The 1,101,633-nt window shown below is 43.3% G+C and overlaps 5 protein-coding genes, 1 long non-coding RNA gene and 1 other non-coding gene across 22 annotated transcripts; 3 read left to right on the top strand and 4 right to left on the bottom strand.

Annotated features, from left to right (window-relative positions):
- Positions 1-24,918: 24,918 nt before the first annotated feature.
- Positions 24,919-47,070, bottom strand: SERP2 (stress associated endoplasmic reticulum protein family member 2). 2 transcript variants are annotated; one of them, XM_025185301.3, is made up of 3 exons: positions 46,571-47,070; positions 34,231-34,303; positions 24,919-25,363 (listed from the first exon to the last, which is right to left on the bottom strand). In XM_025185301.3, exons 1-3 carry the CDS (start codon positions 46,652-46,654, stop codon positions 25,323-25,325), a joined length of 198 nt encoding a protein of 65 aa, XP_025041086.1. In that variant the 5' UTR covers positions 46,655-47,070; the 3' UTR covers positions 24,919-25,322. The 2 variants fall into 2 exon arrangements, 1 of the variants encoding a protein (XP_025041086.1); XR_012900647.2 differs by lacking the exon at positions 34,231-34,303.
- Positions 47,071-148,016: 100,946 nt separating this feature from the next.
- LOC142826481 (uncharacterized) lies at positions 148,017-251,950 on the top strand. Of its 2 annotated transcripts, none has more exons than XR_012900644.2 (4): positions 148,017-148,239; positions 235,706-235,842; positions 248,163-248,282; positions 250,563-251,950. It is a non-coding gene; the product is annotated as an uncharacterized LOC142826481 (long non-coding RNA). The 2 variants fall into 2 exon arrangements; XR_016348808.1 differs by lacking the exon at positions 148,017-148,239 and adding an exon at positions 211,057-211,131.
- Positions 251,951-375,372: 123,422 nt separating this feature from the next.
- On the bottom strand, positions 375,373-393,905 carry LACC1 (laccase domain multifunctional purine nucleosidase 1). Of its 2 annotated transcripts, none has more exons than XM_006124396.5 (6): positions 393,619-393,905; positions 385,862-386,486; positions 384,505-384,686; positions 383,785-383,950; positions 381,415-381,640; positions 375,373-380,764 (listed from the first exon to the last, which is right to left on the bottom strand). In XM_006124396.5, the coding sequence occupies exons 2-6, from the start codon at positions 386,433-386,435 to the stop codon at positions 380,611-380,613; spliced, it is 1,302 nt and encodes a 433-aa protein (XP_006124458.1). In that variant the 5' UTR covers positions 386,436-386,486; positions 393,619-393,905; the 3' UTR covers positions 375,373-380,610. The 2 variants fall into 2 exon arrangements, with proteins under 2 accessions (XP_006124458.1, XP_075775099.1); XM_075918984.2 differs by lacking the exon at positions 393,619-393,905 and adding an exon at positions 389,891-390,341.
- A 5,617-nt stretch (positions 393,906-399,522) lies between these two features.
- On the top strand, positions 399,523-408,924 carry CCDC122 (coiled-coil domain containing 122). Its single transcript, XM_025185300.3, has 4 exons — positions 399,523-399,636; positions 400,858-401,256; positions 404,865-404,981; positions 407,134-408,924. Exons 1-4 carry the CDS (start codon positions 399,523-399,525, stop codon positions 407,281-407,283), a joined length of 780 nt encoding a protein of 259 aa, XP_025041085.3. The 3' UTR covers positions 407,284-408,924.
- A 35,109-nt stretch (positions 408,925-444,033) lies between these two features.
- Positions 444,034-444,227, bottom strand: LOC149525751 (small nucleolar RNA snR46). The gene has a single exon (XR_016348590.1). It is a non-coding gene; the product is annotated as a small nucleolar RNA snR46 (small nucleolar RNA).
- Positions 444,228-452,414: 8,187 nt separating this feature from the next.
- ENOX1 (ecto-NOX disulfide-thiol exchanger 1) lies at positions 452,415-1,001,742 on the top strand. Of its 12 annotated transcripts, none has more exons than XM_089775466.1 (17): positions 452,415-452,720; positions 555,340-555,412; positions 659,342-659,446; positions 799,720-799,860; positions 800,326-800,463; positions 849,327-849,500; positions 851,695-851,901; positions 864,781-865,014; positions 883,277-883,489; positions 905,192-905,298; positions 910,356-910,473; positions 946,101-946,285; positions 961,200-961,307; positions 968,382-968,438; positions 995,026-995,128; positions 999,741-999,826; positions 1,000,808-1,001,742. In XM_089775466.1, the coding sequence occupies exons 4-17, from the start codon at positions 799,851-799,853 to the stop codon at positions 1,000,937-1,000,939; spliced, it is 1,872 nt and encodes a 623-aa protein (XP_089631592.1). In that variant the 5' UTR covers positions 452,415-452,720; positions 555,340-555,412; positions 659,342-659,446; positions 799,720-799,850; the 3' UTR covers positions 1,000,940-1,001,742. The 12 variants fall into 12 exon arrangements, with proteins under 12 accessions (XP_089631592.1, XP_075775080.1, XP_014429691.1 ...); XM_075918970.2 differs by lacking the exon at positions 452,415-452,720 and adding an exon at positions 453,009-453,387; XM_089775468.1 differs by lacking the exon at positions 452,415-452,720 and adding an exon at positions 501,323-503,653.
- Positions 1,001,743-1,054,706: 52,964 nt separating this feature from the next.
- Positions 1,054,707-1,099,658, bottom strand: DNAJC15 (DnaJ heat shock protein family (Hsp40) member C15). 2 transcript variants are annotated; one of them, XM_075918963.2, is made up of 6 exons: positions 1,099,442-1,099,652; positions 1,088,897-1,088,948; positions 1,086,637-1,086,710; positions 1,082,436-1,082,512; positions 1,065,668-1,065,738; positions 1,054,707-1,057,433 (listed from the first exon to the last, which is right to left on the bottom strand). In XM_075918963.2, the coding sequence occupies exons 1-6, from the start codon at positions 1,099,541-1,099,543 to the stop codon at positions 1,057,363-1,057,365; spliced, it is 447 nt and encodes a 148-aa protein (XP_075775078.1). In that variant the 5' UTR covers positions 1,099,544-1,099,652; the 3' UTR covers positions 1,054,707-1,057,362. The 2 variants fall into 2 exon arrangements, with proteins under 2 accessions (XP_075775078.1, XP_089631589.1); XM_089775463.1 differs by lacking the exon at positions 1,054,707-1,057,433 and adding an exon at positions 1,063,866-1,064,725 and having other exon boundaries at positions 1,099,442-1,099,658.
- Positions 1,099,659-1,101,633: the final 1,975 nt, after the last annotated feature.

Genomic DNA, 1,101,633 nt, shown 5'->3' with positions numbered 1-1,101,633 from the left:
GGTGGGAATCCTAAAACAAAGTAAACAATACTGTGTACAAAAGGGGCCTGAGTATCAGAGAAATGCTGTCTCTCTCTTTTGGTCCAATCCTGAGAGATGCTGACATGTCTTAGGAAGTGCAGGGTGCCTTCTGCTCCTTCTATACTAGTTAATGCTATAGTATGGACTTCTGCCTTGAGAATAGCAATGAACCTATAAACCTCAGACAACAGTAGTTCCATAGCAACAAATTGCATCTCCTCATGTGGAACTAGGCATTCCAATGCAAGGCAACAGCTCAGAACCATCCAAGACCATGTTACAAATGAAGTAGCAAATGTAGCTTCCGGAATATATCACTCTTAGCTCTACATACTGGCTAGCACTTTAAGTGATTTTTTTAGAATGTGCTGTAAAGTTAAGTCTAAAAATTCCTCATTCTTCTCAGCAGTTCACTTCCCACTCTGCTGATTTCTACTTGTGAAATAGGATGATGCAAACTTGGAACACAGCAACAATTCAGCCTTGTAAAATTGTCATGAAAAATGATTAGCCTAGGTCCAAAATTTACTTGCTTGCTATTCAGCACTACTGTTGACTAAAATTATTTTTCACTTGAATTAAAAAGTTGGTGTAAACTTGGAATTAGATCTCTGTTACCAAATGCATATATTAGAAGAAGGTGATGATGATGCCTGGACTTGAGAGATGCTGAAGATTTTGCTATGCCATAATCAGAATGCAATTTACTAGCTAGGACCATAATGAACTAAGGAGGGTAGTTCTACATATTTACAGTTTCCAGCCAAGAATTAAAGATGACGTGGTCAATTCTTTAATAGTAAAATATTTAAATTGGTGCAAGTACTGAGGTATATGTTTAACTACACACTGAGTACTCCCATTGTCTTCCAGGAGATTAATCACTGTGGTAAATTAAACACATCAGTAAACCTTTTGCAGGATCAGGGTCTTGATTTTAGTATGATTCGGGGTCTCAATTTTTATTACTTTTAAAATATACTTTTAAAAAAAATCTAGTAAAGTGGGCTCATTTGAACAATGTATGTTTTAAATACAGCCAGTTTGAAGATACTAGATGCTTTTTTTATTGGATTAAGTTGAGAGAAAAAAAAATCAAAATTTGAAATATTTGTGTAATTTAAATACACAATTTCCGTGTATTTCACTGGTGTAAAGATGGCTCACTTCTGTGCAAACTTGAGTATGTTGTGACCATGTTTAAACATTAAATTTACCTATGTTAGTGAATAATATACTTTCTTTTAGCATTTGAGATTATGGCTAGCATTAAAAAAGCTGACTGTTTTAATTTTAAGGGGAGCACTCCAGAATTCACTTGACAAAATGAATAGAAAAATGAGAACAAATAAAGATTTGGACTTGCTTGACTGTGAAGAGTTGTTTTTCAACACTGCAGTCTGTCTCTCTGAATCTTCTTACTAGGTATTAGAACTGTCTGGAGAAAGTTGATAACTATATTTAATGAAAATATGTTGTCCCACTGAAATCAAACTGCTTCTGGAAGTCACAGAAATTCACCAGAATTTCATTTAGGAAAAAATTCCAATAGTGTTTTGATAGTTTTGTGATGAAGCTTTCCCATTTTTGTATTGAAACAACGATTTTGAATTTGTTTATCTAAGATAATGTATTACAAAATAAGAGTAAAAATCAAGATTATTTTCAAACCATTCAAAACTTTTTTTTAAATTTCCTTTGTGGATAACTGAACTTTTCAGTTTTTGCTCCACTTCTGAACTAAGCCAGGTTGAAATCGCAAAATGTATGAAATAGAATTTTGATCATCTGTATAGCTTTGTTATGAAATCCTTGTCTACACAGTGCTGCAGTCTTGCTCCCCGCATACACTGGCTCCTGCCTGCCCTCCACATTGCTGCCTCTGATAGGGAGGCGGTGAGGGGAGGGATGGGGCTGTGTGTAACCATGCATGTTAACTGGTGAGCTCGAGCTCATCAGTTAACAGTGTACACAGTTACACTTTCACACCTGTAGTGTGAACTGTATACAATAGTGCTTGAACTGTCCTTTATAGATTCTGCTGGGGCAAACTAAAAGGTAGCTGGATTGTGTTTGAAATGGCTCTACAGTTCTTTTAGTTCACATCAGCAGGATCTATGGGAGAGGAAGGTAGTGTAACACATTACAACATGCTATAGTTCATACTGTACCAAGAAACTACAAATGAGTCAGCTTAATTTCTGTACCAGAAAGATAATGGAGAAAATAATTAAGAAATCCATCTGCAAACATGTGGAAAATGAGGGTGACAAGTAACAGTCAATATGGATTTGTAAAGTACAAATGTCAAACCAACCTTATAGCTTTCTTTGATAGCATAACCAGCTTTGTCAATAAGGGGGAAGCAGTAGTCGTGGTATACCTAGATTTTTTTATAAAGCATTTTATAGTCTTCCATGACCACCTTATAGATAAACTAGGGAAAAACAACCTTGATGGGGTTACTGTAATGTAAGTGCATAACTGGTTGGATAACCGTTCTCAGGGAGTAGTTAGCAATGGTTCACAGTCATGCTGGATAGGTAGAGCAAGTGGGGTTCCACAGAGAAGATTTGGGACTGGTTCTTTTTAATATCTTGAATAATTAAGATAATGGCATAGAGAGTGTACACTTATAAAGTCTGAGGATGCTACTAAGCTTTGGAGGATAGCGTCATAATTCAAAATGATCTGGACAGACTGGAGAAATGGTCGGAGGTAAATAGGCTCAGGTTCAATAAGGACAAATGCAAAGTACTCCACTTAGGAAGGAACAATCAGTTTCACACATACAGAATGGGAACTGACTGTCTAGGAAGTAGTACTGTAGAAAGGGGTATTAGAGGTCATAATGGACTACAAGCTAAATATGAGACAGTGTGACACTTGCGAAAAAACAAACCTCATTCTGAGATGCATTAACAGGAGTGTTGTAAGACACAAGAAGTAATTCTTCCCCTCTACTCTGTGCTTATTAGGCCTCAATTGGAGTATTGTGTCCAGTTTTGGGCACCACGTTTCAGGAAAGATGTGAAGAAATTGGAGAAGCTCCAGGGAAGAGCAACAAAAATGATTAAAGGTCTAGAAAACATGACCGATGAGGGAAGATTGAATGAATTAGGTTGATTTGGTCTGGAAAAAAGATAATTGAGAGAGGATATGATAGCAGCTTTCAAGTACCAAAAAAAGGTGTTATAAGGAGGAAGAAGAAAAATTATTCTCCTTTAAACTCCTCTGATAGGACAATAAGCAATGAGCTTAAATTGTAGCAAGGGAGGTTTAGATCAGCCATTAGGAAGAACTTCCTAATTGTCAGGGTGGGTAAGCGCTGGAATAAATTGCCTTGGGAGGTTGTACAATCTCTGTCATTGGAGATATTTAAGAGCAGGATAGATGAACACCCATTGGGATGATCTAGATGATGCTTGGTTCCACTGTGAGTGCAGGGGACTGGACTGGACTTCTCCAGCTCCCTTCCAGTTCTAGCATTCTAGTCTATACCCCAGCAGTCCAGCTTTGGGTATCATATAGGTAAGCCTTTAGTTTATCATTTTACCTTCTCATTGGAATTCATTTGCTTTTTTAAATAAAGCAAATAGGCAGAGAGATGTGTGCTACAATAGAAAAATTGAGCCATCTAGGCAAGTAGCTTCATAGCCTGTCCCCTCTTTCTGTAAGTGGTTATAATTTTTCTTACTGGAACACACAAGCAAGGACAAATTCATCTATTTGCCTATGTGCCACCATTCTGAATGAATTATAAATACGCAGCTAGAAGTTACACCTACCTAATAGGGTATTTAAAGATTACAGTCTTTATCTGAACATATCTTTTAATCGGCAATGGAAGGCATTGCAGTATCTTGTTATGAGTGCCTCTCCTTAATTCTATATAGAGTAATTGGATAGCCTGAAAGGCAACCTTGTAAGTCTTACTGGTGAAAAACAGCTAGTGACGTTTTAAAGTTACATAGGAAGTTCACTGGGGAAATCATTGATGCCCACAGTGTAAACATCCATATGTATATGTAGGGAAAATAGCTTCACACAGTATCTGAGGATGGTGAAGATACATTTTACTTTCAACACTCAAAAAATTTCTAGGTAGTATTTTTTAATTGTTTTTAATTCCTTAATTTATATTTGATCAGCAACTAGTTGACTTCCAAATAATGTATAAAAACAACTGGAAGAATTTTATTAGAATTCAATATTTTATACATTCTCTTTTAATACATTCTGGTAGCGTGGACTCTCAGCAACTTTTAAATCTAAGGCCTTCTCTATATTGAAAACTATTCCAGTTTGGGTCCCTGGCAGCCGGTAACTTGTGTAGCTGCACTGATGCAAACCCCTAAACATAAACAAGGAAAGTCATGAGATGCACTGAGGGACCTTACCCTTGTTTGCATCCAGCAAATGGCTGGTTTCCTTTTCTCTGTTTTAAAGGTGGGAATTTGGAGGCATTAGCCCAACTCTCCTCCCTTAGAAATCAATGGGATATTTTACCCTTCACTTCATTAGGCAAAGAGGGAGGTTAGAACTGGGTGCTTTTAAAAATCCTCCCTGTCCATGAGGGCTTTGTATCAGTTGCAGGCCAGTGTCTGCTGGAGGATGGTCTAATTCCCATAAGAGGAGAGGCAAACAACAACAACATGAAAGTAAAAACAATGCTTAGGAGCACATTTCCTTACATTGTAAATACACAGATAAAGGGAAACCATTAAAAAAACAAAAGTCAACAAAGAGCATGGTGCAGTCCCATTACCTTGTTTGAGTATTGTGGGGAAGGGTGAGAGATATGGAAAGGCCCTAGTTATGCTGCAGCTTTTCCATACCAATCTTGACAAGTGATGAATTTGTCCTGGCCACTAAAGATACGTCAAAACAGTTTTTTTTTTAAAGGTGTCTACAACTATTCTTGAGCCTAGGCTGGTTTTGAAGAGGATATACTTTTTTTTCAGAGTTTTATTTATTTGGTTTTGTGCTGTCTACTCTGGGTGGTATAAGTAGGTTATCTGTAGGAGCTCTCCAGGAGCAACTCTGCATATGGTTCAGGCAATAATGCAGACGAGGCTAAAGACAACAAGAAGTAAATGCATAAGTAAGCAGGCAAGTGATAGAGATGTAGCCGTGTTAGTCTGGGGTAGCTGAAGCAAAATGCAGGACAATGTAGCACTTTAAAGACTAACAAGATGGTTTATTAGATGATGAGCTTTCGTGGGCCAGACCCACTTCCTCAGATCAAATAGTGGAAGAAAATAGTCACAACCATATATACCAAAGGATACAATTAAAAAAATGAACACATATGAAAAGGACAAATCACATTGCAGAACAGACACTGCAATGTCAGACACTTACCTTCCTTCCTCCCCCCCCCCTACATCCTCCTCCTGTTCTGCAATGTGATTTGTCCTTTTCATATTTGTTCATTTTTTTTAATTGTATCCTTTGGTAGATATGGTTGTGATTACTTTCTTCCACTATTTGATCTGAGGAAGTGGGTCTGGCCCACGAAAGCTCATCATCTAATAAACCATCTTGTTAGTCTTTAAAGTGCTACATTGTCCTGCATTTTGCTTAAGCAGGCAAGTTTGCATTCTCCAGTTTTTCTACGTTGAGCATTTCATCATAAATCCATTGTCCCGCTAGGACTCTGAAATCTGGCAAGGTGCGTGGGCCTCATACCTAAGCGGGAATGCCTACACTGCTATATTTAGAGCCATAGCATGAGCTCCATGAGCACAAGTCTGTTGACCCAGGCCCTGTGATGTGTGTGTCTGTCATGTTTTGGTTTGGTTCAGAGTTTTTCAGTGTAGACATACATTTATACCTGGTTTTACAATGCAGTGTAGACATAATGTCTTCACAAACTCCTGTTCTTAAATGTAACCTCATTCAGCATAGGATCCCATAGTGAACAATATTTGTTCTCTTCCACCATTTGTTTTATCTGTGTGTGTGTGGGGGGGGGGAGGAGCTTGTGTTTCAGCTGCTGATTTGATTGCTGCTTAGCCACTCAACTTCCATCAGAAAGGACAGTTGCAATTTGATCAGGCGTGTTGTCCATATTTAAGATCACAACATATTTTCTAACTTTGGCAAGGCTTTCATGAAGTAAAGTCTGTCCCTGCAAGAATGTGTCCTCTTTGTCAGTTTTCCCCAATTTCAGCCGTTGGTGACCAGCACCATGCATCAGTTCAATCCTCTAGTATAGGCAATGAAAGGTGAAACTTGGACTGGTGCTGATTATTCCTGCTTGAAACATGGGTGAAGTCCTCCAGTGTAAGTCGCAGCTTTCCTAGTCTATGCTATGGGTCCATCTTTGTGCAGTTACAGCAATAGCTGGCCGCTAGTGAGTGAAATCAGACACCTCCCAGTGTAAAATCAAGGCTTTTGTCTTGTGAGGCAGATATGGATGAGCTACAAAAAAATGCCAGCTAGGAATGTGGTTTGCTGTTCTACATTAGACCATTGGCCCATCCTGTCCAGCATCCTCATGCTCCAGAAGAAGTCAGGACACATCTTGACCATTAATGGTAGTAAGTAATTTGACTTTTTACCTTTCTACAGATCAGTATTAATGTGGTAATTCCGACACATTGATATCCTGGTGGGGTGGCAGCAAAGATTTGTTTGTATTAACTTACTGAAATCTTCTTACTGGTGGCAGAAGAGAATGTACTGATGGTGCTAAAGACTCAAGTGGCCTGTTTATCCAAATTGCACATTGGTGACTTCACAAGCCTTCCCCACACTGTCCCACTAATTTGCCTCAACTGGCACTTAAAGGACCAACTTCTGGAAGTGAGACGGATAGTCCCGTTTTCCTGCACATGTAAATGTGTGTCGCCTTGCTCGGGTTGCTGGCAAAGATTGCATTCTCAATTGTGGTGATCTTGTGATGTGGCAGCTACCCAAAGCGCTGTCTGAGCCCACCGAACGCATTTCAGATAAGCATCAGGTTGTAACGGGCAGCAACTACCTCCCTAAACCACATAGAGACTTGTGATGTAGCAGTAAAAGACTTCCCGTTACCAGCCCCTTGCGCTACCCAGAGCCAAGCCATACCAGAGACTTTTTTATAGGCTTCTTAAACTGACTAAATAAAGAATTTTAAAAGTGGAGCCTGAAGCATTTGGTTAGAGCAGGCTCTGGAAGCTCACTCGACCACAAACGGCAGCTAGTGGGGGAGGGGTTAAAAATAGCCAGAATCTATAAACAAAAGCAAAGGAGAAGTGAGTAAGAGCCTGTATTAAAGTCTGTACTGTTTGTGGCATAGTCAGATGTCTCCTGCTCCTGGCTGCCAGATTCCAAATTGCTAAAAAGAGGCAGCAGCGTCCCAGCCGCCATGCACATGTATCCTTTCGGAGGATCTTCATGCTGAGTGTCAACAGCACGTTGGTGGTGTGGTACATCTCCCCCAGTGGCCTCACATCTACTGTATGCTGAATTAGAGAGATGATGGGAGTAAGTCCCGAGGGAGAGAATCCCCAGGAGAGCTCTTGGTAAGGAGAAGTAGCTGTCCATCAATCTCTCTGAAATCTATTGAGAGAAGAGAGTGATGCTAGAGCAGTGGTCACCAACCAGTAGATTAAGATCAACCGGTAGATCTTGGAGCCTCTGCCAGGAGATCCTGACTGGTTTGGCTGGGAGGCTATCAAGTGCCAGCACTTCAGCTGCCCCTCCACCACTGCCTTGCTGCTGCAGCTCAGAGCTGCCCCTGGGAGCCTCCTGCTTGTTGTGCAATGAGGGAAACAGGCAGGGGGGTATTGATGTCTCCCTCCCCGGTACGCTGTCTTCACAGAGTGAGGAGGGTGGGACCTCGGCAAAGGAGTGGGGCAGGGGTATTTGGGTTTGAAGTAGATCCTGGACTGACTTAAATTCAAAAAGTGATTTTGTGCTTTAAAAGGTTGGAGACCACTGTGCTAGAGGAACCCACTGGTCAACATGTTTGCATCCCTCTCTCTGCCTGACATACAACGGATGAGTCTGTTCCAGTCTCTTTAGTTTAATCTGAACAGACTTAAGTTTTCTGTTCTGGAGGTCCCCTAATTCCATTCCTAATGCATGCTAGCTGGCATGTCTTTTTTTGTGTTTAAAAAAAAAGTGCCTGTACTCCAGGGGAGAAATTGTTCAGCTCTGTCTGAAGGTGCCGGTACACTGCTAGCCGGCATATGGCTTGTTGCACCACTTTGTCTGTTATTTAATTACTTAGGGCTATAGAGGCACGTGGCCATTACAAGGTATGGTATAATTCCTGTATTTCCACTGTATGTAGAGATGCTGAGATGCCAGCAGTCTACGTTAAGATGAAAATGGGGTAGGAGCTGACCATGCAGGGAAGTATAGGAAGAGGAAAGGATGCAGCAGAGGTCAGTACAACAGTGTGGTCTTTGGGGAGGCAAATGCAATGTTGAGAGAGTATCAAATGAGTACTGGATGTTTAAAATGTATTAGTTGCTTTTTTTCCACAGTGAAAGGCTGTATCCTATAATTCTCCTGGAACCTGTAAGATTGGGAAACAGACATGGAGGAAAGGAAGTGAAAGTTTCATCTTTCATTGCCTATACTAGAGGATTGAACTGATGCACGGTGCTGGTCACCAATGGCTGAAATTGGGGAAAACTGACAAAGAGGACACAGAATTCTTGCAGGGACTGACCCTACTTCATGAAAACAAGTAGGGTTGCCAGATGGTTTCAAAAGAATACCGGACAAAAAATTGATACAAATTTGTCAAGCAAAAACACCCAAAACACTGGGGAAAATGCGTTGACTGAAAAAACCCACTGGGGAATAACCAGGGAGACCTGGGGGAGGGGGGGACAGAAATGCAGTTGTGGCCCCTTTAATTGCCATGTGTCCCGAGCAGGCTTCTGTTGGGTGCCAAGCCAGGCCTGGGAAAAGCAGAAAAACTTCCTGAATTAGAAAATACTGGACATTTATATGGCTGGTATTTTCTCAATTTGTTTACTGGACACAAAGTCCAAATACCGGACTGTCCAGTTCAATACTGAACACCTGGCAACCCTATCAGCAAGGGGATCCTAGGCACATGGATCCCCATGAAAGCAGGTACAGAATTGGATGTGGGAAAAGGATACAAAGGGGTTGTAGTAAAGTGGCCATAACAGGGTTAACTGGCTTATCCAGAGTATTATGGATACCCCCTTCCTTCCTCCTCTTAAGGGGGAGTTTTCCCTCCAGTCAGGGATGCAATTGAATAAAGCACCAAAAGGGATCATCCACACAGGCAGCTTGCTCTAAGCAAACCCCACCACCAGCCCAGTCACTCCAGCGTATGAGTGAACCTTGTGAGCTACAGGAGGAGTAACAGTGCCAGCCTGGATGGTTGACCTCTGCCTGTAACACTGAAAAGTTAGTTGTGTGGGAGATCATCATCTAGGGCTGAGGAGAAGTCTTATGTCTTGTAGTGCTGTGGAATGCCCTTTAAAATGAGTGGCTTTTCTAACAGCTCTTCCCTAGATAAGCAGGTTATCTAAGGCTGTTTCTGATTTTTTTAAAAGGCCTTCCTCTGCCTCAATGACACACTTCATACATTTAAATTGCCACAATTAGGCTTCTGTGTTGACACCCTATTGAGATGGATGGGGCAGTTCACACTGCAGTGCTATTGTCTTGGGGCTTGATTACACTAGAGAGTCTTTATTTTGAGGTAGCTGATTAGTCATTGAGCTCCAGGTGGTGGTAAGTTTCTAAAGGCTGGTCTAGATACCCTGCCCCTCCCAACATAAAACAAAAAAATCAAACCCCAGAACTGGAATTTGTTTCAAAGTGCTGATATTTTGTGTTTGTCTTTGGCTTCTCTGCCAAAATTCAAATGTGTTTACAGCTAACTCACTAGAAAATTGTAGTGGAGACTAGAAGCTGCTGTTTCCCTCAGTGTAGTTGGGTAGGTCAATCCCAGGTGGGGGATAACCTTGATCAAGTACAGCAAAGTAAAAACTACCTGTTTTACTTCCAATAACAAGCTTGATGTTAAAACACATCTTGTGTTTTTGTTTTTAGTGATGATAAAAGCCTTAGGTTGTCGGTTAACTTGAAATAAAAACTGGAGTGTAGGAAAGCCTTCAGGTATTAGTGCTTCTGTTTACATTCCACAGTTTATTCTCACAACTAGAAAGGTTAGACACTTTCTTTTTAATTAAAGCTTAAATGGCGTAGTTAGAAGGAGGAATGTTAAAGATCTGCAGGAGAACCAAGAGGCTTAGTGAGAATACAAATTCCACACAAGCATTGCTGGTGGCTCTGCTCATTAAAATCGTGCTCAGATTTGGCACTGTGAGAAGAAAAAACAACTTCAAATATAACAGCTCATCAGTATACATAAACCAGCTAGAATTCCAGCTGCTACATGATACAAAGTGTTCTTGAGCAGAAAGGGCCACCACTTGAATACATAATGCATAATAAAGTGCCTGACATAAAATAATAAATCATGGCACTGATGCAGCAGTGCTGGGGCATTGTTTCTGAACCTGTATCCCTTTGTAAATGTTACCAGGGATGTGAATACTGATCCCAAGTAAACCATTCCAACGGGTTGGTTTGCACACATTTTTTTACAGTAATTCCTCATTTAACACTATAGATATGTTTCAGAAAATGATCGTGTTAAGTGAAAACGTGTTATGCGGGGTCAATTTTCCCATTGAAAATAATGGAAAAGGTGGGGGTTGCGTTTCAAGCGGTGGTGTCTGTTGGAACCGGGACATAAGGTTGGGGGAGAAAGGGGACTGGGTTACAGCAGGGAGGGGAGGTGTTTGGCTCTGGGGAAGGGAAGGGAAGGGGGATTGGGACTGGGTTGGGAGTATGCCCCTGTGATGGGTCTGCTGGGACCCGCACTGCGTCCGGCGAGGGGGCGTCGCTGGGGAATGGCGCAGCAAGCGGCGAACCCTCCGCCGCTTTGCAGGGAGGCGAGGGAAGCCCCGTGCAGCCACTGGCGACGGGCCAACTGGGGAAATTGTGTTATTCCGGGGGCGGTTGTGTAATTCAAAAAAGTTCCCCCCCCAAAAAAAATCATGCTATCGCAAAAACGTGTTAAGCGGGCACATGTTAAATGAGGAATTACTGTATTCCATTTTAACTAAAATCATTTGAGGAACTTATATAGCTCATGTCAATGCAGTTTTAGCAGTATAAAGCTGATTATATCCAGATGTTAATTGATATAAGCACCTTTATATGGGTATATTTATTTTAATATATAAATTACCTATGTTACTAACAACACCTACAATTTATTTAAACTCCAAGAATTTTGAAAAACAATCTAAATTGCTTTATCACCATTTGTATTGTTTGTTTGCTTTAGTTCAGTGTAGACACTGCAAATCATCTTGACAGTTTCATTTCTAAGTTTCACTTTCTGATTCTCCTATTGTAAAACAACACAGATCTGTTGGTTTGTAGACACCATGGGGCTATTTCAAGTCAAACAACCCATATTTACATTTTAAAAAATGAGGTTAGATATAAAAGAACAGCAACAACCCATATTTATATTTTTGCTCTCAACTACCAGACTGTATCACTTTTTGAAAACATTCTGCTATCACAAATTGGGACACTTGACGATTAGATACAGATGAAAAACAATTGTCATCCGTGTTGCAAAGATACTGCTAATGTACGGTTAGGTTCAGCCTACACCATAAAATGAAATTGTTTACAGTTGTGTTTATAGCTGTTGCAGTATTGCCAACTCTTACAATTTCAGCATGCCTTTTATGACGGTGGTTTTCTCAAAGTCTGAGCTCTCTTGGTGTCCTGTTATTTCATGAGAATATGAGCTCTTGTTGAAAAAATGAAATACATTTACAGCCCTCTTGATTGTGGAAAGAAGCTTGAAAACGTGAACTGAATGGTGACAAGTCTCAGAGGAGTAGCCATGTTAGTCTGTATCCGCAAAAACAACAAGCAGGCCTGTGGCACCTTAAAGGCTAAGGGTATGTCTACACAGCAAAGTTATTTTGAAATAACAGCCATCTACACAAGCTAACTGCTATTTCAAAATTAATTCGAAATAGCGGAGGGTTTATTTCAAAATTGGTAAATCTCATTCCACGAGGAATAACACCAATTCTGAAATTGCTATTTCAAAATAAGCACTATGTAGATGCTTATTTCGAAATAGGGGGCCTCCAGCCCTTCTCAGGGTGCCCTGCTGGCCACTCTGGCCCCAACCAGGAAACTTCTCTCTTCCATCCCCTCCCTGGAGCTCTTAAAGGGGTAGACTCTGGCCGCAGTCTCTGTGCCAGCTCCAGGCCTGCCACCCCAGAGACAGTCTTCGCTGCCCCTGACTTGTCCCAATATGAGCCAGCAAGCCTCTGGCAGTCAGCCCTCCACTGCTCCTCAGGCCCAGTCCCCCAGCTCCCAGGAGCCTGCCAGGGGCTGGAAAAGGTGGGTGCCTTCCTGGTCCAGGGTGGAGATCATGGACCTCATTGAGGTTTGGGGGGAATCCTCCAACGTCCAGGATCTCCTCACTAGACAGAGGAACGCGGCTGTCTACAGCCGGATGGCTGCCAGCCTGGCCACCAAAGGCCACATCTGAGCACAGGAGCAGGTTCAGATGAAAATCAAGGAGCTGCAGCAGGCGTATGCCAGGGCCACAGGGGGCAGCTCCCAAACAGGGGCAGACCCAGACCTCTGCCCCTATTTTGATGCCCTGGACCGCATCCTGGGGGGGCGGGATGGTCTGTGCCCCCCAGGTGGTCATCAACCCTGGCTCAGAAGCCCTGATCAAGGCACGGAGGAAAAGGAGGAGGAGGACTGGAAGCTGCAGGAGACCGGAGGGAGCGTGCCGTGCACCCAGGACCCCCGAGCCGTCCCAGTGGGCCTGTTGCTGGTGTTGTCTGAGGCCGGGGAGGCAATAACATGTGAGTGCCGTCACTGTCCACTTATGCGGGGGAGGGGAAGGGCGGAGGAAGACCAGGGAGTGCGTGCGTGGGCCTTGTTAACCACGGATCACACAGCAACCTGTGCACGCATGAGCACATGCTGTTCCACCCCGGGGCACATGGCCCCAGCTGGCTGCCACACAGGGGCCTTGGCCTGTTATCCACACGCGTGTGTGAAGACATATGACATGCGCCTGACCCCGGGGTGGGACACGGCAGGATGCCCTCCCTTCACAAGCCCCCTCTACACAGAGGCAGGACACATCCTCCCCCCCCCCCCCCACACCCACGCTATATACAATACAGGGGCATGGGTGCAGTCCCGGGGATAGCAGTACATCCCGAACATGGCCTGTGTGCAAGCACATCGGCTCTGATGGTGCGGAGACCTGCTGTCCTCGCCTTGCAGAGGGGGGCTGGGCTTCATCGGCTGTGTCCCTAGGGTTAACTGACCACTTCTCTTGTTTCTCCACAGCCACAGCAGCTGCAAGTGCAGGGGGCACCACCCCGCCTGGGACATCCTCCCGCACCCGGGCACTCAGCAGCCTGAGCCGTAACCAGGAGGAGTACTAGCAGCAGCACCTGGGGGCACTGCGAGCCCTGCACCACACCCGGGACTACTGGGTGCATGAAGACCTGCAGCCCCAGTGAGAGAGCTGGCGGGAGCTGCTTGCCCAGGGCCGTGCCATCTGTGACCACCTGCAGACCCTGGTGCAGAGCGGGCTGCCTCCTGCTGCTCCAGCCCCTGCTGCCTGCCCAGCTACCACTCCTCCTCCCACTCCTTCTCCCCCTCCTGCCTCTTCCTCCCCACCCCCCTGAGGATGCCAAGGCCCCCTCACCCACGGTGCTGGGAGACAGTTGACCCGGCAAAATCCCCAACCCTGAGCTTCTCCTCCCTCTCCCTCTTCTTTCCTCCCCCTTCCAGCTTCCTCCTCCCAGGTTTCTCCCTCCCCTCTCCTACCCGCTTGCCTCTCCTCTCCTGCCTTCTTTCCCCAGTCTCAACTGAGTTTCATTCCCCACCCCACCCCAATTTTGTTCAATAAAGAGAGTTTGTTTTCATGATCATACATGTCCTTTATTGTACATCAGGAAGGGGGGTTAGGGAGGGGTAAGTGGAAGGATGTTGAGGGAGGAATGAGGCACAAGCCCCCAGTGGGGCACACCAGGGAGACTGTTAGTCCTCCTTTGGGTGGAAGCTCTCCCGCAGGGCCTCCCGGATACGGACAGCCCCCCGATGGACCTCCTGGCTGGCAGCTGAGCAGGGCTGAGTGTACAGGCTGGCTAAGTGGTTGGCCTCTGTCATCCAGCCTGGCAGGAAAGCCTCCCTCTTCCTCTCACACAAATTGTGCAGCACGCAGAATGCCGTCACCACATGTGGAATATTCCGCTCAGAGAGATCCAGGCGGGTGAGGAGGCATCTAAAACGGGCCTTCAGCCGGCCGAAGGCACCCTCCACTACAATGCGGGCCCTGCCAAGCTTGGCATTAAAGGCCTGTTGGGAGGGGCTGAGATGTCCGGTATAGGGCTTCATGAGCCAGGATTGTAGGAGACAGGCCACATCCCCCACCAGGCACATCTGTCCACGTCCCCGACCCTGATGTGGCGATTGGGGCAGAAAGTCCCGGTGTGCAGCCATTGGCATATTGAGGAGTTGCAGTACACCCATGGGTCGGTAGCTATTTGGTGTGGAGAGTTTCCTGAGGGCGGTGGCCATACACTTCTGGAGGGGAATGGCGGGTCTCATGTGTGTGTCTCATTGCTGCAGAGCAGGGGCGAGCCCCACACAGAGCTCGAGGAAGGTGTCCTTCTTCATCCTAAAGTTTTGGGTCCATTGTTGATCTCTCGAGCACTCCAGGACGATGTGGTCCCGTGTCCAGACGCCAGATGTGGCAGGGCATGCTTGCGTCCAGGAGCTGCAGCTGCTCCTCCACGTACCCCAGGAGGGTCCAAATGAGGGCCTGGGGGTTGGGCTGGAGCAGATGGTGAAAGGCAGCCTTCAGAAAGTGCTGCCAGGCTTGTAGCAACACATTCAAAAGAAGCACCAGAGTGCCCAGGGGCAGCTCCAGTTCCATGGTGCAGAGTGCTGTGCTCACTTCCAGACCCCAACTTCCAATGCAGTGATTGTATTGTGTATGTGGATTCTCATGCAGCAGCATGCTCTGTCTTGCTTTGATGCCCTGATCCTGCACTGAAGTAAAGAGGAGTTTGGATGGAAAAGAAATACAAGGAACTGGTTCCATGTTCATAAGGAAGATGTAAAATTTCTTCCTGTGCTGTGGCAAGTTAAATCATAATAAAAACCTCAAACTCCACATTTTAAAAAGCAATTAAAGAATCCTTTTGATTTTTCCATTTTCTACAGACTACCTGTGTCAATAATATAGTCTGTTCATTAAGGGCCAAGAGAGTCCTCAGTGATTTTTGAAGTAACAAAAAGACAAATGGTCACTTGCATTAACTTCGCAAACAGGTAAAGGGCTGTAGCTTTCCTAACTGGTATCCCATGGTGCTGTAACTGAATATAACCTCAACAAGATACACTTTGCTTTCATTTCGGATGCAGTGGCATTTACTCTTTCACTGAAAAAGGCTCACTGCAGTGCTTTTATTATACTGCCTACAACCTAACCATTGTACGGCAGCTTCTGCTCTGTATTATATAGCTAGTACTGTAAAAGCCCTTTGACTAGGAAAGTAATAAGCTGTAAGACCAGGTATTATTCAGTGACTAATGGAATAGTATCCTTACAATCCTTGCTGCTTTCTCACAGTCAGAGCATCAGCTGAGGGCAGAGCCAACTTGTGAGAAATTTCTAGAAATGTGCTTTCTAACTTCCAGGTAGTGTGCAAGAAAGGGCCAAGAAGAATTACACATTTTGCTCTTCCAAACTATCTGTTACATCAAGCAGACTTGAAAACCAGCAAAACAAAACGTGACCACAAAATCCTTGAACTGCCTCTGAAGTGTGTTTTAAGTTGCAGAACTAAATAAGTCTGTGAAATCAATAGAAAAGACTGTCTTTTACAGAAAACATAGAAGTTGGAAATTAGTAAGATTCATTAGGTCACCCAGTCTGTCCCTCTCCTCACCAGTATCAGGCTGCTCCCTACAGTGTGTTTTCTAGTGTGTTCACCTTGATTTTAAATGTAGCAAGTGCTAGGGAATTATTCAACAGACTAGCACATTTTGCCATCAGAAAAATGACCGAACAGATCAAATCTAAATGGTCTATTTGTGGGACAATGGCCATTTGGCTTAAATTCACTTACAGGCTGGCATTTTTCTAGATAACTTTAAGCTAAGGTTTTTATTTATATGGTACTAGTCCAGCTGGAGTCCTGGAAGCCTCCTGTTTCTGCTGACCAAGAAAAAGGAAATAAAGAATATAAGTTAGTGCTGTGGTAGATGCAACAAACCATCTAGAAGCAGCACTAAAACAAAGGGCTTTTCTGTGATGGATGAACACTCAACATTAATTAGTTAGGAAGGCCCTGTGAAGAAGGAAAGTGCTATATAAATGTGAAGTCTTACATCATTCTTTTTGAAAAACAGTCTTTAGAGGAGAGAAAGGAATGACCATCTTTTGAAAATGTATCACAGAAAGAGATACCAAGAGCTCCATTTTTCATGTTAAATGCTAGTGTATAAAGCTTTGCACTTACATGATGTTTTACATTCAATGAGCTTAAAGCAGGCATGTCCAAAGTCCGGCCCGCGGGCCAATTGCGGCCCGTGTTCCGGTTTAATACGGCCCCACAGGTAATTTGGCAATATCTATCTTTTATGGCCCCCAACGAATCCATATGTATTGAGATGAATACATTGTAAAATCTCAGTTAATGTCAGTTGGTCTAAATCAGTTATAAATATATTTGGACACAACATGTATACTTGGTGTTATGTTCCTGTTCATATTTTTTGAACTTAAAAGTTGACAGACAACCTTTATTACCAATAATATGTAATGTACTTTACAATGTTCCTGACATATATTTCAGCTTCCTGGATCTTTTTTTCATCTGGCCTTCAGATATGAAAGGCAGTGATTTAACACCTGTTTAAATTTGTCATCCATGTGACGAAATGAAAAGTATGCCGTTTGCAATAAACTTTGCATAAAATAGTTAATTTGCATTTAATTTTAATGGTTCAAAGAATGTCAGGCAAAATGGTCGGCCCTCACGCATGTTCACTTCATCAAATCTGGCCCTCTTTGAAAAAAGTTTGGACACCCCTGGCTTAAAGGGACACTGTCACCCAATGTAAGAGCAATACACTGTATCTTATAGTAGCATTAACCTGTGCCTAAATAGGAAATATTAAAGTATCTGACTCTGCGAACCCAGCTAGCTAACTGATCAAGGGACCTGTAACATTCAGATAATTTTCTGTCTTTGGCTACACTATAAGTGAGGGGCGTACTCCTGCTAGCCCAAGTATAAAGAGCAGTGTAGCCACTGTAGGGCAGTGCAGTGGCAGTGGGGGCACAACTGAACTGTACTGAGGACGTACCCATTTGTTTCAGGCAAGTTGTTACTTAACACGGCTCAGCGGTTCCTGCACTGGCACTATCAGTGCCACTTTTGCGGACGGCTATTTATACTCATGCTGGCACACATCAAACTAGTGTTCGTATGAGTTCATGAGCAGAGGAATCACATCCCTGGCTTGTAGTGTAAACATAACCTTAGGGTGACCAAAGTGTGAAAAATCAGAATAGGATTATCATAGGTGCCTCTATAAGGAAAAGTTCTAAATATCAGGACTGTCCCTATAAAATGCCCTACTTCATGTACTCTATCCTATTCATCAGTGATGTTTCACAGCATGATGCATTGCTGTACTTCCCTGAGTGCCTTTGCTCTGCTTGTATATTCTGTTGATCCTGCTGTACATACCAATATACTTCAGAAAGGTGCTGTTCTGTGCAGTCTTTCCCACACAGATCTGCAACACCTTCATCCATCCCTGCATTTCCTCAGTTATCTCAGTCCATGGCTTTTCCTCACCAGACTCTGACATATCTACTGTGGTTCAAAGAAATGTTAATCTCTTACAGGTCACCTGTAAACTCATTTCACTGGTGAGATAATGTAGTCTTGATCAGAAAATAGTAGTGGGGGTGGGGAGAGATGATTGGAGGGGATGGTTTCCTCAGAAAATTCTGACTTTTCATTACATTTCAAAAAGCTAAATATTTCAGTCAAAACTAAAAATATTTTATTTGGAAAGGCTCCTGAGTGCCTCATGGGAATAGAGTTGCCAGATGGTTTAACCAAAAATACCGAACATTCTCTCCCTCCCCTCCCCCCCAAAAAAAAGAACCATTGGGAAAAAAATTCTGTTGAGGAAAAAAAGGGGGAGACCCAGAGAGCAGTTATTAAGCAATAAATAAAATAAAAAATAAACAAACAGCATGGCCCCTTTAAGAATAGGCTTTTTTGCCAGTGGCCATTTTGTTTTTCTGATCCAGCCATAAGACAAACCCCTGCGGAACCAGGTAAGCAGGTGGGAGGGCGACCGGGGGAACTGGCAGGGGACCGGGAGGGGTGAGGCCTGAGCCCGGTTGCTGAGTCTGTCGTAGGGTTGCCAGGTGTCCAGTATTTTCACTTCCTGGAAGGGAAAAAAATTAGAAAATACCGGACATTTTAGGTGTCCGGTATTTTCTGAATTTTTTTTACCAGACAGGAGGTGAAAATACCAGACCGTCCAGGTCAATACCGGACACTTGGCAACCCTACATCGAATTATAGTTTGGGCATCTAATTCGCCCATTCTCCTCAATAGGCCAGACTCTCTAACTGGACTGCATCTCCCATGGGGCACCATGGTCTCCCACCATCCGTCATAGAAATCCTGGGCCATTGTTCATCAAGGAAGAGGCAGTCTGGGCCATGATCCCCAGGCACACATGATGTTGGGGGGAATGAGGCACCTGAACTGCAACTCTCATGAGGTGTGCAGCAGCATAACCAAAATGAAAAATTTTCATGTTTTTAAATAAATATTTGAAATGTTCTGCAGAAAACTGACATTGTTCATTTCACTTTTCAAAAAAATTAATTGGAAACCCAATTTCCCATTTAAAAAAGTTTTGATGAAAAACTTTTGATGCACCCTAAAACTAATGTACTTTTGAACCTGCTAAAATCCTACTTCAATCACTGCACATTTTGACCTCCCCACTCAGTAATGACTTCTTAGAATATATTAAAATATTTACTGCAGTGGCTGAAATTACTTATATGGCATAAATATGGCTGCACCTTCAAATTCCTAAATTTTTCATGTTATATCTAAACAGCACAAGTTCACCACAGACTGAATCCTCTATTAAACAGACAATGGTTCATAATGGCATGGAGACTGGGAAGTCATTCCTGTAGGGGCTAAAGGATCAGCTGTCACAAAAGTTTATAGAAAAGACAGTAACAGGTAAGTGACCTCTTTCTTGCATCTGGGTCCAATCATTCCTAACAGCTGGGAAGTGGGCAGGAGTTAAGTGAAGAATGTCAGAAGACAGAGAACTAGAATTATGAGGTTACCTCAGGCTATGTTTAGACTGCATCCCTCTGTCGACAGAGGGATGCAAATCAAGCACAATGAAATTGCTAATGAAGCAGGGATTTAAATATCCTGTGCCTTATTAGCATAAACATGGTCGCCGCTTTTTTCAAAATGGATTTTTTTTCGGAACCACCCCCAAAAACCGGCAGTCTAGACGCGGATCTGTCAAAAATAAAGCCTTTCCAGATCCAAGTTTACAGGATCTGTCAAAAAAGGCTTTATTTTCGACAGATCCACATCTAGACTGCCTGTTTGTTTTTAAAGTCCATTTCGAAAAAAAGTGGCAGCCATGTTTATGCTAATGAAGCACGGGTTTTTTAAATCCCTGCTTCATTAGCAATTTCAATGTGCCTAATCTACATCTCTCTGTCGACAGAGAGGTATAGTCTAGACTCACCCTCTGTGTGGTGAGTCTATTGTCTAAGGATGCTGCTGCACATGGAGGCTAGTGGGTCCAGTTTAAAATGCCTTGTGACTGCAGCCAGCTTTGCGGCTCTTCATAGCTGAGATTGAGAACCTGTTTTCACTGGGTGAATTAGTATCAAAATCGACATTGCACTCCATCCTAGAAGTGAGGTACCTGGAGCTTGCACTGATGTGGTTTGAAATCAGGCTGAGCTAATCCATGGCAGTGCAGCTGCACTGGGGGGAGAGGGTGCAGATGTGTCTCAATACTGGCACAAATGTAATGCCGACAGGCAGAACCAAACCTGGGACTTCTGGAGCTTAGTGCATAAGCCTCTCCAACTTGAGCTAAAAGCCAAATAGCTCTCAGCTAAGTCCATAGAGCAGGGGCGGGGAACCTTTTTAGGATTGAGGGCAGCCGACCCACAGAAAAGTCAGTCAGGGACCGCATACAAGTGAAGCCACAAAAAAATCCCCCCCAGAAAACCTAACCTCACAACCTTCACCGAGAAAGAGAAAAGACACTTCCCATTTTCCCATAGGGCGGCTCAGACTAGTTGATTTTGTGGGCTCTAGCCCCATGGTGGCAGGCGGGGGCTGGAGCCAATGTTCCCTCTAAGCTGGGCAGCAGCACAGCTTCACAGGTGATTAACCAGCCCTGTCAAGTCTGAGGCTCAGGGTTCCTTGCTCTGAGTTGACTGACTGGGCGGGGCTGTGAAGCTGTGCTGCTGCGCAGCTTAGAGGGTACACTGGTTGGAGTGCCAGCATGGGCTCCCCAATGCCGAAAGGGAGCCCTGAACCTCTGGTGCCAGATCCAAATGAGCCAGAGGCTGCATCCAGCCCCCGGGCCTGAGGCGCTCCTACAGGGTTGCCAGGGATCAGGTATTGAACTGGACAGTCTGTTATTTTCACCTCCTGTCCGGTAAAAAATTCAGAAAATACTGGACACCTAATATGTCCGGTACTTTCTGATTTTTTCCCAGCCAGGAGGCAAAAATCCTGGACTGGCCAGCTTAATATGGAGACAGCCTGGCAACCTTAGTACTTTCCGGGGAGCTGTGGGGCCCGGGGCAGGAGGCAAGATGGCGGGTGGCTGCCGGCAGCCTGTTAGGGCCAAAAAGCCTCACCCCACGATTATTAAAGGAGTCACGGTGGTGGTGGGTTTGGGGAGTGTTTTTGTTCAGTATTTTCTCTGAAACCATCTGGCAACCCTATTCTTCTACCATAGGGCAACTTATTCTCCTTCTCTCTTAAGTGCCACAACATGGAACAGTACACTACTCCCAGCAACCGTGTGGATTACACAGAACTTTCAGCACAGGCCAGCCTTAAGATTATGCTACCATTTTCTTTCTTTTGTTACTTTGGCCAGTATGATGTGAATCCTTGTCCTGAGATCTATGCAAACACCAATTACAGTGCAACTCAGTGAGCCAAGAACCACTGTCTGTCATGTGTTCAGATAACACAGTTTCTTTGGATGGGTGTAGTATTGCTCCTCCACTGTCACTAATTTGAAGTCCAGTCATGTGCAGTTTTTCAGTACCTCTTTTCCTAGATCCCAACTGCAGTGACAGCAAGTCTTGACAAGTGACTGCAGGACCAGAATCAAACATTGACCCGCACACATTAATCTGTTAGTTTCCTCCAACTTGCTGATGCTTTCTGAAAACCTTCATTTAGTATCTGTACAAAGCTGGAACCTAAGAGCCCTGAGCAGCCTGGAGTGGAAACATTCCGCATCCCAGATGCTGTGGCCATTGTAGATAATCCATCTTTCCTGCTTGAGCTGTTCCTCCTTGGGATTAGGAATGGCAATTCTGCCTTTTAGCTAGGAGGCCAACCTTGTCTTGCTTAGGAGAAGGAACAGGCCTTTTGTTTCTTCTGCTCCATGAGACTGAGCCCAGCCACCTGACTTGCACCGCTCAGGTAGAGTCAAAGCACTGTGCTACATGCAGGATAGACAGCAAGGCTGAATCAGGCAAAAAGGGGATAGTTCACAATTAGAAAAAAAGAAGATGAAACTTTGAAAGGGTATGATTTTCCATCTGCCTTTGTAGACAGCACAACATTCTGGAACAGGAGGTAGATGCATGGGCCTTGAAAACATCCCTGTGCCAGTAATTGACAGCTCTAGCTGCCGTACATGAAGCTACCTGCTTCCTTTTGCACAGCATCGCTGACCCCAAATTGGGAGATTGGTAAGGCACACATTGTTCTTTGCATATAATAATTGTGCTGTGTGTACTCTCATGCAGCTGAAAGCTTTACGACATGTGTTAATTTTGTATTAAGGCAAACAGGGAAAAACATATGTGCACATGTAATTCAAATCTTGACCAGCTCATCTTATATAACGTAGAGGAATCAATTTATTTAGGAATGGGACAGGTGAGGAAAGAGGCAAGGGACTTTTGGTCTCTGATCAAGGACAGGAAACTGATTTGAAAATGCCCAGAAGAAAAATTTTGTGAGGCAAAAAAATAGGACAAAACTTTCAACGCTGGGTTCCTAAGGTAAGAGGCCCTTATCCATTTTTAGGCCACTGATTACAAATAGTTTAACATTCGTGGAAGTCAATGCAAGCAACAGTGTGACTTAGTGGAGAGGGTCCTGGACTGATATGTGGGAGACCTGGACTCTGCCACTGTCCTGCTGGGAGACCTTGGGGAAATCTCTTTGCTGCTCTGTGCCTCAGTTTCCTCAGCTGTAAAATGGGAGCAGTGATACTGTGACCTCCTTTGTAAAGTGTTTTAGAATCTACAAGTCATCCATGTTATGTAAGAGCGAGATGCTATTATTGGTAGAGACAAGCATTATCAGCTGTGTGAGGCTAAGCAAGTCACCTTCACTTTGCTGTACCTCTGTTCCTCCTCCTGCTAATTATCTGTCTTGCCTGTTTGGAGTGTAACCTCCTCTTGGCAGGTACTTTCCCTTCACATTTGTTTGTATAGTCAGTGCACAATGGGGCCCTGAGCTCTAGGTGCTACTCTGTGTAATACAAGTAACAGTCACATGATGTGCTTAGCAGCTTTGAAAAATCAGGCCACTTTTATGTAGTGGCTAATAGTAGATGTAGGAGCTGAAAATTGTCCCTAACCTATTAAAATAGCTGGGGGTTGTTGGTTTTTTGGATAGCAGATTTTTCAAAGGCATGCAAATGGCCACTGACTTTCTGTAGTAGCTGAACACCTCACTCTCCCTTGTGCCTTTGAAAATCTGTTGCTTACTGGATAACACTGTACACTGACAGAGCACAGGTAGGGCTTGTCTACACTGGGGAGTTATTTTGAAATAACAGGCAGAGCGTCCACACTACCACGCTTGTTATTTTGAAATAACAACAACTTCTTTCCTTGGGGAATAAGCTTACTTTGAAATAGTTACTTTGGGAGTTATTATTTCCAAATAACTTATTTTGAAATAATCTCATAGTGTAGACATAGCTGTAGCGAGTGTAGCAGCGCTGCTCTGGATAGGAATATAAAGGGTCTAGGAAAGACAGCAAAAAGAAATATACTCCTAGTATTATTCCATCCATATGTCCAGGCAAAGATAATTTACTTGCAGTCTCCAACCATGGCTATGTCTACACTGGCGAGATCTTGTGCCAGAGCTATGCAAATGAGGCTAAGCGGGGAAGATCGCTGAGCCTCATTTGCATATCTAATGAGCCGCCATTTTTGCAGAAGAGGCTCTTGCGCAAGAAGGAGCTGTCTACACTGCCCCTTCTTGCACAAGAAAAACCCTCTTGCGCAATGCCGTTCTTCCTGAAAAGTAATAGGTGTAACGGCATTGTGCAAGAGGGTTTTTCTTGCACAAGAAGGGGCAGTGTAGATGCTCCTTCTTGTGCAAGAGCCTCTTCTGAAAACATTGGTGGCGCATTAGGTATGCAAATGAGGCTCGGCAATATTCCACACTTAGACTCATTTGCATATTACTTGCGCAAGAAGCCGCGAGTGTAGACATAACCCATGTTTGAAACTGTAATGAAAAGAAGAACAAAATGATGGTTCAGCCCCTTGATCAACATCTTGGCTTTTCTCCTATGGTCTTTCTTAAAAACTGCATTTTGAGACCATAATTAGGGGGCTCAGATTTGGAAAGTGGTTTAAGGGAGATGGATGCTACCTGCTTTAGGCCTCTTTGAAATGCCAGCTTAGCATTTTTTTGGAGGGGGGGAGGATTTTCAAAGGCACAAATGGGTAGTTAACTGCCCAAGTCACTTGTGGTTAGTCACCTAACTGCCATTTGTGCATATGCAAAGCCTCCCTCTTCCACCTCCCTCTTTCCCCCATATGAAAATGATCTTCTGCTGTCCTAGTGGGCAACACTAGGACTATGGTTCTTCAAGGTGGACGTTTAGCACTTACAGAACAATCCTCACTTCATTAAATATGTTTGGGGGTTCAGAAAGGATTTTCTGACAAAGGGATGTGAAGAACCTCGTGATGCCAATCTAAATCTGCTCTTGAGTCACTCCTATTGCTTTGGGAAGAGAAGAATTTTCTTTTCAAGCAGCTTCCGGAAGATTGCTAATCAAAGGAAAATCCTGGAACCATCCTGCTGTGAAAATATATTTCCTAAATGGCTACAACGTGACAAGTTTTCCTGGGGTCCTGAGTTTTTAATTAGTTCTTACTCAGGCAAACCTTCCAGTCAGCCTGATTTCTCATCTCACAACAGTTTTTAACTGGCGTAACTCCAAAGAATTTAAATCTAGTAACACTTGATAGACACCTATGTGGAAGAAAAACAGATGTACTGAGAGATTCACCTGAGTAGAATAATAAAACACTAGAACTGGAAGGGATCTTGAGAGGTAATTGAGTCCAGTCCCCTGCCCTCATGGCAGGACTAAGCATCATCCAGCTCATCTCTGATAGATGTCTATCCAACCTACTCTCAAATATCTCCAGTGATGGAGATTCCACAACTTCCCTAGGCAAGGGCTAAAGGACTTGGCCACTAGTGTGTAGAATAATGGAACAAATGTAGTCAAGTTGAACATGAATATTTATTTGTAATAAAAACAAATTTCCAGCATAAAACAATTATAATATATACACACAAAGTATAGAATAGATCAACAAGCACTCACATGATCACATATAAATACATTAGGTAAAAGAAAAAAATAAATCAACTGAACAGCACTGGGACAGCTAACCAATGTGGTTAACTCATTAAGTCAATAGAAAAGCAAAATGTCCTCATCTCCTGTGGCAGTTAAAACACGTACGCCACCAATATGACAGGTCAAAAGGTAATTTGACCTGCTCCATTCAAGAGGAAACACACAGATACTCTCAAATAAGAGCTCTTCGCATTCATGTCAGGCTAAAGTTGTATCTGGTCTACCATGTTGGATGATAAAGGCAATGTCAAATTTATGCAGCTCCTCACATGCCCATTCTTATACTCTGAATGATCTGAAAGATAGCTGAAACAAGACAAAGAGAGAGGCTGTTCAAATGCTGTTTAACATTCCTGAAATTCAACCCTGTACTCTGATACTGCTGCTTTAAACAGCGGAATGGCTCATGTTCTCACATGCATGATCAGATGTTATCTAGCAAGTACTTAGATCAGGGGACTTCTTTCAAGTAGGGACCAGTCCTTTCCATTGATGCAAAAAGGATTATGCAGATACCATGTAGGTGGAACACTAAGGGAAGTCCCGAGTGTAAATCCCTTGGCACTGATGGGGAATTAGACCCCCTTAGACGAGTGTGCGTGCAGCAGTGCTGCCAGGCACAGCTGCGTACACTTAACAAGTTGGTGGGTTTCTTTCATGGGAACAATCACTTCTTGTTACGGGGCTGTTTATAAACAGCTCCTTATAAGTAGATAGGCCAGTAACACAAATCTGGCCTACTTTAATAATTGCTTAAGCTGATTTGTGGGTTGGGTCATCTAACCTCATGGATCGTTCCATAGTGAGGGCTGAAGCCGGCCAAAATGCACTCATGTGAGTAGCTACATGGAAACTGATGGGATGATGTTTGGCTTTGCAGGCTGGGACAATAACAGCGCTATCCTGCAAACAGATCTGTTTCAGCGGACCCATGCAGAGCCTCAGTGTACATGTGTCCGCCCCTGCCAATCCACTTGCAGGATTGTGGCCTATGTTTGCAGCCCACAGACAAGAGCAGTGGTGATTACTGTTTACTAGCCAGTTGGGATGCAACTCTTAAATAAGAAGATAATCTGCCAGATGTGACAGGTCACCAGAGCTGATGAAATAGAAATGAGGCACACCGTGCCATCACATTTGAAACAGAAATCCCTTTTGGTATGAAAACTGATGGTACAAACTAGTGCTAGACCTCCATAGAGAAAAGGACTCACACATTGAGTTGCTGTATTTCCAGTCCCTTAGTATAACTAATACACTAATTTAGTAAGGGCTTGATTCTGCAGACCCCTTGCAAGCAAAACTCCCACTGATTTTAAGAGATGTTACATATGTTGAAAGGCTGCAGGATTGAGCCTTGGTCCTTAATTATACCAACATTACATGTGTTTTCTTAATCTGTACCATCGCTGCCTCCTAAGGCCCCAGTTCTGTAGTGGCATCCCTTAGCGTGCTTCCTGTGGGAACCAGTGAGCGCCACAGGATGAGCTGGCATAGCTGCAAATACCGAGCGTGTAAACCTCTCTTTTCACTGGGCAATGTGCCCTGCACATGTATTTTCACACCTCCCTCGCTTGATGCCCTTTCAAAGCTTTATGGTGGTGTTTGTAATTTTGAGAGAAAATCACTGACTTTTAAACCAAGAAGGTGAAATGTGCCGGATCGGGAAGCATCACTTTAATTGCTGAGCTGTGGTAATTTGCGCCAACTCTGAGCCTTCATTCTGCAGGCACTCGAGAACTTCCACTGAAGTCAAGGAGGTGCTGCCTATGCACAGGCCTGTACACAGGAATTTCTGTGGGAGGGTCTGAGCTGTGGGAGGGGCTGGTAGCTGCCCCACCCCCATGGCCCAGCCCTGCCCCGAGTCTCACTCCTGGGGGAGGGAGCGGAATCACCTCAGTCTTCACCCAGCTAGCCGGAGCATGGGGGAGGGAGGCTGAGGAAACGTGCCACCTCTGCCTTTCCCAAGCTGGCCAGAATTGGCCCCACGGCAGACCACGAAGAACCGTGGGGGGGGGGAGGTGCTTGCACGTTTCGTCCTCCCTCTTCCCCTGTATATAGGCCTGATACAGTAGGTGGGACGGTGCTTCCCAGCATGGCTAGCCAGAAAAGCACAAAGCTCTGCCTGAGCTAGCCAGCTATAAATAGCAGTGTGGCCACAGCGGCCCAGACTGACTGCCCATAGAAGGCTACCTGTGTCACGGCTATCATGCTGCTATTTTTAGCACACTAGCTTGAGCTGATCTAGCAGGTGTCAATCTACCTGGGAAGGGCGGAGCGACACATTTCCAGTCAGTTTATAGACTTACTGTGCGGCTAAGGATTCCCTTTGTAAGGGTTTGCAGAGTCAAGCCTTCATTTCGGACACTGAGGGCATGTCTAGACTATGCTTTATTTTTGAAAGAGAATATGCAAATTCCACAGGAATTTGTATATCTTCTTCCGATTGCATTTTCGAAAGCGGGTCTTTTGAAAGGGAAAGTAGTCTGGATGCATTTTTTTCAAAAAAACCCACTCCTTTTTCGAAAAACCGCCTACACCTCCTTTTTAAAGGAAGAGCGGTTTTTTGGAAAAGGGTTTTTTCCCCCAAAAAAACCATGTCCAGATTACTTTCATTTTCGAAAGACCCGCTTTCGAAAAAGTGATCAGAAGAAGAGATGCAAATTCCTGAGGAATCTGCATATCCTCTTTTGACAATAAAACATAGTCTAGACATGCCCTAAGTGCTACCTTCCTGCACCATGTTTCTTAAGGTAATACTTTACAGTGATAGAGAGGATAGATGAGATGTTCTGCTATTGTATGTAACTCAATGAAGTGGTGCCAGATTATAGCTGATGAGCATCTGGACCGTCTATCACAGAGTTTTATACTGCTACTCATCATTGTAATATCTGGTCACCTTCAATGTAAAATCTGTAGAATCAGGAAGTCGATAATGGATTTCTTGAAGTCTCCGGTGGTTCTTTTGTGTAGAAACAGCTTGGGGTAGGATATGTGGTTTTGATTTTGTAGCTGTTTTTAATACAGGATTTTGTTTTGGGTTGGTATGTTTCATATTTTATTCTGTATGTGCTTTTATAATTCACTTCTCTGCAGGTTATTTTTCTTTCTTAAATAAACAGGATTCCCGAATCACATGGGATTTGCCCTGCAGTCCATACAGTTAAGCCTCCTGCAATACAGGTATTATACTAAATTGAATCACAAGTCGATTAGGCTATGAAGCAGTAAAACTAGTGAAAATAATCTGCTTCTGTCACCCTGTCAGCCTCAGTGTGCCTGATCCATTGGACTGTAGAAAGCTACCATTGGTACAACAGGTTCTGTAAGACTAAACTCTATGGAGAATCCAGCTCTGCCTGTGTAACCCAGCGAGTGAATCTGTTTCATAACAGCTGACTCCAAAGTGCAGCAAGGAACAGGAAGACGGTGGAGTTGCTGAGGAAGTTCAAAGAGAGAGAGAAACAGGAAGTGGGGAGTCTAGACTCTGAGACGCGAATAACTCAATGGGAGGGGGGTGAACACAGCTGAGAGAAAGCAGCACCAGTGCGTGTATGGCTGAGTGAGAAAAAACAGGGAGAAAGGCAGGCACTAGAAGGGGACAACATACACCAGGGATGCTCGAGCTAAAGGAGGCCTATTAGTAACTAACAGATCCAAAGGGTTATTAATAAGCAGAGGAAGTTCGATTAGTTGTACCGCAGCATCTCAAGAATTAAAAATAAAGGATAGCTTAGCAAGCATGCAGCAGCGGTGTTATAAATGGTCTGATGTCTTGGGTGCTCTGACATTGTAACAGCGCAACTGTTTTGCATTGGGAGACCAAGGATGGCATCTGTGTGTGACTAGCGAAGGACCTTTAAAAGGCATTAAGGACTCTCAGTACCTTGCTGGATTCCACCCCCAACTCTAAAAAGCCGCATCCTTTCACTACAAGGTCACGACTACATGGTCATACTTACAGAAATAAAGCAGGCAGGCAGAAGCAAAGGAGTTGCAGTCTGCACTGGCAAGAAGGTAAAGACAAATTGAAAAACCTATCTAAACTGAAGAGCTGGATACAGCAAGACCTGAAACTGAAGGAGATGTGTCTAGGAAATGAAAAGGACAAGTTGAGTAAGCCCAAGCTAGCTGTAGAGAGGCATAAAAGGAGAAAAGCTGCAAAATGAAATCGTGTTACCTCTAGGGAAGAAGAGAATTTGTCACAAGGAATAAGGACTCTAGAAATACAATCAGAAAAGAGCAAGGAGAAGGATCACTGCAAACAAACATGAGCAGAAAAGTCAGCTCCCCAGCCTACTCTGAAAACTTCATTTATTTTGTATTGGAATAAATAACTATTGGCACTCAGTTTTCATCTCGCTATAATGATAACGGGACAAGCTCCTGTAGGATTCAAGGAGCTTATTAGAGACAATTGCTGGAGATGCCAGAAGCAGAACATAACAAAGAGTGGGTGCGAGAATGTCAGACAGAGCAAAGTGTCTATAACTGTGGGTGCAATGCACCTGAAGTTCCTAAAAGAATATGCAAAGGCAATCTGGCAAGCGCTGAGTCTCTTCAAGCAAATGCTGCAGGTCAGGCAAGGTGCCCAATGATCAGTAAAAAGGGCCAAGTGAATAGGAAGTAACAAGAATATGCACTGGCCAATTAGCCCAACAATTGTTCTGGGCAATCTCTCTGAACATACAAAACTAAAAGTTAATGTAAACATTTGGGAGAAAGACATCTCTAAAACAAACATGGGTTTGTTAAAATAGATCACTCCACACATTTAGGGTATGTCTACATTTCATTCCTCTCTTTTGAGAGGAATGCAAATGCAGACACCTGAAATTGCAAATGAAGCGGAGATTTAAATATTCATTTGCTTCATTTGCATAATTGCATTATGGCGCTATTTCGAAATAGCGCTACTTCGAAATAGCGCCATAATGCAATTATGCAAATGAAATGGATATTTAAATCCCCACTTCATTTGCAATTTCGGGTGTCTGCATTTGCATTCCTCTCTCTCAAGATGAATGAAGTGTAGACATACTGTTATTGTCCTTTTCTCTCTTTACAGACCTACTAATAAAAGGATGGGTTTACCAAACAACTCCAGTTCAGGAAAATCCACTGACATCCCCCCAGTGTTGTATGGATCCTGTATCACTGGGTAAGAATCTCAGCTGTTCTTGCAAACCTACCAACTTTCACAATACTTCATGCTCACGAGGTTACTTTCATTCTAGGACCTCAAAACATTTTGCAATCCTTACTTAATGTTACCTCCCATCGTCTTGGAGTGGTGAGCATTATACCCTTTATACTGATGGGTGAGCACAGGCATAGTAAGGTTAAGTGAGTTGCTGAAGTTCAGATAGTGAATCAGTGGCAGAGCTGAAAACAGTACTTCAGGTTTTGGACGTCTGGGACCTTCATCTTAATAAGACTTTTCTTATACCAATGTATTTTAATTCTATGTTAGTGATTAATACCAAAAAGATACAAATACCAAATAGTGGCTTAGAAATTAACTGACAATCTGAGGATGAGAGATCTTGTAAATGGCAAATTTTCTATTTGGGGTATTACAGGCATGTAGTAGGACCCATATTATTTAATACTTTAATTAGCAATCTAGGGGAAGATGTAAATTCAACTATCTCAACCTTGCAGGATTAGCCCGTTACACGGAAGGATAAGAATGATTTTGTAGAGTGGGCTGTATGCACTGCATGCAAATATTAAAGCCATACACGTAGGAAGAGGAAGTAAGCAGCAGCGCTGATACAGACTGGAGGAGAGCGATCTGGGAAACAGGATGTCTGCCAGAGACCAACGGGTGATAATAAGATAGCAAGTGAAATATTAGGTTCAACTGCAAAACAAGCAAATGGAACAGAAACCATTGCTGGTCTCAGATATATAAATAGGCTTGACATGTACAAACTAGAAAGGCAATAGGGCCAGATTACATGGCAGACCTGAACTCTTATGTTTCTTTCCAGACCTCAACATTTAGGAAGTCTATATATATACACACTAGTGCAAATACATAGAAGGGCAACACAAAGGACACAGGGATCTGGTATATAACCTACAAAAAGAAGGAGAGAGAAAGGACTAAATGGGCATGTTCTAGAAAAGAGAAGACTTGGGGAGGGTTGGGGATAAACATGATCACAGTTCATAAATACCTTCAAGGTAATAACAGAAATGAAGAAAGGGAATTATTCCATTCTCAGAAGATGGTAGATAAGGAGCAATGGCCTGAAGCTAAGGAAGGAAAAAAGTTCAGGTTAGACATTAAGAAAAAGTTCTCAACAATAAGAGCAGCTGGGTAGAGGCTACCAACAGAGCTAAGTGGATAAGACATTTGCAGGAATTAAGAGACCAGTCGTGCAAAATATAAAGATCACATTACATGATCCAGGTGGTCTTCTCTGGCTTTAATTGCTGTAAACCTTAGCTACATAAGTTAGGAATTCCCTCCCTCATGCAGCAATAACCCTTAAAAAAATCCAAAATGGCAGCATCTCAACCCTCAGGTTCACATTTCAAATTGACTGGGAGCACTGCATGTACTTCATCCAATAGCACAATCTGGCCTTCAATTTGCATGGTGCAAAACAATGCGCAATGGGGGCAGGTACCATGTCTTTGTTATACGGTTGTGGCCCATCCCCCAGGTGGCAGGCACTGCACAATACAAATAAAGGGAGAGCTGTATGTGATGGCAATAGCCCAGAAGAACAGCCCTGAGAATGTAGAAAAGGGAGGTATTTTTCTAATGGATCCACTACTGAAAGAACAAACATCACCAATGCAGATAAGTTCCTGAAAACTGAAGTCTGAATGTCTGACTAAGCATTTAAAAATGACAGCTAAATGCCTAGGCCACATGATGATGATGTCTTTTCAGATAATGAAACCAATTCAGTGGTTCTCACTCAGGGAAAACTCCCATTTCGGTCACTGGTTAGGGCGAGTAAAGAATGCAGGGATGGGTTCCATATTACAGAATGTTCTTACTTGGCAATCAACTGGATGTCTGTCATTTATCACCAGCATATTTATTTTATCTTCTCTGCATCTCCCGTGTCCAGCTGGTTAATTTTAGAAAATAAAACAAACATTTTGGGTTTGTTTTATTGGGCTTATTTTCTATTTCTTATTGTTTCTTGTTACTTTTCTTAGAATTGTTGTTGTTATGTGCTCTTTGGGGCTGCCTGTCTGCTCTTTGGACATTGTGACCCAATACAGTGAAATCTTGACTGGGATCCCTCTGTGCCCCTCCCCCCCGGAAAATAATAACTAAATAGGGAGCAGCACTTTGACCCTTCTCCTTCTGACAGAGCATGTTTGAAACTACTTGATGTCTTGCCATGGGAAGAAACTACATGCTTAACCTCTCTAGTCCGGAGCCCTTGGGACCTGACAGGTGTCTAACAAGAACATTTACCGAACGACAGGAGGTCAATATTGTCTAGCAGCATTACCTACATTTCTACTCCTTACTGGGCTCTTAGAAGATATTTAGTGATAAATTAGAGCTAAAAACCAGCACAGAACACTGAGAGCCAGGACTGGTGGCTATAAATAAACTTTATGGGACTTCTGGAAACTTGGTCATACTCATGATAAGCGGAAATCCGGCTAACTAAAATCATGCTGGACCGTGGATGTTACCGGACCAAAGGGTGTCGGACTAGAGAGGTTCAATCTGTATTATCTCTTGAGACCCTGACAACACATCGGATGTGTCTAAAGAGCACTGATGTCTTTATTCTTTGTTAAGAGGCCACATAAGGGAATAAGTAAACATGAAAGTTCACAGGACACCAAAGACATGTAATGGAGTTGGGAACTGCAGGGTAGCTGAAGCCCTGAGATCTGGCAGCAGTCTGATGCTGTGTTCTATATATTTGTTAGCTTTAGCACACAAAACCACAGGGATAACAGTCCTACACCAAAAACTCACACTGATGCGTGGGATAGATTTGTGTGCATAAGGAATGCAGTGCATAAGGCCTTCCTTTAGCCCTGTTGGAGAACACATCTAGATGCACTGAGCTGAGGGGAGTGGATTTACCATAGCTACTATTTTTTTGGTGGGGAGGGAGAGTAGAAATCATGCTTTAAGATGAGGTATAAAATAAAAAAATAGGAACATAATGTTCTCAAAAGTGGCATTCATGAGGGTCAGATAAACACAAAGGTCACTGTATTGCATTTCTGAAAGCAACACAAGGTCCATGGGTAGCTCTATGAACAGAATACCAATGGCCTAATCTTAATAGAAAAATATTACTCCACAGTGGGTCTACAAATGACTCTCTCTACACAGAGCCTCAAAAAATGATTCTAAGACACACATCAGTTCTTGCAAGAGACCCTAGACTGACCACCTTGGGGAAAACCACAAAAGGCACACTACTGAGCCTTAGCAATGCTCTGGAGGGATCACTTGGAAGTCAGCTAACTCTCTCCGGCGTGGTTTGATTTCTATATTGGAGGGAGTAGCTCCAGTCAGACCAATGGGGTCACAAGCTGGGAAGAGAACAAATTCCATTCCTACCTGAGGTTTGCAGTTTGGGAGGGGAAATGCTCCCAGCCCCGAAGTACATCCATGTTCCCATGGTAACACTAGTACCATCCCAGCCCAAGTTCAAACCTGCAACCTCCACATGGAAGAAAATGAATGGGACATGGAACCTGAGCCATCCAGTCCTACATAGAATTGAAACTCCAGTTTTCAACTGAACCTGGAAAAAAGTTTCCTCTTAGGATGCGCTAAGCAAGACAACATGGTAAGTAATTAACGATACAGATCTGAGAGGAAGAATACATTAAACCACTTGCAGTCTCCAGAAACTTTTCCTAAGCGCTCATGCAAGCGTCTCCAGAACAGACCCGGAGCCACCCTGAATGCCAAGGATCAAATTTTCCTCATAAATACACACACAGCTGTTGCCATTGGCTCCAGTGGCAGTTGTGTGCATGCAACCTGGGTCAGAATTTTGTCCACAAACTTGTAGCATCCGATCTCACTCCTACTGAAGTAAATGGGAACCATGCCACTGACTTCAGTGGGAGCTGGATCAGGCTCTTCAATGCTTTTCTGCTGCCAGCTCAACTCCCTCCCCACCCTTCTTTATCTAGTCTCAGTGGTGTGTTCATACCTGATCCACAGACAACAAAAACAAACAGTGCCAGTAGCCAGGGTCCTACAGGATATTTCTCCTCTTGGGGCCTCTAAAATGTAGGGGGAAAAGAAGATTTCAGTTTGTTACCAGTTTAGCCATTTTGTCTTGGTAGCTCATTTAAAAATAGATGCAGAAAATAAACAACTGACATGGTTTCAGCTTCAAACCTCAAACAGTGAACGCACACAGAAAATTGTCGAACAGTTTACGCCATTGTCATAGCTACTTCACAGGAATGCTAAGCAAATTAAAGGAAAAGCTGAAGCACAGTATGCTAACAGAAGAGTAATAAAGGATAATTGTATTTACAGTAGCTCAGCCAGCTTAATTTAATAATATTGAAATTTCCCATTTTCCCCCTTTAAATAGAATAATGCCTCTCATAGATTTTCTACAGATCAGTCGTCTTGAATTTCTCCAGAGAAAGATAAAGTGAGTTTTATTCCTCAATGTTTGTTTATCAGTTCCTGTAATCTCCCTTCCCACAGTTGGTTGGTTTACTAATCTCCGTTGTTGTATCTATATTTTAAGTTCTTTGGGACAGAAAACAGGTTATGTATTTTCATACATACTAACAGATGTGGGATGCTTGAAAAATAATAATCTAATGACTGGGTTGTCACGTTAGAACAAAATATATATCCTACAGCCAACTCCCTTCCACCGGGGAGAGGAAATTGTTAAAAACAAAATCAAAGAACACTTTTTTAGTTTGGTCAGCATGTGCCAAAATATTCCAAAGTTAAATATAAATTTGATAAAATAAACTGACTAAAGTTCGGACTGTTTAAGGAAGCATGGCTGAATGTTCTAACATGGTATTTTGAATGGGACAGGAAGGGAGGAAGAAGTTCATGATCTTTTATGGTCATTTTGAACTACTGACCTTTGTTTTGATGTATGATTATTATTTGGAGAATACAGCACTACACAGAGGCTTTGGTAACTAAGAATAAATGCACACATGTTTACTGTAAGATTTCAAAGACCACACAGAATGAAGAAGTGGATAATTGAACTTAGAAGCTTCTTAGCAACCAAGACACAAGCTGAGGTTTATATGATGGCATGAGATACTAGGGACATAATTAATGGAAGTAGAGGATTCACAGAGCACTAAGATCAGGACTGGGCAGGGAAGGAAAGGAGGAATTGATAATCATATATTTGGGTTTAACTTGTGGAATTGTGCATAGAGGAAGAATGGTTTTGTGGTGCTCTCGGTCTGTGAAGATTTGGTTCAGTTCCAAGTTCTGACAGAGAGGTCTCATGTGACTTTGGGTAAATCACTTAATTTCACTATCTGCAAAAAGGGGATAATAATACTTGCTTTCTCCCAATCTTTGTCTGTCTTGCCTGTTTAGCATGTAAGCATTTTGGCACAAAGATTGTCTCTTACTATGGGAGCATCTACACAGCACGGCTTAGCTCAATTTGCGTAGCTTTTTTCGAGTTGTGTCAATTGTGTATCTTATTTCAAAATAGGGAGCATCTACACAGCACTTACTTTGAAATAGAGCACTCTTCTTCCGACTTCCCTTATTCCTCGTACAATGAGGGTTACCGGAGTCAGAGTAAGAAGTCTTCTAGCTTGGCAATATTTCAACATTATTTTGAAATAACTGCCTGCTGTGTAGATGCAGACTAAGTTATTTCAACATAACACTAGTTATTTCAAAATAATGTTGCTGTGTAGATGTACCCTAAGTGTTTCTACAGTGCTTAGCTCAAAGGGGCCCTAGTCTTGGTTGAGGCTCTAGGGCAGTGGTCCCCAACCTTTTGGGGCTGCCAGGTACCCGGGGGCGGGGCCGTGCAGGTGCCACGCGCCCAGGGTGGGGGCTGTGCATGCGCTGGGCGCCCGGGGCCTGAGGTGCAAGAATGGCTTGGGCCGGCCCTTGTCACTAGGCGGGTGCACATAAATGCCCTGGCACCCGCGGGCAACACATTGGGGACCACTGCTCTAGGGAGATACTATGCTACAAATATGATCCAAACAGTCCTGATCCAAACCTGCTTGATTTCCAGAAAGCTAGAGCTGCTGCTACTATCTAATTCTCAAAGTGCTGCATGGAAGAAGTGCCAAAATGAATGGAGGCTGCAGGCAGAAAAGTGGTCAGTGGAAGGAGATGAGAGGATAGTCGCAGGTGAGGAGACTGGAAGAAGAAGGGAGAAGAAGAGAAGGAGGGGGAAGGTAGCAAAAAGATCAGAAACAAAGAAGAGTGAGGCTATGGCTACCCTTCCGTTTTTTTGCAGAAGAGGATATGCAAATCACACTCGCATTTGCATATCTTTTTCCAATTCTTCTTGCGGAAGTGGTTTTGCCGATAAAAAGCCCCATGTAAACAGGGCCATTTGTTGGGGAAAAAACTCTTTCGTAAGATCCCTTATTCCTCAAAAATTAAGGTGTACAGGATCTTGCAAAAGAGAGGATTTTTCCAACAAATGGCCCCATCTACACGGGGCTTTTTATCGGCAAAACCTCTTCTGCAAAAAGAATGGGAAGAAGATATGCAAATGCAAGCACAATTTGCATATCCTCTTCTGAAAAAAAATGGCAGCATAGCCATAGCCTGAGAGAAGAAAAACCAAGTGGATGACAGAAAAGAGGAAGGCAGCATTGTCCAGTGGTTAGGGACTAGACTGAATGTCAGGAGACCTGGGTTCTTCCATTGACCTGCCCTCTTACCGTGAGTGTGTTGTACCACCTTTATATGTCTCTGCTTCCCCCATCTACTGAAACCGGGCTAATAATGCTGGCCCAGCTTTTATAGCACACCGAGATCTCTGGATGAAAAGTATGACATAAAGGCTTGGTTTTCCATCATTCAGCCATGGGATTTTTGCCATTGACTTGAATGGAGAGCAGAAGCAAATCTTAAATGCTCAGTATTATCAGAAACAGGAGAGGCATCAAAATAATACAAGACACCCATATACAATTTACTTGGCCAGAGAGAAGGTCTGTTCGCTGCAGACATTTCCTCCAGAGAAACTGCTTCATGCATCAGTGAGTGGTAGAAACAATAGAGAAAAGCAGTCACATGATGTATAGTAAATTTAAAAAGGCATATCCCTTATTTTTGGCCATTTGCAGAGCACTGTCCTTCAGCCTGGCATTTCAAAACAACCTTGAAATATTTTAATTTAAAACACATTTGGTTTTTTAAAAAAATAGCTCTACCTATTGTGTTAAGGATTTGAAAACTTCAGCAGTTTTAATGTATTTTTAAAAGAACATTTCAGGTCACCTTTAAGTTCACCTAGGTTCAGGCTAGATTACAGCCAAATCTAACTGAACAGACATCCCATTGTCTAGGCTAGCTCAGTCACACAGGCTGTGTCTAGACTGGCCAGTTTTTCCGGAAAATCAGCTGCTTTTCTGGAAAAACTTGCCAGTTGTCTACACTGGCCGCTTGAATTTCCGCAAAAGCACTGACTTCCTACTGTAAGAAATCAGTGCTTCCTGCGGAAATACTATTCTGCTCCCGTTCAGGCAAAAGTCCCTTTTGCGCAAAGCTTTTGCGCAAAAGGGCCAGTGTAGACAGCTCAGATTTGTTTTCCGCAAAAAAGCCACGATCGCGAAAATGGTGATTGGGTCTTTTTTGCGGGAAAGCGTGTCTAGATTGGCATGGATGCTTTTCCGCAAAAAGTGCTTTTGCGGAAAAGCGTCCGTGCCAATCCAGACGCTCTGTTCCGAAAATGCTTTTAATGGAAAACTTTTCTGTTAAAAGCATTTGCGGAAAATCATGCCAATCTAGACGCAGCCATAGGGTACGTCTAGACTACAAGCCTCTTTCGAAAGAGATCGTCTAGACAGACATGAAACTTTCGAAAAACAATCCGCTTCTTTGAAAGCGCGCACCCAGGCAATCTGGACGCTCTCTTTCAGAAAAGCCCTGTTTGCAGTCAACAAAGCCTTTTTTCGAAAGAACTCTTTCAAAAAAAGGTGTTCTTCCTCGTAAAAGCAGGTTTACCACAATAAAAAAAAACTGTCGCGTTCTTTCGATTTAATTTCGATTTAAGAACACGACGGCTGTCTCGATGCAGGTGAAGTTGAAAAAAGGCCACTTTTTTCGAAAAAACTCTGTAGCCTAGACATAGTCCCACCCCTTTCTTGAGGCCCCACACTCTCTGTTCCCCTTCTCTCCATCATTTGTTGCCCCAGCCCTTACTCACGCTCACTGAATTGAGACACTGATAGAAATGTAGCCGTGTTAGTCTGGTGTAGCTGAAACAAAAGACAGGACTAGGTAGCACTTTAAAGACTAACAAGATGGTTTATTAGGTGATGAGCTAATTAGGGTCTGGCCCACGAAAGCTCATCACCTAATAAACCATCTTGTTAGTCTTTAAAGTGCTACATAGTCCTGTTTTTTGTTTGAGTTGAGACAGGAGGTGTGGGTTCTGGGGTAGGAGTGAGGGATTTGGGTGTGGGAAGGGATGAGAGGTGCAAGCTCTGGAGGGAATTTGGATGCAGGAGGAAGTGGAGGAGGGGATGCTGGCTCAGAGAGGGGGCTCCAGGCTGGGGATTGTTGGGTTCAGGTAGAGGATTAGGGTGCTGAGCAAGCCACACGCTTGTGGATGTGAGGGTGCAGCAGTTTGGGTTGGAGTGTTTGAGGGGCTCAGGGCAGAGAGGTTGGGAGTATGATGGGCTCAGGACACAGATTTGCAGTGTCTGGATGGTACAGGAGTGTTGTGGCAGAAGACTGGAGATGCAGGAGTCTGGGGATGTGAGGGGCTCAGGTGTATGATGGGCTCAGGGTTGGGGTATTTGGGGGTGCAGGAGTGTTATGATGCTGCGGCTAGATAGGGGCTTGGCCCCAACTGGGGGCTTGTTAGCCAGGCTTCATTTTTAAATAAAATATGTCAAACACAAAATGTTTCAACATCTTTATTTATGTCCAGTGTGCAGGACAGGGCTGCCACTAAGTGGGATAGGGATGAGGATGGGAGTGAAGAATCTGGGTGGAAAATAGAGCACAGGACAAGGATGTTAAGGACTAGTCGACTATAAGCAACCGCCACCTTGGCGTTTCGAAGTGGCAGAGCTGTGTGAAGCCCGGGGTCAGCTGGGCATTCCAGGCTCCACGCAGCATTTCCACAGAATCCGGGATCAACTGGGAGTCCCACATGGCATCAGCTGAGGAGGCGCCACGTGGCATTTCAAATCGGCAACGCAACATGGAGCCTGGGATCAGTGGGGGACTCTGAGTCCCCCGCTGGCCCCGGGTAGGGTTGCCAGATGGCTGAAACAAAAATACTGAACACCTCCCCCTACCCAAAAAAAAACACCAGGAAAAAATTTTGTTGAAGGAAAAAAAAAGTGTGGGGGGGGAGGACCAAAGTTGGGGTATGTCTACACTACAGCACTAATTCGAACTAACTTAATTCGAATTAGTTAATTCGAACTAAGCTAATTCGAATTAGTGCATCTAGACCTAAAAACTAGTTTGAATTAGCATTTTGCTAATTCGAACTAGCATGTCCACATTGAGTGGACTCTGAACCGAGGTTAAGGATGGCCGGAAGCAGTGCCGGCAGGGCATCAGATTAGGACTTAGAGCGTGGAGCTGCTGTCTCAGGCTAGCCGAGGGCTGTGCTTAAAGGGACCCGACCCCCACCCCGGACAGACAATTCTCAGGGGTTCCCCGCTTGCAAAGCAGTCCTGGCTTGCAGTGCCCTGAGTGCCCACACTCGGCACATCACAGCACTCGGCCATCAGCCCGGCTGCAATTGCTGCAGGCTGCCATCCGGGGGGGGGGGGTCAATTGGGGGGCCGCAGGAGAGCTTCCACCCCGAGGAGCCCGCAGAGCCACCCCAGTCCTCCCCATTGGGGGCTCGTACCCCATTCCTCCCTCGCTCCCTTCCACTTACCCCTCCCTAGCCCCCTTCCTGATGTACAAAATAAAGGACACGTGTGTTCAAAAATAGAAACTCTCTTTATTGAACAAAACTCGGGGAGACTGGGAAAAGGAGTGGGAGAGGGGAAGAGAGAGGGTGGGAGAGGGGAGGGCAACTAAAATGATCAGAGGTTTGGAACAGGTCCCATATGAAGAGAGGCTAAAGAGACTGGGACTTTTCAGCTTAGAAAAGAGGAGACGGAGGGGGGATATGATAGAGGTCTATAAAAGCATGAGTGGTGTGGAGAGGGTGCATAAAGAAAAGTTCTTCATTAGTTCCCATAATAGAAGGACTAGAGGGCACCAAATGAAATGAATGGGTAGCAGGCTTCAAACTAACAACAGAAAGTTGTTCTTCACAAAGCAAATAGTCAACCTGTGGAACTCCTTGCTGCAGGAGGCTGTGAAGGCTAGAACTTTAACAGAGTTTAAAGAGAAGTTAGATAAATTCATGGAGGTTGGGTCCATGGAGTGGTATTAGCCAGGGGATAGAAATGGTGTCCCTGGCCTCTGTTTGTGGAAGGGTGGAGATGGATGGCATGAGACAAATGGCTTGGTCATTGTCTTCGGTCCATCCCCTCCAGGGCACCTAGTCTTGGCTGCTGTTGACAGACAGGCTACTGGGCTAGATGGATCTTTAGTCTGACCCAGGACGGCCATTCTAAGCTCAGGGCTCAGGGTCGGGGGTCTCAGTGGACCACCTTGATTTTCATGCACACCTGCTCCTGGGTGACCAGGCTGGCAGCTCTCCTGCCCTAGATGGCCACTTTCCTGTGCCTAGCGTGGAGATCATGGATGAGGTCCACGATGTCCGCACTAGACCAGGCGGGCGCCCGCCTCTTGCGGATCCGGGCTCCCGGGAGCCGCCAGCCTGGTCCCGGGAAGAGGTGGAGGGCTGGGTGGCAGCGGATGGCTGGCTCGAGCCGTGCCAGGTGCAGGGTCTGCTGGCTGGATGCTGGCAGGCTTGCACCTGGCATGGGCACCGTAGCCAGCCCATGCCCCTTTAAGGGCTCCGGGGCCGGGAGCGGGGCAGAAGAGTTTCCCTGGTGTTGGCCAGAGTGGCCACCAGGGAAAGCTGGGGAGGGCTAGCCTCCCACTAGTTTGAATTAAGTGGCTACACAGCCCTTAATTCGAACTGCTTAATTCGAACTAGGGATTAGTCCTCGTAGAATGAGGTTTACCTAGTTCGAATTAAGCACTCCGCTAGTTCGAATTAAGTTCGAACTAGCGGTTTGTATGTGTAGCGCCTATCAAAGTTAATTCAAACTAACGGCTGTTAGTTCGAATTAACTTTGTAGTGTACACATACCCTTGTTGAGCAAAAAAAATAAATAAATAAATTCCAAGGACCTGGATCACTGCTAGGGCTTACCAGGTAGTCATTTAAAAAAAACTAAAAACCCGGACATGCTTCATGTGGGGGGAGGCGGTCAGGAAGAGAGCGGTGCTGGCCAGAAAGGAGGGGGGGGGGGGCTGGAACAGGTAATGGGGCGGGAAAAATGGGGCTGGCCAGGGAAGATGGGGGGGGCCAACGGGAAGTAGGTAATCGGGGGGGTGTCGGGCGGAATGGGTCTGGCCGCAGGATATCGGGGGGGGGGGGGAGGGAGACCGGCCGGGAGGGGGGCAGGGCTGGCCAGGAGTAAGGGGAGATGGGAAGCACAGCTGGGGGGGAATCGGGTGCCAGGAGGAAGGGGGGGGCGAGAAGCAGAGCTGGCGGGGTGTGTGTGTGCAGCGACGCTGGCTGGGGAGATCGGGAAGAGGAACAGGCCAGCGGGAAGCAGAGCTGGGTGGGGAGAGTCGGGGGCCGCAGGGCTGGCCAAGAGGAACGGGGAGCGGGAAGCACAGCTGGCGGGTGGGAGGGTGCAGCGGCGATTGTCAGGAGGAAGGGAGGGCGAGAAGCAGAGCTGGTGGGGGTGGGGAGAGGTGCAGCGCTGCTGGCCAGGGGAGATCAGGAAGAGGAACGGGCCGGCGGGAAGCAGAGCTGGGGGAGTGTGTGTGTGCAGGGGGGCTGGTCGGGGAAGATCTGGAGGGGAAGTGCGGGAGAACCGGCCGGCCGGGAATGGGGGTGTTGAGCAAATTGGCCAGTGGGGAGCAGGACTGACCTGGGCACTTGCTGCCTGTCCCACGCAGGCTCCCGGCGACACACGAGTGAGAAGGAGGCTTCCCCCCCTCCTCACACTCAACCAACTGAGGGCTCCCAGCGGCAAGCATGGCCCCGCCTCCCAGCTGGGACTCCCAGCCGCTCCCCCACCCACGCCAGGCTTCCGTCCGGTGCGCAGCTGGAAAAATCAGAAAATACTGGACATTGCACATATCCCGTATTTTCTGATTTTTTTTACCAGACAAAGCGGGCAAATACCGGACTGTCCGGTACAATACCGGACACCTGGCAACCCTAGCCTCGGGCTCCATGAGGGCGCTTCCACTTTGAAATGTACAAGAGCCCCCGCTTCTCAGGAAGCGCACCAGCAGTTTTGGGGAAGGGAGGAGCAGCGCACATGTTTCCCAAGACTCGGGATCTAGCATGCAGCCTCAGGACTTTCCCTCCACGCTGCAGGAAGCCGGCAATACCTCCATTTTCCCAGGAGGTTGTAGCGCGGGCTCCTTCTTAGGGGTGATGGGAAGCAAGAGGGGAGCCCGGAACACCTCGCGATCGACGGGTTGGTGGCCATGGGTATACTATAGACTAAGCCTAAATCACAAAGTTATTTCAATAGTACTATATTGCTCAAAGGTGTAGAAAATCCACACTCCTAAGCAATACAGTTATGCCAACCTAGCTCCCGGTATAGCCAGCAATTGCTTGTTGATGGAAGGGTTACTAGGGATGTTAAAATGGTTAGCTGGTTAAACAATAGCACTTAACCAGTTAACTGTTTTAACTGATGCTCCAGGCAGGGGTCCTGCCACCTGACCCCACCACAACCAGAGCTGCTCTGGCTGTGTGCAGCTAGTTGCTGCTAGAGTTAACTGGCAAGGACCAAAAAAACAAAACCACAAAACACCTTAAAAAACAATAAGTGGTCCTTATTGTCCAATAAGTAGCACCTTAGGGTTCATCAACACTTGCACCCTCGTTCGAACTAGGGATGCAAATGTAGGTGACTGAAATAGCTTTGGTCCACATTAGTTCGAATCAAACCTCTTGGTTCGAACTAACATTACTCCTCGAACATTAGTTCGAACCAAGGGGTTTGATTCGAACTAACACGGCCTGGAGCGCACTTCCTGGTTCGAAACAGCTGAGTTCCAAAACAGCACACGGGTGAGATTATGCTAATGAAGCGCAGGATATTTAAATCCCCGCTTCATTTACTACTTCGGTCGCCTACATTTGCATCCCTAGTTCGAACTAGGGTGCAAGTACAGACATACCCCTAGAGACTAACAAAAAAATATAGATAGTATCATGAGTTTTCATGGGCACAACCCACTTCTTAAGATGAAAGAAGAAGAGGGGTTTTGCCCACGAAAGCTCATGATACCATCCATATTTTTTGGTTAGTCTCTAAGGTGCTACAGGACCACTTTTTTTTAAGTTTTTTTAATTACAGATTAACACAACCACCCCCCTGAGACTTGGCAAAGACCAGTTTTCCAATAAGCCTTATGCTTACTGATATGCTTACCAGTTAGTCAACATCCCCAAGGGTAAGTCTACACAGCGGCGCTATTTGGGGAAATTGTCTGTTATTCTGAAATAGCATTCTGCACATCTTAACAGCAAACCCGTTATTTCAAAATACATTCAAAATAATAAACTTAAAAAACAACAAATAGTCTGGTAGCACTTTAAAGACTAACAAAAGATGTAGATGGTATCATGAGCTTTCTGGACATCCAACACTCTGGTCATACGAAGATGTGGGCTGTGCCCACAAAAGCTCATGATACCATCTACATGTTTTGTTAGTCTTTAAAGTGCTACCAGACTATCTGTTGTTGTTTAAGTTTATCCTGTACAGACTAACTCAGCTACTCTGTGAAGATTCAAAATAATGAGCATCTTATTCCGGCTTCCTGTAAACCTTGTTGTATGAGGAGTAAGGAAGACTCCAGAATAGCAATTTATTTAGAAATTAGACCTATGTTGACAGTGCCAAATTTCTAAATACACTATTTCTCAATAAGCTATGCTATTTGCGTAGCTCAAATTGCATAGCTTATTTCGAGGTACGCATGACTGTGCAGACATACCCTAAGAGACGTTCCTATGAGCATAGCTATTTTCTCAGGGGCTATGTCTAGACTGCAAGCCTCTTTCGAAAGAGGCTCTTTCGAAAGAGAGCGTCTAGACTGCACGCGGAACTTTCGAAAGAGCAAGCCGCTTTTTAGAAAGAAAGCACCCAGTGAGTCTGGATGCTCTCTTTCGAAGAAGCCCTATTTACATTCAAGAACGCCTTCTTTCGAAAGAGCACTTTCGAAAGAAGGCGTTCTTCCTCGTGAAATGAGGTTTACCACCGTCGAAAGAAAAGCCGCATTCTTTCGATTTAATTTCGAAAGAACGCGGCTGCAGTCTAGACGCAGGTGAAGTTTTTTCGAAAAAAACCCTGAGTCTGGACACAGCCCCTAGGGAGATGAAGTACCTACACCAATGAGAGAAGATCTGCTGTCAGCATAGGCAGAATCTTCACTTAGCACTACAGTGGTGCCATTGCAGCCTTACAGCTTATACTTTCAGGTGTAGATAAGCCCTATGTGTTAAAAGCTTTTAAAATAAGTAATGCAAAAATCCCAACTACGAATTCCCAGCCATTCTCTGATATTACAGGAACAGGGTTCTCTTTGCTCCCCGCACAATGAGTAAACTGTTTCACTGAGGGAATAGTGAGCTGTTAATAAACACTCAAAGTTTTATGGGTGGAATTAGAGCAGCAAGAGCTCTAAACAACTTAGAGAAAAGGGAAACTAGAACCCAAAAGGAAAATCTCTCCCATGAACCAGCTTTCTAAGAGCACTTTTGAACACTGAATGCACACAGCTGAAATGTCAGTGAATCAGCTCAGTGCACTGCTGAGAACCAAATGCAAGAATCTGAACATAGTTAAACTCTTCAATTTTCTGTCTCAGAGTACACAACCAGAGCATGTGTGTGACCTTTATTTAAAGTAATAAGCAAGGTTTCATTGGCTGGAAGGTTATTGCCTCATCAAGTCAGAGGACTTCTGTCCCAGCTGAACTGCGAGTTCAGTAAGGGCTCAATTTTATTCCACTGTACCTAAGAGCAGAAGTGATCTTAAAAGATGAAATGAGTTCACATCCAAGTTTTCTCTCTTTCTTATTGACATAGACTTTGTATTGACTAGGAGGGTGGTCAAGTTTACAATGCATTTAGCTAACCCGTATTAAGCTGACTTTAGTGTTAACTAGTTTTCCTCATCAAGACCAACCAGTCAAACAGCACCTACAAATAAAATAGCAAAGAAAACAGAGATTCAGAAGCCTAAAAGATTTTCACCTACAAAAACACACTTTTTGCACTGAGTAGAGTCAAATAAACTGCTGTGTTTAATCTCTTAAAAGCAGATGCCAACAGAAATAAAACACAATAATCCCTGCTGGTGCTGTCTGTTAGTGCATCTACACAGCAGTGTTATTTCGGAATAACATAGTCCGCATCTACACTACAAGCAGTTTTCAACATAAAGTCAAAATAATGTCCAGCTGGAGGACTTCCTACTCTGATTCCTATAACCCTCATTTTACAAGGAGTAAGGGAAATTGGAGGAAGAGTGCTCTTCCTCGGATTTCCTGCAGTGTAGACAGCACCAAAAGCCAAAATAAACTATTTTGACATAAGCTACGCAATCGATGTAGCTCAAGTTGCGTAGCTTATTTCGGCTTTAGCCCTTCTATGTAGACTGCCCTTAGAGAGCTCGAGTCCTTTGCGAGGACACCTCTATGCCTGTGCACTTCCAGCAGCTATGATGTTGCAGCAGCCAGACCTGATGGTAGTCCCCCTTCATGGGGAGGAGAAGGGATGGTGTATGTGCTGCATTTTCTCTTCTCAAGTGGCTGGGGGTGTGTGTGTACTTTTCTCTGTGTTACAGACTCTCCCCTTTCTGGGTGTGTAGGTGGAAGGTGTGCAAAAGTCAGTCTCCTCGTCTCCCAATGAACGATTTGGCTGTGGATTTTCCATAAGGCACTGATGCTGTCAATCATCCTGGTATGACATTTCCTCCATCCTGCAGCAGTTTGGGGCAGGAGCCCCTGATTGTTCTACACCCTTAGCGAGGCAGGAGCGCTTACTCCAGTCAATAACACAAGAAGGATCATTCTCTACTCCCCACCCTGAGGCTCCTGTAACCTGTTAACCCGTTAGCTCACGATTCCCACACCTCCCCACGTGCGGAGCCGAGGAACGGGCAGAGAGTAGCGTAGCCTCCTCGCAATCCCCTGCTCCCATGTCACCTTACCAGGGTTTTGGCTACGTTCCCTCTCTGTGTGATGTTTTTGCTGTGCTTTTCGTTAGCCATCCGAATCCGCTGTTTGGCCACCATGGCTGTGGGGATGGAGATGTAGAGAGCTCAGAAATTCCGAAGGCCAAAAGGCTTCTGGGGCTGGTTTGTGGCGCGCCAGAAGAACAGCCCCCTGAGTGGAGCAAGTGTGGCTGCAACTGCCCCGAGTCCAAGTACCCCCAGCAAGCTGCAAAGCGAGGAGAGGGCTGCTGGCAGGATGGATGGACGGAAGTAATCTCTCATCTCAGGAAACCCTCTCCAGCTTCCTCCTACCCTTCCGGTCCCCCTGCTGCCTAAGCACAGGCGGCAAGTGCTAAGGCTGCCTGCAGGCTCCGCTTTCCCCTGGCTGCGAGCACGCATCCCGTTTGCATTGTGCAGAGCTGGGAGCTGCCAAGGCTCGTGTAGTGAATCGGACGAGCGTTCTCTCTCAGCGTTCCATCCATGGAACGCTGCAACAGACAACGTGGGGGGGGGGGGGGGGGAGAGGGAGGATCTCTCGAGCTCTGATTGGTGGTTTACGAAGGCGGGGTGGAGCAAGCGTTCTAGCTTGTAGCCTTGCGTGGGCGTGTCCTGCGGCCCGGGGCGTGGAGGGGTCTGAGGGATGTTGGAGCGCACTATAGGGTCAGATCTCTCTTCCCCTTCAGCTAACACCCTGGCAATTGGTGCCCTCATTCCCCCCCCCCCCTTGTAACCATAATGTATTACCTGGCCAACATGGAACTAAACATTGGTGGAGAGAATGGGGCAGCAGGAGCAAAAACATGGGGGAAGGGATGGGGAACAAAGTCAAAAGGGCAAAAATATGGGGAGAGGAAAACCGGGCAAATGCTTCTACTCGCGAGCACTTACTCTCCTATTTCATCTTATGGGTGTGCATGAGGCAAGGCTGTGGTGTACCTAGCGTATAACTAGCCATGTATAGTGGGGATTATGATTTCCAGTGTGCATTACTTTCCATTTACCAACATTGAATTCCATCTGCCGTTTTGTTGCTTAGTCACTCAGTTTTTTAGGGCTGACAGCTTGGAGCTCCTGCTACAAGGGCAACATGGGGCTGAGAGCTCAGGCTGTCTGCCCCCAGCCGTGGGACTTCCACTGTGAGCCCCATACACTGGCCACATAAGCACTCTTGGTGAGAACAAGCTTTGCCAGGAGAAGGTGGACAGTATGGATATGGTGGCTGTATGTAGCCCAATCTTAGTTCAACTTCATTTTGTAATGTAGCCAAGGCCTTAGTGCTAACCTAACCCTGACCCCTCCAGGTGGTAACCCAGACCCCACCAGGCAACAGGACAGGGCATTCCTGCCTCTGGACCCCACTGGGTGGCAGGGTCCTGCCTCTTGACTCCACCAGGCATGGACCCCATGGCACAGGGCTGAGGAGGAGAGGAGCGCAACCCAAGCTTGTGTGGTATATAGCAGTTCTGAGAGCTTCCACTGGTAGCTGGCTGTAGTGTGATTAGACAGTTAATTCTGACTGGTCTATAAATTTGGGATTGCCAAACTCAGTTCCCCACCTAACATGACAATTATCACCACCAGTATCTCTGAATTGCTCTTCAAAGGGTCTCATGCAGTTCCCATTAAAGGCAAGAAGAGAGGACTTCCCTTGGCAAAGCACTTTTAACTGTAAACATGTGCACAAATCTCATAGACGTGAACAGGACTTATGCACACGCTTGACCACTTGGCTGATTGGGGATGGAGTTAGAGCACATGTTTAAAGATAAACACACATGTCAGTGCTTTGTCAACTTGGACCTGAAACTACCATTGACTTTGATGTTATCAGGCTGAGCCCTTGAACTGCCTGTCACTAGACACTCCAGAAGTATAAATCGCACTCACACCAAATGGCCCATGAAAAGACTGAGCAGTCCCGAAGGAGTCCTGATGGTGACTGGTACAGTGATGTAGTAAGGCATGCTGCAAGAGTACAGCTCATGAAGGGTAAGGAAAGTGGTAGCAATCCTTTTATCATTTGTTTGTAATTTATTTCTTTCATTTCCCTCTCTCTATATCTTTGTGGGTTGTGTATGTGAGACGGGTGGGTGGGGGAGTGTTTTGTTAGTTTTGCCAGCAAATGTGCACCAATTCTAATTGGCCAGTTGTTATTGGAGGCTCAGCTTTCATGTGATAGCTTTAAAAAAGGGACTTGAAAGCTTTCCTTCTTGTCCTCTCTGCCTTGTCCTTTGTCATCTAATCTACCTCTTATGACCTCTCCCAGCAAACAATTTGCCTTTCTCGCACAGAAAGAGTGGGGAAAAAATTATTGCCACAACACTTATTTTCATCGTTGACTGCACTCGCTTAATCACATTGTGGTCTTTGCTCTGCTGTCCCGTTCCCCAGCTCCTGCTCTGCCATATATCCTGCTGATCCAGGATGCTGTGTTTCCAGTAAAAGAAGAAAACAAGAGAAAATCACTGCTTAAATGCTGCCAAACAAATGCCATGTGTGGAAAAAATAAAAACTTTTCTGAGATGCTTAATTACAAGCTTTAATATGGCTAAGTGTAAATGTGTGCCTCAGGTTATTATTAATTATTATTATTAATAATAATTAATGTGGAGTTCACCCTTGCATTTTGGATAATCAGGAGCTGATACAGTTGTTTGATTTAGATTAGCTTAATCAGAATTTCTTTTCAGAAGTGTATTTCAACATTTTCTTGAGCTGGTATGAGAAGGGCTGATGCAGATCTTTTATTAATAGAAAATTGCCTTGAGCAAATGTACTTGGTGTCACAGGAAAAGAGACTCAGATGTGTACAGTTTTCTGCCTGCATCCAGCATTTGCATATGCTGCAAGGACAGGCATGTAAATAAAGGTTATTGGTGTGATGGGGAAAGCATATCAGTGCTGGGATCATAAAGAGGGAAGGCAAATATATTAAGCCACCTGCTGCTTGTGGCTTTCTGGTTTGTTAGTCAAGTGACACAACAGTCAGTGTTTGTCCACATTTGTCTTGCTGTTAGTATGTTCTTGGGCCACACTGTGCTTTCTCGGAATCCCATTGACTGAGTGGCATTTCTAGTGATGACCAAGTTGCACAAGGACTGTACAATTTGGGCCATATGAAGAGGCCAAGTAAATTGCCTGTCCACAGGGTAGCACTAGGTCAGAGACTGAGAGGAATGAAATAATCCTGCTCATGGCTCTATAGCTTTGCCTCTCAGGATCCAGCTCCTTCTCATGCTGTGGGACCAGGGGCAGATGACTGTTTTGTGGGGCCCCGGGCAGCATAACTCCATGGGGCCCCCCCTTTGCCACGGCGCATGCGCCGTGACACCATGTGCATGCGCGGTGGCGCCACGGCGCATGCATGGGGCTTTTTTAAGCGCGGAGCTTGGGGCGGCCACCCCGTTCGCCCTTCCCTATATCCGCCCCTGTGTGGGACCACACTGCTTTTGATGGATTTGGAGCTTCCTGTTGCTCCACTGCACCCTGGCAGATTTGCCCTGTGGTCTTTTGACTGGTCATATTGTAAGGGCTGGGAGGGGAGTGGGGAAAGTTGCCCAGCGGGGGATGGGATCTCTGGAGTGGAATCCTAAAGCAGTGATTCCCAGACTTTTCAGCATCATGCCCCCCTTTCTGATTTTTGAAAAACCCTCATGCCTCCCCCCCCCCAAAAAGGAACTGAGCAGGGCAGCAAAACTTGTTGGGGAGGGGTCTGGGTCACCTCGTGACCCCTCCTGGAATGTCTTCACGCCTCCCAGTTTGGGAACCAATGTCCTAAAGGGAGACATGTAGGGAATGGCCCAGGCTGGCCTGTCACCTGAGCTAGATGGAGGATTCAGTCAGGTGATACTTTGCCTGGGAATCTGAACAAAGGAGGAGGCGTGGCAGCCTGGAGGGCCGTGAGCAGCTGCTAGGTGTGTGAGGGAGTTTTCGGCTGGCTGAGGGAGAAGGGAGCCTAGCTGTCTGGGGGTTGGGACAGGGGCCCACAGCTGGGCCCAAGATGGATTGTACTGAATGTTCCTGATTCCTGTACCAAGAAATCTGGGCTATGCTGTGTCCCTGTGAACCAATAAACCTTCTGTTCTACCTGTTGGCTGAGAGCCACGTGTGATTATGGATGGGGGTACAGGGCCCAGGTAACACTCACACACTCCATGACAGCACTATAAGGCAGATTTTGACATCAGTTAAACTGGTATTAATGTGGAGTAACACCACCAAAGTTGGAGGAGTGAAAATGAAATTGGAGGTCCAGACCCTCAGCTGGTATATACAGGTTGAACCTCTCTGGTCCAGCACCCCTGGGACCTGACCAGTGCCAAACCAGATAATTTGATGGACCATGGGAAGTCAATATTGTCTAGCGGCATTACCAACATTTCCACTGCTAACTGGGCTCTTGGAAGACATTCAAGGGTAAATTAGAGCGAAATAACAGCACAGAACACTGAGAGCCAGTCAGGATTGGTGGTTGTAAATAAACTTTATGGAACCACAGGAAATTTGGCCTCACCCATGATACGTGAACATCCAGCTCACTAAAATCATGCTGGACCATGTACATTGCTGGACCCGAGAGTGCCAGAGTAGAGAGTTTGACCTATAGTAACAAAGAGTGAATGAGCCAAAGATCTGGTTTTTTTACACAGGTGTAAATCTGAAATCATTGGTCAGTAGACTCAATTCTGTATATATACTGATGTAACTGGTGGCAGAAACTGGGCCATTGTGCACTAATGTCTCAAGTCCTGGTCTTGTCATTTCTGCATCAATAATAAACAAATCCTAGCTCTGTGGTATACCAATGTTTTTCTTAACAATGCCTTCAAGAAACACTGACCAGTCTGATATTTTTTCTCACATATTGTTATTACAGAATTAAGGAGAAAAGAAGATGGAGTCTTAGAATTAGAGCCTTCAGAGGTGCATTGACAAAATTAATGAAGTAGTGTAATCTATTCACAGATGTAAGGGAATGTCCTGTGACATTAATAGCTATTTTACAGAGAGAAACTGAGATGCATTGGCAGGTCTCCATGTGAAGAGACAGGATTCTACAAACTTAAGCATCACGAGAGGGAGAGTCTATACATAATTTTAAATGTGTTTTAGAGAATTGGTTTATGTGTGAATAAGAAAGACAGAGCTCATCAGTTAGTCAATAAAAACACTGAGGTGGGATTACAAAATTAGCTGAGTGGGCTGGCTTTGCTAATCAGCCATTGGTCATCAGGCACTGTTGGCTGATTAGCAAAGTCACCATTGCTAATCAGTTGTTCCACACTCACGTCAGTGCAGTGCCTATCAGTCACAACATGAACTTGGTACTATAGCCTTGCAAACATGCTACCTGTTGTGGCCCCCTGAGTTTATGTGTATTCACTGTTCAGTGCACAAGTACAAATAAATAAACACAGCCATGCTTTTTTTCTCTGATTAACCCACCCCCCATTTTAACAAAGTTCACAAGTACCATTCAGAAAAAAAAAATCTGGGCTGAACTCCAGCTCTCCCTTAGAGTCAATGGCCAGACTTCCCCTGACTTCAGCAGGGGCAGGAATTCAACACCAGCCTCTGCAGACTTGTGCAGGGTTATGCCAATGGATTCTCTCTCCTGTTCTATTCTAATCAGGTTTATATACCCATCACCATGGTATCAGGGTAATCAATGAGCATACAATGGGTGAATTAAGAATAACTGATTCTGAGGGAGGATAAGTGTTCTATCCTATGGATAGTTGCAAAAGCTGGGTGAGGGAGAAATCTCTAGCTTGCTAAGGCTCAACATCTGAGGGGCTTGTTGAAGTCCCAACTGCTTCTGGATCCATGGGGAGAAGCAGTTGCCAAGAGCACTTTACATCATTTATGCTTGGGAAGAAGATTATAGCCTAGTCCTATGGATGGGGACCTTGCTGCATTACCCAGGCCAATCTCCCCTCAAGATTGGATTGTTATAGTATGGTCTATTCAAAGATTCTGCTTATAAACACATGGCAAATTGGAGTTAGTGCAGAACTTTCTGGCTCACTTAGGGCATGTCTCCATTGGGCAGCTATTTCAAAAGAACTCCCCTTATTTCAAAATAACGGGAGTGTCCACACTGCCAAGCCCGTTATTTTGAAATAAAGGGCTTGTTATTTTGAAAGAATAACTCCAGCTTGTGAAGAGGAATAGCTTATTTCTAAATAATTATTTTAGGAGATCTTATTTCAAAATAATTTATTTCAAAACAACTTCTTAATGTAGACATAGCCTTAGTGAGCTCCATTTTCCAAGGGCAGCATGTCACACCAGTGCTGCATGATCTGAGCTGGCTGCCATTTGATTCTGAGGTACAATAGAAAGTGAACCTAAGAACATAAGATTTTTTCCATCCTAGGCTGACTGAGCACTGCTCTGATTTCCTAGAATCTGCTCTATCTTATGCCATCTACCAAGAGTTGTGAGGGGAATCAGTGTTTCAGCTGGCAACCAGAAGTGTCTAGAAAGTATCTGTTTGTCATCCTACCACAGTAGCTACAATGGAGAAGGCATAAGGAAGATTCATCTATGTGTGAGTGATTCTTTCATGTTTGGGTATATCAACTTAAGAACCAATATCAGCTGATGATGGCAGTATAACTAACTTTCTCCACCCCAAATTGAATCCTTCTTTTAAAACAATAATAGGAGGGTGCAGATGCCTAAAGAATAGGAAGAATCACTAACAGTATCAACAAGCCATTTTTTGGCACAAACGTCCAGCATTTACGTGGCTGATGCATTGGTACTAGAAACTCATCTGCAAGGCTTGAGTTTGCTTTGCTTTGTGCTGTCCATAGTGGCTGGTACTGAAAACATAACCCGGCTGTAGTGGTTGTTCACAGCCTTTTCAATCATTCTGCAAAAAGTGGATTTCTAGACTCCGGCGCATCACCTGACAACAGTCAGGGCAAAGTCAACACATTTTGTTACAGGAAAAATTCTCTTTGTTGCATTGGTGCTTCTATGTCCGCTTCAGTGCGAATGCATCGTTATAACCAAGAGAGAATCTGGCTTACCTGAGTAACCACGTGTTTGTATTGCTGTGATACCAATACTCCTTCAGTCATAAAACATTTAGATTGTAACCTCTTTGGGCCGCAGGCTGTGTGAAGCACATCAAATCCAGTCAGCTTGCAATCTAGCAGCTAACGCCCAGCTGATGGTAATAGAGTAGTGATTCCAGCTGTGAGAGGGATGCAGACTATACAACAGGGGTGGGCAATAATTTTTGACCAGGGGCTGCCCCAGAATGGGGGGGGGCTCAGGCAGAAGGGGCAGAGGCAGGACACTTCCGCGCTTCCCCACCCACAGACCCTGATTGGTCTGGGAGTGGGGGATCGTGTGTCAAGTCTCCTTCCCCACTCTGGCACAATAAATGCAGAAGTGGGGGCCCGCAAAAGTACCCCAAAACCTTATCTTTCCAGGTTTTGGTATAAAACTTCCCCCAAAATCTTAAAAACCTAGATTTTGGATAAAAATCTGCTGCCACCACTCAAGTAATAATAAGAAACCAGGGAAGAGATCACTTGGGAAATCTCAGCCCTAAAGTAAAACCCAGGACACAAAAATTAACCAATACCAGTGTTAATAAAAAAAAAAGAGAGAAAGAACTTTTATTATCATCACAATACTCCCGTTACAAGCATAGTGAAAAGTCACCAACTCGTGGGGAATTCCACCATGGGCCAAAACTTAGTTACAAAGGAGAGAAAACCCCATTTTTAAATGCACAGACATCAGATTCCCATTCCCAAACCATAAAACAATAAAACCTAATGGATTTATCTAAACTTTATCCTACTTACAGATAGTGAAGAGTCTTTTCTTGGAGACAGACATGATGTCTGTCCCTCTGAGTAGCTGGAGAGAAACTGCTCAAAGACAAAGGAAGGAAGAACCCAAAAATTCCTCTGTCCCAGTTTGAAATCCCTATCTGCATTTCTATTGGCTGAGCAGATACCTGGCTTGGTAAAATTAACCCCTTAATCCCCAGGATGCTGCCCATTCCTCATGGTCATGACACTGTGCAAAGTCTTTGCCCCCTCTGAGAGAACCGCCAGCTGTTCTGAACAGCTGGTGGTTCCCTCTAGGTACCCATGCCCCTGACAGTGGGAGGAGACTTTGCGTGCTCCTGCCTGCTTCCCAAAGGTCAGTCAAGGCCTGGGAAGGGGAAGCACATGAAGTCTCTCACTCCCTGCCCTGCAAGGGAGCACCATGCTTAGAGTCAACCGCCAACTGAGCAGCCGTTGACTCTTGACTTTAAAAGCTGAGCCCCTTGCACAGCGGAAGGAGACTTCACACGCTCTCCCCATCCCCAAACCCTGATTGGCCTGGGGGCAAGGGAGCGGCAGGGCCTCTGAGGGCTGGATCAACTCACTTGGTGGGCCAGATCTGGCCCACGGGGGCCCTTTTGCTCACCCCTGCTATACAAGAGGAGTGGAAAGATCAATTGGGGATGGAGGTACCAAACACCCACAGAAAGTTTGGTCAGAGTTGTATGGGTGGGAGCCCTGAGACAGGGTTGAAACTGTCAGGATGTCAGATAAGCAGTCCCACAAGGAGCAGCAGGCTGATAAAGAGCAAGGAGAGCTGCCTGAGTCTTTGCAGAAGGGAAGCAATGAAGGAAAAGACAAGAAGCAACAAAGGACGAATGCTACAGGAGGCTCCTGTGAGGGAAACTCTGAAGCGGGGTCAGTAAAAACACTTCCACAGAGCCCAAAGGCAGTAGAATTATTATTTTGATGTTTAGCTTGGATTTTCAACTGGACCTTCTTCTTACCACAGAAGGGGCCCAAACTTGCAGGCTCAGCCTTTGGGCAAAGCGAGTGATGTAGTTACCTTGGGTCCCGCGCATTCAGGACCTTGCCTTGGCTAGCTCCTGGCCCTGCCTACCTGGCTGCTCACTTTCTGCTCTGACTGGGAGCCACGTGGCTCAGCCAAACACACTGTGCTGCCTTGGGCCCTGTGAACTCTTTGACTGGGCTTATGAACTTGGAATTATTTGGCTGGGGGGAGGCACAGAAATCCTGGGGAGAGGCAGATGGACAGTAGGAGACACCCCTAGTAGAGTCCCTGCAGTTTTATGTCAAAATAGCTCTATGAAAGTCAATGAGAATAAACCATTTAATGGCGCTTCAGAATCTGGACCTATGCCTTTCATTGTCTTCTAGGAAGCACACAGATAATTGCTGAATGCTATAAAATGACAATTAAATATTTTTAAAAATTATCACCAATGTAGACTGGGTATTTGGAATAACCCAGAAGTACAAAATTGCCATCAACTTTGTGCTATTTTATTTTCAGATCCACCAGTATCTGTGAAGATGAAATGTATAATATTTCTATTTTATGACGCATTATCATCGTTTATCATTCTAGGTTTACACAATGCTTCAAGTCACTTCGTGAGCCCATCAAAAGCTGGAAAATAGAAGCCTTTCACCAGACAACTTATGTGGGAACATTGGGGTTACATGGCAACATGCCAGATCAGAGTTGTGGTTCATCTTACTCAAGATCTTGTCTGACAGTGGCGAGTACAAGATGCTTAAAAGAGAGGTCAATTTTCCTTCCCTGGTTTCTCCAGAATTTATCTTTTTTCCCTTTTGACTCTGACTTTTGTACTTATTTAGATTTGCAAAAAAAAAAAAAAAAATTTTTTTTTGAATCATTCAATCAATAGAAGCCTATCTCTCTGCTCTGGGTTCCACTGCAAGAGTTAACCTTCTCATTCTGTTTAACATTTCCCAGAAGGATGATGTAATCATATAACACTGCTCCTGTGTCTGTGAATAAATGAGATCAGGAGCAGACACTTTTCTCCCAGCTCTGGTAACTTCTCATCTGTAATTCAGTGACAGAAAGTCCTCAGGTCGGCAGGCATCATTGCCAAGACCACAGATTCAATGCTGCTTCATGTATCAAAGGGCAAATACTATCACTGAGCAAAAGCTATCAACATAGTGTGCAGTCATAACATTTCTGATTCATAGCGGCTGAACTTTCCTGCTTGGCATAGGTGACTGGAATGGAAAATAGTAAACGCTAACATTAGTTCTGGTTTAGTAGCACTTGCAAGTAGGTATGGATCTTATAGATACTGAAATAGACCCTTTTGCTTTGACTGTCTCATTGTTGTGCTGTACATACATGACTATTTGCTATATTCCAGAGCCTTAAGTAAGACTGGAGAGACTCTGGGTATGTCTGCACTCCAGCAGGGATGCAGCTTCCCAGAGTGGGTAGATGGTCAAGCTCTGATTGAGCTGGTGCAGTAACAAATGTTTTTGCAGATGCAGCAGCATAGGCAGCCGCTTGAGGTAGCCCACCAGAGTGTATGCTCAGGTACTGGGGGGATTGTGCTTCAGTCACTAGCCTGAGCAGCCTCCGTGCTGCCATGGTCACACTGCTATTTTTAGCACACTAGCGTGGGCAGAGCAAACACATGCAGGTTGAACCTCGCTAGTCTGGCACTGTTGTGACCTGACCGGTTCTGAACCAGAGAATTTTCCAGACCACGGCAGGCCAATATTGTCTAGCAGCATTGCCAACACATCCACTGCTTACTGGGCTGTTAGAGGACATTTAGGGGTAAATTAGAGCTACATAACAGCACAGAACACTGAGAGCTAGGACTGTTGGCTATAAATAAACTTTATGGGACCGCGGGCAACTTGGCCACACCCAGGAAAAGTGAACATCCGACTAAGTAAAATAATTCTGGATGATGATGTCCAGAGAGTTCTGGACTAGAGAGGTTCAACCTATATCTCTCTACCAACAATGGGAAGCTCCCTTTTATCTGCTTTATAGACATGCCCTTATTCTCAAAGAAAATGGACTCAATATTTTCTACAGACATAAAATACTCTCCTGAGTTTGCATGAGGTTTGCAGATTCTGCAACTACAAAGTGAGTATTTGCCATATTTAACTTATAGCTGTAAGGTAGAATCTCTAGCCTACTGTTTCTATGTGTGTAGAAAAGTTGTGAACTTAACCTCTCTGGCAGGGCATTTTAAATGGTTTGTCCACTGAAATCAATAGATTTCCAGGCTGGCTTACTGTACATTTTGCAACACCCATGCATGCGATAGCTGGGAATACCAAGCTGCTTGCTTGCCGTGAAAATGTTTTATACATGATTTAAACTTGTTAGAAGGTTACTTATTCTCACTGGACTACAGTTTGATTTCTCCTCTTCTCATCAGAGCAAGAACAAGATTAATAGTAAAAGAGGCATTTTGGACACTTGCTCCATCAGCAGCCTTGCTTCCGACCCAGAATGTTTTTTTTGGGGACAAAGCTCGCTTCCAACACCTCCTCCTGTTCCCAGCTGCTGTGTAATCTCCAGATGTGCCCCTTGTGGCCCCAATATTATTTTTGGGTGGAAAAGCTCTTTAAGATCCACCCCTGCACAGTTCCAGCTGTGAGTTGCCACCACTTCAACTCAATCTACATTGCTTACCTTAGAATTCTTGGAAGATTGAGTGCTACAGGAATTTTGAGGAGGAAGAGGATGAGGTAGTATGGGTTTGGTTTCACTGTGGTTGGCTTTAGGCTTATGATCGTTTTTTTCTGTCTGTTGATTTATCATGTTTCATGAGTTTTACAGTTCCACAAAAGGAATGTCATGGGGAGAAACTGCCAGCAGACTTCACCACTGGAACCTGTTTTAATGTCTGGGCTAGGGAGGAAGTTTCCTGTGGGAGTTTTCACAAGGCAGCTTTCTGAAATCCCTGTAACTCCTGCTCCAGCAAAGCTTGGCTCTACCTCTGAAATTAAAGTTCATTATTAAATGCTACCAGACCTAAGGAGCAGAGATTTGATACTAAATTGGAGTTGATTCCTATGGAAGTCAATAGAGAGGCATTACAGGCAGTCCCCAGGTTACGTACAAGATAGGGACTGTAGATTTGTTCTTAAGTTGAATTTGTATGTAAGTCGGAACTGGTACATATTGTAGGGGAAACTCTAGCCAAACATTTCTCCAGTGCTCAGTTTTATTCTCCCACACCTCACTTCCCTCAGTCCTTTATTCTCAAGCTGAGGTGTCTGCTGAGAAAAGCCGCTCCGCGTCTCCCTGGTCTGTTGGGGGGGGGGGGGCGCTAGCTTCGCGTCTCCCTGGTCTGCTGGGGGGAAGCAGCTAGTGCAGGCTTGCCTCACCCCGTTTGTAAGTAGGGATCCGATGTAAGTCGGATCCATGTAACCCGGGGACTGCCTGTAATTGATTTCAGTGAGAATTGGACTGGGGCCTAGATACTTATGAACCAAGAATGGTGAAGCAGGAGGATCATGAAGGGAAGCCTGAAATGCGTTTTTCAGTTGTGATGTCCTGTTTCTACACCCTAGCTGGGATGCTGCTTCCCAGCATGCATAGATGGTCATGCACTAGCTCAGCTGATTTGGATGTCATTAAAAAGCTTTCAGTTCGTATTGATCAAAGCAATCTGCTTTACTTTGTAAGATAGGGACTACCTGGAAACTGTGTTCAGAAGAAGCAATTAATTGGTGTTATTGAAGGGAACTGTGACAGGGAAACAATGCATTTCTGGAAGAATTAATGTCAGAATGTAAAAGTGATTGCCCACCTGCAGAGGTGAAAGTTTAACACGAAGAAGACCCTTGTATCTGTGTGAGCACCTATGGATTTCAGTATGTAAGGATCCATCCCTGGATCAGGCTGCAGAGTCAGATCCCCAACCTAGTGAGGGGGCCATGGCTGAGGGACAGATGCCAGGGATATCTTGAAGGATAGGTGTGGTCTCTTTTTTACTGTTAGGAAATTTATGTGGTGTATTTTTGGACTGGAAGTTAAAAAATAAATTAATTGTATGGACCATCATGATAACATTGCCTGACGATGACGTTGATTAAATCTGAATTTGTTTGTACTTTTAAATGCTAATATTCTTGTTCTTTAGTTCCCTCAGCCCTGGAATTCAGATATCACCTCAACTCCATTATGATCTCTTCTCCTATATCTTATCACTTCCCATTCCCATCAACACCTCCCCACTCCCAAATCCCACCTTCATTTCCTTCTCCTACTCTCATTATGTCCTTTTCCCTATCATTCCTTATTCCTGAATGATCTCCCTATCTATGGGAAGTCGCATGGCATGGTGGATAGGGCACACAACTAGTTTCTATTCCAACTCTACCACTGACTCACTGTGTGCCCTTGGTGAAGTCATCTGACTTACATATTCCTCAGTTTTCCTATCTGTAAAAGGTGTCTAATAATTCTTACCCGGTTTTGTAAAATGCTTTAGTATTATGGTTGGAACGTGCTTTGTAAGCTTTAACTATCATCATCCCATTGTACTTAGGCTCCCCTTCCTGTCTTTATTTAAATCCCCCTTGAAAACTGACTTATTCCATAAGGTCTGCAACTATTAACTGATGTCAACATAACGTCTTCATCACTACCATCTATGGAGTAACTCATCGAGTACTGATATAAATCACTTTCCGTTGGGATTACTGCCTAAAAGCCAAATGGAATCATCAAAGTCTGGGATTGGAAGACTATCACAGATAGAATTCATTTATTAATGAGTTGCAGCCTATTGTCCACATGGTAATGTCTGTGGTTTTAATGAAACATTACATAGACCTTCTTTTTACCATTTGTTGCTTATTGACACTATAGCAGATATGCTTTCCCACTTGCATAGAAATTCATTTTTCTTCTTCCAGTGAATACCAGCCAAACAATAGGGCTGTGAATACTGTACTGCTCAGTATGGCTTTGTAACATCAGATTTTTATTTCAAAAGAATTTGCATCTGCTGCCTTGGCTAGCACTCCAATAAAATTATTTCCTAGACACAGAAGGATGTTTCCTTTTGGAGTGATTTTACAAAATAATTTCCCCTGACACACCGCTGAGAGAACAATAAATGTGCTATCCATTTACAGTGCTATCTGGAGAAAACTTGAATCATCGATAAAGATGGTTACTAAGCAACCAAATGCCATCTACAACAGTGATAATAGCACTTTGAAAGCAAGCCACTTAGTCTAGTACATGCAAAGCTCCATTCTCCAGTTAGTGCAGAATTCATATTAGTTCCTCTGTGTTACTAGTGTTATTTCTGGTGGACAAATATTCCCAATAAGCATTGTTCAAGTGAGTCTAAACCACTGCTTAAAATGCTATAATGAAACACACAATAAATTCAGAATCTAAAAGACTAATGATTTTAAAATGCCTCTGTTGGAAAAAAATCTCATAGGTTGTGTCTACACTGGGCCACTTATTCCGGAAAATCAGCCGCTTTTCCGGAATAAGCTGCGAGCTGTCTACACTGGCCCTTAAATTTCTGGAAAAGCAACGACGCTCTACTGTACAAAATCAGCCGCTATTCCGGAAAAGCTATGCTGCTCCTGCTCGGGCATAAGTCCTTATTCCGGAACACTGTTCCAGAAAAGGGCCAGTGTAGACAGCCCAGTAGTTTTTTCCGGAAAAAAGCCCTGATCGCGAAAATGACGATCGGGGCTCTTTTCTGGAAAAGCGCGTCTACATTGGCCACAGATGCTTTTCCGGAAAAAGGGCTTTTCCGGAAAAGCAGCCTGCCAATGTAGACGCTCTTTTTCCGGAAATATTTATAATGAAAACTATTCTGTTTTAAGCATTTCCGGAAATTCATGCCAGTGTAGACACAGCCATAGAGTTTAATAGAAAATAATCACATTTTAATATTTTCTTTACCCATCTTGCAGCATTTAATAGAGAATGCTACCCCTGCCATAGACTTCTGAAGTCTACCCCTGCCATAGACTTTTCCTATGAAAGGATGGTATTTAATTAAATATACTAAACCCATCTGTTTTATGCCACAATGTAGCATTTTAATAAAGGAAACAAACTGTTTTAAAGAGAACTATATAACATGTTGTTACCTTGAACCCTAGCTGGAAGCCTCAATAGCCACCAGGTTTTTTTTTTCTCTCTCTCCAATATTTCACTGAAACTTCTTTGGATGGAGGACATATGTGATTAGCAGCACTAGAGATCTCAACCCAGAAATTCCTATCTTTTTTTAAACTCCCTGCTGCAACACATCCTGATCCTATCTGGTAATGTGGAGGACCAGGAACTCTGTAACCTCTCCATGACTCACTCACTTTACAATAAAAGGTTAGAACTTAAATGATAAACCAGCATATGCAATAATTCAAAATATATTTCAGACTCTTTAAAATAAAACACATGATCTAGGAATCACATTAGGGAAAACATGACCTGTGAGGGAAGACTGAAAGAATTGGGGTTGTTTAGTTTAGAAGAGAGAAAACTGAAAAGACCAATGATAGCAGTTTTTAAGTACCCGAAAGAGTGTTACAAACAGGAGGGAGAAAAATTGTTCTCCTTGACCTGTGATGATAGGACAAGAATCAATGGGCTTAAATTGCAACACAGGAGGTTTAGGCTGGACATTAGGAAAAACTTCCTAACTGTCAGGGTGGTTAAACACTGGAATAAATTGCCTATCGAGGTTGTGGAATCTTTAGTATTGAAGCTATTTAAGAGCAGGTTAGATAAACATCTATCAGGGATGATCTAGATGGTGCTTGGTCCTGCCATCAGGGCAGGGGACTAGACTTGATGACCTCTCAAGGGCTATGTCTAGACTGCAGGCTTCTTTCGAAAGATGCTCTTTCGAAAGCATCTTTCGAAAGAGCATCTTTCGAAAGATCGCGTCTAGACTGCAGGCGGATCTTTCGATAGAGGAAATCCGCTTTTTCGAAAGAGAGCACCCAGCGAGTCTGGATGCTCTCTTTCGAAGACGGCCTCTTTACATTGAAGAACGCCTTCCTTCGAAAGAAGAACTTTCGAAGGAAGGCGTTCTTCCTCGTGAAACGAGGTTTACCGCCATCGAAAGAAAAGCCGCGTTCTTTCGAAATAATTTCAAAAGAAATTATTTGAGTCTGCTTGAGTCTGGACGCAGGGGAAGTTTTTTCGGGAAAAGGCTACTTTTCCCGAAAAAACCCCTAAGTCTGGACACGGCCAAGGTGTCTTTCAGTTCTAGTAGTCTATGATTCTATATGGTCTATGGGCTATATTATACAGGTCAGACTAGATGGTCTCAGTGGTTCATGTTGGCCTAGGAATATCTCTCTCTATATGTAAAAAAAGCTTTTCCTGAGGGACAACTGAGTGACATCATCATGTCACTCTGTGTCCCGGGGCCCCTTCCTTCACCATCAGCTACCCTACCTCCTTCCTCCCTCTCTGCTCCCTCCCCAGTACTCTAGCAGGGCGGGAGCCACACGGCATCCCCCAGAGGCCAGAGCTGCATGCCCTGGGAGCCGCATGCTCTCCCCCCTCGCAGGGGGGCCAGGAGCTATGCACCCTCCCCTGTCCCAGGGAGGCTAGAGCCATGAGGCCTCCCCCCTTCCCAGTGCCTGGGGGGAGGGGGCAGGAGCCATACAACCTTCCCCTCCCTGCACCCCCAACCCCATCACCCCCCCTCAGCCAAGACCCAGCATCCCAGCCCCCTCACTCACCACACTACTTAGACCTCACACCCCAGCCCCCTTATTCACCCCTTCCACTGACACCCTGTACCCTCAGCCTTCTTCTGCACTCTCCCACTCGCCAGACACCTACCCCAGAGAGAAGGGGCTTGGCAAGCAGAGTGAATCTGTAAAATTATTTACATTGGTATGTCCCCTTATCAATTACATTTCAATAATCTTGAGCAATATTCTAAAGCAAGGTTTTGAGGAGCTCTGATCAGTTTTCCATTCATGTTTTCACATCTGCTGAGTGTGAGAGTATGGAGTTCCCTGTGGAGGGGACTCACTCCCTGATAGAGAGTACTGTAGATCCTCTTTTTGTTGTGCTCAGAAATATTGAAGATGAACCCAATTCCTCAGGATAACTCCTTTTGGCACCGCTACTGATAGGATCTGGGTGTTTTTGACAAGTTCAGAACAGTTTGAAGTGTTTGCAAGCATTTGAGCCAAACTTTGTGTGATACTGGCAGACCAGGTACCAAATCATGCCAAGGTCCCCATGCATCAGGAGAACCCTAACAGATACATAGCTGAAATTAGTCTGGCTCACCTGTGAGTTAGTAGTGTTAAAATAGATATTAGAACTATCATAATATATTTAGTGTTTAGATTTTATTGAATGTTTGTGAGGTGTTATATGCATTTATTTTGCTCTTAACATCTGTATCCCAGACATTAACTGGTGTGAAGTGCTGATCTACAACAGAAAAGGTCCATCAACACCAGATGAACTATTGTGGGATGATAAAGAGGACAAAAGACATTTGCTATTTTGCCCTCCCTCTGTGAAGGGGAGTCATGCAAGTGGATTCTTCCTATCAGCTGAGTTTTCACAAATCATGTCTTTCCCCTACAGAAGTTGGTCTAGTAAACGATATGATCTCACCCACCTCATTTCTAATATCCTGGATCCGATACAGCTACAATACTGTAAGAAATATGGTAGTAGGTCTCTTAGAAGTTGTGTCCTTCAACTCCACCCTATTTGGTACAGTTCATTCAGTTTGTGGCAAGTTTTATCCTTTAGTTCAGTCCGAGTGTGCAGAAGTCATCTGGCAGATGCTGAAATTACTGCCAGAACAAGGTCAATATGGATTTTGAAATCTGTCTCTAAGGTCTTTTCTTCTTCTTTTGGTGGCTGTTCAATTAGGCTTTAATCAGAGTGTCTGCTATTATGAGGGCTTTCCCCGGTATTTGCTCTATGTTAAAAGCAAATCACATTAGCCCTCATAGAAATCTTTCAATACTAGAAGGAAGGTCATCCAGTGGTTTTGCACCTAGGAGCACTAGTAGGGGCTTTTGATCTGTTTCTGTGTTGAAATCCAAGCCAAACAGATATGCACTGAACTATTGACTAGGGCTGACAATTGACATGCATTAACACCTGCGATTAACCATTAACGCAGGACAGGATTAACGCGTTAATTTTTTAACGCGTTAATCACAGGTGTTAATGCTGTGCTGCCCCTTTGAAGTGCCGTTCCAGCACTTTGGCATGCCCAGCTGTTCCCTGGCTCCACGTTGCAAAGCCCCTTTGAAGTGCTACTCCGGCCACAGCATTTCAAAAGGGAGGTGCACACAATTAATCATGCGATTAATCACGATTACATTTTTTAATCGTTTGACAACCCTACTATGGACAGGTCTACGTGACTGCTAGAGCTTCCTTTTCCACTCGAGCATGACACTGTTTGGTTTCTTTGAGGCATCTTGATACAAATGCAGCAGGTTTCTAGTCTCCTTCTAGCTGCCTTTAGCTGATGTAGCCACTGCATCTATTGTTGAATAGTTTACCTAGTATTGTGCCAAAACTGGTGGAGAGCTGAGTAGTTCTTTTATTTTATTAAATGCATTTTGTTGTAGGCTGTACCAGAACTACAGTTTCATCCCCCTCCTGTTCTGCAATGTGATTTGTCCTTTTCATATGTGTTCATTTTTTTAATTGTATCCTTTGGTATATATGGTTGTGACTACTTTCTTCCACTATTTGATCTGAGGAAGTGGGTCTGGCCCATGAAAGCTCATCATCTAATAAACCATCTTGTTAGTCTTTAAAGTGCTACATTGTCCTGCATTTTGCTTCAGCTACCCCAGACTAACACGGCTACATTTCTATCACTAATCATCATGAGGCATTCTTGAGGGTTTTGTTAGAAGAACTAAACTTGGTGAGAATTTCCCCAAATGAGTTGTTATGCCCAGAAACCTTCTTATAGTAGAAACAACTTTGGGTTTGAGTAAGGCAAGTAATGCCTTCACTTTGTCTGAATGCAGCTAAATTCCCTGTTTGATAATTGTGTCTGACAAATTTTAGCTGCTCCTTTCCAAATTCACATTCAGAGAGAAACCACTTTGTTGGAAGCATTTCAAAACTGCATGGTAGTGGCTCACCATGTTCATATTTGTCTCTGCCATATACCAATACATTATCTGTGAGGCAACAAATCTCAGGCAAACCTGTCACAAGGGGAGATTTTCTTTTGGTAAATATACTGAATAAAAGACAATAAGCGTATTTTCGAAATGAGGTAACACACACAGTTAGCGGGATGGATTTTAGCAAGGGGAACTTGCCAGAAGCTAGCTGTAGAAGACTTTGGCTTCTGATAAGTGAGCTGATGTCTGGTCAATTGCAGGAAGTATATGTCTTTCTCTGCACATACTTTTATAAAGCCCACACACATCTGGATTTTGCCATTTGGCTTTTAGACTACAACCATGCTTGGACACTAGTCAGCAGTTTCTTCTGAATGGGAAACAACTGTTTATCTTCCATTTCCTTTAGTTCTTTGACTTTTTTCCAAGCAAACATACAGGGATGTGGCATGAGGCTGTCAGAACAAAGAGAATTGCCAATGGCACCAATTCTCTTACATACTCCCCTTACAAATCCCTGTGAAGACATGTGGACACATCTCTCATGTAGTTTGCTTTTTGCCATTCCGGTTTCCGTACTCTTGTATGTTCCCAGCCCTTGAATTACATATATTATTTGATGAAGAACATTCCATCCTTTCTCTAATTTATCAAGGAACTGCCCACAAATACCCAATATGGTGTTACTAGCCCCATACACAATGTTATTTGGCATGTGGAGATCTCTTTCTTAGGATCAATTGCACTATTTTATTGGAATTGCCTTGCTGACTCCCCCAGCATCAATTTTAAATTGAAAGTTTTGCCCATTTCAGTTCATGTGTGTGTACTAAGAAGTTGTCTGAACTGTTGAGGTTATAGTCCCTAGGGCTACGTCTAGACTGGCATGATTTTCCAGAAATGCTTTTAACAGAAAAGTTTTCCGTTAAAAGCATTTTTGGAAAAGAGCGTCTAGCCCCGGTGGCCATTTTCGCGATCAGGGATTTTTTGCGGAAAACAAATCTGAGCTGTCTACACTAGCCTTTTTGCACAAAAGTTTTGCGCAAAAGGACTTTTGCCCGAACGGGAGCAGCATAGTATTTCCGCAAGAACACTGACAATCTTACATGAGATCGTCAGTGCTTTTGCGGAAATTCAAACGGCCAGTGTAGACAGCTGGCAAGTTTTTCCAGAAAAGTGGCTGATTTTCCGGAAAAACTGGCCAGTCTAGACACAGCCTAGATGTATGGTCTCATTGCCCTCTGATGATAATACTCCCTCTTGCCTTGTTTCCACTATTCTTCTGCGTGCGATTGCAAAATGTCCCATTTTTGTAGCATCTCCTGCATTTTGCTCCTTTACATTGTTGCCAGCCAGCTATGGCTTGGTGTCTTGCCACATATTCCACAGCTTTTCCAAGCTTCTTTCTTATTATGATTCTTTGGTCTCTCACTCTCTAATTGTGCACTGCTCTTGCGGTAAATTTGGCCTGACTGCCCCTTTCATATTTGTCGTTTCTCTTCACTGTGTCAGTATTGGCAGATGCAGTCTTCCATATGCTGCTGGCACTGCTGTTTCTTTAGGGTTTCTTGCATTCTTACTTTTTGCTACAGCTTTTGCCCATGTGAGGGATGGGTTTAAGTGAGGCTGTGCTGATGAATTGGTGTCTCTTATGCCAACAACTATCAGATCTCTTATTAGTTCTTCTTTTAACATTCCATGTTTTCCATGTTTAGTAAGACTATGAACTGCAGTAATAAAAGACTTCTCTGTTTCCCCCTTTTCTTGGCACCTTCTATTGATTAGTCTTTTCACATGTAATATTTTGTCTGCCTATGAAATTGGCATCAAAAGCCTCTTTCGCTTTGATACATTCTTTCTTTTCCTCAACAGTGAGGGGCAGGCCCAAAAGATATCATCTGCATGGCCCGTGGCAAGTATTAGAACATGTATCTGGTGTTCTTGTGCTTTCTTTGTTAAACCAGAAGATATTTGGAATGACTCAATTCTATGGAGCCAGCAAGGCCAGTTGGCTGAATTGCCAAAATCAAACGTCTCTAGCACAGCCATTTGCATGATGGTCTCCAACTTTTTCTCCCTGTTTTTCCACTTTCTCCACTCACTCATTACTCTGGCAGTCTGGTGGTCTCTTTTCTTTCCTTTACTCCTTCTTCACAGAGGGATTCACTCCTTTCTGACACCTTGGGATGTAGGGTTGCCAGGCATCTGGTTTTTTGACTGGAACACCTGCTCAGAAAGGGACCCTGGTGGCTTCAGTTGGCACCACCGAAATGGGCTGCTAAAAGTCCTGTCAGCGGTGCAATGGAGGCTCAGGGCTAAGGCAGGCTCCTAACTTATCCTGGCACCATGCAGTTCCCAGAAGCAGCTGCCAGGTCCCTGTGGCCTTTAGGTGGAGGGATGGCCTGGGAGGCTCCATGTGCTGTCTCTGCCCCAATGGCCAGCTCCTGAGCTCACACTGTCCAGGAACCATGACCAATGAGAGCTGTGGGCAGGGGAGCCAAAAGCCATGCTGGATTTCTGGACAAGGTAAGAAAGGGCACCTCCGTGCTCTCGGAAGGGGCAGAACCTCAGGCAGGGGCCAAGGCCGGTTGGCCCTCAGTGCCACCTGAACTGTGGCCCCCCCTCCCAGCACTTCCTGGAGCGTGCCACGTGGTACTCCTGCCTCCCCAGGCAGCTCTAAGAACCACACGTCGTATGGCACTCAGATGGTGATTTGAAGGGCTCGGGGCACCACTGCTGCCTTTGAATCACCAGGCCCCAGGATAGTTGTCCCCTTCCCCACCTCAATAAGCCTGGCTGGGGGGGGGGGGTGAATTTGCAGGCATGGGGATAGTACACAGAGCTTCAATGGTTGCCCATGTGCATAGCGGCTGTAAGAACCAGGCAACCACTTCCTGGGAGCTGTGGTAAGTGCTGCTGGGACCCTGCACCTCAACCGCCCTCCCACACTCAACCTCCTGCCTGAGGCTGGAGTCCCATCCAACACCCAAACTCCTCCTATAGCTCAGACCCCCCACAGTCCAAACCCCAGCTCCACCTCTGAGTTCCCTCATGTACCCCAAACTCCTCATCTCCAGCCCCAACCCAGAGCCTAACCCCACAACACAGCCCTCATTCCCCTGCGGCCTGCACCAGCCCAGAGACCTGAGCCTCAGACCCTTCCTGCAGCCTAACCAGGAGTGGCCCTAGACGAGCTGCCAGCAACTGGTGCCCTAGACGAAACGCATGATCAGCGCCCCCGCCTCCTAAGCCCTCAATGGCCGTTTATCTTGGCACCCTCGGCAACCGCCTTGTTCCCTGTATTGATGGGCCGCCACTAAGCCCAACCCTCTGCCCTAGCTGAGTGACAGTGAGTCAGGGTGGGGGAGAGTGAGTCATGGCGAGAGGGGGGAATGGAGAAAGTGGGGGTGGGCTTGGAGAAGGGGTGGTGCAGGGATGTTTGGTTTTGTGCAATTAGACATTTGGTGAGAGGGTTGTCAGGAGAGGGCCTTTGTGTCAGGGTTGTACCTTGTGCTGACTGTATGAAAATGCACCCAGATTTGGCTAAGCACTACACTTTTGAAAAACGTTTGCACGTGCTTATGGCAGACGTGCTAGAGATTCAGAGGTAAATTCCCCCAAGCTGAGCATGCTCCAGCCAAGGGCTGATCAGAACTTTTCCTGCAATTGGTCCGTTTTGCTTTGGGTCCTGGAATAGGCACCAAAACTGAGAGCAGGGAGACTTTTTTACTTGTGATCTCCATGCCTGCCCCTTTCAACTGCTGGGAGTAGGCATGGGGAGTACATTTTAGAAGGAGTTCAGGGACAGGAGGCTAAGTTTGGAGTATCGCAGGGTGAGGGAAAGAAATGGACCTGGGAACTTATGTTGGGGTCAGGGGGAGCCTTGGACTGGCCTGGGGATGAGACTGTGATGGCAAACCAATGGGGTTGGAGGACGGAGTTGTGGAGAAGTGACTGACTGGATGAGGAACAAGGTGGGGGTGGGGGGGGGTTAAGTGGGACCAGCCAAGTGAGGAGACAGGTGGTAATACAGGCTTCTTTTTGCACAACTGACAAAGGATGAGGGGTGATGATATGTCCTGATGTAGATACACATAGAAAAACACTGTTGACTGCCTTATGGCATTTCATTGAGGGAATGTAACCTCGGTATCTTTATAGATCATGTTGACAGGTACAGCAGGCAGGGGCTAAATGGAAGGTTTCCAATGCACATTCTCATGTGTTTATTTTACTGCTGGAACATTTCTCAGTGGCCTGTGAAATGTTGCAGGAGGGAAGTTGTTGACTCCTATCAGTGCAGTAGCAGGGGAATGGAGAATTCCAGGAGCACATCAAGATCACAGCCCTAATGTGAAGTGAACCTTCAGTCTAAATACAAGAAGGAGGCACTCGTAAATGCTATGTTCCCCTCAGTCAGCCTGATTGCAGCTATTCATGATTTAATATTAGGGCTGTTTGTGGGTAAGTGTGGTGCCTAAAATAGCTATTACGGGATGAACGTGGGCTCTGAACCATTGCCTGTCCTGTCAGAGAGCTGAACAACCGTGGGTGTCCTGGAGATCTCAGACACTGATGTTGAGATCAGAAGGAACAATCATGATCTCTAGTCTGACTCATGCATATTGCAGGCCTCAGAACTCATCCACTCTCTCCTACAGCAGGGCCATAACCTCTGGCTGAGTTCCTGGAAGTCCTCAAATCTTGATTTAGAGACTTTAAGTTTCAGAGAATCCACCACTCATTCTAGTTCAAACCAGCAAATGACCCATGCTACAGAGGAAGGCAACCTCTCCCCACCATACCCCTCCAGGATCTTTCCATGTGCTGCAAGTTTCATTCCTTTGGTAGCTCTGGGGCAGGGCAGATAATAATCAGTATTTTTTTTAATCTGAGGTTTTTCATTGGATTTTTAAAATTAAATACTGGTCTTTTTAAAAGAAGAAATCCGTTTAAAATCAAAATGGAGATTAAAAAAAGCAGACAGGATATATGATTCTATTTGCTACCAAGTTTTAGAGAGGCTGAAAGCACTGAGCTAGTGGCTGTCACTGGCTGAGAAGATGGAACCACAGTTTGGTGAAGGGCTAAACTGGCAGTCTTGTCAGCCGTGCCCCCTTCTGCAAGTGCAGAGAGAATGTTTTCAGTTCATTCAGCGAGCTCAGTTCAGTGACTAGTTCAGTCCTAGTTGAGAAACAGACTGGAAGACGAAGCAGCAAGAACGTGTGTTTTTCCCTTCCAGTCTGTGAATTAAAATGAGGTGCGAGGAGAAGATGTGCTAGTGCTAGAATCTGGAAGGACCAGAGTAACAGCATCCACTTGTTGCTAGGGCACCTCCTATTGGCTGCTCTGGGTTAGCTCTTTCCAGGTGCAATGCCCCCTTCTGGCACTTGCTCACGCACCCTGCCATCCTCCTCCCCCCCTCTCTCATTGCAACTGAGGCTGCTCTCTGTCCCATGACTCCGACCAGGTCCCTGGTTGCTTTTCCCCTTCTGGGGGTTATCAAAGTCTCTGCATCCAATCTGACAGTCTTTTCCCTCCCTGCATTGACTGTGCCACTTCTCCAATGGATAATAGGGGAAACCAAGACCTACTCTTTACTTTAGGTTCCAGCCCAGGGACCCTATAATCAATGTTCTACTTTGCTACAGTTTCCCTGAATCTTTTCTGGCTCCACCTCTCTCAGGTGCTCTACCACCCTTCTGGGTGGGTAAACCCTTCCATCAGGCACTGGATTCTCTGGGGTTTCTACTCTTCCCCTGAGTTTGCATGCTTGTTTGCTTCTCTAGCATCAGAGAGAAGCCACAGGCTCCCTCATTGAACTCCCTTCTGGTGCCAGCTTCCTGGCTTTATACTAGTCCCGCCTGTTGTTTCTCAGCTTGGCTCCAGCATTATTTAGGGGTTACTTAGGCCACCTAATTCCCCCCCAACTTTGGTCTACCCAGGTAACTGGCCATTTCTCAGCCTCACAAGCCCCTTCTAGGTTACTGGGGGATAAACTCCCTCTTATAACCAGAAACAATCAGTTCAGTTCACTGATATAGATAATAATGGCCTGATAAACAATTTGTTTTAAATGGAAAAGATGTTTTGATGGACTTCAATTTTTTTTCTTATGTATTCAGCTCAGGTAATATACTTGTTTCAATTTTAGGAAGTAAGTGCTGTGCCGTGCATTTATTTTCATTCCCATCCAAACAGAGCTTTACCTAAATCATGAGTTAAAAAGTAATCATTGAGTAAATCAGAAATGCATCACTGACCATTTTCTTATGTAATAAAAATTCAGGATGTAAATATATGTAAGTGGCTATCTGAATAAAAGTTAAGCGGAGCGGATAAATAAATGTAGCGTGATTCCTGGCTAGCATAAAGAAGCACCACGCTTAGTGGAAAGGCTACTTTTATTTGGTTTAATGGTTATCAATGAGAATTAACCCTTCCTTCTGAAAATGACTACAAAATACAAATGCAAAAGAAGATTAAAATGTATTATTTAAATCTAAGTTCCTTGCTTGCTGTTTTACGTCATTCAAATTTAAATCTGCCCAACCTGTTCTGGATGCGCAGTTTGGAGTAGACAGTCCACCAATTTGCCCAGCAGCACTGGCCAATGCAGAAGGTGGATTTGTACCATGCCCCCAATCTCAGTATACAGGCAGTCCCCGAGTTACACGGATCCGACTTATGTCGGATCCGCAGTTACGAACGGGGTTTGCTGCCCGTCTCCCTGGTCTGCTGAAGACAAGCAGACCAGGGAGATGGGAAGCAAAGTCTCTGAGGACGCCGTCAGCGGGACAGCCACGGCGCGTCTGGGCTGTCCGCTGCCTGCGTGCGCCGCGGCTTTGCTCCACGTCTCCCCAGACCAGGGAGACGGGGAGCAAACTTGGGGAGCACGCGGGCAGTGGACAGCCCAGACGCCCCGCGGCTGTCCCGCTGCCGGTGTCCTCAGAGGCTTTGCTCCCCGTCTCCCTGGTCTGCTGGAGACCAACAGACCAGGGAGACAGGGAGCAAAGCAGAGCAAAGCCGCAGAGCATGTGGGCAGCAGGACAGCCGCAGCGCGTCTGGGCTGTCCTGCTGCCCCAGTGCTCCGCGGCTTTGCTACGGACGCCTGTGGTACAGCAGCTGGGGCGCTGCCGGTTGGTCCCGTAGCACCACTCTGGGCGCTACTGGACCAACCCGGCAGCACCCCAGCTGCTCTGCCCCAGGCGTCCTGATTCAGCCACTGCTGGTCAGATTCAGCAGTGGCTGAATCAGGATGCCTGGGGCAGAGCAGCTTGGGTGCTGCTGGGTTGGTCAGTAGCGCCGAGGAGCGGCGCTACTGGAGCAACCCAGCAGCACCCAAGCTGCTCTGCCCCAGGCGTCCCCAAGTCAGCCGCTGCTGAAACTGACCAGCGCTGACTACAGGAAGCCCGAGGCAGAGTTGCTCTGCCCAGGGCTTCCTGGAATCAGCCGCTGATCAGTTTCAGCAGCAGCTGACTTGGGGACACCTGGGGTTCTTAAGTTGAATCTGTATGTAAGAACTGGCGTCCAGATTCAGCCTGTTGAAACTGATCAGCGGCTGATTCCAGGAAGCCCTGGGCAGAGCAACTCTGCCTCGGGCTTCCTGTAGTCAGCGCTGGTCAGTTTCAGCAGCGACTGAATCTGGATGCCAGTTCCAACTTTCATACAGATTCAACTTAAGAACAAACCTACAGTCCCTATCTTGTACGTAACCCGGGGACTGCCTGTACTGTTCCCTGGCCCTAATGTTAGCCAGAAGTCCTAGCTCCATGCTCAAGGGCTGTGATTGTGCCCCTTACAGAGCCCCACCACAAAAAAAGGGCAGAGAGCTCTCCATGCCCTCTCCCTCACTTGCACGTGCACATGTGTGCTCAAACAGACACACACTCACACATACCCCGTCTGCCCCCAATAATGGTAATAATTAATTAAAGAAGTGTAGAAAAGACAAAGAAACACACACAAAAATGCATCCACTGGGCTGTCTTTGTGGCTGATGTAAAATCAGAGATAAACACCCAGCCTGTACTTTGTAGATGACCCAGAATGGTTAGCAGATGCTTTCAGGCGTCTCAACTTTTAAAATTTCAATGTCAGCTTCACAGCTGTGAGGCACGTGTGGTGCGTATGGAAACTAGAAATGTCTGGTGCCAAATTCGGTTTGCTGTGGCTTTTAACAGTTCTCTCCATTTACTACTAAAATGCAGCCTCCCCCATGAAAATGTCATTTTACTGATGCAAAAATACTCAGCACAGAGACTGTCCTTGGAATGCAGCCCCGATGTCAGTGGAGTGAGGCTGCCACATGTCAGACAGCTGAGAGCTGTGAAAATAGGAGATGGTAAGCCATATCCAGAGCAGACTGACACTTTCTTATCAAAGGGATCACAAGTTATTGATCGGGGGGTTCGAAAGAGCTCATCAGGTGATGGAGGTGGCAGACAGTGTGTTTTGCTGTTCACCAAGCAGTAGCAGTGAGAATTCACGAAGTAACTCCACAAATCATTAGTGCTTTCGCTATCTCAAATAGCCGAGAGGCCTGGCAGGTGGACAGCGGTGTTGTGAACAGGGCCACTGGAGTGTGGATGAATCTGTAGGTACATCCCCAGCAATACTGAGGAGTCCCTCAGGTGGAACAGAGCTCAGCAGATTGTGCAGGAATGATCTGGCTCTGCTGCCAAACCACAGCAGGCTAAGTCTAACAGGAGCCAGTATCCACTGATAATGTCAGGCTCCCTCTGACATATTCGTCTCCACTGGTTTCACCAACACATTTTTCCTGCATCTCTCCCAGCTCAGCAGATCCCCTCACTCTGATGATGGACTCCTCTCCAGCCCACCAAGGACATTCACCCAACTCAAGCAGCCCAGTTTCAGCCAGGCCCTGGCTGTCTCTTTTGTACATGGCCTCAGGTCATACAGGACTGGCCTCACATCTGAGCTCCATAGCTAGCCAGCCACACAAGCAATTGGATTCACTTTTTTTCATCTGCCAGCCTTGCCCCACTGCTCAACCTGGCCCACGCTGCATATCCTGGTGTTGGCTGGCCCAGGCTGCATGACCTAGTGTTGGCTGGCCACGCTGCATAATCTGGTGTTGGCTGGCCCACACTGCATAACGTGGTGTTGGCTGGCCCACATTGTTTCTGAATTAGCCTGGCCTGCTCTGCTGCCTGACATCCTCTCCTCATCTCTGGGGGTGGGGTGGGGGGAAAGGGGTATCATTTGCTGGGAACATGATCCTGCCATGTGACTGATGTGGTGAGGCAGGCCACCCATATCATAGACCCTTTCCTTTCCCCTCCTCGCTTGGCTCCTGCTGATTCCTTTGCCCTAGCAGGCAGCTGGCTGGCAGCAAGTGAGAAGTGGGAGCAATGCTGGGAGCCTCACCTGGTCAGAAGAGACCCAGCAGGAGCTGGGCTCCCTGCCTCCTCCCACCCCCTGAAGCTCCTGCAGCCTCTGGGAAGCAGCTATCTCGAGCTTGATCTCGATCTCTGTCTCTAGCTCTAGCTCTGTTTGTATAATACCCAAGTGTTCCAAGAATGGATGTTTCTCCTGAAAGGTGTGCTTTAGGAATTAGCCTGGGGGAGGATGCTATGGCCTGTATTACACCGGATGTCAGACAAGATGATCACAATGGTCTTGTGGCTGAGGCTGTGTCTAGACTACAAAGTTCTGCTGGAAAAAGATATGCAAATTGCGAACCTCAATTTGCGCATCTTCTCCCAGTTGTCTTCTTAAAGAGGCTTTTCCGACAGTTGGACCATCTATACTGGGCCAAATGTCAGAAAAAAAGCCTCTTTTGGATCATCCCTTCTTCCTCGTAGAACGAGGTTTACAGGGATGCTAAAAAAACGTGTCTGCTTTTCCAAAAAAAATTTTCGTTCCTTGGATGTGACAGAGCTTTTCCAGGATACTTCTGGAAAACCTCGGGAAAGCTCTGCAGTCTAGACATACTTGAGACTCTGGAGCTGTGGCCTCAGCCACAGACCTTGTAGGTGACTGTGGGCAAGTCGCTTACTCTCGCTGCCTCAGTCAGTCCTCTCTAAGCACATGGGATCTTTTTAGGTACTGGTGGTCTGTCAGGACTTGGACTGGGAACTGGGCTCCTTCTGAGTAGTGGTGATGTTCCCGAAAAGCTGCCTTGACAGCCAGTAGCTCCTTGTCCCAAATACTGTAGTTTTTTCCCACTGGGATTAGCTTCTGTGAGTAAAGGACACTGGAATGAAGTTGGTGCACTGCAGAGGTATAGGTTGTACCACTGCAGAGGTATAGGTCTTTGCCTATGGCGACATTTAAGGCTTCAGCCTTGATGGTAAATGGGGCTCTTTTCCATTTAAATGGGTAATAGGCTTTGGATCAGACTCATTATGAAACTGTTGGGGCCTAGTTCAAGTCCAAATTATATCAATGACAAAACTCCTGATTGTATTCTTGTCCCTAGATGGGGCAACAGGTAGGAGTTCGGTGCCATGTACTATTGTATGAGCAGCCTGTGGTGGTCAATTAATGGGGAGGAAGAAAGGGGTCAAACAGCAGAAAAAATAGTGATTGGGGGGCTATTGAGTTGAGGGGTATTTCTCATGAATTTACTGCTGAAATTTCAAAGTTTAAAAGGGATCGAATCACTCTCAACCATTTGAACATTTTTTCAAATATTTGCAAAAACATGATCAGAAAGTTTTGACCAACTCTGGGGAAGGCTCTGGAGATGTCGCTGTGTTTTCTCTTCCTGGCTACACTGAAATTCTTGTGGCAACAATAGTCCAGGAGAGGGAGGATCTATATCGAGTTGGAATTGGGTGGAACATCTGGCAGCCCCAAAATAAAAGTAAATAAAGGAGTTAAAGCACCAGAAAGTGCCAATGAAAATGAATGGCAGATCTGTTGTTAATTTTCACCACAGTTATAAGGAGTGCCATTTCCAAATGCAATCTGATTTCTTGCTGTAAAACTCAAGTTGGGAACCTAGTCCAAGGTGATTGTTGAACTGAAAAATTATCAAGTCCAGGGATTGTGGTACTCATGTGCTTTGGCAAATAAGAATGATTTTAACGTCGTCAATGTTGATTAGACAAATGGGACTAATTTGCATGTGGGTAGATTCCAAATATGTGAAAAATTACAGCTAATCGAGATTTATGAATGCTGTATTCATGCCGGTGGAGAGTCTGGTTGTTGCTACATATAATTTAATATTAGTTCCACTTGGATAAATTTTCCTAGTGGTGTTTTTTTAAAGGAATGTTTATAGTCAAAACTTAAAGGAAAACTAATTGCTTGAGTTTATGGACATTGCTAAATACCAGTCGCTGGTATTTACGAAGCCTGGTATTTTTGTCCTGACCAATATTATCAGAAGTGTTTAATTGCTTATGCAGATAAATATGCAGATAAACTACATCTCATGCTCTACCAGATCACTGCTGGTCAATGCAGCCTTTCTAGGGCAGTGCGCCAACAAAAGATACTCAGATACTGGCTGCTGTGTTTTCCTCTCCTGGCTGTTATATGGCGTGCGAGGGGCAGCCAAACAGGGTTGGTGACATGACAATGGTTAAGAGTGTTCCCTTCTCCCCCCCAGGAAACTTGATCTGGTATTGCCTTGAGCTACCATAGTCTTCCCACGAAAGGATATGAGGAAAGGTCTGAATTCTATGTGACACAACTGCTCTTTTCTGAGGCTTGCTTTGCCAGAGTGCAGTGTATATTGTGGGAAAGATTCTCATGTGTCTTGCATCGGGTGCAGTCGGATAGACAGACAGCTTCGCCTTTCCCCCTTTCCTTCCCAAGTACAGGTCACAAATAGAACATAATAGGGATCTAGTGTTTTTGACTCCTCTGCCAGGAACCCAGTGATGCTTCATTGGGGCCAACTGGTTTGGGGTGTGGCCAGGCTCCTTGCTCCCCTGCACTTTGGGTGCCTTCAGCAAGAGATGCTGGGGGAGCGGATGCGTGCTGCTGGTACTGGAACAAGTGGTAAGGAATGCTCTGGAGGATGCTGCCCTTTTGGTCCTGGAGCCTTCCTACCTGTGCAGATGGGGATCCTCTCAGCAGTCTAGAGGTGCTTTTCAACAGGGGAACCAACAGCCGTGATGGCTCCACACTCCTGGGAGGGGTGCGGCCTCAGCTGGAAGGGGCGGGGCTGAGGGCAGCTGGCCTTCAGTGCCGCCTGAACCATGGCACCCTCTCCCCAGCGCTGCTTGGAGTGCACTGCATGGTGCCCCCACCTTCCCAGGTAGCCCTAAGAGCTGCCCAGTATGTGCAACATGGCACAGTGATTCGGTGGCAATTCAAAGGGCCTGGGACTGCAGAAGTAGCAGTGTTGGCAGCCAGAGCCCTAGGACCCTTTGACTCCCCAATCCCTAGGGCAACTGCCCCCCTCTTCCCATTGATGGACTTGCCTTTCAAATATGACTGGGCATTGTTCTGTGGGCTTTATAGCAGCAGTGTTCAGTCCTCCGTCTCTATGGGCTCTGATGGAAGGTCCCAGTATTGAAGCTGACAACCACTTTGGGGGTTTATTAAAACAACAGAACAAAAACAAATGAGACGGAGCCACTTACTGTATAACCAACTGGGCAAGTATTCTCCTGCTCAAGCAAATGCATTCGCATCTCACTACTCAAAGCAAGCAGGACTGCAGTTTCATCTTGTACTGCAAACAGCAGATAGCTCGTTGCCCTTCGGAAGGCCAGCGTTAATTCAGTCATGTTGATTTTGAAATGCCGGTGTGTTGGATTTCACTAAGAGATCATTTGTCCCTTTAAGTGTTGCTTATGAACTGTTTTTCCTCCCCCGAATTTCCTTCTGTGCCATTATTTCAACATGCCCAGACATTGAGCCCTGGTCTGTTATTTCAAAATAATAACTCCTGCCTGTACAGAGGAATAACGCTTATTTCAAAATTGTTATTTCGAAATAGCGTTAGTGCGGACACTCAGCTGCTGTTATTTCCAAATAATTGGCCTCCAGAGGCCACTCACAGCTGTACTTGTGGTTGCTCTGGCCACACCCCCAACAGCTCCACTGCTCCCATTTTCCTGCAGACTTTAAAGCTGAAGGCAGAAGGGAAAGGGCTTGTGGCATCATACAAGTCCTGCCAGCTCCATGCCACACAGCTCCCTCCAATGCAGCCATGGCAGACCCCAGTGCTCCCTCTGAGCCCCCCATGGCTGCCAGCACACCTGCAGCAACCTCTGAAGCCCCTGGCTGGGGTAAAGAGGGCACCAGCCTGGACTGGTGTGGAGATCCTGGATCTCATTGAGATCAGGGACAACATGCAGGATCTCCACACCAAGAGGCACAATGCTGAGCTCTACAGCCAGATGGCCACCAGCCTGGCCTAGAAGAGGCAGTGCCAGATACAGGACCAGGTGTGGATGAAGTTAAAAGATCTCTAGCAGTCACACTCCAAGGCCAGGGAGCAAAGTTCCCACTCTGGGAATCACACACCTGCTGCTTTTACGAGCAGCTGGATGACATCCTGGGAGGGGGGCCAGTCATCTCCTGCCTTTGTCATTGACTCCGGCCAAAGCACACCTGGTTTCAGCCTCCATGGGGACAGGGTTGTGGAGAAGGAGGAACAGGTTACCCAGGAGGTCATCCTCAGCCTGGATCTGATCCCCCCTCCCAGCGGGTGTGTTTATACAGCACCCTAAACTCAAAATAAGATACGCAATTTGCACTATGCAAATTGCGTTTCTTATTTCGATTCTATTTTAAAAAGCGTATTTTGAAATTTGGTGTGTCTACACAGCATTCAGATTTGAAATAACGCACTATTTTCAGACATCCCTTAACCCTCATGGGATGAGGGTTACAGGAATGCCAAAATCGCACTCCTGTTATTTCAAAAAATATTTTGAAATAATGGGTGGCTTGTTAAGACGTGGGGTAGCTATTTTGGGATACCTCCAGTATCTCGAAATAGCCGCGCTGTGAAGGCACACCCAGGATGTCTCCCGTGGCTTGGACGAACCCAGGAAAGACACTGCAGGTGAGTTCTGTAACTATCCCTATACGCATGCACAGGAGCAGGCGGTGGGCTGGGCGCTCCTGGTTCAGCCTTCTCAGTCTGGGGGTCGCACAAGAGCCTGTGCATGTGGGTGCACGTGGAGAGCCAGTTTGGAGCACTCAGTCCCATGACGCTCTCACATAGGAAACCCTCGGTCCCTCTCACGTGGTTCTTGGAGAGACCTGCCTTACACCAGCCTCTGTGGTGGGACACCTTCCCATGACAAGCGCTACTAAGGAGGCTGGGGTCATGCAACCACACAGCAGTGCCACACACGGCACAGGCTCAACTCTGCACTCGGGCAACATCTGCTCCTGGTCAAGCATGGTGCGGCGGAGGAGACTGATCCCGTACACGGGAACCTGCCAGGGGGGAGGATGAGGAAGGGACCCTAGTAACACTTTCTCTGGCAAGCGGTGTCTGCTGCTCACATACACCTTCCCCAACATGCCCCCTTCTCCACTGGGCAGGAATAAAAGTTACCTCTCTGCAGGATACCACCAGTGCCAGACCCAGTGTGTGCGGGACATGGAAGGAAGCTGAGTGGCCCCACCTCCACTACCCCCTGCAGGCTCCTGGTCTGTCTGGCACATTCCCATGCCTGCTCGTCCCCAGGATGTGGGGATAGTGAGGCTCTCCTAGGACATCTGTGCCCCTGCAGGAAAGTACTCACAGTTTAGGCCACAGGTAGCCTTGCTCAAAGCACATCATTGGCATCTGAACCGAGACCTTCGGTGTTGGCTCAGAGATCAGGCACAGTGATTCCTGGGATGACTGGCCTTGTAACTTTTCCTCACAGCTGGGCTCATTGCAAGCATGGCATGTCCACCACATCCCATGCCATCATCATGACCTCACCAGATCTGCAGGTGGAGGCGAACCTGCGAGGACCTGGTATGAGAATACCTGGACAGCCTCCATTCCCCAGCTTTGATGAGGAGTGCCAGGAGTGGGTCACCAACTGCAAGGAGTGCCGGGCTGACCAGGAGCTGAGGAAGGCCATATGGGAGCATCTCTCACACAGTATGACACCACATGCTCTTCCATAACATCCATAATGAAGCACATGGTCACATGTATGGAGCGGACCACCAGACTCCTACTTGCACTGACCCACCCCCAACTCCCTGTCCAACTCCCTGCCCCCCAACTCCCAGTACTCACCTCACCCCCCTGGCTTCTCCTCCTACTCCTCCCAAGGGTTGCCAGGTCCTGCAAATACATGGCAGTGAGACCTTCTGGGTAGCCAAAACCTCCCAAGGTACCTGAGGCAGGCTCCACTCCCAGCCCCATCCCTGAGCCCCTGTACCTCTTCCTCTTCCCTCCTCCCCATCCCAGGTTCTTTCCCCAGTTGTATATCCCTCAAATAAATAATCAGAGTTTTGTGTTCAAACAAAAATGCTTTTTTATTTGTTCTGCGGTGGAGGAGGAAGGTGGGAAGGGAGGGCAGGGGAAGGGAGGTGTGGGGGGGAAAGGCACACAGGAGCAATGCAGTAGCCCCTTGTGGGGAGGCCTGGTGAGCTTCCACAGGTGTCCAGCATGGTGAGCTTCCACAGGGTGATGGTGACATGCTTCTGCAGGGGGATGGTGACATGCTTCTGCAGGGGGATGGCAGGTTTCAGATGGGTGTCCTGTCACCTGAGGGCAGAGGTGAGCCACTCACAGAGCTCCAGGATTGTGGCCTTCTGCATATGGACGTTCTGGAGCCACTGCTGGTCATCCCACCGCTGTATGATGATGTGGTCCCACCAGGTGGATGGTCTCCCGCCACCAGAAGCGGCATTCCATGGAGTACAGAGGATGCAGAGGAATTTGATGCATCATCAGCGCCAGAGCTTGGGTGAAGAGGTTCCCCAGTCAGGGCTACTTGTCATGGTCCTGAAGTATCATGTGAGCAGTCTGGATGAAGTTAGGGTTGCCAGATGGTTTCAACAAAAATACCGGACACACTTGACATTACATCACAATCTACATTACATCTTATTTACAAAATACTGGACATTTATATTTTCTCAATTTGTTTTCCTGAACAGAAAGTTCAAATACTGGATTGTCTGGTTCAAAACTGGAAACCTGGCAACCCTAGATGAAGTGTGCTATGAGGTGCAGTACGAGGCCCAAGAGCCTGGCACTGCTTTGCAGCAGCTCTGGCTATAGGATGTCAGTGCTGAGTCATCCACAAGGGCAACCAGAGCACATGGTGTGAGTTTGATGTCCCATGAGAGGTAGGCAGTGGAGAAGAGGAGTGTGAGATGCAGTTTTAGAGAGGAGCCCCTTTAAGCACAAGTCTCAGCTAGCCTCAGGAAGTAGCTACAGGAAATGACTTCTCTCCTGATGCCCTCCCTGGAGTGCTTCTGGGGGCTTTAAATGTGATTCGGGCTCCAATGAGTGTGGACGCACTATTTCAATATAATTCTGTGCTATTTTGATGGTGTCTTGTAGTGTGGATGTGCTATTTTGACATAGTTACGGTGGGAATGATTATTCTGAAATAACTTATTTTGAAATAATTTCCCAGTGTAGATGTGCCCTTAGTTAAACATTCTTGGCATCCTACATGTGACCTCTCATAAGAATCTTGAAAAACTGGTGGTAATCATTTAAACATTGGTCCAAGTAAAATAAACATAACATCATCCACTGATTCAGTAGTTCTTACATCAGATGTATTTTAAATGCTTTACCACGCTGACTAGCTGAAAGACATTTTGTAAATGGAGTCCATAGTTAAGGAGCTGCTGCAACAGCTGCTGCTTGGGGATCATGAAAAAGATGAAGATAGAAATGGCCAACTCCATCTTCTGTATGATCTGATGGCACCTCATATGAGGGCACTGTCACCTCAAACTTTAGTTGGCAAAACTCAGCATCAGTTTCTGTCATTTGGCCTGATGCTACTTCAAATGTTCCCAGGTTTTGTGTCTAAGGCTACATCTACACTACAACAGAAAGTCAACAAGCTACACAACTCCATCTACGTGAATAACATAGCTGAAGTTGATGTACCTTAAGTTGAGTTACCATGGGCCAACTGCAGGGGATTGACAGGAGAAACTCTCCTGTTACCTTCTCTTACTCTTCTCATCCAGTGTTGAGTAACATGGTTGACAAGGAGAGCAATCTGTGGTCGATGTAGTGGGTCTTACCTAGACCTGCTAAATCATCCACCAGTGGATCAATCTCAGAATGTCAATCTGGGCTGTAGTATGGATGTAGCCTTAAGAGACTTACTTACATAAAACCTGCAAGTAAGCCACAAAGGAGCCAGCTTCCACTTTGCCTCCATTTAGGTTGTTGCTTGTCAAAGAACCCTGCTAAACTAGCTGTCCTGTATCTCAAATTGCACCTAACCCAGTAGCCTGAAGGAGGCCATGAGGGGAGAAGAGCTCTTTCCTTCAGCCTAAAGGTAAGATTTTCAGCACCAAACTGACTTAGGGGACTAGGTCATAATTTCAAAAATGATCCAAAGCTGAATGAGAGGCACTTTTGAAAAGACCAGCAGGCATATATCTGCATCTTTGAGCACTTACACACCTTTAAACATTTGGTTTTTAGACACTATGGACCCTAAGTGCCATTGAAAATCCCACTTCTGTCTGATTAAGTCTTTTTGGAAAATGGGATTTAAGTTCCTAAGTCACTTAGGTACTTTTGAACAAATTTACCTTAGATCCTCCAAGATGCTCTCTTTGGGCAGCCCTTATTATAAAATTGAGCTCTTGGGGAAGGATTGGTGGAGTCAAGGGATTTTGATTGTCAGTTGAGGGACTTTGTGTTCAAATGTGCAGGGTGTTTTTATTTAGCTTGAAGGACCTGTTAAGTATAGAGTGTAAAAAGCCTGTGTTGTTGAGCAGCTCTTATCTCAGTATCTTTATTTACATAGTCAGAGAACATGCAATCAAACTATCCAAGGAACAGCTTCCTCTCAGCCTGAGATCAGAAACAAATCAGGGGAAATGTTATGCAAGGCTGTGCAAAATATTTGCCTTCAGTTCCAGGTCATTTAATGTGTAAGAACTGAGACTTTTCATGACATGGCTAGTTTGGTGTAACAGAGTGTACTGGCCTTCCAGCACAAGACGGGCCAAAAGATCCCCTGTCAGGGATGTTGGTGTCAGCATAGGCTCAGAAACTATCTGAAGGTGGAAGAAAGGCAGTCGGGAAAGGGAGGAAAGCTGAAGACTCTGCAGTTGATTTAATGTCCTGTAGCAATGAGCACTGTGGAAAAAATCAGAGATAGACAGAAATAAAAAGATATTTTGGGTAAAATGTTCACATGTGGCTCTCATTAACTTCAGCTGCTGGTGAAGCTAGTTTTGAAGTGAGAGGTCATCCATGGGCATTTTGGTAACTTCTCATCCAAAATGCATTTTAGTCACAAATGCCCACCTCTTGATTTGTTTTGCATCATCGTTTATGCAAGTAATGTTTTTTTATGAGTATTATTGGGAAGTGGTTTGATTTGTTTAATCCTAAAATAAAAAAATTAAATAACGAAATCAAATTAATTTCATGTGAAAGCACATGTCATTTACAAATGTTAGGTCACCCAGTCAGGGTGCACAAACAGTGCTATGTGACAAATCACACATTTTGAACATTGATCTATGAACATTCAATTCTCAAAGAAATATTCTCAATAAACAGTTTATAAGGAGACAATAAGTCTGAAGACTATGTACACAAAACATGAATTGAACAAGTCTGGATATTCACAGTTTGCTTTTGTGTGGAGGACAAAAATTCTGTTGTGCAAAGGATTTTGAAATTTACAACTTTAGCTTTGTTCTGAACCGGAACAAAAACTGCACATTAAAAATTTTTCACAAAGAAAAATTAACATAAGAACATAAGAACGGCCGTACTGGGTCAGACCAAAGGTCCATCTAGCCCAGTATCCTGTCTGCCGACAGTGGCCAGCACCAGGTACCCCAGAGAGGGTTGACCGAAGACACTGATCAAGCGATTTGTCTCCTGCCATCCCTCTCCAGCCTCTGACAAACAGAGGCCAAGGACACCATTTTATCCCCTGGCTAATAGCCTTTTATGGACCTAACCTCCATGAATTTATCCAGCTTTTCTTTAAACTCTATTATAGTCCTAGCCTTCACCGCCTCCTCTGGCAAGGAGTTCCACAGGTTGACAACACGCTGTGTGAAGAAGAACTTCCTTTTATTAGTTTTAGACCTGCTACCCATTAATAAAATTCCATACCCATTATAAAATTCCATACCTTTTTTGTTTTGTTTCATGTCAATCATAAAATGTTGTTTCAATTTTAACTTTTTTTTCAGAACAAAATGTTTAATCCAGAAAATCAAAATGAGATTGTCAGAACTCCTCCTCCCCTTCTGTTTTCTTTCAGAATGAAATTCTAGTGAAAACAACCTGATTTTACAAAGAATCTGGATGTCGGTGGAACTGCGTATTCTGAATGAATAAGGCTTCACTGACATTTTTCCAGTCAGCTTTGAGGTATTTTCTACATTTGTTTCCTTGAGTCTTTATATGATTGCATCAATTTATGCAATACATATTACATTCTGTTCTTGGTCTGCTTCTGTGCCTACTTCACACTCGTCACGCTCCCTTTCCATAGTCTTATGCACATCTTCAATGATGGGGACTTTTGGCATATGAAGTGGTGTTAATAAGGCTCAGGTGCTGCTATTGTTTATGGAAGGGCCATGGTTCATTTTACTAGTTGGGCATGTGCTGATAAAAAGCCCAGCAATGTTTACATTACAATGAAGTCTTATATTTAGCAGGTGAAAAGGGAATACTGTACCTGTAATGAGGCTTGCTCATGGAAAACCCCTTCAAGTTGTTTTTAGCAGTGCTGCATGAGTCATCCTTAAAATGCTGCCAACAGTTCTGTACTTCTGGCTTGAATTACACAGTGTGTGAAGACTGTTTTGGAAGCTGGTCAGTGTTAAATAGCAACTCCCACTTTGCCTCAGGTGTTGAGGTTATTTTAGGAAAACATGAGCTAACATTCCAGACAAAATCTTGCTCTCAGTGCAAAGGACATGCCTATGTGCTACAGATTACTGGGAGACCAAAAGATGGATGATGGTGAGGGCAATGCTTCATATTCATCACCTGTGTTAAGATGTTGTCTATATGTTTGTATTTCTGCCAGTTCTGAGAGAATGTGAGAAGCACCCGGGGAAAGAGAAAGTAGAAAAAAGGAACGAAAAGGAAATCTACTATGGAGAAATAGCAGATGTTCAGAGAAAAATAAGTGCATAGTAGTAAACACAAAGTGCCTGATTTTATCAGTATATACGACTTATACTGAGTAGTAATTCATTACGCAAGTGGGCTACAGGTTGGCTCTCCCTAGCAAGTCCTGGATAAAGGATTTTGCCAGACCAGGGGAGGTCACATTTTGCACCCCTGCTACTGGCCCCCCAAGCCTTAGACAAGCCGCTGGCCTCCTGGCCGGCTTCCCCCATGCCACCAGCCTCACTGCCCTGCCGTTCCCCCCACCTCCTTCCCTGCTATGCTGGCAGCCCAGGTTCCTGGCTCCACCAAGACAGCCCCTCTGTGGTGCACCAAGCTCCTGGCCCCTCCAGGCAGCGCTGCTGGGTTGTGCCTGGCAGCCCAGATGCGGGGAGCCCAGCCATCAGCCTGCTGGACCATAAATGTTGCTGGATCAGGGAGACCCGGTTTACAGAGGTTTGACCTGCATTCGATTTCAAGGAGACTACTCAGCATGAGTAAGGGTTGCAGAACTGGGTCCAAAGAGCATAAACAAAGGAAAATATGGACCTGCAAAAACAATCAAGGAAAAGGAGGCATTCTCTGTATGAGACAGAGAACGCATACAAATGAGATCTTAGAAGGGGGTTAAGGAGCAAATGAAATAAACCTGTCCCGAGATGCATTTGACCATATACAAGTCCACAAGGAAGAAATCAGTTTCACAGGCATGAAGGGCTATCTACAAGGGTCTATCTAGTAAGGCAGCTACAAAGACACAGTCCATAGTAATGGTTGCCACAGTGCAGCACAGCCCCTGGGAAGCAGTTATGGCCCAGGAGGACAGCAATCTGCTGTTGCTCTATGCTAGCAGCAAGTTATCACCTCCCACTTTATGCCAGTTCAGCTGTGCAGGCGGGCACATTGGGAGGCAGAGCCAAAGCTCGGTCTGTTCTTTCTGTCCCTGTGTATCTGGTCCCGGTCTTTGTTTCCTGTGCAGGCGAGAAGGGGCACAGTCCTGAGCACAATCTAACATTCACGGAAATGACAAGGGAAATGTAGCAACTGGAAGTGTAACGCGATTGGACAGCTGTGTGAGGGCAGGGAACCACCGCAAAACTGGAGGTCACAGGAGGGGAGGCTGAAGTCTCAGTTACATGAACTGAGCTGACGTTAAAAGAGGCTGTACGTTGATTCAGCGCATAGGCTGGCTAAAGTTTGGGCAGGCTTTTTTCTCTAATGATTCACCCCTCCATAATTTAAATACAGATTTCCAGAGAGGAAAGGTTAAGATAGTTGGAGCTGGTTCCACTGACCTCTGAATAAACAATGATTGTAAAATAATGCTTATATGTGTAGCATTTAGTATTACTGCACCCCTAGCAGCACTAGTTCCAGCACCCTGATTTAAGGTGGTTTTAAGAACCTTGGGCTTGTTAAATCTCTCTTGAGTGACCTCTATTGACACTGATGGGAATTCAGTCTGCTCCCTGAGGGCAGCTGGGGATTTTTGGCTGTGGGGAAATCCCCAAATGGCGCACAGCCAGCATAGCTGTGTAAGTAGGAGAAGCACGTTGTGATTGCTTGGCGTGCAAAGCACAACGGAGTCGGACAAGCCTCTCCTCTGTTTCCATGTTGCGGCAACTGCAGCAGTATTCCAAAGGAACCTTATAAACCTCTAAGTAGTGGGGTTTTCAAATACAGCTGCTATGGTGATAGTCTAATGCTGCCTCCTCTGTGAGGTATTTAATGGACTCTCCCCTGCTTATTAAAAAAAATTTAAGCATCAAAGCATTTGTGAAAACCCTTGGTAAAATAAAAACATGTATCTTCCGACTGCTTTTCTTGATATGAAAATCACTGGGGCAGATCCAGTTGCAGGCAGGACAATTTACAGCAGGGGAGAGCCTGTCCTATAGTCTCTAAGTCTGTGAGGTCACCTAATAGAAGGCATTCAAGTTACAAATGGGATTGATGGGGTCATAAAGGAATATTTCATACAAGTAATAAGAGATTCCAGAATTAGAGGACTTAACTGGAAAGAAATAGGAAACATGAAATAAATGAAAACTAATAGAAAACTTCAAATGGGGAATGTGGGTAGAATTATAAATTATACTTTTTACTTATATCTCATTTTTGTGATCTCTTCTGTATTAACTTTTAGACCAACCAATAGAATTTTAATAGAGAGTTATATGCCTTCTATAGAACCCTGTAGGTCATTTTAAAGGGCGATGAAAAGTTTCTCATTCTTTATTCAACTGTACAGAAGTTTTCCAGTAGGGAAACCGAGGCAGGGAGGTTAAGTGAGTTGTCCAAAGCCATCATTGGAACTCAGCAGTCTCTGTCTCAAGCCACTAGACCACTCCTCTTTACAAAGTTTAATAAAGATAAGGAGTACATTACTGGGAAACTGAAACAAAAAATAGAAATTAGCCTGATACGTAGATCTGTTTCTGGAGAAGGAGGGAATTGAGAAGTACAGTAAACAAAAGTGGGAAGACAGATGTTGACAGACCTGGAAGTATAATAATTGGGTCAGATGTTGTTTTCCTGTTGCAGAAACTTTGTATTTTTATATATAGAAAGAGTGAGAACAGGCTCATAGTTGAGTCGATCTGTGAGTGTGTGTTTGTTCATTTCTCACCTAATCCTGTTTACATGTGTGTTTGTATAAAGCAAAGATTTTCTTCTGTGACTAAAGCAGAGATCAACTCTTAAATCTTAAAAATTCTGAAAAATTCCATGTTGTGAGAACTGAACAGAATTTTTTTCAGCTTATGCCTGACTGCCCAATTCCCCAGGGAGCTGGAGGGTCGGACAGTATCTGGAGGCAGCTGACCAGGGAGTGAGGGATTGCAGGCTGGTAGGAAACCAGGATGGCCTCCTGATTTCTATTGAAAGTATTGATAGATTCAATCCTGTCTAAGCAGCATTTTTAATTGGGAAAATTAAACCCATCTCTAATTGCAAAGTCCCCAGATTATTACGTGCACATTTCTCAGGTGTTAAGGACAGCAGAATTGGGCCTCTACATTTTAGTGGTGTGACAGATGTGGAATGTACTGCATGCGGCTCTGGCAAATACAATAAAATTTTTTTCCAGAGTACACTGAGTCATTTTGTAAAGTAAATACATGCCAAGTGTGCTATGTGGTACTAGGTCAAAAGCATGGATGGCTTTATGATCAAATGATATGCTGCAATGTTAATTCAATTCAATATATCCTGAGAGCATAACATGTGACATTATGGCTTTTAGTGCTATTTTAATCAGACTGATGTGATAGACGGAGATTCTGATGGCATTGTACTTCTTCAACATTCTTAGTAATGTCCTTGTGCAGAATTCTGTACCCCCTCTGGGTCTGACATTGGATCATATTCTAATTTCCTAATTCTGGCCTCACTGAAGCCAACCAGATTACATTGGTGAAACTGTGGACAGAATCTGACCCACTTTGTAATAGATTATGCACACTTTGGGGGAAGGGACAGTCTTTGTATTATTTATGTACAGTGGCTTGCACAATGGAGCCCTCATCTTGCTTTAAGACTTGATGCACAGCTCTAAAACAAATCATAGTAAGGACTGATAGAGAATTCAGAATTGCTTCTCTCATATTCTGGAAAAGACAGAAATAAGGGAGATGGCAGCACCCACAGAGTCAGTCACTCGTCCCCGTGGAGGTGTGCACTGAAGCTGTCTTGCAGTAGTTCTGCAATGTTTCACTTCTTTCATTGAATCAAATGACAATAAAATGATTGGTCTGAGAACTGGCTAGCTCAGGGAGGAGAATGATTAGGTCAGATCCTACCCTGGTGTAAACTGACATGAATCCACTAAGCAAAGTGGATTTACATCAGCTGACGACCTGGCCCATTAGATTTAAACAGACAAGTATTTTTACAGTGAATAATTAGAAAATGAATGTAAACCTATTTCTGAAATGACTGATCCTTAAGTGGACCTGAATGCCCTGTCATCAAGAGTATTAATACACACCAGGCTCAATTGAAAGTTGCATTGTTAAGTCAGAAAGCAGAGTCATTTGAACTGTTGCTGCGAGAACCATGAGGGAGGGCTGCCTTTTGAGTGAGCCAAGGATTTAAGCCTTGAAAACAGTTTGACATTCTGTGACCCACCTTGTAATTTTCTTAATCCAGCTCTTTATAAATGCATGTTCCCAAGAGAGGGGGTGGGGGTGGAGAGGGCTATCTGTGACACACAGGAGATCTGTGCCTTTATTGCATGATGGAGGTGAGGACACTGCAGGCTAAGTGGATTAAATACTGGCTTTGTCAGCTCACAAACAGGAGTAGCAGTCTGACCTAAGGACCTAAGTAAAATGAGATTATTTATTGGCTATTGTGATGGGGGAAAATCTGTCTTGGCTGAAGAACTACGTGTACATTGCTGTTTACAATCGAAACCATCTCTGGTCCTGCTTGGAAAGCCTCCCAAAAGGGCTGGAATCTTCATCTTCCTTTAAGAGCCCGGGAAGTGTCCCCAAAATCCAGTGGGTATGTCCCACGGCATTCAGCCTTAGAATTCCAGCATCCCACTGGAATGTTGAATTGTTGAAATGAGTCTCTTGTGTACGCTACCCAGAGTTATTTTGCTTCAGAAAATGAAAGTGGGAGTGTGCAGGCTCACTTTTTCCATGATGTCCACAAGAAATGAACCAATCATGGTAGTTAAAATACTAGAAGAACAAGCGAACCTTCTAGTTTTAATCTACTATATATTTCAGAGTTTGGTTGTCAGTGAGGCCATGTCTACCTTAGGAAACTATTTCAAAATAACTAAATTTGACTTAATAACCCCTGATTTCACAAAATCGAAATAGCATGTCCCCACTAGGGGGAAGCCTCGAAATTAGTCTGAGGCAGGCTCCATTAATATGGATGCGCTATCTTGACTTAGAGCCCCAGGAAGCAAAGGGGAGTAATTAGTTTGAATTACTCTAGGGGGTATTCCTCCCTGTACGCATTTGGGGGAAAGGGAGGTCATTTTTGGACCCTTGAAGACACCTGCCACTGGCCCTCCCTGGCCTGGCTGCTCGCCTATCAGCTGGCTCTCCACCTACTGCAGGCCCCACTGCCCTGCTGACCCATTGAGCAGCCATTGCTGCTGTGGTTCCACTGGGCAGCCTGGTGCTGGAGCTCCAAGCAGCCGCACACACCACGTGCTGAGGCGCTGGACAGTCGCATGTGCCGGGGCTCCCTGGGCAGCACTATGTGCTGCTGGGGTGCCCTGGGTCGCTGTGTGCACACTGTGTGCCGGGGATCCCAGCCCTGCTGGGCAACCGCATGCCAGGTCTCCTAGCCCTGTTGGGCAGCCCTGCTACCATATGCTGGGTGGCCTGCTGTCAGCTCCCAATGGGCAGCCCACTACACTGCTGGCCATGCAGGAATCCTTTTCGTTGGCCCTACAGTGGGATTACACATAGATGTTGCGGGACCAGAGAATCCTGCTTAAGAGAGTTTCAAGCTGTAATAATAATTAATTTGTGTGTGCCAGTGTATCTTATTTTCACTTTGCCTGGCCTGTACATTGTAAACCCTTGAGGATGGAGATTTTCTTTAATTTGTGGTATGTACACTGAAAAAACATTGCCAGAGTTTCATAAATAAGAATGACCCTGAGTACAAGTTCAGAATGCCATCTTCAGTTGCATCTAACATCTTTAGCTTTGACCAGCTTTTTCCACACACAGCACAGACTCTATTCATCACATGCAAAACCTTTAAAGATTTTCAAACAAAGGCTCCACTAAGTATTCCTCAAAGTTCAAATTATATATGATTTCACGCTTACCAACTCAAAGTCAGCTGAATAGCGTTTTGATCAAATGTGTACAAATAATTAACTTCTACATAAATAACTTCAGTTCCAAAGTTATGACTGAGAATGTTTTGACTTATAGAAAGCAGAGGTTGAGAATGGGCTGGCTTGCTCAGTCTTAATTAGTGTTTCTACAATAGTCACAATCTCTCTTTGTAGATTTTCTCTGTGTGTTAAATATACAGTAGAAGCCCTAGTGACTTTAGTGGGAGCTGTCTTTTTTCTTTTTGTTTTTTAATGGCAATTGCATCCTGTGGTTGGCTTCAGAGCCAGGTTAGTCAAATCTTATTGTTTTAATATGGCGGGAGTTACCCGTTTAAGGGATGGAAACAGGTCTGAAACTCTTAAGGAAGATCAGACTTGGGAAGGCAGGTTTAGGCTAAATAAGAAAGCAGATTTCATCAGGCTTCTCGGAAACAAACTGACCTGAGACTTGTGATCCGTTTCTAAATTTGGCCTTTTCATTTTCCATGTACAGGAACTAATGACGACAGCGGCACAAATCCCTGGTGAATTTAGACAAACAAGTCAGTGGCTGAGTGTCTGTCTTTATTACTGGTTCAAGACATGTCAAGTGTTATAAACATGAGTCACGCCATCTTTAATTAATGTAACGAACGTTGAAAAAATAGAAGGCCGCTCATTCTTTTTTTACAACTTTGGACATGAAACTAATTTCTGAACCTTTTCCTTTATTTTATTGGTGGAGGGGTAAATATAGTTTTCCTCCATTGGCTTTCTGTTCCTGCAATGTTATATCAACATTTATTACTAATCTTTGGTGGTGTTAATATAGCCTGGAAATAAACTAAGGTAGTCTTTGGCATGGATTAATTAAGTTTCTACAGAAACCAACTGGAACGACATGATGGGCCGTACTATCTTCAGATGGTGTAAATTGGCATGGCTTTCATGAAGGCAATAAAACTACACTAGTTTATACCAGCTAAGGGACAGGTCCACAATCATTCCATTGATATTCTAATGTGCTTGTTTTTAATAATTTTCTCCTTGGAACATCTTCATCAAATGCATATGTAATGAATATTTTAGTTACACAATATTACAATATCATAGGTGATTACCTTACAAATGCTATGATATATTTAACAATACATTGTTCAGGTGAAATTTGCCCCTAAATGGAGGTCTTATAAGAAAAAGTTTCTTCAAAACGTTGGACATGTTTCTGTCACATATAACATACAATTCAGATGTAAGCAGTTTAAAAACAATACACATTCTACTGGAGTGTTTGCAACCCAAACACTGCTGTTTTGTGTTCTAGGGTAAAAATCAGAATATGACATTCATTAGTTACTATAAGAAATATTCAAAATTTCCAAAGGGATTTAAGAGAACAAATTCCATTGACTTTCAGCATAATTTATATTCTTATTTTTGTAGTCATTTTTGAAAATCCCACACGTGGAATAGAAATAATAGAGAAATGTATTAGTCTGGTTTTATTGTCCACATTGAGAGAAAAGTAAACTAGCAGCACAAACAGTGAAGAGAAAATTTGTTTCTGAAAATGATGCTCAGTTTTAATGATCTGCAGGATTATTCATAGCATTCAGAGGGTATGTCTACATTGCATTCCTCTTCCAAAAGAGAACTGTAAATGCAGACAAGAGAAATTGCAAATGAAGTGCGGATTTGAATTTCTCACGCTTCATTTGCATAATTGTGGACCGCTGCTTTTCCAAAATAGCATATTTCAGGAAAACAAATATGGTCCGCACGTGGTTATTTCGAGAAAAAACACTTCATTCGAAATAACAGGAATAAGGGTTATTTCCAAGGAAGGGTTTTTTCTTAAAATAAACCTGCACAGACCGCATTTATTTTCCCAAAATATTCTATTTTGGAAAAACGATGGTCCGCAATTATGCAAATGAAGCGCGGGAAATTCAAATCCGTGCTTCATTTGCAATTTCACTTGTTTGCATTTGCATTCCTCTCTGAGAGAGAAATCAAGTGTAGACATAAAGGCTACATCTACATTACGAGTTTTCTTGGCAAATAATATGCTAATGAGGGACTCATTTGCATGAGTCTTGATCTCATTTGCGTATTTTCTGCCGATCCGATTTTGCATAGGGGTTTTTGTGCAAAAACAAGCAGTGTGGACATTTTCTTTTCTGTGAGAATCTGGCCTGGAAAAGGGGTTTTTGCACAAAAAGAAAAAGTCTACACTGCTTGTTTTTGCGCAAAAACCCCTAGGCAAAACTGGATCGGCAGAAAATATGCAAATGAGATCACGACTCATGCAAATGAGTCCCTCATTAGCATATTTTTTGCCGAGAAAACTCATAGTGTAGACTTAGCCAAAAAGAAGGATTTAAAAGCAAACATTCTGGGGCAGATTTTTCACAGGTATAGATAGCAGGTAGGCACCCAGCTGCCCCATATGCCTTTGAATATCTCTCTCCTAATTTCTAACTTTAATTTCTAACTCTTTCATTTAAATCAGCAGAAAACACAGAGCAGTCATAAGTTCAAGTTGCCTCTTTGCCCTGTGTAATTAAAGCATCCCTTTTAGTATGAAAGTTCTGATTGCTGTTTTAAGATTTTGCTTATCAATTATGACATTAATCTAATCTGAATGTGGTAGATTATTCTGGTTAAAAGTGAAGATGGATTTATCTAAGGGGTTCTCATTGGAATTGGAGTGTTACATTATTCTTTGTAAATGGCATAAGAATACACCATATTGATTTCGTTTGATTTAGCAGAGATTTTGTCACATAACCACTGCATTCAAACTGACTTTTATGAGACTGGAAAAGTGTGTGTGCATGTATTGTAGTTTCAGTGACCATTAAAGGTGGTAATTTTGCATGTAGATACCCCAAAGGTCTGCATGCTTTGTCATGCAGGGAAGAGAGCAGCAATCACAGTCATTTACACAGAACATTATATTAGGAAGGAAGTTCTGCTCCATTGTACAAAGCCTAAATGGGCTTTGCACAGATCACCAGCACAAGGTTATGGGGAAGGACACCTCCTCCTAACATCATCAGTGCAGTTGGTTCTAGTATAATAAAAACTGCTCCCATCTCTATAAAAATGTCAGTTTTCTGCAATAACTCCAAACACCACTGTTGCAAACTGCAGCATTTTGCAGTGTTACAATAGAATGAAATAGTAATTGCAGCAGGAGCAGAGTAGCTAAGAAATTGCTATAACTAACTTGATGAAGCTGCCTTTTAAAAATCAGTCAAAAGCAGGGTCTGGTCCATAGCCCTTGTGGGTCAAGAGACAGTGTCTACAATTGCCATTGCACCACACTGCAGCAGTGATAGGACACAGCTCCTATGACATGCTTCATACGTGCTCCAGCATATAAGGCCTTTGGACTAAGAGCAAGAAAGAACCATTCACAGTCTCATCCAATTTGTCAAGGTCTTGATCCTCTTATTGATTTTAATGAAAGTTGAAGGCACTCAGCAACCCACAGGACTGGACCCACATAAGCTAGCTAAGCAGACCAGCATTGAATCATTAGTGTAACAACTATCTACTTGAATGTCACATGTATTTCTTTTGAAGCCTGGTAAAACCCTGCTGCCAAAGGTTCTGCTGAACATCGTAGCAAAGGGGAAAGGTATGTTTTGTTACCAGTTTTTAGAAGACTTCTATCTACACTGGAGCCAAAAATAGTTTCTGTACAATATTTGTCTCTTGAGGGTTGGACACTGGAGCCGAGTGCCTCTGTGGTATGTCTACAGTGCCATCTGTCATGTGATTGCAGCACGAGTAGACATAGTTTTGCTAACCTTGCCCACCCTAGCTAAAGGTAGGACTGCAGATGCAATGTCAGAAACTTCAGTGCAGGCTGTCTGAGCATGATGGGAGACTACCTGCATTGCTCTCCTGTGCTGTCCCAGCTATATCACTATACCCTAGCCATGCATGTGTAGCTGTGTCTATCCATAGTGCAGGCGTACTTTGCATTGCAAAGGAGACATGTCCTGTGAAACAAGTTGGTGGAATCTGCAGTTATAAGGGGGAGGGGTTTGTGCAATGGAAACACAGCAAATAAGTCAAGTAAAAGATATCAAAGATAGGAATGAAGGACTAAAACAACAGTGATGTTTTTTGGGGTGGATTTTTTTTTCCTGGTTACAAAGACAAAGGGAGTTTGGCTGATCAAAGAATACAGGATCAGGCCCCGAAAAAGCAACCTCTTCATCACTTCTCTCTGGTTGGCTTGTTATTCTGTGCATTTTTCATTCCACATGGAAATACAGTATTGTACATGAGCTTGTGGTCCCATTTTAATCAAGGGAATTTTACCTGAGGAAGGATTCAGCATGGACTGAGGGCTTTGACTCTTAGTCTTCAAATAGGTATAAGATTTTAAGAAACCTTAAAAAAAGCAGGGGCGGGGAAACTTTTTTGGGTCAGGGGCCACTGACCCACAGAAACATCAGTCAGGGACTACACACAAGTGAGAAGAAAAGTGTGGTCCCCTCCCACACCAGAGCCTAGGGAAGCCCAGCCTAGCAGATTTTGTGTGCTCCAGTCCCGTGGTGAGACGATGGCGATGGTGGGGGTTGGGATACCAATGTGGGCTCCCCAATGTTGGGGGGGCCCTGATCCTCAGGGGCCAGATCCAGGCAAGCTGGGAGCTGCATCTAGCCCTCAGGCTGAGGTTCCCCACCACTGTTATAAAGCCTGGCTCCGTCAGACAGATAAGTAAATGGAATTCCCAACCTCCCTCACAATCTACATTGTACTAACTAGCTCTGTCAGCTGTAGCAGTGTTGTTAAGGGTATATTGATCTCCTGCAGAATTTGGTATGTAATATCAATTTAGAGGTGTTGAGGGACCTTAGCAATCATCTTCCTTGTTAGCTCCCAGTGAGATCAGTCAGCAGAGAAATGTTAGAAACAAAGAGACTGTTTCCATTTCTCCTGTTCATCTATCAACTAACTGTTGAAGCTTATCAGTTTGACAGGTTTTCAGGTTTCTTTTTCCTAGAGAAGGTTACCAAATGCTAGTGTTTAAAAAGAGTTTCCAGTTTCATTACAAAGAAACTATGCTTTCAGCCACAAATATGCAGCCAAATATTCAGAAGTCCTGGATGTACTAATATTTCCACCTCAGTTCTAGGGTACTCTTCTGGAGACCCCTGGTACCTGATTATTACAGATGTAGAGGACTCACATCTCCTATTGATGTGAATTCACTGTTTGCTTGAGGATAGCGTCTTGAGTCCTTAGACTGTAAATACTTGGACTCTTTTCCCTCAGAGCTAGGTTGTGACTTGGAAAACATGCTGGGAGAAAGCATCTTACATCTCTGTGCAGGTCACCGAAAACTTGGGTGCAGTTAAGCAGGAGGAAGTACCCTCTTCTGCTCCTCATACAGTAGAAGGTAAGGAGCGTCAGCAAATGGACCGTATTAGGGTATGTCCAGTCCAAAATCAGAGGTGTGATTGCAGCACATTAGACATAACTCAGCTATCTTTGGAGAAGCCATGACAGTATGGGGAGCAGTATGGACTAGCCAGGGGGCTTGTATAGCCCAAGCTGCCACTTGTGCTATCACAGGTGGCCTGGAGAGGAGTCAGGCTTCAGGAGCTGCCCCCCCTGCAGTTGGCCCCCACAGCCTGCAGGCTGTCTGGGGAGAGACCAGGTCCCAGGGGCTTCCCCCTTCCAGCAGCCCCCCTTCCAGTGCCCCTCCCCCCCCCTGATCTACAGGATCTGGGGGCTGTCCCCTCCTCCAGCTCCCCCTGCCTCACATCCTGCAGACTCTCCCGGGGAGGAGTATGGGGGGGGGGTTCCTTATGCATGTGCTAGCAGGCAAGATGGCAGAGCCCCAGCCTTGCTGGCCACTCTCTTGCTACTGCAGCTGCCCCCAGTGGCCACTCTCAGCATTGCGCCCCTCCCAACTCTGTGCCCCTCCCTTTCTCATTCCTGCTCTCTCTGCCCCTTCCTTTTCCATTTCAAGGGAAATAGTCCCATTCCTGGCACTTCCCATTTTCCAGACACAAAGGAACTCTGACCTTGTTTTAAGTTAGGGTAAGAAGCTGCAAACAAATGTGGAGGTCCTAGCTCTTACCATTTAGAGGAGTTTGTGAATAAACAGACATGCACACACAGACACACTCTAATACATAGATATAGTTATAGCTATATAGATTTGAATCTAAATAAGTGTGTGAGGTGCCGAACTTCCATTGAAAGTCAATGGGATTGAGGGAACATGTTTTTTAGGTGAACGGTGTTGACTTTCAGTGTGAGCCAGGCCCTCTAAGTTTGTATATTTTTAAACAGAACTTTAAAGGCTGAGCTTAGTTTGGAATTCCTCATTTCAACAGACTTTTAATGGGCTCTGAAGAGTTGGGGGTGGGGAACAGCTCAAAGGATAAATTTAGTATTTTATTTTTCCGAACACATGTCTGATATAAAATATGTTCTCTCACCCTGGCTGGCATTTGCTGGAGTTAAACAAAGCCAGATGAACAGCATATCATCCAATGTCCATTTCTGCTTAATGAGGCATCTGTCTGTAGATCAGTTAGCACAAACATTTATTCATTCGTCATTTCACTGACCAGTCAACCACAAAAACATAACTGACAGTTAAATGGTGAAGGAGGTGAGACCGACAGGTTAGCCAGGCTTGGGATGCTGCCAGGAATGCCACACTGTAATAAGAAGCCTCCTGAACAAACACCATATGAATTGAAGCTGAGCTGGAAGATACGGTTTTTACTGACGTTAATTATACTAGGCAGCTCAGCATATTAGCACAGTGTATTTCCCCATGTCTGTTTCAGACCCTGCCTTTGTGTTCATCTCCTCTCTCTTTCAAAATCCAATCACTGAAGTTACTCTCTCCACTGGAATGTCAAGGGGCATCTTTTGCAGATCCCCAAAGCCAAAAATAGGCACTTTTGCACTGACAGCTGGGTAAAGTCTTAAGTGAAATGTCTGGAGTCTCCATTCCTGGATTCAGTTCCTCATGGTTTTTCATTGTCCGAGGGAGAGGGTTGAGGAAATGCTGTGCCTGTAACAGAGGGAATGGGTTGGGAAGACACATGAATGGATATGCAAGTTTACGTATGAGCTGCTGACACATAGTGGAGTTGTTTTTCCAACCATCTCCAGGGATTGTTTAATGAATTTGCATATGGCATTTGTACGTGAGAAGATGTATTGGGGTGTCATTAACTCCAAACTGGGTAACAAATCTGAACAATGCAGAGCTAATTGCCACAAGAAAATGCTTTGTCTATACATCATTTGCTCCCATATACACTTGGTGGCTATGCAGTGACCAGGCTGGCCTAACTGCGAGGAGAAGTGGAGACAAACTAAGAAAAAAGTGATTATTTTAATTTTTTAGTACATTATGTGAGCATTGTACACACTCCTCCTCACTCTGTGCAGTTAATATCAAAGGTATTGTTACTCACAAAAATGGAAGAGTACTCAACAATATACTTTGTCCCTTCAGAGAAGAATCAGCTTTTCCTATCCTAGGCTGTGAGTCCAGCTCCATTTTAGCTGTCCTGTTCTTTGCTCCTCTTTGGCTCAAAGCGTTCCCTTAGATCCGATGTTCCTGTGATTCCCTCTTTTCACCATGTTTATCCAAAAGCAGAGCCCTCACTTGCCCACTAGGCGCCTTTTAACAGCATTCTGTCAGTAGATGTTCACATGGTCATTCTCTCTGTGGGTCTCCTGAAGGTCCTTTGAGGGGGGGCTTCTTGTTTACTATGTTCATCGTACACAGCTTTCTGATCAGTTCCCTTTTTCGTTACTTATATTTCCTTCCAGATTTTTCCCTTGATACTCTCTGTCTGGTATGTCTGTAGATTTTCCTCCCCTTCTCTAACACTGTCTGCTCATGAAGCCAAGTCTGGCTCTTCCCTGCTTCTCCTGAAACTGTCCCTCTTTTTTCCTCCTTCTCACTTCCTAGCCCCTACTTTTATTTTCCTGCCCTCCTTTTATCACCTCAACCGCTACACGCAGCGAAGAGACCGACACAATAAAGCGATGATAAGACACTGGGCCTGGGCCTTCCTTTGTGCTAACTGAATGTTCCAAATTGCAGGCAAGTGTGCAATTGTCAGAGAGAGGTTTTGGCTTGTATACGGACTGCCAGGTCAGCCTGAGTACATTTGTACAGTATTTCAGTACAAACACTGACCCATTCCTTTTTGAAAGCATTGCCTAGGGTTTTACCGAACAAGTGGCTTTGACATTAAAGGAGTTTCTGGGCAACCCTTTAAAAATGCACATGTCCGAGCTGACTCTCTCACTTCATTCTTAGTTGACCCAATTGTTCCTAGGCATTGAAGCACACATGGCATGCAACATCTGGCAGTTTTCTGAGACCCCCTACAAACAGAGGCCAGAAAGGAGGGAAGTTTATTTAACTCCGAATATTTGCTGATGCCAGTTTGTCAAATATAATTTGGATTTTTTCCTCTCTACTTTCCTTAGGCTTTGATATAGTGGCCTCTTTAAGAAAGACTATTAGTCACACACAGTATCAAATCTTTTCTGCCCTGTTTGCACTTCCTGTTATAGGCTCAAATGAATTTGCAGCATTGTCTTTGAACATTTTCCCCCACATAAATGTGAGGGCCAGAATGCAAAGCCCCTCTTTGAAGATTGCCCAGAGCTTCATAATTTGATTGTCCCTCTTTTGCATCAATGCTTCAACGTCCCTCTCTTTGTCTGCTCCACCAGTTTCAACAACCTCAAATACCCATTTGTCTTCTTCACTCACACGTCCCTTTGTGTTTTCTCTGATACTGTGCCTCATACATGGAAAAACCTGCCAAAAACTAATCTGTAAGGTTGCTACTGCCTTATTCGCTGTAAGAGCCACTACCTCTGTGATGGCCACAGGAAATCTGCCACAGGTTGGCAAGACTGAACCACAGTTAGAGATAACAGATACTCACTTTTGCCAAGTCTGGTGGCTTATTGGTGTTCTTTCATGAAGCCCTAGTTCCTCAAGTCATGCAAGTAACTGAGAATCTCTGGGGGAAGTGACAAGAAAGCCCTTGTAGATACAGAGAAAAATTTTAAAACATGAACCCCAAAGCCAGACTGCACATAAAGAGCAGTAGATATTTTATTTTTAAGCTCATTTCAGGATTTGTGGGGGCCTGGAACATAATTATTTTGGATGCATGGGGTAAGCAGTACTGCATATTATTGACTTTTAGGTAAAAAAAAAAAAAACTAAAACATTTAGAGCCATCAGATTGTGTATATAACTGACTTGTGTTAGTGTATCACCGTTCTTGGCTTCTTTCCCCTCCTCTTCTTCTTAACCACACTTACTATTCTGTTTTATTTCAAATGACAGTTAAATTTTGCAGCTGGATCCTTCTGGTTACATCTCTTTGCCCAGTGGGCCCTATACGCCCCACTGGTGCTCCACAAAGGTTCAAGGGAAAGTCAGCATGGTTCCATTTGAAAGATCTAACTTTTTGAACCTATATACTTCAGGGTGTGGACTGGGTGCTCCTGTCTGCTTGTATAACCTTTTGCGCAATGGGGTCCTGGCCAAAGCTGCTGGGTGGTACTGCAATACAATTTTTAAAAAAGAGAAGATGAATGTATATGCTATCACATGGGCATGACTGTTGTGACAAGTAATCCACCAGCTGTGGAGTTTCCCTCACACAACCAATTAAACTTATAACTTGTATATAACTTAGCTGTGGAATAAGGGTGGAGATTGGTTGACCTACCTCTAATATCAAAGTGGCCTAAGACCCTGGTTTAATGGGACATTCCATATTCTTCATGGGAATATGCTTATGAATATGAACATAACATAACTGGAATATCCTTTTGTGAGCTGGAAAGGCTGTAAACTACTGAATGATTGTACCATTTGTATGTATGTATCATTCGTGTATTTGAAGTTAGAAATATGAAGTATAAATCTGTGTTACTAATGTAGTCATGCTAAGTGAGGGCCATTAGTAATACTCAAAGAACTTAATGGACCAATGCTCAGGACAATGATCTGTGAATAGACTTGCCTTCCTGTAAGCCTGGGAGGAGGGGCTTTGGTGGCTCCTGCCAATATATGTGGTCATGTTACCTCATGCTGGGATCCATCTTGGATGCTGTATTTTTCCACAAGAGCAAAGGTACAGTTTAGACTGAGCACAAAGAATTCTTGCCTTATGCAAAACCTTTTTAGTGGTGGGGAGTGATCAGTTCTCCCTGGCTACCCCATCTAAGATGATGGCTGGAAACATCTAAGACTGAATCGGGGGAAAGATTGGGCCCAGGTTAGAAGATTTTCCAGTCTGTGAAAGAAGCTTGTTAGAACAACTTTGAGGGTGAGATATTACATGTAACTAGTTTCTTTAGTGTATTAAGCTTAGCTCGTATGTGTTCTTTTATTTTGCTTAGTAACCTACATTATTCTGTCTGCTGTCTCTTATGACCACTTAAATCCTGCCTTTTATACTTTATCCCTTTTGTTTTTAGTAAATCTAGTGCAAGTGATTGGTACCTGGTTGGGGTGGGGGAGAGGGAGGGGGCAGTTGTGAATATCTCTGTACATTGAGTGAATTTCATAAGCTTATACTACATAGTGATCTATACAGCATAAGACAGATGTATCTAGGGTTCAGCTCCCAGAGGTGCTGTGAATTTGCGTGTTGGGAAAAGGTCTCACACTGCACTGCTTTCAGTGTGTTTTTACTCCCTGGCCCTTTCCCTGTGTCTCAGGTAAAGCAGGTCAGAGAACTGGGCTCAACAAGACAGAGTTACAGGGTACCCAGGCTGTCAGGGCACGTAGGCTCAGTGGGGTCTCAGCACATCAGGTAACAGTCCTAAAGGGGTCCTGACCTGTCACACCTGGCTGTGGCAGAGATACATGCCGTGCTGTCACATGGATGTAACTGGTAAAGTCAAAATGGTGGAGAACAGAAATTGGACGGTAACAGACCATGAAAGTCAGTGATGATTCAACCTGGTGATGTTCAGAACAAGAAGAGCTCTCCTGCTTACAGCTTTTCTTGCTTCACACTGACTCGAGATGTTCTGGGGCTCCAAGAATTTTATTATATAGATAACAGGCCTTGATCCTTTCCTTCCCTGGGAGCTCAAAGCACTGAGTATGTCACAGGAAGGCCGGGACACCTTGCAAGATCCTCATACCTATGTAAACTGCATTGCCATTCATTTCAATTAGAGTTGTGGGTGCTCAGGGGTCATGGAAGTCATGGAATCCATGACTTCCAGAGACCTCAGTGACTTCAGCCTGTGGTGCCTGGAATCTGTTGGATCCCCAAGCCACTGGGAACTGTGGGATACCCCTGCTGCCTCTAGGGGTGGCCACATGGGTGGCAGAGGCCCCAGAGCTCTGAGCTGCTGGGGGCAGTAGAGGGACCCCACAGTTCTTGGACACTATAGGTAGTGGGGGCTCTCAGAGCTCCGAGACATTGTGGATAGTGGGGGCCACCCAAAGTTCCCAGCTGCTGCAGATGGTGGTGGGGCCTGGAACTCCTTTTTGGGCAGCAGGGGATTCCCCCACAAATTCAGCCACAGGTGGCAGAGGGATCCCACAGTTCCTAAGCCAAGAGCTGGCAAAATGCTAGTGGTGTTGGTAATCAAGAATAGGGGAGAAACTTAGTTTTAGCTCTGTTGCATTTAAACTCTCACCAAGAGATCCCCAAGGAGAGGTCTGAGGGTATGTCTACACTACAAAGTTAGTTCGAACTAACGGACGTTAGTTCGAACTAACTTTAATAGGTGCTACACTAGCGCTCCGCTAGTTTGAATTTGAATCGAACTAGCGGAGCGCTTAGTTCGAACTAGGTAAACTTCATTTTACGAGGACTAACGCCTAGTTCGAACTAGCTAGTTCGAACTAAGGGCTGTGTAGCCCTTTAGTTCGAACTAGTGGGAGGCTAGCCCTCCCCAGGTTTCCCTGGTGGCCACTCTGGCCAACACCAGGGAAACTCTATGCCCCCCTCCCGGCCCCGGACCCCTTAAAGGGGCACGGGCTGGCTACGGTGCCCGTGCCAGGTGCAAGCCTGCCAGCACCCAGCTAGCAGACCCTGCACCTGGCACGGCACAGAGCCACCCACCCGATGCCCCCCAGCCCACCCCCTCTTGCCGGGACCAGGCTGGCGGCTCCCGGGAGCTTGCCCTGGACCGCAAGAGGCGGGCACCTTCCTGGGCTAGTGCGGACATCGTGGACCTCGTCCACGATCTCTGCACTAGGCACAGGAAAGTGGCCGTCTAGGGCAGGAGAGCTGCCAGCCTGGCCACCCAGGACCAGGTGTGCATGAAAATCAAGGGGGTCCACTGAGACCCCCGACACTGAGCCCTGAGCTTAGAATGGCCGTCCTGGGTCAGACCAAAGGTCCATCTAGCCCAGTAGCCTGTCTGCCGACAGTGGCCAACCCTAGGGACCCTGGAGTCGATGGACCGAAGACAGTGACCAAGCCATTTGTCTCGTGCCATCCCTCTCCAGCCTTCCACAAACTTTGGGCAGGGACACCACTCCTACCCTCTGGCTAATAGGACTCCATGGACCCAACCTCCATGACTTGATCTCACTTCCCTTTCAACTCTGTTCTAGTTGTAGCCTTCACAGCCTCCTGCAGCAAGGAGTTCCACAGGTTAACTATTTGCTTTGTCAACAACAACAACTTTCTCTTACTAGTTTCAAGCCTGCTACCCATTCCTTTCCTTTGGTGTCCTCTAGTCCTTCTTTATGGGAACTCAGGAAGAACTTTTCTGAATGCACCCTCTCCACCCAACCCCTGCTTTTAGAGACCTCTATCCTGTCCCCCCTCCGTCTCCTCTTTTCTAAGCTGAACAGTCCCAGTCTCTGTAGCCTTTCTTCATCTGGGACCTGTTCCCAACCCCTGATCATGTTAGTTGCCCTCCCCTCTCCCAGCCTCTCTCTTCCCCTCTCCCACCTCCTTTTCCCAGTCTCCCCCAGTTTTTTTCAATAAAGACAGAGTCAATGTTGGAAGAAACGTTATCTTTATTTTGTACATCAATAAGAAGGGGGGCTAGGGAAGGGTAAGTGGAAGGAGGTGAGGGAGGAATGGGGTACGAGCCCCCGATGGGGAGGACTGGGCTGGCTCTGCGGGCTTCTGGGGGTGGAAGCTCTCCTGCAGCCCCCCAATTACTCCCTCTCCCCAGATGGCAGCCTGCGGCAAGTGCAGCCGGGCTGATGGCCGAGTGGTGTGATGTGCCCAGTGTGGGCACTCAGGGCACTCCAAGCCAGAACTTCTTTGCAAGCGGGGCACCCCTTAGAACTGTGTGTCCGGGGTGGGGGTCGGGACCCTTTAAGCGCAGCCCTCGGCTAGCCTGAGACAGCATCTCCATGCTCTAAGTCCTCCTTTTATGCCCTGCCGGCACTGCTTCCGGCCATCCTTAAGCCCTGTTCAGAGTACACTCAATGTGGACTTGCTAGTTCGAACTAGCAAAACGCTAGTTCGAACTAGTTTTTAGTTCTAGATGCGTTAGTTCGAACTAGCTTAGTTCGAATTAACTAATTCGAACTAAGTTAGTTCGAACTAGCGCTGTAGTGTAGACGTACCCTGAGATATAAACTGAGATAAATAATAAAAAATAAATAGAGCTCATTAAAATTTTATATAGGAAAAAATTGTTGAAAATGCCCTTTTTTGATTAAAAAATTGAAATGTGAAATGTCTGCATCCTGTTAATATTTTGGTGATTTTTTTTTTACTAAAATTGTATTTGAAATCATCATCAATCTTTTTCATTAATTTTTCTCACTGAAAACCAAACTTGGGGAAAACCAAAACATTTCTAAAACAATTTCAGTTCCAATTTCTATTAACAGTTCAGCAAACGTTATCACTGAAAAAGTAACAAAAATACAAAATGAGTATTTCAAAACTTGGGAAATGGAAATGACTTAGATATTTCTAATATCAAACACTCTTGTTTAAGCATGAATACCTACATTTGTATGTTCACATGAAAAATATCTTTAGAGCTCGAACTGTCTTGATTCTGTGTCTATACAATACCAAGGAAATTAGTGCTTAACTAATAATAGAAATAAGCTGTGCACAGGGTGTGAATGTTCATGTTGTATATAGCAAAATAATCTTACACATGTTGTATGTAGCAAAATGATCCTACATATATGAAGCATAGTGTATGGTAAACTGCATTTTGAACTAAACACATGCTAGAGACTCTTATGAGACTAAGTATCCTGAACTATATAAGCACACTAAGGGGACAGTACCTTCCAGCCATGCATGTGAAGCCTGCTGTGTGTATTGAATTATGTGAGCACAGGACAAAAAAGATGAGGAGGACACCTTTTGTCCCAGCCACACCAGAGTAGGTGACACTGATCTGTCACTTTCTGTTGAAAATAAAATATATTTGTGGTAGAGCAGTGTGCAAACTGGGATCGCAGAGAGCTATTTCACCCGTCTTATTACTCCAGTTGCCTGACTAAATTCCACTGCTTTCACTGGTGTTGCATCAATAGAGCAGGAATTCTTTGAAATGTTTTACATCAAAAATAGTGATTCACTGAAACAACACATTTTCATAGTTTTGAGGAATTTCTCAATTTGACATATGTTTGAGGGGAGTTACAAAATGGAACATGTTCTAAACAAAAAAAATAGGGTTTTCATTTCAAAATGCCTTAGTTTATAAATTTAAGCTAATTAGAGTAAAAAAGAGACACAGTCAAAACCAAACACTTGAAAATTATTGAAATAAGACATCCGAATTGCCCAAAACTGAATTGTTTACCCGTCCCCCCAGACTGTTACATTTAAAAAAAAAGTTACAACTTTTTATTCCAAGTCAGGACAAAGTTCTTTTCATAATCCTGACAAATTTAATAGGATGGAGAACTAGTTCCTGCCTATCTCTGCTTGTCAGTTATGTTGGTATAACGTGGTGGTCCAGTATTTGAATCCAATCACCTTCCACAAGCCCTTCTGAAAACTGGGCATGTTCGAATACAGTGCCACATCCAGTCTCTAGCATGGGTTTTGTAGCTCTGGCCTTTATAAGGTCGCTGTCAAGACAGAACTTTATGCAGCATCATAGCTTGGTAATATCAGGAATAGCTGTAACTGAGCTCAGAACTGCTGTTAGGAGATAGTGCCAACAGCAACCACAGCCCTGCCAGATGGAAATGGGAAGTTCTCTTGTGCACTGGAGAAACAGAAGCTGATGAAACACATATAAATACTAAAGCAACAGAGAACAACTAAAAGTCACCCAGCACATCACTCATCAGCAGGCCTTTCAGCACTGGGAGTAAAGTGAACCCTGCAAAATACAAGTAAAAAGTACATTATGATTTTCATTAAATAATTAGGCTTTGTCTACATCACAAATTATTTTGGGAGGACTTATGTTGCTCAGGGGTGTGAATAACCCTCACCCCTAAAGGACATATGTTATGCCAACTTACATGCTGGTGTAGACAATGCTGTGTCGGGGGAAGGGGAAGCGCTTTTTCCAGTGTAGTCACCACCTCTTGCAGAGGCTTACTTCAATGGAAGAACTGTCTCCTGTCGGCTTGTAGTGTCTGCACCAGAAGAGCTACAGGGGGCAGTTGCAGCTGCTGTAGTGTAATCATAGCCTTAGGCTGAGGGAACAGTAACATTATGAATAAGGCCAAAAATACCCAGTAGTTCCAGATTGACATGTTGCTTTACATTCAAGTCTAGCACAAGAAAAATGTCCCTCTGTGTCATCAGTTTTCATTCTTTCTTTATTTCTCTCCTCCCTCATTTCCCTCACCCCCACAGGCATGATCAAGTACGCGTAGTATTTAAATGTAAATTAATATGATACTTTAGATCAGTGTTTCTCAACCAGTGGTACTCGAGAGAAGTCTGGGGAGTATGTCAACACAACTGAAATTTGGAGAAAACTGAGTTTTTGTTTTTAGTTTCTCCTTTGGTATCCCAGAAAACCTCCACAGTGTAGATGTACCCTCAGTCTCTGTGTCTCTCTCTTTCACACACACCCCAAAAAAACAAAGCCTTTGCATTTAAAAAAACCCCCTCTGAATACAACCTTGTGCTGTGATGCCACCAGATATTAGAAAATAGTGTAAGTACAGAGAGTCAGGCCATGTTGGGCTACAGATGGGAGATGGCAGTGACACAAGTGATGAACAGTTTCCTCCATTCCCTCCCCAGAGGTAGCTGAATTTTGTAAGTATATGAAATGATGGCTTTTACAGAGTTACATGAGTGAATCAAGCCTTAAGTCTACTCTATTCAGCATTGTATTCTATCATGTTCTAACATGATTTCTATTCACTAAATAGGTTAATTATGACCAGATGCTGAACACAATTTATATTAACAACAAGGGAGAAAGAACACAAGCCAGTATAGGGAAAGAACATCTCTGAAGTTAGATGTATTCTAATCCCTCATGAATTTCATCCTAGGGTTCTTAAGGAATGAACTGAAACAATCTTGGAACCATTAGTGATTATCTGTGAGTACTTATGGAGGACAGGTGAGGTGCCAGAGAAATGGAGAAAGGTATATATTAACCTATCTTTTAAGGGGGAACAAAGAGGACCTGGGGAATTATAAACCACTGAATTTAAATTCAATTCCTGGAATGATACTGGAACAAATTATATATATATATATAAATCCCCAATCTGTAAGCACTTAGAGGATAATAGAACTTTTAAGGAATAGCCAACATGGATTTGTTAAGAATAAATCATACCAATGCAACCTAATTTCCTTCTTTGACAAGGTTACTAGTCTAGTAGATAGGGAGAAAGCAGTAGACGTGGCATATCTTGATTTTAATATGGTTTTTGAGACAGTACCACGTGACATTCTCATGAGCAAACTAAGGTAATGTGGTCTTGATGAAATTACTGTTAGGCAGGAGTACATCTGCTTGAAAAACTATATTCACTATTTATTTGCTGCCAGATTGGGAGGCTGTATCTAGCGGGATTCTGGAGGGGTCAGTTCTGCATATGATACTAGTCAATAGTTTATTAATGGCTTGGATAATGGAGGGGAGAATATGTTTATAACATTTTAGGATGACACTAAGGTTGGGGAGGTTACAAGTGTAACCCCCACCAGACAGCTTTGAACTTGGAACCTCTGAAGCTTAGTATAGGAGCTTCTGCCCTTTGAGCTAAAAGTCAGCTGATTCTTGGCCCCTGCTGTAGAGGTCTCTTGTTCTTATGTGTTGCTGTGATCTAGGTGCCACTGCATGGGACAGTGACCCACACTAGAAGTGTGGGTTACACAAGCACTTTGGGGATAGGATTAGAATTCAAAACTACTTTGTCCAATTGGAGACTTTTTCTGAAATCAGCAACATGAAATTCAGTACCAACAATGGCAAAGTACTTAGGAAGGAAAATCCTAATACACAAATATGAAATAAGGAATAACTGGCTAGGCAGTAGTGCTGTTGAAAAGAATCTGAGGGTTATAGTGGATTAAAAATGAGACAACAACAAAATAGAATTGCAAAAGCTAATATTCTGGGTTGTAGTAATGTGTGTTGTATGCCGGACATTGACAGTACCTGTTGTACAATATTCTGCATTGGTGAGGCTGCAGTTGGAGCATTGTGTCCAGTTTTGAGTGTTGAACTTTAAGAAACATGTGGACAAAGTTGAGAGAGTCCAGAGGAGAACAACAAAAATGATAAAAGGATTAGAAAACCGGGCCTAAAAAACCCCTTGGATTTGGCAGTCTCAAACATTGGGAGCAGGAGAACTTCTGCCTGGGGGAGGCCTGCCCCTTGCCTCTGCATGAAGCCCTATCCCTTCTGCCCTTCACCAGAGTCCCCTTCCCCAGAGTGGCTATCAACCCTAAGCCCTGCGCCAGGTAAGCCTATTCAGCCGCAAGGAGCCCCTGCAAGGGCAGACAGTGCATGGCTGCAGCCTCCCCAGCCTCGGAGTGTGGGGAAGGCATGTAGTGCATAGCCCCGGCTATCCCTCCAGCTATGGAATGTGAGGAAGGTGGATGGCACATGGCCTCAGACTCCCCAGCGTTGGCTGGAGCACCAGGGGCCTAGAGAGGAACTGCATGAGCAGAGGACCTGGGTGGGGTGGGACAGTGGGTGTGGCCATGCCTGGCTGTTTGAGGAGGCATATCCTCCCGCAGTCAATGTCACCTGCTACCCATGGTTTCCAGAAAAGGAGACTTAGGATGGGACCTGAAAATAGTCTCAAATATGTTATAATGAGGACAATGATCCTTTGTTCTCCATGTCCACTGAAGGAAGAAGTAGTGCACTTAGTCTGCAGCCAGGGAGATTTAGGTTAGATATTAGGAAAAAGAGCACTAAGAACTGGCATAGGTTACCATGTGGCGTTGTGGAATCCTGGAGGATTAGAGGTTAGAGAAACATCTATCACAGATCATCTAGTTATATTGCCTCAGCATGGGGAGAGGGACTTGATGACCTCATGAGGTCCTGTCCTGCCCTATCGTATCTATGATTCTCTGTGCCTCTGAAATCAGTGATGTCTCTTTTATCAGCCATCAGCGGTAGAAAGTCAGACACTGACTTTGGATCACTGAAGCTAATTACTGATGTATTCCTCCATGTTAAAGTGAGAAAGGATCATTGTCTAGCTTGAGCTGCTGCAAAACACAGGCCATAGAATTTAACCCAGTAATTCTAGTGTCAAGCCAGTAACGTATCATTAAGTAAGATCATACTTCTTAGAAAGACACCTAATATTAATTTAAACCCTTCCAGGCATGAAAGGGTAAACTTGGTAAGCTACTCCAAGTTTTCATGTTTCTTAATCCTGGTTAATAGCAGCAATATTGAAAGATTTGAGCATTTTATGTAATACAGCTGCCTCCACAGCAGGCTAATGGAAGAAAGGATCAGCTCATCATCGGCTATTGGTGAGAGTGAATTACAGAAAAGAAAGTATTCATCTTTTTTTTTTTTAATCTCAGAAGATACAGTAAGTGGATCAGCTGCTGTTCCTGCTTGGGAGTCAAAGGCAGCAGCTGCAATACTTCTATCTTTTTGGACATGATAAAAATAAAGTTCTACCCCTCCCATAGTCATTAAGGACTCAGAGCTTGTTTGCCAAAGCGTCAAGTGTCTGTTTCCAGGCCAAACTGCAAGGCAGCTTGTTATATTCGGTTGACCTATATTCCCCTGAAATTTCATTTGATTAAGTACAGTAGTTATTCTTCACTTTTACATTGTTAAACACTTGCCTTATTTCACTCCTGGGCCACATGAGATTTCATTACTAAGGCCCAGCTTTTACTAGTGGCTGTGTATGCATGCAGGTAGGAGAGGCCTTCTTCAATGCTTAGCCAGACAGTCGGCCATAGTGTTCATTCACCATTTGGTCTGTTCCTGTGCCACCATGAAGGCTTGACAGCCTGAAAGTCCAACCTGATGAACCCATACAATGGGGCTCTTCCAATGGGCCAACTCCACCCCTCAGTTGGTGGAATTTTATCTCTTATATTGCAAGCCAACTCAAGAACAGCATTTGCTGGAACGTCTTGTGGCATCCTTGCAACATGTCTGAAAAGCATAAGGCACCATCCACAGACCAGGGCACCAATTGTCTATAGACCCAAATGACCATTAACATCTCCATTACTGATGAAGTCATTCCATGTTGTGCTCTGTATACAATGTTGATATTTTGTGAGGAAAGCCTGCAGCTTTGTCCAGTCTGTGCTTGCATCTTTCGCAGCCGTAACAGTATAGGAAGCATATAGCTTGAATAAGCCCTGAATTTGGTTGTCATACTAAGATTATGTTGTAAACGGCCCACCGCGCATCTGATGGAGAACCTTTGTGTGAGGACCAGAGGAGATGATAAGTATACAACCCAGAGAGCAAAAGTTAGAAAATGATTCAATGGTTTCATTGTTCAAAAAGATTGGAGTTGCAGGTGGACTTTGGCCTAGATTTTGCAGTTTTGTCTGACCATGAAACATGGGAGACCAATCTTCACTGACTCCTTCTCCTCATGAAACCTGTCTGGACTAAATGAACAGTATCATCAGCCTAGTCAAGATCTGGGCTTGCTCAGCTAGCTTCCATTTGGCTTTTTCAGCCAGGCTATAGCGGCAGAGCTCTGGCTTAGTCAGTAGTCTGTCACACCTGACAAAAGAACACAGGGGCTAGAATGAAACCCTGCCTAACACCAGATACTGATTTAAAAGGCTCTGACATCTGGTTCCCCAGATGAACATGGGCAGTGGTTCCATTATGCAGCTCTCAAATCAAGTCCAGCAGAGTGGTAAGGGCACCTACACCCTTTATGGCCTGCTGAATCCAATGCAACCTTAAGATCAACATACGCTACAGGCAGGGTTTCATGAACTTGCAATATATCTCTGACAACAAGTGAAGAGCCAAAATGGTGTCTGGTGCAGACCTGTTCCTCATAAAGCCTGATTGTTGGGAATGATGCTTCTGATGCAGAAAAGGCTTCAGGCATGCCAACAAAACATGTGCAAATAGCTTCCCAGGAACATAGAGCAGGGTGATGGGTCTAAAGCTCTGACATCCGTCTCATGCCCCTATAGAACGAAATTACAAAGCCATCTGCCCATTTTTTCAGAAACAAACGAAGAGATACTAAGCTGCTCTCTATGAAGCAGGCTCAAAGGATGGACTAATGACTCCTTCCCTGGCAGGGGCTTGTGGTAGAGGACACCAAGCCCCTGCATGGAAACCTACTGGGAGGAAGGAAGTGGAAGGGACCCCAGTATCACCCTCCCCAGCAAGCAGGGTCTGCCACTCACACACACATCCCCTAACACCGTCCTCCCCTCTCCTCCAGCAGGAAGGGACAGAAGTTCTCTCCGTGCAGGACGCCGCCGCTTCCAGACCTCAGGCAGCCTCAGATAGCCTCAGGCAGCAGCTACAAGAAGTGACTGCTGTCCTGATGCCCTTCCCGGAGTGCTTCCACGGCACCTTAAATGCGATTCAGGCTCCAATCAGCGTGGACATGCTATTTCGATATAATTCTGCGCTATTTCAATGGGCATTTGTGGTGTGGACGCGCTATTTCGAAATAGCTATTTCAAGAGTTATTATTTTGAAACAACCTGGTAGTGTACACATACCCTAAGGGAGCAGGATGTGGCTTTCAAGATCTGGAGCCACAGGTCTCAATAGCAATTTACCAGTTCACATGTGTTTTATATCATGTGGAAAAAAATCAGATATGCCAGCAAACTCAGGACATTGACCATGGACATGGGGGAGCTGGGACTGAGGGATCCCCAGGCATGCTTATTCTCCAGGATGTCACAGTTTGACAAATACATTTGTGCTTGACTAGTCAGAACAAAGACAAATTAGTAAATCCCTAAGAATAAAATTGCGCACACACTCTCCAATATGCTACTTAATTATACCTGTTGCCCTCACTGGAAAGGTCACTTGGGCAGTGGTAAATTATTAACTACTGGCTGTGTAACATACTGTTCTGATTTCTCCTGCCCTTTACATTTTCTGTTATCTGCTAAGCAGAAACACACATGGGGTCAATGTCACCCCTGGTGTAACTCCCCTGGATCCAGGGAGTCTGGGCTGCTGTGTCTAGCTTTGCTTTGGTTTAGGCTTTTCAGAGCACTGATTCTACTGCAAAGGATGAGGGTTTTTTTTCCCGAGTGACTTCTCTGTGATTCACAGAAAGTTGGCAGCCTTTCAGATTCATGGCCCAATTCTCTACTGCCCTGCACCTAGTGTAGCCAATACTACCAGATTAGTTGGCCCAAGTTCAAAGGGCCACGTCAGGTGCAGAGCTGTAGAGACAGAGGAGCAGATAAAAAATATTTGTATACATATATTTTTAGCACATGCTTTGAGATCCTCAACAGAAAAGCCACTCTATGGGTTCAAAGATATTATAACTTCTATGATGTAGTAAATAGACTGATTTAGATTGAAAGCAGAGGCAGAGAATAATGGCAGAGATTGGAGAGAGGGAGATTCTTTGGGCTTGCATGCAGATAAGCAGAAGAGGAACTTGGCCCCTGCTCTCAGAACTCACAAATGAGAACTTGGCCCCTGCACTCAGAACCCAAAAGGCTGACAACTGAGACACCCATTCAAGCACCATCCTTTGAGCCCGAAGGAGGTTTTGGTGCCGCTCAGCAAACAGGCACTCCCATGAGCTGCTGGTTCTGTTCCAGGAGTAGCTAACGAGCCGATCTATGTTAGGCAGCCGCTTTTCTGTGACTATATAGAATTACATGAGAGAGCAGTAGATGGAAAAGATCTCTCAGATCCCATCACCCTCCCAATGCAGGATTTTCCCTGACAACATCTTTTTCCCGTCTTGTTTTCTGTGCTCTTTGCTATGAGACTCCCGCTGCTTGTCATGTATTTTAATGCTGACCCCTTCCAGATACACACATGTGCAAAATCTGAGAGACAGCACCCACTACAGCTTTATTTCACTAACAAACGAATGCACAACAGGCTTTTTTCTAAGGTTTACAATGCTCTTTATCTGTCTATTGTCTTGAAAATTAGCGCACGTTTTATCCTTCATCAAGAGCTATTTAAACACTCAATATAGAGGGCTCCATTCTCTTCTATATTGGGAAGCTTTGTACAAAGCTGCCTTAAAGTCAGCTTAGCAGACCACTGGAGGATTAGTCCTCTGCAGGGGATTCCTTAGGTGGTGTGCTGACAATAATACTGGAAAAGGAGGGCATGGCTGCGGAACAGTGCATGTCGCAAAGGCATAATTTATGGCTCACTGATGTCTAGCCATAATAGCTTCTCGGGCTGCTGGTAGACACCATTAATGTAACAGTGTTTTGTATAAAAAGCAGCATTGTTTTTCTGTGATTCAGTGCAAAACCCTCATCTCCTTGCCAAACCCCATGACAGTCCATCCTCCACTCCCCCAAAAAGGCCCTTTCTCCCTGAAATTTGATTTAAAAATGGAATTTGGAGTGACAAGCTCACTTGGAATTGTTTTTGCATAGATCTGATTAAAACAGTGTTGCTGAAACAGAGTCACGCGTAGAACATTGCAGCTCCCCCCCGCTTCCCCATCAGAGGGCCTGCTTACTGAGACCTGTTTACACCAGGTACCAAGGGTGCTAGAACAGTCTGTATAGTGAGGGTGCTGAGAACCATTGAACCAAAATGTAAATCCTGAATATGATGATAACCACTTCAGGCCAGAGGGTACTGCAGCACCCCCAGCATCCCTAATGCTAGCACCTATGCCATATATAGGGGATTTGGTACATTCATGTTTAAGGGATGTGGGAGAACAAGAACTATCTCATTACTGCATGCATAGATTCAATAGGGTCTTGATTCTGGGAGTAGTGCATAGTCTCTCCTTTAGTATAAATAAATATTTTGGTCAAGGACAGAAAGATAAACTATTATTTTTTATGAAAAATGGCATGCTATCATGAATGTCCATAAATAACAGATGAGATCTTTTTTTAAAGTAGATTTTTAATATACTTTCAAATATTGATTACCTTTGAACTTGACCCTCTCACTAAGAATTAGGTCTGCTTTTAAGATTTTCAGCTTGTTTATTTCACACTCAAGTCTGAGAAGGGTATGCAACTTCAGCGGGTGACTCCTGCAGTTCTGTGACTATTCTGACATCCTAGCAGGGATTATCTTTTGTTAGTTTGAGCTCAGACACTACCAGAAGTCTCAATTTCATGTCCTTTAATCTGCGAAACTTGTTCCAAAGTCCCCTACAAAGATCAAAACAAATAGCAAGTGTATAATTGCTCAACTGTTTTTGTTGTTTGTCTTCTTATGAGTTAGTTTGGAGCTTTCATGCTTGATTGAACAAGAAGAAGGACTTTGTCTGCAAATCAAAAAGGAGCTGGCAAACTGGATATAGGGTGATCTTCTCTGTAAATATTAGAACATGATTCTGTTACCCTTGAAAACAACTGCAAAATTCCCATTTACTTCAACAGGTTTTGGGCAGGTTGTAGATGTTTAGTTGCTGAAACAGGACTACATTTTGGAAGCTAATGAGATATTTTTGTTCACTGGCAATTAAGAAAACCCCAACCAATCAGAAAAATGTCAGTTTTGGATTAACCTAAACTAATTTTTGAAATTTTCAATGAGTCTAAACAAATTTCATTTGGGGTCAAATTAAACCTTGTATTCAACCCCAAATGAAATGTTTCTTTTCAATTTGAACCTTTAAAATAAAGTTTGATTGTTTTTAATACAATTTTTAAAATAAGTTGTTTTAAACCAAAAATGAAAATGTCAGAATTTTTTTTTTTACTGAAACAATTTGGTGAAATGGATGTGAATTCAGAAAATATTTTAATATTGCCAAATCTATATTTTTTTGCAGAAAATAAAGTTGTGTGTGAAAAGTTTTGCCGTGCTCTAAAAAAGACCTTTTCAGACACAGGTTTACCACTAACACACCTACAAACTCTTAGACAACTGATGATTCATGTTATCTGGAATGTCCAGCAGTTCACTATTACTCTTCCTTATTGTCACTCTCCACTATCCCATTGTGCTTTGGTCAGCTTGGGTTCCCTGCCTCTATTGCTCATAGAAATTACAGATAAAACAGACCTATTATCTCACCTCCTATCCTCTGCCATGGCAGGATTTTCTCTGAGTGCTGTATTCTTCCAGTTCCATATTCAACAGGGTGTCCAGGTACCTGTTTACAGTTAGGAATGTGAGCAGTCCCACTGTAATTAATCAAAGCCCTTTCTCCTTAACCCTTTCCTAGTCTCTTGTGAATTACAGTATCTCTGCTCCCACCTCCCTCGTATGCCTCACACATTCATTTTGTTGTCATTTAGTTTATTTACTTACCCTGATCTCGTGCTAGGCACTTCATAGACAATCTAGGATAGATTTTCACCTCAAAATGCTTATGTTCTAAATAGTCAGCACCTGGCCAGGAGGAGGGGAAGAGGAAGTAGTACACAAGGAGCTATATATAGCTTTCCAAACTTTAAACACTGATTCCTTTATCCCTCTCTCCAGTACTTTCACATTGTGACTTTCCCAGCTATTTCCTGGCTTCTCCTTGAATGAGCTAAGTGTTTCCAGTCGCTTCACAGAAGCAACTTCCTCTCTGCAGAAATAGCAGTTTGCTGAGGTAGGCCTGTGGAAGTCAGAGGGTGGAAGCAAACTCCCATAGTTCAGTGAAGAAGTGCTACTGGTCCTATCACCAGTCCTGCTTCTGTGCTGTCCTGAGTCACTGCCTAAGCTGGAGAGGCATTGGAGCTGCTAGCATGAGTCTCCCACCCCTCTTATCCATAGTGGGGTAGGAGAACTGGTTCCCAGGATTCTGAGTTGGATGGTGGAGAGGGTGTATGGATGCTAGCTAGTCCATTTGATCTCCCTGCTCCCAGTCTTACTTATACAGTCTTCAGTAATGTCCTTTTAAAAAGATCGACGAGGAGTCCTGTGGCACCTTATAGACTAACTGAAGTGTAGGAGCATAAGCTTTCGTGGGCAAAGACCCACTTCGTCAGATGCATGTAGTGGAAATTTCCAGGGGCAGGTATAAATATGCAGGCAAGAATCAGGCTAGAGATGACGAAGTGGATCCAATCAAGGAGGATGAGGCCCACTTCTAGTAGCTGATCTGGAGGTGTGAATTCCAAGAGAGGAGAAGCTGCTTTTGTAGTTAGCGAGCCATTCACAATCTTTGTTTAATCCTGAGTTGATTCTGTCAAACTTGAAGATGAACTGTAGCTCAGCAGTTTCTCTCTGAAGTCTGGTCCTGACGTTTTTTTGCTGCAGGATGGCTACCTTTAGATCTGCAATTGTGTGTCCAGGAAGACTGAAGTGTTCCCCTACAGGTTTTTGTATGTTGCCATTCCTAATATCTGATTTGTGTCCATTGATTCTTTTACATAGGACTGTCCAGTTTGGCCGATGTATATAGCAGTGGGGCATTGTTGGCACATGATGGCATATATTACGTTGATAGATGTGCAGGAGAATGAACCAGTGACAGTATGGCTGATCTGGTTAGGTCCTGTGATGGTGTTGCTGGTGTATATATGTGGGAGGCCTTTCCTAGGGCAATTTGATGAAAGTGCAGGTGGATGTTCCCACCTCATGGATGGGATGGAGGCCTCAGGGCACCTAGATTTCTACTATCTTGATTGTAGGTCATTAAAGCTCTCTCCCCTCTTGACCATGATCCAACAGCTGTCCTGAGTGAGTGAGAAAATGGGACTCGTGAAGACCTCTAAATTGCTTTCATCCTCCAACCTCATACGCTTTTCTCAAATTTTCCTATGCTTTTTGGTTTATTTACTAAGAAATATTCTACAGTATCCAATGAAATAGATTTTGGCCCTAATGCAATGTCTTCAAGGTAGATTTCTTCCCTTATTTTGACAAAATTATCAATATTGTGTAGTTCCATTGCCACTTCAAAGTCCATTTGTTCAACTTTTGCCGTAGTCATGATATCCCCACAACTCAGCAAGTGATCAGATCATTGAGATGTTTCTTCACCCATATTTTTTGATGACTGCCCTCTATTCAGTACTTCAAGATGCTTAAAATAAGATGACAAACCGTCTTTTTGCTTAGCTTCGTCTTTTTGCCTTGCCTTCATTTTTTTGCCTTTTTGATGGCCAGACTCAGAGTATTATTTCATTATTGCTAAAAAAAGAAGACCTTGATTTTTAGGCAGATTAACAATGTCTGAAAGAACAGGGGTGTAACTACAGGTGGGCCTGGATGGGCCATGTTCTGGCCCATCCATTTCCCCAATTAGGTTTAACACCAGTGGCACTGGAACGTTTTAAATAGTGGGGTGCTAAATGCCATCCCCTGTCTTTCCTAGGCATAGATCCAGACCGGGGAGTAGGCCACAGGCACAGGAAATAAGGGTTCAGTCAGGGCTGCTGACACAATAGCCAGGACCCTGGGCAAGGTGTGTGTGTGGGAGGTCTGGATTCCCAGAAAGGCGGAAAGGTAGAAGGGGCAGAGCTGGGGGCCCAGCGCAGGAGGAGAGCCACCATGGTAGGGCTGGACAAAAAGACTGGCAGAAGAGATATGAAGGTCTCCATGGCCATAGAGAACAGCTTCAGGTGCCCCAGTGGCCCTGCGCTGGCTGGCCTGGAGAAATGGGTAGAGACCTACATGTGCTCCACCTGAAGGTGGGGGGACATACCTGAGTGCCCCCCACCCCAGGCTCTCCATCCCCCAGCCACTCTTCCCTTCACCCATGGGCAGTAGCCACTCACCAGGTGGCAGCCAACAGCAGCGCAACATTACAGGGGCTGGAGGACTCAGGAGGAGAGGGCAGCGCAGCCGCGCAGCCAGTTGCCAGGGAGAAGTGGTGCTTTCCTGCTCCGAAGTGTGGCTTCTTCCTGCTGACTGTGCAGCTTGTGGGCTCCCCAGCCCCTCTGAGCCCTCTCCCCGCCATGGGCAGACACCAGGTGGCAGCTAGCAGCACGAACATGGGCTGGAAGGCTTCAGAGGGGCACGGGGTAGCTGCACAGCCGGGGGCTGGAAAGAAGCGTCCTTTTCCTGCTTCAAAGCACTGCTTTTCTCCGGCCGGCTGTGCAGCTGCCCTGTGCTCATGCTGCCGGCTGGCTCCCCCTGTATTGTGGCTGCTCCCTGCCTGGGGAGTGGAGTGCTAGACCTGGTGCTGGGCTGCCTGGCCCTGGGGGGGCATGCCAGGGCACAGTATGTTTCATTGTAAATCTGCCTCTGTGCACTAGGCAGGTCACTTCAACTCTCTGTGCCTCCGTTTCCCTTTCTCGGCTATTTAGATGATAAGGCCTTTAGGGCAGATGTTGTTGTTTAATACATGGGCCTTGTGAAATCTTGATTAGGATCAATGTTCCCTGCATGCTTGTGTGGCTGGTCCAGGAGATATTGAAATTCCGCCCATCTGATTAGCAGAGAGTCCACAATTAGGTTTGTTGTTTCTACTGGGCTGTGTCCAGACTCAGGGGTTTTTTCGAAAAAAGTAGCCGTTTTTCGAAAAAACTTCCCCTGCGTCCAGACTCAAGCCGCGTTCTTTCGAAATTAATTCGAAAGAACGCGGCTTTTCTTTCGATGGCAGTAAACCTCAATTTACGAGGAAGAACGCCTTCTTTCGAAAGTTCCTCTTTCGAAAGAAGGCGTTCTTCAATGTAAATAGGGCTTCTTCAAAAGAGAGCATCCAGACTCACTGGATGCTTTCTTTCGAAAAAGCAAGCCGCTTTTTTCTCCGTGCAGTCTAGACGCTCTCTTTCGAAAGAGGCTCTTTCGAAAGATGCTTTCGAAAGAGCCTCTTTCGAAAGAGGCTTGCAGTCTAGACATAGCCCTGGTGGGCACATTTGTACATGCCTCAGTGCACATAAAAAAAATTAATTCCACACATGGATGTAAAAAATCTGCACATGGATGGAAAAGATTAGCGGGAACATTAGCCAGGATACCTAGGTGCCACTGTAATACAAATAAGAAAATGTATAAAATATCTTTCATTCAGGCACATTATGAATGTTATCCAGGAAAATTTGTTATAGGTTTATTATTTTACATTGGCTGTCATATTTTTTAAGCCTGGCAGAGAGACTACATTCTAGGGTGCAGTTTCTAGGGCTTGGAGAGGTGGTGTTATATGTAAATGAACTCATTTGATTCAGATGGATCTTCTTTGGCACCCCATTAGCACCGCTACCCCCCACTTCCCTACCATTTTCTTCTGTCCATTTTGAGCCTAATTTTCAAAGTTGTTGGACACTCACAATTCCAAGCAGCTTCAGTTGTAGTTGTGGGTGTTTGGCCTCTCTGAAAAAAATCTGCTCTATTTTTCCCCTCTTCCTTCCACTCTTCATTTGTATGGAGATGGAGGGGGTGGCCTTCTAACGTCTGTGATTCTGTATGGCTTTTGGATCCAAAGTGCTATAAAAAGAACTAAAATGTAATACACCATAATTCAGTCTCTTTTTACTTATGCCTTTAATGTTCTTTTCTGTTTTTATCATTTAAGCATAATGGATTTATGTTAAGAACTCTTCAATGCATATAACATGCTTATAAGCAGCTGAAAGCCTCAAAAAGTTTCCAGGATTCATCCAACATACAGAAAAATGAAACTGTTAGGAAAAGTTGGCAGACAGCACAAAGCATTGGTGTGGACATCCTTGTTGGCAGACTGCAATCCAAATTAGTTCTGGATAAGTCAGTTCACCTACAGGCACATGAAACTATAGCTCTTTAGCTCTCCTTCATAATGCAGTAATACCCAAAGAACTGCAGGACTGGAAATGTTTAGAGAAAGTATGAAGAGGAATATGGGTTTGGGTGGGGTGGTGGTGGTGGGAAAGTCTGTCAGCACCTAGATAAAAATAGAGCTACATGCAATAAACAAGTTGAGTTTATAAGGATAAAAACTGCCAGAAACACAGGATTGGGTTTTGGACTGAATTACGGAATTAGTGGAAGGAAGGAATGCTGTAGATGTCATGGGCCAGATCCCAAATCATGTCCCATCATGGTTGGTTTTGTCACTTTGCACTGCCCCAGTGAGGGGCTGGACATGTTAGGCCCAAGGGAAGATGCTGATTTGGGAGAAGGTGTCAAAGACCGCGTAAATAGAGATCTAATTCATTTTGCTCCCTTTTAGTTCTGAAGATGGAAAGAAAATTAACAGGATATGATGTTTTTTGAATAGATGCAAATGAATACAGAATGCGTTTGCTTCTTTCAGCTCTGTGACCGCTAGCCATGGCCTATGCCCCATGTTTCAAATTCCGCCCCTCTGAGGCAGCGGAGGTAATTTCATCCCAGGGGAGAGTCACCCACAAAAGGAGGGCAGGTAGCATTTCTTTAGGAGGTTTCCATAGCAGGGTCAGCTCTAGCACATGGTCAGGCCCCTATAAAAGTCTCCCTTTGCCAGAGAGAGCAGCCTGGGGAAGTCCTGAATCAAAACACCTCTTAGTTCAGGAGTGGGCAAGATGTGCCAAGCTGTTTCATCTGGCCTGTGGCCTTCCCTGCCATGCACCCCCCAGGCCAATCAAGACCTAGGGGTGGAGGAGTGCACAGCACCAGAGGGAACCAACAGCTGTTCAAAACGAAGGATGGGAGGTGGGGAAGAGACCTCCTGTGCTCTCCCATCCCACAGGGAGCATGCAAAGTCTCCTCCCCCTGCACTCAGTGCCTCGAGGGAACTGTTCCTTCCAGCTGAGGCCCTACCCCTTCCGGGACTGCTCTGTGACCACTATCATCATTGATAAAGTGGCCCACCTACAAAAATTATTGCTCACCAGTGTTCCCACTAACATTTTCTATCCTTGAGCAGGATGAATTTTCTTTTGGGTTGGTTGAAATTTCCTATGTGTACCACCAATATTGAGGTAGCGTGTGTGGATGTGCACCACCAATACAAACAAAACACACACAATTTTAAGCAGTCCATATGTGAGGAAGAAAATAAACAAGGGCTATTTAACAAGAAGCAATGCATATGATATTTAATATGAAATCAAATAAAAAAGATAATTAACACTATCCTTGAGTACATGTATCAACCTTTCTAACAGCTCAAGTTAGTACTTGCTACTTCTGACTCATAAGAGCCTGAACTCTACCAAATAGCAAAGATCTGGTCTTAATGCAATACAATGTACCACGTATTAATTAGTAACACAGATTTATAAAAAAAAATCATTAAGGTCAGAGTTTTAGATATCGCCAACACTCCAAAAACATTCTGTTAAAAGATTCTTTTTCTTTCTTATCTTAAGCCATTAACACCTACACAAACTTTGTTTGAAATGCAATCATGCAAATGTCCTGGCACACACACTTCCCATGCAACCTGTTCCCTCACTGCATTCAGTCAGACAGAGAGGACTGCAGCTAGTCAGACACCCCAATCAAATTGCCACCTCCCTCCACCTCACTGCTCAGATGCCAGCACCCATTCATCCTCTCTTTCTTCCATCTACCTTATGCAGTCAGCCCCTTATCTTCCCCTTCCCAGGAGGCATGAGAGTGTTGAGTTTCTGCCTCTCTCTCCTTCTGCAGAGGGACACTCTAAATCCCCCTCCCCTATGACCCTCATCAGCCAGTTAATTAATTACTCACTCACTCACTCACTCATTCCCTGTCCTCCCAGCCACTATCTGTTTCCTTATCTCTCTTTTTACCAGCTCTTGGAACTCCTCAGTTCAAGCAGGCAGCTAATTCCATTTAGCTGCTTGCTCGGTAAGACGTCCCCCCCACCTTCCAATCAGCTGAGCTCCCTGCCTGTGTGGGAGCTTTAAGCTTCTGAGCAAAGCTCAGAAAACTGCTGCATGAGCACACAGGTGCACAGCGTAGAGGGAACCTAGTCGCCCACCCCACCTGAGTTTCTCTCAACACTCCCACTGGTCAGCTGTGAATCATCTGGTTGAGGAAGCTCATAAACAGTCAGTGCTGATGTAACCCCTTCTTTATTCCTCCACTAGAACAGCTGTCTGCAACCAAGGCTCATGTGCCAGGGTTCTGCTAGCAGAAGCTATCGAACTCAGTGATAATACATACTTCTTGATTCAACACTGAATAGAAAAAATATATCCACAAGGATGCGATCAATGTAAGTCCATCAAAGAAGAGGAATTGTTTAGCTACAATAAGACCTCTTAGACTATAGGATATGTTCCCAAGGGATGCAGTGGAAGTCGTATTGCTTGGGCTATTTTTAAACCAGATTTGATAAGCATTTGATAAAATATTGTACAGAACAGTGGGATGTTATTTGCACAAGAATATTCTGTCCTGCATGGTACGTACAGTCTCTCAGGTATGTCCACACCCGCATGGTTATGTGCCGATAAGTGAGCACCTTGTGCAAAGGAGGAGAAGATAAGAATTTAAACACTTTATTTCAACCTGATTTGTCCTCTCATTCTGGGACCATAGTATCTTGGTTCCAATCAGGAAAGCCGATAATTGACTTTCTGTGCTTCTTATCCTTGGATCATCAGGTGAGGGGATAGTTTTTCATAGCATCCCGTACTCATTGTCTAGAAAATGGCCTTGCTTTCCTAGTATTTTAGCTGGCTGGGACTAGAGAGTTCTTAAATTTACGACACACCTGGGGTTCTCAGGTATTTTAAATGATGACTTCCAAATTACACCTCCTGGATTTGTCTAACACCTTAGATAGACAAAAACACACCTCCAGATTAGATAATTGCCAACTATATAGGATGGCATTTGATATGACAAACCAACAAGGCATCCAGTGTCCCTCTTATAGCACATGGTTGGGGCATTTGTAGCATACAAGAAATGGCATACTATAACTTCACCTATGCGAGGAGCAGCTTTATCTTGGAGACCTAAAAATAGAAAGTGTAATCAGTCACCTGACAGATGTTTCAGCCAGAAAGCACAAGTTTATTTTGGCATGGACAGCATTAACAAGTGACTTGGCCGTTTTAGTATCTTTTCTTTAAAAAATCTCTTTGCTCTCAGAGGGAGAATTCAGAGCAATAAATAATGTTCCCTTGATGGGAATGCTTCTGTCTGGCACCCGCAAATCTACAGCTAACTGAGATACAATGCCAAAGATGAACCAGGTAAAGCTTGTTGTTTGTGTCCTAGTTGTCAAGGAGACAAGAGCTTTGTTTGCCTGACACGGATAGCAGGCAAGAATAGGAAATGAATACCTTGTTTTTAAAACCGTTTCCAAATTACAGGTTCTGTTCGGAGCTACACCACTTAATGACTTTTTTTTTTTGTAATAGGCATCTAACTAAATCCCACTAGCCACAACTGGTGATACATTTCTTAAAGGCTAAAGTCAGAAAGGAAAGAATGAGAGCATAATCTCTCATTGCTTGTAAGGAGGGGTGCAATGATGTTGTCTTACTTCTGGTAAAAGATGGTGAAATGTATGAGGGCCATAAATGCCATTTTAAACAAACAGAATTAAACCTTAAGTAATGAACCTAAAAAATGAACAGTCTCAAACTGTTTTCTCTCTGTAGGGCTAGTTATTCTATCCGATATCATACCTGTCACCAAGGTGTCTGAGCATCTACTTTTCCCTCTTGAAAAGTTTTCTTTTTTTTCCCTAAGTCTTCTCTCTCCATTACCCTTCCTATTGAGGCTTGAGCTATTTGAAGTGGCCCAGGCACTGTGCTCTTTGTCTACATACCTACAGTAAATGCTTTTGTGGCAGCACTTCAGACTGAAAGCTAGGGATGGGACAACTGTTTTGGATAAGACAACTCATCTTCCTGCCTGTGAATTCCCCTAAAACTTGAACTGAACCTGAACTTTATTAAAGTTTATAAAAGCCTTTAATTCACTTTCCCTCCTCCATACACCACATGTGTTCCACTGGGGACTGGAAATGCTGTTATACTGCAAGAAATGCTGATCTTGGGGGTTTGTAGCCTGACCAGAAACTAGAAGTACTTAAAATCTCTTTTGGGAGCCTGTTCCCACAAGCAGTTCAGAGATTATGAATGGGCTTCAGAGAAGCATCCAGGTTTGGGAGAGATTGATAGATTCGGTATTTAGACTCAGTTCACATAAAGAGGCTCATCGGTATTTCATATCCAAACTAAGCATGTGTAAGTTCCTTTAAATAGCAGCTCACTTTAAAAATAAAGTCTACCAAGTCACCTGTCCACCTGAGCAGGGACTGAATAAAGGAGTGAAGCATATGAAACCCATCATTTACTGGCAGATGAATTCCTCGTGGAAGAAAGGGAAAGTCAGATGTCCAGCACAGACAGCTTTATGGTCTTTAGAGTTCCATTGTGTGCTGTATTGTCTTAATGCTGTGGAACTCGGTCAGCAGTATTGACAACAGCCAGACTGACACATTCGCGCTACTCATGATGTCATCTCACAGGCATTTGTATCAGTTCTTTCTGTGTATCCACTGCTATACAAACAACAGTTCACACAAGCGCAGTTCTAAAAGCTGTTCTTCTTGAAGGCATGGCCCCTAAAAAGGCAATATATAGTGAAGGGAACAATCAAGCAGTGACAGAAAGATGGCAGCATGACCCAATGGACCTGGCCCCCCGCCTTAGTATCCGAGCACCTCACAATTGGTAATGTATTTCTCTTCACTACCTTCCTGTGAGGTAGTGAAGTACTATTACCACTGTTTTACAGAGGCACTAAGGCCTGAATGAACAAAAGGAGTTAGATATTGGATTGATTTTTAGCATGTCTGGTCGGCAGTGCTAACTGGAGCCATCAGGGTCCTTTTTTGACCGGCGTTCCAGTCAAAAACTGAATGCCTGGCAACCCTAGCTTAGTCCCTGCTAGGGATGTAAGCAATTAGTTGAGTAGTGAACTACTTGATAAGCCTAGACTTTTTGAGTTGTTGAGTTACTACTCGCTTCCCCACTTTTTTATACAATAAAAAAAGTGAACACATATAAAATTGATGGCATCATGTGCCTAAAGTGTCCGTCTGCTATGTATATTGGACAAACTTCTCATACACTTTGCCAAAGAATCAATGCACATAAAACAGACATCAGGCTCTCTCACAGAGAGAAAACTGTTGTTTGCCATTTTAACCAGACTGACCATTCTCTCAATGACCTTAAAACATGCATATTGCTTCAAAGAGATTTTAACTCCAGACTTCAAAGAGAAGCCTCAGAACTGTCATTCATGCTTAAATTTGACACTTTACGTATGGGTCTTAACAAAGATGCCAATTATCTCCATTACATTACAAAGATAGCTTCCCCAATTATCATCCCTAATGTCATTACCTCACAGACACAAACCTTCCCCCTTCACCCCTCCTCTGTTCTTAAATCTGATTCGTCAATTATATGTGTTCACTTTTTTTTTATTGTATCACTTTGGTATATATGGTTGTGCCAATTTTCTTCCACAATTTGATCTGAGGAAGTGGGTCTGGCCCACAAAAGCTCATCACCTAATAAACCATCGTATTACTCTTTAAAGTGCTGCATAGTCCTGTCTTTTGTTTCAGCTAGACCAGACTAACTCAGCTGCATCTCTATCACTATTCTTTTGTAATAAGGATTGACTACCCTCCAGCAGCAAGCCAGTCTGTCTCAGAGAGTCTATAATATCCTTGCCCAGTCCTAGGCTCTGCTTACTCTTCTTACCCTTCAACAATGATATGTAAAATAAGGAAATCAACCTGTTTTTATATGTCCACATATATTTAGAACCCTAAAGCAACATGCATACTGAATATCTCCACAGTTTCATGTAAGGCCTTTACGAGTTGAGCATGGAATCAGACACAAAATGTCATACATTTGGGGTGGAACCCATCTCTTGAACATTAAGGATGACATTCAGATTTCTCAGCAGGAACCCTGCAAGAGTTTGGTTAGTAAATAAGAATAAGTCTGTCCTATAAAAAAAAAGACTTCAAGGAGCTACGAAGTCTGCTGCAGTCATATTAGACCCAGTCGAGCATGTGAAACATCACTTTATATGAACCCTGGTCTGCCAGTAAAACATGTTCCAGCCGCTTGGCTCTGCCTGAGCATGAAGGGGACTGGAAAAAATAGAAAATCCACCAGCTGTCTCAGCTTCCCTTTGTAGCAACGTGGAACTATTCTCTCTCTCTCTCTTTCTTTCTCTCTTCTCCCTTAGTTTGTACCACATGAGAGTGCAGAGAGAACCCCCCCCAAACCAAAGAATTGGGAGGATGGTTTGGAGTGGAAAACAACCATAAAAACCTCTTTTACTAGTAGGGAAAGATATTTCATACCTGAGTTCCTTAGTTACATGCTGGATTGGATTGGAGAAGTGACTATTTGCCCCTTTTATGGCTTTTTATCATCCATACTGGAACACAAACTTCTCTTTTCCACAGAGGACTTTGAGGTTTTAAGGCAGCAGTGGGGAACATCAGACCCAGGGGCCAGATGTGCCCCCCGGCTTGCCTTAATCCAGCCCTTGAGGTTCAGCACTAGGGAACATCACCCACATCACCCACCCGCAGGGCTGGAACCCACAAAATCTACTAACTTGGGTCCCCCTAGTCTCTGGTGTGCAAGGGGAATATGGGGAGTGTCTTTCTCCTTCTCAGACAGCGGCTTCTCGCTGTACTGTCACTTGTGTGCAGTCCTCGACTGATTTTTCTGTTGGTCAGCGGCCCCCCAACTCAAAAAGGTTCCCCACCCCTGTTTTAAGGGATGGTTACCAGCCTAGAATGCAGAATTGTTCTATTCTTCATGGACCTTAGTGTTTTGCTCTTCACAGGATTGTATGCTGGAGCTGGTGTGTATTGGCAGGCCATGCTAGCATTCCCTTTGGCCTGCTCTTCCCTTCACCCTCAGTGCTGCTCCACTCCACAGCTGAGTAGAATAACTGAGATTAATCATGTGAAGCACGTCAGCCCTTCCTAGCTGGTTAATTACACTCCCTTGACTTCTCAACATGCTCAGTCTTTCCAGTCCCACTCCTCCAGCTCAATCAGCAGAATGATGCAGCAGGGGAGATGCTGTGTGGGGGTTAGGAAGTGTAATTAACCAAGCAGATATCATTGGTCACATTCCTTTCTCTATTCTGTCACAGAAACCCCCACTCCACATAGAATAGAATGCTAGACCTGGAAGGGACCTCGGGAGGTCATCGAGTCCAGTCCCTGCCCTCATGGCAGGACCTAGTACTGTCTAGGCCATCCCTGATAGACATTTATCTAACCTGCTCTTAAATATCTCCAGAGATGGAGATTCCACAACCTCCCTAGGCAACTTATTCCAGTGTTTAACCACCTTACAGTTGGGAAGTTTTTCCTCATTTCCAACCTAAACCTCCCTTGCTGCAGCCCATTGCTTCTGGTCCTATCCTCAGAGGCTAAGGAGAACAGGTTTTCTCCTTCCACCTTGTGACACCCTTTTAGATACCTGAAAACTGCTATCATGTCCCCTCTCAGTCTTCTCCTTTCCAAACTAAACAAGCCTAATTCTTTCAGTCTTCTTCATAGGTCATATTCTCTAGACCTTTAATCAGTCCTGTTGCTTTTCTCTGCTTCTCCAGTTTCTCCACGTCTTTCTTGAAATGTGGTGCCCAGAACTGGACACAATTCTCCAACTGAGGCCTAATCAGTGCAGAGTAGAGCGGAAGAATGACTTCTCGTGTCTTGCTCACAACACACCTGTTACTGCATGGCTACAAAAAGAAAGGGCCACCCTCGTCCCCACACACCCTGCCATAGGTGCTGGAACTAAAGGGAGGGCAGCTTGAAGTGGTTTCCATTATATCTAGGGTTTACAGTTTGATTCGATGGCTCTCGGTACCTCCACTACAAAAATTGTTCCAATGCCCCTGTACCCTGCTTTATTGGGGGGCAGGCAGTGAGGAAACCTGACTGCAGAACCCTGGTTGGTGAGGGGACAGGGCTGAAACCCCACCCTCAACTTCCTGCTCATCCCTTATGGGGGAAAGGAATTCCATGTACAGCAGGAGCCCAGCCCTGCCCAGCTTCAGACAGGAAATTGGGTGGCATGGGGGTGGGCTAAAGCGAAGAAGCAGGCAAATGCGGAGAGAGTGTGTGGTGTTGCTGCTGGCAGTAGGAGAAGAATGCACAACCGCAGCCTAGGTCTAAGGAGAGGGGACCAGATCCCAGCCAGGCTGGTAGAGGGATCCAGATCCAGAGAGATGACCTGACTGCACTGTGACCATGGAGAAGGACACCCCACATGGCAGAGGCCAGGAATCACCCTCTGAGCTCACACTGCTCCCAAGCAGTGGCAAGGGTGCCCTGTTTTGGCGCAAAGAGACTGCGTTGTCAGGGATGGGGCAGTTCAGACTCTTAGATTAGTGAGGGTCAATCTGTCTGTCTAGCTGTTGGGGACTCAGTAGATTGTATTATTGCTTGGGGAGGGGAGTATTCGTGAGCCCCTATAGGGCCTTCATCTGTCCCTTTTGCTAGGTAAGCTTTTATCACTGCCCAGAAAAGTGTTGGTTCATTGCTGAGTGCAGCATGTGTTGAGGTTAATACCTGCTTCCCCAAAGGTTGTGGAATGCAACCAAGGGATCTGACTCTGGTGGGAGGCAAGCCATGGTCTCTTGAGTGTGTGAGCTGGGTTTGGGATCCAGTTACTGAACAGAGGGTGCCTCCACAGCAGTGGTCAGCTCAGGATGGGAGCAGAGCATGGCCAGGCAGAGCAACAGGAGGGGAGGATAGGAAAGAAATTGCCTAGGATTGAGGGAATAGGAAAGGGAAGTACCCAGATGTTGAAGAGGCAGGAAGGAAGCCAGCAAACGAGAGGAGGCAAACATATGTGAGAGAGAGAGAGAGAGAGAGAGAGAGAGAGAGAGAGAGACAGAGAGAGAGAGACACGCTTCTGAGGAAAAGGCAGTAAAAAAAGAGGCAGCAAAGGGCAGGAGAATAAAAACAAGACAGAAAAGAAGGAAGAAGACAAAATATGGAGATAAGAACATTGATAACATGAAGGATGTCTCTGGTAGACATCCTGGGGAAAGGGCAGCCTGCATGGAGGCCATGGGGAGACCTTTGGGTCTCACAGTATGTGAGTGTGTAGGCCATTGCAGTGACTTAAGCACATGCTTAACTTTACACAGTCTGAGTAACCCTGCTGAAACCAAATCACTTTGTTAGGGTTTCAAATGAAGCATGTGCCTAAATCTTTGCAGGACTGAGTGTATAGTCATGATGGAGGGGGAGCTCAGTAAACAGACAAAGCAGAGTGTTGAATTGGGTTTTAAAAGGGCAATCTGGTATTTTATACCTATAAAGCAAACTAACATTGGCTGAAAGAAGTAGCTATTGTATCAATTCAAAAGTAATGATTAACCCAAATTAAACTTGTAAATGACAGTTTACAGAGTACTGAAAAATGGAACGAACAATTTAAAAATGCTTCAAAATATATAACAATTCTCGAATCATTATTTCTGAATTGGAATTTAGGGCTGTGCTTAGAGGTTTCACAGGGTACGTCTACACTACAACGTTAATTCAAACTAACTTAGTTCGAATTAGTTAATTCGAACTAAGCTAATTCGAACTAACGCATCTAGAACTAAAAACTAGTTCGAATTAGCGTTTTGCTAATTCGAACTAGCGCGTCCACATTAAGTGGACCCTGAACCAGGCTTAAGGATGGCCGGAAGCAGTGCCAGCAGGGCATCAGAGGAGGACTTATAGCGTGGAGATGCTGTCTCAGGCTAGCCGAGGGCTGTGCTTAAAGGGTCCCGACCCCCACCCCAGACAGACAGTTCTCAGGGGTGCCCCACTTGCAAAGCAGTCCTGGGTTGGATTGCCCGGACTACCCACACTAGGCACATCACAGCACTTGGCCATCAGCCCGGCTGCACTTGCCGCAGGCTGCCATCTGGGGAGAGGAGGCAATTGGGGCGCTGCAGGAGAGCTTCCACCCCCAGAAGCCCGCAGAGCCAGCCCAGTCCTCCCCATCAGGGGCTTGTGCCCCATTCCTCCCTCACCTCCTTCCACTTACCTTTCCCTAGCCCCCCTTCCTGATGTACAAAATAAAGATAACGTGTCTTCCAAAAGGGAATCTGTCTTTATTGAACAAAACTGGGGGAGACTGGGAAAAGGAGGTGGGAGAGGGGAAGAGAGAGGCTGGGAGAGGGGAGGGCAACTAAAATGATCAGGGGTTGGGAACAGGTCCCATATGAAGAGAGGCTAAAGAGACTAAGACTTTTCATCTTAGAAAAGAGGAGACGGAGGGGGGACAGGATAGAGGTCTCTAAAAGCAGGAGTTGGGTGGAGACAGTGCATACAAAAAAGTTCTTCATGAGTTCCCATAAAGAAGGACTAGAGGACGCCAAAGGAAAGGAATGGGTAGCAGGCTTCAAACTAGTAACAGAAAGTTGTTCTTCACAAAGCAAAGAGTCAACCTGTGGAACTCCTTGATGCAGGAGGCTGTGAAGGCTAGAACTGGAACAGAGTTGAAAGGGAAGTGAGATCAAGTCATGGAGGTTGGGTCCATGGAGTGCTATTAGCCAGGGGGTAGGAGTGGTGTCCCTGCCCAAGGTTTGTGGAAGGCTGGAGAGGGATGGTACGAGACAAATGGCGTGGTCACTGTCTTCGGTCCATCCCCTCCAGGGTCCCTAGGGTTGGTCGCTGTCGGCAGACAGGCTACTGGGCTAGATGGACCTTTGGTCTGACCCAGGACAGCCATTGTAAGCTCAGGGCTCAGGGTCGGGGGTCTCAGTGGACCCCCTTGATTCTCTTGCACACCTGCTCCTGGGTGGCCAGGCTGGCAGCTCTCCTGCCCAAGCCGGCCACTTTCCTGTGCCTAGTGCAGAGATCGTGGACAAGGTCCACGATGTCCGCACTAGCCCAGGCGGGTGCCCGCCTCTTGCGGTCCCGGGCAAGCTCCCGGGAACCGCCAGCCTGGTCCCGGGAAGAGGGGGAGGGCTGCGGGGCATCGGGTGGGTGGCTCGATCCGTGCCAGGTGCAGGGTCTGCTGGCTGGGTGCTGGTAGGCTTGCACCTGGCACGGGCACCGTAGCCAGCCCGTGCCCGTTTAAGGAGTCCGGGGCCGGGAGGGGGGCAGTAGAGTTTCCCTGGTGTTGGCCAGAGTGGCCACCAGGGAAACCTGGGGAGGGCTAGCCTCCCACTAGTTCAAATTAAGAGGCTACACACCCCTTAATTCGAACTAGCTAGTTCGAACTAGGCTTAATCCTTGTGGAATGAGGATTACCTAGTTCGAACTAAGCGCTCCGTTAGTTCGAATTAAATTCGAACTAACGGAGCGCTAGTGTAGCGCCTATGAAAGTTAGTTCGAACTAACATCCATTAGTTCGAACTAACTTTGTAGTGTAGACATACCCACAGGAACCAAAGTAAACCAGGGTGTAGCCTGCAAATATTCAGGTAAAATGGAATCACCTCAAATATCTTAGTGTTTGTGTGTTTTCACCAACTTTTGTAAAGGTTTTTTTGTATATGGTATTTCTACCATGCATGAACATGCTGAAGAGGCAAAAATCTTGTCATTTAGGCCTCATAAATGACCAAATAGGCTCTGATAGTGGCCTAGAAAAAAGTAAGTGGAATTGCAAATCCTCAAAGCACAATCTGACTCAAAAGTGTAATACCCATCTGCACCCCAATACACTCTTAGGTGACCTGCCATTAAATTAAAAAAAAAGTGGGTGGTACTAACAATGTAGGAGCAGCAAGTAGGGAATGTGAGCATGCTGGGTGTGAAGAGTGAGGAATGTTGGGTGTCAGTTGTGATTTCAGATTTCTGTACATTCCCCCTGCTCCCACTTCACCCCCAATTCAACCTCTGCTTTTCAAGTGCCAGAATTGTGCTGGTGTGTGTGGGTGCATGTTAGTTTAAGTCAAGATATCTTATGTAACATTAATGGTGCCTTACAGAGAATAATGGGTTAACTGCCGGTTATTGTATGGCTTTAGACTCCTTCCAGTATTCCACAGTCTTATAAGATCATTTCCACAATGTTAGTGCAGCTCTTTGCCAATGACTGTTTTGTTTGGAAGTAATTTGAAAGCTTATTTTTAAAATGACTTTCCTTTCTTTAAACTAGATTTGACTTGTTGGCACTGTATAGCATGAAAGTTTGTATAAAGCATTGGGATATATGTATAAAGGTTATGAGAGAAATACTGCATGTGTTACATTGTGTTATTTTATAGCATAGCTAAGAGGTTTCCTGTTCTACAACAGATTTACGATTTGTTGTTTTTCCAACACATGCATTAGTGTGCATTCAGCACCTATACAAGGTACAACCCAAATCAAATTCTCAAGGTGACTGGAACATAGCCATTTAGGTCTATCCTGATCATGTTTCTGTGACTCAAAAGTATTGGATATAATGATGTGTTCTGAGAAAATACAGCTATAAATCTCTGTGTTTATTTCATCAATTTACTCTTACAGCCATCATTACACTGTAGAATCATTGTGCTACCTGGTACAAAATAATGGTTGAAATACAAGGATGGAGTCTAACCCTACCCTGAGCAGATGTATTTGCTGACAACTCTGGAAAGAAAATCATTAATAACACTACCCTTATATAGGGATGTCAAAATGCTTTTCTCACATTAGTGAATCAAGCCTCACCGCTCCCCTATGAAGTAGTGTTAACCCCATTCTACTGAGGAGGAAACTGAGTCACAGAGTGGTTTAATGGCATGCCCAAGATGGAAATTCTAATCTTGACTTCTATGGTTGTGCGTTAATTACCAGACAGTCCTTTTTAAAAATATTCTTTGCTCACCTGACTTTCCTTCATAGTCACAGAGCATGTGAATGACCTTTATGCTAAAGCATTTGTCCGCAAAAAATGTATGCTTTGTAAAAATACTATACTTTTCAATTGTTGGTGATGTGTTGAACAAGAGTTAAACGGCTTGGTCACCTCCACCCACCCTGCCTACAATGGCTGACAAACTTGTCCACAAAGGGCTACTTTGGATTCAAGTAACTGTCACTTGTGGTCTTGGAGGTGGAGGGATAAAAGTTCTTTGTTTCCATGCCTTCACTGACCTATCTGATGCACTTCTTTCTGCTTGGACTGGTCACTGGGTCCCTGTATATGGCCCATAATGAATTCTAGACTACTTTAGAACTGAGATTGATAATGCTTTCTCTTGCTAAGATGGTCACACTTTCCTTTATATGACATTGCTGCTGTCAGTTGCTTCTAACTTTGCCAAACTTTATTCACTTGGGCTCAACTTTTCCATTCCAAGTGGGGAAAAAAATTCAGCCATTTCTGAGAATGGGGTTAGAGGGAAAATGTATTGTTTTGTTCATGTTACAAATATTCTGGGGACCTTTTCTTTGAATGGATCCTCATGCTTTGGAGCAGGGACTTGTAATTTGGTGGGTTGGGATGAGGGCATGGCTTTTGTGTCAGGGATTTACTTTTTGATAACCTCATGAAAATCTGCCCAAATCTGCCCAACTTATGAAACTTTGGAAAAAGTCTAGTTTGCAGGTGGTTGGTTTGTACCAACCATGTATAAATTAATTTATTTTTTTTTGTCAAAGGCTCATAAGTTGGCCAAATTCAGGCAGACTTTCTTAGAATTTAGCAGGTAAAAACTCTGAAGTTTTGGTGTTTTCTGAGGCCACTCGGCCTCATTCAGCTCCTAGAACTGACCAAATTTGGGCTTGTGCCATCCCCACTGTGCAGCTCATCATATGTCATTTCCGGGCTCCGGAGACTTTACCAATAATGATGATTCTAGATGCTCCAAGGCACAGGGGCAACAAGCAGGGAGCCTGAGCTGTGCCCTCAGTGACTTCCCCAACTGGCACCCCGGCATTGTGGAGAAGAAAGCTGTCTGCCTATAATGCAGTGGAAGCAAGAGCAGAGCAGTGGAGAAGAGAAAGGAAAGGACTAGGACAAGGAGATGGGTGAGACTACAACAGGAAGAGAAGAGAGAACCTATGACAGAATGCTGTGGTAGAGAAGACTGGGATTGGCTGAGTGAGGGGACTGGGCATGGAAAGAAAATGGAACTGCTTGCTCATGGAGACTGGGACTAGATTCTGGGGGGCTGGGAGTCAAATGGGGGGGGTGGGTTTGGGGCCAGTTGGCAGTGGGGAGTCTGAGTTCAGAAAACCAGCTGAAAAATGGGACTGGGAACCGTGTGGGCGGAAGAGAAGACAGATCTGACATGGAGTCAGGATCTAGGGGGACTGGTTGGGAAAGAGCCTGGGACAAGGAGCTAAGGAGTGTGCAAGGTGGATAGCACACTGAGATTGTTTGAAGAGCCCATGGCACTGGAAGGAGATGGTAGTGGACACCAGTCTGGGAAGAAGAGAGAGTGGACAAGGAACTGGGAAGGACAGAACAGCGATGGGCTGGGCAAAGACATGAGCTAGAATGAGAAGCCAGAGAGCAGAGTATGAGTCTCGATAGACAAGGGGAATGGGACTGGGACAGAGAGTCAGGCATGGGAACTGGGATGGAGGCAGATCAGAGGAGACTGGCAGAAGGGGTAAAATTTGTGATTGTAAAATTAAAGACTATATCATGAGGTACATGCACAAAGGGAGGGGGCAAATTAAGGCTACATGCCTCACCTTCATTGTGGATTTTCCTATTTTTTGAGAGTCTATTTTAGTAACCTTAGTGTTTTTAATATAGTATTTTTGCATGTAAGACACTCCTATTCTAATCACATCACACCAAAAGTCAATTCCTGACTTTCCTGCCATGCATCTGTCAAAATGTGAGTTGCCCTTCCCCTGACATTCCTTGCTGGCTTGCACTTGACATTTTAATGTGATGAATGCACATCAGACTCTGTATTTCTACCACCACCTACTTGTCTTGGCTCTAGTTTCTTGTGGTCATTAGAATTTCAGCAATGTGCTGTTTCGTGGCAGATAATCTCCTCTCCCTTTCTGAGCTAAGTGTGCAGAGGGGGTGAGGGCATGGGTGTGTTTCTTGTCTTCTCGAGATTTATTACATTCCTATTTCTCCACCTCGTCTACACCAATAAATCAATGCTGCTTGTTATTGTCTGCTCCTTGAGCAGTGTTTGGGAAAGCTGAACTAGGAGAGATCAGCTATTTGGGCTTGCTGCAATTGTGTGTGGACTTTTTAAAATCCCTTTTTCTTCTGGCATTTAGACGAAGGACTCCATCTGGGCTTTGTAAATCAGATCTATCCTTTGGAGAGAGAAACAGTAGATGTGCTCTGTCCAGCAATGCTCTAGTTAAGTCAGTCAGAAGTCTTTTGATGCACATTGTAGAGGAAGAAGTGTACTGCCCCTTCTGTAGACCTTGTGTAGCCCTATACCACCATTTGATATAGAAAAAGTGTAAGGGTGCTGTCAGTATTAGGGATGGGGATTATCTGTATGCAGGGAGCACAAGGATTGAGACGATGGTTGCCCTTTGCACAGGTCTGCAAAATGTATGTGCTCCTTGCACACCCACAAAGGGTCAGCCACCACTAAGCCCTAAAGCCTTGGATTTTCAGAAAGCCTTTGACAAGGTCCCTCACCAAAGGCTCTTGTGTAAATTACATGGCCATGGGATAAGAGGGAAGGTCCTTTCTTGGATTGAGAACTGGTTAAAAGACAGGAAACAAAGGGTAGGAATAAATGGTAAATTTTCAGATTGGAGAGGGGTAACTTGTGGTGTACCCCAAGGGTCAGTCCTGGGACCAATCCTTTTCAACTTATTCATAAATGATCTGGAGAAAGGGGTAAGCAGTGAGGTAGTAAAGTTTGCAGATGATACCAAACTGTTTAGGATGGTCAAGACAGAAGCAGACTGTGAGGGACTCCAAGAAGATCTCACCAAACTGAGTGATTGGGCAACAAAATGGCAAATGAAATTTAATGTGGATAAGTGTAAAGTAATGCACATCGGGAAAAATAACCCCAACTATACGTACAGTATGATGGGGGCTAATTTGGCTACGACAAATCAGGAAAGAGATCTTGGAGTTATCGTGGACAGTTCTCTGAAAACTTCTACACAGTGTGCAGCGGCGGTCAAAAAGGCAAATAGGATGCTAGGAATTATTAGGAAAGGGATAGAAAATAAGACCCAGAATATCTTACTGCCCCTGTATAAAACTATGGTACGCCCACATCTTGAATACTGTGTACAGATGTGGTCTCCTCACCTCAAAAAAGATATTTTGGCCTTGGAAAGGGTTCAGAAAAGGGCAACTAAAATGATTAGGGGTTTGGAATGGGTCCCATATGAGGAGAGGCTACAGAGACTGGGACTTTTCAGTTTAGAAAAGAGGAGACTGGGGGGGGATATGATAGAGGTCTATAAAATCATGAGTGGTGTGGAGAGGGCTGATAAAGAAAAGTTATTAATTAGTTCACATAATAGAAGAACTAGAGGACACCAAATGAAATTAATGGGTAGCAGGTTTAAAACTAATAAAAGGAAGTTCTTCTTCACACAGCGTGTTGTCAACCTGTGGAACTCCTTGCTAGAGGAGGCTGTGAAGGCTAGGACTATAATAGAGTTTAAAGAGAAGCTGGATAAATTAATGGAGGTTAGGTCCATAAAAGGCTATTAGCCAGGGGATAAAATGGTGTCCTTGGCCTCTGTTTGTCAGAGGCTGGAGAGGGATGGCAGGAGACAAATCGCTTGATCATTGTCTTCGGTCCACCCTCTCTGGGGTACCTGGTGCTGGCCACTGTCGGTAGACAGGATACTGGGCTGGATGGACCTTTGGTCTGACCCAGTACGGCCGTTCTTATGTTCTTATGTTCTTATGTAAAGAATGATCGAGAATGCAGAAGAAAAATATTACTTCTACATTGTTTACCCAGTGGGCTCTCTGTCACATGCACCAGCCCATCTCTTGCAGAGCAGCTTGGGAGAACTGTAAGCCAGCAGCCAAATAATTGTGGGTCTGGGGAATGTTGCACCCACTGGTAGACTCTGACAGGAGGAGCTTTGCTCAGACAGCCTCCCTGCCTGCCTTTGTTTCCTAATCCCAGTAAATGCATTTCCTGCAAATATGCTTTCTGCCTATCCCCAGAAAGAAAAGATAATACAATTAACTGCCACTGAAGTGGAGATTTATAATGATGGTAATTGAGGAAGTACATGTTCCCAGTAAGGGAACTTACTAGGGAGCTTACCTAACTAGGGTTTAAGGATTACCTCAGAACAGAGAGCTAAGGTTGAACTCAGCTTGAAAGGAGCTCTCACATTTCTAAATTAGCACCCATATTTTGTACCAAGAGACCCCACTATAAGCACATAGGTTTGAATCTCACATTTACGCTCAGTTTGGGCAGCATTCAACCTTAACCCATCCTTCCTGAATTTAACTGAAAGATGTGTGTGGCACTGCACCCCATATTTTATGAAATGCTATGAAATGAGTATGGCATAATTATTATGTATTTTATGGAAGATGGGTGATGTGAGGTGTCATTGGAAAAGGCGATGTGCTGAAATTTCATTATCATATTTGTGTGTAGGTATCATTTTTCTATTTGAAGTTATGAATATTGACAATGTATCTGTATCTGTTACACCTGGGTAATGCTGACTAAGATGCTTTTAGTCTAGAGAAGTGGATGGGAAGGGTCTATTCAGGGAAGTAAGCCATTAGGGAAAACAATAGGAGAAGCTTATTTCCCTCCTGGAGAGCCTTCCTAGGAATACTACAGACAGCTTGTGAGTGATGATTACTATGACTCTACAAGGACATGTGACTAGGTCACATGATGCTGGACTCCTTCTTGGGATGTCAGTATTTTCACACAGACTGCTCTGGGAACCATGCTTTGGAACAAAGGGTTTGTGCCATATGCAAAAGCTATATAAGTCATGGAGTGACATCATGTGTGATTCTTCACTCCCTATGCAAGATGACTCCTGGAAACACTGGAGGAACAAAGACTGAACTAAGAGAACTGCTTGACCCAGGCTAAAGGGATTTCTAGATGTGAATAAAGGCTTGAGCAATCCAAACTGTAAAGTTAATGCATCTTGCTCCTTAAGAATCTGCAGTTTGTTTGTACCATCAATTAGGGTGGAACCCTAAGTCCATATCAAATGTATTAGAAACACTTGTTCTAATATATTTGAAGCACTTGGAAGAGGGGAAAGTGATCAGGAATAGTCAACATGGATTCACAAAGGGCAAGTCATGCCTGACCAATCTGATTAGCTTCTATTATGAGGTAACTGGCTCTGTGGATATGGGAAAGTCATTGGATGTGATATACCTTGACATTAGCAAAGCTTTTGATACAGTCTTCCAGAATATTCTTGCCAGCAAGTTAAGGGCGTATGGATTAAATACATGGACTGTAAGATGGATAGAAAGCTGGCTAGACTGTTGGGCCCAACAGGTAATGAGCAACGGCTCAATGTCAGTTGGGTGTCAGTTTCTAGCAGAGTGCCCCAAGGATCGGTTCTAGGACCGGTTGTGTTGAACATCTTTATTAATGACCTGGATGGATTGCACCCTCAGCAAGTTTGCAGATTACATTAAACTAGGAGAGGCAGATACGCTGGAGGGCAGGGAAAGGGTCCAGAGCGACCTAGACAGATTAGAGGATTGGGCCAAAAGAAATCTGATGAGGTTCAACAAGGACAAGTGCAGAGTCCTGCACCTGGGATGGAAGAATCCCAAGCATTGTTACAGGCTAGGGACCGACTGGCTAAGTTGCAGTTCTGCAGAAAAGGACCTGGGGATTACAGTGGATGAGAAGCTGGATATGAGTCAACAGTGTGCCCTTGTAGCCAAGAAGGCTAATAGCATATTAGGGTGCATTAGGAGGAGCATTGCCAGCAGATCCAGAGAAGTGATTATTCCCCTTTATTTGGTCTGGTGAGGCCATATCTGGAGTATTGTGTCTAGTTCTGGGCTCTCTACTATAGGAAGGATGTGGACTCATTGGAGAGGGTCCAGCGGAGGGCGACCAAAATGATTAGGGGGCTGGAGCACATGACCTATGAGGAGAGACCGAGGGATTTGGGTTTGTTTAGTCTGCAGAAGGGTGAGGGGGGATTTGATAGCAGCCTTCAACTGCCTCAAGGAAGGTTCCAAAGAGAATGGAGAAAGGCTGTTCACAGTAGTGACGGATGGCAGAACAAGGAGCAATGGTCTCAAGTTACAGTGGAGGAGGTCTAGGTTGGATATTAGGAAAAAGTGTTTCACTGGGAGGGTGGTGAAGTACTGGAATGGGTTACCTAGGGAGGTGGTGGAATCTCCATCCCTAGAGGTTTTTAAGTCTCAGCTTGACAAAGCCCTGGCTGGGTTGATTTAGTTGGGATTGGTCCTGCCTTGGGCATGGGGCTGGACTTGATGACCTCCTGAGGTCTCTTCCAGCTCTATGATTCTATATTTGCATTTTTTCTATAATTTGCATTTTTGTTTATTAGTAATCTGCTTTGGTCTGTTTGCTATTCTTTTCAATCACTTAAAATCTATCTTTTGGAGTTAATAAACTTCCTTGTGTTTTAGCTAAACCAGTGAATTGGTGTGAAACACATGGGAATCATAAGCTTGGGGCAAAGGCTGTTGCATTGAGGGAGGGGGTGAACTTTATGAGCTTCTGTTATATATTTCCATGTTCAGCACAAGCAGGTATAATTCATGCTCCAAGGGGGTATATGCCTGGGAAATTGGGAGTTGCCTTGACTTTAGTCTTTCTATTGTTGGTTCTTTGCACAAACTGAACAGAGTGCTTGCATGTAACTGCACCTGGGTGTGTCCGTACCTATGTAAACGCTGGTGAAAGTGCAGGCTGGAAGGCTTTGCAGCTTGTCAAAGCAACACAGTATGAGAGGGAGCCTAGACTAGTCAGTCAGAGGACTCTGTGGTATCCTATTTCCAGGTGGCACCTGGGGCGAACCCATCACAATGTGAGCAAAGGAGTTTATAACATGGATTTGGGAGGGAGTTTGTCATGCTTGACCTGCTGAATGGAGAATGTGCATAATAGGAAGGGGCCGCATCCTATGTTAATACAAGAATCAGGACTATTGCAATTTTGTGTTGGGCTGATTTTTTTAAAAAAAGCTTAATATTTGCTGTTTTCAGACTATTCCTTGTTATGAGGAGGTTTTTTTTCATACAGAGATGAGAATCTGACCCACTGAGCAAACTGAGGACAAGAAAGAACAGAAGCAAGACCTCCATGAGAGAGAGAGAGAGAGAGAGAGTGTTTCTCTTTCCTCTAACTGTCTTTACCACTGAACTCTGCTTATTAAAATGGCTGCCTACAGCTATAAGCTGACCATTCCTACAGCTTGAAAGGTGCAGAATGTGTGGAAAATAAGCAATAGTAAATACAAGCTCCATAATGGCACACTCCTCCTTTTCCTCTTTCATGCTGACAACTACCTTCTGTCTAAGAGAAAGTTTACATAATAATTAACAATTAAAACCTTTCATGGTAGATAGCATCTTAATATGAGGTTGAATCTCAGCCTGCCCCACTCTCTCTCTCTTTGGAGGATGGACATATATTGCTGACCACACCAATGAACAAAGAGCATAAAGAGCAGAGAAGCAGCTTCACACGCAGGGAAAAAATAAGTTCCCTATTATGTGGCAGGGGAAGCTTTCCAGGGTTCCAAAACACATGTGATAAGACACGTAGGGTATGTCTACACTACAGCGCTAATTCGAACTAACTTAGTTCGAATTAGTTAATTCGAACTAAGCTAATTCGAACTAACGCAGCTAGAACTAAAAACTAGTTCGAATTAGCATTTTGCTAATTTGAACTAGCGCGTCCACATTAAGTGGACCCTGAAGCGGGGTTAAGGATGGCCGGAAACAGTGCCGGCAGGGCATCAGAGGAGGACTTAGAGCGTGGAGATGCTGTCTCAGGCTAGCCGAGGGCTGTGCTTAAAGGGTCCCGACCCCCACCCCGGACAGACAGTTCTCAGGGGTGCCCCGCTTGCAAAGCAGTCCTGGCTTGGAGTGCCCTGAGTGCCCACAGTGGGCACATCACAGCACTCGGCCATCAGCCCGGCTGCACTTGCCGCAGGCTGCCATCTGGGGAGAAGGGGCAATTGGGGGGCTGCAGGAGAGCTTCCACCCCCAGAAGCCCGCAGAGCCAGCCCAGTCCTCCCCATAGGGGGCTCGTGCCCCATTCCTCCCTCACCTCCTTCCACTTACCCCTCCCTAGCCCCTCTTCTTGATGTACAAAATAAAGATAACGTGTCTTCCAAAATGGAATCTGTCTTTATTGAACAAAACTGGGGGAGACTGGGAAAAGGAGGTGGGAGAGGGGAAGAGAGAGGGTGGGAGAGAGGAGGGCAACTAAAATGATCAGGGGTTGGGAACAGGTCCCATATGAAGAGAGGCTAAAGAGACTGGGACTTTTCATCTTAGAAAAGAGGAGACGGAGGGGGGACAGGATAGAGGTCTCTAAAAGCAGGAGTTGGGTGGAGAGGGTGCATACAGAAAAGTTCTTCATTAGTTCCCATAAAGAAGGACTAGAGGACACCAAAGGAAAGGATTGGGTAGCAGGCTTCAAACTAGTAACAGAAAGTTGTTCTTCACAAAGCAAAGAGTCAGCCTTTGGAACTCCTTGATGCAGGAGGCTGTGAAGGCTAGAACTGGAACAGAGTTTAAAGGGAAGTGAGATCAAGTCATGGAGGTTGGGTCCATGGAGTGGTATTAGCCGGGGGTAGGAGTGGTGTCCCTGCCCAAGGTTTGTGGAAGGCTGGAGAGGGATGGCACGAGACAAATGGCTTGGTCACTGTCTTCGGTCCATCCCCTCCAGGGTCCCTAGTGTTGGCCGCTGTCGGCAGACAGGGCTAGATGGACCTTTGGTCTGACCCAGGACGGCCATTGTAAGCTCAGGGCTCAGGGTCGGGGGTCTCAGTGGACCCCCTTGATTCTCTTGCACACCTGCTCCTGGGTGGCCAGGCTGGCAGCTCTCCTGCCCAAGCCGGCCACTTTCCTGTGCCTAGTGTGGAGATCTTGGACGAGGTCCATGATCTCCGCACTAGCCCAGGAAGGTGCCCGCCTCTTGCAGTCCCGGGCAAGCTCCTGGGAGCCGCCAGCCTGGTCCCGGGAAGAGGGGGAGGGCTGGGGGGCATCGGGTGGGTGGCTAGAGCCATGCCAGGTGCAGGGTCTGCTGGCTGGGTGCTGGCAGGCTTGCACCTGGCACGGGCACCGTAGCCAGCCCATGCCCCTTTAAGGAGTCCTGGGCCGGGAGGGGGGCAGACGAGTTTCCCTGGTGTTGGCCAGAGTGGCCACCAGGGAAAGCTGGGGAGGGCTAGCCTCCCACTAGTTCAAATTAAGGGGCTACACACCCCTTAATTCGAACTAGCTAGTTCGAACTAGGCTTAATCCTCGTGGAATAAGGATTACCTAGTTCGAACTAAGCGCTCCGTTAGTTCGAATTAAATTCGAACTAACAGAGCGCTAGTGTAGCGCCTATGAAAGTTAGTTCGAACTAACGTCCGTTAGTTCGAACTAACTTTGTAGTGTAGACATACCCAGATTTAAAAAGCTTCCTTTTCACACACTCATAAAAGGGGTTTTGTTTATTCCCCGCCTGCCCTCCTCTCCCCCCCCACGTTAATACAGCTGCCAGGGGAAAAACACTCAGTGTGACAGAAATTAGATCCTTTGACAAGTATAGTCTCAGCCTTTCGGGATGTTATGAACACCTCTGTTATAAAATTCCCCTTTCTCCAGCATGCAGTATCTAGAGAGAGAGAGAGAAAGTGGGTTAGAAATGAGTGAAAAGTAGATCAAACAGTTTAGTTCTGAAGACTCTCTGCATTTCCCCTCCCCCTCGTCTCCTCTCCCTTCCAACCCAAGTTCTGAGTGGGTGGAATACTCCCTGGCCCCTCTACCTGGAAAACCAAGAGCCTTGCCCAGCTTTGCCCCTCACAAACACACAGTGGTTGGGGAGTTGGGTGTTTGGTCTTTACGGGGAATGAAAGCTGTAGTTTAGTTCTGCTTATCTGTAGCTAAAAGGCCTATTGAGACTAGTAGCTATTTCAGATACAATGTACTATCAGTAGTGCTGCTGCCTTTTCATATTTCCTTTTCCACAACTCACTCGCTTGCTGATTATAATTACCCTTTAATAGCTCATATAATTTCAGCTGTAGAACAACTGAGTTGTACTGTAGCTGCCAAGAGTACCAGCTATTTTTAATCATTAATTGAGGCTAAATAATTCCACCACATCTCTGACTATGATAATTATGTAATGTCGGATACATCTCACGGATGGACTTTCTTCAGTATACTGTGTGCTAGTATGAGTGTAATGCACTATTTTTCTCTCCAAGAACCATTTGCCACTGATGCCGGTGATCAGAGCTAGTTACTGTGCCAGTGAAAACCCGAGGAATGCAATGACTATGAGAGGATTCAAAGTCTGGAGCCATACAAATTTATAATATTGGTCATCAGGACCCCTGGTTAGCTGTCTGTAAATGAATCCATCTCAGCATGAGTCTACTAGCACATACCAATGGTCTCTAAGGGTACGTCTAAACTACATGGCTACGTCGACGGAGCCATGTAGATTTGTTGTTTTGGCAAAGGCAAATGAAGCCGCGATTTAAATGATCGCAGCTTCATTTACATTTACATGGCTGCCGCGCTGAGCCGACAAACAGCTGATCAGCTGTTTGTCCGCTCAGCGCGCTAGTCTGGACGCTCCTCTGCCGACATCAAAGCCCTTTGTCGGCAGCCCCGGTAAACCTCATCCCACGAGGAATAACGGGGCTGCCGACAAAGGGCTTTGATGTCGGTAGGGGAGCGTCTAGACTAGCGCGCTGAGCGGACAAACAGCTGATCAGCTGTTTGTCGGCTCAGCGCGGCAGCCATGTAAATGTAAATGAAGCCGTGATCATTTAAATCGCGGCTTCATTTGCCTTTGCCTATGTGTCTAATCTACATGCCTCTGACGACAGAGGCATGTAGTCTAGACTCAGCCTAAGGTAGGATAACATGATTTCACAGGCTACTCTAACAAATATCATGGAGACATCCAGCCATGTGAATATGGCCCATAGCCAAGAAGATGCTACCCAGTGCCAACTCCATTCCATGCCCTGGCTTGATGCCTAATTGGCAGGAGTACAGGATGGCAGTGTCTAGATGGAGGTAACTCTTGTCAAAGTTCTCTTAACTTGCTTAGGATTCGAAAATTTAAATACCTGGCCATATTTGGGTTTGTTGCTTGAATCTGGTGATGGTTTCTAAAGAACAACAAGGTTGAGGTAGAGCATAATTTCTTAAAGAAGATCCTGAAAATATCATTTGTAGGCATCTCATGAGCTCTTGACTCTCTCTCTAGTCATTAAAGCAATGGTTCAGAGCTACAGAAAGTGGCTTGGTTTTCCTGCAGTGCTTCTAGGACCTCTTGTTGTGTGAAGGGGCTGAATTCAGAATGAGAAGGTATTTAGGCCTATGATCATCGGGGATACGTTTGTCTTGACATATCATCTTGGATGCAAGTAATTTTCTCTGAAGAGCAGGTTGACAGCACTTCACTGTGAGAGGAGCTGGTTTGCAGAGTTGAGTAGAAGCATTCTGGGCTAACAAGACTATTCACATCTCAGAATAGTTCCATGGGGCATTATTTAGCAGATGTGGACCAAGGTGGATCATTTTGCTTTTTACACAGGCAGAAAGAAAGAATTCCTTGTGCAGGAGCTTGTTCATACCAGCCCATGTTTTCTGCCATTAACCCTTATGTTTTCTTATCTAGTCCTAGGCCCCCAGAGTATCATGGATATCTAAGTAGTGAGGGGAAGAGAATGGAATTTTGGTGCCTAAACATTCTCCTTGCGCCTCCTGCTCACCTATAATAGATTGTCCATTCCTCAGTCTTGTTTAGTGCAATCCGCTTTCCAGGATTCCCTCTGATCATAGCTTGATTGCACAAGGCAAAATGAATGTTCCCAGAAAGACTTGTGGGACTTAAGGCATGGCAGAGGGGTATTGTCAATGTCTTGGTAAATAGGAAAATGTCTTTTCCTGGAATCCCCAACACTTCAAAGAAAAAGCACACTTCCTGCTGGAGGAGAGAGATTCAGGAGTTGCTCCCGAAATACAATCAAACCAGAAACTCTCTTACCACAAAAGCACTGCTACAGTCCCTTGACACAGCAAGATACCAGAGCTGGCTTGTTTGCATGCAAAACCTTGATTTTACACATTCAAGTTGTTGACCCTTAAGACTACTGTGACATCTTGGGGCCACCAAACATCTGGCTAAACTCAATAGACTCCAAACTGGTGGAGAATACAAAATGACCAGCTGATAAACACACAAGAAGAAAAGTGTATGCACAACTGTATTGAACTTTTGCATCAATCCCCTGAGGAGAACTTTCCACTGTCAGCATTAAGGAAGTAAATTAAGGACTTGCCATGATAAAAAAAAAAAGAAAGGAAGAAAAAGGGAATGTTCAGGGAGGAATAAGATCAGCTGAGGAACAATCTACAATGGCCAGAGTGCACCTATGTTTAATCTGTCTTCAGTTTCATCACTTTTGTTGCACTTAGCTATCACCATCAGCACAAATAGAGAGTTACCCTGATGCTAATGGTAATGTAGAAGCCAGGATAGGATGTTGACTTCCTTATGTAAATGGTTAACTGTTACTAGTGATTCCTATGGTAGCATTTGCCATTTTAACATTACATAGCATGAGAAAATGAAATGATCACTGTCAGGCTGGAAGTGTTCATTGATCTTTCTTTGTTTTTGCAATGCTGGTAAGATGTGAGAATAATAACTGTATTGGGATGATTGCCTTTACCATTGCCAGTAGTGTTGTGTTGGAAGGAAATAGTAAGGAAGGGTGGGACAGGAAGTAGGAGAAATTAGAGATTTATTAGAGATTATAGTGGGTGTTTACTCTGACCATTTGCAGGGTCACTTTGTAAGAGCGGAGTGACCGTGGATTTGTTTAAAGGGACCTTGTCAATTTAAAAATCATACTTCTTGCTGGATCTTTTACCTCATATTGCTATAGTCAATGTCTAAATCTATAATAGCCCTGTAATATCTTTGTAACACAGAAAATTATTATAGCTGAAAGACTAGAGAAACACAGTCCTCCATTTTTCCAAATTTGTATACTTTGTGCAATTGTCAGAATTCTGTGCATAGACAGTAGATTGGGCTGAACAACTGCAAAGAACATTATGTAACATTTTGTCCAGCATTTTTCATTCTTTTGCATTGAAATTTCAAAAATGTGGACCAGTTTTTAGTCAGTTTCAATGTTTTTCTCTTTATGGTCAGTTAATAAACTTCCCTGTTGTCTGTGTGGCTCTTTTAGTCAGTAAGAGGGGCGAGGAAAACATAAGTACCTTTGAACATGTGATTTTTTTTCTAACCAGTCAAATAGACACAGTGCTTGCTTGAATGGCATGCCATCTCAAGTCTTGATCCTGCAAGGAATTCAGAGTGGAAACTAGGAGATCTGCTCGTGCAGAGTTCATTACAAAAAATGTCCGGATTTCAGATCGGACTTGGTGAAAGGGGGAACAAAACATGAGATAATCCATGAATATTACCTGTAGAAATATTATATTGTATGGAAATGACTTTTGCTCTTTACACTTCATGTGACGTTGCAGCCCACAGACCCAGGTATATCCTGGGTGCAGGAGTTTCTTGCTTGGAGCCACACACAAATAAGGCAGCACTGAGTGAACGCATACCGGCAACTTTAAGAAACCAGTGAAAGCGTGGCTGATAAAGAAATCTTTTGACTGTGATGGTAGCAAGTCACTGTTGGCATTAGACATCCCGCAAGAAAGAGGGAGACAAACGTGGTTGTTCACAGCATTTGTTTGTCAGCTTTCAGGGAGTTGAAGGAGCTGAACAAAATGACACAGTGCTACATGCCAACTGTTGGGCTTTATCAAATAATAAAGCAACCCCACTGGGTATTAAGAGGCATGGAATTATTCTAATGAGTTTGGCAAAATCTCATTAGGATGAACAGCAGGCAATTACAAAGTGTATGATCGGTATGCAAATGACTTTCTTTCCTCTCTGTGACTACACGCAATTTCTTGGGCTCACAGAATAGAAGCTGTCAGAGAGATTACTCACTGGAGCAAAGTACAGTACACGGTGGAGTCAGTGTTTCAGATGCACCAGTGGTAGAGATGGGGGAAGGCCTGTAAATATATAATCAGTGTAAAAATTCTTGGCTTATCCTATGAAGAGGAGGGAAACAGACATCTTTTTGTTAGGCCTCCAGACACACTTGCTTCCAGGAATACCTTCAGAGCATGACCAGGTCAGTGGTGCATGCTGTCACAATGCAGGGTAGCTGCTTTGGGAGCTGTGGGAAATGGGGATATGATTTGGGGGCTGCACTGAATAACACTAAAAATGGCAGCTCCAATTGGTGGAGAGGTAAGTTAGGTGGATAAAGTTATCTGTATGCCTCTGAGACTGAACTCCCCACTCTGGGTTCAGAAATGCTCTTCTGATTAGCTGGAAAATGTGTGGCATGCACAATAAAATTTTGCTATGCATGATAAATGACTCCTTTGTCTCATTTTGCCATCTCATGTCCGGCAATTCCTGATATTTTCAGCTTTCTGTGTCTGGGAAACTTTGTGTAGGTCTTGCAGGTGTTGCTAGCAAATCAGGCTTTCATTGTATCCAGCTATAATTAATTGTTTTAAGTCATATTTTATTTACTACTCGAAGTTTGAGCCTGCTTCTTATATAAGTCAGTGGCAAAACTCTTTGCATAATGGAAAGGAAATTCCACAAGAGACTCATTTTTCTGTTGGAGTGTGGAGGGGAAGTGGGAGGCGGAGGAGATAATTGAAGTGCTTTTAGATTAGATAAATTGGCACAGCCAAATATTCTTGTCATTCTTCTCTCCAGTGTGTGGAAACCAAACAAACCCACTGCACTGTCCACATGTGATTGTGCTTTACTCCCAAGAAAGTAGTAGGACATTGTTCCTGTCCCTCCCTTTCTTCCCCATGTAGAAAGTGGAACTCTGGAAGGCAAAATACCATCCGTGTAGAAGTCATGTGCTTCCTCTGTACCTTTCGGCTCCTTTTGCCAGGGACTCTCCATTATGGAGGGGAAAGTTGGGTAAATTAATGACAATAATTAGGCATTTACTCCCACTGTGAAGAGCCATGGAGCTGGGAAGAAAATTATGCCTTAAAGAACAGGCATTCCTTGGCCCAGACTCCTCCTTGCTCTCCCTTTCCAAGAGCATGAAGCCCAATCTGGAAGGGGGCAATGATGCCATAGAGGAGGCAGTGGCTTTATATTGCCCCTCTTCCTGGAAGACTCAATCCATTTAACTGGAGGGGACAGAGTGACTAACAGATCCTAAGGTGGATGTTGTCCATTGCTATAACTAAGCTGTTCTGGGGCTCTAGACAAAGTGTCCTGTGCAGCTTGATTCAAATCGAATCCTCAACGTGCTTTATAAAGAAGTTAGTATCATGGTCCTCTATTACTTATAGGGAAACTGAGGCAGTGTGTGGTGAACAACCCCTGAGGTCACAAAGCAAATCTGTGACAGCACTGGAAAGAGATGATCCGGTCACGACTTCACCCAGGATGCTGTGCTGTCTCCCAGAAAGGTTAACAAAAGTATATTTTTCATAGGAGTGCAAAGAGAGTTTTCAAGCTCTTTATGTATGCTTAGTTATCATTTGCTGTTGAATAATTGTATGAAATCTGAGCTTTGTCATCTACTTACTCCCCAAATGGTCCAAACATGACATCAAATACTGAAATGCAGAACAGCTGCTTTTGCGCTGTGGCAGGGTTCGCTCCCAAGATTGGGTTATGCATGTTGCGGTTCGGTGTTCCAAACCAAACCAACAGCTGTGCCATGATGCCCCGGGCTTCTGTTTCTCTTCAGCCTGTTTGGCTGGCCAGAAAAAAAAGATGGAAATGCCAAGCCTGAAAAGACCGGGCTTGGACAAATAGTTTTTCCCTCACACACTCTGCTGTGTAAACGATCGGCTGGTTATAATTCACAGCAGTTATGAGTCTCAGAACTAAACCTCACTTTTTCATAGGAGAGGCATTAAGGACATTGGGAGTAGTGGGTGCTCAAGCCTTTTTTCGGGGGTCGGAGGTTGGGTGCTTAAATCTGAACTTGTGTCTAATTTTAAGCACAAAAGTTTCAGCAATTTAGCAAATCTCACAATAAGTCTGTGCAGAGCCAGGATCCTAATGCCCGCCTTCCTTCTCCCTAGCCTTCTTCCTTTTGGTAACTGACCAATCAAATCATTCTGCCTTAACCTAGGCTATGTTGGTAGCAATCCTTCAATCTCCATGGCTCTCCAGTTCATGTAGAGGGTAGATTGTGCACCAAGGTACTGCAGCTGTACAAAGATAGTGTGAGAGATGATAAGTTACAAGAGGTATTTTTTCTAAAGCATCTTTGAGTTACACATATTCATAAGACAATTTTCATAAAGTATGGGGGGGGGGCGGTGACAGGGCACTTGCCCTTCACTGGCCCTTTAAGGGCAAAACCCTAGCCCAGAGCAGGGGCTAGGAGCAAAGCCCCAGCTGAGGCAGCTCTAGCTGATGAGGGCCCAGCTGGGAGCTATATAAGGGGGAACTGATAGCTCCTTGAGGGAGAGAGCAGTGAGGGCCTGACTGCTGGGGAAGCAGGAGGCTTCCTGGAGCTAGAGCAGTGCTGCAAAGGCAAGGAGAGCTCCCAGGCTTTAGCTCCTAAGGAGGAGATCAGGGTGCTCTGAGAAATAGAGGACACTTGGGATCTGCTTGAAAGCAGAAGCAGCCAGGCACTGGGCAAATGCAAGTCTAGAGAGAGTCATTTGTAGAAGCCATGATGGACTGAAGCAGCATGGCAAAAATATGAACTTGATTCTGGTACTATAACAGTGACCAAGAATAGTTTCCAGTTCTGTATGACTGTTCAATTTGTGCCATTGTTCGTGGTACATTGAACACATCTGACTAACAATCCTCCTCACCTCCCTCTCCTTTTCCTAAGCAGTGACAAGTAGGGGTGTAAAATCCCATGTAATTGGTTAACCAATTAAAAAGGGGCAGGTGGAAGGGCTGCTCCAGACAAGAGACCTGGAGCGGTCCCCCCACTGATGTCAGGGCCTCCTGCAGATAGTAGGCTGCCCCAGATGATGAAGCAGCCCCTGTCTGCAGGGCACCCAGGCCCACCAGGGACAAGGGCTGCTCTGGATGACTGCAGCCGCTCCTGTCCATGACGGGTGGCCCAGGGAAAAACCACAGGAGGTTCTAGCAACCCCCAGTTAGAGGAGAAGTCAGTGCCTATGGTTCAGTTTATCAAATAGTTAACTAGACTTTTCTTCTAGCCTGTGGAACTATGACCTGCCGTTACGATCTTTCTCTTCTACAGAAGAGCTAGAACACTTCCACAGAACGTTAGGTACTAACTAATCTCACATTATATTGCCATACCGCTACAAACAACAACATAAGGAACAATCATTCCTTTAAGTGTTTACAACCATAGAGATCTTCAGTAGCTCCATGTTTTCTATAAGATAGTTGACACAGGCATTAGAAAAGCCTAATTCTACTAACTGCACAAGAAAGTATTTCCTCTTAACTTAATGTTCTTAACTTCTTGGTATCTAAGCACGGGGTGGTGTTATACAGAGAAAGTGCTGCAAGTTAATAATAGCATATCAGATTACGCCCACTCCCTACCAGGTCTGTGTTCAGATTCTGTCAATTTCTGAACATTTTTAACACATTGAAGCCAGCCAGATACATCTTTTAACACAGGGCTATTCAACACGTGTGGCCTGCGGCCTGTTTTTTTGCAGCCCGCGGGTGGGAGCCAAAACAAAAAAGTAGTCAATATAATGGTCTTCTGTTGATAGAGGTTTTAGTAGTAAAATTCCTGGACTGTCATTGCTCATTACACATGCTGACATATGGGTGAAAATCAGGTAAATATTATATTTTATTAATATCAGCAGAACTGACTTAAATGGGACCTGCATGTTGTGTAGTCTTGCCTTAGCTTTTGTATTCATGCCCGCTAGTGTGAAAGAAGCTATTTGCATATGTTTGCATATATATTTGCATGTATATTAAACCACACTTAAGTTGCGGTCCTGAGCATGTGCTGTGGTATCATTGTGGCCCCTGGGGCTTCCAAAGTTGAGTTGCCCTGTGTGTGATAATAATGCATAGAGTCCATCAAGCAGACAAATGAAAGTAGGTACCAAATGGTCTGTTTGAACTGCAATAAATATGGTTTAGATGTAGAGCTGTAGGCAATGGCCCCTCTTTTAATCATATAATTACAGAGAGACTGAAGTGTTGAAGGGTTAATGAAAGAATTAGAGCTGAGCAACTATTCCAGTGTTTCAGTAAATATTGGTTCAGATGTTTCAACCAATTTATTTCAACCGTGGCTGCTTTCCCTGAACATTTGTGTGATCTAGTCAAAGGCTTTTCATGAGCTTTCACATGAGAAACCTGGTCATAAGGAAAAACAACAAGGAGTCTGGTGGCACTTTCCAGACTAACAAATTTATTAGGGTATTAGAGCATAAGCTTTTGTGAGCCACAATTTACTTCCTCAGATGCTAGGGAGAAAAAGATAGAAAGAACAAAAGAAAAGGGATACAGAGATGGGAGTATGACATCAGTGCTAATTAAATCAGTGTGGATGTGGCTCATCACCAAAAGTAGTGTGAAGATGAGAGTACCTGAATGGGAAATTACCTATTGTAATGTGAGAATCACTCCATGTGTTTATTTAGACCTTGGTTCAGGGTGTCAAATTTGCACATGAATTCAAACTCAGCATTTCTCTCTTCAGTCTGTTTTTGAAGTTTTTCTTTCTGAGAATGGAAACTTGCAAGTCTGAAACTGTGTGCACAGGGAGGTTAAAGTGCTCCCACACTGGCTTTTTGTTGTTGCCATTCTTAATGTCTGATTTCTGTCCATTTATTCTTTTGCATAGGCACAGTCTGGTTTGTCCGATGTACATGGCGGAGGAGTATTGTTGGCACATGATGGAATTGATGTGCACGTGAATGAGACTTAAATGGTATAGCTGATGTGGTTAGGTCCTGTGATGGTGTCACTAGGGTAGATGTGTGAGCAGAGTTGGCAACAGGGTTTGTTGCAGGGATAGGTTCCTGGATTAGTGTTTCTGTTGTGGGGTGTGATTTTGGTGGTGAGTATTTGCCTCAGGTGGCAGGGCTGTCTGTAAGCAAAGACTGGCTTGGCTCCCAAGGTCTGTGAGAGCAAGGGATCATCATCTATGACAGTTTGGAGATCCTTGATGATGTATAGGAGATATTTAGCTAGGGTCTGTAGGTAATGGGCAGTGGTGTTCTGTTGCTTTCTTTGTAGGGTCTGTCCTGTAGTAGGTGACTTCTGGGTGTCTGCCTGGCTTTATCAATCTGTTTCTTCACTTCTCTAGTGGGTATTGTAGTTTTAAGAATGCTTGATAGAGATCCTGATGGTGTTTGTCTCTGTCTGAGGGATTAGAACAGAAATGGCTGTGTCTTAGGGCTTGGCTATAGACAATGAATCATGTGGTATGTTTTGGATGAAGTAAATATAGCAATCAATAGGTTTCCAATATAGAGTAGTATTTATGTGACCATCAATTATTTGTACTGTAGTGTCCAAGAAGTGCATCTACTGTGTGTATGGTCCAGGTTGAGATTGATGGTAGAGTGGAAATTATTCTGGTGGAATTCTTCAGGCACCTCCCTCCTGTGGGTCCTGATGATGGAGATGTCATTGATGCAGAGTAAGTAGAGGAGGGGCACTTGCTGATGGGAGCTGAAGAATCGTTGTTCTAAATCAGCCATAAGAATGTTGGCGCACTATGGGGCCATGCAGATACCCATTGCAGTGCCTCTGATTTATTCGTTCTGTCAAGGAACAGAAACAGTCTCATGTGACTTACATGACTAACCACAACTAAGCAATGCTACTGGGTTTAGAGATTGCCAATGCCAAGAGAGAAGAAATGATGAATTGCAAAGAAATTGGAAGAGACTGCAATCAGGTAATGGCTATTACATGAATACCAATCCTCTCGCCCCCCCCCCCAAAAAAAAATAGAATGAACCGTTACAAAGTAATTACTCTGCCCTAAAAACTAATGATTTGTCTCATACCAGTTACATTTGCTGACCACAAATGCTAGATTGAAATGCTTCACATTTATACTTTGGAAATCATGCATGATCTGAGTCACAAGGATTCAAAGTAAACCAATGAAGTGCGCTTCACAAGTTGAAGTTGACACAGTTAAAAATTTTAAAAAATGTCTCCAAGGTTTGCCTCCCATATTGTCCCTTCCCTCCATTTTACTGCCACTTTTCAAATCCAATGGCCTCAGGAAGGCTTGGGGGCTGGCTGAGGAAGTGGGGAAGTAGCTGAGTAGATAGAGAAAAGCTGGCTGAGGGGAGGGGAATTGCCAGCTGTTCAGTACAATTATCCTTAGCTCATGTTCACTGAACACCATGGCTGTGTCTACACTGGCATGAATTTCCGGAAATGCTTAGCTCATGTTCACTGAACACCATGAGCAAAGGCTAAAATTCAACTTCAACCCCAGAGCTTAAGTGTTCGTGGGGCTACAGCTCAGAATGCACAGCTCTTGTCACCTTGTAAAGGTCTTCAGGGATTTACTCAGTGTTCCAAATTCCACAGGGGAAACCAATGGGTTAGCCACATAGGTCATTATGAATAGAAGCTGCGGGGTATTCCAAATTATCTAGAGACCGCCTCTGTCCCTGTGCAGTACTACTGCAGCTGGTGATATAGGACAATGCAGATGGAGCCTTGTACACTTTAACCACGAGGAGCTGGCATCAAAGCATTCTCTGTGAAGGGTCCTTGACACTGCACTTTTCTCAAGCCTCCATCCACCAGAGTCTAGGAGTCTGATCCAGCACCCAGTGATATAGCTTGGAGTCTTTCCAAGGACAGCGATGAATGCTGGATGGGACTCCATATTTATGAACCTTTATATGGTGAAAAGCTCATTCTTTCTCTGGTTTGATCAACAGAGTGGGGTGGGGGTAAGGGCCAGTTAGTTGAGGCCGGATGGTAATTGACTAGAGTTGTTGTTATCATAGGGTAACTATTTTAGTCAGTATGGTCCTGATTGGGAAGTTCAATTGTTTTGTGTTTAGCTTTTAATTTGTTTATAATTGTTGTATTTTAACTGCAAACTACAGCTAGATCTCTGGAGAAAGGCTTGATAAACTAAAGTAAACAAACATTCCTTGCTTTGCTATACCATATGCACACCTGCCTCTCCCTAACCCATGTCTCTATGTTCACACTGTGATCAGCTACTCCTCCGTTGTGCCGCCCACCCACAAATATCACAGAACGTAGCTACTTCATCTGGTGATCTTTGCACTGTACTCAGCAACATCAGGAAGCAATCACAGCTAATTGTTCTGGCTGTAATTCCAAACCTGCCAGCTGGCAGAGAATCAGCATTCAGAGTCACATTTGCTAAATGTCTCCTTAATATGTTTCATCAGACACTTATGGCAGAGCTCTTCGAAACCTTGCCTCGTGACTACTTACATTTCTCCAGCTCTTAGCTGGCTGCTGCCAAGCTATCCTCCTCCAGGGCAATTATTTGTACGGTGTAATTTCTTGGCAGCCCAGCTGGCAAATGTAGCTTTCACACAGGCTAGACGAGGTCTACATTGGATTGGGATGGCTGGGTAAAGATTTTAATAGTATACGAATAAAAAATGTTTAGAATAGAAATATAGATGCCATCTGCTTCCATTCAAACTTATGGCAAAACTCCTAATGACTTCTATGGGAACAGGACCAGTCTATGAAAATATTTTCTGAGTCCTAATAACAATTCAAAATGGCAATCTCTTTCAGAAAGCCCAAATCTGAGGGGATTATTGAGGCGAGGGGATTGGTCATGGAGTATGGATCCTCTCTCCCCAAAGCCAACAGCTCAAATCTAGCTCAGGTCATTGGGGAATGAAAGTTGTTACTAGGTAAGAAGAGTGCAAATACCAGAATGATGATGGACAGGAGTGAGGTAAGAGGAGCTAGATTTGGTGGCATTTATGGCAGGGGTATTTAGCCTGAATCTAGTTCCCAGTGGCAATTTGTTCTCCTCATAAAGTCTACCACCACTGCTAGAACTAAATGATACCCATGCACTAATTGTCAGCAGAGCCACCAAGGACAGAAGGCCCATGGAGAAAGAACTACTTTCTTCTCACTCTAATAGGCCGTCCCCTCCAGGGAGTAAAGAAGCATGGGGAAGCCTGGATCTGCTGCTACCCAGGCTGGAGTTGTTCTGTGAATAAACTGATGAATTTGTTCTCTAAGGCTATGTCTAGACTACATCCCTCTGTCAAAAGAGGGATGTAAATTAGGCAAATCTAAAGTGCAAATGAAGCGCAGATTTAAATATCCCATGCTTCATTAGCATATTCATGTCCGATCGCAATTTCGAAAAAGGGTATTTCGAAAGTGAAAGAGCAGTCTAGATGAGGTTCTTTTGAAACCCTCCCCCTTTTTTGAAAGAACCTGTACGCCTCATTTTTTCAGTAGTACGGGTTCTTTTGAAAAAGGGTGGTTTTTTTTTTTTTCAAAAGAACCATGTCTAAACTGCGGTTTCACTTTCAAAATACCCTTTTCTGAAACAGCGATTGGATGTGAATATGCAAATGAAGCATGGGATATTTAAGTCCGCGCTACATTTGCACTTTCGATCTGCCTAATTTATATCCCTCTTTCAACAGAGGGATGTAGTCTAGATGTGCCCCTAAGGCTCGAAATCTGGCACCTTCCAAAATCACTACACATTCTGAGGCTATGCCTAGACTGCAGGCTTCTTGCGCAAGATGCTTTTTGCAGAAGAGATCTCCCACAAAAACTTCTTTCCCAAGAGCACGTCCACACTGCAAAAGTGCATTGAAAAAGCGATGTGTTTTTGCAAAAAAGAGCGTTCATACTGCATGGACACACTCTCCAAAGGAAACTCTGATTGCTATTTAAAGAATGGCCATCAGGGCACCTGTGCTTTTTCAATTATCTCTTTCTGCACAAAAAACCCCCGTTCTTCGTCCACACGCACCTTTTTACACAAGAAGAGCTCTTGTAGAAAGAGGAATACCTATTGTGCAAAAACCCCTCTGCTCTTGATTTTTTTTTAATTTTTTTTTGCACAAAACCACACTTGAGGTGTGGACACTCCATGAGTTTTTGTGGAAAAACGCTGTAGTGTAGACATAGCTTGAGAGATAAAAAAATAAAAGCACTACCATTGGGACTGAGTGTGTTAAAAGACCAGCAATGCATGCCACAGTGGTCAAGACAAAACCAGCAAGGAATCTGGTGGCACCTTACAGGCTAACTTTTTTTATATATGGCATAAGCTTTTGAAAGCTTATGCCATAATAGAATTGTTAGTCTATAAGGTGACACCGGATGCCTTGTTGTTTTTGCTGAGACAGACTAACATGGCTACCTCTCTGAAACAGTGATTAAGGAAAAGTAAAAAAAAGTCGACACACACGTTCTGGTTATTTGGCTCTGATATAGGCAATTTAGTGAAGCCAAAACACACACAGCTGCAGGAGAGGTGGATGAAACCTAGATGAGTTCCCAAAATGACCATACTGATGCTTGGATTTGAACTGTACTACAAAGAAAGTAAAATACTATGAATTGAAGGGACATTAATAAGATGCAATCTAGCAAAGTTATATATTATATTAATCTTTCAAAAATCACTGTATAGGGACAGCTTTGTAGTGTTAAGAGGGTTATCCACCACGGTATAGGTTCTGCACTCCAGAGGGTGCAAACTGAGAGAGGATCCCCAAAGTCAAAACTACTGTAACTTAAACCATCAATTTGAATTTTTTTTTTTTTACAGAGCCTATCATTCTAGTAGATTGGTGTATTAGGGAAGCCGGATCAAGCTTAAGGGAGTCTATATTAATTATTTTTCTATCATGGTAACATCTAAAGACCTCAACTAGAGATCAGCTCCCAATTGTACTAAGTAGTGCACAAACTAATACTCTGAAGAGAGTCCCTGACTTGGAGAACTCACAGTGGAGATACACAGCCTTTCACCTCCTGTGAATTTGGTGTCAAGTATAAGTATTAAATGTGCTGATAGAATCAGAGTTTACCTTTCCTCCTAACTCCACACAGAGGTTTTGGGTAACTATGAAATCATTTTAAAATATAGCTTTAAAGTTATTTTAAACAGGCAATAGAGTAAAAGAAAGTCATATCAAGAAACAAGCTCTTGCTATGGGACTTTTCAGATCCTGAGAGAGCTAAGGTTCCAGAAAGAAGAGGATAGACCTTCTGACGCTAACTCGGTGCCATGGCTAAGTCAGTAGCTGCACATGTTTGTGATGGGCAAAACACAGTGCTCCTATGTTTAACTAACCAAGCAGAGTGTTGCTAACAGAACTGAAAAGGGCTAAATGACTTCAAGATAAATAAGACGTTAGGGAAAAAAATGAAGGAATTAAACTGACCATCTTTGGAAATGGGTGAGACATGGTAAACAGGGAAGGATTCTGTTTTGCTTTCATTCTGGAAAAATAAAATTTCTTCCTTTCCAGGTCAGCACAGTTGACTGATTTGGAAACAAATCTGTTTTCTCTGGAAAGATTTATTTGCCCAACAGACTTTTTTTTGTTGGCAAAAAGCAATAGGTTGGAAGAACAAGGATCGTCTTGTTAGCTAGTTTAAAAGGCTCAGTAATTAACTGGTACATTTGAAGGCACAGCATGCAGGACACTTACAGCAACCTACTATATTATGGTGTCATGTGGAAGGGCTTTGAATGGCATGATCACTTCAGAGAATGCAATTTAATTCAATTCTCAGCCAGTGTTAGGTAGCAGGAATATTTAATTATGAAGTTAGCAGTAATCTTTGCTGAGGGAGGGACACTCAAATGCCTCTTGTGAAAACAACTGTTAATTTGTGAAGTGCTATTTTGGAGGGGAAGGGAGAACATATATTTCTTGAAAAACAAAGCTGCATTTATTTGGTCTGGAGGCAGCTGCATTCACCAAGCCAATCACCAAGGGATATTGAGACGTGATGTCATCTCCTTTTGGTATATGGTGGGTAATGGTGTTCTACATGACCGAAGGTCTCAAAGGCATTGAGCTCTGCTTCTAGTCAGTTTCTGTGGTGACAAACCATCAACGTACTTCTTTGGTTTGTTTGTGTTTTTGATTTTCGGTTTTGCTGCTGAAGGCAATTAATGACTTAGGGCAAATTTGCTAACTTGGCTACCTATCTTTAGGCTTCTAAAACCATATTGTAATGATCTAAATGCAGTTAATAAGATTGTCAAAAGTACTGAGCAGCTACAGCTCCCACTGACAATGATATCTGTAAGTGCTCCAAAAAGCAGACTATTTAAAATGAATAAAAATGGAGTTAGGACCCAAATTGTATGCAGCAACCAGGCTTGTAGGGAGGGAGCACCAGAAAGTCAGTCTGTGAGCATGGAGCTGAACTGTAGCATATTTACCCAAGAGTTCTAAAAACTCAACTATGCAATTGCAGGACTACTAAGTGTGGTCTGTAACGTATTGCTTTTAACAGCTTCTGTACCAGATGACTGGAAGATAGCTAATGTGACACCAATTTTTAAAAAGGGCTCTGGAGAGGATCCTGGCAATTACAGGCTGGAAAGCCTAATTTCAATGCCAGGCAAATTGGTTGGAACTATAGTAAAGTACAGAATTATCAAGCACATAGATGAACCCAATTTATTGGAGGAAGAATCAAAACGGCTTTTGTAAAGGGAAATCATGCCTCACCAATCTATTAGAATTCTTTAAGGAGCTCAACAAACATCCGAACAATGGTGATCCAATGGATATAGTGTATTTGGACTTTCAGAAAGGCTTTGTCAAAGTCCATCACCAAAGGCTCTTAAGCAAAGTAAGCAGTCATGAGGTAAGAGGAAAGGTCTTCTCATAAAGGACAGGAAACAAACAATAGCAATACATGGTTAATTTTCAGAAGGGAAAGATATAGATAGCTAGTGTTTGTTCCCAAAGGGTCTGTACTGGGATCAGAGTTGTTCAACATATTAATAAACTATCTGGAAAAGGGGTAAACAATGAAGTGGGAAAATTAGCAGACAATACAAGATTACTAAAGATAGTTAAGTCCAAAGCAAACTACAAAAAGTTACAAAGGGATCTCACAAAAGTGGGTGATTGGGCAACAAAAAAGCAAATAAATTCCATTCAATTACAGGGTTGATAAATTCAAAGCAATGCACGCTAAAAAACATAATTCCAGCTATACATATGGAAAAAGACTGGAATATTATTCAAGAAGATATGTATGACCTTGTGAACTGAAATAATAAAAATGGAATGAAATATAAGAGAGTAAAGTGAAAGATCATTCATTCAGGGACTAACATTTTCCTATATGCTGTGGACTTATCAGTTAGAAGCAATTGAGGAGAAGAAAGACCTCGGTGTATTGATGGATCACAAGGGCTATGTCTACACAGCAGCGTTATTCCTGAATAATATAGTCCATATCTACACTACAAGCAGTTATTTCAACACAATGACAACATGATGTCGAGCTGGTGGACTTCTTACTCCAACGCCTGTAATCCTCTTTGTACGAGGAGTAAGGGAAGTCGGAGAAAGTGGTTTTTTTCCTCAGACTTACTGCTGGGTAGACAGCACCAAAAGCCGAAATAAACTATTTCAACTTATGCTACGCAATTGATGTAGCTCAAATTGTGTAGCTTATTTAGGCTTTAGCCCTGCTGTGTAGACGTGCCCAAGATGACTATAAGCTGTCAATGTGCTGCATCAGTGAAAGAGACGAGTGAAGTCCTAGGATGCATCAGGCAAGGTATTTCCAGTAGAAACACGGAAATGTTAGTACCATTATAGAAGGCACTGGTGAGGCCTCATCAGGAATATTGTGTGTAATTCTGGTCTCCCATGTTTAAGAAAGATGAGTTCAAACTGGTAATTTTAGTAGCCCTTTTCTGCACCTTTATCTGAGATACGGAAAGCCTACCTTAGGAGAGGAGGCTCAAGGAGGTTGGCTTGTTTAGTCTTATGAAAAGAAGGCTGAGAGGAGATAAAATTGCTCTCTATAAATTCATCAGAGGGGGGAGAGGAGTTAAATTAATCATCAGTGTAGACTCAAGAACAAATAGCTATCATGCAGCATTCAACAAGCTTAGGCTTCAAATTAGGTGCAAGATTCTAGCCATGAGAGGAGTGAAATTTTGGAACAACTTTGCAAGGAAAAGCTGTGGTGGCAAAATGCCTATCTGGCTTCATGACTGAGCTGAATAAGTTTATGGAAGGCCAGGTATAATGGGACTGTCTAGTCCATCAGGGTATGTCTACACTACAGCGCTAATTCGAACTAACTTAGTTCGATTTAGTTAATTCGAACTAAGCTAATTCGAATTAGCGCATCCAGACTTAAAAACTAGTTCGAATTAGCATTTTGCTAATTCGAACTAGCATGTCCACACAGAGTGGACCCTGAACTGGGGTTAAGGATGGCCGGAAGCAGTGCTGGCAGGGCATCAGAAGAGGACTTAGAGCGTGGAGCTGCTGTCTCAGGCTAGCTGAGAGCTGTGCTTAAAGGGTCCCAACCCCCACCTTGGACAGACAGTTCTCAGGGGGTTCCCCGCTTGCAAAGCAGTCTTGGCTTGGAGTGCCCTGAGTGCCCACACTCGGCACATCACAGCACTCGGACATCAGACCGGCTGCACTTGCCGCAGGCTGCCATCTGGGGAGAGGGGTCAATCGGGGGGCTGCAGGAGAGTTTCCACCCCGAGGAGCCCGCAGAGCCAGCCCAGTCCTCCCCATTGGGGGCTCGTACCCCATTCCTCCCTCACCTCCTTCCACTTACCCCTCCCTAGCCCCCCTTCCTGATGTACAAAATAAAGGACATGTGTGTTCAAAAATAGAAACTCTCTTTATTGAACAAAACTCGGGGAGACTGGGAAAAGGAGGTGGGAGAGGGGAAGAAAGAGGGTGGGAGAGGGGAGGGCAACTAAAATGATCAGGGGTTTGGAACAGGTCCCATATGAAGAGAGGCTAAGAGACTGGGACTTCTCAGCTTAGAAAAGAGGAGACGGAGGGGGGATATGATAGAGGTCTATAAAAGCATGAGTGGTGTGGAGAGGGTGCATACAGAAAAATTCTTCATTAGTTTCCATAATAGAAGGACTAGAGGACACCAAAGGAAAGGAATGGGTAGCAGGCTTCAAACGAATAACAGAAAGTTGTTCTTCACAAAGCAAATAGTCAACCTGTGGAACTCCTTGCTGCAGGAGGCTGTGAAGGCTAGAACTAGAACAGAGTTTAAAGAGAAGTGAGATAAAGTCATGGAGGTTGGGTCCATGGAGTGGTATTAGCCAGGGGTAGGAATGGTGTCCCTGGCCTCTGTTTGTGGAAGGCTGGAGATGGATGGCACGAGACAAATGGCTTGGTCATTGTCCTCCATCCATCCCCTCCAGGGTACCTAGTGTTGGCTGCTGTCAGCAGACAGGCCACTTGGCTAAATGGACCTTTGGTCTGACCCAGGTCGGCCATTCTAAGCTCAGGGCTCAGGGTCGGGGGTCTCAGTGGACCACCCTGATTTTCATGCAAACCTGCTCCTGGGTGGCCAGGCTGGCAGCTATCCTGCCCAAGCCAGCCACTTTCCAGTGCCTAGTGCGCAAGTCGTGGATGAGGTCCACGATGTCTGCACTAGACCAGGCGGGCGCCCGCCTCTTACGGTCCTGGGCAGGCTCCTGGGAGCCGCCAGCCTGGTCCCGGGAAGAGGCGGAGGGCTGTGTGGCATCGGGTGGGTGGCTCGATCCGTGCCAGGTGCAGGGTCTGCTGGCTGGGTGCTGGCAGGCTTGCACCTGGCACGGGCACCATAGCCAGCCCGTGCCCCTTTAAGGGCTCTGGGGCCGGGAGGGGGGCAATAGAGTTTCCCTGGTGTTGGCCAGAGTGGCCACCAGGGAAAGCTGGGGAGGGCTAGCCTCCCACTAGTTCAAATTAAGTGGCTACACAGCCCTTAATTCGAACTAGTTAGTTCGAACTAGGCTTAGTCCTCGTGGAATGAGGTTTGCCTAGTTTGAATTAAGCGCTCCGCTAGTTCAAATTAAGTTCGAACTAGCGGTTTGCACGTGTAGCGCCTATCAAAGTTAATTCGAACTAACGTCTGTTAGTTCGAATTAACTTTGTAGTGTAGACATACCCTGTGTTACTTATTCCTTCACATAACACAAGAACCAGGGATCACTCAATGGAATTAATAGGTAGCAGATTTAAAACAAATAAAAGGAACACGCACAATGCAGAACACCTGTGAAACTCATTGCCAAAGGATGTTATGAAGACCAAAACAATAACAGGGTTCAAAAGGAAATTAGATTAGATCACGAATGATAACTACATCAATAGCCAGGGCTTGACAAACAGTGGAGAAATCTACTCATCAGCCCCACATTGCACATGCGCAAGACCCACATTGAACTGCAGGAGCAGCATGGGAAAGAGACTGTTACTCAGCAAATCACAATTGCTCCTGGCCTCCCTGTTGACCTGGAGAAATTGCAGAAGGTTTCAGTATATGCTTCTCTTGGTGATGGCATAATCATGTTGCCAGGACAAACTGCAGGGAGGGAATGAATAGAGGTGAGGAGACTCTCAACATCCTTTCACCTCTTCTTGGCCACTTAAACAAAGCGGGGAATGCCTGACCATCTCTTTGGAGCCTCTTTCTCCTTGCACACAGGAAGTGGTGGTACAGTGCACCAGAGTATGATTAGGCCCTGGCCTAAGAAGATCCAAGGGATGTTCAGCATTGATGTTTTCCATTTTAGCGATGGGAAAGGATTCAGTTTAAAAGATCAAAGCAGAATGAGAGGACTGGATTACTAGGCATATGTTATGGAGGAATCAATGCCATTGGGACTAGATGGGTTATTGGATATTGCATTTCTAGTCCATCCTGAGGATGTAGTTTCAATCTAGCATTGATTGGGCAGCTTTGAAAAATACACTGCTAAAATGCTGTAAGCAGTGCCAAACAAAATGATTAAAAGGTCTAGAAAACATGAGCTGTGAGGGAAGGCTGAAGGAATTGGGCTTGTTTAGTTTGGAAAAGAGAATACTCAGAGGGGACATGATAACCGTTTTCAAGTAACTAAAAGGGTGTCACAGGAAGGAGAGGGGGAAATTGTTCTCCTTAGCCTCTGAGGATAGAACAAGAAGCAATGGGCTTAAACTGCAGCAAGGGAGGTTTAGGTTGGACATGAGGAAAAACTTCCCAACTGTCAGGGTGGTTAAACACTGGAATAAATTGCCTAGGGAGGTTGTGTAATCTCCATCTCTGGAGATATTTAAGAGCAGGTTAGATAGACATCTATCAGGGATGATCTAGACGGTGTTTGGTCCTGCTGTGAGGGCAGGGGACTGGACTTGACGATCTCTCGAGATCCCTTCCAGTTGTAGTATTCTATGAAATGCGGACAATAGCCTCTGCTATCCTCTGAAGTCGATATATTTGGCCACCTTGCCCGAACGCAACACACTGGTACAAAGGCATTGTTAGTAATTAAGAGAGCCCAAGACTAAATACGATTAAGTACAGTATTTCCCCCCCATGCTAAAGGATGGTTGGTCCAGGACAGTTCAGGTCCAAAGTAATCCTCATCAAAAGTGTGAGAAGCTGGTATTATGTGATACTCCCTTTGCTCAAAGGAGCAGGTTGCTGCAGTGCCAAGCCAAATTCAGTTCTTTGACTTCACTGGGGTTGCACCTGTGCCATTGTCAACACTGAACTCTGGGAGTCTAATCTGTGAGTTTGGCTGGGACAAAAAGAGCTTGGTTTTGTCCAGTACTGAAAATAAACAGCTAGCAAAGTATATGAAAGGCGATACCAGCATTAAATCAAAAGACTAAGTAGGGACTTGTGCTTGGGGAACTGACCTGGGATATATGAATTTAGGCTAAATTCCCAGCTCCTTTGTGAATGTGGGGAAATTATTTTCCCTTCCAGTACCACAGTTCCCCGTCAGTCAAACCAAACTAGTAATCCTCTGCCTCTGAGGGCATTGGGCGGATATGTTCATTAGCATGTCTGAGGGCATGTATACATTGCCAGGAAGATTGACGCTAGGGTGGTCGAGCTTCTGATATTCGATTTAGCAGGTCTAGTAAATCATTAAATCAAACGTTGAGGGTACCCCCATCAATGCTGGTACTCCTCGCTGATGTTTCTCCTGTCAGTGAGGATGGCGCCCTAGCTTGGCTTAAGGTACATCGACTCCAGCTATGTTATTTACATAGCTGGAATTGCGTATTGTAAGGGTCTAGGCCCTATGGCTAGAAAGGCCATAGAGAAGGCCTCCAGAAGTCTAGAGAGATTGGGGAGGAACTGGCCAATCCAGGGAGAACTACAACATGAGCTGGAAGACCAGAGGCAACTCAGGTGTAGCCCAGACCCGAAGGGAGAAGGTCAAGAGGGCTGGTTGGCAGAACTAGGGACAGCTCAGAGTGGGGAGCTATTCAGAACACTGTCTCTAGGAGGAGAAGCCCTAGAGGCACCACTCTCCTCCTGAGTGGAGAAAGAGACTAGGGGCAACGGTCTGAGAGACTGGCTCTAGTTAGAGTTGTATCCCGGAAGGCTGAAGCTGTGTGACTCGGCCAGAGGGCTGAGTAGCCGTAAGGCATTTAAAAGACTGAGGCAGTGCAGGAACCCGCATCCAGCTGAACGGGGTTGCTCACCAGAGGTGAGTGCCACCCTATTACATGTACCTTAAGCCGACTTTCCCCATGGTGTAGACCTGCCCTGAAGTGCTCAGATTCTATAATGATGTATAGTCAGATATGCCAGGTAGGGTAGTCACTGTTGCTGAGTTTAAATTAAGGGTGTTAAAATGTGGTTAATTGACTAGTCAACTAATTGATGGAATTTCCATTGACTAGTCAACTAGTCAATAGGCACTTATGCATTCCTCCTTTGAAATGTACAAGAACCCCCGTAGGGCCCCTTGTAGGGGCTCTTGTACATTTCAAAGGAGGACTGCGGAACTCTGCATACAGCCCGGGGCCAGCGGGAAGTCCTGCTGACTCTGGGCTGCACACAGGTGCCTGGTTTGAAATGCAGAAGAGTCCCCAGCAGGGGCTCTTGTGCATTTCAAAGCCATGGAGCTGGTGGTCAGCAGGGGACTCAGCCTCCGCGCATTTCAAAGGGGCAGTGGAGCCCAAGGTTAGCTGGGGATTTCCCAACTGATCCTGGGCTCTGCATGGCATTTTTCCAGAATCCGGGGTCAACTGTGGACTCCCCAGCTGATCCTGGGTTCTGGGGAAATGCTGCGGGGAGCCCAGGGTCAGCTGGGAGTCCCCAGCTGAACCTGGGCTCCACAGCAGCTACCCCTTTGAAACGCCAGAATTAGTGTTTCAAAGGGGCAGCTGCCACACAGCGGATTGTGCAGTGGCTGCCCCCTTGAAACGCTGCCTTAGGGTTTCAAAGTGGCAGCGCCACACAGCTGTGTAGCGCTGCCATTTTGAAGTACCTTCTCCCCCCAGCCCTTACTGCCTCTATATCATATCTATATCATGGAGGCAGCAAGGGGGGCAGAATCAACTAGTCGACTAGTCAAAAGACGATCCAATAAGCAAATGCTTATTGGATAGTCCCCAGCAAATGCTTATTGGATAGTTGACTAGTCGACTGGTCTTTAGCATCCCTGGTTTAAATGACTGAATAATTTTGTTTAGAAACCTGATTATTTTCTTTGCAACAAATGTATTAAAACTTCCTAGAGATATTAAATTGGATTGTGACAACAGAAATGCTTATATCTCTATTAAGATTTTATACGTTACCTTTTTACACATATTACAGCTTCGGAGGAAGTGTGAGCTAGTGGAACAGGCATTAGGCTAGAAGTCAGGAGATCCAGGTGCTAGCCCTGGTTGGTCACTGGACTTAGGTAACTCAATCAGCCATTCTGTGACTTTGTTTTACCTCCTACTTTTTATTTATCTTGTCTGTTTAGAACATACATTTTTCAGGGTAGGGACTAGGCTTCTGCACAGCTCCTCACATGGTAGGTTTTCATTGTTTAAGATCTTAGAAGCTCCAGCTGACATAGGGTTACATTCTGTTCTTATCTGCACTTATAGACACCTGCACAAATCCCAGTATACCAGCCTGAACAGCACATGCTTTCTATATACACAGTGAGACTTCAGAATTCTATGGCTGAGGGGAATTACCTATAAGTGGCCAGATCCTAGTCCTTACTCTAGCTGCTATGCCCTGCATTAGTGGTGTAAACAGCTGTAAATCCATCTTCTCTGAGAAGTGAAAACATTCTACCTCCTAAGCCCTGTGAGGGAATCCCTGGGTGGTGTAAAATTGCTGAACTAGCTCCTAGACCGGCACACAGTGCCAGTTCTCTGCCTTAAGCCCCGAGAGTCTCCTGCTGAGGTTGAATCTGCGTCCATCCACCACTTTCTTTTGATGCTTCTTTAAAGACATACACTCCACATTATTCCAAGGGCAAAGCCCTAGCGTATGTAAACTGGAAACATCAGACATACTGTTTCATGAATGGAATCCATAATTTCATGCCAGGAGGTTTCAAGTCCATGACAATCCCTTAGCATGAATAAAAAGTTTCCTTCCGACAATTTTACACACATAACAAAGCTTTGTTCTTGATGGGAACAGTTTATGTAATCCATTTAGAAATAAATAAGCCTTCTGCTGAAAGTTAAATGACACTGTAATTTTCTTGATGTTTATAGATATCATTTCATTCTGCTCATATGTAGCTGCCTGAGCCAGATGTAAGCCAGGGTCCAAATGAGCTTTCCCTGACTGCCGTTGATGAACTGGGTTAAAAACCTCAGGAGCAGACTGTACTTGCATTAATTCACTAAGGGTATGTCTACACAGCAGGGCAAAAGTCGAATTCAGCTATGCAACTTCAGCTATATCAATTGTGTAGCTAAAGTCAAAATAACTTAATTCAGCTTTTGGAAAAATTAGGAAGTTGAAGGAAGAACACAGTAGGAAGAACACTCTTCCTTTGACTTCCCTTATGCCTCATAAAATGAGGGTTCTAGGAGTTGGAGTAAGAAGTCTTCTAGCTCAACATTATTTCAAAATAATGGCTTGCTGTGTAGACGGGCATTTGTTATTTTGAAATAACGCTCCTGTGTAGACGTACCCTTACTTTGCGTAGGCAATCAGCAGATAGACTGGCTTTGTCAAAGTGATTAATTTTTGCTGCTTTCAGTTAAAATTCACTTTAGTTTTGGATGCAGGAGTAATAAAATGTTGTTATCCTTACTGTCTGACTGAAAAAGCAGAAGTGTATCGAATATGCCATAATCGAGGGGGGGGTCCCCCAAACTTGAAGCTTGCTTGCTAAGCAGAAGGTAGTGATACCAGCTGACTGAAAATCAGAAGGGGCGTGGACTCTTTCGAAAGGGTCTTAGGCCCCACTTGATCTGTCTGTTTGGTATTTAACAACAGAGCAGCTTAGGTTCAGTTGAGTATCCTTGTTTCAGTGAAAGATAACCCAGAGAATGTAGCAGCAGTGGGTTTCTCCGTTACCTGGTGCAAGCCCTGAGAACAGGACTAAGTGGTAGAACCTCAGAACACAGGAATGCAGTAGCAAGCAGCCTGAGTGGCAAGCAGAGTTAAAGACCATGGCAGTGGTGAGCAGCAGGACCAGACATGGCTCAGCCACGCACCCCGCTGTCAGAGCTGAGAAGGGAAGTCACATGAACACCCCTGGGACAAGTAGCTGTGAGTGGGTGTAGGTCCTAGGTTGCCAGGCCTAATGGAGTCAGGAGCCTGCATCGGGAGTCTGGGTCAGAACCAGAGATTAAATTCAGGGGTAAGGCACAGGAGTAGGGACCTGCAGTGAGGCAGGAACTGGGAACAGATGGGGTCTGGGATAAGGAGGACTCAAACAGCCAGGTAGGCAGAGCTCAAGAGTCACACAAGTAGACAGTATCCACAGTAACAGCCAGCCAAGGACTCATCAGGTTCCTATTTCTTGTGTTTTTCTGGTGGAAGTGGAGCTTCCCAGCCAAGTTTTGGGGGAAGGAAATGGAACCTCTCCCCCAATCAGGAGTTTTGCTGCCTCCCTGGTGCATTGGTTCAGGTGAGCTGCTGGGCAATGATTCTGCTCTGAGCACTGCATAGGGCCCTGCTGGCCCTGGTTTAATCCCTGCAATTCTTCAGGTTGAGGAAGGAGTGTTCCTGTGGAACTCCTTGCCAGAGGAAGCTGTGAAGGCTAGGACTATAATAGAGTTTAAAGAGAAGCTAGATAATTTCATGGAGGTTAGGTCCGTAAAAGTCTATTAGCCAGGGGATAAAATGGTGTCCTTGGCCTCTGTTTGTCAGAGGCTGGAGAGGGATGGCAGGAGACAAATTGTTTGATCATTGTCTTCTATCCACCCTCTCTGGGGCACCTGGTGCTGGCCACTGTCAGCAGACAGGATACTGGGCTAGATGGACCTTTGGTCTGACCCAGTACGGCCGTTCTTATGTTCTTATGTTATGTTTAAGGCCATTTAGCCATTGGCCTTTCAGGCTATGTCTAGACTACAGCGTTTTGTCAGAAAAATGGCTGTTTTTCCAACAAAACTTGAGTTATATCCATACTGCAAGTACATTCTTTCGAAAGAGCTCTTTCGCAAAAAGACATGGGTGGATGGGGAAGAAGGTGTTTTTTTGGAAGAAGAGGGAAGGGGGGAAAGCACAGGTGCCCTGGTGGCCATTCTGTTTATATCAATCACTGCTTACATGCTAGATAGCGTCCAGGCAGTCTGGATGCTAACTTTCGAAAAAGCACATCACTTTTTCAATGCGCTTTTGCAGCGTGGACATGCTCTCGCGGAAGAAGTTTTTTCCGATGATCTCGTCTGAAAAAAGCTTCTTGCACAAGAAATCTGAAGTCCAGACATAGCCTCACAGAGCAAGCCAGGGCGCAGAAGCAAATGCCTATTGACTAAAGGGAGGGAAGGTGTTTAGTTAGGGTACGCATGCTTTTGAATGGCTGTTTTGATGTTTTCATAAATCAATGCGGACTTCCCTTACAAAAAGGGTTGGTTCTGTTGGTTATATGGCATCTTAGTGCTTGCCAGGGGGATGTATTCCTTCCTAGAAGTGCCTGAGAGTGGTGATTGGTTTTCTCACATTACTAAGATAGGGCTCATACTGGTTCCGTCTCATAAGCTTACAAGGAAACTAGATATTGAACCCAGTCCTTATTGATGTCACCACCATCCCCTGGAAATGTAAAGCCTCATTCTACTTTTGTAAAATTTCTTGGAGGGAAGAGCATGAGCCATTCTAGAGTAGACTATGGTCATTCTTATTATGTATTGAGCACCACAAACATGCTCCTTGCTGATCCCTTTACACTTATCTGAATGATATTCCAGATCCATTTCTTCAGCTAGGTAGACTGTCTGTGGGTACATCAACACTACAAAATGAAGTTGAATTTTATTTGATTCAGCTTTGAACATCTGATTTTACTGATGTGATTTTGCAGGTCCCCCTAAGTGCTGTAGTTCACAGAGCATATCCTCACTGCCAGGGGTTGCATCGACTCAAGGAGTGATGCACTTGTGGCTAACTGTCCTACAGTCCCTGCAGCAGATTGGAATTCGGGGCTAGGGTCTCAACACCTCAGGGGATTGTTGCGAGTGGTTATGGGTGCATGTCATCATCCCCCCGTGTCTGTGGCTCAGAGCCAGCCTTCTCCTGTGGGCCGAATGTCTAAGCTCCTTTATTTTCACACAGCATTGCTGTGTGTCCCTGGTGTGACTCTTATCCACCATGTCCCATGTGCTTTTGGCAAGGATATCAAACTTTCTTTTGCTGGTTTGGAGCTCTGCCTGCACAGACTCTCCATGGTGGAGGTGTTTGTGACCCAGGGCATGTATGCTCAGCTCTGCTGGTGAGCTCTCCACGCTGCTCAAATGGGAAATGAACATTCAAAAGTTCCCAGAGATTTTCCTGCTTGCCTGGCTGAAGAGCACTGGAGTTCAAAGTGCTCACCAAAGCATTCACAGCAAAACACTGTGGCTACGTCTAGACTGGCATGATTTTCCTCAAATGCTTTTAACAGAAAAGTTTTCCGTTAAAAGCATTTGCGGAAAAGAGCATCTAGATTGTCACGGACGCTTTTCCGCAAAAGCACTTTTTGCAGAAAAGCGTCCGTGCCAATCTAGACACGCTTTTGCGCAAAAAAGCCCATATCGCCATTTTTGCGATTGGGGCTTTTTTGCGCAAAACAAATCTGACCTGTCTACACTGGCCCTTTTGCACAAAAGCTTTGCACAAAAGGGATTTTTGCCCAAACGGGAGCAGCATAGTATTTCCGCAAGAAGCACTGATTTCAGACAGTAGGAAGTCAGTGTTCTTGCGGAAATTCAAGCGGCCAGTGTAGATAGCTGGCAAGTTTTTCCGCAAAAGCAACTTTCCAGTCTAGACACAGCCTGTGGGTTACCACCTGGAAGCCAGTAACTCCCAATTACCATGTACAATTGTTTACACTGCCCTTAATTCAATGCATGAATGTTGCCTCAGGGTTTACTCCAGTAATTCAGGTGGATGGGAGGGACTGGGCAGTGTAAACACACTCATTACACATTTGACCTAATGCTGAATAAATTCACTTAGCATGTAGTGTAGACCAGCCCTGTGAGAATAATTTGTTCCTGAGTACTGGAGCTAGCTTGGAATAGGATAGCATCAAAATATGAGAGGTGGAATTTAGGGTCTGGCAAAGTGATCTGCCCAGGAGCCTTTAATGTGAAGATTTAATTTAAAACACAACTTTCCTTTGAAAGATGATGCTGGACAAATGGCATTGTAGAGTTCCAGTGAAGGGGAAGTGAGTTGCAGGGGTATGAACGAGATTCTCATTTGAAGACAATGAGGCTTTAAAAAGTGTACCTGAGTACTACAGAATTGCTGTTTCTGTGCGAATACATTAAAATGGAAAATTCAGCCTGATGCTTTGAGACCAAGTGAGTTTGCAAGGCTGGAGTCAGAGGGAAAGTTCATAAATTGACACCAAATCTGATACAAAATCATTGAGAGACAATGAACATGGTGATGGAGCAGTCTAGCATGGGAAGGGCTGGGTTGTGCCAACAGTTAAATTATTTGTAGGGATGGTCAGAAAAATTTCCAACAAAAGTGTCATAAAAAGAGGGCTATAAAAATATGTTTCTGTGAGTTTGATAAAACTTTGTCGATTAAAAATTCTTAAGTACAAAGCTTTTAAAAAAGATGGTTCTTTTACTTTCATATAATGGAGAAAAAAGTCATACTTAAAGTCCTTTCCCTGCATGTTCAAAAGAGTGAAAGAGAAACCTACACTTATTTCCCGTCTAGTGTAAAAAAACTCCCATAAAAGAAAGTAAAATGGGAAAATATTCTCCCTGTGGAAAAGAGGTCCCCCCCTTTAAAAAGAGAAACAATAGAACCAGAGAAAGGAATAAAGAATGAGAAGAAGGTGCTATTTAATTTTTTCCTGAATGATACAAGTTTTCTAATCTGGTCAAATAAGCCAAAATATTTTCATTTTCTTTTCAAGTGTTTGTGAAAATATTTTTTGCAACCAGGTCTGGCTACTTAGGCTATGTCTAGACTGCAGGCTTCTTTCGAAAGAGGTTCTTTCGAAAGCATCTTTCGAAAGAGCCTCTTTCAAAAGATCGCGCCTAGACTGCAGGCGGATCTTTCGAAAGAGAAATCCGCTTTTTCGAAAGAGAGCACCCAGCGAGTCTGGATGCTCTCTTTCGAAGACGGCCTCTTTACATTGAAGAACGCCTTCTTTCGAAAGAGGAACTTTCGAAAGAAGGCGTTCTTCCTCGTAAATTGAGGTTTACCGCCATCGAAAGAAAAGCCGCGTTCTTTCGAAATAATTTCGAAAGAACGCGGCTTGAGTCTGGACACAGGGGAAATTTTTTCGGGAAAAGGCTACTTTTCCCGAAAAAACCCCTGAGTCTGGACACGGCCTTACATTAGAATCTTCAAAGGAAAAGTAAGAACACAGACATCAGCCGCAGGGTATGTTCTATTGGGTTCGTTTCTCCTTTCCTTCTATTAATTCCCCATATCCTGAAGAAACAAGTCAGGCATTTTTCCATGGGGGAGATGTACTGGTGGTTCTCTCTTAAATCTGGAGGACTTCATTTTGAATCAAGTGGAGAAGGCTGATTAGCCAGACTCTGTCAGGGGTGGGTTTAAGAATTTATAAAGTCTTCCTCAAGCATGAGGGATGCATTCCAGCCTGGAAGCTGAGTTTAGCAAGTATTCTACTTTGTGCTGAGGGAGCTGTTGTCAATATAAGTACAGGAGGCAAGCTTGTTCTGACTCTGTGGCATGGATTCCATGTGAGTAACTCAGTAGAGCCATGCTATAGCTCTTGGGAGTTTATGTCAGCACAGGGGACGGATTGGGAGGGCGACAGATTTGCTGGGCTCCTGGGCAAAGGAGGGGGGCAGCTCCATGGCCCTGAAAAGGGTGGGGCCTTAGGCAGAAGGGGTGGGGGAAGGAGGAAGTTTCCCTAGGGTCCAGCAATTCAAAACGGACCAGGGATCCTAGCCACTGTTGCCACCACTGTGTGTGGTGTTCCAGTGACAATTTAAAGGGCCCAGAGCTCCAGCCACTATCGTTTCTGCAGTGGTGGTGACAGTGGCTGGGAACATTGCACCCTTTTGGATTGCCAAACCCCAGGGCAACTGCCCCCTTCCCTCCCTTCTGCTCCAGCCATCCATAGGCCGTGTGTCAGCATGAGGAGTTCTATAACTCAGGAGTGTACTTCATACTGGGGAGGTGTTAGAACTCAGAAACACAGTCTAGCTTAAAGGGTGGGTTTAGCTCAGAAGCTTGCTCCAGCCTCTGAGTTCGGTTTCACTTTGGATCCAGGTCTAGCTTTAGCCATTTATTGTAGTGGCAGGTTGCAATTAAGAGCCTTTAATGAAGGGATTTGTTAAGGATATTTATTTCTATGGAATGTTCTACTTGAATTTTGTAACTTACAATTAACACACTTCCTAGGAGATCGTAAATGACAAACTGTTTATTTTCTACCTTTTTAATGGACATTGTCTCCCTATCTCTATGGCCTATAGCACACAAGCTACAAATGGACATTGTCTCCCTATCTCTATGGCCTACAGCACACAAGCTACAAACCAAGTATGACACATGAAATCCCACAATGCTGAGTTTTCCGGTCACTGTTCAGATTAGATCCTTGCTTCAAGTGCCTGCAAGTTACCATGGTGACCACTACAAATTATACATGTGCCAGCACCTCTTGCACAGATTGAGACTCAAGCCCAGAGCAATAAAGGCTCCTAGCTTCATTGAAATTGGGTTAGGCCACAATGACTTGGTCTCACTGGTAACTCATTGCGTCTTCTTGTCCAGAAGCAAGGGAAATAGCAATGGAAAGAGCAAAAAAGCACGTATGAATTTTTTTACTCCACTCTGAAGATGACCCCTATGCAATAAAGGTCTCGTTTGCAGCACAGAATTCCACTTCTTTCGTGACAACGGCATTTGAAATGCTGTATTGCATTTGATAGAGGAAATACAGCATTAAACAGGAATTGGCACAGCAATGTGAAAGAAAAAGCTAGAAAGTACCGGCCAAAGGAAGAGCAGTGTTATGCAGGATGGGGCTACTGGAATCATCACAGATAACTCTACTTCACATCCTTTCACCAAGGAAAGGGAGGAGACTCTATGCGGCTTACTATTTGGAAGTCACTTGATCTCTTCATGTCACCATGTCACCTCTGCCACAGGAGATTATAAAACTGGAGTGCAAGTAACTGGGCTTCCTAACAGACCGGATTGCAGTAAGTGCACTTATTTTCACATTTCCCTTCCACACGGTCCATGAAATCAGCTGGAGCAATTCTTGTGATGCTAGTTGAAAATTTCCAGCTGTATCTTGAAACAAAGAGGAGCTGGTGGAGCTGTGTGAGGATGGTGGAGCTGGGATAGTGTTCCAGATTATTCTTTTAATGCACGCAGGAAACTCTTAATGAAGTTACAAGGAGCTGTTGCAGATTGGGAAGAGAATAGGCTTCCCCTCCTTTGCAGACTTAATAAAAAGGAAACTACTGAAGTCCAGAAAATAGGCCTTTCTAATGCAAATGTTGAGAACTCAAGCTGGAATACCTTGTCCAAGCAGATAAACACTATATATACAGTTCACTCAGCAGAGCCAACAGCCTCTGCGGGCCCCTGGGCAAGATGGCAGAGAAGAGTGAGGGGGGAAGGGATGGGGCCAAAGGCAGCTGGCCCTCAGTGCTGCCCAGAGCATGACACACCTCATCCTCCAGCCCTCAGTGCTTCCTGGAGCACCACACCAGCCTCCCACCCTGGGCCTTTAGCACTGCCCTTTTGAATTGCCAGGCCCTGGGGCAACTGCCTCCTTGTCCGCCCCTTTAACGCAGGCCTGAGCTCAGTGGACAAAGTCAGTCAGCATGGCTGCACCAACAGGGCTTTTTGCAGTCATTAATATTGTTATTTATATAAATGCCTCTAAAGGCCCAAAGCAAGATTAGGGCCCTTTGCTAGGCACTATACATAGAAAACAGTTTCTTCTTTGAAAATGTACCAGCCAAGTAGACAAAGAGAAGTATTATCACACAATTAGGGCAAAGAAAGAGAAAGTGATTTGCTCAAGGCCCCCGTATCCATAGGAAGAGCAGAAACTGAAAGCGTAGTCCAGTGTTTTAACCACAAGCCGTCGACTTTTACTACCACACGAGGAAGCTTTCTCAGGCAAACTTAAATGGAAATTATTAAAGCAGGAATAAAACTGACCTTGTTTAAAGAAAAAGTAAAAAGTGCAAACATCAAAAGTCTTAATAAACAGCATCTTGGCAGTCTCAAAGCCAGGCGTATGCTGTCATTAGAGAAGCCATCTGTGTCCATTATTGCCTTGTACTTTCGTATATTGACTTCAATTTTCTCATTTTTATGTAAGACCTGGGTAGGCTCATAATACAGTGTTCATCAGCAGAGGCAGGAAAACAACACAATAACAGAAGTTGCAGTTGGAGTAGTTTCAAGTGCTTAAGTAACCTTCTGGGAAATGGTAAGAGCCGCTCCAGCCAATTAGAAGTATTAGTCCAGGCTTCCTTTTCAGCTATAGAGAAAGATTGTAAGCCCTCCAGCTTCCCTCTCTCCCCCCTCGTTTTAGCGGTTTGCTAGGACAACCACAGCATTGCACACATCTTTCATGATCTTCCAGTGAATCGCGTGTGTTTGGCAAATGAAAAAGCCAACTTGTTTTCCAGTTCTGTAATGGCCAGGTCTCTGTTTATATCCAAACGAAGAGGGACAGAGCATTCTAATTTGCGGACAAAGAGGAGCTCCAGAGCCAAACTCACACTGAGTATGGGAAAAGAGGTGGTGGGGAAATAGTCGCACTGTGAGAATGGTGCTGCTGAAGCTATTCTACTAGGGCAGGACACGATTGGGCATCATGGCTCCAACTGCATGGGAGGCAGAAGGGGTTCACCAATATACAGTAAAACTCCATTAGTCCGGCATCCAATGCTCCGGGACTCCTGATGGTCCGGCACCATCAGGAACCTGGAAGTGCTAGGGCAGCCGGACAGGCTTCCCCCATTCAGCTGCTGCTGAAACTGACCAGCAGCTGAATCGGGGAAGCCAGGAGCAGAGCAGCTGGAGTGCTGCCGGGTTGGTCCCGCAGCGCCAAAGGACGGCGCTGCGGGACCAACCCAGCAGGACCCCAGCGGCTCTGCCCCAGGGGTCCCCGATTCAGCCGCTGCTGAAACAGATCAGCGGCTGATTCCAGGAAGCCCGGGGCAGAGCTGCTCTGCCCGGGGCTTCCTGGAATCAGCCGCTGATCTGTTTCAGCCGCGGCTGACTTGGGGACCCCTGGGGCAGAGCAGCTGGGGTGCTGCCGGGTTGGTCCCAACCCGGCAGCACCCTAGCTGCTTTGCCCCAGGCGTCCGGATTCAGCCGCTGCTGAAACTGACGAGCAGCGTCAGTTTCACGAGCAGGCTGAATCCGGATGCCTGCGGCAGAGCAGCTGGGGTGCTGTGGGGTTGGTCTTGTAGCGCCGCCCCTCGGCGCTGCGGGACCAACCCGGCAGCACCCCAGCTGCTCTGCCCCAGGGGTCCCCAAGTCAGCCGCGGCTGAAACAGATCAGCGGCTGATTCCAGGAAGCCCCGGGCAGAGCAGCTCTGCCCCGGGCTTCCTGGAATCAGCCGCTGATCTGTTTCAGCAGCGGCTGAATCGGGGACCCCTGGGGCAGAGCAGCTGGGGTGCTGCCGGGTTGGTCCCGCAGCCCCGAGGGGCAGCGCTACGGGACCAACCGGGAAGTACCACAGCTGCTCTGTCCCAGGCGTCCCCAAGAGCAGCTGGAGTGCTGCTGGGTTGGTGCCGTAGCGCCGCCCCTCGGCGCTGCGAGACCAACCCGGCAGCACCCCAGCTGCTCTATTGCAGGCATCCCCGATTCAGCTGCTGCTGAAACTGACCAGCAGTGGCTGAATCAGGGACTCCTGGGGCAGAGCCTGACTATCGTAAGGGGGGGCTATGAAGGGTCTGGGGTGGCATCCCCTCCCACCCCACTCCAGACTCCTCATAGCCCCCCCTTCTGATAGTCCGGCATATCTGATAATCCGGCACCCCCTGGGTCCTAAAGGTGCCGGATTATCGGAAGTTTACTGTACCTTGCTGCACCTTTGGAAAGATTCCCATGGTGCTATGTGTGAGCCTGGGAATCAGGGCCTTATTTCTCCTTCCATCTTACCCAGCCAGGCCAGTAGCACTAGCAGCAACCTCTTTCCACGTTCAGGGACCACAGACAGCCAAATCATGGCTGCCACCTATGCTTGAGCAATTAAGGAGAGGAAGAGCTCCAGATATCCTCATCCACCACCCATACTTAGGCATGTAATATTTAGATAGTATCATATTATTAGAGTAACCAACCTAGTTGATGGGGGAAGCAGTCAACATGATCTATTTGGACTTTAGTAAGGCTTTTGACACTGTTGTACACAACATTCTCATATCTAGGAAAATGTGAACTGGGTAGAATTACTGAAAAGTCAGCACAGAACTGGTTTTAAAAAGACCATATTAAAGAATAGTCATCAATGGTTTGCTCTCAAACTGGGAGGACATATCTAGGGAGGAATCTGTTCTAGGTTCATATTATTTAATATTTTCCTTAACTTGGATGATGGAGTGGAGACTATGCTTATACATTTGGCACATGACTTCAAATTGTGAAGGGTTGCAAGCACTTTGGAGGATAGGATTAGAATTCAAAACCATCTTGAAAAATTAGAGAATTGGTCTGGAATCAATGAGATGAGATTCACTAAAGGCAAGTGCAAACTGCTGCACTTAAGAAATAAATAACAAATGCCTAACTACAAAATGGGGAATAACAGGTAGTATTGCACAAAAGGGCTGAGGGTTATAGTGCATTGCATCACAGACCGAATGAGTCAACCATGTGAGGCTTATAAGACAAATGGTAATCTGTGATATATTAACAGGTGTGTCATAATCAAGAAATAGGAGAAGCTCTAGGGGCTGGGTGTGGAGAGCGCCGTGCTCCAGTGGCGCTCAGGGCTGTGTGGGGTGCGCTCACTGCCCTGCTCCTACCCCTGCCCCTTCTGGGAACACAGAGCAAGTCCCTCCCACCTTGCCCAAGGGCTCAGGGTGGCTGTCGGCTCCCCGGTACAACAAATAGGTTACCAACGAGGTTATGAAATTCCCAACATTGGAAGTTTTTAAGAACAGGTTTGATGAACACCTTTCAGGGATGATCTGTGGGCCTGCCTCAGTGTAGTGAGATGCACTAAATCAGTGTTTCTCAACCACCAGTCTGTGGACTGGTGCTGAGCCCTGACATCTCCCTCACACAGGGTAGGATGGCAGCAAGCCATTCCCTGGGTATGTCTACACTACAGCGCTAATTCGAACTAACTTAGTTCGAATTAGTTAATTCGAACTAAGTTAGTTCGAATTAGCGCATCTAGACTTAAAAACTAGTTCGAATTAGCGTTTTGCTAATTCAAACTAGCGCTTCCACACTGATTGGACGCTGGGGCGCACTTAAGGGTAGCTGAAACTGGTTCCGGCAGGGAATCAGGTCAGTAGTTGCTTTGTGTGGCTGCTGTCTGAGGCTATCTGAGACTCGTGCTTAAAGGGAACCCCCTGGACAGCCGGTTCTCAGCTTTTCCGCTTGCTTGCCTACCTCGCCAAGGGACAGCAAAGCGTTTTTCTCTGTGCCTGTCTGTGTCGGTGCTTCCCTTTGGGGACACCGCACAATTGGCAACATGGAGCAAGAGCTCGCCCTGGGCTTTCTGGTGCAATTTTTGGACTTGCTGCTGCAAGCCTGCCAGCAATAGCTAGAGGCTGCCTGGCACCACCTGGTGCACGTCAGCCCCCTACCTCTCCGCCTTGCCTCCCTGGGGGCCGTGGAGGAGCCGCAGTAGTGCCCAGATGCCAGCGTGCCCCGCCGCATCTGGCGTCTGGACACCAGCAGCGACTGGTGGGACCGCATCGTCCTGGAGAGCTGGGGAGACAGGCAGTGGACCCAGAACTTCAGGATGAAGAGGGACACCTTCCTGGAGCTCTGCGAGTGGCTCGCCCCTGCTCTGCGGAGAAGGGACACTCACATGGGGCCCGCCATCCCCCTCCAGAAGCATGTGGCCATCGCCCTCTGGAAGCTCTCCACGCTGGACAGCTACCGATCCGTCGGGAACCAGTTCGGCGTGGGGAGATCCACCATCGGAGCAGTGCTCATGCAAGTACGGCACCCACCGGCCACTGGGCCGGGGAGGGGGGGGCTTCAAGGAGGGGATGGGCCGCCCCAGGGAAAATGGGGGGAGGCGAAAGTGCCCCGCACCGGAGGGTTCGGTTTCTCCCAGCCATACTACACACCACCCGGGGGGGGGGGTTGCTTCCGGGAGTGGGGCACGAGGCAGTGCCAGGGCACGAACACTCCCAGGCACCCAGGCGCCCCAGTGATTCGAGGTTTGCTGTGTCTCTCTGCAGGTGGTCAAGGCCATCAACTGGGTGCTGCTCCGCAGGGTGGTCCGCCTCGCCGACCTGGATGCCGTCATCCGGGTATTCGGCGCCCTCGGCTTCCCCAACTGCGGGGGGGCCATCGACGGGATGCACATCCTCATCCATGCCCCGGAGCACAAGGCCTCCCAGTACATCAACCTAAAGGGATACTTCTCCGTGCTCCTGCAGGCCGTGTGTGACCACTGGGGACAGTTCACGGACATTAATGTGGGCTGGTCTGGCAAGGCACACGACACCAGGGTGTACCGGAACTCCTCCGTGTGCCAGAGGCTGCAAGCCGGAACCTTCTTCCCTGACCGCCACATCAGGGTCGGGGACGTGGACATGGACATGCCCATGTGCCTGGTGGGGGATGCGGCCTACCCCCGATAGCCCTGGCTCATGAAGCCCTACATGGGGCACCTCAACCCCTCCCGCCAAGCCTTCAATGCCAGGCTCACCAGGGCCCGCATCATGGTGGAGGGGGCCTTCGGACGATTGAAAGCACTATTTAGGTGCCTCCTCATCTGCCTCGACCTCGCCGAGCACAATATCCTTCCCGTGGTGGCAGCATGTTGTGTGCTGCACAATTTGTGCGAGCAAAAGGGGGAGGATTTCCTGCCAGCCTGGATGGCTGAGGCTGAGCGCATGGCTGGCCATTACACTCAGCCCCGTACCGCCACCGTCTGGGAAGCCCTGCGGGAGAGCTTTCAGGTGGAGGAGGAGGACTGAACTCTCCCTGAATGCCCCACTGGGGCCTTCTTCCACCCTCCCCTCCTTCCCCTTTCCCCTCCCTAACCCCCCTTCCTAATGTCAAATAAAGACACCTGTTTTGCCAACAATCTCATTTTTATTTTACATAACTGGGGTGAGGGGAGGGAGGAGTGAGGGTGGGAGAGGGAAGGGGAAACCTGGGAGGAGGGAGCTAGAAGGGGGAGGAAGGGGAGGAAGGGAAAGCTCAGGCTTGGGGGTCCTGCTGGTTCTCCCGTCTCGCAGCACTGCGGGTGCGGGGGCGTTGGGGCGGAGCGGGTGTGGAGGATGGGGCAGGAGGGATGGGGGGTGCGGAGGAAGCAGGAGGGGGAGGAGGGGTGGGAGGAGGAGCGAGAGCTGGGACGGCCGCAGGGGTCAGTGCAGGAGGAGGCAGGAACCTGTCCACCAGGGTCTGGAGGTGGCCTCTGAGGGCACGGCCCTGCTTCCAGTGCCTCCAAACTCCGCTGCCGCAGCCGCAGGTCCTCCCAGACCCAGTGGTCCTGGGTGCGGAGCTGGTGCTCCAGGAACCGCAGGCGCCGCCACTGGTACTCCTCCTGGTTCCTGGTGTGCCTGCTGGCCTGGGTGCGGGTGGCTGTTGCAGGTGGGGTGGTGCACCTTGCAGTCCCAGGTGCTGCGGCTGTGGTGAAACAAGAGCAGCAGTCAGTTCTCCCTAGGGACAAGGTGGGTGAAACCCAGCCCCCCTCTGGAAGGCCAGGGCCCCTGCATGACACCCAGCTGCTGCTCCATGGTGGGCAAGGCCCAGGTGCACGGTCCCTGGGCTCCCTCTCCCTCTACCCTTCCATACACATAAGGGGAGCATGATGGTACTCACATATGGAGGCCTCCCTGGCCTCGGACGACACAGGCGATGTGCTCTGTGGGGGTTCCTCGGGGGTCCTGGGTCCTGGGCAGGCTCCCTGAAGGCTCCTGGCTCTCGGCGTCCTCCTGCTCCGCCTCCTCCGTGTCCGGGATGGGGCCCTCTGCCCCGGGGTCAATCACCACCTGGGGGGCATGGACGGCGTGAGCCCCCAGGATGCAGTCCAGGGCCTCAAAGTGTGGGCAGGCCTCTGGGTCGGCCCCTGGCTGGCAGGCCCGGGAGTAGGCCTGCCGCAGGTCCTTGATCTTGCAGCAGACCTGCTCCCGGGTCCGCATGTGGCCTCTGGCGGCCAGGCTGTCAGCCATGCGGCTTTACATGGCTGCGTTCCTGTGACTAGTGTGGAGATCGTGGACATTGGAGGCTTCCCCCCAAACCTCGATGAGGTCCGCGATCTCCGCACCTGACCAGGCGGGTGCCCGCCTCTTGCAGCCCTGGGCAGGCTCATGGGAGCAGCCAGCCTGGTCCTGGGAAGAGGCGGAGGGCTGGGTGGCAGTGGGTGGCTGGCTCATGTCGTGTCAGGTGCAGGGTCTGCTAGCTGGGTGCTGGCAGGCTTGCAACTGGCACGGGCACTGTAGCCAAACCGTGGCCCTTTAAGGGCTCCGGGGCCGGGAGGGGGGCAGAAGAGTTTCCCTGGTGGTGCCCAGAGTGGCCACCAGGGCAAGCTGGGGAGGGCTAGCCTCCCACTAGTTTGAATTAAGTGGCTATACAGCCCTTAATTCGAACTACTTAATTTGAACTAGGCATTAGTCCTCATGGAATGAGGTTTACCTAGTTCGAATTAAGCGCTCTGCTAGTTCGAATTAAGTTCCAACTAGCGGTTTGTATGTGTAGCACCTATCAAAGTTAATTCGAACTAACAGCTGTTAGTTCGAATTAACTTTGTAGTGTAGACATACCCCTTGATATTAAAAGATTGTGAAACACTGAACTAGATGGCCTCTCAAGGCCCCCTTTGATTCTGTGTTTTTATGATTCTGTATAGACAGTCTGCCTAAATCTGTTAATCAACATGCATGGGAAGTGCATATTTAAGAAGGAGCTCTGATTATTAGAATAACGCTAACACAAGCAGCTGTGAGGCAGGGTATTCTAACAAGGAACCAGAAGTTAGGAGACCTCGATTCTTTCCCGCATCCCTATACAGTGAATGTGTAGTAATGTCAGGCAAATCACACAGCCACAAATTTTTCAACTTGGGTGCGTTGGTTTTGACACCTAAATAAAGGTACTTAGAGGTACTGAAGTGTTCACCTTTGTCAAGTGTTGGGAGATCTTCAGATGAAAGCTATCAAAGTAAATGTAAGGGGTTATTGCTTGTGAGGTGCAAGCTAATTGGGAGGCAACTATTCCCTGGCAGTATGCATGCCCCCTGAAATGTGAATCATATTTAAAGTAAGAAATGTCAAACGAGAAATGGGTTTTCAAGACAATGTGGAAAAATGTTGGTTTCTTTTGAAATTTCACAAAATGTGCACAAATATAGAAACATGCAAACTGAATTGGCAAGAAAAAAAAACTGGACTAAACTTTGCTCATTGCCTACTTTGCTTTAGCCTCCTCTCAAAAATAACATGTGACCAGATGACTAGTAAAGTTACCATGGACAATAAAGGGGACAGGATGCAGATTGGGGTATGTAAACAATACACCAGAGATCTGACCAATTTGAATTAATTCAAATCAGTAAAAAACCTTCGATTTGCAAATATCTGGAGAATGAAGGGGTGATTATTCGCAGCCATCATGGGTTTAACAAGAACAAACCATGCTAAACCAGCTTGATTTTTTTTCTTTGGAAGGGTAACTGGTTTGGTGGATGGAGAAATGAGATGGACATAATATACCTGGATTCAGCAAGGTTTTTAATACAGTCCCATGTGACATTCTGATAGGTAAGACAGAGAAATATAGCAGAACTACCATTACGTGGATACATAGTTGGTTAAACAACCACAAACAAAAAATAACTATTAATGGATTGAGGCGAGATTGGAGGGACCCAAGTGGGGGTCCATAAGAATCTGCTCTTGGTCCCATGTTATTGAATATCTTTATTAATGACCTGGTTGTAGAAATGGAGAACATAGTGAGGAAATTTGCAGGTGATACAACACAAGCTGGGGAGGGAGACTCCACCACTTTGGAGGACAGAGCTAAGATTCTGAGGCATCTTGATAAATTAGAGAACTGGGCTACACAGAACAAAATGAACTTCCACAAAGAGTAATGTAAGGTGCTACAAGAAAAACCAAATGAACAAATACAGAATGGGGGATAACTGGTTTGGCAGCAGCACTTCTGAGAAGGATCTGGGAGTTGTGGTAGATCACAACTGCAACGTGAGTCAGCAATGCAGCTGTGCAATGCTTTTGCAACAAAAAAAAAATTAAACAAATACAATTTTAGGTTGCATTAACTGAGGCATAGCATATAAGTCATGGAGAGTGATGGCATTACTCTGCTTGGCACTTATTAGGCCTCAGCTGGAGTACTGTGTCCGATTTTAATCACCAAGTGCACCTCCACACAGCAGGGCTAAACTTGAAACAAGCTACACAAACTGAGCTATGCTAATTGTGCAGCTTAAGTTGAAATAGCTTATTTTGACTTTTGGTGCTGTCTACACAGCAGTTATTTTGAGAGAGAGCACCCTTCCCCCGACTTCCCTTACTCCTTGTACAATAAGGGTTACAGGAGTTGGAGTAAGCAGTACTCCAGTCAACATTACTTTGACATTATGTTGAAACAACTGCTTGTGTGTAGACTCAGACTATGCTATTTCGGAATAATGTCAGTTATTCTGAAATAACGCTGCTGTATAGACATCGCCCAACTGTACGGAAAAGATATGTAGAAACTGGAAAGGATTTAGAGGCAAGTGACAAAGTTGCTCAAAGGGATGGAAAGCACGCCATCTGGGCAAAGGCTGAAGGAACTGGGTATGTTTAATTTGGAAATGAGGACAGTAAGTGGGACAGGACTGTGGTCTTCAAATACTGGAAAGGCCACCATAAAAAGACGGAGAAAAGTTGTTCTCTCTTGCCATAGAGGACAGGACAAGGGAATGGATTCAAACTACAGCATAGAGGTTTTAGATTAACTTGCAGGAAAAACTTCCTAACTGTAAGAACAGTTGGACAATGGAACAGATGCCTAGGGAGGTTGTGAACGCACTTTCACTGGAGGTTTTCAAAAGGCAGCTGAGCAATCATGTATCTTGGATGGTTTTTAGACACAACAAATCCTGCATCTTGGTGGGGATTAGGCTAGATAAACGTTCCTGTCCCTCCCAGCCCTATGTTTCTATCATTCTAAAAACTATTTGCCAGTTTTGCTCAGCACTAGTGATCAGGTATTCCTGGTTTAATTCCTCTTCCTCCTCCTTTCAGCTATGCAGAGCTATTTCACATGTGAGTAATTATCTAGTCAGAAGCTTTGGCTAGTTCCCAAACAAACATCCTTTGCTCTAACAAGGAAAGTTATTGTGTAGCCCATCAGGTTACTGTTTGATGCCTTATGTAATGTCTGACATCTATTAATTATTTCTCAAAGGTTAAACCATTATGAGACTTTTAGTAAATTCTTTCTTTATAGTGTAATATAAACTGCAGGAGAACCCCCTCCCCCCCCCCCAATGTTTTGCTGTCTTCCCTTTCCAAATATTACAAATTCTTCTTCTTTTTTTTCATCACCACACCTCTAAGTCTAAAGATTTGGGAAGAGTTACAAAAAATACATCACACATATAACAGGCTTGTTATAAAAAGGATATTTATGTGAGCTGCAAAGGGGAGCCCATAACTGTACTTTCCCTCTATAGCAATCCAAGTATCAGTTATATTTTCAAGACTACGTCCACAAGGAAAAGATCTAGAAATCTGTTAGGCAATCTCCATTAATTAATCCTATCTCCTAGAACTGGAAGGGACCTTGAAAGGTCATCAAGTCCAGTCCCCTCCCTTCACAGCAGGACCAAGTACCACCCCTGATGAATTTTTGCCCCAAATCCCTAAATGGCCTCCACAAGGATTGAACTCACAACCCTGGGTTTAGCAGGCCAATGAGGATGTTCATGTCAGGTCAGGAATCGAGTCCTCCTATGTTCTATGGTCTGTACAGTGCCAAACACCATCATAGAATGGAATGCTAATAATTAATGAAGAGTTACAGTCTGAACCAAACAGAGACATTTCCACTACAGGCAGTCCCTGGGTTACGTACAAGATAGGGACTATAGGTTTGTTCTTAAGTTGAATTTGTATGTAAGTCAGAACTGGCTCCAGATTCAGTCGCTGCTGCTGAAACTGACCAGCGGCTGACTACAGGAAGCTGGAGGCAGAATTGCTCTGCCCCCAGCTTCCTGGAATCAGCCACTGATCAGTTTCAACAGCGGCTGAATCTTGAGCCTGGGACAGAACAGCTGGGCTGCCAGGTAGGTCCCTGCAGGACCAACCCGGCAGCACCCCAGCTGCTCTACCCCAGGGTCCACAACAAAAGCCTGGTCTGCTGGGGGGGGGGGGGGGCGCACTAGCTGCGCCCCCCCCCCCCCCAGCAGACCAGGGACACGGGGAGCAAAGCCGCAGCGGCGGCGGGGTGCTGCACCTCTGAGGCTTTGCTCTGGCAAAGCCTCAGCGGCGCGGGACCCCGCCGCTGCTGCGGCTTTGCTCCCCGTGTCCCTGGTCTGCTGGAGATGGTCCCCAGCAGACCAGAGGCACCGGGAGCAAAGCGGCAGCGGCGGCGGGGTGCCGCGCCTCTGAGGCTTTGCTCTTGCAAAGCCTCAGAGGCGCGGGACTCCGCCGCCGCTGCAGCTTTGCTCCTGGTGTCCCTGGTCTGCTGGAGATGGTCCCCAGCAGACCAGGGGCACCCGGAGCAGCTTTTCTCACCCCGGAGGTTGAGGTGGTGGGACCGCTGCGCTCTGGGTGGTCCCGCTGCCTGCGAGCTCCGGGGCGAGAAAGCCCCGTTCGTAAGTGCGGATCCGACATAAGTCGGATCCACATAACTCGGGGACTGCCTGTACACTGGAAACTTACTAGATCATGGAGTGCATCAATAGTTAAAATAATGTGTCTTGAAAGTATATTTTTAGTAGAATTTCATACTCTGAGGTGGCTATCAATACAGGAGTGCACAGGAGTGTAGATAATTCAGACTTCTGAGCAGAGATGTGGAATAATTTGTATGGCGGGGGTGTTTGTGTGTAGTGTAAACCTTTTGGAGTGATTAAGGCTGGCAGAATGAGAAAGATTAGGAGGACAAAATACTACCTCATAGTCTACGTCTATACTGCAGTGCTACCTCCAGTATCCCAAAATAGCTATTCTGTGTCTTTTGAGTCCACCTATTATTTCAAAATATAATGGGCTTGCTCTTCCCACATCCCTGTAAACCTCATTCCACGAGGAGTAAGGGACATTTTGGAATAGCGATTTATTTCAAAATCAGTGCTTTGTAGACAGCGCCAAATTTTGAAATAAGCTATTTAGAAATTGACTTGAAATAAGGTATATGCAAATTGCATAGCTTATTTTGAGCTACAGGTGCAGTATAGATGCACCTTAAGTGTTTTAAAACTGGGAACCAAATTCAATAGGGTTTTGCTGGTATGTTGCCTCTGTTAGATATATTTATAGAGCATAACAATGACTTTGACAAGTATATTTAATCAGTTTCAGGACAGACACTGCTTAATTGTGTTGTGAGTATTTGCAATTCTTCCCAGGGGAAAAGGTTGTTCACAAGCTGTCTGTGTGTATGGTGCACCAATGAGCCTAAACACAAATAGTGTCTTTCATTCTCTATAAAGTGAGAGAGGTTCCACATTCCATAGGATTTTTCTTTCAAAATTTTGCAGTTACAAGTGTTCCCTTGTATGAGCATAAAGCGCCAAAGCTGTCTGTCAGCACTCAATAAATACAAAATAATAATAGGCCTATAAAGTGCTAAATATTGCTTCCAAAGTACCTCTACTTGCAGCCATGAGAATGCTCTGCCCTAGAAGAATGAAACATGCTCTTGGTTAAGGGGTGTTTGTAAATGGAACTGTTCTGTCATTTGAAAGTTTGAATTTGGTTTAATGTGCGTCATTTCTGCCCTATCGTGCAAGTAGGTCCAAATAAGATACTCAGGGTATGTCTACACTACAAAGTTAGTTCGAACTAACGGACGTTAGTTCGAACTAACTTTAATAGGTGCTACACTAGCGCTCCGCTAGTTCGAATTTGAATCGAACTAGCGGAGCGCTTAGTTCGAACTAGGTAAACCTCATTTTACGAGGACTAACGCCTAGTTCGAACTAGCTAGTTCGAACTAAGGGCTGTGTAGCCCTTTAGTTCGAACTAGTGGGAGGCTAGCCCTCCCCAGGTTTCCCTGGTGGCCACTCTGGCCAACACCAGGGAAACTCTATGCCCCCCTCCCAGCCCCGGACCCCTTAAAGGGGCACGGGCTGGCTACGGTGCCCGTGCCAGGTGCAAGCCTGCCAGCACCCAGCTAGCAGACCCTGCACCTGGCACGGCACAGAGCCACCCACCCGATGCCCCCCAGCCCACCCCCTCTTGCCGGGACCAGGCTGGCGGCTCCCGGGAGCTTGCCCTGGACCGCAAGAGGCGGGCACCTTCCTGGGCTAGTGCGGACATCGTGGACCTCGTCCACGATCTCCGCACTAGGCACAGGAAAGTGGCCGTCTAGGGCAGGAGAGCTGCCAGCCTGGCCACCCAGGACCAGGTGTGCATGAAAATCAAGGGGGTCCACTGAGACCCCCGACCCTGAGCCCTGAGCTTACAATGGCCGTACTGGGTCAGACCAAAGGTCCATCTAGCCCAGTAGCCTGTCTGCCAACAGCAGCCAACCCTAGGGACCCTGGAGGGGATGGACCGAAGACAATGACCAAGCCATTTGTCTCGTGCCATCCCTCTCCAGCCTTCCACAAACTTTGGGCAGGGACACCACTCCTACCCTCTGGCTAATAGGACTCCATGGACCCAACCTCCATCACTTTATCTCACTTCCCTTTAAACTCTGTTCTAGTTGTAGCCTTCACAGCCTCCTGCAGCAAGGAGTTCCACAGGTTAACTATTTGCTTGGTCAAGAAGAACAACTTTCTCTTACTAGTTTCAAGCCTGCTACCCATTCCTTTCCTTTGGTGTCCTCTAGTCCTTCTTTATGGGAACTCAGGAAGAACTTTTCTGAATACACCCTCTCCACCCAACCCCTGCTTTTAGAGACCTCTATCCTGTCCCCCCTCCGTCTCCTCTTTTCTAAGCTGAACAGTCCCAGTCTCTGTAGCCTTTCTTCATCTGGGACCTGTTCCCAACCCCTGATCATGTTAGTTGCCCTCCCCTCTCCCAGCCTTTCTCTTCCCCTCTCCCACCTCCTTTTCCCAGTCTCCCCCAGTTTTTTTTTCAATAAAGACAGAGTCAATGTTGGAAGAAACGTTATCTTTATTTTGTACATCAATAAGAAGGGGGGCTAAGGAAGGGTAAGTGGAAGGAGGTGAGGGAGGAATGGGGTACGAGCCCCCGATGGGGAGGACTGGGCTGGCTCTGCGGGCTTCTGGGGGTGGAAGCTCTCCTGCAGCCCCCCAATTACTCCCTCTCCCCAGATGGCAGCCTGCGGCAAGTGCAGCCGGGCTGATGGCCGAGTGGTGTGATGTGCCCAGTGTGGGCACTCAGGGCACTCCAAGCCAGAACTTCTTTGCAAGCGGGGCACCCCTGAGAACTGTCTGTCCGGGGTGGGGGTCGGGACCCTTTAAGCGCAGCCCTCGGCTAGCCTGAGACAGCATCTCCATGCTCTAAGTCCTCCTTTTATGCCCTGCCGGCACTGCTTCCGGCCAGCCTTAAGCTCTGTTCAGAGTCCACTCAATGTGGACTTGCTAGTTCGAACTAGCAAAACGCTAGTTCGAACTAGTTTTTAGTTCTAGATGCGTTAGTTCGAACTAGCTTAGTTCGAATTAACTAATTCGAACTAAGTTAGTTCGAACTAGCGCTGTAGTGTAGACGTACCCTCTGTGTTTACAACATATAGCAAGAAAGGGAGGCACATGGAATGAAAATACAAATAGACTCACTCAGCCCTCTCTGCTGCCAGTAGTGCAGATTGATTCACGTTGCAACTTCCTGAGTCAGTTGGGAGCCCCTCTCCCTTGGTTGGGATTCACCCACACAGAACAGGCAACATTTGCTCAGACACTCCTTGGAATTTCTGCTGGGGAAAGGTGGCTTTTAATTACTGCTAGGGCTTCACAAGAGCTGCCCAGGGATACACTGATTCAGTTCATCAACCCACAGCCATGGCCGTACTATGTCCCCAGCCAAAACAGTTCCACCCTCTTTTTGCATTGTGCCGTATGGCTGTGGCCACTTGGTGCTACAATAACCTTTCCCCAGAAGACTTCTCCCACAAAGGGCACCAGAGGAGTAGCCCAGTTAGTCTGTAGCTGGAAAAACTTAAAAAACAAGGACTAGTCTAGTAGCACCTTAGAGACTAATAAAACATGTAGACGGTATCATGAGCTTTCGGGGGCACAACCCATGGTGATAATGCCCTGTTGTGAAAGAGGTACCAAAGGCCTATAGGGGTGTTGGATGCAAAGACAATTGTGGCATTGTCTTTTGTGCCCAGCAGTTGGTGCAAGGGAGGTACGCTTCTGCTAGTGCAGAACAATGGGACCCAAAGATAGTGGCTGATGCCTGTGGTCACTTGGTGTGACTGCGTAGCCCAGAGGGAGAGGGTGAAGATAACAGGATGTCCTGGGTTTCCGGCTGGAAGAAAATGATGCTGTGATGTGGCAAGAAGCAATCTGTATTTGGCTGGGAGTCTGTGTGAGGTCTTGGAGAGCAGGAGGCTCCCTAGCCATTGCTTGAGACAAGACCAGGGTTCCTTGCCTAGGAAAAGGAAGCTGCTGGCATGCAGTGTGTTCCTGTAGTCGTTTGGGGATACAGGTACGCTTTGTAAACCAACAAAGTCCATCAAGAGAATACCTGGCTTTGTGGCACTGATTTCTGCTCCCAATGGGAAAGTGACCTGCCAAGCCCTGAATTTCAGCTGTTACTTTGCCAAGGAGGCAACAATAACATCACAGTTCTTTTGCAAGGTCTAACTGTGCATTCCTGATAGAGGCAGGACTGCTATTAACCTCAGTGGGAATTTAATCGGTAAGAACGACAGAATTGTGCCACCCATCTGGAAACCACACAGACTTGGGGGGAGGGTGCCCTGCTCTGTGGCTATGTCTACACAGCAAAGTTATTTCGAAATAATAGCTGTTATTTTAAAATAACTTTCCTAGCATCTACACAGCCAAATCGCTATTTCGAAATTAATTCAAAATAGTGGAGCACTTATTTTGAATTTGGTAAACCTCATTCCATGAGGAATAACGCCAAATTTGAAATAGCTATTTCGAAATAAGTGTTTTTGTAGACACTTATATCGAAATAGGGGGTCTCCATCCTTTCCAAGGTGCCCTCATGGCCACTCAAGCCTCAACCAATAACACTCCTCTCCCTCCGCCACTTCCCAGAGCCCTTAAAGGGGTTGATTCTGGCCACAGTGCCTGTGCCAGCTCCAAGCCTGCCAGCCCAGAGCCAGCAGTCACTGCCCCGACCCAGTGGCCCCAAAACATGAGCCAGCAAGCCATTGGCAGCCAGCCCTCTACCGCTCCCCAGGAGTAGTCTGCCAGCTCCCAGGAGCCTGCCAAGGCCCAGAGAAGGCGGGCGCCTTCCTGGTCCAGGGTGGAGATCATGGACCTTATTCAGGTTGGGGGGGGGATGCCCCCAATACCCATGATCTCCGCATTAGATGGAGGAATGTGGCCGTCTATGGCAGGATAGCTGCCAGCCTGGACACCAAAGGCCACATGTGAACCCAGGAGCAGGTTTGCATGACAATCAAGTTGGTCCAGCGAGACCCCCAACCTTGAGCCCTGAGCTTCCCTTCCTCCTCCTTCCCCTTGCTTTCCCCTTCCAGTGCCCTCCTCCCAGGTTTCCCCCTCCCCTCTCCCTTCTTTTCTCCCCTCTCCCATCTCCTTTCCCCAGTCTCACCAGAGTTTCATTCCTCCACCCTCAGTTTTGTTAAATAAAGAGAGTTGGTGTTCATGAAAATACATGTATTTTATTTGATATTAGGGAGGGGTAAGTGGAAGGACGTGAGGGAGGAATGAGGCACAAGCCTCCAGTGGGGCAGACTAGGGAGACTGTTAGTGCTCCTCAGGGTGGAAGCTCTCCCGCAGGGCCTCCTGAATACTGACAGCCCCCCGATGGACCTCCCAGATGGCAGCCTGCAGAAAGTGCAGCCAGGCTTACAGCAACATGTCCAAGAGAAGCACAAGAGTGCCCAGGAGCGGCTCTGGCTCCATGGTGCAGAATGCTGTGGTGTCCTGAGTGAGGGCAACCAGAGCACATGGAGAGGAAATGCTTTGCTGTCCCTCATCGAGGTAGACAAGCAGGGAAACCTGAGAACCGGCTGTCTGGGGGGGGCGGGGGGTTCCTTTAAGCACAGACCTCAGTTAGCCTCAGGCAGCAGCCCCACACAGTAAGTCCTGACCTGGTGCCCTGCCGGAACTGGTTCTAGCCAGCCTTAAATGCGATTCACAGTCCACTCAGTGTGGACACGCTATTTCGAAATAGCAAAATGCTGTTTTGAAATGCATTTTGTGTGTAGATGCGTTATTTTGAAATATCTTAGTTTGAAATAACTGTTTTGAAATAAGATATTTCGAAATAACACCGTAGTGTAGACATACCCTGTGTGATTACAATGTCACACCTCTGCATCCTCCACCTGGCCCCAATCCCTCTACCTGCTGGACAGGATGAGCTGCTATTTTTGCACAAACACAGAGTCCTGAATTAGGAGCCGGGCTGAGCTGCATCACCACAGCCAAGGCCAGGTTAACTCGTCCGTGGGCCTGGGGCCGTTAGATTTTGTAGGCCCTCTAGGCTCAGGAGTGGGGCCAACAATGAGGGATTCAGAGGGGGTGTGTCCTGTGGGCTGGGGCTGAGCTCCCATTTGGTGATGCAAAGGGATTGGTCCCACAAACCTGGCTGTAATCCTGCGGGGGGGTGGGGTAGGGGGCTCCACACACTGCCTTCACCTGTAGGGGATGCCCCCTCAGCTCCCATTGGAACTTCCAGGACTGCCACACTTGCAGCTCCCTCCCAGTTGCAGGTGGGGAAATGGCAGCGTGTGGTGCTGCCTCCTACTGCCACCAGAAAGGGCCTGATAATGTAGGGGCATTAGTGGCTACAGCCTAGGTATCTGTGCTAAGGGGGCTTCACAAAAAGATCTGGACCTTTGGCAGCCCGGAAATCTTTTTAAGCTCCCCCCCTCCCTTATCCCAGGCCCTGGAATGCAGACGTTCAAGCCCCTTTCTTAATCCAGCCCTGACCACAGCTAGAGTTCCAATGCTTCCAGGAGCTCCCAGAGAGTACAGCCGCGCTGCCACCCTGAAAAGGAATGCTGCTGTGAAAGTGAAGAACAATCAGACACAGGCACGTTGCTTCTGGGAGAGGTATCCCCAATGTCTTTGTTGAAGTTCCCCTCACGGGGCTTCTTTCTGCTCTCCAGGGTGCAGAGGTCCATGATCTTTATGGCTTTAACTAAACAGGGGCAAGCTGCACTCCTCCTCTTTGTCCCCACAGCCCTCTTTGCAGAGACTAGCACTCATAGTCCTGCAGAATTCTCCCTGTCCCAGACAACAGAGATCCCCAGAGCAGACAGGTACAAGTGGATGAGGGTTTTTATACGACTCCCTCTCCTGACCTTGCATGGCCACAAGATGGTTAGAGTCGTCAGGGGGAAGATGATGTTGGTAGGGACATTTTGGATCTCTTTGGCTACCTATTTCACCTCCTTCACAAAGCAGAATGGTTCCCTACAGACAGTATATATATAAACATAAACTACTAAAATAATAAAGGGAAAGCAGGATTTTTCTTCTGCATGATAAAGTTTCAAAGCTATACCAGGTCAATGTTTAGCTGTAAACTTTTGAAAGAATAACCATAATGTTTTGTTCAGAGTGACAAACAAACTCTATTCCTGAGTGTTCATAGCTCTGAGGTTCTACTATATGCTCATACATTCTTAATAATTCTCCACCATCTCTCTTTATCCCCTACCAAATAATTGGCCATTGTAATCACTGTCCTTATAAACACAGGACATACTTTAAAACCTTAACCTAGAGGTGCTGTACCCTTTTTATTTCCATTAAAAAGAAATAATGTGGAGCATGTTAAGTATTGGATGTTTTATTTCAAAAGCAGGGTAGTTTCCCAATCAAATAGAGTAGATTACAACTGTAGCCTTTACAGAAAATTGAAACATCATTTTGGAATGTTGATATTTCAGAGAAAGGTTTACTAGTAAAAACAAACAGACACATGCAAATGAAAGCTAAGCGTTGAAAAACAAGCGATTGCTGTAATATTGTACTTTTCCATGAAAGGTTAACCATAACAACAACATGAATGAGTCACTGACCATTCCTGAATCCTCTCTGCTTCTGCTTGTAGACAGTTTCCAAACCACGTAATATAGTTTTAGTGTATATAGCCCATGGGTTATGCAAAGTTTTACAAACACTGCCTCTCCCCTCCTACCCCCAGCGCAAGCTATACTCGTCCGCATGTTATACTGGATTTTTTTTTACTGAAAGTTCAGGAAGACAAGACTAACTCTTACTTAATAAAAGCAGCATATTTTAATTAAATAATAGAGGCAGTGAAGTTAAAATACATTAAAAGTTAGGACTTTACTGTGCAACTAGTAAAAGAATAAATATATGGTGAAACCGTTTAAAAAAAGCCATCCTCACATTGTCATAAAATACATAAGTTCATTCATTCTGATTACTAGAATCAGTGCCAGCAGCAGCATCCTCAGTGTCTGAGTTTTCAAAACTGTCAAAACTTTCATCATAGTCGCTGTCTTGAAAAACATCCATTAAAATCCATAACCAAGGCTAGGCGAGCTTCGGTGACAGTTGAGGTCTGTGGTGTCGAATCAGAATCTCTGTCATAGTAGTATTCAGAGCTAGAAGAGTCAACGTCAGGAAGAATTTCACAATTATGGAACCCATTGTGAATAGTAGCCGGTTTTATTCTGTCCCAATCAGCCAAAACCCATTTGCAAACTTCCACGTAAGTTGCACAGCGTTGTCGACCTGCCGGAGTGAATGTGTGTTCCCCATTTGACATCCAGTTGTCCCATTCCTCTCGGATGAAGCACTTGAACAGGTGGTTGACAGCCACATCAAGTGGTTGCAACTTGCAGGTTAGTCCACCTGGAATTATGGCAATATGGTCACCCACGGCATTTATATGTTTCTGAACTGAAGTTTCTTTGTGGGAGGCCAAGGAATCTAAAACCAGCAGAGATTTAGGATTAAAAAGCCCACCTTTTTGTGCATGAAAGCAGCTGTCTGTCCTTGTCTTCATAACATCTGTTCATCTAGCCCTTCTTGTTACAACTACACAAACGTCAGCCAGCAGTTTTTCTCTAGGCATCATTACCCTCTTAAAAATCACCATTGGTTTTAATTTATCACCATTTGCCATGCATGCCAACACTACAGTAAAACAGGTGCGTTCGTGACCGGTGGTTGCTACACAGGCTGTTTTCGATCCAGTTTCTGCAACAGACCAAGTAGCTGGTATATCAAATGACATGGGTACCTCATCCAGGTTAACAACGTTGCTTGGTTTCAAGCCCAGCTGGTGAACTTCTTTATGTACAAAAGTTTTACAATCCTCCATTTCTTTTCCCATTCGTTGGGAAGCCATTGGCCAGCAGATGTCCGTGCATGAACTGACAGACTGTTTCTCGGCATAAATTTGTGCACCCAATTCCCCGAGCCCCCTTAAAATCATAGATTTTCTTTTCTATAGCCATAAGTCGAGCCTTGAACTGTATGGCTACTGTTGACACCTCCCGTTTTTCCTCTCTCTGTGCATGAACCCACTTCAACAGGTTTTCTTCCAGATATGGCCACTTGGCTTTCTTTCCGCATCGCGCTCTTTTCCTAGGGCGTAATTTCTCAATCTCTTTCTTCCTTTCTCCACTCCTGAACGGACTTTTCTTTGACAGAGTATTTTCTCCCTGCCGCTCTGTTTCCATTGTCCTTTGCATATGTCATAACACACAATTTAAAATCAGCTGTGCAGGATTTGCACTTAGGCATATTTAAAAAGTTTTAAGTTTAAAATACTTTTTTAAAATTCAGTACAAGTTAAAACTACTAAAGGAATAAATGAATGGTAAAATGGTGTTGTTCAAAGGGGTTATATACCAGCAATAAGGGTTGTAGCATACTTACTGCTCAGCGTCATCAGCTGCGGTTCATTAACACTTCATTACAGGTGCTGTTTATCTTCCGCGGGCTATACACGTATGCAGGTTATCTAAGACTTTTTTAACACAATCAGGAAAAACCGCAGGTTATGCACGGGTGCGGGTAATACACGTGAGCACGTTATATACGCTAATTTACAGTAATTGCTATAGTAATGTTGATAGCATTGGTAGTACAGGCTATCTGGTCTGAGAGACTATTTCTCCTTAAAATCAGGGTTGTGATTTTCAAAGCTGTCTAGGAGATTTAGATTAAAATGAATAGAAGATAGGTATCTAAATCCTCTAGGTGGCTTTGGAAATCTTATCCTAAATCTGTTGAGATTAAATTACTATTGATTAAAGTTTCAGACGGGTAGCTGAGTTAGTCTGTAACTAGAAAATCTTAAAAAAACAATTACACACCTCAGGATCTCTCATTCCCTATACTTTCAACTCACCTAGCAATGTTGTCAATGTAACCAACCACACTCTTGGCCCAGCAGAGGAATCTGTCCTATCTTGAGGAGTTTCCTTCTGCCCCACTACTCCTACAAATATGATTCAGTTCTGTGGAGATCTGGAAGCCTATTTTCACTGCCTCCGTCTAAAGGAATAAGTCAATACTAGACTATTTGTTGTTTTTTAAAGTTTTTTTTATTAAAGTATAAATCAATATTATTATCTGGAGAGGGGATAGATCTTTTAATGTAGCTCTTTATGTGCATAGACTGAGAACCCCAGCTCAAATCCCACCATTTGCTGTTCAATTGTCAAATATAGTGATACACTTAAAAATAAAAATAAAAGTCTGGTAGCACTTTAAAGACTAACAAAATATGTAGATGGTTTCATGAGCTTTCGTGGGCACAACCCACTTGTCCATGACAGCTCATGTCTATTCACACTGTGGTCACAGGGCAAAATATCAGACTTGCTATCAAGGTTAATGATCTATGTATTATATATTTTTTCCTGTTGTAAAATATTGCAGTTGACTGAATGGTGTACCATGGAACATGCATCAGCTAATCCTTTTCACCTTTGCCAAACTAGAGTTTCTTGCCTCCCAATTAGTTTCTAAGTATAGTGCCTACTGCATCTGTGGTACTGGGATTGCCTACAATTTCTAATGGTACTTATTGTTCTAGAAGTACTGGCATTATAGGCAACTGTAATCACATTAATTCATTCCTTTTTTCCCCACTGTGATAATACAGTTATATATTTTACTGCCCATTTTACCCACTGCAGAAAGCATTAATGAGCATCTGTAAGCAGAAAGCTCTAATTCCATGTTGGGTTAAATACAGGGCGTACTGCAGGCTTTCTTGAATGCTACTGGCTACGTGACTTGGTTCAGCCAAAGTGCTGTAGAGTCCCTAGAGATTTGTGACAAGGACATTGCTCTCCTGCTAGCTGGAGTCAATGCAAGATGACATTTAGTCTTCATTTACTTGGCAATGAATTGTAGGATGGAAGCCGGAAAGATTTTAAGTTGCCCTGCTCAGTAGATAAGGAGAGACCAAGTACAATGAGGGAGCTGGGTTGAATGAGGGAGAGATTTATTTATGGGCATAAATAGTCTGCAATCTAAATATAGGAGCAAAATACCGCTGTCCCCTGCTACGAGCACTGTAGTGTAAGGGTAACAAGGAGGTGCAAGGAACTCCTTCTTCCATCTGCTCCATGCTACTGTCCAGAAGACAACTACAGTGTAGTGCGCAAAGGGCTGCGGTAAACACTAATTCTGCAGTAGCCCTCAGTATCACTGGCTGGTGTGAACCTTGCTAATTTGTGGGTGGAGGACTGTGCTGGGAAAGTACAAGCTACATCTTTCCTAAAGTTGTTTCCCTGACCACCGAAAGTATGCTTCCAGTAGTGGTAAAGAGGCCATAACTGTCATAATCAAACATGGCATAGCCAAGCAGATGAGCAGCCAGGATAGTCACTGATAAGTGCAAATAGCAAACCTAGCCTGATTCATCCACACCAGTAAGCCTGTTGTGCTGCCCTTATCAGGTGCTGAAGTCGAGACCTGTAGTCCTGCTTTTCATGAGGAATATGCTATTCCCGACCGTGCATGGCCGAAGTTACACCACCAATTCTGCACTTGCTTCCCAATTATATTTTTATGCTTCTTTTGCCAGAGTTTATGCTCCTTTCTATTTTCCTCAATAAGATTTAACTCCCACTTTTCAAATGATAACTTTTTGCCTCTCACTGCTTCTTTTACCTTTTTATTTAGCCATGCTAGCATTTTTTGGTTCTCTTTTTATGTTTTTTTTTAATTTGCAGTATACATTTAAGCTGAGCCTCTATTCATGATGTCTTTAAAATGATTCCATGCAGCTTGCGGAGATTTCAATTTGTCACTGTATCCTTTAATTTCTGTTTAACTAACCTCCTCATTTTTGTGTTGTTCCCCTTTCTGAAATTAAATGCTACAGTGTTGGGCTGCTATGCTGTTTTTCCTGCCACAGGGATGTTAAATTTAATTTTATCATGGTCGCTATTACCAAGAGGTCCAAATATATTCACCTCTTGGACCAGAATCTATGCTCCATTTAGTACTAAACCAAGAATTCCCTCTCTTTTTGTGGTTTCAAAGACTAGTTGCTCTAAGAAACACTCATTTAAGGTGTCAAGAAACTTTATATTTGCATATATGTGTACCTAGGCAATATCGGGATAGTTGAAACCCCCCCATTATTATTGAGGTTTTTATTTTAATAGCCTCTTTAATCCCCACTGTGATTGACTCTGGCCATTAGGCTTTACTGCCCTGTACGTAAGGATGGAACGGTGGGGATGTAATTACTTTGCTTCATCCTAAGAGGGGATGGGGTAGACTTGTTCTGCAATGTTATCTAATGATTTGCATTTATTCATTATGGCCCATACCCGGTTCTGGGTATTACATCCACTGAAATCAAGGTATATATTAGAATCGAGTTGTACATTTACATCAGCTTTCCATAAGTGCATAATGAAGGATAGCCACTTCAGTGGTAATTGTTCCCAGGTATAAATTAAAGCAAAATTTGGCCCCAATACGTTTTACTTAATATGTAATATATTGCAAATAAAAACATTTCATACTAACATATTTTTCCTTTATTGCCAGTTCTGAAAATCTGAAGCTGCAATTCTGGACATTACAAAAAAGTAAAAAGAAAGTCCCGACCATTCACACTCCACCATTATTTGTGAAGCTACCATGAGAGCTCAGAGCCCCATTTTACTAAGATCTTTTCACTCACATATAATGAAAAGACTGATCCGCTCCCAACATATTCATAAATGATCTGGAGACAGGGTGAGGTGACAAAGTTTGCGGACGATACTAAACTGCTCAAGGTAGATAAGACCAAAGCAGACTGTGAAGAACTTCAAAAAGATCTCACCAAAGTAAGTTGACTAGGCAACAAAATGGCAAATGAAATTTAATGTGGATAAATGTAAAGTAATGCACATTGGAAAAAATAACCTCAAGTATACATATAATATGAGGGGGGCTAATTTAGTTACAACTAATTAGGAAAGAGATCTTGGAGTCATCGTGAATAGTTCTCTGAAGACGTCCACGCAGTGTGCAGCGGCAGTCAAAAAAGCAAACAGGATGTTAGGAATCATTAAAAAAGGGATAAAGAATAAGACAGAGAATAACTTATTGCCCTTATATACTGCCTATAGATGTGGTCTCCTCATCTCAAAAAAGATATACTGGCATTGGAAAAGGTTCAGAGAAGGGCAACTAAAATGATTGGGGGTTTGGAATGAGTCCCATATGGGGAGAGATTAGAGACTGGGACTTTTCAGCTTGGAAAAGAGGAGACTAAGGGGGGATATGATAGAGGTATATAAAATCATGAGTGGTGTGGAGAAAGTGAATAAGGAAAAGTTATTTATTTGTTCCCATAATATAAGAACTAGGGGCTACCAAATGAAACTAATGGGCAGCAGGTTTAAAACAAATAAAAGGAAGTTCTTCTTCACACAGCGCATAGTCAATCTGTGGAACTCCTTGCCTAAGGAGGTTGTGAAGGCTAGGACTATAACAGGGTTTAAAAGAGAGCTAGATACATTCATGGAGGTTAAGTCCATAAATGGCTATTAGCCAGTATGGGTAAGGCATGGTGGGTGTCCCTAGCCTCTGTTTGTCAGAGGATGGAGATGGATGGCAGGAGAGAGATCGCTTGATCATTACCTGTTCGATTCACTCCCTCTGGGACACCTGGCATTGGCCACTGTCGGCAGACAGGATACTGGGCTGGATGGACCTTTGGTCTGACACAGTATGGCCGTTCTTATGTTCTTATTCTTATGTTCTTAAAGAGTTTGTAATCTCCGAAAACCTCACAATTTGAAAGACATTTTTAAAGGTATTAAGGAAAACAGTTAAATCATTGAGCAGAATTAATTATTAAATGAGTGTCTTGATGAGAATGTGGAACTATAAAAATTACCTGTTGTGATGTTTTGTGTTGCTTGAGTGCGTCCAGTCTGTAGGCAGCAATTACACTAAAAACAATTCTTAGGGAGATTCAGGCAGAAATGACTTAATTGAATAATATGCACAGCTTCTTTAAAAAATAACTCAATAAAAGTTTATAAGTGTTTTTCCAAGACCTACGGCCACATCTACACTACACTACCGGCAGCTCAGCTTAAGGTATATGTATAATATGTAGCTGTAGTTGGCTTACCAGAAGCTGAGCTTGGCGGCATCCGCATAGCTGGAGGCCAACAGGAGCAAATGCTCCCTTTGGCCTCCTTTACTCCTAGCAAGAGCAGGAGTACTGGACGCCACTGGGGGTGCCCTCTGAGCCTACATCTAAACTACAATGTTTTATCGGAAAAAGGTACACAAATCGCTCTCTGCAATTTGCATACCTTTTTTCAATAGTTTTGTTGGAAGACGCTTTTTTGAAATTTGGCCCATCTACACTGCGCCAAATTTCTGAAAAACCTCCTCTTTCAGAAGAGCCCTTCTTCCTCATAGAGGAAGACAGGGCTTCTGAAATAGCATGACTGCTCTTCCAAGAAAAATGGTAGAGCAGACATGTTCCCTGGATGCGGCCGAGTGTAGACTAAGTTCGAATTAGTGAGTCTTTATTAGACTTGCTAAATCAAATTCTGGAAGGTCTGTTGAGGCAGTATCAATCTTCCATGGAGTGAAGATGTTCCCTAAGGGCTTAGATGAGAATTATTATCCTCTCTATAACAGTGACATCTAACAATGTTATACCAACAGTCACTGATCCTGCAAACAATTTCAAATGTGTAACTTTACACACATGAATAGAGCTGTAGAGTTTAAGGTCAGATAATCTATGACCTCTTGTGTATGAAAGTTCACCAAATAACATCCTGCCTTCCCCACACTTAGTACAACAACCAGAAATAGATCAAAAGTATTACAGCCCTTTAAAGACTGGTCTACACTACTGCTTAAGTTGATGTAATTTACGTCTCTCAGGGATATGAAAAAACCCACACCCCAGCAAGTTATACTGACTTAAGTGCTGACCACACCGAGGCTATGTCTATGGGAGATGCTCTCCCGCCAACATAGCTTCTCCCTTTCTTTTTAGGTAGAGTAATTATGCTAACTCATCAGTTTGCTCCCTCCCTCAATGGAGAGAGGAATATGCAACAGCCTTTTGTCCCTATGTTAATCTTCCCACACATTTCAGGGGTTTAGATAAAGCAAAAACAAGTTTATTAACTACAAAAATGGATTTTAAATTATTATAAATTATATCAAAGCAGATTAATTAGCAATAAAACAAAAATGCAAACTAACCTTAACATACTAAATAAAATTAATCTGAATAGCAGATTCTAACCCTAAGATATGATACAATCAGGCTGCAGATTCTTAAGGGGCAAGCTGCACTTGCTTACAGCATGGACTCCCCAGCTGTTTTATTCACAGGCTAGATATCCCTTTAAATTGGGTCATGCTCTTCCCCAGTTCAGTCTTTGTTCCTCCGGTATTTTCAGGAGTTTTCTTGGGTGGGGAGTGAAGAATCATAGAATCATAGAATCCTAGGGCTGGAAGAGACTTCAGGAGGTCATTGAGTCCAGCCCCCTGCCCAAGGCAGGACCAACCCTAACTAAATCATTCCAGCCAGGGCTTTGTTAAGCTGGGACTTAAAAACCTCTAGGGATTCTACCACCTCCCTCAGTAACCCATTCCTGTACTTCATCATCCTCCAAGCAAAGTAGTTTTTCCTTCTATCCAACCTGGACCTCCCCCACTGCAAGTTGAGACCATTGCTCCTCGTTCTGTCATCTGTCACTTCTGTGAACAGCCTTTCTTCATCCTCTTTGGAACCTCCCTTCAGGAAGTTGAAGGCTGCTGTCAAATCCCCCCTCACTCCTCTCTTCTGCAGATTAATAAGACCAAATCCCTCAGCCTCTCCTCGTAGGTCATGTGCTCCAGCCCCCTAATCATTTTGGTTGCCCTCTGCTGGATCCTCTCCAATGTGTCCACATCCTTTCTGTGGTAGGGAGCCCAGAATTGGACCCAGTACTTCAGATGTAGCCTCACCAGTTCCGAACAAAGGAGAATAATCACTTCTCTAGCTCTGCTGGCAATGCTCCTTCTAATGCACCCTAATATGCCATTAGCCTTCTTGGCTACAAGGGCACACTGTTGACTCATATCCAGCTTCTCATCCACTATACCCCCCAGGTCCTTTTCTGCTGAACTTCCAATTGGTTCCCAGCCTGTAACAATAGTTGGGATTCTTCTGTTCCAAGTGCAGAACTCTGCACTTGTCCTTGTTGAACCTCAGGTGATGTCACTCCTCGCCTTATATAGCTTTGCGAGAACCCTTTGTTCCAAAGCTTGGTCTCCAGAACAGGTTGAGGGAAAATACTGGCATCCTAAGACAGAGCCCAAAGACATATGGTTTCTTCACAATTTCCTGTAGAGTCATATCAGCCATTACTCACAGGCTGTCCATAGCATTCTCTATAAGGTTCCCCAGGTGGGAGACAAGCTTATCCTATTGTTTTTCTCCTAATGATCCATTGCCATGAAGAGGTTCTTCCCCGAAGTTTCTTGTCTCGTGGGTGTTATCCAGGTGTAACTACATTTGGAGCAAAGATACAGACTCAATATTCATAACTTTAAATACAAAAACTATATGTGCATATACAGGGCTCGATAATTAGTGTAATCTACTTGCCCGTGGCGAGTAGATTACAAGCCGGCACAGCTGCGCAGCGCAGTGCAGTAATAATCATATTCAGCAAATCATAACTTTTCCAATGACACATCACATGGCTTATCTTGCATAAAATACATCTTAATAATGCCATACTCATTTCATAGTAATATCACTATGAGGAATATGGTGTGCAGTGTCACACCTAGGGTACGTCTAGACTACAGGTTTTTGTTGACAGAGGCTTTGTCGACAGATACTGTCGACAAAGCCTCTGTCGAAAAAGAGCGTCTAGACTACAGCCAGTTCTGTCGACAAAGCAAGCCACTTTTTCGACAGAGATTCTAGACTCTCTCTTATTAAAATCACAATGTGGATGCAATAGTGCCTTTTGTCAACAGAACTCTGTCAACAAAAGGCGTTATTCTTCATAGAATGAGGTTTACTGCCATCGACAAAACTGCCGCGTTCTGTAGACTTACTGTTGACTAAACGTGGCGGTAGCATAGACACAGGTATAGTTTTTGTCGACAAAAGTCCACTTTTGTTGACAAAACCCTGTAGTCTAGACACACTGTTACTGTTTACCATCTGTTTCGGTTATGTGCCTGAACAGTGAGCCATGATTAAGGTCTGTGTAGTAACACTTTGCTTCAGCTGAAGTCCATGGGAAGTTTTCCTTTCACATTGTTATCCTTTACAAACCTCAATTAAGCCAAAAAACAAACAAAAACAAAACAAAAAAGGTATTTTCCTCATTTTGTGGACGGGAAAACTAAGACATTGAGAAATTAGACACATAGGGTACGTCTAAACTACATGGCTCCGTCGACGGAGCCATGTAGATTTGTTTGTTCGGCAAAGGGAAATGAAGCCGCGATTTAAATAATTGCGGCTTCATTTAAATTTAAATGGCTGCCCCGCTCTGCCAATCCCCTGCCGACATGAAAGCCCTTTATTGACCTCCCTGGTAAACCTCATCCTACGAGGCATAACGGGGAGGTCGATAAAGGGCTTTCAGGTCGGTGCAGGAGCGTCCAGATTAGCGCGCTGAGCCAACAAACAGCTGATCAGCTGTTTGTCGGCTCAGCGCGGCAGCCATTTAAATTTAAATGAAGCTGCAATTATTTAAATCGCGGCTTCATTTCCCTTTGCTGATCAGCCTAATCTACATGGCTCCATCGATGGAGCCATGTAGTTTAGACACACCCACAGTGATTCATTGGCACCAGAGTCAAGAATAAAACGTAGTAATCCTGACATGCAGCCCTCATCTCTGAGCATACATTCTTGTCTTATTTGTTGTCTCTACTGTGGAGTTAATATGTAAGAAACTTGAATTTTGTGGTAAACTTTTGACTCGGACTCTTGCCACATGGGTGTCACACCCACTGGTGTTTGGTTTGTTTAGACTTAATAACTCTTAGTCACATTGCATGGGTTAGGGAGGTACTGTAACTTTATATAGATTGGCAAAGTGTCTCAATCCTACAAAGAAGTGGACTGTAATCCTTCCAGCGCACATGGTGGTCTGTTGGGTTATCCCTTAGTACTGTTGGACTATGGGTCTCTGCCCACAGAATTTATTGCAGTGGAAGATATGACTGTACTTGGCCAAGTTAATGTAATAATTTCCTATTTCCTCAAGTAGTTGACTACTGAGGGATTTACTTTTGATGTGAAATTACTGTTCTGACTTTTTTTTCCCTTCCTTTGATTAAGCTTGGGGGAAAAATCACATCATGGTTTTACTGTGTGTATTTAGAACTATTTAGCAAGAAAATTGTGGGTTATGTAAGAGCAGCAGTATTTCCAAATGGTGTCTGTGAACTATCAAAGCCAAATATGATGAAATTACATCCTCCGCCCTACATTAGAAGACTTTTACTACATTATTTTGTTTTGACTTCCAGCATCAGGAGACTTCATCCTAACAACCACCCTTTCATATCTACATTGTTAAGTGAAGTGTAGTTGTAGCTGTAGCTGTGTCGTTCCCAGGATATTAGAGAAAGAAGGTGGGTCCAATAAAAATATATTACCTCACCTACCTTGTCTTGCTACATTGCAACCAAAGTGGTCATTGTTTGCAGGAAGTGTAGAGATTTGTTGGAGCTGCCTCTGCTTTATGCGCACATGCTTCAAAAGAAAATAATTCTGGATTTTACCTTTGATATTTTTATTTCTGACAAAGCAGGAAGGGAAAATCTCCTATTGTACACTTAATCTGAATGGCTCAAGGGAAGACAGGATCTCTCTTTTGACTACCAGTCTGTGTAAATAATGTCAGAAATATTACCTGGACATTTATAGCTCTGTTATGTATATTATTGTAACACCTCCAGGTCCCATTGTGCTACATACTATGCAAACACATCATACGAGAGAGTGCCTGCTCTGAAGAGCTCACAATCTAAATAGGCAAAAAAGACAAAAGGTGAGGTGGAAAAAAGCATTATTGTCTCCCTATTACAGATGGGGAACAGAAGCACAGAAAGAAGAAATGACTTGCCCAGGCCACAGAGGATGTCTGTGGAAGGGCCAGGAATTACACATTGGTCTCCTGGGTCTCACTCCTGTTTTTAATTCCAAGACCATCTTAGGACCAGGGAAGAATGTTTTTGAGAATGTTATTATGTCATTTTTTTTGGTGGTTGGGGAAAGGAAACATAAGCAAAACAATGTGAATTATAATTGCTTTCAGGGCAAGCTTGAATTCTGTGGACTGGGACCTCTCTTCCAAACCTCCAGCAACAGTTCGGCAGTTTTCAAAAGTTCTCCTCAAGAGTTCAAGAAAATGAGAATGATAAAAAGACTAGATTCTCAGAAAGAACATGCAGCTTCTGTGTGGTAGCTACCTTTTATGCTGTGGTATTATTCACAGAGACATGCCCTCAGGAAGGAAGTCTATACACCGCTGCTGGGCTGGCAGCTGCAGAGACTACTTGGATCAGTTAGCATTCCCATTGAAACTTACATAGGATACCCATGTGCAATGCAGAGGCTCCCTTCCCTGTCTTTCTGTGCATACAGGGGATATGAGTGAGGATGGAGTCAGAAAAATAGCATCATCCTCCACCTCTCCCTGGCTCAGGGAGGCGGACAGGCTGGCTGATTCAAGCAACCACAGATTCACCAACTCTTCCCCAGGCCCTTCTGCAGCTTATCTGCACCACTTTGAAGTCCTCTTCCATCTCAGTCTATGGGATGCATTTCCATTGTGTGTATGGGATGAGAAGCTTTTCTCTATCTGCCTTGAAGCAAAATCACAGTCTGCCTTCAGGGCCCCTATTACAACCCGATGATGTGGTGGGGCAGAACATACTCCTTAGTAACTCATTCATAAATTATCTGTGTGCAAATGAACCAATGTGTAAGCAGGGTCTGTATGAACTCTACCCTGGCTGCTAGTTGGGGATAGGGAGAGACTTCAAGAACAAACTGTATTTATATGAACACACTCTGGCTATGTCTAGACTGCAAGCCTCTTTCGAAAGATACTTTCAAAAGAGCCTCTTTCGAAAGAGAGCGTCTAGACTGCACGCGGAACTTTCGAAAGAGCAAGCCGCTTTTTTGAAAGAAAGCACCCAGTGAGTCTGGATGCTCTCTTTCGAAGAAGCCCTATTTACATTCAAGAACGCCTTCTTTCGAAAGAAGCACTTTCAAAAGAAGGCGTTCTTCCTCGTGCAATGAGGTTTACCGCCGTCGAAAGAAAAGCCGCGTTCTTTCGATTTAATTTCGAAAGAACGCGGCTGCAGTCTAGACGCAGGTGAAGTTTTTTCGGAAAAAGGCTACTTTTCCCGAAAAAAACCCTGAGTCTGGACACAGCCTCTGTGTAGATATCTAGCAGACAGAAGCTAGGTAACTCCAAGGGATAACTGACTCATGTTGGGTTACAAATCATTTAGGACCAAATGCAGGATTAGTGAAATATTGTTGTTAGTGTTGCTGTATGAGTAAAGGGGAGCAGAACTGTGCATAAACTGTCCCAAATGAGGGAGTTACCCTCAGTTGAAAGGACCTCACACATAGCTTAGTATCCACACAAATTAACTCAGGTACTAGATGGGCTAAAAGCCATTCACTAAACCCCCAGCACTAAAAACAAAGAGGGAATGCCTACAGTGTGGATTCGATGTAGTTTGCAGGCTTTCCTGCATTGCCATTTTCCATTCTATGCCTTGTTTAATGATAGGCTTTAATAAGGAATGACAGAGCCTCCCAAGGAAGCTGTAGAGATCAGCAAATAGAGATGCAGGGATGAGTGGCCCCTAGTACACAATGTGTGTATGGGGAGGAGTGTGGAGAAGATAAGAAGAGTAGTAATCAGCACTGACAGACAGCGGAGATATTTCACAGGAAATAACAGATGGCTTCCAGTCATGTTCATCTTGCAGAGAACAGTGCCCACATGTCATGGAAATTGAATGTTCCAAACTAATTTGTCTTGGTGCCTTGGTACATCTCAGAGGGAGGACAAAACACAAATTGAAAACATCTAGGGTCACAGTAACACTTTAATATCTGTAAATTCTTGACTTTGAAGTGCAACATCCAGAAAAGGAGGTTATCTATAAAACCAACAGAAGAGATTTCATCCAGCCTTTCTTCATGGTTGAGCTTATACCAGCATAATCCATGGCAAAGAGTCTCCATTTTTGTAATGTCCACACACACACACACACACACACACACACACACACACACACACACACACACACACACAGAGCCAAGGGACCATAGCACAGGAATAGCCCTTAAGGAGGCAGAGCCAAGGGACCATAGCACAGGAATAGCCCTTAAGGAGGCAGGCAGCCATTTTCTGCATAAGATGGAACCTTCTGCTTTGCTTCCCTGTTCTTCAGCTCCTTCCTCCTGCTCTAACAGCCAGCAGGGGTGAATTAATCCTTGGTGGTTGTGACTCTTTCCAAACTATAAGCTGCTATGTTACCTCTGCAAGAGAGAGCTTTCCTGGGGCTTAAACTGTGTGACAGCTCACTGCCACGCCCATTCGCCGGCCTTCCCAGCAGCCTCCTGTCACGTTGCTGAATTGGAGGGAAGCAGCCAGATCGCTGCTGCACCCCTAGGTGGGGGTGTTGGCCCCAGAAATTGGTGTGGGGGGAGCCATGTGGGGTATTGAATGGGAGATTATTGTTTGTTGATCTTATGTACGCTATTTATGTGAGTGTATAATGTCTGTGTGTGTAGGTAGGAATCTGTAATCTGTGTGGAAGCTGAATATTTCTCTGAATGTGGTTAAGCATGGCTATGGACAGGCTGAGTAGCAAAGCCCTGTGGAACAATGACTCTCAATAGGCTATGGACACACCCAAAGAATGGGATTTGCCACCTGAGGGCAGCCAGCAGGAAACACAGAGATTGGCCTCTGACCAGGTGACTTGCTGCAGACTAGAAGAGGCCAGGAAGGAGTATAAAGAGGCCATGTGGTCGATGCCATTTTGTTCTCAGCTCAGCACTTCATCCCAGAGGCAGCACTGCAGGGATTGAAGAGCCCGGAAGACCTGTGAACCCATCCTAATCTCAGGATGTGCAATAAGAACTTTTAAACCAGCAGCTGTAACATCTCTGCTAGAGCCTGCATCGAGGACTGGGAGATTCGATGCATGTAACGTACTGTACTTTAATAACCTTACTCTCATGCTTTTCTTTCTTGTGATAATAAACCTTTAGATATAGATTCTAAAGGATTGGCCCAGCGTGATTTGTGGTAAGGTCCAGAGGGTAAATTGACCAGGGATCTGTGGCTGGTTTCTTGGAACCGGACAGAACTTGTTCAGGGTAGGTGGGATTGGGTGCTAGGACCCCCCCACCTGTGTATGAGGCCCGGGGCCATCTGGGGCACGGATATTGCTGGGGTGTCGGAGGGGTTTTGCTCGGGAGGCTTCAGGCAGGTTGCTGAAGCGCTCTGTGAGACTGGTTTTTGGCCTGTGTGGAGAGGTCGCCAGTCGGGGGCTGTAAGGAACCCCGGATTTGAGCAATTCGCCCTGAGCGGACGCCTTCAGCTGTGCCCAGACACGGCCCGGTCTGTCACACCTCCTCAAGACTCTTCTTATCTCAATCTCACCTTGCAGGTATTGTCCAAAGAACCCAAGCTCCTGAATTCCCCAAGGTGTCTTTCTGCAGTGCCCAGGCCCTCTCACTGAATACTCCCAGAAATGAATCAAGTCGTCTGTCTCCAAAGAGACAAAATACGCATCAGCCTGTTGGTTCAACTCAGGACGCACATCTTCTGTTCTTATAACAGCACTGGGATGGTTTCTAGTAGCGCTAACAATGAGTTTATTAATACAGATTCAAGTGATAAGCAAGAGAAAAAGACCAGGATGGTTACAACAAAGCCAAACCAACACTCTATCTAGCTCCTAAAACAGTTTTGCATTTACACTAAGCAGGTGGGCCGCAGGCTTGGGACTCACCCCCTTTTGCAGTAGAGAGCCTGTACTGGCACTTCAGCCCTGGGCCTCTCCACCCCCAACAAGGTTGGAGCATCAGCACTGGCTTCTCACTGGGGGTGGAGGAGTGAGCCTTGTGGACCAGATCTGGCTTGCAGGGGGAGGATGTAGCTCCACATCCTGCTGCTCCCCCTTTCCCTAGCTGCTCACCTGGAGGCTTTCCCTGCTGCTCCCATTGGCAAAAATCATGGCCAATGGGAGTAGTGCGGAGTGATACCTGAAGTGGCTGGAAGTATGGAGGCAGATAAGTGCCCCCCCATCCTCTTCATGCCCAGACCCCCACCCCATCCTCCTAAAAAACCCCTCACCTGCCAAAACCCCGCATCCCCACCTTGCTTTGCACCCTCCCTCCCACCCAGACTCCCCACCACCAGCCTACTCCTGCACCCTACTTCCTTGCCAGATCCCCACAATCTCACTCCTCCTACACCCATTTTGTCATCATGGCTGGTGGTCCACAGAAGGATCTGAATTGAGCGGGGTTGGCCACAGGCAAAAAAGCTTGAGAATCACTGCTCTATTTACATTGGAGACTCAGGCAAAACAACATCCCTTTGTATAGGACAATCTTATTTCTCAAGTCTGCCACCAAAACCTATTTTAGAAACCTATTACAGGATATCTAAGTAAACCCTTACCCACCATCCATCCATCCATCACACAATGATGTTCGTGACCAGCATGTGTCCAGTTTTTATATGATACTTACTTGTTATCACTTTTATAGTACAATAGTATTGTATACAATCAGTTGATTCCAATGATTATTCTTTGGGGTTCAGGCACTCTGCTTTCCCCACGAATGTCTCAACCCTGACTGTCACTTTAGTGAAATAATCTGGGCTCAAATTACCCCAACACCACCTGTTCAGCGCTGATATACTGCATCCAGGGGTCCTCTACTTTGAGCGATATGGTTACTCAATGTCCTGAATCAAGCCCTATGTGGATAGTAAAAGATGTGCTTAATAAATGGATCACATTGCATGGGGGTAGCCGATTTTCAGTCCAAAGAACTGTAGTCTGTTCTTTCGCCTGTGTCATGACTCAATACAATTCTGATCAGGAGCCTCTTGACAATGGCAGGGTTTGGTGATTTTTAAAAATAACCAAGAAACTATAGAATAAAAAGGGTAAAATGTTGTTTCCTAGCATGTTAAAAATGGGATTAGTCAAAATCTCCGTCTTTCTTCAAAAGACTCGATATCTAGATTCACTTGGGTCACCTGACACCGGTGAAAAATGTGTCACAGCCCAGCCCAGATGACAATATCAGCAGAGGAAAAGTCTGGGATTATTTGTGCACCTATTGATTGGCTCCCTGGAAGGCTGCACAGCTGGTCACAAGTTTAATAGTCCTGTTTTTTTTGCAGAGCAAGGTCCATAGATGCAAAAACAGGAAAAAAAACCCAACAACTTTCCCCACTGTCAGCTGATGACTTCTGGTAAGCATCAGTCATTCCTCTTCTACTGTCTGCTCAGCATGATGCTTAGAGCCAGATTTTCAAACCTTCCTCATGATGAGGTGCCTACCTCATGACTTATCCCTTGATTTAACTGGAGCTACTCACAAAGTAAAGTATTACTCGGCACAAGAAAGGGTGGCAGAATCCAAGGGAAAATCTGAACATGCTGATTAACAATCATTATTATCTCAGTCTATTGGCTATGCTGATTGGGGTCTTATTAATTGCCTGATTGATCACTGGCTAGCTGGCCAGCTCTTAATGATTCTTTTTTCTCAACTGAGTTATTTGCCACCACATTTAATCGTCTTGCCTAATTGCTTGATATATTGCTTGTCTGGCTCTCATTTTATTGATTCATTGGTTATGAAATGCTTTAGTAATCCACCATCTTCCTCCCTTGTTTCCACAGTCACTGACATGTATTCTAAGCATGGACTCCATTTATCCACCCCTATAGATCACCTCTCTCTTTAACAATCCATATCCCTCTTCCCCATTTTCCTCTCCCCTTTCTCCCACAGTATGATTCCTGCTAGTCCCTCCCTATCCTTCCCTCCTCACTCCCCTATGCCTCCTCTCCCTCTTCATAGTCTTTCTCCTGTTCTGCCTCTGCACCAGCCATCATGCTACCTAACCTGCCTCACACTCTCCTGTATCCTTCCAGTGATACCTGCATCCCAGGTGTCCTTGCTGTCAAACCACACCTTCATCCTCTCCTCCCCCCATCTCCTCACTCTGAATCACATGCTCCAACTGTAAGAAGATCCCTGCTAGTGATGGCATCTTCATTTCTTTCTTCTGTGATTCTCTTCCTCCTCTCACAATTCTGCCAAATCTCGCTCCCGCAGGCTTAATTTCCCCCATCTGTAAAATAACCAGCATGCAAATAATTAACACTGCTATTTTAAAGCATCAGCAGCAGGTGTTCGTTAGCATCTACATGAGATGAATGGGATGGTTAGGGATTCCTCAGGGTTATTGTTTCAGGCGGTTTGCAGATTTAGGTAGGCATCAATACTTTGATTGCATTTGATTCACATTTGGAAAGTTTATTCACTCCATGAGGGCTAGATACTCATTCCTTTAAATTCTGCTTGTTCAGAATATGTTAGGCTAGAGCTGGTCTGTGGACTAGATGTTCTCTACCTTTTCTGCATGCTCTATTTATTTTTCCATTAGACATTTTCCTTTTTGCCTCCTGTGTTCTTTTCTCCACATTCCCTGCCAAATGCAATGCAAACCCAATGATGTTCAATTCTGACGTAAGCTTTTCAACACCCTGGATTTAAATGGGTTCTAAATTTGGCAAAACAAATGGACTCATCCCTGAGTAAAATGCACCAGAGGCAAGTGCATGTGTAAGACTGTAAATCCACTCTGGGATTTTAGTTACAGTAACAAACCATTAGAGATTTCCTCTCACAGTTTATACTCGGCAGAAAACAAGCCCATGGGTGACGCGATAGTTACCATAGCAGCTGCCACAAGAAGATTTCATTAACTGTTCGCAGCATGGCCTTACAGAGAATTATCAGGCTGTGAGTGAAATTTTGCACCTTTAAAAATGTCTCTAGGGGCAAATATGTTGTCATATATGGTATGGTAGAACAAGGGAATACAATGTGTTGTAATGAAATGTTGCTGCATTGTTAGCCTCAAGTTGCCATGTCAATGGCAATTTTGAAAGATTCTACACACTTCTTCCTTTCTGCAGCTAGGCAGGTTTTGTTCATTTTGTATGAAAGGCAGCAAGGAGTTGGTGGTCTTGGCCCAGTGCCTAATAGCTCGTGTTCTATCCATCCTTACATCCCACTGCAATTGAATTCTTGGTTGGCAGGCTCAGGAGAGAGGCTGACGTCTGAATGAGCATGCAGGGAGAATTGTTTTTATTAATCATTTATATCAGCCAGAAGCCCCAAACAGGATCCTAGCCTCATTATGCTATATGCTGTACAAACGCAGACGTAGACATGGTCCCTGCTCCCAATGCTTTTGGGGTTTGGCTTGTGCTTAAAATCTGCTGCCAGCTGCGTAAGTGTTTCTTTCAGGCACAGAATATGGCAGGTAGTATTGAGATTTCCTATCCCCAAGAGTGACTTTGGGCTTGCGAGCTAGATGAATGAGCAACGTGCAAGCTGGGACAGGGTGGAAGGAAGACAACTCTATTCAATTTTTTAAAAAAATGTATAAAATTGATTACATTTAAAAGTGTCGCTGTTTGTAATCTCTTCAGTGAGTCGATGTTTGCCTTCTCCAGATGCCTGCACTAAGTGCTTCATGGCTTGCCTATTTTAATGGGAAGAAAAAAAAAAAAGAAAGAAATGGTACTAACACCACCACCAAAATGTGATAGTGCAGGAAACTAGCAGATAAAATGTCAGCAAATGTCCTCCATGCAGCAGTCTGAAACTCTACACATGCATTCCCAACGCTTTCTGCACCATTCTGCATTCCAGTCACAGAGACTGCAGCCCTTCCTGGGGCCTGAGGGGCTGGTGGCACTCCCCTTTCCCACAGATGCAGGCTCATCCCAACAAATGCCACACATCTGCAATGACAGGTTTCCCCTTCAGCTCCTCCTCTTGGCTACTCTCTGGCTTCTGAGAGCAGGCAGCCAAGGTTTCCTCTCTCTCTCCTCCCCTCCCCAAAGCTCTCTATTCTGGCTCCCACTGTGCCTTTCAGTGCAACACAATGGGGAGAAATGGCTGGTACTGCTGCTTCCTGACTCTTAGGAGGCAGCCGCAGTGGCATGGGAGAGACAAGGTCTGAGGGAATACAAGGAAATGTAGGGAGAGTAAGTACCAAACAGGGAAAGCTGAATCATTGTGGGGAGGGGGCCAGTGGGAAAGTGTAGGGTGGTCACAAAGAGAAAGACAATGAGTAAGAAATGAGATGGAAGAGAGATTGCAAGGAAAACAAACACAGCAGGTACAAACAGGAAGGATGATCTTGTAGCTAGTGCACAAGTTTAGGAACCTGGACTTCTCGCTTCCATTCCCAGTTCTGCCACTGATCAACCGTAGGCTGTCTACACTGGGTTTTTTTTTCCGGAAAAAGGTATGCAAATTGAGAACAGCAATTTGCATACTTTTCCCAATTCTTTTTTTGGAAGAGGCTTTTCTGACATTTGGCCCGTATACATGGGACCAAATGTGAGAAAAACTGTCTCTTTCAGAAGAGCCCTTATTCCTCATAAAATAAGGAATACAGGACTTCTGAAAGAGCGTATCTGCTCTTCCAAAAAAAAATTTGGAAGAGGAGATGTGTTCCCTGGACACAGCAGAGTTTTGTATGTAGACATAGCCTAGTACATGGGATCACGTTACCTATTTGTGCCTCAGTTTACCCATCTGCAGAATGTGAATGATAATGCTGACATACCTCAAAGGTAGGTGAAAGCACTTTAAGTTCTGGGATGAAAGTATTAGTAGGGACAGAGGAAGTATGTTCATTTGCCTTAGTCACATCTGTAAAAATGTCACCAGAGATGCTTCTTAGAGCTTGACAGTGATTCAGGCTCCACTCAGTTGTATGTGGAAGAAGCAAAGAGTACTGAGTATTAACCTTAGGCCCAAGCCCTTAATTTTTCTTTCTTGCGTCAGTATCTTACGGATGTGACTTGTTGACAAAAGCTGGTGACTGCCCTGTAATTATCTCTTTCAAACACAGAACGTGGCAGTTAATATTGAGCTTTCCTTCCTCAAAGGCTGACTTTGGGCTTGCAGTATCAGATGTTATGTAGAAAAAGCAAAGTGATTATTTAACCCACTCCGGTGCTCTTCTAGATGTCAGGTAGATCACTAATGCCTTTTAAAACCTACTCACCTTATGTACTAAAATAGCCATAAGAAGAGACATTAAAAAGTACCATAATTAGAAAACTATGCTATTTTAAAAGAAAATAAATGCTCAGAGAATCAGAACTTCGTCAGACCTCAGAAAGGTATCATTTGCTTCCTGTTTACTGCAAAAGTACAATAAGTCTTGGCTTTAGGCCCTGCCTTTTGGCATGTAAAAATATATCAATGAACTTGTGACACAATGGCCATGACTGTTAAAAACACAGAATTTAAGATGCAAAGACAAACATTAAATAAAATGCAAATTCCATTCCGTTTAAAGCAAAACTAAATGTATATAGGTGGAGGGTTTTGTCTGTTCGTTTTTGCATGTTTAGGACACCAGATTCAGGATGATTTGATTTGGATTAGGTCAGACCTATACAGTAGTTTATTGTAAGCATTCTAAGACACTCATCACCATAGTTACCTAGACACCATGAGCTGAGGTGTTTGATCTGCAAGATGCATGCAGTGTTATGGCCATGTTGGTCCCAGGCTATTAGAGACACAAGGTGGGTGAGGTAATATCTTTTACTGGATCACCTTCTGTTGGTGAGAGCATCAAGTTTTTCAGTGCACACAGTGTTCTTCAAGTAAGAAGTGCTCTGTGTAACTCAAAAGCTTGTCTCTCTCACCAACAGAAGTTGATTCCGTAAAAGATACCACCTCACTTACCTTTTCTCTCTGATCTGCAAGATCGTCAAGATAGAATGCAGGACTGTGCAGACAATTATAACATGGTCTGACATACAGATGTTTAAATCCATAATCCTGTTTCTTACCTAAAGATGGCTGAGTCTAGACTCCAGATGCTGCATTTGAACTAAACTGCCTGGATAAGTAAATTACACAGACACATACTCTCTCATTTAATCCTCATATGCCAGCAAGCTGACCTGGGGCCCCATAATGCCCTCGCTTTGCACAGTGAAACTCCAGTGATTACAGCGGATTGCATGGGTGTAAATGAGGGCAGAATTATTCTGTAAGCGTTAACTAAATCCAAAATGAAATTATGTTAATTAAATCTGAAACATTTAGTCTTAAGCCAAAGCGATTTTTAAATTTTTTTAACTTTCATCAAAGCTATTTTTCATATTTCTCAACTTTTAGTATAATGTCTGCTTGTGGTTAGTGGGTTAACATTGAACCATGCTCTGTGATGCTCTCCCAGTCAGTAACTGACTAATACTGCGGTTTTGTCTGAAAATAGCTCGTTAGTTTCCTTTTCTCTTTTTAGGAATAATTTAATCTCTTCCTGGTTTTTTCCCCCAGACACTTTTATTTTATTTTCTGTTTCTTTTATTGCTAATGCAAACATGTTTTTAATTACTGTATTTAATTACAGAACATCCTAGTTAATTGAATAGAGGCTGGTGCCTCCAAAATTTCCCCCAAAGAGTAGGATGGGTTACCACTTTGCTTTTTGTACTTTGTACTAGCAGCTACGTCCTTTTTCCAAGCAACATCAAGACTCATAGATCTGTTTGTATGAATCTGCCCAGCTGCATAGATGGGGTGGGATGAGAAGCTGTCTCAGCACCATCAGCCTAACTCTCACTAGATTTGGGATGGATTCTCCATAATTACTTCCAAAGGTCTGTACATGTGGGACTGTGATAAGAAGGAGGAAGACAAAGGAGAAATGTTTTGCCTGAGTCTGCATTAAGTTTCCTGTTGAGGGACTTCTGGGGAAAATCATTCTGTGCTGCCAGAAATGCTGTGGGAATGCACTTTCTCCTCCAGGATGCCTCTTCCTCTCCTATGGAACCCAGAGACCCACACACATACCAGGGTATCCACTTGAGTGGATGAGTCCTCTGACTCCCACAAGAGGTAAAATCTGACCCTGGGTTTTTACTCAGTTCTTACTTTGGCAAAGCTGACTGGGTGCAAAAGCGAATGCTACAAAAACATTGTAGCACTTAGCAGATATTGCACTGAAACAGTCACTGTGCCAATTCTGAACTGTTGGCAGGGTTTTTTACAAGAGGTCCTGTACTATATTAGCAAGGCCATTGTATGACAGGAGCGAGTGGCATTGGCACAGCATTGTAGGGAACTTGGCCCTGCTAGTCACTTAGCACTAAATTTATTCTCCACCTGAAAAAGTGGTCACATCTCGTTGCTAAATCTTAGCATGATGTGAATTAAAATGTCCAAGGTAAATTCTATCAGTTCCAAGGGTTGTATGAAGAAATAGAAGTGCTAATACAGGAGGATGTTATTTCTAAGTCCTGGTCTACACTACAGAGTTAGGTTGACGCAAAATAGTTTATGTAAACTTTGAGGGCATGTCTACACTTATGATAAGATCAAAGTTCCGGAGGTTGAGTGTCTAGCGTTCAATTTAACAGGGTCTAGTATAGTATAGTGTAGTATGTAGTTAGGTTGATGTACCCTCAGGCTGTGTTATTCTGGAAAATCAGCCGCTTTTCCGGAAAAACTTGCCAGCTGTCTACACTGGCCGCTTGAATTTTCAGAAAAGCACTGACGATCTAATGTAAAATCATCAGTGCTTTTCTGGAAAAACTATGCTGCTCCCGTTCGGGCAAAAGTCTTTTTCCGGAAAACTGTTCCGGAAAAGGACCAGTGTAGACAGCACAGTAGTGTTTTCTGCAAAAAAGCCCCAATCGCAAAAATGACTATCGGGGCTTTTTTGCAGAAAAGCACGTCTAGATTGGCCACGGATGCTTTTCCGGAAAAAGTGCTTTTCCGGAAAAGTGTCCTGCCAATCTAGATGCACTTTTCCAGAAAAAGCATTTCCGGAAAATCATGCCAGTGTAGACGTAGCCATTATGTATACACTATTGCCAACAACTGACTGTTTTTGGCTTTCAGAAGTCACCCCACAATACCCACACTGACAGTTCAATCGGTGCCAATGCTCCTGATGAGGACATTCCCTGTCGACTCAAGGAACAAAATGTAGATGCATGTGATTTGATTACTGTGGTGGTTATAGGGCTGATGTGAGTTGGTTCAACGTAATTTTGTAGCATGGACATGGCCTAAGTGGCTTAGCCATTGCTGTATACATAGGCAATGCATGACACTTTGACATACAGAATGCACAGAGCTTGATTATGATGGGGACTCAATGTGGCCTCTTCTGATGTGCTCACTAACAATTTCATGTGCGCTTTTCAATTACTGATTAAACATGTTCACCTTACCAATTGTGCCTATTATTTACTAGTATGAATAGCGACTATGCCAAGTCCTAGAATTTCCAACCAGGGATCCTGGTTCATCAAGCAGAGAACACACCTGAGTAAAACAAAGAGAACACCTGAGTAAAATTTCTCCCACACCCACTCTGGAGAACTCAATGTTTAGGTTCATAGATTTTTACAGTCAAAAGGCAACATAGTGATTATCTAGTCTGACCTGAACACTGCAGGCCACAGAAACTCACCCACTTACCCCTCTAATAGATCCATAATTTTTGGCTGAGTTACTGAAGTCCTCAAATCACGAAAAAAAGCTAAAAGATGTTGCACATATATCAAGAAAGTCTGGCTTGGAGTCTGTTTCGAAATTTGAGCCTAATTTTTAAGGAACATCCAGTATAATATAATTCATACCTTTTGGACTATTTTTTCTAGTGTATTTTTTCTGATTAATGTTTTAAATTAATTTGTATAAAGAAACAAACAATAAAAATGCAAAAATATAAAGGACTCACTAATGCCACATCCTTCACAGAATAACCAGTACATTAAAAAAAAAAGTTAACTTGTGGTAGCAATAATGTCTACTCTGCTGTTCATTTGACCTATGTAATCTACACTTGTGCTTTTGAATTCCCTGTGTTGTCTCACTTTCTAAGTCAGAAATTCTTAAAGATGTTCAAAACAAAAAAATCCAACCATCCATGAAAGTGCAGGAGAAACTTGATTAGCTTGTAAATAATACACCAATCCCACAATTCAGTAGATTTTGTACTTTTCAGCTAAATTCTATAGCAGGGTCTTGTGTCATGTTTGGACAGCTGTTGCTATTAAAACTCTTGCCAAGTAAGTTTTTAAAAAAGCCAGCTTCCAACTGCCATAGTAACAATTACCCTAAGAAATTTACAGTCGCTTCAATGCCAAATACTGAAAACTTTCTTGGAGCTACCTTTAGGATTACTTTGAAATCTATTTTACACTGTAGAGTTTGCAATCACTTTGCTTTATCCCACACTCTCCTTTTTAAATTGCAGACCTACCACAAAGTTATAGTTTTAAAAAATGATACTTAGGAGCTGCTCTATCTCAGGGTATGTCTACACTACAAAGTTAATTCGAACTAACAGACGTTAGTTCGAATTAACTTTAATAGGCGCTACACTAGCGCTCCGCTAGTTCAAATTTAAATCGAACTAGCGGAGCGTTTAGCTCGAACTAGGAAAACCTCATTTTACGAGTATTAAGCCTAGTTCGAACTAGCTAGTTCGAATTAAGGGGTGTGTAGCCCCTTAATTCGAACTAGTGGGAGGCTAGCCCTCCCCAGCTTTCCCTGGTGGCCACTCTGGCCAACACCAGGGAAACTCGTCTGCCCCCCTCCCGGCCCCGGACCCCTTAAAGGGCACATGCTGGCTACGGTGCCCGTGCCAGATGCAAGCCTGCCAGCACCCAGCCAGCAGACCCTGCACCTGGCACGGATCGAGCCACCCACCCGATGCCCCCCAGCCCTCCCACTCTTCCCGGGACCAGGCTGGCGGTTCCCGGGAGCTTGCCCGGGACCGCAAGAGGTGGGCACCCGCCTGGGCTAGTGCAGACATTGTGGACCTCGTCCACGATCTCCGCACTAGGCACAGGAAAGTGGCCAGTTTGGGCAGGAGAGCTGCCAGCCTGGCCACTGAGGAGCAGGTGTGCAAGAGAATCAAGGGGGTCCACTGAGACCCCCGACCCTGAGCCCTGAGCTTAGAATGGCCGTACTGGGTCAGACCAAAGATCCATCTAGCCCAGTAGCCTGTCTGCCAACAGCGGCCAACCCTAGGGACCCTGGAGGGGATGGACCAAAGACAGTGACCAAGCCATTTGTCTCGTGCCATCCCTCTCCAGCCTTCCACAAACTTAATGTGGACATGCTAGTTCAAATTAGCAAAATGCTAATTCGAACTAGTTTTTTAGTCTGGATGCGTTAGTTCGAATTAGCTTAGTTCGAATTAACTAAGTTAGTTCGAATTAGCGCTGTAGTGTAGACATACCCTTTCTCACAAAGCCTAAATGCTGTGCAACTGGTTTAACATCATCAATTCACGCTGACCATCTCGTTGTTGACATGTTGTGAAGGAAAACAGGCAGATGCTGATTCAGAATTTCCCGTTTTTGAAGACTGCTACTGAAGAGGTTGTACAATTGCTGGATTGTTCCAAAGTCTGTGATTGCTTCCTTGCATGATTCAGCGCAATCAATGCCAACAAGATTTAGTGCGTGCTTGCCAAACAGGAGAACATACAGTTTGGATTTTGCTCAAGAAGGACTACTTGTACTCCTGAGGAGCACGGGGTATGGAGGGCACCTGGGGGATGGCGAGCCCGCAAGCTGCAGAGCCATCAGGAAAAAGCCGCACTTTGAAGTAGGAGAGAGCCACTTCTCTCTGGCAGCTGGCTGCATGGCTGCACTGCCCCCCTTCTCCTGAGTCCTCCAGCCTCTGTAATGTTGCACTGAACCTAGTGAGTGGCTGCGCCCACGGGCGAGAGAAAGAGTGGCCTACACCTAGGTCCAGACCTGTGCCTAGAAGAGACAAGGGATGGGTTTCAGAACGCCACTATTAAAAATGTTCCAGTGCCACTAGTGTTAAAGCTAACTGGGGCCCACCAAGGCCCATCCATAATTACACCACTGCTCTTTCAGACATTTTTAATCTGCATAAAAATCAAGGTCAGCTTTTTAGCAATAATGAAGAGATTCTATGAGGCAGTCAAAAATGCAAAACAATGAAGTCAAGGCAAAATTTGAACATGTGGACTCTGAAGAGGCACTAGAACTATAAAATATTGATAATTTTGTTGAAATAAGGGAAGAAACATACCCTGAAGACATTGCATTAGGGCCAAAATCTATTTCATTGGATACGATAGACTATTCCTTAGTTAGCAAATAAGCCGAAAAACATAGGTAATACGGAGCAGGCAAATGGAAAACATTTCATTTATGTTTTTTTATAAAGCACTCTTATCCAAAGCACTTCACAATAGTTAGTTAATGGTACAAACAATATTTGGAAAGATCATTAAGTGATCCACTGAGACCCTCAGCAATTTTCAAATGGTCTGTGAAAAAAAGTTAGACTACAAAAACTTCTTCTTAGTCATAATGTAAGAGGAGGATGAAGAAAAAAGAATGAAATGGGAGGTGCAGGGAAAGTAAATGTTCTTTTTTCTTGGCTGGATCCCCAGGGGGGCACCAAAAATAAAGCTGAGAACAGGGCCTCACTAACTCTAATTCTGCTACTGCCAAGTATGCAGCTTCAAGGATCATGGGGCGGGGAGGGCCTGGTGCCATGTGGCAGCAGTGGTCAGCTTCTCTGCACCAGCCACAGTGGCAGGAGTTGCAGGACAGTAGAACATCCCATGCTAGATTATGCAGTTTTTCTGGCGAGGCTGGGTGTTTGAGACCCCTGGCCTTGAGTGTTTTCATAAACCTCCAGAAAACGTTGCCTCATTTCATAAGGGGAAGGCAGACAAACACTCTAGTCAGTTTCACTTTTAGGCAGGAAGTGCTCTTTCAGGTCGTCTTTTTTAATTACCTATTTATTTAAGCCCAATAAAGAATTTTTCCCTAGTTTGTTTAAGGGCTGGATAAATAAACCTAAACAACTCCTGAGTCAAGCCAGGACTCAGAAGTTAAACATTTACCAACTCCAAGAATTTTCAGGCTTCTGTTTATCACTATCTCAGATGTTCCCATGTCTCACCTTCTTACACTTTTTAAAGGCTAAGTTGGGCACGTCCAATTAGTGGACTGATGACTCTGTGTGAGCCAGCATTTCATAGTTTTCATAGACTCATCATATTTAACAGTCTTCCCAGCCCTGTTCCATTATGTGCTTGCTGCTCCTCCATAGCTAATTACTTCCTCTTTTAAGTTAGACCTGCACTGCCTCATTCTGCTAGTGGACTGATGCTTTAAAAATACAAGGTTCATCTTTAATTCCTCTGATGAAATTGCAGGCTACCCAGCTGCAAAGGATAATTTAATGACCAATCAGTAAGCTGCAATTTTTTTTCCCAGCACCCTGTTGAGGTAACTCAGATAGTCGATGGGCAACTTTGCAGGAGTAGAACGGAGGCAAAGTAGCCCAAAGTTGACAGCAGATTCTTTAGCAATGACATTCCCCATTTAATGTGGGTGGGAGGAGAGGGTGAATGGCTCCACATTGTACCCTGTGCCCTGGCCCTTTGCTCGTCTTGCTTCCACAGAGACATTCTGTGTGTCTTTCTCAGAGTGCCTTGTGGTGCTGGTTCCACAGCGCTGATCTCCACAGCGCAGGTTAGGGTGACCAGATGTCCCTATTTTCTAGTGGGCAGTCCCAATATCCTGGATTTTGTGTTATAAAAGCACCAAGCCCCTCCGCCCCTTCCCCGGCATCCTGATTTTTCACACTTGCTATCTGGTGTCCCAGTGTGGTGGAATCCCACTACTTCTATTATGTTACATGGCTCTCTATAGCTGCAGGTAAGAAATTCTTCTGTCACATTCTTAGGACATATTTTGAAGGGCTTGGATTGTACCAGGCAGTTCCAGCTAACACAGTATGACACTGAAAGATACTTTTATCTAAGACCTGAGACCAGGGTTCTGTGTTTCTCCTGCTGTTGGGGGTCATTCCTCACTGTAAAACCCAGGCCACCTGATACAGGATTCAGGGAGGGACAGCCTAGAGAAGAGGATGAATGGCAAGGTGCTTTGCACAGGAGGCTGATAATGTGCCCACATGTCCTGGCCAATAATACCTTCCCCATTTTTTCCCTGCCCCCAGAGATCAGGGTACATGTAGGCATAGGCGTACGCAGCACATTTCATTAGGGTGTGCTCCCAAAGAATTTTTTTAAAATGCACTTTGACCCCCTCCATTAGCCACACCCCTGACCCCTGTTAACCACGCCCTTAGCCCCCATTAGCCATGCCCCTGGAGGTAACCCTCTCCAGGCAAGATGGGCAAATGACCAAAAGTAAAAAGTGTTATGTGACCCCTAACCCAAGGACTTTTCCCACTATCCTCCTACCAATAGGGATTAGTTTGGCCCCCACCAATCCCCGCCCATGCAACTATCCTGCAATTGCATTAATCCAATGTGTGTGACATTAATGCGGGGGTGGAGAGGTGGGGGGGGGGGGAAGTGATCCCTTTAAGAGTTTCCTCCCATGAGCAGAATGAATTTTGTGTTGTGCACCAGTACTGAGTTCATGTGGCTTGTTTAGATGTGCCATTGTGGCATCCAAGTTATTAATAAATATCTAACTTTCCCCTCTGCTGCCATGTCTCCTCCCCTTGCTCCATCAACTCCCCTGGTGCCTCCTGCCCCCCAACCCTTCATCCTCTGCCGTCCTGACTCCTGCACTTCTCATTGCCCTCAGCCTTCCTGAGACCTGCCCCCCTCCACCAGCCCTTCTCTCCCCGCTGTGCCCACTCCTCTAGTAGCCCCACTCTGATCATGTGAGCTACCCCTCCTCATCCCTTCGTCTAACACCTCTCTCGCCTCTCTCCTCTGGTGCTGGTTCCTCCCCTGCAGGTGTCTGCCCTTCTGCTTCATCCCAGAATTCCCTGGCACCTGCATCTTCCCTTACCCCTGCACCCTCCTGGTGCCTCCCCCTTTCTTCACTTCCCCTGACCCCTTTGCCTTTTTTTCCCTGATGCCCACCCCCTCACCACTCTCTGCCCCCATTCCCCTCATGCCCCTGTGCCCTCACACATGACTTGCTCCAACCCCACCTTCCTCATGCCTACCCCTTCTGTCAAGCCTTCTCCCAGCACCTCCCCCTCCAATCCCCAATGCCCTTACCCTCTCCTCTTCCAGCATCACCTTGTCCCCCCTCCCACTGACACCTCCCCTCCTGCTCTTTTCCTCATTTTCTCCACTTCCCCCCTAGCATTTGTGTCTCCTCTACCCTGTCCCTTTGGTGCCTTCCCCTTTCTTCCCCCTCTTCCCTCCCCCTCCGTACAAGCTCCTTCCACCCTTTCCCCTTTCTTCCTCCTCCACCCTCCCCCACTGCAAAAGCCCCTTCCTCTCCCACTCCTTCCTCTTATTCTCCCCTCTTACCTTCAGCTTCTGCCTTACAGCTTGCAGGGCTGGAGTCAGAGCCAGCCCAAGCTGCAGGTCCAGGGAGGGGCACCCCCGGGGTGCCTTATGGTGCTGCAGGGCCGGGTGGGGGCACCCCCGGGGCACCGCATGATAACGCAGGATGGGGCGCCATGCGGTGCTACGGGGACAGGCGGGGACGCCCCGGGATGCCGTGCTGTGCTGCCAGGATGGGCGGGGGCACCCCTAGGTGCCTCAAGGGTGCCTCACCATGCGTGCTGCACTGCCGGGCCAGGCAGGGGCACTTTCGGGCACCTCAACGGCACCACGCCATACTGCCGTGCTGGGCAGGGGCGCATCAAGGGCGCCGCACCATGTGCCCCATACTGCCGGGCCAGGCGAGGGTGCTCCTGGGCACCTCAAGGGTGCCGCGCCGTGTTGCTGGGCTGGGTGGGGGCATTCCTGGGCTCCTCAGGGGCGCCGCGCAATGCTGCTGGGCCACACGGTGCTGCCAGGCCACGTGGAGCCCACAGCACAAAAATGGCTCAGGCTAGGCAGCCTGAGACATTATGGTGTGCCTGGGCACACCCGGCACAGCCCATGCACATGCCTATGTGTGTAGGGTTGCTAGTTCAAGAGCTTGTCAAGGGTGCGCTCACAACATGATCTGGAGAGCAGAGGTCAGAGGCCTCACTTGTGCTGGCCCTGTGAGGAGAGAGCTCCTTGAGCTATGCATACAGTTAGTGGGCCTTTCATTAGCTCAGTGTACGAAACCTGGGATAATACTGTCACATTTGTGGGAGTGATGGGGATGCTGGGACATTTCCAGTATTTAGATACATTTATCAACCATATTCTTCACACCGATCTAGCAGAAGGCCTACCTTATGGCTCCTCCTATGAAAGAAAGTGCATTCCTTCCCCTGGATATGCAAACGATTTGCTGTGGAATACAGGCACAACTGAGCCCAGCTCCTGGTTGGTGTATATTGGGGTTGCACCCCAGATTTCAATGCCAATTTACACTAGCTGTGAAGTTGGCCCAGTTCTCATTAAACATTACTTAACTCAGTGTCTGTGTGTTGGGGAGGGAGGCTGTGCTACACATGCCCCCTCTGTGTTCAATCCATAGAGGACATGGCTTTTTTGCAGCCTCACATAGAAAGCTTTAGCTCAAGCTTCAGCCTTTATAAATAATCCCTGCCAACAGAAAGGGATCCCAGGGAAAGAAAGAAACAAATTGTACTGAAGTAACAGAAAGCTTCATGTGAGTGGAAATGAAGCAAAAGTCACTTACGTTGAATTTATTTTCACTAGTTCTCAGCTTTACAGAGATTCAGCAAAATGAAGTTGGATAATAATCCCAGCTAGTTACAGTCTCCAAAAAGAAAAAAAAACTACAGTACCTTCAAACTGGGTGAAACTTGATGCCGCCAGAACTCTGCAGAATCCCCCACCAGTGTATTTCCAAATCACATTCCTCCATTACTCTGTTAAGTGCTGCCCACTGAATCAACAATAAATCAAGAAACCTACACTATGGTTCTTTTCATAATGAATCTATAAATTTCATGGAATGATGAATTTCTTCTTATGAAATTTCAGTTGAGGCCTGGGTGGATACAAGGAACTCTTGGGTTTGACTGAATTACAAATGCTTTGGTTAAAGAGACATTGTTAAGGTAAAATTTGACTCCGCTCAAGCCCTAAATCATCAATGTTATTTCAGGTTCATTTCATATAGGGGGAAAAATTGGTCTTTAAATCAAGAACTACAACTGTCTTAATCCCAGCTGAGCAATCTAATTACAACAAACCCCATGAAGGTGGGCACGGACATGTCATGAGCACAGGCATGCTTGCTACAATGTTCCTTCTTTTTTCCAGCCTACTCTGGGTATGTCTACACTACAGAGGTTTTTTTGAAAAATGGCCATTTTTCGGAAAAAACTTCAATTACGTCCACGCTGCAATCATGTTCTTCTGAAAGTAAATCGAAAGAACAGAAGTTTTTTTCTGACATTGGTAATCCTCATTCTATGAGGAGGAAGCCTTTTTCCAAAAGAGCTCTTTCGGAAAAAGGCATGTGTGGACAGGGAAGAGGGAATTCTATCGAAAGAAGAGGAAAGAGGAAAAAGCAGGGTGCCCTGGTGGCCACTCCATCTATAGTAATAACAGCTAAAATGAAAGAGAGAATCCATTCAGTGTGGACGCTATCTTTCAAAAAAGCAGATCGTAGTGTGGACGCCGTCTTTCGGAAGAAGTTTTTCTGGAACATCTCTTCTGGAAAAGCTTCCTCTGAAAGAAGCCTGCAGTCTAGATATAGCTTCTGTCCCTATGCAGCTACTACAATGCTAATTTTTAAACCAAAATGGAATGTTTTATGCTTCAGTTCAAGGAGGAATTGTTTGGGGGAAGGTCTATGGGCTGTGTAATGAAGGAGGTCAGCCCAGATGACCACCATCGTGTCTTCTGGCTGTGGAATCTATGAATTTTAATAAGAATTTCCACTGAATGGAAAAAATCTGCATGTGCTGGAAAAGATTAGAAAGAACAATAGCGGGGTAGTGCGGGCAGGCTGGCTTGGCATGGCTTGTTTCCTTTAGCATGAAACATGCAGCATTCTAGATGGGTTGTTTTGCTTCCAGCTCACCTCCCCGGATTTTTATAAACAGGAATTTGTGATCATCAAAGTTGGGCTGTGGATGAAAATCCAAAATATTGGATGCTCATCCCAAATCATTCAAACCTCTTGAACAATTAAAAAAACAGACTTTCCAATGAGATTTCTGGGATTTCAACATCCTGTCCCAGAAAGCAATTTCTTGAGTGTAGTTTACAAGTACAGTGACCCTTGTTCACTGTTGATTTTTTTTAAATTTCAGCATGTTTTCAAGTGTAGTGGGCATTCCTTCCTGGCACAACCTGCTGCCCAGCTGGGACAGGACCAGCTGCACCCAGACAGGTTCCCTTTGGGGTGTCCCATGCAAATGGCAGCATCATTTGCCCCAGTCTCTCTCACCACAAACTGTGAGAGCATTGGCACTGCTCTAAGACTGCTTCCTGTGCAGCTGTACTAGTGTGCGAGAAGTACCCTGAAGGCATCCAGAGAAGACAGCCTCTGTTTGGCCCCATATATGTGCATGCAGCGCCCTGTTACATCTAAATCTTGTACAATGTAATTCCATCTTGCTTTCACAGGTCAATCTCCTAGTTCAATTTTAAACTCAGCTTCTACCTACATTCTCCAGCCCCACTGATACTCCTGAGGGGGGAAAAAAATTATGACTCACTAAGGAACTTGTTCTTTTCTTCTCCAAGAGGCAACATAGCTATGAAATTTTCTCTTCTGCCTGAGGCTCTGAGCTCTGTGCTTGAAAGAACATGCAGTGAAGGGCCATATCTCTGTCACATCCATGAACCAATGGTATAGATCAATATTCCTTTTAAAAAAATCAATATCCCCATAAAACTTGATTTCATTCATTCACCAATAAAGCGTGGAGCATTTTTTAAAGAGCTTTCGTTTCTCCAAACATCTTTCCATTAATTTTTCATCTAATTTTAAAAAATAAGCAAAGATAAGTATGGTGCTTCTACAGTATTATACACATTGTCTATAAAATCTGAGCTTGGAACAATCCTGGAAATCTGGAGTTTTTTGCTAAGTAAAAGGATTTTACTGTTACGTGATACATTAAGTGTTCCCCTTAGAAAGCCTTTAATAAAGGAAATGGTTTGTTTCAGCAGGGGATTGATGTGTGGGCTAAATCTTTCTATACCTTAATTAATTAGAGTTTAAAAGGTCAAAGCTCTGCAGGACACAGGGTATCACTGGAAAGTGGTAAAGCTGGCTTAATGCTTGATGCAGAACAGCAATGGGCAGCTGGCAACCCAGGAGCCACCCCTGGCCTACCAGATTGTTTTATTTGGTCTGCCACAGCCCAGATTGGTAGATGAAACCTGGCATCAGCTGGGAGGGAGCAGGGCATTATGGGGGGAAAGCCCTGCCTGAAGAATAGATGTATGTCACGTGACATTGTAGTGGGCTCTTTCTAATATTCACTGGGAGCCAGTGGGCCCAGAGCAAGGAACTGAGCTTATCTCCTTTGGGACAGGAGCCATCACTGTGTGGAGAGTGTGGGGCAGGCTCACCCTCCACTCCCCCCTTCACACCCTGGGGCTGCAGGACCAGATACTCCTGGGCTGTGTCTACACTGGGCCACTTATTTCGGAAAAGCAATCGCTTTTCCGGAATAACTTGCCAGCTGTCTACACTGGCTGCTGGCTTTTCCGGAAAAGCAATGACGATCTACTGTAAAATTGTCAGTGTTTTTCCGGAAAAACTATGCTGCTCCCGTTCGGGCAAAAGTCCTTTTCCGGAAAAACTATTCCAGAAAAGGGCCAGTGTAGACAGCACAGTAGTCTTTTCCGCAAAAAAGCCCCGATCGCGAAAATGACGATAGGGGCTTTTTTCCGGAAAAGCGCATCTACATTGGCCATGGACGCTTTTCAGGAAAAAGTGCTTTTCCGGAAAAGCATCCTGCCAATGTAGACGCGCTTTTTCCGGAAATACTTATAACGGAAAACTGTTCCGTTTTAAGCATGTCCGGAAAAGGGTGCCAGTGTAGACGTAGCCCTGGAGAGTCACCCTGTGCCCAGGAGTAGGACCTGACCCCGCCAATGTATGGCTTTCCAAAGGGGGTTTAGTGAATGTTTTGGTGCTCTACTAACTTAAAGCAGCCTATCCCTAACATAGGTAACACATGACCCATCTGTCTGCCTGCATTTCTACATGTCCGTAGCCATGTGTAGGAAAGATAGAAAATATGGCAAAAGATCAGCTTGGCTTAACAAGGAGATCTTTCATGATCTCAAAATAAAAAAGGACTCTCATAAAAAATGGAAACTAGGACAAATAACAAAGGATGAATATAGGCAAGCAACACGGGAATGCAGGGGCAAGATTAGAAAGGCAAAGGCACAAAATGAGATCAAACTAGCTACAGGCATGAAGGGAAACAAGAAGACCTTTTATAAATACATTAAAAGCAAGAGGAAGACCAAGGACAGGGTAGGCCCACTGCTCAGTGAGGAGGGAGAAGCAGTAACAGGAAACTTGGAAATGGCGGAGATGCTCAATGACTTCTTTGTTTCGGTCTGATAGAGGAGGTATCTGAGCCTTTAGCTATGATCTTTGAAAAATCATGGAAGACAGGGGAGATTCCAGAAGACTGGAAAAGGGCAAATATTGTGCCCATCTATAAAAAGGGGAATAAGAACAACCCAGGAAACTACAGACCGGTCAGTTTAACGTCTGTCCCAGGGAAGATAATGGAGCAGGTAATTAAGGAAATCATATGCAAACACTTGGAAGGTAATAAAGTGATAGGGAATAGCCAGCATGGGTTTGTGAAGAACAAGTCATGCCAAACTAATCTGATAGCTTTCTTTGATAGGATAATGAGCCTTGTGGATAAGGGAGAAGCGGTGGATATCATATACCTAGACTTTAGTAAGGCATTTGATACGGTCTCGCATGATATTCTTATTGATAAACTAGGCAAATATAACTTAGATAGGGCCACGATAAGGTGGGTGCATAATTGGCTGGATAACCGTAGTCAGAGAGTTGTTGTTAACGGTGCTAAATCCTGCTGGAAAGGGATAACTAGTGGAGTTCCACAAGGGTCTGTTTTGGGACCCGTACTGTTCAATATCTTCATCGATGATGTAGATATTGGGATAGAGAGTACGCTTATTAAGTTTGCAGATGATACCAAACTGGGTGGGGTTGCAACTTCTTTGGAGGATAGGGACATAATTCAAAAGGACCTTAGCAAGTTAGAGAAATGGTCAGAGGTAAAAAGGATGAAGTTTAATAAAGAGAAATGCAAAGTGCTCCACTTAGGAAGGAATAATCAGTTCCATACATTCAGGATGGGAAGCGACTGTCTAGGAAGGAGCATGACGGAAAGGAATCTAGGGGTCATAGTGGACCACAAGTTGAATATGAGTCAACAGTGTGATGCTGTTGCAAAAAAAGCAAATATGATTCTAGGTTGTATCAACAGGTGTGTTGTAAGCAAAACTTGTGAAGTCATTCTGCCGCTCTACTCTGCACTAGTTAGGCCTGAGCTGGAGTACTGTGTCCAGTTCTGGGCGCCATATTTCAAGAAAGATGTGGAGAAATTGGAAAGGGTACAGAGAAGAGCTACAAGAATGATTAAAGGTCTGGAGAACATGACCTATGAAGCCAGGCTTCATGAACTGGGCTTGTTTAGTTTGGAAAAAAGAAGATTAAGGGGGGACACGATAGCGGTTTTCAAATATCTAAAAGGGTGTCACAAGGAGGAAGGAGAAAATGTGTTCCTCTTGGTTTCTGAGGACAGGACAAGGAGTAATGGGCTTAAAGTGCAGCAGGGGAGGTTTAGATTGGACATTGGGAAAAAATTCCTAACTGTCAGGGTGGTCAAATATTGGAATAAATTGCTGAGGGAGGTGGTGGAATCTCCCTCTCAGGTTAGATAGACATCTGTCAGGGATGGTGTAGACGGAGCTTGGTCCTGCCTTGAGGGTGGGGGGGCTGGACTCGATGACCTCTCGAGGTCCCTTCCAGTCCTATTATTCTATGATTCTATGATTCTATGTGCTGATAAAACATCAGTCGAGAGTATTGCAGCATAGGTAACTATTGTCTGCACAACATCAGGAAATTGTAAAGTGGCTTTTTGGGACTGCTTCTTGATCAGAGAAGATGGTTCTGCTTCAGAGATGGTTAAAAGGATACTAGCAAGTGAATCTGTATAGGCTTATTTTTTCAACTCTTTTCTGTAAGTCATTGAAGAATGGAAATTATGGGACAGATCCCCTCTCTGCTGATCTATAGTAGCTCACACTGTGGTCCCCTATCCACAAAACTAGGGATTTTTAAAAAGAATCTCATTGATAGATGGCTAGATTTCAACAACCCAACTCTAGCTACAAGTTGGACATTTCTGATCCAGCACCCTCAGGTCCTGACTGGTTCCAAACCAGGAAGTTTGCTGGTCTGGAGAAGGTTCCTTGCCACAGCACCCGCAGCCACTGACTCTGCCAGGTCCAGGGTAGGGGTAGACTACCTCCAGCCCCTGCCAGGTTGCTGGCCCTGCTGCTCATACCCTGGCTGGACTGCTTGCTGGGCTCCAGCAGCCTGAGCTGCTGGGAGCTGGCTCTGGCCCTGTGAGTTCTAGCCCCACTTCTTTGGACTGTCCATTGTCACATACTTGTGTAACAGTGGCTTCAACAGATGTGCAAATATCAGGCAATTGTGTGCCTAATTACCAACTGGCATATAAAATCACCCAATTTGTGTGTGCAAATGTGAGTTACAGAAAGAAAATCAAAGGTGTGGTGTGTTGGGAGAAGAGATGTACGGTAAGCTCACCCGCTTCACCAGAGGCTGAAAACTTAGTCTATATTTCAGAGGGTTATTCATTGGTATTTGAAAAATAAAACAATACCCATATAGAGCACAAAGAGTAATGCTTTATAAACACCTAACATGAATGAGTCAATCCTTTGGGTCTATCCAGCCTCTTATGTAACAGAGATTTCACTCCCTTTACATTGTGTCTTGTTCATTTTTCAGCATGTTTGCTCAAGTGTACAAGTGAAAGAGACAGGAGAGAGACATTTCAATTTAGAAACCAAGATAAGAAACACCTAGAGATAGCTGAGCTATAGGCTAAACTCCAGAGGCTGTAGTGAGCAAGGGAAGGGGGAAAAATAGAAATTCAGCTCAGCCTTTGTGATAAGAGCAATGGCTCCAGGACACCAAGAAAATTTCAGGGATAGTAATGAGGGAAGGAAAGTTGATGGTAGGAGTCGCTTGGGCAGGCAAGTGCAAAAGATGCCTGGAAGAAGGACCCCATAGCCAAAAGAAGAACAGCAGACAAGCAACAGAAGGGGGGGGGGGATTGAACCCATGTGTGCAGAGACCAACAGGTTAGCAGTTTATCACCTTAACCTCTCAGCCATTTCACTTGCTGATAGCTGCTGTTGGCCATCACCTCTCCTTTGAGTGGCTCATGCTGGCAGCCCAAGGCAGGATGAAATTGCTTAGCGAGCATAACCAGTCAGCATGCCAGTAGTGTAGAGGCATCATGCAGGAGTCCTGTTCCTGTGAGCTGGGTTTGAGTCCCAGCTGGTGCATGCTTACAGCAGCAACAGCCAGCCTTCAGCCTCCTCCTACTTCCTTGCCTGCTATTCCTTAGTACAGCCAGTGGCAGAAGAGCCCCAATGAGGGGGGAAAAAAGACAGATGGCCCAAGAGCAAGGTTTTCTTCCAAGCTACATGTTTAAAGCCCAGCAGATGAGCAGTCCCTCTAGCTTGGCTGCTTATCAGCATTGCCTCTTGTCCTTTGGCTGCCAAAGACAGGCGCCCAAGCTGGCTAGAGAAGAAGCAGCGCTCTGTGGCTGTGAGCGTTGAGGCCTAGGAGCCTCATGGGAATCCCAGAGGCACAAGAGGTGGTGCTGTGGCAGCGCCCCCCCTTGGCTGTGCCATGCAGATCTGTCACCACTTGTCCTGGACCTTCTGCCTGAAGTACAAGGAGCTGGCTTCCCGTCTTCCTAGGTGAAGGAGCTTTGCCTCAAGAGGCTTCTCCCCTAGCTTCACTTCCCAGAGACTTCAAGCCTAGGCAGTGCTAAGGACTGAAAGGAGCATGCTGAGGTGCTGCCTGGGGGCTGTCGTGGTGTGCGTGGTATGCTCTGGGCTGGCTGCCCCAGCCTCACCCTTGTCTACATCCCCACCATTTCCTGGAGTGGCACACTTTGCCTAGGGAGGCTGTTGATGCTCCAAGTCCTCACATCCACTGTGAGGCATGTAAATGCTATTCACCCCCTGCCCCCATACACACACACATCCCATTTTACACATTCTGAAAGGTATTTAACTGCCTAAGGAGATTTTCAAAAGTGTTCAAAGAGGATGGGCATCTATTTCCCATTGATCGCACTTGGAGTTTGGAGCCTTTCAGTTCCCAGCACCAATCTGCATATATGTGCAGCTACAGACCTTTAAAGATCTGGGTCTAAGCAATTAGGTTAGTGAAATATAGCTTAATGAAATCAATTAAGAAACTTCCCAGGAGTTTATCTGAGCGCTTTCCCTGAAATGCAAGTTGGTACTTGGCTGTCAGCTGTGTAAGCAGTGTAAGCAGCCTTTCTCATTTCCTCCCTTAAAATATCATATTGTTCTGTACAGTTATGGTCTTCATTTTACAGAAGCTGTCACAGAATTGTGTGGAATTCCAGGATAATAGTCCCAGGGAGACACAGAGCCGAGGGACACAGAATTACTGCTCTTAAAACTCATTGCACTCTAGCTGCGTTTTATTTTTTTGGTGGATGGGTAGATAAATCTATAGACACATAAACAGTTATATAAGATGCACAGTTCATTAAAGTTTATAGCTCTTTTAAAAGGTAAATCTTGATTCGCATGCCTGTTTTGCACACAGCACTGAATTAGATTTTGGTTTCCTAGGCAGTGTGGCAGGTGCATTAATCTTTAATACAACAGCTTTACAGTGAGACAGTGATGTTAAGTCCCTGGTGCTCTAAGTCAAGCCAGGCCACTGACCAAATTAAAACAGTTCTTTTCCTCCCTACTCAAGCTTTACTACTCGGTGGGTGGGGAACAACACATAATCCAGCTAATTCCTGGGGAACGTCAACTCTTTGAAATTAGTAACAGTGAAAATAGTAGCAGTAGGTAATATTTCTCGTTGCGAAGAATAGCAGTATGGCGATGGTGGCTTGGGCTAACAGCCTGAGCACATACTGAAGCAAGCAGGTGGGATTGTACTCAGGTAGCTAGCAATGTTCCCTCTAATCTTTTCCATCCCTGTGCGGAATAAATTTTTTGTGTGAACTGAGGCATGTGCAAAAGTGCACCACCAGCAGAAACATAATATCTAGTTGTGGGCACCTTGGTGGGCAGCATTTGAATCGCACAGATACACAGCTTACAGAGAACACTGGTGGCACTGGCTAGTTTGAGCCATTACCTGTGCCCCTCTGGCCACATTGCTATTTTCAGCATACTGACTGAAGCAGAGTTAGTGCATCTCAGTTGGGAGCCCACCTCTCAACTGAGATAGAGACATTACCCTGAGGTTCTCCTGACTGTAGGAAGAGGCTAGTGATTCTTCTCTGTCTCACAGGGCTGCTGCGAAATTTGATCCGTACATATTTGTAAATTGTGTTCTAATCCTTAGCTGCGAAGGGAAACGTGCACCTTTGCAGAGGGACCCACCTGGAGCATGGAATGTTGCACTTAAAGGCAGCAGAGTGCATTTTTGCACTTACAGCGCTTTCTGTTAGAGGAGAGCACTGATCTGCAGATATTAATGTAGGTTGAAGTAGCTTTATTAGGTAAAGTGTTATCTGCATTTTCTAACTAAGAAAGGAAATCAAGGCATTTGGAGTTTCCAGCATAAGCTCATGAAGAAAGTTTGTAGCAGGAGTAGAACATATATCTCACAAGTCTAGCTGGGAGTCTCAGCTACAAACCCACCTTTCCTCTCTCTAGGGTCACTTTGGCCAGAAAATGTGACACCCCACATTTAGCTGCTCTGACTCGCTAAAAGATAGAAACCTCCAATTTCTCAAAATTGCGGTGGGAAAAATGAAATTCATTTTCTTTATTTTATAAAGACTGAAGCGCACAGTGGAGCAATACTGATTCACCTCAGCTAAGGAGATGGGCCTACACACCTTAACAATGTATTTCTGAAGTTGCTATTTTCTTATAATTTTCCAAAGCAATCAGGTGGCTGAAGAAGAGAGATGATTTAAGGCTGTACATCCAAAGACTGGAAAAAACTGTAGCTCATTCAGGCACTTATAATTCTGACAAAGACACCTTTGTTTTGATTTCAGGAAACAACATAAGGCAGCTTTATTGTTAATTGGAACAGAATGATGCATCTCTAACAGAGACTGGCCTTGTGTCAGCATAATTAAATTTGCATGTTTAGGAAATTTTGAAGATGTTCGGAATTAAAATAGCTTTATAGGCAGATTATCTACTCTGGCAGGTGAAGTATTAAGCAATCGTGTCAAAAATAACAGAAAAAACTAGGTGCTTGTATATCACTTCAGCCATTAAATAAGCACTGATGGCACTGATTCTGTCTCTGTTTTCTGAGAAACGCATCAGGAATTGTATTCAAGCAGCTGTAAACTGCTGATGATTTTTTTTATCCACCCAGTGATCTTGGACTGTTGGTAACATCACAGATATTCTTGTTTTCAGTACTCTGAACTGTGTAATTAAGGTACCTTGGGGAGAAATCAATACCATGTATTACCTTTGAAAAGCATATTTGCTGACTAACTTGCCTTGCTTACTGAGAAATATCGGAGAGTCACAGGTGGCAGTGTTTAACCACTAAATCTGTTTTGTTTGTCTCAAATCTTTCTTGTCTCAGAAAAAAAGAAGTTAGAGTACAGCGGCTGGCCATGCTTTCAGTTTCGAAAGAGTGGGGGATTGTCTCTTCGCCTCAACGCTGGTTTCAAGTCTCTGTAGCTTCACTCACTAGAATGGACTTGCCATTGGTTTAAACTGGTAAGTGAGAGAAGTGTGGAAACAATTTTTGGAGTAGGGGTGCTCAACTCCACCCCCTCTTACTGCTGTCTGCACCCATCACTGACCCATGGAGCTAGGGCCAGCAGCTAGGACACTGCATGAAGGGCCAGCGGCTGGGACACCACACCTGGCAGCTGGGTGGGACCCTGCATGTAGGACTTGGTGGCAAGGCCAGCAACTGAGTGGGACCCAGGACCAGCAGCTAAGACTCTTCACATGGAGATGGTAACTGATGGGACTGTAAGCAGAGATAACAGGTGGGGAACAGTGGGGCTGGCAGCTGGAAACCTGAGTGACAGGGGCAAGGAGACTGTGGCTAGGAATGTGGGCAATGGGTGTGTGGCCAGGATGCCCAAAACCTGGAGGTGCTGCAGCACTGCCCACAGCTCTACTTCCATAGCTATGTGAGAGCAAAGCAAGCCCTTCATATTTTACCTTCCCCCCCCCCATTAATGCACTTTTAAACTGTGGCAGACATCAAGTATCCTTCACTGTCCACCTCTAATTGTCTTTATGTGGAAACTTGGTGGAAGGTAGGGGGAGGGAACAATTCCTGAGGATGACTGTGGATCACTATGAAGTCCGGCTAAGCACCTCTAGGTCACTTGTCACATTTCTAAGCTGTAATAGCTTGATTACTTCTTAGACTTCCAGCTTGTCACTCTGTTCTGGACTTATATTTTAGCAAAAATCCTTTTTTACGATATTGAAAAAATTCAGATGGGTGAAATTCAGAGCCTGGTAAAGATTATTCAGTTCTTTGGGGGACTGATGCCATTTTGCAGACTTCTAGACCAAAACGGACTGTATTTTATGGGTTGGCTTGAAATGACCCATGTCATATAAGTAGGCGAGGGTGATTTTATTATAAATGTCTCATTTGTCAATGGACCTGGGCTTCAGTTAGGATTGTAGGCCCAGAAGGAAGCTCTTGGGTCACAGAATTGGATCCCTTGCCACAGAGGGCAACCCCAGTATAATCCTGTTAACGAGTTTGTCAAGCACCGTCTTAAAAATAGCTAAGCTGTTTGACCACACAACGAAGCAGACAGAAGCCATGGAAGTATTGACCCTCCCCAGACAACCGCTGGCACTCAACTGGCGCCCCCTTGCTCCCTTTGCTACAGTTACATGGTATCCAGGGACATGCTGGGCCAAATAATCAGTCTGTTCCCTGAGATTTTTCCTCGATTGTTATTCAGTCAAAGCTCCTGTGGCAGACAACTCCACCCAGAGACTCTGCACACCTTAGAACCCCTGCTGACACTATCTCACTCAGTGGCCTGGAGCCACTTAATCTCTTTCTCTCAGGCTCCCCTCCATAAAACAGGATTAATCCCTATTAGCTGTTGGAGGCTTAATGATTAAGTAAATAGGATTTTTTAAAGCTTCGAATTCAAACTACTATTTTTTATCATTGTGAGGGAGTTCACGCACCACTGGAACACCTCCTCATGGCCAGGCATAAAGGTTCTCTCCTTATCTGGTGCCAGCTGCGAACAGTTGCTCCAGTGCTGCTGTGGTCTTTTCCCATAATTTGGCCCTCTGGCCAGGTTGTTCTTTATACCACCCCCATCTGGGATTAGAAAGAGTCCAACCGAATAAACCATCCAAACATCCAAAAAATCTTCAGCCCAACTCCAGGCCTTGTGGCCTCGATGCCTTTCTCCCTGGACTCTCTATACCATCCCCGTCTCTTTCTGTGAACTCAGGCCACCTTTCCAGTGCTGGTAGGGAAACCTGGGCCTTCCCACTACTCCACCAAGTTCCAACCTGGGGACTCTATGTAACCTGAGCCAAGGTCTGCTCAGTCCATGTCCTCACTGCTGTTTCCCTGGGATGCTTCTTATCCAGCCTCTCTTAGGCCTTCTTTGCCTCTCTCACCTCCCCCATCCCCAGGCTTTGCAGATTAACCCTTTGTTGAGGGCCAAGACTTTCAGGACTCTCCACTGGAGCCTCCCAACAGAATCCCACACCCAAACATGTAAACAAAAATATACTTGACTTGACCTCCCTCTCAGTTAGACATCCCTCAGAGCTCTCTCCCTGGAAAATCACTTCCTATCCTTTTGTCAGGGCATCCCAAGAGAGCCTGCTCCACTCTGGTGGCTGTTCTATGTCACTCATGGCTTCTTGCCACCCTCCCCTACTTATATGAGGATTGCAGGATTTGCTCTTCCCTATACAGGCAGTCCCCGAGTTACGCAGATCCGACTTATGTCGGATCCGCAGTTACGAACAGGGATTTCTCGCCCCGGAGGACTCGAGTGGCGGGACACCTGATCCCGCCGCCCGCCTTCTCCGGGGCGAGAAAAGCTGCTCCCTGTCTCCCTGGTCTGCTGGCTCCGCCAGCAGACCAGGGAGACGGGAGCAATGCGGTGGAGCACCGGGGGCCGGACCCGCGGCCGCTTCCAGATCAGCTGGAAGCGGCGCGGGTCTGGCCGGGTGCTCCGCCGTTCTGTTCAGCGTCTCGCTGGTCTGCAGACCAGGGAGACGCTGAACAGAGCGGCAGAGCACCCGGCTGGACCTGCGCCGCTTCCAGATCAGCTGGAAGCGGCTGCGGATCCGGCCCCGGTGCTCCGCCCTTTTGTTCAGCGTCTCTCTGGTCTGCAGACCAGGGAGACGCTGAACAAAGCGGCGGAGCACCCGGCTGGACCTGCGCTGCTTTCAGATCAGCTGGAAGCGGTGCGGGTCCGGCCCCAGGGAGACGCTGGGACCAGGGAGACCAGGGAGACGCTGAGCAGAGCGGCGGAGGACCCGGGCCGGACCCGCAGCGCTTTCAGCTGATCTGGAAGCCGCGGGTCCACCCGGGACCTCCGTGGCTTTGCTCAGTGTCTCCCTGGTCTGCAGACCAGGGAGACGCTGAGCAAAGCCGCAGAGGACCCGGGCCGGACCGCGGTGCTGATCTGGAAGCGCCACGGTTCGGCTCGGGTCCTCCGCAGCTTTGCTCCACGTCTCCCTGGTCTGCTGAGGGGGGGGGGGACACAGCTAGTGCCCCCCCAGCAGACCAGGGAGACGTGGAGCAAAGCCAGGAGCCTGTGGTAGAGCAGGTGGGGCACTGCCGGTTGGTCCCGCAGCACCGCTCCTTGGCGCTACTGGACCAACCCGGCAGCACCCCAGCTGCTCTGCCCCAGGCGTCCTGATTCAGCTGCTGATCAGTTTCAGCAGTGGCTGAATCAGGATGCCTGGGGCAGAGCAGCTGGGGTGCTGCTGGGTTGGTCCAGTAGCTCCGAGGAGCGGCCGCGCTACTGGACCAAGCCAGCAGCACCCGAGCTGCTCTGCCCCAGGCGTCCCCAAGTTAGCCGCTGCTGAAACTGACCAGCGGCTGACTACAGGAAGCCCGAGGCAGAGTTGCTCTGCCCTGGGCTTCCTGGATTCAGCTGCTGATCAGTTTCAGCAGCAGCTGACTTGGGGACACCTGGGGTTCTTACCTTGAATCTGTATGTAAGTGGAACTGGTGTCCAGATTCAGCGGCTGTTGAAACTGATCAGTTTCAGCAGCGGCTAATGCCAGTTCCGACTTACATACAGATTCAACTTAAGAACAAACCTACAGTCCCTATCTTGTACGTAACCCGGGGACTGCCTGTAATCGCTAAACCCCGAGATTGAAGGGTAATTCTTTCCCCGCAGCTCCCTTCTTCTGTAAGCTTCCTGTCTTCATAATCACCACCCAGCCCTGCCTCAACTGGGCTTCATATCTAATTAAGGGTGGCTCTCCCCTGAGGGGCAAAGGTAGCACACTTGGCAGCTCAGGTCTCCATTAACCCTTTCATCACCTATGTGTCATATTTCCTCCAATCACAATTATTATTAGACTAAATCAGGGACAATGTAAAATCTTGGTGGTAAAGAGATGGAGCGAGCCATTTTGCTTGGCAGCCCTGTGATTGCGAATTAAGTCTCTCCTCTCATGGCGAATAAGATTTAAAGAGCAGATGAATGTGAATTGGAATTTTCTGCTGAAATGCAGCACGGAACTCTTCCTTTTGAAGTCACAATCATAGACATGGAGCATGAAATTGAAGTCAATAATTAGTAAGTGAATCCCAAAGAGAAAGACTTGGCAGCTTTGGCCTTCAGGCTTTGTGCTAAGTGGTTCCTTGGACAGATAGGGGAAACACTTCTCTGTAGTTGCACACTACAGCAGAGTTCAAAAGGCTTTACCTGAGGACATGACAATGTGGTGAGTTAAGCCCTGAGGAAAATAAAGATACTGCAATGCAGATCAAAGCTGGTGGTTCAGCAGAGCCTGGTTCAAAGCAGCTTGCCAGAGAGCTCTGCAAAAAACTCAGTGACAGGAACAAGCTGATTCTGACTGAGCCATCAGGGAACTTGTCATCAGAGTCATTGCGAGATGAGGGGCTATTTGCTGATGTTATTGCTTCTGTGGAACATGGAGTGAAGTATTCAGCTCTTTCCCTTTCACTTTGAGTGTAAACTTCTTGGTCTTGGTTGCTCACATACCTCAACATGATTTATTTCATGTCACTAGAAAAGCAAACACACTTTTCAGGCTGTTAACATTATTGAACGTTTTTATAATGGAGACCAATTAAGTTATTGTTGTTGTGTTATGAAGCCCCAGGCCACAATGCTTGGGCCTGATCTGGGGCCCCCTGATGACAATGGACAAACTCCCAATTGTCTTTGGATCAGTCCGCTAATGAGGAAAGGGAACTTACTGAAAAACGATGCCTGAATCATTATGTACTTGTGGTTTCGTGGTCAGTGCTCTGTGCTGCCTTTCTGCCTCCCTGGGGGGTTGGTTCTAACACTTTTGGTGGGTTGACTCTGGTTTTACACTGATGTAAATAAAATTGAGTCTGTCTGGCTGTGTGAATTGAGAAGCCAAGGTGTTCCTTCCCAGAAGGAGGAGGGTCTTGTGTTTTTCAGTGGTGCTACAGATTGCCTTGAAGTTGATCTCAGTAACAACCCACTTAAACTGTTTATTAAGGCCTGAGTTTTTCCACACGAAAAACATTTAGATGGGAGCAGGGTAGTAAACTCTATCCTCTGTAAATTTTAACCATTGGGTCCTTTGTTTTCCCCCATTGCCAAAAACTGTGGTACAGGCAGGATGCAGGGCTTGACAACTGGATAAGTATCTATGAGCGGCAAGGAATGCACACACCAGAGGCTTCTCAGGAGGTGCACAGAATGTCTCCTTCTCCACCCTCCAGTCTAGCCACCTCAGTAATGGCTGGTGGCTATGGGAGATACCAGTAGTTGTGAACAACACTACATGACTCTTCTGATAGGGATCACAGAGCAGGCAAGGCCGGTCAGTGTCATACACGGCAGCATTAATACATTCACAACGGTAACATAGACTGTCATTGGCTCTTCCCTCTGCTCCTTGGTCACTCCCATTATTAGCATGCACCTTTGTGTGATCAGGAGAAGATTCTGACAGCTGTTCACACATCCGACATCACCAACTTGTGGCATCATCCTTTTGTGACATCATAAGATTTCAGTCCTGTCCACATCACCAGGGGCGGATGAGAGTGGTGGGGCCCCGGGCAGCGAAATTTCGTGGAGCCCCTCCTTTGACACGGCGCATGCGCTGTGGCACCACGGTGCATGCGCGGGGCCTCGGGAAGCACAGGGCCCGGGGTAGCCGCCCCGCTCGCCCTGCCCTAAATCTGCCGCTGCACGTCACACAGCATATGCTGGAGGTGGCAGGGAGGGATGCCTCTCTAGTCCAGCACTTGCTGGTCCAACAATATCCATAGTCTGGCATGAATTTAATTAGCTGGATGTATCATGGGTGTATCATGGGCATGGCCAGGTTCCCAAAGTCCCCTAAAGTTTGTTTACAACCACCAGTCTTGGCTTTCAGTGTTCTGTGCTGTTATTTAGCTCTAATTTACCACTACATATTTTCTAAGAGCCCAGTAAGCAGTGAAAGTGTTGGTAATGTTGCTAGACAATATTGACCTCTTGTGGTTCTGCAAATTCTCTAGTTCAGCACCGGTCAGGTCCTGAGGGTGCCAGAGTAGAGAGGTTCTGCCTGTAGTCGTTGTACTGATGGATTTACCATAGCACTTAGAGGCCCCAAGCTGATCACTGATCAGCACTACATGCCATGAGCCTCTGTAGAGCTTAGCAACTGGTTTCAAGTGCTCATGCCATAGTCTCTTAAAGGACACTTCCCCATAGCTGGGCAACATTTTTTTTAAGCAGCACAATTATACTTTTATGACCCCTCAGGGTGGCTGCTATTATGTCAAAATAAAAGGTACCTTTATACTAATTGATCTTATTCCACTTCCTGTCCAGAGATAGCTTTGCCAGCGCAAGCATATTTATACTCCCACTTTAATAGCGGCATATTAAAGTGCATTATGCTGAATTGCTTGAGGGCGCTTGTACTGTTCTATGAGAGTGTCCCCACAGAGAGTTAGTGTGGAGTATCTGGTATGCTGCAAATTCACATCCTTTTTGCATACTAACTTCCCATGTAGATAAGCCTTAAAACTCCTAAGTCACTTAGGTGTTGCAACACTAAATGGAAGAATGTCTACATACCTTTAGAAATATGACCTTTGTAACTTGCCTAAGGTCACATAGGAAGTCTATGGTAGAGCCAGGAATTTTAGCAAGATCTCAAGAGCCCTAGTTCAATGCTGTAAGCACAAAACCATTCATTATCTTTAGCAAGAGTGCCATTTCATGATAGCACGGGTCGGGCAGCAGCCATGTGTACCAGGACATGTCTTGCTTTTTTTTCTGTTCCCCTGATGATAGGGGAATGAATGGAAAGTTCACAGCTTCTGTGCATGCCTCTCACTCTTGGCTGGTGAAGAGAGGGAGTAGAGGAAAAATTCATGGGATCCAAGTACTCCCTTACTCCCTTATAGTCAGGGGAACAGGAAAAAAAACAAGCCACATCCCAATACGCAAGGCTGCAGTCCCCCATGACCTCTTGAAACTCCGCTCTTGCTCTTTAGGCAGTTAGGGTATGTCTACACTACCCCCCTAGTTCGAACTAGGGGGGGGTAATGTAGTCATACGGAGTTGCAAATGAAGCCCGGGATTTGAATTTCCCGGGCTTCATTTGCATAAAGCCGGCCGGCGCCATTTTTAAATGCTGGCTAGGTCGGACCCCGTGCCGCGTGTAGCTGCGTGGCACGGGGTCCGACCTAGCCGGCATTTAAAAATGGTGCCGGCCGGCTTTATGCAAATGAAGCCCGGGAAATTCAAATCCCGGGCTTCATTTGCAACTCCGTATGACTACATTACCCCCCCTAGTTCGAACTAGGGGGTAGTGTAGACATACCCTTAGGTACTAGCCAAGTATATAAATATAATAACATGGAGGTATACCTATGTCATACAACTGGAAGGAACTAGAGGTCTTTGAGTCCAGTCCCCTACCGTTGTGGCAAGACCAAATACCATCCTAACAGATTTGCCCCAGATCCCTAAATGGCTCCCCTAAGGATTGAACTCACAAGCCTAAGTTTAGCAAGCCAACAGTCAAACCACTGAGCTATCCCTTCCGCTGTACAACTTTGCTGTTTACATTCCATCCGAAACACCAAGGCTGTGTCTGCACTGCACCCCTTTTCCAGAAAAGGGATGCAGATGAGACAAGTCGGAATTGCAAATGAAGCGGGGATTTAAGAGGAATAAGGGACCTTTCGGAAAAGGCTTTATTTTCCGAAAGATCCCCGTCTAGACTGGCGCTTTTTTCCGGCAAAGCCCCGAGCCGGAAAAAAGCGGTAGCCATGTTTATACAAATGAAGAGGGGAAAATTTAAATCCCTGCTTCATTTGCAATTCCGACTTGTCTCATCTGCATCCCTTTTCCGGAAAAGGGGTGCAGTGTAGATACAGCCCAACAGTTTGGAACTGAATTATCAGGATCAGAAGGGTTCAGTTCCTATTGTCAGGATCAGCCCTTGATCAAATGGGTCCCCAGGTGAGGTGTGTCTTTGGCACCCCACCCCCCCATTTGCTGAATTTTTGAATGCCTTATTTTTTATTACATTTTTAGGTTATTTAATGAATTTGGTGCATGATTTGCATACATAATTTAGCTCTTTCATATAAGATGATACATTTGTATGCCAGGATCTATCATTCATGCCATATATAAGCAAATAAAAATAGTTTTCTCTAAGCTTATAGCAACATTATGATTTTAAGAATAACTGAAAAGTACTAACATTGAGAAATTGAACTCTGCATCAGTCTCGGGTGGACCGGCATTAAATAATGTTACAGCAGGTGACAGACAGCCTTGGTATATTAACCCTATTCATTTAGTTCAAAAGGTCGCTTTTCTCGCCTTTGCCTGCACAAACTGAAGCACAGTGTCAGAGAGATCTGAAGACTGGCCAATGGCATTTTCAAGTGATAAAACAGCAAATGATGCCAGTCTCATCTGCCATCATCAATCGAAGATACAATTCATAAAGCTCATCACTCGTGACTGTGACTGGCAGGGTGAGCAGGATCCTCAGAGCTATGCACACATTAGGGAAAGCATCCTTCAGCTCTGCATCATGAATGAATCAGAGAAGTTGGAACTCTGAGAGTGCTTCCCATGTTGAAAAGTGTGATGGGCATTATCCAGTTCAGCACAGAGGTCTTTACTATTGATGTCCAAACATTCCACATGTGTGAGCATCCGGTGAAGGTCCGTACAATTGTTCCCTGTCCATTAGCAGCTTGCTAAAGTCATACTAAGAAACCCAGCTCTTTCTGTGGTCCTTCATTTTTCTAAACCTTTCTTCTTTGGACACTCGAGCAGTATCAACAAGAGAGCAAAACAGGAGTTTGCTAATTCCTTAGGAATAGGACTCCCACCATTTATGCTTCAATCTTCAATGTCTTCTGCAGGGGGACAGTTGCTACTGCCTAAAGCCTGGTCTATTGTTCGGATTCAGATATTTTCCTATCAAATGTGCCCTTTGTTGCAAACTAGATTGCAATTGAGATTTTCACTTCCTATACAGAGCTCCTGAAGACTTCTTCAGTGGCAACGCTTATTTTCTATGGATGAAAACAATTAGTATTAGGGAAAGCAAAAGTCTGTTTCACAGTCTTTTCTTTTGTGGCATAGATGGGGTTCAATAGATATCTCTGGCATCTCATTAAAATATGTTCTTTATTTGTCACTACTTACACTCTTCATGATTCCACAATAAAACAATGTTCCCAATATCACAGCTAGGCTCACTCTTCACTTCATTTTGGCTACATCTACACTGCAGCCTTGTATCAGCAGAGACAATGCAAATGAAGTGCTCATTAGCATTTGTCACGCTGTCATTTGCATATCTCTGCCAAAGCTTTTTCTGGAAGAGTTTTTTGCGCAAAAACAAGCATTGTAGATGGGGCCATTTTGTGCAAAAAAACCCTTTTGCACAAGATCCTGTATACCTCCTTTTTGAGGCATAAGGGATCTTATGCAAAAGAGTTTTTTTGCACAAAACAGCCCCATCCGCACTGCTTGTTTTGGCACAAAAAACTCTTCCGCAAAAAGCTTTGGCAGAGATATGCAAATGACAGCGCGACAAATACTAATAAGCACTTCATTTGCATTGTCTCTGCCGGTAAAAGGCTGCAGTGTAGACGTAGCCTCAGATATCTCACTGACTGACTGATGTTGCCTTTATATACCCATGAGGAAAAGGCTGACAACATTCTAGGTAGTTCAAGAAAAAATTGATTCTCAGAAAGTCTGGACATTTCCATGAAATTCTCCAAAGATCCAGAACATTCAAGGAGGTTTGTGAAAAATGAATCCTCATGTGGCATATCCGAAACATTTTACTTAAATATTCTATATTCCCTTTGGTTCTTCTTCTTTGCCTATGAGAGCATAGGCCATTAATAAGTTATTTCCAAGCCTCTCTGTCTTGTGCCACCTTTTATAAGTCTTTCCAGCTTTTGCCCATTTTCCTCACATTCACATCCAGGTCTCTTCTCCAACTATTCTTTGGCCTTCCTCATTCCCTTTTTCCCTGTGGGTTCCAGGATAGGGATTGTCTTACCTACCTCCCACATTGTTCGCACATTCCAGGTGCCTATTCTAGACATTTTTCTTGCTGAAAGAAGGGGAATCGGCAGTTCAGTATCCTTTTGGGTTTGGCTGCCAACTTTGAGGGCCTTTTTTAGTCAGAGAAGGCTGGCTTGCTATTCAAATTGAAATTGTTGATGTTTTTGTAGCATATCTTTATTTTTACAGGATAGGGTTGTTAGCCCAACCCTCCTTAGTTACCTCTTATGACATGCTTGGAAGGGTACAGAAGTCCTGTTCTTACTTCCCCGTAGGCAGGGCCAGCTTTAGGAAGTGCGGGGCCCAATTGGAACAATTTTGATGGGGCTCCTCAGCAATTTTGGTTGAGCAAAAAAAAAAATCCACCGTCAACACAGACACACACACAGACCCTCCCATGGCACAGCAGGAAAACCCTGTGCTAAACTCACACCTCCTGTGGCGCAGGTAGCCAACTCACTCCTCCTCCAGGGCTGGCAGATTTGTATAATTTTTGGTGGTGCTCCATTAGCCATGTGAACTACCCCTCCTTATCCCCTCTTCCAACACCTTCCTCTACACACCTGCCCTGCCTCTCTCCTCTGGTGCTGGTCCCTCCCCTGCAGGTGTCAGCCCTTCTGCTTCACCCCAGAATCCCCTAGCACCTGCACCTTCCCTTACCCCTGCACTATCCTGGTGCTTCCCCCTTCCCTTACTGCCCCTGCTCCCTTTGCCCTCTTTTTCCCTTATGCCCACCCTCTCACCCCTCTCTGCCCCATTCCCCTCAAGCCCCTGTGCCCTCACACATGACTTGCTCTGTCCACTCCTTTCTCATGCCCACCCCTTCTTTCAAGCCTTCTCCCAGCACCTTCCCCTCCCCCCTCTAGCCCCCAATGCCCTTCCCCTCTCCTCACCTCTCCCAGCATCATCCTACCCCCCCTCCCACTGACACCTCCCCTCCTGCCCTTTTCCTCATTGTCTGCACTTGGCCCCCTGGCATTTGTCTCTCCTCCACCCTGTCTCTTGGTGCCTTCCTCTTTCTTCCCCCTCCGCACAAGCCCCTTCCTCTCCCACCCCTCCTCTCTCCCCCTCTGCCCAAGCCCCTTCATCTCCCCCATCTCCCCTCCGCACAAGCCTCTTCATCTCCCTCCTTCCCTCTCCACACAAGCCCCTTCCTCTCCCACCCTCCCCCCTCTGCACAAGCCCCTTCCCCCTAGTTTTCCCCCTCCCCTACCTTCTGCCTTCTACTTTGTGGGGCCAGAGTCTGCACTCGGACCCCGGACTTCGAACTCGGACACAGGCCGCACGATGCAACGTGCCTCCAAGGAGTTTTAAAGTCCTGGGCCGTGACATCATGTCATGCCCGGGCATCCTCCCCACCCACCTGCAAACACTGCGCATGGTAACAGCAGCGCGTGCCGTTGAGGGGGAGTCGCAGTGAGAGCTGTGCATGGCAGGGATGGGCCGGGGCTGGGGTGGGAGGACTCGTGTGGGGGGCCGGCAGGGGGGGTCTGGAGCCTGCTGGAGCAGCGCCCCACTCTGAATATTAACTCGCCACCTATGGCACCTGGCACACTTCCAAGTTCAGGGCGTGGGGCCCCTTTAGGTGCGGGGCCCCATTCGGCGGAATCAGGTGAATTGGCCTAAGGCCGGCCCTGCCTGTAGGGCCCTGGGAACCTCACGGAGTATTCCCTTTGGGTGCTTAAAACAAATACAGCACCCCAGTTACCTGGGTTGTCTACCCCTAAATCTGCCCCTGCTTATTATGCCTCCTGTGAGTGTAACATGGGATTAGATTGTAGGTATGGCATTACCTCAGCTACCAGAGAAGGGAGAGTAGAGCCCAGCAGTTACCTCTGAGCAGGGCATGCCTGAATGCTGTTATAGCATTGATCTTTCCTGTAATGGAATGTGTAATAAAGACACGTTCTTTTACAATGCTTTCAAAGTTGTGTTTTGAAAATTATGTTTATGATAAGCAATTGCAATACTGATGCACAGCAATGATTCACCTTCAGCCAGTCAGGCCCAACTTGTGTTCGGGGTTATGCATACCATGAAAATGAGATAAAGGTGCCTGCAGATAAAAATTCAACACACTGAGGACTTCATGTGAGGTAAAAGGGTGTGTGTACAATGCTGTTTGTTTGCCTGTGGCAAGGAAAACCATGGTAACTACATTCACCTTTTCTTGAACAAAGAGTCTAACAGGATGTAAAACTGCTTGACAACTTGTCTCTCAGCTAGAGCACTGCTCACAACATCCTATCCCCTTAACCTCCCCCCTCCCATTTTTATTTCTTTCAGCAGGACTGCACATCCTTGATCATCCAATTTTTCCCTTCATGCTCCTTAGAGTTCTCAAGTGAAGACCGGCGTTGTGCAGTAATCCCCTCTGTTTTGACAACCTTATCAGGCTCGTGACAGGTCAGTAGTGATGTGGTCAAAGGGGCACTGTCTGCCAATCTTGGGAGCCTTTGGCTAAAATTCTACCTGAAAGACAGGTTGGCTGATTTCTCTGCCTCTCCTGCCATTTGTTCCTTCTCTGTATACTGCTGAAATGACTCTTAGGAATGGCTTATCCCTGAAGTGCATGCAAATTCTACAAAGCAGTTTTACTATGGCCTGGATTGCCCCAATGGCAGGTATTCTCCAGAAGTTTCCCAGGTTGCTTATAAGCTAGTCACTTTCACTTCCTTTTCTCCTTCCCTCCCCCGTTTCTCCTTCCTCGTGTCCCCCCACTCACCCTCTCCACAGTTCAAATGACCCAACCTGCAGTCTTTGCTAAGTTACACACACATATGATCAGTATATAATTCAAGAACAAAGCATAAACATTTCCAGCAAATGCACTTGATATAAGTTTGTTTGCCAAGTGTATGGTGATGAAAACCACAAACGAATAGCTGCCCCAGTTCCTTATTCTTCTTCGCTGAATGGTGGCCACTGCCTTGGCTAACATGGTGGGGACTGAACCAGGGCCTCTCCAGTGCTAACACTTGAGGTGTTCTAGCTAGACAACCAAGCTGCTCATAACAGCTTGTACCCTCTGGGGATCAGCACAGTGGAGGACTTGTAACACACACTCCAAAGTGGGTTACAGTGGCACCGTCCTGAGCAAAGTAAAAGGAGTTTTCATGCATGTGAAGAGGGAGCATTCTGTAGAAGCTCACTGTTCAGATATTGGCAATATATTACTGCCTGTATATTAATTCTTCTTCCTGGGAGAGGAAGCATTGACTGAACACCCAAGTATTGCAGAAACATGTGCTGCCCTGCAGGGACACAGAGTCCTGAGGTGCTATCTTGCAGCCGAGATCTAGTGAAGTGATGGGCAACCTGCGGCCCACAGGCCACATGCAACTCATTGGGGCTCCATGTAAGGCCCATGAGACATTTTGTTGCCCACATGCAGGATTGCCTCAATCTGGTTTCCATCTGGATAGTTTTTTTCCTACCAGTGTCACTAAAGTGACACTCACATAAAGCAAGGGCACAAGAAGTGAGGTGTGTGCGGATTGCATGTGTAGCACCAACAGGTGGAACCAGACCTGGGATGTGTGGAGCTTAGTGCATGAGCCTCTTCTGACTGAGCTAAAAGCCAGGTGGCTCTCAGGTAAGGCTATGGAGCACACTTCTTCCTTCGCTCTGTGAGGGGTATAAGTGCCACTACATGGGACAGCACACCACACCCAGTAGATCTGAGGGTTACACACACAACATGGGCCTTAAGAGCTGTGTGCTCCCTCTCCCTACAATCAAAGCGTTGTTATGGTTCAGTCAGAACACCCTGCAAATTCTAGGTACACAAGCACAGTTAGCAAAACTACCTGATCCTGGGAGGCTGCCTTGGTTCTGACCAGGGCTCGCCGAACCGCAGCGAGCCTCACTCACCAGCCGTGCTGTCTGGCGATCTGCGCATGTGCAGATCGCCCGAACCTGGCTCTTCCGGGTTACAATCTACTTGCCACGGGGGAGTAGATTGTATTATTTGTCGAGCCCTGGTTACGACAACCTTGCAGCACCTTGAGATGAAGGAGGGCCACTCACGAGGCCCACTCATTAGCCTAGGTTGCCCGCTACTGATTTTGCAAAAATAGGGATATTTGCCCTATCACCCTGCTGCCCCAGTATTCTGCCAAATTCTGCCAAAATGCAGTCCCTAATCTGCTTCTGTCTGTCCAAGCACTGGTCTGATACCATCCTTTGCTGCAACACATTGAGGCTGTAAGTGAGCCATGAGGGGTGGGATGAGAATTCCTGCAGCACAGGCCTAATGGTAGTGGCCCTGTGCACTTCATTGTCCCACCAGTCCTGGGAGAAAGGAGCGTGCCAGAGATGGGAGGATGAGTAGCATAGCGCTCATGGCCCCCAAAGATTTTAGACTGCAGTGCATCAGACAAAGGAAAGGAAGCCTCAAGTCATAGCAGCTCCTGCGGTTGCTCTGAACTGTAGTGGGAGAGGGAGGGGCCGTGTCAGCTCAGAGTCTGAATAGGACAAAGGTGGCATTAAGCCATCTTTGCAGCTCCTCCCCTGGGCTATGTGGAGACAGAGCCAAAGGATCTGACCCTACTATTATCCACCGTGTGGCTGACACTTCTCTCCTGGCTGACAGCATTTTAAAAATCAAGTCCAAAATCAAGTACAGCATCACCGACTAACACATCAGGCACTGACCTGGTGTTTATTTGCTTTCTCCACTTACAGGACTGAAGAAGGAATGTTAATGGAAATTGTTGAAGCATGACTGGCAAAAGTTAAACTCGTGAATGAGAGGTCTTGGAACATTTTGGTTTGAAATTTCTTTTTTTTTTTTTTGGTCATAAAGCGAAGTCAGTTTCCCTTCTGAAACCCAGGCTTTCAAATCCAGCCTCACTGTACGATTGTTATCCTTTCCCAAATAAACAAAATACTTTATACCTTTTACTTGAGGCCCAGCCCCTCTTCCCTCCAATTTGCAGGAGAAAATGGTGACACTTGAAATGCTGCTTGATGCATAAAAGCCAATGAAAGCCCCAAACTGTGAGAATGCGTCTGTTGAATCCTTGCTCCCTTTCGCAGACTGCAGGGTGATAATGAAATCTGACATATCTTACTGCCTTCCAGTAATGGTTTCCTGATTGCAGGGCTATACAGAAAATAACTTAACAGTCTAGAGATGATGGACCTGAGCCTGCAATGTCTCCATCCTATAAGCAGGCCTGCTGCGGACTCACACACGAAAGGATGTTCAAGATCCTGCCCTTTGTTGGGGGCTTGACTGTTGGTACCACCACCTCTAGGGGGTGGTGCAGGGTACACTCGCCAGGAGGAGCAATAGGAAGATTGCAGTTCAGGAAGACACAAATCCATAAGTGCTGTTCCCTGTGTAGGGTGTGCATTTCCCATCGGTCATTAGCTGCCCCTGAATACTTCCTGGCCATGTTGACCCTGCTCCATGGGCCATTACAGAAGGAGAAGGCATTACCCTACTCTAGATTACCCTTCCAGATGCCCTTGTTTCCCATGGACAAGACGAAGTGCACAGTACCCGGAGTGCTCAGTGCTGTTGTATGATGCCATTGAGCAGCAGTTGTATGAAGGGAAACTTTTTGCATACCCTTCCTCTCCTCCCCCAAGCAGTACAGAATCTGACTCCAACAGGGTAACACGCCAATAGCCTAGTTAGTTTTGACACCCCAAAGGCTGGATCCTGCTCCCATTGTTCAATGGGAAATTCACTGGCGAGGGAGTCGGATGGAGCCACAGTTCCCTGTTGAACATCTCTGCTCAAGTAAAAAAGAGCAGAACGTGAAACATAAACATGCACTGACATGCTGCAGCTAGTGGGACATCTACTAGACTCACATGGTTTCAATTATGATTTATAATGGCAACAACAGTGACTCCATTAAGCCCGTGTGCTTCTTGATGGTTCAGTGCAGGTTTTTGTTGGTAAATGTGTTTAGCCCTCAGTGCAATGCTTATAGAGGGTCTTTTCATTTATTCCAGTAGGTGGCGGATCAATGTCTGACCTGGGGCTATGCTGAGATCTTGACTTAAGTTTTCTTTATGCCATAGTTTATTCCTCATTAAACTGTGAGTGTGTTGTGATTGTGAACAAAGAACATGCCTGGTTATTCTCATTAATTCTCTGAATGTGTCTATTGAACTAAGGAAGAAAATGGCTTGAAAATGAAGTTTAGGAAAGCCTGTAAAATCCTTCTTTTCCCTCTTCTTAGAATTTTGGAAGCTAAATGATTTTTCCCCAGTCATCCTGTTGCATCTGTATTGTTGTCCCACTTATCCAAGAACCAAAATGTAGCTTTAATCAAATTAAGATACATAAGCAGCAACCAAGCCTAATGGAATGATACCTCCTATTGTGTTACACTCGGGTGCCAGACCGTGAGCTGGATTTGATATTACACAATCCAGTTTGTTTGGCTTCTGGGAAATAGGGAAGTGGTTCCTGCTCACAGTCTACGTGATCGCCAGCGAATGGCAATGTCTGTTAATGAAAAACAGCCAGTGGCAGTTCTCAAGAAAACACAGTCCTTTTATGGCCTAAAGATGAAATGCTCCTGTGCCCTAGGAGGTCCAGGTAACTCATCTTCACACCAAAAGCCCACCTCTGCCATCTTGTATTCACCCTAACAGTCTTTATTTGCCAAAGTGCATTTACATAGCTGACGTTGGGACTGCTTACATGAGGAAGACTTGTGGCATCAATCCCTTCTAGGACAGCTTCTTATCCCTTTGGTTCCACTTTAGGCCTCATGCACTTTATTTTGGAAATTAGATGCCACTTTGCTCCACACCCTAGGACTGCTCATTAGTCAGTAGAATGATTCACATTTTCCTCCTAACCAGGCACTGAAAAGTCATTGAGATTTAAGTACTCACCCCATAATGAGAATGTTCTCACTCAACTCTGTGGCCCAATCAGTAACCTCTGTCTTTTTTACACTTCAGAGCCACGTGTCCTTTGGCATCCAAATTCTATTTAGTTCTGGGTAATAATCCTTCATTTTATTGATTTCTGCCATCTCTATTCAGGATAAATAGTAAGGGATAAAGAGCTATGTGTCACTGAGTCACATTGAGAATCCAGCCCTAATAATGACTGAATGCCCCTTTGGGGGTTCGTAAGAAGTCAAAGACAACAGAAGCACCAATTACCAAGCTCCACACTTCATTTACTGCTTGGGAAAGAAAAGGTTAATTATCGAACAATAAAGCAATTCACTGGGAGGTGGGCCAGTGAGGAGTTGTTCTGCTTCATTCTGAAACAAACAAGGTGGTGATCTATGATGTTAAAACACTGGAACTGAATAGGCAACTGTCTGGGCACAAGAAAATCAAACTGCACTGCAAAAAAAAAAAAAAAAACCCTCTTGACCAAAATAAACGGGCTACATAATGTATTTTATTAAACCTAGCCTGGTTATGACACAGGATATTAAAACCAACAGGTGCCTAGAAGAGTCAGACATTCTCACACTCTCTTAGTTATTTATACAAGTACATGCGAGGCACAAGTTCCAAAGACTTACTGTAAAATAACTAGTGATAAGACCACACCACTGGGGTTGAAACCAGTGCTCAGGGTTCCCAAAGCAACCACATTTCAGTTTGCCTTTCACAGCGACAGTTGCAGTGTTTTGAGCTGAATACAAATACCTCCTCCCCAAAGATCTGGGTTGTTTGGATCCAGGATTTCACTTTGGGGACTTCTTTACAATTAATTAGCAACAAGCAAACCTCCAAAACTTTAGAGCAGAGATCCCCAAACTTTTGTGGGTCATGCCCTCCTTACCTCTGTCTGTGTCCTTGCCCCTTTCCCACACCCAGAGCCAGGACTGCGAGTGAGGTCACAGCTCTTGGGAGGGAGCGGAGAGAAACACAAACAGGAATAAGGAGGCCAAGGCTGGGGCTGTGTTTGGGGGCAGGTCTGGAAATAGGAGCAGGGCTTCAGCCAGAGGCTGAGTTTGGAGGCAGGGGTGGAAGCTCCAGTGGGGGCCAGCAATCAAGTCCATGGTCAGATATGGCTCTGCTCCTGGCCTTACCCCCAGCCTCTGCCCTGGGCCAGGAATGAAGCGGTGGTCAGTGACTGAGGCTGGGGTTGCATGGAGCTGGGGTCGGAGCCAGATATGGGGCCCAGAGCTGGGGACACTGCTGGAGGCTGGACCAGAGCAGAGACTGAGGTGGGGAGGGTCTGGGTGGGCCCGGGTGGTACTCTCTTCCGATCCCCATTGCACATACCCATGGCACCCCCCAGATGTTGCTCCATGACCTCCAAGCAGTGAGCACCACACAGTTTGGAAACCTCTGATTTATGCATTTGGATAAACATCCAGAAGTTCAGCATCTAGACTCACCACTGGGCAGCAGCTGTGCTCGGGGAGGAAAGATTCACCACAAGGGTTTCTGACATGGGAGTCCCCTGTGGCAAAGCTGCTGACTGAGCTCATCCCTATACAGTTTGGCCTTGCCCTTCCTAAACCTGCCCCATGCAGTTTAAGGGCTGAGCCAGACAACTTAGGCCAGGGATGGGCCACCTAAACTAGTGAGTGGGCCACATGAGTGGCTCTCCATCTGATTAAGCCACAAGATTGTCACAACCAAGATGGCCTCCTGGGTTAGAGTAGTTTTGCTAACTGCCCTTGAGTGCCTACAATTTGTGGGGTGTGCTAGCTGAACTGTAGCAGCACTTTGATTGGCTGCAGAGGGAGTGCACGGCTCTCACTGTCAATGTTGTGTGCAATCAGCACGCACCTCACATCACATGCCCTGGCTTTATGTGTGGGTCACTTTAGTAATACTGGTACGAAAAAACTATGCAGATGAAAATCAGCAGAGTCTGGCAACCCTGGGCCTGGGCAACGGTAAACAAAACGTCTCATGGGCCACACACAGAACCCTGATGGGCCACATAAGGGCTGCTGGTTGCCCACCACTGACTTAGGGTCTCATGGAGAGGAGGGGTTCCAGGCGGTTACATTTGAAGAAGAGGGAGGTGCATTGATTAGGTAGTAATTGTGGGAAAGGGGTTAGTAGTTAGAGCAGGAGACTGGGCTGTATTGCTTTGCCACAGAAGGAAATCACCCTTGTGAGGCCATACATGAATTAAGCCGTTAATGGTGGGTGTAAGTGGTGCACAGAGCATGGAATAGGAACACTATACAGGTGATTCATTCCCTAAAGTGAAATATCATTTGTTGCACTGAGCATATGTTTTCATTGTCCAACACATCTTGCGCCCAGGTGGGACAGCTTTATGTGCTTTATAGTATCTTCTATGTGAACTTCTCAAAGCTCTTTGTGGGCATTCATTAATTCCCACAGTACAGCAAAGGGGAACTAGTCTCATCTTCATTTGACAAATGAGGAAACTGAGTCATGGAGATGGTCACATAACCACTTAAGGATCGCATAACAAGTTTGCGGCAAAACTGGGAAGAGAAGCCAGATCTCCTGACTCCAAGTCACATGCCTTAACCACGAGACAACTCTTCTGCTTAAGGAAGCAGCTTCAAAACCAACAATGAACTGACAAATGTGGGTTATGTTTTCAGTGAGCATTGTACTAAATACTTCTGCAAACAAAATTAGGGTTATGTAGCTGTCCTTCCACCAGGCTAAAAATGAATCCTGTTGGATTATGTTCTTATGTTTGCCCTGGGCAAAAATACAGAGATCCAAAATCTACTGACTGCAAAGCTAGAATTCGAGCTAACTTTTAGTATCTACCATGGGTGTCCCCTATTAATTTGCAAGAGCCTGCAATAGTGCTGTACCTGAGCAGGTTTAATTCACTTGAGGTAATTCCTTTGTTAACCCTTTCCATCTGTGACCCAAATCTCAGGCCTCAGGTGTCAACTTCAAAGAATGCAGTCAGCGCTCATGATTTCATGATACCAGCCGGCTTTAGCATAAGCCTGGCTCATCTGCATAGGCAGTTCTCAGTGGAAGGGATAGGTGCAAACCTGAGAGAGAATATAGAACTTGGCTAACTCTGGGATTTCATTAGGCCAGTCTATTCTAGACCTGGAAGGTCGGCTTAAGGTACCTAATTCCAGCTACATAAATAACATAGCTAGAGTTGACATACCCTAAACCGAGCTTGGCACCGTCTTCACAGCGGGAAATTGATGGGAGCAAATGTTCCCATCAGCTTCCCTTACTTCTTGCGAACTGAGAAGTACTGGTGCTGACAGAGGGTGTCCCCAGCATTCAATTTAGCGGGTCATTAGTAAACCTGCTAAATTGAATGCCAGAAGATTGATTTCTGGTGCAGCAAGTGAAGACATGGTCTTGGACAAGTTTCAGTAACTCAGGATCTCTCTCTCTCTCCATAATACATGTATGTGCATAGTATACACAAGACAAGTCTTTGAGATCTGTGTCTGCTATTCAGAGGTGATTCAATGAGAGCTTGAGGAGTTGAGCATGACTGGAAATGTACCTCATTGTATTTAGGAGATCCCCCCAGGATCTCACTCTAGGCAGCTGATATTGTCCTTGATGTTTATAATCTATAAAAATTGCATCACTCAGATGTTGTTTTTATAAATTTGCTGTAAAGAGGCAAAACCAGCCAGTCCCCCACTTCCTGCAACAGTGACGCAGAGTTTGTTTACCACATCTGAGTCTCGTCATGTGAAATGTAATATGTATTTGCTAATAAGACTCAGGAAATGTGGGGGATTTTTTTTATTTCAATCCTCTGCTGATGGTTAGTGGCAACATATTGATGTCTTCTGTGCAGCGGCTGATGATAAACTAGCATTGGAGCTCTTTGTTCTTGGGATAGCTTCTTTTCCTTCAGAGAAGCCACTATTAAAAAAGCTTGCAGTTCAAGTTCACTACCTTTCTGAGCAATGCCCCCATTTTTATTTTTTTGACAAGTGGCTGTGGGTTTAACATTTTGTAGCTGGAAGTGGGCAAGTGACATGTTGGCATCTTCAAATATGAATGTTTAGAAGCAGCAACTGTGCTTGCAATGAGATGAGGCCAGAATGGGATGGTTATATAAGAAACAGGTCTATTGCGTACTATTATTTAACTCAGTATATCTTCCCCTTTGCTGTGGGAAATAAGAACAAAAGAACCTAAGAATGGCCATACTTGGTTGGAACAAAAGTCCATGTAGCCCAGTATCCTGTCTTCTGACAGTGGCCAAATTTAGGTGCTCCCAGAGGGAATGAACAGAACACGTAATTATCAAGTGATCCCTGCCTTGTCACCCATTCCCAGCTAGGGACACCATTGCTACCCATCCTGGTTAATAGCCATCAATGGACCTATCCTCCATGAATTTAGCTAGCTCTGTTTTGAACCCTGTTAAAGTCCTCGCCTTCACAACATCTTCTGGAAAGGAATTCTACAGGTTGACTGTCCGTTGCATGAAGAAGTACTTCCTTTTGTTTGTTTTAAACCTGTCAGGGTATGTCTACACTACAATGTTAGTTCAAACTAACGGACGTTAGTTCGAACTAACATTCATAGGCGCTACACTAGCGCTCCGCTAGTTCGAATTTAAATCGAACTAGCGGAGCGCTTAGTTCGAACTAGGAAAACCTCATTTTACGAGGATTAAGCCTAGTTCAAACTTACTAGTTCGAATTAAGGGGTGTGTAGCCCCTTAATTCGAACTAGTGGGAGGCTAGCCCTCCCCAGGTTTCCCTGGTGGCCACTCTGGCCAACACCAGGGAAACTCTATTGCCCCCCTCCCGGCCCCGGACCTCTTAAAGGGGCACGGGCTGGCTATAGTGCCCGTGCTAGGTTCAAGCCTGCCAGCACCCAGCCAGCAGACCCTGCACCTGGCACGGCACAGAGCCACCCACCCGATGTCCCCCAGCCCACCCCCTCTTCCCGGGACCAGGCTGGCGGTTCCCAGGAGCTTGCCCAGGACCGCAAGAGGCGGGCACCTTCCTGGGCTAGTGCAGACATCGTGGACCTTGTCCATGATCTGCGCACTAGGCACAGGAAAGTGGCCGTCTAGGGCAGGAGAGCTGCCAGCCTGGCCACCCAGGAGCAGGTGTGCATGAAAATCAAGGGGGTCCACTGAGACCCCCGACCCTGAGCCCTGAGCTTACAATGGCCGTACTGGGTCAGACCAAAGGTCCATCTAGCCCAGTAGCCTGTCTGCCAACAGCGGCCAACCCTAGGGACCCTGGAGGGGATGGACCGAAGACAGTGACCAAGCCATTTGTCTCGTGCCATCCCTCTCCAGCCTTCCACAAACTTTGGCCAGGGACACCACTCCTACCCTCCGGCTAATAGGACTCCATGGACCCAACCTCCATGACTTGATCTAACTTCCCTTTAAACTCTGTTCTAGTTCTAGCCTTCACAGCCTCCTGCAGCAAGGAGTTCCACAGGTTGACTCTTTGCTTTGTGAAGAACAACTTTCTGTTACTAGTTTGAAGCCTGCTACCCATTCCATTCCTTTGGTGTCCTCTAGTCCTTCTTTATGGGAACTAATGAAGAACTTTTCTGTATGCACCGTCTCCACCCAACTCCTGCTTTTAGAGACCTCTATCCTGTCCCCCTTCCGTCTCCTCTTTTCTAAGCTGAAAAGTCCCAGTCTCTTTAGCCTCTCTTCCTTCATATGGGACCTGTTCCCAACCCCTGATCATTTTAGTTGCCCTCCCCTCTCCCAGCCTTTCTCTTCCCCTCTCCAACCTCCTTTTCCCAGTCTCCCCCAGTTTTGTTCAATAAAGACAGATTCCATTTTTGAACACAATTGTCCTTTATTTTGTACATCAAGAAAAAGGGCTAGGGAAGGGTAAGTGGAAGGAGGTGAGGAAGGAATGGGGTACGAGCCCCCGATGGGGAGGACTGGGCTGGCTCTGTGGGCTTCTGGGGGTGGAAGCTCTCCTGCAGCCCCCCAATTGCCCCCTCTCCCCAGATGGCAGCCTGCGGCAAGTGCAGCCGGGCTGATGGCCGAGTGCTGTGATGTGCCCAGTGTGGGCACTCTGGGCACTCCAAGCCAGGACTGGTTTTCAAGCGGGGCACCCCTGAGAACTGTCTGTCCGGGGTGGGAGTCGGGTCCCTTTAAGTGCAGCCCTCGGCTAGCCTGAGACAGCATCTCCACGCTCTAAGTCCTCCTCTGATGCCCTGCCGGCACTGCTTCCGGCCATCCTTAAGCCCTGTTCAGGGTCCACTCAATGTGGACATGCTAGTTCGAATTAGAAAAACGCTAATTCAAACTAGTTTTTAGTTCTAGACGCGTTAGTTCGAATTAGCTTAGTTCGAATTAACTAATTCGAACTAAGTTAGTTCAAACTAACTTTGTAGTGTAGACATACCCTTACCTATTAATTTTATTTGGCGACCCCTAGTTCTTATGGTATGGGAACAAGTAAATAACTTACTCCACATCAGTCATGACTTTATAGACCTCTCTCATAACCCCCTTTAGTCTCCTCTTTTCTCAACTGAAAAATCACAGTCTTTTTATTCTCTCTTCATATGGCAGCCATTCCAAATGCATAGATAGATAGATAGATAGATAGATAGATAGATAGATAGATAGATAGATAGATAGATAGATAGATAGATAGATAGATAGATAGATAGATAGATAGATAGATAGATAAAGCTACACTCCTGTGAAGTAAAATATTTACATGCAGAATATACACAGGATCTGAATATAAGGTTTATGTTTAGTCCCTTGCACCCGAGCAGGAAAATGCATGGGAAGCACCTTCATCCCCTTGGAAAGAGAGGTTCTTGTGGTGTTCTCTAAATACCACACAGGGTAGATCAGGAATGTCTTCACCCATTCAAAAGAGAACTACATCCAGCACTCCTTGAATGGAAGGCTGGTTTGGTCCATATAGGGGTAAAAACGAAGATGGGATAGTTGTGGAGACTCCAGGGCTTTCCAAAGGCTTTTAAAGGAATGAAATAATTCTCATGCCCTCCCCACCCACAGGCCCATACAAAACTAGGTGTGACGGGGTGAGGAAACCCCACCCTGGAGGGGAGCGAGAAAGGCCCCAGACCGGAGGGCCCCTTGGCCGAGTAGCGCCTGGGGAAGACATGCTGAGACCACATGGAGGGGCAGTGAGGGCTGTGGTAGACACCGGTGCTGGCTCCGTAAGTGCCAGACGCACCAAGGAGGAGGTGCCGGCTGATGATGTCAACCACCGGAGTGGAGGGATGTTTAAAAAAACCTTCAGGACTGCAGAAGGGAAGGAGACAAGCCTCCACGGCGGCTGGGAGAGTGGGGAAGCGGGCGGACTGGTAAGCGCCCGGGACCGGGGAGCGCTGGAGGGGGTGCCAGGGCCGGGGTGCATGGCACCCTAGGGGGTAAAGAGTCAGTGGACCAGAGGAAGGAAGGGGCCCAGGGCTGGGCTGTGGAACCCAAGGGTGGGTAAGTTTCGGGGTTACTCCCCCATCTGCTGATCAGGGAGAGATCTCCCTGCCTTAGGGCCCTGGGCCAGGATTCGGGATAGTGGGCGGGCCCAAGTCCTCCTACCCCGCCGCCCACAGCAGGGTAAAGTGGGTTGCGGAGACTGATGACTGACAGTGGGAGGAGGGAGCACACTAAAAGAGGTGCCTGACAGAGGCGACCTGTGGGATTGTTTGCACTAGGTACAATATGGAATGCTACTTTTACCTTCCTTGGGCTGCAATAAAGAGAGGGATCATGAGCTCCCACACCTTTACTTTAATAAGACAGTCCCAGTTTTTCATATAATGTTCTGGTATCCTAAAGCTGGTATTTTGAAGCTCCTGAACTGGCCTGGCTTTTCACTGTGTCAGTCAAAACAATCACTTTGAGACATAAGTTCTAAAAGGTGTAGAGTTTATTTGGTGTTTACCAGGACAGCACTGTTCAAGTGGAATGAATGTTGATTGTCTGAGAAGAGAAAAGGCAAATGAGTGTATATCTGACTCCAAGCTCTATTGTTACATGTCCAAATTCTGTTGAAATTCCATGGGAGCTGGATGGTTCACTAACGCCCTTAGGTTATGTGACAACCTCAAGCTCTATTACTGGAAAAACTCCTCTGTTCCCAGAAATAAGTCCAGTTGCTGCTGAGTCAGAGACTGGCAAGAGAAGCAACAACACAGTTTTTCAAATAAAAGGTTCATAGACTCATAGGCTGTAGCTACGCTGCAATTAAACCCACTGAGTCTAAGGTCAGAAGAGCCCATTGTCATGATCTAGTCTGACCTGGCAAGCCATTTCCTGTGCTGCCATTCTCCCAGCTGGAGCTGCTTCCTTACCCTGCAAGCTGTATCCAGTCCATGAGCCTTCCCCACCCCTGCAGCAGGAAGCTGGCACTGGCGCTTTATCCTCATGAGGGGAGAGGGGACCAGAGCACCAGAACAGGTTCCCCAAACCAGGGAGGGGGAGGCCTGAGTCCTGAGCCCACGGCCCACCTGCAAGACAGTTGCGGACAGATAGTAGTCGCCAAATGACACTTTGAGAACCACTGCCCCAAGGCATGTTTTCTAATCCTCTAACTGTTCTCATGGCTCTTCTCTGGACTCTCTCCAATTTATCAACATCCTTCTTGAATTGTGGGCACCAGAACTGGACAGAGTATTTCAGGTCACACCGATGTCAAATACAGAGTCTTCATTAGTGGAACTGGGGGTGACCAGAGTCAAAAAAAGAAAGCCAGAGATGTCAGTGGAGGCAGAGGTGTAGCGGGGGCAGCATTCCATCTCCACCCATCTATCTGCAAATAATAATAGTGTCTGATTTGCCATTGTCCTTCATTCTGTGCAGTGCAAAGTGGTTGTAAAATGCTGCTGAATCAGAATGGCGCCATTTTGCATCCACTTTTCCCTCCTGTGCAAAGCTATAGAGAATCAGGCCAATGGGGAAAATTTCCATGGTCTTGTACCTTGGTAAACAAGTTGCCAGCACTGGTATTCTCAACAAGTTTTCAGAGGAGAGAAGCAAATTAATTTTTAACAGATCTAACTGCATTCTGCATGGATGTGATTGAAAACATTTCCCTGCATATGGCAGCAATAAAACTGACTTTGTACAAACTGGGAAAGCAGTGCCCCTCTACAGAGCGTTACTAGAGTCAGGCACAGGAAATAATGTTTGAGTCTCCGGTTTAAATCAAAAGCTTTCTTCTCAGCAGACCGTGACAGTATTCATTTGACTCCTGTATTTTTAGACTATGCTTGTGCCAGTTCCTGAGCACTGAGAATCTAATTCTCCACTGCCATCGTCCTTCTTTAGCCATTAGACCCACGCAGGGGAGCCAACAGCCACACTGTGTCCTGGACAAAGTAAGGGGTGGGGTGGCTCCATGCTCCTGAAAGGGGTGGGGCCAAGGACAGCCCGCCCTCAGTGCTGCCCAGTCTGCAGCATCCCTCCTCAGAGTTGCTTGGAGAATGCCACACTGTGCCTCTCTCCCACCTCCACAGGCAGCCCTAAGAGCCAACCTGAGCGTATGGCGCCATGCTCCAGAGGCAATTTAAAGGACTTGTGCCTCCACTGTTGCCACAGCAGGGCCAATGGCCGCCAAAGTCCCAGGCCCATTTCAATCACCGGGTCCCAGGGCAATTGCCCCTCCTTCCCTGTCAGCAGGTCTTGACCCCGTGCAAAGGGAGTGTAAAGCACTATAAAATCAGAAGGACCCCATTATACAAGGAATCTGTGTAGCCATAGTCCCCGTGCCAAAGAGCTTGCAAGCCACATAGACAAGACAGACAATGAGTGGGAGGAAGGCAATACTATTATCCCCATTTTACAGGTGAAAAACTGATGTATAAGACCTTCCAAGGTCAGTCACACACAAACTGTGAGACAGAAAAAAAGCCAGATGTCCAGGGTCCACAGACTTAGCTACTAGGCCATCCTTTCTCACTACATTCAGTTTAAATAAGTGTAAATGACAACAGAAGCTGCCAGGCAGCAAAGAATCAAGCTCCAGCTGTAAACGCTCATGGGTAATGTTACATGTCAGTAGGGCTCAGCTTGAGGCTGCATACTGGTGACACTACTAGCTTTGGCCCACCACAACATCAAGGCTCTGTCTCAGGGTTTGTCTACACAGAGCTGTAGTGTGCTCTACAGGGTGTGAATGGTAAAGTGCTCCAATGCGCTGTGTCTAACAGCCCCATGTAATCCAACTGGCAGGAACTAAAATCCACCTATTTGGGATTCAAATAGTCCTGTTTGAAGTGAGACTATAGCAATACAAACAAGGTACCTCCAAGATACCAGCAGGGTTTATATAGGGGCAGTTAGAGCACAGCACATTAGAAAGCCCTTGCAATTCATACCTCTGTAGGGAATACTGCAGCACTGGACAAATCCTGAGCATACACTAAAGAACAGCCATGCTGGCTCAGACCAATGGTCCATGTAGCCCAATATCCTGTCTTCCAATAGTGGCCAATGAACAGAACTGGAAATCTCATCAATTGACCCACCCCCTATCATCCATTCCCAAAATAATAATGGCTCTGTCATATGAAGCTAGGGAAACATATGAGGACTAATTTGGATTCCCCTTTCACCAGTGTGACTCCACTGAGTTTAGCATAGTTACTTCAGATTTATGCTGGAGCATGCGAGGTCACTACCAGAAACTAGTACACTATTGTTACTAGAGCTGCTAGGAAATTTCCTGACTGAACAGTTTTCCAAGCAAATTGGAAATATATCAATTTTGAGAAAATTTCATCCACCAAAATAAAAAGTATTTTGACAAGGTCAAAATGGAAGGTTTCCATTTTCTGTTTCCAAATGCATTTTTTCAATGTCTTAATTTTATGTTATATATTTTTTTTAAATGTTGAGATTAAAACATTTTGATGGATATGAAAACACATTTTTCTGTAACTTCATTTCACAAGACATTTGTTGGTTTTGTTCTATTTCAAGATGAAAAAAAAATCAACTGATTTGGAAAATTACTGATTTTCCAACAAAATAAAAACCCAGTTCTCAGGTCTCTGTAGTGGATATATTTTACTAATAAGCAAAAAGCCCCATTGTGTCTAACCCTGCCAATCCTCATTGAAGTCAGCAGAGCTATTGTATTCAAAACGAGTCTGATCAGAATCTGTACTGTTACAAAATGATACCATGTTCAAGGACAAGGGTGAAGAGTCCAGTTAGCAGACATATTGCTAAATAATATTAATAATTGACTATGGTGAGCTGAAGAAGAGCTCTGTATAGCTTGAAAGTTGGTCTCCTTCACCAACAGAAATGGGTCCAGTAAAAATTAGTACCTCACCCACCATGTCTTTCACAATTTAAATAGCCAGCCAGGGCAGACCATGGTGAATTGTGTTACTGTCATGCCAGGTAGTGGTGAGTATTGTAGTGTTGCCAATGCTCACAAGTGAATTCCGACTCTTTAGCTATCTGGTGTTTTTATTAGAGACTCAGCTCCTGCAGTTAAATTATTATGTGAGAATCTCAGGTTCCTCTCCTCTCCTCTCCTTGCCTTAAGTAAGCATAACAGGCTGTGTGCTTCCTCTTGCAAGTGCTACAAGGTCCTGGGAGCAGACAGCCCTCCTCTGGAGAGAAGCTCAACAGGGGTGCCCAGAATCATGGGACCCAGCTCGGCAGGGTCAAGTAGCAGGGCCTGATGGCTGCCAGCTAGAGGAGGCATAGGAAGGCCTCAGCTCCATTAGGGAGACTGGGACCGGCAGAGGGCAAGGAGAATGAATTCCTGTAACTACAGTCCAGGCTGTTGGCAGTGCAGAGGGAGATTGCAAGGGAGCAGGAGGCCAAGAGGACATCCTTAGGCTGGGTGGAGGCAGTGCCTACAAAACTACCAGAAGCCATAAGACCCACCACCTGTGTTAGGACAGGACCACTACTTTAGGTTTTCATCAGGGCTGACAAGAGAAGGGAAAAGGGGGACAACAGCACTAAGGCCCGGAGCTCAGGCGTGCCCCAAAACAGCTGTAGCATGTGGCTGTGTCTACATTGGCACCCTTTTCCGTAAAAGGGATGCTAATGAGACACTTCGGAATTGCAAATGCCGCGGGGGATTTAAATATCCCCCGCGGCATTTGCATGAACATGGCTGACGCTTTTTTCCGGCTCGGGGTTTTGCCGAGAAAAGCGCCAGTCTAGATGGGATCTTGCAGAAAATAAGCCCTTTTCCGGAAGATCCCTTATTCCTACTTTCAAGGAATAAGGGATCTTCTGGAAAAGGGTTTATTTTCCGCAAGATCCCGTCTAGACTGGCTCTTTTCTCCAGCAAAACCCCGAGCCGGAAAAAAGCGGCAGCCATGTTCACGCAAATGCCGCGGGGGATATTTAAATCCCCTGCGGCATTTGCAATTCCGAAGTGTCTCAGTAGCATTCTTTTTACGGAAAAGGGTGCCAATGTAGACACAGTCTTTGTGTAAATGAACAGATACAGGAGGGGTTGTGGTCCCAATAAACATCCTGTACCAGGGCCCCAAATGTATTTCAATGGGTCTGTTTCTGCTCACATTTTCTTTTGTATTGGGCAATTAACCAAGGTTGTCCTCTACAACCAGTTCTTCTATGAGATCACCAAGACCAAATCTAAAATGGCATTGCATCTTTTTGGTTCAATGACTATTTGGTGAAGAAATCTGTCAGCTATCACATCTAGGAAAATCTGGATCCTACTAATATTAGTATCAGTCCTCCAATTTTATCTCTGGGAAACCAAAGTCTCCTATACTCACACAAGTCCCAGTTGTATTTATTTCATTAAACATTTTAAAGAGGTCTCTATCCCTATCCAAATCAGATCCTTAGGAATGGTAGCATGCTTCAAGTACTATTCCAAGGGTGCCTCTTGTACCTTTCTTCCCAAAGTGATTTTGATCCAAACAGACCCTGTTTTATCCTTTCCATCACTTCTAATGTCTTTAAAGTTTACTGCGTCATTGCTATACAGTACTACTCTATCCCTTTACCTTTACTTCTGTCTTCCCTGAACCACACATCCCTGGTGACATCCATTGGCCTTCTTCTTCTGCTCCTCTGCCCCAATTCATTCCACAGCCTCCCCAACTCCAGCCTCAGCCTTGGGGAGCATATCCTGGCTCACAGAGTTACACACATTCCATTGTGTTCTCAATTCACTCACAAACGTGCCCTCCTGCTGCCTTACAACTGATTCTACATTTCCCAATCATTCAGATAAAGGCAAATGTCCAAGCTCATTCTCATATCAGTCTTTCAGCCATTCAACCATACCTGAAGGTAATGCATGTGACATAATCTGCTTTAAAAATATTCTTGAGCAATCTCCCCATTTTCTGCCAATATATAAATGATTTTTATCCTTCTTGCCTATTGAGCTAGGGCTTCTCCAGAGGGTTTTGCAATTCCCTGTGATGTTCTCACATTGGAGGATACAATGTTTTTTAATATCCCAAGTAATCATTTGAGCAAGATCATTATCAAACCCAACTCTGTGGGAATTTCAAGAGCCCATTAATATCCAAAAAAGCAACGATGACTCCTTTAACTTAATTCCCACTGCTTGCTACACATGTGAACATTTGTGTATCCACCCCCCAAAAAATCATTAAACTTTGCTGATGGTGGGGGCCGTACAGCTCCCACTAAAGCGGTTAGTTCATTCATCTTTAATGCATCAAGCCTAGGTGTTCAAGCCCCCTTATTCTATTAATGTGACTGTCTCTGTCCTCTCTATGAACAAGTGTCTGCTGTCCTTTCTTAAATTGGTCTCTTAGGCTATGACTAGACTGCAGGCTTCTTTCGGAAGCAGCTTTTCCAGAAGAGATCTTCTGAAAAAACTCCTTCCAAAAGATAGTATCCACACTGAATGGATGCTATCTTGCATTTAAGCTGTGATTACTATGGACAGAGTGGCCACCAGGGCACCTCTGCTTTTTCCTCTTTCCTCTTCTTTTGAAAGAACTCCCTCATCCCCATCCACACACACCTTTTTTCTGAAAGTGCTCTTTTGGAAAAGGCATTCTTTCTTGTAGAAAGAGGTTTACCAATGTTGGAAAACCCCCTCTGTTCTTTCAATTTTTTTTTTCAAAATAACACAATTGTAAGTGAAGTTTTTTCAGAAAAACAGCCATTTAAAAAAAAAAAAACCTCTGAAGTGTAGACATACTCTTAGCTCATACAGTTTGTTCTATGCAGTCAGTCCTGCACTTTACTTAGGGTGATGAGACAGCAAGTGTAATGAACTAGGATACTTTTTATTCATGGCAGGGTTTGGGGGAGTTGTGTTTATCAGAATTTTTAAAAAATTAAAAATTGGACATGTATATTAGGCCCATTGTGTACCTTGATCATATAGCTCTCAGGGTATGTCTACACTACAAAGTTAGTTCGAACTAACGGACGTTAGTTCGAACTAACTTTAATAGGTGCTACACTAGCGCTCCGCTAGTTCGAATTTGAATCGAACTAGCGGAGCGCTTAGTTCGAACTAGGTAAACCTCATTTTACGAGGACTAACGCCTAGTTCGAACTAGCTAGTTCGAACTAAGGGCTGTGTAGCCCTTTAGTTCGAACTAGTGGGAGGCTAGCCCTCCCCAGGTTTCCCTGGTGGCCACTCTGGCCAACACCAGGGAAACTCTATGCCCCCCTCCCGGCCCCGGACCCCTTAAAGGGGCACGGGCTGGCTACGGTGCCCGTGCCAGGTGCAAGCCTGCCAGCACCCAGCTAGCAGACCCTGCATCTGGCACGGCACAGAGCCACCCACCCGATGCCCCCCAGCCCACCCCCTCTTGCCGGGACCAGGCTGGCGGCTCCCGGGAGCTTGCCCTGGACCGCAAGAGGCGGGCACCTTCCTGGGCTAGTGCGGACATCGTGGACCTCGTCCACGATCTCCGCACTAGGCACAGGAAAGTGGCTGTCTAGGGCAGGAGAGCTGCCAGCCTGGCCACCCAGGACCAGGTGTGCATGAAAATCAAGGGGGTCCACTGAGACCCCCGACACTGAGCCCTGAGCTTACAATGGCCGTACTGGGTCAGACCAAAGGTCCATCTAGCCCAGTAGCCTGTCTGCCAACAGCGGCCAACCCTAGGGACCCTGGAGGGGATGGACCGAAGATAATGACCAAGCCATTTGTCTCGTGCCATCCCTCTCCAGCCTTCCACAAACTTTGGGCAGGGACACCACTCCTACCCTCTGGCTAATAGGACTCCATGGACCCAACCTCCATGACTTTATCTCACTTCCCTTTAAACTCTGTTCTAGTTGTAGCCTTCACAGCCTCCTGCAGCAAGGAGTTCCACAGGTTAACTATTTGCTTTGTCAAGAACAACAACTTTCTCTTACTAGTTTCAAGCCTGCTACCCATTCCTTTCCTTTGGTGTCCTCTAGTCCTTCTTTATGGGAACTCAGGAAGAACTTTTATGAATGCACCCTCTCCACCCAACCCCTGCTTTTAGAGACCTCTATCCTGTCCCCACTCTGTCTCCTCTTTTCTAAGCTGAACAGTCCCAGTCTCTGTAGCCTTTCTTCATCTGGGACCTGTTCCCAACCCCTGATCATGTTAGTTGCCCTCCCCTCTCCCAGCCTTTCTCTTCCCCTCTCCCACCTCCTTTTCCCAGTGTCCCCCAGTTTTTTTCAATAAAGACAGAGTCAATGTTGGAAGAAACGTTATCTTTATTTTGTACATCAATAAGAAGAGGGGCTAGGGAAGGGTAAGTGGAAGGAGGTGAGGGAGGAATGGGGTACGAGCCCCCGATGGGGAGGACTGGGCTGGCTCTGCGGGCTTCTGGGGGTGGAAGCTCTCCTGCAGCCCCCCAATTACTCCCTCTCCCCAGATGGCAGCCTGCGGCAAGTGCAGCCGGGCTGATGGCCGAGTGGTGTGATGTGCCCAGTGTGGGCACTCAGGGCACTCCAAGCCAGAACTTCTTTGGAAGCGGGGCACCCCTTAGAACTGTGTGTCCGGGGTGGGGGTCGGGACCCTTTAAGCGCAGCCCTCGGCTAGCCTGAGACAGCATCTCCATGCTCTAAGTCCTCCTTTTATGCCCTGCCGGCACTGCTTCCGGCCATCCTTAAGCCCTGTTCAGAGTCCACTCAATGTGGACTTACTAGTTCGAACTAGCAAAACGCTAGTTCGAACTAGTTTTTAGTTCTAGACGCGTTAGTTCGAACTAGCTTAGTTCGAATTAACTAATTCGAACTAAGTTAGTTCGAACTAGCGCTGTAGTGTAGACGTACCCTCAGTGTTCAGCATTGGGACTCTAATACTTCTTGGATGACTTGGCCATGTGCATAACAGCCTTTCTGCCAAGCACATGCTTGTAGAACTCCTTGCAAGTCTTGTTGAAATTTATTTTTACGTAGGTCTCAACTCAGTACTGCTTCAAGTTCTCACATCACTCCACACACCCCTCATAACTTCAAAATGTGCTCTGTGAAAGTATTGCAAACTGTTAGCTGGAGCACAAATGAAACCAGCTTCTTTGTGTTAGGAAGATTAGCACCATCTCCCTTACAACTGAGCACAGAATTCACCAATAATTTTTCCCTAGCTCCAAGTCCTTGACAATTTCTCAGACAGTACAGTACAGAGCTCATTGTAGGTCATCCAGTACATTGTACAGATTGGACCTCCCTGGTCTGGCACCAGTGGACCACGGATGTTGCTGGACTAGAGAATGCTGGTTTTTGGAGGTGCCACCTGTACTCTGGAGATTGTTTTTACAGCTGCAGACAGATCCCTGAACACCAGCTCCTTCTTTTGGCTAGCATTAAAGCACTTGTCGTATGAGTGGCCAGTAGTGGAAAAGTCAAACCATTTTGCTAGATATTTGACAGAAACATCATAAAATTTGGTAAAGTTCCTTGCAAAGAGCTTCTGAAGATAGAGGTTCATTCCAATGAATGCAGTCTCAGCCTTAGTACTGAAGAATTGACCATTGTTGTGTTGCTGTGGCTTCATTTGCAGACTATTCATTATGGAATACACTTCACACCCGGTAACATTACCAATTTCCAGGCAGAGCACAGTTTTGCCAAACACTTTAAATACATTCAGTGGTGAACCTCAACACTGCTGGTTTCCTGACCTCCTTCACCATGCTCATTCTCAGCCAACAGGCCACACACTCTGGGGACATTCATCACTGCCCAGAGAAGCAAAATAACTCCTGACAGCTTGTCAAGTGTTAACCAGTCTGTGTACAGCTGAGAAAAGACTCAGCCAGTTTGTTGGGATATAACATAACAAATCAGAATACTCAGTGTCCTCAAACTCAAACATGTCCTTCAGCATACCACTCTTTTAGCTGAACTGCTAAAGTGATTACATGTCTTAATCACCTCACCAGTGACTCAATGTCCACTTTTAAAGCATTGTTTGCATATTTCACTGCACTAGGCACAATGCGGGCGGGGAAGATGGCAGGTAAACTATTTTCATTCTCCTTGTTCAGATTCTGACATACACATTTCCTCCTGCTGTAATTAACATTTGCATTGTCCACACGAAATAAAGAGACTAAATCTAGTTTGGAAGTTGTGAATTCTTGAAGGAGAGTGTTGGTTGTTGACTGTAGTTTCTCCACTTTCTTCATAAAAGTCTAATAGTGTTCCTAGTTCAGTATCTCAGGGAGAATGGAAAGGCTTTTATATCACCTTGGTTTGGTGCACCATGGCAATTAGAAAGTAGGGGCCATTGCTGCATTGTAATGCTAAAGATTATTCCTCGGCACAGGAATTATAGAAAGAACATTATTCCAGTGAAAACAAATTCCAACTGTACTCGTCTACCAGAAGTCCCTCCAGTTCATCAATCGTAAAAAGCCAAGATTGTCACCACACATGACGATCTTTGATCATGAAGCTGAACTGTATAAGTTGTAAAAATATTGGGGAGGACCCATATGAACTCACTTCCAGTGCCCAGTAGAAGTTTATAATGTGCTCACCCAAATCAAAGGAAATATAAGGACATCATACAGTTTAGAACATGCATCTGACGAAGTGGGTCTTTGCCCACGAAAGCTTATGCTCCGACACTTCAGTTAGTCTATAAGGTGCCACAGGACTCCTCACCGCTTTTTTAGAACTGAAGTTACCCTGAGAAATGCATGACACAGAGACACCACTATGATCTTCCATAGCCACCCTTCTCAAGAGAAAGATCAGTCACTGGCAATTGCAATTTTATTTTTGTATTGTAGATGGTTAGCATCTATGTAGCACAGAGTCACAAGTTCTGGTCTATGCCCCCAGCCTATTACCAGTCTCCTGAAAGTGTCCCCTTTAGAAGAACTACACAGTTCTACAGAGGCAGGCCTGTGGCCTCCAAGACTTCCACGCTGGGCTGTTGGCACCAGCAGTTCCTGTCTTTTTCTTTGGCTCCCTGAAGTGAATCCAGCCAAACCAAACTCACACAGGAGGCTGGTTCTCTGCCCCTCTCAATTACTATTCACAGGGACACAGTCAGCCTTTTCCAATCAAGGTTGCAGTTAGTACTCATCTGGCATACTGAATCTGGAAGTTCTAGTATCTCAAAGAGGCAAAAGGTAAGCCATACTCCACCCTCATAATAATAAATGGGCCAGCCAAAATGAGATGGACTCCATCTCTGGCTCTCTTGCTCCTCCTTTGCCTTCCCTGGTCTGGGCTCTTGAGTCCCTCTAAAATGTTGCCTTCTTAGATATACCTGACACCAGTTTAGTTCCCAAGTTTCACCTTCTGGTATGGTATTTCCTGCTGTTGATTGTTTAGTCCTTGGTGTATCACTTTATCTTGCTGAACCTTACGTTGAATTGAGACAGCTTGGTCTTTAATGACTATTGATACTCCCCAGACCACAAGTCAGTCTCTCTCTCTCTCTCTCTCTCTCTCTCTCTCTCCACACACACACACACACACACACAAAACCCCCTCCTGTTGCCTGTATTGTACCAGGAACAGTATTAACCCTTTTGCATCCACTTGATAGCAGTACAACATACAGAGACATGCCTAGCATTCATAGAAATATTGCAAGAAATTCTCAGTTTGACACACCCTGTGCCCTAGATGCAAGCCAGAGAGCAAACCTGTCTTCTCTAGCATTCGCTAATACAGCATTTTCCTGCCAGCTTCTTTTAATACCTCCTATCCCCCAAATCAGCCTCGGAATTTGACTTGGGTCAATTCCACCACAAATTATTAAAAGCCTGTGCTCCTAAATTTCACTGTGCTCAAACTGCATGCATTTCCAGGTCTGCTTCCCTCCACTTTATTCCATCATGACAAATTTGTAGATCAGGGGTGGGGAACCTGAGGCCCAAGAGCCAGATGTAGCCCCCAGCTTGCCTGGATCTGGCCCCTGAGGCTCATGGACCTTCCCCCAGCATTGGGGAGCCTGTGCTGGTGCTCCAGCCTCCTTACTGGAGCACCCAAAACCGACTAGGTTGGCCCCTTCTAGGCTCTGGTGTGTGAGGGGAATGTGGGGAGTGTCTTTCTCCTCAGTCGGGGGCCATATCAGTGAGAGTCTTTTGTTGTTGAAACAAAATACAGGACTATGTAGCACTTTAAAGACTAACAAGATGGTTTATTAGATGATGAGCTTTCGTGGGCCAGACCCACTTCCTCAGATCAAATAATGGAAGAAAATAGTCACAACCATATATACCAAAGGATACAATTTAAAAAAAAATGAACACACATGAAAAGGACAAATCACATTACAGAACAGAAGGGGGATATGGGGGGGGGGGGGGAAAGGAAGGTGAATGCCTGTGAGTTAATGATATTAGAGGTGGGGAAGGGGAGATGTCTGTGAGTTAATAGTATTAGAGGTGATAATTGGGGAAGCTATCTTTGTAATGGGTGAGATAATTGGAGTCTTTGTTAATTCCCCTGTGGAGAGTGTCGAATTTTAGCATGAATGCCAGTTCAGAGGATTCCCTTTCAAGTGCAGATTTGAATGTCTTCTGAAGTAGGATGCAGATTAGCAGGTCATTCAGACAGTGTCCTTTCTGGTTGAAATGACAAGCAACTGTTTTTTCTTTGTGATCCTGTCTAATGTCTGTTTTGTGGGCATTGATCCTTTGGCGAGGTGTCTGAGATGTTTGTCCAATGTACATAGCAGACGGACACTTTCGGCACATGATAGCATAGATTATATTTCTGGAGGCGCAGGAATATGTGTTCTTGATCTTATAACTCATAAGTTTTGTTGTTGGTTTTTTTTTTAACTTCTCACTTGTGTGCAGCCCCCGACTGATTTTTCCGTGGATCAGAGGCCCCCAACCCAAAAAAGATCCCCCAACTCTGCTGTAGATGGTAGAGTGTGGGGAAGCAGTGTCAGTTTGTAGAGCCCCTAGCCTTATAATTTAATCAGCCCCAGCAATATCAAAAGGAAGTGCAGAACCGTCAATCCATTTTCAACTACTTTGTTCCAGGAGCTCAGAAGATCCCCTTAAGTTTGAACTGAGGTCTAATTTTAGCTTCTTCTTGTTCCCTCCCACAAAATGGTTTGATCACAGTTCCAGACAGCAACCTGAACAATCCCAAAACAGCCCCTGAGGAGCTTTCTCAATGGTTGTTTGCAACCTGACCTGGGTAAAATTGGAAACCGAGAATAATGGAGGTTAAACAAATCTGGTGAAAGATGTGTTTAGAATTATGTCTAGCCAGAGTGGGGAATCTGGATTTATCTTCACCTGACTTATGAGAAGTCAAGGAAAGAGAAGGTCATTATTAAACTAGAGATGGAACTGAAACAAAACCACAAACCCAACCAGTCCCAAATTTTGAGGAAGTTCTCTGGCGAATTATTTTCATTTTGGCCCTCCTTTCTTTTTTGGACCAGACCAGACTCCTTGATCCAAATTCCCCTGGCCTTTGGGAAAGTTTGGTTCTGGATCTACATATGCCATTTATGGCTTTGAGCCATCTTTATTTTAAACCTTTTGAGCTAATTCTGGTTCCTCTGCTTCAGACATGCAACAGGGAGGCCTGTTCTATTATTACATAAGGCAAAGTTAGCAAATCGATTCTGGCATTCAGCTGCGTGTGAACGGAAAGACAGACCAGCTTAGACACTTGAATAGTACAAAGGAGAAACAGCAGGGCCAAGGATCTGACTCTGTGTTTATTTTGTGTGTGTGTAGGGAGGGGGGATTTAACTCAAACATCTGAGGAATACTTGAGGGAAAAGATCTCTTTGTGAAGACTTAGTCAGGGCAAGAGCACTGCTGGCATTTGGCAGGAGAGCAAACAGCCTGGTGTCAGCACTTCACCTAACAAACCCCCTGTTAATACTTAACTAACCGCAATAGCCAAGCACACCAGCCTTCAACTGTTGGCTGGGAAAATTTCCTCTCCAGACCATCAGGAAAAACAGGTCTTGATATTTATATTTCTAAAATAGAAAAACAGAAGAAAATGGCCCTTTCTAAAAGAAACTGACCAACAAGTCTTCCAGGTTCTCTTTAAAGCCCCAAAAGCATCAAAAGGGGACAGATACATTTATTTTTTCCTTTTGAAAATCACCGTTAGCATACCCAAACATCACGGGGGTTTAATGTGAAATCCCCACAGGTAAAGTGTGGAGCCCACCATCAGAAAAACACTGGCTTGGTTCTATATCCACATAAACAGGACCAAAAATCAGCAGCCGTTGGGGAAAATCACTAGACTTGGCAGGTATGAAAGTGTTTTTTGTTAAAGATACTTCACCTATGAGCACAGGCATTTCTGCTAAAATTCCAAAGCTACTGCAATTTGTTCATAGAGGCTATGACTACACTACAAGGTTTTTGCGCCAAACCAGCCATTTTGCACAAAACCTGGCAGAGCGTCCACACCTCAAGCATGTTTTTGCGCAAATAAATGGACAGGACATAGGGCTTTTGCTACAGCTCTTGCGCAAAAAGGTGTGTGTGGACGTTCCACAGGGGTTTCTTGCACAAAAAGAGCCTATCACAAAAAGCACAGGTGCTCTGATGGCCATTCTGTGAATGGCCATCAGAGCTTTCTTGCGCAAGAGCATCCATGCAGTGTGGATGCTCTTTTGTGCAAAAGCACATTGCTTTTGCGATGCGCTTTTGAGGTGTGGACGTGCTTTTGCACAAGACGTTTCTATGGAAGGTCTCTTCCACAAAAAGCTTCTTGCACAAAAATCCTGTGGTGTAGACAAAGCCTAAGAGTAACTGGGGAGTTACCACATGGCTTACTTCCCAAGATGAAAGTTGATTGGGTTTTTTTGTAGGAGGAGACATTTCACAATATGGTCAACCGCATCATAACTAGAGCTGGATGCAAAACATTGAGCTCTTTTCCCTATGGAAAATGCTGACATTTTGTCAAAAAACTAAACTCTAAAAATTAGTCCAAAAGGTTTGGTTTTCAGGCACTGGATTTTCTAACTAAACAGTAACAATTTTCGAAAAAAGGGTTGTGGGATGTTGGTTGTCTAGCTAAAAACTGACAATATTTGAGGAATGGAGATACATTCAGAGAAAACTTTTATTTAGCTGAAAACCTAATTCTCTGTTAAAAAAATAGTTTGAAATCTTTGGCCAACCCTAATCACTAGGACATTTGACTTCAGCATCTTTTTTCTTATTATACTACTTGCCAAGATTTTCAGACTTCCCTCCCTGAATGTGTTGATTCTGAATTCCTTAAGGCCTGCAAGAAGCCAGATCTCAAATTGGAGAGCTCAGAACTTCCTCAAATTAGGCCATAAGGGTTTTTCATATTGGGCGCTGTGACGAGGTGTACTTGTCCCGCACTGAACTACCTGGGTTTAGCCAGGTTAACCTGGATGAAGGCTCAGTCTGGGCTGGCTGCCGGAGGAGAAGGACCTCAAGCTGGAGCTCCTGAGCAGCAGCAGCCAGCCAGCTGCCCGGAAGGAGAACAACAGAGGCTCCAAGGCTGATTGGGATGCAAGCACCGCAGACCACCAGGGAAGTGTGGCCCCTGAGGAGTCAGAAGACCCAGCTACCACTTGGATAGCCAGCCTGTCAGATCAGGTAGGAAGTGGCCCAGGGAGGGTGCAGGAGCGGCCTCTCCCTCCCAGAGATCCTCTGCATGTTTCGGTCGGATTCCCCACCAAGGGAGTGGTAGTCTGTCTTGCCACTCACAGGGCCATGGGCTGGGACCTGGTGGAGTAGGGTGTCCCTGCCAGGGCACAGGACCCAACCCCATGACCAGGCCATTGGACCATCCAGCCCTGCCTTAAACGGCCGGTGATTGACTTTGGGTTACTGACTCTGGCGATTAGGCCATCCGCCCCAAGGGGAGGGGCCTGACTATAGGTGGTTTACCGGTTACATGGGACATGCCGTGGGCTCAGCTAGAATGGGACCCTGGGGAGAGGGAAGGAAGGACTGCCCTTCAACAGGCACCCACAGGCAGCAAAAATCACTAGCCACTTTTTAGAAAAACTTATGGTTATTTGTACTATTTTAGCTCCCAGACACTTAATCAGGTTCACAGCCTCACAGTGCTGGGCACTGGGGTCTTTGGGATGCTGCAGAGTGGTCCATTCACATATGGATGCAGTTGCAAGCTCTGATCCTACATTAAAGCAAGGTGCTATACCAGGGGTCCCCAACGCAGTGCCTGTGGGTGCCATGGTGCCCACCAGGGCATTTATGTGCACCCGTACCAGAGTTTTAAAACAGTGGTCTCCAAAGTGGGGAGCATGCTGCCATGCAGCAGCTGAGAGGGGAGACACTGGTTTGCAAGAACACGCCGTGCATGCGCTTCCTTGGATGTCTCACGCACCCCCTCTGTGCAACAGCTGAGAAGGGAGATGCCAGGTTCGCAAGACATCCAAGGGAGCGCATGCACGGTGTGATCAAACGCCCGCGCGACAGCTGAGAGGGGAGACTCCCGGTGTGCTGTGATGTCACAGCACAGCCCGGGACTTTATATTTTAAAACCGTGCAGCCCAGCTCCAGGCCCGGTATGTGGTCTAGGGTCATGGAAGCAGCTAGGGCCAGACCCATCACAGACTCAAACTGGAAGGCAGAAGGTGGGGGTGTGACAAAAATTGGGGGAATGGGTGGAAGAGGAAGGGGCTTGTGCTGAGGGGAGGGGGGCAGGTCAGGAGAAGAAAGGGGAAGGCACCAAGGGACAGCATGGAGGAGAGAGACAAATGCCGGGGGCCAAGTGGAGACAATGAGGAAAAGGGCAGGAGGGAAGGTGTCAGTGGGATGCGGTACAGGGTGATGCTGGGAGAGGAGAGGGGAAGGGCATTGGAGGTGAGACGGGGGAGGAGAAGGTTCTGGGAGAAGGCTTGAAAGAAGGGGTGGGCATGAGGAAGGTGGGGATGGAGCAAATCAAGTGTGAGGGCACAAAGGTGCATGAGGGGAATGAGGGCAGAGGGTGGTGAGGGGGTGGGAATCAGGAAAAAGAGGGGCAGGGACAGTGAGGGAAGGGGGAAGCACCAGGAGGATGCAGGGCTAAGGGAAGGTGCAGGTGCCAGGGGATTCTGGAGGTGAAGCAGAAGGGCAGACACCTGCAGGGGAGGGACCAGCACCAGAGGAGAGAGACAGGGCAGGTGTGTAGAGGGAGGTATTAGGAGAGGGGGTAGCTCACATGATCAGAGTGGGGCTACTGGAGGAGTGGGCACAGAGGGGATTGAAGGGCTGGTGGAGGGGGCAGGTCTCAGGAGGGCTGAGGGCAGTGAGAAGAGCCGGAGTCAGGACAGCAGAGGAGGGTGAGAGGTTGGGGGGCAGCAGACACTAGGGAAGCTGATGGAGCAAGGGGAGGAGACATGGCAGCAGATGGTGGGGACATGGTGAGGATGGGGAGTGTGAGATTTAAAGATGTCATGATTTTTTGTGGGGGGCGGAGGGTGCTTTTTTTGCTCAACATTTGGACATCCCCCCTTTTATTAATGCAGAATTTTCTTTAAAAATAAATTACAATATAATTAAAATAAAATTATCCAACTAAATTAAGTTTCTATCAAATTTACCCAATTCACATTTAATATGAAAATAGCCTTCAATTTGCGCATTTGACGCCTTTTTTCTATTTTTTCTTGAACGGGGAGACCGAATAATTGCCAAATAATCTAATAAATACCTTTTATATGTAAAATTACCTTTTTTATCTTATGGATTCATATATTATACAATCTTAAATATGATGGTTTTTGTATTACTTAATGTACAAATACAAAATAAGCCTAGAAAAATTGTTGGCGCCCACCACACACTTCTGAAAATATGAATGTGCTATTGGCATAAAAAGGTGGGGACCACTGTGCTATACCATCTGTGGATCATGTGGAAGGGATCCAATCCTGCAAGAGGTTAAGTACTTCCTGGGAGTCAAAGCCATACAGCACCTCCCAGAGGCACTCAGCACTTGTTAGGATTAGGTCTAAGTAAGCGTGACACTTTACACAGCAAACCTCACCAGTGCTTTGTCTTGATTTAGTCTTAATCCAGAGATTTAAACACAAGATCATCCTTTCTCTCTCTACCATCTCCTCTAGTTTGCCTAGATTTGGGTGCCAAGCAGCTGCTCTTCAGGTGGGGCTAATCTTGTTCAGGCCTTTGGAAATCTAAACGATGGAGGTGGAGTGTCTGTGTCTGAGGTGCACTGGAACGAGGCTTCTTCTGGGTGCAATATCTTTTCTTTCAGTTTTTTTCTGTATCATAGAGTTACGGGGCACTGTGTATGTATTAACCACATGATCGTTGCTTAGGCACTCCTAAGAGGAATCAACATAGACCTTGTGGTTTTTTTGTTTCCTGGAAAGGGCACACCTTTCTAAGAGGCAAAACATCTCACAGCTCAGAGCAGTAGCACAGAGGAGATAATGTGATGCCTTGGCCAGAGCTTCACTGTTGACAACTAGCTGGAGAGACTGTACAGGAAGATATTTAGTGGCTGAGCTCACAAAGACCAAACATGTTTTTAGAGGCTTTAATTTTCCCAACAATGGAGCTAAGATCGCCAAAGTCTCCGGTGACACTTTCTCAAGGATGTTCTTTACCGATTGCTTGAGTTTGCTACTGAAGTGTGACAGTTTTTAAGAAAAGAAAAGAAAAGAAAAGAAAAGAAAAGAAAAGAAAAGAAAAGAAAAGAAAAGAAAAGAGTGGACTCTGTCAAGCCAAATATTAATTCTTGATATCTGCTCTACTGTTAAAGATATCTGATTGGCAGGGGGAAAAAAATCTCTGCTAGTTGCCAGCCACAGACACTACTGATGTCATCGAAAAGGAATGAAGCTTTCCCTTGTGCCAGTCTCTATCAGAAAAGAGGGATCCATCCAATCAATACATTTTATTCTCCAGGCATTTATTTGTATTTTTTACAGCTGCTAATTGCAGTTCCTTGTGCAGCCTGTGTGGTGGGGAGTGTGTAGGGCACTGAAGTCAGTACTGCAAGGCAGAAAGCTAAGACAACCATTTTATTTAGTAAGGGTTTTTTAGGTCACAACTTGTATTAGAGGGCGGCATCCAGTTGCAATGCTCCAGGTGAAAGACAGTCTGCAGAATGGCTCTTTGGCAGACACCCAGCTTGCTATGACCCACCCTACCCACAGATGGCTGGCGAGCTCTGCTGCCAAGAGTATTGACGGTAGTAAGCATAGTCCTGCCTCTCTCCGATGTCTCCAACCTTTTTAATAAGCCACGGAAGTAGGGTCAGAGCAGCTCCTGTGCTCCCCTGAGCAAGGCAAAGAAGTCACTTATATCAGTGATTCCCAACTGCTACGCCACAAAGCAGTGCCGCTCCGTGAACCACTGCCTGCCGGGATGCGACACACTGCCTGGCCACGCCCATACAAGATAGACACGTGCTGTCCCTGCCAGTTCCACTCCTGGGCTGCAAGACAATGCCGATCCCCACGTGCTGCCCCGGCCAAGCAGTGCTGGCTCCTCCGGGCTGGAGGAGGCACTGTGGCTAGAGCGGAGCCCCATTGGCGTTTGGCTCCTCGCCCGCTTCCCCTCCCTCCCCACCGGCGCATATGGAAGGAAGCGGCATGTGTGGAGCCAGAGTCCCAATGGCGTGGAAGGAAGGTGCCACTGACTCTAGGGAGCTGCCGTCCATGGGGAGCATAGGAGGGGGCCACCCCTGAGCCACCCCGGGCCAGGCAGGTGGGGGAGGCTGGACACAGGCTGGCAGAGAGGAGGGGAGAGAATGGCGATCGGGAGGAGCTTTGCTCGTGCGCATGTTATCATCCTCCCCACCCAGATTCAGGGAGCTGATGGCGATGAGCGAGCCAGGAACACGGCCTGAGCAATGTGCACAGCATGTGTGGCAGACATGGGTGGGCAGCGGCCTTGCGCAGTAGCTGTCATGCAAGCTGCAGCGCTGTCTGGATAGTCAGTGTGTCTGATGGGCAGCCAGGGAAGTGGGGAGGAGCATGGTGCCAAGGCCTAACTTGTTTGGGGCCATGTGCCTGTGAGCGCCCTGGAGAAAGCAGTGTGTAAGCTTGCGCTAGCCCTTTGGGCAGCTTCCTTGGAGGCTGCAGAAAATGGTGCTGGGCTGGCTACGGGGGGAAGCTGCTGGGCCCAGAGCTGACCCATTCTGACTGGAAATGCAGGAGGAGTTTTGGCGAACAGTAAATTTCCGACCAAATGCATCGTTCGGGGACACCAAAACTGTCACAAATGTTGGCGCATATTTGGCTTCTAGGTTCAGCAGGGAAACAAACCAATCAGCTTTAAAAACAAAATATTTGGCTGAGTTAAAATGATTCAGTTTTGCAAGTGTCAAAACAAACTATTTTGACATCTCATTTTCAGTCAGTGTCTGCTGTAGATATCTGCGTACTCTGATCCATTACAATGGTATGTATTGTGTGTGTACAGATGCCAGGTAAAATAACACATGACATTTTAAAATTAATGACCACAATGAACATGCAAATATGCAAATAAAATGTTACTGGTCCACCAAAGGGTTGTGAATGGGTTTGCCAGTCCATGGTATAGAAAAAGTTGGGAACCACCGATTTACATCATCAATTCACTGTTGCCAATTGTTGCATTTTATCATGTATGTCACCATATTTTATTCAGAGGCCTATCTCCTGAAGGCAAGTTATCATATATATAGTACCCCAGTGTCTATGACTCTGTAACGCTGAAACGCTGGCTGTTCCCTCTGGGCGGCGCTGTTGCCTCCCGCCGTGGCACTCGGCTGACTTCTGCGCTGCTCAGCTTGTGGGAGCAAGTGACACAAGCAGCCGTTTGGGCACTGTGCTCCGCATGCAGCACTGCTTGCGCCGCTTGCTCCCGCACGGTAGCCCATCTGAGCGGCGCAGAAGTCAGCCGAATGCCACGGAGGGAGGCGAAGGGGGGCGGAGCAGTGATGTACATGCCCAGGGGGTGGGGCCTGGATGAGTGTGCACCCCCAATGAAGACAGAGGAGAGCAGAGAGAGAGTGAGAGGCAGGAGGAGGAGGAGAAGAGAAAGGGAGAATGAGAGGCAGAAGGGGGAGAAGAGAAAGGGAGAGAAAGAGAGAGAGGCAGAAGGCAGAGGAGAGCTGAGAGAGAGGGGGAGGCAGGAGGAGGAGGAGGAGAGAGACAGAGCAAGATACCGAAGGCTCAGGAGAGAAGACCGACGTGGAGGAGAGACCTGAAAATCCCATCTTATGACGGGCTAATTGGCTAGTGACTTAAGAATCTCCTCTTTCCTTTTTTTAAACTATGGGGCTGTGTCTAGACTGGCAAGTTTTTCCACAAAATCAGCTGCTTTTGCAAAAAAACTTGCCAGCTGTCTACACTGGCCACTTGAATTTCCACAAGAACACAGACTTCCTACTGTCTGAAATCAGTGTTTCTTGTGGAAATACTATGCTGCTCCCATTTGGGCAAAAGTCCCTTTTGCGCAAAGCTTTTGCACAAAAGGGCCAGTGCAGACAGCTCAGATTTTCTTTTGCGGAAAAGCATCCATGCCAATCTAGACGCTCTTTTCCGCAAGTGCTTTTAATGGAAAACTTTTCTGTTAAAAGCATTTGCGGAAAATCATGCCAGTCTAGACGTAACCTGGAAGTTTCCAGCCATCATAATTGGGGTGAAAATATGACCTCAAGTCTCCAAAGACAGAAATAAAATAAGAATTTAAAACTTATTTTAAAAAAACACCAATACCTAAACCCTCATGATTTTTAAGACTCTCATATTTTAAGTGACTGATTTTTTGAATGCTTGGACTTTCTGAGAGATTAACATACAAAGGATCATATTAATTGTGGTAAATACACTGTGTCTGCAGCAAGCCTACATTTGACCATACAGATTAGAGTGTCTGTTCCAGATGAGTATCTGCGAGCTTGAGCAGCTAATTATGTATACAGTCAACTGTTTTGCAAATACTCGTCATTTGCAAATATGCATTTTTGCATGTGTATCCATTTCTCCTTCCTATGAAAATGTTGCTTATAAATTTCTACACTACATTTTAATAATTTTAGACTAATCTCTAATGATGATGTGCCTTCCAGCATATTGCCTCCTCACTAAATGAGCCTATGGTTGATACTAATTATGTATTATTATTATTTATTATTCATTGGTATTGTGATAATATCTAGAAACCTTAATCATGGCTCAGGTCCCATTGTGCCAGCTGCTATACACAGTGTTTCTCTGGGCATCTGAAAAGCAGAAATGGCTTTACAACATGCTTGAGAATCAAGTTTTCACAATGAAGCTTTTTAATTTTTTTAGAAGTAGAGTATGTTCAAATCAATTCACCTTATCCAGATTCAGCTAGTGCATGATGATTTGTGAAAGTGGTGAACCTGAGACCTAAAAGCTTTGTATGTAATCAAGTATTTTCCAGCTCTGGTTTAAAGCTATTTTCTTTTTGAAACTAGATTTTATATAATGAGGCTCTGGTTTCATCACAACAATTTTTCCAATATGGACTTGCTTTCTGTTTAATTTTCATAACAAAGAAAGGAAATCTGCAGGACACATAACACAATGGAAGTATCCTGAGCTTGCTGACCATTTCACATAAGCCACTAATACATAGATAATAATCATATTTCTGTACTGCAGTTTATCTTATGATCTCATATGGATTTTCAAGCATATTTTAAATTATTTTCTGATTTAGAGAGTCACAAATACGTGCCCACTCTAAGATCAGGGGACTTAAACATAATTTAATGTCTTCCCTCTCAAAAAAAAATTACAATGGCATTCAGACATAAAATTTACATATCCAGCAGGTGAAACATCCCTGACAGCAAATTGAGGGGATGCCCCTTCCACCCTCTTTAAATACCTGGGAGAAAAGATGAGTGCCCTGATTGTTAACAGAGACAGGCTCTGGCAGACCAGCATGTTGAGTGAATCCCAAAGCAAAGATCCAATTCCTATACCTCGGTTGAGTGTGATATTAGATGGGAAAGGAGAGGGGTTGTCTCCCAGGCAGCCACATCTCAAACAACCGAGGGCTGCACAAGGAAGGCAGCCACCTTGGATGCCTCTGAGGAATTGCCTGGGAGTCCACCGCAGTAGTAGAACACTGATGTAATTTGCTTCCAGAGTGAAAATGCACTTAGTAGTCTGGTTGGAGCAGTCGGCAGTGGCTTCAGTTTGCCAGTGGTCAGCCTGCACAGTCCCAGGTAGAACACGTTATGTTAATCTACACTTGTGTCAGGCACAGAGGAAAAAAAGTGCTGGTATCATTCCCTGAGCACAGAATCTAATAACACAACTACTGTGCACCCTACTACAATCACCATCCTTCAGCTGGGGGCAATGACATAAATTCTGGCTTCCACCCACAGCCCACTTTCTTTCTTTCTTCTCAGAACAGACTTGCTGTAAACCAGCCCTGACCCAAACACAGACTCATTAAAGGGATGGCAAAAGAGCGCATCCGCTTTTTCAAAAATTTTTCCGAAAAAGCAGATGTGTTCCTGGGATGTGGCATTGCTTGTCTGGGATACCTCCTGTCTCCCAGAAAAGCTCTGCAATCTAGATGTAGCCTTAGACCTGGGTGACACCAGCAAACTGACAATTTTGTAGCCCACATCTCTTTGCTAGCCCCTACCCCAGCAGGCTTGAACCGCAGGGGACAAAGTAGACCTCTGTGCCTGTACTCTTCTTCAGAGAGGCTTCAGGGCAGAAGAGCACTTTCCCATTGCTACTCTTAGGGTACGTCTAGACTACATGCCTCTGTCGCCAGAGGCATGTAGATTAGGCTACCAGACATAGTAAAATGAAGCGGCAATTTAAATAATCGCCGCTTCATTTAAATTTACATGGCTGCCGCGCTGAGCTGACAAACAGCTGATCAGCTGTTTGTCGGCTCAGCACTATAGTCTGGACGCGCGGGTGGCGACATCAAAGGTATTTGTCGACCACCTAGGTAAACCTCATTCCAGGAGGCACACCTGGGTGGTCAACAAATACCTTTGATGTCGACACCCGCGCGTCCAGCCTATCGCGCTGAGCCGACAAACAGCTGATCAGCTGTTTGTCGGCTCAGCGCGGCAGCCATGTAAATTTAAATGAAGCGGCGATTATTTAAATCACTGCTTCATTTTCCTATGTCTGGTAGCCTAATCTACATGCCTCTGGCGACAGAGGCATGTAGTCTAGACGTACCCTTAGGGCCCTTTCAGAACAAAGGAAATTGGCATCTATATATTAAAAGTCAGCTAGGGCCTGCAGATGTCTCCACATGTCCTCCGGATGAAGGCTGCTGGCAGATCTAAATGAAATCAGCACAGTCATTCTGTCATCCTCTGTAGACAGAAGAATATCATGAACTAAAGCAAATGGTTTCTACCCCACAGTCAGATCTAAAACTAGATCATCCTTCACAATAATTCTGAAGTACTCCATTAGGATTCCTATATCACACCTGTCACTACACTATAATTCCCTCTGGCCGCACAGTACTCCACTACCTTGTGAGAGAATTGCTACTACTGCTGGACTCATGAAATGTTAGAGGTTGAAAATTTTCAAGAGTCCTTCTGAATGTTAACACATTTTTAGGACCAACTCCAGTGACAGCAGATGGCAACACACCTGGACACCCATCCATCTGTGGGCATCAGCAGGTATCCCACTGGATGGCATGTGGCTGCTACTATGAGCAAGTCATATCTGAAGCAGTTATGCATGAGAATCCATTCTGTCCATTGAGAAGGGCAATGGAGTGCTGCTTCACCCTGCTAACATTGTTGCACTTCTATTATTTAGAATTCATGAGACGTACATGGAAGCCAGTAACTATTGAAGTAGTAACACGTAACAGTGACTGATACCTAAGCAACAATACATGGCAGGGTGTGTCTGGCATTGAGACTATAGCTACTGGGCTACTGTTTGTATAAAACACCTGTTTTGTGTCTCCAAGGGATTTGAGACCAAAGCCTGTGTTAAAAGCATAGAGCTGGTTTTTTAATAAAAAGTGAACCTCAAGTCTTAGTCTTTGTATTTCCCCCAGGTATGTGGGAGCTCAGGATTAATTTCCAATTCTCAGGCTGCTGCTCCATGGGCTGATAGGACCTCTCTGATTCTAGAAGGTAGGATGGGCTAGTATGAATCAACAGTGACTGTTTTGTCTATACAGGCAGTCCCCGGGTTACGTACAAGATAGGGACTGTAGGTTTGTTCTTAAGTTGAATTTGTATGTAAGTCAGAACTGGCGTCCAGATTCAGCCGCTGCTGAAACTGACCAGCGGCTGACTACAGGAAGCCTGAGGCAGAGTTGCTCTACTCTGGGCTTCCTGGAATCAGCCGCTGATCAGTTTCAGCAGCAGCTGACTTGGGGACACTTGGGGTAGAGCATCTGGGGTGCTGCCGGGTTGGTCCCCGCAGCACTGAGGTGCGGCGTTGCAGCGACCTACCCGGCTGCGCCCCAGCTGCTCTGTCCCAGGCGTCCAAATTCAGCCGCTGTTGAAACTGATCAGCAGCTGATTCCAGGAAGCCCAGAGCAGACGCGGAGCAGCTTTTCTCGCCCCGGAGGACAGGGGCGGCGGGACCATGGCGCATCTGGGCATCCCGCCGCTCCCGTCCTCTGGGGCGAGAAAAGCCCCATTCGTAACTGTGGATCCCACGTAAGTCGAATCTGCATAACTCGGGGACTGCCTGTACTGCTGAACCTGCCAAAATCAAATGGAGCCTGAGGACAAAAGACCATGTGCTGGATTATGTGCATTAGCAACTTCATTATACATTATTATCCCTGCAAAGAACCCTCAGGTGTGAAAGAAATTGCTATCCTTGGCTTGAATTAATCAGGGATTGTTGCCCTTCAGAGCACCGTATAAGACCCATCTTCTTCTCTGGGCTGTTGGACAGGTTGGCACTTTATGTGGTAGGTTGTTTATAGGATCAGAGAGTCTGTGGGAAAGTCTCCCTATTGCATTGTGAGGGGGAGAGGAGTTTGCTGAAGCTCTTCCTGGGAATGTAATGCTTTTTAAAAACAATAACATCAAAGGCACCCAGAGTAGCAGAGGGGCATGATACCGTGTGTGGTTCTACATTGCAATAATGAAATATTCATAATTCTACATCCCCATTGCAAAAACCAAAAGGAAGCTAGAACAAGGGAGAGCTCTATATAAAGGACACCTTGAGAATTTTGCCAGTGTGGTATTGATTGTCTCCAAAAAGAGATTCAGCCTGTTCTCCAGGGCTGACAGTAACAGATGTACAAAAAAGGATGGCCAGACTGAAATCAATGGGGTTACTCCAGATTTACACTAGCAAAACTGAGCTCAGAATATGGCCTGCTGGGTGGCACTGATACAAACACAAACCCCTTGAATGCCTGTAAAATGAAAAGCAATGACCTACTGTGATTGTATAGTTACAATTAGAAACAACAATGAACACTGACCACGTACATGTAACTAAGATAATCTTTAGGAGAAAATACATGATGATACATGGTGTTTTAGTGAATCAGATTCATTCCTAGAAAGAAGGGGATAAAATCAATTGACACAGTCACCTAATTATGCAGCTTCTGCTTTTCTTTGCTGACAAGGAAATGAAAATGGCACTCGGAAAAGCTGCTTTTGTTTCTCATGGAAATCAGAACTAACAAGGGGAACATGCTCTGGTTATAGAGTATCTGTATCCCTTTTCCTGACATTTGAGATAAAAACACTTGCAGAAGCTGAGCAGCCTAGACACTTTGCTGACTCAGCCAGAGTTGTTTGTTGGTTTGCAGGCAAGCCAGTAGGGATCATCAATCTAGCAGTCGCTTGAGACTCAGCACGTTGTCTCTGACAGGGTGCACTGTAACACTATAATATCTGTCAGCAGCATTTCCCTAGGTACTTTCCATTCTACCTGGGCTCATGCCAGTGCAATCATTTACAATGTTACAGGCTATTAAATGGACACACACTCTCACACACATTGTGACAGGCCAGAGCTGAGGCTCCGTAACACACTCCAGTGCATGGCATAGCATTAACTCACTGTAATATACTCAGGCAGGGGACGGAGATTTGTTAGTCTTGTCAAATAGTTTAGAAAAAGAGAACATAATTTGTTCCATCTGTCCTGTGTCCCACTCCTGTCCATCCTAACACTGAGAACAATGAGACAGTGACTGGTCTTAGACTAACTTTCATGTTGACCAGGCCTTTTCAGAGGAGTGGCCAGGAGGGCCGTTTAGCCCAGGCCTCATGGAACAAAGGGGCCTCATATTTGACATTTTACCACCAAGTCATTTCCATTTATTATACACCTTGCAATTATTACAGAGACAACAAAATCAGCTATATATACCTGCAAAAAAGTTAATTTAAATTATTGTGGGACCTCAAGCCTTCCCTGATTTTTTTTCAGGCACATCCGAGTTTTCATCTGCATGGCTGGAGAATGGAGTAGCTTCTGTGATTAGTGATTCTCTGTTATGAAACGCTGTAAACAGTCTTTGCACAGTTTTTAGAGGTTTTGAAAGTTGTAATTTAATTCTGTTACTATAAAGTGATTTTGCTAGGTCTGAGGCTGAGTTTAACCTTTAAGCTAGATGTTTATCTCTGCATGGGGAATTTTCATATTCCTGTTTTTTCTTTTGTGTCTTTGCATACAATAGCCATATCAGGCTCAGCGCTACCTCTTCATCCAGTTTTAGATTGACCTTTAAAGGCTTTTTTGTAATAATAGACTTTTAATTCTAGTTGTTTAATAAACTGTATATCTAATCTGGCAATTGCCCTGTATTCATATTAATAATAATGCACCATTTATTAGAGGAATTTAATGACGGGAACATGTTAGCAGACAACTTTTCAAGACTTTGAAATAAGGCTATAAGGGCATAGTAAATAACACCCCCAAACCATTATTATATAATATTCATTGTGAAGTATATACAATTACAATTTTGTATACCCAATAGCCTTTAGCAAATTAATTTATTGGGTGTTACTGTTTTTAAAAGAACCCTTTTACAAAAATGAAATGAAGATTTGAAAGTGGTGCAAGTAAGAGACAGCATAAGCAACAGCGTGAAGCAGCAGTTAAGAGTTTAAAGGCAATAACATCATTTCTCATAAAAAGACGCCTCAGCCATTAGACAGCAACTGTGCTGACAGTGACACTTCCAATTCTGATGATGAAAACTTTGTGCCCACAAATGACATTTCAATGCCATTGCCTCAAAATGAGGAGGTCATTAATCAAAACATCAAAATGCCAACAATAGTGATAGATGCAGAATCTACACTAGATTTAGAGACTGTGCAGGCAAAAAATGAGGACCTAGGAGGTGCTGCGGAGCAAGAGCAAGAACTTATGACTAGCACTGGGCACAGTGTAACAGCAGTGGCATCAGAACCTCATACTGGACTTCTTGATAAGAACAATGTTGCTCAAATGCAGTCACTTCTCAAAGTTAGTTGTTTTCGGATTCAAAGTAATATACTGAAAGAGGCTGAAAATCACTTTTTTCACACCCATCTACTGAAAAAAACTCCTCCAAATGCAGAGATCTACACAAAAAACTGGCTCTGCTGGAGCATGGAAAAGCAGGCTCTGTACTATGAACCTTGTTTCATTTTTAACAGTAATACTTCAAATGCATCAGTACTGTCTAATCCATTCAGTTGGAGCATCAGTAGAGATTGGAGGAAGTTGAAAGACCAAATACATGCACATGAAACTTCAGTATCGCATAAAGATAACTGTTATATGGAAATCAGCTAGTAGCACCATAAGATGACAGTTCAACTGAAAATTTATTCCTGAGTAAAATAAACATAGAAAATGATAACTGGAAAAAACTCCTTGAGCGCATATTGAATGTCATTCTTTTTCTTTCTGAATGGGGATTGGCTTTGTTTGATTCCAGTCAACGTACCGATGGCTCTACAAACAGAAGCTTTCTTGGTATATACTTGAGCATCTTAGAAAGTATGACTCAGTTTTATCAGGCCACGTTAAATGTGTTCATGAATCACAAGAGAGCTGAAAATGCATGAAAGTCCATTATCAGTCTACCAAAATACAAAGCGATTATATCAAGCTGTGTGGGACTTTTGTGCAAATAACAATTCTTGAAGATACAACATGCAAAGTACTTCTTAATTATTATTGATGTTATTCCAGACTGTTCTCATAAAGAATAGATGACCTTGGCTGTTCAATATGTTAAAATTGCAGGAAGTTCAAAGGTTTTAAATGAAGAACAATTAATTTTGTTTGATAATTTTGTAAAAAAACTGGAAAAGACATTGCAGCCTGTGTATTAGAAATTCTGGAAGGCTTCAAATTAAATGTTCAAGTCTTCATTGGCCAAGTCTATGACAATGGATCCAATATGACTGGGAAGTATAATGGAGTATAAGCAGTCCTTCTTGAGCAAAATCCAAACTGTATTTTCTCCAGTTGTGGCAACCCCACTCAAAATCTTGGCATCACTGATTGCAAAGGAAGCAATCACATACTTTGAAACAATCCAGCAATTGTACAACCTCATCAGTAGCAGTCCTTGAAAGTGGGAAATTCTGAAGCAGCATCTGCCTGTTTCCCTTCATGGCATGTTGACAATGAGATGGTCAACATGAATTGATGGTGTTAAACTAATTGCACGGCATTTGTGCTTTGTGAGACAGGCTTTAAGTGAGCTCAAATCTCTTACTATGACAGCACAGGCTCGCACTGAACTTAAGTCAATTCAGAAGTATACATCCAAATTTGAATGTATTTTAATGTTGTCCATACAGATAAAACTGCTAAAAATGATCCACAACACTAATCTTGTAATTCAAGCATGCAATTGTGGAGAGGGATAATAGGGAGGAACTAGTTGAGAACTTGAAAGTGGAAGACAGTATGGGGGACAGTGATCATGAAATAATAGAGTTTATGATCTTAAGGAAAGGTAGAAGGGAGACCAGCACAATTGAGGTAATGGATTTCAGGAAGGCAGATCTTGATAAGCTCAGAGAACTTGTAGGTAAGGTCCAATGGGAAGCAAGACTGAAGGGAAAAACAACTGAGGAGAGTTGGAAGTATTTCAAAGGGACATTGTTAAGGGCCCAAAAGCAAACAATTCCGCTGTGTAGGAAAGATAGAAAATATGGCAAAAGACCAGCTTGGTTTAACAAGGAGATCTTGCATGATTTCAAAATAAAAAAGGAGTCATATAAAAAATGGAAACTAGGACAAATAACAAAGGATGAATATAGGCAAGCAACACGGGAATGCAGGGGCAGGATTAGAAAGGCAAAGGCACAAAATGAGATCAAACTAGCTACAGGCATAAAGGGAAACAAGAAGACCTTTTATAAATACATTAAAAGCAAGAGGAAGACCAAGGACAGGGTAGGCCCACTGCTTAGTGAGGAGGGAGAAGCAGTAACAGGAAACTTGGAAATGGCGGAGATGCTCAATGACTTCTTTGTTTCGGTCTGATAGAGGAGGTATCTGAGCCTTTAGCTATGATCTTTGAAAAATCATGGCAGACAGGGGAGATTCCAGAAGACTGGAAAAGGGCAAATATTGTGCCCATCTATTAAAAGGGGAATAAGAACAACCCAGGAAACTACAGACCGGTCAGTTTAACGTCTGTCCCAGGGAAGATAATGGAGCAGGTAATTAAGGAAATCATATGCAAACACTTGGAAGGTAATAAAGTGATAGGGAATAGCCAGCATGGGTTTGTGAAGAACAAGTCATGCCAAACTAATCTGATAGCTTTCTTTGATAGGATAATGAGCCTTGTGGATAAGGGAGAAGCGGTGGATGTCATATACCTAGACTTTAGTAAGGCATTTGATACGGTCTCGCATGATATTCTTATTGATAAACTAGGCAAATATAACTTAGATAGGGCCACGATAAGGTGGGTGCATAATTGGCTGGATAACCGTAGTCAGAGAGTTGTTGTTAGCGGTGCTAAATCCTGCTTGAAAGGGATAACTTGTGGAGTTCCACAAGGGTCTGTTTTGGGACCCGTACTGTTCAATATCATCATCGATGATGTAGATATTGGGATAGAGAGTACGCTTATTAAGTTTGCAGATGATACCAAACTGGGTGGGGTTGCAACTTCTTTGGAGGATAGGGACATAATTCAAAAGGACCTTAGCAAGTTAGAGAAATGGTCAGAGGTAAAAAGGATGAAGTTTAATAAGGAGAAATGCAAAGTGCTCCACTTAGGAAGGAACAATCAGTTCCATACATACAGGATGGGAAGCGACTGTCTAGGAAGGAGCATGGCGGAAAGGGATCTAGGGGTCATAGTGGACCACAAGTTGAATATGAGTCAGCAGTGTGATGCTGTTGCAAAAAAAGCAAATATGATTCTAGGTTGTATCAACAGGTGTGTTGTAAGCAAAACTCGTGAAGTCATTCTGCCGCTCTACTCTGCACTAGTTAGGCCTCAGCTGGAGTACTGTGTCCAGTTCTGGGCGCCATATTTCAAGAAATATGTGGAGAAATTGGAAAGGGTACAGAGAAGAGCTACAAGAATGATTAAAGGTCTGGAGAACATGACCTATGAAGCCAGGCTTCATGAACTGGGCTTGTTTAGTTTGGAAAAAAGAAGATTAAGGGGGGACATGATAGCAGTTTTCAAATATCTAAAAGGGTGTCACAAGGAGGAAGGAGAAAATTTGTTCCTCTTGGTTTCTGAGGACAGGACAAGGAGTAATAGGGTTAAAGTGCAGCAGGGGAGCTTTAGATTGGACATTAGGAAAAAATTCCTAACTGTCAGGGTGGTCAAATATTGGAATAAATTGCCAAGGGAGGTGGTGGAATCTCCCTCTCTGGAGATATTTAAGAACAGGTTAGATAGACATCTGTCAGGGATTGTGTAGACGGAGCTTAGTCCTGCCTTGAGGGCGGGGGGCTGGACTCGATGACCTCTCGAGGTCCCTTCCAGTCCTATGATTCTATGATTGAAAGACTTCTTAAGGATATTTAAAAGATTAGTGATCAATGAGATGCAATCCTTTCTGAGTCCAAATCAGTAGCACAGGGTATTGACATTTCACCTGAGTTTCCTACCAACTGCAGCCTGACATCTCAATCTGATGCAGAAAGGCACTGTCAAGTCAATGGTTTTTTTGTCATTATTGACTCCATCAAATCTGGTCTTACACATTGATTTGAGTCACTGTGACAAATTTGTACCCTTTTTGGATTCGTTTTTGGAAGATACAGAACTGAGTGATGAAGATCTATATTCAGTGGTTTAACAATTTCAACAACGATACAACAAAGAAATTTCGAGAGATCCCTGTGACGAGATCATCTTCCTGAAACTTACACATTCCACCTTTAAATCGGACAGTAATCCAAAAGAACTGCTTCAAGAAATATTCAATCTCAGCCTATTGACTATTTCCTAATTTCACAATTGCATTGCATATTTTTGTCAGTCTCCCTGCTTCAGTGGCTTTAGGTGGATGCACAGTCAACATGTTAAAATAATAGAGAACTATCATCATTCTACAATGGGACAAAATGTGTTTGAATGGGCTCACAATGCTCAACATTAACAGTGATGTTGTAAGTAAATTAGATTTTTCTTTAATTATAAGCCAGAAAAGCATTCCTAAAATGAAGAGTTTTGCTTGCAGTGGAAACTCACAATTAAAATTACATTTTTAATATACATGCTATTGGTATAATGACTTCATTTCAGATTTTGTTTGTTTGTTTGTTTTACTATGACCCTGTGGATGAGAAGTTAAATACGTTGGGGTATGGGGCTGGGCTGGGGCCTCTAAACTCAAAGTGGCCCAGGTTTCTGTCATTCTGTGAGGGGGCCTGATATTGACAAGAAATGACAAAGGCTGATCTTGTCTGTGTGTGTGTGTGTGTGTGGCACTCATGCCAAGAGCTTGTGCCAAAAGCATAGCTAAGACCCAGTCTGGCGCACCTGATTGTTAATACTATTAAATCAGGTATTAGATTTATAGACATGTGTTTTGTGAAATGTTTGAGAGTTGCTGCATGCGTTAATCTTACTTCTAATAGCTGTATCCCATGTTATAAGGTAATTAGGGCTGCCAAGCACAGTTAACTCACATGATTAAAATATTATCACAATTTTAAAAAATGAATCATGATTAACTGCTGTTTTAATCACACTGTTAAACAATTGAAATATGTTAAATATTTGTGGATGTTTTTCTACATTTTCAAATGAATTGATTTCAGCTACAACACAGAATAGAAAGTTCATGGTGCTCATTTATATTACTGTTTTGATTACTAATATTTGCACTGTCAAAATGATAAAAGCAATAGTATTTTTCAGTACACCTCATACAAGTATTGTAGTGCAAACTTTTCATAGTGAAAGTGCAACTGACACATTTAGATTGTTTTTGTTACATAACTGCACTCAGAAACAAAATGAAGTCCCCTGTCCACTCAGTTCTACTTTGTTGTTCAGTCAGTCACTAGGGCTGTGTCCAGACTCATGGTTTTTTTCCGAAAAAGTAGCCTTTTTCCGAAAAAACTTCACCTGCATCTAGACTGCAGCCGCGTTCTTTCGAAATTAAATCGAAAGAACGCGGCTTTTCTTTCGACGGTGGTAAACCTCATTTTATGAGGAAGAACGACTTTTTTCGAAAGTGCTCTTTTGAAAAAAGGCATTCTTGAATGCAAACAGGGGTTTTTCAAAAGAGAGCATCCAGACTGCCTTTCGAAAAAGCGGCTTGCTTTTTCAAAAGTTCCGCTTGCACTCTAGACGCTCTTTTTCGAAAGAGGCTTTTTCAAAAGTATCTTTCGAAAAAGCCTCTTTCGAAAGAGGCTTGCAGTCTAGACATAGCCTAAGAGAAACAAATTAGTTTTCTTATCCAGGAGATAATGCTGTCCACTTATTTACAATATCACCTGAAAGTGAGAAATAGGTGTTAACTTGGCACTTTTGTAGCCAGCATTGCAAGATCTTTGTGTCAGATGTGTTAAACATTTGTATGTCCTTTCATACTTTATCCACCATTCCAGAGGATGTTTCCTTGCTGATTACACTCATTTAAACAATGTGTTAATTAAATTTGTGACTGAATTCATTGGGAGAGAATTGCATGTCTCCTGCTCTGTTTTACCCACATTCTGCTATATATTTTCATCTTATAGCAGTCTCGGATGATAACCTAGCACATGTTGTTTTACGAACACTCTGAAGTTTTGACATAATACAAAGAAGGAACCAATGCAAGGCTTTTAAAGATAGCTATAACACTCAACCAAAGGTTTAAAAATCTGAAGTGCCTTTCAAAATCTGAGAGGGAAGATATGGGGAACACGCTTTCAGAACTTTCAAAAGAACAACACGCTGATGATGAACATGAACACATGTCAGTCTGCACTGCTTTGGATTGTTATTAAGCAGAACCTGTCATCAATGTGAACATATGTCCTCTGGGATGGTGGTTAAAGCTTAAAGGGATATGTGAATCTTTAGTGCATCTGTCACACAAATATCTCACAACACTGGCTAGCATAGTGCCATGCAAACACTAGGGATATAAAATTTTGATTATTTACAATTTTCATCGACTATTTGATTAGTCGATAAGGGCGCTTCCACCTTTGAAGTGTAGCAACAGCCTGAGGACTGTTGCTACACTTCAAAGGCAAAAGCACTACAGGGAGCATGGGACCAGTGAGGGACTCAAGCAGTCCCCCAATGGCCCCATGTGCCCCGCAGCATTTCAAAGTGGCAGCATCGCATGGAGCCCTGGGTTAGTGGGGGAGTTCCCAGCTGAACCCAAGCTCCACGCTGCACTGCCGCTTTGAAATGCTACATGCAGCCTGGGGTTTCAAAGCAGCAGCACAGCGTTTCAAAGCGGCAGCGCTGCATGGAGCCCAAGGTCAGCTGGGGACTCCCCCACTGACTCCAAGCTCTATGCGGCACTGCCACTTTGAAATGCCGCATGCAGCCCAGGCAAGCTGAGGGCTCCCAGCTAGCCCTGGGCTACACACAGCATTTCAAAGCTGCCACGCTTTGTGGAGACTAGGGTCTGGCCTCGGGCTCCGCCATGGCACTGCCACTTTTTAGCATGCCCTCCTCTTCCCCACCCCACTGCCTCTTTCTGATAGAGGCAGCAAGGGCCAGGGGAAACGACTAGTTGACTAGCCTGTCGACTAGTTGTTCACATCCCTAGCAAATACCCGTACTTACTTTCAGGTGACATTGTAAACAAGAAACAGGCAGCATTATTTCTTGAAATAGGACTGAGTGGATTTGAAGGCTCTAAAGTTTTATATTATTTATTTTTGAATGCAGTTATTTTTGTACATAATTCTGCATTTGCAATTATTGTGTTGTATTCTGTGTTGTAATTGAAATGAATGCATATGAAAATGTAGAAAGCAGAAAAAATATTAAATAAATTGCAATTGGTATTTTCATATTTAACTGTGAAATTAATCATGCAATTAATAGCAATTTTAATCACATGATCAATCACAATTAATTTTAATCACTTGAAAATCCTAAAGGTAATATTTAAGTAAGCATTCTGTAACTATAAAAGTGGTTGCTATGAACCTGGAAACCTACACAATTAGAAGGGAAGCGTGAAATAGTAGTTGACCAGAAGAGATGTCATCTCCTCCCCAACAAAAGAATGCCTGTATATTCCAGATGAAACACTGTGGAACATCAGTGGATAAAAGGCTTTACTGATCCCCCAAATAACCGTAGAGAGGAGGTCATGCATAGATACTTAGCCCATTGCAGTTTGAACTTAGGGGGAAGGCAACAGGCATCTCTGATGGATGTGTATCTTTGTGCTGCTTAGAATTTGCTAAGAGAAATATTTCTAATCATAAGCAAGGGATTCCCAAGGTGCTTATCTTAAATTAGCCCTAAAGGACTTATAGAGCTTGCATATGACAGGAGTTTCTATTGTCTTTTGGAACATATGACTAACTAATCTCTGTGTGCAAGTTTACCTGCTTTAACCTTGTAAATAGCTCATTTCTTTTTCCTAGTTAGTAAACCTTTTGTTAGTCTATTACAGGATTGGCTTCAAACATTGTCTATGGTGAGAGACCAAAGGTAAATTGACCTGGAGTAAGTGACTGATCATTTGGGACTAGGAGTATCTTGAATGTTTGATTTTTGGTGTAAGGAACCACCTATCAAAGGCAGTCTTGCCTAGGTAACAAGATAGACTGGAGTACCCAAGAGGACTGTCTGTGACACCATGTTAAGGTTGTTATAGTGCTTGAAGATACTTGATACTTGGTTGGTGAAATCTAAATACCCCAACCAGTCTGGGGTTTGCGTCCTGGTTTCCTAATCCACTATTGACAAATGTGAGAATTCCATTAAGCGGACCTCACTGGACCTGTTCTCAGGACCTAAAGCATTGTGGGTGTATTTACACTGCACTGTAACTTGAAATAAGTATGCAATTTGAGCTACACAAATTGCATATCTTATTTCAATGCTATTTTGAAATAGCTTATTAAAAGCGCTATTCCGAAACATCCCTCACACATCATAGAATGAGGTTTTCAGGGACGTTGGAATAGCAAGCCTGAAATAATGGGCTTACTGTGAAGATACAGGATAGCTATTTCGGGATACCCCGGTATCCCAAAATAGCATAGCAGTGTAGACGTTGCCTGAGAGAACAAGTCAGTATTTAACGAAATATGCATTTTTTCTTTTATATTTAACTAAAAGTTCCCCTATTCAACACACTGTAGCTGAATGAGGAGGCTCAGTTATTGTATTGCAAGTTGCTGATGCAGTCGTATTTCTGATACCCCTTTATAACCAAATTAATAATGTAGATGTTTTCAGATTGCAATTCAAAAGCAAACTGGTTAGTCACTCATGCAAGGAAAAGGGAAGTAGGAGGGAACTGCATAGTTTCAACAAATGTCTCCTGTGTTTTGGCTTTTCAGTAGGAAAGACTGCAGTATATTGCAGCCTGCTCACAAGTAGGGATATTGTTAATTAAATAAAAACATAAAGCAAGTACTCCCTGAATAAAATCTTTTTCAATCTATGCTTTATTTGGGATGTAAAATTTACAGCACTGAAAAGAAACTGCTTTGCCTCTGAAAGCCACGGTGTGAAGAAGTGTAGTGGACTGCAGAGGCCATGTGAGCCCAATTTCCTCTCTCTGGATATTCACATCTCAAGACCAAATGCTATGAATGAGCCACTTGCATCCTGATTTGATTAGGGGCATTGATACAAGCAACTTCTTCTATATATAAAATCCTGCTTCCACTCCAATTCATCTGATGAAGTGGGTTTTACCCACGAAAGCTTATGCCCTAAAAAAATCTGCTTTTGAAGACACAGGCCAACACAGAAATAAAGCTGTGTGAATTTTGTACAACAAATTGTGAACGCCAGTGAAATTCACCAGCATTCAAACCTGCCAGAGACACTGGACAATGGTTGTTTTTGTAAATCCATTGCTGAGACACAGCACTGAACTGGGATGCAGGAGACCTGGACTCTATAGCCAGCTGTGCCCACTGACCTACTTGTGTGATCTTGGTCAGGTCACTGCACAGCTCTGTTTGCCCTCCCACCCTTTGTTTTGCCTCTTAATATGTGTTTGTACAGCCTCTAGCACAGGGGTGGGCAATAATTTTTGATGGGGGGCCACTTCAAGATTTCAGAAGTGGTCGAGGGCCACATTCATCCATGATATTAATGGAGGAATTGTGGGTTCTGAGATGGGATGGAGGTTGGGTGCAGAAGGGAGCTTGGGGTAAGGGACGGGGGGGCAGGAGGAAGTGTGGGGAATTTGGGTGAAGGACGTGGTTGTGACCTGGAGTGCTGGACTGGGATGCAGGTGTTTAGGTTGTGACCTAGGACAAGAAGGGGTTGTGACCTGGAGTGCAGGGGTTTGGGTTATGACTTAGACAGGGATCTGGGGTGTAGGGGTTTGGGATGTGACCGAGGGCATAAGGGGATTATGATCTGGGGCAGGGAATTGGGGTGCCAGATCTGGGAGGGGATATGGGTGCAGGAGACAGAAACCAGCCAATGGGATTGTGCCGAGGGTGGGGGCAGCACCTCCCCGGGCTCACAGTTTTGAAAGAGAAATGGCCCAGCAGCCATTTTTCTGAGCAGCATGCGGGTGGGGTGAGACAAGCCGGGAGCCTGCCCGGGGTTCCTTACTGCATCTGTGAGCCAGATCCAGTGGCTTGGTGGGTGGGATTTAGCCCATGGGTAGTATTTTGCCCAAGCCTGCTCTAGCACAATGGGGCCATGATCATGCTCTGGGGTCCTAAGCACCACTGTAAAATAAAACATATTGCTAAATCTCTTGGTGCCAAAACCAGCAGAAAGCAGAGTTATGATAATAAGTCAGCCAAAGTTAAGCAGTTAAGTACCTCAATACATATCAAACCTAACAAGAAAATAAAACCCTTGAATTAACTTCCCACTTTCACACATTGGCTGAAATCGATCATTGTCTGGGTCTGCATAAAGCTGACACTCAAGAGAGTGTGCAAACAATGCGTATTGGGAAGGTGTGCGAATCTCACTGAACACTCTGCTTAGAAGACTGAAGCCAACTCAGGATCTGGTCTAACAGCAGTTTGATGGTGATGATGGTTCAGTGAATGCAAGCAAGAGGGCAAAGGAAAGCAGATACATGGCATGGAAACCTGGCTAGAAGGTCCTAATTAAGCATATCAGCTAGAGACAGACTAGTGGGGACCTGGCCCAAGGAGGCTCTGAAGAGTGGGACAACGAGCAACAGATAAGAAGACTTAGGGCCCTGGTTGTGAGCTGTGACCAAGCTGAACTCAGCACAGCTCTGTGGAGGTGAGAGAGGGAAAAACAAAGACAACTGTGTGCCATAATCCAGTGGTTCCCAACCTTTTCTATGTCACAGACCAGCAAACCCATTCACAAACTTTTGGCGGAGCGGCAACATTTTATTTGCATATTCATTATGCAAAATTATTTGCATAATTACGTAAAATCAAAGCCTCAGCCCCCAGAGCCACCACGAACAGCCAGGTTCAGCTCAGCAGCCCTGGTCCCACAGCAGCTATCATGGGTAGGGCTCGACAAACAATATAATCTACCACAGGTGAGTAGATTACACCCCAGAAAAGCCGGCTCAGAGCAATCTGTGCATGCGCAGAACGATCTACGCATGTGCGGAGTGCAGAATTGTTTGGCTGGCGAGCGGGGCTCACTGCTGCTTGGCGAACACCTGATCATGGTCATGGCCAGGAATGTGCCACAGCCCAGCAGCCAGTGGTTCGTGGCCTGGCACCAGTCTGTGGACCGGTGGTTGGGAACCACTGCAGAGAACTGGTCTGGTCCATGGCATAAGCTATAGGTGTCCCATGGTTACTCTGACTTAGGGCTGCCTACAGCAGCTACTAGCTGGGACTAGCTAGAGTGCAGCACACATCGTTTGTGCCCCCTCCTGTCCCAAACATGCTCTTACATTGAGAGCTGTGATGGGGAGCCATAGAACTATTCCAGTATTAGGACCATCTTCCCATGGACAGTGGCTCATCTACCAGCACTCACAGAAGAGTTTCCAGATGCTTGATGGGGACACCGAGGGAGGTGGACCAGGGCCGGCCCACAACATTTTGGCACCTAAGGCGGGGAGCTCAGATGACGTCCCCATATCCTCTTGCTGCATAAGCAGCAGACTTTGGGTCCTCGTGGTGTTCCCCCTGCCCCCCACAGTCTGGGATCTGAGGTGGCTGGACGTGTTCTTTTTTGTTTGCATCCTGCTACTGGACAGAGGAAGAGTTGCAAGGGACTCATATGGTGCATAGGATCCAAAATTAGGAAGAATGTCATGAAACTGTGGTTATGTCTACACTACAAAGTTAGTTCGAACTAACGTCTGTTAGTTCGAACTAACTTTCATAGGCGCTACACTAGCGCTCCGTTAGTTCGAATTTAATTCGAACTAACGGAGCGCTTAGTTCGAACTAGGTGATCCTCATTCCACGAGGATTAAGCCTAGTTCGAATTAAGGGCTGTGTAGACCCTTAATTCAAACTAGTGGGAGGCTAGCCCTCCCCAGGTTTCCTTGGTGGCCACTCTGGCCAACACCAGGGAAACTCTACTGCCCCCCTCCCGGCCCCGGACCCCTTAAAGGGGCATGGGCTGGCTACGGTGCCTGTGCCAGGTGCAAGCCTGCCAGCACCCAGCCAGCAGACCCTGCACCTGGCACGGCTCAAGCCACCCACCCGATGCCCCCCAGCCCTCCCCCTCTTCCCAGGACCAGGCTGCCGGCTCATGGGAAGTAATGAAGAACTTTTCTGTATGCACCCTCTCCACCCAACTCCTGCTTTTAGAGACCTCTATCCTGTCCCCCCTCCGTCTCCTCTTTTCTAAGCTGAAAAGTCCCAGTCTCTTTAGCCTCTCTTCATATGGGACCTATTCCCAACCCCTGATCATTTTAGTTGCCCTCACCTCTCCCAGCCTCTCTCTTCCCCTCTCCCACCTCCTTTTCCCAGTCTCCCCCAGTTTTGTTCAATAAAGACAGATTCCATTTTTGAACACAATTGTCCTTTATTTTGTACATCAAGAAAAGGGGCTAGGGAAGGGTAAGTGGAAGGAGGTGAGGAAGGAATGGGGTACGAGCCCCTGATGGGGAGGACTGGGCTGGCTCTGCGGGCTCTGAGGGTGGAAGCTCTACTGCAGCCCTCCAATTGCCCCCTCTCCCCAGATGGCAGCCTGCGGCAAGTGCAGCTGGGCTGATGGCCGAGTGGTGTGATGTGCCCAGTGTGGGTACTCCAGGCACTCCAAGCCAGGACTGCTTTGCAAGCGGGACACCCCTGAGAACTGTCTGTCCGGGGTGGGGGTCGGGACCCTTTAAGCGCAGCCCTCGGCTAGCCTGAGACAGCATCTCCACGCTCTAAGTCCTCCTCTGATGCCCTGCCGGCACTGCTTCCGGCCATCCTTAAGCCCGGTTCAGGGTCCACTTAATGTGGACATGCTAGTTCGAATTAGCAAAATGCTAATTCGAACTAGTTTTTAGTTCTAGACGCGTTAGTTCGAATTAGCTTAGTTCGAATTAACTAATTCGAACTAAGTTAGTTCGAATTAGCGCTGTAGTGTAGACGTACCCTGGTTCCTCATTTTTTTTATCTGCTGGCATAACACAGGATCACCAAGATGTGCTTGAAAACAAGCACAGCACACTTACGACAAAAAATGTCAATCTGGTCTTTGCTGCATGTGGTCAGCACTGAAATTCATTGCTGCAGGTCGTCATCAGAATTTCTAGAGGGTAACATTTTAAAAAGGATTGGGAAATTTTCTGAACACGAAGAGCATGCAGGCTCAATGAGCAAAGATATCCTGTGCTTCAGGGCATGCTGTAATGACCAGGAAGGGATTTTTCCCTGTACAGTGTTTCACAATTGTGCATAATGGGGGATTTTCACTTTCCTTTGACTTGTCAGTTATTAGTTACTAGTAGCTGGGAACATACTAAATAGACCGAGGCTCTGAGTTAATATTGAAAATCTATGTTCTGATGTTCTCTTAATTTTTAATATGAATAAGAACATAAGAACAGCCGTACTGGGTCAGACCAAAGGTCCATCTAACCCAGTAGCCTGTCTGCCAACAGAGGCCAACACCTGGTGCCCCAGAGAGGGTGGACCAAAGACAATGATCAAGTGATTTGTCTCCTGCCATCCTTCTCCAGCCTCTGACAAACAGAGGCCAGGGACACCATTTCTATCCCCTGGCTAATAGCCTTTTATGGACCTAACCTCCATGAAATTATCTAGCTTCTCTTTAAACTCTGTTATAGTGCTAGTCTTCACAGTCTCCTCTGGCAAGGAGTTCCACATGTTGACTACACGCTGTGTGAAGAAGAACTTTCTTTTATTAGTTTTAAACCTGCTACCCATTATTTTCATTTGGTGTCCTCTAGTCCTTCTATTATGGGAACTAATAAATAACTTTTTCATGTACTACCTTAGATCCCAATTATGCTAAGAATCTCTAGCAGCAGTCCAAAGAGATCTTTTGACCTTTCCAATTCTTTAACTCAGTTAACTGTTTATTCTTAATGTAGCCCAAGGTCCCGTGTGCTTCAACAGCAGCCCTGGGGACTACAAGTTGAGGACTACAAAATGCAGCATGTTGGGAGAACTTTCTGATTCCTGCCAGAACATACCCTCTGCCCCCAGCAGGGTCTCAGCAGTGACTGAGCTAGAAGCAGCACAGGGGCTGCATGCAGAGAGAAGGGGCTGCTGAACTGTGAACCTGTTCTGGTTATTTTTTACACAATAAAGCCTGTTCCTGATGGTTTGTCTGAGTGGGTCTGGTCTGAGGTACACACACACTAATACACAACACGGAGCACACCAAGAAGCCTCAGGCCTAGACTCCCACAGTTCTGTAAGAAGTCACAAGGTTTCCCCTATATTCTGAATAACCTCACACTGAGCTAGTGAACAGGAGGGGTTATATTAGTATTGCTCATCTTTGTATTTTTTATCTGACCTATCAACCGTAGAATGGGCAACTGGAGGCAAAGTTGTTATGCAAAACTGAACTAAACAAATCGCTTGTTAAGTAACAGGTTTTGTTAATGAATGTTTTCATGTCTTTTTGTATAGCAATGACCATCTTTGATCTGATCTCTGTTTGGGCTTTTTGTAGCTCTTGATTTTCACATTCAAAACCACTCTTCATAAAGGAAAGACCAGGTGGATAATTGTTTATATTTACCTCCCTCTGGATCTCCTATCAAGCTGTTTTCTTTACAATGAAGAAGCCACAGAGACAAGATAACCATGAACACAGATGGAAATCCTCTTTGCTTTGTTTGGCTTCTTCCTTCTAAATATAGAATTCAGTGCTGATGAAAGGCCCACAGTTGATAATGTAAAGTGAAGTCCCCTGTTCATATACAGAATGTGTAAAGTTGGGATAGGGTAGTGAAAAGCTTCCTTCTCTTTGGTTGCCAGTGTTCCTCAGCCCTGATTGGAGAGACCATCTTTAGAGATGAGAGGGTAGGTGAAGCCCTATCCCTATTGAAATTAATGACAACCTTCTCATTGACTTTAGTTGTGCAGAGTCGTCTTCTTTGGCAGCAAATTGTGCTCTGAGTGCATTGTAAATCTGAACTAACTCCATGACAATGGACACACCGTTTTCACTGTACACTTTGGCTGCTTTGCACCATTCTGGCAGCACAAACTAGCTATGGACTCAGTTCAACTGGAGAGGTAAGCTGAGTTTTCAGGTATTTTATGTTATAGGCAGCCAGGGCAAACCACTGAATCTAGCCAAATGGGCTAACCGATGGTTTACACTAGGGTAACTGACAGCAGGATTTGACCCAATCAAATTTGCAAGAAATAAATACAAGGGTCAGATTTTTGCCTTTTTACAAAGGTGCCAAGCTTTGCTCCATTTTCTCTCTTGCTTACTGCTGTACAGCTGGTAAGAAGATAACTTCCAGAACATCAGCTCTCACCTTGCAGTCTGATCAAAACACACACCCTGGTTTTTACAAAGAAATGGGCGATGGAGGTAGTGCTTTTCCAGGAATTGTTTATTTTCATTGGAAAGGTTTCTTCTATTGTAACCCAGTCTCATTGCAGTGTTCTGATGGTTTGCCAGTTCTGATAGGTTTCCTGGATATTACTGTAGCAGACAAGGCTGAGTGCAGCTGTCTGGTGCCTGCAATTCTTAGGAGCACTGCAGGATCTGAGCAAGTTAAATAAACTGAACTCTAAGCATAATCAGGCAAAGTGTTTCTTCAGCCAAATCCAGTGTAAATAGGCAAGAAGTCAAAGTAGATACAATAGGTCAAATTAATCCCATGTGTAACTCTGTTATCCTCAGTGGAGTTATATCAGTGCTGCAGTTTGTCCTCTAAATGAATCCAAATAGTAGGGGCAGGCTAAGTAAACCAAAGCCTGATGCTCAGCCCTCAGATTTGTTTTACATTTATATATTTAAGAGTTGTGTTTTTAAAACTACCAAAACTCAAGAAATGAATAAATTTGACCTCTGTCCCATGGCACACCGCATGGAAGAACTGGCAATGGTGATAGCATACATTAAATAATCCTGTTCATATTTTATTTGGTGTGTGTTTGTTAGCCTGCTGAGCTAAAAATGACATAAAAACATAGTTGGGCAACATATGCCAAAGCACTTGGAAATGCTCAGAAAGCATATGAAAGTTTCACAAAATTCTTGCCTGGGAGAGGGAGCCAGAGTCAGTGTGAAATGTCTTTTTTCTATAAAAGTGGAAGAACATTTGGATGATTTACCAAAATTTGGAGATAGGTGGATCCGGAGCAGTTGGGTCAAGAGCTAAAAGTTCATTCCAGATGCCTACAGCTGTCCCAGATGTGCATAAGAGAGAGACATATGGGAAGATCTTGAAAAATTGATGCAGAATGGGTGGATTCTAGAAGGCAGGATGTTGTTACCACAGCCTGTCTCGTGTTCAAAGACTGTGGGATTGATCTTTCCTCTGCAGTGCATCTCCTGTATGCATGGGGCACCGACCGTCTTTTTTTCTGTGTTTGTACAGCCCCTGCCACAATGGAGTCCTTGTCCATGACTGGGGTTCCCAAGCACTGCCATAATACACATAAATAATAATAGTAGTCATTTTGCTGAAACCCCAGCCAAACACTTTACTCACATCCATGGTAGCATTTTGCACCATCTTTGCTGAGGTACCAGTAAATGTTTTCCCATTGAGTCAGATTCTGCTCCCAGTTGCACTGATGTAAATTTTGAGTAACTCTTTGGGGGGCAAAGTCACCACACTATGCTCTGGCGGCCATGTGCGTTTGCATCAAAGGTTGCTCTTACCCAAAAAGTCTCTCCCGAGCTGCAGTGCCTGGATTATGTATATGGGAGTTGTGCACTGCTCTGAGAGTGAAATATGAGTCAGTGATTTTTCTTCCTTTATCACATGGGGCACAATTCTCCCCCTGCATCTGAAGCACCTTCCAAATGCCAGATATGCTAATTGGAAGCGCTATGGAAACGGTACGCTCATCTTGATTGAAAGGCAAAGGAATCAGATTCAGGAGAGCATTGAAACTGCAACTACATATCAGAGAATGATATTAAAAGAAGACAAATGGTGAATTGGACAAGTTTAGGAAACCTTCACATCAGTACGTTCTTCTTTTATTTTCAGGTTTACCAGCTTGGACTCAATCACTCAGACATGATTATTTATTAGCACTAGAGAACACTGACATTAAATTTAATAAAACTTTAGTAGTGTTTGGGAATGCTTACAAAACATGGAATTGTCTATTAAGAATACAGGGGTGATTTGCACAGCAAACATTGCATTGCTCATGAGGTCTTTCTCCTGTGTACTCATTTAAAATGAATGTGTCAAATGAGATGAAGGTCCCTATGGGTACATCTAGACTGCAAGCTTCTGTCAGAATAAACGTTTCCGGAAGAGATCTTCCAGAAAAGCTTGTTTCAAAACAGTGCGTCTGCACACAAAAAGCGCAATGAAATAGTGAAGTGCTATTTTGAAAGAGAGCGTTCACACTGATTGGACGCTATCTTGCATTTAAGGCCACCCAGAACCAGTTGAGGAAGGACAATAGGTCAGCAGTTGCTTCCGGGTGCTGCTGCCTAAAGCTATCTGAAACGGGTGCTTAAAGAGACCCCCCACCCCTGGACAGCCGTTTCTCAGGACCTTCCACTTGCTTGCCTATCTCTCTGAGGGACTGCAAAGCATTGGCGCTGTATGCTCTAGTTGCCCTGCTTCAGGACACCACAGCACACTCCTTGCCATGGAGCTGGAGCTGCCTCTGGGCAGGCGATGGCCCCATACTCCCATGCTGCAGTTCCTGAAGCAGTTTCTGCAGGCTGCCTTCATAGCCCTCCATGATCTCGACTCTGAGCTCATCATTGAGAATCTCTGCCTATGTGCCGGAGTGAAGCCCTTGCAACTGCACCCCACCAGGGGTGGGGAAGGGGCTGCACTGCCCCCGGGATGCGATACAGGTCAGCATAATAGGTGCAGGAGTGGGGTCCTGCCCCGGAGCGTGAGCTGCACTCCCTCACCCTGGCCTAGGCCTGCCGCAGCTCCTTGACTTTGCTGTGGACCTGCTCCAGGGTCCTTGTATGGCTGTTGGCCATCCAGCCATAGATGTCTGCATTGTGCCACGTGGTGGTTCTCCTTATCACCCAATAACTCCAGGAGGGCCAGAATCTCTTCTCCAGAATAGGACGGCCCATGCCTTTGTGGAAGGCTCCTGGGAGGCCTGTGCATGCTCCCTGGGAGGGGCAGTGGGTTCTTGGGGGTCTTGTGGCTGGGACATTGATGCCCACATGTCAGGCACTGGCAGCTGCATAGTGTCTGGAAGCTGGAGCGGCTCAAGGCTGGCTGCGGCAGCTGGCGCCGCAAGCGGAAGGCGCGATCGGTGCCCCCGCCTGCACGGCCGTCAATGGCTGTGACATCATCATCGGGCGCCCGGGCCAGCAGCACCCTAGGCAACTGCCTAGTCTTGCCTAGGCTCACGGGCCGCCCCTGTCTGGAAGCTCCCAAGGCCTACTTTCTGCCACAAACCCTGTCCCCTGTGTCTGCAGCTTTAAGAGCTGCCAGGAGTCAGGAACTATAGAGTTGTGATGTGTGTGGATGGAGTGGACAGCAAGGCACTTGTGTTATTTCCTGGAGGCTTCTTTTTTTTGAAATAACTCTCTCTTCCGCATCCACACGCACCTTCTTCCGAAAAAGCTTTTTCGGAAAAAGGCTTATTCCTCGTAGAGTGAGGTTTACTGCCATCAGAAAAAGCCCTCCGTTTTTTTTGACTTACTATTGAAATAACGGAACAGCAGAGTAGAAGCTAGTATTGTTTTTCTAGAATAAAAATGGTGCAGTGTAGATGCTCCTTAAGACATGATACTTTTGTCAGTATATAGTCACAAAGATATTAGTGGTGGGAGTATGCACATTACCTCCATGCAAGTGCTCTGATGGGCTTAGGATCTCTCAGTCAGGGAGGAAAGACAACAGTAGGTAATTTAATTGGCCAATAACATGACACCAATAGCAAATTACAAACAAAGAATATGCAAAGCAATAATCATAGCAAATAACTGGCAACAGAGCCACATGATATAATATGTTTGCACAACTCACTTGGCAAATAACAGTGAATAATGCAAAAAGGACAGCAAAACTGTCCTCAGCAAAACTCTACGCTGCATGTAGCTCTCACCAACCTCTACTCATAAACAACATTACAGCCTGGTTTTGGTCTTTCTCTCTCACATGTATCCCAGATATGATTTTTATCATAGTTAATATTGCAATTTGTTTTGACAATTCAAATTGACTTTGATTGCCATTCTACGCACCTTTCCGAGTCTGGTGTATTTATTGGAAAATAGCAGAGCTACTCTTTGAAGGGCTGCATGTTTCTAGAAAAGTGCTTTTCTTGTTAAAATGTATAAATAAACATTTACTTCTAAAGTATAGATCTATATTATAGTGGGCACTTGAGGTTTATTTTCCCAAAACTGATCGTGTGCCCATATAAACTCTACTTCCATTAACTGCCAACTGTTCAATTGTGGTTTTTTTAAATAAAAGCTGTTCCCTTGCTGGAAACCCAGCAGGAATATTACACTCAAAGGCAAGTTCTCTTGTGTAGGAAAGGATCCATGTTTGCTCAAATGTGGCAGAAAAATCCAACTTTAAAATGTTTTATGGTATGGCCAAAGAAAATTATTTAGCAAATATAATGGACCACATTCATCACTCTAATAACACCAGTAAAGCTAATGCAGTTCCACCTTCTTATATCAAGGGTGAACTTTTTCTTGTACATTAATATAAATAAATGGAGCATATGCAGTTTGTCTAAGTAGGCTGAAATTACAAAAACTATCAATTCCCATGCTTCAGGATATAATCTGATTACCAGATGAGGTCAGCTAGAAATTTCCCCAACTGGTATAATATTGCATAATTAGATTCATTATGGGCATTTTATGCCTTTCTCCAAAGCATCTGGCATTAGCCACTAGATGGACCGTTGCTTTGTTCTGCTATGGCAGTTCCTATGTTTCCAATGCACAATGTTGGCAATAGACAGCACAGTTCCTGTTTTGTGCATCACTCAGGCACCAGATGGAACTCCACCTATATTCCAGCTCTTTCACAAAAGGCTGCTCCTACCAGCAGAGGAAGCTCCAGTCAGGATGCAGGGGAGGAGAAGAAGAGAAGGAGCTCTTCTGCCATAAGGAGAAAGTCTCCGGAACAATTTTCTTTACAGTGCATAAATGGAAAGACATATTATTGAACCTATAGCTTGAGCAACAGCAATGCATAGCAACTTTAAAGCATGAAACTGAAATCTACAAACTAGAGCAGAAATTCCCAAACTGGTTTAGGGGCTATTGATGACTATTGAGAGCTGGTCAGTTTTATGGTATGGTCTCTTCTTTTTTCCCACCTAAGAGACATAGAGCATATAGGGTAAGGGGAAATGAAATGAGTAAAAGTAGATGATGTGGTCAACTATATTCAATGCACTAAAGATAGCAAAATGACATAAATATTTCCTTAATATCACTTGTCCATCTAACCAAATACCGCATTTGCTCAGGGATATTATGTGATTGCCAAGGAAGAGGAGGGGACAGGAGGTGAAGCCCAACAATTGTGAACTGGGGGAAGGTTATACACATGATAATCTCACTATTAAGGGGTGGACTGGAAAAATGAGGCTGTGGTCCCCTATCTTGTTCTAGGTTAATTAATCTGAAATTTCACTCTAGCAAGTAGTCAAGTAATTTCCTGCACCTCTTTATATGGAAAATATTAATGCAGGGTCAGAGATAAAAATGGCTGCCAAGGTGCACTTTTACATTAAGACACGTCTTATACCACTCTGGTGGAGTAGGGGCTGAGAAGCATCCTTAGCATATAGGACAATAACTACCGGTACCTCCTCCCTGCAATGAGCTTAGCAAGTGGAATATGGGTGTTACAGTTTTGTGGAGATCTGGAAGCCTATTTTCACTGTTTCCATCTAAAGGAATATTTCCAACACATCAATGAGTAACACATTGACCCTCCGGTTCCCTCCCCCCCCCCCCAAATACACACACACACTGATCCCACAAGACAAAGGCATCTATGTGGATCCCTCTTGATGGACGTATCAACAGTCTTGACTTCTACATCGACTGCTTCTGCATATGTGCATAGACTGACATTGTCAGAAAACAACAACATGTAACACATAACATGCAGAACGCAATGCTATACACAGCCTCAAAAACAATTTTAACACCATAATCAAAGAGGCTGACAAAGGGGGTGCTGTAATCATCATGAACAGAACAGATTATGAACAGGAGGCTGCCAGGCAACTCAGCAACACCAGATTGTATAGGCTTTTGTCCTTTGATCCCACTAAAGAATACCAAAAATAACTAAACCGTATGCTCAGGAAACTTCCTGCTACAACTCAGGACCAAGTCTACACTAAGGGTGTGTCTAAACTACATGGCTCCACCGATGGAGCCATGTAGATTAAGCTGATCGGCAAAGGGAAATGAAGCTGCAATTTAAATAATCGCGGCTTCATTTAAATTTACATGGCTGCCGCGCTGAGCTGACAAACAGCTGATCAGCTGTTTGTCGGCTCAGTGCGCTAGTCTGGACGCTCCCACGCCGACCTGAAAGCCCTTTATCGACCTCCCAGTTATGCCTCATAGGATGAGGTTTACCGGGGAGATCGATAAAGGGCTTTCATGTCGGCAGGGGAGCGTCCAAACTAGCGCGGTGAGCCGACAAACAGCTAATCAGCTGTTTGTCGGCTCAGCGTGGCAGCCATTTAAATTTAAATGAAGCCGCGATTATTTAAATCGCGGCTTCATTTCCCTTTGCCGAACAAACAAATCTACATGGCTCCGTCGACGGAGCCATGTAGTTTAGACGTACCCTAACACATCCTTAAGTCCCCAACCAAGAGTCTTCTATCTGCCACTCAAGATCCACAAACCTGGAAATCCCAGAGGACACATCATTTCAGGCATTGGCACACTTATAGCAGGATTATCTGGTTATATTGACTCTCTCCTCAGATCCTATGCTACCTGAACCCCGAGTTTTCTTTGAGACACTGCCGAGTTCCTGGGGAAACTACAGAACATCAGTAATTTTCCTGAAAACACCATCCTGGATGTAGAAGCTCTTTACACCAACATTCCACATGAAGATGGATTACTGGTTTTCAGGAACACTATCCCTGATGATGCCACTGCACATCTGGTTAAAGAACTCTGCAACTTTGTCCTCACCCACAACTATACCCAATTTGGTGACAATTTATATCTTCTTGTCACCATCACATCTATGGGCACCTGCATGGCCCCACAATATGTCAACATCTTTATGGCTGACCTTGAACAATGTTTCCTCACCTCTCGCCTCTTAGTACTCTTATTCTACTTTGTTACATTGTTACATTGGCAAAATTATCATATGGACCCATGGGAAGTACTTCCTTGAAGAATTCCACAGAGATTTCAACAACTTCCACCCCACCATCAACCTTAACCCGGACCAATCCACACAAGAGATCCACTGACACTACCATACAATTAAATGATGGCCACATTTCCACCACCAGAAACCAGAAACCTACCAACCATTACACTCACCTACATTCCTCCAGCTTCCATCCCAGACACATTTCCCAATCAGTTGTTTACAGCCAGGCCCTAAGATACAATCAGACTTGCTCCAATCCCACAGACAGAGACAAAAACCTACAGGGCCTATATCAAGCATCTTTAAAACTAAAATACCCACCTGGAGAAGTGAAAAAATAGATTGACAGAGCCAGATGGGTACCCAGATATCAGCTTCTTCAAGATAGGCCCTACAAAGAAAACAACGGAACTCCACTTGTCATCACCTACAGCCCTCAACTTATACCCCTCCTGCACATTGTCAACCTCCACAACCTATCCTGGAAAATGACCTCTCACTCTCACAGGCCTTGGGAGACAGGCCAATTCTCACCTACAGACAACCCCTCTACCTCAAACAAATTCTTTCCAACAACTACACAACACACCTCCATCATACTCATTCAGGAACCCACCCCTGCAATCAACTCCGGTGCCAACTCTGTCCACATATCTACATAAGTGACTTCATCGCATACCCTAACCACATAAATCACCACATCAGAGGCTCATGCAACTGCAAATCCACCAATGTGACCTATGCCATCAAATGCCAGCAATGCCCCTCTACCCTGTATATTGGCCAAACTGGACAGTCTCTATGACAAAGGATTAATGGACACAAATCAGATATTAAAAAAGGTAACACAGAGAAATCTGTTGGGGAACATATTAACTTGCCCAGGCACTCATTAATGAATCTCAAAGTTTCCATATTATTACAAGTTGTCAAGGCTGTTCCCCACTCTGGCACTCCTACAAGTTTTTGGAACCAGGGCCTGTTGTGGCACGAAGTCTTTAAATATACCCTGCCACAACAGGCCCTGCTTACAAAAACTTCCCCCAGAATCACAAATGCACAGATTTGGGGAGGGGAGGTAGCTGCCACCATCAAGCAATTTTTATCCCTAAAAACTGGGGTGAACACTTGAATTCACCTCCAGGGGTACCCGCAGCTCTTTTGCCTCAAAAGGGCTTGAAAAAAAAAAGAGAAAAACAAGCTGCAGTCTCTGGTAGCTGACCTCTCAGTCAGAGGCATGCAGACACACTCTCAGACAGACAGACCTCCTGTACCTTCCAGGACACAAGAATCAAATCATCATCTTAAAAAAGTGATTTTTATTACAAAACAGAAGTTATACTTGATAAAGCATACTTGGTTGCTAGATGTGCAGGGCAACTAAAGAAAACAATTTAAAACACAGAGAAAATCTCTGGGAACCATGCTTAAATGGTAAATGGGGAGGGGAGGCATAGACTCACACAGAGCAGTTCAAACCAAACCATAAAATTAATAAAATAACTTGATTGCAACTGGATTCACTTTTTCCCTTTACTTACTCCCAGTCTTTTCTTGGTTCAGTCCTCTTCCATGCCCTGAATTCCATGCCTGAGTTTAAGTCATTCTATGTCTCTCAACTCTCCCACACAAAGAAAGCAGGCAAGGTATCTTATACGATTCAAATTTCAGCACTTTATTCCTATTGGTTCTGGCTTCCTGACATCCCCCATGCTAGCTACCTGAGTTTAACCCCTTAATCACCAGGTGCTGGCCAGCACTCCTCTTATCCATTACACAATCCAATTTAAAAAAAAAAAACAGCTTAAAAGGGAAACTGCAGAACTTAATTTCATTTTCAAGTTTGATACCAACAATAGAGATTTAAACAAAGACTTTAACTGGATTACCCACTACTTTTGACATCCTAATGACATAAAAAGACAAACACCAGGTACTTAAGAATACAGGCAGTCCCCGGGTTACGTACAAGATAGGGACTGTAGGTTTGTTCTTAAGTTGAATTTGTATGTAAGTCGGAACTGGTACATATTGTAGGGGAAACTCTAGCCAAACATTTCCCCAGAGCTCAGTTTTATTCTCCCACACCTCACTTCCCTCAGTCCTTTATTCTCAAGCTGAGGTGTCTGGTGAGAAAAGCCGCTCCGCGTCTCCCTGATCTGCTGGGTGGGGCGCTAGCTTCGCGTCTCCCTGGTCTGCTGGGGAAAAGCAGCTAGTGCGGGGTTGCCTCACCCCGTTTGTAAGTAGGGATCCGATGTAAGTCGGATCCATGTAACCCGGGGACTGCCTGTACTTAGAACCCATTCTATCAGCTTTATTTAGCATGGGCACTCTAATTGACTATTCTTTCCCCATTTTTCTCCTTTCCTTTCCTTTCCTTTCCTTTCCTTTCCTTTCCCTCCCCATCCCCTCCTTCTCTGCTATTTATTTGGAACCTGGACCCCTTAAACTCCATTCATCTGAAGAAGTGGGTTGTGCTCATGAAATCTCATGATACCATCTACATTTTTTGTTAGCCTTTAAGGTGTTGCAGGACTATTCGTTGTTTTTTAAGTGTTTTCAATTACTGACTAACATGGCTACTCCTCTGAAACTCTTTGAAAAGCAGTCCTTTGTAGATAAACATGATGGTCATGAATCATTTGAACTTACTACTTCCACTAACATTAAAATACATATTTATTTGGATTCCATCTGTGCTTCTGTTTACCCATGAAGAGGAACTGAGTTCACAGTAGTTCCTCTGTCACACCTTATGTTAATAGCCACATACAGGAGTTAGAATCATCCTGCTGGAGTTCCTCTCATTTCCCTCAGTATCTCTGTGTGGGTATGTCTACACTAGCTCGTTAGTTCGAGCTAGGTAGGCAAATGAGGGCAACCGGAGTTGCAAATGAAGCCCGGGATTTAAATATCCTGGGCTTCATTTGCATGTTCCCGGGTGCCGCCATTTTTAAATCCCCCTTAGTCCAAACTCCGTGCCCGCGGCTACACGTGGCACAGAGTAGGTAGTTCGAATTAGGATCTCTAATTAGGATCTCTAATTCAAACTACCTACTCCATGCCACGTGTAGCCACGGGCACGGAGTTCAGACTAAGGGGGATTTAAAAATGGTGGCACCTGGGCTTCATTTGCAACTCCGGTTGCCTTCATTTGCCTACCTAGCTCGAACTAACAAGCTACTGTAGACATACCCTAAATGTTCCTGGGTGGTTTGTGGAATTACCTTTAAGGGCCTGATTCTTATTTACACTGAGTCCACTTTCTGACATTCTGGTAGTTCACATCTTCTATAAGTATGGTATAAAGTGGCCCCCTGTATAAATGAGAAACAGACCTAAAGACTTTAGTATCGTTTTTCCTACCATACACTATAAGTTGCAGACAAAAATGAGAAGGAAAAGCATTGGCTTTTACATAAGATACTCATTTTGAAATTGTTTCTTGAAGACCGATTTCCTTTAGTGTAACATAAAGACATGTCAGAATAACTAAAACGTATTGGAAGGAAGGAATAACAAAAAAAGGTTCATCATGGGGCAATTTGTGCTTTCGCCTCTGCATGTGTATGGAACCGAACATGAGCTAGCCTAGTGTAGTGTCCCCTGAATGGGGTAATGAGGCATCAGGTAGGCAATTTACCTACACACCTTCTGGAAAGCACAGAGCTCAAATCCAGAGATTCTCCTGGTTTGCTATCAGGTAAGTGAGTTTCAGGATGGAAGTCTGAAAATGTGCCATAATGCAAAGCACCTATAAGAAAGGAGAGCCAGAAGGAGGAGGTGAAAAAGTTCTGCGTAGTCTTGAGACTATTCTGTGGCCTGTGGGAGGATTCTACATTGCCATGCCTTTGTGAGGATCCCTAGCACTGGGGAGAGGGTCGGGGTTTCTGAGCACAAGCTATGCTGCTACCACACTCTCCCCGTGACCCAGGGTAACCAGGAGAAAGAAGTGACTCTCAGCCAGCATTTCATTGCATTTTGTTTGGTTTGTAGTGAATTTGGTTCCCATGAAAGGTACCAAATGAACAGCTCCGGAGACTCCAGGTTGTATTTCTCCACAGAGAAAGAACAGCAAGGTGTTCGAAGCGGTGGCTTCCCCCCACTCTGTCCTCTACAGGCCTTCATCTGAGCAGAAAGAGGACCACGAAAGGGACATCTCCATTTCCATGAGTACATCACATCATCCAATTTCTGATTTAAACAGGGAACCATTTTACAAATGCTTTCTTGCCAGGCACCCACAAATAAAGAGAATGTAAATGTGATTTTTTAAAAATTATATGCAATTTAAAAATTATTCTGGAACCATCGAACATTTAAGTCTGAGTTAACAAAACAATACATTTTTACTCCTGCTCTTGGTGTGCTGTATATCTTTCCCACCTACAATCCACATCACAGACAGGAAGTTAGCTAGTTGAAAGCCTGGTATATTTACTGTCACATGGCACAATTACCCTGGTGGGTTTTTTCCACAGAGCTAATTTTTGATTCTGCCTTTACCTTTTTATGTTTCAGATCAACTGTGCATTTCATCAGCCTCTTGCCCACCAGCAATCATGAAATATGAGACATTGTGGGAAAGCAGAGTTGTAGAAAGAGTTTCTTGTGAAGCCAGGGTTGATGCTGTTCCAGATTCCCCAGCCCAGCTGCTCTCCAGGCAGCTTTTGTGATGCTTCGGACTGTAAACAACAGCCTTTAAAAAAATCAGACAGTTGGGTATTTTGGCTTCCAGCCATTGGACAATTTCTTCTTATTACTGATTCATGGCTATGAAAATAAAAAGGGCCCTTTAATGTTAACATCTTTGGAAGCTGCTATGTGATATATCTGGAATTAGTCCAGGGTATTCCTACATACTCTTCATTCTATGCTATAAGCAGTCAAAGCAGTTCTCTTCTTCATCTGTGCCTCAATCTGCACCAAATTTAATCAATTTTATTTTCTCTTTCCATTAAATTGACCCATCCAACCAGACACACAAATAATGCAAAAACGTTGAGTTTCTGGAGCCCTGTATCAACTGCAGCAACTAAAAATAGCTCTTTCTTGCTGGCAATGGTGGATAGGGAACAAGTATTTTTTTCTTAACTGCACTGAGGAGAATTAATTTATTTATGTATATTCCATTCCCACATCAGGCTTTCACCCTGTCAGTTTGTTTGTGGCAGAAGTGACAGGGGGAAGGCAACACTCGTTTGTGAACAGTTTTCATTTTTTTCCCTCAAGTAATTTAGTCAAAGGCAGACTTTAACTGTCAATGGTCCAAACCCATGGGCTGTGTCTAGACTGCAATGAGGAGTAACAGTAGTCTGAATTAGGGGCTTTAGTTTGAACTATCTAGCCCGTGCCTCACGTAGCCGTGGGCAGGGAGTCCAAACTACCGTGCATTTAAAAATGGCGATGACTGGGAACATACAAATAAAGCCCGGGATATTTTAATCCTGGGCTTTATATGCAAGTTCAAATGACTACATTAGCCACCCTAGTTCGAACTAGGGTGGCTAGTGTAGACATACCCTAACTGAATGGACCATTTTGCAGTGCTCAGAGTTTCACTGCCAAAACAACTATTCTTGTGTCTTTCCAAAGCTTATGTATGTAACTATTAGAGCAGTACAGCGAGTCTATCCATGGAATAGTCATCTATTGGAGTGCAAGGCCTGTCAAGCCCAACAGAAGTCATGCACTGAATGCTAAGAGTTCTGTACAATTTATTAAGAGCTATATGACCAGCCCAGTCCTCCATTTGCTTCCCAAAAATGGCCTAGACAATCCTTCCTCTCTGTCACTGCCCTGTCCTATAGAATCATAGAATACTAGAACTGGAAGAAGCCTCACGAGGTCATTGAATCCAGTCTCCTGTACTCATGGCAGGACCAAGCATGATCTACACCAGGGGTGGGCAATAAAAAATGGCAGTCCACTGGGGTTAGTTCCTGACAGGCAAAATAACAGTGTTAGATGTGCAAAAGTCCTCTTACTAATTTGGAACAACAATTAAGCAGACCCTCAGCTTCCATAGTGACCCCTTTCTTATTATATTTGGTATTGTCCAGTTTATTAAAAATGGATTGGAGGGAGCCAGGGTTATTCAGCCCGTAGTCAGCAAAGGGCTGGTTTAACCTTCCCTAGAGCTTCCTTTTCCATTTTCCCAAATGCAAGGTCATGTAGGGCATGTCTACACTGGGTAGTTATTTTGAAATAAATCCCTTATTTTAAAATAACAAAGTGAGCATTCACAGTACCAAGCCTGTTATTTCAAAACAATGGGCTTGTTATTTTGAAATAATAACTCCTGCTTATGAAGTGGAATAAGCATATTTTGAAATAATCTGGTAGTGCAGACATAGCCTAAGAAGGCAAAGAAGATTCACAGAATGTTATGCACAAGAGATGAAGTTATTAGCATAAACTAGGAGTATGATATATTTGGCTATGCCTTAGAAAGACATTATATAGCCATTCTGTTGTATATTCTTCTCTTCTTTGGAAACTTGGATATTGTAAAACCCAGACGCTACTTAAATATCTCACACATTATGGTTCTCCAAATAAAGTACACTGGACTAAATGAAATTCAGTTTAATTGGAGAAGGCCTTCTTATTAAGGTCTGATCTGGGTCCATATCTGATTTTCTCTGGGGGTGTCCAGCTCTAACTAGCTGTTTAGCCTGGTATATTTTATACCATCTTTAACTACGGTTGATCTGAGGTTTGGTTTCTGTGCCAGAGCTACTTATAATAGATCTGATCAAAGATTCATTAAAAATCAATGAAAGTTTTTCCATTAGAGTGGAATATTGGATCAGGTTCAATATTAGCAATTAGAATTTATCATAAATGTACTATTTTGAATATATCATCTGATATATATGCAGACTTTCCATAATTAAGAATTTTTTAACAAAATCTCACCAATGGCTGAAGTTTCAGATCCATCATTAATAAGTCTTGTCTTCTAGCACTTGCTGTGATTTTTTGTGACGATGAGAAACTCATCTAACAGACTTCCTTTCCCGTTCCCTGTATTTTGTACATATAATCTTTAGCTTATTCCACAGTGTAAGGACTAATCTGCTTATCCTGAATTATTAAATCAGCCCAGACTCTTTTTCCAATATTCTTATTCTTGCCCAGAATCTAAATGGATCTCAGCCAAATCGAGTGCTTTTAGTATTGAGTTAGCTCTTTTTTTTGGCAACTTGGAACCAAAAGATTAAGTACTGATTAGATAATTAAAACTGGAAGATTAATGGCATCGATTTAAAATGTGTGCCCCTTTTCTGCATATCATATCAGATTTTCTGCATACCCAGTTCTTCTAGGTAGGGAAAGAACTAATAGGAGTCATCAGCAACTTCTCTAAGTTAGAATTCCTTTCATGCCATCAATCCCATTTTAAAAATGAAGACTATAGTCAATCTTATCTCCTGCAACCAGGAGTTCAATTCCCCAAAGGGATTGGAGACAAAGTATAAACAATTGTTATTCACATGATACCTACTGAATATGGTTACATATTTGCTGCACTTTGAGCTAGAGGCTGTCAAAACTTGATGTCATCCAGGCAGAACACTTTCCCCATTTGCAGAGTCTGATCTTATTCAGGGCAGTATCTTTATTCACATGAGTGGTTGCTCTGAGCTCAAACAGCAAAAAATTACTCATAGGAGCAAGAGTTCACAGAACAGGTTCTCAGCTTGTACTTCCATTTATTATAAAATGTCAGATGTTCTTCTACATTTTCAAATAAATTGATTTCAGTTACAACACAGAATACAACACAGTTTCAGTTACAACACAGAATAAAAAGTGCTTACTTTGTATTATTTTATTTCAAATATTTTCACTGTAAACATGACAAAAGAATGTTTTAATTCATCTCATGCAGGTACTGTAGTGTAATCTATCATGAAAATGCTATTTACCAATGTAGATCCTTTGTTACATAACTGCACTCAGAAACAAAACAATGTAAAAGTTTAGAGCCTACATGTCCACTTAGCCCTTCTTCTTGTTCAGCCAATCATTCAGACAAACAAGTTTGGTTACAATTTGCAGGAAATAATGTTGCCAGCTTCCTGTCACCTGCAAGTGAGAACAAGCATTCTCACGACACTGGTGTAGCCAGCAATGCTTGGTATTTATGTGCTAGATATGCTAAACATCCATATGCCCCTTCATGCTTTAACTTTCATTCCTCTGATGAAATATTTGTAATATCAAAATGATATAAAGTGTGCAGTGGCTCGAAGATCCTGGCACTGTACTGAGGGCAAGGAATAATTGCCTTGTCTGGTGCTGTAGTGTGACATAGTTCTATCAGTTGAGACTCTCGATAATCCACAGCAGAAGCAGTGTATGTTTCCAACATGAAGGTGACCTCCCCAGTTTCAGGCATCACCGTGGATTCCTTCCACGAAAGAACGGGCTCACTGTGGTATCAGCTACATTGAAAGCTATATTATTATTAATAGGTAATAGATGTGTGTTTGCATCACATCACTAGTGTGCATATTGCTTAACAGGCAGAGCTAGATCACACCAATGCACAGAATTACACTCCATTTGCAATGGGCCTGTTCTTCCACATCACGTCAAGTTCCTCGGCAGCTCTTCCCATTCTCTCCAAGCGGAAAGAGAATGGAGCCGGGCTCCCTGGATCTCCCTAATGGGCACCTGTCCCAACCCCCCATTTAACAGTGCTCTCCACCCTGGATGGGGAAGATGGCTGTATTAACTTTCCCTGTTGGTTCATGCTGAGTGCTGCAAGCATAGTGCATGTACCATCTGGCTAGCTTACTTCTCTCTCAGCCTGCTTGCTGATCCCTGGATTTGTGGGCCATCAAGGGGGAGGGGAAAACAGCTGATCTAGGAAGGGCCATTTTTCTGCACAGAACTTGTGCTCTGGTTCATCGGGGTCTTTAAGCCTAATTCTCCCTTTAAAATGCATAGTCACAACTCTTGCTGACATCAGGGGGAGCTTCCCCTCACATCTCAGGACTACACTGGGCCCCCACTATCTGAAAAAATATATTTCTTGACCCAAGGACCTTGCAGTCTAAGGGTCAGACCCTTCTTGCATGACTCACGATCAATTGACATCACTGAGCAATCATCTGAGTAAGGCCATTAGGATGGTTAACCAAATTCAGCACAAACAAGGACAATAAATTAGACAGTGAATCACAGAATCATAGAATACTAGAACTGTAAGGGACCTTGAGAGCTCATCGAGTCTAGTCCTCTGCCCTCATAGCAGGACTAAGCGCCATTTAGATCAGGGATGGGGAACTTTTTTTGGGCCGGGGGCCACTGACCCACAGAAAAATCAGTTGGGGGTCGCACACAAGTGAGAAACAGGGGGAAAAAACCCCCAAACCCTCCCTGGCATAGCCCCCAAGTGAGAAGGAAAAAGACACTCCCCACATTCCCCTCATACACCAGAACCTCCAAGCTAATCGATATTATGTGCCTCTGGGCCTTAGGTTCCCCTCCACTGATCTAGGTCATCCTTGATAGATATCTATGTAACCTGCTCTTAAATATCCCCAGTGATGGAGATTCCACAACCTCCCTAGGCAACTTATTCCAGTGTTTAACCACCCTGATAGCAAGTTTTTCCTAATGTCCAACCTAAACCTCCTATGCTGCAATTTAAGCCCATTGCTTCTTGTCCTACCCTCAGAGGCCAAGGAGAACAATTTTTCTCCCTCCTCCTTGTAACATCCTTTTAAATACTTGAAAACAGCCACCATGTCCCCTCTCAGTCTTCTCTTCTAAACTAAACTAAACAAGCCCAATTATTTCAGTCTTCCCTCATAAGTAATTTCTTCTAGACCTTTAATCATTTTTGTTGCTCTTCTCTGCACCCTGTCTAATTTCTCCACATCTTTCTTGAAATGTGGTACCTGGCACAATACTCCAAGTGAGGCCTAATCAGTGCAGAGTAGAACAGAAGAATGACTTCTTGTGTCTTGCTCACAACACTCCTGTTAATGGATCTCAGAATCACGTTTGCCTTTATTGCATCAGTGTTGCACTGTTGACTCATATTTAGCTTGTGGTCCATTATGACGCCTCGATCCCTTTCTGCAGTACTCCTAGACTGTCACTCCCCATTCTGTATGTGTGAGAGTGGTAAAAGACAAACTTTAAAAATCTAAGGAAACAGATCATTAAGTAGTAAATTGTTTTACATGTTCCTGATACAAGCTATTGTGTCCAGATCCTGCAAACCTTTCTCACAAGTAGGTCTACTGAAGGGAAGGGCAAGAGCTAGATCACCCATTTGTATTGTAGCCTATAACAAGGGGCAGTATAATGTTGCTCCACTCCTAGAGCATCTTGGGAACCACCATCATCAACTCCTTCCATAGAGTAAGCCTCCTGAAACACCCTGATGTGACTATACTGCCAGGCTCATGGGTGGTGCACAGCCCAGGGTCTGTCCTGCTGGCTCATGGGGGGAGAGGTAATGGCATAGCCTAGGTCTGTCCTCTCCCACTTCTTCCCACCCACCACTGTGAGGTTTTGCTTCTCTTTGCAAGCTGGAAGGCGTGATATAGCACTTCTATGCAGGAAAATAAGGGTTGTGCTATAAACCTCCACCTCACTGTGCTAGTGTCCAGCTTGGGTCCTAATCTGACCCCTTAATTGGAAGAGTTTACAAGATGTTTGATTTACTAAGAACTTGTTTTGTTTTCTTTAATAATTTCTGTCTGAAAAAAATCTGTGTTGCCTATCTATCTATCTATCTATCTATCTATCTATCTATCTATCTATCTATCTATCTATCTATCTATCTATCTATCTATCTATCTATCTATGAGTCCATTTGTTCAAGAACTCCTCCTAAATGGTAAGAACTAGAACCACCAAATTTGGTATACAGCTTCCTCTTACCATAACTTAAAATCAAGATCGGGGTTTGGTTGGGCCAGGAGAATGGGAAGCCCTTGGAAAAGGACAGTTTTCTACAACATGCAAAGGAAGAGGCTGCTATTCAGAGGGATGGAATATGAGAGTGTCTACTGGGGACAGCAAGCCCGTGGGGAGAGCTATCCTGCAGAGTGTTCATTGGGGACAGCTGTACTACTAAAGGAGTGGCCATTTTGCCTGTGAGCATACCAAGAAAGTAGCATCCCTCCCCCCACACACACACTTTGGCCACAGCATCAGAGGGGTGTGTGTGGTGGTGGTGGTGGGGGGGGGGGGGGAACGGCCCCTGGTGGCCGGGAGGGAATCAGGGGTCGGGGAAAGAAAAAAGGGCCCCTGGTAGCTGGGGAAGAAGACTGGTAGGAGGGAGAGAAAAGGGACCTTGGTGGCCAGGGAGTGGGGAGAGAAAAGCTTGCACACACACTCCAGTCTCCTGCACTCTCTCCATCTTCCCAAACCCCAGACCTGAGTCCTGCACACACACACACACACACACACACACAGGCAAGGCTGGGTAAGTCTGCTAGTTTACTACTAAATTACTGGATTTTTTAAAAATCCCACTCCTCTTGTATCACAGTTTTACATTTACTTTAGTGATGTAATCCTGCAGCACACGTAGGAGAAAATCTGGAAACAAACTCAGGAGAAATAAGATTCAGAGAAAACTAGCTACTCAAGAGACACATGGTGTTGTACTGGGAAGACAAGATTACATACTGGAAAACAAATAAATATAGATGTGCCCATTTGAAATTACTATATTATAAATACAGTTTCAAATGGGTGTAAATACAACATGCTTTATGCTATGGGGTGCAGCTCTATCAGACGGATGTAAGCTCATATATTGATTCACTAGCATATGAATGAGTGTGGAAATGCCCCTTTCCACATATATGTACCACAGATGAAAATAATGACATTATCTGTGGTACATTATCTGTGCACATGAAATACATGAGTATTTCAAGTCAGTTCAAACCAGATCCTTGATCTAAATCCCCTTACATTTTAGGAACATCTCTCAACCCTATAAATGTGGTGGTCTGACCCATCTCCATGCTAATGCATAGACAGGCAGGTAGTCAGGCTGCAGAACATTTCTAACCTTATACATATGCATTTACAGAGTGCCTCATGTTGTGGAACTAATTGCTGTTAGGCTGTTCCATTTTAGTTGCTGGTCTGTTCCATTTTAAGATAACACCAGAGGAAATGCAACATTCTTCCCTGGTTTTTAAAAATATCAGATATCATTCATTATGTTTGTTGTGTCAGTGCTCTAGAATAAATTCACTAATTCCTGTGTTTATACTGAGAAGTGTCACCTCTAGTGTTTGTGCTGGATTAAAATTGTTTTGGTTTGCACTCTTCTAGCCTGAGCCAGAACTGTTAATGAGAAACTCTAATGAATAAAATGAAAGTTACCCTCCAGGCACCATATCAATTTATAGCATACAGTGACAGTGCCATCTAGAAAACAGTGCTTCACAAGAGGGATCAAATAGTGGCACTCGCACTATATAGCAATGCAGATGCTCTGTGGAAGCTGGCTTTCCCATAGAAGACACACCTGCCTTTTTTTAATATCAATTCTATTTCATGTTGCTATTATAGTTTATAGTGAAATGAACTGAATATATATTGTCATGCCTGAATATAGAGAGACATAAAACAGGGTATATCTCTTATAAAGAATTAAGGCAGAATGTTCGCAGTGTACTGCATGTGTGTGTTGTTTTCTCTTTTTGTTAATACCGCCATAAATCTGTTCTAGTGTACACATGTATAATGTTAGACATATTTTGCAGGCCAACTCACTGCCAGTGCTTTGTCACAGAGATGTATCAGGCCATGAAATATGTCAGGTTTTAGGGGATGTTCCTAAGAGCAAGGGGCCTTAGATCAGGGTTCTGGCTGGAACGGACTCATGGAACATTAATTCACAACACTGTTCTTCAAGGCTGTGTGTGACAGTCTCTCTTCAGTGCCTTTTCTTAGCAAATGCATGGAAGATAGGCAGACACAGTGCTCACTATGAAATATTTCCCTGCTTTGAGATTGCAAGGAGCAGATGTGGTGTTGTAGGGAACACAGCGATGGTGATGGCAATATTAATTTTGCAAAGATGTTCCTTTTAGGTTCCATTATTTAGGATTTTGGAAGATAATAAGCATTAATCTAATAATTAAATAAGAAATAATACATAAATAATTGTTTGCCTGAGAACCATGGCAAGACTTACATACGCTGGCCACTATTAAATCTTTAGTAGTGCCCCATGCCATTGCCTCCTGGAGCTCCCTGACACACAGCCAGAAGGTGGCTGCTGCTACGCTCTGTTAGCTGAATGGCTGGGAGTCAGAATATTGTCCCGCCTCATTCCTTTTAGGGTAGCTGTGGTCATAGCCACACTGAGCCCCTGCAGTGACCAGTGATACCATCTCTAAAGAGCAATCATTCTATACCTTTTCTTACCAAGCATTTCGGAAAAGTTTCCAGGCCTATAGTATCGTAACACTGGTATTATGCAGATTAGGACCCTTTACTAGATTGAACAGGCTGCTTTTTGTCACCCCCAGCCCAAGGTCCAAGAAGCTGGTCTTAAGGTAGAGATCCCCAACCTCTTCGGCGCACTCCCCAGAGGGCACAGAGGAACATTCTGGGGTGGGGGGAGAGTTGTGCACATGGGGCCCAGGCCAGTCTGAGGAGCGAGTGCCACCCAGCTCTGTTCCTGGCCTCAGCTACCAGCCCCACATCTGTGGCCCAGGCTGCCCCTTGTCAGCTCTCTGCCTGCGGCTGCACCCCCTACCATTGGCCCCAGGCTCAGCCACTTTTCTTCTGTCTGTGTCCCCTGCTCCTTGAGCCACAGCAGAGGTTGGGGGGGAGAGGGAGGGAGCATAAGGTAAAAAGTCTGGAGATCGTGGCCTTAAGGTTTTCACAACTCCCTCCTACCCTTTCAAAGTCCCATATGTGTCATCTGAGGGCACATGCACGTTTGGCATCATCAGCCATCTTGAAAAATAAAGAGATTTCTTTTTCTTTTTCATTTAAATTGTCCTTACAGGCAAGGCCAGTCCTAACCAATTGGCGGCACTGGGCTACTGCCCGGTTCGCCCATAGGGTTTCCAGGTGGTTTCAAAAAAAAAAAAAATACCAGACAAAAATACTGGACCAAAAAAAAAAAAAAAAAAAGGCGGGGGGGTGGGGGGTGTCAGGGAGTAACCAGGGAAAACCTAAGGGAAGGATTCAGGAGGTCGGGCCTAAGACCAGCTCTGTCGGTGACCACTTGAAAATGGTGGCCCCGGACGACCGCCCAGCTCACCTGCCCCTAGGACCGGCTCTGTTTACAGGACACATCACAAATAAATGAATAGATATGGGCTTTTGTGCCTTTTCCCCAGTGTGTGAGAGAAACATGTTTTTTGTGCAGTTAGCAGGATTCTAAATGAAGTTCATTAAGCAGGGTCACCGACAGAGCGCCTAAAGGAGCAGTTGCCCTGGGGTCCTTTCAAATTGTTGAGCCTGCGGCCCTTGGCCACCACCACCATTACTGCATCAGCAGTGGTGGCAGCAAGATCATTGTGCTGTTTAAAAATTGTCACCAGAGCCCTGTGCTGTTCAGGTGGTGCTGAGGGCTGGGTGAGGAAGGCATGGCATGCTGTGGGTAGTATTGAAATCTGGCTGCCCCTGGCCCCACTTCTTCCACAGATGCCAGGGACCCAGAACTAAGCCCTCCCCCCACCCCACACACACGCATACATTGTCCAGGGCCCCGCGAAGTACGTTGCCCATTCTGTCATGAGTGACTGCAAAAAGGTCACAAGGTATTTGTGACAGGGGAAGTACAATAGCTACATTTGCAAGAGGCACAGTTCAGACACCTTTCAGAGTTGTCAAAGAAAATTTTAAAAAAGCACAGTAAGGAAAGTCAGAGAGAAGGGAAAAGCACAAAATGTCGCCAACCGAATGGCAAAATCCCATGTTCTAGAAGCTTATGACAAACAATGCCTCACCAGCTAAGCCATTAGAAGGCATTCATCAATCCTGCAACCTTTTACAAATTCAGGCATCATAGATTGTCAAATTGCATCACATTTTCTTGAGCCATTCTGAAGGCTGTTCTAATTACATTTTCTTTTATGGAATTATTCACCATAACATGTAAATCAAACCTAAAATACCACTCAAAAGGAGCATGCAGGTAGATTTCTTCAAACTTTTTATAAAATCTAAGTAAACTGAATTCACCTTGTTTGTTTTTAGTTCTGAAACAGGAATAAAATATCCTCTTTTTACAAAGTAGTTTCAACATTTTTCTTTAAAACCTGGTAGAGGAGCTCCAATTGAATCATGTCTAACCTTTATTTCACCTTTCCTTATTTCATTTGCTCATTTATTTCTTCATAGTTTTTATATTCATTGGAAATTAGCACGTGCTGTCTTTAACTGTATTAGAGGTCTCTTAATTTTAGTAAAGTTTTTGAGAGACAGATACATTAAAGAAGTTTAGTCAACGTGCCACACAAATACACACACACACACACACACACACAGAGCACTAACCTACTCATTTCTCCTTCCAAAACAAACATATGTTCAAGCCAACATGTATACTATTTTATAGATACTCTGCCTCAGGCACACATTTAAATTAGTTTAATATCATTTTATAGAGAAGTTCCCTCCCACCAAGCCCCTATACTTATACAAAAGGCTTTCAGTTGTGGCTGCTCACTAACAAAATAACACAGAATTGCAGACACATCTTCCACTCCCCACCCTTGTTTCAAATTGTCTCATAAGAAAAGTTTCAGGAGGAAAAAGTTTTATGTCTGTGTGTGTATGTGGGGGGGGGGGGGGAATTGTGAAATTTTCATTAGTTGTGCTCTCTAACACAGATATCTAATTTGTATGAAATCCAGAGAAAATGTACTTATGAATAGGGAATTCCCTCTCTAATTCCCTCTCTCTACAGCATCAACATCTACTTCTTCCTCCCCCTTCCCCAAACAATTAACATTCAAGCCAAATTGGGTCCTGTTTTATAGACATACCACCATAAGTATACATTTAAACTAGTTTTATACTATTAAATAAGTCACTTCCCTACATTCATAATTGGTTTCCACCACTATGTTATAGAAAACACACACACAGCTAAACTGAGGGAAGTCTAACATAATTGGTTAATAAACCAATGAGACAAAATGTATGCTTACATTACATTTTTCTATATCAAATAATAAAACTTTGCACTTCTCTTTCCACAAACTATGTTTTTGTTGTTATTAAGGTAAACCTGGCAATCCTACAGAATTTATGAGACAGCCACATTGGTGTAAAACTCCAATCCAGGGATGCCGCCAGCATGGTGGGGTCCCTGGGTAAGGTGGGGGGCTGCCTGGCTCTGAGCCGGTGTAAGAGATGAGTCTGGGGACTAGCCTCCCCCAACCAGCCCTTCAGTGCTACCCAGCAATGTTCCCTGTAAGTGTGTGCTTGGGCAGTCACCCTGGAGACATTCAGATGCCACCCACATGATTAGCAAAGCACCCACAGCTGGCAGCATGTGTTTCTATTGGTGGTGCACATATGCACATGACTTGGTGCACATAACATTTATTCCACACATGGATGGAAAAAATTACAGGGAACCTTGCTGCCCAGCCTACAATTCCCAGTGCTCCAACAGTGATTTAAAGGCCCCAAAGCTCTGGCTGCTGCTGTGGCTGAGGAAGCAACAGCCAGGAGCCCTGGGCTCTTTTAAATTACAAGGCCCTGGAGCAATGGCCCCTTTTACCTCTCCTTGTCAGCAGCCTTGCTCCAAGCCTAGTCATTTTGGACTGATTAAAAAAGCCCTATGATATCATTAAGATGTACCAGCATCTGTACATTTGGATTGATGTTATATGGAGCTAGCTGCAAAACAGGGTTTTTTTCCATTTTATTTTACATCATATCGAAGTGGCCCCAATTAATTTCCCTGCATTCATATAAAACTTTACATTTATAATGTCTTTTTATACATGCTGTAATCTTCAGCACTCCCACCATTTTTGTCCCCTCTCAAACAGTTTGGATTGGTCTTAAGCAAAGAAGAAGTCTAGTGAAATAAAAATTACAATGTGTTGTTGGAAAGGCATATTCACCCAGACTTTTAAAAATATCCCACCCTTGTTAGCTTGTTTTTAAAGCTTGACCTAAATAAATTGCATTGCATGCAAAACTTGCCAACCCAGTTAAACTTCTCTAAATGCAGTTTTTCCATATAAAAGGCTCATCACCTATATACTGTGGAGAACATTTTAGATTGTTTTCAGACAGCCCTATAACTCTGCTGAGACATGAACTATGGGAGCTGCTCTGGCCGGACTGCTGTATAGGAAGGTTCTGATTAGCTTGCAAACATACTACTTAACTGGTTAACCTTTAACATCCCTAGCTTGCAGAGAGAAATGACCACTGCTGGTGTCAGAAATTGGTGAAATAAAAAAGGAACACAAAGGAAAGAAGCATTGCAAGTTAGGCAACAGAAGGCAGAAGATAGACAAGATGACTGGGGAAAAAATGCTTGCAGTTATAGGAAGAGATGGGAAGCTATGGTGTTTTAGATGCTTCTTGTAATTATTAGAACTGGGAGCACTGGCTTTTGGGAGTCTGGAAGCACAGGAAACAGGAAGGAGGGGAGAGAAGATTAGCCAGGGCTGTGTAAGAGCTACAGAGGGATGCAGCAGCTTTGTAAAGAGGTTTCACTTTTGGCAAATAAAGTCCTGTTCAAGTTTGTTAGTACCTTGCTTCCATGATACAACATTTTGGAGATGAGAATGGATCTTCTGCCTCTGAACCCACCTGCATCCTTTCTGCAAAGCCCAGGTGAGCCTCCAATTGCTTTTTCTGCCTGGATCCATATGTTTGAGACTTATCTGCTTGCAATCAGTGCTACAGAGATTTCTGAAGTAAGAAAACGTGCTCTGTTAATCCACTTCCTTGGAGCAGAAGAGCAGCATATATTTTACACTTTTCCCTTTTGATGATAAATATGAGACTGCACTCACTGCATTAAAGAACTTTTTTGTGCCAAAAATTAATGTAGTAGTTAATCACTACAGATTTTGCCTGTGTGAGCAGAAACCAGGGGAGACTATAATGTAGTATATTGCTTCTCTGAGGAGTCTGATTATAACTTGTGACTTTGGGAATATGGCAGATGAGATGATTAGAGACCAGCTCATTGAGAAAACAACCATGCTTTGTGTAAGAGAACGCTTGCTTCTAGAACCACAACTTACACTAGGAAAAGCAATAACTATTGCTACCCAGATTGAGTCAGATATAGCAGAAGCCAAAATAATGAGCATGGATACAGGAGGTCCAGTCCAGGCTGTGAGTCCTTTGCAGAAAAGTCATCTATCACTGCACACAAACAATAACAAGGAGAAAACTCATGAAAAACTACAGAATCAGCAAATTCAAAGCACAGCAAAAGCATGCTACGCAAGATGTCCTGCAAAAGTAGCTCAGTGCAATCACTGCAAAAAGATTGGGCATTTTGCTCGGGTATGCCGCAGTAGCCAGTCCAATCAACAGGTGCATGCAGTTACAATACCAGCTGTTACTGGGCTGAGTGTGGACAAAATCGCTACTGCTCATATTCCAGAACAGATAAGGTGCTCTGTAAATGTTTCTGTCATATCTTCAGGCAAATCACATCCTATTCATCTAATGTTGAACACTGACTCACTATACTACCTGATTCCATCTATTTGCTTTACTTTAAAGATGTGCTTCTTACTGAACCCAAACTTCACTTGGTGTACTATTTGAAAAACCAAATTCCAGTACATGGCTGCCTGCCAGCAACAGTGACTTTTAGTGATTGCTATGTAACTGCAGAGTTCTACATTGTCCACAAAGGCACGCCTATCCTTGGCAGAGATTTATTGGCTGCTTTAAACCTCAGGGTAGTTAATGGACAAATTGATCTTCCTCAGCAAAGCACTCTTGCAGTACACACACCAGTTTCAGCTAGGATCCAAGGCCAGGTTAAAGAGAAATTTGGCTGTGCTTATGGGTTTGTGCACAAAGTTAAAATATGACATAAAGTGATGCTTGTACAACAGAAGTTACGGCGCTTACCATTTTCAGTCAGGGAAGCTGTTTCAGAGGAACTTAAAAAACTTGTACAAAAGGACATGATTGAAGAGATTGACTTATCAGAATGGGTTTCACCTATAATAGTGACAGAAGAAGGATGGAGGCATTTGCCTTTGTGTAGACTTAAGGGAGTCCAATAAAGCTATTGTGATTGACAACCACCCTCTGCCTCACACAGAAGAAGTATTTGCAGAACTCCATGGAGCAAAGATGTTTTCTACCCTTGATTTGTAGAGCGCATACCGCCAGGTTATGTTGCATGAAGATAGCAGAGACCTCACAGCATTTATTACACACGAGGGACTATTTCGTTTTAAATGTGTTCCATATTGTCTTGCATCTGCCCCAAGTGCCTTCCAAAAAATGATGTCATTGATTCTGAAGAATCAACATGGAGTTCAGTGCTATCTGGATGATATTATCGTGTTTGGAAATACTTCTGAGGAACATGACAATAACCTGCAGTTTGTACTAAACTGCATCAGCACAGCAGCCCTCAAGCTCAATTTGTCTAAATGCAAATTTAGACAAACAGAACTCTCTTTTCTGGGGCATACCATTTCACCGGCTGGACTAAAACCTGATCCAGACCATATCCTAGCAATTTCAAATGCTCCTCCTCCAACACATTTGCAAACCTTACGTTCCTTCTTGGGTCTTACCTCCTGGTATGCAAAATTCATTCCCAATTATGCTTCTGTCATTGAACCGTTACAAGAATTACTACGGAGAAGTTCAGCCTTGGTGTGGACAACGGATGCACAAGCTAGTTTGGAAACTGTGAAAGACTTGATTGTACATAGTCCAGTACTTGCACTATTCAGTTCTGCATTGCCCACAATTGTGACTACTGATGCTTCTGATTATGGAGTTGGGGCTGTTCTCACACAACTTCATGAGGACAACACAGAGAGGACTGTTGCATTTGCTGCAAGGACACTGAGTGATGCTGAGAGAAAATATTCTACATTTGAAAAAGAAGCACTTGCTTGTGTCTGAGCTACTGAAAAAATGGAGAACTTACCTGTGGGGCTGCACATTCAAGTTGCGCACAGACCACAGCCCTTTGACAACATTGCTAACCACAAAAGGACTGGGAAGAGCAAGAAATCGTATTGCTAGATGGTTTGCAAGACTACTCTCTTTCAATTATGAACTGGAATATAAGCTTGGAAACCAAAATGTGATAGCTGATTGCCTTTCTCACCTGCCTTTGTCTTCACCAGATGGTCCACTGGAGGATGAGGATGAAATAGTTGTGCTTATTACAAGCACTCTTTCTGCAGTTACAAGAGAGCAATTCCAAGCTGCTTGTTCATCATGTCCAATTCAACAAAAGCTACAGGAATTTCTGACAAAGAGATGGCCCAGTAACCCTAAAAACCTTGACCCAGTTTTACTGCCTTATTTTAGAGTTTGCTCCCTTACTTTAGAGTTTTAGACTTTCTTTGCTTGATGGCTGTGTGCTACGAGGTACACACCGGCTACTTGTGCCAAAAGAATTACAGTCAAAACTCATACACCTGACAAAAGATACTCATCAAGGAATTGTCAGAACCAAACAACGACTACGAGATCTGTATTGGTGGCTAGGAATGGACTTCCAAACTGAAGCAATCATAAAATCCTGTGTCACTTGCCAAATGCATGATAAGACAGCAGTGACCCCACCATTACAGCCTGTGCCTCTTCCTGAATTTGCATGGGAAAAAGTTGTGATTGACATCGTAGGAGCCTTTGATACTGCTCCAATTGACTGTCATTATGCCATCACTTTAATGGACTATTTCAGTAAATGGCCTGAAGTAGCATTCACATCACAAATTTCTTCTGCTACCGTAATTAAGTTCTTCTCTACAGTTTTTCGCAAGGACGGTAACCCCAAAGAACTTGTTTCTGATAATGGTAGTCAATTTACTTCCCTGGAATTTGAAACTTTTCTAGCAGAGAGGAACATTTTACATAGAAGATCGTCCCTATATTACCCTCAAGCCAACGGAGAAATCGAAAGGTTTAACAGAAGCTTGAAAGAGAGTTTGCAAATGGCTAAACTGGAAGGGTGATCATGGATACCCTTCACTACTGATTTCTTGCAAGCATACAGGGCTACACGACATACCACAATGCAAAGATCACCTGCAGAGTTACTGCATGGAAAACAGATGAATACTAAACTGAACATCACTGGATTGTTAAAGGCAAGACTTGATGCACCAAAAGAGGATGATGTAAGAAAATCAGTTGAACAGAACCAAGAAAAGTATAAGGTTTTCACAGACAAATGGCGGGGTAATAAGGAACCCAAGTTTGAGTGTGGGTCCTTTGTGTAAAATTCCAGGTTTTCTTACTCTAACAAAGGGGACCATAAATTCACATCTCCTCTTAAAATCATTGAGAAAAAGGGACCTTACACTTATCAATTTTCTGATGGGCGGTTATGGAATGTGTCTTATTTTGCACCTGCCTATGCACCAAGAGGAGATGATGCCAATACCCAGTCCGCACTGGATGGCTTCACTGTGGCACCAACACAACAAGACATTGCACTGGAACCAGGGTTTGAGAGATGGTGTCACAGGTTCACTTTGTACAACAATGCTTGTGACGTCAGCCATGTGACTATCGCCCTCCACGGGCGGGGTGGGGGTCCAGGCCCGCCCTCACTCCGGACCCTGGCCCAGAGCCCTAACACCGGGAGCTCCACTCCCGATGGTAGCAAGCGGGGGAGTTCCCCCTAAACGCACTCGCTCTCGGGCTCTGTGACCCTACCCTGGGCTGATGCCACCCCGCTGTTGGGCTATTACCCTTCGCCCGTAGCCCTCAGTATGGGTCGGGCAGTCTACCCTTCCCTGCCGGCTCTTCCTTCCTCGCGCTCTCCCTTCCCTTCGATCCCGATTACCTTTCCTGCTTCTCCCCCGCTCTCTCCCTCGGGCGCCCTTATATACTCCACGCCGGTCGGCGCTCCTTCCTCCACTTCTGGGTGCCCCGCCCGAAACCTACCCGTCACGCTGGTGACCTCCCCGGCTTCCCCAGGCGCGTCTTCATGACGTGTTGCTGCCCCGTCTCCCGTGCCCGGCAGCGCACCTGGAGCTAACCCTGGCAGCTCTCCGCCGGCGCCCGCAGCGTCGGGTGCTTGCGAGTGACGGGGTTGCTTCACTCCATCACAGATGGTCTATCAGACCCAGATGACCACCTGTCTGGACCAGAGACTGTTATGTAGCATTTACAGTGTTATCAGTGTAATATTTCTGCCAACAGTATAGTGACTTGTTTCATATTTGTTGCTGTGTTTAGAACAACAGTATTTATTTTATAATTCAGAGAGCTTCTTAAGAGAGGAGGGAATGTGGTGTTTTAGATGCTGCTTGTAATTATTAGAACTGGGAGCACTGGCTTTTGGGAGTCTGGAAGCACAGGAAACAGGAAGGAGGGGGGAGAAGATTAGCCAGGGCTGAGTGAGAGCTACAAAGGGATGCAGCAGCTTTGTAAAGAGGTTTCACTTTTGGTAAATAAAGTCCTGTTGAAGTTTGTTAGTACCTTGCTTGCATGATACAACAGAAGCCATTTTGTTTATTATGTTGTACATCCCTCGCTTTGTGCAAAATGCAGAAAGACACTGAGACAAAACATCCATCCAAATTAAATACCCAGGAAAACCTGAAGTTAGAAAGTTGAAAATTGGTCATGTTGCGAAATTGCTAAAACAATGAGCAGAAAGTAATGTTTACAGGAGCAGACAATGTGACACTTACATTTTAATAAACTTCTTGGATGCTTGCCAAACACATAAAACCATTTAGTGATGTAAAAGAATGCTTTTTAGAATCTGCGGACCCTCTTTAATGTTTTTTTGTTTCTCAAATCAAAGTCATAAGGAGGATTAAAAAAAAAACCCTGTAGTTAAGCAATGACATAATATGTCGGCTTTGAACAAAGGAAGTTGCTAGATCTCCCATTAATGTAAGCATTAGATAAAATTATTTTAACAGTTAGGCTGTGTCTAGACTGGTCAGTTTTTCCGGAAAATCAGTCGCTTTTCCGGAAAAACTTGCCAGCTGTCTACACTGGCCGCTTGAATTTCCGCAAAAGCACTGACGATCTCATGTAAGTTTGTCAGTGTTCTTGCGGAAATACTATGCTGCTCCCAATCGGGCAAAAGTCCTTTTGCGCAAAACTTTTGCACAAAAGGGCCAGTGTAGACAGCTCAGATTTTTTTCCACAAAAAAGCCCTGATCGCGAAAATGGCGATCGGGGCTTTTTTGCGGAAAAGCGCATCTAGATTGGCACAGACACTTTTCCGCAAAAAGTGCTTTTGTGGAAAAGCGTCCGTGCCAATCTAGATGCTCTGTTCTGAAAATGCTTTTAACGGAAAACTTTTCCGTTAAAAGCATTTCCGGAAAATCATGCCAGTCTAGACGTAGCCTTAATGTTTTGACTTATTTTGCTAATTTCAAATGCTCTCGGTAGACATTTGATGGTTTTGAAATGAAAGACACTGTATCAATTTGAATCACGTTACTGTCAAAGGACATACTAACCCTTTTTTGAATAGATATGCAGTGGTATATATATTGTGTGGATGCTGTCCACATAACACAAGTTAGCACATATGAGAGTTAGGTACGCGGACTACATGGTAAATAGATTGAGGAGCACTGACCTAGAACCATAGATCAGCAATGTATGTAAGCAGCTGCTTCCGTTTCCATTCACTTTTGATACCGTCTTCATCAATATTTTTGCCAACAAGTTAAGGAAGTATAGATTGGATAAATGGACTGTAAGGTGGATAGAAAGCTGGCTAGATTGTTAGGCCCAATGGGTAATGGTCGATGGCTCACAGTCTGGTTAGTGGTCGGTTTCAAGTGGAGTGCCCCAAGGATCAGTTTTAGGGCCAGTTTTGTTCAACAACTTTATTAATGACCTGGATAAGTGGATAGATTGAACCCTCAGCAAGTTTGCAGATGACACTAAGCTCAGGGGAGAGGTAGATACGTTGGAGAGCAGCAATAGGGTCCAGAGTGACCTAGATACATTTGAGGATTGGGCCAAAAGAAATCTGATGAGGTTCAACAAGGAACAGTGCAGAGTTCTGCATTTGGGATGGAAGAATCCTAAGCATTGTTACAGGTTGGGAACCGACCGACTAAGTAGCAGTTCAGCAGAAAAGCACCTGGGGATTACAATGCATAAGAAGCTGCATATGAGTCAACAGTGTGCCCTTGTAACCAAGAAGGCTAATGGCATATTAGGGTGCATTAAGAGGAGCACTGCCAGCAGATCTAGAGAAGTAATTATTCCCCTTTTTTTTGGCGCTGGAGTATTGCACATCTGGAGTATTGCATCCAGTTCTGGGCCCCCTCCCCCACTACAAAAGGATGTGGACACATTGGAGAGGGCCCAGTGGAGGGCAACCAAAATGATTAGGGGGCTGGAGCACATAACCTACGAGGAGAGGCTGAGGAATCTGGGCTTATTTAGTCTGCAGAAGAGTGAGGGGGAATTTGATAGCAGCATTCAACTGCCTGAAGGGAGATTCCAAAGAGGATGGAGAGAGGTTGTTCTCAGTAGTGATGCATGGCAGAACAAGGAGCAATGGTCTCAAATTACAGTGGAGGAGGTCTAAGTTGGATATTAGGAAAAACTATTTCACTAGGAGGGTGGTGAAGCACTGGAATGGGTTCCCTAGGGAGGGGGTGGAATCTCCATTCCTAGAGGTTTTTAAGTCTCGGCTTGACAAAGCCCTGGCTGGGTTGATTTTAGTTGGGATTGGTCCTGCCTCCTGAGGTCTCTTCAATCTCTATGATTCCATGATTTGGAAAAACTTCCTAACTTTCAGGGTGGTTAAACAGTGGAATAAATTGGCTAGGGAGGTTGTGGAATCTCCATCACTGAAGTTATTTATGAGCAGGTTGGATAGACATCTATCAGGAATGAGTTTGATGGTGCTTGGTCCTTCCGTGAGGACAGGGGACTGGACTCAATGACCTCTCAAAGTCTCTTCCAGCTCTAGGATTCTATGATTCCATGACTTCATTTGGATATAAGCAGAGGTGAAATTAAGCAGGTGCACCCTGGTGCGCAGCTCCGGCAAGAGCTGGCGGAGCTGTGGCAAAAGACTGCAGGGAGCTATTTAAAGAGCTGGCAAGGACCCGGGTTGCATTAGGATGGTACCTGTAAGAAAGTTTAAGTTACTTTTACTGCTGGATATAAGTGTAACCCTTCTGCCAGGCGGAGCCAGCAGCAATCAGGGTCATGGATTCAGTATCCACGACTTTCTTTTCAACAGTACAATACAGAACTGGCTTGAGCCCCCACCCCTGGGCACATATGTACTTAAAGTCAAGTATGAACTGAAGGGCTTTCCTGAATCAAGTTCTACAGCAATAAAAGACAACTGGAACCTTCTGTGCATTATCACAATACTGAGCAGTATGCTGAACTCCAACTTACACAGAGTATAACGAAGTAGGATTCATAGACTGAGGCCAAAAGGAACCACTGTGATCATCCAGGCCGACCTTCTGTATAACAGAGGCCATAAAACTTTCCCCAAATAATTTCTAGATTAGACCTTTGGGAAGAGCATTCCATCCAGATTTAAAAAATCAGAAGATGGAAAGTAAATCTCTGGCAAAGGAACTGGGATGACAAGCTAAAAAGAAAAAAAATCACTTTCAAACTACTGAATTATACCAGGCAAAGTAAATTAAAGCTGTCAGTAGAAAAAAAATCAAGAAATTCTACACAGGAAAAAAAACAAAGCTGTTTTATATAAATAACTAACATTAGAAAACAAGGTATACAGGAAAAGAAAGTGTAAAACGATTTTAATAGTTCCTGACTTCATCAGACTACGAAAATAGTGCAGATACAATCTCTTTCAGTATGGCAGATTTAATCAGGTGCATTAATAGGAAAGCAAGCCGCAAAGGAATTCAACCTCTCATCGATGTTACCGAACAGAAACTGACAGCCTCTTTTAAAAAGAGAGGAACTTGAGTCCCTTGTGATCTGTGTGCCAGTTACATAAGTTTTCTGTAAGATTTGATTTAAAAGAGAAAAAAAAACCACCACAGACCACAGGAATGAATAAGGAAATCATAATTTAATTTTAACAAGCTACCAGTCCCAGGGCAGTAGATGCTGTAGATGGAAGGGTTGCATGAAAGGTCTTAAGTGTACAGCTAAAGTGGAAAATGTTTTTTCAACAATTTTCATACACATAACATGGTAGTTCTAACTCATCTTCCTTATGGACATCAAACTCCCAATGATTTTAAGGGGAGTTTTGCCTGCACAAAAAATACAGGCTCAGGTTAAATATAAATAATTTGATAGTTTAATAAAAGGGGAAAATTCTATAGGATGTAACAATGGAGTTATCTCTTAGTAGTTTGTTTTGTCACTAAAAGTCTCCCAAAGAAGCGTCGGGCATCATATTTCTTGAAATATTTTCAGCCTGGACAAACCACAGAAGCATATACTATAATGCATAAGCCTGCAATGGCAAGAAACTAGCATGGTTTTTCAATCTCTACATTTTCATGATTGACCATTGGCCTGGGAAGGAGGGGTGGGAGAGGTGCTACCGCTCCCCAGGTTTTATGGCTAATGTCCTGGCCACCAGCTCACTACTGCCTGATGTCTCCACTGCCAGCCTCGGGGTCCTGCCTGGCTTCTGGTCCCAGCTCTAGGAAGCAGTGAAGAGTGCAGAAAGAAGTAAGAGGGTTTGCAGTTTAGCACTGCTCCCCCTACCACCACCACACACACACACACTCCAAAAACTGTTGCTTTTTTTTTAAAGTGGTTTTGCCTATAAATAAAAGTAGGTTTTACCTATAAAGCCAGTTGACCTTTTAACACAAACAAGCTAGATGTGTGCTTTGTAACAAAGGGAAGAGCTAAAAATCAAACAGAAAATCCCTCTTGCTGTGAGCAATTTCCCCGAGTTTAGTTTGACGCTTAGGATCAGTAGCACTTACAGGAGGAGAATGGAGTGACTCGTAGGCATGTCAGAAACTGGGAAGAGAAGAGTTTTGTAAAGTTCTCATAACATAAACTGCTTATCGTCCTGCCCTTTGTTCTTTAAACAGATGCTCTTGGCACTGGATCCTATTCCAAGGGAAGAGGAACGTCAGCAGGGTTCTGCTGTACGTGTTTGCAAAGAGGGAGAGACAAACCATACAAAGAAACCTAGCAGAACCAATTCATTCTGTTCCTTGCCTGGTCAAGTCAGTCAGTGCAAAGTAGATGTACAACATGATCATTCCTCATTTCCCACTTACTTTGCATTCTTGTAAACGACAAGGTGCCAGGACAACCGTGAATTGAAGCCAATGGTAGCAGCTGAAATTACCAAATATCCCTTCCTTCTATCTCTCAGTGTGCCCAATCTTGTTATCGATTATGTCAGTGCCTGTTCTAACAATAAAATAGCAGTAGTCACAAGACATGGAAGGTTTTTGTGTAGGGACATTAAAATGGTTAACCGGTTAAAGGAGAGTGCTTTACCAGTTAACCGTTTTTACTCTGCTCCTGCAACCTGGCCCACTGTTGACCATAAGGTTCCACTGTCCAGCCCACCAGCTCCTCTATGGTTGGGACTGCTCTTGACCAGCATGGCTGGCTGCTGCCAAGGGTTGGTTAACCACTAAGCACACTAGTAAGCCTGATGCTTACTGGTTAACCATTTTGCACACCTAGTTTTGTCTGGGCTTGGTTCCAGTGCTGGAGCTCATGACTTCATCCAGTCTACACATGTTTCCATTTCTCAGACCCTTTCAGTCCTGAACTCCAGTTCTAGGGCTGGGAACTGAATGATTTTGAGAGATGGAGTCACATTCTGGAAGTGGACGTGTCTTGTTTTTTGAGGCATCATTATGAAGACAAAGCTCAGCAACTCATACTGATCCCCTACTTGTACACCATGTTGGCTGGTTGAAATGGTCTCCTCAGGCAATGGTAGAACAGTGGAAGGTACAGGATGAGGGTAGATGTCAAACTCCACAGGGGCCAATTAAGGCTGATCATTTCAACTTTTCAGTAGGCCCTGAAGGATGTAAATGTCTCATTATTATTCTCCATGCAATTTTCCTATTTATAGGAACATCAGAAAGAAAACGTACACACAGAAATCTGCTAATATACTCTCAGGGGTTTAAAAAAATGAGTAGTCATGTAGCACCATAGAAACTAACAAATATATATATGAGCTTGGGGGCAACCCCACTTCTTCAGGGGGTTAGGTTTTATAAAACAATAGATCCAAGGAACATTATTTTTCTCTTGTTCATAGGGAACGTCAGTCAAAGAGGAACACCCTTGGAGTCAACAGAATTCCTTATACGGTAGTGCCACACAGATTTTGTAGCAATTAAACTACATCAGTGAAGGATGGGATTTTTCTACCAAATACTTGGGGCAGTCTAACCCTAGTGCAGCTGCAGTTACAATGGTGTTATGCATTATACCATTATAAGAACCTTTTTATTGATATAGTTGCATCCACCTTGGAAGCTCTATTGCCTACACGAGTTTGATATAAATAATTGGCACAATTTCTCAGTGCAGATAGGACCTGGTTGTCCTCCCAGGGACTAGAACTCTAAAGAGGAGATACCCTTGGCGTTGAGTTCCCTGACTATTGTGCTACCAGTGCTATCTGATTTAGTAATTTTTTATATGAATGGACATAATAAAGTCCTTGCTTATTCTTACTGTAGTCCTGCTTGCCAGGAAACATACTGAAACCCTCACCCCCAGTCCCACTCCTGGTTAAGGACCTGAGCAACAATGGGCAAATCTTTTTTAGTGTTCAGATAACAGAGTGTTGGATAATCTAATATATAAAGGAGAATGTTTGTATGTTTGTGCACTAATAACTTGGGCACTGTAAGAGCTACCGCAACCAAACTTTGCATGGGGTAACCTTTCCTCCAGGAGAAGGTTTTAAGGTACTTTGGCAGTGTGGGGAGAAGCGGCTTCTCAGGGGAAGCAGCGGGGACAGTCACTCACGAAGGCTGGCGGTGGAGGCACGAGGGGAGGGGAGGCGCTCCAAGCGGCAGCTGTCCCACTCGCCTCTACCAACCCCCTCCTTCCTCCCATCCGTGATGTCACTCAGACCGGGCCCTACCCCTCCGGCGGTGGCAAAGGGTTGCCAAGCGGTGGGCTGGAGCTTGCGGCCACCACTAGGGGGCGGTAGTGGGCGCAGCAGGGTGAGCCCAGCGGGGAGGCAGCAGCAGCGGTGCTGAGAGCAGCCCGGGGTAGGGCACAGTTTCCTGGTCACGTGGGGGGGAACCCGGCACCTGCTCACTGCGGCCTGCAGGAGAGGGGAGCCCCTGGCACAGCCCCATGGTGCGGCAAGTAGCGGGACAAAAGTTTCAGGGCGGGCGGTGGGGTGTTGCCTCCCAGAGCACCTGCAGCCCCAGGTGCAAGCTGGGCTGCCCACCCTAGATCCCGTGCTCATCCCTTCCTGCCCACCCCTCACACGGGGCACCCCCGGCAGGACCCCACCGTCCGCCCCGAGCAATGCCGGGTAACTCCAGCTAGTAAGGAATAAACATATTAACTCATTTTACGTAGTCTTTTTGGCTGACGTAAACAAGCAGTTGGTAGAATCAAGCTGCATTATTTTATTTGATCAAATTAAAGAAAAAACAACAAGACCCCTATGCAACGGGTCTTGCTAATGATCAGCCTCTTGTTCACTCCTCCATCAGTGCATAGTGAGTCTAAAACACTGTCATTCTCATTCACTTAGCTTTTGCACTCAGCTTGCTCCAGGAAATCTAGCTTTACAGTTCCCACCATCTTAGGTAGCATTTAGAACATGAGTGTATTTAAACAAACACTGCCCTGGACCTAAAATGTACCAGCACATGACATTTCTAGCCCGAGACAATGCCTCATAGGTATTCTTCGCTCTCTGAGTCTCTGAAGCGGATGTTATTGACCTATTTTTACTTTGATACATTGCCACCTAGAGCTAGGCAGGGGTAGTTTAATGGAATCAACTCCATTCCCCTTTAGTTTATCCACAGAGGGCCCCAGAGGAAATGAGCTAAACAGGAGTCCCAATGCCAGCTTGCTTGTGGCCGAATGAGTCAGAGTGGGGAAACATGTTCTTCAGCCTTTAGTGGGCTTCTATTTGCCTGTAGAGGTCTGAATAAGACTAGTCCTTGGTTCTTGACATACTGTCAAGGAAAAATTAATGTGAGACTGTGAAGATAGAGGGAATGAATTTTTCACTCAGGCTGCGTTAGAGAAGGGAAATCCATTAGTGAGCACAATACTTTTAACACTTTATGTAAAATTAGCGAGAAAAGAGTCATATTCGACTCTCATTTTCAACCAAATCACATGAATACCCAGGCAGTTGTACATTAGGCACTGTGGCGAGTGCCCATCCCTCTGCTGGGCTTCAGAACTTTAAGTCTCTGTTATTAATGAACAAATCCAAGCACCTCAATTCAAATCTCACATTAACTTATTTGATTAATTCTCTGATCTGTGAGAGTAAAACAGCTTTAGGTAGAGAGGGACTCCAGGTGCACTGGTATCTCATTACAGGCAGTCCCCGGGTAACGTACAAGATAGAGACTGTAGGTTTGTTCTTAAGTTGAATTAGTACGTAAGTTGGAACTGGCGTCCAGGTTCAGCCGCTGCTGAAACTGACCAGCGGCTGACTACAGGAAGCCCGAGGCAGAGTTGCTCTGCCCTGGGCTTCCTGGAATCAGCCACTGATCAGTTTCAACAGCAGCTGAATCTGGACGCCTGGGACAGAGCAGCTGGGGCGCTGCCGGGTAGGTCCCCGCAACGCCGCACCTCAGTGCAGCAGGGACCAACCCGGCAGCACCCCAGCTGCTCTACCCCAGGTGTCCCCAAGTCAGCTGCTGCTGAAACTGATCAGCGGCTGATTCCAGGAAGCCCGGGGCAGATCAACTGACCAGCTGCTGCTGAAACTGACCAGCAGCGGCTGAATCAGGACGTCTGGGGCAGAGCAGCTGGGGTGCTGCTGGGTTGGTCCAGTAGCACTGAGGAGACATGGAGCAGCTTTTCTTGCCCCGGAGGACGCGGGCGGTGGGACCGCGGCGCGTCTGAGCAGTCCCACTGCCCGCGTCCTCCGGGGCGAGAAAAGCCCCGTTCGTAAGTACGGATCCGACATAAGTCGGATCCGCGTAACTCGGGGACTTCTGACAGCAGCGGTATTTGAGCCTATTTGCATTTGATTGTTGTAAAATTCATACTTTAGTCATTGTGATTTTAGCAATTGTCTTGTAAGCCTCTGAAGGTAAAACAACAATTAGTCATCCTTAAGAGGGAACCTGCTGTGGTAAAAACCTACCAGAGGACAAGCATAACTGTTTTATTCTTAATAGAAGGCCCTTTTCATGAGCAATCACAGTAGTTTCTTGATCCCTGAAGACAGAACCTCCCGAACCAAAAGTTACCACTGAAGGGGCTAGGCTGCTGGCCTGATGAAAGAGCTATATTTTTGCAGAGAACATCCAAATGTAGGTCTCATTTGCAGCTCCTTGCTCCCATGGCTGTCATTAGGGGGGGAGTACTACAGAGACTGAATGCTCAGCTCTAATAGGCAAAGGAATCCGTATCATCACTGGCCAGCTACCATCCCAGCCTACCCACAAGTTGAACTGATGGCTTCAGGGAGGAGCTTTGTTCAGTCTGTCTCAGCTAGCATGACACATTGATCATGTGTTTAGGGTTCAAAAGAGGAGGAACTAAAGGAGACAGTTGGGGAATCCCAAAGGGGGAAGAGAGGCACAGAGACATCCAGGCAAATACACCCAAGACCGAAGCACAGGGAAAAGTGATCTGTTCTGAAACTATGTGAAGCACACAAGCAATTGCGCAATTGAGAGTGATGAACTTGCAGCATTTCCTTCATGTCCATGTACATTCCTTAGAGACATTTCAGTGAACAGGGAATCTCTCAGTTACATAACACCTAACTGAGCTTGTTACACTACATCCCTCATCTCTGCTGCTGTGCAAGGCTACAACTATGCATTCAGTCCGTGGTAACGTTTGTGTGAGAAACGAATAATAAAATGATTAACTGATTCTGTCTTATTCAGGAAAGATAAGCAGGTGATAATATTGAAACCTAAGAGTTGATCTTACACAGAAAGAAAAAAGCAACAACAGGTGCTTATTCTATAAATATGGATCAGTTGTCCTCTAGCCTGGTTAGAACACAAGTTGGTCTTGTAGCATAGATGGGTGGTGTAACCAGGTCCTTTAAGTGGTTATTTTGCAATATTTATAGGCCCGGTAGCAGGGATGGCCAAATTTACTGACTTTCAACTGCATCTGATAATCTTTTGAAGTTCAAGAGCCACCAGGCATGCACAACCTGCCCCCCAGGGCAGCACCTGCCAGAGCTGAGACTAGAGCCCCAGAAAACCCTCCCTCCCTACCCACACACAGGGCAGAAGCTTCTAGCCCTACCATTGCCCCCCACCTCCATGGAAGTCTGGTAGGTGGAGAAAAGGAGGAGGTATGGTGGGCTCTACAAGCCACATTTTAACTGCAAAAGAGCCACATGCACCTCACTAGCTCCAGTTTGGCCATCCCTGCCCGATACTAAGATAACTCAGCCAGAAATAATACTTAGGATCAAATCCTGCTTCATTTGCACCATGCAGCCCCATTTGTGTAAGTGGCACTATGCAGGGCAGAATTTGGCCCTAAGAGCTATACTTTAAACTACAACAATGGCAACTATAAATTACAAAGGCACAAAAGACACAAAGTAATTCTCAGAGATTGGCTTAGGTTGTATAATTTGGATCCAGATCTGAATTTCTCCTAAATTTAGAATTGTTTGGATTAATGGTGTTGAGCATCATGTAATTGACTAATCGCATAGTTGATGCATTTTGCATCAACTATTTGATTAGTTCATAGGGCAGTGCAGCCCCTTTGAAATGCCGCTGCAGCATTTCAAAGTGGCAGCACCGCATGGAGCAGCTGACCCCAGGCTCTGTGCAGCACGCTGCTTTGAAGTACCCCCCTGTCCTTCTCCTCCCTTGCTGCCTCTATTACATAGAGGCAGCAAGGCGGGAGGGAAGCAACTATCCTGTCAACTATCCTGTCAACTATCTGAGAAGCATTTGCTTATCGGATAGTTGAATAGTTGACTCATCCTTAACATATCTATTTTGGATCTGAGTTTTGGTCCAGACCCATATTTGGAAAGTACTTCTTTCAGTGTATGTGGTGGGTAAACCAGGTGAGTAAGACAGTTATCAGTTCACATAGGGAGTCACGTTTTTTGTCTGAAAACTGAGTGTGCCAAGTCCAAGAGAGCTTCTCTCACTGTAGAAGGTAGAAGAAGAGATGTGGAGGAAGGTGACTGAAAAAGGCATGTCTAGTGAGGATATTTTTATGACTGACAGCCCCAGACCCACCAACTCCCATGAGAGAGATTAGTTTCTAACATGCTATCTTACTATACTTGCCTGGCCTTTTCTTACAGCTGTGCAAAAAGAGAACCTGGAAGGGATCAGTTCCATTCAAATCTCTATATGCTTAGGTGTGTTTCATGTAACCCTGGTTTATGTTTCTCTTCCAGGGAAATTACAAGGCAATATTTTATGCTATAGCCATTTAGAAATGACACTCTCTTTCGATTTTGGGCCTTTCATGTAGTAATCCACCCACATATAGACAGTATACACAAACACACACATTTCCCGCAGGCTGAGACTTGCTGTAGAAATTGATAGTAAGCTGTAGCTGTTTTAATTATGTGCTGGCCTCCTTAATTAAAACTATGCCACAGGTCATTTACTGTAGTACAGAGTCCATGAACATCAAGCCAGGCTGTGCTCTGGAATTGCAAAATTCTCATTAGCATAGTATTGGCTGCAAGTGAAGTGTACTCATCTGAAATTCTGTACAAAGGAATGTAAATGAGCGTCTGTGGCCTCAGAGTATTATTGACACAATGAACTGTTTTGCTGACTAGAAGTGAAAATGAGCAATGCGAGATGGAATTCATATTTGCAGCTCAGATTACCCTGTTTTCTACAGGAATTTGTATGGTTCTGTCCAAAGAGAGAGAACTCCCAGGTTATCTTGTTTACTTTATCATCAGTTTTGGACATGGCAATTCCTTTGTTGCAAGGATAAGGATGGGGAATCTGTTTACACTGAAGTAATGAGTATATATGTCTTGTGAATTAGGGTTCTTTTTTTGTTTAAGTCAGCATACTGTTGCACCTTTTCAGCTTTCTTCTTCCACCCCTGATTGTGCATTTTGTGGATTTCTCGCTGAGCCTGGGCCTGGAGGAACTTAAACCTGTCTTTCTTAGAGATGGAGCCTGGGTCATTCTGCCACTCCATAAATGCCTTGTTCTTCTTGGCAAGCAGGTGCTCAATAGCACTGATGTTCTCATCAAACCAGTCTTGATGATTGCGTTTCTTGGGACCAAGCACTGACTTCGCAGTCTCCATCACCATTCCTCTAAACTGGCTCCATTTCTGAACTGGACCTCCAATCAATGATCCATTGGCAGTCAACTTTTCAGCAAGGCTTCATTGGAACTTGCACAGATGAGAAGGCTGCTGGAGTCTGACAATGTTAAAGGCTGTTCAGATGAGCTTTGGGTGATGCTGAGTGATGTGTAATTTGAAAATGGTGCGGACAAGCCTACGGTCAGTCCAGCACTCTGCTTCTCACATGGCTCTGGTGATAATGACATCCCATATATCACGCTGATGAACAATGACATAATCTATCATTTGCCATTGTTTCGATCCAGGGTGCATCCAGGTAGTCTTGTATTTGTTTGCCATACTGAACACTGTATTTGTGATGAGGAGGTCATGTCAGCTCTGGAACAGATCCCTCAAAAGCCAACCTTTGAAGACCTGGGAGCTCCTTCATTTATTGACGAAGTTAGAAAGGCCATCAGGCAGATGAGCTGCGGCAAGGCATCTGGCAAGAATGGAATTCCCGCAGAACTGTACAAGGCATTTAATGAGGAGTCACTTAAGGTTTTTCATAATGTCTTGACCAGTATTTGGGAAGAGGAAGAAATGCCATCTGACCTCCGTGATGCCGTGATAGTTGCTCTGAACAAGAATAAGGGTGCAAGAGCTGACTGCGGGAACTACACAGGTATCTTGCTGCTTTCCGTCGTTGGGAAAAGTCTTCGCCTGCATCATCCTGAACAGGCTGATTTCGACAGTTTCAGAAGTGAGTTTCCCCGAGTCACAATGTGGCTTCCACCCTAATCGCAGTACTGTCAATATGATCTTCATAATGAGATAGGTGCAAGAGAAGTGCCTTGAGCAGAATATGAACCTCTACTCTGTCTTCGTTGATCTGACGAAGGCATTTGACACGGTCAACAGACCGTGCATTGTGGATTATCCTCAGGAAGCTGGGTTGCCCACTGAAGTTCATTTCACTCATAAAGCTGTTTCACAACAACATGACAGGAGAGGTACTCTCGGCTGGTGTGCCATCTAAGAAATTTAACATCTCCAATGGCGTGAAACAGGGCTGTGTACTCGCCCCGGTGCTTTTTAACCTGTTCCTCACTCAGGTCCTCATGCATGCTGTCAGAGACCTAGATCTTGGTATTTACATCAGATACTGTTTGGATGGTTCACTGTTTGATTTGAGACACCTTACTGCAAAGACCAAGACACTGGAGAGGCTTATCACCGAAGCGCTGTTTGCTGATGACTGTGCCCTTATGACACATCAAGAGAACCACCTGCAGACCATCATTGACAGGTTCTCTGAAGCATCCAAATTGTTCGGTCTCGCAATTAGCCTTGGAAAGACAGAAGTCCTCTTCCAGCCCACACCAAACAGTTCTTCTACACAGCCATGCATCACTATCAATGGCACACAACTGAAGGTAGTGGACAGCTTTAAGTACCTGGGCAGCACAATATCAAGTGATGGATCCCTTGACAAAGATTACAGCGAGGATCCAGAAAGCCAATCAGGCACTTGGGAGATTGGGTATTAAAGTTCTCCAGCACAAAGATATTTGCCTTTCAACTAAACTTAAGGTATATAATGCCATGGTCCTCTCTTCTCTCCTGTATAGCTGTGAAACATGGACCCTGTACCATAGGCACATCAAGTGGATGGAGCAGTTTCACATGCACTCCCTATGATCAATCATGGCAGAACTGAATTACTGGCAGAACTGAATTACTAACCAAGAAGTACTTGATAGAGCTAGTTCCACAAGCATCAAAGCCAAGATTCTCCAGACCCAGCTTCGATGGTCTGGCCATGTTCTCCACATGAACAAAAGCAGGATCCCGAGGCAGCTGTTCTACAGGGAGCTGATATGTGGTAGTTGCAAACAGGGACACCCGAGGAAGAGGTCTGAAGACCAACTTGCAGTGGACAGGCCTTCCACCTCAACAATTTGAACTAGCTGCTGCAGACAGGAATAATTGGTGTTCCCTTAGAGGAAAGCAGTGACAAAGTTTGAGGATGACTGCCACCAACGCCTCGCAGCTGCATGTAAAAGATGACATAGAGCTGCGTTCTCTCCTGTCCTGACAACCAGCGTCCTATGCCCTATCTGTAACCGCATGTATGCTTCACCCTTTGGGCTCCAGAGCCATATGCGTTTCCACAAATGAAATGCATCACATAATGTCTTGTGAATTAGGGTTCTTTCTATAACACAAAAACTCACACTAGGAATAGACTTAGGAGAATCAGTTTGAACCCTACCAACAGGATTTTATACAGACTTATCACTTCTCTGGTCAAACCATGTTAGAACCCCATTTGGCTACAACCTAGTATAAACTATGCTTTAGAATAGTTTTTAATTTTAGCAATTACCAGAGTATAGATAAGCTAATTAGTTGATGCTGCAAGGGAAGCCACCCTTCCGGGATGAAAGATTCAGCATCACAATTGGTATGACGCTGCTTGATCATGGTAGGAAGTGGGCCCTTCAGCACATACATACAGGCAAGCCACTGTTCCATACTTAAAAGAGGAAGATGAACTCACAGCTGTTCTAGTTTGCCTATAAGGTCTGCAAAGTATTTTCCTCAGAATTCTCATGTTATCCCTTCCATAGCCACCAGGACTGTAAAAGGTTTCCTTCAAATTTCTCAATATTTTGCACTTTTAGAAGCCTTCCAAAGCAGATTACAAAGCACTTTGCAAACACCCAGTGAAACAAAAACTCCACCCTGAGAGATAGGCTAATGGTATCCCCTTTGCAAAGATGGGGAAACCAAGGTTAAAAACAAAAAAATTGACTTGGTCACAAAGGAAGTCCTTGACAGAAGCAGGAATAGAAACCAGAGGTTCTAATCCTCAGTTCCTTGTTCTAACTCTCCAATTAGACAGTGGTTGTGTATTTAAAAAACTATGGAAAATAGAATTTTGGAGACTATAGTGTCACGAATTAATTTCCTACAGGAAGGTGTTGGTTGAGATGGGGAGAGAGGGGCTCTAGTGCCTGATTATTTCACTGGGATACCAGCTTCTGATTAAAAGCTAAACCCACAGCCAGGGGGTTGCACTAAGCTGCTGTATGGGGAAATCAATTTCAAATTAAGGGTTTAGATTCCAAATGGTAGATGGAAACTCAGCACAACCAGGACTTCAAGCTCATGAGAAAAATTGCTATAGCATTGCATTGTCTTGGGCCAAAATGCTATCTTTTACAAAAGTGATAAGGCAGTATAGTAATAGTTCATAAGCTTGGGGAAAAGCAGTCACTGAGTGACAGGGCAAGTCTTGTTTTTCTCAAGGAGTGAAACTGGCTGGTTCTAAAGAGAGGCCTTGCATTCTTAACTGGAGGAAGAATAGCAACTCAGGGGCTGTCCCTAGCAAAGTGAATACGTTAAAATGCATGAAAGTGGCCAGGGATCCTCAGGTTCACAGGCAACTTTACCGAAATCTAGATATCTAAGGTACTTACGTTGGCCCCGTTATTGTGGTGATGAGTGCCTCATAACATCCATGTGAGATGGGGCAACACTATTATTCCCATTTTCAAGATGGGAAACTGAGTCACAGGGAAGCTAAACGTTACATAGGAAGTCTATAGCAGAGTAGGGAATTAAATCCAAGTTGTTTAAATATCAGGTTAGCACATTAGCCACCAGGCCATCCTTCCTCTCATGAAAGAGAGGAAAGACCATAGCCAAAATGCTAAATCTCCAAATGCTGCTAAATCCCATCTTGAATAGTTAGCAGATCGCTTAAAAACAAAAAGCGTTCAACCACCTCCTGGGAAGTAAACATATTTCCCTTTGAACTTCTGATGGGATATCGCATTTTCTGACAGCTCACATTAAATTAGCATTCCCAGGCACTACTCTACTTTCAACCTCCATTTGCTCCTGGTCCCCAGTTATTATTACTTTGATGATTCAAGAGTGACATCTTGGGATCAACAAACATTTGATCTTTAGGGCTAAAACACAAAGAAGGTGTACATGCCAGCAAACACACCCAAAGGAATAGCTGTGTAGCACGATAGGAGGCCATGAGCTGAGAAAGAGCCTTGTTGCTGTGCCAGGATTTGAATAAATTTTGCATTCTATGGTTTCACAGCATGTATCCTGTTTTCACTGCAAACAAATATTTACATTAGTTAGAATGAAGGTAAAAGAGGGTTATACAGAGTACATACAGTAGAACCTTCCTCATATGCACTCACCAGCCCTTACACTTCAAACTCCAGGCTAAAATTCTAACCTTCGCTCTCACGTCTCAGCAAAAAAATTCATAGAAGAGGCCAACAGTCCTCAAATCCACTGAAGCCAGTGGATTTCAGTGTACATGGCATTAGACTCATACTGAGTTGCCTCTCACTCTCTTTGCTATTTTTACAAAAACAGATTATTTAGGGCCTGATTCTTCTACTCTAGTTCACAACCATGGACCTACTCCTGTGATTCAGTGCTACTCAATATACACAAGGCCTTTTCCAGGGCACTGTGAAACACCATAAGCAATTTAAGGCAAATGATAAGTTTCTAAGTATATTAACAAAATGCACTTGGTCATTATTTGTTCTTGCTTTTATATCATGTTATAATTACTTAAATGCTACTTTGCTAAATTAATTTGCAACGGGTCCTCCCCAGCATTAGTGTGAAACAGGGAGGTTCTCATTTGCTTTGGTCAATTATTCATAGATTTCAAGGCCAAGGACCACTTGATAATCTGACATGTATAACACAGCCCCTACCCATTTACTTCTGTGGGCCTAATAGCTTGTGTTTAAAACAGGGGTGTGAAATCCTATTTAATCAGTTAACCTGTTAAACTTTATGGCTGCGTCTAGATTGGCATGATTTTCCGGAAATGCTTTTAACGGAAAAGTTTTCCGTTAAAAGTATTTTCGGAACAGAGCATCTAGATTGGCACAGACGCTTTTCCGCAAAAGCACTTTTTGCGGAAAAGCGTCTGTGCCAATCTAGACGCGCTTTTCCGGAAAAAAGTCCCGATCGCCATTTTCGTGATCGGGGCTTTTTTGCGGAAAACAATTCTGAGCTGTCTTTGCGCAAAAGGACCTTTGCCCGAACGGGAGCAGCATAGTATTTTCGCAAGAACACTGACAATCTTACATGAGATCGTCAGTACTTTTGCGGAAAATCAAGCGGCCAGTGTAGACAGCTGGCAAGTTTTTCCGGAAAAGTGGCTGATTTTCCAGAAAAACTGGCCAGTCTAGACACAGCCTATGTGTAACCGGTTAACCGCTTAACCAGGATCCTGTGGTCAGGGACCTGACCAGGCTGGAATGGCCCTCCACCCACAGTGCAATGCCCCAGCCTGCTAGTGAGGCCCCCCATGTCATGGGCTGTTCCAGCCAGGCTGGGCAAGGCCTGCAGCACCACACTGCAGCGGGGCTGCTTCAGCTGGTCCAGGGTCACTGCACCATCCAGCGGGTGGGAGCTGCTCCAGCCCAGTCAGGCTGATGTGCTCCCAGCTTGTGGCATGACATGGTGGGCCCAGCAAGGCTGGAAAAACCTGCGTCAGATGAAGGGCTGCTCCAGCCCAGCTGGACCACTGCTTAACCTAGTTTAAACAGGGCCCATCATTCACAAAACCAAACAGTCCTAGTCTCCGGACCTCAAGAAATGAATCCCTGGGTAGTTTGTTCCAAGGATTAGTCACCCACACTGTAAAAAAAAAATTGTCCCGTCCCTCTTCAGAAATCACCTCTTCCAGATACCTATATGAAATCAACCAGTTAGGAATGGCTAGACTGAATGGAAAATGGAAGTGGATAAACCAAAAATCAGTTATTTACAATAACTCCCCACCAAAATGCATATTAAAATTCTGAATTGCAGAGGTAAAAAGGAGAGAGCAGGCCATACCCACTTTGCTTTTAAATCACAAAAGGCCTGGGAAACCAATGTGGGTTGTTGTATGTAGATGGAAGGTACAGCAGCCTGCTCTCCAGAGGCATTGCACTTGTCAGAGACTCATTCCTTCCTGAGCACACCCTTGGGCACTACACGGTTGCGCCACAGCCAATCAGGGCTGTGACTTACATCACAATCGAGCCATTAATTGCTTCACTACGGTGACAGACCAAGACATTTTGTGGGAAAAGAATCCATATTCTGAGGCGCCTACTAAAGATATGTAAAGCTTAAAAAGCAATTTCATAGGATGGATGGACAAAATCTTCTTTACAGACATTTTGTTTAAAGCTGTGCTGTCAATGTTTTTAGTTGCAAAAAAAATGTTGAGTCACCCCTTGGCTGACTTCTCCAAATGTTCATTTGGAACAAAAGAAAATTAGCAAAGCTAAACATGGCAGTTATGTCTGACTCTCTAAGGGCTGAAAGGAGAGGCCAGGGAGAAATGGGGAAGGGAAGGAAACACATTATCATAAATAGTAACATCTAATGAACTTGAATTAGCCAAAAAAAAAGGGGGGGACATACATTTTAAAAATAGCATTGTTTATTTCATGGGTTTTCCCTTTTTCATAGTATAATAAAATGTATGTTAAAATCTCTTTCAAAAATTGTCATTTATCAAAATACCTTCTTTTCAGTTAAAGAAACCCACAGCCTTTTCCATAATGCCATGTCTACACAGTGGGGCTATTTTGGGATACTAGAGATATCCTGAAATAGCTACCCAGGGTCTTTTAAATATAACCATTATTTCAAAATATTTTTCAAAATAAGCTATTTTGAAATACAATTGAAATATGATAAGCAATCTGCGTAACGCACATTGGCTACGTCTACACTGGCCCCTTTTCCGGAAGGGGCATGTAAATTTCACCAGTCGTCGTAGGGAAATCCGCGGGGGATTTAAATATCCCCCGCGGCATTTAAATAAAAATGTCCGCCGCTTTTTTCCAGCTTTTAAAAAAACCGGAAAAGAGCGTCTACACTGGCCCCGATCCTCCGGAAAAAGTGCCCTTTGAAGTAGGAATAAGACCCTCCGGAAAAGGGCACTTTTTCCGGAGGATCGGGGCCAGTGTAGACGCTCTTTTCCGGTTTTTTTAAAAGCCGGAAAAAAGCGGCGGACATTTTTATTTAAATGCCGCGGGGGATATTTAAATCCCCCGCGGATTTCCCTACGACGACTGGTGAAATTTACATGCCCCTTCCGGAAAAGGGGCCAGTGTAGACGTAGCCAATGTGTATCTTATTTCAAGTTTAGGGTGCTGTCTAGATGCACCCTAAATGACTACTTAATGATTTAGAAATTGATTGTGACAAAAAGGTTACTGAAGCATATTGTGGAAAATTTTTCAAAAAGAATATTTTAATAATGCTGATAAATTTTATTTTTGGTAAAAAAAAAAAGGAGGTCATTTTTATGGGCAAAAAGAACAGGGACAATTTCAACTAGGTCTGACTCAGAGCATTATGAAAGGTGGTGTCACAAAGTTCACATTTTAAAAGAAATCATTCTCAGTCCAACACTTTGTCTCAGATCCATGAATGCTGTAAAATCTTCCTGAAATTGTATGCACTGGAATATTTTAAGTTACTTCTAGAATCCTCTATGCTCATAGGGCCCACTCTGAAAGTGGTATTCTTTCTCTGTCTAAACACCTTACCAGCACTGTATGAAAAGCTTTGAGTGAAAACAGCCTCAGATACTGCTATGCTTTTATATAGTTTCTCTGAGATAAAGAGTAATAAAAAATACTAGGAAAGGAATGAATGCAATCTGAAATACCTCAGAGTGCAGGTGAAACTCCTATGATGTCACAGATTATTTTGCAGTATCTGTTAAGCATTACTGGGCAAACAGTGCCTCTCAGTGGCTAGTGCTGGGCATTGCAAGATCTGCTCTATAAATACCATTGCCAGGTTCAGTAACTAAAAACAAAGGAACCAGTGCAATGCTGAAATGATCATGTCTCTGCATTTTGATCCTTGCATATGCAGTCAAGTCTCGTGTCAGGGACTGTTCATATGAGGTGCTAAGATCTGCCATATTGGAGATGGCTGTGCACTTTGCAAGAGGAGCTAAATCCCTTGCAGAATTAGATCTTGTTGCTGGACAATCCCAGGGCATTAAGAGGATTGGCTGGACTTTTTCAATTGGCTACTGTACGGCACAAATCAAGGAGTGTTTCAAATGCTGTCCCACTGTCAGGAATGCAGAGTTGGGCGATGACTCAGGGGTTCGCAATCTTCTTGATGCCCATAGATAGTAATGCATAGGAATGCTAATGGACCCCTCTTGAGACACCTTCTGCAAGTTCACAGGTGAGAGAAGTGAAAATCTCATACCCACAGCTCCTATATGCACGTTGCCTTTCACTGACAGCTAGACTTTATACATCCATAAAATGCATTATGAAGAGGTCAAATTGACAAATAGCCCCAGTGTTTTGGACCACAGAGAGCCTGGAACTAGAACCTGTGGGGCATGAACCAGTGGAATGCAATTTCCTTTGCCAGTTGACCGTACAACCAATGAATGGAAATGGATTGTGCCTGTTTCGGTGTGGATAGGATGCCTAAGAACTATTTTAGGCTGCATCATTATTTTGGTCCTGGGCAGACTTGTTTCTCTCAGAAGACTGATAGAAATAGAGATTATTCCCTTTTTTACTTACAGGGAGATATGATAAGAAGCTCTGGAGGGAGAGAGACCTAGCTTACTGCTAGCAGGTGTACTTTGGACATGACAGTGCTGGGGAAGGCAAGGAGAGCTAGGGAGCTAGGGCCTGAATATACCTCAGGCTGAGGCCCAGTGACAGGGGCCCAGGGAGGTACTAGGAGCAGCAAGGGTAGAAATAGGCAGCAGGTTCATCCTTCCTCCCCTGCCCCTTGACAATGAGGAAGTGACCAGTTCAGACTGCAGTTTGCCCCCATGAGGGAGGAAACTAGATGACAAATGGCAGTGGATCACTGAGGCAAGTGGTGGTGTAGTGGTAATGGGGTTCCCTGGGAGGAAAGGAACTCAGAGTGAGGGCCTGGCTATGGGGCACTACCTTGAGGGAAGGGTGCCACTGTCTGAGAGGGATGTGGATCCTGATGAGTGGTGGAGAATGGACAAAAAGGGTAACTACAGGTGAGACACCTCCAGGAGAGGGTGCTCTGTGGCTGGACTGAGCTAATTCCTGGAGTGTCCAGCAGGAGGCACCACAGTAGTGAGTCCCAACCCATTACAGCTTCATATATTAGGGGCAAGCAGATTCCATGTTATATTAAGGCTGATGCAAATAGCACTGAGGAGACAGGGATGTTCAACTGGCCAGGGCACTGTACTAAGGATCAGGAAACCAGGGTTTTGTTCCCAGTTGTGTTACTGAGCTGTGGGACCATGTACAAGTCACTTCACTTTATTTTGCCTTGGCTTCTTCCACCTTTTTCTGTCTATTTTGTGTTAGCTTGACAGGTCAGGGGCTTTCTCTTGCTATGTGTGTTTGTACAGCACCTAGCACAATGTGGCATCAGGCTTGGTTGAGACATCTAGGTGCTACCAAAATACAAACAGCAAATAAAAAAGAAAAAGGTACAATAAAAACAGGGCACAAGATAAACATTCACCAGAGCATAGCGGCAAAGGAAATGAAACAAGGTGTTTTCCTCGATGCCAGCAAAAAGAAACTCTCCCGGGAGAATCTAGAGATGATGAATCTCAAGCTACTTGAGGCACCAGAAAACCCCATCCATTCAGTCATTCTAGAATAGCCAACACTCATTTTTCTGTAGTTAATCTCTGAATCTAAAAAATTAGAATAATAGAATCCTAGGGCTGGAAGAGACCTCAGGAGGTCATCAACTCCAACCCCCTACCCAAAGCAGGACCTACCCCAACTAAGTCATCCCAGCCAGAGCTTTGTCAAGCCAGGACTTAAAAACCTCTAGGGATGGAGATTCCACCACTTCCCTAGGTAACCCATTCCAGTGCTTCACCACCCTCCTAGTGAAATAGTTTTCCCTAATATCCAGCCTAGACCTCTCCCACTGCAACTTGAGACCATTGGTCCTCATTCTGCCATCTGTCACCACTGAGAATAGCCTCTCTCCATCCTCTTTGGAACCTCCCTTCAGGCAGTTGAAGGGTGCTATCAAATCCCCCCTTCTCTTCTGCACACTAAATCCCTCAGCTTCTCCTCATAAGTCATGTGCTCCAGCCCCCTAATAATTTTTGTTGCACAGTCAATTACTACTGCATGATCACCGTGTTAGTTGTTCCAATGCCCATGTCGTCCCGTCCCCCCCCTTTAAAAGTGACTGAAGTGAAGCCCAGAGGCATTTAAGAGAAACTGAAGCGTGCACTTTGTGGAGAGTGGATCTACTGTCACAACACAATGCAGATTCCACAAATGCTCCCCATTCTTCAGAGGTCTCTTCATCGCAGAAAAAAATCATTAGCATGTGGCTCAGTGGAATTTCACCAGCCACTCTGACATTTACTAAGATTTTCCCTTTTCTTAGCTGGTTGTGTCCCTGTTAGAGGACTAAAAATTATCCTGCAGCCCCTTAATATATTCTCCAGAAAGATCCAGAAAATGTGAAGTGATAATTCAAGAGATCAGGCCTGATTCTTCTGTCATGTGCACCACATGTAAATCAAGAGTAACTCCAGTACAACTGAGATTACCACTATTTTGGACCACTCCTATGGTTCCAATTCTGCAAACACTCACTACCAAGGCATATCTATTACCACAAGTGATCCCATTTCATTCAATGGTCTTCCTGGTGTTTGCAGTATCTGGTTCTAACAGCCTCATGCTTTTAACCTTGGTAGCTTCCCCCAATTTTTTGAGGAACTTAACAAATGTTCCTGTCCCTCTTCTACCAGCCATAATCCTCATCTTTCCCTTCAGGTGCAGATCTCAGCATGGCTTCTGCAAAAGCAGAATAGTCAGGGTCTTTTATGGTTCCCATGATTTATTTCTTCTCCACTAGCAGCATAGCCAGAATGCTGAGCTAACCCCTGAAGTTAGGGTCTGTGCAGGGACAGTGCACTAGAGATATGGCAAATGGTAGTTCTCTTTTCTACCTGCCATGCTATTTCAGCAAGGATTCTAGAAATAAATTCTTCCCACTCTCTTGGATGCCAGATCATGAAAGAACACTGATGAACAAACATTGCAGTGAATTTACACATCAATGCAATCATCCTATCAATCAGAGGAAATAAAAAAGGGATACATATTCCTGCTCTGGTTTCCTCACCAAAACACACACACAGCTGAAAACATTCACAAAAAAGTAAGCATTCGTAATCCGATTATCTACACGAGAAACCCAATTCTAAAACTTACTCCCAGTAGGCCAGTTGTTGGCATCCTTACTACATGCCACGGGGAGGATTCCGTTTCCCCTGCAACACCCATATTTCTGCCTCACACAAAGAGCTTTGATTAGGATTTGAAAGAGGATCAAAATTTCACCCAAGACTTTTTCCTGTAGCATTTGCCATTGTTCCAGCAGGTTCCTAGTTTCAAATAACAGGTTTCAAAAGCAGGAGGGCTTTTGGGACACAGTCCAAGTGAAGTTCTCTGTTGTTTTTTTCTGTTACATCGGTTAACAAAAAGACACAGTGTTCTCTGTCCCCAACTGACTCTTCTTAACTGAACTCCCCTTCCCTGCAGTTGTCTCTAGCTATTAGCTCATGCATGCCTGGGTTTACATAACAGAGCAGAGCTTCATGTGATAGCCTCCCACACAAAGAATGAAAACTGTCCACAGTGGAGATGTTAATACATGAAAATCAGGCTACCTACAGAATGTATGTTTATCCAGCTATATACACATATGAAAATAGAGCACGCTAGACGAACACAGATACTGTAGATACAGCTCTTTCTCTTGTGCACTTTCATACATATGTATGTACGCTTTAACAGTGCACCTTTCTGGATATATAGTACATCTTTTGCACAGACACAGAAAAGAGAAAACCGTCAGAAATAAAAATGTGACTGCAAACCCACACACAAATTCTTAGAAAGAATCATTGGCAGATCTGGTACATGAGGTTACTTTTAAATTATTTTTGAAACACTCAATTTTAGTGTAACAGTATGGCCATTTTAAAAATGTGCGTCCGTTTTCTAAAGCTTGGAACAAATTCTACCTTATTTACACCCAACTTAACAATTTTCAATGTCAGATGCACAAGTACATGGCCATATTTTGCTCTCATTACATCCATTGACTTCAGACAGTTGTCTTGAGGGCTGAGTTTGGCATTCCCTGTACAAATAACAGCTCTGTGTCACAGCTCTCCATGACAGAGCACCTGTTACACACACAGCACACACAATTAATCTCACTCAATTGGATGCTGCCTTATGTGTTTTTCTAACTGGTCAGCAATTAACGCTCTGGCCAAGGTCTCTTGGCTGTTTCGTCCTCTCTTGGTGTCTCAAATGAAACAACAAAACAGGCCAATCAGCAAATTAGGTTAAACAAAAGAAAGGAAAAGAGAAATCTGTAGGCAAGATCTCCAGGATCGGGACCTCTCTTCCTTCTAAGGACCCTGGGAGTAACACTGTCCACTGCAGAGCTCACTGGCCTCCCGTGCAAATCTCAGCCATGTCCCCTTTCAGGAAACCTGTACCCTCCTTCTTCCACAAGAGTTGGGGCTCTACAGGCTGTCAGCTCTTTCTTAGGGGCTGGAGAAGTCCAACTTCCTGCTCCCTCCTCAGGGTTGCCATGAGTTACCTCACTTTAACTCCTCCTCCAGACCCAGCATGACCCATAGGTGTAGAGGGGCAGGTCCACTCCAGTCCAAAGAAGTTCCTTAATCCTGTCATCTGCCATCATTTTAAAAATAGTTTATGTTCTCTAATAGAGGACAGTTCTCTGTGCTTTGAGAAACAAAACAAATACAGACCTAAGCTCATATAGGAGGCTTATTTTCAACAAGGTGTCAGCACCTTTTCCAGTTATCTGGGCTCACCTTTGCACATGCACACCTGCATACACATTGAGACTACTGGGGTGAGAATGAACCAGTCAGCAGAGTTACATCTAGACTGCAGAGTTTTTGTGCAAAAACTTGCAGAGTGTCCACACTACAAGCACATTTTTTGCACATGTAAATTTACAGTAAATCAGAAAAACAGAAGGGGTTTTTCTCAATAGTTATTCCTCTTTCTATGAGGAATAAGCCTTTTTGTGAAAGAGATCTTGCGCAAAAAGGTGTGCGTGGACAGAAAATATGGGTATTCTGTGCAAAACCAGCCTATTAAAAGAAGCACAGGTGCCCTGGTGGCCATTCTGTTAATGACAATCAGAGTTTTCTTGTGAGGGAGCGTCCATGCAGTCTGAACTCTCTCTTGCACAAAAGTGCATCATTTTTCCGATGTGCTTTTGCAGTATATATGCACTCTTGTGCAAGAAGTTTTTGAGGAAGATCTCTTCTGCAAAAAGCTTCTTGTGCAAGAAGCCTGCAGTCTAGACATAGCCCAAGAGAAAGCATTTCAGACCAGGGCACTTGGTCGGTATTATCACTTGCAAAAGTTGCATAACTTATATGTACAACTGATGCATGTGGAATGATGTGGAGGATGTCTCTAAAATCAGGCCACTTATACACTACCTTCTATTATAGGTTACAGTGACTCTGGGGGGTTTTCCCCCAAAGTGCATTGCTGTAAACATTGAATATTTTGAGCTGGGTATGAAAGCAGGGGTTTGCTGTAGGGCTCTCATGTAGAAATTACCTTTCAGTGTTTTCCTCACGTGCTTCTGCCCTGTCCACTCAGGTGGTATAGCAGCTACGCATATGATGGGGTATGACTCCTAATGGCCATTCTACCACATCTAATACCCATCCTCTAAAAATCAAGAGACATTCTGACAGGAAGGGACATTAGTGATACAACACCTAGCGACAGTACCTCAGACGCTAATGAAACTTGGTGACAAGAGGTTCCTACACATAGTTTTTCCACTCCTCAAGGATCCTCACCAAACAGATCTTGTATCCCTTAATATTCTATACATACATCATTCAGAAATTCAGTCCTTCTCATAATAGCTCCAGATTTCAGCTGGCTCTTGAATGTAAAAAAACAGCAGAGTGACTGCAGAAAATGCCTCCCAGGAAGTCAGTGTCCTGTCAAAATAATTTCTTCTTCTTGTAACTGTGGATTCTCTCACTCATGTAGAAATGTTGCTAGATCAGGAGATGGGGAAGAAGAACTTCTAGGTTCTATTCCCATCTCTACGCATGACTTGCTCTGTTACTTTGGGCAGGTCCGTTAACCTCTCGTTGGCTCCATTTTCTTACTGGTATGTTAAACTGTGTCCGCCACACCAACCGACTATTACAATTCATGACTGTAAAACATTTTGAGATCAATGAGCTTCAGGGGGTAGCTGAGTTAGTCTGTTACAGAAAAAAACAACAAATGGTCTGGTAGCACTTTATAGACTAACGAAATATGTAGATGGTATCATGAGCTTTCGTGGGCCCGGCCCACTTCTTCAGGTGACTAGAGATGAGAGATGCTATTTCATTATTACCATTGTCCTTTCAAAGTGATGTGTAATGTGGAAGTGACAAGATACCCCCACTCAGGATAAGGGCTTTCTAGGCTAAGATCGAAACTGGGCAATTTGGCTGCATGGAATTCCCATCAATTTCAATGGGAGATAGTTGTGTTAATGAATCTCTGAGTCAGCTTAAGAACAGACTGCAATATTGATTATGCTTGTGATGGCCCAGAGAGACTATCACAAAATCAGTGCCTTCACTAGGACTGAATGGGTACCAATGTGAGGGATTCAACTCCCTCCCAGAAAGGGTGACATTAGAAATAAGAAAAGGAGGGACAATGTGGAGAGACCCATCATTTAAACAAAGCCCAAATCCTCAATGCTGTTGCTACCTAATGAAAAATCAGTAGTTTTCATTACCATGTCGTATGCTCAGGGTCAGTTTGCCAAAGAATCCATACAGAGCACAGAATGTTGGAAGTCTACGGGTCATACTTCCCACATTGTTTACTGATTGACAAAGCCCCCGGAGCTTATTCGATAGGTAATGGTTACATATAAAGGGTCACATATTCAGAATGTAATGATAAAGATATTTTGTGCAATATTATTCCTTGCGCAATATTGAAAACACACCCCTAAATAGTTATCTCACAGATTCCCTGCCATGCTCAAAATGAAGGTATGCTGAAAGTCTTTCGAATTTTCCTGTTTATCTTTTTCTAGGCCCTGGTAGCACTGTTAATATTCCTATGGTTCTTCATCTCTCTATTGAATCATAACAACAGCCTTAAGAACCTGTTTTTCAACTTTCTGCCCCATGGTTTTCAGGTAGGAGGAGATCATGTTTAATCAACTTAATCCTTCTTGCCTACTCAAAGTACAAGCTATACTAGGTCACATGCAAAACATCTTAAATAACTTTTTCTGAAAGAAACATCTGATTTATCTGAACCCTGTAGAGGCCCTGAAACAGTAAAGTGGGCCTACTGCCATGCTCAAAGAAAAGCACATAGCCACATAAATGCTCTGCTAATCAGATCTGTGTGTACCTGTATCTGTGACAAGACCCTTGAATTCTATCAGGTACAAAAAATTGTCAACAATGGATGAAAGAAAGAGCCAGTCTGGAGTTGCAGAACACCAGGTGGGGAATGGAGTTCAAGGTACACAATCTTTTGTGGAGACCACAAGGTCTCCACTTATGCTCAGTAGGTAGGATGAGCTTTGTGTCCCTCCATAATGAGAGCTCTGTTCAACCCAGCACAAATTCTGAAAGGCTCTAGACTCCATTTTGTACTGAAATGTAAATAGCAATTTCTTTGGGAGAAGGAACTGCCATTTACTGTATTTGTACAGTAAATTCGCACCAGGTCCCCTGCTATGCCTCTGCCTCCCCTGCCCCACAAGACATTGCTGAGGGAACCAACTTTTAAGTCGGCTCTCCCCAGCACCGGCTCCTGCTCCCCGCCCCCCCTTGCTGCCTCTCTCTGCAGAAAGGATATGGACATATTGGAGAGAGTCCAGCAGAGGGCAAGAAAAATGGTTAGGGGGCTGGAGCATGTGATTTATGAGAAGCTGAGGAATTTGGGCTTATTTAGTCTACAAAAGAGAAGAATGAGGGGAGTTTTGATAGCAGCCTTTAACTACTTGTTGTCAGTGGTGACAGATGGCAGGAGGAGCAATGGTCACAAGTTGCAGTGGAGGAGATGTTGGCTATTAGGAAAAACTCCTTTACTAGAGGGTGGTGAAGCACTGGAATGGGTTACCGAGGGAGGGGGTGGAATCTCCATCCCTAGAGATGTTTAAGTCTCGGCTTGACAAAGCCCTGGATGGGTTGATTTAGTTGGGGTAGGTCTGCTTTTAGCAGGGGGTTGGACTCGATGACTTCCTGAGGTCTCTTCCAAACCCTTTGACTCCAAGATTCTGTGATTCATCAGGCACTGTTGCAGCATGATGTGTGCAGGACGTGTTCACTTTCAGCCTTTGTTACCCTGGGGTATGAGATATCAGCTAAAATCATCACTGCTTGTGGAAAATGGTGTCAGCGAACTTTCCCCCTACTTATTGTCCCAGCTCACCCCTCTCTTCAGGTTGGACTCACCATGGGTAAGCCTGCCAGCATGCTTTATGAATCCCAAGGAGTGAGAAGGTAGCACTTGCAACATGTGTGGATCAAGTGGAGTGAGTTCAGTATGTCAAGTTTCCATTTATCTTGCGAATACTCTCACAATAGTACCTCTGTGCATTGCGTCTCTTGCAACTGGAAACGTTGCAATGAGGGTCCCTCTCCATGCACCAGCAAAGCGGTGCAGCAAGAGAAGGAAGAGGATGGAGAAAGGCTGTACTCAGTAGTGACGGATGGCAGAACACAGAGCAATAGTCTCAAGTTGCAGTGGGGGAGGTCTAGGTTGAATGTTAGGAAAAACTATTTCACTAGGAGGGTGGTGAAGCACTGGAATGGGTAACCTAGGGAGGTGGTGGAATCTCCATCCCTAGAGGTTTTTAAGTCTCGGCTCGACAAAGCCCTGGCTGGGTTGACTTAGTTGGGATTGGTTCTGCTTTGGGCAGGAGCTGGTCTCGATGACCTCCTGAGGTCTCTTTCAGCCCTATGATTCTATGAACATGTTCCAAGAAATCCTTCAAGCCTTTAGTGCATGGGTGGGGAACCTCAGGCACACCGGCCACATGCGGTTTGTCAGGTTAGCCTCTGTTGGGCTGCCAGATGGCTTCTTTACCTGAGCAGTTGCAGGCATGGAGCCCTGCAGCTCCCCTTCGATGCCGTTTGCTATTCCCAGCCAATGCAGGAAGTGGTGGCCTGGCCTGTGCCAATTTCTGCAGCTTCCATTCGCCAGGAATGGCAAAGCACGGCCCTTGGGACCTGCAGGATTTCATGCCTGTGGACATTCAGGTAAACAAACCATCTGGCGGTCTGCCAGCTGCTAAATCTGATTAATTTTGTGCGGCCTGCAGGCCAGAGGTTCCCCATCTCTGCTTTAGCACTTTGGATGCCGAACACAATGCTTGGAGGATCAGCCTCGTTGAGAGCATGGTCAAGCAATGGAGTGGAGAAAAGCATAGGAAAAGGAGAGAGGCATAAAGCAGGAGATGCTAGCACTGCTCACAAGTGGCAGACATGCTGAAGACTCTTGCTGACCTTCAGGGTCAAGACACCCATGCTCACCTTCCCCTATAGCTCATAAAAACCTGCATTCTGGGAACCCCTCCCTCCTTCCATGTGGCATTCAGGGCTGTTGCGCTATCCCTTCCATTCCTCTTCAGAGCAGAGTACAGATAGTCACAGCCACTCATAGGGTACATCTAAACTACATGGCTCCCTTGACCGAGCCATGTAGATTTGTTGTTTTGGCAAAGGGAAATGAAGCAGCGATTTAAATAATCGCCGCTTCATTTAAATTTACATGGCTACCGCGCTGAGCCAACAAACAGCTGATCAGCTGTTTGTCCGCTCAGCGCGCTAGTCTGGATGCTCCCCTGCCGACATCAAACCCCTTTGTCGGCAGCCCTGGTAAACCTCATCCCACAAGGAATAACGGGGCTGCCAACAAAGGGCTTTGATGTCGGCAGGGGAGCGTCCAGACTAGCGCGCTGAGCAGACAAACAGCTGATCAGCTGTTTGTCGGCTCAGCGCGGCAGCCATGTAAATTTAAATGAAGCGGCGATTATTTAAATCACCACTTCATTTCCCTTTGCCTATAACCCTAATCTACATGGCTCCGTCGACGGAGCCATATAGTTTAGACACAGCCATACACTGCTGACCTGTGAGAGACATAGTTGGGGTATGTGTTTGTGAAGTGGAAATGATTGTTCTTTCCCCTTCAAAGGTTCCCTCTATTTATAGTTTCATTCAGTCTTGAGTGTGTCTATTTGCATGTGTTTGGTATTAAAGTCTATTTATGGAAACTTAATTCATGCTCATTAGTGCCCAGCATATGCTGGCTGGGGCTGACATCATTCACCAGTAACAGCAATAGGGGCATTTGCAATGTTATTTTATTACATACTCAGCACTCATTATACAATTCATATATGGGAGTGCACAAACAATGCCCAGCAGAATGCTCCGCAGCTCCTCGCATTACCGTGGCTCACGATGAAACTGGTCTTTCAAAGCCTCCCAAAGCCATATAGTCCCACCCATCCCCACATTGAGCATTTCTTATAGCCATAGTATCTAGCTGCTAAAATCAGCAGATAGCTGTTGCACCTCTGCCCTTCACCTTCCACAAACGTTTTTTCTTTTTGCTTCGCAGGTATTATGAAACACATATTAGGCAGCTATAACCATTGGGATATTTTTTTCACCGAGGTCTAATCTCGTGAGTAGCCTTTCAAACAAACAAAGGCACATTCAACTGTCATTCTGCTCCTGGAGTTGAATTGCCCCTTGCTACTGTCAAGGTAGCCGGTATACAGCTTCATGTGCCAAAGGAGAAAGGGGCTGGCATTTCACCTTGTCTCTCAGATATACTGGGACTGACATGGCTACAACAACATTGCATATAAAAAGGGTATTGATATTATAATAATAATTTATTCGTTTGTTTACTTACAGCACTCCAAAACATGCCCACAGTAGAAGACGTGGGAGCCAGATGCTGGGATCCAGGTGAACTGCATGTGACACAGGTCTGGGAGGGTGCTGTAAAGGTGTTAAGAACCTTATCTTTGCTCTCCCGTGATCATAGGCTGATTGTTCACTGTCTTGGTCTCTAGCAATGAAAGCAGGGGATCGGAGGGATGTAAGTAAATCCCAGCCATGCCTCATTTCCCCTTGGCAAGTTCCTTAGGCTGATAACAAGGAAGGTAAAGCTGGTGTAGGAAGATCCATATGGTGATCACTCCATGGCCAACTGAACTATGTTTACAGCCAGAATCTGTTAGTAGTACAGTGCAAAAAGACATTGCCAGACTACACTTTGTAACCCAACCTCATAGAGTTTGAAATCTATAGAAAAGCATGACACAACACATGGCTTAAGAGGAACAAAAGGGCAAGAAGGAGCAAAAAGAACAAGGGTTACAACAACATGGCTGTGTGGTTGTTTAGTGACTAAAGTATGCATCTTAATGGGTTTTTAAGTTGTGATTCATTTTGACTGGTTCCATTTCTATCTTTCTTCTTCCTTTTTTTCTTTGTCATTTTGACCTCTTTGTTAAAGGCCAAGAAGGGAGAAAAAGCAGCAAAATAAAAATAAACAAAATATCCCCTATTATTGCTATTTCCATCTCATACTTTAAAACTGAAATGTAACAAATAATTTATATTATGTACTTAGGCTAAATATGGAATCATTTAAATTTGAGAAGGCTATTGACATGGATTAAGATAATCTAAACAGAATTCAACTTTTCTTCTCAACCCAATCAGGAGCCTTTAGCTGAAGTGAAGCAGGGTTGAATGATTTCATATTTAGGAGAGTTCAGGGTTGCAAAACAGCTGTGGCCAGAGTTCAGTGGTTTATCTGTGGTTTATCTGACTAGGAAAGGCCAGGCAAAAACACATGTTGGAACGACAGTTTGAGAACTGTGAGAACAAAACTATGGTTGCATGCATATGTAAATTCAACATCTGAGAATGGACTAGCTAGAGAATTATTATTTGACTGCGGGCCTAAGATATAGAATTAAAAAACAAACAAACTCAATAACTTTCAAGACTCTTGTGTGTATTTTTAAACCCTAATGTATGCATTGTGGCAGCAAATGAGTATATGTGCAAATAATAGCATACAAAAAATATGCTTTTGCATGTGTGCAGAAGGGATATGCATATATAATCCATGAATTTGGTCTGATTAGTACCTGTGTGCTGTGAGTGTGTACCCATTTGTATACTCCAGAATCTATTTTTAATGGCAGACGTGAGTTTTGGGTGCACAGTTGCCCGTTAATATACGACCAAAGCAAAGTTAACTGGTAAAGTTGCTGAAGACCTTTGGTTTGGTAGCTGGCAAAACTTAGGCCTTGACCCTACACAAACATGCATGCATACTTAACTTTAGTAGCAGAATTTACAGTGCATAAAGTTGCATATCTTTCTTAGTCTTTGCAGGATTGAGTCCTTTGGGGCGATATTTGAAAATCTGACCTGCTCTGTTCATACAGAAGTGGTGAAGTGTACTCAAACATACAGTGTTATACTGGTAAGAATGAATGAAGATCCTACGAGGTCTCAGAATGGCAGACAATAAACAAAAATAATTAAAAAGTAGAACAGGAAGGCACAGAAATTGTCAGCTTCTGGAATGTTTACATTCTTATCCCCAAGTATATTTTTTCTCTCTTCAAAATATTTCTTATATGAAGCTTTCATATGCCAGTCTCATGTCACCTGTATATCTCTTCAATTACACTATGTTCTGGAGTTTATTTTCTGTCTGAGTTAATGCCCCATGTAAGTATATCAGCCTATCAGGGCTATGAGAATCAATCCTTACATAAAAACAAGTAGTTCTGTGGCATCTTAGGGTGCATTTATACAGCAGGGCTTAACTCGAAATAAGCTACGCAAATTGAGCTACATCAATTGCGTAGCTTATTTCGAAATAGCTTATTTTGAAATAGGGAGCATCTACACAGCACTTATTTCTAAATAGAGCACTCTTCCTTCGACTTTCCTTATTCTTCATACAGTGATGGCTACAGGAGTTGGAGGAAGAAGTCCTCCAGCTTGACAGTATTTTGACACTATTTCAAAATAACTGCCTGCTGTGTAGATTAAGTTATTTTGGAATAGTGCTAATTATTTTGAAATAGCATTGCAGTGTAAATGTACCATTAGAGACTATCAAAAAATATGGAATCATGAGCTTTTGTGGGTAAAACCCACTTTACCCACGAAAGCTCATGATTCTATATATTTTTGTTAGTCTCTAAGGCCATGTCTATACTAGGAATCTATTTCAAAATAACTAAATTCGATTTAATAACTCCTGATATTACAAAATCGAAATAGCATGTCCCCACAACAGGGAAGCCTCGAAATTAGTCCAAGGCAGGCTCTGTTAATGTGGATGTGCTGCCTCGACTTAGAGCCCCAGGAAGCACTGTGGAGGAATTAATTAAAATTACTCTGGGGAGTAGTTATTTTGAAATAGTGGCACTGGAGCATCCACACTACCGCTATTTCAAAATAATTATTTCAAAATTAGCATTATTGCCGGAGAAAAACAAGAGTACAGATTTCTAAATAAGCAGCCTCTTATTTTGAAATAACGGGATTTAGTGTGGATGCTCCGTTTATAAAGTCGACCTAAGGAGGGTTATTTCAAAATAAAGCCCTAGTGTAGATCAGGACTGAGGTGCCACTGGACTACTCATTGTTTTTAAAGATCTAGATTAGAATGGCTACCCCTCTGAATTCTTATATGGTAAGCTAGTTATTTACTTGAGTTAAGCCCAAATCAAACTCCTAGATTCAAGCACAATAAAACTTGAAAACAGACACTTATAACTCGGCAAACCAACACGTAAGGGCCAAACATCCTTACGTTTGATTTCAGAATCTAGATCTAAACCCAAATGCTGAGGCTTGAGTCCTCTTTGTACAGAATATTATTAACAAAATGGGTAGTGTTGTTTTTGTTGCGTTCACTACACCAGATGATCTGTGAAAGAAACACTCAATGAAACTACTGTGTTATTAGCCCAACACTAATTGCTCCTGAAAGGAAAGCCCCTTATTTATGGCTGAGAATTTCCACTGATTATATAAGAAATGGTTTTTGTAGGACATTTCCTCCTCTGACAACAATGCATTTTGACACTCCCATTCCTGAGAAGTGTATAAACACATGAATAGCCTCATTACAACAGGGTGATTGTTCAGAATCAAACTGACAGCACTAAAGGCTCTCTCGGTGAGCCTTGTTCTGCCCTGTTATCATTTCATATTATATTCCCTGAGGTTTAGTCCTCCATCTTGCACGTCAAAGATCGAATCCTGGGGAACAGAACTTGTGAGCCTCTAAGGCTACATTGGGCTGTGAGACAGCAAGGCAGTGCTACCTATTTATTGTTGCAGAGAGCATGCATAGGGATGTTGCTTTTGCACTTGGTGCTGCTCCACAAACTCATGGTCTTCATAGGGAATGTGCTCGTGTCTTTAGGTCACCAGTCTGCAGGCTATGCTATGCAGCATGCTTAGGCCAGGGCAGGTGCTGTTCTTTGGTAACACACTTACCACACTGAAACAGAAACTCTGGTAGTTTCCCCCATGACTGGCTCAGGAGCAAGGTGGGATTGAACGATTCTTTATGGCAATGGCAAGGTATTCAACCACCAAACCCAGCTCTTGCAGGATGATGCTAAGACTATTGTACAACCCACTCCCTCCCACTTTGTTTGACAGTTCTTTGATATAAACGTTGCCGAGGGCGTCTCTAATTACTGCTACCCCTGTAGAACCTCTTAAGTATGGAAGGTCACAGAGTGGACACAGACAATTTGCAGTAGAGCAAGTGCAGGTATTTGCTTGGATGTAGACAGTCCATGAACTGTAGGAGAAAATACAGTAGAACCCAATAGAGCCAATTCATTCCTTTCTACCTTCTCCCTACCACTAGAGCAGGAGACCTGCACAGAGGCTTCCGTGGCTTAGAGAGGAGGTGGCAGGGTAGCCAAAAGCAACTCAGGACCACAAAGCAAGGTGTGTGTGTGGGGGCGGGGGACAGCTCTGCGGAACATGCAGAGCTGTGCTCCCCTAGCAATTCAAAGGGGCCTGGGGCTCTAGCTGCCATTGCTGCTACTGTGGCAGTGGTGGCAGCTGGAGCCCCGGGCTCTGTTTGAATTGCTGGGCCCTGGGGCAACTTCTCCCTTTGCCCCCCACCATCAGTAGGCCTGGAGGTGGTACCCCCTATTTCTGCACCCCCTAAGTATTGGAAGGCTCTTCTAGGTACTGTCCTTGCTCTGCTCAGCAAGAGAACACTTGCGTGGTGTTTTATCTTACCCCACCAATGAGCCTCTTGTTTCCAGTGTAACTACTCATAGAGTAAAGTACTTTTCCGTGTGAATCAGGGCAGCAGAATCTGGCTCCAAAGCAACGGGGAGCACAAGGTCCTGAGTTAGAAGCTACAGATTTGGTCCATAGCAAACAAAAAAAGATTTCCATGCTATCCTAAGCCCTCAGCTCTTGAGCCAAACATGCCTCATGCCACTTGCTATTACAGCTGGCTGCAGAGAAATATTGTGGTAGAAATTCTTCCAAGACTACACAAAAAGGATGTTCGCCAAGATGAACAAAAACGAGATAAGTTTCCTTTTAGTATATTGAGTCCAGAAACACAGAAAGAGATAGCAAGGACAGAGGCTCACCAGTCACTGCTTCCCCTGCCTTCCTAGGAAATTATTGTAGATCATCTGCAATCCAGAAAATCACTTAAGCAGATGCTTAGCCATATGGCGGGTCTGCATAAGTGCATCACTGGACTGAGATCTCAATGTTTCTTAGAAGGATGAAAGCCAATGTATCCTTCCCTGCTGATGCACATCCCTTCGGGAGACAATAGTGGGGAGAGAAATCCTTCTCACTGTAGATCTGGAGATTGATATAATCCTGTGCAGATGGGTATGGACTTCAAATGCCAACTCTGGTTACTTGAGCCATTCTTATCCTAGTGCCTTCAGGCCCATGTCTTGTTTCCCAGCTGATTAGAATCTAACCTTTTCCTCAGTTTAATGCAAAATAAATGGTGTAAAAAATAATACCTCGTGGTTGAGCAATGCAGTGCTAGTTTGGTGCTACCCACAAGTAGGTGTGTCTCTCAGGACATTTGCCAGATGCTTCCAAGTAGACTGTGGTAAAGAGGAAAGAACTGAGAGAAGCCAATAGGTGTCCCGTACTTTTATTAAACTCGAAAAAAATGACTATGTAATTTAAAGTAGCCCTAAGCATCATTAGCATTTGTGGCCAATAACTTCACAGAGGAACACTCTTGATAGTATTATTCAATGACCTTAGTGACAATTACAGGGGTCACATCTTGAACGTACTGTCAAAGAAATGACTTCATCTTCATGATGCTGTCTCTTTCCACCTCTTTTTTCTTTCCACGGTCTCTAACCATTAATGTTTAATATCCTCTGACAGCATCCCAGGGCAGATTTTGTTTCTCACTCCTGTCCATTTACAGGAACTTTCTATATCATGACTCTTGAGCAATAGAACAACAAAATATTTATCACTGTTGGGTTTTTTTCACCACAGTTATAGTGCTGGAAGGAGGTAGCTCATCCTCAGATTGGCAGGTGAACACTTCTATGGTGAGTGCCTCTGAATATATCTGTCTAGAGTAAGCACCGGAATTAGCAGCGCAGGTCATAGATCAACAGTGCTTTTCAGATTCATAGATTTCAATGCCTTTGGGAGCATATCATCTAATTCCTGCTTCAGCACAGTAACTTGTGGTTACATTAAACTATATATCCTAAAAAAGCCATCTAATCCTGATATAAATACTTCAGGTGACTGAGGACATGCCTCAATCTCCAGCAGACTACTTCAGTGTATAATTTCCTTCACTGCTAAAAATTTGTAATTTATTTACACTTTGGATTTTTCTACTGTCAAGTTCCACCCTTGGGATTTTGTTATGTCATTGTCTCATGAACTAAAGCACCCTCTCATATCAGATGCCACAGCATCTGGAATATCAGCAGTTCAACTGAGTAAGGCCTGTACTCTTCCTCCCCTAACCCTCTCCCCACCACACACACACGAATACTATGGAATACTAACAGAATACTATGGAATATGAATTATAGTTGGGAGTTAAAATAGATTATTACTATGGCTACATATAGACTGCATTGCTTTTTCGGGATACTGGATGCTTTTTTGATTTTTTTTGAAAGAACGGACATGCTCTTTCATCATCCCTGTAAACCTCATTCTACAAGAAATAAGGGATGGCTCGAAAGAGCACTTTTTTCTGAAATTTGGTGCCGTGTAGACGCACCAAATTTCAAAAAAAGCCTCTTTCAAAATTAAATAGAAAAAAGTCATGCAATTTGCATAGTGCAAATTGCGTATCTTTTTCCAGTTTAAGGGTGCAGTCTAAATATAGCCAAAGATTCCTTTGCAAAAGTAAAAGAAACCAGAGGTGGCTCCTGTGATTCACTTCTCCAGAATTTGGTAGTTATATACTGAAAATTATCTGTAAATCTGCAGTCTAGTGGAAAAAGGCCAAAATAGTTTTACACAGCAGACACTGTAAATTATGTGGGGAGTTTTTAAATAAAAGGAAAATGTACATGCTTTATTTAAATGAATGTATTTTTCAAAAATAGAGTGTTATTATAATGAAGTTAATTTTTATTTTTGATTTCTTTAAAAAGAGATTGTTAAAACTTTTCCATTTTGTTAGTAAATTTTTAAGTGAGAATTCTATCAAGTATATTGTTTTTCTTCATTTCTATATACTGTTATGATTCACTATGTTTTAACAAAAAAGAGCTATAGTCAATGTGGTTTCCAATAATGTTTGCTTCTAGTTTTCAAACCTTAGCTGTACCAAAACAGAGCACTACTCCAAATGTCAACATTTTCATCTCTTTTCTGTAGGATTTATTGAGAAGCAGTCCTATTCCAGGAACATCCAATTTTTCTGGGTTATCTTAGTTCAGTTTCTTTCTACATTTGCTCAGTTATGTCAGTTTTGAGGACTGTCAGGGTATGTCTACACTACAGAGTTTTGTCGGCCATTTTTATGACAAAGCTTGAGGAATGTCCACACTGCAATTGCATTCTTCCGCAAGAAAATCAAAAAAATTGAGGGGGGTTTTTTGGCACTTGAAATCCTCATTCTATGAGAAAAAAGCCTTTTTGCGAAAGATCTCTAACGCAAAAAGGCGTGTGTGAACCGGGAAGAGAGAGTTCTTTTAGAAGAAGAGGAAAGAGGAAAAAGCACAGGTGCCCTGGTGGCCATTCTGTCCATAGCAATCATAGCTTACACGTGAGAGAGTGTCCATTCAGTCTGGACACTTTCTTTCGAAAAAGCAGATAATTTTTTGATGCACTTTTGCAGTGTGGATGCTCCCTTTTGAAAGACGTTTATTTGGAAGATCTCTTCTGAAAAAAGCTTCTTGTGAAAGAAGCCTGTAGTCTCAATGCAGCCTCTTTGATTTGGAGATTCTGTCTCTTGTTTGGCTTTATGAGAAGCAACCCATTCCAGCACATCCTGTTTTCCTGGCACAGCCAAACCCTTATGTTGCTTTAAGTTATGAAAAGAGGTATCTTCATACCAAGTTTAGTGATCCTAGTTCTTACCATTTAGGAGGACTTCTTTCTTGAATTATAGAATCATAAAACAGTAGACCTGAAAGGGAACTCAAGAGATCATCAGTTCCAGTCCCCTGCACTTACAGTAGGACCAAGCACGCTTTAGATCATCCCTGATAGCCATCTATCTAACCTGCTCTTAAACATGATGGCTACGTCTAGACTGGCATGATTATGCGGAAATACTTTTAATGGAAACGTTTTTCCGTTAAAAGTATTTCCGCAAAAACCTGTCTAGATTGGTCCCAGAGTTATCGTTATAACAATGCGCTTTTGCGCAAAAGCGCGTCTACGTTGGCGGGACGCTTTTGCGCAAAAGCAGAAGCCCGGAACCATTTTGAAGAGGGCAAAAGGGCACCAGCCCTTTCCAGGGGTGGGGGCTGGAGCTCCTTTCAGACACGTGCTTAAAGGGATCTCCCTGGACAGCCGTTTCTCTCCTGCTGCGTGCTATAGGACCTCTTGCAGGGACTGTCAGCCGTAGCAGTTTTGGTGGTTGCCCTCTGCCTTTTTGGTCACCACTGCCTTTTGTAACTTAGTGCCTTTGCTTTTTTTTTTTTTTTCATCTCCCTTGTTTTTTCTGCCATGGAGCTAGGGGTGGCCATGTGCCTGCTCTGGCCCCTGCCGGCCATTTTGGAGTGCCTGCAGCTGGTGCTCCAGGCTGCTGCCCTCCTGTTCCAGGACCTGGAGGCACAGATCGCTTTGGACTCCCTCGCCAGGGAGGCCATGGCGTCCCCGTGGCATCCCCACCCCAGGGTGGAGAGGCCACTGTGGAGACTGGACACCAGCACTGACTGGTGGGACTGGCTGGTCCTTGGGCAATGGGGCAGCCAGCAATGGCTCTGGAACTTTCGCATGCGAAAGCGGACGTTCTTGGAGCTGTGTGCCTGGCTCGCCCCTGCGCTCCAGAGAGCCACCATCCGGCTGCGGGCACCCATCCCTGTCGACAAGAGGGTCGCCATCGCTCTATGGAAGCCTGCAGGCTGGTGACCTTAAAGCAGACGCAGGCTGCTGAGGTCACAAGGCAGGAGCCCTTCTCCGACCTCTGGCCAGAGGTCTGCCACGTGGCCCCTGCTGTCCAGCAGACACCCCCAAGCATAATGGCAGCTCCAGGAGGGGATCAGCCACCCGCACCCCCAGCACAGGAGGCCCCCAGGGCCAAAAATGAAGGGCCCCATCCTGCTCCTTGGGGGAGCTGGAAGCCCTCCTGGACCTCTGGCAGGAGGAGGAGACCCTGCATGAGACCTGCTTCTGGTGCTGGAACGCAGAGATCTTTGCCCGCATGGCCCAGGCGCTCACCCAGCAGGGCCATCCAGCCCGGACCCTGGAGCAAGTCCGGGCTAAAGTCACAGAACTGCACCAGGGTTACGTCCAGGCCAGCGAGGGTCAGGGGGCAGGAGCCAACACCTGCCCCCATTACCAACGGCTCCATGCCATCCTGGGCCAGCCAGCACCGCAGGCACTGGACGTCCCCGTGGACAGCAGAATGCTTTAAGGCTTTAAGGGGGCTCAGGTTACCAGGAAGTCCGGGAGCTGATTGTGTCTATGGAGCCTCCAAGCGTCCACTAGGGCTTTTTCCCGTTTAGCCTGCTTTTGCGCAAAACCTCTTAGCTGCCTGTCTACACTGGCCCTTTTGTGCAAAAACATTTCCGTGAGAGGGCTTTTTCCCGAACGGGAGCGTCAAAGCATTTGCGCAAGAAGCACTGATTTTGGACAGTAGAATGTCAGTGCTTTTGCGCGAAATCAAGCGGCCAGTGTAGACAGCTGGCAAGTTTTTGCGCAGAAGCGGACGCTTTTGCGCAAAATCTTGCCAGTCTAGATGCTCCCCTTGAGTGATGGAGATTCCACACACTCTCTATGCAATTTATTCCAGTGTTTTTGTAGCCCACACACCTAGGCTATGTCTAGACTGCAGAGTTTTTGCGCAAAAACTCATGGAGCGTTCACACTACAAGCACGTTTTTGCGCAAGAAAATTTACAGTACATTGTAAGAAGAAAGGGCTTTTTGCACAAGAGTTATTCCTCTTTCTACAGGGAATAAGCCTTTTTGCGCAAGAGCTTTTGAGCAAAAAGGTGTGTGTGGACAGCAAGCAGGGGTTTCTTGTGCAAAAACAGAAAAAGCACAGATGCTCTAATGGCCATTCTGTTAATGGCAATTAGAGTTTTCTTGCGCAACAGTGTCCATGCAGTGTGAACGCTGTCTTGCACAACAAGTTTTTGTGGAAGATCTCTTCCGCAAAAAGGTTTTTGCGCAAGAAGCCTATAGTGTAGACGTAGCTCCAGTTTGGTCCACTGTCCCATGTAGTGGCTCGCAGACCACAGCAACAGATAAGAACAAAAGACCTCTACAGCAAGGGCTGAGAAGCCCCTTTATAGTACAAGCTGTAGAGGCTCCTATGTTAAGCTTTAAAGGCCCCGGCTACGTCTACACTGGCCCCTTTTCCGGAAGGGGCATGTTAATTTCAGCGATCGCGATAGGGAAATCCGCGGGGGATTTAAATATCCCCCGCGGCATTTAAATAAAAATGTCCGTCGCTTTTTTCCGGCTTTAGAAAAGCCGGAAAAGAGCCTCTACACTGGCCCCGATCCTCCGGAAAAAGCACCCTTTTCCGGAGGATCTTATTCCTACTTTGAAGTAGGAATAAGATCCTCCGGAAAAGGGTGCTTTTTCCAGTGGATCGGGGCCAGTGTAGACGCTCTTTTCCGGCTTTTCTAAAAGCCGGAAAAAAGCGGCGGACATTTTTATTTAAATGCCGCGGGGGATATTTAAATCCCCCGCGGATTTCCCTATCGCGATCGCTGAAATTAACATGCCCCTTCCGGAAAAGGGGCCAGTGTAGACGTAGCCCCCAGGTTCAAATCTGTCCAGTGGTGGTTACATTTAACCACCCTAACAGCTAGGAATTTTTTCCTAGTGTTCAGCCTCCCTTGCTGCAGTTTAAGCCCATTGCTTCTTGTCCTATCATCAGAGGCCAAGAAAAACAATCCTCCCCCCACCTGTGATACCCTTTTTAATACCTGAAAACTGCTATCAAGTCCCCTCTCAGTCTTCTCTTTTCCAAACTCAACAAGCCCAGTTCCTTCAGCCTTCCCTCATAGCTCATTTTTTGTAGACCTTTAATCATTTTTTGTTGCTCTTTTCTGGACCTTCTCCAATTTCTCCACATTTTTCTTGACATGTGGTTCCCTGAACTGGGCACAATACTCCAACTGAGGCCTAATCAGAGCAGAGTAGAGCAGAAGAATGACTTCTTGTGTCACTCCTGTTAATGCATCCATTTGTCTGAACAAACAAATGAACAAACTCTTTAAAATATATAGTAGATGAGAGAAAGTAAATGATGCATATTTAAATGTCAAGAGTACTTAGAGCCCACAGTATAAAAGAGGCATGTTCAAGTAATATGTTAGGTTTCTTATTTTCAAAGTAAATAATGTCAAATTATTATATTATAGGCCATTACAGACATTCAGTCCCATGCTAAATGTTTTCCTAGCAGTGTCGTCTCTATGATCTCATTCAACATTTACTAGCTCTGAATTACATTTGCAATAGAATATAGAAAATGCTCCCTAAGGTAGAATTAATTGTGAAAATGAATCCTAATAGCTTAACCCAGTTCATATTGATTTTATCTCAGATCTCTTTTATGTTGCAAGAATCAAACGGAAATCCATGCAGTGTCCTTGTTTCCATAATTGCCAGAATACAGGTTGCCCTGGAGATATGATGTCACATTTGTAAAAGTGGACTACAGCTATTTCAGCCACATTGTCCTTGATAGATCCAGCTGGTAAAATTCTTTCGGGATCTATTTTGAGTGGATTATAGAGAGAGAACACCCACAAATAGATCCAGCAAAATATCTGTAAACATGTGAAGCTACTGTAAATTAAGTATTTTGTACTTAAAGATCAGAGAGATCACTTTAAAGGCTGACTCCCTATTCTTCTCAGAGTGACATTAGGAAACACATAGTCATGTTTTCAAGCAGCACCAAGAAATGTATATTGCATATTAAAAGGAAAGCAAACAAGTAAAACCTTTAGCCTTACAAAAGCATGCAGTACTATATAATTTATAACACCCTGAGCACATTTGAGACAAATGGTTAAAATAATTCTTAAATTAAATACTTCAAATAAATGCCTAAATTATGCATTCTTTGAACACTGGTGGAAATGGAAAGTAAAACAAGTCAGTTACACGGTATTACACTTGGGTTGCCAAGATTCTTTGGAGGCATGTGTACCTTCCAGCAAAGCAAAACATTATTTTCCCTGTCACATATAGAATTGAGCATGCCCATCAATGCAATGTACGGTTACGCTGTCACGCAAGGGATCCAATTTCACAAGGATTATGAGAGTTGAAGGACAAAATCAGGGCACACATGATGCTAACGGATGCAGCCTCAGGATAAGTAAATACAGTTCATCTCTCTCACTGCAGTACTCAACAGCAACTGATCCAGAAAGTGGAATGAAGACAGCACAGAATCTAGGAATACTGACTTTGTTGCTATATAGATAATGCTTCTTTGCTTGGAAATGGGGACTTCTAGTGGAATGGTCATATGATACGGGGTGTGGCTTGGTGGACCCTTAAAAGAACCTCAAAAAATAGGCTCCATGCTGGCTCTGTGCCATGTTAGAGGGGACTGATGTGGGGGAGAGTAAATAACTCCATATGTAGACCCTGTCTGAGAACTGCTGCAGAAAAAGAAAAAGGCTGCTTAAGGGCTGCACAGCATCGCCACAGGGTAGAGTCTGTGCTCCAAACCCGTATGGAGCTTTCTTATTCCATCTACAGGGTCCATATGAGGCATTTGTGAATTTCACCATACAAAAAGACATCAAGAGATAAATATAAGAAGAAAAAAATAAAAGGAAAAAAGATGCACTGAGCAAAATAGAAACTGTCTGGGAAAGAGGAACCCTTTCTAGCATGTTAATTGTTGTAATTTGTGGTGAATATGTCAGTGTGTGTCTCTGCTCAGTCCACAAAGGACCGGTGCCTGTTACAGTGCTGCCACTCTGACCGTGAGATACATGTAAAGATCTATACACTCACCTCAGAGACTGGAAGGTTACCTCCCGGTGCTGAAGCAGCACTGTTCTAATAGAATACTTCATAATTAATTTCTCAAAGCTTGTTCAATTAATTGGAATACATAAATGTAAATGAAAAGTTCTGTTTAGAATTTACAACTGCTGTGAATGTTAATTATACAGTATATTTACAGAAAGGGTAATTCAGTGTGACAATATACTCACACTCTCCTCTGAGCCTACCCCGTAATAATTAATAATACTATTTACTTTAATAATAGCTTATAGCAATGTTATAAATTTGCACTTGAAGTTAATGAGTAGGAAGGGTAATCATTAAACAAGTATGGAAGACTAATTTACAAAACATGTCAAAAGCGCCCCTACAAGTGGTGAGCCTAGGTGGCTACCTCTGATCTGCTTATTCATACAAACAGCAACAAAAAACTACACCTACAAACAGTACCCACAGTCATGTAAGCACATGCTCAGACTGCTGTTATCCAGTTCTCCCTGAATCTTTTATGGCTCATTTTAAACTAAGATTCTAATCCCTTTGGAGCAAGGACTGTATTTGATTATATATAAATATATGTATTCTGTAAGGCCTGCTACAATGGGGCACTGACTTGGCAGGGGTCTTTGGATTATTGTTTAATTACATATTGTGCAGTGGCAGCACCTAGATCCTCTGCCCCATTGTGCTAGATGCTGTACAAACATAAAGAAGCTGGTCCTTGTTCTGAAGTATAGTCTAGGTTACGTGGTGTAATAGAAATAATGAACAACAAAGGTAACAATGGCTTTTGAGGCTCAGTGTGAGCAAGTTTTCAGTGTATCTGTTCATTTTACACTTGTTCTGTGAGTTGGATAATTTTTCTTATCTATAAATGGTAATTTTTCTAACAGACAAAATAAGTCTTTTAATGAAGGTCAGGCATGAGTGACCTGGTAGAAATGCAGAATGAGTTCAAACCTCCAATACCATCCCAACTGTGAATGCGACAGCATTAAATCTATAGACAGAAGCTGAGAGAGAAGAAGTATCTTAAGGGAAATAAAGTAGACAAAGATAAGAAAACTGAAAGTGAAAGAACTTCGTCCAGAAAGACTGAAGTACAATGGAAAATGGTTGTCCAAATGGAAGCAGGAAGGAGAGTGAAACACATACAAAATAAAACCACTAGTAGATCATAGCTAAAAAGGAGTGTCATCAGATATTGAGCTTGTCCATGAAGTCCATTTACAAATAAAACATAGATTAAAAAAAATCTGTTCTCCAAGTGGACAAACTAAGTCCCTAAATTGATAGGACCCTAAATAGCAGACCCATAGGAAGAACAGATTCCTTTTCAAGCATGGATGCCAGAATAATTTGGCTGAAGACTGACTGGCAAATTTATAAGTGTCCATTTTACAGTGTCTTTTAAAAGTAGCTTTGGAACACCAAACTGCAGCAACACAGATCTATTCCAGTGACGTGTTATCCTGGCTAAAAAAATAACAAGGCTGAGTGAGTGAGCCTTGACCCCTTAGTTGGCAAAACTTACTTTGGACTGTGCAAGGGACAGTTGGTTGAAAAATGAAAAAATATTTTCCAAAGATTTCCCCCAAGGTCACAGTCATCCTAGTAATAGACCAAGCAGATAAATGACTATAGTCCTGGGAAGCTCTTGTCATTCATATAAAATGATTAACGATGTCTGTTGTGCACCATCAGGTTCAGAGGCACATTTTCAGTGGGAGCATAAGAAGGGTCCACAGTTAGATTTTACTAGCAAAATTGATAATGGGTTTAAATCTTGTTTCTTTTTGATGTTGCTAGGTTCTTGGGTTTAGATCAAGCAGAGAAGATAACATCTAGAGTAAGCTCAAGCTGCTAAGAAAACATTAGCAATTGAAAACAAGCTGTGTGGGAATAAAAGAAAGTTTGTGTACTTTTTTTAAATCTGCTTGATCCACATGCCCATGGACAACAATGCTATGTTCTATATCAACTGGAGCTGTGGCTGCAGATTTTATCTATCTCAGGGCCTGCTGCTGACAGCAGTTGGTGGTTTAATCTAATAAAACCCATCCAGGTCAGCCTGCATTATCTTATTGTAAGAATTCTCACTTGACCTTTTCCAGCCAGGACCTTCACTTGAACTGTAATAAAGGCCTAACTGGGGAAAGGGAGTGAAGGAAACTTTTAGATGAATGTGTCGGCGCTCAACATTCCTGTTGACAAGGCTGTATGAGATATGTGAGATTGAACTGCTGAAAGGAGCCACGAAGCTTACTCAGAATTATATAAATCTGAAAAAAAAAATCTACTGATTTTTCAGGCCTGAAACTGACCTTGTTCATGAAGAAAGGACTTAGTTTCCAGTGAAGCTGTCTTAGGAACTTTAATAATCTTAAATTAAATTCCACTGGGAAAATATAAACAGAGACCAAGTCATGAAACGTTGCTTACATATTTCTAATGATCCCTTTGCCACAAACTTTTCAGTCCACCCAGCATATAGGAAGGGGGAGCAGAGAGTCAAGAAATATACAAAATAGAAAAGAAACATCCCCTCTCCAATATGTCACTGTTTTCTGATTTCTTGTCTCTTAAAAAGGCATGCCCAGAGCTAAAGCCTAAACTGCTTTTTATTGACTTCTTGGTGCCTGACAACTGCTTGATTACTAAGTGGCATATGATGCCCTCGGCTGCGTAGTGCAATGAGATATCAGTGTGATCAGAAAAGGTGGAGGAATGGGCATATAGGCCTGGTAGCTGGAGTTGACATATCTTAAATTGAGTTTCTGCACTATACACACAGCAGGAGGCAGACAAGAAAAAATGTTCCCATTGGCTTCACTTAATCCTCATGAGGAGCAGGAGTACCGGCACTGAAGGGGTGTCCTCTGAGTTCAATTTAGTGGGTCTTCATTTGACCTGCTATATCGAACCTGAAAGATTGACCACAGCAGCGTCAATCTTCCATGTAGTGTAGACATGGTCATAGAGACGTAAGAAGGCTTTGAAAATACTTCTCCATTGTGTAGACCCCCAGGGGCTTTACTGCAGAAGCTCAGCTTCATGAAGCTGCTAGGAACGTGGCCCAGGAGGGAGAGGAGTGAAGAAAAAGAGCAGCTCTGCATTCAGGGAAGTATAATCGATGATGCAGCTTACACCGGAAGTTACTGTTGCTCTGAGAGAAGCAATTACTCTTTTCAGGGCTTTTTTAAACTATAGAGGTCTGGGAATAAGGGAGGTAGAAAGCAGCAATCAGATGATGGAGCCATGTTGCTATTATAATTCAGAAAGATTTGGGGCTGTTGTGCAAAGGTGGCCTTGTTCCCATAAATCTTTGCTTCCTATGAGACCTTTCCTATGCAGCCTTTCTTCTGGCTCTTTAAATTCTGCTGCTAGTCTCACCTCGCATAGGGGAACAAGGCTTCCCAACAACTTCCCTTATGATAAGTCTACTTCTTCCTCAGCTCTTAGCAGGTGAAGGAAAGGGTTGAGGCCTACTGTCAGGAGAGTAAGATGTCAGGCAATGCTAACCAGTTACTGAATGGTTATTACCCATGGATAAGAGTCACTGCCTCAGTTTCTGATTGATATGAAGCCAATCTGTGTGCCAAAGTTAGTGCCATCACGAACGTGAGAGTAAAATTTATCAGGGTGACATGCTGTGCAGAAAGGGACAGAATCATCTTGTATGTTCCAAGGTAGAATCCCTCCAGTCTCAAGAAGAATTCTTTAAAAAAAGAAAGAAAAAGAAAGGATGAACATTTTATCATATGCCTGTTCCTTAAGCCAGCGTGTTACTGATATTCTAAAACTGCCTAAGGTATCATTGTAAGACAAACTGTGCTAATACCATTTTTTTAGACTAAGTGGTTTTGCTCAGTCTTTAGGACATGTATTTAAGCATGAACATGTTTACAGAACAAAGAAGCTACACTTACAGCACAAAATAGCTGAAACAGAGAAACATTTTAAGCTAGTAGAGTTGGTTCTGTCCTGATTTGCTTCTAGGGGAAACATGATACTTTGGCAACACATATGAAGCATAACAAAACTTTGCTTGTAGTGTTGTTATCCAGGAAAACTCAGTTCAGTATGTGGTGTTCTTGGAAGCTGTGGGAATTTTTTTTTTGTCCTTCTCACCTAGTTTTTCAAGTGGAGTTCAGCAGTGCACAAGGAAAGCATAGATGTTGCTTAGGTTCTGCAACATTCACATGAAATCCAGAGGATCCTCAATGTCTACCCGGGAGGATCACACTATATATTAGTGACTAATTAGAATTAGGACTTAAATTTCTTCAGAGCTATAGTCTTTTGCCCTTATCCTTAAGCTACTTAGCACAACAAATTGCAGCATAGAAAAACATACATCAGACTTACCGTGTTGCCCTTCTAATGTCAATATAGGGAGTTGGAGATTCAAACTGTCTGACACATTTTGGATCAAGGCTGTAAAATTCCTTTGCTGATTCCTGAGGAAGTGTAAAGCAGCATGGTCCAACAGAAGGGCCCAGCACCACAAGTATATCCTTAACATTACAGCCATATTCTGTTATCATAGCATTTACTGTAGCCATACTAACGCCTAATAAAGTACCTTGCCATCCTGAAAAAAAAATTAGGCGAAAAAAATCCTGTAAAATTATTTTTAAATTGAATTGCTACAGAAAAGTATTATTATTAAAGATCTCTAAGTTAAATACATGGAGGAATAATAGGGTTGCCAGATGGTTTCAACAAAAATACCGGACACACTTGACATTGCATCACAATCTACATTACATCTTATTTAGAAAACACCGGACATTTGTATTTTCTCATTTATATTTTCTCAATTTGTTTCCCAAACAAAAAGCTCAAATACTGGACTGTCCAGTTCAAAACAGGACACCTGGCAACCCTAAGGAATAATTAGCATTTAGCAAACATTAATGGTCCTCCTACAAATTAGCGATATTACCATTGTAGAGATAGAGAAACTGAAGAAGAAAAGAGCCCCAGAACAGAGAAAGTTCATATTACAAGCAGACTTCGAACTTGTGAATGTGTTATGCTCAGCAATGGCTTTAGGCCATTCAACTACACCTCACTGTTTACTTCGCACTGCAACTCATGGGTTAAATACTTTAAAGGTTTCTTTACACTCTCACATGAACATGACAGCACTGGGGAAAATATTATTTAAAGAACGGAAAACAACATTTTATTTTTAAAAATCTCCTTATCTGTGCTGTTTGTCTGAAGCAAATACAAACGGTGCTGCAGGCCAGGAATGTTTGGACTGCAAGGAAGAAAGCCCAGATGTGACAGAGGTCAAGACAGGCTTTTCCCAGAGTTGAATGGGCCTTAAAGTAGAGCTTAAGATATTTTGTTTCTTTTCTCCCCTCCTTTACTGTGACCTCTGGCTACAATCTGGGTCACAGAACTGTATTTACATCTCTACAGAGCAAGGTTTAAAGCTATTTTTAAATATTTATCAAAATAACTTGATCTGTTACTAACTCCAGGCGGGCATCTGGGGAGCAACAGGAGGAGATGGGGGAGTGAAAATGTGACTGATCAGGGACATAATAAGAGTTCAAGACATGTAGATTTAGGGAGCAGTGGCATGTTACCTGGTGTTGTAATGAAAGGGTAAAGCAGATGGAGGAGATGCATGGAGAGAGCACAGGAGACTGGCAGAGAATGGACCAGGTAGAACAGCTTGGGGACTAGGGAAGGGGGTAGCAGTAACAGAGGGTATGTCTACACTAGCCTCCTAGAACGATCTAGGGAGGCTAATGAGGGCTACTGAAATTGCAAATGAAGCATGGGATTTAAATATCCCATGCTTGATTTGCATGTTCCCTGCCGGTCGCCATTTTAGAAATTAACTAGCCCGAAGTAACTGCCCGCGATTACATGTGGCAGTGAAACGGGATTCCAAAATAAAGCCCTAACTCAAATTAGCTGGTAAACCTCATTACAGGAAGAATACCAGCCAATTCGAGTTAGGGCTTTATTTCAGAATCCCGTTTCACTGCCGCGTGTAGACGCAGGCAGTTACTTCGGGCTAGTCAATTTCTAAAATGGCGACCGGCGGGGAACACGCAAATCAAGCATGGGATATTTAAATCCCGCACTTCATTTGCAATTTTGGTCGCCCTCATTAGCCTCCTTAGATTGATCTAGGGGGCTAGTGTAGACATACCCTGAGAGTGGACATAGAAAGGGACAGAACAATGCACAAACTCCTATCTACATTAAATTTGAACATATAACCTTTATAGATATAACCTCTTAACATTTTCAATGTGGATAGAAGCCTCCCTTTTATCTCCCCTTTGTTCCCATCACCACCTTCTGCCACCATGCAAAACCCCACTATACCTCCCTATGCACATAGTCTCACGGACCTCCTAATAGCTGTTAGCTGGACCACCAGCAGAAGCTGATTGAAAGATTTGCTGCTCACACCAAACACTGGGTAAGTCATGACCACAAACCTCATTAGAAACAGTTAAAGTTGCAAATGTGTTTGAGTAGAGTCCAGCTAACTCCCCAATTATGATGTGCTCTTCAGAAGAATTCTAGATCTTTGAAAGGATGAGTTTATGAAGTCAGCCTATAATCTCACCCAACCGACTCTCAACTAACCCAACTTCACTGTTTGATTATTAATCCTGTTTACTATTCAAGGGATCAATTCCCAGTACTCTCTTAATATTATAGTATTTGATCATGTGAACTGAATATTAGATGCCCTACTACCAGAATGAGCAGCTCCGCATGCTTTTTTGACGGGATCAGCAAAAAGCACGGGTATGCAGTCAGCACCGGGAGCTGCTATCGTAACATCTTTCTGGTTCGTTACTATTCCATCAAAGCTGTGAGGTGGGGGCTTTCCCATAATCCAAACATCACTGGCATGATTGACCTGTCAGTACAAAGACACATGAAGCACAGACATAAAGCACTGAAAAAAACATGAATTCCTACTTAGCTTAATGTCCTTTCTCTAACTCTCTTGTTCATATACTCTTGGAGCCAACCCTTCTGTGTAGAACTCTTTTCTTCTTGGTCAACAGACAAGCCCTCTTTGCCTTCAGATCCCTTCTTAAAACACACATCTTCCATGCATCCATCCACCCAATAAAGAAATGCATCTTTTAAATTAAAAGATATCTGCACCACTTTGATTTTGGACCTTTTTTCTGGACTTGTATTGTATTATATCATTGAGCTAACTATATGATCCGGGGAGGAGGATTAAGTCTTCCTCTCTATATTGTACCAGGTGTATTGATAGCTGCCATGGCAGTTTCATCACGATAAACCATCACAAAAACTGTCTTAAAAAGTTGTCCTACCACTTACAAGCTTTTGCTGGGCAAGATAAGACTAATGCCTAGTTAAAAAAATAAAACATTTGCTACACGAAGCAAGCTCTGATTAGTTAATATTGAAATCCACTGCTTTCTGATAACGTACCTTCACACTGTGAAATGTCTCCGGGTCAAAACCAGCAGCATTAGCTAACCTGCGTAGGTTTTCTTGAACCACGGCCTTTGGATCTCTCCGTTTGGAACTGCTGAAGAGGTTGAAGGAGCTTAGCGTTGGAATATAAGAGATTCCCCCTGTTCTCGTGGTGAATCCGTGAAGGAAGATGTTACCTGGTGAAGAGCAAGAATTGTTTGAAACAAATGAGAAACCTGAAAACTATACCAGACTCTGCCTGATCTACTGGTTGGTAACCACTGAAGTTCTGTTGTGCCCCCCTCTCTGCTCTGTGGTGGGAGGTGGGCACCTTGATGTTAGCTCCCCCTCCGCTTCCTTCCTTGCCCTGCACAGAAAGCAGAGGCTCCTGAGGGGCAGCTCCGAGGCAAAGGGCAGGAGATGCGCAGCAGTCTGGGGGCAGCTGAAGTGCTGAGCTCAAAAACCTCTTGGCCAAACCAGGTAGGATCATCTGCCAGAGGCTCCAAGATCTACCAGTAGATCCTGATCTACTGGTTGGTAACCACTGAAGCTATGTCTACACGATGGGGTTTTTCTGGGATACCAGAGGTACGGGGAATGTGTCTGCTCTTCTGCGTTTTTTTGTGGAAGAGCAGATGCACTCTTTCAGAAGCCCTGTCTTCCTCCTCCCATAAGGAAGGAGGGCTCTTCCGAAAGAGGAGGCTTTTCCTAATGGTGTAGTCTACACGGGGCCAAATTTTGGAAAAGCCTCTTCCAAAAAACATATCAGAAAAAGGTATGCAAATTGCGGCACACACGTTCTTCTGATAGATGGTTATGGTGTAGACATAGCCTGAGTTAGAGTAAGAGGGGAGCATTGTGCTCTATGGTGCCACTCAGGGGTGTTTGTTTTTTCTCCATAGGAACCATTGCTACTGGCCCCTTTAGCAGAGATGGTGTCTCTGTTTTCTGCATCAGCATTAAAACTGAACACAAACTCTTATCCTATGTTATGCCATTCTGTAAGCCACCTTTGCTTCTTCCCAGTTCAGGACTGCCCTAGTGTGATTTAGACATCCTGTGGGTCTGGGCTGTTATTCAACAGTGCTTCTCAGAATCCCGAGTACTACAGGCCTACCCTCTTTGGTCCCCTCTATATTTTCTGTGCCTGGACTTACAAGCAATCCATATGGCTTTACTACATGGTGTCTGCACTGGGGATTTCTCCCCTGGCTGGCTATAAGTATACCAAAGCAGCAGAGACATCTTGGAGGTGAGAATTTCACTCCTACAATCTCATGTTGCTAACCTGCAAAGCTGTAGAATCCATAAACTGAAAATTGAATGAAATAGATGCAAAAAAAAAATCCATAAAATCTGTTTTCTGGTATACCTGGGATCAAGGAAGATTTTAGAATGTTAAGCTCCCCTTTCAGGCCTGGCAGACTTTCCAAGTAGATCTGAATCTCGCTCCTGATGAGTTTCACCTCCTGGGCAGGAAGTGTTTGAATGTCACACTGAAGTTCAGCTAGTTCTTGGAAGTTGTTTCCTTCACAAACCAGCCATAAATCCCCAAACTCAAACTGGTAAACAGCAGTGAATAGTTGGTCTATATACACGTCCATCAAGGCTTTCCTTTGTGGAGGTAAAATGATTTTAATGATGCTTAAATCCTTCTCATCTAGTTTTTGTTTAATGGTGTACAAGGCAGCAGCTGTACTTGTCATACACACAACCTCAATTCCCTTCTTCAGAATCTGAAAACCACTGATGACTTTAAGTAATGAATCTTCTTCACTACTCCTTTCGCTTCTCGGAGTTTCGTAGCACATTATGTATACAAATGGAGCGCTGACTGAGTAGTGCTTTTCAATTGTTTTCAGTGTGCTACATAATAACTTCTGAATGCTGTTATTTTGTGAGTTCACTGGTAGGCTGAAGAGGTCAATTAATATTGCTTCTGCCATGTTCCAGATGATTAAAGGAGTCCTAAAAGCACCAGATATTGAATAAAATGCCTTCAAAGAAAAAGAGAACATTATTAGTCCATATAAGCAAAATTATGGCTTATTATTTGTTATTTAGTGGTTAGAGGAATTAATATACTGAAAAGTAATGTCATTTCAAATATATTTTCCATTGCATTCAATGTTCGGAGCAAAGGAAAACTAAAACAGATGGAAATTGTCCTGCTTGTGTTTAAATCTCCCTGCTGCATTCTTTTTGCCTTTCTCCAGATCTGAGATGTTAAAAGTATGGCCCCTTTTATAATCTGGCTTTCACAAACACATTTTAATGACCTGGACTCCTTTCCACCCAAATATAGATTCTAAGGTGAACAGGAGGTCCAGCCCCATGAAGCAGTGTGGTGCCTCTCTGCTAATTGTGTGTTCTGGCAGACATTGGAACCTGAGGGGCCCCAAATGCAAATGACAAATGAAGAACATCTGTGGTTTTCCTCCTCACTTTTTTTCAAAGCTGGTGTGTCCCAGTCCTACTTGAACTCCCCCTATTGGACACTCGTCAGGTTGCTGTGTTTATATCCCATCATGCTTCATTTGTGTACTCTGTAGCTTCCTTTGATCCAAGTAGGCTCCAGCACTGCTTTTTCTATCACCTGGCTAGCACAACTCCCACTTACAGGCTCTTTGCCTATTAGTGCTTTATGAATATAGGACTTCACAGGGCAGCTGCCCTAGATTCTCAAGGCCTGTGCAGAGCCCCCAAATATTCCTGTTGCTTAAACATATCTATTTCCAGAGCTTGGACATTCTGATTGACAGTTATCTCTTCAGGGACATGTGATAGCTGAAGCATATGCTGCAAAGATTTTGCAAAAGGGATTCTAAAACAATGTGTCTTTTCTTTAGGTGGCCTAAGAGATCTAATATTCAGATAAAACATCTCCATACCCTTCTCTGTCTCAGTTTCCTCAGCACTCTTAGGCCTGGCCTACACTAGAGCAGGAAGTATCTGGAATGAGAGGCATTCCAGATGCTTTCAACTCACCTAGCAACATAGTCAATCTATCCAGCCACTCTCATAGGGTATGTCTACACTACAAAGTTAGTTCGAACTAACAGACGTTAGTTCGAACTAACTTTCATAGGCGCTACACTAGCGCTCCGTTAGTTCGAATTTAATTCGAGCTAAAGGAGCGCTTAGTTAGAACTAGGTAATCCTCATTCCACGAGGATTAAGCCTAGTTCGAATTTACTAGTTCGAATTAAGGGGTGTATAGCCCCTTAATTCGAACTAGTGGGAGGCTAGCCCTCCCCAGGTTTCCCTGGTGGCCACTCTGGCCAACACCAGGGAAACTCGTCTGCTCCCCTCCCGGCCCCGGACCCCTTAAAGGGGCACGGGCTGGCTACGGTGCCCGTGCCAGGTGCAAGCCTGCCAGCACCCAGCTAGCAGACCCTGCACCTGGCACGGCTCGAGCCACCCACCCGATGCCCCCCAGCCCTCCCCCTCTTCCTGAGACCAGGCTGGCGGCTCCCGGGAGCTTCCCCGGGACCGCAAGAGGCGGGCACCCGCCTGGGCTAGTGCGGACATCGTGGACCTCGTCCACAACCTCTGCACTAGGCACAGGAAGGTGGCCGGCTAGGGCAGGAGAGCTGCCAGCCTGGCCACCCAGGAGCAGGTGTGCATGAAAATCAAGGGGGTCCAGTGAGACCCCCGACCCTGAGCCCTGAGCTTACAATGGCCATCCTGGGTCAGACCAAAGGTCCATCTAGCCCAGTAGCCTGTCTGCCGACAGCGGCCAACCCCAGAGACCCTGGAGGGGATGGACCGAAGACAGTGACCAAGCCATTTGTCTCATGCCATCCCTCTCCAGCCTTCCACAAACCTTGGGCAGGGACACCACTCCTACCCCCTGGCTAATACCACTCCATGGACCCAACCTCCATGACTTGATCTAACTTCTCTTTAAACTCTGTTCTAGTTGTAGCCTTCACAGCCTCCTGCAGCAAGGAGTTCCACAGGTTGACTCTTTGCTTTGTGAAGAACAACTTTCTGTTACTAGTTTGAAGCCTGCTACCCATTCCATTCCTTTGGTGTCCTCTAGTCCTTCTTTATGGGAACTAATGAAGAACTTTTCTGTATGCACCCTCTCCACCCAACTCCTGCTTTTAGAGACCTCTATCCTGTCCCCCCTCCGTCTCCTCTTTTCTAAGTTGAGAAGTCCCAGTCTCTTTAGCCTCTCTTCATATGGGACCTGTTCCCAACCCCCGATCATTGTAGTTGCCCTCCCCTCTCTCAGCCTCTCTCTTCCGTTCTTCCACCTCCTTTTCCCAGTCTCCCCCAGTTTTGTTCAATAAAGAGAGATTCTATTTTTGAACACAATTGTCCTTTATTTTGTACATCAGAAAGGGGGGCTAGGGAAGGGTAAGTGAAAGAAGGTGAGGGAGGAATGGGGTACGAGCCCCCTATGGGGAGGACTGGGCTGGCTCTGCGGGCTTCTGGGGGTGGAAGCTCTCCTGCAGCCCCCCAATTTCCCCCTCTCCCCAGATGGCAGCCTGCAGCAAGTGCAGCCGGTCTGATGGCCGAGTGCTGTGATGTGCCCAGTGTGGGTACTCCGGGCACTCCAAGCCAGGACTGCTTTGCAAGCAGGGCACCCCTGAGAACTGTCTGTCCGGGGTGGGGGTCGGGACCCTTTAAGCGCAGCCCTCGGCTAGCCTGAGTCAGCATCTCCACGCTCTAAGTCCTCCTCTGCTGCTCTGCCAGCACTGCTTCCGGCCATCCTTAAGCCTGGTTCAGGGTCCACTCTGTGTGGACATGCTAGTTCGAATTAGCAAAACGCTAATTCGAACTAGTTTTTTAGTCTAGATCCGTTAGTTCGAATTAGCTTAGTTCGAATTAACTAATTCGAACTAAATTAGTTCGAATTAACGTTGTAGTGTAGACGTACCACTAGTCTAGTAGAGGAATCTGTGCTATCGCAAGGACTCTCCTTCTGCCCCATCACACCTATGAAAATGATTCAGTTCTGTGGATATCTGGAAGCCTATTTTCACCGCTTCCATCTAAAGGAATATTTCCAACATACCACTGTACAACACACTGATCTTGCTGCTCCCTCCGAACAATCCCATAGAAGAGGAAGGCTTCTATGTGGACCCCTACTAATGGTCATAACAACAGTCTTGACTTATACTTCGATTGCTTTCGCAAACATGCATAGAATGACATTGTCAGCAAACAATAGTGTAGATGCTGCCAAGGTTTGGCTTAAGGTAAGCCGACTCCAGCTACGCATTTTGCCTTCCTGCTCTAGTTATTCAAGGTCAGTCATAAAGATGTTGGCATATTGTTGGCATATTGAATAACTAGAGCAGGAAGGCAAAATGCGTAGCTGGAGTCAAACCTTGGCAGCATCTACACTGTCTGAGACCGATGGGCGCAAACTTTCCTGTTGGCTTACCTTAATCCTTGTAAAAAGGAGGAGTAATGGATGCTGGTGGGCGCTGTCTTTAGCATTCAATTTTCGGATCTACCCTAGACCCGCTAAATCGAACATCAGAAGATTAACCTCCAGAGCGTTGATCTTCCAGTAAGTATTGATATGCCCTTTTGGCTCAGGTCAAAGTATCCAGGGTATTTCCCTTTCTGTTCCTGCACAGCATTGTTTTCTGCTTCTGGTCTCCTCCCCCTCTTTCTAAAATAGCTATTGACAGTTCTCTTTTTATAAAGTTGCAGTTTCCTGTGTCATGTGAACTTGTCAGATGTTCAGATTCCACCATCAAGTGATCTTTTGTCTTAGGCTTCCTGGCAGAACGAGGTTTTCTTGGTTTGGCCACCTTTTTTCCAGGGTTTTTCCATTTAAACAGAAAACTAACCTTCCATTGCTAGTCCTGCATTATCACCCTTTGAAATTTCATTCCAAAAAGGAGATTAAAAAAACAGAGAAGCCAGACTAGCCTTACAATCAAAATGAAGTGTGCAGTTTGGCAAAGTTGCATACACACAGGCTGCGTTTAGACTGGCAAGCTTTTCCGCAATAGCACCTGCTTTTGCGGAAAAACTTGCCAGCTGTTTACACTGGCCGCTTGAATTTGCACAAGAACACTGACAATCTACTGTAAGATTGTCAGTGTTCTTGTGCAAATACTATGCTGCTCATGCTCAGGAAAAAGCCCTTTTGCGCAAAACCTTTTGCGCAAGAGGGCCAGTGTAGACAGCTAAAAACTGTTTTGCGCAAAAAAGCCCCGATGGCGAAAATGGCGATCGGGGCTTTCTTGTGCAAAACCGCGTCTAGATTGGCATGGACGCTTTTCCGCAAAAAGTGCTTTTGCGCAAAAGCATCCGTACCAATCTAGACGCTCTTTTCTGCAAATGCTTTTAACTGAAAAACTTTTCCGTTAAAAGCATTTGTGGAAAATCATGCCAGTCTAGATGCAGCCACAGAGTTTATAACCTCAAACGGGATACATAAATGGTAGTAGACAGATTCCCCAAGTTGTCACATGGTGTCACAGAGATGCCCTGTACTCATTCTGTCTTCCATAGGGAACTGTCCTTTTGGTCCTTCTTTATTGCTGTTTCCCTCCAACTGATTTTAAAGTAACCCTGACTAAAAATGCTCATTTTTCTTTGTGTACAGAATACATAACAAATTTCATTTGTACTATCAAATGCAGAGGACTTGACTGGTCTACTTGAATTAAGTTAGGACTCATGATCAAAACCTGACAGCCATTGATCATGTCTGTCAAGGGATTTATGATCTCAGTCTTTCCCTAGGATTATTATTACATACAACTGATGACACCTATTAGGGAAACCTGCCTGCTAGAGAAAATAGCAGGAATCGTCTTTATCCTGCTGCTCTCAATGGCGAGTGCCTAACCTCTTTACCTCTCAGAAGATCTCAGTTGAATTATAGACAAGATCATACCCCACAAAGGAAACAAGGGACAAGACAAGAAACTGCAACTCCCTCTTACATCAGTTATGTGAGGGAGAAAGGAAGGGTGAGGAAGAGGTCACTGATTTCCACATCCTCCTTCCTCCCCAAAGAAAACACCACCTGTAAAATAAGGAAGGGAGGATGCTTTTTGAAGGAAAAATGTCTGCCAGTATAGTCATTAAGATGTGCATTTATAGAAAGAAACCCACTAGGGTAATTATGAGACAGTGTGCGCATGAACATAATGAGGCTGATTCATTAGTGCATTTGGCCAGTTTTGCATCATACATCTTCATTGAAATCAATGTTGTTACATTGGCACTATTTTATTGCAAATGCAACATTTTTGTTTACATTAGTGGAATTGAATTACTGCTTCCTGAGATAGTCACAAAAATACTAGGTACTGCTTTTGGGCACAGAGTATGCCAAGCAAAGCACTATGTTACCTTCTCTAAAATGCATCATAGTTGCTAAAGTTTGAAATACCTAGTCCTGGGGGAATTATGCAATTGTATATGTGGAGACATAGGGTACGTCTAGACTACATGCCTCTGGCGACAGAGGCATGTAGATTAGACTACCCAGCATAGGAAAATGAAGCGGCGATTTAAATAATCGCTGCTTCATTTAAATTTACATGGCTGCCGTGCTGAGCCGATCAGCTGTTTGGCAGCTCAGCGCAGTAGTCTGGACGCTCCGCGGTCGACATCAAAGGCATTTGTCGACCTCCCAGGTATGCCTCATCCCAGGAGGCATACCTGGGAGGTCGACAAATGCCTTTGATGTCGACCGCGAAACGTCCAGACTACTGCGCTGAGCTGCCAAACAGCTGATCGGCTCAGCGCGGCAGCCATGTAAATTTAAATGAAGCAGCGATTGTTTAAATCGCCGCTTCATTTTCCTATGCTGGGTAGTCTAATCTACATGCCTCTGTCGCCAGAGGCATGTAGTCTAGACGTACCCTAATAAAACTGCAGAATTCCTCCCAAGAGTGACATAACTTAGCTTCACAACCCATAGAACGTGAAACTACCAATAGCTTCAGCAGAAAATATTTACTAGAGAGGAGTTCATTGAAGTGCACAGTGCAGGTCTGTAAATTCATGAATGTTTGAAGATGAAATCTGAAAAGTCATTTTCTTCCACACACTCTGGGTACAGCTAGACTACAAGTTTTTGTCGGAAAACGGTATGCAAATGCACTTTGCATTTTACGTAACTTTTCTGATTCTTTTGTTGGAAGAGGCTTTTTCAACATTTGGTCCATCTAGACTGGGCCAAATGTCGGAAAAAAACCCTCTATCGGAAGCCCCCTTCTGCCTTGTAGAATGCATTTGCATTAGTATTGTGTGTCATAGCAAATCAGATATTATATGGTATCTTAAATAAAGTACAGAAAATAAATCAATAAAAAAAGTAGAAAATACCACCCAAAAAAGTGGAAGAGCAAATGTGGAAGAGCAAATGTCCCTGGACATAGCAGAGTTTTTTTGGGATACCTCCGGTATCCAGAAATTCCACCCCCCAACCCTGTAGTCTAGCCATACCCCCTCTGAAACACTCAGAACACAAAGCTGGGTGATCAGCAGAACCTATGCTATGGACCCCATCCAAAGAACAGCCAGAAAGGATAAAATGGAGGGAGAGAAGGAACAGTGGAGAAAATGACTAGTATGGACAGATAGAAAAATGGAAAAGATGAGAGAACAGAAACATTAAATGAAAAAACACACAAGTGATGGAAAAAAGCCAGATCAGAATTAAAAAAATATCAAGAAGAAAATTTACCAAAAAATAAACTCAAATCTGAAAATGAAAATAAACTGAATATATTCCTAATTTTGGACAAGCATGGTCTGCCTCTTTCCCCACAATCACCTTTGGATCATCTCAATCACCCTCATTTTCTTTTCTGAAATGTAAACATGTATGTAAAGTTTTGAAAAGTGATAAAAAAACCCCAGAAAGTATTGAAAATCTTATGTTAGAGGACAAATAAGTGAAGCCATGCATCAACTCCAGAAAAAATACAGAGGGTGTTTATAGTTCCACACAAGATTTTTAATAAATCATTATGTATCAAGAAACAGAAAGCATGGAAATGTAGAAATCACGCTGAACTTAAGAATATTTATGTATGTTTAAAAAAAAGCCAGAAGTTACCATTTACAAATAAAAAATACATACAGTTTCCATAAATAAATATAAGATCAAAGACCTAAGTTCAGGTGTTTACTTACAGCAGTGGACAATCCTTTTCCAGCTCCCAAGAGAGATCATACAAAACACCCGCATACTATCATGAACCTTATATATCTGCATAGTTGCAAATCCTGCAATCGATTTGTCCAAGATGGAAATTCCCTATTCAGGTGAAATGTGAGTGGGGGAAACCCGCCTCTCTTTTGCCCTAGGCCCTGAGTTGCTGCTGTCACTGTACACAGGAAATCCCAAAGGGTTCTTAAAGGCACAAACGTGATTAATTTCTAGGGTAATACAAAACCAGGAAGCAATGTTAACCCTGCCGTACTAGTTCTGGGCAGCAAACATGCATCTGCGAGCGACCTTCTTATGTATGCACAGCTTCATATAGCCTCATAAATGGCAAGAGCTCAAAATTAAAAGATAAATACATGGAGTAGAAGGAAAGGAACCACAAAATATAAAGGAGTCCTCTTTGCCAAAGGGTGACTCCATGCTCTGCAAGAGGTTTGGTAGTAAATCAAGAAGAAAACAGCCACAAAAAGTGAACTGAAAATTACCCAAACAAAGAAGGGGACACAGGAACGGAGATGAGGAAGATTCTGCCTTAGAGGCCCTGAAACACATGAAATATTTTTAAAAGGCGTCACTAGAAACAGGAAGTGCTTTTTCATTTTCATGGGACCAGTAATTCCTGTAAGCCCTTAAGAAAAAATTAATTCATTGGTACATTAGCACGGTCACAAGAATAAACCATTTCCAGAGTTTGGTTTTGTGTCAGTGTTGGCAACCACTTTACAAATAAAGCTAAGTACATTTTTTATTAGTGTTGTGTATCACAACAAATCAGATATTATATGGTATCAGAAATAAAGTACAGAAAATAAAACAATCAAAAAAGTAGAAAATACTATAGGAACATCTGATGCAAGCACAGCAAAAGAGGAAAACAAAGTGTTAGAATATAAAAGGACTGAAATACAAAATGATCCAGAAAATATTATAATGACATGATATTAATTGATTTATCTCATCACCTGAAATATTTTGTTTTTCCGAAAAGAAAAAGAGTAATAGCGGATACAGTGTTATTTTATAAAATAATGAATAGTATTTGAAGGAAAATTAGGTCCTTCTGTTTTATAACCTAAGAACAAGGAGAAGCCAATGAAACTGATATTTGCAAGAGGTTACAATGATTACCATAAAATTTTAAAATTGATTTAAAAAATACATTTTAAAAAAATGAGTTAATTAAGCTAAAGTACTAGTTATCACTAGGCAACATGGAACCAAAGAGCTTACCGTGATTTTTTTTAAATATACATTCTTACAAATAATGATAACATCCGTTAAATTAACTAAGATACAAATTGTAGGACTATTAACCTTCACATTTGAGGGATGCAGTGACAGAAGCATGATCTTTTCCATTTTTTTGAATCACAAAAAAGTACCTTGCTTATAACTGGCAATGTCAAAGACTAATTAAAAAGATGTTTAAAATTAGAAATGGGTAGACCTTAGTGTTAGAAAACAGAAACAAAAACATTTCCCTAACCCCACCTTTTACACAAATTTTTAGACAATCAGGGTGAGATTCTGTGCTTTTCTTCTATGTATGTCTTCAAGGCAGAGTTAACTTGAACTCTTACTCAGACATTGTCCCTTATCCCGCTCTATCCGCACACAAAACCCCCTCATAAAAGTTTAGTGGTGGTTTGGCTAGCTGGTCCAGCTGGGGTTTAAGTTAGGGCCCATCTGTTTTCAGTACGCAAGCTCTAGTTGAGCTTGGGCTGATCTGCCTGCTTAAGCTGGAATTTCACAGCTAGCTTATAGTGCAGATGTGCCCTAAATTACAGCAACCCCCTAAAGCACAACTCCCTACGCTGTGCTGGTGAAAAGAGAGGAAGACAGTAGTACCAGGCCCCTAACACATCTGTATAAATAGACGGAAAAGTACATGAAAGGGGCCCAACTGACAGAGCCGAAACTAAGGTTTTCTGCACCTGGGCCAAGCTACTGAACTGTGCCACCCCTCTCCCCCACCCAAAAAAAGATAAAATTTTAAATTTTTTGTATTAATTTTATTCATTGCACATGTTATTAATTGCACATATATTGAGACTGAAAATAGATGATAGTAAAGATATAACTGAAATAATATTTTAACTTTCTAATTTTTAATTTTGCGCCCCTAAATGTACTGTGCCTGGGGCAAGTGTTCCACTTGCCCCACCCTTGTTATGGCTCTGCCAACTGAATATGATGTATCAGTCTCTCGTCTCCTAATCTCAGCCTCACTCCTAGGTTAGGGCTTCCGAAGGAATCCTGTAGCTATTCATATCCTCCTGCCTTGATAAATTGCTCTTTCCCTTTCTTTTTTACTCTCTCTGCCACTCCCACACTCCCTTAAAAAAATTCATACACAATTTTTTTCGTCCTTTGCTGACACTTCCTTTTTAAAAAAATTTGGCTTTCCCTTCCACTTTTCTTCCTTGTCTGCCAGCGCATCCTGTCATGTCACCTCTCACGAGAGATGTGCTTTCTAAGTAAAACTAAGCCGCAGTCATGATCGTGCGATGGAACTCTAGTCAGGATTTTTTTTTTCAAATTATGACATTTGAGAGGTCTATCATAAGTGAGGATTAATTTTACTTAGAAATTGCTGTCGGCCCTGGGTGGCTGGGGCTCCCTACTGTAAGGGAAGTGGGAGAGGGGTCTCCTACTGCAGCCCCACAGGCCTGTGGAGTTGATGAACCCTAAGAAGAGAATGGATGAGGCTGGGAGAGTGGAACTATGACCTGTGGGTTACTGGGGGATGGAGCTGAAGTGAGGAGGGTGGGGATCGAAGGGGTGGAAGAGCTGTATTGATGGTGGGCTCTATGCAGATGGGGTAAGTTCTGGGAGAGTGAACTGAGGGCAGTGGGGGTTGATAGAATCGGGGCACTGAGCTGATGGGGTGGTGAGGATGGGGACTGGGGGGGACTGAACTGATGGGAGTTTGGAGGACAGGGTTAATTGCTAGGCAGGAGACAGGCAGATGTGGGGATGCGCACACCTGCATCAAGGTTCAAAATGACCTTATCTAGTACATATGGAAGAACTGGCCATTCTAATTGTCACATGCACACATAGGGTTGCCAGGTGGTTTCAACAAAAATACCGGACACACTTGACATTACATCCCAATCTACATTACATCTTATTTCGAAAATACCAAACATTTATATTTTCTCAATTATATTTTCTCAATTTGTTTCCCGAACAGAAAACTCAAATACTGGACTGTCCGGTTCAAAACCAGACACCTGGCAACCTTATGCACACACCATCGGGCCGGGCTGGGAGGGGGCGTCAAAATCAAGAGACTGAGCTAAAAAAATGCAATAACATCTTTTTTTAAAATGTCAGGATTGTTTTGGACCAGTTCCAAGATTTCTGGGAGCCCGACTCTTGCTCTTTGATCTCTTCAAGCTGGCGATACCGTGACTTCCCCTTTCCCACCCTGTTGGCTCGCTCTCTTTCATAGACACTCCCTTCAGCTTTATTGATTCTTCTCTCTCGTGTTGCCCCTCTTTACAGACGCTCCCTGGACACAGCAGGGGCGGGCCACCAGCACAGGTTTCCTGCCTGAGCAAGCAGGCCACTGCAGGCCCTGCCCAGGGCTGTGTGACACTCAGGGGGAGCCTGCTGCAGTTTCCTTTGCTTCCCGCCTCAACCCAAGGTGCATGGGGGTTGGATGCGGCACTGCAGGGGGAGCCTCTCTCCACTTTTGTTTGCAGCTTCAGTTTTAATGCCACAAGTGCTGGCCCTCACTCTGCTCCCTGGTGGAAGGGGGGGGGGGGGGAGTATGGGGTTCCCTTGTTGACTTGAACTCATACACCTTATTAGTTTCCTGGCAGGCTCCTCCCTATGAAGGGGCTCTCACAAAACCTTCCTCCAGGGCCATCAGTACCAGCACTAGGCATAGAGACTCAGCAATTGCCTAGGGCCCTGAGCAACTCAAGGGGGCCCCTTATTAATTATTGGTATGTAAGAGGAGGGTATAATATTCCTGATCAGAGTCCTTTGTGGGCTAGGATCGCCTCTGAGGTCAATACTAATTTGTGTTAGGCACTTACTGGATGATTTCTATATTAGAACTAACCCTGAGTCAAGCTCCATGGGCAACCCCTGCCTCTAAAGGCCCAAAATACAGCTCACGTTTCCACTTCAGCCGCTAGGGAGCAAAGGCCACGCAGAGGGAATGTGAATCCCATACACTGTGGAACAGATCTGTTTAACCTCAGACTTTCACCAAGGGAATTTTTCAAGGCTGCAGAACTGGCAGTCCTAAGTATTACAAAACAAAACAAAAAACAACACCAACAAAAAACCCCACACACATCAGGCCTCAAAGAATCAAAAGCTTGGGTTAATATTGTGAGCTTTTCTTTAAAAAATAATAAATGTGTGGGTTCTTTATTTGCATGCTGGATCTTGCAGCTTTAGGGTTCATGTTTTCTCTGCAAATACCAGGGCCAGAGGGTTTTTTTTTGTTGTGTTTTGTTTTGTTTTGTTTTGTTTTAATGACTGACACAAGAACTGAAATTCTGACACAAGAAGATTACTTCAGAAGCTTGGGCTTTCTTTGAGCAAAACAAAATATCATGAGACTCATGGTACCATCCTGTGTGGTAATATTAAGACTTCTCCCACTATCTCAAGACTATTTAATACCACAGATATGCCATCTGCAGGAATTGCACCTGCCAAAATAATGTTGACTATAATAGAGGGTGAATTAAGAGAGTAGATAGGCCAAGAATTCAGGAGTCCCACTATTATTCAGTTTCATCTAGAGAAGCGGGCATAGTTGTTTTCCTGATTTAAAATAAATTAAAATGTACTTGAGCATTATCCCTGCCTCTCCCTTATCTCAAAACGGTAGAAAGAAATTATTTCAGAGGAAAAATCTCCACAGTTTTCTATTGTGGATGCAAATGCTAGATAATGGAGCATTCCTCAGTGGATCTTCTAGTTGAGCTATTGCTCAATTGAGCATGGTCCACACACAGCATGTCTTCACAAAGCCAAAACTATATGGGGGAAAAGCAGCTGCTCACATCCAGTACTCCTCACAGCCCCATCTCATGGCTCAATTATGGGCAGGGAACTGCAGTTTAGGAACTCTTAATACATACCCTTTTCATGTACATTTTTTCCAGTGCACTCAGCATTTAGCCAGCTTATTTGACTGTGCAGTTATTTCCAGTATATAAGTGATACAAACAATGTCAATAGGCTTCAGGAAAAACTTAAAAAACATAACTGTTTTAAATGTGGCTGCTGGCTACTGAAGTCAATCTGAAAAACACAGTGGGTGCTCTACTGTTGTTTCACTGTTATATGTCCATTTTTCCTAATTTTTGTTTTATTTGTAAAAGCGTTATCAAGTAAACAAGCAATTTAATGGGAGGGTTTATGTTTAGCTTGCCTCAATCATATACTGCTGTTTCAATGCTCGAATTGCATTAGAACTGCAAGTGAAAAAATATGGGGACAGATCCTCAGCACGTGATGCTACCATATGCAGCTATGACTGTTCATACCAGCTGAGGACTTGCCCTGTGAACTAGCAGGAAGAACATTTATAGCATTCAGTAAAGGAGCAATTTTAGTTTTAAAGAAGAAACTCAGCAATGTAGATTTTGAATCTTCTGTCATCATTTCCTTTGAGTGTCAGCCCATTAATAATATATTCTTGATGATCAAAAACAGGCCATGAGGATTAATTTATTGATCTGTGTTCTTCTATGAAGAATACATCCAAGAATATTTTGAAACTGTTGTCCTTTGTCTGTAGCAACTGTTTAATGTGGGACTCAAATTAGAGTGCATGAAAGCAGTATACAGTATTTTTATTCTGTGTTTTTATAGTGCTACCCTTTTGCCTAGACATGGCTGAGCAAGATTCTCCATCATTAGTTGAAGTTGTAAAACAAGTAGCAGTACAGCAACGCTTACAAGATTCAGAAATAGAAAAAAACAAAAGAGTTCTTTCTCATTTGCAGGTAATCAGATCTAATTTGAAAATGTTGGATTTACAATGTGGTACAATAGACAGGGTGGTTTTATTATGACTAAGGGAAGCTAATATTTCTCTATTTTTCTTGGGGCATGAAAAGATGAAGATTGACCCTCTGGAGGTCGATCTTCTAGTGCTCGATTTAGTGGGTCTAATGTAGACCCGTAAATTGAATGCTGAGGGCAACCCCCACCAGTGTCCAGCAATCCTCATTCTGTGAGGAGTAAGGGAAGCTGATGGGGGCATGAGCTCCTGTTGGCTTCCCGCTGTGTGAGCATCACCATGGCTCTGCTTAAGATAAGCTGAATCCAGCTGTCTGGTAGGTCAGAGATAGTGGCAGTTCTACTGAAAGTTCCTGTCTTGTATTCTAAGATTTGAAAAAAGTTCTATACAAACAATATAAGGTCATTCTCCTTAGTCCCAGCAAGGAATTCATCTAGAATGGCCCTCGTCATACCATTATCCAGGTCCTCCATGTAACAGTCCTGCCTAATAGTATGTCAGCAGTCTAAATTGAACATGTTTATGATAGTACTCATGATTAGCTCTTCAAATTTCTGGACATGTTAATTTTTTTTGGTTTAGTCTGTGAACTGGTTGCTTTATTTACTTCAGTACTGTAAGTAGACTCAGAAACTTTACAGCAATGTGGCTTAACTTAGACCATTAATGCTTGTAGTCACACAAAGATCCCTCCAGCATTTTCACTTGTCAGTGTGCCTTAAAGAGGTATTTACTTTGGTTTTAGCCTATTGTCTCCTGATTTTACATAGTATCTACAATAGGAAAATCAGTTGAGTTTAGCTTGGCCTAAACTCTTAGAGTAGATAAAACATTAGGGAGAATGATATGGTTCAAGTCCCTGATACATCATCTGCACATCAGACTACATCATCACTATACATTATCTGAACATGAGAAAAATAAACCCATTTGAAGCTAAGAAATGTAATGTACTTACCTTTAAGACCAATTGGATAAAGCCTCAGATATTGCATCTATCAAGATGGTTTTAGGAAATGGAACTCTAGCGCTCCTCCATTCAAACAATTTTTTCAGGTGCATAAATGTATTTATTGTATATTTTGTATTAGATTAAAAGAAAGAATTCCGTTAACTAAATTTAGATGGTGTAGTTTAAATAGCTTGCTGGTATATTCCCAAATACTGGATTTTCCCCATAGAAGAATATCACAATATTTTACAGGCTGAGCTTCAAGAAATTGAAAAACAAATGGAGTCTGTTTTATTAGAAACAAAAGCAACAGAAAGACAAATTTATCAGCAAGAGGATGACACAGAAACTACAAAATGTCACTGTGAAAGTCTGGAGTCCCAAGTCAGAGATCTGAATGCTGAAAAGATAAAGCTGAAACTTGACACAGAAGCAGCTCAAGAAGCATTTGAGATGATACTTGCAAGAAATAGTGCATATCGTGAGAAAATAAGGATTCATAAAGAGCATCTTTGGGAAGCAGAAAGCAAAATGCCAGTTATGCTAGAACTTGTTAAAAAACGAGACATGGTTAAAGTGCTACAGACAAAGAAGGAAGAATTAATGAATGATCTCCTGAATCCTGAAGGACAAGTTATAAAACAAGTACAGGTCAGATGTTTCTGTTTCTAGTTACCTTTCCTATTGTATAAAAATTATTTTACAATATTACATAATAATCTGGTCTAGCTTTGCAGTGCTTGCTATACAGTGTGAAAATGTGGAATATCTAGGTTCATTTCACAAGTTAGAATAGGTAAATGGTGATCTTAGTTTGCAGTAAAATTGTACCAGCTACTACCGCTGATGTATGTTTCCAAAATCTAGGTTCACTTAATATAAAAACATTAACTTGGCTTTGAAGAAACTATGGAGTTGTCAGCTCAAATACATCAGTTGCCTCCACTGTTATTTGTAGGATGCTGCGGGGTCTTAGATAAACCGACATATACACTTTGCAGAACACACACATATAACCTTGTAAATGTTACTGTATTACCACTTTCAGCTAAAAAAAAAAGACTTTGTAGAATGAAAGTTTTATTTTGTAACATCATCTTTCTTTTCTGAGAATGAACTCTATAGAGGAACCAGCTTTTTGTTTGTTTTAAATCATTTATTTATCTAGGTAACATTGCTGTTTGAGCATTACCATAGACAATTACAATAGGCGAGAAATTATTTATCATATGTAAATCCATTTACAAAAGTGACCCTTCTGCCAGATGGGGTCATCAGCAACAAGGGACAGGTTCGCTATTTAGGCGGTTATTTTACAAAACAGAACTGGCTTGAGTCCCCACCCAGTAATCTGGGAATATTTAACATCAACTCCGAGTGCTTTAAAGAGGTAATACTGCCACACTTGCCAGCACTGAGTCATGTAGAATGAACAAGAACTTACATTAAAAGAGAAAAGGAACCAAGCACTAGTTTGGGAAAACATCACGACCATATATAAAAGCATGTGAGCATAAATGAAACATTCAACTAAAGAGTATGTTGGGCTATGTCCTTTGCCTCACAGTCTCACATTGCAATGTGAAAGTCAGGCAAACAAGTGTTCCTATAAGAAGCTAGTCCCTTTTACTTGCACTGCACCCTACTCAGTTGCTGTCAATGGTCAGCAAAGTCCTAGAGTTCAGAGGTATATTCACATGTGAGTTTGTGGGACCTCTGGAGCTTAGTGCGTAGGCCTCTAATTGCTTGAGTTTAAAGCCAGATGGCTCTCAGCTAAGGCCATAGAACAAACTCGTTCTTTCTCTTTGCAAGTGGGCTAAGTGCCAGTACAGTAATTCCGCACTTAACACGTGCCCGCTTAACACGTTTTCGCGATAGCAGGATTTTTTTTTTTAGGGAACATTTTTCAAACAACAACCGTCTCTGCAATAACACGATTTCCCCGACCGGCTGGCTAGTCACTGGCAGCTGCGTGGGGCTTCCCCTGCCTCCCTGAAAAAGTGGCAGAGGTTTGCCGCTCGCTGCGCTGTTCCCCAGCGACCTCCTCTGGCTGGATGCCTCACTCCTTCTCCTCCACCCCCCACTTGCAGACAGCGGCTGGGTTTCCCCAGCTGGACAATCACCGGCAGCTGCACAGGGCTTCCTCTACCTCCCTGCAAAAGTGGCAGAGGTTTGCTGCTCGCCGCACCATTCCCCGGTGACCCCTCCTCGCCGGACGCAATGAGGCAGGGGAAGCCCCGCGCAGCTGCCAGCGACCGGCCAGCTGGGGAAACCCAGCCACTGGCTGCAAACAGGGGATAGAGGACAGGGAGTGAGGCATCCGGCCAGAGGGGGTCGCCGGAGAACGGTGTGGCAAACGGCGAACCTCGGCCGCTTTGCAAGGAGGCAGGGGAAGCCCTGCGCAGCTGCCAGTGACCAGCCAGCTGGGGAAACCCAGCCATTGGCTGCAAGCGGGGGACGGAAGAGAGGGAGTGAGGTATGCAGCCAGAGGGGGTCACCGGGGAACGGCACAGCAAGCAGCGAACCTCAGCCACTTTGCAAGGAGGCAGGGGAAGCCCCGGACAGCTGCCGATGACTAGCTAACTGGGGAAACCGGGCTGCCGGCTGCGAGCCCCCCGCCCTGTGCTCCTCTTTTCTTCCCCAGAGCCAAACACTTCCCTTCCCTGCTGTAACCCAGTCTCCTTTCTCCCCCAACCTTATGTCCCGGTCCCAGCTGCTAACAAGTGCAGACTGGAGCCGCAAGCGCAGACGCAACCCCCACCTTTTCCATTATTTTCAGCGGGAAAATTGACCCTCATAACATGTTTTCACTTAGCACAATCATTTTCTGAAATGTATCTGCCGTGTTAAATGAGGGATTACTGTACACCACACCCAGTAGGTGTGTGGGTTACAAGTTCACCTCCCACTCTGGGGTGAAGGAGGAAATCAAGCAATGCCTGAACTGCTGCTGCTGCTGCTGCCTCTCCAGTTGACTCACAGTTTCTGCTGTTCTGCCTGCATCTCTGCCCGCTGCAGTCACTGCACCACCATTCACTCTGCCCCCACTGCCCATCATACCGTCGCTTTCTCTGCTGCTACCTGCCTTTCTGCTATAACCTTTTTGACGCCATGTCTTGAGGTCCCACCACTTAACGCAGCTGCCAGTGATTTCAGCAATTCACATGGAACCTCACTGCTAGTACAGGCTGTTTGGCTGAAATGCTACCCCACAGCAGGTCCTTGGGCAGGACTACACTTCAAATGCTGCATTGGTGCAGCTGTGCAGGCCTAGCACTTGGAACTGGCTCTCAGAGACTTCAGCTCTAGTGATCTCTAAAAAAATCAAGATCCAACTGAATTTAATCAGCTCTAGTTTTAAAAAACGGGGAAAGGGAGGGTCAAATGGCATCTAGGACATGTAGACAGAACCCTCCAGGTAGGAACACCTGTTCCCCCACCTGCCCTTTCATTGGCATTTGTCATCCGTTTTCCCTGATTAGCCAGTGCAGTTTGGCTGAGGGTGACCCTTTCAATCAGCACGTGCTGCTGCCCTTTACTCATACAATAAGGATAACATTTCTTTACCCCAGCACTCAATACTAAAGTGATTTGTATCCTTACCCCAGCCAAAATCGATCACTTGGCAATAGAGTTTTCTTTGCTGAATAATGAGGCAAAAGAGGTATGTTCAAGTAAGTATGGTTGGGTCCTGAAGCTTCTCCCTCTCCCCCTCCCCCCCACTCAGCTCATTCCCTACTTACACTTTAACAAATACATTAGGCATAATTTCATTAGCATTCAATTTCACTTGGGAGGAGAATGTAGATCACATGTTATGTACATAAATATTTATCAGTTGATTGAATTTGTAAAGACTTAAGCTGACTATTGCTCTTATATATATGCACACTTCTAAATACTTTTTTAAAAGTTATATGAGCAAGAGTGTAATTGTTGCATTCCTGTAGCTGTAGTCATGTCCCTGAGCAATATTATTGTGTCATTTTTGTAAATATATGAATACATATGATTTTCTATATAGGCAAGAAGTTTATTTACGTGAAATTTTTCAATTGATGGACTTATTTCTTCAGCTAAAGTAACTGTTTATGCACACAGATTGTTAAAAATGACACTATAGAAAGCAAACAATTATACTAGAACAGAGGTGGGGAACCTCCAAGTCATGAGTTATCTGGAGTTATCTTTGCTTTACAAACAGGGTTCGTGTTTTGTTTTGTTTTGTTTGTTTGTTTTTAATTCCCTTTTATCTTTAGGAAGAAATCACACATATAAAAGAGGAAGTTACTATGGTAAAAGAGTGTATCAAGGAAAAGAATAATTTGCTTGAAGAAGAGAAAAAAGTGCATGCCACACTTAGAAAAGAGATTGAGGTAAGGTTAAGAGTCATTTAATTAGAATATAATTACAGTCATATGAGAGAACATATATAGTTGGAGTTGTAAAATATTTTACTAAGCAGGTTGCTACATATCCAAACATATATATATTAACAAATGATAACACTAGCTCAAATCCTGAAGAATACTGAATATTGGTAAAATTCATCTAAGCTTGAGAGCTTATCTTTGATTTTTTGAGAGCATGGGAAAAAATTAGTCATAAGCATTTCCCCAACATCCTGGGAAGGATTTCAGCCATAAGATCTTCAGGATTAAAGGAGATTAACTATCTCCTAGAACTGGAAGGGACCTTGAAAGGTCATCAAGTCCAGTCCCCCACCTTCACAGCAGGACCAAGTACCATGCCAGACAAATTTTTGCCCCAAATCGGCCTCCACAAGGACTGAACTCACAACCCTAGGTTTAGCAGGCCAATACTTAAATCACTGAGCTATCCCTCCCAAATCTTAGAGTAATGTCAATCACTCCTCCTTTCACTTCTTCTGAAAGTGAATAAAGAGATTACAGAACATGTAATATTTAGGCTATGTCAATACTGTGCAGGTTTGCGCAAGAAATATGCAAATGAGGTGAAGCATGGAATATCGCCGTACCTCATTTGCATAATTAATGAGCAGCTACTTTTTGCGCAAGAGGCTTTTGTGTAAAAAGGAGTCATCTACACAGCTCCTTTTTGTGCAAAAACCCCCTCTTGTGCAAGAGCCATTCTGCCATTTTTTTCAGGAAGAACGGCTCTTGCACAAGAGGGGGTTTTTGCACAAAAGCCCCTTGCGTAAAATGGCAGCTCATTAATTATGCAAATGAGGCATGCCAATATCTACCGCTTTGCCTCATTTGTGTATTTTCTTGTGCAAGAGAGGGCAGTGTAGACATAGACTTATTGTTTCTAGAAGTTGCTCTTTATGGGTATAAAGCTTAAGATGTTTCGGAAAAGGAGATAATATTGGGATTTTTTTTAAAAGAGTCTGCAATGGAGTAGAATGCACACTTTTCCTAAAACAATTTACTATTTGTTGTTCTCCCTGGTATCTGATATCTAACCAATTGCACCAAGAAAATGGCCTTTCTTAATACCTTCAGAATTTGACCTGGCTTTAAATTAGGAATAGTACAACTGCTCCTAATTTGCTATCTGCCCAGATATCATCATTAATAGTCACAAAGTCAACTGTTTGAACAGCTGAACAGTATTCATAGACTTCCATATACTTTATCTCATTGGTGAAATTAAATGCCATAAAATGTAATGATGTGCTTCAAAGCCTGATAATATAAAGATTTTGAACACATTTGAAACTAGCTCAGTAGAGCACTACAATATAGAAAAGAAAGGGGAATTTTTTTCAGATTACATAGAACAGGAGAAAATTCTTAAACTGAAAACCAAAAACACGACCGCTGTAAGATCCTAGGGCAACTCTCTGTTCTTTGTCATATGAAAAGGACTTTATTATCATGACCAAATCCTCCTGAGAAAGATAGAGGAGGAGTTTTAGAAAATTTAAAAGCATTCTGAAAAACGTTAGGTTAGAATAAACTTATTAACTGACTGGAGATTAAAGAGTATTAATTATCTACCTTATGGCTATTATGGACTGAAGATTAACTCTGATCCTGGGGTTACTTTCCATTTTCTTTAGGTCATTTGGAGTGTGAGATTTGAAATCTCAAAGAAAAAGGGAATGAACCTCTCCTCCCCCTCCCCCCCCCCCCCCACAGATGTGAGGGTATCGTTTTTTTTTAAAGCCTACAAGGTTCCACAAGGCAAATGTCTAAGTCTAGGAGGTGTTTGTTTTAGATGGAGAACTGCTACCTAGAGCAAATTCAGCAAAACACTTGGTTGGTTGTATAATATGTATATTGGTAACTATAAAGAGATCACCTAGCTTATTTATAGTGCATTTAATGTCCCCATGTAACCTAAGGTACAGTCAAATCCAGATTTTTGAGGAATGAAAAAGTATCTTCATCCTCTCTTCTTTGTATCTGTACAATACAATGTTAGCCAGAGCAGTGCAGCTTTCCTGAGCAGAGAGCCCTGCCAGCTACATTAGTCTGAATCTTTGTGTTTCACATATTACTTACAGACAGCCCTCAGCTGTATTCTATTCTGTTTTATTAGGTACAGAATAAAAGATGGGATGCTATTCTAAAACGTTTGCATTGTCAACTGAATAAGCTCCAGTCAAACAGAAGACACTGGCACTGGAACATTCAACAGATGGAAAAAAAGGCAGCTGACTTAAGAAAGTGCCTTGGGATAACAGAGTGATATGTAGTACAGTACAATACAATGTTCAGCAATTTAGAATATATGGGATCCTTTAGAAATAACAGGTGGTTGTTGGCAATAATCCCTTGAACCTTGGACTAAGGATGAGTGATTTTCCCCCCTCCTGCTCTGTGTCCTAGAATATTTTGTGTTTTGTACCAACCTTTAATGGCTAAAGCAATATTCTTTTTTGTTTATATGGCCAGTGACTGCTCAGGAAAGAATTTATTACAATTCCCAGGCTGCCTCCAAAAGCATCTACCAACATTAGCAGCTCCCTTAAGGCCATGTGAATTTGCTATGTTCCATTTCATTTGGTTGGATTTTTTTAAGATCGTGTTCTGCATTGTTTTTCTGTCTGGGAAATTCATATGCGGCAGGTAATTGCATTTAATGAGACACAGAAGCTTCAGCTGCTTCATATACAGTTCTAATTAGTGCAGTGTTCTAAGTAACCTATTGCTCTCTGATTGCATTTTGCCATGCAGAAGAGTCAGCTGTACAAGACTGTATAGCATTCCTGCATTCCATGTGCCTGGATCTCCTTGCAGTTTAAGAACTGAGCCTCCCAAAACATAGTATCTCCCAGAGTTCACTGTAAGGCTGTGTAGCCCTACACTACTCCTTACTCAAAAGTTGTGGCTACATGCTACAGTCTAACTCAATGGAGGCTAAAGTGTGACATAAAATTAATTTTACTCAATTAAGATTGCTTTCTAGAGACCAGTTTTGTCTGAAACAAGCAGATCTATATTTTCTGGGGTTAAAAGGGATTAAAGGAATTTAAAGCATAAAATTACTATTCAGAAATACTTGGTAATGTAGATTCCTCCATCCTTCTGAAGCAGCTTCTATGTTAGGACCTTAAGACTATTCCTATTGATACCAATGGCAAAACTCTTTTTGAATTCAGATGAACTAGGGTCAGAGCCTTGTGATACACTCTTGATTTATGTCACAATGAAAGGAGAGGACACCATTATGGTATTATGGGTGACCTTTTCCCTGACAAACAAAGCTAAACATTATTTAAACTGTAATTTTTTAACTGTCAGCATTGTGCAAACTTTTTCATTGCTCTGGACAAGGAGTGCTAGAAAATGTGAAAATTCAGCACATTACCAAGATTTCTCAGTTCACTTGTTTCCAGGCTGGAGTGAGGTTTTGTTTTTACAGAACTGATCACTTGTTTGTCTCATACTTCTTCAATTAACTTTCTGTACTCATATACAGTATACAGAACATCTTAATTACAAGACTTTAAGTCATGCATTTTTCCAGTACTTTTAGGGGGAAAATGAACACCAAATGGCAATTTATTAAAACTTGATGTTAGACCCTTAGCGAATAACCAGTTTCTCTACATAATAACGTTTCTCTGTGGTTTGTGTTATTTTGTAGTTTGCATTTCAGGAATTTGTACTCATTGCTTATTCTTATAGTTTAGATGACAATTCACTCCTGAGGCAACCAATATTTAGATTTATTCCAGAAAGTCGTTAATATTGAATTTGAAGTGGTATTGGTTTATGCAATTTATATTTGACTTTAAATATGATTATGTTCGTGTATTTGAGCAAGTTGAATATTTATGTGTTTTACTAACTTTTCTTACTAAACTGCCTAGATACAGTTGGTTTTAGGGAGCTAAAATTAAATGAATTATTGTTTTAGTTGCTATTTTATCCTTAATAAGAAAGTTCATATAAACTTCTATGTACTTTAAAAAGTATGTGTTTTCTTTCATATAAACTGATGCATGCCTAAATCACAGTGAATCTCAAAAGGTCACTGTCACTTGTTTAGTCCCCCAAATTTGCTTTAGAAAAAGGTAAATTCACCATGCTATTCATCCAGATAAGGCATAGTTTTAACAAAATAACCTAGAAATGCAAAGCTCTATTTCCTACTGCAATTACCGAAGATGAATAATTTACTGGGTTAAAGTGAAATCACACTTTGATTTTAAAAGAAGAGAAAGAACTATTACTTAAAAGCAACACCATACGCCCCAGAATTCCCTGGAAGGATGGGGTATCCATTATAAGTTTCTGTCCACTTGCCGGCCGAGTGTATTGGTGTTCTTCTTTCTGTGATGGCAGAGGCTTTGCTGGCTGCCTATGTTCTCTTTGGCACTGGCAAGCTCACAGCCTGTTCCCTTCCCATCGGTACCCGTAGCTGAGTGGAGTTCTCTCTTTTTAACTCCTCTCCAACCCCCTCATGATTTGCAGATGCAGAAGAGTAGGGTCACACTAAACTAAAGCAGCTCTTTAACCCCCATGTATGCTGCTGTAGTGTCTGTCCAACCCATCATGGCAACCAGTCTTCATTTGAAGACATCAAGAGATGGAGAATCCATCCCTTTCCTTGGCAGGTTGTTCCAATGGTTAGTCATGTTCACTGTTACATTTTTTTCTTTATTTCTAATTTGAATTTGTCTGGTTTAACTGCCAGCCATTGGTACTTGTTGCATCTTTCTCTATTAGACTGAAGAACGATACAGTACCTGGTGTTTTCTCCACATGAAGGTACCAGTGCATAGTACTCCAGTCACTTTTAACTCTTCTTTTTTTGATAAAATGAACAGACTGAGCTCTTTAAGACTCTCATTATCAGATGATTTCTCCAGCAATTTGTAAGGCTTGGTTCTACCAGTTTCTCAACATTCTTTTAAAAATGCAAGCATCTGGAGGACACTGTATTCCAGGGGTCTCCAACTCCCAACCCATGGGCCATCTACAGGCCAGAGTATATTTGCAATCCACTCCGGAAGGCCACCCCCTCCTTTGACACGTCCCAACCCTGTTCTGCCCCTTCATTCTTCCATTGCATCCCTTCCCCACATGATATAAGCTGGGGGCCTACTGGGGAGCCTGGCATGGGGCTACAGCGAGTTCAGGTCCTCCCCACAGTCACCACGGTGATAAGAGCCGGAGTGACCCAGCAACCTGCTCTTCTCTGCCTCATTGCCCATCTCTCAGTCCGCTGCCCTCTGCTTCAGCACCCCAGTCCCAGTTCAGCAGAGCACCCCAGTCCCAGCCCTGGCCTCAGCCCACTCCCCTGAGCAATTCAGGGCTTGGGGGAGTGGGCTGCGATCAGGGCTGGGGTATTACACTTCCTGCCACCATGGTAAGCAGAGCACACTGGGCTGGGAGGGCGGCAGAGTGGAGCAGGCTGCTGGGTAGCGCTGGCTCCTGCAACCATGCTGAGTGTGAGGAGTGCTCCCTGCTGCCACCCCATGCCAGCCCCCCTCTGCCCTGTAATCCTCTGGGTTGCCCAGGGCCCCACAGCTAACATGGGGGGACTGTTCCATCCAAAGGATGGTTAAAGAAGCCACCGCAGAGCATCAAGCGTCCGCCCAGAGCTCTCCTATGCCTGTATCTGAGCATCACTCCCCACAGTTAGACAGGTCTCAATCCCTTTAATGCTTTATCCATAGTGCACATTTTTAAAATTAGAATGTCATGCAGTACTAACTCAAAGCGCACCTCATAATCTACCACCCCCATCCTTCGAATTATCTCGAAGGGTCCTTGCCATTGCGCTAATGATTTCGATTCTTTCATGGGCAACAGGAGGAGCACCCAATATCCGGGTTTAAACTCTCTCAACTTCACCTCCCGATTATAATAATAAGCCTGTCTATTCTGGGCCTGTAGCAGGTTGGCCTTAGCAAATTCTCCTAATCGCTGCAGCTTTTCACACAATCAGAGGACATATGGTACTGACCCCTGCACCAGTAACTCCTGTTCTTCCCAGGCCTCCCTGACCAAGTCCAAGATTCCCCTAGGCTGTCTCCCATATAGGAGCTCAAAAGGGGAGAACCCCATGGACGACCGCGGCACCTCCCTCACCGCGAACAGCAAGGCTGGTAACAGCTTATCTCACTCTTAGGGCATGTCTACACTAGCCCCCTAGTTCCACGAGGTGTCACAGTTAACTCGAACTAAGGACTTAGTTCAAGTTAACGTTTGACTGCCGCATGTAGCCATGGGCAGTTAGTTCAGAAAAGGGGGATATAAAATGGCGCCCGGATGGGAAGATGCAAATAAAGCCCGGGATATTTAAACCCCGGACTTCATTTGCAACTTTGAATGCCTACATTAGCCTCCCTAGTTCGAACTAGGGGGCTAGCGTAGACATACCCTTAGGGATCGTCCTCTGTGAAGCAGTGGAGCATGTTCTTAAGAGTCCGGTTAAATCACTCCACTAACCCATCCGTCTGTGGATGGTACACGGACATGCATATAGTCTTAATGTTGAGTAATCTGCACAATTCAGCTATTAGCGTGGAGGACACATTTGTCCCCTGGTCTGTAAATATTTCCCTAGGTATCCCGACTCGAGCGAAGATTTTAACTAGCTTGGTGGCTATAGCAGGAGCTGTAGTGTTCTTCAAGGTATCGGGTGGCATAGTCCACCAGGACAAGGGTATACTGATACCCTACCTTAGACTGCTTCAGGGGTCCCACTTGCTCTGTCACCACCGGATCAAAGGGAACCCCTACCAATGGTAATGGGACCAATGGGGCTTTGGGCCCCGTCTGACACTGGGTTCGCTAACACTCGGGGCACGAACTACAAAAATCCTGCACCTCCTTATGCACCCCAGGCTACAAAACCTTTGAGTGATACACTGGAGGGTTTTCTCCCTCCCCAGGTGGCTGGCCCAGGGGTTAGCATGGGCCAACTTCAAAACTTGCCTCCGATAACAAGTCGGCACTAGCAACTGCCGTAAGAGCCCTTGCCCCCCCTGCTTCCTGTCACCCTATATAACCGGTCCCCCCGTACCTCAAAGTAGGGGCCTTGGGCCCATCGCCTCCCCTTGTCCTGGTCTCCTCCACCACCTCTGGCCTGTTCCCAGGCCCTCATCAGGGAAGGGTCTCTTCTTTGTTCTTGAAGGAAGTATTTCCCCGCCATCCAGCTCGTGATGTCATCTTCAGCCAGATCGGGTTCCTTGCGCTGGCTCGTGGGTATGGATTGGTCTGCCCTCAGCGGTCTTTCTGCTGGAACTTCCTGGGTTACCAAGATACTTTCCCGCTTTCAGGTGCTGTGTTGGCTCCAGGCTTTCACCGCCCACTGGAACCCGGGCCAATCTCGCCCCAGCAGCACAGGGTATCCTAACTTTGGGGCCAAGGCTACCTGGCAGACCGCAACTTCCACATCATCGATGATCCGCACCCAGGCTGTTGGGTAAGGCTGTACATTGCTGTGAACGCATCTCATCCAAACCGGAGCCCCTCTGGGTTCTGGTTCTGCGACCAGGTCGGCCTGGACGATGGTCTGTCCACAGCCCGAGTCCACTAAAGCCGACATGGGTACCCCTTCTATCTTCACCCTCTCTGTCAGCTTGGCCCAATCCCGGGGCCGAGCCCTATGGGTTGTGGGCGTTACTTCCCCAAAGAAACAATCCATAAAGGGGCAGTCTCTACGAAAATGTCCCTCTTGCCTGCATTCATAACAGCGATTTTGAGAGGTTCCCTCGATTCTCAGAGACTGGTCCATTTCACCCCCTCTTGCTGACCTCTTTTCTTTCCCATCCCCTGGTACCTCACACCCTAGAGCTATGGGTTTATTTCCCTTCCCTGGGGCCAAACTTAGCTCTCTATCATTCCCGTGCTGAGGATGCCGAGCTCGCCTGGGGGATAGCCAGTCTACCACCTACTCTTTCGGGTCCTTACCCCCACTCTTGGGCACCTCAGCCGCCATATAGTCCTCCATTAGGATGATGGCATCCCCTAGGGCTGTGGGACGATGTCGCCGTACCCACTTTGTGCCTCGGCCAGCAAAATCTGGAGGAATTGTTTGAGCACTATTAGATCAGCTACCTGCATGCCTGTACGCCTGTCAGGCTCCAAACACCTCCAGCAGACTTCATGCAACCTTTGGGCCGCTGCCCGTGGGCAGGCCCCAGGTAGGTAGCGCTCTTGCCTAAACTTCTGCTTGTATGTCTCTGGTGCCACCCCCACCTGATCCAGGATGGCCTCTTTTACTTTAAAATAATTTAAAGTGTCCCTGGGCGCCAAGCTGCGGCAAGCTAATTGAGCAGGCCCAGACAAATAGGGAGCCAAGAGGGTGGCCCAATGTTCTTCAGGCCACCTTGCGGCCGTAGCTACCCTCTCAAATGTCACCAGATAAGCCTCAGGGTCATCTTGGGGGCCCATTTTCGTTAGGCGGATAGGCAGCTGCGGGACACCTACAGGTTCCTTCTCCAACCCAAGAGAGGCTCCCATATTGGCCCTCCCTGAGGCAGCACCCTGTTGGAGCCACCTCTCCTGCTGGGCTTGCTGCTGGTCAGCTAGCTCCTGTAGCAACTGTCTCTGCTGTTCCTGGTGTTGTGCCGCTAGTTGCTGCAGCAACTGAGTTTGTTGCTGCTGTTGCTGGCGTTGATGCTCTGCCAGCCATTCGAGTATCTTGGCCAGGTCCATCTTACCCACTACCTTGTCTCCTTGCTCTCTTTTTTTTTTTTTTCATGTATCCCCAAGTCCACATTCTCCACCACCTGTCCCACTGTGGGGGAGGGCAACGCTCCATTGTATGCTCACTCAGGCACACCCAGGCCTCATCATTGTGAGCTAATGAGCAGCTGTCCCACCCTCCCCAACTACATTCCCCATCGCCCTGTGTCAATATCAAGTCTGTATCAGTCTGTTCGTCTTTGTAGCTAGTCCTTTGGCCCAGATCAGGGCTAACAGTTCTCAACTCCGAATATTCAACGCTCGGAGAGGGTAGGGAGATCTTGGCCCTCCCCCACTCCTGGTCCCAACCCAGGACCTTAAGAGCAGAGCGCCGGCTCCTCTGCTCGGTTGGTGGGGACGTGCCCCCAAACTCACCAACCCACAGGTTTCAGCAAGGCCACCAACACAGCCCAATGTCCACTTCGCCCCCTCCTGGGTTACTTCCTACCCTCCATTTGCCTCCTCACCACGCTGGCGTAGCCAGCTACCCTCCGGGCCGTGGCACAGTAGGTTGGTTGGGGCTTCCCTTCTGGAGGCATCTTCTCTATGGTCTTGCAGCTCTCTGACAGGTCTCCCACTCTGGGAGGGGGCGAGCCTCTGCAGGTCCTCCATCAGCCCCAGCCAGAGGGACCCTGCCCCATGCCAGTCCTTCCTCCCCTCTTTGCCTGTGCTGCCGCAGGCTTTTAAACCTTGAGCCTTGCTGCCGGAGTGCCCGCGCAGGCGCAGTCGTCCCGTCCGGTGTGCCACTCCCGTGCACTTCCACGCTTGCGCAGGCGGCGGCCTGGGAACAGTCCTGGCACCACCACAGGGACACTGCTTCCCGGACCCAGAACACCTCCACTCCGATTCCCTCAGTACAGGGTTTGGGAGGCACCAACTCTAGGGGTACATCTAAACTACATGCCTCTGTCGACGGAGGCATGTAGATTTGTGTATTCGAAAAAGGGAAATGAAGCCGCGATTTAAATAATCGCAGCTTCATTTAAATTTACATGGCTGCCGCGCTGAGCCAACAAACAGCTGATCAGCTGTTTGTCGGCTCCGGGCGCTAATCTGGACGCTCCCCTGTTGAAATGAAAGCCTTTTATCGACATCCCCTGTAAACCTCATCCTACAAGGCATAAGGGGGATGTCGATAAAAGGCTTTCAGGTTGGCGCGGCGTGTCCAGATTAGCGCGCGGAGCCGACAAACAGCTGATCAGCTGTTTGTCGGCTCAGCGCGGCAGCCATGTAAATTTAAATGAAGCCGCGATTATTTAAATCGCGGCTTCATTTCCCTTTGCCTATCTGTCTAATCTACATGCCTCCATCGACAGAGGCATGTAGTCTAGACACACCCTAGGAGTCCCGACACCCCGTCACAGTTACCAATGCTTCCACTGCTTACTGGGCTTTTAGAGGACATTTAGGGGTAAATTAGAGCTAAATAACAGCACAGAACACTAAGGGTACAGCTAGACTACAAGTTTTTGTCAGAAAAAGGTACGCAAAATGCGCTCCTCAATTTTGCGTATCTTTTTTCAATTCTTTTGTCGGAAGAGGCTTTTCCAACATTTGGCCTGTCTAGAGTGGGCCAAATGTCAGGAAGAAAACTCTCTTTCGAAAGCCCCCTTCTTCCTTGTAGAACAAGGAACACAGAGGCTTCCAAAAGAGTGCGATTCCTCTTCCGCAAAAAAAAAGCAGAAGAACAAACGTGTTCCCTGGATGTGGCGGAGTTTTTTTCAGGATACCTTTGATATCCCGAAAACTCACTGCAGTTTAGCCTTACCTTAAGAATCAGGAGTGGTAGCTGTAACCAAACTTTATGGGACCTTGGGAAACTTGGCCACACCCATGATAAGTGGATATCCAGCCAACTAAAACCATGCCAGACCACGGATGTTGCCAGACCAGAAAGTGCCGGACTACAGAAATTCAAACTGTATCTTAGAGGTATAGGCCTACCTCTATCTTAGAGGTATAAGCCTACCTTGCAGAGACACAATATTTAGATTTTCTCTTGTATGTGGAAACTCAGAACTCTCACCTTCAGGAGTTTAATATTTAAGAAACAATGCATTCAAGAAAGCAGGAGTAAAAACATTCAGCAATGAATTCTAGCGTATCAGGAGAAGGCATTGTCTGTAATAAAGGAATGTATATCGCTGCCTGCTCATGAGCCTATCACAGTGAGGGCCAACCTAGGCTAATGAGTGGGCCATATGAGAGGCCCTCCTTCATCTCAGGTGGGCAAGATTGTCAGAAGCAAGATGGTCTCCCAGGATGGGGGAGTTTTGCTAACTGTGCTTGTGTACTTAGAATTTGTGGAGTGTGCTGACTGAACCATAGCAGTGGTTTGATTGGATGCAAAGGAAGTACATGGATCTCACACTCAATGATGTGCTCAATCGAAATCCACACATCTAATGGATGTAATTCACTGTCCCAGGCAGAGGCACTTAGACCACTTCCAGAGAAAGAGAGTGAGTTTCCGTGATAGCCTTCGCTGAGTGCCAGATGACTTTTCACTCAAGCAGTAGAGACTCATGTACTGCGGTCCAGAGCTCCCCTATTCGGGTCTGCTTGTTGACATTATACAATCAGCACACACCTCATTTCACATGCCCTTGCTTTGCGTGCATGTCACTTTGTGTGCACGTCACACGGGTAGAAAAAAAATAATGTGGATGGAAACCAGCAGAATCTGGCAACTGTAAACAAAATGTCTCATAGCGACTGTAAACAAAAAATCCCGTGGGCTGCGTGTGTCCCTCGAGCTGCAGGTTGCCCACCACTGGCCTATCAGCTTTCTGTACAAGACAATGTTTTCAAAATGTATAAGGAATGTTTAATGCTGCTCTTAGAGAATGCTGACAAATCCTGAAGGGCTGATGAGGCAGCGAATTCTTGGCATAGTCTTCAACAATAATAATTCACCCCAGGGACTGTCTTTCCTTCAGTAAACAGAGAAGTGCAATTGGGAATGACGTCAAATAAACAGAAATAATCCAGTGCATGTACTAGCCCACTTTTACATTCTATTCTTTACATGTAAACACACTGCAAAACTTACCCTCTTTCTAGACGCTGTAGCTTTTAACAATTGCTCGTATATAGTAGACATTAATCTTATGTAGTAGGTGTGACAAATAAGGCAACATTCTGCAATGTCTTTGAGAGATTGTGGGGTATTATGTGTATGAATGGTTCACATATCGTGTGATTGTACGCACTTCAGGAGGTGTGGGAGGAGGGTTACCACAGTTCCACCAGGAAATGAAAACAGTAGAGGCTGTTCAAGGCAAATTACTCAGGCTATCACACCTCCCTGGAGGCACCACCTACTGGGAAGGGCTGTGTTAGTTCAAACTGGATTCCCCAGAGTCCAAAAACAAGGAAAGGACTTTACATATGTAGCACAACTGATTGGAGCATTTATCCTGGTCACTGATCTAAAGAGTGATATGAATGTGTCACCATGGGGAAAACCCAGCTGTGGGATTGGAAGTACTGGCACTCCCAGGCTAGATCTACACTATAGCTTTTTCTGATTGCTTTTCTGGAAGAGGCTTTTCCACCATTTGGTCCCATCTAGACAGGGCCAGAAGGCGGAAAAGTAGATGGAGCCAAATGGTGGAGAAGCCTCCTCTTTTGGAGGAGGAGCCCTTATTCCTTGTAGAACGAGGTATACAGGGCTCCCCGAAAGAGTGCATTTGCTCTTCCACACAAAAAAGTGGAAGAGCAAATGCATTCCCTGGACACGGCAGAGTTTTTCTGGGATACCAGAGGTATCCCAGAAAAACCCCGCAGTCTAGATGTATCCCTCAGAGTCCTGTGTTGGAGCTGGAGATAGCTTTGTAGCATGCATGCATGTTTGTAGACCATAACAAAATGTTCCTGTAAGTGGGAATAAAAGGTGCTTGCTTAAAAGGAATTGTGTAGAAACTTATAACTGCTGGTGAAGTGCTGGCCTTAGCCCTCAGAGAAAGCAATGGGCTGGTCTCTTTGGCAGACTGACTTGCTAGGAATATTATAGTATATATCAGGGAGCAGCTGTGAGCTTTAAAAACCTAGTCAGAAGGTGTCTCTGCCAGAGACGCAAGTGTCTGCCTATGAGATGCAGATCTCTGCCCAGGAGAGGTGACAGGTAGGAGCTGGAAACCTGTCAGTGAGGATCCTGGAGGGACTGCAGAGGGAGAAATATAGGTCAAGTTACTTTGAAACTGTGACAATATCTTATGTATTCATTTTTGCACCTCTCTGTCCATGAGGAACCATCCAGTTTACACCTCCTGCCCTGAAGGACTTGTGTTGGGCTAAGGAACAGAATTTAAGTCTAAGTAGGGACCTAGTTGTCAGGAATGAGGATTTGCACTGGTATCTGCATCTGGTCAGTCTCCAGGCAATCTGTGAGCCACAGCAAAGCCATCTGGGTGAGCACTCCTTCTGACTGCCCTAGGAAGTCATCCTTACTCTGGCTCCGATCCCTTAGCTCTGCTTACTAGCTTCCTGAATCTGGGTTTTGCCCTGGGCTCTAACTCCTGACACCGACTCCAACCACCAGGCCTGATGCTCAAGTTCCAGTTTGTGACACCAATCAGCAAAGAAGAGATGCTGAAAATCCACTACCATTTTGCTTTCCTCAGGAAAAGGGGTGGTTTGTATATTTCTCAGGATTTCTTGTCTCCCTGTGCTAATCTTCAGTGTCTCATGTCTTGGGGGCACTTCCTGACCATGTCAGATCAAGATTCTCTGTTCCAGTGATCCTGCCTTAAGTCTCAATTCAGCAAAGTATTTAGGCATGTGTTTAAAGTCAAAATATAATTAATAGAACCTTAGGGTACGTCTAAACTACATGCCTCCGTCGACGGAGGCATGTAGATTAGCCAGATCGGCAGAGGGAAATAAAGCCGCGATTAAAATAATCGCGGCTTCATTTAAATTTAAATGGCTGCCCCGCTCTGCCGATCAGCTGTTTGTCGGCAGATCGGGGCAGTCTGGACGCGACGCGCCAACAAAGAAGCCTTTCTTGATCGGCACAGGTAAACCTGGTTTCACGAGGCATACCTGTGCCGATCAAGAAAGGCTTCTTTGTCGGCGCGTCGCGTCCAGACTGCCCCGATCTGCCAACAAACAGCTGATCGGCAGAGCGGGGCAGCCATTTAAATTTAAATGAAGCCGCGATTATTTTAATCGCGGCTTCATTTCCCTCTGCCGATCTGGCTAATCTACATGCCTCCGTCGACGGAGGCATGTAGTCTAGACACACCCTTAGCTATCAGAGTTACTTGTAGCCATGTGAGTCCCAGGCTATTAGAGGGATAAACTGGGTGAGATTATATCTTTTAGCCTTCTGTCTTATCGAGGTGCCCTGAAGATCTCAGTGTAGCTCCAAAGCTTGTCTCTTTCGCCAACAGAAATTGGTCCAATAAAAGATGTTGCTTCATCCATCTTGTCTGGCTCTCAAAACTGTTCTGACATTATGCTGGCTGTTTCGTAAAGGTAAGCACATGATTAAGTACTTTGCTGAATGAGTCCTGCACTATCGGGGAAGAATGAATGGGTTTCCATTCACAACACATAGCATAAACCCTACATCTTCTCAATTGATTGAAAAAATGTTACTGTTGAGGGACAGGAAACATTTTTTTCCTCTCCTAGCCTCTCACACTGAATTGCCTCTAGAACTCCAGCTGGCTAACGCTGCAAATGGCCAAACAAGGAAACAAGTCTCTTTAACTACAGTGCACATGGCTATTATTAGGCAGCCACGTTTGCATTCCTTTCCAATTGATACATGCTGCACTGAATAAAGAATACATATATACATGAACTTGCTGTGCTGCAAGCCTGGTGGGCCGTTTTAACTTCAGATGTCTGTACAGTTTGTCCTAGATATCATATCCCATCACATTGTCCTCCCAGGTCTCCTTGACAAGGTGTTTGGGCGGTGGCTAGAGCACCACTTTTGTGCCCTATTGATTATGACATATTTGTCAGGATCACTGTTGGCATAATTATTTACGCAGAGTATTTCTGTGACACTAATTTGACAATAAACTCTATTCTTAAATTCAAGGGTTGAAAGGCATGTATACATTTGTTATAAACATGGCTGAAAAGCTTAAATAACAAGCAATTTACTACACCCAAACAGTAACACAACATTTATAAGTATTTGATAAAGTTACTCATAAATGGACCAAATACAGTAGTGCTTAGACCAGGGGTGAGCAATAATTTTTTGCTGGGGGCCACTTCAGAAATTTTTGAAGTAGACCTGGGCTGCTCCGGAAGGGGCGGGGCCTCAAGTGGAAGGGGCGGGGCCAGGATACTTCCCTGCTTTCCCACCCACAGACCATGATCGCTCTGGGGGTGGGGGAGCGCCTGAAGTCTTTGCACCGCCCCCCCCAGAAGTTTCCACTACATGCCCATGTCCCTGGATGTGGGAGGAGACTTTGCGCACTCCCCCTACCCCCAGACCCTAATTGGCTTGGGTTGAGGAGCGGCAGGGCCTCCACGGGCCGGATCAACCAACTTGCCAGGCCGGATGCAGCCCACGGAAGCCCTTTTGCCCACCCCGGGCTTAGACCCATATTAGTCAGTTTCAATTTGGTCAGACAGATATTAGCAATTCATCCTCTAAGAGTTTATTTTTCTGAAGCTTTTAGCAATCAAATGATGTCATTGCCAATTACTGGACCTTATTTAAGGGCAGATAAAGGAGTTCCTTATATTGCCAATTATTAACTGCATCTGGTACCCAATTAATTGTGGTGTTATTTCCATTACTCAAGCCTTGATTAAGGTAATATTAGTATTTTGAAGGGTGACTACAAGTTTAACACAGCTCTTCTTTCTCATGGTCTTTTTGGTCACATGTTTTGCACCTATTGCTCAATTTAATATCCCATATTACTATAGTTCATCCAAATCTAATGTGGGCCTATATTTCTACCCTTACACACACAAAGGCTGTGTCTACATTGGCACCCTTTTCCGTAAAAGGGATGCTAATGAGACACTTCGGAATTGCAAATGCCACAGGGGATTTAAATATCCCCCGTGGCATTTGCATGAACACGGCTGCCGCTTTTTTCCGGCTCGGGGTTTTGCTGGAGAAAAGCGCCAGTCTAGACGGGATCTTGCGGAAAATAAGCCCTTTTCCGGAAGAACCCTTATTCCTACTTTCAAGTAGGAGAATCCATTGTTGTCCAGAGCTTCATGGTCACTTTCAAGTACTTGAAAGTAGGAATAAGGGATCTTCCGGAAAAGGGCTTATTTTCCGCAAGATCCCGTCTAGACTGGCGCTTTTCTCCGGCAAAACCCTGAGCCGGAAAAAAGCGGCAGCCATGTTCATGCAAATGCCGCAGGGGATATTTAAATCCCCTCGGCATTTGCAATTCCGAAGTGTCTCATTAGCATCCCTTTTACAGAAAAGGGTGCCAGTGTAGACACAACCAAACAGTCTGTGGTAGGGTCAGAAGCTGATAGAAAAGTTCACACTAGTGAAACAATTAAAGAGAGTGTGGATGGGGATTTTGTTTTGTTTTCTTTTGCTGAACTATTGTACAAGCTAACCAAGGTATATAGTAGTTTCTGCTGCCTTGCAAGACTTAGAACGAAACAGCAGTCTTCAGTGCTGGAAGCTGGCAATTTTATTTTGTTTATTTTCGATCATGTGTGTGTAAATTATTAATGAACTAAGCAGGCATGAGGGCATTGCCTTTGCAGTGAACTCTGACATGAATGGGCCCCACAGCCTGGTTCTCCATTATGTTTTGAACATAGTTTCCAGAGGAATGATGTCAAGAAATGAGTAATTCAGAACACGTAAAATATACACAGTCCTCACACTCACTGACATTCAGTATGTGACAATATCCTAGAACATCGCGTGGGTACTGGCTTTTTCTGTTCCCCATTTGCCCTGTAAATAGGTATCCGAGCCTCTCTCTCACTGAGGTTACAATGATTTTCCAGTTCTTGGATCTATTCTTATTACAGGTTATAAGCTGCCAGGGTCTGGTTTGGCCCCTGAATAAATTAGAGCAACTTCGAGGCTGCTCTAATTTACATGGCATTGTGGTGGCTTCCAAAGGATATGCTCCCTCTCCTCCCCACCATTTCCTAACATATTCCCTATGATACTGTGTGCTAGCACAGATCTGTGCCACATGGAAGAATCCATTGTTGTCCAGAGCTTCATGGGTCACTAGAATAGCACCAAGTATTGAAGCGTGAGGCTGGATCTTGCCATACTGCATGGTATCTTACCGTCGCAGACCATAAGTGATACCTTATGGGAAAGGCATTAAGAAAAACATTGTCATGCACTTGGTCTATTATGAAATGCTGCTGATGGGGGAAAAATCCTTCTTGATCGCTTTGTTAGACAGTTTACTCGCTGACACATAAGAGTTGACTCATTGTGGCTATTAATCTCCATGCTGGTAATCTAGTTATCCAGCCCTTTCACAAAACCCAGCTACAGTATTTAATGCTGGCTACATCTGCACTGCACATTTATTTCAAAATAATTTCAGAAGATATCTTCTGGAATAGCTTATTTTGAAATAGCACGTCTATACACAAAATGCGCATCGAAATAGCGCTTAGCTATTTTGAAATAGAGAATCCACACTGATTGGACGCTAACTCTCATTTAAGGTCACACGTAACCACTTCAGGCAGGGCATCAGGTCAGCATTTACTTTGTGTGGCTACTGCTTGTGGCTATCTGAGGCTCTTGCTTAAAGGGACCCCCCTGTACAGCAGTGTCTCAGGCTTTTTTTCCCCTTTGCATACCTTCTCAAGGTACAGCAAAGCCTTTTCTTCTGCCTGCTGTGGTTGCCCTTGCGGACACCTCAGCTTGCCAGCCATGGAGCCAAAGCTGCCTCGGGGCAGTCTACGACTATTGCAGCTTGTGCTGAAATTCATGCAGCATTTTCTTCAAGCTGCAACCCAGCCTCTGCAGGAACCCAACTCCCAGCTCCAACCTGTGCAGACTGGTGGGACCAGACCATCATGGAGTGATGGGGAGACCAGCAGTGGCTCCAGAATTTCAGGATGAGGAAGGACACATCTCTGGAGCTCTGTGAGTGGCTCACCCCTGCCCTCAGGCGATGGGACACTCACATGAGACCAGCCATCCCCCTCCAGAAGCATGTCGCCATCGCCCTCTGGAAGCTCGCCATGCTGGATAGCTACCGATCCATCAGGAACCAATTTAGCATGGGGAGATTGACCATCAGGGCCATGCTCATGCAGGTATGGCATTCTCAGGCTATTGTTCCAAAGGGAATGGGGGGGTGCAAGCCCTTCCCTGGGAGGTTTTTTCAGTCCCACCCTCATAAGGGCCTGCCAGGGGGTCGAGAGAGTGGGAGGTTGCTCCTGGTGTGTGGGGAGGGGGAATGAGGGGTGTGCTGGGGAACCTCCCATGGGCTCTGACACCCCTGTGAATCTTTGTTTGTCTCCTTCTGAAGGTGGTGTGGGCCATCAACGCCATCCTGCTGCGCAGGGTCATCCGCCTCGGCGATGTGGACGCCATCACTGCTGGCTTTGCTGACATAGGCTTCCCCAACTGCGGAGGGAAAAGGGAGGGCTATTGATGGCATCCACATCCCCATCCAGGCCCCCAACCACCAGGCATCTCTCTTTATCAATCAGAAGGGATACTTTTTGATGATCCTGCAGGCCATGATGGAACACCGGGCCCAGTTCACCGACATCTTTGCCGGGTGGTCGGAGAAGGCACACAATGCACATGTCTTTTGAAACTCTATCGTATTCCATCAGGGTTGGGGATGTGCACATGTCCATGTTCAGGGCTTGCCGAGCGGTAGCGAGCCCCGCTCGCCAGCCACGTGGTTCTGCGCTCTGCGCCGACTCTTCCAGGGTGTAATCTACTCACCACGGGTGAGTAGATTACATTGTTTGTCAAGCCCTGCCCATGTGCATGGTGAGGGACATGGCCTACCCTCTCTTGCCTGGGCTCATGAAGCCATACACCGGACACCTCAACCCCGCTCAGGAATGCTACAATGCCAGGGCCCAGATGATTGTGGAGGGCACCTTCAGGGGTATGAAGGTGCAGTTCACATGCCTCCTCACCCACCTGGACTTTGGGGAGCATAACACCCCACATGTGGTGGCTGCATATTGTGTGTTCCACAATATTTGTGAAAGGAAGGGGGAGGCATTCCTGCCAGGGTCTAGGGTGGAGGCTGACTGCATCAGTAGGGACTTTGAACAGCTGCATACAGTTGCCATCTGGCAGGCCCATCAAGGGACCGTGTGTATCTGGGAGGCCCTGAGGGAGAGTTTCTCATAGGGGGGCCAGTCACACTCTCCCCTGGGCATCTCCACTAGGGGCCTATGTATAACCCCTCACTGCCTTTCCTCCCACACCCCTTCCTTCCCCCTCTTTCCCCTTCCCTGCTAAGACAATAAAAAAGTTTGTTTTGGAAAAAATAAAATCTCTGTTTCTTTTTATTTGGGGCCAAGGTGACTGGAGAGGGACTGGGGAAAGCATCTGGGAGAGGAGAGGAGAAAGTGGGGAGGAAGGGGGATGAGAACCTTGGAGTGGGGAGGAGGGAGCTAGAAAGCGAAGGAGGGGTGAGGAGAGGCTCAGGGTTGGGACTGGGACTGGCGCCTGGCTCTGGTGATTGCACCGCCACGGGTGTGGGGGCCACAGGGAGGAGGATGTTGGGGGAGAAGCGGGAGAGGGAGCAGGAGGGAGAGCAGGAGCGGGAGAGGTAGGAGGAGCTACAGCAAGCACAGGACTGGAAGCAGAAGCAGGAGCAGGAGCAGGAGCAGGAGCAGGCATCATGCTGGCAATGAGGGATTGAATGTCCGCACACATGGTGCGGCCCTGCTCCAGCAGCTCCTGCCAGATGTCTCACCGCAGCTGGATGTCTTCCTGGAGCCTGCGGTCGATAGTCTGCTTCAGGGATTGGAGTGCTGTGAAATGTTCCCTCTGGAAGTCATCCATGGGTCTCCGGCACCTGCAGGACCCTCGCATTTGGGAGGCTGTCCTGGGTGATGTCAACAGCCCCACCCCCCTCGCAGCTGGTCCAGCTGTGGAGAATAAAGAGAGATGGTCAGTCATCCCAGGGGACACTGTGCCCAAAGCCTTGCCCTCAACTGAGAGTGACAGTTCTCAGCTCAGTCGAAGGCGACGTGCTTGGAGGAAGGCCATATGCTCTCTGGCCAGGGGAACCATTCCTACAGGGGCCCAGATGTCCTTGGGAGTGGATGCCCACCCAAGAGTGCAGGGATGTCCACATGCCATGTGCAGGACTACTGGGTTTGTGTGTGTGTGTATCTGTCAAAGTCCCCAGCCTCCTTCTATAGGTAGCTTGTGGAGGGAGGGTGTCCCACCCTGGTATCATGAACATGGCAGGCCTCTCCAGACACCCTATGGCCAATAGTATAAGGGTCCTCTGTGGAAACCTCCTTGTGCTGTGTGGCCAGGAGTGGCACGGCACGTGCTCCCATGTGCACAGGCTGCTACGCCATCCCTGAACCTGAAATATTTTGTTAGGAATGCTTTTATTCAGATTTTCTGCCATTTCAGATTTCTGCCAAGTCAAAATTCAGTCTAATGGTTCCCTCTAGTGTTCCAATTTGTCATTACACCTGCTAACATAAAAGGCTTTTATTTGAGGTTTATGAGACAGTGTTAATATTTTTAGTACTATTGAGTACTGCAAACTATTCTTCTGCATGTGTTCTTTTATAGTGTAAAATATGAAGATCTGAAGGATCTATATGATTGCTCCAAGCAAAGTGCCAACTCTTTCAACTATATGACAATGGCATGAGGTTAGTTGTTTTTTTCCTTCTTAGTTAATCTACTTGTTTTAAAATTAAGCAACAGTTTTCATTCAAGTTGCAGAATTTTCCGTTTAAAACAACTCTAAATATTGGAAGAGGAAAGACAACATTTCAAAAGTTCCTCCAGATTTTCTCTTCTATTATTTACTACATCTTATGTAATGCTTTTCATCAGTCGTGTTCAAAGTGCTTTACAAAGGAAGTCAGTATCATTCGCCTAATTTTACAAAAGGGGAAACTGAGGCACAGCACAATACTGCAAGTTGCCCAATGTCACCCATCAGGCCATGGCAAAGCCAGGAGTAAAACCCAGATCTCCCGAGTCCTAGGCCAGAATCTAGCCACCAGGCACAGTCTTCTACAACCCAATCACTTAAACTCCATGATGAATAATATAGAAAGGTTTCTTTTTTCTGAACAACTTTTTTAAAGTGTTTTCTTGAGCTAAGAGTAAAACCATCACAAGCTTGTGGTCAACTTACCCATATTAGTAGTTACACTTGGCAGAGCCAGATTTAGGGGTAGACAGCCCAGGTGACGATGTGAGGTTCTGAGCTTGTTGGTACTGGACTCGGGGTGCTGTTTTTATTGTTAGAAATGAAAAGAGAACTAGAATGTTTGAAGTAAAATGTTTCAGGTATTCTGTGCATGGATTCATTTTTCACTAACTTCCTAGAATGCTCTGGACCTTTGTGGCACTTTGAGGAACCTTCCAAACTTTTTAGAATGACATTTTCCTCAAACTTCCTAGGATGTTGTCAACCAGGTCCTCGTGGGTATATTTACTTATATATGGCACGAATAAATACAGATTTACACTTCCTAGCATGCACATTTATAATCTTTTATAATAGGATAAATCATGAATGCAAATTGTACATCAATGTAGTGAAATGGGCTACAAATGCAGTAGAAATAAGGTATTAAAAAAATTAAAAAATGAAGGTGGGGAGTGCCATTTGGTTCAGGGCCAGCCCTGACTGTTGGTCTTAGAACTATTGACTGTTTTGAAAAATGTATTGTGTTTTAAACAGATTAATGGCTGCTTAAAAGAAACTGGGTGATTAAAAATTATTAAAACTGTAATGCCTTCATTGTACAGTTTCAGGGTACTTTACAGTCTACAAATCTTTTTTGGTTGTTTATATCTTTGCCAGACTTTAACTGTTTGGACAGAAATTTTCCATGCTGCGTGTCTGCCTCAGGCTGAATTGTTCCTTAAAAGTTTCTATAAATGGTTCAGCCATTTCCAAGAGTATGATTAAGAGATAATACATTGTTTTGCCCATGTTAAAAACATTCTTACTTCCATTCCACTGAGAAGTTCTGGCATATCCATGATTAAAAGTTTAAATGTAGACTGCTGTCATACACTTTCCAAAATGGCCATACTTGTTACAACAAAGGATTATCTGCAATCCATAGAATTACACATATTGAGGTTCTAACCATCCCCAGCACCTACATTATGTTCTGCATCTGGGAAACCATCTGCTTGTTCTTTAGCTTTTCATCTGTCCTGCATGTCCTCAGAAAGCTCAGAGAAATAGAAGAATAGAGTCTCAGTAATTCCACCTGAGTGACTAATATCTTAAATTGTTCCCTCTGGGAGATGCAGGCTACTGTCTCCTAGATATCAGTTACATTCTGGTATTGGATATCCCAGCAATAAGTCCTTTGGGGAAGCTTACCTGTTTGCAGCAAGACTAACCAACCTAAGTGTAACCACCACCAGGCAGATTAGAACCTGGGACCTCTGGAGCTGCGTATAGGAGCCTCTATCCTCTGAGCTAAAAGCCAGCTGGGTGCTAACCTGTGCTTGGCCTTAACTGTTTCTGTGGTCTAGGTACCACTTGCATTGCTCAGTAACCATACTAAGTGTGTGGGTTACATAAGCAGGGCCACTCACAGGAAGGGGAGGCAAAAGGGGAACTTTGCCTCAGGCCTCCTCTTTGAAAGGTCCCCAAGCCAACCCGCATTGTGAACCACTGTACAGGGTTCCAACATCATTCTCTAGCCCTACCTCACTCCTGGAAGCACCTGGCACATCCCTGCAACCCCTAATCCAGCAGGCCAGGGGGCTTTGTGTGCTACCCTTGCTCTGAGCACTGTTCCTGTAACTCCCGTTGGCTGGAAATGGGGAACTGTGGGAATGAGAGCAATGGGGGCAGTGCATGCAGGGAGAGGCAGCATGCAGTCACATGCCCCCCGCCCCAGAAGCTGCAAGGACTTGCTGGCTGGTTTAGCTCCACTGCTTCATCACCAGAGAGCCACCTGAGGTAAGCGTCACCCAGCCAGTGCCTGAATCCCTCCTCCCTTCCCACATCCCAACCTCCTTTCCTAAACTGAGCTCCCTGCCAGACCTCACACCTACTCTTATATCCCAACCCCCTGCCTTAGCCTTGAGCCCTCTCCCACACCTAAACTCCCTCCCAGAGCCCACACTCCTCACCCCAACCTGTGCCCAGGCCCAGTGAATGTGAATGAAAGTGGGGGAGAGCAAGTGACAGAGGGAAAGTGATGGAGTGAGTGGGGGCAGGGCCTTGGGGAAGGGATGGGGGAAAGGGTGGGGGGCAAGGGTGTTTGGGTTTGAGTGATTAGACAGTTGGCAACCTAGTGGCACTGCAAACCAGAATGTCAGGTCACAATGCCACTTACAGAAATCTGATCCAGCAGCTCCTCTTGCACAGAGGGGCAGGCAGGGAAACTTGAAAGGTGCTGTAACTCTACATGCCAGGTAACAATGCTCAGAGCAGGGAACCGGGCTAGGCCCCATGGGACAGACAAGCCACAACTGCAGGATGAGTGCAATGCAGTTTCAGGAGGTTTGTACTCAGCATAGCTAAGCCCTGCCTCCACTGCCTCTACCCATGCTACCATAGGTAACCCGCTATTTATATTCACTAGCTCAGGGGTGGGCAAAAGGGCCTCCGCAGGCTGGATCCAGCCTGACAAGTGGATTGATTCAGCCCATGGAGGTCCTGCCGCTCCCCGCCCCCAGGCCAATCAGGGCCTCGCGGTTGACTCTAAGTACTGTGCACCGGAGGACAGAGAGCAAGAGACTTCGTGCTCTCCTCGCCCCAGGCCCTGAGAGCCGTGCACTCCTTTCAGGGCAGGATCAGGGTGGAAGGAGACTTTGCATACTTCCCTTACCCCCAAGCCCTGATTGGCTGGGGACAGAAGGAGCACGCAAAGTCTCCTCCTGCCCTTCAAGAGGCTCAGCATTTAGAGTAAACCAGCAACTGCTGCTCAGCTGGCAGATGACTCGAAATGCAGTGCTCCTTTGCAGAGCTTCTCCCACCTAAGGATGCTAAATATCAGTTAATTTACTTGTTGGGTAGTCAATAGGCACTTCTGCATTCCTCCTTTGAAATGTACTGGAGCTCTTGTGCATTTCAAAGGAGGAATGCGGAACTCCATGTGCAGCTCTAGCCAGTGGGGGCACTTGTGCATTTAAAAATGGAAGTGGATTTGCCCTCATGGAGCCCGGGATCAGCGGGGGACTCAAAGTCCATGTTGCACTGCTGATTTGAAATGCCATGCCAGAGCCCAGGATCAGCTGAGGAGTCCCCAGGATCAGCTGGGGAGTCCCCAGCTGACCCCAGGCTCCAGCGTGGCATTTCAGTGGAACTCGGGATCAGCTGGGGACTCCCCAGCTGACCACAGATTCCTTGAGGCATTTCCCCAGAACCTGGGGTCAGTTGGGGACTTTGCAGCTGAACCCAGGTCCTGTGGAAATGCTGCGCGAAGTTGAGGATCAGCTGGGGTTCCCAGCTGACCCCAGGCTCCACATGGCGCTACTGCTTTGAAACATGGATCAGCGTTTGAAAACGAGGATCAGCTGTGCGGCGCCGCCACTTTGATGTATCCCCTTTTCCCCCCCACTCTTTGCTGCCTCTATCTAATAGAGACAGCAAGGGGGAGGGGAACTGACTAGTCGACTGACTGTACAATAAGCATTTGCTAATCCGATAGTCGACTAATCCTTATCATCCTTACTCGCACCACCGGGGCACAGGCGACTAGAGGGCACCGCCAGCTGTTCAGAACAGCTGGTGGTTCTCTCTGTGGGTGACAAGGGCAAAGACTGCATGTGCTCCCTCAGACAATCAAGGTTTTGGGGCAGGGAAGCACAGAAGTGTCCTGGCCTTCTGGGGCAGCCTGGGCCACTTCAAAAATGTATGGAGTGGCCCCAGTCAAAAATTATTGCCCACCCCTGCACTAGATTGATGAGAGCTATCATGAGTATGTAGAGACAAACAGGAAAATCACACCTGCAACTTGTAGTGTAGTTGCAGCCTAAGTTGATAAGAGTTTTCTCATTTATCAATGAATGGGCCCTAATGACAAGGGTCACGTGTGTGTGTCAGTCAAATGGGTCAAGAAATGTATCTGTGTATTCTACTTGCTTTAATGTTCATCACTGTAGTGTCCAAGCACCCAGGGAAGTGTTATGATCTCTATTGTTCAGATGGTGAACTGAAGCATGGAGCGTTTCAGTGACTTGCACAACGGAAGTATCTGACACAGCTGCAAATACCATCAGGGATGCTTATAAGACATAGGGCCAGCTATGTAGAGACAGGCCCACCGATGCTGGGGGTGGGAGGGGAAAAGGAGACAATTGCCTGGGCGCCTGGTGAGTCTTAAGGGTCTGGAGCTCTCAGCTGCCACTGCTGATACTGCAGCAGTGGCTGCGGCTGGAGCTCCGGGCCCTTTAGAATCACCACCGGACCGCTGGGCGGCAGGCTCCAGAGCCCTGCGCTGCACGCTTCAGCCAAGTCTAGGGCCAACTTGAGGGGGCCACCCAGCCATCCAGGTGGCACTGGAGGCTGGCTGGCCAGCCCTGTCCCCTTCCACCCAAGGCCCTGCCCCTTCCGGGAGCATGGAGCCATCCTCCCCCGCCCCACATTGCCCAAGGGCCTGGCGATCTGTGTAGAGAAAAGATCCATATTATTGGAAGAAATGTCATTTCTTGTCCTATGTCTGAAACCAACTTTGTACATCAGAAAAACGTTATTGTATAGCTAAGGAAAAATTCTCTTTTCATGTTCGTGTGAGCATGAACAACCAAAAGATTTCTCAGTTGCTGGAAAATCTCCCTTTATACCCACACCAATTTTTAATGAACACCTCCTTTATAGATGTTCAATGATTCCACCCGCTGTCCAGGAAAACCAGCATAACAATAATCTAGACCAGCACAGGGGCAATTAGCACCCAGAAGACAACAAGGGAACACATCACAACTCTGAGTTTCTGTATAACAGGAAGAGGGATCAAAGTATGACATCAAAGTCAACTCATTACAAACCTCCTAATGGAACCTGCGGTATTTGAGCAGTGTGACCATGCTATTTTTGTGTTTCTAAATTCTTTAGTTATTAAGAATAGCATTTTAAATGAAGCAATGCAGCATTCTTGTTATGTTTTTCAAAATATATCTTTTATCCCTTTGAGAGCTCTCCAGTATGATACTGAAAGGCACAAGCTGACAGATTCATCGTTGTGTTACTCCAGTCTTATATAGTCAAACTCCACTAATTCACTGCAGTTACATCAGCATAAAATTAAAGTAAGCCACTGATTAATCAAGTGATAAGCTTTACCTAATACAACCTGTAGAGGATACATTTGTTACTTTTTACATTTTCTTTAACTCTTTTTGATCTCATACTGCCTGTTCAGCTGAAGATGGCATCCTTTTCATTTTAATGGTTTTGTGAATAGCCTTTATATTTGTTACTTTTTTTTAAAGGAATTGAATTATTTTAATAGCACAGGGGATTTTAAATACTTTTTAGGTTGCTGGTTGGCATCAGAGACATCTTTAACCAGCTTATTAGACCTTAAAGAGTACTAATTTCCTTGTACAAAGGGAATTTAGAGCTTTCATGAGGGTATTTCCTAGATGTTTTAATTTTCTGATACCATTTAATGTAATTATGTTTGCTTTTAGTACATGAGTATGCAAAATAACATACATTAGGAAACAAACAAAAAAAGCTGTCATATAAAAGAGCATACAAAAAGCAGCCGTTAAGAAAAAACAGCTCTGGCAACATTGTTTTGCAAAGCCATAGAACATATAAAGAACAGACACATTGTGAGGCTAACAACTTTAATTACCCATGCAGAAATAAACAAAAAAGAAAAGACCTGTTAATACAAAACACAACAGAATATATTAAAATGACAAGTTTAGGAAGGTGCAAAATTCAAACATAAAATCCCGATGAAATGTCTCAGACGAAGGAGATTTTTCAAGAGTGGCAGCCCACAGAGTGTAATACAAGATATTTGTATAAACTGATTCTGTTGCTTTGGGTTAATAGGTGGGAATTTCTTTTCAGCAGGGAGTAGGTGGTGATGAAAGGGAATGGTCTGCTATGGTCATTTGTTTTTTACATTTGTAAGTGTGCCTAAAGATGTCATGTTGGGTGTGCTGTGCATTGCTCGATGGATGAATGAATATCTTGCATAGTTCTAGACATGAATTCTGAATGATTTTAGGCAAAATTCTCTCCCTCTCTCCTCAGAACTCTTAGCAGCCCACTTCTTCCCTCCCTGCATAGCTTCAGAGAGCCCTTTGGCAATGGAACTGACACTATTCCACTAGCAAGCATAGGGATAGGAAGTACAGAAAATCACCAGTATGTAAACACCTTGGCTATAGCTATTCTGCACCCTTCTTCTGCAAAAGCTTATGCAAATGAAGTGCAGATAAGCATATTGCCATGCTTCATTTGCATAATTTATTAGAGGCCATTTTTGCACAAGAGACTTATGTGCAAAAAGGAGCTGTGTAGTCCTTTTTGCGCAAAACCCCCCTCTTTGCGCAAGAGCCGTTCTTCCTTGTTTTTACAGGAAGAACGGCTCTTGTGCAAGAGGGTTTTTTTTGCGAAAAAAGAGCCGTCTACACAGCTCCTTTTTGCGTAAACGCCTCTTGTGCAAAAACGTCCCCTAATAATTATGCAAATGAAGCATGGATTAGCATATTGCTACGCTTTATTTGCATAAGCTCTTGCAGAAGAAGGGTGCAGCATAGATGTAGCCCTTATGTACTCAGAGCCCATCAACATGCCTGGGCAGTGCAAATTGGGACATGAGTCAGGACCAGGAAGGCAGCTGGCGTAAAGCCCAGGGGCAGGTCCGGCTCCATGATACCAAGAGAAAAGCTGTGGCATCCAAAAAAGTGGATCAGCCACAGCAGGCACTGCAAGAGCTTTGCTGTCCCTCAAAGAGATAAGCAAGCACACAGCAGAAGCAGAGAACTGGCTGTCCAGAGAAGTCCGTTTAAGTGCATGTCTCTGCAAGGCTCCGGCACCAGCACTCGGAAGCAACTGGTGACCTAAAGCCCTGGCTGAAGTGGTTCTGGGTGGCCTTTTATGCAAGAGAGCATCCAATCAGTCTGGACGCTCTCTTTTGAAAAAGAAGATTGCTTTTTTGATGCGCTTTTGTGTGTGGATACTCTGTTTCTAAAGAAGTATTTTTGGAATATCTCTTCCAAAAAAATCTTCTTTCGAAAGAAGCTTGCAGTCTAGACATAGCCTCAGTGTAGTACCTTACTCCACAAGTATTCCTGTTGACTTCAGTGCACTGTATTGTATATGGTATTGTACAAGGTATTATTCATGAGTAAAAGTATCACACTCTAACCCTGGATAATTCTAGGATTTGTTCAGTTGAATAACATCCTCACAGCATTGCCTGGTAAAATACCACTAAGAATAATCTTTCTTCTTGAATTTTGTTAAGATTGAAATGGTGGCATTCCGGAGAGCCAGGAGAGAAAAGCTTTTCTCTTTGATTTATTGCAGCATTGCCATTTGTGTTGATGATCTGTATTGATGGCTCTGCCAGCATTGCACATTGTGAACTCCTATTTTTAGAGCTCCTTCATAATGTGGAATCTAGCCCACAAGTTCTCAGACTGAGTGACCTTCATCTTACTATATATTTTAGAAATGTGCGTCTGTCTGTCTGTCCATCGAGTCTGTTTGTTCAAGAACTCATCATAAACAGTACAAGCTAGGACCAGCCAATTTGGTATGCAGCTTCCTCTTGCACTAACTTAAAGCAAGATCGGGATTTGGTTGTGCCAGGAAAATGGGATGTGTGTGGAATTCAATTGTGTCTCATAAAATTGTGTCTGGCAAGAAGGACAGTTGTATTTTAGAATGACTGCAGGGGGCAACAAGGGACCAGACATGGGGACAGCTATAATCCCAATGGGTTAGCAGAGGCAGGGATGAAGAAAGGGACAACTCTCTACTATGTATTTCAGAGAGTTTGTCTGTTTGCGGGTCTGTTTGTCTGTGTGTCTGTTTGTCCCCCCAGCCAGGGGACATTCACCCCTCCCCAGGCTGTGCCCACTGCAGCTGCAGTGGCCATGGACAGTCACTTCTCACCTGGCCACAAGATGCTGCCATGAGAGGACTGGGGTTGTTCTTTCTCCTAGGGGCAGTCTGCATATTGAACCCCTCATCACCAACCCCAATCCAGAACAACGATTTAAATAAAGAACATTTATTTGAGTTAAGGACCCAAGCAACACTAGATAAATCTTCTAGTTTTAGACAATTACACAAATCCATGTGGCAATCATTAACGCGTGTTTTGAAGAAAGGATTTTGTTAAGGATATACTATGCTAGTTTTCTTTAAGCACTTTTGAACTCACAATAAACAAGGTCTGAAAACCTTGAGAGGATCTGCATTAAACTTTGGAGGACCAGACAAAAGTAGGTAACAAACATGATTTGAGGTATGGAATGGCTGCCATATGAGGAAAGATTAATAAGACTCAGACTTTTATGCTTGGAAAAGAAACGACTAAGGGGGGGGTACGATAGAGATTTATAAAACTATGACTGGTGTGGAAAAAGTGAATAAAGAAGAGTTCCCATAACACAAGAACTAGGGGTCACCAAATGAAATTAATAGGTAGTAGATTTCTTCGCACAACTCAGAGTCAGCTTGTGGAACTCCTTGCCAGAGGATGTTGTGAAGGCTGGGATTTTAATGGCGGCTTCAAAAAAGAGCTAGATAAGTTCATAGAGGATAGGTCCATCAATGGCTATTAGCCAGGATGGGCAGGGATGGTGTCCATGGTCTCTGTTTGTCAGAAGCTGGGAATGGGCAATAGGGGATGGATCACTTGATGATTCCCTGTTCTGTTCATTCCCTCTCGGGCGCCTGGCATTGACTACTGTTGGAAGACAGGATACTGGGCTAGATGGATCTTTAGTCTGACCTAGTCAGGCCATTCTTATGACATTCTCATGTTTTTAAGTTAGGAAATCCAATCGGGAAATTAAAAAAAACCAACCTTTACAAACATTTCAGACCTTCTTTATACCTCACAAGGGACTAAAAAAGAAGCAGAAGACCAATTTTTATTTTCTTACCTTTGACATCACTGTGACAAACTGCTGGGGATATCCAGAGCCATGAGCAGCTATGTTACCCCTCTCAGTTTCAGCAAGTTGGAGCCTTGCTGCAGCTAAGCTGTGTGACAAGTCTCTGACACACCACGTCGGCCTTGCCACCAAACTCTTCAGGCCTCTCCCAGCCCAAACTCTGTAACAATCCGTGATGTCCAGCCCCCTGAGCTCCTCAGAGCTCATGCTCTGCAATGCATGGCCCCTATTACCGGACATTCAGGCTACACCTACACTGCAGCGCTACTTCAAGATCCTGGAGGCATCCTGAAATAGCTATTCTGCCTCTTTTGAGCGTGCCCATTACTTCAAAATATAACAGGTTCGCTATTCCAATGTCCCTGTAAACCTCATTCCACGCAGGAATAGTGATTTATTTTTAAATAAGCGCGGTGTATATAGCACCAAATTTCGAAATAAGCCATTTCAAAATTAACTCGAAATAAGCTACACAATTTGCATAGCTCAAATTGCGCAGTTTATTTCAAGCTCTGGGTGCAGTGAAGACACACCCTCCTCACAGAAGATACAAAGTTTGCTGCTTCTTTAAAGCGACAAAAATAGCACCTTGTTATCCTGACTGGAGTTGAGAATCACTTTAGTTTAATCAAAACATATGCTGGTTTAGATAAAAACCCAAGCACGTCTATTTAAGCAGAAAGAGAGATTTTAAGTGAGTAGAGGTGTAAGGGATAAAGACAGAAAGAGCTATAAACACACAAGTAAAAGTGCACTTTCTGATGGCTAAAAACTAAATTAACAAACTGCAGTCTCTGTTCAAGGTAGATTCTTCACCAGACTTCCTTTTCCTGCAATGGCTGCTTAGCTCTTAGTTAGGAGTCCACAGAGTCCAAAGGGCTGGTTTTCCTTGTCGGCTCAGGTGAAGGACAACTTAGGGGTCCTCTACCCATCTCTTTATATTCCAGTAAATCTTTGAAAAAGTATTTCTCATTGGCCTTGCCTCAAAGGTCATTGGCCTTGCCTCAAAAGGCAAGAAAGCTTGCTGGCAGTACAGTCTCTATCCCCCACCGAGATTGCTAACTGAACACTTTTTCTCCACTTACTCTCCTGATGGCTTTGTTTGCCTGGCATGCAAACAGCTTATCTATACGTTAATATTATTCAAGATAGGTGTAAAATTTGTAAAGATGTCCCCTATTAATGCCTGTAAATTGCTGCATGCATTAATCTTATTTATCATGGCTGTATCAATGGCTATCATGTAATATTTATGTTTTGCTTTATAATTATGAAAATGCCTGCCCTGAACTTGTGAATCTAGGCAGGAAGAATGGTTTCCCTATCCATCAAAAGGACTATCAGAACTAAATGAGCCATTGTAGGACAGAAACTTTGTGCTTGCCTCATCAACCACTGAGGAAGTTGTATGCAGGAATGCTTATCCCATTGGTTTGGATTCTGGGAATAAGGCATATAAAGATGCTCGCAAGAAGAAATGGGGATCTCTTTGCTGTTTGGTCTCTTACATTGGCTGGAGCTAAGAAACAAAAAGCAGAGCTTGCCAAGGTCCACCTGGGTTAGCCGTAAAGATGTGCTGTGGACAGATTGCTATCTCTATCACCTTTCGGAACCATACACTCATTTGTATTAATATGCTGCTTACTTTAAACAGTAAAGAACTCTTAATTCTTTTTCCTAGTTAATAAATCTTTAGTTAGGTTACTAGAGGATTGGCTACAACCATTGTGTTTGGTTTTTGCTGTTATAGTTTTTCCTGTTACAGACTAACTCAGCTACCCCCCTAAAGCTTGTGTTTGGAGTGAGACTTGAGGTACCAGTTAATCTGGGATGAGTGAGTGGTCACTTGGCACTGGGAGCAATCTGAATATTCTGTGCGTTTCGGTAGATGTGACCATTCATTACTGAGTTCACCTTGCCTGAATGGCAAGATAGGTTGAACGTCTGCGACTCCATGGTAAGACTGTAACAGTGCTTCAGGAGTTCATGTTTGATAATGGGTTGGTGAAATTTAATTATGGAACATCTAGGGGTGTCTGCTCTTTTTTTTTTTTTTTTGATAGTCTGGCCTGACGCTGGCACTCACAGTCATGAACCAACTCCAGACAGGGTGATCCCTTATATAAATCATGCAAGAATGTTAATGATCACTGAGTGGTTAGCCTTCCATGTCACATGACACCTTTTAGATACAGATTATAACAATTGTGAATTGGGTACACCCAGCTAGTCAGGCCTGCTGAACCTCACTGTTACATATCAGGGAGCCTTCTGGCATAGAGATGATCTGATCACAGCCACAATTCTTGTTTCAAAAAAATAATAAGAACGAATCTCATTAGGAGAGTAGACATCCTCAGACCAGAAAAACATATATATTAATTTCAAAACAAAGGGTTAAAGCTCCTATTAAGCTGACTTCTATAATGCATTCTTAACTATGGAGTCTAGCCCAGCAACTGCATGATAATACCTAGCACTTACAAGGATTTCAGCTGAATCTATGAAGCACAGGTGTGATATTCATTTTGTAGTTATGAATCTGAGGTCCAGGAAGTTATAACTTGCCCACTAGCACATCGCAAGTCACTGGCACAGGCAGCAATTAATCTCTAGGACTCCTGACCTCTCCCCTAAATCCTCTGATAAGGTGCTTCCTGACAGATTACAACTACCCTTAGAAAAATGGATTTGGATACTATTATACGTTTTGAGGGGGCTAGCAAGTATTATCCAAAAAATATTTAAAAAGCAAACTAACAAGATTTTGTACCAAATTCAGTTTTCAGCCCTGGTCTACACTAGGACTTTATTTTGAAATAACCTCCAGATCAAATTTATAAGTGGAGCGTCCATACTACCAAGCCCATTATTTCAAAATTATGGGCCACAGAATTCAAAATCTGTACACCTGCTTTTCAACAGGAGTAACGCTAATTCCAAAATAGTTATTTAGAAATTATGGCAGTGTGGATGCTCCGGTGCCGCTATTTCAAAATACTTACTCCTCAGAGTAATTTGAACTAATTACTCCCCAGTGCTTCTTGGGGCTCTAATGTGGATTAACAAAGCGTGCCACGGACTATTTTCGAGGCTTCCCTGTAGTGTGGACATGCTATTTTTAATTTGTTAAATTGGGAGTTAAATCGAATTTACTAATTTTAAAATAGTTTCCTAATGTAAACATGGCTGCAGTTACACCAGCACAGCCTCCTGAGAATCAATGGGTTTGTAAATTAAATTAGAATATGGCCCCGCACTTGAGACACATTCATGGGGCCATTTCTGTTCCCATTCACACTACTGTGTAGCACGAATAACTGTACTGAGATCTGGGAGCAGGCCCAGGTCCATAATTTCTACGTCTATCTGTACTGTTTTTGTGAGTGCAACTTTGTTTTTAAAAAGCAGGTAGGATAAGTAGTGAAACAAACAGCATCCGTCTATAGTACTTTTACTGAGATTTTTAAACATGGACATAAACCTTCTGTCTGTATGATTCCATCACTGCTGAGGCAGTAGCCTTTCTTATGCTCTTCCTGCCTTCTGGGTCATCTTAACTATATTCCTCTTCCTCATCAAGCCTTCATCCAGTTTCAACTCAAGACATTTCAACTAGACACTATGTAATTTCTCTCTTCCTGTTAGTATGTACTATTTCACTTTGGAATTGTTTGGTTTACAGAAGCTGCTGTAAGGCATTCAGAGAGGCATATGAAACACACAATACCAAAGAATAGCAGCGTGATTTCTTTTTGTATTTTAATGCTACTTGCAGTAGCAATGCTGTATAATCAAAAACCTGACGTGGAGCCAAAGCAAAAAAAAAAAAACAACAACCAGTAGGTGGCACCATTTATTACATTATAAAAGATTCATAACTACAAGAGAGAGGCCCCCACCCCTAAAACCTGGTTGTTAGTATAACATAAATCAAACCTCCATTTTAAGAGATGTTACTTATAAAGCTCAATATAGCTCTAACTTTATGTCCCTTTCTTGTGCTTCTTGTGGAAGATTTGGTGGTGATCCTTTAAATGGAAAAAACATTTTAGAAACAATAATGGATCTAGAGGGCAATAGGACACTGCCCAAGGGAGTTTTCTTCTGCTCTGCTCTTAAAAATACCAGGCTGCTTCTTTTCATTCCTCTGTTAAATAACAGAGCTGCTTCAAGGGACATTTCTCTACCGACTAACATAAGGTAAAAAAGTTCAGGCAATGGTGAGTTATAAACACTGTTATAGCCATTCTATAATAATAAATAATATTATACACTTATAATATACAGCAGCTGTTACCCAGGGCTTTCAAAGTACCACAAAAGCATTATTTAATTGAACACCTCTGTGAGACTGGGAATCTTAACAGGCCAGTAATCCTTCTGACCTGATTGGAATGTCAAATGTCTCTGCTTTTATGAGTCATGGTTACTCATTCGGATAAGGAGTGAAGAATCAGAAGCAAATACTATAATGTTTTTTGCTATTTCAGAATATTTCTTCCAGGAGGGAAAAAGGAGGAAGTTTTTTGTTTTCACCTTATACAAATCAATCCCTGCAAAATATTTGTCAGTGGTTCAGGCATAGGTCCTGGACCTAGGGGTGCTGGCTTGAAGTGGTTTTCACTATATACAGGATTTCCAGTTCGGTACAACAACTGTCAGCACCCCCACTATAAAATTGTTCCAGCACCACTGGGTTCAGGATGTGTGTCTGTTAACTATAAGCTTCAAATCTGTAATGTTCACACTGTGATGCTTAAAAGTCAGACCCCGTGGTTTCAGCATAATTTACTATTTAAGGTTAAAAGCTCTTGCTCTGTCTAATCTTCTGCTCCACAGCCAATGCAACTTTAATACTGCAAGCCTAGGAAGAGGAGAGAAATGTATTGCTGAAACATTTAGTATGATACAGTTTTCCATCTTTATTTTAAGTTATGAAAACTGTCTGAAAAATCTAGTAAGTGTTTCCAGTCAATGATATTTTCCTGGCATCAAAAGATTAAGAAAATGAACTGAAATATCCAGAAGAAGAAATACTGAGTGGAAAAGATAAATTAAAAAATCACCTTGGATTTTCTATGTTTATCTGTGTGCTATGTGTATCTGCTTCACTTGGCTGTCAATTTTAATTGGGCTGAAATCTGCAGCAGTTCAGTTCACACCAGTTTAATTCAGAATTCCTGTTGTTACTTCTTTCCTATATTCTGCTTAAATAGAAGTGTTAGAGTACTGATGTTAACCCCAGTATTCTGGCATAATTCCAACTCAGGTAATTATGTTCTGCCTACATAAATTCTGCCTGCAGCTTCACCTGAATACTTTATTCTTCATTTTTTCCCCCTAAAATGTTATATGAAGGAGATGCTCTGCATTGTTAAAGAGCTGCTTTTTAGCCCAGAGGTGGCTGCATTTTAGTGGTTTGAGAACTGATCTCTATACATGCCAGAGAAATTATGAAATGTAATTAGCAAGTGTTTGCTGTATTGTGAGTTCCTTGGATGAAAGGAACTGTAGAATCACAAGACATTATTTCTCCTTGCTATCAAGCAGAGAAGCTAATTATCAATCTTGCCTCCCTGTTTTGGTGGGCTATGGATTTTTTGGTTTTGTGGTCGATTGTTGTTTGTTTGTTTTTTGTAGGTGTGGAATGAGCTACAGGTGATGGATCACTTGATGATTATCTGTTCTGTTCATTCTCTCTCTGTTACCTGGCACTGGTAACTGCTGGAAGATAGCATAATGGGTTAGTTCAAGGCTGGGCAATAAAACAGCAGGGCTACGTCTATACTGCGCTCACTTGCGCACGAAAATATGCAAATGAGGTAAAGTGGTAAATATTGCCGTGCCTGAAAAAAAGCAGGAGAATGGCTCTTGTGCAAGAGGAGGGTTTTGCACAATAAGGAGCTGTGTAGATGGCTCACCAAAAATGGTGGCTCACCGCTTCACCTCATTTGTATATTTTCTTGCGCAAGAGAACGCTTTATAGACTTAGCCCAGTGGTTTAGCAGAGTTACCCCAGGTGGGCCACTGCAGCTCCATTTACCTGCAGCTCTGCAGGTACTGGCAACCGTAGCTCCCATTGGGTGGGAACAATGACCCATGGTCAAAAGGAGCTGTGTTTACCTATGGAAGTGCAGGTAAATTCAGCAGCGTGGGAACCTGGATGGGGCCTACAAACCAGTATTTCCTCACTCCAAGGTTAGATGGACCTTTGGTCTGACCCAGTATGGCCATTCTTATGCTACAAGGAAGGTTAAAAAGAGTTTGACTTAGCAGTCAAAACCTACATATAAAACACAGTGGAAATCAATTATGGTTTCAATTTTAGATGATGGAGCCCAGAACAATAACATCCTCTTTCCTCTGAAGGTATGTTGCTTTGAATCAAACTTTGAATCAATTGCAGTGTTGTCACTGCAAAAAGCAACATACTAGTGCATATTCTTGTGCACTACTCAGAAAGATCTTCACAGGTAAGATATACCAACCATGGGGAATCTTTGACTTGGAGAGAGTAATAACCCTATAATGGGCTACCGCTTGGCAATCTTTCCTGTAGGTCAGTGAAAGCTTTGGGTCATCACCTGAAGCAGGAAGTCATCTGATGAACGGGTTGCAGAAACTACGTCAGTGCTTTCTGAGTGCAATGGCTAGAAATGGAAGGATTTGATTGTGTAAAGAATGTTATGCCCAACTAATAGTCCCCAAAATGAGACTAGCTTTCTCTGTCTCTGTGGATTCCTATTGGCCTGAAAAATAAAAATGAATGAAAGAGCCAATCTTGACTCTGTACGAATGTATTACCTCCAGAGATCCAGGTTAGTCTATGTTTTTAAACAAGTTAGAGGTAGCCGAAGAGTGGTATTTTCAGAAGTATTCAGCATTTATTCAACTTTGCTTCCAAAGCACTTAGCATTGGGTTAACTTAGCTCCCATTTATTTTAAAGTGGGAAAGCCACTGAGACTTCAAAGAGGGAAAGATTTTTGAAAACCCAACCCCATAGTATCACCTCTGGTACCCAGTTAGCACAGTGAGGGGAGCCTTTGAACTATATGTAATGATAAAGATGATTATTCATTCCCTTCTAGAATCCTGCTCTGAGTGCACTATAAATGAAATAAAGTCCATATTACAAAATTGTCAGAGATAATAAAATACAACTGGAATTCAGGGATCAGCAGAAAAGAGACAGCGCAAAGGTCAAAAGAGCAATCTTCTCTTTCAAAAGAGCTTTTATTACGCAATGAGGGAAAGATTTTCCAGGGTACAAATAGCAGCTAGGTAACTAATTCTCAGGAACTATCAATGAGAATTAGGCACCTAACTGTCATTTGTGCCATAGAAAATTTACCATCTAGTCAGTTAACAGAAGGTATATTGGTAGAGGAATGGCTAAGCAATGAATTTGTATTTTACAGTGTATTAATGTTAATATCTGCATTGACTTTCTGTATTTCGTTTACTTAACATTTCTTCATAGATTGCTTTCATATTTTGTCCTTAGGAAATACTGAATAGCTTCTCTTCATAACAAAACCAATGGCTTGATGTGGCACCTGGCTCACCTGAGTAATCCTTACTCTTGTGATGAGCCTACTTGAATTCATCAGGACTCCAGAAGAATTACTTGCATGAATGAGAATTTCCCATATGAATAAGGACTTTTAGGATTAGGTCCTCATCCTGTCAAGTGTTTTTTGTTTTTCCAAGTATAAGTCTTCAAATATGGGGGTGAGGGAGAACAAAACTTCAGCTCATTTTTTCCTTTCTAATGGTGGCTGGGAGATTAAACACAAGATGTGAGGCTGGTCACAATACATAACAGTTTTCAGAACTGACAGCATTAGCTTTTGTCTCCAGTCAAACAGCAATGATGCAATTGGTAGCACACAGTACATGGAGGACTGTCAGCTCTGTAGCAGTCCAATTAAGTAACATGGTTTCTAAACCTAGATGATTTGAGGAAGTTTAAAGCAGAGAGAGCTAGCACAGTGCTGGCTGATCTGTTGTGTCAATTATCTGGTTGAATGTTTTTGTAGCTCTGGCTGCTGTGATATTTTCAGAGAAAGGCAGGGGTGAATTAATTTCAGGATTAATTATGAATTAGCATTATTATTATAAGATGTCTAATATGTATTTTAAGAGAAACTGGCACCATCTGAAAAATGCAACAAATAAGTGTATTCTACTTTTTTTCAAAACGATTATTAAAAATTGAATAAAAAGTACCTCCCTGGGAGTTAAAGTTGGGTCAAATAGCATTAATTCCTGTAGAGTCCCTTCTGGAATGGCTGCTGTGTGGGAAAGGCAGCATGACTCTTGCCAGAACTATGCTGTTTCTATTCTATTTCCTCTGGGGCTTTTTTGTTTGTTTTTTAATCAAGGCCATCAACATAGTATTTCAAGTGGAAAGAGAAGAGTAAAAGCTGCAGCATGGAAGGGCAGCCTCTTCATGGAGCTACTTTTTACCTCTTTATAACAAGGGGCTCTCTTCTCCCTGGATGTGCTCAGTGAAAAATTTGCCCCTCCATGCCAGGAGCACTTTCCTGTAAGCACACCCTTGCAGTTAGCTGTTCCCCCCATCCTCATTCTGCATGTTTCTTCACTGGAGAAGGCAAGTGAAGAAATTTATCAGTAGAGCCCGGCAAATCCACAGATCTTTGCTTTATATCTACAGGTACCCACATCCGGAGATGTGCATGTGGATATCTACAGCTCATTTTTTCAAATATGGAGGTGGCTGCATATACACATTTTGTATACAGAGCCCTGCAAATTTGTGGATATCCGCTTTATATTTGAGGGTATTCGCATCCCCAAATGTCAATGCAGATATTTACAGCTCATTTTTGCAGAGACAGATATGGATACAAATTTTGTATCCATGCAGGGCTCCACTTTTCATTTTGTAAAATTAGAGCTGAATTACACCCTCTTGAGATGCATGAACAATATTAAAAAGGAATACACCTCTTATAACTTGTCAACTAACAGTCCTGTGCCACCTTAGGGCACATCTAGACTATATCCCTTTGTCGAAAGAGGAATGTAAATGAGCTGGATCGAAAGTGCAAATGAAGTGTGGACTTAAATAGCCCATGCTTCATTTGCATATTCGCGTCTGATCGCTATTTTGAAAGTGAAACCGCAGTCTAGATGCGGTTCTTTTGGAAAAAAAACCCTTTTTCAAAAGAACCCGTACTCCCAAAAAAATGAGGAATACGGGTTCTTTCAAAAAAGGGTTTTTTTTTTCAAAAGAACTGCCTCTGGACTGTGGTTTCACTTTCGAAATACTCTTTTTCAAAACAGCGATCAGATGCGAATATGCAAATGAAGCATGGGATATTAAATCTGTGCTTCATTTGCACGTTTGATCCAGTTCATTTACATCCCCTTTTGACAGAGGGATGTAGTCTAGATGTGCTCTTAGAGACTAATGAATATTTTATATCATGAGCTTTTGTGGGTAAAACCCACTTATCAGGTGAGTGATGATATATATATTTGTTCATCTCTAAGGTGCCACAAGACTACTCATTGTTTTTAAAGTTACAGACTAACCCATCTACCCCTCTGAGATGTTAAGTCAATCAAAGTTGCTTGCCTCCCGTTATCCCAAAGTCATCTAAATGTGCTGTATATTGCATACATGAGAAAAGAGATGGACCTGCCATTGTTTCCTAAATGTCAAGAGTTTGGTCCTCTTGGTCTAGTATGGAAAAGTAAATTCCAGTCAACATCTCTCCACTTAATGCATTCTGCTATCACTATCACAGGGTGAAATTCTGACCCTATTAAAGTCACTGACAAAAGTCCCATTAACTTCATGGGGGACAGGATTTCACTGGAGACAGATCTTTAATCTAGGAACAGTTATTATCTCAAGCACCTTAGCTGATCTCAGCTGTCACTTCATTACATGCAGAGAAAGGGCATTATCTGAGGAACCAGCAGCACCTGCATAGCCTTGAGAATGCTACTGCCTGGGGCCTATATTTTTTAAACTTAGTAGTAATATGAAATTTACAAAATGATGTAAAAAAGTGCATAACAGAACTATAGCTCTGTTCCTTGGCTAGCTCTTCCTGTCCTAATTCTGCTTTGCAATAGGGTGCAAATCCCAAATAACTCCACATTTGCACAAAGTGAGAACACAGTTTATCCTTGTGTGCTTAGGAAGTGCCTAACGAAGTGCCCAGCTCTAATGAAAAATGAAGTCTTGTGTTGATTTCATGCAATACAATTAGTTTAGTGTAAGGTTTCCCACAGAGGAATACCAAAGTACTTGAGTGCTGTTACAGCAAAAGTCTTCAGGTGGTTCAGTCTTCAATAATTATTTGGTCTTGGGCTTCTCTGATATGAATGCCAGTGTGGTGTTGGTTTCGCTGGTGGTTTTTGCAGTGACCAAAGTAAACTGTTAAATGTCTGAAAAATACATTGACGCATCAGCCCCAATGCTATCTCTTTTCCACATGATAAAACCTGTATAATTTTTATTTGTTTCCAGGATGAATTTAGAGGAAGAGGGTGGGTTTTACCTAGTGGAGATAAGCAATATAAATGCAAATATATGGCAGTTGTTATAGGAACAAGGATCCCAATGACTTGTACAAGGGAAACTGGGAGAAAGGGATGACAAGAAATCCACAAACCTCATACTATTTAAGTTACTGGCAAAAGTCCCATGGGAGCAGAGTATGGCCAGAATGAAGGGAGTCAGAAGTGTTTTTGATCAATTTCATGCCCCATTTTCTTTGGTGTTTGCTATTTTTCCTTGTCTCTTTTATGTACATTTTGGAAGTTTTATGTATCTTGTAATGGAATGAGCAGATGAGGGAGGTGTTTTGGCTGCTTGCTGAATAATCTAAGCACAGAAACCAATCAGGGCAGAGGGATTATAGTAAGAACAATAGTGAGATTTGCATATTCATAGCACAATTATTGGAAAAATCATGGTACAAGCATTATACAATGCTCTGCAATTTGATTGGCTGACAGTCATTAGTAGCCAATCATACATAGTTCAGGGATTCAAATAGCATATGCCTACTGAGAGCTAACCATGCAGTAATAGTATAAATCAGATACCAAAAACTAGAGTGCAGGGAGTTGAGTAAGTGGAGGAAAACAGCTTGGTTATGCCTCTGTAAGTGCATAGCAACCCTGCCCTCTGATTGGCTGAGACAGTTCTATTCCACTGTAATGTATCATATTGTGTATATTAATGTTTCAGCTTTACAGTTCCATTTCCATTAGGGGAAGATTGCCTATGAGCCTCTTAGTGGATAAATAGGAATTTACAGCTTTCAAAAAATCTCTTAAAGCTTGCAGTATCCAAAGAAGAAGGAATTACATATGACTCTTTTTGAAGCTTTAAAAGTCCAGAGGGCCTAATTGTGCCCTTCGATGCACTTGTGCAATGCCTATTGAAGTCTGGTGACGTAGTGCTTGCATTTATGAAGGCTGAAACGAGATCTGGTGGAGTTTTTTGTTTTGTTTACATTATCAGTCACATTTTCTGCTAAAAATAAAGCTCCAAACTATGCCTAGGGGAATTCACCCCTCTAACTACAAAGATACCATCAAAAATATTTTTTTCCATTTAAAAAAAATATCAGTTATTAAAAAAAAGATGGTGATATCTTCTGGGCAGGGTTATGTTTTCCTGTGTGTGTTCAGTGCAATGGGGTCTTGATCCTTATCAGGGCCCCTAGGAGCTATTGAAGTACAAATAGCAAAAAAGGAACACTAATGCTCAATTTGTCTGGTTCTAGTGAAATCCATAATAGATAAAGTCCTTCCTGCTTCTCAGGGTATATACACATGTGTGCGAAAAGAGTTCTGTGAGTACAGTTGAGAGAATATAAGACAATTAAAGGGACACCACTCAATTGCTAGGACAAAAATAATCCTTAACAATTTCATCACTGCAGTGAGATATATTAACCAATTCCAGTGTCGGTGGTAAATTTTATATTAGCTCTGTTTTATATCAGTTTCCAAAGAGAACTTGCTTATACTAGGTTAAGTCATTTTTGTTTTTTAATTTTGTTTTTATTTTCAAGCCAAACAAGCAGGAAGATGATGAAGCAAAATAAAGTAAATGTGGACAACTGGAGAGTTACTTTCAGAGACTGGGATATAGGACATATTTTTAAATTATGCCCTGACCCTGCAAACATGATTAACTGTAAATATGAAAGATATGTCTACACTTGTGGCTTCTTGCTCCAGAAATATGCAAATGAGGCTAAGCGTGGAATATCGCCAAGCCTCATTTGCATACCTAATGAGCCACCATACTTGCAGAAGAGGCTCTTGCGCCAGAAGGAGCTGTCTACACTGCCCCTTCTTGCGCAAGAAAACCCCTCTTGTGCAATGCCGTTACGCCAATTATTTTCAGGAATAACAGCATTGTGCCAGAGGGGTTTTCTTGCACAAGAAAGGGCAGTGTAGACAGCTCCTTCTGGCGCAAGAGCCTCTTCTGCAAAAATGACGGCTCATTAGGCATGCAAATGAGGCTCGGCGATATTCACCGCTTAGCCTTATTTGCATATTTCTGGCACAAGGAGCCACAAGTGTAGACATAGCAGAATAGACCTGTTTGCGACAATGGACTTCAGTGGAAGTACTCATTATGTATATACATTTAAGTGTGAGTTTAAGTACGTGCAGTCTTGAGTATGTGTAAGTATGTGTAAGTATGTGTAGTCTGCACATTCTGTAACATAATTCAATAGGTTTGTTCCAGTGTAAATAATATAGGAGTGAGCATTCAGATTATGACTTCCTTTCACTAGGGCTGCATCTGATAGAAATGCCTCCAGCAGCTATTCTTTTATACAGTTATCTGTGTGTCATTGTCCTATCCAAAATAAAGGCAAACTGGTGAAAAATGAATTACAATGAGAAAATGCAGAACAGTCATTCCCATCTTTGCATTGTTGGGTGATTATTGCTTTTTTTCCCCCTTAAAGAGTGTAAGTTGTTAGCACTTACCTAGAGCAGTGAATGTGTTTCTATGCTTTGTCCTCTACATGGATGTCCTTGTGTTCCTTGGTATAAACTGTGTCAGTATTGCTTGTTGTCATTACTCACACTGAAGCTGTGACACTAACCCTGCCAGCCAGGGGAAAAAGCCACACACAGAGGCAGCACAAGCCAGTATTGTTTAAATCAGGGAAGCGTAGTGGTGTGGAAATGACTTCTGATGCATAAAGTTTATTTACTGTTAAAGTTTTAAACCCAAAATTATTTAGCACTGTAAATACAAAATGAGCACAACAGCTTTGGACATATTGTAGTGATCCTTTAATGAAAGAAGACCCTCAGAAATGTAAGAAAATAGAAAACAAAAATCCCACAGCTTTCTATCATTATCAATTTAGGATGTATCCAATATATATGAAATGTTTAACATACTATTTCAATATCCATGTTTGATATGACTATTTTATATTTACCAAAATAATTAACAACCAGATGATTCCGAACCACATCATAAAATGATATGCAAAGATATCATTATCCAGCAATAAAACACAGGCTCCTCAGCCATTTGCAGCACATGACTATTCTGCACCACCATTTGGAAAAGGATTTGAAGAGCTGAAATTGCAGGATAAGTTTAGTAAACACATTGTGCTTCAGCTGACATTCAGCCACAAAAACAGTATTAACATTTCTGCGCATACTAGGTGTATCATTTAATTGTTAATAATAGTACTTAGTTCATACAAAGTTCACTTTTCATCTCTGGGACTCAGATCCTGAAAGATATATCTTTAAGGACCTGAATCTAGGTCACTAAAGGTCACTACATTTGTAGATTTGTATAGATAGGATAAAAGGAGCACTGAGAGTTGATGTGACTTGTGCAAAATCAAACAGATACTGTTAGGAACATGACCCAAGTTTTCATGACACAGTCTAATGCTCTGTCTGCTGAATAAAACTGCCATAAGCAATCAAGACCTACTGTAAGTTTATGTTCCACTGGAAAAAAGCACCTCCAGCATCAGTACCCTAATATCATGATTCAGATTCTAAGACCAGAAGGGACCATTTTGATTACCTGGTTTGATCTCCTGTGTAACGCAAGCCATAGAATTTCCCCATAATAATACCTACAGCATCTCTTTTAGAAAAAAAACATCCAATCTTGATTTTAAAATTGTCAGTGGTGGAGAATCCACCATGATTCTCGGTAAACTGTTCCAGTGGTTAATTACTTCACTGTCAAAAATGGACATCTCAGTTCTAGTCTGAATTTGTCTAGTTTCAATTTCCAGCCATTGGATTCTTATACCTTTCTCTGCTAAATCAAAAATTGTTTTATTAAATGTTTGTTCCCAAGGTAGATATTTATGGACTGTGAGCAAGTAACCCCTTAAAATTGGTAGCTAAATAGATTAAGCTCTTTGAGTACGTCTACACTTTAGTAAAACTATGTCAAGAATATGGAGTATTCCGCAAAAACCCCGATGCATCCAAAGAACGCATTTGCTTTTCCACTTTTTTTCACAGAAGAGCAGACGCGCTCTTTCAGGGAGCCCTGTATACCTTGTTTCCGCCATTTGGCCCCATCTAGACAGTTTGCTAAATCTGATATGGACAACAGAAGAGATTGGAGAAAAGGGCTGCTAGTGAAATTCCCTAAATCCGGTGATTTGTCACTGTGTGAAAAGTGGAGGGGGATTACCCTCCTGTCCATCCCAAGCAAAGTATTAACTAGAGTAATTCTGGAATGAATGAAAGATGCCATAGACCACAAACTACGAGAAGGACAGGAAGGTTTTCAGAGAGGATGATCTTGCACATACCAGATAGTAATACTTCCAACCATCATAGAACAATGCATTGAATGGCAGGCACCACTCTTTATCAACTTCATAGACTTTATGAAAGCCTTTAACAGTGTGGACAGGCAGTCCATCTAGACCATTATGCAACATTATGGAGTTCCAGGAAAACTGATTATCATCATCAAGAAACTGTATGAAGAATACTCTTGCCAAGTCATCCATGATGGAAAATTGTCAGAAAAATTCCAGATCTCAACAGGTGTATGCCAAGGCTGCCTTCTTTCTCCCATTACTTTTCCTGATTGTCCTAGACTGGGTCACAAAACCAGCATATGCTGACTCAGGAAGGGGACTCCAATGGACTCAAACTAGGAAACTTGAAGATCTAGAATTTGCAGACAACATAGCCCTGCTTGCAGACAAAGTAGAGCATATGCAAGAGAAGATGGATGCCCTACAGGAAACAGCTGAGCAAGTGGGCCGCAAGATTAGTCAAGAGAAGACCAAGTTGATGCGCATTAACAACAAACAGGAAGGTGGAAGAAACAATTGAAGGAAAAACAGTGCAAGAGGTTGACCAGTTTGTATACTTGGGGAGTGTTATCAGCAAGAATGGGGGAACTGAAGAGGAAATCAGTGCGAGAATACGAAAGGTGCAACAGGCCTTTCCCATATTATGACCAGTCTGGGGTACAAGAGCCATTTCAACAAGAACCAAACTACGTATTTTCATTTCCAATGTGAAATCAGTGCTGCTGTATGGCTCGGAGGCGTGGCGTGTTGTCCAGAGCAACACTAAGAGAATTCAGACGTTTGTCAATAAATGCCTTAGACACATTCTCTGTGCTAAAATGGTATGATAGAGTGCCAAAGAAACCTTGTGGACCAAACCAAATCAGAAACCATTGAAGGTCCAGATTAAGAGGAGAAAATGGTGATGGGCAGGCCACATCCTGCATAAGGACTGTGAGGAATGTATTATGAGACAAGTGTTAGACTGGAATCCAAAGAGAAAAAGGAAAAGGGGACGTCCCAAACAAACATGGCAACAAAGCTTCCTGGATGAAGTAAAAGCAGCTGGCTTAACATGGGATCAAATCAAGACTATCACTAAGGATTGCAAGAGATGAAGAATGACTGTGGAGGCCCTATGCTCCATTAGGAGACCAAAGGACTAATAAATAAATAGACAGGGACAAATGATGTAAAAGTCTCTTTCGCAAAAGCGATTAGAAAAAGCTACACAAATTGCAGAGTGCAATTTGCATAGCTTTTTCTGATAAAGCCTGGTAGTCTAGACCTAGCCTAAAATATCTCTGGCTGACTTGTGTCAGCTGAATTGACAAGGGGCTGAGGGCCTAAAAACCTGCAGTGTATACATTCAAGCTTGGGTAGGAGCCACTCTAGGCCCCTGTAATAAGCAAGCCTAAGATCTAGACCGGGCTCTAGCCCAATGCCTACATTTCAGTCATAGCCCAAGCCCTGTGAGCGCCAGTCAGCTGGCACAGGCAGCCATTGGTGTTTTATTGTAGAGTAGGCATGCCTTTTGAGTCTATCGCTATAAGGAACTTTTAAAATAATTCTCGTGTTTCTTCTCTGAACCTCCTCCAGTGTATCAACAGCCTTGTTGAATTGTGAGCCCTATATAGAGGTATAATATATGTCCAACAGGAGTAGAGAAGTTATGTGAAGGAGGATACGGATTTAGACTCCAAACAACTCAGGAAGTCAAAGTGCCACTAACATGATTACTTTCTGTAGCACCCAGATTCTCCTTGGAAGAGTCCTAAAGAATTACTGACCCAGTCAGACTGGGCATTAATTTGGGAAACTGAACAAGACAATAAAGTGGTTGCAGATGTAAACTACTCATGAGTGTTCTTTAAGGGAGACCTGGTGTAAATTCAGGAGGCCCTAGGATGCCTGATCACATGAGTAGAACTAGAGATTATATTTTTGCTTTGACAGCCACGTGGCCCTCATCCCTTATTCCCTGTTGAAGGTAGCAATGGGGAAGGGGCAAAGGTAACCTCCTATCCCTCTTCATCTATAATTCACTGTTTAATGGATGCTGAAAAGAGGCAAACTATTCAGTGTCCCCTTTACACGGAAACCAAAGCAAGAGAACTATTCAGGAGGTTAAAGGGGGTGGATACGTTTTAATCAACGTTCCCCCCCCCCCGTAAGAGTAAACTAAGGTGGCAACCTGCTGCCCAGTGTTCAACAAAATGGGGAGAGCAAAGAGGCTCTGGGCACCAGCTGGGATTGAGCTGGAGCGTCTTTATTTAAAACACCCCGGTGTCTTCTGACCTTCTCGCCCAGAGCCCTTGGCTGGGCAGGGCTGAGTCCCTTTGTGCTCCCACCCTCTGAGTCTCCCCGCATCCCCTCCTACTGACCGCCCGCCCGCCCGCCCGCGCCCTGCCAGCTTGCCCCGGCTCCTGTCAAGGTCGCCGTGCCGCCTGGAGGTGACAGATTCCCCACTTGCTGCCTTGGGGAGGGGAAGCCACTTCCCCAGCAGCCTCCCCGCGGGCGGCTGCGGCTGCTTCGCGCGCTCCCTGCCGGCCCCCCGGCCCCCGCACCAGCCGCCGAGCCCCGCTCACACCTGCTCTGCCCCTTCTCTGCGGCTTTCCTGAGCGGGGGAATTTTCCCTCGCTCCCTTGCCGCATCCCTCGCACTCGCGCGCACCCCAGCCCGACACTGGCACACACGCACGTTTCGGATCAGAGGCGCCTGTTTCGCCAGCGCCCCTAAGCCGGCTCCGCGCGCGGCCGCTCGCCGGGGCTTCCCGCCGCCACGGGGCGTCCTCCGCCCGCAGCGCTGCAGGCTCCGGCGGCCGGGCTCGCGCTCTGCCCGGGACCGGGGTGGGGGCTGCGCGGCGCCGGCCGAGGGGGAAGGGGCCGCGCCGCGCCCCGGCCGCTCCGCACCGCCAGCAGGTAGGGAGGGCGCGCAGGGACGGGCGGCGGCGGCGGCGGCAGCAGCATCCCCCGGGCTGCGCCGCTTCCCGCGGCTGCCTGCTCCCCTGCCAGGCTGGGGGGCGCTGCCGTGCGGGGGCGGGCAGGGGGGCTCCCCGCGCTCCCCCGCTGCTGGCTCTGCCCCGCACCCCAACCAGCATCCCCCCTCCCGCCGTGCGTCCCTTTCCCAGCAGCGCCCTGGCCACCTCCCCTCCCCCCCCCCGCAAGCCCAGCCGCTGGCCCCGGGGAGCCAGAAAGTTTGTTGGGGGGGAGGGGGGCATCTTCCTTTCGGCAGCCGCGGGGACGGGCTCGCACCGGGCTGGGGTGCAGGGCAGCTGCGCTCGCCGGGTCGCTCCTCGAGCCAGGCTTGTTCCTCCGCCCCCGACCCAACCTGGGTGGGCACCCGCCGGCGGCACGCGTGGTGCCGACAGTGAGCGCATGGCCCCTCCGGCCACACGCCTCCTGCCCACCCTCTACCCCGGGCTTCCTCTTGCTGATTGGCTGGCGGGGTAAACCCTCCCCAGCCCTCCAGCCTGGGGAGCCTGCCCCGGAGACCAGCATCACTGGACCGTGGGTGAAGCCATCCCTCAAAGTCTCTCTCTGCAGTTCCCAGGACAGTTTGGTGGTAACTAAAGAGCAGCTGTACTAGGTGACGGCTTATTTTTTTCTTGGTCTCCTGGGTGATTGCTTAAGACAGGTTTCACTGAAGTTGTAAATGATAGAGGACTTGGGTGTGCAGCCAGTCAGGGACAGAGAGATCCTTATTAGATACCACTTGAACAATATTGCTTGTAGCATATTCTGCCTCTTGGCAAGGGGATGGATTTGTGCATTAGGACTTGTCCATCTCTAATTTCTCTGTGCCTATTGCTGGGTTAATTTATTGTTGTGTGACATGAAGAGGGCTGGCTTGCATTTCACTCTTACTCTTCATTTTAAATGTACATTGGTAATGACTATCGGGCTCTTTAAGGAGAGGGAAGACATTAGAATAAATTCTATTCCGGGCTGAGAAAAGAAGGAGCTCTGAGGTCATTACTATGATTTGTGTACTTTATATTCATGTGTATTACTTTTAATATAAAAAACTCCATTGTAATATGTCAAAGCTTTGATCTCCTTTGGAACCTGCCTCATTTATTTTCTCTCAAATTTTATTGCAACAAAAAAGTAATATGCATTCATACATTAAAAAACACACACCTTGAAAGACCTTTGAAATACCATGTGCTGTGTAGGATGTAAAATTTCAGGTGTGTGAAAGAGTATTGGCTATTGGTTTTATTTAAAATATTTCTTTGCAGCTATATCTGTGCATACATATATTCATCTGTCACTCTGTTTCTAAGTGTGATTGCCCTCTCCTAGACTCTGATTCCATCATGTTCTGATGATGCCATCACAGGCACTCACATTGTCTGGCAGTAATAATCTTTTTAATCCCTTGTTTAGGAAGCTTCCTCAGTGTAAAAATATGTGACATATTTACTGTTAGTATTGTTTGGAATTTCAGATACACTATCCTGCATTATCTTTTGGTATACTAAACACTGACTTAGACTTTTCTATCTATCCCAATGTTATGTAAATAAATGGAGACCCCAAAATGAATACAATCTGAATAGCAACATTTCCTCCCATCTGAATTATGAACTGTATGCTTCTCTAGTCCCCACATTCTATTATGTGGAATGTATACAGAACTTAGAGTGCACAATAATAACTCTAAAGCAGTGAGAGGAGGCTTGTTCAGTTGCAAAAAAGATATGATATTCTTTGACAATTTAGGGGAAATATTATAGATATGATTGTAGAAAATGATTGTGCATGTGCGTATGTGTGAAAAGTACTTAAGTTAATCTGCATTCATTGTCCAGGGATATTTGCATCCTTCCTCTTGAATCTTAAGTTTTAAAAAGGTTTCAGGTGATTCTCTCTCTCTTCTCATATTTCTCTTAGTCTTTATTTTTCTCATATATAATACATTAAGAAGTGACTCTTGTTAAATTTTAGAAAGGATTATTGTCAGGCAAACCGGGCAATAGATCATGAAATCAGACAATAGTATTTTGTTCCCTAGCAACCACCTACTGTGAAAAGAAAACAAAAGGATGGTGGATGCTTCCAAATCATGATAGTCATAGATTGAAACCCTAAAGCAGATGCAGAAGTGCAAGTGAGACTTGCTCCTGTTCATTTGCTTCTAAGCTGCTTTTTAAATATTTCCCTTTGGCAAAGAAGGGATTTACTGTGTTTTGCAATTAAACAATTAAAATTTCACTCAAATGCTTATATCTTAACAGTTCTGCATGTTAGAATAAAAGGGCAAAAGAGAGAGGTTTTTTTCAAGTAACAATTCTAAATAATTTTAAAAATATTTTTATCACTGGTTTTAAAATCTGACTTAACTGTATTACCCATTGTAAATAATATGCAATATTTATTGGATATTATAGTGATGAAAAAAGTATAGCCTGTGTTCTATCTATTGACATTTCTTTGAGTGTCAGACAGTCTAGTAAGTAAAACCTATGGTGTCTCTGCCTAGTTCAAGACCTCGAGGCCCAATATACTCCCATTGAAATCAGTCACAGTAGGTATTAACTTTTATAAAGATAATAGTTTATTTTGATAATGCTATAAAGCCCCTAATCTGAGACTATAAACACTGAAATGAAATCTTGACGTTGGGCCATATTTTAATCTTAAATGCACTATATGCATTGCCATCTATCTGAGAAATCCATTATGGCATGCTGTAAATCTAACCCAGTATCTGTGTTTTTTGCCTATCAACTTGCAACTTTTTGACAAACTTTTGTGCTCAGAATTCTGGTGGTGATATTGAACTGTGGTTGTATGGGGGAAGTTGTATGGGTTAATGTGATGAGGGGGTTGTGCATTATACTTCTTGCTCTTGTTCTCTATAGTAGAATGTTACTGTGACTGTGTAGCCTCATGCTGGGCGCCCTCTTGTGGACTAAGGACAACCCTGCAAGCAGTCCCTTGCCTCAGTTTCCCCTTGTGGTTCTTCAGTAAATCCCTCAGATAGCTTTTAGAAATCCAGGAACTGCTCTTCTTAGGGTTCAGTTTGAAATGTTCAAAAAATAAACTCTCCCTCCAGCCTTAAACTGGTCATAGCTCCCACCTTCTCAGCTGTTTCAGCATCTTCTCTGCTTTACAAATCTATTCTCAGCCTTTCTCTCTCCCAGTTGAGGGCTCCCGATTTATTTTGAGCATTTGTTTATTTAATGAAGTTTTCAAGCCCACCCATTCTCTTAGGCCTTCCCTACCCATTCTTCTACTTCCCAAATGTCAAGTTTCTCTAAAGGAGCCTACTCACTCCCAGCAGCCTATATGAGTATGTCTGTGCTGCTTCTGGGAATGCCCAGGTCAATAAACTTAGGACTCATGCCAGCCCAAGCTCCAGCCCAAGTTGTAATGTTTACAAGCTCTTTTTAACTCACTAGTATGAGTCTGTTAGCTTGGGCTGGGAGACTCCCTCCCAGATGCAGTGTAGACATATCTGGTATTTCACTCTATTCTCTCCCAGAGGGTACAACTACACTACAGGACAAGGTCGAATTGAAATACGCAACTGTAGGTATGTTAATTGTGTAGCTGAAATCAAAACCAAAGTAGCTTAATTTGGTTTTTGGTGCTGTCTACCTTGCAGGAAGTCAAAGAAAGAACACTCTTCCCTCGACTTCCCTTACCCATGAAAGCAGGGTTACCGGCATCGACCGGAATGCCCCTCTCACTTTGAATTAGCTGTCATAACTAGACCATTACCTCAAACCCTGGAAGATCAACAGCAGCAGCTATACAGCAGTAGTGTAGACATACCCTCAGATCTCTCTCTGCAGGGTGAGCAGTTTGGCTTCTTTCTTCTGCTCTTATAAATATCCAGGTTATTCCTGCTTAATTGTGCCTAGTAAGCAGGCTGGCGGCCCCAGTCCTCTAGCCCATAAGAGGCAAAGCATACTGTGAAGGTTATGAAAAGTTCTTCACTGGGTTTTATGTGTTGATCTTCTGTAATATAAACAGATTCTGTTGCATAGTGATTCATTGTCTTATTCACACCCATACTGGTTGCTAATGTGAAGCAAGTGAAATAGACGTATTTATTAGATTCAGGAGAGTTAAAACATCTTGTATTTCCAAACTGTAATATTACAAGGAAGATTTGATACTAGGAGAGCAGCAATCTTTGATCATATATGCATTATTAAATAACAACATTTTGTATTGAGCATGGGAACTGGATACCCTGAGTGATTTCTGGGGGTTCACAATGTTTTTAAAAGCTCCAGCATGTTGTCATATATGATTAATTTATATCACATATAGGTGTGTTTCTAGCTCATTTAAGACTGTAAGTAAGATACACACAATTTGAATAAAATGATTGAAGTTGAGTAGTGAGAGAATATCATAATTCACCGAGGTACCAGTAAGTAGCTGTTTTCATATATACATTTCAAAATGCACATTTTAGTAGTGTGCACAATTTGGTGTATAGCATATTAATCTGGATTTAGTAGCCTGCCCGATTTTGTAGTTTGTAATGATTTCTTCAGCATTTTTCTAAAGGGTCACTCATGAATCTGTGATCCACAGACTAATCTCACCATGTTTTAGAATAGTTACAACAATCCTACATCCCCTCCCCTTCCCCAACCCCCAGTTTACAGAAAAGAGATGACGAAAAAGAGACGTGTTAGAAAATAAAAAAAGTGTGGGGAGGTAAAAATAGAGGAAGAGAATGATAACTCAGCACATAAACCTAAGGCATTTAGAAATGATTTTTAAATACTCTCCATGTAACTCCTGTCATGACAACTGCTATAGTTTTTACTAGCAGTGAATGTAAATTCTTGGATTAAAGCTGCAACGTATTAGGGTTTTACTCTTTGCTTCACTTGCCCATTAACATCCAAAGTGTGGTTCCTTTTTCCCCTCCTAAATTCCATTCCATTCAAGGGGCAAAGGCCAATATGGTAACCAGAAAGCAAGTGTGAAAAATGAGAATAGAAGAGAGGGGTAATGCCTGAGGGTAATAGGTGCTGATATAAGACACAGTCCCTAATATCAGGATAGTGTGGAGAGGATAAAGAAAAGTTATTTATTAGTTCCCTAAATAGAAGAACTAGAGGACACCAAATGAAATTAATGGGTAGAAGGTTTAAAACTAATAAAAGAAAGTTCTTCTTCACACAGCATGTAGTCAACCTGTGGAACTCCTTGCCAGAGGAGGCTGTGAAGGCTAGGACTATAACAGAGTTTAAAGAGAAGCTAGATAATTTCATGGAGGTTAGGTCCATAAAAGGCTATTAGCTAGGGGATAAAATGGGGTCCTTGGCTTCTGTTTGTCAGAGGCTGGAGAGGGATGACAGGAGACAAATCGCTTGATCACTGTCTTTGGTCCACCCTCTCTGGGGCACCTGGTGCTGGCCACTGTCAGCAGACAGGATACTGGGCTAGATGGACCTTTGGTCTGACCCAGTACGGCCGTTCTTATGTTCTTATGTTAATATCGTGACATCTGGTTCTGATAATATTGCGACATCTGACACCCTAATAGACTGGGCCTCTTCATCTAAAAGTGTTCAGCAGCCTGAATTAGGCATTTGTCATTTTTATTCCCCAAGGCCCCCTTTTCCATCTGTGAAATGATGGGCCTGACTAGTTGTCACAGATTTACAGGTATGGAGCTCTCAAGCAGCGACGGAACAGCCCCTGAGAGGCCCTCCTTGAGGGCCGCACTCTCTCTCTGAGATAACTCCCTTGGCTTCACCATCTCCTGGGACCGAATCTCAGAGCTGTCAGCACACCTGCATCATGCCATAAGCTCTCGTCAGTGAGTCCATTCAAATTGGGCACCTGGGGAAGGCTTGCACACCCATAGGGAGCAGTGTACCTCAACTTCCTTCAACTGGAGTGACTCTTCAGGCAATGTTGTAAAAGTAAAAAGAGTTTATTAACTGTCTGGAACACAGTGTACAAAGTTCTTAGATCAGCATGCAGAATGGAAAAGAAACAGAAAAGTTCATCTAGGTAAGTCCTCAGCCCAGAGTCTCCTGAGTCCTGTCCTGAAGTGTGTGACCTGCTTCCAGCAGCTCACACTGTACTGTTCATCTGGTTCTCATTTCTTCTTCTTCCCCTTAACTCTCTGTTTTCCTGCTAGCCAAAACTGGCTGGCTTCCCAGTGCTGGCTTCCTGGGGATAGTGGGTGCCAAGGTCTTTAGTTATTGGGTTACAAAATGTCTAGGCTATTGTCTGAGCCGATGCAGCTAGATGATAGTCATACCTGGGTCACTGCAAAGATAAATAACTTTATTCCCACCACCTAGTTAAACATGTAGCACATAGAGAAACCAAGGGGAACACATTATTCATATAAAATATAAAGAAAATCCCACTTTATTACACTAGTGGACTAGCAACATATCCCCACTTGACCCCGGGTTCTGGGGAAATTCCGCACAGAACTGGGGTCAGCTGGGGAGTCCGGCTCTAACCTCAGGCTCTGCAAGGCATGCAGTGTAGCATGGAGCCCGGGGTCAGCAGGGAACTCAGAGTCCCCCGCTGATCCCGGGCTCCATGGCTTTGAAATCCACAAGAGCCCCCCCCCCGCCTACTCCCCTCTGCCCTTGGGACTCTTATACATTTCAAAGCAGGCACCTGTGTGCAGCCTGGAGTCAGCGGGACTTCCCACTGGCCCAAGGTTGTAGGCAGAGTTCTGCATTCTTTCTTTGAAATGTACAAGAGCCCCAGTTGGGGCTTTTGTACATTTCAAAGGTGGAATGTAGAAGTGCTTATCAACTAGTCAAGTAGTTGATGGAAATTCCATCAACTAGTCAATTAACCACATTTTAACATCCCTATCTCCAGACCATGCAGTTACATCTACATTTCTCTTTTTAGTCCTAAAGCATGAGCCCTGCAAATCCAGTCTGTTGATCCAGACTCTAAGGGTATGTCTACACTGCCACCCTAGTTCGAATTAGGGTGGCTAATGTAGTCATTTGAACTTGCAAATGAAGCCCTGGATTAAAATATCCTGGGCTTTATTTGCATGTTCCCGGGTGCTGCCATTTTTAAATGCCCGGTAGTTTGAACTTCCTGCCCGCAGCTACACGCGGCACGGGCTAGGTAGTTTGAACTAAAGCCCCTAATTCGGACTACCATTACTCCTCCTGCAAAGAGCTACACAATTAATATAGCTGAAGTTGTGTATCTTAATTCAACTTTGTCTTGTAGTGTAGACATACCCTAAGATGTTACAAAGAAGCATTTTTGGTTTTAATTTGTCTATCTGCAAATTTTGATGATTATCAATGGATACTTTTCCATTTTTTTTATGTATGGTGAAATTGACAATCCTCAAAGCCGAGTTTAAGTTTGGTATGCAATGAAATGCTATAATCTTTAAAACTAACAAGATTTTCATTAATGATCAAGGAGAGAGACAGAAGAATGCAAATAGTGAGAGAACAACATTGGGAAAAAGTGCAGGTTCATCTGGGGAAAGTACTTAAAATATACACACTTAATGGGAGGGAGAAACTTGAAAAGCAACAATGCTAGAAGAGAGCTAAGAGTAATAGATGATAGAAAATTACGCAGTCATGTGATACAGCTTCAGAAAAGGACAGTTCACCTTTGAGCTAAATATGCAAGGGCATCATATCATACAGCAAGGAGATGGGAATTCCTTTCTGCAAGATGCTGCAGTAAGCATACCTGCAATTTCTGGATGCAGCTGTTGACAAATTGGATGGAGTATTGTTCAGAGAAGAGCAACAAAATTATTCAAGGGCCTGGAGGCGTTGACTTATGAGAAAAAGTTAACAGATACATATATCTAAAGAGAGAGTGAGCTTTGCAATAAATTACTCATAGACTCATAGACTTTAAGGTCAGAAGGGACCATTATGATCATCTAGTCTGACCCCCTGCACAGTGCAGGCCACAGAATCTCGCCCACCCCTCTTAGAATAATCCTCTCACCTATGTCTCAGATATTGAAGCCTTCAAATACTTTGAAGGCCCCAACATGCAGAGAGTCCTTCAGCTGTGATCTGTGCCCAATGCTACAGAGGAAGGCGAAAAACCTCCAGGGCCTCTGCCAATCTACCCTGGAGGAAAATTCCTTCCTGACCCCAAATATGGCGATCAGCTAAACCCTGAGCATGTGGGCAAGACTCACCAGCCAGACACCCAGAAAGTTCCCTATAATGAATGGTCAATTAGTTACCAAAAGAAAAAAAAACCAAACAGGATCCCGGGCCCGATACTACACTCGAGCTTACCTCACCTTACGGCACACACAGACGTACTCTCCCCCTCCCCAGACGTCCCCCAGCGTTAACAGTGTACAACTATTTCAAGATAGTTAATGTAAAGGAGAAAAATAATTACAGGCAGTCCCCGGGTTACGTACAAGATAGGGACTGTAGGTTTGTTCTTAAGTTGAATTTGTATGTAAGTCGGAACTGGCGTCTAGATTCAGCCTCTGTTGAAACTGACCAGCAGCAGCTGAATCGGACACGCCTGGGGCAGAGCAGCTGGGGTGCTGCTGGGTTGGTCCTGCAGCGCCGCTCCTCGGCGCTACTGGACCAACCCGGCAGCACCCCAGCTGCTCTGCCCCAGGTGTTCCCAAGTCAGCCGCTGCTGAAACTGATCAGCGGCTGATTCCAGGAAGCCCGGGGCAGAGGAGCTCTGCCTCGGGCTTCCTGTAGTCAGCCGCTGATCAGTTTCAGCAGCAGCTGACTTGGGGACGCCTGGGGCAGAGCAGCTGGAGTGCTGCTGGGTTGGTCCAGTAGCGCCGCACCTCGGCGCTGTGGGACCAACCCGACAGCCCCCCATCTGCTCTACCCCAGGCGTCAGCGAGAAAAGCCTGGTCTGCTGGGGGGGGGGACCCCACTAGCTGCACCCCTCCCCCAGCAGACCAGGGAGACGCGGAGCGGCTTTTCTCGCCACGGAGGATGCGGGCGGCGGGATCACCGAGACACGCCGCGGTCCCGCTGCCTGCGTCCTCCGCGGCGAGAAAAGCCACTCCGCATCTCCCTGGTCTGCTGGGGGGGGCGCCCCCTGCGCTGCCGGAGGTGATGACAGTGGGGGAGGCACCCCGCCCTAGCGGGCCCCCCCCCCGGTTCGTAACTAGGGGTCCGACGTAAGTCGGACTGAAGTAACCCGGGGACTGCCTGTATTTAATGTGGTACATGGGAGGATTCTTGGGAATAATGGGATGAAATTAAGAAAAGGATATCTTTGGTGGAGTATCAGGAAAAGATGTTTGCCAGTAAGTTGTATCAGGCTGTAGAATAGTCAAGGGAATAGTGAAAGCCCCACTGATTGGGACATATTTAAAAGTGGATTGGATTAATCACTGATAAATGTACTGCAGAGAATAATCCTGCATTTTCCAGGTGATGGAGTGGATGATTTAATAGATCTCTTTCATGTGTAAATTTTATTGTTTTAATTTAAGAGGGTTAGGAAGTAGATTAGATTTTGGGCTTACCATTCTTTACACAGTCTCTGTATGAACTACAATATTTATGTTTTCGCAAAGTAATTTCCAGAGTAGGAACAATTGTTTTGAGCTTTATAAAACTGTGTTGTGATCCTGCCCTAAGTCATAGGATCAGACTGAGTTGGAACTTGAAGAGGGGCATGCAAGAATCACCTCTAGTAGATGGCATAGGAGATGCTATTGACTCCTCAATTAGCAATCCTGTAAGGTTAAGGGACATTGTGTTAATGGAGCAGCCATCACCCAGTTGAGAAATAAAATCAGACCCAGTGCTACGAGGTGGCATTTGGGGCTGATGCATCCCTATTCCCACCTCCTCTGAGCTCACAGCTTCTACGTCATGTAATCTGGGTGGACTCTGGACAACTGCTCATCAGTGTCTCTTTCTGGCTGCCTGCCACATTAGTGGAGAAGAAGAGAAAGAGAAGCTCTGCAAGCTTCATTGAGCCCTGATGAAGAGAGCATCTAACTCAGCTCCTCTTCTCACACAGTCTGTAATAGGAGGAGAAAGGGAGCCGGGACAGAAACCTGCAGGTGGGATGCCGTGGTGCTTGTTGGATCAGTTGGTTGATTGAGGGTGCATGTGGGGCAATGAGTGAACTGAGTATGAGACATGGAATGGTTAGGGTGGTTCACAGAGAATTGCGAAGAATGGAGTTGGGGAAGACTGAGAGTGATCAAGTGAGAAACACAGTATGGACTGGTCAAAATAGAAGTTGAAGGAGATGGTAGAGATTGGCTTGACTTGAATAATAGAACACTCCAGAGGTCATCAAGTCCAGTCCCCTGCCCTCACGGCAGGACCAAGTACTGTCTAGACCATCCCTGATAGATGTCTATCTAACCTGCTCTTAAATATCTCCAGAGATGGAGATTCTACAACCTCCCTATGCAATTTATTTCAGTGTTTAATGACCCTAACAGTTAGGAAGATTTTCCTAATGTCCAACCTAAACTTCCCTTGCTACAATTTAAGCCCATTTTTTTCTTGTCCTATCCTCAAAAGCCAAGGAGAACAATTTTTCTCTTCCTACTTGTAGCATCCTTTTAGGTCCTTGAAAACTGCCATCTGAAAACTGTTCCCTCTCAATCTTTTCTTTTCCAAACTAAACAAATCCAGTTATTTCAGTTTTCCCTCATAGGTCATGTTTTCTAGACCTTTAATCAGTTTTGTTGCTTTTGTCTGGACCCTCCAATTTCTCCACATTTTTTTAAAATGTGGTGCCCAGAACTGGACACAATACTCCAATTGGAGTGTCATCAGCATAGAGTAAAGCAAAATTACTTCCCGTGTCTTTCTCACAACACTCCTGTTAATGCATCCCAGAATCATGTTTGCTTTTTGCAACAGAATCACACTGTTAACTCATATTTAGCTTGTGGTCCACTATGACCCCTAGATCTCTTTCTGCAGTACTCCTTTCTAGACAGTCGCTTCCCATTCTGTATGTGTGAAACTGATTGTTCCTTCTGAAGTGGAGTACTTTGTATTTGTCCTTATTAAACTTCATCCTATATCTCAGACCATTTCTCCAGTTTGTCCAGATCATTTTGAATTATGACCCTATCCTCCAAAGCACTTGCAACCCCTCCCAGCTCAGTATCATCTGCAAATTTAATAAACACAGTCTCTATGCTAATATTTATATCATTGACCCCACTTGGTATGCCCTTCCAGTATGACTGTGAACCATTAATAACTATTCTCTGAGAATGAATTAAGAGGTATACTTATGTGTGTTAAAGTTACACAGATATTTGTAGGATCTGGGCTTACATGTTGGGATCCACTGGAATGATAGGTATGATATAAGTGCAAGATTATTGTTATTCTGTCTGCCACTCCTATAAGGGCAACCATGTCTTCACCAACCTTAGCTAATGTTTGTTAATGTTTATGTAATTAATGGTAATTTAGCACGGTATACAGATACTTGTAATTTCACGTTAGCACACAGCATATTATGCTTTAGGTATACTTGGTCTCATCAATAAACAACAAGAAATAAGTTCTTATTAAAAAGTTGTTCCTCCTCAGTATAATTTTAAAAAGCCAAATTGTCAAATAAAAGTATTTGGTTGCTTAAATTTTGTGAGAATTTTAAAGGGGAGTTCAGCTCATAAGTCCCAACAAACAGCAGGATATATTTAGTTAGGCAGAATATGATGATTAGAGTTGGAATTTGGCCAGAATATCACTGTTAACACCCTTTCAAGAAATCTAAAGATTCCAAGGGGAATGTCAGACATCTTAATCCTTGTTATATGATCATTTAAAAAAAGTTAAAGGAAACGCATGTACATCCACATGTGTTATGATTTCAATAAAAATCTTTTTCCTATATTGCCTTATATTCTGAAGGGCATTAACGTGCCTTGCATGTTGTAGTGGAATGGTTCATGTACAGTTGAAGGGCAGCCACCTCTGGAGTGGAACGTAACAGGTGTTTAAGAGCATTCTGCAATCCTATTTAGACATTTCTAATGCACTTAGTGTTGTACACAAAAACTTTGTGATGGGAAGTGATGAAGAAATGAAACTGAAGTATTGAACTACAATTACTAGCTGAATTTAGGAGGATAAAATGTTATTACTTAAATTAAATTGCCCACAACAATGATGTTAACCAGATCTTATGAAAAATATTGTGGGATCTTCAATGATGACAGCTAGCTTTATCTTTCATCTGAAAGTAGCTAAGTGTCTCTTAATATTCTGCTGGTGTGGCAGCATGGTCAAGGGCGCTGTCATATTGTACTGGTTGATCTGTATACAAAACAAGAGTCTATATTGCTACCAACTAACAGGTTTACTTTCAAGTGATGGGGCCTAGGCTTTGGTGCCAGGGGTCCTTGATTTAAGTGCCTGATGATGACCCATAGTGAAGGTTGTTAGAAGTGTTGGCATTATTTCAACACTGACTCAGAGGAAAGAGTTAAGTGACCCACTTAGTTCATGAGGGTTTTCCTTGAAAGAATGACCCAACTTAACCATAAGATCTTATAAGGTCATATACTAAAGATGGAATAATTATAAACACACACAAAAAAGCTTGCTTTTACAATCCTCTGCTAGTAAATTAGGATGACAGCACATACATATAAACAAACTCTCTTGACACATTTACTTGGTGCAGAGATGCAACATATTTATACTTATTCATGCCTCCCTTGTATGTGGATTTTTTTGTAGTTTACATAGTGACAAGGTATGCAGAAGAGTGGTTGGCAGTTTTATCTTAATGCCAGTTATAAACACTGGACACTTAAGTACAAAAGAGATGGAAATTTTTATTTCAAATGTTTCTTGAGTTTCTTAAAAATAAGAGCTCCTCTGGCAGATTTCTTCTTGAAAAAAAGAACCTTTTGCTGATTAGATAATTGGAAAGTGCACATATCTTAAAGGTGTGAGGAGGTACCCGGAGTGATGATCTGCTTTTTTGTATCTGGTCATTTGTCTTCTAAGAATCATAATGAAAGAACAACTTATTTCACTAAAGAGCACACAGTTGGTATTTTCAGTGTTAGGGTGCATCTACACAGCCATTCTGTTATTTCAAAATAATTTTGAAATAACAGATGGCTTATTCAGAAACCTGTAAACCTCATTCTACGAAGAATAATGCCTATTCTGAAATAGCAATCTCGAAATAAGGCGTGTGTAGACCCTCCACTGCTCCTATTTCGAAATAGCCTCTCACCAGGGTCATTCTAAGTTATTCCTCCCCATTGCCTCCTGGGGCTCTAAATCAAGATAGTGTATCTGCATTAAGGAAGTCTGCCTCAGACTAATTTTAAGGCTTTCCTATAGTGTAGATGTGTTATTTTGAAATAAGGTATTTCAGAATAACTATTCCGGAATAGCTTACTTCGAAATAAGCATGCAGCGTAGATGTACCCTTAGAGAGTTGGTCTAATTTTAACTGATAATCTACATAAGAATATAACTATGGCCATAGTGGGTCAGAACAAAAGACCATCTAGCCTTGTGCCCTGTTCAGAGGGAATGAACAGAACAGGGCAATTATGAAGTGATCCAACCCTGTCATCCAGTCCCATCTTCTGCCAATCAGAGATTTACGGATGCTGAGAGCAAAGGGCAGTGGTTCCCAACCTTTTTTATACCATGGCGCGGCAAACTCATTCAAAAACTTTTGGCGGACCAGCACTGAAATATTTGCATATTCATTATGGTAATTAATTTGTTTACATGTTTGCATATTCATTATGATAATTGTTTAAGTGGTCACATAGTGAATTTTACATTGCATCTGTGCACACACAATACAAATCATTCATTGACCTTAACCTGTGTGCTGATTCCTATACACTTAACGTAGTTTAGTTTTTAATAATCAATATTAGCTTAGATTTTATTTTTCCAATAGTTTTATCAGTGAAAGCAAAATTATATGTAGGAAAGCTATGCCAAACTAATAGTTGTGGAAGAAAACATTGTCCTCACTCTGTGTTTGTAAGCAACAAGTAGCGAGAGGCAGTTTTATTACGAGCTGAAGCAAGGGAAAAAGTGGTTCGGACAGGGGGGGAAGCCCCCCCTCCGAGGCAGATCTTCGAATACAAGCAGTTATGAAACAGTTTATATACTGTCCATTAGATATAATAACAATAACAATTAGTCTCCTTCCCATTACAAACACCAATGGTTAACAGTTATTTTAGTTCCACCCAGATGCTCCTTATCTCAAGGTCCCTGCCAGAGTCAGCATTCTATCCTTATCTCCGTATGGAGGCGAGAGGCAAAGGCAGCGTCTAATTACAGATCTCGCATTGTCAGGCCACAGACTTAGCCTGACTCTTGCTCTCTTGTTAACAAGACCAAGATGGCTGCACACAAATTCCCTTATTCCCTTTTCCTGCCTCCACCTAGTGACATATCCCTTCTTCAAATAATGTGAAGTCTAAAGGCACAAAAACATACAGTATAGAAGATCGAAATCATGTGGGCTGCCCACTCTCCCCTCATACCTCTCGGAACAGCCCCAGTCCTCTCACCCCACCCAGCTGCCTTGGTAGTAGAGGCCCCTGTTCAACCTTGGCCTCCCTGCCCCAGGGTATCCTGCTAATAAAGGCAAAGGCAGCTGATTCCCATTGAAATCAGTGAGAACTGAGTACCAAAGGATAGATCTGCACCCAAAGTTTGCCAATACAGATGTACCAGCAAACTTGCCCGCTGAAGATGCAGCTTCTACTGACAAAAAAAAAAAAGCTATTTCCCCAACCAAAATAACAGTTCCCCAACCAAAATCAGCTATCCTGGTAAAAATATTTTTCTGGTGGTATAGTTGTGTCTACACTAGGTTTTTGGAGTATACAAGTATAGCAAAGTAAAAAGGCACCTCACTCGGCAGACACTAACATGCCAGCTAAAAATTCTAGGAGATTGTTGGCCTGATTCCAAATTGTGCCATTAAAAAATCTTGGGGCAGATCTTCCGCTAGCATAAATCAGTGTTCGGGGGAGGCTCCCACTGAGGGGGGGGAAGGTAGGGGAGGGAGGAGAACGGGCTCGCTGGGGCACCTGCCCGTCATGCGGTCCTTGGCTCTGGCGGCTAGGACAGCTGCCCTCCATGCAGCGGTTGACCACAGCTGAGCGCCACAGCCACCCATCACGTGGACCCACCAGCCTGGAACTAGAACCGGGGTCACTTTGAGGGACAGACTTACCGTGCCCCCGGTGCTAGTCTCAGCACACCTGGCTGCCCAATGTGCCACTCACCCTGCTGCTGTGTGGGGCTCATTAGCATCTGGGGGTGTGGCCTGGTAGAGTGGCAAGGGTTTGTGGCCTGCTGTCAGTCCATGGACGGGTGGTTGGGAGCCACTGGCATAGGGTTACATCCCTGACCATCTTGGCTAATAGCCATTGATGAACCCATCTTCCATGAACTTATCTAATTCTTTTTTAAAACTCAGCCTTAAGGGGGTGGCCTTCAGAACACCCCTTGCCAATGAGTTCCATAGGTTAATTGTGCTTTGCATGAAGTAATAATTCCTTTGGTTTATTTTAAACCTGCTTCATATTCCATTAGGTGACATTGGGTCTTTGTGTTATGTGAAGGGATAACACTTCCCTATTCACTTTTTCCACCCTATCGTCATTTTCTAGAACTCTGCATGTTTCCCCTCTTAGTCATCTATTTTCAAAGTTGAAAAGTCTCCTTGTATTGAAGCTGTTCCATATCCCTAATCTTGCTTAGAAAGTAGAGAGTGGAGTTATGAATTGTTAGAATGTTGTTAAAATCTGAAAACTGAAAAAATGTTTTAGGCAGATTTAGGCTTTTCAGTCCACTGCTAGATTCTGCAATTGAAGAAACAGAGGGAATGTTGAAAGTAGAATGAAAGAACTCACCATTGACATTAATGCAAGGTGGCTGGTTTAATGTGAAAAATGACCTGACAGTGGCAACAAGCGTCTCTACCAAGAAAAATGCATTCCCACTTAATGCTATTGATTATATCTCCTGAGAAGAAAAACACAAAATATTGTGTCCCCAAGTTTTTGAATAGGTCAACCATGAATGCTGAGAAAAGCATGAGGATGTATTTTCCACATACTTAGAGGACTGCTTCCCTTCCCTCCTTGCAAAAAGAAAAGGAAATGGAGATCTCTTCAAGTGCAGTCTTCTTAAACTTCTGGGCTATGTCTACACTCGCGGCTTCTTGCGCAAGTAATACGCAAATGAGGCTAAGCGTGGAATATCGCCGAGCCTCATTTGCATGCCTAATGAGCCACCATTTTTTTTCAGAAGAGGCTCTTGCGCAAGAAGGAGCATCTACACTGCCCCTTCTTGTGCAAGAAAAACCCTCTTGCGCAATGCCGTTCTTCCTGAAAAGTAATATGTGTAACAGCATTGCGCAAGAGGGTTTTTAGGTATGCAAATGAGGCTTGGTGATATTCCATGCTTAGCCTCATTTGCATATTACTTGCGCAAGAAGGGTTTTTCTTGCACAAGAAGGGGCAGTGTTGACGCTCCCTCATGTTTGGGTATTCAGGACCCTGTTTCAATCTCATAGAACAACTGTCCCAAAGCACACTCTGTATTTTGATAATTCTTCCACAGACACCATCATCTTCATTAATGGAAGGAAGAAGGAAGATCTATGCCCTAGCTTTCCAATGACACTTGTTGGGACCCTCAGGAAGATTGTCTCTATATTTTATTCACTTACCATATGTGCATATAAATTTGCACTGAGTATGGCATTTGCAGGACTCTGATCAAAACATAGTGTGCATCTTGTACAACAGTGGACTCGATAAAGAATCTCAAAACTTAGGAAAGCAATGGAAGATGATTTTGGAAAGACTTTGGGAGATTACAGACTGAAGACATATCCGTCTCAATGGAAATCTAGCTTGATTTAGTTAGTAAGCAAGGAACTGGAGCCACACAAAGACAAAATTGAAAAATGATTCAGAAAAGCTGTAGTAGTTTAATTGCAACAATAGATCCTAAATATAAAAGTAAAAGGTTGAATACAAAAAGAAACCTGAAATACTGATGATTGGAACAAAATCCATTTCTGTCATTTAAAACTGAATATCTAGATTTCCTCTCTAAATCTGTCTTTATGTGGAGATCACAATTCATTGCATCAAATAGTGGGAAATTAGGGAAGTAAAATCATGGAAGACAAGACAAGTGAATTCAGATATCTTTTAGTTTTATAAAGATCTGCTTTCCTGTGTAGCTCATTTATTAATTGTGTGATCTGTTAGGACATTTGTTCTGATTAGATTGAAACACTGTATTGAGTTAGGATGCTGGGATAGTGAGCAAGTTATTAAAAGTGTATCTATATCCAAGGACGGATACAAAAAGAGCGAGAAGTCGGACTTGATACTAAATGCATGTCTCATCTATGAACATTTTGATGTCTTACAAAGTGAACTGAATAACATATTTTGTATTTAATTTCATAAAATCTTTATTGACCTCTGGCTCTGTACATATGGGGAGGGCAAAAAGTTGTTTTCTGAAGAATGGGGTGGATAATGGACTCCGTTTTCTGCCAACTTAAAATACACAGTAACATTCACATCATTGTGAAGAAAGTAGCACATAGGTTAATAATAATTGTAGGTGATATTAGGAGCATCAGTGTAACCAGACTCCTTTTGTAATGTTTTCTGGACTGTCCTGTGTGTGTGGGGAGGGAAATAGTTCCTGTGCATGCCACATTGATGGAGATTGCCTCCTTGTAGGTATGTATAGATCAAGTATTCAGGTAGAGACCAGATTTTGATCCATGATGGCTTAAATCTGGAGTAACTTCACAGACTACAATGGAATCTTTCATGATTTATATCAGAGCAATTGATCACAATTTGGTTCTTAGTCCTTAGGTTTCTGATATGGTCATAAAAGGATATTCAACTATACATTTTCTAAATCTGTAATCTGTTCATTACTTAGTCCAATGTATTCATTCTGGAATTAGGTTGCTTAGCTTGGTGTGTGTGTGTGTGTGTGTGTGTGTGTGTGTGTGTGTGTGTGTGTGTGTGTGTGTGTGTGTGTGTGTGAAATATCACATAACTAATGCATAGTGATGGCCTTAACTAATTGTATAATTATCCAGATATACTGTTATTTTCAGTAGAGAGAAACTCTGTTGTTGTAATGAAAGAAAGCACATTATTTTGCAGTAAGTATCCAATTAACTCATATAACCTGTATGCTTATTGTGCCTTGTGGAAGACCCAGGGTGATGTATAGTTATGAGAAGATAGAGACCTAGAGACTAAGGGGACAATACTGAAATTAATATCAGAATTAACTATATCAGAATTAACTAGATATCAATAAAGTGTCTATAAAACATTTGACTTACTATTGACATGTAAATATTAAGAGATAATTAATGTTTCAGTTATCATTTTTAGTGGTATTCTGACAGATGGAGTAATGGGATAAAATTTGGTAGATTGCTGTTTCTCAAACACTTTTCTGAGCAGATAGTTTAGTAACAAAAAAAAGTTATCCACATCCAACAATTTTAAATCTGTTGTCACACACAAAATATTCATGACATGGATCAGCATTCATGTTTCACTCCCTATCAGGACCTGGCTTAGCTTGGGGAAACTAAGGAGCCAACCAGTGGACCAAATTCAGTGATGAATCTGGTCATGTGCTGCCCAAGGCACATTGTCCAGATGTTAAGAAGAAGAATACATTATGTCCTCACTACAGCTTATTTCTTGTACGAATTTCAGGTAAAGGAATACATTTGTCAGTGGTTCCCAACTAGGGATGTAAAGAACGAGCCAACGGGATAGTCGACTAGTCCCTCCCGTCTTGCTGCCTCTATCAGAAAGAGGCAGCAAGGGGGAGGGAGAATAGGAGGGGTACTTGAAAGCAGCAGCTCCACATGGAGCCCAGGGTCATCTGAGGAGTCCCCAGATGATCCTTTGAAATGCTGGGTGGAGCCTGGAATCAGCTGAGGACTCCGCAGTTGACCCCAGGCTCTGTGTGGCATGCCAGCTTTGAAATGTACAAGAGTCCACAGCGGGGGTCTCTTGTGCATTTCAAAGAGGAAGCACAGCATGGAGCCTGGGGCCCCCGCTGACCTCAGGCTCTGGTTCTCCCATTGACTCCAGGCTCCATGCGGATGCTTCCACTTTTAAATGTACAAGAGACCCTGCTGGGGTTCTTGTGCATTTGAAAGCAGAAGCACCCGAGTGGAGCCCTGAATCAGCAGAATTTCCTGTTGGCCCTGGGCTCCACACAGCATTCCAACTTTGAAATGAACAAGAGCCTTCCCCCCCACCCCCGCTGGGGCTCTTGTACATTTCAAAGGCGGAATGTGGAAGTGCTTAGTAAATTACCCGCTAGTTAACATCCCTATTCCCAAACTTTTTTATGCTGGGGACCAGCAAACCCACTCACAAACCTTTGGTGGACCGGTATCATTCTATTTTCAAATAATGAATATGGAAATATGGAAATACAATGTTACCTGATTGCCTTTCCCCATCCCAGCCCCTTGTTCCCCAGTGCCTAAAACCCTTTGACTCCCGTCTGTATGCCCCATACCCTTTGACCCTTTAACCTCTGACCCCTGTAGCCCATTGTCAGCCGACGGTCAGGGCAGTGTGTGTGGGTATGTCTCCTAAGTCTTCAACTGCTAAGACACGAAGTCTCATCGCAGCGGGCAGCCCAGAAGGCTGAAAGGAGCCCCGAGTGTTTAACGTCCGTGACTTTACTGCTAGGACCGAGGTCCCGTCGCAGAGGGTAGCTAAACAGGCTAACAGACGCCCCAGTGTGTAGGAAGAGCTTATTACACCTTAGATTTTAACTGCTAGAACACAAAGTTCCTTCGCAGCGGGCAGCCTGGGAAAGGCTGGAAAGGTGCCCCAACGGATCTTGTCACCTGGGAGTGACACAGATCCAAACGCCTAAGCTCTTCCTATGTCTGTCTTTTTATGACCGGCTGAAGTTCTTTTAAATTGTGCTTGGTTCTATTACAGCAACTGAAGGAGTCAGGTTTAAAACTTAAACAGTTACAGGTTTATTAAAGGAACTTATAAATCATATGGTTACAATGGCTATTGCTCTATTTCTTAATTATTAGCAAAATATAGATCTTAAAATGGTTACAGGAAAAAGGTAAAGATAGAAAATAGAAATAATGGTACTAAATGACAGCTTAATCTTTAAAGAGCTCTAACACTATGTATATATACTTAAACAAAGGACTACATCTAGGTACAATTTTTACCCCCTTCTGTGCCTCTCGACTCCAGCGTGTCAGGCCAGGGCCGGTCTCTCAATTCCTCGGAAAGACGAATACGAGGTGGGCGTCCCCTCTGGAACCTCGGGAGGTCAAACACCAAACCCGACCAGCAGATAGATGGTAGATTGACACACAAAGCAAGTGTGCTGCTGGACTCATCTTTATACCTTTGGGTGCCCGTATTCTCTTTCTTATCTTAAGAGGCTAAATTTTACTGGTCCATTTTGTGGTGCTAGTTTTTACAAGCAGGTTACAAGTTAATTTACACTTGTAAGAGAGGAAGATAACTAAATTAGGACTGCCGGATGTTCTTGTTGGGCGGGAGATTCCTTCCCCTGTGGACGGGTATGTGTTCGTATCAATATGGGTTAAGTCAAGGGCACGATGTACAGCCTCTTGGTCAACAATTAGTTTGACCACCTTCCTATCTCTGCTTACAGTTGGTCACGGTCACTGAGCCAGCATATCTAAACCTCCTGCTCCAAGGTTTTCAAAGAATATGCTGTTTTCCTGCTCTTATGTGCCCTGCATGGTTTTAAGCAGGCAAAGATGGATGTTAAAATGGGGCTTCATGTCTGGCTACACCCATGCCATCACCCTTTGCCCCATCACACCCTCACTCAATGCCCTTGCCCCCCCCCATCCCAACACTTCACAGAGCTAGGCTGCCCCCCTAAGGAGTGTGGCTGTTACTGACACAGAGAAAGGGGGAGCTGCTTTTGGTAGTGTGCTCGCTCTCTTCTTCACATAGTGTAGCAGCAGTGGTATGGGTAACATCAGTGGAGGCACAGTTTAGCTGTGCTAAATGTATAACTGCTTCATTTAGGTGTACATCGTTTAATGTGTTTATTTGAAAACTGGGCACCTTAAATTCCATTCATCTGAAGAAGTGGGATGTGCCCATGAAAGCTCATCTACATTTTTTTTAGTCTCTAAGGTGCTGCAGAACTATTAGTTGTTTTTAAAGTTTTTCCTGTTCTTCTGAAGTTGGTACCCATGCTTCTGTGGTTATGATGCCATTTTGTATTCATGCTAGAGTATGAGTACACAACTTGTAGTATAGTTGTAGGCTAAGGTATATCTTGCCTGTAAGAAGCATGGGGAAAAGCCACATGGGAAATGTGACACAGCAAGCTTTTTATTCTAGTATACTTTGAAAGGTCAGCTAGAGCACCTTGCAGTGTTTAAAGGAAGCCTCTAACATTTTATCAGCCTAAGACATTCCAAGGAAAAAGGCTTACTTTAAAGTTTGGTTAAAGTTGAAAGAATCTGTCATTTCATACAAATATCATAAGAAAATATTGTAATTTTCTTACCCCAATTTATAAAGAGAGTGAGAAAAATAAAAATTCAACTAAAGGTTCCATTTTACAAAATCAAAAACAATCTAAAGTATGCCAATATACAGTTAACTGTAAAGATCACCAATACAACTGTAATTGCTCGTATCACCCCAAGAACAAAGAGAAACAGAGACCATCATGCACTATGATCCCATTGATGAACACAAAAATATGAAACCCTTACCTTACAATACTACTTGGAGCAGGGACCATTCTGCATCTGTGCAGGCATTTGGCACAGTCCTGCTTTAATGCCATTAGCTGTGCATTTTAATGCAATCTCATTGTTAATTTTTTTGTGAAGTGGCACTTTAGATTGGAATTTCCCAGCTAGTGCTTGGTCTTGTTTTAATCGAAAAAGACACACTTCGTTAAGATATTTTTAAATATTTATTCATTGCAATCTTTATTTTCTTTTAAGCCTCTCCAGGAGTGGGGTTTTTTTTCGAAGGAGGTCTCTCTCTAAATTGTAACAGCCATTTAATTGGAACGATACAATGTTTACTGGTATGTCCCAAATAAGAGTCTTTTATTCTATCAGAAACTCCCTTGAAAATCTCCAGTAAAACTATTTCATAGAGATTGGTTGGCTAATTATCATAACAGGTTATGGACTGTTAAGCCAAGTTGGCCATTGACAGGTGATAGAAGGATTTATTAGTACATTACACTATAAGAAGCAGCTTGATAACTCTTCTTAATGACAGGCCTCCTAACTATAGGTACACAGTGGTAATTGTGTTGGTATGTAAGATATTTTGACAGACTATCCGTCTTTTATTCACTTGCCTATTGAAGGCTGGTCATCACCAAAGGGGCTGATTTTATGCTATGCATGGCATCAGGCATTCAAGAAGTGGGAAAACAGTCACAAATTGCCTCTTTACTTAGTGCTATTACTATTGAAGTTGAAAAGAGTCTGGCATGAAGCTCCCTGCTGTACAGGAAGCCAGGGGTATAGCTCTTGGGTAGTTCAAATAAATTCACACTTTATTAGAACCTCTTTACACATTGGTTTCCTTTGTTGTTTTCAGGGGAAAAGATATGAAGCAATAGTGTTGGATATTTACTATTGTATCTTCTTTTTCTGTTTCTCTTCCTCATCATCTTTCTTGACTCTCACCTTGTCCACTTTTATTTCTGTTTAACTCTCCTCTTTCTTTTTCTCTGGATTGGTCTGTCTTTGTTGGTCAATCTTTATTATGTCCCCCTTTTTCTTCTGCCTCTTCTAACTCAACTTCTTTCTTTCTAATCTTGTTCCTTTTTTTCTGTATAATTTTTCTCTTCCTGCTTTCTATTTCATTCTCTTTTTACTAATTGTTTCCTCCCCTTCTGCTTCCATTGTCTTTTTTAAAATTTTCTTTCCCTTTCTTTCCTGTGTTGTAGGATCATTCTCAGTAGCATCCTAGTTATTTTATTTCGGTAGTGCAACATGGTGTAGGTGCAAGTTGTTGTTGTTTTAAATCAAAGGACTGTAGCCCACTGTGGTATTGTGTGCTGGTGGCAGAACATTAGGTATGCTCATGTCATGTATGATGAAGGCTGATGACATGCGCAGTTTATCAGTCGTCTTGTATATATCATGACATGAGGTACCGTAAGTACTTCCGTTGAAGACTATTTGACTGCTTCATCACTCTTCCTATTAAGAATATTTTTCTCATATTCTAAACTTTTCCTTTCTTAAACTTGGGTCATTGCTTCTTGTCCTACCATGTGAAGAGCTATATGCATTTGTGTGTTAGCATTTGGTAATTCACAGAATTTTGATTCATTTTGCTCAATAAAACTGCTTACTTTTGAATAGGTACCCTAACTTTTAGATGAAAGCTGCACTATGGACATTGTTTGTATAGTAGAGTACCACTTATCTATTATCATTTGGCAAGCTGATAGGAGACATTCTCTTTTGTAATAATAATGTCACTAATCCTAAATGTTCAAAAAATGTACTCTCATGTCTTCAGTTTCAGAATCCTAGTGTGAAATATTTAGTGTGATAGGAAAGCTAAATTAGTGGTGAGTCAGTGTAATTAAGAGAAAGTAAATAATCTCTAAGGTTCTCATTCCCCATGAAACTAATTTCATATCTTATCCTTCACACATTTTAAAAATAGTTCCCTGCTAATTCAAGATGCTTGTGTACTGTGTTTGTGAAGTGCACTCCAGTTCTATTGAAAGGATGGTGGATTAGAAAGTTATTTTCAATGGCTTGATTTTTTTTTATAGCTAGATATTCATTTTGACAAAATGAGCGAACAAATCATGCTGTAGAAACCGAGTTTCTGACACACATGCACTAAAGTAGGTGATTAAGCCAATAATTTTGCATTAATTTGCAGCTAGACAATTATTTGAATCATACATGTAGGCACAGTAGAAGTATTTTTCTCTCCCAAGATTTTTTTTCAGTCTGCTAAGTGATTATGTTGCCATGCCATTCCTGTTTACCTATTTTACCTCCAGTAGATCTGTTTCTTCTCAGTGACTGTGCCATGCAAATTATTTTTGTTGATGTTTGCTATGATGGAACCCACCGCAAAAGAGAATGGGAGAGTATTAGTGCAGCTAAAGTATTTTTAGAGTTGCAGCCTTGAACAGCACCAACACAAGTGCAAAGGTAGCCCAATGGTCATGTTACAAGATTATTCTGTGTTACCTCTATCAATATCTCTCGTAGCCACCTTAAGATAGGGTGGGAAATAATTTTTGCAGGGGGCCACTTCACAAATTTTGGCAATTGTTGCAGGCCTCCCCCTTGAAGGCGCAGGTCTTTGGGCAGAAGGGGTGGGGTCTCGGGTAGAAAGGAGCTGTTCCCTCTAGGCATGGCCCGACCCTGGTGAGGGGAAGAGACTTTGTGCATTCCTCGCCCCCAGACCCTGATTGGCCTGGGGGTGGGAGAGAACACAAAGTCTTAGCCCATTGCCCTGCCAGGAGCATGCAATGCCTAGAAAGAACTGACAGCTGATTTGAACAGCTGGCGGTTCCCTCTAGGTGCTAAGTGCGGAGAGAAGACTTCATGCACTCCCCCCGTCCCCAGGCCAATCAGGACCTGGGAGCAGGGGAGCACAAGAAGTCTCTCGCCCCTCTCCACCCAAATGCACCATGCCAGGGGTGCACAGTGCCTAGAGGGAACTGCCAGCCATTTTTTAACAGCTGGTGGTTCTCTCTGGTGCTTCATGCCCCTGGCTGGGGGAGGAGACTTTGCATGCTCTGCTGTTCCCAGGTCTCGATTGGACTGGGGGCGGGGGAGTGGCAGGACAGCTGAGGGCCGGATCAGATGGCTTGGTGGGCCATATCTTTCCCATGAACCCTTTCTTGCCCACTCCTGCCATAGAAGAAAATGCCCTTTAAGAATGCCCAAGGAAGGCTAAACATGTAACACACTTGTGGGTTTCTTCCTCTTGGACACAAAGAAGTAAGTAATGGCAGGAAGCTAAAAGAGTGAAGGACCATCAAGATTCATGTCTACATTGTACAGCATACAGGGTATATTGATGCTTTGTGTACATACCTATCCCAACAGAGGGTTAAAGTGTTATTAATAAAACAAGTAAATAGGCTAATTAATAAATTAACTTTCAGAGAGTAGTCAGAAGTAGGACTTCTGTCTGGTTTGCCAGCATTTCCACATGAGATGGTGAAGCTGTTTCCTTTACACCAATTACAAGGGATTCTGATTTAGTACATGAGTGTCTTAATGCTCGTTTAAGAGGATCCAAACTTTGTGGTTATATCCTGTTCTTTGAAATCACCGAGGAGTTCTGTGCAAAATGTTAATGCTAGGTTGTGGCCCTGTGGATTTGGTAAAAGAAGGAGACCATCAGCTGGTATTTCTGGGTATGTCTACACTGCAAAGTTAATTTGGAATAACAGCCATTATTCCAAATTAACTTCCATAGCATCTACACAAGCAAACCGCTATTTTGAATTAAATTCGAAATAGCAGGGTGCTTAATTCGAGTTTGGTAAACCTCATTCTACGAGGAGTAACACCAAACTCAAATTAGCTAATGCGGAATAATCGCTGTGTAGACGCTTAGTCCGAATTAGCTGGCTAGCCTTCCCAGTTTCCCCTGGTGGCCATTCTGGGCCAAACCAGGAAAACTCTTCTCCCTCCTCCCGGCTCCGGAGCCCTTAAAGGGGCAGACTCTGGCCACAGTGCCTGTGCCAGCTCCAAGCCTGCCGGCCTAGAGCCAGCAGTCACTGCTCCGACCCAGTGACCCCAAAACATGAGCCAGCAAGCCACTGGCAGCCAGCCCTCCATTGCACCCCAGGAACAGTCTGCCAGCTCCCAGGAGCCTGCCAGGGCCTGGAGAAGATGGGTGCCTTCCTGGTCCAGGGCGGAGATCAGGGTGGACCCAACTCAGGTTTGGGGGGATGCCCCCAATGTCCATGATCTTTGCACTAGACAGAGGAACGCAGCCGTGTATGGCAGGAAAGCTGCCAGCCTGGCCATCAAAGGCCAAATGCGAACCCAGGAGCAGGCTTGCATAAAAATCAAGTTGGTCTGGCAAGACCCCCAACCCTGAGCTTCTCCTCCCCGTTCCTCCCCTTGCCTCCCCCTTCCAGCTCCCTCCTGCCAGGTTTCTCCCTCCACTCCCCACTCTCATTCCCACCCTAGTTTTGGTCAATAAAGAGAGTTTGTTTTTGGCAAGAAATGTGTTTTTATTTGACATCAGGAAGGGGGATTAGGGAGGGGTAAGTGGAAGGAAGGAGGAATTAGGGAGAAGCCCCCAGTGGGGCACACCAGGGAGGCTCTTAGTGCTCCTCAGGGTGGAAGCTCTTCTGCAGGGCCTCCTGGATGCTGACAGCCCCTTGATGGATTTCCAGGACGGCAGCCTGCAGAAAGTGCAGCCAGGCTCACAGCAACACATCCACGAGAAACACCAGAGTGCCCAGGGGCAGCTCCAGCTCCGTGTTGCAGAGTGCTTTGGTGTCCCGAGTGAGGGCAACCAGAGCACGCAGAGACACAAATGCTTTGCTGTCCCTCATTGAGGCAGGCAAGCAAGCAGGGACACCTGAGAACCGGCAGCCTGGGGGGCCGGGGAAGGTGTCCCTTTAAGCACAGGCGTCAGATAGCTTTAGGCAGCAGCCACACACAGACACTCCTGACCTGATGCCCTGCCTGACCTGGTTCTGGCTGGCCTTAAATCTGATTCTGTGTCCAGTCACTGTGGATGCAGTATTTCAAATGAGCAAAATGCTAATTCGAGCTGCATTTTGCGTGTAGACGCGTTAATTCAAATTAACTATTTTGAATTAAGATAACTTGAATTAATGCTGTAGTGTAGACATACCCTCTGAAAGCAGGTTAAACATTATCTGAAAAGGGCATTCAGTAACTTATCTGCACTGGAAAGCTGCTTTTATTCATTGATCAAAGAAAATAGTGAAAATAATTGGCAAAATGACTTGAGGGAGGGAAAAATAGAATTGAGGAATATTAGTAGTAGGTTGATTCTTAAAACCTTTCATATACTGTATATGCTGTATAGAACCAAGTCTTCTATTTTTTTCCATGAGAAAAGCCATGATGTTATCTCAGTAATTGAAAATAATCTTCTAAAGTTGCTCTTTAACTAGACTTACACGATTCCCTTTTAAATCACCTGTTATCTTTCAGTGAATTTTGCCGTAAATGTTGCTGCTTCCAGTTGGATGGCATGGAAGTGTATAACAAACAAGACTAAGTGCTTTCTATTCATGACTCAAAGCAGAATGTTTCTAGCCTAATTATAGTGACTCCTGGTAGTGCTGCTGTAGTTGAAGGTGCTATTGGTGTTTCCATTATAAATCGCATTTATAGGGTACTTGGATGGCTTAATTCGCACCAGGCAGAAACTTCACAATCTTTTCAGTTAGGCAGTTTTCCTCTTCATTTAAAAAAACTGAAAGACTTAATTTGGGAAAACAATTTTGAGTTCTAGAATATAAAAACATTTTTCGAATTTTATGCACTTTTTGGTCATGACACAGAGCTGTTATATAATGCACACAGATACAGTTTATGTAACTGTGGAAACTACAGCCACAGACTTTATCTCTTTTAATGACATAAATCTTTTCTATGTAAAACAGGGCAGGGAAACACACAAAAGGTGTGCAATTATCTCCATCAAGCAATCAGCATGTACTCTCCTCTTTTAAGGAAACAGGAATAATTCAGTGGCCTAAGTTAAGTGCCTCTCACTTATGAGAAATGTTCCCAGATGAATTCTTCTGATTTTTCACTAACACTCAACATCATTCAGTAGCCATATCCATCACAAGTCATATTTATGCACACTGAATATCGTGTCCTTGCACACGGAGTGATGACCGGTATTAAATCTAGTTTTATTTATTAGTCATTTTTGGATGGGGTCAGGAAGGGATAAAACACAAACTGATTAAACTGGGTCATGCTGAAAAAAAAAAGGTACAAGACTGTTTTATCAACAAAATGCAACAAAATACCTAGTAAATTTCCTTTCAGGCTGTGTAGGAAGATAATCCCATTTATAGCTCTCTCTCACTTTAGACCCTGGTTAGAGTCATAGGCCTGGATCGACAAAGAGTTTCCAACATTCTGACCAATAGTCACTAGACCAGAGAGAGAGAGAGGATGACCATAGTGCAGTGGCTTTTTCACTAATTAAGTAAAAATGTGGAACAGTATCAAAAGTAAAAATTGTAAGACACTCCCATGAGTTTATGGCTTAGGTCAGTGATTAGAGCACTCTTGTTAGATGTAAGGACCCTTATTTGTACCTTTTCCTCTCCATCTGTACAAGGGTTGTGGTGGATTGACCCTATTTCCTCCACATTGTGAGTGACAGCTCTAATCATCAGGCTTACAGTGTAAGGGGAGGCGCCCTCAGCATCTTATCTGGCCAGAGTTTGAATGATTCTTGATCTGGTAGGTGTGCGCAGAGCAAGTTTACTGAATTGGACCCCTCAGGTGAGACAGGAGACAGGTGTGACGAGGCATTCTGTGTGCTTTATGAAAATATGCTTATGATATGAATGATGTAACTGAGATATACTTTATGTATGATGGTTCATGTAAGGTATCATTGGAAAGGTTGTAATTTACTGAATAGGATTATCCCATTGTATGCATGTATGCCTATTATCTTTTTTGTGTCTGAATTTAGAAATATTTTCCTGTGTATCTGTGTACCTTTGCTCTATTACTTTATTATCTGTAGTTAGTGAAATCTTGTTTGTGTCTTTAAATTTTGGCTTGTTTCACAGGGCTAAAATAAAGAGACATAAAACTGGAATACAGAAGAATGTGGTTCCTATTAAAGGAGATGAAATAAATGGGCCAAAGGTATTTACAACCATGGCACTGTCCAACATAAAATAGTGTTAAACAAGGCCCGCTGTTTGGTATATAGAGATTCAGCCTGCTTAGCATCACAGCAAACTTTCCATGACAAACCCTTTTAATTGTTTTTTAGTTTTAAGATAGAGAAAAGAGGTGGTGGGAGGGAAAGCAAAATCATTTTGAAATATGAAGTATTAAGTAAAGCTTTTGTTTTAACTACATTGCTTGTTCCCTTTCCCTATATCTGTGGACAGTTTTGAGAAGGAACCTCCCCATTTCTCCCTGTTTGACAGTCTCTTGGGTGGTAGTAATGGTCCTTTTGGAAGAGAAGAGAAGAATTTAATTGAGATGGGCTGGCGATATCATTGCAGCTGTTGCTGTTAAAGTCCAGCCTTAGAAGGAAAACAAGAAAACCCTTGTTTGGCCATCTCTTAGATTGTATTAAAGATGATAATAAATGTCATTCTATGTGGTTGGTGTCTGGGATTCAGCTGAAGCCAGTAAGGGTGGCAATGTCATCTGTACCCTTACAAATCCCTTTCTTTTAAGTACCCCAAAAGGGACTGGTAGGTATAATAGCCCATTCCCTTGTTGTGTCCACCAATTAGGCTTAATATTTGACATGATGAGATTTAAGATAATAAATTCCCTAGCTCCTGTATTGCAACCAGCAGAATTTCGACATAGTATTTGACTCATCTCAGTTTGACCTTTTTGTTTAGATTAATTCAGTTATTTTATCTCCCTTGCATATCTTTTCCCATCAACATTTGTTTATAGGTTATTGTAACATCATGTTAACTTTTACATACTTTTTACAGATGAGGTCACAATTGGGGTAAATTTGTAGGCCCAGTTGTCACAGCAGTGCTGAATGTGAAAATGATGGGCTTGATTCTTTGAGTTTCAATTTGCGTTTCAAGGATAACATGATCAGGATCAGAATGTTAACCAGATCAACATATGAGTTTAGGCGGATGTTCCTGTAGCAGAAAAAAAAGACTAATGGTGCACCTTCATTTTTATTAGCTGAGCATGTTGTTCTACTTCCATAAATAATACGAACAGGACAATTATCCTAGGGGATATAAATTTTGATCTTTATCTCGAGAAAGGTCACTGATAATTGGGGCTTAACATTTTGGAGATGTCTTCAGCTATATCACTTCATGTTCATTTCCACAGATCCATATGCAGAGGGCATCAAAAAGTGTGCACAGTATACAACTATTGGCTGAAATAGTGCTGTGCTTTTTAGTATATTTTGAAAAGGGAAGGGCAATGAGGAAAGTCTTCTATTTTAAGTGTTCCCCAGATTGCTGCTCCCTTCAGCTCCCCCTAAACTAGAATTTCTTTTACGACAACAGCTCATGGGTAATACCTATAATAGGCTGGGGAAGGCTGTACTTCTTCAAACAACCCCACATGGCCCTGCCCACACGCCACCTCAAAGACTCCTCCTGCTGCTAGTTGGCCCCAACAGTCCAGGCAGGCTGTTCCTCTTCCAGGATGGAGAAGCCTGATGAGGCTGGGGTTAGGGCAGCTGGGATGGGGCCGCCCAGTACTCCAGAGCTGAGTGAATTGAGCTGGGGTCTAGTGTCCCCGCATCTGTAATTCACCCACTGCCCATGCTCTTCTTTGGCCAAGGACATTTGTATAGTACTTTTAAGAACCCCTCAACATTGCTCAGAGACTGGAGTCCAAATGTTTTCATTTTGGCTTTAGCAGTGTTTTTTTGGCAAAGAATCCTGCACTGTCAACATCAAAATGTGTTAAGGAGCTCAGTGTAAAAGAGCAGAATGATGTTATTCCTTCTTCCAAAATGAGTTTTTCAGATGAGATTTAAAAAAGTGTGGTTTGTTTGAGTTTTCAGCTATGATATGTACTGCAGGGGAAAAGAATCACTCTGACTTTATTTGAAACCTCTAGTTGTTTACATTTGGGTACATATCTCACCTGTATGCCCATGTGTGTCTGTGTGTGTTGTTTGTTTTATTTAATGTGTTAATGACAGATCACTAACTATGGATTATCATGCTCCAAGGCAGATTCTCAGGAAAGTCTTACCAGTTTTAAGTAAGAAATCTAAAGAATGAAGTATTTGGCATGTACTAGGCCACATTTTCACATAGCTGTATCTGTGTAATCTCACTGGAATTGTCTGGGTAGAACTGAAGGCAGAATTTGGCCTACTTTGCTGTTTGTAGGTTATGGAAATCATCTCTCTGGTTATTATAAAAATTTAGTTTAAAACACATTGCTTATCAGGTAAGAGTCTGGATTTCCTCCTGGGAAGTAGGTGGGTTCTCCTTTGATTTTTCCCACAGGTGAATAGAGGTGAATACCTATTGATATGTATTACAGCAGGGTAAAGTAGCTATAGAAATGTGTTGCTGGGTGAAACAGTAATACGAATACAGCAATTATGTTACCACAATAGTCAGAATCCCAGGATTAAAGAGCCTCTTCTTACTTAAGAGATACTTTTGGAACACATTATACTTATGCTTGATATGACTATGGCAATGAGTGATTTGTTATTTGTTTATTTCAAAAGCTCATTTGGAATGTAGTAAAAGTATGTTGGGAAACTGGTGCAAAAACACATCATCAGATTCAAATCCATTTCCTTAAGCAAATGTGCGATATTTACCAGATTTTTAATGGACATTGATTCATAATCTTTATTTTTTTATTTGTACTTTCAAATATTCCAAATTAGAACACTTTATTTATAATTAAGGGTGACTCTATTCTTTTACTTTTTGACCAAACGATAGATATTTGTATGTTAAATACTAAATATGTGTAAGCAGGGGCTGAACTACTGCTTGTTATCTAAACAAGCAGTAAAAGGAGGGAGCTGTTCTGGGGGTGTGAGTGCTCACTCCAATTGTTTAGCTCTGCAAGATAATCAACTGTTAACTGTTGATATGTAAATACAGCACATGCCAGGAGGGGGAAGGAATCCAAGGTGTGGTTATGTAAATCCAACTCAGCCAGGGCTGATGGAGGATCAGTGTTGGAATGGAATGTGGGTGTATTGTAAATAATTTGGGGCTGTTGTGGGGGTCACAAATCATGTTGCCCCTAAATGTGGGAACTGTAAAACATGACACCAGTGCTTGCAGGAGAGACACCATCACTGGAAGAGGTCTCCGAGGAACAAGCCTCCCCGCTTCCAGAATTGAGTGAACTGAGTTGGGGGGAGGGGCTACAGGACTTGAGTCAGCCTGCTTCATACCTGCCAGGTATGAGCTGTAAGACTGGCTAAACCTGCCTCTTTCCCCTTTTGTTTTAAGGACAGACCTGGAGCAGACTCCATGTGGAGTCTTTTTGTTGCTAGTCCAGTGGAAGCTGGAATCTTTTGACAGTCTAGGTGATGGCTAAAGCGTTGAAATCACTAAGAGCTGAAATCACTGATTTGGCTTGGAGCCAGACAGATTGCAGCCAGCGGAGCGGCTGGCGGGAATGACCAGTGGGTGGCTAGTAGGAGCAGTGGCAGTTAACCAGCGGAGCAGCCGGTGGGAATGGCAGGCGGCTGGTAGAAGCGGGGACAGGCGACCAGTGGAGTAGTCGGTGGAGTGGAACAAGACAGCTGTTGGAGCATGGCAGAGTGGCTCGTGGTGAAGGCTGCAGCAGAACTGTATAGAGAGGTGGTGCCATCGGCCTCGGACCACGTAAGGTGCCCCTATCTACTCCTCTACCCCCCTTTCCACCCAGGTTGGGAGGTAGAACCCTGCAGGTGAACTTTTGAACTCTGGGCGGCACTGACCATGGACAGAGACTTTTGGGGTGTCGGACTCTGGGAGATTTTAGGCTGCTGGACTCCAGAGACTCTTGAGGTGTTGTACTTTGCTCATGGTTTGGGCTATGATCTCTGTTTGTGGTATTTTCCCAAGTTAATGCCATGTGACTTCTCTCTCTGTTTCATTAAATGTTTCTTTTCTACACTCAGACTATATTCTTGTGCGTGGGGAAGCATTGCCTCTCAGAGGCGCCTATGCGTGTGTGAATTTCCCAGGCTATTGGATGGGGGCTCGAGCCAGTTCTGTGTGAGATGGACCCCTAGATATAGAACCCGGCCCTGGTTGCTGCCAGGCCTACCCGGCAGAAGGGTTACATATGAATCTGAAATTAATGCCTTATAGACCTTGCTAGTTCCTGCTGTGTCTATGAGATCTGAAATCCCTTCGCAAGTGTGCATTTGCCAGTAATTAAGGCTTCCATAGTGTAGAGCTTCAGATTCAGTTATAGACCCCCTTTTTTTTTTTTTTACTGATTATTAGTGTTTCTTAATAAACAAACATTTGAGGCATCAAATGTCAGAATCAAAATGTTTCTGGGCTCTAACCTGCCCTTTTTGGATAAAGGTACTAAGAAAGTGACATTGGCAGTATCTAGGGTCTCAGATTTCTTTATTCCCTGGCTGAGGTTGGTGTATGACATACAGCTGACATTGCTCTTACTGGTTGATGAACCCCTCCTAGAAATGGATAAAGATCATTTGTCCATGCTTATTCAAAAGCTATTACTACATCTATAGAATGCCTTTGACAGTGCTCTTTGTTGAACTGCTGCCTGCTGATCTTGACATGGGTGGAAAGGATTATTTTTGAGTGTCTCTGTTCCTTCCTTTCAGAGAGATCCCAGAAGGTGAAACTGAATAATTATCCACACTAAGATATTTTTATCTTGAGCAGTTTTGCTAGGTAGGTTCTATTCTGTCACCACTGCTGCTTAATGTCCCCATAAAGGAGCTGGAACAAATCATGTTTTGGGGCTATGGTGCTGTTGGTATGCTGATCATGTGCCAGTCTGCCTTTTCATTAGATCCAGATGGTAATTTCCCAGTGCTTCACTGAGACAGAGATTTGGACATAGGTAAACTGACAGAACTCAGTCCAGATAATTTGGAGATGCTGATGGCTGGTTTGTGGAAACAACTACAGTGTTTTCTTTTTTAGCACCTGTCCCCTCCAACTTTTAAGAATATTTGTCCACACCACATATATGTTTTGGATTTATGATTGCTTTTGGATTCCATATGACATTAGTGGTAAAGAATGCACATTTACATCTGTGCTTGGTGCAATGACTATGAATATTTCTTTCAGATGTGGTCCTTGCCACAGTTATCCATTCTGTCACGTCTAGACTGGGTTGCCGCAAAGGGCTACTCATATGGCTATCCTAACAGGTCACTTGCAAACCAGTTGGTCTAGTACTTGACAGCTCTGTTGCTTAGTGGATTGGCTGACGAGATGAGCTGATTACTCTACCTTCATGATCTTTCTCCTTTCAATTCAAGGGACTTTATACTGAATGGTGGGTTGGGCCATAATTACCTCACAGACCACTTCTTTCTTATGCAGCACCTGAGCTATAGCTGTCTACATAAGTGTTTTTAGTATGCCAGTCACCATCATATCTAGATACTACATATAAGAATTAAAGTCTCTACCACAGTCATAGAAGGACCATGTTCTCTACTCCACCCATGGAGGAAATGTTCCATAGATTGTGTTTCTTACGGGAGAGATATGTTGCTTGCCAGTTATGAAGTTTTCATTTCTGTTATGGACAGGCTTCTTCAAATTGTTTTGTTGCAATGTCTTTTAAAGAAGGGAATACATGAACTCACCCCTCCTGACTTTCTGCAGTAGGAGTGCACATATAGCTAGTGTGGGCCTGTGTTCTTCAAGCTGCATTATGTTGATTATGTTGATGATGGGACTCTTAAAGTGGTGTAAAGAGAGTAGGGTTTTTAGTTTTTTTGGGGGTAGTCACACCATAGCCCTCAAATTTCATGCAGTAGTAGATTGGGTACTGGTTTAACACACATGGCACTAGTGTGAATATTTTCCCTCCTCGATTCACTCTACGTAGAAAGCTGGAAATAGAGAACATGGGGCATCTCTTTGTAGCCGTGACAAAGGAAAGCCCGTGGTCAGGTCTGCCTCTGAGTGAAGCAAGTGAAACTCTGCTTTATAGAGTTGGGGGAAAAAGATGATTCTGGCCACTGCTACAGCTGAAGTGTCCAACTGTAGAGATGTGTATGAACTTAGAGGTATAGACCATGGGTGGGCAAACACCAGCCTGTGGACCAGATCTGATCCACCAGGGTTAACTCCTAGTGGGCCCCCACTGCCACAGGTAATGGTGATCACACTGCACCCGTTGGCCATGGATCACACTGCACACTGCACTGCCACAGGTAATGGTGATCACACTGCACCCGTTGGCCATGGATCACACTGCACACTGCACTGCCACAGGTAATGGTGATCACACTGCACCTGTTGGCCATGGATCACACTGCACACTGCACTGCCACAGGTAATGGTGATCACACTGCGCCCGTTGGCCATGGATCACACTGCACACTGCATTGCCACAGGTAATGGTGATCACAGCACCCGTTGGCCGTGGATCACTGTTCCTTGCCAATGAGAGCTGCAGGAAGTGGTGTCCTAGTTCAAACTGCTTCTTGCTATTGGCCAGGAATGGCAATCCAGGGCCAACAGGAGCTGGGATCGCTGGTACTTGGCGACAGGAAGGTAAATATAGCAGTGACCCACCAGGGGCTAACCCTGGTGAACCACCACCATATTATTGCCCACCCCTGGTACAGAGTCTAATTCAAAGTTCAGTGAAGTAAGTAAAAATACACTGGTTGACCTTGGTAGACTTTGGATTCAGCCCATAATGAACACTTCTGAATCCTGAAAAATAATTAAATAAAAGTAACTCAAGCAGAGGACCTTTTTAAGAAGTTAATTTTCATGCATATGTTCAGTTTGTTATCTTGATTGACCCATATGATCCTCACCTACTTTATATTTCTAAAAACTCTCCAATGAAGTGGGAATTAAAGGATTATTATTATAAAGCTATTTGTAAACGAGTTAACGAAAACATTACTTTGCTATACATGTCATTGAGTACGGGTCATTAAACAGGATGGTAAACATCTTTTGATACATCTTTCTTTAGTAGGCAATTTGTAAGCTATTTTCATTTCCATGTATATGCAGCATGAGGGGATAGAAATAAACAGTAATTAAAATAACGTCTTTTCCTGTGGGATTTTCCCCCTTCATTCTTCTTTTGCACTTGCTATATTATATTTCTTTTGCTTTTAATCGTTTTATAGTGGTGCACTTGCTTTTGTTGTTAGTCTCTGTATCATTTTATTTTAAAAACTTTTTTCAAGGACATATGACCTTAAAATAAAATAAAATAAAATAAATACTTCCAGTGGCTCAAACCTAATCATCCAAGATCATCCTGGAAAAGATCTTTTAGGTAAGGTTGCCAGTTTTGGTTGGATGTATTTCTGGGGGTTTCATCACATTACACAGTCATTAATTAAAGACTAATCTTTAATTCCTGGAGATTACAGGACAATCCTGGAGAGTTGGTAACTCTGCTTTGCTCTCAATCTTGCAGTTTCTTACAGATGTGCTTAACTTTAAACATGGAAGTAGTTCCTCTGATGTCAGACTGCTCCCATGATTAAAATAAAGCAAATATTTGAAGGTTTGGGGTCTTAATTATGAGCATTCAATCCCTTACATGAAGTAAAAATTTAGAGTTGTATACGTAAGGTTCGCTTCCTGCAATGAGGGTATGTTTTCTTCTAACAGACCTAAAAGAAGAAAATGGAAAAGAACCAAGATCTGTTGATATCATGAAATTGCTCATGAGAGAGATACCAAACACAGTCTGTTTACAGCATATAATTCCATTTATTCATGCATTTTTAGATGATGTAGTAGTATAACAGGAGCAAAACCTCACAGTTTAAATATAATGGCACATCTTAACAATCAGTATTTTGGCTAGTAAATTTGCAATGGTGAACAAGATGGCTTATTATGTGATTATTTTAACAGCAGTCCGTTATTCTATATATTATGTTATTGCCCATTAAATCTTATTAATTCTGCAGATTTACTTCTAAAAAAATTATTTTCTCCCTTCTGCCCCAGGAAAGTGTTCTTTGCTTTGACAGAGAATTGCTACTGTTAATGCTTCCATTTATCAAACTGAACCTGAAAACCTCTTGTTTGTTTGTTTAGATGTTCTGGTAGCAGAGACTTTTTTTTAAAGGTTGAGAGTGAGGGGGTAGAATAAATAGAAATGCTAGAAACAAAGATGATGGCTTCATAGATTATTAAAGACAGTGGAAATAAAGGGAGAGAATGTGGTGATACGAAGAAAAAAAGAAGAGGACAATGAAATAAGAAAAGGAGAGGGAAAAAATAAGTGGTCTCCTCAGTTGAAGTATACAAGGCTCCTACAAATAACAGTGGAAGATTAATTTTTCACATGTTGGGATGAGATTATAACCTACATGTTTTATTCTATTCTGCTTTTTTTTAACTCTTCCAAAATGTGTTTTGCCTAAGATTTTTTCTCTGATTCTTGCTTCCTCTCTGGAGCTAGGGTCTCACTTTACATGATCATAACTTTCCATAACAGCTATGTTTCACTGGAAAAGTGGAACTGTCAATCTTTTATTGTCAGCTGTAAAATGTGTACATGCAGGTGATAGGTCTTTCTTGGAAACTAATCCATGAATCTAAAACTGAGACTGTTTTAGACTGAACAGACAATGATTAAATGAATTTTAGTGAATTTACAGCAAAATACAAATACCACTTGTTTCTTTGACTTAAGCTCTTTACACTAATGCACACTGACACATCCTGCCTCTGCTTTGTGAGCATATATGGGTGAGTGAGAGAAAAAGAGAAAGAGGGTGATGTGATGTGTTCACTTTATAGTTTGGCATGGCACTGGGATCGTAGAGGAATGGAGATACATGAACCAAGAGAGTTCTTTAGTCATAATGATTTGAGTATGTTCAATGAAGCAGACCCTAGAAGGAACCATACCTTAAGAAAAATCCATAGCAATTTTTAAATGATTAAAAAAAAAAGAGGCTACCAGGAAAGAGTAAAATAAATATAGTAGGCATTAGAATGGAGTAGATTACTCCACTTCTTCCAATTTAGAGGTCTCTTCTTTTCTTGAGAACAGTGATCTATTAGAGGTAGAATCTAAAAAGTCAGAAATGAAAACTCAGGAGAAATTACTTTCCCTTGAACATTATGGAACTTAAGGTTTGCTAGCTGATCTTTTCACAATAAAGTTTTTCCTGACCTCAGCTTGCAGCAGGAATAGGATGAAATAATTCCACTGATAGTGACATATTTCCTTGGTACTATCAAGAAAGGAACCAAGCCTGTCTTGTAATCTAATCAAAACAGTAAATCAGAAAGGAATGGATAATCTATGAGCAAGTAACTAAATGGATAGCTCATGACATTTTCTGCCTTCCAAAAGGCACCTTGGTTCCTTTCCATGATCCCCATGATCAAACTGGCTGCACCAGTAGATAGAAAACAAAATATGGAGTAAATATAGATTAAGATTTTTTTAAATGAAAGACCAAGTAAATAAAAAACTTAAATCCTTTTTTATGAGAAATTAGGGAGCATCAGCAGGATCAGATCTGTACCACCTGCTTCTCCAAATGAATATGGCATGATTCAGGATTGTGTTTAGCAAAGTAGTTAAATACGTGTAGTTTTCCCATGCATTGCATCAGGGGTGGCCAACCCATTTAACAAAGAGACTCAAAACAGCGACGGAAAAAACGCGAAGAGCCACACCAGAATTGTCAAGGGAAAAAAAAGGAGGCTGTCTCTTTAAGGAGCAAGCAAGCTTAGGCTTTTTGACCATATCAGGCTCCTGTTGATGTCCGGCATCTTGGGCACCATTTTGAATTGCTGACCAGGTGAACACAGGGGAAGCGGGGAGGGGGAGGCATTTTGGGGGTTTGCGAGCTGGATTTTTGGGGGTAAGAGCCGCATATGGCTCGTGAGCTGCGGGTTGGCCACGGCTACATTACATGTTGCAGGATCAGGGCCTGCTTATACAAGGTATTTGTCTTCAGGTTGCCAGTTTCCCCAAGAGAGTATTCATAATATTGCCTGTTTTTAAGCATGTAGTGGGCCCCCGCGTCCCTTCCTGAATGATCTTCTCATCCAGTACAGCACCAGAGGGGCCACTGAAGTAACAGCCCATATAGTTGTACTCATAGAGATGTGAGTTCATCATCAACCACAGAAAGATCAACCTCATTGTCGTGTTGTTCACCACATATTGCAGGGGTATAGTACAAGAGTCAGAGCATCTCTTTCAAATGAACATTTCCTCAAGGTGTCAGACAATTGAAGGTCAAAATATTTTCTGTCTCTTGTGGATGGCGTTAGGCACAGCAATATTCCCACAGTCAATATGTAGAATCGAGGTCACAGCAGGACTGGGGAACTTTTGGCTCGTGGGCCACTCTCAGTTCATCTGGGTTACCTGCTGGCAAGCCACCAGATGCTTTGTTTACCTGAGCATCTGCAGGCATAGAGCCCTGCAGCTCTCAGTGGTTCTCAGTGGCTGTGGTTTGCTGTTCCCTATCAATGGGGGCTGCGGGAAGTGGTGACCACTCGGAGCTGCAAATGGTTGCACTTGCAGACACTCAGGTAAACAAATCATCTGGTGGCCCATCTGTGGCTAACCCTGGTGAACCGCACATGCTGGAAGTTCCTCATCCCTGGCCTATAAGGTATCAGAGATACATTTTGGGGTTAAGTATCAATGGTGTACTACTACACATTGCAGAAATCTCCAAGTATAAATAAATATTATATGCTAAAATAAGCCCTAAAACCATTATTATGACTCCATCAGATGAAGTTTCTTAAAAGCCGGAACCTGATGGGTTTTGTACTTTTCTCTCTTAACCCCTCTCCCCCAAAAAAGATGTATTCACAAAAAGTAATTAAAGTTAATATTCAGAGTCTTGCTTAAACCCCAAGTAATAGGAACCCAGAATTTACAGATGAAAATTAGCCCTCAACTCATCTTGTTTTTGGATATTAAATTGAAGTCCAAAAGAATAATGGGTGATCTTGGTATATTATGCATTTGTAGTCCTTAGGCACAATAGGGTGAGTTAAGGACAGAATGTCAGACATAATTTTCATCTTTAACTCTAAATTTGCTTGCTGTTTTGGATTTATGTCAGATTATTAATACTTGAATGTAGCTTTTTCTCCAGTTTACTTTTTTTTGGAATGTCCTTGGCATGCTTTTTTCCCCCTCTCCAATTTCAATAGTGTAGAATTCTGCCATTAAACAGTTTATCCTGTTTTCTTTCTTCTTTATTTTAAAGAAAACACTTATCCTGTTAAAAATGAACAGAATACTGTACATTTAAATGTTCATTTCAGTTTTGTAAGTACTTCACTGTGTTTTATTGATTACCTTTATTACATATTGTCATATTTTCTAATGTGTGAACAACGTATTTTTGGGATGGTCAGTAAATCTATCTTCTATCCAAATACCCACTTGTAAAGATCAGCTTTTTTCCCAAACAGTATGCTTGTCGATATGTTTATCTTAGCTTGATTTGTCTTGCGTAGTATAGCAGTTTGCTAAATGTATTTAAAAAATTGCCAAAGGACTTTAGTTCAAAAGAAAATGAACATCATTTTCCTTTCTTCTTCATCTTGCTACTGCAAAAATATTAGCCTATTTTGAGAATATATACCATTGATTTCCATTTGTGTTCTGTTATTAAATTGGAATACATATTTTACACCTAAAGCCAGTGCTTAATGTAATGAAGGTAATTTCCCAGAGAGAAACACTACTGTGTTTGAGAGAAATGTGCCTTAAGATTTTTCTGATGCTTCCAAACAAATGGAGGGAGAATAAAACAGTGTCTTCTATGTTTTAGTTTGTTTGTAAATGCTGGTGATGTACATGTGCATCCCAAGGCACTTGAGCATCTTGTTTAGACATTGTTCATTTGAAATTAATTCTGCTGTGAATATTTCAGGATGGCATATTGTACGTGTGTGATATTTGTTAAAAACAGGCTAAATGAGACAGTGACTTATACCCCTTTCAGCCCAATTGACTCCAGTACAGAGTTTAGTCTGTTGTTTCAAATGCTTTTGATCCATGCTAGATATTTTGGTTTGTTACTATAATGTGGAGAGAGTAGAAACCTATAAGCTTTTTGTTGCTGTTCTTATTACTTTTATATTAATTGTTGCTCCACCCTTATTTCTTTCCTTCCTTTAGAAATTTTTGAAGTGGTCATGGACTGCCCTGGAAGGGGTGGGGCCAGGACACTTCCATGCTTCCCCACCCAAAGACCCATGAAGTCTTTGCTGGCTGTTCCCTCTAGGTGTCATGCCCCTCGTGGTAGGAGACTTTGCGCCCCCCCTCTCAGGTCAATGAAGGCCTGCGGAGGGGAGCACATGAAGTCTCTCGCTCCCTGGCCCCGCCCTGCAAGGAAGCGCCACGCTTAGTCACCTGCCAGCTAAGCAGCTGCTGGAGGTTGACTCTTAAGCACTGCATGCCCCCGGAAGGGCAGGAGGAGACTTTGTGTGCTTCCTTTCACCCCCAAGGCCTGGTTGGCCTGTTGGCGGGTAAGTGCACAAAGTCTCTCACTTCCTACTCTTCAGTGCACAGCGCTTGGAGTGAATCGCCAGAGTTGACTCTAGGGGTATGTCTACACATCAAAGTTAATTCGAAATAACTTTAATAGCGTCTACACAGGCAAACCGCTATTTTGAAATAAATTTGAAATAGCGGAGCGCTTATTTAAAATTTGGTAAACCGCATTCCACGAGGAATAATGCCAAATTCAAAAAAGCTAATTCGAATTAAGCGCTGTATAGACACTTATTTTGAAATAGGGGGCCTCCAGCCCTTCCCAGTTTCCCTTGGTGGCCACTCTGGGCTAAACCAGGAAAACTCTTCTCTTCTCCCCCAGCCATGGAGCCCTTAAAGGGGTAGACTCTGGCCACACTGCATGTGCCACATCCAGGTCTGCCAGCAGTCGCTGCCCCTGACTCAGTGCCCACAGAATGGGCCGGGCAGCCAGTGCCAGCCAGCCGTCCACCGCCCAGTCCCCCAGCTCCCATGAGCTAGCCAGAAGCCGGAGACGGCAGGCACCCTCCTGGACCAGTGTGGAGATCATGGACCTCATAGAGGTTTGGGGGGAGGTCTCCAATGTCCATGATCTCCGCACTGGATGGAGGAACGCAGCCGTGTACGGCCGCATAGCTGCTACCATGGCCACCAAAGGCCACGTGAGCACCCAGGAGCAGGTGCGCATGAAAATTAAAGAGCTCTGGCAGGCATATGCAAGGGCCATATGGGGCAGCTCCCCTACAGGGGCAGACACCTGTCCCCATTTTGATGCCCTGGACCACATAATGGGGGGCGGGACGGTCCATGCCGCCCCAGGAGCAATGATCCAGGAGCAGAGAGCCCTGACCAGGGCGTGGAGGAGGAGCCACAGAAGCCGCTACGGAGGGTGCCACGCCGCCAGGACCCCCGAGCTGACCCAGCAGCTGAGCCATCAGGGTCGTCCGGAGAGGCCACAACATGTGAGTGCCATCATTGTCCCCTTCCTGGGGGAACAGGAGGGAGGGAGACCAGGAACCGCGCGCGTGGGCCTTGCGTACCACGGATCACACAGCAACCTGTGCACGTGCGAGCACATGCCGTGCCACCCCTGGGCAGGTGGCTCCAGCTGTCTGCCACACAGGGGCCTTGGCCTGATAGCCACATGCGTGTGTGAAGAGACATGACATGCTCCTGACCCCGGGGCGGGACACAGCAGGACGCCCTCCCTTCACAAGCCTCCTCTACAGAGAGGTAGGGGACATCTCCCCCCCCCACCTCAGCCGCACTATACACAGCACAGGGGCATGGGAGTGGTCTCGAGGCAGCTCCCACTCCTGGGGATAGCAGGACATTCTGAACATGGCCACTGTGCAAGCACAGCGGCTCTGACTGTGCAGGGCACGGTCATCCTCACCTTGCAGAGGGGGCTGGGCTTCACCCACTGTGTCCCCAGGGAGAACTGAACACTTCTCTTGTTTCTCCCACAGCTGCACAAGCTGCATGTGCAGGGTGCACCACCCCACCCAGGACATGCTCCCTCATCCGAGGGCTCCGCAGGTCCACCCGAGCAGTGCAGGTGTACTGACAGCAGCACCTAGGGGCACTGTGAGCCCTGCACCGCACCCTCCAGAACTGGATGCAAGAAGACCTGCAGCTCCGATGGGAGCGGCTTGCCCAGGGCCGTGCCATCTGCCAACACCTGCAGGCTCTGGTGCAGAGCGGGCTGCCTCCTGCCGCTCCAGTGCCTGCTGCCTCCCCAGCTACCGCTCCTCCTCCCACTCCTTCTCCCCCTCCCGCTTATCCCTCCACTCCCTCCTCAATCTCCACACCCTCCTCCCCATCCCTCCTGGGATGCCGAGGCCCCTGCATCCACTGTGCTGGGAGACAGTTGGCCTGGAGAGCTCCCCACCACTGAGCTTCTCCTTTCTCTTCTCCCCTTTGCTTCCCCCTTCCAGCTCCCTCCTCCCAGGTTTCTCCCTCCCCTCTCCCACCTCCTTTCCCCAATCTCCCCACAGTTTCATCCCTCCCCCCCTCCGAGTTTTGTTAAATAAAGACAGTTCGTGTTTGTGAACAAACATGCATTTTATTTGATATCATCGAGGTAGATAAGCAAGCAGGGAAACCTGAGAACTGGCTGTCCGGGAGCGGGGTGGGGGCCCTTTAAGCACAGACCTCAGTTAGCCTCAGGCAGCAGCCACACAAGGTAAGTCCTGACCTGGTGCCCTGCAGGAACTGGTTATGGCCAGACTTAAATATGATTCACAGTCCACTCAGTGTGGACGCGGTATTTTGAAATAGCAAAACGTTATTTCGAAATGCATTTTGTGTATAGACACGTTATTTCAAAATAAGCTATTTCGAATTAACTATTTTGAAATAAGATATTTCGAAATAATGCTGTAGTGTAGACATACCCTAAGCTCTGCGTGCTCCCCGTTCCTAGGTCCTGATTGGCCTGGAGGCAGAGGAGCAGCAGGGCTTTCACGGGCCAGATCAATCCTCTTGATAGGTCAGATCCAGCTTGCTGAGGGCCTTTTGCCCATCCCTGATTTAGACTGCTGTCATGTTTACCTTGCCCCTTGTTCTTCCTCTTAATACATAGCAAAGTCAGTGAGAAGGAAAAAAAAATTAGTCTGACTAGGAAGCCTCCCATTCTTTATATTAGGAAAAATATATTACATGAGGCAAAAAGTTAAACTGGACAACTTCCGTAGATTTACACAGCCAATTAAGTGTGTGCTGTCTTTCTCTCTGCATGCATGCCCTTGTGCACTAAAATCTAATTTATGTTAGTAATGTACACTGTTCCTGTTTAGTGACCTGGGCTCAAGCTACAATACATTCAATACACTGTGACAGTGAAGGAAGAAGACCTACATATATACACATGCGTAAGACTGGGTTGTTAAAATGGGAATGGCAAGGTAGAGTTAAAAAGAATACTGTCTGGTCTTCAACTGTAGGGAGACAAAAATCTGATTTTAGGATATAGGCTTGTTCTTGCAAGGTCCTTGAACAAATATTAAACTGCTAGGTGTCAGAAAGGCCTGCCAAGTTCGCAACTAATGAGAATTAATCTGGGTAAGAATTTTTCAAATTAATAGTGTATGAAATTGTAGACACTGAATTCTCTTGTCTCTTTGCTGCTTTTATTAGCTTTTAAGTATTTAATAGTTGGGAATCTGTCAGATAGCTGGAGGTGAATTTATTTGAAAAGGTGTTAAAAGTAGGGGGCTCGTTTTCTATTTCACACCTATTTTCTGAGGTTTGAGAATGAGTTTGGCATCTTTTAAATGGATGTGCACAGATATAATGCAGAAGTAGTAGATTTTCACAGTGCTATTCTCTGCAAAACAATATCTATTTTTGGTACGTATGTGCAGTATATACTGAAATGCTTTATATGTTATGAAGTACATGTACTATATTCCCTACCTTATGCTTGTATGAATAAAAATGTAAAGGATAATTCTGAATTTCTGTGGTGCACTCAGATTTAGAAACACTAACTGTACTTTGTCAGTTGGCATAAAAAAACTAACAAAAAACCCCTCCTCCAAAAAACAAACAAACAAAAAACCCAAACAACCACCACCAACCTCCAGCAATAGCAACCCTGGAAGACATTCTATCAATGTGCCAACTGTTGTGTTCATGCTGTTTGCTGTTCATTGTGGAAGATGCTGCAAACTACTCTATTGTATGTACAATGAGAAGTCCTGGGGCACCTTATAGACTGAGGGTATGTCTACACTACCACCCTAGTTCGAACTAGGGTGGTAATGTAGGCAACCGGAGTTGCAAATGAAGCCCGGGATTTGAATTTCCCGGGCTTCATTTGCATAAAGCCGGGCGCCGCCATTTTTAAATGTCTGCTAGTATGGACTCCATGCCGCGTGGCTACATACGGCACGGACTAGGTAGTTCGGACTAGGCTTCCTAGTCCGAACTACCGTTACTCCTCGTTTCATCGCCCGCCAGGCTTTTCACCGCCCGCCAGAAGACCAGGCTTTTCTCGGGACGCCTGTGGTAGAGCAGCTGGGGCGCTGTCGGTTGGTCCCACAGCACCACTCTTGGCGCTACTGGACCAACCCGGCAGCACCCCAGCTGCTCTGCCCCAGGCGTCCTGATTCAGCCGCTGCTGGTCAGTTTCAGCAGCGGCTGAATCAGGACGCCTGGGGCAGAGCAGCTGGGGTGCTGCTGGGTTGGTCCAGTAGCGCCGAGGAGCGGTGCTACTGGACCAACCCAGCAGCACCCCAGCTGCTCTGCCCCAGGCATCCCCAAGTCAGCCGCTGCTGAAACTGACCAGCGGCTGACTACAGGAAGCCCGAAGCAGAGTTGCTCTGCCCCGGGCTTCCTGGAATCAGCCGCTGATCAGTTTCAGCAGCAGTTGACTTGGGGACGCCTGGGGTAGAGCAGCTGGGGTGCTGCCGCGTTGGTCCCCGCAGCGCTGCACTTCGGGGACCAACCCGGCAGCACCCCAGCTGCTCCATCCCAGGCGTCCAGATTTAGCCGTTGTTGAAACTGATCAGCGGCTGATTCCAGGAAGCCCGGGGCAGAGCAACTCTGCCTCGGGCTTCCTGTAGTCAGCCACTGGTCAGTTTCAGCAGCGGCTGAATCTGGACGCCAGTTCCGACTTACATACAGATTCAACTTAAGAACAAACCTACAGTCCCTATCTTGTACGTAACCTGGGGACTGCCTGTAACATTTTGCATGGGACAAATTAAGCTAAAGGCATAAGAGGTGTATAAGAATGGGACATTATGTGAGTAGCTCTTTGTTTTGTACTTACATCTGGATTTGAAGAAAATAAATCAAATAAGAAATCAAGTGAGTTTATAGGGGAGGCAAATACTGCAGTGGCAGGAAGAAGTCCTTCCCATAATTTAGCCTTTATATTATCTGTCCACTTTGGAATAGCTGATATAATCCCCAAGGAGATTACCTGGATTCCTGGGGCTGTCTGTTGGCAGCTCTGGGAGAGGCACACTGAGTTTGCCTTGGCTCCCCCTCCCTACCAGGGACAGAGTCTGCCCGGCAACCCATAGGGAGTGAGATGCCCCTCCCAGGGAGTTCAGGAGGTGGAGAAGTCTTTGTTTAAGGAGTCTAGAGCCAGCCAGGGCAAGGGGAGGACTGGCTGTATGGGAGCTAGTAAGCCCCAGGCCTGCATGCAGGGTTTCCCCCTGAGAACTAGCCTCTAGGGACCTGAAGGCAGGATCCCTCAGCTGGGTTTTATTTCTCCACTGTTGATTCCTAGTTTGTAGAGTTTGCTGGGAGGCTTCCCCAGCCAGGCTGAGTTGGCAGTCTGGCTCCCTGGGTGAGACCAGTCACCACATGGTCAGCTCTGCTCTGTCTGCTAGTTCAGGGCTGCTGCCTGCTGTGTGTGTGTCTGAATGCTGGGGTAGGAGATTACAGTTTGAATTTTAGTGCATTTGTGTAACCTGCACCTTGAGCCTTTAACCCCTTTGTGGTGAGGGGAAATTCTGGGACCAAAGCAGCCTGATTCCTGCCTGAAGAGGATCCCTGCCAGAAGAGATCAGCCCTCTCCAGTGACTGAGTCATCTCTGAACCTGAGGCTCATTCATGGAGTGTGTGAGTGCACTATCTTTTAGTTAGTAAGTCAGGGAATTTGTTTGGGGATTTTGTTACCTGCTGCGCATTAAACCTGTGGAGGGATTTACTGCCTTCTCCCGCTCATGAGTCCTTTGGACTGTACTGGACCAAGTCAGCTCCACTGCTAAACCACCGCAGAGAAGAATTTTGGGGTCATAAATTATCAAGGGCCCCAACAAAATACACGTACCAAGGGGACACTCATCTTACAGTTGCTGGATACCAGTGAACCTAAAAATAGTGTTTTACCCTGTTATGTTATATTTGTCTCCTGTTTAATATAATTGTGTTTAATATAGTGTATGTGTTATTTTCTGAGAGTCTCCAACTATCTGGCAAGTACGTGGGGATTACCCTGGGTTAGAATTTTCCTCCCAAGCTGCCCTGGTGACCCTGCCAGGAAGGAGTGAGGGAGGTGGAGGCACCGCCAAATAAATCCATCGGAAAAAATAAAGTTGAGTGGGTGGCGGGATCCAGAAGAACCCAGACCTATCCATCAAAACCTGTAAGCAGATTGGCATGAAAGAAGGTAGCCAGGTGGAGAGGGGCGTTACATTGATGAGTGATAGAAGGTGGCAACAGTTCTTCCTTGACTTGAATCATAATGGCTGCTATGCAAGTTTTAAGGAATTAGGCAGGCAGTCCGGTTCTTACTACATTTAAAATGCAGAGGCGCAGTGGGGATAGGTCCCGGACTTGACGCGAGCCGGGACTAAGCTGGGCTGTCTTCCTTTATTGACTAATCGAGTAGTTGATAAAAATTCTATCGACTACTCAATTAGCCAGTTAATCACATCTTAACATCCCTAATGAAATGGACTGTTTTATAATGAGTCATGAATAGGGAGCTGATGTAAAGCTGGTGATATTGGCTGTACGTCAGCCTCTCCTGTCCCAGTCTTTTCCTCCCATTATCCCCACCAGTATAATGGGCTCTATGTATATTTTTAACAAATTTCAACTAAGACAAAACACTCTTCCTCTCCTGGAGGGAGGATTAGAAAGCAAACATATGATATAGATCAGTTGAGTTTTTTAATATGATACTGTAAGGTGGCTAATACTGTATTGATGAGCATGGTACAAAAACCTACACAGAATAGAATATGTGGCAAAGCGGGAGCACACTCAGCACTTGTGAGCCTTGCTAGCATGTAATGGACCTTAAGGCCTATTATAAACTGGCACTAGTTAGAGCAGCCCTCAAGCCATTCCAGCTTGCACTGGAGGCTGGATCAGCTTCAGAATTGAGTAGTGGGAATGGAAAAAGTGATTTAGAACCACCTTTGTCTCTTCTCTCCATTCAGTTGCATTGAACTCTGTTGCAACACAATGAAGATTATTTAATCCTACGTGAAGAGGTTAGTTGACAAATTAAACAAGGAAGCTAAATATATAAAAGGGAGAAAGAATAAAATATGGAGAATTTCAGGCAAAATTATTAAGTTAAATTAGTAAATTAAAAGGGATTAATAAACTATTCCAGGAAAAGTATTTTCTAAATTAAAAAAAACTATAGTGGGACAGGAAAGAGAAAATACTTGAGAGTTAATTACTATTGACACAATATTTCTTGAGTACAGATCCAGGCCTTGTTGCTATGATAATAAGATGAAGTTCAGCTGAATGCAGAGGGCTCCTCCAAGGTCCTTAGCACCACTTAAATTGCACGGTAAGGGCTTAAGTAGGGCTTGTGTGGCATGTAGGGCTCTGTGTGGGGGTTAATTTCAACTATGTCGAAGATGTTAATTCAGTTCATTAACTCAATTCCCTCTAAGAAAGCTGGAAATACAGTCTCCACAAAATACACTGCTGCTGGAGAGACTTTCCTGGGGAGGGAGAAGCATCGGAGCCATTTCAGTATCTTTACATGGATTCATATACATTGTCATATACATCTAGAAGGATATTCTGGACTATTTGAAGAAGGGGGAATAACTGAGAATGAATAAGAGTGACAAAGAAGTTATTTGCCAATTTGAGACGTAAATTCTGGAGGCCATTAAAACTTTAACCCAGGTGAAAATATGGATAAATGTGAAATGGAAATGTGTGAAATTTTATAAACAGCTCTGTGAAATATTGATTCAGTTACCACAAGTATCCTTTTGATCAAACTCTCCAGGCAGACAGTCATCATTTACAACATAAAGCTTTCACTTATTTTCTTCATCCAGTTTATTCCAAAAAGCTTGGATTATTTTTTTTTCCAAAATGATACTAGGTTAGTTTGGCCACAAGTTAGCTCTTCATTCCAAAAGGAAAAGGGTTTCCAACAAGTTGTGCCCTATAGGACCTGATTTTGAATGATCCTCATATGAGCATCCTCAGTCCCTGGTGAAATGTGCCTGACCTTATGAGTTGTCCAAGAACACATTAACTTAAGTAGGAGAGAAGCATGTTCTAGGTCTTTCAGGACAAGACACAGTAAATGCCTAGAAAAAGGAAAAGTTAGACTCCTTCCATATAGGACTAGACAGTGTGACCATAATTGCATCCTCTCTTGTGCCGCAAGGTAAGGGAAATGCCTACTAAGCTGAAGCCAGCCTCCAGGACCTCATCCTTCAACATCTGTGTTCCTCAGGAACAATGAAACTACCTACCTTGAGGTTAAAACTTGAGTTTGTTGGCGATAGTGCTTTCCTGGCTGCTGGCACCTGCATACAGCACTCGCTCCCACAGGATACTGGAATGACTGCTTTCAGGCCCACAAGAAAGACTCATATCTTTGATCACTCAGACCCATTTCCATTCAGCGGCACACAATTTCACTCAGCATTTATGACAGAGTAAATAAAAGCCCTTGTAACTCCTCACCAAGGCTCAGCAACACATTGTATCATTGCTGTGCAAAACAGTTCCTGGATGCTGTACCACTCTGATCTGGCAGGCTGGAAATTCTGTCTAATTTATATTTAAAAATACAGGGTTGTAGTTTAAATTGAATATGTAATAATACAGTCCATACACTAATCTCCGTGGACTTTATTTTCATAGTACTGTACATCCATTATTTTACACTGTCCTGCAAGTTGGGACATGCCAAAGAATTTGGGAGCTGATAACGCATCCTACTTTTGAGTGAGAAAAACAGGTGGTTTTTGTAGTTGAGCAGGAAGATGTTCAGGCTTTTTGGCCCCAAGAGAAGTGTGGAAGGCAGATAGGATTTGCAGGATAAGCACAGTAGCAAAAATGAACAACAATGAGCGGTGAACTCTGTTGACATTTTAAATTGTTACCTTTACAGATTTACTCTCTCATTGAAATGAACAAGGTGGAGACCTCACGGGCAAGAGCAATGCCAAAGATTGGATGCTTCTGTGGGCTTTTGCCCATGAGGTTTTTAGCAACTGTGGGAAGGGTGTTGTAAGAAGTCTCCATGAAACAGAAGTGAGCTACTGTTTTGTCTTTCCTTTGGTCTGCATAAGTCACCAGTGTCAGCAAAGATCTGAGTGGTAGGTCTTTCCATTGCTTAGGAAATGTGCTACCCTTCGTGGCTGAAAAATCTTGCATGTGCTTGTGATGCATCTGATCGAATGGAATCAGTAGGAGGATAGGTAATGTAACTTGGATCGTATTAATAACAACATGAAAAATGGGTTCTTTCCTGGTGTTCACAATGTTATTTAAAAGACCTAATGTGCTGTCACGTATGATTTATGCAAGGCAGATACGTTTCTATTACATTTGGAGCAGATATGTATTACAAATAGTATATTGTGATTTTGAATATACAGATACTGCAGTGGTGTGAGGAGATATCCCAGAAAGACATTTCTCAACACTAGACAAGGACTCAGGAGACCTGGGTTCTGTGCTTAACTGTTACTGGCTGCTGGTAACCTTGGGTGAGTCCCTTCACCTCTCTGTGCCTCAGTTTTCTTCTCTCTAAAAGTAAGAGACCTTTTGACCTCCTTCATATAGCACTTGTGATTTAATGATGCAAAGTGGTATGTAGTATAAGCAGTTAGGTGATATTATTCTACAGAAACCTGCAGCCGTTTATTGTCCTCCAATAAAAAGTTTACATATTTATTTTTTTTTAGACAAATGTACACTAGAAGACAGTCTTTTGCCTGGTTTATTAAAAATGCAAAATGAACTGAGATGGAATATGTGTAATTTGAGGGAAAACCCTTTATGAGAGATCTCATTTGGAAGTTATGAGTACCCTAGATTTTTATAGAATTCAGTGACACTTAATATTGTATAATTGTGCAATGTTTTGTGAGCAAAAACAAAAAAAAATCTAGTGAATGGGATTCAAATCTCCTGCTTTCTAAAATCAGGGTACAATCTAGCTGATCAGCTGATCGTCGGCACAGTGTGGCGGCAATTTTTATTTTAATGAAGTGGGGATTATTTAAATCCCCGCTTCACTGACTATGCCGAGTAAACTATTTTACATGGCTCCGTCGACGGAGCTGTGTAGTCTAGATGTACCCTCCGTATTTTGCACAGCCTTGTAGAAAAGCAAGTAAAAAGGAGCAGTGATCTGCTGTACTATTGTGTGCTCTCCCACAGGCATTCACATAACTACAACATTGACAGGAAGAATGAAGTGCCATCCTTTAGCTTCATCTCACCAGAAGTGTAGTGTTGTCTTGTGATGATTTCTCCTGTTCCACTGGTGGATGGGATCTTTAGATGGACTCCTTGAGCTAATGTCTTTCAACACTGTTGTTTGGTTTAGCAGTGCTGGACCGCTATGTGTATGCAGTAACTAGTAGCTGGATTCTGTTCAAATCATGTATGCTATATGCTCATATATGGTCAACCCAAAGTCTGGAATTCTATTATCGAGTCTCCAGTGTGAAAAGGGGGTCATTCTGTTAAAGCATCATCAAATTGGCTAGAATAGGTTAGGATGGTATTAGATAAAATATTTTCTTGAGACATCTGGGGAGCATGCCATGCCAAGTACTGAGGCTGAAATGTTCAAACTTGGATGCCTAACATAATTGTAGCAAAATGTGTTACCTTTATCCTTAAGCATTGCTTTCACACTGATACTTATAGATTTGTGTATCTTGATATCTTAAAAACATGTAGTGCTGTGGTACCTAGGGGCACATCTGCACTATGCAGAAGATCGACACTGCCGTAGTCAATCTTCCAGGGTTCAATTTAGTGGGTATAGTGTAGACCTAGATCAAACTCCCAGGGTGCTCTCGTTGGCATCGGTACTCCAGTTCCTCACGAGGAATAAGAGAAGCTGATGGGAGTGTTTGCTCCCGCCGGCTCCCGCTGTGTGGATGGTGCAGAAATGTGATGTAAGATACATTGACTCCAACTATGTAATTTATGTAGCTGGAACTGTGTCTCTTTCTTCGACCTTGCAGTGTAGTACTGATGAGGCCTTAGAGATTGACAAAAATATATGCAGTATTGTGAGCTTGTTAGTTGCTAAAGTTCCACAGGACTACTCATTGTTTTTAAAGTTACAGACTAACACAGCTACTTCTCCGAGACTTGATATTGTTCCTGCTCTACTTGCTTAGCCATCTAAATTTATACCTTTGCTTCATCTGCTGTCTATTTAATACCTCCAAGTGTGTTGCTGAGAAAAAACACCCTTAAACATCTCTTTAACCTCCTTCCTTGACGCAGAGCTTCCATCTGCTTCTCCTGTCTGTCTCGGCCTTGACAGTAAACTGGCTCATTCCATATATCTCATTAGTCCTTCAAATTTTGCCACCTTCACAACATTACTCATTGCACCACAGCTTCTCTGTTGAAATCCTCATTCATTTGTCCATTTCCTCTTGCTTCAGGTAACTGTAACTCTGTTTCCTCTGGTATTCCACTTGTCTAGGATTGCTCTTTGCTCTCTCCTGCCATACCATTGTGCAGCTACTTGGTACTGTGAAAGGATACATTGGGAGTCAGCCACCCATTTGAATGCAGTAGTTGCAAAATTAACCGTGGAGTGCAGGAAGCAAATCGCTCTCAGAGTCAGTCAGACTGTATATATTCCGGGGCTGTTTTAAGTATTACCGTGCAAAGGAAGAAGTTTGAGAAGCTGCAAACAGTAACAGAGCCTGTATTTCTGTCTGCTGCTTGGAACCAGGCCTACTCTTGCCTCAGTGCAGGAGAGTAGCAGGAAAGTCTGTGGCTGGAATTGCTACTGGTGTCCAAAGCAGCATCTGCATTCCTTTCCATTACTCTCAGACTATTCCTAACCCAGTTGGAACAGTTATAATATCTCATTTGCCAGCACGAAGGATGTAAAATTGCTGTTATCTGGCTAATCATGTAGCTAATACGATTAGTATCAACTACACGCTTAGTCGGTAAGGGGCCGCGCTGCAGAGCTGCAACGGGAATAGCTTCTGGAGCCATGATTGAGCAGTCCCAATTCGCACCAGCTCCAGGAGCCACCCGCACTGCGACTCTGCATTTTAAATGTAGTAAGAGCAGCATCTTGGACTAGCGCAAGCTGGGATTGCTTGGTCCTGGCTCACGCCGAGTCTAGCAGCCCCTGTTCACAGCATCCAGAGCTATCTGCAGCCAGGAGCTGTCACTGGAGCAGCCCTGGAGCACTGCCAGTCCTGGCTGCTGTGAACAGGGCCTGCATGGTGGCAGTGTAACCCACGCACCTAGTGTGGTTACTGAGCAATGCAAGTGGTACCTAGACCACAGAAACAGTTAAGATCAAAAGACCTCTACAGCATGGGCTGGGAGCCAGCGGGCTTTTAGCTCAGAGGGTAGAGGATCCTATAATCTACTTCAGAGGTCCCAGGTCAAATCCACCTGGTGGAGATTACAGAAGCAGCCCCTGACCATGGGGAGGGCCCAGCTCCCTGCTGGGACTTCTGCAGACATGGGCTGCTGCTTGAGCAGCTTCCCCCATCCCCTCCTGCTGCCTCTGATAGAGACAGCAAGTGGGGGTCAGGCAGCACCCTGGACATGGTGCTGGGGGGAAATTGACTTTTAAGCTGGCTCCCCCCAGAACTGGCTCCTGTTTCCCACTCCCCTTTACTACCTCTCTTACAGAGATAGCAAGGGTGGGGGGAGAATATGCTAATCAGGCAGTTGAGTAGGTGACTACTTGCTAACATCCCTAGCCTGCACATTTTAGTTTTTCATTGGCTATTAATAACTGTATTTTTGTTATCTTCTGTAATTCTTCAAAACAATATGTGGTGCAGCACACTTTCATTTTTATAGATTGCTTATTTACTCTTCTCTAGGGATTTATTTACATTATAGATTGAATGTATCTAATCTGGTGCTCTCTGATCTGGAAACATCTGTGATCCGGCATGATTTTGGTTAGCCAGATGTCCAGTTTTCATGAGTGTGGCCAAGTTTCCCATAGCCCCATAAAGTTTGTTTACAGTCACCAGTCCTGGCTCTTAGTGTTCTGCACTGTTATTTAGCTCTAATTTACCCCTACATGTTTTCTAAGATCCCAGTAAGCAGTGGAAGTGTTGTCAATGTTGTCTAGTGGCATTACCCTCTCGTGGGCCAGCAAATTCTCTGGTTTGGCACCGGTCCAATCCCAAGGGTTCTGGACAACTGAGGTTCACCCTACAGTACTGCCTTGGAGTGTTGCTCATGGACCAAGACCCCATTGTGCTGCATGTTGTACAATGAGTGAACAAAATAGCAGTCAGTGCTCCAGGGCTTACAAACTAAGCCCCAAACACTTATTAGTTTTGGAATGTAGGGGACCCCCCCTCATGTCCAGAGGGTGCCCCTCTTTTCTGTAGCCCTCCCCGCAGTGGAGAGAGTCCCTACCCCTTTCGTTTGGGGTTCTCACGGTATCAGTTGTACCCGTTGTACCGCACCCGAAGAGAGGGCCTTTTGCTCTCGGGGATTATGTTGGGGTAGGGGGACCTGGGCCCTGAGCCCTGGGGAGGGATTATGATGCTCTCCTCTCCCTATTGGTTGGGATGCCAACCCGTGTCCTGTAACACGCCAACCTGCTGGCCTAACGCCCTGCTCCGAGCCACTTCCTACCCCATCGACGGTTCCTGTTACCCCCACAATGGGTTCTTGGTCCTTTCACTCCACTCCCCTGCAAGTCTTCCTGATCCTGGCTCAAGCTCGCAGTTCTGGGGTCGACGGGGGTCACGGTCTGTTGAGGTGTCTTCCCCGCTGCCGGTTCCAAAGCTCTGTCGCTCTGGTTTACCCATGAGCCTTCACGATCGGCTCCCCTGCACTCCTGGGAGCCATCGCCACGAAGACTCACTGCCTCCCCCTGGACATGGAGGCCACCATTTTTAAAGGTTACGGTGCACCGCTGACGTGGCCATCGGGCATCCTGTGCTGTGCCTGACTCCTTCCCCTTCCACCATTCTTCCCCTCGTGGGGTTCCTAGGCCGCCTGGAAGGCCCACGCCTGCGCCCTCCTGCCGACCCAGCCTCCCCGGCTGTCTGCCGACATACGGGGCTCATCCCCCCCTTGCCCCAGCAGCCCGGGACACCTGTGCCAGCACATCCTGGCTGGCGCAGTTCTCCACGGCTGTCCACCAGAGCGCGGGGCTTGTCTGCCCGGTCACATGGAAGCTTTCAGGTTATTATTCCATTGTCAGCTGGAGTTTCCTTTCATGGATAAATAGTTGTTGTTTGTACTTAGTAAATAGCCACATTTCCTGAAGGAAGTAGTGTTTCTAATTCCCTCTTCTAAATTACATCTCTTGAAATAGACTGTAGAAGAAAGTGTCAAGGAAAAGACTGTACCTGTTGTCATTCAATTAAAGTCTTTTGCTCTGGTCTTGCACATCTCTCATTAGTGTCAAAATAGCAAAAGAATTTGCCTTTAAATAGCACTGTGTTCTTTATGCTTTGTTTAATGAGAAGTCTAAAACTGCAGATCTATTAATGTTGTGCATTAACGTGATTCATAAACATTAGGATCTATTAAACACTTCATAAAGCCTTTAGGGAAACCTTTAACAAATGTTAGTTTGTATTTATAATTTAGAATCCATTAGAAACTGTGTTATCATTAGTTTCCTGTCAAGGTAAAATGTTGCAGAAGAGTAGAAAGGGTGACCTAACATGACCTAGAATGAAAGTCTGAGTGAAAAGCTGGTGTGTAGGCTGATTCTGATCTTGCATTTAAAATTGGTGTCTCAATGGACCCTTGACAATATACATCTAAGCAAATTCAGGAGAAGCAAGAGAAAAACCTAGGTAGAAATTGAGGTTAGAGTTGTACAACTATAATAAAAATATAGTGGAAATATAACCTGATTGCATATTAGACTGGCAGAAAACACAGCTCAGGACAACATAATACAGAACATGGCAAACCTTAAATATTCAAATCAGAAACTTGCTTCTTTGCATTTGCAAAATCTTGGTATGAAAATCTTGTAGCATACAAAAACTAATCTAGCAGTGTGCCTAAGTAATTAAAGCAAAGTAAATAATCTCCAGTGTTCTTATTCCCCATAGAAATGGTTTAATATTTTATCTTTCAAAACTAGTTTTCTAAAAACTCATGATGTCTGTGTAAGAGTCTTCAGAATTTATGCATGTATTTCAATGGTGTGAGAATATCTCTTGTTTGCACTTTGGGAATGGCCCCAACTCCACAGAGACTTTTTTCATAGAGTAGAGTATACAGAGCATAAAACCAGCAATTGAAATTCCTAAATTGGCTGTTAGGATGTATAAATTGTAGAAGGTTTTTTTTGTACTGGTGTTGGTCATTCAATCGATAGTACTTCCTTTAAGTTAGTGATGTATCAAGGCCACTGCTGTTGGAGGCTGTGGGTGTGATTCTGAGCTCTCATTAGGGCAAACTATTAGTAACTCCATAGAAGACAATTAAGTTACCTCTCTGTAAAACTGTTGTGAGATAAAGATCAGACTGTCTATCTTTTTGTTTGAACCATACATATTAGATCCTGATTACTTATGGCTGTTAATGTTCCCTTGATACTTTTTCACAACAGAAGTAATATTATCTAAAGTTCTGTGGGCAAATGTTAATTTGAGTATTTGCTGGCAGATTTGGATGCCTACATTTCTTGCATGATTTCGGTTGGCTCCTGTATCCTTATTTTTGTTCTCCTTAACTGTTATTGTTTTGTACTGCTAAACAAGCAGCCACATTTGCTTCAGAGATAGCTACATTTCAGTGGTGGTTGAAATGAACCAGATCCAGTGGTTAGGCCATTCACATAGGGCCTGTTCTGCCATAGACTTGTAACCTTGAGCAAATAAGTCTCTTTACCACGGTTTCTCACTTGTACAGCCCTATCTCACCAGGCTGTTGTAAGGATAAATGCATTAAAGACTATGAGATGCCAAGATACCATGGTACTGGCAGCCATATATGTGCCACTAATAGGATAGAAAATGGTTCTTGTATGTAGGAGTGAGTCTTTGTCTAGTGAAAATTGAACAATATGCAAAATACAAATTATTTATGCCACTGCAGATATTTAGACTTTCATTCTTTGTATCAGAGTTGGTTACAAGAAACTTCCATTGTGCATGTATGTGGCCATAAGGGGAAAGTAAAATTTTCTGGGATTATTTGTGATAGAAGGCACTGTGAAAAAATATTTTTGAGATACTGATTTATTTTTTTCATATATGAGCTACTGTCTGTGCAACAGACTGTAAGCAGGATCATGGTCATCAGTAGTATGCTTTGAATTACCAATTTTGATCACACAATTTGATTTTCAAATGTTAATTTGTCCATAGTGAATAGTGCTTCTCCTCAAGAGAACTTTCAGATAGATATGCTGAGCAAAATCAGTACAGCAGCTTCCTTTTAATGTTTCTTGACATTAACAGCTCCATTTTTCAATTAGAATAGGAAATAAAGTTGATTATTCATGTCCATGGGGTGACTGTACATTTGATCATTAGCTATAATGTAAACTTGAAAGGTCACTATAAATAAGGTTTTAGTTTAATTGTTCCTAGAAGGACCACCCTGACTCACTGTAGCTTTTTCCCTATGGTTAATAAACACTGTTTAAAAGAGTAATTTCTACATATTTATAAAGGGTTGGAATTTGACAACATGACCGTGACCTTTCGAAGATACTTTCTTAAAATATCACTATGCATATTCTCTTTGCTACAGTTTGCTTATTTTTAAACTCATTAATATAGTCTGTTACTTTGCTTGCAGTCAACATTACAAATGCGAGCCAGTCTACAAAAACAACTTACAATCTTCCTATTTCATATATTATTTGTAATAGCAACTAAATTTCTATATTATACACTGCAGATGGTGATATTTGAAGTAAATAGACTTTGGATAATAATAGCCCTATAAAAGTGACAATAATAAAGACTTGGAACTAATAAAAACTGATGAAAGAATCCAAAGCAAAAGTGTCTCTGTGTTTGTTTATTTTTATTTTGTCTAGTTATGCTGAACACCTTTTCCTCAAGAAAGAGATCTGATTATTTGTGCCAATTAGAAGTACATCACTGGTCTGAATCATTTGGTACTTAAGTTGACAGTTTGTAAGTGAATGGCAGAGAGTTCCTGTGTGATTTGTACTTTTAAGTTACCTCCCCCGCCCCACATCTATGCTTTTATGGAAAAATCAACAACAAGAACAGTCAGTTCTCTTTCACAGGCAATGTGCCCGAAAGTGCTTTATTTTCTAATATTGCTAATCTCCGTTTGCCCTGAGTTGAGATGTGCTGAATTTCCTGTTTGGGGTTAGTACCAGTGTATCATAAAGTAAGTGGAGAGGGGGAGCCTGAAAATGAACCTATTTGCTCTTGTCAGCTGCTGTGCCTGGTAATTCATTATACAGAAGTATTGGAGAAAAGAGCATTCCTCTAGACATGATGCCTTGGTTTCTGAGACAAATAGCAGATCAAATTCTCTCTCCCTCTCAAACATTTTTAAGGAAGGCCAGCAAGAAGTAGGCCTGGGACGTGGAAGAAAAAGTGAGCTATACTAGGCTGTTTTGGGAACCATATCGTGTTGATTCCAGATTGGAAGTTAGGTACATAGTCCACCCTTCTGCCCTCCCACTGTGTATAAAATGAACAACAAATGGGTGCAAATGCAACTATACAAGCCATGAGGAATCCACTATGGATTTCTTGCAATCTTAATGGCATGGATATTTTTTGCCATTTATTTTTAGATGTGCTCTGGTAGGCTGAAGCATACATGTGTTTCTCCAGCTGTGAATGCACATGAGATAGCAAACTAAGCCACCTGAGCAGCCTGTACAGTTTCAGTGCTGCCCACAAAGATGTGCATGTAAAACACAAGCATAATTTTCTGCTCTGGTGAATGATACCTTAGGCTGCTGTTCTAGCAGAAGAATACATATTTTTTGTCAAGGGAGACTTTCTCTTCTTAAAAATAAAAATGGGGACGATCCCAAGTAGGGAAAAATATGCATTGGACAAAACCAAGGGATTGAGGATCCCCAAAAAGAAATGGAGGGTTGCATTAAGTGCAAAACTCACAAGCTCTTCAAATAGCTCTCATATATCTCTATAAATGATTCCTCCATAAATATTGAGACTTAGAATGACATTCATCTAGAACAAAGTAGGCTGTTCTCCCTGGAAAAAAGAAACAATGGCCACAGGTAGGTCATAGTCCAAATAAAGCAGTTTCTATTTGGCCACACATTCCTTACAGTGTTGTATAGAGTATTAATCTATGTAGATTTATTTTAGTCTTTCTCTGTTCCTACTATGTCTACACTACAGAGTTTTTGTGCAAGAAGCCTTTTGCAGAAGAGTTCTTGCGCAAAAACTTCTTGCGTAAAAGTGCATCCAGACCTCAAAGTGCATCGCAAAAGCGATGTGCTTTTGTGCAAGAGAGTATCCATGCTGCATGGACACTCTTTCGCAAGAAAGCTCTGATGGCCATTCACAGAATGGCCATCAGAGCACCTGTGCTTTTTCTGATAGAGGTTTCTTGCTCAAAAGCCCCTCTGGAGCATCCACACCTGCCTTTTTGTGCAAAAGCTGTAGCGCAAAAAGGAGTTATTCCTTGTGGGGAGAGGAATAACTACTAGCAAAAGCCCTCTGTTCTGTCTATTTTCTTGCACAAAAATGCACTTGAGGTGTGGACGCTCCGCCAGTTTTTGCGCAAAAACAGTTAACCTTGTAATGTAGACATAGCCTTGATAAAAAATACGTTAAGAGGTCTGAGTCAGTCTTTCTGTTATTTCTGCTAGAGCCTCTCTTAAACACCAAATAGCTGAGAAGAGATTTCAGAATCCAAGTTTTACTCCTTTCAAAAATGAGAAGATTTTTTTCACTCACAGGGCAATTCTCAATGACAAGGGAAAGAAGACAACCTATCATTTCTAGTGGAATGTTGCACCTGTTTACCCTTTGCTAACAAAACACCTTTATTTAATGTTTTGCTGTGTATGTATTTTTCTCTTGTTCCACTAGAAACACTTTTCATAGTTAAGCATTTGAGTTTGCCAAGCACAGTGACTTATTTCTTTGCTTTGTTCCTTGTAGCTAAAATGCTGTAAACAAGGTGCACAAGTTCCTCTCTGTTCTGTGGTACACTCACTTCCTGTTCTTACCTGTTTTGGCATGATTGTCACAGGAATTATCCACAGCAGTTCTAGGTACAGTATCTGTTCCATTAGCAGTTAGTGCCTACTCAGCCTTTCATTAAAACATACAAAATTTTGCCTTTTATATAACCCTTTTTCTACATCACTTGAGAAGATGAGGAGGAAACAAATTGATTTATGAGAGGAAAGTGCCAATAACCAATGTAATCAAATTTTTCCTAAAAAGATGATGTTACTAGAGAAGGCAGTGAAATATGAAGATAAACCGTAGGGGAAAATGTCTGTTCAAGTGGACCCATTTGAAAATCCAGCTCTTCAGCACAAAATAATAGATAAAATATTCTCCAAGAAGATTAACTATAGAGATGATGCAGCAAGATTCACAGAGGCAGTTAGAGGGAAAGTGTTTGGACTCAGGAGATCATTGAAGTAAACAGGCAGAGTTATTCTAGGTTCTAAGCTTGACAACCCAGAGAGACGCATTGCTAAAGCCCTTAATCAGAAAGCTGTAGACTGCCAGTTTTTGACATCAGCATTTCTCTACTACATTTAGATAATAAAGGTTCTATTTTAAGATTCACATGCACTCCTTTCAAGCCAATTTACAAGGAAATGTTGTGAAACTGTCAGTGAAAGCAGGGATGGGTATAAACAAAATCTCAGCTTTGAGTAAAGGGAAGAATTTCAAAATCTGGATCCAAATTTTCTGGCACAAAATCAGTTTATAGTAGAAAATATTCCAAATACAGCTGTTTGTTTGCAGTCTCTAGCGCTAAAGGTCATGGGGCGTATGATCTATCTATCTATCTATCTATCTATCTATCTATCTATCTATCTATCTATCTATCTATCTATCTATCTATCTATCTATCTATCTATCTATCTATCTATCTATCTATCTATCTATCTATCTATCTATCTATCTATCTATCGAATCATCCTAAGAAATATTGTCTTAGGAACCAAATGAGTAAAAAAGCAGACTATAGAGTTAATGTCTTGCACCATTTGGAGGAAGGCAACCGTTCAGTTCTGAATTCACTTTCTCAGAGGATCTTTGAAGGGGCTTTCATACACATCTTAAAAAGGGTATTCATATAGCCCTACTGGTGTAGCTGTAGAACTTCAAAGTCAGTGAATGTTCTCAGTAAGGATGTTACATTTAGATTAATCAACTAATCTAATAGTCAATGTAATTTGCATCGACTATTCTATTAGTCGATAAGGGCACCTCTGCCTATGAAATGTAATAAGAGTCCTGCTGACTCATGCTACATTTCAAAGGTGGAAGTGCTGCTGGGAGCATGGCCAGTGGTGGACTCAAGCAGTCACCCGCTGGCCTGGTGCTCCTGGTGGCACTTTGCTTTGGAAATGTACAAGAGCCCTTCCGGGACTCTTGTACATTTCAAAAGCAGGGAGCAAGCGCAGGGCAAGCGAGGAACTGTTTAAGTTCCCAGTTCACCCCAGGCTCCCTGCAGCACTTCTGCTTTTGAAATGTAGCAAGAGCCCTGGGCTCCTGGTACATTTTAAAGGCAGAAGTGCTGTCAGTTTCCCTCTGCACCCCTGCCCCCTGTAGACAGTGCTGGGTAGAATTGGCTTTTAAGCCAGCTGCCCCCAGCAATGGATCCTGCCCTCCCCTTGCTGTCCCTCTCTGATAGAGGCTGCGGGGGGGGGGGGGGGGCGGGAGGTCAGGGGAGTGACTAGTCGAGTCACTAGTCAACTAACTGATAGGAATTTGCTTATCGGATAGTCGACCAGGTGACTAGTCGCTTACATCTCTAGTTCTCAGCAAAGAGACCTTGTAGGAACGGACAGTTCCATGGTCAGGCAAAAACGTACAAACATACAGTGGAAAGAATCTCTAGTATGTATGGGGAAGGTGTGGAGTCATCTCTTAATATAAGGTTGTTCGGAGACAGACCCCAACAATTAGAAGGGGGTACGTGTAGATTTATGAAGCTGCATCGATAGGGGGTATGTGCAGAGTAAAAGAATATCCTGAAAACAGGGTAGTACAAGCTGTTTTATCCAGAAAACTCAGTTAACTGGCATCTGTCGTAGATGGCAATACAATTTCTTTTTCAGTTACACAGAAAGATTCTGATAGCCATCCGGCATCATTTTTCAACATTTTCTGTTGCTTGCAGAAGTCAAGTTTGTATACTTGAGGCAGTAAAGTTTGTTTGTGTCATGTTTCTGCATAATATTATCTAACCGATCCTGAACTGTGACTAGCATATGGTGAAAAATTCATGAACCATTGGTGTAAAGCTTGAGTAACTGTCACTTTTGATTAACTGGCAACCTCTAGTCCCCATAAATGCTAGATAATAAAGCCTGTACTATACAAGTTTATTAAAAATGATACTTCATATTTGAGTGACTGGAATAAGACACTTACCCACTTTATCACTTTCCTGAGTATTGGCATTAGTTTTGTGGATATATGAATAAATAATGGAGATCCTGTTACTCTGGCATACTATGTTTGTATTGAGTACCCATGGAACTATGATTTAGAAACATAAGTGAAACACAGAGATGTTGTGGTGAAATCAGAGACACTCTGATATTTGGGTTTGTTCTGTTTACTTTGGTTCTTGTACTGAAAGTAAGATTTCTAGTTCGCTGTGTCAGTAAATATGATACTGGTACAGGCCTGTGTTTTATGGCTTTTGTTTTATCATCTGATCTGCATTTCCATGGCCCAGTGTTGTAACTAAACAAATCCATATTCAGGCTGCTGAGTAAATATTGTGATAAGAACCTACTAGCAAAACTGAGTACCATTAATCATTTCTTTGTTTCCTTGGCTTCAGTTAATGTTCCTAAATGTTTTGTAGGAGATTCTTGCACTTCATTCTGTTTAGGCTATGTCAAAAGTTAACAAATAAAAGCACTAGTGGGGACAGCGCTATGTTGGTGGGAGATGCTCTCCTGCCAACATAGCTAGCGCTGCTCAGTGAGGCTGGTTTAATTATGCTGGTAGGAGAGCTCTCTCCTGCAAGCATGGAGCAGGTGCACCAGGGACCTGACAGTGGCACAGATGCAGTAGTATAGCTGTGCCACTGTAAAGCCCGTAGTGTAGACATAGCCTTAGATTTGATGCATTAATTTCCCCTTGATATCTAGTAATGATCAGTTACTGGCTATAATCTAGTGATAGAGATGTAGCCGTGTTAGTCTGGGGTAGCTGAAGCAAAATGCAGGACAATGTAGCATTTTAAAGACTAACAAGATGGTTTATTAGATGATGAGCTTTCGTGGGCCAGACCCACTTGGTCTGGCCCACGAAAGCTCATCATCTAATAAACCATCTTGTTAGTCTTTAAAGTGCTACATTGTCCTGCATTTTGCTTTGGCTATAATCTGTACAACACAGCATGCATGAGTATCTTGGCTACAGAATAATGTACCAGTCAGCTCTATAGGACCATCTGAATCACAATTTCAGAGTGACATATGCCCACTCTATAACTGACAAGGGTAAGAACTTAACTATCTGGGGATTTAGAAGGAGAATTAGTATAGGTTATACCTCCCTTAACCAGGACTTCCTGGTCTGGCAGCACCCATGGTCCCACATGGACCACAGATATTCCTGGACCACAGAGCCCAGGAAGAGGCAGGTCTCGTGGCAGGGCAGGAGCACTGTAAGGGGCACCAGTGAGAAGGGGTGGATGGATGGCATGGCAGGGAGTTCTGGCCTCAGTGAAGCTCTCTGGCCCCAATGGCTGGGGAGCTCTAGCCTGGCCATGGCCGCATGGGCGGCAGGTTTGTATAATTTTTGGTGGTTCCCCATTAGCCACACCCCTGTCTGCTGTTAGCCATGCCCCCTGACCCTCGTTAGCCAGGCCTCTGGAGGTAACACGCTTGGGGCAAGATGGACACATGACCAGAAGTAAAAGGTGTCATGTCACCCTCTCAAAGGACTTTTCCCACCATCCTCCTACCAGCAGGGATTAGTTTGGCCCCCACCAAACCCCCCTCATGCAACTATCCTGTAATTGCATTAACCCAATGTGTGTGACATTAACTCAGGGGCAGAGAGGCTGGGGGGAGTGTTCCTTTTAAGGCTATGTCTACACTTGCCACAAGTACAGCTATTCTTGCACAAGAACCTGCAGAGCATCCACACTGCCCTTCCTAGCGCAAGGAAATTTACAGCATGGTAAGAGAGGGCGTCTTGCTCACAATCTATGCTCTTTTCTAACAGGTGTAAGCTCTTGTGCAAGAGGGCAGTGTGGACGCTCGGCAGGGATTTCTTGCACAAGAAACCCCTATGGCTAAAATGGCCATCGGAGCTTTCTTGCACAAGAGAGTGTCCACACTGCCATGGATGCTCTTGCGCAGAAGCATAGCTCGCACATGGCAGTGTGGATGTGTTCTTGCGCAAGACTTCTTGCACAAGAACCCTTGTGCAAGATGTTCTTGCACAAGAAGCCGCCAGTGTAGACACAGCCTAAGAGTTTCCTCTCATGAGCAGAATGAATTTTGTGTTGTGCACCAGTACTGAGTTCATGTGGCTTGTTTGGATGTGCCACTGTGGCACCCAAGTTATTAATAAATATCTTATAAACCTCTACTTTTTCTCTCTGCTGCCATGTCTCCTCCCCCTGCTCCATCAGCTCCCCTGGTGCCTTCTGCCCCCAACTCCTCACCCTCCCCTGCTGTCCTGACTCCTGCCCTTCTCATTGCCCTCAGCCCTCCTGCAACCTGCCCCCCTCCACCAGCCCTTCTCTCCTCCCGTGCCCACTCCTCCAGTAGCCGCACTCTGATCATGTGAGCTACCTCTTCTCATCCCCTCTCCTAACACCTCCCTCTACACACCTGCCCTGCCTCTCCCCTGGAGGTGTCTGCCCTTCTGCTTCACCCCCAGAATCCCGTAGCACCTGCACCTTCCCTTACCCCTGCACTATCCTGGTGCCTCACCCTTCCCTCACTACCCTTCCCCTTTGCCCTCTTTTTCCCCGATGTCTACCCCCTTACCACTCTGTGCCCCCATTCCCTTTATGCCCCTGTGCCCTCACACATGACTTGCTCCATCCCCGCCTTCTTCATGCCCACCCCTCCTTTCAAACCTTCTTCCAGCACCTACCTTCCCTCCTCTAGCCCCCAATGCCCTTAGCCCCTCCTCTCACAGCATCACCCTGTCTCCCTCCTACTGACACCTCCCCTCCTGTCCTTTTCCTCATTGTCTCCACTTTGGCCCTCATTGTCTCTCCTGTATCCTGTCCCTTTGTGCCTTCCCCTTTCTTCTCCTCCCCTCAGCACAAGCCCCTTCATCTACCACCCACCTTCTGCCTTCCAGTTTGCAGCGACCCCGGCCCAGGCTCCAGACCCCATCTTTGGGGGTGGGGAGCCCAGACCCAAGGTCTGGGCCTCTCCCTGTTTCCCCAGCCAGCTCCAAACTCAGACTCATAGATTCATAGACTTTAAGGTCAGAATGGACCATTTTGATCATCTAGTCTGACCCCCTGCACAATGCAGGCCACAGAATCTCACCCACCCACTGCTAGAATAATCCTCTTATCTATGTCTCAGATATTGAAGTCCTTGAAACGATGGTTCAAATACCCCAAGATGCAGAGAATCCTCCCGCTAGTGACCCATGCCCCATGCTACAGAGGAAGGCGAAAAACCTCCAGGACCTCTGCCAATTTACCCTGGAGGAAAATTCCTTCCCGACCCCAAATATGGCGATCAGCTGAACCCTGAGATATGGGCAAGACTCATGAGCCAGACACCCAGAAAAAAATACTCTATAGCAACTCCTATCTTCCCACCATTGGCCTATTTACCACAAATAGTGAAAGGTCAATTAATTGCCAAGATCATGTTACCTCATCAAACCATCCCCTTCATAAACCCATCTAGCTTTATCTTGAAGCCAGATAGATCTTTTGCCTCCACTACTTCCCTTGGAGGGCTGTTCCAGAACTTCACTCCTCTGATGGTTAGAAACTTTCACCTAATTTCGAGTCTAAACTTCCTAATAGCCAGCTTATATCCATTTCTTCTTGTGTCCACATTGGTATTGAGCTTAAATAATTCCTCTCCCTCCTTGGCATTTATCCCTCTAATATATTTAAAAAGAGCAATCATATCTCCCCTCAGACATCTTTTGGTTAGGGTAAACAAGCCAAATTCCTTGAGTCTCCTTTCATAAGACAGGTTTTCCATTCCTTGGATCATCCTAGTGGCGCTTCTTTGTACCTGTTCCAGTTTGAATTCATCCTTCTTAAACATGGGATACCTGAACTGCACACAGTATTCCAAATGAGGTCTCACCAATGCCTTGTATAATGGCACTAAAACCTCCTTATCCCTACTAGAAATACCTCGCCTAATGTATCCCAAGACCGTATTAGCCTTTTTCACAGCCATGTCACAATGGCGGCTCATAGTCATCCTGTGAGCAACCAGGACTCCGAGGTCCTTCTCCTCCTCCGTTACTTCCAACTGATGTGCCCCCAATTTATAACTAAAATTCTTGTTATTAATCCCTAAATGCATAACCTTACACTTCTCAGTATTAAATGTCATCCTATTACTATTACTCCAATTTACAAGATCATCCAGATCTTCCTGTATGATATCCCGATCTTTTTCTGAATTGGCAATACCTCCCAAGTTTGTGTCATCTGCAAACTTTATTAGCACACTCCCACTTTTAGTGCTGAGGTCAGTAATAAAAAGTTTAAATAATAATGGCCCCAGAACTGGTCCCTGAGGAACTCCGCTAGTAACCTCTCTCCAGCCTGACAGTTCACCTTTCAGTATGACTCGCTGTAGTCTCCCCTTTAACCAGTTCCTTATCCACCTCTCAATTTTCATATTGATCCCCATCTTTTCCAGTTTAACCAATAATTCCCCATGTGGTACTGTATCAAATGCCTTACTGAAATCGAGGTAGATTAGATCCACTGCATTTCCTTTATCTAAAAAATCTGTTACTTTCTCAAAGAAGAAGATCGGGTTGGTTTGGCACGATCTACCTTTTGTAAAACCATGTTGTAATTTGTTCCAATTGCCATTAACCTCAATGTCCCTAACTGCTTTCTCCTTCAAAATTTTTTCCAAGACCTTGCATACTACAGATGTCAAACTAACAGGCCTGTAGTTACCCGGGTCACTTTTTTTTTTTCCCTTTTTTAAAAATAGGAACTATATTAGCAATTCTTCAGTCAAATGGTACAACCCCTGAGTTTAGAGATTCATTAAAAATTTTTGCTAATGGACTTGCAATTTCATGTGCCAGTCCTCGTGGAACGAGGAGTACAGATAGTTCGGAATGGCTACGTAGTTCGAACTATCTAGCCCGTGCCGCGTGTAGCCGCGTGGCACGGGGTTCGAAGCAGCCGGGATTTAAAAATGGCGGCGCCCGACTTTATGCTAATGAAGCCCGGGAAATTCAAATCCCGGACTTCATTAGCAAGTGCGGTATGCATACATTACCCCGCTAGTTCGAACTAGCGGGGTAGTGTAGACATACCCTAGTTCGAACTAGCGGGGCTAGTGTAGACATACCCATATTTATTTTTGTTTATCCTTCCATTTAGTTTGAACTGAATTATCTCGTGATTGCTCGAGCCAAGGTTGTCCCCTACAACCATTTCTTCTTTGAGGTCCTTGCTACTCACCAAAACCAAATCTAAAATGGCTTCGCCCCTTGTTGGTTCAACAACTACTTGATGAAGGAATTCATCAGCTATCACATCTAGGAAAATCTGAGCCCTGTTATTATTACCAGTATTTGTTCTCCAGTCTATATCTGGAAAGTTGAAGTCTCCCATGATTACGCAGTTTCCATTAGTACTTACTTCTTTAAAAACGTTAAAGAGGTCTCTATCCATATCCAAATTAGATCCTGGTGTTCTATAGCACACCCCAAACACTGTCCCAGGGGAGGATCTAATATTTTTCTTCCCCAATGTGATTTTTGCCCAGACAGACTCTGTCTTCTCCATTCCTTCACTTTTTAATTCTTTGCAATCTACCTCATCATTGATATACAATGCTACTCCACCACCTTTACCTTTATTTCTGTCTTTCCTAAACAGCACATACTCTTCAATACCTGTACTCCAGTCATGCCTAGTATTCCACCATGTTTCTGTTATTCCTACAATATCTGGTTTTACTTCCTGGACCAGTAGCTCTAGTTCCTCCATTTTGTTACCTAGGATCCTCACATTGGTGTACAAACATCTTAATTTTTGCTGTTTCACCTCACTCACATTCTTTACCCCATTTGGCATGGACATTGTACCTCTAATATGACCTATTAGACTAGTATCCACTCTGCCCTTCCTCCTTATGTACATTCTCCTACCCCCGGCTATGTCCTTTCTTACTTCGTTTTCCTCCCTCTCAATGCTAAAATCCGGCATAGAGATTACCTGGACATCTCCTATCTCCCCCAAATTCCTAGTTTAAAGCTCTCTTTAATCAGTTATGCCAGCCTCCTCCTTCCCTACTTAGGTGAAGTCCATCCCGAGAGAACAGTCCTCTGTCCGTGAATGCCTCCCAGTGGCCATACATCCGAAAGCCCTCCTTATAGCACCACTGCCTGAGCCACCTATTGAGTATCATAATCCTGTCACACCTTTGTTGCCCTTCTCTAGGAACAGGCAGAATCCCACTGAAAATCGCCTGAGCCTCGATTTCCTTAAGCGTCTTCCCTAGCCTGGCATAGTCTCCCTTGATTCGATCCAGCAAACATCTAGCCGTGTCATTTGTTCCTACATGAAGGATGATCAATGGATTCTTTCCCGCTCCCTTTAGGATCCCCTTCAACCTTAGTTCCACATCCCGTATGTGATGGGGTGAGGCAACCCCGTCACCCCCCGCTAGCGACGGACAGGGAGGGAGGGGAGAAAAACGGCGCGGCGGGCCAAACCACGCTAGGCATGCAGCCACTCGGCAGCACGCTGCGGCATTTACAGGTGCTCGGGGAAGGCGCCGACGTCACAGGCGCGCCCGGGGCAGCCACTGACGTCACGGCTGCGCCCGGACACGTCATGGGGAAGGGCGTCCCGGAAGCGGGGCATAAAAAGGAGGCCGGGGATGCCAAGGAGGGCGGTCCCGAGCAGGGAGGTACGGGTGGCCATGGGAGACGAGAGGGGGGGAGCCCCAGCGCGGCGGAGTAGCAGGGATGGACGGGAGGGGCGGAGGGAGAGTGCGCCGAAGGGGCGGCACGTAGGGAGGGCATGGAAAGGGCCGAGACCGGCCCATGAGTTGGGGCGGAGTGTCCCAGGCCCAGGGCGGGCCGCGGAACCCGAGAGCAGGCGCGTTTGGGGAGACACACCCCATCTGCTACCGCCGAGAGCGCTACACTCGGCATTAGGGCCCTGGGCCGGGGTCCGGAGAGAGGGTGGGCCCGGACCCCCACTCCGCCCCGGGCGTATAGTGACAGGCGCATCAGCCACCCTCAGGATGGCCCTGTGACACCGTATCTTAGCACCTGGCAGACAGCACATCCTTCTATTCTCTGGATCAGCTCTGGTTACAGGCCTGTCTGTTCTTCTCAATAAGGAGTCCCCAGTCACATAGACCTGCCTTTTCCTGGTGACAGTGTGATTCTCTGGTCTATCCCTTGTTTCCTCTGGCTGCAAGTCCTTGCCATTCCTATCTTTCCTTGTAATCTTCTTCAATCCATCCTATATCCTCCTGGTGCTCATTACTGGTGTTGTCTCCATCGACTCTTCCCCTTTCTGTATGGGACTAGCCACTCTTCTCTTCTTCCTTGCCTTTCCACCTTCAGTGGCCACCTGCTGTATCCCTTCTCCATTCTCCAACTCCACATACCTGTTCTTGAGCTCTATTTCTCCTTCACTGGCCCATCTTTTCCTCTTCCTGGTTCTTATAGTCACATGCTTCCCCTGTCCATTTTCTTTGCCCAACAGTCCCCCCTCTGAGGCCTTTCATCCTGCTTCAGTCTGCATGTCTAAGCTTTCCCCTTCAGCCATCTCATGCCTTTGCTCCATCATCTGCTCAAACCCCCTTCTAAACTCCACCAGAGTTTCCACCCGCATCTCCAATCCTCGGATCTTTTCTTCCATCAGTTCTATTAGGCGGCATTTCATACAAATAAAACTCCTTTCAGGTACCCTCTCCAGAATCATATACATACCACAGCTGCCACATCCACTCAAGTCTTATTGTGTCCTCTACTGCTTGGGTTATGGCCACTGCTATCTCTGTGTTAATCAGCCTTCTCACCTAAACCCTGTTAGTCCGGCAAACACAAAAACAAACCAAAACACCCCCTCCGGCAAAAACAAACCCTAAACGAGTCCCACAATCCAAACTCCTCCAGCAGAACTCCCACTCAGACTCCCTTGTTTACAGCTCTGTTTGCTGGCTCCTGCGCCACTGCTGCTGTCTGTGCTGCTGCCTGACTGGAAGGCTACCTTTATAGGACCCCTAATCATTGAAGCTCTGCCCCCTAATCAGGGCTCAGCTTCTCTCCCAGTACACTGCCCCTACAAGCCTCTACACATACAAACAATACAAATACAAAACCAAATACAAACTTCGCCTCCAACAGAACTCCCACTCAAACTCCCCTGTTTACAGCTCTGTTTGCTGGCTCCAGCCCCTCCTCTGGCCTTTGTCTCTTTTTTGGACAAGGAGGCCATGCGATCTCTTTGTTCTCCAACACCTTCAGTTGGCACCTTGCAGGAGAGGGGCCCAGGCCATCAGTTGCCAGGAGACAGAGTGTCAGCCATTCTCTGTGCAGAGGGCATCACACTGGCTCTCTAGGGCTCTACAACAATCAGGGTATGTCTACGATACAAAGTTAATTAGAAATAACAGCCGTTATTTCAAATTAACTTTAATAGCAACACCAAATTTGAAATAGCTATTTCAAATTAAGTGCTGTGTAGACACTTAATTTGAAATAGGGGGCCTCCAACCCTTCCCAGGGAGCCCTAGTGGCCACTCTGGGCACAACCAGGAAAACTTACACTCCTCTCCCCCAACCCCAAAGCCATTAAAGAGGTAGATCCTGGCCATAGTGCCTGTGCCAGCTCCAAGCCTGCCAGCCCAGAGCCAGCAGTAGCCACTGGGGCCCCTGACCCAGTGGCCCAAAAACCTGAGCCAGCAAGTCATTGGCAGCCAGCCCTCCTCCGCTCCCCAGGAGCAGTCTGCCAGCTCCCAGGAGCCTGCAGGGGCTGGAGAAGGTGGGCACCTTCCTGGTCCAGGGTGGAGATCATGGACCTTATTCAGGTTTGGGGGGGAATGCCTCCAACATCCATGATCTCTGCACTGGATGGAGGAATGCAGCTGTCTGTGGCAGGATAGCTGCCAGCCTGGCCACCAAAGGCCACATGCGAACCCAGGAGCAGGTTAGCATGAAAGTCAAGTTGGTCCGGCAAGACCCCCAACCCTGAGACCTGAGCTTCCCCTCCCCCTTCTTCACCTTGCTTCCCCCTTCCAGCTCCCTCCTCCCAGGTTTTCCCCTCCTCCCTCTCACCCTCTTTCTTCCCCTCTCTCACCTCCTTTTCCCAGTCTCCCCAGAGGTTCATCCCCCTCCCAGTTTTGTTCAATAAACACAGTTTCTATTTTTGAACTTACGTGTCTTTTGTTTGACATCAGGCAGGGGGCCTAAGGAGGGGTAAGTGGAAGGACATGAGGGAGGAATGAGGCATGAGCCCCCGCTGGGGAGAACCGGGGAGGCTCTGAGGGCTCCTCAGGGTGGACACTCTCCCTCAGGGCCTCCTGGATCCTAAAAGCCCCCCAATGGACACCCCCAGATGGCAGCCTGCAGCAAGTGCAGCCAGGCTGATGGCAACGACCCCACGAGACACACCGGCATGCCCAGGAGCAGCTCTGGCTCCATATGGCCAAGTGCTGTGGTGTCCTGAGTGCGGGCACTCAGGGCACTCCAAGACAGGACTGCTTCACTGTCCCTCACTGAGGTAGACAAGCAAGTGGAGAACCCTGAGAACTGTCTGTCTGGGGTGGGGGTCGGGACCCTTTAAGCATGGAGCTCAGTTAGCCTCAGGCAGCAGCCCCACACACTAAATCCTAACCTGATGCCCTGCCAGCACTGGTTCCGGACAGCCTTAACTTCTGTTCAGGGTCCACTCAGTGTGCTATTCCGAAAATACTATTTCAAAATAGTTTTTGTGTATAGATGCGTTTTTTTGAATGAGCTTATTTTGAATTAAGTTAATTCAAAATAGCACTGCAGTGTAGACATACCCTCAGGAACCCTTATCCCCGCACCTAGATACTTAAGAAATGCATAGGGAAAGCTGAGGCACACACACAGTATTCATAAATCAGGTACCAAAAAATATCAAGTTCCTCTATGGCATTTCTAAACAGAACTTGGTAACCGTGTTAAAAGCCAACCACTAAAGTGGAAATAAAAAGAAACATTATTACACTACTGACAACCAAGCAGTTTGACACTGCGTGTTCATAACTAACACACCAAGATTTGTTCAAAGCCTTCTCTAGACATCTATTTATATAGCCAATCAGCCCCTCTCCAATTCCATCCCCCTTCTCTCCCCAGAGGAAAGTCAAGGGAAATTTAACAGATGTAATCCTGGACTCTAAAACCGCACAACTGAGAGGAAAGTGGAATTCCCATCCAAAGATCACTATGTACAGCGGCAACTGGGCATAGAGATGTGTGCTCAGACTCAAGTGGAAGCCACACATACAGGATTGCCCTTATTCCTACATTATTAAACAAACTTGTTTTAATCGTGTTACTGCAGCATCAGTCTATATACATACACTAGGGTCCTCCTGGCACACACACTGCAGCCCTACCTCTGCCATATATCCCCCTACTTCCCTCCATGCCCATCCTCCTACTTCCCCCCTCCCTCAGCCTGTAATATGAATATAAAACCTAGTGGGGTGACAGCCCTGTGGCTATTACAACCCACCCTCTTGTATCAACACCCTCCTCCCATCTCAATGTGGATTGCAACAGAGACGGGAGGGGTGATAATTCTTTGGGGAAGGAAGAACACCCAGCAGGGGCATCTCGGGAATAATCGCCCCCTGAGGAGCCACGTAGGGATCAGATGGGGGGAGAGGGGTAAAAGGAGGCAGCAGTGGGGGGCAAGGGGACTAATCTCTCTGGGGGAGAAAGGACTAGGAACTGATAGTCTTCTGGAGATGAGAGGCGGCAGATAACCCCGAGTGGCTGGGAAATCACTAAGGTCATGTCAGGGCGAGAAGTCAGTTTGCTCCAGCACCACCATCACCGTGCTCCCCTGCAGCAGCTATGTGGCTGGGGGCGGACCTGCCTACGAGCGGGTCACACACAGGGTGACTCGACCCTCTGTCCCCAGGAGGCAAAGGAGCCTCCCCACAGCACGGAGGCCAGCTGGCTCCACTCGTCACAGCCTCCTGAGCGGTGGGGGCTGGGACACGCTCCAGGCAGAGCCGGAGGAGAGACCTCGCTCCATATTGGTGGAGCAGGACACCCTGCTCCGAATATTGGTGGAGCACGGGCACCACAAGCCCATATAACTCGCCGCCTATGCATGGCCATGGGCCTCCAGCCCAGCCAGGGAGTTCTGACCCCAGCAGCAGCCAGGGAGCTCTGACCACGTCCTCGGCCACAGAGCTCTGGCTGCGCTCTGGCTCCAGCGGTAGGGGAACTCCAGCCCCAGCAGCAGCCAGGGAGCTCTGAATGGAAGTTCTGGCCCCGTCCCTCTGCCCCTGCCCCAGAGCTCCAGTCCCAGCCATGGAGCCAGGCAGCTGCCAAGCTCTGCCCCGGATGCACAGCTCTGGCCATGGTGTTCCAGAAAGCCCTAAGCAGCAGCAGGGGCAGGGTGGAGCCCGAGCCCTGTGGCAGCACGGCCTTGAGGGGAGGGACCTTCCCTGGTGCGGCAATTCCCCTCATTTCCCGACGGTGCCACACCAGCGAGGTCCAACCTGTAGTAAGTCAGGAGTTCAGAGTGACCCCTCCTTAGGGAGCCAGATTTGCATCCTGAAGACTCACAGGCAAGCTGTTAAGAGTAAAGATGGCAAAGAGATGCGGTATTATCAATTAGCCGCCTGCATGATCTTTCTCTGACTCAAAGAACTATTGAAGGTCTGATTGCTTCTTCATCTATGCGCTTCTGACATATCCGGGACTAGATAGTTGGCAATGCACACCAAGCTCATTCTTTCCCATTTTACCACGAATGTCTAAGGGGTAAATTCTGTGTGCATCTAGTAGCTCCCAAGGCATCTGGAAATTGTGGCATATCATAGAATATATCTATTAGTTGTTGTTGTTATCCTCATATGAATAAAGCATATTAATTAGTTTTCTTCAGAATATCATCAATAAAGCTTAAACAATATGGGTAATGATGATTGATGATAAAATATCTTACAATGATTTAACATTTCAGATGCTCAATTCTGCAAACCTTTGCTTTGGAAATGCTTTATCTTGTGAATAGCCCCATTCATCTCTGATGTGTGGTCCCAAATGTCAGGATTTGGATTTCAGTTGTACCTCATTCAGAAGAAGGTACTGCTCCTCCTACTTCTCCCTTTCCATTTTATGAGAAACAGTCAAATTCCAGGCACATCCCATTGTCCTGTCACAACTAAACCCTTACCTTGCTTTAAATCCGAGGTGACCAACCAGTTCTGAAGCAGTAGCCATTATGGCTATTGCTGTAGCAAACTAGCCACACTCAACCAGCCAAATAGCCACATGTGGCTAGTGTGCTGGACATCATGACTTTATATTATAAGAGGAAGCTGCCTAGCAAATTTGGTAGTACTAGTTTACCATTTAGGAGGAGTTCTTGAACAATGAATTCAAAGACGGATGGACAGACTGACACATATTTCTAAAATATATAGTAAAATTAAAACTGCAGTGATAATTTTTGATTAGCCACTTAGGGTATGTCTACACTACCCTCCTAGTTCGAACTAGGAGGGTAATGTAGGCATACCGCACTTGCAAATGAAGCCCGGGATTTGAATTTCCCGGGCTTCATTTGCATAAGCGGGGAGCCGCCATTTTTAAATCCCCGCTGGTTCGAACCCCGTGCAGCGCGGCTACACAGGGCTCGAACTAGGTAGTTCGGACTAGGTTCCTAGTCCGAACTACCGTTACTCCACGTGAAACGAGGTGTACCAGTAGTTCGGAATAGGCACCCTAGTCCGAACTACCTAGTTCGAGCCCCGTGTAGCCGCGCTGCACGGGGTTCGAACCAGCGGGGATTTAAAAATGGCGGCTCCCCGCTTATGCAAATGAAGCCCGGGAAATTCAAATCCCGGGCTTCATTTGCAAGTGCGGTATGCCTACTTACCCCGCTAGTTCGAACTAGCGTAGACATACCCATAGATATTGTTAAAGGAGAGATATGTGTGGGTAGCTATTTAACTTGTTTGGCTTATGACACGGAATGACCAGTCTCTTACACCTCTTCCCATTACAATAATCTAATCCCAAGGGAATGCAATATAGTGGATGAAGAGTTTGGGTTGGGTTTTTTTCCCCCATGTCTAATCCTTTGCTCTTCAGAAAGTTGTGAGGATCTGTACCTCTAAAAACCCATTTTATAATACACTGGTTCTGCATAATGCTTTCAATATATAACCCTCTGTGTCTTAGGAAGGCTTAAACAGAAAAATCCAAACCACCTGGGGTTTGGTGGAAAGCTGTGAAGATTTGCTTCCTTGAAAATATGTTGAGTGACTTGCTACACAGGAGAGAGTATTATCTAACTGATGGGGATAATTTTAGAATAGGTTGTGCCTGTATTGCATGAATAAAGTTGGCAGTGGTGGACTTACTTGAAAAGACAGATGTACATGCAGACACTTTAACATTTAAGCACCAATTAATACATGCTAACTTGTATTTTCATGGGTAGTTATGATGCATTTAAAAACTGCATTTGTAATATTGGTCTCCATTTCTTCAAGTCAGACTATGGAGGGATATATTTGACTTTGAGATCATTCTGGAAAGGATTTTAGTTTATTAAAGTAGTTACAATTGTGCAATGCTGTGTATACCAAATCTTTAGGATACTAATTAAGCACGAGGTGTCACACAGCTCAGAGGCAAGTGCTGAAGTTGCTTCAGCAGCTGGGCCCTTTTAGGAATGAGCCTTGGTGAGTCCCACTCTTCTCCCCTAAACATGTAGCTAGAGAGGAGCATTTTACTAAGGCTGACAAGAAAGGGAAAGTTGTGAATGCTGTAGGTAGGTGGCTTAAACAGAGAACAGCTCAGTAGTGGTTCCTGTTTGGCTCTTGCGGGGGAAGCCTAGTCCTGTTCTTTATTCAAATCACCTAAGAGCTTGCAGATTTCCAGGTCAGGCTCGGGTAATGGAGTGCAAAGCCCTGCAAATCTATGGATGTCCACTTTATATCTGCAGGTATCCGCATCCATGAATGTGGATAAGGATACCCATGGTTTATTTTTGCAGATACGGGTGTAGATGGGGATACAAATTTTGTATTTAGAATCCTGCAAATATATATCCGCTCTATATCCATGGGTATCTGCATGCGCAGATATGGATGCGGATATCCACATATTGTTTTTGCAGTTGCGCATGCAGATACCAATTTTGTATCCAGGCAGGGCTCTAGTGCTGTGTCATGTTGGTCAGATTGTGGTGTGTCAGGCATTTGCATAGGTCTCTGCAGCTTCCTCTCAAGTTCCACACACCTGAACTGTCTTCCAATGTCCAGCAATCATACCCTGTTTAACATGTGGTTTCCTGGCTTCTGTTGTAGTATACTCTACACATGGATCTCTGGGAAATTTCCCTGCATTCAGTTGCTTCTGGCTTCCCTGCCGCTGCTGTTTCCCCAAAGGCTGAGTTACTTTCTGGATCAGGGTCTTTCATAGCATTTCTGCCCTCCTGGCTAGGGGAAGGGGATGTGCCTGCACAGATCCACCTTCTCCCCAATCATCAACTCTCCCTGCCTAGATCATTTGGGGAAAAGGTTGATGGGAATTGTAATTTCCAGTTATTAGATTAGTCTATTGAAAATAGATTGGAAATAGCAAAAGCTGTTTTATTTTAAAACTTGAATAGTTAAAAAGGAAATTGGGGAAAAATAAACTGAGATGGAATACTGGATCAAATCCCATGGCCCTTCTGGAGTCCGTTAATTAAAATAGGCTTCCTACTGACATTTTAATGAAGGATTTGCCTGGATAAAGATTGTAGAATTTGGTTCTACACATAAAATGAAAAAGAAGGTACTTCAGCAGTGTTTAATCTACAGATAACAATGCTGTTAAAGAGGGAGCATCAAATATACATACACTCACAGTTCAGATACATATGAAAAAGATACCAGATATTTATTCTATTCTGCATGGGTGCTTATACTGCGTTCATCACCACAGTATCTTAGCACCTTCCAGTAGTGCCTCCGGTGACATGACTAACATCTGTCATATGTTGTTTGTTCTATCTTCATATCCCCAGGGGGAGAAGTTTGCATAGTGAAGTGTTTTGGTTTGTTTGAGTGTGTTCTGTAGGATTTTTTTTGTTTGTTTTTTCTATATAATATTACTATATGTTAGAGGGTGCAGGTTCAAGACATGCACCTTGTACTTGGGGTGGATGGTGGTCAGGTTTCTGATAGTCCTTATTTCCTGGGGGATTTCATGCCATCCGTTTCAGATCAGCCCCAAGGGAAGTTCCTTCTCCCACACAGATGAGCTTTACCCTGATTGAAGAGTTCCATTGTGCCAGTGAGTCCCAAGGATCTTGCTTGTTGCTGTGAGCAGTGCAATAGACAGGAGAGATGAGAGAGAGCAGGTTTTACCCTACAAATCTGGTATAGATGTAAAGATTGTGGTGTCTCCTTGGCACAGTCATGTGTTAGAGGCACTGTTGAAGTACTGTTCCTGCTGCAGGTACAATGCTTTCCAGAGCTTTGGGGATCACAGGATGTGCATACAGCCACTCCGTCACGATGCAACATAGACCTACTGTTGGGTCTGTCCTGTTTTGCTCATTCCTGCTCACTTTAGAAAAGCTGTCCCCAGCAGTGGCGCTGGCTTCACTCCTGTCTATGCAGCTGTCTAGCTTCTTAGGTTGGCAGCAATCAGTGTAGTATCTGAACACCAGTATGGGGTAGATAAGAACTTTGCCTAGTTTCTACGAGGTTGGGGAGTTTCCTTGTGCTGTTACCTTGAAACACATCCCCTTATGGAACAGCATAGGAATGGAATATGGTCTGACCTTCAGTTCTTTTCTTCACCATAGCTATCTTGGAGATAAGCATGAAAGGTGATTTTGAAGGATAAAATTCTGGTAATTTAATTTAACGTTTTAGTCTTAGTATCTATGTGTGTGTGTGTGTGTGTGTGTGTGTGTGTGTGCACGTGCATGTGCACGTGCGTGTGCAAGTGAAGTCGTAGCCCGTGATAAATTACTTTTGTTTTGGTTAGCAAAATCCAGAGGCTGAAGAGGAGTGAGGGGAGGGAAAGGATCTGGCATAGCCTATTTGCCTCACACAAAACTTGAACAAATAAGAGGGGAGAGGATCAAGGAGGCATCGATCAGTGTCCAGTGGTGCAGGCATAGATTTCCATTAATGTTTTGAAAATCAGAAATTCTGCATGTTCTGTTTTATGTTAATTGAACGCTTCAGGCACAAAACAGCATGCTGATATAGTCCACATCTTCCATTGCATTTCTTACATTGCTTTTATGAAAATGTCTCTTGCTATTGCATCTTAAATGGATTCTTTGAAAATGCAGCTTGTTCATCTTGGGGAAGAAACTTGCTCTGCATTAAAAAGTCAGAGTGTTATGGGAAAAGTGGGATTACAGTGGATTGGTAGGAGGCTACAGTTACACTTGGAAGCACATTCCTTAATATTTGTACGTGTGAGTTATTGAGAACCGCTAATATTTCCTGCTAAGGGAAACATGATCCTTTGAACAGAATGGTGATTCTTTGAGGAGACTCCTCCAGGACTGCAGCGTAACAGACCAAAAGCACTAAGTACATAAAGTCTGTGATTCCCTCAGGTTTCTTTTTAAACTATAAAATTAATCTACAAGCCTCTTCAGAATTTATATGAGCTTTCATATAGGATTAAAATTTAATACAATTAGCTTTTGTATTTTATATTGTATTGAAAATACTCTGTTCTTTCCCCCTCTTCAAATGTAGCATGGTTAGATGTACTTAACAGATGTATTGCTTGACATCAATTGGCACCTAAGACTGGTAAAGCTTAAACCAATTACGAATCGCTAGCACAGCAAAAATCAAGATCAATAGATCACAAGGTCGATTTTTTCTTGTAATATTACTTTGTTGAGTTGGAGGGAGTTGAGGGAGGAAGGAACAATAAATCTGTGTTTTTGCACTCCTGTTCTTAGGTATAACTGTTACCTATATTTCTAAAGGGAGATTTGATGCTTCTTTCCTATCACAAAACACACTTATTGCACTATGCAGTACCTGTGGTACACAAGTGTGCAGTTGCTTCTAAACTTGTTTCTTCCACACACTCCTTTATTTCATACAATGGAATAATAGGAATTTTAAAATGAAAAAGAGCTGTTGAATCATCTAGTCCATCTTTTAGCTAATGCAGGATTGTTCCCTATGGATCTTCAGCCAGTGTAGCGTTAAATGAATCAAGTGATTGGACTTAGGCCATTTTCCGTAGAAGATTATTCTACAAATGGAATATGCTTCATTGTAGGGAAATTTTTCCTTTCAACTTAATTATTCTTTGCATAATGTATTCTCATTTCTCCTATTTATATTTTCCTAGGAAACCCTGTTTTTTTAAAAAAAATCCTCTCCTTCCTCCTGTGCGTCTTTCTGATATAATTGTATATGATTGTCAGCTCTCTTTTAATTGTGGTTTAGTCAAGTTAAACATAATGATCTTAATCTCGTAAATCAGATCTCTTGTATTATCAATCCCATTTATTACTACTGAGCCAAATCTCGAATATTTCAATTTTACATTGTCAAATGGGAGGTTTGCCTAGTTCCAAGATTCAACTTGTTACTTACTTCAAGGCTCTTCATGTGACTATATTCTTGTTTTGGAATACACCCCTACTCCAAGTAACAGGTGCAGTCTCAAAATATAGGCTGTACAAAATATAAGCTGTTACAGTGTTCTGTGATATGAAACCAGGGAAGCAGTGTGGGCCAGTGGCAGAGACTATGGTTCTGTTTCTGCAACTGACCTTGAATAAATCACTTAGGTTTCCTTCAATGTTTCCTCTAATTTTTTCCATCCAAGTGTGGAATAAATTTTCGTATGTGCACCAAGGCACGTGCAGTTGCCCACCACCAATAGACACATGTTGCCGGCTTTGGGCACTCTGCTAATCAGCTGGGTGGCTGCTGTAGCAACCAGCTCACAGAGACCACTGGTTTCCTTCATATGAATTCCTTCAGTGGGAAATCACACTTGCCCACCTTTGTAAAGCATGTTGAGATCAGCAGTTTGAAAAGTGTTTTACAAGCAATAAAGTTTAGTATTATCCATTTTATTTCCTAATATTTGCCTGTGCAGCCCCAAAACACCTTATTATATTGCTAGCTCCTCATATCCATGAGCATCCTTAAGTACTTGTTAGGAATACAACATCATATTGTTTTCCCTGTTAAAAATTTGTGTTTAGAATTATTTTCCCCAGGTATATTGGTTTATAGATCTCCAAACTGTTGTCTCTTTTTACAGGCCTGATTATCCTTCCTCACATCGGGTTGACACCTTTGTGATTCCACTGATTTCACTGTAGTTCTAATTTATACCACTATAATTGGGAGGAGACTAAAGCTTTAAATTTCTCTAGGTTCCTGTGTATTATCACTCTCTTTTCATGAGTACAGGCAGTCCCTGGGTTACGTACAAGATAGGGACTGTAGGTTTGTTCTTAAGTTGAATCTGTATGTAAGTCGGAACTGGCGTCAGCCGCTGCTGAAACTGATCAGTTTCAACCGCGGCTGAATCTAGATGCCAATTCTGACTTACATACAGGTTCAACTTAAGAAACCCAGGTGTCCCCAAGTCAGCTGCTGCTGAAACTGATCAGCGGTTGATTCCAGGAAGCCTGGGGCAGAGCAACTCTGCCTCGGGCTTCCTGTAGTCAGCCGCTGGTCAGTTTCAGCAATGGCTGACTTGGGGACGCCTGGGGCAGAGCAGATGGGGTGCTGCTGGGTTGCTCCAGTAGCGCGGCTCCTCGGCACTACTGGAGCAACCCAGCAGCACCCCAGCTGCTCTGCCCCAGGCGTCCTGATTCAGCCGCTGCTTAAACTGACTAGCAGCGGCTGAATCAGGACGCCTGGGGCAGAACAGCTGGGGTGCTGCCGGGTTGGTCCGGAGCGGTGCTGCGGGACCAACCCGGCAGCCCCCAGCTGCTCTACCCCAGGGGTAGGCAAGAAAAGCCTGATCTGCTGGGGGGGGGGGGGGCACTAGCTGCAAACCCCCCCCCCCCCCCCGAGAGACCAGGGAGACGGGGAGCAAAGCAGAGCAAAGCCGCGGAGCCCGGGGGCAGCAGGACATCCACAATGCGTCTGGGCTATCCCACTGCCCCTGTGCTCTGCGGCTTTGCTCTGGATGCCTGTGGTACAGCAGCTGGGGCGCTGCCGGTTGGTCCTATAGTGCCGCTCTGGGTGCTACTGGACCAACCCGGCAGCACCCCAGCTGCTGTGCCCCAGACGTCCTGATTCAGCCACTGCTGGTCAGTTTCAGCAGCAGCTGAATCAGGACGCATGGGGCAGAGCAGCTGGGGTGCTGCTGGGTTGGTCCAGTAGCGCCGAGGAGCGGCGCTACTGGACCAACCCAGCAGCACCCCAGTTGCTCTGCCCCAGGCATCCCCAAGTCAGCCGCTGCTGAAACTGACCAGTGGCTGACTACAGGAAGCCTCTGCCCCGGGCTTCCTGGAATCAGCCGCTGATCAGTTTCAGCAGCAGCTGACTTGGGGATGCCTGGGGTTCTTAAGTTGAATCTGTATGTAAGTCAGAACTGGCGTCCAGATTCAGCCGCTGTTGAAACTGATCAGTTTCAGCAGCGGCTGAATCTGGACGCCAGTTCCGACTTACATACAGATTCAACTTAAGAACAAACCTACAGTCCCTATCTTGTACGTAACCCGGGGACTGCCTGTAGTTGAAGATTATCATGTTCCCATTCCAGTCTTCTCTACTTTTGTTCACTCTTTACTCATAGGTTTTTTTTTCTCTATTCTAGATTTTCTCTATGGGTGTGTCTAGACTACATGCCTCCTTCGACGGAGGCATGTAGATTAGCCAGATCGGAAGAGGGAAATGAAGCCGCGATTAAAATAATCGCGGCTTCATTTAAATTTAAATGGCTGCCCCGATCTGCCGATCAGCTGTTGGTCGGCAGATCGGGGGAGTCTGGACGCGATGCCCCGACAAAGAAGCCTTTCTTCATCGACACAGGTAAGCCTGGTTTCACGAGGCTTACCTGTGTCGATGAAGAAAGGCTTCTTTGTCGGGGCATCGCGTCCAGACTCCCCCGATCTGCCGACAAACAGCTGATCGGCAGATCGGGGCAGCCATTTAAATTTAAATGAAGCCGCGATTATTTTAATCGCGGCTTCATTTCCCTCTTCCGATCTGGCTAATCTACATGCCTCCGTCGAAGGAGGCATGTAGTCTAGACACACCCTATGTTGTCAACATCTTTCCCAAAGTGTGGTGCCCAGAACTGGACAGAGTACATCAGCTGGGGCTTTATTAGTGGAGAGTGGAACAATTACTACTTGTGTCTTGCTTACAACACTTCTGCTAATGCAACCCAGATTGGTGTTCACTTTTTTTGCACAAGTATTACATTGTTGCATTGTATTTAAGTTGTGATCCACTGTGACCCCTAGATCCTTTTCTGCTATACTCTTCCCTAGACAGTCATTTCCCATTTTGGATTTATGCAAATGGTTATTCTTTCCAAAGCGTAGTTCTTTGTATTTTTCAGTATTAGATTTCATCCTGTTTATTTCAGACCATTTCTCCAGTTTGTCATGATCATTTTGAATTTTAATACCATCCTCCAAATTGTAACCCCTCCAAACTTGTTGTCCATAACCTTTTTACATGTACTCTCTGTGCTATTATCTAAATAATGTATGAATATATTGAACAAAACTAGACCAAGACTGATCCCACTTGTATGCACTGCTAGCATGACTGTGGAGCATTGATAACTACTCTGAGAGTGGGTTTTTTAAAACTGTGTGCGCATCAACTTTACAGTTTATTTGTCTAGGCTATTTCTCTAGATTGTTCATGAGAAGGTCACGTGAGATCATATCGATAGCCTTACTAAAGTTGAGAAATATCACTTCTACTTCATCCGCCACAAGGCTTTTTAACCTGACAAAGGTTTCTTGAGAACTTGACTGTCCTGACATTGCTTTAGTATCTCTTCACTTGTCTGATTCTGCCACAAATCTATTTGGTAATAACTCTTTCCTTGACAAAGTATTTGTCAATATTTCTGGCTTCCCAACAGATTCATTCTTACACCCAAGGAATAACAACTTGCAACACGTAGGTCCTACTCCTTCCCTTTTATTAGCTGACCAAGTCAATCATTGACTAGTCTTTTTGGGCCCATCTCATTGGTTCATTGCTCCTGTTCCTCTTCAAAGCCCCAGTTTCCTCTCTGTAGCTGAGGTAGGTAGGTAGGGAAGTAGACTGCAGTGATGTGTTTCCTTTTTTCCTCAGTAAACCTCATTTCTGTTGTTGTGGATACAAGTTGAAAGGCAAGGAAGCATCCGGACTCTGTGTTCCAGTTGATTTCTACCACCATAGGGATCATTTGCTACAAAAGAGGAAGAATTGGTGGTCCTTTAATTTCTCCCTCAGCTACCTGGCCCCATTGTGAGGCCCCCAATTTCTGCTCTCACTAGTGACAGCATCTGGGGCAAAGACAATGCAGATTATCCCATTTTCCCATTCCTGGGTGCTGAAGAAGAGAAGGGTATTTTACCCGAGGATGAGAAACTGTGAAAATAGCAATTGAAGTTTCGGTGTTGTAAGATGGCCTGTCCTGCCATTTAAAACTATGCATGCAGGGACTAGAAGTCACTCTCACATATGCCTCATCTTTTTCTTCCTATTAAAAGTAGAACAGACTTAGAGGCAGGCCATGGGATTAGTCAGTCTTCCATCCAGTTTTGTGAGGATAATTCATTTGAGAAGAGGACACCTTAACAAAGTTAGTTCCAGCAATCTGATCTGGAGAGATGAGACATTATTCTGAATTCACTGTTGCTGACTATACAGAGAATGAGATTAATCTCACTGAAACATATCAGACGTTGAAAAGTTGAGTAAACTAGAGGATTGAAATATTTTACTTCACATACAGAGCATGAAAGGATTATCCTTCCAAGCCCATTAAATGTTGCTTTTTCTTGGAAAATATGAGAAAGTACCTTGCTTGTCCACTGTTTGGTACATCTCAACACTTCATCTGGAGCACCAGGTCATATATTCTTGCTCTCCATAACTCTCAGAAGCTATTTTGCGTTACTAAAAAGAAACATACCACCAGAGTAGTGTCCTTCAGGAATACTCAAGAAAAGAAGATAAACTGGACTCTCAAAGACATGTTTGCACTCCTCAAATATTTCTATGGTTTTCTCAGAGTGTATTTCAACACAGCAACAGAATCCATTATGCCTCCCAATCCCAATCCATTTTGAAGGGCACATTGCTCTTATAGCCTCTTATTCCTCAGAAGCGGGTGTGCCAGGTGTTTGTTTCTATGCATTAGAACATAGTGGCTCAGAACAAGGAATAATGCTTTCTCTGAGCCATGTTTTCAATTTCTACTTCCTGTCTTCAAGAAGAGACACTCTTTGGGTATGTCTACACTACAAAGTTAATTCGAACTAACAGATGTTAGTTCGAATTAACTTTGATAGGTGCTACACAGGCAAACTGCTAGTTGGAACTTAATTCGAACTAGCGGAGCACTTAATTCGAACTAGGTAAACCTCATTCTACGAGGACTAACGCCTAGTTCGAATTAACTAGTTTGAATTAAGGGCTGTGTAGCCACTTAATTCGAACTAGTGGGAGGCTAGCCCTTCCCAGCTTTCCCTGGTGGCCACTCTGGGCACCACCAGGGAAACTCTTCTGCCCCCCTCCCAGCCCCGGAGCCCTTAAAGGGGCACGGGCTGGCTACAGTGCCTGTGCCAGGTGCAAGCCTTCCAGCACCCAGCCAGCAGACCCTGCACCTGGCACGGCACGAACCAGCTACCCGCTGCCACCCAGCCCTCCGCCTCTTCCCGGGACCAGGCTGGCGGCTCCCAGGAGCCTGCCCGAGGCCGCACGAGGCGAGCACCCGCCTGGTCTAGTGCAGACAATGTGGACCTCATCCATGACCTCCGCACTAGGCACAGGAAAGTGGCCGTCTAGGGCAGGATAGCTTCCAGCCTGGCCACGCAGGAGCAGGTTTGCATGAAAATCAAGGTGGTCCAGTGAGACCCCCGACCCTGAGCTTAGAACGGCCGTACTGGGTCAGACCAAAGGTCCATCTAGCCCAGTAACCTGTCTGCCGACAGCAGCCAACACCAGCTATCCTGGAGGGGGCGGACTGAAGACAATGACCAAGCCATTTGTCTCGTGCCATCCTTCTCCAGCCTTCCACAAACAGAGGCCAGGGACACCATTTCTACTCCCTGGCTAATACCGGTCCATGGACCCAACCTCCATGACTTTATCTAACTTCTCTTTAAACTCTGTTATAATTCTAGCCTTCACAGCCTCGTGCAGCAAGGAGTTCCACAGGTTGACTATTTGCTTTGTGAAGAACAACTTTCTGTTATTAGTTTGAAGCCTGCTACCCATTCATTTAATTTGGTGTCCTCTAGTCCTTCTATTATGGGAACTAATGAAGAACTTTTCTTTATGCGCCCTCTCCACACCACTCATGCTTTTATAGACCTCTATCATATCCCCCCTCAGTCTCCTCTTTTCTAAGCTGAGAAGTCCCAGTCTCTTTAGCCTGTCTTCATATGGGACCTGTTCCAAACCCCTGATCATTTTAGTTGCCCTCCCCTCTCCCACCCTCTCTCTTCCCCTTTCCCACCTCCTTTTCCCAGTCTCCCCGAGTTTTGTTCAATAAAGAGAAATTCTATTTTTGAACACACGTGTCCTTTATTTTGTACATCAGGAAGGGGGGCTAGGGAGGGGTAAGTGGAAGGAGGTGAGGGAGGAATGGGGTACAAGCCCCTGATGGGGATGACTGGGCTGTCTCTGTGGGCTCCTCGGGGTGGAAGCTCTCCTGAAGCCCCTTGATTGACCCCCCCCCCCTCTGGATGGCAGCCTGCGTCAAGTGCAGCCGGGCTGATGGCCGACTGCTGTGATGTGCCGAGTGTGGGCACTCAGGGCACTCCAAGCCAGGACTGCTTTGCAAGCGGGGAACCCCTGAGAACTGTCTGTCCGGGGTGGGGGTCGGGTCCCTTTAAGCACAGCCCTCGGCTAGCCTGAGACAGCAGCTCCATGCTCTAAGTCCTCATCTGATGCCCTGCCGGCACTGCTTCCGGCCATCCTTAACCTCGGTTCAGAGTCCACTCAGTGTGGACATGCTAGTTCGAATTAGCAAAGCGCTAATTCTAACTAGTTTTTAAGTCTAGATGCGCTAATTCGAATTAGTGTAGACATACCCTTTCAGTGACTGTTCAAATGAATCCTCAAGCAATGTTTTTTAAGAGAAGCCATCTTCCAGAAAATCCTGCCTGTAACAGGCTGCTGGCTAGGAAGCCTGAGCCAGAGCTCTGTCAAGCCGGATCCATCAGGAAAGGGTAATTGGGCTACCTAAGAGGCAAATGGGGAACTGCTGATGGTCTCATTAGCCAAGGTGATACATAAGGCTGGCAGGAAAGAAATAAGGGAGGAAGGGGAAAGGGAGGAACCAAGGAGTAGGGATGTTAAATTACATTTAATCAACTAATTGACTAGTCATTGGAATTTCCATCAATTAGTCGATAAGCAGGGGAGACTGCAGAGCTGTGGCGGAAGTAGTTCCCAGCCCCAGGAGCTAACCTCGCTGTGCCTCTGCCTTTTAAATGTATTAAGAGACAGCGTGATCTTAATACATTTAAAAGGCTGAAGTGTAGTATGGGGGACCAGGCACGGGCTGGGACAGCTGATTCCTGGCTCGCACCTGGTCCCCCCTAGGTGCGCTTCTCCTTTTTAAATGTATTAAGAACCTGTTGGCTCTTAATAAATTTTAAAAAACAGGCGCAGTGCCTGGGATTAGGCATGAGTCTGGAGTCAGCTGATTCCCAGCTTGTGCCTGGTCCCCTGCTACGCCTCTGCCTCCCCTGTCCCCCACAGAGATGGTGCTGGGAGGAACTGGCTTTTAAGCCAGCTTCCCCAGGACTGGCTCCTGCTTCTCCCCACCTTGCTGCCACTGAAAGAGGCAGCAAACAGGGGGGAGTGACTAGTCGAGTCACTACTCGACTAGTTGCTTACATCCCACTGGGGAGTAGAAGGTTATATTTCTCACCTAGCTACAGAAGCTAATGCATCCCATAACTGTATTTGTATGGTTTCTCCTTTAAGCGGGTCTGTGGGTGTCTCTGTTAGGGGTTCTAATTTACACCTTCTTATTTAACATCTAAATTTGGCTCTGTGTTACTATCATAGAATCATAGAGCTGGAAGAGACCTTAGAAGGCCATCAAGTCCAGCCCCATGCCCACGGCAGGACTAACCCCAACTAAATCAACCCAGCCAGGGCTTTGTCAAGCTGGGACTTAAAACCTCTAGCGATGGAGACTCCACATCTTCCCTAGGTAACCCATTCCAGTACTTCACCACCCTCCTAGTAAAATAGTTTTTCCTAATATCTAACCTGGACCTCTCCCACCACAACTTGAGACCATTGTTCCTTGTTCTGCCATCCATCACTACTGTGAACAGCCTTTCTCCAACCTCTTTGGAACCTCCCTTCAGGAAGCTGAAGGCTGCTATCAAATCCCCCCTCACTCTTCTCTTCTGCAGACTAAATAGACCCAATTCCCTCAGCCTCTCCTCATAGGTCATATGCTCCAGCCCCCTAATCATTTTGGTCGCCCTCCGCTGGAACCTATCCAATGCATCCACATCCTTTCTGTAATTGGGGACCCAGAACTGGACACAATACTCCAGGGCTGTGTCTACATTGGCACCCCTTTCCGGAAAAGGGATGCTAATGTAGCACGTTGGAATAGGCAAATCCGCGGTGGATTTAAATATCCCCCGCGGCATTTGCATTAACATGGCTGCCGCTTTTTTCCGGCTTGGGGAAAAGCCGGAGAAAAGCGCCAGTCTAGACGTTATTCTCTGGAAAATAAAGCCTTTTCCGGAGGATTTCTTATTCCTACTTTCAAGAAATACTTGAAAGTAGGAATAAGAAATCCTCCGGAAAAGGCTTTATTTTCCAGAGAATAACGTCTAGACTGGCGCTTTTCTCCGGCTTTTCCCCAAGCCGGAAAAAAGCGGCAGCCATGTTAATGCAAATGCCGCGGGGGATATTTAAATCCACCATGGATTTGCCTATTCCAACGTGCTACATTAGCATCCCTTTTCCGGAAGGGATGCCAGTGTAGACGTAGACCAGATGTGGCCTCACCAGAGCAGAGTAAAGAGGAATAATCACATCTCTGGATCGATTGGCAGTGCTCCTCTTAATGCAACCTAATATGCCATTAGCCTTCTTGGCTACAAGGGCACACTGTTGACGCATGTCCAGCTTCTCATCCACTGTAACCCCCAGGTCCTTTTCTAAAGAACTGCTACTTAGCCAGTTGGTCCCCTGCCTGTAACAATGCTTGGGATTCTTCCGTCCCAAGTGCAGGACTCTACATTTGTCCTTGCTGAACCTCATCAGATTTCTTGAGGCCCAATCATCCAATTTGTCTAAGTCACTCTGGACTCTCTCCCTTCCCTCCAGCGTGTCTACCTCTCCCCCTAGCTTAGTGTCATCTGCAAACTTGCTGAGGGTGAAATCCATCCCCTCATCCTGGTTATTAATAAAAATGTTGAACAAAACCAGTCCCAGAACTGAACTTTGGGGCACTCCGCTAGAAACCGACCACCATCCTGACATCGAGCCATTGATCACTACCCGCTGGGCCCGACTTTCCAGCCAGCTTTCTATCCATCTTACCGTCCATTTATCCAATCCACATTCCCTTAACTTGCTGGCAAGAATATTGTGGGAGACCATATCAAAAGCCTTGCTAAAGTCAAGGTATATAACATCCACTGACTTCCCCATATCCACAGAGCCAGTTACCTCATCATAGAAGTTAATCACATTCGTCAGGCACAACTTGTCCTTCATGAATCCATGCTGACTATTCCTGATCACCTTCCTTTCTTCCAAGTGCTTCAGAATGGATTCCTTGAGGATTCCCTCCATGATTTTTCCAAGGACTGAGATAAGACTGACCGGCCTATTGTTCCTTGGATTGTCCTTGTTCCCTTTCTTAAAAATGGGCACTGCATTTGCCTTTTTCCAGTCATCCGGGATCTCTCTTGATCTCCAAGACTTTTCAAAGATAATGGCCAAAGGCTCCTCAATGACATTTGCCAACTCCCTCAGTACCCTTGGATGTATTAAGTCCAGACCCATGGATTTATGTACGTTTAGCTTTTCTAAATAGTTCCTAACCTGTTCTTTCCCCAGCAAGGGCTGTCCACATTTGTCCCATAGTGTGTCAATTAGCACATTAGTCTGCGAACTGACCTTGTCCGTGAAGACAGAGGGAAAGAAAGCATTGAGTACTTCAGCTTTCCCTACATCATCTGTCACTAGGTTACCACCCTCATCCAGTAGGGGCCCCACACCCTCTCTGATCACCTTCTTCTTGCTAACATGCCTGTAGAAACCATTCTTGTTATCCTTCACATCCCTTGTGAGTTGCAATTCCAATTGCGCTTTTGCCTTCCTGATAACTCCCCTGCATTCTCGAGCTATACATTTATACCCCTCCCTAGTCATCTGTCCAAGTTTCCACTTTTTGTAAGCTCCCTTTTTGTGCTTAAGTTCACCAAGGATTTCCCTGGTGAGCCAATCTGGTCTCCTACCATATTTACTTCTCTTGCTACGCATTGGAATGGGTTTTTTACGTGCCTTCAATAAGGCCTCTTTAAAATACTGTCAGTTCTCTTGGGCTCCTTTCTCCTTCATGTTAGTATCCCAGAGGATTCTGCCCATCAGGTCTCTGAGGGAGTCGAAATCTGCTTTTTTGAAATTCAAGGTGTGTATTTTACAATTCTCTTTTCTTCCTTTGGTCAGGATCCTGAAATCTACCCTCTCATGATCACTGTTTCCCATGTTGTCACCCACCTCTACTTCCCCTATTAGCTCCTCCCTGTTTGTGAGCAGCAGGTCAAGCTGTGCACAGCCTCTGGTCGGATCCTGCAGTACTTGTACCAAGAAATTATCCCTAACATTCTCTAAAAACTTCCTGGATTGTCTGTGTACTGCCGTATTGGTCTGCCAACAGATGTCAGGGTGATTAAATTCCCCCATGAGAGCCAGGGCCTGTGATCTGGAAACTTCTCTCAGTTGTCCAAAGAAAGCCTCATCTACCTCATCCACCTGATTCGGTGGTCTGTAGCAAACACCAACCACAACATCATTGCTGTTGCTTACACCTCTAAACTTGACCCATAGACTCTCAATAGGCTTTTCTCCCTCTATATACTGGAGTTCTGAGGAATCATACTGCTCTATCACATACAGTGCCACTCCTCCTCCTTTTCCCCCCTGCCTGTTCTTCCTGAACAGTTTATACCGTTCCATGACAGTGCTCCAGTCATGCGAGTCATCTACATCCATGGTGGCTAGGATGGTGTTTTCTGGAAGTTCATCAATGGACTGTAGTTTTCTCAGGAAATCAGTGGTGTCACGGAGATAGCTGGGAGTGCTGGCGGCGTAGGGTCTGAATAGAGAGTCCACATATCCAGACAGTCCTTCAGTGAGAATGCCAATGCCTGAGATGATGGGGCATCCAGGATTTCCAGGTTTGTGGATCTTGGGTAGTAGATAGAATAACCCCGGTCGGGGCTCTAAGGGTGTGTTGATTTGTTCCTGTTGTGTGGGGAGTGTCCAGAACACATGGTGCAGTTTCTTAGTGTATTCCTCAGTGGGATCTGAGGGAAGTGACCTGTAGAATTTGGTATCGGAGAGTTGTCTAACAGCTTCCTTTTGGTACTCAGACCTGTTCATGATGAGAACAGCACCTCCTTTATCAGCCTCTTTGATTATAAGGTCAGAGTTGTTTCTGAGGCTTCCATCCCAGACACACCACACAATCCATTGTCTACAGGCAAGCACTGAGGTACAACCGCATTTGCTCCAACCCCTCACACAGAGACCAACACCTACAAGATCTTCACCAAGCATTCTTGAAACTGAGATACCCATATGAGGAAGTAAGGAAACAGGTTAACAGAGCCAGATGTGTACCCAGAAGCCTCCTGCTGCGGGACAAGCCCAGGAAAGAAACCAACAGAACCCCACTGGCCATCACCTAGGCTGTGTCCAGACTCCATGCCTCCGTCGACGGAGGCATGTAGATTAGCCAGATCGGAAGAGGGAAATGAAGCCGCGATTAAAATAATCGCGGCTTCATTTAAATTTAAATGGCTGCCCCGATCTGCCGATCAGCTGTTTGTCGGCAGATCGGGAGAGTCTGGACGCGATGCCCCGACAAAGAAGCCTTTCTTCATCGACACAGGTAAGCCTCGTGAAACCAGGTTTACCTGTGTCGATGAAGAAAGGCTTCTTTGTCGGGGCATCGCGTCCAGACTCTCCCGATCTGCCGACAAACAGCTGATCGGCAGATCTGGGCAGCCATTTAAATTTAAAATGAAGCCGCGATTATTTTAATCGCGGCTTCATTTCCCTCTTCCGATCTGGCTAATCTACATGCCTCCGTCGACGGAGGCATGGAGTCTGGACACAGCCCTACAGTCCTCAGCTAAAACCTCTCCAACGCCTCATCAGTGATCTACAACCCATCCTGGACATGATCCCTCACTTTCACAGGCCTTGGGAGGCAGGCCAGTCCTCGCCCACAGACAACCCGCCAACCCGAAGCATATTCTCACCAGCAACTATACACTGCACCATAGTAACTCTAACTCAAGAACCAATCCATGCAACAAACCTCGGTACCAACTCTGCCTACATATCTATACCAGCAACACCATCACAAGACCTAACCAGATCAGCCACACCATTTCTGGTTCATTCACCTGCACATCTACCAATTGAATATACATCATCATGTACCAACAATGCCCCTCTGCTATATACATCGGCCAAAGTGGACAGTCCCTATGTAAAAGAATAAATGGACACAAATCAGATATTAGGAATGGCAATATACAAAAACCTGTAAGAGAACACTTCAGTCTCCCTGGACACACAATAGCAGATCTACAGGTAGCCATCCTGCAGCAAAAAAACTTCAAGACCAGACTTCAGAGACTGCTGAGCTACAGCAAAATGTAGGACAATGTAGCACTTTAAAGACTAACAAGATGGTTTATTAGATGATGAGCTTTCATGGGCCAGACCCACTTCCTCAGATCAAATAGTGGAAGAAAATAGTCACAACCATATATACCAAAGGATACAATTTAAAAAAATGAACACATATGAAAAGGAGAAATCACATGTCCTTTTCATATGTGTTCATTTTTTTAATTGTATCCTTTGGTATATATGGTTGTGACTATTTTCTTCCACTATTTGATCTGAGGAAGTGGGTCTGGCCCACAAAAGCTCATCATCTAATAAACCATCTTGTTAGTCTTTAAAGTGCTACATTGTCCTGCATTTTGCTTCAGCTACCCCAGACTAACAGGGCTACATTTCTATCACTATGCTGAGCTACAGTTCATCTGCAAGTTTGACACCATCAGCTCAGGATTAAACAAAGACTGTAAATGGCTACCTAACTACAAAAGAAGCTTCTCTCTTGGAATTCACACCTCCATGTCAGCTGCTAGAAGTGGGCCTCATCCTCCCTGATTGAATTAACCTCGTTATCTGTAGCCTGATTCTGGCCTGCATATTTATACCTGCCTCTGGATATTTCCACTACATGCATCTGACGAAGTGGGTCTTTGCCCACGAAAACTTATGCTCCAATACTTATCTGTTAGTCTATAAAGTCCTACAGGACTCCTTGTTGCTTTTGCAGATCCAGACTAACATGGCTATCCCTCTAATACTTGGCACAGGCTAATATATTTTATTGAAGCTATGTTGATATACTGAAGCTGAAGTTATCTATACAGACTCTTCTAAAGTCTATTAGACATTGCATCTTGAAGAACTTTAAGAAGACAGACTGCTAGCTGTTATCTTTTCCTCCCTCTTCCTAGTCAGGATGTTTCATTTAATTCATGGTAATTAGTGTAATTTTATCTGGGTTCAGAGGATAAGAGCGGAGGTGGGAGAGACTGAGTTTCCTTAATATGTTTTTATTAATTACATCAAACATAAACCTGTTCCTCTTGATGTAGATGAAGGGTAGAGTTAAAAAAAAAAGGAAATTTTGGTGTACTTCAGGCTTAGGTTAGAAAGATGGCAATAGCATGGAAAGTCTGAAAAAATAGGTGTGTTCTGGTACATAGCATATGAAAACTCGGCATATTCTTTTATATATATATATTTTAGACTTTGGCTTTGTGTGCATGGGACTCTCTGAAGCCAAGGGGAGCCACCAGCATTTGTATTTGAAAGTGAAATGAGATCTAAGTATTATAATGGCTACCTTTGTTAACAGATTATTTAAGAAGTTAATGCTTGCTTGTCAGCTGAGATTTCCATGGTGTAAATAATTAAAAAAACAATTTTAGATTAATGTTACAAAAAATCATTCTAGTATGTGTTTACTTATAGAGACATAAATGTCATTTTCTATTATGTCTGTCATACTACCTGAATATTCAATGTAAAAGAAATGCAAAGGTTGTACAAATTAATGCTTCTTATTGGGAAAGTGAGGTGATCCTACTGATTTTTTGATATTCCATTTCAAGCTAAGCTTCCTATTATGAAGAGTTTATTTCATTCCTGCTGCTGATCCAGATCCTCTGATTCAGAGATGCAAAAGTTTTATATTGAATACTGCCAATGTAGTCATTTTTCCTAATGAGATCAGTAAAATCTATGTCTGTAAGCTATGGTAATTACTTCTACAGTAGTATGAAATGGGTAAAGGATGGCCTGATAATTGTTAGGTAAAGACACGTATCAGACAAAATCTATTTGTTTTCAGTTCCAATAATGTACTGATCTTGATGCTCATATTCATAACCTTACAATTGTTTATTATTGGGGGGTTTTTCTTCACAATTCTAGCAGTAGAAACTTTTCTCTTTCATATGAAAGCCTTGATTATTCTGTAGAGGATGATAACCTCTGTCCAAATGTTTGGGTTTTCCCAGCCCTCATAAGCAGCATCTAAAAGAATTGGCACAGTCATCTTTGGGGCTTGTCCAACTCTGCGAAATCCTCAGAAGAAAGTGCTTTGTCTGTCCCATACACAAATCTAAAATCAGAATCCAGGAAACCTGTAGCTTTCAGTTGCTGCTGCAGTAGCTTTGTCACAATCTCTTCTATTTGCTTTCCCAAAAATATGATAAACTTGCTTTTGAGAACTCTTATTATAAAGCAGTGAGTGGAAACCCCCTAGTCTAGCCTTTCATTCCATGTGCAGCCTATTGGCCAATTGCAGTCAACAGAGTTCTACCCAGATGACCTTCTCTTCCCTATAGAGATGTGGCCTGGAGAGACTACCACTTTCAGCATACAGTGCTCATGGTGGCTACCATAGTCAATGGGGACATGCTGGGGTCTTTATACTAATTTCTCAGATATATCACTGTTGCTGATATTTAGATGCTAAATGTAAAGAATATGGTATACATTTCTGTTGCATAGATGGCAGGACTGGTTGAGAAATAGTAATTATTTTTCATCAGAAGTTAATCTTTCCCCTCAACATATGCCACAATTTTGGGGGGTGGAGGTACAGAATATTGACACTGAAAACCAATACATTATGGTTTCCAAAGAGAGTTTTTAGTAAGTGTTCAGTTTTCAAAAATGAAAAACATTTCCCGTTTTTTTTCATGTTTTGTTTTTTAATTATGCAAATCTGGAAAATGTTGACTGAAAAGCCATTTTTCACAGAAAGAACTGGTTTTTGGGTGGGGGAGTGGAGGGAAATTATCCAGTTCTAATGTCTACTATTCAGAAACAAAGGCAATTGCAAATTGGGCTTCTGACCATTTTTAATGCACTTGTCAGTGTAAACGTTAAGAACCCCAATACAATGTGAATCCGAGCCTTACTTTAAATTCTGACTTCAATGCTGGTAAAGCTTATTTAAGGTTACTGTGAAAAATAGTGAGTGTTTGTACACAGCAGGGTTGGAAGAAATGATTTTTAAAAATGCCAAGATGTCAAAACAACTATGGAAAAGATTGAAGTCTACCAGCATGTAACAGTGTATTTCCAGTATATCTATTGCTGCATTTTTTTCAATTTAATAATCCGGGCTTCCAGAGTCTGAAGTGTTTCATTGTATATAATGTTTTACTGTCGCTCCACCAGGCATTAAAAAAAATTGAAATTATCTTGAGGAAACCAAATCCCTTTATTTCAAAGACAAATTAGATTGATGTGTCTTACCATTCTCTGTAGAGTTCTTCATAAGCGCATTACTTGTTGAAGTGGTACCAGACATTTTGTATATAACAGCAATTTGCATACATTCATTAAGCTGTACTTTGTAAGACTTACTGACGGGCATTTGATGATTTGTGTGTGTGTGTGCACTGTATTGTGTCTTTACACAGAGCAATCTGTTATATCATGCTTTTGTCCTTTAGTTTCTCAGTATTGATCAATGAATCATAGAATATTAGAACTGGAAGAGCCTTTAAGAGGTCATTGAGTCCAGTCCCCTGCCCTCATGGCAGGACCAAGTACTGTCTAGATCATCCCTGATAGATGTCTATTCAACCTGCTCTTAAATATCTCTAGTGATGGAGATTCCACAACCTCCCTCGGCAACTTTATTCCAGTGTTTCACCACCCTGACAGTAAGGACTTTTTTCCTAATGTCCAACCTACACCTCCCTTGCTTCAATTTAAGCCAATTTCTTCTTGTCATTTCCTCAGAGGCCAAGGAGAACATTTTTTCTCTCTCTTTCTTGTAACACCCTTTCAGATACTTAAAAACTGCTATCATGCCCCTTCTCTGTTTTCTCTTCTAAACTAAATAAGCCCAGTTCTTTCAGTCTTCCCTCATATGTCATATTTTCTAAAACTTTAATCACTTTTGTGGCTCTTCTCTGGACTTTCTCTAATTGCTCCATATCTTTCTTGAAATGTGGTGCCCAGAACTGCACTCAGTACTCCAATTGAGGCCTACTCAGTGCAGAGTAGAGCAGAATGACTTTTTGTGTCTTGCTTACAACACTCCTGTTAATACATCCCAGAATCATGTTTGCTTTTTCTGCAGCAGTGTAACACTGTAGACTCATATTTAGCTTCTGGCCCACTATGACCCCTAAATCTCTTTCAGCAGTACTCCTTCCTAGATAGTCACTTCCCATTCTGTATGAGTGAAACTGACTGGTCTTTCGTAAGTGGAGTACTTTGCATTTGTCCTTATTAAACTTCATCCTTTTTATCTCAGACCGTTTCTCTAGTCTGTCCAAATCATTTTGAATTTTGACCCTTACCTCCAAAGCACTTGCAGCCCCTACCAGCTTATTATCATCTGCAAACTTAATAATTGTACTCTCTATCATCTAAATCATTGATGAAGATATTGAATAGAACTGGTCCCAAAACAGACCCTTGCAGAACCCAACTTGTTAAGCCTTTCCAGCATGATTGCGAACCATTAATAACTACTCTCTGAGAACGGTTATCCAGTCAGTTATGCACCCGCCTTATAATAGCCCCATGTATGTTGTACTGCCCTAGTTTATTGATAAGAAGATAATGCGAGACCATGTCAAATGCCTTACTAAAATGTAAGTATACCACATCCAAAGCTTCTCCCTTATGAAGCAAATGTGAATAACTGTGGGAGGATTTTTGGTGTTGGCAGAATAAGGGACAACTGTGAAAGGCATGATTTGTTTGTAAAAACGGCAGTTAGTGACACTAAAGAAAGAAAAGTATTATAAATAAATACTTTTCCCAGCTCATTTTATATCTGCATGTGCTTTTCAGGATAGCCTAATGAATAACCACTTCAAAAATAAATTCTACTTGGTACCAGGATCCAGAATTGAACTGGGGTGAGAAAGAAGAGTTTATTTCCTTATGCTGTTCTCTGCATCTAAATAATGGAATCTTCATGTAGTTTTCTGTCACTTTTGCAGTAGAGTACCAGGAAAGAGCAGCCCTTTTCAGGCTCACCAATTATCTGGGTGGAATAAGATGCTGTGTGCTGTGCGTATATGATTGTTCCATTTATTTCTTGATTGCTTTCAGTAGTGCAACTATTTCAGCAGCAAAATAGTTCATAATGTTGATATTTAAATTGTCATAATGGAACTTCATTGTTAACACCCATTTAGGTTCACCTCCCTCAGAGCTATTGTTTCAGGCTGTCTGCAGATTTATTTGACTTTATTGTGGTGTCTTACATCCAGTACACATTTTGAAGGTAATGTTCACCACTATAAGATCCAGAGAATTAATTTTAAAAAAATAAATCTTGGCTGGACTTAATGACTGAACTTAATGATCTCTGACTGGACTAAATGACCTTTCAAGGTCCCTTCTAGCTCTAGTATTCTATAGGTGTGTCTAGACTATATGTCTCCGTCGACGGAGCCACATAGATGAGTTTACTAGACATAGCAAAATGAACAGGCGATTTACATCAAAATGGCCACTGTGCTGTGCCGATCAGCTGATTGTCAGCACAGCGCGGTAGTCTAGACGGGGATAAGCCAGCCCCAGAACCCTTAGTCGTCAGATCCTTTATGCCTCGTGCAGTGAGGCTTACAGGATCTGAGGACAAAGGGTGCTGGGGTCGGCTGATCCCCGTCTAGACTACCGCGCTGTGCCGACAATCAACTGATCGGCACAGCGCGGCGGCCATTTTGATGTAAATTGCCGCTTCATTTTGCTATGACTAGTAAACTCATTTACGTGGCTCCGTCGACAGACCATGTAGTCTAGACACACCCTATGATAATATGAAGACTGGTTATTTTTTTCAGACATATTGGCCTGAAATTTCTACATATGGGAATTGACAGTTTTCTTATTTGTAGTAAACTGATTTTCTACCCACCTGTAGCAATTTTGAGTAGCCAGCTTCCAGGTGACAATAACAATTTGCTGCTGGATTGGTACGGCCTCCTTCAGTTGCAATCCTGGCACTGGAAGGTTGGTCAAGTTAAGCTCTCCAGATCCACAAAGGCAGTGTTTTTCATGGGAAAATTCTGAAGCAACTGCTAGTAATTCCAGGTTTGCCTGAAAATATGATTCCACCACACTGTGCTAGTTGTCCTACACCAGAAGCACTAGTCTAGGTATAGGAAACCACAACAATTGCAGCATGCAGCAGATAACTCCTTTCTGCCACGAATGAGCTCTCTTCAGTCTTCTCACCACCTTCCATTCAGGAAATATAGCTAAAATGTCACGCACGGTCTTCTGGACCCTGTTGGAAAAACAGTTCAGTTGCAAGTAGAAACAGCTCATCTAAGGCTGTGTCCAGACTCCATGCCTCCGTCGACGGAGGCATGTAGATTAGCCAGCTCGGAAGAGGGAAATGAAGCCGCGATTAAAATAATCGCGGCTTCATTTAAATTTAAATGGCTGCCCCGATCTGCCGATCAGCTGTTTGTCGGCAGATCGGGAGAGTCTGGACGCGATGCCCCGACAAAGAAGCCTTTCTTCATCGACACAGGTAAGCCTCATGAAACCAGGTTTACCTGTGTCGATGAAGAAAGGCTTCTTTGTCGGGGCATCGCGTCCAGACTCTCCCGATCTGCCGACAAACAGCTGATCGGCAGATCGGGGCAGCCATTTAAATTTAAATGAAGCCGCGATTATTTTAATCGCGGCTTCATTTCCCTCTTCCGAGCTGGCTAATCTACATGCCTCCGTCGACGGAGGCATGGAGTCTGGACACAGCCTAATAGTGCTGGGTCCATGACTTGGCATCAGCTGGAACAGAAAGAAGTGTGAAGAGCTGGAAGTGCCTCTAGTAAATGCTATACCCTTTCCCCCCATAACATGCCTTTCAAAATCCAGGGGCCCTACACATGCCTATCACATGTGGCATATCTGATCCAGAGCACAGAATGTCCCGATAACCCCTATGTGGGTCAAAATAGACAATCACTGTGCTCTCAAACAAAGTCACATAAGAAATGATAATAAATAAAAACACCCTATTTCCTGTGGGTGAACACTTTTTGCAAAGTGATCTCTTTCTCTGATTTATTTTCATCCTCAATGGAAACTTGCACAATACTTTCAAAAGATGAGCCTGGGAACTTAAATTCATAACTTTGTTAGACATTAAAATCATGATCTTAATAAAGACACTGGATTTATGCTTCATTACAACAATGGGTTATGCACTAACTCCCCTTTTGTCCTGTGACTGTAGAGATGTCAATGAGCTACTTTAGAATATATGTTAACTACCTGTGATAAATTATCCATTTATCTGTGACCCTCGGGGTATTTTTCCAGACCTGAAAAAGAGCTCTGCATAATTTGAAAGCTCTCTCACCAACAGAAGTTGGTCCAATAAAAGATATTACCACACCCACCTACTTTTCTAATGTCCTGGGACTGTCAAGGCTAATTGCTAATTTCATTAGCTAAGAACAATTCTGAACAGAGGCCCAGGAAGGACAGACAAGTTTTTCCATAATACACCAACCATTCCCACAGAGGCTTAATTTAGCAAGGCACTAAGAATCCTGGGATACGCCCCCAGAAAATCTAGAGCAAAATATATGCAACCACAGTGTCAATAGTGGTACAGAAGAAGGACCATTTATACCTCAGTGTGGCACTTGAACTACAGGCAGTCCCCAACTTATGCGGATCCGACTTATGTCGGATCCGCAGTTACAAATGGGGCTTTTCTCGCCCCGGAGGACACGGACTGCGGGACCTCGCGGTCCTGCTGCCCGTGTACTCCGGGGCGAGAAAAGCTGCTCCGTGTTTCCCTGTCTGCAGACCAGGAAGAAGCGGAGCAAAGCCGTGGAGGGGCTCGGGCAGCGGGGCAGCCCAGGTGCTTCTGGGCTGTCCCGCTGCCGGCTTCCGCCGAGGCTTTGCAAAGCCACGGAGGGGCTGGGCTTTGCAAAGCCTCAGGGGAAGCTGGCAGCGGGACAGCCCAGAAGCGCCTGGGCTGCCCCGCTGCCCAAGCCCCTCCGCGGCTTTGCTCCTCGTCTTCCTGGAGACCCCCCAGCAGACCAGGGAGACACGGAGCAAAGCTGGGGAGGATGCGGGTGGGACCGCGGCGCATCTCTGCGGTCCCGCCGTCCGGGTTTCCCTGGTCTGCTGGGGGGCACAGCTAGTGCGCCCCCCAGCAGACCAGGCTTTTCCTGCCTGGGGTAGAGCAGCTGGGGCTGCTGGGTTGGTCCTGCAGCGCCGCTCCTCGGCGCTACTGGACCTACCAGGCAGCACCCCAGCTGCTCTTAAGTTGAATTTGTATGTAAGTCAGAACTGGCTTCCAGATTCAGCCACTGCTGAAACTGACCAGCGGCTGACTACAGGAAGCCCGAGGCAGAGTTGCTCTGCCGTGGGCTGCCTGGAATCAGCCGCTGATCAGTTTCAGCAGCGGCTGACTTGGGGACACCTGGGGCAGAGCAGCTGGGGTGCTGCCCAGTTGGTCCCCGCAGCGCCGCCCTTGCGGTGACCTACCCGGCAGCGCCCCAGCTGCTCTGTCCTAGGCGTCCAGATTCAGCTGCTGTTTAAACTGATCAGCGGCTGATTCCAGGCAGCCCAGGGCAGAGCAACTCTGCCTCGGGCTTCCTGTAGTCAGCCGCTGGTCAGTTTCAGCAGTGGCTGAATCTGGAAGCCAGTTCCGACTTACATACAAATTCAACTTAAGAACAAACGTACAGTCCCTATCTTGTACGTAACCCAGGGACTGCCTGTATTAATCTTTTCTGCGTTGTCTTTTTCTGTTTCTTTCCATGTCAGTTAAGTCTTCTTGTTTGTTTATTTCCTTTTTTCTCCCACATCTTCCACTTCTAACTGTTTGGTCTTTTCTTTTATTTGTTTCTTCAGCAACTGGATAGTAAAACTAATTTGTTTTGTCAAATGGATTATGCATTGCACAGTGCTTATAGCTGTATTGCTAGGTCAGAATCACCAGGAGAATGTATAGAGACTCTAGATACTAATTGTGAGTAAGTGCTATACACAGGCACATGCCTGAACATGTATCTGCTTTAGGGACAAAAATATTTGGAGCCAGATTTTGGAATCCATAATCAAATTGCCATTTTTAAACCTTTTTTATAGATAAAATGACAACTAAAACGATGCCCTTGATTGATGCACAGTTCTCCAATTCATGATGCTGTTCTGCTGCAAATCAAAACACAGAATGTGGCTTAAAAGTATGTCAGTTTGTAGGTTTTTAAATAGCTTTTTATCTTCTGCCATACCACTAGCCATTTTACATACTGAATGCATTGGTTTTGTTCTATCATTACAGACAGTTGTAATAAAAGTATTCTTCTATAACTTGCTGTTTGCTGAAACGATCATGTACTATTTTTGAATTCCTACAAGCAAACTTAAAAAGCTTTATTATATTGTATATGTCTTACATTTAATACTTAGTAGATTATTCTACTAGTCATCATTGTTATCTCACACAACATGCATTGTTGTACACATAGCAATATACGACAATATTTGAAACTTATTTCCAAATGAAAGTTTATCAGAATGATTTTGTTCTGCATTTGTGTCCAAACTGTTTACTTTCAGTGAGATATTTTCAATGTCTTTGGTTTTTCTTTGCAGATCTTGGTCACGGAACTTAAACAGTCTTTGGATACATGCTTCTACAAACTTGGTGAAGATATACTACAAACAGGTACTGTATAGAATAACTCCAGATTTGGTCTTAAATGAGTTGGTTATTGATCTAAGCTTTTATGATTATTTGTTGTAATATTGGACTTCTTAAATGCCCCGAAAAAAATCTCAGTTTGTCATTAATGGAGTAATATGGTAGGTCTTTGTATGGATGCTAAATTTTCAGTAATGTATTTAGTTTTTGTATGGGAAAATAAAGATCTGCAAGATGTGCACAGTTGTTTAGAGAGAAAATTGTACAAGTTTAATGTAAAAGCAGATGCAGTTGTGCGTGTGAATGAGTGTCTAGGCAGTGGAGTTAAGATATAGTCCTGCATTTTAACCCCAATCTTCTGAATACTAACTTAACTTGGTTTATACAAGTATTCTTGTTTATTGCAACTGGAATTATTCAAGGTAATAACATTAAACATATGAGTAAATGTTTGTAGATTCGGATCTATAGAGGGTGAAATCCTGGCCCCACTGAAGTTAATGACAAAACTCCCATTGACTTTAATGTGGCCTTGATTTCTCCGAGAATGCCTGTGAGGAATGCGTAGGCAGTTTCAAAAATATGTATATTCATATAATTAAACAAGTATTAGATGATTTCGAATTACTCAGGTCTTAAAAGTTGGATCACACCTTGTGACACTTGAAAATGTTGCTTTGATACTGGAGATGAAGAATATGAAACAAGAAGATGTAGAAGAGTTTATTCATCCAAAAGGATTTTCAGAATTAGACAATCTTCCTATTTAATATCTGAAGAGGAAACGGTTTTTCAAATATATGGATTTGACAAACGCTTTATTTGATCTGTATGAGGAGCTTACAAGATTTACAATGGGAAAGGAAGGATTGTTCTTATAAAATAAAACTAAGGTCTTGACATGAATAATTGGACATGGGTAAGGTCTTATTTTTGGGGGGACAGGCTAAGGAAGGTAAATGGATTAGCAGGCTAGAAACAGAATATCTGTACTAGCTATAATAAGGAGGGAACATCCAGAGGATGATTTACAATGGACAGGATAACAATGAGGGAGAAGTCTGGAATGTAAAATGTGATAAAGAGTAAGTCATAGAAACTTAGAAAATTATGGTTGGAAGAGACTTCAGGAGATCATCTAGTCCAACCTCCTGCTTAAATCATAGCCTATCTCAACTAACACTTTCCAGACAAAAAGTCACACAAGGACAGTGCATGTTGTATAGTGATTGATTTCTGCAGTGATGAAGCCCACCCCAAAATGTTTGATGAAATGTATTTGTAAGTTTCATTTGTAGATTTTAGTATATTTTGAAAAGTTGGAGAAGTTTCATTATTTACATTTTCAGAAGGATAAAAATATGATTTTTTAAATACAAATAATTTTTATATGTAAATTAAATTAGATTTGTTTATTTAAATTTAATATTTTTGTTTATTAAATACGTACAACTAAATCTGAAATTTACAGCCTATATTAAGGTCTAAACTTACTTTAATGTAATAACATGATTTAAATTAAACATAATATTAAGCAGTACGTATTTTGTGCCAAATTTTAAAGAAACACAAACCACTGAACTTGTGGAAGTCATTTGAAATCACTTTGTTGAAGTGTTAAATAGACTTTGAACAGCAGTAACCTCTTCTGAAGGTACTGGGAATATTTTGTGCTTTTCATTGTATTTAACTGATTCAGGTCAGTCATTAGTTCTTTCAAAGTTAAGAAACCAGCAGTGACTTGGACAAAAGCAAGAAAGCCTGTTTTTCCTCTTCCAATATGTGGATAAAATTTAGCTGTAAGAAGATGATATCTACTAATTTTAAAATCTTGAAACACAAGGTGATCAGAAACAATCATTTCAATTCACTAACTACAGAATAGTGGCTTTGAAAGATAAATAAACTGTTTTTTAAAGTAGGTCCATTTAAAATACATATCATGTTTTGATAAACATTTCTCCTTATGTATCCAGCACACTGAATGTAGTTAATTTAATTAATTAAAATGCTATTTTGTGCATTTTAATTAAATTTCAATTTCTGTCTTAAGAGAGCTTGACAGAAATTGCAAGTAAAACTTAGTCATCTATTTAAACAAGATATGCAACATTTACCATGAAAACATATGTAAAAACATTAAAAAATGTAAAATTTAAGAGTCTGAATAAATGTATACAGCCAGTCCCCGAGTTGCGACCAAAGCTGTCGTAAATGGCAGACTCCGAGTTACGAACATGGTCCGCACTTTCGAACAGCATGGTCGTGTGTAACTCAATGGGGTCCGACTTACAAATGAACCGAGTTATGACCAATTGCTTGGTCCGTAACCGGTTCGTAAGTCGGGAAGAAGATGTATTTAAAAAGCTGTTTGTTTTAGTAAGTGTTGTAGAGGTGCAGGAGTGTCTCTATTGTTAAGGTTCCTTGACACTTTTCTTTAAACCTAGACCTTTCTAAGTCCTGTAAACTTGACATGCATTATCAGAGTCTTTTGAAATTTGGTGCTGTTCAGGAGGGTTCAGGATAGAGATAATGATCCAAATTTGGGATCATATAAAGTAAGGGTTGTGGAGATAAAAATCCTGAAAAAATAGCTCTTTTTTTTTCTAGAGCTAGAAATTAAACTGCTGATTTGATGTAGGTCAAAATCATCTCAATCTAAGTAGTGTATGATACCCACTCATTGGGAGGGCCCAAATTGAGCTTGATGCGTAAGAACATGCTGCTTCTTTGCTTGCATAGATATGTACTCCAAAGGGATTATATTGTGCATGTTCCAGTTAAAAAAAGTTGAGGGGGTTTCTATGCATCAACTTTACACTTGCCTGGTTAGTTTAAGGGAATGTGCTAGTGTCACTGCCTCTGGTGAACATCCCACCATTGACATTTCTAATCTGTACATTTGTGCAATAAACATTTAATTACGCATGGTGCTTGCTACAAGTTGTCTCTGTTATAATGTGTTTTCATTTTCTGGGGAAGTTTGCTGTGAACATAACAGAATAGTCTGCAGGCCCCAACCAAAATGTTTGTTATATCAGTGTGACAGATTGCCCCTCTTTAAGATACTGTCTGATGTACTGGGATACCACTGAGCTTGCCAGTTTTGCCAGTCTGGACGTGCACACAGGCAGGGCCTCATCCAGTAGGAAAAAGACACAGACACTGAGATCAACTCTGTGAAGACTCATCTTAAGGGATTTATCCCAGCACTTGGGGCCTACCTCCCCTGGAGTGCAAACCTAAAGGTATGTTATAAAATCCACCCCTCCCTCAATGTGGAGGAAGGTATGCACAGCCTCTTACCCGCCACACTATGAGTTGCACAAAGTGAGTTTAATAATAAAACAAATGTGTTAACTAGAAAGATTAGATTATAAGTGAATATAAGAAATAACAAACAGAGCAAATCAGATTATTGAACAAATAAAACAAAATATGCAAGCTAAGCTTAATACACTCCAGAACCAAGTTATAAAATGTAATTTCTTATTCTAAATGTTATTTTAGAATAATGTTCTAAGGTTTCTGTAGCTTGGAGTTTTTGGATCCCTTGCTCAGTCTGGACTCCTACTTTCCTTTTGATGTATTCAGCAATCTTTCTTCTTAGGCAAATGGGCAATGGAGTTGAACTTGTTAGCCATCCTCACATCCCATAAAATAAGATTTACGTAAGGCAGGAATCTTTTGTTTCCTGAACTTGAATCCCCTCTCCTTTTAAGAAAAAATTACAAGACGTCTAAGATAATGGTTAGTATCAAGTGAGAGGACCACCTTACCTAATAGTATTACAGCTATGTCCCAGGGCACCTCTCAGGAAGGAGAGAGTTTAGTATCTTCACAGTCTTGCTGTTTCTTCCCACTGGCCCATATAGCTTATTGTCTGTTGTCTGGTGGTTGTCTCCCAAATACACACCCAGTTGTAATTGTTACATAGTCCATATTCCTACCTTTAGATACACAATACAACATAAAATTGGATAATCACATTCAGTAAATCATAACTTTTCCAATGATATCTCACATGACTCATCTTGCATAAAATATTTCTTAGTTATGCCATATTCATGTTAAAATAATATTCCTATGAAGAATATGGGGTGTAACATCACAATCATGTGGTGAGGAGCCAAACACAGGACTTAATATGTGCATTGGGGAGGAGGGTGGCAGAACGAGGACAGGGGAGAAGGGTGTGGGGAAATGAAAATGGGTGGGAGGCAGGCCTTAGACAGGTTATTTGAGACAAAAATCTGTACTGTAAGCCCCTGAAGAGGTGTGTGACGGGGCGAGGCAGCCCCGCACTGAACCTACAGGGCCCAGCCAGGGTTACCTGGCTGCAGAGGCCCCTCCCCCACAGCCCTACCGAGAATGCCCGGGCTGCAGCAGGGCTATAAAAGCCTGGGCCAGGACTCAGTCTGGGGAGACAGCCGAAGGAGAAGGACTGGAGAAGGGAGCTCTCCCTCAGCGGTTGCCAGGGACTCCAGGAGAGGCCGGAAGGAAGGCGGAGGCGAGTTGGTGCAACCCGGAGACTGAGGGGACGCCGGCCTGGAGATCGCAGCCAGCTGGCCAAGTCCAGGGGAAGGAAGCCCGGGGATCCAGGTAGGAAGTGGCCCAGGGCAGGAGCGGGAGCCGCCCCTCCTGGCCAGAGAACCTCGGCGCGTTTCGGCTGGATGGCCCTGCCGAGGGAGTGACCCGGTACCTGGTCGCTCACAGGGCCCTGGGCTGGGACCCGGTGGAGTAGGGTGGGCCCGGGTCCCCCTACCTGGGGTGCGTCCCCGCTACAACGATAAACTGCTTTGTGGACTCGGCCTTGCTTAAAGGGCCAGGTATAAACTGTTTTGTGGACTCAGGCCAGGGGGCTTTAGCCCTGCTTAAAGGGCCAGCTGTAAACTGTGTGGACTCAGGCCAGAGGGCCTTCGCCCTGCTTAAAGAGCCAGCTATAAAACTGTTTTGTGGACTCAAGCCAGGGGGCCTTAGCCCTGTTTAAAGAGCCAGCTATAAACTGTTTTGGGGACTCAGGCCAGAGGGCCTTCGGCCTGGCTTAAAGGGCCAGGGATAGACTGTATCACAAGGGTGTCGGGGACCCAGGCGGGAGGGGCCCGCCACACGGTGGGAATGGAGGGAGTGCCTACTTGCTGAGTGCAGGGTAGATTAATGTGGTATTTTCAAAGACACATAATATGGAGGTTTGTAATTCACAGTGCAGGTACTTTGACTGCTGAGAGAGAGGACATATGTGTGCAGCCAAATTTCCAACATGTGGATTCTGTACTGTTCTTGGACATGGGGCGGCTGACTGCCGGCTGTTGTGGGAGGAGAAAGATTGCCTGTGTAGGCATCATATTTTGCCTACTCTGCAACATCTATCTGGTGACATAAGATGTTATGATCTATTGGCTGTTGAATGAGTCCCTGGGGCAGAAATGATCTGGGACTTATTCCTGGTGTACACGTCATACTATGTCTGAGAGCTTATTTGGGTGGCTTCAGATATTTGTGTCGAGGAGCAGGGATGGCTTCCCCAACTTGTCTGAGCATCTCCAATTTCCCTAAAATATTCCTCCAAAACTTATTAATAGCTTTCATATTGTCACTACAGTAACAATATGAAAGCTATTAATAACTTTTGGAGGAATATATTTAGGGAAATTGGGGGGCTCAAGGTGTCACAGTTCAGGGCAATTGCACCTCTTTTCCCCCTCCATGGTCTAGCAAGGACATGCTCTTGGGCAGAGAAAAGAGCTTCTCCTCCCCTCCTCCTCCCACCAGCCTGTACAATTCTCTGCCTAACTGTGAATTCCCCAGCAAGTCAAACTGCCTAAGCAGGCCTGCTTTTCCTTCTTCTCAGAGGCTATGAACAGTGTAATTGCCCGTGGTTTAAAGTTACCACACAGCTTTTTCTAAGCAAGTGTATTTATTCTAAAGGGACAAACATTACAGAGAAAATACAGGCAGTCCCCGAGTTACGCGGATCCGACTTATGTCGGATCCGCAGTTACGAACGGGGCCCTCTCCCTGGTCTCCAGCAGACCAGGGAGAGGAAGCAAAGCGGCGGAGCACGCGGGCAGCGGACAGCCCAGACGCATCTGGGGTGTCTGCTGACCGTGTGTTCCGCCGCTTTGCTCCCCGTCCTTCTGGTCTGCAGACCAGGGGGACGGGGAGCAAAGCAGAGCAAAGCCGCGGAACACGCGGGCAGCGGACAGCCCAGACACGTCTGGGCTGTCTGCTGCCCGCGTGTTCCGCCACTTTGCTCCCCGTCCCCCTGGTCTGCAGACCAGGGGGACGGGGAGCAAACAGAGCAAAGCCGCGGAGTCCGAGGGCAGCAGGACAGCCACGGCGCGTCTGGGCTGTCCCACTGCCCCCGTGCTCCGCGGCTTTGCTCCAGACGCCTGTGGTACAGCAGCTGGGGCGCTGCTGGTTGGTCCTGTAGCACCGCTCTGGGCGCTACTGGACCAACCCGGCAGCACCCCAGCTGCTCTGCCCCAGGCGTCCTGATTCAGCCCCTGCTGGTCAGTTTCAGCAGCAGCTGAATCAGGACGCCTGGGGCAGAGCAGCTTGGGTGCTGCTGGGTTGGTCCAGTAGCGCCGAGGAGCGGCGGCGCTACTGGACCAACCCAGCAGCACCCCAGCTGCTCTGCCCCAGGCATCCCCAAGTCAGCCGCTGCTGAAACTGACTAGTGGCTGACTACAGGAAGCCCCTGCCCCGGGCTTCCTGGAATCAGCCGCTGATCAGTTTCAGCAGCAGCTGACTTGGGGATGCCTGGGGTTCTTAAGTTGAATTTGTATGTAAGTCAGAACTGGCATCCAGATTCAGCCGCTGTTGAAACTGATCAGTTTCAGCAGCGGCTGAATCTGGACGCCAGTTCCGACTTACATACAGATTCAACTTAAGAACAAACCTACAGTCCCTATCTTGTATGTAACCCGGGGACTGCCTGTATATTAAAACTAACAAAGAACCAACATGTGTGTTAATAAGCTTACCAGAGATCATCTGCCACCTCTCTCCAGACCAGCTTTGGTGGGTGTCAGTCCTTTCTGAAGGACTGGGGCATAGGAAGTCTTTGGTATTTTAAACTTTGGTATTTTATCCAAAAGTCCTCTCTTTGGCTAAATCTAAACTATACCCCTCTGTTGGCAGAGGGATGTAAATTAGACATATCGAAAGCGCAAATGAAGCCGGGATTTAAATATCCCATGCTTCATTTGCATAATGGAGGCTGCTGCTTTTTTCTGAAACTGGGCTTTTCGAAAAAAAACCCAAAAACGGCAGTTTAGACGGGGAATTTTTGACAAATGCCCCATTTTGAAAGATCCTGTACTCAAAAAATGAGGAGTGCAGGACCTTTCGAAATGAGGCATTTCTGTCAAAAATGCCCCATCTAAACTGCCGGTTTTTTTCTTTTTGAAAAGCCCCATTTTGAAAAAAAGCAGCGGCTGCCATTATGCAAATGAAGCACAGAATATTTAAATCCCGCTTCATTTACACTTTCGATACATCTAATTTACATCCCTCTGCCAACAGAGGGGTGTAGTTAGACGTACCCACAGTCTGTTGGTGTCTGGAGAATCCAGTTTGGGGTACACATGTGGCTCTTCCTCTTGTTCACACACGGCAAAGTCTGCAAACATACATTTCCTCATAGAATCACACCTTTGCCATGCACCTTCAAGTAATCCATGGATGTAACAGCGCATGCCTAACTTTTGTCTCCTGTATTTAATGCAGATAAACCTAACACTGACTACTTGAAGTGTATATCAGTAATTCCCAGTGGTTACTGCCAACTGCAGGAGAATTGAGGGAAGCAGGTGTAGACAACTGATTCTCTCCCCCCTCCATTTTTGTCCTTTGAGAGTTAGACTGAATACTCTAAGGCTATGTCTATACTACAAAGTGTTTGCACAAAAACAGCCATTTTTGTGCAAAAACTGGCGGAGCATCTATACCTCAAGCGCGTTTTTGCACAAGAAATCCAAAGAACAGAGGGCTTTTGCTGGTAGTTATTTCTCTCCCCACAAGGAATAACTCCTTTTTGCGCTACAGCTGTTGCACAAAAAGGCAGGTATGGACGCTCCAGAGGGGTCAAGAAACCCCTATCGGAAAAAGCACGGGTGCTCTGATGGCCATTCTATGAATGGCCATCAGAGCTTTCTTGCGCAAGAGCAAGCATGCAGTGTGGACGCTGTCTTGTGCAAAAGCACATCACTTTTGTGATGCACTTTGAGGTCTGGATGTGCTTTTGCACAAGAAGTTTTTGTGGAAGTTCTCTTCTGCAAAAGGTTTCTTGTGCAAAAATGCTGTAGTGTAGACTAAGCCACAGTGAGAGTTAATAAGGTAGAGATCATTTCAGCAACTGAGGGGTTGGCAGAGGAAGAGTATGCAAGTGGGCTTAATGGGGCATTGTGAAAGGGCAGAGTGAAGGTTGCATGAAGAACTTTAATTGCATTTGTTCATTTTCAGAAGTTTAAATTTTGCTCAACTCAGGGATTTGACATACCACCAAGAATCTTAACTACTCATTAGTCTAGGGTTTTTGCCATAGAATAGATATAGTATACCCATCTGATTTGCAAACAGAAATACCATGTATAGCATAAAGAGCAGTGCTTGGTTTTGGGAGCACTGACTGCTCTTCCCCGGCACAGCCCCCAGCTGGCTAGGGACACACGGCAATTAAAGAGTCCGCTTTTTTTTTTTTTTGCTCGACATCTGACAACCCTAGTACTGGCACTTTTACAAAAAAAGCACTGAAAAAGAGTATATTTGGTGCACATCAGTATGTTTTAAAGCTTATCAACTAAGGAGAATCAACCTTTCTTTAGGAAAATAACTAAAAGTTCAAATATAAAACATGAGCAAAACTGATTGAAATCAAAGTTTTTTGTTTACATGATTAAAATTTAATCAAAATGATTTAAAACATGATTATATTTTAATCAAACCACCCGCATGAACAGGGGAACCTCAGACAGAGAGCGGTCAAGTGTCATACAGTGAGACAATTTCAGAACCAGCAATAGACTCAGTTCTTTGCTGCCAGAATTCTAGCTGTCATACAGCTGGTACAAAGGATCCTGTAATGCGAATTTTTCTGAATGTGTCTCCCTCATGTTTCCAGAATTTGTTCCTGTACTTCTTTTTACTTGTCACTTCGCCTTATTTCTCTCCTATTGATCTGTTGCATCTTCATTTTGAATTCTATAATTTGTTTTTATTCTTTCTTTATTTTGCCTTTTCACATCTTTAGTGTTTTGCTTGCCTTTTTAATTAATCTTGGGTCTCTGTGGGATCAGCAGTAGTAATGTGTCCTACAGGGGAAGAGTTAAGGATTATAGATGGAAATTCACTAGACCCAGTTTCCTTTTTATCAATATTTGTTTTTCAGGGAGTTTGCTCAAAAAGGAAACTTGCAGGCATTCTTGTAAGTTTCCCTTTGCCTTTAGCTCAGCGGGATGCCTTATGGGTACCTTCTTTGCAGTTTATGTCTAAATACAACTGGAATAAGAACAAACTTGAACTTTATCCTTATTCCTAAATAGAACTCAAGCCTTTATTAAATGGCACGGTCAGCCAGTTTGGGTCCTCAAAATCTCCTTTCTTAGAGGAATTTAAATTCTAGACGGTGAACCTAGTGTTGTCTCTAATGTGAGCCATAGTTACACACGCACAAGAAGAGAGATGTGTTAATAGGGCTGTTCCTTTACCTGGACCATGCTTTGTTTTGCCTTGTGTGTCTCTATCTGTGCTGGGGCTGTAGCAGAACTCCTGGAGCAATAGTAGTAGCTCCGACCTAGAAGTTCCAAAGTTGTTATTAGGGCAACAGAGAGCTTGGTTCATCTGTGGACCTATAGTCTGGAAGGGGAGGAAAATGGCCCTTTGCTCTCTCCCTTTCATCAACCAATACTCTCTCTCAGAGGAAGATGAGTTGCTCTTCTTTTCTTACTGAGCTGTGCAACACCCTCAGTTACTAAGAATTATGATGTTAGGTTTCACAGAGATACAGTGTGCCAGAAGGAAAGTACTAAGCAATGTATGACTTCATTGGCTTAGTTAATTTTCCATCGCTCCTGGGAACTACTGACTGCATGCACACAGCTGTTTGGGCACCACCCAGTGACAAAATGATTCTTCACAAATAGCAAGCCTATAAAGCCATCATTATTCAGGCTGTAGTGTATGGAATGCCAAGCACTGATGAGGCTGCCAAATTCTCTGGATCCTGTCATTTTGCCCAAGATTCCAGGAAGGAGTGATCACATATGTGCACACATTCTTTGACAGTCTACCAGGCAGCTCGTAAAGCATGAAGTATTTGTAAACTCAACCTCAAATGGACATGTGAATTGGTTTGAGTAATAGCAGTTGTATAAAAATGCATTCCCATTTGACTCTTTGTCTGAAGAACTTTGAAAATGAATGGGATGCTCTGTCGTGTTTATGACATGTGAGTTTGCCAGGAACGTGAAAGAAAAAGAAGATATTGTTGTGTCAAGTTGACCTCAGTTTATGTCAGCATAGTATTAGTGAAGTGCCCCGATAGCAAACTCTTCTGTAAGGCTTCAGGTTATGGTGGCAGAGAGTGATTGTATCTTCTAGTTGAAAGGGGAAGGTATATGTTATCAACTGGTTTAATTCTAAATTGACAGCTCAGACTCGTTGAAAGGGATATAGCCAGTTTAGTTAAGGAATGCCCCAATTCAGCAGCTTAACTCATAGTTTCCTATCTGCAGAGCTCTGGCAAGGATAAAAGCATTCCCACTTGCTGGAAATTGCATACAGGGTGATGATGCCTTCTCTTCAATGGGGTGAACTCCCCACTGGCCATAGAAGACTTAGCAGGCATAGGATGGTCTGCTCGGTCTGTTATTTTTTTTGAAATTAGTTACCAAGAGACTGAAGCTTAATGCATGGATCACTTGTTTAAATCAAATATAGATCAAGAAACACCTCATTTACTTGTAGATGCACTGATTATTCAGGAAACTGTATTGTTAGCCTTACTGTGCACTTGTAATATTAAATTACTAAAAATTATTAAGTGAAGAATCTGGTCATATTTAGGGGCAACGTCTGTGTTTCATTAATGGAAGCTTGTGCAAAACAACAGAAGAATTGAAAATGTGGCTTTTGTAATCTTGGAAATGTAACAGAAATGTTTTTTCTGTACCTAAATCTGAAATATTAAATACAAAACTAGTGTTAAATTGTGACCAACTGACGGGAGCAAGGAAATTCAAGCCTAGGACTGGAATGTGGTTGGCTCAGGGAATCAGATGAAGTGTAGATTTAGGCAGCTTTTCAGAGCACATGTTAATGTCCTTACTTTGACTGGCGCTACTTGCTGTCTTGTGATATTTTTGTAATCTGTCCTTAGTTTTCTCAGAGGAGTCTTAACCTGTAGTCACATGCTGAATCCTGAGTTCTCTTCTAGACATTTTGCTCTCTCCCGTAGTTCATGTTGGTCAGAAAAATGGTCTTCCTGGAAAACGTATAAAATCTGTGTGGCTGATTTCTATACCACTTCTAGACACTTCTTCGCCTCTGGAGTAAGAGTGGTTCTCTGGAGTGAGGAGAATGAGGCCAAAACATAAAACCATAGTTTATGCACCAGCTCCTCAGGGCCAAATACAACTGGATGTAGTTTAGAAGAAACTTGAAGTTTGTGCAGTCTACAACAGGGGCTAACCACATCCCAGTCAGCCCCATAATAGACAGCTTCAGGGGGTAGCTGAGTTGTGCTAGCTGAGTTGTGCTACCGAGAAGTGGGCTGTGCCCACGAAAGCTCACGATAACAGTTATTAGTTAGTCTATAAAGTGCTACCAGACCATTTGCTGTCTTTTAAGTTTATCCATAATGGACAGTTTCTTTGTTCTCTCCAGTTATGTCTACACTACCAGGTTATTTCAAATAAGTTATTTTGAAATAATAACTCCCAAAATAGGTAATTCAAAATAAGCATATTCCTCTTCAAAAGCAGGAGTTATTTATTTCAAAATAACAAGCCATTATTTCAAAATAACAGGCTTGGTAGTGTGGATACTTGCCTAGTTATTTCAAAATAACTCTTCAATGTACACGTGCCCTCCCATTCAGATGTGCCAAACTCTGACCTGGAGTCCTGATCCAAACAACTCCCTTCACTTCAGTGGGCTTTGGACAAGGCTCCTGGCACACCTGGGGACTTAGGCAATACAGTACTGTATATTAATTCCAGTGGACACAGTAGTTTTGAAAATTTGTTTAGATAAAAAATCAGTTTCTGCAATTTCCCGCTTCTGATTTGTAATTTACATTCTGCTTTCTAAAATAGGTAACAGCTTTTTCTTTTCTATCAGAGTGTATTTCTGCTGTGATTTACCCTATATTTAACAAAGCTGTGCAAAAATATTAACTGTTAACATTATTTATGTTATGATATAGTTTCTGGATTAGATGTTGCATATGTTTGTCTCTGTTAGCAATGCTAGAAAGTATGTTTAGAGTGGATGATTACAAGCTGCAATACTTTGTTTAGTAATTCGAGTCTGAAAGCAATTCTTCCTTATGATTCACAGGAACAATTGTGGGCGAGTCACAGTGCAAAATATGCCATATTTTATCAAGTAACATACTATACTATAAATTGAAGATGTCAGTACTGCGTTACACAACTGTCAGACTTTAAATTAGAGCACTAAATAGGAACTTTGAAATTGCCTTGGTTATTATTGCTTAGCATTTATAGTTCTAGTGAAACCAAATGCAGATTTCATTTTGAACTAACAAGAATAAAAGAAAATGCACATAGTCTTTCTGCTTATGCAACTAGATTATTAAGGTGCATGTATAGTAAATGTACGGTATCACTGTGGTGAAAGTGAATTTGGGTCACCTAATAAAATCCAAATAACTAGACGTCTACGTAACTTCACCATTCATAAATGATTCTCAATGACAGTCTCTTATTCTGTAAATAGTTACAGGCAGTCCCCGGGTTACATGGATCCGACTTACATTGGATCCCTACTTACAAACGGGGTGAGGCAACCCCGCACTAGCTGCTTCCCCCCAGCAGACCAGGGAGATGTGAAGCTAGCGCCCCCCTGCAGAAGACCAGGGAGACACGGAGCGGCTTTTCTCAGCAGACACCTCAGCTTGAGAATAAAGGACTGAGGGAAGTGAGGTGTGGGAGAATAAAACTGAGCTCTGGAGAAATGTTTGGCTAGAGTTTCCCCTACAATATGTAACCGTTCCGACTTACATACAAATTCAACTTAAGAACAAACCTACAGTCCCTATCTTGTACGTAACCCGGGGACTGCCTGTACTGTGTGTCACTGCATATATGCATGGAAATGAATGAAATGCAAAATATTTACACATTCAATATAGATAATGAAAAGCTTCTTACACGATCATTCAAGAAACTGATAGAGTAGTTGCTTAACATGTGTGATTGTCTACTAATTCTATTGCACATTTGTACTCTGTATTTGGCTATATTTTGGGGCTGTCTCTTAATACAGATATTATACACTACATAGTTACTATACAGATATTAATACTATAGTCGTTGTATAGTCTTGCCCCAATAAGTGTCCCCTCTAAGATGAGTGCTTGAACGGCCATGCAGGAGAGAGTCAAATGCTGTCCAGCTGATTAACAGAGTGCCCACAGCTGGTAACATGTGTTTCTCTGGTGGTGCACATCTGCACATGCTTTGGTGAACATAACAATATTTATTCTGCGCATGGATGAAAAAAATAGAGTAATATATGTTGATATTTTTAATTCATTATGTTAATAATATGACCAATATTATTCTAGCCACTATGGTGATATGGAAGACAAGTAGCACATTGTTCTGTGTGAAGACAGGATACTAAGCATCGGGAACCATAAATGTGTAAGGGGACCTTACTAAAACTCAGTGGGAGTTTTTGGTTGACCAGCTCCCAGTACCAAAAGGGGAAGGGTCCATGAGAAATTAGGGCACTGAGACTGACAGACCCCAGGGACAATGGGAAGAAGCCAACACTCCATGTTAGCCTGATTGACAGGTTGGACAGGCCAATGGGGAGAATTAGAAGGCCAGGTCCCGTCTTCCGTGTGTGCTGGGATTTTCTGGGTCTGAGTCAAAGGGGGAGAGAGCTAAGAAGAGTAGCAAGGGGTCCAGGCTGTACTGAGGAACAGACCTGCAGTGACAGAGCCAGAGGCCCATACAGCCCACAGAGTGCAGACCCTGTGCTAAGAAGAAGACCTGCAGTGACCAGAGTCAGACACACACCTCCCGAGGAGATCAAGCTGTGCTAAGAGGCAGACCTGCAGTGACAGAGCCACACACATACAGCCCAAGGAGTGCAAACTGCGCTGAGAGGCAGACCTACAGTGACCAGAGCCAAAGGGGTCAGAGAACCAACACAATGAGCTGGAGGCTGGCAAAGCAACATAGTCTGCAGCTGGGTGTGGTGAGCAGCTGTGACAAGCAAAGGGGGAAAAAGAGTCTCTGGGCAGGGAGACGTCACCAGCCAAGAGGCCCTACAGGCCAGACTTGGAGAGGGATTGTAACTCCAACAGGGATCCTGCCATCTAGAGCCTAAAGTCATGTGGTCACTGCCAGAGCAAGCATGTCCAACCTGCAGCCCCCCCTCCAGCACAGCCAGGGCCTGAAAGAGAGCCCTGGGACCTATAAGGAACAGACTGTGAACTGTACTTATATTCTGCAAACTGCTGTTCTTCCTTATTCTTTTCTTTTCAATCAGTTGCTGTTTAATACATTGTATTTGCTTTGAACTGTATGTAATGGTCACTGGGTCAGGAAAGCATCCAGTTTGAAGAGAGCACCCTGGTGTGGGGACACTCTAGCCCCTGCCCTAAGTGACTACAATGTCAGGGATTAAGCCCCAGAAAACCTGGGCCCAGCCTTGTCGGGATTTTGAGGACTCTGCTACTCAGAGTGGAGGGGGAGCCCTCAGGGTCAGGGAGGCCTTTGGGTAAAAGAAGTGGGAGTGGGGACTCAGATCTTTTTTTCTGGTCCATTTCACTGGGGTAGTATAGAAGCCAGGAAAGTTCCCCATAATAGCGGGACCATTACCCCGCTTAAAAATGAGTCACTGGCAGCAAGTCCTTTTGATGATGAGCCATGGCTAATGTCAGCTTTTTGGACAGCTTACTCTTTCTGCCCTTGCAAACTGCCTCTTGCAGAAGCTAAAGTTGAAAACGTAAATATGATGTGATTTGTTTCTTATAATGTGATTTATTTGGGCCTGTAAATGGAGGCAAAGAAAAAATAGACAATTTAGAAATTTTTCAAAATGGAAGCTCTTGAGAAATTACTACAGTGTTTTGAGAAACTGGGCATTTTTATTTTTGGAAATAGAGATGAAAGTGGGCTTACAAGATAACTCCGGTTACACCTTCAGTTATGGAAAGAGACTACTGTATTGCCATAATTACCGTTGTATTAACAGAAAGGTTTTGTTTGTTTATTTGGAATTGTTGTTTGTTTAAAGCTATCATTTATGAAGGTAGGTCTAAAGTTTGAAAATCACTGGTGTCTTATCGTGGGGCTTTGACAAAGAATAAGTTCTAGCTTAATATTGCAGATATCTTCTGGCCTACCTGGGAAGAACAAAGGTTGATTAAATTCACAAAATAAAGGTCTTTCTAGAATATATTATTCAGTTTAAAATTAATGCAATTATTTACTAGTCACACACACACACTAATGAGTCCTGATGACTCTAAATTGGCCTATTGTGAAGAACTTTACTGTCATCTCCATTATTACCCTGGCATTTTCCCTAACAGGAAATAATTACTCTAGTGTTTATACATGTAAAGCAAAATGCTTTTGGATTTTGTTAATATATTCAATTTCAGGTTACCATTAATTTAATTATATTTAATTAGCAAGACTATAAAAGAGCCACTGTATTTTTGCAAGCCTGTTTTCTAAACTTAAAGAGATATGGAGAAACTCATTGGCTGCGTCTAGACTGGCAAGTTTTTTCGCAAAAGCAGCCGCTTTTGTGCAAAACTTGCCAGCTATCTACACTGGGCGCTTGATTTTGCACACAAGCACTGATGTTCTACTGTCCGAAATCAGTGCTTCTTGCGCAAATGCTTTGACATTCCTGTTCGGGCAAAAGCCCTTTTCCGGAAATGTTTTTGCACAAGAGGGCCAGTGTAGACAGCTAAAAACTGTTTTGTGCAAAAAAGCCCCAATGGCGAAAATGGCGATCGGGGCTTTCTTGCACAAAACCGCGTCTAGATTAGCACGGACTCTTTTCCGCAAAAAGTGCTTTTGCAGAAAAGCGTCCGTGCCAATCTAGATGCTCTTTTCCGCAAATGCTTTTAACAGAAAAACTTTTCCGTTAAAAGCATTTGCGGAATATCATGCCAGTCTAGACATAGCCATTGTGTTTTAAACAACAGTTGAATAGGTTTGGGGGCAAAAAGAGACTATTGTACTGAAGCTGAGGGATGGGTTTGCAAATGAGGATCTATTATTTTGTGTACGAATAAACTCTTAAGAAAACATATACATTTGTCTTAAAATACTTTGTTGATCAATATGATTATTATTTTTTAAAGTTTGGAGTCAATATGAGTTATATGCAGCCAGCAATTGCTGCAGATAATTAAAATGAAATATTTATATTAGTAAATTAATTTAAATAATAAAATGTTGGAATGTTTTTAATATGTCAAGTGATACTGTTTTAAAAAAAACTCAGGTTATTTTACCAGTATATCAATTGTAGGTATATATTTAGGTTGAAAAAGAATGGGCAGAAATGTTGGACAGCTACCATTAGCTGTCCAACACTTTTTATTTATTTATTTGTTTAAATGTGGTGGAGTCCTAGGTAGGGTAAGAATCCAATCCCTTTTGATTTGCAAGCCAGCCACAGCTGCAGTTTGAGCAGGAATAGGGAGCACCAGTCTAGCTGAAGAGATTTCAGGCCTAAGGCTATTTCAGGCAGGAAAATGGATATTCTATTAAAAAAAAGGCTACTGGGCAATGTTAAGCTATTTGCAGACAGCTGCATGCTCAGCCCTTTTGGACAGTATGGTTAAGTGGTTAATTAAGTGGACAAGTCAGATCTCAGCAGGCCCTCAGGGAGAAGGCTGCCAATACTTCAGCTTCCCATGAAAATGTTGGCAGCTGTGGGTCTGATGCCATAGCAGTCTCATCTTGCAGAGTGCCTCTGTGTATGATCTTCTGGTATGGCTTCTAAAACCAATTTGATTGGTTTTTCTTTAGTTGCTGCCACCCACAGGCAAACATTCTTTTTAAATGCAATTTTTGAAACCAAAATTCCATCGCTGCATTGGTTATTGTACCTCACTAATAACATACTTGTGAATAAGTAAAGATTTTTTTCTATAATTGCCCTGACCCTTTTACTTGATTCATTCTGTGACACAAACAATGACCTAACAATTGTTATGACCTAACAATTGTTATCTTGATAACAAATTGCAGTACTACAAGCAGCATGTTGAGGCATCAGTGGATGAATCAGGCAAGAGCAGGAGGTTGATTTAAAAAAGGAGAAACTATTTACTTTCACAAAGGAATCAGTATCATGGAAACATTTGTAGAGTGTGGCCCAGAGCCTTAATGAAACATTGTAACAATATACCTAGAGTTTTCAGTGCTTCAAGGGTGTTCCGAGTATCCCCATGTTACCTAAGTACAGATATATCTGTGTGTATCTTGGAACTTTGCACATTTTACAAATAAAGAGGCAGGGCCAATTCTTAATGTTAACTGGAGCTATACTGAATTTCACCAGCTGAGGATCTGCGTCAATGAATTTAAGTGCAAAGAAACTTAGGGGATCAGTGTATTTCTTAAGTCACATTCCACAAAATAATGCAATCGGCTTGTAAACTCTTTGGCACAGGTACACATTATTTCTTTGTATTTATACAGTATCTAGTACAATGAGGCCTCTAAGTTCTGCAACACTTAATATATATAAAAAGATTTTAGTGCATTCTGTAGCATACAGCACTATAGTACACATCCATTTTAATTAAGATTTGTCATATCAGTGTGTGCATTTTGAAAGGTCCTTGCACAATTAGTTCCATAAAACAGACCTGGTTCTGTTCTCACACTAGCATAAATCAGGAATAACTTAGTTGCAATTAGTAGAGTGGCACCAGTTTTATACTAATACAAGACTGAGCTTGATTTTGCTCTCTCAATTCAGAGGGGATTTTCAGATCACAAGTCATCATTTCAAAAGGCCCCAAATAAAAGTGTTGTTCAGTATGCTCTACCACAACAGCTGTAAAAGAGTATGTAGGTATTTGGTAAAAAAAAAAAAAAACCCAAAAGCCTCAGCACTTATAGCAATGATAAGAGTTAATTTTATTCTCATCATGGGAGCTTGCAGTGGGAATATTGTGCATTGCCTTAGCTCAGACATTATTTCCAATAAATATGGAAATAATGGCTCACAGTGCTGCAACCTGTTAGGAGATCTCATGGGAAATCTCGTAAGATTACGTGATGGGTTTGAAATTAATCCATGTCCCAACTGTATTTACACAATATACCATTGTTTCTCTGCCTGCTCACAGGGAAAGGTAAACTCTACAGTTCTAAATTGGTAGTGAACCTGCAGCAATAAATTCTCCCAGTAGGAACTAAATTTCTTTGTATTAAAGCAAGCAATAGAAAAAATAAGTTATGTATCTTTTTTAGACAATGGACATTAGCCAGACCACTGTTCATCCTTTAAATTACAGCTTGTAACTCTGTTATTTGCGTCACTTCCTGCAGACATTAATTTGCATTATCCTTATCAAAATCTGAAGGAATTAAAGAATTAAAAGTGAATGGAGACCTTCTTCCTTTTATTGGTAGCCTAGCTCCCCATTTACCAAGTTGCAGAGAGGGGTTATCAATCCAAAGATATTTTATCAGACCTATTGCCAGTGAATGACCCAGTAAGAGTGGTAGACCAGGTGCCAGCTCTTGCCAAGTCTTTAGGCCTCAGTCGAATACGACAAACAGGTTCATTGCTAGAAACCAGGCCATTTCACTGGTATTAGCATGGTTAAGATCGGTATTGGACTTTTAACAAATGTGTTTAGACTTCATGAAATACTTGTAAAGTGTTGCATGCATACTTTCAAATATAATTTCTTTATCTCATGCAAAAAGGTAATATTTAAGTTTTTGCTTTATAACAGTGAAAATATTTGCTCTGCAACTGAGAACCCAGTCATGAGGATTTCCTAACCAGCAGAAAGGCCTATGAAAACTAAATGAGCCATTGGGGAATATCTGAATGCAAAGACGATACTAATATTACCTCACCTATCTTGTCTCCCTAATACTTTGGGACCAGCACAGCTACAACAGCGTTTCTAATTTAAAAAGTAAAAATGGGACTTTCTTAGAAGAACTAACACTTGTGTATATAAAGGGTCAGATCTGATGAGATTATTGTCAAAATATGATGGATGTGTGGCTCTCTTTTGTTATTCAAGCTGAAGAAGCTTGAAAAAGCCATGTTCCACAAACTTTCCCCATTTAAGGCTATTAATGTGTATTTTACAGCTCTCTATCTTTACACTCTTATCTTCTATCTGTGAATCACATCAGTAGCTTCACTGTATTGTACCTGGGAAATCTTGATATTTACAGTTCATTTGTTATTTTATTTTTTCTTTATGAGAGGAGGGAGAGAGGAGGTTTTATTGCTTTTTCTTTCTGTTAATGCTGCTGTGGTAGCTAAACTAATTTGGAGTGAGGTAGAAGATTCTACTCTGTCTTCTTTTTGCTGTTGCTCATTATACATCAGCAATAGGATTGTTTACTAAATTGCAATAAACTAATTGTATAATACTGTTAAAGAGCAAAAAGATCAGACTGGTATCTCTGAGAGTACCAATGCAAAGGTACACCTGCAATGCACACCATGGAAGGAACTTAGTTTGACTTTCCAAGCCAACATAGAGTTTGTGGGGCAGGTTGTTGAGAAAAAAATTGTATCGTTTAGTTTACAAGTGAAATAATTTCCAGTTGAATTGTGTTTCACTGTTCCTTTATATAGAAAGAAATGTAATAATTTAAAGGTGTCTCTTCATATTTGTGAGCCAGTGGAGAAATATGAACTGAATTGTACTTCTTTGTTTAAAGTACAGCTTGAAAATTATGTTCAGCACTCTCATATTTATCCATTTGTCACTTTGAAGCAAATTTAATACTCCACTCTGTGCTCCTAAAGCTTTATAACTGAGTGTTTTCTGACTCACGGTTACAAAGATGTCCCACAGACAATGCGCTGTTAAAAAACAAAACAAAACATTTTTGGCTTCATGTACTATAATGTGTATTTGTTCAAACAAAAAGAAATGCTTATCTCTTGCAAAGATAGCAGTGATATATTACTTTGGCTTTCATTGCTACCTACTATTTACTTTTTGGCATTAAATCCTTGGTTGAATCAATTGAGTAGAGAGGTCTAGACTCAAAAAAGTTAACTTGATGCCTTTTCCAGCAGAGCTCCTGTAACCTCGTGATAAAAAAAGTAAATTAGATATCCAAGCAGCCATCTAGTATAGTTTAGACTTCACTGACTAGATAAAGGACTTCTTGTTTACCTTTTCTTTTTCTGACTGTATTGATTTTCAGATGGTGTACATGTTTTCTTCTTTCATTGTCATGAGTGTGTCACATTAGTTATCAACAGTGTAACCATCTGTTGAGTCTAAATAGCATGCAAATTATTCTGCTTTTCATACTTTTCCTGACTAATTAAGAGTAATATTATATATGCTCTGTTAATCCTTCTCTGAAAGTACTGACTCAACAGTAACTCTACTACTCTCTTAGTTTACTTTGTCATTGACTTTGAAGTTCCAGGGCCTATTATCTTTCGCATCAGACAACAACAATTTTTCTCTCTTTAAAATGAAGTATGCAAAACTTGTATTTTCCTTTTCGGTGACTTATTTTGAGATTCAGCAGTCTTTTCTCCCTTGATGCCTAAATAAGCCATACATGGTATGCAGGACAGGAGTATGCAACTCAAAAAACAAAACAATTAACAGCAATCAGTTTGAAAAACAGAAAGTAAAAAAAACAAAAAAACTTAAGAGTTTGAATTATTTGTGTGTCTAAAATAAAATAATTAGGAACACTTACACCATTACTGATCAACATTCTACTACCATACAATGGCTAAAACTTGCTATATAATACAATATACACTTACTCTACAGTAATACAGTGTAATAAGTCCTTACACTGCAGGAAAGCGAAATTCCTATACATCAGCTTTGATCTGACAGGCCAGCTTTTTCGTGTGGGATGATTCTAATCTGAATTATTTCTTATTTCTTCCCTTCCTGTGCATTGCAGTATGACTGTCAGCATAAAGGATAACCATGACTGAACTCCCCAAAAGGATTACTCTGTCTTATTTAAGTTGGAGAGAGCATAGTCTAGTGGCTAGAACTCTTCTTTACTCTACTACTAAGTCATCCTACACCCTTCTTCAAGTCACATATTGTTTGTGTGCCTATATCTGTACAGTGGGGATCATTATATTGATAAATGATTACAATGATTTGTAAATTTAGTTATATTATAAAATATTTTCTGAAGTGTGATTTTTCTTTCCCCCCTCCCCCCCGTAAGGCACAATCCTGAATAGTTCCATAGGATCCTTACAGTAGATGTTAAAGAACTGCTCCAAACTCCTGTATGCACTACTTTTTAGAGCATGATTTGACAAAGGCAAGAACACCTTCAACTTCCATTAAAGTCAGTGACAGTTGAGGACTCTCAGCACCTTTCAGTAACTGAGTCCTTTTCAGATTCAGTACTCTGAGCTAGAGTTTTGGTATTTTTTTGCTTCTCACTCTGCAAGTAGGCAGTAACGCCTTTGCTTCAATTTCATCAGTTCTTAAATTATTAGTTGTGTTAAGAGCTGCCAGACAAAATGGTTTTGGAAACGCTAACTTCTCTACACTGCTTTTAATGAAAGGTTTCGCCAGGACATCAGTATCAGTATCTATGTGAGTGATGTACAGCCAGTAGTTTAACAAGCTGCTCTCCTCAGAACTTTCTTTTTTTAGTCTCTAAAAACTTTCCGTACGTCAGCTTACAGAAGGGAGGGAATGGGGAAGCTATTGATATATTTTCAAACTTAAATAAAAGTGTTTTTCTCAGTGTCATAACAACAAAGATAGCTCTACTAGGCAAACAAATTTCTGTTACATGCACTTTGCTGGAAATGTTTATATTATTCTGTGACTTTGCTGTCTTTTTAGTGATGCTTAGCACAAATGGGCACAGTCCCCAGAAAAATTACAGCAAGCACAAGTTAATTAAAGAAAAGGATAATCTATTTCTAGAGAGCTCACACTCCTGTCAGTGATGTGGCTGACACCCCCGATTTCCTTTCTGCATTACTTCCTGACCCTGTGAACCTTGCCATTTGGGAGGAGACATGCTGATTGAGAGCTGTTAGAGATTGTGCCAGGTTAAACACACTCACTCAGGGCATGTCTACACTAGGAAATTATTTCAAAATAAATTATTTCAAAAAAATAACTCCCAAAATAACTATTTTGAAAATAGAATGTCCACACTACAGGGAAGCCTCGAAATTAGTCTGAGCAGGCTCCCTTAATGTGGACATGCTACTTTGACTTACAGCCCCAGGAAGCACTGGGGAGTAATTACTTTGAAGGACTCTGAGGAGTAGTTATTTCAAAACAGCAGCAGTAGAGCATCCACACTAACGCTATTTCGAAATAACTATTTCAAAATAAGTGTTATTACACGTGGAAAGCAGGAGTTATTATTTCGAAATAACAGGGCTTGATAGTGTGGATGCTCCGCTTGTTATTTTGAAATAAGGGGAGTTATTTTGAAATAACTCTCTGGTGTAGGCCAGGACTTACTGAGCCAGAACTGTCAATTTGTTACAATAAATTCTTCCTGAAAAAAATATTCTGAGTATACTGATAAAATTCACCTGGGTAATTTGCGATGGAAATGATGGGGGCAAAAGGCATTTTTGTGACATCTGGGGATATCCTCCTTTGAAAGACTATGTGATGTTGGTTGAAGTCTGGTCCATTCCACACGAAGAAATTGCTGTTCAGAATGTTGTGATGTGTGTTAAGGGTGAGTCATCAATGATAGGTGTAATTTTCTATAGCCTCTTGAAAGGGATCAAATCCATCAATAATAGGGAAATCACCTTAACTTGCTGTTTGCTCTGCTCCCTTCCCCTCCACCCCCTATTTTCTGTAAGGCCTCTGTCACAGATTTAGTCAAATTATCCCTCTTGGGAACTCAACAGATTGCTCTGTATGGGCCAAATGCTGAATCTCTCATGTGCTTTAAATCTCAGCTGTCAGAACAGAATCTGGGAACGATTCCTGGCTTGTAGACTCCAGGCACACTCTTGAGATGCAGATTTTATGCCTAATGCCTCCTCCCAAAAGTTGAGATCTCTGCATCCAGCTGTCCAGTATCTTGGACTCTCCAGGTCCCTGCATATCTTGAGCAGACCTCCAGCTGTGCAGTATTCTGGACCCCCAGGTTAACTCTTTGAGGAAAAGAGATAGATATAACATAGCACACAGAATTTGCATAGGATTCAAAACCACCATTGACCTTTACTAACAGCATAAAAATAGGCAGATTTAAGAAATATAATAAGCCTTATGTACTTTTCTCTGCCTCAGTTTCCTCACCTCTGTGGCACACTCTTTGGGCTGCGATTGGAGTCTTTTGGAGATGTCCTTGACCCTCTTGATACAGCACATGGCTTATTTTCTCAGCCTTGAAGTACCCATCTCCACTGCCAGGTCTGCTTGCTTTTACTGATCTTGGTTCTGCGCTAATCTATTCACCCTGATACAAAAGCAATGCTTTCTCTCTTCTCTTCTCTTCTCTTCTCTTCTCTTCTCTTCTCTTCTCTTCTCTTCTCTTCTCTTCTCTTCTCTTCTCTTCTCTTCTCTTCTCTTCTCTTCTCTTCTCTTCTCTTCTCTTCTCTTCTCTTCTCTTCTCTTCTCTTCTCTTCTCTTCTCTTCTCTTCTCAGATACTGCCCAAAATTTCTTGACTGGCTCTGTGAATTTTCCTTGACACAGGCAGTCTCTGTGTTTTTTAAAGTCTAAGCATCATCAACACCTTCGTGGTTTTGTTCTGCCTTTGGGGATTTTCCATTTTCTCCCACTCAGTAATCCCCTACAGAGAGTTAGGGGAAAAGACATTTGTTGAATTCTGTGGTGGACCCTTCCTTGTACGTGGTCTGGTGGTTGATAGCAATGGTGGAATTTACACAGACATAGATCAGAGGGGTATACCAAAGGCAGGTATAAATAGGCAGGCCAGAATCAGGCTGGAGATCCAATCAGGGAGGATGAGGCCCACTTCTAGTAGCTAATCTGGAGGTGTGAATTCCAAGAGGGAAGCTGCTTTTGTAGTTAGCGAGCCATTCACAGTCTTTGTTTAATCCTGAGTTGATTGTGTCAAACTTGAAGAAGATGAACTGTAGCTCAGCAGTTTCTCTTTGAAGTCTGGTCCTGAAGTTTTTTTGCTGCAGGATGGTTACCTTGAGATCTGCAATTGTGTGTCCAGGGAGATTGAAGTGTTCCCCTACAGGTTTTTGTATGTTGCTATTCCTAATATCTGATTTGTGTCCATTGATTCTAAAGAATGGCAACATACAAAAACCTGTAGGGGAACACTTCAGTCTTCCTGGACACACACTTGCAGATCTAAAGGTAGCCATCCTGCAGCAAAAAAACTTCAGGACCAGACTTCAAAGAGAAACTGCTGAGCTACAGTTCATCTTCAAGTTTGACAGAATCAACTCAGGATTAAAGAAAGACTGTGAATGGCTCGCTAACTACAAAAGCAGCTTCTCTTCTCTTGGAATTCACACCTCCAGATCAGCTACTAGAAGTGGGCCTCATCCTCCTTGATTGGATCCACTTCGTCATCTCCATCCTGATCCTGGCCTGCATATTTATACCTGCCTCTGGAAATTTCCACTACATGCATCTGACGAAGTGGGTCTTTGCCCACGAAAGCTTATGCTCCAACACTTCAGTTAGTCTATAAGGTGCCACAGGACTCCTCGCTGCTTACACAGACATAGAAGTATTCAAAAATATAACAATACTGTAAGAACAACTTCATAGCTTTTCCCAAGATTCCCTGTACATGCAAATTCCCTACATCATCACAGCTCTGAGTGAACTTTCTAGCATGTCACTCCTCTGTCTGAAACTTTATTACAATGAAATCATCAGGGATATCTATCTATCTATCTATCTATCTATCTATCTATCTATCTATCTATCTATCTATCTATCTATCTATCTATCTATCTATCTATCTATCTATCTATCTATCTATCTATCTTAATAACCTTGTCTACACTTGAATGTTTTGTCACCAAAAAACCTTTTTTGGTGACAAAATCTGGAGAGCATTCATATTGTAATGTGACAAAAGTCGTGACAAGCGCCCCATTTTGGTGACAAGAAACTTCCAGCTGCAAGTGATCCATAGGAGCTGGGTCACTTATGGTCACATTTTTCAAGCCCTTTGTGTGAAGGGGTATGATTGAGACATCCTACAATGTGGAGCCAAGATAAAGGAACTCGGCCAGTTATACTAGAAGGTGAAGGAGGCAAACAGCCAGTCTGGTGCTGCGCCCAAAACATACTATTGTTATAAAGAACTGGATGCAACCATGCGTGGGGACCACACATTCACACCCAAGAAGAGTGTAGATACTTCTTGTAGCACAGAGTCAGAAACAGGAGTTAACCCAGAGGCAGTATTTATTGATAAAGTGATGGAAATGGACAAAGTGGTGGGGCTCAATCCAGTGACAACCAGTGCGTTAGGCAGCAAGGAATTGTTCTCAAGTTCCGAAGTTTATGAGGACTCTCAGCAACTGGACATGGAGCATGAAACAAGGGGAGAGATGCAGGAATAAATTGCTATGCAGGCGGGAGGGACAGTGATGTGTGCAGTGGCGATGCAGGATGGTAAGTTGCTCTAGTGCAGCTGGGAGAGAAGGGAGTGGCAGTGGTACGGGGTAGTAGATTGTTGTGTTCTTCAGCAGGCTGTGAGGTGCTGTGAGGCAGGCAGTGGTGCAGGAAGTTGCTCTTGCAGTTGGCATGGGGTAGCAGCAGCATGGGATGACCAGAGGCTGAATTTCTGCGAACAGGCCAAGTCCTGCCTGGATCTGCATTCCGTCCAAGCAGAGCATTGATGTACACAGAGATATCAATGGAATCTTTCTGGGAGATGGTGTCAAAACTTTTCCTGAGGTATTAATTAATTTTCTCACAGAGATTCCTTGGCAGAGCTGCTTTTCCCCACTGCCATGGTATGGAACCAAGGAGCTCCCCGCTTGCATCCAGAAGCAGAGCCTGGGTTTGCCTGTTTACCTTCAGCAGGGATAAAGCAGCCAGAGTAATGGCAGCCTGTGGACAAGGGTAGGATTATTAGAAATTGTTTCCATGTACACCTGCTGCACAAGCATCAACTGTACTTTCTTGGATCTCCATGCCCAATCCTTCTCTCCCCCCTCCCCCCACCCTTTAAAACTCACTATAATCAGAATGGCTGGAGAGATCTGTGGTTGCTTCTAGGGTGACAAGGAAAGTGGCCAGTTTTGTTCAGAGACATGCATGTTAATGAAATGTGATAATCTTTATCAGGACCAGTACAGTCACTCAATTGTTAATGTTTTTTCCCCTCGGCAATCCTCCCTCTGTCAGGGGTGGGCAATAATTTTTGAAGGGAGGGGCTTCAAAATTTTTTGAGGTGGTCTCAGACCACCCCGGAAGGGACAAGGCCTCTGGCAGAAGGGGGGAGGCCTTTATATAGCAAGAGCTGAAAGGGCTCACACCTCCTCTGTGGCTCCCAGGCATCATGTTAATGGGGGGTGGGAGCTGTGAGCCCTTTCAATTCCTGCTATTTTAAGGGCTTGCTGCTCCCATCCTGACTGCTAGCACGTTGCCTGGGAGCCAGGGTCGTGTGAGCCCTTTCAACTGCTTCTATTTAAAGAGCTCGTGTCTTCCTTGTGGCTGTTGCCTGACAACTGCAGGGAAAGTGAGAGCCCTTTAAATAGAAGCAGTTAAAAGGGCTCACACAACCCCGGCTCCCAGGCAATGCACTAGAGGTGCAGGAGCTGCAAGCCCTTTCAACTGTTTATATTTAAAGGGCTTGTGCCTTCCCCAGCCTGCCATAGAGACACCTCAATTTCCCTTTCAGTCTCCCGATAGCACATTCAGCAACCATGTACCACTGGCGTAGCCTGTTGTTGAGCTGCTCCTTATTGCTGCCTAGGTGCCTTCTGTAAGGCTTCATGAGCCAGGACTGCAAGGGGTAGGCTGAGTCACCTAAGATCACTGTGAGCATTTCCGCAGCCTCCACTGTAATTTTCTGGTCTACAAAGAAAGTCCTAGCCTGTGGCTTTCTGTACTGGCCACTGTTCCTGAAGATGTGTGCATCATGCACCTTTCCACACCACCCCGCAATTATGTCCTATGAAACACCCACGGTGATCCACAAGCACTTGAAGCACCACGGAGAAATACCCCTTCTGATTGCTGTACTCTGAGGGGGTGTAGCTACAATGGGAATGTGTGCCATCGATTGCCCCACCACAGTTTGAAAAGCCCATGTCAGCAAAGCCGGCCACTATGTCATCCACATTTCCCAGAGTCACAGTCCTATGCAACAAAATACGATTTATCACCCTGCACACTTGCATAGATGCTGCCCTGACGATAGACTTCCCCACTCCCAAACTAGTTTTCAACTGAATGGTATTGGTATCTCTCATTCGGATGTCCTTGCGCTGCAGTTCAGGGGCCAGCTCAGTACACAGCTCCAGGAAGGTTATTTACACATCCAACAATTCTGTAGCCACTACACACCTGTCACACCTGCATGACAATGCAATCTTAGTACTCAGTGTTGGTTTCTCTAGCCCAAAGCCAATGCTTTACAGTGCACAGCTGCTCTGTGACAGCCCAATGCAATGCCACTTCACTGCTGTCTCTGTCATATTGTCATCCGCATCCAAGTCTTCTTCCTCTGCTATTCACTCTGCTGCAATGTGTGATGTCCTAAGCAAATTGAACACAACATGGGAAAGAAATCTGGGATCCATGATTTCTCACAGCAGATGCTGGAGTTCGCAGCAAGGACTGTCATTCAAATGGTGCGAAAGTAAGCCAGAAGCCCTGGGTGGCTGACGGGATGTTTTTCACATTCTCAAAATGCCTAGTGCTATGTTGCACGTTCCCACCGAGCTTAAAGTCTGAAGGTGACACCAAGCACTGTGGGATGCTTACTCACATTGCTTTGCTTTTTCTGTTGATGGGGGAGCTGACAGTGAGGCCATAATATGTCGACAAAGGGTGACAGTGTAAACATGACTTGGCAACTTATGAATGTGGACGGTACTTTCGCCGTCACGTCTTTCCAGTGTAGACAGCCTCACTGTGTTACTAAGAGGCAAAAATCTTTGGAACATAACATTTCAGTAGCTTTGTTGTGAGCACAACACTATTTTATCTTCCCTGTCTTTCTGTGTTAAGAGTCTTTTTCTAAAATGGTCACAAGGAAATGAAATGCTATTGTGATCAGCAGGCTGCCTTTGTCCTGACCTCCTCATAATGGTGACCCTGTGTTTGCTGTCATCACTGACCACCTGCTTCCTTTCAAAGCATCCTCATGCAAAACACAATCAGTTCAGAACAATCACTGTATATTTGGAAATGACAAAGCAATTCTCAGAGTCCCACTGATTAGGTTGAATAGCATCCCTACTGTATGTTGTCTCTGCTGCTTGAAAGACTGGTAGCTGTTTGGCAAACTGTGGATGTTTTTTTTTTTTCAATAGAATTTTTTTTATTCCAGAATATAATATTTTTCTAGTGTCTGAAGAAATTATTTATAATTTAATGGAGACTAACATAAAATGGTTCCAATGATTGTGTACATTCGAATGACTATAGGTTTTTGGTTCAGTCTTTGGAATAATTGTTACCTAGAATTTTTTTTCTGAATATCAATTATTTGATTACAAGAAAATTGGTTGAAAACCTGTCTGCAGTTTTGTATAAAATTACGTCTCTAATAATGTTCCTTGCCATTTCTGAAGGGAGGTGGATCTTCCATGTATGTCCATTGTTAGATTAACAGTGATGACAATTCTAAGGGAGTGAGCATAGGTGGGTTAAAGCAGGATCCAACCTCTGTGCAGCTCAGGTAGGATTGCCAGGTGTCCGGTTTTGAACCAGACAGTCCAGTATTTGAGCTTTCTGTCTGGAAAAGAAATTGAGAAAATACCAGACATATAAATGTCCGGTATTTTCTAATTAAGTTTTATTGTTGTCATGAGTATCGGTACGTAAATTGCATACTGCATGAGCTTGTCTACCAGCCAGGCAGTACACAGCTACGAAGTAGAGAGGAGGGTGGCGGGATGGACAATGTGCGGGATGGGCGGTACCCTGGGATCTGCATGTGTCTGGTTCAGCCCCACTCCCCAGCGGCCGGTTCCCCCTGGCCAGCCCCATTTCCCTTCGGCCAGTTCCCCCCCAGGCAGCCCCGTTCCCCCCAACCCCCTCCTGGCCAGCTCTGCTTCCTGCCGGCTGTGCCCCCCACTCTCCTCCCATTCAGCCCCGCTCCCTCTGACCCTTTCCCAACCAGACCCACTCCCTTCCCGGTCAGTTGTCCCCACTCTCCTCCATTCTGAAAGCATGTGTGTCTGGTATTTTTTTGAAAGCCATCTGGTAACCCTAAGCTCAGGAACCCAGAGAGTAGTGTGTGAGGACATTAGAAAAGAGGCCACTGACGTCTTCAGAACCAGACAGGAATATCATTGGCACAGCATGGAGATAGGAGTACCACAAGTACTCTTTGGATTGGAGAAGGAGATTTCTTTTGTTTGGGCATCCTTTGGCTGGTTTGTATCTGGGCCCTGTTTTCTTTTGAACTAGTGCTTCATGCAACAGTAATGTAACAGTACTTATGAAAATTCCTTCCCAAACTCATCTTTTCTCAGTCAGCTATACAAAGTGAGCTGGGTTTCCAAGTAAGACCTGACCTTACAAAATCTGGGGCAACAAGGCTTTGTGAATGTGGATCAGCGTAATAACAAATTCAATATGAAAATTATGTTATAACATTTAGAAAAGTGTTTAAAAAGCTTGCATTATGATGGAGATAATATATTAATGAGCTAGAAAGACACATAACATTACTTCCATCTTCAGAGAGAGAGAGAGAGAGAGAGAGAGAGAGAGAGAGAGAGAGTACAGATGGTTATAGTCCCGGAAATAGAGCCTCTATGACACTGGGCCAGTCTTCCTACTGATGGAGACTTGCTTGTTTGGAAATTGAATGGTGACTGGATTGTTAAAGCATATTATGTGGTGGTGACACAATTTTATTTTAGAAAATCGTTTAAAAATCTCCAAATGAAATACATTAGAAAATATTTTTAAAACATGAAAAATCTTTTGTATAATGGCCTCAGAGTTATAACATTGTTTTACAAAGATTGTCAGAAGTATGGACTCCAGAGATAAAGAAATGGGGGTGAGGAGAACCTCTGAATAGAGGGCTTTTTATGGGTATTGACGTGCATCTTTGTATCCGAAAGAAATACAGAAATACTTTGGTATGTCCTAGCAGTATGGCCAGCTAGGCATATACAGTATGTATATATTTGAAACTTAGGGAAACCTTAAATAGATATTAATTCCCATACAGTATGTCTACATAGCAAAGTTATTTCGAAATAACTTTACTGGCGTCTACACAGCCAAACTGCTATTTCAAAATTAATTCGAAATAGCAGAGCGCTTATTTCGAATTTGGTAAACCTCATTCCATGAGGAATAATGCCAAATTCGAAATAGCTATTTCGAAATAAGTGCTGTGTAGACACTTATTTCAAAATAGGGGGCCTCCAGCCTCAACTAAGAACACTCCTCTCCCTCCCTCCCCCCCGGAGCCCTTAACGGGGTTTACTCTGTCCACAGTGCCTGTGCCAACTCCAAGCCTGATAGCCCAGAGCCAGCAGTCACTGCCCTGACCCAGTGGCCCCAAAACATGAACCGGCAAGCCACTGGCAGCCAGCCCTCCACTGCTCCCCAGGAGCAGTCTGCCAGCTCCCAGGAGCTGCCAGGGCTCGGAGAAGGCGGGCGCTTTCCTGGTCCAGGGTGGAGATCATGGACTTTATTCGGGTTGGGGGGGGGGGGATGCTTGGGTCCATGATCTCTGCACTGGATGGAAGAATGCAGCTGTCTATGGCAGGATAGCTGCCATCCTGGCCACCAAAAGCCACATGCGAACCCAGGAGCAGGTTTACATAACAATCAATTTGGTCCGGTGAGACCTGCAACCCTGAGCCCTGAGCTTCCCCTCCCCCTTCTTCCTCTTGCTTCCTCCTTCCAGCTCTCTCCTCCCGGGTTTCCACCTCCCCTCTCCCACCTCCTTTCCCCAGTCTCACCAGAGTGTTATCCCCACATAGTTTTGTTAAATAAAGAGAGTTTGTGTTCATGAAAATACGTGTATTTTATTTGACATCAGGAAGGGGGGTTAGGGAGGGGTAAGTGGAAGGATGTGAGAGAGGAATGAGGCACAAGCCCCCAGTGGGGCATACCAGGGAAGGTCTTAGTGCTCCTCAGGGTGGAAGCTCTCCCACAGGGCCTCCTGGATACTGACAGCCCCCGATGGACCTCCCAGATGTCAGCCTTCAGAAAGTGCAGCCAGGCTCGCAGCAATGCGTCCAAGAGAAATTCGAGAGTGCCCAGGGGTGGCTCTGGCTCCATGTTGCAGAGTGCTGTGGTGGCCCGAGTGAGGGCAACCAGAGGACGCAGAGACAAAATGCTTTGCTGTCCCTCATCGAGGTAGGCAAGCAAGCAGGGAAACCTGAGAACCGTCTGTTCAGGGGGGTCCCTTTAAGCACAGGCCTCAGATAGCCTCAAGCAGCAGCCACGCAAAGTAACTCCTGACCTGATGCCTGCCGGACCTGGTTCCAACCGGCCTTAAATGCAATTCAGCGTCCACTCAGTTTGGACATGCTATTTCAAAATAGCAAAACGCTATTTTGAAATGCATTTTTTGTGTAGACACATTATTTTGAAATAACTTATTTAGAATTAAGTACAGGCAGTCCCCGAGTTACTCGGATCCGACTTATGTCGGATCCGCAGTTACGAACGAGGTTTTTCTCACCCCGGAGGATGGGAGCGGCGGGATGCCCAGATGCGCCCCGGTCCCGCCACCCGCGTTCTCCGGGGCGAGAAAAGCTGCTCCGCGTCTCCCTGGTCTGCTGGGGGGAGCCCCCCCCCAGCAGACTAGGAAGACACGGAGCAAAGCCGCGGAGCACGGAGATGCAGAGCATGGAGCATGCGCCGCGGCTGTCCCGCTGCTGGCATCCTCCGAGGCTTTGCTCCCCATCTCCCTGGTCTGCTGGGGTAGCCCTCCCCAGCAGACCAGGGAGACACAGAGCAAAGCCGTGGAGCACGTGGGCAGCGGGACAGCCCAGACACGCCGCGTGACCAGCAGACTAGGAGACCAGCACGCCAGGGAGATGGGGAGCAAAGCCTCGGAGGACGCCGGTAGCGGGACAGCCGTGGCGCATCTGGGCTGTCACGCTGCCCGCGTGCTCTGCGGCTTTGCTCCGCGTCTCCCTGGTCTGCTGGGGGAGGCCCCCAGCAGACCAGGGAGACGCGGAGCAAAGCCGCGGAGGACCCGGGCGGCGGGACCGCGGTGCGTCTCAGTCTGCCACCCGCATCTCCCTGGTCTGCTGGGGAGGGGCGGGGCGCAGCAGACCAGGCTGTTCTCTGGACGCCTGTGGTAGAGCAGCTGGAGTGCTGCCGGTTGGTCCTGCAGCACCGCTCTGGGCGCTACTGGACCAGCCCAGAAGCACCCCAGCTGCTCTGCCCCAGGCGTCCCTAAGTCAGCCGCTGCTGAAACTGACCAGTGCTGACTACGGGAAGCCCGAGGCAGAGTTGCTCTGTTCCGGGCTTCGGAATTAGCTGCTGATCAGATTCAGCAGCAGCTGACTTGGGGATGCCTGGGGTACTTAAGTTGAATCTGTATGTAAGTGGGAACTGGCGTCCAGATTCAATCTGTTGAAACTGATCAGTGGCTGATTCCAGGAAGCCCGGGGCAGAGCAACTTAAGAACAAACCTACCAGTCCCTATCTTGTACGTAACCCGGGGACTGCCTGTATTTCAAAATAGGATATTTCGAAATAACGCTGTAGTGTAGACATACCCACAGATATTAACAGTACAATTTATAAACATGGGGATGTAATAATTTACCTTAAGGGACCCTGCATTTTGTTATTGAATGAAAACAGAAGTGTCTTGGTATATTGCTGTTTGTAATCCTGCAGGGCCTAGTATGGAGAGCGTAATATTCATCAACCAAAGAAAAAAGTTCTTTAACCAGCACATAAGAGCCAAGAACATTTTGACTTCATAATATCCCTCGAGAGAATTATCTCAATGGTCTGTTCCTGCTAATGTAGCTTACTCTTTTTGAAAAGCTGCTACCTCACCATCCTCTGCTATTAGTGTTCTGGCACGTAGTCTTGCAGTGGCTCAAAGGGCAACTTCTCCATTTTTCATATGCCAAAAAGAAGAGGCTAGGCTTTAGTCCAAAAGGGAAATGTAAATGAAAATATTGTTTTCTATTGCACAGGAGAATTGAAGAGAGATGGGGGGAGGAGAATCACAATTTGAAACAAAATCCAACAATTTATCAGTACTTTAGGATGCTGTGACCAGGATGTGAAAGAATTCAAACTCTAATGGAGGAGACGCCTCAGGGGTGTTTCAGAAAGGCATGTTGTTCTTGTAACCTCTTACAGTGGTTTTCAGAAAGAACCAAGCAGGATGCTTGAGTCAAGATTTCCCTTGTGTGGGTAATGGTAAATACTTTTTCTAGGAAAAAGTAAAGGAAACGTGTATTAGAGTATAAAGTAGCCATGCCCAGTGGCTAAGGAACTGCTCCAAAAACATACAAAAATAAACCAGTTTTGAATAAACTTCTCCAATAACATCGCTTCTGGATTCTTGCTACCATGAGTGAGAGAATACATGAAGTTGGTGTACAGGAGCAGTCCTACCTTCAATATTGCAGCAGAACCTCAGAGTTATGAATTGATCGGTCAGCCACTGACCTCATTCAGAACTAGATGTACACAATCAGGTAACAGAGCCAATAAAATAAAATAAAATAAAATAGAGCAAATACAGTACAGTTCTGTCTTGAACATAAATCACTGAAAAAAAGATAATTAAAAAAACCTGATAGGGTAAGGAAACTATTTCTGTGCTAGTTTCAGTTACAGTTAAAGGGGTTAAAGCAGCGTTTTTCTTCTACATAGTGAAGTTTCAATGTTCAGTTGTAAACATTTGAAAAACAACCATAATGTTTTGTTCATCGTTTTGAGCATTTCAGAGTTATGAATAACCTCCGTTCCTGAGCCACAGGACTCCTAGTTTTTTATGCAGATCCAGACTAACATGGCTACCCCTCTGATACTCTGTTCCTGAGGTGTTCACAACATTGAGTTTCTATTGTAGCTTTCTTTTCTACAGTCTATTTACATTGTAGAGCCTCTAGATCATTGAGGGTACGTCTACACTAGCCCCCTAGATCGATCTAGGGAGGCTAACGAGGGCAACCAGAATTGCAAATCAAGCCCAGGATTTAAATATCCCACGCTTGATTTGCATGTTCCCGGCCGGTCGCCATTTTAGAAATTGACTAGCCTGAAGTAACTGCCGGCATCTACACGCGGCAGTGAAACGGGATTCCGGAATAAAGTCCCTAAATTGAATTAGGTGGTAAACCTCATTCCACAAGGAATACCACCTAATTCTGTTTAGGGCTTTATTCTGCAATCCCGTTTCATGGCCGAGTGTAGATGCGGGCAGTTACTTCAGGCTAGACAATTTCTAAAATGGCGACCGGCCGGGAACATGAAGATCAAGCACGGGATATTTAAATCCTGGGCTTGATTTTCAATTCCGGTCGCCCTCATTAGCCTCCCTAGATCGATCTAGGGGGCTAGTGTAGACATACCCTGAGGTTTTTAGGTTGTACCTTGTGAAAGTGCCTAGTGTGTCTCCATGGAGAAAATGTAGAATAAATAATCTTGTGGCATTTTCAGCAGTTATTTCTCCCCTTGCCATGGGTTTTCCTTGGGAGGGACACATCAGGCAAAGTATCCTAATTAAGCATCATGAGATTTTCCCTCATAGAGTATTACGTAGTATTAAAATTTGAGCCAAATTATGCCCTCATGCTCATGCTAGAACTCCATTGATCTTAGTGGGAATTATGCATGTGTATTTGAGGGCAGAATTTGTCCCACTTTTGTGTATAAGACACTTAATTCCTCTGACTTTTTATTTTTTTAGAACAGAAAATGACGTCTCCGATCTAGCATTGTTGGAGAATCTGAAAACGTTTACTTTCCTTATTTGGATTTGACGGCATGACGCTTGTCTTGCTGATATTATTTAATTTCTTTATGGGAGCCTCTAGGAATGCAGACCAAGATTGGGACCACACTGTACAACATAGAATAAGAGACAGTTCCTGCCCTGATGTGCTTACAGCATAAATAGACAGGACAAAGTGTTTGGGGAAATGATATAACAGGGGAGCAGAATCACAAATAAGATGGTTTGCAAATGTTGACTTAGTGCCACCATGTTTTTTGATTGTTCAAGTGGAGATTATCTATACAGAATGGTAGTAAGGATCTTGAGGCAAGGGAAAAGTGTGAGAAGAAAGGAAGCGTGGTGAGCAGACTGAATGAGATTGAAGTAAAGTGACAATGAGAAAAGAGGGTGGGGAGAAGGGAGTTGGAACAGTCAGCACAGCGGAGAGAATGTCCAGAGTAAAAGCTGTAAAAACCAGTCAGATGCTGTCGCAAGGGCTTGCAGCAGCTACTTTTCTCTTCTCCTTCAGAAGATAAAAGTCCCTAAGCAAATATGCAGCAGTGAAGACTTGCTGGACCAGAAACTCAGTCTGGCTTCAGTCCAGCTTCAAATTTGTGTAGGTGTACAAATATTACAGGTGTAATTACACCTTTTGTTTAGCTAAATAGGAACAGAGGTGGACAGCTAGCTACCCAAATAATATCGGCAAAATGAAGAGCCACATTTTGATAAGCCCTTTCCCTCACTTAAGTTAAACAGAATAATGATGATTTATAGTTTTCACCTTCAACATTACCAACTGTGGACACATAAATTAGACTGGAGTTTGATACAGTCCTCTCGCTATGCCGCTGTTAATTCTAAATGATTCTTCAGTAAACTTCATGTTACCTCATAAGGGACTTCAGTAAAGCATTTAACAATAAATAAGTTTGAAATAACTGCTGTATTAAAAGGAAAAGACATAGCATTCCAAAGCTGGGGCTGGTTGAAATAATGCAGATGTGTAGGAGGCTTCATTAAGATGGTTTGACTTAGGAGTAAAATAAAAAGCAGGACATGGGTGAGACAGGCTTTCCCAAGTGATTTAATCACTATATGCTGTGGTTGTGATTGTGCTTATTAAGCACAGTTTATCCCATGGTTATGGATGGAGTGGGGAAAGATTCTGGTATTTCCTGATCAATGAAACAGGGAACAGGACAATTTGAGACAGTCTGTTTCAATTGTTGTGACAGTAAAATGCTTGTGGTACATCAGAACGATGCTATAGTTTGTGGCATGTACCATATTAGCATGTAATATATTTACTTTTTCTTTCTTTAAAATGTTTTTAATTTCATGTTGATTCTTTCTGCCATACATTTGTGTAGTTGTATAATTTATTTAGACTGTAAGCTGTTAGGTTCAAAAGCAATTGATTTCATATCTGTAGAGTGCTAAGTACACTCTCGGGCAGGACTTAAATGGTAAGCAGTAATAGCCAGAATAGTTATTAAAACAATACTTTAAAATTCAGCATAATGTTATTAAAAACCCACCAGTGTTTTCTAACAATACAGTATTTTATCCTTCAGTAAGGCTTTTCTTATGTGGATCTCAAAGAACTATCTAAATGTTAGTGACATTTCCAGGAGAGCAAGAGCTAAATTTAAATACATTTCCACATGAATGTATCTTTTTTGGAGGAAGATGTTTCAAAGCCAATAAGTAGTCCTGGGAATGTAAACCACAAAAATGAAAAACAGCAGCTGGGAAGCCATGGCTTTGGAGAACACATGGCTTCCAGCGTACAAACACACACATGTGCTGACTTCATAACACCCTTTGAAGTCATGGGAAAAGTAACACCAAAGTCATTTATGTGCTAGTCTGCATTTGAGCGTGCACGTAGAGGTATACCCCTCGGCAATATATTTCTCAGTATTGCTTTATGGTTTCACTCTATCTAAACAAATTACTGTGGAAAATGCAAGCATTCTATAAATGTGGGTGTGATTTTTTGGGGGGGTCAAGAAAGAGAAACCAAGAGAAAGTGAGCGTCACACTTACAAAGCTGGGTTATTTGTACTGGCAGTAGTGACACAAGGTATCAAACTTCAAGCAGTAGTTCCCTTCAGAAGTAATAATTACTAGAAATTTTAATCCAATTACAGTAGCAAGTCTGTGAATTAGCAGACTTTCATTCTGCTGGTATTGTATGAGATATTAGTTGAGCTATGGAGCTGAATAAGTTGAGGATTTAATTATGACCGTTACTGGTGTTTTTCAGAACATCAAAGACCTAGCTAGCAGATTATGAAGCCAGATGTATTACGTGAAGTAAAAGTTGATCACAATTTTCTGGATATTTCTGTCATGCACCAGGCAAAGGTGTAATTCAGTGCTTATTTCAAGAAAATGTTATAGCTTGTTATAACCGTTGCCTTTATCAGCTGGAATATGAATTTGCCCTTAAGAGAGAGCGAACTAGTGAAAAAGAAGAAGTAGTTTTTAATTAGTCCAGTACAGTCTTGTTAGACTCAAAAGTTTGTGGTCTGTATGCACTAAAGCAAGTAATAAGTTGGTTTTATTTAAGACTTAAGATTTTCTAAATGATGTATCCTGAGTTGAGGTTTTTCTTCAGAATTAATTTAGGATTTAAAGGCAATTAAATCTCTCTTTTCAATTTGTTCTCAAAGAGAGATGCAGAGGGACACAGATGGCGATCCGTAGCATAAGCACAGGTATTGCTGGCTGTGAGTTGACAGGTGTCTTGCTTTTTAAAAATAATATTTTTTATTATTATTAACTGGAAGCTATTCATGAAATATTTAGATTTGTGTAGGAATAATAGTAGCTCTCATATCTTCTGTGGATGGCAGCCAGTAGAGAGTGACAGTGATGCACACGATTGTATAGGATACAGATTGGTATAGCTCTGATTTTCTCAAAACTATTGTATCCATCACTTCTTTCAAGTTATTTAATTTATATCCATAAGAGCTTCTGTGAACAAGTGTAAAAACCATTAGTACAAGTTTTTAAAGAAAAATATAGCAGCCCCATGGTCAGGTGGCCAGCCCCACGAAGCAACCTCTGCTGCCTCCTAGTCCTGCTTGGCAGTAGCGCTGCTGAGTGACAGCAGGGCTGCCACGCTCCAGGTTGTGATACTGGGTGGCCCTGGTGCCGGGCTTCTGGCCCCACTGCCTCCCAGTCTTGCCAGGCTGTTTTGCTGCTGGGTGGCAGCCCCACTTCTGAGCTCCAGCCCTACTTGACAGCCTTGCTGCCCCCTGGTTCCCTATGCCCCACAGTGTCCCTGCCAGGCGGCAGCCCTGTTGCTGGGCTCTCAGTTTTGCTGCCATAGGGCAGCACCACTACTGGGCTCTAGTCCCCTTGCAAGGCTCCCAGCTACCAGTCCTCCACCAGGACTCTTTGGTCCTGGAACATCCGTGGTCCTTCCGGACCAGGGATGTTGCCAGACCACAGAATCCCAGTTAAGAGAGGTTCAACCTGTACAATAGATATTTCTCTGTTGATTTGCCAAGAAGGGGTTGTATTAATTGTAAAAGACAATTAGGAATATGTCCTTTTATGTGCTAGACAAGGCTCTCTAGGGAAAAATCATTCCCTAGGAGAGGATGTAGGGGTCTTCACCTAGCAAAGCTTTTTCATTTCTGTGAAATCCACAATGATTAAGGAAAATACCTTGAGTACATTCTCCTGTGGGGTCATACAACTTATGTGAGAAATCTACATTAGATTTTAATGGGAACATATTTTGTCAGCAACAAGATGGCATGCCAAGACCCATCTGGAGAGGGTGTGACCAGTTCTTCTCCTGACATCTGTTTAGTGGCAGACATAAAATTCCCCTTGTGAATCACTGCAGTGCTATAGAGCCTGACTATTCATGTTCCTTCTCTCTATCATTGCTTTCAGTATCTCATCCATGATTGGGGAAGCTATGGTTTACTTAAGGAGTATTCCATTGGAAAGAAGATATGAAGAACTTGAGGAAACATATTTCAATTTCTCATACTGAATGGTGCTGCAAAGTTTAGCTCTTGTTTCTGGCAGTACTTCAAATTATCTAAAAACTATTTTTTAATATTTTAAAAGTTAATTATAGCTATAATTCATTCTTTCCTAAATATGCAGTTTAGTTGGAGAGTAATTAGCAATAACCTAAATGGCAAAGTATTTGTATTTTAGAATTAAGAAAATTATGCAAGACATTCTTAATAATAAATTATAACAGGAAGATAGTTTCGTATCTGGGTTTTAGCTGGTTTGCATTCCCTTGCATCTGGGGTTTGAATGAGTAACAATATTTCATGTCCCTTGGAAATTACATATAGAAATTATGCATTATTATTGGAAGCATTAAAGTTAAAAAGTGCCAGATCCTACACCTAGTAAGTACTTGAATTTTTGTTATTCCCATATGCTTTTGGATAAAGCTTTTTAAGGAAATACTGTATTGAGAACTGGTATGTGACTATTCTTGAAAATGTATTTAGGTAGATGTCACCCTTGCTGATAGGTGAAATGATCTCTGTTAGGCTGTGTGAAAGACAGAAGTTGCTGCATTAAACATTCTGCATTTTCCTTAGGAAATGATTCTTTGGCAACTATTGTACCCAAGTACAATTGCAAATTTTATTTCCAAGACTGTCAGAGTGCAGTCTTGCCAGCTCTCATAATTTTGTGCAGCTCTAGTAATTTTGGGATATTCTTTTGTTTATCTCATGAAAGTATGAAAGGCTGCAAACTCTCATGTTTTCCTTTATTCAATATGGTCGCTATCTCTTATTCCCATCAGTGAGGCTGAAGCCAGCAAGATGGCCACTATTGCCCTACAATGTATCTGTATGCAAAAGTGAAGTTGCCCTTAATAAAGTTAGCTGCTGCCTCCTGCTGTTTGTCAGTGGAATTGAAGTTATGTCTTTAAGCAAAATTGCTGCCATTCTGTGGTTCAGTGTTTAGATGGTGACACAAGGACTTGTGAGGCCTCAGAAGAAAACTGAAAGAAAGAGTAAAAAGGGACAGGGCACTAGGGTTAGATTTAGGGGGTTCACATGAGATGGGGAGGAGGAGGAAAAAGACTGGGGACATGCAGAGGATAGTGATGGGAGGAGGATGAAGGGATTGGATGGCAGCTCTTTTGTCCAGGGGACAGTGGTGGAGAAGACTCCCTTTCTTTCAGGAACCACATATTTCAGCAGTTTGAAAGAAGAGAGGATAGTGCAAGCTGATGTTCACTTCTCTTGGTCACTATCCCTCCCCTCCTGGCCTGCCTACCTGTGCAATGGTTACTTCAATGGCCTTGCAACTGCTTTTGGCAATAAGCATAATAATCAATATCCCATCACTGGCAGTGACCTAGGCATTTTGCTGGGCTGTGAAAATCTCCCCTAACAGGTCCAGGGAAGTGGACAAGCCCTGAGTGGGGGTGATGAGAGGGGCAGACAGTCAGGGGAGAGAAGGAACCGGTGAGGCTGTGTTGCTCGGTCCAGGGAAGGGGCAAAGACCTGGGGGGCAGTGCGGCACAGGAGAGGAGGAGCTGGAGAGATGATGCTTTCAGGTCCCGGGAAGGGGAACAACAGCTCTAGCTGGCAGCAAATGAGGGTTTGCTTAACAGTCAGCACAGTAACAGGAAGTGTATTTCAGTTCCCCAATCTTAGGAGTGAGGAGAGGGTTAGTGGAGTCTGCAGCTGGGCAGCGCCATGCATTTTTGTGTACAACAAAGATTGACTTTTCAATCTAAAATTATCTCTCTCACACACAGTGTGCCAGAAAAGCTTGGGGATGTTAAAAACTCAGAAGAAAGACATGGTTTGATGGTGTTTCTAAAACCTGGTGATTTGTCAGGGGTTTGACTCGTGAGTTTTGGTCTCTTGAGTTGGTCAGTACTGGAAATGGTAAACTTTCTGTTTGCTTTTTCATAATGGCTAGTGGGGAATAATTGTTTTTCGTTCACTGCAGTATCCTGACAACATTCAAAATTGCTCCTCAGCATGTAGCATTCATGACTAAATTCACACATAGGCAAAATGCCTGACCTATGCACCATTTAAAGCCAATGAACCACTTAAAGCCAAAGACTTCAGGCTTTAGGTAAGATTTATGTAGTGGATAGGGCCTCTGTGTTATAGCATTCCAATAGAAGGTGATATAGTATGTTTATGTTTAGGAATTTAAAATAATCGCAGAAACTGTGTACGTAGATAAGGGAGTAATGCATGAATGTTGTGCTGTCTTGCTGCTCTCACATCCAATTCCAGAGCATAAGTGGAGTAGAGAAAGAGCTAATTCACTAACTGGGACAGAGAAAATATGAACATGCAATGAAAAAATGCATCAAAATTTGTGCAAAAGCAAATACTCAAATATGAAGCATAGAAGACTACTAAATGCAAAACTGATCAATACATGCTCTGGAGAAAACTATGATGGGATTATATTGTTCCCTTAAGACCTTTTTAAGGATAGAGATGTGGCCTGAAGTGGCAACGTATGAGTGATTAATTGATGAGGCTGACAATGACACCTTTATCTTTATTGAAACAGTTTACAACAATATTTGCATAGAATACCTAATCTTTGTGGAAACTGGAACTTGCTCCTGATAATAATTCCCCAAACAAAACTAATTACAAATTAGTGTAATGACTTACAATGACTTATTGACTTATGACTTCTCTTTTTACGCTTGACAGATATGCATATCCCCTTTGATATACTTTACAAATTTCCAAGATTTGGATGGTGTTCAGATTTTCCATATTCGTGCAATTAGTGTATTGTATGGTTAAAAACACATACTTTGATAAATAGGCTATTATAGTAAGTGACTAAATTTTTTATTTGTAATACTATCAGTAAAGTCCAAATATTTTAGTCTCATCATTAGTATTACAGGTTATTCTTAAAGCTTGCCAGGGGTCTGGTTCACTTAACAATAGATCTTTATTTAATAAAACATCCTTTGGCCTAATGGTGAACAATGTACAATAATATTAGTGATAAGATACATCAATGCACTTAAAATTGCAGACGAAAAAATAAAGGAAATAAAAATGACACCACATTGAGGAAGCAAGTGGTGACTCAGAGGATGAGATTTTGCACATATGACATTAATGCAATCCAAAACAGAAAAAATAAATGATTGGAAAACATATACTGGCCCCAGATGCAAAGACAAGGCATCAGCATACAAACACACAGGAAATTGAATTCCAAACAGACATTGGGACATCAGTGAATGTGCTAGGCTAGAAAGACTTCATCAGTATTATGCAAGAGAAAAAAAAAGAAATTGCAACCAAGCAAAGCTAAATTAAAATTGTATGATGGCACAAGAGTATTACCATGAGGGTAATGTAAATTACAAGCAGAATACCGTGGAAAAGTATACAAGCTAAATTTCAGGTAGAAGGCTTTAATAGCAGCCTGGTAGAAACTTGTTGTTCGATGCCCACTTTCCTTGATTTTGTAGCCTTAGCTTTATTATAACCAGCAGTGGAAGGGATAATAGGCAAAAAAAAAAAAAAAAAAAAAAGAGACTTCCAGAGGCCAAAGTCTATTGTGAGTGAAATGTTAAAGACCTTTCAGAACTACAGCCCAGGGACCTTGTCAGGATTAAATTATTTCCTCAGGATAAATCATGTACTTCAAAGCAAACTATGTGTGTTGAACAGATAAACCATTATTCATATAATATAGCAGTGGATGGGCATATATTTCATCAAAACTGCAAAGATACTCACCCACTATGAACATGATAAAAACACAGATGTGGAAGATAGTGAAATATGCACTCAGTCAAGTCTTGATCAGTAAGTGATGGAAGGACTGCAGGCTTATGAACAAACAATAGATATTGAAACAATGAACAAAATACCAAATGATCAGAAAAACCCAAGTGCAATATAGCGTCTCCTGTCATCACAGGCTTTTGCTCACTTGAGCAGCAGATGGCCTGCAAAAGTATACACAAAACTTTGTGTATACTTGGAAAGAACCACCCTCCCAAATCCAAAGGAAAAGACCCTAGTTGTCAAGCATGTTGAGTTATTTAATTAGAAAAAACCTTGGTGTTAAGTTCATGTATGATATAGGCTTTGGTGGGAAGGGGGTCCTAACAGAATGGTAAATATGTAAGCTGGTTATGACATTCATTTTAATTTTGCTCTCTCAAATACGTGGCCCTATAGTATGGTTGTGCATAGGAATTTAAAGAACTCTAGTTTCAGGAATTTCATGACGAGTGAGAACAGCATCTGGAAGGAAGGATATTAGAAAATATCTGGTTCTCATATAATTCTATTACACAATCTCGTGGTCTGTTTATTGGTGGTTTATCAGAAACACACGCAAAGTCCCCAGAATTGTGGCATAAACATGATCTCAGTAAAGAAAGGAAGCACATCTATTCATGTTTGTGAATGGTTGATGAGGCAGTTCCCTTCGGCTGCTGTCGGTATAACTAAAACATTAGATATTATTAAACTATTATGAGATGAACAATTTAGTGGGCTCACTTGTAGGGCTAATGTGACAAAAGTGAGTAGTGACTGTCTTATTTCATTCTCCAACCAAACATAATGCTCTAAATTTTAAAAGGATTCTATATTTGGTTTAGACTTATTTTCATTTTAAATGTCCTATTAAAATCTATTTTAATGAGCTGATTATTTGGTAAGTTATATTTAAGTTGGGTTTTACATGGCTTGAAGACATGTACAAACAGCCACGATTAAATTTTAAATACATTCACTATATTAAAATAGCTGATGGGCTGTGGATTATGGTAAGACACCTCAAATATAATTTAGTCTACCTACCAGCCAAACAAGAACTGTCTGCTTACCTACTTGCCCATGTTTGTTAGCAAGAGATATTTCCAGTTGCCTTTCCTAAATAGGATGTGGCTGCTACTGGAGAAAATATGGGAAGTAATTAGAGTCTCTGAGTTGAGGGATTGAGCTGCCTTCATGTTGCCATGATTCTGAATGTGGAATGATCAGGAGATGGAAATGCCCCCCATTCTGCTGCTGTCTGGGTTCAACACTGCATTACATAAAGAATGTGTAGTACAAAGCTTTATATTGTTTTTTAGTCCACTGTGTATTGTTTAATGGCAGAACGAAAACTGAATACTAATATATTCTAATCAGCACATCTGATTACCAAGTTTAGTAAATTATATTTTCAAAATTAAAGGGTAGACTTTTAGCTGGTGTTTACTTACATTGATGGGCAAGAATAGTTAAGACCAAAGATGGGATGTAGGGTTAAAGTGGTTGACATGATTCTGATTCTCCCACATCCATGGCCAGGTGGCTTCATAGAACTTTTGTGGATGCTCCAGAAATAGTGTCTCAGAATTGTTTTCAGAGCAGTGTTTACAGGTCAGGAGTTGTAGTTCGTGGATATTAATTTATACAACCCCTGGCACTGCTCTGGTTGGTGCCAGCCTCAATCAGAGGGTATGTCTACAGTGCAGAGGTTTTTTTTGAAAAAACGACTGTTTTTCTGAAAAAAATTCACTTACATCCACACTGCAATCGAATTCTTTCAAAAAAAATCGAAAGAACAGAGGGGTTTTTCTGACATTAGTAAACCTCTTTCTACGAAGATGAAGCCTTTTTCTGAAAGAGCTTTTTCTGTCTCCAGCCATAGTAATCACAGCTTAAATGTTAGATAGCATCCATTCAGTGTAGTCACTATCTTTTGAAAAAGCAGATCACTTTTTCAATGAACTTTTGCTGTGCAGATGCTCTTTTTTGGACGAAGTTTTTTCAGAAGACCTCTTCCAGAAAAGCTTCTTCCAAAAGAAGCCTGCAGTCTAGACATAGCCCAAGTGAACAAATTTTGTTCCGTTTGCAGTGTTTAATGTGTGGCCACTTCCTGGCCAATTCAGAATTTTTCTCCAAACATGTCTTAAATATAATTAAAAATATACTTCAAGTAATGATTTGTTGCCTTGATCAGCTGCTGATCTAAGTTGAGATGCTGGAATTTTTTTATAGAATTTTTTTAGACTTACAATATCTTTGAAAATCTGCTCCTTTCCTGTGGGAGTGAACCATTTTTCCTATTGCTGTAGATCAGCCTGAAATCTAACCGGGGCGGCCTGTGGATGTAGGCAATCTTGGCAGTTGCCTAGGGCACCGTGTTAAACATCACGCCATTGAGGGCTAAGGAGGCGAGAGCGCCGATCGCTCATTCTGCCTAGGGCGCCAGTTGCCGGCAGCTCTCCTCAAGCTGCTCCTGAATTTAACAGGAAAAACCAACATATAGTGGCTACAAAATCTGAGCTTCAGCTTTAAGAGTAACCAACTTTAGCCCCAAAGAATAGTTAACAGAAACAGGTCATGTGTCTTAATTTTCTGAGCTAGAGAGAATGAAAGAATCCCGAGTGAAAATAGTGTGTTTTGAAGGGTTGTTGGCATATATCTAGGATGGCTACATTGCTCTCAAGTGGTGGAACGTAGACAACATTGAGCGATACAATGGGCATGATTAAAAAGTTGATGCCAGTGAAACCTTTACACTGTACCACACAATCCCCCTTTGGTTTTTTTTGTTTTTTGTTTTAGGGAGGCGAGGGTGAATGTCACATTTTACAGAAAAGCTGTCACGGAGAGATAGTTTAGAAATGACAGTGCCTGGGGACAAGGGTTAGTGTGTTAACTTCAGGGTGGATTGATTTAAATCAAGGCAATTTAAAACACTGATTAAAGGCATGATTTAAATCACCAAAAATAATTGATTTAAAGTTTCCCACTGATACTTTTTCACATATTTCTTCAAACAATGGTGCAAATCTAATCACTAAAACATGTATACCTCAGAACTTCATTTTACAACATCTAAGAGGGTACACTTTGTTTAATTGTTTTAGATAACCTGATTTTTATTAATTTAGGTAATAGTAGACAATACTAATTAGCTGTATCAAGCTTCAGATGCAGCAGCAGTACCTTAAGAATGGTAAGAACTAAATCACAATAATTTGCTGTACCAACACGATAGAATTTATATTTTATTAAACTAAATCTTGAATGTTACATAACTGTTTCACATTTGTAATTGTAGCAGTCTCCTGAGTTGTGGGCTGATGGCTGTCCTTAAACTCTTTTTTTTAATTTCAAATTCTATTTGCTCTAACCAACAAGTCCTCAGAACACGAAATGTAGTGTCCTTAAAACTTCTACAACTAGCTCTCATCTTCCCACTCCCACTGTCATTTTGATGCAGATCTGATTCCCAGTTATTCAGAAAGCTAAGAGTGACGGTGCGTAGAGTGCACTCAAATTTTGGAGTAAGCTTCATTGAAAACAAGCATAGGATGGGCTTACTTTGGGAAAGCTTATTTATGCTGAAGTAAAATAGGGAATAGACTTATGACATCACCATTGTGGTCTGTGACCGTGATGTTCCAAAATTAGGGGCATGTATTATGTGATATAGAATAAGAAAATGACACTGAGTGGCAACTGGCAAGTCTAGATTTTGCTTACTATGGATTTCTGTACTATGTACTTGGGTAATAGATTCTAAACCTAGCTAACTAATTAAACAAGCCATAAGTATTAGCTAAGCTAAACTTTTTTTTTGTTAAATCACATATACACGAAAAAAAAACATAGAAGAGAGACTTTGAAGAATGATGCAAGGTTAATCCACATTGTTCTTCAAACATATCCACATCTTCATCCACATTATTGTCTCCTAATAAGCAGTTTTCCTTATGATGTTTCATTCTTGTAAGCAGGCCCTGCATCATCTTCTTGCACTGCTTATACTTGACACATTTTCCTTTTTTACCCTGGCAACAAATATTCCTAGAAAGGGTCTCTCTTACATCCAGAAGACATGATAGCTTTTCTATGGTTAAAGCATAGGAGAATATAGGAAACTATGGTGTGTGCTGAATAATGTCTTCCCTTTTTCTTTCCAGTCCACTCCACTGTTCCTTTCTATGCTGTCTCCGTCCTTTCTTATATATTGTCTCTTTGTCTTTAGACAATGTCTTAACTAACTCAGAACAAAAACAATCTATCCAGCCTTTGCGCATGCTAGTCTGCTGAGATAAAGAAAGCCCAGAATTTTCAAAAAGCAAGAGCTGGTTGTTAGGCTGGGCAGACTCCAGCAAGTAATTCAATTTTATGAAGTATAGGTGTAGTATGTTTCTGGTAAGATTTAATTGTAACTTGAATTGTATTTTTAAATGAGAAATTTAGTATTGATTAAAAAATCTGATTTGAATTGAAAATATGATTTTTTTAAATAATTGATTTTTATCTACCCTGGTTACTTTTGTTCTTCTCCTCGCACTTCTCTACTGAGCTGAACCTCAGAAACAGGGAGATTGGGTCTGTATCCAGACATCATAAAGAATGTGAATTGTGTCCGTAGTTGGGTAAAAGACGCAATGTCCTAATGAAATATACCAATTATTATGATAATAAGAGAGAACAAAAAAAAAAAAGCTTCATACCCAGAACCCACATTAACTAGCCTGCAGGCAACTGGGAGCACTCTGTGTGCACAGGAAGAAGGCCGAGTTTATCCTCTTGTTGGCCATGTTAGCTGCTATAGCATATGTGTTTGCTTGGTCCAGATTATCACTGTTTCCTAATTGCTGTACCAGCATGCTAGTAAATGTTAGCCCTTTGCTTCCTGTCTGTGACTGGGTTGCAGGTCAGGGAACAGGATCAGGAATAGTCAGTGTTGGAAAGCAGCAGAAAGGGGATGGTCATGTTAGCTGCCCTATGTGCACTACGGGATTGCTCCTTGCCTGGTCTGATGCCAATTGCTGGAAAATGCTGGCATTTTTGTGGGTTTATTTAGTTTCCAAATGTATCAACACCCTTCCAGAGATTAGGCGGTTCTATAGTACTAGGAAATCTTCCTAGTTCTCATCCTACTTTCATAAATCTTCAACTCACGTTTCCCTATCTCATGCTAGATCTATTGACATCTGGTCTAAACCTGGCCTTGAATCATTCATATCCATGTTCTTCACCACCCAGTTTCATTCCCACCTTGCACACTCTCTGCTACAAAATCTGTTCCCATCCACTCCCTTACCTTCTCCTGCTCCCTCTGGAGCACATGCTACTTCTAAATGAAAAAAAAAATGGTAGTAGTATCAAGATGTGTATATAATGAACCTAATTAACCATGTAATCTCATTACAATCCTTGTCCTCCCTTCCCCTTTTCTCTCCCCTACTGTTTATAATTCTCTTTTGCTGCATCACTTCTGAAATTAGCTTGTAAACTCCTTGGGGCATGAAGACTGTCTTTTGTTTAAGTGAAGCACCTACCCACTTTAGACATTATACTAACAATAATCCTTCTCATATAAAACTGTTTGACCTGACTACTCACACTGTAGCATCTGCACCTAACTATTGGGGAAATCTGCCTTATTTGCATTAGTTAGACAACAGTTAATTTTGATAGGAAACTAAATGACTAATAGTAACTGGTCAGTTCCAGCATTATGACAGACCAAATTGTTGAGAACAGCCTAGTGATTAATAAGATAGAGGAATGGAAAAAGTACCTTGGGAGCCTAGTTTATTGAAACGGAAAAGGAGCTTTATGGAAATCCCACATTCTTTACATTGGTTGATATTCTGGACTACTATTTCAGTTTTATTATCAGACAGAAAAAAATAAAGTTCCCAAGACACAAAAATCCAAAAAGGGCTCGATAAAAATGCGCTTACTCAATGCATAATGCATTAACTATATTTTGTTCCTTTTGTACAGAGCCAAAGAGAACAAATAATCAATGCTTTTGGCCCTTTCTGGGCCTCAGTCAAGAAGCATTTCCTTGAGCAGTTTAGTGGGGAAAAGAGGGAGGAAAAAAACGCTAGAGAAGTTTTCAAAGGAATTCCACACATGGCCCTACAAATCTGTATCTTCAATGGCCCACATTTTTCTTTCTCTGTGCGTAGTCACGTTCAGTTGTGAATAAGAGAATGTACATTTCCAGTAATTGAATTAATGGGTGGAAACTGATGCTCACTGGGGTTGATTTGACAGTGTTTATGTTCCTTTCTATTTATCTCACTAGGATTGGACTTCCACTTCTTAAAAGATACCTTTTTGTCCCTCACTGCTTCTTTTACATGGTGGTTAAGCCACGGTGACACTTTTTTAGGTCTCTTGCTATGTTTATTAATTTGGGGTATACATTTAAGTTGGGCCTCTATTATGGCTTTAAAAAGTTTCCATGCAGCTTTCAGGGATTTGGCTCTAGTCACTGTGCCTTTTAATTTCTGTTTAACAAACCTCCTCATTTTTGTGTAATTCCCCTTTTTGAAATTAAATGCCAGGGTGCTGGACTGCTGAGGTGTTCTTCCCACCACAGGAATGTTGAATGTTATTATATTATGGTCACTATTCCCAAGCGGTCCTGTAACGGTTATATCCTGGACCTGATCCTGCACTCCACTCAGGACTAAATCGAGAATTGCCTCTCCCCTTGTGGGTTCCTGCACTAGCTGCTCCAAGAAGCAGTCATTTAAGCCATTGAGAAATTTTATCTCCGCTTCTCTTCCTGAGGTGACATGTATCCAGTCAATATGGGGGTAATTAAAATCCCCCATTATTATAGAGTTCTCTATTTTGGTAGCCTCTCTAATCTCCCTCAGCATTTCTATTTCAATATCGCTGTCCTGGTCAGGTGGTCGGTAATATATCCCTACTGCTAATTTCTTATTATTGGAGCATGGAACTTCTATCGATAGCGATTCTATGGAACATGTTGATTCACTTAATATTTTTATTTCATTTGATTCTACATTATCTTTGGGTACGTCTAGACTACATGCCTCTGTCGCCAGAGGGATGTAGATTAGGCTACCCGACAGAGTAAAATGAAGCGGCGATTTAAATAATCGCCGCTTCATTTAAATTTACATGGCTGCCGCTTTGAGCCGACAAACAGCTGATCAGCTGTTTGTCGGCTCAGCGCGATAGTCTGGACGCTCCCCTGCCGACATCAAAGGGAGCTGTCAACAACCCAGGTATGCCTCATACCTGGGTTGTCGACAGCTCCCTTTGATGTCGGCAGGGGAGCGTCCAGACTATCGCGCTGAGCCGACAAACAGCTGATCAGCTGTTTGTCGGCTCAAAGCGGCAGCCATGTAAATTTAAATGAAGCGGCGATTATTTAAATCGCCGCTTCATTTTACTCTGTCGGGTAGCCTAATCTACATGCCTCTGGCGACAGAGGCATGTAGTCTAGACGTACCCTTTCACATACAGTGCCACTCCGCCACCCACCTGGCCTGCTCTATCCTTTCTATATATTTTATATCCCGGTATGATTGTGTCCCACAGATTTTCCTCATTCCACCAGGTTTCAGTGATGCCTATTATGTCTATATCCTCATTTAATACGAGGTACTCTAGTTCACCCATCTTATTAGTCAGACTCCTAGCATTTGTGTACAAGCACTTTAAAAATTTGCCACTGGTTATTTGTCTGCCCTTCCCTGATGCATTGGATTCTTTTCTATGCGGTTGTTTGTCAGCTCTGGCCAATGGTTTGCCCTCTCCCCTCCTCTCTTTCTGACTACAGCTTAGAGAATCTCTATCAACGGATTCTCCTCTAAGAGAAGTCTCTCTCCGATTTACGTGCATCTCCGCACCAATCGGCTTTCCCCCATCTCTTAGTTTAAAAACTGCTCTACGGCCTTATTAATGTTTAGTGCCAGCAGTCTGGTTCCACCCTGGTTTAGAATTTGTTGGATAGGGCTGGAAGAATTTGTTGGATAGGGCTTTTACACACAAATTCCATTATTTGTACCCATGAGTAATTGTCTTCAAAACTGAGTTTGCAAATTTAGAAACTGTTTTTCTTCTTAAATCTTCCTACAAACTGGGAATAAGTAAAGTAGATTTAAAGGGTTTAACTTAAACCAACTTTTTTCACTGAGAGAAACTCCTGCAAGTGTTGCAGCAATGATTACCTCTGGGGCACATCTACACAGCAGGGCCAAAGCCAAAATAAGCTACACAACTTGAACTATGTTAATTGCGTAGCTTAAGTCAAAATAGCTTATTTCAGTTTTCGGTGCTGTCTACACAGCAGGAAGTGTGGGAAAGAGCACTCTTCCTCTGACTTCCCTTACTTCTTGTGAAATCAGGGTTATAGGAGTTGGAGTAAGAAGTCCTCCAGCTCGACACTATTTTGAAATAAAGGCTTTTAGTGTGGACACACACTATGGGTGTGTCTAGACCTCTCTGCCAACAGAGAGATGTAGATTAGGCACATCGAAATTGCTAATGAAGTGGGGATTTAAATATGGCCACCACTTTTTTTTGGCACGGAGTTTTGTTGGAGAAAAGTGGCAGTCTAGAGGCTGATCTTTCGAAAAATAAAGCCTTTTTCGAAAGATCCTGTAAATCTCATTTCACGAGGGATAAGGGATCTTTCGAAAAAGGCTTTATTTTTTGAAAGATCAGCCTCTAGATTGCCGCTTTTCTCCGACAAAGCTCCGTGCCAGAAAACAGCGGTGGCCATTTTTATGCTAATGAAGCACAGGATATTTAAATCCCTGCCCTATGTTATTTTGGAATAATGTAATTTACTCCAAAATAATGCTGCTGTGTAGATGTACCCTTAGTATTCACTGCAAGATTAACTTAAGTTCTGACCCAAGTGCTGTTCCCAACCTAACTCCTGTCCACAGACAAAAAACCTGGTACTCAAGTGGCGTCAGAGAAGGGAAAGGTCCTTGGGGATGTGGTAGGAGAGGAGTGGGTCATGGGGATGTCCATTTTTGTGTGATTAGAATGTTGGCAACCGTAATCAAGAGTAGCTTGTTAAATTGAAGGTGAGCAAGTTGGTGAAGGTGGTGTAGTTTCCTAACTAAAGGTGCCTCTTACTTTTTCTGTGGGGATCCTGTGTGTTGCAATCTAGCTCTATGGACGACAACTCCCATGAGCCCTTGAGGAAACCAGGAAGAGAAAGCTTGTCTGGGCATGTGGAGAGGCGGTCTGGGAGTCTCCATTTTTGGGAGAGAGCCAGGCTGCTGTGGAGGACTCTTATCCAGTCCAGGAGCTGTTATGTTGCAGCCTGGGACTGAGAGCCTTTGGGACTTGGATCTAGCAGGTTGCTTCTGGGGCAGCTGATTGCCCTAGAGGGGAGAGAGACTGGCTGTGCCTGTGGCTGAGAAGTTCCACACAACGACCAGCACACAAGAGGAGGCTATAAGTAAATGGGCTCTTTGGGAAAGTGCTGCCTAGGACAGACCTCAGAGATATAGACTAAATCTGCATCCAAAGAGAGGCAAAGTGTCCAACTCAGGGAACCAGAACTACTGGCATTAGGTGGAGCCTGCTCTAGTCACAGAGGGAGTTTGCAGCTGGATACACAGCTTGGACTAACACATACACAACCTACAGAGAACCTCCACTCTAGCTGCAGATCTTCAAGCATGCCCACGCACGTGTCTGGGATTCTGAGTCCAGAGAAGTGCACACTCTGGGGTGGGATAGATGGTGGCAGTGCAAATGCCAGGTAGATAAGTTCCTATTACTTCTGTGTACTTTGTTAGTTGATTTTATTCACTGTTAATCTGTTAAACCCTGTTTCTTTAGGTTGTTAAGTAAAGGTGAGTTCACTTTAATGTAATCAATTAGATGTAAATTATTTATAATTTTTGTCCTGGAGTTAGATCCAGATTATTGCTGGAATAATTTTATTCCTGGAGGCTCCCAAGGCACACCGTTAAATGTCTATAGGACCAGCAAGGTGGAGGCACCGCCATCGTATATTCTTTATGAGCAAGGGACTGCAGCAAGGGGGTGGATAGGGAATCCCCAACTAAACAACATCACCACTGGGGTACTCAGGATCTCCTCTTGTGTTAAAACCATCAGATCAGATAAAACTGATCAGTTTCAACAGGCTGAATCTGGACGCCAGTTCTTACATACAGATTCTACTAAAGAACCCCAGGCGTCACCAAGTCAGCTGCTGCTGAAACTGATCAGCGGCTGATTCCAGGAAGCCCGGGGCAAAGCAACTCTGCCTTGGGCTTCCTGTAGTCAGTGATGGTCAGTTTCAGCAGCGGCTGACTTGGGGACGCCTGGGGCAGAGCAGCTTGGGTGCTGCTGGGTTGCTCCAGTAGCGCCACTCCTCGGCGCTACTGGACCAACCCAGCAGCACCCAAGCTGCTCTGCCCCAGGCGTCCTGATTCAGCCACTGCTGAAACTGACCAGCAGTGGCTGAATCAGGACGCCTGGGGCAGAGCAGATGGGGTGCTGCTGGGTTGGTCCAGTAGCGCCCAGAGCGGTGCTACGGGACCAACCGGCAGCGCCCCAGCTGCTGTACCACAGGCGTCCGGAGCAAAGCCGCGGAGCACGGGGGTAGCGGGACAGCTCAGATGCGCCGCGGCTGTCCTGCTGCTGGCATGCTCCACGGCTTTGCTCCCTGTCTCCCTGGTCTGCTGGACGAGGAGCAAAGCGGAGCAAAGCTATGGAGCACGGGGGCAGCGGGACAGCCATGGCGTGTTTGGGCTGTCCGCTGCCCGCGTGCTCCACGGCTTTGCTGCCCGTCTCCCTGGTCTGCTGGAAAACAGCAGACCAGGGAGACGGGCAGCAAACCCCGTTCGTAACTGCGGATCTGACATAAGTCGGATCCGCGTAACTCGGGGACTGCCTGTACATGCAGGCAGAGTCCCTGAAACAGTGACACTGGCATGAGCTCGGTAACAACAGAATATATGTTTATTGCTAGAATGGTAGACAGAGTCAGCTCCCTTCCTCTGGACCCCCAAACGCTGACTCCAAAAACACTTTAACTTCCCTCAGACAGGAAGCACCTTCCTTTCAGGAGCTGTCTGTGGATGTATCACACATGCAGACCCAGCCAGCACAGTAACTGCGTTTCAATAATGATCTCTTCTGCCATTGAGGATGTATGTCCTCTTATTTAGATGGTGGTGTGAAGTCTCAGAATTCTTCTGGTGTCTTTGCTGCTTCTGCATTTCCAGAGAAGCAGAGACAAATTTTTCCATTTCAGGCTGGATAGGCGGCTATATGCCTGTTGGAGGTAGACCCTGTCACGGTGATCTGTTGGATGTAGACCCTGTATCACTTCCAGGATCAAATAGTGCAGTACAGTGTAACTGGAAATAAAAGTGAAGGCCATGAAGAAGCTTCATTTGATATAATTCAGGGAGCTTGTCTGTGCTTAAAACACTAAGGGTACATCTCTACACTTGCTCCCTATCTCGAGATTGGCTACATTTGCATCCCTACTGAAACTGCTAATGAAGCGGGGATTTAAATATCCTGCGCTTCATTAGCATAATCTCACCCGCCCACCATTCCGATCACCAGCTGATTCGAACCAGGAAGTGCGCTCTGGGCTGTGGTAGTTCAAATCAAACCCCTTGGTTCGAACTAACATTACTCCTCAAAAAATGAGGAGTAATGTTAGTTCGAACCAAGGGGTTTGATTCGAACTAACATGGCCTGGAGTGCACTTTCACTTTCGAATCAGCTGGCATTTGGAATAGCGCACAGCCAAGATTATGCTAATGAAGCACAGGATATTTAAATTTCTGCTTCATTAGCAATTTCAGTTGGCTATATTTGCATCTCTAGTTTGAACTAGGGTGCAAGTGTAGACATACCCTAAGACAGCACAGCTGCTCTGCTATCATTCTTCAGTCTAGATGGTATCTACAGTTATGGGAGGGTAACTATGTCAGTGAAAGAATTCTTCCATTGATCTAGCACGGTTTAAACTTGAACTGAGATAGACTTAACTGTGCCACTCAAGCATCTGGATTTTTCATGCCCTGACCAATGAAGCTAAAACAACCTAATTGTCTAGCGTCGACCAGGCTTCAGTAACATAAATTAATGGGAATATTTCCCTTTGGGAAGTGCGTTACCTCCCAGTCCAATAGCGAGTACAATTCCAAGTCCTGATTTCATTCCTCTGAGCCCTAAATGATTTAGGCCCTGCCTCTCTGAAAGACAACTTCTCTCTCCATGAATCAGAAAAACAGGTACGGGTTAAGTTTTCAGGGCTAAGGACAAGGCTTTCTCTGTTGTATATACTTGGCTTCAGAATCCTATTCCAGTCAAACTAGGCCCAGGTCTTAGCCTCTTACAGGTAAATATCTGTAGGCAAAAGTCTTCTCATAACAATAGTGTAAAATTGCCCAGCAAATTGGAAATGAGTAGACAGAAAAACTAGAAGATATACATACGTGCCCTTTATTTAAAATGATGTCCTCCCTGAGGATTCCTGTTAACTCTTACTAATTTCCTACTTTTTTTCTCAGCACAAATCAACATATTATAGTTTCATGCACCAAATGCTGGGTAATAATACGAAGACTCCATGTTTATAAAACTAAGCAAGGTCTTTATTAAAAAAACGATTTAAACCAGGGTTTCTCAAAGTGGTCCACGAAACCACTTTGAGAAACCTACTAACTGACTTCTCAGGTGTGTTTATTTATCGGCTCCCATTGGCTCCAGTTCACCGTTTGCAGCCAAGGGGAGTTGCGGGAAGTGGCGTAGGCCAGGGCACTGCTTCCCGTGGCTCCCCTTGGCTGCAAAAAGCAAACTGGAGTCAATGGGAGCTATAAGGCTCCATGGCCGTGGAGCCGGTAAATAAACACACTGGAGCTGCCAGTTAGCAGGTTTCTCAAAGTGGTTTCACAGAGATGCTGTGAAAGAGATGCTGCAGATTCAGCTACCATTCAAGCTAAGTTCATGCAGATTCACTTTTTGGTTCCTTCTCAAATCTTCCCACCTGCAACCTATGCTCTTTTCTACAGGTTCCTTGCAGACTGATTATACTGGTGATCAAGTTGAGAGGGATCGGTGAATAAACGTATTTGAAGCATATGACAGAACTTCGTTTTGGATTTAAATAGAAAATTGTGTTTCATGACACAGTTGATTTCTTGCCATTTCTTGGGTCTACTTTCAATTATCATAATGTAACTTTGGAGAAAAACTGTTGAATTCAGAGGATTTATGCCTGTGTTGTCTCATTCAGACATCTTTGTAACCTTTGTGGTAGTCACTTCCCTCAGGACTCCTCCATGTGACCTGTGCTTTTTCCACCAACCCAACTCATAAATTATTATTATTTTTTTAAATAGCACTTAGGCTGTCGAAACTGCTGCTAGCCTTGAAGATTTGTAGTGTACCCTGTAATTTTGAGATGGAAAAAAATCGCTTAAGTGACAGAAGAAATATTGCATTTCACGATAAAACTACTTTTGTATTTCATTTTCTGTTCAAGTCATTCATATCCCTGTCACTAACCTCATTAGGTCAAGGGCTTGAGGCAGAGTGGGCATAACGTTTTTGGTCATAGTAAATGTAATCCATTCTTTGGTAGCCAAGTATTTGCAAATATCTGTAATTTCAAAACTGAAATGAATGTTGTATTTATTCCGAAGGCAAATATTATAAAGACAAGGTGTTATTGAAGTTTTCATTCTTTAGAATTTGTAATTAACTGGCAACTTTCCACAATTCAAACACACAGGACTTGGCGCTTGTCCTTTTGGACATATTAATGAACCTTCTGGTGCCAAGCATGTTTCTTAGGATGCCATTCTTCTGGCTGGGAAGCAAATCCTACATTTTCAGAACTTAATAGGAAATTCTATAAGCCAAGTAGTTGAAATAATAAAGAAAAAATTAATCAGTCACATACTAACTGTGAATCATGGATCGAAGCATCTGCAGCACTCAGTGGATGTCTGGATAACATACTTGCTGTGCTATTTTGCCAGCTTTCGTCTGGAGTGGTTCATCGGAACAGAACAGATGCTAGTGTGAAATAGGTCATTATAGCAGCAGGGCATTAGAACAGAGGCATTTCTTTTTTCTTGCAGCAACAGCTATTCCTTTTTTATTCACACCAATTATGAAAATGCTAGCCAAATCTGAAATATGAATGCATGTATCATGACAAACCAATACTTTTAAAAAGCATCAAGGTAAAAGCTAGCCCCATAATGAAGCTTCACAAAGCATTCCTTTTATAGTATAAGTAAGGAACCTTCACAATGCTCATAGAGGGTGTTTTTTGTTTTGTTTTCTGTTTTTGTGTTTTAGTATAGACAGTATTGAATGCCTTCTTGGTGGCAAATGCCCAGAAGCAGAGATGCTAATTCTCATGAGTTTCATCAGTCATTTCAAAGGAGAGGTCATACAGATAAGAAAAATGAACAGTATGCAGTATGTGAAGCAGTGACATTCAATGAGTCCTTGTCACTAGCAGCCATTAGCATGCCAGCCTGCTGTTATGTTTCAGTGCTTTATGTGCTTTTCTTGACCAGGCAGGGAGCCTTTGGAGCAACGTAGCAGTTAATACTATACAAGTTATTGTTTCTTTCTTGAATGCCTTATATTTTAGTGCCATTGAGATGCTTTTTTGTCCCCTGTGCATCTAAAATTTTAAAGAGAATCAAAGAATGCATAATTTATATCTGTCCCAGAAGTAATGGAGTGACTCAGTGATATCTGTGAAGGAGATGATTTTAAATATCATGTCTTATGCAAGAGGTGATTTTTATATAAAAACTGTAAGAGTTGGCCTCAGGGATACCCAGATAATTATCCTTACAACACTGGGTGTGGATTCCAGGGGGATTGTAGATGAAAGCTATAGTGTATTAGATTTACCCTTGTGTATCATAGTTGCCATAATGGAAAACATAGCAACTGATGCATCTTGGGGAATAGAACTTGTATTTTGACTCTGAATAGCATACACAGGAGATGTGAGAATGCAGGTTTACCATAATTGTGTTGAAGAATTCATAAAAGGCTCAGGCATTTGTTTACCACTGAAATACTCTCTGTCAGTTAAAAGAAAAAAATGTTTACTGATATAGAGCAGGACCCATCACTATACCATTTATCATGTAGCACAGCTCCACCAGACTATTTCTGGTTTCATTGAACTAAAAGCCCAGAAGTGCCATGGCTAGAAATAAACGTCTGCTGCTTTGATATGCTATATGTTTGAAAATACACTTTAAGGTTGGTATTATAGATATTTCAAAGAGAATATAAATTGGTTCAGCATTCTTATTCTTTACAATCCGGTTGTATGTATGCACTGGAGTTCTATCAAATTTGTTTTCAATAGCATTTTTAAAAAATATTTGAGTTATTTTACATTCCCTTTTTTTCTGAATTATCGTAAACAGACTCCTCTGAGCTCTGAACTTAGACTTTCCAGTACTAAAATTAATGTAATCATCTTGCTGTTTCAATAGTTTAAAATGTTTAATAACCTGTACACAAATGCTACCATCTGCTTTTTAGCATTGTGCTCCTGAGGAAACAAGTGGATTTTTTTCCTCTACAGGAGGTCATAGTTTTTAACTTTTGTTTCTTAATTTTATAGTATTGGCATTGAGAATTTTAAATCTTCCTCCAAAAGTCCACTAATGGGGCTGCTGATAAGCAATCTTCTTTTGTTAAAGATCTGTAATTTATATTGTATCCCTGATATATTTCAGCATACGCATTACTGCATTGATTAGAATACTGTCTGTTTATTACTTTTAGGCTGTGTCTAGACTGGCCAGTTTTTCCGGAAAATCAGCCGCTTTTCCGGAAAAACTTGCCAGCTGTCTACACTGGCTGCTTGAATTTCTGCAAAAGCACTGACTTCCTACTGTAAGAAATCAGTGCTTTTTGCGGAAATACTATGCTGCTCCCATTTGGGCAAAAGGGCCAGTGTAGACAGCCGAGATTTGTTTTCCGCAAAAAAGCCCCAATCGCAAAAATGGCGATCAGGGCTTTTTTGCGGAAAAGCGCATCTAGATTGGCCACGGACGCTTTTCCGCAAAAAGTGCTTTTGCGGAAAAGTGTCCGTGCCAATCTAGACGCTCTTTTCTGAAAATGCTTTTAACAGAAAACTTTTCTGTTAAAAGCATTTCCGGAAAATCATGCCAGTCTAGACGTAGCCTTAGACTGTTGATATATATGAAGTAAGTAAAAAGTTATAATTTTATTCTGGGGAGTGAGGTTTTAAGGAAGAGATGGAATTACTTTTATTTCTTGCAAATTTGTTAGCTCACAATTCCATTCTGGTACCCCAGTAAAAATCAGGAGTAACTTCATTCATTTCCTGTTTCCATGGAGTAAGTCCAAATTTACACTACTGTCTTTGCCAAAAGGAACTTATATAGTGTGACAGGTTCAGTCACTGAGATTTCCCTTGATGTGCTGAAATACCACTGAGTCCACTTTCCTGCCCTCGTAGGTGCTCCTCAACTTTGTCCTGCTGAGCCAGGCCCACAGGCTTCCTCCAGCAGTGACACAGAGATAGGGTCACAGCCCTCTGCAGCATGTTACAGACACTGAGATCAGCTCACCTCTGGGAGGCTCAGCTAATGGGACTTGCCTCAGCACCCAAATACATAGCTCAGTGGGACCTGAACCCCACCCAGATAAATCTGTCTTACCATGTATAAAGTTTTATTCAAGGTAAGGTCATGTTTGCCCTCTGTCTCAGGGTAAAGAGAGATGCGTGTACTCCTTACTTACACTGGGTATATTGATAAACAAAATTATTTACTAAGTAGACAAGGTGGAATTTAAGCGAGATCGTAAGTGATAAAAGACAGAACTATACAGGTTACTAAACAAAACGAAGGAGAACATGCAAGCTAAATTTATACACAAAGATACTGGCTACATATCTCACCCTCAAAGCTGTTCTGGAAATATGGGCTCAGTCTTCCTCCACCTCCTCACCCTCCATTCAGTTTTAGATGTTGTCAGCAGTTATCTTGACTGCAGTAGCCAGGGAGAACTGAGGACTAAGATTATCTCTCTCCCAACCCTTAAATGGTTTTGAATAAGGTAGGCATCCTCTGTATTCAATCTAACTACTTCCAACTTCTCATGGAAAAGATGGATTCCAGTATCAGTTGATATGGTCACATGTCTTCATAGGAGCCTCATAGCCCCTCCTCCTAAGCTTACAGGAAAAATAAGTCTATTCACAGATCATTCATGACGGGGATCCTCAAGGAATCCATTCTGAAGCATTTGAAAGAGGGGAATATGATCAGGAAAGGTCAACATGGATTCACCATGGGCAAGTCATGCCTGACCTATTTGATTAGCTTCTGTGATGAGGTAACTGGCTCTGTGGACATAGAGAAGTCAGTGTATGTGATATACCTTGATTTTAGCAAAGCTTTTGATACGGTCTCCCACAATATTCTTGCCGGCAAGTTAAGGAAATATGGATTGGATAAATGGACTGTAAGGTGGATAGAAAGCTGACTAGATTGTCAGGCCCAACGGGTAGTGATCAATGGCTCGTGTCAGGTTGGCGGTCAGTTTCAAGTAGAGTGCCCCAAGGATTAGTCCTAGGACCGGTTTTATTCAACATTTTTATTAATGACCTAAATGAGGGATGGATTGCACCCTCACCAAGTTTGTAGATGACACTAAGTTAGGGGAAGGGGTGGATATGTTGGAGGGCAGGGATAGGGTCCAGAGTGACCTAGACAGATTAGAGGATTGGGCCAAAAGAAAACTGATGAGGTTCAACAAGGACAAGTGCAGAGTCCTACACTTGGGACGGAAGTATTCAAAGCATTGTTACAGGCTGGGGACTGACTGGTTAGGTAGCTGTTCAGCAGAAAGGGACCTGGGGATTACAATGGATGAGAAGCTGGATATGAGTCAACAAGAAGGCTAACGGCATATTAGGTTGTATTAGGAGGAACATTGCCAGTAGATCTAGAGAAGTAATTTTTCCCCTTTATTCGGCACTTATGAGGCCACATCTGGAATATTGCGTCCAAGTCTGGGCCCCCCACTACAGAAAGGATTTGGATGCATTGGAGAGGGTCCAGCGAAGGGCATCCAAAATGATTAGGGGACTGGAGCATATGACCTACGAGGAGAGGCTGAGGGAGTTGGGTCTATTTAGTCTGCAGAAGAGAAGAGTGAAGGGGGATTTGATAGCAGCCTTCAACTTCCTGAAGGGAAGTTCCAAAGAGGCTGGAGAATGACTGTTCACAGTAGTGATGGATGGCAGAACAAGGAACAATGATCTCAAGTTGCAGTGGGAGAGGTCCAGGTTGGATATTAGGAAAAACCTATTTCACTAGGAGGGTGTTGAAGCACTGGAATGGGTAACCTAGGGAAGTAGTGGAGTCTCCATCCCTAGAGGTTTTTAAGTCTTGGCTTGACAAAGCCCTGGCTGGCATGATTTAGTTGGGGTTGGTCATGCTTTGGGCAGGGGGCTGGACTCGATGACCTTCTGAGGTCTCTTCCAGCCCTATGATTCTATGATCATTGTTTCAATATTGGGCTATTAAGTTCCTTGAGATGCGGAAGTGCCTATCGACTAGTCGAGTAGTTGATGGAAATTCCATCATCTATTCGACTAGTAAATTAATTGATATTTAACATCCTTAGTATAAACCACTGTGCTTGATCTCAGTACATTTTAAGCATAGGTAGGCATTCTTACAATGCCATGTTTTCTTTAGCTATTTGGTGGGAGAAGTTAATAGATGTCAACCTACCTCTCAAGCTGCTTACATGACTGCCATCACCACAGACTTCATTGTATTGAACCTAATAACTATTTTCTAAAGTGAATATTTGCATCCCAAATATATCCTATTTATTGAATTTGTTTAGTTTGATATGTGTGTTTTAAGGTATTTAGGTGCCTAAATACATTTAAACATTTGGCTCTGAGATAGCACACTTTGTATAATCATTTTCATTGTTTCCGTTGTATATAATCATATAGCTTGCCATTTGCTTGCATGAGTTACAACAAGAAATTGGCTTGTAAACGCAAATGTTGGCAGGGAGACTCGGACAGGTGTACCTGAAACTACTTTTAATTCATTTTTTACAATTGACTATATTTCAAGTTGAGTTTTTAGAGAGGGCCTTAAGTCTGAAACGTGTCTAAGGCAGTTTGGATCCAGATCTGAACTTCCTACACAGTTTCTACATCTATAATGGAGTGAACAAAAATCGTAGATCTGGCCTGTTTGAGACTGAGTAGCTACAAATTTGAATTTTATGTCAGTGTGTAATGGAAAGCTACATATTCTGAGTTTAGACTACTCAAGTTAGAGAAAATTGTATATCCATCAATCTTCATGTTATTCTCAGGCTTTATAAATTCTTTGCTTATTTCTTGCAAGCTGTGGGCATGATATTCCCTGGGGCAAATCTTGTATTTTTGTTTTTGAATTGTTTTGGTATTTAAAATATAAATTGCTTACTATTAACTGATTTTTAAATAAAATCTGGCATTCCAGACTTGCCTAGAACTGACTTTATGTCATAGTTCACTAAAGTCTTCTATGAGTTATTCCTGAATCTGTAGTGTGGTTGGGATTGTATACTCTTTTACATGTCTGTCTGACATATTTGACACAAATTGAAGCAATGACTAGTGTGCAGCTGAAGCAAGATTAATCTTTTGTTTAAAGACACATTTTAAGGGGGAAAAAACTTCTGAGTTCCATAGATCAGAAGTCTTGATTAAAAAAAAATAGTTTGTGATCTATCCCCCCCCCCCCACACACACTTTAGATTAGAAAGAAAACAAATAAGTGAGATTATATACATATATTAAAATAATAAACATAAAATGGTTTGAGTACTTCTATATACCGGTTTCTTATAATGCAAGAGCAAAGGATAACCAATGACATTAACAGACAAGATGTTTAAAAAAGAAATACATGTGTACACAGTTAGAGGTAAAGTGTTTAGTAGGATCTTGAAAAAAAATTAGACATTTACCGTATTTTCCGGCGTATAAGACGACTTTTTATACTAAAAAACATCCCCCAAAAATCGGGGGTCATCTTATACGCCGGGTATAAACATACTGTAGCTTCGGCTACATACAGAAAGTCCCTGTGCTGATACTGTATGTACCGCGCTGAGCCAATCACAGCAAGCGGTGTCATCTATTAATGCATACAAAGCCTGCTCGGATTGGCTGAGTCAGAGAGGCGGGCTATTACAACCTTTGCCAATCCGAGCAGGCTTTGTATGAACATGATGAGGAATTTGAAGGATTTTAAGTACCGGTAAGTCAAAACCATTTTAATTAAAATTATTTAAATCAAATCTGATGTTATTAAATGGTGTTGCCTCGGAGGGGGGGTAGTCTTATACGGCGAGTATAGGCCAAAACCTATGTTTTAACTGGAAAATTAGGGGGTTGTCTTATACGCCCAGTCGCCTTATACGCTGTAAAATACGGTGTATGAATTAGAGTATTAGCCACAGTTACATCATCTACTCTAAACATTTATATATACTTAAATACCAACTGCCTGTGTTCAGAAAAAAGCTTTTGTAATATCCACGTTGTTGTATAATTTTCCTTTATGGAGGTTATACACCACTTTCTGGTACTGCCTGTGGTGGGAGAGAGGATGCTCCACTGGATGTACCATTGATCTGATCCAGCATGACAGGTTCTGTCTTTTATGTTTTGTTACACATTTTTGTATTATTTTCCTACAACGATCTTTCTTCATTCTGCAGGGGTTTTTTCCTTCAGTATTTTTATTTCCTGCTTGTGATGCTTTTCAAATTGTCCCTCTAAGCCTCTTTTCACTTTCTTTTATAGATTTTTTTTCAGTTTGCTATTCATTTGTTGTTAGAATGACCTAATTCTCCCATCAGTGTTTAGCTGCAGAGAACATATCTACCTAACAGTCCTTCAGTGCACATGATAAACTCTCTACCCATGATATTCCTATGGCAAAACGTGTTTCAATTTTAAGGGACAAAAAGTATAAAGATTGAAAACAATTCAGAATAAAGAAAGGAAACTCACTACGGTTGGACTAGGAAAGTCTTATTAGTGTACTTTTTCCCCGAGTACTTTTTCCACTCCCTTACTTTTTCCTGTTCCATGCCTTTCCCGCTTTATCTCATTGCTTTTGCTTGATGTTTCACTATGAATTGCTGAGATGGACTATAATCCTGTTTCAAAATAGAACACTGAATCTAGTGAATGCCACTCGTGAACTCAGAATGGATTTAGGAGCAGCAGGCCTTCTCTAATATAATGACATGCAAGCATGAAAATACCAATTTCACAAAGGTTGGGCAGAACAATTTTTGTATAGTGAGTGTAAGCATGGCAACCTACTACCTTCAATCTTCCAGAGCCAACCAATATCTAGTACAGGCAGTCCAGTTGGAACTGGCGTCCAGATTCAGCCGCTGCTGAAACTGGCCAGCGGCTGACTACAGGAAGCCCGAGGCAGAGTTTCTCTGCCCCGGGCTTCCTGGAATCAGCCGCTGATCAGTTTCAACAGCAGCTGAATCTGGACGCCTGGGACAGAGCAGCTGGGGCGCTGCTGGGTAGGTCCCCGCAGCGCCGCACCTCAGTGCTGCGGGGACCAACCCGGCAGCATCCCAGCTGCTTTACCCCAGATGTCCCCAAGTCAGCCGCTGTTGAAACTGATCAGCGGCTGATTCCAGGAAGCCCGGGGCAGAGCAACTCTGCCTCGGGCTTCCTGTAGTCAGTCGCTGGTCAGTTTCAACAGCGGCTGACTTGGGGACCCCTGGGGCAGAGCAGCTGGGGTGCTGCTGGGTTGGTCCAGTAGCACCGAGGAGCGGCGCTGCGGGACCAACCGGCAGCGCCCCAGCTGCTCTACCACAGGCGTCCGCGAGAAAAGCCTGGTCTGCTGGGGGGGGGGGGAGGGGCGCACTAGCTGCATCCCTCCTCCCCCCCAGCAGACCATGGAGACGCGGGCGGTGGGACTGAGACGCGCCGCGGTGCCGCCGCCCGGGTCCTCTGCGGCTTTGCTCCGCGTCTCCCTGGTCTTCTGTAGGAATAAGAGATCCTCCGGAATAGGGCTTTATTCCGGAGGATCGCGCCAGTCTGGACGCTCTTTTCTGGCTTTTCCCCAAGCCGGAAAAAAGCGGCGGCCATGTTTATTTAAATCCCGCGGAGGATATTTAAATCCCCCGCGCATTTCCCTATTCTGACTTCTCTCATTTCCATAGCTATTACGGGTTATGTGGCCAGTGTAGACACAGCCCTCATGTCTCCAAAGGCAGTTAGGCTGACAATGATGCTCAAGGTATAACATTGGCTTAGCTACGTCACTCACGGCTGTAAACTATCTAATGTTTAAGTATAGATCGGGCCTATGATGGGAACTGTAGAATTGGATTCCTCCTTGATCACAGCTAGCATCCTCTCTCATTTCAACGGTGGCTGTTCTGATAACGAATCTCAACTGTCATAGTATTACAGAAAACCAGGCTGTCTCTAAGGGTATGTCTACACTACCACCCTAGTTCGAACTAGGGTGGTAATGTAGGGAACCGGAGTTGCAAATGAAGCCCGGGATTTGAATTTCCCAGGCTTCATTTGCATCTTGCCGGGCGCCGCCATTTTTAAATGTCAGCTAGTGCGGACTCCGTGCCGCGCGGCTACACGCTGCACGGACTAGGTAGTTCGGACTAGGCTTCCTATTCCGAACTACCGTTACTCCTCGTGTAGTTCGGAATAGGACGCCTAGTCCGAACTACCTAGTCCGTCAACTCCGGTTGCCTACATTACCACCCTAGTTCGAACTAGGGTGGTAGTGTAGACATACCCTAAGGTAGGTAGGACAAAAGCCATCAGTGCTCTCACACCACAATGCTGAGACTATATAAGAACCTAGACAGAGAATTATCCCTGCCAGGATACAAAAGCCAGTTCATAAGAACGGTCATATTGGGAAAACAATGAGTAGTCCTGGGGTACCTTAGAGACTAACAAAAATATATAGGATCATGAACTTTCATGGGTAAGATCCACTTCATCAGATGAGTTAGAATGGAAATAATGGAATCTAAAAACAGCAAAACAAGTATCTGTCTACTGTAGGCCCTGTGTTAATGATGCTAATTATGCTGGCTGGATGTGTCCCATTCATGACTTTTGATGTGAAAATGTGGATGTTAAAGGCAGGGGAAATTGGCTTTGTAGCACTTTATACAGTTAATATTTTTAGTAGGGCTGTCAATTGACATGAGTTAATGCCTGTGGTTAATGCAGACCAGGATTAACTCTACATTTTTTAACGTGTTAATCACAGGCATTAAGCTGCACTGCCCCTTTGAACTTTTAAAGAGGCGGCGTTTTAAAGGGCAGCTGTGAAGCCCGAGGTCAGCTGGGGACTCCCAGCTGATCCTGGCCCCCAACGTGGCAGCAGAACCCAGGGTCAGCTGATCCTGGGCTCCATGTTGCGCTGCCCCTTTGATGCGCCACCGTGGCACTTTAAAGGGCCAACTCTGCATGGAACCTAGTAGCAGCTGGGGACTTCATCTGAACTGGGCTCTGCTTTGTGCTATCCCTTGGAAACACTGCCCTGGTGCCTCGAAGAGGCAGTGCTGCATAGAACCCAGGGTCAGCATGGTGGCGTTCCAAAGGGGAGGCGCATATGATTAATCGTGATTACATTTTTAATCGCTTGACAGCCCTAGTTTTTAGTCAAGCCCAGAGTGAGATTTGTAGCTGAATTCCAGTTTTTCACTCTCTCTGTAATTGGGTGATAAAATTACTTTGTAGAAGAATGGCTACTTTCAAATGCAGGAATGAGTGACCAGGTAGGTTAAAATGTTCCTCTACAGGTTAAACCAAATGTCATCTAGCTAAATATCCTGTCTTCTGATAGTGGCCAATGCTAGTTACTCCAGAGGGAATGAACAGAACAGGTAATCTTCAAGTGATCCAACTCCTGTCACCTATTTACAGCTTCTGGCTAACTATCCCTGTGCATCCTGGCTAATAGTCACTGATGGAACTATTCTCCAAGAACTTACATGGTGTTTTTTCTTAATGCCATTATTGTCTTGGCCTCCACAATAACCATAGGCTTGCTGCCGGTCTGCACTGGTCGTGAGTTCTTGTGCAAGTACACTGACGTTCTAATGCATGAAATCAGTTTTTCTTGTGCAAGGACTCTGATGCTCCCTGTCACGGGGTACGCCCCTGGCGTGGGGTGCGCCCCCCTCTTAAGGTCCTGTTGCCCACTCTATCAAGGTGAATACAACCCTAGCAGTCCCAACATAAAAGTGCATGCCCCTCTATCAGGCTTTGGAGGCCTAGCCGCTCAGAGAAGCCTCTCCTGGAACGGGGGCTGAATATCCAGCGCAGGGAAAATGGGAGGTAGGGGCCCCGGGCCCCCCCTCTCCACCGGGTCCCAGCCCATGGCCCTTTAGGCAGGGACTGTGGCTCCTCTCTGCTCGGCTGGGAATCCGGCCAATACGCACCAAGTCGCACGCTCAGTCCTTTGCCCTGGGCTGTTCCTACCGCACCCTGGGGCCCATTCACCTCCCAGTCAGTACTTGCCGGGGCTGTGGGCGCGCTCCTGCCCCCCTGGGGTTGGCGGCTGCTGGCTCTGCCTCTGGCACGGGCAGCGACTCCGGTCTCAGCTGCTGCAGAAACACCGGCCCAGCCTGGTCTGCTCCCTCATCCTGCGGCCGCCCTGGCTGCAGGGCTCCCTCTGCTTTTATACCTAGGCTCTGCTGGGAGCATGCCCAGCAGGGCTGGAGGGGCGAGGCTTTCTCCTCCAGCTGGACCTGGGCTAGCCCCTGTCCGTCAGTGCGGGGCCTGTCCACCCTGTCACACTCACACTCTTCTTGCGCAGGAGGCCAGTGTAGACAGGCAACATGAATTTATTGCGCAAGAAAGCCCTATAGTTAAAATGGCCATCAGAGCTTTCTTGCGCAAGAGAGCGTCTACACTGGCATGGATGCTCTTGCACAAAAGCACATCTCTTGCGCAAACGCACATGCCAATGTAGATGCTCTGTTCTGGAAGAATTTTTGCACAAGATCATGCCAGTGTAGACGTAGCCATATAGCTACTGGACTTTTGTTGACAAAACTATACTGCGTCTACACTACCGCTGAGTTCTGTTGACATAACGTCGACAGAACTCAGCAGTTTTGTCGATGCTGGTAAACCTCAGTTTACGAGGCATAACGTCTTTGTCGACAGAGTTCTGTCGACAGAAAGGGCAGTCTGGACGCGGGGGTTTCTTTTGTCGACAGAAAAAGTCCTCCAGGCAAGCCCCCTGCTGGACAGTCTTTCTTCAGGAAAAACCTCTTCTTGGTCCTGTCTGTAGCCATGTTTTAAAGGCACAGACATCCCTGGCAGGCATTGTGACAGGAAGCTGGCCACAGACAGAGCCTGTCAGCCCAGAGCTCTCCCAGCGTCACCTGCATGTGGCCATGTGTGCAGCTCCAGTGCCATGAGGCCCCCAAGAACCTTTGAGGGAGCCAGCCCTGGTGCCCACAGGCAACAAAAAGAGAGCCCCAGCCTGGTCAGGGACAGAAGTCCTGCTTGAACTGTGGGGGGAGGAGGAAGCAGTCCAGGCCCTGCACACCCGGCGCAGGAATGCCAGCATCTATGGCCGCATGGCTCAGGGGCTGGCCGATAAAGGGCACCACCCCAGGACACTCCAACAGGTCCGGGCCAAAGTGAAGGAACTTCGCCAGGGATACAGTGCACTGCACCTACTATCAGGAACTGTACCGCATCCTGGGAGGCCAGGAACCTATGTCTGCACCAGTGCTCGTGCAGACAGGGTTGCACATACCAGTGCAGCAGAGCCGGCAGGAGGTCCCCAGGGAAGATGTGAAGGAGGAGGAGGAGGAGGAGGAGAAGGAGGAACAGACGGAGGACACCCTGACCCTGACTCTGCAGCCTGTCCCAGAGATGCAAGAAGCCTCGCAGGCACCCTCCGATGGAGGAGAAGGAACATCAGGTGAGTGCAGGCAGGGTCACAGACACAGCACAGAGGAGGTGGGAGAAGAGAGGATGCAGAGCAGTGTTCACATCTTGGTCCTCCCTCCTGGACAGCTTGCATCTCTCTGTGCATGTACAAGCAGGTGGTGGGTATGTGGGTGGGGGGCATGGGAGACCCAAGGTGCAGCAGGCCCCTGTCCTACTGTGGCTGCACACTGATCTGGCCTGGGCGGCCACAGTGGAGGGCGGGAGAATCTAGGGGGTGGAGGTGGACATTGTCCTAGCCACAACGGGTCCCCTGTGTAGCCGAGGCGGCTGGCAAGGCCAGACGTGGCCTACCAGTAACAACATTCCCATCCCTTGTTGTATGAACTTGTGTGTGAATTGCTAACACTGATCGGTTCTCCCTCTTCTTCTCCACAGCTGGACCTGCTGCTGCTGTCCACTGAGCAACTCCTGTGCCGCCACCCACCCGGTCCCACAGCACCCGCAGGCATTGGAGGACCTACAATGATCTCCTGAGGAGGCATGTGGAGGCCATGGAGAAAATGGAGGGGACCATGACCAAAATGCAAGAGACCATGGCTGAAAGAGCGAGGGAGGAGGCTCGGTGGCATACTGGCCTGCTGCAGGACTTCCTCCCAGAGTGGAGCACAATGTGTGCCACCGTCCGGGAGTCCCTGGCTGTGCCAGGTCCTCTCCCCCTGGGGACTCCTCCTGCCCATCCAGCTCCAGCCCCCTCTGACCCCCCCGTCCTCCCTCTCAGCCCCCTCTGACTCCCCTTCTTCTCCCTCAGCCCCTGCCACCCCTTCCTCTCCCTCAGCCCCTGCCACCCCTCCAGCCCTGCCCCTACCCCCCTGCTAGAGCAGAGTCATTGTCAGCCCCCACTTGAGCCCGAGGACGGCTGGGTCCACAGACCAGGGGTGGCAAAGCCTTGCGGCCCAGGCGAGGCCACCATTACCCTTAAGTTGTCTGCCCTCCCTCCCTCACTCCATGTTGGAAATTCCTCCTCCCTCCCTCCTTCCCTTCCTCCAGGTTGAAATCCCCCCTTCTACCACAGTTACAAAAACAGGTTATTAGTTAAAAAAAGAACTTTATTTTTCACAGTTGTTGAACAATTATATTTTGTATAACAGATCTAATTTCTTACGTTACTCCTTGATAAACATATTTTTATTGTTTAACATGGTGTGTGCGCCTTAACTGTTCAGAGGCTGATGCAGGGATGGATTGGGGAGGGAAGGTTTTGGGATGAGGGGGAAGGCCCACAGACCCCACTGGGGATACCTTGGGGAGTCATAGGCCTCCAGCTGAGAAGCGCTCACGCAGAGCCTCCCGGATGCGAACCCCCGCCTGATGGCCATTGGCCCCCAACCTGGGAGGAAGGCCTCCCCTTTTCTCTCCACCAGGTTGTGGAGGATGCAACGTGCTGCCACCACCTCTGGGATACTGTGTTCCCCCATGTCAAGGCGAGTTAGCAGGCACCTAAACCTTCCCTTCAACCGGCCAAATGCGCATTCTACCTGTAAACGGGTGTGTGTCAGGTGCGCATTAAACACTTCCTTGCACGAGGTCAGATGCCCTGTGTATGGCTTCATAAGCCAGGGCATGAGGGGGTACGCCGCATCGGCCACAATGCAGACCAGCATCTCTACGTCCCCGATAGCAGAGGTTCGCTGGGGGACGAAGGTTCCTGTCTGCAGCCTTTCGTACAGGTGTGAATTGCGGAAGATCCAAGCATCATGTGCCCGGCCCGACCACCCCACACACAGGTCCATAAATAGTCCACGGTGGTCCACCAGGGCCTGCAGCACAATGGAAAAGTACCCTTTTCTGTTGATATACCGGGTGGCTCGATGGGATGGTGCACGGATGGGAATGTGCGTGCCATCGAGCGCTCCTCCGCAGTTTGGGAATCCCAGCCCTGCAAAACCAGCCATGATCATGTCTAGCTCTCCAAGGCGGACAATCTGATTCAGCAGCTGTGAGTTGATGGCCCTTACCACCTGCAAAAATAGACACATACAAACAAACACAGATTATGAAGTCAGAGGGGTTGCCCAAATCCTTTGGCGACCATCCGCTCCCCCCAAAAACCCAGCCCCCCCCCCAGTGATTGCTCCCAGTAGTATCATGGTGTAAGACACAGGAGCCCTCCACCACTTCCCCTCCATTAACCCCCACCCACCCTTTTTCGGTTACAGTCCCCTTATGGACTGCCTTCCCCCGTCCCCAAGGGACTTACCTCCATCTATATCATAAAACAGCAAAGAGAAAGCCTTTTATATTGGGACCATTAATTAGCAGATATAATTGGAGATGCAGACGGGGCAGAATGCAGACCTAAAAAGAATCTAGATCAGCATTTAATGCAAGATGGTTGGTTGTCTGGGAAAAGCAAGCCAAGCATTCAGAGAATATGTGTTCCTAATTAATGCTATTGATTCAACATCTGACCACAGAAATAGTGTCCAATATGTCTTATAAAAACACTGAAAAAAGTGGGTCAAGAGAGTTTGTTTCAACTAACAAAAATAAAATGAAACAGAGGAGAATGTCTCATGTGCAGACACCCTAAAAGTCACCGCTACAGGTGTGTTCAGCACCTGGTTAAAAAGTCACTGACAAAATAATAATGCATAACACTCCAAAAATATGTAATGGAAATTGAAAAGTTCTTGCATAGTGTTGGTGTCATCTGAAAAAAGGAATTGGGCCCCCCAGTTTCCAAATTACATGATGTAATTCTCAGAAAAATTATGTTTCTCTACATCCATCTACCACAAAGACTGAAAATTTGCACTGAATAGGAGAGAAGTTTGAAACACAACACACTGTGTACTGATCCAGACTGCACAAAATTGCATTAAACTTAAGAAAACCATTTAAGAAGGACCTGACAGATAATAGGCTGATGACACTGTTGTTACGTGCTCAGAGAAAATCTGGCTTGATGGCATGAATAAATAATCGGGGGTTGCAATGAAAGGCACTTTTATTCTGAGAAGCCATGGAACCTTTCTATTCATTACGTAATGAGACAGATCCCAAATACAAAGATCCTATGTTGAATCCAGTAGTGGGGGAAGATGAAACATGGCTGCTTATTTATAAACTTGGCTATTGGTATTGTTGTGTTTTTACTTTACAGAATTGTAGCCTTTTCATTTTGGGAAGAAAAATATGTTCCTTTTATATTTGAGGGATAAATGTTTTCTCTTATTTCATAAAACTTTGGATTTTATTTTAGAGAGGAAGTGTTCTCCTCCACACTGACTTTTGTTTTGGAGTGGGGGTGGAGCTTGGGGAAGATTAGAGTAACCTTGCAAAAAAGGGCTTCAGACATAAACTGTATTCTAATTGTTGTTCATGTCCTGTCAGCATAATCTGTTTTTTATCCTGGGTGAGGTTCTGCAGAACAGTTGCTATCAATTTTTCCTCTTCACTAGACATGAGGAAAGTCAATCAAATGCTTTATCTGGGTTCAATGAAATAGAGACAGACGTCTGGATGTCTTCTGTATGCAGAAAAAAGCACAGTTTACATTGCTTCAGTATTTCCCCAACACCCTCATATTTGCATTGAACAGGAGGGTCAGCACTGAAAACTTGAGATACCTCATAGGCAATATGATATCTACTGGAGAATATGATCAGTTGCTAAATAATACCTTTTGGATTTTTTCAGAGAAAAAAAAGAGAAAAACTAGATGAGTATTCAATGTTTATCCCTCCTACAATCTGCAGCCATGTCAATGGTACCTTGAAGTTGGTGGTATCAAAATAATATGTACACTGATAGTGAGAGTAGTACATTCAAAAGCACCTATCTGACTTAGGAGCACAATTCACATGGAAAATTGAGAAAATTCTACTCAATCTTTTTTGTTACAAGAAGGATCTTGACCAGTGAAGACCAGCTCAGTCTAAAGCCTGAACCTAGTACTAAAGCCACTTTGGTAAGAGTCAAGGAAATCTGAGTATACCCGATGTTGTTTGGTTGACATCTTTTCAGTAATGCACTTTTCACCTCTCCTCAAAATCAAGAAGATTCTAGGTAAGACATTAATTGGAATAATTCTCATGTTCAAGCCATGACTGTTTGAGCAAGAGCTGAACAATTACTTTTTTAAGAGATGCTGTCACCATGCCCTCCAGAAAGAAAGCAATGAAAGTGTTTTCCAATAACATACCTGATATCTCCCTCCTAGAATTTATCAGGCAAGAAACATATCGATCCAATTTGCAGGTTGCAGCCTGAAGGTTCCTAAGCACATCTGAAACCTCAGTGTGTGACAGTGGCTGAAAGGAAGAGAAGATGCTGCATATGGTCCTTGGCATTTGTACCACAGTGCAGGCCACTGATCCCATGACAATCTGGACTACCTTGTCCATGAAGATGATGAAATTTCCTCTGCTTCACTGGTCAGATTCTCTCTTGTTTATAGGCAATTCTACTGCTCTTTCCCCTTCTTGACTATCATTCACTAGCACAATGCTATAAGGCTATGTCTACACTGCAGGCTTTTGCCGGCAGAGAGTATGCTAAGAAAGCACTCATTAGCATTTGTCATGCTGTCATTTGCATATTCTCTGCTGATGCTTTTTGCGCAAGAGGTTTTTGCTCTTTTTTGCGCAAGATCCTTATGCCTCAAAAAAGGAGGTATAAGGATCTTGAGTAAAAGGTTTTTTTTTGTGCAAAATGGACCCATCTACACTGCTTGTTTTTGCACAAAAACCTCTTGCACAAAAAGCGTCGGCAGAGAATATGCAAATACAGCACGACAAATGCTAATGAGCACTTCATTAGCATACTTTCTGCTGACGAAAGCCTGCAGTGTAGACATAGCCTAATATTTGGGTTGCGAATACTGCATGGATATATATAAATCTAGGCCAAAATTTGTTTTAATTGGAATTTTAAAAAATGAGAGAAATATTTCTGTTGCTCTTAGGTTTATAATATGTTGTCTTTCACATTTCTTTTAGGACTGTATTTTCTCTTAAATCATATTGGTACTGTCCTTTCAATTTGCCTGCTTTTTAAAATCATCTGTGTGTTTAATTGATATCTTATCCTGTTCAGAAATCTTTGTTGTAACAATTAGTTATGCTTTACCTGCAACAATGAAACAAAAATTAGTATAAAATCATTTGTTTTCCGATTGATTTGGAGTTAGAAGATAATTCCTCCTTTGTTGTTAAAGGCAAGTTTAAAAGGGCTACTATGGAAACCAAAATTAATGATGAACATAGAGACTGTTAATCATTCAGATTCACTGGAATAAGAAAAGCCTAATTCTTTACTGAGCCCATTTCATAACATCCTAGTTATTGTGTGAAGTGTTAGTAAGTGTCTCTCTAAAGAGTTGCTGGCACCACTGACCTCACTGACTGGAAAAAATGAGGTTCATGGGTCTAGGCAGACTCTTTATGGCGGGTACTACCCGTTGATAAACTGGAGCATGATCCACAGGTTTTGGATTATGCTCATAGTGAGCCACTCCTTTCTGATGCTTATTATTTGTCAAATACTGATAATGTGCTTTGTGCTGTGTAAGACGCAGAAATAAAGTCCCTGCCCCAGAGAGTCTACAAGGCTGATAAATGCCAGGAAAAAATGGTACTGAGGTTCCAGGCAATCATGGTATGTATCTTAGGGTATGCTTACACTGCAGTAAAAGACCTGCAACACTGAATCTCAAAGCCTGGGTCAGTTGACTTGGGCTTGCAGGGCCCAGGCTGCAGAGCTGAGTATGGCAGTGTAGACATCCCTGAGATGGGCTCTAAAACCCAGCAGGTGCAACTTCACAGTTTTTAGCCATGTAGCCCAAACCCTGCAAGCCTGAGTCAATTGATCCGGCCTCTGAAACTCAGTGCTGCCATTTTTTTTTCTTTTCAGAGTAGACATAACCTTTGACTGTTTTTTAAAATAGAATTGGAAGCAATAGTGATGTGATGCTGATGTGTGATTGTCAATCTGAAGTGATAGACAGATCAGCCACACCTCTCCCTAGAAAAGGAGGAATGTTCCGGAGCCATGAAAACAATTAAATATATAAACATATACTTACATCCACTGAAGAGGGAAGGGAACTCTTATGCTTTGTAAAGCAGGATTGGTCTATTTTCTGCCACATGAGAATCAGTTAAACTGATTCTAGACATGCTTTGTGGTCAGGCTGATGTCTTATATTTTTAGAAGAAATTACAGCTTGAGAAAATATATCCATAGACAGAATTTAAAGTGCATGACATAGATGAATTGTTCATTTTTTATCTGTGCATTTATCTTAGGGCTCCAGATGTATGGATGAATCCAGTATTCCCCTCTAAGATTTTCCATCTGTGAGGAGAGTGAGTTTTCTCTTGTGCACCAATATTGACATCATATGCGCTTGTTCAGTAGTGTGCCACTGTGGCACCCATCAGTTACTAACAAAATTACACACACACACACACATATTAGCGGGTTCACTCATTTTTACACACGGCTTACTCCTTCAGGGTGGCTTGTGGGGAAGTCACTGGCTGCTCCGACGCCGACATGCCCCCTTTGGGTGAGGTGTTCGCTTCAGGTCACTGCCCTCCGGCAGTGACCACTCTGCTCTTGGTCTGCACCCCCTTCCGGGTGGGGGGAGTCATTGTTCTTCCTCCGCTCCTCCTCTAGGATCCTCCCTACTCCCTAGGACCCCTCAGTTCTTCTCCCACTCTGCCTGCCCAGTTGCCTCCTGAACCCTGCCTTGCAGACTTATGGCCTGGGGTTTCCTTGGCTCGAACTCCCCCAGCCTACCGCAGCTGCCTCCCGGACTTTTAGGGTTGCCTCCGTGTGAGCCCCACCCTCCATGACTGCCTCCTTGCAGCCCCTACGGCCTGAGGCCAGGTAGCCTGGGTTTGCTAGGCCAAAGCCTCTCTCATTGCAGGCTGGCAGGTCTTTCTCCTCCTCCCAGGAGCTGCTTTAATAGCCTCTAGCTGGGCCCTCCTTAACTTCCTCAGCTGCTTCCCCCTGACTCCAACTCCTAGCCCCTTAAAGGTCAAGTGCAGGGCAACACCCTGCCTATATATATATATATAGATATATATAAAATTAAAAATTGTAAAAATACTGAAACAATGGATAATTAACTAGGTGCATGACCCTACAGCCACCCACCCTGAAAAATACCCAGCTTGCCCCCAACACACACTGTGCGTGCCCGCCTGTGTCCCCATCAGGATCACACACAGCCAGCTGGTGCCTGTGTAGGCCTAGATAACTGCCTACCCCCCTCACACAACCTGTAGTGGTGCCCTGCCTTGCAATCTGATCCCCCATATGCCACTAGTATATATGCCAGGGCCATGCTATCTGCCCCCCAAACACAAACAGCCAGTACCTGGGTAATTACCCGGTCAGTACTGCCAAGAGACGTGTGCCCAGCCCCATATCTTGCCTGTTCTCCTCCTCATTGCCCAGAGACCTGTGTCCAACCCCACACATTGCCCTCCCCCGCCCCCGAATTTCCGTGCACCTATTACCTCCCACCACTACAGATTAATGGTGCCTTTACCCCCCACCCGGCTGGCTTCTGTCCCATATCCTCACTGTCCTTGGCTTCTCTGTTTTCCCCTTGGTATGATCATGGTATCTGCTTTGCCACTCTCCCACCCAGGCTCCCACGTGGCTCATGGCTCCTCTGGCCCTGGCCACCACAGAAGCCTCCTACCAGGTGGCTTGTGGCTCTTCTCCTGCCACCTGTTACACACAGTTCGCGGCTCCTCTGGCCCAGCGGCCACAGCAGGCACTTGCTGCTTTCCATGTGGCTGTGTGGCTCTGCATACGAGGTGGGCGGGATGGAAATTTTTTCTGCATGCATGCGCACAGCTTAGAGGGAACCCTGGTTGAATTCTATATGGCCAATACCCCATAAGGTTGACAACCATATGTCTGAGAGCCTTCATTACCCAAAAACTGATGGGGTTGGAGGTACATATCTGCAGGTTTGGAGTATGGAGAGGAGCTGTGCAACATGGTGTTGATTCTCCTCTTTCTTTAAGGCAGAGGTATCCGCTTTCCAGCCAAATGGCTGTTGACCTGATAAGTTGTCAGCTTTATGAAATTCAACAATATGAAATACAGATTGAGGAATCAGAAAGTATCCACTTTGGTTTCCATATCAAAATTCTTAACTTTAAGTCAAGCACAAAAATGTTTCCAATGCTGTGATAGAGATGAAAAGCAACCGTTTAAAGAGCTGAGTAATATGTACTCTTTTACAGCAACTCTGTACAATAAACATTTAAACTCAGTCTGATTAAACAAAGCTGCAACACTGCCTGATACTTTGCCTGTAGGCCCTTTATGTTCCATATGGATACAGTCACCTGTTTTATTTCTTACTTCCTCAGTAGTCTCAGATAGTAATCCAATAGTTAAAGGATTAATTATATGTCATTATAATAAATAACATGCAATACAAACCCAAACCGCTGTTGCGGTTGTGGTTTTTCATGTGTACTTTGTTGTGGTTAATAGCAATACATAAACTTGTGACTCCATGTTGTTTAGTTTGTTGTGGCATGTCTACCTGTTGCCAATGAGTCATCTACTGTATTTAACATATAAATCAAAATTCTGCAGTCTATACCCAGTCAGAACTTTCCCTAATGTTAACAGGGGTTTGCCTTAGAAGACATGCCAAATTAGGCCCATGGGTACAAAAGAGCTAACAGCCATTTGTAATAACTATAGTGTGAACATGTGGTGTTTTGTTGATTTTGAATTTGGTGAGTGTGTGTGAAAATTTTCAAGTCCTTAAAATAGCCTTCAGATGATTCTTTTCTTCCTTCCTCCACCAGAAAAATGTCACATATTTAAAGATAATATAGATGAATGAAGAGGAAAAAACCTCATGGTAACTAGTTGGAAACATATTCCTTTCGGTATAATAGTGAAGATACCAGAGACAACCAGGCCCTCACAGCACTTCCTCAGATTCTGCCACCTATGATATCTATACTAAACACAATGTCATCTGTCAGCTACAGTGATGCAGGTTCATACATATTTACCAATTTGCAAATTATGCATATGCAGCTCTGAGCAGCTCTCTGTTCTCTTTGTCTTTCTGCTTTTCTTCCTTCACTAATGATTCAAACTGCTTACACGTCTGGCATCAGAGGACTGAATTCTGAGATTGTAGTTTCCTTTGTACACCAATTAGGTCTTAACATTTAAATTACAATTTTATTTGCTGATTTGGAAGCATCCTTTTTAAGTTGAACAAGATTTTCTTCATCCTGCAACTGTTCTTTGATATAATGATTTATTAAGGTACCAGGAGAAATATTGATCCTGCTAATAGCTTCTGCCTTGCCACATAATGCTTTATATTTTACTCAGCAGAAAGGGCCATATTCTTTTGCTCATCGTCTGATTGACCATAAATGCTTAGGCCTTTCCCCAGCAATTAGCTCACTTACCAAAACAGTGGGTAAAAGTCAAGTATTTATAGACTAATTAAAGAAGTCAGCATGTCCAAATAATGTACTTTACATAACACAAGGAAACATTAAGTAGTAGTGTGTGTGAAATTAGGGAGTAGTTTTATAAAATGTAAAGTAAATTTAACAAATTCATATTGTTGTATGTATTATTGATTAGGCCTCTCTTTTGTGGCAGCATTGTGGGGAGTTATATCTTGCAGCTGTGATTTATTAATGGCATTTAGGCTTGTATTTCATTGATATTTTCCATTGCTTTCTCTCTCCTGTATCCTCACCTCCTCTTGAAGAAGCTTTCTAATGTTATTGTCTATAGTAAGATGCTGAAGGAGCAATTACAAAGGATTCCTATTGTGATTTCTACCATTCGACTTGGAAAGTGCATTATTCCTTTGGTAATGGTAATCATTTGTATTGTGATTACCAGGGAGGGAAAAAGACAATGGCATGCAAAATACAGAGCAATGCATATTTTTAAAGGACAACAGTCCATGCTGCTTTACTCACCAATATAAGGTCTAATGGAGCACATTGCTTTGAAAACCAGTTCTTTGTTGTCCCAGGGTGGGTGCTGAAAACCATAAACATAAAATATTGGTGGGTAATTGTTTTTTTTTAAAATGTTGCATTAACCTGTTCTTTACCTCAGTTTCGCCTCTTGTAACTTGGCATAGTAATACCTACCAGTGAAGGAGATAGTGAGGCTTAACTATTGATGTAAAAGCTGTCAAATTAAAAACTAATAATGTGATTTTTTTTCACACAGTGTGTAATTAGGCTTTGAACTCTTTGGCGTGGGATATTATTGAGGGTGAGAATTTAGGAAGATTAAAAAAGGAATTGGTTATTTATATGGATAATTTAAACATCCAGCTATAACAGTTGATGATAATGGAAAGACTAGAAGAGATATTAAGTCTCAGGCATCAGGATTTTAGCCAGTCTTTAACTATCAAAAGTCAGGAGAAAACCTAGTACCTATGAGAGCAGTTTATTATGTATCAGTCTACTGCAGGATACTTTCATCTTCTTCTGAAGCATCTGTTGCTGGCTGGATCTCTGGTCTGATTCAATGTGGCAGTTTTTGTGTTCCTATATTGTAAAATGACCTGAGACCCTAAAGTAGAAAGTGCTGTGGAAATCTAAAACATTATTACTGTTCCAGTTGATGTTTCTGTTTATAAACACTCTTTTAACACCCATTATGAATTCCATATGGCATGAGCTGTTTTTCTTTTTTAATACTGAATTTAATATTGATGAAAACTACCAGGGTCACAACACTGGACAGTGAAATGCTTCACCCACGGAATATATACAAAACAGACAGCTGCAGTTGGCACTCGGTTCCTCGCTCAAGTGCCTCACCTCTGATTTGAAAGTAAATGTACCTCATTGTTCAGTCCTTGCAGCCTCTGCTAAGCAAATGATAAGCAATGAATAACTTATTTGACAAGTGTTTTCTGATTCTTTTTCTGTTTGCTAGTTTATGAAATTTCAAATGTATTCCTTACTGTGGTAGGGTTGCTTAGTGAATAATTCTTTTGTTAGTGAATAGTTCATCATAAATATTTGCATTTTGTGCTGTCTTGGTTGGTTACATGGGGTTGATTTTTTTTCCAGTTTGTGATTTTTACTGGAAATATGTGGTTCAAAATTTGCTTTCAGTGAATATTTTTTAATTTTCAAATTGAATTGTTTCTGCTATTCTGCCAGAGACATTCGTTGCCAGCAAAGGTGCCATCTAGTGTCAGTTGTGATGGTGTAATTTGCTTAATTATATGTTAGGAGTTGAATTAGAGACCACCAACTCATCTGACAAAATGACATCAAAAATATCTCACAGGTAATAATACTTTTGGTACCCATTGGCCCAAACCTGATTTGAATTAGTGACACCAAATCTTAATCTTGTCTAAAGCTGCTTAGCTAACCACTGATGTCAGTAGTGCTGTTCTAACCTGCATTTGCTGAGTCTCTGGACTATGAGCTGGTTATGATTCATGATATCCCTGAGTTATGTTACTAGTCATGCATCAGAAATGAATTTTAATCAGTGGAAATGAGAAAAATATTTTGTTGTAAACTCTTCTGTTTGGATGTGTTCTATCGTTTCCAGATGAAACAAAGTCTCAGTATCTATCAGGAGGAAGGAAGGGGTAGGAAACTCAAAAGGGTATGTTTGCCTTGAAGTTAGATACCCACAGGGTGCAGTTGGTCCATACCAGCTGAGTTGGGCATGTTGGACTACGGGGCTGTTTAACTGTGGTGTAGATGTCGGGGTTTGGCCTGGAGTCCCAGTGGTTAGCCTGTGAGGTGTGAGGGTCCCTCAGCCTGAATTTCGACATGCAGTTAACAACCCCTTAGCCTGCACCCTGGGAACCAGGTTTTTAGTAGATGTAGCTTGAGAGGAGGGCAAACTTGGCAGCATAGAGGGAGCAAGTAGATGTATAAGGAAAGATGATCATGGACATAACATGGAAAGGAAGGAGAGAAATATTGATGTGACTTTGGAAGAGGCTCTATAGATGATTTTGTACTAAGGAAGCTGGACTAGAACTGAGTGGTTTCTTCATATCCTTTTAGTATCTAGAATTTGCTAGGCAGCCTGATTAACATTATAAACAACCTGGCTATACCTATCATACTGTATATCTCTCATGGCACCTAATACAAACCCTGGTGAGGTCAATTGATAGACTCTCATTGATTTCAGTGGGTTTTGGATCATCTCATATTCCAGGTTGTCAGTAGATGCTTCTGCATTTTATTTAAGTTATGATGTTTTATTTAAGTGATTTAAGTTATGTTTTTATTTATTATACTGCTAATTCATAATCTGTGTACTTTTAGTTTACTCAGTAATTAAATTCTTACCATTTATATCAGTGCTTCATAAATGATTCTGCTTTGTCAGATTTTAAGATTAAGCAGCAGATCCAAAATTCATATAACTGAGAACAACAACAAAATCACATCGGCGGGGCTTGACCCTGCAAACACTGATGCCCATGAGTATCTTGATGTGTGAGTTGTTCCCTTTAACCTCATTGGGACTAAGTGCTTGTGTAAAGTTGCTCATGTGCATTTTCAGGATGGAGGCAACAGCATGTATTTTATGTTTAAATCAAATTATATTACATTCACTACATGTTCAAATGAAACGAATATAGCTGATGCCTATCTGGATGCTTATTAAAAATATCATGTAACTTTCAAAAAGAGAAAACTGCTATTGAATCAGAGAACTTAGCAGTGCAGAGTTTTATGGGCAATTGTTCCATCAGGATATTAAGGTAAAACAGTAACAGTGCTTATGATACCAGATGCAATCTTAGTTTGTATACACAAAATGCAATCATCATGCCTTATTAAATATATATAAGCTCAATTTGATTAAATTGCAATTTACTTTTAAAATATAAAGCTTTAATTGTATGCATTGGCTTTTGTTTTTTAAGAAGGTCAGTCACTTCCTGGGGGATAAATATGCCATGTAATCCTGTGAAGATAAGCAAACCCATATGATTCAATTTTATTGCTCCATCATAAAGTCTTAATATGGACAAATGTCAGCTGCTTTCTGTGTGAATGTTGTGTCTGGAAGAGGATTTAAGAAATATTACTCCTTGGGAAGATACTGTATTCATATGTAACTTTATTGAAAAGAGGGAAAAGAAATGAATGAAATGTATAAGCATATGTTTTTAATTTTTTAAACATTAAAACATTATCTTAGATTCTCTTTTACAACAGAACATTGAGACATATCTTAAGGCTGTTATAAGTGTGTTGCTTAAATAATGCACAGATAAACTGAGGTTTTCCTGTCTGAAGTGAGTATAGTTTATGATCTAATGTCTGAAGACCATTAACTAATATCTGCTAGTAGCTCAAAAAAATGCAGAAAGTTGTCCCAAATTTTAACTCTTCAGTTTATTAAATGACGCTATTTTATAGTGGTGTTACTAATGAGGAGAAAACCTTGGCAAAGTCTAGAGCTCCTATTTGTACTTAATTAAAATTAGATTGTTCTTTGTCATTCACATTCAATCTAGGGAAATCATATAGTTTTTCTTATAAATCAGAAAGTAGTTGCTAGGCTTGTTTGTCTCTGGCATCCTCTAAATGGCCACAGACAGCCATGAAAGCTTTTAGGCAGGAACTAATGCTTTTTGGCCTTTGGGCCATAAGGGCCATCAGCACTGGCTTCAAATGCATTATTCACTCTGATATTGTGATTTTCATTTAATGTGTTAAACATTCTAACTTGGAGCCAGATTCTTACTCATGTTGGGTAGCACCATGTGTTTCAAAGGGACTATTCTTGGAACAAAGTACTATTCAGAGTGAATAAAGCTTTTGGAATCTGACCCTTACATGAGCATTTCTGGTTACAAGTAATGTTCTCTCTCTCTTTTTTTACATCCACGTGTGGAATAAATTTTGTCATGCGCACTCAGGCATATGCATATGTGCATCACCAAGAGAAACACATGCTGCTGGCTATGGGACTCTGCCAGTCAGCGGGGCGGTGCCTGAATCTCACCCAAGTGGCGACTCAAGCACTCAGCTTACAGGGAACTGTGGTTATGAGATGTGCCAATCCAGGACTTGTTCCTCTTGGTTATGTAGCTGTGTTTGGCAAGAACTAAGTTAAGAGTGCTCATAAATCAGATAGGGGCTAGAGAGCGCTGTGAATGTAGGCTGTATTCACTGCACTGTCTTCTATTTTCTGCTTATGAGTAAGTCTTAAACTAACAATTTTTTCCAATGATTTTATTGGCTGGCTTGCATGAGAAAGCTTTACCAGCTTGCATCCTTTAGAAAGGATGGCTACAGATAAAAGAGCATAATGGTGCATTCTGGATGCAGTTTTCCAAATAGGGACATGTATTGAATTCTGCTCTGACTTCACAGCCTGAAATCTTCACTTCTTCATGAGAAGTGTTCTTGATCAATAAGTAACAACAAACATTTCCTTGTATTGCATTGTCGTCCTGAGTTTGACCTGGATTTAAACTTACGAGTTAAAAATAAGTTTAAAGAAAGATGGTGAAATAACACCAACTGAATTGTTTCACTAGGTCTACATTTAAAAGAAATAATGAATCTCCTTTTACCTCTGTAAAAGGTAAAATGAGGATAAATAATATCTGCCTATCTTACAGGGCTGCTATGAGTACTAATTCATTATTGTTATAAAACACATTGAGAACCTTGGATGGAAGGCACTACAGACATATAACTTATGGTTATTTATTTATTGAAAGATGAAATACTTTCAAAACCTTTGATTTGCAAAGTAAATGAATGTTTAAGTTTACTGAGAAGAGCAGAAGTGAAATCATTATTTCATAGCTTTTAGGATTACTAGTTTAAATTGTCCTTAACAAATGCTATAAGCCAAATGCTTCTCTAGGGTACCCTGGATACCTCTGTTGTCCCTATGAATCCTTTCTTGTGGGTAATTAAGAACTCGCCAGTGGTTTGCATGATTCAAGGTGCTGTGGTTCAGAGAGAAAATGGCTGAAAAGAATAAAAAGAAATAAGAATACCTATACATTTATGTTTACATACCACAAAAACAGAGGATGATTTAAAATTCTGTCTCACGTTATTGGCCAGATCTTCTGCTGATGAAAGTAATGGAAGACAAAGGAGCCATGCTGACTTAAATTAGCTGTGCTCCATTGCTCCATATTAACTGACATGCTTCATGTAAGAAAAAGTCACCACAGAAAGGGTTAAAGGATGAACTGGCCTTTTTTATTAAATTGAAAACCAAGTGAATAAATTAAGGCCAGATTTAAATTGAAACTAAACTTGGTCAATTAATTTATTAGAGTATCCTTTTGTGTATTTAGTGCTTTTAAAAATTGCTACCTGCACTGCCAAGGAAACAGGACTGCTTTTTAAACCAACCACTCTAGCAAAGTATGGGCCAAAATATTGTGACCTTCCCTCCACTGCCTCACTTGTGTGCCTTAAGCTTGACAGAGAGGGCCTACCCAAAGGTGGTTCGCTTTTACTTGGGCCTGGTCTATTATTCATAATCATCAAGCAACTTGTTTTTCCTTGGGGATCCCTCTCTCTGCTTACTCCTGTCACCTTCATTGCCCCTCCTGCCAATTACAATCCTTTGAGTTGAATAGGTTTGTATGGACTGTTCCTTTGGAGTGCTACACCAGTATGCTGCAAAATGTGTTTTGGAAAACATCAGTGTTCAGACACAAAATATTGTTTCCAACTTGACATTTTATATACATATATGAAATGCCAATTGAATAACACACTATATATTTATATGTATCAGTCGCCACTTGCCAGGCAATGTCAGGCACCATTCTACTTTAGGGACCAAAGGTTGCTTAAAAACAAACATCTGATCTACTGGTTCCCAATTTTGTAAGTGTTAAAAAAGATATTAGAGGCTACAAACTTTTGTTTTTGTGGTTTGAGAGTTGTGTATTTTACCAATGCCATGCTCACATTTTTTCATTATTATAGTGAAGGAGAAAACTGCCCTTGGCCTATGGTCAGAATGACCATGATTTTATGATGGTAGTAGAAAGCTCTTGGATCTAGGGATTTGTAAATTAAAATGAACCTGCAGCCTTGAAATTTACAGTTTCAGCATTGTTGTTATCATAAATATGGGCCATAAAGTAAACCTCTCCTCTAGCCCAGGTTGGATGAAGCATTATTGCTTAGACTCATTTGCTTTTCCCCCATGTTCTTCCTCTTAGCATCTGGTTCTATACTTCACTCTTCTCCATTTCAAGGTTATGCTTTGTTCCAGCATTGGGGTTAAGGAATTGTCACATTCCAAGGGGAATCTGTTTTATTATATAATCTGTCTTGCTGTAGGTTGATGCAGCAAGTAGCTTCAGTAATCCATACTGATGAGTTGTCCCCTATCCACCTATGGCTGACAGGTAGACTTACGAATGAGAGGGGAAAAAAATCTGCCACACGGGATTACTGCTGCTAATGCACATAGGAACTCATTTCTGCCCTGCTTCATTAAAGAGCAGAGGTTAACATGTAACTCGCCTCAGAAGAGCTTTTATTCTTCATAAGATACCTAAGAAGACAATGAAACAGAGAAATAAGAGGGCTTTTATGAACTTCTCTGTCTGCAATGGCCAGCTACCCAGATAACGAAGGTCGTGCATGCCTAAAATTCTCGAGGTTAGACTTTATCCTTCTATAACATTAAAGCTTCGGCTGATGCACTTTTCAGCCAGTTTCCAGGATTATAGCATAAACAGGAATTGTTAACCTATCTGGTATACAGGTTTCTGTGAGAGTAAAGATGTTAACCTCTCCAGTAATTCATATACCTGACTGTTTACTGTTATAACATGTAGCTGAATGATAATAATGGGTTCTGTTAGTGTGTTTATTCTGGGACTGTCTCTTGCATGGTCCCTGTGTGCACTAGCGACAGGGACGTCTTTTTTGTAACAGGTACTTATCCCTTCTGAGTGTCAATCCCATGTAAGCAGGGGCATGGATCCTGTTAACAGGGAATAATGGAGATCTGTTATATTTTGCAGGCAAGGTACTTCTTGAAGGTCTGGTACTTGTTTAACATGTAAATGTTGTGAGATATGATTGTATGTGAATCTCTAAAAATCCTTATTTTGTAGCGTGCCTAAGACACAAAAAATATATGAGGATTTCTTGGGGTTTTTGGCATGCAGTATGTGAGCAGTTCCTTTAGTCCCACAAGGATAAACAGAGAAAAAGCTCATTTCTGCTATCTGGTGATAATTTTCTAAAGGTCAATGTTGTCAATTCTTTTTACAAGAAGGCTTACCTGTCAACTGCTGCCCCCAAATGCCGTGAAGATGCTGCTTTTCATTTCATTCCCAGGAGTCAGAGTGATGGAAATTTCAAGGTTCAGCTACCCCTTAAAATCGCTTTGCATTCACTGAATTCTATGCTTTGAGCTAATGTTGTTTTCTCAAAAGGGATCTCATCCTCCAATTCATCTCTGCCCAAGCAATTCTCCTCTCTCATTCACGTGAGTTAAGAAAACCCTTGCAGATGTGTGGTGTCGGTTCTTGACATGACAAAGTTTGTTAATTACTGATGTGGAAATTCCTTCCCTTGTTTCAAATAAAATGAAATTGAGCTTAATACAAGGAGAAGAGGATATAACTCACAAAGTAATTACTTCATCTTTGACACTTACAGGTCACGTCATTGTCAATGTTTGGGCAGGAAGAGCGAACAGAATAACATCACTTAGGGAAAGGAACATTTTAATTTAGATTAAACAAGTATTCGTTTCCCTGAATTGGTCAAAGATCAAAAAGAAAAATTTTTTTGGTCCTGATCTACTAATTACATGTACAGCCAAACCCAAATAAGCTTTGCCTGCGTGCTCAATCATTAAAGAATGGAATACAGCTGATTGAAATTACTGTATTTTCATTAAAGATCTCTGAGGGTCAGATTAGCTGGCAGACTTTATTGGCTACAGGAGGGGAGGTCAATGGATGTCAACAGTTAAGAAATATGTAGTTCTGTTGAAGGAAGAATTCTTTCTTGAAAGTATTTTGGGTATAAAAAAGTGAATTTCTCTTTTCTCATTGCTAGTATCTCTTCAAGCCCTTGTAGAGCATGGACATTAATTCTGAAATACTATAGTTTCTTGTCAATGTTAATCCTTTCAACTGCCAAGAATCACTGTCTGTAGTGAACACGTTGAGTCCATCTATCAGAAAAGGAAGTACAGCAAATCAGAATGGCAATGTTTAATTTTCCCAGATTGCATCTCATTTTAGGGCTTTATTGCCTGCAGAAACGGGGCTTCAGATTTCTCCAATTTGAGCAGAGATGCAGTCACTCTATTATTGCAATAACTGTCTTTTCTCCCCTCTCCTGGTCTCACAAAAAGTTAGTGAGAATGGAAAAGTGAGGGGAAAATTGACAAAAAGAATATTTCTGAGGGTTAGTTTCATGGATAGAAATGACAGAAAATGTTATCTAAGGGTGAGCAGCACAGGATAGTCATTTAGGATAAGAGGAAGATCTCTAGTGCTTTTTTAAAAGGTACAGAGAAATAATTTTGGAAGATTTTTTTTTCCTGGTGTAAAAGATATTTTTCTAACTCTTGATTTTTATTATTTTTTAAATTGTTCTATACTCAATTTTGAAGGTTGCAGTAAGGCACAGAAAATTAGCAGGAGCCAGACAACAAAACCCATTTTCCTGGTACAGAAAAAAAAAAAACCCTGTAATGCAAAAGAATTTCAGAAGGACGAAGCTGTAACTGGTAATTAAACTCATAAGATGGTTGACTAATGCCAGTTTCCTTATCGACTAGGGATGGAAAATCCTATTTAATTATTTAACTGGTTAAATGTTAACTTTAACTGGTTAACCAATTAAACTGCATGGGTGGGGGGGGTCTGCTCGAGCCCAACTTGGTCGTAGTGCCCCCCCGCCCTGCACGGTGAGGGACTGTTCTGGCCAGACTGGAGCGCCCTTGTCCCCACTGGGCCCCGCAGGACTGGAGGCTCCCCCTGCCTGCGGCGGGCTGGGGGCTACTCCAGCCCTCACTGGTTACCCATTAACATCAATATTATCAATGAATATTTTCAGTCAGCACACAGTCAATCTGTGGAACTCCTTGCCAGAGGATGTTGTGAAGGCTAGGACTTTAACAGGGTTCAAAAAAGAGCTAGATTGATTCATGTAGGTTAGGTCCATGAACGGCTATTAGCCAGGATGGGTAGGAATGTTATACCTAGCCTCTGTTTCTCTAGAGGTGGGTGACAGGAGAGGGATCACATGAGGGTACCTGTTGTGTCCACTCTCTGGTATTGGCCACTGTCAGCAGACAGGATACTGGGTTGGATGGACAATTGGTCTGACCCAGTATGGCTGTTCTTATGTGACATGGAAGTGGGACCAGAAAGCCATTGGCATGCTGTAAGGCTCACTTTCCCAAGCCATTTTAACCATATTATATCCATAAGTATGTTGGCATTAATATATTTACTGTTACAGCAGAATAGTACAAAGACTGACCCTGATTCTTGGTTGAGGGTAATTAGTTGGTCTGGTTGTATCAGTAGCTTTGAAGGGTCAAATGAATCAGATGCTTCTCTCTGATTCTCCAGCGCTCTTACAAATCAGGAGTAGTGGAAAACAAAGTGTGGTGTAGGAGGCCACACCCACCATCCTCTGTGTTCCTTATCTTGTGCTCTGTCTCCCAGAGACTTTGGAGACCTAGAGCTGGTTGCCATGTCAGCATGCTAGGGAAACATACTGATCAGCAAAGGAAAAATAAAGGTAAGGTTACCTATGCTGAGTAAGCCAGAAGATTTAGCCATTGCAAACATGGATCAGATCTGTAACAGCAAGCACCAGTTTGAGCATAGCTGAGTCACCCATCCCATGCCCCTCTAAAAAGTCCTTTTTCAATTTGCACATGAGAGCAACTCATTTTCCAGCCTGGAGGTTCTATATGGAACATCAGAGTACTGCTTTGGTGACCTGCTGTGTTGCAAAAATAGCAGTGAATAGTTGCCTGCAGAGATAGTGGTTTAAGCAGATAGTAGCTAGATAGTCATTAAAACATGATGCTGCTGTAAAATAGAAATATTCAGCAATGTTGCCCTATATAAGCCACTAACTATTGCATGTGCAATCATGATATGTTTTTTATTGGGGCATGGAACACTTCCTGGCAATGCATGGAGAGCTGGCAAAGCAAACATATCTGTCCCTTTCTTTGCAGCTGCTAAATTGCATTAAAGGACAGCTAGCAATACATTACTTTCCTAACATTTTTCTGTGTGAAAGCAATTTCTGACTGGGCACAAGAATGCTATGGGGTTGTGAATGGGAGGGGAAGTGAACCATGAAACAATCTCTGTGAAAATGTGGTCCATATCTTTGAGAAAACCTGTGCTGGAATATAATCTTACTGGCTCCTTCACCATCCTATGTGCCAGTCCATGGAGTTTGCAGTGCAATTTGGAAAAGCGAGCTATTTGTATAGGAACACAGAAGTTGCCATATTGGATCACTAGGCAGTCCATCTAGGTCCATATCCTGTCATTGACAGTGGTTTCTAACAGATGCTTAAAGGAACATATAAGCAGTGTGTAATAAGGAGATGGGAGGTCAGAAGTGGAGCAGATTACTTTGTAACATTTGGTCTTACTTGGTCTCTAACAGCTAGGCTATGTCTAGACTAAACGGCTCTGTTGATGGAGCCATGTAAAATAGTTTATTCGGCATAGTCAAAGAAGCGGGGATTTAAATAATTCCCGCTTCATTAAAATAAAAATGGTCACCGCGCTGTGCAGACAATCAGCTGATCCGGCACAGCGTGGCAGTCTAGAGGCAGTGCGGTCGACAAGGGAAGCTTTTGTTGACAACTCTGGTAAACCTCATTTCACGAGGCATACTGGAGTCGTCGACAAAGGCTTCCCTTGTTGACCGTGTCGCGTCTAAACTGCCGCGCTGTGCCGGAACAGCTGATCGTTGGCACAGCACGGTGGCCATTTTTATTTTAATGAAGTGGGAATTATTTAAATCCCCGCTTCTTTGACTATGCCGAATAAACTATTTTACATGACCATGTAGTCCAGACGTAGCCCTAGAGATTGGCCTAAGCCCCAAAGCATTATGCTTAACATCACTTCTGCAAGAACAACAAGAAGTCCTGTGGCACCTTATAGATTAACAGATTTATTGGAGCATAAGCTTTCGTGGGCAGATGACGAAGTGGGTCTTTGCCCACGAAATCTTATGCTCCAATAAATCTGTTAGTCTATAAGATGCCACAAGACTTCTCGTTCTTGCAGATTCAGACTAACACGGCTACTCCTCTGGTAATATCTCATCTGCTAACTTTATCATTATCAAGAATATACTATTATAATTATCTAGAGCCCTGCAGAGATGCAACATTTGTATCCACATCCATATCTGCAAAAATGAGCTACGGATATATGCATCCAAATCTGTGAATGCAAATATCCACGGATATAAAGAGAATATCCACAAATTTACAGAGTTCTAGCTACACACTTTTTATTCACAGCTGCATCTATATCCAAATCTGCAAAAATGAACTACGGATAACCTCATCCATATTCATGGATGAGGAAACCCGTGGATATAAGATATCTGCAGATTTGCAGGACTCTGTTAATATCCATGTACATATCCAATCCCTTTTCTGAATCTAGCGAAGTTTTTGGCCTCAATGACTTCCAATGGCAGTAAGTTCCACAGTTTAATCACGTGTTGTCTGAAAAAGGATTTTCTTCTATGAATTTTGATTTTTCCACTTTTAAAATTGCATTTAACATCTTGTTTTTTCACTATGAGGTAGGGAGAACAAAAGCTCACAATCTTCCTTTGCTAAGCCATTCATCCTTCTGTATATTTTTATGATCTCTGTCATTCTTCTCCTTCCCAGGGTAAAAAAAAAGTCAGTGTTTTACATCTCTCTTTATCTGTATTTTTCCAGGCACTTGATCATTTTTGTCATGCTTCTCTGAATCCCCTCAAATTCAGCAATATGCATTTGAAGAGTTGACCAATACTGCACACACTATTTCAGATGATTCTGAATGACTTATTTACATGAAATCATGATAATGTTATATATCATTCGCTATTCCATTTCGTATGTATCCTGACATCTTGTTGCTTTTTTTGATTACAGGTATACAGTACATTGAGTAGGGGTTTTCATTGAGCTGTCAACAGTGACACCCCAGTTCTTTTCCTCAGTTGATACAGCTAATTTTGAACTGTAGAATGTGTCCATTCCTTGTAATGTGCATTATATGTACCAATACTGAATTTCATGTGCTGTTGTATTGCCCATTCATCCTCTTGTTTAGAGAAATCTAAAGTTTCTCAAAGTCCTCTCTCTGGTTCTAAATATCTTTGTGACATTGACAAATTTTGTTATTTCATTGCTCCCTCTCCACCTCCTTCCAGGCCATAATGGATTAATTAAACATAAGACCTAATATAGAATTTCGAAGTTGTTACACTGCAGTTAATCTTCTGCTGTGAGGAAAATTGACCATTTAATTCTGCTTTTTGTTTTCTGTCTCCCAGCCCATATTTGCTCCATGATGATACTTTGACTGTCTTTCACCCTGTGACTATTTAGCTTCTTTTTGGCATTTTCTGCAGAACCCCGTGAAAGGCCCTTTGGAAGCTTAGCATTTTTATGTCAGCTGGTTTTCTTTTATGCGTTGACACAGCCAAAGAATTTTAAGGCATTTATGAGACGCAGTTTTCCTAAACTGTGCTGGTTAGTTTCCACTATGTCACTATCTTCCAAGTGCTTGTTGTTCTTTTTTTAATTATTGTTTAAATTAGCTTGCATGTTGTAAGTTTACTGGCCTGTGGTTTCCCCGATCACCCTTTTTCAGTTATAGCTACAGTGTTTGCTACTGTCCAGTACCCTTGAAAAGTGGTTGCATAGTTTTGTTAGCAGCTCAGCCACTTCACATTTGAGTTCCCTCAGAACTCCTGGATGTACCATCTGGACCTGATGACTAGTCAGTTTTCTTCAGCTTTTCCTCTTCTGTCACCTCATTTTCCAAGGATACTTCATCTTTATTACCAGAAAAGAGCAGGACCAGTGTAAGACTCTCCCTAGCAACTGCCAACACTAGATATTCATATGTCCCTTATGTTTCAATCTCCATTCCAGAGGACATGTGTCCATGTTGATGACAGGTTCTGCTCAATAATGAGCCAAAGCAGTGCAGACCAACATATGTTCATTTTCATCATCTGAGTCTGATGCCACCAGCAGAAAGATGATTTTTGTTTTTGCTCACTTGAGTTCTATAGTTTCTTACTGGAGTGTAGCTCTTTTAAGACTTCTGAAAGCATGTTCCACATCTCACCCCTCTCAGATTTTGGGAGGCATTTCCACTTCTTAAACCTTGGATGGAGTGTTGCAGCAATCTTTAGAAATCGCATTGGTACCTTTTTAGCGATTTGTCAGATCTGCAGTGAAAGTGCTCCTAAAATAAACATGTTCTGGGTCATCATCCAACACTGCCATAACATGAACTATATGGCAGAATGCAGGTAATATAAAGCAGGAGACATACGGTTCTTCCCCAAGGAGTTCAGACACAAATTTAATTAATAGATATTTTAATGAACATCATTAGCATGGAAGTATATCCTCTGGAATAGTGGCCAAATCATGAAGGGAGACAAATGTTTAGACTATCTGGTTTGTAAATACCTTCCAATGCTGACTATAAAAGTTCCATGTAAACAACCTGTTCTTATTTTCTGGTGACATTCTAAGTAAAAAGTGGGCAACATTATCTCCCATAAATGTAAACAGATTTGTTCAGCTGAGCAGATGGCTGAACAAGAAGTAAGACCGAGAGGACTTACAAGCTCTAAAATTTTACATAGTTTTGTTCATGAGCACAATTATGTAACAAAAATCTATATTTGTAAATTGCACTTTCACTATTAAGAAATTATTCTGTAGCACTTGTATGAGGTGAACTGAAAAATATTATTTCTTTTGTTAATTATTTTTACAGTGCAAATATTTGTAATACAAATAATGTAAAGAGAGCACTGTACACTTATATGCTGTGTTGTAGTTGAACTAAACATATTGTAGAAAAAAAATCCAAATGTAGAAAAAAATCCATAATATATAATAAGTTTCAATTGGTATTGTATTGTTTAACCGTGTGATTAAAAAGGTGATTAATCATGATTTTTTTGAGTTAATTGTGTAAGTTAACGGATGGATCGATGGCCCAGTAAATAGTAATTTACTTGGTAGGTAAAACTTGCCAGCGTGTCATCTTTGTCCCAAATCTATACTAGAGCAAACATCTCATGTGCACTTCATGATGGGTTCTTTCTGCTCCCAATGCTTCTGTGGTCTTCTTCATTCTGGTACTTTTCTCTCTTTCAAGTTTTCACAATCCTTCATTTGTACTTGCTTCAGATTAGTGAATGGTGACGCATTGTGAATGATATAGTTCTTAATTTTTATGTAAACAGACAAATACTATTTACTTGTCTGATAGCACATCTGTTTTTCATCTTTGCTAGTAAACAGTCCGTAAGTGCAGAACATAATTTTCAGTGTGTGTGTGTGTGTGTGTGTGTGTGTGTGTGTGTGTAAACTCTTTACATGACATCCGTGCATGAGTTTTGTGATGAAATTGATGACTAGTGAGGTACCGGTTTTGATCTAAGACCTCACATGACATATTCTGATGAACTAGATTGAACATACCAGACTCAGGAGATTCCTGGAACCCTTATGACCTTGCTAATTGGGAAAATTTGGTTTCAAGGTCACACTACTCCAGGTCAAAGCATTTACTGTCCTCTTCTTTGACTGGAAAGATATATTCTTAGTAGTTTTCTCCCATTTCTATTTAGGGATAAGGCTTTTCATATTAAAAATAAGGCTATGGGTGAAAGTATTTTTCTACCTATGTGATCAGGAATTAAATCTGGTCACCTGATATACTTTTTTGAGGTCTTTGGTCATATCTGTTATATATTTGAGAGAGTGATAGAACTGTAGCCGTGTTAGTCTGGTGTAGCTGAAGCAAAATACAGGACTATGTAGCACTTTAAAGACTAACAAGATGGTTTATTAGATGATGAGCTTTCGTGGGCCAGACCCACTTCCTCAGATCAAATAGTGGAAGAAAATAGTCACAACCATATATACCAAAGGATACAATTTAAAAAAAATGAACACATATGAAAAGGACAAATCAAATTTCAGAACCAAAGAGGGATGCGGGGGGAGGGGAAATAAATGTCTGTGAGCTAATGATATTAGAGGTGATAATTGGGGAAGCTATCTTTGTAATGGGTAAGATAACTAGAGTGTTTGTTGAGACCGAGGCATAAAGTGTCGAATTTTAGCATGAATGACAGTTCAGAGGATTCCCTTTCAAGTGCATATTTAAAAGGTCTTTGAAGCAGGATGCAGGTGATTAAGTCGTTGAGACAATGTCCTTTCTGGTTGAAATGGCAAGAAACTGTTTTTTCTTTGTGATCCTGTCTAATATCTGTTTTATGGGCATTGATCCTTTGGCGAAGTGTCTGAGACGTTTGTCCAATGTACATAGCAGACGGACACTATCGGCACATGATAGCATAAATTATATTTCTGGATGCGCAGGAATATGTGTTCATGATCTTATAACTCACTTGGTTAGGTCCAATAATGGTATCAACAGAGTGAATATGTGGACTCATCATCTAATAAACCATCTTGTTAGTCTTTAAAGTGCTACATAGTCCTGTATTTTTGCTTCATATTTGAGAGAGTATGTCTATGTATTGGTCTGTCTGTCTGTTCAAGAACTCCTAAGCAGTAAGATCTAGGACCACCAAATTTGGTATAGAGCTTCCTCTTACTATAAATTAAAGCAAGGTGAGGGTTTGGTTGTACCAGGAGAATGGGATGTGCCTAGAATGGGATTTCTTATTATAAAACCATATAGAAAAGAGAGAGAATCACCAGTTATATGAAAGGGGCTGGTTGAGGGCACCCGCTGTCCCATCCAGGACTGCCCCAGCCCTGAGCCCCCCACTCCCTTTTAATGAGGGCGGCAGGAGCTGAAGTCTCCCACCCTCCCCCCGATGTTCATATGGGTACATTGCTGGCTGTTCCCCTTCATCAGGGAATGAGGGGAAAGTTCAGTTTGTTACAATCCTCACTCTGGCTAAGGAATGCAGGGGGCAGATGGCCCTGGACCTGCCCCAGCCGGGGGACATGCACCCCTCTCTCAGCTGTGCCCACTGGAGCAGCAGTGGCCATCGACAGGTACTTCTCACCTGGCCCCAAGCTGCTGCAGTGAGAGAGGGGTGGTGTTGTCCTCTCTCCCAGGGGCAGCCTGCACACTGAACGCCTCATCCCCATCCCAGAACAATGATTTAAATGAAGAAAACCAAAATGTAATTGAGTTAAGGACCTGAGCCACACTGGGTAAATCTTTTACTAGAATATAAATGTGGGGTATTGGGTTATTTTTCATACCAATTTTATCAAAAGGTAATATGTTTGATAAAAAAGGGAAAGAAAAAAAAGAGAAAATCGGGAATAGGAAAAAAGGGAATATAGGGAAAATCATCCACCCATTCATTTACAAATTCTTCATTAAAATATCTATAGATTAATTTTTGAAGCCCTTGAATTTACCTTCTTACTTTAAATATAGTTTCTTGTCCCACACTGGCCGTTCTTGTAACTTTAAAGCTGGTCGGATGAAAAATTATCAGGAATGAGGAAAGAATCCATGTGCAGAACGTCACCTCTGGTGTTTAAACATAAGTTAATCTTGCTTTGATGCCATTAACATTTGCTGCTCATTTGGGAGTAGTTGTACTGGTGGGCAGTAGTATAAATGTCATTTGATTTTGGACCAGTTCCTCCTACAAGAAAATTTCACTGTCTTCACATTGCCAATGTAGACCTCACCTTGTACCGCTTTTCCCAAACAACTGAACACATGCATGCTGCCACTTGTAGGCAATTTTATGTAATAAAAGTCACATGGATAGGCTAAAAAAGTAGTGGTCCTGGTTAACTGTTTAAAGAACAGGTATAATCATGGGTAGTGGCAGTGCCTGTACATTGACCCAATACTCCAATTTTATGGGATAATCCTGATATTTGGGGCTTTGTCCTATTACCAATCCTGCCCCCTCACACTTACTATCTGATCACCCTAAGTGCATGCTTCCCAACCCTACTTCACCAATGTACTGAAACTTTACCTGGAGCAGTGGTCTCCAACCTTTTCAACCACAATTTTCAATTTAAGTGCAATGTAAGATCCACTTCAAACCCAAATACTCTTATCCCACTTCGTACCTCCCCTTCTGTGAGGACTCACCCTGCTCACTCCATTCCCCTTTCTCCCCCATCCTCACTCACTTTCACTGGACTGAGGTAGGGGGTTGGGGTGCAGGGGTTTGGAGTGTGGGAAGGGCTTGGGCTTAGCCAAGGTGGAGGGATTGGGGTCCAGGAGGAGGTTCAGGGTGCATGCTCTGGGAAGGAGTTTGGGAGCAGGGGGATTTCCATTTAGGGCAGGTTTGGTGTAGGAGGAGCTTCAGGGCTAGGACAGGGGTTCAGGAACCAGGTGTTGTTTAAATGAGATGGCGTCTGAGTGATGGAGCAGTGGGGTTAAGGCAGGCTTACTCCTGCTCTGCCCCTGTATCACTCCTGAAAGCAGTTCCATGGCGCCATGTGCTGCCCCTCATCCACAGGCACTGAGCCCACCGCGTCTATTGGCAACAGTTCCCCATTATTGATCAATGGACGCTGCAGGAGTGGTTTCTGCAGACAGAGATAGATGTGGAGACCCTCTGCTCTGCCTTTTTCAGGCGCTGCAGGGACATGCCAGCCACTTCCAGGAGCAGTAATTACCACAGGGATAATTACTCCAGCCACATTTTGGCATTTGAGAACTCACTACTCAAAGAATTGAATTTAAGCCTAAGAGAGAAATGAAAATTATGAAATGCACAGACCAGTCAAAAACCAAACATAATATACTTTGCAAGCAGTAAAAGAAGTAACAACAACCCCCCATGTACATGTTTGGGTGGGAGATGAGAATGCAGGACTGTGTTTATTTGTGAGAATGACAGACACACACAGGGGCTATGTCTCCACAGCTTCCCTCTTCTGCAAAAGCCTATGCAAATGAAGCGTGGATTTGCATATTGCCACACTTCATTTGCATAATTAATTAGGAGCCTGTTTTGCACAAAAAGGCACCATCTACACAGTGCCTTTTTGCACAAAAAACCCCTCTTGTGCAAGAGCCGTTCTTCCTGAAAAAATGAGGAGGAATGGCTCTTGAGCAAGAGGGGGGTTTTGTGCAAAACGGCTCCTAATTAATTATTCCAATGAAGTGCAGCACTATGCTAATCTGTGCTTCATTTGCATAGGCTTTTGCAGAAGAGGGAAGTTGTGTAGATGTAGCCATAGTGTGTGAGAGTGACAGAGATTTGCATTGCCAAGCTCCCTCCATCCCCTTTTCTGTGTGTGGAGATAGGGTACAGAAGTGGGGGATGGAGGGACACCCTGACATCAGCATCCCCCTCTTCTCCCTCCCACACTCTGCACAGCAAGCAGGAGGCTCCTTGGGGGGCAGCTCCAAGCAGAGGTCAGGAGCAGCAGGTCAGAGAGTGGAGGGGCAATTGAAGTGCCAGCACCTGATAACTTCCTGGCCAAACAAGTCAAGATCACCTGTCAGAAGCTCTACCAGTGGATCCCAATCTACTGGTTGGTGACCACTGACCTAGGGACATTATCTTTTAAGGTGGGGAACCTTTTTTGGATCAGGGGCCAATGAGCCACAGAAAAATCAGTTGTGGGCTGCACAAAAACACCCCTCACTGATGCGGCCCCTGACTGAGAAGGAGAACGATACTCCTCACATTCCCTTCACACACGGAGCCTAGGGGGACCCAGCCTAGTATATCTTGTGTGCTCCAGCCCCGTGGGGGGGGGGGGGGTGGAAGTAGAGGGAGGAGGGGCTAGAGTGCCAGCCTAGGCTCCCCAGTGCAGGGGAGGGGGAGGTCTGAGCCTTTGGGGCCAGATCCAAGCAAGCTGGGGGGCCACATCTGGCTCCTGGGCCTGAGGTTCCCCACCCTTGGGCTAAAGGGTAAATTGCAGTTATGGTATTTGGTATGGTATTTCTTTGTGATGAGGATATTTGCCAAGTAGAAACTGGATATAGGTTACCAAATAACGTCTGCTCACTACTCCTTTTGAATGTGGTTGTTCTCAGGACAACAAGTTGTCTAACCAGGTACTACTTCCTGAGCCATCCATTCCTAAGAAAGGGGACAGTTCCTCCTTATATCCCTTTTAATAAAAACATCACAAATATGCCATGTATATCTAATGGTAGACGTTTCCCCTTCCAATAAAGAAACTGAACCTTTTCTGGTAGAGCTTGTCAGTGTAAGTATTACAGGGCTTTCTCTTCAAGGCACACTTCATACATTTCCTTCCTCCTCTCCAGTTATGATAGCTTTGGCAACAGTCTCAGACTTCACTCCTCAAAAGGACATGTTCATTTTTCTAAATCTAAAACTCAGCAGCTTTATTTTTACTAAAAGTCATACAAAAACAAAATAGAATTCAGAATCCAATCTGATAAATTATTTGCAATGGATCATTCTAAACATTGGGGTCAAACATCACCAATTGGGATTATTTGTCTTGAAAACTCTGGTGGTTTTATGTCAAAGAAAAATTAAATTTCATTCTGCCAGAGCTGTCTTATGCTATTTCACTTAGCTTTATGTACAAGTACACTAGTAAAAGCACATACATATACTTAGCTATTCAGCCTGTACAGATACATCATGCATTAGATGTTGCTGTGTCTTTGTCATGCTACTTGTGAGCTGCTCCTTCCACATCCATGTCTGAGAGAGGCCATGCCTCCTTGCAGCTTGGGTATACTAAAAATGTGTATATACCTTTTCTCCCAGCAGGAAAAAGATTAGTGGTTTCTCAAGAGCTGCATCCTTCAAGTAGGGCAGGTCAAACTATCTGGGCTCTGGCCTGTAACCAGGGAGAATGGTAGCAGTTAGAGATGTTAAAATGTGTTTATTTTGGTAAACGTGTACCTGCTGAAAAGTACAACAGGTACACATTTACACACCGGAGGATGCTTATGGCCACTCTGTCCATAGTATGCACAGCTTACATGTGAGAGAGCATCCAATGAGTGTGGACGCTGTCTTTTGGAAGAAGTTTTTTTTTGAAGATATCTTCCGAAAAAGCTTCTTTCGAAAAAAGTTTGCAGTCCAGACGTACCGCTAGTGAAAAACTAGACACTGGGGGTATGTCTACACTACCCTCCTAGTTCGAACTAGGAGGGTAATGTATGCATACCGCACTTGCTAATGAAGCCCGGGATTTGAATTTCCCGGGCTTCATTAGCATAAGCGGGGAGCCGCCATTTTTAAATCCCCGCTGCTTCGAACCCCGTGTAGCGCGGCTACACGGGGCTCGAACTAGGTAGTTCGGACTAGGGTGCCTATTCCGAACTACCGGTACACCTCGTTTCACGAGGAGTACCGGTAGTTCGGAATAGGACCCTAGTCCGAACTACCTAGTTCGAGCCCCGTGTAGCCGCGCTACACGGGGTTCGAAGCAGCGGGGATTTAAAAATGGCGGCTCCCCGCTTATGCTAATGAAGCCCGGGAAATTCAAATCCCGGGCTTCATTAGCAAGTGCGGTATGCATACATTACCCCGCTAGTTCGAACTAGCGGGGTAGTGTAGACATACCCTTGGTAACCCTAAGGGGGTGTCTACAGTTCACCCGTAGCTTGAAATCAGATACGCAATTTGAGCTATGCAAATTGTGTATCTTTTTTTATGTTATTTCAGAATAAGGCGCTATTCTGAAATGTCCCATAATCCTTGTGCAATGAGGTTTACAGACACGTCGGAATAGCGAGCCCGCTACATTTTGCTATAATGGGCTTGCTCTTAAGATACAGAATAGCTATTTCAGGATACCAGAGGTATCTCGGCTCTGGGCTGGGATATCAGGGTATTAGAAGTATCCTGAAATTGTTCCACAGTGTAGACATAGCCTAAGTGACAATCCCGGAATGTAGGTGAAGGAAGTAAATAGTAGATAATCACTCAACATGGCTCATGCAGTAATTGTCAGTTGGCATATTGGCTATAAATTATCATGGAAATATGGGGCATGAGACTGTGCAGTCCAGAAAGGTAGTGTGTCCTAATATGGCTTTGTCACATTTGCCTCCTCCCAAATCTGGCTTGCTTTGGGACTACATCAGTGAAAGCAGCATGTCCCCAGGTGATATTTAATTTGGGAAGCAATGCAATTTCAACCCAGAAACTCTACAATACTAAGTGCTATTGTAACCCACGCACTGAGGCCATGTCTACACTGCAAAAAGTTCTTGCGCACGAGCACGTCCACACTTCAATGTGCTTTTGCCTAAGAGATGTGCTTTTGCACAAGAGAGCATGCACACAGCTATGGACGCTCTTGCGCAAGAAAGCTCTGATGGCTATTAACAGAATGGCCATCAGAGCATCTTGCACAAAAAGGCTTATTCCTTGTAGAAGAGGCATAACTCTTGTGCAAAAAGCCCTGTCTTCTGACGATCTGCTGTACTTTTTCTTGTGCAAAAATGTGCTTGTAGCACGGACACTCCATGAGTTTTTGCACAAAAATGGCTATTCTTGCGCAAAACCTCTGCAGCATAGACATAGCCCTGGTGGGTGTGGTTCACTGTCCTGCATAGTGACACTTAGACCACTTACAGTGAGAGATAAGAACAAGGGAGCTCTACAGTCTAAGCTGAGAGCCAGCTGGCTTTATAGCTCAAGCTGTAGCAGTTTCTGTACTAAGTTTCTAGCAGTTCTATGTTCAAATCCACCTTGTGGTGGTTACAAGTGGGGGATTGTCTGGGATCTCAATTGGCTCTCTGAACCCTAGGACATGCTTCCTTGCCTAAGGGGAAGTATGGAACCCACACACCTAATGGATGTGGTTCACAGTTCTATATAGTGGTGGTTAGACCACTTACAGTGAGAAGTAAGAACAAGGGAACTCTACAGCCTAAGCTGTGAGCCAGCTGGCTTGATAGCTCAAGCTGTAGAAGTTCCTTTCCTAAGTTCTAGTGGTCCTAGGTTCAAATCTGCTTGGAGGTAGGTATGCTATATGTCTGCCCCAATAAGCTCTGGAATCCTAGGAGACAATCTGTGTTTCTTTTCTTGCTCTGGGAAAATCTCCCCTGACTGCATCCAATGTCACCAGCTTCTTCACTCTGCTCCAGACCCTCTACCTACTGCACTGGGGCACGATTTGGAGTGAGACTCTTGTCCAAGGTTGCTTCCCCGAGTCAGGAATGCTTTAAAAATAATGGGATGCAAGTTATTTAGCACCCTCAGCTCTCACTGAACTCCACTCAGGGTTGAGCCCAAAGAAGGGAATTTGAACTCAGAAAAGATAAACTGTTACATTCAGTGTTGTTGTAGCCACATTGGCCCTAGGATATTAGAGCCAGGGTGGGAAACCTAAGGCCCGGGGATGCAACTGGACCCCATTTTCTCTAGATCCAATCCCCCAGAGGCTCAGGGCTTGCCCCCTGCCTCCCAGCATCGGGGAGCCACTGCTGGTGCTCCAGCCCTGCACAGACACACCCTGCCATCACAGCTTCTCCCCACAGCCCTGGAGCGCCATCACCTGTGGAGCCCTGAGCCTCGCAGGCCAGAGTCAGGCAAGCACAGCAACTCCCTCCCACACTCTGAGCCCCTCATTTTTGGCTCTACCGCAGAGCCTAGAGGAGGCCACAAAATGTACTAATCCAATACCCCTTCTGACCCTGGATCTGGTGTGTGAGGGGAATGCAGGGAGTGTCTTTCTGCTTCTCAGTCAGGGGCCACGTCAGTGAGGGTTTTTTGCTTTTCACTTCTGTGTGGCTCCTAACTGATTTTTCTGTGAGTCAGCAGGCCCTAACCCCAAAAAGGTTCCCCCACCTCTCTATTAGAGACAAGGTTGGTAAGAGTTTTATTTTATGGGACCAACTTCACACTTACTCAGAGCTGTTCTTGCCATCTGGGAAATGTACCCAGAGTGTCACAGCTAAATACAATGTAGCACAGATTATATAGCATAAGTAGTTAACATATTTCAAGGGACTATTCAAGGTGAAGTGGCTCGTTAACACCTTTCCAGTAATAGGGGAAAGAAAAGGGAGGGGATTATAGATTGTTGTAAAAAGACAAATCCATTGTGACTGTTCAGTCCATGATTTTTAGTGTCTAGCAAGTTATGAATTTAAGCTCCCAGGATTATTTTTTGAAGGTATTGGTGCAATAAAAGTTACTACCTCATGCACCTTGACTCTCTAAACCAGGGTTTCTTAAATTTCATTGTATTGGGATCCACTTCTGACAACAAAAATTACATTAGACCCCAGGGGGACTGAAGCCTGAGAACTGCCCCCCCCCCCACCTTGTTGCCCTAGACCGGGGGGGGGGGGGCGGTGCAGCAAAGCCAAAGCCCAGTGGTTGCAGCCCCAAGTAGCAGGCCTGTAACCTGAGCCTTCCGTCCAGTTCTGAAGCCTTCAAACTTTGGCTTCTGTCTCAGTGGCGGGACTTTGGTTTCGGCATCAGTCCTGGACCCCAGCAAGTCTAAGCCAGTGCTGGTGACTCCTTTAAATCACAATTGTGACCCACTTTGGGGTCCCAACCCACAGTTTGAGAACCGCTGCTCTAAACTATTTAAAACAGGCACCCCCCTATACTACTAAACAAACCTTTTGAATAAAGGTGCCCGCAGGTCACTAATGCAGGTTCTTTTTTCCAAGAAAAACAAAGATACCTGACAAAAAAAAAAGCTTTCACAAAAGCTGCATACTTCCGAAGGGTTGCGCTTAGTCCTTTTAGTGTACCACAAGGACCCTAAATGAATATGAATTATTGCACAGAATTCTGTAGCGCTCACAGGTTTCTCACAAATAATGGAACTGTTTTCTTAAATACTAAATTTATGTGAAACCTACTAAAGCAATGCAGAAACTTAGCAGGGCTATTAAATACCTAGGAAAGGCCTGATTCTGCCAGCTTCATTTAGCATTAATACCTTGCTAAACAAAGGCTAGATTCTCCCATCAGTCTAGCGCTTTCTACATGAGGGGTTAAGATGGTTTAACTGTATCACTGGGGGTGTGGATTTTTCACACCCTGCCAACGTGCGGGGGAGGACACAACACCAGGGCCTGGCGATTCAAAGGGGCCCAGAGCTTCCTGCTGCCACTACCGCTACTGCAGCAGCAACAGCGGCCAGAGCCCCACGCAATGATCTGCAGAGGTCCAGGCAGCACACTTCAGATAGCACTGAGGGTGTGGGCAGCATGATACAGGCAGCACTGAGGGACAACTGCCCTGGCTCTGTCCCTCGTGCCTTTGGCTACACCCCTTCCAGGAGCATGGAGACACCTCTCCCCTCCACTACCTGGCTCAGGGGTCTTTTGAGACTGGGCCATGCTTATGTTTTTGGGCACTTACATATTTGATCAGTCCTTTTGAAGTTAATGGGACTACTGGTGAATATATGCTCAACAACATTAATCAGGGCTGGGCCTTCGTATTTCAGCTCACATCATTTCATCCTGGGTTACATTGTGCAGCTGTACATGCTACGTGCAAGTGGAGAGTCAACTAACATGGAATGGACAAATCAGGAAAAGAATGGATGAATGTAAGTTGTAACTTTTCTAGCTAAAAGAATAAATTTACCTAAGCAAAACTAGTTACCTGCTTCAATTGTCTAGGAGAGAATGATTGCAGGAGTTACTCTGGGTACTAATTGGCTTGTTCGGAACCTACCCCAAACCTGATTTACCAATCATTTCTAGCTTTAGTAAATGGCACAATATAATGGCAATTAAAACATGATTAATTTTCCCATGTTGTTTCTATATTAATTTAAAATGATCATCTGGGCTTAATTCAGATCAAAGAAAAATAGAATCTCTTCTAAAATATTATCTTTCATGTCTTATTTTTCTATCAATTCCTTGAGTGCCTCTCAGTGTTTGGCATACTGCGAGGACTCGTCTTCAAACTGCTGAACTTAAAGGTACTTAGTTGCAGCAGACCTTCTTCCTATCTACTTTTTTCATACTTGAGGTCATATTACTGCAGAATGTGCCATCACTGTTATTTCTGTAGTAACAAACTGTAATGTCTTTTCAAACTGTGATTTCCTGTTATAGAACAAACTGTGCTCACGTCCCATAACAGTGTGTGCATTAGGAAAACAGAGTGATAAGTAGAAGAATTGAACAGTTCTAAAACTTCATTGCACCTTGACTGCTTTCTGACAACAAATATGACTCTACAAACCCAGGAGGCGGGAGTCTAAGGCTGCCCAAGCCACACCACCGTAGGTGATGGGGAGAGAGCCAAACCCCAAGCCCCACTGCCCCAGATGGAGAGGGACTGAAGTCCAAGGTCTTCAGTCCCAGCTTGGCAGGGGGCCTGTAACCTGATCCCCGCTTCCAATGGCTGAAATCCTCTGGCCTGGCTTTGGCTCCAGCAGCTGGACTGACAGCCATCGTGGGCCCTAGAGCAAGGAGTGAGGAAGACCCAGCTCTGCACCCCCGGAAGGGGTGGGGCCGGGGGCAGCCAGCCTTCGGAGCTGCACGGTTTGTCTCCAGCAGTGATTTAAAGGGTTCAGGGCTTTGGCTGCTGCTATTGCTGCCATGAGCCCTAGGCTTCTTTGAACTGCTGGGCTTTGCCCCCCAACCCCTGGACCTGGCAAATCTAAGCCAGTCCTGGCTAGGGTTGTCAGGTGTCCGATTTTGAACCAGACAGTCCGTATTTGAGCTTTCTGTTCAGGAATCAAACTGAGAAAATATAAATGAGAAAATATAAATGTCCAGTATTTTCTAAATAAGAAAACAGGATCATTTTTGTTCTATTTTTTTTAAGTGAAACAGAGCAACTGGCTATCCTGACTTTGAGCACTCCCTGTGAAGGCAGGGGAGTCCATTGCCACAGAACAGCAAGTCTAGAAGCCCTAGGTTGAACTGGCATCCCTCAGAGTTTCCACTCTCCCTGCCATGCACCAGGGAACCTAGACCTGGAGTGGCCCAACAAGAGCTGGAGCTCTAAGGCGTAGGGCAGTCCATGTGGCGGGTCTGCCCCTGAGCTGTGGAAACCCTAATGACTGGTGCTGATGTGGCAGGGCTAGCCTACAACCATGAAAGCCCACAGTCTTCAGCAACCATGTGACCTGGCAGGAAACCAGGCAGATTTGTAATGCAAATCTATCTGGTAGGAATGGGATGATTCTGTTTTTCCACAGAGGTTAATGGAAACCAAAACATTTTGATTGTGATGAACGACCTTTTTCCAATGAAAAATCACTCTCTCCGAAAATTCCTGACCAAGACAATAGATTTAGTTTTAATTCAGTCCTGGAGGATGAGAGAACAGTTATTTCCAAGTATTTCCAAGTATATAAAAGAGAATAAAAAGCAGAATTTGATGCAATCAGATTAGACATTTCTCAGAGTTTGTAAAAGTTACAATGAAAGATGAGCTGGGACAGCTTGATTCTTATTTGCTAATGTTTATACATCCTGCTGAGATTTCCGTGGGGCTGTGCATTTTGATTTATTTAGGGACTTTTTAAAATAAATCTATGCAGTTCCAACAAAGGGACTTCTACAAATTTCATGTTAACAAACAGCTTTTATCTCCTTTACATTTTCTTTTTCCTACTAATACAAGATAGACATGAAAGGTGCAATCAGGGGAGTTGCTAGCTTATTGTGGGGCTTGTTATTGAATCTTCCTGAATCTGTGCTTACAAGACTCACACTGTTGTTTTCCAGGCTGCTCATTAACGCTTGCCAATGTGACACTGCATGGCTGAGCTTTGCAGTGATTTAGTTTTGTGCATAACTTGAACAGAGGTATTGCATTTACATAGCAGAGCTAATTTATTTTAGTACTTCAGGCTTCTTATGCAAAGGACAAACATTCATCGGTATCTGTAGTTCCTCTTAAATATTAATCTAAGTCTCTGTTCTGATCTCCAGCTACATCTCTACTCAGTGCTCTGCTGCTGACTCCTTGCCCCTTATCTCTTTCTCCCATTTGCATCTCTATGCTTTTTTCCTTGTTACCTCTCTGCCTGGAATGCCTTCCCTTTTCTCTGTGTCTTAACTCCTCCTTCAGATCCCCCCCCCCCAGAAATTAATTTCTATAAGCTTGGATACCACCATTAGTGGCCACATTTACACCCTGATAACAGGCATTAATATATTATTTGAATTTATACTGTTCAATAAGCATTTACATAGTTTATCATGGGGACTTGCTGCTAGTTTGATTCATAGTAAGCAGTGTACCAAGAAAACTAAACTGTTTTGGAGAAAAAATAACTTTTATTTCTAAAATTTCTTAAAAGACTTATTCCCATTGAAATGAACTGCAAAATTTCCCTCGACTTCCATGGTGTGGGATCAAGCAACTGATACATATGACACTGGGACAGGATGGGGCAATAATTTCTGAATGGGGTGCAAGGTTTGGGACAGAGCGTGGGTGCCAAAGAGAGTTTGGGGTAGGAGACTGGGATGCAGGAGAGGGTGTGAAGTCTGAGAGTAAGTTTGGGTGAAGGAGGGGGTTTGCAGTGTATGAAGCTTTACCATTCCCCCTGCCTCAGCCTGGCGCAGAGAGGCAGCTTGAGCAGCCAGCCACTCTGAGCCCTCAGGCTGCTCCCTGCCTGTGGGTCCAGTGGGATGGTCTGCAGGACGGATTGAAAGGCTTGGAGGGCTGCATCCAACCGCTGGGCTGTATCTTACCCACCCCTGCACTGAGAGCTAGATTTTCAAAATTGTTCAATATCTACACTTGGGGCCTGATTTTCCAAAGTGCTGAGCTTCCATTTAAGGATCTACATAAATGGCCTGGTATTTTCAAAAGACCTCTATCTGGAATGTATTTAATTCCTTTCAAAATCTAGGCCTAATGTTGCCCTGGGAGTTGTTGTGAGCCTAATCTCTTATGAAAATCTGCATTTTACTTAGCTGCACAAATTACATTCTTTTGAAAATCTGGCTTAACTTGTGGATGCTGAGCATGTGAAAGTCTGATGTTGAGTTCTTTCCAGCCTATTGAAAGGTTGTATCGCTGTTGTTGTCAGGATGAACACCTGTGCAAAACTAATAGCTCTGAAGCAATTGTGTGCAGTGCTTAAGTGTTTGATTTTTAAAGGTTTATTTTGGAAATGTTCCAGAGTTTCTAGCCATCACAAAGTCTTCTGTCATCTTTCTATGTTCACTTTGCTCCTGCTGTGTCTGAGTTAGCCTCACTGCTTCTGCAACATCAGGCAATTTGGGCTATAGCTGATCACTACTGTATCCAATGTTTAGTGCAACAAAAATTTTGTGTGGATTGTTTACTGTTGTCTGAAGGAAGTATTCATTCACACACCACACAGAGCACTATCTGAATTAGAAAATATAATTTGTCCACTGGAAAGTTTATCTTACATGCTGAATTAAATCTTGAACCTGAAATAAAAATATAAGCCTTGTTTGTTGGAAGGTTTTTGCTGATTGGACTGTGTTAAACGGCATATTGTTACCTGTTCTATTTGTAAATGTTTTCTTAGTATTATCACCTACTTCTCAGATGTGCTTAGTAACAAATGTACACAGGCTGGCCCATATACTTCAGGCAAAATAATGATGATTATAATACCCACTTTTATAGCACTGTCATGTTGTCTAGAGTGGCTTACAACTGTGAGTGCCAGCTTCGGGTCACACTGTGAGAAAACAGGACAGACTAATTAGTGGTATCTTCCATAATTAGATTTCACGAATCCAGTAACAAATGTGCAGTCCTAGATTACTTTGGTCTTCCCATAAAGTCACAAACAGTTCCCTTAGGGCCTTGTTTCTTAAACTGTGTTCTGCGGAACACTGGTGTTCCACGGAGAACTCACAGGTGTGACACGGCCATATGAAGAAAAAGAAGGCCGCGAGAGCTGCTGAGACACATAGGGCGGTGCAAAGAGGTGAGCAAGTGATGACACGGCAGAAATGAGGCGGGGCTACCCGCGTTTCTCACCTGCTTCTGCGCCCGGCTTGCAACCTCCTGGGAAAGCTCCATGCCTCATTTGCACCCCTTGCCAGAGGGGAGGAGAGTTGCAGGGCCAGCAGCAGGGCCGGCTTTGATTGGCTGTCTCTGCTGCTGCTCTGGGGATCCTGCCTGCCAGGGGAGAGAACTGTCCTAAAGCTGCCCCCCCCATCCGGGTCTTTGCATCGCTGTCTTTAGCCCTCACTTGTTACCCAGGATAGCTGAGGGGGGCCAGCACCTTCCACCCTCTTGCACAGACAAGGCCCTTCCATTCAGTATTCTGTGTAAAAAATAACAGAGCCAGGGGCTAAAACTATTGAAGGATAAAACATTAAGCAGTAAGGGACCCACTGTAAATTAGGAGGCAGGGTAAGGTCCTCAGTGTCCTTAATGCTGGTGTGGCTGCTATGGCTGCTGTCAGTCAGCTGCTTGACATTAACCCGGGCTTGATAAGGTATTGAATTTATAATTTTCACCAATATGAGTAAACAGAGTAAATTAAATTTCCCTATAAACAAGATTGAAGTTTAGAAGGCTTCATAGGGCAGTGAGCAACTATTGTTGTTGTCTGTAAAAGTGTCGTCCATTGATCAAGGGTGTGTGTGTGTTCCTCATAAAAAAAATTATTGTTTGGTCTTCCTCAGTCTTAAAAAGTTTAAGAAACATTGCCTTAGGATATTTCTAAACTATATCCCTCTGTCGAAAGAGGTATGTAAATTAGGCAAATCGAAAGTGCAAATGAAGTGGGGATTTGAATATCTCACACTTCATTTCCATAATGGTGTCCGAGCGCTTTTTCGAAAAAGGGTTTTTCGAAAGTGAAAGCGCCATCTAGATGCAGTTCTTTTGGGGGAAAAAACCCCTTTTTCAAAAGATCCCGTATTCCTCAGGAGTAAAAAGGGTTTCTTTGGTTTTTTTGAAAGAACCGCATTTAGATGGTGCTTTCACTTTCGAAAAACTCTTTTTCGAAAAAGCACTTGGATGCCATTATGCAAATGAAGCATGGGATATTTAAATCCCCGTTTCTTGTGCACTTTCGATTTGCCTCATTTACATCCCTCTTTCAAAAGAGAGATGTAGTTTAGACATACTCTTAGTCTCACCAGCCTACCTTGCCACCCAGACAAACTGGCTTTTTTGACATTGGTTACTATACCACATTTCATTAGGTTACTCCTAAATCCCTAAGTGCCAGTCGATTACCCATGGTATTCTGTATCTCACCAAAAACAACACTGAAGCCGGTTTCTCTAACAAACTAACTTAAAGATTTATTAGCTAAGAAAAGAAATGTGTTGTGGAGTGGTTAAAGCAGATAAAATGTAACAGGTGAGTCAAAGTTTGTAAGTCTAAATTGATCACAGAGATGTAGTTACCTACAGTAATTCTGAGGATCTCTGTATAGTCTGTATTCTTGTTTAGTATTCCACCCTGTTAGAATCCAGAATAGTTCAGAGATAAAAGATCAATCCTGGATCAGTTCTTACAGCCTCTTTCCAGGGAAGGCAATTTGGCAATTCACAGCATAGGCTTTGCCTTTGTGGATCAAATGTAAACAGAGTCTGTGAACTTCAGTTGTTGAACATTATGACCTATGACTTTAGCAATCTTTTCCAATTCTAAGGCTCCAATCTGGAGTGAAGAGTAATGTAATGTAAACACAAGTTGACAGCCAGAAACAATCTTACATTAGTTTTCATAAAGTTTACACATCAAGTAAATTCTTTTCTTAATATTAACACATGTCTTTGACAGGGATATACATAATGTAACAGATAGGAACCAGCAGGTTGTAGATAAGTGAAAACACTATCATTTACATTTCCTCTGAAGTAAATTAACATTTTAATGAATTAGTATGCAACATTTATTTGATATTCATAGTGAATTGGCCTGTTGTCCAGACCTGAACTGGCCTGACAGAGTCACAAGCACTTTTGATATTTAAAGTATCTTGCAAACATTAATTTCAACAACCACGTAATGTGACCTGTTATGTATCATTTTCCCCATTTTTCAGATAAGGAAATAGAAAAACTATGAATTTAAGTGATCTGCTCAATTCTACAGAGACCAGTAAAGGAAATGGAAATAGTGCTGAGAAATGTGTAGCTCCCAGTCTTGTGTTCTGACCACTAGGCCATACCTGTCTCACATTTAAAACATATTATTAAAATGTTCACAATTGTATAGTAATATACACATACGTAGCTTAGCTTAAAAGATATGTATGACGAACTAGAAGACAGGTTTTAGACCCTGCAGACTCACTATATTTTTGTCTGCCTGACCATTGCTATGTATTTATTATAGACCTGAAATATGGAAACTGATACTTTGAAAAGACTGGAAATTCAGCATTCACAAGAGTAAGATATCTCATGTAGGAAAGACAGCCCCCGGCAATTTTACAGTTTCTCTCCACTTGGCTGTTCACTTCAAAAATCCCTTCCTATTAAAAAGTAATAATAATAATAAAATATCTTTGTTTAGCAACTTACGTTTTCTCAATTGTTCCTCAGTTGAATCATTGTTGGCCCTATCTGAGATCCTTTGCCTGCTTTTCTTTCCTAATGATGCCCCATTAATTTAACAGTATTTCAAAAACTATGTAAAAGAAACAGACTGGATATAAGATTTTATAAGATAAGTAAATTCCCTGTGATTGACAATCTTACTGTAATGTAACCAGCTCTTAGTTCTGTAGAAACCCCTGAAGGATCCAGTCCTAACTAGAATTTACATAGTAGTGTGGGGAATGTAACTTCCAGGCGAACTGGTTCTGCACTGAACATACCTATTCAGAGCAGTTGGCTCAACATATAAGATGAAGAAGAGGGAATTAAATCTGTTTTGTTAAGGATGGCGTTACAGAGCTGTTCAGGGGGATGGAGAAGTCCATGTAAATAAGTTCCCTATCCACAAGCAGCATTGGGTGTATCTCTCATCCCTCTCTCCCACTCTGTTAGGAAAAGGAGTTACCAGCATTCATGTTGTAGCAACCCCTCTGCAGAATAGTGAGAGGAAACAAATCAAGGCTGCTTCCCCATGATTTGCAATTAAAAAAAAATGAAAAAGTGCCCATTGTTTGTATGTTTGGCCAATCATTATGGTATTCTGCTGACTCATGAAAACATGAAAGTGAAATTAATTTGCCTGTTTTTGTTGTCGAAGCTGAGAGACATGGGTGAAAGAAAAAGTTAAAGGGGAAGTACCGGTATAAATGTGGGTGGGAAAATTAGATGTGAAACATATTGTGTTAATAATCTAACACATTGTAGTTAAAGGAAAGTGTGTTTTTAAAATATTACCTATTTTCCCTCAAGTGCCTTTTTTCAGGCCAGGACACTGCACAATGCAAAATAAAGATTAAAACCACTTTTGAATGCCTGGCTCAGAAATGTGAATTATATAATATGATACAAAATGGCATAGCCTTCAGTGTCTTTAATAATGCTAGTTAATTTCCTGCAAATGCAACTGGAATGATGTTCCAGTCAACTGGAATATTTTATTCATAATCATGAGGTGTTCAGTGCCTATAATTACTAATTGCATTCCAATTTGTCAAGCTTCATAAAAGAGAAATGGGTAGTATAAACTACAGTTTGATTTATCTAAGGGTCAGTGAATTTTTCCATTATCAACTCTGGTTTTCAAGGGTTTATTTCTCAGTTGTTTCTAGGTTTAACATCCACTGTGTTACTTTGGTATCTTAGAGGTTTTTTTTAAAAAGTGGTAGTAGCCAGTTTGAAATTATGCTACTTCATGACTAAAATAGACTTCAGAACAGTGCTGAGGTTTAATTGGAGTGCGGGGAGAGGGAACGTCCCCTTGTGATCTTTCAGAAATTGCTGGCTGTGGAATAAATTGCCCTTCTCTTTTCATTTAGGGCCTGATCCTGTGCAATGATGAGCTCCCTGTATCCCCAGTGTTTTTTGTAGAAGTCATGAAGTAGTGTAAATTCAAACACAAATGTCAAGCACATGATGTCGTAAATCATCGGGGCCTTAACCTGTTTCTCATGCCCACCTACCGTCTCTCCCCTTCTCTTTCTTTTCCTGTCTCAATCCATCCTGTGTGCTGATAGCTGTCTAAGTGACATGATCGTCACACTAATTCTCGATTACCTTGACATTAAATCACAATCAGGCACCCAAAAGAGGATAATTAAAAATAACCAAACAAAACAAATCAATGGTTCCACCAAATCAGTGGCTCATCCCCTGTTACCAGAGTAAAACTTCACAACCGCATCAATTTTCTTCTCCTCTGAAGGTGAGCAAACCTCCCAGCCAGTCCTGGTTATCAGGAAGTCACTTTTACACAGACCATCGTGGTTTCGTATCATGCCTGGTGCTTGTATCTTCCTATCTACATGTCTGTGGTTATAATGGGGCACAACCTTCTAAGAGGAATTCAGCTAATGGTTGCATTCATTTTCCATAGCAATCAATATCTGTTTAGAAATCCCAGTATTAGAAATAGGGTTGCCAGATACTTTCACAAAAATACCGATCATGGCGGGGGAAAAATTGGTTGAGAAAAAAGAAAAAAAAAAAGAAGCGGGGGAGGGACAAAGTTGTTGAGCAAAATAAAAAAAAATTGTCACTGTACCTTTAAATCCCCATGGTCCCCATTTTACATGTCTGGTGTTTTCTAGGGGAAGGGATAGCTCAGTGGTTTGAGCATTGGCCTGCTAAACCTAGGCTTGTGAGTTCAACCCTTGTAGAGGCCATTTGGGGCAAAAATTCATCAAGGATGGTACTTGGTCCTGCTGTGAAGGCAGCAGACTGGACTCAATGACCTTTCAAGGTCCCTTCCAGTTCTAGGAGATAGGCAATCTCCATTAATTTTTTTTTTTTTAACTAGACTAAGGCTCAAATACCAGACTGTCCGGGCCAATACCGGACACCTGGCAACCCTAACTAGAAATCCCTAGTTTAGAGCTAATGTTGTGTATATGGTGGTTGTGCCTAGGAGGAGCCCTAGCCATGGACCAGAACTGCATTTTGCCTCAAATTACTGAAGTTAGAACAATCTGGCACTCCCTCATGCAGTTTCCCTATGTTCTTCTGGTTTAGTCTGTTTTTATAAAAGCCTCTGGTGTCACAGTCATTGAATTCTGTAGCACTGAAACAGCTGCCAGGTTTCAAGGAGGTAGAGTTCTGTTTGGATGAGTTTAATGAGGAAAACGTAGTGAGTTATTTGGACATCTCTAACTGTCAGCACCTTGCTTATCTTAAACTAGTTACCTCATATAATCGGCACCTTTTTATAATGCCTATATGTTAACAAAAATGAATAAATATATTTTTTGGAAAAAGTTGAATTATGGCTGTTCAGCTATGTTGGGTAAATGGCTGGATCTTCAGTAATTATGATAGAAAAGCGGTAGCTGAGCCATCGCAAACTAGCCAGCAAATATGTAAATTTCTGTGTGGAATTTGGTAAATTTTAATGTCATGTATGCTTGAAAATAATCTGCTAAATCACAAGTGCAGGGGGACTGGACAGGCTTCCTCTAACCACCTAACTAATGTGCCTCCAACCTAACCTGTCTTGAAGGAACCACTTCTATGAGTCAGAGGGAAGCTCAAATGCCATGACTGATGGAGTGTGACAGTGTGTAGTCACAGAAGACCCCTTGGGACTGATTCCTGGTGTGCTGATAACACCACTGACACTTGCCTTCTTGGTCTCTGGGAGTTCTCACCTTCTTGCCCTGCTGGGCTGGAACTTTTGGTCTCTCCCAGAAAATGCACAGAGCTGAGATAACCGCCTGTCCCCACCCCCCAAATAATAATGCAGGTACAGGCAGTCCCCGAGTACGCGGATCTGACTTATGTCGGATCTGCAGTTACGAACAGGGTTTTTCTCGCCCCAGAGGACGGGAGCGGTGGGACGCCCAGATACGCCGCAGTCCCGCCGCCCGTGTCCTACGGGGCGAGAAAAGCTGCTCTGCGTCTCCCTGGTCTGCTGGGGGGGAAGCCCCCCCCCCAGCAGACCAGGGAGACGCGGAGCAAAGCCGCGGAGCACGCGGGCAGCGGGACAGTCCAGACGCGCCGCGGCTGTCCCACTGCCGGCGTCCTCCGAGGCTTTGCTTTGCGTCTCCCTGGCGCCGACCAGGGAGATGGGGAGCAAAGCCTCGGAGGACGCCGGCAGTGGGACAGCCGCGGCGCGTCTGGGCTGTCCTGCTGCCCACGTGCTCCGTGGCTTTGCTCCATGTCTCACTGGCCTGCTGGGGGGAGGGGTCCCCAGCAGACTAGGGAGACGCGGAGCAAAGCTGCGGAGGACCCAGGCGGTGGGACCGCAGTGCGTCTCGGTCCGCCGCCTGCGTCTCCCTGGTCTGCTGGGGGGGAGGGTGCAGCTAGTGGGCCCCCCCTCACCCCCGCCAACAGACCAGGCTTTTCTCCGGACGCCTGTGGTAGAGCAGCTGGGGTGCTGCCGGTTGGTCCCGCAGTGCCGCTCTGGGCGCTACTGGACCAACCCGGCAGCACCCCAGCTGCTCTGCCCCAGGCGTCCTGATTCAGCCGCTGCTGGTCAGTTTCATCAGCAGCTGACTTGGGGATGGCCTGGGGTTCTTAAGTTGAATCTGTATGTAAGTCAGAACTGGTGTCCAGATTCGGCCTGTTGATACTGACCAGCGGCTGATTCCAGGAAGCCCGGGGCAGAGCAACTCTGCCTCGGGCTTCCTGTAGTCAGCCGCTGGTCAGTTTCAGCAGCGGCTGAATCTGAACACCAGTTCCGACTTACATACAGATTCAACTTAAGAACAAACTTACAGTCCCTATCTTGTACGTAACCCGGGGACTGCCTGTACTAAATCACTTCAGCTCTGGGAGAATGCAGTTCAAGGGCACAGCACCAAGGAAACAAACCCCAAAAGGGGACCAAACCCCCAAATAAAACCATTTATCACCATGTGAGAATTTCACATGTTGAAAGCTCATTCATGTAAACCCCGTTTAATAATGAAAGGAGGATGTGCACATGGATTGCTCCATCCCCAAGTAACAATTATTTACACTGGGTTTGATAATAAATAAAATTATTTTTATTAAGTACAAACAGTAGGATGTTAGTGGTTGCTAGTGAAAAAAAGCAGATCAAAGTAAATTACAAAATACAAATAAAAGAAAATGCATAGCTAGTGCTAATACAATAAAACTTATTGAATACTTACCCTAAAACTCTTCTTATTTCAAGCAAATCTTTAAGTCACAGAAGATCTTTACTCTGACTTGAGTCCCCGTCTATCCTTTTGGGTGTGTCACACCAGCCAAAAACAAAAAGACTGATAACTTTCCAGCCTAAATAGACTTCTTTTTGGGCAGAAATTCTTTGTTCTCCATACCTGGAAAATGACCTGGTTAAACTAGTGTTCCAGTACAAATTGGCATGATCACATAGTTTGCCAGGACCAACCACTGGCACGGACTAAGTAGTTCGGACTAGGAACGAGGCGTAACGGTAGTACGGACTAGGAAGCCTATTCCGAACTACCTAGTCCGTGCCGCGTGTAGCCGCGTGGCACAGAGTCCGCACTAGCGGACATTTAAAAATGGCGGCACCTGGCTTTATGCAAATGAAGCCCGGGAAATTCAATCCCGGGCTTCATTTGCAACTCTGGTTGCCTACATTACCACCCTAGTTCGAACTAGGGTGGTAGCGTAGACATACCCTGGGATCAGAACTGCCTTGCTGGGAGCAGCCTGCCCAGCTCCAGTGAACAGGGGCAACTAGTCCCTGACTCCTATCCTTGTGCTCTCTCTCCCACACAGCCTCAGCTCCTGCAGTGCCAAGGAGGTGCGGTCACCAAGTCACGCCACCAGCCCTGATGCTATTGGTGACAGGGTCGGGGGTAAGGTGGATGGAGCAGGGAGGTCTTGGGGGGCCAGTATGAAGTGGGTCTCAGGGGCAGGAAGCAGAGTGGTGGTGGATAAGAGATAGGAGGTGGTGCTCCTGAGGGGTGAGAAGTGGGGATTCCCCAGGGGGGGCAGGAGGTTCTGGGGGAGGTGTCAAAGGATGGGGAGTGGATGGGGAGGGGGGTGGATGGGAACCTAGATGTTTAGGGAGGCCTAAGTTTCCCCCACCTTTCCTATCTAGCCCTCCATGCAATTTCCAAAGCTGATGTAGCCCTCAGGCCATAAAAGTTTGTCCACCCCTGATGTAGGAGGCTGTGAGTATGTCTGTAGATTTAACTGGAACCTTATACTTATTTTTAGGAAATGTATATGCTATGACACTTATAAATCTATGAGTGACATTACTAAAACTACTAAAAGATAGATGCTCTTGTAATTGCATGTGTAATTTGCCTATGGTTTCCTGTGTTCCTATAGACTCTAGATCCAGAACAACAGAGGTATCTCTGTTGACCTTGAATTATAGTCACCAGAGTTGAACTCATGGTAGCATGTTAATATTAAATAGAATAAAAGGCTGCATCTGTCAAACCTGAAACCTGTACCCAAAAAGCTCTCTCTGTAGATACCAAACCCTTAAACTCTCCAATAACCTTCGCACTCCATTAGATTGGCAGGCCTCCAGGATTGTCCTGGAGTCCTCAGGAATTAGAGATTAATTCATGTGATGAAACCTCCAGGAATTCACCCAATCAAAATTGGCAGCCCTGTGCTCCAGCTTTTCCAGCCTTAACACCAGCGTGGCTTTTCTTAGCTCTCTCCTTCTCACTCTGGTGTTGCTCCCTGTTTCTGTCCAACTACCCGTGGACTACACTCTCATTTATTCTACTATATGTTTAGTTGTCAGTGCTGTAAACTAGTCTGTCAGATTTTCAAAACAATTTATTTTGAAGGTAAATGTGGCATAATGTGTCTGACTCAATAGTCAAAATAAATCTGAATTTTCATGTTGGATGAATTAGACCAGCAAATATTGTTGTAATGCATGTTTCTAGATTTTATGTATAAATAGTAAATGTGATAATTATATTCACAAAGTGGATGATATTTTATGTGATGGATAGTTTCCTGCATCATTGCTCAATAGACTAGGGCAGCAACGTAGTATTACATTTCAGATATAAACAATTTCCCTTAAAACTGTGCAAGTTTTAAAACCACTCACTGTTGTAATCACAGCTGTCCTCTTATTTAAAACAGTGCTAGGTTGGTCCTTTTCTGGTAAATCTTTAGGGGTTAGAAATGGTGATGATCCATACAAAGGCATCATTTATGGGGGAATAGGGGACAGTAACCCCTCCCCTCTCCCGCCCCCTCCCAAGTTTGAACCCTCTGGATGTCATACTTGAGGTCTGCTTAAAGGTCTGCATGCCCTGACTCCAGAGGCAGTTCTTAAATGCAATAGATTTTGAGCTGCTTGCAGCTTTGCCTTTGGTGCAGGGAGTTTGTTATAGAAAGAGGGAGGCAGGGTGATTAAAAATAACAAAAGACTGGGCATTGCAGTAATTGAAGGATTGTTAGATCATCACGAAAACATTGCTGGGTACTCCATTTAAAAGATAGGGAGGGAAAAAGTAAGAATGAGTGTTGTGCTGCAGGGATCTGAATATGGATTACTGTGTTAAATTTACAAATGTTCTTTAGAAAGGGGTGAACAGGGACTAATCCCAAACTGACTGGAAAGAGCTACAAAGGGATTTCACAAAATTGGGTGATCGGGCAACACAAAGGCAGATGGAATTCATTGTTGATAAGTACAAAGTAATGCACATGGGAAAATATAATCCTACTGTAGATACAAAATAGCAGTTACACTCAAGAAAGAGATCTTGGAATCATTGTAGATAGTTCCCTGAAAACATCTGTTCAATATGCAGTGGCAGTCTAAAAACTAAAAAGCTAACAGAATATTGGGAATCACTAGGAAAGAAGTCTATAATAAGACAAAATACCATATTGCCTCTATATAAAGTCATTGTATGCCCACATCTTGAATACTGTAAGCAGATCTGGTCAACCCATCTAAAAAATGTATTTGGAAAAGGTATAGAAAGGGCAACAGAAATTATTAGGGGTAAGGAACAGCTTCCATATGAAGAGAGATTAACAAGAATGGGACTTTTCAGCTTGGAAAAGAAATGAATAAAGAGTGGGGGAATATGTTAGATGTCTAGAAAATCATGAATGATGTGGAAAAATTAAATAAGGAAATGTTATTTATTCCTTCACTAATATAACACAAGAAGCTGACCCAATTAAATTCATAGGCAGCAGATTTAAAACAAACAAAATACATTATCTTTTCACAATCAGCTTGTGGAACTCTTTCCAGGAGATGGTGGAAAAGCCTAAACTATCACAGGGTTCCATTAAGAACAAAATAAGTTCAAGAAGGATAAGTCCATCAATGGCTACTGGCCAGAATGGGCAGCGATGGTGTCCTAGCTTCTCTTTGCCAGAAGCTGGGAATGGGCAAAAGGAGATGAATCACAATGAATGCCTCTTCTGTTTATTCCTTCTGAAGCACCTGGCATTGGCCATAGTTGGAAAAAAGGATGCTGGGCTAGAAGGACCTGTGGTCTGACCCAGTATGGCCATTCTGATGTTCTTATATTGAGCTGAAATGTATTTGCCCCCTTGCTGTAACCTACTAGGGTTCCCAGGTGTCCGATATTGAACCGGACAGTCCAGGATTTTCGCCTCCTGTCCAGTAAAAAAATTCAGAAAATACTGGATGCCTAAAATGTCTGGTACTTTCTGATTTTTTCCCAGCCAGGAGATGAAAATCCCAGGCTGTCTGGCTCAATATGGAGGCAGCCTGGCAACCCTAGTGCTTACCGGGTTTCACAGGGGAACGTCCAGCCTGCCAGGGCCAGCCCACAACATTTTGGCACCTGAGGCGGGGAGCTCAAATGACGCCCAAATGAAAGGTCTCAATTCTGCCTTCTTCCTGTTCTGCTCCTCTCATGGTACTGCTCTTCTACCTACCTCAATAAAGGAGAACTAACAGCATCAGACACAATTTTGTAGACTCTGGGTCCTAGTGGCACGCGCCCTCCCTCAGTTCGCCTCATGGCAAGGCCAGCCCTGGGTTGTGGTTTGAGTGATTTTTTTTTTTTTTTTTTTTTTGCTCAACAAACTTTTTCCTGGCTTGTTTTTTGTTGTTGTTCGGTATTTTTTCCTGAAACCATCTGGCAACCCTATAACCTACTAGATCCCACTCCTCTTCCAGAGCTGAGGAGTCCTGACGGGGTTTCTCTTTCTCCACAGAGTTAGTAATAAGTAAGAATATACATTTAAATTTTAAGATGTCAGAATATGTTAGTGTTAAAGCTGAGTGGGTCTAATATTTTTAAAATTTTCTTTACTAGGAATTAGATACAGTGCTCCAGTCAGGCAACTGCTAATTGTGTGAAAAAAGTAGAGTTTTCCAGTACCTTTGTAGCTCTTGGAAAGAGATTATGAGGGTGTATGTGGGGGAGGATATGTGTGGATGGGATCAGTTCTCCTCTACCCCATTTGAAGCTTGGCTTGTACCGAGTATGCTCAGTAATGCTGCTGAAGCATCTGTCTTCTGTCCACCTCCCCCACGATGGTTTCATTCTTTCCTCCCTCCCATTACAGCATGCAGAGGTTGCCCCTCTCCCCCCAAATCTGAAATGTCACTCCTGATGCTGGAGGTCACAAGTAAATAGCTAACAATTGTGCAGACTTATCGCATTGTGGCATAGAAGATTACCATAGTTTTTCTTTCCTTTATTTAGAGCAGTATATAATATTGTTTGATAACAACTGGTGAATATTGATTATTTTTAAAACTCTTGTTTTATTTTCTTCCCCACAATTAGAGTGTAGGTGCATTTGCAGGTGTGATAGCCTGAGGGCTGCTAACTAGGCACTGACTAATTCTGGGTTTAAAACAGGAGTTCAGTTTCTTAGCACACTCATTCTGGTATTTGATTCTTCTTATGAGCCATAAATACACTCCCTCATGATTTATTTAAAAGGTATATTGACAAATAATGGTTGCCCTTCCTAATGGTGAATAAAGGAAAGGGAAGTGGAAATGACAGAATATGAAATCTTCAGCAAAAATGGTCCTTACCATTGCTGGCTATAACATTTTAAAACAAAGTGACATACATAAAATGAGAAAATCTCCCATATTCTTGTTTCATGTTTGTCAGGTATGTAAATATCTTCAATTACTTTGCTTAAATTATTCCCAAAGGGGTTTTATAACTAGTTTCTGCATAAAATATAGTTGTAGATCTCAGGTTATCTTTTATGTAGTCAAACCATTTTCTTGTTTGCATGCTAATCTAAACTTCACTCTTCATCACTGAATAACTTTAGCAGCCTTAGTCTGACGCTATTATGGTATTTCGCTTTGGAAAGAAAAATGAATGCGTCTGCTTTCCTTAATCTCAAATTCAGTCTCCTATTTCTTTGTTATAATTCCTTTGATGTGAACAAAACACCAAATCCATTTTTTATTAAATGTAAGTAGCAAGTATATTTAAGAACTCTTTGGAATTATCAACAAATTCTCTATAACTTAATTTTCAGTAAAAGCTGTGGATCTGCAAAAGGTTCATGGCTCAGTTGTTGATTATCCTGGAGATGCAATTTCAAATTTCCAAATGAAATATATGACTTGCTGTTCTTCTTCAAGTGTGGGCTTATACCCATTCCACATTAGATGTGTATGTACCATGAGCACTCTTGCCAGAGATTTTTCCCTCAGTAGTATCTGTTGTTCTGGCTAGTGCCCTCTGGTACCACATGCTTATTAACCAGTATAAAGAGCATTGCTGACACCGCACCCTGTCAGTTCTTTCTTCATGCCATAATAGTTGCTGGAATATCTCCTCTTGCTTTAAGTAAGGTTCTTCAGTGGTTTTCTTCTTTGTATCTTAGTTTATTAGTCTTAGTATAGTTGTAATATAAATATTGTAAATAGTACTATTATACCTAGTCAGTCCCCTCCTGTATTGTAGATGGTCTCTCTTTGCTCTGGTTCCAGGCTTCACACTTTGTGTCTCCTCTGGAAAGCCTAGGCATGTGAATGATCTGCACTCCAGTTATCTGAAGTGTCTGGGAAAGAATCACTTAAGAATTGTTGGGACTTTAGGCCTTGTATGATGATAGTCAGAGAGGTCAAGCTGTCCTAATGAGACTATGCTTAGATTGGAGCCAAGAGGGTTGGATTCAGCACTGAGCATTTCAGCCTTGGTGCAAAGTGTTCTTCTTCGAGTAGTGTCCCCGTGGGTGCTCCACTGTAGGTGAAGGGTTGCCCTGAGCCGCAGATCGGAGCTTTGTATAGCAGTTTCCCCTGTTGAGCCACGCATGCCCAGGAGGCGTCTCGAGCCCTTCCCGCCTCCTGAGGAGCGTGACTCAACCCCCTCCCTTTCAGTTCCTCTTTAACTACCCTCGTCAGCGGATGGAGCACCCAGGAGCTCCCTGTCAGACTATCTGACTACTTTTCCTTTAATTATTTAGGCATAGTTAGCTTCCCCTGTTTTATCCTAGTTACTCTTTCCTTGTTTCTTTATATAAAAAAACAACAACCTAGAAATAGGAAAAATAGACTTAATTAAATCCCCCCCTCAGGGGGCTTGAACTTACCTCAGACCGGGACTCCGGTGAACCGGCTTTCTCCCGTCTATCAAAACAAGAAACACATAAAGACTTAAAAAAAAAAAAAAAAAAAGAAGAAGAAGAAGCAAAACCACATAAACTATAACAATATAGAAGATAAATATAATAATTTCAAGAGGGAGAGAGCCCGCAATGTCCGGCTCCTCAGGTTTTAAAAAGTGCGGTCAATCCCGGGACCCAATGCCGGCTTCAGATGGCCACTTTGACTGCATACGGTGTTTGGGGGAGACCCACTCTCCCCACAACTGTACCCACTGCAATTCCCTGATGGCGAGAGCCAGAAAAGACCGTGAGCTCTGCCTCAGGATGATTTCATTTGAAAAAGCTCTACAGCCTGCGGGAGAACAATCTGCACCGTGGCAAGAGCCTCCGCCGCCTTCCAGAAATGCCCCAAGAGCAAGACCCTCTCCATCCCACTCTCTTTCAGCCTCTTCCTCTCCCAAACACAGAGGAGAGGAATACCAGGCTATGAAGTCCCCTGCCACTAAGGCTTTGGGGCGATCCTCCCACTCCGCGCCGGAATCGGGACGCTCAACAGCTGAGCAGCCCCGGGAGCGCTCTAAGCAGCCGGCACGGCATGAAAAGCCGACGCCGATTCAAACCACGGTGCCGCTTGCAAGCGCAGCACCACTTCCAGCCCCGGCACCGCTTCAAGCCTCTGCGGCACCCAGGAGCGCTCTAAGCAGCCGGCACGGCATGAAAAGCCGGCGCCGCTTCAAACCGCGGTGCTGCTTCAGAGCGCGGCACCGCTTCCAGCCCCGGCGCCGCTTCAAGCCTCTGCAGTGCCGAAAGCTACACCACGGCTTAAAGCTGCGGTGCTTCTTAAAGTCACAGCACCGCAGCAAAAGGATGGGCAGCCTCCGAAGCCACTGACACCAACTGATGCTCTGCTGGTCCTCCCACAGCCAAACAAGCAGTCAGATGAGGCTCCTAGGAATCAGCCCCAACAAGAGACTGATCCATACAGCAGGCATCACTATCTGTGCCTGCCCTCTACTTCTTACTCTCCTGAGGGGTCTCCATCAAGGGAATCCCCTCCCAGGTCAATATCACCGTTGTCTCTTCACGACGCTCCCCTTCCTGATGATGACCACCACACGGTCTATTCCTCATGACATCTGTCACCTGGGAAGGCTCGCTCCCACCATTATAGGGCTCCGCCACAACATGGCCCATGGCACCCATACTGGCCTTACCCACCTCTACCTTATCCACCACAATGGGGACCGTGGGAACACTGGGACCCATATGGACACCGCTCCCCACCTCGTTCCAATGTATCCCGGAGAAGTTTGCCTCGGCCACAACCCCTACCTCCAGCAAGTTTTTCGGAGGACGAGGTGGGACAAATCTCAGACAATGACTCAGATACTCAGTCAGTAAACATCACACACTCTGATGCCCTTGATGCACAGCCAGAGGACGCCATAGTACCATCAGACACTGGAACGATTGACGATCTAAAACAGTTCCAAGAACTATTCAAGAGAGTAGCGACAAGCCAGAATGTCTCCCTGCAAGAGGTGCAGAAGAAACAATACCAATTGTTAAAGAATCTACATCAGACACTACAGGGCAAGATTGCCCTACCCATAGACGAGGCAATCATGGAAACCTCAGAAGATCTGTGGAAGACGCCTGCATCCATCCATCCAACCAACTAACAGGAAAATTGACAGAAAGTACTTTGTCCCCTCAAAAGACAACGACTTTCTCTTCACTCACCCACAACCTAACTCACTAGTCGTGGACTCAGCACAACAACGAGCGAAGTTTCCACAGTATAGGACGGGCAATGCAGACAAGGACCACAAAAAGTTGGACTCCTTTGGCAAGAAAGTATACTCCTCTTCAACCCTACAACTCAGAATATCAAATTACTCTGCTCTCTTAGCAAATCACAACCTTGACAACTACTCAAAACTGGGAGAACTAATGGCGCATCTCCCCGACTCCAAAAGACCCATCTTAAAATCAATAGTTCATGAGGGCCATATGATCGCCCGCGCCGCTCTCCAAATAGCAATGGATGTAGCTGATACTGCAGCCCGAGTTACAGCTACAGCAGTAGTGATGCGTAGAGCTTCTTGGCTCCAGTCATCTGGAGTTCCCCGCGAACTCCAGCCCAAAGTGGAGGACTTGCCATTTGACAAACAAAAGCTATTTGCAGCCACTATGGACGAAATGCTCCACAACAGCAAAAATTCTAAGTCCACACTTCGCACGCTAGGTATGTGCACGCCGCCCTATAAATGCAGGCGATACACCGCATATAATTCATATAATCAATATCAGTATGGACAATACAATCGACCACAGAGGCCTTATGAAGACAACAGACCAAGACAGCGAGGTCCCAGAAGGCGACACAACCAAGCCCGCCCACTAGCTAACCAACCATCTAAGCAGCAAATTTGAGCATTTGGTCGAGGGTCTGCAAGACCTCCCGTTCGATCTCGCACCTCAAGATGGCCATCTATTCAACTACCATTTGCGCGCCTTCCTCCCACAGTGGGAATCCATAACATCAGACCACTGGGTCCTAGAGATAATTCGAGTGGGCTATACCATCCCTTTTATTTCTATCCCCCCTACCATTCCCCCTACCCCGTCCCTTTTCAGGGACCACTCTCACGAAACCCTTCTAAAACAAGAAGTCAATCGGCTCCTTGTCATTGGGGCTATAGAAAGGGTACCCCGAGAGTTCCACAGGAGAGGGTTTTACTCAAACTATTTCCTGACCGAGAAAAGAACAGGGGGTTGGAGACCTATATTGGATCTCCGCAAACTGAACAAATTTCTCAAGAGACAACGTTTCAAGATGGTCACTCTTTCCACTATCATTCCTGCGCTAGATCGAGGGGACTGGTTCGCAGCCCTCGACCTCCAAGATGCCTATTTCCATGTAACCAAATCAATTCTGCACCCGGTTCAAGATATAGAGTTCATTGGTGCACGCCTGCACTCAGTTACAGCCCGGGCATACCTACCTCAGCAACGCTTTGCAACCATGCAAGAAATTATAAACGGGATGCTCACATTTCCTACCACCACAGTACTTACATGCCTCCGACTAATGGGACACATGGCTTCTACCACCTACGTAGTCCACCATGCTTGTCTGCACTTTCGATGTTTTCAGCTCTGGATTGCAACCGTTTATATCCCATCACGACACCCTTGAAACAAAACGGTTACTATCCCACCAGACGTGCTCGCATCCTTACAATGGTGGACAGTGCCAAACAATCTTCTGGTGGGGGTTCTGTTCCATCAAATCGAACCCACTATTCAAATCACCACAGATGCTTCCCTGCTCGGCTGGGGGGCACATATGGACTGTCACGAAGTTCAAGGCATGTGGTCCCCAAACGAGACACTCTTACATATCAATCTCTTTGAATTGAGGACAGTAAGAAATGCCTGTGCACACTTTGCATCCGACATCGCCAATCACACAGTCCGCATCCTAACGGACAACATCTGCGCAATGTTCTACATAAACAGACAGGGTGGAGCCCGCTCCCGCTCTTTATGCGCGGAGGCTATTCGCCTGTGGAACGCGTACATCCGCAACCAAGTCACCCTTATAGCATCCTACCTGCCCGGAGTGAACAATACCAAAGCGGACTCCCTCAGCCGAAACTTCACTGCAGACCACAAATGGGAGTTACATACGGAGGTGGCGAACTCAATTTTCCACCAGTGAGGATGGCCATTGATACACCTCTTTGCTTCTACCCAGAACACCAAATGTCCCCAATTCTGCTCACGTGCGGGACTTGGCAAACACTCTCTGGGGGATGCCTTCCTAATCAAATGGTCAGCCCCCCTACACTACGCCTTTCCTCCCATACTGCTCATCCCAAGAGTTCTGCGCAAGATCCTGAGAGACAAAGCCCTAGTCACCCTGTTTGCGCCATCATGGTCTCGCCAAACCTGGTACCCATACCTTCACAGGCTAGCGGTCCAGCCTTCCCACCCACTACCATACCGGATAGACCTACTATCTTAGGATGACGGCAGGATACTGCATCCATAACTCTATACCCTGCATCTTCACGCATGGCTTCTCTCTGGTTCTCGGAGGTAGAAGAGCGCTGCTCCCAGTGAGTAAAAGACGTCCTCCTACATAGCAGGAGACAGTCTACTCGGAAAACTTACCAACAGAAATGGACACGTTTCTGTCACTGGTGTCAGCAAGCCAAAGTGGAGCCCCGTGCCTCACCACTAAATACCATCCTAGACTACATTCTGGACCTTAAAGCATCAGGACTGTCAATCTCCTCTCTAAGAGTACACTTCTCTGCAATAGCAGCATTTCATACCTCAGTAGACGGCTTCTCCATTTTTAACCATCCTATTACAAAGAGATTCCTCAAGGGACTCTAGAATGTGTACCCACCACATAAGGCCCCACCCCCTTTGTGGGACCTAAATCTTGTTTTGAACTGCCTCACCAGACCTCCCTTTGAGCCACTGGCAACAGTGCCACTTCCCTTCCTTTTTATGAAAGTCTGTTTCCTCTTAGCCATCACCTCTGTCAGGAGGGTGAGCGAACTCGGAGCATTAATGTCAGAACCTCCTTACACAGTTTTCACAAAGGATTGGGTCATACTGAGACCCCATCCCACGTTTTTGCCAAAGGTCTGTACAGAATTCCATCTCAACGAACCGATCGTATTACCTACCTTTTTCCCAAAACCGCATTCTTCACAGACAGACGCCAGCCTGCACACTCTGGACATCCGGAGGGCCCTGGCCTTCTTCCTAGAAAGAACAAAACCATTTCGTAAATCTGAAAGACTTTTTATCTCCATTGCTGAATGATCCAAAGGGACACCAATATCATTGCAACGAATTTTCAAAGTGGATATCGACATGTATAATCAAATGCCACTCTCTGGGCAATAGACCGCTATAACGCCCACCACAAGCGCATTCTACTCGAGCCATGGCTGCTTCTACAGCCTTTCTGGACAATGTCCCCTTAAGAGACATTTACCGGGGAGCAACATGGTCTTCAGACCATACTTTTGCTAAACACTACGCTATCCTCCCACAACTCAAGAGTGATTCAGCAGTTGCCACAGCAGTGCTCTCTACCACTGCTAAACAATGACTGCGGCTCCCTCCAGCCTTACATTGAATACTGCTTTGTAGTCACCTACAGTGGAGCACCCACGGGGACACTACTCGAAGAAGAAAAGGGAGTTACTCACCTCGTACAGTAACGAGTGTTCTTCGAGGTGTGTCCCCCCGTGGGTGCTCCACAACCCTCCCTACCTCCTCTCTGCTCGGAGTCAAAATTCTTGGGCGGAGACGAGGAACTGAAAGGGAGGGGATTAAGTCACGCTCCTCAGGAGCCGGGAAGGGCTCGAGACGCCTCCTGGGCATGCGTGGCTTAACTGCTATACAAACTATACTATACAAACTGCTATACAAAGCTCCGATCTGCGGCTCAGGGCAACCCTTCACCTACAGTGGAGCACCCACGGGGACACACACCTCGAAGAACACTCATTACTGCACAAGGTGAGTAACTCCCTTTTCTTCTAGCAGCATGCATTTCCCAGCACCATTCTGGATCTCTGGTGCCAAGGAAGAAACATAAAAAGAAGCTTTCCGAGAGAAGACACTTTCCGGTGCTGGAGAAAGGCAATCAAAGGGAAGGAAGTGTAATGTGACCCATTTTGCCCTTGCATGTATCAAGGTGCACCTAGCAGTAATTTCAGCTGTCCACCAATACTCCACTTTCTTAAAGGGTTGGAGAGGCTTTACCCTCAGGTGCACGTACCAGTTCTCCTGTGGGATTTAAACCTGGTCCTATCAAAACTCATGAGCCCACCTTTTGAATTGCTAACATCATGCCCTCTGCTTTTTCTCCACTGGAAAGTCACCTTCCTGATAGCGTTTACCTCAGCTAGAAGGATCGCTGAAATCAGGGTCCTTACTTCAGAATCACACCACGCAATGTTTTTCAAGGACAACTTTCCTCCATCAAGCCTTCCTGCCAAAGATGGTCTCACATTTCCATACCAACCAAGCCATTTTCCTGTCAGTTTTTTTCCTGAAGCCATACAGGAATTCTAAAGAACCCACACAAAGTAGTGAAAACTTTGCCAGCTTGTACCAATAGGGCTGTGTGTCACAATAAGCAACTTATGAAGTATGGTATGAAAGAGAAATCACCCAATACTCAGACCTCATTTGAAGACATAAATATGCAATCAGGCAGCAGAGACAGACAAAACCCCCCACAATTACTGTACAGTATATTATTTTGTTAAAAGTAAACTACTAAAATAAAGGGAAATTTAAACAATTTGGCAAAGTAAGGAAATGTTTGTGTCTCATTTACATTAAAAGAAATTTAATGGTGAAAAGCAGCATTTTTTCTTCTGCATAGTAAAGTTCAAAGCTTCATTTAGTCAATGTTCAGTTGTCAACTTTTGAAATAACAGGCAAGCCTAACTTTGTTCAGTGTTATGAACATTTCAGAATTATATACAACCTCCATTCCCCAGGTGTTTGTGGGGTTTTTGTTTGTTTATTTGTTTGTTTGTTTGTTTCTCCTTGAAGGTCTTTGGATCCAAAAACTGAACAGTTCAAGTTACTTTTTTTTCTCATCAAATATATTCTAGCCTTCATTATTTTCTAACAACAGTGGCAAACATAGTGGGATGGCCTCATAGATTGTATCAGAGAGGTAGCCGTGTTAGTCTGAATCTGCAAAAGCGGCGAGGAGTCCTGTGGCACCTTATAGACTAACTGAAGTGTTGGAGCATAAGCTTTCGTGGGCAAAAACCCACTTCGTCAGATGCAAGTAGTGGAAATTTCTAGAGGCAGGTATAAATGTGCAGGCCAGAATCAGGCTAGAGATGACGAGGTGGATCCAATCAGGGAGGATGAGGCCCACGTCTAGTAGCTGATCTGGAGGTGTGAATTCCAAGAGAGGAGAAGCTGCTTTTGTAGTTAGCGAGTCATTCACAGTCTTTGTTTAATCCTGAGTTGATTGTGCCAAATTTGAAGATGAACTGTAGCTCAGCAGTTTCTCTTTGAAGTCTGTAGTGAGTTATAGATTGTAGTGAGTAATGTACATTTATTCATATAATACAGGCAGTCCCCGAGTTACGCGGATCCGACTTATGTCGGATCCGCAGTTACGAACGGGGTTTGCTCCGCGTCTCCCTGATCTGCTGGAGACCAGCGAGACGGGGAGCAAAGCCGGGGAGCACGCGGGCAGCGGACAGCGCAGACGTGCCACGGCTATCCCGCTGCTGGCGTCCTCAGAGGCTTTGCTCCCCGTCTCCCTGGTCTGCTGGGGGTGGGGGAGGACGCAGCTAATATGCCCCCCCCCAGCAGACCAGGCTTTTCTCCGGACGCCTGTGGTAGAGCAGCTGGGGCGCTGCCGGTTGGTCCCGCAGCGCAGCTCTGGGCGCTACTGGACCAACCCAGCATCACCCCAGCTGCTCTGCCCCAGGCGTCCCCAAGTCAGCCGCTGCTGAAACTGACCAGCACTGACTACAGGAAGCCAGAGGCAGAGTTGCTCTGCCCCGGGCTTCCTGGAATCAGCCGCTGATCAGTTTCAGCAGCAGCTGACTTGGGGACGCCTGGGGTTCTTAAGTTGAATCTGTATGGAACTGGCGTCCAGATTCAGCCTATTGAAACTGATCAGAGGCTGATTCCAGGAAGCCCGGGGCAGAGCAACTCTGCCGCGGGCTTCCTGTAGTCAGCCGCTGGTCAGTTTCAGCAGTGGCTGAATCTGGACGCCAGTTCCGACTTATATACAGATTCAACTTAAGAACAAACCTACAGTCCCTATCTTGTACGTAACCCGTGGACTGCCTGTACATGATTTTTCTGTTCACATGATGGATTTTGGTACATGTTATTGCTTCCAGAACAAAGTATGTTTACATGGAGCTGAAGTAATAGACACATGATTCAGTAAAATGCTCATTCATTATGGCTCAGGAAGACAAGAAATCTAATTGGGGACGGAAGAGGTGAAAGAATACAGGATATTCTGTTTTGCAGGAAATAGCCAATTGAATCCAAGTGAGTTATCAGGGCAGCCATTATTAACTGCTTTATGTAAAGCAGCTATGTCCACAACTAATCTGATTCTAAATGACTACTCTAAAAAAGGATCAAAGCCAAATAGTGATAGTCTCAGAGCTTCTCATTTAAACTGTGACCTGTATTTAAAGAAAAACAGCCGAGGACAATAGTTATCATCATGGGACACCCAACTAACATATGCAGAATTTTTTACTTTTAAAAATTGTAAAGTTGGTAAAATTCTGGGTCCATATGCTTTTCATCATAGACTGTCCTTTGTGCTAAATGATGACATTTTATTGGAAGCTTTCAACAAGCAGTTTACAACAATAATAGATTTAAAATACTTTTTATATTAGGGTAATAACTACATGCTTTCCAAAGGACGGAAAATAGTGAAACTCTTCCCCCATTCCCCAAAAGTCTATATAAAAAAGGAAAACTACCAATGTTAAGCAACTCTCTTCATGAGAATACCAAAAAAGTACACACTTTATCCTGAATACAAAGCTTGCAATTCTATAAGAAAAACATAAGGATTGTTCATGTGAGCATGCTGCACCAAAAATTAAAAATTCTGCAAATTTTATTTGTCAAAATAACAGTACATAATCATGCCAGTTTCAACTATTTTTGTAATTTATTTCAGAATGCCTGTTAGCAAGTATGTCGGTAACAATACAAAATAAAAAGTTCCCTCAGGAATAGAGAGTTAAAGAAACTCCTGTGACAATCTCAGTTCCTGTTTCTCTGACCCCCGCTACCCTTCCCTCAGGCTACATCTACACTGCAGGCTTCTTGCGCAAGAAGCTTTTTGCGGAAGAGATCTTCTGCAAAAACTTATTGCGCCAGAGCGCATCCACACTTTAAAAGCGCATCAGAAAAATGATGCACTTTTGCACAAGAGAGCGTCCAGACTGCATGGATGCTCTCTTGCAAGAAAGCTCTGATTGCCATTAACAGAATGGCCATCAGGGCACCTGTGCTTCTTTCGATAGGCTGTTTTTGTGCAAAAAAACCTCCTGTTTCCCGTCCACACACACCTTTTTGCACAAGAGCTTTTGCGCAAAAAGGCTTATTCTTCGCAGAAAGAGGAATAACTGTTGCTCAAAAACCCCTCTCTTCTGATTTACTGTACATTTTCTTGTGCAAAAACACACTTGCAGTGTGGACATGCCTTGAGTTTTTGTGCAAAAACATTTGTTTTTGCACAAAAGCTTTGTAGTCTAGACATAGCCTCGGAGTCCAGCAGCGGGGCTAAACATAGCCTCTCCCCCTAGAGCACAGCTGTGGGCCTCCCTCCCCAGCCATTACCCCCGAATTCCCTCCACCCTCTAGTCTAGCCACCTAGGTTCCCTCCCACCTAGTTATCTCCCTCTCCCCAGAAAAATCAAGCTGAAGGGCCCCCTCTTCTCCAGACACTGGTTCCTCCCTCCCAGAGCCTAGGGATCCAGAGGGAAAAACAGGCTGATGTTCAGTGCAAGGCTTGCATGGAATTTCCTGCACGCTGCCATCCCCTTCCCTTAGAATGGGCTGGGAACTGCAGCTGCCAGGAATCCTTTAACTCCCTCCCCCTAATAATGTCTTCTGTGTGTGACCTGGGTTTTGTTGGGGTCAGTGGTTCCTAATGACTGTCAGCAGCACTGCAGCCTATTTCTGTGTGGAAAGAAAATTTTGTGTGCACAATGTTAATTTCTGCAAAAATCCTCTTTGCTCCGTGGCACAGAATTTCTCCAGGAGTAAACAGTACAATAAGCATGTCCCCAGTCTGCTAACTAGCTAGGCCTACCTCATTTTATGTCTGCCACTAATTACATATACATTATTGATACTGCCTTTTCCATCATATACCAAAAGTGTTGACCAAACCTATCTGAATGTATTGCAGTTACATTCAGTTGATATGTGAGGTTGATACTTTTAAAATAGGCAAAATTATGAATTCAGAAATCTTCTATTATTTCACTTCCACAATTTCTCACTGCTTGATGCAGTGACGTGATATTACTGTACTTCCCTGGCAAACATAATTTTATGTTAAAAATCTGAGTCCACAGTTTTAAATTCTGGAGTAGATTGAAGGAGCTCCTGGGTAATACTCAGTTAGTCATTTTCACCCCATTTTTCTTGTTCTGGACTCAGACTTTAATCTTTGAGTTTCTGATCAGTCACGTTGGCTACATGATGGAAGGGCTCCATAGCTTCTGTGAATCGTGTGTCCTTGTGTGTTTTCAGTATTTTATTAATTAGATTAAGTGATTTTGTTTTTGTTGACAGCAAATGGGAATGACATCCAGATCATGCTTTGCAGACATCTTCATTAGATTGCATATGATAGGCCAGATTTTCATATCCAGCCAAGGAGCACACAACACAGTGTTGCACGAGGGTGCAGTTTGCATTTCTCTGAGAGTCATTCTGTGCTGGCATGACAGGAGAGGTTTCACGTGATGATTACCTGTTTCTGTTCATTCCCTCTGGTGCATCTGGCATTGGCCACTGTTGCAAGACAGAATACTGGGCTTGATGGATCTTTGGTCTGACCCAGAATGGCCATTCTTATGTTCTAACATTCTTATGTCCTGGTTTCCCAGCTCAGATTAGAGGAGTTTGACAGCAAGTTTGGTCCTCTTGATGCTTTACAGCAGTTGAGAATTCAAGGGTCACCATGGAGCCTAGGTCACCCTGACTGCACTGGCAGCTGGGAAGGGGCTGGCATAGGAGCAGCTATATACAATTGATCTAGACCAGTGTTTCTGAAAGTGTTCCACGAAAGCAGTTTGATAAACACATTAACTGGCCACCCCAGTTTGTTCATTTACTGGTGCCATGGCCACAGAGCCTCACTGCTCCCATTGGTTCCGTTTTGTCTTCCTATTCTTCTGGGATCAGGATCTTCTGGATTTAGGGTTGCTTTGCAGTGACGCGAAAATCACAACCAGTAATCTCTTGTTTTCTTTTCAGACACAGAATCTATAGTATTAAGTAGGAATGCATTTTTCCTAGTATTACTGGGTCATTTCTCATGTGCAACCAACCATCTTGCATTAATGTCACAGTTTTTCTTTTAGCTTTTCCTCCAATTCTTCGCTGTCCGCATCTAGTAGTGGACCAATGAGTTTTTAAACCTATGTGGAGAACAATATCTAGGGTAAAGGACTTCAACCATGTCTTTACATTGCTCATTTTCAGTTTAGGAGAAGTTGATAAAAGAAAAAAAAAAAGGGCAGGACTTGAACTTTATGTAATTTTCAGTTTGTCGTAGAAGTTGGAAATTCAGCCTAGCTGTTGATTGATCTTTGTCCTTTGATAGGATGGAGAAGACAAAGAGATTAACTTGTCATTTAATTGCTGTTGAGAGGCCTGGAAGAATGATATAATCTCAGCTATCTTGTGGTGATGATGATGACAATAAACCTGTTTCGCTTGCAGGATTATCAATTTAATCAACATTGTGCTCTTCTATTTCAATGGACAAAGTTTCATTCACTGGCACATTTGATCTTGAATCTGAAGAAATCAATTTTCTGCACCTTTTGAGATGGAAACTAATTTTATCTGTGTTCTACTTAAGAACTCTTGACCATGTTTACATTTTATTTTAGGAAATTGCTTTCATTACTTCAGAGTATTCAACCAGAAATTTCCAACTAGTTGCTTCAACGTAGGCATGTCAGATAAATACAAAAACTGTTGTGTAATAGTGATAGAAACGTAGCCGCGTTAGTCTGGTGTAGCTGAAACAAAAAACAGGACTATGTAGCACTTTAAAGACTATCAAGATGGTTTATTAGGTGATCACCTAATAAAGTGCTACATAGTCCTGTATATTGTGTAATAAACATTCCTGGTCCTTTTTGCAGTTTTGATCAGCAGCTTTCACATCTAGTACATTTTAAATGGGAAATAACCATAGTGAAGATTGAAAAATAAAATATGCTAGTTGCTTTTATATAGAACAGTGATGTCAGAGTTCCTTCTCACCTTCCAGACATTTCTAGTTTCTACAAGATCAAGTTCCCTATCGGGTCTTTATTTTACCCACATTTCTTTCTTCAATATCCAATACAAACTAATTCTATCCATTTCCCACAGTCCTTTCTCTAGTCATCAGTGACTCTATTCATTCACATTTTCATCAGTGGGATTCTAGACAGTTTGATTATAGATTGAACATCCTAAATTTGGGACTCTGATCCAGCAACATCCATGGTCTGGCAGGGCCACAGATGCTGTATCAGAGAGACCCAGTGGCTGGGAATGTGAGCCTACTGGGAGAATGTGGGGGCTAGCGATTCCTGTCTGGGCCAGGAGTGGCTGGGCTGGGAACCCCATTGTCAGTGGGGCCAAGGAGCCTGGGCCCAGACAGGGAGCCCCCACCCAACCAGGAATCCCCAGTAGCAGCAGGGCCAGCTGGTGGCCCCAGTTGGGGAACCTCTGAAAACCGTTGGGCCATGTGGTACCTGGGGAACCTTGGCTGGAGAAACTCCAGAGGCAGCATGGTCAGTAATGGCCCAGCAGGGGAACCCTGGAGAACCCCAACAACAGTGGGCAGGCAGTAGGGCGGGGAGCCCCAGCCAGGCCAGCATTGGGATAGTGGCAAGCCCCAGACTTGGGAGCCCCAGGAAGAGGAGCCAGGAGTGGGACAGCCAACAGGGGATCATTAATTTCCCCTGTTCTGGCAAACTCCCTGGTCTGGGACCACTCAGGTCCCAAGAGTGCTGGACCAGGGAGGTCCAACCTTTACTTTCATGTTGGTTCCTAAGACGCCTCATAGTTGTAATAAGAACACTTATGTCCTCAGCTGTAAAGTCTCCCCTGTTCACATTATTCCAAAAAATTCTATTCAAATTACAATTAAAATCCAGTATTTCTAATATCAGAAATATTTAAATTATCTGCTCATAGAAATACTTAAAATGGCAGAGATGTAGAAAGAAAGAAAGAAAGAAAGAAAGAAAGAAAGAAAGAAAGAAAGAAAGAAAGAAAATAAATGTGAATTTTTTTATTATATCGAAATGTTACTTTTTATAATACCCATCTAATTCCCAGACCTGACCTTTTCTGCAGTTTTCTGGAAAAAAACTGTAATAAAATAAATCTTTACTGTTAGACTGCTTGTAAAATTTATGGGGAGATTTGGGTGAGCACCTGAGCGATGCACTGTATTCCAAACTAAATTGCTGTATTTCTATGCACTAGTTACATATTTATAACTATTCAGTTTTATTGATTTGGAGCACAGAATTAACTGCTTCTGTGGTTTTTTTTAACACTTTTGTTGGGGGGGTGGAATAAGTCTGAGTTTTAGGCCACAGAATAAGAGCGGTGCAGAATGGTGCATCAGCCTACAATAGACTCCTGTTGTGCAAGTTTAGGACCTGACTGACTTTTAAGCCAAACCCTGTGGCAGATGGAGCATGCTGCAGCAAGAGCCTCTGGGATGAATTCAGCGTGCACGCGCTGCAATGGAAACTCTGCCAGCCTTTCAGTGGGTGCTCCCCCGCTTGCTAATTATCACCAGCTGTTCCATTGGCTCTTGTGGCAGGTGCAAAGGGAATGATTGTACTATGGCCCCATATACTCATTCTAACCCTTTCCTATAGCTAGTGCTTGCACTTCCCATTTGGATTATGCCCACCTCCTCTGCATGGCCAAGTTGGGAAGCAGATTCCTTTCACCTCTTCCCTCTCTCTTCACTACCAAACAGCTAGGTATTCTCATTGCAAGTATACCCATTGTGTGTAATATTAGCATGGAGTGGAATTTGTTTACTGTCGTTAGCAGTTTGTCAAATCAAGACTTAAGTATAGCTGTTTGTAATGTATTGCACTTTAGTGTCCATTAGCAGAATTGCTGTTACTTTGCGGTGTTAGTCTTCAGGCACTCGCTCTGTCTTTGAGCAAATGTTTGGTAAAGCAGTGGTACAGTCACTGTACTTTCTCCCGTAATAAAATCTCAGTGCTCTTGGTTGGGTTCATCTGAATGTTTAGAGGCTAGGTTTGGAAGGAGGCTATTAAACTTGCCAACAGTTGTTGCTGGTGATTGGTTTCCCTCTGAAATCAACATGGAGTGATACAGACCACTCGTCTGATACCTCCAAAAGCATTAGAAAGAGGAGAAAGTAAGAATCAGTGATTTGGCACAATACAGAATGTGAACTTGTTATTCTGGAGATGCAAAAAACTATGTTACCCGTTTTTAGATTTTGCAACTTTTTATTTCCCTCTAATTATTATTATTATTATTATTTTATAATCTCAAGGATTCTTTCATGGTAGTTGATGTCATCAGCAACCATACTGAACCTAAACATTTACCTATCTTAATATTGGGTCCTATAAATGAGAACAGCCCAGGAAACTACAGACCAGTCAGTTTAACTTCTGTGCCAGGGAAAATAATGGAGCAAGTAATAACAGAATCCATCTGCAAACGTCTGGAAGATAATAAGGTGATAGGTAACAGCCAGCATGGATTTGTAAAGAACAAATCATGTCAAACCAATCTGATAGCTTTCTTTGATAGGATATCAAGCCTTGTGGATAAAGCAGAAGCAGTGGACGTGGTATACCTAGACTTCAGTAAGGCATTTCATAGATAGTCAAGTGACATTCTTATCAATAAACTAGGAAAATGCAACCTAGATGGGGCTACTATAAGGTGGGTGCATAACTGGCTGGATAACCGTACTCAGAGAGTAGTTATTAACAGTTCACAAGCATGATGGAAGAACATAACAAGTGAGATTCCGAAGGGGGTCTGTTTTAGGACTGCTCTGTTCAATATCTTCATCAACGATTTAGATGATGTAATAGAGAATATGATTATTAAGTTTGCAGATGATATCAAACTGGTGGGGGAGGGGGAGTTGCAACTGCTTTGGAGGATGGGGTCATAATTCAAAATGATCTGGACAAATTGGAGAAATGGTCTGAGGTAAACAGGATGAAGTTTAATAAGGACAAATGCAAAGTGCTCCACTTGGGAAGGAGCAGTCAGTTTCACACGTACAGAATGGGAAGCGACTGTCTAGGGAGGAGTACTACAGAAAGGGATTTAGGGATCATAGTGGATGACAAATAAAACATTAGTCAACAATGTGACGCTGTTGCAAACAAATCAAACATGATCCTGGGACGCCTTACAGGAGTGTTGTGAGCAAGACACAAGAAGTCATTCTTCCACTCTATTCTACACTGATTAGGCCCCAATTGGAGTATTGTGTCCAGTTCTGGGCACCATATTTCAAGAAAGATGTGGAAAATTTGGAGAAGCTCCAGAGAAGAACAAAAAAAAAAAAAAAAAAGAGAACATGACCTATGAGGGAATACTGAAAAAAATTTGGGTTTGTTTAGTTTAGAAAAGAGAAGACAGAGGGGACATGATAGCGGTTTTCAAGTATCTAAAAGGGTGTTGTTGCAAGGAGGAGGGATAAAAATTGTTCTCCTTGGCCTCTGAGGATAGGACAAGAAGCAGTGGGCTTAAATTGCAGCAAGTGAGGTTTAGGTTGGACATTAGGAAAAACTTTCTAACAGTCAGGGTGGTTAAACACTGGAATAAATTGCCTAGGGGGGTTGTGGAATCTCCATCACTGGAGATATTTAAGAGCAGTGTAGACAGACACATGTCAGGGATCATCTAGACAGTGCTTGGTCCTGCTATGAGAGCAGGGGACTGGACTCGATGACCTCTTGAGGTCCCATCCCGTTCTATGCTTCTTTGATTCAGATTTTATTTGAACAATCCTACTGCAAGAGCTGCAGTCATATATTCTTTCAATTTATTATTAAAAAGGCAAAAAGATTCTTGCATTTAGAAGTAGCAAAACCATGCATTGTACTAGGGACCAATTTATTTCTATTTGTGTGTTGGTGTACTGAAAAGCAGGTAAAATACTCCCATTGTGGTAAGGATCTGTTAAAAGGAAAATTTCTAAGTACTCAGCGATGGAGGGATATATAAGTTTCCTAGAGAAACAGATAATATATCTCATGGATCTTACAAATGGACTGGCTATCAAAGTAGGTCTGTTTTTAGCCATAAAAGCCATGACACAAACCCTTTAAAGATCTCTTCCCAAGATCTTTTCCATTGTAATATGTCTCTCTTTTTTTATTTTCTTCATTCAGTTTTCCAAACTCACTGCTGCAAGAACTGGTCTTTAATGGTTTGGAACAGAATATTGGATTGCTCTACTCTGGTCCAGAAAAGGATTAGTTTAACTCCTATTACCACTGTGCTTGGAAAATATTCAGTTGGGGAGAGAAAGGGAATTCAGCAATTTCTTTTCGATTTGATGTATGAGGCAGAGTTCATTTTGTCATCTTCTGTGTGATGCAGAGAAATTTGAGTTGAATTAGAACATCAGAAGTTTGCCTTAGTGCAGCATCTTTGGGAAAAAATGATATATTTCTAATAGTGCTGCTAGGACCTCTCAGCTGAAGAGTTCTTGCATGGTACAGAATGTACCTCATGTTAGATATAAATTTAATCTAACTGAAGTTGACTCAAATCAGATGCAGCATAAGTCATGTAAGCGGGACATAAATAATGAGGACAATCACTTTACTTGGGCAATCTTCAAGGAAACTTTTTTTTTCTGTTAACCTGCCTTATTACTCTGTTGCTCTAAAGGGATGATCACAACTGATCAGGCCATTTTGTTGGGAAATTTTGTGGCTGAATTACCATGTCAAATTTAATAAGAGGTGTTAGTATTATGGGGAAAGGTCATAATTTGCTTATGGCTCTTACTGTCTTCCAATCTCATACAGTGGCAACTAGGAAAAGTCTAGTGATGTATTGTGTTTTATTTATGCTGATTGCAGTGCTTTAATATCTCAGATCAGTAAATTGCAAGTTAATCATGTTTGTGCATTCATGAAAGGTACATAAAATGTTACCATGATTCAGCTGAAGGAATGATTGTACAGATGGTGTAATAACCTTAAGTACTATTTGAATACATGCCATTTAAATGAGATAGAACTATCTCTTTTAGCATCCCCATTAAGCAGCATCTACTGTACTTAACTTCTGCATCATTTTGAACATAGGCTATAGGGTAGTAAGTATTCTTCAAAATTCCTCATGATTTAAATGAATATCATGTAGTGTGCATTTCTCTTGGTAAATTATGTAATTCTGGTCCCAGTAATGCACAGGATGGGGAATTTTACTACAGAAACTCTGTACACCTTGTGAAATTAGAGCAGTGGTCCCCAACCTTTTGAGGTTGTCGGGCGCCAGGGGGCGTGGCCGTTTGCCCGCGGGCGCCAGGGGGCGGGGACACTTGCGCGCGCGGGCCCCCCCTTGCCGCATACCCTGGGGCGGGCCCCCCCCCAGCCGCGCGCCTGGGGACGCCCCCCCCCCAGCCACGCGCCCGGGGGCAGGGCCCCCTCCAAGGGCTGAGCGCCCGGGGTCGGCGCTCCCCCCCCCCGCCGAGCACCGCGCGCCACGCACCCGGGGCTGGCGCTCCCCCTCGCCCCCCTCGCCGAGTGCCGCGCGCCCGGCGCTCCCCCCGCCAAGCGGCTCCCCCCGCAAGCGCCCGTGCGCCATATGCCCGGGGCCAGGCCAGCCCCGAGCACCTGGCGGGTGCATTGAAATGCCCCCGCGGGCGCCATGGCGCCCGCGGGCACCGTGTTGGGGACCACGGAATTAGAGCTTTGCTTCTCATTCCAAAGGAAGGCTTCATAGCTTTGATGAAGGGGATGGGAGAGCAGCATATAAACCCCGCAGTTCAGTAACCCCATTGCTAGTATTGCCATCTCTTCCATGGTGTTCCCTATCTAATGCCATAAAGGAGTTCTTTGAGAGGGGTATTTTCAACTTCTTTGTGAATTTCTCATTGGAATTCCCCCAGGGAACATGCCATGGTGAGTGGCTACTACCCAGCCCAAACTGGAAGATGCTTCCTTCTTTCCTAGAGTTCCACCTCTGCATTCAGAGCAGTTCTGAAGGTTACTAGAGAGTGGGGAGAACGAATGCTGTTGAACTAGCATATCTTACTTTCATATCCCCATGCCTTGTTGCATCCGGTTTTTCTCCTCTCTGACAATATAAGTGGAGGAAAGAAGCTATTGAGATATCTTTAATTTGTAGTTTGGATTACTGCACTCATCGTGGGTTGGGGGCCACCTCCAAATATTCCAGAAACATACAGATTATGACTAAAAGAGAATGCAGGTAACTCAAGAAAAAAAAAACTATTTTTATCTACATTCCATCTCGGAAGCACATTACCAAATGTCTGTATGAAAATTAAAGTTATCTCGGCCAGCTCTCAATTACATAAACTGATCTGTACTTCACAATAGCAATCTTTCTGCTCCAAATTATTAGCAGCATGCATCTGTAGTATTGAATAAATGGCAAATAATTATATTTTGTTTTTAAATAGTGGCTACATCAAGAAAATATTTAAAGCAATTACATATTGCACATGTTAATTTACTCTTTGGCTTGTGGCTTTGGGTGCCTGGCTCTCTCCTCCTTTCTAGTTTTTTGAACATAATGTGCAGTTACTTGTTGATGTGTATTTTTAAACTTATATATGTGCTTGGCAAAACTATGCCATTTTCGTGCCAGTCTGTGCAGCTTACCAGAGGAGAAAGGAAATAAGGTGCAAGGACATTCTCTCCCTCCACTAGGTTATTCGCTATCTAGCAGATGTAGGTACTGTGTGTGTTTTTCAGGACAGATTTTCTCCTGATGCTTTGTAACTTAAATAAGAGAAAATTCTACAGACCACATTCAAAAGTACTGGAATTTTGCTTGGCCATTTAAAGACGCAGTCCTTGAAGGTGAACATCTTTAGAGAGGTGCTGAATGCCTACTGCTTCATGACTCGTTGGAGGTGCTGAGTACTTCACATGATTTTTGTACACAGTTAGGTCCACCGTACTTAACATAGATTTCTGTGTTACCCTTTGGGTTATATAATCCTCAGACAAGAGAGAATAAATATGCATTTGTAACTGCAGTACAAAATATTAGAATTTTGCCCTTAATAAGGGCTTAGCTAAATTACAGACTGTTATTTCATCTGAAAGACACAAAACTCGCATAAATACCCATTGTTGTCTCTAATTCTGGAGAAACAAAGCAACAATAATGTTGTAGCATTTCACCATCAACAATCTTTCTTGTTCTGTAAAATGTAACAAAGAGGGTGTATATTTTCTCTATATGGTAACAAAACCCCTGTTATTCCCAAATGAAACCCTGAAAAGGTCACATTGGAAACTTGAGTCACAGACTCTGTAATTCAAATATGAGCTAAGTTTAAAAAATGATGTGTCTGCGGGTTGCCAAGTATCATTAAAGTCTACAGTATTAGTTTGGATTCAAGGCGAATAGAACAGGGCCCAGTGGGGAATTGTACTTTCCTGAGCCATATGTATGGATTTTTTCCTACATACCTTTCCAGTAAATATTATTCAGCAGAATTCTAATTTGCATGCACTCTCTGTTAAGGGTTAAATATTGTGATAAAACCTGATTTCATGGGTTGGTCCTGACAGAAGTATTTAATTCTTTGGTATATCAATTAGCATTAGAGAACTATATTAACACATATTTTTATGAATGACTAAATTGCAGCTTTCTGATGACTATAAAAGAGATGGCCAAACTTACTGACACTCGAGCCACATATGACTGACTATCTTCAAGATGTTCTCAAGCTGTGGCAGACCTTCCGGAGCCCAGGGCTTCAGCCCCAAATGAGGCACCTGACGGGGCTCAGGTCTCCAGCTCCACTCCTACTAAATCCCTGAGACCTCTGGGCAGCAGCCGCAAGACCCCTGTCCTCACTAGAAGCCCCTACCTACATTCCACTGCATGGCAGAGGTCCTGATCCCACCTCCTCTAGGCTGGTACATGGAGAGTGAAGGTGGGCCATGGGGGGTGGGGTTTCTGCAAGCCTCACTTTAATGGTAAAAGAGTCACAGTTTGGCCATCCCTGAAATATAACTTGTAATAATGAAAGACAGCTTATTAATGGAACCCCAAACTTCTACTTTATCTTAAGGAATTAAAATGAAACTGTTCATTATTTCAGTCTCAGAAAGATGACTATGGATTTGCTGTTTAGATCTATGATGACTTCTACAATTCTTCTATCACACATACAGATTGATCACTAAACAAAGGAGTCTTCTCTTTGGTTCCTTTCTGCTGTGCTTCTGAGGATGGGTTCTTCCTCGAATAGGGTCCCTATAGTTGCTCCACTATAGGTGTGTCTGCATCCCTGCACTGCTAATCAGAGAACAATGGGAGCAGGATGCGTTAGTCCCTTAGATGCACTGTTTCTCCTTGTGCTACACCACAAGGCTAGTCAGTTCCTCAGTTACTTCTCGATCACCCTTTGCTACAGATGGAGCCATTAGCAGTTTGTTAAAACTAATTGTTCTACTGTTTGCATTCACATTGAGATAGATTTCCCCATTCTAGTCATATCTCTAGTTATTTTTTTCCTGTTTTTTAAATAAATTAACCCTTCCCCCAAACCTTTATTTTCTTCACACTTTTTCTCCCAACTGGAGACCTTTCTCCTCAGTGGAGTATGCCCAGCTCCCTAGGCTTCAAGAAGTGCCACACCTGCATTGAGACAAATCTCTGTCATGGGTGTGTTCAGTGCTTTGGAGAGGGTCACACCCAACAGAAGGGTACACTCTGCCAGAAGCCCCACCCAAGATCCCACAAGGATGGAATTCCACCAACATTTTTTCTTCATAGAGGTAGCTCTCCGACCTCAATCTTCTGGCAGTTGTGAGTTTTCACCACAACCTTCTACTTCTAAGGGCAGTGGGTCAAAGAAGCTAATGCTGGTGGTGGCAGCCTGCCTGCAACCAGAGAGACAGGAGCAGAGAAGGTCTCCATCTTCCCCAGCACTGCCATCACCAATGGGATGCTTGGTACCGGTGGAGTTCCACCAAACCAGAGACCTCTGCATGACGGATGAATCATAACAAGTTCACTCTGCAGCAGGCATCATAGGCTGAGAGGCTGTGCCCTCCCCCAAACAAGGCATGGCCAGAACCCTTCCTGCTGGTTCCCCTGGCTCTGAGTTTTGGCCCTGGCTAGGGCTTGATATGGGGCCATTGTGCCTGCCCAGTGCCTCAGGCCTGGGACCATTCCACCTGCCCACCCTGTGCTCTGGGATTGAGGAGTCTGTGGCCATACCATCCACTCTACCAGTGTGCTGAGACTATGGACCCTGGCCTGGAGTGGAAGGGGCTAGTAGTTGTGGTAAGGAACTCTGGGCTTCAGTAGGGGTGAGTGTTTAAGGGGAAGGGCTTCGGGCAGAAGGGCAGAGTTGGGGGCTGGCTTCCCTCAGCCAGAGGTTCATGAACTGCCTATGTCACTTCTCAGTACCAACATTGCAGCACTGAGCCCTTACCAACCACCGAGCATAACTCCACAATCATGCCATGCCCCTCTACTTTGTCTAATGAGGGGTTGGACAGCAAGCCAGAGGAGGTGATCTGTCAGTGGTCCACAAACCACCCTCCTCTTCTCTACTTCAGAGTTCTTGTCAATGATTCTATAATAGAGAAGTGCAGCGTGTTAGCCCCCAGCACCCTGACTAGCCTCCCGGTGGCAGCACAAAGAGAGACAGCACATGTGTGCCGAATGGACCCTGCTACTGAAGTTCTCCAATCAGCAGCATACAGACAGAGATGCCCCTTTGGTGGAGCAATGATAGGCACACACATTTCAATGTGAATAACTTCCGCTGTCTGTTATATCAGTGTAAACATTGAGTAAGTGAACGGAGACTACTGTAAAAACCAGTGCGATAAGAGAATTTAGCTTTATTCTTCACTCAGGCTCTGGACAGTTCATAAATAAAGACAAATGACTTAGTGTTTGTTTTAATACTTATTAATGACTCAATTCTGTAATTTTTCTGAGCATGCCCTTGAAGGGCAATTCTAGGAACAGGACCAGTAACTAAGGTTGCTCAGTACTTTACAGAGTTGTCCCTTTGTTACTGGCCAAAATGTTTGAGTTCTAAGAAATAGAATGTGAGTGTTTGATCTGGAAAGGTTCTTCACACCCACAACTTCTGTTGACATCAGTGGGTGTTGTGGGTACTCAGCACCTCTGAGGCTGTAGTCCCTACTGGTTTCAGTAAGTTGATCCTCAGTCCTGTAGCCTTTTGTACCCATCCATTTCTGAACAACATTGAAGAAAATAGCAGAGAGAGACAGATTCAGGTAACAATGACTGACATCAGTTGTATGGTGGGAAAACAGTATGTTTAGATAGCAATAGCAAGACCTGAGTTGTCTCTGAATGCAATGACACAGCCATGATAAAGAGTCTTTTGCCTGATGCCACACATCTGAGCACATTGGTGTTCAGAGTATGAATAAAGCTGTACTCTAATGGGCTCTACACTTAGAAAGGAAAGTAAATGTGCAAAGTGTCAAAACTAATAAAAGCTGCAGAATGTAGGATTCATGTTGCTAAGCATCACTTAAAGTGTAGTTCTGTTCTGAAAAGTGACTGTAAATATGACACCATCTTACCTGAGGATCTAATCCTTGTGTGTATTCAGAGGCCTATCTTCTAACGCTGCTGACAAAAATAAGTTTTTTTCCCTGCGTTTTATTTCTGTTATCGCTGTAGAACCAACACTGCTAAGAGTCTGAATCCTGTTCCTTCTCACATGTAGATTGAATTGTTATCCGAGTTCCATTTACAAAACCAAATTCTACTTAAGTGGTGTGTGCCAAGACATTTGAGTTGCACAGATATAATTGTGTCTGTTTTTGAGCTATGACTGTGATTCCCAGCTTGTGTGAGTATAAATAGTGGCATATTTGCAGTAGCCCTGATAGTGGCACAAGAGTCATGGCTTAGCTGTACTTAGTACAATTTCACCTGTAACTGGTACCTAAGTTGTACCTCTGCACTGGATATATATGCTACTATTGCTACACTGCTATTTATGCTCATGCTAACTCAATTAGAAGAAGCATAAGTATGTGTACATTAGAAGGGGAATCATACACTTAAATCAGTGGATGTAGCAGAAGAGACAAGAAGGCAATGAAATTGTGCAAGTTTGTCTGAGGGCAAAATCTGAAAGCAAGAGAATCACACAAAACCGAGGACCTAATTTAATAACCTGCATATGCAAGGAAAGAACAGTTTGAATTGCGGAGTATAATGGAGTTTTCACTTCTGGTAATGAAAAAAGCCATATTTTGGCATGCAAACTCAAGCAAATTGGGACTGAAAGCTGGCGTCCCCTCTGATCTGAGAGAGGAAGGATGAGTTAGTGGGTAAGACACTGGACTGGCATTCTAGCTTTGGGTTCAGTTCCCAGCTTTACTGTGGGATTTCTGTGTGATCTTGGAAAAGTCATTTAAACTTTCTGTGCCTTAGTTTCCTATCTTGAAAAAGCAGATTACTACTTCCTTTCTCCTTGTTTTCTTTCTACATTTCTTAGCTAAACTGTATGCTTTTTTGGTTCAAGGGTTGAATCTTACTACATGATGTCTACAGCACCTAGCACAACGGTATCTCAAGCTCAATTATAATGTGCGGCTGAATTTTCAGTCCTTTTTTCTGTAAAGAACTTTTCTCAATATGCAGGTGTGTGAGAGAAGCCATGTTAGAGGATATGGCACTCAGACAATAAACACATTTGAAAACCAGGGTGAACGATGCATTGAAAGTAATTATAAAGTTTAGCATCATCTGAGAAATTTGTGTTTTCTCATTGCCATTGCCTAGTTGAGAAGATGGTGGGAGACAAAAGAAAGGGGGATGAAACTTGTCATCTTTGGCATTTACTGTATGGTGAGCTGTGTAGCTTCCTTTTCCTTAGATGGAAAAATGAAGGAAATGTTTTTGGTGTTTCCCCATCTCTGTTACAAGAAAATATTCTGGAGGACTCACACAAACTAAAGGAAGTATTTAATATAATTTATTATTTATTTTATTGTTGATATGAATATACTCATCAAACATTAGCTCAGTTTCAAATTACTAGCCTAAAATGCTTATACAGTACTTTCTGCTTGCTGTTAGATCTGCTATGGAACTGGAATTTCTGATATTTTTAATCCAGTCTTAGCCCTTTTTTTCGGTTGCTATTTGTAGGAACTTTTTACTTTGCCCACTCTCGCAGTTTCATGGATTAGATATTCATTAGCAAACCTCATGAAAAATGTCATGGTTTTACTTGTAGTCATTTCTGTGTGTTTATGGAAACAACCTTTAGCTCAAAGAATTTTAGCTCAGATGCAGAGCAGCAGTAAAGTGGTTGCAGAACATGTAAAGAGTTCAGCAAATGAGTATTAGTGTGGTTAGTGCACTTCCTTTCCCCAGATAAATGGAAAACAACATTGTCCTCTAGTTTAAAGGATCAGAGAAATAACTCATTGGTATATGCATGTAACAATGTTGTTGTTCATGAACCTAGCAGTAGACTGATAAGCATACAATTAGAACTGGGAAAAATACAGAAATAAACTTGTCTGCTTTCACATGTTTTATTTAACTCTTTTCCTCCAGCGAAGTATAGAAATCTAGACCATATAATTAGGTCATACATGCAATTCCCACTTCCTCCATTTGTAGCAGCATCCAAGGATGACAGACGATCCACTCTTTCCTCTTGTGAATGTCTTCTATGTAGATGAAAATACGTTTTCATAGCCATAAATTAGCACAATTAGGTTTTATGATATCCAGTATGATTTATTTTACTACTAGAGGAGGGCACTTTTAAGATTTATGAAGCATTTCATCCTTTATTACTAAAGGGTATTGTCTACACAGCAGCATTATTTTGGAATAACTGATGTTATTCCGAAATAACAAAGTGCCATTATTTTGAAAAACATAACAAGCCATTATTTTGAAGAACTGTCGAGCTGGAAGACTTCTTACTTTGACTCGTCATTTTACGAAGAGTAAGGGAAGTCGAAGGAAGAGTGTTCTTCTTTTGACTTCCTGCTGTGTAGACAGCGCCAAAAGCCAAGTTATGCTATTTCGACTTAAGCTACGGAATTGACATAGCTGAAGTCATGTAGCTTAATTTGACTTTTGCCCTGCTGTGTAGGCGTGCCCAAAAGTCTTACATAGTCTTGACTCATTTCTAGATAAGACATAGACTGTGGTTGGATTAGAACTTCAACATCCACAAGTTGTAACAACATTTTTAAATAAATATGCCAGCATTGCAAACAAAAGTTTTATAAATTACTATTTCAAATGTACCCAAGTGTCATAGAGAAGTGATAGCAGCTTCAACATCAATAAAAGATCAAATATTTATACGAAAACAAAAATTAATTATAACAAACTGAAGAAAGCTGAAGAACAAATTGGGAGACCACTGGGCTCCAGTGCCCAGATTTGTAAGAAATTTAGAAATTGCTATGCTTAGTGTTGCAATGTCTAACTATTTAGGAGCCCTAATCTCATTTTCAAAAGCGATTAGGGATTTAGGGAAATAAATCCTATCAACTATCAATGGGATTTTAGTTCCCAAGTGCTTGAATCCATTTTAAAAATGAGATTTGGTCTCCTAAATCTGTTAGATGTTACTACCCTTATTACAGCAATTTTTAGTAACTTTAAAAATCTGAGTTATAAATCCAGTATCTCTCTTCAGTCCATGAATAGGGAATGTCCACAGAGAAAAAAAAATCCATAGATGGCCTGTGCCAGCCAACTTGGGCTGGGAGGCTACTGTCATTGCTGTATAAGATTCTTGGCTTGGGAAGGAGCCCTGGCTCTAGATCCCTGTGGGATGGAAGGGACCCAGAGTAAGATTCACAACTTTCTGATTGCAGAAAAACAGACATATTTGCCCCATCCCAAGGTCTCACCCATGTCCTGACTCTTCTCTGAGGCCTAGCCCACCACTTCCTCCATCCCCCTCCCTCCACCCTGGACCCTGCCCTCTCCCACATGCATGCCATTTCCGTCACCTGGCCCCCCGGCACCACCCCTGCAGCTCACATTGGCCAGAGTTCCTGGCAAATGAGAGCCGCAGAGCCAGCCCTTGGGGCAGGAGCAGTGTGCAGAGCCCCCTAGTTGTCCCTGTGCCTAGGAGTTGGCCGTACCAGCTGCTCCCAGGAACCGTGCAGAACTATGGCATGTAAAGAGTCTGCCTTAACCGTGCTATCCCACTGACTGAACTTTTAATGGCCTGGTCAGTGGTTCTGACCAGAGCCTCTAGGCTCCCTTTTTGACCAGGCATTCGGGTTGGAAATTAGACACCTGGCAACCCTACCCCAGAGCTCAGTCCCCCGCCTGAACTTGGCAGTTTATACAGCAATTAAACCACTCTGCAGCCCAAGCCCTGCCAGCCTGATTCAGTTGGCCCAAGCCAGCTGAGGGTTTTTCTCTGCTGTGTAGGCACACCCTTATGTCTAGCACAGCCATGAATTCAAGCTCCCACACTCGTCTTTTGAGAGTGTAGTGTAGGTTTTCTTTGAGGATGAGGACTGATGTGGATTTCACTCACAGCTAGTTTTGTCTTTTATCGCTTTCCTGCGTGGGTTTATTTGAGAGCGGACTGATTGTCTGGTGTGCCTGCATGCAACACAATTTACATAAACTTGTAGACTAGCTCCAGTTCATTGGACATCTTTAATTCCTTGTCTCTGCAATGGCTTTCACTGCAGAGGGAACTAGAAAATAACACCAAAATAAAGTCCCCATCAGTTGCCCAGGTACCCATTATATGTACCCATTTTGTGGGAGAGTCAGACGCATTTTTCTAACAATCCTCTGTGGGCACTTCTACACTATGCACTTGTTTCAAAATCAGCTATTTTGGAATAATAACTCCTGAAAAAGCTATTTTGAAATAGCGCATCCACACTGCACATGCCTATTGAAATAGCACAGAATTATGTCAAAATAGAGCATCCACACGGATTAGAGCCTGAATTGCATTTAAGGCCCCCCGGAAACACTCCGAGCAGGCCATCAGGACAGCAGTCACTTCCTGTAGCTGCTGCCTGAGGCTAGCTAAGGCTTCCTACCCTTTGTTTCCTGTCTTTTAACCAGTTATGAATCCATGAAAGAACCTTCACTCTTATCCCATGACAACTTACTTTACTTAAGACCCTCTGCTGAGGGAACTTGTTAAAGGATTTCTGGAACTCTAAGTATACTATATCCACTGTATCCCCAATGTCCACATGTTTGTTGGCGCCCTCAAAAGAATTCTAGTAGATCAGTAAGGCATAATTTCCCTTTACAGAAACCATGTTGTTTTTCCCCCAACAAATTATGTTCATCTGTGTATCTGACAATTTTATACTTTCCTATAGTTTCAACTAATTTGCCCAGTACTGACGTTAGACTTGCCAGACTGTAATTGCCAGGATCACCTCTAGAGCCCTTTTTAAATAGTGGCATCACGTTAGCTATCTTCTAGTCATTAGGCACAGAAGCTGATTTAAAGGATAGGTTGCAAACCATAGTTAATAGTTCCGCCATTTCACATTTGAGTTCTACTCTTGGGTGAATGCCATCTGGTCCTGGTGACTAGTTACTGTTAAGTTGATCAATTTGTTCCAAAACCTCCTCTAATGACACCTCACTTTGTCACCTAAAAAGAATGGCTCAGGTTTGAGAATCTCCCTAATCTCCCAGTCATCTCCGGAGACAAGTGTGCATGAAGCCTAGCCATCATCTTTGTGCAGACACTGAAAGGTGTCGGTTCAGACAATGGTGATATGCTTCCAGCAAAGCCATCTGTGGTCTAGACAGCGGGCACTTTCCTGCAGGGGCACAGATGTCCCAGGGGAACCTGCGGGTGGTGGGGTGGGGGACTTGTGGCGGCTCACCTTCCCTCCATGCCGTGCACATGCAAGGTCCGGCAGTGGCAATGTCCCACAGAGAGAGGACTTCTATATCTGCCCGCTGGACGAGAGAGTTGTAGGGGAGGTGTGTGTGAGCAGCAGATGCTACTTGCCAGGGAGGGTGCTGCTGGGGTCCCCTCCACTTCCTTCTCCCTGGCAGGTTCCCATGCAGGAGCTTGGTGTCCTCCACCTTGACTGTCTTGACTGGGAGCAGATGCTGCTCCAGAAGTTCGGGCATGACAACGTGTGTGTCCATGACCCAGCCTCCTTAGTGGTGGCTTATGATGGGAAGGTGTCCCACCACAGAGTCGGGAGAAAGGCAGGCCTCTCAGAAACCCTGTAAGCTGGAGCTCAAGGTTCCTTTGTGGCAGCCTCATGAGGCTGTCTGCTCAGGACTGGCGCTCCACATGCACGGGTTGCTGTGTGACCCCCAGGGCGAGAAAGCCAAGTGAGGAGCATTCAGCCCCTTGCTGCCCATTCCCCCCCATGTGTGTTAGGGAAAGTAATGGAACTCACGTAATGGGCCTTCCCCGGCTTTGTCCAAAGCCGGTGTGACATCCTGAGAAGGGGGTATTGGCTCTAGGGACGGGATGATTTCCTGGCTGGAGGGCATCATGTCCATGCTGGCCTCATCTTCCTCCTCCTCCTCCACCTCTTTGTCCTCCTCATCTTCGTGCATGGGCCTGCAGTCTGGGAGGCTCACCATGGGTGTCTCCAGGCCTGAGTCAATAACAAGGGGGAGGAAGGGTTGTGGTGCACCTGCTCAATAGTGGTCTGACTGGGGAGCTGCCCCTGAGTGGGAACCCTACTCCCTGGCCTTGGTGTAATTATTATGTGCACCTGCTCCAGGGTGCATATGTGGTCCTTCTGGCCCACGCTGATGACCATCCGGCTATACACATCTGCATTCCTGCATCTGGTGCAGACATCCTGGAAGTTTGCTTCCTCTCCTCAGGCCTCAATGAGATACAAGATCTCTACACCAGACCAGGAAGGGGCATCTATCTCCTCTTCTACCGCTGGGCAGGGGCTTCAGAGCTGGCTGACGGCTCGCTTGCAGCCACGAGGGGCTTGGTGGGAGCCCAGGGGTTTGCCCTGGAAGCAGGGAAGGCACAGGAGGGCACTGCTGTGTGGCACAGAGCTGTCAGGCCTTCCTTGTGCCACCAGCACTTTCCCCTGTGGCTTCAGCTTTAAAGGCTGCAGGGGAAGGGGAGCTATAGAGTTCTAAGGGGTATGGACAGAGTGGCCACCAGGGCAGCTGTGAGAAGCCCTGGAGGCCAATTATTTCAAAATAACAACAGCTGCCCCGTCCACACAAACTCTATTTCAAAATAACTATTTCAAAATAGGCATTATTTCAAAATAATGCTGCAGTTAGACATGCCTTATGATAGCTATTTGCTGTGGTCATGCAATGTGAGACACAAGAAATCCATGCAGGTATGGTTATGTAGAAATCAAAGTGAAGTTTCCTTTCATTGTGGCATTGTTCAGTATTTTATGTGTCAAAGTTTAAAGCTCAATAAAATTAAAAGAATGCCTTGGTGCTTCCAAGATAAACTATTTTGTGTGTTTTGACTCAAAAGTGGGCTGCCTGATACCAGAGAGGCCAATAACAAAGAAGAGAGAGACAGCTTCCCTTTCAGAGAGAATAAATTGACATTCCCTCAATTTTATGAAAGTTTGTGTCCCCAAGATCTCAGTAGAATAGTGTGTTCTGCCCTACAAGAGTTGGATATGAAAACAAGAAGGAAAGATTTTTTTTTTATTTTACTTCAGAACATTCAAATATCCAACTGAGCTGTTTTTCTGTTTAACTTGGTTGCCATTTAGTAGACAAAATAAAGTGCCCAGCTGCAATTTAAAAGCACCTTAAGAGGACCTCTGTGTTCTTAATTATGAGGGATAGCGCAGTGGCTTGATCATTGGCCTACTAAATGAAAGCTTATGAGTTGAATCCTTGAGGGGGCCATTTAGGGATCTGGGGCAAATCTGTCAGGGATGGTACTTGGTCCTGCTCTGAGAGCAGGGGACTGGACTCAGTGACCTCTCAAGATCTCTTTCCAGCTCTATGAGATTATATATCAACACACATATATATATATATATACTGTATATTTTATTATATATTGTGGGGAAGAAATCAAGCTCTCTAGAGTCAGGAAATTGCAAAAGTCATAGTCTTCAACACATTAATTTGTTTAGTTTGCACATCATGCATATTTTATTCTATACATAAAAAATAAAATATAAAAGTTGACATTTATCAAGAAAAAAGAGAAATGGAAAATAGTAGGTGAGTTTAATGCAACTGAGTATTAGGAACTAATACTCCAAATGTTTTGAGGGTTCTATGCTTGGTTTTTTTGCTCTTAACATTGAATTAATACTGGATTTCTTCTTTTAACTTTTGTGATTAATAAAGATAAGGAAACGAACTACACATTCTTTAAAGATGACTTAGTGGTGCTAAAGCACTGTAGGATCTCACCACTGCTAAATCACTGTAACAATGCATTCTTATCTGTGTATCTGTTAAATATGTAGTCTTAGAGGCCTTATCTGTGCATGTCCAATGTTCTGGAACTGTCTAAGATACGGGCCACAGAAAAAGAGGAGCAGAAAATTTTAAAGAGTTTGAAAATGCTAAATGTAGTGTGACAAATATGCCCCAGTAAAATCCCAATTTATTTGGTGGAGTTACACCAAGGATTAATTTGGACTCTTTACTGTAGAGATACTAAGCTTAGTGTCTTATTGTTATTTATTACAGCAGTGCCTAGATGCTCCAATGGAGATCACGACGTATGATGCTAAAGTGACGAGGAGTCCTGTGGCACCTTATTGATTAACTGAAGTGTAGGAGCATAAGCTTTCGTGGGCAAAGACCCACTTCGTCAGATGCATGTATGATGCTAGGCACTATACAAACACACAGTAATAGACGGTCCCTGCCCTAAAGAACTAACTATCTGAATAGACAAGGCAGTGAAAGGGTGGAACAAAGAAAATATTATTCCCACTTTGCAAATGGGGAATTGAGAGACAGAGAGCTTAAGGCCAAAATTATCAAAAGTGCCCATTAATTTTGGGTCTCCAACTTGATATTTCTAGGGTCTAATTTTTAAGAGTACTTAGTACTTTTGTATCATCTTGTACTAGCACAACTCACATTGACATCAGCTGCAGCTGTGAGAATTCAATTGGACTCCCAGAAGAGGAGGAACATGCATTGGCCACCTGTACAAAATTTGTTTTCTGTTTTTTGCCCAGCATCTCAAAAGAGCTCTGTGTTAACAGCAGCAATAGAATCCAGTTCTCCATGGTGAGATTCAACAGCCTTAACCACAAGCTCTTCCCTTCTCTGCCTGCAATCCCCTGCCTCATAGGCTATGTCTAGACTGCAGGCTTCTTTCGAAAGATGCTCTTTCGAAAGCATCTTTCGAAAGAGCATCTTTCGAAAGATCGCGTCTAGACTGCAGGCGGATCTTTCGAAAGAAAAATCCGCTTTTTCGAAAGAGAGCACCCAGCGAGTCTGGATGCTCTCTTTCGAAGACGGCCTCTGTACATTGAAGAACGCCTTCCTTCGAAAGAGGAACTTTCGAAGGAAGGCGTTCTTCCTCGTGAAACGAGGTTTACCGCCATCGAAAGAAAAGCCGCGTTCTTTCGAAATAATTTCGAAAGAACGCGGCTTGAGTCTGGACGCAGGGGAAGTTTTTTCGGGAAAAGGCTACTTTTCCCGAAAAAACCCCTGAGTCTGGACACGGCCATAGAGACAGACAGCAGCCTCTTTCACTATGTAACTTGGCCATTCACTAAGCACAATTCCATCCTGTGCACTGAATGAAGCAGGTGTCCAGCGGAAAAGGGGGAAATATCTTGACATTTAATTAAAGAAGGTAACATAATACATATGCACAAGAATGTCTAATTAAGATTACCATAATTCTGTCTTTTCATAAACATTGTGAGCTTGACTTTGCAACCTTCATGTTCGTTTAATGTAGTTGTTGAAGATTTAATTTTCTCGGTTTAAAGAAGTGAATAAAAAAAAAATTCCAACCCGTGGAATCATATTGGACACCTCTTGCCCCCACGCACATGTTAAAAGTAACCCTGAAACACAGATCGAGAACACAGACCTCTACCATTTGAGTTAGTGGAATAACTGGTGATAGTCGGAGGCAGTTGGCCTTCTATGTTGGCCTGGCACTAGATAAGACACACCTTTTTCCAGTTTCACAGATGTTTACTAGCAATACAGGAATGTTTAACACTCAGAATCCCAGGTCTGCTTCCAGAGTCCAGAGGGGAGTAGTCTCCAGTAGCTATAGATCCTTCTGCCTCTCCCTCCTGTAACCTGCTGCCTTCTTCCCCTGTCCTCTGTCATATTCCCCTCTAGCCTGTTTCCTTCATCCCCTATCCACCTTGTTCCAGTCCCATTTTCCTTTCTATTCGCCCTAGCTCTCTTGCCCGGGACCGAAGTCAGGATGCGTCCTTTTTTTCCTACATGCTGCCTGGTCACTTACAGTGGAGTCACTGAAAGCACAGGACAGACAATCTCCATGCTCCTATAGCTGGTGCTCAGCACTACAGCAGCTAGAAGGAACAATTGTAGGAAAAGTCCTGTTCAGCCCTGAGCTGGATGATGTGGAGACAAAGCATGCTTGGTGGGTTGAGATGGAGTTTTATACCTCGTGCTTGCAGCAGCTGTAACATATGAAACGTGTTTCTTGAATCTAACAAGCCTCTGCTGGGCATGTGTAATCAGTAATTTTCAGAGGATTATGATGGAGCCAAAATTGGGTGGACTATTATATAGACAGAAAATGGCCTCTCGACCCCACAGGAAATGCAACTGAAAAGAATATTACTTTTCATGTGGTTGACTGAGTGATGTCATCACGTCACTCTGTGTCCCACAGACACTCCCTCCTCCCTCAGTGCTGTGCCTCCTCCATCCCTCCCTCCCTGGTACTCCGGCAGCAGTGGCTGGAGCAACGTGCCCTCCCCCCTTATGGGGGGGTCCAGGAACCAAGCACTCTCACCCCTTGCGGGGGGCGCCAGGAACCACATGACTTCTCCCTTGCAGGGGGGGAGCAGAGTCATGCACCCTCCCCCCTCTCAGGCGGTAGGGCCAAGAGGCCAGGACTGGCTATGGCCTGGGGGTGGGAGACTGAGAGGCCAGGGGGACAAGAGGCTGGGGCTGGCTGCAGTCCCGGTGGCCAGAGAGGGTGGGGGCAAGAGATTAGGACTGGCACGACCTTGGCAGCTGGTGTGGGAGCCAAGATGCCAGGACTAGCATGGTCCCGGCTCTTCCCTCCCCCGTGGGAGGGTTAGTGAGTGAAGCGAGCAGCGAGCACTTTCCCATAGTGTACTTTTAATTACAGATGTCATTGCCAGTTCTACTTATTCCAATGATGGAATGTACCAGGTGTCTGATCCCCCTCTACCCAAACCTCAATGTTTTGGTGCACTTCACCTGAAGGGAGCGTCTTTGGTAGAAAAAGAGCAGTGAGTTAAGTCCTCCAGGAGATGCCTAGAGATGCCACCAAGGACAAGCTTTTGGTGAAATCAAGAAGAATTGATTTACTAGCAGCTGGGAAGGCTTCTATAAGCTGATAGAAGCCAATAAGGACCCAGGAAGCATCCTGAAAACAGCTGATGGCCTACTTCAGGAAATGGTTCTTGATGAATCTGGAACAAGGAAGGATCTCTCCTGTTTTAAGTATGGCACGCGGAGCCAAATTCTGATTGAACTTTTTGTCTGAGCCTGCAAAAGATAGTTGTGTGTTTTACATTGTGCATCACCATTGTGCACGGTGATGTTTTACTGCAATTAAAAATGTATGGCTGTGGAATGTACCAGCTGCTTTGGACTAAGGGGCTGTCTAATTGCAGTGTAAATGTTTGGGCTCAAATTGGAGCTAGCCTTTAGGATCCTGTGGGGTGGGAGAGTCCCAAAGTTTAGGCTTGCTGGCCAAGGCCAAATGTCTACGCTGTGATTAAACAGCCCCGCCTGAGTCAGTTGGCGCAGGCCAGCTGCAGTGCTTAATTTCAGGGTAAACATATTCATGTCGGCCATGGTGAATGTGGAGATTCATTGACTGCTTTAAAATGAAAGGGAGCAGTTCATCACCTTAAGCAACCCTGATAGATAACTTATATTTTGGGGCTCCCTTGTCTCTTTGAAGCAGTGAAGATAGTTAGCCCACTAATCCAAGCAGAAGTCGCTGACTTTTTAACAAATATTTCAATCCAACCTACTTTGTCCTTGTACTGTCAAGTCTTTTAGAGGTTATGAGTGCACGATAAAAGGAACAAATAATAGCAGGAGTTTCTGCTATGAGAGGTACTGTAATTGCAGTGACATTGGACTTGGAAATTCATTACGGAAAAAGGGAATGTTCTGCATCTGTTTGCGGCTATTCAGGCTTTGGGAAGGGAAGGGGCGGAGTGAAAGTGGAGCACAAATCAGTGGATTCATAGCGCTCCAAATGTGCTGAGCGGGAGAGGGAGGAGTAGGAAGTGTAAGAGGCTCATGGATGAGGGGCACAAATATCAGGGGCCGCGGGACCACAGGAAAACCCCATTGTACTGTGGGCTGCTGCAGCCCACTGAGGTGAAAGAGGGCAACTCATGCAGACCACTTCCTATTCTTGGTTGCCCATTACTACTGTTAAGTCCTGTTTTCCTAAGATACAGCCCAGCTTGGTATCAACCTTGTAATATTGGCTGAAAAAATATTTGTTTTATAGGAGAGAATATGAATAGTAATTGAAAAATAGCATATAACAAAACCACAAGAATACAATATTTTTCTCCTGGAAGGTGTGTGTGTGTGTATTTATATATCTGTGAATACTGTGACAGCTTATTAGGAAAAGCATACTTACAGTGTAATATCACTTTTGTGTCTATTATAAATTTTGGCTCTTCACTTTTAACTAGTTATTTTGAATTACTATAAAGTAACCTTACTGAAGAAATATTTCAGACTGAAATTTTAGGGCTGTATCATATGAAAATCTCTAGTTTTCCATTCTAATTTCACAGATCATTTGAATTTATGAAAAAAAACCACCATTGCCTGGTTTTGACAGGTGCTGAAGTTGTGCATTTTCCTCTGAAGTCCATAGGAGCTGCAAGTAGTTGCTACATCTGAAAATCAGGCCATATGCTTTTTATATTAGAAATGCTGTCTCTCTAATGACTCAAAAACGAATGAATTACATATACATAGATTATATCCACTAATGTAAGTAACAGTGAATCACTTATTAGGAAGACCAAGCCATATATTAATGACAAAAATCATTATGCAAATATACATTCATTTTACAAAATTTGATAGGGATGTGATAGTATAGCCGATTAACCGATAAGCAAAAGCTTATAGGTTAATGCTATAGACTACATGCATTTCCCTCCTCCCTCTTACCAGTACATTTTTTAGCAGGCTTGCCAGCAGCCTGACTCAGTCCTGGCTTATCATGGGTGCAGACCCTTCTCCCCTTAGGGTCTGCTGCCACCCCATTCTGCTGCCTCTTTAGCAGAGGCAGCAGCACAGGGCAACAGGCAGCTGGTCTGTGAGGGGAGCTGGTTTACTAAACTGCAGCACAGAGTGGTAGGGTGCTCCTCGGGAGTGAGGCCGGAGTGCATTGTCTGCCAGCTCTGCCCCTGGGGACTATAGAATAGTCAACTAACCAATAAGAATTCATGTGGTTACTCGACTAGTCAATTAACCGATATTTAACATCCCTAAAATTTGAAACCACTGAAGTCATAGATGTAGTCTCATAACAATGTAGTGATGATTCTCATCTGATTATTTACATATAGTTCATAGGGTAGGCTCTGGAGGGTCATGTGTTCTAATGGATATAGATTCTTTGTCTTGTTCTCCCCAAGCCTGAGCCCTCCTGCCCCATCCTCTCCAGTCTGTCTCTTCCCCACTCCTGGCTCCTCATGGCAGTCTCATTTCCTTTGTCTACTCAGTCCCAGTCTCCCCTCCTTAGGTCTCTCATCCCAGCCCCAGTTTTCTTGCCCTGCCAATTCTAGTTTCTTCCTCTGGACTCCCAGTTCCAGTCTATTTTGAACTCCCAGTCCTTCACCTCCTGCTCTTAGCCCTAGTCTCCTTCCCAACCCCTTGCTGTTATCTCCCATCCTGGGTCTCCTTATCTGATCTTTCACTTGCTACTTGGCTTCCAGCTGGATCCCTCCCTATCCATGATTCACAATCCTGCTGGTTTCTGCCTAGTCTTGCTCCCCAAGCTTTTCAATCAATCACATTCCCCCCACCTCGCTTTCTAGTGCTTTCTCCCAATCTATTTGCCCAATATGTCCCGGTTCTCTTTCCAGCACATGGCTCCTCATCAGATGCCTTTCCTCACCCTAACTCTGTATTCCCTGTCTCAGTGATTCCCAGCCCAGGCTCTTTGCATAGCCAGTCTGTCTCTTTCCACTGTTGCACCTAGTCCTGCTTTCCCTCATTTCCCCTGCCCAAGCTCCAGTGCAAGTCTCCACCCTACCCCCTACGTTCTCAGCACCAGTCTAGTGCACCTACCCCTGCAAGTCCATCTCTTGTCCCTTTTGCTTCCTCCTTCATGATGCCCTGGCCTAGATGGGGCAGGCTTTTAGAGCACTGGACAGACAGGCTAACTGCTGTAGCAGCCCAGAACAGCAATTACAGCATAAGTCCAGCTCAGTCCTGGACTGGGTCATGCCCACTGTAGATGGAATCTTTGGAAATTTTAGCTGTTAAAATCAAAGATGTCTCTATGGAATATCTATGCATTTGTCAAAGTGGTTTTTACCCCCAAAAACATATGCCCAAATAAATCTGCTAGGGTATGTCTACACTACAGCACTAATTCAAACTAACTTAATTCGAATTAGTTAATTCGAACTAAGCTAATTCGAACTAGTGCATCTAGATCTAAAAACTAGTTCGAATTAGCGTTTTGCTAATTCGAACTAGCATGTCCACATTGAGTGGACCCTGAACCGAAGTTAAGCCTGGCTGGAAGCAGTGCCGGCAGGGCATCAGGCTAGGTCTTAGAGCGTGGAACTGCTGTCTCAGGCTAGCCGAGGGCTGTGGTTAAAGGGACCCGACCCCCACCCCGGACAGACATTTCTCAGGGTTCCCCGCTTGCTTGTCTACCTTGATGAGGGACAGCAAAGCAGTCCTGTCTTGGAGTGCCCTGAGTGCCCACACTTGGCACATCACAGCAGTCGGCCATCAGCCTGGCTGCACTTGCCGCAGGCTGCCATCCGGGGGGGTTAATCGGGGGGCTGCAGGAGAGTTTCCACCCCGAGGAGCCCGCAGAGCCACCCCAGTCCTCCATACTCCATTCCTCCCTCACCTTCTTCCACTTACCCCTTCCTAGTCTCCCTTCCTGGTGTAAAAAATAAAGGACACGTGTGTTCAAAAATAGAAACTCTCTTTATTTAACAAAACTGGGGGGGGGGGGGATTAACCTCTGGGGAGACTGGGAAAAGGAGGTGGGAAAGGGGAAGAGAGAAGGTGGGAGAGGGGAGGGGGAAACCTGGGAGGAGGGAGCTGGAAGGGGGAAGCCAGGGGAAGAAGGAGGAGGGGAAGTATCAAACTATGGTATGTCATATCTTCAGTACTATGTACAGATGTGATCTCCTCACCCCAGAAAAGATATGTTGGCCTTGGAAAGGGTTCTGAAAAGGGCAACTAAAATGATCAGGGATTTGGAACAGGTCCCATATGAAGAGAGGCTAAACGGACTGGGACTTTTCAGCTTAGAAAAGAGGAGACTGAGGGGGGATATGATAGAGGTCTATAAAATCATGAGTGGTGTAGAGAGGGTGCATAAAGAAAAGTTCTTCATTAGTTCCCATAATAGAAGGACTAGAGGACACCAAATGAAATGAATGGGTAGCAGGCTTCAACTAATAAAAGAAAGTTCTTCTTCACAAATAAAATAGTCAACCTGTGGAACTCCTTGCCACAGGAGGCTGTGAAGGCTAGAACTATAACAGAGTTTAAAGAGAAGTTAGATAAAGTCATGGAGGTTGGGTCCATGGAGTGCTATTAGCCAGGGGGTAGGAACGGTGTCCCTGGCCTCTGTTTGTGGAAGGCTGGATATGGATGGCATGAGACAAATAGCTTGGTCACTGTCTTCGTCCATCCCTCCAGGGTAGCTGGTGTTGGCCACGGTCGGCAGACAAGCTACTGGGCTAGATGGACCTTTGGTCTGACCCAATACGGCCATTCTTATGTTCTTATGTTCTAAGCTCAGGGCTCAGGGTCGGGGGTCTCACTGGACCACCTTGATTTTCATGCAAACCTGCTCCTGGGTTCGCATGTGGCTTTTGGTGGTCAGGCTGGCAGCTATCCTGCCCTAGACGGCCGCTTTTCTTTGCCTAGTGCGGAGGTCGTGGATGTTGGAGGCCTCCCCCCAAACCTGGATGAGGTCCACGATCTCCGCACTAGACCAGATGGGCGCCCGCCTCTTGCAGCCCCAGGCAGGCTCCTGGGAGCCACCAGCCTGGTCCCGGGAAGAGGCGGAGGGCTGGGTGTCAGCGGGTGGCTGGCTCATGCCGTGCCAGGTGCAGGGTCTGCTGGCTGGGTGCTGGCAGGCTTGCACCTGGCACGGGCACCGTAGCCAGACCGTGTCCCTTTAAGGGCTCCGGGGCTGGGAGGGGGGCAGACGAGTTTCCCTGGTTGTGCCCAGAGTGGTCACCAGGGCAAGCTGGGAAGGGCTAGCCTCCCACTAGTTCGAATTAAGTGGCTACACGCCCTTAATTCGAACTAGTTAATTCGAACTAGGCATTAGTCCTCGTAGAATGAGGTTTACCTAGTTCGAATTAAGCGCTCCGCTAGTTCTATTTAAGTTCGAACTAGCGGTTTGTATGTGTAGCACCTATGAAAGTTAATTCGAACTAACGACTGTTAGTTCGAATTAACTTTGTAGTGTACACATACCCTCTGTCTTTAAGGTGCCACAGGACTCCTCATTGGTTTTGGAAGTGTACTGTGCTAAACCACCTGAGGGCACTTTTAGTGCACAGTAAGAGTTAGTGTAGAGGAGGTAGTGCACTTTAAATTTACATACTAGCTTAGTGTGCACTACATTCCTTATATAGCTATGCCCTTACTCTTTCCTGTCTATCCATAATACATGCATTCACTTACTAGCTCACTACTTTTCATAACAAGCGTTTTAATTCTACATTAACAAGTTGTGAAAATGTGGTACAAACATTCTGAATGCACAATATAACCAGTGTGCTTTGACCTGGTTTCCTTTTTCTTTGTGGCACGGCTACTCAACTTTCGAAGCCCCGAGGGCCACAGTGATACTCATAGCACAGGCCGAGGGCCACAACTTAAGTGTGGTTGCATATACATGCAAAAATAGAGACAAACATATGCAAATAGCTTCTTTCACACCGACTGGCATGAATACAAAGATTAAGGCAAGACTACACAACACACAGGCCCTATTTAAGTCAATTCTGTTGATATTAATAAAATGTAATATTTACCCAATTTCCACCCATATGACAGTCCAGGAATTTAACTACTAAAATGCACATCAACAAGAGGCCAATATATTGACTACTTTTCTGTTTTGGCTCCCACCCGCAGGCTACGTGTTGAGCCCCACGTAAACCCAAACTGCACCACGGGCCGCAAACAAACAGGCTGAGGGCCACATGCAGACCATGGGCCACATGTTGAGTAGCTCTGATCTATGGTAACAGAAAAAATATATATTGTAATTCTGATAAATTGTCCAGGTCTGTTGTCTATGTAGTATTTTTTTCCTTCAGCATTAATAGAAAATGTCACAGACTGTGTCACTTCCGTCCCTGGGGTACACTGTAATGCCTAGTTCTAGAAGTAGAGGATTGATGGTCATAAAACAGGAAGAGCTAGATTTGTAGAAAGCAAACAAGGAGTGCAAGGTTCTGAACAATACCTCAGGTGACTGAGAAAAAAATGTCAGGGTGGATGACAACAAATGCCATCCTGGATAAAGAAAAAAATGAGGGAAGAGAAGTAAAGGTTTTTCCTGCTAGGATTTTGCTAAAGATGTGCAAGGTGAAATCAATTATACACTTGTGGATAATGGGAGAGTTACATTCAGAGAACCCACATGAAGAAAACATTCAGAGAAAAGACATTTGAGTGAGGATGGATGAAGGGAGACAAGGTGAATCAATTGGATAATCGAAATCTGATTGTTTGGATTACAATATCAATAAAGGAGAGGAACCTGCTCTAGAAAACCAGAGATATGACATTCCGCTCTTAAAAATAAGGATGGAGAGAGTGTCAAAGAGGAGCAGGAAGATAAAAAGGGAGTAGAGATTGGAAGTCTGTCGACAGAGCTGTCAAGAGCTTTTAAATCCATTATATTTTTCATTCACTCTGTTGGTTGTTGATATTGAAAGTGATAGAATTAGGTTGTAAGGATCACCATTTTGAGGGATCTTTTTTTTTTCTATTCGTGCAGCTGGGATGGTAACACACACCGTACTGTATGTTAAACAGTGTGCCCCTAATGGGGTGGTTGTTTTGTTTTGTTTATTTTAGGGAGCTGGAAAGTTATTTTTAAAACGTCCTAAATATGTAGTGGAGAATAATTCTAGCATGGTAAAGGTCATTCTAGCCTATGCAATTTCAGCTACACCAATACCATCTAGCGCATGTTAACATACTTACTGCAATGTCTTCTGTCTTGTTGATTCTGGCTACTTTTGTCATCCTGGCTGAGTATTGAAGTCAATAGGAGAGAGTTCAGAGATCACTTTATTGTGTCTAAGCAGGCGCAATAAATTGTCCAACAGCAGGTCGATCACTTCAGAGTCAGTTAGGGATGTGAATAGGTAACCGGTTAACTGGTTACCAGTTAAGCATCATTCTTAACAGGTGATGGTTAACTGTTATCCCAGTTCAGCCCTCTGCTTGTGGCCTGCTGCGGGGAGAGGGCTGCTCCACTCCCACGGGGCTGGAACCAGCATCTGGGGGGAAGGGGTTGGTTGCGTCTGGCCCCATGCAAGGCTGCCGATTCCCAGCCTCCCAGCACAGGGTCAGAAGCAATTAGGCTGGAGGATCCCCTGCCCACAGTGCAGGGGCTGCTCCAGCCTGCCCTCCTTTAATCAGTCAACCAGTTAAACTTAATGTTTAACCAGTTAACTAATTAAACGGGATTTTACATCTCTAGCATCAATCTACTGTGTAGTGAAGACAAGCCCTAATTCTCTGCCTTTTCTTCTCAGCTTTCTATTTTCCTCTCTCCATCCTGGTGTGTATGAGAAAGAGAAAAAGATTGATTTTTTTCCCAATTCAGATTAGTGGACATTTATGACACACTTTATGTCAGTGGCTTGTCCAGGCCTCTCACAAAGTCTGTGACAGAGCTGGTGATTAGAACTGGATCTCCTGACACTCTTCCTCCTCTGTTTTAGGCAAAAGACCATCTTTCCCTTCTTTACCATTGTGACTAAACAGAAGTAGCAAGTGGATTTGTATCTATCAAAGGCATTGTACTGTCATGTTCTGTGTTTTTAAATCTGATTTAAAAATGTGTGAATCATTTTTAATTATCCTATTTTTCCAGAGTGCATTATAGATACAGCTTGTGATTCAAACTGAAAAGGATAGGCACTGTAATATGTGGTAATATCCTACATTTACACAACTGCATTATAAGTGCATTTCCATCAAAAACACTAGCATTAATGGAAAGATAAATAAATAAATGTGGAGATCTTCGTATGTTTTGCAAGCTGTTCTTATTGCCTCTTTTAAAAGTCTTCCCTGAGGAGATCTTGACTGAAACAGATTAGGCTTGATCAATCTGAAAAGGGCAATGCAAAAAGATGGAGGGCAGGGAACTGCATGGATGGGCACATTTATATGTGTATTAAAGTTGCATTCATTTGTGCATGATAAAGTCAAAATGATTAGTCACATTTCCTGGCTGTTGAGCACTTACCATGCAGCCTTCACTTTCTTTTAATGTAGGGGTTTTCTGGTAGAATTTTATTTTAGGTTTTTTAAACCTTACTGATAACCCTTCCCCATCTGGCTAACTTCCACTCTAACGTGAACTCCAGAACATGTTGTGCTTTGATATAGAAGATACTATATATAGAAGATACCCTACTGGAGCAGAGAGAGGGTCAGAGCACTATTTAGTCAAGTACTGCATGTTCTGTTAATATATATATATATATATATATAGAGAGAGAGAGAGAGAGAGAGAGAGTTTCGTGCTTTACTAGTGCTTTAAAATTATTCTTATGTCCTAAAGGATATGATTTAGGGTTGCCAGATGGTTTCTGAAAAAATACCGAAAAAAAGGACCCTGAGAGGAGTTAAAAAAACAAACCTTCCCCCCTTCCCCCCCAAACACAGCAAAGCCCCTTTAAGAAACACTTTTGAGGCTTTTTGGCCCGAACCGACTGTCTCCCTGTGCAGGGATGGACAGCTCCCCTGTGGAACCCGGTAAGCACTAGGGTTGCCAGGCTGCCTCCGTATTCAGCTGGACAGCCTGGGATTTTCACTTCCTGGACGGGAAAAAATCAGAAAATACTGGACATTTTAGGTGTCCTGTATTTTCTAAAAAAATTTACCGGACAGGAGGCGAAAATACCGAACTGTCCAGTTCAATACCAGACACCTGGCAACCCTAGGTATGAAATAATTTGTAAAAGGACTGAAAATCGTTATATATATGTGAGGGAGCTCGTCCCCTTGCTCTTGTAAGGCTTATGGTAGCTGCAGTATCTCAGGGCTCAGCTTCACATACAGTGGTGCAGCTGTGCTTTGCTTTTGTGAGGACGCAAACAGATGCAGACAGGAGAGCTTCTCCCATCAGTGTAGTTAATCCCACCTCTTTGGAAGGCAATAGTTACATCAATGGGAAGCACTCTCCCATCGGCACAGTGCAATAGGTCAGTACAACTACATTGTGTAGGGGTGCGTCACACCCTTGAGGCTTTATCTACACTTCTAAAATTAAAGTGCAGCTCCACTGTACAGTGAAAGTGTGGCCACAGCACAGGAGCAGGAGCAGTGGGAGAGAGCTCTCCCAGCACTCTAGATAAACCACCTCCCTGATGGGAATAGCTAACTGCTGGCTTCCAGTGCTGTAGCCTGGTTTACCAACTTGCTGTCCTCAGGGTGTGTGGTTTTTTCACACCCACGAGCCAAAAGTTGCAGTGCATTAAGTGGCTGCGTAGACCTGAGTGAAATTGTTATCCTGATCTAAGTCTATAGGGTGCATCCTAGGACATTCCATCAGAACGAAAGTGAATTGGCCACCTCAGTGATGTGACAAGTACAGAATAAAAATACAAACTGAAGTAACATTGTACTGAATGGATATCTTCAAGAGCCCCCATATTAATAAGGTTACCTTGCTTTTACAGTTCAACTTCACATTTCCAGGGTCCTGATACTGATTCTAACAGTCAGAAACTGTATTTGGATACAGCCTGTGTTTACCTGCTGATGTAACAAGGCACCGATTTTTTTACGTCCTGTCAAGCAAGACAAGTTTGCAATTGTACTGTTTTAAACTGGTGTGTAGTTATAAATTTCTTAATAGGCAGTCCTGGAACGTGTGAGCTTTACAGGAGAATAAATGGGAACTATAATGTTATTCTTTTAGTCGGCAATTCTCTGAAATACTTGTCAATAGAAATAGTTGCATACATTTGTCTTCATTAATCATTTCAAAGTGTTGCACTTTGAGGCAGCTGGCCTATCAGTTCACAGGCACTTTAATTTTCCAATTATTGTACGCGTGGCTCAGAACAGATACTGATTAGTTTCACATTTTGCTCTGTGGGCAGCTTAATGTTCTTGTCACCTTACATTGAATTTTAAATGTTCATAGTATTAGAGAATGTCAGATGTGTTCCAAAGACTTTTGGGTCATGCTCAGTAAGTTATGATGTTTCTGAATACACTACTGATAGCTTTCTGAAATAATGATGAAAGAGAAAGGTAGGGAGCCAGAATCCTATCACAAAGGAAACAATTCTTGTAAAATGGGTGTGAATGATTTCATGTCTCATTGTATTCCACGTAAGAGTTCTTAGGAGAAGTTGAAGATGACACTGCTTGGGTTATATCACAGCATTTCTAGTAGTAAGACATAAAATCAAAGAAAACTGTGATTTTTGTCTGTATTTACGCATAACTAAAAGACATTTTACAAACTGTTGTACTGTATGTCTAGGAGAAAATATGCACTTTGAAAAGCCCTAAATATATAGCTTAATCTTATAACAAATAAAAATGTTGCTTACCTACATTTTGTCAATTGCATACTAGTTATGGCTCATTCATTCATTATTTTGAAAATTGCCATTAAAAAAGTTCCCCTCAGAAACACAAAACCATGCTGAACATCTGCTGTCTAGGTAGTTATTAGATCTCTTTGCTGTGCTTTTGGCTAATTGCCCATGTGTGGAGTTGAAGCATTTACTGGAACTCAACTTTGTGCCAGTATTAGTAGTAAAGATGATGTAACATTTTGATAAAAGAATGGGAAATGTGTAGCCTTCCAAACATCAACCTTATTTACTAGTCTATGGTACAGTTTGTTTGCCTACAGTGTTGCTCACACAACTGATAACAGAAAACGTATTTAATAACTACTCAGTGCTAATATGCTGAGGTATGCATGACTGCCTAATTTAATTTATCTCTGATTAAGCCTATTATGTTTGAGATCACTTTACAGAAGAGACTTTTTTTTTTGCCAGCTGTAAGCTTATTTGAATTGTAATATAAGTTAATAATGTGTGAAATAACCAGTGGTGCCTGCTTCTAAATGTTAATTTTACCAAATGACTTCCTGAGTTAGTATATATACAGCACATCTATTGCAGTGTTGTTAGTATGTTTGGACAAGAAGATGGCAACTTTAATAAGGCAGGGGTCAGGTGAATGATATTTTTGCTGATGAAGAACAAAGAACAACAATCGTATTGTTAATGTTGACACAATGTCTATTTGGTGACAGTATAAATTGAGGGCAAACATTTGCAAGTAGTTTAGCTATGTCACTGCATTTATTCCGTTTAATTGTAAAATGTGCATTAAACATGTGCTTAATGAAAGAAAACTGCATTAAGCGCAAAGTGCAATCAGCAATATTCAGAGCTATGCAAAAATGGACTAAATAAAAGGTTCTGATGGGGGATAAAGCAACCGCTGAGCAGGTTAAAAAGAAACAAAATTATTTGTATCTGGAAGGCTACAATTTTGTGGGATGCTGGACCTGTGTCAAGCAGAACATAGGGTACGTCTACACTGCATCCCTAGTTCGAACTAGGGATGCAAATGGAGACGACCGAAGTAGTTAATGAAGCGGGGATTTAAATATCCCGCGCTCCTTTAACATGATCTCGCCGGTGCGCTAGTTCTAATCACGGCAGATTCGAACCAGGAAGTGCGCGCCGGGACGCGTTAGTTCGGACTAAAGCCCTTAGTCCGAACTAATGTTACTCCATAGAGAAGATCCTTCAAAGTGGCAAGAGGAGGAGTGAAATAAAACAACAGGAACTTAGGATAAAGGGAATTCATCTCTTAATAACAAAACTATGGTCTGTCTCTCAGGAAAGAGAAATGCTATATCTCCTTCCTTCTGAAGTTTATTTTTATTTTACTTCCTTCCTCTACTGCTTTCAGTGGTCTAGTCTGCAGAGAAGAAAACTGCTTGAGAAGGGACTAAACCATCTACTGTTTGAAGACTGCAAGATACAGAAGGTGTGTGTGCACAAGCACATGCATCAGTCAAGGGTATGTCTACACTTGTAGCATATTTCGGAATAGGGCTGCAAATGTAGGCATTCGGAATTGCAAATCAAGCCCGGGATTTAAATATCCCGCGCTTGATTTGCATCTTCCCGGCCAGGCGCCATTTTTGAAATTTACAAGCCCGGAATAACTGCCCGTGTCTACATGCGGCAGTGAAACGGGCATTCGAAATAAAGCCCTATTTTGAACTACATATTAAACCTCATTGCAGGAGGAATAACAGGTAGTTTGAAATAGGGTTTTATTTCGAACGCCCGTTTCACTGCCGCGCGTAGACGCGGGCAGTTATTCCGGGCTTGTAAATTTCAAAAATGGTGCCTGGCTGGGAAGATGCAAATCAAGCGCGGGATATTTAAATCCCGGGCTTGATTTGCAATTCCGAAAGCCTACATTTGCAGCCCTATTCCGAAATAGGCTGCAAGTGTAGACATACCCAGAGAGAGGTGTGCCTTCTGTTACACTTATATAATTCAATGAAAGACACATCTCACAGCGGGTACGTCTACATAGCAGCATTATTTTGGAATAACTGATGTTATTCCAAAAAATATGCTGCGTGTGTACACTACAAGGCTTTATTTCAAAATAATGTTGAGCTGGAGGACTTCTTTCTTCAGCTCATGGTAACTCTCATTTCAGGAGAAGTAAGGGAAGTAGAAGGTAGAGTGACTTTGACTTTCTGCTGTGTAGACAGCGCCAAAAACCAAGTTAAGTTATTTTGAATTAAGCTACGCAATTGACGTAGGTGAAGTTGCGTAACTTAATTCAACTTTAGCCCTGCTGTGTAGACGTACCAGAAAGGTTAAAATGAGCCACAGTTGAAAAAAAAATCTGAATGTGTTTATCAATTGCTGCTTTTATGAAAAACCGTAATTGTGCATATTGCATAGAATATACACATTTTCTTTTGTTTTCTGTCTGCACAGGAAATTTAGGTGGAGGAAATGTAACTTTCCATCGAGTTTAGATAAATTCTTCTAGTCTAATGAGCAGGAGCTTAGTAGTGGGCAAGGCCATGAGTTTATTAGTAATGATGGAACAGAGGCTCAATTTCATATGTGAGTCTGCCATTTTAATTACAATAAGACAAAGTGAATTTATTCTTCTGTCAGGTGCATGAACCATTGAGATGGCTCCATGTATGTTTGGAATACAGGCAGTCCCCGGGTTACGTACAAGATAGGGACTGTAGGTTTGTTCTTAAGTTGAATCTGTATGTAAGTCGGAACTGGCGTCAGCCACTGCTGAAACTGATCAGTTTCAACTGCGGCTGAATCTGGATGCCAGTTCTGACTTACATACAGATTCAACTTAAGAAACCCAGGCGGCGGCTTTGCTCTGGTGTCCCTGGTCTGCTGGGGGGGCCAGCGGCTTTGCTGGACCCCCCCAGCAGACCAGGGAGACCGGGAGAAGCTTTTCTCGCCCCGGAGGACACGGGTGGCGACCCGCCGCCCGTGAGCTCCGGGGCGAGAAAAACCCCATTCGTAAGTGTGGATCCGACATAAGTCAGATCCGCGTAAGTCGGGGACTGCCTGTACTGTAGACCAGCGATTCTCAAACTTTTTGGGCTCCGGAGTCCTTTACATGCATAAAAATTTATGCGGCGCCCCAGCAGTCCACTGATTGTATGTGTTGTACCTATTGATGTTTCCAGTTTGTCAACCTCGCGGAGCCCCTAGAGATGTCTCGCGGAGCCCAGGGGCTCCATGGAGCACAGTTTGAGAAACACTGCTGTAGACATATTTCTGGCTATATTCTCAAAACAATATTTCTGGCTATATTCTTAAAACAAAAAACAGCTTTTATTCTATCTGAATTGTGGTTACCCTGGTCTGCAGGTGGAGACTGCATGTTCCGAAAAAAAGGGGGCCTTGTTTAATTTAGAAATGTGCATTTTATGACCAAACATGAACATTCCTAATGCCTTTCTAACACAACTGTCTCCTAAGTAATGCTTATTCTTCCTGGAAGAATCTATGCTCATGACTCTGCATAGTTATGGAATGAAATGGAAAATAAGTGGTAATATAAGTGTACATATGTGATTTGACTACCCAGAAATGAACATAGAAACTCTAGCAGTTGATCCAAGTCTTAAGACATCCACTGGGATTGAATAACTCACATAGAAATACAAAACATCACAACAGACTGTAGAATTGTTGTGATCCTGCAAATTCATTAGTTTATATGTTACTTTACTCGTTTAAGTATTCCAGTGACTTTGGACTCTTGAATGAGTAAAGTTTTGCATGTACTCAAGTGCTAGCAAGCTTGTGGTCATAGTCAGAGCTGTTTCAAGGCATCCAGTGCACGAGAATCCTTTGTAATGCCAATAGTTCAGATACAGAGCAAAAAAGACTGAAGGGATCCTGTCACTTGCCTGGCATGAAGGGAAAATTATGTCACACACAATTTCCTTTTCATGTCTTTTTATGTCATTCATTTCCACCATGCAGACAGCTCTGCAATGGGATAACATACAGTATGTCAAACCCAGCTATTCAGATTATGTACATAGTATCACATTTATTTATAGATCAGTGGTTTGTGAATGAGTCAAATGGGATTGTGGTTCTAGGTTCAAGATTTCCCTTCCCTCAGTCGTATATATCACTTCTAGCTCAACTTATGTTGAGTTGCATCAAATACTAGTTGACAGGATTTCTAGTTGTTTGGATTCTATAGTGAAGAATGTCTGAATGTGTGTATATTACATGATCAGAGACATAAATGAATGTGTGGTGCAGAGAGGAAATTCCCAGTATTAAAATCTATAATGATTTTATGTAGTATCCTGTTCTGAGATGTCAAAATATTTGTTCTGTAGTGTTTGTGATACCTGAAATTTCTTGTATTTGTCCAGAATAATCAAGCAACACATTTTTAAAAGAAGTAGCTATTGGAAACCTGCTCATCTCATCAATCCTGATAATTTTATTTACATTGACTAGGCTGAATGTTGTTTCAGGTAAGGTCAGCTGCAGAGAACATATTAGACCTGTTCTCCAGACTCTTTAATGGCTTTTGTTTGTTTTTTTTCAAGTGCAATTCAAAGCGTTTGGTTTGATTTGTAAAGGCCTAAATGGTTTGTGCCCTGGCTACTTTAGAGTGCCTCTCTTTCCCTAAGCACAATCACAACTGTTGAATCAGCTGGAGGTGCTGGCAGACCTGAGATTTGAGCATCTAGCAGCTGGAAAGAGGAGGTTATTTTGGAGAAGGGCCTTGAGTATCAGAATTGCATTGCTTCACTGGCTTGCCAGAGCCCAGGATTGCTGACCCACAGTGGAAAGAGCATCTGTTTTCTCATGCTTTTGCTGAAGTGTGAGCATATTCTTTTTTCTGTATTTGAGCAGGTGCCCAAGATAAAATGGAAAAATGATGGTAAATTATCAGATGTGGAGGGCCTTTTTTAAGTATAGTTGCACTCTGAAAAATGATTTTGTAAAAGCAGCCTTGTGAGCTTCCTGGTTAATGTCTTAATCACTTTTCATATTGAACACTTAGCTTAGAAATGGGGGGGGGGGGGGGGGATTTCTTTCTATACTAACTACCACCCCTCAAACTCAGTTTGGGATTTGAGAGATTAGTCTTTTGTGTTCCATCTTGTTCATCATCACCAACATAAAGGTACTGCCGGCTAAATAAGACCTCATTTTCATCTGTTTAACCACACTGTCTTATGCCCTCAATGAAATATGTGAATCTCCATTGCTTTAAATGGATTTGAAAAGAGGGAACAGACTGGAATTTAGGTAAATAAATAATTATTTGTTTCTGTACATGCAGGAGCAGAACAGGCAATTCTTGCTCCTCTACACACTGTGAGCTAGAGGTATGGTCCTCCTGCTCCTCATGTACACATACTCTCAGTAGCTTGATGACCTAGCATGAGTACAGCCAAGAATGACCTTGAGTGGGTTACTGTGGATTATGTAGCACTGGGAAGAAGGTTCCAAGAATTCGGAGCGCAAGTGGTGTTCTCGTCCATCCTCCCTGTTGAAGGGAAAGGACTGGGCAGGGATCATCGAATTGAGGACGTAAATGCATGGTTGCATAGGTGGTGTTGCAGAGAGGGCTTTGGTTTCTTCGACCATGGGACTCTGTTCCGGGCACAAGGATTGTTAGGAAGAGATGGGATCCACCTAACGAAGAGAGGAAGGAGCATATTTGCGGGAAGGCTTGCAAACCTAGTGAGGAGGGCTTTAAATTTTGTTCGTTGGGGGACGGTGACCAAAACCCTGAGGGGAGAGGGAAAGTCGGATACCGGGAAGAAAAGCAGAGAGGAAGGAGAAAGAAAGGAGGACCCCTGTCTCGAATGGAGAAGATAGGGCAATCAACTGGTTACCTGAAGTGTTTGTACACTAATGCGAGAAGCCTGGGCAACAAACAGGAAGAACTGGAGGCCCTGGCCCAGTCTAATAAATATGACTTAATTGGGATAACAGAGACTTGGTGGGATGACTCGCATGACTGGAGCGCTGTCATGGAAGGGTATAGACTGTTCAGGAAGAACAGGCAGGAGAGAAAAGGAGGAGGAATTGCGCTATATGTAAGAGAGCACTACGATTGCTCTGAACTCCAGTATAAAGAGGGAGAAAAACCTGTTGAGAGTCTATGGGTTAAGTTTAAAGGAGCAAACAACAGCAGTGATGTTGTAGTTGGTGTCTGCTATAGGCCACCGAATCAGGTGGATGAGGTAGATGAGGTTTTCTTTGGACAACTGAGCGAAGCTGCCAGATCGCAGGCCCTGGTTCCCGTGGGGGACTTTAATCACCTTGACATCTGTTGGGAAACCAATACAGCAGTACAGAGGCAATCCAGGAAGTTTTTGGAGAATGTTGGGGATAACTTCTTGACACAAGTGCTGAAGGATCCGACCAGGGGCCGTGCGCAGCTTGACCTTCTGCTCACAAACTGGGAGGAACTAATAGGGGAAGTAGAGGTGGGTAACAACCTGGGAAGCAGTGATCATGAGATGGTAGATTTCTGGATCCTGACCAAAGGAAGAAAAGAGAGTAGTAAAATACACACCTTGGACTTCAGAAAAGCAGATTTTGACTCCCTCCGAGATCTGATGGGCAGAATCCCATGGGATGCTAACATGAAGAGGAAAGGAGTCCAAAACAGCTGGCAGTATTTTAAAGAAGACTTATTGAAGGCACAGAAAGAAGCCATCCCGACGCGTAGCAAGAGAGGCAAACATGGTAGGAGACCGGATTGGCTTACAGGGGAAACCCTTGGTGAACTTAAGCACAAAAAGGAAGCTTACAAAAAGTGGAAACTTGGACAAATGACCAGGGAAGAGTTTAAAGGTATAGCTCGAGAATGGGTTATCAGGAAGGCGAAAGCGCAAATGGAATTGTGACTGGCTAAGAATGTGAAGGATAACAAGAAAGGTTTCTACAGGCATGTTAACAAGAAGAAGGTGATCAGAGAGGGTGTGCAGCCCTTAATGGATAAACGAGGTAACCTAGTGACAGATGATGTGGGGAAAGCTGAAGTACTCAATGCTTTCTTTGCCTCTGTATTCACGGACAAGATCGGCTCCTGGACTTCTGCGCTAAGTGACGCAAGATGGGATGAAGATGGACAGCCCTTGGTGGGTAAAGAACAGGTTAGGAAATATTTAGAAAAACTAAACATACACAAATCCATGGGTCTGGACTTAGTGCACCCGAGGGTACTGAGGGAGTTGGCAAATGTCATTGAGGAGCCTTTGGCTATTATATTTGAAAAGTCGTGGAGATCGGGAGAAATCCCGGATGATTGGAAAAAGGCAAATGTAGTGCCCATCTTCAAAAAAGGGAAGAAGGATGATCCAGGGAACTATAGGCCGGTCAGTCTTACCTCGGTTCCTGGAAAAATCATGGAAGGGATCCTTAAGGAATCCATTTTGAGGGGAAAGTGATTAGGAATAGTCTGCATGGATTCACAAAGGGAAAATCGTGCCTGACCAATCTGATTAGCTTCTATGATGAGGTAACTGGCTCTGTGGACATGGGGAAGTCAGTGGATGTTATATACCTTGACTTTAGCAAGGCTTTTGATACGGTCTCCCACAATATTCTTGCTAGCAAGTTAAGGGAATGTGGATTGGATAAATGGACGGTAAGATGGATGGTAAGATGGCTAGAAGGCCGGGCCCAGCGGGTAGTGATCAATGGCTCGATGTCAGGATGGCGGTCGGTTTCTAGTGGAGTGTCCCAAGGTTCGGTTCTAGGACCGGATTTGTTCAATCTCTTTATTAATGATCTGGATGAGGGGATGGATTGCACCCTCAGCAAGTTTGCGGATGACACTAAGCTGGGGGGAGAGGTAGATACGCTTAAGGGCAGAGATAGGGTCCAGAGTGACTTAGACAAATTGGAGGATTGGGCCACAAGAAATCTGATGAGGTTCAACAAGGACAAGTGTAGAGTTCTGCACTTGGGATGGAAGAATCCCAAGCATAGTTACAAGCTGGGGACCAACCAGTTAAGTAGCAGTTCTTTAGAAAAGGACCTGTGGGTTACAGTGGATGAGAAGCTGGATATGAGTCAACAGTGTGCCCTTGTAGCTAAGAAGGCTAATGGCATATTAGGTTGCATTAAGGGGAGCATTGCCAGCAGATCCAGAGATGCCCTTTTATTCGGCATTGGTGAGGCCACATCTGGAGTATTGTGTCCAGTTCTGGGCCCCCCACTACAAAAAGGATGTGGATGAATTGGAGAGGGTCCAGCGGAGGGCAACCAAAATGATTAGGGGGCTGGAGCGCATGACTTATGAGGAGAGGCTGAGGGAGTTGGGTCTGTTTAGTCTGGAGAAGCAAAGAGTGAGGGGGGATATGATAGCAGCCTTCAACTTCCTGAAGGGAGGTTCCAAAGAGGATGGAGAGAGGCTGTTCTCAGTAGTGACAGATGGCAGAACAAGGAGCAATGGTCTCAAGTTATGGTGGGAGAGGTCCAGGCTGGATATTAGGAAAAACTATTTCACTAGGAGGGTGGTGAAGCACTGGAATGGGTTACCTAGGGAAGTAGTGGAGTCTCCATCCCTAGAGGTGTTTAAGTCCCGGCTTGACAAAGCCCTGGCCGGGTTGATTTAGATGGGATTGGTCCTGCCTAGAGCAGGGGGCTGGACTTGATGACCTTCTGATGTCTCTTCCAGTTCTGTGATAAGGGCATGGTTTGAGAACATGATCTTGGTAACTAATTGACCATTCATTATCAGTGGGAAATAGGTGAATGGAGTTACTATAGAGAACTTTCTGGGTGTCTGGCTGGTGAGTCTTGCCCACATGCTCAGGGTTTAGCTGATCGCCATATTTGGGGTCAGGAAGGAATTTTTCTTCAGGGTAGATTGGCAGAGACCCTGGAGGTTTTTTGCCTTCCTCTGTAGCATGGGGCACAGATCACAGCTGGAGGATTCTCTGCATCTTGGGGCCTTCAAAGTATTTGAGGGCTTCAATATCCGAGACATAGGTGAGAGGATTATTCTAAGAGGGGTGGGTGAGATTCTGTGGCCTTCACTGTGCAGGGGGTCAGTCTAGATTATCATAATGGTCCTTTCTGACCTTAAAGTCTATGAGTCTATGAGTATAATTAGGAGCATAGGCAGCAAGCAGTAGAGGTGTGACTCAGTCATGCCATGTACAAATCTGCCTGAAATGTGTGTATACGCAGCATTAGGGTATATTTTAGCCTAAGCCAGGTGTGAGCAGCCACCAGTGCTTCACTCACCATGTGTGTCAGGTGGACTTCTGGGGGCATATCCTGCAATAAAGCTGACCCACTTTCATTCTTTCCCAGTGAACTGGGGATGGGGGAATTGTCTGTCCTGGCTGCACAGTGAAGTTGCGAGAAATCATGGGAAGACTGTCAGCATTGGGGTGTTTTGGCCTAAGGTCACACTTCAGAGTAGGCATACCAGTCCAAATGAAAACTGTACCTGGACTTTTGCCTGCTAGCTAGGAGCCAGCTAGTTCATATAGAAGACATCAATTCACTCCAATGAGAGGATTTTGTGTGTAAATGGGAGTGGAATTAGGGGCACCACCTGGATAAGAGCCCCAATTAACTGTGCAGTGAAAAATACCTTTGGGTGTACATTAACTTTGCTAATATGCAATAAAAGAAACACAAATATTAATTACGAAAGAGGAAACCTTCCCAAAACTTTTGACACTAACTAAAGTTGGGAAATTTGACTGCATACAGGGAACAAGTTCATTGAATAAGACACTTTTAAAAAAAGACACTTTTCAAATAAAGCCACATTCTAAATATGAAGATATGTGACGATGGACCTGCATGTAGAAGACAAAAATGGGTCAAATTCATCCCCATCGTATGCTGCTATTTTGAATTTAGCTCAAGAAAGGAACCATTATACACATAACAAAGAAACAGAGAATTATTAAGAAAGCATGTAGAATATAGTGATTGTTAACTTCTTTCTGATATAATAATGACCATGTTTATAGAAATGTGGGAGTTGAAACTCTACCTCTAATGTATACACAGATATTGATAGTGACTATGGTATAATTTATATAGCTTGGTGGCAGATTGTGGCATAATGTATATACAACTCTTGTTGCAAACCTTCCCCTCTCCCAAAAAAAACCTAAAACCCTTACCCGTATTTGATAGTTATTTGCCATAGTTGGTGCCAAATAAGTAGAATTTGGTTCATATTTGCTCTTCTTGTGAAGAGGAACTATGATGAAGAACGGCACAGAAAGAAAAGCATTTAAGTATGAGTTATCCATACATTTTCAAAGAGTTTCAGACGTTTGACAGGGTAGCTCCCTGGTCATTTTAGAAATATACCTATTAGTTATATATTATGTACCACTATGAACAGGAGTCATTTCTGTGCAAAATCCACATTCAGTATTTTCAATTCAGGTTCTCTTCATGTGTTCTTTTCTGTTGCTGAGTTGAGCACATCAACCATCTATATGTCAAGAAGTGTTATTGCTCTTCAGAGGACTATTGAAAAATTTTGGGCTGCCTGCCTTCTTCCCCTCCCTCATTTCTTTCAAAATAGTAGCTGAATTGAGATTTATCATTTGACAGGAGAAATGTTAGTCAATAGAGCCAGAGAATCACAAGTGGTATGTAACTAATAGAACCAAACAGAACATTGAAGTCTGCTGAGCTATTGTTTCGGCCTAAATGTATTTTTAAATAAAGATTATCAAGGATAACTTATGTACAAGGCTATAAATCTGCTTAGTGTTCCATGACTTTTGTAGGCAAATAATGCTTCCTAAACAGTCTTTGAATATTTCCAAAGCTACTCTTCGAAATGATTAAGATTTAAAAGATAATAGGAACATTTCAGCTGAGAAAACAAATGACCTTGAATAAGTTAAAACATGGAAGGAAAAACCTCACAAAACATACCATATACCAAGGGTGAGCAATAATTTTTTGTGGGGGCTACTCAAAGAATTGATAAGTGGTCAAAGGCCTCACTGTTCCATGATATTGATTGAGGAGGAATGGGGTCTAGGATGAAGTTTGGGTGCAGAAGGGAGCTTGGGATAAGGGTTGGGGTACAGGACGGGTGTGAGATCTGGGAGGTAGTGGGGGTGAAGGAGTGGGTTGTGATCTAGTGCTGGGTAGGAGGGTGTAGAAGGTGGTATGGGTGCAGAAGAGGATTTTGACCTAGAGAGGAGGGGCATAGGAGGAGGTACACAGTCTGGGATTGGACTGAGACCTGGGGAAGGGGTGCAGGAAGGAGTGCAGGGGTTTGGATTGTGACCTGAGACAGGAGATTTGGGATGCAACCGGGGGCAGGGGATTTGGATGCAGGGACTGGTAGGGGGTATGGGTGCAGGAATGGGAGTGCAGAGGGCTTGGGTTATGAGGGATAGGGGTCCAGAAGGGGAGGACATAGGCTTTGGGGGGAGACAGGGTCTGGGGTGCAAGAGGCAGGCTCTGGCCAGAAGATACTTACCTGCGCTGTTCTCGGTCAGCAGCCTAGAAGGCACCAGTCTTTAAGTTTTATTTTCTGTTTAAAAATATAAATAATAATTATCTCTAGCTTTTACTTCTTTAGGATTTCTTTCCAGCTTTTTATTTGAATTTGCATCTAATATTAAAAAAAAAAAAAACCTCTCACAATCCCTTACAAATGGAGGAAACAAAACATTACCAATGAAGACACATAAAGGGTTATTTTTCCCTATTACTTAGATGCTGGAGCTCATAAAAGAGTAGGCTTCTGTGAGGAATAACATGTATTATCAAGTATTACAAAAACTGTTCTTGACTCATTTTATAAAATGTTGAAAACAGTAGAGGTACAAAAGGTCAAGATTTTTTTTTCAGCAATGAGTTTTTTGAAAAATAAAAGTACTGCTAGAGAAAGGCCTTTCAGACATAAAATACATTTCATACATTTTTTTAAACTTTTCATTGTACATTTCCATAATGCTTTCCTTTTGTTTTCAATAACCTATCTACATCTAATCAATTGTAGCATCTTATTGTTATAGACACAAAACCACATTGTGTTATTTGTTTTGAAATAATTCATTTTCCCATTTCCTTTCAAACTAGTCCAAGTTCTATGATGTTCCTGCTGAGATTTGCTTCATGATTATGTTTATTCTGATCAGGCTGAGCCATTCAGTTCTTTGTGATTCTGCTGGGTTTGTCCATGCCATCATAAATTCTTTTTTGGTCATTGCTAACAATAGTACATAAGAACATAAGAATGGCCACACTGGGTCAGACCAAAGGTCCATCCAGCCCAGTACCCTGTCTGCCGACAGTGGCCAATGCCAGGTGTCCCAGAGGGAGTGAATCGAACAAGTAATGATCAAGCTATCTCTCTCTTGCCATCCATCTCCACCCTCTGACAAACAGAGGCTAGGGACACCATTCCTTACCGATACTAGCTAATAGCCATTTATGGACTTAACCTCCATGAATTTATCTAGTTCTCTTTTAAACCCTCTTATAGTCCTAGCCTTCACAACCTCCTCAGGCAAGGAGTTCCACAGATTGACTATGCGCTGTGTGAAGAAGAACTTCCTTTTATTTCTTTTAAACCTGCTGCCCATTAGTTTCATTTGGTGGCTAATCGAAGTGTTGGAACACTTATAGTATGGGAACAAGTAAATAACTTTTTCTTATTTCACTTTCTCCACACCACTCTTGATTTTATATACCTCTATCATATCCCCCCTTAGTCCTCTCTTTTCCAAGCTGAAAAGTCCCAGTCTCTTTAATATCTCCTCATATGGGTCCCATTCTAAACCCCTAATCATTTTAGTTGCCCTTCTCTGAACCTTTTCTAATACCAGTATATCTTTTTTGAGATGAGGAGACCCCATCTGTACGCAGTATTCAAGATGTGGGTTTACCATGGATTTATATAAGGGCAATAATAAGAGATCTGCTTTTATCCATTTTATGACATTTTAACATTCCAGCCATGTCTAGGGTACACAACTGTGAATTTTAAGGCACAAAAATCACAAATACTCTTCATTACATGTGTTCTTTCTTTCCACTGAAACAGAATATTGCTTAAGTATCAGAGGGGTAGCCGTGTTAGTCCGAGTCTGCAAAAGTGGCGAGGAGTCCTGTGGCACCTTGTAGAGTAACCGAAGTGTTGGAGCATATGCTTTTGTGGGCAAAAAGCCCACTTCGTCAGATGCATGACATGGGTCTTTGCCCACGAAAGCTTATGCTCCAACCCTTCGGTTAGTCTACAAGGTGCCACAGGACTCCTCGCTGCTTTTGCAGAATATTGCTTGTAATTTACAGTTATTGCAAATGTTCTCTTTTGCATATTGTATCATATAAACCTAAAGAATAAAAGCTCCTATGGATTGTAAAGTTCTAGATTTGTTTGTATGCATTGTTACTGGAAATGAATTTAATTTAGTAACAGAAGGATAAGCCATAACCCTAAGAACCTCCAAACAAGTTAGAGGTTTCAATATTTATAGATTAAAGTCAGAAGGGACCACTGTGATCTTTTAGTCTACTCTATAGATACCAGATCGTAGGACTTCCCTGAACTGATTGATTCCTGTTTGAACTAGAGAATATACATTAGAAAAACAACAGATCTTTATTAAAAAATGTGCAGTGATGGAGATTCCACCATAGCCTTTGGTAAGCTTTTCCAGTTGTTAAAAATGTTACCTTTTAATCTGAATACAGCCACTCCCCGACTTACGAACACATCGACTTATGACCAGCCATACTTACGACCAACCTCCCATTAACCCATTATAATATTTTTTAGTTGAGAACCATGTACATCAAGTTTTTTGAACAGCGAGGGTAGCATGTTTAAGGGTATTTCCGACTTACGACCAAATCGAGTTACGACAAGGTGTTTGGAACGTAACCCGTTCGTAAGTTGGGGACTGCCTGTATGTCTAGCCAGTGCATCTTGTTATATCTTTTTATATATATTTGTATTTTTTTGTTTGTTTTTGTAAGCTGCCTTCAATATTTTAAATAGAAAGGCGGGTAAAAATATTCTAATTAATTAATTAATTAATTAAATCTTTGTCTTCTAGATTTCAGAGACTTTTATTATCAAAAATAATTTCAGCTATTTTTATTATTCTGATTCCCATTTATGAACTATGAACAGGTCATCCCCTTAACTTTCTCTTTGACTGACTTAACAGATTGAGCTTTGTGTGCCTGCCACTGTAAGGCATGGCTTCTAATACTTTAATCGTTCTCTTGAGTCTTCTCTGAAGCTTCTCCAATCTATCCACATCCTTTTTGAAATGTGGGCAACAGAACTGGCCACAGCATTCCAGGAACAGTTGCACCAGTGCCAAATACAGAAATAAAATAACCTCTCTACTCATACTGGAGATGCCTCTGTGTATGCAATCCTAGTATTGCATTACCAATTTTGGCCACAGTATCATACTGGACACTAGTGTTCAGCTGATTATTCACCACAAAGCTTCTTCAGAGTCTCTGTTTCCCAGGATAAAGTCCCCTATGTTGTAAGTGAACAACATTCTTTGTTCATAAATGTAAACATTTACATTTAGCTTTACTAAAACACATATTATTTGCTTGTCCCCAGTTTACCAAGTAATCCAGATCACTTCTGATTCTCTCACCCGTCATCTTCATTTTTTACCACTCCCCTAAGTGTGTCATCTGCAAACTTTATCAATGATAATTTTATGTTTTCTTCCAAGTCATAGATAAAAGTGTTCAATAGCATAGAAACAGGAACCGATCCCTACCAGAAATGTGCCAACTTGAAGATTCCCCTCTTTTCGTTACGATGCTAGGTACCCCCAGAGGGAATGAATGGAGCAGACAATCATTAAGGCTACGTCTACACTGGCCCCTTTTCCGGAAGGGGCATGGTAATTTCTGAGATCGTAATAGGGAAATCCGCGGGGGATTTAAATATCCCCCGCGGCATTTAAATAAAAATGTCCGCCGCTTTTTTCCGGCTTTTAGAAAAGCTGGAAAAGAGCGTCTACACTGGCCCCGATCCTCCGGAAAAAGCGCCCTTTTCCGGAGGATCTTATTCCTACTTTGAAGTACTTTGAAGTAGGAATAAGATCCTCCGGAAAAGGGCGCTTTTTCCGGAGGATCGGGGCCAGTGTAGACGCTCTTTTCCGGCTTTTCTAAAAGCCGGAAAAAAGCGGCGGACATTTTTATTTAAATGCCGGGGGGGATATTTAAATCCCCCGCGGATTTCCCTATTACGATCTCTGAAATTAACATGCCCCTTCCAGAAAAGGGGCCAGTGTAGACGTAGCCTAAGTGAACCCACCTCTGTCACCCATTCCCAGTCTCTGACAAACAGAGACTAGGGACACCATTCCTACCCACTCTGGCTAATAGCCATTGATGGACCTATCCTCCATGAGTTTATCTAGCTCTTTTTTGAACCCTGTTAAAGTCCTGGCCTTCACAGCATCCTCTGGCAAGGAGTTCCACAGGTTGACTGTGCATTGTGTGAAGAAATACTTCCTTGTGTTTGTTTTAAAACTACTACTTATTAAGCAGTGATCCCTAAACTCTTTCTCATGTTCCACTTTGGCCCTATCCATGTCCTTCAACCCCCAAGGGCAGTGGCTCTGAGAGGGAAGGACACGGACAGGAAAAGGTGCCTAAGGCTGAAACCTCAACTTGGGATGGATACAGGATCAGCAGCTGGAATCCTGGGCACAGATGAGGAGCCAGGACCTTGGGTGAGGAACTAGGACTGGAGCCCTGGGCATGGTCCGAGGGTAGGGAAAGGAAGTGCTGCAGCACCCCAGTTTCCACAGCAGTGCTTCCAGAATCCTCTGCTTTCTGTCTTCCTTCACTAAGGATGTGTCTAGACTACAGGGATTTTTTGAAAAAAGTATCCTTTTTTCAAAAAATCTGTACCTGCGCCTAGACTGTATACTTTGAAAGTATCTTTCGAAAAAGCCTCTTTTCAAAGAGGCTTGCAGACTACCTGTAGCCTAACAGGCAAGGCATAATCTCTGAGGCATCATTTAGGCATTCTTCTCCTTTAACACCCTTCAGAGTTGCATGGGACACAAACTGGCCTTATATACTGATGACATGCTAGCTGTTATAACTCAGCCAAATCAGTCAGTCCTGGGATTAGTGAACATCAAAGATGACAGAAAATATACAATTATTTAACTCTAAAGAAAAAACCCTATATTATTAGTCCTGTCTTTTATTAGCTGTTAAATTAGCTATACTGAGGAAGAAGCAAACTGATGGGTGGAAGCCACTTCTTAAAAGATAAAAGCAACATAGAGTACACTTCTCCACACATTCAAGGTGATTCTGCTACACTTATGGGCTATGTCAACACAGCAGTGTTATTTCAGAATAACTAATATTATTCTGAAATAACATGGTCCGTGTCTACACTACAGGCAGTCATTTCAAAATAGTGTCAAAATAATGTCGAGCTGGAGGACTTCTTACTCTGACTTCTGTAACTCTCAGGCTACGTCTACACTGGCATGATTTTCCGGAAATGCTTTTAACGGAAAATGGTGATCGGGGCTTTTTTGCGGAAAAGAAATCTCTGCTGTCTACACTGGCCCTTTTGCGCAAAAGTCTTTCGGAAAAAGACTTTTGCCCGAACGGGAGCAGCATAGTATTTCCACAAAAAGCACTGATTTCTTACAGTAGGAAGTCAGTGCTTTTGTGGAAATTCAAGTGACCAGTGTAGACAGGTGGCAAGTTTTTCCGGAAAAGCGGCTGATTTTCCGGAAAACTGGCCAGTCTAGACACAGCCTCATTGTATGAAGAGTAAGGGAAATTGGAGGAAGAGTGCTCTTTCTTGGACTTCCTGCTGTGTAGGAAGTGCCAAAAGTCAAAATAAGATATTTTGACTTAAGCTACATAATTGACGTAGCTCAGGTTTCGTAGCTTATTTCAGCTTTAGTGCTGCTGTGTAGACATGCCCAAAACACAAAGGTCATGAGCTTTCAGGGTACGTCTCCACAGTGGGGCTATTTCAGCATACCGGAAGTATCCCAAAATAACTACCATGTGTCTTTTGAATGTGCCCGCTATTTTGAGATAGGTCTTGAAAGAATAGGTGAAGTGAGAGGACCAGTTTTCAGAAATTAGGAAGTTGGCAGCGCAATGCAGATAATATGGGGAAGAATCTGTGCCATGCAGTGCACAACTGTTTTCTTGCTTGTTTTTTTATTTGCAGAAAATGTAGTTGACTTTTAAAGTACAGCTCTATAACTATATCACGTGCAATGGCAAAAGTGAGGAGAGGGGGAGCAAGAACACTGATGTATAAAAATGTATCCAAAAGCAGTTGATTATTTACTTGTCCTCTAGTTGGTATACCATGTTACATAAAAAAATGGTACTATTGGCAGGTTTGCCTTAGCAGGACTAAGCTCACAAAAATTCCATAGCTGTGCCTGGCATATGACAAAGAGAGCAGGAGAGAGTAGAATGGCCTAGGATCTTGAACATAGGTCTGGGGAGCCAGGAACTTCTGTTTTCAAATTCATGCTCTTCTGCTCATTGTGTGAGCTGGAATAGGGCCAAATCTTAATATTCTTATTCATACAGAGTAGTAATCTTCAGGCAGTCCCATTGACCGTAACAAAACTACTCTTAGGCTTTGTCTACATTGCAACACTATTTCCGGATACCAGAGTATCCTGAAATAGTTATCCCACATCTTCACAGCAAGCCCATTATTTCAATGGCTTGTTATTCCAACATCCCTGTAAACCTCATTCCACAAGGAGAAGGGGATGTTCGGAATAGCAGGTTATTTCAAAATAAGATTGAAACAAGATACAGTAGACTTCCGATAATCCGGCACCTTTTGGACCTAGATGGTGCCAGATTATCAGATTTGCCGGAGAATCAGGAGGTCCGGTACAGCTGCACAGCAACAGCTGGCCAGGAAACAATCTCCCTCCCTCTCCCCTCTCCTTTCCTCTTCACAGCTCCTCAGTGCTGTAACCTGATCCTCCTCCCCCTCCTTTCCCCTTTCCCCTTTGCTGAAGCAAAATGGTCTTCTCCATCCTGTAACACAATCCCACTCCCTTCCTCCCTCTCCCAACCTTATGCTCCCTCTGGTTACAGCCAGCCCCTGTGCTGAGCGGCAGGCTTTTTAATCAGCTGGTCAGGAGCGCTTGGCATTTTGATGCCGGAGTATCAGGAGTGCTGAACAGTTGGATGCCGGACTATCGGAGTTTTACTGTACACAGCTTGCGTAGCTCAAACTGTGTATCTTATTTCGAGCTATGATGCAATGTAGACGCACTCTTAGAGAAATTACTACCCAATAGGGGCAAAAGTTTTAGAAGCTGGAGTTAAATCTTGGGTCTTTGAAGTCATTGCCTGGCCCTAGGGCCAAACCAAACTCCCAGATCTAAACTGCAGATCTATCACATCTATACAGTCCAGAACATATGGTCAATATGTTTATCAGACAGGGGTATCATGGAAATTCACATTACCATACCACAAAAATGTATATTGCTATATTAGTACTAATTATTATAATATTACTGATACCACAATTTAAATTACAGTAAGATGTTATAGTCACAGAGTGTATTTAGATTAAAACTAGCATGAATCATAGTATTTTTAAACATTTCTATCTGGTAAATATTACAAATATATGTGTGTGTGAGATGCTTTCATTTTTTGCCAGTAAATCTATCTAAAATAATTACTGAGTTTTAAACAATGTATTTCTGGCTATCCAACAAATTGACACTAGATCTTTCATTTAAAGAGCCTTGAAGCAAGTGCGTCTCTCATTTGACCTGATCCAAACTACGTTAAGTCTGGGGTTGTCTCCTCATTGCCTTCACTATACTTTCATCAAGACCTAATAACAAAACATGCTGGACAAGTTTTTCAATGAATTCAGAAACATATAGTTCAAACTAGGATTAAAAGATACTCAAGCACTTTTGGTGTATAATTCTCTTTGCTCTATAATATTTCATGTCAATGTTTATTGGTTTACCTTTCAATTACTATTACCATTAAGGATGTGAATGGTTAACCAGTTACAGTTAACTGGCAGCTGGGCTAGAGCGTGGGGGGTAGGGGGCCTTCAGTCCAGCTAGACTGGAGAAGCTCCCTGCTTGCCCATAGTGTGGTGGTGTGGTGAGTCTGTCCTGTTTGGAGCACTTTGGGTAGGGGTATGGTTAACCATAACATTTTACTGGTTAACTGATTAAACAGTATTTACATCTCTAATTATCATTGACTATCTTAATGAAAAACTTTATTTTATAACAAATTCATCTCCTGCAAGTACTGTCAAATCTGTATAGTTGGAACAGATTGTCCCAACATATTTAGATGCTCTTTGATTAATTACAAATATTGTTTGTTGTGTACATTTTAAGACAGATTACTTGTATTTCATGGAGCTAGAACAGCATACTGTTTGACACTATCACATACAGTCTTATTAGCTTGAATATTTGAGTTTTCTACTTGAGTAAATCATTGACTTACACATAAAAACTTCTTATTTGATGTGGAGCTTGCCATGCCAATTTGCAGCAGTCTCATCGCCAAAGTGCAGAGCTGGCAGACAACCACCAACCCTCAGTGATGTGAGACATTCTGTCTTTGGTCGCAGCTGTAAGCAAGAGCCTCTTGTTGTCCCCAGGTGTGAAATCTGGCTGCATATTGGCCCTGGCCTATTTGAAATTGGCTCAAAAGGGCCTGTGAGTGCTGTGGCAAATTAAAGGGGGCACAGACATGGTCCAGTCAGTTCTAAGGGATTGGTTTCTGATATCCGCTACATACCATTCTTCATGCCATGTTAACATCACAGAGCAATCTGAACAAGGCAAGTGGGCTCACAGTGGAAGAGGTCTGTGGATAGTGGTAAGCTTGGGTTTGCTCTGATCTTTTCAGTCCTTGTAGCTGTAGCATCCTGGTGATGTGTGAGATGAGAGATGTTGCTTAACATGGGGCGCCATGTTACTGCTGTGGGTCAGATCATCCCAGTTGTGATACCCATGCTTGAACATAGCTGTGTGTCAGCCAACTTGCTCCCCCCATTCCCCTTTTGCCATTGCATGTAATGTGTCTGTGGGGCTGTACTTGACATGAGCACAGTATTCTTTGCAGGGGCTAATCCACAAGTTTGGAGACTTTGAGATCTGCTTCCCATGAAGGGCACATCTAAACTACGTTTTTTTTCCAAAAGAGGATATGCAAATTCTGATCTCACTTTTGTGTAAACCTCATTTTTTAAGGAAGAGCGGTTTTTTTAAAAAAAAGGAGGGGGTTTTTCCCAAAAAACTGTGTCCAGACTACTTTCACTTTTGAAAGATCCTCTTTCAAAAATGAGATCAGAAGAAGATATGCAAATGCCGATGGAATTTGCATATCTTCTTTTGAAAATTCTGTGTAGTCTAGACATAGCTGAAGTGCTAGCCAATTTTCTAAGTAATTTGTTATATGACCTTACCTTAGCTATGATTTTAACCTCAAGTGGTTAAGATATGTGAGAGCTCTGTCTGTGGAAACTCCAAGGTACAGTAGATGGGAATTGTGTTTCAAATTATGTCCATTGAGAAAGATATTCATGTCATTGAGCTTTTCTGAAACTGTAAAAATGAAGCACACTCAAAACTGCCTTGATTATAGTTGATTGTAGTTTGATTATAGTTGATTGTAAGTGCCATCAACTACAGTGCTTGACTTAATCAAAAAACAGGACTATGTAGCACTTTAAAGACTAACAAGATGGTTTATTAGGTGATGAGCTTTCGTGGGCCAGACCCACTTCCTGAGATCGTAGTCTGGCCCACGAAAGCTCATCACCTAATAAACCATCTTGTTAGTCTCTAAAGTGCTACATAGTCCTGTTTTTGTTTCAGCTACACCAGACTAACGTGGCTACATTTCTATGACTTAATCAAGGCATCTTAGGGCATCTTTAAGTTCTGTGAATGACCATGCATGAACACCTAAGCAACTGTTTGTGTACATGAACTTGTGGGACTGTGTAAGTAGAACGTAATTTGTAAACATGTTGAAAAGCATTAGTACCAGCACAGAGCCTTGGGGTAGACCATTGGTTTGTCTTAGTCAATAGACATACAAACAAACAAAAATCTAAATTAAAAAACAAAGTTGTAAAGTCAATCACTCATAAATTAGGAAATGCCATCATTAAAATTGCTTGTGCAATCTTATTTTGGCTCTCTTGTGCATATGCATTACAGGAACCTTAGCTAACATCACTAAGGATGTTGTGGTAGAAACAGAAATGGAACCCAGCTCGCATGGATTTCAGTCCAGTTCTTTAATGACAAGGTAATATCGTTGATAGTCTTACAACTTTCTATGTCATTAATTATGCATCCTTCGCAGTGAATGAGCCTGGGATTCTATATACTTATATGTGATCATGTCAAATAAAAATGTATATTTTTGTGTATTCCCAAAGGGCTTGAATTATAGTTGCACATCCAATCTATCTCTGGTATTTCCTAACTTTTGAGTCATTCATTTTGCAGCCTTTCTTTTAACCGTTTTGTGTGTGTAGTTTTCTACGGTTTTCCAGGGTTCTAAAATAGCAAACTAAAAAATGAAATTTTCAAGTGGAACCATATTTTCTTTCACATAGGTCATCATCAAATATATGGATTTAAAACCATGGTATGCCCACAAGACAGACTTATATCACTTGAGCTAAAGACATTACTGACAGTAATATTAAGTGTCTGGGATTCTATTCATGGCTCTGGAGAGCAGCACAGTCTAATGATTACACAGTATAGCCAAGCATATGGATGTTGCCACTTTCTATGGTAAAGCAGATGCCATAAATTGCCGTATTAGAATCCTGGGTTCTATTTACAGAGGTACCTGATCTGTGAAAGAGGGGCAGGGAGGGAATTAATATTTGTTGGCTTTCTAATCCAGACCAGTTATTGCTCAATAATAGGTCTGTTAATTAATTCTAATAAGTGAAAGATTAGAATTCATGATCTTCATCTGTCTTCCAACCCATTACTATTTCCACTAGACCAAAGAAGCAGATTTTTCTGCTATACTGAGTGATGTCTGGTGCTCACACCAGAGATAGAGCCAGGAAGCATGGTCAGTGCAGGGTTTTGGTAGCAAGCCTCTAAACAGTTCTGTTGAGCTTGTGCAGATGCACTTTGAGGATATGTCTACACAGCAGCGTTATTTTGGGCATTATTCCAAAATAATAGTGAGCGTCTCCACTACAAGCCTTTATTTTGAAATAATGTTGAGCCATAGGACTTCTTACTGCGACTGATGGTAACTCTCATTTTACAAGGAGTAAGGGAAGTCTGAAGAAGAGTGTTCTTCCTTCAACTTCCTGCTGTATAGACAATGTCAAAAGCCGAATTAAGCTATTTCATCTTCAGCTACGCAATTGACGTAGCTGAAGTTGCATAGATTAATTTGACTTTAGCCCTGCTGTGTAGACTTTCCCTTAGAGCAATGTTTCCTAATTTTATTTGGCCATGGTATCCTTTTAAACTGTAATTTTGCGGAACCCCTAATAACAGTCTTATATATGTAGCTGAAAAAGTAGACCACAAATAAGTAAGGATAATAATAAACAAATGCTAAACTAGGTCATGAGATCAACATTTAGTTTATTTACACATATTTAAAAACAAAAATAAAAGTTAATGTGTACAAACCATTAACAGTGGGATATACCAGGCGATCACACCACTGACTGCATGCACAATACTGAGTAGTGACATCATCGTCCCCACTCTCTGGCTAAGCTGGCATTACACAGGGATACTTACCTTGGCAAACACAAATGAAAATTGTTTTCAATACATTCACAAATGCTTAAATATTAATTATTATTTTTTAAATCATAAAATGTTACAATAATGAAATTTTCTTGCTGATCCCTCATTTTCACTTCATGGAACCCCCCCCCAGAGTTCCACAGAACACCATTTGGGAAACACTGCCTTAGAGACTTGGCTTAGTCTTACTGGATTTCCATGGGGGCATAACATGTAGTTTTCTAACACTAGTTCTTACTCCCATTCCAAATTTCAAGTTCTTATAAACCATGAAGGGATCTGAGTTCTTTAAAGAAGGATGGGGAACCTAAGGCCTGGGAGGGGGAAGGCTGGATGCAGCTCCGTTTTGTCTGGTGAGCGGTGGGTTTATTTGTTTCCTCATTTGTGTGCAGCCCCTGTCTGATTTTCCTGTGGCTCAGTGGCCCCTGATGCCAAAAAGGTTCCCCACTCCTGCTTTGAAGAATTAGTTGAAAATATTTATTAATATTGGCAAAACTACCTATTTTTCTCTAGTGTCTTTTTGTTAATATTCTCAGTGTGAGGTTATTTTGCTTTGATTTTTTTTTTTGGCTGAAACTTTCACTAATTAAATTATATATCAGCCTAACTGCGAGAACAAATGTGAAAAAAATTCAGTCCAAGTTATTAAAGTTGGGCCTTAAAATGGAGTGCTATGCCACTTTAACTATAGGTATCACCACTACTTCTCTAAATAATAGAAAGTCCTTTTTTATTTGTATATATTTTATGTTGTATTAATAATGTGGCAGTACAAAGAAATGTTCTCTCTCCTTGATGAAATTGCCAACTACAAGTGTCCCTGACTTTTTAATGGTGTATGTAGTATCTTGCTCAGATTTTATGTGTATGCACTTAGGTAGAGGAGTTCTCACTGCCATGAATAAAACTGTAGTTCTTCAGCGTAACTCATGTAACCTTGTGCATAGTGTTTAATGAGGACCCATGAGTTAGGTTTCTTAGTAGAGAAAAGCACAGGACTTAATTTCGCATGTAAGTACTCAGTTTAGTCTGTCTGCTGTGTGTTTCGAAAATATGTGTTTCATTCTCTGCATGTCCAAAGACCTAACGAAAATGCATGGATATAAGCGACTAATTGACTAGACGACTATCAGTTAAGCATAAGCTTATTGGATAGTCAAGTAGTGACTTGATTAGTCACTTCCCCAACCATACTTGCTGCCTCTATCAGAGAGAGTACTGGGGGGAGCTGGCTTAAAAGCTGGCTCCTAGCACCATCTTCATGGGGGTGGAGCAGGCGCGCAGTAGGGAAACAATGCAAGCAGGGACTGAAGCAGTCCCTGATAGCGCCAGTTCCCCCTGTGGCTTCTTCAGCCTTTCAATAACAGAAGTGCCGAAGGGAACATCGGTTGAGCGGGGCTCTTTTACATTCAAAGGTTGAAGCAGACGCAGTGGAAACATGGGGGGAACGAGAGACTGTGGGACTGCTCGAGTCCCCACTGGCCCCGTGCTCCTGCAGCACCACCCCCCACCTTGCTGCCTCTCTGGTGTTGAGGGGAAAAGCTGGTCACCCCAAGCACCATCTCCAGGGTGCCGTCTGCTCCCCCCGCTGCCTCTTTCAGAGGCAGCAGTGAGGTGAATGGGGAGGTTGCTGCGAAGCAGCCCCTGTCCACAGCGGTCCCAGTAGGGAGTTGCCCCCCTGCTGTCCCTCACAGACAGGAGCTGCTGCCACCTAGCAGCCCCTGTTTGCAGCCAGCCTTGGTCACCGTGAACAGAGGCTGCTCTGGCACCAGCCTGGGTTTGTGGCAGACAGGGCTGTCTGTTGCAAAGGGGCTGCTGGACTTAGTGCGAGCTGGGACCAAGCAGTCCTGGCTCAGGCTGATCTCTGTGCCTCTGCATTTTAAATGAAGTAAGAACCCGCCAGACTTATACTACTTTTAAAATGCAGAGCTGCAGCATGGGTGGCTCCAGGAACCAGCATGAGCCGGGACTGCTCAGTCCCAGCTGTAGCCGGATCCTAGAGCTACCCATGCTGCAGCTCTGCAGAGTGGATCTGTTGACTAATTGTATAATTGATGCAAATTGTATCGACTATACGATTAGCTTCATAACCGCATTTTAACATCCTTACTAGTGTAGCGTCCTATACTGATGTTAGATTACTTTTTTATAAGCTCAATGGGTGCATCTAGACTGGCAAGATTTTGCGCAAAAGCAATTGCTTTTGCACAAAATCTTGCCAGCTGTCTACACTGGCCGCTTGAATTTGCGCAAGAGCACTAACTTTGTAATGTACAAAATCAGTGCTTCTTGCGCAAATGCTTTGACGCTCCCTCTCAGAGATAAGCCCTCTTGCTCAAGAATACTTGCGCAAGAGGGCCAGTGTAGACAGGCACCTTAATTTTTTGCACAAGGAAGCCCGATGGCTAAAATGGCCATCAGAGCTTTCTTGTGCTAAAGCGCGTCTATACTGGGCACTGATGCTTGTGCGCAAAAGCATCCATGCCAATCTAGACGCTCTTTTGCGGAAATACTTTTAACGGAAAAAGTATTTCCGCAAAATCATGCCAGTCTAGACATAGCCATCAGGTATCATCAATGTTTATTTTTAAACTTTTTTATTTTTATCCATTTAAATTTGCACAGTTTGCCTGAAATTAAGAGTGTGAAATAGGGAGGAGGTGTTGGAGGATCAGACAATAATTATTTAATTACAGATGACATTGAGATTTGAAACATTATCAGCATCACGTCAAAATATTGTAAGAAAAAAAAAATCCTTAAATCCATTCTCAAGCAGAATGTTTCTTTCTTTGCCTATATGTAAATTTCAATTAATATTGATGGACATTTTTTTTTTTGGTTTGTGTGTGTACAGCAAAGTGAAATATTTATTGACAATGCTAAAAATATAATCCTTTTGAGCCTGCCTGTATGTAAAGCTGCTCCCATAAATACTCAGTACCAATTGCTTTAGTACCATGGTCACAGTATGTGAACTTAGTTGCCCTTGCAGTGTGGATGTACTTCATGAAGAGTGGAATAGCTCTACAATAATTAGTGACCACTTTCATAAATGCTAGGAGTTCTGTCTCTGATTTTAGTCTGTGGAGAGTCAAATAGTGTTTCTTGGCTTTTTCTCTGAGAATTCAGACCAGTCTTAATGACACCCTGACAGATTTCAGAGCACCAGGTCCATCAACATAAAGTGGTTGAATTTGAAGTGATGCTCTCTTATTAATTTTTGACAGCCACGTGCGTCTATTCAGTGTGAACAGTATTTGCTTCTTCACTGACAAATCTACTATATATTTGACAGTTTGTCTGTCTGTCTCCTACCTCCCAGATGCCCTGGGAGGTGAACTTCAGTCCCCCCCCCCCACTCATATGGGGATGTTGCTGGCTCTTACCCTTCATCAGAGAGCGAGGGGCAAGTGCAGAATTTGATGCAATCCTCACATGGACCAAGGAGAACAGGGGGCAGATAAACCTGGACCTGCCCCAGCCATAGGACATGTACCCCTCCCCAGGCTGTGCCTGCTGGAGCTGCAGTGGCCACAGAGAGGTACTTTTCACCTGACCCCATGCTGATTCAATGAGAGGGGGCTAGGGTAGTCCTCTCTCCTCAGGGTAGAGGACTGAATACTGCATACTGAACAGCACATTCCCAGCCCCACCTCAGAGCAATGATTTAAATGAAGCATGGGCATTTACATTTTATTTTCCAAAATTCAAAAATTAATTGAGTTAAGGCCAGGTAAGTCCTCTAGTGCTGTACATAATTAGATCTTCCCTTTTAGAAAAAGCCAAAAAGAGCTAACCATTTTGGATGAGTCTCTGAATGCTGTTTGCACTGGAGAGCTTATATTAATTGCAAATTTCAACATATAGATTTGGCAGGGGCATTGGTTTGCATATCTGTACTTCAGAAATAGTCAGCCCTTCTGCAGTGGATAGCTCCATTGTGAAGCTTGACAGAGATTTTTTTCATCCACTCCTGTAGTGCCTTATTTGAGCTTCAAATCATTCAGTGTCTGATTATCCCAGACAGCATTCACTGCTGCTGTTCGGAATGCTTTGGGCAGCAGTGAAAATGACAAGAATGATGTCACTAGCATTTTGTTGCTTCTTGGGAAAGCTACGAGTAGTAGCCAAGTCAGGCAGGCACTGGCATATTTACAGAAGGGATCCCAAATAAAAGCCAGGAAAGGTAGAAAATCAGGGACTCTTCCCTTCCTCTGCCCTGTTCCTTGCCTCTCCCTCCCCGCAAGAGACTGGATGAAGAGTAGAATAACAGGGTGCCCCATAGACTTTGCAGCATCCAGGAGGCGCTGGAGTTGAGGAGAGAAAGAGGAAAAAATGTTTCCTTTCCTGAGCTAGCTGGGGCTATGAGGGCTTCAATTTATCAGGTCTTTACTAAGCATACAAAGATGGATCTCGCATCTAGGCACAGAACAGGTAAAAACTCTGTGCTCTTTGACCAGTAGCTTTCTAGTACATTTTTCAAACCCTGTGTATGTTATCATTATTTATTGGGGCTTGCAGCATTGCTGGGCATGCAAGTCAAGTAAATAATAGGTATGTGACATATAGTTTCTTCAGCTATATTCACAACAGTGATTACTTGTGGCCTGGCAGAGACATAAACTAGGTGTCTGGCATGCTTTTAGTGCCACTGACGGTTATGCCACACAATCTTGTGTTTTTGTACAAGCAGTTTTCCTGTGATGTTTGTTCAAATATAAGGTACTGCAAACATTAGCAGAAAACATTTACCATTTTTCCGATTATCTGTGAAGTTTCAAAAGATGTTGCCAAATTAATTATTGTTGTAAAAGGAGTGTGTTTGTGTGTGTGTGTGTGTGAGAGAGAGAGAGAGAGAGAGAGAGAGAGAGAGATTACTAATGCTACTTATCTTTTAAAACTTTGAAGTGTTGATTTGAGGGGAAAATAGCTAGTTAAAACTTAGGCTGCACCAGCCAACCCAAATGAAACCGCTGGAAATTGCATGGGTAAAGTACATGCTGCTCTGACCTCACTGCTCTCAGGACATGAGCTACCTAGATTCAGGTCAGCTTGGGCATGTCGGCATTTGCTGCTATTATGCCCCATTGCAACATAGACTTACCCTCCAGCAATCTGAGAGAGAATTTATCTGTCACATATGAAAATACAATATTTACATTTCATTGTAATGTTATAATTGGCTCCGAAATCAAGGGAGTGTCCCAAACTCACACAATGTCCTGAATATTACAGTTCATCTCTGTATCTGTAGTTTAGGTGAAAGATGTATAAAATCATTCACTTTCTTTCAAATATGAAGAGATTCAAGCCCACCACTTATTGCAGCTAAGGTTAGCATAAGCTTACAATAAAACTATTCCTTCCTGATCTACCTACTTAAGATCATACCGTATAAATACAGTGCATGTCATTAAAATCTTAGAAGAGCCGTTGTGAGTAATTAGATTGAAATGACAGTTGTTGAATTCCCTACACTAAGATTAGGGAATATCACAGTAACATAAATTACTGACAAAGGCAAAACTATAAAGACATCAACTGGGAATTTACTCTGAAGATTGCCTATGTAAAAATATTTGGGAGTGCAGTGTTTGTCTCACAATGATTTCCATAGCCAATGTCTTCAACGTACAAATTTTTTAAAAATATGAATAAGCCCTGCAAACTGAGCCTTGGATCTAAAAGTCAGATTGGAGCCTTTATTTCTCATACCTCATAGCTGATACGAAGGTTTCTGCCGCACACATCAGACACTCAGTTACTTCTCAGTAACTGAATAAATCCATTACTTTCACTTTATGGCCTCAATAACACAAATGCATAACCTCTGTGCCATCAGTGGATTTCCACAGGTGTTACTGACTGGGACTTAAAAAACAATTTTGCTGATTATGTTTGAGTTGGAGTAGAGTCTAGCCACTCCATCTTTGGGTATGTCTACACTATAGCATTATTTTGAAATATCTTATTTCAAAATAGTTATTTTGATATAGCTTATTTTGAAATAACGCATCTACACACAAAATGCATTTTGAAATAGTGTTTTGCTATTTCAAAATAGCGTGTCCACACTGAGTGGACGCTGAATTACATTTAAGGCCGGCCAGAACCAGGTCCAGCAGGGCATCAGGTCAGGAGTTACTTTGTGTGGCTGCTGCCTGAGGCTCTCTGAGGCCTGTGCTTAAAAGGGACCCCCCTTTCCCCTGGACAGCTTTCCCTGCTAGCTTGCTTACTTCGATATGGGACAGCAAAGCATTTTGTCTCTGTGTGCTCTGGTTGCCCTCACTTGGGACACCACAGCACTCTGCAACATGGAGCCAGAACCACCCCCGGGCACTCTCGTGCTTCTCATGGATGCGATGCTGCGAGCCTGGCTGCACTTTCTGCAGGCTGCCATCTGGGAGGTCCATCGGGGGGCTGTCAGTATCCAGGAGGCCCTGCAGGAGAGCTTCCACCCTGAGGAGCACTAAGAGCCTCCCTGGTCTGCCCCACTGGGGGCTTGTGCCTCATTCCTCCCTCACGTCCTTCCACTTACCCCTCCCTAACCCTCCTTCTTCATGTCAAATAAAATACATGTATTTTCATGAACACAAACTCTCTTTATTTAACAAAACTGGGGAGGGGGAGGATGAAACTCTGGTGAGACTGAGGAAAGGAGGAGGGAGAGGGAAGAAGAGAGGGTGAGAGAGGTGAGGGGGAAACCTGGGAGGAGGGAGCTGGAAGGGGGAAGCAAGGGGAAGAAGGGAATGGGGAAGCTCAGGGCTCAGGTTTGGGAGTCTTGCTGGACCAACTTGATTTTCATGCAGACCTTCTCCTGGGTTTGCATGTGGCTTTTGGTGGCCAGGCTGGCAGCTATCCTGCCATAGACGGCCGCGTTCCTCTGTCTAGTGCGGAGATCATGGACGTTGGGGGCATCCCTCCCAACCTGAATAAAGTCTACGATCTTCACCCTGAATCAGGAAGGCGCCCACCTTCTCCGGGCCCTGGCAGGATCGTTAAATAAAAGGTGCCATTTTTACAATAAAAATGTACAACTGCTTTTTAATGGTGACCACTTTACATTAGTTTAGTTTAGTGTTTTCCAGTTGTTGAAAACAGGCAGCTCCACAGAGCAGTTGTACTCTAGGTCCTGGTCTACAGTAAAGAGTTATTTTGAAATAACCCCCTTATTTTGAAATAATAAATGAAGCGTCCACACTACAAAACCCGTTATTTAGAAATAACAGGCTGGTTATTTCAAAATCTGCACTTCTGCTTTTCTCAGGGAATAATGGCTATTTCAAAATAGTGTTAGTGTGGACACTTCGCTGCTCTGCTATTCAAAATAATTATTCACCAAAGTAATTCAAAGTAATTACTCCCCAGTGTTTCCTGGGGCTCTATGTTGAGGTAGCACGTCCACAATAATTGAGCCTGCCTTGGACTAATTTCGGGGCTCCCTGTAGTGGAGACATACTATTTTGATTTTGTTATTTCGTGCATTATTATTTAGAATATTGTTATTTTGAAATAATTTCTTAGTGCAGACGTGCTCTAGCAAGTTACTATAAAATATGGTGTAACCCCAACAAGTGGAACCGATCTTGGTACCTCTGGTGGTTAGTGCATTAGATGCATTTTTTATCGACTATTCGATTGGTCAATACGGTGCCTACGCCTTTGAAGTGTAGCCATAGCTCTAGGGTTGCAACAGCCCTAGCTACACTTAAAAGGCCAAAGCGCTGTGTTGAGCATGGGTTCTGCTGGGGACTCCCCCACTGACCCCGGGCTTTGCGCAGCACTGCCTCTTTGAAACACATATGCAGCCTGACACCAGGTTCCCCAGGGCGTTTCAAAGTAGCATCACCACACTGAGCCCAGGGTCAGCAGGGGAGTCCCCAGCTGATCCCGGGCTTCACGTGGTACTGCCACTTTGAAATGCTGTAAGGAGCCTGACGCCAGGCTCACCACGGCATTTCAAAGCAGCAGTACTCTACAGAGCCCGGAGTCTGGCCCCAGACTTCAAGTGGCTCTGCCACTTTGAAGTGTTCTCTCCTCTCCATCCCCCTTGCTGCTTCTTTATGTATTGATTTAAACAATATATTTGTTACCGAAAAGCTATATAAGCAGTGAATAATGTATGTAATTGATATAAGTAGTAATAATATCCAAGTGCACTTCACTTCAATTTCATTCCATCTTCAAAGGCCTTTCTTCTTCCTCTTCTGTGCAAGGTGTCCCTCTATCATTACTCTTTCATCTTCTCCTTTGGATTTCTCCTGCCACTTCCACCTCTCAGTCGCACTGAGTACTCTGGTCACCCTCTGCACCTGAGGCTTGCCTGACCTGATCTGTTTGCATAGCATCCACTCTAATCTCGGTGCTTTGACTCACAAATCTGCCTCTACACACTTTTTGTCTCCTGTTATCCAGTCCCATGTTTGTGACTTTGTCTCTAACAAGCAGTCATGAATGGCCCACATCAATTCAGGTATAAACATGACATGTGCTCTTCCTCCAGCCCTAGAACATGCTGTATAACCAGAGTGAGGGAAGCAGGGCTATGATAGGATAGGTGTCCCCTCAGAATTCCCACAGTCATCTGCTGCCTTATATCTTCCTTGCGCTGCTTGAGAGAGGCATGAAGGGATTTAGAGGAGGTCCAGGATATCACCTAAGCATTTCTCTCCTCCAGCATGTCCAAAATGGAACTGCTAAAATTATATTTTGCACACTTTTATGAATCTACCCTCTTTCAGTCTTTCCGATGGTTCCACTTGGCTCAGCAAAATAGGGTTGCCAGGTGTCCGTTTTTTGCCCGGACTATCCATTATTCGGGTCCCCTGTCCAGTAAAAAAAAAACAACAGAAAATACCAGACATGTAAAATGTCCGGTATTTCCTGTTTCCCTCAGACAGAAGCCCGGCAGGGACAATTTTCCCCTGACGTGTCTGGCGGGGGCAGGGGAGTGAGGAGCGCGGGGCCATTTTTTGCTCAAAAGACTTTTTTCCTGGTGGGTTTTTTTTGGTGTGGGGGATGTTCTGTATTTCTTGTTAAACCATCTGCCAACCCTACAGCATAACAATTTTTAACATCTGTTCCTTGCTTTCAAGGCCCCTACTTAGTTCTACATCCCATTTCTAATCACCTCACAATCCACGCCTTACAACATCCCAAGACATAGTACATTTCCCCCCCCTTTTTCCATGCTTCTCCCATCTACCTAGAAAGGTTTTACATTTCCAGTGAATTCGATCCTTTACCCCTTGTCATTCAGATTAATCCACTTCTTTTCCTGACTGTATAAAGCATTTTCACAAAGAGCACTTTTTCTGCGAGATCCTCAAATACCAACTTACATCAGTGAAACGCTCTCTCCACCACAATATTTCAGAAAAGGAAAATTAGAGGAGAAATACTTGTCATGCCAAAAATACTGTACGTTAACAGCTTCCTCTTTCTAATTGTACTATCTCATTTGTATCTGTTGTAATCCCTCTAGTGCAGGAACTGTCTTGAACATAGGCTAGCACTGAATTATACCATTGACACTTTAGAATTAAAAATAATATTATAATAGCCTGGATGTTGACACACTGCTACATATTCTTGGATCTCTCACTGACGACTATTACACAGTAAACGATGCTGCCTGGCTAGTCAGAAATACTGAACAAAAATAAAGAAATGTTTTTCAAATTGATTATAAGAGGCTTCATCTTCAGTGCGAGATCTTCTGGCAGAAAATATGCTAATGAGGAAATCATTAGTATAAGCTGCAATCTCATTAGCATATTTTCTGCTGTTTCTTTTTCCGCAAAGGGTTTTTGCGCAAAAAGAAGCAGTGTGGACGGGGTTTTTGCCAGAGAGGCATAAGGATCTTGTGCAAAACGGGGTTTTTGCTCAAAAAAAAACTTGCACAAAAAGAAACGGAAGAAAATATGCAAATGAGATTGTGAATTATGCTAATGAATTCCTCATTAGCATATTTTTTGCTGGAAGATCTCGCACTGAAGATGTAGCCTTAATGTATTAGAACCATAGGGACAGTTAAGTGCGACTTCTAGTTTAAGTGAATCATGGAACAAAGCTCTATAGTACTGTTGAAGAAAATATTTGTAACATTTTTTTCTGCCCTATTTGGTCTTTAAGAGGAGGTCAAATGTGGGATAGTGGGGAGAGCAGCAATATTCTTCCAAGTTTCACTCACAAAACAATCTTCATTAAGTTGGGACACAAAATTACTCACTACTCACAGAAGATGTTCAAAATCTAGTTCAATCATGGTTATTTTGCTGAGCTCCATTGGGTTTGGAGTGGGCTTGGGCTTATGATGTTATCAGCTAAAGTCTCAACTTGCCTTAAGGCCGCAGAATATCAGTTGCTATGCCACCATTTTAGCCGTTTGCTTCTCCAGTGCAGACACTTTTGTTGAAAGAACTGGAATCATTTCTTGATCTCCGTGTGTAAACAGCTTCCCTCCCTCCATTTTCTCAGAGGGGATCAGCTAATGTTAAAAGCATAAGGGTGCAGCGACACATAGCTCAGTCCCAGTCTTTGAACTGCTGAAGGTCAGGAAATTGCTAATCATGTATTTAAAGTTTTATTTACAATGTTTTATTTACAAAGATAATCACTTGTATTCCTTGAGCTGTTACTGATTGTACACACTGTATCTGAGTCACTCAATACCATACCAAGAACACACTAAGGTAGGGTTGCCAGATGGTTTCATCAAAAATACCGGATACACTTGACATTACAGGCAGTCCCCGGGTTACGTACAAGATAGGGACTGTAGGTTTGTTCTTAAGTTGAATCTGTATGTAAGTTGGTGTTGTAAAGCAGGCTTATTCTGTCCATAGCCTTCGCGTATAGCCCATCCTGCCACACAAGGCCCCTCACACAAAACCCAGATACTCAGAGGAGCATGGGCAGCACAATGCAGTTTTGTGAATGGAATTTGATCTTATAGGCATTCTGGGACTCACAGGCGCCAAAAAAACAGGGAGGTGAGCATGACTGGATAGTGCTTACAGATAAGCCTCATTTGACCGTAGCTTGACCAGTCTTAGGGGTAAGGGAAAAAGTAAACATAGGGTAATAAAACACAATTGTCTTACACTAACTATGCCCCATCTGGTCCTGTCCACGAGGGGATCACGCATACATCACGAAAATTCCTATAGGGCAGTATTGTTATACTACCTCATCACTAGCCTATCAGGCCCTGCCAAATGCAGACCCTAGCATGGCACAGACACCGAAGTTTTGTATAAAAGACCCTCAATCCCTTTGTTCGGAGGTTCCGTGTATTGAGGGCACGTGTCTTTTTTTTTTTTTTGCCCGGCTAAAGGATTGATCACTCTGAGGCTGCCTCCCCACCCTTCGAATCAAATATAGCGGTGCACGAGTCCTGAGCATGCTCCGAGTTCTAGTGTGTCTTTATGTTGTTATCGTTGCAGGATTTGTAAGTATTGCTTAAATTTATTAATTGGTGGTTTAGTTAATAGTTAAGCTGTATTAATTATATCCTATAATCCTGTGAAGTATAAGTAAGTCATATTAATTGTATTGTATAGATAGTGTGATTTTGTGCTATGTGAAAGGGTTAAGCTTTAGCCCAGGTATTAGTGTTAGAAGAAAAACCTTTGAGTTGTCAAATTGTAACAGTAAAAAATCAATGACTAACTCCACCAGCTGTCCTAAAGTGACACTGGAGGGATTGGCTGTGGGTGGTTCTTTTATTATCATTATTTTGGCTTTGTTTTTTGTATTTTTCATTTGTATGCTACGTAGCCTTAGGCGAATTAGGGATAGTGATTTGATATAAGTGAATTGTAATCAAAGAATTGTAATCAGTTGGGTATAATTGTGCCCAAGCTTTTCTATGCTGTAAAAGTACTGAGCAATTGCTAGTTTAAACACCTACTTGTTAATTGCTGGTTTTGACCACTTAATAAAAATCATTTGTTTCACCATCATCCAGTAGTTTTCACTGGGTAGTCGGCTTTAACCCTTGAGGCTCCCATCACATCACCGAACCAAGGTGTAACAGTCGGAACTGGCATCCAGATTCAGCCGCTGCTGAAACTGATCAGTTTCAACAGCGGCTGAATCTGGACACCAGTTCTGACTTACATACAGATTCAGCTTAAGAACCCCAGGCGTCCCCAAGTCAGCTGCTGCTGAAACTGATCAGCAGCTGATTCCAGGAAGCCCGGGGCAGAGCAACTCTGCCTCGGGCTTCCTGTAGTCAGCCGCTGGTCAGTTTCAGCAGCGGCTAACTTGGGGAAGCCTGGGGCAGAGCAGCTCGGGTGCTGCTGGGTTGGTCCAGTAGCGCGGCCGCTCCTCGCCGCTACTGGACCAACCCAGCAGCACCCCAGCTGCTCTGCCCCAGGCGTCCTGATTCAGCCACTGCTGAAACTGATCAGCAGCGGCTGAATCAGGACTCCTGGGGCAGAGCAGCTGGGGTGCTGCCGGGTTGGTCCAGTAGCACCAAGGAGCGGTGCTGCGGGACCAACCGGCAGCACCCCACCTGCTCTACCACAGGCCCGGGGCTTTGCTCCACGTCTCCCTGGTCTGCTGGGGGGGGCACTAGCTGCATCCCCCCCCAGCAGACCAGGGAGACGTGGAGCAAAGCCGCGGAGGACCCGGGCCGGACCGCGGCGCTTCCAGATCAGCTGGAAGCGCCGCGGTTCCGGCCGGGGTCCTCCGCCGCTTTGCTCAGTGTCTCCCTGGTCTGCAGACCGGGGAGACGCTGAGCAAAGCCGCGGAGGACCCGGCCGGACCCGCGGCGCTTCCAGCTGATCTGGAAGCGGCCACGGGTCCGGCCCCGGGTCCTCCGCCGCTTTGCTCCCCGTCTCCCTGGTCTGCTGGCTCCCCCAGCAGACCAGGGAGACGGGGAGCAGCTTTTCTCGCCCTGGAGGAGGCGGGCGGCGGGACCAGGCGTCCCGCCGCTCCAGTCCTCCGGGGCGAGAAAATCCCCGTTCGTAACTGCGGATCCGACGTAAATTGGATCCGCGTAACTCGGGGACTGCCTGTATATCACAATCTACGTTACATCTTATTTAGAAATACCAGACATTTATATTTGCTCATTTATATTTTCTCAATTTGTTTCCTGAACAGAAAGCTCAAATACTGGACAGTCCCGTTCAAAACCGGACACCTGTCAACCCTACACTTAGGCTACATCTACACTAGAAGGTTTTTGTGCAAAAGCAGCTGGTTTTGTGCCAAAACCTGCGGAATATCCATACCTCAAATGAGCTCTTGTGCAATTAAATGGGCAGTTTAAATGGCAGAACAGAGGGCTTTTTCCTCCCTAGGTAAACCGCCTTTTCCGAGGCATAACTGCTTTTAGCACTGTAGCTATTGCGCAAGAAGGCAAGTGTGGACACTCCAGTTGTACAAGAAACCCCCTATTGGAAAAAGCACAGGTGCTCTGATTGCCATTCTGTGAATGGCTATCAGAGCTTTCTTGTGCAAGAGTGTCCATGCAGTGTAGAAGCTCTCTTGTGCAAAAGCACATTGCTTTTGCGATGTGCTTTGAGGTGTGGACGTGCTCTTGTGCAAGACGTTTTTCTGCAAAAACTCTTGAACAAAAGGCTTCTTGCACAAGAAGCATGTAGTGGAGATGTAGCCTTAATGTATACATCAGACTTCGCATACTAAAGAAAGAGATTCTTCTTCCTGCCATAAAATTTGTTGTGTGTAATGTATCGTTTGTGAGTTCAAATTAAAAAAAATATTTGCTTGGGAATGCAACCATTTTAACAAGTCTTATGAGAAGACACAGGTATTTTGTACTCTGCAGTCTAGAGGTAGCCAAAATGCATAAAATAGAAAGAAGCACAGAACATGTAGTTCCATAGTTATTTCTGCCCAATATACCACCCTGTGTATTATGTTGTAATTTTTTTTTTTTGGTAACAAGTCATTTCATTCTTCAGGATGGGCCTTAGTCTTGTTTAACCAGAAGGGTGATGATTTGGGAAGAATATGAAAATTCCTTGTGAAAAACTGAGTACTCATGCAAAACACACATGCGTTATAAAGACCAAATGAAGTGCATCAATTTATTTGCTTACCCAGAAAGGTTATTTATCACTATATACATACAGTACATAGTATTGTTTTATAAGACAAAAATATAGTCATGTATCTGATGCACTTATTTCCATTTCATGGTTATTTTCTTTCAGAACCTTCACCAAGTTGGCTAGGGATAAGATAGGGAGCTAAGCTTTCACTTCTTTTGTAAATTAAGAAAAAGTAAATTTCCCCATCCTTTTGTCCTGCAACCAGTGAAGACTATTTATTTAGGAAAGAATGCCACAATATATCTTTCTCCCTAAAAGTGGACTAAGGGGATTTCATGGGCAGATGTCGAAAGTTTTCCTTAACATACAGGACAACATTAAGCAAAGTCTATTGGAAAATTACATTTGGTTCCATATTGTTGCTCTTCAAAATGCTTGTTGATGGACTCAAGATTTTTTTCTTATTATTTATTTTATTTTTATATTTACAGGAATTGCTAAGATGGCTATTGCTATAGTCTCTGGAATTCAATAGAATTCCTACATTCATAAGAGCTCATGAGTTATGTTTATAAGTGATCACACATTTAAAGATGGCAGTGTTAGTCTGTAACTTTAAAAAACTTAAAAAAGAGTAGTCCAGTAGCACCTAAGAGACTAAGAAAAAATATGTATAGTGTAGATATTTAAGAATCTTTATCTGCATTACATTTTAGAGGGAGGTTTACAAAAATGCTTAATAGATTTAGGCATACACAGTGGACCATTGGACCCATCCAATATGGCCATTCTTACTACTCTGATCTTGACCCTGAATAGTTTAGATACATAGGCTTATACAAGAGGTTAGGTAAAAAGAGATGATCAGGGCAGGGAGAGTAGGGAAACTGATCCTGCTGCAAGACATCTGTTTTGTGACCATGTAATATTATAATGACTCCTCCTGTAATATTATAAGGCCAGAGACTGGAATGCATAGTGAAGTGCTACACTACCATAATGACAGTCATTCTTAAAGAGAAACTATCAACATAAAAACACCTGACTTCTTGACCAAAAAAACATTTCCGAACCATTTTACAAGAAACACTTAGGATTCGTGTAGTTGGAAGAAATTAGACTAATTCTGTTTCTCTCCTTTTATTCATTTTGGGCATCAGATAGTGCTTAGATAGTATGATTCATAGCGTTTTGTGTAGTCAGTTTCGACTGAGTCTTCTAAACTGTTTTTAACAGACTACATTTCAAGGGTTCAGTGTCACTTTAAACCCATGTTTCTTGAGACATACTCATTCTCTAGTCAAAGGACATTCCTTTCATTCCCTGCACTCTTGGAATGAAGGACATATGTGTAAGAATTCTGGGTCTTATTGTCAGTGTGAAAGATCATGTCCAGTGTTTAACCTCATATATGCCTATGCGGCGCCGCCCTGTATATAGGATGGTTCAGGGCGGATGCCCCAAGCCCCGGACTTTGGAGGACCCCTCAGGGGCCATCTCAATGGTCTTATGTATGAGCCTAGCTCAGGGAGACAGCAAGGGTAGGCCCCTCCCACATTCACCTGGGCATCAGGAGCTAGAGGGGCCCAACAGTGTGCTCCACTCCGCCCCACTGTCTCTTCCCATTCCACTACACTCATACACTCAGCTTCTCCGTAGCAGCAGGAAGCAGAGAGCCCCGGCCCCAAGGCGCTCCACTTCCCGCTGCTGTGGAGAAGCGAGGCCCAGCAGGCTGGGAGGGTATCACGGCTGTGTCATCCAGCCCAGGATAATGCCTCAGTTTGTGGGGGGGAAGGGAGTGGAGCAGGAGCAGGAAAGGTTTTGCCGTGGGACAGGCAGGGGTGGAGCGTGGGGGAAGGGATGGAGCAGGGGTGTGGAGTGGGTGGAGCAGAAGCAGGAACTGGGAGGGTTACTAGGAATGGTTTCCCCAGGTCCTGTGCCCTCCTTGGGTCAGCTCTGTGCCCATATATAGCATCCAAATGTACCATGGACAGTGCATCTTGTTCTGTGTCACACACAGGCCCATTGATGGGGTGAGGGGAAAGGGGAAAATTGCCCTGGGACCAAGGCTCCACCACTATTGTAGCAGCAGTGGCATTTTGAGCCCCAGGCTCTTTCAATCTCTGCCAGAGCGCCACCTCTTCCACTCAGGTGCCACCACTTCCAGAAGCACAGAACCAGTCCCCTCCCTTGACCCAGGGCCTAGCAAGTCTGCCCGTCCCCTTGGTCACACAAGGATTTGTGGGATTAAGATCTCCCAGTTTTCCTTTACATTTGGAACAGGAATTAACTGCAGTGTCTAATATACTGTAGTCTGGTGACTTTGGGTAGATAATGAATTTTTAACAATGAAATCTGTATCACAAAAATCAGTGATGAAGAAAGCAGAAGAGTTATAGATCATGACTGATATCATAAGTGATGAGATGATATAAAGTGTCATTTTCACATCAATACAATGCTTTAATTGTTCAAGTAGAACAGTAACTCTATGTTATTTAAATAGACTTATTGTCTGCTTGCACTATCTAAATACTCGATTGTACTGAGTGATTTACCTCTGCTGTCAATGTTGCTACTGACTATTGAAGAGCTGAGTGAGTCTCAGCTGATTTAAAACTACCAGGTCCAAATGAATGAAAGAAAACCCCTCAGTCTTTGAACTGAATAAAAAAAGAACTGTCTCTTTCCTTCAGTGCAGTTAATGGGTGGCTCATCTGTTCTCTGCGCTGCAGGTTCACCCAATGGCGAGAAGGTGTATCCTTTTGCCTTGTCACTGAAATATCTCTACAGGCAGTCCCCGGGTTACGACAAGATAGGGACTGTAGGTTTGTTCTTAAGTTGAATCTGTATGTAAGTCGGAACTGGCATCCAGATTCAGCCGCTGCTGAAACTGATCAGTTTTAACAGCGGCTGAATCTGGACGCCAGTTCTGACTTACATACAGATTCAACTTAAGAACCCCAGGTGTCCCCAAGTCAGCTGCTGCTGAAACTGATCACCAGCGGCTGAATCAGGACTCCTGGGGCAGAGCAGCTGGGGTGCTGCCGGGTTGGTCCAGTAGCGCCAAGGAGCGGTGCTGCGGGACCAACCGGCAGCACCCCACCTGTTCTACCACAGGCCCGGGGCTTTGCTTCACGTCTCCCTGGTCTGCTGGGGGGGGCCACTAGCTGCGCCGCCCTCCCCCCCCCCCCCCAGCAGACCAAGGACACAGGGAGCAAAGCCGCAGCGGCGGCGGGGTGCCGCGCCTCTGAGGCTTTGCTCTGGCAAAGCCTCAGAGGTGTGGGACCCCTCTGCCTCCCCGGCTTTGCTCCAGGTGTCCCTGGTCTGTTGGAGACGGTCCCCAGCAGACCAGAGGCACCAGGAGCAAAGCGGCAGCGGCGGCGGAGTCCCACGCCTCCCCGGGTTTGCCAGAGCAAAGCCTCAGAGGTGCGGGACCCTTCCGCCTCCCCGGCTTTGCTCCAGGTGTCCCTGGTCTGCTGGAGACGATCCCCAGCAGACCAGGGGCACCGGGAGTAAAGCGGCAGCGGCGGCGGAGTCCCGCGCCTCCCTGGCTTTGCCAGAGCAAAGCCTCAGAAGTGTGGGACCCTTCCGCCTCCCCGGCTTTGCTCCAGGTGTCCCTGGTCTGCTGGAGACGATCCCCAGCAGACCAGGGGCACCGGGAGCAAAGCGGCAGCGGCGGCGGGGTGCCGCGCCTCTGAGGCTTTGCTCTGGCAAAGCCTCAGAGGTGTGGGACCCCTCTGCCTCCCCGGCTTTGCTCCAGGTGTCCCTGGTCTGTTGGAGACGGTCCCCAGCAGACCAGAGGCACCAGGAGCAAAGCGGCAGCGGCGGCGGAGTCCCACGCCTCCCCGGGTTTGCCAGAGCAAAGCCTCAGAGGTGCGGGACCCTTCCGCCTCCCCGGCTTTGCTCCAGGTGTCCCTGGTCTGCTGGAGACGATCCCCAGCAGACCAGGGGCACCGGGAGCAAAGCGGCAGCGGCGGCGGAGTCCCGCGCCTCCCTGGCTTTGCCAGAGCAAAGCCTCAGAAGTGTGGGACCCTTCCGCCTCCCCGGCTTTGCTCCAGGTGTCCCTGGTCTGCTGGAGACGGTCCCCAGCAGACCAGGGGCACCCGGAGCAGCTTTTCTCGCCCCGGAGGTCGAGGTGGCAGGACCGCTGCGCTCTGGGCGGTCCCGCTGCCTGCGAGCTCCGGGGCGAGAAAGCCCCGTTCGTAAGTGCGGATCCGACATAAGTCGGATCCTCGTAACTCGGGGACTGCCTATATATGTGATGCAGCTGAAGCAGACTGAATAATTTATTTGACAAGTTCTCCCTCTTGTTCTGCTTAGGGTAGGATTTTCTCCAATTTATTTCTTGTTTGAATTTCCTGATGGGAAATTTCTCTCATCACCTCAGTCATTGACAAACAGTAATTAGGTGTGTGTGTACATGGTTCTAGCTCTGAAGGGTGCAGAAAGTCAGCTCTTTGACTAGTGTAATTACCTTTATGTAGTGGCTCTGTCAGAGTATTCTGGGAACCCTCTTTCCTCCCATCTTTGTCAAACAGTGCCAAACTTGTGTCACTTACACTAGTTATAGAAGGGAATCCTAGAGAATACAACCTTCACATTTGTTTTGCAGAGCCATTAGTGGGAAGCAAATATAAAAAGGGGCTGTGCCCATCCACAGCAAATACATTCTTAATTGGAATGAATACTTACAACCATTTATTTAATGCTATTTACTTGATTCTCATAGTAGTTAGTTTGGTGATCAACTAACTGCCTAATCAATGCCGGAACAGAATTTTGCATCCCTGAATTACCCTCATCACCTTTTTGTCCAATTTTATCCTTAAAGCTTTTATCGCTTTTTTTCTTTGCCAGGGACAAAGTGTGTTTTTTGTTTTTTTAACAGTACTGGAGACCTGTTTTAATAAATGCCTGTTAGTTAAAACTGAGAGATGTATACCTATTTTTAGTTAACCTGATTAATGTGAAAACAGAGCCATTGATTGCAACAAAATTAGCTACAGAAAAACAAATCCAGTGGCACCTTAAAGACTAACCATTTGTTATGGCATAAGCTGGTACATAATGACATATATCACACTAGTAGATGTGCAGGTGAACGAACCTTTGATGGTATGGCTGATGTGTTTAGCTCCTATGATGGTATCACTAGGATAGACCCAGGAACCAGTCCCTGTAACTAACTCCATTGCCATCTCTGCCCATGCACCTACCCATTAAAAAGGAATAGGCACTTCACTTATATATCACAGGTGGACTTGTGCAGAGTGGACTTGGCACTCCTGACCAGTCCCGAATGAGAGAATTTGCCGGACCAAGGATGGTGTCCTGCCACCAGTCCCAAGCCCCATCGCCTACTGCTGGCAGGCTGCCCCAGCAACCACCCTGCCTCACCCTCCTCTCTCCCCCAAACCTGTCTGTGCTGCTTGTCCAGCTGCTTCTGGCTTACTGAGCCAACACAGGCTCTAGCTCTGGCTTCTGCCGCAGGGATCCAGCCCTGTGCACCCAAGGGCAGTTGTGGGGCTCCAGCTCCAGCCCAGCCCAGGCCCACACTCTAGCGTGTTGCTGCAGGGCTTTGGCCCTGCACACTAGCGGGGTGCTATGGGGCCCTGGCCCCAGCCCTATGCTCCAGGAGCTGCTGCAGGGCCCTGGCCCTAGGCTGCCACAGGGCTCAACTCCAGCCCAATGCTCCCAGGAGCTGCCACAGTGCTCTGTCCCCACTCTCCTGGGGGGGAGTCAAGAAACTCTGGCCCCACGCCAACTCATGCTGCCGAGGGACTCCAGCCTGGCCCTTTGCTGCTGTGGGCTGCTGAAGGCTGCCACAGAGCTCTGGCCCTAGTCCCTCCTGCCCTTAGGCTCCTGTGCTCTCTGGTCCTGCTACACAAGGGATGTTGCCAGACCTGAGTGCTGGGTTTTGGAGGTACAACCTGTACAGTAATTTTTGCAATACTGACTGATCCTTCCTGATCAGAATCTCAGAATGTAGCTCTGCGATGATTTTAAAGGTACACACCATTGCAAGCACTGTTGAGAGTTTTAAACCAAGATATTTGTATCTGCATTTGAAGAAAGTATTCACTGTTGGACAAAAAGGGCTGCTGAATGTATAAAAGCCAGCATTTGGAAAGGGAGACATGTCTGTGATGCAGAGCCTCTTGACTAGGCTGGTAGGTTAAGTCTCTGGTGAGGATTGTGGCTACTGTAGAAAAGGACCACAGGATCGACTGATTGAAGTCAACGTGATTTAAATCAGCAAGCGGGAAACCTCAGTTTAAATAATCAATTTTAACTATGTTTTGCATTTGTACTTTGTAGATATTTTCCCGAAGGCTAATTCTTATTGGTGAATAACCATGAAAACATGTTGATGTTTAAATTTGACGGTGTTTTTTGCCAGTTAGGAGGATCTACTCTATCTATTTATTTAACCATTGTGTTGCTTTACCTACATTTATCATGATTCCAAAATTTTACATTTGCTGTTATTTAAGAAAATGGTGAATGACTCATTCCTTTAATAGATGAAGATGTATATCTTACTTGTGATGTGTTTAGATAAAAGCCATCCCACTCTCAAATTTCCTAGACCAATGGTATTGTCTTGCAGGTTCTCGTCTCTTTCCCTCTACATTTGCAGAGAGGGCTAACTCATTAGTGGAGTAGTGGGAAGGAGCTGTTCTTACCACAAGCTGTGGGCAGGCAGATGAGTTGTCTTTTAATTTGTGGAGTCATGTAACTCCTCCATTCTTGCTCCCACATTCTTTACAGTGTGGCAGGCCATTGTATTACAAAGCAACTTGAAAAACAAAGAGCAGCCCTGTGGCACCTTAGGGCATGTCCACACTATGAAGTTATTTTGAAACAACTCCTCTTATTTCAAAATATCAAGGCAAGCGTCCACACTACCAAGCCCGTTATTTTGAAATAAAGGGCTTGTTATTTCGAAATAATAGCTCCTGCTTGGCTGTGTCTACACTACAAAGAAAAGTCAGAAAAAGATACGCAAATTGCACTTCGCAATTTGCGTATCTTTTTCTGCTTTTCTTCTGAAAGAGGCTTTTCCAACATTTGGCCCGTCTACACGGGGCCAGATGTCAGGGGGAAAAAACTCTTTCAGAACATCCCTTCTTCCTTGTAAGGAATGCTGGAAAAACGCGTCTGCTTTTCCAACATTTTTTTTCTTTCGAAAAAGTAGACATGTTCCTTGAATGGAACAGACATGTTCCTTAAATGGAACAGAGCTTTTCCAGGATCCCGGAAAAGTTCTGTAGTCTAGACGTACCCTTAGTGACAAGGTTTAGCAGTATTTCAAAATTGTTATTTCAGGAGTTATTATTTGAAAATAACTTATTTTGAAATAACTCCCTAGTGTAGACATGCCCTTAGAGAATTACAAATATATTGGGACATGAACTTTCTTGGGTAAAACCCAATTCATCAGATGATTTGGAGTTGAAATCACAGAATCCAGAGTACATATAACAGCAAAAGCAGTTACCTGTTAATTTTAGGACCAGTGTTAAAGACACTAATTGAGTCAGGCTGGATGTGTCCCATTCATAGCTTTTGATGGGTAAATGCATATGTCAAAGGCAGGGGAAATTGCATTTGTAATGTGTAACCAGTTAATATCTTTAATTAAGCCCAAGTTGATAGGGTTGGATTTGTAAATGAATTTCAGTTCAGCTGTCTCCTTCTGTAATTGGGTGATAAAATTCCTTTGGAGAAGAATGTCTACTTTTTAAACCCATGATTGCGTAATCAGGCAGGTTAAAATGTTCCCCTACAGTTTTATGTGTGTTACCATTCCTGATGTCTGATTTGTGTCCATTGATCCTTTGTCACAGCAACTGTCCAGTTTGGCTAATATATATAGCAGAGGGGCATTGCTGGCATTTGATGGCTTAGATCATATGTGTATGAGCTGCTGAAAATGAATCAGCACACCATCTATAGGGCTGTGTCCAGACTCAGGGTTTTTTTAAAAAAAAGTAGCCTTTTTTCGAAAAAACTTCACCTGCGTCTAGGCTGCAGCTGTGTTCTTTCGAAATTAAATCGAAAGAACGCAGCTTTTCTTTTGACGGTGGTAAACCTAATTTCTCGAGGAAGAACGACTTTTTTCGAAAGTGCTCTTTCGAAAAAAGGCATTCTTGAATGCAAACAGGTTTTTCGAAAGAGAGCTTCCAGACTGCCTGGGTGCTCTCTTTCGAAAAAGCGGCTTGCTTTTTAGAAATTTCCGCTTGCAGTCTAGACACTCTTTTTCGAAAGAGGCTTTTTCGAAAGTATCTTTCGAAAAAGCCTCTTTCGAAAGAGGCTTGCAGTCTAGACATAGCTTAGGAGTGTCACGGGCAGGGGGAGAAGGAGAAAAGGAGGAGGAAATTCTGTTGCCAGCTCAACCAAGTTCTTATGTGATTTTTGATTAAGTCGCTACCTCTTTGAGCCTCAGTTTCCTCATGTGTTAGATAAGGATTATATGGTATGGTAATGATTTGAGGATTAATCCACAGATGATTGCAGTATACTTTGCATTCCTTCACTGGAATGAACACAATGGAAATTCCAGCTATCTTTATCATATTTTTGCATGTTTATGATGAAAACAGGGAGAAGGCTGCCTCTGTGGTTAAGGCACTGCCCTGGGACTCAAGAGAACGGGGTTCCATTCCTTTCTCTGCTTCAAGTCTCTCTGCAACCTTGAACAAATGACTTAAATCTCTCTTGGTCTCAGTTCACTGTCTGTAAAATGGGAATAATACCTATTTTCCAGCACTTTTTTGCCTGCATTATGTACTTTGATTCTTCGGAGCAGGGATGGTCTTTTACTACACATGCAGATAACCTCTAGCCCATTGGGGCTTCTAGGAGCAGCGTATCCTCACCATGGTAAATCCCAAAGGAAAGAGGCCTTCTTGCATATTGAGCACCACCCTGCTCAATCTCTGGCAAGGTGCTTATGGAGCTTGGATTGCATAGTCAGCTTATGTCCATCCCTGGAGCAAGTGTAATACACCAGTAATAAATGGTGAAAGGATGCAATTTCAAATATTTTAGCATTTGGAGATTGATTGCATACATTTAAGATTCCTTTTTTCCACAATATTTTTCTAACTTGGAAGGATAGAAATAGGATGGGGTTTCCACTATTTCCTAATGGCGTTGGCATTTGAGCACTGAACTCTTTGGACGCCTTTCTGAATTCAGCCTTAAGCAGTTATAACACTGTCCTGTTGGAATGCTGCATGCTCCACTGTTGCCCTATGAAGAAAGAGACTTTAGTAAATATTCCATTTAACAAAGTAGTTCAGATTGCTTCGTGCAATCATTTGGAACATAGGTGCAACAAAGCACTTAAACGTGTGCTTAAGTCCCTGCCTATTCAATAGTAAGGATGTAAAGGAGTAGTTGACTACCTGATAAGCCTGTGCATATGGGGTAGTCCAGTCGACTACTCACATTCCTCCCCCCCGACATTTCTGCCTCTGTATCAGAGGAGGCGGGGGGGGGGGGAGCAGGAGCCAGTGCTGGAGGGAGCTGGTTTAAAAGCTGGTTCCCCCCAGCACCATCTCCGTGGTGCTGCCCATTCCAACCCACCCCAAACACTGCTGCCTCTCTCAGGCCAGGTCACCGTGGGCAGGGGCTGCTTCACAGCAGCAGTCCCTGTGTGTGAGGAGTCTCAGTGGGAAGTTGAGACCTCACCCCCATGCACAGGGACTGCTGCCATGCAGCAGCCCGTGTGCGTGGTGATCCGGCTGCAGGTAGAGGCTCTTTGCAGCAGCATTCACTGGGCGTGGGAGGTCTCAAATCCCCGGTAGGACCCCCACGCACAGGGGTGTGTGTGTGACAAAATCCTGCTGTGGCTCTGCAATTTAAAATGCAGTAGGAGCCAGGGGGCAGTCTCCCCGGCTCCTACTGCCTTTTAAAATGCAGAGCCATAGTGGGGTTTGGTCCTGCACCTGGCGCAAGTCGGAACTGAGCTGGGCTATCTATCAACTGATCGAGTGGTCAATAAAAATTTTGTTGACAATTCGATTAGTTCAATACCTGCATTTTAACATCCCTATTCAATAGAGTGCTTAAATATGTGCCTTAAGTTTAGCATTTGTATTGGGATGGATTCAAGAACGTGCTTCAGTGCTTTTCTGAATTGGGGCCATATTTTGTCCTCTGTGTAACAAAAGGGTCAGTACTAGTTGTGTTACTAGGTGAGAGACCCAACCTGTTGTATTTCTTGTTGAAGTTAAGATTAAAAACAGGGCTGTCCTTAGGATTTGTAGGTTTCAGAGGGATAGCCACATTAGCCTGTAACTAAAAAACCTTTAAAAAGCCCCAATGGTCCTGTAGCACCTTAGAGACTAACAAAAATATATAAATAGTATCATGAGCTTTTGTGGGCACAGCCTACTTCTTCAGCCTACTCTATTAGCGTCTTTTAGTACAAATACATGAATTAAAATGGTGTTTTTTTTCCTTTCAGTCCTCTCCTTCTCCCCTCTTTTTCTGCTTTATATTTCAAACTCTGGGCCCCTTGCTCCATATTTGTCATCTGAAGAAGCGTGTTGTGTCCACTAAAGCTCATGATACTATTTATATATTTTTCTTAATCTCTGAGGGTATGTCTACACTACCCCCCTAGTTCGAACTAGGGGGGGTAATGTAGTCATACGGAGTTGCAAATGAAGCCCGGGATTTGAATTTCCCGGGCTTCATTTGCAGAAAACCGGCCGGCGCCATTTTTAAATGCCGGCTAGGTCGGACCCCGTGCTGTGCGACTACACGCGGCACGGACTAGCTAGTTTGGATTAGGCTTCCTAATCCGAACTAGCTGTATACCTCGTTCCACCGGGTTCATTTGCACCTCCCGGGCTTCATTTGCAACACCGTATGACTACATTACCCCCCTAGTTCTAACTAGGGGGGTAGTGTAGGAAGCCTAAGGTGCTACAGGACCATTGTTGTTTTTTAAGTTTTCTTAGGATTTATGGTGCCTTACGCAGTGCTATTAAACTAGTGCCTCTGTGCCTATTAGTACCTGAGGGGATGTTTTTAGAGATGTAATTTTATTATTTTCAGCAACAACAAATGAAATATTTTTAAAACGAATTTTAAACTGAGGTCCTGAGATTAACACAGTAAATTCAGAAACTGACAGTCTATACCCGAGGTTGGCAAATGCCTGTTAAATGACTTAATTGCCACTTGAATGGCTCTTTCACAGATTTGATGTTTTGCTGATACGTAAAAAAGCCTGCCAGACCTAAGTTAACTAGATCCTCTATTGAGGAAGCAGCGCCACAGAACAGGGATAGGAAGAGGAAGGTGGGTGGACATTCAGACCCACAGATGCCTTAAAACTTTGGGTGCCCTACACAGCTGCATATTCGGCATATGGGTGGCTCTGATAAAAATGTCTAAGAACACTATTTAAATTGCTCTCTGTTGGGGAGGCATAGTCACTCTCATAATTTCGATGAATATCATCATTTAATTTGATAGTAAACTTTTAAGGTTAATGTAATGATCTTTGTACTAAAACGGGGTAAGCAGGACAACCTCCATGGGCTGGATCCAGCCCGCCAAGTTGGTGGATCCAGCCCATGGCCGCTCTGCGGCTTCCCCACCCCCAGGCCAATTGAGACCTGGGGACAGGGGAGTGTGCAAAGTCTCCTTCCTTGCCAGGGGTGGCACCAGAGGGGCTCAAAGACTTCATGCTCTCCCCCACCCCCAGCCCAATCAGAGTCTGTAGGAGGGTGGAGCATGAGAAGTTTTCTGGCCCCACCCCTTACACTCAAGGCCCCACCCCTGCCATGGTGGCCCAGGGCCACTTCACAAATTTATGAAGTGGCCCCCCCTTTAAAAATTGTTGCCCATCCCTGTACTAAAACAACAACCAAGGCTTTGGGCTTTTTAAAAAAATTTTGGATTTGTCTGCTTTTTCTCAGGAGTACCTGCTGTTTACTCTCAGTTGGGCACCCAAGAATAGAGGCCATTTTTTTTTGCAAATCATTAGTCATTTTTTTGCAAATCTTCATTCAGGGTTAGACAATGTTGAGTAGAGGGATATTTTCCCTCCTTACAATTCACTCATTTGCTCCTTATAATTCTCAAGCTTGTAGCGCCTAAAAATGTCTCAAGAGAAGCTCATTGGTCTTTCTAAAAGGCGCTTATTCCAACCCACTGCTTTCAACTCTTCTGAAGCATGTATGGTGAGTATTGGTCCGTACTTATAATCGATTTTATCTGTATTCTCAGGATCAAACTGAATATGTCCAGTAAAAGGCATATACTATAAGTTTGTTTGCCAAACACTTCTGCCTCCTTCCTTGGTCCGGGAAAACATTTTGTAGAAATAGAAAAAGCAAATGAATAGTTTCCCCAGTCCCTGCACACCCTCCCTTGGGACATGGGGTTTATTACAAGCCAAGGGGAACATTTTTATGGGAGCCCTTTGTTGAAACATTGGCAGCACATCACTGGACTAGTTGCTGATACAGATGGAATACTTTGCAGCACAGATGGGTTCTCAGTATTTGAGGAAGAAGGAAGATACTTTATATACACTAGAGTGGGAGGGGGAGGGAGCCATTCCAAGCATATGGAGTGGTAGGCAAGAAGACTCTTTTTGTACTTAGCACAGTTTGTTGCACTTGGAGTACAGCAACTTCTCCCTTCCCCCTTCACCTCCTGTGAGCTGGTTGGGAAAGTATAATCATGATGCACAGCAAGGGTGTGTCTAGACTACATGCCTCCTTCGACGGAGGCATGTAGATTAGCCAGATCGGAAGAGGGAAATGAAGCCGCGATTAAAATAATCGCGGCTTCATTTAAATTTAAATGGCTGCCCCGATCTGCCGATCAGCTGTTTGTCGGCAGATCGGGGGAGTCTGGACGCGATGCCCCGACAAAGAAGCCTTTCTTCATCGACACAGGTAAACCTGGTTTCACGAGGCTTACCTGTGTCGATGAAGAAAGGCTTCTTTGTCGGGGCATCGCGTCCAGACTCCCCCGATCTGCCGACAAACAGCTGATCGGCAGATCGGGGCAGCCATTTAAATTTAAATGAAGCCGCGATTATTTTAATCGCGGCTTCATTTCCCTCTTCCGATCTGGCTAATCTACATGCCTCCGTCGAAGGAGGCATGTAGTCTAGACACACCCCCTGTGTTTAAAATTATTGTATTACTTTAATTGGTGGAAGTAATGCATACAGACATAATAACACCAAAGACATGGCCTACAGCAGCCTACATTCCTATGTTTATAAGTGACTGTTACATCCCAGGAACTGAAAGCTACACCAGTCAGAGCCGTACTATATAAGTCCCAGGACCAGTGCCAAACAGCACTGCTGGAACAGGGAGTCTGTTAACATTTAAGGTTTGTTGTCTTACGAACAACTATGCCTAGAGAGAAATATTTCCCATCAGTGGGAAGCCAGTAATTTTCCAACAGTGTATAGCATCCATATCTCACCATGGTGAGCCTTGAGAGTAATGGCACCATTTTGATACCATCTTGCCTTCTTTCCTTTCCCTCCTCCCCCACCCTTTAATTCCAGATTCATTTTAGGGAGGACTAATTCTGTGCATCACCTGAGAGTTTGCAGTCTTGTCTTTCAGTCATATAAGGTGTTAGTATCTGACCTGAAGTGTATTGGTAAAATTTTGATGGAATTGTCACAGTGTCTGGAGTGGTTCATCACCATGAGTACCAATCTCAGAGCAGGCACCCCAAGCAGATGGTGTGTTCTATAAATAGATTTCACCAACCCAGTAACAAATATGCACCCGTGTATAACTGCATCCGTGGGGTCAAAGACACTCCCTCTGGGCTCTCCAGCAATGTTTCCTCTAATTTTTTCCCCATCCGTGTGCAGCTGCAGCCCCTAAAACCTGTGCGTAGTGCCCTCTATCTGGTGGGGGAGGGAGTAAGCATCTCTATGCACTTCCTTTCCTCTTCTCCCTCCTCTCCCCCTGCGTGTGCCTGCAGGCTAAGGATGTTAAGGACTAGTCGACATATAAGCAAATGCTTATCGGATAGTCGAGTCGACTAGTCAATTCCTTCTCCCCTTGCTGCCTCTATCAGATAGCAGCAGCAAAAAGGTGGGGGGAAGAGGGATGTTTCAAAGCATCAGCGCCACACGGAGCCCGTACCTTTGAAATGGCGCTTTGAAACGCCACCGCAACGTTTGTCCCCAGCTGATCTTGGGTTCCAGCATAGCGCACAGAGTCTGGGATCAGCTGAGAACTCCCCAGCTGACCCCAGGCTCTACACAAATGCCATGGCAGCATTTCAAAGGGGCAGTACTGCAAGGAGCCCGGGGTCAGCTATGCGGCGCTGCCCCTTTGAAATGCGGCCGCGGCATTTGTGTGGAGCCCGGGGTCAGCTGGGATCCCAGGTCCCAGTACAGTGCGCAGAGCCCGGGGTCCCCAGCTGCCCTGGGCTCCGCGCGGCATTTCAAAGCAGCAGCGCAGCATGGAGCTCGGGGTCATCGGGGGACTCTGAATACCCCGCCAACCCCAGGCTCTTTGAGGGCGCTTCTGCTTTGAAATGCACAAGAGCCCCCGCTGGGGACTCTTGTACATTTCAAAGCAGGCACCCACGTGCACCCTGGAGTCAGCTGCACTCAGAGTTCCGCATTCCTCTTTGAAATGTACAAGAGCCCCAGTGGAGGAATGCAGAAGCGCCTGTCAGCTAGTTGAGTAGTCAATGGAAATTCCACCGACTACTTGACGAGTAAATTACTCAATATTTAGCATCCTTGCTGCAGGCTCCACTTCTGCCATTCCCATTGGCTGGGAATCATGACCAATGAGAGAGAGAGAGAGAGAGCAGTGCATACCAGTGCAGGGCCACACATAGCCAACTTTTCCCCTCCCAGGAGCTGCACCAGGTAAATGCCCCAATCCCATGCTTCCTCCTACACCTTCACTCTCTCCCGGACCCTGCTCCCCTACTCTCAGCCTGCTTCTGCACCCTACCTCCTGCCCGTACCCTGCACCCCAGCCTACTCCTGCACCCTACTTCCCATCCAAACCTCAAACCCTCATCCTGCTCATGAACCCTGCCTCCTACTCAGACCCTGAACTCCCACCCCCTGCTCCACTCTGCCTCCTGCCCAGACTATACATCCCCATCCCGCTCCTGCACCCTGCTTCCCACCAAGACCATTCATCCCAACCTCAACCTGCTCCTGCACCCCACCTCCCACTCAGATGCTGTACCCCAATACTCAGTCAGCACCCGCACCCTACCTCCCACCCAGACCCAACTCACCCACCCCCAGCCTGCTCTTGCACCCTACCTTCCATCCAAATCTTGCATGCCCTACCTTCTGCACAGACTGTGTGCGCCCATCTTACTCCTGCACCCTACTTCCTGCCAACACCCTGCCTGCATCCCCATCCCCAACTTATCCACACCCAGATCCCACATCCCCATTATGTTTCCCCAGCAGCCCCCTCCTGCACACTGAACTCCTCATTTTTGGCTCCACCCCAGATCCTATGAGACCCCACAAAATCCATTAGTCCCATGCACCCAGAAGAGTTAACTTAGGCCTGGCATATGACATTTTTGTAGAAACATTGTTCAAAATAATCAAAATGAGCATCTTGTTTAGACCACCTCAAGGTGTTAACCCCACATTTAATTCCTTCCCAACCACAACTCCCCTCCCCCATTATACAAAAATATTAAGCAATTTTTATGTAGCAAAAAATGACAGAGAATTAATCCTCCAAAGAAGTAATTGCTTAAGAACGAGATGGGGATTCCTCTCACTAATTGGAAACTCTGTAATTTTGCAGCCTCACTAAAAACAATATGAGAGTAGCATCACTTTGCTCCACAATTGTCAGTAAAGCTCCTATACAGCTTAATATGTTTTTTTCTCCAATTGATTTCTGCTAACAGTCTGTACCACAACTGGGCTTTCTCCCCTTTCCCCATGTCCCAATCTAATTTGGTTGTCTAGGGACTGTGAGACTTGAGAATAACAAACTATAGTCCACTGTCCTCTTTTAGCCTGTGTTTAGTGAATCAGCCGTAGAAAATAAATATTTCACATGCTGGACAGATGAAGGATTTCACACAATTGCAGATTGCTTCCAAGACAACCAATTCTTGTCACTTGAATGGCTGAAACATAAATGCAATGTTGAAAACAAAGCTTTTTATGTTTCTTCGACTCTGTGATTTTATATGTAAAGCATTATCCATCTCCCTCATATCCCTTCAGCCACCAGTAGATACGGAAAAGCTGTTAGCATTAACAAGTAATACAAAACCATTTATAACCTGAAACCATTCTTTCTTCCAGTCAAGATGGGATGAAAAATATCATGCCACTTCACAAGTTTAGAATAAATATTTGGGGACTTGAATTGCTTTGGTTAGTGCCCATAAATCCTCAATAGGCAACAAATGTATCCAAATGTAGTTTGGATCTATAAATCTATAATTACATATAGATTATACTGTTTCCCTACTACAATGAGCAAAATCTGAATAGGTCTTTCCCCCAAAATACCTCACTGCCATCATCCTAAAGTAGTGCTTGTTCTTACTATTTGGATTTACACTATTCTTTCCTTTGGGCAGTTACTTGAGAAGCTAATAGCAAGCAGTCTTCAATCACACACATGATTTCTAATAGCATCTTTGACCTCTTCCAATCAACAGGTCATGATAATGGACAAAGTGCAGTTCGTGCTCATAAACACTCTTCCCCATCACACATATCGATGCCGTGGTCTTTAAAGCTAGCTAGCAAACTCATTATCTCGCTTTTCTTAGTCCTCCCCCATAGAGCTCATTATTATAACTGGCAACTGCGTCTCTTCCAGGAAAGCTGCTCCCACCTGGGGAACGATTCAGCTGCCCTGTCTCCATGCTGTGCTCTGCTGCCCAACCAAATCTTGAGCCACCTCAAGGATCCAGTGTTAAACTTTCTGTAGACCCTCAGTGAGCTGGACCCTAGCAATCGCAGCAACCACCTCTCTTTCCTCGCAGGCAACCAGAACAATTGTGAGGAGGAGGTGTCTGATGGAGAGTGGGCTTTCTTAGTAGTAAGTTTTCACCTGTGGAATCTTTTATCCCACACATCTGGGTGAGCTGAGATTTCCTGTGTGTAATATTAGATTTGCCTCTTTGTGAAGACCTACTCCTAATACAGTAGTTGCAGAGTGGTGACATTTTTCCAGGGGAAGAATAAATGGATGAGTTTCAAGGCACCTAGATACACTAATGATAGACTCATTAAGAATATATCCAGTTGCTTTCAATGCAGCTTAGGGATTCACTCCCTCTACCTGCTTTCTCCTAATTATTGTGTAGCTTTTTGTATTGGCTGGGGACCCTCTCAGACTCAGGTGGTGAAGCCCCACCCCACCAGCCCCAGCACTGAGCTACAATGGCTGAGGAAAAGAGGCCCTCCTTGCTGTCCCCAAAAGGGAGCTGCCTAGATAAGCCTGACCCCAGCTCCCTGCCCCACCTTGAGGCCCACCCCAACCCTGAGCATCTTCCTGTACTCCAAATCCCTCATCTCTGGCCCCACCCAAAACTCCCCACCCCCTAGCTCAGAGCCTGGACCCCATCCTGGACACCAACTCCCCATCCCTGAACCCTGTTTTTCAAACCTGGAGCCCCTCTCTACCTTCAACCCCTCAGCCCCACCCCAGAGCCTGCACCCTCATCCAGAGTCCTTGCACCCCAACCCTCTGTCTTAGCCCTGAGCCCCTCAACCACAGCTCCACCATAGAGCCCACACCCATAGCCCTCACACACCTATATCCCAATCCTCTGCCCCAGACCTGAGCCCCCTCCCACACTCAGAACCCTTTGGCCCCACTCCTGCCACATGAATTTTTATGAGCACCAATATGAAGGTGATGTGTTTAACATCATCTCTGTCACATATCAACCTCCACATCGGTGCACATAAGAAAAGTCATTCCTCTCAGGAGTGGGAACAATTAGAGGGAAGACTGATTTCCATCTTTAGACTTTTTAAGGCTCATCTTGACAAAGCCCTGAATGGGACGATTTCATTGGGGATGGTCCTGCTTCGAGCAGGGGGTTGAACTAAACATCCTCCTGAGGTCTCTTCCAACCCTAATCTTCTATAATTTACACTGTTGTATTCAAGGGGGTGACAGGAAATTCTGAGGAGCAGTTGAGGCAATTGGTGCTTGTACCATCTTAGGGTATGTCTAAACTGCAAGCTTCTTTCAGAATAAGCTTTTCTGTAAGATATCTTCCGGAAAAGCTTATTTCAAAATACAACCTCCATACTACCGGGAAGCCTCAAAATTAGTCTGAGGCAAGCTCCCTTAACATGAATGCACTTCCTTGACTTAGAGCCCCACGAGGCACTGGAGAATAATAACTTTTGAATGGCTCTGATGAGGAGCTATTTTGACATAGCAGCAATGAAGTGTGCACACACATCCTCTTCCAAAGCTTTTTTGGAAGAGGAGTTTCTCCTCGTGGAATGAGGTTTACCAGTGTTGGAAAAAGCCCTCCGTTATTTCGATTTTCTTTCAAAATAACACAGTTGCTGTATGGATGCTAGTATTGTTTTTCTGGAATAACGGTGCAGTGTAGATGCACCCTTAAGGTGAATGTGTGTCCAGTAAAGTCACATTTTAGTGTTAAACTGGCATTGTATAAGTCTCCTACAATTGTGGCAGATCTCACGTTAGGAACAGTTTAATTGCCTCTGATCATTCAACAAAGTTCTTTCCATTGCCATGCTTCTATATTCTTGCCCAGTAGTCATTGGTTAACTGCCTACCACACTTTCTCACTGCTGTTTATTTCCTTTTCTGCTGTAGAGCCTTTTGAGTGTTAGATACATGAACTCAGGGACATTTTTTTCTCTGCCCTAAGGTCTTAATAGCAAACAGTCACTCGCTGAGTTTCTGCAGAATTTGTTGCTTCCCAGGTCCATGGGCTTTAGGACCATGCCTGTCCCTTATGCTTTTCAGATTCTGTTCAAAGGCTTGAAGAAACTATAAATGTTTCTCTGCAAGCATTAAGGTTGGAAATACTGTCAGAATTCCTGCCAGTATGTACTTGAGCAATGAAACTAGACAGGTTAGTTCCTTTTCTTTTTCTTTTTGTTCTCATCCACCGACACAATGTTATATTTTGAGTTTCTAGAGCTGCAGGGGAATAACTCTTAAATATTCTCTCCTCAGATTGTGGTTTATAACCAGGGTTGCCAGGTGTCCGGTTTTGAACTGGACAGTTCAGTATTTGAGCTTTCTGTTTGGGAAACAAATTGAGAAAATATAAATGAGAAAATATAAATGTCTGGTATTTTCTAAATAAGATGTAATGTATATTGTGATGTAATATCAAATGTGTCCAGTATTTTTGTTGAAACCATCTGGCAACCCTATTTATAACCACACATCTTTTTTTTTATTTTGTACATTTTGGGGCCAGGTATTTGTGAATTGAATGTTGGTGAAAGAGACCACTGTGACTGATTGGAAGACTGAGGTCCTCTCTGCAAAACAAAGACAACATGGGTAGGAACAGAGCAGATTTTTCCATACTACCCAACCTGTGATTCTCAACCCAGACCTAAAGAGACAATCAATCTCACTCATTCTTTTGTTGTTCCATGCCAAAAGGGTCCCAGTGAGTGCCACTGTATAATTCGCTCTTTAGTCATTAGGTGGTAATAGCTTTAAGTCTCAGCTCACTGGGACGGCGTTGTATTAGTAACAAGAATTGAGCGACTCTACATCCCAACCACCTTTCCAATTCCAACTATCCGTGGCATTAAGAAATAGACCATGTGTAGTTTTGTTAGTATGAGCTAGTAGGACAGAGAAAGAGATGTGACATCTATTGTACAAGCTACAGCTAAGGTAAATTGCCAACATTTCTGTGGGGTACTATCTGAGAGGACACTTGCTGCCATCTTTAAGTTATAAACCCAGTTCAGATGCCACATTCCTAGTTTTACCCAAACTGAATCAATCCTCCTGAAATCTCATATATGTGATTTTTTTTCAGTGTCAGTGCAATTATATGTCTTCTATAAAGATACTGAAATAAAAATATATTTTCCAGTGCTCCCTTTTCCCCCACTCTTCCATAATATGCTGAGTTATCATTGTGTAGCTAAATATGATTTCCCTCTTTGATACTCACTTCTGTTTCTTTATGTATTGGTTTGTTGCTTAATTGGATATGAGCCAACAGTGTGATGCAGGCTACTGTCATTCTGGGGTTTATTAACAGGCATGATAAGAGTATTTTAGAAGCTGACAGGCAGGCAGCTGGGTTCAGTCCCAGCTTGCACCAGGTCCCAGGTGATACCCCCCGCTGTGGTTCTGCAAAGAAAGTGTTACTGAGGAGTCACAGCGGGGATATTTCCTGGGACCTGGTATGACTTAGGACTGAGCCAGGCTCCTTGCCCGCCAGCTCCTAAATGACTTTGCATGCAGAGCTGCAGCAGAGGTGGCTCGTGAGACCCTGGTGCAAGCCGGGATTGAGCCAAGTTGCTGGCCAGCCTGCTAAAAAATGTACTGGCAGAGCCACAGGGGTGGGGGGGGGGGGGTGCATGTAGTCGGTAGCATTAACAGATAAGCTTTCACTTAACACAAGCAGTAATGGTCTTCGTCTATGGAAGGGAGATTCAAGTAAGATACCAGGAAAATCTTCCGAAGGCTAAGCTACACTATAGAGTTACAACAGCACAGTTGTACTGACGCAGCTGTGGCACTATAAGCTTGCTAATGTAGCCACTCTAAGCTGATGGGAGAGAGCTCTGATGGAAGACTCCAATACCTTCCACCCCCAAGTGGTATTAGCTATGTCAGCGGGAGAACCTCCATCCCCACCAGTGCTTCAGTCCAAAGCTGTCTAAATTATGTTGCTCAGAAGGGTGGCTAATTCACACCACTGAGCGACGTAACTTATGCCCACTTAAACTGTAGTGCAGCCATAGCCTGACTATACAGGTCATTAAATTCTGGAATAGGGCTTCCAAGGAGGTGGTGGAATCTACATCATTGGCAGGTTTCTAAGAACAGATTGGACAAACAACGATCAGAGATGGTTTAAATTTACTGAGGCTTGCCAGTAAATGATTCAGAGATTTTAATTATGGTAGGCTGTCCCTAAAACAAATTGATCAGAATACATTTGAATGTAATGATCATTGAGCTTTCTGTGATGGAGGAAATGAGTCAGCCTAATTTTTTGAAAGACAAAGGGAGAGATTAGTTGTGAGCTGTTGAACTCTTTGTAGCTGCACCATTAATGCCTAATAGTCATTGGCAACCTTGAAATGCCAGTGATAAAGCTGGTGAAACTGTACCTCTGGGAACACATAACAGGATCCTTTCTCTGATATGCAAATCATGCTGCCATGTTGCTTTATAAACAATTAATGGGAGAAGCAGTGAGAGGTAGCTAAATCATTGGATCAAATATCGGAGGTAAAATGCTTCACAGGGAATGGGGGACACACATAAAAAGCATGGTTTTGGTTTTCATTTTTTTAAAAAGAGAATATAAATGTAATTCTACATCATTCTATTCTCACATTGTTTAATTGCACTAAAGAGTATTAAATAGATAACACACTACAATTGTTGCAGCTCAGATTAAAGCCTATAAATCTACTGAAAGGTTTTTATTAATCTAAGCAAAACTTTTATTGAACAGTCAAGAGTATCTAACCCCTTAGATTACATTTTATATAAAAAGAGTACCGTGCAAATGTTAATCTGGTTACTTTTCATGCAGAAAATTAGCACTGATTAAATTTTTTGTAATCTCGGCAATTTTATTATTCCTATTCTAAGCATGATCAATAATCTCAGGAGAAACATTTTAATCATAAACTGCCCTAGATCAGTGTGTGGATATCTTGTTGATGTTAATGGGAGCTGAGAGCATGGATTTGGTCTGCATCACTCAGGTGGCTTTATTTAATACTATACAAGAAAAGAGTTTAAATTAATCACAGTGCCCTGCTTTAAAATTGTTGCTTTACAAATGTTATCCAAATTCTCACTGGATCCAATCATTTTACTTTACTTTCTGGTTCTTCCTTCCAAAAATTAATCTCCCTTTAACCATCTTCTGTGACCATGGTTCAAATAAGATTTGATCCTCTTCCATTAAGTCAACAGCAAGACTCCTTTTGATTTCAATAGGAGTTGGATCATATCCCTAAAATCTTAGAAGGATGTGAGCAGAGAACTGAGAAGGCAGCACATTACTATCATGATGCAAAGAAAATAATTTTGTTTATGGATTTCTTTTATTTTGGCATATAAGAGAAACAATGTGCTATGCAAAATTGTGACTTCATTATAAACAGATCTTGCATTGAACAAATAACATTGGATTCTCCCCAATATTTAATCACCCATAAAAAACTGATTCAGATTCTCTTCCACCAGGAACAATATCTCTTTGTCAGCTGTTGCTAAGGTATCATATAACAATAGAATGGGAAAATAGAAGGATTTGTCTTTTAACATTTTGAAGTTGGATCTTTTTTCAGACTACCCTCAATGCTGAAATTAACAATAGCAGGGAGCAGACTGGTCTCAGTGTGAGACTTGCCAGTTTGCACAAGAGATTCTCAATTAAGCAAGTCTCAGATATTTTTTAGGGGGAGGGGAGGGAGAAGCCTGTCACCAGAAACTGATCACTTTAGGTTAGTGGCACATGAAATAATTTTTTTGAGACCTGATCAGAAAAAAATATATAATATTTTTAGCTGCTTCAGAAAAGAAGGTATTAGAAAATGGATGTAGTATATCTTTTAATTTAGTGCAGCATTGGTGCTCACACGCAGTGCTGCACTAAAAAAGTAAATGAACAAGCTCATAAGGTTAAATCCTAGTGACAATCCTTTTAAATTGTGCTATTTGTTTAATTTTCTCTCCATCACACAATATCAGATGTCAGATCCATTTTTGTTGCAGGGAAAATCAGTGACATGATGTTGGTGTGTTCTAACTGAAACTGGTTTGTTTCATACTGTATTTATATCCTTTTTCTGGAACAGAGGACGCTACAAACAGCACACAGGTATTTCCCCAAACTTCAGGCATCTCAGCCTAAATGTCACTATCAATTTCCCATGGAGAAATTCTGTCCCACAAATCTAGTCAGTTAGATGAAGGTAGCAAGCATACTGCCTTGTACCAAGTTACAGCTCCCTCAGTGAAACACCATTGAAGAGCTAATACCACTGCTACATTTCTACCATGATGGAAATCTTGTTCACACGCTGAGGGGAAAAAAAATTGTAAGACACTGTAATATTGCCATGTGGTGACCACTTTCATCATATTGTGATTTCTGTTGTATCTGTGATGTGCTTTGTAATGTACAAGACAGAAATATAGACAGTCTCTGTTATGAGGAATTTATAATATGAAAGACAGATAAGACCAGGATAATGAAAGTTTTGGCAAAAATTAGTATTTTGAATAAACACCTATATTGACTAGCAGTTTTAGACAAAATATAATAATAATGCTAGTACAAGGTTAAGATTGCACAATTTAGTACTCAGAAGTCAGGAATTACGAAAGTGAAGGTGCAATGTACATCTCTGACTCTACCCCTTGAGCATATGTATTAAGATAAAGTCTTACTGTGTGATTGCCTACTGTTTTCCAGACAGTACAATTAGGTGTTCTAGATTTTGATTTTTACTACTTTTTGTCACTTGTTTTTATTTATGCATTTTTACCAGAAGCCGTTTGTTTCATTAAGAAATTACATAAACACAAAAGTTTAAAACAAACAGATACCCATACAGGCTCTTATAAATGGTCTTATTTATTGTTTGCATCCTAGGTTCCCACATTTAACTGAGCACAACCCCTCCCCCCATTTAACCACAGTGCTGTTATGCATGACTAAGAAATAAACTGCAGATAGTATGAACAGCATGAGATACAAGCTGTAATTTACAGCTGACAGAGTGTGAATTTCATTGGAAGTCCCATTTAAAGGAAACTTGCAATTTCCCCACCTCTCCCAAGAGTTCCTTGAAAAATTATGGTCATTGCCTTTTTTGTTGTTAGTTACATTGAAAACTGCATTCTCTCAATATAATACAGTGCAGGTTGTTATATAGGTGTAGAACGGCGGCCATTGTGTTAGGCACAATACATACGTATAGAATAGTCTCTCTAGGCAAGACTGAGAAACGGGGAGAAAGGAAGAATTATTATCCCATTTTTCCAATGGGGACCTGAAATACAGAGATTAAATGACCTGCTCAAAGCCACTCAGCAATTTTAAGGCAGAGCTGGGAATAGAATCTAAATCTCTGGACTGGGTTTTTAGTTCAGGGCCTTTTCCACAAGAGTATCCTTCCACTTCTTAGTGAAGGAAAATGGAAGCCCATTATTGTTTTCATGGACACTGCAGTTCCAGCTGGCACAGAAGATGTTTAGTGATGGCAAAAGCCTATTGCGTCATCAAGCCTCTCCCGTTCCTAGAAATATTGCTACCACCATTAATGTGGACTGTTCAAACCATTCTACTTACTTCTGTTCCATTTTCACTTTCCTTGATCCAGTGCTCTCTGTCAAGATAAACTTTTGCTGGAGGTCAAGAGGAAGTTCTACCGGAGAGCTAGGTGGCTTTGGGGAAAACTGCTACACCGCACCGTTTCCTTCCTGGTTGCTTCCTTCCTGGTTGCATATGCACATTCATAGACTGAAGTCAGAATTTGGTCCCTGGAGAGCATTGGCAGAGAAGTTTATTAGATGACAATACAAATTAACAAGTCAAAAGCTATGAAAGTTTCCATTTTCATAGCTACAGGCTAAATGCTTTATTCATAATACTGTAGTGGCATCATTAACAGTATGTTTGTTTAAAAAGTAACCAATATACTATTTGTGACCCTCATATACATGTGTAAAGCAGAGTGTGCTGCTGGTTTACACTGGTTACATTCTGCTTTGTTTTTTTCCAGGCAGGTGTCCATTGATTTTTATGGCCATACCAAATGTTGTTTATGAATATGGGTAACTAATTGACCAAGGTTTCTCACGGTTACTTCTAAACAGGCTGCTCGCCCTTCCTTAGTAAAGGTTCTTAGGAAGTGTAACCCTTCTGCCAGGTAGGGCTGGCAGCATCCAGGGCCGGCTTCAATATCTAGGGGTCCATCTCACACAGAACCGGCTTGAGCCCCCACCCACTAGCCTGGGAAATTTACACACCCCTGGGCACCTCTGAGAGGCAATGCTTCCCCACTCGCACGCACAGAGTCTGAGTGTAGAAAAGAAACATTTAATGAAAGAGAGAGAGAGAAGTCACATGGCATTAACTTGGGACAGTGGTCCCCAACGCGGCGCCATGGCGCCCACCAGGTCATTTCTGTGCGCCTGCTGAGTGATCCCCTGGGCATGCAGCGGCAAGGGCTGTGCTGGCCCTTGGGTGCGCAGCACAGGTGTGGCGCCAGCCCCAGGCGCGCGGTACAGGGGTGGCTCCAGCCCCGGGCGCGTAGCACTTGAGTGTCCCCGCCCCCGGGTGCACGGTGCATAGGGTGTGCCGGCCCCGGGCACACAACGTATGGCTGTCCCTGCCCCTGGGCACGCAGCACAGGAGTGGCGCCGGCCCCAGGCGCGCGGCGCATGGGCGCTGGTGGCTCCTGGGTGCGCGGCACAGGAGTGGCACTGGCCCCGGGCATGCAGCACATGGGCTGTTCCGGCCCCGGGCACACGGCATATGGGCTGCCCTGCCCGTGGGTGCACAGCACAGGAATGGCGCCAGCCCTGGGCGCGTGGCGTATGTGCAGCCCCACCCCTGGGCATGTGGCTCAGGACCGGCGCCAGCCCCGGAGTGCGGTGCATGGGTGGCGCCGGCACTGGGCACGCGGTGTATGGGTGGCCCCACCCCTGGGCACCCGGCGCGTGAGTGGCTCCGCCACCAGGCACTTGGCAGCCCCAAAAGGTTGGGGACCACTGACTTGGGAAAATACCACAAACAGAGTTCATAGCCCAAACCATGAGCAAAGTCCAACACCCCAAGAGTCTCTGGAGTCCAGCAGCCCAAAATCTTGCAGAGTCTGACACCCCAAAAGTCTCTGTCCCTGGTCAGTGCCGCCCAGAGTTCAAAAGTTCACCTGCAGGGTTCTTCCTCCCAACCTGGGTGGGAAGGGGGGCAGGGGTATTGATAGGGGCACCGTACATGGTCCAAAGCCAACGGTGCCACCTCTCCGTATGATTCTGCTGCAGCCTTTACCACGAGCCACTCTGCCACGCTCCAACAGCTGTCTTGTTCCACTCCACCGACAACTCCACTGGTCACCTGCCGCCGCTCCTACTGGCCAACCGCCGGCCGTTCCCACTGGCTGCTCCACTGGTCACCTGCTGCCGCTCCTATCATCCACCCGCCCGTCATTCCCTCCAGCCGCTCTGCAGGCTGCAATGGGTCTGGTTCCCGGCCAAACCAGTGATTTCAGCTCTTTAGACATCACCTGGACTGGCAAAAGTTTCCAGCTTCCTCTGGTCTAGCAAAAAGACTCCTCATGGGCTACGTCTACATTGGCAAGATTTTGTGCAAATACCTTTAATGCAAGAGTTTTTGCGTTAAAGTATTTGCGCAAGAAAGCATCTACACTGGCATGTGCCTTTGCGCAAGAGATGTGCTTTTGCAGAAAAGCATCCGTGCCGGTGTAGACGCTCTCTTGCGCAAGAAAGCTCCGATGGCCATTTCAGCCATCAAGCTTTCTTGCGCAAGAAATTCATGTTGCCTGTCTACACTGGCCTCTTGCGCAAGAACAGTTGCACAAAAGGGCTTCTTCCTGAGCGGGAGCATCATACTTCTTCCACAAGAAGCACTGATTTCACACATTAGGACATCAGTGTTCTTGCGCAAGAACTCCCCGTCAGTGTAGACAGGCGGCATGCCAATGTAGCCACAGCCATGGAATCTATTTCAGGTCTGTCCTTAAAACAAAAGGGGGAAAGAGGCAGGTTGGGCCAGTCTTACAGCTGACACCTGGCAGGCATGAAGCAGGCTGACTCAAGCCCTTTAGCCCTTCTCCCCAACTCCATTCACTCAACTCTGGAAGGGGGGACGCTTGTTCCTCGGAGACCTCTTATCATTAACTTTGATAGGCGCTACACATACAAACCGCTAATTCGAACTTAATTCAAACTAGCGGAGCGCTTAATTCGAACTAGGTAAACCTCATTCTATGAGGACTAACGCCTAGTTCGAATTAAGGGCTGTGTAGCCACTTAATTCGAACTAGTGGGAGGCTAGCCCTCCCCAGCTTTCCCTGGTGGCCACTCTGGGCACCACCAGGGAAACTCTTCTGCCCCCCTCCCGGCCCCGGAGCCCTTAAAGGGGCACGGTCTGGCTACGGTGCCCGTGCCAGGTGCAAGCCTGCCAGCACCCAGCCAGCAGACCCTGCACCTGGCATGGCACGAACCAGCCACCCGCTGCCACCCAGCCCTCCGCCTCTTCCCAGGACCAGGCTGGTGGCTCCCAGGAGCCTGCCCGGGGCCGCAAGAGGCGGGCACCTGCCCGCCTGGTCTAGTGCGGAGATGGTGGACCTCATCGAGGTTTGGGGGGAAGCCTCCAACGTCCATGACCTCCACACTAGGCACAGGAAAGTGGGCATCTAGGGCAGGATAGTTGCCAGCCTGGCCACGCGGGAGCAGGTTTGCATGAAAATCAAGGTGGTCCAGTGAGACCCCCGACCCTGAGCCCTGAGCTTAGAACATAAGAACATAAGAATGGCCGTACTGGGTCAGACCAAAGGTCCATTTAGCCCACTAGCCTCCGTCGACAAAAGCCTGTAGTCTAGACGTACCCATGGTATCATATTTGCAAATGAATTGCAATGCTGCAGTTTCCTTTTGAAGTCTGTTTTTTATTTTTTTGGTTGAAGGATGTACACATTAAATCTCTTACTGAGTGTCCAATGACGTTGATTCATGCATCTGACGAAGTGGGTCTTTGCCCACAAAAGCTCATGCTCTAATACATCTGTTAGGCTACGTCTACACTGGCCCCTCTTCCGGAAGGGGCATGTAAATTTCACTAGTCGTCGTAGGGAAATCCGCGGGGGATTTAAATATCCCCCGCGGCATTTAAATAAAAATGTCCGCCGCTTTTTTCCGGCTTTTAAAAAAGCCGGAAAAGAGCGCCTAGACTGGCCCCGATCCTCCGGAAAAAGTGCCCTTTTCCGGAGGCTCTTATTCTTACTTTGAAGTAAGAATAAGAGCCTCCGGAAAAGGGCACTTTTTCCGGAGGATCGGGGCCAGTCTAGACGCTCTTTTCCGGCTTTTTTAAAAGCCGGAAAAAAGCGGCGGACATTTTTATTTAAATGCCGCGGGGGATATTTAAATCCCCCGCGGATTTCCCTACGACGACTAGTGAAATTTACATGCCCCTTCCGGAAGAGGGGCCAGTGTAGACGTAGCCTTAGTCTTTAAGGTGCCACAGGACTCCTTGCCACAGTGACATTGAATGTTCTCCTACCAGTTTTTGTATGAATGGCTGGCTCACTACAAAAGACATTTTCCCTCTCTTGGTATTCACACTTCCTCATCAACTGTTGGGAGTGAGCCACATCCACCCTGACTCAATTGGTTTCCTTAGCACTGATCCTCCGCTGGATAAGGTAACTCCCTTCTTTTCATGTGCCAGTGTAATTATGGCAGCCTCTGCAATTTCCACTCCAATGCCTCTGACAAAGTGGGTCTTTGCCCACAAAAGCTTATGCCCAAATAAATCTGTTAGTTAGTCTATAAGGGTATGTCTACACTATAAAGTTAATTCGAACTAATGGATGTTAGTTCGAATTAACTTTGATAGGCCCTACACTAGCGCTCCGCTAGTTCGAACTTAATTCGAACTAGCAGAGCGCTTAGTTCGAACTAGGTAAACCTCATTCTACGAGGACTAAGCCTAGTTCGAACTTACTAGTTCGAATTAAGGGGTGTGTAGCCCCTTAATTCGAACTAGTGGGAGGCTAGCCCTCCCCAGCTTTCCCTGGTGGCCACTCTGGGCACTACCAGGGAAACTCTTCTGCCCCTCTCGCGGCCCCGGACTCCTTAAAGGGGCACGGGCTGGCTACGGTGCCTGTGCCAGGTGCAAACCTGCCAGCACCCATCTAGCAGACCCTGCACCTGGCACGGCTCGAGCCACCCACCCGATGCCCCCCAGCCCTCCCCCTCTTCCCGGGACCAGGCTGGCAGCTCCCGGGAGCTTGCCCGGGACCGCAAGAGGCGGGCACCCGCCTGGTCTAGTGCGGACATCGTGGACCTCGTCCACGACCTCCGAACTAGGCACAGGAAAGTGGCCGTCTAGGGCAGGAGAGCTGCCAGCCTGGCCACCCAGGAGCAGGTGTGCATGAAAATCAAGGGGGTCCACTGAGACCCCCGACCCTGAGCCCTGAGCTTACAATGGCCGTACTGGGTCAGACCTAAGGTCCATCTAGCCCAATAGCCTGTCTGCCGACAGCGGCCAACCCTAGGGACCCTGAAGGGGATGGACCAAAGACAGTGACCAAGCCATTTGTCTCGTGCCATCCCTCTCCAGCCTTCCACAAACTTTGGCCAGGGACACCACTCCTACCTCCTGGCTAATACCACTCCATGGACCCAACCTCCATGACTTTATCTCACTTCTCTTTAAACTCTGTTCTAGTTCTAGCCTTCACAGCCTCCTGCAGCAAGGAGTTCCACAGGTTGACTCTTTGCTTTGTGAAGAACAACTTTCTGTTACTAGTTTGAAGCCTACTACCCATTCCTTTCCTTTGGTGTCCTCTAGTCCTTCTATTATGGGAACTAATGAAGAACTTTTCTTTATGCACCCTCTCCACACCACTCATGCTATCCTATCCCCCCTTAGTCTCCTCTTTTCTAAATTGAAAAGTCCCAGTCTCTTTAGCCTCTCTTCATATGGGACCTCTTCTAAACCTCTGATCATTTTAGTTGCCCTCCCCTCTCCCACCCTCTCTATTCCCGTCTCCCACCTCCTTTTCCCAGTCTCCCCGAGTTTTGTTCAATAAAGAGAGATTCTATTTTTGACCACACGTTTTCTTTATTTTGTACATCAGGAAGGGAGGCTAGGGAAGGGTAAGTGGAAGGAGGTGAGGGAGGAATGGGGTACGAGCCCCCGATGGGGAGGACTGGGCTGGCTCTGCGGGCGTCTGTGGGTGGAAGCTCTCCTGCAGCCCCCCAATTGCCCCCTCTTCCCAGATGGCAGCCTGCGGCAAGTGCAGCCAGTCTGATGGCCGAGTGCTGTGATGTGCCCAGTGTGGGTACTCCGGGTAATCCAAGCCAGGACTGCTTTGCAAGCGGGGCACCCCTGAGAACTGTCTGTCTGTGGTGGGGGTCGGGTCCCTTTAAGCACAGCCCTCTGCTAGCTTGAGGCAGCAGCTCCACACTCTAAGTCCTCATCTGATGCCCTGCCGGCACTGCTTCCGGCCATCCGTAACCCTGGTTCAGGGTCCACTTAATGTGGACATGCTAGTTCGAATTAGCAAAATGCTAATTCGAACCAGTTTTTTAGTCTGGATCCGTTAGTTCTAATTAGCTTAGTTCCAATTAACTAATTCGAATTAAGTTAGTTCGAATTAGCGCCGTAGTGTAGACATACCCTAAGATACCAAAGGCTCCTCATGGTTTTTATATAGTTTGTACTGATCTGAGTCGGGGGGTGACTGCCGAGGCTCAGTGACAAAAGCACAAATGAGTTATGCAGATTGTCCCAAACAAGAACCAAAATAATATCACATGAAACAACCAGGTACTTCTGTTTGTGCCACAGATTTTATAGAAAAAGGTATTTTAGAAATTTTAAAATAATATGATTGTCATTTTTTTTTAACTCAGACCCCTCTGTCTGCAAAGCTAGGAAGCCTTAGATGTTAGAGGAGTTCAATTATACAGGACTTGGAGGCAGAGAGGAATGCTAATGAATACATTTTAGAAACATCTAAAAATTACTTAAATTAGCTTTTCCAGACATAATGTTACTACTATATGTAGCTCAGCTATCCTTCATCTTCCATGGCTAGAAGCAAGTGCTATGTGCCCGCAGCTGGAATCTCTCCTTTTCAATGATGTTAAAATGCTTGTTTCTAGCCCTGATGGGATAAGAGACACTAGATTATAAATTTGTCATAGTTGCAGAACTGACTATGGCCAGTTGAATGTCTTTTGTAGTCTAGTTTAATTTTTTAGGTGATATGTGGAGGAGGATTTCACATTGCATCAATGTGGGAAGCATAGAAACATTCTGTGATAGGTTGAGTTTAAAAAAAAAAGTATCTGAAGGGATTTTTTTTTAATAGCTGTGGTAAGGATGCAATAATGAGCAGAATGTGGTAAGGTGAGCAAAGGCACATGGTATCTCTGTATATAATACATATATACAAGTCTGATTTTTTTTTATTATTATATGGCATGGTTGAAGAGATTAAACTCAGTTTATCGGTATAATTCAGTTTCCCAAAGGAACTGGCAAAAGCCCTGTTGCTTGAAAGTCCCAAAAGTTAGACCTGAAATGTACTGGGCTGTTGGGGACATTAGTCTAGAATAGATTACAGGCAGTCCCCGGGTTACGTACAAGATAGGGACTGTATGTTTGTTCTTAAGTTGAATTTGTATGTAAGTCGGAACTGGTACATATTGTAGGGGAAACTCTAGCCAAACATTTCTCCAGAGCTCAGTTTAATTCTCCCACACCTCACTTCCCTCAGTCCTTTATTCTCAAGATGAGGTGTCTGCTGAGAAAAGCCGCTCCGCGTCTCCCTGGTCTGCTGGGGGGGCGCTAGCTTCGCGTCTCCCTGGTCTGCTGGGGGGAAGCAGCTAGTGCGGGGTTGCCTCACCCCGTTTGTAAGTAGGGATCCGATGTAAGTCAGATCCATGTAACCCGGGGACTGCCTGTATATATTTTAGCAGAAAGTTCTAGGAGAAGAGGCCGTGGCAAGAAAATGAAGTTCCCTTCACAGAGATCCCCCCCACCCCATATTATCCTAACAGGTCAGTGCAATTTACCTCTTTCCACAATCCTGGTAGATGCCCAAGAAGCCAGCACAATCCATTTGCAGGCTCTGATTCTCCAAACTGCTGGAGGAACTGTCATTACTCCCAAAGCAGTGGAACCAGGCTACCAAGGCCTCATCTTGAACTCATTGCTCCCTAGATTACTTTTGCTCCTTACAGGCAATAGTGTAGGCTGTGGAAAGGCCTCCTCAGGATCCAGAGGTGGGAGGAAGGTATCTTGATGGCAGCTGAGCCAACTTTCCATGTAAAAAATAGAGAGATGTTTCAGAAGCAATGTTTACTGTAAGAGAGATTCAAATGCCAACTAGTTGATTAGCAGAACATCCACAGCTAGGTTTTAGATGCTGCTGCTGGTGTATATTTGCACATGCCACGGTGCACATAAAATTATTCTACACATGGATAGAAAAGATTAGAGGAAACATTGATCTGAGGCTTCCATCCTTGCATGGATCTAAGGAGAACAATTTGGTTCAGTGGCAGTAGATTGTACTAGATCACTTGAAGGTCTTTTCTTATGAATATTTCTATGTTTCTGTGCTCAGTAGATAATTTAATTTCTTATACCTATTTTTCATTTGCTTTCTGATTTGACAGTGACAGCATTGATGAAAGATTTTTTTTCCCCACAACCCAGGAAACTATAGACCGGTCAGTTTAACGTCTGTCCCAGGGAAGATAATGGAGCAGGTAATTAAGGAAATCATATGCAAACACTTGGAAGGTAATAAAGTGATAGGGAATAGTCAGCATGGGTTTGTGAAGAACAAGTCATGCCAAACTAATCTGATAGCTTTCTTTGATAAGATAACGAGCCTTGTGGATAAGGGAGAAGCGGTGGATGTCATATACCTAGACTTTAGTAAGGCATTTGATACGGTCTCGCATGATATTCTTATTGATAAACTAGGCAAATATAACTTAGATAGGGCCACGATAAGGTGGGTGCATAATTGGCTGGATAACCGTAGTCAGAGAGTGGTTGTTAACGGTTCTAAATCCTGCTGGAAAGGGATAACAAGTGGAGTTCCTCAAGGGTCTGTTTTGGGACCCGTACTGTTCAATATCTTCATCAATGATGTAGATATTGGGATAGAGAGTACGCTTATTAAGTTTGCAGATGATACCAAACTGGGTGGGGTTGCGACTTCTTTGGAGGATAGGGACATAATTCAGAATGACCTTAGCAAGTTAGAGAAATGGTCGGAGGTAAACAGGATGAGGTTTAATAAAGAGAAATGCAAAGTGCTCCACTTAGGAAGGAACAATCAGTTCCATACATACAAGATGGGAAGCGACTGTCTAGGAAGGAGCATGGCAGAAAGGGATCTAGGGGTCATAGTGGACCACAAGTTGAATATGAGTCAACAGTGTGATGCTGTTGCAAAAAAAGCAAATATGATTCTAGGTTGTATTAACAGGTGTGTTGTAAGCAAAACTCGTGAAGTCATTCTGCCGCTCTACTCTGCACTAGTTAGGCCTCAGCTGGAGTACTGTGTCCAGTTCTGGGCGCCACATTTCAAGAAAGATGTGGAGAAATTGGAAAGGGTACAGAGAAGAGCGACAAGAATGATTAAAGGTTTAGAGAACATGACCTATGAAGCCAGGCTTCATGAACTGGGCTTGTTTAGTTTGGAAAAAAGAAGATTAAGGGGGGACATGATAGCGGCTTTCAAATATCTAAAAGGGTGTCACAAGGAGGAAGGAGAAAATTTGTTCCTCTTGGTTTCTGAGGACAGGACAAGGAGTAATGGGCTTAAAGTGCAGCAGGGGAGGTTTAGATTGGACATTAGGAAAAAATTCCTAACTGTCAGGGTGGTCAAATATTGGAATAAATTGCCAAGGGAGGTGGTGGAATCTCCCTCTCTGGAGATATTTAAGAACAGGTTAGATAGACATCTGTCAGGGATGGTGTAGACGGAGCTTGATCCTGCTTTGAGGGCGGGGGGCTGGACTCGATGACCTCTCGAGGTCCCTTCCAGTCCTATGATTCTATGATTCTATGATACAACATGCCTATGGTATAGAAGCCTCCATTCCTACACAATACAATCATTTTCATTTCTATATTTTTCCCCTCTGTAAGTGGGGGTGCTCTCTGTGCTCCCTTTATGTATGAAATATCTATTGGAGGAATGTCATATTTCTAAAAATTGTTTTGAGGACCTTGGATGAAAAGCAGCATTATATTTGTTTAAAATGTTGTTATAATTTCATTAGAAAATTTCGGAAGGCTCAAATATATATGTATTTACAGCTGCAAGGCTTAAGAACTTCAATATGAAATGGTGAAATTGTATATTATATTCTGTAAGCATTCCTTCTCTGAAATGGAAGGCAAGCAGTTTGCAATTTAAAATCAGCTCCAAGACAGAGTGGAAAAACAGAGACCATCAATGGCACTTTGTATTTGAGCAATATCCAGATTTGCTTTTTATCATGAGTACACTACATTGCTAGCCAGCAAAGTTGCTTTTTACAGATAATTTTAGTCCTGCATATGCTTTTGTTATCCCTAAGCTGGACTTCTATAATGTTTTGCTTATTGTGTCTCCAAAATCTGTTATTTATAGACTTCAGTGTATTCAAGCTGCAGCTGCTAGGATTTTCACAAAAGAACAAGCACATTTGTAACCTGTTAAGACCTTATACTGGTTGCCTGTGAAGTTCTGGATTTGATTTTAAAAAAATGTTACCAAGTGACTTTTAAAACAACATTACAAGGGAACACCTATTTATCTCACAGACCTTTGTTTTATTTTTACCTTCCTGAAATCTTCCTGTGCTCTACTTTCTGGCGGAAATCTGGCCTTTGTATATTTCACATATTATCTTCAAAAAACTGCTGAGGCAAAGCATTTACTAATGCAACATCCTGAATGAGCAGTTCTTCCAGAAGATATGTTGTGTGCATATTGGTTTGTTTGATTTCAGAGAGTAAACTGAAAAAATACATTGTGACTTTATCTAAATTGTTTTGGGATTATTGACATAATTCTGATTTGTTGCAATGGTTACTGGTGCAAATGCTCATATGCAAGTATGCAAAAATATATGGGTACGTCTATACAGCAGCATTATTTTGGAATAACTGACGTTATTTCGAAATAACAAAGTGCGCATCTACACAGCAAGCTATTATTTCAAAATAATATCGAGATGGAGGTCTTCTTCCTCTGACTCCTGTAACCCTCATCTCATGAAAAGAGTGTTCTTCCTTTGACTTCCTGCTGTGTAGACAGCACCAAAAGCCAAATTAAGCTATTTTGAGTTCAGCTACGCAATTGATGTAGCTGAAGTTGTGTATCTTAATTCAACTTTTGCTCTGCTGTGTAGACATGTCCTAAATGTACATGAACATACTTACAAGAGGTAAATTGAAGTGCTTTATTATGGTACCATTTATTTTATGAGTTTTACAGAATTACATAATTTTCCAGTGTCCAAACCTGGAGTGAGTAATGGTTTCATACTTCAACCCAAATGACTGAAAATCAAAATAATAATTTCATTTCTCACCATTTAAATTATATAAATAAACCTCCAGTATACACTATTTAAGTTCCCCTTTCTTTGTGTTTCCTGAAGACTCATATTCTTATACTCCTGCAAGTTTCCATAGCAGATTCTGCTGCACTCAGCCTCAGAAAAGTTCATCTCATTATTGGTTTATAGTTTAAGACAGGGCACATTTTAATCAACAAAAGCATTGTTTTGAGGTACTCAGCATCTACAGTTGGAATCAATTTTTTAAAAGAGTTCATCTGCTACTGAGGTGCCTGAAGAAAGGCCACGTTTTCAAAAGTGCTCTGCCAACTTGTTTTGAAGCCTCCTATGTTTCATATACTCAAGTGTTGAGAAAAAGCAGCAGCAGAAGAAGATTGTGCATTTCATTTTAGGCACTTGTGAATGGTTTGAATTTCAGAGCTCGGCTGGGTTTAGAGTTTTTCCCCTTTAAAATATACAAAAATGCAGAAAGTCACCTTCACTTCAAATGCTGCACTCATGAAGTTAAGAGCAGAACTCAGAGTGGTACAAAACACATCACATAAATGTTTCTTCTGTGTGGCTGGGGTGTTAGGGAGAGAGAAAAGTCTGTCATGATGGTTGCAATTGCTAATGCTTTCTTTTTTGTCAAGTTTCTTTCTCTAAAGATGACCAAGTAGACATTTTACACACGTAGTGAGTGGTGCGGTCTAACTTTTTTTCTTGAAGCAAACTCTGCAGCTAGGGTTGCCAACTTTCTATTGCAGAAAACTGAACACCCTTGCCCCTACCCCTGCCTTGCCACTTCAACCACCCCTTGTTCACTCTATCAAACCTCCCTCCATCTTTCGCTCTCCCCCATCCTCCCTTCCTCACTCATTTTCACCAGGCAGGGGCAAGGGGTTGAGATGTGGGACAGAGTGAGGGCTCTAGTAGGGGGTACAGGCTCTGGGTTGGGGCCAGGGATATGAGGTTTGGGCTGTTGGAGGGGGCTCTGGGCTGGGGCCCAAGGGTTCCAGGTGTGAGGGTAGGTAAGGTTCTGGGCTGGAGGTGCGTGCTCCAGGGAGGGGTAAATGGTTGGGTGCAGAAGGGGAGTTGGGGTATGAGCTCCAGCCAAATGATACTTACCTCAGGTGGCTACTGGAAGTAGCTGGCATGTCCCACCAGCTTTTAGGAGAAGGGGTAGCTATGAGGCTCTGCTACACACTTTCTCCTCCCACAGGTGTGGTTCCTGGCCAAAGGGAGCTGTGGAGCTGGCATTCAGGGCAGATGCAGTTCTCAGAGCCCCCATGGGCATCCCTCCACTTTGGAGTCAGACGTGCCAGCCACTTCCTAGAGCCACACAGAGCCAGGCAGGGAGGCTGCCAGCCTCACTGCACCAGCAGCACCACCAATCACACTTTTAACAGCCTAGTCAGTGCTGCTGACTGGAGCCACCAAGGTCCTTTTTCCACCAGATGTTCTAATGGAAAACCTGCCTGCAGGTCTAATAATCCATACCTACAAACATCAGCACAGATTAGATGAGCTGAGAGTTTGGGGTATGTTGAAACACCCTGACCAGTCTCGTCAGTGGCCTGTATTTTTGCCTTATCAGGTGCTTTAGTGACTGCACTGATGTCCGATAACTTATGAATCACAGTGGATGGAAACAAATGATATAGACCTTTGGTGAGATTGGAAATCCACCTACATCTGGTGTATCATGAGATATCAGACCTTACAAATAATCACATCATTCTGTCTACCCTCTTGCCTTTTAAACCCATTTGACTTGTTTATAGTGGCCATTGCTTTGGAACTGTTAGATTCAGCATCAGGGATGTTTATTATATGAAAGCATATAATCCTCATTTCAGAAAGTGGATATAATCAGTCTCTTCCTCAAGGCATGTAGTGATCACAGAAATTACAGTGAGTTGACAGGAGTTTCCCAAAGCCACATAGCAGGTCAATGGCAGAAGTTGAAAAAGAACTTCCTCTTGACTATCCAGACCTGTCCTCATTACCTGTTAAATTTTTGGCATCTTTGGTTGACCGTTTTACCTGGGCGTTCTGCTAGCAATTTTGACAGTAGGGAGTTTACTTTGTTTTGTCTTATTGCCTCATTTGTCTGGGGTGTTGCGGATATCTAAAGGGTAAGTTTTCAATTTAGCAATATGCTGTATTATTGAATTAGTTTTATGTTGTGTTAATCTCTTTGTCTCATGGCATTCATTGCCTGTGATAATTGATGCACAATATATAACCAAGTTCTGTATTCACTTGGGTAACTGCATTTAATTGCCTTGTATAAAATATGCGTACTAAGTACAATCTGCTATGACTGAGAAGCTCTCATTGGTATGGGCCTGCGGGTACTTTATCTTCCTGACAGCCTGTCTGAGGAGAGTCTAAAACTCTCCCTCAGCCCACCATGACAGGATGGAAAATGGATATTTGTTAGGTGACTATGAAAGGAGATTGCCAAAACTGTGGTGTGGTCTTTGCATTGAGATTTAAAACAGTGTTAATCGGAAGCCCTGTAAATATAAAATAAAGAATGCATTGTCCAGTTTGTTCCTTTATATTGAATTTTTAGATTCATCTCAGTGGAGATTCTCGCCGGAGTAAAGTTACTCATGTGCATGAGTGTTTGCAGAACTAGTATATTTATTTTGTATGCCTGTGTGTTACTGATATTTAAAGTTGCATAAATTGGTTTAAAAGCATGGATCTCCTCTGCTGCCGGGATCTTCAGGAACTTATTGGGACTATGTTGACTTTTATCAGATGAGGTTCTGTCCCCATATAGTCAAATTTCCCACTCTATCTTATGAGTAACACCTCTGATTACTAAAAGGAGAAGATTTTTTTTTTAAATTGAATGCAGTTTTCATCCCTTATATCTGTTTGCTAGTTGCACTGCATACAGTGTAGACAGTGAACACAAAATAGCTTCATTGTTGTTTCTGGCTTCTATGACTTTTTACCTCCATTGCAGAGTTCTGCAGTGTTCAGATGGCAAAAACTGAAGGGAAATATTTAAAGCCACATAAAACTTTTTATTACAAAGTCAAACTTTTCTTTTACTATTATGATTTGTTAAACTTTTTTTTACAGAACCTAAATGCTGAGTTCAAACTGACAGTTGAACATAACTGTAAGGTTATTTGATGAAATGTCATTTTGCCTAATGTTAATATAAGAACTTTTCTTCCATAAAGATTCTGTATTAAGAAAGAAGAATAAATCAGTATCTCGTGTTGTACTAGCACTGTTCCCAGTGCTGTCACTACAGTTTCGTCAATTATATATCAACTTTGAGTGGAGTTTCTTTAAGGATATTTAGAATTAGTAGGTTCTAAATTCAGAGTCCAGTCCTGTGCTTCTCTTTTGCATCTGTCACCAATTTTATGTATATCATTCTGCAGGATGCTCAACAAGGAGCTTAGGTGCACAGATTTGTTATTCGGTACTGTTCCACTGACAAAACAGCCTGCAGCAACTCTTGCTTAGAGAGGATTCGTTCAGCTTCGGGCTTCAGCTCACCTTGTGACTTTTTGTCGTTCACTCTGCCCTGCAGCTATTTCTTCTTCTTAACGTATGCACAGTGAGCCTCAGGTGGCACATGACCAGGATTCATCACTGAATTTAGTCTGCTGGTTGGATCATTAGTTTCCCTGGCCTGGGTACTGACAGTGAACATCCAGCTGGTCAGGGAGTCGGCAAAGCAAATAGCTAGTTGGGAGAACCTCTAGGCATTTTAATCCCCAGATTCATGACTAGAGCTACTGACACTGTACAAAAAGTGAATCGCAAACATTTTAATGAATTAACACAGTATATGCATTTGGACAATTTACTATTTGTTCAAGAAAATGTTCAGAACCCCCCAAAGTTTCAGGCATTTTAGCATGGGCAGTGATTTGCCACTCATCATTTTCCTTTCACTCATCATTCCCATTTGAAATTTCTCTTTCCAGTGATGAAGCAGAAGCAATATCAAGCAATTTAGCTGACCAGCAGCTCATCCCATTGACACATGGTAAAAGACACTGTCAGAACAAATAGCTTGCAAGTGGCCAATAGGCTGAAATTTGTTTACTTAACATTTTTCTGCCTTTCCTTGTGAAGATAAAAGTGTGGGGAGAATTAAACTAAAGTCTAGTTTAATCACTTTTAATATGTCTTTTCTAAAGAAGAAATATTGAGGTTCAGAAACTGGAAACAATACACCTAACATCTATTTACATAATTTTCATAAAGAATATTTAACACGTAAACCTGAGCTCCAAAGTATTTACCAGAAATGGCCCATGAAATATTACTCAAACCCACATTTGGACATTTGTTTACTTGGATGTTTACTTACACATTTTGTCTGTACAAGTTGCAGTGGGAGAGGTCTAGGTTGGATATTAGGAAAAACTATTTCACTAGGAGGGTGGTGAAGCACTGGAATGGGTTACCTAGGGAGGTGGTAGAATCTTCATCCCTAGTGGTTTTTAAGCTATGGCTTGACAAAGCCCTGGCTGGGGTGACTTATTTCGGGTTGGTCCTGCTTTGGGCAGGGGGTTAGACTCGATGACCTCCTGAGGTCTCTTCCAACTCTATGATTCTATAATTAGCCGTTAGCATAAACAAATGTGAGGTTTGAACATTCAAATTCTCTGTATGCATTTTTGTGTTCTGTTTTGAAAAAATTATCCTTAAAGCCTCCTTATACTTCCAGTGAAATTAATTCCAAAACTCCAGCTGACTTCTGTGATAAAAGACTGGGGACTTAACGGTCTAAGCCAGCCAAGCACAATTAAATCAATGGGAATTTTTCCACTGACTTCAATAAGCTTTTGGATCAAGCCCTTAGTGCTCTTACATGGCAGTGAGGCAATCATGAGAGACAGTAAAGGCTCCAAAAAACCACTGCAGTCTGTTACATAACTAATGCATAAAAGGACTAAAATAGGCTTAGATATGTGTTTATCTCAACCACAATAAATATTTGCTCTCTCTGCTATAAGAATTTGAAGGTGTTGTTATCATCGAAGTTGTCACCTCTCACTTTGGTTACATGCTTTGTTTTCTTTTTCTTCAACTATCAGAAATACGCAGACATGAGAGTCACAGACAAAAGTATTACCTTTATGTAAAATTCATGTTGCAACAGAAGCCTGACAGAAGTGAAGCTATTTCAGATGTAGGCTGGTGGGCTCCCCTTTCTTCTTTTTGGGGCCACTTTGTGGGCTGAGGATACTGTGTTAGTTAAAGAGTGTGTGGCATCTATAACATTGCAAGCCCTTCAAGGTTTGTATTCCACTCTTAAAGTTACTCCTTCATCTGGAAATATATTTAACAGGCGAGTGTTTCCTCAAAACTCACAACATCAATTAATTTTTAACTTTTTAAAAAATTCATATGCAGCTCCCAGTATGCCCTTTCAATTGATGCTTGCATGCTGAGGTGACTGTGTAGGTACTGATAAAACCTAATTTGTGAAGGCTTTTCAGCCAGAGGCAAGACATCTGACAGGCTCATACATGGCACCATTTATTCAGTCAGCAAGAATGCAGGTTAGTTGAAACTCCTTCACTAACTCTTGATGAAGGTATACAACTGAATTGGTTTGGAGATCCAACTGTGAGTATGTAGGAGCTTCATATTGATTTCAGTCAGGGTGTAGTGTTTTGAAAATTGATTTTAAAAGCAGCATTTAATGTCTGATTACTTGTGCTTTTTTGCAGCACCCAATGAACTGTGTGTGGGCTCTGCATTCAGTGACAGACAGATTCTCCCATCGCAAGATGTTATTAATATAGTAGTGGATACGTTGCTTCTTGAAGTCACTCAGCAACAAAAGGAACCAGTTTAAACAATGGCTGCAGGTAAACGTCTGTACTGTGTGGTGGCCACTGAAAATATTGTTGCTAAACTGATTAGAGATGGTTACTTTTTGTTTTCAAATGGAACTTCATAATTTTCCTAAGTCAAATCAAATTGATCTAACCTTTTCATACAGGTGCCTAAATGTTGTCACAGTTTCTTTAGTCAACTACATTTCATGAAAAATGTGTCCCTTCTTTGAATATGTGGAAATCTCATGATGTTAATTTCCATAGAAACATTTGTCATTGATTAGGCAGTGTAAAATTATAAGTTCATTTTGAGCAGGACCGTATCTTCTCTCACCACTATATAGCACCTAGCAATTTTATGGGGGCTCCAAAAAGATGTATCATAATAATAAAAATATTATTTTCAGTAAGATTTATTTATGTCTCCAACACAATTTTCTATTATAATTGTGGCATATTGACTTTTAAACTCAGAATTTGTCTCTTTTCCCACAGCAGCTGATGGTTTGGGAAGTATAGCTATAGATACCACACAGCTTAACATGTCAGTTACTGATCCAACGGCTTGGGCTACTGCTATGAATAACCTCGGGATGGTTCCTGTAGGATTACCTGGACAACAGCTTGTGACAGGTAAGATTTCTGTTAGAGATTTCCTGCACTATGGATTTTTTCAGTCTTTTTACAAACATCTGAAATCATTTCTGCAGATGTGTATTTTTAGAGTCTCAGAACATTGTTTCTAGATGCACAGCTTCTATGATTAGTATTGTATACTCCATATTAGTCTCTTTGTATAATAGGTATATAATCCATACTGTGTTTTAACCTAGTGGAGCAGCCAAAATCTTTGGGGAAATTAGATTTCTAAACCATTGATCTACAATGCTCTAAAAAGTGAATCCCGTGTTATTCATATCCACTGGTAATATTAGCTAACTGAAAGAGAGAAGCGATCCCATAATTTTTCTAACTTTTTTTTACACCATAATTAATTTTCAAGGGCTATTATCCTCTGACTTTGTCATTTCATTTACAGCTTGTGAGAGCTTTGCAGTGGATCGATTAACTCTTTCTAGCAATAATAAAAATACTATTTTGCACAATACAAACATTGAAGGTCAGTCCTGCTCCCGCTGAAATCCTGCTTAGGCCTCACCCTAAAAGAGCTAAAAAGAGCAATGTACATGTTTCCACTCAGGCTAGAGCCCAGCTCTGACCCCCTTCCCCACCTCCAGCCTGCTCAGACTTCAGAAACCAAGTTCCAGCCCAAGCAAGAATGTTTACACTGCTAATCTCAGACCCATATCATGCATCCTGGACTAGGGTTCTAGTTGGCTTGGGCTCTGAGATTTGCTGCTGTAAGTTTGCTTGTCTGTTTTGCAGTGTAGATGTACACTTTTTCAGAATAGGGCTTCGCTTGTGGCTGTTGATTATCATCTCTAGTGTTTCTAACACAACAGAGGAAAAAGAATCCAAAGCTAAATCACAGGATGTTTTGGTTAGTTGCTTGCATGCCAATTCACCAAGTTCTCCTTCCCAGTGGATCTACAATAGTCAACCCTTGTTACCTATTTTCCAGTAAATTATATTAGCCTAGGACCTGACTAACTATCCAGCATAAACTCCTACATTAATGACAGGCTGTACAGACTGAGTGGAATTCAAGAAGCTTACACGTTTAGTCTCATTTTATATCTGTATATACCTAGAACTTGAAAAGTAGTATGAAACCACTGATTATGGTGGACACATATTCTATTATCTAAGCTAATAACAGTAATGTGTTTAGTTTTAAGTTATTTTACAAAAATCTTGATTGGAACCAGTTACAAAAAAAAGTCATATACAATAATGGTGATGCTCTTTAGAGCTCATTCATAAACATTTATTCTTCTTTGGTAATTAGGCACCCTGTTTCAGAAAATAGTTAATGGCTGATTTGGGTCATCACCCAAGAGAAAATCTGTGTGTAACTTATCACCAAATCTTTGCTCAGCCATCAGCTTGCAGCTCAAGTACTGTTCATATCAGGAGCTGACCCTGCAAACACAGGTGGAGCGAAGGACAGACATGTCAGTAATTTTTTTCCTAACATGCTAGTGAACAACCCAAATTGCTGGATAATAGAAAGAGACAGTTACATGTGCCTATCCAAGATCAGTTGTTAACGTCTCCATGTGGCTGGCCCAGAATTTCCTTCCAGTTGTCTTCAGAATTCAGGAAACATATCATTTTAACCTATTTCTGTTAAACATACCATTTTAACCTATTTCTGTTGGTCCAATTTCATGCTTCTTCTTGGAGGGGTTGGCATGATCAATCTGATGATGACTCCCACTTCTTCTAAAGTTTCAAAATGTCTAACCAATATGAAAGTCATACTTTCTCACTAGCCGATCAAGGTACAAGATGGCAGCTTTCGAGTTCTTGCAACCGGGACTAGAATTTTCCATTCTCATTGTTCAACATATCTTGTCACACCTGCTTGCATAAGACGAGCTAAGTCATCACTTTTGTTACAACCATCTTGAGACATACCTCGAACATGTGCTGATTTGCTGCTGTTATCAATTTACCTCCACAAGTTGTATTTTGTGGGCCTCTGTGCAGTACGTCTCTTAGCCACCTTTGCTATTATGCTTGCTAAAGAAGCAATTCTTCTGCCAGCACTGAAATATCCAGTTTAAAGTCTATATAATTTATACAACCTCACTGCACAGTCTATGATGCTCTTTCAACTTATTTTTGCCATCCGTTTTACTTTGAGAAGTCACTTCAAGAACGAACAGCTGTCTATATTTCTGTTTCTGTTCTCTCTGTTTTAATAACAATGGTGTGACTTTGGTTTATGTGGCAGGGCTGAGTCTGTGCATAATTAACCAAACCGTTATATTTCAGATTATTCCACATTATGATTACCTAACACTGTTTGGTTTTAATTCCTTTTTTATTTATTGTCTGTTTAAGCACAGGTGTATTTCACTAACTGGATAGCACAAGCGTGTTTGATTGCACACATTAGCCTTGCTACTTCACTTTGTCACTTAAACGAAAAGAAATCAATATGAATGCAACTCTTTTCTTTTCTAACAGGATTGCCCATGAGGGAAACCCTGTCATTGAAATTTCCAATATTTTGCCCAAAGCTGTATCACCTATAGTTGACCTCCCTTTTATACACATTTTAATTGTAATATTAGTTTCAATCTAGTTCCCTATTTTACAACTCTGGCACATCATAGAAGATCAGCGTTTGATATTAATGTAATAATTATTTTTTTAGTTCATTCACCAACAGGGAAAAGGGGGAAGTCTTTTTAGCTGCATTTGCTCTTTCAGAAGATAAATGCATTTGAAGAGATTCAGCCATTGCACCTTGGGTTTTTATTCTTGTAGCCTTGCATTCTGTACTTTCTAAATGTTCTTGATGCCTGGGCAAATCTTACAGCATAATAGCTTATCATTTTCGGGCCTTAGTGATTATAAACTATACCTCCTTCCCAGGGGATTTGTGAAGTTATGTTTTTCTGAAATCAGGGATTGAATGGAATGATGCCAGTTTACACTAGTTGAGAATCTGACCCCTTTTATTGTAGATGAATAAACTAAGACGCAGTAAACTAAGACACAGAAACATTGGGTAACTAATCCAGGATCATACAACCAGTCAATCCAGAGCAGGAAATATAGCTGGTGTAGATCTTCAGTTGATTCCCAGTCCAATGGTTTCCCCATTAGATATGCTGTTTTCCCAATTATACAACTGTACCTTCTCTGAGATTCTTCATCTGCCTCAGTATATTGGTGTTGAGTTGTGCAGTACCTAGATAGTCACACACTTCATTGCTTATGTAGCCCAAACTGCTGCCTATGATATATAGGCATGGATGAAGTGGAGGTTTATCTGCCTTCCATACTAAATGAGCATTTTGTGGGCCTGATTTTTTTATGAAAACTTCCCCAGTTGTCAACAAAAGCAACAGGGTTCTGCCTGTGGATGCCTAGAAGATTCTCTGAAATTTTTTGAGTTGATTACATAAATGTTCAAAAGTTATTCTGTCACAGATGGAGAAATGCCATTGAATTGAGTAGAGGTCTTTCCTTTGCTTGATCTGTAAATATATGCCTCCTAGGAACAAACAAGCACAGTGCTCTTTTGATGTATTTTACTAAACTATGACTTAATTATCTTAAAATTCTGCAAATGATTTTGTATCAGAGCCATTTTGTCTGGTTCCACTGATCAGTGTCTCAGGGTATGTCTACGCTACACACTAAAATCAAAATAAGATACACAATTTGCTCTATGCAAATTGTGTATCTTATTTCATTTTTATTTTGAAATAGGCTATTTCAAAATTTGGTGCATCTACACGTCACCAGATTTCGAAATAAAGCACTATTTTGAGCCATCCCTTATTCCTCTTGCAGCGAGGTTTACAGGGATGGAAAAATAGCGTGTCTGTTATTTTGAAAGGTATTTCGGAATAACGAGCGTGGTCCTTGGACGCGGGATAGCTATTTCAGAATTCCACTACCTTGCAGCATAGACGTACCCTCTGTTGCATTTAAAGTAGGAGAGTTTGCACATTTCCTTTCATGTTCCCCTTTCCTTTCCACATTTTTTGTGTAAATTCTTCTCCCAGCAGCACCTCTGTAACTTCCCCATTGTGTCAAAGGTGTGGCACAAATGGAACTGAGTTTGTCCCCCTTCACATTATTTCCTTGTGTGAGGAGTTCAAGGATTTCAATTGATCACTTGGGTTGCTGCTAGTTTATTTTCGGAACTATTTTCTTTTTTACCTTCTATATTAGGAGCTTTGTTTGGATCACTCGATATGCGTACAGCACTTTTAAAGTATGAGGTGTAGCATTAGTGATAAGTACTAATTACTGGAATATTGCCTTGTTTCCAGCAAGGCGTAGAAGAGACCCCTTCCCTCATGTCTTTTGTTTTCCTTTGTGTAAAACTATGTAGAGTAGAAAATCAGAGTTATGAATATCAAACTGATCAATCAACAACACACCTCATTGGAACCAGAAATATGCAATCAGGCAGCAAAGACCCACACCAAAAAAGCAAATGTCATAGGCTACATATACACTACAACACTATTTCAGCACACTGAAGTATCCTGAAATAGCTGTCTCGCATCTTCACAGCAAGCCCATTATTTCAAAATATAATGGGCTTGCTATTCCAATGTCCCTGTAAATCTCATTTCACGAGGATTAAGGGACATTTTGGAATAGCTATTTATTTTGAAATAAGTGCTGTGTTGACAAAACCAAATTTTGAAATAAGCTATTTCAAAATAATATCAAAATAAGCTACGCAATTTGCGAAACTACAGGGTTAAAAGTAAACTACTATTAAAAAAGGGAAAGTTTTACAAATAAATATTTGACAAAGTAAGGGAACTGTTTCTGTTTCTGTTAAATTAAAATAGATAAAACCTGCATTTCACTTCTGCATCATAAAGTTTCAAAGCCATTATGTTTTGTTTAGATATACAAACATTTCAGAGTTACAAACAACCTCCATTCCTGACATTCTACTGTATTATGTATTTCCCAAAGTAAATAGGTGCTTTGACATTTCACTTATCTCTCCCCTTGACTTAATGAATTTTGACCTTTTTCACCATGACAAATCCATGATTTTCACAATATTTTGCCATCAAAAGAATTAAGAACATAAGAATGGCCGTTACTGGGTAAGACCAAAGGTCCGTCTAGCCCAGTAGCCTGTCTGCCGACAGTGGCCAGCTCCAGGTGCCCCAGAAGGGGTGGACTGAAGACAATGATCAAGCAATTTGTCTCCTACCATCCTTCTCCAGCTTCTGACAGAGGCCAGGGACACCATTTCTATCCCCTGGCTAATATTCTTTTATGGACCTAACCTCCATGAAATTTTCTAGCTTCTCTTTAAACTCTGTTATAGTCCTAGCCTTCACAGCCTCCTCTGGCATGGAGTTCCACTTGTGTGAAGAAGAACTTTCTTTTATTAGTTTTAAACCTGCTACTCATTAACTTCATTTGGTGTCCTCTAGTTCTTCTATTTAGGGAACTAATAAATAACTTTTCTTTATTCACCTCTCCACACCACTCATGATTTTATAGACCTCTATCATATACCCCTATTGGTCAAAGTAACTTTATTTGCACTGAACTACATTTCCCATCCGTTGTATTAGCCCAAGTACTTAAATGGTTCTTCAGCCCTCCTAACTCTAGGGTTCATGATGACTGTTAAGTCTCACGGTATGTTAAACTTCTTCAGCAGTTACACTTCAATAACCTCACCAACAGTATTCCTGAAATTGAAAAAAGGAAAAACTACTGTGGTGTCCTAGCACTATCTTCTTTCGAGCTCTAAAAAGACCTATTTTTGTCTGCTTTTATTTCCCTGCCCCGGTGCCAATAAGGAATGCAGTAAACCTTAGACTGAATTTAGGTAGAAAATTATCTTGGATGTGAAAGTTATTCTGGCCTGGCTTTTCCTTCTAGAAGGCAATGCTGGCTGTTACTCTGCTGTGAGGTTTCTCCTAGACTTTTTCTCCATTTGATCTGCTAAAATTGTTCAAAATTTTTCATCTTTTTTTTCGCCTAATATTAATTTAGTTGTTCACTAATATCCCAGGGTATCTCTACACTACAAAGGCGCTACACTAGCGCTACACTAGCGCTCCGCTAGTCCGAACTTAATTCGAACTAGCGGAGCGCTTAGGCCGAACTAGGTAAACCTCATTGTACGAGGACTAAGCCTAGATCGAACTTACTAGTTCGAATTAAGGGCTGTGTAGCCCCTTAATTTGAACTAGTGGGAGGCTAGCCCTCCCCAGCTTTCCCTGGTGGCCACTCTGGCCAACACAAGGGAAACTCGTATGCCCCCCTCCTGGCCCCGGAGCTCTTAAAGGGGCACGGGCTGGCTACGGTGCCCGTGCCAGGTGCAAGCCTGCCAGCACCCAGCCAGCAGTCCCTGCACCTGGCACACCATGAGCCAGCCTCCCGATGCCCCCCAGCCCTCCGCCTCTTCCCGGGACCAGGCTGGCGGCTCTTCGGAGCCTGGCCAGGACCGCAAGAGGCGGGCACCCACCTGGTCTAGTGCAGACATCGTGGACCTCATCCACGAACTCCGCACTAGGCACAGGAAAGTGGCCGTCTAGGGCAGAAGAGCTGCCAGCCTGGCCACCTAGGAGCAGGTGTGCATGAAAATCAAGGTGGTCCACTGAGACCCCCGACCCTGAGCCCTGAGCTTAGAATGGCCATACTGGGTCAGACCAAAGGTCCATGTAGTCCAGTAGCCTGTCTGCTGACAGCAGCCAACCCTAGGTACCCTGGAGGGGATGGACCAAAGACAGTGACCAAGGCATTTGTCTCGTGCCATCCATCTCCAGCCTTCCACAAACAGAGGCCAGGGACACCATTTCTACCCCCTGGATAATACCACTCCATGGACCCAACCTCCATGACTTTATCTCACTTCTCTTTAAACTCTGTTCTAGTTCTAGCCTTCACAGCCTCCTGCAGCAAGGAGTTCCACAGGTTGACTCTTTGCTTTGTGAAGAACAACTTTCTGTTACTATTTTGAAGCCTGCTACCCATTCCTTTCCTTTGGTGTCATCTAGTCCTTCTATTATGGGAACTAATGGAGAACTTTTCTTTATGCACCCTCTCTACACCACTCTTGCTTTTATAGACTTCTATCATATCCCCCCTCCGTCTCCTCTTCTCTAAGCTGAAAAGTCTCTTTAGCCTCTCTTCATATGGGACCTGTTCCAAACCCCTGATCATTTTAGTTGCCCTCCCCTCTCCCACCCTCTCTCTTCTCCTCTCCCACCTCTTTTTCCCAGTCTCCCCCAGTTTTGTTCAATAAAGAGAGATTCTGTTTTTGAACACACGTTTTCTTTATTTTATACATCAGGAAGGGGGGCTAGGGAAGGGTAAGTGGAAGGAGGTGAGGGAGGAATGGGGTACGCGCCCCCGATGGGGAGGACTGGGGTGGCTCTGCGGGCTTCTCGGGGTGGAAGTTCTCCTGCAGCCCCCCGATTGCCCCTCCCAGATGGCAGCTTGCTGCAAGTGCAGCCGGTCTGATGGCCAGGTGCTGTGATGTGCCGAGTGTGGGCACTCAGGGAACTCCAAGCTAGGACTGCTTTGCAAGCGGGGAACCCCTGAGAACTGTCTGTCTGAGGTAGGGGTCAGGTCCCTTTAAGCACAGCCCTCGGCTAGCCTGAGACAGCAGCTCCACGCTCTAAGTCGTATTCTGATGCCCTCCCGGCACTGCTTCCGGCCATCCTTAACCTCGGTTCAGGGTCCACTCAGTGTGGACATGCTAGCTCGAATTAGCAAAACGCTAATTCGAACTAGTTTTTAAGTCTGGATGCACTAATTCGAATTAGCTTAGTTCAAATTAACTAATTCGAATTAAGTTAGTTCGAATTAGCGCTGTAGTGTAGACATACCCCCAGAGCCTGTGTCTTGTAATATAATTATGCTGGCCAGTGGCCACTTTGCAGCTTGCAGGTCTCTTTTCTGAACTGAAAAAAAAAAGACAGTTTAGTCTTCTGCAAAATTTGGTCAATTTGCCCATAATACTCTGGGGTGTATGTTGTCTGGTCTTAGTGACTAATCAATTTTAAGCACTGCTAACCTTTTAATACCAGTTTAGATGTTATCTGTACACTATTTAATTCCTTATCTTCTAGTGCTGTAAAATTGTATTTTTTGATCTGGGCAAATGCCTTTCATTTGTAAAGATGGATTCTTGTGAATAATCATATAATATCTCATCTGTTTCTAAATCCTTTGCTTCTCCTTCTTGTTATGCAGCACACACATCATTTTTGGCAATATTTGGCTACTGCATTACATATAATTAATGTATGTATTTGTGAATTATATATAATTTATATATAAATACAGTGTAATAATGCATTTAGTTTAACAGATAAAGATTAATGCAGTATAGTTATGGCTGAGAAGGCACTTTCCTTCAAAGTCTTTCTCTTCGGGAGGTTATTTTTTTCCAAAAAATTACCTTTGGGGCTGAAATTTCTCATGGTTGGTCTTAGCCTAGAGGTGAAAATTTTCTGGAAAGGTTGCACAGCAGATTTGTTAAATAGCTTTTGAATTATCCAAGAACTAAAATTGGTGTTTTCCACTATTTGAGAAATATTATCAGTTTCTTCTTTGTGCTGCATCTTTTGTGAGATTTGAAGTCCTCCCAAATCATGCAATAGCAGTCACAGCAAAGACTCTGCTCTCTATTTAATATATTTAAAAGGATTTTTGAAAAGAAAAAAAAGGATAATGATCACTGATCATCAGAGAGACTTTTATTTTGGTTTTCAGTGGAAATTTTTCCACCATAACAGTTGCGGAAACATGCCCAGGAAAGCTATTCCAGGTCACAAATCATCTTATCCTGATGTCAGTAATATTAATTGTTGTTTTCATTGAAAGGTTTTCGTTTTGTTTTTGTACTCATTTTTGTAAAGTTAATGAAGAAACAATGTTATACAGAACAGAGGGCTCATTGGTCGTGTCTAGCGGCTCCCCCCAAAATGAAGGATGTACAGTGACCACTAGCAAAGACTAGGGATGTCATCGTGTAGATGACTACACATATTTTCCCCGCCTTGTTGCCTCTGTATCAGAGCTAGCAAGGGCGGGGCGCGGGATGGGAGCTAGTGCCCATGAGGTGCTGGCTTCCCACAAGCACCTGACCTGCTTTCCCCTCCCGTCACCCAAGTACTGCTGCCTCTGGCAGAGAGGGTAGAGAGGCAACAGGGGAGAGGGCAAAAGGGAAGGCTGGAGCCAATACAGAGGCAATGGGGGAGGATGAGGCAGGAACCTACTTCAAAGCCATCTCCCCCAGCACCAGCTCCATGGTGCCGCCAGTCTGCGTGGGAAGCTAGTTTTTGAACTGGTTCCCCTTGCAGACCAGCTCCATCTGCCACCCTGCAGTGCTGTCTCTGATAAAGAGGTAGCAGTGCGGGGTGGCATGGGGCTCCCGGGGAGTGGGGCTAGGAGTGCACTGGCTGCTGTCCCCGCCTCCAGGGACTAGCAAATAGTCATGTAACTGCTAAGATTTCATGCGGTTACACAAGTATTCAGTTACACAAATTCTAACATCCCTAGCAAAGAACCTGAGAAGTTGAATCGTAGAATCATAGAACACTAGAATTGGAAGGGACCTTGAGAAGTCATCAAGTCCAGTCCTCTGCCCTCATGGCAGGATCAAGTACCATCAAGACCATCCGTGAGAGATATCTATCCAAAATGCTCTTAAATATCTCCAGTGATGAAGATTTAGGTGATGTGGGGCTGGGGAGGGAGGGGGAGGGAAACTTAAGGATCTGGTGTGAGTCTGGACTTTGATTCTGATGTAGCCTGATCGGGGAGGCCCGTGGATGTAGGCAACCTCGGTAGTTGCCTAGGGCACCGCATTTAACTCGGCGCCCAATGATAACATCATGCCATTGAGGGCTATAGAGACGGGGGCGCCGATCGTGTATTCCGCCTAGGGCGCCAGTTGCCGGCAGCTCTCCTTGAGCTACTCCTGAACATGATAATATTTTTCTATGCTCTTCTCTTCTGACTCCCTCCCTCTTTTGTATTGCATCTGTGTGGTTCATTTTGGGGGGTTACGTCCAACTTTGGCCCTCATCGCACAAAACACAAAACAACCACAACTTGTACTGTGAGCAGTGTTGTTGAACACCTCTGTAGAACAGTTGTTCTGGGCTGGGACCTGGGCTTTTTTCTTTCATAGAATCATAGAACTGGAAGGGACTTTGAGAGCTTGTTGAGTCCAGTCCCCTGCCCTCATGGGCAGCCTAGATCATCCCTATTATATGTTTATCCAATCTGCTCTCAAATATCTCCAGTGACAGAGATTTCACAACCTCCCTAGGTAATTTATTCCAGTGTTTAACCGCCCTGGGTATGTCTACACTACCCCGCTAGTTCGAACTAGCGGGGGTAATGTAGTCATCCGCAATTGCAAATGAAGCCCGGATTTGAATTTCCCGGGCTTCATTTGCATAAAGCCGGCCGGCACCATTTTTAAATGCCGGCTAGTTCGAACCCCGTGCCGCGCGGCTACACGCGGCACGGAGTAGCTAGTTCGGATTAGGCTTCTAATCCAAACTAGCTGTACTCCTCATTCCACGAGGAGTACAGCTAGTTCGGATTAGAAGCCTAATCCGAACTAGCTACTCCGTGCCGCGTGTAGCCGCGCGGCACGGTGTTCGAACTAGCCGGCATTTAAAAATGGCGCCGGCCGGCTTTATGCAAATGAAGCCCGGGATATTCAAATCCCGGGCTTCATTTGCAATTGCGGATGACTACATTACCCTCGCTAGTTCGAACTAGCGGGGTAGTGTAGACATACCCCCTGACAGTTAGGAAGTTTTTCCTAATGTCCAGCCTAAACTTTCCTTGTTTCAATTAAGCCCATTGCTTCTTATCCTATCATCTGGCCAAGGAGAATAATTTTTCTCCCTCCTCCTTATAACACCCTTTTCAATACTTGAAAACTGCTATCATGTCCCCTCTCAGTCTTCTCTTTTCTAAACTAAACAAGCCCAATTCTTTCAGTCTTCCATCATAGGTCATGTTTTCTAGACCTTTAATCATTTTTGTTGCTCTTCTCTGGACCTTCTCCAATTTTTCCACATCTTTCTTGAAATGTGGTGCCCAGAACTGGACACGATACTCCAGTTGTGACCTAATCAGCGCAGAATAGAGTGGAAGAATGACTTTTTGTGTCTTGCTCACAATACTCCTATAATGCATCCTAGAATCATGTTTGCGCTTTTTGCAGCAGTGTTGCACAGTTGATTCATATTTAATTTGTGGTCCATTCTGACCGCTAAATTCCATTCCGCAGTACTCCTTCCTAGACAGTCATTTCCCATTCTGTATGTGTGAAACTGATTTTTCCTTCTTAAGTGGAATACTTTGCATTTATCCTTATGAAACTTCATCCTGTTTACCTTAGACCATTTCTCTAGTTTGTCGAGATCATTTTGATCTGTTACTTGGCCAGCAGGCTTTACCATGTTCTGGTGGATATACAACTCGTGAATATATACCACATGTGCTCTATCTCCCGTTTCAGTGATGTGATTGTAGTGAGCTATAGTTAGAAATATCTATAGAAGTCTACTGATACAGCAATGTAGGTCACTGGAAGCTTATCACCTTTCTGCTCCAGACCCTACATTGGCTTGAAACTTAATACTGGAACAAATTCAAGGTTCTAAGTCTTAATCCTCAAAACCTTCAATGGGCTTTCCTAAAGCTTTGTGGTGACAGGATCTTAACTAGATCCTTCTTTAGAAATCATAGTTTCAGATCATTTATGTAATTTTTGGTGTCAGGTTTAAGTGAGTGAGCCTACAAAGAAGGGAGAAATCAGGGGCACAGTGGAGAAAGTAAATGAGCACAGTTCCCTAATTTTATTCTAGTTCCTTTCTGTGTGCTGTACTTGCACAGTCATTATTGTGGACATGCTGGGTTTTATTGAAGAGAAGGAAGAACAAAGACTGACAGAGTATAGGTTCCCCGAATATGCAATCAGGATAAATCAAAAGAATGAAAAACACAAAATACCATAAAAATATAGAAGACTAAAGCCTCCTCGCTACTAAAACTATTTATTACATTGTCAAAACTTGAGAAAGCATTAAGAAGAGGTAATGTCAGAATGCAAATATGTGGAGTCACTCGGAACATCAATAAAGAAGTCTCCCGTATTAGCGTAACAGGTTGGTTTTTTCATTGACCCAAAAAGCACCTGCTGAGTTAATCACACTTTCTGTGATGTGAGTGTTACTCAAGGAGGTTTCACACCAGGGGACGTTAATCCTAAAATACTAGGAACAGACACGACTAGGTTACAAAAAAGGAGAGTCATCTAAAGAGGAGAGAAAATGTGGCTGAGATACTAAATACCTTTGATACGCTATTCAGTGTAAGCATTTGTGTTAGGTCATTTCAAGTATGTCCTCTGAATTGGTCCTTAATTGAGGCCCAGGGTAAAAATAATGAATTTAGAAATGAGTTATGCTTTTAAAATAAAAGTGGTAACTTTGATAGTAGGGCTCAGTGCTCCAAAGGAACAGAACGACAGGTCCAAGCCAGGGCACCTCAGCACATTTGTCAGCTGATAGGATGCATTTAGCATAACATTCATGCTGTATGTTGTAGGGTGTGTATTCTGTTTTACTGTACTGGCTTGTGGCCTGAGATCTTCTGAGGGAAAGAACATGCTAACTGTGTTTGGCACAACTTTTATTACAAAGTGCTGGGTACGTTTAGGGTGCCATATAATTCATTTGGCCCATGAAACAGTCTCAGCTTGAAAGTTCATTCCTGTGATTCACAACCCCCTGAAAAATAAAATACCTACTTAAATATTAACCTATACATGTTGCCTTTTAACTGTGTGTCCCGTAGTTCTGTTCCATCTAACTACCACAAGTACATCCTCAAGATTAGTTTAATAATAACCCTTAGTTTGTTCAAGAGTGCCACCACTGATTTATTGACTCCCGAAGCTGAAGTCTTTCAGCCCGGAGACTCAGGACAGTTCTGGTTGCAATTCAAAATCTAAATGTGGCTGGGAGCTGTGTTTTGTACTTTCTATGTGTAAAAGTAAATATTCTGGTAGGTTTTTGAAATTTGTATTTTAGTTAGAATAACAAAATCAGAGTCTGATTCTGCAGAGGCTTGCTTACAATAATCCTCATTCACGGGAATAGTCCTATTGAAGGCAACTGATTGTTCACATGACTAGTGATTACTCATGAAAGTAACAGCATGACTGGGCCATGGGAAATAACACACATCTCCATGAAAGGGCTCTGTGTGTCTCCTCTGTAACAAACTGCATATGATCTGACTCACGAAATGGCCGGTGCCCCTGAAGACACGCACACTCCTTAGAAATGTAAAGGCAGTGTGCAAAGGAAACAAAGTAATAACAGCTAATGACTATGTGCACCGCACTGTGTACCTTAGAGAGTGCCTCTCTTTTTGTGTTTTACTTCATCAGTTGAGCTCACCTGGGACGTTCTAGTTTGCCATCCTCTGAAATGTTCATCTAGGGGCTGCATGATGACGATTGTCAAGAGAGGATTATTTATGTGTAACTTTTGTAGCTAACAACTAAGCTGTATTTCTACCTCCCTGCTCCCTCAATCCCCTGACCTCTAGTTTCCCATCAACAAAGCAACAGACTAGGTTTTAAATGCAATCTTTATAACACAAGAAACATTTCTAAGGTGCACTTGGAACTGTGTGAAATGCAGCACAAACACATCTCACTACTCTGAGTGTCGCAGAGACTTTGTCACTCAGTTTTATATTTTACCTCAATGTTATATTTTGCTGTTCCTCTTTTGACTTCTTTGTGGCTTTGCATGCCTACAGTGATATTTTTATACTATTTTCCAGACCCCTTTCCTTATTAGAATCCTAGGTGATTGATTTAATAGTCATTGCATGCATTGCAGCCTTGTTTCTAGGCAAATTGTTTTACATTTTTTACATTGAATTGCATTTGACTTCTGTTGTCCCAGTCACCTAAATGATCCAAATCCCTTTGAATCGGATTACATTGCTTCTTCTTATTTGCTATACTTTTTCATTTGTAACCTCTGAGATCTAGTTTTTAATACCTCATCCACATTTGTATACCATAAATTAGAAACAAAAGAAGTCCTCTAAAGCACTTTACTTCACCCATAATCCATTTACAATTGGTAAATGACTACCCTTTGTCACCAGCTTATAAAGTGTAACTTTATCATGGGCTTCCACGTTTATTGTGTTTCATCAACTCCATATAAAATGTTCTGAGTGTACAAGCACTGCCAGCTCTGCAAACTCATCATGGGATCTGAAGGGTAACCTGTATTCTTTCTGAATCCATAAGCAATTCTGCAAGCTGAATTCTGCTTTGTCTTCTCTGGGATTTCAAAGGCATATAAACAAAATGGAGAATTTGGTACAGCAGAGAGAGTAAATGAGCAATTCTGCTGATATACAAACCAGAATAGAATCCAGCTTTCTTTTTCTCAGTTGTGTTAGTTCAGGAGAGGTCATAAAAGTAAAATGTTGTAAAATTTTTTGCTTTTATTACTAAGAACATAAGAACATAAGAACGGCCGTACTGGGTCAGACCAAAGGTCCATCTAGCCCAGTATCCTGTCTACCGACAGTGGTCAGCACCAGGTACCCCAGAGAGGGTTGACCGAAGACAATGATCAAGCGATTTGTCTCCTGCCATCCCTCTCCAGCCTCTGACAAACAGAGGCCAACGACACCATTTTATCCCCTGGCTAAAGTAAACAGACAGTATTCTGAACATCTGTTGCCAGATCATGCCTTGCTCTTGTGTAACCAGTCGGCTCTCAGCTTAGGCTGTAGAGCTCTCTTGTTCTTAGCTCTCACTGTAAGTGGTCTAAGTGCCACTACGTGGGCCAATGAGCCACACTAGGGCTATGTCTACATTGCCCCCATTTTGCGCAAAAAATATGCAAATGAGGCGAAGCGTGGAATATTGCCATGCCTCATTTGCATAATTCACAAGGCTGCATTTTTGCACAAAACCCCCCCTCTTGTGTAAGAGCAGTGCTTCCGCATGTTTTTCAGAAAGAAAGGGTCGTGCACAAGAGGGGGGGTTTTTTTGCGTAAAAAGGAGCCGGGTAAATGCACCTTTTTGCGCAAAAGCCTCTTGTGCAAAAACGTAGCCTCATGAATTATGCTAATGAGCAGGGCTCGACAAATAATGTTATCTACTCGCCTGTGGCGAGTAGATTACACCCCGGAAGAGCTGGTGCAGAGCGATCTGCGCATGTGCAAAACAATCTGCGCATGTGAAGAGCGCAGAACCATGCGGCTGGCGAGAGGGGCTCGCCACCACTTGACGAGTCCTGCTAATGAGGCATGGAGATATACCCTGCTTCACCTCATTTGCATATTTTTGTGCAAAACAGGGGCAGTGTAGACATAGCCTAGGTGTGTGGGTTACACATGTACAGCAATCTTCCCCCAAATCCTCTGTTGCCTCTTCAGTTTAAGAGACAGGTATAATTTCAGTTCTGGCAATCTCTTGAGCTTCAGTCACCTCAAAGGGGGGAGATATGGTACTGAACCATGGCCAGGTGTCTGTCTGTCTGTCCTCTCTGTCTCTTACACATACACACATGCAGACATGTATGCATGCACACATGCAGGGAAGTGTATTCTGTTAATTCTGTGTGCAAAAGTGTGTCCTAAGGCAGTGGCACCCTGCACTGTTCCAGATCCAGGCCTGTGTCTTAATGGAAAAATTTGAAATATAGGGAGTAGATTTCCTAAGGAAGAAGGTGCCATATGCATATAGTCATTCTATGGAGTAGAATAATTGTTTAAGCGAGTTTTGTGTCCAGCACTTTTCTTTTTACCAGCTATTTCATGATTCTGTCATTAATCTCTAATATGGAACCTCATCAAATATGTTTGCAAATCAAAACAAGCATGCCACTTCCACAATTAATATCTCTTATTTATAACAGTAATGCCTTTAAAGAATTTCTGCTAAGTGAACATTACTTCTCTCCCGCCTCTGCCCTCCCTCTCCCCCCATCACCTAAATCCTCATTTAGCTTTCATCAAACTGAACTTTAGCAAGTCTCTTCCCTCACATCTTTTAAGATATTTTTTTCATCATGTGATGTTCTTTCCACCAGTTTTAACTCAGTGATTTACAATTGGGTTTTAATGGAATTGAATGAACATATTTGGAGATTTTGCCATTCGCACTGTAAGTATGTGTGTTTGCTTTCTCTTGTATGTGTTCAAGGCAGGGGAGGGGAAATAAGCTGTCTAAATAAAACTATTCTTTCTGTGCTATTTCTCTGATCTCTTTTCAGTGTGTTTCCACTTGAATTGCAGACCAAGCATATTTTTTTGTTTAAGGAAATTTCTCCTAAACACCTAGTAATGCCAAAGAATAATGTGTCTGGAATTAAATTACAATGGACTGATAACCCTTCCATAATTAAGGTTGCAGCTGAGCCTCCACTGTAAACCCAATTTCTGTGTCTCCCCCTTCATCCAAAAATTACATCATGGCCTCAAAATAAGGTCAGATAAAGCCTTTTATTGCAACGAGAAGTGAATTGGAGACAGGCTCATGAATTATGGATGCTAAAAAATGAGGTGTTCAAAATCCAGATCGCCTCTTTTTTCCTCCATCCATTGCCACTCTACAAAATAAAGGAAGGAGATTTCATAATTTATCAGCTTTCTAATTGGGAATGTTTCTGTGGCAGGTTGACTCTCAGAAGCTATATTTACTTCTTGGAAACCCCAGGGAGTAGCAAGAGGCAGTCGGGAGAGCTGGAGAGGTTTTTCACTCCCTCATTTTTCTGCTGGAGCCAGGGTAGCAAGACCGGGGCAGGGAATGCACCCTATGTACAGTATGTCCCGCTCACCTGTAGCTTCTTGTTTTCACTCAGTCATTTTGAGCTCAGTAGGAAGGGTGGCTTCCTCTGGAATAATCTGGTAATCTGTACTGAGGGCCTGGAAAGAGCAGTGGGCGTGGCAGGGGAAGAAATAATGAGGTGGAAATTCCCTCCCTCCTTTCTAGTGGCCCTCCTAAGTTCTGTTGGAGGAGAGAGTCCCCTACTAAGCCTTGGGAGGGCTTTTCAGGATCACACATTCTTCTCAAGCCTATTGGGTTCTCAATTTCCTCAAGACTTCAGAGGCTGCTAGGAACCCACAGCATCCATGAAGTCTCTGGCATGTTGTTAGTCCCTGGCAAATTCATTTAAACTGGCCAAAGGCTAAGGAAGTTATTTTTATCTCTTTGCAATTTGCCACAGTAATATAGGCTTGTGTATGGCTTTGCGGAAGCTGTAGGTAGCCCCAGAAGAGCCTCCTGACATTCATGGGTTGAGTGGGAACTATAGGGGTTGCCATTCAGCTCTTCTTATGGGGCTATAGTTTCAAGAGGCCATACAACATTTCTAAGGCTCATGGGGTCAGAAATTTAGCTGCTAAAAATCATTGCAGTCTCCTAGCGCCCACAGCAGGCTTGGGGTTCCTAATGAGTCCCCTGAGAATTACAGGAGATGCTGTCAAGGGCTGAAGTATTTCTTAATGGAGAGGGGTAAGATAAGAGGGAGCCAGGAAGGGAAACTTTCCTGTTTGGCTCATCTTTGCCAGGGCTGAGAAGCACAGGAGTCAGGCAGATGGCAGCAATACTTAGAAGGAAAGGGAAGTTGTTCTTCCCGTTATGTTGACCCCAGCTCTCCTAATGGCATATTTATTTCTCCCCTCCATCCAACTTGACCTGATCCCACCGATATTCTTAGGAAGTCAACAGGGAAGGAGCTCCTTATCTAAGTACCTCCTAGTTCTGCATCAGAGGAGCTCAGCTCCTAAAAAGCCACACAGGCCCTGAGAAGTTAGCCTCCCTACTTAGAAACTCAGGAAAACTGGAGCATTGTCACACCCATCCATGGGATGTGGGTGAAGATAGTTTCTAGCTGGAGATTTTGTCACCAGAACAAGTGAACATTCCTACCTCCTTCCCTCTGTGGACATCAAAAGGTCTGACTGATTTTTGTTCCCCTCTTGTGGCCCTCGTGTTTTGCAGGGATGTATTTTACATCAGCAGGGCTTAAACCTTTTTTAAAAAACAAAGGACATTTCTATGACCAAAAAAAAAAAAAAAAAAGACTTGTTAAAGGAAAGTTATGATTAAGTTTTTGAGAGTTTTAAAAAGTTAGTAATCCAGTTAATTCCAGAACTTAAGGTTGCACTTCCACTAGAACCTTTTGTATCACAGTTCACCATCCACCATCTCCTTCACTCTGCTCCACTGTTTGGGAGAACAAAAGCCAAAACTTTTATCTGATGTGGGGTTGGAGGGAGGAATAAATCTTTCATTACCCTTTACACTAAAGGGTTATCAACATGTACTAGCATAAGGATGGTGATGCAACAAAGGAATTTGGCTCCACAAAGTGCAGCTGTAAAAAACTTTCAAATTCACCGTATCGCAGATTGACTTTCCATATACTCATCCAAAGGCTTTGTTTAGACAATCTGCCACCAGGCTCATAGAGAAAACAAGCTTTGAAATTCAAAGCAGACATGTGCCTTCATCTTTTTTCAGGAGTTGAAAGTTTCAAATGTGGATGCACTGTATATTGCTGACTAACATATTACATATAATTACATAGTTTCTTAAGGTACTTCTTATCATTCATGACCATTTAAAAATTAACAGTTGGCATATATAAGTGGGTATGTCATACATGAAGATTTAAAGCAGAGGTGGGAAACCAAAGGCCCATGGAGCAGCTGTCGCCCCCAGCTTGCCTGGAGCCAGCCCCTGAGGCTCAGGGGAGCCCACACTGGTGCTCCAGCCCCTCTGGTGCCACACCGTGGCACTGGAGCACATACAGTCTACTCACCTGAGCCCCCCTCCAAGATCTTGTGTGCAAGGGGAATGTGGGGAATGTCTTGTTCCTTCTCACTCAGGGGTCTTTTCAATTGTGTGTGGCCCTTGACTGATTTTTGTGTGGGTCAGTGGCCCCCAACCCAAAAAAGGTTCCCCACCCCGGATTTAATGGATTGTTCTATTTCTCTATTTATTACACTTAAAAATTAAGACGTGTACAATTGTAGGCTCCAAATTTATTATGCTGGCATTTACCAACAGAAAACATTTCCAAATAGCCTCCTTAGCTAGATGTTCATAAACAAGAGTTAGACAATTGGCCCATATATCAATTCAACAAATTCATCATCAGTCTCTTAGGTGACTCACTTAATATGTTCATCTAAACACTCTGATTTTCTTGAGATGAACTGTAAAAATAACATTTGAGAAGTCAATTCAGTGTAAAAAATCACAGAGACTTCTGATAAGATCAAGTAGATTTTATAATGCATATCTACATTTTTGGACTCTGAACACAATAAATACATGAATAACAAGAGATTAGCCAAACACGAATGGGTCTTTTAAAGATAAACACTATATTATGACTACAATTTGTTAATACATGTATGGGGCTAATCATAATATATATGCTAACTAAAACTAAAAAGTTACAAGAAAATAATGTGCAAAACTTTCTCAATCCATTTAAGAATACCAAATTGTTGCAAGATGGCTGGGGCAAAGCTATGTTTTTAGTGATTGAGTTTGAGTCAAACACAAAATTAAGTGATTTATTATGGAAGTGCCACCGTAATCCTTGAGTATCCTAGGCTTCTAAAGTTTGTTATTTGTTTTTTGATAGTTTCTTTAACACTGCTATAGGCATAAAACTTTCATCGTAATGATGATTTTTAGATATCTCTCAAGCAAACCAGCCTTTAAAACCATAGACCATAGCTGGCCATTTCTCAGCTGCTTACAGGATTAATTGAAAGGTTGGTTATTTTTCTGTTTGCACATGTATATATTATATTGAACATTGTGTTGAAGTTTTTCCAACACACTTCATACACTGCTGTTTGAAAGAATTGAGGTTATAATATAATTCACAATATTTTACTTGCTTGCTTGGCACTTCATGGCAAGAGAGATTGAGTGTTTCCATACTATGGGAGTCTTACATCTTTGAGTAAATACATTCTCTTATTGCTCATGTACGATGTGAGATAAATTCTGTTCTCAGTTATAGCAATGTAGGGTTATTCATATGAGTGGAGTTGTAGTGGTGGAAAGAACTGATGCAAAATGTGGACTGTAGTATGTATTTTAGAATATTTGGCGCTCTAGACTGCATTAGTAGAGTGACAGGGTCAGACTGGAGGACTACAACAGATGGAGAGATAGACAGCTCTAAGGCAGCAACAGCCCTGGTCAGTCACGAGCGAAGGAGATGGGGCTTCTGCAAATCAATCAGAGCCAGCTGTTCTCGCCTGAGGCTGCCAAAGGAAGCCCTCCTTGCAGGGCAGGACAGGGCAGGGGAGGAGTGGAGGACCGGGAACTGGGATAAACTAAAGTAAAAACTAAGAAAAGTAGAGACAGCAAAGTGGGGGAGAGTAGCTCCAAACAGGGGTTTTAGGCCCTCCTTTTCCTGGCATCCTGAGTAGGGTTACCAGGTGTCTGGATTTTGCCTAGACTATCTGTTATTCAGGTCCCCCATCTGGTTAAAAAAAAAAAAAAAAAAAAAAACAGAAAATACCGGACATGTGAAATGTCCGGTATTTCCTATTTCCCTTAGATGGAAGCCCAGCAGGACCAATTTTCCCCTGCCGCATCTGGTGGGGCCGGGGCAGTGAGGAGCATGGGGCCATTTAAAGGCATAGCGCCTTTTTGTTTGTTTGTTTGTTTTGCTTAACAACTTTGGTCTCCCTCTTTTTTTTCTCAACATATTTTTTTCCCGGTGTTTTTTTTGGGGGGTGGGGAGGGTGGAATGTTCAGTATTTTTAATTAAACCATCTGGCAACCCTAAGCCAGAGAACCCAGCTGAGAGCTGGAAAGGACTGTTTTGGCAGCCTAGGCTGACCTCGGGGCACTGGCCCCAATGCCCTTTGTAGCTGAAGGACCCAAGTTTAAACCCTGCCAAGGGCTAATAGCACAGTACTGAGACTGCCCACTGAAGGACTGAGCAGGGTACTGGGACCCAGGAGTTGAGTTACCCTGCCACAGAAGAATGTATTCAAAGAAAGAACCTTGAGTTTTATTTTGTTTTTGTTTTTGTTTTACCAGTATTTGCATCAGTCGTGTCTAGTTATTCTGAATTTTCTCTTTCCATCTGGATAGTGATTTCTCTCTCTCTCTCTCAATTAGAAAATAGTACTAATAAGCTGTGGTTTGTCTGCTTTTGAATCTGTACTACTGTGCAGTTTAGATTTGCTGAATACCAGCTTTGGTAGCTTTGCTCTTTCATATTCAGTTCACAACATGAAGGAGAATTCTGTTAGAATTTAACAAGCTCTGGGGAGAGTATTTCAGAGGAGTAAACTGATATATATAAGAATAAGCTAAAGTGAAGAAGTTTTGCTGTTATATGAGCCTCTTTGAAGGAGGGGCAGAGGGCTAACATTTCTTCTTTAATCATTAGCAACATTGATCCTTATTTTTTGTAGTATGACGACTTTGACAATACACATCTGTAACTAAGCTGAAATGCAAAGAATCATAGAATCATAGAATACTAGGACTGGATGGGACCTCAGGAGGTCATCGAGTCCAGTCTCCTGCCCTCATGGCAGGACCAAATACTGTCTAGACCATCCCTGATAGACATTTATCTAACCTACTCTTAAATATCTCCAGAGATGGAGATTCCACAACCTCCCTAGGAAATTTATTCCAGTGACTATACAAGAAAAGTGACTATACAATTAGTAGACCTAAATTAGAGGCCTTAACACATCTGTTTCCAAACTGGTGGGTTTGCCCCCTTGTGGGGGTGTGAAGAAATTCCAAGGGTAGGGCGTGAGACTGAGAAATGTTCATAATGAAACATTTTTTATCAGTGTAAAAAATTTTAATTTTCAAATTTCATACCACAAAATGCGATTTTTTTTGGCCTTTCTATGTGTAGGGGTTGACAAGCAGCTGATAGCATTGTACTACATAGGGGTAGGTAGGGGTACTGGTTCGGTCAGAGGGGAGGCCAAAGAATGATGTAGAAGGCAATAGAACTTTTTCAAACTTTCTAGCACACTCACAGGAGTGTTCGGGACTGTCCTATCATGGGAGTAGGTAGCTGGTCTTGTGCGGTGACTGGTGGTGGGGTGTATATATAAGGTAGCACGCGTCCGTGTGTTGTAATAGTAGTAGTAGTAGTAGTAAATAAATGCTCGCGATAACTTATCAAAGTACCTTTCGTCCGTTAAATTTATTCGAATCAGGAAAATTATTTTTATAGATTATTTTTAAATTAATATATTAAGAAAAGGAAGTACAATGAAGACTACATTAAGTATGGCTTCACTGTTATGGAAAAAATGGGATCAATCATTCTCAATGCGTAGTATGCCACCCAGTTCTCAGCAATGATGCCTTGAGACCTAGTCGTCTTGAGCGATACTTGATGAAGAACCACTGCACTTTGACAGACAAACCAAAATAGTTTTTTTGCTGCTAAAATTCAAAATTTGAAACACACGAAGCTGGACGCTACTGGAGCTTTTCATCAGACATCGGCCAAAGTGGTAGAAGCATCTTCTGAACTGTCATTGCTCATTGCTAAAGCCAAAAAAATGCACATAATAGGAGAAACTCTTCTGAAGCCTTGCTTGTTGAAAGTAGTTAATATTGTGCTTAGTGTTGAAAGCAAGAAAAAATTATCAGAAATTTCGCTTTCCGACAATTCGCATTGATGACCTGGCAAAATATCTTAAACTTCAAGTTGTGGAGGCAGTGTGGGTGTCTCCTTTTTTCACAATTCAGTGAGATGATATCACTGATGTAGTACAATGCTGTCAGTTGCTTGTCTACATTCAATTAATTAACAATGGAACTGTGAAAGAACTGCTTTTTTTTGAAGGAATTGATGACCACATCAAAGGCTTCAGATGTTACGAAAACTATTTCTTACTTTTTTTGAAGAAAATAGACTTCCATGGGGAAAACTAGTTGGTGTATTCACAGACGGTGCTCCAGCGATGCTTAGCTCTCACTCTGGATTTGTGACATTGGTGAAAGAATGAGCTGTAACAACAACTCACTGCGTAATACAGACAAGCATTGGCTGCTAAAACCCTTCCGGATGACCTACATGACTCATTGAATTTAGCCATCAAAGTTGTCAATTTTGTGACGAACAGCGCTTTAAAATGTGAGACTTTTTGCTGATCTTTGCGCAGATTTCGGAGCGGATCATAAAACTCTTTTGTTTCACACGGAGGTACGATGCCTTTCCAAAGGTAACATGCTTTCTAGATTATTTGAACTGAAAGACGAAGTGGAAATTTTCCCTAAAGCAATAATAGAAAGAAGAGTTATATCATGCGTTTATGGACCAAACGTTTCAACTTTTACTGGCATATCTCGTGGACATTTTTGAATCTTTCAACAACCTCAGTTTGAAGCTGCAAGGAAACAACACTGTAAACATTATAACACGATGATGCCATCAAAGCGTTTATGGAAAAAATCCAACTTTGGAAACGTTGAACGCAAGCTCAAATGCCTAACTTTTAGTCTTTTCTGACATTTTCATCACTCGCTGAAAATGTAGGTTTCCAAGAACTTTATAAAAAGGATGCAAAGAACAAAATTGTGTTTCAACTGGACTGCCTTGCTGACGAATTCATCCGCTATTTTCCAGACAACTTTTCTGGCAACACTGTTCATAAATTAGTACGAAAATCCATTCGATGTTGATGTTGATTCATAGCCAGAAGTATTGCAAAAATAAGCACTCAAAATTAAATATGATTCAAGTGCGAAAGATCATTTAAAAAACTCAAGCTTGGAGGAATTTTGGATAAAATATTTCCCAGTTTACTCAAAAGTTGGAGAAGAAGCGCTACGTATTATTCTCCGTTTTTGTCGACATACCTCAGTGAAAAAAGCTTTTCAAATTTAGTCACATTAAAAATAAAACAAAGAAATCGACTGGATGTCAAACAGTTTGCATTGTGCACTTTTTTCTTCCAAACCTAGGATTTCCAAACTCGTGAAGAAAATGCAGCATCATCCTTCACATTAAATGTGTATTCTTTCTGCTATTTCTTATATTAAATTACATTTTTATTAAATTTTTGTGCCAAGAAAAACTATTTGTGCTTATTTTTAATTTTAAAATTTTTATATCAAGTTTTCATGTTTATTTTTAATTTACAAATTGAATTTTTTGTTAAAAGAGTTGTTGAATGATGGCAAAGAAGACGTGGGGAGACATGAGGATTTCTCAAATAAAAAAGTTTGGGAACTGCTGCCTTAACAACATGATTATGTTGTGTACCTTGGGAACATAACTCTTTTAAAGGTGTGCACCTCATAGGGAATATCAGCATTGTAAGTGCTGTTGAGCAGGTAGCTATTTAATGCTTAAATTACATGCGTGTATAAAGATACTAGCCATAATTTTATTTTACAGTGTGTATTTTTCTGTGAAGCTTTGAGTAACCCAGGCCTGATTTAAATATGAGAACTGCAATAATATCCCTGTTGTAACACAAGGGACCAAAGGAACTGTTTGGAAATAGCCTAAAGCTGCACACTTATAATTTGGTTTTAAAACATGTGCTCTAGATGTATAAAGAGGCCCCATTCTGGCCCTTTTGTGCTACATCAGGAGTGTAAAGGGGCCCAGAAGTGGCTCTAATGTGTCAGGCTGAAGACTCAACTGCCTGACAGAGATGGTTTAGCCAAAATTATGAATGTGGTATGAGTATGGAAGAGGGCACGGTCAGTGCAACAGCCCTAGCGAGGTCCTACAAGCCAAAAAAAAACTTAGTTGCATGGAGGCTGAATGAAATTATATCAGGTATCAGAGCAGTTCCCAACAATCCTGGGAACTGGGTGAGCTCAAAGGTCATTTAAACCAACCACTGCCCCACTTGCCTCAGCTTCACAGAGCACAACTGTGGCTCCATTGAGGGCCTGACCCACTGACTTCAGTAATTTTTTCTGCTGTGAAAAATCAATGCTTCACAAACTAAATGACCTCTACTATGAAGAGTCTTGGTATGAGTATATTCTGAAACATTCAGTCCCATGTAAAACACTTGTACAGTGGACAGGTTTGAATATGCTGCTAATGTATCCAAAACTTTACATACTACTGGTGCATTTTGGGTGAAAACTATTTCACAAGCACCTGGTCAGAAAAAGAGAATGTCAAACAATAAGAAAATCCACCCTCTGGCTGTGACACTTAGTACTCAGTTGTTGGGAAATTACAGTCTCTGTATTAGGGGCAAGACTTAGCTATTCCAGCGCCAAGCTTTTACCAGAATCTGGCTGCTCAAGTGCTGTTTCTATTTATCCATTCTCATTTTGGCATGGTGTCACAAAGTTTGATTTGTCCTGTCTGGCTAAGTTGGAAACTGATAAGACGAAAGAAAGAAAGAAAGAAAGAAAGAAAGAAAGAAAGAAAGAAAGAAAGAAAGAAAGAAAGAAAGAAAGAAAGAAAGAAAGAAAGAAAGAAAGAAAGAAAGAGAAAGCAACAGACATTAATTTAGCATAATTGGGGAACTTAACCCTAAGTTATCCCTATGCCCATGTACAAAGTCACGTAAATCCTTTTTTAAAAAGCTACCACCACGACATGGGTCAAATTCATATTTACTCTCAGGAGGTCAGTCTTCCTCTGCACTGCTCTGCCCATATCTGGCGCTGAACAAAGAGTTACTTGTTTATTCTTAACTATATTATAACTATTCAAGGTATTCTTGTTGTCTATATAAAGGTCTAATCTAATCCTTGGGGGAATTCTTGGCTTCGGAGATATTCTGTAGCCAGGCTAATTGTGCATTGTGTGATGAAATATTTCCTGTTAACAGTTCTGAATTTGTCACCTTTCGAATTCATCGGAGAACTTCTAGTTTCTGTATTCAAACAGCATGACTACAAGTTCCACATCTACCTTCTGTCTACCATTCATCATTTTGTATCATTTTGTCATGTGCCCTGTTCGCTTTCGTCACTAAAGTAAATCATCCCAGCCTTTACAATCTCTCTTCATATGAACTTGGTTTTGTGCCTCAATCTGTTGCCCAGCCATGCCAGCAGAAAGACAGGAGTCATTGAAAGTGGTTTTATTAAGCCGCAACTTTATTCACCTAAAAGAGCAGTAAATTGTACAGTTAATTGGCCTATATCATTTCCTCCTGCTTAGAGGGACTGTCATCAGCCCACCCCATTTCCATCCTGGTCCCAGCCACCCAATTTCCCAACCCTCATATAGGTATTAAGGGAGCTAAAAAGGATGGGGGGTTGGCTCCCTGCTGTGCTAGATGTTAGGAATCCCATCTCATTCCTTCCACAGCTTCTTTAAGGGATGCTTTCCTCTAAATCTGCTTCCAATCCATTTTACCTGATTGCTGTATTCCTTTCATACCTAGTGCCTTGTGCCACATTTTCAGTTACTGTGTGTGTCATTTTAACCTAGGCACCCTGCCTATCTCAGTGTCCCTGAACCCTAGTGAGTGTGGAAGGGAAAAAATTCACCCCACCTCAGAGTCTGATGGTGAGGGGAAAATTCCTTCCCAGCCCTCCAAAGAAGAAGTAGACTGGTGCAATGCTCACAACAGATCATGAAGAAGCTTGGTTCTACTCTAACACTGTGGATTGAGGGTGGGTGATGACGGCCTGATTCCAATGACAGAGGGCTTCTCCTGAACTGCCCAGGTCATAAATATCCCTCCTTCTCCACTCACACAGTAGGGCAGTGGTCGCACACACTCACCCCTGGTCTAGCAACTTCCTCTTCCTCCTGGTTCTACTCAGGTAAACCTTCCACTCCTTTCCCCTTTGCCACAAGTTGCAAAGGGAGCCCTTACTGGGGACAATAATCCCTTTTCTTAAACCAGCCAGCCTGTCTAAGGACTCACCCCATGTAGTTGAAAAAAGCACGTTTTCATCACCCCTCCCTTAATCCCCTACAATTTTGCAGTATCCTTTTGAGACAGAATCAGTAGAACTAACACAGTATTCCTGATGAGGACATACCTTTGATTTATGTAATAGCCCTGTAATATTTATCACACTTTTCTCCGATTCCTTATGAATGCCAGCATCTTGTTAAACGGATTAGAATTTGGCCGAGTGATAGCTTTTGAAATAGAAGGGGAAAATCATCATCAAGTGAATGATCTGTAGAAGGGTCCTGCTGGGATCAGTTGCTGGCCCTACACTATTTAACATTTTACCAATGACCTGGAAGAAAACATAAATTATCCCTGATAAAGTTTTCACGTGAAACAAAAATTGCCCGAGTAGTAAATAAAGAGGACAGGGCATTGATTCAAAATGATCTGAATCCCTTGGTAAGCTGGGCATAAGCAAACATAAACATTTTAATATCACTAAGAGTAAATATATGCATTAAGAAGCAAGAGATGTAGGCCATACTTGCAGTCTGGGAAATTCTATTGTAGGAAGCACTGATTCTGAAAAAGATTTGGGACTCATCATGGATAATAAGCTGAACACGAACTCCCAATATGATACTGTGGCCAAAAGGACTAATGCAATCCTTGGATGTACAAACAGAGGAAGCTTTAGTAGGAGTACACAGTTTATTTTACTTCTGTGTTTGACACCAATATGAACACTGCTTGAATACTATTTTCAGCTCTGGTGTCCACAATTCAAGAAGGATGTTGATATAATGGGAGTCTTAGAAGAGCCAAGAAAATGATTGATGAAAAATTATTAGAGAATGAAAGGATTGGAAAACATACCTTATAGAGGTCTGCAGGTGGTCGCAGATGGTACAGCCCTGGGCAAGCAGCTCCCGCCAGCTCTCCCGCCGGAGTTGCAGGTCTTTGTGCACCCAGTGGTCAATAGGTTGCCAGGTGTCCGGTATTCACCAGACAGTCCAGTATTTTCACCTCCTATCCATTTAAAAAATTCAGAGAATATTGGACACCTGAGATGTCTGGTATTTTCTGATTGTTTTTCCCCCAGCCAGGAGGTGAAAATGCCGGGCACCTGGCCACCCTACAAACACTCAGCACCCACCCCCCCCCCCGGCCCCCAACATCCCCAGCACCCCCGACTTCAGCTAGCATGCTTATCTGGTTCCACAAGGATGTCGGCACAGACTGGCTGCCAGCCAAAAGACCAAGGGGAAGCAATGCTCAACCGCTCCCCTGTTCCTATCCCTGCACTTACTCTTAAAGGGGACATGCTGTTTTAATGCTGTTTTATTTTCATTGTGGGTTGTTGTTGGGTTTTTTTTGGTTTAAGTCTTGGAGTTTTTTTTTCCTCAACAACTTTGGTCTCCCTCCCCTTTTTTTCCTTCAACAGAATTTTTTCCTGGTGTTTTTTTTGGGGGGGGGGGTAGGAATTTTTTTTTAACCTTCTGGCAACCCTAGTAGTCGAGGGTGCGGTGCAGGCCTCGCAGTATCCCCAGGTGCTGCCGCTGGTAGTCCTCTTGAGCATAGGTCAGCCTGAAGAGTACCCGGGTGCAGGAAGATGTCCCGGGCGGGCTCATGTGCCCTGCACTCGCAGCTGATGCAACTGCCGGCAAACAAGAGAAGTGGTCAGTTATCCCTGGGGACACAGTGGGTGAAGCCCAGCCCCCCTCTGCAAGGCGAGGACAACAGGTCTCCACACCGTCAGAGCTGATGTGCTAGCACAGAGGCCATGTTCGGGATGTTCTGCTATCCCTGGGAGTGGGAGCTGGCCCAGGAGTGCACGCATGCCCCTGTGCTGTATGTGGTGTGGATCTGTGTGTGGGGAGATGTCCCCTGCCTCTGTGTAGAGGGGGCTTGTGGAGCATGTCAGTGCCTTCATACATACACTCATGTGGGTAACAGGCCAAGGCTTCTGTGTGGCAGCCAGGTAGGGCCACGTGCCCATGGGTGGCACGGCACATGCACAGGTTGCTGCATGATCCGTGGTCAGCAAGGCCCACGCATGCAGTCCCTGGTCTCCCTACCCTCCCGCCCCTGCATAAGGGGATAGTGATGGCACTCACATGTTGCCTCCCCGGCCTCGGACGACATCAGCAATAGGCTTGCCAGGATGGCTCGGGGGTCCTGGCTGCACAGCACGCTCCCTCCAGACTCCTGTGGCTTCTGGCCCTCCTCTTCCTCCTCTTCCTCCTTCATGCCCTGATCAGGGCCCTCTGCCCCAGAGTCAATGACCACTTAGGGGGCACGGACCACCCCGCCTCCCAGGATGTGGCCCAGGGCATCAAATTCCGTGTTTACACAGTACTTATTTCAAAATAGCAATTTCAAAATAGGCACTATTCCGCATGGGATGAAGTTTACCAATTTCGAAATAAGCCCTCTGCTATTTCAATTTAATTTCAAAATAGTGGTTGGCTTATGTAGATGCTAGTAAAGTTATTTCAAAATAACTTTGCTGTGTAGACATACCTTAAGTACCTGCGTCAGGCACAAATATTTGATAATGGGTTTTTCCTCTACCAGATAGGGTATAACAGGATCCAAGGGCTGGAAGATGAGTCTAGACACATTCAGATTGGAGTAACAGTGTAAATGTTTAACAGTGAGGGTATGTCTACACTACCACCCTAGTTCAAACTAGAGTGGTAATGTAGGCAACCGGAGTTGCAAATGAAGCCCGGGATTTGAATTTCCCGGGCTTCATTTGCCTGAAGCCGGGCGCCGCCATTTTTAAATGTCCGCTAGTGCGGACTCCGTGCCGCGCGGCTACACGCGGCACGGACTAGGTAGTCCTAGTCCGAACTACCGTTACTCCTCGTTTCACTAGGCTTCCTAGTCCGAACTACCTAGTGGACATTTAAAAATGGCGGCACCCGGCTTTATGCAAATGAAGCCCGGGAAATTCAAATCCCGGGCTTCATTTGCAACTCCTGTTGCCTACATTACCACCCTAATTCGAACTAGGGTGGTAGTGTAGACATACCCTGAGAGTACTTCACCACTGGAACAATGTAACCACAATAGTGTTGGAGCACTGGCAATTTTTAAAATAAGACTGCATATTCTTCTGAAGGTGTGCTCTGGGAATTATTTTGAGAAAGTTCTATAGTCTGTGTTATACAGGAGGTCAGATTAGATCATCACACTGCTTTTTTTTCATACCCAGTGGTTCACATAGAGCAAAGGGCTTCATTGAACTGTGCTCAGTGATGCTCAGGTCCTTCATGTAGGAGGATATTGTTCATTTAGAACCCAGGAAGGCAGATGAGTAGTTCAAATCATTCAGTATAAGTGACTAATGCATGTGGCAGGGAATTTTGTTGGTCATCATGTTGCCTATTTGCATCACAATTAAATATTTTTGTGCCACCTATAAATGTTTCCACCCCATTGCTCACCCTCTTCATTATCATTAATCAGTACACCAAATATTGTAGCAGCACACTGCCTGGCAAACATTTGCCAGGATAAGAACTGACCATTTATTACTGCTCTTTGTTTTCTCTTAGACAATTTCTTTTGGCAGTATTTTTCTTCTCAGTCCGTGACTGCAAAGTTTCTTTAGCAGTCCCTTGTGAGGGACTTTGTCAAAGGTCTTTTTAAAGTCTGAATAGCCATACATATACACTGAGAATGCCAGACAAGTACAGTTTATGCTATTTCTACATTTTCTTGCCCATTTAATAAACATATGGAATTTATCTTAAAGTCACCAATTAATTTGACCCCTTCTTTAAAAACTGCAAAATAGATTTTTTGTTGTTTTTATTGGGTAAAATGCTAAAGCTATTGTATATCATTGAACTGGGACCTCAATGTTAATGTTGAGTCTGGAACACATTTATATAGATGAGTTATAAATTTCTGACAAAAAAGATTTATAATAGAAGTCCTGACATGACCTTTCTGTATTAACATTCTGTTCTACATTTGTGAGAGGGAGAAGGAGAAATTTAATGTGAATTACATTTTTTAGTACAATAATGACATGAAGAAACACACTTTCCCCTTTAAATTGAAAGATGCATTATAATTTCAAACGGAGCCTTTCTGACACCATTTGGTTTCATCTTTAATTTGCAAAAAAAGGATTCTTCTTAAAGCAATAAATGGCTTCTCTGTGTTTATAAATCTTCATCTTTGTTGAAAGCACTGTCAAAGTAAGTCACATGTTAAAAATTCTGATAGTAAATTACCAGCAGCAAGAATGACTAATTTAGTTTTGAATGATAGGATCTGGGAGATTTTTGGAGGTTGTGTGTGTGAAATTATTATTCCTTTTCGTTTACTGCTCTGAAATATTAACAAATAGATCTATGCCAAAAATTGCAAAGGAACTTTTCTAGCGGCAAACATTCTAAGATTCCAATTTTGTACCGAGTCAGTCTAAATTAAAATATGGGTATTATATAAAGAGGCAAGCCTAGATTCTGCCCTAATTGATAGAGAAGTTAAACTAATTTTGAACAAACAGTATCTCACTCTCCTTCCTATAGTATGTTGTCCACTTAAAAAGGCCTCTGATTTCTTTTCAAATAAGACAGATCTTTCCTCTGTTATGCTGAATAATTAACTATTGTTTTTCAGGAACGATTTCAAGATTTTTTAAGGTGAAAATGTGCCTTTTTTTCTGAAAGGTAACCAAGTACAGTGTCTTCATTTTAAATACCATTGGAGTCATCTAAACATAAGCCGTCTCAAAGAGATCCTTTCTTTCTCTTATAAGCATTTATCAGCTTTTTAGTTTTCTTTGTAAAGAATAAAATGAATTGTGTGTTTGTTGTACAATAAATGCTGTGTGTGCTGTCATAATAAACTACTCGATGAGGCAGAATCTTTTTCTATAACAGTTCTAAGGGATTTTTTGGTTGACTTTGAAATTAACATTTTCTTTAGCATCTCTAGTTCTCTTGCTGAAGTTGCTGTTGCTGACACAGGTTTTTTTAGTGCACATAAGGGCTGTAGGCTGCAGTCCAGATGGGTTGGTAAGTGTATCTCCATACGTGCTATTCCTGGATGAGGCTTTTACGCTGCAGATTTTCAGCTTTTTATTAAATATCAAAGCTTAGATTTTCTTCTGCTGTGAGGTTTTCTTGAGGGGAGAAGGGGGGCATCAGGGATCCAGTTGTTTATCCCCAGTTCTCTGTCCTTGTCCCTAACTGAAATGAATAAAGGTAATTTAGACTTCTCAGAGTTATTATTTCAGGTTATCTGGACAGCCAGCCAGATATGGCTCCACCAGTTACATTTGGGTCACAATTTGAAAGCTTTCTGTAAAAACCATGAAGATTAGAGAATTGGGATTAGATTTTTTACCTCAGTGCCACTCCTTTGGCACAGCTGCTGCAGCATAAAGTTAGCAGAAAGCCCTTGAGCTACCATCTGGGGGTCTTCAGAGGATGTAGAAACCAGAGTAGCCAGCCAATCTGCCAGCTGCACACCGAGACTCAATTGTAGGCCCACTAGAGTTAGAGCATTTTAAGGGCATTCTAAGCTATGCTTGTGAGGTCACTCAGGAGAGAGCCCAGTGCCACCCTGCTGAACCCAGTGCCACCTAGCTGTTTAGCAGAGCGCCCACAGCTAGGTTTGTATTTCTCCTAGTAGTACACAGGAGATGCCTCGATATACCAAAATTAATTTGGCGCGTGGCAGGAAAAGATTAGGAGGGAACATTGGTCATGGTTAGTGCGCATACCTGATTTCAATCTTGTGGCTCACTGGACCCCTCATGCAGACTACTCCCAAGCCGTCACTGCCAATCACTGCTCTGGAACCTAATAATGGTGGTTTCAATGTCAACCATGTTCCACTGCTGAGGAGGCAGAAATTCATAGGTCTCAAGTTAAAAGAGATCACTATGATCTTCTAGTCTGAACTACAGGCAATCCCCGGGTTACGTACAAGATAGGGACTGTAGGTTTGTTCTTAAGTTGAATTTGTATGTAAGTCAGAACTGGCGTCTAGATTCAGCCGCTGCTGAAACTGACCAGCGGCTGACTACAGGAAGCCCGAAGCAGAGTTTCTCTGCCCCGGGCTTCCTGGAATCAGCCACTGATCAGTTTCAACAGCAGCTGAATCTGGACGCCTGGGACAGAGCAGCTGGGGCACTGCCGGGTAGGTCCCCGCAGTGCTGCACCTCGGCGCTGTGGGGACCACTCCAGCAGCACCCCAGCTGCTCTACCCCAGGCGTCCCCAAGTCAGCTGCTGCTGAAACAGATCAGCGGCTGATTCTAGGAAGCCCGGGGCAAAGCAACTCTGCTTCGGGCTTCCTGTAGTCAGCTGCTGGTCAGTTTCAGCAGCGGCTGACTTCGGGACGCCTGGGGCAGAGCAGCTGGGGTGCTGCTGGGTTGGTCCAGTAGCGCCGCTCCTCGGCGCTGCGGGACTAAACGGCAGCACCCCAGCTGCTCTGCCCCAGGCGTCCGCGAGAAAAGCCTGGTCTGCTGGGGGGGGGGCGCACTAGCTGCGTCCCCTCCCCCCCGAGCAGACCAGGGAGACGCGGGCGGTGGGACCGAGACGCGCCGCGGTCCCGCCGCCCGCGTCCTCCGCGGCTTTGCTCCGCGTCTCCCTGGTCTACTGGGGGGGGGGGGGGTCCCCAGCAGACCAGGGAGACGCAGAGCAAAGCCGCGGAGGACCTGGGTGGCGGGACTGCAGCACGTCTGGGCGGTCCCGCTGCCCACGTCCTCTGGGGCAGGAAAAGCCCCGTTTGTAAGAATGGATCCGACATAAGTCGGATCCGCGTAACCCGGGGACTGCCTGTACTTTATAACTCAGGCATAGAACTTCCCCAGAGAATTCCTGTTTCAGATGGTGTCTCTGCATGCAGAGAATGCAGGAAGGAATTATTATGAGGATCTGGTCAATCTACAGAGAGGAGTTGCCACTTTTAGGTTAGTTTGTGGATGAAGCCTGGAAGAGAACTTTCCCTCTCTCCCCCACTGAATCTCTCAATATAGCTCCCTAAAATGGGAATATTAAAAGCTGGGGAATCTCCTTGTATTCCTACTCCAGATATATAAAGAAAATGGGTTTCACAGACTGAAACAGAAGTTAGCACAGTCCATCTGTAATGGAGGCAGCCTTAATAACTGCAATATAAAAATTTCATACAGTCCAAAGTCTGAGTGATTTTGATTAACAATAGAGTGGCCAAGAGAACTTTTGGTTAGTGAGTGGGTTCAGAAAGCATCAAACCAAATATCTTTAGATTAAGGAAAGGATTAATTCCACATTTCTGCCAGCTGTGAAACAAGGCAATGCTAACATCTGGAAGCTGAACAGCTCACGTTATTCTCATTTGTTTGTAAAAGGGGAAACCATGCAAAATACTAGCAGAACAACACTAAAGTTGAGAGAGGTTGCTGCTATGCAAAACTAACAGATCCACAGGATTTTATTTTTAGATAGCATCTTTAATACCCAATATTACAAAATATTTAACAGAGAAAATCAACTGCAAAATAGAGGCAAGGAAGATGTGCAAGTAAGATTTATGGAGGAAGTGGCTAAAAATGGGACTGATATACAACAAAATATTGAATATGAGCCAGCAGGAAGACTAGTCCCCAAATGGAATCAGTTTGGAGGTGAAGACTGAGAGGAGGCCAACACCAGAGAAATGGAATCAGCTGGCAGAAAGATGGGTAGAGATTTGTTCTGGGAGTAGTGTGCAGTGAATCCAAAAAGACTGCTGAAAGCCAGGAGATAAATAAATCCATTTTGCATCTTATAATCACTGTTTTATATTAAATTTTATATTTAATCTACTTCCCTATTTTAAATATAGGATTTGGAGTTTTGAATGAGAATTCAAGTGTGATTATGTATTCACTTTGTAGTTTTATTATTGGTTTCAGATTGAATCTTTGGCTAACTCTATAACTTCCAGTGAGTATATCTCATGGAGAGGGAGAAGCACATTGCTTTTGTAAGTGTACATTTTGTAAAGTGCAAAGTACACACACAGAGAGACACACATATCAGAATGCATTGCCAAAAACATCACAAAGCTTTCCAGGCACTGGCTTCTCCTCTTCATCTTTTTTTAGTTATCTTTGCCTCCTCTACTTTTGTGTTTCTTTTTCATCTTCTCTTCTTTTCCATTGCCTCCTTTTTTTTCTTCCAGCTTTTTTTCTGCCATAGTTTCCTCTTCCCCCTCCCCCCTTTTAGTTTTCACCCTTGTAGATTTCAGCAATCACAACAACAAGGATTTGCATATGGAAAAGCAGCAGATTGCAGAGAAAAACTGATCAGTTGGTTTCTGTCTGAATCAAATTTCTTACATGTGGAGCTGTCAGCAGTGAAAAACTGACAACTGTAGTAGGTTCCTCCTTCGTCAAGTGCTGCATTTTCCATCTTAAATTCACATTTTGTCAGACAATGAGAAGTGGATGGTCATGCCTAATGGTTGAAGCAGCAGTAGTCAGGCCTAATCAGTGGGCTAGGGACAACAACCAGGAACCAAGAACAGGGTTTAAATATGTCTGGTGCTGTAGCAGCAGGGACAGGAACATACCGCTTTGTCGACATGAGAGTGTAGACGCAAAGGACAGTGTAGATGCAATAACGCCTTCTGTCGACAGAACTCTGTATCCAGGCTTACCGCCGTCAACAAAACTGCCGAGTCCTGTCGACGTTATGTCAACAGAACTCAGCGTTAATATAGACACAGGTATAGTTTTGTCGACAAAAGTCCACTTTTGTCGACAAAACCCTGTAGTCTAGACACACCCTTATTTCCACAGTAGGAATTTTAAGTCATGGCATGAAATGAGACATATTTTTAAACAGGTCAACAACACCTAATGCCACTATGCATCCTGGAGAATTGAAGAGGTCAACAATAAAGTCCATGGAGCTGGATAACGGGCTGAGATTAAATTAGCAATGAAATTAGCACAGTGTTTGGTATATGATGGCTTCATTTGAGCTCAGACCTCATAATAGTCGATGTAGGACTCAATACAAATGTACTTTTGGCCATCAGAAATATTGAAAGAGCAGCTTCTTCTTTTTCCAGTAGCTGAATCTGCTAGTCAGGGGTAAATCCTGGAATAGCCATAGTATTGCTAGGCATGGTTCCCTATTGTGCATATAGATCCAAAATGAGAATCCCATTCTTGATGGAGAATTTTGAGTCAGGAGCTAAGCCAATACTGGTTGACGTAAGGTTTACTACACATGGATTGTAAAGTAGGAGGAGCTTCATGAGAGAAAGGATGTCATTGTTCACCAACAGATGGTTGAAGTTGCAGGGTTTCAAGACTTGAAGTTCAGGAGCTTGACTTTTCTTGTTCCAGTACTCCTGAACGTTAGGTAAATGTGGTGTTGAAGAAAAGTCCATGGTGAATCTTTAGCAAAAATTGGAAAACCCTTGAAAGTATTGGATATTGAAGAAGTTCTCTATTTACCACAGATAAGGAAAGTTTTTTGGGTTTCTTTGTCTATACCTGCTTAAATCTCCTTTAAGAAACAGAGTGGGAGCAGCCTACTTCATTGAATCTTCTTCTAGATGGAGGGGATAGGAAGAGCTTTACAGTAGAGTTCTACACGAGGTGGCAGCACACCAGGAAAGAAATTATTTATCTAGCCTGCTGCCAAGTTTCCATGGAATCAGTCTGTGCTGTGTAGAGGTCAGTATTTGCAAGTTGTGCATCCAGTTGCTGTATTGCCACCACTGAGCAGCACTATGTAGCAAGAAAGTGGAAATTAAAAGTGTTATGTCTGAGTTTAAATAAGAACTTTACATGACAGTTGCTTTTTTGCTCTTCCTGTGCCATGTTACATGTATATCTTCTCTCAGGCAGCATGGGAGATACAAGATTTGAATCAAAGCCCCGCTAATCTAGCAAACTGGTAAATTTGATCATTTGACATAATGTGGCATCACCCTGCAGCTAGTCAAACCTCCTCTTATCCAAAGTGTGGGCAGTTATCATTTTTGTGCTTCATATACACTTAAGCTATTGACGTGTTATTCTTGTAAAAATGTTCAAGAAGGTTCAAAAGTGGTAACGTGTAACTTTAAGAAATGGATGCAAAATATACGCCACATCCTGCAGTCTTAAAGAGGTTGAAGATATATAACACTGCTCTACAGCCAAAATACTAAATAAATGTAGTCAAACTTTACTAATTCTGGGTCACTGAGAATGAAAATGATGCTTAAAATTGTTGATTGGCTCTAGTTTTCAAGATATGCTATTGGGTCAGTATATACCACCCTTGACTTGGGAATGGCGGAGGATAAGTGAGTTATAAAGGGAAGGGATCTCAATTTAAACCAGAAATGACTAAAATACATCTTTGACTGGATCTATGAATAAATCTATGACTGGGTTTGGACAGTACTTGCTTTTTAGGCAAAACAATGAATGATGCAATCTGAAGCTGGTATTGCGTCATACATGATATGAATTGCATCATGTTATTCCTATAAGTCAATGATGATGCAATCATAACGAAGCTTACATCACTCCGCTGAACAAATTGCCCTATATCAGCTCTAGAAATCATAGTGTCGTGCTCTCTTATTTGTCAGTGTTTGATTTTGCAAAGGGACACATTTCTGTTTAGCCAAAGTGAGCAGAGATGCCTCGTACTTGTGTGAACAGTGCAGATAACTTCTGTTATGTTTGTGGTGAAGTGACTTTTGCATCACAAAAGTGCAGTATAACCACTATGGTTAAGAAAGCCTATCACCTTTATTTTGGCTGCAAAATTGGAGATCAGGACAAGAGGTGGGCCCCACGCATATGCTGCAACACTTGTGCAACAAATCTTCGCCAGTGGTTGAACAGGAAAAGGAAATCTATGCCTTTTGCAATGCTAATGATTTGGAGAGAACCAACAGATCATACCAGCAATTGTTACTTCTGCATGGTGCCTCCAGTTGGGAAAGGTGTGTCAAAGAAGAAAAAGTGGACTGTGCATTATCCAAACATTCCATCAGCTATACGCCCAGTACCCCACGGAGAAGGACTGCCGGTTCCTGATGCACCAGAATCATTCTCACTTGAGTCAGACAAGGAAGAGGAAGAGGATGAAACTTCTGGTCCTGAACCATCAATGTCACAGGACCGAAATTTTCTCCCATCCTCCTCCTCTGAATCACACCTCGTAACACAAGGTGAACTGAATGACCTTGTCAGGAATTTCGAACTACCCAAGAGTAAGGCAGAGCTGTTGGGCTCCAGACTACAGCAGTGGAATCTCCTGGCAGGTGATGTTAGGGTTTCCATGTTCCGTGACCGTCAAAAGGATCTTGTCCCATTCTTCTTCATGGAAGGTGATCTTGTAGCCTGCAACATCGATGGTGTGATGGCAGCCCTCAACATCGTTCACGATCCAGATGAGTGGAGACTGTTCATTGATTCATCGAAAACGAGTCTTAAAGCTGTTTTGCTGCATAATGGCAATGTTTTGCCATCAATTCCAGTTGGTCATGCAGTCCATATGAAGGAAACCTATGACAACATGCAACAACTTTTGAGGTGCATAAACTATGACCAACATCAGTGGCAGCTTTGTGGCGATTTGAAGGTTGTTGCTGTCTTGCTTGGTCTGCAGACTGGATACACAAAGTACTGCTGTTTTCTCTGCGAATGGGATAGTCGTGCAAGAGATTCCCACTACATCAAGATAGATTGGCCACTCCGACAGTCATTGGAGCCTGGGAGAAGTGTTCAGCATCCACCACTTGTTGAATCAAGGAAGATTTTGTTACCACCCTTACGCATCAAGCTGGGTCTGGTGAAGAACTTTTTCAAGGCCATGGACAAAACACAAGCAGCTTTCAAGTACCTCAGTGGAAAATTTCCAAGGTTAAGTGAAGCTAAGATAAAGGAAGGTGTCTTTGTTAGTCCTCAGATTCATGAACTTCTTTGGGATGATGCCTTTGACCATGCACTGCATGGCAAGGAAAAGACGGCATGGAAAGCCTTCCAGTTAGTGGCAATAAATTTTCTCGGAAACAACAAGGCAGACAACTACAGGTTGTTGGTGGAAAACCTCCTCAAGGCATACAAAAGCCTTGGTTTGCAACATGTCACTAAAGATACATTTTTTGCACTCTCATCTAGATTTTTTTCCACCAAACTGTGGAACAGTGAGCGACGAGCACAGCGAGCGATTTCACCAGGACATTGCAACAATGGAGAAACACTATCAGGGCAAATGGAGCCCATCAATGCTTGCAGATTATTGCTGGACAGTGACAAGAGATGCTCCATTTAATGAATACAAGAGACGAGCCAAGAAGCGCCGAGTAGACACTGAATAGGACTAAACTATGTACATAATAGTTTTTTGCCTTTTGTTTCGTAATAAATTTTATTTATATAACCCTTTTGCTGATTTTTAAAGTGTTACATAAACAGGATAGGTGAAATATTATCATGTAAAGCAACCATAAACACATGAAAAGACCTAGGTTTACAATTTATGATTAAAACTCTATTATCTACACAATATACATAGACGTAAAATGTAAAAACTTAAATATCTTGGAAACAGTAGCCAATCAGTTGTTTTAATTGTCATATTTGAATTCAGCACATCAAAATACATAATAAATAGCACATTTTATCTCTGAAGCAGACAACTTCTAAAAAATTGTAGACCAGTGTAATTTGTTGTAGGGTCCTACTGAAACTAAATTCAATTGAAGAGAGGATAGTTTAGTTGTGCTACGGGGAGTTTTTAAGTAAAATCTCACGCATAATGTTTTATGTTTAATAAAGTGTTACAGCAAATAGACGTACCCTGGATAGGTAGTCTGAGGGTTTTGATCTGCTTTTTGTTTTCATGTCAGTTAAACAAGATGTCAAATGCCTGAGAGGAAAAGATCCACAATATTTTTGACAATTGCAATCACATTCCATTCTTGCCATTCACCTTCCAGAAACACCTGAGCTGAAAGATTGAGTCATTGTGCTAAGCATGTCACACAAGCAAGGACACTTCCTGAAGTGCTTTAAGAATGTTGTCACCATTGACTATGCATTGTAAAGAAGAAAGCCATACTCCTGTTGGGTTTGTTTGTTTGTTTTTTGTTTCAACTCTTCTTGCTAATACAGTTTAAAATCTTTACTTTCCAAAACAGATGTTTTTGTGTTTTGAAATATACAGCAAAGGTATCCAAAGCTTTGGGATGATTGCACTTTGTTGTGGAGTTTCTACAAGACTGAGAATTAATTTTTTTCTGAAGTACCATTTTCATTTGTATTTTGCAAGTGACAAAAGTGGATATAGACAAAATCAATTAACAAAAACTACCATATAACCTAATGTCTCTTCCACGATCAGCCATGCACTCATAAGTTTCTCATCTTTCCTGGAGAGTACATGTTTCAAGCTTGTGAGGCTTGATATATTTTGTGAACAGTAGAAGAAGACGAATTTGCAAAGACACAGAACAAGACACAATTCTTAGAAACTCTCATACCCCCAACATTGCCCAAATTACCTTAGAAAAAGATGGCCCTGGTATTGGATGGAGAAAAGCCTGGTAACCATTGACTGTTTGTTAAAAGAAAAGTTAAAAGATATTTGTTCTTATTTGAGAATACTGGAAGAAATAGTAGTTACTGACAATGGGCTGCAATTTGCCAACTATAAAATTCTAAGCTTAAGGCGTTTTATTTCCAGTTCCCATTGGGGAATTGACTGGTGGAGCAAGTACAGTTTGCTAAGAGAATTTTACAGTGAAAAGACCTCATGATGAAGTATAGGGCAAGTCCCACGTCAATCACCAGGCAAGCCTAGTACAGTTGATTATCCATTGACAGATAAGAGCCGTGTGGCCAACCTTAGAGAGAAATCTTTTTCCTGAGATGTTCTGCTTTATGGATGTGAGGCTGAGAGATACCAAATTGAAGAGTTATAAGGCTTTTTTCTCTATTAATTGGAATGCCTCTGGAAGTTTACCAGGAAACCCCATACCAATTAAAAATTAGATGAGGAAATATATTGGAAAATCCGCTTTGTTATAATAGAATACAGTTGCACACCAAGAACCTGGAATGAAGTGACCTGGTTACAACAATTACCACATCACTCAAGGGCAGTCATAGCCTTTTGTTAGTGAATGGAGATAGTCCTGTTGAGAAAAGCCTTAAACATTCTCATTAGAATCCTACTACTGCACCTGGGGTTTGATAATCCAAGTGAGTTAAAACCCTCCTCAAAGCCAAAAGAGGGCAAGATGTGGGTGCATAGAAACCAGTGGATCTATAAGTGGTGGTAAATTTCATGTTGACTTGCTTAAATAGAAAACTGGGGACTGAGACAAGGTCAGACTATAGGAAAGGCGACAGGAGGGAGTTTTGAGAAGGAGCCCTACAGTGAAATAGCTGCAAAAAAGCTTTAGGAATAATACAGCTTTTCTTATTCTAATAAAGCTTCTAGTTCAGTGCTAAAAGGAAATGAATCTAAGATTCTCCACCATTATCACACACTGACTTGCACCGCTGATATCTGTTGTTACGTGAGCCGCAGCACACATAGCATTTGACTTGCCTTTTCCAGGGTAACTCCACTTTTCACTTTCAGAATTTGATTCAGTGTTAATTTTCAGAATAAACAACAATATTAGCTGCATTGTATTATCAGATTTCTTAGTTCCAGAACTTCCTTTCTTATGAGAAACAACCCCCTTTTTTATTGCAAAAGCATTAATGCAATGAGCTTTTTGAAGTAGTGGTATCATAGGTTGGGAGGTGAAGTCTGTGCATGTCCCATTGCATTTAATACTAACGGCTTCCTCAGTCCTGCTAATAACCCAGGGCACGTCTACGCAGCAGGGCTAAAGCTGAAATAAGCTATGCAACTTGATCTAGAATACATATTCCTGCGCCTCCAGAAATATAATCTATGCTATCATGTGCCAAAAGTGTCCATCTGCTATGTACATTGGACAAACGTCTCAGACACTTCGCCAAAGAATCAATGCCCACAAAACAGACATTAGACAGGATCACAAAGAAAAAACAGTTGCTTGTCATTTCAACCAGAAAGGACACTGTCTGAATGACCTGCTAACCTGCATCCTACTTCAGAAGACATTCAAATCTGCACTTGAAAGGGAATCCTCTGAACTGGCATTCATGCTAAAATTCGACACTCTCCGCAGGGGAATTAACAAAGACTCCAACTATCTTACCCATTACAAAGATAGCTTCCCCAATTATCACCTCTAATACTATTAACTCACAGACATCTCCCCTTCCCCACCTCTAATATCATTAACTCACTGGCATTCACCTTCCTTCCCCCCTCCCCACATCCCCCTTCTGTTCTGTAATGTGATTTGTCCTTTTCATGTGTGTGCATTTTTTTTTAATTGTATCCTTTGGTATATATGGTTGTGACTATTTTCTTCCATTATTTGATCTGAGGAAGTGGGTCTGTCCCACGAAAGCTCATCATCTAATAAACCATCTTGTTAGTCTTTAAAGTGCTACATAGTCCTGTATTTTGTTTCAGCTACACCAGACTAACACGGCTACATTTCTATCACCATTCTTCCTCTGACATCCCTTACTCCTCACACAATGAGGGTTACAGGAGTTGGAGTAAGAAGTCCTTCAGCTCAACATTATTTTGACATAATGTCAAAATAACTACTTGCTGTGTAGACATGGACTATGTTATTTTGGAATAATGCTATTTATTCCAGAATAATGCTACCATGTAGACATAGCCTCACAGTGTATGTTGTTAGGCAACTGAACTGTTGGATCTGGATATTTGTTTTTTTCTTTCTACTAAAGCAAATGTAGAATATTTTCCTAGATGTAAAATTGTCATTCCCATTGATGGGAGCATCAGTCGCCTCTTCCCTAATTGGGTTGCTCATCATTTTAGGACAACAGAAAAAGCTATTTAATTGTTTTCACCACTGACATGCATGCAAGGACAGCATATCAAAGTACTGCAGGCACAAACTCACTCAAGGTAAGAACCTCTCCAGTCATGCAGATACACAGAAAATATAGTGTTGGTACAAATCAGTGCTCTTATTAATTAAAGAAATATATATCTTAGCAGCTGTCATATAATACCAGAGAGGCAGTTGGCAGGAGCAAGCCAAATAAACGTCATATCAGGTGGCTAAGTATTAACAACAGAAGAACACAGTTACATTCTTCAGACGCCCTTATTAAGCAAATACATAACTGGCTTCAGCACAGCATGGTAACAACAAGCAGAAGAGAAGTGGCAGAATGTTGCATGTGAGAGAACTTCCCCCAGAATCAAAGATGGCAGAATTGTGAGCCTCTGTTATTAAAGCAACAATTTAACATGGCAGAGCTGAAGACCTCTTGGACAGCAAGCACTGGAAAAGACAGAAAGGAGCACAAAATGAGAAAATTGAGTTATTCACACCCCAGCAGTTGCGCTAACAAAAGGGATTGCATCATTTTAGAGAGAAGTACTTTCAGAAAGGTTTAATCTTTCTGCTCCTTTTTTCAGTGCCGAAATTTAACAGGTTCGGATTTTGTCTTTGCATCTCAGTGAAAAAGCAAGCTTCTCAGAGCTGCTTTAAGTGTGTGGGAAGAACATTTCTCTTCTCTCTTTTTAAACTCCGTTTTTAATATACGTCTTCTGTTTGTTCTTCAAAAGTTTTCATTGTTCTGTCTTGCAGACCACTTATTAGATGAATCAGGAAGTTATTCTAGTTTTGCTATCCATAGGTTGAACATGGACCTGAAAATATTACTGTTCAGGACACCTACTAAACCAACACTGTGCAAGTGGACCCGGACGTGATAGTATTCAATGCCTATCTACAACGTTCACTTGGGTTCAAAGTTAAACATAATGGCTATGTCTACATTGCACTTTCTTGCGCAAGAACATATGCAAATGAGGCACGGCGATGAATATCAATGTGTCTCATTTGCATACTTAATGAGACACCATTTTTGTGCCAGCGGCTTTTCCGCAAGAACTGCTCTGCCTGAAAATAAGTGGCAGAATGGCTCTTGAACAAGGGGTTTTTGCACAAGAAGGAGCAGTGTGGACTGCTCCTTCTTGCGCAAAAGCTACTTGCACAAAAAATGGCAGCTCATTAAGTATGCAAATGAGGTGTGACTATATTCATCACCACACCTCATTTGCATACGTTCTTGCACAAGAAAACGCAATGTAGACATAGCCAATGTGTTTACACATTCTTAACTTGACTTAGTAATGTTATGGATGTATTTAATATATATCATCCTAATTCTGTAATTCACATTGTTATATTTATATTACATTGTTAGTATTGACTATTATAGTTTCAACTATTCAGCAAATATTTGTATCTCTGTATGACTATCGATACCCCTTTTAACATAGATATAAAATAATAAAACCCTAAACAATGATCTTGGCCCTTTGGATGTGTAATATCCATATATGTGTGATATGTATAATTTGTATATGTGTAGCATGCTCATGACTGTAATATCTGGATAATTATGTATCAAAATACATCTGCTAAAACAGATACATGTTCTAGGTTCTTTCTTATTTTCTTTACCATTGTGTGTATGTCTGCTTCTAAAGCCTGAATAAGCTAATCATGAAGCTCAGTAAGGTTCAATCCTATCTCCACTGTAGTGTCCCGGATCTAGCCAAAATGGGTATCATGCTAGGATATGAAACAGACCACATTGGCAACACTAATAGAGGATCTCTTCGTGCCCCTCTTCAAGGGTTATAGCTCAAAATTTTTATTGCTGGACTCCTCTGCAATGGTGCTGAATCCCATCAGAGCTATGGCAGAAGTGACACAGGGCTTAGATCACTTCATTCATCCCTTTCAATCTGCACCCACAGAATCAACTTGGGCACTCGATTTACAGCCCCAAGCCCCTCACCCCTGGAGTTTTCGAAGGTGGTGGCTGTCATCTTATCATTAGCTGCAAACACCATCAAACTATCCAAGAGCCTACTCAAGATCAACCGCTATAGGAAGACCATCTAGCTGAAACTGAATCCAGGAAAGATGGAGGAGATGCTGTAAGGTGGAAGTACTTTGAAGAACTCATTATATCCATAATGCTGTCCTTGATTATTCGTTAATTGAAAAGGTCTAATTTCTAGTAATCTGACTGGTGGGAGTAAAACAAAATGTTAAACAGAAGAAGAAAAAAATCCTGTCTGATAATAGACAGATCAGTAGGGTGACCCTTAATCCAATAGGAAACAGAATATCAAAACCTAACCTTCTGTTACTGTGACCAAAGAGATACTGCAGCACATGTGAGAAAGAGACACTGTGTATCTGTTGAACAGGCCTGGTCTAGTCCTGGCCAGCCAAAGTAGAACTTCCAAAAAGAAAAGGAAATGCCAGGTCCCCATTTTGTGAATAAATCATTAACTTGATATATCTGCAAGTTGTTCACAATCTCTAGTGAAATAAAGACAACTAGAAAAGAAATATAAACCACCTATTTGTCATTGCTGTACTCGTGAAACACAAGCACAGCACATTGTTTTGTGTTATGGCATGTCCACTGAATTTCTTTGTTGGAAATTGCAGGGGGATTGGCTATAAAACCCTAGTTCACAGTCAAATCTATGCAAATATCATGGTTGGGAAATGTTTGCAGCACTGCAATCCATAATAATTACTGCTAGCTTTCATATAATGTTTTTCTTCCTCTGTGTACTTTAAAGACATATCTAATGCATCCTCACAAAACCCCTGTGAGGCATGCAGGCTTTTCATTGTCAATTTAACAGCTAGGGAAGCTGAACCTCAGAAGTTAAATGACTTGCCCAAAGCCACAGAGAAATCATTGTGGGCCTGATCCAAAGCTCACTGAAATTAACCCAAGTCTGTCATTCACTTCATTGATCTTTGGATCAAGCTCTGTGAGAAGTGAAATAAGAATTCAGGAGCTCCTGACCAGGCCCACCACCGAGGGGGGAGGGGAAGCAAAGAGGGAAGCTGTCCCAGGACCCAGCAATACAAAAAGACCCAAAGCTTCCAGCCACTGCTACAGCCAGAGCCTCAGGCCCTTTAAATCATTGCTGGAGGGCTGCCTGCGGGAGGAGTGTTGCTCTCAGGCAGTGTTCCCTCTAAGATGCCGGGCACCACAGCTTCACAGGTGATTAATCAGCCCCGCCCAGTCAGAGGCTCAGGGCTCTGAGCAGGGAACTGACTGCCTGGGTGGGGCTGATGAATCACCTGTGAAGCTGTGTCTCTGCAGCTTAGAGGGAACACTGCTGTCTGCCTAGCCTCAGATCCACCCCCTCCACCTGAAGCCATGCACCTTCTAGGGACACAGAGCAGCTGCCCTCCATCTTGCCCAGGGGGACCTGGCGAGGCTGTCGGCCCCACTGTTCTTGACTATGCCTCTGTCTCATCACATGCACCCATTGGGGGACAGAGATGCCAGGGCATGTTGAAGTCTATCACAGCAATACTGGCCCCATGTGTCCTCTATAAACCCTACATGAGTACAGCCAGATGGTAGCAGGCCCACCAAGGCGGGGTTGGGAGATGGCAGTGGGCAATTGCACAGATACCTGACATTTCAAAGGGGTCAGATACGCCTTTGAATGCCATTCTGCCACTCCGTGGGGCTGAGGACTGGGGGGAAGGGCCCAGCCCCACACTCTGGGCCGCACTAAGGGCTGACTGCCTTCAGCCCTGCCCCTTCTATTTGAGGATCTCCACCTCCCGGGGGTGCAGATCTGCTCTGCCCCTCCACCTTGGCTCTGGGCCTGTTGGCAGTATTTTTTACTTTCTAGAAAACCTCTGAGAGGTGCATAAGCAGCACGGAGAATTTTGCATTCTCTTCATTTTGCTCATTTCCTCCTGCTGCAACCCTGTTTCAGAATGTAATGGCTCTGCTACGGATGCCACGTATGGTTCCATATTTCTGGGTGTGACGTGACAGAACGTTTCACATTCAGTACTGTGCAGTGTTCCTTTTTGTTTGGGTTGGAGCTGTCCTTGCACATCTGGTGGCAAGTTGTGAGGACGGGTTTCCTTCACTGCACGCTGCTTGTGGAAGATTATGGCCTACTATGATTGTCAGCTGTGTGACTTTTAAAAAGGAGAGTAAGAAAATTAGTATAGGCTGAGGATGTCTGTGAATTGCATCCTACCCCTTCACCTCTGAGTTTATCTCATAGCACTCCTGAAACATGAATGTTCAATATGACAACCACAGTCTCCCATGAAATAAATGGCAGCCGTGAAGTTTCAAAGCATAATCTGTAAGCAGTGCATATATCGCTATATTGAAAAAAGGAAACAAATCACACCCAGAGCAAATCCTTTTTCATAAGCCCACTTATTAGAAAAAAGTAATGTAATATCAAGAGTTTTCATTAACACTCATCTTCAATAAGCCTAGAGCAAATTCTTGCTTGCTGCGCACTTGCGATGAAACAGAATGGCTTGAAAGCAGAACATAGTGTAATCGGAGTGTGTGGTGGCGCTAGAGATTATTTCTACTGACATAGCGGTTCTCAGACAGAGCAGTTTGGTTTTTGTTATGTGAATTTAGTAGGAGAGGATTGCTGATGTTTTTGCAAATACAGTGATCATATTTAGCACCCGTAGCATGCTTGACACCTATAAATGCTGAACACGTGGGTTAATCTTTGCAGGTAAGTAAGGATTATTATACTTCTTTTACAACTGCAGAAACTGAACTGCAGAGAAGTTAGTACACTTGCCCAAAGTCACACCCTATCAATGCCAGACCAAGAGTTACAATTGGAGAGTTCCAGGCTCTGGGGTCTATCTGTGGAGCAGTTATCATGCTGCCTCAGAGCAAACTTGTGTTCAAATTTGCCAATTTGTGCCCTTTAAAAAAATACTTGTTTCTCTCTTGTTCAAAACAAACTCCCAAGCTGCTGAACTAACTCCTGACTTTGCATGCATCATTAAATACTTTGCAGTTGCTACCTAGAAAGCTCTGCAGAAAACCTGTGGAAAACCCAAGTAACTCACTTTTCTTTTAAATAATCAATGACATCAAATAGCAGTAGTGTTGTGCCAACAAAGAGATCTCTGTCTCAGAATGTTTTATTTATTGTGCCTCAAAAACCCAAAAAGCATGTTTCTAACAAATGAGAATTAAAAAAAAATTGACTTCATGTTCATTTAAAACATCTACTCATATGAATTCAGGATGCCACAACTCTGGTGCTATAAAATTCAACTCAGTTTTGTATTTAAACAATATGTATGTAAGGTCTGGCAAAGAGAAATATGGAGAGGGGTGCATGAAAGCCAAATATAATTTCACATTAATTTAGTTAAGTGGTCTATAAATACGCATTTAAAAATAAGTGTGTTTAAGATAATTTACTAAGTCACCTAACTGCCATTTGAGAATGAGTTCATTCTCAGCTTCAAACAAGAACTTAATAGGTGCAGTGGCAACTTTAGTTCCAAGAAAAAACGTTTGAAATTCTTGTCAGACCAGACTTATATAAAACATACTTAGAAGTCGAGCTTTTTCTATGGTGTTCATAAATCAAGGTCACTTATGTGAGAAGACTAAGTTTTGTTAGAACTGACAATTAGAGATAGAGAGCATATCGACGGTGTTAAATGATATTCTTCCCACATTCTGGGTCAGAAGGCAGTGTAAACAACATAGTGGCATTATAAAACATAAAATTGCATTCCGGATAATAACAGAGCCTCATGGTGCACAGTTTTACACATTAATGTACTATGTTGCACTCAGTCATATTCATATTTTAAATTATATGACATTTCCTCATTTATGCATAGTTCTAATTTGTTTTCAAAGGGGCTGGCTAGTTGAAATGCAGCCTTTTTCTGCCTTTTCTTCATACAGTGATACCCAGAAAAAAGCCTGGAGCAAAACGGTCAGTGCAGGAAAATAGAAACAAGAAGTAATTTCGAGATTTATAAGCCAAGATCTTATGTGCTATATTTACAGATTCAATCTGTGTACCAGGCTTTGATCCAGGCCTCAGCATGATGACTGGAATAACTCCAATTAACCCTATGATACCAGGCATGGGGTTAGTGCCGCCGCCTCCACCAACAGATGTGCCTGTAGTCAAAGAAATAATTCACTGCAAAAGCTGTACACTCTTCCCTCCAAACCCAAGTAAGTGGATCTGATGAAAGAATGCTTGGCAATCATGTTTTCTTAATATTTTGCATGAAATGTTTCTAGTTGCTGAACAATATTTGAATGTGTTTACAAAGAAAACACTAAAAGAACCCACAGTAGTGTGTATGCAATAGAAGAAATAGAACTGATATATTAAAGTTAATCATTTTTGGATGTGCACTAATATCTGTAATGTTTCCAACCAAATTGTATTTAAGTGTTGCATGTATGCAGGATGGTAGAATGTTGAGCGTGTTTATTCATCTTTACAAATACAAGAACAAAAATAGGAATATGTTTTGTACCAAAAGACACTGGATCGATTTAACAGAGCTGAAAGAGACTGGATGTCTCACTTAGTTTTAATAAGACATTTCCCTCTGTATTTCTTTTTCATTTCTATGTCACTAATTCAAATCCAGACCAAGTCAGCAAAGATGGAAAATTGGTATTATTTGAAGGCTGTTCACTGACTTTGTGTGCAGAATGTTGTACTCTTAGTCTAGATCCCATGATTGTGTGTCCACATCACAAAACAGCACCACAAATGGGGTACCACTGGTAAAAGAAGAGAGATGCATGTGAGAATGAAAATGAGGAATCATCAATTGCCTCACCCACTAGACTTGTTCCCTCTCACTTGTGGGTAAGGTGTGTGGCTAAGGAAATACAGGGAAACTTGTACTACCATCACACATAGTGCACCTCTTCTGGGGTAGACTGCAGATTGCCTGTTGACTAGTAAATGATGCAGGTGGTGATAAGCTGAGTGGCCCCCAGAGTGCTTTGGGACTTCCCAGGATACAGGCCTAATGTTGTGGGATTTGGAATAGTCAAGCTGGTTGCCAATTCTGGGGCTTAACATGTAGAAAGGGCAGATCTTCATGCCCTCTCCATCTCCTTGCCGTTTTAGAGCACCATGTGCACCCCAGGAAACAGTCCCTATGCACCCTTAGTGCAGGGTCTGGAGTTCATTCTGGCCCTTGCATGGACTGTGGAAATGAAAGACAGACTCTTCCCACTGAACATCTGCATACAGGCAAGGCAGAATCAGCGGACTTCCGTTCCTAGGCCTGTCAGTTAACACCTTTCACCAGCATCACGGGGGGACAAAAAAAGAATGCAAAGCAAACAGAATTTTGCTCTGCGTTTGTACTGTCCCTAGCCCATTATTTAAGCAAACAGGCTGAGTGTCAAAAACAATTAAAAAACTAACCTCACTCATCGTATTTCAGTGCCAAATAACTAATTCATGTTAATCGATGTTGGCTTGTAACTGGTATTTTCAAAAGTGCTCTAGTAATCTACATATGAACAAGGTGAAAACATTCTGACAAAGTATACCCTACCTTTCATACAGCCTCCAAAAATGTAAACTTGCTCATTTAAATGTAAATGATGATTTTTTTTAAGTCACTTCATCCTCTGGTGGTTCACAGCCAATGAGTACTCTGTGTGCTGTTAGGTTATCCTTCCCTTGCTCTGGCCTCTGTTCTATTATCTGGCAACAAGACAAAATAGATAACCACTCTGGAAGAGGGTTTTCATCATGTTGTCATTTCATTGTGTTTCCCACTCTGTTTTTTGCTGTTTGCTGTGTGTCTGTATTACAAAGGAGAAATTAAATTATATTAAGACTGGGTAACATCATTAAGCCTGAGTGCCTGAAGTTAGGCTCCTGTGTCCATATACAGGCACCTAAACAAATGTGGCCTGATTTTCATTACTCATCAATTGGGGTGGGTGTATTGTAAAAAATTAGAGATGAGTCAAAGTGTCTGAGTTCATACTGAAATCAGATTTGCACAGGAACTTAATGTTTGTTTCTGAGATCATATCAGCCCTTAAGGTTCCTCTGATCCAAAACATCACAGACTTTTCTTGGGGGATTTCAGCTGAATCGGGGCAGGAAAATAGACCCATTTGGGTTCTGGATCAGACCTAGACAGCAAATTATAATGGCAGAAATTTGACTCTGAAACCATCAACCAAAATTGGGAAAAGTGCCTATTTAGGGACCCAGTTTTGGCCAATCCCTAAATTATTTAATTTTCACTGATTCCAGTCTCCTCCCAAATAAATTGCTATTCATCATAATTTTTGTTAAAAATTGATTGTGGGGATAATTGGGATGAATGTATCCACAGTCAAAGCTTTGTGTTCTAGTGTGATTTTTGTTTTGATTTAGATCTTCCACCACCTTCCACAAGAGAGAGACCTCCTGGGTGCAAGACTGTGTTTGTTGGGGGTTTACCAGAAAATGCTACTGAGGAAATCATTCAGGAAGTCTTTGAGCAGTGTGGAGATATTACAGCAATTCGGAAAAGCAAGAAGAATTTTTGTCACATTCGTTTTGCAGAGGAGTTCATGGTTGATAAAGCCATTTACCTTTCTGGTACTTTATATTCTTTTATGGATTTTCTGTAGTTATTTGTATGTTATGAGGCTAATGTGTGCTTATTTTCGTAGCCTTTATCTCAAGGAATGTTGCTTGAGCTCAGCAGCTTTGACTAGAAGTGGAAAGGGTGTAATTCCACGTTTTCCTGTGCTCACCAAAAGTAGTGTGTGATTCTGTGAATTTTGCCTACCCAGGACCAATTGCCCACCATTCCATGATATTTCAACAGGCTCTAGAATTCATAACAGTGCAGTGTTATTTTCAGTTTTATGCAGGTTTATAAGGTTTTTACTCACAGCTTGTGGGGGAAGTGGAGGGTTCTGGGCCAGGATTGCTGCAGTACTTCAGTGCCAGTTGTTGGGACAGGTGCTAGAAACTTCACTGGCATGTTTTATACATTCTGCAGCCTGACCTCAAAGGCTTCATAAGCACATTATAGGTCTGATTCTAATACCCTATTCATACAGAATATGAACTCCTTTCTGCCCAAGAAGAAGATGGGAATATCTGTCCCGTGAAGCACTTCTCATCAGTAAAGGTGTCAAAATCTGCTCTAATATAATGAAGGGTATGTTCCTCAAGATATCCACCGACTGCCATTTTTAAAAACAAGTCAAGTTTCATGCCTTTAAACTTGAGAGACCATTACATTGTGATTTGGAAAAGTGCCACTCCTTTATTTTACAAGTTTTTCCAAATCTTCGTCTCATCCCTCCCTCCTTCCTTTCTTTACCTCATTTCATCACTCCCATTCCCATTTCTTTTTCCGATCCCTCTTCCATTTGAGCTTTCCTCCTTTCCATCTCTTATTATTATTTTGTGCTTATTTATTACTAGAGGATTTACCCCAAATTGCTCAGGTCCTTAACTGAAATAATGTTTGTTTTTCTTCATTTAAATCATTGTGTTGGTGTGGGGTTGGGGATGAGGGGTTCTATACGCAGGCTGCCCTGGGAAGAGAGAACAACCCCAGCCCTCTCTCAGGGTATGTCTACACTACCCCGCTAGTTCGAACTAGCGGGGTAATGTAGGCATACCGCACTTGCAAATGAAGCTCGGGATTTGAATTTCCCGGGCTTCATTTGCATAAGCGGGGAGCCGCCATTTTTAAAACCCCGCTGGTTCGAACCCCGTGCAGCGCGGCTACACGGGGCTCGAACTAGGTAGTTCGAACTAGGATTCCTATTCCGAACTACCGGTACACCACGAGGTGAAATGAGGAGTAACGGTAGTTCGAACTAGGAAGCCTAGTTCGAACTACCTAGTTCGTGCCCTGTGTAGCTGCGCTGCACGGGGTTCGAACCAGCGGGGTTTTAAAAATGGCGGCTCCCCGCTTATGCAAATGAAGCCCGGGAAATTCAAATCCCGGGCTTCATTTGCAAGTGCGGTATGCCTACATTACCCTCCTAGTTCGAACTAGGAGGGTAGTGTAGACATACCCTAATAGATTTTAAAGAGAAGCTAGATAATTTCATGGAGGTTAGGTCCATAAAAGGCTATTAGCCAGGGGATAAAATGATGTCCTTGGCCTCTGTTTGTCAGAGGCTGGAGAGGGATAGCAGGAGACAAATCGCTTGATCATTGTCTTCAGTCCACCCTCTCTGGGGCACCTGGTGCTGGCCAGTGTCGGCAGACGGGATACTGGGCTAGATGGACCTTTGGTCTGACCCAGTACAGCCGTTCTTATGTTCTTATGTTCATATTTCTCAGCTGGGGGACAAACAAGGCAGACACACACACAAAGGACAAACTCTCTCAAATATACAGTAGACAGCTGTCTCTTTTTTACCTCTACCCCCTGTTGCCCCAATGCAGTTATAGCTAGAGACATAAAGGGTAGCAGGAAGTTATTATCTGGAAGATAATAAGCTGTTCCGGTCCTCACTTCTAGCTGTTTGCTTGCTTCCCTGTGGCCATTATACAGTATAATTGAATCTGCTAACAGACCCCTCCCTTTCTATTTTATAAGAAACAATCACATTCCAGGCACATCCTATTGTCCTGGCACAACAAACACTTTACCTTGTTTTAAGCTATGATAAGAGGAAGCCACATACCAAATTTGGTGATCCTAGCTCTTACCATTTACATGGAGTTCCTTAACAAACATACTCACGGTTGGACAGACAGACAAGACAGACACATACACTCTCACAAATACTTAGTAGATTTCTACATCACTGTAGTTTGTGTAGCACTTGGCAGTCAAATGAAACAAAGCTGGTAGGTAAGGTCCCCATGGAAAGCAAGACTAAGAGGAAAAACAACTGAAGGGAGTTGGCAGTTGTTTAAAAGGACATTATTAAGGGGCCAACAGCAAACTATTCTGCTGCATAGGAAAGATAGAAAGTATGTCAGGAGACCACCTTGATTCAACCAGGAGATTTTATATGATCTAAAAATCAATATCGAGTCGTATTAGTGGAAACTAGGTCAAATTGCAAAGGATGAATATAAGCAAATAACGCGAGAATGCAGGGGCAAGATTAGAAAGGCAAGGCCACAAAATGAGCTAAATCTAACTAGAGACATAAAGGGTACCAAGAAAATGTTCTACAAGAATATTAGAAGCAAGAGGAAGACCAAGGACCCACGATAAGCTCAGTGCTCACTGAAGAGAGAGAAACAATAACAGGAAACCTGGAAATGGCAGAGGTGCTTAATGACTTCCTTGTTTCAGTTTTCATCAAGAAGATGGTTGGTGACAGGGTTCTTAACCTAGTGAATACTAGTGGAAATAGGGTAGGTTTAAAAGTTAAAATAAAAAAGAATAAGTTACAAATTACTTAGAAAACTTACATGTCTGCAGATCACCAGGGCCTGATGAAATGCACGCTAGAATTCTCAAGGAGCTGACAGAGGAGGTATCTGAGCCTTTAGCTATCATCTTTGAAAAATCATGGAAGTCAGGAGAGATTCCAGAAGACTGGAAAAGGGCAAATATAGTGCCCATCTATAAAAAAGGAAATAAGAATAACCCAGAAAACTACAGACCAGTCAGTTTAACTTCTGGGCCAGGGAAGGTAATGGAGCAAATAATTACAGAATCCATCTGCAAACATCTGGAAGTTAATAAGGTGATAGGCAACAGCCAGCATAGATTTGTAAAGAAGAAATCATGTCAAACCAATTTGATAGCTTTCTTTGATAAGATATCATGCCTTGTGAATAAGGGAGAAGTGGTGGATGTGATATACCTATACTTTAGTAAGTCATTTGATACGGTCTCACACAGCCTTCTTAACAATAAACTATGGAAATAAAACCAAGATGGTGCATAATGAGCTGGATCACCATTCTCAGAGTAGTTATTAACAATTCACAATCATGCTGGACAGGCATAAAAAGTGAGGTTCTGCAGGGGATCTGGTTTGGGACAGGTTCTGTTCAATATCTTCATCAGCGATTTAGATGATCGTATAGAATATGATTATTAAGTTTGCAGATTATACCAAACTGTGGGTGTTGCAAGTGCTTTGAAGGATAGGGTCAAAATTCAAAGTCATCTGGATAAACTAGAGAAATAGTCTGAGGTAAACAGGATAAAGTTTAATAAGGACAAATGCAAAGTACTGCACTTAGGAAGAAATAATCAGTTTCACACATATAGATTGGAAAGAGATTGTCTAGGAAGGAGTACTGCTGTGAAAGGGATTTAAGGTGCCATAGTGAACCACAAGTTAAACATAAGTCAACAGTGTGACACTGTTGCAAAAAAATCAAACATGAGTCTGGGATGCATAACAGGAGTGTTGTGAGCAAGACAGAAGAAGTCATTCTTTTGCTCTACTTTGTGCTGATCAGGAGTATTGTGTCCAGTTCTGGGTACCACATTTCAAGAAAGATATGGAAAAATTGGAGAAAGTCTAGAAAAGAGCAACAAAAATGGTTAAAGGCCTAGAAAACATGAGGGAAGACTGAAAGAACTGGGCTTGTTTAGGTTAGAAAAGAGAAGTCTGAGAAGGGACACAATAGCAGTTTTCAAGTATCTAAAAGGGTGCTATAAAGAGGAGGGAGAAAAATTGTTCTCTTTGGCCTCAGATGGTAGGACAAGAAGCAATGGGCTTAAATTGCAGCAAGGGAAGTTTAGGTTGGACACTAGGAAAAACTTCCTAACTGTGGGTGGTTAAACACTGGAATAAATTGTCTAGGGAGGTTGTGGAATCTCCATCACTGGAGATATTTAAGAGCATATTGGATAGACATCTATCAGGGATGATCCAGACAATGTTGGTCCTGCCTTGAGGGCAAGGGACTGGACTCAATGACCTCTCAATGTTCCTTCCAGTTCTATGATTCTATGAAAAAAAAGCCCAGGTCCCAGCCCAGAATAACTGATCTACAGAGGTGTTAAACAACACTGCTCACAGAACAAGTCATGATTATTTTGTGTTTTGTGTGATGAGGGCCAAAATTAGATGTGACCCCAAAAAAATGAACAACACAGATGCAATGCAAAAGAGGGAAGGAGTCAAAAGAGAAGATCATAGAAAAATATTATTATGCTACATCAGAATCAAAGTCCAGCTAGTCTAAGAATCATCTCTGATGGTGTCTCCCTAGACATCTTTAAGAAGATGGTTATATGAATCCTGATGAGGCAGTTGTGAGATAACTTGACCCTCAAAGAAAGTTTTCTTCTGACCTCTAATGGTCAGGGATTGTCACAAATGCTGAAACATAAGACCTGTTGATTACTTTGTATGCAATCTATTGCTTCCTATTTTGCCAGTTTCTTTTGGATAATGTATTACAGTTATTATGGGACAGTTAGGAAAGTGAGCAAGGGTGGCGATTAAACTCCCTTTCCTCATTCTCTGAAGGGTTATTTTCAAGCTTCCATTCCTGCCTCTCCCATTCATTCTTTGTTCCATCCTTACCCCTCCTTTCTTCACTCTTTTTTTCACTGCTGCTTTTACAACTCTCCTCATTTCTCTCCCACCTCTGCTTTTTTCTGTTTTCCCTTCCTCTCTATCTCCATATTTTTTTCTCTCACCTTATCTTCTTCTTTCTTCTCACCTTTTGTACCTCTGGCCGAGATTTTTGTCTAGTGTCTTCAGCTACATTAAAGGAGGGACAGTGAGGGAGAGACAAAAAGGAAAAGGTGAGCATTGCTGCCATATTCAGCTAACTTGTGCTGTCAGCCTTGGTTTCCATGGAATTCTGCAGTACACTTGGGGCCTTGGCTGAATGGCAGTACTTCAGAGAAGATAGATCACGCACAAGAGGCAGGTGCTAATTGTACTGAATGACTCTATTTTTCTAACCAACCTTTATTGTGTTTTGAAACATAACGCATTTAGAAATGGTAGTAAAAAATACACAGTTAAAACAATTTCCCAAGCCTATAATGTGCAAAAGAAACCTACAAATAATGATATAATTAATTATAACCTCAGCATACTTGTTATATGGGGGGAAACCATGCCTGTAGTAGCGGTGAGTCAGTCTATCTAACCTATTTTATCTGTCTATCCAATTCAATCTCATCTGTCTAGGTATTTATCCCATGTTTAGTTCCATAGTGCCTTATGCAATTATAAAATCCATTAGGCAGTCTAATCGCTAGTTCTTTCCTTTCTAACTCCAAATGGGTGTTTGGGGGGTTGGGAGGAGGCATTTTGTTGGGTTTCAATTGCAGGACTGTTAAATTGGAGCAGCATGCCTTCTGCTCTGAAGGCTGTGCAGGTCACTGCCATTCTGATCTATTATGGAAGTGAATTCCAAACAGGCATGGCTAGCTGATGAGAAAGCTCTACCCTCATATGTTTTTCCTCATGATTGGGATGCTAAGCAGCCATGGACACAAAGAATGGGACAGTGTCTTCGGTTGCCAAGTTCCAGGCTTGTGGAGGGACTTTCAAAGACTGTGGCCAAAACCTTGAATGTGAATTATATCTGCTAATGTGTCCCAGTGGGAGATTCTGCCCAGTGTTGAGTACCCAGGCAATGTACAATGTCATTTTTAAGCTCTCACTGGATGCTCATGCCCCTAGGCCCTCTCTTTTGAACATTGGAGTCCAGGTGTGTCTTACTATATTCAGGGCATTCACTGGCCAGCTCCCTTCTTAGTAACACCTAATTCACAAAAGGTAAGTCTTGAAGCGTGTACTAGATATGTAATATGGAAAGTCTGGCTTTTATTTTTACAGCATAGTAATTGATTTTTCCTGGTGCTACTCTTTTAAAGTTAGGCTCCTGTCGAGTGAACAAAATCCCTTGTTCTTTCTGTCTGTGTGTGAGAAACAGATTTAAAATGACAAATAGCACATACAGTTACTGCAAGCCGCTGTTCCCAGCACCTAGGTGGGATGAGGTTGTGTGAATGAAATTCATTGCCCTTCCAGGAGGAGGTCTGAGAAAGGTGTAGGGTGTACTATTATCTGTTCCAATACCTTTGGAACAATATTAAGAGCATAAAATAACAGAAGATGGCAGGTGTTCAGACTTCTCTACAACTCACAGAGACCATACTGACTGATTTTCAGGGGGATCTCTGCATTCAGTCTCTCATGCACACACACCACCCAGGTGTGTGGCTGGGCATGACCGTCCACTACCTGAGTTTTTTATGTCAATCCAGGTACTGCTGAGGTCATTATATTGTCCCTATAATCCACTGACGTGCCTAGATTGACTCATCCTAAGGAGGGTTGCTGTGGCATTTTGAAACAGAGGGACTAGTTCTGACATTATGACATGGATGCTTTCTTTGACTGGTTGCCCAGTGGGCAGCTGGAGTGGCCAAACATTCAATCTGATGTTGAAGTCTCATAAGGGTAGCCCTGTTAGTCTGTAACTTTAAAAACAGCGAGTAGTTCAAGGGGCACCTTGTCCCTGGTCTACACTAGGGCTTTATTTTGAAATAACCCCTTAGGTCAAATTAATAAGTGGAGCATCCACACTACCAAACCCATTATTTCAAAATAACAGGCGGCTTATTTTGAAATCTGTACTCCTGTATTTCCTCGAGGAATAATGCTAATTTTGAAATAGTTATTTCAAAATAGTGTTAGTGTAGATGCCCCAGTGTTGCTATTTCAAAAAAAACTACTATAAAATAGCGAGTATAATGCACACTTTTTTTCCTGTTTTTTTAGACTCAAAACTGGGGTGCACATTAACCATATGAGCAATTTTTTAAAGTTTTAAACTCTCCATCCCCTCCACACAGAAATTTTCCCGCTGCAGCGCAGCATGGGAGCTACCGCCCTGCCAGGCTCCCAGACAAAGCAAGGAGCTGACGGTGCCGCCAGGCTTCAGCGCTCTGGTTCGCTGCCTGCCCAGTGCCCCTTCAGGCTGCGCCTGGGGATTCCCGGGGGTCCCCGTGGCAGGTGCAAGCTCGGCGCTGTGCGTGGGCAGCTGTCCGCTGCTCGCGCGTTTCCCAGGCGAGCCTGCATGTAGGAGCGGCACGTCCCTCCCTCCTACTCTCCTGCAGCCTAGGGCCACCTCTGGGAAGCAGGCGAGGATGGGTTTGGTGCTGGTGGATCGGCTCCTGGCTCCTGGCACAGCAGAGCAGGCCATGTTGCCACCCACAGCACCCAGGCAGCTGTCCGGGAGGGCGAGGGGCAAGTTTCAAACTCCGCCACCGGCTCCTCGGGCTAAGTGCATGTTTCCCTGTAATTTCAGATCTGGTTTAAGGATAATCAAATGTTGTGTTCCAGTTTAGTAGAGACCAAGACATTCTGGATTTCAGAAACAGGTTACTTCCCGTTCTCCTGTACCATTGGGTGTGCATTGTACATAGGAGTTCAGTTTTTTTCATTATGCTAAGATTCTAAAGTCAGGGTGCGCATTATACATACGTGTGCATTATACTCGCGATTTTACGGTACTCCCAAGAGTAATTCACACTAATTATTCTCAAGTGCTTCATAGGGCTCTAAGTCGTGGTAGTGTTTCCTTATTAATGGAACCATGCCTCAGACGAATTTTGAGGATTCCCCACAGTGAGGACATGCTATTTTGATTTTGTTATTTCAGAAGTTATTAAATTAATTGTAGTTCTTTCGAAATAGTTTCCTAGGGTAGACATGCCCTTAGAGACTAACTGAAACCTGATTTTTAGTCATTCATGAATAGCCTGATGTTACTTTGAAAGTTTCCGGTTCTAGAGCACTCAAAACAGGCTGCTCTAAAGAGGTCTTTTGAAAATTCTTTTGCCAAGGACACCAACTCTAGTATCGAAACACAGACATTCTTGGCTCCTTGTGCTATGCTCTAATGGTGCCTTCTTCTCTGTACCTTTCTTTCTATCTGCTCCAAAAAGAAAGGGTTGTTCTGATAAAATTCAGCTTCTCTATTGCACACTTTGGGTTTTTGTTGGATAAAGGTGCAACAGCCTTCATACCAGCTCTGCCACTTTGCTCCTTTGTTGTTATGAGTGGGCAGAGTTTGGACATATGTAAGAATCTTACTCACTGAAAGGCTCAAAGAGCAAGACTCTTACACATTTCAATACTCTGCTCGTAACAACAGAAGAGACAAGCAGGGCAGCAGGAGAGCATCTACAAGGTCATACAGTGTGAAAAACACAGTGCAGCTGGGAGATCTAATTTTAGGCTCCTTACTCTGGGCATTTTGACAGTGTCCCTCAAACACGACTGATAAGGTTCTTTGCGTTTACAAAATCAGTTAAGAAATACATGTTGTGAATCAAGTGATTTGTGTGGTATGTATCATGAGTTCAGAGCTATTTGTACCACAGATGTCCTCTCTTGCCTCTCTGAGTGCTCCTGGCTGGTAGGAGGCCTCATACTTCTACCTCTCTGAGGTAAAATCACACCATTCTTCCACTCTCGGACCAAGGCCTGGGCTACAGCACCGTGGGTGTCCTTACTCCCCACAGGTCTGAGTGGCTCTTCCTTTCAAAATCCTGTGTCCAGTTGTGAATAGAGTGATGCCAAATGGTTTTCTTAAACTATTGCTTTATCTGTGGGGAAATGGCAAAGAATAGGTGAAGAGTGTAAAACAATAACATTTTGAACACACTTAGCATTCCTAAAAGCTTAGGAAAACCTATCTTACCCCAGAGTCCTAGCCTTTGGGATCTATGCATGTCAGCATGTTCTCCAGTGGCCTCTCTCTTTCCTGCAGGGGCAGATGACCGTTTTGCGGGGCCCCGGGCAGCATAATTCCGCGGGGCCCCCCCTTTGCCACGGCGCATGCACGGGGCTTTCTGAAGCGCGGGGCCTGAGGCGGCCTCCCCGTTCTCCCTGCCTTATATCCGCCTCTGCTTCCCTGTCCTTGCAAGCTGCTCTTTGTTTCACTTTTCCTGTGGTTGCAAGCTTCAGCCCCTCTCCCCTTTGCCAAGCTAGACTCTTGAGCTTATCTGGTGTTAGAGGTAAAACTGCAAAGCCAATAATACCTTCTTTGTCTTCAAGGCATCTGAAGTCATTATCCTCTTTTCTGCACATGTGCAATCAACCTGTGTTTTAACTAAGCCCTTTTATCCATACAATATCTCCCCTAACAACATTAGAGGTGCACAGAGTGTGTCACAGCATTCACCCCTCCCCTTTCAAAGCCCAGGTTTGCCCTTCCCATTACAAAGCCCCAAGACTCCATTGGAGCCCTGTGGTATCCACGAGAGAAAGGATCAGACCTGCTCCAGGTACAGGCAGGCAGTGGCTGCTGTTCAAGTTTATGGGAAGAAAAACAGCGTCTGCCTTTCCATGGACTCTACATGCGAGTCTCTGTCATTGGGTCTTCACAAATGCATCTCTACAGATGAATAGAGTGACTTACTTTAGGGCCAGGCTAACCAGGCCCCAGCGTGGAGCTCAGCTGCCCGGCATGCAAAGGATCCAGTGGCCCTTATTGGGCTGTTCCCCTCAACCCCTCCTAAGCAGGGCTATTTCAAGAGTATGGCATAGCAAACCTTCAAAGTGGCAAATTCTATCAGCTCTTCATCATCTCATGTGATTGCATGCACTGCTTACATACAGCTTCTACTTTGCACTCACAAAAGTGCCCCCGAAGCACTGGTTAAGAGCTAAGAGGGTTATTTAAGACTTTCTTTCAGTCACTAAAAGCATAACTTGAGAAAAGTGTGTGATGGTTCCCAAGGCCTTGCGTTGTCTTGTTACCTGTTGCCTTTAGCCAGCGGGAGTTTTGTCTTCATGGTGACTGGATGTTTGCTCCAGAACACCACCTCCATAGCAATGCTTCCCAAACGTTCCCCTCTGGTCTATAGCAGACCTGACAAGAAATGCAACATAGTCCCCATGTCCCCTTGTGATATCCAGCCCATGTCACAGGCGGCTCACAGAAATCCCAGAGCCTCTACCCCATAGAAACAGTGTGGTCCAGTTTACCATAAATCACCTCTCCTGTAGAATGCACAGCACTAGTGCGCACTTAAAGTAAAACAAAAGAAGGCTTATTTAAGAAAAAATTAAGATTCCACAAGAAACAAGAGCGAGTGATGGAAATAATACAAGACAAAATAACAAAGGTGAACTAGGGGCTATCCTTAGTAGTAGTTACTTTCCTAATCTAATACTTTGGGGAGTAGGTTTTTTTATCCAAAGTACAGTCTTTTGCAAGGCTGATTGACTTCACGGGAACCACAGTGCAATCTTTCATGAAGCAGCCCTGCGCGACAAGATGCCTCCTTACAGCTCCCATGTTGGGATGAAATAAACCATATCAGTCTTTTGTCTTTATTCAAAGATAGGGTGGTCTCCTGTCTGTTGCAATGTTCCTTTTTCCCTTCAAGTTGTCTTTGATTGTTTTCCATTGGCTCGTCTAAGATGAGGCAAGGGTAGACATTGCATAATTGAGCAGCCAGGGAGAGGTGACAACTCCCCCACCACATAGAATTGGCCATCACCAAGACATAAGATCACCCAGTGACTCACTTTCACTCCAAAACCCCAAGGGCAAAATTTTCAGTAAAGTCAAATTATTCCATAAATATTACCCAGACACACATCCCTCACAATGATCATAAGTATCAGTAAGTTATAAGCTTTCAGAAGAGACCTCCTATGCTATCTTTCATAGACAGATACCATGATGATGATGTGTTAGGGGCAGTGCTGCCTGTAAGCTGGGCACTTATATTATGTCTAGACTGCATCCCTCTGTCGGCAAAGGGATGCAGATTAGGCAGGTCAACATTGCAAATAAAGCGGGGATTTAAATATCCTGTGCTTAATTTGCATAAAAATGCCCACTGTTTTTGCCGACTCAGCACTTTGTCAGAAAAAAGCCGCCGTCTAGAGGGGGATCTGTCGAGAAAGAAAGCCTTTTTTGACAGATCGCTTATGCCTCCTGCAAGGAGGGTTACAGGATCTGTCGAAAAAGGCTTTGTTTCTCAACAGATCCCCCTCTAGACTGCCGCTTTTTGCTGACAAAGTGCTGAGCTGGGAAAAATGATGGCCATTTTTATGCAAATTAAGCTCAGGATATTTAAATCCCTGCTTCATTTGCAATATCAATCTGCCTAATCTGCATCCCTCTGCAGAGCTGGGGTTTTTTGTTTCTATTGCTGGTGCACTTTATCACATGCCTTGGTTCACATAGAACAAATTTTTCTGCACACAGATGGAAAAGATTGGAGGGAACATTGTTTGGAGTTGAGAGTTTGTCAGATCCGAGAAAGGAGCTGCTTTTTAAAGAACAGTGAACTCTTTGCCCATTGTCACCAATGGACATCTGTACAGTATCCCAAGGAGTCTTAGCAAAATATGACTTATGCTAACAGCTCAGCATGTGCTGTTTGGCAGTATTGTCTTGGTGAATTGCCTTAGTTCAGCACTCAGAGATTCCAATGAAAATCAGGGCCCTATTGTATGGCCACTATATTACTGTTAGTTTTAGCAGGCGCAGTATTGACCTAGCTATGAATATATAAGACATTACTGATGGGACATAACAAGCACCTTTAATATATTGTCTACAATGAGATTGCTTCTTCTGATAACCCAGAGTACTCTATTACAACCATTTTCAGACAAAATATTGAGTATAAAAGCATTTCTTCTTAGACTGAATTTGATCATCTCTTTATATCTGCTCCCATGCTGTTCACATATTATGTTTGTGACTATGAAAGGTCAAAACCTGAGATCCAGCTTCAATGCAGAGTGTGATGCATTACCCCTGGTGCTAGCAATTTCTATAACAGAATCTATTTATTTATGTCTGACTGGAATTTTCAAGGATTTCAATCTCTTCTCCCAGTCTTCTGGAGCAGAACTAAGCATGATCCAAACACTCCCAGGATTAGGTGAGGTTTACAATCCAAACCTGGTCCAGCTGCACAATTTTGCAAATTATTTTTATGCTTAAAAAGCTTTGGAACCTCAAACTGGAGAACATCCAAAATTTGGGGATGTTCTAAACCCAGATCAAATTTTTGCATGTTAGCCTATCCCTGAAGCTCATATAAGATACGTCTGCACAGCAACATTATTTCGAAATAACTTAGTCTGTGTCTACACCACAGGCAATTATTTTGAAATAATGTCAAAATACTGTCAAGTTGGAGGACCTCATTGTACAAGGAGTAAGGGAAGTCGGAGGAAGAGTACTCTATTTCGAAATAGTGCTGTGTAGATGCTCCCAATTTCAAAATAAGCTATTTTGAAAAAAGCTACACAATTGACATAACTCAATTTGCATATCTTATTTCGAATTAAGTCCTGCTGTGTAGTCGCACCCCGACTGTGATGATCCATGCTTTAGAAGTGTGTAAGGCTGGATGCATAAGTGGATGTATATGTAAATGACCATGAAAAGTTTGATATGAGATATGAGAGAGGAGTTGAAGGTGGGTAGGTAAAAGCAAATGAACTTTTGAAATTTTTCCCTCACTACCTAAAAATATAATCAAATAAAAACTGCATCAGTTCTGCTTGTTGCTTTCAGGTTACCGCATGAGATTAGGATCTAGCACAGACAAAAAGGATTCAGGTCGCCTTCATGTTGATTTTGCTCAGGCAAGAGATGACTTTTATGAATGGGAATGCAAACAAAGAATGCTGGCCAGAGAAGAGCGTCATAGGCGCAAAATGGAAGAAGACAGGCTTCGACCTCCCTCTCCTCCGGCAATAATGCATTATTCTGAACACGAAGCTACTTTGCTGGCTGAAAAATTGAAAGGTAATGGACTTTTTTTTCCCCCACTGTATTATAGTCTAAAAGCAGAAGCCACCCAGATGTAAGAACACTGATAAAGCCAATCCCATCATAATAGTGCTACTGATTTCTCTCTAATCTGCTCTTTTATTTGACCTCTTCCTTCATCCCTTTGCTGCCGGTGTTGCCACCATTATAATATGCACATCCCTTTCAATGCGTGTCTCTCTGGCATTTTTATTTTAACAATGTAATTTAAATGTTCAGAAGACTTTTTAATGTTTTTTTTCTGCTTGGATACATCAAGGTATATAGTACATGAGTAGGAAAAACAACCTAAACATATAAGATGCATCTTGGACAAGGGGAGTCTTTGATGTGACATAATTATCCATCCTGGAGAAGGCTTTCATAATGTCACAACTCTTATATACACTATTCGTATGTACGGACCGGTTCTGCAGGCCTTATTCATGTTGAGTTGCACTGTGCTTATACTGGACTCAACTACTGAACTACTCGCATGAGTATACTGATCTGTGTAAGTTCTTAGACTGCTGTCATCACTGGAGCATTTCAGTAGTTAGTTAAGTGCTGTGGCTGATATCTGTCACGTGTAGTTCTTTCTTGTGTCCTCTCCCCAGGAGAAGACTAGTGTGTTCAGTCTAGTTCTTATCTTTATAGGGTTTTTGTTTGTGTGTGTGCATGGGGGGAAGAGGAGACAGCATCCGTGGGCCCCTGGCAAGGTAGGGGTAGTGGCTCTGCACTCCAGGAAAGGGCGGAGCCTCAGGCAGAAGGGGCAGGGCTGGGACAGCCAGCCCTCAGCACTGCCCAGACTGCAGCATAGGACCCACCTCCCGCCCTCAGAGCCGTGCCTACTTCTCTGGCTACTGCTGTTGCCGTAGTAGCAGCAGGGGTGTTTGAGAGCTACAGGCTGCTTTCAGTCACACACACACACACACTTGATTGTGCTGAGTAAGTACTAGTCATGGTAAGACTTGAAGACTTGGACCCACGATAATTAATTAACATGTGAATCATCAACAAGATATAAAAATATAAAAGCAAATGGCTCCTCTCCCCTCTCAGTTTCTTTTTCATTAGGCTTCTAGCAGCTGGGCTTGGCATACTTTCCCCAGAGCAAGGCCAAAAATGTTACCTCTGCTGTGTGCCAACTCACAAGAAAATATGATTCTCGCCATTGTTTTGGAATTGCAACTGTACAGATTAGACTTGGAATATCTTGCTGACAACACACTGGCGTACTGTGCTAAGGACAAAACATGCCTTTGGAAAGCAGGAGAAGTGTATTGCACTGTGTGGTCCTGCATCATTGGGGCATGTAGCAGAGGTGCACCCTACTGTCCCTATGAGCACAGTGCTAGCCACCCAGACCTGTGTCACATGCAAATCTAATTCATGTCTAGAATGAAATGCGGATAACTAGGAAATCACAGTGGTAAAAAATCACACATGCAAAACAGAGTCAGGCAATGTAAAGAATAAGGCTCCAACAGCATTGTTAAGCTCAATAACCTGTGGGCTAGATGATGTCTGTCCTGCATAAGTGTGGGTGGGTGGAGATGAGCTCACAAATCTTTCCTCCTTCCATGTCTATGCTGGTGCTCTTCTGTGCTGAAGAAGTACTGAACTGCACCAACCAGATTTGATTTGTGGGTAAAGTGTGTTTGGTTTTATCATTATACTGAAGATGCTGACGTCCATGCTCACTCACTTATCCAGTACCCAAGAGGGCAGAGGAACAGAAAGCTTAAGTAGTCCATTAGAGTGAGTAACTGGGACAAATAATATGTTGACAAATACTTCCCTGTGACTTCTTAAAAACAGAGGAATGACTCAACACAAGAGAAACATCATCTACCCCTTCTAGAGACCATAGATGCATCACTACAGCCTCACAATCTATGGATGGTATTGAAGACATCTGGCAGATATTTTAAAAATCAACATGGATGTTTATCTTCATCTAGCTCTAAAAGCTGAGCTAGACCAATGCAACTACTGTAGTTTCTGTAAGATATACAGACTGGGATCAAGGTTTACTGGAGCCAAAGAAATCGTAGGTTTGAGATGTTACCAGATTTGCTTTGCCACCAAAGTCTCAACAATTTTTCCCAAAAAAGGGAAGTTCAGAATTAGTCTGTTGTTAGGAAGACTGTCCTCCTGGAAAGATGGACTGTTAAGCAGAGATCTCACAATTGTTTCTGTCAGGACAGCTGTTACCATGCCCTCTCAAAGTAAGTCACTCTCCCCATGAATAATGAACCCAGTGCTTCTACACTAACCTTCATCACTCAAGGGAACCTCACTGTAGAACACTGGCTAACATTCCAGCAAAGAAGCTTAGCATCTGCCCTCCCTTCCAAAGATACTGCTCTGCAGCCACAGAGGCAGGCAGTTGAGTCTGGAACCAAGCATTATTTTATCATCAAAGTACCCAGATTCACCAGGCCACCCTCAGACCAGAATAGTTTTGCTATTTAGGTATTTATAGATTCTATGATAGGGGTTACAAAATCTTTCCTAATCTTATGCACAATTGCATCAAAAAATCATTGTACCTTGTCATAAAAGCTCTGCTTCCAGTATTCCAAACATCTTCCACGCATTTCATTTGTTGCAGTTTTTCTGGTATACCTATGAGGAAGAAGTAAAAAAGTTACTGTGTGACTGGCTGAAGACAAATGTTCACTGTAAAATCCTATCCGGCAACTGATAGATTGGGCTGTTGGCTAATTAGTATTCTGCCTTTGTGCCATCTTGAAGTTCATTAGTTCCATTAGCCTCTGAAGTTGGACAGTTAAAAGAGATCAGATGTGGCAATGGTCAGTACTCCATGGCCAGGGTACGAATCACACACACACACACACACACACACACACACACACACACACACACACACACACACACTCTCTCTCTCTCTCTCTCTCTCTCTCTCTCTCTCTCTCTCTCTCTCTCTCTCTCTCTCAAAACTCTGTTTGAACATGTGGTCCAGATGTTTGCCAGATGCAAAATTTGTCAGAAATCAAATCAAATACTCCCCTGATAAAATGGATTTTAATGGGGTAGGCCTTCACCCATCAATGGACTGAAAATGTCTGAGTAAAGGAAAACAAAGAGAATTCCCCTATAAGATCTTTACCAACCAAAAAGCACTATCAGCACGGACATCAGTCAGCATCAGTGACTCTTTCACTGCCACAGATCACAGTTCATGGTACAATGGGGTTTTCTGTACGTTAGCATGAGTCCCTTCTGGAACTCACATGCAAGAGAGACTGTCAACTGGAACTAGTTTTGGAATGGCATTTAAGGCCAGATGCAAATATCAGGCTTGGTTATGTCATCCTGTATTCAGTTATGGTTGTTTGGAACTTTATTAGCCATATAGACAGTATATATGGTCTTGCAGTATGGACCAACAAGCATGATTCCAATTATCTAAAGCCCACATTCCTGAGAGAAAACAGCAGGTAAAACCAGTGGATCACAATTGAACATTGCAACCCATGCTTACTAAACTTAAAACTTGATATTATCATTCCTTGACTTCTGCCAACCACAAACAAAAGTCTCCGAGATCTAAGGGACTCAAGTTTTTTAATGGTCCATTTCCTCAAGCTTCTGGATCCTTATCACATGGTTATTCATCTCTCTTGCCAACCTAAGGAATATGAGCAAAATTCTTTTTAAGAGATCTAATGGTTAGAAAAAAGTTACATTTCTTTCTTTCTTTCTTTCTTTCTTTCTTTCTTTCTTTCTTTCTTTCTTTCTTTCTTTCTTTCTTTCTTTCTTTCTTTCTTTCTTTCTTTCTTTCTTTCTTTCTTTCTTTCTTTCTTTCTAACCATGAGATTAGAGATGATAATCTTGCAACGGCCAGTGTATTCTCATAAACACAAATTGCTGCTGCTCATGTTAAAGATCTAGCCTGCAATGGGAAAAGTTATCTCTTCCCCTGCTGTGCAATATGTTTAAAACATCAGAATTGCCATATGGAACAGACCAATGGTCCGTCTCATCTTCTATCCTGTTTCTGACAGTGGCCAATGACAGATGCTTCTGAGAGAAAGCATAAAACCTCATGTAACTGAAAATTCAATTTTTCCCTATAAACAACTTCCTGATGCACTGCTGCTTGGCAGACATGCAAGGTAATCAAAATATTTGCTTGCTACATTTTCAAACAGAAGCCAGAATTGCTGTTAAAGAAACCAATAGGTAAAAAGGTCTTCCCAAAATGCTCAAGGTGCTCTTCAGAGTATGACTAAGAGGTTCTCTTTGAGCTGTTTTCAGATATAACCACTAGTTTCACCAGCACTGTTTCACCATTTCAAGATTAAAACTGCCTTCAATTCAAGATGCTTCCCCTATCTGGTTAGTTAGTACTATGATGAGATTTCAAAGATTACTGTTTTAACCAACTCCTTTTTGTTTGCTTGGGTCTTTGCTGAAAATCAGAGCCTTTCTGCTTTGCTATAAGAAGCACAAAACAGCTGCAAACACTTTGCCATTTCCATTATGCACTCTTTTGAAGACAATATCCAGATTTGTAGTCTAGTCCTGTCACTACTGAGTGTTTGTCCTTTGCTTTATCTATTCTTACAGCGTCTGAAACAAGTAAAATGTTTCATATGCAAATATATAGGGTCAGCTTGTTCTCTACACTATCCCCCCCCTTTTTTCCTGACTCCAACAATGCAAAGGGACCATAAACCTAGTGTAATTTACTCCCACTTCAAAGTCCCTTTAGGCTACATCTACATTGCAGTGCTATTTTGGGATACCGGAAGTACAGTATCCCAAAATAGCTATTCCGTGTCTTTTGAGCATGTCTGTTATTTCTAAATATAATGGGCTCGCTATTCCCACATCCCTGTAAACCTCATTCCACAAGGAATAAGGGACATCTTGGAATAGTGATTTATTTAGAAATAAATGCTGTGAAGCTTCAATAAATTGCATAGCTCAGTGTTTCTCAAACTGTGCTCCGCGTAGCCTCAGGGTTCCGCGAGACATCTTCAGGGGCTCCGCGAGGCTGACAAACTGGAAACATCGATAGGTACAACACACACAGTCAGTTTACTGCTGGGGCTCCACATAAGTACAACACCCACAATCAGTGGACCTCTGGGGCTCCGCATAAATTTTTAAGAACCGCTGGCGTAGCTTATTTCGAGCTACTGGTGTGATGCAGACACACCCTTACAATGACACAGCAATGGTCAGAAGTGCTAATACAAATCAAATTCAGGCTTTTGGACTTTACACGTGGCTTGAGTCAGGGCTGCTGAATCTACTCTTTGGTTTTCTGTGCTTACTCTTCCATGGGCAGTATGATGGACATATCCCACTTTGTGTCATATTTTGAGAGGCTAAAGTGGCACTACTGAGCTCAAGCTATACTCACAGTTTTTAATGCCAAGCTCCTGTCATGTCACTACAGTGCCAGGGGGATTCTACTAAATTGATAAGCGGATGAAATAGTTAGCAATCTCAATACTAAAAGTGACATCTTTAGGTTGTAGAGTTAACCTATTTTGATGAAAAGGGGCAGCATCTAGATGGCTCAGCAAAAGCAGGGAAGTGAGAGGGGACAATGTTTGACATTTTCTAGAAATGTCCTGTATCAATTAATATTGATCCCTTTGGAATAAACATAATGTCTAAAAAATATGTTTTTTAAAATAAAGTTTAAATTATTCAGAAACTCATATATCTACTGAGGGAGAGATTCAATAAAGAGCTCACTATGGGTATGTCTACACTACTATCCTAGTTCGAACTAGGGTGGTAATGTAGGCAACCGGAGTTGCAAATGAAGCCCGGGATTTGAATTTCCCGGGCTTCATTTGCATAAAGCCGGGCGCCGCCATTTTTAATTGTCCGCTAGTGCGGACTCCGTGCCGCGCAGCTACACGCGGCACGGACTAGGTAGTTCGGACTAGGCTTCCTAGTCCGAACTACTGTTACCGTGAAACGAGGAGTAACGGTAGTTCGGACTAGGAAGCCTAGTCCGAACTACCTAGTCCGTGCCACGTGTAGCCGCGTGGCACGGAGTCCGCACTAGCAGACATTTAAAAATGGCGGCGCCCGGCTTTTATGCAAATGAAGCCCGGGAAATTCAAATCCCGGGCTTCATTTGCAACTCCGGTTGCCTACATTACCACCCTAGTTCAAACCAGGGTTGTAGTGTAGACATACCCTATGATACAGTTCAGCCAATGACTATCTCTCTTTGCATGCTAGAACAGACAATGTTGTTCAGTGACACACTTTTAGAGATCCCCGAATCCTGGAAATTCCACTCCCTACTTTGTTCTCTCTACAAAACTCCTGCTAGCAAATGAAGGCTAGGCATTTTTATTTCCACAACATGTGTTATATTAACTTGCTTTGATCAGAAGGGGTTTCAGAGTTTCCTCTCTCTAAACGCTAATGTTGCTCTCAGCATATCTATCTGTCTGGTCATCTTTCACCATGCCATCTAAGTGGTGACATCTAGCATTTGACACATTTCCAATATCTTAAGGTTGTACTGTAGATTCTGAGCTCAGAACTCAAACTTTCTGCTTCTGGAATACTAAGATTGGTTGCTTATGCTTTTCCTGCAATGCTCTACCTTGTTAGTGCTAATATACAGAGATACTTCTTGTTCTGGTGACAAGTTCATTTGCATCCTTGTTTTTCCTTTAGACCATTGATCACAGTCTGAGTCAACATGGATAGAGCCCATGTATACTACAATAATAACCTAAAGTATTTATTGTGTTGGTAATATCTCTCACAAAGATCAAGAGTACACTAAAGGAGAAGGTCGAATTAATATATGCAACTCCAGTTATGCTAACTATGTAGCTGTCATTGATGTATCTTAATTTGAGTTTCCCCGCCTTCCCTATTTCAGGAGTTCGACAGGAGCAAGTGCTCCTGTCTGCTTCCCTTATTCTTTGTAGGAGCAGAAGTACCAGAGCCGATATGAGCACCCTCTGAGTTTGAATTAGTGGGTTTTTACTAGCATTGGTCTTTCTCATAGTGAAGAAATTGCTTAAGGAACCCAACTTTAAACTGTTAGTCAGAATCCTGTCTGGTGTACGTTGCTCGTTTCCAAGGCCAATATGGGTATGTCTACACTGCAACACTATTTCGGGATACTGGAAATCTTTGAGGGCACTGTTTAGGGATCCTGCATCTTCAGAGCAAGCCCTTTATTTCGGGCTCACTATTCCAACGTCATGTAAACCTCATTCTATGAGGATTAAGGGACGTTTCAGAATATCACTTTATTTTGAAATTTGGCACTGTGTAGACAGCGCCAAATGACGAAATAAGCTATTTTGAAGTAGCATTGAAATAAGATACACATGTTGCGTAGCTCAAATTGTGTATCTTATTTTGAGTTATGGTGCAGTGTAGATGCACCTTATGTGACAAGATTTGGGATTTGAACAAGAGTGAAAGCAATGGCAAGATTACTGGAATGAATTGAGCATCAAAGTGCTGACACTGATAGACAAAAAGACAGGGAATGTACGCTCATCCATGTGTCTGAGATATGATGAAATCATTTACTGACATTTTCAACCCCCTTTCTGAGACACACTTACATACCCTAGATAGCCCTTTCTGAGACACACTTACTTCACTAGATAGCAGGCCACGTCTTTGCTGAAATTTGGTAACAAGTTGGCAGATAGTTAAAGAAAACATGCCTTTTCTCATTGGAATGTGACTGTAGAACAAAATCCATCCTGAGGGGGATTTGGGGATATTCTACATGTTTCAGTAAGAACAACAGAAAATTATGTCGTCAGTGTGTTATGAAAATAAACTCAGGAGGAGGGATAGCTCAGTTGTTTGAGCATTGGCCTGTTAAACCCAGAGTTGTGAGCTCAGTGTTTGAGGGCACTGTTTAGGGATCTAGGACAAATCTGTCAGGGATAGTACTTGGTCCTGCCGTGTGGCCAGGGACTGCACTCAATGATCTCTCAAGGTCCCTTCCAGTTCTATGAGATAGGTATATCTCCATATTAAAAAAAATGTGGCTACCATGCCTGCTTGTTTATTTTACTTTTCTCCCGATCTATATCTTTTAGATTTTGAAATATTAGCACTTCATAGGTACTACTAGAAATAAATATTATTACTAATCAATCTCCCCAATCAAATGTCTTGTTGCTACATAAAAACATATATATTTCCAAGATATTTGGAAATTTTCCTGCATGCATATGACTCTACATGCAATTTTGTGCTCACAACAATAAAGTCCCAGTTAATGATCAGCTCAGTATGTTGACTTTCTTTCTTTATGTGTATGCTGCTCTGACATGTGCATTGGAAAAAATCATTTTAGTCTCCATGAATATTACAGTAGAGCTTTGAACACCATGTGTTTCCTAATGCATGCTCATCAGTATTTAACAGTATCATTTTCACAAATCACTTATTGCAAATAGGCCATTTTAAAATAATGTGAGTGTCTTATTTGCTGCAGGTAGTCAAACAGTCCTATCATCTAATGAAGGCATCTCACCAAATCTCCTTTAAAGCATTGTAAAGAAAAGAACATAAACATCTGAAAGGCATGAACACTATTTATTATTTGTCTCCCTTTAAAATGTGGTGTCTTGTTCTGAGCCCAGCAAAGTAATTCACCTGCTTTTCCATTTAAAAAAATATAATTTGCAAAATTCAGAGGCTGCATCTGTGCCAGGTACTGTATTATCCCCTGAAGAGAGAACAGATTGGAAATTTAAATAAATAGATGGCAGTTAAGGTAGCATAAACTAACTGGGGATTCGTCTTCTGCAAGATTCGGGTAACATCAAGCTTGTCAATCTCAGCCCTTGCACATACTTAGAAGTATAAACAATATTTAATTGCTTGCAAAATAGGACATTTCTCTGAGAAGAAATCTGCTCTGTTTTCATTATAACTCCAACTTCAAGATAGACTTTTAAGCCTTGCAGAAGTGGTGCAGAGCTATACAAAGGAGGAGCCTAATGAAGTTTAATGTAGTAGAGACCAAACTGAATGCATCAGAAAGGAAGTCAGTACTGAGTGTTACCTCATGAAACTGCAGAGTGCCTAACATTGTTGCTGCTGAAATAATTGTGCATTTTTCCATCCCATATTTAATTATTATATTCCACACAAAGGCATATAATAGACAGATTACAGTGTTTTTATGTCAAATCTGTTCACTCACCATTCCCATTTTTATGTCAGTGTTTTCTCCTTCCTTATTCCATATGCAATTGGCATCCCTTATGATACTATACATCTAGCTAGAAAAGTTGTATTTAGGTGTGGCCAGCAGGGGTTGTTGTGAGAGAGTTGCCTTTTAATAATTAAATTTAAGGTGCATTCTGCTATCAATCTCTGGGTAACTCAATTCCTTGAGTACTCTACTCCAGAGGTGGGCAAAATCAGGCCCGGGGGACAGATCTGGCCTGCCAAGCATTTTTCTCCAATCTTTTCAGCTGATTAGCAGAGTGTGCATCTTACAGCTGACAACATGTGTTCAGCCACCCCTTCCCCCCACCTTGCTCTCTCCTTCTGCCGAGCTGCTCCCAGGATTCTTCTGCTAGCTGTGCAGAGCGGGATTGAGGGAGGTTGGAGGGAAGTGCTAAAGTCGGGGTGTCCCCAGCCCCTCTACCCCATCTCTGCACAGCAGGAGTCGGAAAGAGGGAGACACACCGTGGTTCTGCTCCAGTCTGAAGCATGGATGGTAAGTGACTCAGAGGCAGTGAACTGTTTATATGATTCCAGAGCTCATGCTCCCTCCCTCTCACTTTCTCTGTCTCTGTAACACACACACACTTCCCCTCACGCCCCATCTCTGCAGAGCGGAGTAGGGGGAGACAACAGAGCAGGACAGCTTTCCTTGTCTTAGAGACAGAGTGTGTCCTCTCTCAGAAACTTACCCAGTAGCAGACCGCACACACACTCTCTGTGTCACTGTCACACACACCCAGTCTGTACCACACTGTCTCTGTACCAGACACACACACAGTCACTGTCAGACACACTCTCCCAGTCTTTGTACCACATACACACTCAATCTGGGTCACAGTCTGTCTCTCACACACAGTGTTTCTTTTTCACGCTCACTCTCTTTCTCTCTGTAACTCCCAGCCCCACCCGTCCTCCTGAGGCCCTGGCCTATGACCATGTACCAAACTTCATGAAGTGGGCCCCCCTGCAAAAGTTATTGTCCATCCCTGCTCTACTCACTACACCTAAAATAAATGCATTTACTATTAAGTGTATTCTGAGTGTGGTCCTGATTCACATATTACATCAATGTGAATTTTATAATGTTAATACAACATAGCTGATTAAATGTACAGCACTGCAAAATTACTCAATTATAACTGACTAGGAAATTGCAGTTCATGGATCTAAAAGTTTGTAGTACAGCTTTGAGAAATAGGGAGGAAACGCCATAATCTCATAATTACATTTTATTGGAAATAATGGCATCAGTTGAACAAGATAATGAATTTCTGTGTATAACACAGAACACCCACCTATGGAAGGATGCGCTGTGATTTGAATTTGGAGGAGATTGATTAGACAGTTTGGAACGATTACATTTGGCATATCTTTTAGTAAGTATATTTTTAATTTTTTAGTTTTAGCTACAATATTTTATTGTGTCACCCACAAAAAGTTTCCTGGGTATAAAATATAGTTAAAGATCATTCAAGAAAAACTAAGATGGATGATAAATCATTCATTAAAATAACCCTTTGGCACTGAGAATTGGGATTCCCTGATGCCAACTTATTATGCACTGCCACTGGGTTGAAAATACTCTTAATTCCAGAAAGATCATACAGATTTGTAGGACAAATGACACTATTATATATACTAAACTTAAGACATGAGTTTCTGAATCAGTGGCATACACAGTCTGCAAGAGAAGAGATTAAGTCAAGAGAAAAATGGGGCTTCAATCAGGCACCAAACTTGGTGTATGATGGGAAATAAATTATTTTTGGTGCGTAGAGGATGAGGATTCAGTTTGTTGATGAATAGGGTTATTAAACCACTACCTTAGCTGTCTCACATGCATAAATCATTTGTTTTGACATTTTATATATATGGGCTCAAATATTACATTTCGGAAATATAAATTTCAGGTAAATAAAAGACCAAGATCACATAGCGCAAAAATGCAACGATGTTAAACCAAGCAAATAATCAGGGAGGATATCTCTCCTGCCTATCCCTATGCTTTCTAAGTTATTCAGTTATTGGTGGGGAGTTCAGCAGCCTCAGAGCACCCCAAATTCAAAAGAGCAATCTGGCTGCCATAGCCCTTTGCTCTTGGTGGCATAGCCCTTTTGCCTGTTAGAAACAAAGCATTGACTCTTGCCGTAGAAATACAGCACTCTAAGGCCTTGTCCACACTGGCACATTTTGTCGCAAAAAAATACCATTTGGCAACAAAATAGTGAGGGCGTACACACTGTGGTGCAACTTTTATTAGGAAAAACACTCAGTTTTCACAACAAAAAACTTCCACCTCTGGGAGAGACTTTTGTCTTTTCCCATCCCTTTATTGTTGACAAAGAGCTCGTGTCAACTCTGCTGTTAGTTTTGTCGAGAGACCTGGCTTCCGCCAGTATCCCACAATACCTGCCCTGATGTCTCTGCTCAGTGTTTTGAGCACTCTGCAGTGCTCAAAAGTGTTTTGTTGCTCTTCAGGCATGTGCCCCTCCCCTTTCGAAGTTCTGACAGCTGAGTGAGCTTCTCCATTTGGGTAACAAAGAACAAATCATTGGAATGCTTCTGTTCTGCTCTGCACTAGGAATACAGGGACAGTGAGACTACTGCTATAGTGGGAGGGCTGGAGAGACTGCTTTGCTGCTTTGACAGTCCTCAGCAAGGAGAGCTCACAGAGCTAGGAAGGAATCCTGAGAAGCGCAGGGATCAGCTCTGCCTTCCCACAACATTGTATTGTGGGATGCTTACCCGCATTGCTTTGCTCTATCTGTTGACAGGGTGCTAGCAATGTGGTCTTAAAATGTCCACAGTGGGAGGCAGAAAAGCTGGTTTGACCGGTTTTCGCTTTTGGTGATTTGTATGTCGATAGCTCTTTTGTCACCAAGACTTCCCAGTGGAGATATAGCCCAAACGAGGAAATGAGAGGAATACCAGCATGTCTGAAAGTCTGTCTCCCAGGCGATCGGAGTATCAGCCTGTCACCATACAATGGGTAAGATTATAAGCAGACCCCTGCGCAGATACAAAAATTGTATTCAGAGCCGTATCTGCAAAAATGAGCTGTGGATATCTGCATCAACATAAGTCGATATCTGAGGATTTGCATGGCTCTGATTATAAGAATTATGGTTCCGATCCTACCAACACTTTATTCATATGCTTAGCTTTGTGGAAATGAGTGCTCATGAAATTTCAGATTATGCTGGGGCAAGTTCTGCTCCTCTCTACAGCCGTGTAAACTGGAGAAACTCCACTGCACGATATTTTTTTTAAAATCTGTGCATCAGCAATGATTCTTAAGGTACACAGGATTATGAGTCACTTTGTTACCCATCTGCCAGGGAATGGATCACTTGATAATTCTTTGGTCTGACCCAGTATGGCCATTCTTGTGTTCTGATGCCTACAGAGAGAGGGGCACTGCCAGCCCTTCCGCCACTCAGAAACTCATCTGAGCTTATTCCAGCCCTTCTTTCGCCATGGAGGTTAATAATAGGTGCACTCCTGTCCCTGAATCCTTTTGAATCATTTCCCTATAATATCGAGCCCCTGACACAGAAATTTGAGATCCTCTTCACCCAAAGGCGCAGCATACGCCAGTTTACCCACTTTTACCTGAAACCACTGCTCCTGTTAATCCTACAGCATTTGTGAGCATTTACAATAAAATAAAAGAAGGTTTATTTTAAAAATAATAAAGATTTAACTAGGTACAAGAGAGAGTGAGGAAACAAGTAGTTACAATACACAACAAAATCATAAAATACGAACCTGGGTATACACTTATCAAACATTGTTTTTCCTAGTTAATGAAATAAAGGTGACTGGTTTTTCAAGAACCGGAATCCTAACATTCATGAAAGCCCCCTGGGGGGCTCCTGAGGGAATGGTTCAAGTATCTTCCCCTACATTCTGTTCTATTGAAAACAGCCCGTTTTTTCTATTCACAGGCAAGACAAATCCCTATGTTCTTACAGAGTTTCTCTTCCACCTTTAAGTAGTTTTGATTGTTTGTCCTTGTCTCTCATGGCTTTCCACTGACTGTTCTGGAATGTTTCAAAAAGGACAATCAGTTCTGGCATAACCTTACCATTTGACTAAGGAGGAGTGTCAACTCCCTCTTTCTTGAATAGTTCATCATTGATATACATTACTGCCTGGTGATTAATTTCTATTCCAGGTCTATAAGGCATACTTTAATACATTATTCTGGAGCTATTGTCCATATTTATAGCTCACAATGAATATGAGTCTTGACCAGTTATGAGCTCTCTTAGATGCACTAGCCAATTAGCCCGTCATAAGACGGGATTTTCAGGTCTCTCCTCCACGTAGGTCTTCTCTCCTGAGCCTCCGGTCTCTCGCTCCGTATCTCTCTCTTTCTCTCTCTCCTCCTTTTACTGCCTCTCCCTCTCTCTCTCTCTCAGCTCTCCTCCCCCTCCTGCTTCTCACTCGGGGGAGCATGGAGCCCAAACGGTTGCTTGCGCCTTTTGCTCCCACGCAGCAGCTCAGCTGAGTGGCGCAGAAGTCATCTGAGTGCCACTGCAGGAGGCGAAGGGGGGCAGGGCGGTGACATATACAGGTAGGCCCTGCCCTTGGCCGTGTGTGTCACGGCCCCGCCTCCCTTCTCCTCCCGCCATGGTGCTCAGCTGACTTCTGCGCCGCTCAACCAGGCCGCCACGGGGGAGCAAGCGGCGTAAGCGGCCGTTTGGGGCCTGCGCTCCCCATGCAGCACCCCCCACCACATGGGGAGCAGGGAGCCCAAATGGCTGCTTCCGCCACTTGCTCCCCCGCGACGGCCCGGCTGAGCAGCGCAGAAGTCAGCCGAGCGCCACGGCGGGAGGTGAAGGATGTGACTCAGGGAACAGCGCTGCCCAGAGGGAACAGCCAGGGAGGCAACAGCGCCACCCAGAGGGTATGTCTACACTAGCCCCCTACTTTGAACTAGGGAGGCTAATGTAGGCATTCGAAGTTGCAAATGAAGCCCGGGATTTAAATATCCCGAGCTTTATTTGCATCTTCCCGCCTGGTCGCCATTTTGAAATTTCACTAGTCTGGACTAACTGCCCGCGGCTACATGGGGCAGGGAGGCAGTAGTTTGAATTAAAGCCCCTAATTCAAACTACTGTTAAACCTCCTTGCAGGAGGAACATACCCCGGGGGGATAGCCAGTATTTCAGCGTTACAGAGTCACAAACATTGGGCTATTATATATATGATTACATGTTACTCTTTATATACAAATATCCTGTGAGACATATTGTAGTGAGTTTGTCAGGTCTGGGGAGAAATCTGTTCGCAAAGAACAGGAGACCTGCTGCCAATGGGTGCCTGTAGCTGATGGGGAAGTTTAGGGAATGTTTAGAACTGATCAAAACCAAGAAATAATTTGTAAAAATGTTCATCAAAATTACCATTTTTCATAGAAATATCGGTTGTGGAAATGTTCTAGTCAGCTCGGAGGAAGCATTTTCTGTTCTTTATTTTCCCTATCCTCTCGCCTTTAAACTAGGATGTAAGTGCCAGCTATTTTCATGAGACATTAAAAAGAATTTTAAAATACCTCCTCTTTGAAGACCTGAATGATTGATTCCAAAAAAAGGTACTTACACATTTCTAGCAATTGACACCTGGCTAGCTGACATCAGAAGACTAAACTGGGGTGGGGAACCTACAGGCCAGCCTACCGCTTCTCACAGCACCCATTGGCTGGGAATGTTGAATCAGGCCAGCCGTGAGCTGCAAGGCTCTGTGCCTGCAGACACTCAATAAACAAACCATTTTGCAGCCCGCCAGCAGCTAATTCTGATGAAGCGCATGCAGCCCATGGCCAGAGGTTCCCCACCCCTGAGTTAAAAGATACACATCTCTACCTTCAATACAACTGAATGCCCAGCAGTCTGTGCATAAGTACTGTGTAGGTTTGTGTAAATGATGTACTGTCGTCAGAGGTATAATTTGTCTAAAACACACTTTAACTTCGGAGACGGCATGTAAGTGCAAGAAAATGCTTCAATATATAGTACATTTTGATGGACCAGTTATGTAAAGAAGCATGCATTTAAACAGTGTACTGTATTTTTATTGCTGTATCTCAAGTGATACTTGTCTAAATGAATGGTTTTAAAAAGACTGCAATCCAAACCCTGTTTAAATTAGATTCTCTTGTTTTTGTTTTCTCTGATAGAGAAAACTTTCTACTGAATAAGGTATTGAAAGATAGTTCTCCAAATGAACTGGGGATGGCTCAGAAAGAGTTACATTGTGTTCTGGATGAAGAAAATTACCGTAAAATCTTGAGTATACTGCGCACTTTTTCTCCTGATTTTTGGGGGGGTCAAAGTCGGGATGCACATTATACCTAGCAGTTATTTTTTAAAGTTTTATTTTGGCAGTTTATTCAGAAGCCAATGAACCTGTAAGTATCCCTGGGCCGGGGAACTCCCCCTCTCCTCCACACAGAAACTTTCCCGCGGCAGTGCGGGGGCCGCCGCCCTGCCAGGCTCCCGGACAAGGTGAGGAGCTTGCGGTGCCGCCAGCACCAAGCCCAGCCTCACCTGCTTCCCGGAGCCGGCACCGGGCTGCAGGAGAGCAGGAGGGAGGGACGCGCCGCTCCCACCTGCAGGCTCACCTGGGAAACGCACCCGTAGCCTGACCCCCGCTCCCCCGGACAGCTGCCCCCATGCCACGCTGAGCTCACACCTGCCGCAGGGGTCCCTGGGTGCAGCCTGAAGGAGCACCAGGCACGCAGCAAGCTAGGGTGCTGCAGCCTGACGGTGCCGCCGGCTCCTTGCCTTGTCCAGGAGCCTGGCGGAGCGGCGGCCCCCGCACTGCACTGCAGCAGGAAAGTTTCTGTGCGGAGGAGAGGGGGAGCTCCCTGGTGTGGGGGCTATTTACAGGTTCATTTCATAGGTGCGCATTATATATAGGAGTCTAGATTTTTCCATTGTGATAAGACTTCAAAGTGCACATTATACATCCGTGCGCATTATACTGGAGATTTTACGGTAATGAAATTAGAGTTTCAATTTGACAGTAACTTGGTAGTGGAATTATAGAGTTAAAAGTTAGGAATGAAGATGAAATTAGGAATTTTAGAACATGTACAGAACATAAGAACGGCCATACTGGGGCAGACTAACAGTCCGTCCAGCCCAGCATCCGGTCTGTTGACAGTGGCCAATACCAGATGCCCCAGAGGGAGGGATCACAACAGGCAATCCTCACGTGATCCCTCCCCTGTCACCCACCTCCAGAAAAATAAAGATTAGGAACACCATTCCTACCCTATCATTGACTAATGTAGTTCTGCTGTGAATTTATGACCCTGAATCATTTGTTAATTCATTAGAAAAATATATCACTTAATTATGTGACCAGTAAAGTTTCTCATGTTTAATACTGAAAATTTATTTTCTGTTTGTGAAGAGCCATCCATTAGCAGGCCCCTTCAGCTTACTGCAACCAGGACACATTAAAATAGGCTTTCAGTAAATATAGGAGTGAGGGGGCAGGATAGTTAATCGATTGAAACTGCTTGACAGAAAGATGGTATGTTTATTAATATCTTTGGGTATGTCTATATTGCCACCCTAGTTCGAACTAGGGTGGCTAATGTAGGCATTCGAACTTGCAAATGAAGCCTGGGATTTAAATATCCCGGGCTTTATTTGCATGTTCCCGGGTGCCGCCATTTTTAAATGCCCCATAGTTCGAACTCCCTGCCCGTGGCTACACGCAGCACGGACTAGGTAGTTCAAATTAAAGCTCCTAATTCGAACTACCGTTATTCCTCCTGCAAGGCTATGATAATTTATTCTCTATGCTACTTTAGTACTGGATCTCTCCTGAATGCTAAATTATGAGGGGTAAGATATGCTTATATCTACAAAGAAAAAAGAGAAGGATCTATTCTGTTCACCTTTATTTTCCTTATGTTCAGTATCAGCTGTATTTCCAAAGTTAACAAGCTAGTGTTGTCCACAAAATCACCTGGCTTCATGAAGTTCCTTTATTGTGTAATCAGATTTTAAGACTAGGCATGCTATCATGTATAGAAACCATTAGAGGCTATTTTCTATTGGCTATATTGTAATTAAAATAAGCACTATGCTGTAGAGGTGGAATCGTAGTTTTGTTGAAGTCACTGGCAAAACTCCCACTGATTTCAGTGGGATCTGGTTTTCATCCTAGCTCAGAGGTCATCAACCCAGTGGTTTCTGAGCTGAATCAAAGCTATTTCAGAATATATAAAATATATAAAAAACTTCTTTCAAGGTTTACATCATGAGAGTGAACTAATTGCTGATGTATGTGTGTCAGGAAGAACTGGTAGGTGGAACAAGAGTGGGACAGGAAAAGAGATGACCCCCATTTTTTTTCCTTCTCAGTGGCCACAAAACAAGTGAAAGAGAATGAGGGTATGATATCGTCATGAGTGGAAGCAAAGTCCCAACACATACACAACACAATGCAAAAATAGGACATTGTAATGCTTTATTTTGTGGATTTCTGAGTATCTCTCAAATGCAAAATGTCTATCCCCAGCTGGTAGAGGTTGAATCCAGCTGTTGTAGGTGACAGCATGGTTCAGTGAATCGGGAGCTGAACTAAAAGACCTGAAACATAGGGTTTACTCGTAAATCTGCTACCGACCTGCTGCACGACAGCAGGCAAATCAATTGCACCTCTCTGGATCTTAGGTCCCCAAAGTTTAATACATCTAGCACCTCACCTTCCCCCTCCCTTCACTACCCATTTCTTTAATGCGTGTGAAAATTCAGGACACTTTTTTTTTCAAGAAAGTGATTATAACAACTGGAAGAACAGGCTTTGGACGACAATTTATGAAGATTCATATGAAAGTATCAGCTCCCAGATGTGATGGAACAATAAACCTCAAAAGTATAACCCAAAAGCATACAGTGTAAGCACAACTGATGAGGATTTTAATGTGGCACAGAGCAGACATTGTAATCCTTTATGGGGTATTTTTATCCATAATTTAAAATCTGTGGTTTGACTGTTCTAGATGACAGCAAATTTTCAGAGGCCATCACGGTGCTGCTTACATGGATTGAGCGAGGCGAGGTGAATCGTCGCTCCGCAAATCAATTCTATTCAATGGTGCAGTCAGCAAATAGTCATGTTCGCCGACTTATGAATGAGAAAGCGACTCATGAGCAAGAAATGGAACAAGCCAAGGAGAGTTTTAAAAATGCCTTAACAGGGATCCTCACTCAATGTAAGTAACTCTTTTTTTTGTCAGTGTTGTTGTACTGATTGTAGTAGTGGTGGTGTGTTTTGTGTGTTCAGGGGTAAGTAGTTACGATAAAGTCACATTCTACTTCATATCCTATTTCATATGCTATAGCAATTTGGAGGAACAAGGACCATTCCTAAGAGCTTATTTCTCAAGGTGAGCAAAGTTTCAGTAGTTTTTCCATTAATAGACGAGGCATACTGTAGGATCCATAATGTTTCAGGAAACTGACCAGACAAAAGTATCTCTAATATGGAACAGAGAAAGATCATGCTTTTTCTGGAGTGCCATGATCTCTTATCTGTGTGCTGAAGAGACAAGGAAGTCTAGTTATCCTTAATACCTACAGAATAGAAAACAATCAGAGCATATTTTTGGATTCAGGTTAGGTAAAAATAAGATACAGAAATGAACAAAATTCAGGACATTTATTAATAGTTGTCGTGGCTACCCTCATACCAAAACAACTCTCTGCACTACTGTTGGTCCATTTATTTTCTGCCAGGTAAAGCATCTTAAATATTGAGTACTGGCAATTTTTCCCTTTATGGAAATATAATTAATGATATTACCTTAATGGGGTTCCGTCATAAAACAATAATCAGGATACTTGTCCAGGGACTTTTAAAACAGTTGTACCTTATTTATGCAGAATTTTAATATATGTAATGTAGCCCCACAGTATTGTTTTTTGATTCATCCAGTCCATCTGCACCCAATCCACATGGAAAATGGGAATCCAATTATCCCACATTCCTCAAATAGCTGATCTTATAATATCCTTTAGTCACAAAGATGCATCCTGTTTAACCATATAAAACAAACAAATGCGAAAATTTATCAGTCTGAGACCAATATGCATGTTGCACTTTTGTGTCTTATTGTGCCTTTGGTGTTTACATAAAAATTAACTATATGCACGATAAATTTTCTGGGATCATCCAATAAAAGCCATGCTAAAAGATGGGAGTTATTATCTGAGCTCATGTGTGTGGAGGAAGAGTTCAATTAATACCCATAGTACTGTAGATAGGGGAGATAGTGACTGAAAAACATGTGTGAAGAAAAAGAATGTAAGCACCACCATTACCATGTCGTTCTTTCACAGCAAGTTTTCAAACCTTACATATACAACAGCCAAGTCTAGTATTTAAAAATGCCTTCCTCAGAACTGTTAAAAAATCACCTATTGTGAGCACGTTAGTTAAATCCATCTAAATAATCCGATTTGTCACCAACTGTTGTGGAACATCTGTCACTAGAAATCTGAGAGCCTTGTACTTTCAGTCTATGTCTACATTACAAACTTTGTTCAGTGCAAATTGTGTTGTCATAAATCCCTCATAATTAGTGTATCACTTGTGTGCTTGGCTCCTTGCATTGCCAGTGCACATACTCACCAGCAGTGCTTCTGTCGGTGCACAGTGCAATGCACCATATATAGGTGTCCCAGTGTGTAACCTGTCCCTCCTCCCCCTCCATTCAGAACACTATCTTTTGAGAAGTTTGGCAATGCATGGTGGTGCAGAAATGGGTCATGAAACGGTCATGACTGTAAGCAAGGGATCAGCTTCCCAGTGTGCAATTGTCTCCATCACATATTATCATCTATATGCCATAATTTCAGTGCCTCTCTTCAAAATCCCACAAACCCATGCAGCTGTCCTCGCTGTTCACGGAGCCTGAAGAGCTCTGCACTATGGTTGTGAGCACTGCAAGCACAGAACACACGATCATTTGACAGTTGCAGAACCACATCAGCAGAGGACATGACAATTTTTGGAAGACAGATTGCTGTAGGACATAGCAAGAACCAGTTCAAGGTTGTTGGGGGTACAGCAGCTGCAGATGGTGAAGTGTTGTTTATGGGCCCAAGAAGTGACCACTGCCTGTTGGGATACCAGAACTTTCAGAGGCACAGGGGAATCATTTTGGCATTGGAAAATTCACTGTGTCAGCTTTCATCACACAAGTGTGCAGGGCCATTAATTGTCTCCTGTTATGCACGACTGTGACTCTCAGCAGTGTGCAGGATGTAGTGAACAGAATTGCAGTAGTATGGTTCCGGAATTGCTGTGGCAAAATAGAAGCCATGCATATCCCTATTTTGAAAGACCATCTTTATACAGCATAACATCTAGGCTATGTATACACTGCGCAAAAAATATGCAAATGAGGCAAAGCGTGGAGTATTGCTGTGCCTCATTTGCACAATGAATGAGGCTCTGTTTACATGGCTCCTTTTTGTGCAAAAAATCCCTCTTGCACAAGAGCCATTCTTCCTGAAAAAAAGAGGAAGAATGGCTCTTGTGCAAAATTGCTCAGGGTATATCTGCACTGCAATGTAAGGTTAGGGTTACTGGCTCTGAAGTGAGCTGACCCATATTAGTGAACCCTAGATCTGAGTGTTATGTACGAATTTTCTGATCTGTGGTTGGATCCATGGCTCTGACATTCACACTGAAGGACACATATCGAAGTCAAAGTAATGATACCCCAGAATCCTCAGACCCCCACATGCCTGAAATGTGACTGCTTGAGTCTTAGTAAGGTGGTGCCCTATGGAAAAACTTTACTAACTAGGCTAACACTGACCTGTGCTGCTGCCGTTTGCCTGGATGGGGGACAGTGGTTTCTGTATTCAATAAAGTAGACTACAGATAGTTGGGATAGAGAGGACTAATAGGGAAATTCTCCCATGGAACTGTGGGATTCTTCTGGATGACTCCCAGAAACTGAGTCAAGAGGGACAGAGAAAAGCCACTACAATGAAAAGCAATAGGGCTTGGATACTAACGTCCTGCTTAACTTGACCTCATAACCTCCAGCCCTCCAAAGTCCTGGGACCATGGGTCTGAACTCTGGGACAGAGTAATTGCAGGGTAGAGGCAAGGGGGATTAGCTTGACCATGGTCTGAAGCACAGGTTACATTGCAGTGTAGACATACTCTTAGACACATTTGAAAATTCTACTACTATTTATAGTCTGTAAGTTGCCTGGTATAAGATTGATTCTAATTAGCAATAACAATATAATTATACAGTTAATAATAATAGCCAAAGATTTAGGAACATAATACTCTTTGTAACTCATTGGAAAATGTCTTCATTAGAGCTAGTAAAACATTCATATTGAAAAAGGAATTTTGATAATAAATCAAATGGATATTATTTGCAATTATTATTCTCTTGTGCAGCATGCCGTAGTGTTCTTGATCATTGGTTGAAAATGTGTATGGCATTAGGGAGGGCATTTGTGGCAGGAGGGGCGGGGGGGATTAATATGGGGCTTAGAGATGTGGATAAAAAAGAACTTTATGTTTTAATTCTCTTTCGAAGAATTAAAAGTAACCATAGAATTAACATGTAAATTTGTATTTTGCCTTAGACAAATAAATACAGTGCTTATGAAATTAGATCCTCTGGTTGGATGTGGCCATTTTACATTACCCCAGTGATGTGGTTTGCCCACAAAACCTATGAATATGGGCCTAGGAGAATTACCTAGTATAAAGCTGATTCAGCAACAACACACAGCCAGCACACAAGTACAGGTATGCCACACAGCATCCTTGCCACTATTGTAGTGAGGAAAGAGGTTGTGATTAATGAAAAGAGGTCATAGTTGGAACATGCCTGCAACGTGCTGATACTGGGTTAGGATTCCAGCCTGTTACGGTCATTAATGTGCTAGAAGGAGGCAGAGCCTAGAGCAGTACTAAGACAGTACAAGTGAGAACTATAATACAAATGTGGTCATAGAATGGTAGTCCTTAAGTGTGTTCCACACATGCCCACCATTTGTTCGACTCTGGACTCAAGCAGTGGCCATGAGCCCACACACATGTAGGCTATGTCTAGACTGGCCCCTTCTTCGGAAGAGGCATGCTAATTTCGAACTTTGGAATAGGGAAATCCGCGGGGGATTTAAGTATCCCCCCCCGGGATTTAAATAAACATGGCCGCCACTTTTTTTCCGGCTTGGGGAAAAGCCGGAAAAGAGCGTCCAGACTGGCGCGATCCTCCGGAATAAAGCCCTATTCCGGAGGATCTCTTATTCCTACTTCAAAGTTCGAAATTAGCATGCCTCTTCCGAAGAAGGGGCCAGTCTAGACGTAGCCGTACAGTAAATCTCCTTGTCCTTCTGAGAAAGGGGTACAAGAGGCAGTGTGGTCAATGCCCCCTCAGTCCCTTCTTACTGCTGCATGGCCCGACTCAGAGTGCAGTGTCCTCTCTTTCTTCAGTTTTTAGAGAATATATAACTAAAATGTATAGCTATTCTTTTAGCTTAACACGGTTCTAGTTTTAGTGTAGGCAGTGCAGCTTTTGCTTCCTGGACCAGGGAATCCTTCCCATTCCCAGACTTCAAAAACTGTTTCTCCTGCCTCAGATCATTCTCCATCGGCAATGAACACCAACTCTGCCTCGCTGTCTGGGAGAGACGCACATTTCAACAAAGTGCAGCATTTGTCACTCCTTTCTACTGAGAAGTCACAAAACACATGATCTTCACCTTAGAAAATACTCAATGGAGAAGGTCATGAAGGAGACTCCCTGTAAATTGGTCTCATCAAACAGGTAGCGCTTCTCCAGTTATGTGCTCAGGAGCAGCACCTTCACTAAGCCCCAAGACTTTTCCTTCAGGGTTTCCCATGAAAGCAAGGGATATTCTTATGGGCACAAGGACAGATCCCCATCAAAGACTGTCCATGAGAGATGTTCTCTTTTCCTGAACACATTGAGGTTGCATGTGCTCTGATGTGCAGACCCTGAGGAACCACTTCGACAAAAAAACCTCCAGGCTGGAGGGTAAAGGATCCTCCAGTTCTGTTGGTGATCCCAGTATTGAGACACAAAAATGGTCATCCCCCAGTCCTATCCACAAGTGTGTCTGGACTGTGCTGTATCAACTTTTCCACTCAGAGATTGCACCATGTCTAGGGATGTGCCAGTAACATTGGTGCTGACCATTGAAACCTTCCTGACTCTGGGATGCACAGAAACTTATGCAGCACTGAGGATATCTTCCTTCCCTACCTGTAGTATCTCTTATTCTCTGGCCCAGCTCTTCTGAGGGATTTTATTGCACTGGAAGATCACACTGTTTCCATGGCTCAGGAATCATCTCACTTACCACCATCGCGTAGGATTGCCTCAGAACCACTGTTTTGGATTCATAAGAATCTAACACGCCAATGCCTCCTTCAGCTCCCTGAAGAGAGCAGAGCCTGGGCAGGCACTTCAGGATTCTTGGTTGCTACTCTCATGGACACAACCTCATTAGGGACCAATGGTCCTCATGCGCTGTGGCCACCTAAAACTGTTTGCCCCTTGTTTTGACTCAGCAAGGCCTGTGGGATCACTATATAAAATGCCCAGGAACCATCCAAGAGTCCTTCCATTTTTCTCTTTTGCATCAACAACTACTTCTGTTTGGGTACGTCTAGACTACATGCCTCTGTCGCCAGAGGCATGTAGATTAGGCTACCAGACATAGTAAAATGAAGTGGCAATTTAAATAATCGCCACTTCATTTAAATTTACATGGCTGCTGCGCTGAGCCGACAAACAGCTGATTAGCTGTTTGTCGGCTCAGCGCGATAGTCTGGACATGCAGGTGGTAACATCAAAGGTATTTGTCGACCACCCAGGTAAACCTCATCCCAGGAGGCATACCTGGGTGGTCGACAAATACCTTTGATGTCGACACCCGCGCGTCCAGACTATCGCGCTGAGCTGACAAACAGCTAGACTTGTGTATGAAGAGGAGGAGGAGGAGGAGGATGTCAAACCAGAATTGCAGGTACTGATGGTTTTGATAGGAATCTCCTTTTCCTCCGATGAGGCTGTCTCTTCTTCTTCCCTAACTCCACCAGATGGCCATAGACAATGCCAGGATTACTATGAAGAGTGGCTAACAATCTCCAAACATCCCTGAAAGAAGTCCAGTACCCACGGCACAAACTGTTGGATGTTCTGTAGTCTCAGGGCCAAGTTAGATGGCCCTTCTACTTAATGAGATTTCACTGGGACCAGCAAGATTAGTCTGTCACATCCCAGCATTTTGTGCCCTCACATGTAGGAAGAGAGCCGGGAGCTGCTATCTCACCCAGCAAAGGGAGCCAAATTTCTTTTCTTCCATCTTGCTCCAGACTCTGTGGTGGTACGAAATAGATCTCTATCTCCACCCTGTCAGACAAGGGTTCCAAAAGACTGTTTTTATGGGGGGGGGGGGGGGAAAGGTCTTCTCCACAGGCTTTCAATTCTACATCACCAATTACCAGGCTCTGCTAGCCATGACTGAGTTCAATAACTACTCTAGGCTAGTGGTCTTTCAGGTCTAATGTCCCCCTGACAATAGACATTCCTTTCACTTCTAGAAGTGAGCAAACTGGTGGTAAAAATTACCCCTTCGGTTGCAGATCATGCAGCAGATTCACCATCCAGAGGCTTAGTCATTGGTATTATTAGAATGGGGGATTCTTGGCTGCAATACTCAGGCTTCCTTATGGAAGAGCAGCATACTCTCCAAGACCTTCCCTTTAACAAGTTGAACCTCTTTAATGAGAAAACTGATTATTCTCTTTATTCATTAAAAGGTTTGGGATATATTCTCCATTCCCTGGGGAGCTAGGCACTTGCCTGAAGAGGAAACCCCAAAGGCAGACCTATAAACCAAGACTTTCTCTTCTTCCTCCTCCTCCTCTTCCTTGTGCTTTGTTTTTCCAGGCCTCCACACAAGTGAGAGAAGATGCAGAAGTCCCACTTTTCAGTCCCTTCTATCACCATGACCACAACTCATTCCCAGCTCATGGCTAGGAGCCACTTTTGACATCCTAGTCAAGACCCACTTACCATCTGTGATGCCACATTCCCTTCCTTTGGTCACCTTTGGGGGCCATCTTACCCTCTCTCTAAACTGGAAGCTAGTCATGACTAACAGTTAGGTATTGGAGATTTTCCTTCAGGGATATTCCAAATAGTTCCTCTCCTTCCTTCCTCACAAACACCCTTCTAGCTCTCCCTTTGGATACCACTTTTACAAGGTGATTCTTCAATAGGAAGAATACCTATTACACTGAGGGGCAATAGAACATATCATGCCTCAGTATCAAGGGGGACATTTCTAGTCCCTGTATTTCCTAGTACCCAAAAAAGGTGGAGGGTGAAGTCCCATTCTGGATCTTCAGCAACTCAACATGTTCATTCAGAACTCAAGATTCAGGAAGGTTATGCTGACATCAATAATCCTCTCTCCTTGATAAGGCAGGTGTTTAACGAATCTCTACATGAAAGATGTACATTTTCATATAGACATTCTCCCCTCCTACCAGAGATTCCTATGGTTTATGGTGGCCTGGGAGCACTTCCAATTCTAAGTGCTCCTCTTTGGACTGGCAACAGGACCCAGCGTGTTTATGGAAGTTTACTCTGTGTCGGCAGCTCAGATGATTCATCAGCACCCCATTGCCTTTCCATACCTGGGTGACTGGCTCCTGGTAGAATGCCCTCAATGGTTAGGTTAGGTTAGCCATTCAAGTCCTCATCCAAAGTCTCTCAGCCTTTGTGTGAAAAAAGAAAAATTCATTTTATTTCCCACCAGTTCAATAATCTCTACCGAGGCAACATTGAACTGTGTTTCCACAAGAACCTTCCTTTCCACAGAAAGTCTTCAAATGACGTGCAACCTGATTTCTTTGATTTCCTTCAGAATGAAGATTACAGTGTGGATGTGCTTATTGCTGCTAGGTAATATGGTAGGGTATCCCCTTGTCTATTCCCACTTCCAGTGTGGCCCCCAAGGTTGTCACTGAATTTCACCTTAAGCTGCATATTCACTTACCTGTCTTTCTTTCCAACCACCCAAACTTCTCCTGAAGAGATTTCACTGGTCTGTATTATCTAGAGGTGGAAATGACCTATTAATCTTCTAGTCACTCTCTCCATCTTGCTACCAATGCAAGATTATTTTTTTACTATATTTTCCAATCTGTTGTCCAATCTATGTGGTGTTCCACTTTCGAGATACCTTTCAGGATTAGCTTCCTATTTCTAATTTGATTCTTTACAATGTGTAATGAGAGACTGAAAGGGTATTTTTGGGGGAAGGGTATCCTATAGTTTTTTTACCTTTGAAATACTGTATGTCAGATTTGATCTTCTCTGGCCATTCCCAGGGATGTTCTGTATATATTAAAGGATTTATATTGTTAGTACTCTCACATTTTAATTGAAGGGGAATAGAATGTCCTTTCTCAATGAAATGTTGATGTTAACAAAGACCTGAATTGCTAATGTGAAAAAACAAGCAAAAAAATCCACAACCAAATTTAAATAAAATCTTTTCAAGCCTTCTTGTATAATAAAAATGGAATGAGCCCTATTTTTGGTTTTTCTCTTTTTAGATTACCTTTAAAATGTGCTCCATTATTTTACCCAGAACAGAAGTGAGACTCATGCAACTCTGGTTACTGGGATGACTAACTTTCTTACTTGTTTTTTTAATATCAGTATTGCAATAACTTTCTCTAACAATCCAGTATCTCAATAGTATTTTCCATAACTTTTCAGAAATAGAGTCAGTTTCACTATAAATGCAATAGGTTTGCTAATTAAGTGTCAGGATGTAGATCAGGGCTACTCAACATGTAGCCCACAGCCCGCATGCAGCCCACGGCCTGTTTGTTTGCAGCCCGCAGTGCGGTTTGGGTTTACACGGGGCTCAGCATGCAGCCCACGGGTGGGATCCTTTGAACATGGCCTCCACAGAGAACATACTCCACAACGGCGAGTCAATATAATGGTCTTCTGTTGATATGCGTTTTAGTAGTTACATTCCTGGACTATCATTGCTCATTAAAAGTGCTGTCATATGGGTGGAAATCAGGTAAATATTGCACATTATTAATATAATCAGAACTGGATTAAATGGGGCCTGTGTGTTGTGTAGTCTTGCCTTAATCTTTGTATTCATGCCCATCAGTGTGAAAGAAGCTATTTGCATGTATATTTGCATGTATATGCAACCACATTTAAATTGTGGCCCTCGGCATGTGCTGTGAGTATCATTGTGGTCCTTGGGGCTTCCAAAGTTGAGTAGACCAGATATAGATCATCTGGACTTTTTTCTAAATATTAATTTTTTCCAAGTATTCCCTTAATTGCTCTCTATTGGTAGCTATTTTTAAAAAGGTTTCTCTTAATTGCCCCATCTTCTTTATTCTTTTTGCTAAAGACTAATTTAAAAAATGGGAGCTAGCTATTTCAGTAACTTTAAAGTCATCATTAAGCTCTTCCAGGAAGGGATGGTCTCATATGAAATGTTTGCATAGTGCCTAGCACAATGGGGCCTGGTGTCCTTAGGTGCTAATGGAATACAAATAAAAAATTAATCATTAATATAATTATCCTCTGGTACTTCTTTTTTCTTTGATTTATTTGTAAGAGACCTTTATGATCAGCCCCTTTGGCTAGCATATTAATTCAGCATTTTGTTTGTTTGATTTTTTTCTAATTAATTTTTAGTTAGCCTTAACTGGGTCTCTTACATATAGATATTTTGAAAAATGTTTTGCCCAAAATGCTGTTGTGATGGCAGATGACCTATTAAAGGATGAAAGTCTCCATGCAAGTTTTTGTCCTGTATTGTTTTTCATTGCCATATTTTTCTTTCTTCATTTTTCATTATACCCATAGTCTCCACCCCAGTCTTTTCTAATGGCCTCTTGCTTTGTGTTTCATCTGTATTAAGAGTCCTTTGTTTCTCCAGTACTGTGTCATTTTAGCCTCCATTAAAGCCATTGATTTAAGTGGCATCAGGATTTTTCCAATAAGGCTTCTCACTATTATTGTTGTGTATTGCTTTGCTGACATAGAACCTAAATACAGTGTGGACATGAAGTGGCGAGTGAGGATAATAAGGAACTGGAGCAGCGAGTTACACCAGTGAGGTGGAGTGAATATTTTGAGAAGTGGGGCACACTTCATGATGGCTGCACTTATAAACCTTGATTTAATTTGTTGTTTATAAATAAAAGACCCTACAAATATTACTGACTGACATGCGTACTGCTTTCACTGGGAACACGCACATTAGGGAGCTCTGATTGGGCCCAAAAGTTGTAGAGTTTTTGATTATTATAAAGATGGGGTGGTGTGAGCAGGGCAGAAATGTGAGAGCAAAGTAGAAGAAGAAGGAAAGATGGAGATGTAGCGGAAACTAGGATACAAAAGGGGGAGGGTAAGAATGGAGGCAGCAAAGTAGAAAAGCACAATGGGCAGGGGAGTATATGATATAAGAAATGGGGACTTGAAGGGGTTTGAGCAAAATGGGGGGAAGCAAATAATTATAGAATTAGAACTTAGAAAATATGTTTTGATTGACTTTTTGGCTGACAAGTGAGGCCCTGTCCTTTTCCCTCAGCAAAGGAAACAGTCTTATACTTAAAACAAATGTAGCCCTCCTGGTCTTCATTCAGAAGAAGGAGCCTCATAAAGCTGTCATGTTCTATTGCTCTGGCATATTGTTATTTCAGTAGAGTCCCTTTGCATACTGGAACCTGTCAGAGCCTAGGCACATTTATGATGCCTCTTTCTCTCTCAAGACCTCCTCGTGGAGCTCTTTCCTGATGTGATAAAAACACAAAAATACTCATGATGGCCTGGACTACCTACTGCACTATTCCTAAATCTTCCAATCACAAAAAAACCACATCAGTCCCAATCACCAGGGAGAATAGCTAATTGCATTCAGTACAGGAGGGAGAGCAGAAAATACAGTTAACATGATCAAGACATTAGCACCACAGATTTTTTCTTTGTAAAATATTTGTTTCTGTGATGCCAGCATACCACGCAAGCTTTTCTCCATACACAACGTCGGCATTAACAGAGACGGTACTGTGCATCTTTGCCTCCTTTACTGTATCACACTGACCTAATCTCAGGTTCCATTTTGCTGAGAAATGATATATACGTGTAGTGGTCTTGTTAAGTTCAAGTGATTTATTGCATGGCAGTGTGCCAAAGCCCTTTGTTACACTGAGCTGCCAGTTTCTTCACTGTAAATTAAACCACATTTCACATTTTAAAAGATTTTCAATTTTTTTGGACAGATTTCGTAGCAATCCCTTGTAGGACATAGTGAGCTCTGTTTAATTTGAGTACATTTTGTTGTTTTGCTATATAGCAAGAAGTGTTGCTACATTTCTAGAAGTGAGCGTTGTTTAATTATTAATATAAGTGCTTGGAACAAGTCACTGTGCATGTTTTTTTGTGGAATCTGAGGCATATGGAAGTTTCACTACTCCCAGGATGTTCCCTCTTTAATTCTTTCTCATCCTGTTTCTTGGTAAGATTAAAACAAGTCCCCAGAACTGCAACCAATGATCAGAGTCATAGTTTGACTTCTGTATTTGGGGATGCAGCTCCTGCCAGGCCAATGGGGCCATGCATAGTGGTGAGATTCCATGCCTGCCTGAGGCCCTCTCTTTGTTGCCCCAAATTAGGACCATGTCAATGACAGTGAATTAGAAATGTATCTTGAGAAGGGAAGGAATTCGAATTTCTGTTGAGAAGAAAAGGAAAGATGGAATGGATAAAAGCACTTAGAATGGTTTTTTTTTTTTTTTTTTGGTCCACTTATATGAGGTAATTGAGGCCATGTCTATACTAAATGGAGCATCTATGCAGAAGAGGTCAATCTTCCAGCATTTTATTTAGTGTGTCTGGTAAGAATCCACTAAATCAAATGCTGAGGGCACCCTCATCAACTCTGGAACTCCTCACAGTCGTGAGGCATAAGGGAAATAGACATGAGAGTTTTTCCTATCTATCTCCCCACTGAGAGGCCACTGGAGAAATTTAGCTTAAGGTAAGTTGACCCCAGCTATATTATTTATGTAGCTGCAGTTGCTTATCTTAAGCCGATCTTCTGGTTTAGTATAGACCTGCCCTCAGGTAATATAACTGCCAGTCACCCATCCATCTTAACAACCAACATTACAACATTGACTAATACAAAATGGATCAGTGGACAATCAGGAGGGAGTTTTCAGGGTCAGATTTTGTTAAATCTAACTATTTTTGTAAGTGTGGACCCCACTGGAGTTTTGTGTCCTTATCTCAGCACTATATTTCAGGAAACGTGGACAAAATTGAGAAATTCCTGAGCAGAGCAATAAAAATGACTAAAGGCTTAGAACTCATGATCTGTGAAGGAAGAATGAAAAAATTGGGTATGCTCAATCTGCAGAAGAGAAGGCCAATAGTTTTGAAGTACATAAAAGATTGTTATAAAGGAGAAGACAAAAAAATTGTTCTCCTTGACCTCTGAGGATAAGACAAGAAGCAATGAACTTCAGTTGCAGCAAGGGCAGTTTAGATAGAGCATTAGGAAATAATTCCTACCTGGCAGGGTGGTTAAGCACTGGAATAAATTGCCTAGGCAGGTTGTGGAATTTCCATTATTGGAGATTTTTAAGAGTAGATTAGATAAGCACATCAGGGATGGTCTATATCAGAGGTCGGCAGCCTTTTCAAACTAAAGAGCCAGACTACATCAAAATTCAGAACAAATGGTCAACAAAGAGCCGTATAAGAATGTACATTTGCATGACTGAAAATATGCAACTTAATATTATTAATCATTGACATAATGATTAATAATAGCATAAATGAAACATTGTACTTACAGACTTTATTTAATGGGACTTCTGCTGCTGCATCTTTTTGCACATTTCTTTGAAGTTTACATCATAACTGGTCAAAGCCAGCTTCATGCATGCATTCAGGCTGTCTTCTGTCAGTTTTATGGCAGGGGCTAGAGATGTTGAGGTGCAAGAGTCTGAGGATGTGCGGGTGCATGAGTTTGGGAATGTGGTATATGAGGGGCTCAGGGTAGGAGTGTTCACGGGGTGCAGGAGTGTTATAACACTGCAGCCAGATGAGGACTGGGCCCCAATTGAGGGCTTGTTGGCCAAGCTTCATTTTTAAATAAAGTAAAATATTATGCCCAACACAAAAGGTTTCAACGCTGTCTTTATTTATGGCAAAAGTAGGGAACCTTTTTTGTGAGCCATATATGGCTTGCGAATGATAGGTTGCCGACCCCTGGTCTATATGGTGCTTGGTCTTGCCATGAGTGCAGAAGACTGGGCTAGATGACTTCTTGAGGTCTCTTCCAGTTCTACAATTCTATGATTTCTATATAATCCATATTTGTATAAATTCACATACACACACACACACGGAACACTTAGACATTACTTCCTTGTAGGGATGTGAACGTTTAAATGGTTAATCGCTGCACTTCGGCTGATAAGTTAATGTGCACGATTATACCCTGTATCAGAAGCAGCAGAACAGGGGAGCAAGCAGCAACTGGTGCATGCAGGGAGCAAACATTTAAGCTGGCTCCCTGCACGTGCAGCACAGCCAGATGGCTTTTAATCCTGCTCCCCATGAGCACTGACTCCCACAGAGCTGCCTGTCCTTCTCCCCCCCACCCCCCCGTGGTGCTGCCTCTGATACGTCGGGGGTGGGGGGAGCAAGTGGGATACGGCATGCAAGGCTGCCTCCCCACACATCCCAGCTCCCACAGAGCCACATGTAACTATGCAACCGCTGATTTCAGTGGTTACATGTTTACCTGAATAAATGCATTTTAACATCCCTACAACCTTGCTGTAGTTACGGAGAACTTTTAAATTTCCCAGCCAAGAGAGAATTTTTTATTTAAGAAACAACAAGTAGTCCCTGTAGCATCTTAGGGTATGTCTAGACGGCATCCCTTATGCGTCCTGCAAGGAGGTTTACAGGATCTGTCGAAAAGGCTTTCTTTCTCAACAGATCCCCCTCTAGACTGCCGCTTTTTGCCATCAAAGTGCTGAGTTGGCAAAATGCGATGGCCATTTTTATGCAAATTAGGCACGGGATATTTAAATCCCTGCCTCATTTGCAATGTCGACCTGCCTAATCTGCAGCCCTCTGCCGACAGAAGGATGCAGTCTAGACATACCCCTAAAACCCACTTCCTCAGATGAGCAGAATTAAGAATTAGCAATGAATGGGAAGAGGACTACAGTAAAGTGGGTCAGGAAGGCATTATTGCTGGGGTTAATGTTCCTGATGCAGAAACCCCCTAACACTGGACATAGCATCTGTTCTCAAATGCATTGTGGCTAGTTCGTAAGGAGAGAGTATGTAAATAAGAGAGGGATGAATTGTATCCCTTAGAGCCATGCAGAGAGGGCGGCCTTCGTCTTCATTTCTCACTCTTCCCATGCTGAAGAGGGATGCTTCAGTGCTTATCTGGCAGTACCTACCACACACATACACACAAATACACACTCACACGCACGCACTCAGGGTCCTGCTCATGGCTCTCTCTAAAGCTGAGATCCATATGAGGAAGGACATAGGCTGTGTGGTGAGAAGTGACCCTCCATTGCAAGTTGAGCACTTTAGGGGAACACAAATCATTACCCCCTTGGCACCATTGAGATTTCTGAAGAAACATAATACAGCTTGGGGCAGCAGGTCCCTCCCCAGAACCCCCTGGGAATGTGCATTGTGGGGATCTTCCTTTTAAGGATAGCCTGGAGGACAGTCATGGTTATCCCTGATCACATGCTTCCAATGAAGCTTTGCAAGCTAGGGATGTTAAATATCGGTTAATTTAATAGTCGATTAACCTCATGAATACTTATCGGTTAGTCTATTCTGTAGTCCCCGGGCAGCCCCTGTCCGGGGGCGGGAGGAGGGGTCTGAGCTCCCGGACCTGAAATGAGCCAGAACTGAGCCAGGCTGCCTGCCTGCCTGGCTCCTAATACACTTGAAGTGCAGAGCCACAGTGGAGGTAGGTCCAGGACCCAGTGCAAGCCAGGACTGAACCAGGCTGCTGGTCAGCCTGCTAAAAAATGTACTGGCAAGGGATGGGGGCAGGGGGGAATGCATGTAGTCTATAGCATTAACCTATAAACTTTTGCTTATCGGTTAATCAGTTAATCTACTATACAATTACATCCCTATTGCAAGGAGAAAACAAATAGACAACAGGGCACACAGAGCTTGTGTATGGATGGTGTTGGTCTCTCATTAATCGTTTGGGATTCCTGATAGTTGGGGGTGGGTATTTTAGTGTTTTCAGTGGCAAACTCTCCCTCCCACCTACCAACATAATGTGGGAGGGACTCCACAGGAGGCTCCTTGCAGAATTTCCCTTCTCTTAGGCTATCCCATACATTTTCCTGTGTGATGGGATAGGCAGGTGTGGCAGCGTTTCTGCACTCCTCCCATGTGTGATATTTTAAACTTTTATGGGTTACCTGCTCTGTTCTGCTGATGACATTCACATCTGTTTCTCCCTCTATGGCAGTGTATCTTGGGTAACAAAGAATGGGCTCTATTGTCTTTTTTGCTGTTAATGGGCAGAAAACAAATATTTTAATGAAAGTAAATACCACCAAAACCCAGATGCCTCTCTATGGACCTGATTAATTATAAAATTCTGTATCTTTCTTTACTCTGCCACTTAACTGAAATATTGTGTCAACATCACATGTCAAATTGCGAGAGTAATTTTGGACTTCAACTCAGTGCTGGAACATATTCAATATGTTGCCAAATGCATATCAGGACAGTTGCCAGGAATACGCCCTTTTCTATCCACAGCTGACCTGGAGATTCTAATCCATTCATTTATAACATTTAACCTTGACTACTGTAATTCTCTGTTTGCTGGGCTTCCTGCCAAATTGATTGGCAGACTCCAGCTTATTCAGAACTCAGTGGACAGGCTTTTGACCAAGAACAGGCTAACTATGTATATTCTTCCTGTCTTGGGCTTTGTCTACACTGTCGGCTTTTGCTGCCAGAAAGTATTCAAATGAAGCGCCAGTTAGCATTTTGTGATGCTTCATTTGCATAATCTGTGCAAGCCGTTTTTGCGCAAGGGGTTTTTGCGTAAAAACAAGCAGTGTGGATATTTCCTCTTTGTGCAAAAACCCCTTTTTGCACAAGATCCTTATCCCTCTCTGGAAGAGGCATAAGGATCTTGCGCAAAAAGGGGTTTTTGCACAAAAAGAAAATGTCCACACTGTTTGTTTTTGCACAAAAACCCCTTGGGCAAAAACGGCTCGCATAGATTATGCAAATGAAGCATGGCAAAATTCTAATCAGCACTTCATTTGCATACTCTCTGCCGGCAAAAGCCGGCAGTGTAGACATAGCTTTGGAGTCCTTACTGAAAAACCATGTTGCATGTTGACTGTAAAATTTCCTTTGAAGTTTGATTTTATGGGTGAAATCCTTGTTTCATTTTCAGCATCACTTGGCATGCATTTTAAGATCTTTCTAATATAACTTGCTGCATATTTCATCATTCCACCTACAATCCTTTTGTGTTTGGACCATTTCACTCTATATCCCTCAATTTTGGAATTAGTTGTCCATGATATGAGTTCTGATTTTTTGTTTTGAGTTTAGTCCAAGCTGGATTTTGTTCATTATTTCCTTTTATTGTAAAATACTATGAGACATTCAGTATATTTTTATTGCATAAAATGAATAAGATCTTCATTTATGCAGAATAATCAATGAAATATCAAGCAAAGCACAATTTGAGTTGCTTGTTCTTATCGCTGGAATGTCAAGATTCAGTTTCAGCCTTAACATGGGTAGGTAGTTGAAAGAATGTATTTAATATATATCATGGAAAACAAATATTCTCCCATAGCCTCTCTTATCTACAGAGCTGTATACTCTGTTTCCCCATCTTTTCTGCATTCAGTATACTTCCTTGCTATGTTCTGGCATATTTTCTACTGTAAATATTCCACTTCTCCCTAAAATCATTTCTCTTTGTTCCTGTCCCCTTAGATTTACAGTTTATATATATATATATATATATATATATATATATATATATATATATATATATATATATATATATATATGGAATATCATAATTTGGCCCATTTTGTTTTATGGCATCAAATATTGAACAATAATGATTTAAGAATCTATTTAATATGCCTAATATAACTTTCCACCTATGATAAAGTCTCTTATAGTAATGCAGCTGTTGTGAAGCATTAGCTGACACCTACATATCAAATCTAGTTTTTGGTGTTTATAACTCAGCAGAAAAACAATTGCATACTAATCCTTTGTGTGAAGCATACCACATAAAGTATCACAAACCCTTAGGCTGTGTCTACACTGGGCCACTTATTCCGGAAAAGCAGCTGCTTTTCCGGAATAAGCTGTGAGCTGTCTACACTCGCCCCTTGAATTTCCAGAAAAGCGGTGACGATTTACTGAAAGAAATCAGCTGCTTTTCCGGAAAAACTATGCTGCTCCCGCTCGGGCAAAAGTCCTTTTTCCGGAAAACTGTTCCGGAAAAGGGCCAGTGTAGACAGCACAGTAGTCTTTTCCGCAAAAAAGCCCTGATCACGAAAATGACGATCGGGGCTTTTTTCCGGAAAAGCGCGTCTACATTGGCCACGGATGCTTTTCCAGAAAAAGGGCTTTTCTGGAAAAGCATCCTGTCAATGTAGATGCTCTTTTTCCGGAAATACTTATAACGGAAAACTGTTCCGTTTTAAGCATTTCTGGAAAAAGGTGCCAGTGTAGACACAGCCTTAGAGTGAGTTTTTAGGAAAATGGGAAAGAAACCTGAATTATACTGAAGGAAAAAAAGAAATGTTATTTGCATCCTTCCAGAACAATGATATTCCTAAAATCAAATTTGGCCAATTGCCTATATTCTTCATGAACAAGAAGCAATTTTGCATATGGCCAATGAAAAATGTATTATATCATTTTATACAGATGTTTGTTGGTGAATATTTAATTATACCTAATAAGACAGAGCACTTAGGCTCTACCATGCTGTTCACACACAGAACTGAAGAAGCTTTACAAACTTGGATGCAAATTATTAACCCCGTTTTACAGATAGGGACAGTGGCAGAGTGACATAACTAAATAGGGACTACTGGTCAGTGCAGTTCTCCAACGATCTTCAGGGGTCAAACCAAGGTCAAGGGCCTTAGATGGATTTGGTCAAACTTCATCCCTGAACGAAGTTTGAGTAAATTGGGAATGAGAATTCTGGAGCAGATCCCTAGGGGGTGCAAATGATCACAACTCCATTGGCCTGGTTGTTTACAATGGAACCATGACAATTTGCACCCATGGTGATTCTGCGCCCCAGACTATTCTCTGTATGGTGGAGAATACAGTTAGGCTCAGAGGGCCAGACTATTCTCTGTATGGTGGAGAATACAGTTAGGCTCAGAGGGCCAGATTTTTAAAGGTATTTAGGTGCCAGGGGAGCTTAACATGTAGTCACTTCTGAAATTCCCACCAGGCACCTATCTGCATCTTTAGGCACCTCACTACCTTAAAATATGATTCTCTGAACCTAATATCTCCTCTATGGGTTATCATAAGCCAAAGCTGAGAAACTCAAAGGGGTACAGCATCACCTGGAGCAAATTGTCATAGCTCATTTGAACTCAGTGGAGTGCCTCTGAATTTCCAGAGACTTGACAGAGGCAAATAAAGTCAGTATAATTTTTGCCAGAGTTAAGACTGCATGATTGGGTTCTACGTTTTTTTTATTCAATTATTTTTAAAAATGAAAATATGTATGATTAGAACTATTAGGAAATTCAAAAGTCATCCTCATACATCTATGGATGAAAAGCACTATGAATGCTAAGAATTATTAATTATTATGTTAATTATAATAGGCACTTAGCATTCTCTCTTAGTTTTTCCCTTTATGTATATGCAGAGCTGTAGCTTGGATAATATTTTGGATAACTACTTGACTTTTTAGCTTACTGCACACTTAACATTTTAGTTTTTGATCTATTTTGTGAACACCTGAGAACCTGGATCATTGAAGAAGGCCTCCCATACACACTTCATTTTGCCTATAGAAGAAAGACAAGAAACCTCTCTGACCTCTTCCTGCCTTGAGTTTTCATTGAAGAGAGCCTCTGAAATGATCAGATAAAGATTTCCGATAGATGATAGCACTCGTAGAAAGAACTTTTTAATTAAATGCTTAAAAGTTCAAAGGTTTCTACAAAATTCAGATGATCCTATTAATACCTTTTAGTGAAAAATGGCAAACCAGCACTTCCACATATCTTTGTGAATCTTTTCTACTTGAATTTCCATTTGCTAATTAAACACAGATTGTTAATTAAGCAGGATATTCTGTGCACTGAGGTCACTATCACAGCATAATCATTAAATTCTAGCCTTATTTATGTACATATAATCATGGGTACTATAATTTCTCTAATCATTTTAATAAATCCCATTCTTATATAACTCCACCTTTGAAGCAAAGCAGGTGTTAATATGCTGAAATTATTGTGACTCCAATCAAAGCTTGAACTATAATGCCATTCCAGAACTCCATAAACAGCCTATGTAGTTCAAGCAGAGTTTAAAATTTCATTGAACATATTTATTGCTGTGCTTTTAGCAGTTAATTGACCAGCCTTGATGGTTTTAAAGAAAAGCTTCCCTATGTGACTCAACCTAGTGCTGTCTTCCTGAATCTGGAAATAGCTTGGAATAATAGTACAAAGAGAAGCAAGCTGTTTGTTTATGTGGTTGACTCCAGAGTCTAAGAAGGAGAGTTTGAATACCAATAGTGCTAAATGTTGCACTGCTGAAAAAACTTCAAAAACAATAATGGTCTTCTGGCACCTTGGAGACTAACAAAAATATTTAAATAGTATCACGAGTTTTCAGGGGCACAACCTGTTTCTTCTCAAGAAGTGGATTGTGCCCATGAAAACTCATAATACCATCTATATTTTTGTTAGTCTCTAAGGTGCTACAGGACCACTGTTGATATTTTTAGTTACGGACTAACATGGCTACCCCTCTGAGACTTTGTTTCATTGCTGCTTGTTTCAGCAGAATTATCCATGGCCTTATCTATTGATTTGACATCATAGTAGTAAAAGGTGGAAAAAACCTGTTAAATTATCTAACCAATTCTAGGGAAGCCAGGATTGCTCCCTACTCTGTATTTTCTAAAGATGAGGAGATATCTCCACTAGAAAGTTAGTTCAACCTGCTTCATTGCTCAAGAATGAGAAAAATTCATACCCCTGAAGAGGCATCATTAACCTAACTTAAGCCCTTGTGTAGACAGCACCATGTCGATGGAAGAATTCTTCCATCCACCTAGTTACAGCCTCTTGGAGAGGTGGATTTCCTACAACAACAGACAAATCTCTTCCATCTGTGTAGTAAGTGTTCACACAACAGCGGTGCAGGAACATCACTACAGCACTGCCACTGTAATGTTCCAAGTGTAGACATAGCCTTAAAGTTCTACAATTTGAAATGAATCACCAGGGAAAAGGAAATAGCAACTAGGCGTGTGGGTTGGGTAAGATGTAGAGCTATCAGCTCAGGCAGTGCAAGAAGTGAAACATGAGCAGAGTTCCACTGTCCTTTCCTACTAGGTCTGAAAGACAATGTGGTAGCTTTACAAAACAGATAACACTAGTTTAGCCAATGATTCCAGAGAGCTAAATTGTAGAGAACTTCACACAAAAATGGTGCTTATTCAGATTAAACTGATAGACCAGCATAACAGCTCGGCTGGCAGCACAGTCCTTTTGCCTGTGGAAAATTTGGAATTGTGACCAATCTTAGGGTACTTGCACCTAAGAGTGTTGAGATCTGGGAGCATCCAACCATTGTTGATTCAGTATAAGTCGGTTAATGTTGCATTAGGTGGTGGCTGCATGGGTGTGTCTACACAGCACAGTTATTTTGGAATAACAGCTGTTATTTCAAAATAACTATGCGAGTGTCTACACAGCAATGCCACTATTTCAAAATTATTTTGAAAAAACAGACATCTTATTGCAGCTTCTGTAAACCTCATTCTACAAAGAATAATATCTATTCTGAAATAGCTATTTTGAAATAAGGCATATATAGATGCTCCACTTCTATTATTTCAAAATAGCCCCTCATCAGGGCCATTCTCAGTTATTCCTTCTGGGGCTCTAAATCAAGATAGCACATCTACATAGGGAAGCCTTCCTCGGACTAATTTTGAGGCTTCCCTGCAGTGTAGATGTGCTATTTCAAAATAAGCTATTTCAGAATAACTATTCCAGAATAGCTTGTTCCTAAATAACTGTGCAGTGTAGATATAGCTTAAGAGAAAGAAAAGAGGAATGGCATGAATATGAGAAAATAGGTGTCTAAGAATGAAAGAAGCTAACTCAGTCAGTGTTAATACAGGACCTCTTGGGATGATGTCATTAGAGAGGGGCTCGCCACACACCTTTCCTCTAACATGCTTCTGCTCTACACAAAAAACATCCCTCCACATAGATGTACATTTTTACACACAGACATTATAATTAATAATATAGAATAGGTAAGTGCATGAAAATTCTTCAGTATATATTTACAACTTGTGTAGACTAAAGTTATGGAGACAGACTTGAAGGGAGACATCTCCAACATTGATAAAATGTAAGTACAAAAGACACATGATTGGATGGATATTGATGATGTGATTTGAGTAATGACATCATCCATAGACTCCTAGTGTCTTTGCTTTGCTTCTCTATCGTGATCACAACATAAATTGCTTGTCTTGTTTGACTTCCTTGTTCACCAAAGTTGAGCAGATTGTGGCCGTTTTCAACGCTTCTACCAGACAAAAAGCTTGGGACCATTTCTCGAAAGCTCAGCGAAAGAACATAGACATTTGGCGAAAGCATTCTGAGGTTGGTGATTTTATTATTACTTTTTATCCATCATCTCACAGCTGGATTGATACAGAACAAGTGTGACTTTAGCTGGACATACAGCTATCAGCAATATTTATGGCTGTAGTTTTAGCAATTAGTCAACTAGTCATTATACTCTCACATTTACAGTGCATATTGCTCCCATTACTAAAAATGTTGCTAAATAACAGTAAGTTGGAGAGCAGTGTGCTTTACGTTTTCTTTTACAAGAAATGGGAAATCACTGGCGGAATATGTTTGCTACTTTGAAATAAGGAAATGAAATGGTGAATTCAGCTTTTCTTAATAATCAGGAAAGCCTATTCAGTCCAGAGATGGAAGGTTTTCTTTTCCATCTATTTTTATGTCCATCTTTAACAACCATTTGCTTGTCTAAGTCCATGGCTGGCAAACACAGCAGTACAAGTGTAATAATAGTACACATTAAGGCAGCTATCCAAGTCCATGCATGTGTGACTGTCATAAGCATGAGCAAAGGAAATGAGAAAAGAGATTTGAGATTCCACTTTTCTTTACACTTGTGGCAGCGAAGAAAGTAACAGCCCTGTGTTGTGTTATTGGTCATCCAGCTTTCGATTTTAATTCGGTATATACGCTATGAACCCGTATTTTAAAAGTAAGTACCACTGTCTTTGTTGTCTTTCTTTTTTATATGAAGGTAATTTTATAAGTAAGTTTCTAATCTCCACGTGGTACAGTATGTTAATTGTTAACATTACACTCCTCTAAATGATTTTCCCTGTCTCAAAACAAAAACTTAAGAAGGTAAGATGCACTTATTTAATTATTTTGTAGTACACTTGTAAAATAAGTGTGGCACACTTAGTTTGAAAAACACTTAAGTGCTGCAATATAAATCATTTTGGTAACATTTTAAGTGCCCATTAACTAATGCTAAATTACAGTTGAATACCAATGGCACTAGATGTAACATCCGCATGAATACCAAATGAATTTTTATGATCAGTGCTATTATGGCGAATACCAAATGACTTCACAATAATGGGACACTTAAAATAAAATGTTAGAATAATTTATTGTTAAGAGCTGTATTTTGCATTTTGTTCATAAATAGTTTAAATGAGTGGCAAATAAAGTCATTGTATAACTGAAAGTTGAGGAGGTGGGCATTGTCTTTCTTGTCTTTTAGGGAGATGGGAAAAGTGGTTTTCTGTTAGTTTATTTCAACTATGTTAAAGTAATAAGAAAATAAGAATGACCATACTGGACCAAACCACTATAGCCCAATATCCTATCTTCTGACTCTGACCCAACACCAGATGCTTCAGAGGAAAGGAACAGAGAAGGCAATCATCCAATTAACCATCTTCTGTCATCCACTCCTAGCTTCTGGAAGTCAGAAGCAAGGGACACCCGGAGTATAGAGTTACATCATTGACCATCCTGACTAATGCCCATTGATGGACCTATCTTCCATGAATTTATCTAATTCTGTTTTGAACTCCATTATGGTTTTGATCTTCACAACATACCCTAGAAATTAGTTCCATAGGTTGATTGTGCGTTGTGAGAAGTGCTTTTTTATTGGTTTAAACCTGCTACCTGTTAATTTCATTTGGTGATTATTGGATCTCATGTTATGTAAAGGAGTGATTAACACTTCCTTATTCACTTTCTTCACACCACTCATGATTTTGTAGACCTCTATCATAGCCCCAGTTAGTCATCTCTTTTCCAAGCTGAAAAGTCCCAGTCTTTTTAATCTCTCCTCATATTGAAGCTGTTTCATACCTTTAATTAGTTTACTACTCTACTGTGTACCATTTCAAATTCTAATATATCTCCTTTTAAGATGGGGTGAGCAGTATTCAAGATGCAGGATGTACCATGGATTAATATAGTGGCATTATGACATTTTCTGTCTTATTCTCTATCCCTTTTCTAATGGTTCCTAATATTCTGTTAGTGTTTTTGACTGCCACTGCACAATGAACAAAGGTCTTCAGAGAACTATCCACAATGAGTCCAAGATCTCTATCTTGAGTGACATCAGCTAATTTAGATCACACCATCTTGTATGTATAGTTGGAATTATGTTTTTCAATGTTCATTACTTTGTATTTATCAACATTGAATTGTATCTGCCATATTTGTTGCCCAATCACCCAATTTTCAAGATCCCTTTGTCGCTCTGCTCTGCTCTTTGTAACTCATTCTGCTTTGGACTTAATTGGAGTAATTTTGTATTGTTTGTTAATGTTGCCACTTCACTGTTTACCCCTATTTCCAGATTACTTATGAATATGTTGAACAGCTCTCGTCCCAGTACAGACCTCTGGCAACAACACTATTTATCTGTCTCCATTTTGAAAATTAACCACTTATTTCTACCCTTTGTTTCCTGTCTTTTAACTGATCTATAAAAGGACCTTCCCTCTTATCCCATGACAGCTTACCTTGCTTAAGAGCTTTTGGTGAGGGACCTTGTCAAAGCCCTTCTGCAGTCCAAATATCCACTGGATCATCCTTGCCCATATGTTTGTTGACCCCCCTCAAAGAATTCTAATAGATTGGTGAGGCATGACTTCCCTTACCAAAGTTGTGTTGCCTCCTTCCCAAAAGATCAGGTTCGTCTATATGCCCGATAATTCTGTTCTTTCCAGTAGTCCCAACTAGTTTTCCTGGTCCTGAAATTAGGCTTACTGGCCTGTAATTGCCACTGGGTAGCCTCTAAAGCCCTTAAAAAAATTGGTATCACATTAGCTATCCTCCTGTCATCTGGCACGGAAGCAGATTTAAATGATCCCTTCTTATGCTAACTTTTCATGACAGGATGCATCATATCATTAATTTGCTGTCTTGTAAATTTCTTTTCAAGTGCAATGCCGAAAAGTACAACTTTCCATAAATGCTAATTCACAAAACATCTTTGCTTATGTAAAAATTGTTGCTCTTTATTTCCTTTCTGAAGAAAGGAAACAATAAAAAATAACTTAAGAAGTTATGAAACATCTGATTGAACCAATGTACATTAAAAGTTTTGTTATCCAGCATGTTGGGTGGAATGAGGGTGCCGGTAAGCCAAATATACTCGGTCATTACGAGCAAGGGAGTTTTGAAGCAGAAAGGGGCTTGGGACAGGGGGTTGAGGTGCAGGAGAGATTTCGGGGTGCTGGATCCAGGTCATGCTCACTTCAGGTGGCTCCCTTTAAGTGGCAACATATCCCTGCTTCTCCTAGGCAGAGGCATGGTTAGGCGGCTCTGAGCTCTGCCTGCACGGACCACCCCCACAGCTCCCTTTGGGTGGGAACTGAGCTGCACTGGGGGTGGGCCAAAGTCAGCACAAGGAGCCCCTGTAGCCATTCCTCTGCTGATGAGCAGCAGAGACATGTCACCACTTTAATTGAGCCCCATAGAGCCAGGTAGGGAGCCTGATGGCCCTGCACCAACCAGGCTATGAACTGGACTTTCAAGGAAGATCTGAAATGCCAGTTTACAGAGCTTCCTGGTTGGTAAAGTGCCAGATAACACAGCTTTTACTGTATATGAACAACTCACATTTCTCAGTTGTAAAATACTACATACATGTCCACAAGTAGCTCCATTGATTCGAATCATATTATTTGATTATTCCCTTCTTTGCTAATGTGCTTACATTTCCCTTGTCACTTCCCCTTTACCCCTCCCCTCACTCTCTGTGTTTTTCTGGCAACACAAATTTTAAAAGGACCTTTTTGAGGTTCCCAGAGAAGATTATTGTTTGGCTGCTAAAGAGAGTTTTGAAACAGATGCTCCTGGGACATTTGCAAGCTAAAATACATTAGTCATTTGGTTTCTCAGAAGAGACAGTATATTCTCCATTAAAGAGGGTTTGTGTCTCTTTTCGATATAGAATTACAAAGTGGTTTATGAATTTCTGTTTTAAATTCAATTAATGTATTCAATACCAGTTTTCAATTTACCATTTTAGTAATTTCTCTGAATTTCAAATAATCCCCATGTAAAACTCCCATTAATTAGCCTCTCTGCCTTTGCAGTGATTAACAGATACATATACTTTTATCACAGTGTATGACATTTACTGATGAATTCAGGGTGTAGCCCCAAAGAAACACTCTCCTTTTTTTCCTCTATCCCACTATGAGGGTTTGTTGTTAATTGCATGGGTAGATAGTTGGAAGCTTCAGCACTATTTATTCCTTTCACGTGATGTTTCCTTGTTTCAGTGATTTCAGACCATCTCTTTGGGAATTGGGCTCTTTGTCGATAGAAAAATTAGCTGTCTGCAGACTGAAAAGCACTACACTAATCACTGTGCAACATCCCTGTGTTACATCTGACAGTATTATTAGGACAAAATAGAATTATCTCAGTCTTCTCTGTGCTGCTACCATTTCAAAGCCAGCCATTGCACCAGTATTATCCTGTTTTATTTTTTGAGAACAAAGACTCTCTGGACTTTTATAGAACCCACATTCTTGTTGATCATATACTTAGTTTCATACATACTGTCTCCCTGTCTGTCTGCCCTGGTTGGGGTTTTTCTGAAAATGGGCTGTTAGTACTGTCATTCGTTTCTTTTCAAGATTCAGATGTTGCCAAAAAGATAAATCTATGCTGAGAATTTAAAGTTTGTGAAAATTGGGTTTAGCATGTGCACGTGTAGAAGCCTAGAGCTTATGAGAGTTAGAGCTTTTGATTTTTTAGCCAGCTTGATACAGCACCTTTATACATTCATTTTACATGCAGTGTTAAGTGTTGCCATTATTGAAATATACCCGTCTGGTAGGATCAGAAGTAATCTAATAAGGGGAACTCATGTTCTCTATTGTTGTTTTCCCCCGCCTGGTATAATTGAGGTATTCAGTTATTTTAAATATTTTAATACAATAATTCCATGCCCTTCGATTTGATCTCTCCTTCTAACTCTGACTCATTTGCTGATTCTGTACTAATATTCATGGATTATTTCTATGTATTTTTTTAAAATCAGAATATGCATAAAATAGTTTAGAAATAGGGAAATCAGTTCATGCAACTCAATACTAATTAAAGGTCATTTTGGGTTTTAGGAGCTCCGGAATGCACACAGTGAACAGCTCATGGGGATCCGTCGTGAAGAGGAAATGGAAATGTCTGATGATGACAGTGGTGACAATCCCAGTAAAAAGCTGAGAGTAGATGAATCAGGTACAGTTGAAGCATTTCACACTATTCTGTAAGATGTCAAACTGTTTGTTTCAAAATGTAGGCAGGTGATCAGTTAACTCCAGTGATAGAAAATAGTTACATAACATAGACTATCTTCTTTTAATGTCATTATCCCTACATTTTGTCTTTCTATGAATCTCACTTGTATTCCAAGAAGCATACTCAGCATAATGCTCCAGTTCTTTCCATAGTTGCTTTTATTCTGGGACTTTCAGCCTGGTTTTTCTCATCTTTCAAAGCTGCATTTCATTCCAGGATAGTAATTATGCCATATTTAAATAAAAGCAGCCAAAACGTGTTTAATTCAATATTTTGTGAACCTCACCTTTTCTCTCTAGCAAATACATTTAAATGTGTGAGCTTGTTAATTAATATTTTTACTATATATCTGAGTTAACTCTTAAAGACACACATTTCACAGTGAGGCACTAGATATGCATTAAGTGAAACTCTTCCCCTACCTGGAAAGAAAAAATAAGTCCTGTTTGCATGATATATTTGCAAAATCCCTTTTCAGCTTTCTGCAAATAGTCAGCTATCCAGTATAAACAATTCAGAAGGTGGATATTGGACTGACACAGTGTAACTGGTATGCACTACTGAAGGGAACACCTTGGTTTTCATCCTTCCCTTGGTTTCTCTGACTTCACAGTATCATAGAAGATTAAGGATGGAATAGCCCTCAGGAGGTCATCTAGTGCAACCCCCTGCTGAAACAGGACCAGCCCCAATTAACCCCATGTCAGCAATGGGTTAGAGAGTTGTGAGGGTCTGACAAGGGTTGAGCCATGTGTAAAGAAAAGCCTTACAGAAGGCCTAGAAAAGAAGTTTAACTGATCACTCAGACACAGATGAGGAATATAGGCAAAGATGTGGCAGGTTATATGCACAAACTCAAAACTTTAGCAGTGACATACATTTCACCTAAACACCTTCACACAGGTTCCAGATTCTATTACCTGACTTCTTTTCTTCCATCACTGCTGGGTTCCTATGTCCATGCATGTGTATATCTATGTATGCTTATGTATATGCAAGAGAAAAGTGTTTACTCCACAGGAACCAGTGCCTGTGTGAGGTTAAAGATCTCCAGAAATAAAGACTGAAAAAAATATGTGGAAAGAAACTTTTTCTATGAACAGAAAAAGGGCCCTTCTCCTACCTACAGGAAAAATGTTTTCAGAAATATAGGTGGATATAATAAACCCTCCTAGGGACAGCTTTAATTTCTGCTTAAGATAATTGTATGGGATTGAATTTTCCAGTATTCATTAGTAGAGTGATTGGAGCTGACACGGTGGATCTGTGGGCATAGTATTCCTGGCAATCACAGATTCTTATGAACACGTAATCATTTGCCTTGGCTATGTCCAGTTTTATGGAGATAAATAATTATAATTAACAGTAACAATAAAAGGTGAGCAATGCCAACACACTGGAACTCAAGAAAAATAATTATGTTATAATTAGTCGTACTTAATATTTCATTGTGTTTTCATAAATACATACTTAGGTTGAGGTGCAGTTCAGCTACTGTGCATCATATTAGCCAGTAAGAAAAAATGTTTTTTTTTCCCCTGCAGTGAAAAGAAGATAGTTTTCAGTAACTTTGTTTTCTCTGTTTATTTGGTTTTGTCAAAAATCTAAGATGTCTGTGGTTTTTTTCCCTTCACCAGCTATTTTAGTTCATTTGAATTGGTCCCTTAGTATTATTTTGCATTCATAATATCAACAGTTTTGCTAATACGTCACATACAAAGTATTATAAATCAAATACAGTCATCATCCAAAGCCATCACAGTGTAGCTCTTTTGGCATCAGTAGAGTTACACCAGGCTTGATTTTTGTCCCAGCATGTAGTTGATCCAGCCTGTTCCCTTTGGAGAATTACACAACAACAAAACTAGGTTTTACCATTTTATTTTTCCAACATTAGACTTTCAAATTAATGTTTTGATTCTCCTCTCACTTACGCTGGTGTCAAACAAATGACGTTACTTTTATGTAAAACTTGTCTAAGAGAAGAATCAGATCCTGCTTGTTGACTTTTCACCTTTTTTCTATTTATCAGAATACTCACCCTCTTTTGTGATTCCTTCTTTGCTTTAGATGTGTTAGGCATCTGTTTGTTTGTTTGTTTGTTGCTTGAGTATGTCGCTAACTATATGAGTATGTTGTTTACTGACCCAACTTTTTTTTTGTAATCTATTTACATGGTCTAGTCTACAGAAAGAATATTTTTTCTAAAGAACATCTTTATATCACAAAGGGGACTTTTGTTCAGTATGCTAACATTGATATGTTCCTCACTATTAAATCCTTGTCTATCTCCAGAATTGTAATAGTATATAATTTTCACAAAAGGTAGAAGAGTATAAAAATGACCAAAAGATAAAAGATACAATCTCTGTTCAATTTAAGAGCACCATGTTCAATAAGAAACTTTAAGAAAACTAATTACAGATGAAAAGTTCTGGCCAACCCTTATATCAAAAGCATATACATCATCCAGAGAGTCCAGGTTCTGGAATTTGTTCCTTAAATGTTATTACTGCTACAGTTAACATTACAATTTCAGCAGTCCTCTGAAACCATTTCATCTACTTAATCAAAAACTATCATTCTTAATGTCCCTTTAGATACTATTGTGATGAGTGCCACATGCATCCCGAACATCAAGATTAGAATGGAAAAGCTATATTGGTGGGACTTGTAATCTCCATACTTAAGTCTATCGAGATGAAAACGGATGAATTCCAGTCCCATCATATCCATTCACTATTTAACAGATATTGAGACTAGGGAGGTGCATGTGCCGGCTTAGTCTGATGAAGTTTAACTTTCAAAGTGACACAGTGCTAATGTCAGGCTCTTGCACACGGTGGACTTGTGAACTATGGAGCAGATGGTGAACTGTCTTAGAGTGAGGTGTTTGCTTTGGGAACCATGGTCAGGTCTTGAAGCCAGGCACAGATTTGTTGCAGATTACGAATTGCATTAATCACTTTGTGTTTTGGTGGATTCAGACTTGTTTAAGGATATATAGTGCATCTTAATAGTGCCTCATTACAAAGTACATTGTTTCATTTTAGACTCAAATTGACTTCTTTTACCCACAAGCATATTGATTTTCTCACTGTTTATTGCCCTAATTCATTGGTGTCAGCAATTCTGATTCTTAAAACCATGACTACACTGTCTATCAGAAGCAAAGCCCAGCTCATAAGTCAGGAACTCACAACTCCCATCAATTTGCTCATTCCTCTGAATTATGCAGCAATGCAGAGACACAGCATTTATAGCAGTGGTGGACAGCAGCATCACACTTTCCTGGTCTTGAGGCGATAAGACCTTTCTCACATGAGCATGTGGGTGGACAGATTACATCCCTACACCTTCAGGGATAGAACTGTCATCAACTAGCAGAGAGACGTTTTTAAACACCCAGAAATATATTAAACTAGCACAGATGGCTTTGTCTCATTCCTGACCAGTTTTCCCCACTCTTTGGGGCTGCCTGCTGGCTTTAGCCCCCACTGCAGAGTTAAGAGTCTTGGTCACGTTGTGCTACTGTATTTCCCATCCCTCTCAGATTGGACCCATTTCCTGGGACTCAGGAACTCCAAGCAAACATCACCCAGTGAATCTGACCCACAGTTTGCAGCTGTTTCTTTAGAGCCCTCTTTTCCACAAGTCAGGCTTCAGATTTAAACAATGACTTATTTTCATTGTGGATTTTGAAGCTTGAAGGGAAAATAGAAGTTTTCTGAGGTAAAACAGAGATTGATAAAAATTGGTAACTGTCTTCATTAGTACAGTTGAAAGTCAAAGCCAAGGGGCAGTGATTGAAGCATTGGTTCAGAAAAACAGCACCCTACACAGGAGACTGGAAAATAGAGGAAATTTTTTTAACAATTCAAATTTATAGATGGTTGGTCTCCTGCCTGCTGACATTGGGAACAGGGGCTCTAAAGTAAATGTTGCAGGAGTAATTTTAAGAATTATTGAAGTATGGCTGCATCTTGCGGAGATAACAAAAAAAATTCTGTATCCTTAGGAGATATCAGTAATTTCCCTTGAAGGGAAAAAGGTACTACCCTGTTCCTAAGACATCTGTTCCTGATAATGAGCTATTCTAGCAAATGCTACTCCAATGAGAGAGAGAGTTTTGCAGGTAGCCATAAAAGCAAAAACATAGTTAACTACAGAATCCCACTGGATGGATGGTCCTGTGGTTAAGGCATTTGACCTAGATTCAGTAAAGCTGGGTGAAATTCCAGCTCTGCCACAAAGTTCCTGTGTGACCTTGGACAAATCACCTATCTCTCTGTCTCAATGTCCGATCTATAAAATGGGGAATAATAGTGCTTCTACCATACCATTGTCTGTGTTGCCATTTAGATTTTAAGACCATGCTGGGCAGCCTGCAGCAGTCCCATGTGACCCATCAGGGTCCTATATGTGACCCAGAAGACGTTTTGTTTACTGTTACCCATGCACAGGGTTGCCAGATTGCACTGGTTTCAGTCTATGTCATTTTTTTCCTACTGGTATTACTAAAACAATAATTGAAATATAAAGGACTAAATTATAGGCACACCAGGGTAATTTCCAAGTTCTTCAATGGGGGGGAGGGGCAAGAAGGCAAATATGCATCCCTGAATGCTCTTACAGTAAGGCAAAGGTACTTTATTATTGCAGCGGAACCATCCCACAAAGAAGTACATAGTCTAATCAAAACAACTTTCTCTTGAGGGGAAAATATCTGGACACAACGGCCACTAAAGTCTTATCAGTTTGTGTGCTCCATGGGATCATCAGAGAGGATCAGGATCGTAAGAAAGCAGCACAAGATAGTCACTCCCTCCAGTTGGTAACAGTCTGCTCTTGTATTTTTCCCAGCATGCCATTTGGGAGCTGACCTCACGCAGGCCCAAAGTCGGTCTTTCAAACAGGATTTTGTACACTGAAATGTACTGCATTTCCCCACAGCATTTACAAAAACAAGCCCCAACACATGGAGGTTTCTAAGCACGTGTTCTAACTTCAAGCATGCGAGCAGTCCCATCAACTTCAACAGCACTATTCCATTCTTAGAGTTAGGCTCCTGCCTACGTGCCTTACTGAATCAAGACCGGAGGACGCTGCTTGTTTTGGGGGATAAAACAATAAATGTCCTGGTCCATGTATCAGGTGTGTTCCTCTACAATACTGACAAATACTTAGCCCAGGAATGGAGCCACATTTTACTATAGGACAACACTTCAGTGAAGGTGTTAATAGCCACATGTTTGTTTTTAAAAGGAAATATAACTTTTAAAGCTGTTTATCTAATAAGGATTTGGAGAAAATAACCAGTTAACTGAAATTTGCAGTACAAAATCTGTGGTGCTTTGATGCCTTCCTGCTGCCAGAAATGCTATTATCTAGATTACATTTTATTATGTTTTCTGGGTATTTCATACTGATAAGGTTTTATTCAGGATCATTATATATGAGAACAGATTTAATCCTTTTTTTTGTTTAGGAAGCTTTAAGGACACTGAGGGATTATTTATGTATTAAGATGCAAAGTTGCTATGGAAAATACTATAGCAACCTAACATCTTCACAAAGCCAACCAGCCACTTGTGAGAGCAATCTACATTTACATTTATTTTAGTGTCATTTTGTCAACAACCTTAATGTCTAATTTTGACAGCATGTTAAAATAAGTTTTGGGATTATACTTGAGCAAAATTAAGAGCACACTGGAATGTTAAAAAAAGACTTAGTATAATTTCGTGATCTTATATTAGAAAATTTCACTTTTAGCAAAATTGCATTAAATACTAGAAAATTGCATTAAATACTAGAGATGTTTGTGAGCCTCCCAAATAATCTAAAATCATGTATGTCTTTATCTTCATTCTCTTTTAAGGTTTTCTATTAAAATATTTGTAAAGTTATACTTGGTGCAAGTTAAAAGTAGCAAGAAAACATTTTTACAAGGGCGAATGTCAAATTAAAATGTTTTTATTTGCTTTATAACTTCATGAAAATATTTTCTAAAAAGAAATGGTTTTGTTCTCAGAATTTATTTCAAATCCTATACTTTTTTACTGCAACTTTCACAGTTCAGGAGACAAACCATAATTTTTCATTGGGTTTCATGTAGCAGGGCAACACATCTGAATACATAGAGTTATAGTCTGGTACTGAAATGCCCTAGTTAAACAGCGGGAGTTCACCTTCTGAAAACACAGAATAGAAGTAGATCTAGCCTTTTTGGAGGTGGAAAGAGACAGAATGAGCCATGTCCTGCTGTCATTGAAGTTAATAACAAAACTCCCATTGTCTTCAATAGAAGCAGAAGCAGGCTGTGTGTATTGATTTTTTTCCATACCCTCCATTAAGAATCTTGAAGTGCAACCAGAACATTATTAAAGTGGGATGTTGGCAATAAAAGACAGTATTGAAACACATGCTGTTTTCAGCTTCCTCCTGACCTGATGTAGCCTTTATTAGCATCATTTTCCCAATTACTCTCCACTCTCTGTAGAAAGTGATCTTTGTTAGAACACTTTGTCCGATATAAAGCTTTTGTGCTTTGGCTCCTAACTGCATTTACCCTTTACTAGAATAAGACCCATTTCTAACACTGAAAATGTTATGCTTTGGCATGAATTGCATATGGTGCAAACCACAGGCATCTTTGGCACCTTCAGGAGTAGCTCCATTTGACTTTCAATTTTTTAGTTAAAGTGGTACTATTTTGTTAACGAACCTTTTAATTTTTTTATTTAAACTAAGCTCTAGGATTCTGTGTTTCTTCTTTATTATTCTGCACTACACATACTGTGGAGCTTGGGAATCCTTTCTAACTCAACATCTCCACATGTCACGGATCCTTACAAATACTTCTGAAGGTGGAGATTTGGAAACCAGATGACTGAAGTTTAAATCTGCAATATATACAGATCTTACCGATGAAACACCTAATCATCTCTAGGATAGCATGAAAAAAAAATGGAATTGTTTTCAGCATCAGTGCAAGGATTTACAACTCATAGCTACCAACTGGGGTGGGAGGCAATGTTGGATCATGAAACATGCAAGGCTGACTCAGATCTCCAAAGTGTTTAAAAGTTTATTCCCTCAAAAACTGCAGATTCCACCTCCCTGTAAATTCATCTGGCTAGCAGTCTGGAAAGCACTAGCATTCTAAGAGCTAAGAACCATGGCTAGCATCAGAACTGGACGGCATTCCAAAAGCTACTAAGACTTAATGTTTTTGCCATTGGTTTTGATGAATGAACTTCAGATATTTTGGATTCTGAGATGTTTCAAGATTCCCTTTTCGTTACTATTGAAGATTGTCCAAAGGAAAATCCATGCCTACTAAAGTCTCACATATATTTCAAATAATTTCTGGGACCTTCAGATATTTTGGATTCTGAGATGTTTCAGGATTCCCTCTTCGTTACTATTGAAGATTGTCCAAAGGAAAATCCATGCCTACTAAAGTCTCACATATATTTCAAATAATTTCTGGGACCAATACCTTAAAGTCTTTGATTTTTAAAGCCAAATAGTAAAGTGGGTAAATTGCTGCTACAAGGTGAGTGACTTTTAATAAAATTACAATTATATAGTGAAGAGGAGGAGGGAAAAGGCTGTGTCAAAAATCATATCACGGCTTCAAGAACTGGACTGTTTTACTCTTCTTCCCCACTATTTTATACATATGGTTCAAAGTATTTTTCATCTTGTGTCTCAGGAGGCTAAGATTTTCTTCTTTGTTAAAAGAAAGGCATTGTTGGAAGGTTTGATAATATGTTTTCTGGAGGTACAGATTAGGGCTTTGAACTACTGTAAAATTTATCCTTTTTCATGGAAGAATAGCTGATTATTTTTTAATTTATTTATTTAGTGTTCCGTAAATTAGGTGTATTGCAATTTTAGGGTCACAATATTTTCTAACATTTTTTTACATTGGCTTGTATACCTCTCACTGATTCTTGCATTTTAGAATTGCTAGGCATCCATCTTAAACAATGTCATAGGAAGATGTCCATTTATGCTCATCTTGGCCAGTTTCTACTTCTGCTCAGAAGTTTCTGAACTGGTCTTTGTCTGTGTTCCATATATGGCTGCTTTGGTATCTTGGATTTTTCTGAGCTCCAGAGAGGTGAACTTCTATATAGATGAGGGGGAGTATGGTAAATGATGTTAAATGCTCCCATTTTGTTATGTTATCCGCCAGTCATTGTTCTCATCACATCACAAGATACGCTGTGTTAATGCTTGAGTGTACTAGCTCCTGAGAGCTGCTGAATAAAGCACGGAGAACCAAAATGCTAGCACTCAGCTTTTGTTCGAAATGTGCAAGATGTGCAGCAGAGGTGGCAAATCTCTGCCCCCAGCCTGAACTGAGAGTGAGGAAGAAGGAAATTGAGCATGGTCAGATGGAGGTGGGATCTAATAAGGGTGAATGCATGTAAGTATAATCCAAAAATACAAGTTAAGTGCATGATGAAGACTGTTAGGATTTTCTGTCATTACAACTGCCTGTCAGGAATGGTTCACTCGGATGTACTGGATAGTGCATTTAAGGAAAATAACTAGGAACAGGAAAGTGAGGAGACAGGCAGCTTACTGAAGAATTTCAGAACATTCCTCTGAAATGGCCTGTCTTGTAGCCAGCTGCTCCTCATTAGTGATTATAACTAGTACAGTAGTTTTGCGGTTTCGTCAGCTTGCAACATCCATTCTCTCTCAGTTCATCTTGTTGGATCAGTCAGAACTAAGCACCATGCACAACAGGACTACTAATGGCTAACTAGCTGCTCTCTCACAATTTTCATGACTACAGGATTGAGTTCTTAGGTGGGACTGTTCAATATTTTGTACTGTCACCTTTGTGTGGGGAAGATAGCATCAGGCTCCATGGACTAGAATTTCTTGGATCTCTGAATTGTTATATGGAATTCAGCACAATATTTTTTTCTCTTTTTGGATCTAGTGAATTTTGAAGGGCCCAATTTTCATATCTGAATGCATGTAATTAAGCATCAACATCTGGATGTGCATGTTGCTCTTTTTTAAGCAAATAAGTTAATAAAACTAAACATTGGAGTTTTAAAATATAATATGGGTGAAAAGTAGAAGACATTTGACACATCCATGCGGTACAGATCAGGGGTTCTCAAAGTTTTTCTTTCTGAGCCTGCAACCCCCCCCCTCCACATACACATCCCACCAGTGCCACAACAACTGTTTTTCTCATATAGTAGCCAGGGCTGGCATTAAGGGTTAGCTAATAGGGCAGTTGCCCAGAATCACACACCACAGTAGATTGTGAGAAGCTAATTTTCTTAGGCTTTGGCTTCCGCCTTGGGTGTTAAATTTCAATCCTATATGATGATCTTCTGCTTCGCAGACTTCCCTGAACATTTCTCTTGGCCCCCTAGGGGGCCGTGGACCCTAGTTGCTAAACACTGATATAGACTGTGGCTCCTGAACATTCTATGGTTTCAGTGTATGGAACGGAGTACCAGTGAGAGTAAGTGAAATGAGAATATTGTAATGAGCATATGCAGAAAGGCTGAGAAGATCTGGGTTTCCAGCAGCAGACACGCAGAAAAGCTTAAGTCTTGGCTTCTCACTCTTTGAAAGGCTCAACTAAAGTCTCCATTCCTTTCAAGGATCTTCAGTCTGTCTGGGGCTCCGTTCCATCTACAAGTTTATAATCTCTTTTTATATCTCAGTAGTTGGCAAAGTATGACTTGAAGGGGAGGATTGTCTTTCTTTGCAGGCCCTCAAAGAGCAGAAAATGTGAATGGGACTGAGTGCCCGCGGAGACCTTTGCATGCAAGATTTCCCTTGGATAGTTTCCTCCAAATGACTTTTCCAACTTACCAACAAAGGCTCTAGAACTACTTTGTGCATATGATAATACTGAATAGTTCAAGAAACTAAAAGGTGCATTTGAACAAGCATTCAAAATATTTCAAAGGAACCAGAGATTCAGGATTTTTGTAACTCATCTGAACCCAAACTTGCAGGGACAAATTCCAATTTCATTAAGTAACTGAAACTCCACTCCACTCAAATTCAAGGTCATAATGTGTGGTGAATACACATAAATGCCTGCTATTTGAGACATGCCAGAATTTTTCAAGAAGTCTGTTTGTGCTAGCCTTAGTGAGCAATAGACATGTATATCCATGAATAGACTTTTTTACTATGAATCAAAACACCAAAATAATGTACCAGACCTATACCAAACGTGCATTCCCTAATGTGTACGGGTAGCAGAGAGATAAGGATGGATATCATGACATTGGTTTCAGAGAAGCAATGACAGTCTTCCCATGTCCATAGCCTCTGATTGCCAGAATTGAGGAATGGGGGACAAGGGATGGATCACTTGATGGTTACCTGTTCTGTTCATTCCCATTGAAGCACCTGGTACTGGCCACTGTCAGAAGACAGACTACATGGCTAAATTAACCTTTGGTCTAACCCTGTGTGGACATTTTTATGGTCTTATAGTCCCATATCTACTCATTCCCTGCAGCTCCCAAACCCAATGGACTAGAAATTGCCCCCAATTCCTGTCCAAGGAATAGGATCTGAGCCTTTGTATTTTGTAAAACAAAGTGTACATAACTTTCTTTAACTCTGATTAAAACTAGGAGCAGTATTTAGGCTCCTGAGATGTTTCCAATGGCAGCCCTTTCTACTACAGCATGTTTGAATGTACCAGAGTATATTATTGGTATGTCTTAACAATTGTTGCCCCTCTATATATATTTTGAGATGGATCAAGAGATGTACAGGGCTCACTGGTGGTCAGGAAATTTGTTTTACATCTGTTTCAAGAAACAGCACCTCCAGTGACAAAGTAGCAACATATAGGCCCATTGGTTCAGTACTACCCTGGAAAGAGTGGTCTATTGAGTCACCAGTAACAGATTCTGGTAACACAAGCTTCTCTTACAGCGAATCACTTCTTTCCTTCTCAGACAAAAGTGCTTCCTATTCATTTTCAGTAAGATAGGAATACAGCAATTTTTTGAAAAACATTGAATAGAGGAGAAGTCTGGCATTTTTAATTCCAGCAAGGTCACCTCCTAAACTTGTCTAAATAGCTCTATTTCTCAATTAGAAAAGAGGCAGAACCATTTCATGGTATTTAGTGTTTGATTAATAGCACTTAACTGGTGCTTTAAGCACTTGCAGAGGTTTTTCAAGCAGCTCTTTGTAAGAATAAAACATTACCATCTGAAATTTTAACCTTATCAGAAACTGAAAACAAATCATTTGGGGAGGGGCACTTTTTTTTTTGAGAAATGATTTAAGTTACAGAGTATAAGGACTGCAAATAAATGTGGCTAGAAGTTGAGGCCCCAGATTTGACTTACTTTTAAATTGCTATCACCCAATGGTCCTCCAAATTCTGAAGGAATTTAAAAATTGAGTGTAATATTGCTGCAAACAAACAAAACAGTCATTACTGATGGGCTATGGGGGGAGTGGGAAGATCGTCAATGAAAGGGTACAGTTGAGGGGAGGAAAGGGAAACATCTGGAAATACTGGGGAGTTGTAATTCACAAATGAACAATGGGATAGGACCAGTGGATCTGAAGGGGCATTAGGGTGGAGAATAAAAGGAGTGGCAGAAAGCAAAGGCTAAATGAAGAGACAGTGTGGGAGGAAGATGGAGAAAGTGAATAGGGAGACCAGGTGTGATGGGGTGGACTAGACCCTGAGACCCCATGCTCGAGACCTTGTGTTCCTGCCACACACCACCCTAGAAGAGGCAGCAGAAAGGTCCTCCAAGCAGGCTAAAGTGGCTGCAGGGAAAGCAGCCAATCAGGGGCCAGGTAGGCTATATAAAAGGAATTATAGAATAGAGCAGCAAGTTAGTTGTTGTCCAGCATGGAAAGAAGGAAGAAGAGAGGGAGGAAGGGAGGGATGTTATGCTTAAACGAAGCACACGATCTTTTATGGGGGAAAAGACAGTATGCCGCATTTATTGAGAATACAACAGTTGCATATGTTTTTCAATTACTCACACACAGACATATCCATACACAATCTTGCCAGACGATGTCATATTTACCAGTCCAGAATCTGTATCAATCTAGTGGCCAGCTTGATTGAACACAGTGGGGAGCAGGGTCTTTGTCGGTCGATCGATCCGATGCTCCTCTGGATTTGGCGTTGGCAAGACGAACCCAAAGTTCCATAGCAAAGCACCTTGCTTTTAATTTTTTAATTTTTTTTCTCTTGTTGAAATCCATGGATTCCGCTCTGTTAGCTTGTGACCGGAATGTTATCTTGTTGATGTCAATCGTTCCCAAACATCTCTCCAAGAATCATCCTGTAATCAAATATCCTTTCGGGGTGCTTGGTCCACTTTAAGGTTATCAGTCTTGCAAATCTGATCCATTCTTTGACTGTGGATACGCAATGACGGTTTCTCTGCTCTTTACAGTCTGTCTTTTACAGTTTGTCTTCACCCCACATTCTCCTCCTTTTCTGGCCATCTGGCTCTAACGATAACCTTCACACCGTATCTCATTCATACAAACAGTCTCTCACAAAGAATTCTTCAAAGGTAAAAAATACTGTTTTATATTAAGCAAAAGCAAAATCAAAACAATTCACATCGAAGGCCCAGGCCTTCGATATTTCTAATCTCATTAACATACACACAATATGAGATCCTGTCTCTGTAGTTACTAAAACTTTAGAACAAGGAACTATAGAAGATATATACGTAACTAAAAATTTGACTTACTACCGTATTAAATATGATTATATATATTACCTTATATTACTAAACCTAAGATAAGAAATATAAAAATAATAAAACTTTCAATCCTAACAGAGAGGCCCATGGACCGTTGAAGGTAGAGAACTTACAGCAAACAAGACAGAGCCCTGAAGTAAGGGCAAAGATGGCACAGGGCTGTAATTAAATGGCCTAGGTAATCAGAGCAGCATTGAAATGGATATAGCAGACAGCTGCCACTTACAGGGTCCCTGGGCTGGTGCCAGGTAGGAGGTGGATTGAGTCTCCCTCAAACCACTGCTAGCTTAGATACTGAGGCATCCCAGAGGGGAGCACTGGACTTTAGTAAGGATGTAAGGGTATGTCTACACTACAAAGTTAGTTCGAACTAACGGACGTTAGTTCGAACTAACTTTCCTAGGCGCTACACTAGCGCTCCGTTAGTTCGAACTTAATTCGAACTAACGGAGCGCTTAGTTCGAACTAGGTAAACCTCATTTTACGAGGACTAACGCCTAGTTCAAACTAGCTAGTTCGAACTAAGGGCTGTGTAGCCCTTTAGTTCGAACTAGTGGGAGGCTAGCCCTCCCCAGGTTTCCCTGGTGGCCACTCTGGCCAACACCAGGGAAACTCTATGCCCCCCTCCCGGCCCCAGACCCCTTAAAGGGGCACGGGCTGGCTACGGTACCCGTGCCAGGTGCAAGCCTGCCAGCACCCAGCCAGCAGACCCTGCACCTGGCACAGCACAGAGCCACCCACCCGATGCCCCCCAGCCCACCCCCTCTTCCCGGGACCAGGCTGGCGGCTCCCGGGAGCTTGCCCTGGACCGCAAGAGGTGGGCACCTTCCTGGGCTAGTGCGGACATCGTGGACCTCGTCCACGATCTCCGCACTAGGCACAGGAAAGTGGCTGGCTAGGGCAGGAGAGCTGCCAGCCTGGCCACCCAGGAGCAGGTGTGCATGAAAATCAAGGGGGTCCACTGAGACCCCCGACCCTGAGCCCTGAGCTTACAATGGCCGTCCTGGGTCAGACCAAAGGTCCATCTAGCCCAGTAGCCTGTCTGCCGACAGCGGCCAACCCTAGGGACCCTGGAGGGGATGGACCGAAGACAGTGACCAAGCCATTTGTCTCGTGCCATTCCTCTCCAGCCTTCCACAAACCTTGGGCAGGGACACCACTCCTACCCCCTGGCTAATACCACTCCATGGACCCAACCTCCATGACTTGATCTCACTTCCCTTTAAACTCTGTTCCAGTTCCAGCCTTCACAGCCTCCTGCAGCAAGGAGTTCCGCAGGTTAACTATTTGCTTTGTGAAGAAGAACAACTTTCTCTTACTAGTTTCAAGCCTGCTACCCATTCCTTTCCTTTGGTGTCCTCTAGTCCTTCTTTATGGGAACTCAGGAAGAACTTTTCTGAATGCACCCTCTCCACCCAACCCCTGCTTGTAGAGACCTCTATCCTGTCCCCCCTCCATCTCCTCTTTTCTAAGCTGAACAGTCCCAGTCTCTGTAGCCTTTCTTCATCTGGGACCTGTTCCCAACCCCTGATCATGTTAGTTGCTCTCCCTTCTCCCAGCCTTTCTCTTCCCCTCTCCCACCTCCTTTTCCCAGTCTCCCCCAGTTTTTTTCAATAAAGACAGAGTCAATGTTGGAAGAAACGTTATCTTTTTGTACATCAATAAGAAGGGGGGCTAGGGAAGGGTAAGTGGAAGGAGGTGAGGGAGGAATGGGGTACGAGCCCCTGATGGGGATGACGGGGCTGGCTCTGCGGGCTTCTGGGGGTGGAAGCTCTCCTGCAGCCCCCCGATTGCTCCCTCTCCCCAGATGGCAGCCTGCGGCAAGTGCAGCCGGGCTGATGTCCGAGTGGTGTGATGTGCTCAGTGTGGGTACTCCGGGCACTCCAAGCCAGAACTTCTTTGCAAGCGGGGCACCCCTTAGAACTGTGTGTCCGGGGTAGGGGTCGGGACCCTTTAAGCGCAGCCCTCGGCTAGCCTGAGACAGCAGCTCCACGCTCTAAGTCCTCCTTTTATGCCCTGCCGGCACTGCTTCCGGCCATCCTTAAGCCCTGTTCAGAGTCCACTCAATGTGGACTTGCTAGTTCGAATTAGCAAAACGCTAATTCGAACTAGTTTTTAGTTCTAGACGCGTTAGTTCGAATTAGCTTATTTCGAATTAACTAATTCGAACTAAGTTAGTTCGAACTAGCGCTGTAGTGTAGACGTACCCTTAAGGACTAGTCGACTATCCGATAAGCAAATGCTTATTGGATAGTCAGTCGACTACTCGACTAGTCAATTCCCCCCTTGCTGCCTCTATCAGTTAGAGGCAGCAAAGGGGGAGAAAGAGAGAGTACTTCCAAGTGGCAGCTGTGCAGCGCTGAAGCTTTGAAAAGTCAAGGCAGCATTTCAAGGTGGCAGTGCTGTGTGGAGCCCGGGGTCAGCTAGGGACTCCAGCTGATCCCGAGATCTGTGCAGCATTTCCGTGGAACCTGGGATCAGCTGAGGAGTTCCCAGCTGACCCTGGATTCTGGGGAAATGCCGTCCGTAATCCACTGAAATGTGGTGTGGAGCCCAGGATCAATTGGGGAATCCCCAGCTGACCCCGGGCTCCATGTGGCATATCAAATAAGCAGTGCAGCCTGGGGTCATCGGGGGACTCTTGTATACTTCAAAGCTGGCACACCTGCATACAGCCTGGAATCAGTGGGACTTCCCGTTGGCCCCGGCCTGCATGTGGAGTTTCACATTTCTCTTTTGAAATGTACAAGAGCCACAGAGAGCTCTTGTACATTTCAAAGGAGGAATGCAGAAGTGCCTATCAACTAGTTGAGTAGTCAATGGAAATTCCATCGACTACTCGACTAGTAAAATAACCGATAGTTAACATCCCTAGACTGTAGTGTTCCAGCCAAAGGGCTAGAATGAGAAGGGCCCTGAGAGAGTGAAAAAGTCACCTCCAAGAAGGAAGCCCTAGGGCACCACTCTATTCCAGAGTCAGAACATAAGAACATAAGAATGACCATACTGCGTCAGACCAAAGGTCCATCCAGCCAGTACCCTGTCTGCCGACAGTGGCCAATGCAAGGTGTCCCAGAGGGAGTAAACCAAACAGGTAATGATTAAGCAATCTCCCTCCTGCCGTCCATCTCCACCTTCTGACAAACAGAGGCTAGGGACACCATTCCTTACCCATACTCGATAATAGGCATTTATGGACTTAATCTCCATGAATTTAACTAGTTCTTTTTTAAACCCTGTTGTAGTCCTAGTCTTCACAACCTCCTCAGGCAAGGAGTTCCACAGATTGACTATGTGCGGTGTAAAGAACAACTTCCTTTTATTTTTTTTAAACCTACTGCCCTTTAGTTTCATTTGGTGGCCCCTAGTTCTTACATTATGGGAACAAGTAAATAATTTTTCCTTATTCACTTTCTCCACACCACTCATGATTTTATAGACCTCTATCATATCCCCCCTTAGTCTCCTCTTTTCCAAGCTGAAAAGTCCGAGTCTCTTTAATCTCTTCTCATATGGGACCCATTCCAAACCCCAAATCATTTTAGTTGCCCTTCTCTGAACCTTTTCTAATGCCAGTATATCTCTTTTGAGATGAGGAAACCACATCTATATGCCGTATTCAAGATGTGGGCGTACCATGGATTTATATAAGGGCAATAAGATATTCTCCATCTTATTTTCGATCCCTTTTTTAATGATTCCTAACATCCTGTTTGCTTTTTTGACTGCCACTGAACATTGTATGGACGTCTTCAGAGAACTATCCACGATAATGCCAAGATCTCTTTCCTGATTATTTGTAGCTAAATTAGCCCCCATCATATTATATGCATAGTTGCGGGTATTTTTTCCAATGTGCATTACTTTACATTTATGCACATTAAATTTCATTTGTCATTTTGTTGCCCAGTCACTTAGATTGGTGAGATCTTTTTGAAGTTCTTCACAGTCTGCTTTGGTCTTAACTACCTTGAGCAGTTTAGTATCGTCTGCAAACTTTGCTACCTCACTATTTACCCCTTTTGCCAGATCATTTATGAATAAGTTGAATAGGATTGGTCCTGGTACTGACCCTTGGGGAACACCACTAGTTACCCCTCTCCATTCTGAACATTTACCATTTATTCCTACCCTTTGTTTCCTGTCTTTTAACCAGTTCTCAGTCCATGAAAAGATCTTCCCTCTTATCCCATGACAACTTAATTTACGTAAGAGCCTTTGGTAAGGGACCTTGTCAGAGGCTTTCTAGAAATCTAAGTACACTATATCTACTGGATCCCCTTTGTCCACGTTTGTTGACCCCTTTAAAGAACTCTGAGGGTATGTCTACACTAGCCCCCTAGTTCGAACTAGGGTGGCTAATGTAGGCATTTGAACTTGCAAATGAAGCCTGAGATTTAAAAATCTTCTACTATTTTTTTAAAATTTGGGGTATAGATTTAAATTGGGCCTCTCTTATGGTGTCTTTGAAAAGTGTCCATGCAGCTCACAGAGATTTTACTTTAGTCACTCTACCTTTTAATTTCTGTTTAACTAACCTCCTCATTTTTGCATAATTCTCCTTTTTGAAATTAAATGCCACAGTGTTGGGCTGCTGAGGTGTTCTTCCCACCACAGGAATGTTAAATGTTATTATATTATGGTCACTATTTCCAAGTGGTCCAGTTATATTTACTTCTTGGACCAGATCCTGCGCACCACTCAGGACTAAATCGAGAATTGCCTCTCCCCTTGTGGGTTCCTGTACCAGCTGCTCCAAGAAGCAGTCGTTTAAGGTATCAAGAAATTTTGTCTCTGCATCTCGTCCTGAGATGACAATCACTGTTACTGCCCTATTATCAGGTGGTCGATAATAGATCCCTACTGTTATATTCTTATTAGAGCAGAGAATTACTATCCGTAGCAAGTCTATTGAACATGTTGATTCATTTAAGATTTTTATTTCATTTGATTCTAAATTTTCTTTCACATATAGTGGCACTTCCCCACCCGGACGACCTGTTCTGTCCTTCCGATATATTTTGTACCCAGGAATGATTGTGTCCCATTGATTGTCCTCACTCCACCAGGTTTCTGTGATGCCTATTATATCAGTATCCTCCTTTAACACGAGGCACTCTAGTTCACCCATCTTATTTTTTAGACTTGTAGCATTTGTGTACAAGCACTTTAAAAACTTGTCACTATTTATTTGTCTGCCCTTTTCTGATGGGTCAGATTCTTTTTTATGTGAATGTTTTTCATCTGATCTGGCCCATACTTTATCCTCTTCCATCCTCTCCTCCTCACTAAAACCTAGAGAATCTCTATCAATAGACTCTCCTCTAAGAGACGTCTCTGTCCAATCCACGTGCTCCTCTGCACCAATCAACTTTCCCCCATCTCTTAGTTTAAAAAACTGCTCTGCGACCATTTTAATGTTAAGTGCGAGCAGTCTGGATTCACTTTGGTTTAGGTAGAGCCCATCCTTCCTGTATAGGCTCCCCCTATCCCAAAACTTTCCCCAGTTCCTTAGAAAGCTACCCCCCCCCCCCCCGTACACCATCGTCTCATCCACGCATTGAGACTCTGAATCTCTGCCTGCCTACCTGGCCCTGAGAGACATTACAGGGGGCACCAAGAGAGGCCCTGTTAATCTTCTATCCCAGAAGGGGTTTGTTTATTTTGGCATACAGACTGTGTGTGACTCAGCCAAGGAATGTTTACACTACCCCCCTAGTTCAAACTAGGGGGGGTAATGTAGTCATACGGAGTTGCAAATGAAGCCCGGGATTTGAATTTCCCGGGCTTCATTTGCATAAAGCCGGCCGGCGCCATTTTTAAATGCCGGCTAGGTCGGACCCCGTGCCGCGCGGCTACACGCGGCATGGACTAGCTAGTTTGGATTAGGCTTCCTATCCGAACTAGCTGTATGCCTCGTGGAATGAGGTGTACAGGTAGTTTGGATAGGAAGCCTAATCCAAACTAGCTAGTCCATGCCACGTGTAGCCGCGCGGCACGGGGTCTAACCTACCTGGCATTTAAAAATGGTGCCGGCCGGCTTTATGCAAATGAAGCCCGGGAAATTCAAATCCCGGGCTTCATTTGCAACTCTGTATGACTACATTACCCCCCCTAGTTCGAACTAGGGGGGTAGTGTAGACATACCCCCAGAGAGCAGAGTTACCGAAGAGCCTCCATAAGTAAAGAGAGAGTGCAAGCACTTGTACATGACCAGGGGGTGCTTGCCAGAGATTAGTGTAACTCTGTTACATTGGGGGGAAAAAAGAGAGAAAAGTAAAAGGATCAAAACAAGGAAAGGAGGTGACAACGGGAAGAAAAAATATGCCGGGGGAAGGGAAGGAGAGAGCAGACTTGTTGCATGGTGTCCCTGATAAAACTCCTCTATCCTAAAACATTTTGAAGTATGAAATAACATAGGACAGCAAAAAGTACAGATTTGGGGGTTTTTTAGGTTTTGGTTTTTTGGTTTTTTTTTCTGTAATTTAGAGTAAGAGTTTCAAAGAGATTGTATGAATAAATTAAAGCATTCTGTTTTCAGGGCATTAATGCAAGGAGAGAAAAGCTTAGAAGCAACAGTATGTTCCAGGTGTTAGGTAGGAACCGAGAGATAGTTAGAAGCAATGAGGAAGATCCTAAATTAAAAGAAAAAGAGCTTATGGAGTTGCTTGAGGACAGAGTGATGTGGTCACACTTCTTTACAGAGGTAAATAAGCAGCTGAAAACACTGTACACACAGAGAGGGAAGCTGGACTCAGGGGCTAAAAGGAAGGAGTTGTAATATTCTAAACAAGAATAGCTGGAATGAGGATTGGGAGGCATTACAGCCAGTTGTATGCACATAGAATGCGGGGGAGATGATGACTGGCAGACACAGGAGGGAAGAAAGCAAAAGCCAGGACTGAAAACAAAGTTACGGAAAATAAAGCAAAAAGGAGATCTGAGTCGAGAGACACATTTTGGAGAAAGAATAGTTTGAGGATGTATGCTTTGTCCAAATGAAGCACTTCCATCTTTGAGATATTTGGATGAAAGAGGTTAAGAAGAAGTCAAAACTTTACCTGATCAAGACAGGCTGAACAAATGAACAAGCAAAGAAGGGCTAATAAAGGTACCAGACAGCTGAGTGTCATCAAGTTAAGTGTGAAGGAAAACCAAAAAATAAACAACCGAGGAGAGATTGGAATAAAAACAAAGATGAGTAAACATTATCCTGCCAGTCCAAGTTAAGTACAGTAGCTATGAATCACTTGGCCTGTGGTGGAAATGCTGGGGAAGAAGAGAAGTAAAAAAGAATAATGTTGAATTTCTTTTGGAATTAAAATACTTCTTGGCAGTAATGACTATTGCCAAATCTAGGAGAGAGACCCTGGTATTAGCACTTCCTCCCAGCCTTCCATTATATGTGGAATTTAAAATCAGCAGCACATAACAAATTCAGTTCTTCCCTTGATTTTCTCTCAGTCCATCTCAGTATAGCCAACCCCAAGTCATCAAAAATCATGTGTCAGCCTCCCAAGTATCATGAAATTGGCTTAAAACCACAATTACAAAAAAAGTTTATTTGTCCTCTGTCATTTGAGCCTCTAATGGTTCATATTTAGTACTTGGGTCCCTGAAGCTTTGGGGGTCTAGAAGCATAAAACTGAGATTCACACATAATCACTTGCCTCCATGAGCTAGAACTTTAAATAAAACAGCAAATTTCACAAAACTCATGATAAAATCCCAAGTTTTGGTGTCATAAACATGAAGGCTGGCCAGCACCCGGGGACTAAGGTATCTGATCAGCCAGTAACAATGCAGGAAGGGATTTCAAAGTGAGACAAAGGAATGTTTAACTTTTCCCTCCTTTGCCAGAGTCAGAGCAGTTTCTTCCAACTAACTGGGGGTATGTCTACACCAGCCACCTTAGTTCGAACTAGGGTGGCTAATGTAGTCATTCAAACTTGCAAATGAAGCCCGGGATTAAAATTTATTTGCATGTTCCCGGGCACCGCCATTTCTAAATGCCCGGTAGTTTGAACTCCCTGCCCACGACTACACGTGGCACAGGCTAGGTAGTTCCAACTAAAGCCCCTCATTCAGACTACCGTTACTCCTTATTGCAGGTTTTTGAGTCTCGGCTTGACAAAGCCCTGGCTGGGTTGATTTAGTTGGGATTGGTACTGCCTTGGGCAGGGGGCTGGACTTGATGACCTCCTGAGTAGGGGACAGCTACCACAGACTGTAGCTTGTATTTTCTCTTTATTTTTCAAGCTCTTTGGGGAAAGGAGCTTGAGGTACCCTTGAGGTTTTTAGGGAGTAGATTTCCCAGATGATCTCTTCCCTGGTTTTTCTTGGAATACTTGGGTGGTGGCAGCGGTTTTTATTCTCCAAAGTCCAGGTATTAGGATTTGGGGGAAAAGTTTTTGTACCGAAGCCTGTAGAGATCAGGTTTTGGGGTGTTTTTGAGGCCCCCCACTTCTGCATTTATTGTGCCAGACTGGAGTACAGCCTTGACCGTTGGCAACACTGATTTTGTTCTGAATCTACTGCAGTGCCAGTGTTTGCCAATAGCTTCTTGCCAAGGGGTTTTTTTTTAGACATTATGGGGCCATCAGCAACCTCCAGCCTTTTCTGCCTCCTACTTCTCCCCAACCTCCCTATCTTTGCAGATAACCTCATCCAATTTTGAAATATTTCAGTACCTAATTCCTCATTCAAAAACTAATCCTAAATACATTACTGAAATTACCAGTACACCACATTTGAAGGAATGCTAGAAAAAGACAGAACAGAGACAGAAGAATGTTGTTTGGAGTCTGCTAAACATCTGTAGAAAGAAATTCAATAGGAAAAGAAAATGTTTCTTCAGATTAATGCTTTGATTTCTTAACCTTTATGTCTGCTTAGAATGGGACGGGATTGGTAAAACTGATATTAGAGAAGGGTAAATTTAAAAAAATTGCTAATTGTCCTGCTATGTGTTGTTTGTTTAATCCCCAACTTCTTATGAATAGAAAGTCCTAAAATAATTCACATAAGAATCAAGTTTGAACATCTACTATCACCATGGATGTAACTACTGTAATGAACTCCTGTGTATAGACTATAGGCAGCATGGTGTGAAAGGGATATTAAAGCCACTCCATCTGAGTAAAAAACAAGACTTTGAAATAGAGTGAATTTCCTTTCCATTATGCAGGCCTAATTCCAACTAACATTAATGGGAGTATCAAAGGGGTAGCAGTGTTAGTTGTATCTGCAAAACCAAGGAGGAGTCCTGTGGCACCTTAAAGATTGACAGATTTATTTGAACGTAAGCTTTCATGGGCAAAAACCCATGTTGTCAGATGCATTGGAGTGGAAATTACAAAGGCAGGCATATACATAGGCATATATAAATAAGTATATTTATATCTACCTCTATAACTTCCACCCCAATGCATCTAACAAAGTGGTCTTTGCCCACAAAGACTTATGCACGAGTAAATCTATTAGTCTTTAAGGTACCACAAGACACCTCATTATTAATGGGAGTAACATTCCCCACCCCTTCACACACACAATAATTAGAGCCCTTGAAATTTAGACTCACAGCTATTGAGAACTTAAGATAAAGTGTGCATAAACAATGAGGAATCCTGTGGCACCTTAAAAACTAACAGATTTATTTGCGGGTTAAAACTACTTTGTCAGATGCACTGGTGTGGAAATTACAGAGGCAGGGATATATATACTAGTATATTATAAGAAGGGAGTTATTTATCAAATGACCAGTGTTAACAATGCAAAATCAGACAGGGTGGATGTGGCTTACTCCCAGCAGCTGATGGGGAAGTGTGAAAACCAAGAGAAGGAAATTGCCTTAGTGGTAAGATAACCAATCTAAATCTTTATTCAGTACCAATTTGATCATGTTACATTTGCAAATGAATTGCAGTTCTGCTGTTTCTTTTTGTAGTCTGGTTTTAAAGTATTATTGTAGAAGGATGGCTTCTTTTAAATCCATTACCAAGTGTCCAGGGAGGTTAAAGTGTTCTCCTACTGGTTTTTATGTTACCTTTCTTGATGTCTGATTTGTGTCCATTTACCCTTTGGTGCAGAGACTGTCTGGTTTGGCCAGTATACATTGTGGAGGGGCATTGCTGGAACTTGATGGCGTATATCACTTTATTAGAGGTGCAGGTTGATGAGCCCCTGATGGTGTGGTTTATGTGATTAGGCCTTGTGATGGTGTCACTTGTATAGTTATGTGGACAGAGCTGGCAATGGGCTTAGTTACAGGGATAGGTTCCTGGGTGAGTGTGTTTGAGGTGTGATGTGTGGCTGCTTGTAGCATTTGTTTCAGGTTGAGGGGGCTGTCTGTAGGAGAGTATTGGCCTGTTTCCCAAGACCTGTGAGAGGGAAGGATCCTTTTCTAGGATGGGTTGTAGATTGTCAATGATGTGCCAGAGGAGTTTTAGCTGGGGGCTATAGGTGATCACAAGTAATGTTCTGTTATTTTCCTTGTTGGGCCTGTCCGGTAGTAGGTCTCTTCTGGGTACTCATCTGGCACTGTCTGTTTCTTCACTTCCCCAGGTGGATATTTTAGTTTTAAGAATCCCTGATGATATTGCAGGTGTTTTTCTCTGTCTGAGGGTTTGGAGCAAATACAGTTGTATCTTAGCCCTTGGCTGTAGACAATACATCATGTGATGTGTCCTGGATGGAAGATAGGGGCATGTAGGTAAGATGACCTCTCAAGGTCCCTTCCAGTCCTAGTATTCTATGATTTAATAGTAGTCAGAATGTTTCCAATATAAGGTGGTATGTATGTGACCATCACTTATTTGCACTGTAGTGTCCAGGAAGTGGATCTCTTGTGTGGTCTAGTCCAGTCTAGTGGGGTGGAAATCATTGACTTTCTGGAGGAATTCTTCAAGGGCCTCCTTCCCATGGGTCCATATGATGGAGATGTCATCAATTTAGCATAAGTAGAGGAAGAGTGCAAGGGGATGAGAGCTGAGGAAGCATTGTTTTAGGTCAACCGTAAAAATGTTGGCATACTGTGGGGCCATGTGGGTATCCATAAAGGTTCTGCTGACTTGAAGATATAAATTGTCCCCAATCTGGAAATGGTTATGTGTGAGGACAAAGTCACATAGGTCTACCACCAGACATCATTAGGGATACAGGTCCTGACAGCTTGTAGTCCATCCTCATGTGGAATATTGGTGGAGACTTGTACATCCATGGTGCCAGGATCTTGTTTTCAGAAAGAACAGCAATGCATTGTAGTTTCCTTGGGAAGTCAGTGGTGTCTCAAAGATAGCTATGAGTGCTGGTAGAGTAGGGTCTGAGTCCACATAGCTGGAAAACCCTTCTGGAAGAGTGCCAATGTTTGAGCTGATGGGGTAACCAGGATTTCCAGGTTTATGGATTTTGAGTAGCCAATGGAATACCGCTGGTTGGGGCTCTATGGGTGTGTCTCTGTAGATTTGGTCCCATGCTATTGCAGGGAGTTTCTTGAGCAGATGGTGCAGGGTTTTTTTATATTCTTCAGTAGGATCAGAGGATAGTGGCTGGTAGAATGTGGTGTAGGAGAATTGTCTGGTAGCCTCCTGTTGGTAATCTGACCTATTCATGATGACTATCGCACCTACTTCTGGAATCTCCATTCCACTTCATCTGATGAAGTGGTTTTTTTACCCAAAAAAGTTTATGTCCAAATAAATCTGTTGGTCTTTAAGATGCCACAGGACTCCTCATTATTTTTTCAGATACAGACTAAAACAGATATCCCTGTGAGAAGTATACATAAAGGTTAGAAAAAATGTTTAAAGTGTTTCACTGTTTAGTTACATTATGTGTTTAAAGGTGAAGAGTAAAATTTACACGATGCTAGAGTATCTGGTAATTTCCTGTGTATATATATATTGCTAATTATATTTTCACAGCTATTTCAGGTTAGCTGCTTGGCAGTTTTCAAGCTTCCCACCAGATCATTTGTAAAGTAGCATGTGGTGACACAATGAAGATGATACAATCTATTTCCATTCTGTTTCCTAACAGTAGAGAGAGGCATTTACTAGAGAATTTAATGTAGAAATAATATTGCTATTATTTATGTTATTATCAGAAGTATTTATAAGGTAAAAATCACAGTGGTAGATCAGCAGGCACATTAATTGTCAGGAGTGTTCAAGACCCTGATACTGATGGAAAATCTGGATGAAGAGGTGCCTTAATATGGCCAAGCTGGGACTCAGATTTATTTCATGTAGGATCAGATACTGATGGCATGGGTACACCACCAGCAATGCCTGCCCCTGACTATCTTGAGCAACATACAAAGGAATATATAGTTGAAACTTGCTTTCTGACAACAGTTGTCATGGGGATGTATCGGAAAAGTTATGTGGGATAACAATTTATTTGGGCAGTATAGATAGGTGATTAGCACCTGGAATTTTATTCAGAACTGAACTGGCAGCCAGTAGAGATGACAGACTCAGAGTGAGAAAGGATCACAGGGGTCATCTAATCTAACCTCCTGCCAAGATGCAGGATTTGTTGTGTCTATCCAGCCTCCTTTTGAAAACCTCTAGAGAAGGAGATTCCAGTTTCCCATTGTCCTACCGTTCTTACATGTAGGAAGTTTGCCCTGAATTTAATCTGAATCTGCTATGCTGTATAGTGTCATGTCCTGCCTTGATCTCCACTTTTTCAAATGAAATATATCCGGTTCCTTAAGCGTATGGCTTGCATTCCACCCCTCTGATCATCTCTGTCACTCACTTCTGGATCTTTTCCACTTCCTCTACATCCACCGGTGACCAAAAATGAACACAGAAATCCAGCGGAGACCTAACCAGCACGAAGTATAGCAATAATACCAACTTCCATTGCTTGCATGCTATGCCTTCGTTAATGAAACCTAAAATTGCATATGCTTTTTTTTTCAGCAATACCATTGCATTGCTGATTTGTGTTGATGTGGTGATCCATCACAACTCCCAATCCCCTGTGACTCCTTTTCTTGCTAATCGGTCTTTCCATGGGACCTTGCCTACTATTTCTGTGAGCTGGTTGAAATCTACCTTTCTGAATTCCACAAGCTGGAATGGTTGTAAAGAATAAAGTGTACCGTCCTATCTGTGTCCACCTCTAAAATCACTGAACATGCTATGAACAACCACTACTTTGAGTTCTTTTCTTCTAACTCCTTTCTGGATTTCTGCCGTAATCTGATTTCTGCCCTTGAGGCCCTCTGTGTTCTAGTCAGCGTCATTGACTCAATAGGTACACTTAATACTGAGACATTGGCTAAAATCTTGAAGGCTTTAGAAATCCCCCCAAAGTATAAGACACAAGCAGTGTCTGAAGGTAGGTAAACCTCTTTGTAGGGATTGGCTTCATAATAAGCTTGAGATTCAAAGCAGGCAATTGCTATAAGAAAAACTTAAAACCAAAAAACACTTAGAAAAATCTCTAGAGAGACACAGGGAAACTCAGAGCTTTCAAGCCTGACCATTTTTTCCTCCGGAAAATGTTTCCATGTGGCCACTGACTCTCAAGAAAAAATTGAAATTGTAACTGTGTATTTTAAATGAAAGCATCATGAGTGAGCCAGACACTGGACATTTGGGGTGCGCCCACACTACACTGTTATTTCAAGATAACTAGCGTTATTTCGAAATAACAGTGTGAGCATCTAAACAGCCATTCTGTTATTTCAAAATAATTTCAAAATAATGGACAGCTTATTCAGAAATCTGTAAACCTCATTCTACGAGGAATAATAACTATTCTGAAATAGCTATTTTGAAATAAAGCGTGTATAGACGCTCCACTGCTGCTATTTCAAAATAGCCCCCCAACAGAGCCATTCTAATTTATTCCTCCCCAGTGCCTCCTGGGGCTCTAAATTGAGATAGCACATCTGCATTAGGGAAGTCTGCCTCGGACTAATTTTGAGGCTTCCCTGAAGTGTATACATGCTATTTCGAATTTGCTATTAACAAAATGAGGAAGAACCGCTCTTGCACAAAAGGGGCTTTTTGCGCCAAAAGGAGCCATCAACACAGCTCTTTTTTGTGCAAAAACCTCTTGCACAAAAGGGATCTGAAGAGGAAATGCAAATGCGAGCGTGACATATGCAAATGAGCGCTCCATTTGCATTTCCTCTTGTGGAAAAGCCTTGCAGTATAGACATAACCTAAGTGTCCTCAAAAGTAGAGAGGCACTTTGCCCCCTGACTTTGTTTAAAACTCTAATTCTTTTCTATGATTGATTAGTAAAGATGCTTGACACCCCTTATTCTGGATGTCAGGAGGTCAGTCACTTTCTGTTTCTCTCCTCTCCTACTAGCAATGAGAGTAACCATTTGAGATTCTAGTCATAGGATTGCTTCAGACATAGTTTCTTAGTACATAGCTCTCTTGCAAGTAATTCAGGATTCATTGTCATTTGCTCAAGACATTTTTTTGAACTTAGCTCTAAGGTTTATTTTTTCCCTCTGTCCATAAGTCTCTGAACTACTGATGGTAAAAATGTATGCTGAGCCATATCTGAGCACCTTCCACATAATATCCATAGCAACCGAAACTTTACCAGTGGACTTCATGGACTCTTTGGCACTTCTCCCTTTTTCAGGCTCAAACTCTCTTTGGATAGGCTGCTTTTTATTTTATTTTGGGGGGATAGGGTTGTTTAGGGTTTGGGAATAAAAGGGATTGTTCAAATTGTGAACATCTGTTATGGGGGATAGATTTTCTCAAAGAGAAAAGGCCTTGCAACATTTCCTAAGGATGGTCAGACTCTGGATTCTCCTTATCTCTTCTGTAAGATGATTCCTTAGCTAAAGCACCTCAACAGAGAATGCTTTTCTCAGCTCTCACATGGTCTCACATACTGGACATACACATAGGAAGACAGTGTCCCTGCTCTAAACAGAATACAATCTCACTGAAGACAAGACATCAGGTAAGTGTCACAAACAGGAAGAAGAAATAGGGGAGGGAAGATGCAGATAACATTAATATGATCACAAGATTGCCCAGAACAGTTTAAGGGGTCCAAAACATTATAATTTCTTTATTCATACTGGTTCCCTACATAGTCTTAAAACTTAGAATCTTTTTTAATATTTAAGTATTTCAGAACCAGTTTTTCTGTGATAACTGTTTTTAATTCCATAATGGGCTAATTCAAGTTCTCCAAACCCTGGAACAAAAGAACATAAGAATGACTGTCTAGCCCAGTGACAATTACTAATGTCAGATGCTTCAAAAGGAATCAAAAGAACCGGGCAATTATCAAGTGATCCATCCCCTGCTGTCCAATCCCAGCTTCTGGCAGTGAGAGCATGTGTTGCAACCCTGCCCGTGTTGGCTAATAACCAACATGAGCAGGGTTGCAGCCCATGGACCTATCCTCTGTGCAAGGAAGGACCTTATAGCCAGGGAGGTCCATTCATGGACCTCTCCTCCGTGAATTTATCTCATTCTCCTTTGACCCCATTTTTATTTCTGGCCTTCACAGCATTCCCTGATTCTTGTGTTATGTGAACAGGTAAATAACGCTTCTTTATTCACTTTCGCCACACTATTCAGTTTTATAGACCTCTCTGATATTCCCTCTCAATCATCTCTTTTCTAAGTTGAACAGTCCTAGTCTATTTAATCTCTCTTCATATGGAAGCTATTCCATATCCTTTTTCATTTTCATGGACTTCTCTGAAACCTTTTCAATTCCAATATATGTTTTTGAGATGCAGTGACTAGAACAGCATCCTTCAAGGTGTAAATGTATCATAGATTTATTATAGAGGCATTATGGTATTTTCTGTCTTATTTTCTATCCCTTCTTAATGGTACCTAACGTTCTGTCAGATTTTTTGATTACTGCTGCACATTGAGTTTTCAAAGAACTATCAGTGATGGCTTCAAAATCTTTCTTGAGTGGTAACAGGTAATTTAGACCACATCATTCTCTATTTATAGTTGGAATTATTTTTCCAGTGTGCATCTCTTTGCATTTATTAATACTGAAACTCATCTGCCATTGTGTTGCTCTGCCACACAGTTTTGTGAAATCCCTTTATAATTCTTTGCAGTCTGTTTTGGATTTAACTGTGTAATTTTGTGTCTTCTGAAAACTTTGCCACCTCACTTTTTTACCACTTTTTCCAGATAATTTATGACTTTTATGAACAGCTCTGGTCCCAGAACAGACCCCTAAGAGACACCACTGTTTAGATCTGCATTCTGAAAACTGACCATTCATTCCTACCCTTTGTTATCTATCTTTTAACTAATTATTAATCCATGAGAGGACCTTTCTTCTTATTCCATGGCTGCTTACTTTGTTTAAGACCTTTTGGTGAGGGGACTTGTCAAAGACTTTCTGATAGTCAAGTACATTATATTCACTGACTCACACACATGCTTGCTGACACTCTGAAAAGATTCTAATAGATTGGACTTCCGAGCCAATATTCTTAGCTGCTGCACCATGGCAACACACTGAACTGCTGCTCCTGACCAACAGCCTTAATGGTAAAGGCCTACAGAACCACAACACATGATTGGTTGGATAGACAGACTTCTCATTGGCTACATTGACTATATAGAAGCTTCATCAGGAAGAGGAAACTGAACAACAGACAGTTCCTGGTTGGTGCCTAGACCTCCTTGCCTGACCATGCCCTGCTGTCTTGCCTGACCTCACCTTCTTAACCCACTGACCTGGCCCTTTGGATTGGATCTTCCAACTATTGATCCCTGTTACAACTCAGACCATTGTTCTGAATTACCTTTGATAGTGATTGGCTTGATCCCTGATCACCCATGCACACTTGATTTCTGCTCTGGGTTTCCCACTAACCTGCTTTGGTCACTGGTCATTACATAAGCAACCCAGTGCATATTTCAGCAACATTTTAATGTGTGTGCCACACACCATGTAATAAAGGTAACACAATAAAGTACTATACTTTGTGTGACCCAGAGAAGTGCTGGAAAAAGTCAGAGGTTTATTTCCTGATCCCAATCAATTCTGAGATGGATTACAAAATGTAAGTATCCTCTGCCCTATGTCAGTATCATCTTACTCCAGTGGTTATTGCTATAAATCCTAGCCTTTCCAAGATTCTGCAGTGAAAAGAGGTAAAGCAGTAAGACTCTGCTTCTGATGTTTTTGGGAAAGAATCTTCTTCATATTAAGTGTTCATGCTGAAGATAAATCCCTGTTAAAGTCCATGTATTGATTTGTAAGGAAACTTAACAACATTGTTCATCTGTAGATAAAAAGGATATTTTCCTGTTAATTAACTTGGAAGAGTTATTAAGATTAAATTTTAAGAATTTCTGTTACCTTTTTAGAAATTATCTGAGTTGCTTTTAGTCTAGTAACAAGGAATAATTTCCTGACTATTCATTGGTAAAATCATGGGACTGGTTTGTGATCATTCTAGTGCACTAAATTCAGTGGTATTTCTGTTTTTAAAAAGTTAGGTGGGTGGGCACTTTCAGTGTGTTAATTGCAAATGGCTATTTTCTTGTGTTGCAGTTGCATTCTTTAGCCAGAGAAATGAAGGACTTTATCTACTGTGCCCTTCTATCTTATCTGTTGTTGCTCACTCTGTCCTTTACCCTAATGCTCTGCTCCAGCAATAATGCCAAATAGTAAAGCTTCCTATTTGTCTGCATCTCCTTTCATGATGCTCCTGACACTTGAATGCTCTCCCCAAGTCTGTCAATAAAATCACTGCATTCTCCTTGTTCAATTCCTTTTCAAGGCTCTCTGCTAGCATGAAGCCTACAAGTAGTATCTAGTATTCATGGCTTGATAGAGGACCACTGGGAGAACAATTTTTTATAACTATTTGGACCCCTCAAGGAATTCTTTGTAATTTATGAACCTATTACTGTTACCCTCCTCTTCCCTCCCTAGTTTCTTCTTCTTGTCTGGGTCATTCATCTGTTGTACCTTAGTCTTCAATTATTTTGTAAGCACTTTATGACCTGGACCATGCTTTCCTATGTATTTGTTCAGTACCTATAATGGTGAGGAGCCAGCCCCAACTGGGACTTCTTGGTACTATTGAATTACAGATAATAATTTAATATTGAGATGATGCTAAGTAATGAGAACTATTCATAGCCAGAAGTATTATAAACTCTCATTACATGCAGTTCCTGCCATTAGTCACACCCCTTACATCTTTATGGTCACATTCCATTCTGGAGAGTGGGGGATCTGGGTCTTTGTCTTACCTCTTTTGCACCTCATGTGAGGGGTAAGGAGTGTGGGTTGTGCTCTAGTGAGGGACAGGCATTTCTCTGGTCTTTTGGTGTTTTATCTCCCCCTCCCTCCACCCACTGTTCTCCAGTGCCTCATCCAACTGGTTGCTTGACCTTGCTTTGAAATAAGGAGTTGAGGCAGTCATCAAGTGTTTGCTCATATATTACACTCCCACCACGCCCTGTAACACTTTTAGCACCATTCCTTATCTGTCTCATTGTACTAAAAGCTCCATCTGGTTGTGAGACATAGCATCTTTGTCCTTTGCTCTTCACACATATCAGTATGGATTTGGTAATACCAAAAGGGAAACCCAAATTTCTCTCAAGCTAATAAACAGGCTTTTATATGCTAACAAGTCTGCTGACCTGTGCTTAGAGGGTTGCTGCTGCTGGATGTATCAACATACCTGCTGGTAGTGGAAATGTTTCACTGCTGCTGTTCCAGTCAGGATAAGCTGTAAAGCACGAGCACACAAACTCTGTCAGAAATAACAAGCCAACAGATTTACAGGCCCGGTCCATTCCATCTGTGCAACATCTTATGGAGATTTCTCTTGGAGCTGAGTTAGATGATGTGGAGATGTGCATTCTTACCACTGCCTTCCGAAACCAGTGGAAAAGATCTGGTTCTGTTGCATGTGTGTCTTTTCTCTATTGTACAGAGTGGAAGGGTATTCCTACTGTTAAAGCTTTTGTGTGAAAGTCAAGGTTTACCCACTAGTGGTACATAATACTATCTAATAGCCAGCTAACCACAAAGTGATGTCTGCTGCTCAGCATGAAAGAACTAATTTATACATTTAGTTGCCTCCGTACACAGCAAAGAAGTTCCAAACTGCAACATTTGGGAATGTGATTCAGGTCCCTCTCTGAACTAGAGAAGCAAATTTTCAAAAATAATTTATACTGGATTGGAGGTTTGTGTTTGCTTAACCCATTTTTCTCAGATGTTGTTATCTGGTTGTTATGGAAAATGATTATTTTCTCTTAGTTGCCGATTGGACTCCTCACAACAATTTCTTGAGGGTAAATTTTATCATGGAAGAATGATTACATGCTTTTCAAAACAATTTAATATGATACAGTAGCTGCAACTAAATCTTCCAGAGAGATGTTTTCCTATGTATTTAGAAGGAGCCAAATTAGATGCAACAATGAACCTATATGTGTATTTTAATGACTCCACTATACTTGCAGTAATGTGTTTGTATTGTTTTCAAAATAATAGAAATGAATTGGGTCAAAGAAAGATTTTTCCTGTCAAAAGTAAAATATTTTATTGGTAATGATGTATTGAGATTTTCTTTCCAGGAAACAAAATTATCTGACAGAGATTTTGAATCCTGTTATATGCACAGTATCCAAGTCTAAGGGGGTAGCTATGTTAGTCAGTATGTGTAAAAACAACAAGAAGTCCTGTGGCACCTTAAAGACTAACAGATTTATTTGGGCATAAGCTTTCGTGGGTCAAAACTACACAAAACCACCACACATCTGATGAAGTGGTTTTGACCCATGAAAACTTATGTCCAAATAAATCTGTTAGTCTTTAAGATGCCACAGGACTCCTCGTTATTTTTACAGTATTCAAGGGACTTTTTACGCAGCAAGGTCTGCTCAAGACTGGCATGAAGTTAAGCAGTACTAATATATAACTTATTATGCTTTGGAAAGTAACCATATTGTTACTGTTGACCACAACAAAAATTCTGTAATATCAAGCTTGAAATCATCTAATCAGTTTTGTGCTCTTATTACAAAATGCAGATAGAATTGGCGACGATGAAGGGTTTTTTAATTAGAGCTGCTTCATAGTGATGTTATCACAGACTAAAAATGAAAATAGGATTGCATCATACTTTGCTAAGTCAAATTACTATTGTTGCTGTCAAGAACTGTCAAGAGTAAACTTTTTCACTAGGACGTTAACAGCATTCCTGAAATAATGGCTGCCACACTTTTCTATGTGTGTTTATGCTTGGATAATTTTTTAAATAATGCTATTGGTATATGCTTTATAGCCTCCCACATTTTGCTATACAAATTTAGGCTTATATTGCAGACTGTGCAATTCATTTGGCAAATGTAATTTCCATCCCTGCATACTAATCGATTTCTTCACAAACACCTGCTATCAGTTATGATAATAAAAATGCCAGTCTAAATTGAAAAGGGGCCAAATAGAGCTTCCTAAGGAAATGACTTAAGTGTCTTTCATTGCAGCTAATGTAGTAATTTTCTTGTAGTGCCAATGTTGGTTATTGTTGGTGGGAGGGGTTTGAGCATTTACATTTTATATAATTTTGTTCTATTACATCATTTCTCTGTCTAAATGATCCATAATAACTAGAGAATCCACATGGGGTGTGTTTCCACATTTTCTCTCTTGGGACCAAATCCAGAAAGCTTTACTTAGGCAAATTTTCTTAGCATAACAAGGCCTCAATCCTGAATGGAACCTCTGAATGCAACCATAGTATAACTATATTAAACAGTCACCTGTACAGTTTCTATGTCATTGCTGGGAAAATGCTGTGAGGTCAATACAGTTTTGCCAATCTAAAACTTATGAATTTTGCCTTTTCACTGAATGTCACTTTTTTTTACGTGGTATCAATGTCTAAATTTAGCAAGTAGTCTATGAAGAAGGATTGAAATATATTTCAATAGTTTGGGCATGTCTGCACAGCAGGGCTAAAGCCAAAATAAGCTACACAACTTGAGCTATGTCAATTATGTAGCTTACGTCGAAATAGCTTATTTCGTCTTTTGGCTCTGTCTATGCAGCAGGAAGACAAAGCGCTCTTCTTCTGACTTCCCTTACTCCTTGTACAACGAGGGTAACAGGAGTCAGAGTAAGAAGCTCGACATTATTTTGACATTATGTTGAAATAACCTCTTGTAGTGTAGACGCGGACTATATTATTTCGGAATAACGTCATTTATTGCAAAATAACACTGCTGTATAGACATAGCTTTTATGCTCTCATCTCATTAGTAAATAAACTCTTGTTGACTGTGCCCCTGTCAAATGATTAACTGCTAAGGTATACAGAACAGAACTGTTTTCAGCACCCACACTCAGAAATGTCATGCCTGTTTTCAGAAATAGGGAATCTCTAGTTGAGCTCAGCAGACATTTTTATCTCCGTATGTGACTCAATGGTAAAAATGCATGCATCTCCGCTCCACTGCATCTCATGCTATCAGTTGTACCAGTATGACTACACCATTACTGAGACACAGGTAAGAAATTGTGAGGAGCAGAAATCTCCCTTATAGAAAATATGAATGACTCTGTTATAACAGGTATCTTGCACACTTTTAGAATTAGTATCAAAAATTCATTCACAGCTAAACTGTTTTTAATACTAGTTTGAGATGGTAGAGTAAGAAGACAATCCTGGCTGACATCTGTTGTCAGGAATAGGTCATTTTGTGACATTTGTTAGGACATTTCTCTTGGTTGGTGATTCTCAACTGCTTTCCTTACCATCAGCAGTTCCCTCCCACTCAGAAGGGCAAAGTTGTTATGACCCCTGCCATCTATTTGCATTTGCCATGCAAGTCCCAACCTCCATGCCTAAAAATCCTGCTTTAAGATATTTATCTCAGGCCTTGTCTGCACTAAAGAACTGAGCCAAATTAAGTGTGAACAGTTCAGTGTCTCCACACTAGTCAGCCACACGTGTGCTGCCCTATACTATTTCATTTGCAATTCCTCTTGCCTCACAATTCACAGTAGTAGTGCATCCAAGGAGATGTCACAAGGCCACTTAGGGCTTGACTACACGGAAACACTCAGAAAAGCGATTTAAACTAAATCCAAATAAGGACATTTTGATTCTAAATAGGAATTTTCCACACAGGAATTAAATGCAATTTAACTAAGCCACTTTAATTTGGATTAACTTTCTGAGTGTCCCCCTGTAGACGAGCCCTTAGTGTACTGTGGCGCATTAATAGGGAAGATTAATTGAACCATTTCAGCAGGTCTGTGTTCACTCTGGCCCTAAACCAGTTGAAATTGAACTTATGAAGTGGCAAAGGTGTATTAGCCCTGCTATTTCTAATGAACTATTAGACTCTAAACCATTAGCAGACCACTAGAGTTGTTCTTGTGTATGATGGACTCTCCAGACCCAAGAGTGGTGACACAGATTTTAGCTGTGTCCACACTACAAAATGCCTGGGCTCTGACCCACATCACAGTGAGACTCAGGCTCTGACTGCGCCATGGCCCCATCCAAGACAGTTCCTTGACACGGATCAGACTAATTTCTGTGTGGACAGAAGGGGCCCCAGACTTGAGTCAGTGCCTAGGCTTAGTGTGCTGTGTAGACATACCCAGAATGTTCTACCACTGATCTTAAAGCATTAACCAGTGTAATTTCTCTAAATCAAACCTAAGAGTGGAGTGCTTACCCTACATTTATGATGCATCCCCTTTTGACTGAACAATGCTCCTTATATTATCCACCAGTGATTGAATCATACTGATTTTTTTTTTGGCTTGTTCATTTTCTCATAGCTCTAACAGCCCAAGCTTATGCCCTGAAGGAAGAGAATGACAGCCTCCGATGGCAGCTGGATGCTTACAGAAATGAGGTGGAGCTTCTAAAACAAGAGAAGGGACAACTCTTTCGGACAGAAGAAAGTCTCACAAAGGACCAACAATTGCAATTTCTGCAGCAGACAATGCAAGGCATGCAGCAGGTACCATCAGCTCAAGTTTAATGCCTTTCCCCAATAATGGATATGCAAAAAGAGGTATTTTTTGTTAGGGAATAAACACCGCAAATTTCTGCAGTGACAAAATCAGGTTTTGTAACTAGTCAATGGGCTGTTTGAGCTGTGCTGGCAGGCACAGGCAGCATGGAAAGTGCCCCACAAAGGAGCATGTGTCGCAGAGATGCACATGGCCCCAAAACCCAAAAGCTTTGAGCAGCATGCAGGGGTGCAGCAGGCAGGGAGCATGCCCAAGGATCCCGCTGGGCTGCTGTCTGGGAGCCGCTAGGTAAGTGCATCCCTGCAGGAGTCTGCACCTGGCACCTCACCCTTTCCCTCCTCCCAACCCTAGATCACAACCCAAACCTTCTGCCCTCCCTCCTGTATCCCTGCCTCTGGTCACAACTCCCTCACAGACCTTGCACACCTTCCTATACCCCTCTTCCAGATCAGAATCCTCTCCTGCACCCAGACTACTTCTCAGAGCTCTCATCCCTCCTGCTCCCCGATCCCTTGCCCCAGGTCACAACTCCCTCCTTCACCCAAAATCTCTTCCAAACCCCACATCTCCTCCTGCACCCAAATCCCCTACCCCAACCTACCTTCTGCACACAACCTCCATCCCAGACCCATATCCCTCCATTAACATAGAAAAGTGCCGCCCTTGACCACTTACCAAATTCTTGGAAAGTCTTCCCATTAAAAATTATTGCCCACCTCTGACTTAAGTGCAGACTTTAAATGTGTGAGTAATTTCATCACTGACTTCATTAAAGTTAAGCACATGAATGCATGAATTGCTAAATATGCACTTAAATGCATGTTATCCATTGCCTTGGACGTTGTGAAGTCATTCACTCCAGTACAAATGGGAATTACATGCTACCAAATCAAAATGGTAGTTTTTCACTCGCATGTGGATTCAATTGTTACCTGGGGTGCAAGGGCAAAAGAGAATTGGGCTCTGGAATTTGAATTGGCTAGAATTGAAACCCATCATTTATTATATGTTGTCTGTCCATGGCACAACTGTATTTCCCATCTTCCATGGTTTTTAAAGTCCTTGACATTTTGCTGTGAGTTACCGAATTTGTGCTAATGTGGCATACGGGATCAAGCCAACCAGCTTCCTCTGGGGGAGGAAGGAGTTGTAAAAGGGAATCTGGGGATCTGATTTGAGGATATGCTGAGGATTGCAGTGATCAGGTGTTTTGTTGGGAAATTGTTAGCAGGTTCAACAGCTAGATGGAGCTAAGTTGGGTCTCTTTTGCATATTACTGTAATGGGTTTGAGTAGATGGGTTTTGGTTGTAAGTAACCCATCAGACACCCTATAGCCTTTATGCTTTTTCTGTGATTCACCCAAGAATATGTAGAAATTGGCCTTTTATGTATATAGAGTCTGAGTTTGGCTTTCAGAAATGCTGAAGACTGACAGCTTCAATTGAAATCCATCAGCACAGCGTGTGTACAGCACCTATGAAAATCAGGCTCTATATAAAATATTAAACATACATCCAGGTCTTGGCTCGTAATGACTTAACAAGAAGAACTCTATCATTCCCTTTTATCTTGTTGTAGATATTATATTTAATTTAAGACAAGATGAACTGGTTTTCACCAAGTTCCTGAACCATATCTATATGTTCACATTAACACATCTGTTCCTTCTTCCTTTCCGTTCACATTCACCACCTCCCCCTACCCCTCACTCTAAAAAAACCCCGCTGGTCCCTCTCGCTTTGAAAACTAAAGAATAATTGATTTAAATTGCAGTTGAAGTGCAGGTCTGGATGGGGAAACAGATGAATTTTGAACATTAAAGAATTTTCTTTACACACATTTGATGTCAAACAGTAACAAATAACGCAACATTAGTGTCTTTTTAATGCCCTCCAATTATCTAGTGATTTTTCAGGTTTCTTTTGCACAATTATAGGACTGATGAAATGAGTGATTATTTTCTCTTCTCTCACCACTTCTGTTGCTCAAAAAGCATTATCAGCAAAATCACATAGATACTTCCTCATGAAGAATACCTTATGGGCAGTAACAGCAATTTAGCAATTTATGTTGTTTAAAAATGTGTAATAGCAGTTCAGGCACTGAAGTTATGTTTTTTTGAGTTAACTCCCTCCATGAATGTGTCACCATTTAATTTCATACTCACTATGAGGTCTCAAACTAAAAGAAAAAACGTCTTGTATCTATGGCAACAAATGAGATACACTATACCTGATCCTTATATGGAAATTGAATTAAATTGTCATGCCTTTATAGGTGGAGTTAGCTTCCATTTCTATATGGGGAGATACATAAAATATATACCTTTTCAAATTGTAAGGGCAGGTCTACGCAGGTCTACGCAGGGCAGGTCTACGCAGCAAGGCTAAAGCCAAAATAAGCTATGCAACTTGAGCTACATCAATTGTGTAGCTTAACTCAAAATAGCTTATTTCGGCATTTGATGCTGTCAATAGCAGGAAGTCCAAGTTAGAGACCTCTTCCTCTGACTTCCCTTTCTTCTCGTAAAATGAGGGTTACAGGAGTCAGAGTAAGAATTCCTCCACCTCGACATTATGTTGACATTATGTCGAAATAACTGCTTGCTGTGTAGATGCAGAATATGTTATTTCGGAATAACACTAGTTATTCCGAAATAATGCTGCTGTGTAGACATAGCCTTATTGAGCATCTCAGCGCTGGAAACAACATAAGAAAACTCTATGATCAGAGAGATTTTGCTTTCAGAATGTTATTCCAGTGTTTTGGGGGAATGGGTTAGATATTTTAGGATCTAATGTTAATCACTAAATGCTAAGTTTATTTGAATCTTGACTCCCTAATGTGAAATGACTTGATTGAAAATGATCAGACAACAGGCCTTGGGTTTTTACCATATAGATATTGTAGATGACATATATTCTGAGTGATGCTGAAGCTCATTTTGATTAATTTTTAATACATGCCAGATGGCATTATTAATTCCTTACAGAATTATTTATCTGATTATTAGCAGTATTGGCCTATAGACTATCCTGTAGACATGTTGTGTCCTCACACAAACTTGGTAACATTATTTTAGTTAAGGATCATAAAGAACAGGACTGAAGAATCGAATTGGCCATTTGTAGGAAGTCAGGGGAAAGTCATACCGAACAAAGGAAATGTCACAAAAACTGTTACAAATATGAAGAGTGAAAGGATTATCCTGCAAAAGAGCCTCTACCATTTATAATGCAAACGATTCAGACAGTGAAAGTGTTGTGATAACAAATGGACAGTTTGAACTAAACCTCTTCTAGTCGTCAAGGTATTTCATTTGTTTTCTTGTGCACTTGCATCTCCCACTGAAGTCATTGGGAGCTGGAGATGCCCAGCACTTGTCATAATTTCGAGCTCTTAGAGGAAATCAGTGGATGTTAGATATCTAAATACTTGGAGATCTAGGCCCTGTACTGTAAATTAGTTGATTATGGACCATGACATTAGCTGCATTTGGTATATCATTTGGGACACACACCATCATCATTTAGCAAATAGTAATAATTATTGGTGAGATTTTCAAAAGCACTCAACATTCACCTAACTTGCCTGAAGTGAAGTGGTGGAATTTGAAGACTCACTTTACTGGGAACCAAGTTAGGCCAATCCCGCACACTTTGGAAAGTCCCCCCACTATTACACTAGAAACTGCCCTATCAGAGTTTAATTATTTGAGCCAGTTCCTGTAGTAGATGGAATGAAAAACATTGACTTTTACCTAGAAGTGGTGGGGAAACCAAGCATCAGCATGATCCCACTGACTTTAGCAGGGGCCAAGAGCATATTTCTTCACAGGGATGAGCTCAGTTACTTGTAGGATGGATCTAATGTGGGCTCTTTCTCCGCACTTCTTCCACGTGGCGTGTCTACTGTCTAAACTCCCCTGAACCTCAGTCAATGTTTAGCTCTATAGGTCTCCAACATCTCAAAGAAGACTTTTCTATCACATTCATTCCACTCACCCATATGCAAACTTTTCCAAATGTCAAAAGTCACAAATAATTTTGTACAAGCCTGAAAATCACAGAATCCAGGGCTGTCATGACAGCTATACCAACCCATTCATCCTTAGGTGTGAATATTCCAGCAGCAGATGAGAGCAACGATTTATAACATAGGTGGATTTGGGGTTATTCTCATTAGTACATCCTGACTACAGAAGGGCTTATTTATTCTGTTTTATCCTCCTACTCAACATTGACTCAACATGTCGCCCAGCGTATCTATGATCAAGATGAACCTGTTTCTCCTCAAAATGCAGTATTAGAGAGGGAAGTAAATAAGAGAGCAGGAAATAGCACCCTTATTTTCCCTTCTTTTTTTTTACCTGCTGAATAAATAAAGTGATTAAGGTGAAAATATTCGTATTGCTCTCCAGAGTATGAAGCTTAATTCAATCTCTAAATTTACAAACAGCAACAGCAGCAGCAAAAACTTGGCATTTCTGAATGATATATGAATTCTAAAAACAAATAGCCCTGTTTCTGGGAATGAGGAGGAAGTGACACAGTATCAGTCTGTGCTACAAACACTACATCTATACAGATGAAGCACTGCAGCTATGCCGCTGTAGTGTGGACACTTACTACCACAACCAAGAGGTTTTTCCCATTACTGTAGCAAATCCAACCCCTGAGAAAGAAGTAGATAGATTGAGGGAGCATTTTTTCAGTCAGCCTAGCTGCGCACAGAGTGGCAGTGAGAGCCTCCCACTGCATCGCATGGGGCATGGCATTTTTCAAAATCCTGGGTGACATACCCTGGTTGACCTAAGTTTTAGGTATGGACCATGTCAAAGGAAGTTTTAGCACGCTTTCCTTTATTGTTTGAATGTAACAGTCTACTGGTTTTACCATCAAATACCTATCCGCTGCAGTTTATTATTATTTAAGTATAAAGTGAAAGTGGAGTTTTCCTGCAAATGTGGTGCCCTCTAAGGCATTGTTTACTGTTGTCATTTCCTCCTAAAATTTCCTACCATAGCTATCACCTCTCGTTCAGCTCCTCAAGAGGTAGCAACCAGGGAAGTGTTAGTGTAAGTAAGGCTCTACTTCAGTTTACCAGATCATCTAGATCTGTTCTGAGTAGGGTGAGAGAACACATGGTTGAACTACCTTTGTACCTGAGAGCCGCCACAGAGCATGGATCTGAATGGTGACAGCAAGGGTAGGAAATATTAAGGGGAAAAAGTCTCAGGTCGACCTCTTAGTAGAATCACACTGACTGCTGTCTATGTAAAGATCATTGTCTGGTCACAGGCACTGATTTCTTAATTTGCTGAGGGATGCTTGACCACACCCCCCCCCACCGCCTCCTCTCCAGGCCTCATCCCCCCTCCACCCCTGCCCCCAAGTTCCTGTCCCACCTCTTCCCCATCTCCTCTCCTAAGCAAGCCCTTTCCGCACTCCTCCTCCTCCATCCTGGATCTTGAATGCTGCAAACCAGCTGTTTGCAGCACTCCAAAAGCACTGAGGGGGAGGGGAAAGGATGTGGTAAGCTCAGGGCTCCCAGCGAGGCATGCAGGGGGAAGACTTGGTGCTGGTGGGTGCTCCAACCTACTAATTTTCCCCCTTAGATGCTCCAGCCCCAGAGCACTCATAGAGGCAGTGCCTATGAGTCTAGTTCTCATGAAGGTTATAGTCTAGCCCTCTTGCAGGAAATCCTTAAAAGGTTCTGAACACTAGACCTCTCCAGTTGGTTACCTCCTCCTTTATCTTTAGGATGCAATTGTCAAAAACATTTGGTGATGGCCTAATTCTGTTTCTGTTAAATCAATGCAAGCAAAGTTAGGCCAGTGCTGAGTGCTTTTGAAAATCCCAGCCTTAGTGGTGAATATCTATTTCTTTGAAGATGACTGGTAAAATTAAAATTCATGGCAAATTTAAGTCAGCTCAGAACATGAACTTTTGCAAAGTACAGTAGATGAGTAATTTTTATCTAGACCTACTTCAAGGCTTTCTATTAATCTCTAATTTCTCTAGCCTCTGTGTGTAAGGTTATTTTTAACTTTGCTTTAAAGATCAGTACAATGTTTCTCTTTGAATAACAAAAACAGGATCTAACACATAATTGGGTTTGTTACAACTGAGCATGCTATGATTATGGAGAAGTGATTTTATGCAATTTGTGGTCACAAGAAGAAACAGACATACTTCTGCAATCAGTGCTCTACTTCTTGTGGAATGCCAGTGGTGAAATTGTCATCCCTTCTAAGTCCTAAACAAATGTATGAAATTGAAGCCAGATTATTGTCTTGTTCTGTGTGTGTGTGTGTGTGCGCGTGCGTGCGTGCGTGCGTGCGCATGTCTCCATGCATATGCCTATGTGCCTGCCCTGGGCTCAGCCCTGCCCACTGCTGTGCAGCACTGAGACCTACTCTAAGGGTGGCACTGAGACAGCATATATGCACCAAGAGATTAGCCTGCCTAATGCCTTTACCTCTAGGCTGTGTCTACACTGGGCCACTTATTCCGGAAAAGCAGCCGCTTTTCTGGAATAACTTGCCAGCTGTCTATACTGGCTGCTTGCTTTTCCGGAAAAGCAATGACGATCTACTGTAAAATTGTCAGTGTTTTTCTGGAAAAACTATGCTGCTCCTGTTCGGGCAAAAGTCCTTTTCTGGAAAAACTATTCCGGAAAAGGGCCAGTGTAGACAGCACAGTAGTCTTTTCCGCAAAAAAGCCCCAATGGCAAAAATGACGATCGGGGCTTTTTTCCAGAAAAGCGTGTCTACATTGGCCACAGACGCTTTTCTGGAAAAGCATCCTGCCAATGTAGACACGCTTTTTCCGGAAATACTTATAACGGAAAATTATTCCGTTTTAAGCATTTCCGGAAAAGAGTGCCAGTGTAGACACAGCCCTAGAGGCAAGCTTGCCCCTGCCCCAGATAAAAAACAACTGATTAACATTTATGGTGCCCACCATATGGTGCCCATCAGCTCACCGCTGATTTATGTTCACTTTGTTCCTGGTCAGAAAACCAGCAAAATTCACTGCTCAGGGTGAAGCCCTGGCCCACAGAAGCTTGGTAGCAGAGAACACACAGGCTGTGTCTACACTGGCCACATAACCCGTAATAGCTATGGAAATGAGAGAAGTCAGAATAGGGAAATGCGTGGGGGATTTAAATATCCCCCATGGGATTTAAATAAACATGGCCGCCGCTTTTTTCTGGCTTGGGGAAAAGCCGGAAAAGAGCGTCCAGACTGGCGCGATCCTCCGGAATAAAGCCCTATTCCGGAGGATCTCTTATTCCTACTTGCAAGTCTGGACGCTCTTTTCCGGCTTTTCCCCAAGCCGGAAAAAAGTGGCGGCCATGTTTATTTAAATCCCGCGGGGGATATTTAAATCCCCCGCGCATTTCCCTATTCTGACTTCTCTCATTTCCATAGCTATTACGGGTTATGTGGCCAGTGTAGACACAGCCACAGGGTAATGAGCACTGCACTGCCAGGTCAGGATTTAGATTCTTCTTCTGTTACAAGTCCCATCAGCTCTCCAGAAAGTACAATCCTGATGTAGTCTGTAAAGTGGGCAGGGCTGGGGGACAAGTGGGGTAAATGCCATACCCTTCACATAGCTGATATGCTGCATTTCCCGTCATCATAATTTTTAAAAATGTATGAATTTAACATGCTCAGTTTCATATTAGGCTTGGTCATATGTTAATATAAATGCTGCACTGTGGCTAGCTTCATGTACAACTCATTTCTAAAGCACGTGCTGCCAGCGTCTTTGACTCGTCTTTCACATTTTCTTGTTTCCTTGGTGATTTGTCTGGTCTCATCAGTGTCTTGTTACTAATGCATATTTGCTCAGCTGGGAAGTTGCACTCCCATTATTCAAGGCTGCCATGTACTGGCCATTTGTGATATGAAATCCTGGTTTAGTAGCATATGATCTTGATATTACAGCTAATTCACAGAGCTAATGGGTTTGATGGCTGCATGTGAGAACACATTATGCTTTATTTTACAGGTAAATAATTTGGTTGTGTGTGTGTGTGTGTGCGAGAGAGCTATCATTTTCTTTAGTTTTTTTTTCTTTTACCGAAGGAGAATTCTGTCAAGAAATAGTTACATTCTTCTTTTCTTCCATTGTTTGTAAATAGCTTCTAAGAAGCTTGAAACACATTTTCCCTTGCTGATTTTTGCACTTTCCCATTTGGCAGATTCTGAATTCAATTTATTTGTGTAGAATAAAATTGTGATTGACTTGACTAGTTTTTGCCTTTTAAAAAACAAATGGAGGGCTAGAGGAATGTATAATGGGAGAGGGAGACTTTTACCACATGGTCTTTGATTCTAGTCTGTCCCAGAGGAAATAGATCTATGCATTCATGGGTAAAGGCTATTCACATGAGCAAGGGCTGATAGATCAGGTCCTAGGTTGTTAGTGACTGAAAATTGACACCCTGTGATGTCTGTCATCTAAGTGCTGTACTATAGATTCTCTTCAGTAGATATCACACAGCCATTCCAAAAGCTGGGTGAGCTCACATCCTCTCCCAGGTAATGATGTAGACAAATACTATAGTGGATACCTTGTTATAACAAATTTTACTACATCCTCAGATAGTCATCATATCAATTGTAATGTACTTAACTTTTTAGTAAAGCTAAATGATTATGATCATTTTGTGGTTAATTTCCAGCAGCACTAAACAAAATTGTGACAAAAGAGCAAGGGTAGGAGCCTTTGGTAGTATAACAGTTAAATATATTAAAAATGCTGTGGTTCTTTTTTAACATCCTAAAAACCTAGCAGCCCTAAATATGACCTGAGGCCTTATGGTCTATTTCTAAAATGTACTTGTTTGGAGCTATTTAGATTGCTGGTTATAAAAGATGTTTTCATGCTGGAGCCATTCACTATGGAAGGTTTGTTGTCTGTCTTGGGGGGAAATGGTGTGTATACTTATCCACATATGTTATATGCATCTTTACGGTATATATTAAATGTATACATACAGTATTGCTTTTGACTAATGCAAGGCGTGGTGGGAGTATTCAGTGACTATGTGATTGTCATAAATAAAAAACTACTACTTTACCTTTTGAGATTTTCATACGTTTGGGAGGGGTATTCTATTTGGTATGGATGTTAGCATTCTCAACCATGCTGGCACTAGGTTGCGCACAGCCTGAGTAATTCATCTAGCTTCTATAATGCCTTCTATATTTAATGTTTCAGAAAAAGAGGAGATTGGTTTAAGATGGTAATTTTCTGTCTGTACTTTTGAGATCTGTGCAGTATGGGTGATACTGACCTTCTAGTGGAAGACTTTCAGCACTGGAAATAGGGAATGTGTTTAAAAAAGCTACCTTTTACAATATGCAGGATTGCTTTGATAACACTTATTTCAGTCCTCATGAATGATTCCAGATTAATAGCAATAGAGACTGACATTTTATAATTATTTACAGAGCAGATACAGGAGAGTCAGTGAAAATGTAATGTACTTTGTGATGGTATCCATATCCCACACTGGGCAACATAGGATTAATGAGCTAATGTGTGCTCAGTTCACCCTGACCAAACCCAGATGTAACAGAGATCAGACTTGGAGGGGGGAGCTTAAAAAGGGAAAACACAACCCAGTTATTCTCAGACCAGTCCTTCAGTCTTTAGCTCCTGGACAGAGGACTGGTTGAAAAACAAGAGCTCCTTAGATGACCTGGATCTATTCATCTTTCATAGAATACAAATGGTCATCTGTAGATGATTTTTCTTCAGTGTACACCTGTGCAGCTGTCAGACCAGTGAATGGTAGAGGATAAAGCCTCTGTAAATATCTAAGGCATACAGAACCATGAGCAATACAAGTAAATGATTTATAACCAATAGATATTGTATGTAAAAAGCTGGCCACTTTCAGTGAGAGAATTACAGAACTGCTGATTGAAAAGAATGCAGGGCCTGTATTACAATTGGTGCCTTCGGTAAATGGTCACTAGTAATAAAATGGTGGAAGGGAATTTGAAAGTTGAACAAATCAGTGAGCACTTTGATGGCTATGCTAGAAGCACAATTGCAGTCTGTGAATATCTACATGGTGGACAAATGTTGTGTAAAGGGCTCTTTCAGTCTAGCAGAGAAAGGTATGATGCAATTCAATGGCTGCAAATCAAAGCTAGGCAAATTCAGATTGGAAATATGTCATACATGTTTAATGTTGACAGTAATAACCCATTATAACAATTTACCAACGGTCATGATGGATTCTTCATCACTGACAATTTATAAATAAAAATGGGATGTTTTTTCTGAAAGTTACACTCTGTAAACTATTTAGGGGAAGCTCTACGGCCTGTGTTATACAGGAGGTAAGACAAGGTGAGCACACTGGTCTCTTCTGGCCTTGGACTCTTGAATCTAGGGTAGGGTGTGATAGGTGCACTGAGACAGGACAGGAGGAGATAATGTGAGTGGAAAAATGAGCATCAGACAAGTTGGGGAAATGGCACTGGCAATCGGGGCGAGGGGGTAATTGGCAAAACAAACCAAAAAAAAAAAGAATTCCAATTTTACATTAAGTTAATTTACTTGTACTTTAAACTGAAGGGCAGAAGAACTATCTATATGTCAATTTTAATAAGCATAATAATTTCACAAGCAAAATAATTATAAATAATTAAGTCTCAGAGGGGTAGCCGTGTTAGTCTGTAACTTTAAAAACTGAACCTGAGAGCCTGGAGGAGGGGTGAAGTTGTGACTGGTTGGACAGAGAGTAGAAGCCAAGGGAGTTCATAGGTGAGGGGTAAAGGAGGCTGGCAATGTTTGAGAAAAAAGATGGGCTGGCAGCTAGTGAGGAAACTGAGGGAAGAAGCTGAAGGAGGCTGTTGAACTGGGAGGTAGGGTTGGTGGTGGGAGAAGGGGGACATCAGATGAGGAGCTGTGAGGAGAGTGGGACTGGCTAGACAAGGAGCTTGGGACTGGGAACCTGTGTAGTGGAATTAGGGGTGGACAACCCTTTTTTGATGAGAAGCTGAGGGAGACCTGGGACTGTTTGTGCAAGGAGAATGAATATGGGAAAGGGAGGAGATTGGGAGCTGGGATGGCAGGAGATTGGATCTGAGACAATGAGCGTGTAGGGGAGACAGGACTGGCTGGTGAAGCAGACAGGAACTGAGGTAAGTCGCCTGAGTGGAGGCTAGAATTGAGTAGTCAAGGAGCATGGGCATGGGACAAGGAGCCATGGGTTGGGGAAAGAAAGGACTGGGATGGAGGGAACAGGTAGAAGCGATTGTACACTCCAGAACACAATTCCCTTCCAAAGCCTGGAAAGGAATTCAAGATTCCTGAGTCCCACCACTCCTTTGCCGTCAGCAAATATCTGTGAAACCCACTGACAAAGTGTATGTCTCACTGTAAGTGGTCTTGCTTAGTCCTGGGTCCCTGACTGGTGCTCAGGCCTATACTTATTAGTCCAGCAGCCCCTTTAAGACTGGGGGGCCAGAGGGCAGGGCAGGCAAACAAATAGTTCTCAAACTCAGGTTAGCCCAGGCCTAGGTTCAAGATGGGGCTGGCAAACAAACAGTAGGTTGGCTCAAATGGAGAGGGGGAGACTGCCACCCATTATGTAGGGTAGCAGGGGGGATGCGGGCCATCCCTATTCCACCATGTCCCAGCCCAACGCCCTAGCAGTGGAAGCCTTGGCAGCCCCTGGGTCAGCAGGGAACTCACTCTGAAGCACGCCGACCCTAGTTACAGAGTTTTTAGGTCCACCTGACCAACATCTGCTTTTCCTGGGCCACTTCTGAACTCCCTCTCTGCCAGTACCTGACTCCTCATCAGCAGCAGGTTCACAGGGTCCGGCTGTTCTACAGGTGGGGACGGGGTCCAGACAATCTCCTCTTCAGAGCCGGAACCAGGCGCACTGGGCCAGTCATCCGCCTCGGCCAGGTCTTCAGGGCTTAAGCCAGTGAGCTCGGCAAAGACCTCTGCTCCCTCCAGCAGCAGCTCACCTACTGAGCTTCTGGGCTGGGCTTTTATACTTCCTGCCTCACCCTTAGGCCTCTGTGGACATAAAGAGGCAGGCTCCGTCTCAGCGTACCTGGCCTCAGAGAGGGTTTCTTCCTCCTCTGGGTCAGTGAGCAGCCATCCCTGCTCACTACACTCACTCACTCCATCTGGTGCTGATCCACCCACAGGATCACAGTCTACTATTTCTGTCACAAGGGACAGAGATTGGTGCAGTGGATCCACAGGGTCCTGCCATGCTGATAACCTATTTTAAAATCAATATAATATAACATGGTGAAGTCTTTACTCAGTATATTTTTAAAGAAACATAAGAAATTACAGCGGTGGAAACCAGAAGCCCTAGAACTCCGGCAGTGATTTAAAAGGACCAAGCCCTTGCAGAACACATTCGTTTTATTGAATTGGCATGTTCTGATAGGAAAAAGTTCCAATGGAAAAATCCCAAGCAGCTGTAATGAATGTGTATATTTAATAACAGTGATGTACAGGTTGCACTAGGTGCTCACTTTGTTCTCACCACGTCAGTGTTTATGGTACCCTTATTAACTGCCTCAGACCATACAGCCAACCCAGCTGCATTTTCTGATGCTAATTCTTAAAACATACATGGCTTCAAATCTTCAAAAGAACTAGGAGTGAGAAGCCATCAGAACAGTGGTGTCCAAACTTTTCATCACAGACCCTCCACTGACCAGTACTGGAATGTGGCTATTTCCCCTAGGGCTGGGAATGGAGTTTGGCTGGAACAGGGACTGGAAACAGGATCTGGCAACTGAGAGTGGATGCCAGGAGCTGGCATCTGAGTCACAGCTGAAGCCAATGCCATAGCTGTGGTTGCAGGATGGAGCCAAGGATGGGGCTGGAGTAGAGCTGGGGGCAGAGCAGGGCTGAGTGGCATTCCCTCCCCTCACACCTTCATTCGTGGGGGCTGGCCCAAGACCCGCCTGACCATTCCTCCATTCCCCTCTACAGGTGCAATCTCCACAGCTTGGAAACCACTGCACTAAAGCAACCTAGCTATGATTTGGATTGCACATACAAAAAGATGATTTAGTAAAATTTACTTTCACCTAGCTATGATGACCCAGCAGTGCCATTGGAGGTTGAAAGTCGAGAAGTGGCTCTAGGAAGAAGTTTATGTAAACTGTCAATTGCCATGAGAGGTTGTCAGTCAGTCAGTTGAAATATATATTCTGTCCCAATTTGTATAAACGTGTAAGCTATTTAGCTCACTAATGAATGAGGCATTCTATTTCATCAGAGATTATTATTTGTTGTGTTTCATGTGACTGTGCATTGTCTGATGCAATGCAATGCTCTGGATTTTCTGAAGTGTGCTGGTAAATTAGCACAATTAATTGGAAAATGGGGTGTGTGTGTGTGAGAGAGAGAGAGAGAGAGAGAGAGATGGCAGTGTTAGAGACCTTTAAATATTGAATTAATTCATCCAGCTGGCAGTCTTCCTTATCAGGAATTCTATATCAAGCCCTATTCAAGCCTTGATACTTCAGACATTTCCATGCGGCTCTAAAAGCAGGCCTCACACAGCACTGAAGAAGAAACTTTGATGCTTAAGACTGCCAGCTGCACAGTATTAAATTTGCACACTAAAAGGGCCTGTTAACATTGAAGTCAGATAATTCTGAGTGCTAAGCACCTAGGTAAATTAAACCTTAAATATTTACTATTTATAACAGCAGTAATTGAAGTTTCTTGCAACTAATTCAATTGTTCACTTATACACCTTTTTAAAAATAATAATCAAAATTATCGTGTTTCCACAGCAAATTAATTTTCCATGTATGATTTCTAAGGGGCATGATACTAACCTATTTTGTAGTCTTTTGATTGTATTTTCTAGCCCTTGTCGTCTCTATACCAAAATAAAAAAACAGTTTCAAAATTAATTGACTCTAGTGAAGAATTCTTGGCAAGTCCCAATGTCTATTCATGACTTACAACTGCGTAGGATGAGGGGAGCCAAGCCCTGAAAATGTCTCTACATTTCAGGAATTCTCTCTACAGAGTGTTTCCACTATAAGTCACCCCAGTATACATCCGTCCCACACTAAAATCGTGGATGCTTGTAGGAACTGATGCATTATAAGTCCTCCCATTCCCCGCTCTTAAGTTGTGCAAAAAACCCACAATTTGCACAAATGGAAGTCAGCCGTGGGGGGGGGGGGGAAATTCCCTACTTTAAGTTGTTTCGCTATAAGTGCAAGTTTTTTGGAATGTATCTTCGACTTATAGGGAGGACAGCCTGTATAAAAATAGTCTTTTGGTCATAATTTTGTATTTTAACTGATCACATTAGCAGTTTTCTTGGCTAATATATTGATTGTAAGGCATCAGTCCTGCTGATCTGATAACACATCACCATCATAACATAAGAAAAGAAATGTTTAGTCTTCTTGGCAACTAAGTGCAAATGCTTTCCAGAATATTGCTTTGAGTAGAATGAATGGCTTTGGGCCAGAGACTAATTAGAGTAAAGGGCTGTGCTTGTGAATATGTATGTATAGTAATGTTTACCCTACTATTATTAAAACCACACCATATACTTCTACAAATAAGGCTGTGGTTCAGATGGATGTGATAGTCCTTCTGTGGATGATATACTATACTAAGTATTTGTGCTTTAGTGAAACAAATAGCTTAACCACACACATTACCAAATGCACTCCTTGTATAGGACAGCTGTGGAAGGAAATGCAGATGGAAGTAATCTGTTCAACTTAGACTCAACAGACTTAGTAACGATAATAAATATAGATAAAACTTGGAAAATGTTGCTTGCTGTGAGGATTTACAGTATTTAAAATTGCTCAGATTCTGACAGTGCTAATCAAACTCTTTTCGCCTGCATAGCAATTGCTGAGTATACAAGAAGAATTAAATAATAAAAAATCTGAACTGGAGCAAGCAAAAGAAGAGCAAACGCATACACAAGCAAGGCTTAAAGTTCTTCAGGAGCAGGTGAGTGTTTACACTGAAAATAATCCTTATTTAGGACTGCACTGGAGGGCCTGATCCTGCACCTTTAAAATCAGTAGGAGTTTGGCCATTGACTTAATTGCAATCAGGATATGATCTTACGTGTGTGATCTACTTCGAATATATAAAGGTTAGTTGAAGTTAATTGATAGGATAGCTTGGGAAAACATTACCGAAGTAAAATTGAACTCTGCCAGTTTTGCAATATCAGATATTTAATCTCGCATCTTGTATAACATTTTCTGTTATGTTCCTCCGCACAGATACCAGTGATGTGTGAATGTTTTCTATCTGAAGACAAATGAATTTTGGGAGAGTTAAATATGCCAGCAAAGCAAACATATTTCAGAAAACCCCAGCCATTTCTTTTAAGACTAGTAGTGGGGAAAATGAGTTTAGCATCTCCTGTATTATTCATGCAGACACATGTATACAAAGGACTGAATCATGATGACATTAAAAAAAAATCCCCAGTGCATCAGTGCACTTATCTAACTGTGGTGAGAAGAAAACCTTTTATACACTCTGCAAATCTGATCGTTTCATTTTTGTTTTCATTGATACTGAAGTGCTGTATGACATTGATAAGTGTATTTGAAAGTATGGTCTAATATGCAAGCAGGATGGATAGTTTCACAGCAAAGAAAGATCCGTAGTACTGGAGATGAAATAATGTATTGTTTGCACACACAGAGTATACAAATAAATGTTGTGTGTCAACAATTTGATTGTGGAGACAGCAGTCACATCTCCATAGTTTGGCTGAAGTAGGCCAGGGACTGATTTTATGGTTAAGAATAGCCGTACTGTGTCAAACCAAAGTTCCAGCTAGCACAGTATCCTGTCTGCTGACAGTGGCCAATATCAGATGCCTCAGAGGGAGTGAACACAGCAGGTAATCATCACGTGATCCCTCTCCTGTCATCCATTTACAGACAAACAGAGGCTGAGAACACCATTCCTACCCATCCTGGCTAATAGCCATTGATGGACCTAATCTCCATGAATTTATCTAGCTCTTTTTTGAAGTCCTAGTTCTTCACAACATCCTCTGACAAGGAGTTCCACAGGTTTGTTTTAAACCTGCTACCTATTAATTTTGTTTGGTGACCCCTAGTTCTTATTTTATGGGAACAAGTAAATAACTTTTCTTTATTCACTTTTTCCATGCTAGTCATGATTTCATAGACCTCTATCGTATCACCCCTTAGCCTCATTTTTTCTAAGCTGAAAAGTCCAAGTCTTTTTAATCTTTCTTCATATGGGACCTGTTCCAAACCCCTAATCATTTTTGTTGCCCTTCTCTGAATCTTTTCCAATGCCAATATATCTTTTTTGAGATGAGGTATCCACATCTGTACACAGAATTCAAGATTTGGGCATACCATGGTGTAGCGGGGTTCCCGCTCCACCACAGCGCCCCTGCCGTCTGTTCAGGGAATTATATCTGCCGGCAGGTGGCGCGGTCTTTTCAGGACACTGCCCTCTGGCAATGTCCACAATAGCCTGAGCTTTTCCCCCCTTCCGGGGGGAGGGGACGGTTAGTTGTAGGTCGGCAGGCCTTTAGGAGGCGGTTCCTCCGCCCTGGTACAATGGGTGGCTAGTCCGCCCTATGGCCCTACCGTGCGTTAACATAGTCCGAGTCTATGAGTCTCTCCGGCCTTATCTCAGGTCGGGATGAGAGACAATAGTTCAGGGGCCCGGCCTTGCTTCAGGCCCGGGCCATGGGGGAAGAAGTTCTGCGTATATTCAAGTCTCTTAACTCAGCTAGGGCAGGGCAACAGTCCTAGTCCTGGCCCTTTAAAAGGTCCAGTCCGGATTCTGGCCAGGTACCAAAACCACCATACAGAGGTCCAGGCCCTCGAGCAGGGCAGGGCGGCAAACCACAGTAAGCTGAGCCGGCCCTACCTCAGGGCAGGGCAGCAAATGGTGGCCAGGCCCTGACTCAAGGCGTGGCCGCAAACAAACACACAGGTTTGTAGAAGCTCCTAGTTCCAGAGCTGGGCAGGTAGTGCACCTGCAGCAGTGGCAAGGGGGAGACTGCCACCTGGTTAGTGGGTGGCAGGGGGGGGCGCAGGCCCACCCACTCCACTGCGCCCCGGCCCAGGGGCCCTGGATGCAGCAGTTCAGCTGCTACGGGCTCAGCAGGGGCTCCAGCCCGCAACTTGCTGGCCTAGGGCTGTTCTCAGCCCATGCTACCCCCTGGGCCACTTTTGTCTGCCCCTTTGCTGGTACCTGTACCTCCAGCAGGTCTGTCAGGGAGTTGAAGCGCTGTCGTCCCCGCAGTGTCCGGTCGGCCCAATCCAGGGGGTCAAGGGGTTGGAACTCTGCAGTATCCCGCGGGCTCGACTGGCCCCGGCGTTCCAGTACCCATCGGGGTTCCAGCTGGTCCGGCGGCTCGGGCCAGTCCTCTGGGTCCACGGGAGGTTCGGCTGGCTGGCTTGGCCAGGCCTCCGTAGCCCTGGCAGGGAAGCCTTGGCTGGCCTCCGGGGAGGCCGCTGAGGGCTGTCTAGGCCCGGTCTTAGCCTCCCCGGGCAGGAGCTCTGGATAGGCCTCCGTCTCCCTCAGAGGCTGGGCCCTGACTGAGCTCCCTGGCGGCCCTCTTATACTCCTAGCCCCTCCCTTTGACTTCCGGTCAGGTGAGGGAGCGGGGCTAGACTGGGCCCAAAATGGCTCCCTGAGGGGTTTCTCTGCCTCTGGCTCAGTGGGTGGCCATTCTACCCCACTACACATGGTTTAATATAGAGCCAAAAAGATATTCTCTAAGGGTATGTCTACACTACCCTCCTAGTTCGAACTAGGAGGGTAATGTAGGCATACCGCACTTGCAAATGAAGCCCGGGATTTGAATTTCCCGGGCTTCATTTGCATAAGCGGGGAGCCGCCATTTTTAAAACCCCGCTGGTTCGAACCCCGTGCAGCGCGGCTACACGGGGCACGAACTAGGTAGTTCGAACTAGGCTTCCTAGTTCGAACTACCGTTACTCCTCATTAGACATACCCTAACTTATTCACTAACCCTTTTTCAATGATTCCCAACATTCTGTTTGCTTTTTTGACTTCTACTGCACACTGAGTGGATGTTTTCAGAGAACTATCCACAATGACTCCCAAGATCTTGCTCTTGAGTAGTTGAAGCTAAACTAGTTTCCATCATATTGTATGGATAGTTGGGATTATTTTTTCCAATTTGCATTACTTTACATTTATCAACATTAAATTTCATTTGACATTTTGTTGCCCAATCGCTTTGGTGAGATCTTTTTGAAGCTCTTCACAATCTGCTTTGGTCTTAACTATCTTGAGCAGTTTAGTATCAGAAGTGTACAATCTAAATTGTTTAGATGGCAAGGATTCAAAAGGGATATGGTTTTCCCAATTTTAAAATATTCTCCTGAATTTGTGAATGTTTTTATATTTGTGTAGTTATGCATATTAGACATTTGTCATCCGGTGTATTTGGCACAAATATACTTTTACAATCGTCAATCCAGATTCTGCAAAATAAAGTTTTCACTTAAATATTTCTGGTGCTTACAGTTGCAAAGATAACCTTCTAAATGTGAATTGATGTAGCACCAGCTTTGACAAAGCACCGGGTCTGAGGAAGAATGGAATTGATTGCAGCATTTTGGCACCTAAAACTTCAGATGAGAAATGGGCTATGTTATCAGACATATAGGAAGATCTTACAATCAGACAATCACCATAGTGCAAGTAGGGGTTTTCATTGCAAATACCTGTGACAAATTAAATATTGAACACCGGGGCAGAGTCAAATCAATACGAACATTTAACACCAAATAAAAGCACAGGGACTACTGAACTGATTGTGTTATTAATTTCTGTTTTACATTCAGCAAAGCACACTATTTTTAAAAGTTAATTTGAAGCTGAGGCAGAATTTCCAGCCTGTTGCACTGAAGTGCCACTAAGTGCAACAAAAGATTCTTCTTAGCACAGTATTTTGATCCAGATGGGCTTTGTTTGTGCATTTTTTACATGTGGATTGCCTGTAGAATGTGAATGATTCTATAGAAGAACCCAACCTGCCAACATTGTAAGTTCATGAAGGGCTGTCCCTTGGCAATTGTTGGCTGTAGTTCAGTTCAATGAGTCAGCATGCTCTTTGCTGGTAATCACACTTGCCACTGAACAGGGTTGGGGGCTGCCTTTGGGATGGAGCAGCTCCTCTCTTTTCCAATATTGGATGGTTTTCCAAGGATTCTGTTACTAAATTATCCCATTTAGAATATAAGATAAGAATGTAATTTAAACTTAAAACCCAGTATTGGAGAAAGGGTGCTCCCCTTTGTATGTCTGAATCTAGGCATTTTTTCCTTATTTTTTTCTAACATTGCTACCCCCAGTGCAGTGGTAGGAGTTTTAGTGTAACAAGGCACCAGCATTTTATCCTCTGTGCTATCTAACCCTACTCAGAGCAGATGGCACAGAGGTGAAAATGACAGCAACTGCCTGTGCTGCGGTTATAGTAGAGTTACTACCATGGGGTCAGTCCCGCCAACGGGCTAGGGGCAAAGGGGGAATTCAAAAGGCACTGCGGCCCCTGGCTGTTGCTGCCACTCCTTGAGGAGCAGCAGTGGCCAGAGCCCCGGTCTCTTTTGAATCACTGCCAGAACCCTGCATGATGCACTTTGGTCAGCTCTGAGGGCTGGCTGGGAGGGGCACAGCACACCGTGGGCACTGCTGAGGGACAGCTGCCCCCAGCTCTATCCCTTCTGCCCAAGGCTCCACCCCACATCTTGCTCAGGAGCTCAGCAAGTCTGTTGCTCACACACACACAAACACACACACACACACACGGGGTGAAAAGTATTTTGGGGGAAAAGTCTACATTTAGCTAGAGATAGATTCCACTCTATAGTGAGAGCGGTTCAGTGGTGAATCCGAAGCCATCAGTAGAATACATGCTGAGCCTCACACAGGTGACAGCTGGTAATCGTAGGGTGGCTGTACTTTGAGAACCTGAAGAAGGAGGGGTAAAAGGAAGCAAACGTTTGAAATTGGCTAACCTCCCTTGCCCTTTTTATGTTGCACAATCAGCACATTATCTTAAATAACAAGCTGAGTTCCCTTTCAGAAAAGAGCCTGTCCTTCTGATCTCTTACTCACATGTGGGAGTCCAGCTGGACTCAGCCGCACTGTTTGAGATTGAAATTGCTAACGTTTGAGTTACCATGGGATAGAATTTAAAATAAAACTTTGTAACTTTGGTGCTTCCCAAAAGTGATTCTCTTGATCTCCAAGAGGAATCAGCTGTTCACACTGCCACCTCCAACTGATCATTTGGGCGGGGTTGTGGTTTTACAGAGTTGCTTGCAGGGCCGGCCTTGTGGATGGGCAGTGTGGGCAAATGCCCAGGATGCTGTGGTCAGGAGAGCACTGTGATCTAGTGGCAAGGAGAGAGGTGGGCCGGAGGTGCAATGCTGCAGAAGAGAGCTCCGGACAATGTTGAGTGGACAGAGGCATGCTGCACCAAGAGTCATGGGGAGTGATGAGCCTAGGGAGGCAGTGAGGGCTAGAGGAAATGGGTGGGGAGCCTAGGGGAGGGTGTAGGGTCCGGCAGTTATGGGGAGATGGACAGGGAGGCAACGGGGGGCATGAACAATGGGCAGATGCAGGGGAAATTATAAGGATCCAGTGGGAACTAGGAGCAATGGGGGATGGATGAGGAGTTCTGGGGTAGGTAGCAGGGAACAGGAGTGATGAAGGGATACTTGGGGAGTCCAGGGAGGCAGCCAGGGCTGAAACTTATGGGAGGAGCTGAGGGCAGGAGCAGGGATCAGAGGAGTTGGGAGGAAAGCCCAGGGAGTCAGCAAGAGCCAGGGGCAATGTGGAGGTTGGATAGGGAGGCAACAGGGGCCACAGACACCAAAATACAGTCTCATCCAGGGCACCATTTTCCCTACAGTTGGCCCTGGTTGCTTGCCGTTTCAGGAAGTGGTGCTACATTCATACAGAATGCATGGGACTGATGTAGTTGTTCTGAATCAAACAGAGAGATGTCCATTTTTTTAACCAAAATGTTAACGATTGTTCTCACACAATAAAGCAATTGTGTTAGGCAGAAAAGAGAACTCTGATACAACTGATAATTCCTTAGTAAAAACAGGTGGAAATAAATGCATACTGCAGAAAGAGCTGTTTGCTTCCCCACTCTTAAATAGGTATTTTGAATAGGTTAGAATAAAGGCCTAATTTTTTTTGCAATGCACATACCTAAGTGTAAATGCACTGTTACAGACTAACTCAGCTACCCCTCTGAAGCTCTTAAATCCCCAGTTTATGCAGGCATGTGAGGGTTGTAGTGGTGCATACCTATTTGTACGGATTCATGCATAGATTGGATGTACACATATTTTTGAAATTTTGGCTCAAAATGTCATTAGGTAATTTCTTAAATCTTCTGATCATCTGGGGTAAAATTGACAGTGTCTTCCCTATTCTTCTTCCCAATAGTTTAACAAATGAACTCCACATGTCTTCCTCCTGCATCATACTCAAGCGCCCTATCAGTTATCTGAATACTTCTTCAAGAAAGAAATATATGACATTTTAAACAGCTCAGAATATATCATTCAAAAGTAATCATTAGCAAACACTATTTAGCTCATGGCAACTTGCAAACACTGCATAGTTTAAATTAATAGCAACAAGAATGGGAAATGTAATCATTTATTATTCCTGAGAACCTATTTTGTGCACTTTTTATGCCTTGAAACTGTTTTCTAATCTTATTATTTAAAAAATAATGATCCAGTCTTATTATTTTCCTTCCCCCTCCCCACCTCTGCCTAAACCTATCAAGCCTTAAATATGTTGGTTTCAAAATGGCCTGAGCAAAAACTCATTAGAATTATATGCTCCATCTGTTTTTCTCATTGGAAGCTTTTTAAAATGCTGCTTCAAATAAATCAAAGATAACTGTGTGAAATTCTCAAGTAACATGTTGTTGTTGTTGTTGTTGGTTTGAGTTTTCTTTTTTAATTTTGTTTCTGTTGTTTTTTGTTTTCTTGCTTTCTTTGCACTTTGCAGTTAAAAAGTGCCAAGGAGTTAGCCGAGATCAACGACCATGACGAATCTCAGGCAAATGTAGGTACAGCTATATATACAAGTTTGCTATTTACGTTTCCATTTTTACGGGTCTGAGGCTCAGGTTTAAAATACCTACTTTTCCTGAAGCTACGAATTCAAATCCCAGCAAGGGGATTTGTTTCATTTCAAGGTAGATAACCTAAGTTCCATACAATTTACTTTGTGGGGTTATTTGGATGAAGTGTTAGCAGCTAAGGTCTTGCCTGCTCTCTATGGATGTTAAATGTATCATAGCAATTTTTGTAAGAAGATTTTGGCCTTAGTATCCTGGTGCTCAGTGATCTTCTCTCCCTCCCTTCTCCAAACCTTTTTCCTCACAAGCTTCCAGCGTTAGTCTCCCTAAAGGCATCCAATCCTGGACTTCGTCCTGAACCAGTCCCAGCCTCCCCACTTGAGTTACCAGTTCCGGTCCCTATTTTCAGTCAGTCCCCCCAAACGCACAACTCCCAGACACAATTTCTTACTGCCCAGTTTCAGTCTCACCAGGTTCCTTGCTCCCCAGTATACTCCTTTTCCTTCATCCTGATCAGATGTTTGCTACCGCGGTATTTGAGTCAGCTGGCTTCCTCTGCCCCACTGCCTGTGTGCCAGCAGGGGGATTCCTGAGATATCAAGAGGAATGCACTTCTGGCTCTCCCATTCTACAATTGAAAGGTGGCTGTATTCCAATGGTGTAGTAAGTGACTTGTGTATAGGTAGAATATGGAAATAATTCTTTAGCACTAAATGCACTATATAAATGGTATTCATTTATTAAAATACCACCTGGTAATAAGTTCCTTCAAAGTATTCTGTCAGGTCATATTTTATAAAACCCAAGATCAATAAGAATGCTTCCAGTGTCTCTCTTCTCTTCCAGCAAAAACAGCTTTAGAAAATAGCAAAACATGTTAAAGAAAGGTCCAATACCTTGCCTATAATTAATATTTTGCACCAGTTTGCTTTTGTGTAAAAATCTGAAAATGAAATGCATAGATTTTTGAAACACGTGAAACTGAACATCTTTGTCCTTGCTGAGAGAAATACTTACAGAATAAATACTGAAAAGTGAGTTCTTTTTTAATCATTTTTGTGTTAATAATCTAAAGCATTATCAAGAGGACAGATAGGAAATCTGTTTGGTTTTTAGATATCACATTAAAGTTGAGTAAATAACATTTAGTAAATAGTTAAATAAGGAAGTGTTTTTAATGCTCTTTGAACCTTCTTCACTGTGGTCTGATTCTGCAGCAAAGACAATGGGCACTCTGAGAATCCAGCATTGCACATAAACCATTAAGTATTGCTCAACTGTGCCAACAAAGCAGAAATTCCTGTCTGTGCACAGCATCTGTGCAGCCTGGAAACATTTTGCTTTTGTGTGTAAGAACGACATTAGCTTGCTAACAATCTTGAAATTGTCACTTCTGTTGCCCTGAACACTGCTGCCTTCACACGAGCGAGGGACAAAAAAATTATCTGGTGGAACAGTATTCTGATGGAAACTGATTTGACAAAATCAGAATGTTTTACAGGAACATATATATTTAGCTGAAATATTCAAAATGTTTCATGTCAGCTTATGTATAATGTAGTCAAAATGTTATGACTTTTACTTTAATTATAATACAAGTGGAAACTCACTAATCCAGCACTCTCTGGTCCAGCAACAGCTGTGGTCTGGCATGATTTTAGTTAGCTGGATGTCCATTTATTGTGTGTGGCCAAATTTCCCACAGTCTGATAAAAGTTTGTTTACAGCCACCAGTCCTGGCTTTCGGTGTTCTGTGCTGTTATTTAGCTCTAATTTACCCCTAAATGTCTTCTAAGAACCCAGTACGTAGTGGAAGTGTTGGTAATCTTTCTAGACAATATTGATTTCCTATGGTTCCACAAATTCTCTGGTTCAGCATCGGACAGGTCCTTCGAGTGTTGGACTAGAGATGTTCAACCTGCATAACCAAAGTCAAATTGATAAAGTCAAAATAAAAACTTTCAATTAGGTTTGTTACTAGGGAAGCCAGTTCCCATGCACCTCCTAGTGGCCTGGGCTTCCTCTCCAGCATGATGCCTCCTCTTCAGGGCTTCTTAATAAACTCCATGCATACCTTTGGTCCAACATCATCATCCCTTCTCCCAGGATCTAACACTGACATAAAACTGAGCTCAGAATTCTGTTGTCAGACTTCTTTCCTCTTCCATTTTGAATGAATTCAGTTCTTTGCAGCTCTTCCTTGCTTTGCCAAGCCATTCTCAGCACCACCTGCTTGGAGATTTGATCTCCTTCCCTGGAATCTATTCTGTCATCAACTCTATCACTCTGGCTTCCAAGCTCAAACCTTCCACTTGGTCAAGGATGGTCTCTGAAAGGAGCCTCCTGTCGTCTGCAATCTGCCACAGCTTCCACTCTCTGTCTCCTCTTCCCCTCTGGCTCTTTATCAGGGCCAGCTGCCCTCTATCTGGCCCTATCCACAGTTAGCTAATGGGGCCAGATCTACACTAGCAGATAAGTTTAAATTAAGATACACAACTCCAGCTACATTGATTGTATAGCTGGAGTCAACATACCTGAATTCAAACTTTGATGCCATCCCCACACCAGGAGGTCGACAGGAGAAATGCTCCCATTGACTTCCCTTACTCCTCATGATGAGTTGGAGTACCATCTGGTGTCATTGGGAGCAACTCAGCATTTAATTTAGAGGGTCTGTATTAGATCCACTAAATTGAATACAGAAGATCAACCTCCAGAGCATCAATCCATGGATAACTATAGATGTGGCCTAAGATGCGGGTGGGCTGGACCTCTTCTTTCTTATAGGACCCAAGACAGCCACACGGACAAGGCCATTTCAGAATTTTTATTTTGAAATTTTGACTTTTTTTCTGATTTGGGATGAAAGGATGGTTCAAAATGGCAGCATTCTCCTCAAGAGGGAAATTCCATTTTCCTGACAGATCTGCTTCTCTCCCTCTGCTTGATGCCCATGGGCACTTGTAATGGATAGGCACTGATGCATAAAGAGGTGCATTGTAAATATTTAAATACAAATGGTCTCCCTCTTGAAGTTGGATCTATATGAACACAAAGGTCCTCTTGTGTGCAGAATCAGCCCCTAAGGAAACAAGTCAATATCATTCATAAGATAATAGTGGAGAAGGGAACTAGATAGCTGCACTTGTCAATCCACAAATTCAGTCATGGGTTGGAAAATTGCCCCACTATAGAATAAGGGAGAGATTCAGGAACCCAAGTATAAGTAGTAATAGAGAAATTTATTTTGATACATAATAGTGAAAGAGTGAGAGTTTGTTTCCTGCAGAAATTGACAAAGTTGATGGATGACAATTGAGAGCCCTTTAAAGAGTGCAGTATAACTTAGCTTCCGATTTTAGATTTTTAACTAATAAACACTGAGAAAACACCTCAGGTAAAAATAAATAAATAAAATTAAATCAGTTTTTATTCAACAAACAGCAGAAAAACCCTGGAAATGGTTATTTGTACCTCAGGGCTTGTTTATTTGAAGCAGTAATGCAGACTATGAGGGTGTGATTTCTAAAGCGCACTAAAGTGTTGCACATTAATTGATTGCGGTAGACCTGCTCATGCACATTAATCATGTGTGTGTTTTAATGTAGTACTATTTGAAAGAGAAAGATTATTCATTACAGTATTTGTAACTAATGAAAATGCTATATATAAATTACTTGTTATCAGCTATATTTTTGGGGGAGTTTGTATGGGAGTGAGTCTGTCTGTTCAAGAATTCCTAAAAAGAGCTCTTCCTAAACAGTAAGAGCTAGAACCACCAAATTAGGTAGAAAGCTTCCTGTTATCATTGCTTAAAGCGGGGGTTCCCAAACTTTTTGACACGGGGACCAGTAAATCCATTCACGAACTTTAGGAGGACCAGTAACATTCATTTGCATGTTTGCATATTCATTAATCAAATGATGAATATTCAAATAAGTTGTTTCTGGTCCTCCCAAAGCCCCCAGTGCCAGTTTTAGCAAAGCTTTTGATATGGTCACCCAGAATATTCTTGCCATCAAGTTAAAGAATATGGATTGGATAAATGGACTGTAAGACAGACAGAAAGCTGATTAGACCAGAGTTTCCCAAACTTTTTACTTTAGTTGGAACCCTTTTTTTTCAGTACTGTTTTTTGCAGCCCAAAAATATAAACACATAAAACACAAACTGAGAAAATACCAGACATATAACATGTCTGGTATTTTCTCATTAGGTACGTTTTATTATTACTAGACGTATCAGTTTGTAGTTTCGAACTGCCTGGCTGGTAAATGTGCTCAGGCTGCATGAGTGTGTCTACCAGCCAGCCAGTTCGCAACTACTCGAGAGGGTCGGGGGGGAGGGCACAATAGAATCCCTAGGCCGGACTCACTCGTGCTTTGTGGGGAGGGAGGGCAGCGCCCTGAGATCTACATATGGCCGGGTCAGTCCTGCTCCCTCCCCCCCCACTGCGCCTTTGGCCAGCCCCACTTCCCCCAACCCCCTCCCGGACATCCAGTTCTCCCCCGCTTCTCCTCCCAATTTCCTTTGGCCAGCCCCGCTGCCCGCGTCCAGCCTTGCTTCCGGCTGCTGCTTCTCTCTCCCCTCTCCCCCCATATTCTCCGGCCAGCTCCCTACCCCCAACCTCATGCCCCCCAGCAGCCCTGCTTCCGCCAGCCCCCCCAATCTTTCCCGGCCAGCTCCAACGCCCCAGGCAAGCCCTGCTTCCGGCAGCCACTTCTCCCCTACTCCTCCTCCCAATCTCCCGGCCAGCCCCCTGCCCACTGGCCAGCTCTGCTTCCGCTGACTGCCCCGCCGCCCCAAATCTCCAACGCCCGCCCCGATTCCCCTGTCCAGTGCTGCTTCCAGTGGCCGGCTCTTCCCTCCGCCTCCTCCTTCCCCTCCCCCTCCTCCCCCCACTTCATGAGGGAGCGAGGAAAAAGTGCACAGTTTGCTACATTCCTGGATGGGGAGCACAAGGGACAGACAAGCCTGGACCTGTCCCAGCCATGAGACATGCATCTCTCCCCCAGCTCTGCCTGCTGGAGCTGTAGTGTCCCTGTAGAATCACTTTTCACCTGGCCCAAAGTTTCTGTGGCGAGAGAAGACTGGGGTAGCTCTCTCTCCCCAGGACATCCTGCATCTGAACCCCTCATCCCCAGCCCCACCCCAGAGCAATGATTTAAATGAAGAAAAACAAAAGTGAATTGAGTTAAGGACCCGAACAATGTTAGGTAAATCTTCTAGTATTATATACAAAGAGGAAAGTCCTTGAACAACCCAAATTTTGACATCTATGTAGAACTCAAAAACTGCTAAAAATAAACTGTTCACAATGAAATTAATAAAATCCCCAAACCAGAAGCCTTACATATTAATGTTGTTTACACAGAATATTTAATACTAATTTGCTTCTCCTTGTAAAATGCATCCAAATCTTCATTACCAGTAGAGTTCATGGTTCCTGCCCTTGGCCAGTATCTAAATCTGGAATGATCAAAGAGGAAAAAATGTGGTGGTTCCTACGTGGTTATTTGTGGACTGTCATGTGTATAATAGGATTAGTACATATTTCATACAGTTGACAAGTTGAATTTAGCAAATGAAATACCCTGACATTCAAGACCAGATTCAAAAGTGTTCGCAAATGTCTATCTGCGTTCCGAACAGCATATATGACCTTTCACCCTACATCACAATTTGGCCTACTTCTATCTTGTGATATTAAAGACCACATTTTAAAAAAAGACAGTGGCAAATTTCATAAAGATTGTTGCATGTTTATTACAATACTGTACTCCAAGAATGTCTTCTCTGTATTGCCATTACAATTTTTAAAAATAATTCTTTGTCCTAAGAAACCTTTACCACTGGAGACATTGACCATGATATCATAGTATTTTATGTTATTTTATTGTTTCATGACACAGAACATTGAAACATTTTTGGTAGCCAAAAAGCATTTAGACAAGATGCTTTGTATATACATGGCCATATTCTGGAACAGGCTGCACGTGTATAGGTGGTTGGAACATAGTACCAGTTGTGAAATGGAAATACATTGCTGATTAAATGTGCCCAATTCTGGACAAAATTGAAAGATCTTGGGGAAAGGAGAATCTTGTTTTTGACAGGAGCATTACACAGCTTCTTAAAAGCCTAGGGCAAGGGTTACGTTCCACCCACTGCTACTGCAGCTCACAAGCAAAGTTAAAAAGAAAGAACAGATTTCTGTGCACTTCAGCTGCATCAATTATTCCAGGGACAGGACTCTGCAGGCAGTCATGAGGCCATTTCATGAATGGCTTGTCAGGTACATGTGGTCATATTTGTTACATCTGGTCACATTTCACATGATTTGAAGTGGTTTTTAATCCATTGAAAGTGCCATTCTTGCTTGTGGTGCATTCTATAGCAAGAAAACCCTGACATAAGGTGCATGTTTTGCCTGGAGCAAAAATCCTGGCCGTGAGGCAGACTTGAGTTTAATAATAACCTTAGCACTCAGATTGTCTGGGCTGACAAAAGTGCTCTCACCTAAAACTCATTATTGGGGACTTAAGTGGCATTGTTCATTGTTCTTAATGATGGAGAATCTACAGGGCAATTTGTTAATGCCCCAACATCCTTGGACATAGTGACATATAATTCAGATCACCCTCTTATTTGAAGAGAAACCCATAGGTCAATGTACAACTATAATTTCAGATTTCATCCATTGTCCGAGAAATGTTCCTCATGCCCCATGACCAGACTAGCGCTATCTTGAAAAAAAATGCTCTTTCCAAAATGGGACAGAGGGGTTGCTCAGTGGTTGACCAAGAGAAAGCACAAAACACATACTGTGTGATTCGAAGCATAAATGTTCAGTGTTTACTCTTCAATCACTTCTGGTTTGCTGTAGTCTCTTGCTGTGCAAAACGTGTGCTGGGTTTTGATCAGAGTCATTCTGTGCACTGCAAAACTCAGCATATGATTCTGGATTCCAATGCAATGACTCACTCTTCCTGGGGCAGTCCATTAAATGACATTGGGAAACTGAGGCATCAGTCCTATTCAGACACCCACTGTGAGCCTGATGAGAGTGAAAGCATTTTTGAATGTCCACAACGTACTTTAGGGATTCTGGCCTCACTGAAGTCAATGGCAAAACTCCTTGATGTATGGGAAAGTCTAGCACTTACAGCCCAAGTAACAGGCTCAGTGAAGAAGTGTCCTGCCCCACCCCTGAGACTGGGCTGTATAAATGGGAAAAAGAAGCTGAACAAGAGAGAAGGGGCCAGATGCCACACTGGCAGCTATGGGTTGCATATCCCTCAGCTCTGGGGGATTAGCTTGAGCTGAGTCGCAGAGGCTTTGTTTTCTGGCTATAAATTTAGTTGCTCTGATTCAAGGCACTTGAACTTTGTTAAGTGCTCCTGCCCTGACTTGACACCTATGGGAAATGGAGAAAGCCTGTCTGCCTCATAGAGCAATAAGAAAACTGGAAACTCTGCTGGCCAAGGTTGGTTTGGAAGCCTCTTTAAAGGGGACTTTGGATGGTTTTGGTTAGTTTGGTTTCGGCTCCTGTTCTATGATCCTGTACACTTCCATTGACCTCAGTTCGGCAAGAATTTCACTCAAGGATTCTGTTAATGTTACTGCTTTCTAAACAAAGTTCAAACAGAATGCTAAACATGGACATCTCAGAAGGTTAGAGTGATTACACCTGAACATTTCTATCCTCTATTTCAATAGTCATTTCCTCAACAAATAGCAAGGGCTAGTTTATCATGCTTTCTCTGCATCTTTGATAAGCATAAACCATAAACTTGGACACAATAGTCTGTTGTTTTCTCTTCATACAGAGAACCAATGGAATTAAGAAGATATGCATTTTTCCCTTTGGATGCTTGCAGCCATTATTGGGAGAGTTTTCAGTCTGATGAACCTTCTTTCATTGATTCCTTCAGATCTTCCTTTATTTTTGTCCCACTTTTTCTGCATTTGCAGCATTAGTAGTTTATACCCATCCTGAGGAATACACCAGGGTGAAGTATTTCAGCCATTTTGCTAAATTACTCATTTAGTGCTACATTCAAGGTAATGTTATCTCTTATCAAGTTTAAGTCTTGGCCTTTAGCATGTTTTCATGAGGTATCAAGTTTAAATCTTCTCCTTTAACGAGTTTTCATGAGGGCAATCACTGGATGATCCTTACAGTTTTTGGGGTAGCAAAGACAGAGTTCCGAAGTGAAGTTGATCTTCAAGATCAATTGGAATAAGAACATAAGAATGGCCAAACTGGATCAGACCAAAGGTCCATCTAGCCCAGTATCCTGTCTTCTAACAGTGGCCAATGCCAGATGCCCCAGAGGGAGTGGACACAGCAGGTAATCATCACATGATCCCTGTCCTAGCATCTGCAAATTTTGCTACCTCACTGTTTACCCCTTTCTCCAGATCATTTATAAATAGGTTGAATAGGATTGGTCCCAGGACAGACACTTGGGGAACACCACTAGTTACCTCTCTCCATTCTGAAAACTTACCATTTATTTCTACCCTTTGTTTCCTGTCTTTTAACCAGTTATCAATCCATAAAAGGACCTTCCCTCTTATCCCATGACAATTTACTTTACTTAAGAGCCTTTGGTGAGGGACCTTCTCAAAGGCTTTCTGGAAGTCTAAGTATACTATATCAACTGGATCCCCCTTGTCCACATGTTTGTTGATCCCATCAAAGAGCTCTAGTAGATTAGAGTTCCCTTTACAGGAACCATGTTGACTTTCCTCCAACAAATTATGTCCATCTAGGTGTCTGACAATTTTATTGTTTACTATGGTTTCCACTAATTTGCCCAGTAATGACATTAGACTTACCAATCTGTAATTGCCAGCATCACCTCTAGAGCCCTTTTTAAATCTTGGTGTCATGTTATCTATCTTCCAGTCATTAGGTACAGAAGCTGATTTAAAGGATAGGTTGCAAACCACAGTTACTAGTTCCATCATTTCCCATTTGAGTTCTTTCAGAACTCTTGGGTGAATGCCAGCTGATCCTGGTGGCTAGTTACTGTTAAGTTTATCAATTTGTTCCAAAACCTCCTCTAATGACACCTCAATCTGGGACAATACCTTAGATTTGTCATCAAAAAAGAATTCTCAGGTTTAGGAATCTCCCTAACATCCTCAGCCCTGGAGACTGAAGCAAAGAATTAATTTAGTTTCTCTGCAATGACTTTATGGTCTTTGAGCACTTCTTTAGCATCTTGATTGTCCAAGGACCCCACTGGTTGTTTAGCAGGCTTCCTGCTTCTGATGTACTTAAAAACATACTGTTATTACTTTTTGAGTTTTTGGCTAGCTGTTCTTCAGGTGTCTCAACAAGTACATATTACAACATCTGTATTTCAGGAATCATGAGAGCAACAAAATCATTTCTTGGTAGGATCTTCAGACTCAATATTCTACTTTTCCATTTCAATAGAAAAAGTTACTTTCATCGACACATTTGATGTGGAAGAATGCAAACATTTGGATTTTTCTGAAATTTTAAGATGAACACAAATGCTATCTTACAACTTAATTGACAAAGTATACATTTTACTGTAGAAGAACAGTATGTTTTCTTTTCTCTGTGCCATTGAATCACTTATTTCCTACCATTTCCTTTAACTTTAGTGTTGTGGAGTAGATAATAATATTATGACTGGTCATCTGTTTGCAGTATTAATCAGCAGCTGTCATATTTATGCCAGTTAGAACAGCAAACAGTTACCCAGTGAATTCAATACTGTGAACACTAAAGAATAATATGAGCTCACTGGCTTTGTACAGATTAGAACCATGTTCACCTTCCAGAAGTTTCTAGATTCTAGAAAATGAAGTACGCTCACAGTTCACAGCTCCCCCCTCCTGCTGATTATGTACATTAGAGGAGAGTGGTACATATATGAGGCAGTTCATTATATTGAAGTGTTTAAACTTGTGTCCTTACAGAATCACAGACTCTGTGTTTGAGCTTCAGAGCCTCTGCAGAGATCCAGCCTTCAGGAAAGTGTAAGCTGAGGCATTGTCTAAAAGTGAATAAGTTCTCTGAAATGGCCTCAGGCTTTAGTGATAACCCATTTGTTAATATGGAACACCCAAATCATACCACTTCCTTTGTTCCTAACTGGAAGTGTCACAATGGCATACTGACTTAGCTTTTGACTGAGGAGGTTCACTTAACCTCAGCAAGAGAGGAGTGAATGTTCTGAAACACAGCGTTAAAACCCATTCATCCACCCACTCTTAGCAAAGCACAGAAGTTTCTGACTGGATTTTGTGAACTCGGCAGGGATACATTTATGCAATGCCCACTGCTAACAATAGCACCTGATGTTTAATAATACTTGACACTTCTGGTCAGCCTTTCTTCCTCCACTGCTGTAATAAACATACATACATGAATCACATCTCCCATGACTGAAAGAGAGCCACTTTTAATTATATATCTGTGCACCTGTGTGGATACCCTGCACTTTGCAGTCTAGTGCATTGCTGTCACTACACTGTTTGCCTTTTACATTATGTGGGCTTCCTAGCAACTGCACAAAGGATTATGGAGTATCTCTGCTTCTGCTGTAAGCCTAATAGTGCTGGCCGTGGGAGTGTTTACTAGACTGCACAGCCCTATGGAGAGAGTCAGGCTGCTTCCTCTGTTTTCTCACAATCTTAATGGAACAGGTAGTGAAAACTATTTAAGGTGGTGGGGGGAACCTGATTTGATTACTCATAGGAGGCTCTGGTTTGGGGTTGTTTATTTTAGCTAGGGTCCTGTATAACAATAGGAAAAATGGCTGAAATTTTTTGAAAAGCACACTAGAAGTGCCTCATAAATTCTTAGTGCCTACATTGGGGCTCCTATAAATGGCTCCTATAACCCTTTGGCCACAGGGTTTTCAAGTCTCAACACCTATCTAAGAGTGTCTCTTGAAATCCATTCACCCTGTCAGAATGGATAAGAGTTTTTATGTTTCCTTCTCATTAGCTCTTCACGGATACCTAATCAGACCATCTCACAAGCCCACAGATTCTATTTCTAGGGTAGAATTGCTTTATTTTATTTCAGTTTTTTTAACACTTTACTGTTCTAATGCGGGACACAAATTTTGAGAGCACGTTATTACATCCAGCTCCTGTATGTGAGTGCTATGGGGTGCTGAACATCTTTAAGCCACATTGATTTTAGTGAGAATCGAGGACAATCAATACCTTGCAGGAGGCAATCCCTGCTTTGCACTGTTCGCATAGCATATTGGAACTACCCATATTGCATTCGGCTTGTAAAGTTTAATTTAAACATCAGTTTGTGCTATTCCAGCAGCACAATATGCAGAAAATGTACAATTTTATCAGGTGTAGGTCTAATCCTTTATTTGAAAAATGTGATAATTATTGCTATTTTTGTATATGGTCTAAAGTGTGGTAGGCACTGGGCAGATGTGTGAGCTTTTCCCATATCAAATTATCTTCAGACACCTTCAGGCTGCATGAAAAATAATATTTCCAAGAGTCATCAGGAATCTGCACCCTGATTAATACTTTGAGAATATAGGGAAATGACGCAACCCACCATGCATGCATCTTTAAAAGTAAATATCAAATGACTTTAATATTAGTCATCACATACTCATTGCATAGTGCATAGTCACATAAAATATTTGTCTTCATATACCATGGTACTGGGAACCATATAAAAAGATAGCTTAAATTTGACACCTATTTTAACATTAAATACTACGGGTTGGACCTCCCTTGTTCAGCACCCTTGGGACCTGACCTGTCCCGAATGAGGGGATTTGCCAGACCCCACATGGCCCATGCTGAACTCCTGCACCCTGCTAGGGCTCCTGCCCAGGACCACTACTGCCTGCTCAGCCTGCTTGGATGGAGCACCGTAGCTGCCGCTGCTGGATCCCGAATTCTGTGGTCAGGGCCAGAGCTCCACAACTGCAGCCAGATTCTGAGAGCTGGGGCTGGATCTCCTCAGCTATTGCTGAACCTGAGCTTCACAGATGGATCTCTGCAGCCATTGCCTGAGCTCTGCAGCCAGAGCTCTGCAGCCAGTTCTGGAGCTCTGCAGCTGCTGCCGACCCCTGCTACCTCCCAGCTATACAGAGCAGAATCCTCCACTGCACCCCCCACCCCTCCACACACACATGGGGCTCCCAGGTGAGTCACCGCCCCTCCCCGCCATGCTCCTGACTCAGAGCCTGACCTCCCAATACCTGGGTTCTGTGGTCAAGGAACATCCCTGGTCCTGCCAGACCACGGATGTTGCTGGACCAGAGAGTCCTGGTAAAAGGAGGCACAACCTGTAGTTGCCAAAACTTGCCAGGTGAAATTTGTAATAATAAATGTTTTTATACCAAAATATAAAAAAGTGTATTTCCAGCAATTGGACTAGAAAAATAGTAGGTGTCAAAAGCACTGTAATACAGTTAATCTCCACCCTGAAAAGCATTTCTATCATGGAGGATAAATCAAACAGGCTAATCTTAGATGCATAGACATGCATTTTATAGTGTCTCATTTGCAAGATCTTTGGTTGTTTTAATTTTTCTTCTTTGTTGTTGGTGTAGTGTAAATGCCAGTTAATTTTTCAAACAGAGATGTCAGATGTTTGTTAATACCAAAACACTTTTAAGTATACTTACGTGGCATTATTTTCAGCATGAGGGTTGTTTAAAAAATAATTCTGTAGCAAAAGAACTCAGTGCTCAGTTCGGACTCAGTTCAGTGCTCAGTGCTCAGTTTAACCAAATATAGGTTAAATCCAAGGACACTAATTATTATGAAATAATTCATACATTTTCAAATGATAAAATTCTTAAATCACTTACTAACAAAAATGTTTATGAACCCGACTAGTAGCATAGTATGTGGTAATGAGCTAGCCCAACCCCATTAGCTGAATTGCAGAGGGTTAGGAATTGAGAGACACACTGTAGGACCAGGATTGAAACAAAGAGTTCTGATGGTGGGTGGTGCAGCTTGTCACTGGCCTGCTAAAGGTTGCATTCAGGTCAGGTAAATTTTTAGGTAGTGTGGTCTTGCCTCATTTCTTCAGATACCTTTGATATATCATATATTCTGTTAGCCTAAGCTGTCTGAGGTGCAAACCTCCATATCCCTAAAGCCATCTCACAGGGAAGAAACCATGCTGTTTCCAGACTCATGTGGAGCTGACATGAAAGGCAGGGAGAGACTTCCCCATTCCAAATATATGGCAAGTATGCAAGGTTGCCAACCTTCCAAGATTGTCCTGGAGTCTCCAGGAATTAAAAGATGTAATTAAAGATTATGTCATGTGATGAAACCTCCAGATATAAGGCCACCCAAAAATGACAGCTTCCAATAGTGTGGCCAGTTGTTCAAAGGCTAGGTATTTCATGGTGATGAATTTGTTCAGGTCAAATCTTTGGATTTGTCTACACAGGGCTTTTAAAGCAGATCAAACCAAGTTCAGTTTGAAAATGGTTCTGTAACTGCCACCACATTTGCCACAAGCTTTGGAGTCTAGTTGCCACGTGCATCAGGTTTGCTGTTCACTGAATTAGTGGGATCCATTGCTTGTGTGGATTCAGTTGCTGCACGCCATTTTTTTCTTTGTGTTTGCTCCCAATAGCTATCCCACAGTGCTTAGCAAATCAACCATTACTGACCTTTTCATTCACCTCTCCTGGTGTCACGTTCCCAGGACATCCTTCTCACCCCCCTTTAAAAACTAGTACAGATCCAGAATTTTCCCATTTTCTCCAGGATCTAAGTGTATCATCTTTCTTGCAATACAACCTTGATAGTACTCCAGAAGCTCTACATCATGCCTCATACAGCAGCTTGGAATTATGAATCTCCTGACCATCTGGGAAGAAGTGTTAATGCAGGAAGCTCTTGTGGCCAACTACCAGAATATAGACTTGTTGGTGAATGTTTTCAAAAGGGGTCATGCCAGGGATGCTGACCATGCTGGATAAAGAGCAAACTGCTCAAGAATAAGTACATTGACATGAGGAATAATAGGAGATAATCCAGCTGGAAACATGGAATCTGCCCATTTTATGGTGAACTCTTCTATAGTATGACCCAACCAACCATGTAGTGCACCTGTTGGCCACATTCCTCCTCCACACTGAGGACAACCAGCAAGCCCTCCACCCCGCCGCCTTCAGGTTGATCAGGAGAATACTGTAGAGGAGATTTCCCCCAAGAACCAGGACAGCATCCTTTGGGAACCCAGAAACCTAAAGTGTTCTTGCCAGCAAGTGAAAGAAGGCTGGGAGGAATGGACTATAAATTGGAGAGAAAGCTGACTAGATCATTGGGCTCAACAGCTAGTAATTAACTGCTTGATGTCTAGCTGGCAGCCAGTATCAAGCAGAATGCCCCAGGGGTTGGTCCTGGGGCTGGTTTTGTTCAACATCTTCATTAGTGATCTTCATTAGTGATCTGGATGGTGGAGTGGATTGCCCCCTCAGCAAGTTCATGGGTGTCAGTAAGCGGGGGGGAGAGATAGATGTTCTGGGGGATAGGGATAGGGTCCATAGTGACATAGACAGATTGGAGGATTGTGCCAAATGAGATTCAAGAAGGACAACAGTCCTGCACTTAGGATAGAAGAATCCCATGAAGTGCTACAGTGTGGGAACCAATTGGCTTATTGGCAGTTCTGCAGAAAAGGATCTGGGGATTACAGTGGACAAAAAGCTGGATACAAGTCAACGGTGTGTTCCTGTTGTCAAGAAGGCTAACATCATATTGGGCTACATTAGTGGAATCACTACCTGTAGATCAACGGAAGTGGTTTTTAAACTGGCTCCCCTCACAGACCGGCTTCTGCCTGGCACCCCCACGTTGCTGCTGGCCCCACCCTCAGAGACTATAGAATAGTCAACTAACCACTAAGAATTCATGTGATTAGTCAACTATTCTATTACCCATAATCTAACATCCCTCCTAGGAACCACAGCTCTCCTGCACCTCCCATGCGTGCACACTGTGAGCTGGGGTATTGGGCTCTGCTGACTCCAGCAGCTCTAGCAACGGCAAGCGGCTCTGCAGCCCCAGTTCTGTGGGGAAAAATGAAATTCTGCACAAATTCTGCACCGTGCAGTGGTGCACATTTCCCCCAGGAGTAAACTGGCTTCTGTCTCATGATAAAGCCATAACTAGCAACCGTTTTCACTACTGTGGCCCATCTGCCTACTTGCCTTTCCCCTTCCCTCAGCTGTCCTGTCCAGTGAATGCTTCCTCCTGCAACTCCATTCATCAAACCAAAATGGCAGCTGGTAGCATGGCACAACCTTTGTGCCACCTCCCCTGCCAAAGCACATTTGAACAGTCCTTAAGGGAAAGAAGTTTGGTCAGCATTCACAGTTACATGAGGTCTAAATGGACATTGCATGCCCAGTAAAGGTACAAAGGTGCACACAACTCTTTCCCCTGCTGAGGTTTAACTCCCTGTAACACACATTCTAGCTGACAGTCTTTGCAGGTCCCTCTCTGTTTTTCTCTGAACTTTCTCCATCCCTGTAGAGGAGATAAATCAGAACTTAATATTGAGTAGTTGCTCGAGTTTTGGTTGGCACGTTATAAGAAATAGTGACATGCCCACACCCCTGGTGTAGCTCACAAGCCCATCTATCTCCTGCACCCACTGCGGGGAAAAAGTCCTGGTTAATAATTAAGTGTATCTTGCTTTTCTACCCTTTTTCTTTTTGAGTAAGGCCATCTCAGTTTTTAGTCATCCACCTTAATGCAATGTCATCAAGAGTCGGGATGATTTAAAGGAGATGTACAGGAGATTATTATCTGACATTTTCTTTCCCGCACACACACACCTGCCCAGTAAGGCACAGCGGCAAATAGCACATGCACACCGCTTACCATCTCTGAGGTTCCCTGAAACTGGAAAGACCCTAAGAAGTGCATATGTATGCATCCTAGAAATAAATGCAATCATAGCCTGTATGGAATGTGAACAATGAGTGATTTTTCCTCCCATACTTCCATGGCATCTACAACAACCAAACCATCAAGAAAAAGGCCTTTCTCTGCAGCTGGGTGTCTCCTTAGCCTGAGGGGTGGAAAAGAAAGCCTCAGGACAAGAGGTTTGTAGAGCTTATGATAGAGTCCCAGGGGAAGACCTCAATGGTGGAGAAGCGCAGGCAATGTGTGATGACCCTGCCAGAGAAGGAAATGAAGTTCTCTGAGGAGATGGTGGCAGTGGCCAAGGACAGTGTTGCAGAAGCCAAGGACAGCGTCACCTTGGTAAGCTGGGACTCAGACTGTTCATCAGCCCCTGGACCATAGTGGCTACTGGGACCACAAACAGTTTCCTCCCCTCTGCGCCATACAGCACTTGTGACAGAGACCATTCTCTTCTCAACTCCATCCTGAAGACCGGCTTCTGAAAACCCAGCACTTTTGACCTCTGCATTGCACCTGCAAATTCTGAGCTATGGCACTCAACCCCATACAAGAAGAGGCAGAGGAACAATATATATGTGCCTGTAACTTTAAGCTGCCACCATACGTTTTGCACTATTGACATTATTGCATTTTCATTTTGTTCTGTGCTGTTGCTTTGTTCAACGGTTTACTCTTTGTTAATCACTGTTTAGATTGTTCTGGTGAATGTATTTTCAAATAAAAAGCTACTTTTATTTATCCATTGGCTCAATTAAAACTTTATTTTTGACCTTGCTACTGTTGCTTCATAATAAAAACCTTTTAAAATCCATTTTGATCAATTATGACTCATCACTGCATGTAACACACATAATCCTTGCAGTGAAACTAAAATAATTCATGCAGCGTCACAAAAGCATAGAGGCAATGTAAACAATAGGACTGCTCACAGTTTGTCTCCCCTGCCATGCATTAAGCAGCTGGATGCAAAGTTACGCATGTTCAATTATGACACTCAAAATATGAACAATAAGCATCCCTGACAATATTCTCCCGAGTGTTAGCTTCATTTGTGGGATGCCTTGCTGGTTGCTCAAATCGCAGAGTTTGCTTCACTACCTCAGCCTCACTCCCATCATCAAAGGCTTTCCCCTTTGCTCTCACAAATATTGAGCAGGGCTCAGCACAAAGCTATAACGGTCAGGACACCGCTTGCAAATGATTCAGGGACAAAGTGCTGAGAGCTACAAGCTGTCCCAGCACTCTGATCACTTTAGCTCTGATTTGTTCCCTGTATAGAAGATTTGACTGAAGAATGAAATACTTAATTACCTAATCAGACTGGATCTGGAAACACTGTGGAGCTAACTGTCCTGTCAGCAGGGAAGGGCCATTTAAAAAACACAAGAAGGAAACACAGAGGCGAAAGGGGGAAAGCTAGCAGAGCTGAGGCAGAAGGGATTTCAAGAAGATGAGATCTCTCCCTGGGGAAAGGACTGATGACTGAAGAACATTATTAATATAACTGCTGTATGGGATTGTGACAGTGGTGGTCATATTAATATATGTCATTGAGCTCTTAACGAACAGGAAGCATACAACACTGTTTGTGTGGGACTGCAGAACAGGGAAGGAGCCTGCCTTGTTACAGATTCCATAAGCAGTAGAACCTGTGTTTCAAATTGCCAAACACATAGTTGACTGCCACTCCGCAGTGACTTAGACAATAGTTAAAATATTCATGCTCCCTGTCCCAAGTGGTCAGTGAATGGCTTCCTTCACCAGGGAAGCAGAAGATAAACTGAGTTTCCCAGAATAATCAGATCGGTCTCCACACCATTAATGTCCATAGTGGTCCTGGAGGCAAATGTCCATAATGGTCATGGAGGCAAACACTTTCTCCACTAATTTAAACAGAACTAAGTTCTGAATGATCCTTATATGATAGACCCTCTCAGACTACCCTGCATTTCTGTCTGCACACCTGCCGTAGTGGTTAGCTACTGCAGAGAAATACCCCTTTCTGTTTATAAATTATGCATTCTCATCAACATCATCGTCTTTCACGCCCACTGGCATATAGGGCAGCAACAAGAATTCTTTGTTGCTGTTTCCATAACAAAAGCTTTTTCTAGGTCAGGGTTGTTAGCCCTGAGCCAAACCCCCAATCCTGGAAGACCAGTGTACATGCTTAGTCTGGCTACTCTCCCCTTGACCTTTCTGGCTTGGTTGAACCTATCAGGAGCACTAAGCTCCCGCCAGCATAGCTCCTGAGATCATAAGAACACGCAAGTTGCCCCGCCTTGACAAGTCACATGCACAAGGGGCAGATGCATTCTGCAGTGGAGTAATTATAGGCACAACATTGGTTTCATCAGCTGCCCTAATTCAGTTGAAAACCCCCTGAGTGCAAAGCCATCAATAATCTCCTGAGCATTATAATGCTGACGAGTTTGTACCTTAATGGCATAGCAGACCTGCATGAAACTGATTCTAGTGGTTCATCTCTTCAAACTGAACTGGTTACAAGCAGGTTACATTCTGGAGTGGCCACCTTCTAGATGGTAATGATGCCCTGTTTCTCTACCGGTATGGGGTGCACTGCCACTGCAGCTCTCCATGGATCTCAGCCAAAGTAGCTCTCCCCACTCTAAAGTTCTGCTGATGATCCCAGGGTCTACAGACTGATTTTCTTCCACCAATCCATGCTGGTTTGCAAGTGCCAGCAATGGCTCTGAATGCTGTGTAGCTGATCCAGGAAGCCGTCCTGTAGTTCCAGTAGCTTAGCACCCGTGTCCTGCTGCAACAACTTTGCAGTATGCTCCGGCTACTGGAGGAGCAGCCAAGCCCTGCACTTCCTACTCTTCCCCCTCCTCCCAGCACTTTCAGAGCACATGATTTTCTCTCCATCCCTGCTCTTCCTCCTCCCTCCCAGAGCTGGAACACTGGGAGGAAGAGGGAAGAGCAGGGATGGAGCACAAATCAGGCAATTCATGGCACTTCAGAAGTGCTGGGAGATAGGGAAGGAGTAGGAAGTTCAGGGCCCCAGTGCATAAGAGCGCATGGGGGAGGGCAGCAAATGGGGGAGGACACAGGTGGAACCCCAGTGGGCTGCAGCTTACTGTGGCCCACTGAGATGAAGGAGGGCTACCCATGTGGCTCACTCCCTATTTTTGGTTGCCCATTGCTGTTCCAGGAACAGGAGCAAAATGTTGGGTGCTCATTTCAGAATCTTTTATACTCTTCAGCTTGCAAGTCTCATGAAATTATAGGAAAACATACCTCTCTCAGGCTTGTGTAGATTCAAGTTGGGTGTTGTCAGTTTCATTAGCATCGTGTTTTCAGGGTTGGCATAGCTGACACTTTCAGCTCCTGAATATGTAGTGGGGTTGCAAACCCTCCTGCTTTCCCAGAGAGTACCAGAATCACACCCTACCTCCCAGAGGCTACCTGAGCCAAACCAGGAGATTCTGGGCACTAACAATCTGGGGTGGCAGTGGAGTGAAGCAGGCTCCTTTACTTGCTTTCACTCTGTGCTTCTCCCAGAAACAGCCAGCACTGTCCCTGCTGCCCCTGGGGTGAGGCAACAGATCTCTGTGCACTGCCTCTGTCCAGAGCACTGACTCCACAGCTCCCATTGGCCAGGAATTGTAGCCAATGGGAGCTGCAGGGGTGATGCCTACAGACAGTGGTGCATGGAATTCCCTTTGACTCCAGCCTAGGAGAAGCCACTGCCAGAGGGATGTACTTTCAGGAGCCTCACCACCTGGAGTAAGAGCCGACCCCTTGCCCCTTCCCACACTCCAATCTCCTGTCCCAGTCTAGATCCTGTACCCCAAACCAAACTCCATCCCAGAGCCTGACACCTCAATGCTCCTGCACCCAAATTCCCTCCCAGAGCGAGACCCTGTCATCCCTCCTGCATTCAAACTCTCTCAAAGTCTGCATGACACATTCCCTCCTGCACCCTAACTTCCTGCCCCAGCTGGTGGAAATGAGTAAGGGTGGAGGAGAGAGAGTGATGGAGGTTGGGGGGATGGAGTGAATAGGGATGGGACCTCAGAGAAGCAGTGGGACAGGACAAGGGTATTTGGGTTTGTAGAATTAGACATTGGCAACTCTAATATGTAGCCTGTTTAATGAATATGCAACATTTCTTTAATTGCCTTTTTCTTTTCCCAGCAAGAAAGATGCAGATAACTTTTAAAGGCAGTTATAATTCTTTTTTTAATATTCAGTTCATTTTTGAGACTTTATTTTATAGCATATGAGAGGAAATGAAATTATGTTTTCAAACAGTCCAAACATTCTTGTCCTTTATACAAAAGATTTTATCTCTCAAAAGAGGCCTTTTTAAATTAAATAACTTTTATGAAGTCCTTAGTTTAAATATTTAATAGTTGTTGACTCTGCAGAACAATTTTTGGAATGCTGATTTTCTTGTTTTCCTGTCTTGTTGAGGGTTTGTGTGTACTCTGACAGTAACTAATTAATGCCCCATTAATATAAATATTTTGTACTCAAATGGTCGTTAGCCTCAAATGACCTTGCTATATTTAGACATATATCATCTTATTATTCATGCAACAGTGCTATTGGGCAGTTGTTATATGACAGTTTATATTTAAATATAAAGCATTTGCAAATACATTTTGAAAGAAACTTATGCCATATTAAACATTTCAGAAACAACAAAGGTTTTCATCTGTCAGTGGAAACATGAGTTGGAAGTAAACAGTATCTTCTGCAAAACATTTCTCACCATAAATGTTCTCCAAGTCCAAAGACAAAAGACTTCAGGATGTTCACAAAATAAATCCATTTCAATAAGGATATTTCTGGAATTCTTTGTGTACAGTGTAAACTTGGGTTTTTCTTTGAAAAGAGGAGGGGTTGTACAGGCTCACTTTACAAATATATTAATGAGTGTGATAACACCCCCTGCATTTCTTTTACTCTGCTTAAAACATTAATATTTTTGTAATGTTTGCTTGTCCTTGGGAGATAAAAGTAGAAACTTTCTGGAACTTCTTTGATTAGCTTTAACAGTTGGTAGCCTAAACAGCTAAATATATGTATTGTTATATTTCCAAACATTCTGGCTATAACAGTCTTGTCCCTAGAATAGTGATAGAAATGTAGCCGTGTTAGTCTGGTGTAGCTGAAGCAAAATGCAGGACAATGTAGCACTTTAAAGACTAACAAGATGGTTTATTAGATGATGAGCTTTCGTGGGCCAGACCCACTTCCTCATATCAAATAGTGGAAGAAAATAGTCACAACCATATATACCAAAGAGTACAATTAAAAAAAATGAACACATATGAAAAGGACAAATCACATTTCAGAACAGGAGGGGGATTCGGGGGAGGGGGAAAGGAAGGAAGGTAAGTGTCTGTGAATTGATGATATCTTACCCATTACCAAGATAGCTTCCCCAATTATCACCTCTAATACCATTAGCTCACAAACATCCCACTCTCCCCACCTCTAATATCATCAATTCACAGACACTTACCTTCCTTCCTCCCCCCCACCCCCCGCATCCCCCTCCTGTTCTGAAATGTGATTTGTCCTTTTCATATGTGTTCATTTTTTTAAATTGTATCCTTTGGTATATATGGTTGTGACTATTTTCTTCCACTATTTGATCTGAGGAAGTGGGTCTGGCCCACGAAAGCTCATCATCTAATAAACCATCTTGTTAGTCTTTAAAGTGCTACATTGTCCTGCATTTTGCTTCAGTCTTGTCCCTATATCTTAATATTCAGTAAAGGCATGGACAAGTTTGAAATGAAGTTATGACAGTTGTATTATTTTATTTTTGCATCAATATTCAGCTCTCTCCCCCATCTAAGAAGAAATATACTGTAGAAAGTAGGTGGTATTTATATTGTCAAATTCCATTACAATGAGATGACTAAGATTGTAAGGGTTTACATGAGCAGAATTTGAGCCATAGGTTTAGCTCTGTGCTTTTTTTCCTCCTTCCTAAATATAAATTGCCTTCGTATGCCTAGCCTGGGGCACACATGCCATAAGTGGCACGCAAGATGATTTTGAGTGGCACGTGCAATGAACAGGTTCCTCCTCACTCCCCACAGCCCACGGTGTGGAGCCCATGCTGGTAATCCAATATCGCGTCCTCCTGCAAGATTGGAACCAGCACCGGCTTCCTGCAGGGGGAGAGAGCGCCAAAGCCCCATGCTGGATTTGGTCTGTGGGGAAGCACGCTTGTGCTGCTCCTCCCCTCCCCACGGGATAAGCCAGATCAGAGCCCAGGGCAGGAGACCAAGCCGGGCGCACTGTGGAGAGAGCCCCTTCTCCCCTCCTAGGAGAGCGGCACAGCCCAGGGCAGGAGGGTTAAATCTTGCCACTCCATTTTGGAAAGATTGCCGACCCCTGGCCTAATCATATCGCCACCCTTCTCTGGAAGGCCTGCATACCTCTTGCTTTTGTTTCAGATACACAGCTTTTCCCCTCCTACTCATCTTTCTTTGGGGGATGCTTTAGGCTGATAAGAAAGAGTAGCATTCTGCTTATGCAGGCCCAGTGCACTGCAGTTGCTCCCTATGTGGCCTGCACTGCCAGACACCCAGTAAATTCCCTCTCTAATTCCCCTTTTCCTGCTACTGTTGGCATAATTGCATAAAACAGCGGTTAATCAGGCTTTGCATAGTCTTGGTATAAATGTCAAAATGTGCTATGACCTGATGCAAAGTGTGGCAACTTTTACTGTGTGCTTCACAAACCATAATATTCTCAGTGCCCCACAAAATCCTCCAGAACCCCTTACTCCGGGCCCAAGGGACCAGGCATTGTCAAGATGGCCCATAAGTGAGAACTGGTTTTCAGACAGTTACCAAGCCACACTGTTTCCCAGATAAGTAAGAATCTTTTTTAAACTCCCTGGATATTTCAGTGTTGCCAACTGGTCACACCACACATCCATATATCACATCCCTATATCACTACCTCCTCCTGGCTTCCTTGGAATGGCTAGCAAACGCAGGGATGTCCTTGCACTCATGGAAGCTCATGGACATCAGTATTGGCTAAGCCCAAGGGAAGAAGACATGGGGTTGGGTGAGAATCTTTATGATCCACCCACCCCATGAGTGCAAGGAATGGCCATAGTGTGGCCCTATACATGCTATGCTGTCCGGCAATTTAACACCAAGGGCAACATTGTGCTTTCCTGTGAGAAAAACCTCTGGGAAGATTGGGGAACTCCACAAGCTTCTTCAAAATCATGCTGCAGAGGAGGAAGGAGAGTTTTTGTCATGTCCACAGAGTGGGCAGGAGGCATAGACCTAACCTGCTGTGATCTCAGGAGGAGCTGCAGAGAAATCTTCTTTCAGAAAACCCACAAAAAATGTGCATGAAGACCCAGCACCACCCACTTCCTGCTTCATGCCTCTGTATTCTCTGTGGCAGCACATCTCCTTTGGACATGAGGCTCTTATTAGTTCTCTGCCTGGAGGTGGGCCCTGTGGGAGATTCTAATTGACTATCAGAACTACTTTAGCTAGCAAATACCCTGACTGCCAGTCAGAGAGATTCACCACTGATCTGATCCAAACCCATGGAGCCCAAAAAGTGAGACATCAGCCCAGGCCCCTCTTGCAAACAGCATTCAGACCAAAGAGGGGGAAGTCAAGTTCTTTCATCTGTTTGAGGGCAAAAATAAAGTGATACTCTGGCCCCATTTACAGCGAAAGGCCCCTTTTTTTAGTAATTGTGCTAGCATCATAAGGAATGACTCCATCTATGCCTTAGTCTGTCCTTAGCGGTAGCACTCCCATCATGCATCCATGTTTTACAGTACCTGATGACATTTGTGACTAATGAGCCCTCCTAGGGCCATGTCCCTAATGCCTATCAAGTGCTATTTCACCTGGATTATGACAGCCACATATTGCGTTTAGTCCTCCCAAGGTCATTTCACTTCTAATGAATACTAATTTCTCCATGCTTAGCCACACTTGTCTCCTTTATTGCAGTACCAGACAGATGGTTGCAAACTATTTCTTTTATAATGAAACCTGGTAAAGGGGATTGCATAAAAGCCTAGAAAATAACATCTGCCAAGGCGAAATGGCCTCTGAACTAAGGATGGAACAAAGCGGAATATGGACATACTGTACTGCAGTGTTTCTCCGACTGTTGCTCCACGGACAACTGGTTACTAACCACCCTCTTATGTCACAGGGGTGAAACATCTGTCACTCTATAACCAGTGATCCTTCCAGTTAGTTGCAGCCCTGTCCAGCACCCTTAGAGTAAATGTCCAGCTAGTCTGACATTTAGCCTTCCTGCTTACAGACAGAATCTGTCTACAAATTGCACCATTTTTTCTCCCTTTTGTAAGTGAACTGTGTGGATGCAAATCTTAGTGGCTTCATACCCAATTACCAGATTTGCATCTGAAGCACATGCGGTAATTAGACATCCAGTTGGTAAGATTTTCACTCATAATTTCAAGTGCAATTTTTGAATACATTGCAAGTGTTTTGTTTGGAAAATAATTTCCTTTTATTTCCACTCCTAGTTCCTATTAGTGTTTCTACTGCTACCATTGACAGCTCTTAGCTGTCCTTTTATTGCTATGGTATGAATCCCTAAGCCAGACTTGGTCGTATTAACCATCACATTCATAAAAAGACTCCATTTGTCTATTTTATCCTCTCTCTCTAGGGCAGCAAATCTTGCACAAGAGAATTTTATTCTCTGTAAACCCATTTACTCTTACTTGCTCAAATGCCTGCAACCTGCTTTTTAAGTATCTGCTGTGCCACTATCAAGATTACCCCTGTTGCCAAGCTTTCTCTCCCCACCATCCATCCAAGCAAGAACAACTTCCTATGACTTCCTTTAGCTTCAATAACACTGGCCCATAAATCACACTGAGGGTTTTGCACATCCTCATCCATGCCCATTAGATAAGACTCCATCTACTCTTTAATTCTATAGAGTTTCTTTTCCTATATGACTGTGAGGGAAAACTTTTAACTCTAAACTTTAAAAAGGTATCCTAGTGTTCGGGAGGATTGTTTTTATCAAGTACATGTCTTGGTGGTTTCTCTCTTCCTTCTCCATAACTACCCTTTTCAGAATGCTTTTTTAGCCTTGGAGACAAAAATATTGTACCATATACAATCTCTACTGACTTACATTGCTCTGGCTTATGCTGTATTCTCCTTCTTCTTCCTGGACCAATTATTTTACTCTGCAAGCCTTCCCTCCCATCACTGAATCTATTCATCAATATATGTATAAGCTTTCCGTGGTATTATTCCTCCTCTCTTTTTTGTTGCCCAAGGTCTGAAGCAGATTAGGACTTACATCTGCTGTGGGTTGTATCAGCTACATTAGTGTAGCTATCCCAGGGACGGTGATGATGGTGTTATTATAATGTATTATTTACATGACAAAAAACTAGAGGTTTGTTAATGTCAAGATGACTTAATTGTCTAAGAAACAGAGCTGGTCAAAAGTACTGAGACAAAATGTTTTTTTGCCAAAAAATGCCAAATCGTTGAAATTTTTGAAGGAATTTCTCAACTAAAACATTTTTTAAAAATTAAAAATTGTTGAAATGTCCCATTTTGAAATAGTCAAAACAACCTGTTTTGACATTTTGTATATGAAAAATTCTGATTTTTCTAGTTCCAAGCCAGTTTTTTATTCAAAATTGAATGTAGATAGCATAAAAGAAATTAAATAAAAAGTAAAACTAAATTGAAACTAAACATTTCAAAATTATGGAAACAAAAATTTGAATTAATCCAAATAAAAAATATAGGATTTGTTGGTCACAAACATTTCTAAAATTGTGACTATTTGTTCTGATTTAGGATAGGACAATTTTTCAAATTTTTAAAAAATGTTGCAGCACAAGAAACCAATTTCCTGCTTAAGTTAACAGAGAAGCAGCTGGATCAACCTCAGCTTCTTAAGTGACTATCCATCAAGATTTTATTGTAATTGCTTCTTCTTGGAACCAGTCTTTTCCCTCTACTTTGGGAAAATAGAAATGTCAGGGCTTCGCTCAGCTTGCCTTTTTATACACAAACACACACACACACACATATAAACACACACAGAAATTTCTAACTCTTTTTGTCACATGGGTAATTTAAAAAATGTAAATCAGTTGCCAGAGTGGAAAGTTTGTCACAATGATTTTTATTTAAAAAATGTGGAATATTCACAGCCTGTCAAATTCCTCCTTGGCTGCCAAAAAGCCATGTAAATATAACAGTTGCAACCATATTACCTAGCTGTTATCTTTGTTCTGACATTTTCTTAGGTGGTTGTAAGATCCCCATTCTGTTTGCTGTAAAAGTGGAATATTCTAAACCTCTCTGGTTTACAGTATGTAGTTTCAGTCATGTCTAATAAAGAGGTAGCTGTGACAAAGTTGGCACCTACTGTATACCAGAAATTCCTCTGCTTGTAGCAGTTGGGGAAACAATGCTTCAAAAAGTCCTTTAAGATTCTGCAAACAACTCAATTATTTATAACTGTGTTGTCCTTGGTTGTAAATTAAAGTAACGATCTTTCATGAAGAGTGTTAAAAAGCAGCAGGCAGGGTTTTTTTCAAATGAATGAAATCTGTATAAACACCTGTTTTGTTTTTAAACTTCCTAGGAAATCAATGTATTGACAGTAGCATTGGTCAATCAAGAGAGAGAAAAAAATTCTGAGAAAAGAAGTCAAGGTCTAAAATCAGAGAAAGAGGCACTGTTAATAGGTAAGATCACTCAGTACTCAATTCATCACTGCATATCACAACTGAAAAAAACATTATTCTAGAATAAGCAATCTTGAAACTAATGTTTATTGTCAATGTACATCTGTGTTTAACTTCATTGCATTAGAACTAAAGACTGTGCTCCTTACCGTTCCCGTGTACAGGACATCCCCGCTGTAACTCACCCTGATATACATCCATTCCGCACTATAGTCATTGACGCTTGTAGGATCTGATGTGTTGTAAGTCCTCCCATTCCCCGCTCTTAACTTGTGCAAAAATAACCCCAATTTGTGCAAATGGAAGTCAGCCATGGGAAAAAAAATCCCCGCTTTAAGTTGTTTCACTATGGCTGTGTCTAGACTGGCCAGTTTTTCTGGAAAATCAGCCACTTTTCCGGAAATACTTGCCAGCTGTCTACACTGGCCGCTTGAATTTCCGCAAGAACACTGGCTTCCTACTGTAAGAAATCAGTGCTTTTTGCGGCAATACTATGCTGCTCCCGTTCGGGCAAAAGTTTTGCGCAAAAGGGCCAGTGTAGACAGCTGAGATTTGTTTTGCGCAAAAAAGCCCCGATCGCGAAAATGGCGATCGGGGCTTTTTTGCGCAAAAGAGCGTCTAGATTGGCCACGGATGCTTTTCCACAAAAAGTGCTTTTGCGGAAAAGCATCCATGCCAATCTAGACGCTCTTTTCTGAAAATGCTTTTAACGGAATACTTTTCCGTTAAAAACATTTCTGGAAAATCATGCCAGTCTAGATGTAGCCTATAAGTCCAAGGTTTTTGGAACGTATCTTGGACTTATAGCAAGGACGGGCTGTATTCACACTGGTTACAGTAATAATAGCCAAATGGAAGAAATAGAAACGTTTTGACCATAAGGGATATAGGTCCAGACCAGTCCTACAAGGCTCACTCACATGACTAAGCCTTACTCAAGAAGACCTACTGGTTTTTAACATAAGCATTACTTACAGAGTAAAAGTTGCAGCATCTGCCTCTGTGCATGTAATGTAACTATAGATAGATTCTGAATTTCAGGCTGGCTGACAGGAGACAAATTGGGCAGTTGCCCTTGGGCCTGGTCTTTTAAAGGGCAGTGGTGGTAGCCGAAATTCTGGGCCCTTTAAATCACTGTTGTAGCACTGCACTGTGCACTCTGTGCCATTCTGAAGGCTCGGAAGAGGCCCTGCTCCTTCCTGGAGCACGAAGCCACCCTCGCACACACCTTGCCCAGGAGCCTGCAGAGGCTGTCGGCCACCCCACTGAATTGAGCTGTTTGTTCTATTCAATGAGTCCCTCAATGTGAATGGTTATCCACCCATCACACAAAATGGGTGAAAAAAAAAGGAATGGAAACAATATTGAACAAAATGAGGATGCCCTTAACAATTTACTCTTTTTTTTTTTTACATTACGTGTTACCTAGTCTTGTCAGTAAAGTATGGGAAATACCACAGACAGTTACTACTTTCACTGGCATATCTAATGAAAAACTTTTAAAGGAAATTACATTTAACGGGCATTGGTCCATTCCAAAAAATGAACTATGACTGGCATGACATGATATAGTGAGAATGGATTGTGATATACGTGGTTTTTAGTCTGGGTTCTTTTTCATTTTGGATCTGACATTCCATACATAATTTTGGTCCTAGCATTTGGCTTGCTTTTAATTGTAACTGTAAATAAATGGCTTTGATTTGTTTATGGATAAATTTAGGGAGATGATTTGGTACGCTGGGATGATTTTATGTAGAGCTTCTCACCACTAATTAGGGTGTGTCCAGACTGCAGGCTTTTTTTTTTCAAAAAACAGCAGTTTTTTTAAAAAAACCTTCACTTACATCCATACTTCTATTGCGTTCATTAGAAAGAAGATAGAAAAAGCACAGGGGGGTTTCCGACATTTGTAAACCTCATTCTACGAGGAAAAACGCCTTTTCCGAAAGAGCTCTTTTGGAAAAAAGTGTGTGTGGACGCAGAAGAGGGAGTTTTTTCGACAGAAGAGGAAAGAGGAAAAAGCACAGGTGCCCTGGTGGCCACTCCGTCCATAGTAATCACAGCTTACTTGTGAGATAGCATCCATTCAGTGTGGATGCTCTCTTTTGAAAAAGCAGATCACTTTTTTTATGTGCTTTTACTGTGTGAATACTCTCTTTCGAAAGAAGTTTTTTTGGAAGGTCTCTTCTGAAAAAGCTTCTTTCAAAAGAAGCCTGCAGTCTAGACATACTCTAAGTGACCATTTATTTGAATAATTATCTAAAATAGTTTATGACTTTATGACTGTGCCATAGTTCATGTGAAGTGAACATGAAGTCTCAGTTTTGGTCCTAATGGTCAGATGGCCACATCAGACAACCACCATCAGAACTGATGATCTTACCACAAGCCAAGTATTACTCTTTCCCTTCAAGATCAGGGATGAGGCACATTGGTGATTGGTGAGAAGAGACTCTGCCTGCATCTGTCCGTTCTCTAGAATTGTCAATATTTCACAAGCACTTAAAAAAAGAACTGAGTTACTTAGCTGTTTTCATGCATCTCTAGTTAATAACTACGCGCATATTTTCAAGTAGCATTTTATTTCATTTACATTAAAGATGGGTCATAGGTACAGAAATCAGATTTGGATTTTGAATAGCCCAAAATTGAGGTGTTTGGATCTGAAGATTTGGTTCAATATCTGATGAAGATGGTGCCATTAGCAAACTGGGGACTGAATACAGGTTTGGATGGTCAACAGCTGCCATCATAGTTTAGTGGTATTTAGTTGGGGCCCATCTCTACAATAGTCCTGCAAAGATTTGCTTATGTTTCCACACTGTGGATGGCTAGCTTAACTGATTTCCATGGGATGACTCAGTATATAAGTAAGGCTTCATCTATACTGCAGCCGTCTTCAACAAAAGCTTATGCAAATGAAGCACAGAGTAGACTATCACCTACACAGCTCCTTTTTGCGCAAAAGCCTCTTGCTCAAAAATGGCTGCTAATTAATTATGCAAATGAAGCATGGCAATATTTTACTCCACACTTCATTTGCATAAGCTTTTGCGGAAGAAGGCTGCACTTTAGACGTAGCCTAAGTCTTTGCAGGATAACGGCCAGAATTTGCAAATATATCTGGAAATCTAGAACCCTTTTCTACTTGTTGCCAATGTTTGAGAAAAGCTGAAACCTAAAGGTGATTCTGTGTCAATTAGTATCAAGACCAGCAGTGGTACCTGCAGTTTACAAGATACGGAGACCCATTTTTGTAATTTGTACATGTTCTGCTCTTACTCTGTTTATGTCTTAAAACTAAAGAACTATCCCTTAAAGTTAATTCATAAAGAAACTCACCAAAAGAGGTGAAACTATCTTGGACTCTTACTGTTCTACTCTCAGCAGATAATGACATACATACTGATGACCGTTACATATGCTCTTGTAGAGAAGGAGAAATGGATACTGCTTTTAATAGCAATGCTGATATCCAATATCCTGCTTTCTCCATTCATCACTATTATGCTGACACTTGATTTCCACTACAGGGAGAAAAACCTCTAGATTTAAAATCTGAGTCCTCCGAAGCCCTATATTCCCAGACCGTTTAACTTGATCTTGTAAATTTCAATGAGGAAACACAGAGCTTTCTCCCTTTTAAGGGGGGAAAAAAGTAAATATGCCAGGAAGGATTTGTGCTTCTCTCAGCAGTATTTAGGGGTAATATTGATTAAATACTTCTCATAACTAGTAACCATATAATTATTAGAAAAAATTCAAGGCAGTGCAGTTTCTGAAACAGTTTATATGAAACGTTTTCACAACGCAGCTTTCACTGAAAGGAAAAAGCAATAATTTTTCCATTCCAATATCTACTGTTTTATATTGGCAAATCAAGCATAAAATTGGTAGTTGAAATGCTTCCAACATGTGTTTGTTTAGAAACCCCTTTATTCATCTGTATACTATCTTGGTCACTTACTTGCTAACTGCTGTCATTCCTGAAGATGAGCGATTGTGTTTACCTTGTTACTATGGCTGTGGTAAAAATGTGCTGTTCTCTTGTTTATTGAACTGTGTAAGAAATATAAGAGTTGTAACTCAGACTGAAAAACTTTCAATGACTTATTCAGAATTACTCTGTTTAGACATACGGGCTGTGTCTACATTGGCACCCTTTTCCGGAAAAGGGATGCTAATGAGACCAGTCGGAATTGCAAATGCCGCGGGGGATTTAAATATTCCCCATGGCATTTGCATGAACATGGCTGCCACTTTTTTTCCGGCTCGGGGTTTTGCCGGAGAAAAGTGCCAGTCTAGACGGGATCTTGCGGAAAATAAACCCTTTTCCGGAAGATCCCTTATTCCTACTTTCAAGAAAAGGGTTTATTTTCCGCAAGATCCCGTCTAGACTGGCGCTTTTCTCCGGCAAAACCCCGAGCCGGAAAAAAGCGGCAGCCATGTTCATGCAAATGCCGCAGGGGATATTTAAATCCCCTGCGGCATTTGCAATTTCGACTGGTCTCATTAGCATCCCTTTTCCGGAAAAGGGTGCCAATGTAGACACAGCCACGATGTATAGCCTCCAGTAATTTTAATACCATGTGTGTTTATTTTAATACAGGTATCATATCCACATTTCTTCACGTCCATCCTTTCGGCGCCAACATAGAATACCTTTGGTCTTACATGCAGCAGTTGGACTCTAGGGTAAAAAAGTTAATCAAAATCTGGCTTCCCTTTAGAACTACTGTTTGGTTCTTTACTGCGTGTTAAACTCAGCATGAGTTTCCATTAGAGAGATAACGGCACGTGGGGTTTGGGGGGTTGGAGTATTCATTCATTCGGGATTATGCTCTGCACATGTCCATGAGATCTTTTACCTTTTGTTACATTGTTGTGCTGTGGTGGCAAGGAAATCTGGAGTAACACATGATCCTTATTTATGTTGTGTAATTTGTAGCAAATAAAATATGTAAGTTGAGCTCTGGCCCTCAAAAGGAGGGAGGATGGCCAGACAGAGACCATTTCTTGGATCTGCAATAACCTCCTACTTTCTGTCCTGGATTCTTTCCTCTTCAATCTATTGAACATTTGAACTGTAGCCAAGATAATGTTCCTTTCTCACTGTTCTGATTCTATCCTCCCTCCCTAGAACCCTTTCATTGCCTTCTAGTGTGAGTGGCTCTCCACATGCAATGGAGGGCACATTCTCCACAAGGAGTAACGGTAGTTCGAACTAGGAAGCCTAGTTTGAACTACCTAGTTCGTGTCGCGTGTAGCCGCGCGGCACGGGGTTCGAACCAGCAGGGATTTAAAAATGGCGGTGCCCCGCTTATGCAAATGAAGCCCGGGAAATTCAAATCCCGGGCTTCATTTGCAATTGCGGTATGCCTACATTACCCTCCTAGTTCGAACTAGCGGGGTAGTGTAGACATACCCTCAGTGCGGGGAGCTGCACTTAATGACCTCTTGAGGTCCCTTTCAGCCCTATATTTCTATGATTCTATACCATGGTGGGTATATGGCTCTATCTGTAGATGGCATAAAGTGTTATAAACCAAAAAGAATCGCTGGGATTTTTAGTTAACTTAGAAAATGCTGCTTCTTTCTGTATTCTCTAAATTTCCTGTTTCTTAAATGTAGGCCAATTGTTTCTCACTGTATTTTTCTCTTCCCTCTCTTTCATAGATCTCTGCAAATGAAATCGAAATGCTTTTGATGAGATTGCCACGCATGTTTAAACAAGAATTCACTGGCGTAGGAGCAACACTGGAAAAGAGGTGGAAGTTTTGTGCCTTTGAAGGAATTAAAACAACCTGACTGAACTGTAAAGAAGCTATGCAGAAGAAAAATTCCAGAAGCATGGCAGGGTTACAAAGTATTAAAGTATGAAATTTGGTTTTGGCACATAGAAATCCATTCTCCGAATTATCCAGGCTAATTTTAGTTACATTTGTGACGTTCTCTTGTGAGTGGAAATGTGGTTGTGCACCAGTTCCTAAAAATAAAAATATAAAAAAGTTTCAAAATGTGACAGATCTGTTTCCTATGAAAACTGAAGAAAGATGCCACAGTCATAATGCTGTCAAGATATTAACATGCTACATCTAAGAATAGCTCACTGAGCAAATGGATAAGGAAAAAGATTGCCTAGTTATGGTTGCTAAGCTACAGTAATGTATATGTAATATATAGCAGAAATCGTTAAGCTATGTTCCTGAAAGTCTTTCCGTTAAGTAATTTTACAGTGAGAAAAATTATACCAAAAGAAAACTTGAAGATGTGTCTGAACAGTTATTGTCTTTTGTAAATTAAGTTATATGCTGTTCCAGGGATTTTTGCCTTATTGAAAGAGGCCTGAAAATGTGATTGGACTTCTCGAGAATGCTTTATCAAGAATATTATTTTTCTAATGTAATTATTCTCCATTGTAAGTTCCTTTAACATGCATTGCATATCAATTTTCATAAACATGTAAATAAAGAGGAAACCAGTGTTACTGTATTGTATTTGGTATGTAACATTCAGGTTTATGCATCAAAATAAATGTTCAGTTGCATTACTGTTACAGATTTTATAGCAAATATAATAATTTTTTTTCAATAAATATGACTTCTACCATATTGTTTTCACAAGTTGTTCTTCTGATGTTTCTGAATTCTTACTAATCCAAAAGGTCTCGGTCAGTGTTTGCCCTCCTCCCACCAAAGCCAGTTATTGAAAACCTCCTGATGAAATGTATTGAGTGCCGTATCAAAGAAGAGACTATAATATTAGATTAAATTAAATGAGTTTAAAATTATGAGAGGAAATTCCAAGATGAAGATTGTGCATTCCCTGAACCGAATAGATTTCATTTTGTTTTTAAGTATTTCTAGCCAAGCAGCACGATATTTAAAAAATAAAAACAAAGACATAAATTTCACATTTTGTAATGTTTTGCCGGGCAGCTACAAAACAAACAGTGACTGTTTCTAACTCCTGGTTAATACTTTTGTGCTGTGAGCTGCATAAGGAGCTAAAGGATTCACATTTGATGGTATCCTTTAAATATGCAAAGAGAAAAGCAGGGATTTTTTTCTCATTACCATTTTGGGAATCTGCTTTATTATACGCACTATTTAGAAGCCAGCATGAGACCTTGCACGATGTGTGTGTGTATTGCACAATGTGTGTATATATAAAACTCAAGCAAGAAGAATACTGCCAAAATCACATTGTTAGAGAGTCACTTTGAAGATCCATTACTGTACAACATGCTTTCATACAGAGCTATTAGATGGTAGAAAAGTCTTCTCAAAACCATGACCCTTAATGGGCAGGAGAGGCTGTGATCAGAGTGGTTAAAATCAGTCTCAAAAAAACTAGCTAGCTCTCTGACCCTTGTAATCTACAACAATAAAATGTGACAAAGTACAGCAGACTCAGGAAGTATCCAGTTGTTTTATTGATTCCACTAAATAATAGAGTAAAATATAGTTAGCCAAGAGGAAGCTACCATATGTGGCTGTTAGCAACTACCACTCTGGATGATCAGCATCTGCTGTAGGATTATAATACATAAATACCAAATTAAATATTATGTGTATGAAAAAGAAAAACAATCAGCAGATATGTTGGCAGAGAAAATTATACTCTGAGCTGAAACATGCAAATGTGTTTTAGGGAACATACACATCTACAGTTGCTAAAGTAACAGAATTAAGGCGAGTGATTCAGGTGAGTCTAATACATGTAAGCTAGTAATGGTCACGAATCTTAAATATTCTAAGCCAAATGTCAACTCTTTCTACATTTGCATGAGAAGCTATATGCATAATACATATGAAAGTTTGTTATAGCTGCCAATTCATATATAATAAAACATACAATGGTGTGCCACAATGAAATTTACTTGCAATTTGGGGCAACAGAAATAAACTGCAAACATTCTACAGTAGAAAATTACGTTATATTCTGCAAAATGTTTACATTGTTAGCCATGTATGTGAAGTTACTGCTGCACTTCACACATGCTCCAGAACAGTGTCCCCTAGAAGCTGAGCACTTAGGCAGCCACTTTGGTGCCTCCCAGCTGATTAGCAGCACGCCCGCAGCTGGCAGCATGTGTTTCTATTAGTGGTGGACAGCCACAAAAGCCTCAGTGCCCAGAACAAAATTTAGTCTGCACATGGATGGGAAAAAATTAGAGGGAACATTGCTCCAGAGTGAAATTCAATCCTGCAGAGAGGGTCAGCAGATAGACTGCACTCTCCTGGTGATCCTAAGTGTAAGTATGCTTTATGCCAGACTTGTGTGCACATGTGAATTTTATCCTGGGTACTTGAGGCAAAGTAAAACATGTGCACCTTAAAATGACGTGCATGTTGCACTAATAAAAGTATTCGTTGTTTACTGAAAACTATATTATCCCTCATTACAAGTTTTTTCCTAATCTACATGCACACCCTTTTGCACATAGTAAAACCCCACTGTTTAATGAAATGTGCATCTTAGGCTAAAACTTGGATGTTCTCCACCAGGCCTGGCCTTTGGGGAAGGCAAGTGAGGCGGTTGTCTTGGGCCCTGTGCATTCAGGGTCCCACGCTACCCAGCTCCTGGTCCTGCCCACCTGGCTGCTCACTCGCTGCCTTGGGCCCTGTGAACTCTTTGGACAGGTCTGTTCTCCACTCTGACGCCATCATATTTGCTTAGGAATAGACAGGCTCAGATTTAGTGAACATCCCAACGCCTCATTATACTTGGTTTTCATGAGCAGTAAATATTATGCACTCTAAAGCTGAAACACTTACATAAAAGCACATGAGATTGTTAAGCGTCAGAGGTGCCTAACTGAAGTACTCCTTCCAGTGTGGATTCTCAGCCATGAAGTTGCTCTCTAGACTTTGGCACCTAAACCAGGTCAGTCCTTATGCAGTAAAAATATGGAGGAAAGAGGAAAGTGATTGTGATGGTTCCTGGGATACCCAGAACTGTGAATCACCCTGTTGTCCCCCTCCCCCACAACCATGAGGGAGCATGGCAGACCTGCTGACAAGGTGGGGGGGGGGGGCTTACCACGGGGTGTGGCAATTCGCTGTCAAAGTGCCATGCACTCCAACAGCAATTCTAAAGGGTTCAAGACTGGTTCTGAAGGGAGGAGGGGTGCTGGGCCATCTAGGTGGTGCTGGGGGTTGGCTATAAAAGAATAAATTTCCTGGCACCACTTCAAACCTCTTAATTTCGCTGCACCTTCAACACGGCTGCATTTGGCTTGTCCATGGAGACCAAGCCCTGAGACTGACCAGAAACAAAGCATGAAACTGACTAATCCCCTCTCACCTTCCAGGAGGGGATAAATGCAAAGAGCAAATAAATGATAGCAGCAGGAAACTGAGCTTTTAAACATCACCCGTTTCGCAAACTACCTGGTGTGTTAGTAAGGCAGCAAACTCATTATCAATGTTTGGGGACACATTTAGCAGCAGGCTCTGCCAGCACAAAGCAGCTACAGACCCAGTTTGGCCGGCTGGTTGAACTGGGTTTTTGAAGCATCTTTCAGCTAAAAAGGAACCAGCAAATCAAGAAAGCGACCTAGAGCAAAGATTGCTTCTCCAGCCATTGCCTGTGACACAACCCAGCTCCTTCCCAGCTTAAACTACCCAACGTCCTGCCAGGGTCAGATCAGGCTGCATTGCTGGTCCCCTCTCCTCATTGTGCCAAACAATAGCCCAGGCTGTTCTTTCACAGTAATTTCCCTCTGCCCCCGTCATCAGCAAATAGCTGCTCCTGTCTTCACTTTCCCCTCTCATAGGCCTCGCCTGGGCCCAGGCAGACTGACATGCTCCAGCTGATTGCCATCTGTCCATGAACCTTTGACTAGTAATCTGGGGTCATACTGCTGTGGGCTTCTTGCCCCTGCCTCCTCCAGAACTATTTCAGTGCCCCAGGGCCAATCACGAGCTGCTGTGCACAGCTGGAGTAGTGCAAAGCAACTAGTGCAAACAGCTGAATCTTGTCCATCACTTCAATCTTAAGAGAGAAACCCATTAATCTCCTGTAACACTACGGCAGCCAAATTGCCTCCATCTCTACACTCCTGCCAACACAGGCTGCTGCATCCCTGTCTGTCTTTGCCTTACTCCTCTGCATCCAACTGTAACTGCTTCCACCTCCCAAGAATGGCAGGTCAGCCACCAGGGTGGCTTTGAAGACAAGAAACAAGGCAGCTGTCTGATAACGCAGGCTGGGGCTCTCAGGGAGAGCTGGAGGTTCAGCCACTGGAGAAATTAAAACTCCACTTCCAAAGAAATGAGACTCCCCGTCAATCATTGAATCATCGGTGTAAAAGTCTCCTTCTGAAATGTCAACTGCAGGAAAATATGAAAGCATTACTGCTGCTGTGTGGGGGTGACAAACTCTGAGGAGAGCAGTAAATAAGGCAGAGGCCAGGGCACTGATGTAGAGTGATCTGGAAGCTGGACCCATGCAAACAACATAGTTTTTTCACAAAGCTAAATACAAGGGTCTACCCTCACCCCAAAGCAAGCAGGCCACACCCCTGGAATGGGGAACTGTACCCAGGCAAAGAGTGACTCTAGGAAGGATTTGGGGGGGGTCATGCTGGACAAGCCATTCATCAGGAGTTCCCAGGGCGATGCCGTGGTGTATGCTGCAAAAGCCATCATTAGGCATATGAGCAGTGGAGTGAGCAGGCCCAGGAGGTGACACAGCATCAGTGAGAATGAGATTGGATATTGCAGCCTGTTTTTAAAAGTAGGGATGTTAAAATGCACTTATTTTGGTAAATGTGGAACTGCTGGAAAATGTACACGTGGAGGGGGAGGGACAGGTGGCTCCGCAAGAGCCAGTGCATGTGGGGAAACAATGACTCATCCCCCTAATGCTGCCTCTGTATCAGAGGCAGCAGCAGGGGTGGAGCTGTGTGTAACTATGACGGTAAATCAATGAGCCCAGTTAACCATTTTACACATTCACACTATCACATCCCTATTAAAAAGATGTTGACAATTGGAGATGGGGCAGCAAAGAGCCCAGTGTTTTGAGGGCTGAAGAAAAGTATCTTCTTGTGAGCTATTGAAAGGAGCCCGATCTGTTTAGCTTCTACAAAAGATGGCTGAGAGGTGATGTCATTGAAGTATCTGAGTACCTTTCTGGAGGGAAGATGTCAGGGTATGAGAGACACAGATCCAAATGGGCTATGGGACTGTTTTAAGTGAAGTACAGACATTCACTCCTGGGCTTTGGGACCCCTCTAGGGACAGAGGGCTTGGACTGTATCTTGAACCCAAACATCTACACTGCAAATAAACAATCACTACGCTCAATCCCTATAAGTTTGTATCAGCAAGCATAGGTATTGTAAACATACTGGCTACGTCTACACTGGCATGATTTTCCGGAAATGCTTTTTACTGAAAAGTTTTCCGTTAAAAGCATTTTTGGAAAAGTGCGTCTAGGGGTGTGTCTAGACTACATGCCTCCTTCGACGGAGGCATGCAGATTAGCCAGATCGGAAGAGGGAAATGAAGCCGCGATTAAAATAATCGCGGCTTCATTTAAATTTAAATGGCTGCCCCGATCTGCCGATCAGCTGTTTGTCGGCAGATCGGGGGAGTCTGGACGCGATGCCCCGACAAAGAAGCCTTTCTTCATCGACACAGGTAAGCCTGGTTTCACGAGGCTTACCTGTGTCGATGAAGAAAGGCTTCTTTGTCGGGGCATCGCGTCCAGACTCCCCCGATCTGCCGACAAACAGCTGATCGGCAGATCGGGGCAGCCATTTAAATTTAAATGAAGCCGTGATTATTTTAATCGCGGCTTCATTTCCCTCTTCCGATCTGGCTAATCTACATGCCTCCGTCGAAGGAGGCATGTAGTCTAGACACACCCTAGATTGGCAGGATGCTTTTCCGCAAAAGCACTTTTTGTGGAAAAGCGTCAGTGGCCAATCTAGACGCACTTTTCCGCAAAAAAGCCCCGATCGCCATTTTTGCGATCAGGGCTTTTTTGCGGAAAACAGCTCTCTGCTGTCTACACTGGCCCTTTTGTGCAAAAGTTTTTCGGAAAGACTTTTGCCCGAACGGGAGCAGCATAGTATTTCCGCAAAAGCACTGACAATCTTACATGAGATCATCAGTGCTTTTGCAGAAATTCAAGCGGCCAGTGTAGACAGGTGGCAAGTTTTTCCACAAAAGCAGATGATTTTGTGGAAAAACTTGCCAGTCTAGACACAACCACTCAGAATGTACACAGATTTTTCAAAAAGCCTTTGACAAGGCCCTTCATCAAATGTTCTCATGAAAACTCGGCTGTCATCAGATAACAGGGATGGGCCTTTCATGGATAAATAACTGGTCAAAAGATAAGACCCAAAGGGCAGGACTAAGTGGTCAGTTTTCACAAATAGAAAGTGTTAAATGGTGGGATTTCCCCAAGAATCTGTCCCGGGATCTGTGCTGGTCAGTGCATTCAGAAATGATCTACAAAAGGGAGAGAAGAGGGACATGACAAAAGTTTGCAGCTGATGGAAAATTATTGAGTAGATAAGTCCAGAGCTGACTGAAAAGAGAGGTGTCTTGCTAAACTGGACAAAAAATGGAAGATGAAATTCAGCATTGGTTAGTGCAGAGTGAGGCACACTGGAAAAACTGCTGCCCACTGCACATGCATACTGATGGGTTCTATGTTAACATTGGACCACCCAAGAGAGAGCTCTTAGAATCACCTTGGCTAGCTCTGCAAACTTCAGGTCAATGCACAGCTGCAGTCAAAAAAGCTAAAAGAATGTTAGAAAAGAAGTAGGAAGTCAGAAAATATCATAATTCCCCCTAGATGCAGTCATGCAACTATGCTTATAAGTTCCCAAGCTTTACTACTGTCTCTAGCACAATTTGGCCTCCTTACAATAATAATTTCCCATCATGCCTTGTGTTTTGGGAGAGTATTCATCCTTTAACACCAGCCGAGAAAGAGCATGTTCCATTTCTAACACAATCATTTTGTAATCAGTTGCTGCACTTTTCCTTTCTTCCAGCACGTAAGTGCTCCTTGCCCTGTTTATGTTTTCATTTTCACAGCATTTAAGTGCAGAAGCTAATCTAGTTTGACTTCCTGGAGATCATAGGCCATTATATTTCACCTATTTATCCTTGCATTGTGCCCAATACATGTTATTGGGTGCAATATAAGGGTAAATAGGTGAAATTTGCATTTAACTACCGCATAACCTGAGTTTGGCTAACCATCGAGACATGGAGAATCCACCATTTCTCTTAGTCGTCTGTTCCAGCCAATAATCATCCTCACTGCAAAAAAAAAAAAAAAAAAAAAAAAAGTGTTTAAATTCTAATTGGAATGGTTTCAATTTCCAGCCATTTTTTCTTCTTATGTCTCTCTCTGCTAGATTAAAGAGCCCTTTACTACTCCCGCACTCTGATCAAGTCACCAATCATGCTTCTTTTTAATTAAATCAATTGAGCTCTTTAAGTCTTTCTTTGTGAAAGACATTTTCTCCAACCTTCAGATAATTTTTGTGCCTCTTTTCTGGACCCTTTCCAAATTTATCGTCATTTTTAAAATATGGACACCAGAACTGTAATCAATATTTCACTATCGACATCATCAATTCATCAGAGAGGTAAAAAACTCATCTCCTTTTATTCCTATACACTCTTATGTCTCTTATTCTTAACAAATTAGCATTTTTTCACAAGTGTCCATAGTGTAATTCAAAGAAATAGCTATTAGGTCAGCTAGTGTATTGGATTGAGCATACATGATTCTTCTGAATGATATGCATGTATAGACTGAATTTCTACGTAATATACAGCACAACATTAGTTTTGTCCATGTATGGGTTAAGAATGACCTTTAGGATTTGTACTCTATTAAACAGGCTAGATAATGGCAAGCTATTTGCAGTTAGGTACACCAAGAAAGGGATAATCAAATCTTTTAAATCAGAGAATATTAGTTGGTCATCTCAGGCACTAGGAATGAAATAGCACAAACCTTATGTGAACTAGCATTAAAATGTGTGTTGTTAGTATATTAGCTAACACATTCCAATTAATACCTTTTAAAAGTAAACAAGGCCCAATGCCTTTAACTCATGCTAAGGAGTTGTGTAGAGCCACAAGGTGTTACAGTCTAAACTGCCTTGTATACATTAACACGTCAAAATGTTCTTTAGAACAAGGTAACTAAGGGTATGTCTACACTTGCACCATCTTTCGAGAGAGAGATGCAAATGAAGCCAGGATTTGAATATCCCATGCTTCATTTGCATATTCGCGTTATGGCGCTATTTTAAAATAGCACTATTTTGAAATAGATGCTCTTAAGATGCGGTTATTTTGAGAGAAAACCCTTCTCTTGAAATAACCTTTATTTCTCATACAATGAGGTTTACCAGTTATTTCGAGAGAAGGGTTTTCTCTCGAAATAACTGCGTCTTAACAGCGTCTGTTATTTTGAAATAGCGCTATTTCGAAATAGCGCTATAACGTGAATATGCAATTGAAGCGCAGGATATTTAAATCCTGGCTTCATTTGCAATATCAAATGTCTTCATTTGCATCCCTCTCTCGAAACAGAGTGCAAGTGTAGACATACCCTAAGGGATTATTTATAAAGGGAAATTATCCTGGAATAGGAGAAAGTTTGAATTTAAATATGATAGCTGTCTGAAAATAGGAATTTCCACATGGGGAATTCTTCCAAAAGGTGCATAGTAGAATAATTCTGGAATAGTTATGCTGATCAGTTTCCTCATGTAGACCAACTGTAACAAATTTTAGCTAACACACCTTGAAATGCCAATCTGAACAAAGCCTCCCTCCCCCCCTCTCCTCCCCCTCTCTTCCCCATACAGCAGCATACAGCTATCCAGGACTATTCCACTGAAAGCCAATTCTAGCATGAGCAATTTTACGCTATAATTTTTACAGATTGGTCCCACTAGTGGCTTACTTTTTATTCCCTGCTGAGTATATTTGATTTTCTTACCTATTTGGGGTGGAGGAAGGAGAACCCAGCACTCTATAGTGCTGACTGCTACTGTTAAAAGTCTTTTCACATGCCACGGGAGTGAATACAGAACAGTTGATGTAAAAGAAAAGGAAGCACAGCAGTGAAATACCAGAAAATGGGATTAAAAATTGAGACCAGAGGGAATTTGGCAGAATCCTGGCGCACTGTCCAGAAAAGAAAACAAAACCCACAGCCAAATGAGGTCAACTCTGAATCCTACAATATGCTAAAAGGTGCATGGAGAGCAGACTTTCCCCCTTGATAGCTTTTCTTACAAAAGTTTATCTGTACAGTATTGACTACATTTGTGTGTTTGTATATGTGCCTGGGGCATTATTTATAAAGTATATTTAATTCAGCAACTATGGCTCAGTTCCTCAAAGGTATTTGGGCATCTTATTCCATTGTAGTCAAGTCTGAGTTAGATGCCTAAATGCCTCTAAGGACCTGGACCTATGGCCTTTGTATGATTCCTTCCAAATGTGACCATTTCAAATTTTCTCAGTGTTAGCCCCATCCAGAGGTAAACTGATCTGCAGAGCTTTCCATACTCAGGGAGCCGCTGTTAAAACCCCAGCTTTTCTACTAGGTCTTTGCTAGGTTCAGATGGCGCTTTGTTAATATAATCAAATATTTTTCTTTTGCGTAGCTTAGTAAATGAAGAAGCTCACCTAAGACAGGGACTAGTAGCCAGACATTCAGTGGCAGCCCATACGGATATGTCACAGTTTTTCCCATGTTTGTCCTTTATGACACATTCTTCCTAGGCCTCTGAAAGATGTTGATGTTTTTAGGCACATACGTGTGGTCGAGTGGAGACCATCAAACTCATTTGTGACTAGGTCAGCATTTGAACTCTGGTCTCCAGAGACCAATGGCTAGTGGAATATTGTACCATATCTGCAGTCCTCCCCCACGTGAATTGCTTCTATGGATTTGCTTATCCAAAGAACAAGGTGAGACTAATTTAATGAGGAGCTATAGCAAAGTCTATTAAACACAGTCAAACACATTGATAAAAATGAAGCCAGATGGTGGCTCAGCAATGAAGATTTCTCTAAAGTCAATTTACTGCCCTAGACAGATGCTGGATTGATAGCCCTGTTGCCCACCCAGTTACTATTTACCCACAAAACAGACTAGGCAACAGCAGTACAAGGTTCTAACATTACCCCAGCTAAACCATGCAGCAGTCAGTTGTAGTGATGAGCCAGTTGCCTTCTTTCTAGGCCCATTGAATCTTTGCCTAATTTTCACAAATTGTAGACCAGGGAGCCATTTGTATACACTTTGGACTGCTTTGGGGCCATAGAACATCTGTGAGTTATAACTCTTAGTTCCAATCAGTGAGGACTAGATTTGAACCAGCAGCCTACAAATGTATTACTCACTAGGCTATCATCAGTCTCCTGAGCCCTTCAGCATCAATTGTCTTTTAAGAACACACCTACCAAATGATGAGGCAAATTTACTGAAGAGTCTCAGAAATGACCTTAAGTGTTTTGGAGAAATTTTGTGGTGGGGGTGGAGATGGGGGAGTCCCACACCATTCGAAGATGGAAAGAAGAGGATCCCACATGTTAATGTGCCCGCCACTGGCGGATTTGAACCTGGGGATCTGAGTATAGGAGTCTCTACCCTTTGAGCTAAAAGCCAGCTGGCTCCTAACCTATGCTGTAGAGGGCTTTTGGTCTTAACTGTTGCTGTGGTCAGTGAACCACACTAGGGCTATGTCTACACTCACGACTTCTTGTGAGAGAAATATGCAAATGAGGCTAAGCCTGAATATCGCCGAGCCTTATTTGCATACCTAATGAGCCGCCATTTTTGCAGAAGAGGCTCTTGAACCAGAAGGATCTCTCTACACTGCCCCTTCTTGCGCAAGAAAAACCCTCTTGCGCAATGCCGCTACACCGATTATTTTCAGGAATAACGGCATTGCGCAAGAAGGCTTTTCTTGTGCAAAAAGGGGCAGTGTAGACAGCTCCTTATGGCACAAGAGCTTCTTCTGCAAAAATGGCAGCTCATTAGGTATGCAAATGAGGCTCGGCCATATTCCATGCTTAGCCTCATTTGCACATTTCTCGCAGAAGAAGCCGTGAGTGTAGACATAGCCTATGAGTGTGGGTTACATTAACACGACTTTTGGCAGCACTTCTGTAGTCTAAAGAAAAACCTATCTCTAGTTCATCACTGTCAGAAGCCTTTCTAAAACACAAGGGAACACAGAGAAATAAGAGAGTAAGCCAAAATGGTATGTGTGCCTTTTTTACTGCTCACCCGACCTTTCACCTGGCATTAGATAAGCCTCATGTACAAAGTGGTTATGGGACAGCAAATGGTGAGGCTGTGGTGGCATACCATGTGGCTGTCTCTACATTGGCATCCCTTTCCGGAAAAGGGATGCTAATGAGACACTTCGGAATTGCAAATCCACAGGGGATTTAAATACCCCCCGCGGCATTTGCATTTACATGGCTGCCGCTTTTTTCCGGCTCGGGGTTTTTGCCAGAGAAAAGCGCCAGTGTAGACACGATCCTCCGGAAAATAAGCCCTTTTCTGGAGGATCCCTTATTCCTACTCGAAAGTAGGAATATTTAAATCCCCCGCAGATATTTAAATCCCCCGCGGATTTGCAATTCCGAAGTGTCTCATTAGCATCCCTTTTCCGGAAAGGGATGCCAATGTAGACACATCCTGTATGTCTGTGGAGGATAAAACATCATGGTGAGAGACTTTTTGTTCCATTTTTTTCAACATAAACTTAGGGTTCATAGTCATTTGCAAATGTTTTAAAAGAACTTGTGTTGAGTCAAGCTCTAGAGTTTTAGGATGCTATGGTCTTGCATCGTGTCAACCAAGGCCAGCACAATTTGGCATTTTTGACATACACTTTGATATTTGGGTCCATTAAATCCAAAATTCAAATGAAAACTCAGGTGTATCAACCGAGGTGCCCAAATTTTTAATTGCAGAAAAACAAACACCTTTGTCCCATCCCTTCTCAAAGGCTTCAGCCCCTCTTCCTCCCTCTTCCCCCACACTCCATTCTTGTTCTGCCCCATCCTCACTCACTTTTACTGGGCTGGGGCACATGGTTGTGGTGTAGGAGGGGATGAGGGCTCCTTTTGGAGATGCACGCTCTGCGGTGGGGAATGAGGGGAGCTGGAGCAGGCTCAGAAATGGGACAGGAATTTGTGGTGAGGGGGTGGGTTGTGGGCTCCAGGAGGGTGTTTAGGTGAGAGAGGGGGCTCAGGGCTAGGGCCGGGACTTGGGGTATGGGCTCTGAAAAGGAGATAGAGTGCAGGAAGGGATTCTGACCTGGGCAGGGGATTTAGATGCAGGAAGGAGTTTGGGCTGCAGCACTTACCTCAGGTGACTCCCCATCAGTGGTGTAGCAGGTTCCCTACCTGGCTTGGCTCCCTGCAGCTCCCAGAAGCAGCCAGCCTGTCCAACTTCCTGGCATGGGGCTTTAGGAAGGTTTTGGATAAGAGGAGAATTTGGGCCGCATAATATTGAGTCTACTGAAAATTTTAGAACAAGTTTGATGGTCATCTTTAGCTGTCATTCGAGAAACGAATACATTTTTTAAAGTTTCCATAGATAATTAAAACATAACTTTCTATGGCTACACTGCAATAAAAACGCCTGTAGCACCAAGTCTCAGAGCCCACGTTATTTGACCTGCCCTCAGGTTTAAAATGAGCAGATAAACATCCCAGGCTGGAGCCCTGAGATCTCCCCACCCCTTTACTGGATTTCACTGCCTGGCCTATAGCCCTCAGCTGAACATTTACACTGGAATTTTAAGTCCTGTGAATCTGAGCCCCACTAGCCCAAGTCAGCTGGTACCACAGGTCTTTTATTGAAGTATAGATGTGCCCTAACTAACAATCAAGGCATTGACCCCGTTAGCTCAAGCTGGCTATAGTCCCCAAGGCTAAATAGGCCATCCAGCAAATTATTCAAAAAGAAAATTAAGTCCCTGAATTTAAATATTGTAAGTGATTCACAGATTTTGGATGGTTGCAACAGAGTCCCTTGCTGGGAGACTGAAAGGATCAATGTTACTATTTTTCTGTGTAACTAGCCTGAAATAAGGTTTTCATTACCTCTCTTTATTTGATGTATTGGGAACCAAACAGCATACACATTTGCCAACAAAAAATGAAACAAAATCCCATAAGAACATAGCCAAATGGTGTGCTGCAAGCGCCATATAGCAAAGAAAATAAACTGCTGATGTGCTAACTCTGTCTTGCTACTAAGCAGGAGCCAACACAAGCCCAATGGTAAAAGTGACACCCCACTTCCTCAACACCTTTTCTTTATTAAGGATGTGTTGAAACCGCTAGTGTGTACAAGGTCAGAAGAAAATAATGTATTAGTAACTGAAGCTATGATTTTGTCACTGACATCACAGGAGTCACAGAATCTGGGCAATGGGAACTCGATGCTGCCATGGGCAGTAGGGAACCCCTCAGTCCCATGCTGCAAGTACAGGAGGGACCCCACAACACCAAGACTCCACTGATGGGGGGTGCCCCAGATCTCCTAGCCGGTGCCCTGCAGCTACCCAGCTGCCACGGTATTGGGACTCCTCGCGCCCCATTTTGTCAAGGATATATTTAGTATAAGTCACAGACAGGTCACGGGCTCTCATGAATTTGTCTTTATTGCTTGTGACCTGTCTATGACTTTTATCAATGACAAAATCTTAGCCTTAGTAATCTAACCCTTTTGCCAGGTGGAGCTAGCAGCAAGCAGGACCGGGTTCAATACTTAGGAGTTCCTTTCCATCAATGTAACACAGAACCATTTCAAGCACTCACCCAGTAACCTGGGAAATTTACACACACCCCTGGATGCCTCTGAGAGGCAATGCGTCCCCACTCGCTAGCACAGAGTGTGAATGTAGAAAAGAAACTTTGAATAAAAGGAGAGAAGTAACTCAAAATTAATTTGGGAAAACACCACAAACAGAGTTCATAAACAGAAACCAAGAGAAAAAAATCCCACCCCAAGTAGTTTAAGCAGAGCGTGTCCTTTTCCTCTCAGGTTCTTAAGTACGGCAACCCAAAACTCCCTTTCCCATGCCTGACCCTTCTCTGCTCCCCACTCATGGTTGCTGCACTTGCTGGCTATGTCTAGACTGGCATGATTTTCCGGAAATTCTTTTAACGGAAAAGTTTGGCACAGACGCTTTTCTGCAAAAAAGCCCCGATCACCAAATCTGAGCTGTCTACACTGGCCCTTTTGCGCAAAAGTTTTATGCAAAAGGACTTTTGCCCGAACGGGAGCAGCATAGTATTTCTGCAAGAAGCACTGATTTCTTACAGTAGGAAGTCAGTGCTTCTGCGGAAATTCAAGTGGCCAGTGTAGACAGCTGGCAAGTTTTTCTGGGAAAGCGGCTGATTTTCCGGAAAAACTGGCCAGTCTAGACACAGCCGCTCAATACAGACCCAGGCTCAGAGGCGCATCTTCAGAGTTCACCTTCCACTGGAGGGAGAAGGGTTAGAGGCACTTTATTCACTCTGCTCCTTGAGTGCTTACTTACAGCCATTCTCTGCCAGCCATTCAGCCTCTCCTGTCAACTGTATGAGCCTGCTGCCTGTCTGCTCACCGTGTCTCAGAAACACATCCCTGATTTCACAATGGATTTCAGCTCTCGTTGATCATTTAACATAATAAAGAGGCTCCTAATGAAGCCTATATTTTGAACAGTGGTGGAGGGGAGGGAGCAGAAGAGGAGAAATATTTCAAACCAGACTGGTGGAGGGGATGCGGAGGTTCCCAACGGTCTGGCTGGGACTCCTGCTCCCACATCTCTTTCACACGGCTCCGGCATCTGAGCACCTGGCTTAACTGGGTCCTTTCCACTGAGTGATGACCCTTTTATCTGGAGCAGGTTAAGCACAGTGCTGCTTCCTGTGTGCCTACAACGGTACAATATTGGTAACAGCATGTCACTACCCCTGCATTCAGTGCTTCAGTGACTTGTGACCACACACCAGCCAGACTTGATTACTTTGAGCAAAACACAGCTCTGCCTGTTGGCTATTTAAGCAGAGCAGGAGCAAACTGTATTTACATAAACACACCCCAAGTCTCTCCCCACTTCCCTCCTCCCCCCCGGTCCCAGCTCGATGTCAGGGAAGAATTCACTCAGACTCTGTTTACATCAATAACTCTTTAGTAATCAGTTTTATTACATGACCACATACAGGCCTGTTTAAGCCACTGAACTCTCAGGTTTGAGCACTTTGAAAGATGAGAACAGAAAGGTGTAAAAGCACAAGTAGCAGTGCCTGGAAGAGCTAAACGAATAAAAACCTCTGGGCTCTAATCAGGTGCTGCATGATGTATAGAGCCTATCAAATGCCTGAGCCTAAAGTCCTTACTCAGCTAAAACTTTCACCAAAACATCAATAACCACCATTTAACTTGAATAGGGGCTAAGGACTAGACCTGAAAAGGGAATCAGGTATTTAAAGTCTAATATTTAGGTGCCAGAGAGGTCCTCAAAACCCCTAATCTGTTTCTGCATATTCTTGTCAGTGGCCAAATTCCTATAGTGCCTAAATTTCTAATGATAAGGTCCTTTAGCTGTCATTGGAGAGCGGATGCCCTTTTTCTGTTTTTACATGAGCAAGGGCTGACTTGGCTTAGCAACTTAACTCCAAGGGATGATAGGGGAGTGGTCATGGCTGTCAATCCCAAATGGTGATAGGCACATCCATCAGCCCAGAGTTAAGTGCCTAATTATTTTGGCATTTTCTACTGACTAGTTTAGGTGTTCCCCACACTCCCACTGCCTCAGCTTCTTGGCTTCTATGCCTAACCTTTCTTAGGTGCCTAACTCTCCCCATGCACTGGAGAACGTGGACACCGTTGAGGGGTCCTCTGAGTTGCAGGTCACCTAAATGTGACATGATGCAACACGGAGCCAATCTAGCTTTTTGTGGGTTTAGCCCTGAATAAAAATGTCAGGAGCAAACAATGAGAAGTCAAATGCTACCTTAAAGAGTAACAATTTATTTGGGTATAAGCTTTCATGGGATGGAACCCATTTCATCAGCTGCATCTGACTCCCGACTTGTCTACACTAGTCCCCTCTTCCTATTGTTGATCTAATCTACATGACTTCAGCTACACAGATAGAGTAGCTATTGAGAGTTGACTCATCCTGGTGGAGTATGGGCATCAACGGGAGAGTATTCAGAGATAGATTTATTATGTCTGAGCAGACAAGATACATCGACGGCTGGTGGATCAACCACTGCAGTGTTAACTCCTGGCATAGCGGAGACAAGCCAGAAGTGGGTTCTAGCCCACAAAAGCTTATACCCAAAGAAATGTGTTAGGACTCCTTGTTGTTTTTGTTGAAACAGACTAACATAGCTACCCTGTGTTTCTTTGGAAGAAGTGGCTTGTGCCCACAAAAGCTCTACATTTTTTGTTAGTCTCTAAGGTGCTGCGGGCTATTTGTTGTTTTTTAAGGTTTTTTTTTATCACAGACAAACATGACTACCCCTCTGAAACAGCTACCCTCTGAGACTTGACACTTCATGATAGAGTCTATGTTAGTGACATTTGCTCCACTATGATAGTATTAGGTTTTGGAGGAGCAGCCATTTATTGGGAAGTATTATTAACTATAGAATTCTCCCTCCAGACAAAATGGAACATGAATTCTTTATTTTAATTTTATTGATAGATACCGTAAGTAGTAGTAATAATTAAAACAAACATCATTTTCACTCAGCAATCTGTATATTGGACAGCTGTGCTACGGCGTATAAGTTTATTACTCTAGCATTACATTAAATGCTTTATTTTGAATTATTTATTCCATCACAAATCAGTAAAAAATGTCATTGAGTTTTTCAGTAATATGCTGTTGATGTCAATGGAACTTGTGCCTGTGCAACTGAGGTGTGCATATGGCCCCATGGAATGAAGACCCTGATAGTTACTACTTTACAGTTTCATAAAACTGGGAGTGTGTGCGTGTGTGCATGTGTGTGTCTGTCTGTGCTTTTCAAGCACTGAAACATGAACTTCAGGCATCAATATTTAACCCAGTGGCACTAAGTCCTCTGATCAGGGAGAATGAAGTCTCCCCTACAGTCCTACCTACAAGGCAGTTGGCTTTTAGCTCATGTTGTAGAGGCACATGGCTTAGCCCCTAATGTCACAGGTTCAATCCTGCCTTCAAAGAGCCTAGATCCATTGGATTTACACAAACATAAGATTCTGAAAATATTGCTTAATTAGGGTGCATCTACTCTGCACCGTTATTTCGAGATAACTAGCGTTATTTCAAAATAATGTGAGCGTCTACAAAGCAATTCCGTTATTTCAAAATTAATTTGAAATAATGGACAGCTTATTCTGACTTCTGTAAACCTCATTCCATGAGGAATAATACCTGAGGGCTACGTCTAGTCTAGCATGATTTTCTGCAAATACTTTTAACGGAAAAGTTTTTCCGTTAAAAGCATTTGCAGAAAAGAGCGTCTAAATTGGCATGGATGCTTTTCCGCAAAAGCACTTTTTGCGGAAAAGTGTCTGTGCCAATCTAGACGTGGTTTTGCGCAAGAAAGCCCTGATCGCCATTTTCGCCATAGGGGCTTTTTTGCGCAAAACAGTTTTTAGCTGTCTACACTGGCCCTCTTGCGCAAAAACATTTCTGGAAAAGGGCTTTTGCCCGAACGGGAATGTCAAAGCATTTGCGCAAGAAGTACTGATTTCAGACAGTAGAACGTCAGTGCTTTTGCGCAAAATCAAGTGGCCAGTGTAGACAGCTGGCAAGTTTTACTGCAAAAGCAGTTGCTTTTGCAGAAAAACTTGCCAGTCTAGACACACCCATTCTGAAATAACTATTTTAAAATAAGGCGTGTGTAGACACTCCACTTCTGCTATTTCGAAATAGTCCCTCACCAGGGCCATTCTAAGTTATTCCTTCCCAGTGCCTCCTGGGGTTCTAAATCGAGATAGTGTGCCTACATTAGGGAAGCCTGCCCTGGACTAATTTTGAGGCTTCCCTGCAGTGTAAACATGCTATTTTGAAATAAGCTATTTCAGAATAACTATTCCAGAATCACTTATTTCAAAATAGCTCTGCAGTGTAGACATATCCTTAGAGCTTTAAAAAGCAGTTCATATAGGTGAGTTTTTAATCCAGGGTTCTTTGCAAACAAGACCATCTAACTGGTTTTTGGGTTCTTACCCTATCAGTACACTGTGCCTTTCATCTGTTCATTATGTATTTTTTGTTTTCTTTATTGAAAGTCTTTTGTTTTCTTTAGGGATAAAGGGAATTGCAAAGGAAAAATATCTATCAATCCACATAATAAAATATGTAAAATGACAATCACATGCATAGAGCAAATTTACATGTAAATGGCAATCCATCCAATTTACAAGGAAGCAAGGAGCCAGCAATTACAATGAGAACCCACAAAGATTTATATAAATGTACAATATTAATTAGTTTTGAAAGATGAAAAGCTACTTGCTCCATTATTTAGCCCTGCTAGATGAAAGTCTACCAGCTCACAGCTATTTCAATCTTTGTTCGGATTACTCCTGTTTGAACTATGGTTGCCATGCGCATTTTATATGGGGCTAGTTCTCATTCCAAATCCAGACAAGCTGAAGAAGAACATAACTTTCCTGCAAGAAATATGGATCATCTGTCTTTGGTGTATACACCAGTACAATCTGTGCAGAGAAATCAGGGCATCAGAACAGAATTTGGTCCCTCATACATATGGTATGAGTGAACAAGACGCACTACACCAGTGATTTACTCTTTGACTTCTATTCTTAATCTTAATTAGAAACTTCTATTTTAAACTCTCCTAATCAAAGCCAGTGTTCTGTACTGAGGCGCCTGAATTACCTAGAGGCCTTGTGCATTGTTTCAAGTGTGCTCTGGATTTGAGGAAGCATTTTCATTGCAACCCACTGAAATGTTGTGCTGTATCCCATCAGCTTTCCTAAGGCCTTCTGACTTTAGTTAAACAAGAGGCACATCTGTCAAATGTTGACATTTTAAACAAGTTTTCCTGTAACAAAGATCCTGATTAATATTGCTCGTGGTGCTCCTTAATCTGCAAACATCATCCCTGCTGCTTGCCCCTAAAGCCACCCCTGCTCTTAACGGTTTCAGTGAGCAGAGAACATGTCCCAGTTGACATCTATAGGCAATTATTTAATTGTCACACTTCCAGAGGAGGCAAGTCACACAACTCTTGGCGTTGCAGATGAACTAACTATATATTTAGCAAATGATAATTAATGCAAGACATTGTAGAAAATGGGGAAAGGAGGGAGCAATGCATATTTTTTCTGGCTTGCAATTTATTGAATATTGAGTGCCAGGGAAAATATAGATTACAGGATGCAGGTGGGAGGAAATTTTCCTGACTTCTGCCCAGCCATAAAAATAAATCACTGAATATAAGATGCAACAATGAGCAAAGGACTTTGGCACATGACTAAGACACAGTAATTTAGATTTATATTTGAATGCTTTAGAAAAAGCAATTGCAGCTACATAAACTTCTCAGGGTAATTTTCAGATTCATGAGCTTATGCTCAGATGGCCTAGACATTTTCCGAGCGCTTTGCCAAAAACATTTCCATTGTTGCACTGAAATGTGACGCTGACACTCATCAAACTGTTTCTTTTGTATAGCTCAAACATACGTTCTCTTCATGCTTATCATAGACTCATAGATATTAGACACACATCTTTGGTTTTTAATTATAAAATTAATGTAGACAGCAACCAGAAATAAAGCTGACAAATCTAATTTCCCAAATAACTCAATATAATATAAGGACCTCTGAGGGGGAAGAAAAAAATAATTTTCTGAGGTTCCCAGAATTATACACTAGGGAACAAACTAAAAAAAAAAAAAAATACAGCTGACCATTAAGGATAATTTTCTCAGTGTTTAATTTCCTCTCTCTCACAGATCAGGACAAGCTGATGGGTTTTTAAAAATGAACTGCTTTTTTAAAGCTATTCACAATCCCAGATCCTAAGCCGAAATAAATATGTAAACGCTGTCATTATAAATACATTTTAGAACAAAATAATTATTTCATTATCGTAATCATGTGTATAAGCCAAGCCCCGCCCAACTCTCCATAGATTTACATTTTAAATTATTTTAAAAATATATGACCCATCTATGTGATTTTATGCTCAAGTATATACAACAGGCTAATGGTCTACCATGGAAAGCTGGAGTGCTTTAGGTGCAAACTCTGCTTAAGATCCCACACCCACATAAGAAAGAGGTGGCAGGGTTTAGAAGAATATGCTACAGTGGTTTTGGTTCTTCCTAAAAGGTACAGTCAAAGTTTAAAGAAGAAAAAGTGTATTCCCACCACTTGACCCTTCATTTGTAAATTTCCACAAGGATCAATTCTCTCTCTGGTCCTATTCAGCATCTACTTTCAGCCATTAAGTGACCTAGTCAGACAACATGGATTCCAGTACCAGCAAAATGAGGAAGATTCTCAGCAATATTTGTTTTTCCCCACATATGGTCGCACCACCAAGCCAAGGTGACCCAGTGCTTAGATGTGATCAAAGAAAAGCTGACTGAACCCTAAGTAAGAAATACGATGCTGACAGGTGATTGTGGTGGGCAGAGTTATGTAGGAAAACTGCACTGCTAGCATATGAGGAGACTATGTACTACGTGAGGTAGAGGAAAGCATGTTCCTTGAGGGTTGAAAAAACTCAATCTGTGGGGTTGGTCTTCATCATCCACATGGAGGATGAACACCTCTGTTTCTATTCTATTCTATTCTATTCTTATGCTGTCCTCTTCACTGTAGCATCTGAGGGTATGTCTATACCACACAATTAGAATTGTTGAGGTCAACTTTTAGCATCTGATTTTTATAAACTTGAAAGTGCATGCCCTCATTAAGCAAATGTGGTGAATGAAGTGTGTCTCTACTATCATGGCTAATATTAACTCTAACAGCGATGCACCGTGGATAGCCATTCCACAGTTCCTGCTGCCCATTTGAATTCTGGATCAGTCTTCTGGTGCCTGATTAGATGAAAATATTATCACAGGTGGTTCTGGGTACATCTTGTCAGCCTCCCATGATGCACCTATCTCCTCCCTCCTTGCCTGCTTGAAAGCAATGGAAAACAATGGCTTTACACCCTTTTCCCTCCCTGGATATCTGTGCAGATGCCACAGTACAGTAAGCATGGACCCTGCTCAGCTGCAAACTGTTGTGGCAAGCATTACAAACACCTCACACATTATGCTACAGTTTGTCTATAGCTTAGCCAGGAGCTGTCGGTGTGAGGAAGACTGTGAGGAGGCCATGTACACAGATGTGCAAGAACACAGTGAATGGAGCAAATAACATATGATGGCAACAGTTGGACCTGATGCTGATCCTGGGCCCAGGAAACAAGCACAGACTGGTGGGGCCACATAGTTATGAAGCTACAGGGCAATGACCAGTGGATGCAAAATTTTTGTATGTATAAGTTTTCATGGAACTTTGCAAATTGCTTTCCCCACCCTGAAGCACAGAAATGCCAGAATGAGACCTGCTCTGAAGTTGAGAAGCAAATGGCGATAGCTATGTGGAAGCTTGCACGTGAGACTAGGAATCAGTGTGAATCAGAAATCAATTCAGAACGGGTAAATCTACAGTGTGGGCTACTGTGATCCAAATAGCCATGACAATCAATACCCTTCTGCTAGGAAAGATGGCCACTCAGGCGAACGTGAAGGACATAGTGGACAGTTTTTCTGCAATGGGTTTCCCTAACTGTAGTGGGGGTGATAGATGGAATGCATACCCCTATCTTGGCCTCAGACTACCTTGCCAAGGAATATTTCTCAATGGTGTTGCAGGTGCTGAAAGATCACAAGGGCCATTTTACTGACATCAATATGAAATGGTCAGGAACAGTGCATGATGCACATATCTTTAGGAACTCCGGTCTCTTCAGAAAGCTGCAAGACTGAACTTTCTTATCAGACCAGAAAATGACTATTGGAGACATTGAAATGTCAACAGTGATCCTTGGACACCAAGCCTACCCCTTGCTCCCGTGGCTCATGAAGCCATACACAGGCAGTCTGGACAACACTAAGGAGCAGTACAACTTTAGGATGAGCAAGTATAGAATGGTGGTAGAACATGCCTTTGGTCATTTAAAAGGATGCTGGCAGAGTTTATTGACTAGGTTAGACCTCAGCAAAAGCAATATTCCCATTGTTGCTGCTGCTTGCTGAGTGCTGCATAAGATCTGTGAAAGTAAAGAGAAAATATTTCTGGTGGGGTGGGGTGGATTGAGGCAATTGTCTAGTGGCCAGTTATGAGCAGTCAGACACCAGGGCAATGAAGAGAGCACATTGAGGTGCACTGCACAACAGAGAGGCTTTGAAAACCAGTCCCATGAATGACCAGACAATGATGTGACAGTTGTGTGCTGCTTTTTACCAACTTGCCCCATCGTACAGGTATTGCCCTGTAAACCAACCCAACCCCCCAAACACACTTGGCACAATGAATAAAAACCCTGTTCTGAAATCATGTATTTTATTTAGAAAATACAGGGAACACAGATATAACTTAATAGAAAAAGCCTTGTGGTGTAGCTGGGTCTGATAATGGAGAGGGGGAACACAAGGACAAGTAGCTTATTATAATCACCCTATGGGTAGCCCTGGAATTTTGTAACTAATAAGTCAGTTAGTTATCATGAATATATATTATAGCCAAAGGTTTGGATTTAACTTAAACACAAGCTGTAGGCCTCAGACAGGTCAGGCAGATTTGTTAACTTAGCTCCAGCTCTGTTTGATGTTAGCATGTTCTGATGTTAAAGCAAAAGGATGGAATATTGTAATACTTAGTGATGTTAACATTAGGAAAGGCCTTGTAGTAGATAGAAAGAAGTTTAAGGTTGAAAGACTTTGTAACTTCATTGAAGTGACTTAGAAGTACCCCTTTGTTCCATGCTGCAATTCTGTAAATGTATTGTTTGTGTGAATGAGACATATCAATCTGAGTCTTACGCTCATGTTCCTGCATGCTCTCCTGTCCTGCTCTTTGGTGCGGATGACCTCTAACAGCGTTTACCTCCATGCACTCAGTTGTCCCCTGTAAGTGTGGAGGAGGGGTGACAGGTAGCAGACTGATGGTTCTAGCTGTATTGGGGGGAAAACCAAAGAGTAGATTTTAGAGAAAATACATTGTAAAGAAAACAGACTGTTTAACTCTTTTACAATGAATGAAGCACTGCCAGCAGAAAAGACATGTTATATACAAGGCTGAAGTTTACATTTTAAATTGAGCACCTATCAGCAAGGTATAATACACAGCAGAGTGCTAGGCAGCTGAACTTGGTTTGCAGGCCAGTATGGTAAGAAATATATTAGGAAGGCTCTTTTGTTTTCACTTTGAAAACATGAGGGAAAGGGTGCTTGCAAACTACAGCCCTCATTGTTGTTCACATGTTGGCATTTGCAAAGAGGGGCCACAAATGTGAGTGAGCATATATAGTTAGAATATACTGAGCGTGCTTTAGCCCCAGAGTACCCTACATGACAAATGCATTGAGTAGACTGCTACTCCAAAGACATGATTCAGCACCTGTAGCAGCATCCCCTTTGGCCTATGAGAGGGAAGGTGTGCAAAGGGGATCATCCATACACTAGCCTCAGTTCTTCTACTAACTATGGTCATGGATGGCCACTTTAATAATTCAGTACACTTTACACCCTTTATTTCTGAGTGGCACCTCAGACTCTCACCTGAGGAGACAGGCAAGTGTCAATCCCCCCATTTTATGGATAAAGTGGCTAAGGCTGTACAAGGCCACTTCTGAAAGAATTGGAAATGGAACCCATGCCAAGATTCTGCTCCTCTCTGGGGATATCGCACAAACGGGAGGAGTTGAGAAGGGGCAAGCAGGTTAGGTTGCTTTTGTAGCTCCCAAATTCTGGTTTGCTCTTGAGATAGGGGAAAGAGGACATTACATTAGAGCACAGTTCTTTCCAGCTGCCCACATTTCAGTAGCCTTCACCAGGTACTTTATATGCTTCTCTGCAGTCCAGGACTGTCAACTTTGCCACAATAGGGTAATGTAAGGCCGCATATCTATCCTATACTACTCTTAGGCTGGGAAAAATGCTCTCAGGATCCACTTTCCCTTTCACATAGTAGAATATGGCAAACCCAAGTCTCCCTCATTTGGACACAGAATGAATACATTAAATGCATACAGCTAGATGTGGTGTTTGTAACTACCTTGACCTCCTACAGAGCTAGCAATCCTGAGTTCCAGTTTTCTTCTGATGCCTAGCAAAACAGATGTATAAGTGGCTGGCAAAAAATGCCATTTCTCTTTCTAGTGATTGGCCCACAAGCTTTGTACTGCTTTCAATTACTTCTTTGAAGCTCAGGCTACATCTAGGATGCAGGCTTCTTTCAGAAGAAGCTTTTCCAGAAGAAAGCTTCAGAATAAACTTCTTTCAAAAGAGCGTCCACACTGCCAAAGCACATTCAAAAAGCGATCTGTTTTTTCGAAAGATAGCATCCACACTGAATGGACGCTATCTCACATTTCAGCTGTGATTACTATGGATGGAGTGGCCACCAGAGAACCTCTGCTTTTTCCTCTTTCCTCTTCTTTCGAAAGAACTCCCTCTTCCCCGTCCATACACGCCTTTTTCTGAAATAGCTCTTTTGGAAAAAGACTTCTTCCTCATACAAAGAGGTTTACCAATGTCAGAAAACCCCTTCTGTTCTTTCCATTCCCGCCCCCCCCCTCCCCCCCGCCAAAGGAACACGATTGCAGTGTGGACATAAATGAAGTTTTTTCGGTAAAATGGCTGTTTTTCCAAAAAAAACCTCTGTAGTATAGACATAGCCTCAAAGTAGAGGTCTCTGCTGTGGATATAAAGATCCTGGGTTCCAACACATAAAAAGCTTAACAGTCCACTCTTAAAATGTATTCGTTTGTAAATTTGATTTTGCATGTGTTTGTTAATGATTTGGCTTCTCAAATGGGCTATTTTGAATCCTTATTTTAAAGCATTTCATTTAATCTTTAAGTTCATTATTCCAGAGAGAGGCTGGCAGTGTGTGACCTCATGCTTTCAACTGATCTAGAATCTCATATGTACAGAATGTAGTTTGCTCACAGAAAAGCAGACATTTCAATAGATGAAAACAATTACATAGGATTTGGGAGACACAGAAGTTTGGCTCATGGAAAATGATGGGTTTTTTCCCCCTGTATATCTGCTATAAACAGTAAATTGAGGCTCAAAAGCTTAAAAGGATAAAAATCAATCATATGATTTTGACCATATGATAAAATGAAAGCCAGGCTGTACTCTATAAAATAATTATTGAGGGCTAAGACTTCCGTTTCTTCTCTTGCCACATACAGTAAAAACTCTAAAAATAGAGTTCCATTTGAACAGCCAATCCTACAGGTTCTTAGCCTCAGGGAAGACAATAATAGGAAAAAGTATCTGTAGTCATCTCAGATAACTTGATAGTGCCCCGTAAGGTAAGAAGCAAAATGCAGGACAATGTAGCACTTTAAAGACTAACAAGATGGTTTATTAGATGATGAGCTTTCGTGGGCCAGACCCACTTCCTCAGATCAAATAGTGGAAGAAAGTAGTCACAACCATATATACCAAAGGATACAATTAAAAAAAATGAACAAATATGAAAAGGACAAATCACATTGCAGAACAGGAGGGGGATGCAGGGGGGGGGGGAGGGAGGAAGGAACCTTAAGGTAAGAGTGAGCCTAGCCCAGATCTCAGAATTACATTCAATTTTCCTTGCCAAAATCAATTTAAAGGGACACGATCGAGGAATGTTGAGCTGGTAGTTAACCCTAGATGCAGGCCAAACCCTTGCATTTGCCTTATCTTGGCTAGGAACAACACTTAGCACCTACTGTACAGGGTATGTAAAAATGTATTGGCTGGCCTAGTCAAACCCAGGGTCTTTTTTCCTGCTATGTCCAGCTAACACATTTTTAAAAGCCAGTCTTTGTCTATCCTATAGAAGCTAAATGGTGTTTAACACTTGTTAATTAACACAGATAACAGATTTCCTAAATCTATTTTATGTTCTTAATCTAGGCAGGATTTTTTATCTCTGAATTCTTGCTGTTGCCCTGTGACAGTGACCACAGTAGAGAAGAGAGAAGACTTTGTAATTAATGTGAAGGGAATTATCTACCGAAGCTCTTGGACAGCGACAGTATCTAGTATTCTGTCTGGCTCTCTAGCCCCCCAGACTAACAACAACTGACTATCACCACAGAAGATCTTTGCAACATGATGGCTTAGACTATGGAAGAGGCTCTTAATTATACTACAGAGATTAGACCACTCGACTGCTATATATTGTGAAATAAAGCCAAATAAAGTTTCTGCCAGTTTAGCAATTAAGCTAGTGAAAACATTGCAAAGGAGAAGGAAATATAGTCAAATAAGCAATCACTTGTGTTTAGCCATTTCTTATTCTTTCACAGGTTAGTGTAATCAGAATAAAGCCTTTTATTCACCTGACAGAAGATCATTGCTAACTTATTCTTTAGGACTGCAGCAGCCTCAGCTGTAAGGCTTATAGAAGCCTAGGAAAAAGCTCAGAATTTTTTGCTGTAAGCACTGGCAGGGCTGGTGGAGCTGTGAGTACCCTCAGGCCTGCTGCTGGACCTTCCAGAGCTGCAGTGGCTGCCAAAGCTGAGGGGGCCATGGAGTCCACAGGACTGCCATAGGCAAGGGGTCAGGGCAACAGTGGCAGCTGAGGAGAGGAATCCAGTGGAGAGGCTGCTCCCCTTCCCTGGTCTGGAAAACGTCCTTGTCCGGGACCAACCGGGTCCTGAGGGAGCCGGACTAGGGAGTGGAAAAGGGGAGCCCTCTTAACTTTTACAAATCTGGTTTACGGGGGAAGGATTAAAGTTACCGTTTTATTACTTACTTGCAAATCCTTCTCATCAAATACACACCCATCACTGCTGAGAATTTAGTAAACTCTTTAAAGTCAATGGGGCACAACTGGTATTACCACACTAAAACCTTCTCCTCCACTGTTCTTCACATGAGGTTCAGGTACTAATTGCTAGGCCAAAGTCAGAGAGGGAAGAGAGGTTGTTCCCGCTGGAAAAATTAGACTACAAATGATCCCCAAAGTATGTGTTTAAGAGTTTCTAAGCTTGGGTAATGCTAGAATGGATCACCAGGGAAAACAGTAGTTAGCAACTGAGGCCTACAAGTCTGAGTGTCTTTATCTGGTGTACATACATTCGACTGAGACAATGTGTTCTTAGAACAGTCAGTTTTATTTCACTGCACAAGATTTTTTCACTACATTGCTGTAGAATATGTCTTTCCTCTGGGAAGCAATCCTACTTTGATTTGCCAGAACTAATGTGCCCTGGTATACAAGTCGGTCATAATAGTCTACAAAACATGTACTAGCAATGCCTCCCCCACGCACTAAAACACCATCAGTCAGCCCTCTCCCTTCCTCCCCCCAAACACCATGAGATTTTTTAAAATAAGAAATGGTAAGGTTGTTTGTGTATGCCTTCTCGGTTTTGAACCTTTAGAGTGTACTTGGGTCGCTTTTCCCAGCTTCTCTCCACAGCTAGAGTGAGAAATATACTCTTTGTTAATGAATGCTCAGATTCTCATAATCACATGATTTGAGGAGCTGGAGCTTTAAGAAAACCACCAAACAATATGAAAGTTAACAAAGGGTGTGCATGCATGCCCCCCACCACACAGAGTAGTGTTCAGGATTATGTGTAATTCATAATAATTCAACCAGTATATCATATCCCTGTAATCAGATCAATATGAATCCTTCCAGGAATTCAAGCCCTGTCGTTCGCTACTGCTGGAATGACTGCTGGTAGCCAGCAGAGGTCAAATGCTAGACCTCTGGTTTCTCAGCATAGATTTTTTTGTTCTATTTAAGCTAAAGAATAACTCTTCCAGCAGACTGCCGTAGTAATCTGTTATCCACTTGCAGATCACTCACTATTGGGGGGGGGGGGGAGTGGAGGGGAAGGTGGCACACACATCTCATGCTGTCATTGGCATTTTCCAAAGAGCCTGTTCAGCAAGTGGCCATCATTCTGAGCTATAACCTTCTGGATCCATCCTATATAAATTGCACCAACAAATATCTCCCTATGTCCTTTTCAGGTACACCACCTCATACAATCCACTGTTATATTTAGACTTTGTACTGGAGTGATTGCCTGCCTGCACCAGAACTATAATTTTGGGCAGCAGGGAACAGATATCTGAGTGTCTGGCTACTGGATTGGGTCCCATGCATAATCTGGCCAGAAGAGGTGCTACCACCTATCTTACAATGTTTAGGCTGGTGGTTAGCACATTCACATGGATATGGGAGCCCCACGTTCAGTTCCATCCCTTCTTTGCCAGAAGGTGAAAAAGACCCCTGTTCAAATCCTCCCACACTTCTCAGGAGAGTGGCCTCACCACTGAGCTATAGGACTGCCTCTGCCTTTCCCAAGACCACCCTTAGATACATGCTTTGGAGCCGGAGGTAGCTACTGGCTACATATGCTTAGGGCCACCAATGAGACAGAACAGCAAGGAATGGGTTGCGCTGGCTCTGGCAGCCAGCCTCCGGCCCCCCAGCAGGCTGTGCCCAACCTACACTCGCCGGTTGTTCTCCTTCCACCAGAAGGGAAACACATCACCCATCCCCAGCCACCTGCACAGCTGCCCCCTTGTGCCACTCCCCACCTATCACCTCTGGTTTCTGGGAGGCACTGCTGAGATGGTTAATTCAGGGTGAATTGCTTAGAGCAGTGGTTCCCAACTGCCAGGACATGGACCTCTGGCTGCCAGGCCACAGTGGCTCTGGGGGTGGAGGTTGGGGTTATGTCTACACTACCCCGCTAGTTCGAACTAGTGGGGTAATGTAGGCATACCGCAATTGCAAATGAAGCCCGGGATTTGAATTCCACGAGGAGTAACGGTAGTTCGAACTAGGAAGCCTAGTCCGAACTACCTAGTTCGTGCCGCGTGTAGCCGCACTGCATGGGGTTCGAACGAGCAGGGATTTAAAAATGGCGGCGCCCAGTTTATGCAAATGAAGCCCGGGAAATTCAAATCCCGGGCTTCATTTGCAAGTGCGGTATGCCTACATTACCCTCCTAGTTCGAACTAGGAGGGTAGTGTAGACATACCCTGGGATACACTGCTCTCGCCCTGGCTGCCTCACTCTTCTGTGGTGGGGAGGAGACCCCGCACCACACAGCCCTCCCAGCATGCAGCGAACCACTCTTCTGCTGCTGGGATGAGATCCTGCCCCTGCCTGGTGCTGGTTGGCTGAAAGGCAGGACAGGACATGCCTCTCCTAACAGCCGTGGCGGGAGGAGAGATACTTGGTGGTGTACCCCAGCCCTGACCCCCAGAGCCATCGCCACATGGGCTGCAACACAGGGCTAGGTGAGGGCGGCGGGGCAGGCATTAGGAATTCCAGGGGCAAGGCTGGGGGGCTCTGAAGGCTGAGCTAGTAGTGGGTAGGGGTATGGGAGTAGGGCTGGCACTGGGGTCTCTGGGGGTGGGGCTGATACTGGGGGCTGGCACTGGGGGACTATCTGGGGAGATTGTTTGCAGTGGGACTCTGGAAACAGGAGGCTGGTACTGGGGGGTCTGGTGGTGGGGGGCTGGCACTGAGGCATTTGGGATGGGGGCTGGCACTGGGAGGCTCTGAGAGTGGGAGGCTGGCACTGGGAGGGTTGGGTACAAGGGACTCTGAGATCAATGACTGGCTGTGGGGAGGTAGAGGAGGCATGGGGGGGCTCTAGGGGTTAGGGCTGACATTGGGGCTCTGGGGGCTGGGCTTTTGGTGGACCACTAATGTTTTGTTTGCATATTCATCATTTGCATAATTAATATACTAATATGCAAATACAATGTTGCTAGTCCACCAAAAGTTTGTGAATGGATTTGCCCAAGACAGAGGGTCCGTCCCTATAAGGCACACAAACCAGTCACAAAGGGCACTTCTCTTTGTCACACTAGCTAACCAGAAACACAAGCAATTCTAGACTACATCCCTCTGTCAGCACGTAATGGCCCTCTTTCAAAAAAGCGCTTTTCGAAATTGAAACCACAGTTTAGATGCGGTTCTTTCAAAAACAGGGTACTCATTTTTTGAGGTTTACTGGCTCTTTCGAAAAAGTGCCCAGTTTAGACTGTGGTTTCAATTTCAAAATAGCGCTTTTTTGAAGGAGCGCCACTATGTGGTCATGCAAATGAAGCGTGGAATATTTAAATCCCTGCTTCATTTGCACTTTCGAAGTGCTTCATTTACATCCCTCTGCCGACAGAAGGATGTAGTCTTGACATAGCCTTAGATACTTCAGCTTTCCTGTTTCACCACCAGTACCACTCGTTATACAGGTGAGAGGTTGTGAAAAACCAATCTCACCAAATCAGAACAGGCTCTCCCAATCTCAAAGGACCAGCCACATTCCCGGGTCAAATTATACCCAACAGAGCACACTGTGCTAATCCTTTAGAATCTAAAATCTAAAGGTTTATTAAGAAAAGAAAGAAAGATTGAGAATTAAGATTGTTAAAGGACTGAAATACCCCAATTGCAGAGTTCTTTGTTCAGGTTTGTACCAGAGATGGAATAAACTGCTGTCATAAAATAAGTCTTTGGAACACATCCTTTGTCAGGTTGGGTCAACAGTCCTTTCAGACTTCAGTTCATAGCAATGATCCTTCATAGACAATTAGCTGGAATGAAGACAGGATTGAAGACAAAATAGAGGCATCTCCAGGGCCGTCTTTATACCCTTGTTCTTATTGTGTGAAATTATGTCTCAAGATGGAGTATATCAAATGAGCAAGTCATCTATCCATGCATGACTCAGTCCTCTTTAAGCAGCAACCATCACATGTTGGTCTGAATGTTCACTGCAATGCTCATCACATGTGGATTTGCACCACCTAAGGTGCATTGTCAGTAAAATACTGCTGTTTGACTGCTATTCACCTGGACAAAAAGGCTTTTGAGTCCCCTTTTTCCTTCCCCTATTTTGGGTGGAGTCAGGCAGGCACAAAACTCCTCACAAGAAGTCTGTAGACTTCCTATTAAATATTCAACCATTATTTCATATAGCCTCCTGCTGTTATCTCACAGAAGCATATATCTGAAATACAAGTACATACTCAATACTCATTACATCAAATACAACAACAATACATGCATATGAACATTATAAACAGAATCAGCAAATCATCAGTTTTCAATCGACCTCACTTGGCCCACTTTGTCCAAGATTTGGTGCAAACATATTACAGTAGTGCAACAATGTTTTGTGTGTTCATATTAGAATCCAATAACATCACAGCATCCTACATGCTCCCCTGCTAGCCTCCCTGTCCTGCTCCCGCCCCCCTTACTTCCTGCTCTGACCACAGCCCCCTCCAGCCATCCCTGGCCAGAGAGTGTGTGTGGAGGTGCTCGGGATGTGTGGGGAACCAGAAATCATAAGGATGGCTCTGATCTCACCTATTGCTTCAGAAGAAAGAGGGGAAAGAGAAAGAATGAATGACTCTGTGCTCTAGTGGTTAAGGTATCATCTGGGAGGCAGGAAACCCAGCTCCCATGACCAATTATTTGTACACAACGGAGTAGCTGCTACAGGAGATATTAAAAAAGCCCACATCAGAGTATTCCTAGCTCAGCAGGTAGTGCACTCTGATGACAGGTAGGATTTGAGCAGGAGGTCTCCTTTCTCCCATCAGGCAGAAGGGACAATTGAAGCTGGTGTTCTGTATCCCAGATAAGTGTTCTAACCTGGACTAAAAGTTTTTTGAGCCCTCCTCCTCTTTGCCCCATTTTGGGGGGAGTCAGGCTAGCACAAGACTTCTCGTGAGAAATAACGGAGACTACTAAGCCCCCAGACTCCAGGAAAGGGGTTTCTTGCAGAGAGAGCAGGCCAAATTTTGGTGCTTATCTCTGTGAGAAGGTTTGGGCTTAGGCCACATCAACAGTTTTCATTGGCTAGCTCCGGCGGATCCCCATCTAGCAAGCTGGCTTGCATGGATTGCATGCCCAAGCCCTCTTCTGGAGCCAGTTTTTGGTTACAGCATGTGGCTGCTTTGGTGAGGGAGGGATAGTTTTGGGGTAAAGCACAGAAATGGGAATTGGAGGTGAGCTTGATTCTTAACTCCACCTCTGGCTTGCTACAGGACATGTAACTGGGTTTTCCCAGACGTAAAACTGAGACAAGGAAGAATAGTCCAGTAGCTACAGTGCTAGCCTGAGTCGTAGGTTCAGGTCACAGCTCCCCTCACTGGCTTTCTTGTGTGACCATACGCCATATACTCTCACACCTTCAGTTCCCCATCTGTACAATGAGGATACTGGCATTTCCCTACCTCATGAGGGGGAGGTGTGCTGTGAGCACAAATACATTAAAATATTGTGAAGCACTCTGATACTGCAGTAATGGGGCCGTATAAGTACTTAAGACAGATAAAATGCTGTAGGTAGAGCACCGGATGGAAATTTTAAACACATTTTAATAAAAATGGGACTAAAAGCACTTGCATCATAGGGGTGCTGTGAGGATTAATCATTAATTGTAGAAGGTTCAGCAGTACTGAGATGCTATAAAATGCTTAGTGTTATCATTATGCTACGATCTGTACAGCTTGGTCATTTTGGATTCCAGAGGTTAGCTGGACCACCCCTTGCAGATGTAGCTGATTTACTTTAAAGGCAGACATGACTATTTGGTCTCTATGTGTCATAAAATATAAACAAATGTTTGTACATGAGGGAGGCTTCTTAGGCAAAGAATGTATGGCTTTACAAAGAGTAATCAAATCCTAATCTACAGGAAGGTGGGTGCTGTTCCATATTGATTATCCCCAGGAAATATGTCTGTAATTATAGCAACCTGTCTACTACTAGGCCAGGCTTTGAGTTGCCAAAATAAGAGGGCTAGGGAAAATTTCTGGCCACCTAGGCTATGTCTACACTGCAGAGTTTTTGCACAAAAACTCGCAGAGCATCCACACTACAAGTGCGCTCTTGTGCAAGAAAAAGTAAAGTAAATCGTAAGAACACAGGGCTTTTTGTGCAAGAGTTATTCCTCTTTCTACGAGGAATAAGCCTTTTTGGGCAAGAGCTCTTGCGCAAAAAGGCATGTGTTGACGGGCAACAGAGGTTTCTTGCGCAAGAAACCCCTATGGCTAAAATGGCCATCAAAGTTTTCTTGCTCAAGAGAGCGTTCACACTGCCATGGACACTCTTGCGCAAAAGCACATGGCAGTGTGAACGTGCTCTTGCGCAATAATTTTTTGCGCAAGAACTCTTGCGCAAAAAGTTCTTGCGCAAGAAGCCTGCAGTGTAGACGTAGCCCTAGAGGGTGTAGCAAAGAGACAGAAATCCAAGGAAGCTCTAGGGCTCCTAATCTAGTAAGTTAATAGCTAGTGCTTCTCTTGCAATAGCTTTCCACTGAGGACATATATCCCCTTAAATGAAAAACTGCCTACTGCTGAGGAGAGTTCTCTATTTTGGCAGGAATGTGCCTTCTATGCAATGGAAGCTTTGCTCAGCTGTTCCCATCCCTTCAGTAAATATTTATGTATCATCTGTAAGAAGATAGAACGTTTCTTGGGAATATAGATAATGTAACGCGAGGTGAGGTAATTACAGTAATTTTTGCCTCTGCTTTTGGAATATAATCTACCTCATAAGGACCCCATTTACATTTCATGAACTATACCGATCAGCACTTTTACACCTTAGCTAGAAAGGAAGAGTCTGTAGGTATCAAATATTATGGGGTCTATTGCGAACAAGAGGACTTTTCTTGGTCTTTTTAATTTTAAAATGAATGATTGTTGCGAGTAGTTGTAGCTCTGCATCTGCTTCCTGTGAAATGGTCTGTTCAGGGCTTTTAGGGGATCCCTAAGGAGTCACACTGTCATGGACTAGGGCAGGTAACTTGAACCATTTATCACTGTTCCCTGGACCTTGCAGCTGTCCTCCATTTCCTCCACAGAGCCTTGCAGTATGCAGCCCACAACCCCTCCCTACTCCAGGAATGAGACGCTGCAAGAATCTCACAGGGTTTCCTGCATTTTTTTCCCTCTTCCCATAGACTTTTTTTTCTCTAGGAATGGAAAACATCTGGCTCATTGATTTTTCTGTGGATATGCAGACTGACTTGAGTTGAGAAGGCTCTTGAGTTTCCTGTACCTTAGCCTTCACCCAACGACATGTTCTCCATTAAGTGAAGTGACTTGTGACAAAAAAAGTAGGGCCCTGACATCAGGCCCAATCCTACCAGTTACTAAGTGCCCCTGTCAGGTGCTTTGATCACTCTTAGCTCCCATTGGTATGAACAGGAGCTGCAGGCACTCGGCATCTTGAATGATTAGACTCATAATGAGAACATTCTTTCTCATCAAAATGGCACCACCTCTATCCTAAGATGCATGTTAATTTGTACAAAATACCTGTCCCTGGCAATTGCTTCTAACTGAATTCATTTGACCTTGCCTTCCTTTCTGAACACCCTCTGATGGGGAGAGAGAGCTACAACTTCAGACGTTTGGCGATTGTCTTCCACCCAATCAGCTAGAGGTCACATTTAATATGATCATTAAAAATATTCCATATCGTGCAACTAATATAAACCTTACTTTGGAGAATTAAAGAATATTTTTGTTCATAAAATACCTTAAAGCCCCTCTTTCCTGCTCATTCATTCACCTCCATCTGCAGAAAGGTGCACAACATATTTTTAGTGACTGGTTTATTTTATATACCATTTTTCTTACCAGCAGTATCCTAGAACAATTCATAGAGGTAAATATTGCTACACAGCCTATGGTATAATTTAAGGAAAACAGCTGCGGAAAGACACAGCATACCAAAGATTAAAGTATTCAGTCAAAAGACCAATAATTGTGGGAGACTAATTAAGAATCATAAAACAAACTGACAAACAATTATTCAAAGAGCCTTCTTTCTAACTGGGCCCATTGCTGTGGTTCTTCAGTGCTTTACAGAATGTTCATAATTGTGAATGATCTAATCAGAGAACATCTTTTTTACCTCTGTCCAGAGGCAGGTAGGACTAATTAAAACTTTTTTCTTTCAACAGTCTGAAATTCAAGAGAATTGACAGTGCATATTTCATAGGGATAAGGAAAACATTCATATTATATTAGATAATTAAAAAAAAACCTTAATTGTCCACTGCTGGGGTTTTTTTCCACCTCCTTCTATAGCATCTGATATCAGCCACTGGCAGAAACAGTACTAAAGAGTCTCCAATTTAACCTATTATGGTAGTTTATATGCAAACACTCCAAACTTCTTCACTAATTGTACTACATGAAAAAAATGGCTAAAAAAAATCTGTGATAAAGGTGAGCTCTTCAGAATCAAGATAACAAAAAGGGGAAATTACAATAGATAAGCTACATGGTGAATTATATTGCAATAGTGTGGTGGCTCCTGGCTATATTTGAAAAGACAGCATTAAGTCCTAGAGAAGGTATGAAATATCCAAGAGCACTGTAAAGAATGTGATGTCAGAACCTGGGGGCAAGTGAAGCAAAAGCTGCACTTTTATTTTTCATTGATGTAAAGAGAAGAAAATGCTATTGCCACAAATCTCAATGTTTAATTGTTTCCTGACACTGCATAAGGTAATAATAGTCAGAAAGGTGGCTGGGAAATTGTCTCTTGTTACTACTCATTCTTTACATTAAAAAAAGCTTTGGAACTTATTACTAGCAGCACTGAAATAACAATACAGCGGTGTAAAAGCATAGGTGAGGTTTTTTGTTGTTTCTTTTGGAGGAGGGTAATTTTATTTATATTGATTCACCTTAGCTACACATGTACATAAAAGGAAAAGCAAAACTACTGGTAATTTTGTGTCAGTACAAATTACATAATATATACACAGATAAGTATTTTCAAAACAGGGCTGGATTTATGCACTGACCTGTTAACCTAGTCCTAGAGGAGCTCTTGAGTGTCTCAACAAACAAAAACAGTTTGTGTATTGGAGAATTCTGCTTCAAAACTCACTTATTTTTGGCTAACTTTCCATCATTACTTTCTATTCTGCCACTCTCTACAACCCCCTCACTAACAAAAGAAAAAACAAATAAGAACAATGTGAAATGAAATGTATAAATCTTCCTTTAAAAAATTCCCTAGCAAATACTATTCCCTTCCCAGTGTTCATTTTTTACATCTTAATTTTCCTTAACTCCCTCCCCTCCCCCCCACACACACCTTAACCTGTTTATCCATCTTATTTGAGGGCAAGGTTATCCATCTTATTTGGATTGTAAGCAAGCATCTCCTCTCTTTTTACTTGCCTAACACTGCCATGAACATCAGTGGCATTGTAGACATAATATTCTGCTTAATATTTCATCAGCTGGGCATAAGCATATTTTGACATCTATGTTTGGAGGGTGGACATCTTCAGTCAGGGCAACATGGCAAATTCCATGCTGTCCCATTTTTGACATCTTGTAGCAAGTAAGTCACTTATGGGACACTGATTAGGTTTAGAATTGTAATGTATATTCTCATTCAGACACTCTTACTAAAATCAGAATGGATCATCATGGTCATGAAATCTGGCTTCCTGCATACGGCAAGCCACAGAATCTCACCCACTCACATATTGAGTTCCTAAAGTCCTACAATCATGGTTTAAAGTCTTGAACTTACAGAGAATTCACCATTTGCACTTGTTTATACTTGCAAGTGACCCAGGCTGCAGAAGGAGGTGAAAAAACCCCCAAGGTCTCTGCCAATCTGAGCTAGGAGAAAATTCCTTCCTGCCTCCAAATATGGTGATCAGCAAGGATCTGAGTATGTGAGTAAGACCCACCAGGCAGATACCTGGGAAATATTTCTCTGTAGTAACTCAGAGCCCTCCCCACCTATCTTGTTCATAAAATGTCTTAAAGCCCCCCCTTTCCCTCCCATTCATTCACCTCCATCTGCTGAAAGGTGCACCAAATATTTTTAGTCACTGGTTTATTGTATATGCCATTTTTCTTATTTGTTGTATTCCAAAACAATTAACTGCAGTAAATCCAGCTGTTGGGGATTTTTGCTGCAGGCAGTTGCCAGTGGGCCATACACCATTGTAGGCAGTCCTGTCATACCTTCCCCTTCATAAATTTATCAGGCTCAGTTTTGAAGCCAGTTAGGTATTTTGCCCATCACTGTTCCCCTTGGAAAGCTATTCCAGAGCTTCAGATGGTTAGACGCTTTCATCTAATTCCAAGCCTAAAGTTATTGCTGGTTAGTTCATATCCATTTGTTCTGGAGTCCACATTGATGCTTACCTTAAATAACTCCTCTCCCTGCTATTTATCCCTCTGATGTATTTATACAAAGCAATCATATCTCCCCTGAGCCTTTGTTTGAGTCTCAGCTTATAAGGTAGGTTTTCCATTCCTCAGCATCCTAGTATCCCTGCTCTGGATCTGTTCCAGGATGAATTCATCTTTCTTAAATGTGGGAGACCAGAATTGCACACAGTATTCCTGATGAAGTCTCAACAGTGCCTTGTATAGTGGTACTAACACTTCCCTATGGAAATACCTTGCCTGATACATCCTAGTACTGCCTCCAGGCCACATCATCTTGACAACTCATGATCATCCTGTAACCAACCAATATACCCAGCTCTTTCTCCTCTACAATCACTTACAACTGATTAGTCCCTAAGTAATATCAAAAAAATTATTGTTGTTAGTCCCTAAATGCATGACCTTGTACTTATTAAATATCATCCCATTTCTATTATGCCAGTTTATAAGGCTTGTATGGTATTCCAGTCCTTGGTATTGGCAATACTCCCACCTTTGTGTAATCTACAAACTTTATTAGCACGCTCCTACTTTTTGTGCCATAGTCAGGACAAAAAATGTTAAATAAAGCTGGTTCCAAGACTGATCCCTGAGCAACTCCTCTAGTAACCTCCCTAACCTTCCTCTAGCCTGACAAAAAACAGCAAGCAAATGGTCTGGTAGCACTTTACAGACTAACAAAACATGTAGATGGTATCATGAGCTTTCGTGGGCACAGCCCACTCGAAATAAATAGGAGAAGGGAAGGGGGTGGGGAAGAAAGATGTTCTGTCGCCCACTCCCCTATCTCTATGCATAAAGTATCAGGAGAAAGGGTACTAAACCTGAATAGATAAAGGTCAAAGTCAGTGGATGGATAAGGCAGGAAGGATACCATTCAGAAAGTAAAATACAGGACTATGTAGCACTTTAAAGACTAACAAGATGTTAGTCTTTAAAGTGCTACATAGTCCTGTATTTTGCTTCAGCTACACCAGACTAACACGGCTACATTTCTATTACTATTCAGAAAGTAGTTAGCACCTTCATTGATAAAGGTTCCACCACTCCAAATCTGACCTGCTGTAGTTCCTTTTACCCAGTTCCTTACTCACCTTTCAGTTCTCCTATTAATCCCCATCTTCTCCAATGTAACTACAGGCAGTCCCCGGGTTACGTACAAGATAGGGACTGTAGGTTTGTTCTTAAGTTGAATTTGTATGTAAGTCGGAACTGGTACATATTGTACCCCAGGTGTCCCCGATTCAGCCGCTGCTGAAACTGACCAGCGGCTGACTACAGGAAGTCCGAGGCAGAGCTGCTTTGCCCCGGGCTTCCTGGAATCAGCCGCTGATCAGTTTCAGCAGCAGCTGACTTGGAGACAAGTGGGGTAGAGCAGCTGGGGTGCTGCCAGGTTGGTCCCTGCAGCGCCGAGGTGCGGTGCTACGGGGACAAACCTGGCAGTGCCCCAGCTGCTCTGCCGCAGGTATCCAGATTCAGCCGCTGTTGAAACTGACCAGCAGCGGCTGAATCGGACACGCCTGGGGCAGAACAGCTGGAGTGCTGCTGGGTTGGTCTGGTAGCACCGACCCTTGGTGCGGTGGGACCAAACCGGCAGCACCCCAGATGCTCTAAGGGATGCCTGGGGCAGAGCTGCTGGGGTGCTGCTGGGTTGGTCCAGTAGCGCCGCACCTCGGCGCTGTGGGACCAACCCGGCTGCCCCCCAGCTGCTCTACCCCAGGCATCCTGATTCAGCTGCTGCTGAAACTGACCAGTGGCGAGAAAAGCCTGGTCTGCTGGGGGGGGCGGGTGCACTAGCTGTGCCCCCCCCTACAGCAGACCAGGATTTTCTCGCCACGGAGGACGGGGGCGGCGGGACCGTGGTGTATCTCGGCGATCCCGCTGCCCGCATCCTCCGCGGCTTTGCTCCGCATCTCCCTGGTCTGCTGGGGGACCTCCCCAGCAGACCAGGGAGATGCGGACGGCTTTTCTCGCCGCGGAAGACGCGGGCGGCAGAACCGCCGCGGCGCATCTCGGCAGTCTGCTGGAGGGGGGGCACAGCTAGTGCGACCCCGTTCTTAAGTAGGGATCCGACATAAGTCAGATCCACGTAACCCAGGGACTGCCTGTAATAATTTCTCATCTATCAAATTTTTCACTGGCATCCAGGTAGATGAGATCAGCGGCATTTCTTTCATCTAAAAATCTGTGGGTGTCTTTGTTGCTATCTCTTGAATCCAACCATTGAAACAATTGTAGAAAAAAAAGTCTACAATTATTTTCTATCATTTAGGCTACTTACATTTTACAGTCCACCAAGCTTGGAACAAATCATTTAACTAAAATGAAACATCCTAGGAGCCCTTTCTTGTCTTAATCACCTTTAAATCACTCTTTTAAAAAAAAATTCTGACTCACTGCCTCATGGGCCCAGATTGGGAGCAGACCATCTCCTGTCTCCTCTGTAGAGCTGGACACTCAGGCTGCCTGTCTGAGACTTGTAGTTTGAGGGGGGCTGAGCCCCCATGTTGGTCCCAAACTCTGCCTGTGCAGCTGGGTACATTTTGATTAAAGAAAATTGATAGGCAACATAAAATGGAAATGGAAACATCATGGTCCAGTGGATTGGTGATGGGACAGGAAATTGAAAACTTCTATATGCTACCCTGTCTTAGTTACTACTGTGTGGTGTAATCACGGGCATGTTACTTTAGGGCTACGTCTACATTGGCAAGATTTAGCGCAAAAGCAGCTGCTTTTGTGCAAAATCTTGCCACCTGTCTACACTGACCGCAAGTATTTGCGCAAAAACGCTGATGTTCTACTGTATGAAATCAGTGCTTCTTGCACAAATTCTCTGATGCTCCCGCTCAGGGATAAGTCCTCTTGCGCAAGTGTTCTTGCACAAGAGGCCAGTGTAGACAGGTAACACCAATTTCTTGTGCAAGAAAGCCCTATGGCTAAAATGGCCATCGGAGCTTTCTTGCGCAAGAGAGCGTCTACACTGGCACAGATGCTTTTGCGCAAAAGCAAATCTTTTGCGCAAAGGCACATGCCAGTATAGACACTCTCTTACTCAAATACTCTAACGCAAAAACTCTTGCGTTTAGAGTATTTGCGCTAAATCTTGCAAGTATAGATGTAGCCTAGGTATATAAAGTGGCTGGCTGGGGGCATATACCACCTGTCCCAGACTGCCCCATTTCTAGCCTTCCCCTTCCCCTCCCCGATTCATACAGAAGCATTGCTGGCTGTTCCCCTTCATCAGGGAGTGAGGGGAAAGTGCAGTTTGCTGCATTCTTCACTCTGGCTGGTAAGTGCAGGGGGCAGATGAACCTGGACCTATCCCAGCCTGGGGGGACATGCACCCCTCCCCCTGCTGTGCTGCTGGAGCTTCAGTGGCCATGGAGAAGCGCTTCTCACCTGCCCCAAGCTGCTGCCATGAGAGAGGGCTGGGGTTGTCCTCTCTCCCTCTGGGCAGCCTGCATTTTGAACCCCTCATCCCCAGAGCAATGATTTAAACAAAACACATACATTTTCATTTTATTTTCCAAAAAACAAAAATTAATTGGATCAAGAATCCAAGCAATGCCAGGCAAATCTTGTAGTTGCAAATACAGAAGTGACGTACCCAAAGCCATGGAAGGTCTCTTTGTCAGAGCCCTTGTTAGCACTCTGGAGCTATTAGCTTCCAGCCCAATGTTCATTCTAGTTCTCTGATCTTCCTTCTAAAAACTAAAATAATCCTTGCAAGGCTATAAGTCATTCCACATCATATACAAGGGATTTCTCTGCATAATAGGGAGTTTATATCATAAATAGTTGTCTGCCCTTAGCACATTGAAAGAGCTACATATTTTCCTTTTTACTAGTGCCTCTAGTTCTCCAAATTCATAATTCTTCAATATGAGAGGTTTTGTTTTCTTTCCATTTTTGGGGAGAGGGTCAGGAGTCTAAAATTCTAACGATAAGCATTTCACACCACAAATCTAAAAAAAAAAAATGCACTAAGGAGTAAAAACTCAGCTCTCAAGAGTGATATTTCCTAAAGATTCATCTTAATAGTTGCAATTAGCTTCCCCACCACCCTTTTGGATAAAAGTTATCGGAAAAGAGATCAAGCAAGAGAAGACGATTTAGCTTTAGCAAGTCTTGATTTATAATCTGTCTTCCCTGATCTGAGTTCACTCGATACAACTCCTGTGTCATGTTCATCTCTTACAGAGACGGGGGGAAAGAGTTTTAAGTCAAAACAGATAAGTATAGTCTCTGAAGGCAAGGATGAAATGTCTTGTAATGGCATCTTCATGACACTCTCAGAATATCACCATAGCCTCTGGGGCTGTGATGAAGATTTTTTCTATCATCACTTACTTGAAAAGTTCTGGTAAAAAATACATAATTCTTTCATTTAAAATGCCTAAATATTTGACAGAAACTCCAGGATTTCAGCCTTGTGCTGGGATTATGGTGATGGGGTGAAAGGCAGGGAAGAGAGGGAGGAAGAAACAGCCACATTTTTCTTCTTCTTCTTCCTCCTTCTATATTTTGACTTTAAAAAAAATCAATATAAAGGTCTATTTTCAAGGCAGTAGCTGAACAGAGCTCTCTGCGGTATATCTAATTTTCACAAGAGAGAAAGAGATCCTTTTCTGCCTATTAATGATCCCGCTTCCAGACCTGGATTTTTAATGCTCCCCCCTGCCGCCCCAATCTTCAATTACCTTAAATTCTTCTATTCGTCTCTTTAGTGGCATTTAGGTTAGTGAGTGCTCACTACATTTTAAATAGAGAAGCCATACAATCAAGGTAAATGCCTTGCAACTGTCTTTTATAGTTAAGAATTTAAAACTGGTAGGTAACAGAGGAGGTTAATGTTATTCTTAGGAGATATCACTGGTTGCTATGGTGAGGAAGTTTTCTGTCACTCAGTACAGGGAAGATGGCACCTGTGTTATGAATTTTGACTATATTTTTATGCCACTGAGATTAGCCATAGTACTTATTCAAATGCAGACACTATCCTATATGTATCATTATATATCTTTAATTTGTGTATTCTGAGGCCTCATAAACTAGTTTTCCACCTTTTTTAAAAGAGTCAATTTAACAGTATTGCTAATTTCTTCATAGCTGAAGAAGCAGTGCTAAAGCAACAGTAGCTTGTATTAGGAGACAACAGTCTTTACATCAATAAAGCCCCGGATAATCACATTTATGAAATGTATCTTACTGTTTAGTTCATATACTGGAGATTTTTTTAGCTTTTTTTATGTAGATATAATTTCATCAGACCTGATCTTTGTTCAGCACTGAATGATCTTCTCTTCCTACAGAAATGTATTCCAATGTATTCAATATTCCACAAGAAACTGGTTGTTTTCAACAGTTCATGTTTTGTTATTTAACATTTAACAGAGTGGCAGTTTATTTTGGTAGCAACCAGTTCTGAGAGATTTATTGCCATTGTAAACCATAATCAACCATTTATATCACTCCTAGTTTTTTCAAGAGGTAACAATGGCCAGCTGCATGGGGAAATTGTTCAGCCACTATAACCATTTGCATTGAAGATTATGTATAGATTTATTTCACCTTAAAGGTCAAATGCATTTATAGAACCCACTCATTTTACTTCATAGTGAATTATTCCTCCCATTGGTTAAAAGCCAATCCTAGAAAGAGAATGGTGATGCAAGTCTCAGTAATTTTTTCAATTATGGGTATGAAAAAAAAAGAATCTGTAGGAGATGGACAATGCAGAAGATTGCGTTTTGTTTATCACAGCATCAGGCCAGGAATGAAGGCTTAGTGCCTTTGTAGATGTTGCAACTGATTCAATGAATAATTTATTGCACTGTACTCACAAATAGCTCAATCATCAGGGTTTCCTACTTCTCCCTTATCATGCTTGTGGGCCACAAAACTCTTGATCTACATCTTTAGCAGAATGTTAGATATTCCAAAACACTTCCAGCCCAGTTGGCATAAAACTTCAAATGAAAGCATATATGCACTGTATCACATTATATACATACTTCATATTAAAATGTGACTTAGGCCTAAGTGTTCAGTAGGATTAAATGAATAATTCACAATGAATAATATATCTGATAATATTAATCTTTTTTCTGCACACAGAATATATCTGCAAGCAATATGTTGTTCAATTGTTATTATTTTACTTTATTGATTTAATAGATGATGTGCAAATAATCAAATAAACATTTGAGCTGTAATCTAGTTGTGATTGATTCTATCAGTCATTCGATATTGTTGTTCTCTGAATGGAAAAACAAACTCATAAACAGATCTGATGCAAATGCTCACATGTGAATGAAAGAATTCAGTTTTTGCTACTATTTGGGTATGCAAAATTCACTCTCCAAGAACATTCATAGCACTAAAACTTGCTTTCTTAGCTGTTAATGGAAAATGAATAAAAAGGGAGAAACAAGCATGAATGAAATACATTCATTTAGAAATCTGAGCAAACCTTAACAGAGTATTTTTTGTTGTATTCACCCAGCTTTTGTCTTTAAAGCTATTTAGAATTTTTGGTAGAAAGCTCTAATTCATTTCCCCCTCAACTTGTCAAATATTTATTAATGAAATTGATCCCTGCTATAACTCCACCAAATTCAAGGGAGTTATGTCAAAGATAACATTGGCCATTTATTTCTCACTTTTGTGAATCCTCTTATAGGCTTCTCATTCAGCTGAGAATGATTATAGTTTTTCACTACTCACATTTAAATTATATGAATGATGCCACAGCTTTAATTTTTTCAAATCAATGTGGCGGATCTTGCCTAATATAATTTTGAGTGGGTTATTAGGATTGTCAGACACGTTTGGCTGTTGCTTTCCTACTTAATTGAAGGCAGAGATTCACCAAACTTTGTAGAGGTGTGTGACAAGGAGCAGGTGGTAAGCTGATGAAAAAGAAAAACAGAATAGACATACCAACTGCAATAACATTCTCACCTTGTCACTCTGTATCAGGGAAGGGGAATCACTTTGGGGGGGGAGAGGGAGTCGGGAGAAAAAGAAACATATAGACTTCCCTCATACATGGAATAAAACAACACTAAAGGAAGTGAGATTAGTAAGTCCTATGAAAAAACCCCACAGTATTCAAGCCATCAATGTCAGTAAAACTGCTGAGAATTCTCTTTATGCATTGGCATAGGCAATAGAGCTTTAGCAATTAGTATCAGGCGATCCTGACTGCCAGTCACAAGCTGCTAGCAATTCAATGGCCCTTAAGAAATAAAAAGAGAAGTAGACTATTTCCTAAAGAAGTGAAAAGAAATGGATTTTTCTTTTGCTCAGCTGTTAGGGAATTGGAACTGAAAGTGGATAGTATTTAGGCTTATTAGTGCATCTTTAAAAATGCAAGTAGTACTCCATAAAGCAGAGGGGAAAGGAATGGGCATTTCACTGTAGGGCTATAGTTTCTACCCTCTATTTATGTTTACTGAAGGAAAATTAGCTCATAAAAATTAGAATTATTAATCACTTCCACTAATGCTAACATAGAAGGGGATTATGATTTTGGTGAAAAGGTGAGTGAGAGTTTTGCACCTCCTTTTAATTACAATGATATTTTTTTTCTTTGGGGCTGTTATTTCATCCCTTCATACTGTTTATTCTTTGAATCGAGTCACTAGAAAGTTTGATTTATTGCTTCTGTAACTATGATTTTTGTCTTCTGCTGAACTAGGTACTCTGCTGATTGCAATTGTTAATAGCTTTTGAGTCATTCTATTTTATGATTAAAATTACAGGTTGAACCTCTCTAATCTGGCACTCTCTGGTCCTTGTAACATCTATGGTCTGGCATGATTTTAGTTAGCTGGATGTCCACTTGTCATGGGTGTGACCAAGTTTCATACAGTCTCACAAAGTTTAACAGCTACCAGTCCTGGCTCTCAGTGTTCTGTGCTGTTATTTAACTCTAACTTATCCCTAAGGCTATGTCTAGACTACATCCCTTTTTCGGTAAAGGGATGTAAATTAGGCACATTGATATTGCAAATGCAGCCGGGATTTGAATTTCCAGCATTTCATTTGCATAATGGCGGTCACCGCTTTTTTTTTCAAAACAAGGCTTTTTTGAAAAAAACCAACAGTTTAGATGGTGTACAAGAGTACAGGATCTTTCTAAATGGGGCACTTTTTTTTCAAAAAAGCCCTGTCTCGGAAAAAAAGCGGCAGCCACCATTATGCAAATGAAACGTGGGAAATTCAAATCCCTGCTTCATTTTCAATATCAACGTGCCTAATTTACATCCCTTTACTGAAAATGGGATGTAGTCTAGATGTAGCCTAAATGCCTTCTAAGAACCTAGTAAGCAGTGGAAGTATTAATAGTGCTGCTAGACAATATTGACCTCTTATGCCTCGGCAAATTCTCTGGTTTGATATGAATCAGGTCCCAAGAGTGCCAGAGCAGAGGGTTAGCCTGTATAAATAGAACTTAAAAGGGCTATATTCATGCATTTATTAAGGACTGTTGATAACAGTAACCATACATGAGACAGTACTTCTCGTATCCCAAAATTTAAAGCCAGTGGCCTGACTTTCAAAAGTGTTGGGTACCAGGCAGCCACCAGTACAGGTACTTTTGCAACATAAACTAATTTTACATTTTGTAGGGATACTAAAACTCTCTAATATTAAGACAAACATCTGGATTCCTAACACTTCAGCCAGGTCCTGCTGTGACAAATCATCTCTTGAGAAAATGCTGCGAGAGCCATAACGTTGCCCCAGTGGCCCTAACCAACATTTCTTCATATTATGACATTACTTCTCCTTTCTTGCAGACTTGTAAGGAATAGTTAGGAAAAGCTAACAATGCTGACATTTAAAATAGCCTCTGAATTAGCAACCATTGAATAATGAGATTCATATCTCTGAGCTATTGTCTCAAACTCTTCAGCAGATACCTCTGTCAATGTCACAAGTGTCACATTTTAAAAGCTTTCTTTAAAGCCACAGCAGAAACTTAAGAGCAGGCCCACAGAGGTATTTAGGTACCACTGCCACTGAATACATCAGAATAGAAACCTTGAAGCTACATTCCAGAGGAGTGCCCTAACCACAGGATTAGAGATTCAGCCTCTCTCTAGCCCACTGAATAGTTAGTTATATAATGTAGTTTTGCTTCAATAGCAGACAAAGGGAGACCTACCCCTAGTTGGAATGTGGGAGACTTGAGTACAAGTCTCTGTTCCAGATAAGGAAGAGCTAGAATTTGAACCCAGGGGAGAACCCTAAGCACCATGCTACTGGCTATTTTTTAGAGCATGTTTCTGTTTCCTCTCCTCACGTCCTCAAAACAGCTGAGCTGGCTCAAGTGTTTAATTCCCAGAGGCATGTCTACACTAGGAAGTTATTTTGAAATAACTCCTCTAATTTCAAAATAAAAAGGCGAGCGTCCCCAAAAGCCTGTTATTTCACAATTATTTTGAAATAATGGGCTAGCGATTTCCAGTTAATAACGCCTGCTTGTGATGAGGAATAACACTTATTTCAAAAGCACAGTAGTGTGGATACTCAGCTGCTGTTATTTCGAAATAACTACTCCCCAGACTCATTCAAAGCAATTACTCCCCAATGCTTCCTGGGGCTCTAAGTCAAGGTAGTGCATTCATGTTAAGGGAGCCTGCCTCAGACTAATTTTGAGGCTTCCCTGTAGTGTGGACATGCTGTTTTGAAATAGTCATTTTGTAAGGTATTAATTAGAAAAGTTATTTTGAAATAATTTCCTAGTGTAGCCATAACCCCAGAGTGGGTTCACTGTTGAGGATCCAGAGTGTAGAGAGGGGCCTATATTTGGCCCATCTATCAGGACAACAATAATTCTGAGGATTTCAGCCTAAACACCACCCCTTTTCTTTGCATTTCTCTCCTAGTTAGCTTAAAGGGCTCCCCATTCAGCTTGCCGGCTTCTGAATCTGCCTATCAGTGGCAGATTAGCCACTAGGATCCATGCACAAGGACCCTGGTCAACTGTGCTCAGCGCTCTTGTAAGGCTAGGGAGCTGAAGTGCTGGGGGGAAGGGGCAAGCCTCCACACCCTTTTTTCCAGGCAGGAACACTGGGGGGCAAAGGAGACTATCAGCAGAAAGGGTAAAGAGGGACCCTGGTGAAGTGTGAAGGGCAAAGAGGGACTGTTTGCTCTGGCCCAGGATCCTACAAAACTATAACTTGCTTTTCCTACCATGAGGACCTAATTTTCCCTGGGCATCGTATAGGGAGCCTGGACACCTAACTCAGCACTAAGAATTCCGCAAAGATAGCTGGGCACTTCAGTGGCTCTGGTCCCATCTCTTTTTTTGTGAGAGTGGAAGAGAAGGGAGGGAGCATGGGAAAGGTGGTAGGGAAAAGAGACTTGAACAATTGAGATGGATATTTCAACCCTACTCCTTTGTTTTCCCCTCCCTTCTTCCCCCCAAGAGAAGTATGCCCCACCCTTTGGGAATGTTTAAATGCATTAGAATAGTCTAGGCCTCCTTCTTTTATGGTTCAAAAGTCTCCTTCCCCTGCTCCATTGTTGTTCTTATTTCTTGCTGCTACTTCAGCCTTATCAGGATTTTGTTCTCGTCGGTAAGTGAGAGGAACTGCTGCCTCAAGCAGCGCCACTATATAGCAGCAACAGGCAGTATAAATCACTAGTGGGCAACCTGAGGCCCGCCTGCCACATGGGGCCCACTGGGGCTCCACCAGTGGCTTGTGTATGCCCTGGCTGCCTCCCTTCTCCACGTGCCTTTCACTGACCAGAGCCCCACACCAACTGCTCCTCTTCCTTCCCACTTTTGGAGGAGCCACTCCATCCCCACTCAGCTGTTTGTGAAGTTCCTGGAAGGGAGTGAGGGAGGAGTGGGCACAGAGTGCAAATCCAGTTGAGTGCTTGAAAAGTGCTGTGGGGGAAAGGGAGGAGCATAGAAGTGTGGGGCTCCGGTGTCCTGGTGCACAAGGCGCTCATGGGGGAGGAGGCCAGACTGAGGGGCCACAGACTACTGGGCCTACCGAGGTAAAGAAGGGCCACTCATGCAGACCACCCATTAGACAAACAGCAGTGAAATGGCACTATCGAGCTGATTCAAAGACCACAGAAGCTGACAAGAAAAAGGCATCGACTCCAATAAGTTTTGGATCAGGACCAATCAGTAGCATAAATTAGAAACATTGACATGACCTGGATGCCAAGGAGCTGGTGTATAATTCCAACTTTACACTGCCATTTTTGGGGAAGAAGAAAGGGAAGACACCACTTTCCAATTAATTCTTAGCTGACACCCCTTTTACATTGATAACTTAAAATATGTAACATATAATTAGAATGGTTGTAGAGAGACAAATGTTTTTTTTTAAACCCTCGGATGCCAGATAGCTCTAACATCAACAGCTGGATAAAGTGACTAGGAGTTGAGAAAATATTGTGTGTGTCATATTAGCAAGGTCTTGCAGAGTCTGCAGAAATCTTCATTAGTGTGTATTCCACACCTGTAAAGTTATTCTTAAACTACTTCCAACGTTAAGGATTGGTGGTAGATACATGCACCCAATATTAGATTACCTCTGTATTACGTCTGTCTCTAATAGCAGACATTTATGGTACATGACACTGAAGTCATTCTTAAAGTGTGTCTCTATTCTGAAAAGTCACTTTTATAAGATAATGTAGATGTTTTTTTGTTTTTTTGTTTTTTTTTAAATAGGAAGCCTTGCAAGCGTACTGTGGCATCTGAAACACAAATTGGTTCTTTCCTGCTCAGACTTCACAACCATTAATACAAGTTCTATGGTCAAATTATGCCCTCAGACATCCTGCTGCATGCCTGAGGTCTTTAAATTGTCTTGCGACACCTGGATAATCCTCAGTGAAGTTGCACAGGTCTAACTGATTGGCACTTGATAAATAAATTGGAATAGAATCCAACCTATTCTGTGTTAAATAGTTAGCATCAAAAGCAATGAAAAGGAAAGGACGCATGCTCATTTACATAAAGTGTTCACAAATAGAACACTTTAAAACGTATTTTTAGTGAAAACGTCCTAATGTTACATTTGAGCTAATGAACAGACATACAGGCAACAGAGTCTGCTGTAGTTGCAATAATAGTCATTTTTATTATTCGTTTATCAAAAAAAATGGGGTAGCTAAAACCACTTTGGTGCATCTTCTGAAACAGGAGGCGTCTCATGAGACTATAAATATAGCAGCTGCACTGAGAAATCTTGAACATGAAGCACATTAATAATGTAAGTGAGACTATAGCCTGGAGTGAAAGAAGGCAGGAATCCCCGGAACATCTGTAGGATTGTGTTCTTAATAAAGATGGTAGAGTACAGGACCTAAATTGACTTACTGCACAGTGAAAAACTTAATTGTGTAAGATAAACATAGGAAAATTACAAACAAGCATGTAAGCAAAGTGCAGATGTTATGTTGGGGGGTTAGCACCTGGCTTGCAGTCTATGGTTTTACATATTTTAAGGCCCCCTGTTGAAATGGCATTTATATGTTATGGAGAACAATGTCAATTGGTGGTCAAAAAATATATTGAATTCAGTACAAACACTTGGAAGCTTTAAGAAAATTAAATTCAAAGCCTTATACAATGGGGAATCCCATTGCTTCTTTCCCTATTATAGCTAATGATAATCTAACCAAGACTTTTTATTCAGTCATTGAATTCAGAAATCTGAATTGCTGTCAGTAACCTAAAACACTTTACATCTTTAAACCGCTCAATTTTTCTACACGATACAGCATTTTGCGACATAGCCATGTCACTAAAAGTTGGATAGCGTAACCTCTGTTGGTTCATTTTTGCTGACAAAATACCCCTAACTGCAACAAGCAGTGTTTGTGTTGTCAGTAGGTGCACACTCCTGCTGACAAGGCACTGTTTAAGCCATGGCAAAACTTTTGTTGGGGGAGAGGGGAAGGGGGAGTTAGCACCTTTGAACAACAAAAGGTTTGTCATTAAACTGCCAGTGTAGCCATAGCCCGAGTTGATCAATTTGTCCCCTAAAGCAATTTATACTACAGTAATTCCCACTGACGCCAGTGAGGGAAGTGCTAAACAATTACTGGCTGGCCTGTTGCTGAACTCCACTAACTAGGTGCTCATGGTTTCAACAGAGATTTCTGTCTGCTTTAGGCCAGTGGCAGCTTTACAAGCCAGATTCTCATCTTCTCTGTACAACTGAACTAAGAAAAGCCCCTCACGCCTAACACTGACAACAAAGTATTGACCTGACCACTGATTCCAAAGCTTGACTCAGAATCCTCTGGAGCACTAATTTTAATACACTCATGTATTATTGTACCAGGCCACCATATTTTAGTTAGTGCTACTCTGTGAATAAAGTTATTTGAACATTACCGCATATAACTAGATAATAAATCCCACCCTCGCACATAGTGTCCTGGGGGAAAAATAGTAGAGCATGTTCTACAGTTTTTGTCAGCCTTCTATTTTTAATATTGGATTTCCCCTTAACTGTAGTTACTGTAATACTATGTAGACTCATATTTTCCATATAATACTGAAGGCTCATGCATACATTTCATAAAATGGTGGATGTAATCATTTCTAGAGCCAGGCTTTATACTATTTTTTTTTTTTTACCACCACAAAACTATCCTACAAAAGATGCTTTGACACTGATTAAAAGAGTTTTATATATAATATTTGTTGTATTAAAAGATCCTTTTCCTGTATGAGTTAGTGTAAACAAGAATCAGGAAACAGTACAGTAAGGGAACGTTACTGTCATAGGAGGTTATACAACAATTACTCCCTATACATAATGTTTAGTGAATTTGATAATGCTAGTATTATCCCAAAACATTTTCTCATTCTAAACATTGTCCCAAATGTTGAAGGAAGTAATAACACTGCAATGCTTATTACTCAGTTTAAATAAAGGATGTATGCATTTCTGCAGAAATAAATGTAACACTTCAGCATGGTAGTGCTTGCAGTATATCTCAGCATTTGCATTATACACATTTAGGAGTGTTTATCCTGTAACATTTATTCTAGATAGTAACTTGGTATAAAGCTATCGGTCCATGAGTATTACATTAAGAAAAAAATTGAACGCCAGTGATCTCTGAGTGTCTTCTCAGTTTAAGATAAAATGAAAAAAAAGAGTGCAACTTTTAACTGTTTTATTTTCTGGCATGGTGTAAGGGAAGGTCTTTGTGGAATTGCAGGCACATTTCAAGCTGGAGGATTTACTTATTCTTAAACTATAATTATCTGATTTAAAAATTCTATCTGTTGTTTTTTGGTTTTATAAATTTCACTACTACATAACAAAGCTATAAAACAAGCTCTTTATGGGATCCTAAGAAGTCATGTACTTATGTATCCTGTTGGCTGACTGTAGCAGTTAAATAAGAAAACACAAGTCTTAGAGTTATACTGACATTGATTATGCCGATTCACAAACAAAGACGTCTCAGCACTACACAAGCTAATGCTTTTGTTGCTAAGCCAAAACCAGAAATGTTAATTTAATATCTATTCAAACTGGAAATTCTGGAGGTTGCAGTGGGCAAAACTTGTGCCAGCGTATTCTGCTGCTTGCCAACAAAAAGAAGAAAAACCTCTCTGCATAAACACAAGGAGAAAAAAAAGCTACCCTACACACCAAAGAACCGGATAAGAGTGGCATCATCCTAAAGAATGTTTTATTAATACAATTATGAGAAGTTAAAAGTTATTACCAAGCACTTGATCATAAACTTTCAGAATCAATTTGGTACTATAGTCAAAAGATGAACACTGCAGAGACTGAGAAATTTTAAGTCCTCCAGTTGCCCTCAAATGTACATAAGACACCAAATTAGGCAAACACTGAAAATATGTAATTCAGATATGCATTTTTTCCTCTCTAAGGACTCCAACAATGGGAGGTGGTCAACATTCTCAAGTTCCATGGAGCCTAGAAAGACCTGTGGGTGTTCAGGATCCCATAAGTCACTCAGAATCCATTCCTGAAAGGTACTGAGTCATCAGAGACAATAGCTAAGAAGAGAATCAAGTTCCAAAGTAAAGTCCTGGGAATTGTAGCAAAGATGAAGCAGACAAGCAAGTGTAGAGACTGACAAGTCATATTTTATTAAATAAACGGAGACTCAGGGGTTGAATGGAGGACTATTTTCATATATTTTTCTTGCATAGTGCGTTTTGCTCATGGCAGGATATGGACCTTGGAGAGTAAGTAGTTCCAGTGTTCTAAAAATATTAATTGGAAGGGCATGCATTGTAAAACCATGCATCTACTTATTTCTATTTCAACAGAGCCTAAGGACCCCAAACAAGTTTCACTTGTGCAAACAGACCTTCTGAGTCCCCAGAGAGCTCAAAACTTGTGCTATATGCATATGCACAAAGTGAAGCCAATACAATTTCCCATGCATTTACTGTAAGTTAGACAATGTATATAGCATCCACTTAATAGACCAGACAGTTCCTTTGGAATTCAAGATCACTTTGATTTCATTAGTTTTGTGAAAGTTTGTACGCGTGTGTTTAATTTTAAGGAAAAAATCCCTGTAAGTCTAATACACTGATCAAAGTCAAGAAATCACTAGCTAGTCTGACAGACTGAGCTGTCATTTCATTCCACTTCCTTGTTTTACTTCCAAATATGATTTAATAGACAAAATATCAGCTTTAGTTTTCTTCTACTGCTCATTTCTTCTGTATGGTTATTGAGCAGGGTGTGCTTTAAATTGCAAACTTGTGCTGCTACATGTACCTGAGTTCAAAATGATGATGCTTGTTTTACTCTGTATCTGTCAAGTGTCACATTTTACTGGACCCAACAGATTTCAGTGATACAACAGTGACCAGACTTATGGTTGGCAGAAGGGGTGGGGCACACATCTGAAATGAGACAGGAGGGGACTATTTCAAAGAAAATGGAAACAACTGAACTCAAGATATAATGAAAACATGGAGAAAAAAATAAATGATGTAACAAGAAATGCTTCCTCAAAAGCGATCTGGAACAAGCAGCAGATCTGGCAGAAAAGATTCAATTCACTTCAAATAAACAAATACAATCTGGGAGAAGAAAAAATTTATTTCTTGGAGAGCCACAAGAAGGGAAGTTAATTAAGGACAGTGCAAGATTAACAATATTTAATGCATTTTTGACAATTTTAAAATTTGAGCTTTTTATCAATTCTTTTGCTTAGCAACAAGGAAAAAAAGCTCTCATTTGATAATAGTCAGCTCATAAAATCATTAGAGGGAATATTTTTGCTGCTTACTGTACAGAGGAGTTTCTCTTTTTGGGCAATGGTCAAGATCAATAAGATTCTATCTATAAAAATCAGGGACAGAAATTTGACAATTTTCCCCCAAGTAGATCATTAATAGATGTATCTAAAATTAAGTCTACTTGAAATTATTGCTATTCTTTTTCAAACGTGACTCTGTTAAGGACTCATTGATGTATAGACACATTACTTTAAAAATGTAACAGATTTGTAAGTGTGCTTTCATCTTGGATTAGAAAACCAGTGAGATGGCACAGCAGAAATCTATTAGTTACATAGTCTCTGTCCATGCCAGAGCAGGAGTCTTCAGTATGATCATCAGTGCTTTATTTATTCTAATTTTAAATGTATCATGTTGACCGAAAAAATCCCACAGAATGATAAACAAAAATTAAAAATAATGCTTTTGGTTAAATTTTATTTGTTTTTGCCTGCTTAAAATGAAGCTGTTTGTTACAAAATATTTTAAGGTTTAAACTTATAATAATTTAGCTGTAAATCTGAAACTTTTGTAAGAGTAGCTTATGGAGGTGAAACATTTAAAGTTGTTTTGCTTAATAAAAATCAGTGTTATGGCTATTTTGTGTTTAATTAAATTTCAGTTACCATACTAATTTGCCTGGACATAAATCAGGAGCAAAAAGTTATATTTTGTACAAAAAGCAATGTATCATTCACCATTTTCTGACATACTAAACATGTACAAATAAGAAGAAATTGCAACTATTAAGATATTTAATTGCTTAAATAAATATACATAGTTCTACTGTATATTTCTATGAAGCAAACAGATATACCAAATTTAATATAAAGGCTCTGTTTAGTAGTAAATCAACATGTTTTAATGGTTAAACCAACCAATAAAAATACACCTCTATTCAGAATATAAGTAGAAATGGAAAATGATTAAAATTCACTATTTGAATTTAGGCTTTTGATTTGGTTATTTAAATAATTATTTACATGAACATGATTTAAATCAGTCCATCCAGTCTCCTACATAACCTGCAACTGCAACTGGCAGCAAGAGTGATCAGATGAATTAACCTTCAAGGTTTCTTCCAGAACTGGTGTTGGTATTTTTTTACATGGTCTGGCCAGACTATTATTAACCACAATCACTGCATTACAGAGAGGGCTAATTTAAGGATTTTGAGGATTAGTAAAATGGGGTTGCATTCTGCTTAACTGAAACATTTTATACAACAGTATATGTCTGCAGCAAAGAATGGGACGACAAGACACCCCATTGCCTCTAGTTTCAGAAGTCAAACCCAGCCGTGGAAGGCGGTAGTTAGTTAGTGAATTAATTAATTTTTTAAAGAAAACAAGAGTTCTCCCAGGAAAAAAATGTTCAAGTATGATGATACATAGGAGACACTAGGCCTACTGTATTCTGCTGAATGTTATCAAGCTACATTACCAACAGTAACTACCCAATTGCCCCAACTCTCTTCTTTTGGCTAGTACTTTAGAGAGAAACTAAGGCATAACAATTAAGTCTGATACAATGGTCACAAAAGGCATGCTAGTCAGTACTGAATTAGAAAATGGGAATCCCCTGTTCTTATGTCACATCTTAATCCTCTCTGGAGACATCTCACTGAATTTTGCTGCCTCTCTTTGTGGGATAAGGACACACTGGCTAATCAGAGGAGTTAGCTCAATTGCAGGCAGCTGACTGGGAGGCACCTAATAGCACTAGTACCATGAATGGAATCTTGAATGCTGCTACAGTCATATTCACAATCTGATCTAGGGTCCTCAGAAAGAGAGTTGTGGTGCTGGTTTTCCCAAAGGAAGTGAAGTATAAACAGTGAGTGGTCTTAAGGAAAGCTTTTCCAAACCTGACTTACAATGGAAAAATCTAAGCACCTTAAAAAAAATCAGGCTGAGATTGTGTTTCTACAACCCTACAATACAGAGGTAGGGAAAGCAGCATTTTGCCAAAATTTTCAAGTCATTTTGTCCTAACCAGCAGCTTTGAAATGGCATCTATGCTAATATTTTTTTAAAAGAAACTAACATATAGCAAGCCTTCTGGTTTTGCCTTCTAGTGCCACTTGAAGATAGAGCTACACAGTATCACCATTATAAAGTCAATAAATACATAATAGAAACATTTTGTATTATAGACGTTAAGGTAAGCTCCAGAATCCAACCCTATTGAACAAATCTGAAATAACCATTTTTTAAAAAATCAGTGAAGAACCAGCTTCCAAGTTTCCGAAAAGTCACAACAGATTGCAAAATATAGTAAAATGTATCAGTTTACTTTTTAAATAGTCTTAATCTTTAATAATGAAGTTAGATAAATGACAATTTGATCCAGTGTTATGCATCTATAGAACAGCAAGAAGCTATTATTGCACAATATATCCACAGGATTTCCAGTAGTAAGGAACATATAAAAAGTTCTATCACAGAAGTCCCTGGACATTAATTTTTGGTGCTGGATTCTAACAAGTCTTTTGCTTCATTTATTTTTGTTGCTAAGTAGGGAGATCCACCTAAAAAAAGGGAGAAAAATAGATTTAGATCAGCATGAAATACGAAATCATTTAGCTTAGAGGATCCCTTTGATTATTGGTGATGTGGTTTATTAGTTTCTTCCCCCTCCTCCCTAAGAAATCCTTCATAAGCTTACATAAAAATGGCAGAGATAAATTAAACTAGTGGATAAATAAACAGGATACGTAATCAAAATCTTAAGCACTGTGAAAAATGCAGAGCAGCCATCTCCTATCAAAGTGGAGCCCTCATGAAAAGTCTAAAATTGTCTGAAATCTTATATTGGCATTTACCTGCAAGATTTAGACTGAATGAACTGTTCCTGTACACGTTAAGCAAGGTCAGCAATCCTGAACAGTTAATCTAAATGAGAACAGCTAGGATTTCCACCCCCCCCAGAGGCAAAATTTTATATACAAAATGACCAAGAACATACATAAAGCCTACTCCATTTTGAATTCAGAGACACAGAAATACTAGCAAAAAAAATCATATTAAAGGTATTTAAACATGGTACGCCTTCTAACTTCTGGTCCTGAACAGTGTCATTGCTTTACGCTTCATCTAACAATCTGATTACAGTTCAGTGGTTGTTGTGTTTGGTTTTTTTTTACTCTCCCCTTGAGTGCCAACCATCTGCCTACAGTCACCAAAACCAATGTTATAAGGTCTGTATCAGTAGCTCATTACTGACTAGAACACACCTCTATCTTTGTGCAATAAAATATGGTTTAAACATCACTGTCCCCTGAATAACCCTTTCCTAGGCATCTGTATTTATGAATCAAAAATTATGAATAAAATGTGACATAGGCACTGAATTTTATTTTTGCTAGTCGGTGCTTCTGAAGAGGTGTGTGTTTTTGGGAAAGGGGGAGTATTCTGCCAGTTGTGGGGGAAGCTATTTTAAACATATTTTTATACTTTTCATATTCTAGTTATTGAACGTCTCTTTCACTGATATCTTTATCATTTTAATGATTTAATTGTTATGAACCACATTTACATTATCATGAATTACAATGTACTAAAATCATTGCAATCACCTACAAGCTGTCTTCACTAACGTTCCAGTTTAAGGTATCATATCTTTATGGATGAAACTGTCAGCAATCTTATTTACATCTTGGTTCCCTGTGGGAGGGGGGAGGGAGGGGGTTGATGCATGGTAAGGACAGTTACATTATTTAGTTGCACATGTCCCACTGATGACCAGGGATAATTTTTAAGTCTTCTGTGAAAGTATTCTTAGGAATTTGCAGTACTCTAGAATACTGTAAATGACCCCAAGATCTCTTTTTTAATGGCTAACAGTTAATTTAGGCACCATCATTCTGTATGTATAGTTGTAATTATATTTTGCCATGTGCATGACTTTGCATTTAACACTGAAGTTCATCTGCCATTTTGTTGCCATGTCACCCAGTTTTGCAAGACCCCTTTCTAACACTTTGCAGTCTGTTTGGGACTTCACTATCTTGAGTAAATTTATACTATCTGCAAACTTTTCCACCTCACTGTTTACCACTTTTTGAAGATCATTTTGTGAATGTTAAACAGCACTGGTCCCTGAAGAAGCCCCATGGAGGACACCACTTCATTTTAAAAATAGTCTATTCCTATCCTTTGGTCTGCTCTACACTATAACATATGCTGTGATAGGTTGAATTAATAATCAGGGCCTCTTCCGCTGACTTAATGGGCTCAAAGTTGAATCCCACATTCCATCTCTGCGAGAGGCATAGTGCTTGAGTCAATATGCATGCACTGTCATAGGGATAGTGTGCACACAACACTGTATAATTTGAAGGGATTGGCCTGCAGGAGCAGTGAGTTATATGAGCCTATTGTGCCTGGGCTCCTGGAATATTCTTGGCCTGGTTGCCTTGATTCAGCAAAGATCAGGGCTGTGCCTGCCACCCTTGCATGCCTCCCTCTCCCATGCATCCCCTGGCCGCACCTACTGCCCCTGGGCAATCTAATGCCTCCCAGGGGCCTCCTCTGCCACTACCAGCAGTGAAACGGGGCTGAAGTGGCTTCCTTCCTATCCCTCACTCCACACAGCTGGCAACACATCCCAACAGCCCCTGGGCAGGTAGCAGTGAAGGGAGTTTGGGGCGGAGAGGTGTGGGCTCTGAGTGTTCTGAGCAACACCAACATTTCTACCTGCTGTCCCTGTCCCAGAGTCCTCAGTTGTGACTATTTTGGACAGTTTCAGCTCCTTTGTACATCAGTCAGGTATACAGGAAACAGCTGCTGCTTCCCGGTTAAAGCCCTGAAAACTTGTTTTGAATTTTCATTTCCTGTCTGAGCTCTGTGGAGACCTCACCAGCACAACTGACCATGGATGCTCAGTGCTGCAAACTTGTTCCAGCATGGAGCATAAGGGACACAAAAGATCTGATTGCTGTGCTGGGAGAATAATCTGTGCAGGCAGAGCTCCAAACCTGCAGAAGAAACACTAACATCCATGCCAAAAACACACAGGGCATGGGGAAGGAGGACTACACCAGGGATACACAGCAGTGCCACATGAAAACAAAGGAGCGTAGGTAAGCATTCGAGAAGACAAGGGAGGCAAACAGTTGCTCTGAGTATGAGTCACAGACATACTGCTTCTGCGATTCTAGGCAGCAACCCCAGCATTATGCCAAAACTCTCAGTGGATTCCCCTCAGGAGCCCCAGGCAACAATGAGGACATTGCTGACGGGGGAGAGAAAGAAGTGGAGGAGGACAATGCACAACAGGCAAGTGGGGGATCTATTCTCCAACAGTTAATCTTTTTTTTAAACTCTGGAGCTAATTCCCTCACAAGAGCTATTGTCGGAGCATGAGGGCAGGGAAGGAACTTGTGGTGAGTACAAATTTTCAATCAAACTAGAGGGGTTAAGTGCTATTTTTAATGTTTAATCTGAATTTAAAAATTGGGATAGTAGCTAGTGGAGGCCACTCCAGCTATGCAGAGGGTGTTCTCCAAAAGAAACTATGTGCCTGGGGCTGGGAAACCTCACCCAAGTATGACTTAGAAGCTCTCTGCAAAAGTAGCCTGCAAACTTTTGTAGATGATTTCTGAGAAGATCTGCATTATTTCATCCACCACAGTGGACGCTTTCCTGTATCATGTCAGTATTAACTCTTCTGGCATCTTTGTAGCACATAGCTTTACAGCATAAAGGCTAAGGCCGTGGCTAGATGCGTGCAGCATCTGCTCCCTTTCTGCCTCAGTTACTCTCAGGAAAATGATATTGCATATTGTTACCTATGTGAAATTGGGAAAGTTTTACAAGTGCTAGCCCTGAAGCTGCAAGCAATTAGCTAAGTAATCTGCTCTTCTTTGCTGATCCCCAAAAATGTTTGCCCAGTTGTTTGCCCTATATGCATTTGGAAGGGATCACCCCGTACTGCAGCCAGCATTTTAAAAAAGATGGGGTGAAGCTGTGCTTCCTGTTCCAATCCTGTTCCTTTCCACCCCATCCTGATTCTGCTTCTTTACACAAGCAAAACTGTTTAACAAACATTGCTGGTGCAGGGCTTTATGCTGGTGCCTAGGAATGCGAAAGGGGGCTACAGGTTGAAACCATTAACCCCAGACGTCTGAAAGGCTGCAGTAAGACCTCCCCTCCCCCTTCTTCGTGGGCTTACTATGGCGGAGTCAGTAAATTGATTGTTACCGTACCCTGTGCTATTGCTTGTGTTGTATATTATAGTGAAGTGATTCTTTTAAGATTTAACCTTGCACCTCAAACAATGTATGCACTGTCAATGCTGTCCTTGTGCTTTGTTTCAGGTGCAAGAATACCTTGTCCATGGATGACCTTGTCCCAGATTAGAACGTGGAAAAAGAAGACTTGGGAAGACATGTTTGATGAATTGATGTGTTCCTCCAAAACTGACAAGACAGCTCAACGCATGGTGGATTACACTATCAGAGAGCATGCACGATGACCAAGAGGACAGGAGGGCATGAAGGAACATGAGCATAATATGTAGGATGAGATGATATGGCTTATGAGAACAAACATACATGCTGAGGCACCTGGTTGAGGTTCAAGAAAGGCAGCTGGACATTAGGGTGCAACAGGACTCTATGCTGAACCTGCTGCCCTCGTCAGCAAGTTCCATTTCCTTTTCTCTCAGACATCCTAGGATGCAGTAGAGGGAAGCTCCAGTTTTCTCTGCACTCAACTCCAGGGGAGGGTACAAGAAGCAGGAAGGGTACAAGGAGCAGGTCATTGATGAAACTATTTTTCAAAGCCTCACAGAGACACAGTGGACCTTGATGTGCTCTTCATATTTCCTGGGTATCTAGTTGCTCAAAATTGGCTGCCAGGTAATCTGCCTCAATCCCACCACCCCAGAAGCTTTTCTCCCTTGCTTTCACAGCTATTATGGAACACACAGCAAACAACAACAATGGGAATGTTGCTTTCATGGAGGTCTAACCTAGTAAGCAAACTGCATCAGCAGGCCTTTAAATGTCCAAAGACACATTGTACCACCATTCTGCGCTCAGCTTTAGTTGAACTGCTCCTTAATGCTGCTCAGACTGCTTGTGCATAGCTTCATGGGACAAGGGATAGGCTGGGTCTCCAAGGATAGTAATTGGCATTTCAACATCACCAATGATAATTTCTCAGTCTGGAAAGAATGTTCCTTCTTGCAACGTTCTGAGCAGACCAGCGTTTCTAAAGATGTGTGCTTCATGCACCTTTCTTGACTGTCCCATGTTGATGTTGGTGAAATGGCCCTTGTAATCCAATAGAGCTTCCAACATAATTGAGAACTATCCCTTGTGGTTTATGTTCTCTTTGGTACAGTGGCCTGGTGCCAAGATATATGGAATGCGTATCCCTATTACCCCACCATAGTTAGGGAACACCATCCATGGCAAAACCATCCACTATGTTTTACACATTTCTCAGTTACTATCCTTCTTAGCAGAAATCTACTAATTGCCCTGGCAACTTGGATTACAGCAACCCCCATAGTAGATTTATCAACTCAAAACTGATTTCCTACTGACTGGTTGCAGTCATGCACTGCAAGTTTTCACAGAGCTATTGCCACTCGCTTCTCAACTGTCAGAGGAGGTCCCATTTTGGCACTGCTGCATTTCAGGTCTGAGGAAAACTCATTATACAGTTCCATGAAAGCAGCCTCTCTCATTCAAAAGTTCTGCAGATGCTGTTCCTCATCCGATATCTGTATAACTATGCATCCCACCAGTCTGTGCTTGTTTCCTAGGCCAGAAGCAGCGTTCATCATGCCAGCATTTGAGAGTGTTGCCCTATATGAAAAATGTTCCAGTCCATAGCTTCCAACACAGCTGTTTGAGTGGGCATCACATTGTTCCACACAGCAGCGCCTGCAGTGTACAGTGCGAACATGTTTTGGTTTGTGTGCTGTTGATTTCAGGGAGGGAGGCAGGCAGGGAGGGAGAAAAGTGTCATGGAAGGCTGACATTACGTTCCCAAAACCACCTGTGAAAAAATGTTTGTCCCCATGAAGCACTGCAAGCACAGCCCATCATTCCAATTAGCTTCAAGCTGGATAGCTACCCAATCGAAGCTCCCTGCTAGTGAGGATGTGCTACACTGACCAAACATGCACAGTGGAGACATGTGGAATCAACTTGCTTAAACTGGATGCTCAATGTCAACTTAAATAAAAATTAAAATAATGTTTTAGGTAGACATACCCTTCTTTTCTATCTTTTAACTGGAATGCCTGGGAATGCTTTTAAGGATCATCTAGCGATCCTTAATTTAATGACAAGCTTTTTCAGGGACATTGTGTGGCAGGGGGTGAAGAGGACAGGTGAGCCCCCAAACATTGTGGGCAGGAGGGGCAAGAGGCCAGAGCTTCTGGGTGGCCTGAAGGAGTAGTGGGTAGGGAGGTGGTGCCCACAACAGGTGTTGCCGCACCCTCCCCCTGCTCTCACCACCAGCCGCAGGAATTTGAGCAATGAGGCTCCGCTGCCTCAGCTATGTTATTTGGGAGAGGGGAGGAGATGGAACCTCCCTACCCTCACTCACTGGCAGGAAGTGAAGCTACATGGCTGGGCGTGGAGAGAGCAGAGCGAGCTAGGGACGTGTCACTTTGCTTCCCCCCGCCACTGAGTGTGGGGGAGCCTGAATCCTGCTACTGGTGACAGACGTCTGCTAGTCCTATGGGTGAATCACTCAGAATAGGGGTCTGGAGGAAGAAGCAGGGTGGGGGATGGAACAGGGGTGGGGCTTGGGACAGAGGGGGCATTATCACTACCTCTCCTGAGCTAAGAATGGCACAGGGAGGGGTGTCATGTTTTTGGGGGGTAAGGAGGGGGAAGAGGAGTATGCCTTTATTTTTATTTATATATATATATATATATATATATATATATATATATACACACACACACACACACACACACAAGTTTTTTTCTGTAAGGTTTGGGGATTAGTGTCTATTCCCCTCAAAGTAAAGGAATGAAAAATAAAAATAATAACCTATAAAAAGCAATACAAGCTAGAGAAATATTAGTTATGCACTGTTTAAGTTCTCAAAGTAAAAACAAATTTGCTAGCAATGTTTTTGTTACATTTACATCATTATAAAACAGCCTGTTTCCAATAATAGAGAAATTTGTATTGTGGAATTCAGTTATGTGTACTTTTAGTTTGGATACTTAGTGCAACAATTTTGAGGCTTTCATTATGTATGTTTCTCTAAAAATATTTTATTTTGATTTGTGTCCACATCTATATCCACAAAAATGAAACAAAGCAGGTATCTGCAAATTTGCAAGGTTCTCAATACCAAATTTGTATTCACACTCACTAAAATGAGTTATGGATATCCATGGACTTACAGGGATTTACACATATTTCTCTCATAACTAGCCTAGGTAACTGTGGTTTTAATCAGTTACCATGGTTATCCTTTTCTCACTAACTCATATTGTCTGCTACAGTTGTATATTGTCTTAGGCTTCAACCATGACACTGGAGCCACATGGGCCCTAATGAATAAAAGGAACTCTGTATGAGTGTATGGGCCTACTTTTGCAGATGCAGTTGCAGGATTAGGACCTATGGCCCTGATTCTGCACTTGATAGCACACAGATGCGCTAGTGAATTTACACAATGCACTGTTCAAGTCTACAGAGCTCCAGACAACTGTCAGCTCAGATACTATCAGTTGTGGAGTGGGAGACTTCAGTATATATAATCTTCAGAACAGGAAATGTATTATTGGTACACCTCTCAGCCCAAAGGAATCAAGATCCTGTTGAGGATCTCTCGGTGCTACTGCAAAACAAATGATAATGTGTGTTAATCTAAATTTTTAACATACTGTACACTAACCTGTATCTGCGACATATATTAGAAATACAATAGAGGATTTTTTTCTTATTTTCAGAGTAGTGTATACTCACTTTACAGAAAAGAAAATTAAAAAGCAGAATGGCAGCTAAATCTACTAAACAGCACTATTTAGCAACTTAGCAATCCATGGATAAAAGGCACTTGAAAAAAGGAATTACTCAACACCTTATACGGCTAGCGGTCAGTTATCTTTTTATTATGATGGCTAGGAAAAAACCCTGTAAATCTATCAACAAGAAATAAAAACTTCACTTCTCCCATTTGACTTTTGAAATACAGTACAACTCTTTACCATCTGTTATTGAGAAGTAGAAACAGGAATGAACATATGGGCTTTCTTTCTCAAGCAGCTGTAGTGTAGTTAAAGTTATAATAATAAGCCTCTCTGTAAATTAAAAATCTGGCCAATTAAAGCAACTGTGCCCAGCTTTACAGTTTTCCAGAACAGGTTTAAGAAATCCAGAATCTGATATATTTAGTGATTATAGCACATGTCTCTCAGACACTTGTGCATTCATATAATTATGGCTGGAAAAACCCAGTTCAAACGTTTCTGACTAACGTAAATGGGAACTTCATGGCTAGTATTTTCCTTTCTTCAAAGCTCCTGGAACACTGTAACAACCAGTGAAGTGCTGATCTAGAAAATAACCCAAAAAGGCAGAAGACTAGTGCTATTATGGCACATGGAGCTTTATTTATTAGAGGAAAAACAACAGCATATAAAAGCTTACGTCTCACTATTAAATATACAGAACATAATTTCATGAGTTACATAAATGGCTAACTAGAACTAGTCTAAGTAAAATCAAAAGAGTTCTGAGTAATTTTTCCCCCACACAATTTTAATGAAAATAAGTTTACCTTTATCAGGGTGATTCAAAATCATGATTCTCCTATGAGCTGTTCTAATGTTGGCCTTGCCAGCAGATGGACTGTAGAAATAAATGTAAGTGCTTACCATAGTGTCAAATTCAAATTGTATACTATCAGTTTGAACTGATTTCAGACAATTTAAAACTAGAAGTTTTCACCATCTTGTGGACAAAGCACACAATTGCACCTTTCATTAAACACCATTTTAGTAAACCATTTAAGACACAATGGGCATGTCTATACTACATCCCTCTTTCTAAAGAGGGATGTAAAGTAGATAGATCGAAATTGCAAATGAAGCCAGGATTTAAATTTTCCACGCTTCATTTGCATATTGGCGGCCACGTGTTCTTTCAAAAAAGGGCTTTTCAAAAGTAAAACCACCATCTAGACGCCGTTCTTTAGGAAAAAAAAAACTTTTTCGAAAGAACCTGTAAACCTCATTTTTTCAAGCATTAAAGTTCTTTCGAAAGAGGGTTTTTCCCCCCAAAAGAACACTGTCTAGACAGCGGTATTACTTTCGAAAAGCTCTTTTTCAAAAATGTGCGGCTGCCATTATGCAAATGAAGTACGAGAAATTTAAATCCCAGCTTTATTTGCAATTTCGATCTAATTTACATCCCTCTTTCAAAAGAGGGATGTAGTCTAGACATGCCCAATGAGAAGGAAGTATACCTTAAAAAAAAAAAAAGCCAGTCAAGTGCTTGAACAGGGATAGCTTTTGTCTTTGACATTCAAACAGTTCCTATCACAGATGCTACACAGATTGTATCAGCAGAATTATATCAGCATAGCTATGCCAGCACTATACTGACAAAAGGTTTTTTTCTGTCCACATAGGAATACCACTCCCACAAATAGCATTAGCTAAGTCAATGGAAGCCCTCTTCCCTCACACCCTTGATTGATGTAGCTATGCTAATATAACTTTTCAGTATAAATAAAACATTTTACAGATTATTCTGGTTTTCCCACCAATGAACAGGGAAAAACAATTCTCTTCCTGGAAAACTGTTATTTATGACTAACAACAAAATGTACTATATATTTATGAGAATTTGTGAGTGTGTATCTGTCTTTTGTCTTTTTGTTCAAGAACACTCCAGTCATCTGAAGAAATGGGCTGTGTCGACAAAAGCTCATGATACCATCTACATGTTTTGTTAGTCTTTAAAGTGCTAACAGACTATTTGTTGTTTTTTAAGTTTATCCTCCTAAACAGTAAGAGCTAGAATCACCAAATTCAGTATGCAACTTCCTCTTATGATAATTTAAAGCAAGGTAAGGGTTTCGGTTGTGACAGGAAAATGAAATGTGCCTGGAATGGGATTGCTTCTCAGAAAACCATACAGAAAAGGAAAAATCCATTACTAGGCAGGTGAAAGGGGCTGGCTGGGAATGACATTCCCCACTCTCCTTCCCAGGACTGTCCCAGACCCAAGTCTCCTATTCCCAGGCACTCTTTAGGGAAAGCAGGGGCTGAAACTTCCTCTCCCTCCCCCCATCTGTACAGGAATATTGCTGGCTGTTCCACTTCGTCAAGGACCAAGGGGAAAGTGCAATGTACTCCATTTTTCAATCTGACTGGGGAGCACAGGGAAGATTAACCTGGACCTGCCCCATTCAATGGGAATGCACCTTCCCTTGGCTGTGCTCACTGGAGCTGCAATGGCCATGGAGAAGTGCTTCTCACCTGGCCCCATGCTGCTGCAGCAAGAGGGCTGGAGTAGTCCTCTCTCCTCTTGGCAGCCTGCTTACTAAACCCCTCATCTCCAACCCAACCCCTCAGCAATGATTCAAATGAAGGATGTATATTTACATTGCATTTTCCAATAAAACAAAAATTGAGTTAAGGACCCAAACAATGCTGGGTAAATCTTTTAATATGTAATACTTGTTGTAACTATTAATCTGTTCAGAGTATTATTAAATATTGTAATATTTAATAATTCCTCATTCTGGTGGGATCAGATTTTTTTTGTTTTTTCAAAGTATTCAATGTGTTACATTCAAGGAACATGTCAACTTACAATGCTACATAAAGCTATTCCTTTCAACGGCAGGATGATAAAATATGCACTTCAATTAAATTGTGTACTAGGGACATAAACACGTACCCTGACTCATTGGTTATTGTACACCGTTACATGCAGCTACCTCCCTCCTTCCCCCCGCCCCAAGTGGCTCCCCAAGTGTACCAGCTCCTGCAGAGCTTCCCTCCCACCCCACTTGGCTCCTACTAATACAGTCAGCAGCATGGGGGACTGGTAGGAGCTGGCTCCCCATGAGCAGAGGTTCCCCCTGTCCCGCTGCCTCTGATATAGAGACAGCGGTGTGTGTGGGGGGGGGGGGGGGAATCACTCCATGGGAGCTACCTCCCTCCCCTGCATGTAAATGTGTAACTTCTGACATTTTCAGCAGTTACACTTTACCTACATACATGCATTTTAACATCCTTATTGTATACCTCACTAGTAAATAGCCATTTATTGAAGTTTTGTGCTAACACAGTAGCAGTTCCCCTTCCAGCATGTAGAGGAACATTTCTATTTGAATATGTATTGTCTGGGGTTGGTTTGTTTGTTTTTCACCTAGTTGACATGGAAAATATTATTTTAGTCACCCTTTGCAGCAACATTTACCACTTTAAGAAAAGCCAGAGGAAGGCAGTTGTGTCACTCCACTAAAGAATGCTATGGGGCAAGGCTGTTTAGCGGTGCAAAATTTCACTACAGAAGGCTAATACATACTACCGATGCCTTTTCCTTTTTACCCTAGGACTCCAAACGTGGAAGCTAATGCACACTTCTACCCCCATTTCCTGCTTTTTAGCCAAAGGCTCCAAGAACCTAACTCCACTATCTGTGCAGAAAAGCCAGGTCTCAGCCTAAATGTGTTCTTGGGAGATAGAGGATGGAGATCCCTTAAATATTGTAATTATTACTCTATCACAGAAAAAAAAAAAACCCAAACCCATATATGTTGTAAAAGTGGTGCACAGAAAAGAGTGATGTGAAGAAAAATCAGTTGATGGTGAGAGGATATGAAAATTACATAACTGAAAAGATTAATTAGATTTCAAATAATTTAATGTCAAATTGCTAAAGATCATAATTGATTATGTCAACCTATAAAGCTGTTAATAAATAGATTGCTGTAATCTAGCTGATTTAGCACATAGTTAGAACCAAGTTCAGCTGAGTGCTGTTCCCAATTCTGCAATTCACTTCGTAACCTTGGACAAGAAACAATTTTTATAGTTCAGTTAGTACTCAGAGACAATGATGTTTGCACACCTTTCCCTGGGGATTTCAGACCTACATTGCTAAAGGGCACGAAGTACAACGTGCTATTTGAATCCAAAAATGAGTATTAATTAGGGCTGTCAAGTGATTAAAAAATTAAACATGATTAATAATACAACTGTGCAATTAAAGATTAGAATACCGTTTAAATATTTTTGGATGTTTTCTACATTTTCAAATATTGATTTCAATGGAGGCATAGTACTCACTTTGTTTTATTTGCACTGCAAAAGAACCCCATAACAGTATTTTTTATTTCCCCCATCACGAGCATGTGTACATGCTGATGATTGGTTATGCTCAATAATGATCCAAAGCAGTGCAGATTGACACATTATTTTCATCATCTAAGTCACATGCTGACAGCACATCATTGGTTTTCTTTTTTGGTGGTTCAGGATCTATAGTTTCTGTATCTAAGTGGTGCTTTTTTAAGATATCTGAAAGAATGCATGCAACACTCTCTCAGATTATAAGAGACTTCAGATTTTTATACCAAGGGTTGACTGCAGTATCTGTTGAGAATTTCACATTCATTCCTATCTTCTCTGTGTTTTGTAAAATCTGCACTGAAAGAGTTCTTAAAATAAACATGTGCTGGGTCCCTGTCCTAGCTGTCTATAACATGAAATAGATGGGAGAATGTGGATAAAACAGAGCATGAGACATACAACTCTCCCCAAAGGAGTTCAGTCACAAATTTAATTAATGTATTTTTTTAAGTGCCTGTCATCGGCATGGAAGCTTGGCCTCTGGAATAGCGGACAAAGCATGAAAGAACTTACAAATGTTTAGCATATCTGACACACAAATACTACACAATGCCAGTTACAAAAGTCCCACGTGAATGCTTGTTCTCACTTTCAGGTGACACTGTAAATTAAACACAGGAAGCTTTGTGTCACTCCACTAAAGAATGCTATGGGGTAACGCTGTTTAGTGGTGCAAAATTTCACTACAAAAGGCTAATACATACTACCCCTGCCTTTTTCTTTTTAACCTTATTTACCTTCTCCATTATCGTCTGCAAATGTAAACAAATTTGTTTGTCTAAGGGTTTGTCTACACTGCACCATAACGTGAAAGAAGATACGTAATTTGAGCTATGCAAATTGCACATCTTATTTCAATGCTATTTCATCGTTTGGTTGTCTACACAGCACCAAATTTTGAAATAAAGTGCTATTCTGAAACGCCACTTACTCCTCACACAATGAGCTTTATAGCGACGTTAGAATAGCAAACCCAAAAAAACCGGCTTGCTGTAAAGACACGGGATAACTATTTTGAGATACTGTAGTATCCTGAAATTGCGTTGCAGTGTAGACCTAGACTTAGTGATTGGCTGAACAAGAAGTAGGACCGAGTGGAGTTGTAAGACTCTAAAGTTTTACATTATTTTGTACTGAGTGCAGTTATGTAACAATATAATCTACATTTGTAATATGCAATTTCATAATAAAGAGATTGCACCATAGTATGTATGTACTTGTTTCCATAACATAAGAACAAGGGGTGACCAAATGAAATTAAAAGGTAGTATGTTTAAAACAAACAAAAATAATATTTTCTTCACAGCATACAATAAATCGGTGGAATTCCCTGCCAGAGGATGTTGTGAGGACTAGAACTTTAGCAGCATTCAAAACAGAACTAGATAAATTCATGGCAATTAGGTTCCTCAATACTTATTAGCCAGAATGGGAAGGAATGGTGTCTACAGCCTCTGTTTGTTAGAGGCTAGAAATGGATGACAGGAAAGGGATCACTTGTTGATTACCTATTCTATTCACTCCCTCTGGGGCATCTGGCATTGGACACTGTCAAAAGACAGGAGACTGGGCTAGATGGACCTTTGGTCTGACTGAGTATGTCTGTTCTTATGTTATGTTCTTGTGAGATGAACTGAAAAATACTATTTTTATAATTTTTACTGTACAAATCTCTGTAATACAAATAGTATGAGTACTGTACACTGGGTACTGTGTTGTATTTGAAACCAATACATTTGAAAATGTAGAAAATCATGCAAAAATGTTTAATCACTGTTTTAAAAAATTGAAATTAATCACAATTTGCTTGTGTTATCGTGTGAGTTAACTGTGATCTAATCAACAGCTCTAGTATTAATATATTGATTGGTTAGAAATTCAAATGTTCAAGAGTCAGGTTATGTCAAAAATCACAGTAAAGTAGTGCATTTCTGCTTTGAAAAATGACTGATAAAATGGCCTGTAAGATCAAGTGGGCTTAATTTACCAAGTGTCACTAGTCCTGCAAACTCAACATGGCTTCCAAAATCCCCCTCAAACATCACCAGTAATAAAAAGTTCTATATTGCAAGTCACAGTGCCAAGCCTCAGATGCATTAGTACAATCTTACTCATTACCTCCAGGAAGATTACATAGAGATAACTGATTGACCTTGTATGTTTGGTCAGTCATATGTCTCTGGATACACATAGGAACGGATCTGTGAGCAAGGTCATGCTATTTTGCAGTCATTTTTCAGAGTATAATCATACTTGCAGGTTGAATAGAAAACCTCAACTTTGTCCCTGTGCACATGCCTTGATTTTACAATCTAGTGTACAGTAGTATTCCTGAAATAGCTTAGCAAAAATATGCAAGAGAATATGCAAAATAACCTATCTGCTTATACTTATTTTTATGTATTTAGCCACTGTAATTTTTCTAGCTACTACTTATATGCTGTATATTGAAACAATTTGAAGGCTCCTTTGGAGGCTAAAAAAATGTATCAGGTAAGTTGTTTAGAGAAAACTGTGTGTACATTTTGAGTTTCTTATCTTGAACTAGCTAACTTAAAGTCCAATGAGAATTGTAAGTCTGGAAAGTTCAGGACATGTGTAAATACAGAAGATGCTACTGGCTCCCACTGTATTTAAGTTCCCTGACATTTTCCATTATAAAAGATTCTTGTGTACTTCACTTAGGCTATGTCTACACTGTGGGAATTTTCCGGGATACCTCTAAACTCTGCCACACCCAAGGAACACGTTTGCTCTTCTGCTTTTTTTTGGCGGAAGAGCAAACACGCTCTTTCAGGGAGCTCTGTATCCCTCGTTCTACGAGGGCTAAGGGCTCTGCCAAAAGAGGAGGCTTTTCCACCATTTGGCCCCGTCTAGAGTGGGCCAAATGGCGGAAAAGCCTCTTCCGGAAAAGTGATCGGAAAAAGCTATGCAATTTGTGTATCTTTTTCCGACAAAGGTAGTGTAGACCTAGCCTTTGAAAAGCTCTCTCAGCTCTACTATTTGCAGTAGGGTTTTGCTATGAGACTATGAGAGAAGTACATTTTATTCATCCAGTTTCCTTCCTCATGGGCACCACTTAGATACAGAGTTTCCCCAACTTCAAAAATGATGAGAGTCAAGCTAGGCTTTCCCAAACCATCCTCTGGGCCCAGCAACCTATTCACCTTTTCCTCACTTGTAGCAGAGGCTTCTTCAACTTCAGATAGCGGTGATGAGGAAGGAAATAAGTGTGTATGAGTGAAAATTCGAGTCAGTTTGTAATTCTGGTAATCATAACTCAGATTCTATTGGACTGTCCCTCAGCATATACAAAAGCTGCACACAATGTACAAGACACTACAAGTGTAGACTAAGGTAAATGGAAAGTGACATCTGAGATGTGATTACATGCTTAACATTTCAACAATATATGCAATAAGCATTACCCATGAGTGAGTCACTTTTAAAGTCCTAAACTCTCATAGAACCATCAAACTATGAATATTCAAAAAGTAGGCAGTCTTATTACTGTAACCTTTGTACTTTTTTATGTGTATCATCATATCACTGAAGCACATGGATCAATGTTCATTAGGGATTTTTAAATTTAAGTTTAATTAACTAATTGACTAGTCGATGGAATTTCTCGCAGGCTCTTAATACATTTAAAAGGATGAAATACAGTGGCGTGGATCCAGGACAGTTGGTTCCTGGCCCATGCCAGGTCCCTGCTACCTCCCTGCTCCCCACGGAGACGATGCTGGGGGTAACAGACTTTTAAGCCAGCTCCCCCCCAGCACTGGCTCCTGCTCCTTCCCTTGCTGCCTCTGATAGAGGCGCGGGGGGGGGGGGGGGGGGGAGGATTTGACTAGTTGACTCTCTGATAATCTTATGCTTATTGGATAGTCAACTAGTTACTTACATCCCTAGTGTTCATGCCATGTTCCCTGGTACTACTTTTCCTGAGCCAGGGAAGTTAGTGAGCCAACCAGTAGACCACATCTGGAAAGGAATCCTGATCCCATGCCACCGGAAGCATGTTATGCATACACTAAAAGATGACATCATTTGTAAATTCAAATTAATTCAAAGGCAAAAGCCATTTCATTGGATTTATTTTCTAAAGCAGCTAGCATGAGTTAGGCATTACATAAATAATACAAGGGCACATATCCAACTGTAGCTTTTGCATCTCCTAACTTCTGAGCAAATTATATTGATTTGTTTGCATATGTTAATTTCTTTAAAAAACTAATCCAGAGTTCTTAGGCTAGACAACTTTACAAGATATCTTTCTCTTGCAGTGGGAAGAAGCCTGATGGATCAGCTGCACTTTACAAAGTCTCCTTATATTGGTGCTCCCTTTACTCCCCAGTCCTGGAGTAAATCTCGAGTATTGCGTCCAGTTCTGGGTTCCCCACTATAGAAAGGATGTGGATGCATTGGAGAGGGTCCAGTGGAGGGCAATCAAAATGATTAGGGGGCTGGAGCACATCACCTACGAGGAGAGGCTGAGGTATTTGGGCTTATTTAGTCTGCAGAAGAAAAGAGTGGAGGGGGATTTGACAGCAGCCTTCAACTTCCTGAAGGGAGGTTCCAAAGAAGATGGAATAGGCTGTTCTCAGTAGTGACAGATGGACAAAGTAGGAGCAAAGGTCTCAAATTAAAGTGGGGGAGGTCTAGGTTGGATCTTAGGGTGTGTCTAGACTACCTAGTTTTGTCGACAAAAGTGGACTTTTGTCGACAAAACTATACCAGTGTCTACACTACCTCTGAGTTCTGTCGACATGACGTCGACAGAACTCAGCAGTTTTGTCGACGCTGGTATACCTCATTTTACGAGGCATAACACCTTCTGTCGACAGAAGGTGTTATTGCCTGTAACATTGCGTCCATACTATGGAGTTCTGTCGACAAAGCAGCTTGCTTTGTCGACAGAACTCAATGTGTCTGGACGCTCTTTGTCGACGGAAGTTTTGTCGACAGTATCTGTCAACAAAACTTCCGTCGACAAAACGCGGTAGTCTGGACGTACCCTTAGGAAAAACTATTTCACTAGGAGGGTGGTGACATACTGGAATGGGTTACCTGGGGAGGTGGTGGAATCTCCATCCCTAGAGGTGTTTAAGCCTCGGCTTGACAAAGCCCTGGCTATGTTGATTTAGTTGGGATTGGCCCTGCTTTGGGCTGGGGGCTGGACTTGATGACCTCCTGAGGTGTCTTCCAGCCCTATGGTTCTATGATTCCTCCAGACACAATATCCTAATGTGATATTATATTTTACTGACTCTGCATTTAAATACATCTACCAATACTTTTTTAAATTTGGAAACCATTTGTGCAAACATTAGCTATGTTGCTAAATAATTCAAGGCCCAATCCTACAAATATGAATAACTTTACTGACATAAAATGCAGGACTATGTAGCACTTTAAAGACTAACAAGATGGTTTATTAGATGATGAGCTTTCGTGGGCCAGACCCACTTCCTCAGATCAAATAGTGGAAGAAAATAGTCATAACCATATATTAGATGATGAGCTTTCGTGGGCCAGACCCACTTCCTCAGACCCACTTCCTCAGATCAAATAGTGGAAGAAAATAGTCACAACCTTATATACCAAAGGATACAATTAAAAAAAATGAACACATATGAAAAGGACAAATCATATTTCAGAACAGAAGGGGGTTGCGGGGGGGGGGGGGACAGGGGGAGGAAGGAAGGTAAGTGTCTGTGAGTTAATGGTATTAGAGATGATAATTGGGGAAGCTATCTTGGTAATGGGTAAGATAGTTTGGGTCTTTGTTCATTCCCTCCCGCAGAGTGTCGAATTTTAACATGAATGACAGTTCAGAGGATTCCTTTTCAAGTGCAGATGTAAAAGGTCTTTGTAGCAGAATGCAGGTGGATAAGTCATCGAGAGAGTGTCCTTTCTGGTTGAAATGGCAAGAAACTGTTTTTTCTTTGTGATCTTGTCTGATATCTGTTTTGTGGGCATTAATCCTTTCTGAGACGTTTGTCCAATGTACATAGCAGACGGACACTTTCGGCACATGATAGCATAAATTATATTTCTGGATGCACAGGAATGTGTGTTCTTGATCTTATAACTCACTTGGTTAGGTCCAATAATGGTATTGGACATTACTGACATATGTAATCCCACTCAAATGTGGTATTTACAGGATTGAGCCACAGATACTAAAAACTGTCTTAACTTTAGTTTGAATTTGCAGCTAAGAGCTACAGGCTGAACCTCTCTAATACAGTAAGATTTTAGTTAGCTGATGTTAACTTATGGACATGGACAAGTTTTTCACAGTTTCATACAGTTTGATTACAGCCACTATTTCTGGCTCTTCATGTTCTGTGTTATTTAGTTCTAATTTATCCTAAATGTCTTCTAAGAGCTCAGTAAACAGTAGAAGTATAATGCTACTAGACAATATTGACCTCCAGCGGTTCAGCAAATTCTCTGATTTAACTAGATTAGAGATGTTCAACCTGTACTGAAAATGAAGGTTTATGATTTAGGTTTTGTTACCTTCGCAACAGCTTACAATACTTCAGCTAACAGAGCCTATCATAATACTTCACTTATGTCTTCCCCATAAACTTCAAAATTGAATTTAAGCCCTAGAAAAATTGTGAGCTAAGAATTTTCTTTTTACAGATGACAAAGATGAGGGATAGATTAAAATAACTTGCCAGAAGTCCTAGGAATGTTATGACAGACATTTTAACATAAGACCATTTTTCTTTCATTATTCTGGAGACATCAGTTACTGCTCCATAGTAAGGCGGAATTCTATTTTACATGTAAAGCAGGAAATAATCCTCTGTTTACTGTACACAGCTTCCACAAAATTGTACTTCACTTTAACAATAAACCTGGCCTGACACCTATCCTTATCTGATGTGTGGTCTTTAGGGGCTTGCTTGGGGTCTTAATCTTGCTTGGGGAGATAAAGTGAACAAGTCAACACGACCCACATCATTAAGCACTCATGCAAGCAGTCTTCTGATTATCATCATCAACAGAGCCAGAGATCTGTTAGGACACCTTGTCAGTAAACCCTGACCTTCCTGAATAACTAGTTTTCCAGAGATAATACTGCCCACTTTCTATTTACAATGTCACCTGAAAGCAAGAACAGGCTTCCGCATGACAGAAGAGAAGAGTGAGGGGGGATTTGATAGTAGCTTTCAAATAGATAGGATAACGAGCCTTGTGGATAAGGGAGAAGCGGTGGATGTCATATACCTAGACTTTAGTAAGGCATTTGATACGGTCTCGCATGATATTCTTATTGATAAACTAGGCAAATATAAGTTAGATAGGGCCACGATAAGGTGGGTGCATAATTGGCTGGATAACCGTAGTCAGAGAGTTGTTGTTAACGGTGCTAAATCCTGCTGGAAAGGGATAACAAGTGGAGTTCCGCAAGGGTCTGTTTTGGGACCCGTACTGTTCAATATCTTCATCAATGATGTAGATATTGGGATAGAGAGTACGCTTATTAAGTTTGCAGATGATACCAAACTGGGTGGGGTTGCAACTTCTTTGGAGGATAGGAACATCATTCAAAATGACCTTAGCAAGTTAGAGAAATGGTCAGAGGTAAACAGGATGAAGTTTAATAAAGAGAAATGCAAAGTGCTCCACTAAGGAAGGAACAATCAGTTCCATACATACAAGATGGGAAGCGACTGTCTAGGAAGGAGCATGGCGGAAAGGGATCTAGGGGTCATAGTGGACCACAAGTTGAATATGAGTCAACAGTGTAATGCTGTTGCAAAAAAAGCAAATATGATTCTAGGTTGTATCAACAGGAGTGTTGTAAGCAAAACTCGTGAAGTCATTCTGCCGCTCTACTCAGCACTAGTTAGGCCTCAGCTGGAGTACTGTGTCCAGTTCTGGGCGCTACATTTCAAGAAAGATGTGGAGAAATTGGAAATGGTACAGAGAAGAGCGACAAGAATGATTAAAGGTCTAGAGAACATGACCTATGAAGCCAGGCTTCATGAACTGGGCTTGTTTAGTTTGGAAAAAAGAAGATTAAGGGGGGACATGACAGCGGTTTTCAAATATCTAAAAGGGTGTCACAAGGAGGAAGGAGAAAATTTGTTCCTCTTGGTTTCTGAGGACAGGACAAGGAGTAATGGGCTTAAAGTGCAGCAAGGGAGGTTTAGATTGGACATTAGGAAAAAATTCCTAACTGTCAGGGTGGTCAAATATTGGAATAAATTGCCAAGGGAGGTGGTGGAATGTCCCTCTCTGGAGATATGTAAGAGCAGGTTAGATAGACATCTGTCAGGGATGGTGTAGACGGAGCTTGGTCCTGCCTTGAGGGTGGGGGGCTGGACTCGATGACCTCTCAAGGTCCCTTCCAGTCCTATAATTCTATGATTAACTACCAGAAATGGGGTTCCAAGGAGGATGGACAGAGACTGTTCTCAGAGATGACAGATGAAAAATGAGGAGTAATAGTCTCAAATTGCAGTGGGAGAGGCTTAGGTTAGATATTAGGAAAAACTATTTAACTATGAGGGCAGTGAAGCAGTGGAAGAAGTTAGCTAGACCAGTGGTGGAATCTCCATCCCCTGGGATTTTGAAGTCCTGCCTTGAAAAAGCCCTGGCTGGAATGATATGGTTGGAATTCGTCCTGCTTTTAGCAGGGGGTTGGACTTGATGACCTTCTGAGGTCTCTTCCAACCCTTTGATTCTATGATACTTTGCAATACTGGATACAAAAGTATTTACATGCCACATATGGCAAACATTTGTATGCCCCTTCACATTTTGGCCACCATGCCAGCAGACATGCTTCCACGCTGATGAGGCTCGTTAAATAATGCATTAATTTAATTTGCGAGAAGGTATGATGCTAGCTGTTTCGTAGGATGAAGCCTTATTTGCAAGCTCTCTGAAACTTGGATCTGCCTACAAACACTGAAGCCACGTGTTAATTTGCTCTGGAGCTTCTACTCTTTGGCTTTGTCTACACTAAATGTTTTTGTGGCAGAAAATATACTAATGAGGGACTCATTATCATAAGCCTCAACATCATTAGCGACATCATTAGCATATTTTCTGCTGTTTCTTTTTGCGCAAAAAGCAGCGGTGTAGCTACTTCCGTTTTGTGTAAAAAACCTGTTTTGCACAAGATCCGTATGCCTGTCACCAAAATTTGCAAGTGTAGACATAGCGTGAAGATAGCTACAGCATTTGACTCAAGTTTAAGAATCCAAAGTACCTTCCAAAAACTGAGAGGGAAGAGGTCTGGCACATGTTTTCAGAAGTCTTAAAAGAGCAACACTGTTGTGGAAACTACAGAGCTTGAACTACCAACAAAGAATATCAACCTTCTGCTGATGGCATCTGACTCTGATGATGAAAAGAAATATGCATCAGTCCACTATACTTTGGATTGTTATTGAGCAAAACCCACGATCCGCATGGACATAGGTGCTTTGAAATGGTGGTTGAAATATGATAAGACACAAGAATCTTTATCACACCTGGCACAAATATTTTGTGATGTCTGCTACAACAGTGAAACACAAATGCTTGGTCTCACTTTCAAAAGACATTGTAAGCAAGAAACAAGCAGCATTATTTCCTGCAAATTAAACAAACTTGTTTGTCTGAGCAACTGACTAACAAGAAGGACTGAGAGAGCTCATAGGCCGTCCTTGTTTTTATTCTCGAATGTAGTTATTTTGTACATAATTCTACATATGCATGTTCAACTTTTATGATAAAGAGATTTCATTACAGTATTTATATCACATTAATTGAAAAATACTGTTTTTATAATGCAAATACTTATAATAAATATAAAGATGGCAGTGTACACTGCGTTGGGTTGTTACTGAAATCAATATATTTGTAGATATAGAAAATATCCAAAATATTTTAATAAATGGTAGTCTATTAACTGTTCAATTAATCAAATGATTTTTTTTTTAAATCGCTTGACATCCCTATTTTAAAGCCATCTTAATGGCCTAGTGAGCTCTAACTGCGATTCACTATTGTGGTATATCAGTGAATCTGCCCATAAATTTAATTTTAATAAGTGATTTGAGATTGTTAACATAGCTACAAGTCATCCAAATATCACATAGTAACAATCTCTTTAAGTTTGTTTAGTGTGCATATATTAAATATTTATTTTCAAAACCTAAGGAAATTGCAAGACAAAAAAATATATCAAGCACATAATTTTCAGATACATCAGTTAAAGATCCTTATAGGATGTTGGAATTAACTTTAAATGAAAACTTAACTTTCAATAACTGGAATAATAAGGGTTAGATATGGCATAATTACAGCATTTCTGTAATTAAAGTCTACTTAATGTTAAAGATACACAAACAAAAATCCAAACATGCTGACATATGGAACTGCAGAATTAAAGCAACTAAACAATCTGGCTTATAGTGACTTCATGCAATAATCATGAAATTGTCATTAAAACATTTTAGCATTTGTAGCCCTGGATTAAACTATTTTGAAGACCTCTCTTAGAGGGGTAGCCGTGTTCATCTGTAACTTCAAAAACATTAAGTTGTCCTAGGGCACCTGAGAAACTAACAAAAATGCATAGAATCATGAGCTTTTGTGGGCAAACCCCACTTCATCAGATTACCTGGAGTGGAAACAACAGAAACCAAAGGTATATATAACAGCAGACAAAGTACCTGTCAATTGTAAGACCAGTGTTAATGAGTCTAATTAAGAGGGATGTGTCCCGTACATAGCTTTTGATGTGGAAATGCCGATGTTAATGGCAGGAGAAATTCGCTATGTTATGGGCCAACCAGCTAATGTCTTTGTTCAAGCCCAGGGTAACCATATCAAATCTGTAGATAAATTCTAATTCTGCAGACTCACTCTGAAATTGACTAGTGAAATTCCTTTGTAGAAGAATTGGACAAGGTTGGACTAGGGATGCTAAATTGCGTTTAATCAGTTAATCAAGAAGTTGATGGAATTTCCATCGACTATTCGATTAGTCAATAACGGGGGGGAGAGGACTGCAGAGCCGCAGCAGCCAGGAGCTAACTCCGTTGTGGTTCAGCCTTTTAAATATATTAAGTACCTGTCAGCTCTTAATACATTTAAAAAGCAGAGGTACAACATCTGGGACTGTGAGCGATCTGGAAATCAGCTGATTCCCAGCTCAAGCCTGGTACCCCCACTATGTCTCTGCTTCCCCTAGCCCCCTGCAGAGAACTGGTGCTGGGGGGAAACTGGCTTTTAAGCCAGCTCACCCCAGCACTGTCTCCTGCTCCCTGCCCCTCCTTGCTGAGGCAGCAAGGGGCAGGGGGAAGTGACTAGGAAGTCGCTTGTATTCGTAGGTTGGACCTCCCTGATCCGACACCCCTGGAACCTGACCTGAATTTGTCCAGATCAGGGGAAGTCATTTCAGGCCTCTGCTGCCACTCCCCTTCCCACAGGGATTCCTGGCTCCCCCTGTAGCCCAGCTGAGCCACATACTAGTTCCTGGCCCCTACCTACCGCAGCCCAGCTGAGCCGTGTGCTGGTTCCCAGCTCCTCCCTCTCAGCCCAACTGTGTCACATGCTGGTTCCCGCCCTCCACCCACCCTTACAGGGTGACTGAGCTGTGTGCTACCTCCCAGGCTCCCGCCCCTCTGCAGTGCACCAGGACTCTCTGATCCTCAAACATCTGTGGTCATGCCAGACAATGGATGTTGCCTGACCAGAGAATCCCAGATTTTAGAGGTGCAACCTGCACTTTTAAATTTATGATTGAGTGACCAGGCAGGTCCAGCTCACTTAATTAGCCTCATTAACACAGGTCTTACAATTGACAAGTACTTCTACTGTTATCTTTCTCTTGGTTTCTGTTACTTCCATTCCAATTAATCTGACGAAGTGGGTTTTGCTCACCAAAGCTCGTGATTCTATATATTTTGGTTAGTCTCTAAGTGCATTTCTACACTAGGAAATTTTGAAACAATAACTCCCAACATAGTTATTTCAAAATTGTATGTCCACACAACAGGGAAGCCTCGAAATTAGCCCGAGGTAGGCTCCCTGAATGTGGACAAGCTACCTTGACTTAGCACTGGGGAATAATTATTTTGAGTGACTCTGGAGACTACCTGATTTGAAATAGCAGCATTGGAGTGTCCACACTACCGCTATTTCAAAATAACTATTATATAAGTGTTATTCCTCATGGAAAGCAGACGTTATTTCAAAATAACCAGCCCCTTATTTTGAAATAATGGGCTTGGTAGTGTGGACGCTCCACTGGTTATTTCAAAATAACTCCTTAGTCTAGACCGGAGCTAAGATGCCACAGGGCCACTCTTTTTAAGACAGGCAGAGCTTCCCCTACTCTTTTTCACCCCTTCCTAGAGTTGTTCTAGGAAAGAATAAAGGTGATTTGGGTGCATTTCCATATGTTAAAAGAAATCCAAACATGTTTAAATGTCACTTTAAATCTGAATTGCCTGGATTTGTAATGCTTGCTATTGAGAACAATCACAATATCCCTATAATGCTTTTAACTCTCAAGTTAACATGTGCCTATGTTCATCCTAATACACTTCATTGCATCTTCAATTAATTTAATGTAAAATTGAAAGATATAAAGAGTTTCTACATACATTTGAAACAACAGATGGAATAGAATTGCTTTCTGCATTAATACAATTAAAAATGTAAATCTTGATTTTGTAAAAGCGACAGGGAGTCCTGTAGCACCTTATAGACTAACAGATGTATTGGAGCATGAGCTTGTGTGCATGACATGCATCTGACGAAGTGGGTCTTTGCCCGCGAAAGCTCATGCTCCAATACATCTGTTAGTTTATAAGGTGCTACAGGATTCCTTGTCGCTTTTGCAGATCCAGACTAACACGGCTACCCCTCTGATACTTGATTTTGTAGTGATATCAGAGTAACTCATGTTGATTAGTATAGCACGTACTGTTCCAAATTATATTTAGAGTATTTACCCTTTACTGCTGCAATTCATATAGTTGCTCATATTATTGTGGGTTTTTTTAAACTTAAAATACAATCTTAGACCGGAATATGCAACATAATTTTAACAAGTTACTACTGTAAGTACCATATAGCCCCATTCTTTCACCTTACATTTCTTTCATTCATCCTTGTGACAGAACACAAATATTACTAATGCAGCACACCTACCTTATGCCTAAAATAAGACTTGCTTCTCGTCTACTCATTTTCTGTTCAAACCCTCCTTTATAGTAGGATGAAAGACTCTGGGAAGGGAGAGAAAGGGGCAGGGAAGAGAGAGAGGAAAATAATTAGTTCCACTTAGGTGTCACGATCTCAATGCCATTTTATGACCTTAGTAAGGTTGATTAACATTTCATTAGAATTCATTTCAAGTGATGAAACTACAGCAGAACAAGTAAGGTTTAAAAGGAACTCTGTCAAACACTGAAAATCTGACCTCTTAAAAGTTACAAATTGTGTTTGTACAGTGTTTTGCTGATAAAGACAGACATTAATTGTTGCAGCCATTGATTTGTAGGGTTGAGAATCTCTCTGCCCCTATGGCAGAAAAACCCTGTCTAAATGCTGGGTAGAATGAAATTGAATGTATGCACTGCCCTGGACTTTGTGTGCACCTAAGTTCATGCTGATTTAAGTTCTCTTGCCATTTAGGATTATTTGTGGTTTCTCCTCTCCCCCAAACCTCAGAAACTGAGATTTTAATCACTGTTTAAAACAACTGAAAGAGAAAATAGAGAGTAAGGTGGTGAGGGTTTGAGGATTTTGTTTGTTTGTTGGGTTTTTTTCCAAAGCAAAAATTATTGTCCAGGGAAGGAAGCAAAGATCAAATTGATATTTGTCAACCTTAAGAGTGTTAAAATAAATTACTGAAATACCACTGCCAATAAAACTAGATATCAGCATTGAAGCGTTTAAAAAAAATTCAGGACTAAGAATCAGAGACCTTAACAGGTAAGCCTCTCCCATTAAAGGTAAGGCTTACCGGTTAACTCTTCACATCCCTATTTGGGATTAGTCCAATATTGCACAACTGTAGCCCTCAAAGTCAAACGAGCCCCAGAGACAAGAGATGTAGTTCCAAGACAGTTTGACTACTGAGAGCTGTTGCCCAGAAGTCCATTAACAAGAATGAAGTTTTGTTAACTGCAAAATGTATTTAAACTTCATACTTTTATCATCGAAGTGAAGTCTGGCTTCAGAACTGTGCTTTTTACTCATAATTAAAATATGCCAAACCCTTAATGAAACATGTTTTCAGTTACTTACTAGATATACCCAGTAATTATCAATATTAAAATTAGTCTTACATTTATGCAGCACCTCATCCCACATGAATTCACAAATGCTCATTTAAATTACATGCACTTATAAGGCACCTATTACGGTATCTAAGCAAACTTCATAGTTAAGATTTGGAGCAGATAGTGCCCTTCAAATCTGCAGATATCCGCTTTATATCCATAGGTATCCTTGGATGTGGAAGCAGATATCCACAGCTCCTTTTTGCTGGTTCAGATGTGGATACAAATTTAGTATCTATGCCAGTCTCTGCATACTGCTTCTACCAAAGGGACACTTGACCTGCTAACAAAAAGCAGCCACCTCCAATATAATATATCACAACATTACAGCTTTGAACAGCAGAGAATTTGGTATCCAATAAAGTTTGAGAGCACACAGCGCCATCTTAGTGCCTCCTGAAGTCAACGATAATCCTCCCAATCACCTAAGTGGCCACTGGATCAGACCAGCAGTTCTCAACCTGCAGGTCACTTGCAGCCCAGTTCCAGATGTGTACTTAAAAACATTTCAAAAAGTTTACTGTTCCTAGGTCCCTGCAGAGAGCAGGGCCGGCTGAGAGGGAGATGGCACCATGGAACCCTGCTGGAATAGCTTCTGTCAGCAGGGAAGGACCCCTGGTAGGGGAGGAGCTCAGTCAGCAGCCTGATGCTTCTTCCTTTTCTGTGCTGAAAGGGGTCTGTATACCATGGCTGGTGAGGAGGTGCTGGGTCATCAACCCATGCCAGCTATGGGTGTATTTTGTGGGGAACTGCGCTCCCACCTCTTGCAAAAATATGTGCTACGGAGATGTGCTTGCTTTACTCAACCTATTGCGGGGAATATAGGGTGAACATGCAGATTTTTCCTTCCCATAGTGTGACAGTTCACTCAGTGTCTCTCCACAGCTGAGGCTGGCAGCTCTGACGCTGCCTCCTGGATCCTATAGATTGAACTTCTGTGAAATTGAAACTCCCTGGTCTGACAACATCCGAGGTCCAGCAGTACCACGGATGTTCAAGGACCAGAGAGTCCTGATGGAAGGCTGCCCGGCAGAACCAGGAGCCTGGCATGCCTGCAGTGGGGCTGCCTGGCTTAGCAGGGCAGGACTGGCAGGGCAGTGGAGCTGGTGGGGTACGGGGCAGCCAAGAGACCAGCAGCCAATCCAGGGCTGGGGGGCCCAGCAGCATGGGGGCAGCTATGACATCCCGTGGACCGGCAAAATCCTTCATCCGGGTCTGGTCAGGTCCCCAGAGTGCCGGACCAAGGAGGTCCAACCTGTAGTGCCTTCCATGGTCCTCTTCTGGGTTCATTTCTGTATAATAGTGAGTGCCCTTCTATAGACTGAAGATGGAAATATCAATTTTGTTCTGCTTTGCTCCTGCCCACATCTCCTGAGTCAAAGGAAAAATTTAATTAAATTGTCTTCCCAGAATGTATCTCTCAACACAGATACTGAAGAGGAAGATTATACTTGTACAACAGAAATTCCAAAAGAAAGTTGGTTGACTATTAGACATTTTTAATACATATATTGGACCATAAATTTACAATGTGCTTTAAAGAAAAATGAAGATTGTCCTTCCCTGGCAAGCTTAATTTAAACATGCATACAGGAAGTAATGGCCAACAGGGAAAAAAAACAGAGTCGAAGGTTATGACCAATAAAAACAGAACATGTGAAAGATGCTGAGTATGCTTGAAAAAAATTGTTTTAAGTTTTCAAATAGAGTAGGACAAGTCAGAAGAAAGACTTCACTGACTGCAGATCATCTTTACAAAGCTAGCCAAAAGAAAGATTTAAAGAAGGAATTTGAAGGAAGACAGAGAACATTATTCTAGGCAGAAGAGTACTCAAAGCTTGGGAGAGGGGGAAGGAGACTCTGACTTGAGTGCATCTTTTACAAAGCAACGAGGAGTCCGCCCATCAGCTGGACTCAGTCTGGGTCTGGACTTTGAAGGCAGTTCCTATTGTTGGTACATTCATTTACACACATGGCAGCACATCCTAAATTCCAATGTACTTCAACAGTACTATTTTATTTTATCATGACACCCACAAAAGTTTGATTCCACAATTTTGTTTTTTCCCCCCATTAAGCTCCATGATTCACCCACTTTTGCTCCCCATTTACTTTGGTATAAAAATGGCATTATCATGGCACTTCTTTTGAAGAATTCGTCACCTGCTATTTATTTTATGTTCATTTAAAGCCTAGTGCTCTGCTTAAAAGGGTGAAAAGACTGTGTTGCTTTTGAACTCACAACATAGGGCATGTGATGCTGACCAAGACTTCCTTAAATTGCTTTGCTCTGAATACTGAACCTAAACATGTCCCCTGCAGAGATAGCATTCCACACTGGAAGGAATACAGAAGTGTCCTTATCTTGAGGCCTCCAAAGAGATCTACTGAAACAACCAGATCTCTCTTTTTATGGAACTTTATTTATTTATTAACTTTAATTAAAGCTTTTTTAGCCTGGATTGCAGGGAAGGACATAGTCACTCACGCCAAGAGTAGATACTAAGGAGACTACACAGCAAAGAGTCCACTGACATATATACCATTTTATGAACACAGAATGAAGGAGAAAATACCACAAGCAGGCAATCTGGTCAAAAATTCATATAGCAGTTAGCTGGAGCACACTAAATAAAAGCACAACTGATGTGTAAGATAGAACAGTCTTCTTTTTTCAGCAATTTGTTTATATTTTTAAAAAGCCATCTCTGAAAGAAAACTAGAGATTTTTATTTTTCATCATTTAAAGTGATATCGTAGATAACTGTTCGTCATTTGGAACTTTTGCCATAGCTAAATGGGTCGCAATGACATTCCTTATAAACTCTCTGACAAACAATTTTTGAGTAGGGAAACTAGACACATTCACTGATCTCACCAACATCTTAAGAAAAAAAAATTCATCTGGAAGCATTTAACTACACTCAACTAAAGCACTGAAGCATGTAGTGCTGAGAATAATCTTTCACTGGAAAGCCTAACAAGATAGCCTAAAATGTTTCTCTTGAATGTTAAATAGCGTTTGTGATTTTAAATTGTTTGATAAAAATAACCTGGAAACTTACAGAGGTTGAAATCTTCTTTGCTGTTTCTGTGAATACTTGTTCAAGTGGTTTCCAGAACTGAAAAGCATAGCGACCTTAAAAAGAAATTAAAAAAAAAAAACTTCACTTACAAAGGAAATCTTTACATATTTTTACCTGTGCAAATATTTTGCAAATACCAGTATAGGAATTTTGGTCTTAAAAAAAAAATTCAAAGCTCTCTCACTTTACTGCTTTTCAAGATGTTCCCTGAGAAGTCAGTTTTGTGGAGAGGCCCAGCATAGTTCTCTGATGAGTATGCAATAGTTTGCATTCTTCAATATTTATATTAAGAGGAGAAAAAGTGTTTTTTAAAATCTAAAAATAAAGCAATATATTCCAAGATTCACAATGTTTGTTCCCAATGCCAATACATTCAGATATGTTTAGTTAGAATAAAAACCAAGATATCTGCGTTGTAAATTGTAGGAAATATTGAAATTAGCAATTACAACTTATATTTGTATATTTAAATATTTAAATCCCCAAAATAAGTACAGCTCAAAATTGATTCCAAATCTGTTCCTTACTATCTTCACACAACTCTGCACCAATATCACACTTTACATTCTTATTTTTTTTAAATGAAAAATGGAGTCTTTTGAGATTCAGCACCATTAAAGACCAAACAGAGCCATGCCCCACTCTAAATAAAAAACAGACTAGATGGAGTTCTATTCAGAAGTCAGTACAGCCAGTCCCCAAGTTGCGAACTGTCGACCAAAAATGTCGTAAATGGCGGGCCCCGAGTTACGAATGCGATCCGCGATTATGAACAGCGCGGTCACATGTAACTCAATGGGGTCCGACTTGCGAACAAACTGAGTTATGACCAATTGCTTGGTCCGTAACCAGTTCGTAAGTCGGAGACAGGCTGTAAATCATATTCTATTTTGAGACTGGATGAAGGCAAGTCTACCAAGCTCAGTATCAGAATTTGCATCAAAGCCATGGTAGGAATGATCAGTTTTGGTTTGGACATTTTTTTTGCTTACAATACACTAGAAAATTTAGTCACTTTTTGCAATTAAATATTTAATATAAGATAATGTTTTAGCCAGAAAACATTTGCTTTCATTCTTAAAGATCAAGATGTGCAAATAGGTCATTTCAAGCATCAAGCATATGCTTACATTTACAAAGAAATCAAATGAATGATGTAATTCGATTACCTGAAGTGAACAGAAATTGGTTTGTAGATTTCAAGGACAGAAGAAACACTAATCCTCCCACATAACTGAGGCCATAGAATTTCAAACTAATTCCTGAATTTAGTCCAACAGATTCTAGTTCAATCATGAGTTATCTTTCAGATTATCGTCTCATCTTGATTTCAAGTAATTGAGAATCTATCCCTACCCCCGTAGTAAATTGTGCCTATGGCAAATTATCTTCACTGCTAAAATTTGCTAGACAAATTAAAACTGGGAAAAAGGTGCATTACATTTCTGCCACTGTATCTTGTTATGTTTTGTAACGCAGATTTTAAAAGAGTACTCTATTATCCCTTATCCCCCTCTGTGTAGGTATTCATAGACTGTGATGAAGTCATTTCTTACTATAATCTTTGATGGCTATACAGATTCAAAGACTTCTGCAGCCCCTTGGAGACTAACAAAAATATAGATGGTATTATGAGCTTTCGTGGGCACAACCACTTCATTAGCTGAATGAAGTCTGAAGAAATAGGTTGTGACCATGAAAGCTCATGACACCATTTACATTTAAAAAAAAACAACAATGAATAGTGTAGCAGCACCTTAAAGACTAACAAAACATGTAGATGATATTATGAGTTTTCATGGGTACCCTGTGGGACTATTCTTTGTATTTCAAGTTTTTTCAGTTACAGACTAACTCGTCTACCCTTCTGAAGCTTTTGTATATATTTTTTGTTAGTCTCCAAGCTGCTGCAGAACTTTTTTTTGTTTTGTTTTGTTTTTTTTAAAAGAACAAACAACAACAACAACAGACTAACATGGCTATCCCTGTGAGAGATGTAACCTCATTAGCTCAGATTTTCCAAACCATTCTTGTAGCTCTTTTGGAACCTTTCCAAGTCTTCTACATCTCTTTTCAAGGGTGGACACTAAGACCGGAAACAATAAAGTTCTCACTAGTGGAATATGCCACCTCCCTATTTCAACTTCTTATGCTCCTGCCTATATATCTAAGGATTGCATTAGCCCTTTAAGGAACAGCATCACCCTAGGACAGCATGTTCAGATGTCTGTTCAATTACCTGCAAATGCAAGAGCTGCTACACCCAGACCAACTACCATCACAGTTCTGGCCTGTAATACAAAAATTGAGACAATATAAAATTTAAGTTCTGATTTTAAATAAACTGACAATCTATTGCAACAGCAAGCATTTCTAAAGTCTGAATGTGCATACTATATGGACTACTTCTATAAAACCTTTAGTGAATCTTCTAGTAAGATTTAATATTTTATTATTTTCTTATAAATGAAATTACAACCTTTTCTCCCATGTAATAAAATCTTGGATACGTTTCAATTAATGAAACTAGGAAATTAGAAAACATTGGAAAATTAAACAGCTTTCATTGTTCTGTGGAATTGTTTTACCTCTGACAAAACTTCATGTTTAGCTTGAAACTGCGCATTTTATTAGTTTGTCACAATTATGCAATTAGCTAAAACATTTTCATAGGAAATGATATAAACTGATACAAAACCATTCTGTTGGGATTACATGAAATAATTCACAGAATAAAACTACAATTTAGTTTAAAAGGACACAGGTTACAAAAATCTCCATAATATTAACTAGAAAACCTCTGTGGTTGAATTGGAATTATGGATAGAATAAAATTTGCATTAGGGTTTTGTTCAGGGATTGCATCACGACAATTTCTTGGATTTGGAATGAGAGTATTAACTCAAAAAGTCCCTAGGCTTACAGAATAATAACTTTTAGAAAGCCCAACCTTTGGTACTGCTTCCCCAACACAATCAGCATCAGCTACACCTAAGGTCACACGAGTAAAATAGAGTCTACTGGGATCAATATTCCCTCTAACCGTCTCTGTTCAGATATGGATTTTTCCACCCATGTGTGGAATAAATTTTAAGTGCACTGAGGCATATGCAAATGTGCACTACCAATACCTAACTGTGGGCACTCTTCTCATCAGCTGAGTAGCATTAAAATCCACATAATCTCACAGGGAACACCAATAGGGATATCTTTACATTACAGTTGGGAGCCTTCCAGTCTGAACAAACACTACGTGTGCTTGAGCTAGCAGATTAAAAATGGCAACATGAATGTTGTACCATGAGCAGTGGCGTGACTTAGTTTCTCGAATTCAAGCCTGGTCCAACCACCCTTGTCTGTGCAAGGCTTGTAAAATCCCTTTTAGTTAGTTAAACCATGAAACATTAAGTTTTACTGATTAAATGGGGGAGTGGAGGAGAGCATCCAGTCCATTAAGGGTAATGCTTACCAATGATCAATTGCCATTTACATCCCCCTAGTCTGTATTTTGATAGCTTGCCCATGCTTCAACATCCACACAGATCTTTTTACCACACTAGCTTGAACAGAGCTAGTGTATGTTAATCTATTCACTCTGGGAGAGTTACAATGTAGCTGGGAGTATAATACTGCCTTAGGGCCTTTAGATCCTCTGTCTCGCAGGCAAAAAAAAAAAAAAATCTGATGTGCTTTCCCACAGCAGCCACCCTTGTCTTCCTGCTTCAAAGGGAGCCCTTGACTTGTCCACCTAGCTCTTAATTCCTCCAGGCAAACATCAGCCTGCAGTATTTGTTTTGTTTCACACTTTGAGACCCAATTGCTTCCGACTCCCCAGGCAAATCATTAAAGATCTGAAATTTTTTGAGCCTGATGGGATTTCAACCTCCCTGCCCTCTCACCCCTGCCCGGAAAAGTCAGAATTGGTGGGATGGGGGTAAAAGGAAAATCACAGAAACTACTATACCAATTCAATGGTCCATCTATTATGATATCCTGTCTTTGACAATGGGGATGCTTCAAAAGGTATATTTAACTTCATAGTGAACAACTATTCAGTAATCCCCAGTAAGGCAAGGTATCTTTAGGAACTTTACAGATGTGTTTTTATACGCTTAGAGTTGTAGAATTGGGCTACGTCTACATTGCGCTCTCTTGCGAAAGAACATATGCAAATGAGGCATGATGATGAATATCGTCGCACCTCATGTGCATACTCAATGAGCCATCATTTTGCGCAAGGGGATTTTGCTCAAGAAGGAGCAGTGTAGACTGCTCCTTCTTGCGGAAGGAGCAGTGTAGACTGCTCCTTCTTGCGCAAAACCCCCTGGCAAACGGCTCTTGCGCAAGAGGGGTGTTTTGCACAAAAATGGCAGCTCATTAAATATGCAAATGAGGCACGGCGATATTCATCGCCACAGATCATTTGCATATGTTCCTGTGCAAGAGAGAGCAATGTAGACGTAGCCTTGATGTTTATAAAGGCGAGAAGACTTACCTATATATCCTGTTCTTGGAAAGTAATGATAATAATTGGTCCCTACTCTCCAAGGCATGCTGGAAAAGCTATTAGTTTTTAGCTGCGGTGTTTCCTTTTGATTGATAATGCAACTGGAGGCTGTGAACGAAACACCACACATCAGGGTGTGCACTGTTGATCAGGTCTCCATATTCCTTCAGTATGCTGAGGTGTATACAGCAGATAGGTGCCTCAATTTGCATTCACTACTTAGGAACACACCATGGAATGTGTTAACTATTCAACAAACACCTCTAAGGGAAACTTCCTCCAAACCTCCATCAATTGCATTCTGATTGAAGCATAGGGTTTATATTGATTGTAAAAGAGGTTTTCCCTGCTATGTTATATTTAGTTTTTCTGTAACTATCAACATTCTCATTATCAATATACATATCTAATCTTACTTTGAATGTAACTAGTCTTTGGTCTCAATCTAAGTAGAAAGTTTTGCAGGTTAATTGTGTAACAAAGTTTATAATCAGTTTACCAGTTGTTCCCATTTAGTGTCATGAAATTTCCCCTTGTTCCTGTACTATGGAGAAGGAGAAACAGGAACACCCAGTTTACCTTCATATCATTTATTATTTTTATATTGCCTCTTATTTATTTCCTCTCTAAATGTAATAGATCTAATCATTTCAACCTTTCATCACGTGGAAGTCTTGTCAAGCATTTAATTACCTGAAACCTGTTTTTGAACCTTTTCTATTTTTGTTCTATTTTGAGGTGGTGACCAGAAGTTAACACAGTATTTCAAAGGAAGACATCATGCTGATGTATAATTGCATTTTTCTATTTTTAATATACTATTGTTTGTTTTGATTTTTTTTGTTTCTTAATTTCTTTTGCTGTATGCTGAGTAAAGGCTTTCAGTGAATTGTCCAAAGTAACAGCTACCGCTTTTTTTTTTTTTTTTTTTTAAAGTAAGAGCTCAGCAATGCCAAAGGTAGTTCTCTTAAACAGTGGATGAAATAATCCTGTTTATTAAATTTCACCTACTATTGTGATGGACACTGGCCTGTGTTAGGTCTCTCTGAAATTCCTCAATTTTATTTATTCTGGAATATGCAAGATTTTTTTCAGCTGTAAAATTGCCACTATCAGTTTTCCGAATAAGTGAACGGTAACTACTGCCACTCCTAATGTGAAATGTTACAAATGATGCAAGTTCAGAAACATATTTATGGAGATCGGAAATATCCATGTTAAAAAAATCTGAAAAACAGCTCATGGTGTAATTTGAGTTTGCTAGATAAAAATGGATACTGATCTCTAACTTTTATTTGCTAAATTATTTAAGAGCCATTCAGTTGAACTAGTTAAAGTAAGCTAAGGAAGTATATTACTGAAACTTTCCATACCCTAATTCAGGACTCATGTGTTATGACAGTATTTTTAACATTAAACTGAAATTTATTTTATTCAGAAATCCACTACAAATCTAAATTGATAATCCTATATTCTTCCACATGACCCAAGATTAATCTAAAATGAAAGATTAGTGTGTGTCATTAAGTGACAGATCATAAGGCCTAATAAACAGAAACTCCAAGTACCACTAATGACTCAATGAGTAGCCTTGGGTAAATCGTTTAGCCCTCCCTTTGTGTCCCCATCTGTACCCATTTACCTCAGCTGGATATTTTAAAGAATAATCAGTTTGTACACTGCTTTCAACCTGTAATGTATTAAGTATTACTGATTTAAAACAGGGATGTGAAGGACTAGTAGACTATCTAATAAGCAAATGCTTATCGGATAATCGACAAGCTTGTTGACTAGTTGCCCCCCTATCAGCAAGGGGGGGAAGGGGTAACTTGAAAGCAGCAGCACTGTGTGGAGCCTGGGGCCAGACCCCGGGCTTCACATGGCACTGCCGCTTTGAAATTTTGCCATTGGAGCCCAGCATCAGGCTCCCGCGGTGGTGTTTCAAAGTGGCAGTGCTGCAGGGAGCTCAGGATCAGCTGGGGAGTCCCCAGCTGATCCCAGGCTCCACCTGGCACTTTCATCTTTAAAATGTAGCAACAGCCTAGGGTTGTTTCTACACTTCAAAGGTGGAGATGCCCTATCGACTAGTTGAATAGTCGATGCAAAATGTATCAACTATTCTATTAGTCAATTACACGGAATTAAACATCCCTAATTTAAAAAAGCACAAGTCTTGAATTAAGCTCACAGATTTCTTGTTAATGTTAAAAGGAAATTTACTAGCACTCTCAAATGCCCAAAGATGGACTGAATGAGAATAGTACCAAACTATTTTTTCCTTTCAATGCTTGCAAACAAGTTTTACATGCAGCATAGTAGTGACTGTATGAATAAAGGGTCAACAGTATGCTTACTTAAGGTTTACATTTTGAAAACTGTACAGTTAAGGAATTTGTAAAACATAGACTTTAAATGTAACTACATCTAAAGTATTCTCTTAGACACCAAGAAACAATATATTGTCAGAGATGTATAAAGCTATAATGGAACAGAAATCAGCTGACCCACAAACACTTTCTTTTAGTGAATCAGCTCTCCTGGGTCAAACATTGGCATATCCTATTGTGCTGATCTTAGTATTTTTATTCTATCTTACTATTTAGTTCAATTTATAACAACAAAGCTTTTTGGATTCAGACAACAGCAGAGAAAATGTTGCTGAATCAGCCAAGGCTAGATTCTTTTTTAAAGAAATGCAGAGCAGAAGAAAGATTAGAAAGGCTGTTTCAGACATGACAAACCACATCGTTTGGCAAATAAAATAAAGGATGAAAAAAAAAATCTACCTCCCAGATGCTATTTCCTATTATTTCAGTTCAAACAACTTCATTTACTGTAAGTTTAAAAAGGCCAACTCATGATCCTTTAAAGAGGTATAATTCAATAGCATTTATTCTATAATACAAAAGCTACAATGACTTAATTCTTATCTTCCCAAATTCTCAATCTACTGTGTTGCATTAACAGCAGAAAGCAATCACAAACACAAAGGGCTGGAAGGGAGATGAAGACATTATCTAGAAGAGTTCATCTCACTGTGCTGAGACAGGGCCAACTATATCTAGACCAGTCGCAACAAACATAGGTGCCAACTTAATGAGTTGCGAGGGATATCTTGATTCCCCACTCCTCCTCAGGTCCCATACCATCTCTTCCTCCAAGCCCCTTTACCTGCTTCTTCCACCTCCACGCTTTCTCCCATCCCGAGTTGAGTGAGCCTGGTTGGACACTAATGCCTCCCCCACCTCTTTCTGCCCACTTACAGCACCTCCTGCACTGTGAGAAACAGATGATTCACAGCTGGCAAGAGGAACTGAAAAAAAGGGGGAAGTGCTGATCGATGGACTGCCCAGCTGGCACTGCTGGGAAGAGGTAGGCGCTAACGCATGTGGTTGTTAATAGGTGCTGAACCCTCACTCTACCCTCATCTCCTGGGTGTTACAGCACCCACAGTGACAGTTCCTCAAACCTGCTCTTCTAAGACTCCATTGAAAAGAATTTTACATCCTACCTTGGTAACATATTCCAATACTTTCCTACTCACATAATTCAAGCCAAGACCTCAGATACAATCACTTTTGCTCCAATCCCTCAAGAGATCCTGTAGGTATTTGTCTATCAAGCATTCTTAAAACTATAATGCCCACCTAGCGAAGTGAAGAAACAGATTGATAAAGTCAGGCAAATACTCAGAAGTCACCTAATACACGACAGACCCTACAAAGAAAGCAACAGAATGCCACAAGCCATTACTTAAAGCCCCCAGGTAAAACCTGTCCTATAAATCATCAAGGATCTACCATCTATTCTAGATCAGGGATGTTAAAACGGGTGTATTCAGATAAAAGTGTAACCACTGCACATTTCAGCAGGAAACCTTCTGCCTGGATGCTTTCCTTGGTGCTCCCATTGGCTGGAATCCTGGCCAATGGGAGCGGTGGGGATGGTGCCTGGAAGCGGCAGGGGGTGCAGAGGCAGGTAAATGCCCCCCATCTCCTTCATGCCCAGACCCTACCTCCACCCCATTCACACATGCCCCTCCTACAACTGACCTCCACCCTGCTCTTACACCTTCCCTCTCAGACCCTCCCCCCCCACTCCTAGCCCACTCCTGCACCCTTCGGACTTCTACCCCTTCCTGTGTGCATTTTGTCATCATGGATGGTTAGCTGGTGGTCCATCGAAAGGTTTGTGTTGAGTGGGATAGGTTGCAAGCCGAAAAGTTTGAGAACCACTGTTCTAATCTGATTTCTAGTAACACAGATCATAGAACTTACCCTAAATAATTTCTACAACATATCTTTTATATAAATATACAGTCTTGATTTAAAAATTGTCAATGATGGAAAATTCACTATGATGCATAATAAACCGGTGCAATGGATAGTCATGCTCACTTAAAAAATTACACATTATTTCTAGTCTGAATTTTGTTTCAACTTCCTGCTCTTCAGTGATGTTATATTTTCAGCTAGACTGAACAGCCTATTATTCAATAGTTGTAGATACTCATAGACGAGTGCTTCTCAACCTTTTTGAGCCACCTGGCTCAATGCAAACCTTTCTGTGGACCACCAGTTGCTAATGGAAACTTGCCTTAATTACATAATTACATCCAAGCCATTTTGTTAGTGCTGCAGGTAGGGAGAGCAGTTTAATTTAACCAGTAAGAAAGGACATATTAATTTAAATTATTAAACAAATTAAGTGCTTTAATCATCTCATATTAGTTTATCAAACTTAATTTTAAATAAAGCAAAATATTAATTTATGTCCAACACAAAGTTCCCATGTTTTCTTTATTCATGAAAGGCAGGAGAGATTCCAAAAGACTAGAAAAGGGAAAATATAGTGCCTATCTATAAAAAGGGAATTTAAAACAATCTAGGAAACTACAGACCAGTCAGTTTAACTTCTGTGCCAGGAAAGATAATGGAGCAAGTAAATAAGGAACTCATCTGCAAACACCTGGAAGATAATAAGGTAACAGGTAACAGCCAGCATGGATTTGTAAAGAACAAATCATGTCCAAACCAATCTGAGATAGCTTTCTTTGATAGGATAACGAATCTTGTGGATAAGGGAGAAGCAGTGGACGTGATACACCTAGGCTACGTCTACATTGGCCCCTTTTCCGGAAGGGGCATGTTAATTTCAGAGATCGTAATAGGGAAATCCGCGGGGGATTTAAATATCCCCCGCGGCATTTAAATAAACATGTCCGCCGCTTTTTTCCGGCTTTTAGAAAAGCCGGAAAAGAGCGTCTAGACTGGCCCCGATCCTCCGGAAAAAGCGCCCTTTTCCGGAGAATCTTATTCCTACTTCAAAGTAGGAATAAGAGCCTCCGGAAAAGGGCGCTTTTTCCGGAGGATCGGGGCCAGTGTAGACGCTCTTTTCCGGCTTTTCTAAAAGCCGGAAAAAAGCGGCGGACATTTTTATTTAAATGCCGCGGGGGATATTTAAATCCCCCGCGGATTTCCCTATTACGATCTCTGAAATTAACATGCCCCTTCCGGAAAAGGGGCCAGTGTAGACGAGCCCCTAGACTTTAGTAAGGCATTTGATAGTCTTACATGATCTTCTCATCAATAAACTATGGAAGTACAACCTAGATGGAGCTTATTATAAGGTGGGCCCACAGAGGCCCTGCTGCTCCCCCATCCCCAGGTCAATTAGGGCCTGGAGGAGGAGGAGGGAGGAGCACTAAGTTTCCTCCACCCTGCCAGGAGCACGTGGCACTTGGAAGACTTCTAAGTGCCGCATGCTCCTCACAGGGCAGGGCCAGGACAGAGAAAACTTTGGCCTGGGGGCGGGGGAGCAGGCAATCAGGACCTCCTCCTGCCCTGCCAGGAGCATGTGGCACTTTTAAGTGCCGTGCAGGACAGGGACAGATAGGAGGAAACTTTGCATGCTCCCCCACCCCCAGACCCTGATTGGCCTGGGGGTGGGGGAACATGGGAAGTCTCCTCATAACCAGGGGCATGGGCACCTAAGGAGAAGGGGTGGGAGGGCAAAGGAGCTTCCCCCCAGATCAATCATGATGGGAACTCAGAAGTACCCCACCCCCACCCCACCCCTTCCACTCGAGGCCCTGCCCCTTCTGGTGCAGCCCATGGCCACTTTAGAATTTTTTGAAGTGGCCCCTGGCAAAAAATGATTGCCCACCCCGGGTCTAAATGGTACTGGGTCCTGCCGTGAGGGTGGGGAACTGGACTTGATGACCTCTCAAGGTCCCTTCCACTTCTAGTGTTCTATGATGTATTTAAGGCAGAGGTGGGAAACTTTTTGTGGGTCAGGAACTACTGACCTACAGAAAAAAATCAGTGAAAAGCAAAAAAGAAAAAACAAGACAAAACCCTCATTAGTGTAGCCCTAGGGTTGCCAGATGGGAGGCGAGGCCACGATCGGCCCTGGAAGACTGTGATTATCCAGCTACTCCCCGCACCCCGGCTAGGCTTCTGAAGCACCCACAGCGGCAATCACGGCCCCACCTCTCAGCTGGGACTCCCAGACTGGGAGGCGGGGCCGCCATCAGCAGTGGGAGCCTGTGATTGCGCAGAAGCCTGGCAGGGGCAGGGGGAGTGGCTGGGAATCCCAGCCACTCCTCCCGCCCCCTCCAGGCTTCTGCGCAATCACAGGCTCCTAGCACTGATTGTGGCTCCGCATTCCAGCTGCTCCCCTGGCCCACGTCAGGCTTCTGTCTGGTGCGCAGCTGGAAAAATCAGAGAATACCAGACATTGCACATGTCCGTTAGTCTGATTTTTTTTTTAACCGGACAAAGAGAGCAAATACCAGTCTGCCCAGTAGAATATCAGACACCTGGCAATCCTATGTAGCCCCCAACTGAGACTTCACTCCTTAGACACTCCAGCCCCACTGGGGAAGGGTGAGGAGTAACGGAGGGACAGTAAGGACTGTGGTTTAGGGCTTCCCATAGGCCAGATTCACTTTTCTGGGGTTCCAGGGTTAATGGAGTTTGTGGACCCCCTTAGGGCCTGGGGTTGGGACAAAAATGAGGGGCTCAGTGTGCAGGACTGGGCTGTCAGCAAGAGGGATAAGAAAGAGTGCAGGATCTGAGCAGCAGGTGGGGTGCCAGGTACGGTGCAGGAGCAGGCTGGGAGTAAAGTATCTGACCAGGAGAGAGGGGGCAGGAGCAGGCTGGGGGTAGGGAATCTGGCCAGAAGGAAGGTGCAGGAGCAAGGGAGGATATAGGAGCAAGCTGGGTGTGCCCGGTCTTGGCAGGGAGGTGAGTGAGGGGAACTGGGGTGCAGAGTCTGGGCATGGGGGCGACTCTTATCTGGCATCGCACCCAAGCACGGTCTCCCACTGCTTCTACTGGCCACAACTGCAGCCAACGGGAGCAGTGGGGAAAGCGGAGTCCAGACAGTCACTGCATCACCATTCCCCTGGGAGGGTGCAGAGCTGCGGGGATGACACTGTGTAGAACCGCTTTCTCTGCCTCTCTGCACAAGCTGGTCTGTCAAGGTAGGTCGGGTCTCTTTTAACACACACGCACGCACGCCCTCCGAGCTGGAAGCCGGAGCCGTTGCGCCAAGCTTGTGGGTGCGCGGTGGCCGCAAGGCTGGAATGCTAGCGCGGGCTCCCCGCCGCGGGGGCGCCGAGCTCAAGCCGGGGAGCACTTGTACGGCGGCTGCGAGGGGTCCACGGACCACACTTGGAGACCCCACTCTCGCAGCCCGTCGAGTCTCCCCTTTAAGCACCAGATCAGCAGCGAGCACTTAAACAACAGGAAGCTTAAAACCATCCCAGCGGCACCCGGGGCCGCCCCGGTAGAGCTGTTCGCCGTGGTGGGAGAACTGCCCGGGCCGGTGGCGCAGAGCACGTGCCAAAGCGACAGCCACTAACTAACCCCCTGCCCCGCCAGGTGCCTTTCCTTCCCCGCCCCGCGCGAGCGTCATTTCCTGCAGGCCCCGCGGCTGGGCACCGGACCCCCCCCCCCCCCCAGCGCCGCGGGCTTATCCCTAGCGGCTAAGGCGAGGCGCGCGTGACCTCGGGCGGCGAGTCCCACGCGGGGCCCCTTGCCCGGCGGGTAACTGGGGGAGGGGCAGCGCTCTGGCCGCGGGGAGACAGTGGCGGGGCCGGACCAGAGGCGCGAAGGGCGCAGCGCGAGCCCCTCGCTACGCAGCGCTCGCGCCCGTTACGCAGCATCTCGGGGGGGGGGGGGGGGGAATAACTGCCACTCTAGCGGCTCGGGCACCGGCGGGGGAACAGGAGGACGGAGCGCGACAGCCGCGAGCTCCCTGCTTTACACTCACCATGCCCCGCTCCATGTCGGGCTCATCCCGCCCGCCTCCTCCCGGGACTCTCGCGTACTCAGCGTAGCGCAGCGTCTCCGAGGGGGCCCCGGCGCCTTCCATGTCGGGCCGAAAGGGGGCGGGCTCTGTACGGATCCCCGCTAGGGACAAGCGAGCTCCGAGAGTAGTGACAATTACGCAAGCGGGATTCGTGCCGTGACCTTCCCGTGAGGGGCGGGGCCAACTGAGGGCGTCAGCCGGCTGGCCAAGCCCCGCCCCCTTCGGGGAGGTGGCGTGCGTTGCGCGTGGCACGCTGCTGGGGGGTGCCATAGGCATAGAGCACTGCAGAGGTGTAATAGATCAATCGCCTGCACCAGGCAAGCCAGCCACATGGCCTGGGGGTATCCTCCAATCACTGGCACCAGTCTGCCAGCACCGCTGGCTTTGTAGTTCCCATTAGCTGGGAACTGCAAGGAATGGGAGCTGCGGGTACCATGCATCTTGGAGGGCAGCGCCTGTAGCCTCCTCCTTACACCTAGGCTACGTCTACACTTCAAGGTTTTTGTGCAAAAACCCATGGAGCGTCCAGACCTCAAATATTCTTTTGTACAAGAAACTCAAGAGTAAAACGGCAGAACAGGGATTTTTCTGCTGTAAGTAAACCTCCTTTTACAAGGCATAACTCCCTTTTGCCCAAGTGTGGACACTCCTGAGGGGGCTTCTTGTGCAAGAAACACCTATGGGAAAAAACACAGGTGTGGATGCTCTCTTGTGCAAAAGCACATTGCTTTTGTGATGTGCTTTGAGGTGTGGACGTGCTCTTGCACAAGAAGTTTTTACGCAAAAACTCTTGTGCAAAAGGCTGCTTGTGCAAGAAGCACATAGTGTAGGCGTAGCCCTCGTGGCTGTAGAGACCTGATGCTTCCCCTCCTCCCTGGCCCCACCTCAGAGCCTACACTCTGAGAATCAACTGGGGACTCTCTAGCTGACTCCGGGCTCCATGCAGCGCTGCAGCTTTGAAATGCTTTGTGGAGCCTGGGATCAGCAGGGGACTCCCCTGCTGACTCCATGCGGCACTGCCACTTTGAAATCCCACAGGGAGTCCAGCGTTGGGTTCCCTGTGTTATTTCAAAGTGGCATCATTGTATGGAGTCAGGGTCAGCGGCGGAGTCCCCAGCTGATCCTGGGCTCCCCGCAGCATTTCAAAGCCACAGCGTTGCACAGAGCCCAGGGTCAGCAGGGGGGTCCCTGGCTGATCCTGGGCTCTACATGGCACTGCCACTTTGAAATGCTGCGTGGAGCCTGATGCCAGGCTCCCCACAACATTCAAAGTGGCAGCGCTGCATGGAGCAGCTGACCCTAGGCTCTGTGTGGCACTGCCACTTTGAAATACCCCTCTCTTTCCCCTCTTCTAATAGAGGCAGCAAGGGGGGAGGGGAGGAAAGCGACTAGTCAACTAGTCCTTCACATCCCTAGGAGGGAAGGGGGAATTAAATGAGCAGAAGGGTGGGGCTGCAGGGAAGAATTGTTTGGTTTTGTGCCATTAGAAAGTTGGCAGCCATACTTTCAACACCTCCCAATGTCCTGGGGAAAGGAAGGCACCCAAAGGGGAGCATACATAGAACACACTCTGACCCCCCTCATTGAGGTAGGGTGGGGTAGAGAGAGGCTGCTAGTGTAGTAAGGGCCTATAAAAATGTAAAATAATAGACATAATGTCATGAAGTCTTGTTGCCAGTAAGATTCCGCATGCCCACTTTTCCATCGCTCAACCCCCAAAAGAAGGCATTGACCTCTTGTTGCATGCTGAAAATCAACAGGTTTAAGGTATGTCATACAAGAGTAGAAAGCAAATTCCTCAGCCAAAAGGCCTCCATTAACACTTTATTCCCCTCTGCACAAGTTTAAAGAACCATTTGTCTTCACTTTATCAAAACTTTGTCTGACTCCCCACTAATTTATGGGGGATGGAGACAGGAAGACTCAGTGCATTGTAAGGTGTAATTCCTTCCTGAGACTAAGGGAGATTTTGCAGTTTGTTTCCTGCATAGCAATTAACCTGTATTTGGAAGGTGACACTTGTAATCTACTCCCACAACATCACACGCTTCAGAAAGTGAGCAACAGCTCACTCTCCAAACCAAAAGACAACTGAGGAGAAGGAGGGAATTGAGAGAAAGAAATTAAGGGATGAGATATGATAGAGCAGAGAG

The sequence above is a fragment of the Pelodiscus sinensis genome, chromosome 1 (genome assembly GCF_052426305.1).
Source record: "Pelodiscus sinensis isolate ZL-2025 chromosome 1, ASM5242630v1, whole genome shotgun sequence".
Taxonomy (NCBI): Eukaryota; Metazoa; Chordata; order Testudines; family Trionychidae; genus Pelodiscus; species Pelodiscus sinensis.
Note: the sequence above shows the minus strand (reverse complement) of the source record. Positions and strands in the feature narration are given on the sequence as shown.

What these genes read in the sequence shown, in the direction of transcription:
- CCDC122 (XM_025185300.3), top strand. Translation starts at nt 399,523, where the DNA reads ATGGCTGAGCAAGATTCTCCATCATTAGTTGAAGTTGTAAAACAAGTA. An exon ending in AAGTTATAAAACAAGTACAG is followed by an intron (nt 401,257 to 404,864) that starts GTCAGATGTTTC and finishes TTTTATCTTTAG; the next exon opens with GAAGAAATCACACATATAAA. An exon ending in CACTTAGAAAAGAGATTGAG is followed by an intron (nt 404,982 to 407,133) that starts GTAAGGTTAAGA and finishes CTGTTTTATTAG; the next exon opens with GTACAGAATAAAAGATGGGA.
- ENOX1 (XM_075918965.2), top strand. An exon ending in ACTCTTCCCTCCAAACCCAA is followed by an intron (nt 849,501 to 851,694) that starts GTAAGTGGATCT and finishes GTTTTGATTTAG; the next exon opens with ATCTTCCACCACCTTCCACA. An exon ending in GAAAGAGGCACTGTTAATAG is followed by an intron (nt 995,129 to 999,740) that starts GTAAGATCACTC and finishes ATTTTAATACAG; the next exon opens with GTATCATATCCACATTTCTT.
- SERP2 (XM_025185301.3), bottom strand. Translation starts at nt 46,654, where the DNA reads ATGGTGGCCAAACAGCGGATTCGGATGGCTAACGAAAAGCACAGCAAA. An exon ending in GGAACGTAGCCAAAACCCTG is followed by an intron (nt 34,304 to 46,570) that starts GTAAGGTGACAT and finishes CCTACATTTTAG; the next exon opens with AGGCCCCAAGAGGAGAAATA. An exon ending in TTTTGTTGTCTGTGGATCAG is followed by an intron (nt 25,364 to 34,230) that starts GTATGAACACAC and finishes GTCTTGTTTCAG; the next exon opens with CTATCTTTCAGATCATTCAG.
- LACC1 (XM_006124396.5), bottom strand. Translation starts at nt 386,435, where the DNA reads ATGGCAGAAGCAATATTAATTGACCTCTTCAGCCTACCAGTGAACTCA. An exon ending in AGACATTTCACAGTGTGAAG is followed by an intron (nt 383,951 to 384,504) that starts GTACGTTATCAG and finishes TTGTACTGACAG; the next exon opens with GTCAATCATGCCAGTGATGT. An exon ending in GACATTAGAAGGGCAACACG is followed by an intron (nt 380,765 to 381,414) that starts GTAAGTCTGATG and finishes CTTTTTTTAAAG; the next exon opens with AATTCTTCTTGAGACTGGAG.
- DNAJC15 (XM_089775463.1), bottom strand. Translation starts at nt 1,099,543, where the DNA reads ATGGAAGGCGCCGGGGCCCCCTCGGAGACGCTGCGCTACGCTGAGTAC. An exon ending in CAAAGAAGATTTCAACCTCT is followed by an intron (nt 1,082,513 to 1,086,636) that starts GTAAGTTTCCAG and finishes CTCCCTTCCCAG; the next exon opens with AGTCTTTCATCCTACTATAA. An exon ending in AGTCTTATTTTAGGCATAAG is followed by an intron (nt 1,065,739 to 1,082,435) that starts GTAGGTGTGCTG and finishes TTATTTCTACAG; the next exon opens with TCCATCTGCTGGCAAGGCCA.